The following is a 1,153,433-nucleotide window of genomic DNA, read 5'->3' as shown; positions in this document are numbered from 1 at the left end:
TCATAACCAATACCAAAATGGGTAATAACCAAACACCGCTTGAAGTATAATTAAAGGCTTCTTCAATCATAACTAAAATAACAACCATTATAACTCATAACTAAATCATAACCAACATTATAAAAAATCATAACCAAGTCATAATAAACAGAGACAGACTTAGAATTCTAACATAGGAGGCAAACATATATACTAACAAATATTTTAAAAGGAAAGTATAAACTACAACGTTGACTTCTACAATCATGAAAACATGTATAAATAAAATATTTTCTTATATTCATGTTGAGTCACAAAATATAGAGAATCAATGGTAGAATATATATATTTTAGTATAGAGAAACGCTAAGTAACCCAAATATTCTACCAAACCTCTCACATGGGGTGGGACTCACACAAATCCACATGTGTGTGGGTTCCATACCCATGTGAGAGGTTTGGTAGAATATTTGGGGTCCCTACCATAACTCTTTAGTATAAAAGAGAAAATATTATTTTTCATTAATACGAATAATGAATGATTGTTGGAAAATGAGATAAAGTATTTGCATGAATTTAAAAAAATAAAAAATAAAAATTAAGCAAACACAATTTAATTTTGCCAAATTTATAAAGCTTGACGTATTTTTCTTAATTAAAAAAGCTTAGTGTGGTATCCTATGACTTTCTATTAACTACTTATTCACATAAAATACTTTCACCACTACTTATTCACATAAAATACTTTCACCACTATCCATTTGCATTGGAGCATAAACCTAAAAGAAATAATGGGGCAATTTGGGAAGATTGACTTTTTGCGTAATTTTCAATTTAAACCCCAAAGTTTCAATTTCGACAAATTAAACCCTAGAGTTTCATCCATATTTCAATGTGAACGGAGAGTCCATCTCCGTCTCATTTCATCTTCTTCCATCTTTCAGATTCAAATCCACATGTTCAAACCCTTGTATCTCCTTTGTTGTAAATCCGTTTTGCCTCATTTTTGCATCGTTGGGTTCACCTCATGGCCTAATTTTCATTTCACTCTTCATACGCCTTGTTCCACCTCTTTTTGCATGCTGTCGGAGCTCATAAAATTGGCCAAAAATAAGTTTTCTCTCTCTCTCTCTCTCACACACACACACAAACACACACACAGATTCAAACTCACATGTCCAAACCTCTGTACCTCTCTCATCGTAACACCATTTCACCTCATTCTCACGTTGTTAGATTCACCTTATGGTCTAATTTTCATTCTACCCTTTATACACCTTGTTCCACCTTTATTTGCATGCCATCGAAGCTTCAAAAATTGGTTAAAAATAAGATTTTTCTTCCCCATCTTTTCTTGCTGCTATCATGACAATATTCTTGGCAACAAAGAAGCAATGGATGATGCTTGATTGGAAACCAAGGCGCCCTAACATTGTAGACACCCTACTTTTGACGGCCCTTACGACTTGGACACCATTGCATGCACACCCAATGATGATTCTATATGCTCTCCAAGTGCTTGAAGTTCTCAGCGGAATGCTACAACTTTAAGCCCTTCAAACCCTATACCCTTATTGCCTGTAACACTTTGTACTTTTGGGTTTAAAATTGATATGAGGTGTAATTGAATGTTGTTAAGGATTGATAGGTATATATATATTGTTATTGTCATGCCTTGTTATTAGATTGGGATTTGTTGCTATGTTTTGTTATGGTTTTGAGAACGGATGCAATTTCAGGGATGAAATTCTCTAACGGGGAGAGATTGTGATAGTCTGTCTAGGTGACCGCTCAAGCGCAAGAAGTGGCGCTCGAGCGTAGAATTGTTGCTCCTAGTATCTCCCGTGTTTGCAAACGGGCCGCTCGAGCGCAGAAAGTGCCGCTCGAGTATAAAAAGTGAGATTGCCCTTGACATTTTTATTAGAGTATTTGGAGTCTCCTTGTTTTATTTTGGGACATTTATAGAAGTGGTAACATGATGGTAAAGTAGGATTGGACCAAAAACTTTAATTCGGATATTCTTCCTATGAACAGCCATCACTCTTTTGCCCTTTTCTTTTTGCATACTTTGAATTTGAATGTGAGGTTGGAACCATTGGCAAGTTTGTTTTCGGGGATTCAATTTGGACACAAGAACAACCCTAAACGGAGTCCGGACGAGAGAGTTATATCTGTTTGAATTTTGCATTTCTGTGCTGGAAGCATGCTCGCTCGAGCGAGATTTTCTTCGCTCGAGCGAAGAGTGCGTTTTTTAGAGAATCTGAGAGCTTGTTTTCTACGCTCGAGCCAAGCTTCCGTCGCTCGAGTGACCAGGTCACTAACAGACATTATAAAGTGACTTTTTGGCCCAAAAATTACATTTTTTCTCCCTCTCTTCTCCTCCCATCTTCCAAACCTGAAAACCTAACCTTCCAAACTCTTGATTTCTCTACTTTTTACCAAAGATTCACTGCAAATCTTTCAAGAAGGTTGAAGAACAAGCATGGATCAAGACTTTACCGTTTATTTTGTGATTCCATTGAAGTTTGAAGATGGGTCTTCACCCATAGCTTCCAATCTTGAGGTAGGGGTTCTAGTTCTTCTTCAATATTTGCATTAATAGATAGATTTGTGGTATTTTGATTATATAAATACAAAATCTACATTTTTGAGCATATAGTGTTATATCATGGAATTTGGGGGTTTAGGGTTTGAAGTGTTGGGGTTCAGTTGCTGGGTTAAGATTGTGGATTATGAATCTTAGGTGTATAATCAATGGGAAAATTGGAATAAAAAGTAGTGGTGTGAGAAGTTTCAATTTTTCTTGAAAGTCTTGATTTTTCTTGAAAACCCTAAGTTGACTCATGGTGATAATTAATGATTTTGCCCAAATTGAAAGTAGAATCATGAAATTGAAAGGTTGAATTATATATACAAGTTTAATTGAATTTTGGAAGTGTTTGAAAATTATGTTAAAAATTAGCGAATGAACCTTTATTGTGGATATTGTAAATCATGCTATAATATGAAATGAAATTTGGGTAAAAAGATTTGTTAATGATATGGATGACATGAGACTGGGGATGAAATGATGAAATGGGGATTTAAGAGTTCACCTTGAAATATATTGAATTACATTTAGTGGTGTTGAAATGAATCATGTTGAATAGTGTTGATTATGTTGAATTGTGTTGACTATTGTAGACACCCCCCTTTTTCCCGTCCGTAAGACTTGGGCACTACTGATGGTTTACTTGGTGGTGAAAGTTGTGCAGTGTAAAGGTTCGATTTCTTCGGCAAGAGGAGAGTCAAATCCCAGCCTTACATCTCATTTTGGACCGAAGCTATTTTGAATGGTTTTTAGACCTTAAAACCCTCTCTTTCAAAATATTTTTGAAATAAAGTTCCTACGATATTCCGATGCTCACATTTTGTTGAATGTTGCGCTTTTCTATAAACTGATCAAGGAAAAAGTGTAAATGAATGAAAGAGAGATGAAATCATTGAAAAATCTTTCAAAACACCTTTTTTAGGGATTCAGAGTTGAAGAAAAGAGGAAAGGAGAGAAGAAAACTAGTTTGGGAGAAGTTCGGCATGAATCCGGGGAGGATCGAAACTGAGCAACTTCACCAAAAAAGGCATAACCTTTTTAACAGTTGGAATTTTGGTGCAAGGTTGCAACCATTGGAAAGCTTACTTCTGGGGCTTCAATTTGGATACACGAATGACCTGAAAAGGAGTCCAGATGAAGGAGTTATGCCCATTTGAAGTTGGACCTGGAAAGCAGCATTTTCTTGCCGACTAGAAAAATGGGTTGTCGACCAGAAAAGTATCCAGTCGACCCAAAAAGGTGGTCGGTTGACCAGAAAAGTGGTCTACAGGTCCCAAACTCAGATTTTTTGAAGATCTTTTCCCTCCAACTATTTTCCACAACCTCCAGCTGTTCCATAAACAGATATTTCGAACCAACTCTTACTTTTTGCTATATATGAGCCATATCTCCCATTTTGCAAAAAAAGAACATTGAAGCAATTTTGGGAGCCTCTCTCTCTAAAAAATTTCTCTCTCTCTAGAAATTCCAGAGCTAAATTTCAGCTTGTCTCTCTAGTTGGCTCTCCCTCTTGACCTTGTGTGCATGCAAGAGATCTACTTGGAGACATACCTCTTCTTGGCCTAGGCATCTTTGATCAAACTTGTTCACCTTTGGGCTGAGATTCCTTGGAGCCTCCTTTGAGTCCTAGAAGTTGGTTTTAGCTCAGAATTTTGGCTATTTTGCAGCTATGCTTCAAGGGTAAGCATCTCCCTCTTTTAAGCTCATTTTTGTACACTATCTTCGCCAACTTCGCATGCTTGTTTTTCCACCCTTTCAAACTATTTTGGGCTTGGTTTTGAACTGAAAAAAACTCTGTTTTTTAGTCCTCATAGTGGTGGTTTAAGCCTTGTTTGGCTAGGGGGTGTTCCTTCCCTTTTGCTCCTTGGCTTGTAAAGCCTTTTGAGCCATCTTTCACCACCTTTAAAACCATCTTTTTTTGGCCTTTTAACCACTGAAATCTTGTGTAGAAATGTAGTTTTGAGGCCCCAAATAGGAGGGGGTAGTCCCCCCCTCCTCTTCTCTTGTTTGCATGTGTTGATGGCGAACCAAATGAGCATTTGTTTTTACTTCTTTGTGGCTTTGTTTAGGCTCATTTTTATGACTTTTGGGACCTACCATAACTCTGTTTTTGGTTGGTTTGTCCATTGGTTTCTTGTTTTTTACACTTGTAGTGTAATCCTTGCAAACTGGCCTTGTATGCTTGCTATTTTAGCCTATAATTCTAGCATGTTTTGACTCCACTCCAGCACATTTTTTTAACATTCTTTAACTCTTTTTTTGGCTTGTTTGATCTTTGGTTGCATGCTTCATGCACTTGTAGTGTAAATCCTCTTTGCTAGCCTTGCATGCCTAATGAGTTAGCTTGTCATTCTAGCATGTGTTGGCTTAGTCTCAGCCCATTTTTGGTGTTATTTTGACATGCCATAACTCTGTTTTTGGTTGGTGGAGTCACCTCTTGCTTGGTTTTTTCACTTGTAGTGCAATCTTGCCCATTGGCCTAGTGTGCTTGGTGTTTTGGCCCTTCACGCTAGCTTGTCTTGGCTATACTCCATACATGTTTTAGCATTATTTTGACATGCTCTAGGACTATTTTGGGTTGTCTTGGCCACATGGTTCATGTATTGCATAGCTGTAGTGCAATTGGCCTTGTTAGCCTTGAGTTTTGAGCCTCCTAGCATGCTTCATTTGTGACATGTGCATGATTTGGCATCATTTAACATGTTATTTTAGAGCATATAGCATTGTCATATTCTTACTTATTTCACTCTTTGAATGCTTTCAAGAGTTATGCATTTGTGCCTCACTTATGGCCTAACTTGTATGCATGCATGCCTAGACTTTTGAGCCCCCTTCTCAGCATGTTTTGGTCTTTGTTTTGACCTATTTGAGCTCTGTTTGTGGCTGGCTTATCCATTTGTGCCATGTACTGCATGCCTCTTGTGTAGTCCCTTTTGGTAACCTTGTGCCTTAGGCCCTCTTGCATGCTATACTTGTGTTGTTTGAGTGATTTGGCATCATTTCACACATGATTTCAGTGCATATAGTGTAGCTACACTCTCACATTTGTCACTTCTTCATTGTGTTTGAAAGTTGTGCTCTCATGCCTAGTTGATGGGCCAATGCATGAGCATGCATTATCTTGCTTTTCATACCATCATTTTAGAGTATTTTGGCCTTTATTTTGGCATGCATGAGGTCTATTTGGGGTTGGTTTGGTCAATTGAGAATTGCATTACATAGCCCTTGTGTTCTATCCTTCACTAGCTTTCATGCTTAAGGACTCTAACTTGTGCATGCTTGTGTTGTTTGCATGTGCATGCATTGCATTGTGTTTGCATGCCATTAGCATTGATAGGTTAATCATGTCGTTCCATTGCATGTTTTTTGTATATTGTTGCATTGCATTGTGTTTGCATGCCATTAGCATTGATAGGTTGATCATGTTGCATTGCATTGTGTTTGGATAGGGTGTTAATCAAAACAAGAGAAATGAGGGACGTTTCATACTTGAAGCGATGAAACGTGCCTTATTTCTCGGTCGCCGACCCTCTTGATCATGCATGATAGAGGTTAAGGCCCTTATGTATTATTTGTGCATTCATTAACATTGAATTGTGCAATCTTGGCTTCTCGGCCATCGTGCATTGCGATGCTCAGTTGGTGCCCCGAGAGTCGAGAACCGCACTCCCTTGAGCTTAAGAAATGATAAGGAGGGTGGTATTGCACACATATCATGCAAATACGCTGCTGTGCCCCTTCTTGTTCTCTGTTGCAGCAAACTGGAGTGTGATAGAAATTTCTGGTCGGCAAACCAGAAAAAGTAGCTGGCCGACCACTTTTTCTGGTTTGCGGCATACTTAGGTGGTCAACAACACCATTAAGTGGTCGGTAGCCCTTCTGGAGGTCTCCATGATGGAGTATAAGCTATCTGGAGGTTTGTGTAGTGTTCTGAGATCAAATGCAAACAGAGGCAATTTGGGGCATAGTGATGGATTTCTGAGCGAAGTTGAGGATACATGCATCCCTCATCCCGAGGCCATTTTAGCGCTTTTGTTAACTTAGAATAAGTTGTTATCTTAGTTAGCATTGTCGGTTTTGTAATTAATTAGTTAATGTGTTAGCTAATTTAATTCATCATTGTAATTTCTTAATTAGCTTAGCATAGCTAATTTTCAATTTGGTGTTGTAATAACTTGTCTAATTAGATTTATTAAATTAGTTAAAGTAGCTTAGGTTAGAATAGCTTAGCTTTGATTTGGACCCTCCGTCGAGAGGGCAAATGTTGTAATAAGTGTGCGTGTGTGTGTGAATGTCTTCCAACCCCATGTCTTTCTCCATTTTATTTACCATCTTTTGATGGTTAGTCTTAGGACATGTTTCAATTAGCATCCTTATGTTTGCATGCGTGCATCAGTCGTTTTTTCTTGCATGCACCGGGCTTGGCGCATCATCCAAACTGCATTGTATTTCAATACACTTTCTTGAATACGTGTTTCAGAGCATGTTATCAAGTGTTGCATTCACATGCCATTCTAGATAGCCGAGCCTATTTTAGTTGCATTTTTGCATGTGTTGCATTAGACATTTCAAACATAGCTAGGGTCATGCATGGATTTCTAACATAACTTTTGTTTTGGCTCAGAGTACTAGGTAAGCTTTTACGCTTTAGCATCCTTGCATGTGTGTAAGTGATTGCCATGATAGCATGCTTGCCATGAGGCTGTTTGCTTAATTGATAAACTGCATGAATGCCTGTAGATGAATGCTTCATTGCTTGAATTGGAACAATTCATCAAAATGTACGTTTTAAGCCCACTTTGCGCAGTGACAGATCATCATATTTTACGCCCACTTAAGGGTGGCAAATCCGTGTCTTCGCCTACTTGCGAGTAGCACTTTCAAACCATTTTCAAAAACAAACACGAGATGTTTTGTTCCAAATCGAGCGATTTAGTCTATACTTGTACGCTGTGCGCATCACATAGTAAGCTAGCTAATAAACCGGAATAAGAACACATGTGTTTTCAAAAACAACATATCATGTTAGTAGAGGCTGATCTTTGATCGGGCGAGCGGGGGTGCTCATTTCAGGACCTTCCCCTCTCGTACCCAAGTTCCCGAGCCGAGGCAACTTTGGTGATGACGGACACGTGGCCTTAGGCACGAGTCAGGGTTTCCTAAATTTTCCAAAATAAAATATTTAGGTGGCGACTCTGAAATCTGGCAAAGCAGTCCATGTTTGGCGCTTTTGATTCAAAATTGATTTTTCAAAACCAATGGCCGAATTTGGACCCTTTGGTGATTTATCAGTCTTACATTGCACTTTGTGAGATTATATTCAGAACCGTGATAAGAGTCTGAACTGTAGCAGCTAGAACACGATTCGCGTCCTTGCGCGCGGAGCAGAGTTCGGGCCATCTACAGTTTCTGGCGACTCTGCTGGGGATTTAGAGAACTTGACTCGAACTCATGATATGTTGTTTTAACTACACTTATGTGTTTCTTTGCATTGCATTTGCATTGGTGCGCCTAGGACACCCTGTTTTCCATCTGCTATTCCTGAACGGTTTGCTGGAGGCTTGCTTGGAAAAGTGTGCCATAAGGCTGACCGGTTGTGGGCTTTGCGACGATGGGAACATAAACCTCGATTTTTACCGAGGCACCCTTTTTGACTATTCGACCTAGTGCATATTGGAATCCATAGTGACCATTCCATACTAGGACTGGTTGCTTACTTGATTGTAGGTTGTTTGAAACCGCTGCGTGCGTAGTGAAACCCTAGCTCCTGACAAAATAGGACAGGGAAACCCTACCCCACCATAGGGGTGTTTTGGCTCTTACTTGCTTGATATGTGATGTCAGAGTGCATCTCTACAGGGATGTATGTATCAGTTGCAAGTTTGAGTATCAGCTTGAGGGTATCAGTTTACAGACAAAATTTTGGGTAGAATTTAGTAAAGAGTGCAGTCGTTCAGTTGTGCTCGTATTTGTTCTGGTGAAATCAGGTTGAGATGCTGTCTGTTTTTCTTTTGCAAGGTAGTCTGGGAACCATAGCTTCAGAAGGCTCCAATTTCCCCTGGGTGCATTAGACTTGTGCTGATAGACTTTCTCAGGTCAGAGATTCAGTTCAAGGGCAACCAGTTTTCCTTCGCCGAAGGCAAGGAAAAGAAAGGCCAGTCAGGGCTCACTGGTTCCACTAATCCGACAGTCACTGGCCATATCACCTTTGTTCTAACTCAGGAGACCGTGATGGCACAGAGTTCGAAAGAAGTTTTGGCTGTGATAGCAGCATTAAATCAGGGAACTGCCATGCAGGATGAGACCAATGCTGAAGCGCAATGCCCATCTGGGGCATCTGCCACACATTTGGTCTCGGGACCCCAGCTGAACTTTGACCCACTTCCGCCAGCTGAAGATTTGCATAGTCCGGATCCCTAAGAAGGGTTGGCTCAAGCTTGAGTTTTCATACCCCTGGTGCAGCCTACTGAGAGGCTTCATCCCTTTGATGTTAATGAGCTCAATCCGACTGCAGTGAAAATTGCGAACCTTGAGAAGCAATTCAAAAAGGCACAGGGCCTTAACTCCATTCCCGACATTGAGGATGGGTACACCAAGGCTGTCGTACGACTCCCAGACAGATTCAAAATGCCGCATATTGACCGTTTCGACGGGTCTGGAGATCCTATGGTACACATTTGGCTTTTCTTGGATGTATTGAAACCAATGGGTTTGACTAAGCCACAAAAACTCTCTTTGTATGGAAGAACTCTGTCAGGTATAGCAGCTACTTGGTATGCCAAGTTGAAGGATACTGTCACACCCCAAACTCGCTCCTAAAAGTTCGGGCATGACCTATGCAGATACGGACACATAACCTGATATACATAATATATGGGGCCTGAACGGAAGCATTTAATATTACAAAGTAACATAGAATAACATCCAATGACCTAAAACTAACATGCCAGGATCACATACGTGAGAGCCATTTATCCATATACATACCCATACATATAAATGAGCGTATATCCGAACATTGGTAAAGAAAGGGGGTATATACATACATTTTAACCTTAAGTAAATAATTAAAGTGCAAGCCAAAATCTTAACAAAACTTCACATAAATGCATGGGCTTGGTCTGGGAGTCTGGGCATACTGAGGTTGACAATTTGAGGGTGAGCATCAAGGGTTAAGACGGGCTCCCAAAGTAATTACCTACAGAACAGACATAACACAAAGTGAGCGAAGCTCAGTGAATAATAGTACATAAATGATTCAATGCTCAACTTGAAGTGTAATACATATCAATGCATACGTAAATAAAGAGGGCATAAGGTTAATTGATTCTGCACTAATTTCATAACGGCCTTAGGCCCAGTCTTGAAACATGATGGCTTTAAGCCCTTGAACAGAGTGGCAATAGGCCCTTGAACATATTGGCATTAAGCCCTTAAACGTGTTGGCATTGAGCCCTTGAACATGTTGGCATTAAGCCCTTGAACTTGTGTGTATGAACTCAAGAGGTGGCTCGCACGGATTCTAGAGGTGACTCGCATTGCAGCACTTAGTTCCATATAGCACTTTGTTTCATACTAATAGATCTTACAGATCATACAAAATGGCCATAGGCCTCATAACTTTCACAGAACTGCTTTCAGCCTCATAACTTTCACATATGTATGGACTCAAGAGGTGGCTCGTACGAATTCTAGAGGTAACTCGCACTGTAGCTCTTAGTTTCGTACAACACGTTGCTCCATACCAAAAATACAGAATGGCCTCTGGCCTAATAGATCATATAGAATGGCCATAGGCCCAGATTGGCTTTAAGCCTAGTTCATATATGTATGGATTCAAGAGGTGTCTCACATGGACTCTAGAGGTGGCTCACAATGTAGCACTTAGTTCCGAGTAGCACTTTGTTCCATACCAGTAATTAATGGGTCTTACAGACCAAACCATACATATCATGTCATACCATAAACGGAAACAAATTCATACATATGCATTATACTTGAATCATAAACAGAAATCATAATTCATACTTGATTATACTTAACACTTCGCTAGCGCTAACAAATCAATATAAAGCATTCTTGTTAGTTTCATAAAGGAACCCCCCGATACTGAGAACTTATAACATACGTGAACTTGTAACATACTTCAACTTGTACATACTTGAACTTGTAACATATGTAAACTTGTAACATACGTAAACTTGTAACATCCTTGAACTACGATATTATTACCCCTGGGTAAGGGCTGTATGCTACGGATGTCATGAATACTTTACATATATGGACAACTATTCATTAAGTCAAAACGTAACATATCAGAACATAGAGCATTTCTTGTTATATCATGTCATTACAGTACACTTAACAAAGACAGAACAATTTACATCATAATGTGAGTCACATGACAAGGTCATTGATATTTAATTCTATCTTCAGGTTGAGTCATCCATAAATCAATCCATTGTTTATCATAATGCTTAGCATGTATTAACGTATAAAACAATCCGTGGTCTTAACTAATTATTCATTAAGAAATGGCGTAGTTCACTTGATCTATTAATAGCATATAGAAGCATACACCTTTGTTTGATCGTTCATATATGTTACCATAGTTGACTTGTACTTAACAGAGTACTAATGGTAGCCGTTACATCATTCACATGAGTTAACATAGTTAATTTAAGTTTAACAGGACATTCCTAATAATTATTAATGAGAGATAAGCACATTTACAGATTGAATGATTTCAGAGATACGTGAATACAATGGTTCTATAGTGCTTATACGTTCCCTTTGTTCATCATGAATCACTATAGCTATCTTGCAAATAACAGAATGTTAGTCTTCTTTGTCAACAGTAATACCGCTCAATAATGCCTCTAGATTTTCCAATCGACACATTGTTAACTTAATTACTTGCAAGGACAGCATATTAACGATAAAAATCATTAACGATAATTGAACGTACGACTACCGTACTACTACTCACAGTGATCAGCTCCCGGTAGTAATAGGACGATGTCCTTATCTCGACCTTAACTTAATTCCTTGTTTTCCCCCTTTAATCTCTTCAATTTTCCAAGCTTCCATGGATGATCCTCTTTCCCTCTCTATCTCTCTTTCACGGTTCTCTCTCTCCTTCTCCCTTAGATATTTTATTTGACTTCAAAATGATAAAACCCCCAACTCACGTGGCCTATCCATATATGTATATATCACATACTTAAGCTTAACACAAGGGAGAGCCAAACATGCCCTTACGAATCGCGAAAAATTAAATTTCAATTAAACTTTCCAGATGACTCTAAAAATTATGATGATCATAAATATGTCCCCTGTTCTGGTTTCTGAAGCCTCTAAGGCCTTCAATTTGCAGTACCAAGTTAACCACCCAAACGCACATTAACGAATCAGACAAATTAGATTTCCAATTAAGTTTCCCAAATAGTTCTAAAAATTTCCATTAACACACCCAAGTCCTCAATTGTGATTTCTGAACCCGTAAAGGTCGGTAATTTCAATTTTACAGTCGTGGCTCAACAGATAATTCCTCAATTTGAACACATATCAATAAATTAAAATGCATTAACCCATAAGGTCATAAAGGTAATCTCTAATACAGATTTTGGGGTCGTTATAGATACAGTGAAGCAGAACTGGGAAGAATTGGCTGAGGCCTTTGTTGATCGATATTCTTACAATAACCAAGTTGAAATGACCACTCAAGAGCTTGAAGCAACCCATCAGAATCTTGCAGAATCTTTTGTGGAATTCGTTGCAAAATGGAGAGCAAAGGCAGCACATATGACAGATCAGCCTTCTGAGAGGGACGAAGTGCAGATAATGGTGCGAAACCTCAAGCATGATATGTTGCGAAAGTTGATAGTCGCTCCACTATTCACTTACAAAAGTTTGCATGAATTGGGGGTTCAGGTCGAGAATGCGTTCAACAGTGGGATCATTCCCAGAACAAGTGAACCAATAAGGAGGGTTTTTGCAGGAAGCACGAATGCTGGTAGTAGCACTATTCCCAAACCCATTGAGATCAATACAATCGCCACAGCTGACCCTTTTCCCAATTCGAGCCTACAAACAGCTGGCCCAGCCTGAGCTCAGGGCAGAACTTTCACCCCCCTCTATATGAGCCTAACTAGCGCATTAAAAGTCTTGATGGAAAGAGGGTATCTCAAACCCCTCGATCCTTAACCTCTGCCTGCTCCACTCCCTGCCAGACATAATCTCACTAACTACTGCATGTATCATCAATAGCGCGGTCATGGCACTGATCGTTGCTACCGCCTTCGTTATGAGGTCCAGAATTTGATCGACAACCGGACGATGGCTCCGCCTCCTGACCCCAATGACCAAACATCTCCTGCCTACCTCAACCTCATCCATATATTTCCATCTGCCTACAACCGAGCATATACATCACCCCAGTCCATCTACCCAAACCTGAGGTGTTTATCCCGGACAGCATGGACTTATGCACGATGAATACACTCGAACCGCAATCATCCCAAACCCGTGAACCCACTACTTCTGAGCTGATGAGAATGATCGAAGATCTTCAGAGAATTGTGGCAAATCTAGCCTTTGGAATATTGGCTCCGTCGTTGACTACATCACAGGCTATAAGTTTCAATCCAAAAGGCTCCTCGATCTTGGGGCAAGCTGCAACTGAAAAGAGCTAACCTGAAGCAATCTCAGATCTGGGTGTTGGCGTGTCGACAACAACTGGGCTCCGCTCTGATATAGCGACCCGATCCTTTGATAAGGTGGAGGCAGGTGGTAAAAACAAGGTAGGGGCAGGCATTGGTCCCCATGAACACCTTCTGTGGGCTGTTAAGGCTTTGAAAGCCAATGGGTTAAACAAACAACAAGTGCTCGCAGTTGTTGCAAAGACTGTGGAAGACACTTTCGCCACTCAAGTTGGAGGCAGTTTGAATCAAGGGGCAAGCCGAGATAAGGGATGTCGTACCATAAGCACCCCTTTCAGCTCCAATCCTACACTCAGAAGAGATCATCAAAAGTTAGCACCTGCCGACCCTTTCGCCGGCACATCCGACACAACCAGCTCACAACTTGCCAAATACCCACCTCAAGGCCGGAGGGTGTTCACCCCACTATACATGTGTAACACGTCCGTGAGGGACCCCGCTACAGTTCGGACTCGATTTGTGTCACGGTCCTTAATCTGAACCAAAGAGTCCAAATCCGGCAAATCATTTTGAGAAACAAATTTTTGAAAAGAAGTGCCAAACATGGACTGCTTTGCCAGATACAGAGTCGCCACCTAAATATTTTATTTTGGGGAATTTAGGAAACCCTGACTCGGTGCCAAAGGCCACGTGTCCGTCATCACCAAAGTTGCCTCAGCTCGGGAACTTGGGTACGATTGGGGAAGGTCAGCTATGAGCACCCCCTCTCGCTCGATCCGAAGATCGGCCTCTACTAGCCATGATATCCGTTTTTGAAAACGCTATGTGTTCTTATTCCGGTTATTAGCCTAGAATTACTATGTTATGCACACAGCACAAAAGTATAAACTAGATTGCCTAATTTGGGAATAAGCATTGCATATCCGTTTGTTTTGGAAAAATGTTTTGGAATTTGCTACTCGCAAGTAGGCTAAGACATGGATTTTAATGGGCTATTCCAACTCAGACAATCCAACCTTCACCCACAGGCATTCAAGCAGTTTATATCACATAAGCAGCTAGCCTCATGGTAATCATGCTATCATGGCAACACTCACACGCATGCAAGGATGCTAAAGCATAAATACGTACATCGTACTCCATGCCAAAACAAAAACTAGTTAGTAATCATATGCATGATCCTAGTTCATGTTTAAATGTCTAATGCAACGCATGCAGGATGTCACTAGAGTAGGCTCGACTAGTCTATGAATGACATGTGAAAATGCACAAGTAGCATGTATTCAAGTTAGATTTGAAGTACTAATGCAGTTAGCATGATGCGCCGAGCCCGGTTCATGCAATACTGATGAATGATGCACGCATGCATAACATAAGGTATGCTAAATTAAGCATGTCCTATTACTAACCATCAAAGTAGGTAAGTAAAAGGGAGAAAGAAGTGGGGGTTGGAAGACATGCACACACTCACCCACACTTATTACAAATTCGCCCTCGCTCGGAGGGACCAAAAGAACAATATAACTCAAATAATGAATTAACTAACCTAGCTAATTAAATATTACAGACCCACTAAATTAATTAAACCAATTAATTAATTTAAGAAAGCAAGAAAAAGGGCCTCGGGAAGAGAGCTCAGTGCACGCGTGCTCGGGTCTTGCTCGGAAGTCCACTGCCATGCGCAAGCTGCCTCTGTTTTCCCTGCTCTGCCCCTCTGAAAACTTCCAAAGTCTCAGAATTGCTTCCCTGGACATTGGGAGACACCAACGGCTGAGGAGAATGGCCATCGGCAGTAAGATGTGATCATCGGCTATTGATGAAGCTATCGGCCACGGATGGATTGCCGGTCGGCACTCTGTGCACGCGGTCGGCAAAAAGTTCATGCAGAATCTGTTTGACAGCAGCAGAGGACAGAGCTTTGCATGGCAATGCAATTCAAGCAATGTATGCACCAATCATATCCCTTATCATGTTTATGACTCAAAGGGACATGGTCCTTGGTTCTCGGACCATCAATCGCGCATTTCAATGCGTGATGACCCAAGAGACCAAGTTATGCATGTTGATTTCAAAGGTAATGCAATGCACATAGTCAAACCAAAGGGCTTCTACCTCTATCATGGCTCACTTCAAGAGGTGAGGCAATGCATGCACAATGCAATGCAACCTAGGCATGCGAGCTAAGGATGCAACATGGCAATGCAATGCATTTATGCAAGTATGCAAGCAAATATGCAAGGCAAACATGCAAACAAGCAAGGGATGGACTTAAGCATGGTTTAGGCAGCCCTCACTAGGCCCAAAAATAGTGGCCAAAGTGCCCAAAAATGAAGGACTAATGGCATGCAAACATCCATGCAAATGATCTCTAACACTTCAAGCATTAAAGAGCAATTCTCAAGCACACTTAAGAGGATGCAAACATGGGCATATAGCATGCAGATTAAACTCTGAAAATCATGCTATAGGAGGTGCCAAACCAACTAAACAAAGCAAGCATTTGGTCCAAATACTTGAGGCAAGGCAAGGAGACTTAAACCATGGCCAAGCCAACCAAGCCCCATAAGGCCAAGAAGACTTAAAACATGTTCAAGGCAGACCTAAACAATGCTAAGGGAACACCTAGATGGCATCCAAGTATCCTAAAAATGGAAGCATGCAAAAGAGACCAAACCTGGAGCATTCAACACAAGCTTTTAAAGCATCAAAGAAGCATCAAGAAGCAAGCATGCAAGCATGTTATGAGGATTGAAATAGCATGGCAAGTGGTCCCAAACCACTGAAAATGATGCAAGTAATGCATACCACACAATCACACTTGAGGTCAACAAGCCAAAATGCAAAGGGACTATGCAATACATGCTAAAATCGATCCAAACACCTAAGGACAGACCTTAATCATGGCAAAATAAACATGAAAGCTTCACAAAGCCAAGCCTAAAACATGCTAGAACAATGGTTTACAACCTAAGGCATGTTAAGGCAACAAAATGGCATTACAAGGCATGTATGCTAAGCAAGCATGGTGTACCAAAACCAACTAAAAACAGAGGCATATTATGACATAATAAGCACAAAAAACAGCTAAGGCATGGTCAACAAGAGTCTAAGCTAGGTGCTCCCTCAAGAGGCAAAAATGGTCCTCTTCAAGGACAACAAGGAGAGGGGGTGGCCCTCTCCTTCTTGGGACCTCAAGGCGCCATCCCTACCTCTGAAATTCCTCAAGATTTTAGTGGTGAGGAGGCCCAAACACCAAGGTCTCGGAGCTCACTCAAAATGGCACAAAATGGAGCCTTACAAGGCTTAAGTGGGGTCAAACAACCCCAAAGCTTGAAGCAACCTTAAACAACTATTTAGAGGGCCTAAAAACAGAACTGTTTTATGTTATACACTAAGCTCAAAAATAGATGCAAGATAAGCTAAAAGGCTATGCAAGAAAGGGGTAAAAAGGGGCAAAGTTGTTACCCTTGAAGACTTCCTTCACAATTGAAGCCCCAGCAGCTTCTTTAGCTTCAACCCAGCTCCAAAACTCCCAGAACACTCCGTTGGCCCTCAATAACCTAGAGAAGGTGTAATGGTGGGTGTTTGTGTGCAAAAGTAAGACCAAACGCACACTAAACTAACAAGAGAGGGAAATATAGAGATGGAATAGATACAAATTCCTAACCCTAATGTCAAAGCTCTCTAAAAATGTTGTCTAACCCTAAATCCAAGAGAGGAGACTCTCCCTTATAGAGCTCTCTCTTGTAAAGCTTGTCAAATAAGCTTGTCAAGAGAGAGATCCCGCCATACACGTGTATGGAGGGGAGAAAAGGTGGGTACCAGCTATCACAGCTGGCACAAAATATCTACCAAAAGTAGATGAACAGTGATCGGCCATTCAAAATTGCCATTTCGGCAAAATAAATGGCCGACCGGCAACAAAGAGTGCCGACCGGCAATGTACATTGCCGATGGCATAAAATCACTAGCCGGTGGCCTCAAACCATGGCCGGTGATGTGTGGGGATGCCTCACAAGGCATTCCCTGCCCCTCCAAGGCAAAACACAAGTGTTTGGTGCAAAACCAGACACAACACGGTCGAGTCGAGAGGTCCTGAGGCAAGGCGCGCAATCGAGACCTCCGGGAACTCAAGACGAACACAAACAAGGGTAATCACCAAGTGTTCCAATGGTGACGTCCAAGTCTTGAGGACGGTCAAAAATGGGGTGTCTACAGTTGTCCCTCTTTGACAGAACTCGAAAGTCATAACAATGACGGGAGTGAATGTCAAAGCCCAGAGACGACCCATTTTTGACAAGGCTGAAGACTCAGACAATCATGCAAGACAAACAAGATATGCGCCCGAAGGCAGGGGCAAAATGCAAGACAATGCACAGAGCCGGACATAACTTATGATCATGCAAAGAAAGCTGTAATGAAGCATACATGCGACAATTTTAAGCTAGCATACACCAAACTACACTACAATGCAGAAAGGATGTAAGAAAATCATGCAATTCTCGATACGTCTCACTCGGAGGATACAATACCTGTGCGGCTCGTCTGGTTGCACCAGCCTCAAATGAACCGTACATACAATATCGTGCCTGCAATGAAAACAACTCAACAGGTACGATGTTATTAGCAACGTGCATGACAATGCAAAAATGGATGCAAAATGATATGCAATATATACAAAACAATGTATAAACAATGCAAATGAAGATGCAATGTAATTGAAACAATGCAAACTATATGCAAAGCAATTGAATCATGATCCAATCATGAGCGGTTCAAAACCACACCTATGTCAAATAGATTGATGGAGGTAACAAGTCCATCTACCATAGAACGATCAACTGAACTATGAGTAATGTAGACGGGCACAAGAACAAGTATTGGGGGGGAATGACAAAGGTGGGGAAACGACCCGCTGGGAAAGGACAATGATCCTAATGCCGGATGCAACAATTACACTACAATGTAATATATAATGAAAATGCTGGGGAAATGGCAACGGATATGGCACGCGGGCCAAACCAAATCTTGCCTAGGAAAGGCATGTACACATACAAGCCACGTTTAACATAGAACGGTCCACTGAACTATGCTTTGACACGAGAAGTATGGGCACATACCGGACCAAGCTCAACATGGAAAGGCGCAAGCCATAAATGGAAGGTGATGCAATGAATGCATGCAAATTACAATGCAATATTTACAAATATACAATGGAATGGAAATGAAATATAATGGATATGGCCTGCGGGCCAAACCAAATCTTGCCTAGGAAAGGCATGTACACATACAAGCTGTGTCTAACATAGAACGGTCTGCTGAACTATGTTTCGACGTAAAAAGTATGGGCACATACCGGACCAAGCTCAATTATGGAAAGGCGCAAGCCATAGGCGGAGGTGATGCAGTGAATGCATGCAAGCTACAATGCAATATACACTATATTACAATGATGCATGACAATGCAACTACTTACGATGGTCCATGACAATGCAATTATAAATTTTTTGTTTTGTTTTTGTTTTTGAAATGCAAATGCATGACGATGCATGATGCATGGAATGCGCGACAACACGTGGCTTTTGAGATGCACATGAACTTGAATATGCGACGACGCGAGTCACTTGAAATACATGTATAATGCAACTTATCAAAAGTCATTTGGGCACGACAAACACTGAAGGACTTGCACCTTTAGAGGGTTTAGGGTCTCCTAGACCATAAAAATCCTCGATATGTCTCACTCGGAGTATACCATACCTGTGCGGTTCGTCGGGTTGCACCAACCTTAAATGAACTGTACATACAATATTGTGCCTGCAAAGAAAACAAACTTAACAGGTACAATGTGATTAACAACACGCATATTAATGTACTTAGAAATGCGTGACAACGCAAAGCAAGCGGGAAGCATAACAATGCTGTGAAGGCACAGACACGTAAGTGGAGCACGCGGTCTACGCAGGCAACGAAATTGATCATAAGCATGCGGTCTACGCAAGCAATGAAATTGGTTTCAAACATGTGGTCTACGCAAGTAACGTAATTAATTATAAACATGCGGTCTACGCAAGTAAAATATGCAGTCTACACAAGCAAAACATGCGGTCTACGCAAGCAAAACATGCGGTCTACACAAGCAAAACATGCGATCTATGCAAGCAAAACATGCGGTCTACGCAAGCAAAACATGCGGTCTACGCAAGTAATGGAATTGATTACAAACATGTGGTCTACGCAAGAAAAGCATGCGGTCTACGCAAGCATCGAATTTGAAAAGAAGAAATGCGGTCCACGCAAGCAGAACATGCGGTCTACGCAGGCAAAACATGTGGTCTACGCAAGTAATGAAATTGATTACAAATATGCGGTCTACGCAGGCAAAACATGTGGTCTACGCAAGTAATGAAATTGATTACAAACATGCGGTCTACGCAAATAAAGCATGCGGTCTACGCAAGTAAAACATGCAGTCTACGCAAGCGAAACATGCGGTCTACGCAAGCAATGAAATTGATTGCAAACATGTGGTCTACGCAAGTAATGGAATTGATTATAAACATGCGGTCTACGCAAGCAAAACATGCGGTGTACGCAAGTAATGAAATTGATTACAAAGATGCAGTCTTCGCAAGCAAAACATGCGGTCTACGCAAGCAAAACATGCGGTCTACGCAAGTAATGGAATTGATTACAAACATGCGGTCTACGCAAGTAACGTAATTAATTATAAACATGCGGTCTACGCAAGCAAAACATGCGATCTACGTAAGTAATGGAATTGATTACAAACATGCGGTCTACGCAAGTAACGTAATTAATTACAAACATGCGGTTTACGCAAGCAAAACATGCGGTCTACGCAAGTAATGGAATTGATTACAAACATGCGGTCTACGCAAGCAAAACATGCGGTCTACGCAAGTAATGAATTTGAACATAAGAATGCGGTCTACGCAAGTAGCGTAATTAATTATAACCACGCGGTCTATGCAAGCAAAACATGCGGTCTACGCAAGCAAAAACATATGGTCTACGCAAGCAAAACATGCGGTCTACGCAAGTAATGTGATTGAATGCATGCAAAATGCAATGAGATGCGCAAAGTAGCGCGATGCGTTAGACAACGCGAGTGCACAAGACAGTGCGATTGATTTGAAATGCACAAGCTAGTGCGATTGACATGTGATGCAAATGGGGCAACTTTTGAGTTTCGTAAAAGCCAAAAGGATACGGAAAGGATACACCTTGCACGAATTCGAGTGCCACGCACAGAAGACACGACCCGAGGTCAAAACGGAGGCCGGTTGAGCGTCGAAAATGCACTGTTTTGCACTGTTTTGAGCACTAAAGGCCCTGGACCCCACACATAACTCAAACAAGGGTGTAGGAGGCTCCAAAATCATTGTAGGAGACCATCGGATGTCCACCGGCCATCAAAATGCATCACCGACCGTCCATCGGCTATCATACAATTTCCATCGGCAAACTATTTTGCCGACCGGCAAATAGTGTGGCTGACCGGCAAAAAGTCCTTGTATCGGGGCAGTTCAGTCATTTGGCCACGGGTCTTTTAAAATAGGGCTTCTAGCCCTATTTTCTTCACTTCCCCTTGCTCGAAATTTCTCCCCCTCTCTCTCTAGATCATTTTTCTTCTTTGATTCTTCGCTTTTTTGCGTTTCTAGCCTCCATTTCGTCGTTCGATTCGCGTTCACCCTTGCGTTTCGAACGTTTTGAACCGATTGAAATTTCATTTCGGTGTTGTTTTTTCGATTTCCGCCACTCGGGGCTTGTTTCCCTCGAGTTTTTCTCGATATCTATGCCTTTTCCGCACTTCGGCTTTTCCCGCCTTTTCCGGCCCTCTCGGGGTTGACTTTTTGTTGACTTTTCACATTCTCGCCCGGTTTTTCATCTTCCGGCCATTTTCACATTCTCTTCGAGATGGTGGATGATCTTCCACAGGGCGGGACCCCTCTAGAGCTCGAGATGGATCCCAAAGCTGACCCCTTGCCACTTCATATCCGGCCGTTCGATTCGGAGACCTACAGGCCTGCGGTTCATGTGATGCTCCCTGATGGACTACGCCAGTTCCGGAGCTTTGAGAGGGGTGTGGCACCCGAGCTTCTCCTGCGTGAGCCCACCTCCCATCTGTCCTTCGGCGCTTCCGAGGTAACGTTCTTTCCTCTGCTTTATTATTTTTCGCAATGTAGAACATAACTGCCATTAGTTGATTCTGTTCTCTAACTGCTTAGCCCGGATTCTCCGATACACTGTACACTGTAGTTGATTGCAAACAAACTTACAACCGATATCTTTTTGAAACTTACACGTGCACACACGCTGCACTGACCCCGAATCACCCAAACACACGGCGCACACTGTATTTCACTACATGCACACTGGTACCCGGTATCTGCTTGAGTTTGAAAACATGCACACATGCCGTATTTGCCCTGAACCACTCAAACACGCTGACACATCACACGTTGTAGTTCACTGTAAGTACACCGGCACCCGATGTCTGTTCGAATTTGAAAACATGCACACATGTTGTATACCTGTATGCTTCTTAAAACTACGTTTTGAATATTGCCTCGCAATTGTTGTTTTTTATTACAGGGGGATTCCCATACCATCCGTGGGTATGGGAATATCGTCGCTCGGGATTGGTACCTAGAGCTTCCAGACGCGGTTCGTCATATCGTCGACGAGACCGGTTTCGGCATCTTCTGCAAGGGGCTCTCCCGGCTTACGACCTGTAGGCCCTTGCTCGACGCTTTAGTGGAGAGGTGGTGGGATACCACCAACTCCTTCCATTTCTCCGCTGCGGGGGACATGACGATGACCCCTTACGATTTCTCGATGCTCACCGGCATTGGGGTAGGGGGTGATCTGATCCCCTTCGACACCGATATGGATGAGTGGGACGCCGCCCAGCTGTACCTGCTCGGTACTAAGCCTCGCCTTGCTCGAGCAGGGTTTGTCAGGTACTCTTGGTTTGAGAGCCATTTTCGGATTCAGCTAGCCTTGGCGGAGGAGGCGCAGATGACCCCAGAGGACGTGGATCAGTATGCGCGGGGCTTCATCATGTTTCTGCTCGGGACGACCCTTTTCGCCGACCGGGCGAACACCGTGTCTCTATGCCTGTTGAACGCACTGGTGGATGTCAGGCGGATCTGCCATTATGACTGGGGTGGCGCAGGCTTGGCCACATTGTATGGTTATATGAGCTCTTCTTCCCGCCTCAGTGGACAACTTCTTGGCGGCTACTGGCGAGCTTGGGAGGTACATCTTCTTTCCCTTTTACATTTCTGCTTCACGTTTTCTGTATTCTGTACACTGCACACACCACGGTCTGCTTCTCACTGACTATATACTGCACACGCGGCACACATATACTCTGCTTTACTTTGACTGTATACTGCACACACTGTATACTCTGTACAATACACTGCACAACACACGGCTCTGCCATTTCTGCTTTGTTCTGTATTTTGCTTTATCTGATAGTCATACTTATATCTGTTCTGCAGTTGTGGGTGTACGCCTACTTCCCCAGGCTTGCCCCAGTACCTGATGTGGAGACCCCACTCGGCGTCCCCTTTTCTCATCGCTTTGACGTGCGATGCGTGCAGAGGCCGCGGGAGTCTTTTATTTTCTTCCGCCGCTACTTCGACACCATCACCGCCGCGGAGGTACGTTCAACTTTAGAATTTTCTTAGGCTTCACTTAGCACTGTATGTTTGATAACAGATAGATAACAAACTGCATATTATTTTCAAATCACCTGGCAGCCCTGGGCTCCATTGCCGGCCATGGTGAGGGATCACTATGAGGGCGCAGAGGAGACTGCCCGTTGTCGGATTCTGTTAGAGGGCCCAGTCTGTCGGGCTTGGTACCTGGGCGAGCGTTTCTTGCGTCAGACCCTGAGTTTACCGGAGCAGATAGTCCCGAGTCCACCTCCTACACACATGAGGCATACATAGGGGTTCTCTTTTGAGCACATGAGGGACTATACCGTCAGCTGGGGTGCAGAGCATCACAGAGGTGAGGGCGTCTATGCAGAGTACGTCCGGACCTACATTATGTGACCCTTGAACGGTGGCCGTCGAGTTGAGGGAGAGAGGCCAGCGGCACCGGCAGCTGGAGCGGGAGCGGGGGCTGGAGTAGGAGCGTCGAGGAGAGCTCGAGTCCGTGGCAGGGGTGGAGCTCAGAGAGGGCGGGGGACCAGCTGGCCTGCTCTGCCCACTTTACTGACATACAGAGGGCAAGATGGGGCGACCTACTAGATCCCCTTTACTCCTCCCCCGGCTGATCATGAGTTAGCCGATATCCTCGACTTGCCTCCGGTATGTATTACTTCATTTTGCATCTTGCATTGGCATTTCATTTCAGTTTATTTGATATTCCGCGAAATACTGATACATCTTGTACTCTTGCAGGCGTCCTCCGAGTACACCCGGCAGTCCGTGGAGTTGAATGCTTCCATGATGGGGATGCTACAGCGGACCTTCAACCTCCTGGCCCTCTATAGTATTCCGGTATGTCCTTCTGATGACGGTCTCAAACCATTCATAAGCTGATTCACGTAATCTGATGCACGACACAACACCTGACACACTGATCTCGCAGCATCTGATACACTGCATACACTGCATTTATACACTGCACTCTGCACTGATAAACTGCTCACGACATTCATACACTTTACTCATACACCGCATTCTACACTGATAAACTGCTCACGGCATTCACACACTGTACACTGCATTCTGCACTGATACACTGCTCACAGTATTCTGATGTATTTGCCTTTTGTGCTTTTCAGCCTCCCTTCCAGATTTCTCCGGTGGGTGGTGCTCCGGCTGGGCCCTCTATTCCTGCTCGGGGAGGGCGTGGAGACACTGTACGTCCCCGTACCAGGGCGGGGCATGTTCATTTTCGTAGTAGCTCTCGGGCGCCAACCCCTGATGATGACGATGATGAGTCCGAGGCAGAGGCAGGGGCCGGGTCATCTGAGGAGGCTGGAGACGACTCAGACTCAGGCTCAGATGGCGATGCTGATGACGATGCCCCTGGACCTTCGTCCAGGAAGAGGGCGAGGACAGATCCCCGGGCCCGAGACTACTGATGACGATCCAGATTGCTGCTCTTCTTCTTTTTTGTACCTTCTTTTTTTCTTTTTCTTTGCTGGTAGTTAGATTACCCTGTACTGCCGCAGGCAGATTTTTGTTTTTAAAGCCATGTACTTGAAAAAGATAATGAAATGAACAAACTTTTTGCTTAAAAAGTGTTACATTTACATATCTCATGTATTGCATCGCATCACATCATGTTACACCTCAATGTGAATGGAATTGACCTGTTGTCTAAAAAATTGAGCATTTGTACTGTAATGATCAGATAACCAAACGGCCTCATGGCAAAACAGCCCAGGCAATACACTGCTCAAACTGAACGCACAGCCCATACTCTGTTGGGGATTAGTCTGCATATAGCCCCTAACACCACACTCGGTTCATTCTGCACACAGCAAATCCTGAACAAACGGCCCAATCTGACAAGACGGAACACAAAGACGGGACCAGTTGAAGTTGAAGCACGCTCAGATGCCCCAATTTTTTTTCTTCTTCTTTTGCTTCGCACAGATGTAGAGAATGGCACAACACTCTGAGCATAAACGATTTTCAAAATAAAAAAGGATTTTCAACCGGGGTATCGAGCCTACAACTGAACACAGCGGGGAGGACTCAAACAAAAGGGTACATGACCTAAACACAACAAGACACGCTCAGAAAAGACCTAAAACAAAAGTTGAGGTGATCAAAACGAAAGACACGACGCGCGGACATGTTCAACAAAAGACCTCAAATCTCGAGGAGCCTGTTCCTCCGGGTATACTTCCCACCCTTTCTGATTTGTGATTCTCACATCACTCGGCCTTCTGGCTCGGTTTTTTCCTCTCAAAACCCTTTTTCTTACTTTTCTCTCAACTTACACCTCTCTATTCTTTATTCTCTCATTTTTTGTCCCTCCCCAAGGTGATTGATGAATGAATAGGAAGTTGCGGGTTCATGCCCAATGCCGTTAGCTCACAACTATTTCTTTTGGTAGGTAGAGTGCCCTCCTGGAAAGTATGTTGACGACGGGGGAAAGACAGAACGCCTGACTCAACTGTGCCCCTAGTTCATCATTTTGACCATTTTTTTTTGTTTTGGTTTTCTACTAAAACAGTTTTGATCCAGATGAGAGCCGGATTAACGTACTTGTTCGATTTTTGATTTGAAAACCATGCAAGTCAGACTATAAGCATTGAAAATTTTCCTTTTTGGGTCCAAGAAAATGGTCCAGTTTTGGAAAATGAAATAATTTTCGAGAAAATGGTCAACCTCAGTAAAAATTCTCAAAAACTATATTGCAAACAGTCAATGCTCAACGAGCATGGAACTTACTCTTTGAGATGCACAACCTCGGATCGGAGGCAATGGAAAATTGCCCCTGGCTTGAAGGACACTGCACGGCAACAGAAAGTTGCCCCTGGTTTGAACGGCGACTCATGGCAACGGAAAGTTGCCCCTTGTCTGGATGATGTCGCAGCATATTGTAAACAGTCCTTACCAGTGATGATCATGACCGAACTTTCTCGGATACAGAGAAGACGAAGATGGTCAAACCCAATATATGGACACAATCACTTTGAAGGTGTTGAGGGCTGGACTTCAGGATGAAGTTGCCTATGTATCCGATTGTCACAACCGAACTATCGAATTCAGAGAAGGCAAGGATGATCAAAACCATTACATGGACTGAGGCGCTATGAAAGCGTTAGAGGCTGGACTTCTGGATGAAGTTGGCTACGTATCCCAAACATGGGAATCAAGCCTTACATAGTTCCAGTTAAGGTACACTCGGGTATTTTAACCTTCACTTTTTAGGCTCTAACTTTTGCCAAGGCGCCCGATGCGGGTTTTCGACCTTGCGAGCTTTTCTTTCTTTTTCTTTTTTCTTGATTGATTTTTTTTGTATCTTTTTTGTATCTTTTCATTCTCTCTTTTTTTTTTTGATTTTATTTCTTCTCCTCTTTCTTTTTTGCATTTTTTGTATTTTTCTCTTGCTCTAACTTTTGCCTGGGTCGCCCTTCCGGGTTTTTGGCCCAGTGAGCCTCTCAAAGGGTAAAAATGTAACAAGTCCATGCCAAATGGTTTTTGAAGTTGAAGCCTCTCTGTGTCTAGGAGAACGGCTGTTGCAATGATTTGCAGAAGAATCCATCATGGCTGCTCCATGAGCTTCTTCTGGTGAGATCTAATCTTTTTTATTCGACTTCAAACAAACAGGTCTAATCTTGAGGCTGAGAGCGATCCTAGGCTGCACAATCTCAAGAGCGATTCCACACAGGTCTTCACAGGGCCGCGTAAAACATTTGTTTTTGAAAGTTTTTAAGAAAGTGACAAATCGCTCGCACCGAAGATAGTGTGGAACCAATCTGGATCAAGCCAGGGTCCTTCTCAGTACTCACGCTAACAAGCATGGTTTCATTCATTAAAGGCTTAGCATGCCTCTCTTTCTCTCAATTGATCAAATTTTTGCAAAACTTGAGGAATCCCTTCATCTTTGTTTTCACCGCAGTGTTAAAGAGGTTTTGAAAAACATAGGTCAATGCAATGATTTTCAGGGCACAAGAGAACAGGTGGAATGCACGGCTATTTGATTCAAGTCCTCTGGCACAACTAGCCCAAAACAAACAATAAGCACGGAAACATGATAGCCGTAGCTGTTTCATTCAGGCTTCTCGGATGTAACTGGCTCCACAGCAGAGACAGACTCAAAAAGAAAGCAAAAAGGTTAAATACAAAAACGGTGTTCGAGGCAACAACCCCGGAATCACTCGACATCCTATACAACGGAACTGACTCGGTACCACAAGACAGACCCAAAAACAAAAAGACTGACTCAAAGGAAAGAGGCAGACTCAAAAATAAAACAGAGAACTGACTCAAAACCCAAGCCAGAAGCTACAAAACTGCCTTTACAAATGCTCAAAAAGCGCGTGCCAGATGCCACATCTGAAATACACCGAGCGCCGCCCACAGGTGGTCTAACCCCTGATCACATACTCGCAGTATCCTCGAAGTCCAACAGCTCGGTGGTAACAGACTTCGTTGAGGTAGGTGGAAGAATGACCTCATTATCGATCAGATCCTGCACTTCATGGCGAAGGTGGAAACAGTTATCGGTGGTGTGACCGGTCTGTTGGTGGTACGGGCAGTACAAAGCAGCATTATGGGTGAGAGGGAGATTCTTCAGGAGAGGCTGAGGTTCAAGGGGTTTGAGGTGCCCCCTTTCGGCAAGAATCTGAAGTGCCTTAGACAGAGGCATGTAGAGAGCATGAAAGATCCTGCACCCTCGGGGCAGGTACTTTGAAGTCTAAGTATTCTTACTAGACGCACTAGCAAAAGGGTCGGCAGACACTGCCTTGGTTTTCTGATCTTTCCCAGGTGCAGGGTTGGGAATAGGAGGAATTGTTCTGGCATGGCGGGGCGTATCCCGATCTTCTGACTGACTTGAACTACCCTTAGGTGGAGTGGGGAAAGCATCCTCCACAGTTTTTGCCACAACTGCAGATATCTGTTGCTTGTTCATCCCCCCGGCTTTCAAAGCCTCGACTGCCCGCAGCAGTTGTTCAATACGATCGGCATCTGCCTTCATTTTGTTCTTATCTCTGGTCTCAACTTGATCGGGGGTTTGGGTTACTACATCAGAACGAAGCCCGGTTGTTACTGATACGTCGTTGCTATAGCTGGAGGCAACCTCTGGTTGGCTGAGCTCTATCACAATCCGCCCCAGTAGCGGGGGCTCCTGTGGTATGAAACTCCCGGCATACGGTGCCGCTAGCGGCGAAGCCGACATTCCATAGGCCAGATCGGCCACGGATCTCTGGAGGTCGCCTATCATTCCCATCAATTCAAATGTGGTGGGCTCTTGAGCCTGATACAACTGGGGGGTCCAGACTGGGTGCGCGATGGGCGACCTAGGCGGATGCGATATATCAACATTGGTTTCATCCCGCAGGGTGATCCCTTGATCTAGCGTAGCTGTCATAACCACAATCTCTTATGAATTCTGCGTCATCATAAGTCCAGCCTCAGCAAGGGGGAACACTAGCTATTCTGTATCAATTCTTTGGACACTCTGAACTGAAAGGAAAAACAAACAACATTTCAGCCTAAACAGATCAATCACAGGTATAGCCGAACAACTGCACTCTACTATTGATCACTGTTCCCCAGAATCACTGTCCCCAAAACTGAACTTGATACCTGCAGATAACTGATTCTCATAAACTGACACTGATGCCCTCAGGTCTGATACTCAAAGTTGCAAACTGATATGTACGTTCCTGTAGAGATACACTCTAAAAGCACATAGCAAGTAAAGAGAGCCAAAACACCCCTATGGAGGGGTAGGGTTTCCCTATCCTATTTTGTCAGGAGCTAGGGTGTCACTATGCACGCAGTGGTTTCAAACAACCTAACATCGGGTAAGCAACCTGTCCTAGCTTGGAATGGTTACTATGGATCCGAATATGCACTAGGTCGAATGGTTGAAAAGGGTGCCCCGGTAAAAACCGGGGTTTGTGTTCCCATACTGTCAGAGCCCATAACCGGTCAGCCTTATGGTCATGCCTTGACAAGACAAGCCTCCGGCAAACCGTTCAGGAATGGCAGATGGCAAACACGGTGTCCTAGGTGCACCAATGCACATGCAATGCAAAGAAACACATAAGTGTAATCAAAACAGGATATCACGAGTTCGAGTTAAGCTCTCTAAATTCCCCAGCAGAGTCGCCAGAAACTGTAACACGTCCGCGAGGGACCCCACTACAGTTCGGACTCAATTTGTGTCACGGTCCTTAATCTGAACCAAAGAGTCCAAATCCGACAAATCGTTTTGAGAAACAAATTTTTGAAAAGAAGTGCCAAACATGGACTGCTTTGTCAGATGCAGAGTCGCCACCTAAATATTTTATTTTGGGAAATTTAGGTAACCCTGACTCGGTGCCAAAGGCCACGTGTCCGTCATCACCAAAGTTGCCTCGGCTCGGGAACTTGGGTACGATTGGGAAAGGTCAGCTATGAGCACCCCCTCTCGCCGGATCCGAAGATCGGCCTCTACTAACCATGATATCCATTTTTGAAAACGTTATGTGTTCTTATTCCAGTTATTAGCCTAGAATTACTATATTATGCACACATCACAAAAGTATGGACTAGATTGCCTAATTTGGGAATAAGCATTGCATATCCATTTGTTTTGGAAAAATATTTTGGAATTTGCAACTCGCAAGTAGGCTAAGACATGGATTTCAACGGGCTATTCCAACTCAGACAATCCAACCTTCACCCACAGGCATTCAAGCAGTTTATATCACATAAGCAGCTAGCCTCATGGTAATCATGCTATCATGGCAACACTCACACGCATGCAAGGATGCTAAAGCATAAATACTTACATCGTACTCCGTGCCAAAACAAAAACTAGTTAGTAATCATATGCATGATCCTAGTTCATCTTTAAATGTCTAATGCAACGCATGCAGGATGTCACTAGGGTAGGCTCGACTAGTATATGAATGACATGTGAAAATGCACAAGTAGCATGTATTCAAGTTAGATTTGAAGTACTAATGCAGTTAGCATGATGCACCGAGCCCGGTTCATGCAATACTGATGAATGATGCACGCATGCATAACATAAGGTATGCTAAATTAAACATGTCCTATTACTAACCATCAAAGCAGGTAAGTAAAAGGGAGAAAGAAGTGGGGGTTGGAAAACATGCACACACTCACCCACACTTATTACAAATTCGCCCTCGCTCGGAGGGACCAAAAGAACAATACAACTCAAATAATGAATTAACTAACCTAGCTGATTAAATATTAAAGACCAACTAAATTAATTAAACCAATTAATTAATTTAAGAAAGCAAGAAAAAGGGCCTCAGGAAGAGAGCTCAGTGCATGCGTGCTCGGGTCTTGCTCGGAAGTCCACTACCATGCGCAAGTTGCCTCTGTTTTCCCTGCTCTGCCCCTCTGAAAACTTCCAAAGTCTCAGAATTGCTTCCCTGGACATTGGGAGACACCACCGGCTGAGGAGAATGGCCACCGGCAGTAAGATGTGATCATCGGTTGTTGATGAAGCTATCGGCCACGGATGGATTGCCGGTCGGCACTCTGTGCAGTCGGTCGGCAAAAAGTTCCTGCAGAATCTGCTTGACACAGAATCTGCTTGACAGTAGCAGAGGACAGAGCTTTGCATGGCAATGCAATTCAAGCAATGTATGCACCAATCATATCCCTTATCATGTTTATGACTCAAAGGGACATGGTCCTTGGTTCTCGGACCATCAATCGCGCATTTCAATGCGTGATGACCCAAAAGACCAAGTTATGCATGTTGATTTCAAAGGTAATGCAATGCACATAGTCAAACCAAAGGGCTTCTACCTCTATCATGACTCACTTTAAGAGGTGAGGCAATGCATGCACAATGCAATGCCACCTAGGCATGCGAGCTAAGGATGCAACATGGCAATGCAATGCATTTATGCAAGTATGCAAGCAAATATGCAAGGCAAACATGCAAACAAGCAAGGGATGGACTTAAGCATGGTTTAGGCAGCCCTCACTTGGCCCAAAAACAGTGGCCAAAGTGCCCAAAAATGAAGGACTAATGGCATGCAAACATGCATGCAAATGATCTCCAACACTTCAGGCATTAAAGAGCAACTCTCAAGCACACTTAAGATGATGCAAACATGGGCATATAGCATGCATATTAAGCTCTGAAAATCATGCTATAGGAGGTGCCAAACCAACTAAACAAAGCAAGAATTTGGTCCAAATACTTGAGGCAAGGCAAGGAGACTTAAACCATGGCCAAGCCAACCAAGCCCCACAAGGCCAAGAAGACTTAAAACATGTGCAAGGCAGACCTAAACAATGCTAAGGGAACACCTAGATGGCATCCAAGTATCCTAAAAATGGAAGCATGCAAAAGAGAACAAACATGGAGCATTCAACACAAGCTTTTAAAGCATCAAAGAAGCATCAAGAAGCAAGCATGCAACCATGTTATGAGGATTGAAATAGCATGGCAAGTGATCCCAAACCACTGAAAATGATGCAAGTAATGCATACCACACAATCACACACTTGAGGCCAAGAAGCCAAAATGCAAAGGGACAATGCAATACATGCTAAAATCGATCCAAACACCTAAGGACAGACCTTAATCATGGCAAAATAAACATGAAAGCTTCACAAAGCCAAGCCTAAAACATGCTAGAACAATTGTTTACAACCTAAGGCATGTTAAGGCAACAAAATGGCATTACAAGGCATGTATGCTAAGCAAGCATGGTGTACCAAAACCAACTAAAAACAGAGGCATATTATGACATAATAAGCACAAAAAATATCTAAGGCTTGGTCAACAAGAGCCTAAGCTAGGTGCTCCCTCAAGAGGCAAAAATGGTCCTTTTCAAGGACAACAAGGAGAGGGGGTGGCCCTCTCCTTCTTGGGACCTCAAGGCACCATCCCCACCTCTGAAATCCGTCAAGATTTTAGTGGTGAGGAGGCCCAAACACCAAGGTCTCGGAGCTCACTCAAAATGGCCCAAAATGGAGCCTTACAAGGCTTAAGAGGGGTCAAACAACCCCAAAGCTTGAAGCAACCTTAAACAACTATTTAGAGGGCCTAAAAACAGAACTTTTTTATCTTATACACTAAGCTCAAAAATAGATGCAAGATAAGCTAAAAGGCTATGCAAGAAAGGGGTAAAAAGGGGCAAAGTTGTTACCCATGAAGACTTCCTTCACAATTGAAGCCCCAGCAGCTTCTTTAGCTCCAACCCAGCTCCAAAACTCCAAGAACACTCCTTTCGCCCTCAATAACCAAGAGAAGGTGTAATGGTGGGTGTTTGTGTGCAAAAGTAAGACAAACACACACTAAACTAACAAGAGAGGGAAATATAGAGATGGAATAGATACAAATTCCTAACCCTAATGTCAAAGCTCTCTAAAAATGTTGTCTAACCCTAAATCCAAGAGAGGAGACTCTCTCTTATAGAGCTCTCTCTTGTAAAGCTTGTCAAATAAGCTTGTCAAGAGAGAGATCCCTCCATACACGTGTATGGAGGGGAGAAAAGGTGGGTGCCAGCTATCACAGCTGGCACAAAATGTCTACCAAAAGTAGATGAACAGTGATCGGCCATTCAAAATTGCCATTTCGACAAAATAAATAGCCGACCGGCGACAAAGAGTGTTGACCGGCAATATACATTGCCGATGGCATAAAATCACTGGCCGGTGGCCTCAAGCCATGGCCGATGATATGTGGGGATGCCTCACAAGGCATTCCCTGCCCCTCCAAGGCAAAACACAAGTGTTTGGTGCAAAACCAGACACAACACGGTCGAGTCGAGAGGTCCTGAGGCAAGGCGCGCAACCGAGACCTCCAGGAACTCAAAACGAACACAAACAAGGGTAATCACCAAGTGTTCCAATGGTGACATCCAAGTCTTGAGGACGGTAAAAAATGGGGTGTCTACAACATGTCTCTGTCAACTGTTCTGCGGGTCCTGATCAAAAAGGGGCATCTGAAGCCCCTGGAGTCGCAGCCATTACCGAATAAACTTCCTCTCTCCCACAACTCGGCTAAGTACTGTGCCTTTCATCAACAAGCCGGCCATGACACTGACATGTGTTTTCGTCTTCGCCACGAAATACAAGATCTGTTTGATAAAAAGGTCATCGCCACTCCAGGTCCAACAAAGTTTATCGGTACTGAATTGATGAGCTTGGGGGATAATGTGATGTAATCGGGGGGATGAACCACCTGCGGATGGCACCCAGTTTACTCCAGATGTGATGGATGGCCCGCACTATTTTGAGCATTGTGCAAATGTTAGTTTTTGTACTTTCTGACTTGGGTATTGGGTCAGTCTTGTTGTGTTGTATTGAGTCAGTCCCTTTGTACTGAGTCAATCAAGTTTGTCTTGTTGTATCGAGTTAGTCCTGTTTTGTCAGAGTCGGGTGATTTCGGGGGTGTTACCTCGGACATCACTATCTTGTTTTGTGTTTGTCTTTTACACTATTTTGAGTCTATTTCTGCCATAGGGCCAGTTGCAGCAGAAGATTTGAATGAAACAGCAGTGATTTTCATACTCTTGAGTTTGTTTCTGCCTTAAGCCGGTTGTGCTAGAAGATCTGAATGAAACGGTAGTGCTTTTCACCTACTTTTCTATGCCTTGAAATCATTGCATTGACCTAAGTTTTTCAAAACTTTTGAAACACTGTGGTGAAAACAAAGAGGAAGGAATTTCTCGGGATTTGCAAAATTTGATCAACTGAGAGAAAGAGAGGCATGCTAAGCCATTAATGAATGAGATCATGTCTGTTAACGCGAGTACTGAGAAGGATCCTGGCTTGATCTAGATTGGTTCTACATTGTCTTCAGCGCGAGCGACTAGTTGCTTTCTTAAAAGATTTCAAAAAAATGCTTTGCGCCGTCCTGCGAAGACCTGTGTGGAATCGCTCTTGAGATTGTGCAGCATAGAATCACTCTCAGCCACAAGACTCGATCCCTTTTGCTTTCAAACCTTGAACTTGGATTTAGAATGTTCCATGGTATGGCCAGATTTGAAGCAGCCCATGAAGTAGGGGCAATAAGGTCGTATGACATCAAAGGAGGTCTGCCAGGCTAGATTTAAAGCAGACCTCGAACTAGGGGCAAAGAAGGTCAGAAGTCATCAAAAGAAGCTTGCAAAGCTAGATCAGAAGAAGCCCTTGAACGAGGGGCAAAAAAATGTCAGATGTTCTTGAAGAGTAAAAAATTGGGACATTGCTCAAGCTAATGAAGATCGGCAAGAATGCCAAATCCCCAAAGGGAGGAAAGAAGAAAGTATTGTTGAAGGACCATCGAGCCCATATCCACAACACTAGGGGCAAATTCAGCCTCCCATTGGAGGGACTCCTACATCATCAGCGAAAAGCAACCATTCTCCTGGATTCAGATGGCTTCAAGATCTCAAACCATTCAACATGGACATGTTACAACTTTTACCCTTGAGAGGCTCGCTGGGCCAAAAACCCGGAAAGGCGACCCAGACAAAAGTTAGAGCAAGAAAAAGCAAAGAATGAAGAAAAGATGAAAAGAAAACAAAAGAAAGGAAAAAAATGAAAAAGAAAAGGAGAAGAAATGAAAAGAATTGAAAAGAAAAGAACATAGCTCGCAAGGTTGAAAACCCGGAAGGGCGGCCTTGGCAAAAGTTAGAGCGTAAAAGGAGAGGTTAATACCCGAGTGTACCTTAACCCAGAACTACGTCAGGCTTGATTCCCATCTTTGGGATACGTAGGCAACTTTATTCTGAAGTCCAGCCATAAACACTTCCAAATCGACAGTGTCCATGTGATTGTTCTGGTCATCTTTGTCATATCTGCATCCAAGAGTTCGATTGTGATCTTCACTATGAAAACCGGTTACGGTGTGCTACGGTGCTATTCAAACAAGGGGCAACTTTCCGTTACCGTGCAGTGCCATTTAGACAAGGGGCAATTTTCCATTGTTTTGGATCTGAGGTTGCGCATCTCAAGAGTAAATTCTGTGTTGGTCGAGTAGAGGCCATTTGCAAAAACAGTTTTTGAGAATTTTTATTGAGGTTGACTAATTTTCTTGAAAATTATTCCATTTTCCAAAACTGAACCATTTCTTGGACCCAAAAAAGAAAAAATTTCAGTGCTCACAACCTAACATGCATGGTTTCAAATCAGAAGATGAAACAAGCGTGTTAATCTAACTCTCATGTTGGTCAAAATTGTATTAGCGGAAGCTCAAAAACAAAAAAAAATGGTCAAAATGATGAACTAGGGGCACAGTCGAGTCAAGTTATTGTCTTTTCTCCCTTGTCAACATACTTGCCGGAAAGGGCACCGTATTCGCTGGAAAGGGCACAACTGAAGGTAACAACAAAGGGCTGAAAGCTCTCTCATCCTCCAAGCAGTAAGGTATCAAGCTAAGTGCAAAGCACGAACTGGAATGGATCAAGATATTTCACTCCCTCATCTGGATAGGTCTGATCACATCCGAGCTGGCCAAGCGCATCGTCAACCGATGTCAATTGTTGATCTGCTGCACATCCAGTCGCACCACAACCCTTCTACGGGAGAAGCTCACTGTTCTGAGCGGAAGAATGAGAATCTAGCAGAATGCTAGGGGCAAGATCCTGCAACTTCCTACTTATCCATCAACCACCCAGGAGAGGGATAAAAAGAAGAGAGATTGAAGAATAGAGAGATGTGCGTGGAGAGAAAAGTGAGAGAGGGCTTTTTACAGAAAAAGAGATTGAGTGCCAGAGCGATGTAAGAATCACAGATGAGAAAGGGTGGGAAGCACTACCCGAAGAAATAGGCTCCTTGTGAACTGAGAAGTCTCCAACTGGTGGTGCATATCTGAGTGTTGTGTTTGTTGTTTTTGTTTGTTTCGATTTTTGTTTTGAGTCATTTTGAGTGTCAATAGATGTGTTTAGGTTGTTTTACCTTCGTTTTCTCTTTGTTGAGTCGTTTTGACTGTGGTTAGTCGTAGGCTCGATACCCGGTCAAAAACTCATTTCTCAATTTCAATTTTCACATCATTTTGTGCTCAGAGTGCTGTGCCATTCTTTACATTTGTGCAAAACAAGATTCTTTCTTTCATGAACTGCAGGGTTCAACCCAGGTCATGTGAGAACAGTAGAACCAGAACCTATCTGAAGTTATATAGGTTCCGGACTGCAAAGCAAAAAGAAAAGAGGGAAAATTTGGAGCATCTCGGCGTGTTTCAACTCCAGCAAAATCCAAGACTGCATTTCAGGTGCACCTTCTTAGGCCTCGCCGTTTCTCTGGAGTATGAGTGTATCTCGACCCCAAGTGTAAGCTTGCTTCAAGTCAGAATGGCAGTCCAAGCAGCACCTGTGGTTTTCACATGCAGATGTTATCTCTTGCCAACATAAACAGGGTGTACCCTTTTTGAGATGAGTGTGTTGCAAAGCCCTCCGAGAGATAAATCGGAGGCACCAGAGTACATGTTTGATGCCCCTCTATTGCATAGAATGTGCACTTTCATATACACTTCTGTTCCATGCGTGCCACGCAACGTTATGATTCATGCATAGAATATGCTTGCTTTCGATTCCGCATTGAATATGCTTTGCTTTCAATCATACATAGAATATGCTTTCAATGTTGCATAGAATATGCCTGTCTCATGCATAGAATGTGCTTTCAAAGTTGCATAGAAAATGCTCGTATCTTTTGCATAGAACATGCATTTCATCGCACTTTTTTGTGCACCTTACTTGCATAGAGGATGCATTTTATCGCACTGTTTTGTGCACTTACACTTTGTGTCTTACTCGCACTGTTTTGTGCAGTTACACTTTGTGTCTCACTCGCATTGTCTTGTGCATTCTCTGGTCTGGGAGACCTTGAAATCCTGCATTTACACTCGCGCTCTCTTGCGCATCGCACTGTTTTGTGCAGTTTACACTCGTTCTTTCTTGTGCATCACACTGTTTTGTGCAGTCTACACTCGTGCTCTCTTGCGCATCGCACTGTTTTGTGTAGTTTACACTCGCTTTCTCTTGCACATCACACTGTTTTGTGTAGTTTACACTCGCGCTTTCTTGCGCATCGCACTATCCTGTACATTTCACTACATGCTCTCATCTTGCATAGAAAATGCTTGTATCTTTTGGATTGAACTTGTTTGCGCTTTCTTGCGCACCTTACCTGCGCTTGTTAGTGCATTGCATTGTTTGCGCTTTCGTGCACACCTTACCTGCACTTGTTAGTGCATTGCATTGTTCACGCTGTCTTGCACACCCTTTGTCTTAGCACTGTCTTGTGCACACCCTGCATCATACTATTTTGTGTATTCACCCTGCATAGCACTGTTTTGTGCATTCACTCTGCATCGCACGCACTGTCAAGTGTATTTCAAATTGTTCGCACTATCTCGCGCATCGCACACATGTAGCGCATTTCATCTTCATTCGCACTGTCTTGTGCACTCTCCGGTCTAGGAGACCTTAAATTCTCTGAAGGTGCAATTCCTTTGGTGTTTGTCATGCCCGAATGACTTTCGGTGGTCTGGTATAGCCACCTGCCTGTGTTTGCTGTGAGTTCCTAGGAGATCAACTAAGATGGTGGAAACTAGAGTTCGAATGGCCCATGCCTAGAACACAAAGGTTCAGGATTTCTGAGACTAAAGTCTAGTTTAAATATCCAGGGGTGTATCCTCGGCTTGAAATCTATATGGTAACCCCATAGGTTGAGGTAGCGGGTATGCGCCTCAATTCTGGATACTGAACCAACCTAGTCTGTCACCCTGTTGGAGAATAGGGAAAGTTGCGACCATAGCCAGGAAAAAAGTAGTACCTGTGGTCCAACTGAGAAGAAGCGAAAGATCCCCAGCAGCATGAGGTGAGTCATCGCCAATTGTCCCTGCAAGGTACTTTCACTTCTCAGCTACATTACATTTTAGATATTACATTGCATTGTACATAGCATCTATCACATGCATTTACTGCATTATTTGTTTTATCGCCTGCATCCTTTCCATGTTAAGCTTACTCTGACATGTGCCCATACCATTTCCTTCGTTGAAGCATGGTTCCGTGATTATGTGCACGCACCTATTCCACTAAGAGAATTGTGGTCTGAGGGTGTCGGCACCTTTTCCGTGTTAGACGTGGTCTGTTTTGTGTTTATGCCTTTTCTAGGAAAGATGTGGTTTACACTCGCGCCTTATTCACTCCATCCATTACATCCATTGCATTGTAGTTTGTTGCATTCAGCATGTAGGATCACGGTCTTTCCCTAGCAGATCATTCCTCACTTGTATCATGTATCCCAATTGCTTACATTCTGTCTACGAAACACATAGTTTTGCTTGTGCACACACCTATCCCACTGAGAGAATTGTGGTTTGAGGTTTCCGGCACCTTTTCTATGTTAAACGTAGTTTGATTTTGCATCTTCATCTCTTTATGATATTTGTGTGGTTTTGTATTGCTTGTGGTTTGATTATCTCAATTACATTGCATATCATTTGAATTGCTTCGTTACATTGTATATCATTTACATTGTTTTGTTTTGTTATATTGTGTATCTTTTGCATTCTGCCCTTGAACTATGCTAGTTTGATTCCTTGCAAAGGGATATGTAGGCAGCTTGCGGGCGCAACCATTTGTTTTTGTATCTGTATTTTGTTCGTTTGTCCAAGTCTTCGGCCTTGTCAAAAATGGACCATCTCTAGGCTTTAACATTGACTCATATCATTTCATGACTCTGAGCTTTGTCAAAGAGGGGCAACTGTGGACACCCCATTTTTGACCGCCCTTAAGACTTGGGCACTACTGATAGTTTACTTGGTGGTGAAAGTTGTGCAGTGTAAAGGTTCGATTTCTTCGGCAAGAGGAGAGTCAAATCCCAACCTTATATCTCATTTTGGACCAAAGCTATTTTGAATGGTTTTTAGACCTAAAAACCCTCTCTTTCAAAATATTTTTGAAATAAAGTTCCTACGATGTTCTGCTGCTCACATTTTGTTGAATATTGCGCTTTTCGGTAAATCGAGTAAGGAAAAAGTGGAAATGAATGAAAGAGAGATGAAATCATTGAAAAATATTTCAAAACACCTTGTTTAGGGGTTCAGAGTTGAAGAAAAGAGGAAAGGAGAGAAGAAAACTGGTTTGGGAGAAGTTCGGCATGAATCCGGGGAGAATCGAAACTGAGCAGCTTCACCAAAAAAAGGCATAACTTTTCTCATAGCTGGGATTTTGATGCAAGACAGCCACCATTGGAAAGCTTACTTCCGAGGCTTCAATTTGGACACAAGAATGACCTGAAAAGGAGTCCTGATGAAGGAGTTATGCCTATTTGAAGTTGGACCTGAAAAGCAAAATTTTCCTGCCGACTAGAAAAATGGGCTGCCGTCCAAAAAAGTATCCAGTCAACCCAAAACGTGGTCAGTAGACCAGAAAAGTGGTCGGAAGGTCCCAAACTTAGATTTTTTGATGATCTTTTTCCCTCCAACTGTCTTCCACAACCGCCAAGTTGTTCCATAAATAGATATTTCGAGCCAACTCTTGCTTTTTGCTATATATAAGCCATATCTCCCATTTTGTAAAAAAAGAACATTGAAGCAATTTTGGGAGCCTCTATCTCTAAAAAATTTCTCTCTCTAGAAATTCCAGAGCTAAATTTCAGCTTGTCTCTCTAGTTGGCTCTCCCTCTTGACCTTGTGTGCATGCAAGAGATCTACTTGGAGATATACCTCTCCTTGGCCTAGGCATCCTTGATCAAACTTGTTCACCTTTGGGCCAAGATTCCTTGGAGCCTCCTTTGAGTCCTAGAAGTTGGTTTTAGCTCAGAATTTTGGCTATTTTGCAGCTGTGCTTCAAGGATAAGCATCTCCCTCTTTTAAGCTCATTTTTGTACACTATTTTGGCCAACTTTGCATGCTTGTTTTGCCACCCTTTCAAACTATTTTGGGCTTGGTTTTGAACTGAAAAAAACTCTGTTTTTTAGTCCTCAAAGTGGTGGTTTAAGCCTTGTTTGGCTAGGGGGTCTTCCCAACCTTTTGCTCCTTGGCTTGTAAAGTCTTTTGAGCCATCTTTCACCACCTTTCAAACCATCTTTATTTGGACTATTAACCACTGAAATCTAGTGGATTTTCAGTGGTAGAAATGTGGTTTTGAGGCCCCAAATAGGAGGGGGTAGTCCCCCCTCCTCTTCTCTTGTTTGCATGTGTTGATGGTGAACCAAATGAGCATGTGCTTTTACTTCTTTGTGGCTTTGTTTAGGCTCATTTTTGTGACTTTTGGGACCTACCATAACTCTGTTTTTGGTTGGTTTGTCCATTGGTTTCTTGCTTCTTACACTTGTAGTGTAATCCTTGCAAACTAGCCTTGTATGCCTACTATTTTAGCCTATAATTCTAGCATGTTTTGGCTCCACTCCAGCACATTTTTGGCCATTATTTAACATGCTTTAACTCTATTTTTGGCTTGTTTGATCATTGGTTGCATGCTTCATGCACTTGTAGTGTAAATCCTCTTTGCTAGCCTTGCATGCCTAATGAGTTAGTTTGTCATTCTAGCATGTGTTGGCTTAGTCTCAGCCCATTTTTGGTGTTATTTTGACATGCCATAACTTTTTTTTTGGTTGGTGGAGTCACCTCTTGCTTGGTTTTTTCACTTGTAGTGCAATCTTGCCCATTGGCCTAGTGTGCTTGTTGTTTTGGCCCTTCATGCTAGCTTGTCTTGGCTATACTCCATACATGTTTTAGCATTATTTTGACATGCTCTAGGACTATTTTGGGTTGTCTTGGCCACATGGTTCATGTATTGCATAGCTGTAGTGCAATTGGCCTTGCTAGCCTTGAGTTTTGAGCCTCCTAGCATGCTTCATTTGTGACATGTGCATGATTTGGCATCATTTAACAAGTTATTTTAGAGCATATAGCATTGTCATGTTCTTACTTCTTTCACTCTTTGAATGCTTTCAAGAGTTGTGCATTTGTGCCTCACTTATGGCCTAACTTGTATGTATGCATGCCTAGACTTTTGAGCTCCCATCTTAGCACGTTTTGGTCTTTGTTTTGACCTATTTGAGCTCTTTTTGTGGCTGGTTCATCCATTTGTGCCATGTATTGCATGCCTCTTGTGTAGTCCCTTTTGGTAACCTTGTGCCTTAGGCCCTCTTGCATGCTATACTTGTGTTGTTTGAGTGATTTAGCATCATTTCACACATGGTTTCAATGCATATAGTGTAGCTACACTCTCACATTTTTCACTTCTTCATTGTGTTTGAAAGTTATGCTCTCATGCCTAGTTGATGGGCCAATGCATGAGCATGCATTATCTTGTTTTTCATGCCATCATTTTAGAGTATTTTGGCCTTTGTTTTGGCATGCATGAGGTCTATTTGGGGCTGGTTTGGTCAATTGAGCATTGCATTACATAGCCCTTGTGTTGTATCCTTCACTAGCTTTCATGCTTAAGGACTCAAACTTGTGCATGCTTATGTTGTTTGCATGTTGTTTGCATGTGCATGCATTGCATTGTATTTGCATGCCATTAGCATTGATAGGTTGATCATGTTGTTGCATTGCATTGTGTTTGCATGCCATTAGCATTGATAGGTTGGTCATGTTTCATTGTATTGTGTTTGGATAGGGTGTTAATCAAAACACGAGAAAGGAGGGATGTTTCATACTTGAAGTGATGAAACGTGCCTTATTTCTCGGTCGCCGACCCTCTTGATCATGCATGATAGAGGTTAAGGCCCTTATGTGTTATTTTTGCATTCATTAACATTGAATTGTGCAATCTTGGCTTCTCGGCCATCGTGCATTGCGATGCTCGGTTGGTGGCCCGAGAGTCGAGAACCGTACTCCCTTGAGCTTAAGAAATGATAGGGAGGGTGGTTGTGCAGACATATCTGGCAAATACACTGTTGTGCCCTTTCTTGTTCTCTGTTGCAGCAAATTGGAGTGTGGCAGAAATTTCTGGTCGGCAGACCAGAAAAAGTAGCTGGCCGACCACTTTTTTTGGTCTGTGGCATACTTAGCTGGTCTACAACACCATTAAGTGGTCGGCAGCCCTTCTGGAGGTCTCCATGATGGAGTATAAGCTATCTGGAGGTTTGTGTAGTGTTCTGAGATCAAATGCAAACGGAGGCAATTTGGGGCATAGTGATGGATTTCCGAGCGAAGTTGAGCATACATGCATCCCTCGTCCCGAGGCCATTTCAGTGCTTTTGTTAACTTAGAATAAGTTGTTATCTTAGTTAGCATTGTCGGTTTTGTAATTAATTGGTTAATATGTTAGCTAATTTAATTCATCATTGTAATTTCTTAATTAGCTTAGCATAGCTAATTTTCAATTTGGTGTTGTAATAACTAGTCTAATTAGCTTTATTAAATTACTTAAAGTAGATTAGCTTAGAATAGCTTAGCTTTCATTCGGACCCTCCGTCGAGAGGGAAAATGTTGTAATAAGTGTGTGTGTGTGTGTGAATGTCTTCCAACCCGACGTCTTTCTCCCTTTTATTTACCAGCTTTTGATGGTTAGTTTTAGGGCATGTTCTAATTAGCATCCTTATGTTTGCATGCGTGCATCATTCGTTTTGTCTTGCATGCACCGGGCTCGGCGCATCAGTCAAACTGCATTGTATTTCAATATACTTTCTTGAATACGTGTTTCAGAGCATGTTATCAAGTGTTGCATTCACATGCCATTCTAGATAGCCGAGCCTATTTTAGCTGCATTTTTGCATGTGTTGCATTAGGCATTTCAAACATAGCTAGGGTCATGCATTGATTTCTAACATAGCTTTTGTTTTTGGCTCGAAATACTAGGTAAGCTTTTACGCTTTAGCATCCTTGCATGTATGTAAGTGACTGCCATGATAGCATGCTTGCCATGAGGCTGTTTGCTTAATTGATAAACGGCATGAATGCCTGTGGATGAAGGCTTCATTGCTTGAATTGTTACAATTCATCAAAATGTACGTTTTAAGCCCACTTTGCGAAGTGGTAGATCATCGTATTTTAAGCCCACTTGAGGGTGGCAAATCCGCATCTTAGCCTACTTGCGAGTAGCACTTTCAAACCATTTTCAAAAACAAACACGAGATGTTTTGTTCCAAATCGAGCGATTTAGTCTATACTTGTATGATATGCACATCATATAGTCAGCTAGCTAATAAACCGAAATAAGAACACCTGTGTTTTCAAAAACAACATATCATGTTAGTAGATGCCGATCTTTGATCGGGCGAGCGGGGGTGCTCATTTAAGGACCTTCCCCTCTCGTACCCAAGTTCCCGAGCCGAGGCAACTTTGGTGATGACAGACACGTGGCCTTAGGCACGAGTCAGGGTTTCCTAAATTTTCCAAAATAAAATATTTACGTGGCGACCTTGAAATCTGGCAAAGCAATCCATGTTTGACGCTTTTGATTCAAGATTGATTTTTCAAAACCAATTTTCAGATTTGGACTCTTTGGTGATTTATCAGTTTTACATTGCACTTTGTGAGATTAGATATGGAACTGTGACAGGAGTCCGAACTGTAGTAGCTAGAACACGATTCGCGCCCTCGCACGCAGAGTGGAGTTCGGGCGGTCTACACCTATGTTGAATTGTGTTGAATTAAGTTGAGTTGTATTGTGTTTGGGTTGATATTTTGAAAAAAAAAAGAAGTTTTTCCCTAATTGGATCAAATTGTTATTTTGTATAAATAATTAAAATTGTCATTGTAAATGTGAAATCGGAGGATTATTAATAATGATGGTGGAGCTTGATATGTCTTATCACTCCCATATGAGATTATGGAAAATCGTATCTTTAAAGGAACTTATTTATCGGTTTCGATATATTTGTTTTGGGCTATCGATGGAGGGTAGCTATGATTGTTGTAGAAATTTAATGTTGACTAGGAAAATTGGACTATTTATCAATCATGCATATCATGGAGCATGCAATGGATTTTGAGGATTTAAACTGTATGTTTTGGAAATAGATTTTGGAAATTCTTGTGTTATGTTTTAAGTGCACTTGTTTCATTTTGAAAATCATATTTTGGATCACATGTATTGTGCTAGTTGAAAAGAGTAAATAATATGATAAGTCTGAGAAATGGCTGTCATTGAATATGACTATGTGTTTTAATACATTGCATATGTATGATTTTTTGGAAGGAAAAATGGGATGTACTCCATGTATGATTATGTAATTAAATACACTGTATATGTATGTTTGTTTGGGAGGAGAAAGGGGATGGACTCCATTATAACTAAGTTGGCCGGAGTGTCCTGGGTGAAAGTCTTGAAATTTATACATGGGTGCCGATCTTGCGGATGGAATCTGTAAAATGGCAGTTTGAAGTGTTTATGTGCGTTTTGTATGATTGGAAAACCACTGAGTTGTAGTCTCAGCTTGGTTGTTGAAAGATAATGAAATTGACTCATTAATTGAGAAGAATAAATGAACTGAAGGAAAATGGATTTAGGATTGAAATTGGCATCATGTGGGTAATTGGATTAGGGGCTAGTGATGATGAACTCAATGGATTGCTTGTGACTAAAGGGAAGATTATGAGCTTTGTTTTGTAAGTAATTGGGAAATTGAATTAAAAAGGGTTTGTGACTCTTGTGTTATGTTTGAACTCTAATCCTTCCGATTTTGATGTTATGGAGTATGGTAATTGGAAATGGAAATGAAATGTGTAATATTAGAATGGAAATGAAATGTGGAATATTAAAATGGAAATGAAATGAGGAATAATTTGGAATCAGGTTAATAAATTTAAGATGATGTTCTTCCATAAGTGTACTTGTTGTCAAAGAGAATTTATGGCTTCCTAATGATGAGAGACTACATTTATGGCAGGGAGTTTTCTTAAAGGTTCAAGTGAAATTTTAAGAAAAGATATTTTTCATATAATATTTTGAACTTACAAAATGTCACCTTACTATATGGTATCACTCTGCATGTATGATCATTTCTATCAATGTGTTAGCTACTGTTGTAGAACTATGAGATTCTTAGTGGGCATTAGTGCTCACCCCTTGTTGTTTTATTCTTTTTCAAGAAGAGAATTTCGGATTCATTAGTTAAAGAGTATGGATTTCATGTACCTTTTTTGTATAATTTTATCATAGATGTTAAAGGAATGAAAAATGTATCTTGTGGTTTGTAATTATTTATCTGTAGCTCCATAGTGGAAGCTCGACATTTATTATTGTTATTGTTGTATTCATTGGCAGAGAGAGAGAACATGCATTATTGGATTTCTATTACTCAAGGGTAATCGATATAAAAAAAAAGGGACCTAAATTACAGGCTTTGGTAATGTTTCCGATTAATTAAAATGTTGGGGCGTGACAACTTAGTATCAGAGCTAACTGGGTTTGAACACCTGGAGCTCTTGGGAAGTGGTTTTTACCACAATGGGTTGGCTTCGCTTGGTGAGGACATTTGCATGTAGAACATTTTGTGTTGCATTGTGTGAACATGGTTGAGCTTCATGGATAGTGCTTGTGGCTGGCTAACTTGCTTTGAGATCTCATTGGAAACGTGTCTGATCAACGTGGTTTCCGGTGAGAGTTCCTTGGAAGTTCCGAGATAAATGGCCATCCTTGTAGGCTTGACTCAATCATGTGATTTCTTGCTTAAAATTTGTTTATGTGCTGTGTGATTATTTGTTAAGTTGATTTGTGTCTTGGTAGGAGGAGTAAGTGTCTCAGGAAACGGTTAGAGTTCGGTTGATCGATGTTTGAGGTTGTTGTTGATAGAATGTTAAGGCAAGCTAGAAGAGGTCACGTTGGGACTAAGGATGTATGTGTAGGGGACATGGAATTGAACTTGGAACTTGTTTATAGTGGGATGTGTTATAAGAAGTTATACTTTTCAATTTTGTGATGTAACAGTTCCTATTTTCCAAATGGGGTATGTATTGATTTATGAGCTTTTAAAAAAAAATTGAATTAAAATGTTTGTGGAAAGTGGGAGTTGTATGGTTTTCAAGGGAGCATAGTTGGGACGAGGGGGAACCCTAGGATGGTATGGCGTTAGTTTGAGTTACTTACCAAATCGTGAGAGTGCTTGGTGGTGGCATGAAAATTGTGCCTCATGGTGATAAAAGTAGTGAAGGCGTAAGGTGTTGTGAGCTAGTGGTTGTGTGTGTGTAAAGGAGTTAGCAGTATTGGAGTATGGGGTTCATGAGTATGAACTAATGCTAGAAGTGGTTCTTAGGAGGAAATATGAGTCGTGTTTCCTAGTAGCGAGTGTTGTGCGGGTGGTAATTGTTTTGTACGACTCGAAATAGGTGTTATTATATTGGCTTGAGAATGGTGCTAGTGCGATGCATATTCGAGAAGTCATGTGAGATTCTAGAAACGTATAGGAGGGTGTATGAAGCTCCATCTCGGAGTAGACGGAGTGAAGTAACATGTAAGTGTTGGTAATTCGAGTCTGGGGGTGGAGTGTTATGAACTTCTTGGCTCTGTTTCTGTGAGAATAATAGGTGCTGAGATTATGATGATCATGAATTGTGAATGTGAAATGATGTGAGTGTCGATATTTGAACCATGAGAGTGGACAATTGGTAATTTGGACTAAGTTGCTTAGAGAAGATGGATTCTGGTAGTCGCTCCCTTTTTGTGGGATTTAAGGATTGGTTTGGGTTAGTCTGTTTTGGTTTGACTTGCAACCGGTGGTTTCAATAAATGCTATTTGAATTCAATTGATGCCTAATTATCTTGGGATTTGCTCTGTTTCGGATAAATAGAGATATGGTTGGGTAGTGCCTTAGGTGGCACATGAAGACATTGGATCTTACTCATAGATATATGTACGTTGTTGATGTGAAATTGTGAAACCACTCTAATTGAGTTAAAAATGTTCGAATGTAAATTGTTGTAAGCGCACTTGTGCCAATGCATATCTCGATTGCTAGTGTTGATATTTGCAATGATAGGGAGACTTCTAATTTGTAGGAAGCCGCATGTGCTATACTACTTTTTGAATGCACTGTAATTGCTTCTATTCTTTGTTAACACATGTATGTATGGCAAATGTGTTGTGATGTCACCGGATGGGTGGCGGGGGTTATTTGGTGATGATTGAAATTCACTGAGAGAATGTTGAGATTGATGTGGAAAATGAAAATTTCTTTTCCTTGTGTGTGGCCTGGGAAAGCACGATTGAACTAAATGTTAAAAACTTAATTTGAACATGTTCATGAATGATTTTCACTGTTCCACTTTTAAATGCTACGTTGAATAAAGAATGGATAATGTCACTAAATGAGATGCAATTGACAATTACGGTATTGGACCGTACAATGTGATATGTCATTTGTTTTCGCTTGTGTTGACCTGGTGTTTGGTTTAATAGTGGTTTACTTTTTCTATGAAATTAAGTTTTGGTTGTTTGATAGTCATTGTTTGTGTTGTTGTTGGTTGGGGAATTATTATGGACTTTGGGATTATAAGTGGTTGATATTGCTCCTTACCCGTTGGATTCCGATGTATGTGTTGATCGTAAGGTATTTGTAATCTCTCCCTTGTGATTCTTCTTGTTCAGTTGTCTTTGGGACATTGAGGTATTAAACCGAAACTTGATAATTTATCTCGAGTGGAGCCTAGCTTTTGGTTGGTGGTGATGTCTTGCCATTGGGTTTGAGTAGTTTTCATTTCGCCTCTTATTTTAAATTTGGGAAAAACATTTGAAGAGCATTAAGTTAAGAGTTGTGCTCCATCTGTTGGGGGTTGACTATTGTTTCGATTTCTCTAAATTTCGGGGACGAAATTTCCCAAGGTGGGGAGATTGTAACACTTTGTACTTTTGGGTTTAAAATTGATATGAGGTGTAATTGAATGTTGTTAAGGATTGATAGGTGTAATTGAAGCTTGGGTCTAAGGGCCATTAAAGGTTGAGGGGTTGATAGCCCTTCTTTGTACCTTGTTTTAGAGGCCTTTGCCCTTGTGTTTCCCGACCTTTTACTATCTTTTTTTGAGCTTTTAAACACTAATTTTTAGAGCTTTTTCTGTAACCAAAATCATGTTTTGAAGTCCAAATTTGGAGGGGTTAGCCTCCCCTCCTTGTGTCTTGCTTACTAGCCAAGTTTGCGCCATGTTTTAGCATGTTAATCTAGCTATTTTTAGCTCAATTCCAGCATGTTTTAGGACTGTATTAGACCTGTTTTAGCACTGTTTTGGGCTGTTGGTTGCATTTGAGCTTTGTTTTGCATGCTTGTAGTGTAATAGTCCTCATGAGTTTGGTGTTCTAGGCCTTCGACACCATCTTGTTTGAGTTGATAGCATTTTTTTATGCTTTTCTCACTCATTTTCAGGACTGACAATCTCTGTAACCTCCCTCCTTTCTTGCCTTTTTGTTTTGCTTTGAAAGTGGTTCAAACTACTTGTTTGTTTAAAGCATGAGATTGAGATGTCATGCTTAACGGTTTATTCCCTTTGGGGGTTCATTACCAATGGCATGATGTCTGTTTCATGCCTAGGACAACTTTTGGTTTGAGCCTTCTTTCCATTTAGAGGACTTAAACTCACCATTGGACTTAATGAATTAAAGGATGGTTGGTAAACTAAAATGGAGTAATTAAAATTGAGGCTAAAATGGTGCAAGACAATAATTTGGTTGTGTTTAATCGGACATTAATTGAACATATGGAAACTTGGGCCATTTCATACTCCTTAGTGATGAAATGATTCAAGATTCCAAGGTCAACCACTTCCCTTGATCTTTCATGAAAAGGAGGAGTTTTAGAGTCTTATTTTGTTGCATTTATTGAATTTGCAAACTTTGGTTCACAAGCCATCATGCAATGAAATTGCCTGAGTTGGTGGTTTGGGGCTAAAGTTCACTTCTCCTTTGTTTTGTTCATGAAAAGAGGAGGTGAGTTGTGCAGACAACCCTTGAAAACACCTTGTGCATGTTCTGTTTGTCCTTTGTTGCAAGAAGAAGAACTGGGTAGCAGCGGTCAACAGGTGGCCGGCAGGCCTTATCACCGGCCGACCGACCACTGATGAAAAATTTGGCTAAGTGTTCCTTTGGCAGATTAAAGTTATTCTGGAAGTTGGTAGCAGTGTATTTGTTTTCTGTGCAACAGAGGCTCTTCGGAAGCAAAACAGTGGCATTTTCAGGTGGAAACCGTGCATGCGCATGAACATCATTCATTTCTCGAGGCAGAGTAGTTAGCTTAGAACTATTGTTTACCTTACTTAATTCTTTTAATTGTACTTGTGTTGTAATTATTTAATTAGTTATTTAGCTAGTTATTCAATTTCGTTGTTAGTTAACTAGTTAGTTAATTCATTCGTTGTTAAGTCATGTCGTTGTTAGTTAACTAGTTAGTTAATTCATGAGTGCCGAGAAATGTGAGAAACACATATGAGTAAGGGTGGGAAACAATACTTGAAGAAGTAGTGGGCTCCCTGTGAATCTGGTAGTCTTCTGCCGATGAAAGGCATCTAAGCCCATCAAAGTCTTGGCCAGCACCAAGCCAATGCAGCTCTTGCCTTCTTTCAGACCTTGGGCCACTTTGATCAACCGAATGCTGGACCTGCAAAAACTAGGGGCAAGAAGAAAATGAGCCAGCATACAGAAGCAGAGGGCATGTTGCCAAAATCCCCGCCAGAGAAGGTCACCTTTGTCACCAGCGTTGGACAATTGATGAATCAAACTGGGAATGTCTAACTCTTTGTTGTGGGCCAGAGATTGAGCCTCGTGCAGAGTGAGCCCACACATCCGTCCCAAAGCTTGGTCGTGGCCAAAACGTGACAGAGGTAAGATTTCCTTATCACGTTGGGATTCCATTAGTGCCTGAAATTTTTCGATTGTCGGGCATATTTCTTGTCCCCTGAAGCTAAAGACATGTGTAATCGGGTCCTAGCACTGAGCCGCGGCATAAAGGAATGGAAAACAAAGTGGAGTTTGACTCAACGGAAAAAGTGCATTTATGTCGAAACCCCAAAAATTTACCTTTTTCGAGCCGTCTAAAGAAGCTATCCATCCCGAGAGCTTTTCGGTGAAAAATGGCTCCATTTGTGAAGAATTTGCAGCTGAAATAAAGTTCTGGAGAAGAGTTCACAAAGTTCAACCTTTTGTAGAAGATAAGGTAGTGAGTGGAAGCCAGCTGTCAGCAATCTGGTGACTCTCACATTTGGCCACCTCTTGTGGCTGACATATGGCCAGCAACCCTCCTTTCAAGCATGTTGTCCGCCTTTGTGATGACCAGTGCTGGAAGCATGTGTTTTGTTCTAATCTTTTTGTGTTTCAAGGTCTTGTTTTGAGTCTTTTTAGTTTTAGCAAGTTTGTTTACTTGTACTTGAGTCGTTGTGGTTTTTGTTTATTGAGTTGTATGTTGTATTTTGTATTTTGGTTGTTGGTCGGCTCATTACCCGATTAAGAACATTGTTTCAATCAAGTGCTCTCTTGGCCAATTCAATTCCACGTCCATTTCATGCTAATATGGTGCTCATGATGCAAAAATAACAACACATTTTATAAAAACTGCGAGGTTTTATTCTGATCATGGCTTTTTACAAAAATGGAGTACAAGTTTTTTAAGGCAAATAAAACCTATCTGAGGCTATACATGTGCTAATGCTACCAAACAAAAAGAAACTAAGCAAAAGTACAAAAATTAGTGCCAGTCGCCTTAAGCCCGAAAGGCCCTCTTCGTCCTCTTCCTCGGAGGAGAGGACTCTGGGGCGCTATCTTCGTCAGCGTCACTGTTTGAATTAGTCTTTGAGCCAGAACCCGAGCCAGAATCGTCTCCACTCTTTACCCCAGAACTCGAGCTGGCATCATTATCTGCACCCTCAGACGACTCAGAATGCTGACTTGCTGCCTCCTTGGAGTCACTAGTCACAGGATCATCATCACGCAAGATGGGCTCTGAAGGACTGTTCTAGCCTCGGGTGCCCCTGTCTCTGTCTCTCCTTCCTGCTATTGGAGGAGATACTACCGCTGCTGTCATTGAAGCCATCGGTATAGGTGGGATCTGAAAAGAACAGTTGTTAACATATCGGTTTCAGTGTGTGTATCAGATGTAAGCGTAGTATGCAGAACGACTGTATTCAGAAGTCAGATATAGTGTGTAAGTAGAGTGTATGAATGCAGTGTGCCAATGTAGTGTATCAGTGTAGTTTGGAAGACTATAGTTGAAATGCCAATGTATCAATGGAAATTTGATAACATGAAGTACAAACTAAAGGAATTATCGGGATACTGTGGAGGCCGAGCAGCATCTCCCTCCTCTGTACGATGCCCATAAAGGAGGCTATCAGCTCTAGAGCACTCCCCGTGTACTCAATGGATGCCTACAAATGCATTTTGATGATCAGTGCTTGCAATAAGCATATCTAAAATAAAATGTGGGGTGCAAATCGGAAAGTATGGTCCATACTTGAGTCGGGCCTTGAACGCCGACAAGCTCATGCCCAACTGCGGCATGCTCAATCGGGACCTGGTAAACATCCCCAGTATGTTGCCAGCATGTCAGTGTAGTGGGAAGCTCTAGCCAACCGGTCCTCTGCCTCGCCCGAGGAGACCCTCTAGCACAGACCCTAGTCGCCTTAGTCACTCAAGGCGTCTCTCTCGTAGCAGGAGCTCTCGCCCCCTTGCCTCGCGAGTGCCTGTCAAAGGTGTCATGCTGTATGTTTGAATGAAGGTCCCATAGCCACCCTCTGCCCTGAAGTAATCAGTATCCAAGCCCACCATAAACTCAGTGACCTTATCAACGGATAGGTTGTCTGCTGATCTCATAGACTCTGGCGGTGCCATCAGAATGATCGGATCAGGCAGACCCATAGTTTGGCGCACGAACCGCTGACTCAGGAAACAGGCTCGGCAGACTAGGCCTTCAAGTAGAATGCTGAAGTGAGAAATGGCCCATGCCCCGTCATACTGGTCCTGAATCCCAGCTGACATCATGGCCCATGGGTTCCACATCATTTGCAAATAGAGGTTGTACAAATAATTAGTTGTTGTCAGTTGTTAAAATGTGAATCAGAACAGTTATAAAGCGAAATTGGTTGTGTTTTGGGTTACCTCATGGGCAGCTATTGTGTCGAAGTAATGGCGGAAAAATACGAAGGTCTCGCGGGTTCTACACTGGTGCCCGCCATCATACTTCCTCAAATAAGCTAATAGGAGCTCCTCCATGGGCTCTAGAGCTAGAGCCGGAAAATAAGCATAGACCCATAGTTGTGGAGAAAATGCAGTGATATGTGAACACAATGTATGAATAGATGTAGAAAGTGCAAATCAAAAAACACAAAGTATGAACAGATGTAGAAAGTGCAAAGCAGAAAGCACAAAGTATGAACAGATCCAGAAAGTGCAAGACAGGAAGCATAGGTGTCGAACAAATATAAACCAAAAAATGTAGAGCAGAAAATGTAAAGTACAAAGAGGGAATTAAAATGCATACCTCCCAGGCTTGCCAGTAGGCTCCGAACAGCTCTTCCCTCAAGTGGGAGGTAGAGCTCATGTAGCCATTTAGGGTGACAAGGCCAGCTCTATCCCAGTCATAGAAGCACACTGGGGGAAGGGTTACCAGGGCACTCAGCAGGTATAAGCCCACAGTGTTCCACTTGTTCAAAAACAAGGTGGTACCAAAGACGAACATCAGAAAGCCCCTGGTGTACTGCTCCATCTTCTCTATGGTCTCGAACTCGCTCCCTCTGAATTACTCCGTGAACCAGCTATATCTTACCATACTTGCTCAGTATAAGGGTGGGCGCACTCCCAGCAGCTCAACCCAGGCCACCTCCTACTCCTCCATGTCTATATCAAAAGGGATCGGATCGCCCTCTACTCTTAAGCCTGTGATCATGGCGAAATCGTAGGGAGTCATCGTCATCCCCCTAGTAGTGGAAAAGTGAAAGGAGTTGGTGGTGTCCCACCACCTCTTCGCTAGTGCACCTAGAAGAGGGAAACTTGTAATGACCCAAGTTAGGCCAGAACAGAAGAGGCCGAAGCCCATCTTATCAATTATGTTGAGAACCCCAGCAGGGAGCTCGCCGTACCAATCTCTTGTCGTCGTGGCTTCATACCCTTTGAAGGCATGAGACTCTCCCTGTGGCGAAAGAACAAATGAATTAGACAAAAGGCAGTGATGAAAGTACAGTTAGGAAGTATAGTCAGAAGAAATGTAGTGTAAGAAATGCAGTTAAAAGACAAGTAGGAATGCATAGAAACATAGTTCATACCTCAGTAGCGCTGGCTGACAAGCGGAAGGCTGGCTCCCTCAGTAGAAGGTCCTCTGGTGCACCTCGAGCAAAGTTGTTGAAGTGCCTAATGCCTCTGGGTGGCAAGATATGTGTGCGAGGATGATATCTCTCCAGATCAAAAGGCTGTACCCTCACTAGTAGCGGCTCCGGTTGAGGCTCATGCTCAAACTCTACCTCGAGGTCGGCCTTAATACCTCTAGTCGCCTTGGCAACGATAGGCTCATCTACCTCTGCAACAGGTGGGAATATGGGGGAAACCTGGGGATGAGCCCTATCATGTGGACTATTTTCTGCCATCTGAAAAATGGGTGAAAAAAAATGGGTGAAAAGTGAAGACAAATGGAGAAAAGAGGGTAAACTTGGAAAAAGTCAATCCTAGGAGAGAGAAAATGGAAGAAAAAGTCAAAGTAGGGAAAAGTTCACGGAACTCGAGAGAAACTCGAGTGGAACAAGCCTAGAAAGGTAAAAATCAGAAGAAAAAAAAAGCTGAAATCAAATTTTGATCAGTTCAAAAGGAAGAGAATCAAGAGGGTTTAGCAAATAAAGTTCGCGTGGGGAGTTGGAAAACACGTAAAAAGCTCGGATCTAGGGAGAAGAAGTGTCTAGAGAGAAAGGGAGAGCATTTCTGGACACGTGGGTGTGAGGAAATGAGCCCTAGTGGCTTGTACATAAAGACCCGAAAGTGAAATCCCCAAATTGCCCCGAACTGCCATCGATGGTCGGGAGGTGGCTGGCAAGGCTGTTCAGTGGCCGGCAGGTGGCCAGCAGTCTCCTCCTATGGCCAGCAAGTCGCCGGCGGCCTCCCTCTGAGTCTTGATGCTGTTTTGTGTCTTTGTTTCCCAAGAGTTGTAAAGAAGGTTCACTGTTGGGTCCAGATTGTCTCTATGAAAGCTTAAAACGGTGTTTTTGGCACACAATGTTCATCACTTGTCCACATAAATGAGGTGTATCCTTTTTAAACATATTTCAATTCATTCGAAAGGGAAATCGGAAGGTGCCATTGAATGTCGCTTTTGTTCGTTTTTCTTTCATTCTCCTTTCATTCTCTATTGTTGCACAGAATATGCATCCGCCATATTTGTTGCACAGAATATGCATTTCATATATATTGTTGCATAGAATGTGCATCACACATTGTATGCATATCTCGCATCATTTATATTTTGCATAGAGTATGCATTGGTTGATCATTCTTGCATGGAACATGCGTTCTCACTATTTCAATTTATGATCTCATTCACTTTGTGCATCTATCGCACTTGTTCAGTTTGTGCATCTACGGCACTTTCATTCACTTTGTGCATCTACGGCATGTATTCATTTTGTGCATCTATCGCATGTATTCACTTTGTGCATCTATTGCGCTGGTTCACTTTGTGCATCTATCGCACTTGTTCACTTTGTGTATTTATCGAACTCTTGTTCACTTTGTACATCTATCGCATTTGTTCATTTTCACTGACCGGGAAACGATATTGTATGTACAGTTTATTTAGAGGAATTTTAGGCATTCGTGTCTCAGTATGAGAACTTGCACGGTTTTGCATGTGAGATTGTTTGTGCATCTATCGCACACCTCTATTTTATTTCGAGTCCTGCGAAGCACGGGCCTGAGCGGTTTTTCTTATCTCAGGGCGCATGACACGTAGCCCTGGGCGGGTTTTATATCGGGATGTGCAAAGCACGAGCCTGAGGGATTTTCTTATCTCAGGGCACGTGACACGTACCCCTGGGCAGGTTTCATCTCGGGACGTGTGAAGTACGAGCCTGAGCAGTTATTCTTATCTTAGGGCGCGTGACACGTAGCCCTGGGTGGGTTTCATCTTAGGATGTGCGAAGCACGAGCTTGAGCAATTTTTCTTATCTCAGGGCGCGTGACGCACAGCCCTGGACTTGTTTCATCTCGGGACGTGCGAAGCACGAGCCCAAGTGGTTTTTCTTATACCAAGACGCGTGACGCAGAGCCCTGGGCGGGTTCCATCTCAGGACGGGCGAAGCACGAGCCCAAGTGGTTTTTCTTATCTCAGACTGACGCACAGCCCTGGACGGGTTTCATCTTGAGACATGCGAAGAACGAACCCGAGCAGTTTTTCTCATCGCAGGGCGCGTGACGCGTATCCCTGGACGGGTTTCATCTTGAAACGTGCGAAGCACGACCCCGAGTGGTTTTTTTTTTTTTATCTTAAGGCGCGTGATGCGCAACCCTGGACAGGTTTCATATCGAGACGTGCGAAGTACAAACCCGAGCAATTTTTCTTATCTCAGGGGGTGTGATGCGTAGCTTTGGGTGGGTTTCATCTTCAGACGTGTGAAGGACGAGCCTGGGTGATTTTACTTATCTCAGAGTGACGCATAGCCTTGGGCAGGTTTCATCTTGGTACGTGCGAAGCACGGGCCCTCACAATTTTTCATATCTGAGGGCGCGTGACGCGTAGCCCTGTGCAGGTTTCATCTTGGGACTTGCAAAGCACATGCCTGAGCAGTTTTTCCTGTCTCAGGGCACGTGATGGGCTGTTCTGGGCGGGTTTCATCTCAGGACGTGCGAAGCACGAGCTTGAGCGATTTTTCTTGTCTCAGGACGTAAGACGCGCAGCTGTGGACGGGTTTCATCTCGGGACGTGCAAAGCATGAGCCTGGGCAAATTTTCTTATCTTAGGGCGCATGATGCACAGCCTTGGGCGGGTTTCATGCCGGGACGTGCAAAGCACGAGCTCGAGCGATTTTTCTTACCCCAAGGCGCATGACGCGCAACCCTGGATGGGTTTCATATCGGGATGTGCAAAGCATGAGCCTGAGCAATTTTTCTTATCTCAGGCCGTGTGACACGTAGCCCTAGGTGGGTTTCACCTTAAGACGTGCGAAGCACGAGCCCAAGCGGTTTTTCTTATCTCTGGGCGTGTGACGTGTAGCCCTCAGTAGGTTTTATCTCGGGACGTGCGAAGCCCATGCTTGTGTGGTGTTTCTTATCTCAGGGCCCTTGACGCGTAGCCCTAGGCAGGTTTTATCTCGGGACACGTGAAACGCGACCTCGAGAGGTTTTCTAGTTTCTCAAGACGCGTGAAACGCGACCCTCAGTGGGTTTCATCTTGGGACGCGTGAAACGTGACCCTGAATGGTTTTCTAGTTTCTCAGGACACCTGAAACGCTGCCCTGGGTGGGTTTCATCATGGGACGTACGAAGCATGACCTCAAGCGGTTTTATCTTGGGATGCGTGAAACCCGACCCCGAGCAGTTTTTCTTTTATCTCGAGATGTATGAAATGCAACCCCGAGCCATTTTCTTTCTTACTTTCTCAAGATGCGTGAAACGTAACCATAAGTGGTGTTTTCTTTCCTCGATTCTTGATTTTGGCATGATTAGAGTGTGGTTTATCTTTTTTTTGCAGAAACCTGTGTTGGTTTTTAGCAAACACACTCTTAGGACATTACTTCATAACTTTTAGGATGTTTACATATGTAGAAACTTTGAAAAAAGGACAATGATTTGTTTGTGTTTATTTAATTTATTTTAGGAAGTCTTACAAGAAAATGGGTTTGTAGAAACAAAGCAAGCAAAATAGAGAAAACAGAAGAGAGACACATACAACCCTTAATCAACCATAGCTTTCATTTATTACTGATACCGTGGAAGCAGGTCTCTCATGTTCCAGGCACGTTCTATTTGCTGCCTCAATTCTCGCGGAGGAGAACTGATGATTCTCTAATAAACCCAGTTCCACACCATTTGGAATCTGTAGCGAATCACCGTCGACTCGTTTGCCAAAAATAGGGCATGGAACAGAAAGAACACATGTATCCCATTACTTGGGAAAATGATGGAAGTCAGAGGCACTAAAGAAGCCAAACGAAGCACTATTATTCCACAGCAAATTACATGGGAATAGGAATACAAGAACAGACTAACAGTGGCGACCCAGATGGCCTTTTTTGTACGTTTTGAATGAAGAAACATTTTGTTCTTGAAATTTTAGTTTGATGAAGGCGAGGAGCATCTGAGTGGGGACAACGAGGACGTCATGGTGAGAAGTGCGTGGTGGCCGGAGGTGGGGGTGTGAGAGGTAGAAGCTCCTTGAGTTCACAAATAAGATGTTGATGTTGTTGTTGTTCATGTCTTGGATTTAAGGCCTTGTTGGAATGATTATGATTTGCAAAAGATGGATAAGAATGAGTTAGAACACAGTGAGAAATAGGCAAAATCGAAGGTATATAGTATTGAGATAAGAAAGAAGGGAAGGGAATGTAATGGTAACAAGGCTACCAGGCTTTGTTTTTAAATGCTTGAGGAGTTTGTGGCTTTTATACTACTTTGTTTGTTGGCTCAACGCGTTAAGGTCCTCTACATGTTTTGTTTTTTCTTGTTCTGGGTAATTATGCCCCCAAAAGAAATTATTCTTCCTTTCCTCACCAAAATGACAGTAATTTGAAAAAAAAAAAACAATCAAATTGAACCTCAGTCATACATACATAGTGTGCGTGTGAGAGAGAGAATGATCCATCAAGGGCTTATTAAGCCTCACCAAAATGACAGTAATTTGAAGAAAAAAAAGATCAGATTGAAGCTCAATCATACATACATAGAGTGTGTGCGAGAGAGAGAGAGAGAGAGAGAGAGAGAGAGAGAGAGAGAGAGAGAGATGATTTGGGAAGCTAGTTAAGAGCTAATTTTTAGCGATTAACCTATTTTGGGTCACATCATTTTTTTTTTCCTTCCATTTTTTACACACAAAAGGACAAAAAGTAAAAAAAAAAAAAACCAAAAACTAACTTTTCAAATCACTCTGATTTATATCAAAAAGCCAAAGATTTATTTTTCTCTCTATTTTTGTACATTTTTTTTTCGTAAAAAACTAAAAAATTGTCAAAACATACTAATTTTTTTTTATCTCATATTTTACTTAAAAATTCAAAAACAATTGCTAAAATAATATGTTTCCCAAAGCCGAAGGTGGTGTTTGGGAAGTTGGGGCATTTCTTTGATTGGAAAAAAAAATGTAAAATGACTTGGATGAATTGGACTATGGAAAGTTTTAGGAAGATGGCTAAAAATTAGTTTTTTGGTTTTTCGGGATTTTTTTTTTTTGAAAAAACGTATAAAAATATAAGAGATAATATAATCCAAAATAAATTAAACGCTATCTTTTGACTTTTTATTGTGTTCCCAAATTAGCACTATGTTGACATACCTTACCAACGACTTATCTTCTCTCTCTAGATGAAGTGGACTATAGTAGAGTTGTTTCTTTGAGTTGTTGAGGTTCTAAAAACGACTGCATTGGTTTACCTAAAAAACATCCAACATATTAGATATTGATAAGATGATGTCGGTATCAAATGTCAATTTTTGTGTTATTTGGCTCTGTAATATAGTTGCTAAATAGTTGATTAGTGGTATTAATTTTTCCTTGTTAACCAAGAGAGAGTGAGAGAGAGAGAACAAAGAGAGAAGAGAAAGAGAGAGACGGCTGATCAGTGCAGTGGGCGGGGCTCACTGCACTTTTTAATTATTTTATATTTTATTGATTATTTATATATACGTATATATATTTATATTTTTAACATTCTTCAGGAAATTAATAAATATTTTCGGAATACTGTGTTTGTACTGCTTAATAAATTATCATTCAATATGTCTTCTCATATTCCTTGATCACCCAACATAATACTCCACCTACCTATCTTCTCCACCAATCATAATATTATGTAATATATTTTTATACATCAAGAGTGGTTGAATCTTGTTTCATGTGCGACGAATATCTTGCATGATGAAAAATATAATATTAGTCATTTGTATATTTTTATTTATGTAGAAAATATAGAATGCTTTTTTTTTTTTTTTTTAAGGAAAATGGGATGATATTATAGTTTAATATTTCGATTGATGTAGGAATTTCAAATTGTTTTTACGGTATTTACATATCCATAGTTATAAGTGTTTGCAGATTAATTATTCATAATTAAATAGGTGGCTATAATGTAAATGTTTATTATTGCATTTTTGCATGTGCGGTATTTTTTAATGAGATTATTTTCACATAAAAATTGACAGGAATTTGTGAATAATTTTTATAAAATTAGATATTAACGAATAAAAACTTTTAAAAAGAGAAATTTATAGTGTTTTTCTTTGTTTGGTTTATTTCCCCATGTCTATATCGAAAGGGATCGGATGGCCCTCTACTCCTATGCCAGTGATCATGGTGAAGTCGTAGGGAGTCATCGTCGTCCCCCCAGTAGTGGAAAAGTGAAAGGAGTTGGTGGTGTCCCACCACTTCTCCACCAGTGCACCTAGAAGAGGGAGACTTGCAATGACCTGAGTCAAGCCAGAGCAGAAGAGGCTGAACCCCGTCTCATTAATAATGTCGTGAACCCTAGCAGGGAGCTCGGTGTACGAATCTCTCGCCGTTGTGGCTCCATACCCTTTGAAGGCACGAGACTCTCCCTGTGGAAAAAGAACAAATGAACCAGATAAAAGGCAGTGATGAAATTACAGTCAGGAAGTATAGTCAGAAGAAATGCAGTGCAAGAAATGCTTTTAAAAGACAAGCAAGTATGCATAGAAACAGTGTTCATACCTCAGTGGCGCTGGCTTGCAGGTGGAAGGCTGACTCCCTCAGTAGAAGGTCCTTTGGTGCACCTCGAGCGAAGTCACTAAAGCGTCTAATGCCTCCGGGTGGCAAGATATGTGTGCGACGATGATACCTCTCCACATCCAAAGGCCGTACACTTACTGGTAGCGGCTCTGGCTGAGGGCCGGCTCAAACTTTGCCTCGAGGTCGGCCTCAATACCTCTAGCCGCCTTGGCGACGACAGGCTCATCTGCCTCTGAAATAGGTGGGAATACGAGGGGAACCTAGGGAGGAGCCCCATCATGTGGACTATCATCTGTCATCTGGGGAATGGGTGAAAAGTGAAGACAAACGGAGAAAAGAGGGTAAACTTGGAAAAAGTCAACCCTAGGAGAGAGAAAATGAAAGAAAAAGTCAAAGTCGGGAAAAGTTCACGAAACTCGAGAGAAACTCGAGGGGAACAAGCCAAGAAAGGTGAAAATGAGGAAAAAAGCATTGAAATCAAATTTTGATCTGTTCAAAAGGAAGAGAATCAAGAGTGCTTAGCGAATAAAGTTCGTGTGGGGCATTGGAAAATGCATAAAAAGCTCGAATCTAGAGAGAGGGAGAGCATTTTTGGACATGTGGGTGTGAGGAAATGAGCCCTAGTGGCTTGTACATAAAGACTAGAAAATGAAATTCCCAAATTGCCCCAAACTGCCATCAATGGCCGACAAGGCTGCAGTGGCCGACAGCCTCCTCCTTTGGCCTGCAAGCATCCGGTGGCCTCCCTCTGAGTCCTGATGTTGTTTTGTGTCTTTGTTTCCCAAGAGTTGCAAGGAAAGTTCACTGTTGGGTCCGGATTGTCTCTACGGAAGCTCAAAACTGTGTTTTTGGCGCACGATGTTCATCACTTGTCTACATGAATGAGGTGTATCCTTTTTAAACATATTTCAATTCCTTCGAGAGGCTAATTGGAAGGTGCCATCGAATGTCGCTTTTGTTTATTTTTCCTTCATTCACCTTTCATTCTCTATTGTTGCATAGAATGTGCATCTGCCATATTTGTTGCATTGAACATGCATCTCATATATATTGTTGCGTAGAATGTGCATCACACATTGTATGCGTATCTCGCATCATTTATATTTTGCATGGAGTATGCTTTGGTTGATCATTCTTGCATGGAACATGTGTTATCACTATTTCAATGTATGATCTCATTCACTTCGTGCATCTATCGCACTTGTTCACTTTGGGCACCTATCAGACTCTCATTTACTTTGTGCATCTATCACACGTATTCATTTTGTGCATCTATCGCATGTATTCACTTTGTGCAACTATCGCACTTGTTCACTTTGTGTATCTATCACACTCTTGTTCACTTTATACATCTATCGCATTTGTCCATTTTCACTGACAGGAAATCGATATTGTATGTACGGTTCATTCTGAGGAATTTTAAGCTTTCATGTCTCAGTATGAGAACTTGCACGGTTTTGCATGTGAGATTGTTTGTGCATCTAACGCACAGCTCTCTTTTATTTCGAGACATGCGAAGCCCGAGCCCGAGCGGTTTTTCTTATCTCAAGGCGCGTGACACGTAGCCCTGGGCGGGTTTCATCTCGGGATGTGTAGACACCCCATTTTTGACCGTCCTCAAGACTCGGTTGTGCTTGCAGGTACATGCAGACACAAGTTCGATTGCTTGTTGGGTATTTGACTTTCGCGGCGAAATGTCACAGGTTCAAGCTTTCCGGACCCTGTATCGTTTCTGCCCCGTTCTTGGACCATAACTTGGTGCTTTCAGAATTTTTTTTTTTTGTGCACTGCCGGCCACCTTTTGGCCCTGCCGGCCTTCACCTTGTTGCTGCCGGCCATTGATTGAGCCTGCCGGCCATCAATGGGCCAGTGCTGGCCATCAGGGATGGCCGGCAACCCCCTTGTCTCAGCAGGTTTCACTCCAGATCTTTTGAGCCAGCTGGAATCCTTTTATCTGCCCTCTATACACGTGCATGGGGGGATGAAACTCTTGCCAAGCTTCTTGAAGAAGCTTTGCATTGCTTTTCTTCTATATAAGGAGAGAGCCTCTCTCCTTAGTAGAGGGTCAGCATTTTGAAAAGAAAAATCTTTCCCTCTCTCTATATTGTTGTTGATTTGTGCCTTAAATTCCATTTTCCTTGCACTTTCACACTACAACACTTACAGATACACCACCACCATTGGATTGAGGTTCTTGGGAGGACTTCTTGAGCTCTGAAAGTGAGGTTTTACCCCCTGAAGTTGCTGGTTTCGAAGTGGATCTTCAAGGGTAAGTTTCTTCCCCTTTTTAGCACCTTTTTGTACCTCATTTTGGCCATACTTGCATACTGTTTTAGGCCTTGCTTTCAACTGAAAAAAGTCTTGTAGTTAAGTGCTTTTGAAGTTTGTTTAAGGTCTTTTGGCTATTGGGGGTCTTCAACCCCCTTGTTGGCCTTGTTTTGAGCCATGCCTTAAGTCCTCTGAGCTAGCCTTGGTTTGGCCTTCTAACCACTGAAATCCAGTGGATTTTCAGTGATAGGCATGTGGTTTTGAGGCCTCAAATCAGAGGGGGTGATCCCCTCTCTTTGTGTTTTTGTTTGCTTGCATTTTTGGCCTTCCAAAGGAGCATGCCTCTATGTATTTTTGAGGCTTAGTTTTGGCCCTTTTTTTGTGACTTTTAGGACCTACCTTGGCTCTGTCCATGGATGGTTTGGTCCCCCTTTGCATACATCTTGTATGTGTGGTGTAATCCCATTTGTAGCTCATCAAAGTGGCATGTTTGCTTAGCTTGTGTTGAGTCCATTTCAGTAGGTTTTTGGTGATGCTTTACCATGCCTTAGATCTGTTTTGGGTTGGTTTTGTCACTCCATCCATGTGCAATACACTTGTAGTGTAAATCTCATAAACTAGCTTTATATGCTTCTTGCTTTAGCATGTTATCCTAGCTTATGTTGAGTCCATTTCAGCATATATTTGGTCATCATTTGGCATGTCATGACTCTATCTTTTGCTGGTTTGGTCGTATTTTGCATGTTCCATATACTTGTAGAACAAATCTTGCTTACTAGCTTTATGTGCATGATGCTTTGACTCATCATCGTAGCATATTTTGGCTTTGCTCCAGTATGATTTTGTCCTTATTTTGGGCTGTTCTTGGACTGTTTTGGGCTGCCATGGCCATATCACTCATGCTTTGTATAGCTATAGTGTAAATGCTTAGGCTAGTCTTGGGTTTTGAGGCCCCTACCATGCCATACATTTAATGTTTGCATGCTTTGCCATCATTTTAAATGTTATTTCAGTCCATGAAATGTAGTCATACACTTGCATTTGGCATGTTTTGAATGTCTTGGAGGCTTGGCTCTTTATGCCTCAAGAATGAACTTTTGTGCATGCCATTAAGCCTAAGCCTTTGGCTCATCATATCAGTGCATTTTTGGTCTTGTGATACCATGATTTATGTTGTCCAAGTCATGCCATGTTTGGTTTCAAAGGGTGTAGTGCATTGCCTCTTTTGTAGCCTTGCATGCTCTATGTATTTGGACTTGTGCTCTAGCCTATGTTGGCTACCTTCGAGCTTGTTTTTGGTCTTGTTTGGACTTGCCTTGGGACTGTTTTAGGTTCCCTTAGCCCTTTGGGGCTTGCCTTATATGGCCATGGCTTAAGTCCTTTTGCTAGTTTTGAGCTTTAAGCTTTCTAACATGCTATGCTTGCATTGTTTAGTTGATTTGGCATCAATTTACATGAGGTTTCAGAGCTTACCTTGTTGTCACATATCCATGCTTGTCACTCTTTAAGTGTGCTTAAGAGTTGCATCTTTGTGCCTTAATCCTTGAGCCAATTGGCATGCATGTTTGCCTTGCCTTTTCATGCTTTTCATACTATCAATTCATCATTATTGGCCACTGATTTGGGCCTATTCGAGAGCTGTTCATTTTGGTTTAAGTCCATCTTTGCATGTTGTTGCATGCTTGTCTTGCATATTATTGTATGCTTGCTTCATTATGCATGTTTGCATGTTTAGGATTGTATGCCTATTCCATGACAGTTGCATTGCATTATGCTCATATACTTATTGCATGCTTGAGTTATTGCATTGCATGTTTGCATGCTTAAGTCATATTGCACGTTTGCCATGCTTGTGTTGCATTGTTTTTTGGATTAAGTGTTAATCCGAGCACAAGAAACGAGTAACGTTTCGTACTTCAAGTGATGAAACGTGTCTCAATTCTCAGTTGCCGACACTCTTGATTATCCATGATAGAGTTCTAGGCACTTATGTGTTTATTTGTGCATTCATTTCATATTGATTTGCACAAGTTGGATCTTTGGCCATCATGCATCGGGATGCGTGATTGATAGTTGTAGATCCAATTATGCCTCTCCCTTGATGTTTTAAGGTGATATGGGGTGGCATAGTACGTACATATCCTTGGAAGACCCTCTATTTTCTCTATTTTGTGCTTTGCTGCAGCTTAGTGTCCCAGCACATCAGTGGCCGGCAGTACCTTGCAGATGGCCGGCAGTCCCTCATTCTTGGCCGACAGTGCTCACTCTTGGTCGGCAGCATGGTCGGCAGTGGCTCCTCATGGCCGGCAGGCCACTTTTGCACTCCCCAGCATGTTTTTGGTAAGGTTCAGCAGGAATTCCTTGAGGACACCCTGCAGACAGAGCCTCTAAAGAGCAACCGGAGAGCTTACTGGGGACGGGAACCGAGCATGCATGTTCATTTTCTTCAACTTGCTGAGGCAGCATTATTTAAATTGCTTACTTGTTAGTTAGCATTTAGTTTTGTAATTAATTAATTTGTCAATTAATTAAGTTTTGTAATAATTAGTTGTAGCTAGTTATTCAATTCGGTTTTGTAATAATTAATTAGCTTATTAGTTAGTTAATTAGCCGGCATGTATTATTTATTCGAACCCTCTGTCGAGAGGGCCAATTTTATAATAAGTGTGCGTGCGTGTGTGCATGTCTTCTAACCCCACGTCTTTCTCCCTTTTACTTACTTGCTTTTGATGGTTAGTTCTAGGTCATTTTTCAATTAGCATATTTATGCTTGCATGTTTGCATCATTCATCTGCATTGCATGTACCAGGCTCGGCGCATCATACTAACTGCATTATACTTTCAATACATTACTTGAATACGTGTTCAACAGCATGTTATCAAGTTGCATTTTATATACCATTTTAGAATAGCCGAGCCTATTTCTAGTTGCATTTTGCATGTGTCGCATCAGCCATTTTAACATGAACTAGGATCATGCTTGATTACTAACTAGTTATTGTTTTGGCTCGGAGTACTAGGTAAGCTTTTTTGCTTTAGCATACTGCATGTGTGTTATTGATTACCATGATAGCATGCTTGCCATAAGGCTAACTGCTTATGTGTTTAACTGCCTGAATGCTTGTGGGTGAAGGTTGGATTACTTGAATTGGAACAATTCATCAAATCCATATTTTAGCCTACTTACGAGTAGCAAACTTCAAACCATTTTCCAAACAAACGGATATGTAATGCTTTGTTCCAAATTAGGCGATCTAGTTTACACTTGTGTGTTGTGCGCATCACATAGTAAGATTAGCTAATTAACCGGAATAAGAACGCATGTGTTTTCAAAAACAAGATATCATGTTTAGTAGTGGCTGATCTTTGATTGGGCGAGCGAGGGTGCCCATAGCTGACCTTCCCCAATCGTACCGAAGTTCCCGAGCTGAGGCAACTTTGGTGATGACGGACACATGGCCATAGGCACGAGTCAGGATTTCCTAAATTCCCCCAAAACTAAATTATTTAGGTGGCGACTCTGTATCTGGAAAAGTAGTCCATGTTTGGCACTTCTTTCTAAAAAATCAGTTTTTCAAAATGATTTGCCGGATTTGGACTCTTTGGTAATTTATCGGTCTTGCATTGCACTTTGCGAGACTAGATTCAGAACCGTGACATTTGAGTCTGAACTGTAGGTATGAGGCCCAAGGGCGTGTCCACAGGATGTGCAAAGCACATGCCCAAGGGATTTTTCTTATCTCAGGGCACATGACACGTAGCCCTGGGCAGGTTTCATCTCGGGATGTGTGAAGCACGAGCTTAAGCAGTTATTCTTATCCTAGGGCGCGTGACACATAGCCCTGGGTGGGTTTCATCTTAGGACGTGAAAAGCACGAGCCCAAGTGATTTTTCTTATCTCAAGGCAAGTGACGCGCAGCCCTGGACGGGTTTCATCTCTGGACATGCGAAGCACGAGCTCGAGTGGTTTTTCTTGTGCCAGGACGCGTGACGCACAGCCCGGGGCGGGTTTCATCTCGGGACGGGTGAAGCACGAGCCCAAGTGATTTTTCTTATCTCAGAGTGATGCACAGCCCTGGGCGGGTTTCATCTTGAGACGTGCGAAGAACGAGCCCGAGCGATTTTTCTTATCTCAGGGCGCGTGACGCGTATCCCTAGACGGGTTTCATCTTGAAATGTGCGAAGCATTAGCCCGAGTGATTTTTTTTATCTCAGGGCGTGTGATGCGCAACCATGGGTGGGTTCATTTTGAGACGTGCAAAGCACGAGCCCGAGCAATTTTTCTTATCTCAGGGGGCGTGACGCGCAGCTCTGAGTGGATTTTATCTCGGACGTGTGAAGGATGAGCCTGGGCGATTTTTCTTATCTTAGAGTGACGCACAGCCTTGGGCAGGTTTCATCTCTATACGTGCGAAGCACGGGCTCTTGCAATTTTTCTTATCTGAGGGTGCGTGACGCGTAGCCCTGGGGGGTTTTATCTCGAGACGTGCGAAGCACGAGCCCGAGAATTTTTCTTATATCAGGGCGCGTGACGTGCAGCCTAGGCCGGGTTTCATCTCGGGACTTGCGAAGCACGTGCCTGAGCAGTTTTTCCTATCTCAGATCATGTGATGGGCTGTTCTGGGTGGGTTTTATCTCAGGACGTGTGAAGCACGAGCATTAGTGATTTTTCTTCTCTCAGGACGCGAGACGCGCAGCTATGGACGGGTTTCATCTCGGGATATGCAAAGCACGAGCCCGAGCAATTTTTCTTATCTTAGGGCGCGTGATGCGCAGCTTTGGGCAGGTTTCATCCCGGGACGTGCAAAGCATGAGCTCGAGCGATTTTTCTTAGCCCAAGGCGCGTGATACGCAGCCCTGAATGAGTTTCATATCGGGACGTGCAAAGCATGAGCCTGAGCGATTTTTCTTATCTCAAGGCATGTGATGCGTAGCCCTAGATGGGTTTCACCTTAAGATGTGCGAAGCGCGAGCCCAAGCAGTTTTTCTTATCTCTGGGCGTGTGACGTGTAGCCCCTAGTGGGTTTCATCTTGGGACATGCGAAGCCCGTGCTTGTGTGGTGTTTCTTATCTCAGGGCCCTTCACGCGTAACCCTAGGAGGGTTTTATCTCGGGACACATGAAACGCGATCTCAAGAGGTTTTTTAGTTTCTCAAGACGCGTGAAATGCGACCCTGGACGGGTTTCATCTCGAGACGCGTGAAACGCGACGCCGAACGGTTTTCCAGTGTCTTAAGACACGTGAAACACGGCTCTGGGCGGGTTTCATCACGGGACGTACGAAGCACGACCTCGGACGGTTCTCTTGTTTCTCAGGATATGTGAAGCGCAGCCCCGGGCAGGTTTTATCTTAGGATGCGTGAAACGCGACCCCAAGCGATTTTTCTTTTATCTCGAGATGTATGAAATGCGACCCCGAGCCATTTTCTTTCTCAGTTTCTCAGGATGTGTGAAACGCAACCGTGAGCGGTGTTTTGTATCCTTGACTCTTGATTTTGGCATGGTTAGAGTGTGGTTTATCTTCTTTTTGCAGAAACCTGTGTTGGTTTTAAGCAAACACACTCTTAGGACATTACCTCATAACTTTTTAGGATATTTACAAATGTAGAAACTTTGAAAAATGGACAATGATTTGTGTGTGTTTATTTAATTTATTTTAGGAAGTCTTACAAGAAAATGGGTTTGTAGAAACGGAGTAAACAAAACAGAGCAAACAGAACAGAGACACATACAACACTTAATCAACCATAGCTTTAATTTATTACCGATGCTGTGGAAGCAGGTCTCTCATGTTCCGGGCACGTTCCATTCGCTGCCTTAATTCTCGCGAAAGAGAATCGATGATTCTCTGATAAACCCAGTTCCACAGCATTTGGAATATGTGGCGAATCACCATCGACTAGTTTGCCAAAAATAGGGCATACAACAGAAAGAACACATGTCTCCCATTACCTGGGAAAATGATGGAAGTCAAAGGCACCGAAGAAGCCGAACGAAGCACTATTATTCCACGGCGAATTACACGGGAATAGGATTACAAGATCAGACTAACAGTGGCGACCCAGATGGCTTTTTAGTATGTTTCAAATGAAGTAACATTTTGTCCTTGAAATTTTAGTTGGATGAAGGTGAGGAGCATTTCAGTGAGGACGGCGAGGACGTCGTGGTGGGAAGTGCGTGGCGGCCGGAGGTGGGGGTGTGAGAGGTAGAAGCTTCTCGAGTTCACAAATAAGATGTTGATGTTGTTTTTTGTTCATGTCTTGGATTTAAGGTCTTGTTGGGTTGATTATGATCTGCAAAAGATGGATAAGAATGAGTTAGAACACAGTGAGAAATAGGCAAAATCGAATGTATAGAGTATTGAGATAAGAAAGAAGGGAATGGAATGGTTACGAGGCTACCAAACTTTGATTTTCAATGCTTGAGGAGTTTGTGGCTTTTATACTACTTTGTTTGTTGGCTCAACGCGTTAAGGTCCTCTACATGTGTTTTTTTTTTGGTGGGTAATTATGCCCCCAAAAGAAATTATTCTTCCTTTCCTCACCAAAATGACAATAATTTGAAAGAAAAAAAAAATAATCAAATTGAACCTCAGTCATACATACATAGTGTGCGTGTGAGAGAGAGAATGATCCATCAAGGGCTTATTAAGCCTCACCAAAATGACAGTAATTTGAAGAAAAAAAAGATTCGATTGAAGCTCAATCATACATACATAGTGTGTGTGCGAGTAAGAGTGAGAGAGAGAGAGAGAGAGAGAGAGAGAGATGATTTGGGAAGTTAGTTAAAAACTAATTTTTAGCTTTCAACCTATTATGGACCACATCATTTTTTTTTAATTTTTTACACATAAAAGGACAAAAAGTAAAAAAAAAAAAAACCAAAAATCAACTTTTCACTAACTTTTCAAATCACTCCGATTTATATCAAAAAGTCAAAAATTTCTTTTTCTCTCTATTTTTGCACTTTTTTTTTTTTGTAAAAAACTAAAAAATTATCGAAACATACTATTTTTTTTATCTCATATTTTACTGAAAAAGTCAAAAAAATTACTAAAATAATATGTTTCCCAAAGCCTAAGGTGGTGTTTGGAAAGTTGGGGCATTTCTTTGACTAGAAAAAAAAAATTGTGAAAAGACTTGGATGAATTGGACTATGGAAAGTTTTGGGAAGATGGCTAAAAATTAGTTTTTTGGTTTTTTTTGATATTTTTTTTGAAAAAACGTATAAAAAATATAAGAGATAATATAATCCAAAATAAATTAAACGTTATCTTTTGACTTTTTATTGTGTTTCCAAATTAGCCCTATGTTGACATACCTTACCAACGAATTATCTTCTCTCTCTAGATGAAGTGGACTATAGTAGAGTTGTTTCTTTGAGTTGTTGAGGTTCTAAAAACGACTGCGTTGGTTTACCTAAAAAACATCCAACATATTAGATACTGATAAGATGATGTTGGTATCAGATGTCAATTTTCGTGTTATTTGGCTCTGTAATACAGTTGCTAAATGGTTGATTAGTGGTATTGATTTTTCCTTGTTAATCAAGAGAGAGAGAGAGAGAGAGAGAGAGAGAACGAAGAGAGAAGAGAAAGAGAGAGACGGCTGATCAGTGCAGTGGGTGGGGCTCACTGCACTTTTTAATTATTTTATATTTTATTTATTATTTATATATACGTATATATATTTATATTTATATTTTTAACATTCTTTAGGAAATTATTAAATATTTTCGGAATACTGTGTTTGTACTGCTTAATAAATTATCATTCAATATGTCTTCCCATATTCCTTAATCACCTAACATAATACTCCACCTACCTATCTTCTCCACCAATCATAATATTATGTAATATATTTTTATACATCAAGAGTGGTTGAATCTTGTTTCATGTGCCACGAATATCTTGCATGATTAAAAATATAATATTAGTCATTTGTATAATTTTATTTATGTAGAAAATATAGAATATTTTTTTTTTTTTAGGAAACTAGAATGATATTATAGTTTAATATTTTGATTGATATAGGAATTTCAAATTGTTTTATGGTATTTATATATCCATGGTTATAAGTGTTTGCAGATTAATTATTCATAATTAAATAGTTGGCTATAATGTAAATGTTTATTATTACATTTTTGTGTGTGCGCTATTTTTTAATTATATTATTTTCACATGAAAATTGAAAGGAATTTGTGAATAATTTGTATAAAATTACATATTAACGAATAAAATCTTTTAACAATAGAAATTTATAGTGTTTTGCTTTGTTTGATTTATTTCCCCATGTCCATATCGAAAGGGATCGGATGGCCCTCTACTCCTCAGCCAGTGATCATGGTGAAGTCGTAGGGAGTCATCGTCGTCCCCCCAGTAGTTGAAAAGTGAAAGGAGTTGGTGGTGTCCCACCACTTCTCCACCAGTGCACCTAGAAAAGGGAGACTTGCAATGATCCGAGCCAGGCCGGAGCAGAAGAGGCTGAAGCCTGTCTTATCAATAATGTCGCGAATCCCAGCAGGGAGCTCACTATACCAATCTCTCGCCGTCGTGGCTCCATACCCTTTGAAGGCACGAGACTCTCCCTCTGGAAAAAGAACAAATGAATCAGATAAAAGGCAGTTGTAGACGTACCCGAACGTCACGGGCTCCGCGCGTGAAATGTTGCGAAAATCCGTTTTGTTCATTGGGCTGCTATAGTTCGGACTCAAATGTCACAGTTCTGAATCTAATTTCGCAAAGTGCAATGCATGATTGATAAATCACCAAAGAGTCCAAATGCGGCAAATTGTTTTGGAAAACTGATTTTTATAAAGAAGTGCCAAACATTGACTGCTTTGCTAGATACAGAGTCGCCACCTAAATGTTTTTGTTTTGGGAAATTTAGGAAACCCTAACTCGTGCCTAAGGCCACATGTCCGTCATCACCAAAGTTGCCTCGGCTCGGGAACTTGTGTACGAGAGGGGAAGGTTATGCAATGAGCACCCCCGCTCGCCCGATCAAAGATCGACCTTTACTAACGTGATACCTTGTTTTTGAAAACACATGCGTTCTTATTCTGGTTATTAGCCTATAATTTCTATGTGATGCACACAACACACAAGTATAGACTAGATCGCCTAAATTGGAACAAAACATCTCATGTTTGTTTGTTTGTAAATGGTTTGAAGGTGCTACTCGCAAGTAGGCTAAGACGTGGATTTGCCACCCTCGAGTGGGCTTAGAAAACATGATTTTGCCACTCTCAAGTGGGCTTAAAACTCGCATTTCAATGAATTGGTCCAATTCAAGCAATCCAACCTTCATCCATAGGCATTCATGCAATTAATCACTTAATCAATTAGCTTCATGGCAAGCATGCTATCATGGTAATACTCACACTCATGCAAGATACTAAAGCATAAAAGCTTACGTAGTACTCCGAGACAAAACAATAGCTAGTTAGTAATCAATGCATGATCCTAGCTATGTTAAGATGGCTAATGCAACCCATGAAAAATGTAACTAGAAATAGGCCCGGCTATTCTAAAATGGCATACGAGATGCAACTTGATAATCATGTATTCAAATTGGAATTGAAATACAATGCGGTTAGTATGATGCGTCGAGCCCGGTGCGTGCAATACGAATGAATGTATGCAAACATGCTATAATAAGTATGCTAATTGAAATACGACCTAGAACTAACCATCATAAGCGGTAAAGTAAAAGGGAGAAAGACGTGGGGTTGGAAGACATTCACACACTCACGCACAATTATTACAAAATTTGCCCTCTCGACGGAGGGTCCGAATGAATAATACAAACCAACTAATTAATTAACTACCCCAGCTAATTAATTATTACAAAACCCTTAACTAATTAAAAAACTTAATTAAGTTACAAAACAGTTAAAGCGGCCTCGAGAAGAGGGGTATATGCATGCTCGGTCGGCTTCGCTCGGAAATCCGTTGCCATGCCTCATGTTGCCTCTGTTTGCACTGTTTTGTACCTCTGAAAACTGTGAAAATCTCTGTGATGCTTCTTAACCACCTCATGGACATGCTGAGAGGCCATCAGCCAAAGGATATGGCCATCGACCAAGGGAAAAGGGTCATCGACCAGTTTTTAGTCCATCGGCCAAAAATTGTTAGCCGATCGGCACTCCAGATAGCCGATTGGCCATCTCTTCCTGCATACTGCTCCTTTTGTTGCAGCAGAGGACAAACAAGGGCATGGCAATACAATTTTAAGAAAATGTTGTGCAACCACACCCCTTATCATGTTTGAAGCTCAAAGGAGTATAGTGCTCGACTCTCGAGCCATCAATCACGTATTTCGATGCATGATGGCCAAAGAGGCCGAGTTGCATAATTCAATGTGAATGAAATGCACAAAAACACACAAATGCCTTGAACTCTATCATGTTGGATCAAGAGTGTCGGCGACCGAGGATTGAGGCATGTTTCATCACTTCAAGTATGAAACATCCCTCAATCCTCGTGTTTGGCTTAACACCCAAACCAAACACAATACCATGCATGCAACATGGAGACGCTATGCAATGCAACATAAGCATGCCAAATGCAATATGACTCAAGCATGCACACAAAGCTAAGGTAACAAGCATGCCAAATGCAATGCAACCTAAACATGCAAACATGCAATGTACCAAGCATGCAACAACATGCAAAAATGGACAAGCATGCAACAACATCCAATGTGACAAGCATGCAACAACATGCAAAGATGGACTTAAACCAAAATGGACAAACCTCAACAATGTCCAAATCAGTGGCCAAAATGCAATGAAAATGAAGACAAAAGCACATACAAACATGCATGCCAATTGGCCCAAGAATTAAGGCATCAGGAGTATAACTCTCAAACATGAGCAAGGAGTGACAAACATGAGAATGTGGCAATGAAGTAAACTCTGAAATCATGTGAGGAATGATGCCAAATCATGCACACAATACAAGCAAGGCATGCTAGAAGGTTCAAAGCTTAAGACTAGCAAAGGGTTTTACACCAAGGACACACAAATAAAGCCCCAAAGGACAAAGGGCAACCAAAACAGTCCCAAGGTAGGTCAATACAAGACCAAAAGCATGCTCGAACCTAGCCAACACAAGCTAGAACAAAAGTCCAAAAGGCATGTGTAGACACCCCATTTTTGACCATCCTCAAGACTTGGACGTCATCGTTTGAACACTCGATGCTTATCCATGCTCATGTTCGTTTTGAGTTCTCGGAGGTCTCAGCCGCACGCCTTGCCTCAAGATCTCTCAACTTGTCTGTTTTGTGCTTGGTTGTGGATCAAACACTTGTGTTTTTTGCTTCTAAGGAAAGACGTTGGCTTGTTTTCCATTCCCTCAACCGACCGGCCAAGGCTTGAAGCCATCGGCCTCGTTTTCTTGCCATCGGCCAAAAGTGTTGGCCAGTCGGCACTACTTTTGGTCGGCCGGCCCTTGTGTTGGTCAATCGGCCATTTTTGGTGGCCGAACCCTGTTCATCTGCTTTATGCAGATATTTTATGCCAGTTGTCTTAGCTGGCATCCACAATTCACCCCCTCCATACACGTGTATGGAGGGATTTGTCCCTTGCCTTAGCTTGCTTAGGAAGCTTAGAACTTGGATTTCTATAAGAAGGGAGCTCCTCCTCCCTTCTCAGGGGTTCTGAAATTAGGGTTAGAAAAGTTGTATCTCTCTATCTCTATATCTTCCTCTCTCTATACATTTGTGTGTGTGTTTGTGCTTTAAAGCGTTTTTTGTTCATACTTTTGCACTAGAGCACTTAGTAGAACACCATCCTTGGTTGCTGAGGTGCTAGGGAGTTGGTGTTAGGGTTCTTGGAGTGGTTTAAGCTTGAGAAAGGTGTTGGAGCTTTGTTCTTGGAGGTGTTCTTCAAGGGTGAGCAAACTTGCTTTTAATACCCCATTCTTGCTTAAGCTTTTAGCCCTTCTTGCTTATTGTTTTAACATTAGCTATTAACTGATAAAAGTTCTGATTTTGTGTGCTTTAGATCTTTGTTTAAGGTCATTTTGAGGTTTGGGGTTGTTTCCCCCCCTCGTAGGCCTTGTTTTAGGCCATCCCTTTTGGCCCTTGCTATGAGCTTTGCATGACCTTTCTACCATTGAAATCTAGAGGATTTTCAATGGTGGAAAGGTTGTTTTGGTGTCCTAAATAGGAGAGGGTCATCCCCTCTCCTTGTTGTTTTGAATGCTTGCATAAATGGCTTATGTTTGTAGCTTGTATGCTTAGCTTGTCTTAGCTTCATTTCAGTACATATTAGGCTTTGTTTTGCCATGATATAGCACTATTTTGATTTGGTTTAGACATACCATGCATGCTTCATGTACTTGTCTTGTAATCCCATGATTTGCCTTAACATGCGTCATGTTGTAACATGTCATTTTAGCATGATTTCAGCTCAACTTCATGAAGCTTCTAGCCTTATTTTAACATGCTTGAACTCTATTTTTCATTGTTTTGGTCATGCTTACATTGTTTTGTATAGCTACCATGCAATCTAGCTTGTTAGCTTTGGGTGTTTGAGTCACTAGCATGCTCTATTCGAATCATTTCAGTGGTTTGGCATCACTTGTAATGTTATTTCAGTCCATGTTTCATGTTCAAACACTTGCACTTATTACTCCTTTAATGTTTTAAAGGGTTTGTGTTTTATGCTTCATGAATGGTCCATTGTGTATGCCACCATGCTTAGGTTTTGGGATGCCATCTAAGTGAGTTTTTGGGCTCATTTTAGCATGCCATAACTCTAATTTTGGTTGCTTAAGTCATGCCATGTTTGGTTGTGTGAGGTGTAGTGTAACACCTCTTTTGTGGCCTTGCATGCCTCATGTTTTGGCATTGTGTTCTAGCTTGTGTTGGCTAGTTTTGAGCTCACTTTTGGTCTTGTTTAGACCTTCCTTGGGACTGTTTTAGGTCCCTTTAGCCCTTTGGGGCTTGCTTCATGTAGCCTTGGTTTGAGTCCCTTGGCTAGTTTCAAGTTTTGGGCTTTATTGCATGCCTTACTTGCATTATTTAGTTGATTTGGCATCATCCCTAACATGATTTCAGAGCTTACAATGTTTATCATATATCCATATTTATCCCCTTTTAAGTGTGCTCAAAAGTCACCTTTTTATGCCTAAGTGTTGGGTTAATTAGCATGCATGTTTGTATGTGTATTTCATGCCCTTGTTGCATCACTTTGGCCATTGATTTGGGCCTATTCGAGAGCTGCCCATTTTGGCTTAAGACCATCTTCGCATGTTGTCGCATGCTTGCCTTGCATGTTGTTGCATACTTGGCCAATTGCATGTTGCATGCTTGAGTTGTCTTGCATTTGGCATGCACTTTTATTAAGTTGCTTGCATGTTTGCATGCTTGCATCACATGTTGTTACATGCTTGCCTATCCTTGAATGTTGTCACATGCCTTGCATGTTTGCATGCTTGTCTAGGTTGCATTGCATTTGGCATGCTTATTATCATTAGCCTTGTATGTCATTGTCCTTAACATGCTCATGTCGCATTAGTTTTGCTTGCATGATTGCATCCATTGCCTCTTGATCAACCATGATAGAGTTTGGGGCCCCTTGTTTGTTTTGTGTGCATTTCATATGATATTAAATGCACACTCGGCTCCTTTGGCCATCATGCATTGAAATGCGTGATTGATGGTCCGGGGGTCGAGAACAATACCCCCTTGAGTTCATGACATGATAGGGAGCATGGTTGTGCATACATTGTCTTGAAAATGCATTGCCATGCTCTGTTTGTCCTCTGTTGCAGCAAAACAGTATTCTGCAAGAAGATATGGCTAGTCGGCCATCTATAGTGCTGGCCGGCTACAAATTGTTGGCTGAGAGCCTCACACATGGTCGATGACCAGTTCTCCTTGGCCGGTGGTCTTGTCTCTTGGTCGATGGACTCTCAGCATGTCCCCAAGGTGGTTCAGAAGCATCCTTAAGAGTTGTGCAGTTTTCAGAGGTGCAGAGCAGTGCAAACAGAGGCAACATGTGGCATGGCGACGGATTTCCGAGCAAAGCCGACCGAGCATGCATTCATCCCTCGTCTCGAGGCCATTCCAGTGTTTTAATAACTTTGAATAGTTATTTATTTCGATTTGGTTTTGTAATTAATTAATTAGCTTGTTAGTTAGTTAATTAGTTAATTTGTATAATTTTTTCGGTCCCTCCGTCGAGAGGGCCAATTATGTAATAAGCGTGCGTGTGTGTGATGCATGTCTTTCAACCCCCATTTCTTTCTCCCTTTTACTTACCTGCTTATGATGGTTAGTTTTAGGGCATATTTCATTTTAGCATCCTTATGCTATTCATGTTTGTATCCATTCATCTGTATTGCATGCACTGGGCTCGGCGCATCATACTAATTGCATCGTATTTCAATTCCAAGTTGAATACGTGTATCGAATTGTCACATCTCATATGCCATCTTAGAAAAGCCGAGCCTATTTCTAGTTGCATTCTGCATGTGATGCATTAGCCATTGTTAACATGAACTAGGATCATGCATGATTACTAACTAGTTTCTTGTTTTGGCTCGAAGTGCACTATGAGTGTTTATGCTTTAGCATACTGCATATGTGTTAATGTTGCCATGAAAGCATGCTTGCCATGAGGCGAATTGCTTATGTGATATAACTGCCTGAATGCCTGTGGGTGAAGGTTAGATTGCTTGAATTGGAACAATTCATTGAAATCTGTGATTGTAGACGTCCCCGAACGCCTCGGGAGGATGACCCCCGTTCCGTTCGTTTTGGGCTCACTACAGTTCGGACTCAAATTGCCATGGTTCTAAATCTAAACCAAAGAGTCCAAATCCAGCAAATCTTTTTTGAAAATAGATTTTTGTAAAGAAGTGCAAAACATGGACTGCTTTGCCAGATATAGAGTCGCTACCTAAATATTTTTTATGGGGGAATTTAGGAAACCCTGACTCGTTTGCCTAAGGCCATGTGTCCGTCATCAACAAAGTTGCCTTGGCTCGGGAACTTGGTACGATTGGGAAAGGTCAGCTATGAGCACCCCCTCTCGCCCGATCCGAAGATCGACCTCTACTAACCATGATATCTTGTTTTGAAAATATTATGCGTTCTTGTACTAGTTATTAGCCTAGAATTACTATGTGATACGTACAGCAAAACAAGTATAGAGTAAATTGCCTAAGTCGGAACAAAGCATCGCATTTCCATTTGTTTGGAAAATGTTTTGAATTTTGCTACTCGCGAGTAGACTAAAATACGGATTTCGATGAATTATCCCAATTCAAACAATCCAACCTTCACCCACAGGCATTCATGCAGTTATATCATATAAGCATAAAGCCACATGGTAAGCATGCTATCATGTTAACATTCACACTCATGCGAGATGCTAAAGCATAAATACTTACATCGTACTCCATGCCAAAATGGTGAACTAGTTAGTAATCATATGCATGATCCTAATTCATGTTAAGGTGGCTAATGTATCTCATAGAAAATGTCACTAGAATAGGCTTGGCTAATCTATGAATGGCATGTGAGATGCGACAGATAGCATGTATTCAAGTTTGATTTGAAATACTATGCAGTTAGTATGATGCGCCGAGCCCGGTGCATGCAATACTGATGAATGATGCACGCATGCATAGCATAAGGATGCTAAATTAAATATGCCCTAGTACTAACCATCAAAGCAGGTAAGTAAAAGGGAGAAAGAAATGGGGGTTGGAAGACATGCACATACGCACCCACACTTATTACAAATTTGCCCTCGCTCAGAGGGACGGAAAGAATAATACAATTTAACTAACTATCAAGCTAACTAAATATTACAGACAATTAACTAGTTAAGCAAATTAACTAAGTTAATTAAGTAGTAAAAGCAGCCTCGGGAAGAGGGCCCAATGTATGCGCGCTCGGTTCCGCTCGGAAACCCACCAACTAGTTTGCCTCTGTTTCCCCTACCCCGCTCCTCTGAAAATTGCACAACTCCCAAGGTATGCTCCATGGACACTGTGGATCACCACCGACCAAGTAAAAACCTCACCGACCATGTCCGGATGGTCATCGACCATTTGTTGAGCTCTCGGCCACAAATATTTGGTCGGTCGGTAGTATAGATGGCCGGCCGGCCAAAGCTTTCTGTAGAAACCTGTTTTGACAGCAGCAGAGGGCAAAACATGGCATGACAATGCATTTCAAGCAATGTTTGCACCAACTACACTCCTTATCATGTTTATGACTCGAAGGAGGATGGTCCTCGATTCTCGAACCATCAATCGCGCATTTCAATGCGTGATGGCCCAAGAAACCAAGTGTGCCATTTCAATGTCGAATGAAATGCATTTAAACAAACAAATGGCCCAACCTTTATCACTTGATCAAGAGGCAAGGCATGCATGCTAATGCAATGCAACCTAGGCATGCGAACTAGTCATGCAATATGAACATGAAGACAAGAATGCTAGGCACACAACCTAAGCTAGCAAGCATGCAAGCATGTAATAACTATGCTAATGATCAACATGCAAGATGTAACCTAATCATGCAAGTGTGTAAGGCATGCAACATGTTATGCAACCTAGTCAAGGAAATACGTGCCAAATGCAAGTATCACTTAAACATGCAACAACAATACATGGTAAGTCAAGTATGCAATCAACACACAAGGTGAGGATGCCACAACATGCAAAGAAGGGACTTACACTAATTTGGACAGCTCTCTATTAGGCCCAAAACAGTGGCCAAATGCTATGGAAATGATAGGCAAAACATACACAAGCATGCACATGTTAAGGCCTAAACACTTAAGCATCAAGAAGCATCTTTTAAGCACAGTTAAAAGGGAATAACCATGGACATATGGCATGCATAATAAGCTCTGAGAACATGTAGGAAATGATGCCAAATCAACCTACCAAAGCAAGCTAGGTATGCAACCAAGCCCAAGGACCTAAAACATGATCATATGACACATGAAGCAAATGACCAAAATGAACCAAAACAGTCTTAAATCATGCAAAAGTAAGCCCTAAGAACCACTTAGATGGCATCTAAATGACCTAAACCTAGAGGCATACACAATAGAACAAACATGAAGTATGAAACACCAACCTCTTAATACATTAAAGGGGCATCAAATGTAAGCATTCAAGCATACCATGAGGACTGAAATGACATGGAAAATGGTTTCAAACTACTGAAACAAAGCAAGTAAAGCATGCTCCACACTCACACACCCAAGGCTAACAAGCCAAAATGCAAGGTGGTTATACTAAGCATGTCATGGTCGACCAAAACAACCAAAAACAAAACTTAAGCATGCTAAAACAAGCACAAAAGCTTCACAAAGCTAGGCCAAAACAAGTAAGCATAATAGGCTAAATGCTAGGCACATGTTAAGGCAAATCATGGCATTGCAAGACATGTATGCAAGGCAAGCATGGTGTGTCTAAACCAAGTAAAAATAGTGCTATATTATGACAAAATAAGCACAAATAACAACTAAGACATGGCCAAAAATGCACTTAAAAATGATGCTCACACATGAGGCTAAAATGGCCCTTTTCATGGACAACAAGGAGAGGGGGTGGCCCTCTCCTTCTTAGGACCTTAAACTACCATCCTCACCACTGAAATCCTTTAGGATTTCAGTGGTGAGGTGGCCTAAACAAGGAGGTCCCGGAGCTCACCAAAATGGCACAAAATGGGGGCCAAACAAGCCCTAAGAGGGGTCAAACAACCGCAAAGCTCAAAGAAACCTTAAACAACTATTTTAGGCAGGTAAAAATAAGACTTTTATATGTTATACATAAAGCCTAAAATAGGTGCAGGATTGGTAAAAAGGCTATGCAAAAATGGGGAACAAGGGGGGAAAGTTGTTACCCTTGTAGACCCTCTTCAAAAATGGAAGACCAGCGGCCCCCTTAGGTTCAAATCAGCTCCAAAACTCTGAAAATGACTCCTTAGCACTTCAGTAGCCAAGGTAAGGTGTAACACTAGGTGTTTGAATGCAAAACTAAGAACAAACACACTAAGGCAAAGAGAGGGAGGTATAGAGATAGGATAGATACACTATGACCTAACCCTAGTTCAGAGCTCTCTCTGGACTTTTTTTGCCACTGACCCTAATGGAGGGAGAAGAGGGTCCCTCTTATGGAACTCACTCTTGCAAAGCTTCTCAAGTAAGCTAGTCAAGAGGGAGATCTCTCCATACACGTGTATGGAGGGGAGCAAAGTGGGTGCCAGCTATCACAGCTGGCACAAAATATCTACCAAAAGCAGATGCACAGTGGTCGGCCAGCCAAAAATGTAATTTGACCAAAATAGATAGCCGACCGACCATCCAGAGTGCCGACCAAGTTGAGAGATCCTGAGGCAAGGCGCGTAGCCGAGACCTCCGGGAACTCAAGACGAACACAAACAAGGATGATCACCGAGTGTTCAAACGGTGATGTCCAAGTCTTGAGGACGGTCAAAAATGGGGTGTCTACAGTGATTTAGCCTACTTGCGAGTAGTAAATCTCAAACCATTCTCCAAACAAACGGATATGCGATGCTTTGTTCCAAATTAGGCGATCTAGTCTATACTTGTGTTGCTGTGTGCATCACGTAGTAAATATTAGCTAATTAATCGGAATAAAAACGCATGTGTTTTCAAAAACAAGATATCATGTTTAGTAGTGGTTGATCTTTGATTGGGTGAGCGGGGGTGCTTATTCCATGACCTTCCCCAATCGTACCCAAGTTCCCGAGTCGAGACAACTTTGGTGAAGACGGACACATGGCCTTAGGCACGCGTCAGGGTTTCCTAAATTCTCCAAAAATAAAATATTTAGGTGGCGACTCTGTATCTGGAAAAGCAGTCCATGTTTGACACTTCTTTCTTAAAAATTAGTTTTCCAAAACGATTTGCCAGATTTGGACTCTTTGGTGATTTATCGGTCTCACATTGCACTTTGCGGGATTAGATTCAGAACCGTGACAATTTGAGTCCGAACTATGGTAGCAAGGCCTAAGGACGCATCCACAGCATGATGTATGCAAGCCTAACAAGGGGTGTTACACTACACCTATTACAACCAAACATGGCATGACTTAACCAACAAAAAAATAGAGTTATGGCATATCAAAATAAGCCCAAAAGTCCACTGAGATGGCATCCCAAAGCCTAAGTATGATGGCATGCACAATGATCCATTCTTAAAGCACAAAACACCAACTCTTCAAAGCATCAAAAGGGTGGCAAATGCAAGTGTATGGCTACATTACATGGACTGAAATCACATATGGAATGATGCCAAATCATGGAAATGGTCTAAGCAATGCATGCTAATGACTTGGACACTCAAAGCTAACAAGCTAGATTGAACCAAGGCTATAACAGTGCATGCATGACTGAAACAACACCAAACAGAGCTCAAGCATGGTAAAACATGAGGGAAAGCTTCTTTGAGTTGAGCCAAAACATGCAAGAATGGTGGTCCAAACACATGACGCATGTTATGCTAGCATGCAAGATTGCTCCACAAGTATATGAAACATGAAAGATGCTATCAAACCAACTTAAAATAGAGGTATAGCATGGCAAAATAACACCAAATACTTGCTGAAATGGAGCCAAAACAAGCTAAGCAAACATGCTACCATTATGAGCCATTTATACTAGCATGTGAGACACAAGAAGAGGGGGGTGTCCCTCTCCTATTTAAGACTCCAAAACCACCATTCCACCATTGAAAATCTCCTAGATTTTAGTGGTGAGAAGGTCAAAACAAGATGGTTCCAAAGCTCAAAAACGAAGGCATAAAACAAGGCCAAACAAGGCCTAAGAGGGGGTAGACTGCCCCCAACATAAAAGTGACCTTAATCAAACATCACAAGCATGAAAAATCAGAACCTTTTACAGTTTAGAGTTAAGGTTAAAACAATATGCAACTAGGTCTCACAGCTTAAGCCAAAATGGGGGATTAAAAGGTAGTTGACTCACCCTTGAAGAACACCTTCAAGAACATAACTCCAACACTCTTCTCTGACCAAAACTAGTCCAAGAACACTAAAACCAACTCCTAAGGACCTCAGCAACAAAAGGATGGTGTTCTAGTAGGTGTTTCTGTGCAATAGTGTGAAGATTTTACACTTTTGGGCACAAACAAGGGTCAAACAAGAGAGAGGTAAAATATAGAGAGAGACAGATATAGAACTTGTGTACCAAATTCTCAGAACCTCTGGAAAGGAAGGGGGGCCTCCCTTCTTATAGAAATTCAATTCTCAAGCTTATTCAACAAGCTTGAGTCTCGATGCAAATCCCTCCATACACATCTATGGAGGATGAGAATTATGCTCACCAGCTGTCACAACTGACAAAAAATATTTGCAAAAAGTAGGTGGAAAGGTCTTGGCTAAAAAATTTGGCCGATCGACAAAAAGGAGTGCTGATCGATCAAAAAGAGTGCCGATCGGCCAACACTTATGGCCGATGGCAAGAAAACATGGCCGATGGCACAATGCCTTAGCCGGCGGGTTGCAGGAATGGCCAACAAGCCACGCTCTTCCCTAAGATGCAAAACCACAAGTCCTTGGTCCACAACGAAGCACAAAATAGACAAGTTGAGAGATCTTAAGGCAAGGCGCGTAGCCGAGACCTTCGAGAACTCAAAACAAACACGAGCATGGATGATCATCGAGTGTTCAAACGATGACGTCTAAGTCTTGAGGACGGTCAAAAATGGGGTGTCTACAGCAGTGATGAAATTACAGTCAGGAAGTATAGTCAGAAGAAATACAGTGCAAGAAATGCATTTAAAAGACAAGCAAGAATGCATAGAAATAGTGTTCATACCTCAGCGGCGCTGGCTTACAGGTGGAAGGCCGACTCCCCCAGTATAAGGTCCTTTGGTGCACCTCGAACGAAGTCACTGAAGCGCCTAATGCCTCCGGGTGGCAAGATATGTGTGCGAGGATGATACCTCTCCAGATCAAAATGTCGTACCCTTACTGGTAACGGCTCCGGCTGAGGGTCCGGCTCAAACTTTGCCACGAGGTTGGCCTCAATACCTCTAGCCACCTCGGCAACGACAAGCTGGTCTGCCTCTGAAATAGGTGGGAATACGATGGGAACCTAGGGAGGAGACCCATCATGTGGACTATCATCTGCTATCTGGAGAATGGGTGAAAAGTGAAGACAAACGGAGAAAAGAGGGTAAACATGGAAAATGTCAACCCCAGGAGAGAGAAAATGGAAGAAAAAGTCAAAGTCTGGAAAAGTTTATGGAACTCAAGAGAAACTTGAGGGGAACAAGCCTAGAAAGGTGAAAATGAGGGGAAAAAGCACTGAAATCAAATTTTGATCTGTTCAAATGGAAGATAATCAAGAGGGTTTAGCGAATAAAGGTCACGTGGGGCGTTGGAAAACGCGTAAAAAGCTCAGATCTAGAGAGCAGAAGTGTCTAGAGAGAGGGAGAGCATTTTTCGACATGTGGGTGTGAGAAAATCAGCCCTAGTGGCTTGTACATAAAAACCAGAAAATGAAATCCCCAAATTGCCCCAAACTGCCATCAATGGCCGACAAGGCTGTTCAGTGGCCTACAGCCTCCTCCTATGGCCGGCAAGCGTCCGGTGGCCTCCTTTTGAGTCCTGATGTTGTTTTGTGTCTTTGTTTCCTAAGAGTTGCAAGGAAATTTCACTGTTGGGTCTAGATTGTCTCTACAGAAGCTCAAAACTGTATTTTCGGCACACGATGTTCATCACTTGTCTACATGAATGAGGTGTATCCTTTTTTAGCGTATTTTAATTTCTTCGAGAGGCTAGTTGGAAGGTGCCATCAAATGTCACTTTTGTTCATTTTTCCTTTATTCTCCTTTCGTTCTCTATTGTTGCGTAGAATATGCATCTGCCATATTTGTTACATAGAATATGCATCTGATATATATTGTTACGTAAAATGTGCATCACACATTGTATGCGTGTCTCACATCTTTTATATTTTGCATAGAGTATGCTTTGGTTGATCATTCTTGCATGGAACATGTGTTATCACTATTTCAATTTATGATCTCATTCACTTCGTGCATCTATCGCACTTGTTCACTTTGTGCATCTATCACACTCTCATTCACCTTGTGCATCTATCACACGTATTCATTTTGTGCATCTATCGCATGTATTCACTTTGTGCAACTATCGCACTTGTTCACTTTGTGTATCTATCACACTCTTGTTCACTTTATACATCTATCGTATTTGTCCATTTTCACTGACAGGAAATCGATATTGTATGTACGGTTCATTCTGAGGAATTTTAGGCATTCATGTCTCAGTATGAGAACTTGCATGATTTTGCATGTGAGATTGTTTGTGCTTCTATCGCACACCTCTATTTTATTTCGAGACATGCGAAGCAAGAGCCCGAGTGGTTTTTCTTATCTCAGGGCGCGTGACACGTAGCCCTAGGCGGGTTTTATCTCGGGATGTGCAAAGCACGAGCCTGAGGGATCAGGTTTCATCTCAGGACGTGTGAAGCACGAGCCTGAGCAGTTATTCTTATCTTAGGGCACGTGACACGTAGCCCTGGGTGGGTTTCATCTTAGGACGTGCGAAGCACGAGCCTGAGCGATTTTTCTTATCTTAGGGCACGTGATGCGCAGCCCTGGACGGGTTTCATCTTGGGACGTGTGAAGCACGAGCCCGAGTGGTTTTTCTTACACCAGGACGCGTGACGCACAGCCTTGGGTACGTTTCATCTCGGGACGGGGGAAGCACGAGCCCAAGTGGTTTTTCTTTTCTCAGAGTGACGCATAGCCTGGGGCGGGTTTCATATTGAGACGTGCGAAGAATGAGCCCAAGTGGTTTTTCTTATCTCAGGGCGCGTGGCGCGTATCCCTGGACGGGTTTCATCTTGAAATATGCAAAGCACGAGCCCGAGTGGTTTTTTTTTATCTCAGGGCACGTGACAAGCAACCCTGGGTGGGTTTTTTCTCGAGACGTGCGAAGCACGAGCCTGAGCAATTTTTCTTATCTCAGGGGGCGTGACGCGCATCTTTGGGTGGGTTTCATCTCGGGACGTGTGAAGGACGAGCCTAGGCAATTTTTCTTATCTCAGAGTGACGTACAACCTTTGGCAGGTTTTACCTCGGTACGTGAGAAGCACGGGCTCTCACAATTTTTCTTATCTGAGGGTGCGTGACACGTAGGCCTGGGTGGGTTTTATCTCGAGATGTGCGAAGCACGAGCCCGAGCAATTTTTCTTATCTCAGGGTGCGTGACGTGCAGCCTTGGGCGGGTTTCATCTCGGGACTTGAGAAGCACGTGCTTAAGCTGTTTTTCCTATCTCAGGGCACGTGATGGGCTGTTTTGGGTGGGTTTCATCTTGGGACGTGCGAAGCACAAGCTTGAGCAATTTTTCTTCTCTCTGGATGCGAGACAAGCAGTTGTGGATGGGTTTCTTCTCAAGACGTGCAAAGCATGAGCCCAAGCAATTTTTCTTATCTTAGGGCGTGGATGCGCAGCCTTGGGCGGGTTTCATCCCGGGACGTGCAAAGAATGAGCTCAAGCAAATTTTCTCAGCCCAAGGCACGTGACGTGTAGCCCTGGATGGGTTTCATATCGGGACGTGCAAAGCATGAACCTGAGCGATTTTTCTTATCTCAGGGCATGTGACGCATAGCCCCAGGTGGGTTTCACCTTAAGACGTGTAAAGCACAAGCCCAAGTGGTTTTTCTTATTTCTGGGCGTGTGACGTGTAGCCCTCAGCGGGTTTTATCTCCAGACATGCGAAGCCCGTGCTTATGTGGTGTTTCTTATCTCAAGGCCCTTGATGCGCAACCCTAGGTAGGTTTTATCTCGGGACACGTGAAACGCAACCTCGAGAGGTTGTCTAGTTTCTCAAGATACGTGAAATGCAGACCTAGGTAGGTTTCATCTCGGGACGCGTGAAACGTGACCCTGAACGGTTTTCTAGTTTCTCAGGACACGTGAAATGCGGCCCTAGGCGGGTTTCATCACGGGACGTACGAAGCACGACCTCGGGCGGTTCTCTTGTTTCTCAAGACGTGTGAAGCGCAGCCCTGGGTAGGTTTTATCATGGGATACGTGAAACGTGACCCTGAGCGGTTTTTCTTTTATCTCGAGATGTATGAAATGTGACCCCGAGCCGTTTTCTTTCTCAGTTTCTCAGGATACGTGAAACGCAACCATGAGCGGTGTTTTCTTTCCTCGACTCTTGATTTTGGCATGGGTAGAGTGTAGTTTATCTTCTTTTTGCGGGAACCTGTGTTGGTTTTAAGCATACACACTCTTAGGACATTACTTCATAACTTTTTAGGATGTTTACATATGTAGAAACTTTGAAAAAAGGACAATGATTTGTGTGTGTTTATTTAATTTATTTTAGGAAGTCTAACAAGAAAATGGGTTTGTAGAAACGGAGCAAACAAAACAGAGCAAACAGAACAGAGACACATACAACCCTCAATCAACCATAGCTTTCATTTATTACCGACGCCGTGGAAGCAGGTCTCTCATGTTCCGGGCACGTTCCGTTCGCTGCCTCAATTCTCACGGAAGAGAACCGGTGATTCTCTAATAAACCCAATTCCAAACCATTTGGAACCTGTGGCGAATCACCGTCAACTCACATGCCCAAAATAGGGCATACAACAGAAAGAACACAAGTCTCCCATTACCTGGGAAAAGGATGGAAGTCAGAGGCAGCGAAGAAGCCGAACAAAGCACTATTATTCCATGGCGAATTACACGGGAATAGGAATACAAGATCAGACTAACAGTGGCGACCCAGATGGCCCTTTGGAACGTTTCGAATGGAGAAACATTTTGTCCTTGAAATTTTAGTTGGATGAAGGCGAGGGGCATCTGAGTGAGGACGGCAAAGACGTTGTTGTGGGAAGTGCGCCGCAGCCAGAGGTGGGGGTGTGAGAGGTAGAAGCTCCTAAAGTTCACAAATAAGATGTTAAGGTTGTTGTTGTTCATGTCTTGGATTTAAGGCCTTGTTAGGTTGATTATGATCTGCAAAAGATGGATAAGAATGAGTTAGAACATAGTGAGAAATAGGCAAAATCGAATGTATAAAGTATTGAGATAAGAAAGAAGGGAATGGAATGGTTATGAGGCTACCAAGCTTTGATTTTCAATGCTTGAGGAGTTTGAGGCTTTTATACTACTTTGTTTGTTGGCTCAACGCGTTAAGGTCCTCTACATGTTTTTTTTTTTTTTTTTTGTGGGTAATTATGCCCCCAAAAGAAATTATTCTTCCTTTCCTCACCAAAATGACAGTAATTTGAAAAGAAAAAAAAAACAATCAAATTGAACCTCAGTCATACATACATAGTGTGCGTGTGAGAGAGAGAATGATCAATCAAGTGCTTGTTAAGCCTCACCAAAATGGCAGTAATTTGAAGAAAAAAAAGATTAGATTGAAGCTCAGTCATACATACATAGTGTGTGTGTAAGGGAGAGAGAGGGAGAGAGAGAGAGAGAGAGATAATTTGGGAAGCTAGTTAAAAGCTGCCTTTTTAGGTCACATCGTTTTGTTTTTTCATTTTTTACACACAAAAGGACAAAAAGTAAAAAAAAAAACCAAAAATTAGCTTTTGACTAACTTTTCAAATCACTCCGATTTATGTCAAAAAGTTAAAGATTTCTTTTTCACTCTATTTTGTACATTTTTTTTTTTTGTAAAAAACTAAAAAATTGTCGAAACATACTAATTTTTTTTTAATCTCATATTTTACTTAAAAAGTCAAAAAAATTACTAAAATAATATGTTTCCCAAAGCCTAAGGTGGTGTTTGGGAAGTTGGGGCATTTCTTTGATTGGAAAAAAAATGTAAAAAGACTTGGATGGATTGGACTATGGAAAGTTTTGGGAAGATGGCTAAAAATTAGTTTTTTGGTTTTTGTGATTTTTTTTTTTAAAAACATATAAAAAATATAAGAGATAATATAATCCGAAATAAATTAAACGTTATCTTTTGACTTTTTATTGTGTTCCCAAATTAGCCCTATGTTGACATACCTTACCAACGACTTATCTTCTCTCTCTAGATGAAGTGGACTACAGTAGAGTTGTTTCTTTGAGTTGTTGAGGCTCTAAAAACGACTGCATTGGTTTACCTTAAAAACATCCAACATATTAGATACTGATAAGATGATGTTGGTTTTAGATGTCAATTTTTGTGTTATTTGGCTCTGTAATACAGTTGATAAATGGTGGATTAGTGGTATTGATTTTTCCTTGTTGACTGAGAGAGAGAGAGAGAGAGAGAGAGAGAGAGAGAGAGAGAGAGAGGGAGAGAATGAAGAGAGAAGAGAAAGAGAGAGACGGATTATCAGTGCAGTCGGTGGGGCTCACTGCACTTTTTAATTATTTTGTATTTTATTTATTATTTATATATACGTATATATATAATTATATTTTTAATATTCTTCAGGAAATTATTAAATATTTTCGGAATACTGTGTTTGTACTGCTTAATAAATTTTCATTCAATATGTCTTCTCATATTCCTTAATCACCCAACATAATACTTCACCTACCTATCTTCTCCACCAATCATAATATTATGTAATATATTTTTATACATCAAGAGTGGTTGAATCTTATTTCATGTGCCACGAATATCTTGCATGATGAAAAATATAATATTAGTCATTTGTATATTTTTATTTATGTAGAAAATATAGAATATTTTTTTTTTTTAGGAAAATGGAATGATATTATAGTTTAATATTTCGATGGATATGGGAATTTCAAATTGTTTTTACGGTATTTATATATCCATAGTTATAAGTGTTTGCAGATTAATTATTCATAATTAAATAGTTGGCAATAATGTAAATGTTTATTATTACATTTTTGTTTGTGCGCTATTTTTTAATTAGATTATTTTCACATAAAAATTGAAAGGAATTTGCGAAGAATTTGTAAAAAAATTAGATATTAACGAATAAAAACTTTTAAAAAGAGAAATTTATAGTGTTTTGCTTTGTTTGATTTATTTCCCCATGTCTATATCGAAAGGGTTCGGATCGCCCTCTATTCCTAAGCCAGTGATCATGGTGAAGTCGTAGGGAGTCATCGTCGTCCCCCCAGTAGTGGAAAGGTGAAAGGAGTTGGTGGTGTCCCACCACTTCTCCACCAATGCACCTAGAAGAGGGAGACTTGCAATGACCCGAGTCAGGTCGGAGCAGAAGAGGCCGAAGCCCGTCTCATCAATAATGTCGCGAACCCCAGCAGGGAGCTCGCTGTACCCATCTCTTGCCGTCGTGGCTCCGTACCCTTTAATGGCACGAGACTCTCCCTGTGGCAAAAGAACAAATGAATCAGATAAAAGGTAGTGATGAAATTACAGTTAGGAAGTACACTTAGAAGAAATGTAGTGCAAGAAATTCATTTAATAGACAAGCAAGAATGCATAGAAACAGTGTTCATACCTCAGCGGCGCTGGCTTACAGGTGGAAGGCCGTCCCCCTCAGTAGAAGGTCCTTTGGTGCACCTCGAGTGAAGCCACTGAAGCGCCTAATGCCTCCAGGTGGCAAGATATGTGTGCGAGGATGATACCTCTCTACATCAAAAGACCGTACCCTTACTGGTAGCGGCTCCGGCTGAGGCTCCGGCTCAAACTTTGCCTCGAGGTCGGCCTTAATACCTCTAGCTGCCTCGACAACGACAGGCTCATCTGGCTCTGAAACATGTGGGAATTCGAGGGAAACCTAGGGAGGAGCCCTATCATGTGGACTATCATCTGCTATCTGGAGAATGGGTGAAAAGTGAAGACAAACAGAGAAAAGAGGGTATACTTGGGAAAAGTTAACCCCAGGAGAGAGAAAATGGAAGAAAAAGTCAAAGCCAGGAAAAGTTCACGGAACTCAAGAGAAACTCGAGGGGAACAAGCCTAGAAAGGTGAAAATGAGGAAAAAAAGCATTGAAATCAAATTTTGATCTGTTCAAAAGGAAGAGAATCAAGAGGGTTTAGCAAATAAAGTTCGCGTGGGGCGTCAGAAAATGCGTAAAAAGCTCGGATCTAGAGAGAAGAAGTGTCTAGAGAGAGGGAGAGCATTTTTGACATGTGGGTGTGAGGAAATCAGCCCTAGTGGCTTGTGCATAAAAACCAGAAAATGAAATCCCCAAATTGCCCTAAACTGCCATCAACGGCCGACAAGGCTATTCAGTAGCCTGCAGCCTCCTCCTATGGCCAGCAAGCGTCCGGTGGCCTCCTTTTGAGTCCTGATGTTGTTTTGTGTCTTTGTTTCCCAAGAGTTGCAAGGAAAGTTAACTGTTGGGTCCAGATTGTCTCTACGGAAGCTCAAAACTGTATTTTCAGCACACGATGTTCATCACTTGTCTACATGAATGAGGTGTGTCCTTTTTGAGCGTATTTCAATTTGTTCGAGAGGCTAGTTGGAAGGTGCCATCAAATGTCACTTTTGTTCATTTTGCCTTCATTCTCCTTTCGTTCTCTATTGTTGCATAGAATATGCATCTGCCATATTTGTTGCATAGAATATGCATTTGATATATATTGTTACGTAAAATGTGCATCACACATTGTATGCGTATCTCATATCTTTTATATTTTGCATAGAGTATGGTTTGGTTGATCATTCTTGCATGGAACATGTGTTATCACTATTTCAATTTATGATCTCATTCACTTCATGCATCTATCGCACTTGTTCACTTTGTGCATCTATACACACTCATTCACTTTGTGTATATATGACACGTATTCATTTTGTGCATCTATAGCATGTATTCACTTCATGCATCTATCGCACTTGTTCACTTGGTGCATCTATCAAACTCTCATTCACTTTGTGCATCTATCACACGTATTCATTTTGTGCATCTATCGCATGTATTCGCTCTGTGCATCTTTCGCACTTGTTCACTTTGTGTATCTATCGCACTCTTGTTCACTTTATACATCTATCGCATTTGTCCATTTTCACTGACAGGAAAACGATATTGTATGTACGGTTCATTCTGAGCAATTTTAGGCATTCATGTCTCAGTATGAGAACTTGTACGATTTTGTATGTGAGATTGTTTGTGCATCTATCGCACACCTCTCTTTTATTTCAAGACTTGTGAAGCACGAGCCCGAGTGGTTTGTCTTATCTCAGGGCGCGTGAGACGTAGCCTTGTGTGGGTTTCATCTCGGGATGTTCAAAGCACAAGCCTGAGAGATTTTTCTTATCTTAGGACACGTGACATGTTGCCCTGGGTAGGTTTCATCTCGGGACACATGAAGCACGCGCCCGAGCAGTTATTCTTATCTTAGGCCATGTGACACGTAGCCTTGGGTGGGTTTCATCTCACGACGTGCGAAACACGTGCCCAAGCGATTTTTCTTATCACAGGGTGAGTGATGCGCAACCCTGGACGGGTTTCATCTCGGGACGTGCGAAGCACGAGCCCGAGTGGTTTTTCTTATACTAGGACGCGTGACGCACTGCCCTGGGTGGCTTTCATCATGGGATGGGCGAAGCACGAGCCCAAGTGATTTTTCTTATCTTAGAGTGACGCACAGCCCTGGGCGGGTTTCATCTTGAGACGTGCGACGAACAAGCCTGAGTGGTTTTTCTTATCTCAGGGCACGTGACGTGTATCCCTGGATGGGTTTCATCATGAAACGTGCAAAGCATGAGCCCGAGTGGTTTTTGTTATCTCAAGGTGCGTGACGCGTAACCCTGGGTGGGTTTTATCTCGAGACGTGCAAAGCACGAGCCCGAGAAATTTTTCTTATCTCGGAGGGCGTGACGCGCAGCTTCGGGTGGGTTTCATCTCGGGACGTGTGAAGGACGAGCCTGGGCGATTTTTCTTATCTCAGAGTGACGCACAGCCCTGGGCAGGTTTCATCTCGGTACGTGTGAAGCACAGGCTCTCGTAATTTTTCTTATTTGAAGGTGCGTGACACGTAGCTAAGGGTGGGTTTTATCTCGAGATCTGTGAAGCACGAGCCCGAGCAATTTTTCTTATCTCAGGGCGCGCGACGTGTAGCCTTGGGCGGGTTTCATCTCGGTACTTACGATGCATGTGCCTGAGCAGTTGTTCCTATCTTAGGGCACGTGATGGGTTGTTTTGGGTGGGTTTCATCTCGGGATGTGTGAAGCACGAGCTTAAGCAATTTTTCTTCTCTTAGGACGCGAGACATGTAGCTGTGGATGGGTTTCATCTCGGGACGTGCAAAGCTTTATCTTAGGGTGCGTGATACGTAGCCTTCGGCAGGTTTCATCCCAGGACGTGCAAAGCACGAGCTCGAGCGATTTTTCTTAGCTCAAGGCGCGTGACGCGCAGCCCTGAATCGGTTTCATATCGGGACGTGCACAGCATGAGCCTGAGCAATTTTTCTTATCTCAGGGCATGTGACGCACAGCCCTAGGTGGGTTTCACCTCAAGACGTGCGAAGCACAAGCCTAAGCGGTTTTTCTTATCTCTGGGCGTGTGATGTGTAGCCTTTAGCGGGTTTCATCTGGAGACGTACGAAACCCGTGCTTGTGTGGTGCTTCTTATCTCAAGTCCCTTGACGCGCGGCCCTATGTATGTTTTATCTCAGGACAGGTGAAACGTGACCTCGAGAGGTTTTCTAGTTTCTCAAGATGCGTGAAATGTGGCCCTAGGCGGGTTTCTTCTTGGGACGCGTGAAACGCGACCCCGAATGGTTTTCAAGTTTCTCAAGACACGTGAAACGCGGCCCTGGGCGGGTTTCATCACGAGACGTACGAAGCACGACCTCAGGCGGTTTTCTTGTTTCTTAGGACGTGTGAAGCACAACCCTGGGTAGCTTTTATCTTGGGATGCGTGAAACGTGACCCCAAGCCATTTTTTTTTTATCTTGAGATGTATGAAACGTGACATCGAGTCATTTTCTTTCTCAATTTCTTAGGATGCGTGAAACGCAACCATAAGCGGTGTTTTCTTTCCTCGACTCTCAATTTTGGCATGGGTAAAGTGTGGTTTATCTTCTTTTTGCAGGAACCTGTGTTGGTTTTAAGCAAACACACTCTTAGGACATTACTTCATAACTTTTTAGGATGCTTACATATGTAGAAACTTTGAAAAAAGGATAATGATTTGTGTGTGTTTATTTAATTTAATTTAGGAAGTCTTACAAGAAAATGGGTTTGTAGAAACGGAGCAAACAAAACAGAGCAAACAGAACAGAGACACATACAACCCTCAATCAACCATAGCTTTCATTTATCACCGATGCCGTGGAAGCAGGACTCTCATGTTCCGGGCACATTCCATTCGCTGCTTCAGTTCTCGCGGAAGAGAACCGATGATTCTCTGATAAACCCATTTCCACACCATTTGGAATCTGTGGCGAATCACCGTCGACTCACTTGCCAAAAACAAGGCATACAACAGAAAGAACACATGTCTCCCATTACCTGGGAAAAGGATGGAAGTCAGAGTCACTGAAAAAGCCTAACGAAGCACTATTATTCCACGACAAATTACACGGGAATATGAATACAAGATTAGACTAACAGTGCCAACCCAGATGGCCTTTTGGTACGTTTCGAATGAAGAAACATTTTTTCCTTGAAATTTTAGTTGGATGAAGGTGAGGAGCATCTGAGTGAGGACGGCGAGGACGTCGTGGTGGGAAGTGCGTGGCGGCCGGAGGTGGTGGTGTGAGAGGTAGAAGCTCCTCGAGTTCACAAATAAGATGTTGATGTTGTTGTTGTTCATGTCTTGGATTTAAGGCCTTGTTGGGTTGATTATGATCTGTAAAAGATGGATAAGAATGAGTTAGAACACAATGAGAAATAGGCAAAATCGAATGTATAGAGTATTGAGATAAGAAAGAAGGGAATGGAATGGTTACGAGGCTACCAAGCTTTGATTTTCAATGCTTGAGGAGTTTGTGGCTTTTATACTACTTTGTTTGTTGACTCAATGCGTTAAGGTCCTCTAGATGTGTGTGTGTGTGTTTTTTTTTTTTTTTTTTTTTGTGTGGGTAATTATGCCCCCAAAAGAAATTATTCTTCCTTTCCTCACCAAAATGACAGTAATTTGAAAAGAAAAAAAAAACAATCAAATTGAACCTCAGTTATAGAAACATAGTATGCGTGTGAGAGAGAGAATGATCCATCAAGGGCTTATTAAGCCTCACCAAAATGACAGTAATTTGAAGAAAAAAAAAGATCAGATTGAAGCTCAGTCATACATACATAGTGTGTGTGCGAGTGAGAGTGAGAGAGAGAGATGGAGAGAAAGAGAGATGATTTGGGAAGCTAGTTAAAAGCTAATTTTTAGCTTTTATCATTTTTTTTTTCATTTTTTACACACAAAACGACAAAATTTTTTTTAAAAAAACCAAAAATTAGCGTTTAACTAACTTTTCAAATCACTCCGATCTATATAAAAAAGTCAAAGATTTATTTTTCTCTCTATTTTTGCACTTTTTTTTTTTTTTTGCAAAAAACTTAAAAATTGTCGAAATGTACTAATTTTTTTCTTATATCCCATATTTTACTTAAAAAGTCAAAAAAATTACTAAAATATTATGTTTCCCAAAGCCTAAGGTGGTGTTTGGGAGGTATAGACATTTCTTTCACTGGAAAAAAAAATGTAAAAAGACTTGGATGAATTGGACTATGGAAAGTTTTGGGAAGATGGCTAAAAATTAGTTTTTTGGTTTTTTGTGATTTTTTTTTTTTTTGAAAAAACGTATAAGAAATTATAAGAGATAATATAATCCAAAATAAATTAAACGTTATCTTTTGACTTTTTATTGTGTTCCCAAATTAGCCCTATGTTAGCATATCTTACCAACGACTTATCTTCTCTCTCTAGATGAAGTGGACTATAGTAGAGTTGTTTCTTTGAGTTGTTGAGGTTCTAAAAACGACTGCGTTGGTTTACCTAAAAAACATCCAACATATTAGATACTGATAAGATGATGTTGGTATCAGATGTCAATTTTTGTGTTATTTGGCTCTGTAATACAGTTGCTAAATGGCTGATTAGTGGTATTGGTTTTTCCTTGTTAACCAAGAGAGAGAGAGAGAGAGAGAGAGAGAGAGAGAGAACGAAGAGAGAAGAGAAAGAGAGAGACGGCTGATCAATGCAGTGGGTGGGGCTCACTGCACTTTTTAATTATTTTATATTTTATTTATTATTTGTATATACCTATATATTTTTATATTTTTAACATTCTTCAGGAAATTATTAAATATTTTCAGAATACTATGTTTGTACTGCTTAATAAATTATCATTCAATATGTCTTCTTATATTCTTTGATCACCCAACATAATACTACACCTACCTATCGTCTCCACCAATCATCATATTATGTAGTATACTTTTATACATCAAGAGTGGTTGAATCTTGTTTCATGTGCCACGAATGTCTTGCATGATAAAAAATATAATATTAGTCATTTATATATTTTTATTTATGTAGAAAATATAGATTTTTTTTTTTAAGGAAAATGGAATGATATTATAGTTTAATATTTCGATTGATATAGGAATTTCAAATTGTTTTTACAGTATTTATATATCCATAGTTATAAGTGTTTGCAAATTAATTATTCATAATTAAATAGTTGGCTAAAATGTAAATGTTTATTATTTCATTTTTGTGTGTGCGTTGTTTTTTAATTACATTATTTTCACATAAAAATTGAAAGGAATTTGTGAATAATTTGTATAAAATTAGATATTAACGAATAGAAACTTTTAAAAAGAGAAATTTATAGTGTTTTGCTTTGTTTGATTTATTTACCCATGTCTATATCGAAAGGGATCAGATCGCCCTCTACTCCTAAGCCAGTGATCATGGTGAAGTTGTAGGGAGTCATCGTCACCGCCCCAGTAGTGGAAAAGTGAAAGGAGTTGGTGGTGTCCCACCACTTCTCCACCAGTGCACCTAGAAGAGGAAGACTTGCAATGACTTGAGTCAGGCCTGGAGCAGAAGAGGCCAAAGCCCGTCTCATCAATAATGCCGCGAACCCCAGCAGGGAGCTCGCTGTACCAATCTCTCACCGTCGTGGCTCCATACCCTTTGAAGGCACGAGACTCTCCCTGTGGCGAAAGAACAAATGAATCAGATAAATGTCGGTGACAAAACTACAATCAGGAAGTATAGTCAGAAGAAATGCATTACAAGAAATGCATTTAAAAGACAAGCAAGAATGCATAGAAACAGTGTTCATACCTCAATGGCGCTGGCTTACAGGTGGAAGGACAACTCCCTCAGTAGAAGGTCCTTTGGTGCACCTCGAGCGAACTCACTGAAGCGCCTAATCCCTCTGGGTGGCAAGATTTGTGTGCGAGGATGATACCTCTACAGATCAAAAGGCCGTACCCTTACTGGTAGCGGCTTCGGCTGAGGGTCCGGCTCAAACTTTGCCTCGAGGTCGGCCTCAATACCTCTAGCCGCCTCGGCAATGACAGGCTCAGCTACCTCTGAAACAGGTGGGAATACGAGGGGAACCTAGAGAGGAGCCCTGTAGCATGTTCGTGAGGGACCCCACTACAGTTCGGACTCGATTCGTGTCACGGTTCTTAATCTGAACCAAAGAGTCCAAATCTGGCAAATCGTTTTGAGAAAACAGATTTTTTGAAAGAAGTGCCAAACATGGACTGCTTTGCCAGATATAGAGTCGCCACCTAAATATTTTATTTTTGGGGGGAATTTATGAAACCCTGACTCGGTGCCAAAGGCCACGTGTCCGTCATCACCAAAGTTGCCTCGGCTCGGGAACTTGGGTACGATTGGGGAAGGTCAGCTATGAGCACCCCCTCTCGCCCGATCCGAAGATCGGCCTCTACTAACCATGATATCCGTTTTTGAAAACGTCATGTGTTCTTATTCCGGTTATTAGCCTAGAATTAATGTTATGCGCACAGCAAACAAGCATAGACTAGATTGCCTAATTTGGGAATAAGCATTGCATATCTGATTGTTTTGGAAAAATGTTTTGGAATTTGCTACTCGCAAGTAGGCTAAAGCATGGATTTCAATGAATCATTCCAACTCAGACAATCCAACCTTCACCCACAGGCATTCAAGCAGTTATATCACATAAGCAGCTAGCCTCATGGTAATCATGCTATCATGGCAACACTCACACGCATGCAAGGATGCTAAAGCATAAATACTTACATCGTACTCCGTGCCAAAACAAAAACTAGTTAGTAATCACATGCATGATCCTAGTTCATGTTAAAAATGGCTAGTGCAACACATGCAAAGATGCAATCTAGATCGGCTCGGCTATTCTAAGATGGCATATGATGATGATACAACTAACACGTATTCAACTTGGAATTGAAGTACAAATGCAGTTAGAATGATGCGCCAAGCCCGGTGCATGCAAGACAAATGTATGAATGCACGCATGCATTGCATAAGGTATGCTAAATTAAACGTGTCCTAATACTAACCATCAAAGCGGGTAAGTAAAAGGGAGAAAGAAGTGGGGGTTGGAAGACATGCACACACGCACCCACACTTATTACAAATTAGCCCTCGCTCAGAGGGACCAAAAGAATAATATAATTAACTAACTATCAAGCTAATTAATTATTACAGACAATTCACTAGCTAAGCAAATTAACTAAGCTAATTAAGCAATAAAATCAGCCTCGGGAAGAGGGTCCAATGCAATGCATGCGCAGTTCCGCTCGGAAAGTCACAGCCATGCACAAGTTGCCTCCACTTTGACTGTTATCCTCCTCTGAAGACTGCACAAGTCCCAGGGTTGCTTCTCTGAATGCTTCGGAACATCACCGGCTAAGGGGATTTGCCACCGGCCATGGAGAATGACCACCGGCCTCTGATTGAGATATCGGCCACGGATGGATGGCCGGTCGGCACTGCATATGGCCGGTCGGCCAAATCTTCTTGCAGAATCTGTTTTGACAGCAGCAGAGGGCAAAACATGGCATGGCAATGCATTTCAAGTAATGTTTGCACCAACCACACTCCTTATCATGTTTATGACTCAAAGGAGGATGGTGCTTGACCCTCGGACCACCAATCGCGCATTTCAATGCGTGATGGCCCAAGAAACCAAGTTGTGCATTTCGATTTCAAATGACATGCAAACCAATTAAACACATAAAGCCCAACCTCTATCATACTCAATTCAAGAGGCAAAGCATGCGTGCTCTATGTAATGCAACCTAGGCATGGAGGCTAAGTATGCAACATGAACATGAGGACAAGTATACAAGTTAGCAAACATGCAAAGTGTAATCTTAACCATTCACACATGCAAGGCATGTAACATGTTAGGAAACTTAGCAAGAAATGCATGCCAAATGCAACACCAATTAAACATGCAACAAAATGTCATGAGCCAAGTACCTAAGCATAAAAACACGCATGCAAACATGGTTGAATACCTAAGCATATAGAAGCAACTTTCAAGCACACTTAAAAGGGGCAAACATTGGCACATAGCATACATGATAAGCTTTGAGAAACATGTAGAAGATGATGCCAAATCAACCTACCAATGCAAGTAAAGCATGCATCCAAGCCCAAGGACTTAAACTATGATCATATGACACACGAAGCGAATGATCAAAGTGAATCAAAACAGTCCCAAATCATGCCAAATTAAGGTCAAAGATACACCTAGATGGCATCTAAATGGCCTATACATGGAAGCATACAAAAGGGGCCAAACATGGAGCATAAGATACCAACCTCTTAAAGCATTAAAGGAGCATAAAATGCAAGCATACAAGCATGCTATAAGGTCTGAAATGGCATGATAAATGGTTCCAAACCACTGAAACAAAGCAAGTAAAGCATGCTAGGGAGGTCAACACTCAAGGCCTACAAGGGAGATTGCATGGTAGCCATACAAAGCAAAGCATGGATGACCCAAATGACCAAAAACAGACCTTAAGCACACTAAAACATGCATAAAAGCTTCACAAAGCTAAGCCAAAATAAGTAAGTATAGCGGTCTAAGTGCTAGATACATGTTAAGGCAGTTTCATGGCATTACAAGACAAGTATGCAAAGCAAGCATGGTGTGTCTAAACCAAGTAAAAACAGTAACATGGTATGTCAAATAAGCCCCAAAAACCCATGGAAACAAGGTCCACACATGCTAGGATGGGGTGTTCCTTTGAAAGGCCAACAAGAGGGTTACTCTACACATGCAATAAGGACATTCAACAAGACCAAACCAACTTTGAAAATGGCTTATGGAGGTCCTAAAACCCACTGAAAAATGCTTGAAACAAGGCTTGGAAGCATGCAAATAGGAGCCCCTTTGGAAGGCCAAAAAGGGCAACAAACAAGGCAACAAGGGAGAGGGTCACCCCTCTCCTTCTTAAGACCTTAAACCACCATCCTCACCACTAAAATCCCTCAATATTTCAGTGGTGAGGAGGCCCAAACATGGTGGTCCCGAAGTTCACCAAAAATAGCACAAAATGGGGCCAAACAAGGCCTAAGAGGGGGTGAACGACCCCAAACACAAAAGTGTCCTTAATGAAGTATCTTAAAAACAAAAAAACATAACTTTTTTATGTTATACACAAAGCTCAAAACAGCAAGCAAGATAGGCTAAAAACTTGTGGAAAAACGGGGGATAAAAGAGGGTTAAAGGCTCACCCTTGTAGACCAACGAAACCAGCAGCTTCTTGGACAAAAAAACGGTCCCTTAGCCTCTGAAAATGGCTTCCAAGCTCCTTAGGTTGATGATGGAGATGTTAGGCTAGGGGTTGGTGTGTAAAGGAGCCAAGAACCAAGCAATTTGGAGATAAAATGGAGGAGATATGGAGAGAGATATATGTATGGAGCCTTAGACCAATTCTTGGAACCTCTTGAATGGAAGGATAGGCTCTATATTTATAGAGCAAGACAAAGGGGCAAAGCTTCTCTTGGAAGCTTTGAGTAAAAAGGTCAAGTTTCTCTTAGAAGCTTGGATCAAAAGGGCCAAGCTTCTTGGAGAAGCTAGGCAAAGGGGTCAAGAGGTTCAAGCTTCTTCAAGAAGCTTAAAAAAGGGTCAAGCTTCTTGGAGAAGCTAAAAAAAGTCAAGCTTCTTTGAGAAGCTAAAAAAAGGTCAAGCTTCTTGGAGAAGCTACAAAGGGTCAAGCTTCTTGGAGAAGCTAAAAAAAAGGTTCAAAAGGGTCAAGCTCCCTCAAGAAAAGGTCTCGGTTAGGACAAGTGGCCGATTGATCAAAAACAGTGGCCAGTCAGCCAAACATAATGCCGACCGACCATCAAGAGTGCCGACCGGCCATCACCAATGGCCGGTGGCCAGGAAACAAGGCCGGTGGCCTCAAGCCATGGTCGGTGAGGTGTGGGGATGGCCTACAAGCTACTTCCCACCCTCAGAAGCAAAACAACAAGTGTTTGGTGCAAAACCAGACACAAAACAGTCGAGTCAAGAGATCTTGAGGCAGGGCACGTAGCCGAGACCTCCGGGAACTCAAGACGAACACGAACAAAGATGATCACCGAGTGTTCAAATGATGACGTCCAAGTCTTAAGGACGGTCAAAAATGGGGTGTCTACACGCCCCATCATGTGGACTATCATCTGCCATCTAGAGAACGGGTGAAAAGTGAAGACAAATGGAGAAAAGAGGGTAAACTTCAAAAAAGTCAACCCTAGGAGAGAGAAAATGGAAGAAAAAGTCAAAGTTGGGAAAATTTCATGGAACTCGAGAGAAACTCGCGGGGAACAAGCCTAGAAGGTGAAAATGAGGAAAAAAGCACTGAAATCAAATTTTGATTTGTTCAAAAGGAAGAGAATCAAGAGGGTTTAGCGAATAAAGTTCGCGTGGGGCGTTGGAAAACGCGTAAAAATCTCGGATCTAGAGAGAAGAAGTGCCTGGAGAGAGGGAGAGCATTTTTGGACATACGGACGTGTGGAAATGAGCCCTAGTGGCTTGTACATAAAGAGCAGAAAATGAAATCCCCAAATTGCCCCAAACTGCCATCAATGGCCGACAAGGCTGTTCAGTGGTCGGCAGCATCCTCTTGTGGCTCGCAAGCTTCCTGTGGCCTCCCTCTGAGTCCTGATGTTGTTTTGTGTCTTTGTTTCCCAAGAGTTGCAAGGAAAGTTCACTGTTGGGTCCAGATTGTCTCTACGGAAGCTCAAAACTGTGTTTTCAGTGCACGATGTTCATCACTTGTCTACATGAATGAGGTGTATCCTTTTTTAGCATATTTCAATTCCTTCGATAGGCTAATTGGAAGGTGCCATCGAATGTCGCTTTTGTTCACTTTTCCTTCATTCCCCTTTTGTTTTCTATTGTTGCATAGAATATGCATCTCATATATATTGTTGCATAGAATGTGCATCACACATTGTGTGCGTATCTTGCATCATTTATATTTTGCATAGAGTATGCTTTGGTTGATCATTCTTGCATGGAACATGTGTTATCACTATTTCAATTTGTGATCTCATTCACTTCGTGCATCTATCGCACTTGTTCACTTTGTGCATCTATCACACTCTCATTCACTTTGTGCATTTATCACACGTATTCATTTTTTGCATCTGTCGCATGTATTCACTTTGTGCACCTTTCGCACTTGTTTACTTTGTGTATCTATCGCACTCTTGTTCACTTTATACATCTATCGCATTTGTCCATTTTCACTGACAGGAAAACGATATTGTATGTACGGTTTATTCTGAGGAATTTAAGGCATTCATGTCTTAACATGAGAACTTGCACGGTTTTGCATGTGAGATTGTTTGTGCATCTATCGCACACCTCTCTTTTATTTCGAGACATGCGAAGCATGAGCCCGAGCGGTTTTTCTTATCTCAGGGCGCGTGACACGTAGCCCTGGGCCGGTTTCATCTCGGGATGTGCAAAGGACGTGCCTGCGGGATTTTTCTTATCTCAGGGCACGTGACACGTAGTGTAATAACCCGACCCTCATATGTATTTCTGGTATCATATCAATCCCACGTTCTGTGCATTCAAATGCTTATTGTGAAATTTTATGTGAAATTAAGATTAATTAAATGAATCCTATGATTAAGGATGCGTATCTGTTTGATAAGAAAAATCTCTGTTATGATTATAATGTTTGGATCAGAAATTGAGGGCCTTCGAAGCCTGATTATCCGAAATTGCTTTTGTATTTGGAATCATCGTAAATTTTAAGTAATAAGAAGCATTTTTGTAATAACCCGACCCTCGTGTATGTTTTCTAATATATTTTCAGACCATATTCTGTGTTTTTGAATGCTTGTTGTGAAATTCCATGAGAAATTGAGGCTAAGTAAGTAAACCCCATGTTTAAAGATATCCATATGTTCAACAAGGGAAAATATCTGTTACATCTCTAAGTTAGAAGCAGAAATTGGAAGCCTTAGGGGCTTAATTAACTGAAATTGATTATATATATATGATCAACATAATTTTTATGTAATATTGAGCATGTTTGGGAAATTTCAATTTCGGATGTTTGAACGATTGTGTACACACCCCATTTTTGACCGACCTTAAGACTCAGACGTCACCAATTGAGCGCTTGGTGATGTTGCATGATGTGCTCGTTCAGAAGTTTCGGAGTTGCGGCCGTGAGCCCTGCCTCCGGACTCCCGAACCCTTTTCTGTGCCTTGTCTCGGTTTGCGAACCAGACTCGGTTTTCTCTGTTTCTTTTCTTGAGGGGAGGGAGAGGTCCTGTAGACCATCTCTCAATGTCCGTAGGCTACATTTGGTGGCCGTAGGCCATTTTTCCCATTTCGGAGTCCGGTTCCCGGTTTTCGGAGCCGTCAGGCCGTGTGCCTCGGTTCGGGACCGCCTAACCATCTCCGTTTGCTCTGATTTTTTGCATACATCTTATTTCATCCATTTTGAGGGACACTGGGGGCTGAGAAACCCACTTCGAGGTCGAATACCATTTTCGGTGCTTAACGGCCCATTTCCGGGACCCCAAACTGCGTGTTTTGGCTCCGGAACATTCTTTTTGCAACGGTTTTCGCTCATTTTTGGCAGGTACCTCTGTTTTATCACAGGGAAGGTCACTGAAGGGTGGGAGGCCAGCAATTGTTGCAGCAACCAGTTATTTCTCTTCCGGAGCCTCCCGGCGCCCGTTTTTCGCACTTCCGGGCTAATGTTGAATACTTTAGAGCTAGTGTTGCCAACTTTAAACCACATATCTGTGATCTACACATCTGGGAGGCCACTAAAAGTTGGTGGCCGGCCATTAAGGTCATCTGACCCTTTTGACCCCTTTCTTCCGGGCTAATGTTGAACCCCTTGGACCTTTTTTCTTGAACTTTGAACCACATATCTGTGATGTACACACCTGAGAGGCCCCTAAAAGTTCATGGCCGGCCAGTAAGTCAACTTGACCCTTTTGACCCCCTCTTTCCGAGCCATTGTTGAACCCCTTGGGCCCACTTTCTTGGAATTTCAATTACATGGTTGTGTTGTACACCCATAGGGCTACCTCCCCAATATCTGGCCGGCCAGAAAAGCTCCTTGACCCTTTTGACCCCTAGCCGGCCGGCTAGGGGGTGTGGCCGGCCGGCCACCTCCTGTAAAAGTATGAGGCCGGCCGTATTCTCCTCACTGTACCCTTTCCAGCTGTTGGGCAATATCCCCCAGATATTTTCTGTATCCGGGGGATATTTTGTGGGGGAGTTTTCCTCTCCATTTCCCCCACCTTTTACACCCCCTTTTGGCCCTTTTAACCAGCTGATGGCCTCCTCTACAAGGGTTAGAAAAATTCCTCTCCAAGCACAAACCCTAAACTCCATTGTCATCCTTCTCAATTCTCCAAAAAAACCTAACTTCTTAACCTTCATTCCTTCTACACCACCAAGCTCTACCACCACCATCTCATTTCCAGCAGCAAGGGAAGATTCTTGAAGGCTAAAGAAGCTGCAAATCAACCCAAGAAGCAACAAAATCTCGAATCTTCAAGGGTAAGTTACACTTTTACCCTTTTGACCCTTTATCTTGTTCCATTTCTAAGCCCCTCTTGCTTTTTGTTTCAAGCTCCGGCCCTAACTGAAAAGGGCCATATTTTGAGCTCATCTTCACTTCTCATTAAGGGCTCAACCCTGTTTGAGCCCTCCATAATACACTTGCTTCATTGACCATCTTGTATGTCATAGATTTGCATGCTATTTTTGACCCATGACCAATTTATTTTCGAGCATGTTGTAAACTGATATAGGGCTTATTTTGAGCCCCTCTTCAACATTGGAGAAGGGCTCAACATTGTTTGGTGTCTCCATGTATCACTTGTAGTTCAATCCCTTATTTGGCCCCATTTTTGCATAAGTTGATAGCCCTCTTGGCTTCTGTTTCTGGACCTTGGTCCGAACTGAAAGTGGCCTTTGTTTGGCCTATACTTCATGTTTCATTCACACTTTTTTCCTTTTTGGTGATTATTTTATATACTTCATGTTATAGCACCTTTTGGGCCTTGTTTTGCATCCCATTTTTAGCATATTTGTATACTGATTTTGAGGCTGCCATATACTGTAAATGTTCATATTTTTGGTCCATCTTCAGTGTTGTAGAAGGAATTTTTTCAGTTTGGGTTTAGCTTATACCACTTGCTTCATTACCCCTATCTTGGCCCCTATTCTTGTATGCTATTTTTACCATACCTATATTTGCTGTTTGGCCATGTCTATAACTGGAAAAGTGGTTATCTTGGGGCTGTCTAGCTTCTGTCTTTGCATTGCATGTCCATGTTGTGCATATTTAGCATGGCTATAGGCCATTTCGGGTGCCTAATGTTGCATTTCATATCATTTCGCTTCATTTCGGGACTGTTTTCCCCATATTTTGTTGCTGAAATTCCATTAGCATGCTTGCATATCATTTTTGCCATGTTTCATCGCATTCCATCATCGCCTCGGTTTGCGTGCCCGTGTGCACGCATTTCGAGGCACTCCATTTTTATCCGACGGCATCCGGTGTGAGTGTGGCTGAGGCTCACTCATGTTGGTATAAGCCCATTTGTCATTTCCATGTCATTCCATTGCATTTTGCACCGCCTCAGTTTGCGTGCCCGTGTGCACGCATTTCGAGGCATTCCATTTTTATCCGCCGGCATCCGGTGTGAGTGTGGCTGAGGCTCACTCATGTTGGTATAAGCCCATTTGTCATTTCCATGTCATTCCATTGCATTTTGCACCGCCTCGGTTTACGTGCCCGTGTGCACGCACTTCGAGGCATCTCATTTTCATCACACTTATCATCGCCTCAGTTTGCGTGCCCGTGTGCACGCACTTCGAGGCATCTCATTTTTATTGCATTCTGTCAGCGCCTCGGTTTGCGTGCCCGTGTGCACGCATTTCGAGGCATCTCATTTTCATCACACTTATCATCGCCTCGGTTTGCGTGCCCGTGTGCACGCACTTCGAGGCATCTCATTTTCATAGCATTCTGTGTATGTTAGGATTGTATCTTAGTTGCATTTCATGCATATCATGCATATTGCATCGCGTCCGGAATAGAGGTTAGTCCGGGCACGGGAAACGAGGTACATTTCGTACTCCGAGTGACGGAATGTGTCTCAATTCCCCAGTCACCGACACTCCGGACTATCCATGATGGAGTTAGGTTTTAGCTGTAGTTTCATGTGCATTCATCCTATATCGAGTTGTGCATTTCGACTCCTCGGCCATCATGCCTTGGTATGCGTGATTGGTGGCACGAGGATCGAGACTTGCATATATCTGTGCAAATACATTGCTATGCCCCTTTCCTGCTCTCTGTTGCAGCAAAATGGAGAATCAGCGACTTTTTGGACTTGGCACGCATTTCAAGAACAGGTGTAAACAGAGGCTAATTGGGGCATTCCGGTGGATTTCCGCGCAAGACAATCCGGACATGCATCATCCATCAGAAGCAAGGCGGTCCCTGGCTTGCACGCTAGTTTTATTTGCTTTCATAGCTAATTTATTAATCAGAATTTTGTAATATTTCGGACTGTAATATTCTTTCATTCTGGACTGTAATATTTGGACTGTATATTTATTTGGACCCTCTGCGCGAGGGCGTAGCTGTAATAAGTGTGCGTGTGTGTGTTGTATGTCTTCCAACCCCACGTCTTTCTCCCTTTTATTTATCCGCTTATGATGGTTAGATTAGGGCATGTTTAAATTAGCATACAGTATGACAGCATGTTTGCATTCATTCATCTGTATTACATGCACCGGGCTCGGCGCATCATACTAACTGCATTGTATTTTCAATTTCAAAGTTGAATACATGATAGTTGTAGCATTTCATATACCATCTTAGAATAGCCGAGCCTGCTATAGTTGCATCTTTGCATGTGTAGCATTAAGCATTTCTGTATGTTTAGGACCATGCATGATTTCTAACATAGTTTCCGTTTTGGCTTGGAGTACTCGGTGAGTTTTATGCTTTAGCATCCTTGCATACGTGTGAGTGACTGCCATGAATAGCATGCTTACCATGAGACTATTTGCTTATGTGATATAACTGCCTTGAATGCCTGTGGGTGAAGGTTGGGTTATCTGAATTGGGACAATTCATCAAATGTTTGTTTTAAGCCCACTAGATAGTGGCGAAATCATGTTTTCTAAGCCCACTCGAGGGTGGCAAATCCACGTCTTAGCCTACTTGCGAGTAGCACCATCAAACCATTTTCAAACAAACAAACATGAAATGTTTTGTTCCAATTCAGGCGACCCGGTCTATATCTGTATGCTGTGCGCATCACATAGTAACCTAGGCTAATAAACCGGAATAAGAACTCGCAATGTTTTCAAAAATTGATATCATGGTTAGTAGAGGCCGGTCTATGACCGGGCGAGCGGGGGTGCTCACGAAGTGACCTTCCCCAATCGTACCCAAGTTCCCGAGCCGAGGCAACTTTGGTGATGACGGACACGTGGCCTTTTGGCACCGAGTCAGGGTTTCCTAAATTTCCCAAAATAAAATATTTAGGTGGCGACTCTGTATCTGGCAAAGCAGTCCATGTTTGGCACTTCTTTCAAAAATCAGTTTCCCAAAAACGATTTGCCGGATTTGGACTCTTTGGTTCAGACTTAGAACCGTGACTTACGAAAAGACGAGTCCGAGCTGTAGCGAGGTCCCCCCCGCGGGCTTGTTACAGTTTCTGGCGACTCTGCTGGGGACTTAGAGAGCTTGACTCGAACTCATGATATCTGTTTTTGACTATACTTGTGTGATTCTTTGCATTGCATTTGCATTGGTGCGCCTAGGACACTGTGTTTGCCATCTGCTATTCCTGAACGGTTTGCCGGAGGCTTGTCTTGTCAAGGCATGACCATAAGGCTGACCGGTTGTGGGCTCTGCCAGTATGGGAACACAAACCCCGGTTTTACCGGGGCACCCTCTTTGACCATTCGACCTGGTGCATATTCGGATCCATAGTGACCATTCCAAACTAGGGCAGGTTGCTTACCCGTTTATAGGTTGTTTGAAGCCGCTGTGTGCGTAATGAAACCCTAGCTCCTGACAAAATAGGACAGGGAAACCCTACCCCAACATAGGGGTGTTTTGGCTCTCACTTATCTGTTATGTGCTTTAGAGTGCGTCTCTACAGGAATGCATGTATCAGTGTATGAGTTTGGGCACCAGGCCTGCGGGCACCAGTTTACGAATTTTGGCATCAGGCCTGCGGGCATTACTATCAGTATTTGGGAGTCAGCTTTACCTGTGGGTATCAGACTCAGTTTATGGCAGGATTTTGGGGCAGAATTCAGTAGAGGGCACACTCATTCAACTATGCTTGTATCCGTTCAGATGGAATCAGGCTGAGATGCTGTCTGTTTTCTCTTTTGCTAGGTAGTCTGGGAACCATAGCTTCTGAAGGCTCCGATATCCCCCGAGGTTCATCGAACTTGTGCTGATAGACTTTGCTAGGTCAGAGATTCAGTTCAAGGGCAATCAGTGTTCCTCCACCAGAGGCAAGGGATAGATACCAATCAGTCAGATGGAACGGCAGAACACATCAGGGATAGAGGCCATGATGCGCCGGATGCAAGAAAGTATGAAACTCATGCAGCAGGACGCTGCCCGTCAGGAGGAGTTTTCCAAACAGCAGGCCGCAATCATGACCCAACAGGCCGAACTGATTACTAGACTGCAACAGCAGAATGAGGCATCTGCTTCACAACAAATTCCTCCACCGGCAGGGGCTCCATTACCTGAGCAGATACCTGCTGTTCGGAACGCTCCTCCAAACATCCAGAATACTGTGCCGACTATCCAGAACCAGCAAGAGGACACAAGTCTTCCAACGGGGCCAGCTCCGCCCCCGCTTCCACCACAACTGTCCAAGGTCCATACACCCAATCACCCGGACTCTCCATTCGAGGTCGAGGTTGATAATACAGCTCTGAAATTGAGCAAACTGGAGAAGCTCTTCAAAAAATCCCAAGGGGCCAAGGCTATGCCGGATATCGGAGACGGATATACCGAGGAGGCCGTAACACTCCCTGATAGGTTCAAAATGCCACAAATCGACCGCTTTGACGGGACCGGCGACCCCATGGTCCATATTCGACTGTTTGCAGACGTCTTGCGGCCGATGGGCCTAACACGACCACAGAAGCTCTCACTATTCGGCCGAACCCTGTCGGGTGTGGCCTCCCATTGGTACGCAAGATTACAAGATGAAGTGAAGAAGAATTGGGATGAGATGGCTGAGGCCTTTGTCACACAATATTCATACAACACTCAAATCGAGATCACAACTCGTGATCTCGAAACGACAAGGCAAGAGTCCAAGGAATCTTTCTCGGACTTTGTGATCCGGTGGAGGGCGAAGGCCTCGATGATGACTCTAAGGCCTACTGATAAGGATCAAATTCGGATGATTGTGCGCAATCTCCAGCCTAAGCTAATGCAGAGAATGATTGTAATCCCCTTTCCCACTTTCTCAGATTTACACGATATGGGGGTACAAATCGAAGATGCAATGAGGCAGGGTCTGTGTGACCAGGATAAGGAGCAGCCCAGGAGGGCGATTTCCCGCAGTTCGAATGCGACCACCAGTTGTGATGCAGCTGCAAGATCTTCTGATGTGGGCATGGTTGCTACCACCGTATCAAAAACAGCTACCCCATTCACCGGTGCGTCCGGAAGTAGCTCACAAGCGGCCAAATATCCACCCCAAGCTAAGAAGGTTTTCACCCCACTTTATATGCCTTTGTCAAAGGCTCTTGGGGTTTTGATCAAGAAAGGGCATCTGAAGCCCCTGGAGCCGCAGCCATTACCAAAGAACCTCCCCCTCTCGCACAATCCAGCCGACTACTGTGCCTTCCATCAGCGAGCCGGCCATGACACTGACATGTGCTTTCGTCTCCGCCACGAAATACAAGATCTGATCGACAACGGGATCATCCCCGCGCCAAGTCCTGCAAAGTCTATCGGCACTTGATCAGTGAACTTGTGGGGGATAATGTGATACGATCGAGGGATGAACCACCTGCAGGCGGCACTCAGATTACTCCGGATGTGGCGTATGGCACGCACTGTTTTGAACATTTTGCAAATACTAGTTTTTGTGCTTTCTGACTTGGGTATTGAGTCAGTCTTGTCGTTTTGTTTTGGGTCTGTCTTGTTGTATCGAGTCAGTCCTGTTGTATAGAAGTCGGGTGATTCTGGGGGATGTTACCTCGGGCGTCACCATTTTGTTTTATGCTTGTCTTTTCGTTTTGTTTTTAGTCTGTTTCTGCCAGGGAGCCAGTAACACCAGCAGATTTGATTGAAACAGCAGTGTTTTTTCATGCTTTGTGCTTGCTCCTGCTTTGTGCCAATTGTGCCAGAAAGATTTAAATGAAACAGCAGTAATTTTTGCACTTCTGTGTTCGCTTCTGCCGTGTGCTAGATGTGATGGAATCTGAATGAAATGGCAGTGCATTCCACCTGCTCTCTTGTACCCCAGAATCATTGCATCGACCTAAGTTTTTCAAAACTCTTTTTGAACATTGCAGTAAAAACGAAGAGGAAGGAATTCCTTGGGATTTGCAAAACTTTGATCATTTGAGAGAAAGAGAGGCGTGCCAAGCCCTTAATGAATGAAATCATGCTTGTTAGCGTGAGTACTGGGAAGGATCCTGGCTTGATCCAGATTGGTTCTACACTATCTTCAGCGTGAGCGATTTGTCGCTTTCTTAAAAATTTTCAAAAACAAAATGTTTTGCGCGGTCTTGTGAAGACCTGTATGGAATCACTCTTGAGATTGTGCAGCCTAGAATCGCTCTCAGCCTCGAGACTCAACCCCTTCGCTTCCAAACCTTGAACTTGAAATTAGAAGGTTCGACGGTCAACTACGATGTGAGGCCTGTGTGGCTAGATTTGAAGCAGCCCTCGAACAAGAGGCGCCAAAGTCAGATCAAGAAGATCAGATCTCATCAGAAGAAGCTTACAAAGCAAAACATCAGCCATTCCCCTGGATTCAGATGACTTCAGGATCTCAAAACCATTTGACATGGACAAAGCTACACTTTTACCCTTGAGAGGCTCGCTGGGCCGAAAATCCGGAAGGGCGACCCAGGCAAAAGTTAGAGCAAGAGAGAAATACAAAAAAGAAGCAATACAAAAAATGCAAAGAAAAGAACAAAAAAGTAAAATAAAATAAAAAAAAAAAGGGACAAAGAAATGAAAAGAATTGAAAAGAAAAGAAGAACAAAGCTCGCAAGGTCGAAAACCTGCAACAGGCGCCTTGGCAAAAGTTAGAGCATAAAAAGGAGAGGTTAATACCCGAGTGTACCTTAACCCCGAACTACGTAAGGCTTGATTCCCATCTATGGGATACGTAGGCAACTTCATTCTGAAGTCCAGCCGTAAAACACTTCAAATTCGACTGCGTCCATGTAATGGTTTTGATCATCTTCGCTTTCTCTGTATCGGAGAATTTGGTTGTGTTCGTCACTCTGAGGACTGACTACAATGCACCGCGGTGTCATTCAAACAAGGGGCAACTTTCCGTTGCCATTCAATGCGCTGCGGTACTATCCAAACAAGGGGCAACTTTCCGTTGCCATTCAAAACGCCGCAGTGTCATTTCAAACAAGGGGCAACATTCCGTTGCCATGCAGTGTCTTTCAGACAAGGGGCAATTTTCCATTGCTATGGATCTGAGGTTGTGCATCTCGAGAGTAGGTTCCGTGCTCGTTGAGCAGTGGTCGTTTGCAAAAATAGTTTTTGAGAATTCTCACTGAGGTTGACTAACCTTTTCGAAAAGTATTCCATTTTCAAAACTGGACCATTTCTTGGACCCAAAAGAGGAAAATTTTCAGTGCTCAGAGCCTAACTTGCATGATTTTAAAATCAGAAAATTGAACAAGCATGCTAATCTAACTCTCATTTTGGTCAAAATTTTTTAGGAGAAAACTAAAATAAAAAAAATGGTCAAAATGATGAACTAGGGGCACAGTTGAGTCAGGCTTCCTGTCTTTCCCATTGTCAACATACTTGCTAAGAAGGGCACTCTACCTGCCAGAAAAGGGCACAACTAAGGGCAGAAAGCTCTCACATCCTCCAAGCAACGAGGTATCGAGCAAAGTGCGAAGCACGAACTAGAATGGGGCAAGATATTCCACTCCGTCATCTGGACAGATCTCATCACGTCCAAACTCCCCAACAAAGCAACATCAACTGATGTTAGCTGCAGATTTGCTACACACCCAGCTGTAGCGCAACCTTTCCGTGGGAAGAATTCACTAACTGTGAGCGAAAGAAAGAGAATCTAGCAGAATGCTAGGGGCACGAGCCCACAATTTGCTGTTTATCCATCAACCACCCAGGGGAGGGATGAAAAACGAGAGATTGAAGAATAGAGAGATGTGCGATGAGAGAAAAAGTGAGAACAGGGCTTTTTCAGAAAAAAAAACAGAGCCTGAGGGCCGAGTGATGTGAGAATCATAAATGAGAAAGGGTGGGAAACACTACCCGGTGAAACAGGCTCCCTGTGTACGTCTATGTGTCGTTTTTTTTTTTTTTTTTTTTTTTGTCTCGATTCCTGCTTTGAGTCGTCCCAAGCGTATCTCGTTGTGTTTAGGCTGTTTACCTTTTTGTCTTTCATTGTTGAGTCTCTTTCATTGTGTTCAGTCGTAGGCTCAATACTTGGTCGAAAGCTCATCTCTGAATTTCAAAAACAAAATCGTTTTGTGCTCCGAGTGCCATGCCATTCTCCACATTTGTACAAAACAAAATTTGTTCTGTCATAAAATCGCAGGGTTCAACCCGGGTCATGTCGGAACAATAGAACTAGGACCTATTTGAAGCTATATGGGTTCCAGACTACAAAGCAAAAGCAAAAGAGGAAATGTCGGGTATCTGAGTTTGTTTCAACTTCAGTAAGTTCCGAGACTACATCCCGTGTGTGCCTCTTCAAGTCTTGCCAAGGCTCCGAAGTATGAGTGTGCCTCTACCTCAAGCTCAAGATCAAGTCTGCTTCAAGCCAAAATGGTAATCAGAAGTGCTCTCCCTGAGTACCATTCCCCGCCAGAGGCATCTTGGCCGTGTTCGCAATGAGTTCCTAGGAGACCAACTGCGACGGTGGAAACTAGAGTTCGAATGGCCGATGCCTAGAACGTAAAGGTTCGGGATTTCCGAGACCAAAGTCTGGTTTAAATACCCAGAGGCATGCCCTCGGATTGAAATCTGTATGGCAGCCCCATAGATTGAGATAGCATGTGAATGCGCCTCGATTCTGGATACTGAATCAACCTAGCCTGTCACCCCGTTGGAGAATAGGGAAAGTTGTGAACATGGCCAGGAAGGAAAGGTAGTAACTGCGGTTTGGAAGTACAATCAAGAAAGTGCAAGGAGAACCCACTCTTTTCAGTTCAAAATGTTTCTGCGGAATTTTCAACTCATATCTTCGATGTGTGGCTCATTGTCAGTCGGCATGCACGAGGTGTATCCTTTTTGGAATGTATCATGACCCCTCCGAGAGGTAAATCGGAGGTTGCGTTTGGAAATTGGTCTACTTAAGGCTTGTATTCCCTTGTTCGGCATTTTGTTTCAAATATGCGTTGTCACGCACACTCCACTTGCATTGTTATGCATCCTTCCACCCGCATTGTTATGCACTTCTCATGCTTGCATTGTGATGCACGTTCCAATTGCATTATTATGCACCCACTTCACTAGCATTGTTATGCTCATTCGTTGCATTGTTATGCACATTTATCTAGCATTGTTATGCTCATTCATTGCATTGTTATGCACATCTATCTAGCATTGTTATGCTCATTCATTGCATTGTTATGCACATCTATCTAGCATTGTTATGCTCATTGCTTGTGTTGTTATGCACATCTTCTAGCATTGTTATGCTCATTACTTGCATTGTTATGTACACTTCACCTGCATCGTTATGCACCTTTTCACTTACGATTCTTATCTTTCCTCTCTTGCATGTGATATGCTGAGAGGTTTTCTCTTGCGTGTGATACGCTGAGAAATTTATCTTTCCTCTCTTGCATGTGATATGCTGAGAGGTTTTCTCTTGCGTGTGATACGCTAAGAAATTTATCTTTTCTCTCTCGCATGTGATATGCTGAGAGGTTTTCTCTTGCATGTGATATGCTGAGATGTTTTCTCTTGCGTGTGATACGCTGAGAAATTTATCTTTTCTCTCTTGCATGTGATATGCTGAGAGGTTTTCTCTTGCGTGTGATACGCTGAGGAATTTGCCTTTCTTCTCTTGCGTGTGATACGCTGAGAAATTTATCTTTCCTCTCTTGCATGTGATATGCTGAGAGGTTTTCTCTTGCGTGTGATACGCTGAGAAACTTACCTTTTCTCTCTTGCATGTGATATGCTGAGAGGTTTTCTCTTGCGTGTGATACGCTGAGAAATTTATCTTTCCTCTCTTGCAAGTGATATGCTGAGAGGTTTTCTCTTGCGTGTGATACGCTGAGAAACTTACCTTTTCTCTCTTGCATGTGATATGCTGAGAGGTTTTCTCTTGCGTGTGATACGCTAAGAAATTTATCTTTTCTCTCTCGCATGTGATATGCTGAGAGGTTTTCTCTTGCATGTGATATGCTGAGAGGTTTTCTCTTGCGTGTGATACGCTGAGAAATTTATCTTTTCTCTCTCACATGTGATATGCTGAGAGGTTTTCTCTTGCATGTGATATGCTGAGATGTTTTCTCTTGCGTGTGATACGCTGAGAAATTTATCTTTTCTCTCTTGCATGTGATATGCTGAGAGGTTTTCTCTTGTGTGTGATACGCTGAGAAATCTCCCTTTTCTCTCTTGCATGTGATATGCTGAGAGGTTTTCTCTTGCGTGTGATACGCTGAGGAATTTGCCTTTCTTCTCTTGCGTGTAATACGCTGAGAAGTTTACCTTTCCTCTCTTGCGTGTGATACGCTGAAAGGTTTACTTTCTTCCTCTCCTATGTGTGATACGCAGAGAGATGTTGTGTGTAAGGCTCCGGGTAGTCTCGGTAGTCGCTTTTAGCCTTCTCCGCGTGAGATGCAGTGAGAATTGCATAATTTTCTTACATCATTTCTACATGAAATGTAATTAGATTGGTATTCACTTGCTTAAAACTGTTGCATGGTATGCTTCATTACGGCTTTCATTTGCATAATCATTAAGTTATGTTCGGCTTCTTGCCTTATCATTTTGCATTTTGCCCCCTACCTGCGGGCATGCCTGCGGGCGCATCTCTGTTTATCCTATATGTTTGTCTAAGTCTTCGGCCTTGTCAAAAATGGGTCGTCTCTGGGCTTTGACATTCACTCCCGTCACTTGTGACTTCCGAGTTCTGTCAAAGAGGGGCAACTGTAGACACCCCATTTTTGACCGACCTTAAGACTCAGACGTCACCAATTGAGCGCTTGGTGATGTTGCATGATGTGCTCGTTCAGAAGTTTCGGAGTTGCGGCCGTGAGCCCTGCCTCCGGACTCCCGAACCCTTTTCTGTGCCTTGTCTCGGTTTGCGAACCAGACTCGGTTTTCTCTGTTTCTTTTCTTGAGGGGAGGGAGAGGTCCTGTAGACCATCTCTCAATGTCCGTAGGCTACATTTGGTGGCCGTAGGCCATTTTTCCCATTTCGGAGTCCGGTTCCCGGTTTTCGGAGCCGTCAGGCCGTGTGCCTCGGTTCGGGACCCCCTAACCATCTCCGTTTGCTCTGATTTTTTGCATACATCTTATTTCATCCATTTTGAGGGACACTGGGGGCTGAGAAACCCACTTCGAGGTCGAATACCATTTTCGGTGCTTAACGGCCCATTTCCGGGACCCCAAACTGCGTGTTTTGGCTCCGGAACATTCGTTTTGCAACGGTTTTCGCTCATTTTTGGAAGGTACCTCTGTTTTATCACAGGGAAGGTCACTGAAGGGTGGGAGGCCAGCAATTGTTGCAGCAACCAGTTATTTCTCTTCCGGAGCCTCCCGGCGCCCGTTTTTCGCACTTCCGGGCTAATGTTGAATACTTTAGAGCTAGTGTTGCCAACTTTCAACCACATATCTGTGATCTACACATCTGGGAGGCCACTAAAAGTTGGTGGCCGGCCATTAAGGTCATCTGACCCTTTTGACCCCTTTCTTCCGGGCTAATGTTGAACCCCTTGGACCTTTTTTCTTGAACTTTGAACCACATATCTGTGATGTACACACCTGAGAGGCCCCTAAAAGTTCATGGCCGGCCAGTAAGTCAACTTGACCCTTTTGACCCCCTCTTTCCGAGCCATTGTTGAACCCCTTGGGCCCACTTTCTTGGAATTTCAATTACATGGTTGTGTTGTACACCCATAGGGCTACCTCCCCAATATCTGGCCGGCCAGAAAAGCTCCTTGACCCTTTTGACCCCTAGCCGGCCGGCTAGGGGGTGTGGCCGGCCGGCCACCTCTTGTAAAAGTATGAGGCCGGCCGTATTCTCCTCACTGTACCCTTTCCAGCTGTTGGGCAATATCCCCCAGATATTTTCTGTATCCGGGGGATATTTTGTGGGGGAGTTTTCCTCTCCATTTCCCCCACCTTTTACACCCCCTTTTGGCCCTTTTAACCAGCTGATGGCCTCCTCTACAAGGGTTAGAAAAATTCCTCTCCAAGCACAAACCCTAAACTCCATTGTCATCCTTCTCAATTCTCCAAAAAAACCTAACTTCTTAACCTTCATTCCTTCTACACCACCAAGCTCTACCACCACCATCTCATTTCCAGCAGCAAGGGAAGATTCTTGAAGGCTAAAGAAGCTGCAAATCAACCCAAGAAGCAACAAAATCTCGAATCTTCAAGGGTAAGTTACACTTTTACCCTTTTGACCCTTTATCTTGTTCCATTTCTAAGCCCCTCTTGCTTTTTGTTTCAAGCTCCGGCCCTAACTGAAAAGGGCCATATTTTGAGCTCATCTTCACTTCTCATTAAGGGCTCAACCCTGTTTGAGCCCTCCATAATACACTTGCTTCATTGACCATCTTGTATGTCATAGATTTGCATGCTATTTTTGACCCATGACCAATTTATTTTCGAGCATGTTGTAAACTGATATAGGGCTTATTTTGAGCCCCTATTCAACATTGGAGAAGGGCTCAACATTGTTTGGTGTCTCCATGTATCACTTGTAGTTCAATCCCTTATTTGGCCCCATTTTTGCATAAGTTGATAGCCCTCTTGGCTTCTGTTTTTGGACCTTGGTCCGAACTGAAAGTGGCCTTTGTTTGGCCTATACTTCATGTTTCATTCACACTTTTTTCCTTTTTGGTGATTATTTTATATACTTCATGTTATAGCACCTTTTGGGCCTTGTTTTGCATCCCATTTTTAGCATATTTGTATACTGATTTTGAGGCTGCCATATACTGTAAATGTTCATATTTTTGGTCCATCTTCAGTGTTGTAGAAGGAATTTTTTCAGTTTGGGTTTAGCTTATACCACTTGCTTCATTACCCCTATCTTGGCCCCTATTCTTGTATGCTATTTTTGCCATACCTATATTTGCTGTTTGGCCATGTCTATAACTGGAAAAGTGGTTATCTTGGGTCTGTCTAGCTTCTGTGTTTGCATTGCATGTCCATGTTGTGCATATTTAGCATGGCTATAGGCCATTTCGGGTGCCTAATGTTGCATTTCGGGACATTTCCTTGCATTTCATATCATTTCGCTTCATTTCGGGACTGTTTTCCCCATATTTTGTTGCTGAAATTCCATTAGCATGCTTGCATATCATTTTTGCCATGTTTCATCGCATTCCATCATCGCCTCGGTTTGCGTGCCCGTGTGCACGCATTTCGAGGCACTCCATTTTTATCCGACGGCATCCGGTGTGAGTGTGGCTGAGGCTCACTCATGTTGGTATAAGCCCATTTGTCATTTCCATGTCATTCCATTGCATTTTGCACCGCCTCGGTTTGCGTGCCCGTGTGCACGCATTTCGAGGCATTCCATTTTTATCCGCCGGCATCCGGTGTGAGTGTGGCTGAGGCTCACTCATGTTGGTATAAGCCCATTTGTCATTTCCATGTCATTCCATTGCATTTTGCACCGCCTCGGTTTACGTGCCCGTGTGCACGCACTTCGAGGCATCTCATTTTCATCACACTTATCATCGCCTCAGTTTGCGTGCCCGTGTGCACGCACTTCGAGGCATCTCATTTTCATTGCATTCTGTCAGCGCCTCGGTTTGCGTGCCCGTGTGCACGCATTTCGAGGCATCTCATTTTCATCACACTTATCATCGCCTCGGTTTGCGTGCCCGTGTGCACGCACTTCGAGGCATCTCATTTTCATAGCATTCTGTGTATGTTAGGATTGTATCTTAGTTGCATTTCATGCATATCATGCATATTGCATCGCGTCCGGAATAGAGGTTAGTCCGGGCACGGGAAACGAGGTACATTTCGTACTCCGAGTGACGGAATGTGTCTCAATTCCCCAGTCACCGACACTCCGGACTATCCATGATGGAGTTAGGTTTTAGCTGTAGTTTCATGTGCATTCATCCTATATCGAGTTGTGCATTTCGACTCCTCGGCCATCATGCCTTGGTATGCGTGATTGGTGGCACGAGGATCGAGACTTGCATATATCTGTGCAAATACATTGCTATGCCCCTTTCCTGCTCTCTGTTGCAGCAAAATGGAGAATCAGCGACTTTTTGGACTTGGCACGCATTTCAAGAACAGGTGTAAACAGAGGCTAATTGGGGCATTCCGGTGGATTTCCGCGCAAGACAATCCGGACATGCATCATCCATCAGAAGCAAGGCGGTCCCTGGCTTGCACGCTAGTTTTATTTGCTTTCATAGCTAATTTATTAATCAGAATTTTGTAATATTTCGGACTGTAATATTCTTTCATTCTGGACTGTAATATTTGGACTGTATATTTATTTGGACCCTCTGCGCGAGGGCGTAGCTGTAATAAGTGTGCGTGTGTGTGTTGTATGTCTTCCAACCCCACGTCTTTCTCCCTTTTATTTATCCGCTTATGATGGTTAGATTAGGGCATGTTTAAATTAGCATACAGTATGACAGCATGTTTGCATTCATTCATCTGTATTACATGCACCGGGCTCGGCGCATCATACTAACTGCATTGTATTTTCAATTTCAAAGTTGAATACATGATAGTTGTAGCATTTCATATACCATCTTAGAATAGCCGAGCCTGCTATAGTTGCATCTTTGCATGTGTAGCATTAAGCATTTCTGTATGTTTAGGACCATGCATGATTTCTAACATAGTTTCCGTTTTGGCTTGGAGTACTCGGTGAGTTTTATGCTTTAGCATCCTTGCATGCGTGTGAGTGACTGCCATGAATAGCATGCTTACCATGAGACTATTTGCTTATGTGATATAACTGCCTTGAATGCCTGTGGGTGAAGGTTGGGTTATCTGAATTGGGACAATTCATCAAATGTTTGTTTTAAGCCCACTAGATAGTGGCGAAATCATGTTTTCTAAGCCCACTCGAGGGTGGCAAATCCACGTCTTAGCCTACTTGCGAGTAGCACCATCAAACCATTTTCAAACAAACAAACATGAAATGTTTTGTTCCAATTCAGGCGACCCGGTCTATATCTGTATGCTGTGCGCATCACATAGTAACCTAGGCTAATAAACCGGAATAAGAACTCGCAATGTTTTCAAAAATTGATATCATGGTTAGTAGAGGCCGGTCTATGACCGGGCGAGCGGGGGTGCTCACGAAGTGACCTTCCCCAATCGTACCCAAGTTCCCGAGCCGAGGCAACTTTGGTGATGACGGACACGTGGCCTTTTGGCACCGAGTCAGGGTTTCCTAAATTTCCCAAAATAAAATATTTAGGTGGCGACTCTGTATCTGGCAAAGCAGTCCATGTTTGGCACTTCTTTCAAAAATCAGTTTCCCAAAAACGATTTGCCGGATTTAGACTCTTTGGTTCAGACTTAGAACCGTGACTTACGAAAAGACGAGTCCGAGCTGTAGCGAGGTCCCCCCCGCGGGCTTGTTACAGTTTCTGGCGACTCTGCTGGGGACTTAGAGAGCTTGACTCGAACTCATGATATCTGTTTTTGACTATACTTGTGTGATTCTTTGCATTGCATTTGCATTGGTGCGCCTAGGACACCGTGTTTGCCATCTGCTATTCCTGAACGGTTTGCCGGAGGCTTGTCTTGTCAAGGCATGACCATAAGGCTGACCGGTTGTGGGCTCTGCCAGTATGGGAACACAAACCCCGGTTTTACCGGGGCACCCTCTTTGACCATTCGACCTGGTGCATATTCGGATCCATAGTGACCATTCCAAACTAGGGCAGGTTGCTTACCCGTTTATAGGTTGTTTGAAGCCGCTGTGTGCGTAATGAAACCCTAGCTCCTGACAAAATAGGACAGGGAAACCCTACCCCAACATAGGGGTGTTTTGGCTCTCACTTATCTGTTATGTGCTTTAGAGTGCGTCTCTACAGGAATGCATGTATCAGTGTATGAGTTTGGGCACCAGGCCTGCGGGCACCAGTTTGCGAATTTTGGCATCAGGCCTGCGGGCATTACTATCAGTATTTGGGAGTCAGCTTTACCTGTGGGTATCAGACTCAGTTTATGGCAGGATTTTGGGGCAGAATTCAGTAGAGGGCACACTCATTCAACTATGCTTGTATCCGTTCAGATGGAATCAGGCTGAGATGCTGTCTGTTTTCTCTTTTGCTAGGTAGTCTGGGAACCATAGCTTCTGAAGGCTCCGATATCCCCCGAGGTTCATCGAACTTGTGCTGATAGACTTTGCTAGGTCAGAGATTCAGTTCAAGGGCAATCAGTGTTCCTCCACCAGAGGCAAGGGATAGATACCAATCAGTCAGATGGAACGGCAGAACACATCAGGGATAGAGGCCATGATGCGCCGGATGCAAGAAAGTATGAAACTCATGCAGCAGGACGCTGCCCGTCAGGAGGAGTTTTCCAAACAGCAGGCCGCAATCATGACCCAACAGGCCGAACTGATTACTAGACTGCAACAGCAGAATGAGGCATCTGCTTCACAACAAATTCCTCCACCGGCAGGGGCTCCATTACCTGAGCAGATACCTGCTGTTCGGAACGCTCCTCCAAACATCCAGAATACTGTGCCGACTATCCAGAACCAGCAAGAGGACACAAGTCTTCCAACGGGGCCAGCTCCGCCCCCGCTTCCACCACAACTGTCCAAGGTCCATACACCCAATCACCCGGACTCTCCATTCGAGGTCGAGGTTGATAATACAGCTCTGAAATTGAGCAAACTGGAGAAGCTCTTCAAAAAATCCCAAGGGGCCAAGGCTATGCCGGATATCGGAGACGGATATACCGAGGAGGCCGTAACACTCCCTGATAGGTTCAAAATGCCACAAATCGACCGCTTTGACGGGACCGGCGACCCCATGGTCCATATTCGACTGTTTGCAGACGTCTTGCGGCCGATGGGCCTAACACGACCACAGAAGCTCTCACTATTCGGCCGAACCCTGTCGGGTGTGGCCTCCCATTGGTACGCAAGATTACAAGATGAAGTGAAGAAGAATTGGGATGAGATGGCTGAGGCCTTTGTCACACAATATTCATACAACACTCAAATCGAGATCACAACTCGTGATCTCGAAACGACAAGGCAAGAGTCCAAGGAATCTTTCTCGGACTTTGTGATCCGGTGGAGGGCGAAGGCCTCGATGATGACTCTAAGGCCTACTGATAAGGATCAAATTCGGATGATTGTGCGCAATCTCCAGCCTAAGCTAATGCAGAGAATGATTGTAATCCCCTTTCCCACTTTCTCAGATTTACACGATATGGGGGTACAAATCGAAGATGCAATGAGGCAGGGTCTGTGTGACCAGGATAAGGAGCAGCCCAGGAGGGCGATTTCCCGCAGTTCGAATGCGACCACCAGTTGTGATGCAGCTGCAAGATCTTCTGATGTGGGCATGGTTGCTACCACCGTATCAAAAACAGCTACCCCATTCACCGGTGCGTCCGGAAGTAGCTCACAAGCGGCCAAATATCCACCCCAAGCTAAGAAGGTTTTCACCCCACTTTATATGCCTTTGTCAAAGGCTCTTGGGGTTTTGATCAAGAAAGGGCATCTGAAGCCCCTGGAGCCGCAGCCATTACCAAAGAACCTCCCCCTCTCGCACAATCCAGCCGACTACTGTGCCTTCCATCAGCGAGCCGGCCATGACACTGACATGTGCTTTCGTCTCCGCCACGAAATACAAGATCTGATCGACAACGGGATCATCCCCGCGCCAAGTCCTGCAAAGTCTATCGGCACTTGATCAGTGAACTTGTGGGGGATAATGTGATACGATCGAGGGATGAACCACCTGCAGGCGGCACTCAGATTACTCCGGATGTGGCGTATGGCACGCATTGTTTTGAACATTTTGCAAGTACTAGTTTTTGTGCTTTCTGACTTGGGTATTGAGTCAGTCTTGTCGTTTTGTTTTGGGTCTGTCTTGTTGTATCGAGTCAGTCCTGTTGTATAGAAGTCGGGTGATTCTGGGGGATGTTACCTCGGGCGTCACCATTTTGTTTTATGCTTGTCTTTTCGTTTTGTTTTGAGTCTGTTTCTGCCAGGGAGCCAGTAACACCAGCAGATTTGATTGAAACAGCAGTGTTTTTTCATGCTTTGTGCTTGCTCCTGCTTTGTGCCAATTGTGCCAGAAAGATTTAAATGAAACAGCAGTAATTTTTGCACTTCTGTGTTCGCTTCTGCCGTGTGCTAGATGTGATGGAATCTGAATGAAATGGCAGTGCATTCCACCTGCTCTCTTGTACCCCAGAATCATTGCATCGACCTAAGTTTTTCAAAACTCTTTTTGAACATTGCAGTAAAAACGAAGAGGAAGGAATTCCTTGGGATTTGCAAAACTTTGATCATTTGAGAGAAAGAGAGGCGTGCCAAGCCCTTAATGAATGAAATCATGCTTGTTAGCGTGAGTACTGGGAAGGATCCTGGCTTGATCCAGATTGGTTCTACACTATCTTCAGCGTGAGCGATTTGTCGCTTTCTTAAAAATTTTCAAAAATAAAATGTTTTGCGCGGTCTTGTGAAGACCTGTGTGGAATCACTCTTGAGATTGTGCAGCCTAGAATCGCTCTCAGCCTCGAGACTCAACCCCTTCGCTTCCAAACCTTGAACTTGAAATTAGAAGGTTCGACGGTCAACTACGATGTGAGGCCTGTGTGGCTAGATTTGAAGCAGCCCTCGAACAAGAGGCGCCAAAGTCAGATCAAGAAGATCAGATCTCATCAGAAGAAGCTTACAAAGCAAAACATCAGCCATTCCCCTGGATTCAGATGACTTCAGGATCTCAAAACCATTTGACATGGACAAAGCTACACTTTTACCCTTGAGAGGCTCGCTGGGCCGAAAATCCGGAAGGGCGACCCAGGCAAAAGTTAGAGCAAGAGAGAAATACAAAAAAGAAGCAATACAAAAAATGCAAAGAAAAGAACAAAAAAGTAAAATAAAATAAAAAAAAAAAGGGACAAAGAAATGAAAAGAATTGAAAAGAAAAGAAGAACAAAGCTCGCAAGGTCGAAAACCTGCAACAGGCGCCTTGGCAAAAGTTAGAGCATAAAAAGGAGAGGTTAATACCCGAGTGTACCTTAACCCCGAACTACGTAAGGCTTGATTCCCATCTATGGGATACGTAGGCAACTTCATTCTGAAGTCCAGCCGTAAAACACTTCAAATTCGACTGCGTCCATGTAATGGTTTTGATCATCTTCGCTTTCTCTGTATCGGAGAATTTGGTTGTGTTCGTCACTCTGAGGACTGACTACAATGCACCGCGGTGTCATTCAAACAAGGGGCAACTTTCCGTTGCCATTCAATGCGCTGCGGTACTATCCAAACAAGGGGCAACTTTCCGTTGCCATTCAAAACGCCGCAGTGTCATTTCAAACAAGGGGCAACATTCCGTTGCCATGCAGTGTCTTTCAGACAAGGGGCAATTTTCCATTGCTATGGATCTGAGGTTGTGCATCTCGAGAGTAGGTTCCGTGCTCGTTGAGCAGTGGTCGTTTGCAAAAATAGTTTTTGAGAATTCTCACTGAGGTTGACTAACCTTTTCGAAAAGTATTCCATTTTCAAAACTGGACCATTTCTTGGACCCAAAAGAGGAAAATTTTCAGTGCTCAGAGCCTAACTTGCATGATTTTAAAATCAGAAAATTGAACAAGCATGCTAATCTAACTCTCATTTTGGTCAAAATTTTTTAGGAGAAAACTAAAATAAAAAAAATGGTCAAAATGATGAACTAGGGGCACAGTTGAGTCAGGCTTCCTGTCTTTCCCATTGTCAACATACTTGCCAAGAAGGGCACTCTACCTGCCAGAAAAGGGCACAACTAAGGGCAGAAAGCTCTCACATCCTCCAAGCAACGAGGTATCGAGCAAAGTGCGAAGCACGAACTAGAATGGGGCAAGATATTCCACTCCGTCATCTGGACAGATCTCATCACGTCCAAACTCCCCAACAAAGCATCATCAACTGATGTTAGCTGCAGATTTGCTACACACCCAGCTATAGCGCAACCTTTCCGTGGGAAGAATTCACTAACTGTGAGCGAAAGAAAGAGAATCTAGCAGAATGCTAGGGGCACGAGCCCACAATTTGCTGTTTATCCATCAACCACCCAGGGGAGGGATGAAAAACGAGAGATTGAAGAATAGAGAGATGTGCGATGAGAGAAAAAGTGAGAACAGGGCTTTTTCAGAAAAAAAAAACAGAGCCTGAGGGCCGAGTGATGTGAGAATCATAAATGAGAAAGGGTGGGAAACACTACCCGGTGAAACAGGCTCCCTGTGTACGTCTATGTGTCGTTTTTTTTTTTTTTTTTTTTGTCTCGATTCCTGCTTTGAGTCGTCCCAAGCGTATCTCGTTGTGTTTAGGCTGTTTACCTTTTTGTCTTTCATTGTTGAGTCTCTTTCATTGTGTTCAGTCGTAGGCTCAATACTTGGTCGAAAGCTCATCTCTGAATTTCAAAAACAAAATCGTTTTGTGCTCCGAGTGCCATGCCATTCTCCACATTTGTACAAAACAAAATTTGTTCTTTCATAAAATCGCAGGGTTCAACCCGGGTCATGTCGGAACAATAGAACTAGGACCTATTTGAAGCTATATGGGTTCCAGACTACAAAGCAAAAGCAAAAGAGGAAATGTCGGGTATCTGAGTTTGTTTCAACTTCAGTAAGTTCCGAGACTACATCCCGTGTGTGCCTCTTCAAGTCTTGCCAAGGCTCCGAAGTATGAGTGTGCCTCTACCTCAAGCTCAAGATCAAGTCTGCTTCAAGCCAAAATGGTAATCAGAAGTGCTCTCCCTGAGTACCATTCCCCGCCAGAGGCATCTTGGCCGTGTTCGCAATGAGTTCCTAGGAGACCAACTGCAACGGTGGAAACTAGAGTTCGAATGGCCGATGCCTAGAACGTAAAGGTTCGGGATTTCCGAGACCAAAGTCTGGTTTAAATACCCAGAGGCATGCCCTCGGCTTGAAATCTGTATGGCAGCCCCATAGATTGAGATAGCATGTGAATGCGCCTCGATTCTGGATACTGAATCAACCTAGCCTGTCACCCCGTTGGAGAATAGGGAAAGTTGTGAACATGGCCAGGAAGGAAAGGTAGTAACTGCGGTTTGGAAGTACAATCAAGAAAGTGCAAGGAGAACCCACTCTTTTCAGTTCAAAATGTTTCTGCGGAATTTTCAACTCATATCTTCGATGTGTGGCTCATTGTCAGTCGGCATGCACGAGGTGTATCCTTTTTGGAATGTATCATGACCCCTCCGAGAGGTAAATCGGAGGTTGCGTTTGGAAATTGGTCTACTTAAGGCTTGTATTCCCTTGTTCGGCATTTTGTTTCAAATATGCGTTGTCACGCACACTCCACTTGCATTGTTATGCATCCTTCCACCCGCATTGTTATGCACTTCTCATGCTTGCATTGTGATGCACGTTCCAATTGCATTATTATGCACCCACTTCACTAGCATTGTTATGCTCATTCGTTGCATTGTTATGCACATTTATCTAGCATTGTTATGCTCATTCATTGCATTGTTATGCACATCTATCTAGCATTGTTATGCTCATTCATTGCATTGTTATGCACATCTATCTAGCATTGTTATGCTCATTGCTTGTGTTGTTATGCACATCTTCTAGCATTGTTATGCTCATTACTTGCATTGTTATGTACACTTCACCTGCATCGTTATGCACCTTTTCACTTACGATTCTTATCTTTCCTCTATTGCATGTGATATGCTGAGAGGTTTTCTCTTGCGTGTGATACGCTGAGAAATTTATCTTTCCTCTCTTGCATGTGATATGCTGAGAGGTTTTCTCTTGCGTGTGATACGCTAAGAAATTTATCTTTTCTCTCTCGCATGTGATATGCTGAGAGGTTTTCTCTTGCATGTGATATGCTGAGATGTTTTCTCTTGCGTGTGATACGCTGAGAAATTTATCTTTTCTCTCTTGCATGTGATATGCTGAGAGGTTTTCTCTTGCGTGTGATACGCTGAGGAATTTGCCTTTCTTCTCTTGCGTGTGATACGCTGAGAAATTTATCTTTCCTCTCTTGCATGTGATATGCTGAGAGGTTTTCTCTTGCGTGTGATACGCTGAGAAACTTACCTTTTCTCTCTTGCATGTGATATGCTGAGAGGTTTTCTCTTGCGTGTGATACGCTGAGAAATTTATCTTTCCTCTCTTGCAAGTGATATGCTGAGAGGTTTTCTCTTGCGTGTGATACGCTGAGAAACTTACCTTTTCTCTCTTGCATGTGATATGCTGAGAGGTTTTCTCTTGCGTGTGATACGCTAAGAAATTTATCTTTTCTCTCTCGCATGTGATATGCTGAGAGATTTTCTCTTGCATGTGATATGCTGAGAGGTTTTCTCTTGCGTGTGATACGCTGAGAAATTTATCTTTTCTCTCTCGCATGTGATATGCTGAGAGGTTTTCTCTTGCATGTGATATGCTGAGATGTTTTCTCTTGCGTGTGATACGCTGAGAAATTTATCTTTTCTCTCTTGCATGTGATATGCTGAGAGGTTTTCTCTTGTGTGTGATACGCTGAGAAATCTCCCTTTTCTCTCTTGCATGTGATATGCTGAGAGGTTTTCTCTTGCGTGTGATACGCTGAGGAATTTGCCTTTCTTCTCTTGCGTGTAATACGCTGAGAAGTTTACCTTTCCTCTCTTGCGTGTGATACGCTGAAAGGTTTACCTTCTTCCTCTCCTATGTGTGATACGCAGAGAGATGTTGTGTGTAAGGCTCCGGGTAGTCTCGGTAGTCGCTTTTAGCCTTCTCCGCGTGAGACGCAGTGAGAATTGCATAATTTTCTTACATCCTTTCTACATGAAATGTAATTAGATTGGTATTCACTTGCTTAAAACTGTTGCATGGTATGCTTCATTACGGCTTTCATTTGCATAATCATTAAGTTATGTTCGGCTTCTTGCCTTATCATTTTGCATTTTGCCCCCTGCCTGCGGGCATGCCTGCGGGCGCATCTCTGTTTATCCTGTATGTTTGTCTAAGTCTTCGGCCTTGTCAAAAATGGGTCGTCTCTGGGCTTTGACATTCACTCCCGTCACTTGTGACTTCCGAGTTCTGTCAAAGAGGGGCAACTGTAGACACCCCATTTTTGACCGACCTTAAGACTCAGACGTCACCAATTGAGCGCTTGGTGATGTTGCATGATGTGCTCGTTCAGAAGTTTCGGAGTTGCGGCCGTGAGCCCTGCCTCCGGACTCCCGAACCCTTTTCTGTGCCTTGTCTCGGTTTGCGAACCAGACTCGGTTTTCTCTGTTTCTTTTCTTGAGGGGAGGGAGAGGTCCTGTAGACCATCTCTCAATGTCCGTAGGCTACATTTGGTGGCCGTAGGCCATTTTTCCCATTTCGGAGTCCGGTTCCCGGTTTTCGGAGCCGTCAGGCCGTGTGCCTCGGTTCGGGACCGCCTAACCATCTCCGTTTGCTCTGATTTTTTGCATACATCTTATTTCATCCATTTTGAGGGACACTGGGGGCTGAGAAACCCACTTCGAGGTCGAATACCATTTTCGGTGCTTAACGGCCCATTTCCGGGACCCCAAACTGCGTGTTTTGGCTCCGGAACATTCGTTTTGCAACGGTTTTCGCTCATTTTTGGCAGGTACCTCTGTTTTATCACAGGGAAGGTCACTGAAGGGTGGGAGGCCAGCAATTGTTGCAGCAACCAGTTATTTCTCTTCCGGAGCCTCCCGGCGCCCGTTTTTCGCACTTCCGGGCTAATGTTGAATACTTTAGAGCTAGTGTTGCCAACTTTCAACCACATATCTGTGATCTACACATCTGGGAGGCCACTAAAAGTTGGTGGCCGGCCATTAAGGTCATCTGACCCTTTTGACCCCTTTCTTCCGGGCTAATGTTGAACCCCTTGGACCTTTTTTCTTGAACTTTGAACCACATATTTGTGATGTACACACCTGAGAGGCCCCTAAAAGTTCATGGCCGGCCAGTAAGTCAACTTGACCCTTTTGACCCCCTCTTTCCGAGCCATTGTTGAACCCCTTGGGCCCACTTTCTTGGAATTTCAATTACATGGTTGTGTTGTACACCCATAGGGCTACCTCCCCAATATCTGGCCGGCCAGAAAAGCTCCTTGACCCTTTTGACCCCTAGCCGGCCGGCTAGGGGGTGTGGCCGGCCGGCCACCTCCTGTAAAAGTATGAGGCCGGCCGTATTCTCCTCACTGTACCCTTTCCAGCTGTTGGGCAATATCCCCCAGATATTTTCTATATCCGGGGGATATTTTGTGGGGGAGTTTTCCTCTCCATTTCCCCCACCTTTTACACCCCCTTTTGGCCCTTTTAACCAGCTGATGGCCTCCTCTACAAGGGTTAGAAAAATTCCTCTCCAAGGACAAACCCTAAACTCCATTGTCATCCTTCTCAATTCTCCAAAAAAACCTAACTTCTTAACCTTCATTCCTTCTACACCACCAAGCTCTACCACCACCATCTCATTTCCAGCAGCAAGGGAAGATTCTTGAAGGCTAAAGAAGCTGCAAATCAACCCAAGAAGCAACAAAATCTCGAATCTTCAAGGGTAAGTTACACTTTTACCCTTTTGACCCTTTATCTTGTTCCATTTCTAAGCCCCTCTTTCTTTTTGTTTCAAGCTCCGGCCCTAACTGAAAAGGGCCATATTTTGAGCTCATCTTCACTTCTCATTAAGGGCTCAACCCTGTTTGAGCCCTCCATAATACACTTGCTTCATTGACCATCTTGTATGTCATAGATTTGCATGCTATTTTTGACCCATGAGCAATTTATTTTCGAGCATGTTGTAAACTGATATAGGGCTTATTTTGAGCCCCTCTTCAACATTGGAGAAGGGCTCAATATTGTTTGGTGTCTCCATGTATCACTTGTAGTTCAATCCCTTATTTGGCCCCATTTTTGCATAAGTTGATAGCCCTCTTGGCTTCTGTTTTTGGACCTTGGTCCGAACTTAAAGTGGCCTTGTTTTGGCCTATACTTCATGTTTCATTCACACTGTTTTCCTGTTTGGTGATTATTTTATATACTTCATGTTATAGCACCTTTTGGGCCTTGTTTTGCATCCCATTTTTAGCATATTTGTATACTGATTTTGAGGCTTCCATATACTGTAAATGTTCATATTTTTGGTCCATCTTCAGTGTTGTAGAAGGAATTTTTTCAGTTTGGGTTTAGCTTATACCACTTGCTTCATTACCCCTATCTTGGCCCCTATTCTTGTATGCTATTTTTGCCATACCTATATTTGCTGTTTGGCCATGTCTATAACTGGAAAAGTGGTTATCTTGGGGCTGTCTAGCTTCTGTCTTTGCATTGCATGTCCATGTTGTGCATATTTAGCATGGCTATAGGCCATTTCGGGTGCCTAATGTTGCATTTCGGGACATTTCCTTGCATTTCATATCATTTCGCTTCATTTCGGGACTGTTTTCCCCATATTTTGTTGCTGAAATTCCATTAGCATGCTTGCATATCATTTTTGCCATGTTTCATCGCATTCCATCATCGCCTCGGTTTGCGTGCCCGTGTGCACGCATTTCGAGGCACTCCATTTTTATCCGACGGCATCCGGTGTGAGTGTGGCTGAGGCTCACTCATGTTGGTGTAAGCCCATTTGTCATTTCCATGTCATTCCATTGCATTTTGCACCGCCTCAGTTTGCGTGCCCGTGTGCACGCATTTCGAGGCATTCCATTTTTATCCGCCGGCATCCGGTGTGAGTGTGGCTGAGGCTCACTCATGTTGGTATAAGCCCATTTGTCATTTCCATGTCATTCCATTGCATTTTGCACCGCCTCGGTTTACGTGCCCGTGTGCACGCACTTCGAGGCATCTCATTTTCATCACACTTATCATCGCCTCAGTTTGCGTGCCCGTGTGCACGCACTTTGAGGCATCTCATTTTCATTGCATTCTGTCAGCGCCTCGGTTTGCGTGCCCGTGTGCACGCATTTCGAGGCATCTCATTTTCATCACACTTATCATCGCCTCGGTTTGCGTGCCCGTGTGCACGCACTTCGAGGCATCTCATTTTCATAGCATTCTGTGTATGTTAGGATTGTATCTTAGTTGCATTTCATGCATATCATGCATATTGCATCGCGTCCGGAATAGAGGTTAGTCCGGGCACGGGAAACGAGGTACATTTCGTACTCCGAGTGACGGAATGTGTCTCAATTCCCCAGTCACCGACACTCCGGACTATCCATGATGGAGTTAGGTTTTAGCTGTAGTTTCATGTGCATTCATCCTATATCGAGTTGTGCATTTCGACTCCTCGGCCATCATGCCTTGGTATGCGTGATTGGTGGCACGAGGATCGAGACTTGCATATATCTGTGCAAATACATTGCTATGCCCCTTTCCTGCTCTCTGTTGCAGCAAAATGGAGAATCAGCGACTTTTTGGACTTGGCACGCATTTCAAGAACAGGTGTAAACAGAGGCTAATTGGGGCATTCCGGTGGATTTCCGCGCAAGACAATCCGGACATGCATCATCCATCAGAAGCAAGGCGGTCCCTGGCTTGCACGCTAGTTTTATTTGCTTTCATAGCTAATTTATTAATCAGAATTTTGTAATATTTCGGACTGTAATATTCTTTCATTCTGGACTGTAATATTTGGACTGTATATTTATTTGGACCCTCTGCGCGAGGGCGTAGCTGTAATAAGTGTGCGTGTGTGTGTTGTATGTCTTCCAACCCCACGTCTTTCTCCCTTTTATTTATCCGCTTATGATGGTTAGATTAGGGCATGTTTAAATTAGCATACAGTATGACAGCATGTTTGCATTCATTCATCTGTATTACATGCACCGGGCTCGGCGCATCATACTAACTGCATTGTATTTTCAATTTCAAAGTTGAATACATGATAGTTGTAGCATTTCATATACCATCTTAGAATAGCCGAGCCTGCTATAGTTGCATCTTTGCATGTGTAGCATTAAGCATTTCTGTATGTTTAGGACCATGCATGATTTCTAACATAGTTTCCGTTTTGGCTTGGAGTACTCGGTGAGTTTTATGCTTTAGCATCCTTGCATGCGTGTGAGTGACTGCCATGAATAGCATGCTTACCATGAGACTATTTGCTTATGTGATATAACTGCCTTGAATGCCTGTGGGTGAAGGTTGGGTTATCTGAATTGGGACAATTCATCAAATGTTTGTTTTAAGCCCACTAGATAGTGGCGAAATCATGTTTTCTAAGCCCACTCGAGGGTGGCAAATCCACGTCTTAGCCTACTTGCGAGTAGCACCATCAAACCATTTTCAAACAAACAAACATGAAATGTTTTGTTCCAATTCAGGCGACCCGGTCTATATCTGTATGCTGTGCGCATCACATAGTAACCTAGGCTAATAAACCGGAATAAGAACTCGCAATGTTTTCAAAAATTGATATCATGGTTAGTAGAGGCCGGTCTATGACCGGGCGAGCGGGGGTGCTCACGAAGTGACCTTCCCCAATCGTACCCAAGTTCCCGAGCCGAGGCAACTTTGGTGATGACGGACACGTGGCCTTTTGGCACCGAGTCAGGGTTTCCTAAATTTCCCAAAATAAAATATTTAGGTGGCGACTCTGTATCTGGCAAAGCAGTCCATGTTTGGCACTTCTTTCAAAAATCAGTTTCCCAAAAACGATTTGCCGGATTTGGACTCTTTGGTTCAGACTTAGAACCGTGACTTACGAAAAGACGAGTCCGAGCTGTAGCGAGGTCCCCCCCGCGGGCTTGTTACAGATTGATTTTTGTCTTTATTCAATATATGTATATATATATGTCTATGAGAAGCCTCTTTGAAGAAGACTTAGGAATTTCTCATAAAACCCCCTTGGGAGACAAGTGAAGGGAAGAGTGGAACAAGGAAGGATTGAGTGAGAGAAGACCTAGAGGGGAAACTTCAACAAGATTAGAGATTGAATAATCTAGAGAGAATTGGAAAGATCTAAGCTCAGAAGTAAGTTCTTTAGCTTCTCTAACTCCTCTCTTGAATTTGAGTGTGATTCCATCATAATTGTACAACCTGGACTTGGAACATGCTTTCAAATTGGATGATTTTCAATTATGTTGTCTATGCATATATGTGGAGAAATTATCTTTTGTTTCTCATGAGAATTATGAAGAATTCACCATGCATATATATGTGATGTTGAATGCATAAGAAAGTTTAGTTATGTTTGAGAATCAAGAATCTAGTTTATGTCTAGATTGATATGTATGTATTTGGAGATCCTATTAACATGAGTTTTAGGTTATGTTTTATTGATTAAACATGTTAATTTGAGCCTTGTGGAAGTGTCCCAAAAGGATGTGATTTTGAAGCAAAATTCGGACTGAAATTGCAGAATCGCCGCACGTGCGGGATTCATGGCCGCACATGCGGGAGCCAATGGCCGCACGTGCGGGGGTTGTGGCCGCACGTGCGGGAGAAGAACAAATTTGGGGTTTTGATTCTGCCAAAAAGGCACGTGCGTGCGGCACATGTGGAAAAATACGGGTTTCTCTGTTTTGCGTGCTGAACCCTCGGATATTTTTAGAATTTGCATTTTATGCCTATTAACATGTGTAAAATTCATTCGAAGTGAATTGAACCAAGAGAGGATTTAACAAAGAGAAGTGAACTAATTTGTAAGTTTGAATGTGTGCAGGGCACACTACAGGAGGAACAAGCACGTCATCACAACACTGTGAGTAATTGTACGAAGACATACATTTTATTTATCATTGATAACTATTATCACTAACGCTTTGTTTCTTGTAAGTGTTACACGAACATTTATGTTGATTGAAAGTCAATGTGAACGTTGAAAGATTGGCATACATCGGTATGACTTTGAAATGACTATGTTCTGTTAATAACGAATAATAATTCTCTGTTATTTATAAGCAAACCACGTCGTTTCTGAATGAATATATGGAATTATGTTCATCTTTAAACCAAGTATCTGTATGAAACTAAGATTATTCCATTGTGATACATATGGACCTAAGGTCGTTAAGAACCTATGACAAACATGCAAATGTGTAACATTCTTATGGGACTCACGTTAGGATGTGGGTTATTCTGTCCTTATTAAGCATATGGTAATGATATATCTGACCTCAGTTAACAGTTGTTATTATTATTATTATTATTCAGTTGTCTGCGAGACACCTGTATTTATTTGTAACCAAGTTATGGGAAACTTATGGACATTATTACATAATGGTATTCTACGAAAACTGGAATTATTTCTATTACTGTTCCAATTATGCTATGCTAAGACATGATATGATGATTCGGTCTTTAAGACTTACGAAATTCTGGTATGGAGCAAAGTGCTGTACGGAACTAAGTGCTGCAATGCGAGTAACCTCTAGAATCCGTACGAGCCACCTCTTGAGTCCATACATATGTGAAAGTTATGAGGCCAATGGCCATTTTGTATGAAGTATGAAACAAAGTGTTGTACGGAACTAAGTGCTGCAATGCGAGTTACCGCTAGAATCCGTACGAGCCACCTCTTGAGTTCATATATGTAAGACAAGGGCTTTATGCCATTACATGGGCTTTATGCCATTACACGGGTTTTATGCCATTACATGGGCTTTATGCCAATCTGATAAGGGCTTATGCCGTTCTGGTATGAAACAAAGTGCTACACGGAACTAAGTGCTACGACGTGAGTCACCTCTAGAATCCGTGTGAGACACCTCTTGGGTTCATATATCTATATGTTCGAGGGCTTAATGCCAGTCTATGTTCAAGGGCTTTTTATGCCATATGTTTTAAGGGCTTTATGCTATTCTGATAAGGGCTTCATGCCATTCATGCCATTTTCTTAAGGATTTCATGTCGTTTTGTTAAGGGCTTAAAGCCACTGTGTTTAAGATTGGGGCTAAGGCCGTTCTGTAAAAGATACTTTTAACTATAAATGATTTTGAACATGACTATGCTATACAATGTTTAATGAAATCCGTATTTTGAGTTAGGAAATGTTTCATGTGATAAGTAATTTCTGAAATGAGAAAAATGCTATGAACTTCTGATATGTTTATGATATGATACGCTTTCTAGATAATTTTCCCAAAATGCCTAGATGCACTATGAAACCCCGAATATTCAAGATATGACAAGTTTTCTGAAAAAGATACTTTGCTATGCATACAGAAATAAATAAACCATATGTTCTCTTTACTGATAAATGCACGGATATGTATTATAATTCACGTTGAGCATTGAATTGTTGTGTGCTATTATTCACTAAGCTTGACTCACTCTATTCTATGTTTGTTTCTGTAGGCACTCAACCTGGAGGTCAACCTTAACTTGTGGCTTTTGTTACCCAATTGTCAATCCCTGAGTGTCTAAGCTCCTAGATGTTGATCGTTCAAGTTATGGAGTTTTGCTAAGTTTTTAATTTGTACCCTAAATGTCTGTTAAGATCGATGTATATGTATATGTATATAGCTGTCCTCAGATGCACGTCTCTGTATATTTATCTGCATTACGTAATTTGTGATCCTGGCATGGTAGTGGTAGCTCAATGGGTATTATGTTACGCTATTATATGTTAATATATGCTTCCGTTCAGGCCCCATAGGTTATATTCATCAGGTTTTATGTCCGTTTCTGAGGTGGTCATGCCCAAACTTTTAGGGGCGAGTTTGAGGCGTGACAAGTGGTATCAGAGCATGAGTTGCTATCTCACACACGAATCCATTGGGCTTTAGGATGTCTAGAAAAGACTTAAGTATCATGCATGACATCCTTAATGCATATGAAAAGATTGATGGCAACGATATTTGTGTGTGTAATATTTGCTAACCGCAATGGTTACTATCCGAGTCTATTGTATATCCTTCGTGCATGTTGTAATTGATTATGATGCAAGACATAATGAGTATAAGATCAAGGATCTGGAGGGTTCTATCTCCGCCTGGCTAGACAGATTGAAAAGAAAAATGAGATTGGTGGACAACGCAAGGCATGCAAATGGGATTAAAATGACGACATTGCACTGCGGAAGTGTGGTGAGGGTTCGAGCTAGTCGGTAAGACAATTTATATGCAATTTATATGCAAATGGTTAAATGAAATGTGTGTTATCGGTTAGTAGTCACCTGCGGAAAATGATGATAACGTGATTGTACTTTCTAGCATCTGTGTAGATGAAGTGACTAAATTCTAAGTATGGAATATTTCTAAGATCAAAAGAAATGATACATGTGATGCTTAAACTTTTAGATCTGCGATTTGAGAAAGTTATTGTGTTTGAATGTTTGAGGAGATGTGTTTTGCGCGATAATTGAAATTGTGTTGAGAATGACTAACTGTAAGAAAAAGTATTGCCTATAGTGATCCCTCTTAAAGTTATGTAAGGAAGTAATTGATTGTGACCTTGTTCCCTATTGATGATTTATATGACATAAGTATGTTTGCGAATTTGGTTGTTAACCCTGAACCGATTGGGTCAAGCACTATGAACTATGATTTCAAAACAAGTGTTAATTAATATGATTTCATGAGCCGAGAAAATTAGTGACGACTTCTAATGGGGAACCGAGAAAATTATGGATGGTATTGAATGAGTTTATCTATGTGTAATCGGGATTTGATTATGGGAATTTGAAATTTGAAATCTGTAATTTGTCATCTGTACTTTGTAATTTGTTTTGTTTATGTGTAGTCTGTAATCTGCAATCAGGATTTTTTTGAAAGAAAAGATTGTATGGCATGAAGAACCGCCCCATATTACATGTCTACGCACATGATACTTGTAAAAGATGGGTAGTTGTTGACTACTTCGAAAACGAGACTTAATAATTGATAATCTGATAACTTATCGTAAGAATTAAAATCCTATCTACGATTATTCACGACTTAAGATTGAGAAAGCATTTCTGTAATATGTTTCTGTGAAAAAAAAAAAAAGAAAAAGAAAAGTTATAATGTGAACTGTTCTGCATGACATTGTGAAAGTTGTTAGAAACAAATGGTGAACGAGAATCCACCTCCTCTTGTAGGTTTATATAAATTTGTATACTCCACACTACATGGTTCCGAATTGATGTACTATCATGTTGAAGTGATTTTACCAAAACTTCTAACTCTGATATTAGTTGGTTAAGCCCTGTTATCGTTATACTGTTGAATTTTTAGATATTGTGGAACCCGAATGGATGTGGTTACTGTATACTTAATGGAATTATAATCCTATAAACGGATCTGGTAGAATCTATATTTGAGGAATAATTGGCTACCTTGTTTAAGTTAATTAACTGGACCAGTTGACTAGTCTCTAATTTTTGTAGGGTTGTTTGTTAACCCACTATAATTATAAATTGTGAGTATGAAACCATATGGTGGATCTTGTATCCTACAGTAGGGAAAGGAAGGAAGAATTATTTGTATAGTTGAACACCGAGATGATTAAAAAGACGTCAAATTAATTTGTGCTGTCACAAGAATAAATACTTATTAAAGAAAGAGGTTTCCCTTTGCACGAAATGATGGTCGTTTTATTTGTACCTATTGCTCGGGCTTGAATTCATGGTAGTATAACGAAGTGTTTATAATAGTATGTCTGTATGAATTTGTAAAACTGTTTGATTTAGACTACGATTCTTTTTGTAATACTATACGTCAAGATAATGCTGTGAGAAATCGACGATGTGTATTTGTTATACTGACCTTGTCAAGGTATACTTTGTCTAATAGGCAGAACCTTGTTGGTAGACTCTAATGTCTGATTTCATTATGCGTAATATAATTTTAATCTACCCATATCATGAATTTCTTTTAAAAGTACACACCACCTTAATTGATGATTTACTTTGAGAGAATGGTTAAGCGCGAGTTACCCAAGAATTACTTAACTGAACAAGTTTGAACATGTACCCTCTAATGAGAATGGGGCATGCACTATTAATGCTGAGTCAATCTGGTTATGCGCATAGTAGAATGCATTTTGTCATTGTGAATGAAATCAACGTATGCTATGAGAAAATATGAATGATGCGCTTAAGGAAACGCTATTTATTATATTTTTGTATCTAACTATTTCATATTTCAGTATCTAAGAATTAAGACTACGAAACTTGTTGACAGAAAAATATTATGATTATAACTCTGCCCACTGAAGATTTTATACCTTGTGTGTCCTGTAATGGACTCTTATAGTCTTATCTTATCTGCTACGTGATTCTATGCAATAGACGATATGAAGTTTGTTGATACTTTTCACATAGGTGTAGAAAATTTCGGATTGCCCTGTGACCTGTTTGAACCGAGGAATTAAATATCGATAATGGAACTGAACAATGGTACGAGGCCAATATCCGTATCTATTTCTGTCTTAAGATCAAACAAGTTTGAGGGACCAAACTTATTTAAGGGGGGGAGAGTGTAATAACCCGACCCTCATATGTGTTTCTGGTATCATATCAATTCCACGTTCTGTGCATTCAAATGCTTATTGTGAAATTTTATGTGAAATTAAGATTAATTAAATGAATCCTATGATTAAGGATGCGTATCTGTTTGATAAGAAAAATCTCTGTTATGATTATAATGTTTGGATCAGAAATTGAGGGCCTTGGAAGCCTGATTATCCGAAATTGCTTTTGTATTTGGAATCATCGTAAATTTTAAGTAATAAGAAGCATTTTTGTAATAACCCGACCATCGTGTATGTTTTCTAATATATTTTCAGACCATATTCTGTGTTTTTGAATGCTTGTTGTGAAATTCCATGAGAAATTGAGGCTAAGTAAGTAAACCCCATGTTTAAAGATATCCATCTGTTCAACAAGGGAAAATATCTGTTACATCTCTAAGTTAGAAGCAGAAATTGGAAGCCTTAGGGGCTTAATTAACTGAAATTGATTATATATATATGATCAGCATAATTTTTATGTAATATTGAGCATGTTTGGGAAATTTCAATTTCGGATGTTTGAACGATTGATTTTTGTCTTTATTCAATATATGTATATATATATGTCTATGAGAAGCCTCTTTGAAGAAGACTTAGGAATTTCTCATAAAACCCCCTTGGGAGACAAGTGAAGGGAAGAGTGGAACAAGGAAGGATTGAGTGAGAGAAGACCTAGAGGGGAAACTTCAACAAGATTAGAGATTGAATAATCTAGAGAGAATTGGAAAGATCTAAGCTCAGAAGTAAGTTCTTTAGCTTCTCTAACTCCTCTCTTGAATTTGAGTGTGATTCCATCATAATTGTACAACCTGGACTTGGAACATGCTTTCAAATTGGATGATTTTCAATTATGTTGTCTATGCATATATGTGGAGAAATTATCTTTTGTTTCTCATGAGAATTATGAAGAATTCACCATGCATATATATGTGATGTTGAATGCATAAGAAAGTTTAGTTATGTTTGAGAATCAAGAATCTAGTTTATGTCTAGATTGATATGTATGTATTTGGAGATCCTATTAACATGAGTTTTAGGTTATGTTTTATTGATTAAACATGTTAATTTGAGCCTTGTGGAAGTGTCCCAAAAGGATGTGATTTTGAAGCAAAATTCGGACTGAAATTGCAGAATCGCCGCACGTGCGGGATTCATGGCCGCACATGCGGGAGCCAATGGCCGCACGTGCGGGGGTTGTGGCCGCACGTGCGGGAGAAGAACAAATTTGGGGTTTTGATTCTGCCAAAAAGGCACGTGCGGGCCGCACGTGCGGGGATCCCAGCCGCACGTGCGGCACATGTGGAAAAATACGGGTTTCTCTGTTTTGCATGCTGAACCCTCGGATATTTTTAGAATTTGCATTTTATGCCTATTAACATGTGTAAAATTCATTCGAAGTGAATTGAACCAAGAGAGGATTTAACAAAGAGAAGTGAACTAATTTGTAAGTTTGAATGTGTGCAGGGCACACTACAGGAGGAACAAGCACGTCATCACAACACTGTGAGTAATTGTACGAAGACATACATTTTATTTATCATTGATAACTATTATCACTAACGCTTTGTTTCTTGTAAGTGTTACACGAACATTTATGATGATTGAAAGTCAATGTGAACGTTGAAAGATTGGCATACATCGGTATGACTTTGAAATGACTATGTTCTGTTAATAACGAATAATAATTCTCTGTTATTTATAAGCAAACCACGTCGTTTCTGAATGAATATATGGAATTATGTTCATCTTTAAACCAAGTATCTGTATGAAACTAAGATTATTCCATTGTGATACATATGGACCTACGGTCGTTAAGAACCTATGACAAACATGCAAATGTGTAATATTCTTATGGGACTCACGTTAGGATGTGGGTTATTCTGTCCTTATTAAGCATATGGTAATGATATATGTGACCTCAGTTAACAGTTGTTATTATTATTATTATTATTTAGTTGTCTGCGAGACACCTGTATTTATTTGTAACCAAGTTATGGGAAACTTATGGGCATTATTACATAATGGTATTCTACGAAAACTGGAATTATTTCTATTACTGTTCCAATTATGCTATGCTAAGACATGATATGATGATTCGGTCTTTAAGACTTACGAAATTCTGGTATGGAGCAAAGTGCTGTACGGAACTAAGTGCTGCAATGCGAGTAACCTCTAGAATTCGTACGAGCCACCTCTTGAGTCCATACATATGTGAAAGTTATGAGGCCAATGGCCATTTTGTATGAAGTATGAAACAAAGTGCTGTACGGAACTAAGTGCTGCAATGCGAGTTACCGCTAGAATCCGTACGAGCCACCTCTTGAGTTCATACATGTAAGACAAGGGCTTTATGCCATTACATGGGCTTTATGCCATTACACGGGTTTTATGCCATTACATGGGCTTTATGCCAATCTGATAAGGGCTTATGCCGTTCTGGTATGAAACAAAGTGCTACACGGAACTAAGTGCTACGACGTGAGTCACCTCTAGAATCCGTGTGAGACACCTCTTGGGTTCATATATCTATATGTTCGAGGGCTTAATGCCAGTCTATGTTCAAGGGCTTTTTATGCCATATGTTTCAAGGGCTTTATGCTATTCTGATAAGGGCTTCATGCCATTTTGTTAAGGGCTTCATGCCATTTTCTTAAGGATTTCATGTCGTTTTGTTAAGGGCTTAAAGCCACTGTGTTAAAGATTGGGGCTAAGGCCGTTCTGTAAAAGATACTTTTAAGTATAAATGATTTTGAACATGACTATGCTATACAATGTTTAATGAAATCCGTATTTTGAGTTACGAAATGTTTCATGTGATAAGTAATTTTTGAAATGAGAAAAATGCTATGAACTTCTGATATGTTTATGATATGATACGCTTTCTAGATAATTTTCCCAAAATGCCTAGATGCACTATGAAACCCCGAATATTCAAGATATGACAAGTTTTCTGAAAAAGATACTTTGCTATGCATACAGAAATAAATAAACCATATGTTCTCTTTATTGATAAATGCACGGATATGTATTATAATTCACGTTGAGCATTGAATTGTTGTGTGCTATTATTCACTGAGTTTGACTCACTCTATTCTATGTTTGTTTCTGTAGGCACTCAACCTGGAGGTCAACCTTAACTTGTGGCTTTTGTTACCCAATTGTCAATCCCTGAGTGTCTAAGCTCCTAGATGTTGATCGTTCAGGTTATGGAGTTTTGCTAAGTTTTTAATTTGTACCCTAAATGTCTGTTAAGATCGATGTATATGTATATGTATATAACTGTCTTCAGATGTACGTCTCTGTATATTTATCTGCATTACGTAATTTGTGATCCTGGCATGGTAGTGGTAGCTCAATGGGTATTATGTTACCCTATTATATGTTAATATATGCTTCCGTTCAGGCCCCATAGGTTATATTCATCAGGTTTTATGTCTGTTTCTGAGGTGGTCATGCCCAAACTTTTAGGGGCGAGTTTCAGGCGTGACACGTAGCCCTGGGCAGGTTTTATCTCACGACATGCGAAGCACGAACTCGAGCGATTTTTCTTATCTCAGGGTGCGTGACGCGCAGCCCTAAATGGGTTTCATCTCGGGACATGTGAAGCACGAGCCTGAGTGGGTTTTCTTATACCAGGATGCGTGACGCATAGCCCTGGGTGGGTTTCATCTTAAGATGTGCGAAGAATGAGCTTGAGCGATTTTTCTTATCTCAGGGCGCGTGACGCGTATCCCTAGATGGGTTTCATCTTGAAACGTGCAAGGCACGAGCCTGAGTGGTTTTTTTTATCTCATGGGTGCATGACGCGTAACCCTGGGTGGGTTTTATCTCGAGATATGCGAAGCACGAGCCCGAGCAATTTTTCTTATCTCTGGGGGCATGACGCACAGCTCTACGTGGGTTTCATCTCGGGACGTGCGAAGGACGAGCCTGGGTGATTTTTCTTATCTCAGAGTGACGCACAGCCTTGGGTAGGTTTCATCTCGGTACGTGTGAAGCACGGTCTCTCGCTATTTTTCTTATTTAAGGGAGTGTGACGCGTAGCCTTGGGTGGGTTTTATCTCGAGATGTGCGAAGCACGAACCTGAGCAATTTTTCTTATCTTAGGGTGCGTGACGTGCAGCATTGGGCAGGTTTCATCTCGGGACTTGCGAAGCATGTGCCTGAGTAGTTTTTCCTATCTCTGGGCACGTGATGGGTTGTTCTAGGTGGGTTTCATCTCGGGACGTGCAAAGCACGAGCTTGAGCAATTTTTTTTTCTCTCAAAATGCGAGATGCGCAGCTGTGGACGGGTTTCATCTCGGGACGTGCAAAGCTTTATCTTACGGCGCGTGATGCGCAGTCTTGGGTGGGTTTCATCCCGGGTCGTGCAAAGCACGAGCTCGAGTGATTTTTCTTAGCCCAAGGCGCGTGACACGCAACCTTGGATGGGTTTCACATCGGGACGTGCAAAGCATGAACCTGAGCAATTTTTCTTATCTCAGGGTGTGTGACGTGCAGCCCTATGTGGGTTTCACCTTAAGACGTGTGAAGCATGAGCCCAAGCGGTTTTTCTTATCTCAGGACGTGTGACGTGTAGCCCTCAGCGGGTTTTATCTCGGGACGTGCAAAGCCCGTGCTTGTGTGGTGTTTCTTATCTCAAGACCCTTGTCGCGCAGCCCTAGGCAGGTTTTATCCCGGTACACGTGAAACGCGACCCCAAGAGGCTTTCTAGTTTCTCAAGACGCATGAAACGCGACCCTAGGTGGGTTTCATCTTGGGACGTGTGAAACGCGACCCCGAATGATTTTCTAGTTTCTCAAGATACGTGAAATGCGGCCCTGGGTGTGTTTCATCATGGGACGTACGAAGCACGACCTCGGGCGGTTCTCTTGTTTCTCTGGATGTGTGAAGTGTAGCCCTAAGCAGGTTTTATCTTGGGATGCGTGAAACACGACCCTGAGCGGTTTTTCTTTTATCTTGAGATGTATGAAGCGTGTCCCCAAGCCGTTTTCTTTCTCAGTTTCTCAAGATGCATGAAACGCAACCATGAGCGGTGTTTTCTTTCCTTGACTCTTGATTTTAGCATGGTTAGAGTGTGGTTTATCTTCTTTTTGAAGGAACCTGTGTTGGTTTTAAGCAAACACACTCTTAGGACATTACTTCATAACTTTTTAGGATGTTTACATATGTAGAAACTTTGACAAAAGGACAATGATTTGTGTGTGTTTATTTAATTTGTTTTAGGAAGTCTTACAAGAAAATGGGTTTGTAGAAACGGAGCAAACAAAACAGAGCAAACAGAAGAGAGACACATACAACCCTCAATCAACCATAGCTTTCATTTATTAGTGATGCCGTGGAAGCCGGTCTCTCATGTTCCTGGCACGTTCCATTCGCTACCTCAATTCTCGAGGAAGAGAACCGGTGATTCTTTGATAAACCCAGTTTCACACCATTTGGAATCTGTGGGGAATCACTATCGACTCGCTTGCCAAAAACAGGGTATACAACAGAAAGAACACATGTCTCCCATTACCTGGGAAAAGGATGGAAGTCAAAGGCACCAAAGAAGTAGAACGAAGCACTATTATTCCACGACAAATTACACGGGAATAGGAATACAAAATCAGACTAACAGTGGCGACCCAGATGGCCTTTTGGTACGTTTCGAATGAAGAAACATTTTTTCCTTGAAATTTTAATTGGATGAAGGCAAGGAGTATCTGAGTGAGGATGGCGACGATGTCGTGGTGGGAAGTGCGTGGCGACCGGAGGTGGGGGTGTGAGAGGTAGAAGCTCCTCGAGTTCACAAATAAGATGCTGATGTTGTTGTTGTTCATGTCTTGGATTTAAGGCCTTGTTGGGTTGATTATGATCTGCAAAAGATGGAGAAGAATGAGGTAGAACACAGTGAGAAATAGGCAAAATCGAATGTATAGAGTATTAAGATAAGAAAGAAGGGAAGGGAATGGAATGGTTACAAGGCTACGAAGCTTTGATTTTCAATGCTTGAGGAGTTTGTGGCTTTTATGCTACTTTGTTAGTTGGCTCAACGCGTTAAGGTCCTCTACATGTTTTATTTTTATTTTTATTTTTATGGGCAATTATGCCCCCCAAAAGAAATTATTCTTCCTTTCCTCACCAAAATGACAGTAATTTGAAAAAAAAAAAAAAAATCAAATTGAACCTCAGTCATTCATACATAGTGTGCGTGTGAGAGAGAGAATGATTTATCAAGGGCTTATTAAGCCTCACCAAAATGACAGTAATTTGAAGAAAAAAATGATCAGATTGAAGCTCAGTCATACATACATAGTGTGTGCGCGAGTAAGAGTGAGAGTGAGAGAGAGAGAGAAAGAGAGAGAGAGAGAGAGATGATTTGGGAAGCTAGTTAAAAGCTAAATTATAGCTTTTAACATATTTTGGGTCACATCATTTTTTTTTTCATTTTTTACCACAAAAGGACAAAAAGTAAAAAAAAAAAAAAAAAAAAAAACCAAAAATCAGCTTTTAACTGACTTTTCAAATCACTCCGATTTATATGAAAAAATCAAAGATTTCTTTTTCTTTCTATTTTTGCACATTTTTTTTTTGTAAAAAACTAAAAAATTGTCGAAACATACTAATTTTTTTTATCTCATATTTTACTTAAAAAGTCCAAAAAATTACTAAAATAATATGCTTCCCAAAGCCTAAGGTGGTGTTTGGGAAGTTGGGGCATTTCTTTCACTGGAAAAAAAAAAATGTAAAATGACTTGGATGAATTGGACTATGGAAAGTTTTGGGAAGATGGCTAAAAATTAGTTTTTTGGTTTTTTGTGATTTTTTTTTTTTGAAAATGCGTATAAAATATATAAGAGATAATATAATCCAAAATAAATTAAACGTTATATTTTGACTTTTTATTGTGTTCCCAAATTAGCCCTATGTTTACGTACCTTACCAACGACTTATCTTCTCTCTCTAGATGAAGTGGACTGTAGTAGAGTTGTTTCTTTGAGTTGTTGAGGTTCTAAAAACGACTACGTTGGTTTACCTAAAAAACATCCAGCATATTAGATACTGATAAGATGATGTTGGTATCAGATGTCAATTTTTGTGTTGCTAGTGTAAGAGGTCAATTTTTGTGTTATTTGGCTCCGTAATACAGTTGCTAAATGGTTGATTAGTGGTATTGATTTTTTGTTATCAGTGCAGTGGGTGGGGTTCACTGCACTTTTTAATTATTTTATATTTTATTTATTATTTATATATACGTATATATATTTATATTTTTAACATTCTTCAGGAAATTATTAAATATTTTCAGAATACTGTGTTTGTACAGCTTAATAAATTATCATTCAATATGTCTTCTCATATTTGTTAATCACCCAACATAATACATCACCTACCTATGTTCTCCACCAATCATAATAATATGTAATATATTTTTATACATCAAGAGTGGTTGAATCATGTTTCATGTGCCACGAATATCTTGCATGATGAAAAATATAATAATAGTCATTTGTATATTTTTATTTATGTAGAAAATATAGAATATTTTTTTTTTAGGAAAATGAAATGATATTATAGTTTAATATTTTGATTGATATAGGAATTTCAAATTGTTTATACGATATTTATATATCCATAGTTATAAGTGTTTGCAGATTAATTATTCATAATTAAATAGTTGGCTATAATGTAAATGTTTATTATTACATTTTAGTGTGTGCGCTATTTTTTAATTAGATTATTTTTACATAAAAATTGAAAGGAATTTGTGAATAATTCGTATAAAATTAGATATTAACGAATAAAAACTTTTAAAAAGAGAAATTTATAGTGTTTTGCTTTTTTTGATTTATTTCCCCATGTCTAAATCGAAAGGGATCAGATCGCCCACTACTCCTAAGCCAGTGATCATGGTAAAGTCGTAGGGAGTCATCGTCGTCCCCAGTAGTGAAAAAGTGAAAGGAGTTGGTGGTGTCCCACCACTTCTCCACCAGTGCACCTAGAAGAGGAAGACTTTCAATGACCCGAGTCAGGCCGGAGCAGAAGAGGCCGAAGCCCGTCTCATCAATAATGTCGCGAACCCCAACAGGGTGCTCGCTGTACCAATCTCTCGCCGTCGTGGCTCCATACCCTTTGAAGGCACGAGACTCTCCCTATGGCAAAAGAACAAATAAATCAGATAAATGTCGGTGATGAAATTACAATCAGGAAGTATAGTCAGAAGAAATGCAGTGCAAGAAATGCATTTAAAAGACAAGCAAGAATGCATAGAAACATTGTTCATACCTCAGCGGCGCTGGCATACTGGTGGAAGGCCAACTCCCTCAGTAGAAGGTCCTTTGGTGCACCTCGAGCGAAGTCACTGAAGCACCTAATACCTCCGGGTGGCAAGATATGTCTACGAGGATGATACCTCTACAGATCAAAAGGCCATACCCTTACTGGTAACGGCTCTGGCTGAGGGTCCGGCTCAAACTTTGCCAGGAGGTCGGCCTCAATACCTTTAGCCGCCTCGGCAACGACAGGCTCATCTGCCTCTGAAATAGGTGGGAATATGAGGGGAACCTAGGGAGGAGCCCCATCATGTGGACTATCATCTGCCATTTGGAGAATGGGTGAAAAGTGAAGACAAATGGAGAAAAGAGGGTAAACTTCGAAAAAGTCAACCCTAGGAGAGAGAAAATGGAAGAAAAAGTCAAAGTCGGGAAAAGTTCACGGAACTCGAGAGAAACTCCAGGGGAACAAGCCTAGAAAGGTGAAAATGAGGAAAAAAGCATTGAAATCAAATTTTGATCTGTTCAAAAGGAAGAGAATCAAGAGGGTTTAGCGAATAAAGTTCGCGTGGGGCATTGGAAAACGCATAAAAAGCTCGGATCTAGAGAGAAGAAGTGTCTGGAGAGAGGGAGAGCATTTTTGGACATGTGGGTGTGAGGAAATGAGCCCTAGTGGCTTATACATAAAGAATAGAAAATGAAATCCCCCAATTGCCCCAAACTGCCATCAATGGCCGACAAGGCTGTTCAGTGGCCGGTAGCCTCCTCTTGTGGCTGGCAAGCGTCCGGTGGCCCCCTTCTAAGTCTTGATGTTGTTTTGTTTCTTTGTTTCCCAACAGTTGCAAGGAAAGTTCACTGTTGGGTCCAGATTAACTCTACGGAAGCTCAAAACTGTGTTTTCAGCGCACGATGTTCATCACTTGTCTACATGAATGAGGTGTATCCTTTTTTAGCATATTTTAATTCCTTCGAGAGGCTAATTGGATGGTGCCATCGAATGTCGCTTTTGTTCATTTTTCCTTCATTCTCCTTTCGTTCTCTATTGTTGCATAGAATATGCATCTGTCATTTTTGTTGCATAGAATATGCATCTCATATATATTGTTGCATAGAATGTGCATCACACATTGTATGCGTATCTCGCATCATTTATATTTTGCATAGAGTATGCTGTGGTTGATCATTCTTGCATGGAACATGTGTTATCACTATTTCAATTTATGATCTCATTCACTTCATGCATCTATCGCACTTGTTCACTTTGTGCATCTATCTCACACTCATTCACTTTGTGTATCTATGACACGTATTCACTTTGTGCATCTATCGCACTTGTTCACTTTGTGTGTCTATCACACTCTTGTTCACTTTATACATCTATTGCATTTGTCCATTTTCACTGATAGGAAAACGATACTGTATGTACGGTTCATTCTGAGGAATTTTAGGCATTCATGTCTCAGTATGAGAACTTGCACGGTTTTGCCTGTGAGATTGTTTGTGCATCTATCTCACACCTCTCTTTTATTTCGAGACATACGAAGCACGAGCCCAAGCGGTTTTTCTTTTCTCAGGGCGCATGACACGTAGCCCTGGGCGGGTTTCATCTCGGAATGTGCAAAGCACGAGCCCGAGGGATTTTTCTTATCTCAGGGCACGTGACACGTAGCCTTGGGCAGGTTTCAACTCGGGACATGTGAAGCATGCGCCCGAGCAATTATTCTTATCTCAGGGCGTGTGACACGCAGCCCTGGGTGGGTTTCATCTCGGGATGTGCGAAGCATGAGCCAGAGCGATTTTTCTGGTCTAAGGGCGCGTGACATGCTGCCCTGGGCAGGTTTCATCCTGAGACGTGCGAAGCACGAGCCCGAGTGATTTTCTTATCTCAGAGTGACCCGTAGTCCTAGGTAGTTTCATCTCGGGACATGTGTAAACTGCCCCGAACTCGCTCCGCAAGCCCCGATTTCGAAGAAGGCACGGATTGGGTTCTAGCTACTACAGTTCGGACTGCTATCAAGGTTCTGAATCTAATCTCACAAATTTCAATGTAAGACTGATAAATCACCAACGAGTCCAAATCCAGCAATTGGTTTTGAAAAATCAATTTTGAATCAAAAGTGCCAAACATGGACTGTTTTTCCAGATTTCAAAGTCGCCACATAAATATCTTATTTTGGGAAATTTAGGAAACCTGACTCGTGCCTAAGGCCACGTGTCCGTCATCACCAAAGTTGCCTCGGCTCCGGAACTTGGGTACGAGAGGGGAAGGTCTTGAAATGAGCACCCCGCTCGCCTGATCAAAGGATCGGCCTCTACTAAACATGATATGTTATTTTGAAAACATATGTGTTCTTATTTTGGTTTATTAGCTAACCATATTATGTGATGCGCACAACATACAAGTATAGACTAAATCACTCGATTTGGAACAAAACATCTCATGTTCGTTTTTCGAAAATGGTTTGGAAGTGCTACTCGCAAGTAGGCTAAAACGCGAATTTGCCACCCTCAATTGGGCTTAAAACAACACGATTTGCCACTCCGCAAAGTGGGCTTAAAACTCACATTTGATGAATTGTTCCAATTCAAGCAATAAAGCCTTCACCCACAGGCATTTATACAGTTAAACACTTAAGCAAATAGCCTCATGGCAAGCATGCTAAACATGGCAACATACACATCTCATGCAGTATGCTAAAGCGTAAACACTTACAGTGTGCTCTGAGCCAAACAGAAAACTAGTTAGAAATATGCATGAATCCTAACTATGTTAGATGCCTAATGCAACACATGCAAAATGCAATAAGATAGGCTCAGCTACCTAAGATGGCATATGAACGCAACAATTGATAAATGTATTCAAATTGGAATTGAAATACAATGCAGTTTGAATGATACACTGAGCCTGGTGCATGCAAGACAAATGAATGGATGCACGCATGCAAACATAAGGTATGCTAATCGAAATATGCCCTAAACTAACCATCAAAAGCTAATAAGTAAAAGGGAGAAAGAAATGGGGTTGGAAGACATGCACACACACACGCACACTTATTACAACACTATGCCCTCTTGACGGAGGGTTCGAATAAACAAGCTAAGCTACACTAAGCTAAGTTAATTATTAAAAATCAACTAACTAACTAATCTAACTAATTAATTACAAACCGAATTGAAACTAGCTATACTAAGCTAATTAGAATATTACAAAGATGAATTAAATTAGCTAAGCACATTAACTAATTAATTACAAAAATCGGCAAATTAACTAACTAAGTAAAGCAGTTAAAATGGCCTCAATGGCGAGGGAGAGATGCATGCTCGGTTTTGCTTCGCCCAGAAATGCATTACCTTGCCATGAGTTGTCTCTGTTTGTACTCGCGGTGATCTCAGAATGTCTTACACACTTCCAGATTGTATTTGCCCCAACACAAGAACACTTTGGACAATTTTGCTGCAAGTGGCCGCCCGGCCACCTCAACTGGCTGGCCGGCCAATGAAAGTGGTCAGTCGGCTAGTGCAAGTGGCCGGCTGGCCACCTCTCCTTCCAGAATTCCAATTTTGCTGCAATAGAGAACAACAAAGGCACAGTAATGTATTTGCAAGGAAATGTGTGTGCAACTACTCTCCTTATCATTTCTCAAGCTAAAGGAGCGTAGTACTCAGCTCTCAAGCCATCAACCACGCATCTCAATGCATGATGGCCGAAGAGTCAAGCTTGCACAATCTTAGTGAATGCATAAACAACACATAAGAGCCTCCGCCTCTATCATGCATGATCAAGAGGATTGGCAACCAAGAAATGTGACGCGTTTCATCACTATAAGCATGAAACGTCCCACATTTCTTGTGTTTGGATTAACGTCTGATCCAAACACAATGCAATGAAAACAACATGTGTTATCTTGGCATGCTAAAGACCTTAAAGCATGCAAACGATACAAGCATAATATGTTTAGAACCAAAACGATGAAACTAGTGAAGGACACAGCACTAGAGACATGCAATACAAAGCTCAAATGATTAAACCAGCCCAAAACAAAGCTATAGTAGGCCAAAATAGTGGCCAAAAAGTGCTAAGATGATAGCATAAATGTCACGCCCCAAACCTGCCCCTAAAAGTTTGGGCATGACCTAATCAGAAACGGACATGTAACCTGGTAACATAACATACGGGGCCTTATCGGAAGCACGAAATATATAAAAAATAAAAAATAAAAAAATAATGATACAAATAAACTCCATTGAGCTACTTCTACATCCCAGGATCTCATACATCACATGCATCATAGTGGATAGGTAAAGTCCCAAATTATAACCAGGAGCATTGGTTATATACATACACATATACAGCCCCAGCCCTGTAATTGGGCATACACAAAACATGAAAATTACATACAGCAACCTTAGATGGACACTCAAAAACAAGCCAACATCTTAACAGCTAAACAAAATAAATGGCCGTGTATAGTGCCTGGATACACGAAGGTTGACAAAGAAAGCGGGCGTCATGGCTAGGACTGACCACCTAATTGGGGACCTACAGAAACAGACCTAACAGAAAGTGAGCCGGGCTCAGTGAATAATAATACATAAATAAAACGATGCTTAACTTGAAACATAATACATATCAATGCATATAAAAATGCAGAGTTCATATAGTTAATCTGATTCTGTGCTAAGTACATGACGGCCTTAGGCCCAATCCTGCAACATAAACATAATGGTTATGAGCCCTTGAAACGTGGTGGCACGAGGCCCTTGAAACATGTGGCACGAGGCCCTTGAAACATGTGGCACTAGGCCCTTGAAACATGGTGGCTATAAGCCCTTGAAACTTGTGGCATAAAGCCCTTGTAACATATGGCACTAAGGCCCTTGAAACATATGGCACTAGGCCCTTGAAACATGGTGGCTATAAGCCCTTGAAACATGCTGGCATGAAGCCCTTGAAAGATTGGCATGAAGCCCTTGAAAAGTTTGGCACTAAGCCCTTGAAAGATTGGCATTAAGCCCTTGAAAGATTGGCATGAAGCCCTTGAAAAATTTGTATACCAATCAATCCATATCATGTCATAACATAGCATAAACAGAACGGATAAACAGAACCCAAGTCATATATATTCTTAATTATGCTTAATTCACAAACAGAAATTAGAGTTCATGCTTGCTTATACATGGTACATCCAAGAGCACTAATAATTAATATAACATATTTGATCGTGTAACATACTTGACCTTGTAACATACTTAAACTTGTAACATACTTGAACTTGTAATATACGTGAACTTGTAACATGCGTGAACTTGTAACATACGTGAACTACGGTATTATTACCCCCCGGGTAAGGGCCTTGTGCTAAGGATGCCTTAAATACCTTTATAAGGATGCCTTGAATACCGTTACATAAATGGACAATCATTCAGTGATTCAAAACATAACATGTTAGAGATTAGGGCATTTCTTGTCATATCATGTTATTATTGTACGCTTAACGAAGATAGAATAATTCACATTCTCATGAGGGTCACATAAAAATGTTAAACTTTTGCCCGCCCTTATGTCGTGGTTTCTGAATAACTTCCAATTCACACAAATACTCATAGCTTTCCAATTATTCTGATTCTTCGAAGGTGTCTACACTTGTTAGCTTATAACTGTCTCATATTTATTTAAAATCCGTTCTTCAAGGATGAACATAATTTCTCTTTATTCCTTAAGAAACGGCGTAGTTCATTTGGTCTATTAATCAGTAGCATATAGAAGCATACACCTTTGTTTGATTGTTCAACATAGTTGACTTGTAATTAAACCGTCTGTTACATCATTCACATGAGTTAACATAGTTAACTTAAGTCTAACAGGACATTCCTGATAATTATTAACAAAAGGTAAGCACATTATACAGATTGAATGGTATCAGAGATACGTGAATACCATGGTTCCATAGTGCTTATACATTCCCTTGGTTCGTCGTGAATCACTATAGCTATTTTGCAAACAACGTTAGTATTCTTTATCAACAGTAATAAAATGTACTGCGCAATAATGCCCTTAGATTTTGCAATCAACATACTGTTAACATGCTTATAAGAATCATTAACGATAATTGAACGTACGACTACCGTACTACTACTCACAGTGGCAGGTCTCTGATAGCGGTGGAATGATGTCCTCGTCTTGACCTACAAACATAATGCACATAGCAGATTATGAGAATAAAACCAATCTCTTTTTATTCCTCACCCAATAGCTATGATGGTTCTAGACTCATTATTCCTCCATAGGTTATAATCCATGCCTCATAAAATAGGAGGAATCGATAGGAGAAAGGTTCAGGCGAAGAAACGGTACAAATTCAGTAAACAGAAAGTGAACAGTTGTCACTACTTTGGGCATAACTATTTTTGTACTTAGAATTTTGGAGTGAGAGCACCACCATTGGAAACTAGACTTCCGGGGCTTGATTTTAGGCTCAAGAATCACTCAAAACGGAGTTCAGATGCAAAAGATATGCCTATTCAAAGTTACTCAGCATAAGCTGAAACAGGGGTGGCCGCTCATGCGCCCACTTTGGCCGCTCGTGCGGCCCAATTCCGCTCGAGCGGAAGAACCCGGCCGCTCGAGCGCCCAAAAACAGAATGAAAACACATTTTTTTTTCCTCTTCTCCGTACGTGCGGCCATGGCCTCCGCACGTGCGGCCTGGGCCCTGTTTGGCAGTCCGAATTTCATACAAAACCCCATGTTTGGTGATCATCAACAAGGTCCAAAATAGATTCTTTAACTACTAAAACATAGCTCAAAAATCATGTAAATAGGGGTACAAACATACAGCCATTTGCACATGGATTTGATCTTCTTCACTCTCTCACCATCACAACCCATTTCTCTCACAAATACATACACAATTCATCTCTCACATAATTGGATGCAAGCATGTAAAATCATAAAGAGTATGTAATTTCCCTCTTATGGTTCAAATTAACACAACTACAACATGATGATCATACTTCTTCAATTCCATAAGTGTCAAACACACACACACACCACAACACAACATAACTCTTACCTTACTTGAACACCCAAGAAATTCATACCCCAATACAAGAAGAGGAGTTAATTAAAGTGAAATTTACATACCTTGTGCCTAGATCTCTCAAATTCCCAACCTTCTTTGATGATCTACCTCCCTTTCCCTTCCTCACTTTCTCCCCTAAACAAATCCTTATTTCTCTCCAAGAGTCATTTCACGTTTTTTGATCAAGGCTCAAGAGGACTTAGGTGTATATATTCATAAATAAAAGCATATAGGACAAAAGTCAATCGTTTAATCATTCTGAAATTGAAATTTTGTAAACATACTTAATATTACCTAAAAATTATGCTGATCACAGATATATAATCAATTTCAGATAATTAAGCCGTTAAGGCTTCCAATTTCTGATTCAACCATTCTAGATATAACAGATACTTTTCTTGTTAAACAGATAGACATCCTTAAACATGGATTTCACTTACTTAATCTTAATTTCTCATGGGATTTTACAGTAAACATTTAAAAGCACAAAACGAGGACTGAAAATATATCAGGAAACATGTGCGAGGGTCGGGTTATTACAATAAACGGGAAAAAAAATGCATGCTCAACTTATGGCTTGCAAGTAAGATACAAAGCTCAACTCTCAAACGCATTGAAAGAGTGATATATACGAGAGTATGACAGAGATATGAGCACTGAAATCACATGCAAAATGATGATGTATCATGCAAACATCACAAGTATAGCGTGCAAGAGGCCCTAAAACTCAAAGCTAGTTAAGGCATTCACACAAGAGGCATGCAATACATGGCCTAAACAGCCAAACCAGCTCTAGACAGAGCTCAATCATGTCAAAACAAAGGCCAAAACATGCTGAGAAGGAAGTTCATGAGGCGATAAAATCATGCTCAAGCATTGGCTCACAAACAAGGCATATGGCACAACTCACAGAAGCTATGAAAGAGTGGAATATATGAGAGTGTGACTATGCTATATACACTGAAAGCATGTGAGAACTAAGGCTAAGGCATGCAATCATCATATACAAAGCATGCTAGGGACTTTGAAACTCAAAGCTAGTCAAAGGCCTTTACACTATAACTATACAAAGCAAGCCTCAAAGGGCGAAGACCACTTCAAACAGAGTTTAAGCATGCTAAAACATGAGTAAAAGCATGCTGGAGTGTAGCCAAAATAAGCTAGAATGGTAGGCTAAAGCATCAAACATACAAGGCTAATTAACAAGATTACACTACAAGTGTAAGAAGCATGCAAGGAATAACCAAACCAGCCTAAAACAGAGTTAGAGAAGGCCCAAAAAGTCACAAAAGCATGCTTGAACTCAGCTTAAAAGAAGGAGAAATGCATGCTCATTTGGTAGGCCAACAAGACATGCAAGCAAGACAAGAGGAGAGGGGACCACCCCCTCCTATTTGGGACCTCAAAATCAACTTTCCACCACTAAAATTTCTCTGGAATTCAGTGGTTAAAAGGGCAAAAAGAGATAGTTCCAAAAGCTTTAAAGGATGGCCCAAAAGCTTAGCAAATAAGGCATACAAGGGGGTGAAACAACCCCAACTCCCACAGGGCCTCAAACAACCATTTTTAACACTTAAAAACAGAGTTTTTTTTTTTTTTTTTTTTTTGTAGTTGACAAATAGGCCAAAACAAGCATGCAAAGGTGGCTTAAGCTAGTATACAAAAATAGGCTTAAAAGGGGAAGAGACTTACCCTTGAAGACAACAGCAAGATGGCAACAATTCTGAGCGAAAGCCAATTCCAAGACCTCTAATCAAGCTTCAAAGGACCTCAACCTCAAAGTGAAGGCGTTTGACTAGGTGTCTTAGTGCAAATGTGTGAAGAAAACACACTTTAAGGCTCAAAATAGCATAATATAGAGAGAGGGAGATTTTTGCTCTGAAAAATCTGAACCCTCAAATAGGGGGACGGACCTCCCCTTATATAGGCAATGCAAGCAAAAGCTTGCTTGACAAGCTTAAAGCTTGTTTACATCCCTCCATACACGTGTATGGATGATGAGTTCAGTGAGCCATAGTTGGCTTAAAATATCTAAAAATATCTCAAAAGGAGGAAGATTGGCCGCCGGCTAGTTAAGGTGGCCGGCCGGCCATCTCCTCTAGCCGGCCGACCACTCCAAGTGGCCTACAAGGGAGAAAAGTGACTGACAAGTCCCACAAGTGGCCGGCTGCCCTTCCCCTCCCTCAGGCAAGAGGAAACAAGGTTTGGCTCAAAAACCAAGGCCAAAACACAAAGTGTTAAGAGGCTCAAAGGCAAGGCACTCAGCTAAGAACTTTGGACACTTGAAACAAGCACAAACATGCGCAATCATCGCGTTCACAAATGATGACGTCAGAGTCTGAAGGTCGGTCAAAAATGGGGTGTCTACAGTTGCCCCTCTATGACAGAACTCGAAAGTCATGAAATGACAGGAGTGGATGTCAAAGCCCAGAGACAATCCATTTTTGAGAAGGCCGAAGACTTAGACAAACAAGGAAGGTAACAATACAGATGCACCCGCAGGCAGGGGCAAAATGCAAAGGACATGCACAATGTAAGAGCATAACTTATGATTATGCAAAGAGGGTTGTAATGAAACATCTAGATGCAAATGTTATGCAAAGAAATGCTACAGCAAACTTGTACATGAGTAAGTAAGTAAACACGCTACGCGCGGGAACTACAAACTGAAATACATTTCATGTAGAAAGGATGTAAGAAAATTATGCAATCTTCACTACGCTTTACATAGGAAAGGTTAAGAGTGACCGCTGGGCACACCCGAGGTCTCAAACAAGATTCCGATGCGCTGCACGTGAATGGAAAAAGAGTGGTATAAGCATTGGAACACGTTCCAAATGCTCTTAACCAAGGAGGGGGGGGGACATAGGGACACATCCCAGCGTTTCCAACCGAAGGAGTGGCATAAGCATTGGAACACGCTCCAAATGCTCTTAACCAAAGAGGGAGAAACATAAGGACACATCCCAGTGTTTCGGAGTGGTATAAGCATTGGAACACGTTCCAAATGCTCTTAACCAAAGAGTGAGAAACATAGGGACACGTCCCAGTGTTTCCAACCAAAGGGGTGGTATAAGCATTGGAACACGTTCCAAATGCTCTTAACCAAAGAGGGAGAACCATAGGGACATGTCCTAGTGTTTCGGAGTGGTATAAGCATTGGAACACGTTCCAAATGCTCTTAACCAAAGAGGGCCTAACACCCCGCGTGCGAGAGGAGAAAGAACAATAATGCCAAAGGCATACGAGATTAAATGTGATATACACACAGAGTGAACATGTACGATAGATACACAAAGTGAACACGTGCGATAGATACACAAAGGTGAATATGTGCAATCTCTTACCAAGACATACTCAATCTTAAACGGAACTTCTCTGAATGAACCGTACATACAATATCGTGCATGCATAAGAAAGAAACTTAACAGATACAGCAGGATAGGAATGCATGTTCTATGCAAGGTTGACAGCATGCACCATGCTAATGTGAGAAGTGCATATACGATGCAAAGATGACAAATGTATGCTCCATGCAATATCGAGATACATATTCTATACAAGAATATTGAATGCTTGTCCGATGCGGGAGTAACAAATGCATGTTCCATGCAAGATATTAAAGTGCATATTCAATGCAAGTGTAAGAAGTGCATAGAGAACGCAACGCAGCATACATATTCTATGCACAGTAATCAATGCATATTCGATGCAATATGTTCAATGAAGAAAGGCACGTCTTGACAAGACCGATTCAAATGCAGCCTTCGGTTTACCTGTCGGAGGAGTTGCAACGAATTAAAAGGATACACCTCGTACGTGCTGAGCATCACATGCTGAAATCACAGCCCGAACCTTCTGCGCAGGCCACTTAAGCTTAAAAAAAAATGTATTTCCCTTTCATTTTCTCGTGTAGTTGGGGATCTTTTGCTTCTGCATCTTGCACTTCCAAACCACAGGAACTACCTTTCTTCCTGGCCATGTTCACAACTTTCCCTATTCTCCAACAGGGTGACAAACTAGGTTGGTTCAGTATCCAGAATTGAGGCGCATACTTGCTACCTCAACCTATGGGGCTTCCATACATATTTCAAGCCGGGGATACACCCCTGGGTATTTAAACGAGACTTTAGTCTCGAAAATCCCGAACCTTTGCGTTCTAGGCATCAGCCATTCGAACTCTAGTTCCCACTGTCTTAGTTGGTCTCCTAGGAACTCATTGCAAACACAGCCAAGATGTTTCTGGCGTGGAATGGTACACAGGGAGAGCACTTCTGAACGCCATTCTAGCTTAAAGAAGGCTTGAGCTTGAGCTTGAGGTAGAGGCACACTCATACTTCAGAGCATTAACAAGACCTGAAAAGGTACATCCAGAATGCAATCTCAAAACTTTCTGAAGGTGAAACAAACTTAGATGCTCAAAATTTTCCCTCTTTTCTTTTGCTCCGCAGTCTGGAACCTATATAGCTTCAGATAGGTCCTGGTTTTACTGTTCTCACATGACCTGGGTTGAATCCTATAGTTTTATGAAAGAACAAATCCTACTTTGCACAAATGTAGAGAACGGCACAACACTTTGAGCACAAAATGATTTATTTTTGAATTTGAAATTGAGAACTGAATTCATAACCGGGTATTGAGCCTACAACCGACTACAGTCAAAACGACTCAACAATGGAAAACAAAAGGTAAACAACCTAACACATCTATTGACACTTGAAACGACTCGAAACAAGAATCAAGACAAACAAAAACACACACACAACACTCAGATGTGTTCTAATGGTGAAAGACCTTTCAGTTCATGGGGGGCCCACAACTTCTCCAGGTATTATTTCCCACCCTTTCTTATTTGTGCTTCTCACATCACTTGGCACTCAATCTCTTTTTCTCTGAAAAAGCCATTTCCTCACTTTTTCTCTCAGCGCACATCTCTCTATTCTTCAATCTCTCTTCTTTTTTATCCCTCCCCTGGGTGGTTGATGGATAAGCAGGAAGTTGTGGGCTCTTGCCCCCAGTATTCTACTAGATTCTCCTCTTTTGCTCACAGTAGTGAACCTTCCCACAGAGGGGTTGTGATGCGATTGGACGTGCAGCAGATCCGCCACTAACATTGGTTGATGACGCCCTTGGCTAGTTTGGATGTGATTAGACCTGTCCAGATGAGGGAATGGAATACCCTGCTCCATTTCAGTTTGTGTTTCGCACTTGGCTTGATACCTCGATGCTTGGAGGATGAGAGAGCTTTCGGCCCTTTGCTGGTTAGCTTCAGTTGTGCCCTTTCAGGCGAACATGGTGCCCTTTATGGCAAGTATGTTCATAATGGGGGAACAGACAGAAAACCTGACTCAATTGTGCCCCTAGTTCTTCATTTTGACCACTTTTTGTTTTGGCTTTCTATGAAAACAATTTTGACCAATATGAGAGTTAGATTAACATGCTTATTCAATTTTTTGATTTGAAATCATGCAAGTTAGGGTTGTGAGCACTGAAAATTTTCCTTTTTTGGATCCAAGAAATGGTCCAGTTTTGAAAAAAAAAGGGAATAATTTTCAAGAGAATTAATCAACCTTAGCAAAAATTCTCAAAAACTATTTTTGCAAACGGCCACTACTCGACCAACACAGAATTTACTCTTGAGATGCACAACCTTAGATCCAAAACAATGGAAAATTGCCTCTTGTCTGAATGGCACTGCACGGCACCAAATCTAGCAACAAAAAGTTGCCCCTTGTTTGAATGGCAACTCAAGCAACGGAAAGTTTCCCCTTGTCTGAATAGTGCCGTAGCATACAGTAACCAGTCCGCATAGTGACAATCACCACCGAACATTCAAATACAGCGAAGACAAAGATGACCCGTTCAATCTCATGGATAGGAAAGTTGAATTTGAAGTGTTTACGGCTGGACTTCAGAATGAAGTTGCCTACGTATCCCGAAGATGGGAATCAAGCCTTACGTAGTTCGATTAAGGTACACTTCGGTATTAACCTCTCCTTTTGCGCTCTAACTTTTGCCAAGGCCGCCCTTCCAGGTTTTCAACCTCGCGAGCTCTGTTTTTCTTTTCTTCTCATTTCTTTTCTTTTTCTTCTTTTCTTTTCTATTCTTTTCCCTTTCATTTTTTCATTTTTTTCATTTTTCATTTTTGTTCTTTTCTTTGCTCTAACTTTTGCTTGGGTTGCCCTTCCGGGTTTTCGGCCCAGCGAGTTGTAGATCGCCCGAGAAATCCAATCTCCGCGCGCGAGGGCGCTAATCGTTTTGTCCTTAGCTACTACAGTTCGGACTCGTGTCACGGTTCTGAATCTAATCTCACAAAGTGTAATATAAGACCGATAAATCACCGAAGAGTCCAAATCCAACGAATCGTTTTGGAAAATCGATTTTAATAAAGAAGTGCCAAACATGGACTACTTTGCCAGATATAGAGTCGCCACCAAAATGTTTTGTTTTGAGAAATTTAGGAAACCCTAACTCGTGCCTAAGGCCACATGTCCGTCATCACCAAAGTTGCCTCGGTTTGAGAACTTGGGTACGATAGGGGAAGGTCATGCAATGAGCACTCCCGCTCGCCCGATCAAAGATCGGCCTTTACAAACATGATATTTTGTTTTTGAAAACACATGTGTTCTTATTCCGATTATTAACCTAGAATTACTATGTGATGAGCACAACATACAAGTATAGACTAAATCACTCAAGTTGGAACAAAACATCTCATGTTTGTTTGTTTGAAAATGGTTTAGAGGTGCTACTCGCAAGTAGGCTAAGTTGTGGATTTTGCCACCCTCAAGTGGGCTTAGAAGACATGATTTTGCCACTCTCAAGTGGGCTTAAAACACACATTTGATGAATTGTTCCAATTCAAGCAATCCAACCTTCACCCACAGGCATTCAAGCAGTTAATCACTTAAGCAGTTGGTCTCATGGCAAGCATGCTAACATGGCAACATACACATCTCATGCAGTATGCTAAAGCGTAAACACTCATAGTGTACTCCGAGCCAAAATAGAGAACTAGTTAGAAATCATGCATGATCCGAGTACATGTTAAGATGGCTAATGCAACACATGCAAAAATGCAACTAAGATACTCTCGGCTATTCTAAGATGGCATATGAAATGCAACTTGATGACATGCTGTTGAACACGTATTCAGGTAAATGTATTGAAATACAATGCAGTTAGTTTGATGTGCCAAGCCCAGTGCATGCAAAACAGATGAATGAATGCACGCATGCAAAGCATAAGTATGCTAATTGAAATATGTCCTAAAACTAACCACTGAAAGCGGTTAAGTAAAAGGGAGAAAGAAATAGGAGTTGGAAGACATACATCACACACACGCACACTTATTACAACAGTTGGCCCTTTCGGCGGAGGGTCCGAATGAATAATACAAACTAGCTACGCTAGGCTAAGCAACTAATCTAATAATCTAATTAGACTAGTTATTACAACACCAATTTGGAAATTAGCTGTGCTAAGCTAATTAAGAATTTACAATGATGAATTAAATTAGCTAACACATTAACTAATTAATTATAAATTAACTAACTATATAAAGCAGTTAAAGCAGCCTCGAGAAGATGGGCATATGCATGCTCGATCAACTTCGCTCGGAAATCCGTTACCATGCCTCATGTAGCCTCTGTTTGCACACTTCTGCACCTCTGACAATTATGCCAACTTCTGTGATGCATCTGACCTACCTTAGGAACCATCTGAGGGGTAGTCGGACAAAAGGTGTAGCCATCGGCCAAATAATAATGGTCATCGGCCAAATTCCAGGCTATCGGCCAATTATTGATAGCCGATCGACACACTAGATAGCCGATCGACCAATTCTTCCTGCAAACTTCCCCTTTTGCTGCAACAGAACACGAACAGAGGCATGGCAATGTATTTGGAAGAAAATGTGTGTGCAACCACACTCCTTATCATGTTCAAAGTTCAAAGGAGTGTAGTGCTCGGCTCTTGAGCCATCAATCATGCATCTCGATGCATGATTGGCCAAAGAAGCCGAGTTGCATAAGTCAATGGCAAATGAATGCACAAAACACATAAATGCCTTAACTTCTATCATGCTTGATCAAGAGGGTCGGCGATCGAGAATTGAGGCACGTTTCATCACTTCAAGTACGAAACGTCCCTCGTTCCTCGTGTTTGGACTAACGCCCTATCCAAACACAATGCAATGCAAGGCATGCACACACAATGCAATGCAATAAGCATGCAAAAATCATGCAATGTGACAAGCATGCGACAACATGCAATGCAACAACGATACAATGGAACAAGCATGCAACAACATGCTATCTAACAAGCATGCAACAACATGCTATCTAATCAACATGCTAAACATCATGAATATGTAACAACATGTAAATAACATTGTCATGCAACAATATGGAAACAACGATGCAATGGCGAGGACCATGTAATGCAACACTTAGTGGACTTAAACCGCATATGGACAGACCTAAGACGGTCCAAAGCAGTGGCCAAAATGATGAAATGATGGCATGAAAAGTGAGAAAATGCATGCACATGCAATGGCCCATTAACTAGGCATAAGAGCACAACTCTCAAACGTGATGAGGAAATGACAAATATTAGAGTGTGGCAATGAAGTAAGCTCTAAAATCATGTGAGGAATGATGCCAAATCATGCACATAATATAAGCAGAGCATGCTAGGAGGTTCAAAGCTTAAGGCTAGCCAAGGAACTTGTACCAAGGTCACATGAATCAAACCCCAAAGGGCCAAGGACAACCAAAACGGTGCTGGATCATGTCAAAATGAGACTAAAACATGCATGGACCAAAGCTAAACAAGCCAACATGAAGGGCATAAGGCATGATGCATGCAAGGCCAATAAGGAGGGTTACACTACACCTACCAAAACCAAGCATGGGATGACTTCACCCATTAAAATCAAAGTTATATCATGGCAAAATAACCCCAAAAACACACTGAAATGACAGCTTACAAGCTTAGGCAAAAGGGCATACGCAATGGCTCATTCTTAAGGCATAAGGAACCGCCTCTCCAATGCATGGAAAGAGTGACAAATGTGAGTGCATGAACACACTACATGCATTGAAATCTCATAACAAATGATGTCAAATCATGTGAATAGCCCAAGCAATGCATGCTAGTGGCTTGGAACTCAAAGCTAACAAGCTAGATTGAACTATGGCTATACAAAGCAATGCATGCATGACCATAGCAGCATGAAACAGAGCTAAAGCATGCTAAAACATGACCAAAAGCTTGCTAAAGTTAAGCCAAAATCATGTTAGAATGATGATCCAAAGCATGATGCATATTAAGGCAATGAAGAAGATTGCACTACAAGTATATTAAGCATGCAAGGGGCTATCAACCTAACCCAAAATAGAGTCAAGGCATGCTAAAATAACACCAAAAACAAGTGGAGATGAAGCCAACACATGCTAGAAAACCAAGCTCAAACATGAGGCCAATAAGGCAAGCATACAAGACGTAAGGAGAGGGGATGACCCTCTCCTATTTGGGACCTCAAAACACAAGTTTTACCACTAAAAATTCATTGGATTTCAGTGGTCAAAATGCCAAGAGAAAGTGATCTCGAGGGCCTAAAGTGATGGTGCAAAACAAAACCAAACAAGGCATGCAAGGGTATAGATCACCCTAAACACCAAAGAGCCCTAAAACAAACATGTTAAGCCTTAAAAATCAGAACTTTTTGTAGTGGAAAGTTAGGCCTAAATAAGGATGCAAATAAGTCCAAAAGCTTAAGCCAAAACAAGGGTTTTAAGGGTTAGAAGCTCACCCTTGTAGAACAACTTTAGAGTAACAACTCCAGCAGCTATTTGAGCTAAAAACCACACTTTGAGTTCAAACAAAACCCTCAAGCACCACAGCAACAAGAGTGTGGTGTTTCACTAGGTGCTTTAGTGCAAAAGTGTGAAGAAAATGCACTTTTGAGCACAGACAAGGACAAATATATATATATATATAGAGAGAGAGAGAGAGAGACAGAGAGGAAATATAGAGAGATATATATAACTTGTATCTCAATTTTTCAGAACCTCTGGAAAGGGAGAGGGGTCTCCATTCTTATAGAAAATCAAATCTCAAGCTTGTTGAGCAAGCTTGAGACTTGTTTCAATCCCTCTATACACGTGTATGGAGGATGAAATCTATGCTCCCCAACTGTCACAACTGGCACAAAAATATCTGCAAAAGCAGGTAAAAAGGTCTCGGGCAAAAGATATGGCCGATAGTCCAAAAAGAGTGCCGATCGACCAAAAAGAGTGCTGACCGGCCACCACCAATGGCCGATGGCAAGAAGACAAGGCCGATAAGCACAAGGCTTAGCCGATGGGTTCTAGGGATGGCCAACAAGCCACCCTCTTCCCTTAGAAGCAAACCACAAGTCCTTGGTCCACAACCACGCACAACACTCAGATGTGTTCTAATGGTGAAAGACCTTTCAGTTCATGGGGGGCCCACAACTTCTCCAGGTATTATTTCCCACCCTTTCTTATTTGTGCTTCTCACATCACTTGGCACTCAATCTCTTTTTCTCTGAAAAAGCCATTTCCTCACTTTTTCTCTCAGCGCACATCTCTCTATTCTTCAATCTCTCTTCTTTTTTATCCCTCCCCTGGGTGGTTGATGGATAAGCAGGAAGTTGTGGGCTCTTGCCCCCAGTATTCTACTAGATTCTCCTCTTTTGCTCACAGTAGTGAACCTTCCCACAGAGGGGTTGTGATGCGATTGGACGTGCAGCAGATCCGCCACTAACATTGGTTGATGACGCCCTTGGCTAGTTTGGATGTGATTAGACCTGTCCAGATGAGGGAATGGAATACCCTGCTCCATTTCAGTTTGTGTTTCGCACTTGGCTTGATACCTCGATGCTTGGAGGATGAGAGAGCTTTCGGCCCTTTGCTGGTTAGCTTCAGTTGTGCCCTTTCAGGCGAACATGGTGCCCTTTATGGCAAGTATGTTCATAATGGGGGAACAGACAGAAAACCTGACTCAATTGTGCCCCTAGTTCTTCATTTTGACCACTTTTTGTTTTGGCTTTCTATGAAAACAATTTTGACCAATATGAGAGTTAGATTAACATGCTTATTCAATTTTTTGATTTGAAATCATGCAAGTTAGGGTTGTGAGCACTGAAAATTTTCCTTTTTTGGATCCAAGAAATGGTCCAGTTTTGAAAAAAAAAGGGAATAATTTTCAAGAGAATTAATCAACCTTAGCAAAAATTCTCAAAAACTATTTTTGCAAACGGCCACTACTCGACCAACACAGAATTTACTCTTGAGATGCACAACCTTAGATCCAAAACAATGGAAAATTGCCTCTTGTCTGAATGGCACTGCACGGCACCAAATCTAGCAACAAAAAGTTGCCCCTTGTTTGAATGGCAACTCAAGCAACGGAAAGTTTCCCCTTGTCTGAATAGTGCCGCAGCATACAGTAACCAGTCCGCATAGTGACAATCACCACCGAACATTCAAATACAGCGAAGACAAAGATGACCCGTTCAATCTCATGGATAGGAAAGTTGAATTTGAAGTGTTTACGGCTGGACTTCAGAATGAAGTTGCCTACGTATCCCGAAGATGGGAATCAAGCCTTACGTAGTTCGATTAAGGTACACTTCGGTATTAACCTCTCCTTTTGCGCTCTAACTTTTGCCAAGGCCGCCCTTCCAGGTTTTCAACCTCGCGAGCTCTGTTTTTCTTTTCTTCTCATTTCTTTTCTTTTTCTTCTTTTCTTTTCTGTTCTTTTCCCTTTCATTTTTTCATTTTTTTCATTTTTCATTTTTGTTCTTTTCTTTGCTCTAACTTTTGCTTGGGTTGCCCTTCCGGGTTTTCGGCCCAGCGAGTTGTAGATCGCCCGAGAAATCCCATCTCCGCGCGCGAGGGCGCTAATCGTTTTGTCCTTAGCTACTACAGTTCGGACTCGTGTCACGGTTCTGAATCTAATCTCACAAAGTGTAATATAAGACCGATAAATCACCGAAGAGTCCAAATCCAACGAATCGTTTTGGAAAATCGATTTTAATAAAGAAGTGCCAAACATGGACTACTTTGCCAGATATAGAGTCGCCACCAAAATGTTTTGTTTTGAGAAATTTAGGAAACCCTAACTCGTGCCTAAGGCCACATGTCCGTCATCACCAAAGTTGCCTCGGTTTGAGAACTTGGGTACGATAGGGGAAGGTCATGCAATGAGCACTCCCGCTCGCCCGATCAAAGATCGGCCTTTACAAACATGATATTTTGTTTTTGAAAACACATGTGTTCTTATTCCGATTATTAACCTAGAATTACTATGTGATGAGCACAACATACAAGTATAGACTAAATCACTCAAGTTGGAACAAAACATCTCATGTTTGTTTGTTTGAAAATGGTTTAGAGGTGCTACTCGCAAGTAGGCTAAGTTGTGGATTTTGCCACCCTCAAGTGGGCTTAGAAGACATGATTTTGCCACTCTCAAGTGGGCTTAAAACACACATTTGATGAATTGTTCCAATTCAAGCAATCCAACCTTCACCCACAGGCATTCAAGCAGTTAATCACTTAAGCAGTTGGTCTCATGGCAAGCATGCTAACATGGCAACATACACATCTCATGCAGTATGCTAAAGCGTAAACACTCATAGTGTACTCCGAGCCAAAATAGAGAACTAGTTAGAAATCATGCATGATCCGAGTACATGTTAAGATGGCTAATGCAACACATGCAAAAATGCAACTAAGATACTCTCGGCTATTCTAAGATGGCATATGAAATGCAACTTGATGACATGCTGTTGAACACGTATTCAGGTAAATGTATTGAAATACAATGCAGTTAGTTTGATGTGCCAAGCCCAGTGCATGCAAAACAGATGAATGAATGCACGCATGCAAAGCATAAGTATGCTAATTGAAATATGTCCTAAAACTAACCACTGAAAGCGGTTAAGTAAAAGGGAGAAAGAAATAGGAGTTGGAAGACATACATCACACACACGCACACTTATTACAACAGTTGGCCCTTTCGGCGGAGGGTCCGAATGAATAATACAAACTAGCTACGCTAGGCTAAGCAACTAATCTAATAATCTAATTAGACTAGTTATTACAACACCAATTTGGAAATTAGCTGTGCTAAGCTAATTAAGAATTTACAATGATGAATTAAATTAGCTAACACATTAACTAATTAATTATAAATTAACTAACTATATAAAGCAGTTAAAGCAGCCTCGAGAAGATGGGCATATGCATGCTCGATCAACTTCGCTCGGAAATCCGTTACCATGCCTCATGTAGCCTCTGTTTGCACACTTCTGCACCTCTGACAATTATGCCAACTTCTGTGATGCATCTGACCTACCTTAGGAACCATCTGAGGGGTAGTCGGACAAAAGGTGTAGCCATCGGCCAAATAATAATGGTCATCGGCCAAATTCCAGGCTATCGGCCAATTATTGATAGCCGATCGACACACTAGATAGCCGATCGACCAATTCTTCCTGCAAACTTCCCCTTTTGCTGCAACAGAACACGAACAGAGGCATGGCAATGTATTTGGAAGAAAATGTGTGTGCAACCACACTCCTTATCATGTTCAAAGTTCAAAGGAGTGTAGTGCTCGGCTCTTGAGCCATCAATCATGCATCTCGATGCATGATTGGCCAAAGAAGCCGAGTTGCATAAGTCAATGGCAAATGAATGCACAAAACACATAAATGCCTTAACTTCTATCATGCTTGATCAAGAGGGTCGGCGATCGAGAATTGAGGCACGTTTCATCACTTCAAGTACGAAACGTCCCTCGTTCCTCGTGTTTGGACTAACGCCCTATCCAAACACAATGCAATGCAAGGCATGCACACACAATGCAATGCAATAAGCATGCAAAAATCATGCAATGTGACAAGCATGCGACAACATGCAATGCAACAACGATACAATGGAACAAGCATGCAACAACATGCTATCTAACAAGCATGCAACAACATGCTATCTAATCAACATGCTAAACATCATGAATATGTAACAACATGTAAATAACATTGTCATGCAACAATATGGAAACAACGATGCAATGGCGAGGACCATGTAATGCAACACTTAGTGGACTTAAACCGCATATGGACAGACCTAAGACGGTCCAAAGCAGTGGCCAAAATGATGAAATGATGGCATGAAAAGTGAGAAAATGCATGCACATGCAATGGCCCATTAACTAGGCATAAGAGCACAACTCTCAAACGTGATGAGGAAATGACAAATATTAGAGTGTGGCAATGAAGTAAGCTCTAAAATCATGTGAGGAATGATGCCAAATCATGCACATAATATAAGCAGAGCATGCTAGGAGGTTCAAAGCTTAAGGCTAGCCAAGGAACTTGTACCAAGGTCACATGAATCAAACCCCAAAGGGCCAAGGACAACCAAAACGGTGCTGGATCATGTCAAAATGAGACTAAAACATGCATGGACCAAAGCTAAACAAGCCAACATGAAGGGCATAAGGCATGATGCATGCAAGGCCAATAAGGAGGGTTACACTACACCTACCAAAACCAAGCATGGGATGACTTCACCCATTAAAATCAAAGTTATATCATGGCAAAATAACCCCAAAAACACACTGAAATGACAGCTTACAAGCTTAGGCAAAAGGGCATACGCAATGGCTCATTCTTAAGGCATAAGGAACCACCTCTCCAATGCATGGAAAGAGTGACAAATGTGAGTGCATGAACACACTACATGCATTGAAATCTCATAACAAATGATGTCAAATCATGTGAATAGCCCAAGCAATGCATGCTAGTGGCTTGGAACTCAAAGCTAACAAGCTAGATTGAACTATGGCTATACAAAGCAATGCATGCATGACCATAGCAGCATGAAACAGAGCTAAAGCATGCTAAAACATGACCAAAAGCTTGCTAAAGTTAAGCCAAAATCATGTTAGAATGATGATCCAAAGCATGATGCATATTAAGGCAATGAAGAAGATTGCACTACAAGTATATTAAGCATGCAAGGGGCTATCAACCTAACCCAAAATAGAGTCAAGGCATGCTAAAATAACACCAAAAACAAGTGGAGATGAAGCCAACACATGCTAGAAAACCAAGCTCAAACATGAGGCCAATAAGGCAAGCATACAAGACGTAAGGAGAGGGGATGACCCTCTCCTATTTGGGACCTCAAAACACAAGTTTTACCACTAAAAATTCATTGGATTTCAGTGGTCAAAATGCCAAGAGAAAGTGATCTCGAGGGCCTAAAGTGATGGTGCAAAACAAAACCAAACAAGGCATGCAAGGGTATAGATCACCCTAAACACCAAAGAGCCCTAAAACAAACATGTTAAGCCTTAAAAATCAGAACTTTTTGTAGTGGAAAGTTAGGCCTAAATAAGGATGCAAATAAGTCCAAAAGCTTAAGCCAAAACAAGGGTTTTAAGGGTTAGAAGCTCACCCTTGTAGAACAACTTTAGAGTAACAACTCCAGCAGCTATTTGAGCTAAAAACCACACTTTGAGTTCAAACAAAACCCTCAAGCACCACAGCAACAAGAGTGTGGTGTTTCACTAGGTGCTTTAGTGCAAAAGTGTGAAGAAAATGCACTTTTGAGCACAGACAAGGACAAATATATATATATATATATAGAGAGAGAGAGACAGAGAGGAAATATAGAGAGATATATATAACTTGTATCTCAATTTTTCAGAACCTCTGGAAAGGGAGAGGGGTCTCCATTCTTATAGAAAATCAAATCTCAAGCTTGTTGAGCAAGCTTGAGACTTGTTTCAATCCCTCTATACACGTGTATGGAGGATGAAATCTATGCTCCCCAACTGTCACAACTGGCACAAAAATATCTGCAAAAGCAGGTAAAAAGGTCTCGGGCAAAAGATATGGCCGATAGTCCAAAAAGAGTGCCGATCGACCAAAAAGAGTGCTGACCGGCCACCACCAATGGCCGATGGCAAGAAGACAAGGCCGATAAGCACAAGGCTTAGCCGATGGGTTCTAGGGATGGCCAACAAGCCACCCTCTTCCCTTAGAAGCAAACCACAAGTCCTTGGTCCACAACCACGCACAAAAAAGAAAAGTTGAGAGATCCTAAGGCAAGGCGCGCAGCCGAGACCTTCGAGAACTCAAAACGAACACGAGCATGGATGATCATCGAGTACTCAAACGATGACGTCCTAGTCTTGAGGACAGTCAAAAATGAGGTGTCTACAGTTGCCCCTCTTTGACAGAACTCAAAAGTCATAAGATGACGGGAGTGAATGTCAAAGCCTAGAGACGACCCATTTTTGACAAGGCCAAAGACTTAGACAAACATACAAGATAACAAAGAGATGCGCCCGCAGGCAGGGGCAAGATGCAAATGACATGCACAATGCCAAACATAACTTATGATCATGCAAAGAGAGCTGTAATGAAGCAAATATGCAAAATAAATACAACATTTTATGCAAATAAGAAACAACAGTCTCACATATTCCAACAGAAAGGATGTAAAAAAATTATGCAATTCTCCCTGCGTCCCACGCAGAGAAGGCTAAAAGCGACTACCGAGAATACTCGGAGTCTCAAACACAACATCTCTTAGCATATCACACGTGGGAGAGGAAAAAGCAACACTCCTCAGCGTATCTCACGCGGGAGAGGGAAAGGTACACCTCTCAGCGTATCACACGCGAGAGAGGGAAAGAAAGCATCACTTCTTAGCGTATCACATGCAAGAGAAGGAAAGGTACACCTCTCAGCGTATCACACGTGAGAGAGGAAAAAGACAACACTTCTTAGCATATCACACATGAGAGAAAGGAAGGTACACCTCTCAGCGTATCACACGTGAGAGAGGGAAAGGAAGCACTTCTCAACGTATCACACGTGAGAGAAGGGAAGGTACACCTCTCAGTGTATCACACGCGAAAGAGGGAAAGGAAGCACTTCTCAATGTATCACACGTGAGAGAAGGGAAGGTACACCTCTCAGCGTATCACGCGCGAGAGAGGGAAAGGGAGCATCACTTCTCAGCGTATCACCCGCAAGAGAAGGAAAGGTGCGCCTCTCACACACAAGAGAGGGAAAGGAAGCAATGCTCAGCATGTCACATGCAAGAGAGGAAAGAGTAATAGTGCAAGCACTGAGGAGTTGCATAAACATCGGAGTGAGTCCCAATGCTTCTAACAAGGGTACCGCGTAAACACCGAGCACACCCGAGTGTTCCTAACCGAAACAAAACGAAGTCAAAGGACAGGAAAGGTCTTACCTAGATTTCCTCTGAATGAAACGTACACACAATACCGTCTGGTTGCACCAGCCTCAAATGAACCATACATACAATATCATGCTTGCATAAGAAAGAAACTCAATAGGTACAATATAGTAGTAACACATGTTCAACGTCACGTTAAGAAACAATTCCAATATGAAATAAACGCATGCATACACAATGCAAGCGAAAAGATGCGTGGCAATATAAGTGAAAAGTGCATAACAATGCATGTAAAAAGTGCATAACAATGCAACGAGTGGTGATGTACACTCCATGCAATATTATGGTGCATATTCTATGCAAGAGGGAGAAATGCATATTCTATGCAAAACAACAAGAAAGATGTATGTTCAATGCAACATGTATGCCCTATGCAATGTAATTGTGGATACATATGTAATATCCTTGTTCTGTAGTATGCTAATTGGTCCTTAACATGAATATGATTATGTGTTTGATATGATTTTGTGTGCCATTACGTTAAAATATGTGGTTTTGAAATTCTATATGTTCACTGTAGGAATATCTGTTTGATTGTCTGCTTTAGAAATTAAATTGAAGGCCCTATCGGCCATCGAAACCGAAATTCGTCGCGCCATTGTGATTGGCATAATTTTTAGAGCCTATGGTGAAGTTTAATTGAAAAATTGATTCGGACCAGATTAAATTGACGAATTAGTGCCCAATTATTTATTATTATTAAATTGAAATTGGTGGGGCTTTATATAAAGGGCAATACACACTCAATTCCTCTCTTTGTTTCATCTTTTGGCTGATTTAGCTCTCTAGAGGGGGAGAGACCCGAAATTAGAGAGAGAGAGAGGGGAGAAAATCTATGTTTTGGTCTTGAAGCTTGGAAGTCTTGAAGTTAAACCCAAGAATTAACCATAGATTGGGAAGATTGGGCTTCTAGGTAAGCAATTGATTTTGAATTCGTGAGTTTAATGTGTAATTTTGTGTATTCAACGTTGATTAATGATCAAGAGTAAGAATTGAAATGAAATTGAGTTGATTTTGTTGTATTTGAAGTCATGGAATGCATGCATGTGCATGATAGCCATGAATTTGTATAATTGAGCATGAAAAAAAATATGATCCATGTAGAATTGTGGCTAAAATCCATGCTTGTAACCACCATTTGTACAATTTGAGTTGAAATGGAAGTTATATCTCACATGCATGTACCATTCATAAGAAGTATGAGCTTGAATGCATGGAATTGTTATGTTGAAAGTGAATTTGGTGTAGGTTGGGACATGCATGTGATTAATTTGTGCAATTGAGCTCCATTGTGTTGTAATTTGGTGTTGGTACCATGTTAGTATATGCTTATGTGGAGTTTGAGCCAAAAGCATGCATCTAGAACCATTAAATGTCAAATTGGAGCCCAAGAACATGTTTTGGAAAACCCAAAAAATTTGATGTCCGCTCGAGCGGGGAAGCCGCCGATCGAGCTTGAATTTCGTGCTCCCAGTATTTTTGCAGACTTGGATGTCCGCTCGAGCGGGGAAGTTCACGCTCGAGCGGGGAGCTTTGCAGATAGACCTTCAGCTCGAGCGCCAGACTTCACGCTCGAGCGTAATTTTGATGCATCCAGCACTTTTGCAGACCTCATGGGTCCGCTCTAGCGGGGAAGTCCACTCTCGAGTGGGGACCTTATTTTTTGAAATTTTGAAAAGGCATTCTGAGTTTCGTTTTCCGTCCTCTTTCACTTCTAAGTACTCTTAGGCATGCATTGAGCATTGTAATTGAGTTAAAGAGATAAAAATGAAGCCTAAAGAGGAAAATGTGAATTTAGAACGGATTGAATTGTTTGTGACCCTTTTGTGTTCATGGAATGTGTAGGGTTGAGCTCCAGGGCAAACCGACCAACTGATTACAGTGAGTAATATCTTAACGAAGATATCTGAAATATGTTATTGTCCAAATTACTTACTTCTATGTAAGTTTTATAAGTTCGTTGATTCGATTGGTGAACAATGTTGCTATGCCAAATGAATGGGCTAGAGGCCAGTTTGATCTAAATGATAGAGTGAATGGGCCAGAGGCCGTTTTGACAAGAATGAATGGATGGGCCAGAGGCCGTTTCGACATGAATGAATGAATGGGCCAAAGGCCGTTTTGACATGAATGAACGGGCCAGAGGTCATTTTGACACGAATGAATAAATGGGCCAGAGACCGTTTCGACATGAATAAATGAATGGGCCAGAGGCTGGTTTGATATGAATAAATGAATGGGCCAAAGGCCAGTTTGACATAAATGAAAATATGAATTGGGCCCAAGGCTGTTTGAAGCATGTTGTTCTACATACCATTTGTATAACTCCTTTATTTGATATTATTCACTGGGCATTCGCTCATGCTCATTCATATGTTTGTAGGTGAGCCAAGAGAAGTCCAAACCCAGCCCCAGTGAAGTCTGTGAGGAACAACAAAAGTTTTGAAGAGTTAGCCATTGCGTCTCACGCATGAGACCCGTCTTCGCCTTTTGTTATTCTATTTTATTTTGTCATGTGGGCGAAGTCCTTGAATATGTTGTATATAGTTTTCTTTGGTTGACTTAGACTTATATGATCCTGTATGTACAGAACCTTGTTTAGTACATATTTTGTTGTGAGTTATTAATATGCATATGTATGGTTGTTATGATGTGCCATGTAAGCACAGCTCTAGGGACAATTTTAAACTACTTCCGTTTGGCCCCCATTAACTCTGTTAGCATACATTTGGTTTGGTTTGAGGTCGTAGGTAATCTCATGATTACTAGACGGTTATGTCCTCAACCCACGGGGGTGGGTTCTGGTCATGACAGAGTCATATCAGAGCATGAGTTAATAACTCACACACTTGTCCGAAAGAGCAATAAGCGTCTAGAAAAGATCTAGGATGCATTCATGTAATAAATATGAATTTGGAAACATCGAGAATATGCCTAACTATTTTGATATGAATGATTATGTGCTAAAAGTTTGTGAATTGCTTGCATTGCAATTGTTTGAATGTGTGCTTTCTTGTATATGCATACTTGTGTATCTTTTGTATAAAGTACAATGTAAGTTTAATCAGATGGTGAGAACAAGAGGTGATGAGATAGAGGAGTCCTCTACTGCCAGAATAGACAGAATGGAAAGATTGATTCAGGAAATGGCAAAAACGTTAAGGCAGCAACAGGAGTGGCAAAAACCACACCCTCTACCTCCACCTCTGACACCTCCTGTGCTAGATAATCAGAATGACGATCGGATAATAGCACTCACCAAAGAATTCAAGAAAATGAAACCACCACAGTTCCATGGGGGACTAGATCTGTTGAAAGCCGAAGCATGGGTCCTCGGCATTGAGAAACTGTTTGAAGTGTTCCCGTGTTTAGAGACACATAAAGTACTTCTAGCCACTTTTATGTTAGAAGACGAGGCAAGAAGATGGTAGATGTTAATATGAGAAAATCATAAAGATGTTAATGGGGTGAAATTTCTAGAGATTTTCTATGACAAGTACTTCCCACAATGTGTTCGGGATTGGAAAGTAGTAGAGTTCATGGAACTTAGGCAAGACAGCATGACTGTAGCCGAGTGTGAGGCCAAATTCATTGAATTGGCCGGGTTTGCACCACATGTAATTGATGCTGACTATAAGAAGGTGAGACATTTTGAAGGTGGACTTCGAAGTGACATTTTAGAAAGAGTGAATGTCTTGAAGCTGGAGACCTACATTGGCGTGCTCGACAGGGCCATCATATCAGAGGCTAACATAGTTAGACAGACTAAGTCAACAACTAACTGGAAAAGTAACAAAAGGCAAGGCTTCTTGTCAAAGAAGAAATTTTTTAAAAAGCAAAATACGGGCTCCTCAAATACTTTAAATTCTTTCGGAGACACAGCTCCCATATGCAATATTTGTAGCAGAAAGCACCGTGGAGTTTGTTACCGTGTGTCAGGAGCCTGTTTCAAATGTGGGAAACAAGGGCATATGGCCCGAGATTGTAATCAGAATGGGGGAAAGCTAGCTGCTAGCTCGACTGCATCTATCCCGAAGCCGGGAAATACATTGAAGTCTGCTACCACCAGGGATACCGTGAGACAAGGGAGAGTTTTTGCGCTTGTTCCGGGTAATACACGGAATGCCAACGCAGTTGTCTCAGGTACCATTCCTATATGTAATCAGGATGCCTTTGTGTTAATTGACTCTAGATCAACACACTCATTTGTAACATGTGCATTTGCATCTAGACTGAATAGACCTTTAGAATTACTGCCATATCTGCTATGTGTGTCTACTCCATCTGGGGAATCTATATTGTGTGAATCTATATACCGGTTTTGTGATATGCGTGTTGAGGATGCTATCTTATATGTAGATTTGTTACCCTTGAACTTTAGGCATTTCGATGTAATTTTGGGCATATATTGGTTGACCAAATATTGTGCCACCATTGATTGTGTGACAAAACGGGTTGTGTTTAAACCACCAGAACATAAGGAAATTGTGTTTGTGGGTAATGGGGTAGTGCCTCCACCTTATTTGATATCTGCAATGAAAACATGTAAACTGATCAGGAAAGGGTGCCAGGGTTATTTGTGCTATGTGTTGTCTGAACATTCTGTGAATGTTGAATTGAATGATATCCCGATTGTTAGAGAATTTCCAGATGTGTTTCCAAATGAATTACCGGGGCAATTAATAGACAGGGAGATAGAGTTTACAATTGAGATTATGCCAGGCACCCAGCCTATTTCCAAAACTCCCTACAGAATGGCTACTATCGAAATAAAAGAATTGAAAGAACAGTTGCAAGACCTGCTTGACAAGGGGTTTATCCGACCTAGTACTTCACTGTGGGGTGCACCGGCATTGTTTGTGAAAAAGAAAGATGGAACCTTACGCTTGTGTATCGATTATAGGGAATTGAACAAGGTAACAATAAAGAATAAATATCCCTTACCCCGTATTGATGACCTATTTGACCAGTTGCAGGGATCACAAGTGTTTTCCAAGATTGATTTGAGATCTGGGTATCATTAGTTGAAAGTAAAGGCAAAAGATGTTGAGAAAACCGCATTCAACACGAGGTATGGACATTTTGAGTTTGTTGTTATGCCATTTGGAGTGACTAATGCTCCGGCAACATTTATGGACTTAATGAACCAAATTTTTAAAACCTACCTTGACGAATTCGTTGTGGTTTTTATTGATGACATTTTGATATATTCTAAAGATAGACTTGAACATGAACATCATTTGAGAACTGTCCTACAAATACTTCGGGAAAGGAAATTATTTGCTAAGCTAAAGAAATGTGAGTTTTGGTTGGATGAAATTGTTTTATTAGGGCATGTTATCCAGAAAAGAGGGATTTCAATGGACCTACAGAAAATAGAAGCAATTGTGAATTGGCCCACACCGACGAATGTAACAGAGGTCCGTAGTTTCATGGGCTTGGCCGGGTACTACAGGAGGTTTGTGAAGGACTTTTCGAAATTAGCTGTGCCTCTTACCCAATTGACACGAAAAGGGCAACTGTTTGAATGGAACGACGAAAACGAAGCTGCCTTTCATGAACTGAAAACAAGATTGACCACTGCACCAATTTTGACACTACCTTCAGGTACGGAGAATTTTGTAATTTTTAGTGACCCGTCTTATAAAGGTTTGGGTTGTGTGTTAATGCAGAACGGAAAGGTTATTGCTTACGCCTCCCGACAGTTGACGCCACACGAGAAGAATTATCCAACACATGACCTAGAATTTGCCGCTGTTGTTTTTGCTTTGAAAATCTGGCGGCATTATCTGTAAGGAGTAAAGTGTGAAGTTTACACGGATCACAAAAGTCTGAAATACTTCTTCATGCAGAAGGAGTTGAATATGCGACATAGGAGATGGCTGGAACTGATAAAGGATTATGATTTAGAGATTCAGTATCACCCTGGGAAAGCTAACATAGTTGTTGATGCCTTGAGCAGAAAATCAATGGGGAGTATGGCTTGTTTGCTTACTGAACAGAAAGAGATCTTGCAAGATTTTGAGAAGTCAGAAATTAAAGTGGTAATGTGTGAACATGGCAGATTTATAGCCGCTATTACAGCCGAGCCGACAATCATTGATGAAATCAAACAGAAACAGAAAGAGGATGAATTCCTCAAGAAGGTGATAGATGAATTTGAGACAAGTCCGAAAGCAGAGTTTGGCATTGTAAATGAAGCGTTGAGATTTCGAAACCGAATGTGTGTCCCAGACATTTCAGAACTAAAGAAGAGGGTTTTAGATGAAACCTACAAATCAGCGTTTGCTATGCATCCGGGTAACAATAAAATGTTTCGGGATTTGAAACAGACCTATTGCTGGCCTAAGATGAAGATAGAGATTGCAGAATATGTGTCCAAATGTCTTCAGTGTCAGCAAGTTAAAGGTGAACATCAGAAACCAGGTTGTCTACAACCTCTCCCTATTCCTGAATGGAAGTGGGAGCATGTGACTATGGATTTTGTTGTTGGCCTACCTCGGACTTCTCGAGGTATGGATTCTATTTGGGTTGTAGTTGATAGACTGTCTAAATCTGCACATTTTCTGCCTATCAAAACTACATTTAATGCTTATAGATTGGCTACTATTTATGTTGATGAGATCGTCCGTTTACACGAAATTCTGGTATCTATTGTGTCTGATAGAGATTTGAAATTTGTATCTAGATTATGGAAGAGTTTGCAGGAAGCTATGGGGACGGAACTAAGGTTCAGTACTGCATTCTACCCACATATAGATGGGCAATCAGAACGAACAATGCAGACTTTGGAAGATATGCTTCGAATGTGTGCTTTGGATTTTCAGGGGAGTTGGGAAGACTATTTGCCACTTGCAGAATTTGCATATAATAACAACTTTCACTCTAGCATCGGCATGGCACCATACAAGGCTTTGTATGGTAGAAGGTGTAGATCACCAAATTGTTGGACAGAGGTCGGGGATAGAGCTTTACTTGGGCCTGAAATTGTGCAAGATACTTTTGAGAAAATCAAAACTATTCGGCAAAGGCTCAGAACAGCTCAGGACCGACAAAAGAACTATGCAGACGTTCGAAGAAGACCTCTTGAGTATGAGGTCAGTGACCACGTGTTTATCCGTGTGTCCTCAATGAAAGGCCAAGTCAGGTTTGGAATGAAGGGCAAGCTGTCGCCCCGTTACATTGGGCCGTTTCAAATTCTAGAAAGGCTTGGTCCAGTTGCTTATAGAGTTGCTTTGCCACCAGGATTCGAACAAATCTATAATGTGTTTCACATGTCGATATTGAGGGGTTACCTCCGAGACCCGTTTCATGTAATTGATTATCACCGGGTAGCTATTGATGAAAATAAGGAATACGCCGAATGGCCGGAACGAATCGTTGACCGATGAGTGAAACAACTGAGAAGAAAGTCCATCCCAATGGTGAAAGTGGAATGGAAAGAACACTATGGGATGGATGCCACGTGGGAAAAGGAGGATGAAATGCGACTACGCTATCCACATTTGTTTCCCGATGAAAGTAAATTAAGTTTGGAGGACCAAACTTCCTAAAGGGGGGAAGACAGTAATATCCGTGTTCTGTAGTATGCTAATTTGTCCTTAACATGAATATGATTATGTGTTTGATATGATTTTGTGTGCCATTATGTGAAAATATGTGATTTTGAATTTCTATCTGTTCACCGTAGGAATATCTATTTGATTGTCTGCTTTGGAAATTAAATTGAAGGCCCTATCGGCCACCGAAACCGAAATTGGTTGCGCCATTGTGATTGGCATAATTTTTAGAGCCTACGATGAAGTTTAATTGAAAAATTGATTCGGACCAGATTAAATTGATTAAATTGCTGAAGTAGTGCCCAATTATTTATTATTATTAAATTGGAATTAGTGGGGCTTTATATAAAGGGAAATACACACTCAATTCCTCTCTTTGTTTCATCTTTTAGCTGATTTAGCTCTCTAGAGGGGGAGAGACCTGAAATTAGAGAGAGAGAGAGAGAGAGAGAGAGAGAGAGAGAGAGAGGGGGAGAAAATCTATGTTTTGGTCTTGAAGCTTGGAAGTCTTGAAGTTAAACTCAAGAATTAGCCATAGATTGGGAAGATTGGGCTTCTAGGTAAGTAATTGATTTTGAATTCACGAGTTTGATGTGTAATTTTGTGTATTCAAAGTTGATTAATGATCAAGAGTAAGAATTGAAGTGAAATTGAGTTGATTTTGTTGTATTTGAAGTCATGGAATGCATGCATTTGCATAATAGCCATGAATTTGTATAGTTGAGCATGAAAAAAAATATGATCCATGTAGAATTGTGGCTAGAATCCATGCTTGTGACCACCATTTGTACAATTTGAGTTGAAATAGAAGTTATATCTCACATGCATGTACCATTCATAAGAAATATGAGCTTGAATGCATGAAATTGTTATGTTGAAAGTGAATTTGGTGTAGATTGGGACATGCATGTGATTAATTTGTGAAATTGAGCTCCATTGTATTGTAATTTGGTGTTGGTACCATGTTAGTATATGATTATGTGGAGTTTGAGCCAAAAGCATGCATCTAGAACCATTGAATGTCAAATTGGAGCTCAAGAACATGTTCTGGAAAACCTAGAAAATTTGATGTCCGCTCGAGCGGGGAAACCGCCGCTCGAGCGTGAATTTCGTGCTCCCAGTATTTTTGCAGACTTGGATGTCCGCTCGAACGGGGAAGTTCCTGCTCGAGTAGGGAGCTTTGTAGACAGACCTTCAGCTCCAGCACCAGACTTCACGCTCGAGCGTAATTTTGATACATCCATCACTTTTGCAGACCTCATGGGTCTGCTCGAGCGGGGAAGTCCACGCTCGAGCGGGGACCCTGTTTTCTGAAATTTTGAAAAGGCATTTTGAGTTTCGTTTTCCGTCCTCTTTCACTTCTAAGTACTCTTAGGCATGCATTGAGCATTATAATTGAGTTAATTAGATAAGAATGAAGCCTAAAGAGGAAAATGTGAATTTAGAACGGATTGAATTATTTGTGACCCTTTTGTGTTCATGGAATGTATAGGGTCGAGCTCCAGGGCAAACCGACCAACCGATCACAGTGAGTAATATCTTAACAAAGATATCTGAAATATGTTGTTGTCCAAATTATTTACCTCTATGTAAGTTTTATAAGTTTGTTGATTCGATTGGTGGACAATGTTGCTATGCCAAATGAATGGGCTAGAGGCCGATTTGATCTGAATGATAGAGTGAATGGGCTAGAGGCCGTTTTGACAAGAATGACTGGATGGGCCAGAGGCCGTTTTAACAAGAATGAATGGATGGGCCAGAGGCTGTTATTACGTGAATGAATGGGCCAAAGGCCATTTTGACATGAATGAATGGGCCAGAGGCTGTTTTGACACGAATGAATGAATGGGCCAGAGGCCGTTTCGACATGAATAAATGAATGGGCCGAAGGTCAGTTTGACATAAATGAAAATATGAATTAGGCCCAAGGCCGTTTGAAGCATGTTGTTCTACATACCGTTGGTATAACTCCTTTATTTGATATTATTCACTGGGCTGTCACTCACGCTCATTCATGTGTTTGTAGGTGAGCCAAGAGAAGTCCAAACCCAGCCCCAGTGAAGTTTGTGAGGAACAACAAAGGTTTTGAAAAGTCAACCCTTGCGTCTCATGCATGAGACCCGTCTTCGCCTTTTGTCATTCTGTTTTATTTTGTCATGTGGGCGAAGTCCTTGAATATGTTGTATATAGTTTTCTTGGGTTGACTTAGACTTATATGATCATGTATGTACAGAACCTTGTGTAATACATATTTTGTTGTGAGTTATTAATATGCATATGTACGGTTGTTATGATGTGCCATTTAAGCACAGCTCTATGGACAAAGTTTTAAACTGCTTCCGTTTGGCCCCCATTAACTATGTTAGCATACATTTGGTTTTGTTTGTGGCCGTAGGTAATCGCATGATTACTGGCCGGTTGTGTCCTCAACCCACGGGGGCGGGTTCGGGTCATGAAAACATATCCGACACAACATGCATATGTTAGGCGAGCATGATGATGCATATTCTAAGCGACAATGCAACACGCCTGTTCCATGCAACGACATAGAGATGCCATATTCAATGTAAGCATGGTAAAGGCATGTTATCCACAATATTGAGATGCAACTTCAAAAAGAGATAAGGCATGCTCGATGTAAGAGTGAAAAGGCGTAAAACAAATGTGCACCTTGCAAACATGGCAAAGCACTGTAATGCAACATATTCAAAGTGATTTTCGAATCTTGTAATATACAAAAGGATACGAAAAAGGATACACCTTGCCCGTATCGAGTGCTGCACACGGAAGACACAGTTCGAGGTCACCATGGAGATCGCTTAAGCTTCAAAAGTGTATTTTCTTGCACTTTCTTGAGAGATGAGGGTACCAAACAACAGAACTACCCCAAACAAGGGCATTGGAGGTGCATCGACCACAAGGGGAAGTCATCGGCCATCAAAAGAGTTTATCGGCCAACAATTTAGCCAATCAGCCAATAATTTGGCCAATCAGCCAAAAATGGGAGATTCGGGGCAATTTTGTCCATTTGCTTCGGGTCTTTAAGTATAGTGTTCCAAACCCTATTTCCTCACTTCCTCGAAGCCAAAAACTCTTGCTCTCTCTCTCTCTCTAGGTTGTTTTCCTCTGTTCAATCCAAGCTTTTCCCTCGTTTTCAAGCCTCCCGCAACTTTCGATTCGCGAAACCCTCTTCGTTCCAAACACTTTGAACCAATCGAAACGTGATTTCGGCGCCACATTCTCAATTTCCACCACTTGGGGTTTGTTTCCCCCAAGTTATCCTTGGTTTCCATGCCGTCTCCCGCGCTTCGACCTTTTCTCCCATTTTTCACCCCTCGGGGTTGACTTTTGGTTGACTTTTGGCAATCTTGCCTGTTTTCCATATCCTCGACCATTTCTTTCCTCTTCTTGAGATGGCAGACGATATTCCACAGGGTGGGGCTCCCCCAGAGATGGAGATGGATCCTGAGGTCGAGCTCTTACCTTTCAGCGTTCGACCGTTAGACCCGATGATGTACGAGCCCGAGGTACATGTGTTGCCTCTCGATAGTATTCGCCAGTTCAAGAGCTACGCGCGAGGTGCACCATTGAAGCTCCTGCTACGCGAGCCGGAGTGGCACCTTTCTTACAGCGCCGCTGAGGTATACTCTTCCTCTTTTACTTTCTGCAATGTAGGTCGTATATCTTCGATAGCCAATACTGTTCTTTAACTGATCATCACAAACACACTTGTAGATCACATACTCAGTTCACCCTGAGCAGACTCATACATGATATCTGTGCCCACTCGAACACATGCACACACACTGCATTTTCATCAATTCTGAACGCATTCGAACATTGTATTTCTGACACTGCTTCGCATCTATTTGTCTTGAACACGAGGAGATTCTCATGCCTTCTAGGGTTATAGGAACACCATTGCTTGGGATTGGTACATGGAGTTGCCTGATGAGGTCCGCCAGATCGTTGACGAGGCCGGCTTCGGCATTTTCTACATGGAACTCTCGCACCTCACTGCGAGTAGGGCCCTCCTAGGCGCGCTAGTGGAGAGGTGGTGGGACACCACCGATTCCTTCCATCTTTCTGTTGTAGGGGAAATGACGATGACTCCCTTCGAGTTCTCCATGCTCACTGGCATCGGAGTAGGGGGTGATCCGATCCCTTTTGACACGACATGGCCAAGTGGGATGCCGCTCAGATCTTTCTGTTGGGGATTCACCCACCTCTCTCCCGACCAGGATTCGTGAGGTATTCGTGGTTCGAGGACCAATTCAGGATACAGATACCGACGACTCGCAAGAAGGTAGAGCAGTATACCCGAGGATTCCTTATGTTCATGCTGGGCACTACCCTTTTCGCCAACCGGGCGAACACGGTTGGCCTCTATCTGTTGAGCGCGCTGGTGGACGTGACCAGGATCCGACGCTATGATTGGGGTGGTGCAGGCCTAGCCACATTGTACGGGTACATGAGTTCCTCATCCTGCCGCAGTGGACACCTGCTAGGAGGCTACTGGCGAGCCTAGGAGGTATACCTCCCATTTTTATTTTACAGTTTTGCCTTACATTATCTGTACACCACACACACTGCATACACATAATCTGCTTTACACTGGTTGTACACTGCACACAATGCACAAGACACTTCACACATTGCACGATACACTGCACATCATTCTTCGATTTCTGCTTTATCTGTATTTTGCCTTACTGATAAACATACTCACTATTGCCCTATTACATTCTGTAGTTGCGGGTGTATGCCTACTTTCCGAGGCTTGCTCCAGAGCTGGAGGTGGAGATGCCCCTTATTGTCCCACATTCTCATCGATACGATGTGAGGTGCGAGCGGAGGCCGCGGGAGTCTTTCCCGTTCTTCTGCAAATACTTTGACACCATAGCTGCAGCAGAGGTATTTCAAAACTTACAGTTCATTTAAGCTTTGCTCTATATTGCACTCTCAATAATAGATAACAAACTGTATATCCTGTTATTTGCATATCACCTGGCAGCCCTGGGACGTGTTGCCTAATGCAGTGAGAAACCAGTACATAGGTGCTCGGGAGACTGCTCGATTCCGAGTCTTACTGGAGGGTCCGGTCTTTCGGGCATGGTATTTGGGAGAGCGTTTCTTGCGTCAAACCCTTGGTTTACCTGAGCAGATAGTCCCGAGGCCACCTCTCACCCATATGAGGCATACAGAGAGGTACACCACGCAGGAGATGATCGATTTCACGATCGGTTGGGACGCTTACTTTTTTCGAGATGAGGGCGACTACACCGTCTTCATCGGGACTCATCTTATGCGACCTTTGGGCAGTGCTCACCGAGTTGAGAGGGAGTGGCCTACAGCCCCAGTAGGAGGAGCGGGAGCACCGAGGGTGACTTAGGCCCGTGACAGGAGTGATTCCCAGAGGGGACGGAGAGCAGAGTGGCCAGAGCAACCCACCACCATGACATGCCGAGGACAAGGTGGAGAGACTTATCAGATACCCATTGCTCCTCCTCTGGCTGATCATGAACTCGTCGGAGTTCGCGGCTAGACTCCGATATGTGCTATACTTTTCATTCTGTGCAGTCATTTCATTTCAATTGATAACTTGCAGAATACTAATTTCCTCAATACTTTTGCAGGCTTCTATCAAGTACACTGGACAAGCCCTGGGGCTGATGGCCTCAGTGATGGGGTTGCTGTAGAGGAGCATGGACCTGCTGAGTATCTATAGTATCCTGGGAGTTCTTTCTACCTCTGTCTCAAGACCTTGGATAATCTGTTCCATACTGATCTGATGCATCACATTATCAATACGACACCTGATACACTACACTCACATACCACTCACGGCACTGATACACTAGAACTCATATACTGCTCACAGCATTCATACTCTGTAATCATACACTGCTCACGGCATTCATATACTGTAATCATACACTGCTCATGGTATTCATACACTGCTCACAGTATTCGTACACTGTACTCATACACTGTATTCAACATTCATACACTGTAATCATACACTACTTACGGCATTCATACACTGTACTCATACACTGTATTCGATACCATACTCGACTTCGTAAAGCATAACTAATGCATTTGCCTATTGTTCTTTTCAGGCCCCATTCCAGATACCGGCCGCACGGGGTGCCTCAACGGGACCTTCAGTACCTGCCTGAGGAGCGGAGAGAGCATGACGAGGGATTTTAGCATGCAGCCATAGCAGAGTCGGGCGTACTCACTCTGGGAGTAGCTTGCGGACGCCTGCCCCAGATGACGACGAGTCTAATGTAGAGGCAGATTCATCTCAGGATGAAGATGGAAAGGGCTCGGGCTCAGACTCTAGCAGGGGAGCCGACGGTGATGATCCTGGACCTTCGTCCAGGAAAAGGACGAGAAGAGACTCCCGCACTTGAGGCAACCGGCGCTGATCCAGATGCTGCTCTTTTTTGCTTTATTTTTCTTTTTTAATAGTAGTTTTTGCACATTGTACTGCGTCAGGCAGATTTTATTTTCTTTAAAACTTTGTACTTTTGCAAAAGAGAATATGATGGAATGAAACAGCTCTTTTTGTTGAAAAAGTGTTAAATTTGTACATTCTAAGCATCGCATCACATTACATAACAATGTAAATGAGATTGAACTTTGTTTTGAAAACCAAACAATCGAATTGCATTGATTAGGTAGTGAACCAACTGACAACAAAATAACTCGATAAGCAAAACAAAGAACTTGATATGCTAGCCAAATGTAAATACAACTCGATAAGCAAGACAAGGACTAAAGAACACAAAATACAACTCGATAAACAAAAGTACAACAACTCGATAAACAAATTGAAGTAACGTCGGCGCGACTTCGCAAAATCATCACCGGAAGGCATTTGATGTGGAACAAGTCGCAAGTTCTCAACATCTCCAACGAACATACAGCTCAGAGAACCAAGGGAGAGGCAATTGACCAAGGTGAGAGGCCATCGGCCACAAGAAATGACCATCGGCCATAATTACAAGCTGATTGGCCAAAAAGATGGTCGGTCGGCACTCTTTTTGGCCGAATGGCCAAAAATGACAGGAACCTCCAAAATGCTGCCACCTGTCTTCCACTCAATACCTTATCTTCTACAAAAGCCCTAGCTTCGTCGTTTCTCCATTTCAGCTCAGTTTTTGCATGAAATGGAAGCATTTCTTGTCCAAAATCTCACAAATTGGATTGCTAACTTGGATGGCTCGGAAAAGCTAAATTTCTGGGGCTTCGGAATAAATGCACTATTCACGCACCCCGCTGCATTTTCCATTCCTTCATGCAGCAGCAAGGTATTGGAATCCTATTACGCACGTTTTTAGCTTTGGCGGACAAGAGATGTGCCCCACTTTCGAAGAATTCCATGCTTTTATGGAGTCCGAACGTGAGGAAGAGATTTTTCCATAATTCCGCTTCGGCCTCATCCAAGCCTTAGGACGGATGTGTGGGCTCACTATGCACGACGCTCGGTCTTTGATCCACGACGGGGAATTGGACAACCCTAGCTTGGTTCATCGGTTTGCTGATACCAGTGACCACGGCGACCATCATTGGCATGGTTTTCGGTGACATGTGCTTTGCTTGTGCATGCTGTCTCATTTCTTGCTTGCCTCAGGCTTCGGAGGGTCTAGCGTCCGGTTGATTGAGGTTGCCCAGGGTCTGAAAGAGGGCAAGAGCTGCATCGCCATGACATTAGCTGAGACATTGATGGGCTTAGATGATTTTCATTGCTGAGAGACGACTAGATTCGCGGGAAGTCCACTACTACTGCAGGTAATGTTTCCCACACCATCTCACATATATTCTTCACATCACTCGGCCCTCAGGCTCGGTTTTTCTCTCAAAACCCTTTTCCTCACTTTTCTCTCAACGTACATCTCTCTATTCTTTAATCTCTCATTTTTCATCCTTCTCCAGATATGGTTGATGGATAAGTTGAAGGTTGTGGACTCATGTCCAGCATATTCAGCTCACGGCTATTTCTTCCGGCGACGTCTAGTCGATGCCCCTGACGAGGGATGGTGGTGCAAATGGATGTGCAATCTATCTGCGGATAACATTGCTTGGCGCTGCCCCTGGCTCAATCTGCCGGCGATGAGTTACAGCATGTCTTGCCAGCCCAGGATTCAATTGATCGGCTTGACTCACTGTGTCTTTTACTTCCCATTTCGATTCTGGCGCCAATTCGGACATGATCAGACTTGCCCAGAAGAGGGGATAGAGTACCCTGCTGCATTTTCGGTCCGAGGCGCACAGCTAGCTCGGTATCGCACAACATGGAGGATGAGAGAGCTTCTGGCCCCCGCTTCCACTTTCAGTTGCACCCTCTTTGATGAGTGCAGAGCTTGGATTGATGAAAAGGTGCAGGTTGGGCCTACTTTGGCATCAGAGGCTTCCACAAGCTCTGGGAGGGGACACAAGAACACTTGACTATGCCCCGAATTTATTTTCTTTAATTACTACTTTCAAGTTTTCTTTATGAATGTAATAAAAAGAAACTTCAATTTGCATTCAATAGTAGGAGAACTCTATACTGAAATCAATGTAATTGAATGTTGTGGGTACTGAAAATTTTCCGTTTGATCTAAAAATGGTCTAAGTTGTAAAAAGATTAATTTGAGCAAAATCAACTTTTATTAAAACTTTTCAAAACCATTTTCGATATTGATCACCGCTGGACACACCCTAGATCTATCGCTGAGATGTACAACCCCGGATCCCAGCAACTGGAAAGTTGTCCGTAGTCTGAATAGCACTGCACTGGAGATCACAGCCGAGCTCTTGAATGCAGAATAGACAAAGATGACCAACATGATCACATGGACAAAGTTGATCTGGGAAGTGTTTATGGCTGAACTTTAGGATGAAGTTGCCTATGTTTTCCAAAGATGGGAATCAAGCCTTACGTGGTTCGGCTCAGGTTCACTCGTGTATTAACCCTCACCTTTTACACTCTAACTTTTGCCAAGGCCGCCCTTTCTGGGTTTCTAACCTTGCGAGCTCAGTTTTTATAATTTCAAATTTTTCATGCTCTAACTTTTGCCTAGGTCGCCCTTTCAGGTTTTCGGCCTAGCGAGCCACTCAAGGATAGTATTTCTTCAACTTGCCCATGTTAATCGGTTGGGAGAACTCTAGGCCATCTAGGTCCATCAGAACGACAGGTCCACCCAGCCAGATAGACTTGATGATGTAAGGAACCAGTCCAATTGGGTCTGAACTTGCCCCTAGGGTCGTAGATGGGAGCTCGGTTGTCTTTGAGCACAAGATCCCTCTCTTTCAAATTCCTGGACTAAACCTTCTTGTTGAAAGCCCTGGCAATTCTTTGTTGATAACCCCGGACGTGATACAGTGCTTTCAGCCTTCTTTTGTCAAAGAGCATGAGTTCTTCGAACCTGCTTTGCTGCTAATCTGCCTCAGCTGTCTGACACTCAGCCAATACTCGCAATGACGGAACCTCAACTTTGATAGGCAGAACAACCTCCATCCTATAAAGCAAGGAATACGGAGTTGCCCCAGTAGAAGTTCGAATTGAAGTCCGGTAGCCCCAAAGAGCAAATGGTAGCTTATCTGGCCAGTCTCTATAGGTTTCCACCATCTTCTGCAAACTGTGCTTGATGTTCTGGTTGGCGGCCTCAACTGCTCCGTTGGTTTGCGGCCGATATGTAGATGACTTATGAGAAGCCACGTTGTACTTCTCCAATAAGTCGATCACCTCCTTCTTGAAGTGGAAACCATTATCTGAAATAATCTCATTTGGGACCCCGTAGCGACAGATGATGTTGTTTCTGATGAACTTAGCAACATGCAATGCCTTCAACACTGCATAAGATTGGGCCTTAACCCACTTAGTGAAGTAGTTTATCGCTATGAGAATGTACTCCTGCCCATTGGAGACCTTCGGAGTGACAGCCCTGATCACAACAATCCCCCAGACTGAAAACGGCCATGGCGAAGTCATGTTCTACAGTTTCGACGGCGGAATGTTCATGCGATTTGCATGGATCTGACATTTGTGGCATCGCCGAACAAAGCCAATACAATCATCCTCCATGGTGGACCAATAATAACCCTATCTAAGGATCTTCCGGGCTAGCATCACCCCGTTCATGTGCGCTCTGCATTCTCCTCCATGGATGGCCTCTATCAGGCGCTTGGATTCTTTAGCATCAACACACAGTTTATGCATCTCGAGATGACCCCTCTTGTACAGTTTACCCCTACAGAAGATGAACTGAGTAGCCATTCTTCGAATTGCCCTTTTATCTTTGGCATTTGCTCCTGGTGGATACGCCTCTTTTTCCAAGAAGTTCCGGACATCGTAATACCAGGGATTCTCATCTTGCACCTTATCTATGGTAGCAATCAGCTTGTAGGCCGGAACAAATTTCTGTTCAATAATGATCAGACGCATCCGGACTCCGAAAGGAATGTCTATCATAGAAGATAGAGTTGCTAATGAATCAGCGAACCTGTTGTTCTCTCTTAACAGATGAGCGAAGTTCAGTTTCTCAAACCAAGGAATCAGAACGTCCAAGGTCTGGTGATAGATTCTCATCTTTTCTTTTTTACCTTTCCAATCTCTTTTAGCTTGAGACACAACAAGGTTCGAGTTCCTGATGACATCCAACCGTTTTGCCCCTAGTTCTAGGACAGCTTCCAAACCAGCTATACGTGCTTCGTATTCTGCTTCATTTTTCGATACTTTGAACCGGAGTTTGAATGCTAGAGGTATACGGGAATTGTCAGGTGCTATTAGCAACACCCCTATCACATATCTGTATTAGTTTGACGCTCCGTCAAAGTACATCGTCCAAGTCTCTTTTTTGACAAGCAAAATGGCCTGGTCTGGGAACAGATACTCAACTGCTTTATCCCCTTTAACTGGGTGGTCAACTAGGACCTCCGCTACCGCTCTCCCTTTTACTGACTTGCGCATCATGTACTTCAGATCAAACTCAGAAAGTAGAAGCAACCAACGGGCTAGCCTACCCATAAGCGTCGGTTTCTCGATGAGATATTTGATAGGATCTAATCTCAAAACCAGTATTACAAAGTGAGCTAACAGGTAGTGCCGCAGCTTCCTGGTAGCCCATACCAAGGCTAGACAAGCCTTCTCCAGCGGAGTGTAGCCGGTCACGTAATCCAACATTTTCTTGCTCAGGTAGTAGATAGCCTTCTCTACTTTGTCCTCAGACTCCTGTGCGAGCATGCAGCCCATCATAGTTTTAGTCACTGAAAGATACAGAATCAACGGTTTCCCCGGTTCAGGCGATGACAACACAGGTGGGTTCTGTAAATATTGCTTGATCTGTTCAAAAGCAGCTTGGCATCGACTGTCCCATTGGAACTTCTTTCCTTTCTTCAGGAGACAGAGTGGTTCACAAGTCAAGGTTAATTTTGCAATAAACCGTCTTATGAATTGCACTTTACCTAGAAAGCCTCACACCTCCTTTTCAGTCCTCGGTGGTGGCATTTCTAAGATGGCCTTGATTTTGAAAGGATCGACCTCAATACCTCTCTGTGTGATCAAGAACCCCAACATTTTCCCTACGGTAACACCAAATGTGCATTTTTGAGGATTCAGCCGCAACCGATACTCTCTGATCCGTTGAAAGAATTTCTGCAAGGCAGTGTAGTGGCCCTCTCTTTCTTTGGACTTGACAATCATGTCGTCCATGTACACCTCAACCTCTTTATGGATCATATCATGCAAAATTGTGGTCGCAACCCATTGATACGTAGTTCTAGCATTCTTCAGCCCAAACGGCATCACCCTATAACAATAGGTTCCCCATGGGGTGGTGAAAGCAATCTTCTCCTGGTCTTCGGGTGCCATCAAAATCTGATTGTAGCCTGAAAACCCATCCATGAATGAGAGCAGCGCATGCCCAGCAGTGAAGTCCACTAATTCGTCGATATGCGGCAGAGGAAAGTCGTCCTTTGGACTGGCTTTGTTCAAATCCCTGAAGTCCACACATAATCGAATTCTGCTGTCCTTCTTCGGCACTGGAACTATATTGGCCAACCATGTTGGGTATTCAGATACTAGTAGGAACCCTGCGTCAATTTGCATGGTGACCTCTTCTTTGATCTTAAGAGCCCAGTCCAGGCGGATCCTTCGGAGCTTCGGCTTAATAGGTCGGGCCTCTGGATCAAGAGGGATCCGGTGCTGTACAATCTCAGGATCGATTCTAGGCATGTCTTCGTAGGACCACGCGAAAACAACTATGAAATCTTTTAATAAAGCGACTAAGCGCTCGCGCTCCTCCGAAGACAACGTGGACCCAATCTGGACCAGCCGCGGGTCCTTCTCAATACCCACATTAATTGTGGTGATTTCATCAACCAAGGGTTTTGCAAACCTCTCTTGCTCTTGATCAAGCAAATATTTCAAAAATGGAGGAATTTTTTCCTCGTCGTTTTTATCGAAATTTTGAAAGTCTCGATTAATGCAATAAATTAAGGGCACAAAAAAGTACTCGAAGGCCACAGCTACACAATTCTCATTAATCACTTCCAAATCACCTGATTCCTCTATTACAACAGACTCAAAGGAAAAAGAAAAAGACAACCTAGACAGGACTGTGGCATCCGGGTTGTCATCCCTAAGAATACCGGACTCAGACTCAGACCAGCTAGAACCTGATTCCGACTCCACAGACTCAGTGGAATCAGATTCTGGCTCACTACCTGACCCGGTGCTACTCGATAAGAAGCTGTCCTCGTATTGCCAGACGAAGGAGGGTGCAATGGACGCATCCAGAATGTTTAAAGATGGGCGCATAGCCGCTTCATTCCGAATCATGGACACCGAGAAGTTATCCCCCAAGCACTCTTGTACGATCTGAGGATCTGAGAGTAGACGAGCCAGTGCTACCCTCATTTCAATCTCTGTGCTCTCGGAAACCTCCTCCTTGCACTACTCAGCCTCAGCTGGTGGGTCTGTCTGCTCTTCGGCAATAACATCCCCGGACAACTGCAAGTCGAAGAAAATCTCAAACCCCGGCAAGTGCCGCCTCTCTGCATTTGGCCATGGCTCTGGGAAGCCGCAGAATGGAAAGTCTTCCCCCTCTCGGACAAAGCGTCCGTTCAGGGTGCCCTGGATAGGTCGGTATACTAACTCATAAGGCTTCCCAGCTTGCTTTGCTCTGGCTCTTCCGGCCATCTCTTTGCCTTCCTCACCCAATCCTCTTTGGTAGGCAGATAACCTAAGCCAAAGGTATGTGGGTTGTGCGGCACTTCGGCCGATGCTGTAATGCCCTTCCGGCCACTTTTCCCTAATCCTATCCCAGGGATGTACTGGAGCTTGTTCATGAGGTACACAAACTGTGCACTGACATATAACCCCTCATCAATAGCCAGTATGTTCTGTACAACCCGGGCCTCGGCTAGGGTAAATCCTGACAGGAACACATCCTCCACGCCATGCTCGATCTCCAGAACTGGTGTAGACACCTCTGGCGGCGGATGGATTGAAAAATTCCCAAAAACTATAGCCACCCCCTTCCCGTGGGGGTACTTCAACATTTGATGCAAGGTGGAAGAGACTACCTTCACCTGGTGCAGCCACGACTGCCCTAGGAGTAGATTGAAGGTTGCGGGAACGTCCAAGACATGAAAGTCAATATCCTGTTGTCCTGGACCAACATGAGTCCGAATCTGTACAATCCCCATCACCTCTCTGCTGGTATTGTCGTAGGCCCTTATCACCTGGGCAGTTGGCAACAAATCCGCGAGCTTCAACCCGATTGCATATGCCGTTCTCGACGGGCACACATTGATAGTGGATCCTGTGTCGACAAGAACCACTGGTAGCCATTTTTCTCTACACTCGACAGAGATGTAGAGAGGTTTGTTATGATTTGCCCCCTCAGACAGCAACTCATTATCAGTGAAGGTCAATGTTGGGGAAACTCCTCCCCGAAAAAATAATCCTACCAACTGCTTAGGTGTGGTGTCGATTTAAAGTTTGTCCTTGTCCATTGCAGAAAGGACAGCTTGTCTATGAACTCTTGAGGCCATAAGCAGTCCCCAGATGGAGATGTCTGCTTGTATCTTCTTAAGCTGTTTCAGTACAGCCTCCTCCTTGAGTAGTTTTTCTTTCTGCCTTTTTGCCTCATTGTCCTTCCCAGACGCCTCTGGTTGATCCAAGTGTGGGGGTTTGAAATACCGCCCACTCCTAGTCATGTGGTCAACCTCGCCAACATACCAGTTATCATCTGGTTGGCTTTGCCCCCAATCTTCATCGGTGTGGGCAAGACACAAGTCATCGTCCTCCCACCACATACCCTCGGCAACTGACAGACACCTGTCTGGCTCCGTTACAACTATTCTTGTGCCCACAGCACATTTTGTTCCTGTGCTCACAGCACGTTCTGTTCTTGTGCTCACAGCACGTTTCGTCCCTATAGGGGCTTTGGCCTTTCTAGCCTTTTCCAGATCTTCAAACTTTTCCCACTCAAACTGCTTCAGTACAGCCTGCTGCTCAGTATCTTCTATACTCAAACTGCTCTGATCCCGAGCAAAATTTTTAACACCGGTGCTCTCCAGCGGTGCATCCTGATTCCCGGCCATTTCGGCCACTGTTGATATCCCAGCTCCTGATGGCCCCCACTCTAGCTGAGGCTGCTCAACAACATCCAGCTTGTCGCTAAGCCACCCGATAGCTTCTGCTGACCTTTCCAGATCAAACCAGCTGACAATCACGACCCCTGGATCCTGTTCGTTGAAAAATTGAAGGTTAGCAATGTCCTCTTCCAGATCCGCTAAGTCATCTACCCCCTGATTAGGTCCATCCTCCCGTACTGCACAGATCTCTGCCCCCACTAGCAATTCTACCTTCGGTCTAGCCTGGCCTGCTGATGTGTTGTAACCGCTCGAGTTGTACATGAAGCTCGCAGACCCCTCAGGCTCTGAATGATCATTACCATTTTCCCCCCAAGTCGACCCAATTCTATCTTCAATAGCCACCACCACCACCATTTCTGGTTGGGTTTGGAAGATGTCCAACATGCACAAGTCAGTGCTGTTAGGAATGAACACCTCTAGCTTGGGTAGGTGGAAAAGGGTGATATATATACTAGGGTCGCATGACACAACCTTAGTTTGGATCAAGTTGATGCGTTTGGGAGTTGGAGCTTGGTTGTGTGGTGGGAGAGGGTTGGTGGTGACATTCGGTTTCTCCGGAAGCACGATCACCCTGTTGTCAACGAGATCCTAAATCTCATGACGCAATCTATAGCACTAGTCGGTGTCATGACCATGCTATTGGTGAAAGGCACAGCACTTCGTCAAGTTATGGGTTGGTGGGAGATTACTTGGTAAGGGCCGCGGCTCTAGGAGCTTCAAGTGCCCTTTCCTGATCAAAAACCCCCCAAAGCTTTGGACAGAGACATATACAGTGGGGTAAAGGTTCTCTGGCCTCGGGATGGGAATTTGGCTATTTGCGAGCTACTTCTGGACGCACCGGTAAATGGTGTAGCAGCAAGGGTTTTTGGGGTGGTGGTGGTGGTGACCATACCCACATCTGAAGATCTGGCAGCTGCAGCACTACTTGTGCCTGCATTCGTACTGCGGTTGAATGCCCTCTTGGGCTACTCCCTTTCATGATCAATAAGACCCTGTTTCATAGCGTCCTCGATCTGCACCCCAATCTCATGTAGATCCGCAAAGGTGGGAAAGGGGGAGAACGATCATCTTCTGTATGAGCTTGGGCTGGAGGTTGCGCACAACCATCCATATTTGGTCCTTGTCGACCGGCCTGATGGTCATTATCGAGGATTTAGCCCTCCAACGGGTCACAAAATCGGAGAAGCTCTCCTTCGACTCTTGCCTAGTTGTCTCGAGATCACGAGTTGTGACCTCGATTTGTGTATTATAGGAGTATTTAGCTACAATGGCCTCAGCCATCTCCTCCTAGTTCCTCTTAACAGAGTCCTCCGGCTTTGCATAACAAATAGCCGCTACACCTGACAGGGTCTGGCCAAACAGGGAAAGCTTCTGCAATCTGGAGAGGCCCATCGGCCTTAGGATATCCAAAAACAGCCACAGGTGTACCATGGGATCCCTAGAGCTGTCGAAACGATCTATGTGTGGCATTTTAAACTGGTCTGGTAGAGTCACGGTCGAGTCGGTGTATCCATCCTCTATATCCGGAATGGATTTCATGCCTTGAGACTTCTTGAATAGCTTTTCTAGCTTGCTCACTTTTAGCGCTATCGGATCCACCTCGAACTCAAACGGTGTATCCCCCAGGTTGGTCTGTGCTTTGGATAGCTGGGGTAGGATCGGGGGCAGAGCCGGCCCGTTGGAAAGTCTGTATTTTCTTGGACGTGTGCTGTCTCCCTGAGTATTGGAACTCTGAGTGAGGGAGGAGGTGGGTGCGAAGCATATGCTCCGGCTTGCTGTGGTTGCTACTGTTGCTGAAGTCTAGCAATCAGCTCTGCTTGTTAGGCCATAACCTCGGCCTGGCACGCGGCAAATTCTGCTTAGCGGATAGCATCCTGTTGTATAGCTTGCTTACTCTCCTGGAGCTGACGCATCATCTCTTCCATAGATGCCTGTAGACACCCCATTTTTGACTGACCTTAAGACTCTGACGTCATCGATTGAACGCTCGGTGATTGCGCATGTTGTGCTCGTTCTGAGGTTACGGAGTCTCAGCTGAGAGCCTTGCCTCCAGCCCTCGGGACTCTTTTTTGTTTTGCCTCAATTTGCGAACCAGGTTCTATTTTCTCTTTCCAAAGGAAGGGAGAGGTCTCGTAGACCATCTCTCAGTGGCCGTAAGCCACTTTTCGTGGTCGTAGGCCATTTTTCCCGTTTGGAGACCAGTTTTTGATTTTCGGAGCCGTCGACCGTGTGCCTCGGTTCGGGACCGCTTAACTTTCTCCGTTTGCTCCGTTTGCTCTGAATTTTAGCACACACCTTGTTTTCTCTCTCTACAGGGACACTGTTGCTCGGGAGACCACCTTTGTGCTCAAACGCCACTTTCGATGCTTAACAGCCAGTTTTCGGGGCCTCTGGCCGCGCGTTTTGGCCACTGAACCCTCGTTTTGCATCCGTCTTGGTTCATTTTTGGCATAAACCCTATTTCCATTATTTGGAAGGTGGTACAAGGGTGGGAGACCACCTTTGCTCCTCGGAGACCACCTTTCCCCGATTGGCCATTTTTCTTGTCAGGTAAGTGGTCTTCCTCACTTTTGGGCCACAATTATTGGTCGCCCACCACACCACTAGCTTGCATTCAGGTGGGAGACCACCAAATAGGCCAACTGACCACCTGAACCTTTTGACCCTGGTCGGCCGACCAGGGAAGGTGGTTGGCCAACTACTTGAAATGGTCGGCCTACTTCCCCCTTTTCTGTCTCTGTGAGTGTGTGCCAGCTGTGCCAACTGGAAGGCACAGACTGCATCCTCCATACACGTGTATGGAGGATTGGTAGCCTTGTTTTGGCTTCTTAAAGAAGTTTGGCTCTTTGCCCTAAGCTTCTAAGAGAAGCTTGAACCCTTTTTAGCTTCTTGAAGAAGCTTGACCCTTTGGCTCTAGCTTTCTCAAGAAGCTTGACCCTTTTTGCTTTAGCTTCCTCAAGAAGCTTGGACCTTTGCACTAGCTTCTTGAGGAAGCTTGGACCTTTGTTCCTCTATAAAGGAGACCCTCACCCTCATTTGCAAAGGTTCAGAAAATTTGGTTAAGGCATATACATACACCCCTCTCTATCTCTCTATTTCAAGCTCCAAAGTCCCTTGTTCTTGCACCTTTACATACCACCTCCTAGCCTAACCCCTCCACCATCACTCTAAGCATCTTCGAGGCCATTTTCAGAGGTTGAAGGCTTGCATTTTTTGGGCCAGAAGCTACTGGAGTTCTTGGCTAGAAGGGTAACACTCTATTCCCTCTTTTGGTTTTTATTTTGCTTCATATCTTAGCTCTATTTGCAAGCATATTTGGGCTTTTCCATAAACTAAAAAAAGTCTTATTTTGAGGTCCTTAACATGTTTGTTTAAGATTATTTTTCTGTTGGGGGCTATCTACCCCCTTTAATGCTTCATTCCATCTTGTTTTGAGTTATGCCTTAGGGCCTTTACATTGACCTTTGTTTGGTCTCTTAGCCACTAGTGCCAAAATCAGAGAGGGGTGACCCTCTCTCCCCTTGTTTTGTTTTCTAACATTTTTGGCCTTACAAAGGAGCCCTTATTTGTATGCTTCCAAGCCATGTTTCAGGCCATTTTTGGTGGGTTTTAGGACCTGCATAGGCTCTTTCCAGAGCCCATTTGGCCATTTTAGGTGTCCATGTTGCATGTGTAGAACAACCCTCTTTATAGCCTATCAAAGGAGCCTATCATTCTTGCATGCATAGACCATGTTTCAGTGGGTTGTTGGGCTTTATTTGGCATGTCATACCTCTAAATTTTTCTGGTTTAGTGACCTCTTGAATGCTCCACATACTTGTAGTGCAAATCCTCTTTACTAGCTTTTATTGCATGCTATTTTCTTCTTTGATTCTAGCACTTTTTGGCCACACCTTAAACTGATTTTGTGCATGTTTTGGACTGCCTTAGCTCTTTTTTATGCCTCATGGTCGAATAATGCTTGCTATGCATGGTTGTAGTTCAATACCCTTGCCTGGCTTTGAATTTTGGAGACTATTGCATGCTTATGTTGAGGTGTTTCCATGTTTTGGGGCCATTGGACATCATATTTCAGAGCTTACATGTGTTCCATATTCCCATGTTTTCCACTCTTTAAATGCGTTTGAGAGTCGTGCTTGTATGCCTCACTTTTGGACCATTGCATGAGCTTCATTTCTATGCATTTTGAGCCATCATTTTAGGCCATTTTCCCACTATCTTGGACCTACCTAGGGTCTATTTGGGGCTGATTTTTCCATTTGTGCATTGCTTTGTGCACCTCTAGTGCAAGGCGCTTCACTAGTTTCGGTATTCGAGCCATCTAGCATGCATCGTGTGAGGTGTTTGCATGATTCAGGATTGTCTTACATGTAATTTCAAAGATGGAAAATGTGTGATTGTATGCCATATTTCATCCCTTGCCATGCTTTGATAGAGTTGCATTCGGTGCCTTAGGTTTCATCTCTTGCATTGGTGCATGTTTGCATATGTTTTTGTTGCCCAATTCCACCATGTTTGGCCACTAATTTGAGTGTGGCTAAGGCCCATTCATTTTAGTTTAAGTCTATCTTGCATTGTGTATGCCATGTCCATATTGTCGCATGCTTGATCGTCGCATTATGTATGCCTTGATTATGCCTTTGTGTATGTCCATCGCCATATGTGCGTTGTGTACGCCATATAGCGTCATGTGCATCGCATATGCCATTCGTAGTTCATAGCATTGCGTATGCTAGTTACACCTTTGCATGTCATTCCTTACATGTTTGCATGTCTTAGTTGCATTTCGTTTAGGATTGCATACTAGTTGTTGCATTGTGTTTGCATGTCATGCCATTCTAGTTGTTGCATAGTGTTTGGAATAGGATTTAGTCCAAACGCGGGAAACGAGGGAAGTTTCGTACTCTAAGTGACGAAACGTGCCTTGATTCTCGGTTGCCGACACTCTGTATTACCCATGATGGAGTTTAGACCTTATTGTGTTCATATGTGCATTCATTTTAAATCGAGTCGTGCAATCCGACTCCTCGGCCATCATGCATTGAGATGCGTGATTGGTGGCACGAGGATCAAGGACTACATTCCCTAGAGCTTGTGCAATGATGGGGAGAGTGGTCATTCACTCATATGTTGAAAATACTTTGCTATGCCCCTTTCCTGCTCTCTGTTCCAGCAAACCAAAAAGCGACAACAAAAACTGGTCAGCAGCCTTCTAGAGCATCGTACAGTATTCTGGGATCGATTAAAAACAGAGGCAAATCGGGGCATCGCAAGGAATTTCCCAACAAGGCGACTCGAACATGCATACATCCCTATCATATAAGACCGAGCTGAGGCAGTCCATTTCATATGTTTTGCATGCTAGCTTATTTATTTTAGTTAATTTGTCAATTAATTGGGGTTGTGTAATAATTAGCTGTAATTCGTTATTCATTCGGTTGTGTATTATTTATGCGGACCCTCCGAGGAGGGCAATGTTTTAATGTCTTCCAACCCCATGTCTTTCTCCCTTTTATTTGCTAGCTTATGATGGTTAGTTTAGGGCATGTTTCAATTAGCATACTTATGTTCGCATGTTTGCATTCATTCATCTGTCTTGCATGCACCGGGCTCGGCGCATCATACTAACTGCATTATATTTCATTTCCAAGTTAAATACATGTTACTTGTTGCACCTCATATGCCATCTTAGAATAGCCGAGCCTATCTTAGTTGCATTTTTACATGTGTTGCATTAGGCATTTTCAGCATAGTTAGGACTCATGCATGTTTTCTAATTAGCTTCTTTCTTTGGCTTGGAGCACTCGGTAAGTGTTTATGCTTTAGCATTCTTGCATGCGTGTGAGTGACTGCCATGATAGCATGCTTGCCATGAGGCTATGTGCTTTTGTGATATAACTGCCTGGATGCCTGTGGGTGAAGGTTGGGTTGTTTGAGTTGGAATAATTCGTCGAAACCCGTGTTTTAGCCTACTTGCGAGTAGCAAAATTCAATCCATTTTCAAAATAAACGGGCATGCGATGCTTTGTTCCAATTTTGGCAATCCAGTCTATACTTGTATGCTGTGTGCATCACATAGTAATTCTAGGCTAATAAACCGAAATAAGAGCATATAATATTTTCAAAACTCGATATCATGTTTAGTAGTGTCCAATCTTTGATCGGGCGAGCGGGGGTGCTCATTGCATGACCTTCCCCAATCGTACCCAAGTTCCCGTGGTGATGACGGACGCGTGGCCTTAGGCACGAGTCAGGGTTTCCTAAATTCCCCCAAAATAAAATATTTAGGTAGCGACTCTGTATCTGGCAAAGCAGTCCATGTTTGGCACTTCTTTCTAAAAATCTGTTTTCCAAAACGATTTGTCGGATTTGGACTCTTTGATGATTCATCAGTCTTGCATTGCACTCTGCGAGATTAGATACAGGACCGTGACATTGAGTCTTGAACTGTAGTAAGCCCAAATGAACAAAACGGGATTCCCTCCCAGGACGTTCGGGGACGTCTATAGTTTCTGGCGACTCTGCTGGGGAATTAGAGAACTTGACTCGTACTCATGATATCTTGTTTTGATTACACTTATGTGTTTCTTTGCATTGCATGTACATTGGTGCCCCTAGGACACCGTGTTTGCCATCTACTGTTCCTCAACGGTTTGACCAGAGGCTCACTTTGAGAAGCGTGCCATAAGGCTGACCGGTTACGGGTTCTGCCATGATGGGAACACAAACCCCAGTTTCTACCGGGGCACTCTTTTTGACTATTCAACCTAGTGCATATTCGGATTCCATAGTGACCATTCCAAGCTAGGAAAGGTTGCTTACCTGATTGTAGGTTGTTTGAAACCGCTGCGTGCGTAGTGAAACCCTAGCTCCTGACAAAATAGGACAGGGAAACCCTACCCCTCCATAGGGGTGTGTTTGGTTCTCACTTGCTTGCTTTGTGCTTTTAGAGTGCGTCTCTACAGGAATGCACGTATCAGTTTGCAAGTCTGGGTATCAGGTCTGCGGGCATCGGTATTTATGAATCAGTTATATCTGCGGGTATCAGATTCAGTTTTGGGGCAGTAATTTGGGGAACACTGATCAGTGGTCAACTACAGTTATTCGGCTTCGATCATATCTGTTTTGGTGAAATTAGGCTGAGATGCTGTCTGTTTTCTTCTTTTGCAAGGTAGTCTCGGAACCATAGCTTCAGAAGGCTTCGATATCCCCTGGGTACATTGGACTTGTGCTGATAGACTTCATCAGGCTAGAGATTCAGTTCAGAGCAACCAGTGTTTCCTTTGCCAGTGGTAAGGCAAGAAAAGGCCAGTCAGGCACAGATCATCAGTTCAACAGTCTTCAGATCAGCGATCATTATCCATCTCACCTGTGCACTGTTGGGTTGAGATATTTGCTTTTGCCTCAGGGAGATACACCTGTTATTCAGCTAGATCAGCACAGTATGGCAGGAATGGAAGAAATGATGCGTCAACTTCAAGAAAGTATGAAAATCATGTAGCAGGATGCTGTTCGTCAAGCTGAATTTACCAAACAACAGGCCGAGGTCATGGCTCAACAAGCAGAGTTAATTGCTAGGCTACAACAGTAAACCAGAGCATCTGCTTCGCACCAAGCCCCTTCTCCACCAGGAGTTCCAACACCCGGGGAGGCGTCAAATGTCCAAGGAGATACGGACATTCCGACAGGGTCGGCCCCGCCCCCGATTCCACCTCAACTATCCAAGGCACCCACTCTTATCAATCTACCGAATTCCCCCTTTGAGTCCGAGGTGGACCCCACAACATTAAAAGTAAGCAAGCATGAGAAGCTGTTTACGAAATCTCAAGGTGTGAAGTCCATTCCGGATATTGAGGATGGGTATACCGATGCGGCCGTGACGCTGCCAGACCGTTTTAGAATGCCGTATATCGACCTCTTCGACGGCTCTGGAGACCCAATGGTGCACCTCCACCTATTTTCTGATATCCTGAGGCCAATGGGTCTGACCACAGCCCAGAAGTTGTCTCTCTTCGGCCGAACCATGTTGGGATAGCCGGAGTCTAGTATGCAAAATTGGAAGACTCTGTGAAATAGAACTAGGAAGAGATGGCTAAGACCTTCATCCCCCAATACTCTTATAACACACAGATTGAGGTCACAAATCGTGATCTTGAAGTCACCCGCCAAGAGCCAAAGGAGGCTTTTTCAGAGTTCGTGACAAGATGGAGGGCAAAGGCCTCGATGATGGCTACAAGGCCTTTCGACAAAGATCAGATAAGGATGGTTATGCGCAACCTCCAACCCAGGCTGATGCAAAAAATGATAGTCTTACCCCTTCCTACCTTTGCGGACCTACACGAGATTGGGGTACAGATTGAGGACGCTATGAAGCAGGGCCTCATTGACCAGGAGAAGGAGCAGCCCATGAGGGCATTTTCTCGCAATTCGAATACGACCACTAGTGGTGATGCAGCTGCAAGATCTTCTGAAGTGGGCATGGTCACCACCACCACATCAAAAACAGCTACCCCATTCACTGGTGCGTCAGGAAGTAGCTCACAAAATACCAAATATCCACCTCGAGTCAAGAGGGTTTTTACCCCACTTTATATGCCTTTGTCAAAGGCTCTAGAGGTCTTACTGTGCCTAGAGCCTATCCGTTGGAACAACGGCCTCTACCCGATCCTATCCCTGCAAAGCATGACCAGGTTAAGTACTGTGCCTACCATCAACAAACCGGTCATGACACTGACAGTTGCTTTCGTCTTCGCCATGATGTACAAGATCTGTTTGACAACAAGGTCATCGCCGCACCAACTCAGCAAAGTCTATCGCCACTGGCTCAGTGAACTTGGGGGATAGTACGAGTGTGTGATCAGGGGATGAACCACCTGCGGGCGGCACTCAGTTCACTCCAGATGTGGCGTATGGCACGCACTGTTTTGAGCATTTGTTAATGCTGGTTTTTGTACTTCCTAACTTGGGTATTGAGTCAGTTTTGTTAGGTCATTTAGAGTTTGTCCCATTGTATAGAGGCAGTCTTTTCATACTGAGTCAGTTGGGTCTGTCTTGTTGTACCGAGTCAGTCCTGTTTTGTTAAAGTCAAGTGATCCCGGAGGCGTTGCCTCAGATATCACTATTTTGTTTTGTGTTTGTATTTTCGGTTTCTTATGCCAACAGATTTGAATGAAACAGCAGTGGTTTTTCATGCTTTTAGGCTTGCTTCTGCCTTGTGCCAGTTGTGCCAAAAACTTGAATGAAACGACGGTTCTCTTCACCTGCTCTTCTATGCCTTGAAATCATTGTATTTACCTAAGCTTTTCAAAACTTTTTCTAACACTGCGGTGAAAACAAAGAGGAAGGAATTCCTCGGGTTTTGTAAAAATTTGATCAAGTGAGAGAGAGAGAAAGGCATGCTGAGCCCTTAATGAATGAAATAATGTTTGTTAATGTGAGTACTAAGAAGGATCCTGGCTTGATCCAGATTGGTTCTACATTGTCTTCGACGCGAGCAATTAGTCACTTTCTTAAAAGCTTTCAAAAAATATTTTGCGTGGTTCTACAAAGACCTGGAATCGTTCTTGAGATTGTGCAGCTTGGGATCGCTCTCAGCCTCGAGACTCATCCCCTTTTGCTTCCAAACCTTGAACCTTAATTCAGAATGTTCAACAGTCAACCACAATGTAAGGCCCATGTGGCCGGATCAGAAGCAGCCCATGAACTAGGGGTGAGAATATCCGATGTGATCAAAAGAAGCTTGTAAAGCTAGATCAAAAGCAGCCCTTGAACTAGGGGCAAAAATGTCAAAGGTGCTCGAAGAGTCAAAAAAATTGGGATGTTTCTCTAGCTAATAAAGATCAGCAAGAATGCCAAATCCCATAAGGGAGGAAAGAAGAATGTATTGCTGAAAGACAACCGAGTTCCTATCCACAACACTAGGGGGAAATTCACCCTCCATTGGATGGACTTCTACGTCATTAGCGAACAACAGCCATTCTCCTGGATTCAGATGACTTCAAGATCTCAAAACCATTTGACATGGACAAAGATACACTTTTACCCTTGAGAGGCTCGTTGGGCCGAAAACCCGAAAGGGCGACCCAGGCAAAAGTTAGAGCAAGAAAAAGAAGAAAAAGAAAGAAAAGAAAAATGCAAAGAATGAAAAAAAAGAGAAGGAAGAAAAATGAAGAAAATGAAAAGAAAAGATGAGAAAGAAAAAAGAAGAAAACAAATGAAAAGAAAAGAAGAACAAAGCTCGCAAGGTTGAAAACCCAGAAAGGGCGGCCTTGGCAAAAGTTAGAGTGCAAAATGAGAGGTTAATACCCGAGTGTACCTTACCCCGAACTACCTAAGGCTTGATTCCCATCTTTGGGATACGTAGGCAACTTCATTCTGAAGTCCAGCAGTAAAACACTTCAAATTTGACTGTGTCCATGTGATGGTTCTGGTCATCTTTGTCTTCTCTGTATCCGAGAATTCGTTTGTAATTGTCACTGTGAGGACTTGTTGCCATGTGTTGCAGCGCTATTCAGACTAGGGGCAACTTTCTGTTGCCATACAGTGTGCTGAGGTGCTATCCAAACAAGGGGCAACTTTCTGTTGCCGAGCAGTGTCCTTCAGACAAGGGGCAATTTCCCATTATTTTTGGATCTGAGGTTGTGCGTCACAAGAGTCAATTTCACGTTGGTCAAGCAGTGGCCGTTTGGAAAAAAAATAGTTTTTGAGAATTTTTATTGAGGTTGACTAATTCTCTCGAAAATTATTCCATTTTTCCAAAACTGGACCATTTTCTTGGACCCAAAAAGGAAAATTTTCAGTGCTCATAACCTAACTTGCATGATTTCAAATCAGAAAATCGAACAAGCATGTTAATCTAACTCTCATGTTGGTCAAAAATTGCTTTAGCAGAACGTCAAAAACAAAAAAGGGTCAAAATAATGAACTAGGGGCATAGTTAAGTCAGGTGTTCTATCTTTTCCTCATTGTCAACATACTCGCCAGAAAGGGCACCTTATTCGCCAAGAAGGGCACATCGGAAGCTAACAGAAAAGGGCTGAAAGCTCTCTCATCCTCCAAGCAGCAAGGTATCGAGTCAAGTGCGAAGCACAAACTGGAATAGAGCAGGATATTCCATTCCCTCATCTGGACAAATCTAATCACGTCCAAACTCCCTAGTAGAGCATCGTCAACCAATGTCAATTGCAGATCTGCTGTACATCCAGCCGCATCACAACCCCTCTGTGGGGAATTTCACTGTTGCGAGCAGAAGAAAGAGAATCTAGCAGAATGCTATGGGCAAGAGCCCGCAACTTCTTGTTTATCCATCAACCACCCAGGGAAGGGATAAAAAATGAGAGATTGAAGAATAGAGAGATGTGCGCAGAGAGAAAAAGTGAGGAAAAGGGCTTTTTTAAAAATTAAAAAAAATAAAAATAATAATAATAAAAAAAACCAGAGCCTGAGGGCCGAGTGATGTGAGAATCACAAATGAGAAAGGGTGGAAAACAATACCCAGAAAAACAGGCTCCCTGTGCACGTCTGAGTGTCGTGTCTTTTTGTTTTATCTCGATTCTTGTTTTGAGTCGTTTTGAGTGTTACTCGATGTGTTTAGGTTGCTTACCTTTTGTTTTCCGTTGTTGAGTCGTAGTGTGCTGTGTTCAGTTGTAGGCTTAATACCCCGGTCAAGAACTCATCTCTCAATTTCAAAAATAAAATCGCTTTGCGTTCCAAGTGACGTGCCGTTCCCCATATCTGTGCAAAACAGGATTTGTTCTTTCATAAAACTACAAGGTTTAACCCAGGTCATATGAGAATAGTAAAGCCAGGACCTATCTGAAGCTATATAGGTTCCAGACTGCAAAGCAAAAGAAAAGAGAGAAAATGTCGGGTATCTGAGTTTGTTTCAACTTCAGTAAGTTCCGAGATTGCATTCCGTGTGTACCTCTTCAGGTCTTGCCAATGCTCCAAAGTATGAGTATGCCTCTACCTCAAGCTCAAGATCAAGTCTGCTTCAAGCCAGAATGGCGATCAAAAAATGCTTTCCCTGAGTACCATTCCCTGCCAGAGGCATCTTGGTTGTGTTCGCAATGAGTTCCTAGGAGACCAACTGCGACGGTAGAAACTAGAGTTCGAATGGCTGTTGCCTAGAACGCAAAGGTTCGGGATTTTCGAGACTAAAGTCTGATTTAAATACCCAGAGGCGTGTCCTCGGCTTGAAATCTGTATGGAAGCCCCATAGGTTGAGATAGCGTTTATGCACCTCAATTCTGGATACTGAACCAAACTAGTCTGTCACCCCGTTGGAGAATAGGGAAAGTTGTGAATATGATCAGGAAGAAAGGCAGCATCCAAAGTGTTGTACGTGAAGTACCCTTGTCAGTATTTCAGAGCCTTTGTACTGTGAGTTGAAGGTAAGTGTTCGAAGGGCACGAGGGGAAATCCCCGTCAGAGTAGAGCGGTTCATCGCCACTCACCCCATGAGGTGTTTTCTAAAGCACCGCTAGGTTTGTTTATTGCATTCCTTAAACATCATGCATTGTACTACATTGTACCTATTAGGTTTCTTTCTCATACATGCACGATATTGCATGTACGGTTGATTTGAAACTGGCGCAACCAGGCGATATTGTATGTCCGGTTCATTCAAAGAAGTTCCGTTTGAGATCATTTATTTAGTATATCAATCACACCTCATTCACCCTTAGTGTATCTATCACACTTTCTTCATTCGGTTAGTGTGTCAATCACACTTCATTTATTTAGCATATCAATCACACCTCATTCACCATTAGTGTATGTATCACACTTTTTTTATTTGCTTAGTGTATCAACCACACTTCATTTATTTAGTGTATCAATCACACTCTCTTCACTTAGTGTATCAATCACACTTCTTTCATTTTGTGTATCTATCACACATATTCTCATTTTCTGTATCTATCACACACATCCTCATTTTGTGTATCTATCATGCACATATTCACTTCATTTACTTTAGTGTATCCATCACACTTCATTATCTTTTGTGTATCCATCACACCTGTTCACTTAGTGCATCTATCACACTTTGTGTTCACCTTTAGTGTATCCATCACACCCTGTTCACATAGTGCATCTATCACACTTTGTGTTCACCTTTAGCGCATCTATCATACTTTGTTCACATGGTGCATCTATCACACTTTGTGTTCACCTTTTGTGTATCCATCACACTTGTTCACATAGTGCATCTATCACACTTTGTGTTCATCTTTTGTGTATCCATCACACATGTTCACTTAGTGCATCTATCACACTTTGTGTTCACCTTTAGTGTATCCATCACACCTTGTTCACATAGTGCATCTATTACACTTTGTGTTCATCTTTAGTGTATCCATCACACCCTGTTCACATAGTGCATCTATCACACTTTGTGTTCACCTTTAGTGTATCTATCATACTTTGTTCACATAGTGCATCTATCACACTTTGTGTTCACCTTTAGTGTATCCATCACACCCTGTTCACCTAGTGCATCTATCACACTCTGTGTTCACCTTTAGTGTATCTATCATACTCTGTTCACATAGTGCACCTATCACACTTTGTGTTCACCTTTTGTGTATCCATCACACTTGTTCACTTAGTGCATCTATCACACTTTGTGTTCACCTTTAGTATATCTATCATACTCTGTTCACTCAGTGCATCTATCACACTTTGTGTTCACCTTTTTTGTATCCATCACACTTTGTTCGCTTAGTGCATCCATCACACTTTGTGTTCACCCTTTGTGTATCTATCACACGCTCACCTTGTGTATCCATCACACTTTACCTCATATAGTGTATCCATCACACACGCTCACTTTGTGTATCCATCACACACGTTCACTTGGTGTATCCATCGCACACGCTCACTTTGTGCATCCATCACACACGTTCGCTTAGTGTATCTATCACATATTTGCTTAGTGTATCCATCACACTTGTTTCGCTTTGTGTATTTACCACACTTTGCTTCACTTAGTGTATCAATCACACCCTATTTGTATAGTGTATCCATCACACTCACTTCACTTTGTGTATCTATCATATGCTTACTCACTGTGTGTATCTATCACACTTCATTCACTTTTGTGTGTCTTTCACACATGTTCGTAAGAATTGCATAATTTCCTTACATCCTTTCTGCATGTAATGCAGTTTGGCTTGAATTCGCTTGCTTAAAACTGTCGCATTTATTGTGTATAATTGCTTCGTTACAGCTTTCTTTGCATAATCATAAGTTATGTTTGGCTTCTGGCATTGTCTTTTGCATCTTGCCCCTGCCTACGGGCACATCTCTTTGATTATCTCGCCTGTTTGTCTAAGTCTTCGGCCTTGTCAAAAATGGGTCGTCTCTGGATTTTGACATTCACTCCCGTCACGTATGACTTTCGAGTTCTATCAAAGAGGTGCAATTGTAGACACCCCATTTTTGACCGACCTTAAGACTCAGACGTCATCGATTAAGCGTTCGGTGATTGCGCATGTTGTGCTCGTTCTGAGGTTTCGGAGTCTCAGCTGAGAGCCTTGCCTCCGGGCCTCGGGACTCTTTTTTGTTTTGCCTCGATTTGTGAACCAGGTTCTGTTTTCTCTTCCTAAAGGGAGGGAGAGGTCTCGTACACCATCTCTCAGTGGTCGTAGGCCACTTTTCCTATTTGGAGACCAGTTTTTTATTTTCAGAGCTGTCGGTTGTGCGCCCTAGTTCGGGACTGCTTAACTTTCTCCGTTTGCTCCAGTTTTTGGCACACACCTTGTTTCCTCTCTCTAGAGGGACACTGTGGTCGCACGCCACTTTCGATGCTTAACAGCCAGCTTTCGGGGCCTCTAGCCGCGCGTTTTGGCCCCCGAACCCTCGTTTTGCATCCGTCTTGGTTCATTTTTGGCATAGACCGTATTTTCATTATTTGGAAGGTGGTACAAGGGTGGGAGACCACCTTTTCTCCTTGGAGACCACCTTTCCCCGGTCGACCGGTTTTCTTATCAGGTAAGTGGTCTCCCTCACTTTTGGGCCACAATTGCTGGTCTCCCACCACACCACTAGCTTGCATTTAGCTGGGAGACCACCAAATAGGCCAACTGACCACTGAACCCTTTGACCCTGGTCGGCCGACCAGGGAAGGTGGTCGGCCGACCACTTGAACTGGTCGGCCTACTTCCCCCTTTTCTGTCTCTGTGAGTGTGTGCCAGCTATGCCAGTTGGAAGGCACAGACTGCATCCTCCATATACATGTATGGAAGATTGGCAACCTTGTTTTGGCTTCTTAAAGAAGCTTGGCCCTTTGCTCTAAGCTTCTAAGAGAAGCTTGAACCCTTTTTAGCTCCTTGAAGAAGCTTGACCCTTTGGCTCTAGCTTCCTAAAGAAGCCTGACCCTTTTTGCTCTAGCTTCCTCATGAAGCTTGGACCGTTGCACTAGCTTCTTGAGGAAGCTTGGACCTTTGTTCCTCTATAAAAGAGACCCTCTCCCTCATTTCCAAAGTTTTAGAAAATTTGGTTAAGGCATATACATACACCCCTCTCTATCTCTCTATTTCAAGCTCCAAAGTCCCTTGTTGTTGCACCTTTACATACCACCTCCTAGCCTAACCCCTCCACCATCACTCTAAGCATCTTGGAGGCCATTTTCAGAGGTCGAAGGCTTACATTTTTTGGCCCACAAGCTGCTGGAGTTCTTGGCTACAAGGGTAACACTCTATTTCCTCTTTTGGTTTTTATTTTGCTTCATTTCTTAGCTCTATTTGCAAGCATATTTGGGCTTTTCTATAAATTAAAAAAAGTTTTATTTTGAGGTCCTTACATGTTTGTTTAAGACCATTTTTCTGTTGGGGGTCATCTACGCCCTTGCATGCTTCATTCCATCTTGTTTTGAGCTATGCCTTAGGGCCTTCGCATTGACTTTTGTTTGCTCTCTTAGCCACTGAAATGCCAAAATCAGAGAGGGGTGACCCTCTCTCCCCTTGTTTTGTTTTCTAGCATTTTTGGCCTTACAAAGGGGCCCTTATTTTCATGCTTCCAAGCCATGTTTCAGGCCACTTTTGGTGGGTTTTAGGACCTACATAGGCTCTGTCCAGAGCCCATTTTGCCATTTTAGGTGTCCATCTTGCATGTGTAGAACAACCCTCTTTATAGCCTATCAAAGGAGCCTATCATTCTTGCATGCATATACCATGTTTCAGTGGGTTTTTGGGCTTTATTTGGCATGTCATACCTTTGAATTTTGCTGGTTTAGTGACCTCTTGAATGCTCCACATACTTATAGTGCAAATCCTCTATACTGGCTTTTATTGCATGTTATTTTGGTCTTTGATTCTAACACTTTTTGGCCACGCCTTAAACTGATTTTGTACATGTTTTGGACTGCCTTAGCCATTGTGCATCATATTTCAGAGCTTACATGTTTGCCATATTCCCATGTTTTCCACTCTTTAAATGCGTTTGAGAGTCGTGCTTGTATGCCTCATTTTTGGACCATTGCATGAGCTTCATTTCTATGCATTTTGAGCCATCATTTTAGGCCATTTTCCCACTATCCTGGACCTGCCAAGGGTCTGTTTGGGGCTGGTTTTTCCATTTATGCATTGTTTTGTGTACCTCTAGTGCAAAGCGCTTCACTAGTTTTGGTAGCATGCATCATGTGAGGTGTTTGCATGATTCGGGATCGTCTTACATGTAATTTCAAAGATTGAAAATGTGTGATTGTATGCCATATTTCATCCCTTGCCATGCTTTGATAGAGTTGCATTTGGTGCATGTTTGCATGTGTTTTTGTTGCCTAATTCCATCATGTTTGGCCACTAATTTGAGTGTGGCTGAGGCCCATTCATTTTAGTTTAAGTCCATCTTGTATTGTGTATGCCATGTCCATATTGTCGCATGCTTGATCGTCGCATTGTGTATGCCTTGATTATGCCTTTGTGTATGTCCATCTTCATATGTGCATTGTGTACGCCATATAGCATCATGTGCATCGCGTATGCCATTCGTAGTTCATAGCATTGCGTATGCTAGTTGCACCTTTGCATGTCATTCCTTACATGTTTGCATGTCTTAGTTGCATTTCGTTTAGGATTGCATACTAGTTGTTGCATTGTGTTTGCATGCCATGCCATTCTAGTTGTTGCATAGTGTTTTGAATAGGGTTTAGTCCAAACGTGGGAAACGAGGGACGTTTCGTACTCCAAGTGACGAAACGTGCCTCGATTCTCGGTCGCCGACACTCCGGATTACCCATGATGGAGTTTAGGCCTTATTGTGTTCATATGTGCATTCATTTTACACCGAGTCATGCAATCCGACTCCTCGGCCATCATGCATTGAGATGCGTGATTGGTGGCACGAGGATCAAGGACTACATTCCCTAGAGCTTGTGCAATGATGGGGAGAGTGGTCATTCACACATATGTTGAAAATACTTTGCCATGCCCCTTTCCTGCTCACTGTTGCAGCAAATCGGAAACCGGCAGCAAAAACTGGTCAGCAGCCTTCTGGAGCTTTGTACAGTATTCTGGGATCGATTGCAAACAGAGGCAAATCGGAGCATCGCAAACAATTTCCTAACAAGGCGACTCGAACATGCATACATCCCTATCATATAAGACCGAGCTGAGGCAGTCCATTTCATATGTTTTGCATGCTAACTTATTTATTTTAGTTAATTTGTCAATTAATTGGGGTTGTGTAATAATTAGCTGTAATTCGTTATTCATTCGGTTTTGTATTATTAATGCGGACCCTCCGAGGAGGGCAATGTTTTAATGTCTTCCAACCCTACGTCTTTCTCCCTTTTATTTGCTAGCTTATGATGGTTAGTTTAGGACATGTTTCAATTAGCATACTTATGTTCGCATATTTGCATTCATTCATCTGTCTTGCATGCACCGGGCTCGGCGCATCATACTAACTGCATTATATTTTACTTCCAAGTTGAATACATGTTACTTGTTGCACCTCATATGCCATCTTAGAATAGCCGAGCCTATCTTAGTTGAATTTTTACATGTGTTGCATTAGGCATTTTCAGCATAGTTAGGACTCATGTATGTTTTCTAATTAGCTTCTTTCTTTGGCTTGGACTCATAGTTAGGACTCATGTATTTTTACATGCATCACACACATGCACACTTATTACAACAGTTGGCCCTCTCGGCGGAGGATCCGAATGAATAATACAAACTAGCTACGCTAAGCTAAGCAACTCATCTAATAATCTAATTAGACTAGTTATTACAACACAAATTGGAAATTAGCTATGCTAAGCTAATTAAGAATTTACAATGATGAATTAAATTAGCTAACACATTAACTAATTAATTACAAATTAACTAACTATGTAAAGCAGTTAAAGCAACCTCGAGAAGAGGGGCATATGCATGCTCGATCGACTTCGCTCGAAAATCCGTTACCATGCCTCATGTAGCCTCTGTTTGCACACTTCTGCACCCCTGAAAATTATGCCAACTTCTGTGATGCTTCTGACCTACCTTAGGAACCATCTGAGGGGTAGTCGGCCAAAAGGTGTTGCCATCGGCCAAATAATAAGGTCATCGGCCAAATTCCAGGCTATCGGCCAATTATTGATAGCCGATCGGCACACTAGATAGCCAATCGGCCAATTCTTCCTCCAACTTCTCCTTTTGCTGCAACAGAACACGAACAGAGGCATGGCAATGTATTTGCAAGAAAATGTGTGTGCAACCACACTCCTTATCATGTTTAAAGTTCAAAGGAGTGTAGTGCTCGGCTCTTGAGCCATCAATCACGCATCTCGATGCATGATGGCCAAAGAAGCCGAGTTGCACAAGTCAATGGCAAATGAATGCACAAAACACATAAATACCTTAATGTAGACACCCCATTTTTGACCGTCCTTGAGACTTGGACGTCACCGCTTGGAACACTCGGTGATCATTCATGTATGTGTTCGTTTAGAGTTCACGGAGGTTTCGGCTCGCGCGCCCTGCCTCAGGATCTCTGAACTTGACCGTTTAGTGTCTGGTTTCACACCGAACACTTATGTTTTGCCCTGGAAGGGCAAGGAAGGCCTTGTAAGGCATCCCCACACACCGACGGCAGTGGCTAGAGGCCACTGGCTGGTCTTTTGCTTCCATCGGCACATTTTGTTGCCGGTCGGCACATTTTATTGCCGGTCGGCATAGTTTGTTGCCGGTCGGCACCTTTTTTTGTTGAAACAACTTTTTTGGGCAGCCGACCACTGTTCATCCACTTTATGGAGATATTTTGTGCCAGCTGTGATAGCTGGCACCAACTCTTCCCCCCTCCATACACGTGTATGGAGGGATCTCCCTCTAAGCAAGCTTGTTGTATAAGCTTTGCAAGAGGGAGCCTTATAAGAGGAGGGCCTTCCTCTTTGATCTAGGTTAGACTCTTGCAACCAAAAACCAGACCTTAGAGATATAGATACATATTATCTCTATACCTCCCTCTCTCTCCTCCTTTGTGTGTGTTTCTTAGCTCAAAAGGTGGTTTTTACCTTACTTTTGCACCATTACACACACCATTACACCTTACTCCGAGATTGAGGGACTTGGGGGGTTGTTTCTTGAGTTTTTGGACTGGTTTTGATCAAAAGAAGGAGGCTAGACCATTTGTTCTTCAACGGTTCTTCAAGGGTGAGCATCTTGATTTACATTCCCCAAACTTGCAATAGTTTTTTACCTATCTTGCTTGCTGTTTTAGCTCTTGTGTATAACATAAAAAAGGCTTGTATTTTCCTGCTTTAGCACTTTCATTAAAGTCATTTTGTGGTTTGAGTGTAAGCTCACCCTTCTAGGCCTTGTTTGGTCCATTTTGGTGCCTCCTTCATAAGGTTTGGTTCACTTCAGTGTTTTGGTCCTTTGACCATTGAAAATCAGTGTATTTTTAGTGTCAAAAAAGTTGGTCTGAAGTCTTGCATAGGGGAGGGACACTCCTCTCCCTTTATGGTTTTGTTTCCTTGAGTTGTGGCCCAAAAGGGTGACATGCATGCTTGCTTGGTTTTTGCATCATTTCAGAACTTTTTGGGTGTTTTTAGGTCATGTGGGATCTCTATTTTTGGCTGGATTTGTACCTCCTTGTATGCTTGTAGTACTTGCTTTGTATTGCTTGTTTTTTTTTCATACTAAAAATCTGTTGGTCATCCATTTGTTCATGCTTGACATGTTCGTTAGGGTTGCTTTGCATTTTGGCTTAAAAGCTTTAAGTATGTTGACCTCTAGCACGCATGGTTGTGATTACCCTCATCATTTAACACCATCTAGGACCACATTTTAGTCCAAGAATCATGTTTTTATGTGTGCATGCATGACCTCTTTTATGCCTTAAGGGTGTACCCTCTTGTGCCTAGGAATGAGCCTTAGTGCATATGCCTCTTGGGGGTCATCTTGGCTTCCATTTTAGGAGTTTTTGGAGTCCCATTTTGCATGTAAAAATTCTGTTTTTACTTGTTTTAATCATGCCATGAGAGGTCATGTTGGTGGGAGTAAGTTGTCTCCTTTTTGTGCCTTAACCTTGGGACCATAAGTTTGCCTGTTAACATGAGATGTTGTCCATCATTTGGAGCACTTTTTGGTGCTGTCTTGGGGTGGACTAAGGACTGTCCCTTTATGGTTCAAAGGCTCCATTGCATGCTTGTTTCATGTAAGTTGCATGATTGCTTCATTAAGCCTCATAGCTTGCTAATCCCATTACCAAATTGGTCTATGTTTGCACCACATTTGCACCTTGCATGCTTGGCATTACACATTTGTCATGTTGGTTGCATAGTGCTTGTTGTGCTTTACATCTTGGTACCATGTTGCATTTTGAGCCTTGTGAGCATAACATGCATTGCATCATTTGGCTTGGGGTGTCAAGCCAAATATGAGGGTCAAGGGACATTCATACTCCAAGTGATGCAATGTACCTTGATTCTCGGTTACCGGGGCCTTTGACTTCGACATGATAAGGCTTCGGATCTCATTTGTTTTGTTGCATGCATCCTTACATTGAGTGGCGAATTTGATCCCTTGGGTCATCATGCTCCATTGATGGCTCAAAGATCAAGGGTCGTGCTTCTTTGAGTTCAAAACATGATAAGAAGCACAACCATGCCCACATGTACCTGAGAAGCCCATGCCATGCACTGTCTGTTCTCTGTTTGCTGTCAAATTGTCTTCTGCAGGAAGTTTCTGCCGACCGGCAGAATTTAGTGCCGACCGGCAATATATGGAGTGCCGAGGAATCCAACAAATGCCGATGGGAATTGTGAAGTGCCGGTGGGAATTCTGTCCGGCCGGTGGTGCTCTTCAGGATGCAAGGAACATGCTCCAGTACTTTGGCAATTTTCAGAAAGACAAGGCAGTACAAACAGAGGCGGCAGAAGTACAGTACGGGTTTTCCGGGCGAGACAGATTCGAGAATGCATCATTCGCGCATCCCGAGGCAGAGGCTGCGGCTGCCCTCTTCTTTCCTTTGCCATCTTTTCTTTTAAATTAAATTAGAAATCTTGTAATAATTTTATTTGTTTATTATTTTGGGACTGTAATATTTATTTGGGCCCTCCGAGTGAGGGCAAATCTGTAATAAGTGTGTGTGGGTGGTGTGTATGTCTTCCAATCCCCATTTCTTTCTTCCCTTTTATTTACCCGCTTATGATGGTAGATTAGGGAATTTTTTGAAATTAGCATACCTTATGCTATGCATGCGTGCATCCATGCATTTGTATTGCATACATTAGGCTCGGTACATCACGCTAACCGCATTTGTATTTCAAATTCTAAACCGAATATGTGATAATTGTGCATTTTCACATACCATGTTTAGGGCTAGCCGAGCCTGCCTAGACCGCATTTTGCATGTGATGCATTAGCCACTTTTAACATGACCTAGGACATGCATGTTTGCTAACTAATTTACTGTTTTGGCACGGAGTACAATGTAAGTATTTTTGCTTTAGCATATCGCATGCGTATGAGTGTTGCCATGACAGTATGATTACCATGAGGCTAGCTGCTTATGTGATATAACTGCCTGAATGCCTGTGGATGGAGGTTGAATTACCTAAATTGGAATAATGCATTAAAACTGTGAGTTTTAAGCCCACTAGATAGTGGCAAAATCATCTTTTCTAAAAGCCCACTTGAGGGTGGCAAAATCTGCATTTTAGCCTTGGCAAAAGTTAGAGCGCAAAAGGAGAGTGAAATTACACGAGTGAACCCCAGCCGGAACTACGTGAGGCTTGATTCCCATGTTTGGGATACGTAGGCAGCTTCATCCTGAAGTTCAGCTATAACACTTCCCCGATCAATTTTGTCCATTTGATCATCTCAGTCATCTTTGTTCATCAGCATTCGTTGGAATCTCCGGTGCGGTGCCACTCAGACTAGGGGCAACTTTCCGTTGCTATGCAGTGCTGCGGCGCTCTTTAGACTAGGGGCAACTTCCCAGTTGCAGGAATCTAGGGTTGTGCATCTCGAGTGACAGATCTCAGGCGTGTCCAGTTCTGATCCACATCAAAAATATCTTTGAAAAGTTTTAATATAAGCTGACTTTGTTCAAATAATCTTTTTACAACTTTGACCATTTTTGGACCAAGGTGGAAAATTTTCAGTGCCACAACCTTCAATTTCTTTGATTTCAAAACAGAGTTCTCCTGCTCCTACATACAATTGAAGTTGCTTTTTATTACATTCATAAAAGAAAACTTGAAAGTACTAATAAAGCAATAAATCTGGGGCATAGTCAAGTCAGGTGTTCCTGCGCCCCCTCCCAGAGCTGGTCGAAGCCTCTGATGCCAAGCTGGGCCCGATCTGTGCTTCTTCATTGAGCTAATCTATGCACTCGTCAGACAAAGTGCAACTGAAAGTAGGAGTGGGGGCCAGGAGTTCTCTCATCCTCCACGCAGTGGCCTGCCAAGCAAGCTGCGCGCCCCGGGCTGGGAATGCAGCAGGATACTCTATCCCCTCTGGCGGGCAGGTCTGATCATGGCCAAATTGGCGTCGAATCTGAAATGGGAAATAGAATACACAGTGAGTGAGACCAACCTGTTGAATCCCAGTCTGCCGAGGCATATTGTAACTCATTGCCGGAAGGTTCAGCCAAGGGCACCGCCAAGCAATACGGTCTGCGGACAAGTGGCACATCCAAGCGAACCACCATTCCTCATCCAAGGCATTGACTAAACGATGCCGGAAGAAGTAGCCGCGAGCTGAATATGCGGGGCAGGAGTCCACAACCTGCAGTTTATCCATCAGCCACACCTGGGGAGGGATTGAAAAATGAGAGATTAAAGAATAGAGAGATGTACGAGGAGAGAAGAGTGTGAATGGGGTTTTTTTTGTGTGAGAAAAGACCGAGCTCGAGGGCCGAGTGATGTGAGCAATACATAAATGCGAGATTGGGTGGGAAACATTACCTGTAGTAGTAGTGGACTCCCTGCCAATCTAGACGTCTCATGACGATAAAAGGCGTCTAAGCCCATTAGCGTCTCGGCCAGAGCCATGGCAATACAACTCTTGCCCTCATTCAAGCCTTGGGCAACCTCAATCAACCGGATACTAGCCCCTCCAGACCTTGAGACGAACAGGAAATGGGACAGCATGCACAAGCAGAGGGCATGTCGCCGGAAGCCTTGCCAGTGATGGTTGTTGCGATCACCAGCGTCAGAAAATCGATTAGCCAAACTCGGAATGTCCAGCATCCCGTCACAAATCAGGGACCAAGCGTCACGCATGCTGAGTCCACACATGCGTCCTAAGGATCGGACATGACCAAAATTAAGTTGGGGCAGGAGTTCCTCGTCACGCTCGGACTCCATTAAGGCTCGGAAGTCTTCGAAAGTAGGACATATCTCTTGCCCGGCGAAGCTAAAGACATGTGTCACCGGATTCCAAAACCTTGCCGCGGCTTGAAGAAACGGGAGGTGCAATGGGGTGCGACCTAGAGTGAATAGTGCATTTATGCCGAAACCCCGGAAATTCACTTTTTTCGAGCCGTCCAAGCTAGCAATCCAAGCTGTGAGATTTTGAGCAAGAAACTCTTCCATTGGAGCAAATCAGTGTGAAAATGAGAAAAACTACGAAGCTGGGATCTTTTGTAGGAGATAAGATTGAGCGGGGGACAGGTGTCAACATTCTGGTGGTCCCCCTCGTTTAGTGCCGGCCGGCCAAAAACTCTGCCGACCGGCCATTTTATTTTGCCGACAAAACAGACACATAGCCGGTAGCCATTCCTTGCAGCCGGTGGTCCCTACACCACGCCGGTAGACTTCCTTCTGGTTTTCTAAGCTGTTTATGCTAAGAATTGGGGAACTTCACCACCTCCAACCCCCCCCGGCAATCGACTCTTGCGGAGCCACGCCTGTCTGCTTGTCGAATTTTGAACATTTTCTTATCGAGTTGTATTTTGCTCTCTTTGAGCTCTTGATTTGTTTATCGAGTTGTATTCACACTTGTTTGGTTGTGTCATGTCCTTGTTTTGCTTATCGAGTTGTAAGTCGGTTCACTACCTGATTATTACGATGGCAAATTTCCAAAATGAGTTTAATTTCGTTCACTTTGTGGTGTGATACCCTGCGATGCGATGCACAGAAGATCCACAAATGCAACATCTTTTGAATAAAATGATTTGTTTCATTCCCATCACATGTTTTGCAAAGTGTGTGAATTTTAAGAAAGAAAATAAAACCTGCCTGAGGCAGTGCAATGTGCTTGAGCTACTAGTAAAAAGGAAAATAAAACGTAGAATGGCAGGGTAGCCAAGTATCAGAATTGATACCAGTGAAACTCCCCTTGCGGTTAACGCACCTTCCGCATCTTTGTTCGGGTCAACCACGTCGTTGGACGCCTTCACAATACGGGAAATCACACCTTTGAAACGTGAACGTTCGAGTTGACCTCAGGCCACAGCTTCTGCGAACAACGCTCGATGCGTGCGAAGAATGCCCCGCCCCATATCCTTTTCTTGCTTTGTGAACTCCACAAATTGTTTCAATTATGCTATGTAATGGTACATCCTTTCTTTACTTGCGTAGACCGCATGTTAATTACATTACCTGCGTAGACCGCATGTTTGTAATCCTTTCTTTACTTGCGTAGACCGCATGTTTAATTTCAATACCTGCGTAGACCGCATGTTTTGATTGCGTAGACCGCATGTTTAATTTCAATACCTGCGTAGACCGCATGTTTTGACTGCGTAGACCGCATGTTTAATTTCATTACCTGCGTAGACCGCATGTTTTGATTGCGTAGACCGCATGTTTAATTTCAATACCTGCGTAGACCGCATGTCTTGCTTGCGTAGACCGCATGATTTATCAAATTCATTACCTGCGTAGACCGCATGTTTTGATTGCGTAGACCGCATGTTTAATTTCAATACCTGCGTAGACCACATGTCTTGCTTGCGTAGACCGCATGATTTATCAAATTCATTACCCGCGTAGACCGCATGTTTTGATTGCGTAGACCGCATATTTAATTTCAATACCTGCGTAGACCGCATGTTTTGCTTGCGTAGACCGCATACTAATCATTTCCTTACTTGCGCAGACCGCATGTTTATTAATTTCATTACCTGCGTAGACCGCATGTTTTGATTGCGTAGACCGCATGCTTAATTTCATTACCTGCGTAGACCGCATGTTTTGATTGCGTAGATCGCATGCTTAATTCCATTACCTGCGTAGACCGCATGTTTTGATTACGTAGACCGCATGTTTAATTCCATTACCTGCGTAGACCGTATGTTTTGATTGCGTAGACCGCATGTTTAATTTCATTACTTGCGTAGACCGCATGCTTTACTTACGTAGACCGCATGATTTATTAATCTCATTACCTGCGTAGACCGCATGTTTCGATCGCGTAGACCGCATGTTTAATTTCATTAGCTGCGTAGACCGCATGTTTTGCTTGCGCAGACCGCATGTTTAATTTCATTACCTGCGTAGACCGCATGTTTTGATTGCGTAGACCGCATGATTTATTAATCTCATTACCTGCGTAGACCGCATGCTTTACTTGCGTAGACCGCATCTACTTTAATTTCATTACCTGCGTAGACCGCATGTTTTGATTGCGTAGACCGCATGTTTAATTTCAATACCTGCGTAGACCGCATGTTTTGATTGCGTAGACCGCATGTTTAATTTCAACGCCAGTGTAGACCGCATGCTTCACTTACATATTCGTATTTTCACAGCATTGTTATACTCCCTACTTGCTTTGCGTTGTCACGCGTTTCGAGTACACTACTTTGCATATTGCTAACGATATTGTACCTGTTAAGTTTGTTTTCTTTTCGGGCACAATATTGTATGTACGGTTCATTTGAGGCTGGTGCAACCAGACGAGCCGCACAGGTATTGTATCCTCCGAGCGAGAAGTATTGAGAATTACATAATTCTCTTACATCCTTTCTGCATTGTAGTGTAGTTTGGTGTTTGCTAGCTTAAAATTGTCGCATGTATGCTTCGTTACAGCTTTCTTTGCATCATCATAAGTTATGTCCGGCTCTTTGCATTGTCTTGCATTTTGCCCCTGCCTTCGGGCGCATATCTTGTTTGTCTTGCATGTTTGTCTAAGTCTTCGGCCTTGTCAAAAATGGGTCGTCTCTGGGCTTTGACATTCACTCCCGTCATTGTTATGACTTTGAGTTCTGTCAAAGAGGGGCAACATTAGACACCCCATTTTTGACCGTCCTTGAGACTTGGACGTCACCGCTTGGAACACTCGGTGATCATTCATGTATGTGTTCGTTTAGAGTTCCCGGAGGTTTCGGCTCGCGCGCCCTGCCTCAGGATCTTTGAACTTGACCGTTTAGTGTCTGGTTTCACACCGAACACTTATGTTTTGCCCTGGAAGGGCAAGGAAGGCCTTGTAAGGCATCCCCACACACCACCGACAGTGGCTAGAGGCCACCGGCTGGTCTTTTGCTTCCATCGGCACATTTTGTTGCCGGTCGGCACATTTTATTGCCGGTCGGCACCTTTTTTTGTCGAAACAACTTTTTTGGGCAGCCGACCACTGTTCATCCACTTTATGGAGATATTTTGTGCCAGCTGTGATAGCTGGCAGCAACTCTTCCCCCCTCCATACACGGGTATGGAGGGATCTCCCTCTAAGCAAGCTTGTTGTATAAGCTTTGCAAGAGGGAGCCTTATAAGAGGAGGGCCTTCCTCTTTGATCTAGGTTAGACTCTTGCAACCAAAAACCAGACCTTAGAGATATAGATACATATTATTTCTATACCTCCCTCTCTCTCCTCCTTTGTGTGTGTTTCTTAGCTCAAAAGGTGGTTTTTACCTTACTTTTGCACCATTACACACACCATTACACCTTACTCCGAGATTGAGGGACTTGGGGGGTTTTTTTTTGAGTTTTTGGACTGGTTTTGATCAAAAGAAGGAGGCTAGACCATTTGTTCTTTAAAGGTTCTTCAAAGGTGAGCATCTTGATTTACATTCCCCAAACTTGCAATAGTTTTTTACCTATCTTGCTTGCTGTTTTAGCTCTTGTGTATAACATAAAAAAGGCTTGTATTTTCCTGCTTTAGCACTTTCATTAAGGTCATTTTGTGGTTTGAGTGTAAGCTCACCCTTCTAGGCCTTGTTTGGTCCATTTTGGTGCCTCTTTCATAAGGTTTTGTTCACTTCAGTGTTTTGGTCCTTTGACCATTGAAAATCAGTGTATTTTTAGTGTCAAAAAAGTTGGTTTGAAGTCTTGCATAGGGGAGGGACACCCCTCTCCCTTTATGGTTTTGTTTCCTTGAGTTGTGGCCCAAAAGGGTGACATGCATGCTTGCTTGGTTTTTGCTTCATTTCAGAACTTTTTGGGTGTTTTTAGGTCATGTGGGATCTCTATTTTTGGCTGGATTTGTACCTCCTTGTATGCTTGTAGTACTTGCTTTGTATTGCTCCATTTTGCTTAGAAGTGCATCTCATGATTAGGCCATGATTCTTGTGTGTGTTGACTTAGTTCCATGAAGTTTTTAATGTTGTTTTTTTTCATACTAAAAATCTGTTGGTCATCCATTTGTTCATGCTTGACATGTTCGTTAGGGTTGCTTTGCATTTTGGCTTAAAAGCTTTAAGTATGTTGACCTCTAGCATGCATGGTTGTGATTACCCTCATCATTTAACACCATCTAGGACCACATTTTAGTCCAAGAATCATGTTTGTATGTGTGCATGCATGACCTCTTTTATGCCTTAAGGGTGTACCCTCTTGTGCCTAGGAATGAGCCTTAGTGCATATGCCTCTTGGGGGTCATCTTGGCTTCCATTTTAGGAGTTTTTGGAGTCCCATTTTGCATGTAAAAATTCTGTTTTTACTTGTTTTAATCATGCCATGAGAGGTCATGTTGGTGGGAGTAAGTTGTCTCCTTTTTGTGCCTTAACCTTGGGACCATAAGTTTGCCTGTCAACATGAGATGTTGTCCATCATTTGGAGCACTTTTTGGTGCTGTCTTGGGGTGGACTAAGGACTGTCCCTTTATGGTCCAAAGGCTCCATTGCATGCTTGTTTCATGTAAGTTGCATGATTGCTTCATTAAGCCTCATAGCATGCTAATCCCATTACCAAATTGGTCTATGTTTGCACCACATTTGCACCTTGCATGCTTGGCATTACACATTTGTCATGTTGGTTGCATAGTGCTTGTTGTGCTTTACATCTTGGTACCATGTTGCATTTTGAGCCTTGTGAGCATAACATGCATTGCATCATTTGGCTTGGGGTGTCAAGCCAAATATGAGGGTCAAGGGACATTCATACTCCAAGTGATGCAATGTACCGTGATTCTCGGTTACCGGGGCCTTTGACTTCGACATGATAAGGCTTCGGATCTCATTTGTTTTGTTGCATGCATCCTTACATTGAGTGGCGAATTTGATCCCTTGGGTCATCATGCTCCATTGATGGCTCAAAGATCAAGGGTCGTGCTTCTTTGAGTTCAAAACATGATAAGAAGCACAACCATGCCCACATGTACCTGAGAAGCCCATGCCATGCACTGTCTATTCTCTGTTTGCTGTCAAATTGTCTTCTGCAGGAAGTTTCTGCCGACCGGCAGAATTTAGTGCCGACCGGCAATATATGGAGTGCCGAGGAATCCAACAAATGCCGATGGGAATTGTGAAGTGCCGGTGGGAATTCTGTCCGGCCGGTGGTGCTCTTCAGGATGCAAGGAACATGCTCCAGTACTTTGGCAATTTTCAGAAAGACAAGGCAGTACAAACAGAGGCGGCAGAAGTACAGTACGGGTTTTCCGGGCGAGACAGATTCGAGCATGCATCATTCGCGCATCCCGAGGCAGAGGCTGCGGCTGCCCTCTTCTTTCCTTTGCCATCTTTTCTTTTAAATTAAATTAGAAATCTTGTAATAATTTTATTTGTTTATTATTTTGGGACTGTAATATTTATTTGGGCCCTCCGAGTGAGGGCAAATCTGTAATAAGTGTGTGTGGGTGGTGTGTATGTCTTCCAATCCCCATTTCTTTCTTCCCTTTTATTTACCCGCTTATGATGGTAGATTAGGGCATTTTTTGAAATTAGCATACCTTATGCTATGCATGCGTGCATCCATGCATTTGTATTGCATACATTAGGCTCGGTACATCACGCTAACCGCATTTGTATTTCAAATTCTAAACCGAATATGTGATAATTGTGCATTTTCACATACCATGTTTAGGGCTAGCCGAGCCTGCCTAGACCGCATTTTGCATGTGATGCATTAGCCACTTTTAACATGACCTAGGACATGCATGTTTGCTAACTAATTTACTGTTTTGGCACGGAGTACAATGTAAGTATTTTTGCTTTAGCATATCGCATGCGTGTGAGTGTTGTCATGACAGTATGATTACCATGAGGCTAGCTGCTTATGTGATATAACTGCCTGAATGCCTGTGGATGGAGGTTGAATTACCTAAATTGGAATAATGCATTAAAACTGTGAGTTTTAAGCCCACTAGATAGTGGCAAAATAATCTTTTCTAAAAGCCCACTTGAGGGTGGCAAAATCTGCAAAGCCCACTTTAGGGTGGCAAAATCTGCATTTTAGCCTACTTGCGAGTAGCAAACCATTTTCAAAACAAACATGAAATGTTTTGTTCCAATTTGGGCGATTTGGTCTATACTTGTTTGCTGCGCCCATAACATAGTAATTCTAGGCTAACAATTGGTTTAAGAATACATAAAGTTTTCAAAAACGGATATCACGGTTAGTAGAGGCCGGTCTTCGGACCGGGCGAAAGGGGGTGCTCATAGCTGACCTTCCCCGATCGTACCCAAGCTCCCGAGCCGAGACAACTCCAGTGATGACGGACATGTGGCCTTCGGCACCGAGTCAGGGTTTCCTAAATTCTCCCATAAAAAATATTTAGGTGGCGACTCTGTATCTGGCAAAGCAGTCCATGTTTGGCACTACTTTTTCAAAAAATCAGTTTCACAAAACGATTTGCCAGATTTGGACTCTTTGGTTCAGATTAAGAACCGTGACACAAGTCGAGTCCGAACTGTAGTAACCCCAAATGAACAGAACGGGACTCATCCTCCCGGGGCGTTCGAGGACGTCTACACTTAACCTCTATCATGCGTGATCATGAGGGTCGGCGACCGAGAATTGAGGCACATCACTTCAAATATGAAACATCCCTCGTTCCTCGTGTTTGGACTAACGCCCTATCCAAACACAATGCAATGCAAGGCATGTACACACAATGCAATGCAACAAGCATGCGAAAATCATGCAATGCGACAAGCATGCGACAACATGCAATGCAACAAGCATGCGACAACGATACAATGGAACAAGCATGTAACAACATGCTATCTAACAAGCATGCAACAACATGCTATCTAATCAACATGCTAAACATCATGAATATGTAACAACATGTAAATAACAACGTCATGCAACAATATGCAAACAACAATGCAATGGCAAGGATCATGTAATGCAACACTTAGTGGACTTAAACCGCATATGGACAGACCTAAGACAGTCCAAAGCAGTGGCCAAAATGATGAAATGATGCCATGAAAAGTGAGAAAATGCATGCACATGCAATGGCCCATTAACTAGGCATAGGAGCACAACTCTCAAACGTGATGAAGAAGTGACAAATATAAGAGTGTGGCAATGAAGTAAGCTCTGAAATCATGTGAGGAATGATGCCAAATCATGCACATAATATAAGCAGAGCATGCTAGGAGGTTCAAAGCTTAAGGCTAGCCAAGGAACTTGTACCAAGGTCACATGAATCAAACCCCAAAGGGCCAAGGACAACCAAAACGGTCCTGGATCATGTCAAAATGAGACTAAAACATGCATGGCCCAAAGCTAAACAAGCTAACATGAAGGGCATAAGGCATGATGCATGCAAGGCCAATAAGGAGGGTTACACTACACCTACCAAAACCAAGCATGGGATGACTTCACCCATTAAAATCAGTGTTATATCATGGCAAAATAACCCCAAAAACACACTGAAATGACAGCTTACAAGCTTAGGCAAAACGACATACGCAATGGCTCATTCTTAAGGCATAATGAACCACCTCTCCAATGCATGGAAAGAGTGACAAATGTGAGTGCATGAACACACTACATGCACTGAAATCTCATAAAAAATGATGCCAAATCATGTGAATAGCCCAAGCAATGCATGCTAGTGGCTTGGAAACTCAAAGCTAACAAGCTAGATTGAACCATGGCTATACAAAGCAATGCATGCATGACGAAAACAGCATGAAATAGAGCTAAAGCATGCTAAAACATGACCAAAAGGTTGCTGAAGTTAAGCCAAAATCATGTTAGAATGATGATCCAAAGCATGATGCATATTAAGGCAATGAAGAAGATTGCACTACAAGTATATTAAGCATGCAAGAGGCTATCAACCTAACCCAAAATAGAGTCAAGGCATGCTAAAATAACACCAAAAACAAGTGGAGATGAAGCCAACAAATGCTAGAAAACCAAGCTCAAACATGAGGCCAATAAGGCAAGCATACAAGACATAAGGAGAGGGGATGACCCTCTCCTATTTGGGACCTCAAAGCACAAGTTTTACCACTAAAAATCCACTGTATTTCAGTGGTCAAAATGCCAAGAGAAAGTGATCTCAAGGGCCTAAAGTGATGGTGCAAAACAAAGCTATACAAGGCATGCAAGGTAGTAGATCACCCCAAACACCAAAGAGACCTTAAACAAACATGTTAATCCTTAAAAATCAGAATTTTTTGTAGTAGAAAGTTAGGCCTAAATAAGGATGCAAATAGGTCGAAAAGCTTAAGCCAAAATAAGGGTTTTAAGGGTTAGAAACTCACCCTTGTAGAACAACTTTAGAGCAATAACTCCAGCAGCTATCTGAGCTAAAAACCAAACTTTGAGTTCAAACAAAACCCTCAAGCACCTCAGCAACAAGAGTATGGTGTTTCACAGACACGTGTGTGGATGATGAAGTCTGTGCTCACCAGCTATCACAGCTAGCACAAAAATATCTGCAAAAGCAAGTAAAAGGGTCTTGGCCAAAAGATATGGCCGATAGTCCAAAATGAGTGCCAATCGACCAAAAAGAGTGCCGATCGGCCACCACCAATAGCCGATGGCAAGAAGACAAGGCCGATAAGCACAAGGCTAGGCCGATGGGTTATAGGGATGGCCAACAAGCCACCCTCTTCTCTCAGAAGAAAAACCACAAGTCCTTGGTCCACAACCAAGCACAAAATAGACAAGTTGAGAGATCCTAAGGCAAGGCGCGTAGCTGAGACCTTCGGGAACTCAAAACGAACACGAGCATGGATGATCATCGAGTGCTCAAACGATGACGTCCCAGTCTTGAGGATGGTCAAAAATGGGGTGTCTACACGAGCCTCTCAAGGATAAAAAGGTTTAACTTTGTCCATGTTAAATGGTCGGTGTTGTGATCTTGAAGCCACCTGAATCCAGGAGAATGGCTGCTATTCGCTGATGATGTAGGAGTCCATCCAACCGGGTCTGAATTGCCCCCAGTGTTATGGATAGGAACTCGATTGCCCTTCAACAAAACTTTTTTCTTTTCTCCATTCTAGGATATGGCTTTCTTGCCAGTCTTCATTGGTTTGCAAAATGATCCATTATTTGAATCTGCGAGCACATCGGACATCTTTTGCACCTAGTTCAAGGGCTGCTTCTGATCTAGCTTTGCAAGCTTCTTTTGATAACATCTGATCTTCTTGATTTGACCTTCTTGCCCCTAGTCCAAGGGTTGCTTCTAATCCGGCTATATAAGCCTTTTGTTATGATTGATCGTTGAACATTCTGAGTCAAAATTCAAGGTTTGAAAGCAAAAGGAGTCGACTCTCGAGGCCGAGAGTGATCCTATGCTGCACAATCTCAAGATCAATTCCATACATGTCTTCGCAGGACCACGCAAAACGTTTTTTGAAATCTTTTAAGAAAGCAACTAATCGCTCGCATCGAAGACAATGTAGAACCAATCTAGATCAAGTCAGGATCCTTCTTAGTACTCATATTAACAAACATGATCTCATTCATGAAGGGCATAGCATGCCTCCCTTTCTCTCAGCTGATCAAATTTTTGCAAATCCTGAGGAATTCCTTTCTCTTTGTTTTCGTCAGAGTGTTAGAAAAGTTTTGAAAAACTTAGGTCAATGCAATGATTTCAAGGCACAGAAAAGTAGGTGAAAAGCACTGCCGTTTCATTCAAATCTTCCAGCACAACTAGCTCAATGGCAGAAACAAACTCAAAAAAGAGTGAAAATCACTACTGTTTCATTCAAATCTTCTGGTGCAACTGGCTCAAAGGTAGAAAAAGACGCAAAAGAAACAGTGTAAAAGACAAACACAAAACAAACAAGTGATGCCCAAGGTAACACCCCCGAAATCACCTGACTCCAACATCACAAGTCTGACTCGATACCATAAGACAGACTCAGCTAACTCAGTACAAAAAGACTGTCTCAAAATAACACGACGAAACTGACGCAGTACCTAAGTCCGAAAGTAAAATTAACAGCACTCGCAAAATGCTCAAAACACCGTATGCCATCCATTACATTTGGAGTAAACTGAGCACCATCGGCAGGTGGTTCATCCCCCAATCAAATGATCACATTATCCCCCCAAGTTCACTGATCCAGTGCCGATAGACTTTGCAGGACGTGGTGCGAAGATGACCTCATTGTCAATCAGATCTTGTATTTCATGGCGGAGACGAAAACACATGTCAGTGTCATGGCCGGTTTGTTGATGGAAGACACAGTACTTGGCCAGATCATGGAAGGGAGGAAGTTTATTCGATAATGGCCGTGGCTCCAGGGGCTTCAGATGCCCCTTTCTGATCAGGACCTTCAAGGCCGCTGACAGAGACATGTACAGTGGGGTGAACACCCTCTGGCCCCGAGGTGGGTATTTGGCAGGTTGTGAGTTGGTTGTGTTGGATGTACCACCGAAAGGGTCGGCGGGTGTTGACTGGGTTTGCCGATCTCTTCCAAGTGTAGGCTTGGAACTGAAAGGGGTGTTTCTAGTACGGCTTCCCTTTTCCCGACTGGCCCCTTGATTCAAATTGCCCCTAACTTGAGTGGCGAAACTGTCATCCACAGTCTTCGCAACAACTACAAGCACTTGTTGTTTGCTCAGTCCTTCGGCTTTCAAAGCCTCAACAGCCTACATAAGGTGTTCATGGGGACCAATGCCTACCCCTACCTTGTTCTCGCCACTTGCCTCCACTTTGCCAAGGGATTGGGTCGTCATATCAGAGCGAAGACTAGTTGCTGCTGACATGTCATTGCCCAGACCTGGGATGGCTCCAGGTTGGCCATTTTCAATTGCAACTCGCCCTAAGATTGGGGAGCCATTTGGCGTGAAATTTCTGGCATGTGGTGTGGTTGATGACGGAGCCAATATCCCAAAGGCTAAATCTGCCACAGTTTTTTGTAAATCTTCAATCATACTCACTAGCTTATAAGTAGTGGGTTCATGGGTTTGAGATGATTGGGGTTCGGGTGCCCCCATCATGCATAAGTCCATGCTGATCGGAGTAAACACCTCAGGCTTGGGTAAATGGGCTGGGGTGATGTATATACTGGGGTCAAACGGGTTGGCCGTTGTTTGGATGAAGTTTACCTGCCTAGGTGGAGGGTTTTGATTGACATTTGGTTTTTTTGGAGGTGCTATTACCTTGTTGTCAATAAGATCTTGAATCCCATGACGTAGTCTGAAGCAAAAGTCGTTATCATGACCGTGCTGCTAATGGAAAGCACAATATTTAGTCGGGTCATGCTTTGGAGGGAGAGGATCGAGTAGAGGTCGTTGTTCTAGTAGTTTTAGATGCCCTTTCCTGAGTAAGACCGCTAGAGCTTTAGTCAAAGGCATATAAAGTGGGGTGAAAACCTTCCTACCTCGGGGTAGATAGTTCGAAGTTTGGGGGTTTGGATTGGACGTACTAACAAAAGGGGTGGCTATTTTCGGAGTGGTGGTGACCATTCCAACTTCAGAAGATCTTGCAGCTGCGTCACCACTAGTGGTCGCATTCGAACTGCGTGTATAACCCTTCTTGGGTGACTCCCTTTCGTGGTCAATCAGACCTTGTTTCATAGCATCTTCTATCTGTGCCCTAATCTCAAAGGTGGGAAGGGGTAAGACAATCATCCTCTACATTAACTTCGGTTGTAGATTCCGCACGACCATCTTTATCTAGTCTTTCTCAGTTGGCCTGGTGGTCTTCATAGAAGCCTTGGCACTCCAACGGGTTACAAAGTCAGAGAAGCCCTCCTTCAGCTCTTGTCTAGTTGCCTTGAAATCACGAGTTGTGACCTCGATTTGCGTGTTGTACGAATATTGTGCGACGAAAGCGTCGACCATCTCTTCTCGACTCCTCTGTACTGAACCCTCCAACTTAGCGTACCAGATAGCCGCAACACCCGATAGGGTCCGATCGAAGAGAGATAGCTTTTGTAATCTTGAGAGGCCCATTGGCCGTAAGATATCCGAGAACAACCGTAGATGTACCATAAGATCTCTAGAACCATCAATATGGTCTATATGCGGCATCTTGAACCGGTCCGACAATGTCACTGCTGAATCCGTGTAACCATCCTCTATGTCTGGAATGGAGTTAACGCCTTGAGCCCTCTTGAACAGCTTTTCAAGCTTGCTCACTTTTAATGCAGTTGGATCCACTTCGAACTCAAAAGGGGCCTCGATTAGGTGGACTTGTGCTTTGGAAGTCTGAGGTAGAGTAAGATCCAATGGGACATCTATATTCTACTGGGCATTGGCAGCAGGGATAGGAGCCCTTGGTGCAGGAATTTCTGCTGGAGGTGCGTGCGACGCAGAAGCTATTCCTTGTTATGTTTGTTGTTGCTGCTGTTGAAGCCTGGCAATGAGTTTGGCCTGCTGAGCCACGACGTCGGTCTGGCAGGCGGTAACCTCTGCTTGGCGGGCAGCATCCCACTGCATGGCCTCCATAGTCTGTTAGAGCTAACGCATCAAGTCTTCCGTACTCATATTGACTAAAGGGGGCCGATCTATCGGATCTGGTCAGTTTTCTCTTTCTGAGGTGGAAACAGGAAATTGAGCCCAACTACGCACAGGTGATGTAGATAGTGATCGCTAAACTGGAGACTATTGAACTGGTGACCTGTGCCTGACTGGCCTTTTTTGCCTTGCCTCTGGCGAAGGAAACACTAGTTGTTCTGTTGCACTAAATGTTTGACTTGACAAAGTCTATCAACACAAGTCTAATGCACTCGGGGGATATTAGAGCCTTCTGAAGCTATAGTTCCGAGACAACCCTGCAAAACAGAAAATAGACAGCACCTTAGCCTGATTTAACCAGCACAAATATGAGCATAGCTGAATGACTGTGCTCTCTACTGAATTCTACCCCAAAATCAAATACCCTCAAACTGATACTCAGACATTGCAACGGATACATGCATTCTTGTAAAGACACACTCTGATAGCGCATAGCAAGCAAGTAAGAGCCAAAACACCCCTATGGTGGGGTAGGGTTTCCCTGTCCTATTTTGTCAGGAGCTAGGGTTTCATTACGCATGCAGCGGCATCAAACAACCTACATTCGGGTAAGCGACCTGTCCTAGTTTGGAATGATCTCTATAGCTTCCGATATGCGACTAGGTCGAACGGTCGAAAAGGGTGCCTTAGTAAAAATTGAGGTTTGTGTTTCCATCGTGGCAGAGCCCATAACCGGTCAGCCTTATGGCACACTTTTCCAAGCAAGCCTCCGGCAAATCATTCAGAAATAGTAGATGGCAAACACTGTGACTTAAGCGCACCAATGCAAATGCAATGCAAAGAAACACATAAGTGTAGATAAAACAACATATCATGAGTTCAAGTCAAGTTCTCTAAATCCCGAGCAGAGTCGCTAGAAACTGTACACCGCCTTGAACTCGCTGTGCGCGCCCCCCTTTCGGAGAAGGCGCGGATTGGGTTCTACCTACTACAGTGCAAACACCTGTCACGGTTCTGAACCTAATCTCACAAAGTGCAATGTAAGACTGATAAATCACCAAAGAGTCCAAATCCGACAATTGGTTTTGAAAAATCAATTTTGAATCAAAAGTGCCAAACATGGACTGCTTTGCCAGATTTCAGAGTCGCCACCTAAATACTTTATTTTGGGAAATTTAGGAAACCCTGACTCGTGCCTAAGGCCACATGTCCATCATCACCAAAGTTGTCTCGGCTCAAGAACTTGGGTACGAGAGGAGAAGGTCTTGAAATGAGCACCCCGCTCGCTCGATCAAAGGATCGGCCTTTACTAAACATGATATGTCATTTTGAAAACATATGTGTTCTTATTTCAGTTTATTAGCTAACCTTACTATGTGATGCGCACAACATACAATATAGACTAAATCACTCGATTTGGAACAAAATATCTCATGTTCGTTTGCCGAAAATGGTTTGAAAGTGCTACTCGCAAGTAGGCTAAAATGCATATTTGCCACCCTCAAGTGGGCTTGAAACATGATTTGCCACTCCACAAAGTGGGTTGCAAACTCACATTTGATGAATTGTTCCAATTCAAGCAATAAAGCCTTCACCTACAGGCATTTAGGTAGTTAAACACTTTAGTAAATAGCCTCTTGGCAAGCATGCTAAACATGGCAACATACACATCTCATGCAGTATGCTAAAGCGTAAACACTTACAGTGTACTCTGAGCCAAAACAGAAAACTAGTTAGAAAATATGCATGAATCCTAACTATGTTAGATGTCTAATGCAACACATGCAAGATGCAATAAGATAGGCTCGGCTACCTAAGATGGCATATGAATGCAACAATTGATACATGTATTCAAATTGGAATTGAAATATGATGCAGTTTGAATGATGCGCCAAGCCTGGTGCATGCAAGACAAATGAATGGATGCACGCATGCAAACATGAGGTGTGCTAATCAAAATATGCCCTAAACTAACTATCAAAAGCTGATAAGTAAAAGGGAGAGAGAAATGGGGTTGGAATACATGCACACACATAAGCACACTTATTACAACACTACGCCCTCTCAATGGAGGGTCCGAATAAACAAGCTAAGCTACACTAAGCTAAGCTAATTGTTACAAATCAACTAACTAACTAATCTAGCTAATTAATTACAAACCGAATTGAAACTAGCTATACTATGCTAATTAGAATATTACAAAGATGAATTAAATTAGCTAAGCACATTAACTAATTAATTACAAAAACCGGCAAATTAACTAAGTAAAGCAGTTAAAATGGCCTCGACGGCGAGCGAGAGATGCATGCTCGGTTTGCTTCGCCCGGAAATGCATTGCCTTGCCATGAGTTGTCTCTGTTTGCACTCGCAGTGATCTCAGAACATCTTACACACTTCCAGATTGTATCTGCCCCAACACCAGAACACTTTGGACAAATTTGCTGCAAGTGGCCGGCCGGCCACCTCAATTGGTTGGTAGGCTACCTCAACTGGCCGACAGGCCAGTGAAAGTGGTCGGTCGGCTAGTGCTAGTGGCTAGCCGGCCACCTCTCCTTCCAGAATTCCAATTTTGCTGCAACAGAGAACAACAAAGGCACAGCAATGCATTTGCAAGGAAATGTGTGTGCAACTACTCTCCATATCATTTCTTAAGCTTAAAGGAGCATAGTACTTGGCTCTCAAGCCACCAACCACGCATCTCAATGCATGATGGCCGAAGAGTCAAGCTTGCACAATGTTAGTGAAGCACAAACAACACATAAGAGCCTCCACCTCTATCATGCATGATCAAGAGGGTTGGCGACCAAGAAATGTGACACGTTTCATCACTATAAGTATGAAACATCCTACATTTCTTGTGTTTAGATTAACATCCGATCCAAACACAATGCAATGCAAACAACATGTGTTATCTTGGCATGTTAAAGACCTTAAAGCATGCAAGCGATACAAGCATAACATGTTTAGAACCAAAACGAAGAAACTAGTGAAGGGCACAACACTAGAGACATGCAATACAAAGCTCAAATGATTAGACCAGCCCAAAACAGAGCTATAGCAGGCCAAAAAGTGCTAAGATGATAGCATAAAAGGGAAGAAAAAGCATGCTCAACTTATGGCTCGCAAGTAAGATACAACGCACAACTCTCAAACGCATTGAAAGAGTGATATATATGAAAGTATGGTGGAGATATAAGCACTGAAATCACATGCCAAATGATGGCGTATCATGCAAACATCACAATTATAGCATGCAAGAGGACCTAAAATTCAAAGCTAGTTAAGGCATTCACACAAGAGGCATGCAATACATGGCCTAAACAGCCATACCAGCTCTGGACAAAGCTCAATCATATCAAAACAAAGGCCAAAACATGCTGAGAAGAAAGTTCATGAGGCGAAAAGATCATGCTCAAGCATTGGCTCACAAACAAGGCATAAGGCACAACTCACAGAGGCTATGAAAGAGTGGAATATGTGAGAGTGTGACTATGCTATATACACTGAAATCATGTGAGAACTGAGGCTAAGGCATGCAATCATCACATACAAAGCATGCTAGGGACTTTGAAACTCAAAGCTAGTAAAAGGCCTTTACACTATAACTATACAAAGCAAGCCTCATAGGGCCAAGACCACTTCAAACAGAGTTTAAGCATGCTAAAACATGAGTAAAAGCATGCTAGAGTGTAGCCAAAATAAGCTAGAATGGTAGGCTAAAGCATCAAGCATACAAGGCTAATTGGAAAGATTACACTACAAGTGTAAGAAGCATGCAAGCAATAACCAAACCGGCCTAAAATAGAGTTAGAGCAGGCCCAAAAAGTCATGCTTGAACTCAGCTTAAAAGAAGGAGAAATGCATGCTCATTTGTTAGGCCAACAAGACATGCAAGCAAGACAAGAGGAGAGGGGACCACCCCCTCCTATTTAGGGCCTCAAAATCAACTTTCCACCACTGAAATTCCTCTAGAATTCAGTGGTTAAAAGGGCAAAAAGAGATAGTTCCAAAAGCTTTAAATGATGGCCCAAAAGCTTAGCAAATAAGGCATACAAGGGGGTGAAACACCCCCAACTCCCATAGGGCCTCAAAAAACCATTTTTAACACTTTGAAATAGAGTTTTTTGTAGTTGACAACTAGGCCAAAACAAGCATGCAAAGGTGGCTTAAACTAGTATACAAAAATAGGCTTAAAAGGGAAAGAGACTTACCCTTGAAGACAATAGCAAGATGGCAACAATTCTCAGCCAAAACCAATTCCAAGACCCCTAATGAAGCTTCAAGGGACCGCAACCTCAAAGTGAAGGTGTTTGACTAGGTGTCTTAGTGCAAATGTGTGAAGAAAACACACTTTAAGGCTCAAAATAGCACAATATAGAGAGAGAGGGAGATTTTTGCTCTGAAAAATCTGAACCCTCAAATAGGAGGAGCGACCTCCCCTTATATAGGCAATGCAAGCAAAAGCTTGCTTGACAAGTTTAAAGCTTGTTTACATCCCTCCATACATGTGTATGGAGGATGAGTTCAGTGAGCCACAGCTGGCTTAAAATATCTGAAATATCTCAAAAGGAAGAAGATTGGCCGCCGGCCACCTCCTCTAGCCGGCCGACCACTCCAAGTGGCCTATAAGGGAGAAAAGTGGCTGACAAGTGCCACAAGTGGCCGGCTGCCCTTCCGCTCCCTCAGGCAAGAGGAAACAAGGTTTGGCCCAAAAAACCAAGGCCAAAACACAAAGTGTTAAGAGGCTTAAAGACAAGGCGCTCGGCCAAGAACTTCGGACGCTCGAAACAAGCACAAACATGCGCAATCATCCCGTGCACAAATGATGACGTCAGAGTTTTAATGTCGGTCAAAAATAGGGTGTCTACAGTTGTCCCTCTTTGATAGAACTCAAAAGTCATGAAGTGACAGGAGTGAATGTCAAAGCCAGAGACGACCCATTATTGACAAGGCTGAAGACTTAGACAAACAAGGAAGGTAACAATACAGATGCGCTCGCAGGCAAGGGCAAAATGCAAAGGACATGCACAATGCAAGAGCATAACTTATGATTATGCAAAGAGGGCTGTAATGAAACATCTAGATGCAAACGTTATACAAAGAAATGCTATAGGAAACTCGTACATAAGTAAGTAAGCAAACACGCTACGCGCGGGAACTACAAACCGAACTACATTTCATGTAGAAAGGATGTAAGAAAATTATGCAATCTTCACTATGCTTTACGCAGGAAAGGTTAAGAGCGACCGCTGGGCACACTAGAGGTCTCAAACAAGATTCTGACGCGCTGCACGTGAAAGGAAAAATGAGTGGTATAAGCATTAGAACACGTTCCAAATGCTCTTAACCAAGGAGGAGGGGGACATAAGGACACATCCCAGCGTTTCCAACCAAAGGAGTGGCATAAACATTAGAACACGTTCCAAATGCTCTTAACCAAAGAGGGAGAAACATAGGGACATGTCTCAGTGTTTCGGAGTGGTATAACATTGGAACACGTTCCAAATGCTCTTAACCAAAGAGGGAGAAATATAGGGACACGTCCCAGTGTTTCCAACCAAAGAAGTGGTATAAGCATTGGGACACGTTCCAAATGCTCTTAACCAAAGAGGGAGAAACATAGGGACAAGTCCTAGTGTTTCGGAGTGGTATAAGCATTGGAACATGTTCCAAATGCTCTTAACCAAAGAGGGCCTAACACGCCGTGTGCTCAAGGAGAAAAAAGAACAATGCCTAAGGCATACGAGATTAAATGCGATAGACACACAAAGTGAACATGTGCGATAGATACACAAAGGTGAACATGTGCGATAGATACACAAAGGTGAACATGTGCGATAGATACACAAAGGTGAATATGTGCCATCTCTTACCGAGACATAATCAATCTTAAACGGAACTTCTCTGAATGAACCGTACATACAATATCGTGTCTGCATAAGAAAGAAACTTAACAGATGCAGCAGGATAGGAATGCATGTTCTATGCAAGGTTGACAGCATGCACCATGCTAATGTGAGAAGTGCATATACAATGCAAAGATGACAAATGTATGCTCCATGCAATATCGAGATACATATTCTATACAGGAATAATGAATGCATGTCCGATGCGGGAGTAACAAATGCATGTTCCATGCAAGATATTAAAGTGCATATTCAATGCAAGTGTAAGAAGTGCATAGAGAACGCAACGCAGCATACATATTCTGTGCACAATAATCAATGCATATTCGATGCAATATGTTCAATGAAGAAAGGCGCGTCTTGACAAGACCGATTCAAATGCAACCTCTGATTTACCTGTTGGAGGAGTTGCAACGAATTAAAAGGATAGACCTCTTACGTGCTAAGCATCACATGCTGAAATCACAGCCCGGAGCTTCTGCACAGGCCACTTGAGCTTTAAAAAAAAAATGTATTTCCCTTTCATTTTCTCGTGTTGTTGGGGATCTCTTGTTTCTGCATCTTGCACTTCCAAACCACAGGAACTACCTTTCTTCTTGGCCATGTTCACAACTTTCCCTATTCTCTAACAGGGTGACAGACTAGGTTGGTTCAGTATCCAGAATTGAGGCGCATACCCGCTACCTCAACCTATGGGGCTTCCATACAGATTTCAAGCCGGGGATACACCCCTGGGTATTTAAACCAGACTTTAGTCTCGAAAATCCCGAACCTTTGTGTTCCAGGCATCAGCCATTCGAACTCTAGTTTCCACCGTCTTAGTTGGTCTCCTAGGAACTCATTGCAAACATAGCCAAGATGTCTCTGGCGTGGAATGGTACTCAGGGAGAGTACTTCTGATCACCATTCTGGCTTAAAGCAGGCTTAAGCTTGAGCTTGAGCTTGAGTTTGAGATAGACGCACACTCATGCTTCAGAGCATTAACAAGACCTGAAAAGGTACATCCGGAATGCAATCTCGGAACTTTCTAAAGGTGAAACAAACTCAGATGCTCAAGATTTTTCCTCTTTTCTTTTGCTCCGCAGTCTGGAACCTATATAGCTTCAGATAGGTCCTAGTTTTACTGTGCTCACATACCTAGGTTGAACCCTGCAGTTTTATGAAACAACAAATCCTGTTTTGCACAAATGTAGAGAACGGCATAGCACTTTGAGTACAAAACGATTTATTTTTGAATTTGAAATTAAGAACTGAGTTCTTAACTGGGTATTGAGCCTACAACCGACCACAGTCAAAACGACTCAACAACGGAAAACAAAAGTTAAACAGCCTAACACATCTATTGACACTCGAAACGACTCGAAACAAGAATCAAGACAAACAAAAACACACACACAACACTTAGATGTGTTCTAATGGTGAGAGACCTTTCAGTTCATGGTGGGCCCACAGCTTCTCCAGGTATTGTTTCCCACCCTTTCTTATTTGTGATTCTCACATCACTTGGCACTCAATCTCTTTTTCTTTGAAAAAACCCTTTCCTCACTTTTTCTCTCAGCACACATCTCTCTATTCTTCAATCTCTCTTCTTTTTTATCCCTTCCCTGGGTGGTTGATGGATAAGCAGGAAGTTGTGGGCTCTTGCCTCTAGTATTCTACTAGATTCTCCTCTTTTGCTCACAGCAGTGAACCTTCCCACAGAAGGGTTGTGATGCGATTGGACGTGCAGCAGATCCATCACTGACATTGGTTGACGACACCCTTGGCCAGCTTGGATGTGATCAGACCTGCCCAGATGAGGAAATGGAATACCCTTCTCCATTTCAGCTTGTGCTTCACACTTGGCTTGATACCTCACTGCTTGGAGGATGAGAGAGCTTTCGGCTCTTTGCTGGTTAGCTTCAGTTGTGCCCTTTCAGGCAAATATGGTGCCCTTTCCAGCAAGTAAGGTGCCCTTTCTGGTAAGTATGTTGATAATGGGGGAACAGACAGAAAACCTGACTTAACTGTGCCCCTAGTTCATCATTTTGACAACTTTTTGTTTTGGCTTTCTATGAAAACAATTTTGACCAATATGAGAGTTAGATTAACATGCTTATTCAATTTTTTGATTTGAAATCATGCAAGTTAGGGTTGTGAGCACTGAAAATTTTTTTTTTTTTGTCCAAAAAATGGTCCAGTTTTGAAAAAAAATAATAATTTTCAAGAGAATTAATCAACCTCAGCAAAAATTCTCAAAAACTATTTTTGCAAACGGCCACTACTCGACCAACACAGAATTTACTCTTGAGATGCACAACCTCAAATCCAAAACAATGAAGAATTTCCCCTTGTCTGAATGGCACTGCACGGCACCAAATCTAGCAATGAAAAGTTGCCCCCTATTTAAATGGCAACTCATGGCAACGGAAAGTTTCCCCTTGTCTGAATAGCGCTGCAGCATACTGTAACCAGCCCTCATAGTGACAATCACCACCGAACATTCAGATACAACAAAGACAAAGATGACCCGTTCAATCTCATGGACAGGATAGTTAAAGTTGAAGTGTTTATGGCTGGACTTCAGAATGAAGTTGCCTACGTATCCTGAAGATGGGAATCAAGCCTTACGTAGTTCGGTTAAGGTACACTCGGGTATTAACCTCTCCTTTTCCGCTCTAACTTTTGCCAAGCCCGCCCTTCTGGGTTTTCAACCTTGCGAGCTCTGTTTTTCTTTTCTTCTCATTTCTTTTCATTTTCTTCTTTTCTTTCCTGTTCTTTTCCCTTTTATTTTTTCATTTTCTTCATTTTTCATTTTTGTTCTTTTCTTTGCTCTAACTTTTGCTTGGGTCACCCTTCCGGGTTTTCGGCCCAGTGAGCCTCTCAAGGATAAAAAGGTTTAACTTTGTCCATGTTGAATGGTCGGTGTTGAGATCTCGAAGCCACCTGAATCTAGGAGAATGGCTGCTATTCACTGATGATGTAGGAGTCCATCCAACCGGGTCTGAATTGCCCCCAGTGTTGTCAATAGGAACTTGATTGTCCTTCAACAAAACTTTCTTCTTTTCTCCATTCTGGGATTTGGCTTTCTTGCCAGTCTTCATTGGTTTGAGAAATGATCCATTATTTGAATCTTTGAGCACATCTAACATTTTTTGCACCTAGTTCAAGGGCTGCTTCTAATCTAGCTTTGCAAGCTTCTTTTGATAAAATTTGATCTTCTTGATCTGACCTTCTTGCCCCTAGTCCAAGGGTTGCTTCTAATCCGGCTATACAAGTCTTATGTTGTGATTGATCGTTGAACATTCTGAGTCAAAGTTCAAGGTTTGAAAGCAAAAGGGGTCGAGTCTCGAGGCCGAGAGTGATCCTATGCTGCACAATCTCAAGATCAATTCCATACATGTCTTCACAGGACCACGTAAAATATTTTTTGAAATCTTTTAAGAAAGCAACTAATCGCTCGCATTGAAGATAATGTAGAACAATTCTAGATCAAGCTAGGATCATTTTCAGTACTCACATTAACAAACATGATCTCATTCATTAAGGGCATAACATGCCTCTCTTTCTCCCAACTAAACAAATTTTTGCAAATCTGGAGGAATTCCTTTCTTTTTGTTTTTATCAAAGTGTTAGAAAAGTTTTGAAAAACTTAGGTCAATGCAACGATTTCAAGGCACAAAAAAGTAGGTGAAAAGCACTGTCGTTTCATTCAAATCTTCTGGCATAACTGGCTCAATGGTAGAAACAAACTCAAAAAAGAGTGAAAATCACTGCTGTTTCATTCAGAACTTCTGGTGCAACTGGCTCAAATAGAAACTGACGCAAAAGAAACGATGTAAAAGAAAAACACAAAACAAGCAAGTGATGTCAGAGGTAACAACCCCAAAATCACCCGACTCCAATAACACAGGACTGACTCGATACCATAAGACAGACTAAACTAACTTAGTACAAAAAGACTGACTCAAAACAACACGACAAAACTGACCCAGTACCCAAGTCAGAAAGTAAAATTAACAACACTCGCAAAATGCTCAAAACAGTGCGTGCCATCGATTATATCCGGAGTAAACTGAGCCCCATCGGCAGGTGGTTCATCCCCCAATCAAATGATCACATTATCCCCCCAAGTTCACTGATCCAGTGCCGATAGACTTTGCAGGACTTGGTGCGACGATGACCTCATTGTCAATCAAATCTTGTATTTCATGGCGAAGACGAAAACACATGTCAGTGTCATGGCCGATTTGTTGATGGAAGACATAGTATGTGGCCGGATTATGGGAGAGAGGAAGTTTATTCAATAATAGCTGCGGCTGCAAGGGCTTCAGATGCCCCTTTCTAATCAGGATTTTCAAGGCCGCTGACAGAGACATGTACAGTGGGGTGAACACCCTCTGGCCCTGAGGTGGGTATTTGGCAGGTTATGAGCTAGTTGTGTTGGATGCACCGGCGAAAGGGTCGGCGGGTGTTGACTAGGTTTTCTGATCTCTTCCAAGTGTAGGATTGGAACTGAAAGGGGTGTTTCTGGTACGACATCCCTTATCCTGGCTTGCCCTTTGATTCAAACTGCCCCCAACTTGAGTGGCGAAAGTGTCATCCACAGTCTTCGCAACAACTACAAGCACTTGTTGTTTGCTCAGTCCTTCGGCTTTCAAAGCCTCAACAGCCCACATTTCATGGGGACCAATGCCTACCCCTACCTTGTTCTCGCCACTTGCCTCCACTTTGCCAAGGGATTGGGTCGTCATATCAGAGCGAGGACTAGTTGCTGCTGACATGTCATTGCCCAGACCTGGGATGGCTCCAGGTTGGCCATTTTCAATTGCAACTCGCCCTAAGATTGGGGAGCCATTTGGCGTGAAATTTCTGGCATGTAATGTGGTTGATGACGGAGCCAATATCCCAAAGGCTAAATCTGCCACAGTTTTTTGTAAATCTTCAATCATACTCACTAGCTTAGAAGTAGTGGGTTCATGGGTTTGAGATGATTGGGGTTCAGGTGCCCCCATCATGCATAAGTTCATGCTGACCAGAATAAAAACCTCAGGCTTGGGTAAATGGGCTGGGGTGATGTATATACTGGGGTCAAACGGGTTGGCCGTTGTTTGGATGAAGTTTACCTGCCTAGGTGGAGGGTTTTGATTGACATTTGGTTTTTTTGGAGGTGCTATTGCCTTGTTGTTAATGAGATCTTGAATCTCTTGACGTAGTCTGAAGCAAAAGCAAGTATCATGACCGTGCTGCTGATAGAAGGCACAGTATTTAGCCGGGTGTTGCTTTGGTGGAAGAGGATCGGGTACAGGTCGTTGTTCTAGCGGTTTCAAATGTCCTTTCCTGAGTAGGACCGCTAGAGCTTTAGACAAAGGCATATAAAGTGGGGTGAAAACCCTCTTGCCTCGGAGTAGATTGTTCGAAGTTTGGGGGTTTGGATTGGATGTACCAACAAAGGGGGTAGTGGTTTTCTGAGTGGTAGTGACCATTCCACCTTCAGAAGATCTTACAGCTGCATCACCACTAGTGGTCGCATTAGAACTGCATGTATAACCCTTCTTGGGTGACTCCCTTTCGTGGTGAATCAGACCTTGTTTCATAGTATCTTCTATCTGTACCCCAATCTCATGAAGGTCAGCAAAGGTGGGGAGGGGTAAGCCAATCATCCTCTGCATCAACTTCGGTTGTAGATTCCGCACGACCATCCTTATCTGGTCTTTCTCAGCTGGCATGGTGGTCTTCATAGAAGCCTTGGCTCTCCAACGGGCTACGGAGTCAGAGAAGCCCTCATTCGGCTCTTGTCTAGTTGCCTCGAGATCACGAGTTGTGACCTCGATTTACGTGTTGTACGAATATTTGGCGACAAAAGACTCGACCATCTCTTCCTAACTCCTCTTTACTGAATCCTCCAACTTAGCATACCAGATGGCCACAACACCCGATAGGGTCTGATTGAAGAGAGATAGCTTTTGCAATCTGGAGAGACCCATTGGCCGTACGATATTCGAGAACAACTGTAGATGTACCATAGGATCTCCAAAACCATCAAAACGGTCTATATGTGGCATCTTGAACCAGTCTGGCAATGTCACTGCCGAATCCGTGTAACCATCCTCTATGTCCGGAATGGAGTTAACGCCATGAGCCCTCTTAAACAGCTTTTCAAGCTTGCTCACTTTTAATGCAGTTGGATCCACTTTGAACTCGCAAGGGCCTCGATTGGGTGGGCTTGTGCTTTGGAAGTCTGAGGTGGAGTGGGATCCACTAGGACATCTGTATTCTCCTGGGCATTGGCGACAAGGGCAGGAGCCCTTGGTGTAGGAATTTCTACTGGAGGTGGGTGTGACACAGAAGCTATTCCCTATTGTATTTGTTGCTGCTGTTGTTGAAGCCTGGCAATGAGTTCGGCCTACTCGGCCAGGACCTCGGTTTGGCACGCGGTAACCTCTGCTTGGCGGGCAACATCCCGCTACATGGCCTCCATAGTCTGTTGGAGCTGATGCATCATGTCTTCCATACTCATACTGACTAAAGGGGGCTGATCTATCGGATCTGGTGAGTTTTCTCTTTCTGAGGTGGAAACAGGAAACTGAGCCCCACTGCGCACAGGTGATGTAGATAGTGACCGCTGAACTGGAGACTGTTGAACTGGTGACCTGTGCCTGACTGGCCTTTTTTGCCTTGCCTCTGGCGAAGGAAACACTAGTGGTTCTGTTTCACTGAATCTCTGACTTGACAAAGTCTATCAACACAGGTCCAACGCACTCGAGGGATATTAGAGCCTTCTGAAGCTATAGTTCTGAGACTACCTTGCAAAACAGAAAACAGACAGCACCTTAGCCTGATTTCACCAGCACAGATATGAGCATAGCTGAATGACTGTGCTCTCTACTAAATTCTGCCCCAAAATCAGATACCCTCAAACTGATACTCAGACATTGCAACTGATACTTGCATTCTTGCAGAGGCACACTCTGACAGCACATAGCAAGCAAGTAAGAGCCAAAACACCCCTATGGTGGGGTAGGGTTTCCCTATCCTATTTTGTCAGGAGCTAGGGTTTCACTATGCATGCAGTGGCTTCAAACAACCTATATTCAGGTAAGCGACCTGTCCTAGTTTGGAATGGTCTCTATCACTTCCGATATATGACTAGGTCGAATGTTCGAAAAGGGTGCCTCGGTAAAAATCGAGGTTTGTGTTTCCATCGTGGCAGAGCCCGTAACCGGTCAGCCCTATGGCACGCTTTTCCAAGCAAGCCTCTGGCAAACCGTTCAGGAATAGCAGATGGCAAACACTGTGACTTAAGCGCACCAATGCAAATACAATGCAAAGAAACACATAAGTGTAGACAAAACAACATATCATGAGTTCAAGTCAAGTTCTCTAAATCCCCAATAGAGTCGCTAGAAACTGTACACCGCCTCGAACTTGCTCCGCGCGCCCCCCTTTCGAAGAAGGCGCGGATTGGGTTCTAGCTACTACAGTTCAGACTCCTGTCACAGTTCTGAACCTAATCTCACAAAGTGCAATGTAAGACTGATAAATCACCAAAGAGTCCAAATCCAAAAATTGGTTTTGAAAAATCAATTTTGAATCAAAAGTGCCAAACATGGACTGCTTTGCCAGATTTCAGAGTGGCCACCTAAATATTTTATTTTGAGAAATTTAGGAAACCCTGACTCATGCCTAAGGCCACGTGTCCGTCATAACCAAAGTTGTCTCGGCTCGGGAACTTGGGTACGAGAGGGAAAGGTCTTGAAATCAGCACCCCCGCTCTTTCGATCAAATGATCGGCCTCTGCTAAACATGATATGTTATTTTGAAAGCATATGTGTTCTTATTTCGGTTTATTAGCTAACCTTACTATGTGATGCGCACAACATACAAGTATAGACTAAATCACTAGATTTGGAACAAAACATCTTATGTTCGTTTTTCGAAAATGGTTTGGAAGTGCTACTCGCAAGTAGGCTAAAACGCGGATTTGCCACCCTCAAGTGGGCTTAAAACAACATGATTTGCCACTCTGCAAAGTGGGCTTAAAACTCACATTTGATGAATTGTTCCAATTCAAGAAATAAAGCCTTCATCCACAGGCATTTATGCAGTTAAACACTTAAACAAATAGCCTCATGGCAAGCATGCTAAACATGGCAACATACACATCTCATGCAGTATGCTAAAGCATAAACACTTACAGTGTACTGTGAGCCAAAATAGATGCTAGTTAGAAAATATGCATGAATCCTAACTATGTTAGATGCCTAATGCAACACATGCAAAATGCAATAAGATAGGCTTGGCTACCTAAGATGGCATATGAATGCAACAATTGATACATGTATTCAAATTGGAATTGAAATACAAAGCAGTTTGACTAGTGCACCGAGCCTGGTGCATGCAAGACAAATAAATGGATGCACGAATGCAAACATAAGGTATGCTAATCGAAATATGCCCTAAACTAACCATCAAAAGCTAATAAGTAAAAGAGAGAAAGAAATGGGGTTAGAAGACATGCACACTCACACACACACTTATTACAACACTATGCCCTCTCAATAGAGGGTCCGAATAAACAAGCTAAGCTACACTAAGCTAAGCTAATTATTACAAATAAACTAATTTATCTAGCTAATTAATTACAAACTGAATTGAAACTAGATATACTAAGCTAATTAGAATATTACAAAGATGAATGAAATTAGCTAAGCACATTAACTAATTTATTACAAAAACTGGCAAATTAACTAAGTAAACCAGTTAAAATGGCCTCCATGGCGAGAGAGAGATGCATGCTCAGTTTGCTTCACCCAGAAATGCATTGCCTTGCCATGAGTTGTCTCTGTTTGCACTCGTAGTGATCTCAAAACATCTTACACACTTTCAAATTGTATCTGCCCCAACACAGGAACACTTTGGACAATTTTGCTACAAGTGGCCGGCCGGCCACCTCAACTGGTCGGTAGGCTACCCCAACTGGCCGGCCGGACAGTGAAAGAGGTCAGTCGACTAGTGCAAGTGGTCGGCCGGCCACCTCTCCTTCCAGAATTCAAATTTTGCTGCAACAGAGAACAACAAAGGCATAGCAATGTATTTGCAAGGAAATGTGTGTGCAACTACTCTCCTTATCATTTCTCATACTCGGCTCTCAAGCCACCAACCACGCATCTCAACGCATGATGGCCAAAGAGTCAAGCTTGCACAATGTTTGTGAATGCACAAACAACACATAAGAGCCTCCACCTCTATCATGCATGATCAAGAGAGTTGGCGACCAAGAAATGTGACACGTTTCATCACTATAAGTATGAAACGTCCCACATTTCTTGTGTTTGGATTAACGTCCAACCCAAACACAATGCAATGCAAACAACATGTGTTATCTTGGCATGCTAAAGACCTTAAAGCATACAAGCGATACAAGCATAACATGTTTAGAACCAAAACGATGAAACTAGTGAAGGACACAACACTGGAGACATGTAATACAAAGCTCAAATGATTAAACTAGCCCAAAACAGAGCTATAGCAGGCCAAAACAGTGGCTAAAAATTGTTAAGATGATAGCATAAAAGGGAAGAAAATGCATGCTCAACTTATGGCTCGCAAGTAAGATAGAAAGCTCAACTCTCAAACGCATTGAAAGAGTGATATATACGAGAGTATGGTAGAGATATGAGCACTGAAATCACATGCCAAATGATGACGTATCATGCAAACATCACAAGTATAACATGCAAGAGGCCCTAAAACTCAAAGCTAGTTAAGGCATTCACACAAGAGGCATGCAATACATGGCCTAAACAGCCAAACCAGCTCTGGATAGAGCTCATCACGTCAAAACAATGGCCAAAACATGCTGAGAAGGAAGTTCATGAGGCGATAAAATCATGCTCAAGCATTGGCTCACAAACAAGGCATAAGGCACAACTCACAGAGGCTATGAAAGAGTGGAATATGTGAGAGTGTGACTATGCTATATACATTGAAATCATGTGAGAACTGAGGCTAAGACATGCAATCATCACATACAAAGCATGCTAGGAACTTTGAAACTCAAAGCTAGTAAAAGGCCTTTACACTATAACTATACAAAGCAAGCCTCAAAGGGCCAAGACCACTTCAAACAAAGTTTAAGCATGCTAAAACATGAGTAAAAGCATGCTAGAGTGTAGCCAAAATAAGCTAGAATGGTAGGCTAAAGCATCAAGCATACGAGGCTAATTAGCAAGATTACACTACAAGTGTGAGAAGAATGCAAGCAACAACAAAACCAGCCTCAAACAGAGTCAGAGCAGGCCCAAAAAGTCACAAAAGCATGCTTGAACTCAGCTTAAAATAAGGAGAAATGCATGCTCATTTGGTAGGCCAACAAGACATGCAAGCAAGACAGGAGGAGAGGGGACCACGCCCTCCTATTTGGGACCTCAAAATCAACTTTCCACCACTGAAATTCCTTTGGAATTTAGTGGTTAAAAGGGCAAAAAGTGATAGTTCCAAAAGCTTTAAAGGATGGCCCAAAAGCTTAGCAAATAAGGCATAGAAGTGGTTGAAACACCCCCAACTCCCACAGGGCCTCAAACAAACATTTTTAACACTTAAAAATAGAGTTTTTTGTAGTTGACAACTAGGCCAAAACAAGCATGCAAAGGTGCCTTAAACTAGTATACAAAAATAGGCTTAAAGGGGGAAGAGACTTACCCTTGAAGACAGTAGCAAGATGGCAACAATTCTGAGCCAAAACCAATTCCAAGACCTCTAATCAAGCTTCAAAGGACCTCAACCTTAAAGTGAAGGTGTTTGACAAGGTGTCTTAGTGCAAATGTGTGAAGAAAACACACTTTAAGGCTCAAAATAGCACAATATAGACAGAGAGAGAGAGAGTGAGAATTCTAGATAGAGAGAGGGAGATTTTTGCTCTGAAAAACTTGAACCCTCAAATAGGGGGAGGGACCTCCCCTTATATAGGCAATGCAAGCAAAAGCTTGCTTAACAAGCTTAAAGCTTGTTTACACCCCTCCATACGTGTATGGAGGATGAGTTCAGTGAGCCACAACCGGCTCAAAATATCTAAAAATATCTAAAAAGAAGGAAGATTGGCCGCCGGCCAGTTAAGGTGGCCGACCGGCCACCTCCTCTAGCCGGCCGACCACTCCAAGTGGCCTACAACGGAGAAACGTGGCTGGCAAGTGCCACAAGTGGCCGGCAGCCCTTCCCCTTCCTCAGGCAAGAGGAAACAAGGTTCAGCCCAAAAACCAAGGCCAAAACACAAAGTGTTAAGAGGCTCAAAGACAAGGCACTCAGCCGAGAACTTCGGCCGCTCGAAACAGGCACAAACATACGCAATCATCGCGTGCAAAAATGATGACGTCAGAGTCTTAAGGTCGATCAAAAATGGGGTGTCCACAATGTGCGAAGCACGAGCTCGAGTGGTTTTTCTTATACCAAGACGCATGACGTGCATCCCTGGGCGAGTTTCATCTCGGGACGTGCGAAGCACGAGCCTAAGCAGTTTTTCTTCTCTCAGAGTGACGAACAGCCCTGGCGGGTTTCATCTCGAGACGTGCGAAGAATGAGTCCGAGTGGTTTTTCTTATCTTAGGGTGCATGATGCGTAGCCCGAGGCATGTTTCATCTCAAAACGTGTGAAGCATGAGCCCGAGTGGTTTTTCTTATCTCAAGGCACGTGACGTGCAGCCCTGGGCGGGTTTCATCTCGGGACTTGCGAAGCACGAGCTAGAGCGGTTACGCGTGAAGCGCAACCCTTGGTAGGTTTCATCTCGGGACGTGCAAAGCACAAGCCCGAGTGGTTTTTCTTATCTTAGGGCATGTGACATGCAGCCCTCTGCGAGTTTCATCTCGGGATGTTTGAAGCACGAGCCTGAGAGATTTTTCTTATCTCAAAGTGACGCGTAGCCTTGGGCAGTTTTCATCTCGGGACATGTGAAGCATGAGCCCGAGCAATTTTTCTTATCTAAGGGTGCCGGTCGTGCAACCTTGGGCAGGTTTTATCTCGAGACATGCGAAGCATGAGCCTGGATGGTTTTTCTTATCTTAGGGCGTGTAACGCACAATCCTGGGTGGGTTTCATCTAGGGACTTGCGAAGCACGTGCCCGAGCGGTTTTTCTTATCTCAGGGTGTGTGACGGGATGCTCTTGGCAGGTTTCATCTTGGGACGTGCAAAGTACAAGCTTGAGCGGTTTTTCTTCTCTCAGGACGCTTGATGTGCAAACCTGGACGGGTATCATCTCGGGACGTGTGAAGCACAAGCCCGAGCAAGTTTTCTTATCTCAGGGCACGTGACGCATTGCCCTAGGCTGGTTTCATCTCGGGACGTGCAAAGTATGAGCTCGAGCGATTTTTCTTATCTCAGAGTGATGCGCAGACCTGGGCAAGTTTTATCTCAGGATGTGCGAAGCACGAGCTTGAGTGGTTTTTCTTAGCCCAAGGAGCATGTCGTGCAACCCTCGATGGGTTTTATCACGGGACGTGCAAAGCACGAGCTCGAGCTGCTTTTCTTATCTCAGGGCACGTGACGCGTAGCCCTAGGTGGGTTTCATCTCGAGGCGTGCAAAGCACGAGCCCAAGCGATTTTTTTTTATCTCTGCGCGCGTGACATACAGGCCTTGACGGGTTTCATCTCAGGACGTGCGAAGCACGAACCCATGTGGTTGTTCTTATCTTGGAGCCCTCGTGAAATGCGACCCTGAGAGGTTTTCTAGTTTCTCAAGATACGTGAAACGCGACCCCAAACAATAATCTAGTTTCTCAGGACACTTGAAATGCAGCGCTAACCAGGTTTCATCTCGGGACGTGCGAAGCACGTCCTCGGGCGGTTCTCTTGTATCTCAAGGCGCGTGAAGTGCAGCCTTGGGCGAGTACGATCTTGAGACGCACGAAATGCATCCCCGAGCAGTTTTTCTTTTATCTCGGGATGTGTGAAATGCGACCTCGATTTCTTTCTCAATTTCTCAGGATGCGTGAAACGCAATCCTGAGCGGTGTTTTCTTTCCTCGTCTCTTGATTTTGGCATGGCTAGAGTGTGGTTTATCTTCTTTTTGCAAGAACCTGTGTTGGTTTTAAGCAAACACACTCTTAGGACATTACTTCATAACTTTTTAGGATGTTTACATATGTAGAAACTTTGAAAAAAAAGACAATGATATGTGTGTGTTTATTTAATTTATTTTAGAAAGTCTTACAAGAAAATGGGTTTCTAGAAACCTTATTGCCAATCCCTATTAGCATTACATACACAGATAAAGTAATTCAAATACCTAGTTCCACAAAACAGGGGAGCAACAGAACAGAGCAAATAGAACAGAGACACATACAACCCTCAATCAACCATAGCTTTCATTTCTTACTGATGCCGTGGAAGTAGGTCTCTCCTGTTCTGGGCACGTCCCATTCACCGCCTCTATTCTTGCGGAAGATTACCGATGATTCTCTGATAAACCCAGTTCCACACCATTTGAAATCGGTGGTGAATCACTACCGACTCGCTTGCCAAAAACAGGGCATACAACCGAAAGAACACATGTCTCCCATTACCTGGGAAAAGAATGGAAGCCAGAGGCACCGAAAAAGCCGAATAAAGCACTATCATTCCACGGGAATAGGCCAGTAATCGGAGTTCAGCTTCGTAGGCGAAGCAATACAAGATCAGACTAACAGTGGCGACCCAGATGGCCTTTTGGTACGTTTCGAATGAAAAAACATTTTGTCCTTGAAATTTTAGTTGAATGAAGGCGAGGAGCATTTGAGTGAGGACGGTGAGGATGGCGTGGCAGGAAGTGGGTGGCGGCCAGAGGTGGGGGTGTGAGAGGTAGAAGCTCCTCGAGTTCACAAATAAAATGTTGATGTTGTTGTTGTTGTTCATGTCTTGGATTTAAGTCCCTGTTGGGCTGATTATGATCTACAAAAGATGGATAAGAATGAGTCAGAACACAATGAGAAATAGACAAAAACGAATGTATAGAGTATTGAGATAAGAAAGAATGGAATGGAATGGTTACGAGGCTACCAAGCTTTGATTTTCAATACCTAAGGAGTTTGTGGCTTTTATTCTACTTTGCTAGGTTGGCTCAACGCGTTAAGGTCCTCTACACGATTTTGTTTATTTTATTTGATTTTTTGGGGGGGGGTAATTATGCCCCCAAAAGAAATTATTCTTTCTTTCCTCACCGAAATGACAATAATTTGAAAAAAAAAATTTTCAAATTGAAGCTCAGTTATACATACACAGTGTGTGTGTGAGAGAAAGAATGATCTATCAAGGGCTGATTAAGCCTCACCAAAATAACAGCAATTTGAAGGAAAAAAATATCAGATTGAAGCTCAGTCATACATACATAGTTTGTGTGTGTGTGTGTGTGTGAGAGAGAGAGAGAGAGAGAGAGAGAGAGAGAGAGTCTCAGACTTAATGCCTCCAAACCAAGAAAAAATTCCCATAAAAAATGGCAATATCTTCAAAAAGCCACTAAAAAAATTTAAAAACCAACTATGGGATGATTTGGGAAACTATTTTTAGCTTTTAACCTATTTTGGGTCGTATCATTTTTTTTTTCATTTTTTACACACAAAAGGACAAAAAAGTCAAAAAAAAAACCAAAAATCAGCTTTTAACTAACTTTTCAAATCACTCACTCCAATTTATATCAAAAAGTCAAAGATTTCTTTTTCTCTCTACTTTTGCACTTTTTTTTTTTTGTAAAAAACTAAAAAATTATCCAAACATACTAATTTTTTTTTATTATCTCAAATTTTACTTAAAAATTTAAAAAATTACTAAAACAATATGTTCCCAAAGCCTAAGGTGGTGTTTGGGAAGTTGGGGCATTTCTTTGGCTAGAAAAAAAAAAAATGTAAAAGGCTTGGATGAATTGGACTATGGAAAGTTTTGGGAAGATGGCTAAAAATTAGTTTTTTGATTTTTTGTATTTTTTGTATTTTTTTTGTTGAAAAAAGCGTATAAAAAATATAAGGGATAATATAATCCAAAATAAATTAAACGTTATATTTTGACTTTTTATTGTGTTCCAAAATTAGCCCTATGTTGATATACCTTACCAACGGCTTATCTTCTCTCTCTAGATGAAGTGGACTATAGTAGAGTTGTTTCTTTGAGTTGTTGAGGTTCTAAAAACCACTGCGTTGGTTTACCTAAAAAACATCCAACATATTAGATACTGATAAGATGATGTTGGTATCAGATGTCAATTTTTGTGTTGCTAGTGTAAGAGGTCAATTTTTGTGCTATTTGGCTCTGTAATACAGTTGCTAAATGGTTGATTAGTGGTATTGATTTTTCCTTGTTAACCAAGAGAGAGAGAGAGAGAGAGACAACGAAGAGAGAAGAGAAAGAGAGAAGCGGCTGATCAGTGCAATGGGTGGGGCTCACTGCACTTTTTAATTATTTTATATTTTAGTTATTATTTATATATATGTATATATATTTATACTTTTAACATTCTTCAGGAAATTATTAAATATTTTCGGAATACTGTGTTTGTACTGCTTAATAAATTATTATTCAATATGTCTTCTCATATTCCTTAATCACCCAACATAATACTCCACCTACCTATCTTCTCCACAAATCATAATGTTATGGAATGCCACGTGTCCATACTCCAGAATTACTGAATAATTTCCAAGAAGGCATTAATATCAATATGTAATATATTTTTATACATCAAGAGTGGTTGAGTCTCGTTTCATGTGTCACGAATATCTTGCATGATGAAAAATATAATATTAGTCATTAGTATATTTTTATTTATGTAGAAAATATAGAATATTTTTTTTTAAGAAAATGGAATGATATTATAGTTTAATATTTCGATTGATATAGGAATTTCAAATTGTTTTTACGATATTTATATATCGATAGTTATAAGTGTTTGAAGATTAATTATTCATAATTAAATAGGTGGCTATAATGTAAATGTTTATTATTACATTTTTATGTGTGCACTGTTTTTTAATTAGATTATTTTCATATAAAAATTGAAAGGAATTTGTGAATAATTTGTATAAAATTAGATATTAGCAAATAAAAACTTTTAAAAAGAGAAATTTATAGTGTTTTGCTTTGTTTGATTTATTTTTAAAATTTTTTATTTTGAATTTTATGGTTTTCAAGTTTTTTGTCTGACACTATATTTTTTAATGACCCTTTTTATTTTCTTTTTAAATTTACTTAATTTAATACTTTTCTATTTTTAATTTTATTTTTAAATTTAGATTCACTTAATCTAGATAGACTTAGAAAATAATTTGTTGTGTATTATTTTTAGAAAAAAAGTATTAATATTAAATAATAATAATAATAATAATAATAATAATAATAATAATAACAAAAATATATATAATAATAAAAAATCAATACATGTTTGAATTTGAAATAGTTTTACCAATATTTTACTTTTTAATTCTATTTACATTATTAGATATTAGATTTTCATATAAAAGTATAATTTAAATATAATATATGAAAAGATTTCAGCACCTTTAATCACTAAAATTGAAAAATATAAAAAATTAAAAATTAAAAAACATATTTAAAAAATAAAACCAACGAATGTGATTTTTATTTAGAATTTTGACATCATACCTTGATTATTAAGGTACCATATAAAATATTACAGTTCATAAAGTATAATTTAAACAAAAAGAAAGTGTATGAAGACAATCGGCGAATTTTTGAGACGCAGTACAAATCTCTGTTTTAAAAATGCATGCGCTGTAGCACTTGTACCCTTTTAAAACATTTGAGAAGTGTATTTGAGTCCTTTATTTCATTTTGGGGATCTTTGGTGTTGTTGTATCTTGGTTTTGGATGAGTGAAAATCAATTTAAACTTGTTGGCTTTGGTTGTTTGCACTTGTTCTTGTCAAAAGTTCCTTAGAGACTTAGAAAATTCCATTCTGGGGTCGACACCAGCCTTTCTAAGGGTCGACCCTTACCTGTTGGTGAAGTTTTTGGAAGTGTTGCTGGAAAATAGGGTAGACACCAGTCTGGGGAGGGTCGACCCTCTTATGTTGCAGAAGTTGTGTGTTAGTTGCCGGAAAATAGGGTCGACCCCCCTTGCTTGTGCCAGATTGTCTTTTCTATCTAAAGGGTCGACCCTTTGGCCCAAAGGGTCGACCCTCGCGTGTTTTTTTTTTTAGATTTTGGGGTTCGAATGGGCCCTACCCTTGGGGGGATTTTGGGCCTATTATTTTATTTGACCTTGGGGCTATTTGCTACTAGTATAAATAGACCGAAACCACTTTCCTCTCATTACTTTTTCTCCTCTTTTCCTCTCAACCCGTGATTTCTCTATTCTCTCTAAAACTTAACTTTTCGCACTTAGATCTTCAAATCTACTCACCTAGAGCCATCTTTTCACCTTGGTCCTTTGGAAAAGGTTGTAGATCTTGTTAAGGGCTTTCTATTGATCCAAGTGGTTCGTGATTTCATTGCCGGTGATTTTTGGGTTGTTTTCTCTTCGCTTCAAGAGGTAGGGATTTCTTTTCTCCTTTCCAATACTTCGTCTATAGATAGACATGTGGTAGATTTTATTGCATAAAAACCATATTCATTATGGATTTTCTTAAAAGCCATGAAAGGGGATCTAGGGTTTGATATTTGTGATTGGAGTTGTTAAGTTGTTTGTTGTTGGGTTGTTTGGAAAAAATGATTTATTATGTTTGTGAAGAGAGGGAGAAAAGCCCTAATTGAATGTTATTGAGTTAATGGATTTAAAAGGGAGGAAGTTGAATAATCCTTGTATTTTGCTAATATGGGTTGTGTAATTATGTTTATACCAAAAGGAAATAAAAAGAGAAGTAACCACGGTATTGGTATTGTTTTAGACTAATCTTGTGAAGTTGAGTTGCGTTATGGTTTTGATACCAATGAAATTGGTTTATAAAATAAAGATGATGGATTTGGTTTTGGTTTTGTAAAATGACGAGAATGAATTCTTAGAAAATGGTTGGAGTTGTGTGGATTGGAAAATAAACAAAAGTGGTCTTTTTGAAAGAAAATGAAATTATCACCCTTTGTAAACGAATAATGAACTTGAGGTCGGATCTTGGAACCTTCACATATTATCATTGTTATTGGACTGAAAGTCTTGCGAGAATTGGAATTTTGTTTTCCTTTCGTATTAGATGTAGAAATGGATAGATATGAATATAAATGGTGGGGTTGGATATTTGAAATCTCTCACCTATGAAAATATGGATAGTTTATCTATTTTGGAGATTGTATATATGCTTAGAAATATATGTTTTGGGCTATCGGTGGAGGATAGCTATGACTGTTGTAAAAATTGTATGTGGACTAGGTGAATTGAAATTAATCACTTGTGCTTGTCATTGAATATGACTATAATTATATACATTGGATATGCATGGTTATTTGGGAATGTAAAGGGAATGTACTTTATATATGATTATGTGTTTATATACATTGTGTATGTATTACACTTATGTTGTTATGCATTCTAATATGTTGAAATTGTTGGGAATGTGCTTGCACTTCGAATGAGAGGTGCCATTACCTTCCAGCTTGCGCTTCGAATGAGAAAATTGTAAATATTATGTATATCAGTATAAAAGCAAACATAGAAATCAAGAAAGAGTCATTAATTTTTGTTCTTAAATTATCATCAATATAAAAAAATAGGGAGATGACTTTTTTTTATTTTTTTTGATGAGGGAGACAATTTATTTATATTCATAGAGGACTTTTGAAAACAGATATATCATTTTTTAGTGTTTAACTGAAACATAAAGAGATAGTTGGTTTATATAGGACTTTTCATGACTTTTAGAAAATATAGGGTTCGTTTGGGATGTGGGTTGACTTTTTAACTTTTTAGCTATTTTAACTTAGGGCTAAAAAGCCTCATTTGGGATAGGCTTTTTGATTTTTTTGACTTTTTTAAGAAAAAAAAAATGAAATGATTATAGTTTGGATGTGATATTTTGTCTTGTTGCGCTAAAAAGCCTATTGTCTTTTTGTGACTAAAATAGTTAAAAAGTCAAAAAGTTTGACATGCCAAATGATGGTATAATAAATTTAAGAAGATAAAATTAAAATTTAAAAAAAATGAAAAAAAAGATGTCATGTTGTTCACACTATATAATAGTAATAGATAATGTTACAACTTATTTTTTATTTAATGCCCTCAAAATATTATACAAATCAACCATTCATAAAATCTATAAGCATAGAAGAAATATTATATTTCCATTCATCAGAGTCTTCTTTACAAAATGTATTATGTACATTACATATTCATAAATGTTCATAACTAATAACAACAAAATAATGCCCTATGGGCTTACAGCTTTCTAAGTTATTACTTGGTTACAACAAAAGAAGAGTTCTAATTCTTTTACATATAAAGCCCTCGGCTTGAAATTTTACATAAAACACCAGAAAAATTATACAAAATGGAGCCTTCAATCCCGAAACCTCCCAAGCTATGTCCTTGGAGGTGGCATGTCACCTGTACTTGAAAATGGTGTCCCAAGTAGGGTGAGCCAAAGCCCAGTAGAGATATGCTAAACCATATATTAGAATTAACTAAACTATGAACATCAGATAAATATTCAACATTCTTAACCAGCACATATCCTTTTCAAGGTTGTTCAATATAGATAACCAATATTTCAAATCATTTCCCTTCTTTCATTTTGAGTAAATCAATTAACCAAATTCATCATTATCAAAACCAATACAAGACTACAACTCAATGGTTCACAATTCAATACATTCATCAATCCAACACTTTTATTTCTTGCCATTTTACAGAATCACATCCGAGGGAACCGACACCCATAAATAAATAAGGTTTTGGGACTTTCACCCTGGACACTCCGGCCAACTTAGTTATCAATGGAGTCCATCCCCTATCTCCTCCCAAACAATGGAGTACATCCCCTATCTCGTCCCACTCAAAGATACATATACAATGTATTTAAACACGTTGTCATATACAATGACTCATCAGTTCAAATATTCAATGGTTTACCCAAACCGTCATATTCAATGACAATTTAATTGATTAGTTTCAATTTTCCCTAATCCTCATGCATTTTCTACAACAATCATAGCTATGCTCCATCGATAGCCCAAAATACATATTTCTAAACAGATAAATAAATCAATCAATAGATAAATTATCAAATTTTCCATGGGTGAGTGATTTATTAATCCAACTACACCATTTAATCACAATTTCTTCCAATTTCATAATTCTCTAACCAATTTCATAATTTATACAAAATCATTTATTTAATTCAAATTAGGGCAATCTCCCCCCTGTAGACCGCCCGAAACTCTGGCACAAATTGGGTTCTAGCTACTACTGTTCAGAATCCTGTCACGGTTTTGAATCTAATCTCACAAAGTGCAATGTAAGACTGATAAATAACCAAAGAGTCCAAATCCGGAAATTGGTTTTGAAAAATCAATTTTGAATCAAAAGCGCCAAACATGGCCTGCTTTGCCAGATTTCAGAGTCGCCACCTAAATATTTTATTTTAGAAAATTTAGGAAACCCTGACTCGTGCCTAAGGCCACGTGTCCGTCATCACCAAAGTTGCCTCAGCTCGGGAACTTGGGTACGAGGGGGGAAGGTCCTGAAATGAGCACCCCCGCTCGACCGATCAAAGGATCGACCTCTACTAAACATGATATGTTGTTTTTATAAACACATGTTCCTATTTGATTGTTAGCTAACTCACTATGTGATGCGCACAACATACAAGTATAGACTAAATCACTCGATTTGGAACAAAACATCTCATGTTTGTTTTTCAAAAATGGTTTGGAAGTGCTACTCGCAAGTAGGCTAAAACGCGGATTTGTACCTCTCAAGTGGGCTTAAAACTCACGTTTGATGAATTGTTCCAATTCAAACAATAAAGCCTTCATCCAAAGGCATTCATGTAGTTAAACACTTAAGCAAATAGCCTCATGGCAACACTCACACTCATGCAAGTATGCTAAAGCGTAAACACTTACAGTGTACTCCAAGCCAAAATAGAAACTAGTTAAAAATCATGCATGATCCTAACTATGTTAGTATGTCTAATGCAACACATGCAAAGATGCAACTAAGTAGGCTCGGCTGTCTAAAATGGCATATGAATGCGACATTTGATACATGTATTCAAATAGAAATTGAAATGTAATGCAGTTTGAATGATGCACTGAGCCCGGTGCATGCAAGACAAATGAATGATGCACCCATGCAAGCATAACGTATGCTAATCGAAATATGCCCAAATCTAACCACTGAAAGCGGGTAAATAAAAGGGAGAAAGAAATGGGGTTGGAAGAGATGCACACACACACGCACCCTTATTACAACATTTGCCCTCTCGACGGAGGGTCCGAATCAAATGAAAGCTAACTAGCTACGCTAATTAAGCTAACTATTACAAACCATAACTAATTAACTAACTAGTTAACTAATTATTACAACACAAACCGATTAGCTAAGCACATTAACTATTTAAGTACAAAACCAACAAATTAACTAGCTAAGCAAAACAGTTAAAAGGCCTCGGGGCGAGGGGATGCATGCATGCTTGATCGACTTCCTCCCAAAAATCCGTCGCCTTGCCACCGGTTGCCTCTGTTTGCATTTGCCTTGTTTCCTGAACACCGAACCAATTTCCAGGCTATTTCTGCTCCAGAACCAGAACAATTTCTGACCACCTCTGAGCTTGAGAACTGTCGGCCAGTTAAAGAGGCAGTAGGCCACTTAAAGTAGCCAGTAGGCCACTTCCTCTGACCGGTGTAGACACCCTATTTTTGACCGACCTTAGGACTCAGACGTCATCAATTGAGCACTCGATGATTGCGCATGTTATGCTTGTTTTGAGGTTTCGAGGTTTCGACTAAGAGCCTCACCTCCGAACCTCGAGACTCTTTGTGTTTTGACTCGGTCTACGGACTAAGTCTTGTTTTCTCTTCCCGGAGGGAGGGAGAGGTCTTGTAGACCATCTCTCAGTGGTCGTAGACTACTTTTCGTGGTCGTAGGCCACTGTTCCCGTTTGGAGAGTAGTTTTCGATTTTCGAAGTCGTTGGCCGTGCGCCTCGGTTCAGGACCGCTTAACATTCTCCGTTTGACATGGTTTTTGGAACACACCTTGTTTCCTCTGTCTAGAGGGACACTGTACCCCGGGAGACCACTTTTGTGGTCGCACGCCACTTTCGGTGCTCAACAGCCAGTTTTCGAGGCACCCAGCCGTGCGCTTTGCCTCTTGAACTCTCGTTTTGCATCCGTCTTGGTTCATTTTTGGCATGGACCGTGTTTTCCTTGTTTGGGAGGTGGTACAAGGGTGGGAGACCACCGTTTCTCCTTGGAGACCACTTTTCCCCCTCCAGTCGATTTTCTTGTTAGGAAATTGGTCTCCTTGATCTTTGGGCCACAATTACTGGTCTCCCACCACACCACTAGCTTCCTTTCAGTGTGGAGACCACCCATCCCCTTGGCCGACCACCCCTTTTTATGGGAGACCACCTGCTCTGGTCGGCCGACCAGGGGAAGTGGTCGGCCGACTACCCTTTCTGGTCGGCCAGCTTCCTCCTATTTTATCTGTTTGAGTGGGTGCCAGCTGTGCCAGTTGGAAGGCACAGACTGCATCATCTATACACGTGTATGGAGGATCTTGAGCCTTGTTTTTAGATTCTTGAAGAAGCTTTGGCCTTGTTTATCTATAAGAGAGACCCTCCCTCTCCTTATACCAGGTTCAGATTTTGTCTAAGGCAAAAAAGATATCTCTCTCTATATCTCTACATTTTGGCTCCAAAACTGTATTGTTCTTAACCCTTTTACACTATACCTCATAGCCATACACTTCCACCATTGATTTGAGGTTCTTGGAGGTTGTTTTCAGAGGTTAAGGAATTGGTTTTTGGTCCTAAAACCTGCTGGTTTTTGCAGAGCTTCAAGGGTAATCATTTTCCCCTCTTTTAAGCATTATTTTGATCCTTCTCTTAGCCTCATTTGCATGCTTATTTGAGCTTTGTTGCCAACTAAAAAAAGGTTCATATTTAAGTGATTTCCATGTTTGTTTAAGGCTCTTTTGATGTTAGGGGTCATCTACCCTCTTGCATACTCTATTTAGCCTTGTTTTGAACCATGCCATGAGACCTTTGTATTGAACTTTGCTTGGCCCATTAGCCACTAAAATCCAGTGGATTTTTAGTGGTTGGCATGTGGTTTTGAGAGTCAAAATCAGAGAGGGGTGACCCTATCTCTTTTGGCCTTGTTTGCTTGCATTTTTGGCTTTCCAAGGGAGCATATATTTCCACATTTCCTAGACTTGGTTCAGGCCCGTTTTAGTGACTTTTAGGACTTGCATAGACTCTGTCTATGGCTAGTTTGGTCACCTTTTGTTTGCCTCTTGCATGTGTATAACAATCCCTTGCATAGCCTATCAAAGTAGCACCTCATTCTTTCATGTCTTGGTCATGTTTCAGTGGGTTTTTGGCCATCATTTGGCATGCCATGATTCTTTTTTTTGCTGGTTTGGTAGCCTCTCATATGCTTCACATGCTTGTAGTGTAAATCATGGTTTACTAGCTTAGAATGCATGTTGTTTTGGTCCTCCATTCTAGCATATTTTGGCCATGATCCAAACTAATTTTGTTCATATTTTGGGCTGCCTTAACTCTATTTTGAGGCCTCTTGGTCGAATGATGCTTTTCATGCATGCTTGTAGTGTAATAGCCTTGCCTAGCTTTGAGTTTTGAGGTCCCTTGCATGCTTAACTTGAGGTATTTGCATGTTTTGGTCTTATGAGGAATGCTATTTCAAAGCTTATTACTTGGCCATATTCTCATGTTTGTCCCACTTTTAATACGCTTGAGAGTTGCATCATTATATCCCATTTGTCAGCCATAGCATGAGCTTCATTTTTGTGCCTTTCAAGCCATCATCTTAGTGCACTTTTGCACTTATTTTGGCTTGCATAAGGACTGTTTGGAGTTGGTTTGGCCATTTGAGCATTGCCTTGCATGCCTATAGTGTAATACACTTCACTAATTTCGGTGTTTGAGTCATCCAACATGCATTGTGTGAGTTGTTTGCATGATTCGGAGCCATTTTGTATGTCATTTCAGAGCTGGAACATGTGTCATTGTATGCCATATTTCATCCTTTCAATGCTTTTGTAGAGTTGCATTTTGTGCCCTTGGGCTTAGGTCCTTGCATTGTGTATGCTAGCATGAGTTTTGGAGTCTAGTTTTCATCATGTTTGGCCACTGATTTGGGTGTGGCTGAGGCCCATTCATTTTGGTTTAAGTCCATTTTTGCATTGAGTATGCCATTATATTCCATAGCATTGAGTTTGCCACATTGTCACATAATTGATCATTGCATTGCGCATGCCTTGTTCATCTCATTGTGTATGTTAGTTCTTAGGTGCATTGTGTATGTTAAGTACCACATGCATTGAGTATGCCATTTTCAGTTCATAGCATTGTGTATGCTAGTTGCATGTTTGCATGTTATCCTTTGCATGTTTGAATCACTTAGTTGCTTGGCGTTTAGGTTGCATACTTAAGGTCGCATTGTGCATGCCATTGTTTGTTGCATTGTGTTTGGAATAGGAGTTAGTCCGAACACGGGAAACAAAGGACGTTTCGTACTCAAAGTGACGAAACGTGCCTCGATTCCCGATCGCCGACACTCTTGACTATGCATGACGGAGTTGTTGGCTTTAGATGCTTGTATGTGCATTCATTTCACATTGAGTCATGCAATTTAACTCCTCGGCCATCATGCATCGGGATGTGTGATTGGTGGCCCAAGGGTCGAGGACTACACTCCCTAGAGCTTATGCAATAATGGGGAGAGTGATCGTGCACACATATGTTGAAAATACTTTGACGTGCCCTTCCCTTTCCCTTTGTTGCAGAAAACCGAAACCAGGAGAAGGAACTGGTCGGTCGACCAAATTTACTGGCTGGCTGACCACCTTTTTTGGTTTCCACCACCAAAGGTGGTCGGTAGGTGGTCTCCCATGCCTATAGCTGGTCGGCAGCCTTCCAACAGACTCCCAAGGTGGAGTTCTATCTCTCTGAAGCTTTGTGGAAATTTCTGAAATCAATTGCAAAACAAAGGCAAGTCGGGGCGTCGCGAGGGATTTTCGAACAAGACGACTCGAGCATGCATGCATCCTTTGCCATCCAAAACAGAGCTGAGGCAGCCCACTTCATATAGTTTATATGCTTATTTACTTGCTTACTTAGTTAATTTGTTGATTAATTAGAATTGTGTAATAATTAGCTGTGATTTGTTATTCATTCCGTCATGTAATAACTACTTTAATTAGATTAGCTTAGATTAGCTCGTTGGTTCTGTACTATTTATTCAGACCCTCTGTCGAGAGGGCAAATTTTGTAATAAGTGTGCGTGTGTGTGATGCATGTCTTCCAACCCCACGTCTTTCTCCCTTTTACTTACCTGCTTTCGATGGTTAGTCTTAGGGCATGTTTCAATTAGCATCCTTATGGTCGCATGTTTGCATCCATTCATCTGTCTTGCATGCATTGGGCTCGGTGCATTATACTAACTGTATTGTATTTCAATTCCAAGTTGAATACATGTTATCTGTAGCATCTCATATGCCATATTGGAATAGCCGAGCCTATCTTAGTTGCATTTCGCATGTGTTGCATTAGCCATCTTAACATGAACTAGGATCATGCATTGATTATTAACTAGTTTCTATTTTGGCTCGGAGTACTCGGTAAGTGTTTGTGCTTTAGCATCCTTGCATGTGTGTGAGTGACTGCCATGATAGCATGCTTACTATGAGGCTAACTACTTATGTGATATAACTACCTGAATGCCTGTGGGTGAAGGTTGGATTACTTGAGTTGGGACAATTCATTGAAATCTGCATTTTAGCCTACTTGCGAGTAGCAAACTTCAAATCATTTTCCAAGCAAATGGATATGCAATGCTTTGTTCCAAATTAGGCGATCTAGTTTATAGTTGTTTTGCTATGCGCATCACGTAGTAAAGATTAGCTAATTAACTGGAATAAGAACGCATGTGTTTTCAAAAACTCGATATCATGTTTAGTAGTGGCCGATCTTTGATCGGGCGAGCGGGGTGCTCATCACATGACCTTCCCCAATCGTATCCAAGTTCCTGAGCCGAGGCACCGTTGGTGATGACGGACACGTGGCCTTAGGCACGAGTCAGGGTTTCCTAAATCCCCCCAAAATAAAATATTTAGGTGGCGACTCTGTATCTGGCAAAGCAGTCCATGTTTGGCACTTCTTTCTAAAAATCAAAGTTTTTTTTTCAAAACGATTTGCCGAATTTGGACTCTTTGGTGATTTTATCGATCTTGCATTGCACTTTGTGAGATTAGATTCAGAACCGTAACATTTGAGTCCGAGCTGTAGTGAGCCCAAATGAACAAAATGGGATTCTTCCCGGGACGCCTGGGAGTGTCTACAACCGGTCGGCCACTTGCTTCTGCATTCTCCAATTTTACTGGAAACAGGGAACAACAGAGGCAAAGCAAGGTCTTTGCAGGGTATGTGTGTACATCCGCCCTCCTTATCATTTCTCAAGCTCAAAGGAGTGTGGTACTCGACTCTCAGGCCACCAACCGAGCATCGCAATGCACGATGGCCGAGAAGCCAAGTTTGTACAAGTTAATGAACGCACAAGTAAGACTCGACGAACCTCCACCCTATCATACACGATCAAGGGTGTCAGTGACTAAGAAATGAGGCACATTTCGTCACTTCAAGTATGAAACATCTCTCATTTCTTGTGTTTGGATTAACATTCGATCCAAACACATGCAATGCAACACACATGTTATCTTGGCATGTTTTAGTTGATTCAATTGTTTTTTACACATTTTATATTACCAATCCATTCTTTAATTGGTTAAGTCCAAAAGTGGGAAGTCCTCTAATTGGAAAGACGGATCAAGCCACAAGTGTCCTGAGCATGAAAGAAGCATCATGCCGTTGGTTAGTAGAAACCCTCAAGAGAAGGCTAAAACCATTAGGCATGAATGCCTCAATTTCGTGCTCAAACCAATAAAGGGCTTAAGACCACTTTCGAAAGTAATATAACAAATGAAAGATGGAATGCAATGGCACATATTTTAGCACTGAAATGACATGCTAAACAACATCAAAGCATGAAAATGATGCATGCAAGACATGCTCGGAGTCGAAAGCAATGAAGCTAGCAAAGAGCATAACACTATAGGCATACAATACTAAGCCTAAATGACCAAATCAACCCCGGACAAAGGTTAAACATGCCAAAACAGTGGTCTAATCATGCTAAAATAGGAGCTCAAAATGCTAGAAGAACAAGCACACATGTTGGCATATAAGTAAGGCATAACACACAACCCTCAAAAGCTATGAAGAAATGAAGTATATGAGAGTGTGACTGCACTATACGCACTGAAATCACATGCTAAATGGTGCCATACCATGCAAACATCACATGCACAACATGTTAAAGGCCCCAAAACTCAAAGCTAGTCAAGGCTCTTTACACTACAACCATACTAAGCAATGCTCAAATAACCTTAACCACTAAAAAAAGACCTAAGGCAGGTCGAAATAGTAGCAAAAACATGCTAGACTTGTGTAGACACCCCATTTTTGACCGAACTTAAGACTCAGACGTCACCGATTGAGCGCTCAGTGATATTGCATAATGTGCTCGTTCAGAAGTTTCAGAGTCTTGGCCGTGAGCCCTGCCTCCGGACTTCCGAACCCTCTTCTGTGCCTTGCCTCGGTTTGCGAACCAGGCTCGGTTTTCACTGTTTCTTTTCCTGAGGGGAGGGAGAGGTCCCGTAGACCATCTCTTAGTGGCCGTGGGCTACATTTGGTGGCCGTAAGCCATTTTGCCCATTTCGGAGTCCGGTTTCCGATTTTTCGGGACCATGGGCCGTGTGCCTATGTTCGGGATCGCTTAACCATCTCCGTTTGCTCTGATTTTTGGCATACATCTTATTTTCTCCCTTTTGAGGGACACTGGGGTCTGAGAAACCCACTTCGTGGCCGAATGCCACTTTTCGGTGCTTAACAGCCCATTTTCGGGACCCCGAACTACGCGTTTTGGCCCCCGAACATTCGTTTTGCATCGATTTTTGTTCATTTTTGGCAGGTACCTCTGTTTTATCACTGGGAAGGTCACTGAAGGGTGGGAGGCCAGTAATTGTTGCAGCAACCAGTTATATATCCTCCGACGCCCTCCGACGCCCGTTTTTCACACTTCTGGGCTAATGTTGAACACCTTGGGCCCACTTTCTTGAACTTTGAACCACATACTTGTGATGTACACACATGGGAGGACCCTAAAAGTTGGTGGCCGGCCACTAATGTTGCTTGACCCTTTTGAACCCCTCCTTCCGGGCTAATGTTGAACACCTTGGGGCCATTTTCTTGAACTTTGAACCACATACTTGTGAGGTACACACTTGGGAGGACCCTATAAGTTGGTGGCCGGCCACTAATGTTGCTTGACCCTTTTGAACCCCTCCTTCTGAGCCAATGTTGAACACCCTTGAGCCACTTTCTTGGACTTTTAACCACAGGGTTGTGTTGGGGGCACATGGGAGGACACCATTATGTGGTGGCCGGCCACTAAACCAACTTGACCCTTTTGACCCCTAGCCAGCCGGCTAGGGGGTGTGGCCGTCCGGCCACCTGCAACAAAAATACCTGGCCGGCCATGATCCTCACACTGTTCACTTTACAGCTGTATAGCTTTATCCCCCAGAAAATATCTATATCCGGGGGATATTTTGTGGGGGAAAGCTTGCCTCCTTTTTCCCCCACCTTTTGCCCCTCCTTTTGGTCCATATAACCAAGGGCCAACACTTGGATTAGGGGTTAGAGAAATTGCCTTCAAGCATATACATTCAAACCTCCCTCTATCTCTCTCATTTCCTCAAAAAAACATCCAAGTTCTATACTTCATTCCTTCACCACCACCAAGCACCACCACCACCACTCCATTTCCAGCAACAAGGAGGGCTTCTCAAAGGCTAAAGGTGCTGCAACTTGGTCCAAGAAGCAACCAAAGATTGGTCTACAAGGGTGAGTTGCTATTTCACCCTTTTTGGGCTTATTTTTGCAACTTTTCTTAATCATATATGCTTTTTGCTTTGAGCTCCGGCCATAACTGGAAGTGGCATTTTTTTGAGCTCATTTTCACTTTTTCTTAAGGGCTCAACCCTGTTTGAGCCCCCCATATTTCACTTGCTTCAATACCCTTCTTAAATACCGTTTTCTTGCATGATTTTTTTAGCTTGTGTGTGATCTGTTTTGGAGCATGATGTAAACTGTAAATAGGCTTATTTTGAGCCCCTTTTCAACATTGAAGAAGGGATCAACACTGTTTGGGACCTCCATGCTATACTTGCCTTTATACTCCCTGTTTGGTCCCATTTTTGCATGCTTTGGCAGCCTATTGTGCTTTGGTTTTTGGCCATTTTACAGCACTTAAAATAGTCTCATTTTGGTTCATTATTCATGTTTGATTTAGGGCCTTTCATGGTTTGGGACCTCCATATGCCACTTCATGTTATATCTCTCTTTTGGTCCCCATTCTTGCATGTTTTGTTAGCCTATCATGCTTTTGTTTTTGGTCTTTTTACAGGCCTAGAAATAGTCTTATTTTGACCTTATTAACATGTTTCATTGAGGGTCTTTGGCCTTTTGTGGAATGTTTTGTATACTTTGAGTTATAGCCTCTTTTGAGCCTCATTTTGCATTGCATTTCTAGCATGTTTGTATACTCTTTTGGAGTTTTTATAGTTCTGTAAATAGTCATATTTTTGGTCTCTCTTCAATGTTGTAGAAGGGAATTTTTCAGTTTGGGCTTTGCATATACCACTTGCCTCTTTGGCCACCTTCTGGCCCTTTTTCTTGCATGGGAGTGCAGCCATACCTGTGTTTGTTTTTGGGGTTTTTACAGTTCTGGAAAACATCATATTTTGGGCCCCTCTTCAATGTTGTTGAAGGGTCCTAACCCATTTGGAGTTAGCAGTTGTGAGTTGCTTCATAATCTCATGTTTAGGGCCATTTTCGCATGCTAATTTTTCCCTATCTTTGCTTGCTGTTTGGCAATGTTTTGTACTAGTAAAATGCTTATTTCAAGGCTGCCTTACTTCTGTCTTTTCATTCCATGTGCCAATTATGCATGTTTGGTATAGCTATAGGCCATTTCGGGTGCCTAATTTTGCATTTCGGGAGAAATTCCATGCATCGGGTGTGATTTCGCCTCATTTTGGGGCTGTTTTCCCCCATATTTCAGTGCCTAAATTCCATATTGCATTCTATATGCCATTTTTGCCATATTGCATTGCATATGCCATTGCCTCGGTTTGCGTGCCCGTGTGCACGCACTTCGAGGCACTTCATTTTCATCTATCGGCCTCTTATGTGAGTGTGGCTGAGGCCCTCTCATGTTAGTATAAGTCCATGTTGCATTCTATATGTCATATTTTCATGTCATTTGCATTGCATATACCATAGTTTCATGTCAATTGCATTGCGTATGTCATTGCCTCGGTTTGCGTGCCCGTGTGCACGCATTTCGAGGCATCTCATTTTCATAGCATTGTGTATGTTAGGATTGTATCTTAGTCACATTTCATGCATGTCATGCATATTGCATCGTGTCCGGGATAGGAGTTAGCCCGGGCACGGGAAACGAGGTACGTTTCGTACTCCGAGTGACGGAACGTGTCCCAATTCCCCAATCACCGACACTCCGGATTACCCATGATGGAGTTAGGGTTTGTTGTGTTTATACGTGCATTCATTCTATATTGAGTTGCACATTTCGACTCCTCTGCCATCATGCATCGATATGCATGATTGGTGGCACGAGGATCGAGGCATGCATATATTTGTGAAAATACATTGCTATGCCCTTTTCCTGCTCTCTGTTGCAGCAAAATGAAGAATCAGCAACTTTTCGGAGTTTGGCATGCTTTCCAAGAATAACTGCTAAACAGAGGCTAATTGGGGCATCCCGGTGGATTTCCGCGCAAGACAACCTGGACATGCATCATCCATCAGAAGCAAGGCAGTCCCTAGCTTGCATGCCAGTTTTACAGTTTTCTTAGTTGATTTGTTAATTAATTAGGAATTTGTATATTATTCGGACTGTAATATTCGGACTGTAATATTCTTTTATTTGGGACTGTATTATTTATTCGGACCCTCTGCGCGAGGGCACAACTGTAATAAGTGTGCGTGTGTGTGTTGTATGTCTTCCAACCCTACGTCTTTCTTCCCTTTTATTTACCTGCTTATGATGGTTAGATTAGGGCATATTTCAATTAGCATACAGTATGACAGCATGTTTGCATCATTCACCTGTATTGCATGCACCGGGCTCGGCGCATCATACTAACTGCATTGTATTTTTCAATTCTAAATTGAATACATGTTAGTTGTAGCATTTCATATGCCATGTTTAGAATAGCCGAGCCTGCTATAGTTTGCATTTTTGCATGTGTTGCATTAGGCATTTCTGTATACTTAGGATCATGCATGATTTCTAATGTAGTTTTTGTTTTGGCTTGGAGTACCCGGTGAGCTTTATGCTTTAGCATCCTTGCATGCGTGTGAGTGAATGCCATGATAGCATGCTTACCATGAGACTATTTGCTTATGTGATATATCTGCCTGAATGCCTGTGGGTGAAGGTTGGGTTACTTAAATTGGAATAAATCATCAAATGTTTTAAGCCTACCTGCGGGTAGCAAACCATTTTCAAAAAAGCGAACATGAAATGTTTTGTTCCAATTCAGGTGATCCAGTCTATACTTGTATGCTGTGCGCATCACATAGTAACCTAGGCTAATAACCGGAATAAGAACATACAATGTTTTCAAAAATAGATATCATGGTTAGTAGAGGTCGGTCTATGACCGGGCGAGCGGGGGTGCTCATGAAGTGACCTTCCCCAATCGTACCCAAGTTCCCGAGCCGAGGCAACTTTGGTGATGACAGACACGTGGCCTTTGGCAACGAGTCAGGGTTTCCTAAATTTCCCAAAATAAAATATTTAGGTGGCGACTCTGTATCTGGCAAAGCAGTCCATGTTTGGCACTTCTTTCAAAAATCTGTTTTCTCAAAACGATTTGCCGGATTTGGACTCTTTGGTTCAGACTTAGAACCGTGACTACAAATCGAGTCCGAGCTGTAGCGAGGTCCCCCGCGGGCTTGTTACAGTTTCTGGCGACTCTGCTGGGGATTTAGAGAACTTGACTCGAACTCATGATATCTGTTTTTGACTACACTTGTGTGTTTCTTTGCATTGCATTTGCATTGGTGTGCCTAGGACACCGTGTTTGCCATCTGCTATTCCTGAACGGTTTTCCGGAGGCTTGTCTTGTCAAGGCATGGCCATAAGGCTGACCAGTTATGGGCTCTGCCAGTATGGGAACACAAACCCCGGTTTTACCGGGGCACCCTCTTTGACCATTCGACCTAGTGCATATTCGGATCCATAGTGACCATTCCAAACTAGGACAGGTTACTTACCCGTTTATAGGTTGTTTGAAACCGCTCTGTGCGTAGTGAAACCCTAGTTCCTGACAAAATAGGACAGGGAAACCCTACCCCAACATAGGGGTGTTTTGGCTCTCACTTATCTGTTATGTGCTTTAGAGTGCGTCTCTACAGGAATGCATGTATCAGTATATGAGTTCGGGCATCAGGCCTGCGGGCATCAGTTCAGTATTGTCAGTATCAGGCCTGCGGGCATCAGTTCAGTACATGAGTTTGGGTATCAAGCCTGCGGGCATCAGTTCAGTATTGTCAGTATCAGGCCTGCGGGCATCAGTCAGTATTTGAGAATTAGTTATCTGCGGATATCAGATTCTGCTTTAGGGGACAGTGATACAGGGATAATAATCAGTGTTTGAGGACAGCGTGTATTCAGCTTATTGACTGTGTGTTGTTATGCCCGGCTGTGTATCATGCATTTATTTTACGCTGTTATGCTGTCCGTTTATCTGTTTATTTATTTCCTTATTACTTTATTTATCTTTTGTCTAGGGCAGTTCTAGCACAATTGCTTCAAACCTAGCAGATACCCCCCAAGCACTTTGGACACGAGGTCGTCGACTCAATCGATCTGAGGATCTAATTGACGGACAGCCAGTGTTCCATTCTCTACCCCCTGTTACCAAAAGAAAGCAGAAAAAGCGCAGTGTATCTGAACAGAGATCACCAGAACAGTGGTTTCCCCCATCAGTGGACAGTCGGATTGAGATCCCCATTGAGACAGATCTGTCAGTAGTTCAGATAGATCAAAACAGTATGGCGACGCCAACAGGAGTTGAGGAGATGGTGCGCCAAATGCAAGAAACCATGCGGGCCATGCAGCAGGATGCCGTTCGCCGAGATGAACTCGCCAAGCAACAGGCCGAGATTATGAGCCAGCAGGCTGAGCTAATTACCCGATTGCAACAGCAGAATGCTGCATCTGCTTCACATCAGGTCCCTCCTCCGGCAGGGGCTCCATTACCTGAGCAGGCACCTACTGTTCAGAATGCCCCACCAAATGCCCAGAATACCCTGCCAAATCCCCAAAACTTACAAGAGGATACGAATCTTCCAACGGGGCCAGCTCCGCCCCCGCTTCCACCACAACTGTCCAAGGTCCATGCACCCAATCGCCCCGACTCTTCCTTCGAGTTCGAGGTTGATCATACAGCTCTGAAATTGAGCAAACTTGAGAAGCTCTTCAAGAAATCCCAAGGGGTCAAGGCTATGCCGGATATCGAAGACGGATATACCGAGGAGGCCGTGACACTCCCCGATAGGTTCAAAATGCCACAAATCGACCGCTTCGACGGGTCCGGCGACCCCATGGTCCATCTCCGACTGTTTGCAGACATCTTGCGGCCAATGGGCCTAACACGACCACAGAAGCTTTCACTATTCGGCCGAACCCTGTCGGGTGTGGCCGCCCACTGGTATGCAAAGTTACAAGATAAAGTGAAAAAGAATTGGGATGAAATGGCTGAGGCCTTTGTCGCGCAATATTCGTACAACACTCAGATCGAGATTACAACTCGTGATCTTGAAACGACAAGGCAAGAGCCCAAGGAAACTTTCTCGGACTTTGTAATCCGATGGAGGGCAAAGGCGTCAATGATGACTTTAAGGCCCACTGACAAAGATCAAATCCGGATGATTGTGCGCAATCTCCACCCAAAGTTGATGCAGAGAATGATTGTAGTCCCCTTTCCTACTTTCGCAGATTTACACGAGATGGGGGTGCAAATCGAAGATGCAATGAAACAAGGTCTGTTTGACCACGACAGGGAACAACCGAGGAGGACTTGCAACCGTAATAACAATGCAGGCCTGAGTGGCGCTGCAAATACAAGAGCCTCGAAAGTCAGTATGGTCACCACCACTCCCCCTCCCCCTCCAAGGCCCATGGCTGCCACACCCTTCTCTGGCGCGTCCGGAAGCAACACACAAACCACCAGATTCCAACCTCGAGGCCAAAGAACCTTCACCCCATTATATATGCCCCTGTCCAAAGCTCTAGGTGTATTGATCAGGAAAAAACATTTGAAACCCCTGGAGCCGAAGCCACTACCGAATCCACTCCCTCCCTCTCATGACCCAGCAAAGTACTGCGCGTATCACCAACAACACGGTCACGACACCGACCGGTGTTACAGATTGCGTCATGAGATCCAGGATCTTATTGACAAACAGGTGATCGCGCCTCCTGATAAACCCAATGTCACAACCAACCCTCTCCCACCACATAACCAAGCTCCCCCTCCCAACAGAATCAATTTTATCCAAACTGGGGTTGCATCTTACGATCCCAGTATCTATATTACTCCCACCCACCTACCCAAGCCGGAGGTGTTCCTTCCCGATTGCACTGACTTCTTGTGCATGGTGGACATCTCCAAAACCCAACTGGAGCCGATGGTGGTGACCGTCGAAGATGGGGCAGGGCAGATTTCGGGAGAGGATGAGATTGTTGAATCTGGGACCGGACAGAGTTTTGCTGGGGGAGCCTATGATCCAAGCGAGTACATCCTATCAACGAGCCGAATTGGGCTAGGTATAGAATTTCCAGAGACAGGAGAGCTATGCATGATCCGGGGGGATGGATCTGGGCTAGGGGCAGATGATCTGACAGCCGTAGAGGAGGACTTTGCCAACTTGCAATTTTTCGATTACCAGGAACCGGGGGATGCGTCAATCAACTGGTTCGACTATGAGGAATCGGCGGAGGCCACTGGATGGCTCGAGGATCAACCAGATGAAGTGGGGAAAGCCCAACCAGAACAGAGCCCGGCAGGGGCAGAGGTATCAGCTGTGGCCGGAATGGCCGAAAGTCAAGTTGTATCGCCGGAGAGCGCCGGTGCTAAGAATTCCGCTCGAGACATGGGCATTGTGGATACGGGAATTGTTGAACAAACAGCTGTACTGATGCAGCTGGAACGAGAAAAGTTTGAGGATGCCAAGAGAATTAGGAAAGCTAAGGGCCCTGAAGGGACTGAAAGTGCTGTGTGCACGAAGATAGAGAATGCTGCGAGCATGTGGACAGGAAGTGCTGCGAGTGCAACTAAACCTAAGCCAGACAGGTGTCTGTTGGCTGCCGACGGAATGTGGTGGGAAGACGATGACTTATGTCTTGCCCACACGGATGAAGACTGGGGAAATAATCAATCGGATGATACTTGGTACCTCGACGAGGTTGACCATATGACGAGAAGTGGGCGGTACTTCAAACCCCCACACCTAGACCAACCCGAGGCATCCGGGAAGGATAGAGAAGCGGAGAAAAAGAAGGAGAAGCAGATTGAAGACGAAGCTGTGCTGAAACAGTTAAAAAAGATGCAAGCAGACATCTCCATCTGGGGACTGCTAATGGCATCACGAGTACATAGGGAAGCTGTCCTATCTGCTATGGACAAGTCCAAACTCTCCATAGACACCACGCCTGAACAGTTGGTTGGGCTGGTTTTTCCGGGAGGAGGTTCCCCGGCATTAACCTTTTCGGACAAGGAACTACCGCCTGAGGGCACAAGTCATAACAAACCTCTCTATATTTCTGTGGAATGTAGAGATAAGTGGATACCAGTGGTACTTGTTGATATCGGGTCTGCGATTAATGTCTGCCCGACCAGAACGGCATATGCAATCGGGTTGAAGCCCGTGGACTTCGTCCCAACTACTCAAGTGATCAGAGCATACGACAATACCAGCAGAGAAGTGATGGGGACTGTTAAAATTCAAACCAAGGTTGGTCCAGGACAACACAGTATTGAATTTCATATCTTGGACGTTCCCGCAACCTTTAACCTACTTTTGGGGCGACCGTGGTTGCACCAGGTCAAAGTAGTCTCTTCCACTCTACATCAGATGCTAAAGTACCCTCACGGGAAAGGGGTAGCGATCGTTTTTGGGAATTCATCAATCCGTCCGCCGCCGGAAGTGTCCACACCTGTCTTGGAGATCGAGCACGGCACGGAGGATGTGTTTTTATCGGGGTTCACTTTGGCCGAGGCTCAAGTGGTGCAGAATGTCATGGCTGTGAATGAGGGTATGTACGTCAGTGCTCAATCTATCTACCTCATGAACAAGCTACAACATATCCCCGGGATGGGATTAGGAAGAAGCGGCCGGAAGGGCGTCGCGGGATCGGCCGAAGTGCCACACAACCCTCACACCTTTGGATTGGGTTATCTGCCCACCAAAAAGGACTGGGTGAGGAAAAGGAAAGAAATGGCCGGAAGGGCCAGAGCAAAGAAGGCTGGGAAGCCATTTGAGTTAATGCATAGGCCCATCTGGGGTACCCTAAACGGACGCTTCGCCCGGGAGGGAGAAGACTTTCCATTCTGCGGCTTCCCAGAACCATGGCTGAACGCGGAGAAGAAGCGCGTGCCTGGTTTCGAAATCTTCTTCGATTTACAATTACCTGGGGATGACGTTGCCGAAGCGCAGACAGACCCACCAACTGAGGTTGAGCAGTGTGAAGCAGTAGATTCTGGGAGCACCGAGCTTGAAATGGGGATAGCACTGGCGAGTCTACTATCAGATCCTCCGATCGGCCAAGAGTGCTTGGGGGATAACTCTTCGGTTTCTATGATTGGAGATGAAATAGCTGCGGGCTTTCCGGCGCCAATCTTGGATGCATCTATCGCACCTTCTCTCATCTGGCAATATGAAGAAGGCTTTTTATCTAGCAGCTTCGGGTCAGGTAGTGAGCCGGAATCTGATTCCACCGAATCTTGTACGTCGGAATCAGATTCCAGCTCGACTGAGTCTGAGTCCGGTATTCCCGGGGGTGATAATCCGGATGCCACAGTCCTGTCTAGGTCGTCATTTTCATTTTCTTTTGAGTCTGTTGTAACAGAGGAATCTGACGGCTTGGAAATATTTAATGAGAATGATGTGGATGTGGTTTCTGAGTATTTCTCTGTGCCTTTGATTTATTGCTTAAATCAGGATTTTCAAAATTTTGATGAAAACAACGAGGAAGAAATTCCTCCAGTTTTGCAACGATTGATTGATCCAGAGCAGGAAAGATTTGTTAAACTTTAATGGATGAAATCACTACTGTGAATGTTGGTACTGGGAAGGACCCGCGGCTGGTCCAGATCGGGTCCACGTTGTGTTCGGAGGAGCGCGAGCGCTTAGTCGCTTTATTAAAAGATTTCAAAGATGTTTTCGCGTGGTCCTACGAAGACATGCCTGGAATCGATCCTGAGATTGTACAGCACCAGATCCCTCTTGATCCCGAGGCACGCCCTGTCAAATAGAAACTCAGAAGGATCCGTCCGGACTGGGCTCTCAAAATTAAGGAAGAAGTCACCAAGCAAATTGACGCAGGGTTCCTGCTGGTATCTGAATACCCAACTTGGTTGGCCAACATTGTTCCGGTGCCAAAGAAGGACGGCAGAATTCGGGTCTGTGTAGACTTCAGAGATTTGAACAGGGCCAGTCCGAAGGACGACTTTCCCTTGCCACACATTGATGAATTGGTGGATTTCACGGCAGGACACGCTTTGCTTTCGTTTATGGATGGTTTCTCAGGCTATAATCAGATAGTAATGGCACCCGAAGACTGAGAGAAGACTGCATTCACTACCCCGTGGGGTACATATTGTTATAGAGTGATGCCATTCGGGTTGAAAAATGCTGGAGCTACGTATCAACGGGCAGCAACTACAATATTGCATGATATGATCCATAAAGAGGTCGAGGTGTATGTGGACGACATGATTGTCAAGTCCAAAGAAAGGGAGGGCCACTACACCGCCTTACAAAAATTCTTTCAAAGGATCAGAGAGTTTCGGCTGCGATTGAATCCCCAGAAGTGCACGTTTGGTGTTACAGCAGGGAAGATGCTAGGGTTTCTGATTACACAAAGGGGCATCGAGGTCGACCCTTCCAAAATCAAGGCCATCTTAGAAATGCCACCACCAAGGACTGAAAAGGAGGTACGAGGCTTTCTGGGTAAAGTGCAATTCATAAGATGGTTTATTTCTAAATTAACCTTGACTTGTGAACCACTTTTTGGTCTCCTGAAGAAAGGAAAGAAATTCCAATGGGACGGCCGATGTCAAGCAGCTTTTGAGCAGATCAAAGAATATCTACAGAACCCGCCCGTGTTGTCACCACCAGAGCCGGGGAGACCGTTGATATTGTACCTTTCGGTAACTGAGACTACCATGGGCTGCATGCTTGTGCAGGAGTCAGAAGACAAAGTGGAAAGAGCCATCTACTATCTGAGCAAAAAGATGCTGGATTACGAGACCCACTATACACCGCTGGAGAAGGCTTGTTTGGCCTTGGTATGGGCTACCAGGAAGCTGCGGCACTACCTGTTAGCTCACTCTGTAATGTTGGTTTCGCGTTTGGATCCCATCAAATATCTTTTCGAGAAACCAGCACTTATGGGTAGGCTAGCTCGTTGGCTGCTGTTGCTCTCCGAATTTGATTTGAAGTATGTAACGCGCAAGTCAGTAAAAGGGAGAGCGGTAGCGGAGTTCCTTGCCGACCACCCGGTTGAGGGGGATGAAGCGGTTGAGTACCTATTCCCAGATGAAGCCATTCTGCACGTCGAAGATGAAACTTGGACGATGTACTTTGACAGAGCGTCAAACCAGTACGGGTATGGGATAGGGGTGTTGCTGATAGCGCCTGACGATTCCCGCATCCCTTTAGCATTCAAGCTCCAGTTCAAAGTCTCGAACAATGAGGCAGAGTATGAGGCATGTATTGCTGGCCTGGAAGCAGCCCTAGAACTAGGGGCAAGACGGTTGGACATCATTGGGGACTCGAACCTTGTTGTGTCTCAAGCAAAAGGAGACTGGAAAGTCAAGGAGGAAAGAATGATAATTTACCACCAAACCTTGGATTTGTTAATTCCCCGGTTTGAGAAGCTAAATTTCACCCACCTCGTAAGGGAGAACAACAGGTTCGCAGATTCACTAGCAACTCTATCTTCTATGATAGACATCCCGTCCGGAGTCCGGATGCGTCCAGTCATTATTGATCAGAAGTTTGCGCCAGCATACGAGTCGATTTCCGCCATAGATGAGGCTCAAGACGGCAACCCCTGGTATTACGACATCTGGAACTTCTTGGAAAAGGAGACGTATCCACTAGGGGCAAATGCCAAGGATAAGAGGGCCATCAGAAGAATGGCTGCTCAGTTCATTATCTGCGGGGGAAAGCTGTACAAAAGGGGTCATCTGGGAATGCATAAGCTCTGTGTAGAAGCTGAAGAGTCGTAGCGCCTGATGGAGGCCATCCATGGGAGGGAGTGCGGTGCACACATGAATGGAGTAATGCTGGCCAGAAAGATCCTCAGACAGGGCTACTACTGGTCAACCATGGAGGAGGATTGTATTAGTTTTGTTCGGCGATGCCACAAGTGTCAAATTCATGCAAACCGCATGAACATCCCGCCGTCAAAGTTGTACAACATGACTTCACCATGGCCTTTTTCGGTTTGGGGAATTGATGTGATCGGAGCTGTTACCCCGAAGGGGTCAAACGGGCATGAGTTTATCCTAGTAGCGATAGATTATTTCACAAAGTGGGTTGAGGCCCAATCATACGCGGTGTTGAAGGCGTCGCACGTCACAAAGTTCATCAGAAACAACATCATCTGTCGCTACGGGGTGCCAAACGAGATAATTTCAGATAATGGTTCCCACTTCAAGAAAGAAGTGATAGACTTGTTGGAAAAATACAATGTGGCTTTCCATAAGTCATCTACATACCGGCCGCAAACCAACGGAGCGGTCGAGGCCGCCAACAAGAATATCAAACATATACTGCAGAAGATGGTGGGAACCTATCGGGATTGGCCAGACAAGCTGCCATTTGCTCTGTGGGGCTACAGGACTTCAATCAGGACTTCTACTGGAGCAACTCCATATTCATTGGTCTATGGAATGGAGGCTGTTCTACCCATCGAGATTGAGGTTCCGTCGTTACGAGTGTTGGCTGAGTGCCAAATAGCCGAAGCAGATTGGCAGCAGAGCAGATTCGAAGAACTCATGCTCTTTGATGAAAAAAGACTGAAAGCACTACACCACATCCAAGGCTATCAACGCAGAATTGGCCGGGCTTTCAACAAGAAGGTTAAGTCCAGGAATCTGAATGAAGGAGATTTGGTGCTCAAAGACAACCGAGCTCCCATCCACGACCCAAGGGGCAAGTTCAAACCCAATTGGACTGGTCCTTACATCATCAAAGCTATCTGGTCAGGTGGAGCTGTGGTTCTGATGGATCTAGATGGCTTGGAGTTCTCACAACCGATCAATATGGACAAGTTGAAGAAATATTACCCTTGAGAGGCTCGCTAGGCCGAAAACTCGAAAGGGCGACCTAGGCAAAAGTTAGAGCACAAAAATTAGAAAATATAAAAACTGAGCTCGCAAGGTTGAAAACCCGCAAAGGGCGGCCTTGGCAAAAGTTAGAGCGCAAAAGGAGAGTGAAAATACTCGAGTAAACCTCGGCCTGAACTACGTAAGGCTTGATTCCCATCTTTGGGATACGTAGGCAACTTCACCTTGAAGTTCAGCCATAAACTTTTCCCCGATCAACTCTGTCCATTTTGATCATCTCAGTCATCTTTATCCATCAGCATTTATCGCGATCTCCGGTACAGTGCTGTTCAGACTAAGGGCAACTTTCCGTTACCGCGACGGTGCAAAGTTACTCAGACTAGGGGCAACTTTCCGTTGCCATGAAGTGCCGCATTGTTCTTCAGACTAGGGGCAACTTTCCAGTTGCAGGGATCTGGGGTTGTGCATCTCAGTGACAGATCTTCGGCGTGTCCATTTCTGATCCACATCAAAAATAGTTTTGAAAAGTTTTAATAAAAGTCGACTTTGTTCAAATTAATCTTTTTACGACTAAGACCATTTTTGGACCAAAGCGGAAAATTTTCAGTACCACAACCTTCAATTTCATTGATTTCAAAACAGAGTTCTCCTGCTCTTGCATTACAATCGAGGTTGCTTTTTAGTACATTCATAAAGAAAACTTGAAAATGCTAAATAAGCAATAAATTTGGGGCATAGTTGAATCAAGTATCTCTGCGTCCCCTCCCGGAGCTGGACGAAGCATCTGATGCCAAACTAGGCCCAACCTGTGCCTCCTCGTTGAGCCAATCCAAGCACTCATCGGACAAAGTGCAACTGAAAGTGGAAGCAGGGGCCAGGAGCTCTCTAGTCCTCCATGCTGTGGCATATCGGGCAAGCCATGCACCCCGGACCGGGAAAGCAGCTGGGTACTCAATCCCCTCCGGTGGGCAGGTCTGATCATGACCGAACTGACGCAGGAACCGGAACGAAAAATAGAATACGCAGTGGGTTAGACCAATCAATTGGATCCCAATCAGCCGGGACATACTATAGCTCATTGCCGGGAGGTTGAGCCAAGGACAACGCCAAGCAATGCGGTCTGCGGACAAATTGCACATCCAATCAAACCACCACCTTTCGTCAAGAGCACTGACTAGGCGCTGCCGAAAGAAGTAGCCTCGAGCTGAATAGGCCGGGCAAGAGTCCACAACCTGCAACTTGTCCATTAACCATACCTGGGGGAGGGATGGAAAATGAGAGAATAAAGAATAGAGAGATGTGCGATGAGAGAAAAGTAAGACAGGGGTTTTGTGAGAAAAACCGAGCCTGAGGGTCGAGTGATGTGAGCAAAATATATCTGTAAGGTTGGGTGGGAAACATTACCTGCAGCAGCAGTGGAGTCCCAGCAAACCTAGTCGCCTCCCGGCGATAGACAGAATCTAAACCCATCAGCGTCTCGGCCAAGGTCATAGCGACGCAGCTCTTTCCCTCTCTCAAGCCTTGGGCAACTTCAATCAGGCGAATGCTAGCTCCGCCAAAGCCCGAGGAAAGCAGAAAGTGAGACAACAAACACAAGCAGATGGCGTGCTGCCGGAAACCCTGCCAATAATGGTTGCTGCGGTCACCGGCGTCGGAAAAACGATGGATCAAGCCAAGGATGTCCAGTTCCCCACTGCAGATCAGAGATCGAGCGTCATGCGCCGTGAGCCCACACATCCGCCCTAAAGCCTGAGCATGGCCAAAACGGAGCTGGGGCAAGATCACTTCAGAGCATTTAGACTCCATCAAAACCTGAAAATCTTCGAAAGTGGGACATATCTCTTGGCCGCCAAAGCTAAAAACGTGCGTCACTAGGTTCCAGAACCTTGCCGCGGCATGGAGAAAAAGGAGCTGTAGCGGAGTACGGCTCAGCGTGAATAGTGCATTCAAGCCGAAACCCCGGAAGTTCAGCTTTTCCGAGCCATCTAGAGAAGAGATCCAAGATGTGAGATTTTCCGCGAGAAACGCCTCCATCTTCGTAAAAAACTAAGATGAAATGAATGTTCCCGAAGTTGAGGCTTTTATAGAGGGAAAAACACTATTCACGGGGACACGTGTCAAAAACCAGGTGGCTGCGGGAATAAGTGGCCGGCCGGCCACCTTTTCTGGCTGGCCGGCCATTCTCTTTTTCAAAAACTGGCCGGCCGGCTCCCACTCTCCATAAAATTGACCGGCTCGCTCCCAAAGATGGCCGGCAATGCTCCAGTATATCTCATTGGCTCTGTTTTACCCTTTAAGGGAAAGTTTCAAGCATTTCCGTGCAAACGAGAGAGTCAAAGGCCTTCATTTCCCTCTGTTTCGGATGCGTTCCGGTGCCCAGAACATCCGAAGTACACTCTGTTGTTGCTGAGTTTTGTTTATCGAGTTGTTGTTTTGCTTATCGAGTTGTTTGTCGAGCGGACGTGTTTCGTGTTTTCGAGTCATTGCTTTCTGATTAAACAATCTTTGTTTAAGTCTTGTTTATTTACGTTGTCAACACTGTTGTATTTTGCTTATTGAGTTATAAACTTCCTAAGGTTCTGTTATATCTTAGTGAGTTGAGTTGCTTAGTTTGTTGCGTCGGTTCACTACCTGACTTGGTGATTACACAATGCGCGTTCCCATTCAATTTCATTTTTGTGCAAAATAAAATGATGCGATATGATGCTAAAAGTTTAAAATACGAACACCTTTTCAAAAGCTGTTTCATTACATCATGCTTTACAATGAACAAAGGTACAAGTTTTACAAAAAAATAAAACTGCCTAGCAATATGCAAAGTGCTACAAACTACTAGCAAAAAGAGAAATAAAACAGGAAATAGCAGCATCAATGTCCTCGGGAGCGGGAACGAGAAGCACTCCTCATCCTCTTCTGCGGGACAACCTCTGCACCATCATCATCATCCGGGTCGGAGCTGTCATCCTCAGAATCCCCCTCAGCCTCGCCTCTGTTCCTTGAACCAAGACCGGAGCCCCCCTCCTCGGCAGATGTCTCTGACTGGCGGTCGGTAACCTCCTCCTCCTCCTCCTCCTCGGGCTCCGCCTCTACAACGCGTGCCCTACATCTGCGGGAGGACCCTCCTCGAGCTCCTCGAAAAGGCCTGGATGGCCCAGCTCCTCGGAAAGGCCTGGATGGCCCAGCTCCCTGAGAAGGCCCAGATGGCCCAGCTCCGTAAGAAGGCCCAGATGGCCCAGCTCCCCAAGGAGGCCCAGGTGGCCCGGCCCGCGGCGGAGCATATACAGGAGGCATCTGAAAATGAAAAGTTCAATACATCAGTTCAAATATGAAAATCAGATACGAGTACAGTATGTGAGTGGGGTGTGTGTCTGATGTGCTCTACAATACAGAAGAATGCTCAAAACCAGTGTGCCATCAGAAGTGTGATAAATGCAAAAAAATGAACGGTACCTGCACACCCATAACGGATAGGTGTGTCTTTCTCCGAAGAACCATGCCCTCAAGTGCAGCCATCACCCCGAGAATCTCGTCCACATACTCAGCCGGAGGCTGCAGATACAAAGGCAAAACTATCAGTAAAGGAATGAATGTCTAAGTACTTGACTGATAAATCAAAGCTATAAATCATACCGGTGGTGAATCAGGATCCCTGACATATCTATGGTCAGGAAGCGGAGGCTCTAGCGGAATCTGGTAAGGAGTCCCAAAACGCCATCCCGTCAACTCGGACGGCATGTCCGGCCATCCAGGATGAGGATAAGTCGAAGGAGTCGGAGGAACCGATCTACCCCCACCTCTCGATGTACCTGCCCTACTAGTAGAAGGGGCGTCTGCAGCCCGAGCCCGGGCCCGGCCCGAGAATGACATACCGGCAGACCTCATCATCAGGGTGCGAGCTCCCGTCAATGGAGGCATCAAATATGTGTGACGGTAAGTGGCGTAGTCCCCCTCCTCAAGATATAGTAAAGCGTCACTGCCCAGCATGGCGCCGACTACCTCCGAGAAAGAGAGCCTGTCAGCAGTCCGCATACTGACTGGGGGTACTGCGGGAGGATCCTGAGAAAGATACCCCCATACCTGACGCAGAAAGCGTTCCCCCAGAAACCATGCCCTGCCAACAGGTCCTTCGAGCAGGAACCTGTACTGGGAGGTGCCCGATCCTCCGGGATACTGAAATCGAAGACCATCGCCCAAGGGTGCCCAAGGCTGCCATGTGATCTGCGGATAACAAATACATAAGCCAAATCAGAAATCGGGAATGCACAGAACAAATCAAAGATGAAAATGAAAAGAACTGAAAGTTCTGAAGTACCTCTGATGGGCGCACAGTGTCAAAATACTGTCGCAGATAAATAAGAGTCTCTCGGGGTCTCGGCCGGTGCGGGCCCTCGAATACCAGTGAATATGGGGTCATGGGAGGCCCTACCACCTCCAACTCTGGGGCTAATGGTGGGAAGTATACATAGACCCATAGCTGAGAAAAGCAGTGCAGAATGTAAGTACAAAGTGCTGAGAACAGAATACAGACTGTAGAGTGCGCTGTGTGTGTGCAATGTACAAGTAATGAAGAGCAGAAATGTAAATCAAGGGGATAGAAAAGTACCTCCCAGGCTCGCCAATAACCGCCAAGTAAGTCTCCCCGCCCGCGGGAGGTGGCGCTCATATAAAAGTAAAGGGTAGCCAGGCCGGCGCCACCCCAATCGTATCGACTGACCTTTGATAGGTCAACCAGAGCGCTCAACAGATATAGCCCGACTGTGTTTCCTCTATCGGTGAACAAGGTAGTCCCGAAGAGGAACATAAGGAAACCACGGGCGTACTGCTCCGTCTCCTCAGGAGTCTCGGGCACCATCTCCGCCCGCCGGAAGTGGGAAGAGAACCAAGTATATCGGACTCTCCCAGAAACCCCGTCAACAGGCGGGCGAGCCCCCAGCAGATATGTCCAAGCGGCCTCCCACTCGCCCATGTCCTCGTCATAGGGGATGGACCAACCTCCTATGTCTAGGCCGGTCAACACAGCGAAGTCTAGAGGGGTCATAGTCATGTCCCCGGTGGTAGAGAAATGAAAGGAGTTGGTGGTGTCCCACCATCTCTCTATCAATGCCGCCATCAGTGTCCTCCTGGCAGAACAACGTGACAACCCAATGCAGAAGGCCCCGAACCCTGCCAAGTCTACTAAATCTCGGACACCCTCCGGGAGCTCAGCGTACCAGTCCCGCGCGGCGGTGGAACCATACCCCCGTACACTGCGAGAACCAACCTGCATTCAGAATGAATACATGTGTCAATAATGAAAAATTTGGGCTGCGTGCCAATGAAATGAAATGGGCTGCGTGCCAATGAAGTGAAATGGGCTGCGTGCCAATGAAGTGAAATAAGCTGCATGCAAAATGAATGAGCCGTGTGTTCAGAAGTGAAGTGTGCGAACCATGTGTTCAGCGTGTTCAACTTTCAATCAGTGTGGGCTGCGTGTTCACTATTCTAATCTGGGCTGCGTGTTCAAAAAATTTAAAGTTTGGGCTGCGTGTTCAACTTTCAATCAGTGTGGGCTGCGTGTTCACTATTCTAATCTGGGCTACGTGTTCAGAAAATTTAAAGTTTGGGCTGCGTGTTCAACTTTCAATCGGTGTGGGCTGCATGTTCACTATTCTAATCTGGGCTGCGTGTTCAGAAAATTTAAAGTTTGGGCTGCGTGTTCAACTTTCAATCAGTGTGGGCTGCGTGTTCACTATTCTAATCTGGGCTGCGTGTTCAGAAAATTTAAAGTTTGGGCTGCGTGTTCAACTTTCTATCAGTGTGGGCTGCGTGTTCACTATTCTAATCTGGGCTGCGTGTTCAGAAAATTTAAAGTTTGGGCTGCGTGTTCAACTTTCAATCAGTGTGGGTTGCGTGTTCACTATTCTAATCTGGGCTGCGTGTTCAGAAAATTTAAAGTTTGGGCTGCGTGTTCAACTTTCAATTAGTGTGGGCTGCATGTTCACTATTCTAATCTGGGCTACGTGTTCAGAAAATTTAAAGTTTGGGCTGCGTGTTCAACTTTCAATCAGTGTGGGCTGCGTGTTCACTATTCTAATCTGGGCTGCGTGTTCAGAAAATTTAAAGTTTGGGCTGCGTGTTCAACTTTCAATCAGTGTGGGCTGCGTGTTCACTATTCTAATCTGGGCTGTGTGTTCAGAAAATTTAAAGTGTGGGCTGTGTGTTCACTTTCGAATTCGGGCTGTGTGTTCGACAAATCAGTGTTTGAGCCGTGTGTTCACCTCTTATCTAATGTATACTGTGCGCTCGCAATTAATTAATGAGCCGAGTGTTCAGAAATTCTAGTGTTTAAACTACATGTTCAGGATGCAAGCAAAGTACTATGTCATAGGCTAAACTGCGTGGTCAAGCATGGCCAAGGTGCGAAATGTACGAAAAATGCAGAAAATGAAGTAAATACCTCTCGGGCCTCATGAGAGAGGTGATGCTCTGGCTCTCGGAGAAGCAGATCCCCAGGTGCTCGCTCATCAAAATCAGTGAAATGACGGAAAACGGCACGCGGAAGGACATGTGCTGGCGGGGCGTACCTCCCGGGGATAAAAGGTCGGACCCTCGGGGGCAAAGTCATAGGATCAAAATCGTCTCCGGCACCTGGAAAGCCTCCACCATGACGAGAATGACCCGCCATTTTCAGAAAATCTGCAAAAGGACAAAAATGAGCGAAAATGAGCCAAAATTGTAAAAAGTCAACAAAAGTCAACTCTCGGGAAATGAAAAAGTCAACAAAAGTCAACCCCTGGGAAAATTTTCCAAATGTTGAGACAAACTCACCTCAAGTGGCGAAAATGAGAAAAGAAGCTCCGAAACCAAAATTTGATCAGTTCAAAGTGCTTGAAACTGAATATTTTTCCGAAAACAACTTGCGTGGGGCGTTGGAAAACGCGTATGGAACTCAGATCTGGAGAAGAAAGTGGTGTAGGAGGCAAGAGAAGAGAGGATCTCAGCTGCATTTATAGGCTCCAACTCTTGGGATAAAGGGGCATAAAGAAAGGAGGTGAAAGGACCAAAATACCCTCGGATTTGGTCATATAGCCGGCCGGCCACCTTTTCCAGCCGGCCGGCCATTTCCTTTTTGGAAAACCGGCCGGCCAGCCATTCACTTTTTGTAAAACCAGCCGGCCACCTCCCATCCCTCATAAAACTGGCCGGCCATGTCCCTCACAGGGTCACCTAGCTCCCTGCAAATTTTGAGGAAGATTGGAGTTCCCGGGACCTGGAAAAGTTCAAGAAAAGTACACTTCCGGTCGCGAAATTGCTCCGCCGGAACTTCAGCTTCAAGATCTGACATGTGTCTCATCATCATTCATCAAAATCAAAGTGTATCCTTTTTGAATGAGTTGTAGCCTTTCCGGGAAGCGGATCGGAGGCCGTGATCGAGTTGCCTTCGCCGAAACACGTATTTCCGTGCTCGTTATTTCATGACAAACGGGCACCCTGATTTATGCTCGTTTTGCACTATCGTGCACATAACTTGCATTCTCATGAGCATACTCACATTTTTATGCACATTTCTTGATATTGGCATACCTCTATGCTTGAGCATGTGTTGTCACGCATGTCCCACTCTTGCATTGCGATGCATTCACTCACCGGCACTGCGTGTGTCAAACTTCCAGAATCACATTGAATATATGTTGGTATCATATTGTACTTGTTGCAATTTCTCTCTTTTGCAGGCACGATATTGTATGTACGGTTCATTTGAGGCTGGTGCGACCAGACGAATCACGCAGGTATCGTATCTTCTCCGTGTGAGACGTGGCGAGGATTGAATAATTCTCTGCATTCTTAACTGCATGAAATGTAGTTGTTGCTTTGCATTCTTGCTTAAAACTGTTGCATCTATTTGCGAATAATTGCTTCATTACAGCTTGCTGCATTTGCATGATCATTGAGTTATGTCTAGCTTCTTGCATATCGCTTTGCATTTTGCCCCCCCCTGCCTGCGGACCTGCCTGCGGGCACATCTCTGTATATCTTGTCTGTTTGTCTAAGTCTTCGGCCTTGTCAAAAATGGGTCGTCACTGGGCTTTGACATTCACTCCCGTCACTTATGACTTCCGAGTTCTGTCAAAGAGGGGCAACTGTAAACACCCCATTTTTGACCGACCTTAAGACTCAGACGTCACCGATTGAGCGCTCGGTGATATTGCATAATGTGCTCGTTCAGAAGTTTCAGAGTCTTGGCCGTGAGCCCTGCCTCCGGACTTCTGAACCCTCTTCTGTGCCTTGCCTCGGTTTGCGAACCAAGCTCGGTTTTTGCTGTTTCTTTTCCTGAGGGGAGGGAGAGGTCCCGTAGACCATCTCTTAGTGGCCGTGGGCTACATTTGGTGGCCGTAAGCCATTTTGCCCATTTCGGAGTCCGGTTTCCGGTTTTTCGGGACCATGGGCCGTGTGCCTCGGTTCGGGATCGCTTAACCATCTCCGTTTGCTCTGATTTTTGGCATACATCTTATTTTCTCCCTTTTGAGGGACACTGGGGTCTGAGAAACCCACTTCGTGGCCGAATGCCACTTTCGGTGCTTAACAGCCCATTTTCGGGACCCCGAACTGCGCGTTTTGGCCCCCGAACATTCGTTTTGCATCGGTTTTTGTTCATTTTTGGCAGGTACCTCTGTTTTATCACTGGGAAGGTCACTGAAGGGTGGGAGGCTAGTAATTGCTGCAGCAACCAGTTATATATCCTCCGACGCCCATTTTTCACACTTCCGGGCTAATGTTGAACACCTTGGGCCCACTTTCTTGAACTTTGAACCACATACTTGTGATGTACACACATGGGAGGACCCTAAAAGTTGGTGGCCGGCCACTAATGTTGCTTGACCCTTTTGAACCCATCCTTCCGGGCTAATGTTGAACACTTTGGGGCCATTTTCTTGAACTTTGAACCACATACTTGTGATGTACACACTTGGGAGGACCCTAAAAGTTGGTGGCCGGCCACTAATGTTTCTTGACCCTTTTGAACCCCTCCTTCCGAGCCAATGTTGAACACCCTTGAGCCACTTTCTTGGACTTTTAACCACAGGGTTGTGTTGAGGGCACATGGGAGGACACCATTATGTGGTGGCCGACCACTAAACCAACTTGACCCTTTTGACCCCAAGCCGGCCGGCTAGGGGGTGTGGCCAGCCGGCCACCTGCAACAAAAATACCTGGCCGGCCATGATCCTCACACTGTTCACTTTACAGCTGTATAGCTTTATCCCCCAGAAAATATCTATATCCGGGGGATATTTTGTGGGGGAAAGCTTGCCTCCTTTTTCCCCCACCTTTTGCCCCTCCTTTTGGTCCATATAACCAAGGGCCAACACTTGGATTAGGGGTTAGAGAAATTGCCTTCAAGCATATACATTCAAACCTCCCTCTATCTCTCTCATTTCCTCAAAAAAACATCCAAGTTCTATACTTCATTCCTTCACCACCACCACCACTCCATTTCCAGAAACAATGAGGGCTTCTCAAAGGCTAAAGGTGCTGCAACTTGGTCCAAGAAACAACCAAAGATTGGTCTACAAGGATGAGTTGCTATTTCACCCTTTTTGGGCTTATTTTTGCAACTTTTCTTAACCATATATGCTTTTTTCTTTGAGCTCCGGCCATAACTGAAAGTGGCCTTGTTTTGAGCTCATTTTCACTTTTTCTTAAGGGCTCAACCCTGTTTGAGCCCCCCATATTGTACTTGCTTCAATACCCTTCTTAAATACCGTTTTCTTGCATGATTTTTTTAGCTTGTGTGTGATCTGTTTTGGAGCATGATGTAAACTGTAAATAAGCTTATTTTGAGCCCCTCTTCAACATTGAAGAAGGGATCAACACTGTTGGGACCTCCATGCTATACTTGCCTTTATACTCCCTTTTTGGTCCCATTTTTGCATGCTTTGGCAGCCTATTGTGCTTTGGTTTTTGGCCATTTTACAGCACTGAAAATAGTATCATTTTGGTCCATTCTTCATGTTTGATTTAGGGCCTTTCATGGTTTTGGACCTCCATATGCCACTTCATGTTATATCTCTCTTTTGGTCCCCATTCTTGCATGTTTTGTTAGCCTATCATGCTTTTGTTTTTGGTCTTTTTACAGGCCTAGAAATAGTCTTATTTTGACCTTATTAACATGTTTCATTGAGGGTCTTTGGCCGTTTGTGGAATATTTTGTATACTTTGAGTTATAGCCTCTTTTGAGCCTCATTTTGCGTTGCATTTCTAGCATGTTTGTATACTGTTTTGGAGTTTTTACAGTTCTGTAAATAGTCATATTTTTGGTCCCTCTTCAATGTTGTAGAAGGGAATTTTTCTGTTTGGGCTTTGCATATACCACTTGCCTCTTTGGCCACCTTTTGGCCCTTTTTCTTGCATGGGAGTGCAGCCATACCTGTGTTTGTTTTTGGGGTTTTTACAGTTCTGGAAAACATCATATTTTGGGCCCCTCTTCAATGTTGTTGAAGGGTCCTAACCCATTTGGAGTTAGCAGTTGTGAGTTGCTTCATAATCTCATGTTTAGGGCCATTTTCGCATGCTAATTTTTCCCTATCTTTGCTTGCTGTTTGGCCATGTTTTGTACTAGTAAAATGCTTATTTCGGGGCTGCCTTGCTTCTGTCTTTTCATTCCATGTGCCAATTATGCATGTTTGGTATAGCTATAGGCCATTTCGGGTGCCTAATTTTGCATTTCGGGAGAAATTCCATGCATCGGGTGTGATTTCGCCTCATTTCGGGGCTGTTTTCCCCCATATTTCAGTGCCTAAATTCCATATTGCATTCTATATGCCATTTTTGCCATATTGCATTGCATATGCCATTGCCTCGGTCTGCGTGCCCGTGTGCACGCACTTCGAGGCACTTCATTTTCATCTATCGGCCTCTTATGTGAGTGTGGCTGAGGCTCTCTCATGTTAGTATAAGTCCATGTTGCATTCTATATGTCATATTTTCATGTCATTTGCATTGCATATACCATAGTTTCATGTCAATTGCATTGCGTATGTCATTGCCTCGGTTTGCGTGCCCGTGTGCACGCATTTCGAGGCATCTCATTTTCATAGCATTGTGTATGTTAGGATTGTATCTTAGTCGCATTTCATGCATGTCATGCATATTGCATCGTGTCCGGGATAGGAGTTAGCCCGGGCACGGGAAACGAGGTACGTTTCGTACTCCGAGTGACGGAACGTGTCCCAATTCTCCAATCACCGACACTCCGGATTACCCATGATGGAGTTAGGGTTTGTTGTGTTTATACGTGCATTCATTCTATATTGAGTTGCACATTTCGACTCCTCTGCCATCATGCATCGATATGCGTGATTGGTGGCACGAGGATCGAGGCATGCATATATTTGTGAAAATACATTGCTATGTCCCTTTCCTGCTCTCTGTTGCAGCAAAATGAAGAATCAGCAACTTTTCAGAGTTTGGCACACTTTCCAAGAATAACTGCTAAACAGAGGCTAATTGGGGCATCCTGGTTGATTTCCGCGCAAGACAACCCGGACATGCGTCATCCATCAGAAGCTAGGCAGTCCCTGGCTTGCATGCCAGTTTTACAGTTTTCTTAGTTGATTTGTTAATTAATTAGGAATTTGTATATTATTCGAACTGTAATATTCGGACTGTAATATTCTTTTATTTGGGACTGTATTATTTATTCGGACCCTCTGCGCGAGGGCACAACTGTAATAAGTGTGCATGTGTGTGTTGTATGTCTTCCAACCCTACGTCTTTCTTCCCTTTTATTTACCTGCTTATGATGGTTAGATTAGGGCATATTTCAATTAGCATACAGTATGACAGCATGTTTGCATCATTCACCTGTATTGCATGCACCGGGCTCGGCGCATCATACTAACTGCATTGTATTTTTCAATTCTAAATTGAATACATGTTAGTTGTAGCATTTCATATGCCATGTTTAGAATAGCCGAGCCTGCTATAGTTTGCATTTTTGCATGTGTTGCATTAGGCATTTCTGTATACTTAGGATCATGCATGATTTCTAATGTAGTTTTTGTTTTGGCTTGGAGTACCCGGTGAGCTTTATGCTTTAGCATCCTTGCATGCGTGTGAGTGAATGCCATGATAGCATGCTTACCATGAGACGATTTGCTTATGTGATATATCTGCCTAAATGCCTGTGGGTGAAGGTTGGGTTACTTAAATTGGAATAAATCATCAAATGTTTTAAGCCTACCTGCGGGTAGCAAACCATTTTCAAAAAAGCGAACATGAAATGTTTTGTTCCAATTCAGGCGATCCAGTCTATACTTGTATGCTATGCGCATCACATAGTAACCTAGGCTAATAACCGGAATAAGAACATACAATGTTTTCAAAAATAGATATCATGGTTAGTAGAGGCCGGTCTATGACCGGGTGAGCGGGGGTGCTCACGAAGTGACCTTCCCCAATCGTACCCAAGTTCCCGAGCCGAGGCAACTTTGGTGATGACGGACACGTGGCCTTTGGCAACGAGTCAGGGTTTCCTAAATTTCCCAAAATAAAATATTTAGGTGGCGACTCTGTATCTGGCAAAGCAGTCCATGTTTGGCACTTCTTTCAAAAATTTGTTTTCTCAAAACGATTTGCCGGATTTGGACTCTTTGGTTCAGACTTAGAACCGTGACTACAAATCGAGTCCGAGCTGTAGCGAGGTCCCCCGCGGGCTTGTTACAACTTGTAGCATAGATGGCAAGGAAAACATGCTCACATATTAGCTCGCAAACAAGGCATGAAGACTCGACTCTCAAACACAATGAAAAAGTGATATATGTGAGAGTGAGACAATGATATATGCTCTGAAATTACATGCAAAATGATGCCATATCATCCAAACATCACAAATAAAGCATGTTAGGGTCTTCAAAACCCAAGACTAGCAAGGCCAACTACACTATAGCTATACAAAGTATGGGCCACATGACCAAGACCACTCAAATCAAACCCAAAGCATGCTAAGTTAGAGCGAAAAACATGCTGGAGTGGAGCATACACATGCTAGATTAGTAGGCTAAACCATTAAGTACACTAGGCTAATGAGCGAGATTGCACTACAAGTGTATAAAGCATGCAAGAGGGGACCAAACCAACCAAAAATAGAGTTAAGGTAGGTCCAAAAGGTCACTAAAACATGCTTAAACCAAGCCTCAAGAGGATAGAAACACATGCTCATTTTGTGGGCCAACAACACATGCTATCAAGACAGGAGGAGGGGGGGACCACCCCCTCTTATTTGGGACCTCAAAACAAGTTTTCTATTAAAAGGCCAAAACAAGGTTGTTTGAAAGGCCTTAAAAGATGGCACAAAGCAAAGCAAAATAAGCCATAAAAAGGAGAGGAACACCTTTAACTCCAACAAGACCTTAAACAACCATTTTTAACACTTAAAAATATAAGTTTTTATAGTTGAAAGCTAAGCCAAAATAAGCATGCAAAGATGGCTAAACACTTGATCAAAATAAAGCTTAAAGAGGGAAGACACTCACCCTTGAAACACAGCAGCAAGAGGACAGCTTCTGAGCCAAAAACCAATTTTTTTTAAGCTCTAAACAAACCTCAAGAAACCTCAGCTCCAAGGTAAGGTGTTTGGCTAAGGGGGTTGTGTGCAAAAATGTAAAGAAAATACACTTCTAAGCACAATATATATATATAGAGAGAGAGAGAGAGACAGAGAGAGAGAAAGAATTCTAGAGAGAGAGTAAATATTTTGCTCTAAAAAATCTGAACCCTTTAGAAGGGCCCTTATATAGAATTACAAGCCTTAAGCTTGTTTGACAAGCTAGAAGCTTGTTACCATCCCTCGATACACGTGTATGAAGGATGCATTCTGTTCCTAACAACTGGCACAGCTGGCACCAAAAATATCTGCAAAAATAGAAAAATGCTCGTAGGCCACTTCAAGTGGCCAACCAACCACTTCTACTAGCCTATCAGCCACTTCAAGTGGCCTACAAGAGGGAAAAGTGGCCTACAGCTGCCAAAAGTGGCCGACAGGCCCTCCCCTCTGTCTAGGCAAGGGGGAACAAGGTATGGTCCAAAAACAAACCAAAAAGAAGAGAGCTAAGAGGCCCCAAGACAAGGCACTCAGCTAAAAGCTCCTGAAACTAGCCTATCGGCCACTGCAAGTGGCCTACAAGAGGGAAAAGTAGCCTACAGCTACAAAAAGTGGCCTACAGACCTCTCTCTCCCTCCAGGCAAAGGCACCAAGGCATGGTCCAAAAGCAAACCAAAAAGAAAAGAGTTAAGAGGCCCCAAGACAAGGCGCTCAGCCGAAACCCTCAGAAACTCATAACGAGCACAAACATGCACAATCACCGAGTGCACAAATGATGACATCAAAGTCTTGAGGTCGGTCAAAAATGGAGTATCTACACCCCCCTTTTCAAATATTATAACCAAGACCAAATTTCATCAATTATACCCAAGTTATACCATGTTCAAGACCTTTCATACACTTATGGTACCCAAATGTGGACACCCCTCTTTCAAAAATCAACAGCCAAACCCTAACTTTACCCAAATTTTCTCAAATCCCGCCATTTATACAAAATTGCCAATATCTAGGTTAAAACTCATAACAAAGAGTAGAATATTCCTACCTCAAATGGAGAAGCTCAAAGACGAAGAAGGAAAAACTTGAAGATGCTCCAAACTTGAACTTTTTCAGATCAAAAAAAAGCCCACGCCATACTCCACCCTTTTTACAAAGGAAGTAGGGTAGGGCTCTAGATCAAGGAGTATTTGTAGAGGGAGAGGGTGTTTTAGAGAGAGAGGCAGTCGATCTAGGGTTTTGAGTGAAGAATGGACCAAAAAGTGATATAAAATCACGCTACTGTGAACTGATATATGCGAGGCTCGCTCGAGCGAAGGAGTTGTCACTCGAGCAACTAGACTCAACAAGTGGCCTCGCTTGAGCACAAGAAGCGTCGCTTGAGCGCACAATGCAAAGCTTCAGGTCTGCCACCAACGCACACTCACGCTAGAGAGCAAGAGTTCTCGCTCGAGTGAAGGAACAAATAACACGCGTCTCGCTCGAGCGCAAAAGTTCTTGCTCGAGTGAAAGCTGCATCTAAGAAAGAAACCTGAGGACTCTCAATCCTCGCTCGAGCACAAGAACCCTCGCTTGAGCGCAAGAACCCTCGCTCGAGCAAAGAAGCAAATACCCAAGGCTGTCTCGAGCGCAAAAACCCTAGCTCGAGCGAAGAAGCCAAAACCTAGGCAGCAACCATTTATACCAACTCCCTACCAACCTATTCCAAACTCACTCAACGCGACCCACAACTCAATTTCAAAGAATTAAAGAGAGGAAACAAGACAAAGACAACAACATACAACCACGGAACCCGAATCCAGGACACAATAAAGGTCAGGGTATGTAACGCCCTCAATTAAAGACGTAAATCATTCATTCACAAGTGTCATGAACATAAAGAAACAATGCATTTTCATTCATTAGAGTCTTCTTTACAAAAGATATTACATGTTTACAACAAAGTAAATGCCCTATGGGCTTACATCTTTCCAAGACATACTTGCTTACAACAAAAGAGAGTGTCATAAACTCTATACATAATAAGCCCTAGGCTTGAATAAACATTTAAATACAAAAATAACAAAATATAGCCTCCAGCTCTTAAGTCCTCCCATGTTGCGTTCTTGGAGTGAGCATGTCAACTGTACCTGAAAAATGGTTTCCCAAGTAGGGTGAGCCAAAGCCCAGTACAAATAGCCTGACACAACATATGAAGTTTAACTAAGATAAAAGTGTCAAGTAAACGTTCCACAGTCATAACCCACTCACATTCTGCCCATATTCATCAATACTGATACCCACATCTCAATTCCATTTCCATCTATCCAATTCTTATTAATTCACTTAATTTTCGTGCCAATTCATGAGACAAGCATATTGTTATCTAAACAGTCCAAAATGAGGCTATAACTCAATGATTCACAACTTAATACTACTATTATTCAAACACTTCAACTTTGTCATTTAACGGAATTTTCATCCGAGGGAATCGGCACCCATATATGCACAAGATTTCGAGACTTTTACCCAGTACACTCCGGCCAACTTAATTATAAATGGAGTCCATCCCCTATCACTTTCCAAACAATGATACATATGCAATGTATTAAAGGCATCGTCATGTACAATGACTATCTATGACACATATTCAATATCTCAATCATACCATCATATTCAATGAGGTAAATTTAAACGATAGGTTTCAATTCACCTAATCCACATACAGTTTCTACAACAATCATGGCTATCCTCCAACAATAGCCCAAAACGGATATACAATCTTTTAAACAGATAATTTATCAAATTTCCATAGGTGAGTGATTTAACAAATCTAACTACACCATTCATTCACACAACTTCCCAATTTCATATTTCTCACACCAATTCCATTATTTATACCAAATAATTATTTAGCTCATATTAGGGCAAATTTCCCCCTTATTCCAAATACTAACCCAAAGGTCAAATTCATCAATCTTAAGTGAAAACCACCTCATATCCCCAACCCCATGGTCAAATATACAACAATACATAAAAACCCCTCTTTTATAAGTTTGAATCTAACCGTAGATTTTCTCCAAACATCCCAAATCTCACCATGTATCCATAGCACAAATACCTAGGTTAAAACTCATAAATAAGTGTAGAAGATCCCTACCTCAAATGGAGAAGCCAAAAGAGAAGAAGAAGGAACTTGAAAGTGCTCCAAAACCAAACTTTTTCGGATCAAAAGATAGCCCACGCAATGCTTTAGCTTTTTAACAAAGGGAGTAGGGTATAATGACCCTAGATCAAGAGTATTTGTAGAGAGAAGGGGTATTTTAGAGATAGAGATTGTTGATTTAGGGTTTTAGAAGAAGAAAAAGATCAAAAGTGACATAAAATCATGTTGCTGTGAACTGATATATGCGAGGCTCGCTCTAGCGCAGGACTTGTCGCTCGAGCAACCAGACACAACAAAGGACCTCGCTCGAGCGCAAGAAGCGTCGCTCGAGTGAGCACTGCAAACCTTCAAGTCTGCCACTCACGCAAACGCATGCTCGAGTGCAAGAGTTCTCGCTCGAGCAAAGGAACAAATAACACAGGGCTTGCTCGAGCGCAAGAAAGCTTGCTCGAGCGAAGAATACCAACCTTCAGGTCTTACAGAGACACAGACGCACGCATGAGCACAAGGGTTCTCGCTCGAGCGAAGAGACACACTAAACAAGGCTCACTCGAGTGAAGAAGCAAAAAGCCTCGCTCGAGCGAAGAGGCCAAAACATGGCAGCAACCACTTGAACCAACTCACAACCAACCTGTTCGAAACTCACCCAACACATCCCAAAACTTAAAGGATGGAAACAAGATATAGACAACAACACATAACCACGGATCCTGAGTCTAGAACACAATAAAGGTCGGGGTAAACCTGGATCGCTATAGGGTAAAACCTAGATCGCTATATTTTATAATTAGAAAAAAGTATATCTACGGAGGAATCCGCATTGTGCTTTTTGTATGTATATGCAACTTTGCGTGTGGTTTGGAATACTTTTGGTGGCATTTGTGTACGTATTTTCTAACAAGGGTTTTTGTTCCACTCACTGACTCATCCATGATGATCGTTGTTCCTAAAAGAACTTGTCATGGAATGTTACACTTATATATATATATATATATATATATAGCATTCAATATGGCAGACACTTCAAATTACCACTCGCTGTCTCAACCATGACCATAGTGGTTCCTAAAAAAACTTGTCAACAAATGTTACACTCATACATATATATATATATATATATATAGATGTATATATTTTTATAACATTAGATATGGCAGAGACTTCAAATTAATTGATGTTAAGAAATGTTTCACTTATACAAAATTCTGGATCTTTTCATAATGCATACTTTTTTTTTTAAGTTATAATAATTTGTGATATTGATACTATAAATGTCATAAGTAAAACAAGTACAATGGTTCGTTTCAATCCAAAAAAAAAAATGCATAATAGTTTATCACTTGAGACATAATCAAAAAAATAACCAAAATATAGTTCATAACCAACATTACAATAAGCCATAATTAAATCATAACCAATACCAAAATGGGTAATAACCAAACACCACTTGAAGTATAATTAAAGATTTCTTCAATCATTACTAAAATAACAACCATTATAACACTACAAGAAATTTGGGATTTAAAGACGAAACAAATTTGTCCCAAAATGTATATATTGTGTCACTCAAACTAATTATGACGAAAATTTTTCGTCACCCATTTTGTCACCAAAGCGTCGTCGCTAAAGGGTCTTAGAGACGAAAAAACAAATTCGTCATTGAAAATGATAAATTTGTGACAAATTTTTTTGTCTCCAATACACTATGTTGGGAATGTACTTGCAAGTATTTAGCGACAAAATATTTTGTTATTAAAGGAAGAAATTAGAGACAAAAGTATTTTGTCATAAATATAAGAAATAGAGACGAAATAATTTTGTCACATTTAATATAAACGAAGACGAAAAAATTTTGTCAAAGAAGCTACCAATAGAGACAAAAACAAATTCATCATTAAAAATGATAAATTTGTGACGAATTTTTTTGTCTCCAATACACTCTGTTGGGAACATACTTGTAAGTAATTAGTGACAAAATATTTTGTCATTAAAGAAAGAAATTAGAGGTGAAAGTATTTTGTCATAAATATAAGAAATAGAGACGAAATAATTTTTTCGCGTTTAATATAAACGAAGATGAAAAAGTTTTGTCAAAGAAGATACCAATAGTGACAAAAACAAATTCATCATCAAAAATGATAAAATAATGTCAAAAAAAATTCGTCAAACATTGAGGGTAATAGTGACAAAATGTGACAATATTTTTTGTCAAGACAAATTCATTTAGTTACGAAATAAAGAATTCATGACAAAATTAATCTTCCACCTAAGCCAAATAAGAGACGAAAAAACTTTCGTTAGGGATGGAAAATTTTGTCACTAATTCCATAATATTTTTTTCCACATTATATACCTATTTTATCAAAATCTAAATTTTAGTTTAACAAATATAATCTTGTTCATGTTGAAACCTGTTGAATATAACAATTCCATCACAACTTAACCTAACCTGTCATCAACACATTTACGAATTAACAAAATGAAAATATCCATTCATCATTACAAATAATTTCATCCTAATACAATAAAATAGTGCAATATCCACAAAATATCCAAAAGTTATAACTTGTGCAATTCTACCAAACATCCAACAATAACTAGTGAAACTCCACAAAGCATGTGTATCCTTATCAAACAAAAATGAGCATTCAAGCAAATTACAGCATTGTTGCACATTAAAAATGCCACCCTAATCCAATCTGCAAAAAAATAAATTAAAAGCTTTAGTAATTAATTAATTATACAAAAGATTAAAAACATTAGTAACTCATCAATTTACAATTAGATCAATTATACAATTTATCCCTCTAACAGACTTTTTTTTCGAGATTATGAGAACAAAAAATTAATTTTAAGGCTAATTCAAAAATGGTGCATCCCATTAATGTGTCGTAAGTTCATACAACTTATATTGATTCCGGTACAAATTTGTGGTTGTGTGATAATTTAGTCTTTCGACGGCCTTTTTTGAAGCTTAAAGTATAGAGAAAAAGAAATATTTTTTAGACTAATTCACAATTTATACATCCCGTGCACCATTACAAATTGGATGTCCAATGCATGTTTCCATTACTTTCTAATTCTTCAAACATAAATTCATTTATAAAATTTGTTATATTAAAGTTAATATACTTTACCAAGAAGTATGTCCACTTGTGGATGAGTCCCCTCCACTTCAAAGTGTCCAGTGAATCCTTTGGTCCTCAAAAAGTTGACAACATCAGCCATTATCTCCCATTGCTTCTTCCTACCCTCTTCAAGATCTTCTATTTTATTGTTCTGCATTTGTATTCGTTCCTTCTGTGTCTCTATTTGCATCTCAAGGCGCTTCACATAATCATTTGTTTCAACATATATGGTAGTGGTCCTCCTAATAGAGGATGAAGGTCTCATGCCAAGTCCTTTCACATAGCCAGACCTTGGCTTTAGGACTTTGATTGACAGCTTTTCTGCAGTCAAAGGGGTTGATCCTGCCTATGAGAGGTGATCAGCCTGTGTCTGTATCATATTCTCCTATCAAATATTAAAAAATTAAATAATTATTAGAAAATTAAATAAGATTATAACAAATAGTATTCTAAAATTTTGTTAATAAAAATTACAATAAATACTCACATAATTACACTAAGCTTTAGATGAGATCCACTGATGTGTTTTCTCATTATAGTGAGTTCCTTATAAAACTCTGCTAGATCAGGTAGCATTTTCTTTTCTCGTGCCTGATTTGATAGACCAAATATTCAATAAACAAAGCTAAGAATCTAATATAATTCTTAAGGTGCAAGGATACGTACTAGTTTTTCTACTCTAACAGGGATTGACCTAGAACCACACCTATGTTTTGTATACATCCTTTCTCTGTTCGCGAAGTTGGCCTTTGATTGTTCCTATAAGGAAGAATAACCAATATAACAATGAAATGTATCATTAGTATGACAAATATGTTGGCTTTTGATTCTTCTTGTAAGGAAGAATAAACCAATATAACAATGAAATGTATAACTAGTAAAACAAATTTAATGCTTAATAATAAAGAAATTGCATTGTTCCTATTTATCCTTTTTCTATATATCATTTCAACTTAAAAGATATTTGAAATTATTCACTAGTTTCATTCAATTCTTTGAAAAATAGATTAGAGGACTTGTTGAGATTTCATCATAAGATGGTTTTTCTGAGTAATTTACCCCGTTCACAAATAGGGGGCATATAAGCATGGGCAAGATAGATTGTGAAAAAAATCCATTTACATTTCACAAGATATGGAACAATTACTAATACCAAACTCATAACCCTTTCTTTCTTCCACAACTCTATCAAATCTAAAGTTTGTCTTAATACCCTGTGCTAGTTACTTAGTGTCACACCCCAAACCTGCTCCTAAAAGTTTGGGCATGACCTATTCAGAAACGGACATGTAACCTGGTATACATAATATACGGGGCCTTATCAGAAGCTTAAGATACTAACATAACATGGATACAAACATACTCCATTGAGCTATTTCTAATATGCCAGGATCTCAACATCGCATACATCATCAAAGTCAGATAAAGTTTAAAACTATATCCCTGGATAACGGTTACATACATATACCTTTACAGTTCCAGCCCCATGATAGGGCGTATACAAAAAAACATAAAAGTTATGTACATCAACCTTAGATGGACACTTAAATAGCAAGACAACATCTTAACAACTTCACAAAATGGATGGCCTTGTATAGTGCCTGGACACGTAAAGGTTGGCAAAAGAAAGCGGCGTCAAGGCTAGGACTGACCTCCTGATTGATGACCTACAAAAACAAACATAATAAGGAGTGAGTCGGGCTTAGTGAATAGTAATACATAATAAATGATGTTTAACTTGAAACATAAAACACATCAATACATATAAAGATGCAGAGTTCACATGGTTAGTCTGATCCTGTGCTAAGTACATAACGGCATTAGGCCTAATCCTGCAACATAAACATATGGCTATAAGCCCTTGAAACGTGATGGCACGAGGCCCTTGAAACATGTGGGACGAGGCCCTTGAAACTTATGGCACGAGGCCCTTGAAACATGTTGGCATTACAGCCCTTGGAATCATAAGAGTAGGCAAAATGTTCACCTTCTTATCATCATACATTTACATTAAGTACAGGTGCATAATTATCATCAACAAAATGCTAAGGGCAATCATTATCTGTAGTAAAGCATATTACTACTCACAATGTTGAGATGACGTGTTACTTCCTCCCTGAGTGTGTCCTGCACACACACAAAACTTTCTCTTTTCTTTCTTAAATCATTTCCTGAATCATTACACTTTGCATGAATTTACAACCCTCTTAAAATCATCAGAAAATATTCTAAAAATACCAGTGAGTCAAGCACGCAAAACTAAGCGAACCACTTTTCCAGCCCGGGCCGCACGTGCGGCCGGACCCTCCGCTCGAGCGGCCAAGCACCGCACGGGCGGTCATCCCCCTCCGCTCGAGCGGCCGTAGACAGTAGGCATTTCCAGGTTTTTCTTCTTTCTCCGCTCGAGCGCCCAAGGCCTCCGCTCTAGCTGCCATGGCCCTGTTTTGGGGCAGCTCGGTTTCAACTCAATTTTAAGCATCATCACTTCATTTCTCATGTAACCCAAAGATGAAATCAAGGCAATACTTGAACCCAACTTCACTATAACATAATTTATCATTAAAATATCACAAGGTAACATGATTAAAAGCTTGATCAAGTCACTATTCTTCCAAATTTCATCCTTTAAGTTAACTTCCTTTTGTTCATAAAACATAACACATTATAATATGGCATAAAAACCAAGGATTGAAGTATAAATTTCACCATAGCATGTACTAGAACTTGAGCATCATAAAATACACATGAATAGAAGCTTATTCAAGTTACAAACCTTCTAAATTCTATCTTTAATTCAAGTTCCTCATGTTTATCAAAACATCATACATTACTTAAATATAGTTTCATGGGTTTAACATGAGAAACAAAGATTGAGGTATAAATTTCATGTCAAAGCAACCAATTGATGAGTATCCTCTTCAATCAAACATAAATTATGAACAATTCTCCATTACAACCCTAAATCATCAAACATAAATCATAAACAAATCCTTCTTCACAATTAAAAGGAGAATTCCCAAATACACTAAATTTAACATACCTTAAGCTTTAAAAATGGCAAGGGTCGCCTAATTTAATCTCAATTCCCTTCCTTGTTGAACCTTGCCCTTGTTCCCCCTTTTATTCCTCTTCTTTTGTTTTTTCCTCTCCAGGAGATATGTCAAATTGTTTTTGATCCAGCTTAAGAGAACTTGGACTTTGATATATATATATATATATATATAAAGGCATATAAGACAAAATCTCATCGTTTAATCATTCCAAAATTGAAATTTCGTAAACATGCTTAATATTACGTAAAAATTATGCTAATCACAGATATATGATCAATTGCAGAGAATTAAGCCGTTAAGGCTTCCAATTTCTAATTCAAACATGTTAATGGTAACAGATAGTTTTCTTGTGCAACAGATAGGCATTCATAAACATGGATTTCACTTACTTAACCGTAATTTTTCATGGAAGTTTACAGTAAGCATTTAAAAGCACCAATCAAGGACTGAGAATATATCAGAAATCATGTGTGAGGGTCGGGTTCTTACGCTTAGCTAGTTGCTTACCATTATCATGAAACTTCAGACCAAACTCAAGAACAAACAGAAAATAAAATCATAGAAATTGAAATCTTAATTCTTTATTCTATGATGTGAAAGATGCACTTTAAGGAACCATAAATTAATCTCCTATTATGTGAGCCTTTCAATCCATGTTTAATAGTTTCCTTTTCTCATTTTGCCACTTATTTGGTTTTTATTATGTTTCACTTACATGCCTAGAAGATAAAGGAAAAAGAACACATATGGAATTTCACAGCAAATTGATTGTGTTCTTTCTAGTTTTTTTGGAATCTCTCCCTATTCTAATAAAATTCTTTCTTTGCTGATATAATAAAAAACATGAAAATGTTACCAAAAATTCTTTAGTGTTCCACTTTTTATAAATAAGATCTATCCACTTGGTAGGATCAACATCCTTCGGTGGGTGGTTTCTTGCATACTCCTCCCCTTTAGCCTCTTTCAGCTCCATGAATTGTTTGTGCAGCCTATAGGTATGGTTACTCAATCTCTGACTAAATCTTGTGTTCATTGCCTTCTCTATATCAACAGGGTCTCCTTGTAAATCAAATTGATCCTGCAAAAAATGAATAAATCATAAATAATTCCTATAAAAAATAAAATAATTATAATAAATAATTAAGATTTCTAACCTATTATAAAAATGAGTAAAATGTCCTATAATAGAGTAGACAATGAACTTACATTCAAGCGTTGAAACATTGCCTCCTTAACGGAGTCATCAACATACTTCCACCTACGAACACTTGGATCTGGTAAACGTGTTAGCACTTCTACACCAATCTTTAAGGCTAGTTTTGAGGCATAGTCCCCTACCGGTGCACGAAATTCTAGAGGGATAGCCACGTTAAGCTTTCCATCTCTATCAATAAGGCCTTGAGCCTCTTTGCCTTGAGTCGGGCCACGAACACGCTTAGCAGCTGATATTGTGAAGCAATAATATTGAAATAGTATGTGAACAAATTTAATTAAGATCTCAAATCAATGTAAATAAAGAGTGTGTCTTACCAATAGTATTACCAACAGTCACCTTAAGTTGAGTCTCCACATTGAGAGGTGGTGGCGGATGGCGAGCCACCTCAGGACGTGAAGAGGTATCGCCTTCTTCTGATGCGTGGGTCAATGCCACAAGATGAGATTGTGAACGGGCTCTCAATGGTATCTCTAACAACTGAATAACAGAATAAAATATGAATATATGTACAAAGATATACATGTCTATGTGTGTATGAATTGAAAGTAACAAGAAAGAATATATTTCACAATGCATAAATGTATAGTACCTTATGCTCAAACGAATCATAACATTCAGTTTCACTGCCATCTTCAGCCTTTGACAGTCGATAATCATCGTCATTTTCCTCAATTGGTATTTTTTTTCCTTCCTTAATTTCTTATGTTGAACCGCAGCCTTCAAACAAGTTGTTATATTCTTCACTCCTAGAGCATTCATTCTCTCACGATTTTTATTAATTGTCTTCATTCTTTGTTTCTCATAGTTCGTTACCTTCTTAGTTGCAGTACTTGGTTTGGTCAACTGTTTTTTTTTTTTGTAGTGTCCATTTTGCCCAACTATAAAGCATAATTGAACATTTTTTTGGTGGATAAGCATAATTGAACATTAGATGTAAAGAAAAGATAATTATATATTTCTATACATAAAGCATAAAGCAACAACAATCTCAACAAGTGGATATGTCATATAGGCTCTAAATCATTGAAATATGGCTAGAGTGAGATGGATGATTTTTTGTTTTTACCTTTTACATATCATAGAACAAATTAATTATAAAGCTATCAGACACATAATATGACCAATCAACGATAAACCTACATAATAGTGGATGAACCCCACAACTGAAATTTAACTACATTAATTAAGAACAATGTTCATATAGAAAGTGCAAAATAACTACAAATCCTAGTCTACATCAAGATCCATATCGTAATCCACATCAGGTCCGACACACTCTTCATTTTGTTTGTCAGCTCTATTCTCTATCATTATTTCATCAGATGACCTAACCCTTGTAACAACTTCTGCTTCAACACCATCTCTATAACATTGAACATTAGGGTCGATGTCAATTGGAACAAGATCGGTAATATTTTCTTGTTGGAACACATCGTTTTCTTCTGGTTCATCTAATGATTCTCCATCACCTACCTTTGGTACATCAAAGACACCCCTATGTTGCACTCGTTGAACGAATTGCCAAGGTTGTCCCCATTTGGTATCATTTAGGTAAAAGACTTGCTTAGCCTGGCTAGGCAAGATGAAAGGGTTGTATTGATACCACCGACTTGTGACATCAATACTTATGCAATAATTATTGGTTCGCAATGTTCTACTTCGACCTGTGTTTCCTGTGTTGTACCATTCACATTGGAACAATACAACTTTGTTATGACACATGTACTCCAATTCCCAAACATTGCATGAGTGACCATAAAATTCATGTGTCACTCCCTCATGATCCTCTTCTGTAAGCACACCACTATTCTGACTCTTATGACGATTGTCTACTTCTCTTGTACGAAATTGTATGCCATTGATTATGAAACCTAAGTACTCTTTTACTAGCAAATTCGGGCCATTTGCTAGCGGCCATAAATCATTGGTTGCCTCTGGTGACTTTTCCTCTCTCAATATATTTATCTACAATCACATATAACGTACATCAAGATAGTAAAAATAAATTAATAAATGATCAAATCTTATACAAATTTTTAATCATGTCTTAAAATTGAAAATGCCTTACCCACTCTTTGAACCACTTGGGAAACTCTTGTTGTTGTATACAGGTTATGTCTTGGTTAGATCGAGTCCGTAATAGATTTTTGTGTATCCTTCTCAAAAGAGTGATTATTATGCATTCCTAACTACATTAACAAAGATAAGAATACACATATTTAAATGAGAAACATACTCTAGATACTTCTCTATCTTGGGGCTATTGTTCAACAAGAACCAATGAGCCATATCATGATATTCTTGTGACATATCAGCATCCTCTGTGATTAGGCCGATAGGACGGGTAGTTTCTGTGAATATAGTCAACCCTTTGTGACGTTCGCCACGATCTTGATTTCGTTCAGGTCGATTATGCATTGTTTCGATCCCATCAACATACATTGAACAAAAACTAATGCACTCTTTGACAATGTAAGCCTCTGCGATTGAACCTTGTGGTTGAGCTCGGTTTGTAACAAACTTTTTTAAAGCTCTGAGAAACCTTGAAAAGAGAATTAGTTAAGAGCAAGGCTACACATGCAACATATAATTACGAACCTTTCAATTTAACAATTACCTTTCAATCCAGTACATCCATCGATATTGCACCGGTCCTCCAAGAATAGCCTCATGCGGCAAGTGAATGACCAAGTGAACCATCACATCAAAGAAGGCTAGAGGAAAGATCTTTTCAAGCTTGCATAATATGTATACTATACATTCCTCTAATTTCTCAAGTTCATTATGGCGCAGTGTCCTTGAGCGCAAATCCTGGAAAAAGCTACCTAACTCAAATAGTGTTTTACTAATCTCTTTGTCTACGTAACCATGCATCCCAATTGGATGAATCTGTTGTATGAGTACATGGCAGTCATGACTTTTCAAGCCTGCTAATTTACCATTTCTCACATTCACTAATCTTGATATGTTTGCAGCATAGCCATCCAAATACTTCACTGATTTCAAGAATTCAAAGAAACCCTCCCTCACTTCAGGGGTCAATGAAAAGATTGCCCTAGGTTTGACATAAGTTCCATTAGGACAACATGTTAACCACAACTCTTTCCTTATACCCTTATCTTCCAAGTCCATCCGTGCTTTGTCAGTGTCCTTGTTCTTTCCATCAATGCCTAACATAGTTCCAAAGGTATTTTCACTAAAATTCTTCTTGATGTGCATGACATCGATGTTGTGTCGAAGCTTTCGTTTCTTCCAGTATGGTAACTCATACAAGATGCTTATCTTTGTCTAATTTGGTGCCTGACGAAGTCTTTTCTTGTTTCTTGGATGCTTCCCATATGTGACACCTGTTACTCTGTCCAATTGCTTTAGTATCTTTTCCACTGGTAACTCTAAAGATCTCTTTCGCTTCTCATGCTTACCATTGTAAGCCTTACTCTTTCGCCTTTCGGGGTGGTTTTGAGGCAAGTAGCATCGATGGTTAGTGTATGCAGTCTTACCTTTCAAGGATTGAAAATATGGTTCATCATTGCAAGTGTAGCAAGAATAATGACTCTTTGTTCTCTAGCCAGATATGGCACCAGATGCAGGCCAATCATGTATAGTCTGCATCAAAGCTAAACGCATCTAGAAAGACTCACCTGTTACAGCATCATAAGATAATGCACCATTTTCCCACAACTCATTCAACTCATCCACCAGAGGTCTCATGTAGACATCAATATTGATCATTGGTTGTGATTCTCTAGGAATAAGTAATGACATCATAAGAAAGGGATCTTTCATAACCAACCAAGGTGGCAAGTTATAAGGAATGAGTATTACAGGCCACAAACTATATGAGTTGCTCATGTTCCCGAAAGAATTATACCCATCAATAGCCAACCCTAGCCTCATATTTCGAGGCTCCAGGGCAAATTGAGGATGTTGCGCATCAAATTCCTTCCACTCATTACTATCGATAGGATGCCACAATACTTTATCATCTATATGTTTGTTCTTGTGCCATCTCATGTCATCAGCAGTCTTCCTTGACATGTACAATCTTTTCAACCTTGGTGTCAATGGGAAGTACCGCGACACCTAATGGGGAATCTTCTTACCCCTGCTATGATTGATCTTGTATCTGGATGCCTTACATTTTGGACATTTATCTAACCTCGTATTTTCCTTCCAAAAGAGTACACAATCATTTATTCAAGCATCAATTAACTCATATGACAAGCCCAAATCACGAAGTATTTTCTTAGCTTCATAAAATGACTTTGGAACCAAATTATCTTTTGGTAAAAGGTTTGTTAAAAACTCCAACAGTGTGTCAACCGACTTATTGCTCTAGTGATTTTGTTACCTTCATATTAAGCAGCTCAATGACAAACTTCAACAGAGTGTAGTTTGTGCAACCTAAGTACACCTCATGCTTGGCATCATTCAATAGTTTATCAAACGTTTGTACTTCCTCATTCTGGGGTGCATCGTTGGGTTCTCCTTTTATTCAATCTTCCATTAAGGCATCATACCACCTAAAACCTCATCTTCATCAATTGCCATTTCATGGTGAGCCTTATTTGATACACGTGGTTCCCCGTGCTCATGCCAAATAGTGTACGTTTGCATAATCCCATATTGAAACAAATGAATTTGCACATTTCGAAGATTTTGGGAATAATAGTTCACACAATTCAAACATGGGCACGAAATTTTACCTTCCTGGTCAACAACTGTCATTGCAAATTTAATAAATGATGTCACCATCAATAAATAGCTGACTCATCCTTCTATCAGGTGTCTTATCCAATGCAATCCAACTCATGTCCATGTCTGATCACAAATGAAAGATCAAGTTTTTTTAATTTGTTTATGTCATAAAACGCATCATGTGTACTATTAACCTATTCCATTTAGGAATGCACTATGTGTGTCATACAAAGAAAATCATATGACGTCGTCTATCTCTAATCTTTCCTCAGTTCTCCAAGTATATAACATAGATTGAGATGGAACATATTTAAGTAGTAAAGTTGCAAAGTACAATGTAGACTAATGTTTTTTCAAATTGTTTGAATTTGGCCATCTAAGAAAAACTTTTTTTTTGGTAATTAAGTCATAAAATAGATTAGCGACAACCCCACTACACAGCTATCAAACCGGCTAAACTAAGCTAACAACTAAGCTATGAGAAAAATGAAGCTAACAACTAAGCGAAAACCCTACTACTATTGCTCACCAGGTTAATGACAGAATGCAGCAGCTGCTCACCCACAATGCCAAAACAGAACATATTTTGAACCAGACCATCCCAACAAATTCTGTACCAAACCACTGAGAGCAGCTGCTGCTGTCCATAAACAAAGCTGTTGCTGCTACTGCTCACCAGTTCAGAGTTTACTAAAGTGGTGGTCTGGCTGTAGGTAGAGGAAAATGGAAAGGAAGTTATGGAGTGTAATCCCATTTGCTATTTCTTAGTTGATCCTTCAATAAATTCTAATTTATCTCAAGTATACAATCAAATTATTAAAATATTTTTAAATGTAGAATTCATTATCTATTTTGATATTATATTAGATTGTTAATTACCAACTCATTCAAAAGATTAAACTATTCAAATGTGACACATGCATGGTATGACTTAAATTTGCAAAAACAATAATGACAGAATAAGATATAATCGTCTTACTTAAGTCTAAAATTCAAAAATAAGAATAAAAGGTTGATCTCAAGAACTTGAGAGGCCAATGGGGCCTACCACAATCTCATTTTGATAATTCGAACAGTTCATTTTATAAAACATTTTTGTGTATATTATACATTAAAAAAATTAAGCTGATTTAATAATCATAGTCTTTTTATTTTATAACGTTTGTGAATAACTTAGATCATCAAAATAGGATATGTGATGGCCCCGGACCCTCAACTTCTTTCAAATTCTAAGATTTAGGCTTCGTTTGCAAAGTCGGTTGATTTTTTTAGCTATTTTTGCCTGAGCTAAAAAGCCTTGTTTGTGTTAAACTTTTTGGCTTTTTAAATTTTTGTGAGAGAAAAAAAGTGAAATGATTATGATTTGGATATGACGTTTTATAAAATAGCCTCGTTTGTGTTAGGCTTTTTGGCTTTTTAAATTTTTGTGAGAAAAAAAATGAAATGATTATGATTTGGATGTGACATTTTGTCTTATTGACTTTTTAACATATTTTGTTTTGTTTTTTTTGTTTTTATACTATTTTAGCCTTTTAGCCCCTAAAACCAATATGCCAAACGAAGGCTTAGGCTTCGTTTGGGAAGTGGGTTGTCTTTTTAGCTTTTAGTCTGGGATAATAAGCCTCATTTTGGTTAAAATTTTTGATTTTTTTGACTTTTGTAAGAGAAAAAGTGAAATGATTTTGTGACATTTTGTCTTGTTGACTTTTTAACCTATTTTATCATTTTGTATCTATTTTAACCTTTAACATCCTAACTCAACATGCCAAATGAGGGCTTGAAATATTTGTGTTCAATTTCGTAATTAATTTATGTAAATTTTTCTCTTTATTTTGTCAGTGGGGGTAATGTAGTGGTTGAGCACAATAAAAAGTGTCAACACTACATGCGATCTTTAAAAATAATTGAATTTATGAATCTCTAGGTGGCATTTGCTCTTTGAAGACACTTGTAGACACCCCATTTTTTACCGTCCTCAAGACTTGGGCGTCACCCTTTGAACATTCAGTGATCATCCATGTTTGTGTTCGTCTTGAGTTCCCGGAGGTCTCGGCCACGCGCCATGCCTCAGGATCTCTTGACTCGACTGTTTTGTGTTTGGTTTTGTACCAAACACTTGTGTTTTGCTTTTAAGGGGCAGGGAATAACTTGTTGGCCATCCCCACACCTCACCGGCCATGGCTTGAGGCCACCGGCCATGTTTTGTTGCTACCGGCCATTGGTGATGGCCAGCCGACCATTGTTTTGGTCAAATTGGCATTTTTGGCTGGCTGACCACTGTTCATCTGCTTTTGGCAGATATTTTGTGCCAGTTGTGCTAGCTGGCACCCACTTTGCACCCCCTCCATACACGTGTATGGAGGGATTTCACTCTTACTTGGCTTGTTTTGTAAGCTTTGCAAGAGTGATCCTCTATAAGGCGAGGCCTTCTCCTCCCTCCTCAAGGGTTACAAAAAAAGCTTTAGACGTCTGGTTTTAGGGTTAGCATAGTGTATCTATTCTATCTCTATGTCTTCCTCTCTTTGTGTATAAGTGTGTGTTTGTCCTTACTTTTGTGCACAAACACCTAGTGTTACACTATACCTTTAGTTGTTGAGGCATTAGAGGGTTGTTCTTGGAGTTCTTGGGTGGATTCAAGCTTGAGGAAGCTGCTGGAGCATTGTTCTTGAAGAAAGTCTTCAAGGGTAAGAACCTTGCCCTTTATTCCCCATTCTTGCATAGGCTTTTAGCCATCTTTTCTTGCTATTTTAAGCTTAGTATATAACATATAAAAGTTCTATTTTTACTTGCTTAAGATAGTTGTTTAAGGTTGTTTTGGTGTTTGGGGTTGTTTGACCCCTCTTAGGCCTTGTTTGGCCCCCATTTTGTGCTATTTTGGTGAGCTCCTGGACCACCTTGTTTGGGCCTCCTCACCACTGAAATCTTGAGGGATTTCAGTGGTGAGGATGGTGGTTTGAGCTCCTAAGAAAGAGAGGGCCATCCCCTCTCCTTGTTGTCTTCAAAATGTGTCATTTTTGCCTCATGTGTGAGCACCATTTTTAAGATCATGTTGGCCATGTCTTAAGTGTTATTTGTGTTTATTTTTCCATGATATAGCACTATTTTTAATTGGTTTAGACACACCATGCTTGCCTTGCATACTTGTCTTGTAATGCCATGAATTGCCTTAACATGTGCCTAGCATTTAGACTATTATGCTTACTTGTTTTGGCTTAGCTTTGTAAAGCTTTTACGCATGTTTTAGTATGCTTGAGGTCATTTTTTGGTTGCTCGGGTCATCCATGCTTTGCTTTGTATAGCTACCATGTAATCCCCCTTGTGAGCCTTGGGTGTTGACCCCTCTAGCATGTTTTACTTGCTTTGTTTCAGTGGTTTGGCACCACTTAACATGTCATTTCAATCCATTTAGCATGCTCGTATACTTGTATTTGATGTTCCTTTAAGACCTTAAAGAGTTTGTGTTTCATGCTCCATAAATATGCCATTTTGCATGCCTTTAGATTTAGGCCATTTAGATGCCATCTAGGTGTGCCCTTGACCTTGTTTTAGTCTGCCTTGGGGTGGTTTTGAGTCCCCTTGGCCCTTTGAGGCTTGGTTGGCGTGGCCATGGTTTAAGCCCCTTGGCTTGCCTTGAGTTTTGGACATTATTGCATGCTATGTTTGTCTTGTTAAGTTGGTTTGGCACCCTTTTCTAACATGATTTTCAGAGCTTTATATGCATGCTATTTGCCCTTGTTTATCCCTTTTAAGTGTGCTTAAAAGTTGCTTCTTTATGCCTAAGTGTTGGATCATGTTTGCATGCATGTTTGTATGTGTTTTGGCCCTCATTTCCTTTGCATTTGGCCACTGATTTTGGCATGTTTGAAAGCTACCCAAATTAGTCTAAGTCCATCTTTCGCATGTTGTTCGAATGTTGTTACATTGCTCCATGTTTGTATGCTTTGGTTGCATAAGTGTTTCGCATGCTCTTTGCTTGCGTTGTTGACACATGCTTAGCCATATCATGACATATGAATTGATTCAAGGCATGCAGCAACACACGTTTTCAAATAAGTAAAAATGACAATGATAGTATGATGAACCAAATCCTAATGCATGCAAAGATGGATGCAAATCATGGCAGTGAAATGAAAAAAAAAATATGATGTTATACAACTATAGTAAGCAGGTAAATAAAAGGGAGAAAGAAATGGGGGTAGGGAGACATATGTCAAGTGTTACATATTTGCTCTCTTTACAAGATAGTCCAAATGCCCTAATTAACTAATTATTACGAACCCAAATAAACTAACTAATTAATTATTATAAGTCCGAATGAAAGCAACTAATTAATTACATATATGAATCAAAAGCGGCTAATCTAAAGGAATTAAACGAAAGGTGGGGAATCACGTGCGCACGGGCAAGAGCATCCTCCGAAAACTCCACTGCCCACTGCTAGAAGCTACTCTGTTTACAGTCTGAAAACGGCTCTGTTTTGGGCCTCAAGATCTGCTCTGTTTCACTAAAAAAGCACAATTGCCATACAAAAAATGAGGTCAGCCAGCCTTGGGAAGTGGTCGACCATACAGAGCTTTAGTTGGCCAGCCATTTATTCTGGAGGAGGATCTGCTGCAATCAAAATTGGAACAGAGCAAAATAAGGAGTTTCCAAAAGATGTTTATCCTTCCTTCTCTCTCCTGTTATGAAAAATTCTCAAGGAGAGATTAGGTTTGCTTCACAAATCTTCAAACATCCCAAGGGTATTCAAATGATGATTAGTGAAGCAACATGATGGCAATTAATGGATACAAAGCTCACTAAAACTAATTATGAAAGATACAATCAAAAATATGGCCAAAACCCACTAAATCTCATGGAAAACAAGAGCAAGTGAATACTTAAGCTTAGAGATAATAGGTTTAGAGAAAGTCATTTTGGAGGAAAAGCTCAGACACAAGAGGTTCCATCATTAAGAAAACCAAAGAGACTCTTCTTCCTACTCATGAATACGGATTGACACCTCCATTTCCATGCTTCAAAGGAACTAGAAGAGAGTCTCTAATGGTCTTGATGAAAGAGCTCTTATGTAGCCTTGAAGCAAAAGCAAAACTAAACTAAGTAAAAGCAAGAAATGAAAGCTATGGAGAGATGATTGCAAGCTTATCTTCCTACGCATGAAACATGGATAAAACATCCATTTCCATGCTACAAAGAGAGAACTAGAAGAGAACTTTGCAATATCTTCCAAGAAGAGAGATATGAGACAAGAATCAAACTATTTATGTAAGCTTTAAACACATATATACAGTTCATATTTAATCAAAATCTACCTAAAACAGTGCTGAAAATGAAAGAAAAGAAGCAAAAACATGAAGAACAACAAGAGAGCAACACTAGAGAACAAGCCTATGGAAGAGTGGCTAACCCTTCCACCTTCAACAAGGTTCAAATCACATTTTAAAGCCCAAAATATTCTGAAAAACAATATTGAAATGAAGAACAAGAAATTTAAAAGGAAAGGAAATGGAAAGAGTTGAAGAATCAACCTCTAGAGAAGATGAAGAGTTTCTTGGTTCACAAACTCCAAACCCAAACACTCTCAAGTATCTGAAATTATGTTCAAAACCTCAACAAAAAGCTTCAAGTTCAAGCTTTAATGGTGTATCTATAGAGTATCTATATTTGAAGAGGGTAGAGAAGCTTTGGGCAATTGTCTAAGCCTTTGGGAATTTTTCTAACCCTAAATTCAGAGGGAAGGTGCTTTATTTATAGATTATCCACCGCCTTTCAACTTAAACATCTTCAAAAGAGAGCAACTGACCAAATCCCATGCATGGGAGCCACTGGCTGCTGCAAAATATCTACTTTGCCAAACATGGCCAGCCGGCCCACAAAAAGTGGCTTGCTGGTCATTTTTTGGTCTTGCTGCTTTTTGAGTGGTCAGGCAAGAAAAAAGGTTTTGGTCCAAATGCGGTCCAAGGTTTGGTTTTGAAGCTCAAAACTAAACTCTTTTGCTAAAGATTTGAAAGGTTTACAAAGTATAACATTTCATCATCAAGTGTTCGAAATGAAACGCCCAAAGCTTAGGAGCGGTCAAAAATGGGGTGCCTACACATAGTAATTTGATGATGCTCATGCTTATGCAGATATTACTATCTCGATAAGTTGCTTTAACTTTAATTTAAGATATTTAACTCAACGGATAACTTAATTGGGGTGGTATTGGGGTGGTATTGAGTTTTGGATCACTTGAATAATGAAGAGATGATGATGTGTTAAGTATAGATTGATGGGACTTGTTCCCTAACTAAAAGTTAAGTCTTGCACAAACGGTTATTGTGTTAACCCTAGAATGGAATGGACGTATTCGGACTCTTTGTGATAGTTTGATTTGGTGAGATAAGGTTGGGTCCAGATGGGACATTCAAGAGGATAAAAACTTTTTCGGAGGAATAAGGTTAGGTTTAGGGTGATAAAATATTTTTCTTTTCCCCGCCCCTTTTGAGGTCCGCCGATGGCATTGCGTGATAAATAATCATTGCAAACATCCATGGTAAGTTCTGCAAAGCAGCAAAAGGAAGAGTTTCAAATAGTTCGGTGTCCAATTCTTGCGGTTGGGAGAACAAAATCTCTTTAGGGGATTTCTAGATTACTAACATCTAACCATTGTTATTGACTTGAATATCATGCTTCAAGTGGTCACTCGAGCGGTGATTCGAGGCTCCCAGTATCTTGTCTGTTTGTAGGCGAGATCACTCAAGTGGTCAAGTGGTTGCTTAAGCAGAGATGTGAGGCTTCCATTAATTTCACTGTACACTAGCAAAACTTCTGGGACATTGTGTTTACCGCTCGAGCAGTGACGTGTTTTCTTGAGCTGTATGTTCGAAATCTCTTCATCACTCGAGTGATAAATGTTCGCTCAAGCAGTCTATTCGGGGTCAAATATTTTAAAACTCACTTTTTGACTCATTTCTCTCACTTTTTCCATCTTTTCTTTTTCTCACTCATCCATTCTGAAAACCCTAGCCTCAAAAGCCTAGATTTCATCTACATATACCAAGAATCCATCCTAGTTTCGTCATTAAAAGTGTAGAGCAAGTTGAGAACAATACTTTAAACCAATTGGATCATGCATTCTTCGTGGTTTCCTCATTAGGTCTTCATCATTTAACATTCATCTTGAGGTAGGAATACCTTTAACCTTGTATATCTATATATTTACTTGATTATGTGTTGATTTTCAATGTATGAGATAAATGAAGGGATTGCATAGGTATTAATGGAAAAAGAGGGGTATTCCTTTAATAATGTGAGACCCATAACATTTGTAAAACCTATTAATTCCCTCACTTTTGAGATTTCATAATAAAGCCTTTAGTTTCACGTTTATTTGCAAAATTAATCCTAGAAATGAAAGAGCATCGCAAATGAACTCGTACAAACCCTAATCAATCCCGATAGCATAGTTACCGATTTTGACACCCTAATATTAACTGTAAGGCCCGTGACCTTGGTAATTTTATTCTAGATCCTTACTTTCGAATTCTTTCAATAAATGCCCTTGATTTCCTATTTGATTTCAATTTTAACGCTAGAGTCAACAACAGGGGTCAACTAAGAAGCCGCAAACCTTGATAAATCTTGATAACTTAGAAATCATTTCTAATACCCTAATAATAAATAAATAACCCCCTAATTATTAATCTACTGTTCAAAATCCTAGATTTCCGGTTCTCATTACAAATTGTCGTTTAATCCGAAATAAAAGAACTTTAACCGAATTGAATTGAAATCCTAATTTAATTAAATACTACACTTAAATAAATGTTCTAATTCATAAATTATGGCCTTAGCCCTCATGTTTTTTGAATCACAAATTGACCCCAAGTTTGTACTATTATACTTATGCATACTTCTACCAATAATTAAAGTTGCACATGGAAGATCTATAGTACACAAAATAAATTAATAAAATCCCTATAAATCTTCATCATGGCCAACCATCATACCACCCCTCCTAGGTTATAATGAGAATCAAATCAAATATTCTCTAAAATCATGAGAATCAAATAAAATATATATGTTTGTACCTTAGTTCAATCTTTGTCTACAAATATTACATCAAATTGCACACATAAATTCTCCAAATCTTGAGCACATGGCTGGCCACTTTTCCCCCCTAGGGTACACTGGGATTTTCTAGTATACATTAAATACAAAAATTCGTTGAAGCTTGGAACAATTATGATTATTTGGTGCAATGTAGATTTGGTATATATATACACATGTGTACTTGTAACTAGAAGTAATTAATTAGTCCTAAATCTAACTAGATCATGATTAAATATATAATTAAGGTCCTAATCATCCCTCATTCCATTATATTTAAATTAAATCAAGACACTATTCAATTGAATTGGAACCAATGGGCATTTTGGACTTTTCGCATCAAATTCTCTATAAATATATCATCCATCCCCATTGGTTCAGCACATTTACACACTCACACACCCATACATGACTGAGAGGAGAGAGAGAGAGAGAAAGAGTAAAGAGAGCTTGGTGGTGGAAAAGAAGGAAGGAGATGGAAGAATTGTGCAAACATCTTAGCTATGCAACAAGTAAGCCACAACACAATCCTCTCTTTTATTCTTATTTTTCAAATACATGTTCTTAGGGGTGCTAAATATTATTTTCATAGGTACTATAATGATGTTTTTTTTTTTTTTTTTGAAAATGAAAAGAATTGAGTCTTGTTCCACCCTTTCTTGTATTTTCTCTTAATAGGTGCAAAACTATCTTTTTCTATGCCTATAACTCATAATTTGCAAAGGCACACCGTCAATCCAAATTTTTGCTTTTAATATATATTTTATCATGTTTTCATTACCATAGAAGTGATAAATCATCCATGGTTACCCCATTTTCTTAATTTTTCTCGTATTTCAAGCTTTGTGCTCAAAGAATCGATTTTTCAACCCACTTGCGAAAATTCTAGAAAAATGTAGAAAAATCTAGTTAACCTCATTTTTTTTTTTCAAAACCTTCCTTTAAGTGCTATCTTTCATGAAAAAAAATTATCAAAAAAGAGTGAGCAGTTTGAGAGAAAACTCGATTTTCATAACAGTACATGAACAATGCTGGAGTATTTCTTAAATAACTAAAAATCTAGGAAAGCTATGAAACTTCTAAAGGATGTTCTTAAAACAAGATAAAATTCTATACAAACCATAAGAAGGCCAAGTTTAGGAAAAATCGAAAAGTGTCTCTTTAATTACAATCTTTAAAGTGCACCAAATCTGAAAATTTACTTTGTTGATGAACTAATGTTCTGCAATTCATGGAAATGCTATTTATCACTTGTTCAGGACTTGGTATGATATTTTCATGTATTATAATTATGTTTCTTACCATGGTAATTTGATGATGATCATACTTATGTGGATATTACTGTCCTGATAAGTTGTTCTAACTTTAATTTAAAATATCTCATTTAATGGAAAACTTAATTGGGGTGGTGTAGACACCCCCATTTTTGACCGTCCTCAAGACTTGGACGTCATCGTTTGAACACTCGATGATCATCCATGCTCGTGTTCGTTTTGAGTTCCCGGAGGCCTCGGCCGTGCGCCTTGCCTCAGGATCTCTCAACTTGACTGTTTTGTGCTTGGTTGTGGACAAAACACTTGTGGTTTTGCTTCTGAAGGAAGAGGATGGCTTGTTGGCCATTTCCTCAACCCACCGGCCAAGGTTTGAAGTCACCGGCCCCTTTTTTTTTTGCCATCGGCCAAGAGTGTTGGCCGATCGGCACTATATTTAGTCGACCGGCCATTGTGTTGGTCAATCGGCCATTTTTGCTGGCCGAACACTGTTCATCTGCTTTATACAGATATTTTGTGCCAGCTCGCACAGTTGGCACCCACAATTAACCCCCTCCATACACGGGTATAGAGGGATTTGCCTCTTGTTTAGCTTCTCTTAGAAGCTTTAGAATTTGAGCCTCTATAAAGAGGGAGCTCCTCCTCCCTCCTAAAAGGTTCAAAAAATTTGTTCTTGAGAGGATAGATATAGTGTTGTATCTATTCTTCTTGTTTTAGCTTTGTTTTGTGTCCAAAAGTGTAGTATTGTCTTACTATTGTACACAAACACACACTAGAACACCATCCTTGGTTGTTGAGGTGCTAGGAGGTTGATTTCAGTGTTCTTGGGTTGGTTTAAACTCAGAAAACCTGCTGGAGCTTTGTTCTTGAGGAGGTTCTACAAGGGTGAGCTTCTTACCTTTAGATACCCCTTTCTTGCTTAAGCTTTTAGCCTATCTTGCATCTGTTTTTAAGCTTAACTTATAACTGATAAAAGTTTTGTTTTTAAGTACTTAAAATAGTTGTTTAAGATCACTTTGGTGTTTGGGGTTGTTTACCCCCCTCTTAGGCCTTGTTTGGCCTCATTTTTGTGCCCTTTTTGTGAGCTTCGGAACTACCTTGTGTTGGCCTTCTCACCACTGAAATCCAGAGAGATTTCAGTGGTGGGGATGATGTTTTGAGGTCCTAATAAGGAGAGAGCCATCCCCCCTCCTTGTTGTCTTCAATACTTGTCATATTTGCCTCATATATGAGCACCTTTGTTAAGTTCATGTTGGCCATGTCTTAGCTGGTATTTGGTGTTATTTTGCCATGATTTATGTCTACCCAAAGTTGGTTTAGTGGTCTCTTGCATGCACCATATACTTGTCTTGTAATCCCTTGATTTGCCTTAACATGCGTTATGTTGTAAAATGTCATTCTAGCATGATTTTGGCTTGACTTCAAGAAGCTTTTATCCATGTTTTGGTATACTTGAGGTCTGATTTTGATTGTCTTGGTCATCCATGATTTTCTTTGTATAGCTACCATGCAATCTAGCTTGTAGGCTTTGAGTGTTGAATCCTCTAGCATGCTCTACTTGGATCATTTCAGTGGTTTGGCATCACTTGTAATGTTATTTCAGTCCATATAGTATGTTTGAATACTTGCACTTATTGCTCCTTTGATGCTTTAAAGGGTTTGTGTTTTGTGCCTCATGAATGTGTCATTGCGTATGCCACCATGCTTAGGCCTTTGGGGTGCCATCTAAGTGGGTTTTTGGGCTCATTTTGACATGCCATAACTTTGTTTTCGGTTTCTTAAATCATGCCATGTTTGGTTGTATTAGGTGTAGTGTAACACCTCTTTGGTAGCCTTGCATGCCTCATGATTTTCCCCCTTTGTCTTAGCTTGTTTAGGCTTTGGTCATTGCATATTTTAGGCTCACTTTGGCATGATTTAGGACTATTTTGGGTCATTCTTTCCATATGCTCTTTGTTTTGTGTAGCTTTGGTTCAAGTCCCTTTACTAGTCCTCAGCTCTAAGCCTCATGCATGCTTCACTTGTGTAGTTTGGTTGATTTGGCATCATCCCTTGCATGTTTTCAGAGCTTAATGTGCTTGTCACATATCCATGTTTGTCTCTTATAAGTGTCCTTAAAAGTTGCCCTTTTGATGCTTAAGTGTTGGACCATTTATATGCATGTTTGTATGTGCATTTGTCCTCATTTTCTTAATACTTTAGCCACTGATTTGGACCTATTTGAGAGCTGTCCATATTAGTTTAAGTCCATTGTTCGCATGTTGTTGCATGCTCGCCTTGCATGTTGTTGCATACTTGGCCTATCGCATGTTGTCGCATGCTTGAGTTATATTGCATTTGGCATGCTTTTCTTTGTTAAGTTGCTTTGCATGTTTCCATGCTAGTCCCTTCACATGTTGTTGCATACTTGTCATTAGCATTGTTATTACATGCCTTGCATGCTTATTTGTCTAGGTTGTAAGCCTATTGCACATTGTTTGTTTGCATGTTCATATTGCATTAGCTTGCTTCCATGCCTAGGTTGTATAGCATTAAGCGTGCATTCCTTGCCTCTTGATCAACCATGACAGAGGTTGGGGCCCCTTACGTGTTTTGTGCATTTCATTCCATATTGAATTGCACACTTGGCCTCTTTGGCCATCATGCATTGAAATGCGTGATTGGTGGTCTGAGGGTCGAGAACCATATTCCCTTGAGCTCATGACATGATAGGGAGGGTGGTTGTGCATATATAATCTTGCAAATGTATTGCCATGCTTTGTTTGTCCTCTGTTGCAGCAACAAGAGCATTTCACAGGAATAAATGGTCGACCGACCATGTTCAATGCCGATCGGCTAAACATTTTTGGCCGATGTCCTTGCATTTGGCCGATGGCACCATTTCCTTGGCTGATGGCCTCATCTTCTAACCAATGGCCTTATAACACGCCCAAAAGGTGATTCAAAAGTGTCACAGGAGTTGGCACAATTTTCAGAGAGTACAGAGCAGTGCAAACAGAGGCAATATGAAGCATGGTGATGGATTTCCGAGCGAAGCCGCCCGAGCATGCATTCATCCCTCGTCTCGAGGCCATTTTAATGCTTTAATAACTTAGAATAGTTATTCATTTCGATTTGGTTGTGTGATTAATTAATTAGCTAGGGTAGTTAATTAATTAGATTAATTTGTATTATTCTTTCGGACCCTCCGTCGAGAGGGCGAATCTTGTAGTAAGTGTGCGTGCGTGTGTAAATGTCTTCCAACCCCACATCTTTCTCCCTTTTACTTACTTGCTTTTGTTGGTTAGTTTTAGGGCATGTTTCAATTAGCATACTTATGATAGCATGTTTGGATACATTCATTCGTATTGCACGCATCAGGCTCGGCACATCATACTAATTGCATAGTATTTCAATTCCAACTTGAATACATGTATCGAGTGTTGCATTTCATATGCCATTTTAGATTAGTCGAGCCTATTCTAGTAGCATTTTGCCTACGATGCATTAGCCATCTTAATATGGACTTGGATCATACATTTGATTACTAGCATGTTCTTTGTTTTGGCTTGGAGTACACTGTGAGTGTTTATGCTTTAGCATCTTGCATATATGTGAGTGTTAACATGAAAGCACACTTGCCATGAGGCTAATTGCTTATGTGATATAACTGCTCAAATGCCTGTGAGTGAAGGTTGGATTACTTGAATTGAAATAATTCATTAAAATCCGTGTTTTAGCCTACTTGCGAGTAGCAAACTTCAAACCATTTCCAAACAAACGGATATGCGATGCTTTGTTCCAAATTAGGCAATCAAGTCTATACTTGTTGGCTGTGCGCATCACGTAGTAAGATTAGCTAATTAACCAGAATAAGAACACATATGTTTTCAAAACAAAATATCATGCTTAGTACAGGTCGATCTTCGGATCAGGCGAGCGGGGGTGCTCTTAGATGACCTTCCCCAATCGTACCCAAGTTCCCGAGCCGAGGCAACTTTGGTGATGACGGACACGTGGCCTTAGGCAACGAGTCAAGGTTTCCTAAATTTCCCAAAATAAATATTTAGGTGGCGACTCTGTATCTGGCAAAGAGTCCATGTTTAGCACTTCTTTCTTAAAAATTAGTTTTCCAAAACGATTTGCCGGATTTGGACTCTTTGGTGATTTATCAGTCTTGCATTGCACTCTACGAGATCAGATTAAGACCCATGACATTTGAGTCCGAACTGTAGAAGCATGAGGCCCGAGGGCCCATCTATAGGTGGTATTGGGTTATTGATCACTGAACAATGAAGAGATGATGATGTGTTAAGTATAGATTGATGGGGGATATTCCCTAACTGAAGGTTAAGTCTTGTGCAAACTGTTATGGCGTTAACCCTAGAATGGAACAGACGTATTCAAAATCGTTGTGATGGATTGATTTGGTGAGATAGGATTGGGTCCAATTGAGACATTCAAGAGGATAAAAAAAATTCAAAGGGATAAGGTTAGATTTAGGATGATAAAACCTTTTTCTTTTTGCCACCTCTTTTGAGGTCTACCAATGGCACTGTGTGATAGATAATCGTTGCAGGCATCCATGGTACGTTCTGCAAAGTAGCGAAAGAAAGAATTCTAAATAGTTCGGTGTCCAATTCTTGTAGTTGGGAGAACAAAATCTTTTTGGGGGATTTCTAGATTACTGACATCTAACCTTTGTTATTGGCTTGAATATCATACTTTATTACTTGCTTCTTGTAATTGCAATTGTGTATTAAATTAAACTAATTAATTACTAGAAAATCCTAGTGTATCCTAGGGGGAGGGGGGGAAGTGGCCAGCCATGTGCTCAAGATTTGGAGAATTTGTGTACAATTTGATGTAATATTTGTAGACAAAGATTGAATTAAGGTACAAACATATATATTTTATTTGATTCTCATGATTTTAGAGAATATTTGATTTGATTCCCATTATAACCTATGGGGGGTAGTATGATGCTTGGCCATTATGAAGATTTAGAGGGATTTTATTGATTTACTTTGTGTACCTTAGATCTTCTATGTGCAACTTTAATTATTAGTACAAGTATGTATATATATATAATAGTACTAGCTTAGGGTCAATTTGTGATTTAAAAAATATGACGTCTAAGGCCATAATTTATGAATTAAACCATTTATTTAAGTGTAGTATTTAATTAAATTAGGATGTGGGAATTCAATTTAGTTAAAGTTCCTTTATTTCAGATTAAATGCTGAATCGTAATGAGAAAAAGAAATATAGGATTTTGAATAATAGATTTATAATTAAGGAGTTATTTATTCATTATTATGGTATTGGAAATGATTGCTAAGTTACCGGGATTGATTAAGGTTTGCGGGTTCTCGGTTGATGCCTATTTTTTACTCTAGGGTTAAATTGAAATCAAATAGGAAATCAAGGGTCTTTATTGAAAGAATTTGGAAGTGATGATCTAGAATAAAATTACCAAGGTCAGGGGCCTTATAGTTAATATTACGGTGTCAAATCGGTAACTATGCTATCGGGGTTGCTTAGGGTTTGTATGGGTTCACTTGCAATGTGTTTTTAGCTCTATGATTAATTTTGCAAATAAACGCAAAACTAAGGGCTTTATTATAGAATCTCAAAAGTGATGTACTTAATAGGGTTTATAAAAGTTAGGGGTCGCAGATTATTGAAGCAAAACCCCTCTTTTTCTATTACCACAAGATGAATGTGAAATGATAAAGACCCAATGAGGAAACCATGAAGAATTCACGATCCAATCGGTTCAAAGTATTGTTCTCAACTTGCTCTACACTTTTAATGAAGGAACTAGAATGGATTTTTGGTATCTGTAAATGAAATCTAGGGTTTTTAGGCTAGGGTTTTCGGAACGGAGGAGTGAGAAGAAGAAAGGATAGAAAAAGAGAAATGAGTCAAAAAGTTAGTTTTAAAATATTTGACCCCGAACAGATCGCTTGAGCGAACATTCTATCACTCGAGCAATGAAGAGATTTCAAACATACCACTCAAGAGAACACTTTACCACTCGAGTGGTGAACACAATGTCCCAGACCCGCTAAGCCTGACCTAAGCCTGACCCACTAAAGGCCCACTCCAATGCTAGGCCCGAAGCCTAGTCTACTCGGCTTGCTCGAGGCCTACTATCATTTCTAAGCTATTTCAGTGGGAAACAAATAAAATTTTAGTAGAAAAAATTTTAAAAAAATGGTCAAGCTCAGCCCAGGCCCGATGGTCCCACCCAAAGCCTAGCCCAAGGCTAGAGTATCCCTAGGCTATGGCTATTATTTTGTGTGAGTGGGCGAACCCGATCTTTGGTGAGAGCCTACTAGGCCCGACAACAGACCGGGCCATTTTTACACTCCTAATAATGGGTATGAATGAGAGAGAGTTGTGACATTTTGTTCCAGGTGACCGCTCAAGCGGTGAAAGTACCACTCGAGCAAAGATTGAGGGCATCCAGTAGTTTTGCAGGTCAGGGTGGACCGCTCGAGTGACTATTAGTTCGCCCGAGCAAAGATGCAAGGCTCCCAGAATCTCATTTTGTAGACAAAAATACAAAAAAGCCTCATTCACCGCTCGAGCGATAAAAAAACTGCTCGAGCGGTCTGTACGAATTCAGTATATTAAAAAAGGCATTTCTAGATCATTCTTTCCACTTCTCTTTTCTTTATTCCTCTTTCTTGTCTTAAGTCTGAAAAACCCTAGGTTTCTCACCCTAAATACTCTCTATTCCTCTAAGATCTAGTCGAAATCACTTGCAATGAGTGAAGTCCAAGTGAAGATCTTCATTCCTACCGATTGGATTTTGTTTTTGCAAAGGATTCTCCTAAAAATCAAGCTTCTTGCTCTTTTCTTGAGGTAGGGTTACTTTTAACTTAGTATCTCTCTGTTTTGAAGATGATTATATGGTATTGTTGTGACTTTATGACTTAATTTGATGATTGAGTATATTAGACCTTGTATTTCTCAAAAAACGGAAATTTTACTCAACTTTTATTAAAGTTTTATCTAATTTTCCATATGACATGAGTAATAATGGTGAGAATAGATATATATATATATATATATGTGCAAATGGGAAAGAAGCCCCAAATTTGTTAAAAATCCTAATTTTGAATGAGTAGAGAATGATACTTGGAGGAGAATTTCCTTAAAGTCTTGAAATTTTGTGAATAATCACGATGTTGAAAATATAGATATTCTTGTGGTGTTAAAATTGTGATTAGGGGATTGAGGCTCTTTGAATGTTATAATTGTTCCCTATCACTTATAATGTTAAACACTTAATTACTTGAAACAAAGTAGAGTAAGGTGGTAAAGTGAATAGGAGTCTGGGTTAAGAGTCGATTTTGAGAATGTGGTGTTGTGTTGGTACCCGCGCGGGGAGTCAAGGTGCCCAATTGCTCTATCTCCGCTTATCGCTAAACGAATGTGGGAAAATGTTTTTGGGTGTCCACTGGTTCTGCCGTAAAGTGGAAAAATGGATGATTTTGGGTGTCCACGTCCTACCATATAATAGTCAGCAAATGTGGAAAAACATGGTTTTTTGGTGCCCACGTCCTGCCGTATAATATTCGTTAAATGTGGAGATGATATTACATGAAAGTGACTTATGCATGTGGTTCAGACTCTTGTAAGGGACTCATGGTGTATTTCTCTTCCTGGAGTTGAGAACGGTTTTGTGTGGGACTGAGGTGTACTGTAATTTTTCTTTATTTATCAATGTCAATTATTTTCTATTGTTTTGTTATGATAGTGCCATGTGCTTCTTCTAATGATTAGATACTTGGTTAAATATATCTCTACTAGGCCTATAGCTCAACCCTATCTAATTTTTCAGGAACTGGTGACACACCACTATAATGATTTGAAGTTGCACTTTTATTTTGCTGGGAAGCTGGGCCCAAGAAATTTGATTGTAAAAGTATGGAGTTTTGTATCATACATTGAAATTTGTTTTGTTGTATTTGACAAAACTTAAAAAATTTTGTATGCCTTAATGAAGAATTTCTTTTGTATAGTCTTCTAGATTATTGAACTTACCCAAAGACACGGATTAGGATTAATGTGTATCATGGACTTATAAATTTTGGATCCAAGTTCAATAATAAAGAGGACTTTATGGTCCGTTGCAATGCATGGTTATGGTTTATTCTTGTGGGAAACTTTGGGTGTTACAAATTGGTATCAGAGCTAACCGGGTTTAAATACCTGGAGCTTATGGAAAGCGGCTTTACCACATAGGGCTGTCATGTTAATAAGGGATGTTAGTTGCCTTGTGTGTTTTATCTGTTTGTATGATTGCATGGGTATGGCGTTGATCTCTTGGGATATGACTTGCATCTATTGCAGCCATCAAAATTTTTGGAAAGGCACCTGATCAATGTTTTTTCCACCAGGGGATCCTTGAGTGCGATGGGACTAGTCAGAATCTTGAGAGGGTAACTGAGGGTGTCTTATGTGTTTATGTGACTGTGTGGAGTGCTTTCTATGACATAGACATCGGTATAGACATGTGTCTGATTTGTGTGCAACGTGTGGGCTAACATATAATGTATGGATGGTGAGTTAAATCTTTTCTTTTTACCTCTATACAGGATGTCTGGACGCGGTAAGGGTTGCGGTAGACCACGTAGCGGTAGCCGGGAGATGCCGGCTCAGCAAGATCTACCTCTCCAAAAAGAAGGAGTGGGACAAAATGATGTGGCTGTCCCATCGGCCAAAGATGCAGTGGGGGCCTTGGCCAAGAAGATGGCAAGAGCTCTCTGAGAGTCCATGAAGATACTTTGAGCAGAGCAAGTGGCTAGGATAGTTAAAGAAGAAACTAGAGCTTCCTTTTTGAGAAATGAGTTCTTTCGTTCGAATCTCGCCGAGTTCAGCAACGGACCTAATCCAATGAAAGCAGATGAGTGGTTGGAACAAATTGTAAAATCCTTTGAGATCTTGGATATCCGTGAGGATGAGTTGCAGGTAGCATTAGCGGCTTAACAATTGAAAGGAGAGGCTGGGCAATGGTGCAAGTATGTCAAGAATAGAGTTGAGCATACTTGGGAGGCTTTCATGCACACATTCCAAGAAAAGTTTCTCCCTCCCACTGCTAGGGAGTGACTAAGGAAACAGTTTGATGAGTTAAGGCAACTTGATACACCTGTGGCTGAGTTTGAAGCCATATTCACAAGTTTATCTCATTTTGTACCTGAGCTAATAAGAATCGAAGAACAACGATGCTTAGAATTTGAGAAGAGGTTAAGACCGAAAATTTTAATGAAAATAGTGGGCAACATGATTCGTGATTATGATCGCTTAGTGGAAGCTGCAACCTATATGGAAATTATGGTGGAGGTAGAGGAGGCGAGACAGAAATTAAAGAGGACGGGTCATTCTAAATCTTGGGGCAAGTCGGGGTCCTCTAAGAAGTCTAGGGGTTCATCATCATCATTTCAGTCGCTCTCGCAACAAGCCAAATCTTCTGACTCCGTGATGGGTGGAAGTTCAGGGAGCATAGGTCAAATTCGTGGAGCATGTTATAAATGTGGCCAATTGGGTCACAAAGCTTCGGGGTACGAATAGAAAGGTGGACCACAATCTCAAGTTACTCATTCCTAGAGTCAGTTATATAATGGGGGACAGTCACCATCTTGTTATCAGTGTGGTCAACCGGGGCATCTAAATAAGTTTTGTCCACAATGAGCAGGGTCCATAAATGTGACCAGATCTCGCCAGTCCGAGGGGTTTTCAGATGGGCCCAGGACAGAGATAGTCTTATCAACTAACCCAGTCAGGCCAAGAATCCAGGGCAGTACATAGAGCCACATCTGCATAGTCGGCACAGCGAACTTATGTTCAAAGAGATGATATTAAAAGAGCAGAGATTATAGGGGAGGGTGTATGCCATCACTGCATCGGAAGTAGTCTTCAAGACCGTCTGTTATGAGAGGTACTTATCTCATCCTCAATAACTGGGCTAAGTGTGTTGATAGATATCGGGGTGTCCCATTCATTTATAGCAACTGCATTTGTATCTTTGTTGGGATTAGGAAGCGAACAACTAGAGTCTCCACTTCTGGAGGAATCACCTGTTGGGAGTAAAGTTTTCTTGAACCAAGGATGTCGTGGCTGTATCATTGAGGTCGCTAGTCGACAACTTCCTTTCAATTTTGTATTGTTAGATATGTCAGGTTTTGATATTATTCTTGACATGGACTGGTTGTCTTCGCACCGAGCTATTATTGATTGTTATCATAGGAAAGTTATGGTGTGTACGTCGAATGGTGATTATTTTACATTTTGGGGGGATAGAAGTGATTAGTCCTTACTCTCATTGTACTACCCTAGCGGTCGGGGTGAATTTAGATCACTCTTGGCAGCCTTTTTAGATGATGGAAGTGATGAGGTTCAGGATGAGTTTCCGAGGGTAGTTTACAAGTATCCCGATGTCTTTCCCGAAGATCTCACCAAGTTACCCCCTCATCGGGAGGTCGAATTCTCTATAGATTTGATACCGAGTACAGCACCTATTTCCTTGTCACACTATAGATTTGCTCTAGCTTAAATTGATTGTTCTAAAGGAACAATTGCAAGAGTTGCTAGGTGAGGACTTTATACGCCCTAGTACCTCACCTTGGGGAGCTTTAGCCTTTTTCACCAAGAAGAAGGATGGGGTCATTGAGATTATGCATGGACTATCACAAATTGAATCAAATAATGGTTAAGAATAGTATCCCTTACCCATAATAGATAATCTTTTTGACCAACTGAAAGGTTCACTTTGCTTCTTGAAGATAGATTTGAGGTCAAGTTATCATCAGATACGCGTTAAGAAGGAAGATATCCCCAAGACAGATTTTCGTATTAGATATAGTCACTATGAGTTCTTGGTTATGCCAATTTGGTTTACCTAACACACCAGCTACATTTATAGACCTGATGAACCAAATCTTTCTCGAATTTCTTGATAAATTTGTGGTCGTTTTCGTGGACAACATTCTTGTATATTCATCTCCTGAAGAGGAGTATGAAGGGCACCTCCGTAGTGTTCTACAAATCCTTAGAGAGCATCGCTTGTATGCAAAATATAAGAAGTGTAAGTTTTGGCTTTCAAAGGTGAAGTTCTTAGGCTATGTAGTCTCCAAAGATGGGGTTATGGTGGATTCTTCAAAAATAGAAGCACTACAGAATTGGGAACAACCTAAAAATTCTTCTAAAATTTGTAGTTTCTTGGGTTTAGCAGGTTACTATCGTCGATTTGTAAAGAATTTCTCTTCCATAGCATCACCCTTGACGAGATTGACTCGAAGGGGAGTAAAGTTTATTTTGAGTGACGCTTATAAGAAATCCTTTCAAGAACTAAAGCTTAGGTTAACTACCACTCATATCCTTATCATTCCAGAATGTGCCTTGGGGTATACTGTATATTGTGATGCCTTTAAGGAACGGTTATGATGTGTTTTGATGCAAGAAGAAAAAGTAGTCACATATGGTTCGCGGCAACTAAAACCCCATGAGAGAAACTACCCGATGCACGATTTTGAGCTTGTCGCTGTGATTTTTGTCTTGAAACTTTGGAGACATTATTTGTACGGTGAGAAATTTGAAGTCTTCTCCAATCACAAAAGCCTTAAGTACCTATTCTCTCAAAAAGATTTGAACTTACGTCAATAAAGATGGATGGAGTTTTTACACTATCACCCCGGTAAGGCTAATGTCATAGCAAATACCTTGAGTAGAAAATCTGTGAGTACTATAGCTAGCTTGGAGGTGAGGGAATGGAAGATGATAAGGGATGTCAATGAATTTGATTTGTAACTCTGTGAGTCTTTTAAACAAGCCATTCCGTTCGCCAACATCTTATAACCCACTCTTGTTAGGAGAGTGGTAGAAGCACAATTAGGTGATCCAGAGGTGGATGCGATTTGAGAGAAAATTTCCAAAGGAAAAGAAGAGAGGGGCCTGAACACTTATATCGACTCTAGTGTTTGTTACTTCAACCAATTGTTTGTGCCAAAATCAATGAGGGCTGACGTTTTGCAGAACTTTTATCACTCACATCTAGCAATGCGTCCGGGGGGCACCAAAATGTATCATAGTCTCAACAACAATTTTGATGGAAGGGTATGAAAAAGGATGTAGCTTTATTTGTGTCCAAATGTTTAACCTGTCAAAAAGTTAAAGCTGAACACCAAAGACAAGTAGGATTACTACAACCTCTCCCAGTTGCTGAATGGAAATGGGAGCATGTTAATATGGACTTTGTTACAAGCCTTCCTAGAAAACAAAGAAGTAATGATGCGATATGGGTGATTATAGACAAACTTACTAAATCAGTCCATTTTCTTGCCATGAGCAAGAGAGATTCTATAGAGTTTCTGGTTGAACTTTACATCCATGAAATTATTCGCTTTCATGGGGTTCCAGTGAGTATAGTGTCCGATAGAGACCCTCGCTTTATAGCCAAGCTATGGCAAAGTCTTCAAAATGCTTTGGGTACCTAATTAAATTTCAGTGCTGCTTATCACCCACAGACCAACGGGCAATCCGAGCGTACCATTCAAATTTTAGAAGATATGTTGAGAGCGCGTGTGTTAGATTTTAAAGGGTCTTGGGAAAAACACCTACCCTTAATTGAATTTGCTTATAACAATAGCTATCAGGCTAGTATTGAAATGGCACCTTTCGAAGCTCTTTATGGACGTCCTTGTGGATCACCATTATGTTGGGCAGAAGTAGGGGACTTACCAATGTTTGGGCCCAAATTAGTTTGTGAGACTACTGAGAAAGTAGCTCTCATTCAAAAAAGATTGATCACGGCCCAAAGCCGTTAGAAAAGCTACGCTGATTAGAGACGATGACCATTATCCTTTGAAGTAGGAGATCATGTATTTTTGAAGATCTCTCTAAGGACAGGATTGATGAGATTTAGCAGGAGTGGGAAATTATCTCCTCGATTTATTGGTCATTTTGACATTATTGAGCGGATATGGGAAGTTGCTTATTGTTTTGCTCTACCACCTCAACTCTTCGGGGTGCATAATGTGTTCCATGTATCAATGCTTTGAGAATAATAATCCGATCCCTCTCACGTGTTAGATTGGACAGAAATTGAAGTTGACGAAGATACCTCTTATGAAGAAAGACCAATTCAGATCCTTGATACACGGGAGCAAGTGTTAAGGTATAAGACCATCCCACTAGTCAAAGTATTGTGGCACCATCTTGGGGTGGAAGAAGCAACTTGGGAACGCGAAGCTGAGGTCTGAGAGAAATATCTGAACTTATTTCCAAATCTGTGATGTGCTTATTTCATTCTCCATGTATGTGATAAATTGGATATGACTCACATTTTCTAATTCTTCCCTTTCTTTACTTTAAAATTAATTAATTGTCTATTAGGAGTTGCTAAAGATTAATGAGTACACTATTGTTGTTGTAGTTGCTCCTGTATTGAGAGTTGGCATTATTTCGGGAATGAAATCTCCTAAGGGAGAGAGATTGTGACATTTTGTTCCAGGTGACCGCTCGAGCGGTGAAAGTACCTTTCGAGCGAAGATTGAGGGCATCCAGTAGTTTTGCAAGTTAGGGTGGACCACTCGAGCGACCATTAGTTTGCTCTAGCGAAGATGCAAGGCTCCCAAAATCTCGTTTTGCAGACAAAAATACTGAGAATCCTTGTTCACCACTCGAGCAGTCTACGCGAATTCAGCAGATTAAAAAAGGCATTTCTAGATCATTATTTCCACTTCTCTTTTCTCTCTTCCTCCTTATTGTCTTAAGTCCAAAAACCCTAGGTTTCTCACCCTAAATACTCCTTATTTCTCTATGATCTAGTTGAAATCACTTGAAAAGAGTGAAATCCAAGTGAAGATCTTTCTTCCTATCGATTAGATTTCATTTTTACGAAGGATTCTCCTAGAAATCAAGCTCTCTTGCTCTTTGCTTGAGGTAGGGTTACTTTTAACTTGGTATCGCTTTGTTTTGAAGATGATTATATTGTTGTGACTTTGTGACTTAATTTGATGATTGAGTATATTTGACCTTATATTTCACAAAAAGGAAAGTTTTACTCAACTTTTATTATAGTTTTATCTAATTTTCCATATAACATGAGCAATAATGTTGAGAATAAAGATATATATGAAAATGGGAAGGAAGCACCAAATTTGTTAAAAACCCTAATTTTGAATGTGAGTAGAGAATGATACTTGGAGGAGAATTTCCTTGAAGTCTTGAAATTTTGTGAATAATCACGGACAGGAAAATATATATATTGTTGTGGTGTTGAAATTCTTATTAGGGGATTAAGGCTCTTTGAATGTTATAATTGTTCCCTATCACTTATAATGTTAAACGCTTGATTATTTGGAACAAATTAGAGTAAGGTGGTAAAGTGAATAGGAGTCTGGGTTAAGAGTCGGTTTTGATAATGTGATGTTATGTTAGTACCTGCGTGGGGTGTCAAGGTGTCCAATTACCCTATCTACGCTTATTGCCTGACGAATGTGGGAAAATGTTTTTAGGTGTCCACTGGTCTTGCCGTATTATAGTCGGTAAAAGTGGAAAAACGGATGATTTTGGGTGTCCACATCCTGTTGTATAACAGTTGGCAGATGTGGAAAAACATGGTTTTTGGGTGCCCACGTCCTGCCGTATAATAGTCGGTAAATGTGGGGATGATATTACATGAAAGTGAGTTATACATGTGGTTCAGACTCTTGTAAGGGACTTATGGTGTATTTCTCTTCCTGATGTTGAGAACAATTTTGTGTGTGACCGAGGTGTACTGTAATTTTTCTTTATTTATCAATGTCAATGTCAATTATTTTATGTTGTTTTGTTGTGATAGTGCCATGTGCTTCTTCAAACGATTAGATACTTGGTTAAATGTATCTCTACTAGGCATATACCTCAACCCTATCTGATTTTTCAAGAACTAGTGACACACCACTACAATGATTTAAAGTCGCACTTTTATTTTGTTGGGAAGCTAGATCCAAGAAATTTGATTGTAGAAGTACGGAGTTATGTATCAACCATTGAAATTTGTTTTGTTGTATTAGACGAAACTTAAAAACTTTTGTATGCCTTAATGGCGAATTTCTTTTGTATAGTCTTCTAGATTATTGAACTTACCCAAGGACATGGATTGGGATTAATGTGTATCATGGACTTGTAAAATTTGGATCTTAGTTCAATGATAAAGAGGACTTTATGATACATTGCAATGCATGGTTATGGTTTATTCTTGTGGGAAACTTCAGGGTGTTACAAGAGTAGTAATAGTCTTAGTCGTTGTCAATAGTACGAGAGGAGTGAATGTTTATTATGAACTTGTAAAGAATTGGATAATTTTTACACATAAAATTATAATTAAAAAATTAAAAAATAGTAAGTGGATGGATACAAATAGAGTAAATTGGTGATAAATCCAATATAAAGAAAGTATAAGGCATTAGGTTCAGTGGATATTTTTTATTGCTGAAAAGTCCATTGTTTATGAAATAGTTGGTGAGAAGTTCTTTTGTTTGCTTTTAAAGAACATTTTGTTTTCAATTTTATCCCTTAATTTATCTGTTAACTTTTTTTTTATCTGTTGATTTTCATTGACTATCTATTCAAAAAAAATTCCCTATTTGTTCAATTTTTTACCCTATCTATTTAATTTTTTAATCTTTTCAATTCAAATTTCACTTATTTGTTTCAATATTTGTCCAAATAAAATTTTATCTGTCAAAATTTGTTATCTGTTCAAATTTTTTGACTATCTGTAGCTCGACTTTTTCGCGCGCCCCCTTTCAGAGAGGCTCGAATTGGTCCTACAGTTCGGACTCCTGTCACAGTTTTGTATCTAATCTCACAAAGTGCAATGTAAGACTGATAAATCCCCAAAGAGTCCAAATCCAACAAATCGTTTTTGAAAATTGATTTTAATCAAAAAGAGCCAAACATGGACTGTTTTGTCAAATTACAGAGTCGCAACCTAAATGTTTCGTTTTGGGAAATTTAGGAAACCCTGACTCGCGCCAAAGGCCACGTGTCCGTCATCACCAAAGTTGCCTCGGCTCGAGAACTTCGGCACCAGGGGGGAAGGTCATGAAATGAGCACCCCCGCTCGCCCGATCAAAGGATCGGCCTCTACTAAGCATGATATGTTGTATTTGAAAACACATGTGTTCTGATTCCCATTATTAGCTAACTTACTATGTGATGCGCACAGCATACAAGTATAAACTCAATCACAAGAATTGGAACAAAACAATTCATGTTTGTTTTTCGAAAATGGTTTGAAAGTGCTACTCACAAGTTGGCTAAAGCGCAGATTTGCCACCCTCAAGTGGGCTTAAAACTCACAATCATCAAGTTGTTCCAATTCAGGCAATCAAGCCTTCATCTACAAGCATTCATGCAGTTTATCAAATAAGCACATAGCCTCATGGCAAGCATGCTATCATGGCAGTCACTTACACACATGCAAGTATGCTAAAGCGTAAACACTTACAGTGTACTCCAAGCCAAAACAGAAGCTAGTTAGAAATCATTCATGATCCTAACTATGTTAAGTGCCTAATGCAACACATGCAAAATGCGACTAAAATAGGCTCGGCTACCTAAAATGGCATATGAATGGGACAATTGATACACGTATTCAAATAGGTATTGAAATACGATGCGGTTTGAATGATGCGTTGAGCCCAGTGCATGAAATACAAATGAATGATGCAAACATGCAAAGCATAAGGTATACTAATCGAAATATGCCCCTAAACTATCCATCAAAAGCTGATAAGTAAAAGGGAGAAAGAAATGGGGGTTGGAAGACATGCACACACACACTCACCCTTATTACAACATGTGCCCTCTCGACGGAGGGTCCAAATAAATACGCTAAGCTACTCCAAACTAAGCTAACCAACTAATCTAATTAAGCTAATTAGACTAATTATTACAAATTAAACGAATAACTAGCGAACTACTTACTAATTATTACAACAATTAACTAATTAACAAATTAATTAATTACATTAGAAAATCAAGCTAACTAATAATTAAAGCTTTAAACTATGCTACCCCAGCAAGTTGAAGAAGTTTCAACATGCATGCCTCGATTTTCACCCTGAAAAGCTCTCCAATTTGCTCTCTTGAGGCTCTGTCTGTAGGGTGTCTTTAAGAACTAGCTGCTGAATCTTACCAAGACAGTGCTGGAGAGTGCAACAGTGGCCTGCCGGCCATGAAAGGTGGTTGCCGGCCACCTGCCGGCCAAGAGTGGACCTCTGTCAGCCAACAATGGAAGGGTTCCGACCATCAATGTGGCACTGCCGGCCACTGGTGTGTTGTGACACCATTCTGCAATAGAGCACAAAAACAGAGGAAATGGAGGGTCTCCCTAGGGCATGTGTGTACTGTGCCACCCCATATCACCTCAAAACATCAAAGGAAAAGCATTATTGGATCCAAGACTGTCACGACCCAAACCCGCCTCTAAAAGTTTGGTCCATGATTAGCCTGTACATGGGCCTCAAAACAAAATTTTACGAATATTTATTCACAAATGGGGCCTTAAGCAGAAGTAAATATCAATATAAGATAACATCCATTGAGCTCGTGCATACATGTTGGCTTAAATAATTTTAAGCATTTAAATACACTTCCATATTTATACATACAATCTCAGAACTTATATATAGATTTCCCATACACACTTATATAAGACTTCATAATTTACATTACTCTCAGTAATCAAAATTAAGGCCTCAACACGGAGGCATACCCCAGGCGGCTTGGCAGATAGGTAGACATCAAAACAATTCTAGTGTCAATCCCCGATGGCTCACCTACATAAATATATAAAAACAGGGTGAGTAAGGCTCAGTGAATAATAGCAATGTAAGGAGGTTAGTTAAGCGAGCATAGTCATAGAGAATATAAATATGCATTTCAAACCATACACAGATCTTAATCATAATCAAATTTTAGAACAGCCTCAGGCCTACATGTAATATAGAACGGCCTCGGGCTCACATATGTACAGAACGGCCTCAAGCCCAATATATTATACAGAACGGCCTCAGGCCCACATCTCGATAGCTGTCCACACATTGGACGGTAAGTAGGACATCGACATGCACACTACTTCCCTTGGCCTCTGGCCATGAATCATAATTGATTCGAATCAGATTAAGGTCGGTGAGACATCGACACGTCATCACCTCCCTCATTTCCAGAGTTGTCCACTTTCAGTGGCTGATAACGAAACGGCCTCGGGCCCCCTTTTTATTAATAAGAATAGAACGACCTCAGGTCCATATCAATGCCCTCGTTCAATCATATTTGTTAATTCAATCAAAGCACAATATTAACTATATATGTCATCCTCAAACAATGATATATAAATCATAAGCACAAGAAGTAAGTGAAACATATCATTACACAACTATTACTCACAGTGATGGGCTTCCGATAGCAAAGGGACAATGTCCTCGTCTCGACCTACAACACAATACACATAGCAGAATATGAGAATAAAACCAATCTCTTTCTTTGCTCTTTAATCAATTAGTCATATTGGTTCTAAACTCATTAGTCCTCAATAGGTCATAATCCATGTCTCAGAAAATAGGAGGAATCGATAGGAAAATGGTTTGGACGAAGAAATGGTACAAAATCGGTAGACAGAAAGTGAACAACTTTCACTATTTTGGGAATATCTATTTTTGTATTTAGAATTTGGGAGTGAGACCACCACCATTGGAAACTAGACTTCCGGGGCTTGAATTTAGGCTCAAGAATCACGTAAAATGAAGTCTGGATGCAAAAGATATGCTTATTTGAAGTTGGCTGAACAGAGCTGTCCCGCACGTGTGGGAAACCTGGCCGCACATGCGGGACCACGTGCTTTTTTATGAGAATCTGAAAATGGATTGCAGCACATGCGGGAAGACCCGCCGCACGTGTGGCCCTAGATCAATTTTTCAGTTCGAAAATGTTGTTTGCTCTAACTCTTTCTCTTTCCATTTCTAAACTTGGTTTCCAACTCAAATCACTCAAAAACGTGTAGAATTCATGGAAAACATGAGATTATGAGTGTTTTCTAAATCAAAACATCACAAATACAATGAATCTTCAAATAAGGAAGATCAATCTCTTCTTTAGTTCCTTTCCAAGACTTCTTCTTTCATATACACATAGATCTTTATTAATATACAATTAACCATGCAAAACCTCAAGATTGGGGCTCAACTTCTCATAATCAACCTCAAGATAAACAAATATAATGACTTTAACTCTTCAATCAAGCAACTCTTAGGAAATCAAGGTTCAATTAAGCACATACATAGAACCCTAACTCAAATGGGTTCAAATTTTCCCTTATTATCATGATTTCATGAAATTGATGCTTTAAACATAAGGATTCAAAATAAATTATCATACATTAATTCAATCTTTGTCTTTCTCTTAGTTCTCCTCAATTTTCCCAAACTTCTATAGTTGATCTCCTTCTTCTCTCTTCAATCTCTTCAAGTTATCTTCAAGCCCCAACAATGGTGAGCTCTCTCTCTCTCTCTCTCTCTCTCTCTCTCTCTCTCTCTCTCTTAGAGAAGCTTCCTCTCTCCTTTGGCCTCTCTTTCTCTCGGTTCTCTCTCCCTCAGATATTTTGTTTTGACTCCAAAAAGATGAGTTCACAACTCATATGGCATATCTCTATATAAATATATATCACACATAAGCTTATCACAAAAGGGAGAGCCAAACACGCCCTTACGAATTGCACAAAATCGAATTTCAATTAAAATTCCCAGATGACTCTAAAAATTATGCTGATCATAAATATGTTTTCTATTCCAGTTTCTGAAGCCTCGAAGGCCTTCAATTTGCAGTACAAAGTTAACCACCCAAACATGAATTAACGAATCAGACGAATTAAATTTCCAATTAATTTTCCCAAGTAGCTCTAAAAATTCCCATTAACATATGCAAGTACTCAATTTTGATTTCTAAACCCATAAAGGTTGGAAATTTCAATTTTAAAGTCATAACTCAACAGATAATATTTCAATTCAAAAAAATATATAATCACATTAAAGCACATTAGCGCATAGGTAATAAAGGTAATTAGCGCATAGGTAATAAAGGTAATTCCTTATGCGCGTTTTGGGGTCGTTACAAAGACCACCAATCACGTATGCAATGCATGATAGCCAAAGACCCAATCTCGTACAAATTCAATAAATGCAATGCAAACAAGACTCCAAGATCATTGCCTTATCATGAAAGATCAAAGGCAATGGAGACAAAGGGGATTGGCTCACTTTCATCACTTTGAGTATGAAGTGGACCAATCCACCTCGTGTTCAACATAACGTCCGATTGAACACCATGCAATACAAACAACATGCTATGCTTGGCATGAAACACAAGACTCTAATCATGAAAACAACTCATGCATAACATGTTAAGGGCCCAAAACACTAAGGCTAGTGAAGAGCATCATACAAAAGGCATGCAATACATAGCCTAAACAACCATACTAGCTCTGGACAGAGCTCAAACATGCCAAATCAGAGGCTACAACATGCTGAAATTAAAGCTCAAAGGACTAGACAAACATGCATACATGTTAGGCCACAAACAAGGCATAATACACAACCCTCAAAAGCTATGGAGAAGTGAAGTATATGAGAGTATGACTACACTATATGCACTGAAATTACATGCCAAATGGTACCATACCATGCAAACATCACATGCACATCATGTTAAAGGCCCCTAAACTCAAAGCTAGTCAAGGCCCTTTACACTACAACCATATTAAGCAATGCTCAAATGACCTTAACCATTCAAAACAAACCTAAGGCAGGTCAAAACAGTAGCAAAAACATGCTAGACTCGCAGCATAGATGGCAAGAAAAATATGCTCATTTGATGGCTCACAAACAAGGCATAAAGGGCACAACTCTTAAACACAATGAAAGAGTGATAAACATGAGAGTATGAAAGAAGTTTATGCTCTAAAATTACATATCAAATGATGCCATATCACACAAACATCACAAATATAGCATGCTAAGGGCCTCAAAACTCAAGACTAGTGAAGCCAACTATGCCATAGCTATACAAAGCAAGCCATACATGACCAAGACCACTTGGAACAGAGTTTAAGCATGCTAAAACGATGCCAAAAACATGCTAGAGTGGAGCCGAAACATGCTAGAATTAGAGGCATAAAGCATGATGCATGTTAAGCCAACAAGTAGGATTGCACTACAAGTGTAAGTGTAGACACCCCATTTTTGACCGTCCTCAAGACTTGGACGTCACCATTGAAACACTTGGTGATTACCCTTGTTTGTGTTCGTCTTGAGTTCCCGGAGGTTTCGGTTGCGCGCCTTGCCTCAGGATCTCTCGACTCGGCCATGTTGTGTCTGGTTTTGCACCAAACACTTGGGTTTTGCCTTGGAGGGGCAGGGAATGCCTTGTGAGGCATCCCCACGCATCACCGGCCATGGCTTGAGGCCACCGGCCAGTGCTTTTGTGCCATCGGCAATGTATATTTCCGGTCGGCACTCTTTGTTGCCGGTCGGCCATTTATTTTGCCAAAATGGCAATTTTGAATGGCCGATCACTGTTCATCTACTTTTAGTAGATATTTTGTGCCAGCTGTGATAGCTGGCACCCACCTTTTCTCCCCTCCATACACGTGTATGGAGGGATTTCCCTCTTGGATGGCTTGTTTTGGAAGCCTTACAAGAGGGAGTTGCCTATAAGAGAGAGTCTCCTCTCTTGGTTTTAGGGTTAGACAACATTTTTAGAGAGCTTTGATATTAGGGTTAGGAATTTGTATCTATTCCATCTCTATATTTCCCTCTCTTGTTAGTTTAGTGTGTTTTTTGTCATACTTTTGCACACAAACACCCACCATTACACCTTCTCTTGGTTATTGAGGGCCAAAGGAGTGTTCTTGGAGTTTTGGAGCTAGTTTCAACCTAAAGAAGCTGCTAGAGCTCCATTGTTGAAGAGGGTCTTCAAGGGTAAGAAGCTTGCTCATTTTTACCCCTTTCTTGCATTGTATTTTTGCCTACCTTACAACTATTTTTGAGCTTAGTGTATAACATAAAAAATTTCTGTTTTTAGGCCCTCTAAATAGTTGTTTAAGGTTGTTTCAAGCTTTGGGGTTGTTTGACCCCTCTTAAGCCTTGTAAGGCTCCATTTTGTGCCATTTTGAGTGAGCTCCGAGACCTTGGTGTTTGGGCCTCCTCATCACTGAAATCTTAAAGGATTTCAGAGGTGAGGATGGTGCCTTGAGGTCCCAAAAAGGAGAGGGCCACCCCCTCTCCTTGTTGTCCTTGAAAAGGACCATTTTTGCCTCTTGAGAGAGCACCTAGCTTAGGCTCATGTTGACCATGCCTTAGCTAATTTTTGTGCTTATTATGTCATAATATGCCTCTGTTTCTAGTTGGTTTTGGTACACCATGCTTGCTTAGCATACATGCCTTGTAATGCCATGATTTGCCTCAACATGTGCCTAGCATTTAGACTACCATGCTCATGTGTTTTGGCCTAGCTTTGTGAAGCTTTTATGCTTGTTTTAGTATGCTAAGGAACTGTTTTTGGTCATTTGGGTCATCCATGCTTTGCTTTGTATAGCTACCAGGCAAACTCTCTTGTATGCCTTAAGCTTTGGCCCTTCTAGCATGCCATCCTCGCTTTGTTTCAGTGGTTTGGAACCACTTGACATGTTATTTCAGACCTCATGATGTGGCCATGTGCTTGCATTTGATCCCCCTTCAATGTGTTTAAAGGTTGTTGCCTTATGCCCCTTGTTTAGGCCTTGGAGTATGCTTGCATTTTTAGGCCACTTAGATGCCATCTAAGTACATCCTTGGCTTTGTTTAGGTCTGCATTAGACCTATTTTAAGTCCCTTTGGCCTTGTGAGGCTTGGTTGACCTAGCCTTGGTTTACCTCCCCTTTGGCTTGCCTTAAGTCTTGGACCATTGTTGCATGTTTTGATTGTTTTGTTTAGTTGGTTTGGCACCATCCTTAACATGATTTTCAAAGCTTGGTATGTATGCCATATGTCCATGTTTATCTTCTTTTAAGTGTGCTTAAAAGTTGTCTCTTCAATGCCTAAGTGTTGGCCCATTTGCATGCATGGTTGTATCTGTATTTGCCCCTCATTCCATAGCATTTTGGCCACTGTTTTAGGTTAGTTTGAGGGCTGCCTAAATTAGTCTAAGTCCATTCTTGCATGTTGTGACATGCTTACCTTGTGCGTTGATTGCATGCTTGGCCTATCATGTGTTGTGGCATGTTTAAGTGACTTTGCATTTGGCATGCATTTCTCTTAGTTGGAATTGCCTAACATGTTGCACGCTTTGCATACTTGCATGCTTGAAAAACTAGCATAGTTGTTACATGCCTTGTATGCTTGTTTGCATTACCATGTTGCATGCCTAGTTAACATGCTTAGGTTGCATTGCATGCATGCTTTGCCTCTTAATTATCCATGATTGAGGTTGAGCTCCTCACTTGTTTGTTGGTTTGCATTGCATTTGAAATCAACATGCATAAATTGGTCTCTTGGGCCATCACGCACTGAAATGCGCGATTGATGGTCCGAGAACCAAGGACCATGTCCCTTTGAGTCATAAACATGATAAGGGATATGGTCGGTGCATACATTGCTTGAATTGCATTGCCATGCAAAGTCCTGTCCTCTGTTGTGTCAAACAGATTCTACAGGAACTTTTTGCCGATCGACTGAACAGAGTGCCGACCGGCAATCCATTAGTGGCCGATAGCTTCATTTGTGGCCAATGACCACCAAATCACAGCCGATGATAATTCCCTCCAGCCGGTGGCATTCCTCAACATGCAGTGAACACATCCTGAGACTTTGGCAGTCTTCAAAGGGGCAGAGCAGGGAAAACAGAGGCAGCTTGCGCATGGCAGTGGACTTCTGAGCAAGACCCGAGCACGCGTGCATTGAGCCCTCTTCCCGAGGTCCCTTTTTTCTTGCTTTCTTAAGTTAATTAATTGGTTTAATTAATTTAGTTGGTCTGTAATAATTAATTAGCTAGGGTAGTTAATTTATTATTCAAATTGTATTATTCTTTTGGTCCCTCCGAGCGAGGGAAAATTTGTAATAAGTGTGGGTGAGTGTGTGCATATCTTCCAACCCCCACTTCTTTCTCCTTTTCACTTACCTGCTTTGATGGTTAGTAATAGGACATGTTTAATCTAGCATACCTTATGCTATGCATGCGTGCATTATTCATCAGTATTGCATGCACCGGGCTCGGCGCATCATGCTAACTGCATTAGTACTTTAAATCTAACTTGAATACATGCTACTTGTGCATTTTCACATGTCATTCATAGACTAGTCGAGCCTACTCTAGTGATATCCTGCATGAGTTGCATTAGACATTTAAACATGGACTTGGATCATGCATTGATTGCTAACGAGTTCCCTGTTTTAGCTTGGAGTACTATGTAAGTATTTATGCTTTAGCATCTCGCATGCATGTGAGTGTTGCCATGATAGCATGATTACCATGAGGCTAGCTACTTATGTGATATAACTGCTTGAATGCCTGTGGGTGAAGGTCGGATTGTCTGAGTTGGAATAGCTCATTGAAATCCGTGTTTTAGCCTACTTGCGAGTAGCAAATTCCAAAACATTTTTCCAAAACAAACGGATATGCAATGCTTATTCCCAAATTAGGCAATCTAGTTTATACTTTTGTGTTGTGCGCATAACATAGTAATTCTAGGATAATAACCAGATTAAGAACACATAACGTTTTCAAAATCGGATATCATGGTTAGTAGAGGCCGATCTTCGGATCGGGCAAGAGAGGGTGCTCATAACTGACCTTCCCCAATCATACCCAAGTTCCCGAGCCGAGGCAACTTTGGTGATGACGGACACGTGACCTTTGGCACCAAGTCAGGGTTTCCTAAATTTCCCAAAATAAAATATTTAGGTGGCGACTCTGTAACTGGCAAAGCAGTCCATGTTTGGCACTTCTTTTCAAAAATCTGTTTCTCAAAACGATTTGCCGAATTTGGACTCTTTGGTTCAAATTAAGAACCGTGACACAAATCGAGTCCGAACTGTAGCGAGGGTCCCTCGCGAGCGCGTGCTACAGTAAGATGCAAGAAACCAATGACCAAACCAACCAAAAATAGAGTCATGGCATGTCCAAAAAGTTACAAAAAACATGCTTGGACTAAGCTTCAAGAAGGGAGAAATGCATGCTCATGTATTAGGCTACCAATACAAGCAAACATGAATGCAAGGAGAGGGGATCACCCCCTCCTATTTTGGGCCACAAGAACAAATTTTTACCACTGAAATTCCTCTGAGTTTCGGTGGTTAAAAGGCCAAGCAAGGGGTGATTCAAAAGCTTAGAGAGGTGGCTCAAGAGGCTTAACAAGCCAAAGAGCAAAAGAGGGGAACCACTCCCCTAACCACACAAGGTTCAAACCAACACTTTAAAGCCTTAAAAATAGAGTTTTTGAGAGGCTAAAATCAGTCTCAAAGTAGCATGCAAAGGTGGTACCCTTGAAGAACAATGGCAAGACAGCAACTTCAGCAACAATTTCGGACCAAAACCAATGCTAAGACCTCAAAACAAGCTCCAAGGGACCCCAACTCCAAAGTGAAGGTGTTTGACTAGGTGTTTGTATGGAAAAGTATGAAAAAACAACACTTCTAAGCACAATAGCACAATATAGAGAGAGAGAGAGAGAGAGAGAGAGAGTGAGTGAGAATTCTAGAGAGAAAGGGAGATTTTTTAGCTCTGAAAAATCTGAACCACTCTAAAGGGGGAGGCACCTCCCCTTATATAGGCAAAGCAAGGAGAAGCTTGCTTGATAAGCTTAGAGCTTGCGTTCTATCCCTCCATACACGTGTATGAAGGATGGCTCTGTGAGCTACAGTTGGCTCAAAAATATCTGCAAAATATCTGTTGAAACAAATGGTGGCCGGCCGGCCATCATTGATGGCCAACAGTGCCTCATTGATGGCCGGTAGGGCTTATTTGTGGCCGACAGGGTAGATACCATGGTCGATAGCCCTTGATCTTGGGCGACAGTGCCTTAAACAAGCACTAGGAAGGGACCAAAGCATGGTCCAAAAATGGGGCAGAAATAAATCAGGGTTTGGAAAGCTCAAACCTGTGACGTTCCGCTGCAGAGTTCGAGTGTTCGGCGAACAACCAAACTTGTTGCTAGATGTACCTGCAAGCACAACCAAGTCTCGAGGACGGTCAAAAATGGGGTGTCTACACTATCTATTTAATTTTTTCCTCTTATCTGTTCAAATATCTAAACAAATTTTATTATCTTTTGAAATTCATCTGTTCAATTTTTTCACTTTTTTGTTTAAATCTATCAGTCCAAATTATTATCTATTCAGATCTGTTCAAATTTTGGACATATATATACATATATATATATTAATTTGTTGAAATATGTTTCTCAACTAACCACATTTGTCCAAACAAAACTTGATCTATCTGTTCAAATCTCTCTCTCTCTCTCTCTCTCTCTCTCTCTCTCTCTCTCTCACATCCTTATCTTTTTAAGACAAAAACCAAAACAAAACAATTTATTTGTTTCTTCTTCTTCTTTTTCTTCTTCTCCTTCTTCTTCTTCAACAACAACAACAACAATCAACCAAAAAAAAAAAAAATCCTAACTCTAACCCTAGAGAGAAAGATGATGATAATGAATGATGCGTTAATTATTGTTTTGAGGATTATTAGCAACAAAAAAAAATAGAAAAAGCAAAAACAAAAACAATAAATAGAACTCCTACAAATCTCACAAATTAGATTGAGAATATGTATAAATTATAGGAAAATTGGCTCAGATCTGTGAATGAACAGGCGAGAGAATGTGAGTCTACCATGGCTGCGAACAAGAGTTTACTTGGAAGAGAATAATCAAAATCTCTCTTGCAAACCTTATAGTGTTTCCAAGCCAAGACATGGATTGGATCTTCAAAGTTCGAATAAAGAGAGCTCTCAAAAAGCTATCATCACAAGTAAAAAATGAGGAGAGGTTAGTTCTTAGAGAGAGAGAGTGATCTAAGAGACTGACAGAGGCACGGTGGATGGCTTGACAAAACAGAACTTAGGCCTTCAATTCTAGACCTAATCACACGCCTAGTCACCTACATACATAAATAATTACAATGAGCTGAAGCCCAGTGAATAATAACAGAGTAAAGGGTTTTAATGAATGATGTTCATCACAGAGTCAGAAATCAAAGTTTATATCAGAAATAAATTCTTATTAGAAACAGAGTCTTATGCATATTCAGATTTTAATCAGAAACAGGTTCATATTCATATTCTTATTCAAATCATATACATAAATCAAAGTTCATGCTTAATCATACATGGTACATCCATTAGCGTTATCATGCTTATTAGTTCTATTAAAGAACCTCTGGTACCGAAAAACTTGTAATATACTTGAGCCACGGTGTTATTACTCCCGGGAAAGGGCCTTAAGACCATGGTATTATTACCCCCGGGCGAGGACCATGAGACCACGGTATTATTATCTCTGGGCAAGGGCCATGAGACTACGATATTATTACCCCCGGGCAAAGGCCTTATGCTAAGGATGCCATGAATATATTTCAGAAATTTGGACAATCATTCATTCATACAAAACATTGCATTTCAAAAAATTAATCATTTCATAGCATCAGAAATAACCTTACAGAGTTATTACTCACAGATGGCTCCACTAGCAGAACTGTAATGCCCCTGTTCCGTAGTATGCTAATTGGTCCCTAATATGTATGTGACTATATGTTTTGATATGATTTTTGTGTGCCATTATGTGAATATATGCGACTTTGGAATTCTACCTGTTCACCGTAGGAATATCTGTTTGAATAATCCGCTTTGGAATTAAATTGAGGGCCTTATCGGCCATAGAACCCGAAATTGATTACGCCATTGTGATTGGCATAATTTTTAGAGCCTACGGTGAAATTTAATTGAAAATTGATTCTGGTCAATTTAAACTGATTAAATTGATAAATTAAGTGCCCCATTATTTTATATTAAAATATTTGTTAGTGGGGCTTGTTGTATATTTGCATTGCACTCTCCTTTAGCTCTCTCAAAAACTCAAAATCTGAGTTAGACACTTGAGAGTGAGAGAGAGGCCGGCTATAGAGAGAGAAAGGAAGAGACTTGAGCAATTTTTGGCTCTAGCTTGGGGATTTGAAGATTTAACTCAAGGATTGACTAGAATTTGGAAGATTAAAGCTCCTAGGTGAGTAACCAACCCCTAACTCATGAATTTGAGTTGTGATTCCGGGAATTGAAGATTAATTTGTGATCTAGAACATGAAAGGAGTTGGTTTTGATGAATTTGAAGACTATATGTGCATGCATGTAAAGAACTCCTATGGAATCACAAAATCTAGCATGTAATTTGTGAAATTGTGAAAGATTGGTAGTGTAATCCCACATGCAAGCATGTCTTTGTTAAATTTTATGGGAATGAGCACTAATTACATTATTTGAAGTGAATATGAAGTCAAATGGGCATGCATGTCTGAATAATTGAAGATGGGAGCTTTGAATGCATCAATATGTATGATAGAATTGAGTTTGGTGTCAATTTGAGACATGCAAGTGTTTAATCCTTGAAATTGAGCTCCATAATAAGGTGTTTTGGTGTTTATACCTTGTTAGTATACTTATATGTGATATTTGAGCTACAACATGCATGATTTGTTGGTTAAAAGTCGGAATGGAGCTCAAGAACTCAACCTGGGATTCCCAGATTTTCGTCGTCCGCTCGAGCGGGTGAAGTGACGCTCGAGCGGAGAAATCGAGCTCCCAGCATTTTCTGCAGACATGGTTCCCGCTCGAGCGGGGAAGTTTATGCTCGAGCGGGGAGCTATGTAGACAGGCAGTCCGCTCGAGCGGCCGAGTTCACGCTCGAGCTGGAATTGAAGGCAACCAGTACTTTCGCAGACCTAAGGGTCCGCTCGAGCGGGTAAGTCCACGCTCGAGCAGGGACCCTATTTTCTGAAATCCTGTTTTTGTATTTTGTGTTCTGTTTTCCGTTCTCTTTCACTTGCAAGCACTCTTAGGCATATGTTAAGCATTGTAAATGAGTTAATGAGATGATAATAAAGCCTAAAGAGGAATATGTGAATTAAAGAACGGATTGAACTGTTAATGACCCTTTTGTGTTCGTGAAACGTGTAGGGTCAAGCTCCAGGGCAAATCCACAAGCCGATCACTGTGAGTAATATCGATATTTGAATGCTTGTAAATGCCCAATTGTTTACTCCCTTTGAAGCTTTATGAATTGCTAATTGGGATTGTGGGATTGTGGACGTAAGTCTGATATGAACGCATAAATGGACCCAAGGTCGTTTCGATAAGCATAAATGGGCCAAAGGCCGTTTTGAAATGAATGAGTGGGCCAAAGGCTGTTTGAAATGAATGAGTGGGCCAAAGGCCGTTTGAAATGAATGAGTGGGCCAAAGGCCGTTTGAAATGAATGAGTGGGCCAAAGGCCGTTTTGAAATGAATGAGTGGGCCAAAGGCCGTTTTGAAATGAATGAGTGAACCGAAGGTCGTTTGACATATATGAATGGACCTAAGGTCGTTTCGACATGAACGAATGGACCGAAGGTCGTTTCGATATGAATAAATGGACCAAAGGTCGTTTTGATAGAAATAAATGGACCTAAGGTCGTTTTGACATGAATGAGTGGGCCGAAGGCCGTTTTGACACGAATGTATGGGCCGAAGGCCGTTTTGACGTAAACGAACGGGCCGAGGGCCATTTTGACATAAATGAACGGGACGAAGGCCGTTTTGACATAAATGAATGGGCCGAAGGCCGTTTTGACATGAATGGAAATTTAAATGGGCCAAGGGCCAGAATGTTTAGAACTACAGTCACTTGGTTTGAATTTCGTATAGTTATATATCTGTTAAATGGAAATATGAATTGGGCCTAAGGCCGTTTGGAACATGTTGATCTACATCGTTATGTAACTTCTGTATTTGATTTGATATTATTCACTGGGCTTTCGCTCACGCTCATTCATGTGTTTGTAGGTGAGCCAAGAGAAGTCCAGACCCAGCCTCAGAGAAGTCTGTATGGAACCACTAAGGTTTTGAGAGAGTCAGCCCTTGTGTCTCACGCATGAGATCCGCCTTCGCCTCTTTGTTGTGTATTTGCATTTTGTCAGGTTGGCGAAGTTTTGTATATGTCTGCTTATAGTTTTTATGGGTTGACTTAGTTTTGGATGAGCCTGTTTGTACAGAACCTATATCACTATGTTTCTGTTGTGAGTTATTAACGTACATATGTATGGTTTGTTTTGATGTGCCATGTAAGCACAGCTCTATGGACAATGTTTTAAATTGCTTCCGTTTGGCCCCCATTAACTCTGTTAAAATACGCTTGGTTTGGTTTGAGGCCGTAGGTAATCTTAGGATTACTGGCCGGTTACGTCCTTAACCCATGGGGGCGGGTTCGGGTCGTGACAAGAACAGATTAAGCAGATAAACCAAATCAGTTATGGCGCGTGACCTACACAAACATGGAACGGATATGTATTGAATTACACACTCGGAAACACTAACTTAATCCTTTCTTATCTTGGTGTGTTTCTACTTTTTATCCTCATTATTATGTTTTAATCTTGGCCTAGGAATGCATAGTATATGATAAGGATACTAAAATGCACTTGCACACATTTAACAAAACTTGCTGAAAATAGGGGTCTCGCTCGAGTGAACATGCAAAATGTAAGTGATCGCTCGAGTGCACATTCTTTCGCTTAAGTGGTTTGTAAAAGTACTGGTTGTATGATTTTCACGCTCGACGGCCGCTCAAGCGTGAGACTCAGGTCCTTACTCGAGCGCAACTCTTGTCGCTCAAGCGATCTGCAAAACATACGAACTTCTGGAAGCATACATTTTACGCTCAAGCCAACTTTTAATCGCTCGAGCGAAAGTGCAAAAATAAAGGTGGTCGCTCGAGTGCAGAACCTGTCGTTCGAGCGGAGAGGTCTAATTCTGGAATTTCCAGATTCACCTCCAAGCTTCCAAACTCAAATCAAATACTTCAAAACTCATTTTTTTTGGGTCAAAACTTGAGGAATCATATTTGAACTTGGAAACCATTGGGAATTCTAAATCATTGCGCAAAATCAAAGCCCAAAAGCTTGCCAATTGTGCAAAACAAAACTCCATTCTTAGAAAATATAATGTACGAGAAGCAAATATTCCGGCAAGCCCGTACTCTTTTCTTCCGAGCTCCGCTACTGTCCGATCACCTGCGAGCAAATAACGGTGAGCTACCCGGCGGTGTGTGGCCGAAAAACCCCTCCGACGATCAAGTTAGGACATACACACAGGGGATCGATCGAGAGAAGGGAGAGTGTTGAGTGCAAGTATTACTCTTACCAAATGTTCATCTCTCATGCATGGGGGGCGCAGTCATGCTTATATACCTTCTGCGCCCCAAATCTACTCCCAGTGATCTCTCAACACGTGGCACTGTTATCCCATCTGTCAGCATAAACCTTGCTGAGCACCACCTAACCCAACTGCCTGCCCATGCTCCTGGGAGCTCTGCAGCCGAGCAGTATCATCTCGGCCATCGTCTGCCATGCTGCGTTTCATGCCCAAGTACTCCAACAGCTAAGCTCAGATGAGGACCGGACTCGGCGGCATCTTGGCAAAGCCGAGCTCGGGACTACTCACACTTGTCTGCGGTCGACCTACCTGCCGAGCAAACAGGTACCTCGGTCCAACCTTGCCTTTCCGGGCACCGGTCACTTAACTTGACTGGCTTCGCCTCCGCCAAACATGTAGCTCGGTCCAACCAAGAGTTGCCTTAACCGAGCAACTTCTTTCCAAACTGGGCCACACATCCTCGGCCCAACACTTGCCCGACCCAAATCTGTCCGGCAAAACTCTGTCTGGCCTAGATCTGTCCGGCCCAGTACCAGATCATTAATCTCCCTCTCAATTGCCCCTTAATTCCATCTGCGCGAGCGTGACTGGGATTACCTATACTGACCGGGATAATCTTTTCCTCGGTCCGCAGTTTGCAGAATGGCGATCAGGCCGGTTATTATTCCTGGCTTCAGAACTTGCCCGGTTCAACTTCTCGGTTTTTCATTCCTGTCTTCAAGACCAGCCCGGTTCACTCCTCGGTCGTCGTCTCGCCTGACCTCCCTGTCGCTTCAACTCTGACACTGCATTGATGGGAACACGTGTCGTCCTTCTATTCGCCCTCGAGCGGCTAACCCAGCCGCCTTTGCAAATTTGAATTTGGGCGGTTTCTTACCCTTTATATACATGCCCCTGCCCTCTTCCTTCCGTTCTTACTGCCTCTCTTGCTTATCAAGCTTCACAGAGCTCCTGCCCCTTGTTCCTTGCCGACGCTGAGTTTGTGCTTGAAGAAGAGGACTCTGCCCTACGCTCGTAAGTCCTCAAACTTCTCTTTTGTTGTCGTTTTCTTTGACATTTCACATATTAGGGCATGAAATCATAACTTTTAGGCCTTGGGCACCTAAAACCATCCAAAACCCTCCATTGTTAATGGTGTTCTTCATTTTTCTTGAAGAACACTGAAGAACTGGGGCGGACCGGGCTCCTGGTCTTCATTTGATCCAAAAAACCAATCTAACCGAGCAAATAACATGTTTGTCTCAACCCCAGCAAAAACCGAGATAGCAAAAGGAATTGGTCGCTCAACCGGGCTAACATCTGGTCTGCTTGGGCGACCGAGCTCCTTAGTTAGCTTAGAAGACCGAGGTGGTTTGGCACTCTTAATGACCAAGCTAAAGTCCAGCTTCCTTCGCGCGACCACGCTCACACTTACACTTGCCATCATTTTCCTGCAGAGTCCAAGTGGACCCCTGACCACTTCCGAGGCTCTCAAAGACCGAGCAGCCAACAATTCACAAGTCAGTGCCAAACCTCCTCAGCCGAGAAAATTTGGTCGGTCCTTCATGGGGAAATTTCGATTTCTCGTAGATACTCCAGCTGCACTGGCTGCGTTCAGGGAGGAGTACGGCATCCCGGCCGATGTCCACCTTGAACCCGCAGAAACTGAGACAACGCCTTGGGGCAGGGAGGAATGCCCCTTCACCGTGCTATCAATCGTCGAAGGGGGCCTTCGTTTCCCACTCAACCCATTGATCACCGAGTTCCTCCGCCGCACCGGGCTTGCACCCACTCAAGTGTCCACCAACACCAACCGAATAATAAATGGTGTGCACGAACTTAACAACCGGCTAGGCACAAACTTAGGCTTAGCCGAGATATTGAGACAATATACTCTCGGTCACACCGGCGATGGTTTCGCTTACTATCTTAAGATCAGGCCGGGCAAAGAAAAAATCGTGACCGGAACACCGGACAAAGACTTGCACGATGACAATTTTTTCTAGGTAACCGGTAATTACGAAATAGCCGAGGTACCGGGTTGGTTCATAAGCAAGAAATTCGGTTCCACATGTAAGCCGTGCTGTCTTGTTTGGTCAATTTGTTTTAACTATTCTGCGCTTAACCATTTCCCTGTTCTTCATGCAGCAATTCACGCCTTGCAAGCGAACTACCAATACCCCAACGCAGAAGCAATCAGAACCGTGCTCCGCTACAGCCACCGAGACTGCAACGAATTGCTCGACTACACCCCAACCTACAGGTACTCTGCTCCGCGCCGGAGTAAAGTAACAGACTTCCTCCATGCTCCATCGCCACCTCCAGACCCTACCCTTCCTGACGTCCCCTTAATCCGGTTGACAGACGAACAAGAAATGGCCAAAAGAAGTCGAATCAAAAACCTTCTCACTGCAACCTCGGCCGAGATACCGAGCGTTGTCGCCCGCTCCCCGGCTGCCGGTCAATCAAGTGCCGCCGTGGTCGCCTTAGCTTCTCCAGTCGCCGGGCAATCTAGCAAAGAAACACGCCGGGCTGGCAAAAGACCACGGGCAGATCCCTCTGCCGAGCTCGTCGCCGAACTAACAACCGAGCAACCTGCTGACACAGTCAGCCCCATCCCAGCATGGCGGCCGCAGCTGAAGCACCGGGGCAAAGAGATCCCGGCAAATGCTTCGGTCAAAGGCGACAAGGAGCACTTGCTTGCCTTCGACCTCTCAAAGGCTCTGCTGTTGCCCAGCGACGTGGTTGGCAGCGACCACGTTCATGACACCCGGCTGGTCAAATCCGCCGTAAAGTCCATGACTAGGGTAAGAATTTCAATCTTCTGCTTCAATTTTCATAAGTGTTTGCATGGTTTCTTCTCTGATCAAATTCTCATTTTGCAGGCCATCCAAAAGCAGCACTTGGTCATGGAGCGCATCCACAGACTTCGGCAGAAGGCGAGTGATACCGCCAGCTAAGTCGAAAGCCTCCAAACCGAGCTTGGCCGAGCAAAGTCCTCGCTCGAAGCCGCCAATTCCGACAACAACAGGCTGCTCGGCCAACTTGAAGCAGCCGAGAAACAGAAAGACGGGCTCCAGGCCGAGCTTGACGCGCTTAAGAAGTCCAGGAAAAAAGACTGCGAGGATGTCAATAACGCCGGCTTCAACGAAGCCGAGGAAAACTACAAGAAACAAGTCTTCGCCACCCAGGACATTTACTTCCAAGCTGGATGGAAGGCTGCCTGTCAACAGCTCGGTCAGGGTCCTGACACTGACGTGTTTGCCTCTCCACCGGCTGTCTTCTTACTGACCTACCTCATTCCATATGCTAATGACGTCTTCAGCGCGCTGCAAGCTGAGGCCGAGGAAGGACTTGAAGAAGAGGGCGAGGCAGACGCTGAAGGAGAGGATCAAACCGAACAAGAGCAGGCCGACCAGACTGGGACCGGTGTCCAGGACCCAACTACCACGGTCAACCTAGAAGCTGATGAGGAATTCCCTGATCTCTCCCCCCTAGCTTAGGTTTCTTTTTTTCATTTCTGTAAATGTAACCAGGCTAAGTTCCCCACCTTTTGTATTAACTTTTTATCAATGAAAAGCTTTGATTTCATCAAGTGTTTGGACGATCGTCATCAATTCCTTTTTCAGCCAAACATCTCGGTATAAATTGTAAAATTGAACGTAACACCCAAGTTGAATTCACCAACTTTTTCAACCGGAATACCCATCTCGGCTGGAAATAACTATGTTTGGACAAAACATCAACGTCATCAGCCGTGGTAAAGCATCTCGGCTGGAAATAACAGTTGAACAGATCACCAACTTCTTCAACCGGAATAAATCAACTCGGTTGGGAATCCTAAGTTGGGCAAAACACCAACTCTTCCAACCGGAGTAAATCATCTCGGTTGGGAAGCCGAAGTTGGGCAAAACACCAACTCTTCCAACCGGAGTAAATCATCTCGGTTGGGAATCCGAAGTTGGACAAAACACCAACTCTTCCAACCGGAGTAAATCATCTCGGTTGGGAATCCGAAGTTGGACAAAACACCAACTCTTCCAACCGGAGTAAATCATCTCGGTTTTTACATTAAAACAACAGTCCAAGTGCTAAAGCAAAATTACTTCTATATATTGAAAAAAAGAATTACATTCTGAAGTGCAAGCCAAAAAATACCTTTGCACAAGAAAAGAAAGCAAAAGCTTAGAAATAATACAGTTTCAGGTTGGCCGCATTCCACGACCGAGGTATTGCTCTTCCCTCTAGATCCTCCAAGTGGTAAGCCCCCTTGCCCTCCAGACCGGTGATCCTGTAGGGTCCTTCCCAATTTGCCCCTAGTTTGCCTTCACCTGGCACCAGGGTGTTGCCCATAACTTTCCTCAAAACTCAATCACCAACTTTGAACGGTCTGGGGTGCACCGTCTTGTTGTACTTCTTTGAGAGCTCTTGTTGGTAGGCGGCCACATGGATGAGGGCCTTCTCCCGACGTTCTTCCACTAGGTCCAGCTCCAAGGCAATAGCCTCGGCATTCAGTTCGGGCTCAAAACTCTCGCTTCTTAGGGTGGGCATGCCAACTTCCAAAGGTATGACCGCCTCCATGCCATAAGCCAAAGCAAATGGAGTTTTCCCGGTAGATCGCCGCGGGGTTGTTCGGTATGCCCAAAAGACGCTGGGTAATTCCTCAGCCCATTTTCCCTTTGCCTTCTCCAGCCGTTTCTTCAACCCATCTAGTATAGTCTTGTTTGATGCCTCGGCTTGACCATTGGACTGCGGGTAAGCCGGAGTGGAGTTGTAGAATTCAATATTCAAATCTTCACAAAATCCTCTGAATAGGCGACCGTCAAACTGGGTGCCGTTGTCAGAGATCAAGATCTTGGGGATGCCAAACCGCGTGACCACGTTCTGCCAGACAAACCGCTTCACGTCTTTCTCTTTGATTGTTGCCAAGGGCTCAGCTTCAACCCATTTCGTGAAATAATCTGTGGCCGCAATGAAGAATTTTCGGTTGCTCAGTGCTGTTGGCAGTGGCCCCACTATATCTAGCCCCCACATGGCGAAGGGCCAAGGACTGGTGAGGGGAAGAAGTTCCCTAGCAGGCTGATGGATCTGATGGGCGAATTTCTGGCATTTTTCGCACTTGCGGACGTACTTTTGTGCGTCGGCCTGCATGCACGGCCACCAGTATCCCTGCGAAATAGCTCGGTAGGCCAAGGACCTGCCCCCTATGTGGCTGCCACAAATGCCTTCATGAATTTCATACAAGAAGGCCTCCACACTACTCGGGTGCACGCACTTTAGATAAGGCCCAGTGAAGGACTTTTTATACAACGCACCAGATGGAAAGAGCCAAAACCGCTCTGACTTCACCCGGACTTTGTGTGCTTCTTTCTTGTCAATTGGTAGAGTCCGGTCTCTGAGGAACAAGATTAAGGGGTCCATCTAGGAAGGACCTAGCGCGGCGCAGAGTACATCCGTCTGCCCGGCGTCTTCAATGGTTGGCCGTGGAAGAAAGTCAATTAACAGGGGGTTTGGAGACGTACTATCTACCATCGAAGCGAGGTCGGCCAGCTCATCAGCTCGGCTGTTTTCTTCACGGCCAATCTGTTGGACACGGATTGCCTGAAACTGCTTGATGTGTTCCTTGACCAGAGCTTGGTACTTCGCCATTCTGTCATCCTTTGCTTCGTAAATCCCAGAGACTTGGTTAACCACAACTGGGAATCACTGTACACCAGTAGCTCGGCAGCCTTCATTTGAATAGTGCTCTTGAGCCCGGCGAGAAGGGCCTCGTACTCAGCCTCGTTGTTAGATGCTGGAAAGCTAAGCGTGATAGAATGTTCAATGGTTAGGCCATCCGGGGAGATAAGAACGATACCTAGGCCGGCACCGTGACGGTTGGACGCTCCATCAACAAAAAGCTTCCACATTTCCCCCATAAAAAGCTTCCAGCAGTCTGATGGGTCTTGAGAGTTGCGAAGGGCAATGAGATCACGGTTTCTTGGCTGTCTGGTTTCAAGTTCTGTGTTGATTGGTTCCACTCCAGCCCCCCTTGGTGATTCGGCACCGGACTCAGCAAGTCGGTCTACAATGCTTAAGTCCGTAGGCGAATCACCAGGTTGCGGTATTATGTCGGCCGCAGGCTCTGTGCTGAGTAGTTCCATTACTTCACCTTCTGACGACGCGGTACCGGACAGAGTGTGTGGGACAACAATACCCGACTCCGTCATCGCGTCACCGGTTGGTTGAATTGTACAAGTTGAGGGTACTACGGTGGGGGGCGCAAATTCCGCGTCGGCAACTCCACCCAGTTGTGGTATCTCGATCAGGCTTGCAGTCTCTTCTTCTTCTGCTGCGGCAATATCGACCGGGCATACCGGATGAGTTCCTGGCGAGAATTTAGTAACGAAATCGGCCAAAGTTTGGGCCTTTATGGCTGTGCGCGGTTGGAACTTTACATCAAACTGTCCCAATTCGACCGCCCACTTGAGAATTCGGCCTGAAAAGTCCGCCCGTTCAAACAAGGCCTTAAGGGGAAACTCGGTCAGTACGATAATGGTATGGGCGTGAAAATAATGCGCCAATTTCCTTGAAGCCATCATCAATGCCAACGCAAGCTTTTCCAGCGGCAAGTACCTCGTCTCAGCCGGCAGCAAGGTCTTACTGACATAAAAAATTGGGAGGTGCTTGATTCCTTCAGCGCGGACTAGTATCGCACTGACTGCGTGCTGGGAGACGGCAAGGTAAAGGTAGAGTTCCTCACCCGGCTTTGGTGTAACCAACAGTGGCGGAGTAGACAGATATTCCTTGAGCTCGGCCAAAGCTCGGTCACACTCTTCGTCCCACGAGAACTTTGACTTTAATGCTTGAAAGAAAGGGCGGCAGCGATCTGATGACCGGCTTATAAACCGATTAAGCGCGGTGGCCATCCCGGCCAGATGCTGCATGTCCTTAGCCGAGCTGGGCTGCTTCAACTCTTGCACGGCTCTGATCTGAGTAGGGTCTGCTTCGATGCCTCGGTTCGTGACTAGGAACCCTAAAAATTTTCCGGATCCCACGCCAAAGGCACACTTTGATGCATTCAAGCGCAGCTTGTGCTTCTTTAGAATGGCAAACATCTCAGCTAAGTCGGACAAATGGTTTGCCTCATGTCGGCTCTTTACCACCATATCATCGATGTAAGCCTCCATTGTCCGGCCAAGCAAAGGAGCAAACATTTTGGTCACCATCCTCTGAAAAGTCGCCCCAGCGTTCTTCAAACCAAAGGGCATGACTCGGTAGCAAAAGAGTCCCCTCGGTGTAGTAAAGGAGGTGATTTCTCGGTCGGGGCCATGCATGGCAATCTGATGATAGCCGCGATAGGCATCCAAGAAACTTAGCCTGTTATGTCCAGCCGTCAAATCCACAAGCTGGTCAATTCTAGGCAAGGGAAAGCTATCTTTCGGACAAGCTCGGTTGACGGTCTTGTAATCAACACAAACCCGCCACTTCCCATTTTTCTTCGGTACTACCACTGTATTTGAGATCTAACGAGGATAGTGTACTTCTTGAATTGCTCGTGCCTCTAGCAAATTCTTGACTTCTTCCGCAACTACCTCGGCGTGATGCAGCGCCGATCTCCTTGTCCGCTGAATAACTGGCTTGGCACCGGGGAAGACATTGAGATGATGGTAAGTAAAACTAGGATCGAGGCCGGGCATGTCGTAAGGCGACCATGCAAAAACTTCGATGTTGGCCACCAAAAACTCAACCATCTCGGTCCATTCTATGGCCGTAAGGCTTGAGCCGAGCAAGAAGAACTTGTCCGGATGTTCTGTATCAATTCACACCTCCACTAATTCCTCGCCAGCTTTGTCTTCGGCCTTGGTGCCCACATCATCCAAGACACCCTGGTCCTCCAGTCCCTCAATCATTTGAACGAATCCTTTGGCAGCCCGGCTCCCGTTGACCGCCACGAAGCACTACTTGGACATGACCTGATCGCCCCAAATCTCCTCGATTGCCCCCATAGCCGAGGGAAATCTCATTACTTGGTGGAAAGTCGATGCCACGGCTTGCATAGCGTGAAGCCACCCCCTTCCAAGGATCAAATTGTAAGTAGATGGCACCCGTAATACCCAGAACTCCACCTATTTGACCACAGATCCCGCTTTGACCGGCAGGATAATCTTTCCTAAAGGCCACTCAGGTTGTGAGTTGAAACCAACCAACGGCGATGTCGCCGGGGCCAAATCCGTATCTCGGAGCTTGAGCTGTTGGAAAGCGTCGTAGTACATGATCTCGACCGAGCTTCCCTGATCAATCAAGATCCGTTTCACTTCAAAGTCTTTGACGCGGAGTGTAACTACTAAGGCATCATTATGCGGTGTCTGAATGCGCTCCAAGTCCCTTGAGGAGAAACTGATCACTTATTTCGCTTCCGTCCTCCCCCTCTTGAGCACAGGCTGAACTGACAAAACTTCCCTCATGTGCTCTGCCTTTTTTATCATACCACGGAGCTCGCAAACGCGCGCCGGTTCCACTATGCCGTGGATGACATTCACAACCCCTTGAGGAGGTGCATCTCGGTCATCCGGTCCCCGCGGATCAACTGGAACTTGATTTGCCTTGACGCCCCCATCAATGTAAAGATCCAAGTGCCCAACCGCGACTAGCTCTTCCAGGTGTTGCCTCAATGGCAAACAATCCTCAGTCCGGTGGCCTCGCTCCCGATGAAACGTACAACGATACCGCGGATTGTAGCCCTTTTGTCCATTGCCCAACTTAGTAGGAAACCGAACATACTCCTCGTCTCAGATTTCACCAAGTATGCGATAGATTGAAATCTTGAAGACCGTGGTTATGCCAGTCCTTGCCTTCAACCTTCTGTTTGCGTCCGCTACGTCATCTCGGGGGTAGTCATCCCGGTCATTCCGACGTCCTCTACCCCGGTTTTTCCGATTCGATCCACGGTCCGATTCCTCAGTGCGGTCAGAAGATCGGCCGGACTCCTGTCCGACTGTATGCACTTTTCCAGCCTTCTTGTCTATCGCTGCTGGAACTGACTTCGCGGTAGACGCCGACGCGTCATCCTCAACTCGAATATGCTCATTGATGCGTTGCATGAGTTGGCCCATGGATGTCGGCTGGTGCATGGTAAGCGAGTCCCGCAGTCTATGTCCGACCGGAAGACCACGCTTGTACTGCGTGATTGCAAGGTTGACCGGGCAATCCAAGATCTCGTTGAAGGTTTCCCAATACCTTGAGTTGTATGCCTTCAATGTGTCGCTCGGTTCCATCTTGACACTAAGTAAATGATCGACTTCTTTTGGTGTTTTTGTGTTGGTTTTGAAGCGCGTCACAAAGGCTTCGGCCAACTGATGCCACTGTTGTATGCTCCCTTTCGGCAACCTCTCGAACCACTTCAAGCCCAGCTCGCCTAAACTCAAAGGGAAGATCAGGCACATAAGTCCGTCATTTCGCCTATGTCCGGCCATAACCTATCGGAAGTGGCTGACATGCATGTAAGGATCGGTTTTTCCGTCGTAGAGTGTGAACTTAGGCTGGTGGAAGCCTGCCGGAAACGGCGTTGTCTCTATTTCCAGGGAAAAAGGGGTGGCACTTAACCTGGCCAAATCTGAATCCACTAGGAGTGGCGCTGCCTGGCGGGGTGGAGGCATTCCGACCTCCTCGCTGGTGTGAACCCCGTAGGACAGCCGCTGGAACGGCGGTATCCTCTGAGCTTCACGTCGGCGAGTCCGTTCCTTTAAGACCGCCCGCAAATCCTCTGAATGAACGGAGTAAGAGTACTTCGACGTCGTCATCGGACGTGAGGGCCGGTAAGTGCTATCTTACGCGCTAGACTTCTCTGCATGCACGTCGGAATCACCAACCTGGTAACTTCTGGTAAAAGAGATGGATGGAGTGCGTCGCTAACTCTGACCGCCTGAACGGCGGGATGGGGTGCGCTCACTGTGGTCACCTACTCCAGTTACACCCTTCCCTTTGACATGCCGCTTGAGCTCCTCCATCTCGGCCTCCATTCACCGGATGACAGCGTCTTGGTCCCTCAACTTGTGTTCCAGACGTCGGGCATGTGGTTCTCTCCGCCGCCGATGACCGTCCGGACTTTGTGAGTGACCATAACTTCTTCCGCGCTTATCCCGCGCGTCTCCTGACTGTCCTCCGGTGGGTGTCTCCAAGTCCGCCATTGGATGGATGGCGGGAGGTCCTTTTCTCCTTCGGGTGAACTCCGAGGTGGCTCCGTCTATGGCAGACAACGGAAACTCATCGTTGTTCGCTATGGACGGCGATCAGACGAGCCTGGAAGACAAGGTTTTGTCTGTCAAGGTTCCCACAAACGGCGCCAATTGTACGGGAAGCAAATATTCCGGCAAGCCCGTACTCCTTTCTTCCGAGCTCCGCTACTGTCCGATCACCTGTGAGCAAATAACGGTGAGCTACCCGGCAGTGTGTGGCCGAAAAACCCCTCCGACAATCAAGTTAGGACATACACACAGGGGATCGATCGAGAGAAGGGAAAGTGTTGAGTGTAAGTATTACTCTTACCAAATGTTCATCTCTCATGCATGGGGGGGCGCAGTCATGCTTATATACCTTCTGCGCCCCAAATCTACTCCCAGTGATCTCTCAACACGTGGCACTACTATCCCATCTGTCAGCATAAACCTTGCTGAGCACCACCTAAATTGTACGGGAAGCAAATATTCCGGCAAGCCCGTACTCCTTTCTTCCGAGCTCCGCTACTGTCCGATCACCTGCGAGCAAATAACGGTGAGCTACCCGGCGGTGTGTGGCCAAAAAACCCCTCCGACGATCAAGTTAGGACATACACACAGGGGATCGATCGAGAGAAGGGAGAGTGTTGAGTGTAAGTATTACTCTTACCAAATGTTCATCTCTCATGCATAGGGGGGCGCAGTCATGCTTATATACCTTCTGCGCCCCAAATCTACTCCCAGTGATCTCTCAACACGTGGCACTGTTATCCCATCTGTCAGCATAAACCTTACTGAGCACCACCTAACCCAATTGCCTGCCCATGCTCCTGGGAGCTCGGCAGCCGGGCAGTATCATCTCGACCATTGTCTGCCATGCTGCGTTTCATGCCCAAGTACTCCAACAGCTAAGCTCAGATGAGGACCGGACTCAGCGGCATCTCGGCAAAGCCGAGCTCGGGACTAGTCACACTTGTCTGCGGTCGACCTACCTGCCGAGCAAACAGGTACCTCGGTCCAACCTTGCCTTTCCGGGCGCCAGTCACTTAACTTGACTGGCTTCGCCTCCGCCAAACATGTAGCTCGGTCCAACCAAGCGTTACCTTAACCGAGCAACTTCTTTCCAAACTGGGCCACACATCCTCGGCCCAACACTTGCCCGACCCAAATCTGTCCGGCAAAACTCTGTTTGGCCTAGATCTGTCCGGCCCAGTACCAGATCATTAATCTCCCTCTCATATAACATGCATGCTTTATCTTGACTTCAAAGCTTCCAAACATGATCAATTGATATGAAATGGTATTAATCAAGATGAATTCTCAAAATAAAGATAAGATGGACACATGCATGAGAGAATTCTTTGAAATCAAACTCAAATTGTGCTCAAATGGACAAGCATGCATGGTATGATCTATATTCCTTCATTCTAGCTCACTTCTTATAATAAACCACTCAAATCTCTTGAATTCATGAATTCACCAATTCAAGAACAAGACCAAAGGCTTGAATTCTTACTTTAGCTTCTCAATTATGCTCTAGATAGTTAATTGTTTGAGTTCCAAGCCAAAAGCTTCAAAGTCTTCTACTTTCTATAATCTTTGTGCTTGAATTCAATTTTCCTTATTCTCTCTCTCTCTCTCTCTCTCTCCCTCTCTCTCTCACGTTTTGAACTCAAGGATGAGGAAATGGAGGTGTAACTAAAGGTGTGAGTCTACATTGTGCCTTATATAGGCTTGATTAGTGATATCTAATTAAGCTTGGCTTGTGGCTAATTAAGTGATATTATTTCATTCTAATTATTTGGTTCCGAATCGAATTTAAATTGGACCTACTATAAAATTTTAAAAATTCCAAATAACACTTAAATCAAGTTAATTCCATGTTCGGATGCCGATAAGGCCTTTATTTGCAAAACGAAACATAAACGCGAACATATATTCCTACCGCAAACAGATATAAACGCAACTAATGCACTACATATGTGATTAACTCATGTTTTCATCTTAATTACTTATCAATCATAATTAAGCATGGATTAACATTAATCATATGTTAGGGTTGTTACAGATCTAGATATCATGGAGGCGGCTGGAACGCTCGACAAAGCAACGACGAGGCAAAGCTGATGTGGATGGGCAAACCTAGCTCTTTATCTTTGCCATCGGACCGCAGTGGTGGTCTAGATCTAAGGTTAGGTTCAGAGAAATCTAGAGAGAGTGAGAAGCAGATAGATCTAGAGAGAGATAAATAGAGGGATCTAATGGACTGACAACAACGATCGAAGCATGGCCGTAGACAGGGTGACAAAGTTGGCTATGCTAGGGTTTAGATGTGAATAGAGAGAATATGGAGAGAGAGAGAGAGAGAGAGAGAGAGAGAGAGAGAGAGAGCGCAAAGTAATGGGACTGATAATTAAAAAAAAATCAAAGAATGGTTATATATATACTTGGGTGTTTTGGTCATTTTATCTAACTTTGTCCTTATAGACAAAATGAAAAATATTAGGGACACCAAATACTTTACCTAATATTTTACCAAATGTCTCACATGAGTGTAGGACTCATACTATGTGGATCTTATGTAGGTCCCACACCCATGTGAAATATTTGATAGAACATTTAATAAAATATTTGAGATTACTACCATTACTCGAACAAAATATTTTAACTCATGGACTTTTGACCGAATAAAATTCAAATTTAGACTTTTCGCCAAAGTGCGCATACTAATAAGGGAAGTAAATAAAAACATCATTGTTGAGTGGGATGATGGGATTTAATCTGAGTCTCAATTTGATGATTTGATCCTTTTTTTTTTTAATACATTAAATAGATTATACAATATTTGTTAAAAGTTAAATTGATCGAATATTGATAATACTTTAATCAAAATTAAATTTGTATTTGAAAAAATAAGCAGTAAATAAAATTTTAAATATAAAACTAAATACAAATATTATCTGATGAAAATACAATCGACATTCGATCAACTTAATTTTTTTTAAATATATTATAATCAATGTAATTTATTTTATTTGTAAAAAATTAAATTGATCAAATATCGATGACATTTTAATCAAAATTAAATTTAAACAATGAATAAACTTTTAAATATAAAACTAAATATAAATATTATTTGATGAAAAATATTTGATCAGCTTAAATTTTTTTTTTAAACATATATTATAGTCAATATAATTTGAAAAATAAACGTTCAACAAATCAAATTAGAATTAAAATAGGCCAATTGAGCATACAACAAGTACAGCGCGCCTCCCTTTTTTTCTATGTTGAGCTTGCTACGGACACCAAAATAAAATAAACTTGTTTGACAAGTTGGGTTTTAGTTATGCATGTGCCTTAAAGTTGTTTTTAGTTTAAATTAAGTTATTTTAGTGTGTTTGGTAAAATTTAAAGGGATAAATTATAGCTTTTATTAAGTTATTTTCAGCTTAATTTTCTAAGCACCTCAGGGGGTGCTTCTGGATTCAGCTTATACGGGAAGTTGAAATGGGAGGATTAAAATGACTAAAATGCCATTCCGAATTGATACTAATTACATGTATGCCATGTTTATAAACCATTTTCCACTCATTCTTCCTCTCTCACACAAATGAGAGAGGCGATTTCCGGCGAGCATGTCCATTTCCGGCGACCGAGCTCTCTGTCTCTCCCCCTTCGCGAACCCGTTTGTTTCCCTCTTCGCGATCGCGATCTGCCATCGTGATATGCACCGTCTCTCCCCCTTCGCGAACCTATTTGTCTTCCTCTTCGCGATCGCGATCTGCACCATCGCGATTTGTCGTCACGAACCCGTCTGTCTCCCTCTCCCTGGCGTGAACCCATCTGTTTCCCATTTGAACCATCGTGATCTGCCATCGCGATCTGCACCATCGAAGCTAGGGATTTCATTATTATGAAATCCTAGCGCCGATTGATCTGCACCATCTGCCATCACGATTTGAATGAAACCCTAGCCCTAGTTCATCCCGCGCGGAGCTAGGGTTTTCATTATTATTATTATTATTATTTTGTTGAGGTTTTTCAGTGTTTTTTTAATAAAAAAAAACAAAATAATTAATGAATAAAAAATAATAATTGATGCTAATTAATTTAGACTAATTAATTTAAAATGAAAAATTGAGACTAATTAATTTAAAATGAAAAAATGAAAAAAAATATATTAATTGATACTATTAATAAGAATATTGATGAATATATGCAATTGATGGAAAAATTAATAATAATTGATAATATTAATATATGTAATTTCTGTAATAATTGATAAAAAAAATTAATATTGATGAATATATGTAATTTATATTAATTGATAATATTAATTGATGGAAAAATTGATAAGTTAATATAAATTGATGAATATATGTAAATTGATAAATTAATATAAATTGATACATTAATATAAAGAATAATAATGATACATTAATATAAAGAAAAAATGAGATATTACTAAAAATAATTAAAATGAATAATAATAATAATAATAATAATAATAATAATAATAATAATAATAATAATAAAAAAAAAAAAAAAATTGGAAAAATTAATACATTAATATAAATTGATAAATTGATGAAAAATTGATGAATAGATGAAAATAATATGTAATGAAATCACAACATTAATATAAATTAGAACATGAATATTAATTTTAATGAATTAATAAATTAAAAAAAATTAACAAAGAAATAAGAGAAGAAAAAAAATTAAAAAAAAAGAAAATAAGGTGAAAAAGAAAAGAAAATAAAATAAAATGAAAAAGAGAAAGAAAAAATGTATTATAAATGAAATCACAAATTTTATATCCTATAAGGGCAAAAATGACAATTACACAACAAAAGTTATTTTACAGCTTATTTACCAAACACTACTCTGTGACTTAAATTCATAATCCCACAATTGTACCAAACAGGTTACCAATTTATGTTTACAGCTGTAAGTTATAATCTGTTAAGCTATAATCTGTAATTATATTCCCTCAGTTCTACCAAACGGGGCCATTATTTGACATAAATTAAATAAGTGTGCTTATTAGATAAGTAAACTTATTTCTGTCACAGCATCTCTTTATTTTTTATATATTTTTTCATAAAAATTAAAAAGCATAGATCATCTCAAATAATTTTTTTAAATAGCTAATAAAAATAAAATAAATTAAAATAATTAATAAGATAAAATATCATATTAAAATTAAAATTATTTTTTTATAATTATCAAATCAATTAAAAAAATTAATTATCATTTCAAATATAATTTCTTAATTAAATTAAAATAATAAAAAATAAATCAAAATAGAAAAATTTCCAAACCAGCCCAAAATGAAGACTCCTCGCTAAAGCTCTCTCTTTCTCAATAATTCTCTGCTTACCTTTTCCGTCCAGTCACGTCTCTCGTTACGACAAGTTATTGATTTATTGAGAACAGTGTGACGTAATGTTTTATGGGTCTAACTTGTCTCGTATTGAGATCAAGATTAGACGTATTTAGTCCGGTCCATGAATTTATTTTTAGGTTTCGTTTCGATAATTTGAATTGATTAATGTGTAGAACTCGTCAAGTACTATATTCATGTACAAAATTATATTGATCAGATATCGATAACTATTTGATCAAATTAGATTTGTATTAAAAAATGAATCGTGAAAAAAATAAACGATTGACAGAATTCTGATCCGATCAAATAACTATCAATATCCGATCAACTTGATTTTTTACAGGGATATAATACTCGATGAGTTTTATATATTGAAAGATTCGGATTATCAAAACAGGATCCAAAAATGAGCTCATGGGCTGGACTGGACGGGTCCAATCTTGATCTCAATCTGAGATAAGCTGAACCCAGGTTTTATATATATATATATATATATATATATATTCAACAACAACAATGATAGAGAGTTTTAATTTTAAAACTTGAAAAAGAGCTCCAATGATATGGCAAAAAAAAAAAAAACAAAAAACATAGGCACACACATTATATCACATGTGGGTCCCACTTCTTATCACATCATTAGAGTTCTCTTTAGAGCTCCAAAATTAGAGCTCTCAATCTTTATTCATTCAACAATGATTCATCCCCATAAACGAATGAGCTCTGATGAATTCTAATGACATGAAAAATCAAAAAAAAAAAAAAAAACATCACTATCACAGTAGGGCCTACCCCAAATTAGAGCTCCTGAGCTCCTTTATTATAGCTCTAAAACATTTTTAATATATATTATGAAGAAATGTTTTAGAACTCTAATAAAAGAGTTCTAGGAGCTTTAATTTGGGGTGAGTCCCACTATGATAGTGACATTTGTGTGTTTTTTTTTTGTTTTTTTGAGAAATGTTTGAGAACTCTAGGGAGATAGTTTTAATTTATGTGTGGACCCATCTGATGTGATGATTTGGCTTTTTTTATTTTATTTTATTTTATTTTACATCACTAGAACTCAATTAGAGCTCTAGGGGAGTTAATCACTTTCTTCTTCTTCTTTTTTTCTTTTTATGTCACTAGAGCTCATTAGAGCTCCTTTATTTCGGAGGATGTGTCATTGTTGTATATTATGATTGATAAAAAAATAAAATTTAAAATTTTATATTAAGTAATTAAAAAATATAAGAGAATATAGAGGTTAGTGTTGACTAAAGAAAGAGATGATCACACAACACAAGTGATTGGCTTAGTGAGTGACAATTGGAGCCTAGAGGTTTGTTCCCTCACAAGTTTCAGGTTCGAATTCTCTAACCAGTATAAGTTGATCCAGAATACTCTATATAACTAGGGTTATTCAAAAATCCGTTCAAACAGATAATCCGGACCGAACCAGACCGAATCATACGGTTTGGTTCGGTTCTATTAAGAATTGGTTCGGTTTCGGATTAAGAAATATGAGAACCGTAAAAATGGTTCGGTTAATGGATTTTATGAAAAAACCGTGGTTCGAACCGAACCGAATTGAATTTTAAAAGATATATATATATAATATTAAGTTTTATTTTTATTAATTGGTTTTTTATAATTTTAATGATATTATGATAGTATAGATATGTAGTATTAAGTAATGCCCTAATATTATTAGTTTTTATTATGAGTTAAATATAATTAGTTTGAGTAATTATTTTGCTAATATTAACAATTTATTCTTGTAAATAGAAATTTTTGAAACCGTAAACCAAACAGAAACCGAACCGTTTTTTCGGTTTGGTTCTGGTCCGATTTTACAAGTGTAATGGTCTGGTCTGGTTCTCAAAATCACAGAACCGTTAGGATCGGTTCGGTTCTTGGATTTTCTCAGAACCGAACCAATCCGGACCGTGTACACCCCTATATATAACCCAAAAAAAAAAAAAAAAAAGACCCAAAATACCCTATATAACAAACACCCAAAATACCCTATATAGCAACAACAAAAAAGAAAAGAAGACCCAAAATACCCTATATAGCAACAACAAAAAAGAAAAGAAGACCCAAAATACCCTATATAACAAATACCCTATACATATATAGCAAACAACCCTATATAACAAATTAAAAATAAATTAAAAAAAAAAAAAGACCCGCAATACTCTATAAAGCAAATACCCAGACTACCCTATATAAAAAAATAAATAAATAAATAAAAAGCAAAAAAAAGAAAAAGAAAAAAAGAGAGACCCAAAATACCCTATATAACAAACACCCAGAATACCCTATATAACAAACACCCAAAATACCGTACAAAACAAATATATATATAGATAACAAACAAACCAAAAATAAAATAAAATTAACAAACAAAGAAAAGAAACTGACTTAGAATACCATATATAACCAAAAAAAAAAAAAAAAAGAACTTAACGTATATAACAAACAAAACAAATATATACATATAACAAACAAAAAAAAAAAATTAACAAACAAAGAAAAGAAACTGAGTTAGAATACCATAGGAACTTACCATATATAACAAACAAAACAAATATCTATATAACCAAAAAAAAATTAACAAACAAAGAAAAGAAACTGATCCAGAATATCATATATATATATAAGAACTTACCATGTATAGGGCCTGTTTGGGAACATGACTTCCCGGCTATTATAGTCTAATTTTGAAAATCAGCCCAAAGCTACACTGTAGCAACTTTTTCTTGATTTTTCAAAAAACAAAAAATATATATATATATATATATATAGGCTGACTGCTGGACAGTGTAGGCACTGTCACAGCCGGAAATGTTACATCAACAGCTCAATTACCATTTTGCCCCTCAGTTGGAAATTAAAAAAAATATAATTGTAGGGACAAAATGGTCATTTTAATTACAAACATCTTTTCAACACATTTTTTAATACACCAACTCAAATAAAAATTTAACCCAACTTCCCAAACACAAAACTAAAATAACCTACTAAAATAGTCAAAAAGCCAAACAGCTTACTAAAATAGCCACTTCCCAAACGAGGCCATAACAAACAAAAAAAAAAACTTAATTTGATACATATAAACTGATCTATATAACAAATAAAATAAAAGGAATATCTTATATAACAAGTAAATTAAAAAAAAAAAAAAAAGATGATCACATAGTGTTGCAAAATCAATCAATAATTTTTCTTTTCAATAACAAACACCCAAAATACCCTATATAACAAATATATATATATATATATATAACCAAAATAAATAAATAAATAACAAAAAAAAAAAAAAAAAACTGACGCGGAGTACCATATATAACAAACAAAAAAAAGGAACTTAATTTAATACGTATAAAAGCTGATTCATCAGAATATCGGTTTTATGACAAATAAATAAATAGATGATCACGTTGGGTTGCAAAATCAATCAATAATATTTCTTCTCATTGCTTTCTCTCACGATCTTCTCTCTCCGAATATATATATATATATATATGTTGACTGGAGAGGGAAAGAAAATGAAAAAAAGAAGAGTAATTGAGTGAAAGAAAGACAATCCTATCTCTTCACAACTCTTTTCTACTTTCTACGACGATTTTGTTGTGGATTCTCAAAAATGTTTGCATGTTAATGTTCAATCGTCGAGGTTCGTATAGGGTTCGCTGACTTCTTTCAGGTATATTTTCTTTGTATGTGTATGATTTTCTTTGTTCAATTTGATGATTTTTTTTTTTTTAAATGTTTTGGGAAAATTTGAAGTGTTGGTGCTGTGAAATGTTGAATTTGGAGTTTATTTGGATTACTAATAAATTGAAAGTACCGAGAGAGAGAGAGAGAGAGAGAGACATCACACACAGCCAAATTTGTGGTAATTATTTTTTGGTGTATTGTATTGATGTGTGATGCTCTTTGAGTTTTGTCTGCGTTTATGTGTCAAAATAAGTTCATTTGAATTTTTATTTTTTGGTGTATTGTATTGATGTGTGATACTCATTGAGTTTTGTCTGCGTTTGTGTCAAAATAATTTCATTTGAATTTTTTTTCTTCCTGTGAATTCACTCCCTACTCTTTGAAAAAAAATAAAAAAATAAAAAATTTGATTGATTTTAATTCATTTTGGACCATGATGCTCTTGAGGTAGTCTGTAACATTTTACTTTCCTGTATGATCCAAAGGTTTAGTCATGGAATTCATGGGCTTTGTTTAGAATTTTATTGAATCATTGTGGTAAGGTTTTAATAAATTCATGGGGCATTCTTAAAAAAATTAGTTTAAGATGATACTATCAACCCCACTTACTGCACCAAATAACTTACCATTTCTGAAGGAATGGGAGTTACTGTTTTTAAGGAAGACTCAATCTCATCAGTAGTTTGGCCAATTATAGGGTTGCAAACAAGTCAAGCCTAGGCGACCTATGGGTTTTCAAGTTCAGCTTGCTGAAAATTAGTTGGATTCTAGTTCGAGCCGATCTCTAGTCGAGTTTAAAGAATTGAGCTAGAGCTTTGTTCATTTTTTTTTTTGAGGAGCTTAAGCTCGACTCAAGTCAACTCAAATATATAAACAAGCCATTCTCAAGATTGAGTTTGGAAAGAAAATCAAACCTAAATTAACTTGCACATTAAGATAAGAAAGTGTAGATTATGAGTAAAATATAAAAGAATGCTCATATTATTAATAAGTTTCATCAATCAAATACGTAAATTTGCACAAACATTAAATATAAAAAAAAATTAAAATTAATATGTTAATAAAAATATTAGTTGATAAATTGTTTTAAAAAAAAAATATATATATATATATATCCCTGTCTTCATGAGCCGATTTGAGCTGAACTTGGTTCTACTCAAGCTTGGTTCGATTACTAAACCAGTCTAAAAGTTTTGCTTGAGCTCGTTCATTTAGCAAACAAGCTGAGCTAAAATGATATTTAAATGAACCGAACTTGAACTGTTCATGAACAACTAGGTTCTTTTACAGTCCTAGCTAGTTAGAATGACTTTGTTGAGGTTGATGAAGCCTTGTTTGCTGGTTTTAAATATGGAGAATTGTTGTATATGTGATTTCTCTCAAGGAATATGCAGCCTTGATCATGTTACTTACGAAACCCCCCCTTAATAATGGTCTTAATGGCTTTGGCAGTCACGTATAAGTGCATGTAGTGTTTTCAATTTGAAAGGTTTAATTAATTAAAAGTATGAAAACTTTTGTTTTAGTTTATAAGGTTTAAAGATCTCAGGAAGTTAGTTCAAATAGGTATACTACTTTGTATGGATTAGTGGACTTGTTATACTTGTATCCATTCCGTTAGTGGTTGCAGTGACCTTACTGATGCTGGTGTTTTGACAATTTTGCTGATACTTTATGCAACTGAAGTTGTTGTTTTTTAGTAGCTTAAATCTATCTAACTGTTCATATCACAACTGCAGTTCCAAGGTATTTCAGGTTTGGTAGCTTTTGTATTTCTTCCACCCCCCCCCCCCCCCCCCCCCCCCCATGGGGTTATTGATGAAAAATGCTTTCAAGTTTCAGTAGGTTTCTTATTAACTCGTACATGTCTGTAGGTTTCTTATTATTGGCTGTAAGGTAATGCAATGGAGCAGTTTTCAGAGGATACCACTTCTTGTAATTCCTAAAACCCGTCTTCTTGTTTCTTGTTAGCTAAAAACAAAAAGCAAAGTGTGTTATATTGAGGAGTCATGTGATCATGTGTGCTAGGTCATTCAAAGATTCCGATTAATGTTTCCAAGGCAGTGGGAAGCAGAGCATGGGGAGTCTCGTCTAGATCTGATGTATATCGTCCCTCAAGTGATGCTACCCTTTTCTTTACTTCATTGCCGGTTCTTCCACATGATAAGTGTATGCACCAGGTTTTGCTTTAAGATTCCCTATACCATGTTCATTTTGATAAAATAATTTTCTTTCTTTCTTTCTCTTTTGGCAGTGAACTTAAATAATACAGATTATGGAATTCAATCTGTTGATGATATCTCATCCAGCTTAAACAAATTCCATCCAGATGTTGAAGGTATGGACCTGCTTGAAGATGTCGAAAATCAAGCAATTGGAAGCTTGCTTCCTGATGATGAGGATGAACTTTTAGCTGGCATAATGGATGGTTTTGACTGTAGTGGGTTTCCTAATCAATTGGATGACTTGGAAGAGTCTGATCTTTTTGGCAGTGGAGGCGGCCTGGAATTGGAATCTGATCCACAGGAAAGTTTGGGTAAGATTATGTCAAAGATAAATTTGTCTGAGGGTGTTGTTGGGAATGGAATTGCTCATTATGGCTTTGCAAATGGCGTGGGAAATATTGCGGGAGAACATCCTTATGGGGAGCATCCTTCCAGAACCTTATTTGTTCGAAACATTAATAGTAATGTTGAGGACTCGGAGCTGAGAACTCTCTTTGAGGTAATTCAAGTTGGTTATACACCTCCTTGTAGTTAGGATTTGTTTAATATTGTCACACTACCACTTCTTTGCACTTGGTTGTCTTATCTTCTTATCTCCTTCTTCTTCTTTATTTTTTATTATAATTTCATAGCTGCTTCTGTGGATATATTTAGCACCATTCTCGTACCAATTTAAAATTTTTATTTTTTCCAATTTATTTTTTTCCCTATAGAATTGCACATAATTTTCTTTCATGACTCACTGTTTGATTTTGCATTTGTTTTGGCATATATTCTCTAAGATTAGCTGTCCCAATAGAAGTATCGAGAGAGCATCGAGAGAGAGACTTTGATCTTCATGGGGATGTATCATCTTGTTCTTCGGTTATTGTTTTACTATGCTTATTTATTCTCTTCTGCCTTTCTCTCCCAGTTGTCCATCCAGTCAAGAATGAATATAACTCATCTTGGGGAATGGGTTTATTGAAGTGACTGGTTGCAAGTTTCCTTGATATCATATGCAACCACCATGATATTTTCCTTTCTATTTCTACATCGTTGCTTGGTGCAATGGTAAAAGCCTGGGCTGCCAAGCTTGAGTTTGCGGGTTTGAGTCTGAATGTGACCACTTTGGGCAAATAATGCTAAAGGTTAGGTCTGTCTCTAGTCTTATCCTTCTTAATGATTAAGGCCCCTTTTCTGATTCTGTAACATATTATCATTCTTCTAAACCTGCGGGCATAGATGTTCCAGACCTTATTTGGTATACTCTTTGATATGTCGGTTTCTTGATTTGGAATAAAATTATTGGACCACTTTCTTCTTCTTCTTGGTAGTCTTATAATTAAATTGTTTGTGGCTGTTTAACTGCATGGTAGGAAGAATATGAGTTACAGGTCTGAAATATGACTACCATTCTTTATGATCAAATAACAAATTACTAACAGATCTCATTTGCTTCACAAATTTTGATATTTCTATCCTTAGCAATACGGCGACATCAGAACTCTATACACTGCATGTAAACATAGGGGCTTTGTGATGATATCTTATTATGATATCCGTGCTGCTCGAATTGCTATGAGGGTATTGCAAAACAAGCCACTAAAGCGGAGGAAACTGGACATCCACTTCTCAATTCCAAAGGTTTGAAACAAATTTTCTGCTTCATGTAGTTTAGTTTGTACATATTGATCTATTGTTTTTACTTGTTTTCTTTTCTCTTTCCTGTATTTTCCCCTTTTCTGGCACCTCACCAGGATAACCCATCAGATAAGGACATTAATCAAGGAACTTTAGTAGTTTTTAATTTGGATCCTTCAGTTTCTAATGATGACCTTCGTCAAATATTTGGGGCTTATGGCGAGGTTAAAGAGGTGATAAATTATTCTATTTGTTTCCCCCCCCCCCCCCCCCCCTTTCATTTGTTGTTCATCATGGTTTTCTAACTTTCTTCCTTCAGGCATTCTTTTTGTAATAACTTGGCTGATATCTGAGTAAATTTGGTCTTAATTGTACAAGCAGATAAGGGAAACACCACACAAGAGGCATCATAAGTTCATTGAATTTTATGATGTTAGAGCCGCTGAAGCAGCACTTAGGTCCTTAAATATGAGTGACATAGCTGGTAAACGCATAAAGCTCGAACCAAGCCGCCCTGGAGGAGCACGTCGAAAGTGCGTGTCTGACTTTCTTAGTTCTCAACTTTACAAGTGTATTAGGTGTTCATGTTAAACTACTTTCATCAGTTGATCAGCTTATGCTCTCCCTTCAAACAAGTTCCCTAATTTCATTTTACCATTACAATTGCTGGGCACGTTTATTGCTTATTTACTGCATTTTTTGTTTTGCAAAAATGCTGATTGTATTTGGTGGTTGAGTTTCCTCTCTTTTGCTGGCTAAATTGAATTTATCTGTCTGTAAATTTCTATGTTAAGTATTGGGAGGTTTGTCCCTTCTGAAATGAAACAGAGAATAATTGACATTTAGCCAATTGCATTTAAGAAATGGATAGATATGTCAATGTCATGGAGGAAGTTACAGGTGAGTGATGGATTTTAGGTAGTATTTGAAGAAAAAGAAATGGACATGCAGATTTTGTTTTGTTTTCCATCTTTTGTATACGGGTGGTCTTCCCTTAATGCCCTTTCTAAGGAAACTTAATTTACTTATCAGGAAGTATAACAGAACGATCATTATATGACTACCATTCATCACTTAAAAGCTTTGTGTCTTAACTTGATAGGGGCAGGCATTTAATTATTATTTTATCAATTTGGGAAGCATTTTGGTTCTAAAGAGGGACACCTCTTTTTTTTTTCTTCTTTTTTTTTAATTAATACATTTTATGGAGCTCTTCTGCTATAACAATTGCTTCACTTTTTATGTAGTGGAGATTCCTAGTGTTTAGTTATGTATGCATAGCATACCACTGACATTAGAAAGAATTTAAATAAGAAAGCAGGTGTAAAGTACGCATTAGAACCCAATGAGGATGAGATGGTGAGAATATTATCTACATCTACACTCTTACAAATAGGAATGGTAATGCAGTGTGGTGGGGCAGGATGGGGTTGGTTTTTATTCATCCTGTCTCCTCCTTGACAACCACTGCCGCGACCACTCGACATCCCTGTTCCCAACCAGGGATTACAAATTGCACTCCATGAGTTCCCAAAATCCAACCATAATATTTATAGCACAACCATAATTTGGAACAAAACTAGTCATTGAACGAGATACATGTGTGTAAATATTGATATATGTTGGTAGGTGTGTACCTGTGGTACCATCAGTCCTTTTCCTTTCGTTGGTAACCTCACTTTTCGAGAAATTGAAGGCATCAAATGAAGACAGACCATCATCCTGTTGTCGTCTTACACCACAATAAGTGTAACTTCTGTAAGAGAGGGGCTCGGAATCTCCAGATTGGGATTTGATTTAGATTTGGGGTTGCTATAAGGATTTGTTTAGGTGTGTGCATGAGTATAATATACTTCTGCACCACATACATTTCGATCAGTCTCAGTAACTTTGGTTCTCAAAGTTAGAAAACCAAGACCTAACTGAAAACCAAGGAAGTAAAGTCAGCAAAACCGAACAGATTAATTCCAATTGAAAAGCCAACAAAGAATGGCCTGTTCGGTCTGGTTTGGTCAGTTGAATCAGTTTGATTGGTTTCCTTTTTACACCCCTATTATATATCCTACGAAGAGAGCTGTTACAGTGATTTCAGTAAGGTTTTTGCAGTCGTTTGCTTGACTTATTCTAATTTGATTGTTTTTGTAGAGGAACGGTATGATATTAAACTTGTCCCCTTCACATGTCAATTTAAAATTTTTAAAACCTTTCTGTTATGATTTTAAGTATGCCCACTGAAATTCAAGATTTATGTTGAACATGATGCCAGTTTGTGAAACTATCATAGAGGGTAACATAAACATAGTGCAGGAAGTAGCTTTTTCTTGTGACTTATTGTTAAACTCATGCTATTTTGTGCTGCAGTTTGATTTCTAGAATTTGTTACGAGGCTCTCTCTCTCTCTCTCTCTCTCTCTCTCTCTAAAACAACTGTTTAATACAATTGTTGCCTTGTTACATGTACCTTTAGCCTTATGTTGCAACTGAACCAAGAGCCTGAACAAGATGAATCTCGGAGTTTCCGGCTTCAAATGGATTCCTCAATAACCAACTCCCCTCCAGGTGATGCCTTTTTGTGATTGTTTTCCCATATTGTTGAGCTTGTAGAGTTAGTCTGTGTTCTTGTTTGAGTTGTGATTTCTTGGTCCTCTTTTACTGTAACAGCTATCTTACAAGTTGGGTTGATACCCACATTCCTGGCAGGTTGCTGGCCACTTTTTGGTAGCCCTATAGAATGTAGTCCTCTGCAAACTCTCAGTCATTCCCCTGGCATCAGGTCTCCAAGTTCCACAATTGGGAATAATATACCTGGATTAGCTTCAAGTCTGCATCCTCAGATATCAAACTCTGCAAGGGTTGCACCTATTGGCAATGGAAGAGTTAGCCATGTGGAGCATAAATTTACCAACACAAATTCAAACCATGGAGCTTCCATTCAACAGTCTCATTCATTCCCAGAGCCAAAGCTGAATCAGTATTCTGGGACCATGCCCTCTTTTGGTGCTGCAAGTTCAAATGGATCTGGTATTGAAACATTGTCTGGGCCACAATTTCTTTGGGGAAGTCCTAATCTGTACCCAGAGCAAACTAATTCTTCTGCCTGGCGAACACCATCTATGGGCCATCCACTTACATCAAGTGGACAGAGCCATGGCCTCCCATTTACCAATCACCACGGATCTTTCCTCGGTTCATCTCAACACTATCCTCGTCATCACGTTGGATCTGCCCCATCTGGTGTTCCTTTAGAAAGGCAATTTGGTTTTTACCAGGACTCTCCAGAAACATCATTCATGAGTCCTGTTATCTTTGGAGGAATGGGTTTAAGCCACAATGACGGCAGTTTTTTGATGAATGTGGGTGCCCGTGCTGCTGTGAATGCTGGCGCTGCTGTTTTAGGAAACATATCAGAAAATGGTTCTCCTGTTCTGAGGATGATATCTTTGCCAAGGCTTAGTCCTGTATTCCTAAGTAATGGTCATTACCCGGGATTGACACCCACCAGCATGGAGGGTTTTGAGCGTGGACGAAGCCGGCATGTTGAGAACAATGTGAACCAGATAGATAGCAAGAAACAGTTTCAGCTTGATTTGGATACGATTACAAGTGGTGAAGATACTCGGACAACTTTGATGATTAAAAACATCCCGAACAAGTATGGGTTCTGTAATCCTTCTGATTCATGTGAATAACAGCTAGTGCTGGATTTCTTTGTGATACTAACTTTTGTCTTCATCCAGGTACACCTCAAAGATGTTGCTAGCTGCAATTGATGAAAATCACAGGGGCACCTATGATTTTCTCTATCTGCCCATTGATTTCAAGGTGATTTTTTGTGGGCATCTGATGAGGCTATACCATTTTCTTAAATTCATTGCAACTGATAGTGGTTTGTGCGTGTGAATGCAGAATAAATGTAATGTGGGTTATGCATTTATCAATATGCTCTCTCCTTCACACATTGTTCCGTTCTATGAGGTATTCAAACTAGTTGTGTCTTGATTAATTTTTCTGCTTTGGGCAGTTGACCTTTTCCTTTCCTTTGAGTCCATACAATTTGCGTTCAGACTACAAACTGCCAGAATATGACATTTCTTAATTGCAGATGAACATATCCCGAATCGTGAGGTTTCAAAAGCAACTTACATAATCTACTCGTGTTCCTAATTTGCGCAGGCATTTAATGGAAAGAAGTGGGAGAAGTTCAACAGTGAGAAAGTTGCTTCATTGGCATATGCCCGAATTCAGGGAAAGGAAGCCCTTGCCACCCACTTCCAGAATTCCAGTTTGATGAATGAAGACAAGCGGTGCCGGCCAATTCTTTTCCACTCGGATGACTCTGAGGCTGTTGATCAGGTAACATTGTTAATTACATTATGAAAGCTAAAGCAACTGAGATCTATATCCTCAGCTTTCCCATTTCATTGATAAAATAAATTACATATTATATTACCTTTAACATACCAGAACTTCCATAACCGACCTAGAACATTCTGGTTCCTTTTCCGTGCTCTAGGACCAATCCATAGTGTATCCTCATATTGAACTTTCCTATTAATGTGGTTCATTGAATTGTATTCATTACATTAGATTTTAATGTCATCCTATATTTGTTTATTTTTGGTCGTGGCTATCTTGAAGACAGGTATAGCACCCCAATTTGTTTAGGTTAGATGTAATAATTGCTGACTGACTAGTCTCTCTGGGTAGATTATCCCGGATCATCTTCTGATGAATGGTTTGAACATCCAAGTCCATCAATCAAATGAGTCTCGCTCAGGGGATTCTCTGGGAAGTCCATCAGAGGGCAGTCCAGATGAGAGCTAACAGCATAACAGTAGTGAGATCGAAGCTGATTGCCCACAGTCCAAATTAGTGGTGGCTGTGAGTGCTGTTGCGTATATATATATATGTATATATATTTCTATAAGTTTAGAAGGTGAACCAGAGAAAGGAAGCTTGTAGATTTTGTATCATAGTTTGACATTTCGCAAGAGAGCTTTGGGAGCTGCAGCAGCAGGGGTATTTTGACTGATGTGCAGATCAATGGTTACCATATGCATCGATCAACTAGTATGTGCATGGTATATCCTCTCATTGCTTCAATTTGGAGTCTTTATTTTTTTGTTGATATTTTTTTACTAGAGGTTGGGTAAATCAATCTGCAAATATTATGTTTATTTTGGAATACTATAATAGTAAGTATATGAGAAAAATGTGCATTGTGGGTTGAACTTTTTCGGCTGGTGAAGTGTAGTTGGGCCTATCTACAATTTGTAAAGTGGGAAGACACAATGTCATTTGTTAATCTTATTATCGACTTAAATGAAAATGTGTAATTTTGAGGCATGAGATTGTACACATTGCTTTGCATCTACTTGTATTATTTCAATATTAGACAGTCAATGACTCTCTGGTTATTGTTAAAGGGACTTCAAATGTATCAAATGTTTTGGGAAACAAGTTTCTGTTGAAATGATGACTTCATTATGATGAGATGGATGAATGTGCTGTTGTAAGAGTTTGTTGTGTTCAGTTCTCTGTGACAATTTCAAATTTTACATTTCCCCATTTACTATGGTCTATTATGCATAAAGGGTGTGAAAGTGGTTTTAGTTCCTCAATGTATATATGGGTTTTGGTGCTGTCAAGTCTATTGTCAATACTGTGCCTATTGATGTCCTAAATTTGAATATAGAACCCATGCATAGAGTGGTAATATCACATCTGGGCTTATTTGGAACATGAAGGATGAGAACATTGGAGAACCTCTTGTTCATATTTCAATGATGTAGTGATGAAGTGCTCTACTCAACGTGGCACGTATTCGGAGTTTGTTTAGGATGCAGCTAAGAAGGTTATATTCTGGCTAAATTAGATAAAAAGCCATAAAATATATTTTCATCAGTTAAAAAAGTCAAAAAGTAATTCAACTTTTCGACTCAAAAAAAAAAAAAAAAAAACTTGTAGCAACTTCCCAAAAACATTCGCTTTTTAGCTTCTAAAAAAATCAAAAATTCACTTGAAAAGCTAATGCCAAATTCACTCTCAAAGAAAACAAACTACAGAATAGTGCACATAGAAAGTCTGTTTCAACTGCATATTATTAATGTTGCCAAAGGGAGGGAGCTAGTCATTCAGCATGCATAATATCAAAGTTCAAAAGGAGTACTTAAAAATATCTCCAATTTTGACCTGAATAAAGTAAAATATAAGTGTGATTTTCAAAAATCGCGGTACAACTTCAAATAGTTAAGAGAGTAGATTCTCAGTTGAGGGAAAAAGGAAGTTTGATCGATTCTACATCTGCAAGAAGAAAGGTCATTATGTAAATCAATATATCAATAAATCTGAAGATAAAGCAATCAAGTTTTTGTCCCAAATTGAAAATGTTGATGATGCCTAATGTTAAGAGTCTCTTTTCGCTCTGCAAGATGAACCAATCTCAGGCACACTTCTTGCATCCTTGTAGAAGAGAGCCATTTGGCTGTAATTAACTGGTTGAAAACCTCAATGAAAGTTATGCATATCTCCAATGCTATGGTTATGGGACCTATTTCATTTATAATCAACTACATTTTATCTATTTATTCTTCCTTTTGAAGACAATTTTTTATTTATTCTTAAGGTTGTGTTTAGATATCGAATTTGTGAAGGGATAAGTGGAGGAAAACAAAAAACAAAAAACAAAAAAGATAGGGAAAGAAAAATGAAGTAGAAGCCACATTTTTGCCCTCCTCTCTTCGCCTTCCATTTTTCTCCCCTCCACAAACCCTTTCACAAATCTAAAATCCAAATACAGTCTAAATATAGTAAAACTCAAACAGTCACAAGATCATTTTGACATTCTAATTACAATTGCACAAAATATGCATTTGATTGGGGTAAAATAGAATCATCACGCTTCAAAGTTTAGAGAGCCGATGCCAATTTTAACTGGGGGACAAAAATAAAATTCTGATGACAATACGGAAAACATACCCACAACACATTTCTTCATTGTTTCATCAGTACACAAACATTTACACTAGCCCCTTGGCCAGTGAACCAAAATACAGGGCTTCAATTTCTACATCTCAAGAACAGTAGATATTTACATGTTCATGCATATGCCTTTATGCTATGGTTGGTCATATACAAGAGTGATGCAGATGAAACTGCGATAGAAAGATCTCTCGATAAAGAGCAACATGCACAACAGTTTACTAAAAAGCAATCAAAACCATAATAGATGTTGGGCTTTAACAGGAAATAATATTGAAAATTGAAGCTGATAGATACACTGAAGAAGAAATCAATCAGGTCGTTCGGCTTGTATCCTGTTGTTGTCTTGACGTTTTTGTTCTAAGTTCAAGGTCAATGAGGAAGTAGCATCTATCTTGTTCTCTCGCATAATGGATATGACCGTTCATAATACTAAGAAGTTTGCGGGACAGGTTTAGACCAAGTCCTTCCTGTGTTGTCCATTTGTTTCCTCCTTCAAACATATCTTGAATAATAGCAGAAGGAATGCCCTTACCAGGATGAGTCATTCTAATCAAGAAGAGAAGGAAAAAAAAAAAAAAAAAAAAAAAAAAACAAGTATTAATCCATAATAATAACTAAATAGTGCACGCACTTCTCAAGAGGAGCCAGAACTCCCAAATATGTCTCGAAGAAAACGACTCATACTCATAGCTGATACAACTTTAGCATATTTAGCAGACACTTAAATTGTTGAAATAGGTCTACAGAAAGAATATAATAGTAATAGAACAATCATGGCACATGTAATATGATTATGTAATATAATACAGAAAACAATATAATTTTTTTAGAATAAACTCCCAAGTAATGAAAATGTTCATACATAAATGAATGGACAAATTATATCAGTAGTTCTAGCATTTTACCCATTTTGTTATTTTGGTCCCTACACTTCCAATTAATTCGATTTTGATCATTAATTTTAAATTTTGTGCCAATTCTGTCCAATTGATGATGCTTGTTAGGATTTTTGACAAAACATCCCTGAGTTCGTTGCGTAAGTTTACAATTTTGCCTCTAAAAACATGACACATGTAGCTCACATGTGCATTTTCCATAAAAAATTGTAACTAGTGTAATTAATTGAACCAAATTGAGACAAAATCATAAATTGAAGGTCAAAATCGAGCCAATTGAAATTACAGAGACCAAAATGACACAAAGACTAAAATATATAGACTACCGATGTAATTTACCATAAAATGAACTAATAAACTTGCTGTGTCCGTCCCTCTCCTACTTTTTTCAGGATTTGAATAAATAACAAATGATTCTAGAGTGCCATGCTCGTTTCCTCTTTCATGCAGACAAAAACACACATGCACAAACACACAAAATTACCAACATAAACAGATCATTCATAAGTAAAAAAATAAAATAAAATTGGAGCTTAATTTCTATCACTAATAGGATAAAGTCCTATTTCAGAAACTGAAAATATATATGGCAGTCATACCTGAACTGTAAATGGACAAGTTCATTCCCATCTTGTATCAGTTTCAAACCAGGCGAGACCTTGATTTCTACCCAACCATTTGGAGAAGGTGCATAATGTGCTATATTAAGCAAGAAATCCGACAAAACCAGCTGAAGTCTAACCTGGTCGCCAAATAGATATAGCATTTTGATTTCATCAGGAATTTCATGAACTAGTTGTAATTTCTTCTCCTTTAGTAGAATCATAACTTGGCTAACAACTGTGTCTATAACGTTTCCCAAGATAAACTCTTCCACGTTTAGCTCCATGCTGCTGCTAGAACCAGAATATAATGAATATATATGATTTAGATGTCTTGCTGCATACATTCATATGAGGAAAACTAATAAAACACACATCACAAACTAGTGCTTTTTGATAATAATGATTTTACAATGAGGACAGGAGAGACAAATTTGAGACATTTGACAATTGACGGTTAATGCCATGATCAACTGCACAAATAAGAATGTCACCAATATAAGGATGCCAAATGATACAAATAATGTAATCCTACCATGAAGTAAGCACTACCATTGTTGTCAAATTGTGAATCGCTTGGCTAAAATAGTGAATCGTGCATCATATCGAATTATTTAGCATAATATATAATTTTATATATGTATATATACATATAAAAATACATATAGTGTTTAAAATAAAATAAATATTAATATAACTAAACTGTATATATGTATATACATATAAAATCATGCATATCAATAGAATTAGTTTTTGTGTGTGTGTGAGTGCACGCGCATGAAAATGACGACGTTTAATGCATAATGCAAACATAACTAAATTGCTTGAATCACAATGAATGGTAGTGAATTGCAATTGAATCATAATATTCACTCAATTTAAGATTGAACTGTACAAATCAAATTGTTTTGCTTGAAACTCGTATTACATCATATGAATCGAATCCCGAATCATAAGATTCTAACAACCATGAGCACTACCTTTACAAGCTTCCCGGTAATAACATCAGTAGTGTAGCAATAACTAGAAGATCTCAAGGCATTTCTCATTGACTTACCCATTGACTTACCTAAGGATTGACGGAAAGTCAGAGGTTCAATGGAGGGTGGCAGAACAAGTACGATATGAAGGAAATGATTGAGAAAGAGATGAAGCAGGCAACCATGAGAGAGATAGGCAGAGCTCAACCATTGTCCATCGTATTTTAGGGATCTTGTCTGAAGTAGGTTAGATCATTAGGATTATTCGTAATGATTATAGGTTAGCTTAGTGGCAAATCTCTCTTTCAGTATGGTTTCTTGACCCACACGGTGAACAATGCCTTGGCCGAACCTCCATCTCTAGCATCCAAGCCACAAAACACTGGATACCCGCAGTGCACACCATAGGATTTGGCATACCTAGCATCTCTTGGCCCAATTACATGAGAGATGGGGTACAACACCCGCGGTAATGAGAGAATATAATAATTGTGGTCAAGTAATGAGATGTGTGGTATGATCACCACAGTGATGATGTTCACAGTTTGACCATTGCATAATGGGATGCACGGTTATGATTGTCGTGGTCACAGGATGGCCTAGACCCCTGATAGCCATAACTGATCTTCATAGAGATGGTGAACTGGACAAATACAAGATGTTGGAAGCCCTTTGAACAATGTTAAAATCAATATTTTGAAAACCAAACCGGTGAGCAAACCAAAAAAGTGACCGGTTGGATGGGTCACTAGTTCAACCACTGGTGAACCGAAATTGAACCGTGATGTCATTATGTCATAAATATATTATAATTTATAAGTATAAAAAATATAGATATTAAATTACAAATAATTCCAAAAAAATATATATATATTTCTTAAAATTTATTTTATATAGTATATATACTTATTACATTGTTAGCAATTATGTTGATGGCTTAGTAGTTAGAGTGCTTGCTTTTTATGCACTTGGTTTCATGTTCAAGCCCTCTCCACAATATATTTTTGGAAGAAACTTCAATTCTTCTAAGCCGGCCAGTTATGTTGACCCGTGAACGGTTCGCCGGTTGAACCAGCAGCTCTCCACAACATTTTTTTTGAAGAAACTTCAATTCTTCTAATCCGGCCAGTTATGTCAACCTGCGACGGATTCACCGGTTAGTCTGGTTGAATAGGCGGTTCTTCCGGTTTTCAAATTCTAAACCGATTTTGAGCATAGTCCGGATTTGGAGAGTCATACTGACCGGAAGTTAAAAAGAAGGTAAACTGCAGCTCCTGCCAGGTTTTTTAGACATGAAATTTTGAAACTAACTCTTACATGGTTTTTTGCTCTCACACAGAGACTCGGGCCAATGTTTAATTCAAGCATGGCCTGAAATTAATTAAAATTAAAATCATGAAAAGATTGAAAATCCATGGATGAGCTCTCAACAGCACTTTATATTAGGTTTTGGTTGGAGTATCTGGATTTCAACAGACAATGATGTTGGACAAACATGGATAAGCACTTTCATGCTAGGTCTGTTGAGTACTGAGAAATTGATATAAGACAGCACTGGAAAACTAAAAATGGCGCTGCCTATTATTATTAGGTTTACAGTGTTTTAGGCCAACGGGTCTGGAGGTTTATGGTTTAACAGGTGTAAGAAAGTTTTTAGGGTTTGTAAATGGAAATGACAGATATGACTTGGACTTGGACAAGTTGTTAGAATTCCAGGAATTATTTGGTTGAAATTCTCAATTAGCAACTAATTATTGAGTTTGGGTGTAAAATTAAAGGCCAAACGGAATGTAGTTGTTTAAGGCTTTGAAAGGTAGAACTTTGGGGTAAGAATAAAGGTTAAATCATGACTTTCACCTAAACTCTCTACTTTGAATCTATTGAATACATAGAATACATAGATAATTCTAAGCTACAAATCTGTTTCCGTTCTCACGAGTAACAGGACCTAAAAGTTTAGAAACTATAAGCAGTGCTTGCAAGTTATTCTAGAACTACTAAAGAGAACACAAACACCCAATTACAAATCTAGACTGAAACGAAATCTCCTAAACTACAACTACAAGCCACATGTCTAGCAAGGCTAAAATTACTAAGCCACCTTTGATTTCGGCAACAACTAACCAATGAGAAACATAAAATTGACTCAAATTAAACAAAGACACCGGTTTTTTTCTCCTCCAGTACAAAAAAGTTATGATTTCCATATTACCATAACCAATGCATTAATAAGACAAGAAATTTACAGTTTATCCTTCTTGTTTGTGAGCACCTCATCACATGTTATGACTGCAAAAACCCTTATGAAAGCTTAACAGGTAATATACCAGGCCCACAGAACTGGGAAAATTTTGATCTACCACACTCCTAAAATATATAATTTGCCTAAGGTCAAGTTTGGCTACTCAAAATAAGTACGCACTTTTTATCTTTTTATCTTTTTTCATCACATTATCTCTCTACTTTTTTGCACATCTTTTCGTAAAAAGACAAAAAGTACACTTATTTAGGTTATCCCAAACAACCCCTAAATGTATTTCATGCACATTGATATAGAGAAGTCCTCTTCTATTCCCAGGCATAGAAAGATTGATGTGTCTGATATACTAAATTAACTAATATGACACAACCAAGGTTTTAAATAACGGTGGAGGTTACCGTAACGGTAGCGGTAACGCGGACACGGTTGCGGGGTGTAACGGTTGCAGTGTATGGTGACAGTAACTGAAACCGTGAATTTTTTAATTCTTCGCACGACTTTAGGAAAACATACCGATACGCATGTTTTTATTTCAGAATCACATTTAGTGAAACTCAAAATGGTTTTAGTATTTTTGTTTAGTTTTAAAACATGATCCAATATATATACTGATTTTTATATTAGTTTTAAGTTGCTATGGAGAATTATCCTATCGTTGAATTTATTTAATTTTCTTTACTTTACTAATTATAATTATGGATAATTTTCTGGTTTGTTAAGAAAAAAAAAAAAAAAAAAAAAAAAGAATACTACAAACAATAGTCTCATAAATAGAAGTTCAAAATACAAAATGTCAACATAAAAATGTAAAAGTATATAGCATGAAATCTAAATTTTGTTCAATAAATTTAACATAAGAGAAATAGATTAAGTTCATATTCAAATATAATTAAGTAAAAAAGTAATGAAATCTTGTAGAACGTGAAGATTGGACATTTAAAACATGTATAGATAACATTTTTTCTTAAGTTCTATGCAACTAGAAAATAAAAAGAGAAAATAGCAATGTCTACAGAATTTATTAAAAATATATATATAGAAGTGTAACGGTGTTGTAGCGGCAATGTAATGGCCGCTACGGCCTTTACGTAACGATAGGGGCCATTACGGTGGTGAATTTCTATCACACCGCTATAGCAGCCATATCGGCTAGTGGTAACCATCACAACCGTTACGTAACGGCGTTACGTAACGGTCGCGGCCGCTTTTTAAAACCTTGGACACAACATAAACTTGAAAAAATGAATTGGTAGTAAAAAACATACCCCTCCTCTATGCTTCCTAAATCCATGTCTTCTATGATTGACATTATCTGTCTTTCACATGCATCGCTAGTCTCAAGAAATTGCTTCTGGTCCTCTGAAACAGCAGTACTTTCCAGGAGTTTGTGGATGAACCGTATTCCATTCAGTGGATTTTTCATCTCTTGTCGAATGTAAGCCAACTCTTTGAGTTTCGAAAGGCTCTCTCCACTCTCTTGTTTGTTTCCAAAGGCATGCACGTCAGACACAACTGTCTGCAAAAAACAGAAACACCCAATTATATTCCCGGCCTCATCGGTTCTCTTATTTGCCATTAAGAGCACCTCCACATATTTCCCCTTCCTATCAAAAAACCCAAATGGGAACTTCTCAGAATCATGACCACTAATCACTCGGTACATAAGAATCATAAATTTAGTGAGTGTATCTTGACCTTTCAGCTGACAGAAACCCCCAAAAATTTCCCCTGGAAGCATTTTTCCAATAATCTCATTTCGCATCCAACCAGTTAGCTTTTCCATGGCTGCATTCCATTCAGAACAGCAGGCATTTTCATCTGAAGCAAATATTGGTGGAATCAATGGGTTAAGATTTTGTATGATGGCCTTGTAATCCCCTTGCAAGCGGATGAATTTATCCATGACAACTTTCTCAGATGTGATGTCTTGACCTACAAAGCACACCCCAACAACATTGTTTGTGTAATCCCTACTTGTACAGGCATTGGCCACAACGTATAAAACCGAGTTTTGCTGATGTAGCCCAAACTTTCGCAGCTTTAACTCAACATTTTTCTCCTCCTCACCTGGATTAGATTCAAGTAAATTTAGAAACACAGTTTTTGGAAGAGAGAGAACAGCAAAAGTACGTGACTCCTCAAGTTACTCTATACTTCTTTGCATTAATTCATATGAATAAAATAATTTTTATATGTGAATATCCTTTTAGATATTTCCAATCATAAGGAAATGGTTATGGGTAACAAAATTAAAAGACCAATGCAGATATTAAAATGGCAAATAATAACTTTGCAAAAAGCCAAATAGTTGGAATTATAAGGGTGGGTTCAGTTAAAATTTTGTGCAACAAATTCCATGTCAAGCTAATCCGCAACCTGAAAAGCTTACTCAATATACCATAAAACAAGAGAGTTGAATTTGGTAGCATTCTTCAAGAATCGTAATCATTACTATTTAATCGTAATCATTACTATTTGTAGAAATTGAATAGAAAAATAAAATCGAACGTGAAAATAGAGATGATAGAATATAAAATATGTTTAAAGTTGTAGTCTTCTTCATTACTAATGGAAGAAAAAAAAGTCACCACGCAAAGCTCTGCACATAAGATTTTCAGCCACTCCACGCGAGTCCTCCTGAACAACTTCATTGATCAAGGATTTCCCCATAGCTTCACTAGCTTTTAATCCTGTCAATTCAGCAATTTTTGCATTCCAGCCATTGATAAAACCACCCGAATCAATGCCAAAAATAGGAGCCGATGCTGTCTCAATCAATCTAACCATTTCACATGCCACTGAACTAAGTTCATCCAACCTTTTTACCTCAGAATCATTGTGTTGTGTGTATGCCATTGCCTTCGGACCACTGTTGTCAATCTCATGAACTGAATCTCTCATTATAAGCTGCAAAGAGTGAATAGCATTAATCTCCGAAACCTCCCAAGGTGAACTTCTACTTTTAACCACTTCGAGAAAAGCATTGAACGAAGATCTCGGATGCATTCTTCCACCATCATCTTTATCCTCAGGATGATGCATAGCCCCTCCCCATTTGATTTCCTTAGCAGTGTGAGACCTAAACCAAAATAAGAAATCCTCTGAAGTAATTCTTGCAGTTGCCATGCCACAAACCGCATCACCAAGTAAAGATGCACTCAGGTAACCAGCATCAGCCAGACTATCTGTACTTAATCCCGTGGAGTCCCCATGATTCTTTAGAAGCCACTCTGCAATATCTTTGACCTGTGATTCGGTTGGAGTCACGCCCAACAACCAACATTTCCCACCATAATACAATGCAGCCCCATCGCACTTCACGAGATCCATGATACTAGGGGATTGAGTAACAATCCCAACTGGGGTATCCCGTAGGAGCATGTCACATAATAAGGTTTGCATCCGGAGAATCTTCTTCTCCGCTAATTGTGATGCCAATTGAAGCTCCATGTAGAGCTGCAACCCAAATGCCTGCATTAGGAATTCACAAGCGTAGCGAATTGGAAAAGGAACGTAGCGAGGGGATGCATGGTGACATACCACCAAACCCCATAGCTTCATTGAGTCATTGTCATTGATAATAACCGCCAAAACCAACGAGGCAATAGAGCCCATGTTGGCCATGTACTGTGTGTGGCAGCCATGGGGCGCACGAAGGGTTGAATTGACCAAGCAAAGGGGCTGTTTTAATTCTTCATGTACAATTACTCTAACTGGGTTTGCATGGCAATCACATATCATCCGAACTCGATTCTGCTTGAACAAAAATCGAGCAGCTTGAGGTATATCTGTTGCTGGATAATGCAATCCCAAGTAGGGCTCTAGATCAGACCTTCTAATTTCTGATACAACTTCACCATGATCATCATCATGAAACTTATAAACCATAACCCTGTCATAGCCAGTCAGTTTCTGAACATCTTCCACAACAGTATCACACAAAACTCCAATATCTCCTCCAGGGAGAGACTGCAGCCTAGAAATTGCTCTCACAGCGAGTTTCTGCGACTGCACTGCACCCGCAAGTGACGACGCAGGATCATTCGATCGGGCAGGCTCCAAATCAATCACAATTCCCACATCAATCCTGTGGAGTATGGCATAAAATGACTTCTGGGTAGTTTTAGAATGGACCCAAATTGGGTTTAAAAGTGAAATTTCTCTAGACGCAACAGCTTTCACCAAAGAAACCCCAGAAGAAGGGCTAAAAAGTGTTCTAGCATCAATCCCAATCAGACCCATTGACTTGTTTGACTCAAAAAGATTGTTCAAACCCAACACAATAAAGCAATTCTCACTGTAACCTACGATCTTAAAAGTGGGTTCTTCAATTGCAATGATACAACCAAAGGGTTGGATGAGACCACCCCTCTGAATTCTAGAGAGATAAGCAATAATCTGTTCAGCAGGTACAGTTTGTGGTGCATGTATAACTGATTTTGAGTAATTAAAGGACTTACCAGAATCAGTAGACCGTTCAAACTCAGCCAAGAGCCCAGCATCAGCATTGTACTGAGCAATGGCTTTGTTCTTGAGGTTCAGGTTGCTTGCTGCTGATGATGAGAAGGCGGCTGTGTTCTTGTTTGGGGCTGTTTCCTCTCTTCTTTCTTTGATTTCTGACTCCATTATTTTATGGTAGAAGATGGGTTTTTCTCTGAAACTCAAGTGGGTTCAGAACCATTGGTGATAGTAGATGATGGAGCTTTATCATCACCACTCTTCTTGCTTTGCTTCAGTGGTTTGAGCCTTGCTGTGTTGTAGCGTCCAATTTCCAAACATCTCTTTCAATTGCAGGAAAGTGTGGCTTCACCTTTACTTTACTTGCATTATTACTGGCCCATAACTAGCTTGTGTTACTTTCCACCACCTAAATCTCTCTCTCTCTCTCTCTCTCTCTCTCTCTCTCATATATATATATATATCTCGGTTCTTGTGGTTCATATAGTTCCATGTAATATTTGTATCTTAATGAGTCCGAATCTTTTCGTCATTCCTAAGAAAATAGTAAAAAATAGAAAAAGAACTTAGAAGCTTCTAATCGTGTGCTGCGAAATTATATTACTAATTATAAATTATTATAATATTAATTATTATTTAAGAGCAGTTAAGTAATGTTTAGTTATAACTTATTTATTTTAATTATAATTCTCACATAATTAAATTATGATATTTGTTATAATTAAATTGATAAATATTAAAACTTATATATGGTACACATTTTCAATAATGTGTAACATGGCATTACCCTTGTTGGCTTGCATTTTTTTAACAAAGAGAGAACTTTATATAGAGAGGGTTAGCTGCCGTTTAGAGGAGTTAAGTGAAAGATGAGTCAATCTTAAGATTTGTTTTGAATTTTGTAATTTTAAAAAATATAAATATTATATTACCAAAATTTTTTATTTAATAAAATTAATAAAAAAAATTAAAATTTCTAATTATTCTTTTACACAATAATAAAATTACTTAAATTGTTAATTGAAATATATTTTTGATATCATTAAAAACTAATAATTAACTTGATAATTTATTAATAAAAATAATTATTTGTTGTAGCGCCCTGCCAATAAACCTCCCTGATCTTGTTCATCTAGTCATTTCCAGTATACGATCAACAACAAGAATGAAACAAAGTAGTAATGAAATAACATCAACAACTTTCCTTTCATTTTGAATTATTTCAAAGCTTTACAATATTGTCTCATTACATTCATAAATAAAATAAAATAGTTCAACAAGTAAGGAATGATACAACAAAATCAGTTAGAAGTTAACTTTCCCTCAAAATTTGTTCCTTGTTACACCAAAATACAAATCGACATATAGACACCCAAACTACCTTAGGCATACACATCACATAATTCCAAAAGAAAGGCATTCATGCTCCAAAAAAATATCTGCATCTTCATTCCCTGAAAATGATTAGCTTTGGGGTGAGCAAAAGCTCAGTAGGTGATGAATTTAACGAGGTTATAACATTAATTGAAAAACACATGATCATGCAATGTAAACATTTGATAAATTTTGTGATATAGATGTATGTATAGATACATTTATGTATGAGTATGAAATGAGCAACGTTAAGGTTCAATTAGCATTTTCAGATTTTACATGGGTGGTAAATATACTATGAAATTCCAAGTAAGAGCCGCAATTTAAAATACAAACATAGATATAGGTTTTGTATACTGAAAATAGTCCCACATTTGCCGACTCCAGAAACAGTGGGGCGATGGGCACCCAAAAACTTTTTCCCTTCTACATTTGCTGACTGCAGAAACGGCGGGGACGTGGACACCCAAAAACCATGTTTTTTTTCATATTTGTCGACTCTAGAAACGGCGGGCTCAGGGACACCCAAAAACCATGTTTTTCCACATTTGCTGACTCCAGAAATGGCGGGCTTGTGGACAGCCAAAAACATTTTCCCACATTCGTTCAGTGATATGCGCAGACAGAACAATTGGGCACCTTGACTCCCCGCACGGGATACCAAATACAATACACAATTTAAACTAAACACGACTCACTATCCAGACTCATAGATTATTTACCCCCTTTCAATATTTCCAACGTTCAACAAGATGGCCACGTCACATAAAAATTTAAAGTACACATGATGCATGAATTTTGAAATTTTTGGATTTCCTTAAAATGATTCTAATTCCCAACAATTCACTATTTCACTCTTCAATAATAAAGATTACTCGTTTAACAATAATCACCAACACAAGGTGTATATATATAAAAAGAAAAAAAAAATCCAAATCTTGCATTTCACCTTCAAAGTAAAGCAATTACCTTCAATTTCATGTTTTTGAAATCATTTAAGCAAAACCCCTTTTTATTGAACAATTTCCAAAACTAGGGTTTTATATAAAATTTAGGGATTTCCTCCATTTCATGGAATTGAAGCTAATGTTCATCACAAACAACAATAATCATCAATAATAAACACAATCATTCCATAGTCATGAAACATTGCTGACTTTTGTCCAATCCCTTTACTAACACAAAATAATTTCTATATATATATAGATTCACTTATATATATATATATACACATATACGATGAGTATCTAATGAAATTATCACATATGAGTTCCAAATTAAAGATATAACAAGTTAAAAACACCCCTACCTCAAAGATAAAAGCTAGAGTTGAGAATCAACGTGAAACTTTGACAAAACTGCGAAACAATTGGTGAGAGTATTGATCTAGACTTGCTCCTTGACTTTCTTGAAAGATTTGGGGTGAATCTTGGCTAGAAGTTAAAGAAATTTAGTGTTTCTAGGCCAGGGTTTTCGGAAGATAGTGTTTGAGAGAGAGCGAGGATATGTAAAAGTGGAAAGAACATGAATAAAAGTTGACTTTTTAAGTCAGCTGCCCTGACAAACTGCTTGAGCGAACTTTCCATTGCTCAAGTGACCATCATAATTTTGAGGGGATCGCTTGAGCGACCTTTCTACAGCTTGAGTGAAAAACATGAGGTTCTAAAAGTTTTGCAAAGCTACAGTGAAAATACTGGGAGCATGAAATCTGCGCTCGAGCGACTACTTAACTGCTCGAGCGGTCTGCCAAAATCAATTGTCACAACCTACCCTCCTTAAAGAATTTCATCCCCAAAATTTTCGCAATTCCTATCAAAACAATCCCAATAATTCTCAAGAAAGAGGAATGCTACTCTTACAATCATCTCTATCATCAATGAAAGTAAAATCAATTCACCATTCACATCACAACGTATAATTTCAAGTTTTTTGGTAATCAATGCAAATTCATTGTTTCACTAACTAAGTCACAATATATTATTACAATTATAAAGAGTATCAAAATTGCACATCGTTAAACAACTCAGGATATTTTTCACGAACTTCAGCTTCCCTCTCCCAAGTGGCTTCTTTTACCCCATGATGATACGATAACACTTTGACTAGAGGTGTAGTTTTGCCTCTCAAAACTTAGTCTCGGGAGTCTAGAATCTTCATTGGTCTCTTATCGTAGGAAACATTTTCATCTACTTCAAGGTTCGTCTAGTCAAAGACATGAGATGGGTCGTGTTCATACTTGCGAAGCATTGAGATGTGAAACATGTCATGTATCCTAGATAATTGTGGGAGTACGGCAAGATGATAGGAAACGTCTCCCACTCGTTCAATGACATCAAAGGGCCCGATGAACCTAGGTGATAGCTTCCCGCTCTAGCCAAATCTCATCAAACTTTTTCCTGGTGATATCTTCAAAAACACATGGTCACCTACTTCAAAAGACAATGGTCATCTTCTCTTATCTGCATAGTTCTTTTCTCGGCTTTGTGCCGTGATTAACCTCTTCTGGATGATAGCAGGGTTTCGGTGTTCTGCCTTGACTTGTTGACAAGTGAAACACTTAGATACAAATAAGGCTACATCCCTCTTCATGCCCCTCCACCAAAATTGACAGCTCAAGTCACGATACATTTTTGTGCCTCTAGGATGGACCGCATGATGGGAGTGATGAAACTCTCGAAGTACGTCATCTCTACAAGATTTTGTTACAGAAAGGCGAGCTAGATATCGGATACTTGAGTCAAAATGCACCCTCAATCCTTTTTCTTCTTTCCCTTGCAGGATTTTCGAGGATTTTCTCTCTAATTGCTTCTTCTTCTGGATCATTTTGTTGTGTTTCTAAAACTCGTGTGACTAGTGTTGGCTGAGCTAAAACTAAAAACAAAGTAGCTTGACTTTATGATTCACCAAGTTGTACATGAAACTCACTTAGTTCACCCAACATCTTCCAGTCTCTCATGGCGAGACTAGCAACCGAACTCATCGACTTTCTACTTAAAGCATTGGCCTTCCCAAGATGATAATGCAATTCAAAGTTATAATCTTCCATGTATTCCATCCACATTTTTTGGCGCAAATTCAAATCTTTCTAGGAGAATAAATACTTGAGACTCTTATGGTTTGAGAATACATCAAACTTCTCTCCGTAAAGGAAGTGTCTCCAAAGCTTTAAAGCAAAAATGACTGCAACTAATTCAAGATCATGAGTAGGGTAGTTTCTCTCATGAGTTTTTAATAAACGTGAACCATACGTGTAACGCCCCACTTTTTATTACTCGGGTAGCATTACAAATCCTTTATTATAATACAATTTCAGAGATAATGTATGGAACTTCAATACATCAATAGAGACAATTAAGTAAAAGTTCTCTCATTCGAATACATAATGAATGCAACATAAGACATAATTACAGTATATTGCCCGCAGGCTTACATCAATACATGAAAGAAAAAGGGTTCAACCCCTTTTTACAACAATGGCATTCGACCAACAATTAAAAAGCCCCGTAATCAACAAATAATGAAGATCCTCAATCTTGAAACACTTCTTGATGTTCACCTGAAAAAGGATTAGCAACGTAGGATGAACATAAAGTCCAGTAGGGATCCCAACATGAACCTAAACAATAACAACATATAGATAGCTATGATCATGAATGCTTTAAGTCATACCATATACATAAGTGCCAGTTTATACATAAAGATATACTTACATAGGTACTCTTTCAAACTCATTCAATATATCCAATAATCACAAACTGTTCATTTGTCCTTCTTCTTGTTACCACCTTATTTTACATTTTCCAAACGATAATAGGTATTTGAAAACAAACCTACAAAACCCAATTACTGAACTCACACCCAATTCCAAATTACAATTTTCGAATAGTAGTATCCCCAAACGAACATGAAGAAAAAACACATAAAGTACTCCTTGCACAACCATGTAAGACAAGTGACATCCTCCACAAAGCAATCATCACTCTGCATGAAACACATAAAGAGAACTAAGATAATAACGAGAAACCCAACAATGCTCTACCTGCTTCAAGCATGGTAAGCCAAGTATACACCTTTCCAAAACTCATGCCAATTTACTAGTCACCAGTTGGAAGGTAATGGCATCTCTGGCAAGTTCTCCAAGCGCTAGCTGGAAGGTAATGGTATCCCTTATTCTCAAAGCGTGCACATTTCCAACCATCACATAATTCAACAAACAAACATAATTCGAGTGTACTACATACACATAATCTATCCAACATCACAATGTCACCCTCCACCGATGACCAAGGACAAAACCTCTAAGCATAAGTATTTAAGTACATGTAATACGATATTCCGATGCTCATTTGACCTTAAGTCCAACAACCATGATAATAACAATATTCAAAAGTTTCAAATCCAACCTCTAGTTCATTCCTATATATAAAATACACCATGGTTTGTTTCTCTTTTCAAAATCAACTCTTTTTATTTCCCGAGTTAACTTGCCCCAAATCCATTATTTCCAGAAATCAATTTCGACATTTTAAATAAACCACATCCATAAATTCCAAGCTATAACCTAACTTAACTTGACATGATTGTCCAAATAAATTCCAATACCATAATTAATTCATCCATTATACAAACAACACAGTAACACGTCTTAAACAATCAAAACACAATCATTATTTTCAATTTTACTCCTTTTTAATTCATTGGGTCAAAACATGAAATTAGGGCTTTTCTTTCTTTTTTTTTCAACACAAACAAGTTAAGCTACCCTCCAATTAACCCAACAACAATCAATTTCACAATTTCTACTCCAAATAGTCAATCCCTAGATCCCCTTATATGATTTTCAAAGAAATCCACAATGGACATGATTTTTATGCAATAAAATCTACCACATGTCTATCATAGGAGACGTATTGAAAAGGAGCAAAAGAATCCCTACCTCAAGCAATGAAGAGAAGAAAGCCCGAAAATCCAACTTCAACGAAAACACGATCCACTCAGATTAAATTGAAGCCCTCGTCTAGCTCTACGTTTTGGTATATGGAACTAGGGGTTAAAGATATATAAAAGTAGATGAAAACCAAGTAGAAAGAGTTTGAAGGCTCAACAATGGCGGAAGGAGAGAGAAGAGAGAGAGAAAAATGATATAGATGTGACCAAAAGTGACTATTATAGTTGTGGAATTTGGACAGATCGCTTGAGCGACCAGACACAAAAAGTGATACTGCTAGAGCACAAGAATCACCGCTCGAACAAAGAATGCACACTCCCAGTATTTTTTGCTGACCTGCAAAAGTACTGGAGATTCACAAAGACCGCTCGAGTGCAAGAAGTGTCACTCGAGCGAAAGAACAAAATTCTGGACATCAACAATTTTGAAACAAGCAACCAACCCGCTCCAAATGTAACCAGCACACCCTAATAACCAAATTTGATGAGGAATAAGGGGAAACAAGACATGAATAACCAAATAAGATAATGAAACCCGGATCTAAAACGCCGACGGGTTGGATCTAAACTAGAGTTGCTTTAACACGCCACGACCTTACCTTCTTGCATCAACACATATCTCAAACCTTCTCTAGAAGTATCACAATAAACTGTATAACCCAACCCTCTCTCTAGTATAATTAAGATTGGTGTTGAGGTCAATCTAGCCTTCAATTCTAAAAAAGACTTTTCACATGATTCATTCCAAATGAATTTCACCCCCTTTCTAGTCAATTTCGTTAATGGTGCCACTAGGACAGAAAAATCTTTCACAAATCATCTATAGTATCCAGCAAGACCCAAAAAGCTATGAATCTCGAAAATGTTCTTAGGTCTTTCCCACTTCAACACTACTTCAATTTTCAAAGAATCTACAATGACTCCCTCTCTTAAGACAACGTGACCCAAAAACTTCATTTTCAAAAGCCAAAACTCACACTTTTCAAATTTAGCATACAATCGGTGTTCCAAAAGCAATTGTAAAACAATGTGAAAATGCTTCTCGTGCTTCTCTTCAGAAGGTGAATAGATGAGGATAGTGTCCACAAAGACTACCACAAACTTATCAAGATAATCTTGAAAAACTCGATTCATTAGATCCATAAAGGTGGCGGTAGCCTTAGTTATACCAAATGGCATCACAAGGAATTCGTAGTGGCCATATCGTGTATGAAAGGCCATCTTAGGGATATCCTCCTCCTTCACTCGCAACTAATGACAACCTGATCTTAGATCTATCTTTGAGAAACAGTGAGAACCCTTAAGTTGGTCAAAAAGATCGTCTATCCGAGGCAAGGGATATTTGTTTTTGATTGTAGCTCTATTTAACTTACGATAGTCGATGCATAGTCGCAACGAACAGTCTTTCTTCTTGGCAAACTGAGCTAGTGCTCCCCATAGCAAAATACTAGGGCATATAAAACCCTTGTCTAATAATTTTTGTAATTGCTCCTTTAGGACAAGTAGCTCTGCTGGGACAAATCTATATGGCACCATAGAGATGGGTGTCATACCAAGCACCAAATCTATAGAGAATTCTACCTCACGACGAGGCGGTAACTCAGTGAGATCATCAGGAAAAACATTTGGATACTCACAAACTACCTTAGGAAATATCTCTCGAACCGTACTACTCTCATTATCTACAATAGTTGCAAGAAAAAAACTAAGCTTGCCTCGACTTCGTAGGTCATACAACGGCGACAACCCTCAATCGACTTTATCCCCTAGAAAATAAAAACAGTCCCTACCAGTGGTACACACCATAACCCTTCCACGGTAGCAATCTATGACAGCAAGACAAAAGGACAACCAGTCCATACCAAGAATGACATCAAAACCTGACATCTCTAATAGCACCAAATTTAAAGAAAAGTGTTGTTCAGCTACCTCGATTACACACCCACGACACCTTTGATTTAAGATAGCCTAGCCCCCAATTGGTGACTCAACCATAAGTGAAGACTCTAGTTGTTCTACTTTTAAGCTCAACATGGATGCAAATGAAGATGTAATAAATGAATGTAATGCTCTAGTGTCTATCAATATATTGGTCCAAGTGTTGTAGATGAGACAGGTACCTCTCATCATTGATGGTCCAGATGATTGTTCAAAAGCAGTGATTGCATAAACTCATCCTTGGGGCCTTTGTTCACCCCGATCACCTCTCAAAACGTTGGCTGGTTATGTTGACTGTGATGATGTGGCCCCTTGTACTACCCTTGATGTTTGCCTAGACTGGTTACCTCTGACCTTGGTTTGCTTGATAACTTGCAGAATTTTGGGATCCAGAAGCACTCGTCGTCCCAACTAGCTGTGGACAAGACCTCTTCATATGCCCTGATTGCCCACAATGGTAACATGTCGGCAACTGGCCCCTTCTCTAGGCTTGACTTCGAGAACGAGTTTGTTGTTGATGATTAGGATTCTGTTTGCACTCTGTTGCTTTGTGACCTTGTTGGCCACATTTGAAACAAGTAACATGTGTAGGGCACGTGTTTCCAGAATTTCTCATAAAACGGACCCCGATGACTTAGCTTGTAGGGGCATAGACTAGAAAGAAGAAGAAGAACCCCTAGATTTCTTAGAAGATCAAGTATCACTCCTGGATTCCGTGTAACTTAGCCTCTTATGCCTCTGCCTAGCTTTCTCCACTTCTAACATAATCTCTACCTGAGTTATGGCTTCCACCAGTCTATCATACTCCCTATATATATAGCCCATCACCTTTATCAAATTTTTTGGCCTCAGTCTCTTCTCAAACTCTAGGCACCAACGCTCCTCGGTCGACACAAGCTTAGGCGCAAAACATGCTAGACTAGTAAAACTATCCTCACATTTCGCTACTGGGGTGTCCAACTTTCTAAGTTCTTCGAACTGCTTCCTCAACCTCTCTCTAGCCATGGGAGGCAAGAACTTCTCTTGGAAAGCGTGGGTGAAGGCCTCCGAAGTATGTTCTACTTTGTGTTTAATAAATTTCCACCATTGATTGGCCTTCCCTTTTAATTGATAAGCCGCCAACGCCACCCGAAATTCTCTGTCACGGATGTCTAGGATCTCAAATGACTTAATAATCTACTCCAACCACTCGTCTGCCTTCATTGGTCGAGTCGACCACTATACTCAGTTGGGTTGGAACGAAAGAATTCTTTCTTCAAGAAGGGAGACTTGGGTTTCCTCTTCAATTGTCCTCGTCGCTTGCTCGGCTCGGAGTATTTCCATAGACTCACGAAGAGCCACTGCCATTTCTCGGGCTAACACCCCCATTGCATCTTGGGCTAGGTACCCCTTCTTCTTAGGGAGGTATATCTTGCTGAGCCAATATATCTCGGCTACCTCTACGTGGCCTACCATAACCTCTACCGCTTCTAGGCATACTATATAAAGGTAACGAGGAAAGATTTAACTCACAATCCATACACTATATGTCAACTCATACTATATGTTATATAAACACACCAAATAGTCATATGAACACAGAGCACACAAGAGTCACTCTCTCAAGATTCCGACTAGTCCCATGGCACTCAAGGACCTCCTAGTGGAAAAAACATTGATGAGGTGCCTTTCCAAAAAGATTTCGATGACTGCAATAGATACAAGTCATATCCCAAGAGATTAATTCCATACCCACATAATAACACAAACAGGTAAAAAAACACACAAAGCAAACTAGCGTCCCTTGCCAACATGATAGCCCTATACAGTAAAGCCGCTTCCCACGAGATCCAGGTATCCAAACTCGGTTAGCTCTGATACCAATTTGTAGTGCCCTGACAATGAACCTCCTTGATCCTGTTCATTCAGTATTCCCAATATACGATCAACAACAAGAACAAGACAAAGTAGTAATGAAATAACATCAACAACATTCCTTCCCTTTTGAACTATTTCCAAGCTTTACAACATTGTCTCATTACATTCATAAATAAAATAAAATAGCTTAACAAGTAAGGAATGATACAACAAAATCGGTTATAAGTTAACTTTCCCTCAAAATTTGTTCTTTGTTACATCAACATACAAATCGACATATAGACACCCAAACTGCCTCAGGGATACACATCACATAATTCCAAAAGAAAGGCATTCGTGCTCCAAAAAAGGTTTCTTCTTATCAAGAACATCACTTCGTAGGTGTTTCGTCTTCATTCCCTGAAAATGGTTGGCTTTGGAGTGAGCAAAAGCTCAGAAGGTGATGAATTTAACAGGGTTATAACATTAATTGAAAAACACATGATCATGCAATGCAAACATTTGATAAATTTTGGGATATGTATGTATGTATAGATCCATTTATGCATGAGTATGAAATGAGTAATGTTAAGGTTCAATTAGCATTTTTAGATTTTACATGGATGGTAAATATACTATGACATTCTAAGTAAGAGCCGCAATTCAAAATACATACATAGATATAGGTTTTGTATACTGAAAATAGTTCCACATTTGCCAACTCCAAAAACGGTGGGGTGATAGGCACCCAAAAACCTTTTTCACTTCCACATTTGCCGACTCTAGAAATGGCGAGGACGTGGACACCCAAAAATCATGTTTTTCCACATTTGATGGCTCCAAACAGCGGGCTCGTGGACACCTAAAAACCATATTTTTTCACATTTGCCGACTTTAAAAAACAGTGGGCTTATGGACACCCAAAAATATTTTCCCACATTCGTCTGGCGAAATGCGCAGACAAGACAATTGGGCACCTTGACTCCTCGTGCGGGTACTAAATACAATACACAATTTAAACCAAACACGACTCATTACCCAGACTCAGATTATTTACCCCTTTTAGTATTTCCAACGCTTAACAAGATGGCTAGGTCATGTAAAAATTTAAAGTACACATGATGCATGAATTTTTAAAATTTTTGATTTCCTTAAGATGATTCCAATTTCCAACAATTCACTATTTCACTCTTCAATAATAAAGATTACTCATTTAACAATCATCACCCACACAAGGTGTATATAGAAAAGAAAATATTTCAAACCTTACATTTCACCCTCAAAGTAAAGCAATTACCTTCAATTTCATGTTTATGAAATCATTTAAGCAAAACCCCTTAATATTGAACATTTTCCAAAACTAGGGTATGATATAAAATTTAGGGATTTCCTCCCTTTCATGAAATCGAAACTAATGTTCATCACAAACAACAATAATCATCAATAATAAACACAATCATTCCATAGTCATGAAACATTGCTCACTTTTGTCCAATCCCTTCACTAACACAAAATAATTTCTCTCTCTATATATATATTCACCTATATATGTATAGATTCACCTATAGATATATATACATATATATGATAAGTATCTAATGAAATTACCACATATAAGTTCCAAATTAAAGATATAACAAGTTAAAGACACCCCTACCTCAAAAGTAGAAGCTAAAGAAGAGAATTCACGTGAAACTTTGACAAAACTGCAAAACAATTGGTGAGAGTCTTGATTTAGACTTGCTCCTTAACTTTCTTGAGAGATTTAGGGTGAATCTTGGCTAAAAGTTAGATAAATTTAGTGTTTTTAGGCTAGGGTTTTCAGAAGATTGTGTTTAAGAGAGAGGATATGTAAAAGTGGAAAGAAAATGAGTAAAAGTCAACTTTTTAAGTCATCTGCCTTGACAGACTGGTTGAGCGAACAACACAATTTCGAGGGGATTGCTTGAGTGACCTTTCTACCGCTTGAGCGAAAAACATGAGGTTCCAGAAGTTTTACAGAGCTACAGTGAAAGCATGAAATCTGCGCTCGAGCAACCACTAAACCGCTCTAGTGGTCTAGCCTGGAAAATGGTAAACTACTGAGAGCTATGAATCTTCGCTCGAGCAACCGAATGCCCGCTCGAGCGGTCCGCCAAAATCAATTGTCACATTTGTTATGCGATTAAAAACTTGAGGGGGCAGAATATAATTTTTAAAAGTATAAAGAACAATTCGTATTTTAAATAAATTTAAGAGATTATATCTATAATTTACCCTTTAAAAAATTTTAAGATTTACAAAAGGGTAATTCTATTTACACACCACTAATCCTCTCAGTATGCACCATTAGTACACATACAAAATAATCTTTACGATTTAAAAATATCTTATTTCACACCTTAATTTTCCATTACTACCCTATGGTAACACACCACTTGTCAGTTTCAATACACACTACAACACACACCAAAAACTCTCCATCTTCACTACAACACACACTAAAAACTCTCCATCTTCATAATAGAGACCATCTTTACTGGGGTTGATCTCCATCGTTGATGTTGAACTCCATCGCCGGCAGAGGGTTTTATTCGGCCTCTATCTTCGCTGGTGTTGATCTCCATCTGTAATGCCCCGAAATAATAACCATTATTTATTCCATGACAATTATTAAATAACAACACAGTTTCAAACATAATATCCTTCCATTCATATGATTCCATTTTACAAAAAAATGTGACACATGCAGTAATATATTCATAAGTCCTAACCTTGAATCTATAGTATGTGTCATAAGTAGAAGATATGAATGCCTTAATAGCTACAACTTTCTAAGTCGATGCTTAGTTACAACAAAAGTGAATTTGAAACTCAATACAAGTAAAGCCCTAGGCTTGTACAAAATAAATACAACAAAAACAAAACAAGAAGCTCTCGGCTCCAAGTCGTCCCAAGCTACGACCTTGGTGGAGGCATATCATTAGCACTTGAAAATAGTTTTCCACATTGGGTGAGCCAAAGCCCAGTAAAGAAACTTTAACACAGTGTATGAATCTTAACAGAGTTATAAGGTGAATGCATATGCAATACTCATACTAAAACCTTTTATATCTCTTTCCAAAAACCATGTAATGTCAGGTTTATATCATAATTCATGAAATCATTTCCTTTACAATAGAAAATAGGGCAATGGATACAATACTAGGAATCTCTAGGATGTGTCTACAAGTAGGCTATAAGCACTACCAATTGCCATTTTTACCGGTACTAACCAGAAGGCTCGGCACCTATCCGCGTAGGTTTTTGGACTTTCATTAAGGACACATAGGCTAACTTAATACCACAACTACACCCCCTACCCAGATTCACCAAGGTATTCACCCCCTTTTTCTCAAAAATAATAATCATTTTTAATGTGTTAAATACGTTACAATGCTCAATGCAAATGGATGAGAAATCAGTTTCAATTCACCTAATTCTCAAGCGATTTCTACAACAATCATAACTTTTCTCCACCAATAGCCTAAAACAGATATCTCTAAACAAATTAATAATTTCCAATAAAGATATAGTTTCCAACATTTCAAGATAGAAGTGATAATTCATTTCCAACTCTACCACCATCATCATCATCGTTCCAATTTTATTAAACCAACATCAATTGCATTTTCTGTTTACAAAATCAAATATTCACAAGTTAGCCCAAAATCCCCTTTCTTTAAAAATCAAAATCAACTCTAAGGATAAAAATCTACTATTTCATTACAACTCAACCACATTTACAAACCCATATTCATATTCAAGAACCCATTTTGAAAACCCCTCTTTTAAATTTCAAAACCAAAACCCTAGCTTTGTTCCAAAAATCCCCAATATCAAGATTTCTTTAAAAAGACAAATAACCAAGTTAAAAACCATACTAAAGTGTGGAGAAATCCCTACCTCAAAGCTAGAAGACGAGAGAGAGAGTGTAAAGAAACCTTTACGAAGCCGAATACTAACTTTGCTCTGATTAGAATGAAGCTCTAGGTGACCTCTACCTTTTTAATAAAGGGACTAGGGTATAGAGATCAATAGATTGAGAGTATTTGGAGGTTGAAGGTGACTTTTAGAGAGAGAGAGAGGATCTAGATTTAGGATTTTGAAATGTTTAGAGAGATATATGAAAAGTGACTCAAAAAGTGACTTTTACGGACTGATATATGCGCAAACCGCTCGAGCGACCAAAACACTACACGAGCGACCATACACAAAAAGAGAGACCGTTCGAGTGAACAAAGTATCGCTCGAGCGAAGAACACCACCTTCCCAATACTTTTACAAGCCTACAAAAGTACTGAGAGTTCTAAAACTCCACTCGAGTGCAAGAAGGACTGCTTGAGCGAAGAATGCTCGAGCATAAGAAACACCGCTCGAGTAGAGAATGCCATACTCCCAGTAGTGTTGCAGACCTGCAAAAGTACTGGAAGTTCTCAACGTTTGCTCGAGCACAAGAAAGTTTGCTCGAGTGAACAAGCCAAAATCTAGGCAGCAACAATTTTGAAAAAGCAACTCCCAACTTGTTGAAACACAACCAAGACACTCTAATAACTGAACTCAACAAGGAATGAAGCAAAAGAAGACATGAACAACCATCAAGACGAGAAATGAAAGATCCATAACAATGAACGGGTCGGGTTTAAACTAGAATTGTTATAACCTCTCCCCTTAAGGAATTTCATCCCTGAAATTTTAAAATCAACACAATAACCTCTGAATTTAAATCAATTACAACAACTCATAACCATGACCTATCCACTGGTCATTCTTTCTCATAACAATGATAAATAAGGTTCTCAATATTGAATATGCAATTCATTTTTCCAAAACATACACAATGTTTACATTTGATCAACATAACAAGATGTTCATTACATGTTTCAAACATTAACAAAATGGTTCGGATACTTCTCACAGGCTTCCGCCTCACACTCCCAAGTCGCTTTCTCAATACCATGGTGTCTCCACAATACCTTTACCAATGGAACTGTCTTGCCTTGCAACACTTGGTCCCATGTATCTAGGACTCTAACCAGTCTCTTCCCATATAAGACATCCTCATCTATCTCTAACTCGGTCCAATCCAACACATGTGACAAATCCAGCTTATACTTTCGAAGCATACAGATATGAAACATGTCATGAACCCTGAAAAGCTGTGGCGGCAAGACCAAACGATAAGCTACCTCCCAAATGCTCTCTAATATCTCAAAAGGCCCAATAAATCTAGAAGATTCCACCCTTCCTGAAACTCATCAAACCCCGTCTAGTTGATATTTTCAAGAAGATGTGATCTCCTACCTCAAATAATAACGATCTCCTCCTATGGTTGGCATAACTCTTCTAACAACTTTGAGCCAAAACCAACCTCTTACGGATAAGTGCAACCTTCTCCATCGTTTCTCGGACCAACTTAGGACCTAACATAGGTGGGTCACCCACCTCGGCCCAACACACATGAGATCTACACTGTTGGCCATACAAGGCCTCAAACGATGCTTTGCCAATACTCGCTTGAAAAATATTGTTGTAGGAAAACTCCACTAAGGGAAAGTGCCTTTTCCACAACTCCTTAAAGTCAAGAACATAACCCCAAACCAACCTTCTCCAAAGCATATCAATCTAGTGCCCAAGGCATTCTGCAAACTCTACCACAATTGAGTTGTGAAACTCGGATCTCTATCCAAAACAATAGTCACAGGGACCCATGAAGTCGAACTATATCCTTAACATATAGGTCGGCAAGATAATCTACCGAGTCACTCGTGCTCATAAGTACAAAGTGTGCTGACTTAGTTAACCGGTCGACTATCACCCACACGGCATCATTACCCTGTTGAGTCCTTAAAAGACCCACAACAAAATCCATTGTGACATGCTCACACTTCTACTTAGCTATAGTTAAGGGTTGCAACAAACCCGCTGGCCTCTGATGCTTGGCTTTCACTTGTTGACAAGTAAGGCACATCGAAACAAACAAGGCTACGTCTCTCTTCATTCTCCTCTACCAAAATTGGAAACTAAGGTCATAATACATCTTGGTGCCTCCTGGATGTACCGTAAGGCATGAATGGTGGAACTCTTGGAGTACCTCCTCTGTACAAGACTCTGGCACGGAAAGATGGTCAAGATATCTAACACTAGAGTCAGAAGACACGTTCAAGCCTTTCTCTACATTCCCTCTAGATTTTTTCTCTCGGATGGATTCCACCTCATGATCACCCCGTTGTGCTTCTATAACTTGGCTCACAAGTATAGGTTGTGCAACCATAGTAAACAAAGCTGCTGATGCTGACTCAACAGACTCACTAAGATGCAAGTCAAACTTGCTAATAGCGCCCAACATCTCCCATTTTCGAATGGAAATACTAGCTACATTGCTAATGGATTTCCTACTCAAGGCATCGACCACTACATTGGCTTTCCCCGGATGATAATGCAACTCGAAGTCATAATTCCCCATAACCTCCATCCACATTTTTTGCCTCAGATTTAAATCTTTCTGTGAAAACATGTCATGACCCAAACCAGCCCCAAGAAGTTAGGATTATAACCGGCCAGTAATCATGAGATTACCTATGGCCTTAGACAAAAAATCAAACATATTTACCAATAGGGCTAAAAGCATAAGCAAAAACACAAAGATTGCCCAATAAGCTGTGCATATGTGGCAAAATAAAAAAACCTTTCACATATATATAATAACTCACACATCACATACATAAGCAATTTATACATGTCCAGGATCATTCAAAACTTGTCATATGATAAACCAAAAACAGTCTTAATAAAAACCAAGGTTATATACAAACTTGGTCACACTTGACCACAAAGAAAACAAAAAGGTAAATTAAAAGCCTCATATGTGAGGCAACATTGGCTGACTTCAAAAACTCGGTACTCTTTCACAGTTTCACTTGGGCTGGGGCTGGACATCTCGTTGCTCACCTACATACATATAGATAAAGGGTGAGGTAACACCTAGTGAATAATACCAGAGTAAAGAGGTTAATGAATGAGATTCGCATATACACAAATCATACTTGTACTTAATGCATATGAAGCACAATTCTCATTCATAACAAACTCAAGCAAATCATAACAAAACGACCTTGGGTCCAATCCATTATACTCAAAATGTATTGAAAGGATGAAACGACCTTGAGTCCAATATATTCATATTCAAAATGACCTTCAGTCCAATTCATTCATAATCGAAACGACCTTTGGTCCAAAACATTCATTCGTAATCGAAACGACCTTTGGTCCAAAACATTCATTTGTAATCGAAACGACCTTTGGTCCAACATATTCATACGCGCATTGATAATCATTATCATGTTCACATTTGTATTCATATTCCAAATGACCTTTGGTCCACTTAATTCCTTATTCAAAAAGAACTTTGGTCCATTTAACAAACTTACAAAACGATCTTCAGTCCAATTCATATATAAGATGACCTTAGTTCTATCTTGTCAAACATTCTTAACGGCCTTAGGCCCATCCCTGTGTCCTTATCAACTATATACCAAACAGCCTTGGGCCCATTTCTTATTCTCATCAAACATACCAAATGACCTTGGGCCCATTCGGTATTCGTACAAAATGGCCTTTGGTCCAATCTTATAATTTCATGCTTATCAATCATGTTTCAAGTATTTCACAAATCAGAGGTAGAATACTCATTCATAATACAAATTCATGAGTTTGGAAAACTTACCACATAGGTAGTATTTAGAAAATAACATACATGAAAATATCTTTATTAAGATATTACTCACAGTGTTTAGATAGTTGATTCATTCTCGCGATTGACCCTGCATAATTCATAGCACATATGGAAATCGGGCCACGATACAATTCAATCCATTCTTTAATTTTGTAGACGTCCCCGAACGTCCCGAGAGGGAATCCCGTTTTGTTCATTGGGCTCACTACAGTTCAGGACTCAATGTCACGGTCCTGTATCTAATCTCGCAGAGTGCAATGCAAGACCGATGAATCATCAAAGAGTCCAAATCCGGCAAATCGTTTTGAAAACAGATTTTTAGAAAGAAGTGCCAAACATGGACTGCTTTGCCAGATACAGAGTCACCACCTAAATATTTTATTTTGGGGGGAATTTAGGAAACCCTGACTCGTGCCTAAGGCCACGTGTCCGTCATCACCAAAGTTGCCTCGGTTCGGGAACTTGGGTACGATTGGGGAAGGTCACTTCGTGAGCACCCCCGCTCGCCCGATCAAAGATCGGCCACTACTAAACATGATATCTTGTTTTTGAAAACATATGTGCCCTTATTCCGGTTTATTAGCCTAGAATTACTATGTGATGCACACAGCATACAAGTATAGACTAGATTGCCTAATTTGGAACAATGCATCGCATATCCGTTTGTTTTGAAAATGGATTGAAATTTGCTACTCGCAAGTAGGCTAAAACACGAGTTTCGACGAATTTTTCCAATTCAAGCAACCCAACCTTCACCCACAGGCATTCAGGCAGTTATATCACATAAGCAAATAGCCTCATGGTAAGCATGCTATCATGGCAGTCACTCACACACATGCAAGGATGCTAAAGCATAAATACTTACCGAGTACTCCAAGCCAAAGAAAGAAGCTAATTAGAAATCATGCATGAATCCTAACTATGCTGGAATGCCTAATGCAACACATGCAAAAATGCAACTAAGATAGGCTCGGCTATTCTAAAATGGCATATGAAATGCAACAAACGATACACGTATTCAACTCGAAATTGAAATACAATGCAGTTAGTATGATGCACCGAGCCCGGTGCATGCAAGACAGATAAATGGATGCAAACATGCGAGCATAAGTATGCTAATTGAAACGTGCCCTAAACTAACCATCATAAGCTGGTAAATAAAAGAGAGAAAGACGCAGGGTTGGAAGACAAGCATCACACACACACGCACACTTATTACAAATTCGCCCTCTCGACGGAGGGTCCGAAAGAATAATACAAACCCAATAAATAATTAACTACTCTAACTAATTAATTATTACAGACCCTTAATTAATTAACAAATTAATTACAAAATAAACTAAGTATGAATTTCAAAAGGCCGCTGCAGCTCCGCCTTGAAATGATTGGATGATGCATGCTCGATTTGCCTTGCTCGAAAACCCGTTGTCATGCTTCTGTTGCCTCTGTTTGCACTGTTCTGCACCTCTGATAATTGTGAAAATTCTTGGAATGCTTCTGAATTACTCCCTGATCATTATGGGATATCACCGGCCAAGATACCGAACCACCGGCTATGGAAATATGGTAACCGAGCAAAACTTGGTCCACCGGCTGGACTCTTATAGTCAGCCGGCACTAAAAGTTGCCGACCGGCCATTTCTTCTTGCAGAACACTGGTTTTGCTGCATCAGAGGATAGACAGTGCATGGCGAGGTATTTTCAAGGCAATGTGTGCATAGCTACTCTCCCTATCATGCAATGAACTCAAGGGAGCATGGCTCTCGGCCCTCGGGCCACCAATCACGCATTCGATGCATGATGGCCAAAGGTGCCAATTTTGCAAATCAATGTAAAATGAATGCAACGAAAACAAATGAATGCTACACACTCTATCATGTTGGGATCAAGAGTGTCGGCGACCGAGGATTGAGGCGTGTTTCATCACTTTAAGTACGAACACACCTCATACCTCATGCTTGGTTTGACACCCCAAACCGAACACAATGCAATGCATGTATGCAACATGGCTCAAATATGCAAAATGGCTCACGTATGCAATATGAGGCTAAGTTAGCAAAGCATGCCAAATGCAATGCAACCTAAACATGCAAATGTACAATGTGCTAAGCATGCAAGATGCAATGCAATGCGACCTAACATGCAAGCTAAGCTAATGTAACACAAACACACCAAGTATGCAACAAGGTTATGTGATGTAAGTAGCTAAATGACATGCAATATAATAAACACGCAAACATGGTATAATGCAAGCATGCAACAATCACACAAATGCAACATGCCAAACATGCAACTATATGCAAAGATGGGCTTAAACCGAAATGGAAAGACCTCAGCCAATCCCAAAATAGTGGCCAAAATACCAAGATTAAGGCACCAAAATGCAAGATAAACATGCACACATGTTGGTCCATCAATTTAGGCTACGATGCACAACCTTCAAACATGAGCAAAATGTGATAAATATGAGGATATGGCATTGCAAATAAACTCTGAAATCACATGAAGAATGACGCCAAATCGACTACACAACGCAAACATGGCATGTTAATGGAGTTAAAGCTCAAAGCTAGCTACGGGACTTAAACCATGACTATGTCAACCAAGCCCCAAATGGTCGAGGTGACCCAAAATAGTCCCGAGGTAGACCAAAATGAAGCTAAAACTCATATGGAACAAAGCCAAAACATGCTATGAAGAAAGGCACAAAACAAAACGCATACAAGGCCTAAAAGGGCAAATGCACTACACCTCTTATAATCAAACATGGCATGACTTAGATTAATGAAGTCAGAGGTAAAACAAGTCAAAATAAGCCCCAAAACCCACTGATATGGCAGCCCGAAGACTTAAACAAAGAGGCATGGATAATGGCCTAAACATGGAGTATAAGACAACAACTCTTCAAAGCATTGAAAGGGTGTTAAATGCAAGCATACGAGCATGGAACATGGACTGAAATGGCACGAGAAGTGATTCCAACTCACTGAAATAACCCAAATGAAGCATGCTCAAGACTCACACACCCAAGGCTAACAAGCCAAAATGCAAGGTCCATACAAAGCATGGCAAGCATGACCAAATCGATACCAATCAGAGCTTAAACATGATAAAACATGACTAAAAACTTCACAAAGCTAAGTCAAAACATGCAAGCTTGGTGGTCTAAATGCATGATGCATTTATAGGCAAAATAGAGGAATGCAAGGCAAGTATATTATGCATGCAATGGACTAACAATCCGACCAAAAATAGAGGTATAATATGATCAAATATCACCAAAAGCCCTCTGAAATAAAGCCAAACAAAGCTATGCCAACATGTTACTATGGTGAGCCCTAAATGTAAGCAAAGGAGACTCAAAGGGAGAGGGGTGTCCCTCCCCTATACAAGACCACAAAACCACTTCTCCACCACTGAAAATCCTCTGGATTTCAGTGGTGAGAAGGTCGAAATAAAGGGGTCCCAAGGCTCAAACAGAAAGGCACAAAAAGAAGGCCAAACAAGGCCTAAGAGGGAGTGGACAACCCCAAACACAAAAGAGACCTTAATGAAACATCTTAAACAAGAAAAATTAGAACTTTTATCAGTTATACCTAAGGCTCAAAACAGCATGCAAGATAGGTTAAAAGGTTGTACAAAAATGGGGAATATAAAGCAATAGTGCTCACCCTTGAAGAACACTTCAAGAACACCAACTCCAGCTCCTTCCTCTAATCAAAACCAACTTAAAAACTCTAAAACCAGTCCCTCAACACCTTACTAACCGAAGTATAGTGTAACACTAGGTGTTTTAGTGCAAAACTAAGAACAAAAGCACCTTTTGAACACTATTCCACACACAAATGGAGAGAGAGAGAAAGATATAGAGAGGGAGTCATATATATGTGATATATATCTCTGATATATATCTTTGATTTGTTCAACCCCTCTAAAGGAGAAGGGAGGCTCTCTTTTATAGAACAAAACAAGGGCCTAAGCTTCTTGGGGAAGCTAAGACAAAAGGGTCAAGCTTCCTCAAGAAGCTAGGACAATGCCGACCGGCCATCATCAATGGCTAGTAGCAACAAAACAGGGCCGGTGGCCTCAAGCCAAAGCCGGTGAGGAGTGGGGATGACCAACAAGCCATTCTCTGCCCTCAGAAGCAAAAACAAACAATTTCTTGGTCCACAACCAAGCACAGAACATGCAAGTTAAGAGATCTTGAGGCAAGGCGCACGGTAGAGACCTTCGGGAACTCAAAACGAACACGAACATGGATGATCATCGAGTGTTCAGACGATGACGTCCAAGTCTTGAGGACAGTCAAAAATGGGGTGTCTACAGTTGCCCCTCTTTAACAGAACTCGAAAGTCATAACAATGACGGGAGTGAGTGTCAAAGCTCGGAGACGATCCATTTTTGACAAGGCTGAAGACTTTAGAAAAAGCATACAAACTACAGATGAAGATATGGGCCCGAAGGCAGGGGCAAAATGCAAGAACAATGCACAAGGCTGAGCATAACTTACGATCATGCCAAGAAGGCTATAACGAAGCATAACATGCAACAGTTTTAAGCAAGCCGAAAACCAAACTACATTACAATGCAGAAAGGATGTAAGAGAATTATGTAATTCTCGCTACGTTTGACGCGGAGAATGCAATACATGTGCAGTTCGTCTGGTCGTGCCAGCTTTAAATGAACCGTACATACAATATCGTGCCTGCAAGAGAAAGAAAACTTACAGGTACAACATTGTTAGAAACATGCATAACAATGCAATTGAAAGGTGCGTGATAATGCAAGCGAAGGGGTACATGACAATGCAGGTGAGAGGGGTGCATAACAATGCAACCCAAGTGTGTGCATAACAATGCAATTTGAAATAAGCATAACAATGCATGGAGGGCGTGCGTGACAACGCAATGCACTAACAAGTGCAGGTAAGGTGTGCGCAAAATAGCACGATGCGCAAGATAGCGCGATAAAATGCATGCAAAATGCAAGTAATGTGCACAAAACAGTGCGATGCGCAAAATAGCGCGATTGAATGCACAGGACAGTGCGATACGCAAAATAGCGCGATTGAAATGCATGCAAAATGCAATGGGATGCACAAAACAATGCGATGAGATGATAGTGTAGTAGGTACAAAAAGGGTGCATAAACACATGTAAGTAAAGCACACGCGAAAACGTATGCAATGTGTGTAGGAACTTGAACACATATAAGTAAAGCATAACGCGACAACGCATGCAATGTGTATAGGAACCTGAAGATATATAAGTAAAGCATAACACGACAACGCATGCAATGTGTATAGGAACTTGAACACATATAAGTAAAGCACGACGCGACAACGCATGCAATGTGTATAGGAACTTGAACACATATAAGTAAAGCATAACACGACAACGCATGCAATGTGTGTAACAATGTGAGAAGGAGAGAAAGGTGCAATTCAACTGAAGCATGGTAAAGGCATGTTATTCATGATGTTGAAATGCAACTTCAAAACGAGGCATCGTTCAACGCAAGACGCGTAACGAGCGTGTTTTGTCGAAGTCAAAACGATGCAATGTAATAACACATAATTGAAGCGATTTGTGGAGTTCGCAAGATACCAAAAGGATACGAGAAAGGATACTCCCCGCACGCACCGAGCATCGCTCATAGAAGACACGGCTCAAGGTCAACACGAAGGCCTACTAGGGTTCAAAAGTGCACTTTCTTGCACTGTCCTGAGTAATGAAGGTTCCAAACCACATGATTGACCCGAACAAGAGCGTGGGAGGTGTATCGACCACAAGGGGTGGCCACCGGTATTAATCCAGACACTCTGCTGCTCTTGTCCCTTTTCGCTTTACTTTTCTTTTTACTGGTAGTTTAAGCACATTGCACTGCCTCAGGCAGGTTTCACTTTCCCAAAACTATGTACTTTTTGCAAAAGATATGATGGAAATGAAACAGCTATTTCGTTCAAAAAGTGCTATATTTTATGCATCGCATCGCATCGCATTACACAACAATGTAAAAGAGATTTGAACCTTTGTTTGAAAATTAAGCACTTGCAACATAATAATCAGGTAGTGAACCGAGTAAGGACAAAAACAACTCGATAAGCTAACCAACTGTAAATACAACTCGATAAGCAAAGCAAAGACTTAAAGGATGTAAAATACAACTCGATAAGCAGATGTACAACAACTCGATAAACAAGATGAAGTAACAGGTATTAGTTCCAAAAAACATCATCAGAAGGCATTGGAAGTGGTGTCAATCGCCAGTTTTTCATCATGCTTAACACTTTTTCGGCTTAGAGCACAATTAGAGGCCATCGGCCAAAGGGAGACATCACTGGCCGAAATTAATTGGAATCAGCCAATATTTTAGTCGATCGGCCAAAATAGATGGTCGGTCGGCACTACTTTTGGTCGACCAGCTAAAAATGGTAAGGACATCCAGAATGTTGACACCTGTCTTCCACTCAACACCTTATCCTCTACAAAAGCCTCAGCCTCGTAATTTTCCTCATTTCAACACTGGTTTACACCAAATGGAGGAGTTCTTACCCAAAATCTCACAACTTGGATTGCCAACTTGGATGGCTCGGAAAAGCTGAATTTCTGGGGCTTTGGCGTAAATGCACTATTCACGCTGAGTCGCACTCCGTTGCACTTTCCGTTTCTCCATGCCGTGGCAAGGTTTTAGAATCCGGCAACACATGTCTTTAGCTTTGGCGGGCAAGAGGTGTGTCCTACCTTCGAAGATTTCCAAGCTTTGATGGAATCCGAGCGCAATGAAGAAATCTTGCCCCAACTTCACTTCAGCCACACCCAAGCTTTAGGGCGAATGTGTGGACTTACTATGCACGACTCTCGATCTTTGATTTGTGACGGAATGCTGGACGTTCCGAGTTTAATTTGTCAGTTTTCCAATGCCGGTGACCACGGTGACCATCATTGGCAAGGTTTTCGGCGACACGCCCTTTTTTTGTGCATGCTATCTCATTTCTTGCTTGCCTTGGGCTCCGGAGGATCTAGTATCTGGTTGATCGAGGTTGTTCAAAGCTTAAAGGAGGGCAAGAGCTGCATTGCCATGTCTTTGGCCGAGACATTGATGGGCTTGGATGCTTTTCATCGCCGAGAAATGACCAGATTTACGGGGAGTCCACTACTGCTGCAGGTAATGTTTCCCGCCCTATCTTATATATATATTGCTCACATCACTCGGCCCTGAAGCTCAGTTTTTCTCACAAAGCCCTTTTCTCACTTTTCTCTTATCATACATCTCTCTATTCGTCAATCTCTCGTTTTTCATCCCTCCCCAGGTGTGGTTGATGGATAAGTTGCAGGTTGTGGACTCTTGCGCAGCATACTCAACTCGAACCTACTTCTTCCGACGTCGTCTAGTTGATGCCCTAGATGAGGGATGGTGGTTCGACTGGATGTGCAATTTGTCCGCAGTCCGTATTGCTTGGCGGTGTCCCTAGCTCAACCTACCAGCAATAAGCTACATCATGTCTTGACAGACCGGGATTCAGTTGATTGGCTTGACTCACTGTGTATTCTACTTCCCGTTCCGGTTCCAGCGCCAGTTCGGCCATGATCAGACTTGCCCGGTAGAGGGGATAGAGTATCCAGCCGCATTCCTGGTCTGAGGTGCGTAGCTTGCTCGGCATGCCGCAGCATGGAGGACTAGAGAGCTCTTGGCCCCCACTCCCACTTTCAGTTGCACCTTGTCTGATGAGTGCATAGATTGGCATAATGAAGACGCGCAGATTGGGCCCAGTTTGGCATCAGAAGCTTCGACCAGCTCTAGGGGGAGACGCAGGAACACCTGACTATGCCCCTGATTTATTTGCTTTAATCAGAACTTTCAAGTTTTCTTTATGAATGTAATGAAAAGCAACTTCAATTTGTATGCAAGAGCAGGAGAACTCTGTATTGAAATCAATAAAATTGAAGGTTGTGGGTACTGAAAATTTTCCGTTTGGTCCAAAAATGGTCTAGCTTATAAAAGATTAATTTGAGCAAAATCAACTTTTATTAAAACTTTTCAAAACCATTTTCAATATGGATCAGAACTGGACACGCCTGAGATTTGTCACTGAGATGCACAACCTCGGATCCTAGCAACTGGAAAGTTGCCCCTAGTCTGAATAGCACTGCACCGGAGATCACGACCGAGCTTTTGATTGCTGAATAGACAAAGATGACTGAGATGATCAAATGGACAAAGTTGATCGGGGCAAAGTTTATGGATGAACTTTAGGATGAAGTTGCCTACGTATCCTAAAAGTGGGAATCAAGCCTTACGTAGTTCAGGTTCGGGTTCACTCGAGTATTTTCACTCTCCTTTTGTGCTCTAACTTTTGCCAAGGCTGCCCTTTGCGGGTTTTCAGCCTTGCGAGCTCAGTTTTTATAATTTCAAATTTTTCATGCTCTAACTTTTGCCTAGGTTGCCCTTTCGGGTTTTCGGCCTAGCGAGCCTCTCAGAGGTAATACTTCTTCAACTTGTCCATGTTGATCGGTTGGGAGAACTCTAGGCCATCTAGGTCCATCAAAACGATAGCTCCACCTAACCAAATAGACTTAACGATGTAGGGGCCAGTCCAATTGGGTCTGAACTTGCCCCTAGGGTCATGGATGGGAGCTCGGTTGTCTTTGAGTACCAAATCCCCTTCCTTCAAATTTCGGGACTTAACCTTCTTATTGAAAGCCCTGGCGATTCTTCGTTGATAACCTTGAACGTGGTACAGTGCTTTCAGTCTTCTTTCATCAAAGGGCATGAGTTCCTCAAATCTGCTCTGCTGCCAATCTGCTTCAGCTATCTAACACTCAGCCAGTACTCGTAATGACGGAACCTCAATTTCAATAGGTAGAACGGCCTCCATCCCATAAACCAACGAATACGGAGTCGCTCTAGTAGATGTTCTAATTGAAGTCCGGTAGCCCCACAGAGTAAATGGCAGCTTATCTGGCCAGTCCTGGTAGGTTTCCACCATCTTCTGTAAAATACGCTTGATGTTTTTGTTGGCGGCCTCGACTGCTCCATTGGTTTGCGGCCGATATGTAAATGACTTATGAAAAGCCACGTTGTATTTGTCCAACAAGTCAATCACTTCCTTCTTGAAGTGGGAACCATTATCTGAAATGATCTCGTTTGGGACCACATAGCGACAGATGATGTTGTTTCTGATGAACTTTGCAACGTGCGATGCTTTCAACATCACATAAGATTGGGCCTCGACCCACTTTGTGAAATAATCTATCGCGACCAGAATGAACTCATGCCCATTGGACTCTTTTGAAGTGACAACCCCGATCACATCGATTCCCCAATCTGAAAATGGCCATGGCGAAGTCATATTGTACAGCTTCGACGGCGGGATGTTCATACGGTTTGCATAGATCTGACATTTGTGGCATCGCCGAACAAAGCCGATACAATCCTCCTCCATGGTGGACCAGTAGTAACCTTGTCTGAGGATTTTTCGGGCCAGCATTACCCCGTTCACGTGCGCTCCGCATTCTCCTCCATGGATGGCCTCCATTAGGCGCTTTGACTCTTCAACCTCAACGCACAGATTATGCATTCCTAGATGACCTCTCTTATACAGTTTTCCTCCGCAGATGATGAATTGGGTAGCCATCCTTCAGATTGCCCTCTTGTCTTTGGCATTTGCCCCTGGTGGGTATGCTTCTTTCTCCAGGAAATTCCAGACATCGTAATACCAGGGGTTCTCATCTTGAACTTCTTCTATGGCGGCAATTGACTCATAGGCTGGTGCAAACTTCTGGTCAATAATGACCGGACGCATCCGGACTCCAAAAGGGATGTCTATCATGGAAGATAGAGTTGCTAGCGAATCTGCGAACCTATTGTTTTCTTTTAGTAGATGAGTGAAGTTTAGCTTCTCAAACCGAGGAATCAACAAGTCTAAGGTCTGGTGGTACATTATCATCTTTTCCTCTTTGACTTTCCAATCTCCCTTAGCTTGGGATACAACAAGGTTCGAGTCCCCAATGACGTCCAACCGTCTTGCCCCTAGTTCCAGGGCTGCTTCTAAACCAGAAATGCATGCTTTGTACTCTGCTTCGTTGTTCAAGACTTTGAATCGGAGTTTGAAGGCTAGAGGAATACGGGAATTGTCGAGTGCTATCAGCAACACCCCTATCCCATGCCCGTATTGGTTTGACGCTCCGTCAAAGAACATCGTCCAAAACTCATCTTCGATATGCAAAATGGCCTCATCTGGGAATAAGTACTTAACTACTTCACCTCCTTCAACTAGATGATCGGCTAAGAACTCCGCTACCGCCCTTCCCTTGACTGACTTGCGCATTACATATTTCAGATCGAATTTAGAAAACGACAGCAACCAACGAGCTAGCCTACCCGTAAGTGCTGGTTTTTCGAAGAGATATTTGATAGGATCTAATCTTGAAACCAGCATTACAGAGTGAGCTAACAGGTAGTGCCGCAGCTTCCTGGTAGCCCATACCAAGGCTAAGTAAGCCTTTTCCAACGGTGTGTAGCAGGTTTCATACTCCAACCTTTTCTTGCTCAGCTAGTAGATAGCCCTCTCCACCCTGTCCTCAGATTCTTGTGCGAGCATGCAGCCCATTGTAGTCTCAGTCACTGAAAGATACAAAATCAACAGTTTCCTTAGCTCGGGTAGTGACAACACGGGTGGGTTTTGTAAGTATTCCTTGATCTGTTCAAAAACAGCTTAGCATCGACCGTCCCATTGGAACTTCTTTCCTTTCTTCAGGAGACCAAAAAGTGGTTCACAAGTCAAGGTTAATTTTGAGATAAACCATCTTATGAATTGCACTTTACCCAGAAAGCCTCGCACCTCCTTTTCAGTCCTTGGTGGTGGCATTTCTAAGATGGCCTTGATTTTGGAAGGGTCGACTTCGATACCTCTCTGTGTAATCAGAAACCCCAACATTTTCCCTGCTGTGACACCGAACGTACACTTCTGAGGATTCAGCTGCAACCGAAATTCCCTGATCCTTTGGAAGAACTTTTGCAAGGCAGTGTAGTAGCCCTTTCTTTCTTTGGACTTGACAATCATGTCGTCCACATACACCTCAATCTCTTTGTGGATCATGTCGTGCAATATTGTGGTCGCAGCCCGTTGATATGTAGCTCCAGCGTTCTTCAACCCAAATGGCATCACCCTGTAACAGTAAGTCCCCCACGGGGAGGTAAAAGCAGTCTTCTCCCGGTCTTCAGGTGCCATCACTATCTGATTATAGCCCGAGAATCCATCCATGAATGTAAGCAAAGCATGCCCCGTTGTGAAGTCCACTAACTCATCAATATGCGGCAAGGGAAAGTCGTCATTCGAACTGGCTCTGTTCAAATCCCTGAAATCCATGCATACCCGGATCCTGCCATCCTTCTTCGGCACCGGAACAATGTTGGCCAACCAAGTTGGGTATTTGGATACCAGTAAGAACCCTGCGTCAATTTGCTTGGTGACCTCTTCTTTAATCTTAAGAGCCCATTCGAGGTGGATCCATCTGAGTTTCTATTTAACAAGTTGGGCCTCTAGGTCAAGAGGGATCCGGTGCTGTATGATCTTAGGATCGATTCCAGGCATGTCTTCGTAGGACCACGCAAAAACATCTTTGAAATCTTTTAATAAAGCGACTAAGCGCTCGCGTTCCTCCGAAGACAATGTGGACCCGATCTGGACTAGGCTCGGGTCCTCCTCAGTACCCACATTAACTGTAGTGATTTCATCAGCCAAGGGTTTAACAAATCTCTCATGCTCTTGATCAGTTAGACGTTGTAAAATCGAAGGAATTTCTTCCTCGTCGTTTTCATCAAAATTTTGAAAGTCCTGATTAATACAATAAATCAAAGGCACATAAATGTACTCAGAAACCACAGCTATTCCATTCTCATTAAGCACATCCAATTCGTCCGATTCTTCTGTTACAACAGACTCAAAAGAGAAAGAAAAAGACGACCCGGACAGAACTGTGGTATCCGGGTTATCACCCCCAGGATTACCGGACTCAGACTCAGACGAGCTGGAACCTGATTCCGACTTAACAGATTCGGTGGAATCAAATTCCGGCTCACTACTTGACCCGGTGCTGTTTGACAAAAATCCCTCCTCGTACTGCCAGATGAGAGAGGGTGCGGTGGATGCATACAAAATGTTTGTAGGTGGGCTCGCAGCCGTTCCATTCCAGATCATGGACACCGAGAAGTTATCCCCCAAGCACTTCTGTTCAATCGGAGGATCTAAAAGTAGACAAGCCAGCGCTACCCCCATTTCAATTTCAGCGCTCTCGGAATCCACATTTTTACACTGCTCAACCTCAGCTGATGGGTCTGTCTACTCTTCAGCAACATCATCCCTGGATAATTGCAGGTTGAAGAAGATCTCAAAACCTGGCACGCGCTTCCTCTCCGTATTCAACCATGGCTCTGGGAAGTCGCAGAACGAAAAATCCTCCCCCTCCCGGACGAAGCGTTCGTTTAGGGTACCCTGAATGGGTCAGTGCATTAACTCATATGACTTCCCTGCCTTCTTCACTCTGGCTCTCCTAGCCATCTCCTTACCTTTCCTTACCCAATCCTCTTTGGTGGGCAGATAACCCAAGCCAAAGGCATGTGGGTTGTGCGGCACTTCGGCCGATATTGCACTGCTCTTCCGGCCACTCTTTCCCAATCCCATCCCGGGGATGTGTTGAAGCTTGTTCATAAGGTATATTGATGGTGCGCTGACATACACCCCTTCATCAACAGCCAAGATGTTTTGCACAACTCGAGCCTCGGCCAGAGTAAACCCCGATAAGAACACATCCTCCATGCTGTGCTCAATTTCCAAGACTGGTGTAGACACCTCCGGCGGCGGATGGATTGATGAATTTCCAAAAACTATAGCTACCCCCTTCCCGTGAGGGTATTTCAACATCTGGTGCAAGGTAGAAGAAACTGCCTTTACCTGGTGCAACCACGGTCGTCCCAAAAGTAGGTTAAAGGTTGCGGGAACGTCCAAGACATGGAAATCGATCTCGTGTTGTCCTGGACCAACCTGGGTCTGAATTTTGACAGTCCCCATCACCTCTCTGCTTGTGTTATCATACGCCCGGATCACCTGGGCAGTTGGCATGATGTCCATGGGCTTCAACCCAATTGCATATGCCGTCCTTGATGGGCACACATTAATGGCGGATCCCGTGTCGACAAGAACCACCGGTACCCACTTGCTTCTATATTCCACAGAGATGTAGAGAGGTTTGTTGTGATTTGCGCCCTCAGGCGATAGTTCTTTGTCAGAAAAGGTCAACGTCGGGGAACCTCCTCCCGGAAAAACTACTCCAACTAGCTGCTCTGGCGTGGTGTCTATCGAGAGTTTGGCTTTGTTCATGGCTAAAAGGATGACCTGTCTATGTACTCGAGAAGCCATAAGCAGTCCCCAGATGGAGATGTCTGCTTGTATCTTTTTCAGCTGTTTCAGTACAGCCTCTTCTTCGAGTTGCTTCTCTTTCTGTTTCTCTACCTCCTTGTCCTTCCTAGATGCTTCTGGTTGATCTAGATGCGGGGGCTTGAAATACCGCCCGCTCCTGGTCATATGGTCAACTTCACCAATGTACCAGGTATCATTCGGTTGATTGTTTCCCCAGTCCTCATCTGTGTGGGCAAGACATAGATCATCGTCTTCCCACCACATTCCATCGGCAGCCAACAGACACCTATTCGGCTCCGTCACCACTGTCCTTGTACTTACAGTACCTTCTGTCCATGTGTTCGCAGCACCCTCTATTCTTGTGCACACAGCACTCTCAGTCCCCATAGGGGCCTTGGCTTTTCTGGCTCTCTCAGAGTCCTCGATTCTTTCCGGTTCTAACTGTGTCAATGCAGCCTACTGTTCCAAACTTCCTGTATTCAAAATGCCCAAATCCTGAGCAAAATTCTTGGCACTGGCGCTCTCCGGCGATGTATTCTGGTCCCGGCCTTTCCGGCCACAATTGATGTCCTTGCCCCCGATAGGCCCTTTTCCAGCTGAATTTCTTCAACAATATCTGGTTGGTCGTCAAGCCACCCTGTGACCTCTGCTGACTCCTCAAAATCGAACTAGTTGACCGTCATGTCCCCCAGATCTTGTTTGTTGAAAATCTAGAGGTCAGCAATGTCCCCTTCCAGAACTGCTAAGTCCTCTATCCTCTGATCAAGTCCGTCCCCCTATAGTACACAAATTTCTGCCCCTACCAGCAATTCCACATTTGGCCTAATCTGTCCCGCTGACGCAATGTAGGCACTCGGGTTGTACACCTCCTCAGCAAAGCTCCCCAATTTCTCAGTCCCTGAATCCACTGTGAAATCATCCCTATTCTGTCTTCGACAGCCACCATTATTAGCTCAGGTTGGGTTCGGGAGATGTCCAACATGCACAAGTCAGTGCTGTCAGGAAGGAACACCTCTGGTTTGGGTAGGTGAGATGAGGTGATATATATGCTGGGGTCATATGGCATGACCCCGGTCTGGATAAAGTTGATGCGTTTGGGAGGTGGAGCTTGGTTGTGTGGTGGGAGAGGGTTGGTTGTGACGTTCGGTTTCTCTGGAGGCACGATCACCCTGTTGTCGATGAGATCTTGAATCTCATGACGTAATCTATAGCATTGGTCGGTGTCATGACCGTGCTGTTGGTGAAACGCGCAGTACTTTGCCGGGTTATGGAAGCGGGAAGTTTTTCTGGCAATGGCCGCGGCTCCAGGGGCTTCAAGTGGCCTTTTCTGATTAAAACCCCTAAAGCTTTGGACAGGGGCATATATAGTGCGGTGAAGGCTCTTTGGCTCTTGGGTGCGTATCTGGCTACTTGCGAGCTACTACCGGACGCGCCGGAGAATGGTGTAGCCGCAAGGGTTCTTGGGGGAGTGGTGGTGACCATGCTTACTTCTGAAGCTCTGGCAGTTGTGGTGTTGCTTGTGCCTGTATTGTTGTTGCGGTTGAAGGTTCTTCTGGGTTGTTCTCTGTCTTGGTTAATCAAGCCCTACTTCAAGGCATCCTCGAACTGTACTCCTATCTCATGCAGATCTGAAAAGGTAAGGAAGGGGAGCATGATTATTTTCTACATTAATTTGGGTTGGAGGTTGCGCACAACCATCCGTATTTGATCCTTATCCGTCGGCCTTATGGTCATCATTGAGGCCTTGGCCCTCCAGCGGGTTACGAATTCGGAGAAACTCTCCTTAGGCTCCTGCCTTGTTGTCTCGAGATCACGGGTTGTAATCTCGATTTGCATGTTATAGGAGTACTGTGCAATGAAAGCCTCGGCCATCTCATCCCAGTTCCGCTTGACATCATCTTCCAATTTTGCATACCAGATGGCCGCCACACCTGACAGGATCCGGCCAAACAATGAAAGCTTCTGTAGTCTGGTGAGGCCCATCGGCCTTAATATATCCGAAAACAAACGTAGATGCACCATGGGATCCCCGGACCCGTCAAAGCGGTCGATTTGTGGCATCTTGAACCGATCTGATAGTGTCTCAGCCGCGTCGGTATACCCGTCCTCAATATCTGGGATGGACTTTACCCCTTGGGACTTCTTGAACAACTTTTCAAGCTTGCTCAACTTCAACGCTGTAGGGTCCACCTTGAACTCAAAGGGAGAGTTCGGTTGATTGATAGGCGTGGGTGCCTTGGATAGTTGAGGTAGAATCGGGGGCGGAGTTGGCTCCGTTGGGATGTCTGTTTCCTCTTGGGCATTCTGGACATTCGTCATCTCCTCAGGTATTGGGACTCTTGTTGGGGGAGGAGCCTGGTGTGAAGCGGATGCTCCAGTTTGCTGCTGTAGCCGGGTAATTAGCTCTGCCTGTTGGGCCATAACAACGGCCTGCTGTTTGGAAAATTCTGCTTGACGAATAGCATCCTTCTGCATGGCTTTCATGCTCTCCTGGAGCTGGCGCACCATGTCTTCCATCCCTGACATACTGCCCTGATTTATCTGAACTGCCGGTGTATCTACCTCTGTAGTAGACTCAGAAATCTCAACCCGACTGTTCAAAGACCACTGATCTGGTAATCTTGGTACAGATACACTGCATTTTCTCGATCTCTGCCTAGCAACCGGGGGTAAAGAGTAGAACACTGGTTGTCCGTCTACCAGATCCTCAGATCGATGGAGTCGACGACCTCTAGTCCAGAGTGCTTTGGGAATATCTGCTTGGTCGGAAGCAATTGTGCTAAACAACCTAGCAAAAAGATAAATAAAGCAATAATAAGGAAATAAATAACCAGAAAACGGGCAGCATAACGGCTTAAATAAACACAACACACAGTTGGGTATAACAACACCCAGTTGATAAGCTGAATACACTGTTCTCAAACACTGATCAGTGTTCCCAAATTCCTGCCCCCAAATCTGAATCTGATACCCGCAGATAACTGATTCCCAAAATACCGATACCGGTGCCCTCAAGCCTGATACCCAAACTTGTAAACTGATACGTGCGTTCCTGTAGAGACACACTCTAAAAGCACATAGCAACCAAGTGAGAGCCAAAACACCCTTATGTTGGGATAGGGTTTTCCCTGTCCTATTTTGTCAGGAGTTAGGGTTTCACTATGCATGCAACGGTTTTAAACAACCTATAATCGGGTGAGCAACCGGTCCTAGTTTGGGATGGTCACTATGTATTCCGAATATGCACTAGGTCGAAAGGTCAAAAAAGGGTGCCCGGAAAAAACCGGGGTTTGTGTTCCCATCGTGGCAGAGCCCGTAACCGGTCAGCCTTATGGCACGCTTCTCAAAGCGAACCTCCGGCAAACCATTTAGGAATAGCAGATGGCAAACACGGTGTCCTAGGCGCACCGATGCACATGCAATGCAAAGAAACACATGAGTGTAGTCAAAACAAGATATCACGAGTTCGAGTCAAGTTCTCTAATTTCCCAGCAGAGTCGCCAGAAACTGTAGACGTCCCCGAACGTCCCAGGAGGGAATCTGATTTTGTTCATTGGGCTCACTACAGTTCAGGACTTAATATCACGATCCTGTATCTAATCTCGCAAAGTGCAATGCAAGACCGATGAATCATCAAAGAGTCCAAATCCGGCAAATCGTTTTGAAAACAGATTTTTAGAAAGAAGTGCCAAACATGGACTGCTTTGCCAGATACAGAGTCACCACCTAAATATTTTATTTTGGGGAGAATTTAGGAAACCCTAACTCGTGCCTAAGGCCACGTGTCCGTCATCACCAAAGTTGCCTCGGCTCGAGAACTTGGGTACGATTAGGGAAGGTCACTTCGTGAGCACCCCCGCTCGCCCGATCAAAGATCGGCCACTACTAAACATGATATCTTGTTTTTGAAAACACATGTGCCCTTATTCCGGTTTATTAGCCTAGAATTACTATGTGATGCACACAGCATACAAGTATAGACTAGATTGCCTAATTTGGAACAATGCATCGCATATCCGTTTGTTTTGAAAATGTATTGAAATTTGCTACTCGCAAGTAGGCTAAAACACGGGTTTCGACGAATTTTTCCAATTCAAGCAACCCAACCTTCACCCACAGGCATTCAGGCAGTTATATCACATAAGCAAATAGCCTCATGGTAAGCATGCTATCATGGCAATCACTCACACACATGCAAGGATGCTAAAGCATAAATACTTACCGAGTACTCCAAGCCAAAGAAAGATGCTAATTAGAAATCATGCATGAATCCTAACTATGCTGGAATGCCTAATGCAACACATGCAAAAATGCAACTAAGATAGGCTCGGCTATTCTAAAATGGCATATGAAATGCAACAACTGATACATGTATTCAACTCGGAATTGAAATACAATGCAGTTAGTATGATACGCCGAGCCCGGTGCATGCAAGACAGATAAATGGATGCAAACATGCGAGCATAAGTATGCTAATTGAAACGTGCCCTAAACTAACCATCAGAAGCTGGTAAATAAAAGGGAGACAGACATGGGGTTCGAAGACATGCATCACACACACACGCACACTTATTACAAATTCGCCCTCTCGACGGAGGCTCCGAAAGAATAATACAAACCCAATAAATAATTAACTACTCTATCTAATTAATTATTACAGACCCTTAATTTATTAACAAATTAATTACAAAATAAACTAAGTATGAATTTCAAAAGGCCGCCGCAGCTCCGCCTCGAAATGATTGGATGATGCATGCTCGATTTGCCTTGCTCGGAAACCCGTTGCCATGCCTCTGTTGCCTTTGTTTGCACTGTTCTGCACCTCTGATAATTGTGAAAATTCTTGGAATGCTTCTGAATTACTTCCTGATCATTATGGGATATCACCGGCCAAGATACCGGACCACCAGCTATGAAAATATGGTAACCGACCAAAAGTTGGTCCACCGGCTGGACTCTTATAGTCGGCCAACACTAAAAGTTGCCGACCGGCCATTTCTTCCTACAGAACACTGGTTTTGCTGCAGCAGAGGACAGACAATGCATGGCGAGGTATTTTCAAGGCAATGTGTGTATAGCCACTCTCCCTATCATGCAATGAACTCAAGGGAGCATGGCTCTCGGTCCTCGGGCCACCAATCACGCATTTCGATGCATGATGGCCAAAGGTGCCAAATTTGCAAATCAATGTAAAATGAATGCAACGAAAACAAATGAATGCTACACACTCTATCATGTTGGGATCAAGAGTGTCGGTGACCGAGGATTGAGGCGTGTTTCGTCACTTTAAGAAGGAACACACCTCATACCTCATGTATGGTTTCACACCCCAAACCGAACACAATGCAATGCATGTATGCAACATGGCTCAAATATGCAAAATGGCTCATGTATGCAATATGAGGCTAAGTTAGTAAAGCATGCCAAATGCAATGCAACCTAAACATGCAAATGTACAATGTGCTAAGCATGCAAGATGCAATGCAATGCGACCTAACATGCAAGCGAAGCTAATGTAACACAAACACACCAAGTATGCAACAAGGTTATGTGATGCAAGTAGCTAAATGACATGCAATATAATAAACACGCAAACATGGTATAATGCAAGCATGCAACAATCACACAAATGCAACATGTCAAACATGCAACTATATGCAAAGATGGGCTTAAACCGAAATGGGAAGACCTCAGCCAATCCCAAAACAGTGGCCAAAATACCAAAATTAAGGCACCAAAATGCAAGATAAACATGCACACATGTTGGTCCGTCAATTTAGGCCACGATGCACAACCTTCAAACATGAGCAAAATGTTATAAATATGAGGATATGGCATTGCAAATAAACTCTGAAATCACATGAAGAATGACGTCAAATTGATTACACAACGCAAACATGGCATGTTAATGGAGTTAAAGCTCAAAGCTAGCTACGGGACTTAAACCATGACTATATCAACCAAGCCCCAAATGGTTGACGCGACCCAAAATCGTCCCGAGGCAGACCAAAATGAAGCTAAAACTCATATGGAACAAAGCCAAAACATGCTATGAAGAAAGGCACAAAACAAAACGCATACAAAGCCTAAAAGGGCAAATGCACTACACCTCTTATAACCGAACATGGCATGACTTAGACTGATGAAGTCAGAGTTAAAACAAGTCAAAATAAGCCCCAAAACCCACTGATATGGCAGCCCGAAGACTTAAACAAAGAGGCATGCATAATGGCCTAAACATGGAGTATAAGACAACAACTCTTCAAAGCATTGAAAGCGTGTTATATGTAAGCATACGCGCATGGAACATGGACTGAAATGGCATGAGAAGTGATTCCAAATCACTGAAATAACCCAAATAAAGCATGCTCAAGACTCACACACCCAAGGCTAACAAGCCAAAATTCAAGGTGGCTATACAAAGCATGGCAAGCATGACCAAATCGACACCAATCAGAGCTTAAACATTATAAAACATGACTAAAAACTAAACAAAGCTAAGTCAAAACATGCAAGCATGGTGGTCTAAATGCATGATGCATTTCTAGGCAAAATAGAGGAATGCAAGGCAAGTATATTATGCATGCAATGGATTAACAATCTGACCAAAAATAGAGGTATAATATGATCAAATATCACCAAAAGCCCTCTGAAATAAAGCCAAACAAAGCTATGCCAACATGCTACTATGGTGAGCCCTAAATGTAAGCAAAGGAGACTCAAAGGGAGAGGGGTGTCCCTCCCCTGTACAAGACCTCAAAACCACTTCTCCACCACTAAAAATCCTCTGGATTTCAGTGGTGAGAAGGTTGAAATAAAGGGGTCCCAAGTCTCAAACAGAAAGGCACAAAAAGAAGGCCAAACATGGCCTAAGAGGGGGTGGACAACCCCAAACACAAAAGAGACCTGAATGAAACATCTTAAACAAGAAAAATTAGAAATTTAATCGGTTATACATAAGGCTCAAAACAGCATGCAAGATAGGTTAAAAGGTTGTACAAAAATGGGGAATATAAAGCAATAGTGCTCACCCTTGAAGAACACTTCAAGAACACCAACCCCAGCCCCTTCCTCTGATCAAAACCAACTTAAAAACTCTGAAACTAGTCCCTCAACACCTTAGTAACCGAAGTATAGTGTAACACTAGGTGTTTTAGTGCAAAACTAAGAACAAAAGCACCTTTTGAACACTATTCCACACACAAATGGAGAGAGAGAGAGGAAGATATAGAGAGAGAGTCATATATATGTGATATATATCTCTGATATATATCTTTGATTTGTTCAACCCCTCTAAAGGAGAAGGGAGGCCCTCTTTTATAGAACAAAACAAGGGCCTAAGATTCTTGGAGAAGCTGAGACAAAGGGGTCAAGCTTCCTCAAGAAGCTAGAACAAAGGTTCAAGCTTCTTGGGGAAGCTAAGGCAAAGGGGTCAAGCTTCTTGAGGAAGCTAGAGCAAAGGGTTCAAGCTTCCTCAAGAAGCTAGAGCAAAAGGGTGCAAATGGTACAAATCCTCCATACACGTGTATGAAGGACAGGTATGTGTGCTCCAGCTGGCATAGCTGGCATGCACAATGCCTAAAAAAAGGCAAAAAAGAAGTCCCGGCCAGAAAATATGGCCGATTGACCAAACAAACGGCCGGCCGACCAAAAACAATGCCGACCTGTAACACCCTCAAAATATTAACATTAAACCCACCAACATTGACATGCATTGATATAAAAGATAACATCCTTCTGTTCATCAGAGTAAATCATTACAAGAATATTGCATGCTAGTAACCAAAGCAAATGCCCTACAGGCTTACAGCTTTCCAAGTTAATACTTGGTTACAAAAAGGAGAGTACTAACTCAAATACACATTAAGCCCTTGGCTTGATTTTACAGGTAATACAGCAAAGGCTAACACAACAACAAAAGTCTGTCTGCCTCTAGCCTCCCAAGCTATGTCCTTGGAGGTGGCATGCTACCTGTACCTGAAAATGATGTCCCATATAGGGTGAGTCACAGCCCAGTAGAAATACACCAAACCAACTATAAACAATGACTAAAAGATTAGCAGTTGCTAGATGGTCAACACATATACATCCACTTATATCACATTACTGTTCCATGATAATCATGTCCATATTACAAATTCACTTTCCATTTCTTATTCAACTTTGATTCTGAAAACAAGGCTTAGTACCCTGGCCAAAACATTTGATGAAATTATAGTTCATCACTAAAACATTTTCGAAATTTATGGTGGACACACATTTTGATGCTGTATCAAAGTCAAACAAAAACATTCCTATATTTCTCAAATGATATACATTTTAGTGCTATATCAAATCAAACAAACAATTCCATACTTCACGAATGATAATGATATACATTTTAGTGCTATATCAAATCAAAACAAACACTTCCATAAGTCTCAAATAATACACATTGCAATGCTGTATTAAATGAAACAAAAAAAAAAAAAAAAACACTTCTAATTCGCAGCCTGATACACATTGTAATGCTGTATCACTGTCACAAGAAAACACTTCTAATTCGCAGCGTGATACACATTGTAGTGCTGTATCACTGTCACAAGATTCGGTTTAGAGGTTCAGGCCTGTTCTTCCAATCAACCGTGGAGTACAGCCCTGTTCTCCTCCCACACAATACAATGTATATAAATAATTATCATATACAAATTCAACCTATCGATACAAAATTTTGATGTATTAAACCAATTGCCATGTTCATTAGCATACTCAATAGATTAGCTTTAGTTTGCCTAATCATCATACATTGCCTACAACAATCAAGACTATCCTCCACCGATAGTCCAATACAGTTATTTCTAAACAGGAAATAAATGCACCAATTTGATATATTATCAACAGTTTAACTAGGTGAGCGACAAGTGAGTCCAACTACACCCTTTAACCCCATATCTTTCTAATTTGAATATTTCCTATTCAATTTCTCAATTCCCTAAATTACTTATACAAATTAATTTGTCAATGTAATTAGGGCTTTACCCATAATCTACATAACAACACTAAGATTCCATTTTCTTCAATAGTTCAACATTAGCCTCATTTCCCTATATCAAACATGCATATAGGTTTACATATGACAAACCCCCATCTTTTGTAAAATTACAAAAAAAGACCCAAACTTTCTCAAAAATACCCAACAACCCCCAACATATCAAAATGCTAAAATTCATAGACAAAGTTCATAAGGAGGAGTAGGATATCCCTACCTCGAAGTTAGAGCTCAAACGGAGGAGGACACCAAACTCAAAGTGCTCCAAACTCCAAACTTTTTGGATCAAAACGTAGCCCTCGACGATTAACACACTTTTTGAAAAGGCCAAAGGGTAGGAGAACACTCCAACTAGATCAATCCTAAGAGAGAAGGGAGAAAGTAGTAAGAGAAACTCTCAAAAATGACTTTTCGGAAAAGTAAGAGAGAGAGTGGAAGTTGAAAAGTGATTCAAGAATGCCCAGCTGCCAACTGATATACGCATGATCCGCTCGAGCGGAGAATAGAACGCTCGAGCGTCAAGCACAAAAACTGGACCCGCTCGAGCGCAATAATGCCCGCTTGAGCTCCAAGAAACAGAAATAAAACACATCCGCTCGAGCGCGAACACCAGTCCGCTCGAGCGTAGATTCTCCTTTCCCAGTTCTTTTACAGACAATGAACTACCCGCTCGAGCTCCAACATACCCGCTCGAGCGTAATAAAAACCGCTCGAGCGTGAAAAACATACCTGCAGAAGTTTTGCAGAGGCACGAAATACTGGGAGTGTGTAAACCCCGCTCGAGCGCAATAATACCCGCTCGAGCGTACCAGTAAAGAAACGAACTCCGCTCGAGCGCAGAATCATCCGCTTGAGCGTAACACCAAAAACCTGGGAAACAACACTAGAGACCAAAACTCATCCTACCAGTTCGAAACACGTCCAACACATCCTAAAACTCAAACATAGAGAATTAAAGGATGTCAATAAGATATATAACTACCTACTCCACGGAACCTAAGTCCGGAACACTGTACATAAAGGGGACAAACCCGGGATCGCTATAACCTCCCCCCCTTAAAGAATTTCGTCCCCGAAATTAAGAAAACAACACACTTACAAGGTCAACCGACTGTAGACGTCCCCGAACGCCCCGGGAGGAACGAGTCCCGTTCTGTTCATTTGGGGTTCACTACAGTTCGGACTCTCAAATTGTCACGGTTCTAAGTCTGAACCAAAGAGTCCAAATCCTGCAAATCGTTTTTGAGAAAATAGATTTTTTTAGAAAAGAAGTGCCAAACATGGACTGCTTTGCCAGATACAAAGTCGCCACCTAAATGTTTTATTTTGAGGAAATTTAGGAAACCCTGACTCGTTTGCCTAAGGCCACGTGTCCATCATCGCCAAAGTTGCCTCGGCTCGGGAACTTGGGTACGATTGGGAAAGGTCAGCTATGAGCACCCCCTCTCGCCCGATCTGAAGATCGGCCTCTACTAACCGTGATATCCGCTTTTGAAAATGTTATGTATTCTTATCCCGATTATTAGCCTAGAATTACTATGTTATGCACACAGCACAAAAGTATAGACTAGATCGCCTAATTTGGAAATAAGCATTGCATATCCGTTTGTTTTGAAAAAAAATTGTTTTGGAATTTGCTACTCGCGAGTAGGCTAAAACAAGGATTTCAATGAGCTATTCCAACTCAGACAATCCAACCTTCACCCATAGGCATTCAGGCAGTTTATAACATATAAGCATCTAGCCACATGGTAAGCATGTTGTCATGTTAACATTTACACTCATGCGAGATGCTAAAGCATAAATACTTACATCGTACTCCGTGCCAAAACAAAGAACTTGTTAGCAATCAATGCATGATCCAAGTCCATGTTTAAATGCCTAATGCAACGCATACGGAATGTCACTAGAGTAGGCTCGGCTAGTCTATGAATGACATGTGAAAATGCACAGGCAGCATGTATTCAAGTTAGATTTTGAAATACTAATGCAGTTAGCATGATGCGCCGAGCCCGGTGCATGCAATACTGATGAATGATGCGCTCATGCATAGCATAAAGTATGCTGAATTAAACATGTCCTATTATTAACCATCAAAGCAGGTAAGTAAAAGGGAGAAAGAAGTGGGGGTTGGAAGACATGCACACACTCACCCACACTTATTACAAATTCGCCCTCGCTCGGAGGGACCAAAAAAATAATACAACTCAAATAATGAATTAACTAACCTAGCAAATTAATTATTACAGACCAACTAAATTAATTAAGCAAATTAATTAATTTAAGAAAGCAAGAAAAAGGGCCTCGGGAAGAGAGCTCAATGCACACGTGCTCGGGTCTTGCTCGGAAGTCCACTGCCATGCGCAAACTGCCTCTGTTTTCCCTGCTCTGCTTCTCTGAAGACTGCCAAATTCTCAGAATTGCTTCCCTGGACATTGGGAGACACCACCGGCTAAGGAGAATGGCCACCGGCAGTAAGGAGTGATCATCGGCTGTTGATGAAGCGATCGGCCACGGATGGACTGCCGGTCGACACTATGTGCAGTCGATCGGCAAAAAGTTCCTGCAGAATCTGTTTGACAGCAGCAGAGGACAGGGCTTTGCATGGCAATGCAATTCAAGCAATGTATGCACCAATCCTACCCCTTATCATGTGTATAACTCAAAGGGACATGGTCCATGGTTCTCGGACCATCAATCGCGCATTTCAATGCATGATGGCCCAAGAGACCAAGTTGTGCATTTTCATGTCAAATGAAATGCAAACCAAATGAGCACATAAAGGCCCAACCTCTATCACTTGACTTCAAGAGGCATGGCATGCATGTTTAATGCGATGCAACCTAAGCATGTTAGCTAATATGCAACATGGCATAAAAGAGAGCATCCAGACATGCAATGCACATTAGGTACACGAACTAAGCAACAAAGCAAACAAGCATGCCATAATTATGCAAACCACTAGAGCATGCAAGATGTAATCCAATCACGCAACATGCTAGCAACTTGACCAATGGAATGCAAAGCGAATGCAAGTGATTTCAAGCATGTAACATGTGCAACCAAAGCATACAAACATGGGATGATGTAACAACACTTGAATGGCATGCAAGGGATGGACTCACACTAATTGGACAACTCTAAGTTAGGTCCAAAACAGTGGCCAAAAGCTTAAGAAAATGGGACCAAACACACATACACACATGCACATGTTAAGGCCTAACACTTAAGCATCAAAGGACAACTTTTAAGCACACTTAAAAGGGAATAATCATGGACATATGGCATGCATTATAAGCCTTGAAAATCATGCTATAAGAGGTGCCAAACCAACTTAAACAAGGCGAACATTAGCATGCAAATGGTCCATGCACATGTTAAGGCCTAACACTTAAGAATCAAAGGACAACTTTTAAGCACACTTAAAAGGGAATAAGCATGGACGTATGGCATGCATTATAAGCCTTGAAAATCATGCTATAAGAGGTGCCAAACCAACTTAAACAAGGCGAACATTAGCATGCATATGGTCCAAGCACTTAAAGCAAGCCAAAGGGGACTTAAACCATGGCTAAGCCAACCAAGTCTCGCAAGGCCAAGAAGGCTTAAAACAGGTCCAAGGCAGGCCTAGACCATGCAAAGGGACCCCCTAGATGGCATCTAAGTGGCTCAAATTCAAAAGTATGCACAAAGGCCAAAACATGGGGCATACAACATAAGCTTTCAAAGCATTAAAGAGGTGTCAAAGGTAAGCATACAAGCATATCAAGGGGACTAAAATAACATGGAAAATGATCCCAACCCACTAAATCGAAGCAAGTGATGCATGCAACACACTCATACACTTAAGGCCGACAAACCAAAAATGCAAAGGGGCTATATAATGCATGCCATGGTCGACCAAAATGGCTAAGGACAGACCTTAAACATGGCGAAATAAGCATGAAAGCTTCACAAAGCTAAGCCTAAAGCATGCTAGAACAATGGTTTACAACCTAAGGCATGTTAAGGCAACAAAATGGCATTACAAGGCATGTATGCTAAGCAAGAATGGTGTACCAAAACCAACTAAAAACAGAGGCATATTATGACATAATAAGCACAAAAATCAGCTAAGGCATGGTCAACATGAACCTAAACATGGTGCTCCCTCAAGAGGCCAAAAATGGTCCTTTTCAATGACAACAAGGAGAGGGGGTGGCCCTCTCCTTCTTGGGACCTCAAGGCACCATCCTCACCCCTGAAATCCCTCAAGATTTTAGTGGTGAGGAGGCCCAAACACCAAGGTCTCTGAGCTCACTCAAAATGGCACAAAATGGAGCCTTACAAGGCTTAAGAGGGGTCAAACAATCCCAAAGCTTGAAGCAACCTTAAACAACTATTTAGAGGGCCTAAAAACAGAACTTTTTTATGTTATACACTAAACACAAAAATAGTTGTAAGGTAGGCAAAAATTCATTGCAAGAAAGGGGTAAAAAGGAGCAAGTTTCTTACCCTTGAAGACCATCTTCAACAATGGAGCTCCAGCAGCTTCTTTAGGTTGAAACTAGCTCCAAAACTCCAAGAACACTCCTTTGGCCCTCAATAACCAAGAGAAGGTGTAATGGTGGGTGCTTGTGAGCAAAAGTAAGACAAAACACACACACTAAGCTCAAGAGAGAGAGAAAGAGAGATATAGGATAGATATAAATTCCTAACCCTAATATCAAAGCTCTCTAAAAATGTTCTCCAACCCTAAATCCAAGAGAGGAGACTCTCTCTTGTAAAGCTTGTCAAATAAGCTTGTCAAGAGAGAGATCCCTCCATACACGTGTATGGAGGGGAGAAAAGGTGGGTGCCAGCTATCACAGCTGGCACAAAATATCTACCAAAAGTAGATGAACAGTGATCGGCCATTCAAAATTGCCATTTTGGCAAAATAAATGGCCGACCGGCAACAAAGAGTGCCGACCGGCAATATACATTGCCGATGGCACAAAATCACTGGCCGGTGGCCTCAAGCCATGGGCGGTGATGTGTGGGAATGCCTCACAAGGCATTCCCTGCCCCTCCAAGGCAAAACATAAGTGTTTGGGAACTCAAGATGAACACAAACAAGGGTAATCACCAAGTGTTCCAATGGTGACGTCCAAGTCTTGAGGACGGTCAAAAATGGGGTGTCTACAGTTGCCCCTCTTTGACAGAACTCGAAAGTCATAACAATGATAGGAGTGAATGTCAAAGCCCAGAGACGACCCATTTTTGACAAGGCTGAAGACTCAGACAAACATGCAAGACAATCAAGATATGCGCCCGAAGGCAGGGGCAAAATGCAAGACAATGCACAGAGCCGGACATAACTTATGATCATGCAAAGAAAGATGTAATGAAGCACACATGCGACAGTTTTAAGCTAGCATACACCAAACTACACTACAATGCATAAAGGATGTAAGAGAATTATGCAATTCTCGATATGTCTCACTCGGAGGATACAATACCTGTGCGGCTCGTCTGGTTGCACCAGCCTCAAATGAACCGTACATACAATATCGTGCCTACAAAGAAAACAACTCAACAGGTACGATGTTATTAGCAACATGCATGTCAATGCAAAAATGGATGCAAAATGATATGCAATATATACAAAACAATGTATAAACAATGCAAATGAAGATGCAATGTAATTGAAACAATGCAAACTATATGCAAAGCAATTGAATCATGATCCAATCATGAGCGGTTCAAAACCACACTTATGTCAAATAGATTGATGGAGGTAACAAGTCCGTCTACCATAGAACGATCAACAGAACTATGAGTAATGTAGACGGACACAAGAACAAGTATTGGGGGGGATGACATAAGTGGGGAAACGACCCGCTGGGGAAAGGACAATGATCCTAATGCCGGACGCAACAATTACACTACAATGTAATGTCTAATGAAAATGCTGGGGAAATGGCAATGGATATGGCACGCAGGCCAAACCAAATCTTGCCTAGGCAAAGCATGTACGCATACAAGCCACGTCTAACATAGAACGGTCCACTGAACTATGCTTCGACACGAGAAGTATGGGCACATACCTGACCAAGCTCAACATGGAAAGGCGCGAGCCATAGGCGGAGGTGATGCAGTGAATGCATGCAAGCTACAATGCAATATCTACGAATATGCAATGGAACGGAAATGGATACAATGGATATAGCCTGCGGGCCAAACCAAATCTTGCCTAGGAAGGGCATGTACACGTACAAGCCGCGTCTAACATAGAACGGTCCACTGAACTATGCTTCGACACGAGAAGTATGGGCGCATATCGGACCAAGCTCAACATGGAAAGGCGCAAGCCATAGGCGGAAGGTGATGCAATGAATGCATGCAAGCTACAATGCAATATACACTACATTACAATGATGCATGACAATGCAACTATTTACGATGATGCATGACAATGCAATTATATTTTTTTGTTTTGTTTTTGAAATGCAAATGCATGATGATGCATGATTTTGAAGTGTGCGACAACGCGTGGCTTTTAAGATGTACACGAACTTGAATATGCGACGACGCGAGTCGCTTGAAATACATGTATAATGCAACTTATCAAAAGTCGTTCGGGCATGACAAACACTGGAGGACTTGCACTTTTAGAGGATTTAGGGTCTCCTAGACCGTAAAATACAATACCTGTGCGGCTCGTCTGGTTGCACCAACCTTAAATGAACCGTACATACAATATCCTACCTGCAAAGAAAACAAACTTAACAGGTACAATGTGATTAACAACATGCATATTAATGTACTTGAAAATGCGTGACAACGCAAAGCAAGTGGGAAGCATAACAATGCTGTGAAGGCAGAGACATGTAAGTGGAGTACGCGGTCTACGCAGGCAACGAAATTGATCATAAGCATGCGGTCTACGCAAGCAATGAAATTGAACATAAGCATGCGGTCTACGCAAGTAGAACATGCGGTCTATGCAAGTAATGAATTTGAACAAACATGCGGTCTACGCAAGCAAAACATGCAGTCTACGCAAGTAATGAATTTGAACAAACATGCGGTCTACGCAAGCAAAACATGCGGTCTACGCAAGTAATGAATTTGAACAATCATGCGGTCTATGCAAGCAAAACATGCGGTCTATGCAAGTAATGAATTTGAACAATCATGCGGTCTACGCAAGCAAAACATGCGGTCTACGCAAGTAATGAATTGAACAAACATGCGGTCTACGTAAGCAAAACATGCGGTCTACGCAAGTAATGAATTTGAACAATCATGCGGTCTACGCAAGCAAAACATGCAGTCTACGCAAGTAATGAATTTGAACAAACATGCGGTCTACGCAAGCAAAACATGCGGTCTACGCAAGTAATGAATTTGAACAAACATGCAGTCTACGCAAGCAAAACATGCGGTCTACGCAAGTAATGAATTTGAACAATCATGCGGTCTACGCAAGCAAAACATGCGGTCTACGCAAGTAATGAATTTGAACAATCATGCGGTCTGCGCAAGGAATGAATTTGAACAAACATGCGGTCTACGCAAGCAAAACATACGGTCTACGCAAGTAATGAATTTGAACAATCATGCGGTCTACGCAAGCAAAACATGCAGTCTACGCAAGTAATGAATTTGAACAATCATGCGGTCTACGCAAGCAAAACATGCGGTCTACGCAAGTAATGAATTTGAACAAACATGCGGCCTACGCAAGCAAAACATGTGGTCTACGCAAGTAATGAATTTGAACAATCATGCAGTCTACGCAAGCAAAACATGCGGTCTACGCAAGTAATGAATTTGAACCATCATGCGGTCTACACAAGCAAAACATGCGGTCTACGCAAGTAATGAATTGAATGCATGCAAAATGCAATGAGATGCGCAAGATAGTGCGATTGACATGTGATGCACATGGGCTAACTTTTGAGTTTCGTAAAAGCCAAAAGGATACGGAAAGGATACACCTTGCACGAATTCGAGTGCCACGCACAGAAGACACGACCCGAGGTCAAAACGGAGGCCGGTTGAGCGTCAGAAATGCACTGTTTTGCACTGTTTTGAGCACTAAAGGCCTCGGACCCCACACATAACTCAAACAAAGGGGGTAGGAGGCTCCAAAATCACTGTAGGAGACACCGGCCATCAAAATGCATCACCGGCCGTCCATCGGTCATCATACAATTTCCATCGGCACACTATTTTGCCGACCGGCAAAGAGTGTGGCCGACCGGCAAAAAGTCCCTGTATCGGGGCAATTCTGTCATTTGGCCACGGGTCTTTTAAAATAGGGCTTCTAGCCGTATTTTGTTCACTTCCTTTTGCTCAAAAATCCTCTCCCTCTCTCTCTAGAGTGTTTTCCTCCTTCGATTCTCTCATTTTCGTGCGTTCTAGCCCCCGTTTCGTCGTCCGATTCGCGAATACCTTCGCATTTCGAACGTTTTGAACCGAACGAAACTTCGTTTCGGTGTCTCTTTCTTGATTTTCGCCACTCGGGGCTCATTTCCCTCGAGTTTTTCTCAATACCCGTGCCTTTTCCGCACTTCGGCTTTTCCGGCCTTTTCCGGCCCTCTCCAGGTTGACTTTCTGTTGACTTTTCACATTCTCACTCGGTTTTTCGTCTTCCGGCAATTTTCACATCCTCTTCGAGATGGCGGACGATCTTCCACAGGGTGGGACCCCTCCAGAGCTCGAGATGGATCCCGAGGCCGACCCCTTGCCACTTCATATCCGGCCGTTTGACCCGGAGACCTACAGGCCTGCGGTTCATGTGATGCTCCCTGATGGACTACGCCAGTTCCGGAGCTTCGAGAGGGGTGTGGCACCCGAGCTTCTCCTGCGTGAGCCTACCTCCCATCTGTCCTTCGGCACTTCCGAGGTAACATTCTTTCTTCTGTTTTATTATTTTCCGCAATGTAGAACATAACTGCCATTAGTTGATTCTGTTCTCTAACTACTTAGCCCGGATTCACCGATAGACTGTACACTGTAGTTGATTGCAAACAAACTTACAACCGATATCTGTTTGAAATTTACACGTGCACACACACTGTACTGACCCTGAATCACCCAAATACACGGCGCACACTGTATTTTACTGCATACACACTGGTACCCGGTATCTGCTTGAGTCTGAAAACATGCACACATGCCGTATTTGCCCTGAACCACTCAAACACGCTGACACATCACACGTTGTAGTTCACTGTAAGTACACCGGCACCCGATGTCTGTTCGAATTTGAAAACATGCACACATGTTGTATACCTGTATGCTTCTTAAAACTGCATTTTGAATATTGCCTTGCAATTGTTGTTTTTGATTACAGGGGGATTCCCATACCATCCGCGGGTATGGGAATATCGTCACTTGGGATTGGTACCTAGAGCTTCCAGACGCGGTTTGTCACATCGTCGACGAGGCCGGTTTCGGCATCTTCTGCAGGGGGCTCTCCCGGCTCATGACTTGCAGGCCCTTACTTGCCGCTCTAGTGGAGAGGTGATGGGATACCACCAACTCCTTCCACTTCTCCGCTGCAGGGGACATGACGATGACCCCTTATGATTTCTCGATGCTCACCGGCATCGGGGTAGGGGGTGATCCGATCCCCTTCGACACCGATATGGGTGAGTGGGACGCCGCCCAGCTGTACCTGCTCGGCACTCAGCCTCCCCTCGCTCGAACAGGGTTTGTCAGGTACTCTTGGTTCGAGAGCCATTTTCGGATTCAGCCAGCCTTGGCGGAGGAGGCGCAGATGACCCCAGAGGAGGTGGATCAGTATGCGTAGGGCTTCATCATGTTCCTCTTTGGGACGACTCTTTTCGCTGACTGGGCGAACACCGTACCTCTATGTCTGTTGAGCGCACTGGTGGATGTCAGGCGGATCTGCCGCTATGACTGGGGTGGCGCAGGCTTGGCCACATTGTATGGTTATATGAGCTCTTCTTCCCGCCTCAGCGTGTCACGCCCCAAGCTCTGTGACAACGCCGCACACTCATATAAATGAGCATGGAAGGCTAAGAATCCAATCACATAACCCACAAAATAAAATACTCAAATTAAATCCTTAATTGTCATAATGCCAAAATCCATAAAAATAAATAGTTCTCATATGAAAATGTCCACCAAGTTCACTAATTTAATCCACTAACAAAACAATAATCCAAGTACTTAAATCATGGTCCTACTCTCGGCACTCTCACATGTAAAAAAGATCCCGCACAGCTCTACTCTTCAGAATCTAAAAATAAGAGTAAGCTAGATAGCCCAGTAAATAACCAACCATCACTGCTAGCTAGATCAAGTATACAAAAATAAATAAATAAATCGATAACCAATAAATATAATTTTTTCTACAGTTCAATAAATGAACAATTATTTGCAAGGTGGTTTCATAGCTAAAAATAATCAATGTACAATACATTTTAAATGAAAAGCCAACAAGATAATTCAAAGTAATTCGTTGTTCAAATCGATGGTTCGATATTCAGATGGTTCAATGATTTGATTCACAAAACCTAAGTCTTACTGACTACGGTCACATAGCCCGTGACAAGGCCCAGAACCACACATAGGCCGGTGGTAAAGCCCCAAAAGAAACTAGTTTCTGTGCCAATAAATAACCCCCATTGGCTAGGGTTCAAATCATAGTCAGACTAGAGTGATGTTCTGTAATAACCCGACCCTTGTATATGTTCTTTGTTATATTTTCGTATCCTATTTTGTGATTTTGGATGCTTATTGTATAAGTCCATGAGAAATTAGGGATAAGAAAGTGAACTCCATGTTTAAAGCATATGTTTAAGGATGTCTATCTGTTCAACAAGAAAAGTATCTGTTACATGAAAATGCTTAGATCAGAAATTGGAAGCCTTAGAGGCTTAATTACCTGAAATTGATTTCACATATATAATCAGCATAATTTTTAAGTAATATTAAGCGCTTCTGTGAAATTTCAATTTGGGGATGCTTAAACGATTAATTTTTGTCCCTATTCAAGCTTTATATATATACATGCTTATAAGAGTCTTATGACCTTAAGACTTAGAAATCATATTTCGCCTGAGAGAAGATGAGGAGAGAGAGAAATTGAAGGGTAGAGGGAAGAGATCATCAAAAAGGTTGGGAATTTGAGGAAGATTAAGCACAAGGTATGTATAAGGCTATCTTAATTGACTCCCATAACTCTTCTTCTTAGGATGTGTGAAATAGCCTCATGATCATGTCACTTAGGGGTTAGAATGATGATTCCATATGTATGTAAGAAGTTAATGGACAAGATAACCTTACTTGGTTGTTTGATTCAATTGAAATTGACTATGGAGAAGTTATATTCTATCTTCTTATTTTGAACTCAAGTGTATGAGCATGGCTTTGTATCAAAGTATGCTTATGGGCATGTAATGTAAAGAAAGAACTCTTGTGGACTTGTGTATGTTGAACTAAAGTATATTAGTTTAATGTATGTAATTGTCATTGTATTTATATGAATTTGGTCATGTTATACCAATTAGGGAAGTTATTTTGAGCCTTGTTCATGTTTTCCAAAAGGAGAGATTTTGCAAGAATTTTCAGACATTTTTGGGCAGAATCGCCGCACGTGCGGGGGTCATGGCCGCACGTGCGGGAGGTGTTGCCGCACGTGCGGGAGTCATGGCCGAACGTGCGGGAAATGGTGAAAAAACAGGGGCTTGGCCACTGTCTAAAAGGCACGTGCGGGGCATTTTGCCGCACGTGCGGGGCTCACAGCCGCACGTGCGGCCCATGCTGAAAAACGTGGATCGCTCCGTTTTATGTGTAGAACCCTCTAATGTTGTCGGAATATGTATTTGATGCCTTTTTAATATGTATAAATTCCTTCGAAGTAAAACGAAACAGAAAGTAATCTGATATGAAAAGGAAACTAAACTCTAAAGGTTCAATGTGTGCAGGGCACACTCCGGGAGGAACAAGCACATCATCACAACACAGTGAGTAGTAATATCATTATCCGCTTTACATATGGCTAATGATTTTCATTGGCATTTCGTTTTCGCAACTATGCTCATGTTTCAAGTATGCAACTATGTTCATATTTCAAGTATGCAACTATGTTCATATTTCAAGTATGTGTGTTAATGTTCGAGTATGTTCCAAGTATGTAAAGAAAGAAATGGGAAAGATAAAATACCTTCCTTCTATAAGACTCTGGGCCTACGGCCATTCAATGTAAGTTGTTATGATATGAAACAAAGTGCTACACGGAACTAAGTGCTACGACGTGAGCCACCTCTAGAATCCGTGTGAGACACCTCTTGAGTTCGCATAAGTATGTTCAAGGGCTTAGTGCCAAGTTATCCAAGGACGTAACGCCATCATGTTTAAGGGCTTGTGCCACCATGTTTAAGGGCCTTGCGCCACCATGTTTAAGGGCATCATGCCACCATGTTCAAGGGCATTATGCCACCATGTTCAAGGGCTTCAAGCCATTATGATTTAAGAATGTGATATGTCAAGCTGTTATGTTCAAGATTGGGCCTAAGGCCGTTATAAGATGAATACAGAATTAGGCTCACTTTGTAATCTTTGCATTTCCATATGTATTGATATATGTCATGTTTCAAGTTGAGCATCATTTCATTTATGTATTACTATTCACTGAGCCCGGCTCACTTTCTGTTATGTCTGTTTCTGTAGGCAACCAACGAGGTGGTCAATCCTAACCCATGACGCCCTGTTTCTTTTGTCAACCTTCATGTATCCAAGCACTCACGAGGCCACTTATTTTGTGAAGTTTATTAAGATAATTAGCTTACTTCTTGGCTATCCTTCCAAGGTTGAATGTATATAACTTCAACAGTTTTTTTGTTACATGCCCGACTACAGGGCTGGGTCTGTATATGTATTGTGTATAAGTTCTACTAAGGAATACTTTTGGACTCTATCAACCTATTATGGTGCATGTAATGTATGAGATCCTGGCATGTTAGAAATAGCTCAATGGAGTTTGTTTGGTTTTGTATTCTTCTAATATTTTATGCTTCCGTCAAGGCCCCATATGCTATATATATACCAGGTTATATGTCTGTTTTTGAATGGGTCATGCCCGAACTTTCGAGGGCAAGTTCGGGGTGTGACATGTTCAAAATTCAAACAATACACAACTTTTAAATAAAACATTCGAAGTTTTCATAAATAAACGTTTAGTACAATTTTCAGAATAGTTTAACCAAATATTCAAATAATTTTCATAATAATATTCGATGTTGTTTTATACTTGACCCATATTTTATTTTAAGAGAACATAAAGGCTATAAATAAATATTTATGATTTTAAACGATTCGATAGGAATAAAAATGAACCAACAGTGATAGAGGGTTACTTACCTCAAACAGCTAAAATAATATTTTCCAAGCTAATATCAAATTACCAAGATCCACCTCAATCTCACAAATCTAATAAAATATTACACCGCATAAACAATTATTATGTGCACCCATCCATCTCTTCTTGTAACAACAATAGAATAAATTAACCCAATAGTCTATTAGGAACTCCCACGATTTAGCATCAAAACAAAGCCATCACGGCTTCAGAAATATACATGTAAAAATTTGTAATTGCTTGTAGTCAATCGTGTATCCCATAAATACACCACCATTAAACTTAACCCATCACATATCAATCTCAAAATATGAACCACCCAAATAGGATGCCAAATACACTCTAAAATTGAGCAAAATTGAGACCCCCAACATAAACTACATCAATATATCTATTTAATCATATATGCCCATAAAATCATGTATTGATATATTAACACTAAAATCATAGATAGGAATACAATAAAATAAATCTTACCTAAGTGATGAATAAAGAAAAACCACCACTCTTATGAATCCTCCCTTTTCCTTGGTTTGGGTTTCTTTTCTTTAATTTTAAACTTTTCCAAACCCTTGCTTGTTGCCTTCACCTTTAACTCTTCCAAACCCTTTCTGCAGCACAAGCCTCTCTTCTCTTTTTCTTTTCTTTTTTCTTTTACCTTCTCAAACCCTAGCCGCCTATGAAGCAATTCATAGCCTCTGTTTTGTTTGTTTTCCAAGACTTAAAGCCACAATAGGTGGGCTTATTAACCTAATTTCCCAAAGTTACAAAATTACCCATCTAAGTAATAGGAAATATAATGCCATCTCATAACTAATTCTTTGATATTAATAAATGACTCATATAAGTTAATTTAATTACTAATCTATCCAATAAAATAATCCTACACACAACTTGGGTTTTACACAGCGGACAGCTTCTCGGCGGCTACTGGCGAGCTTGGGAGGTACATCTTCTTCCCCTTTTACATTTCCGCTCCACGTTTTCTGGATTCTGTACACTGCACACACCACGGTCTGCCTCTCATTGACTATATACTGCACACGCGGCACATATATACTCTGCTTTACTTTGACTGTATACTGCACACACTGTATACTCTATACCATACACTGCACAACACACGGCTCTGTCATTTCTGCTTTATTCCTCATTTTGCTTTATCTGATAGTCATACTTATATCTGTTCTACAGTTGTGGGTGTATGCCTACTTTCCCAGGCTTGCCCCAGTACCTGATGTGGAGACCCCACTCGGTGTCCCTTTTTCTCATCGCTCTGATGTGCGATGCGTGCGGAGACCACGGGAGTCTTTAATTTTCTTTCGCCGCTACTTCGACACCATCACCGCCGCGGAGGTACGTTCAACTTTAGAATTTGCTTAGGCTTCGCTTAGCACTGTATGTTTTCAATAACAGTAGATAACAAACTGCATTTCATTTTCAGATCTCCTGGCGGCCTTGGGCTCCGTTGCCAGCCATGGTGAGGGATCACTACGAGGGCGCAGAGGAGACTGCCCGTTGTCGAATTCTGTTGGAGGGCCCGGTCTGTCGGGCTTGGTACCTAGGCGAGTGTTTCTTGCGTCAGACCCTGGGTTTACCGGAGCAGATAATCCCGGGTCCACCTCCTACAGATATGAGGCATACAGAGGGGTTCTCCCTTGAGCAGATGAGGGACTACACCGTCGGTTGGGGTGCAGAGCATCACAGAGGCGAGGGCGACTACTCAAAGTACGTCCGGACCTACATTATGCGACCCTTGAGTGGTGGCCGTCGAGTTGAGGGAGAGAGGCCAGCGGCGTCGGCGGCTGGAGCAGGAGCGATGGCTGGAGCAGGAGGGTCGAAGAGAGCCCGATTCCGCGGCAGAGGTGGAGTTCAGAGAGGGCGGGGGACCAGCTGGCCTGCTCTGCCCACTTTACTGACATACAGAGGGCAGGATGGGGCAACCTACCAGATCCCCTTTGCTCCTCCCCCAGCTGATCATGAGTTAGCCGGTATCCCCGACTTGCCTCCGGTATGTATTACTTCATTTTGCATCTTGCATTGGCATTTCATTTCAGTTTATTCGATATTTCGCGGAATACTGATACATCTTGTACTCTTGCAGGTGTCCTCCGAGTACACCCGGTAGTCCGTGGAGTTGAATGCCTCCATGATGGGGATACTACAGCAGACCTTCGACCTCCTGGCCCTCTATAGTATTCCGATATGTTCTTCTGATCACGGCCTCAAACCATACTCATAAGCTGCTTCACATAATCTGGTGCACAACACAACACTTGATAAGCTGCTCACGTCATTCATACACTGTACTCATACACTGCATTCTGCACTGATAAACTATTCACGGCATTTGCATACTGTACTCGTACACTGCATTCTGCACTGATAAACTGCTTACGGCATTTGCATACTGTACTCGTACACTGCATTCTGCACTGATAAACTGCTCACGGCATTTGCACACTATACTCATACACTGCATTCTGCACTGATACACTGCTCACAGTATTCTGATGTATTTGCCTTTTGTGCTTTTCAGCCTCCCTTCTAGATTCCTCCGGTGGGTGGTGCTCCGGCTGGGCCCTCTATTCCTGCTCGAGGAGGGCGTGGAGACGCTGCACATCCCCATACCAGGGGGGGCGTGTTCATGTCAGGAGTAGCTCTCGGGCGCCGATCCCTGATGATTACGATGATGATGATGACGAGTCCGAGGCAGAGGCAGGGTCATCTGAGGAGTTTGGAGACGACTCAGACTCAGGCTCAGATGACGGTGCTGATGACGATGCCCCTGGACCTTCGTCCAGGAAGAGGGTGAGGACAGATCCCCAGGCCCGAGACTACTGATGATGATCCAGATTGCTGCTTTTCTTCTATTTTGTACTTTTTCTTTTTCTTTTTTTTCTTTGCTGATAGTTAGATTACCCTGTACTACCGCAGGCAGATTTTTGTTTTCAAAGCTATGTACTTGAAAAAGATAATGAAATGAACAAAATTTTTGCTTAAAAAGTGTTACATTTACATATCTCATGTATTGCATCACATCACATCATGTTACACCTCAATGTGAATGGAATTTACCCGTTGTCTGAAAAATTAAGCATTTGTACCGTAATGATCAGATAACCAAACGGTCTCATAGCAAAACAGCCCAGGCAACACACTGCTCAAACTGAACGCACAGCCCATACTCTGTTGGGGATTAGTCTGCATACAGCCCCCTAACACCACACTTGGTTTATTCTGCACACAGCGAATCCTGAACAAACGGCCCAAACCTAACAAGACGGCCTATGAAGGTTGAATCCACTAAAGTCGAAGCGCACTCAAATGCGATCTGAAACCCAGGAGCTTCAAAGAGGCCCGGTGTTTTCCTGTTCACACTTATCGGGGGTGGACTCTGCAGTTGTATGAAAGAATCGAATCACGTTTTTGCACAAATGTAGAGAATGGCACAGCATTCTGAGCATAAAACGATTCTCGAACAAAAGGGTACACGACCTAAACAAAATGAGACACGCTCGGAAAAGACCTAAAACAAAAGTTGAGGTGAACAAAACGAAAGACACGACACGCGGACATGTTCAACGAAAGACCTCAAATCTCGAGGAGCCAGTTCGTCCAGGTATATTTCCCACCCGTTTTGATTTGTGATTCTCACATCACTCGGCCCTCAGGCTCGGTTTTTTTCTCTCAAAACCCTTTTCCTTACTTTTCTCTCAACTTACACCTCTCTATTCTTTATTCTCTCATTTTTTGTCCCTCCCAAGGTGATTGATGAATAGAAAGTTGCAGGTTTATGCCCAACGTCGTTAGCTCACAGCTATTTCTTCTGGTGGGTAGAGTGCCCTCCTGGCAGGTATGTTGATAACGGGGAAAAGACAGAGCGACTGACTCAACTGTGCCCCTAGTTCATCATTTTGACCACCTTTTTTGTCTTGGTTTTCTACTAAAACAGTTTTAATCAAGATGAGAGTCGGATTAACATACTTGTTCGATTTTTGATTTGAAAATCATGCAAGTCAGGCTATAAGCACTGAAAATTTTCCTTTTTGGGTCCAAGAAAATGGTCCAGTTTTGGAAAATGGAATAGTTTTCGAGAAAATAGTCAACCTCAAAAAAAAAATTCTCAAAAACTATATTGCAAACAGTCAATGCTCAACGAGCATGGAACTTACTCTTTGAGATGCGCAACCTCGGATCGGAGACAATGGAAAATTGCCCCTGGCTTGAAAGGGGTGGATGGCAACGGAAAGTTGCCCTTGGTTTGAACGGCGACTCACAACGACTCGTGGCAACGAAAAGTTGCCCCTTGTTTGGATGACGTCGCAGCAACCCGCAAACAGTCTTCATTGGTGGTGGTCGAACTCTTGGACACGGAAATGACGAAGACGGTCATAATCAATATATGGACACAGTCACTTTGAAGGTGTTGAGGGTTGGACTTCAGGACGAAGTTGCCTATGTATCCGGTTGTCACAACCGAACTATTGGATTCAGAGAAGGCAAGAATGATCAAAACCATTACATGGACTGAGGCGCTATGAAAGCATTAGGGGCTGGACTTCAGGATGAAGTTGCCTATGTATCCCAAACATGGGAATCAAGCCTTACGTAGTTCCGGTTAATGTACACTCGGGTATTTTAACCTTCACTTTTTCAGGCTCTAACTTTTGCCAAGGTGCCCGATGCGGGTTTTCGACCTTGCGAGCTTCTTTTCATTTTCTTTTTTTCTGATTTTTGTATCTTTTCATTCTCTTTTTTTTCTTTTTTTTGATTTTATTTCTTCTCTTTTCCTTTTGCCTTTTTTTTATTTTTCTCTTGCTCTAACTTTTGCCTAGGTCGCCCTTCCGGGTTTTCGGCCCAGCGAGCCTCTCGAAGGGTAAAAGTGTAACAAGTCCATGCCAAATGGTTTTTGAAGTTGAAGCCTCTCTGTATCTAGGAGAACGGCTGTTGCAATGATTCGCAGAAGAATTCATCTTCGGCTCTTCGAGCATATCTGACATTTATGCCCCTAGTTTGAGGGGGGGCTTCTGATCTAGCTTTACAAGCTTCCTTTGATCTGATCTTCTTGATCTGACTTTGGTGCCTCTTGTTCGAGGGCTGCTTCAAAACTGGCCACACAGGCCTCATATGGCGGTTGACCGTTTGAACTTTCTGAACGGGTTCAAGGTTTGGAAATGAACAGGTCGAATCTTGAGGCTGAGAGCGATCCTAGGCTGCACAATCTCAAGAGCGATTCCACACAGGTCTTCACAGGGCCGCGCAAATCATTTGTTTTTGAAAGTTTTTAAGAAAACGACAAATCGCTCGCGCCGAAGATAGTGTGGAACCAATCTGGATCAAGCCAGGGTCCTTCTCAGTACTCACGCTAACAAGCATGGTTTCATTCATTAAAGGCTTAGCATGCCTCTCCTTTTCTCAAATTGATCAAAGTTTTGCAAAACTCGAGGAATTCCTTCCTCTTTGTTTTCACCGCGGTGTTAAAGAGGTTTTGAAAAACATAGGTCAATGCAATGATTCTCAAGGCACAGAAGAGCAAGTAGAATGCAGGGCCGTTCCATTCAAAACCTCTGGCACAACTGGCCCAAAACAAACAATAATCACGGAAACAAGATAGCCACAGCTGTTTCATTTAGGTTTCTCGGATGTAACTGGCTCCACAGCAGAGACAGACTCAAGAAGAAAGGTTAAATACAAAAATGGTGTTCGAGGCAACAAACCCGGAATCACTCGACATCCTATACGACGGGACTGACTCGGTACCACAAGACAGACCCAAAATCAAAAAGACTGACTCAAAACAAAGAGACAGACTCAAAAAACAGAACAGAGAACTGACTCAAAACCCAAGCCAGAAGCTACAAACCTACATTTACAAATGCTCAAAAAAGTGCGTGCCAGACGCCACATCTGAAATACACTGAGCGCTGCCCGCAGGTGGTCCAACCCCTGATCACATACTCGCAGTATCCTCAAAGTCCAACAGCTCGGTGGTAACAGACTTCGCTGAGGTAGGTGGAAGAATGACCTCATTATCGATTAGATCCTGCACTTCATGGTGAAGGCGGAAACAGTTGTTGGTGGCGTGACCGGTCTGTTGGTGGTACGCGTAGTACAAAGCAGCATCATGTGTGAGAGGGAGATTCTTCAGGAGAGGCCGAGGTTCAAGGGGTTTGAGGTGCCCCCTTTCGGCAAGAATCTGAAGTGCCTTAGATAGAGGCATGTAGAGGGCAATCCTGCGCCCTCAGGGCAGGTACTTTGAAGTCTGAGTATTCTTACTAGACGCACTAGCAAAAGGGTTGGCAGGCACTGCTTTGGTTTTCTGATCTTGCCCAGGTGCAGGGTTGGGAATATGAGGAACTGTTCTGGCATGACGGGGCCTATCCCGATTTTCTGACTGACTTGAACTACCCTCAGGTGGAGTGGGGAAAGCATCCTCCACAATTTTTGCCACAACTGCGGATATCTGTTGCTTGTTCATCCCCCCGGCTTTCAAAGCCTCGACTGCCCGCAGTAGTTGTTCAATGGGATCGGCATCTGCCTTCATTTTGTTCTTGCCTCTGGCCTCAGCTTGATCGGGGGTTTGGGTTACTGCATTAGAGCAAAACCCAGTTGTTGCTGACACGTCGTGGCTGTAACTAGAAGCCACCTCTGGCTGGCTGAGCTCTATCACAATCCGCCCCAGTAGCGGGGGCTCCTGCGGTATGAAATTCCCAGCATACGGTGCCGCTGGCGGCGAAGCTGACATTCCATAGGCCAAATCGGCCACGGATCTCCGGAGGTCACCAATCATTCCCATCAGCTCAAATGTAGTGGGCTCGCGAGCCTGATACAACTGGGAAGTCCAGATCGGGTGTGCGACAGGTGACCTGGGCAGATGCGATACATCAACATTGGTTTCATCCTGCAGAGTGATCCCTTGATCTAGCGTAGCTGTCATAACCACAATCTCTTCTGAATTCTGCGTCATCATAAGTCCTGCCTCAGCAAAGGGGAACACTAGCTATTCTGTATCAATTCTCTGGACACTCTGAACTGAAAGGAAAAACAAATAGCATTTCAGCCCAAACAGATCAATCACAGGTGTAGCCGAACAACTGCACTCTACTACTGATCACTGTTCCCCAGAATCACTGTTCCCAAAACTGAACTTGATACCCGCAAATAACTGATTTCTCAACAACATTGATACTGGTGCCCTCGGGCCCGATACTCAAACTTGCAAACTGATATGTACTTTCCTGTAGAGGTGCACTCTAAAAGCACATAGCAGATAAGTGAGAGCCAAAACACCCCTATGTTGGGGTAGGGTTTCCCTGTCCTATTTTGTCAGGAGCTAGGGTTTTACTATGCACGCAGTAGTTTCAAACAACTTAGCATCAGGTAAGCAACCTGTCCTAACTTGGAATGGTCACTATGGATCCGAATATGCACTAGGTCGAACGGTCGAAAGGGGTGCCCTGGTAAAACCGGGGTTTGTGTTCCCATACTGTCAGGGCCCACAACCGGTCAGCCTTATGGTCATGCCTTGACATGACAAGCCTCCAGAAAACCGTTCAGGAATGGCAGATGGCAAACACTGTGTTCCTAGGCGCACCAATGCACATGCAATGCAAAGAAACACATAAGTGTAATCAAAACAGGATATCACGAGTTCGAGTCAAGCTCTCTAAAGTCCCCAGTAGAGTCGCCAGAAACTGTAGACGTCCCCGAACGCCCCGGGAGGAACGAGTCCCGTTCTGTTCATTTGGGGTTCACTACAGTTCGGACTCTCAAATTGTCACGGTTCTAAGTCTGAACCAAAGAGTCCAAATCCGGCAAATCGTTTTTGAGAAAACAGAATTTTTTAGAAAAGAAGTGCCAAACATGGACTGCTTTGTTAGATACAGAGTCGCCACCTAAATGTTTTATTTTGGGGAAATTTAGGAAACCCTGACTCGTTTGCCTAAGGCCACGTGTCCGTCATCACCAAAGTTGCCTCGGCTCGGGAACTTGGGTACGATTGGGGAAGGTCAACTATGAGCACCCCCTCTTACCCGATCCGAAGATCGGCCTCTACTAACCGTGATATCCGCTTTTGAAAACGTTATGTATTCTTATCCCGATTATTAGCCTAGAATTATTATGTTATGCGCACAGTACAAAAGTATAGACTAGATCGCCTAATTTGGAAATAAGCATTGCATATCCGTTTGTTTTGAAAAAAAAGTGTTTTGGAATTTGCTACTCGCGAGTAGGCTAAAGCACGGATTTCAATGAGCTATTCCAACTCAGACAATCCAACCTTCACCCACAGGCATTCAGGAAATTTATAACATATAAGCATCTAGCCACATGGTAAGCATGCTGTCATGTTAACATTCACACTCATGCGAGATGCTAAAGTATAAATACTTACATCGTACTCCGTGCCAAAACAAAGAACTCGTTAACAATCAATGCATGATCCAAGTCCATGTTTAAATGCCTAATGCAACGCATACAGAATGTCACTAGAGTAAGCTCGGCTAGTCTATGAATGACATGTGAAAATGCACAGGCAGCATGTATTCAAGTTAGATTTTGAAATACTAATGCAGTTAGCATGATGCGCCGAGCCCGGTGCATGCAATACTGATGAATGATGCACGCATGCATAGCATAAAGTATGCTGAATTAAACATGTCCTATTACTAACAATCAAAGCAGGTAAGTAAAAGGGAGAAAGAAGTGGGGGTTGGAAGACATGCACACACTCACCCACACTTATTACAAATTCGCCCTCGCTCGGAGGGACCAAAAGAATAATACAACTCAAATAATGAATTAACTAACCTAGCTAATTAATTATTACAGACTAACTAAATTAATTAAGCAAATTAATTAATTTAAGAAAGCAAGAAAAAGGGCCTCGGGAAGAGAGCTCAATGCACGCGTGCTCGGGTCTTGCTCGGAAGTCCACTGCCATGCGCAAACTGCCTCTGTTTTCCTTGCTCTGCTTCTCAGAAGACTGCCAAATTCTCAGAATTGCTTCCCTGGACATTGGGAGACACCACTGGCTGAGGAGAATGGCCACCGGTAGTAAGGAGTGATCATCGGCTGTTGATGAAGCTATCGGCCACGGATGGACTGTCGGTCGGCACTATGTGCAGTCGATCGGCAAAAAGTTCCTGCAGAATCTGTTTGACAGTAGCAAAGGACAGGGCTTTGCATGGCAATGCAATTCAAGCAATGTATACACCAATCCTACCCCTTATCATGTGTATAACTCAAAGGGACATGGTCCTTGGTTCTCGGACCATCAATCGCGCATTTCAATGCGTGATGGCCCAAGAGACCAAGTTGTGCATTTTCATGTCAAATGAAATGCAAACCAAATGAGCACATAAAGGCCCAACCTCTATCACTTGACTTCAAGAGGCAAGGCATGCATGTTCAATGTGATGCAACCTAAGCATGTTAGCTAATATGCAACATGGCATAAAAGAGAGCATACAGACATGCAATGCACATTAGGTACACGAACTAAGCAACAAAGCAAACAAGCATGCCATAATTATGCAAACCACTAGAGCATGCAAGATGTAATCCAATCACGCAACATGCTAGCAACTTGACCAATGGAATGCAAAGCGAATGCAAGTGATTTCAAGCATGTAACATGTGCAACCAAAGCATACAAACATGGGATGATGTAACAACACTTGAATGGCATGCAAGGGATGGACTCACACTAATTGGACAGCTCTAAGTTAGGTCCAAAACAGTGGCCAAGAGCTTAAGAAAATGGGACCAAACACACATACACACACGCACATGTTAAGGCCTAACACTTAAGAATCAAAGGACAACTTTTAAGCACACTTAAAAGGGAATAAGCATGGACGTATGGCATGCATTATAAGCCTTGAAAATCATGCTATAAGAGGTGCCAAACCAACTTAAACAAGGCGAACATTAGCATGCATATGGTCCAAGCACTTAAAGCAAGCCAAAGGGGACTTAAACCATGGCTAAGCCAACCAAGTCTCGCAAGGCCAAGAAGGCTTAAAACAGGTCCAAGGCAGGCCTAGACCATGCAAAGGGACCCCCTAGATGGCATCTAAGTGGCTCAAATTCAAAAGTATGCACAAAGGCCAAAACATGGGGCATACAACATAAGCTTTCAAAGCATTAAAGAGGTGTCAAAGGTAAGCATACAAGCATATCAAGGGGACTAAAATAACATGGAAAATGATCCCAACCCACTAAATCGAAGCAAGTGATGCATGCAACACACTCATACACTTAAGGCCGACAAACCAAAAATGCAAAGGGGCTATATAATGCATGCCATGGTCGACCAAAATGGCTAAGGACAGACCTTAAACATGGCGAAATAAGCATGAAAGCTTCACAAAGCTAAGCCTAAAGCATGCTAGAACAATGGTTTACAACCTAAGGCATGTTAAGGCAACAAAATGGCATTACAAGGCATGTATGCTAAGCAAGAATGGTGTACCAAAACCAACTAAAAACAGAGGCATATTATGACATAATAAGCACAAAAATCAGCTAAGGCATGGTCAACATGAACCTAAACATGGTGCTCCCTCAAGAGGCCAAAAATGGTCCTTTTCAATGACAACAAGGAGAGGGGGTGGCCCTCTCCTTCTTGGGACCTCAAGGCACCATCCTCACCCCTGAAATCCCTCAAGATTTTAGTGGTGAGGAGGCCCAAACACCAAGGTCTCTGAGCTCACTCAAAATGGCACAAAATGGAGCCTTACAAGGCTTAAGAGGGGTCAAACAATCCCAAAGCTTGAAGCAACCTTAAACAACTATTTAGAAGGCCTAAAAACAGAACTTTTTTATGTTATACACTAAACACAAAAACAGTTGTAAGGTAGGCAAAAATACAATGCAAGAAATGGGTAAAAAGGAGCAAGTTTCTTACCCTTGAAGACCCTCTTCAACAATGGAGCTCCAGCGGCTTCTTTAGGTTGAAACCAGCTCCAAAACTCCAAGAACACTCCTTTGGCCCTCAATAACCAAGAGAAGGTGTAATGGTGGGTGCTTGTGAGCAAAAGTAAGACAAAACACACACACTAAGCTCAAGAGAGAGAGAGAGAGAGATATAGGATAGATATAAATTCCTAACCCTAATATCAAAGCTCTCTAAAAATGTTCTCCAACCCTAAATCCAAGAGAGGAGACTCTCTTTTATAGAGCTCTCTCTTGTAAAGCTTGTCAAATAAGCTTGTCAAGAGAGAGATCCCTCCATACACGTGTATGGAGGGGAGAAAATGTGGGTGCCAGCTATCACAACTGGCACAAAATATCTACCAAAAGTAGATGAATAGTGATCGACCATTCAAAATTGCCATTTTGGCAAAATAAATGGCCGACCGGCAACAAAGAGTGTCGACCGGCAATATACATTGCTGATGGCACAAAATCACTGGCCGATGGCCTCAAGCCATGGCCGGTGATGTGTGGGAATGCCTCACAAGGCATTCCCTGCCCCTCCAAGGCAAAACATAAGTGTTTGGTGCAAAACCAGACACAACACGGTCGAGTTGAGAGATCCTGAGGCAAGGCGCGCAACCAAGACCTCCGGGAACTCAAGACGAACACAAACAAGGGTAATCACCAAGTGTTCCAATGGTGACGTCCAAGTCTTGAGGACAGTCAAAAATGGGGTGTCTACACCGACCACAAAGCACTCAACCCCCGAGCACCTAGGTAAGAAACTATTCTCTCAACAACTTTGTAGTTAACTCTCACAACAGAAAAGACTAACCATGGAAACACGTTCCACAGACAACACTCAGGCACAAAAGACCTCAACAAAGCCAAACTTTCCCCGGGATAAATCACCAAAATACCCGACTAGCGCTCCCAGCTAAGTCACTTCTCAACAATTATAATTCCAAATAAAACAACCAACACAAATCTTTTGTATAAATATAAGGGAAATCATTCTCTTGCTCATGAGGCATTTCTCAAAGAAAATCAAATTTTCAACGTTGGCATTCTGAAGTAAAAAATTTTTTTTTTGCAATTCCCATGCGAAACTCAAAAATTTTGCAAACATTTTTTATAAACACGATGTCACCCATAACGCTTGACCATCCACGATTTAAATTAAATCAGTTTCTCAACAATATTACAATTTAACTATCAACCACCTGACCCATTACTGGTCACTTCATCTCTATTCAAGAGGCAATTTACAATGTATGCTACAACATGCATTTCTTCAAATCTAACAATTTCCAAGATACATGGTTCACAATTTCATATCATAGTCAGTGTTCATGATATATTTCCAGTTCTGCAATACATTCAACATATGCAATGTTACACGACTTAAGACATGTTCAATGCTCTTAAATTTTAACAACACAACAAAGGTACAACAAGTGCTCAACAATCAGAGATAGATCTGGATTTTTCTCGCGGACCTGAAATTCACTTACCCAAGTGATTTTTTTTTTTTTTTTTTTCAACGCCGCTATGTTTCCACAACACCTCGATTGATGGGAGGATCCCGCTCCCCAAGGCCCGATAACAATGATAATAGTAAGCCACACGCAACCACTATAGTGTTCTGAGACATCCACTACGTCTCGACTACCGACAATACTCAAACCAGTATTTAGTACTTACTACCCCAACATAGGAAATATGAAATCATTTTTACACAAGGCTTCCAGTCGACTTCATAAAACAGGAACGCAAGACGAAGCAAGGGTAAGGAACAACATTACGGCCCATTTACACCCTAAAATTTCAAGGTCTTACCAAAGGCACACAACATGTAACCAGCAACTCAAATTAGGTCACACCTAACTTCCCACAAAATATTCCATTCAGGTTAAAGAATCTGTCTTATTGCTCCGTTTGTTTCAAAGCACTTAGTTTTTCCCAAAGGTATTCAGACTTACACCATCACCACTTAAACACGTCATTTACAACTGGCCACAGCCGAACTCAAGATTCTCCTCAAATTCTTTTCCGAAAACAAGGATCGCAAACTCACATTTCGATTCAAAATCATTTTAGTTTACGAAGAGTACTCAATGTCCCTCAAGCGAATCACACATAACCAACCCACAAAACCCGCCATACTCACAGTGATGACGCAATACCCAAAAACAGAACTTTCAAGAAGGGATTCCTAAACATTTGAAGTTCCCAACAATGCAACGACCTAAAGGATATCATTGCACACCCTCGTGCCTTACAACGTATGAACAAGGACCTAACGAATCAAAATGATTCTAACAGAGTGCCTCACTCACTCTTCACAACCTTACCACCTCACTTGTGTCACCACATCCAAACTGGACGACGGACACTTATAACTAAGTGACCTGGCTTAACCAAACATCCAACCTCTCGATTTTAGTCAGAAACCTCACTACTGCCTTAACAAGGTATTCACCTGGGATTTCTAAGACTGATCCCCCTTCTACACATCATCTAATAACAACTTACGAACCACACACTATCACGTACCGTACTAAGAAAAACCTCCTTACTTTACAAGCTATCTTACTCCCATACCGAATCCCTCAATAACCCATAGGGTCCACTCTTTATTCCAAATCTTACTTTTCATTCATCCCCAGAGTACCATCAAGAGGCTCAACCTCCATGCCAAACTACTAGCCAATGCTACTGCTAGACAGCCACCATGAACCAAACCCTGACACCGTCGCATGTTGCCGACAAGGCTTTCAAAAATTCACCATTCTAACTTTCTAGAGGAGCAAAGTCCTCAACCTTCTCATTATCATCTCAAACCTTTCCTTGCAAAGACCATACCACAGTGACTCTACTCACGGGTCACACCCAAACCATGGGTTATACACCCAACCAATCCTACCGCCGGTATCGCCTGGTCTACCCGGTATTAAGGTACAAACCTATCATATTCTACCATCATAAAGGAGCCTGGAAACTTAAGAAGCAGCAATTATACCACCACTCAGGACATAACACTAGCTGTTTACCACACACCACCCCCCGATACCGACAACCACTATCTTACGTAGGGTCTCACACTTCCTTTAATAAAACTACCAATCAGTACACATACAAATTTGGCGACGTTACCTATCATGAAGGGATAAGTCTGGCCCTAACAAAACTGTGCACTATGTCTCCGTACAACGTCATGTTAAATATATACAACACCAAGTATTAATCACACACTTCACATCCCCTCGAGGAGTTCTTCCGACAAAAGATCAAAAATCTCCACCGAACTCATAAGATTAAATGAGTAGCACCCAAGAAGTTCCGTACACCTGGCAAGTATACCTACTCTAGCCCCATAATAGCCCTGATTTGGATACGCATCCCTCAATAATACTTCCAAATTGAACGCATGGCTTCTCAGCCCTCATTTTCCCAAACCAAGTTACACGCATATAAATGCATTATTACCAAAATTTTTATGGTCACACAACGACTTATTACATTAATAAAACTTTAGTGCTACAACCAGCTCCAATCCACTCAATCCAAGGAAGTTAATAAACAAAGCATATATATATATATAAACATACGGTTCAGATGTTTCAACATTCCCAAAACACATTGGTTACACAATAGAACCCAATGATTACAAAACGATAAACCATCGATTACAAAACAGATTAGTCAAAACTAAACCAACCCATCGGGATTACCACTACTGCCGTCTCTCGTTGGACCGTCAAAGTTGGTCATCCCCAAAACATAAGACAACCTACGAGCTTACAAGCCACGGACAAGAACTACTGATGTGCCCCAACTGGCCACACCTGGAACAACTACGGACTTTCCCAAGGGCGACTTGGGAACTCAACTCTCTTGAGGCCCTCGAAATCTGGCCTGATTGTCCCCCAAAACGATACTGCCCCTATCCAGTCAAATAAGGCTGGACCTGACTAGGTTGTAAAACCCTCAAAGAAGCCCCTCGCTGAGTACAGAAACGACTGAAATGACCTGGCTGATTACACACCCAACAAGTAAACGGCTCCTTAGCACAAGGTTGGTTCAAAGTCTGAGCTGATGAGGACCCCAACGACTGCTTCCCTACCGAACATTCGATCGGCCCAAAACCCGACTGATTATATGATTCTGATGGTACAATTACTGGTCGGACTGCCAACCCTGCTCTCTTCTTCTGTGGACAAGCTAGGGACTTGTGGCCCAGCTGACCACATTCGAAACAAGTGACAACCTTACGTTCACCCTTTCCCAAACCTAGACTCGGCACTGGAAAAATAGAGCCAGGCTGAGCTCTCTGAAATTGTTGTGGATTAAAACCCTTCTGCCTCTTAAAAGGCCTACCAACACTCTGAATCACAGGAGTCGCCGAAGTGGCCTCCTTCCTAACCCGACCAACACTCAAAACCGTGGCCTCTCCCCTATTTTGCCCCATAGCTAGCACCGCTGCCTCCACATGAGTTGCAGCACAGACAAGCACACTATAACTCCTATGCCAAGACCCCGCAATCCTTACATGGATGTCGTCACACAGCCTACTCTCAAATTTTGAACAACGCAATTCCTCCGTCTCCACCAATTCTGGAGCAAACCTTGACAGGTTAGCAAACCATCTTTCAAACTGTACCAAGGGTGTAGTACCGTGGTGTAACTCCACAAACTGTCTCCTCAACTCTTCCCATGCGGAAGGGGGGAAATCACAACTCCCTCGTCTAGGCATCCTAGTAAAAGTAACAAAAGTATTAGTACAACAACAAGGGTGCCGAAACTATCTCACTAGCGTCCTAACACGATGGACGATTGTAATTCATTCCACGTAGGCACATAACCACATAAGCACTTACGAATTTCATTTCCGGATAATGATAGTTCCGAGGCGTTACTAGAGTTCTGGTTAGAAACAGCATTGATCAAGTGCTTTTCCAACAAGACTCACGGAAACCCAAGGAACCAATCATCATCCCGGAAACTAAATCCCATACCCAAGTAATCACATAAACATGTTATCACATAAGCACATAACATTACATCTAAGTCTCTAACAAGCGAGACAAGCCCATTGTGATACTAATCACTTCCCACGTACCCAAAGTATTCGAACCCGGTACGCTATGATACCAAGTTGTAACGCCCTCAAAATATTAACATTAAACCCACCAACATTGACATGCATTGATATAAAAGATAACATCCTTCTGTTCATCAGAGTAAATCATTACAAGAATATTACATGCTAGTAACCAAAGCAAATGCCCTACGGGCTTACAGCTTTCCAAGTTAACACTTGGTTACAAAAACGAGAGTACTAACTCAAATACACATTAAGCCCTTGGCTTGATTTTACAGGTAATACAGCAAAGGATAACACAACAACAAAAGTCTGTCTGCCTCTAGCCTCCCAAGCTATGTCCTTGGAGGTGGCATGCTACCTGTACCTAAAAATGATGTCCCATATAGGGTGAGCCACAGCCCAGTAGAAATACACCAAACCAACTATAAACAATGACTAAAAGATTAGCAGTTGCTAGATGGTCAACTCATATACATCCACTTATATCACATTACTGTTCCATGATAATCATGTCCATATTACAAAGTCACTTTCCATTTCTTATTCAACTTTGAGTCTGAAAACAAGGCTCAGTACCCTGGCCAAAACATTTGATGAAATTATAGGTCATCACTAAAACATTTTCAAAATTTATGGTGGATACACATTTTGATGTTGTATCAAAGTCAAACAAAAACATTCCCATATTTCTCAAATGATATGCATTTTAGTGCTATATCAAATCAAACAAACAATTCCATACTTCACGAATGATAATGATATACATTTTAGTGCTATATCAAATCAAAACAAACACTTCCATAAGTCTCAAATAATACACATTGCAGTGCTGTATTAAATGAAACAAAAAAAAAAAAAAAAAAACACTTCCAATTCGCAGCCTGATACACATTGTAGTGTTGTATCACTGTCACAAGATTCGGTTTAGAGGTTCAGCCCCGTTCTTCCAATAAATCGTGGAGTACAACCCCGTTCTCCTCCCACACAATACAATGTATATAAACAATTATCATATACAAATTCAACCTATCGATACAAAATTTTGATGTATTAAACCAATTGCCATGTTCATTAGCATACTCAATAGATTAGCTTTAGTTTGCCTAATCATCATACATTGCCTACAACAATCAAGACTATCCTCCACCGATAGTCCAATACAGTTATTTCTAAACAGGAAATAAATGCACCAATTTGATATATTATAAACAGTTTAACTAGGTGAGCGACAAGTGAGTCCAACTACACCCTTTAACCCCATATCTTTCTAATTTGAATATTTCCTATTCAATTTCTCAATTCCCTAAATTACTTATACAAATTAATTTATCAATGTAATTAGGGCTTTACCCATAATCTACATAACAACACTAAGATTCCATTTTCTTCAATAGTTCAACATTAGCCTCATTTCCCTATATCAAACATGCATATAGGTTTACATATGACAAACCCCCATCTTTTGTAAAATTACAAAAAAAGACCCAAACTTTCTCAAAAATACCCAACAACCCCCAACATATCAAAATGCTAAAATTCATAGACAAAGTTCATAAGGAGGAGTAGGATATCCTTACCTCGAAGTTGGAGCTCAAACGGAGGAGGACACCAAACTCAAAGTGCTCCAAACTCCAAACTTTTCGGATCAAAACGTAGCCCTCGACGATTAACACACTTTTTGTAAAGGCCAAAGGGTAGGAGAACACTCCAACTAGATCAATCCTAAGAGAGAAGGGAGAAAGTAGTGAAAGAAGCTCTCAAAAATGACTTTTCGGAAAAGTAAGAGAGAGAGTGGAAGTTGAAAAGTGATTCAAGAATGCCCAGCTGCCAACTGATATACGCATGATCCGCTCGAGCGGAGAATAGAACGCTTGAGCGTCAAGCACAAAAACTGGACCCGCTCGAGCGCAATAATGCCCGCTTAAGCTCCAAGAAACAGAAATAAAACACATCCGCTCGAGCGCGAACACCAGTCCGCTCGAGTGTAGATTCTCCTTTCCCAGTTCTTTTACAGACAATGAACTACCCGCTCGAGCTCCAACATACCCGCTCGAGCGTAATAAAAACTGCTTGAGTGTGAAAAACATACCTTCAGAAGTTTTACAGAGGCACGAAATACTGGGAGTGTGTAAACCCCGCTCGAGCGCAATAATACCCACTCGAGCGTACCACCAAAGAAATGAACTCCGCTCAAGCGCAGAATCATCCGCTCGAGCGTAACACCAAAAACCTGGGCAACAACACTAGAGACCAAAACTTATCCTACCAGTTCGAAACATGTCCAACACATCCTAAATCTCAAACATAGAGAATTAAAGGATGTCAACAAGATATATAATTACCTACTCCACGGAACCTAAGTCTGAAACACTGTACATAAAGGGGACAAACCCAGGATCACTATACGACCGGCCATCATCAATGGCTGGTAGCAACAAAACAAGGTCGGTGGCCTCAAGCCAAAGCCGGTGAGGAGTGGGGATGACCAACAAGCCATTCTCTGCCCTCAGAAGCAAAAACAAACAATTTCTTGGTCCACAACCAAGCACAGAACAGGCAAGTTAAGAGATCCTGAGGCAAGGCGCACGGCCGAGACCTTCGGGAACTCAAAATGAACACGAACATGGATGATCATCGAGTGTTCAGACGATGACGTCCAAGTCTTGAGGATGGTCAAAAATGGGGTGTCTAGAAATTTATTTATCTTTCTTAGGGTTCTTCTAACTCTTTAATTCATATAGGATACTCACTATATGCCTAAGAATGCTCAAAAATTAAATAGAACTGAAATTGAAACATAAAACAAAGTTTTAAAGTTTCCTAAAACAGGGCACTTCGCTTGAGCGCAACATTGGTCGCTTGAGCGAACCCCTTGGTCTGGAAAAGTACTACATGCTCTCATTTTAAGCTTGAGCCAACTTCTTGGCCATACGAAGAGAGGTCAATTCAGATTGTGAACCGCCGAATCAAAAGATTGAGGAACGCATAAATACCATTGGTAAAAGTCGATTGGCAAAACCACAGAGGGACCAATGCAACTTGGGAGACGGAGGAAGATATGATGAGGAGATATCGTGATTTGTTTCTTTTGGACTTGATGTTCTTCCAAAATGAAGGTAATTCGAGTTTGGAGGACCAAACTCTTTAAGGAGGGAAGACTGTAACAACCCCGACCTATGATTAACCAATAAACCATGATTAATTATGCCTAATGAGTACTTAAGATGAAATTCTGAATTAATTGCATGTGTATGGCATTATTTGTGTTGATATCTGTCTGCTATAGAAATATCTGTTTGTGGTTTTGTTTTGTTTTGCGAATTGAAGGCCTTATTGGCATCCAATCATAAAATTGACTATGGTTATGTGGTATTTAGATTTTTTAGAATTTTATAGTAGATTGAATTGAAACCCGATTCAAAATGAATTAAATTAGAATAATTAATATCAATTTGATTAACTTAAGTCAAGTTTAATTAAGCCTTCTTAATTGAGCCTATATAAGGCTAATTTGACTCCGTTAGTTCATTTTGCACCTTCATTCCATACTCTTTAAGCTAAAAGACGTGGAAGAAAGAGAGAAGGAAGAAAATTGAGATCAAAAGCTAGGAAAAAAGGGAATTGCTAGGAATTGTCGGAGAATTTGGGAGTTTAAGCTTCTACACTTGTGAATTTAAGACTCTAGGTAAGAATCTTGTCCCTAAACTTTGCATTCTAGACATATAAGTAAGAGTTCAAGAAATTAAGATGGCTAAACATGAGAATTAGGCTTAGATTAAGGAATTTGGGAAGAGTCATTGTATGCATGCATAATTCATGAAGTTTTGAGTTTGATTTCAAAGAATGCCCACATGCATGTGTTCATCTTGTCTTTGTTTTGAGAATTTATGAAGCTTCATACCAAATTACCTCAATAACTCATGTATTGAAGGCTTTGAAGCCAAGATAAATTCATACATGCTATGTTCTTCAATTTCAAGTTTGAGTTTGCACAATTGGCATACTTTTGGGCCTTGATTTTGCGAAATGGTTTTGAATTCATGAAGTTTGACAAGTTTATATAAATTTCCTTAAGTTTTGGCTCAAAAGATCATGAGTTGCAACTTTTGCAGTCTAGTTTTGAGCTTAGGAACAAATCTGGAAATTCCAAAATTCTAATCCTCCGCTCTGTAGACACCCCATTTTTGACCGACCTTAAGGCTCAGACATCACCGATTGAGCGCTCGATGACGTTGCATATCGTGCTCGTTCAGAAGTCTCAGAGTCGCGGCCGTAAGCCCTGCCTCCGGATTTCCGAACCCTCTTCTGTGCCTTGTCTCGGTTTGCGAACCAGACTCGGTTTTCTCTGTTTCTGTTCCTGAGGGGAGGGAGAGGTCCTGTAGACCATCTCTCAGTGGCCGTGGGCTACATTTTGTGGCTGTAGGCCATTTTGTCCATTTCGGAGCCCGGTTTCCGGTTTTTCGGGACCGTTGGCCGTGTGCCTCGGTTCGGGACCGCCTAACCATCTCCGTTTGCTCTGGTTTTTGGCATGTGTCTTATTTTCTCCCTTTTGAGGGACACTGAGGTCTGAGAAACCCACTTCGTGGCCGAACGCCACTTTCGGTGCTTAACAGGCAATTTTTTGGACCCCGAACTGCGTGTTTTGGCCCCTGAGCATTTGTTTTGCATCGGTTTTCGTTCATTTTTGGCAGGTGCCTCTGTTTCATCACCAGGAAGGTCACTGGAGGGTGGGAGGCCAGTAATTATCTTGGCAACCAGTTATATTCCATTTTCGCCCTCCGACACCCGTTTTTCGTGCTTCCGAGCCAATGTTGAACACCTTGGGGCCACTTTCTTCAACCCCAAACCACATATTTGTGTTGTACACACATGGGAGGACCCTAAAAGTTTATGGCCGGCCAGAAATTCCAGTTGATCCTTTTGAACCCCTCTTAAAAATGGCTTGTTCTCTCTCCTATTTTAGAGTTTCCAAATTCGAACCACAGGGCTGTGAAGAGGAGAGCTGGGAGGCCACCTTTTTGTGGTGGCCGGCCACTAAACCAACTTGGCCCTTTTGACCCCTAGCCGGCCGGCTAGGGGAGGTGGCCGGCCGGCTAGGGGAGGTGGCCGGCCGGCCACCTGCAAGTCCAAAAGGTGGCCGGCCATGATCCTCTCAATATGGACTTTACAGCTGTATAGCTGTTTCCCCCAGAAAAGATCTCAATCCGGGGGATATTTTGTGGGGGAAAACCTTGGTCCTTTTCCCCCACCCTTTCCTTCCATGCTCCCCCTCCTTTTGGTCCTTATAACCAGCTGCAAGCATTGGTTTTAGAGGTGAGAAAAAATCACCTTCAAGCTTGGTATACAAGATCCTCCTCCATCTCCATCATTTCCTTGAAAACCTCCAAGTCCAACACCACCATTTCTTCTACACCACCAAGCTCCACCACCACCACTCCATTTCCAGCAGCAAGGAGGTGTTCTCCAAGGCCTAAGGGTGCTGCAAACTCAAGCCAAGAAGCATCCAAGACTTGTCTTCAAAGGTAAGTCCTATTTCCCCTCTTTTGAGCTTAATTTTGCAACATTTCTTAGCCATACATGCTTATTGTTTTGAGCTCCGGCCCTAACTGAAAGTAGCCTTCTTTTGAGCTCATTTTCTTGTTTCATTAAGGGCTCAACCCTGTTTGAGCCCCCCATCTTGCACTTGCTTCAATATCTCCCTTGAATGCCATTTTCTTGCATGCTTTGGCAGCCCATTACGCTTCGGTTTTTGGTCATTTTACAGAACTAAAAATAGTCTTATTTTGGCCCATTCTTCATGTTTTATTAAGGGTCTTTTTCTGTTTGATGAATATTTTGTATACTTTGTGTTATAGCCACTTTTGAGCCTCATTTTGCATTGCATTTCTAGCATGTTTGTATACTGTTTTGGGGTTTTTACAGTTCTGTAAATATGCATATTTTTGGTCCCTCTTCAATGTTGTAGAAGGGAATTTTTCAGTTTGGGCTTTGCATATACCACTTGCTTCTTTGGCCACCTTGTGGCCCATTTTCTTGCATAAGAGCTTAGCCATATCTATGTTTGTTTTTGAGGTTTTTACAGTTCTGTAAAGTAGCTTATTTTTGGCCCCTCTTCAATGTTTTTGAAGGGCCCTAACCTATTTGGAGTTAGCAGCTATGAGTTGCTTCATAATCTCATATTTAGGGCCATTTTTGCATGCCATTGTTGCCCTATCTTTGCTTGCTGTTTGGCCATGATTTGTACTAGTAAAATGCTAATTTTGGGGCTGCCTTGCTACTGTCTATTCATTGCATATCCATATTGTGCATGTTTGGTAAAGCTATAGGCCATTTCGGGTGCCAAAGTCCATGTTTCGGGACTATTCCATGCATCGGGTGTGTTTTCGCCTCATTTCAAGGCTGTTTTCCCCCACATTTCAGTGCTGAAATTCCATTAGCATGTTTGCATATCATTTTCATGTCATTTGCATCACGTATGCCATTGCCTCGATTTGCGTGCCCGTGTGCACGCATTTCGAGGCACTTCATTTTTCATCCATCGGCCTCTTATGTGAGTGCGGCTGAGGCTCTCTCATGTTAGTATAAGTCCATGTTGCATTCTGCATGTCATTTTAGTCATTTGCATCGCGTATGCTATTGCCTCGGTTTGCGTGCCTGTGTGCACGCATTTCGAGGCACTTCATTTTCATCCATCGGCCTCTTATGTGAGTGCGGCTGAGGCTCTCTCATGTTAGTATAAGTCCATGTTGCATTCTGCATGTCATTTTAGTCATTTGCATCGCGTATGCCATTGCCTCGGTTTGCGTGCCTGCGTGCACGCATTTTGAGGCACTTCATTTTCATCCATCGGCCTCTTATGTGAGTGTGGCTGAGGCTCTCTCATGTTAGTGTAAGTCCATATCATATTTCCATGTCATTTGCATTGCGTATGCCATTGCCTCGGTTTGCGTGCCTGTGTGCACGCATTTCGAGGCACTTCATTTTCATCCATCGGCCTCTTATGTGAGTGTGGCTGAGGCTCTCTCATGTTAGTGTAAGTCCATATCATATTTCCATGTCATTTGCATTGCGTATGTCATTTTCTCGGTTTGCATGCCCGTGTGCACGCATTTCGAGGCATCTCTTTTTTACAGCATAGTGCATACTAGGTTATATCTTAGATCGCATTCTGTCATTTTCTCGGTTTGCGTACCCGTGTGCATGCATTTCGAGGCATCTCATTTTCATAGCATTGTGTATGTTAGGATTGTATCTTAGTTGCATTTCATGCATGTCATGCATATTGCATCGTGTTCGGGATAGGAGTTAGCCCGGACACGGGAAACGAGGTGCGTTTCGTACTCCGAGTGACGGAACGTGTCTCAATTCCCTAGTCACCGACACTCCGGATCATCCATGATGGAGTTAGGTTCTTGTTGTGTTTATACGTGCATTCATTCTATATTGAGTTATGCAATTCGACTCCTCGGCCATCATGTCTCGATATGCGTGATTGGTGGCGTGAGGATCGAGGCATGCATATATTTGTGAAAATACATTGCTATGCCCCTTTCCTGCTCTCTGTTGCAGCAAAATGAAGAATCAGTAACTTTTCGGGACTTGGCACGCGTTTCAAGAATAACTGCTAAACAGAGGCTAATTGGGGCATCCCGGTGGATTTCTGCGCGAGACAACCCGGACATGCATCATCTATCAGAAGCAAGGCAGTCCCTGGCTTGCATGCCAGTTTTATTTATTTTCTTAGTTAATTTGTTAATTAATTAGGAATTTGTATATTATTTGGACTGTAATATTTGGACTGTAATATTCTTTCATTCGGGACTGTATTATTCTTTCGGACCCTCTCTGCGAGGGCACAACTGTAATAAGTGTGGGTGAGTGTGATGTATGTCTTCCAACCCCACATCTTTCTTCCCTTTTATTTACCCGCTTATGATGGTTAGATTAGGGCATATTTTAATTAGCATACAGTATGACAGCATGTTTGCATTCATTCATCTGTATTGCATGCACCGGGCTCGGCGCATCATACTAACTGCATTGCACTTTCAATTCCAAATTGAATACATGTTAGTTGTCGCATTCCATACGCCATGTTTAGAATAGCCGAGCCTGCTATAGCTACATCCTTGCATGTGTTGCATTAGACATTTCTGTATACTTAGGATCATGCATGATTTCTAATACAGTTTTTGTTTTGGCTTGGAGTACTCGGTAAGCTTTATGCTTTAGCATCCTTGCATGCGTGTGAGTGAATGCCATGAATAGCATGCTTACCATGAGGCAAATTGCTTATGTGATATAACTGCCTGAATACCTGTGGGTGAAGGTTGGGTTGTTTGGATTGGGACAATTCATCAAATATTTGTTTTAAGCCCACTAGATAGTGGCAAAACCATCTTCTCTAAGCCCACCTGAGGGTGGCAAAATCTGTATTTTAAGCCTACCTGCGGGTAGCAAACCATTTTCAAAAAGCAAACATAAAATGTTTTGTTCCAATCCAGGTGACCTGGTCTATACTTATATGTTGCGCGCATCACATAGTAACCTAGGCTAATAACCGGAATAAGAACACACAATGTTTTCAAAAATAGATATCATGGTTAGTAGAGGCCGATCTTTGATCGAGCGAGCGGGGGTGCTCACGAAGTGACCTTTCCCAATCGTACCCAAGTTCCCGAGCCGAGGCAACTTTGGTGATGACGGACACGTGGCCTTTGGCACCGAGTCAGGGTTTCCTAAATTTCCCATTAAAAAACATTTAGGTGGCGACTCTGTATCTGGCAAAGCAGTCCATGTTTGGCACTTCTTTCAAAAATCAGTTTTTTCAAAACGATTTGCCGGATTTGGACTCTTTGGTTCAGACTTAGAACCGTGACAAATTTGAGAGTCCTGAGCTGTAGTGACCCCCAAATGAACGGAACGGGAGCTCGTTCCTCCCGGGGCGTTCGGGGACGTCTACACGCTCGAGCGACAGAACCTACGCTGGAGCGACCACCTTTATTTTTGCACCTCCGCTCAAGCGACCAAAAGTTTGCTCGAGCGTAAATTGCATGCTCCCAGAAGTTTCCATGTTTTGCAGACTGCTCGAGCGACAAGAGTTGCACTTGAGCAAAGACCTCAGTCTCATACTTGAGCAACCGTCAAGCGAAAAATACACACAACCAGTACTTTTGCAAAGTTTACAGACCGCTCGAGTGACTAGAATTGCGCTCGAGCGACCTCTCACATTTTTTGAACGTCTGTTCAAGCGAAGGAAGTTGCGCTTAAGCGAGGCCTCTGTTTTCAACATATGTGACTAAGTGTTTTCAAGTGCATTTTAGCATCCTCATTGCATCCTAGGCATTCCTAGGCAAAAATTAAGGCATAATAATAAGGACAAAGACAAGAAACACGCTAAGAACGAAATGAAATTAATTGGGTACTCTAAATGTATATTTCAATATGTGTATTTGTTATGTTTGTATAGGTCACGCGTCGTAAGCCATCTGATTTGTTTGCTTTCGGAGCCATCTGTGAATAATAACTCAGTAAAGCTATGTTCAACTTTATTTATTTTCTGTATGATGAAATAAGATCTGTTTTCTGAAATGTTATGTTATGTACAATGAATGATGTCCAATTTCGGACATGTAATCGTGGCATCCTTAGCATCCTGTGATATCTGTTAGCTGTTATCCCGTTGTAGACACCCCATTTTTTACCGTCCTCAAGACTTGGACGTCACCGCTTGAACACTCGGTGATCATCCATGTTTGTGTTCGTCTTGAGTTCTCGGAGGTCTCGGCTACGCGCCTTGCCTCAGGACCTCTCGACTCAACTGTTTTGTGTCCGGTTTTGCACCAAACACTTGCGCTTTGCCTTGGAGGGGCAGGGAATGGCTAGTGGGCCATCCCCACACATCACCGGCCAGGGCTTGAGGCCATCGGCTGTGTTTTGCTTCCACCGGCCAAATGTTTGGTCGGCCGGCACTATAGATGGCCGGCCGGCTATCTTTTTTTGGTCAATTGTATTTTTGGCCGGTCGATTACTGTGCATCTACTTTTGTAGATATTTTTGTGCAGCTGGCATACACTTTCACCCCCTCCATACACGTGTATGGAGGGATTGCCCTCTTGTTAGCTTCCTTTGGAAGCTTTACAAGACCATTTTGTCTACAAAAGAGAGGGTCTTCTCTCTTGTTGAGGGGTTAGACAAATTAGACAAGTTAGGCATTATTTTTTTAGAGCTTTGAGTTCTAGGGTTAGGGTTTGTATATATCCTATCTCTATATCTCTCTTTCTTGGTGTATTTGTGTGTGTTTTAGGCCTTAGTATTGCACACAAACACCTACTACTACACCTTTCTCTTGGAACTGAGGTTCTAGAGGGTTGTTTTTGAAGTTTTGAAGCTGGTTTGGACCTAAGGGGACTGCTGGTCCACCATTTGTGAAGAGGGTCTACAAGGGTAAGAAATTTGTCCATTTTCTCCCATTTTTGCATAGCTTATTTACCTATCTTGCATCTGTTTTTGAGCTTAGTGTATAACATATAAAAGTTGTGTTTTTACTTTCTCTAAGTAGTTGCTTAAGGGTGTTTCAAGCTTTGGGGTTGTTTGACCTCTCTTAAGCCTTGAAAGGCTCCATTTTGTGCCATTTTGGTTGAGCTCCGGGATCATTGTGTTTGGGCCTCCTCACCACTGAAATCTTGAGGGATTTCAGAGGTGAGGATGGTGCCTTGAGGTCCCAAGAAGGAGAGGGCCACCCCCTCTCCTTGTTGTCCTTGAAAAGGGCCATTTTTTAGCCTCTTGAGGGAGCATATAGTTTGAGTATGTATTGACCATGCCTTGGCTGATTTTCAGGCTCATTATGTCATAATATAGCATTGTTGTATGTTGGTTTTGGTACACCATGCTTGTCTAGAATACATACCTTGTAATGCCATGATTTGCCTCAATACATGCATAACATTTAGACTACCATGCTTTTGTGTTTTGGCCAAGCTTTGTGAAGCTTATATGCATATTTTGATGTGCTAAGGGATTGTTTTAAGTCATTTGAGTCATCTATGCCTTGCTTTGTATAGCTACCATGTAACCCCTCTTGTATGCCTTAAGCCTTGGCCCTTCTAGTGTGCCATCCTTGCTTTGTTTCAGTGGTTTGGAACCACTTGACATGTCATTTCAGACCTCATGATGTGCCCATATGCTTGCATTTCATCCCCCTTCAATGTGTTTAAATGTTGTTGCCTTATGCCCCTTGTTTAGGCCTTGGAGTATGCTTGCATTTTTAGACCACTTAGATGTCATCTAAGTACATCCTTAGCTTTGTTTAGGTCTGCATTAAACCTATTTTAATTCCCTTTGGCCTTGTGAGGCTTGGTTGACCTAGCCTTGGTTTACCTCCCCTTTGGCTTGCCTTAAGTCTTGGACCGTTGTTGCATGTTTGGCTTGCCTTATTTACTTGGTTTGGCACCTTTATAACATGTTTTTCAGAGCTTTATGTGCATGCCATTAATCCATGTTTTGTCGCTTTTAAGTGTGCTTAAAGGTTGCATGTTTGATGTTTGAGTGATGGCCCATTAGCATGAGCATGTGTGTGTGTGTGTTGGCCCTCATTTCCATAGCATTGGCTACTGTTTTGGACCTAGTTTAGGGCTGTCCAATTAGTGTAAGTCCCATCCTTGCATGCCATTTAAATGTCATTACATTATTCCATGGTTGCATGCTTTGGTTGCATGTGTCGCATGCTTAAAATCACTTGCATTGGGTATGCATCCTCTTGGTCAAGTTGTTAGCATATTGGCATGACTTGCATGTTTGCATGGTTGAGTTGCACATTGCATACTTGATTAGCTTGCATGGATTGCATGCCTAGTGAGCATTGTGCATTGCATCTCCATGTTACACACTTAGGCTCACATGCTTAGGTTGCATTGTACTAGCATGCATGCTTGGCCTCTTGAATTGCTTGTGATAGAGGTTGAGTTCAATTTGTTTGTTTATGTGCATTGCATGACATTTGAAATGAAAATGCACAACTTGGTCTCTTGGGCCATCACGCATTGAAATGCGCGATTGGTGGTCCGAGAACCAAGGGCCATATCCCTTTGAGTCACAAACATGACAAGGGATGTGTCGGTGTACACATTCGCTTGAATTGCATTGCCATGCAAAGCTTTGCCCTCTGCTGCTGTCAAACAGGTCCTGCAGGAATTTTCGGCCGATCGACTACATAGAGTGCCGATCGGCCATCCATCGGTGGCCGATGGATTCATCTTTAGCCGATGACCACCAAATCACAGCCGGTGATGATCCCCTTTGGCCGGTGGCATTCCCTAGCATCCAGTGAGAATATCCTGAGACTTTGGCAGTTTTCAGAGGAGTATAGCAGGGAAAACAGAGGCAGCTTGTGCATGGCAGTGGATTTCCGAGCAAGACCGAGCATGCATTACATTGGGCTCTTTTCCCGAGGCCATTTATCGCTTTCTTAGATTAGTTGATTTGCTTAACTAATTTAGTTGGTCTGTAATAATTAATTAGCTAGGATAGTTGGTTTGTTATTCAGACTGTATTATTCTTTCGGACCCTCCGAGCGAGGGCAATTATATAATAAGTGTGGGTGCGTGTGTGCATGTCTTCCAACCCCCGCTTCTTTCTCCCTTTTACTTACCTGCTTTGATGGTTAGTATTAGGACATGTTTACTTTAGCATACCTTATGCTATGCATGCGTGCATCATTCATCAGTATTGCATGCACTGGGCTCGGCGCATCATGCTAACTGTATCGTATTTCAAATCTAACTTGAATACATGCTATTTGTGCATTTTCACCTGTCATTCATAGACTAGCCGAGCCTACTCTAGCGACATTCCGTATGCGTTGCATTAGCCATTTTAACATGAACTAGGATCATGCATATGATTACTAACTAGTTTTTGTTTTGGCTCGGAGTACTCGGTAAGCATTCATGCTTTAGCATACCACATGCCTGTGAGTGTTGCCATAATAGCATGATTACCATGAGGCTAGCTGCTTATGTGATATAACTGCTCAAATGCCTGTGGATGGAGGTTAAATTATCTAAATTGGAATAATGCATTAAAACTGTGAATTTTTTTAAGCCCACTAGATAGTGGCAAAACCATCTTTTCTAAAAAGCCCACTTGAGGGTGGCAAAACCTGGATTTTAGCCTACTTGCGAGTAGCAAACCATCTTCAAAACGAACATGCAATGTTTTGTTCCAATTTAGGCGATTTGGTCTATACTTGTTTGTTGTGTGCATAACATAGTAATTCTAGGCTAATAAATGGAATAAGAACACATAATGTTTTCAAAAACGGATATCATGGTTAGTAGAGGCCGATCTTCGGATCGGGCGAGAGGGGGTGCTCATAGCTGACCTTCCCCAATCGTACCCAAGCTCCCAAGCCAAGGCAACTTTGGTGGTGACGGACACGTAGCCTTTGGGACCGAGTCAAGGTTTCCTAAATTCTCCCATAAAAAATATTTAGGTGGCGACTCTGTATCTGGCAAAGCAGTCCATGTTTGGCACTTCTTTTCAAAAATCTGTTTCTCAAAATGATTTGCTGGATTTGGACTCTTTGGTTTAGATTAAGAACCGTGACACAAATTGAGTCCGAACTGTAGCACGAAGGCCTCACGCGGGCGCGTCTACAGTTTCTGGCGACTCTGCTGGGGATTTTAGAGAGCTTGACTCGAACTCGTGATATCCTGTTTTGATTTCATTTATGTGTCTCTTTGCATTGCATGTGCATTGGTGCGCCTAAGACACCGTGTTTGCCATCTGCCATTCCTGAACGGTTTGCCGGAGGCTTGACTTTGTCAAAGCATGCCATAAGGCTGACCGGTTGTGGGCTCTGACAGTATGGGAACACAAACCCTGGTTTTACCGGGGCACCCTTTTCGACCATTCGACCTAGTGCATATCGAAATCCATAGTGACCATTCCAAGCTAGGACAGGTTTCTTACCCGATTATAGGTTGTTTGAAAACTGCTGCGTGCATAGTGAAACCCTAGCTCCTGACAAAATAGGACAGGGAAACCCTACCCCTCTATAGGGGTGTTTTGGCTCTCTTTACTTGCTATGTGTTTTAGAGTGTATCTATGCAGGGGAACACACATATCAGTTCGCAAGTTTGAGTATCAGACCTGAGGGCATCAGTGTCAATTTATGAGAATCAGTTATATCTGTGGGTATCCGATTCAGTATTTTGGAGGTAGTGATTTCGGGCAAAAGTGATCAGTAGTAGAGTACAGTTATTCAACTATACTAGCGTCCGTTTTGATTGGTCCGAAATGCTGCATGTTTTCTCTTTTAGTTCAGAGAGTTGATACAGAATAGCTAGTGTTCCTCCTTACTGAGACAAGACAGATATCTGATTCGTCAGTCACCGTTCAGTATAGCGAACTTATCATGACGCAGAATTCAGAGGAAATTGTGGTCATGACGGCTGCATTAGATCAAGGAATCACTCTGCAAAGCGAGACCAATGTCGATGTACTGCATCCACCCAGGTCGCCTGTCGCGCACCCAGTCTGGACCCCCCAGTTGTATCAGGCTCGTGAGCCCACCACATTTGAATTGATGGCCTATGGACCTCCAGAGATCCGTGCCGATCTGGCCTATGGAATGTCGGCTTCGCCGCCAGTGGCACCGTATGCCGGGAATTTCATACCACAGGAGCCCCCGCTACTGGGGCGGATTGTGATAGGGCTCAGCCAACCAGAGGTTGCCTCTAGCTACAACAACGACGTGTTAGCAACAACCGGGCTTCGCTCTGATGTAGTAACCCAAACCCCCGATCAGGCTGAGGCCAGAGGCAAGAGCAAAATGAAGGCAGATGCCGATCCCATTGAACAACTGCTGCAGGCAGTCGAGGCTTTGAAAGCCGGGGGAATGAACAAGCAACAGATATCCGCAGTTGTGGCAAAAACTGTGGAGGATGCTTTCCCCACTCCATCTGAGGGTAGTTCAACTCAGTCAGAAAATCGGGATAGGCCCCGTCATGCCAGAACAGTTCCTCCTATTCCCAACCCTGCACCTGGGAAAGATCAGAAAACCAAGGCAGTGCCTGCCGACCCTTTTGCTAGTGCGTCTAGTAAGAATATTCAGACTTCAAAGTACCTGCCCCGAGGGCGCAGGATCTTTCATGCTCTCTACATGCCTCTGTCTAAGGCACTTCAGATTCTTGCCGAAAGGGGGCACCTCAAACCCCTTGAACCTCGGCCTCTCCCGAAGAATCTCCTTCTCACACATGATGCTGCTTTGTACTGCGCGTACCACCAACAGACCGGTCACGCCACCGACAACTGTTTCCGCCTTCACCATGAAGTGCAGGATCTGATCGATAATGAGGTCATTCTTCCACCTACCTCAGCGAAGTCTGTTACCACCGAGCTGTTGGACTTTGAGGATACTGCGAGTATGTGATCAGGGGTTGGACCACCTGCGGGCGGCGCTCGGTGTATTTCAGATGTGGTGTCTGGCACGCACTTTTTGAGCATTTGTAAATGCAGTTTTGTAGCTTCTGGCTTGGATTTTGAGTCAGTTCTCTGTTTTGTTTTTTAGTCTGCCTCTTTGCTTTGAGTCAGTCTTTTTGTTTTGGGTCTGTCTTGTGGTACCGAGTCAGTCCCGTTGTATAGGATGTCAGGTAGTTCTAGGGTTGTAGCCTCGAACACCGTTTTAGTCTTGTAAATACCCTTTTGTTTTGAGTCTGTCTCTGTTGTGGAGCCAGTTACAATCAGGGAATTTGAATGAAGCAGCTGCGGCTATCATGTTTCCATGCTTATTGCTAATTTTGAGCTAGTTGTGCCAAAGGATCAGAACCGAACGGCCGTGCATTCCACCTGCTCTCTTGTGCCCTGAAAATCATTGCATTGACCTATGTTTTTCAAAACCTCTTTAACACTGCGGTGAAAACGAAGAGGAAGGAATTCCTCGAGTTTTGCAAAACTTTGATAATTTGAGAGAAAGAGAGGCATACTAAGCCTTTAATAAATGAAACCATGCTTGTTAGCGTGAATACTGAGAAGGACCCTGGCTTGATCTAGATTGGTTCCACACTATCTTCGACGCGAGCGATTTGTCGCTTTCTTAAAAACTTTCAAAAAGAAATGGTTTGCGCGGCCCTGTGAAGACCTGTGTGGAATCGCTCTTGAGATTGTGCAGCCTAGGATCGCTCTCAGCCTCAAGATTCAACCCGTTCGTTTTCGAACCTTGAACCCGTTCAGAAAGTTCAACGGTCAACCGCCATGTGAGGTCTGTGTGGCCAGATTAGAAGCAGCCCTCGAACAAGAGGCACCAAAATCATTTCAAGAAGATCAGATCTCACCAGAAGAAGCGTGTGAAGTAACCGTGATGGATCCTTCTGCAAATCAACGCAACAGCCATTCTCCTGGATTCAGATGATTTCGGGATCTCAAAACCATTTGGCATGGACTTGTTACACTTTTACCCTTTGAGAGGCTCGCTGGGTCAAAAACCCGAAAGGGCGACCCCGGCAAAAGTTAGAGCAAGAGAAAAATACAAAAGAAAAAGAAAAAGAAAAATACAAAAAAAAAAAAAAGAAAAAATATATATATACCAAAAAAAAAAAGCTCACAAGGTCGAAAACCCACAACGGGCGCCTTGGCAAAAGTTAGAGCCTAAAAAGTGAAGGTTAAAATACCTGAGTCTACCTTAACCGGAACTACGTAAGGCTTGATTCCCATGTTTGGGATACGTAGGCAACTTCATTCTGAAGTCCAGCCCCCAACGCTTTCATAGTGCCTCAGTCCATGTAATGGTTTTGATTATTCTTGCCCTCCCCGAATCCGATAGTTCGGTTGTGACAACCGGATACATAGGCAACTTCGTCCTGAAGTCCAGCCCTCAACACCTTCAAAGTGACTGTGTCCATATATTGGTTTTGACCATCTTCGTCTTCTTTGTATCCGAGGAAGTTCGGTCGTGATCATCACTGGTAAGGACTGTTTACAATATGCTGCGGCATCATCTAGACAAGGGGCAACTTTCAAAGCCGAATGGGCCTAACTCGTGGGCTGGTTGAGGCACAGATTGATCGGCGCTTGCGCTTGAAAACATGGCCGACCAGATTAGTAAATCTGCCCTTGCCTTAGCCAAGGCGCGAGCTTACAAAGCCAAATGGCCCTAACTCGTGGGCTGGCTGGGGCACAGATTGATCGGCGCTTGCGCTTGAAAACATGGCCGACCAGATTAGTAAATCTGCCATTGCCTTAGCCAGGGCGCGAGCTTGGGAAGCCGAATCTTGGGCAGCCGAATGGGCCTAACTCGTGGGCTGGCTGGGGCACAGATTGATCAGCGCTTGCGCTTGAAAACATAGCGGACCAGATTAGTAAATCTGCCCTTGCCTAAGCCAAGGCGCGAGCTTGCGAAGCCGAATGGGCCTAACTCGTGGGGTGGCTGAGGCACAGATTGATCGGCGCTTGCACTTGAAAACATGGCCTACCAGATTAGTAAATCTGCCTTTGCCTTAGCCAGGGCGCGAGCTTGCGAAGCCGAATGGGCCTAACTCGTGGGCTGGCTGAGGCACAGATTGATCGGCGCTTACGCTTGAAAACATGGCTGACCAGATTAGTAAATCTACCTTTGCCTTAGCCACGGCGCAAGCTTGGGAAGCCGAATCTTGGGCAGCCGAATGGGCCTAACTCGTGGGCTGGCTGGGGCACAGATTGATGAGCGCTTGCGCTTGAAAACATGGCCGACCAGATTAGTAAATCTACCTTTGCCTTAGCTAGGGCGCAAGCTTGCGAAGCCGAATGGGCCTAACTCGTGGGCTGGCTGAGGCACAGATTGATTGGCGCTTGCGTTTGAAAACATGGCCGACCAGGTTAGTAAATCTGCCCTTGCTTTAGCTAGGGCGCGAGCTTGGGAAGCCGAATCTTGGGCAGCCGAATGGGCCTAACTCGTGGGCTGGCTGAGGCACAGATTGATCGGCGCTTGCGCTTGAAAACATGGCCGACCAGATTAGTAAATCTGCCCTTAGCCAGGGTGTGAGCTTACGAAGCCGAATGGGCCTAACTCGTGGGCTGGCTGAGGCACAGATTGATCGGCGCTTGCGCTTGAAAACATGGCTGACCAGATTAGTAAATCTGCACTTGCCTTAGCTAGGGCGCGAGCTTGGGAAGCCGAATCTTGGGCAGCCGAATGAGCCTAACTCGTGGGCTGGCTGGGGCACAGATTGATCGGCGCTTGCGCTTGAAAACATGGCAGACCAGATTAGTAAATCTGCCCTTGCCTTTGCCAGGGCGCGAGCTTGCGAAGCCGAATGGGCCTAACTCGTGGGCTGGATGAGGCACAGATTGATCGACGCTTGCGCTTGAAAACATGGCCGACCAGATTAGTAAATCTGCCCTTGCCTTAGCCAGGGCGTGAGCTTGCGAAGCCGAATGGGCCTAACTCGTGGGCTCGACAATTGTCATCCATCTTTTGACGTTTGGGATTACTGACATTGCCTCGGGAGAGCTGCATACATTGAAGGATAACTGGGGCGGGTACACGCCAGAGGCCCTACTTATTTCCGTTCAGGCAACTTGGGAGGGATGAAAATTGGCTGAATTAGATGCCGCAATAAGTCGCAGTAGCGAGCCTATGCGTACAGGAAGAAGAACGTCTAAGGATCGGGAAACACAGCAGCCCCTTAGTCGTCGAAGCAGATCGCCCCGAAAGGACAGACAACAACAGGGAAATTCTCCGCGCCCGCGACCGAGAATCAAGCCTGATGCGACGCCACGACCATTGAGTTTTGCAGTTTTTGTGAGGAATAGACCAATGACGGAGGCAGATTCTATCATTAAAGACCCAGGTGTGGCAGTCGAGTTCGCTCGACAGATCTTCCCGCCGGAAATCCAACAATCGATGGCCAGACGTCAAGATTTCAAAGTATTTCGAGACGGCATACATGGGGCCATGAAAGGATTATATACTACTTACGAAGTCGGCATGCGTCTGCAGGAAGCGCGACATGTGAGTGAGAAAAAGGACGAAAGGAATCGCAGTTTAGAGATTCGCGCGGAAAAGGCTGAGCGTGAGCTTCAGGACCTGGAGAATGTTGAAATGAGCGCATCGGTGGCGGCCGGTCAATCTAAATTGGTCGTTGAGGAGAGAGTGACCCAACGGACCTCGGGTTATGAAAAGGGGTTTCAGGACGGCCTGAAGGTCGGGATAGAGAAGACTAAAGGAGACCTTGCCGAGGAGGTCTGCCGATGTAAAAATCGTGGATTCAAGCACAGCTGGATCAAGGCCCTTCAAACCGAGAAAGCTCTCGAAGCCGTGGGCATTGATTCGGCTTCACCCCTGTATCTCACTACTTACCCTATTCCGATTTCAAAATTGAGAAGAGTGACGATGAGGGTGCCGAATAAATAGACTTTGGAACGCGAGAACAGACTTCGCGCCGAACAAATAGAATTTCTTTTATTTTCAACGTTCGTATTTGGTCTTGAAATGTTATGTGCTTAATTAAACGTATTATTTCAACTTACTAGCAAGTTTTGTGTTGCGTGGTGGAAATGTTTAAACATGCATTGACCGGCTCGAATTAAGAACAATTCTCAGTGAATATTTATTCGGCCAGTGAAGTGGTCCGAATGCATCTCTCGCAAAGGCTCCGAATCCGGAGACTATTTTGGCCAATCATGATATCCACAAAGGGCGCTCCGAATTCGGAGTCTTAATCGGCCTTAAGAGGTTTAATCAGCCCTAAGGTGTCCTGCACCAAAAGGAGCTCCGAATCCGGAGACTATTTTCGCCAATCGTGATATCCACGAAGGGCGCTCCGAATCCGGAGACTTAATCGGCCCTAAGGTGTCATGCAACAAAAGGGGCTTCGAATTCGGAGACTTTATTTTGGCCAATCGTGATATCTACGAAGGGCGCTCCGAATCCGGAGACTTAATCGGCCCTAAGGTGTCATGCATGAAAAGGGGCTCTGAATTCGAAGACTTTATTTTGGCCAATCGTGATATCCACGAAGGGCCCTCCGAATCCAGAGTCTTAATCGGCCCTAAGGTGTCATGCACCAAAAGGGGGCTCCAAATCTGGAGACTTTATTTTGGCCAATCGTGATATCCACGAAGGGCGCTCCGAATCCGGAGACTTAATCGGCCCTAAGGTGTCATGCATCAAAAGGGGCTCCAAATCCGGAGACTTTATTTTGGCCAATCGTGATATCCACGAAGGGCGCTCCGAATTCGGAGTCTTAATCGGCCATAAGGTGTCATGCATCAAAAGGGGGCTCCGAATCCGGAGACTTAATCGGCCCTAAGGTGTCATGCACCAAAAGGGGCTCCGAATCCGGAGACTTTATTTTGGCCAATCGTGATATTCACGAAGGGCGCTCCGAATCTGGAGTCTTAATCGGCCCTAAGGCGTCATGCACTAAAAGGGGGCTCTGAATCTGGAGACTTTATTTTGGCCTTAGAAGGCTTAATCGACCCTTAAAGGCTTGGGAGTGAGCTTGAGAAAACGAGAAGCTTTGTATTGCAACGGTGGAATATGTACAAGTATCAAGCCCACAAGTCGGGTCAATGATAGAATTTACGTAAATGTGTTGAATTCCAAGGCCGTGGCAGGCTTCTTCCTAACATGTCTGAGAGCCGGTACGCCCCTGTTCCTGCGATGGATTCTATCTGATAGGGGCTATCCCAGTTTGGACCCAATTTTCCATAGGCCGGTCTCCGGTCGGCTGGAAGTACCTTCTTTAGGACCAACTCTCCTGGCGTGTATCGGCGCAACTGAACTCGCTGATTATACGACTTGGCGAGCTGCTGCTGATACCGTGCCATCGATGCCAGGGCGCGGTCTCTTTGTTCTTCGATTAGAATCAGATCCAGGGCAAACATCATGTCATTTCGGCCCATATCAAAAACTTATGATTTCAGAGTTGGGAGGCCGATTTCCAGGGGTAAGATTGCCTGGGTTCCAAAGCATAGAGCAAACGGCGTTTCTCCAGTGGATCTCCTCGGCGTAGTACGATGAGCCCACAATACACTCGGCAATTCTTCGACCCATTTGCCTTTAGCTTTTTCCAGCCTCTTTTTGATGCCGTCCAAGATAGATTTGTTAGAGGCTTCGGCTTGACCATTGCTTTGGGGGTAAGCCGGTGTAGAGAAGTAAGGCCGAATGCCATATTTGTTGCATAACTGTCGATATACGCCACAATCGAACTGGGTGCCATTGTCAGAGATGAGAGCTCTCGGAATGCCGAATCGTGTTATGATGTTTCTCCATACAAAGCGTTTAATGTCGGCATCTCGTATATGTGTTAAAGCCTCTACTTCGATTCATTTTGTGAAGTAATCTGTCACGACGATTAAGAATCGCTTGTTCCCTGGGGCCCTCGGCAATGGTCCTACGATATCAAGTCCCTACTGAGCAAACGGCCCGGGGCTGGTGATAGAGTTCAACCCTTTGGCAGACAGATGGGTTAATGGGGAGAACTTTTGGCACTGTTCGCATTTTTTTACATAACTCTCCGCGTCAGCTCTCATTGTCGGCTAATAATACCCCTGTGTTATAGCTCGATGGGCCAGGGAGCGTTCGCTAGAATGGGCACCACAACTGCCCTCATGTATCTCTGTCAGAAGCTCCTCCACTTTGTCGGGGTGCACGCATTCCAAATATGGACCAGAGAGGGACTTTTTATAAAGCCCTCCTTGTGGATCTAGATAGTATTGCAGGGCTTTATTTCGCAGCTTGTGTGCTTCTTTTTTGTCCTCTGGAAGTTGTTCAGAAGAGAGGAATACAGTAATGGGTCCATCCAGCTTGGTGCGGATTCTATAACGTTGGCATGGATTTCCTTCGAAGGGCCAATACTCGGCTCTGGGATGAAACCTACTTCGATGGTCCGTTTGATCTCAGAATTGATGGCGGAGGCTAGGCACACCAAGGTATCCGCGTGTGTGTTCTGGTCGCGTGTTATTTGGTTCAGTTCGTGATGATCAAATTTTGCCAGCAAGGAATTGGCCGTTTTCATATAGGCTGCCATACGGTCATTTCTTGTCGCATACTCTCCCTTTAGCTAACTGATTACCAATTTTGAATCACAAAACACAAGCAGACGCCGAACGCCGAGAAGGTGCGCATTCCGCAGACCGGCTAGAAGGGCTTCGTATTCGGCTTCGTTATTTGATGCTTCAAAGCCAAGCTTGACGGCCTGCTCAATTACTACGCCATCTGGAGACATGATTACAACTCCGCCGTCGCTGCCCCTTTGGTTAGATGATCCATCACAGTATAATTGCCAAATATCCCCGACATAAATTCTCCAGTTCAGCTTTGGTCGAACTTCAGCCTTTGGTCGAACTTCGTCAGGTTTGAGGTTGGCAAGCTCGCCGGTGAATTCGACAACAAAGTCGGCCAACACCTGCCCCTTGATTGTGGTTTTAGATAAAAACTGAATGTCGTATTGGCCGAGTTTAAGAGCCCATTTTGAAACACGTCCTAATGCTTCTGCACTCCGTAGTACTGATCGGAGGGGATAATCTGTTAGCACCCCAATGGTATGTCCCTGGAAGTAATGCATCAGTTTTCTTGCCGCCATGACTAGGGCTAAGATGAGTTTTTCCAGCAGAAGGTAGCGTGTTTCGGCGTCAACCATTGCCTTGCTCACATAATACACTGGCCATTGCTCCCCCTCCTCCTCTTTTAGCAGTATGGCGCAGACGGCCCTATCGGAAACTCCCAGATATAGAATGAGTGGGTCACCAGCGGCAGGTGTTGTCAAGAGAGGTACTAAGCGGAGGTAGGTCTTGAGTCCGTTGAAAGCTGTTTCACATTCGGCAGACCACTAAAAAGCCTTACACTGCCGTAGTGTTTGAAAGAATTGTCAGCAGCGATCTGTAGACCGACTGATAAACCTGTTGAGTGCAGCGGCCATCCCTATTAACTTTTGGACTTCTTTTACTGAATGGGGGGAGCCGAGTTCCAAGATTGCTGTGACTTGCCTCAGGTTGGCTTCGATTCCTCGGTGATTGACGATGTAACCCAGGAATTTGCCAGAGCCGATTCCGAACGCACACTTGGAAGCACTCAGTTTCATTCTGTATTTGCGTAAGATGCTGAATGTCTTTTCTAGATCGGCTATATGATTCTGTTCTTCTTTGGACTTGACCACCATATCGTCAATGTATACTTCCATAGTGTGGCTGAGTTGCTCTTTGAACATGGCGGTGACCAGTCTTTGGTAGGTTCCCCCTGCATTCTTCAGCCCAAAAGGCATAACTTTGTAGCAGTAGGTTCCTCTTGGGGTGAGGGATGCAGTTTTGTCCTGGTCATCTGGATGCATGGCGATTTGATGGTAGCCTCTGTAAGCATCGAGGAAGCTCATGCGTTGATGGCGTGCCGTAGCATCGACAAGCTGGTCGATTCTGGGTAGAGGAAAACAGTCTTTGGGGCAAGCTTTGTTCAGATCCGTGAAATCGACGCACACTCGCCAAGTCCCATTTTTCTTCTTTACCACCACTGTATTGGAGAGCCACGTAGGGTAAGTGACTTCTCTAATTGACCCGACGTCAAGCAGTATGTCTACCTCCTCAACAACGGCAGCAGAGTGCTCCGCGGCTGACCGCCGGCCTTTCTGAATGATCGGCTTACATTTGGGATCGACATTCAGATGGTGCTGTGAAACTGACGGGTCTATTCCCGGCATTTCGTACGAAGTCCACGCAAAGACGTCGAGGTTGTTGAGTAAGAAAGAGATCAGCTGCTGCCTGTCGGCTTGATTCAAAGAAGCGCCGATCATGAAGAACTTTTCTGGGCTTCCATCGATGTCAACTCGGTCTAAACCTTCCGTGGCCTTCTCATTTGGATGCCGCCCAACGTCATTAGGATCTCCCGATTCGGCACCTCAATGGAGTTTACTTGCAGTTCCTTTGGCGTTTTGGCGGCAAGGAGATAACATGCTTGTGCCGATTTCTGGGAGCCGCGAATTTGCTCAATGCCATGTTCTATTGGGAAACGTAGCAGTTTATGATAGGTGCTTGGGACGGCCTGCAAGGTATGCAACCACGATCGCCCCATGATGAGATTGTACGGCGATGGCAGCCTGACGACCAAGAATTCCACATCCACCGTTCTGGAACCTGCTCGAACGAGTAAGCTGATCTTTCCAAATGGGTACGCTGGATTGGCATTGAAGCTGAATAGTGGATAAGGAGCCGGAGTCAGGTCTGATTCGTTGAATCCGAGTTTGATGAAGGTTTTAAAATACATAACCTCCGAAGTACTACCCTGGTCGATAAGAACGCGTTCAACGGTGAACCAGTTTACGGGTAGCTCAACAACCAATGGATCGATGTGAGGGAGTGTTAAGCCGATCAAATCAGAGTTGTCAAAGGTGATACTTGGCGTTTCTCAGAGCCGCTTTGCTGGCATGAGTTGTTGTTGGGGGCCTGGATGTGATTGGATCGCATGCACGGCTAGGGCTGCTGGCAGGCTGTATATCATGTGGACGCTGTCAAGCGGAAATGCATCCTTCAGAAGGGCAGGTGTTTTGATCGCACTTCTCCGGATGCATTGTTGGAGACGTTCGTCCTTTGCCAACTCCTCAAGATGATCTGTTGAGGCACAGCGGCCGTCAGTTTCTTGCTGTTGAGCTAGAGATCGTCGATCATCTGCCCTCGGGGGTCGCTCAGAAACCTGGTGCACTGTTTGTTTGGATTTTACTATTTCTGAGGCCAGATCGCGGTGAACGCGTTCATTCTCAGCGATGATGTTGTCCAACCTCTGTTTGGTTTGCCTAGCTTGTGCCATGGTCGCTTGTATTGTCTTTTGCGTTGGGTTTGAAGATGAGCAGAGGTCCAAGGCAAGTCTGGCTGCGATGGTTTTTGGTCCAAGCGAGTTTGCTGGAGTGAGGTCATCTCTCTATGTGGTCTCGTCAGTGGCTATCGGAGGATCTTCAGTCACACCTGCCATGGATGTATTTGAGTATTCGTACAGACGGCGCCAATTGTGGAGAAGTGGTTTGGAAATACTCTTCAGATCCTGTGAGATGCTAGTAATCCTCAGCTAGTCACCTGAAAAGATACAAACACTCCGGTCAGGGGTGCCGTAATTAGCACTCCGACGGACAAGTCAGTTCAGACACTCAGGATATCTTGTTTACTAAGTTAAGTGAAGTGATTCTTACATACCTTTCTAAATCTGTGGTTCTTGTATTTATACTTGCTTTTTGGGCCTCGGGGCCTGAGCCTACTTTTATCCCATTCCCCTTTTATTTATTCGGAGCTACTGATCTCCGGCTATTCGGCCTTACTAATGTATTCGGCATCCTAGTCACGCAATGTGGAGCCAAATAATATCTGATTTCTGCGGTACGCACCTTCCGACTCTTCTATTTATTCGGCTCCCACAGATGACAAGTATGACATATTACATATTTACATAATATGGAAAGAAAATAAAAGAAGGGGATAAAAAGAAGCAAGAGTGGGGAATTATTACATTACTTTGAAATATCACAAATCCAAATAAAGGAGGAGAGGAATAAAAATATTACATCAAAATATCCTCTCAAATCACTCTTTAATTAAAAGAAAAACAGAAAAACAGAAGCTTCAGGGGGTCTCGAAGACTGTCGGAAACTGTTTTGTTCGGCACCAGGAGGCTGCTGGGATTCTATCCAGGAGATGATAGCCGGCCAACCAAAAGATGAGTTGGCCGGCTGGCCAATAAGGGCAAGCCAAACTCTATTTTGCTTCAAACACCAGAAAACCAGACGTAAAATATACAAGTGGCTCAACTAACTACTTCCAGTTAGCTTACAACAAGTTTATAACATGAAATCAAAGCGAGAAAAACAATAGAAGAAAGAAAATGCAAGAAAGTAAAAGAAAATGGAAAGTGTGCAAAATTTACATTCCAAGGAAGGATTTAATTTTCAAACTTCCTTTTGATCACCCTCAAGCTTAGGAAGCATGCTCTCAATTCTCAGGTTGGAAATTCAAAATTTAAGTTGGAATGGTGTTTTGGGGCTATTTAACAGTGTTTGGGGGAGAAGAGTTACAACTCTGTATTTTTCTCTCTTTTCAAGAACACTCACTCTCTTTTAGATTATGCTACTTGATTATGGCTATATTAGAATTTATGGGCTAGGTTTGATATATTGAAAGATGGTGTATCAGTGTGTATGGAAGTTTTGGCTCAAAACATACACTTCTCTCTTTTTTCCCTCTAACTCTCTTTTTTCTCTCAGTTCAATTCCATTCTTTTTTTCACATTCTAATCCTCTCTATCTCTATAAGCAATCAGGGAAGGTTGCCAATTCAAGGAGAATGTGGGAGACAAGGATGATGGGGTGACAAGGGTGGTTGAAATGAAATCAACCTTATGGAAGATGACAAACTCCCTTTTGGCAATGGAGGCCAATGGAAGATAATGGAGGGGGCCTAGATATATCTTGTGCATGAATATAACAAGAAAATATCTGAAATGACATGAACCACATGCTTTCATCAAGAATTCTGCCGAAACTGCCCTGCTCCTAGGAAAATTAGCCGACCGGCCAATTTCTTGACTGGCAGCCAATTAACTTGACTGGCCGGCCAATTATTTAGCTAGCTGGCCAAAAAAGTGGCCGGCGGGCCAAAAAAGTTGGCCGTGACTGATCCCAACAATGGAATGGTTTCTTTGTTGGTTTGTAATCGAGAGACCATTATGTTGTAAATTATGAAATAAATGGTTGCATTTCCCCTTCCTCCAGATTTGCTTAGAATTTAGAAGTACACATCTTAATTTTTCTTAGCTAACACAGTATGTTTTCTATAACTTCAACTGGGTCCTGTTCAAGAAATTGGTTACTTCAATATTGACAAGTCAGTCAGGTTTCCATGAACTTATGTTTTAGTATCATGTATCTACTAAAATTAGCCAATTTAGCATTTGTTTTATCTTATTACATGCCATTACTTTCTTTTCCTTTTCCTGTAATTTATGCTAGTGAATAGAGATTTCATATCAGGCTCTATTTTAAGCAGGGAAATTCGAAAGGAGATCTTGATAGTGGGAACAAGAGTTCAAAATATCTGCATGACAAAATTATCAAATGTGCTGATCGTCACAATCTTTTGCGTCCTGAAACTATTGAATCATTTCTCTCCTTGTATCAAATTACTGCAGATCCAAAGTAGAGTATGTGATAGAATTATATTCTACAATTTTCATTTTCTGTTTTACTTTTCTTTTCTCAGTTTTCAATTTGTTTTGGCCTGACCTTTTGTGCAGATATTGTGAATTGGGTTGGGAGATTTTTGAGGCATTTGAGAAATACACAATTTGGCAAGTATTAGAGGTGGCTCTGTTGGCATGAGTTGTAAAGCAAGTGTGCATGTGGTATGAATTGTAAAGCAAGAGTGCATGTGGCATGAATTGTAAAGCAAGAGTGCATGTGGCATGAGTTGTAAAGAAAAGGGATTGTCTAGAATAAACTCTGTATGATAGTCTATATATATGGACTTGTATTTCATAGAAAAAATGAATAAGAGCTATACAGTTGTTCCATGTCTCTACATGGTATCAGAGCAGAGATCCTAGGCTTTCTGCTTCACACTTTACACCTTCACGCCGACTATGGCAACTCCATCCACAGACCAAACATCCATTACCAACCCAACCCTAGAAGACCTAACATCCAGAATGACAGATTTACTGTCCCAGACCCTGACTCAGAACCAGGCACCAACCCATGAAATTTCCGCTGCACCGATCGGCATCAAGTTGGATGGCACCAACTATGCTCTGTGGTCCCAAGTTTTGGAGATGTATATCTCCGGCAAGGATAAACTTGGATACATCAATGGAGATCTCCAGCAGCCCCAACAAACTGACCCAACATGGCGAAAATGGCGGACTGAAAATTCGATTGTGAAAGGGTGGTTAATTAACTCCATGGAACCAAGCATGATTGGTAATTTCATTCGATTCCCAACGGCAAAAGCAGTGTGGGATGCCATTGCCACAACTTTTTTTGATGGCACAGACACATCGCAGGTTTATGATCTCAAGAAACGGGTGACCAAGATGCGACAGGGCGGTGGGCAAATTGAAACCTACTACAATGGCCTTCAGGCCTTATGGAGGGAGATCGATTTCCGACGCCCCAATCCGATGGTCTGTCCCAATGATATTCAGAAATTTACTTCCATTCTACAAGAGGACCGAGTGTATACCTTTCTTGATGGCTTAGACGATCGGCTTGACAAGGTTCGTAGCGACGTACTCCTCATGAACCCGTTCCCCTCAGTCGAACAGGCATATGCCTATGTTCGCCGTGAAGATTCACGACAGTCCGTGATGATGGTCAGCACAGATGGACAGGTTGGCGCTGCTATGGCATCTCGAGGAGGAACCCGCTCCAATCCGCAGCCTCTGAAACAGCAGCTATCGATGGTCCCAACTGGGAAATCTGCAGCTGGAACTCGGCCTGCAGCTGGAACTCGGTCCAGTGCAGCGCTGCCCAAATCTGGTTTGTCTTCTTCCAGCCGTAGCTCAGGGAAGCCATCTACTGAAGGTCATGGATGTACTTATTGCGGCAAGCCCAAACACACCCGTGAGACCTGTTTTAAATTACATGGGTTTCCAGAATGGTGGGACGAGTTCAAAGCCCGGAAACAAAGTGAAAGTGAAGCTGCTGTCAACAGTGTTTCGGGACGGGCTGCTTTAGCACATGCGGAGCCCGAGTTGTCTCTTCTAACATCCACAAGTACTTCTCATCTCCTAGATGGCTCTACCCCTTTCAGTGCTTCAGGTAACTGTGGTTACGCTTTATTTAATTCCATTCCGGATGCCTTTAATGGTTGGATACTTGATTCGGGAGCCACCGATCATATGACGTTTGATCCCAATGACTTTACTTCTATTACTCAACCAAAACGGGTAAATATTGCTAATGCCAATGGGGTCACTTATCCGGTTACAGGAGCTGGCACTGTCTCTCTCTCTTCCTCACTCTCATTGTCAAACACTTTACTTGTTCCATCCCTATCAAGTAAATTAATATCTGTGGGACAAGCTACTGAAGAATTCAATTGTTGTGCACTAATATATCCCAAGTTTTGTTTTCTTCAGAATATTCTCACCAAGGAGATCATTGGTCGTGGTACTAAGAGGGGGGGGCTATATGTTATGGATGATTTCAGTCCCGGCCAAGCTCATCATGTACAACAAGTGCCCAATGTGAAACGTCAACAGATTTGGCTTTGGCATCGTCGCTTGGGGCATCCATCCTTTAGCTACTTAAAGCATTTGTTACCCGATTTATTTTCTGCCATTAGTGAGTCTGATTTTAAATGTGACACTTGCATTTTGGCCAAGAGTCACCGTGTGCCTTATCCTTTAAGTTTGAATAAAAGTAATGTTCCATTTACTTTGGTACACTCCGATGTTTGGGGACCTTCTCCAGTTCTAACTCCTTCTGGGATTCGTTGGTTTGTGACCTTTGTGGATGACTGTACTCGCATGACTTGGGTTTATTTGTTGAAACATAAGAGTGCCGTATTTCCTCTTTTCCAGTCCTTCCATGCCATGATTCAGACTCAATTCTCTGCCAAGCTTCAGATTCTCCGCTCCGATAATGGTGGCGAATATATGAATGATGCATTCAAGAGTTATTTTAACACTCGTGGTCTCATTCATGAGACCAGTTGCTCTACCACTCCTCAACAGAATGGTGTGGCGGAACGGAAAAACCGACATATCTTGGAGACTGCTCGGGCCCTTTTGATTGGTGCCCATGCCCCTCGTAGTTATTGGGCCGATGCCATTGTTACAGCAGTTTATTTGTTGAATCGCATGCCTTCCAAAGTCTTGGACTTTCAGACACCGCTTCAGGCTCTCTCATGCCATGGCTCTTTACCCTCTGTCCTGATGCTCCCACCTCGGATATTTGGGTGTGTTGCTTTCGTACATCTCCCGAAACCTCAACGTACTACGCTTGATCCTTGTGCTCTACGTTGTTTTTTTCTGGGCTATGCAACGCATCAGAAAGGGTATCGATGTTATCATCCCCCCACCCGACGTACTTATGTTACCATGGATGTCACATTTCTCGAGTCTGAGTTCTTTTTCCCTAACCCCATGACCGATTCTCCTCTTCAGGGGGAGATACGACATAATGAAGAGCAGAATTGGGCTGTTTTCGATTTCCTAGCAATGGGGACAGAAGTAGCTTATCCCGAGCCTACCGCAGCTTCTACCACTACTACAACCGCCGCTCCTACTGATGTATCAGGAAGGTCTGCTGACCGTGGAATGGAAATCATAACTACACCAGCTTGTATGGCTGACTGTAGAGAAGAACCTGGTAGAAGTCTCGACGATGAAGACCCCACTCATCCCCCTCTAATACCCGAGACTGATCAATCTCTTGCGAATATTCGTAAGGTAACTACTCCTCCTCCTGATAATGCTTGTGATACTTCTGTTGGTTATCAATTACCTTTCAGGCATAACCGTGGAAAACCACCAGACCGATACTCTCCAGATCATGTGAGTAAGAAATCCATATATCCGATTGCCAATCATGTCTCATCTCAGAGGTTATCAGATTCACTCAAAACATTTGTACACCAGTTGTCTGTTGATCATATTCCTAACCAAGTACCCGAAGCCTTGAGTGATCCGAAATGGATGCATGCTATACAAGAGGAAATGGCGGCTCTTCAGAAAAATCAGACATGGACACTTATTCCTCTGCCGAAAGGGAAGAAGACTGTTGGATGCAAATGGGTCTTTTCTATCAAACACAAGGCTGACGGATCTATTGAGAGGTATAAGGCAAGACTTGTGGCGAAGGGGTACACACAGACTTATGGCATAGATTATCATGAGACGTTCTCTCCAGTGGCGAAGCTGAACACAGTCAGGGTATTATTGTCTCTTGCAGCTAATCTAGATTGGCCATTGCATCAGTTTGACGTACGGAATGCCTTCCTTCATGGTGATCTCAAGGAGGAAGTATATATGGATGTTCCACCTGGATTTTCATCTTCTCAAAATGGAGTCGTATGTAAACTGAATAAGGCACTATACGGCTTGAAGCAATCTCCCCGTGCATGGTTTGGCCGGTTTAGCATGGCTATGCAACAATGTGGTTTCAAGCAGAGCAATTCAGATCATACACTATTCCTAAAACACTACAAGGGAAAAATAACAGCGTTGATTATTTATGTTGATGATATGATAATTACTGGCGATGACGTTGGGGGGATTTCTAAACTCCAAGAATATTTGGCGACCGAATTTGAAATGAAAAATCTGGGTGGGTTGAAGTATTTTTTGGGAATTGAGGTGGCTCGGTCAAAGCAGGGCATCTTTCTATCCCAAAGAAAGTATGTGTTGGATTTACTCGCAGAAACTGGAATGCTTGATTGTAAGGCTGAGGACACTCCAATTGTTCAGAATCATCACCTAGGAGAGTATTCTGATCAGCTACCTGCGAATAAAGAGAGGTATCAAAGGATAGTTGGAAGACTAATCTATTTGGCACATACTCGACCGGATATCACATATGCTGTGAGCGTTGTAAGTCAATTCATGCACTGTCCTAGTAAAGATCATATGAATGCAGTTGTTCGAATACTTCGATACTTGAAATCAGCCCCAGGGAAAGGACTTATGTTCTCTAAGAATAATCATCTAAATATTGGTGGTTATACAGATGCAGATTGGGCAGGCAACAATACTGACAGAAGATCTACTTCGGGATATTTCACCTTTGTAGGAGGAAACCTTGTTACTTGGAGGAGTAAGAAACAAAAGGTCGTGGCTCTTTCTAGTGCAGAAGCTGAGTTCAGAGCGATGAATAAGGGACTTTGTGAACTCCTTTGGTTAAGGAAGTTACTTACAGAATTTGGTTTCCCACCTGCTTCAGCAATGGAATTATTTTGTGATAACAAAGCAGCCATTAGTATTGCTCACAATCCGGTCCAACATGATCGTACAAAGCATGTTGAAGTGGATCGACATTTCATCAAAGAAAAGCTCGAGACTGGGATAGTTCAGTTTCCGTTTGTTAAATCAGAAGATCAACTGGCAGACATGCTAACTAAAGGCGTGTCAAGTAAAGTGTTCTACAACTCACTCGACAAGTTGGGCATTGGCGACATCTTTGCACCAACTTGAGGGGGAGTGTTGGCATGAGTTGTAAAGCAAGTGTGCATGTGGTATGAATTGTAAAGCAAGAGTGCATGTGGCATGAATTGTAAAGCAAGAGTGCATGTGGCATGAGTTGTAAAGAAAAGGGATTGTCTAGAATAAACTCTGTATGATAGTCTATATATATGGACTTGTATTTCATAGAAAAAATGAATAAGAGCTATACAGTTGTTCCATGTCTCTACAAACTTGGTTGTCTTCTTGTACAGAGAATTGATGGTTGATCTGCATTCCTATGTCTGACACATCGAAACAGGGAAAATAGTTTTGGAATTGTCTATTTTTATACCAGCAGATCATGACAATTTGCAAAATGAGTTTTGTCAGTATATATGGAGTGAACAAAATTATTTTTTATTTTTGTTCATCCTATAATGGGTTGAAGGCAACCACATGTAAATTGAATTTTCCAGTATTATTAATCACCTTGAAAGATACACTCGGATTGTTTGATGTGGCCTAGCGACTTTTTGTTAGACAGACTATACATTATTACACAATTGCCTTGAAGCTACAAGCACATTCGTTGTTCAAGGCAGCTTTTCAACAATCATTAATCATTTTGAAGGAGAAACAGATGGTCCCCATCTCGGATGACACATAAGTCATCTATTTCTGCATTCTCTTCATTTACAACTTTTGTAAGTTTGTAGCCTCCAAATTTTTCACCTGCAGTTCCACCAAGTGCCTGATGACAAACAGATAGAAGCACTAAAAAAGAAAACATGCTTTTTTCGTTATTTAATTTTTTATCTTTTTAACAGAGCAGCATTGCCAGTCAGTAGTTAGTAATCTGTTGTGTGCTTAAAATTGTCTTTTGTATATTTTAATTGAATCTGTCAACTTATAAATATGATTATTACTCTTGTTATTAACATGCAGGTTCATTGTCGAGGATTCTTTTGCGGTCAAACATAGCTGCTTACCGGCAATCCTCAAGAGCTCTTCTAGGGAATCAGGTAGAATTATTAGCTTCGCAAGCTGCTTTTGTGACTTATTCTTCTCATGGAGGAACTTCATGTGAATGGTGACTCTCTTAGTCAATTTGTTAGCAACCTCTCTATCAGTTGGACCACTAGAATGTCCAGTGCTGCAGGTTGTCAATACGTCCCTAAGCTGAGACTGAGAAGAGTTTGAACAATTGGAGCCGCCTTTGTTTCTTGTAGTACTAGTAGTGGTAGTAGTAGGTTTGAAGTGACCATTCCCAGTGTAGTGGTGAACTGTTTCTGGGCTGAAAAGTTGTATTTTGTGGTCATCTAATGTCCTCTTCCTTGTATTTTCATAACTTAGTATGAGGTCATATATGGTTTTGTTTTCTTGTTGTAGAGCTAGAGCTTTTGGGGTCCACCCTCTAGCATCTGGTTTGTTTACATTTGCTCCTCCTTCCAGAAGAATTCTAACCATTTCAATATGCCCTTTACAAACAGCATGATGAAGAGCTGTTTTTCCATCGCCAGCAACTGTTGTTGTCGCTGTTGAATTGACTACAATCATTCCTCCTTCTTCTTGGCCACTAAAATTGTGCATTTCTCCTCCTTTTTCTTCATTCTTCTTCCCTGCAGAAACATCCGAATTAAGGAAGCTGCCTATAGCCCTCATATCTTGTTTCAATGGATCTCCTCCATGCAGATGCTCTTCACATACAATCTGAGAAAAGTTTCCTCTTTCTGTTCCTCTGTTGTCAGGGTTCAAATCTAGATCTGTCCGTTGGTTTACAAATCCAATGCTTTCCATTCCTGTCAGTTTCTGTGAATGGAAGCATAGAAATCAATCTTTCTTAAATTTTTTGTTTTGGGGGTTGTGGAAGAATCCAATAATATAATATATTTCCTCGAACTTGAAGGAAGAGGCAGTTTAATGTTGTGCATACCTTGAAAAGATTGTTCATGATAATGTCACCATCTTCTTTATTTTCTTGAATAATGTTCATCAGTGTAATTCTGCTCATCCGTAGTATTTGAGAAATCTCAGTGGTTCGAACTGTGAATGGCTGCGGCCTATAACATAGAACCCCTATTTCTCCAAACATGTCCCCTGCAATGGCCTTTCCAAGAACCTGTACAGTGCATGAGAGAGATTGTGAAGTTAGCTTTCCTTTGTTCTTTATTCTACAAAAGATATTGAATCTGATTTTACTGGAAATTACATACACAGTCATGCCCATCAACATTCGTAATCAAATCCTGCCATCATAAATCATTACCGGTCCAGAAATGTTAGTTAGACGTTGTTTGTGAATTACAAAAATCATATTAGATGAATATATTAAGATCACTCACTCACCACTGCTCCTGAGACCAGAATGTAAAGATCTGTTGGAGCCTCATTCTGTAGGATTACATCTTCCTTTGGTGGGAAATACTCTGCTTCCATTTCAGGAACCTTTTTGTAAACAAAGTATTATTGCTAAGTATCTCGTAAAAATTATGTGAAGCTTCCTTTTTGCTTGTATTTGTGAATATGAAAATTATATTCAAACATTAGAATGAAAACTGAGGAAGATCTTCAATCACACAAAAAATTTAAAAGGGAGAAAAAGATGAATACCAATTGGAAAAGGAAGTCGTGAGAAACACCATGGAAAAGATGGGCATTTTGAACGATAGAGAAGAATAGAAACTGTGCAATACTCAAACGGATGCCTTTTGGCAGACCATTCAAAGTCTCTTGCTGTTTCAATCCTTGTGTTTTGAAATTGAGACATACGTGAGACAGAATTTGATCCTGTATGCGCGAGGGCAATTGATTTCGCCTGGCAAATTCTGAAGTAGCTCTGACTGTATCCCTCTGGTATTAAAATTTCCAATTCCTTTCAGAATCTCTGTACTTAAAAAAAAAAAAAAAAAAGAAAGAAAGAAAGAAAGAAAGGCAAACAAACAAACAAACAAACAAAACAAAAAACAAGAAAAGGGGTACATACAAAGTTTCTGGTGCGGCTGGTCCAGTGAACAACGAGGTTTGTCATGTTCCCAATGATGTATGAAGTCAAACCCAAGTTGAAGAGCATGTAAAAGATATCAAACAACATCTCTCTGGAATTCTCAGCATGCAAATCGCCATAACCAGTAGTAGTTAGGGTAGTGATAGACCAGTAAATTGAAGTTACATATCTGTCCCAAAGGCTTGCTTCTTTGAAATTTGGGTAGACTGCACCTATCCATGTTTTGTTTGGATCTGGGTGTCTATCTGCAATCAAATAGTATATGCATCCAGCACAGTGTACTGCAAACAGTGTAACCTGACAGACAAACAAACAAAAGGAATTCAATGATGATATCCTTTATGAATAATGAATGATCTTTACAAATAAATAAATAATTGTATGATTGGTGTCTTACTGAGATGAGTTTTGTGCACCGGGTCCAGAAGTAGTTGAAGCGAATGTCCTTCTCCAGTCTGAAGAAAAGAAAAACTTGAGTTATACATAAAGTAAGTATACGAATATTGTGCAGAATTTGGAAAACCAAAGACATGATTTGTTGAATCTGTGTCTGGTGGACCTTGCAAACAGGGAGCTAACTCGTCTGAGGCGCCAAAGTCTGAGCATGTTAAGTAATTTAAAGCCAATCCCACTACTATGACTAGGGAAGAGGAGGAGGCTCAGAGGTTGGAATGGCACTGTCGAGCAGATATCGAAAGTAAACCATGTTGATATGTACCTGTAAGTATAAAGTGGGAAAAAAATGATATCATATATAAAGAGAAATCCTTTGTTGGAGAGAAAACAGTGTCTAATCTATTGATGATTCCTATCAGGTTAATCAAACAAGAGACTCTGGTATGGGTATACCTGATTGCAATTTTCTTTGGGTCATCAATTAGAAGGTAAGATTGACTGTCAAGATATGCCACAAAGAAGGTGAGAATAATATCAATGGCAAAGAATCCATTGACAACATTGTCAATTATGAAAAGCGCATCTCGTTTGTAGGTCAGAAATGCAAACTCAAAAGGGCAGATCCAAGCTGAGTAAATGACTAGACCAATCAAGAACATTTCCCAAGCCCTGAAATCAAGAACAAACCAGAATATGATGTGAGAGGTGGCAAAAAAAAAAACAAAAAGAAAAACGAAAGAAAAGAGCACCCCGAGTAATTAATTAAGCAGAGTTGGAGATCATTATCATCTCTCATCTCACCTATAACGAGGACTGAAGGGGGAGATGATGCATCTTCGAAGTTTTGTTTCTTGGTTGATTGTAGCTCCGAGGGACGGGAGGAGGAGATCATTGGAGAAGAAGCCACCAAGGCTGTCACCACTACCCCTTTGGAAATCGTCCATGCAGAAACGTCGTAGGAAGTTTTTTGCATAGGAAAATGACATTTCTAATGTGGGTTCTTTTGTTTTTTGTTTTTTGTGAATTCCTCACAGGATATCTACAGTGGAGTTTGTTAAACTTTGATGGAGATAAGTTGGTTGGAAGAGCTTATAAATAGAGCATAGCGTGCCTAGCTGTTGGCTAGTGACACGGGTAAAGGGTATTTTCTTTAATACGACTCTTTATCATGTTTTCAACATAGAGTATGCAACTATTGCATCACTAGTGGGTAGAAAAGATTGGAAGAGGATGAGACGAGTCTTGAAGTGGCAGACATGAGACTCTCTGTAATGCAGTTGAAGCAGGGATATGAGCTCTGCGTGTGTGTGTGTGTGTTGAGAGAGAGAGAGTGTGTGTGTAGAGAAGGAAATGGTAATGGTACTGGTGTCAATGGTGGAAGCCCCATCATCAATAAATGTGGGGGGTAGGGGTGGGAGAGATATACAGTCATGGATTTGGAAGGACAAGATATGAGTGAAAAATATATTGGTGTTTCCATTTCCAAAATCTAGAAATGGACCATACAAGTAGAAGTAAGAGATTTAGTTGGAGGAGAGGAGGGGTTTTTAGGTATATGGATGCCACGTGGATCAATACAGGCTTTTCTTAGGGAGGGGTGACACGGTTAGAAGCGTACAAGGATCCCCTGTCCCAAAAATTCCTGTCCCCATGTCCCAAATTACTCATAACCATTAGATATGTTTTGAAATCCTCAAATCTTGATATTCTCAAATGATCCAATGGTTGTGAGTAATTTGGAACAGGGGATAAGGATTTTTAGTGACAAGAGATCTTTGCTCGTTATATACCTCCTATTTTCAAATGTAGCTATCCTTTTTTATATAAAATATTTACAGACAATATGTTTGAATTTTTTTTACATAATTTTAGGATCAAAAGAACAGAAACATTTGAAGACAGTATGTTTGACAGTGTGACAAAAAGTATGAACAGAGGCTTCACCAAATCAAACTTTGAAATTCTGAATTTAGTTCATTCTGTCTTAGGACTTTGGAAGAACCCAAGGTTGGTTGGTTTGTTTGTTTTCGCAACACAATCAGAGCCATATATCTCTAAAATGCATTCCCGCCATATATCCCAACAAATGCCTCTCTATGTGGATATGCATTGGCCCCCTTTGTAAACTGACCATTTGTAGGAGGCTTCCGCGTGAAGAATGATCTGGATTTTGTGATGATATTTTGGTGTCGTTCGGTAAATTTGACTTTTTGATTTTTTTGACCTTTTTAGCCTGCGACTTTTTTGTTCGTTTGGTTTTCTTGTTTGATTTTTTTGACTTTTTTACATTGGAATGACAAATATGCCCTCCACTTGGAAGTGATACTTTTTTACTTTTTGTTTGTATTGTTGGGTATACCTCCTTATTGGAGTGTGGGACCCAATTGATTTATTAAAAGAGTTTTAATTTGGCTTGGTTTAGTATAATATATTTTTATATATTATATTTGAGGAGACCCAATTCAATTTGGATACAATTAGAGTTTTGTTAAAAAGCCCAAAATTCAACAATATAAATATATGTTGTTTAGATCTTCCGGATGAGAGTGGCGCAACAGCATCAATTCTTTTTCGGTGAGAGTATTCGGTGTATCAATCAATTTTGTTGAATTTGTTTTGTGAAACAGTGTGGCTGCCAAGTCATATGTGTTGAGTTAGTGCTTGGTGCACTGTGGGTTCGTTAGTGAATTTCGGTTGGCTACTTCGGTTTCGGCTTCATTAGTTGGATGATTTAGTTCGTTATTTTGGGTCTTCTTCAACTTTGGTTCAGAAGATTTTGGTTCTTCTATTTGGTGAGGTCTTTCCTCTTTGTTTATTTGTGATTATTTGGAATTCACCTAAGGGTGTTTTGTGAGACCATTAGTGTCTCGTTTGTAATCGTTTGGGATTATTTGGTTGATAGTGGAATCGGATTTCGATCCCGTGGACGTACCTCACATTGAGGGAACCACGTAAAAATTCTTGTGTTGCCTTTGATTTAATTTTTCCGCATTAGTTTTTTTATTCCCATTGATTGATTTACTTGTGGAGAATCACATCGATTTTCCCTAACAACTGGTATCAGAGCTTACGGTCTATTTGGGTTTAATTATTTGTGTAAATCAATGGAGGGGAATGTGGGTCGTATGTCTAGCTTCAATGGAAGCAATTGGGTAACTTGGAAAACTAAAATGGAGGACCTATTATTTTGTAAAGATTTATATGGACCCATTGAGGGTGATTCTGGCAAACCCGAGGGTATGAAAGATGATGAATGGAATAGGCTTAATCGAAAAGCCGTTGGTGTTATCCGTCAATGGATTGATGACAATGTGTTTCATCATGTTGCTACTGAAACTTCAGCACATGATTTATGGAAAAAATTAGAGGGCCTTTATGATAGGAAATCAGCCACAAATAAAGCTTTTCTGTTTCGTAAGTTGGTTAATTTAAAATATAAAGAGGACAGCCCTATTCCGGAACATCTGAATGAAATAAAGAGTATTGTTAACCAACTTGCTTCTATGAAAATTGTTTTTGATGATGAGTTGCAGGCTTTGATGCTACTTAGTTCTTTACCCGAAAGTTGGGAGACTTTGGTTGTGACCGTCAGTAATTCGGCGCCCGATGGAGTTGTCACAATGGGCCAAGTCACTAGTAGCCTGTTGAATGAAGAAACTAGAAGAAAATCAGCGGGTTCCTCTCATTCAGAAGCATTTGTTGTGAGAGGCCGAAGCAAATCAAGGGGGAGGAGTAAGACTCCTCATGGTCGTGATCAAAGCCGTGACAAATCAAAAGATGGTTCTTTTTCAAAGAAAGACATTGAGTGCTATTATTGCCATGAGAAAGGGCACATGAAGCGAGAATGCCGAAAGCTCAAGAATAAGGAGAAAAGGCGTGACAAAAGTGTGGACAAGAAGCAAGAAGACACAACGACAGTTACTACCAATGGTGATCTCATGGTCGTTTGTGAAGATGATTGCATCAATTTTGTGGGCCAAGAGAGCAATTGGGTGATTGATTCCGGTGCTTCTTTTCATGTGACTTCTCGAGTTGATTTCTTCACTACCTACACTGCAGGAGATTATGGTTCTGTTCGAATGGGTAATGAAGGTTTGTCCAAGATTATTGGTATGGGTGATGTTTGCTTGGAAACAAATTTAGGCTGCAAGTTATTGCTTAAAGACGTGAGGCATGTTCCCGACATTCGCCTCAATTTGATCTCTACTGGGAAGCTAGATGATGAAGGCTTCAACAACAAATTTGGTGATGGAATATGGAAGCTCACAAAGGGTTCCTTGGTGGTGGCTAAGTGTAAGAAGACTCATACACTTTATTCGATGCAAGGAAAAATTTGTAAAGGTGTTGTCAATGCACTTGAAGAAGATACTTCTACTGAATTATGGCACAAGCGGCTTGGCCATATGAGTGAAAAGGGGCTGCAAGTATTGTTCAAGAAAGAGCTTCTACCCGGTTTGAAAGATACACATCTTAAAACTTGTGTTCATTGTTTGGCGGGTAAACAACATAGAGTTTCTTTTCATAAAAATGTTGTTTCTAGAAAAGAAAATGTTTTGGAGTTGATTCATTCGGATGTTTGTGGTCCTTTAAAAGTTAGAACACATAGTGGTGCACTTTATTTTGTTACTTTCATTGATGATTATTCAAGGAAAGTTTGGGCTTTTCTACTAAAAACTAAAAATCAAGTTCTAGAAGTATTTAAGCATTTTCAGGCCATGGTTGAAAGAGAAACAGGGCAGAAATTGAAGTGCATCCGATCAGACAATGGTGGTGAATACATTGGGCCATTTGATGAGTATTGTCGCAGCCAAGGTATTCGGCACCAAAAGACAGTTAAGAAGACTCCTCAACAAAATAGAGTTGCCGAGAGGATGAACCGCACAATTGTGGAAAGAACAAGGTGTTTGCTTTCACAAGCTAAATTGCCAAGATCCTTTTGGGGTGAGGCGTTGAAGACAGCGGTTGACGTGATCAATTTGTCTCCTTCCTATCCTTTGAATGGTGATGTTCCAGAAAGAGTTTGGACCGGTAAAGATGTGTCTTATGAGCACTTGAGAGTGTTTGGTTGCCGAGCCTTTGTTCACATTCCAAAAGATGAAAGGTCCAAGCTTGATAGCAAGTCAAAACAATGTATTTTTCTTGGCTATGGGCGTGATGAATTTGGTTATAGATTGTGGGATCCGGTCGACAAGAAAGTCATTCGAAGCCGTGATGTTGTGTTTCTTGAAGACCAAACAATTGAAGACTTTGGCAAAGGTGATCAACCGGAGCCAAAAGCTAGTGATCTCATTGACATGGATTTATCTCCTTCATCTTCAGTTGATGATGAAAACGGGGGAGATGTGCAGCCACCTATTGAAGATGTAGAGGATGATGCTAATTCTAATGAAGTTGAGTCAGAAATTGAGGAAGAGCATCCAACTCAAGAACTACCACCACAACTTGAGTTGAGGAAATCTACAAGGGACCGACAACCTTCAAGAAAGTATCCTCCCAATGAATTTGTGTTGATTTCTGATCAAGGGGAGCCGGAGAGCTACCAAGAAGCAATTGAGCATGCAAAGAAAGGTGATTGGAAAAAGGCCATGGAAGAGGAGATGAATTCCTTAGTTGAAAATCACACTTATGATTTAGTGAAGTTGCCTAAGGGGAGGAAAATTCTGAAAAATAAGTGGGTCTTCAAATTGAAGAATGATGGCAAGAATCTGAGGTACAAGGCACGTCTTGTTGTGAAAGGCTTTGGGCAAAAGAAAGGTATTGACTTTGACAAGATTTTCTCGCCGGTTGTGAAGATGTCTTCTATTCGGGTTGTACTTGGCATGGCTGCAAGTATGAACCTTGAAGTTGAGCAACTTGATGTGAAGACCGCATTTCTACATGGTGATCTTGAAGAAGAAATTTACATGGAGCAACCGGAAGGCTTTGTGGAAAAAGGGAAAGAGAAATTTGTTTGCAAATTGAAGAAAAGTTTGTATGGTCTCAAGCAAGCCCCGCGGCAATGGTACAAAAAATTTGACTCTTTCATGATGAATAATGGTTTTACTAAAACCACTTCGGACCATTGTGTGTTTGTGAAAAATTTTCCAGATGGTAAATTTATTATTCTTTTGCTTTATGTTGATGACATGTTAATTGTGGGTCAAGATTCTACCATGATAAACAGGTTGAAATTGGAGTTGAACAAGTCTTTTGCTATGAAAGATTTGGGACCGGCAAAGCAAATTCTTGGTATGAAAATTGTTCGTGATCGCAAAGAGGGGCTGATTTGGTTGTCTCAAGAAAGCTACATTGAGAAAGTTCTTGAGAGGTTCAATATGGATAAAGCGAAGCCGGTTGGTTGTCCACTTGCGGGTCACTTCAAGCTTAGTTCGAATCAATGTCCTATAGGTGAGAAAGACAAAGAAGAGATGTTGAAAGTTCCTTATGCTTCAGCAGTTGGTTCTTTGATGTACGCCATGGTTTGTACAAGGCCGGATATTGCTCACGCAGTTGGTGTGGTGAGTCGGTTTCTCTCTAATCCGGGTAAAGAACATTGGGCAGCGGTAAAATGGATTCTAAGATATCTTCGAGGGACTTCGAAGGTATGTTTGTGTTTTGGGGATGGTAAGCCGATGCTTGATGGGTTCACAGATTCTGACATGGCTGGTGATGTTGATTCTCGGAAATCTACTTCGGGGTATTTGATGACTTTTGCAGGGGGAGCTGTGGCATGGCAATCTAAATTACAAAAATGTGTTGCTCTCTCAACTACCGAAGCTGAATTTATTGCTATTACAGAAGCTTGCAAAGAAGAGTTATGGTTAAAGAAATTTTTGCAAGAGTTGGGTTTGAAGCAAGAAAAGTATGTGCTTTATTGTGATAGTCAAAGTGCTATTCACTTGAGTAAAAATTCTACTTTTCATTCGAGATCGAAACACATTGATGTAAGATACCATTGGATTCGTGATGTGTTAGATTCGAAATTGTTACAACTCGAAAAGGTTCACACAGATGATAATATTTCAGATATGTTGACGAAGACTTTGTCGAGGGACAAACATTTAAAGTGTCGAACTTTGGCGGGTATGGTTGATGTCTCCACCTAAGTCGGTAGGGGGAGAATTGTTGGGTATACCTCCTTATTGGAGTGTGGGACCCAATTGATTTATTAAAAGAGTTTTAATTTGGCTTGGTTTAGTATAATATATTTTTATATATTATATTTGAGGAGACCCAATTCAATTTGGATACAATTAGAGTTTTGTTAAAAAGCCCAAAATTCAACAATATAAATATATGTTGTTTAGATCTTCCGGATGAGAGTGGCGCAACAGCATCAATTCTTTTTCGGTGAGAGTATTCGGTGTATCAATCAATTTTGTTGAATTTGTTTTGTGAAACAGTGTGGCTGCCAAGTCATATGTGTTGAGTTAGTGCTTGGTGCACTGTGGGTTCGTTAGTGAATTTCGGTTGGCTACTTCGGTTTCGGCTTCATTAGTTGGATGATTTAGTTCGTTATTTTGGGTCTTCTTCAACTTTGGTTCAGAAGATTTTGGTTCTTCTATTTGGTGAGGTCTTTCCTCTTTGTTTATTTGTGATTATTTGGAATTCACCTAAGGGTGTTTTGTGAGACCATTAGTGTCTCGTTTGTAATCGTTTGGGATTATTTGGTTGATAGTGGAATCGGATTTCGATCCCGTGGACGTACCTCACATTGAGGGAACCACGTAAAAATTCTTGTGTTGCCTTTGATTTAATTTTTCCGCATTAGTTTTTTTATTCCCATTGATTGATTTACTTGTGGAGAATCACATCGATTTTCCCTAACATGTATATGGATCAATTTGGTAATTTTACATTAAAAGTCAAGTGTTTTGTCATTTTGTGATTTTGTGACTTTTTTTTATCCTTATGTGCTTATATAGTCCCAATGTGTTTACCAAAGGAGGGCTTCACATGCTACTCTCCCAAAACCAAAATATTGCCCAAGTTAACACATTTTGTTTTTTACTGACTAATGTCTCATGTAATAAAATAAAAAATAAAAAGTTGAGATTTTCTCAAGTTTAAAATATGAACTTAACAGTCATGTTCAAATTTGCAGGGTCCATTATGAATTCTATTTTAATGATTTGAGTCGTTCCAATGGATAGTTTGTTTTAAAAAACAAATTTGTCGTCTTTGGGAGATGAACACGATAAAATGAAAAAGATTTCGATTATTATATTGATTTAACTTTTTTTGTGAATGATATACACACAGAGCCTTATAAAATGAACGGTTCGAATCAACGAAATGGGTTCTGTAGTGCATCCCACCAGCTCAAAGATGACGATCAACTTTAAATTTAAATTTGAGAGAAATCCAACTCATAAAAAAATATTAAAATATGAAATATGATCCATATTATTATAATGTGATAAAATTCACATTGGTGAATTTTTTTTTTTATTTTAAGAATTATTAATTTATATAATAGTACTCGTAAAAATGTTCAAATACAATGTGAGTGCATTCCTTCTGATAGAATGTTGGTCCATTCACAATCAATGCAGAGTGTACATATGTTTTCTATGTAGAGAGGGGAAGAGTTGAATAATGCTGATAGTATATTTGTAGTGGAGATTAAATTTTTTGGGTGGGTGATTGTGTAATGGAGATTAAATTTGTATAGTGTGAAGTTTATGTGTAGAATAAAATCTAAATCATATTATGATAATTTTGGATAATTTCTGAATAGTTAAACCTGATTTTGTAATATTACTGTTACCAAAATACCATATTCATTATAAATTGTTTGATCAGATCGTGACGATAAGATTTAAAAACGATAATTATATTTTGTTCCTTTAAGTTTTATGATTTTTTCATTTTAGCTGTTGAAGTTTTTTTTTTTTTTCCTCTTCTCACTTTGATATAATGTTTGTAGTTTTTCTTAATTTACTCTTAAAACTAACTTCCATCTAATTTTTTTAACAAAAAGTGGCACATGGGCAGCCACGTGGTGCCACGTGGCATAAAAATCGATAAATTATACTTTGCCCTCTTAAGTTTCATATTTTTTCACTTGGCCATAATGTATTTTTTCTTCTCACTTTGACCCTAACATTGCGTTTGGTTCATGGAATTGGATAGAGATTTGGAAAAAGAAAGATAAAAAGTATGTGAAATGTGAATGAAATATAACTATATTTCACCTACTTTTCACATATATTTCCCTTTTTCCTTTTCAAATCTCTTTCTAAATTAATGAACCAAACACAACGTTAATGTTTGTAATTTTTCTCAATTTACTCTCAAATTAAAGTAATGTCTAATTTTGGATGAAAAAAATGCCACTTTGGTAAGCATATTGCATAAAAATAAATAATATTAAAATTTGGTTGAATTTTTAAAACTTTTTTTTGGACTTTTTTTTTCTTTGAATAATTGAAAACAAGTTTGACAAAAATAAATATCAAAAAATATAATTTTGAATTTTTAAAAAAGGTAAATTATACTTTGCTTCTTAAGTTTAAGGATTTTCCCATTTTAGCCCTGAAAATGTATTTCTCTTTAAATTTTTCCTAATTTATTCTCAAAACAAACTTTTGTCCAATGTTAGACGAAAACTTCGATGTTGGCAGCAATGTGGCGCTATGTGGATAGCTACCTGGCATAAAAATGAGTAAATTATAGGGATTTTTTGTGAAACCCCTATTTTTGGGCTTTTTTTTAGGATAAAAGACAATTTAATGAATTTTCCTTCAAAAAGCCCCTGAATAGGAGACGCTTGCCTCAATAAGGACATTCTATAATTTGTCTCCTTTTTTTTTTTGACAATATTACCCTTCTATATATGTATCATATATTTAAAAATCTAAGCTGATATTAACACGGATTTGCGAAGACGATTTGCGAAATCAGTGAACATGATCTGCGAAATCAATGAAGACAATCTCAAAATTTGAAGATCTCGCCCTTGGTCAACAATAGACGACCTCGCCGCCAACGATCAATACACTCAATTAAACGAGAGATTACATTTCAAATCTGTACAAATTTGTATCAAATTTTGAGAGTTTCATTGAGATTTGCGAGCGTTGATCGAGTTTTAGAAGCTTTGCTTTGATCACGTGTTTGATTATTGTTCGAGTTCAATTAGGTTTGTTGATTAGTTTTTTTTTATTTTTTTTTATTTTTATTGTATGTGATCTGATTTTATTTAACAGAATGAGAGTAAAATTTTACTCTGATATGTGCTCCATTTTTATTTGATAGAATGAGAATCAAATTTTACTCTGGTGTTATGTGTTCTATTTTTTATTTTTTGATAGAATGACAGTAAAATTTTACTCCGATACTATGTACTTATGTTATTTGTTTTTGGACTCGTAGTGATAATAAAATTTTGCTTTGATTGCCAGTAAATTTTTACTGTCAACTGATTGCAGATTTGAAAAATGGTTCCACCCCTTATTTTATTATGCAAGTATTGTGATTATACCATTGTGTTGAAGATTGTGTCAAACTGCACATTGCAGGATTTGACTGATTTCTATTGTTTATTGATGGTACTTTCCTGAATGGAAAATATAAGAGCACATTGTTATCAACTACAACGAAGGATGGGGATCAAGGTAGATATTACTGTCAGTGTCTTACAAAGTAAAATTTTACTTAATTTCAAAGTAACATTTTGCTTATTTTCAGAGTAATCTTTTACTTTTAGTTATAGTAGCATTTTACTGTTTTACTTTTTTGGCCTTTTGTGTATTATTCTTACTAATTGTAAAATGTTCTCTCTTTTAGATTTTTTTCCTCTTGCAATTGGTATTGTCGATACAAAGACTATAGATAGTTATGGATGATCTTGTTGTCTTTCATCCAATTTGTAAAAAGCTATCTGATAGGTCAAGAAAGAATTGGATTCCATTTAGAGGTGAGAATATAAGAAGAGTATAGTGTTGTAGATGCAAGAAGTACGGCCATAACAAGAAGACTTGTAAAGAGACATTGTCATGAAAGACATTATTGTTTTGTAATAAAAGTATAAAAATAATATAATATTTTTGCAATAACAGTCCATTTTTAATGTGTTGTTGAATGGTTGTTTATCCAATTTACTGAGTTGCTTTGTAATTCAATTTGACATTTCAATATATATATTTTTTAACGTTCTTGATTAGTTTCATGTAAAAGAATTTGTAATAGACCTTGTTCAGTAGAAGTGAAGGCTTTGAGTAAAATTTTACTTTGAAAGACGATAAAATGTTACTGTCAAAAACAATATAGGTTTAGTATGAGTTTTAGTGTAAAACATGTCCAACTTGTACCAACATGTGTGCCCTTTTTATTTTTAAACTTTAAAATGATATAACTTTTGATCTAGATGTCAGTTTTTAATAAAATTAGTATTTTTAGAATTCTCTCATCAAAATCTATCAAATAAGATCTAGGTTACTATGAAATTCCTTAAAGAAAAATAAAACAAAAGTACCATCGAAATTGGCGTAGACAGTAAAATTTTACTGTCATTATCAAAGTAAGGCGAAATCGCAGCGTCATTCAGAATAAAATTTTATTCTGAATTAAAGTAAATTTTATTATGATTCAAAATAAAATTTTACTATCGTTAAGAAAATCAGCAACCAAACATTATTTTCGTTAGTTAGAGTAAAATTTTACTATTACAAAAATAGAGTACATACTAGATAAATGAATTATAGTCGAATTTTACTTTAGATCTATGAACAAACAAACAAAAAACTATCGATTTTTCATTGTAATATCTCAATTTATCATTTTTTGGACATATATGAGGTCATTTTATCTCATATCTAAAGTTATTGATCTCAAACATGAGTTCATAGGCATCAAATCTGAGATTGTGATGGTTGACAGTAAAAATGGTGGTCATTGGCCAATGATGAGGATGAGCAATGCTGACCGATAATGGAGATAGTGGAGGCGATGAACAACCATCGACGGTAGAGTTGATGAAGAGAGAGAGACAGAGAGACAGAGAGAGCTGTCAAAGAAAAAGAGCTTATCTGACTTGTGATGGTTGTTTTGGAAGTAACGACCAGTAAAAGATGATGAAATCGTTCAATAACTTCAAAACATTCAACAATTGCACTTGAAAATCTTTTATTATGCTTCAATTTTTGCTTCAATTGACAGTTTTTAAAGAAGGGTTTTTGAATCAATGGTTTTGAATTTTGACAGTTATCAAACGAAGAAAAAGAACAAGAGAGATAGACAACTCAACTGCTTACTATCACCCATATATATGCAAGGGTATTATTGTCTTTTCATCATATTTTTTTTTAATTTGAGGAACTTTTGGGACCATTATTTTATTATGTGGGCTTCACACAAAAAAGGCCCAATAGGAAGGGTTTTTCACCAAAAATCCCTAAATTATATTTTGTCCTCTTAAGTTTCACAATTTTTTTTACTTTGGCCCAAGTATTATTTCTTGCCATTTTAGCCCTTAATATTTGTAATTTTTTTTTTCAATTTACTTCTAAAAAAAGTATTCTCCAATTTTGGATGGAAAATGCCACTTTGTTAGCCATGTCGTATAAACTATGTTAAAATTTGATTATTTTTTAGAATATTTTTTCATTTTGAATAATTAGAAACAAGTTTGACAAAAATAAATATCAAAAAATATATTTTTGAATTTTTAACAAACACTTTCTCTCCAAAAAAGAAGATCATATGAAAATAATTAGTGTGTTTATTTTATTTTTTCCACCAAAGAAATGTTTAAATTTTTTTTCAAATAACAAATTATAAAACTTCAACCAAATAGAAAAGCTGCTTGAGTGTATATAAACGATGGTCATTGTCTATAGGGTAGAACGATGAAGGAAAGGAACATAGGAGGACAATAAAAGTAGACAGGTGGCGAAAATTAGGACAGATGGGGCCTAAAAGAGTAGTGAAAGTTTGAGGGTGAATTTGTAGGGGAGAAAGAAATAGAGGTTGGGATTTGAGTTTGCTTCTTGAGGTTTGGTTCATAAAATTGGATAGAAATTGGCCGTGGGAGTAAATTAGGAAAAAAAATACAAACACTAATGGTGTGTTTAATTGGACAAATTGGATAAGATGGATTAGAATTTATCGGACTTGAATTTTGAAATTGTGAATCCTCCGGACTATTTGGTTAGATTAGATGTGTATCCCGTGTTTGTTTTTTCATGGGATTAGATGTCTGAAAATAATTATTTTTAGTGAATTCAATATTTTGTTATATTAAACTATTTTACCCTTATATGTTACTTTTTAATTAAAATTTTAAATAAATTTATTTTAAAATAATAATAATTAAACAATGAAATTAAATAAAACATCTATTAAAATTTAAATAATGAAATTAAATAAAATATAAACAAAATTTTAAAATAAAACATAAATAAAATATCTATAAAAAATTATTTAAAAAATTAAATAAATAAAACATCAATAAAAAGTTAAACAAAATTATTTTATTTTTACATTGAGACATTTAAATTTTATTGAATTTTACTAAATGTAAGATATAATTAAATAGTAGAGGGTCAAAATGGTAATTTCACATTCTAATCTCAACAGTAAATAGTTCAATGAAAATTGTTTCATACCCCTTCCTAGGATAGTATAATCCCCCATATGGGGGATAAGGAGATTCGGCCGGACTCCATATCCGACGGACTAAAAAAAAAAAACAAGCGCCGAATAAAAAGCTTCTCCCGGATTACAATCCCAACGGTAAATAGTCCCCTCATTTATCCCCCTAATCAAAGACACCCTAAGGGGCTACAATAAGAAAAAAAATACTTAATAGGCTAAAATGAAAAATTGTGAAACTTAAGGTAGGCAAAGTATAATTTATCCAATTTATCACGTAGGGCCATGTGGCTGCCTGCGTGACATTTTATGTTCAAAATTGGACAAAAGCTAGTTTCGAAAGTAAATTGTAAAAGAAAAAAAAGGGCAAATTATAAATACATCAGCTGAAATTTAATTAAAATATGAATTATTTGTTGTGATTTTGAAAATTATATTCTACTTCCTGAGGTTTCTAATTTCATAACAAATCGCCTATTTTATTAATAAATCATCAACTAAAGTAACAGTTTTTAAGAATGTTAAAAATATGTTTCAATTAATAATTTAGGTAATTTTATTATTGTATAGGAGAGCAATTATGAATTTTATTTTTTAATTAATTCTGTTAAATAAAAAATTCTAATAAAGGAGTATTTGTAATTTAAGAGGCAATCTATATTTTAAGCAAATCTCAAAAGGGTGTATTTATAATTTACCCAAGAAAAAAAATACTTTACCAACCAAGTTGAAAAAAAAAATTATGAAAATTAAAGAGAACAAAATATAAGTTACCCATTTAAAAATATAAATTTTACAAAGAATAAAATTTATATTAAAAATTGCTGAATTTTTTAGTTATTAAGGCCTCGTTTGGCAATTACATGTTTTAGGCAAAAAGTTAAAATGTCACTATAAATTTTCACTTCACTCTCTTTATTTTTTTACATATCTTTTCATAAAAAATCAAAAAATTACTAAAATAACTTGTTTCCAAACGAGGCCTAAGGTCTCTTTTGGCAACCTTAATTTTAGCCAAAAAATTCAAAAAGCCACTATAAATTATTATATCACTTTTGTTTACTTTTTTTTTTTAAATATATTTTTCTATAAAAAATTAAAAAATATTAAAATAAACTATTCCCAAAATGACGCCTGAATCTTTTCAAAAATAAAACAACGGTAACCTAGTATTGAGAGTAGTTTAATTTTAAAAAGACAGGACATGAATTGAAAACATTTTTTTTTTCTATATTCTTATTTATTTCAAATTCCCATAAATAAAGGGAATTGGCCGTGTTTGGTTACAATTTCTTCTCTTTTTTTTTTTGATGGATATTCATTAGTTTTACTGAATTTTTTAATATTTTAATCATTTTTGAATTTTGTTTTTTAGATACATCAGGATTAAATGTATTTAAAAATTAAATTTTTTAAACTAAAATATGAAATAAAGTCACTAAAAATAAACGAAAATCCAAACAAAAATAGACTGATTTTTTTGTTCGAATCTTCGTTTATTTTTAGTTATTTTTTAAATATTTTTAATTAATTTGTTTTACTTTTTAATTGCATCTTGATTACGTGCATCGAAAAAGTATAAAAAATTGATTAAAATATCAAACAAATTCAATAAAAATAAATAAGAAATCGTCTAAAAATAATTTTTGAAAAATCAAACAAAACAATTCTAGAGTAGTATCAGAAAGTCTCATAAAGTATACCGTAAAGTCCTTTCACTATATTTTTGGATATTCCAATTGTGGGTATACTTCATATATGCACTTATTCAATTTTAGCTGAATGTGTCATTTTTAAAATGTGACAATTGGATATCATTCTAATGTGTGCATTTTGTCAAATATGACATTCTTCTTAAAATATGACAATTTGACATTTATACACTATTTTTTGCCAAAAATGTCATTATTGAAATGTGATAATCAATTTTTTTTCTCCAATGTGTGTACTATCTTATTAAAATTTTTTCAAATGTGTCATTCTAAAAAATATGATAATGAGATATCATTCTAATGTGTACATTATTGTCTTATTAATTTTTTTTGGTCAAATTTACCATTCTTTTTAAAATGTGACAATAGAAAATTTGTGCACTATTGTCTTATTAATTTTTTATTAAATATGTCATTCTTAAAATTTGACAATGAAATATCATTTAAACTTGTGTACTATTGTCTTATTATGTTTCTAAATATGGATATGTTTCATTTAGTAGATTTTAATGTGGGACTTTTGACTTTATAAGAATATTTATATGACTAAATAGTCCATAAATTATTGATATAAGATTTATTAGTAAATGCTCCTAAACTAGATTTTTTTTTTAATTCAGCTCAAATTAATGTTAAACTAATTAAAATTATTTTTTTTATAAATTTATAAATATTTTATAAAAAATGATTGGAAGATCTAATAAAGGAATTCTAATGAACTTCAATGGGAGATGGGCCCCACTATAATGTGATATTTTAACTTTATTTTTTTTATATATATATATATTTTTTCTGTTATATTATTAGAACTTAATTAAAATTCTAAAATTGAAAAGATGGGTCATTACTTATATTTCATAAAGGTATCACTTCTTAACATAAAAATAGAAAGTTGTCTCTCTCATATCATGGGTTTTGGAGCGTTATACGGTAGGACCTACGTATGATCTCCGTGAGACATTCTACACTTTCAGAAAGGCATACTACGATTTGGGCAATTCAAGTTCATCTCTCTCTCTCTCTCTCTCTCTCTCAATATAATTTTCAAATTACAAAAAAATGTAATATCTAATTATATTTATTATGATGTCAGACATAATTATAATCTATTATTATTATTATTAGGTCTTTAATTATGACCCCACTGATTTGGTTATGATCTTTGACTAAGACACATTGCAATGTTAATTATAATTTATTATAATTATTATTTTAATTATAATTAAAAATGTTATTAATTATATTTCAAATGATGCTTGCTTATAATTCATTATGCTCTTTTTAGTTTTGACTTAAAAGTGAAGCTTTTTTTTTTTTGTGTGGTACAAGTGGACTAAGTGATTTGATTCACAAGATATCATTACTTGACTTGAATATGATACACCTCCTTTGAGGTGCGTATGGTAAAAGAACTCTATAATTTATTCTATTATATAATGCAAATATTTGCGTTGGCATAAATCTTGCAATTTTTATTTTTAATTTTTTAATTCTTAAACTATCTTTCTACCTTCTTTTGTAAATTTAAATAAGTAAAGCTACACTAACTATTTTTTTTCCCCCTCATATTGTCTTTAGTGTACCTTCTTATGTGTTAGCACATTGAGTAATACTATAAATTTAGAAAAATTTACTTACAAACACCAATGTGGAGTTCATATTCATTCTGCACATGAATTCCACAATACACACTTTCAATCTCCAATACAAACTCCATTCTCGATCGAAATCTGGTGTTAAAGTATATCTAGAATATATTACATTCCATATTTGTTAGGCTTCCATATTCGTATAGGTTTCTTTATTCTTATAGATTCTTGATTAACAATCTATATATGTCCTATATATAGGTCATCTCTTGCTATAATTCAATACATACAATAATATTCAACATTATTCAATATACAGAGATTCTTTCTCTCTCTCTCTCTCTCTCTAGGCAATTATCTTAACATGGTATTGGAGTTATAAAATCTGGCCCATTTTTCTAGTTCACCAGCGGGCGGCCGATTGGCCACATTGCCTTCGTTGCCTGTTAGAGTTTCAACACATACCTATGTTAATCCCATTCTCTAGCAACCAATCAACCACCACCTTCACTCCAAGCATCAAATCTCAATCTTCTACTCCATCAGTCAAGATTTGAATTTGGATCAAAATCCATTTATTTTTTTATTTTATTTTTTTGCTTTTGCATTATCACTCAGTTCTCTCCCTTTCAACCTCAAATAAGTTTTTATCTTAAAACCTATTTGAGCTTGAGAGGAGGTAATATATCTATATCATGGTGAGCATGGTGATACACTATGTGAACCATCCAATCCGTCTATTGGCGTACCACCTAAGCTGCCCCCTGGTGTACCTAGTCATAAGTCCCCCCCGGAACATGCTTTCATCTATTGCCATCACCGTTCAGTACCACGTCATAAGTTACATTTGTGCTATGTATTTTGGTTCAACATCCATTCCTGTTCAAGAGCCTCCCAAGGCCCATCACATCATTTGCTCCTAGTAAGCTCCTCTCATAGTAAACATGTTCCACACTGCCCCTAACAGGCCCGTTTCATTTGCCCTAGTAGCAAACTCTTCTCAATCGGCTGTAGCAGGCCCTTATTGTTTGCCCCAGTAACAGATTCTTCTCAATCGCCCATAGCAAGCCCTTATTGTTAAGCAAATTCTCATTTATTTTTGTTTTATTCTTCTAAACTCAAGTTAGTTTACCTACTTGAATTTGAGAGGGGGAGGGGGGACTGTTAAAGTATATTTAACATATATTACTTTCTATATTTGTTAGGTTTCTATATTCCTATAGTTTTTTCTTTTAAAATCTTATGGTTTCTTAATTAACACTCCATATAAGTCCTATCTATAGGCCACCTCTTGTAATACTAGTTCAATACACACAATAATATTCAACATTATTCAATATACAGAGATTCTCTTCTCTCTCTCTCTCTCTCTCTCTCTCTCTCTTTCTCTTTATACAATTATCTTAATATGGTATTAGAGCTACAAAATCTACCCTATTTTTTTGTTTCACCGGCAAGCAGCTGATTGGCAACTTTGCTTTCGCTACCCGTTGGAGTTTCAACACGTACATATGTTAATCCCAATCTCTAGCAACCAATCAACAACCACCTCCACTACGGGCGTCAAATCTTAATCTTTTGCTCGTTCAGTCTAAATATAAAACCAGATCAAAATCCATTTATCTATTTATTTATTTATTTTTGCTTCCACGCTATTTCTTAGTTCATTGACGAGCGGTCGATTGACAACTTTGTTAACGGTACCCGCGGGAGTTTCAACACGTACCTATGTTAATCCCAATCTCCATTAACCAATCAACCACCACCTCCATTGCAGGCGTCAAATCTTAATCTTCTATTCCTTCAGTCTAGATGTAAATTCGGATCAAAATCCACTTATTTATTTATTTATTTTATTTTTTTGCTTCCATACTATCTCTTAGTTCCTCGACAGGCGGCCGATTGGCAACTTTGCCTTCGCTACCCGCTGGAGTTTCAACACGTACCTTTGTTAATCCCAATCTCCAGCAATCAATCAACCACCACCTCCACTACAAGCGTCAAATTTCAATCTTCAACTCCTTTAGCCTAGATATAAATTCAGATCAAAATCTATTTATTTATTTATTTTTTTTTTTGCTGCCGCACTATCTCTTAGTTCATCGACAGTTGAAAGATTGGCAATTTTGCCTTCACTACCCTCTAGAGTTTCAACACATACCTATGTTAATCCCAATCTCCAGCAACCAATCAACCACCACCTCCACTGTGGCGTCAAATCTCAATCTTTTGCTCCTTCAGTCTAGATATAAATCCGGATCAAAATCCATTTACTTATTTATTTTATTTTTTTACTTTCGCACTATCTCTTAGTTCTCTCTCTTTCAACCTCAAATAGGTTCTATCTTAAAACCTATTTGAGTTTGAGCGGGGGTAATATACTTATATTATGGTAAGCATGGTGATACACTATGTGAACTATCCAAACCGTCCATTGGCGCACCACCTAAGTTGCCCCCGGGTGCACCTTGTCATAAGCCACTGGTACACTCTTTTATTTGTTGCCATCACCATTCAGTACCATGTCATAAGTTACATGTGTGCCGCATCTCGTGGTTCAACATATGTTCATGTTTGAGCACCTTCCAAAGCCCATTACATCAGTTCCTCCTAGCAGGCTCCTTTCATAGAGAACATGCCATTCAACATCGCCCCTAGCAGGCCCTTTTCATTTGCCCTAGCAACAAACTCTTCTCAATCAACCATAGGAGGCCCTTATCATTTGCCCTAGTAGCAAACTCTTCTTAATCGTCCATAGCAGACCCTTATCGCTTGCTCTAGCAACAAATTTTCATTTATTTTTGTTCTATTCTTCCAAACTCAAGTTAGTTTACCTACTTGAAATTGAGAGGGGTTGTCAAAGTATATCTATAATATATTACTTTCTATATTTTCTAGGTTTCCATATTCCTATAGGTTTTTTTATTCTTATCGTTTCTTGATTAACACTCCATATAAATCCTATATATTGGCCACCTTTTGTAATAGTTCAATACACATAATAATATTCAACATTAGTCAATATACAGAGATTCTTTTTTCTCTTTTTTCCCTCTCTCTCTCTCTCTCTCTCTCTCTCTCTCTCTCTCTTCTCTCTCTCTCTCTCTCCATACAATTATCTTAACATGATATCAGAACTATAAAATTCAGCCTATTTTTCTAGTTCACTGGCAAGCGGCTGATTGGTAACTTTGCCTTTGTTGCCCGCTGGAGTTTCAACATGTACATATGCTAATCCCAATCTTCAGCAGCCAATCAACTACTACCTCTACTACGGGTGTCAAATCTCAATCTTTTACTCCTTTAGTCTAGCTTTGAATCTTGATCAAAATTCATTTGTTTATTTATTTTATTTTTTCCGCACTATCTTTCAGTTCTTTTCCTTCCAACCTCAAATAGGTTTCTATTTTAAAACCTGTTTGAGGTTAATAGGAGGAAGTATACCTGTATCGTGGTGAGCATGATAATACACTATGTGAACTGTCTAAGTTGTCCCTTGGCGCACTACCTAAGCAGTTGGCGCAAATTGTCATCAGTCCCTCATGGCGTATTCTTTTATCTATTGTCATTATCGTTCAGTATCACGTCATAAGTTACATGTGTGTCACGTCTACTAGTTCAATATTCGTTCCTGTTCAAGTGCCTCCCAAGGCCTATCACATTAGTCGCTCCTAGCAGGCCCTTTTCGTTTGCTCTAGTAGCAAACTCTTCTCAATCAGCCATAGCCCTTATTGTTTGCCTTAGCAGCAGACTCTTCTCAATCGCCCATAATAGGCCCTTATCGTTTGCCCTAGCAGCAGATTCTCATTTCTTTTTCTTTTATTCTTCCAAACTCAAGTTAGTTTGCTTACTTGAATTTGACTGGGGCTGTTAAAGTATATCTAAAATGTATTACTTTCTATATTTGTTAGGTTTCCATATTCCTATAGGTTTCTTTATTCTTATGGTTTCTTGATTAACACTTCATATAAGTCATATATATAGGCCAGCTATTGTTATAGTTTAATACAAATAATAATATTCAACATTATTCAATATACAGAGATTCTCTTTTCTTTCTCTCTTTCTCTTTATACAATTATCTTAACATTTAGGACAAACTTACTGCTGCACATTACTAGTCTAATCCAATTCAAATGTACTCATAATCATTGTAATTGTAGATTTGTTACTAAAATTTTTGAACACACCTATGTGAATGTGCACACCTTCTAATATTATAACGGTTCCGATTTAGACCCAACCTATTTCATTCTTTCAGATCCAGGATTTCATGTCTTCAATTGTTGTTCATGCCCTTTATCATATTGTTGGTAGTTGAGTTGAGTTGTTGGCTGTGTTTGAAACATTAAGGGTTAGTTTTTCAAAATAGTTGCTATCTAATTTTCTTTTTATTCGCTCGAGCGGTGTTTTGATCGTTCGAGTAGTCTTTGAGATCTCCCAGTATTTTGCAAGTCTACAAACCTTCTGGGAGTAGGGTATCTTCGCTCGAGAGGTCCTTGTGCTCGAGCGGTCTTTTGCAGTCTGTAAAACTTCTGGAAGGGGATCATTGTGCGCTCAAGCAGTGTCACTTATTGTGTTTGACGCTCGAGCGGTCTGTGTGTATATTAGTTTGGGGAAAAAGGGATTTTGTCACTTTTTCACTTCCTCTCTCTCTATAAAACACTTTCAATCTTAATTTCTTTCCCTTCTCTCTCTAGTTCTTGCTTAAAACCTCAAATATACCCTCACCCATTGATTTCTCCACTATGGTTCCTTGGAAATCCAAGATAGAGCTCGTCGGAAGCTTTGTTTTAATCGGAGTGAATCTCATTTTTGGTCTTGTCAAACTTCCACCCTTGCTCTCTTCATCTTCTACTTTTGAGGAAGGGATTTTTTCAACCTTTAGTATGATCCTTAGCTTAGTTATTTGATCTTTAAAAAGATTTACTGATTTGGGGATTTTGGATTAAATCTAAGGTTTGATATTGAAATGTAAAAGAGGAATTTTTCAAATAAATTCTTAAGAAGGGTTGTGTAAGTGTGTATATTGTTGGGTTGTGTTGGAAACTTTTTCCTTAAATGTGATTTTGAAAATAAATGACGTTTTGTTTGAAAAATCATTGATGTTGATTTATGAAAGAAAATGAAATGATGTTGGGTTTTGAAAAGACATGGAGAATGTATCTATTGATGATGAGAGTGGAATTGCATATTTATTATTGCTCCAATTTTGAAATTTATGAGATTTTATCTATTGTTGGAAAATTATATATTGAGTAGAAATATCTGTTTTGGGCCATCGGTGGAGGATAACTTTGATTGTTGTTGAAATTGCATGAGGATTAGGTTAAAATGAAACTAATTTCTCATACATCCTCCATCGCGTATTGTTTCATACTTGAACATCGAAAATGTATTATTTTGAGAAAAATGGGTGTATACCTTGGGAAATGTGGTTAGGGGATGTGATTGTGGTTTAAATTGTTGGCCTATGTGTCCTTGTTGAAAGTCCAAAAACCCACACGGTTAGGTGCCGATCCTTCCTGTTAGTACCGGTAAAATAGCTTTGGTAGTACTTGTACAATCTACTAGCAGACACGTACGTAGAGATTCCCAGTGTTTTGTATCTATTGCCCTGTTTTTTGATATAAAAGTGCATATTTTCATGAATTGATATATAATAATGATGGTATTGCATTGTTTTTTAGAAGGAAAAGTATAATGTTTGGCAAATGACATGCATATGCATTCACCTTATGACTTCGTTTTATACATAATGTTAAAGTATCTCTTCTGGGTTTTAGCTCACCGTTATGTGGAAAACTACTTTTAGGTGCTGATGATATGCCTCCATCAAGGACTTATCTTGGGAGGACCGTAAAGCTGATGGCTCATTTTTGTTTCTTTTGTTGTAATTATCTTTTGTACAAGTCTCGGCCTTTTTAATTGTTTTGGACTTGATGCATCTTGTTGTAACCAACCATTGTCTTGGAAAGATGTAGCAATTAGGGCATAAACTTCTGTGTATTACCTTTTATTTCAGTTCACTCATATGTGGCTTATGCTATAAATTCATGATTTAGGATTTATGAATGTATACTCGCATATGTCATCTTTTGTACGATAAAGGAATATAAATGAAAGGTTAATATTTCACATGTCATGGCTTGAACTCGCCCCTATGGATTAAGGTCATAACTGGCCAGTAATCATGAGTTTACCTACGACCTCAAACCTAATTAAATATGTTTCAGAAGAAATAAAGCGGGCCACAACAGAAGCAGACTTAAAGATTTTGTCCAATGAGCTGTGCTTATATGGTATAGTAAAATTATTCCAAAGACATTTCATAATAACTCACACATATAGGCAGACTTAACATTTTGCACATCTAGGAACTTCAAATATGTAGTCAGCCAAACAAAAGCTTATATATACATGGGTGGTCCAATGTATTCACCAAGTTAGCAAAAGAGTAAACAAAAGAACAAAACAAAGTTTCATGCGTGAGACATTTTGGCCGACTCTACAAAACTCGACTTCCTCTCACACATTCTTCACTGAGGCTAGGTTTGGACATCTCTTTGCTCACCTACATACATATAAATGAGAGTGAGAGAAAGCCCAGTGAATAATATCAAAATAAAGAAGTCACATGAATGAAATTCATAACAGACATACTAAATGGTCTTAGACCCATCCATGTTTCTATGCAATACATCGAACGACCTGGGGCCCAAACATATCAAACGGCCTCGGGCCCAATTCATTCTTACCAAATAGCTCGGGCCCAACCCATCCATGTCAAACGGCCTCGGGCCCAATTCATTCTTATCAAACGGCCTCGGGCCCAACTCATCCATGTCAAACGGCCTTGGGCCCAATCATTCATGTCAAATGGCCTTTGGCCCAATCATTCATCTCAAACGGATATTCGTTCACGATTCAAATTAACAAATCCATGAAACTTATATAGGAGTAAGCATTTGGACAGTAGCATACTTTAAAATATCCTTACTAAGATATTACTCACAATATTCTGCCGATGGAATTTTCCTTGCGCTTGACCCTACACATTTTGTAACATATTGGGTTACAAGCGATTCAATCCATTCTTAATTTATTTATTTCTCTTAGGCCTCTTTCTTATCCTTTTAGGTCATTTATAATGCCCAATGCATGCCTAAGAGTGCTTAGAAATGAAAGAGAACAGAAAACAAAGCACAAAATGACTTTTCAAAATTTCTGAAACAGGGCTCTCCGCTTGAGTGACCTGCAAAACTCTAAAAAAGTATTGGTTGCATGAATTTTACGGTAGAGCGAGATTTTCAATGCTCGAGCGAGGAGTCTTGCAAAACAGGGTTTGCTCGAGCGTAAAGTCTGCCGCTCGAGCCACTGTGCAAATCTCTACAAAACTTCTGGGAGCTAAATTTTCACGCTCAAGCGAGACTTTCCTCGATCGAGCGGAATTATGCATGGTCCATTTCCAAAATCATTCAAAATCATAAGAACTTGGACAATTTGAGGCCAATTGCCCAAAATCATGGTCCATTTCCAAAATCATTCAAAATTCTCCTTGTCAATTTCAAAACTTATGCATTCAAACTTCATACAAACTTCATATCTTCATGAATTATGCATGCGTGTTAATTTTTGACTCCAATTCCATTTCAAATGGTACAAATGATGCTTATAATAATGTAGCTCATGAAAATTATGCATGAATGTATGATTTGATGCCATATTCTTCATGTTCTAACAATCATCTTCTAAATACAAACATGAGTCCTTAGAAATGAGTTTCATACCATGATGATTCTCACATGCATGTGTATATTGACTTCAAATTCATCATATATAACTTAAACCTTGTTCTTGATTACCAATTCTCTTTGAATTCATATAATTACAAACTCAAACTCATGAATTAAGGGTTGGTTACCCACCTAGAAGCTCTAATCCTTCCAAAATTAGCTAATTTCTTGAGTTTAGCTTCCAAATTCCCAAGATTTGAGCCAAAATCCACAATTTGTGCCCTCTTCTCTCTCTGGAACTGTCCATTTCTTTCTCTCTCTAGAGTGTATTTCAGATTTTGAGCTCAAATGGGAAGCTTAAGTATAAATAGGACTATATATATGCTTGCCTAATCAACCTTAATTAAGGCTAATTAATTGTGCCTATTCAATTAATTAAATCTAATTGATTTGGTCTGAATCAATTCTTAATTAATATTCACTGTAGGCTCTAAAAATCATGCCATGCACAAAAATACAGTCAATTTCGGTATCTGTCGCTTCTACGGCCTTTAATTAAATTTTATAGTAGAAAATCAAACAAATTTTCCTACGGTAAACAGATAGAAATTCAAAAACACATATAATCATATAAATGGCATTCAAAATCATATTAAGCACATAATCACGATCATAAGATTAATTTACATAACACAGGACGGGTTATCACAATCTTCCTCCTTTTAGGAAGTTTGGTCCTCCAAACTTATTTTACCTCTATCTGGAAACAAATGTGGATAGTGTAGCCGTATCTTATCCTCTTTTTCCCATGTAGAGTCCTTCCCATAATGTTCTTTCCATTTTACCTTCACCATTGGGATGGACTTATTTTTCAATTGTTTCACTTGCCGATCAATGATCTGCTCTGGCCATTCTTCGTATTCCATATTTTTATCAAGAGCTGTCTGGTGATAATCAATCACATGAAACGGATCTTGAAGATAATCCCTTAACATCGATACATGGAACACGTTGTGCATTTGTTCGAATCTCGGTGGCAAAGCAACCCTATAAGCAACTGGACCAAGCCTTTCCAGAATTTAAAACTGTCACGCCCCCAAACTGCCCCTAGTAGTTTGGTGCCGTGATGGCCAGTAATCCGAGATTACCGAAGGCCGACTTACAAAATTCACACACAATCAGAGTACAATATACGGGGCTCACAAGTGCGGAAGCAATAATCTAAAATACAAGTGGTCCATAAGAGCAGTGCATAGTCAAATGGAATGGCATACATCTTTACATAACTTATAACTTGATTACAAAAGTACATGTTACATCTTGGCAAAGGGCTTCTCAAGCCGACATAAATATAACACATGAAATACAAAACATGGAACATGATCTTCAGGATTGCCGACATCCTTACAGCCGACCAAACAAGCATACAAAACACACATCTTGGCGAAGCCGACCTCTTGCTTATTACCTACATATATACATAGGGAGGGTGAGCTTGGATACTCAGTGAATGGTATAAGTAATAAAGGGGTTAAATGAATGATTTCCAAGGTCCTTGTCAAAACAATACATATATCATAGCTTGTTCAAAACATGGGATGAATCAAGTTCATCGATCAAATCTTGGTCTTTCAAATCTTGCTTGGGATGTTAAATAACATCTACATAATACATGGGGTGATGACATATCAAGACAAGAGTGCAGTTGCATTATAGTCCCCTGCAACTAAGGACTTTCAAGACAAGAGTGCAGTTGCATTATAGTCCCCTGCAACTAAGGACTTTCAAGACAAGAGTGCAGTTGCATTATAGTCCCCTGCAACTAAGGACTTTCAAGACAAGAGTGCAGTTGCATTATAGTCCCCTGCAACTAAGGACTTTCAAGACATGTCATCAAAACAAGATAGTATTTGATATACAAATAGGGATAATCATTCATGCTTGATCAAATACTTTTCTAAAACGAAGCAAGGCTTTGCCAAAACTTTATAACATAACTTTATTAAAAATACCACTCACATAGTTCTTGGGATGTCGGGATCAGGGCAAATGTCCAAGTCCTACAAACACATGGCAAAGTCTATTGAATGTACTCTTAAAAACAAGCTTTACATGAATGCAAATGATCTAGGAAAAACATGCTGGAAACATCTAGGGAAAACATGCTGGAAAACATCTAGGGAAAACATGCTGGAAATACCTAGGGAAAACATGCTGGAAAACATCTAGGGAAAACATGCTGGAAACATCTAGGGAAAACATGCTGGAAATACCTAGGGAAAACATGCTGGAAAACATCTAGGGAAAACATGCTGGAAAACATCTAGGGAAAACATGCTGGAAATACCTAGGGAAAACATGCTGGAAAACATCTAGGGAAAACATGCTGGGTACCAACCAGGTCCTGGAATGGATGCACAGAGATGATCTAGGCTAAAACGACCTAGCTGGGTGAACTCAGGAGGTCTTGGCCGAGGTCCCACACCTCTTGGCCGAGGTGTGGTTACCTAGGCTTCAGTATGCAGCTGTCTGCCGAGGTGTTACAAGGTGCCGGCATGGGGGTACCATGGTCGGCCTAGGTGTGCAGTGGTTAGCCTAGGTGTGCATGGAAGATAAACTAACGTGCAAGTGATCATGCAAGGTAGGCCAAGGTGAGATACGATGCTTGGCCTAGGTGTGTGATCTAGGCAAGAGTGGTGTCGGTGATCACACCTAGGGAAATGAAGCCTGGAAATCTGGTTTGAAGAACATGAAGAACATGAGCATGAAGAACATGAATGCTAAAATCATAACTTGTTATTACAAGATCTGGGATTTCATGACATGAGTTCGAAAACATGGACCTGGGTACCCATACTTTGAAAATCATGCAAGAACAAACACAAAAACATGGATCTAGGCATGAGCCTTCGGATCAAAACATGACTTTTCTTGAAGAACACATGAATGCCATTTTCTCTTTCTAAAACCGAACTTCAAAGCAATGCATGGCTTACAAATCATTTTCAATCATGCAATGCAATAACATAAACATAAAGAACATCATGAGCAGATCAAGGATCTAACCTTAGAACGCGGATCTAACGGTTGGATCTCTAGGAATCAAGCTTGGAAATCTACTCTCTCTCAAGAACTCTTCTCCCTCTTCTAGAGCTTCTCTCTCTACTCTTCAAAACAATATACAACAAATGAGGGGTTTCTCTCTCTGCCGGCTGACTTAACTCTCAGCTCGGACACGTGGCAACGGTTGGTTGGTCCTCTTCAAAAAGGTGATGGATTGACAAGACAAGGTTCTGACAAGGCGTATCTAACAAGCTACTCGGGATGGCACTCCGGCAAGTGGTGACATCGGCTAACCACAAGACTTCGGCAACTAAGATGACAATGACCTCGGCTAGGAAGGACAACACTTGACTAAGCTGTGCCACACCTTGGCCTAGATGTGCCACACCTCGGTCTAGGTCATTCCAGTCCCAGAACAAGGTCACTAGGTGCAAGGATTAAGGATCTCGGACGCCTAGGTGATAACATCTCGGCCAATATGCCTAGGTGACGGTGGAGGTCAACCAAAGGGGTTCCAAGATGGTCCAAGGTGTAAGAGGTTCAAAGGTGTGACCTAGGCTTAACATGACCTCGGCTTGGCATGACCTAGGCTTAACATGACCTAGGCTTGGCATGACCTAGGCTTAGCATGACCTATGCTTAACATGACCTAGGCTTAACATGACCCAGGCTTGGCATGACCTAGGCTTGGCATGACCTAGGCTTGACATAGCAAGGAAGGAACAAAGCATGCATACAACACTTAGGGAAAACATGATAGCATCAAGACAAGACAAGAACCTTTACCTAGGCAAAACAAGTCCAAGTCTACAAATGCAAGCTTAACATGACAAAATCATGCAATGTACATGAACATGACTAAGACATGAATGTGGGTTATTACAAAAACGGCCTAATATAACGGGGTGACAATTTGCCCTTTTTACCGAATCTCAACTGGCTTTTCATTGGAATCAAACGAATAAATACATGGTCGCTGACCTCATACTCAAAAGGTTTTCTTCGAACATCCACATAATTCTTTTGCCAGCCCTGTGCTGTCTTGAGCCTTTGTTAGATGATTTTAATCTTCTTCGAAGTGTCTTGCATAATTTTGGGCCCAAATAAAGCTCTATCTCCCACTTCTGTCCAACAAATTGGCGATCTATACTTCCTGCCATACAACGCTTCGTATGATGCCATACCGATGCTGGAATGGAAGCTGTTATTATATGCAAATTCAGCCAGTGGCAAATAATCTTCCCAGCTCGCTTGAAAATCTAAGGCACACATTCTGAGCATGTCTTCCAAGGTTTGTATGGTTCCCTCTGATTGCCTGTCTGTTTGTGGATGGAACGCAGTACTGAACCTCAGTTCTGTTCCTATTGCTCTCTGCAGGCTTTTCCACAATCTAGATACAAACTTCGGGTCTCTGTCCGATACAATAGCTACCGGAACTCTGTGCAAACAAACAATCTCATCAACATATATAGTGGCTAATTGATAAGCATCAAATGTAGTTCTAATAGGCAGAAAATGTGCAGATTTGGTCAGTCTATCAACTATAATCCAAATGGAATCCATACCTCGAGGAGTTCGTGGTAGACCAACAACAAAGTCCATGGTCACATGCTCCCACTTCCACTCTGGAATAGGGAGAGAATGAAGTAGATCGCTTGGTTTCTGATGTTCAGCTTTAACTTCCTGACATTGAAGGCACTTGGACACATATTCTGCAATTTTCTTCTTCATTTTGGGCCATCAATAGCTTTGCTTCAAGTCCCGATACATTTTGTTGTTACTCGGATGCATAGCAAACATTGATTTGTGAGCTTCATCTAAGATTCTCCACTTTATTTTAGGAATGTTTGGGACACACATTCGGTTTTGAAATCTCAACACTTTACCATCAATGCTGAATTATGATTTCGGATTTGCCTCAAAGTCATCAATTATTTTCTTGAGGGACTCATCCTCTTTTTGTCTTTGCTTAACTTCATTAACTATTACTGGCTCAGTTGAAATGGCGGCTATCAATCCAGCTTGTTTGTGCAACACAACTTCAATCTTGGCTCTCTCAAAATCTAGAAAGATTTCCTTCTGTTCAGTAAGTAAGCAAGCTAAATTCCCTGTCAATTTTCTATTCAAGGCATCAGCAACCATATTGCCTTTCCCGGGATGATACTAAATCTGAAGATCATAATCTTTTATTAGTTCAAGCCATCTTCTTTGTCGCATGTTCAACTCTTTCTGAGTAAAGAAGTACTTTAAACTTTTGTAATTTATGTAGATTTCACATTTTGCCCTATACAAGTAATGCCACAAAATTTTCAAAACAAACACAACTGCAGCCAATTCCAAGTCATGTGTTGGGTAGTTCTTCTCATGTGGTCTCAACTACCGAGAGGCATAAGCAATCACCCTTCCATTCTGCATTAATACACAACCTAAACCTTTATAAGAAGAATCGCTATATATCTCAAAGTTTTCCATACATGAGGGCAATGTTAAAACTGGTGCAGTGGTTAGTTTTGTTTTTAGTTCTTGAAAGGCAGATTCTTTTTCATCATTCCATACAAATGGTTGTCCTTTGCGTGTCAGTTGGGTAAGAGGTACGACTATTTTTGAAAAGCCCTTCACAGACCTTCTGTAGTACCTATGCTAAGCCCATGAAACTGTGGACTTCTGTTACATTTGTTGGTGTAGGCTAACTTATAATTGCCTCTATTTTCTGTGGGTCTACTGAAATTCCATCTCTGTTAATGACATGCCTTAAGAAAACAACTTCATTCAACCAAAACTCACATTTCTTTAATTTAGCAAATAATTTTCTCTCTCTAAGTGTTTGCAAGATGGTTCTTAGATGCTGTTCATGTTCAAGTTTACTCTTAGAATATATCAGAATGTCATTAATAAAAACTACAACAAATTCATCAAGGTAAGGCTTAAAAATTCAGTTTATAAGATCCATAAATGTTGCAGGGGCATTAGTCACTCCAAACGGCATAACAAGGAATTCATAATGACCATACCTCGTTCTGAATGCTACTTTCTCAATACCTTCAACTGGTGGTATCTGGATCTCAAGTCAATTTTTGAAAATACGACCCTACAACTGATCAAACAAGCCGTCAATACGGGGTAAATGGTATTTATTCTTTATCATTACCTTGTTTAATTCACGGTAGTCAATACATAGGCGCAAGGTTCCATCTTTCTTTTTCCCAAATAATACAAGTGCATCCCATGGTGAAGTCCTTGGTCGAATAAACCCTTTGTCAAGTAAGTCTTGCAATTGTTTTTTCAGTTCTTTCATTTCATTAGTAGCCATTATGTAGGGGTTTTTTGAAATAGGCTGAGTGCTTGGCACAATATCAATAGTAAACTCTATCTTCTTGTCAACCAATTCTCCTAGCAATTCATCTGGGAATACATCTGGAAATTCGCTTACAATGGGGATACTGTTCAATTCAACATTCATAGATTGTTCAGACAATACACGACATAAGTAGCCCTGGCACTCCTTCTTGATTAATTTACATACTTTCATTGCAAATATCAAATAAGGTGGAGGCACTGCCCCGTTACCCACAAACACAAGTTCTTCCTACCCTAGTGGTCTAAATACAACTCGTTTCATTACACAATCGATGGTGGCACAGTATTTAGATAACCGGTCCATGCACAGAATTACATCAAAATGTCTAAAGTCTAAGGGTAACAGGTCTACATACAAAAGTAGCATTCCCAACACGCATATCGCAAAACCAACACACAGATGTACACAACACAGATTTCCTGGATGGAGTAGATACACATAACAAATATGTGAACGATTCTAGAGGTCGACTCAATCTAGATGCAAATGCATAAGTCACAAATGAGTGCGTTGATCTGGAGTCAATTAACACAAATGTATCCTGATTACATATAGAAATAGTACCTGATACGACAGCTTCTGTGTTCCGTGTATTGCCCGGAATGAGTGCAAAGACTTTTCCTTGGCTCGCGGTGTCTCTGGTGGTAGTAGGCCGTGTTGTGTTTCCCGATTTTGGGATCGATGTAGTTGAGCTAGCAGCTAACTTCCCGCTGTTTTGAGCATAATCCCTGGCCAAATGCCCTGTTTTACTACACTTAAATCGGCCCCTAATACACGGTAGCAAACCCCGCGATGTCCTTTACCATATTGGTTGTACATTGGAGACGTATCTCTAGAAGAATTTGAAGTGTTGGAGGAGCCCGCATTCTGTTTCTTTGAAAAGAAGCCCTGCCTCTTACTTTTCCAATCAGTTGATGATTTGCTCTGCCTGGCTATGTTGGCTTTTGATATAATGGCCCGGTCTAGCACATCAATATAGGTTTCCAGTTTTAGTACATTTACCTTCTCTAAGATGTCATCTCGAAGACCTCCTTTAAAGTGTCTCGCTTTCTTATAGTCGGTATTGACCATATGTGGTGTAAATCTGGCAAATTCAGTAAACTTGGCCTCGTACTCGGCTATTGTCATGTTGTTTTTCTTAAGTGCCATGAACTCCGACACCTTCCGGTCATGAACACATTGTGGAAAGTATTTGTCATAGAAAATTTTCAAGAACCGTGCCCAGCCAATATCTTTATTGCTTTCACGCATCAATATTCACCACCTTTTTGCTTCAGCTTCAAGTGTAAAAGTGGCTAGTAATACTTTCTATGTTTCTAGACAAGGAAACACTTCAAATAACTTTTCTATGCCAAGGACCCACGCTTCAGCCTTCAGTGGATCCAATTCTCCATGAAACTGTGGCGGTTTTATTTTCTTAAACTCTTTGGTGAGAGTTATGGTTCGGTCATCATTCTGTAGATCTTGTACAGGTGGTACTGGATGTGGAGGTGGAGGTGGAGGGTGTGGCTGTTGCTACTGTTGCTGCCATTGTTATTGTTGTCTCAATGTTTCTGCCATATCCTGTATCAATCTTTCCATCCTATCCATTTTGGCGGTAGAGGACTCCTCTAATTCATCACCGCTTGTTCTCACCATTATCTGATTAAACTTGCATTATTCTTTATACAAAAATGTTCATAAGTATGCATATACAAAAGAGCATATGTATTCAAGTAATTCACAATGCAAGAAAATCACAAAACATATAGCACATAATCATTCATTTCGAAACATTTAAGCATTTTCTTAACGTCTTTAAGTTCATATTTATCGCATGAATGCATCCTAGATCTTTTCTAGTTGCTTATTTCTCATTTGGACAAGTGTGTGAGTTATTAACTCGTGCTTTGATACCACTCTATCATGGCCCGAACCCGCCCCTATGGATTAAGGTCATAGCCGACCAGTAATCATGAGATTACTTACGGCCTCAAACCTGATTAAACATGTTTCAGAAGAAATAAGGGGGGCCACAACGGACGCAGACTTAAAAATTTTGTCCAATGAGCTACGTTTATATGGCATAGTAAAATTATTTCAAAGACATTTCATAAAAACTCACACATATAGGCAGACTTAACATTTTGTACATCCAGGAGCTTCAAATATGTAATCAGCCAAACAAAAGCTTATACATACATGGGTGGTCCAACGTATTCACCAAGGTAGCAAAAGAGTAAACAAAAGAACAAAATAAAGTCTCATGTGTGAGACATTCGGGCTGACAACACAAAACTCGACTTCCTCTCACACATTCTTCACTGAGGGTGGGTTTAGATATCTCTTTGCTCACCTACATACATATAAATGAGAGTGAGCAAAAGACCAATGAATAATATCAAAATAAAGAAGTCACATGAATGAAATTCATAATAGACATATTAAACGGTCTTAGACCTATCCATGTTTCTATCCAATACATCGAACGGCCTCGAGCCCAAACATATCAAACGGCCTTAGCCCTTATTCATTCTTATCAAACAGCTCGAGCCCAACTCATCCATGTCAAACGGCCTCGAGCCCAATTCATTCATGTCAAACGACCTTTGGCCCAATCATTCATGTCAAATAGCCTTTGGCCCAATCATTCATGTCAAACGGATATTCGTTCATGATTCAAATTAACAAATCCATGAAACTTATATAGGTGTAAGCATATGGAGCGTAGCATACTTTAAAATATCCTTACAAAGATATTACTCACAGTGTTCTGCCGATAGATTTGTCCTTGCACTTGACCCTACACATTTCATAACATATTGGGTTACAAGCGATTCGATCCGTTCTTAATTTATTTATTTCTCTTAGGCCACTTTCTTATCCTTTTAGGTCATTTACAATGCCCAATGCATGCTTAAGAGTGCTTAAAAATGAAAGAGAACGGAAAACAAAACACAAAATGACTTTTCAAAATTTCTAAAACAAGGCTCTCCGCTTGAGTGCAGCTTTGGTTGCTCGAGCAACCTGTAAAACTCTGAAAAAGTACTGGTTGCATGAATTTTACACTCGAGCGAGATTTTTGATGCTCAAGCGAGGTGTCTTGCAAAACAGGGTTCGCTCGAGCGTAAAGTCTGCTGCTCGAGCCACTATTCAAATCTCTGCAAAACTTTTGGGAGCTAAATTTTCACGCTCAAGCGAGACTTTACTCGCACGAGCAGACTAGTCGAATTCTGGGTTTTCCAACAAGCTGCTTAGGCTTCAAAACACAACCCCAATGGCTCCAAAGTTTGCAACTCAATGCCAAATCATAGAAAAACATTGTGTATCATAAGAACTTAGACAATTTGAGGCCAATTGTCCAAAATCATAGTCCATTTCCAAAATCATTCCAAATTCTCCTTATCAATTTCAAAACTCATGCATTCCAACTTCATACAAACTTCATATCTTCATGAATCATGCATGCATGTTAATTTTTGACTCCAATTCCATTTCAAATGGTACAAATGATGCTTATAATAACGAAGCTCATGAAAATTATGCATGCATGTATGATTTGATGCCATATTCTTCATGTTCTAACAATCATCTTCTAAATACAAACATGAGTCCTTAGAAATGAGTTTCATACCATGATGATTCTTACATGCATGTGTATATTGACTTCAAATTCATCATATATAACTTAAACCTTGTTCTTGATTACCAATTCTCTTTGAATTCTTATAATTACAAACTCAAACTCATGAATTAAGGGTTGGTTACCCACCTAGAAGCTCTAATCCTTCCAAAATTAGCTAATTTCTTGAGTTTAGCTTCCAAATTCCCAAGATTTGAGCCAAAATCCACAATTTGTGCCCTCTTCTCTCTCTGGAATTGTCCATTTCTCTCTCTCTCTAGAGTGTATTTCAGATTTTGAGCTCAAATGGAGAGCTTAAGTATAAATAGGACTATATGTATGCTTGCCTAATCAATCTTAATTAAGGCTAATTAATTGTGCCTATTTCAATCAATTAAATCTAATTGATTTGGTCCGAATCAATTCTTAATTAAATTTCACCGTAGACACTAAAAATCATGCTAAGCACAAAAATATAGTCAATTTCGGTTTTTGTCGCTTCTACGGCCTTTAATTAAATTTTATAGCAGAAAATCAAACAGATTTTCCTGTGGTGAATAGATAGAAATTCAAAAACACATATAATCATATAAATGGCACTCAAAATCATATTAAACATATAATCACGATCATAAGTAAGATTAATTAACATAACACAGGACAGAGTTATAACATCACATGTCTATGCTTTCCATTGAATGTCATGAGATGATTTGCCACTATTATTGTGGGGCGTTACAAATATAATTGCAACACCTTAATTAATGTCTTAAAGCCTTCATTATTCAATATGTCAGGTGAACTTTTGTGCATTTATATTATCCGTCATCAGTTCTTAAAATCTCACCATAATTCTGTAACTATTTGATAATTAACTCATAAAATAATAATTGTTAATGGGCCTGGCTTCCTTCCAGTGACTGGAGGGTGTTATTGGGCTCATGGATCCCACCAAGGGTCTCATTTCAATAATTCAAACCGTTCAATGTGTATAACTCGTCGAGTACCATATGGCTATAAAACATCACGTTGATCAGATATCGATAGCTACGTGATCAAATCAGTTTTGTTTATAAAAAAAAAAAAAATGGATGGTGAAAAAATAAACGGTTGACAGAAAACCGATCTAATGAGATAGCTATTGATATCCAGTTGACGTGATTTTTTGCAGGCATATAGTACTCGACAAGTTTTATACATTGAACAGTTCGGATTATCGAAACGGGACCCATAGTGGATCCCACGGGCCCAATAACACCCTTCAGTCAGTGCCTTATTAATGACTAGTCTGTAGTTTAAATTTTAAAATTTTATTTTACCTGCATCTTACACAATATTAATTTTCTCTTACTTTCACATAAAAGAAAAAATAAAATAATTTGTTATAGATGTTCACTTTTCGTCCTTTGCTATTTTTCTTGCTCTCCCATTTTTATCATAGTTTCTCTATCTTTACTCTCCATAACAAAATTTCTTTTTATTTTTTATTTTTTAAATTGAAAACATGATTTTTAAATCACACTCATTTTAGAATATTTTCTATATGCTACTAGAATTTTTTGGTTTATGAAATCCAAGTGTTTGCTTGTGCTTTAGAATTCTTTTATTTTGAAGATTGTTTGTTTCCAATAGCTTTTTCAAAAGTCCTATGGATAAGAAATTGTTAAATTCTAAGGCCATATTTGTTTAAACGAACTGGATTAGGTTGGATTAGCATTCCCATGACTAATAGTCCTACGACTACGAATTCTTTGGATTGTGTACCATATGCTATGTTTGGATTGAGTTAGAATTAGAAGAAGGGACTAATAGTCTAGATTTTGGCTTAGTGCTCCAATTTATATCCCACCCCCCTCTGTGGGATTGAATAATCCATCATATGTGGGATACTATATCCGGATAGATTGTTAGTCTATACTTCAATTGTTAAATCAAATATCGGATTAATAATTTTATTGGACTATTAGTCCAATTCCAAGTTCATATCCACCCAAACAAACATGGCCTAAATGTATATTGTTTTTTTATATGATTTGAAACAATCTTTTATTAAAAATGATATCACAATAGTTGACAAAAGTGGAAAATATGAAATTTAAATTAAAAACGTTTAAACTTGTAAAATTTATCATAGTGCCTTTGAGTTACGTCAAATTATTAAAAAGAACAAAAAGTTATTAAAAAAAATACATCACTATGATTACTTTGGAAAAAATATTTCAATTCACTTATTAATACAATATTTTAAAACTTGATTAATTAGACTTTGATATCTAATTTGCAATTGATTTGTGAAAAAAAGAGTTAAAATAATATTAACACAAAATTAAATTTTATACAGATGGATAAATGACTTATATATATATATATATGTATGTATGTATATTAATGGTTAAACGTCACATTTAGCAATAAGGTTGAGTTGGGGTCGGGAAGCTTGTGAAGAGAGAAGGCAAAGCTACTCTCAATGTGATCTTGTCTTCATCTTTGATCATCAACATTCGAGAAAAATCGAGAGCAAAGTCATCTTTTGTTTGGCTTGTTGCATATCATATTATTTTTAAGGGTAAATTACGCTACTGATCCTTCTAGTTTGAGGGAAAGTGTCACTTTAATCTTTATAATTTTAATTTAAATAATTTAATTCTCACATGTTCAATTTTGTTGTAATGTGGTTCCTTTATCATGTGTTGTTAACATTTTGAAAATTAGAAAGATCAAAGTGGAATTGAAAACAAACTGTAAGGACCCCTAATGAATATGTTACATCGATGGTCCCTATAATTTGTTTTGAATTTTACTTTGGTCATTTTAGTTTTATTTTTCATTCCAAATTCTAATGGTAAGTGATGAAGGATCACATTGCAATAAAATTAAAAGTATAGGGACTTAATTGTTCAAATTGAAATTACGAAAATTAAAGTGACACTTTACTTAAACTAGAGGGACTATTGGTATAATTTGCCCTATTTTAAAAATTATGCTTTTATCTTGCGCCATTCTTATTAATATAATTTCTTTGTATTGTTTGTACATTAATAAATATTTTATTGTGTTGATCAAAAAATTTAAAATAAAAATAAAAATAACTGTAATCGTTCCTACATGCAGATTATTCATGATTAAAATTTGATTGATTTTGTAATCATAATCATATGACTTTTTTTATTTTTTATTTTTTATTTTATCTTAAAAAAATTAAATATAATTTTCAAAATAAATTGTCAATATTATTTTTAAAGAAACAATTATTGGAAAGTCGAAGACAGTGAGCATTGAGATGAAAGTCCAAACTTTGATCTTTGTTGGTTATAAGGACACACTCATCATGAGTCCTATTCATGATTAAAATTTGATTAATTTTGTAATCATAATCACCTGGCTTTTTTATTTTTATCTTAAAAAAATTAAACATAATTTTAAAAATAAATTGTAAAAGTTATTTTTAAAGAAAAAATTAGTGAAAAATCCAAGACATAGAATGCATTGAGACGGAAGTCCAAACTTTAATTTTTGTTGGTTACAAGGACACACGCATCATGAGTGATGCATGCATATTCATGATTAAAATTTGATTGATTTTGTAATCATGAATAATCTATACGTAAATATATATAGTTATTTGTGGTGTGCTGAAAAATACTGCTTTGCCCCTATTAGAAGATGGATAACTTCTTGTCTAATTCCTGCATACTACAAAGAAAAGAGGTTCTAGCGGGGTTGTGTGCCAGAGTAAACCCTTCAAAGATTTAGTTAGTCCTTTGAACTCTTGCTAAAATTCAGTATCATATTCTTCTTGATTGTTTCTCACTTACCTTCCTCTCAAGCATGCACCATCTAGTTATAGGATCTCTCATTTTCTCATCATTGTCCTCCTTATGCTTTCATCATGTCAATTCCGCTTTTTCCTTGCTGATAGGAGGTTTGTTTTGCCCCATACAATGCTTTTGCTTTTCTCTTCTCGGCATTCTCAATTTTTCCAGCGTGAACATTATCGGCATATGGCCTCTCGGCAAACATCTACTTGACGATAGACAAAAAATTTTCTGGGTTACAACAATTGTCCCCCGAGCACGGAGCCAAATTGTGAACTTGGCTTGTGGGCTCGACAATTTTCTTTAGATTCAGAGTGTCTTTTCCTTGATGTCATTCACAAGCGTGGGCGAGGTGGATAGCTCCAAAATAAATAGACATTCAAATCCAACATGACACCCTTAAAACATATGAAGCTCCTTGTAATGCCTCAAAATAAATAGACATACTATTCCATCATAATATCCTTTAAATATTCACAATCACAACTTCTCGTGTAATTATCTAACATGTACACATGTTGTTCTTTTTACTTAGGGGTGTAATTTTGGCCCGTGGCCTGCAGGTGGCCAGAAGCCTGCCCGCGGTCCGAGGTGGGCTCGACCTCGTTTAGGCCCGAGCCCAAGCCCAGCCCGAGGCATTGGGCCAGGGCTTGGGCTATCGTTTTGAAGCCCGGCCCGACCTGCTTGGCCCAGCTTGTGTCCCGCCCCATTGGCCCGCTCAAGACCCACCCAAAAGCTCGGCCCGCCCGGTCCACCCAATGCCCAATGTTATTTTTAATGGAAAATAATAAAATTTTGGTGAAAAAATTAAAAAAAATTGTTTAGGCCCATCCAAGTCCGTCCAAAGCCCAAGCCTAGGCCCAAGCCCAAGGACCCCGCCTGTAACGACCCTCACCTTACTCTTGCCATACTTGCATACATTCTTGCATGGTCTTGCTGCTTATGTTAATTTAAAGGTTTTATCTTGGCTTGATTTGCTTAAGTTGCTTGCATGATTTTGTTCCTTGCTTAGTATGTGTGTGTAGCCGAGATCATCTTGAGCTTAGTCCGCCTTTGACCCTTTGTACTTAGAACTATCTTGAGGTCTTGTTCAACCCCATCTTCACCTCGGGCATTCTTTGCCGAGATGTTTCGCACTTGAACCTTGTCCGCAGGCAGGTATGGCCTAGGCCGAGATGTGGCGCACCCCGGCCAAGGTGTGGCACAGCTTAGTCAAGTGTCGTCCTCCCTAGCCGATGTTTTTCTATCCTGTTGCTGGATCCTTGTTTTGAGCCGATGTCACCTCTTTGCCGATGTGTCTTACCCGAGCTTGCTGCATACGATTTGTCAGAGACTTGTCTTGTCTATCAATCACCTTTTTGGAGCTGAACCAACCCGTTAATGCCACGTGTCCGAGCTGTTTGTTAAGGCAGCCGACAGACCTTGAAACAAATTATTTTCTTGTCTCAAATCTTTGTTTTAGAGAGAGAAGCTCTAGAAAGGAGGAAGAAGAGTTCTTGAGTGAGAGTTGTCTTCCAAGCTTGATCTTTGTGGCTTGAACCGTTAGATCCGAGTTTTGAGGTCCTTGATAATTGCTTTGAGTCTACACCTGAAGAACTAGGTGAGTGGTATTATTGATAAAGCTATGTTATACATGTTTTGATAAATCTTGTTTGCCTTGTTTGACAAAAGTATTTTGTTAGCATGAATAAATAGCCCTTGTTTTGATGTGCCAAGTATACTCCTTGTTTTGATGCCATCTTTGGGAAGGATACGGTCCTTGTTAAATCGGGCTACGGGCCTAAGTAACACAAGTCCCTTGTGCTGGAGGACTCTAAACTTTCGCAGTACTAAGTATAAAAGGATACGGTCCTTGTTAAATCGGGCTACGGGCCTAAGTAACACAAGTCCCTTGTACTGGAGGACTCTAAACTTTCGCGGTACCAAGTGCACAAGTCCCTTGTATTGGAGGACTCTAAACTTTCGCAATACTTTTGACCAAACGATTACGGATCGTACAGCTTTTGATATTTGATGATGAATACGGTTCATCCCTTGTTTCGCCGATGTTATGATATTTGATGATGAATACGGTTCATCCCTTGTTTCGCCGATGTTATGATATTTGATGATGAATACGGTTCATCCCTTGTTTCGCCGATGTTATGATATTTGATGATGGATACGGTTCATCCCTTGTTTCGCCTATGTCAGTAAACACCTTTGGGTACTTGTAATATTTGATCGATGAATACGGTTCATCCCTTGCGTTGCTAAGTTTGATGTGTTTCGTTTTGAAGGACTCCGGCTATATTCATGCAAAACCTTTATTTTTAGTACCATTCACTGAGTTTTGTACTCACCCCTCTATATATATGTAGGTGATGAGCAGGGCGGCGGCGACGCCTAGATCGTTTTGGATGTTTGTTTTGGATTTGTACTTATGTCGGCTTGCTTTTGCAATTACGTCGGCGATGCCTACTTTGCATGTCGGCAAATCTTGAAAATCATGCTTCTTGACTTGTATTAGCTGTATTTTGTACATGTCGGCTCGAGAAGCCTTTTGATCAAGATGTAACATGTATTTTTACCTTGTTGTATTTAAGTTGTAAAGTTAATTGGAATGTTTGGCATTGCTTTGATCTACGCACAGCTCTTATGGACCACTTGTATTTGATTTATTGCTTCCGCATTTGTGAGCCCCCTATATTCATACTCTGATTGTGTTAAGTTTTGAAAAGTTGGCCTTCGGTAATTACGGATTACTGGCCATCACGGCACCAAACTACTAGGGGCGGTTTGGGGTCGTGACAGAATGGTATCAGAGCACAAGTTCCTCGGTATACGCTGTTCACACACTTTGAGTCTTGAAGAGCATAGGATTTCCCTTAGAAAGATGTTAGGGCTGCATCATGGTATTTGTTGTTTGAGTGAAGTGTGCATTGTCTTGATATGCTCATTTGCTATTTGCCTATGTGGTTATTTGCTTAATTGTTTTAAAGTCATACCTTGCATACTCATAGTATCATGAGGAGAGGTAGACCACTGCTTGGCCGAGACCAGCCCGAAGATAGAATGGACAGATTGGAAAGATTAGTTGAAGGTTTGGCACCCGAGTTGAGGCAAACCAGACAGCAGTTTGCTAGTGCTACGACGACTCAGGCCGAGCAGACCAACGGCCGAAATATAGCTCCACCTCCACCCCCTCCAGTGCCGCAGGTTCCCCCGCAACCAGCCTTGTATGGGGATGGGACGATAGCTTTGATCAGGGAATTCAAGAAAATGAGACCACCAAGGTTCTCCGGGGGTATAGAGCCGATGAAGGCTGAAGCATGGGTGTTGGAAATGGAAAAGTTATTCGAGATCTTCCCTAGCACCGACGCACAGAAAGTGACGTTGGCAGCATTCACATTGGATGATGACGCCCGCAGGTGGTGGATGACGGTTAGAGGGAGCAATCCAGATTTGACTTGGACCCGATTCTTAGAGTTGTTTTACAAGAAACATTTTCCCCTAAGTGTTCGAAACCGCAAGGCTACCGAGTTTCATACTCTGACGCAAGGCAACAAAACAGTGGCGGAATATGACCGCGCTTTTACTGAATTAGTAAGGTTTGTACCTCACATGACCAACGATGAATATATGAAGGCCAGGAAGTTCGAGTGTGGGCTTCGTGGACCGATTCAAGACCGGGTGAGTTTACTCGATATGCCGACTTATGCCGAAGTATTGGATAAAGCCATTCACGCCGAAGCTAATTTGAACCGATACCAGAGCTCGGGAGAAAACCAGCGAAAGAGGCAGAACTATGACAATCGCCAAGGACAGCTGAACACCAAGAAGAGAACGAACATGGACAGTACTGGTAACCTAAGGCAGGAAGGGAGTGTTAAACCGACGTGTTCGGATTGTGGGAAACAGCATTTCGGGATCTGCCGACGAACGTCTGGAGCCTGTTATGAATGTGGCGAGATGGGCCATTATGTGAGGGATTGCCCCAAAACAAAGACTGATAACAAGAAGAAAAGTGAGAATACCTCGGGTTCCGTTCAGAAGGGAAATGCTGGGAAAGGACAGATGAGACAGGGCAGAGTGTTTGCATTGGTACCAGGAGACACTCAGAATGCTGAGGCAGTGGTGTCAGGTATGTTACTAATTTGCTCTCAAGATGCCTATGTGTTGATTGACTCGGGTTCTACTCATTCGTTTATATCTACTAAGTTTGCCGAGAAAATCGATAGAGAACTAGAGCCCCTTGATTATGTGTTGTCTGTGTCTACTCCATCTGGGAGATCTATGATTGTTGCATCCATTTACAGAGCATGTGTTGTTGTCATTGAGAATGTTGAACTGCTAGTAGATTTAATGCCTCTAGACCTAGCTCATTTTGATATTATACTGGGAATGGACTGGTTAGTTGCGAACGATGCGTCTATTAATTGTGTTTCGAAAAGTGTCACACTGAGACCCCCAAACCTAGCCGAGGTTATTTTCCAGGGTAAAGGGGTAGTGCCCCCACCATACTTGATTTCGTCCATTAAGGCTTGTAAGTTAATTCAGAAGGGGTGTCGAGGTTACTTGTGTAGTATACTGAGTGATCAGGATGGTAATGTTAACTTAGCCGACATCCCGATTGTTAGTGATTTCCCCGACGTCTTTCCAGATGAATTGCCTGGCCACTTAACCGATAGAGAAATAGAGTTTACGGTCGATATTATATCGGGAACGCAGCCGATCTCCAAACCACCTTATAGAATGGCCCCCGCTGAACTTAGAGAATTGAAACTGCAATTGCAAGAGTTGTTAGATAAGGGATTTATTAGGCCGAGCACTTCACCATGGGGAGCACCTGTTTTATTTGTTAAGAAGAAGGATGGCACACTCCGTCTTTGTATTGATTATAGAGAACTCAATAAAGTCACCATTAAGAACAAGTACCCGTTACCTAGAATTGATGATTTGCTTGATCAGTTACAAGGAGCACGAGTCTTTTCTAAGATCGACCTTCGGTCTGGTTACCATCAGCTTAAAGTTAAAGCCGAAGATGTTGAGAAGACTGCTTTTCGAACAAGATATGGCCACTACGAGTTTTTAGTAATGCCTTTTGGAGTGACCAATGCCCCTGCTGCATTTATGGATTTAATGAACCGAATCTTCAAACCATATTTAGATGAATTTGTAGTTGTTTTCATTGATGATATATTGATCTATTCCAAGAGTAATGTTGAACATGAAAACCATTTGAGACTTGCCTTACAGATTTTGAGAGAACGAAAATTGTATGCGAAGTTTAACAAGTGTGAGTTTTGGCTTTCTACCATCTCATTTTTGGGTCATGTGATTAATGAAGAAGGTATTGCAGTAGATCCTAGCAAAGTTGAAGCCGTAGTAAATTGGCCGAGGCCGACTAATGTGTCCGAGATTCGTAGTTTTCTGGGTTTGGCAGGTTATTACAGGAAGTTTGTGAAAGACTTCTCAAGGATTGCAACTCCACTGACGCAACTGACTAAGAAGGGAACACTGTATGAATGGACTAAAGATCGGGAGTCAGCCTTCCAGGAACTGAAGACGAGGTTAATCACAGCACCAGTACTTGTACTACCATCAAGTAACGAAGAGTTTCATGTCTATAGTGATGCATCGCATAAGGGTTTGGGTTGTGTACTAATGCAAAAGGGTAAGGTTATAGCTTATGCGTCTCGTCAGTTGAAACCTCAAGAGAAAAACTATCCTACCCATGACTTAGAATTGGCGGCCGTAGTATTTGCTTTGAAGATTTGGCGTCACTACTTGTATGGAGCTACTTGTCAGGTTTTCACAGATCATCAGAGCTTAAAGTATCTATTCACCCAGAAGGAATTGAATCTGAGACAGAGACGGTGGCTTGAATTGTTGAAGGACTATGATATGCAAATTCAATATCACCCCGGGAAAGCTAACAGTGTAGCCGACGCTTTGAGCAGGAAGTCAGATGGAAATTTGGCGTGTTTAACCGTGATGTCAGTAGAGCCGATTATCGTTAATGAAGTAAAGACAAGACAGATGGAGGATAACTTCCTCAAGAAAATAGCCGAGGAAATTGGCACAAGGCCGAGATCAGGGTATACCATCGAAAACCAAGTACTCAAGTTTGAAGGAAGGTTATGTGTGGCCGACATCCCAGAGCTGAAGAAAAAGATTTTGCAGAAAGCTCATAGCACTAAGTTTGCTGTCTATCCAGGGAACACCAAGATGTATCAAGATGTGAAGCGGACCTTCTGGTGGCCAAATATGAAGAGAGAAATAGCCGAATTCGTGTCCCAGTGTTTACATTGTCAGCAAGTGAAAGCAGAACATCAAAGACCAGCAGGACTTCTTCAACCTTTGCCGATTCCTGAGTGGAAATGGGAGCACATCTCCATGGATTTTGTGATTGGGTTGCCGAAGACACCAAAGGGTATGGATTCAATTTGGGTTGTTGTGGATAGGTTAACTAAGTCAGCACACTTTCTACCCGTTAAGACTACCTTCAACGCCAATCAACTTGCCTTGCTTTATGTGAACGAGATTGTCAGACTTCATGGAGTGCCGATGTCAATTGTTTCAGACCGAGATCCTAAATTTGTTTCTAGATTTTGGCAGAGTCTACAGAGAGCTTTTGGAGCCGAGCTGAGATTTAGTACAGCCTTTCATCCCCAGACAGATGGGCAGACTGAGAGGACAATTCAGACGCTTGAAGACATGCTTAGACTTTGTGTATTGGACCTCCAAGGAAGTTGGGGAACACATCTACCCTTAGTGGAATTCGCTTACAATAACAGTTATCAAGCTAGCATTGGCATGGCGCCGTATGAAGCCATGTACGGAAGGAAATGTAGATCGCCGATATGTTGGACCGAAGTCGGAGACAGAGTTCTGCTTGGTCCCGAGTTGATTCAAGTGACAACAGAAAAGATTAAACTTGTCCAACAGAGGATTAGAACTGCCCAAAGCCGACAAAAGAGCTACGCCGACCAGAGAAGGAACGAGTTAGAGTTCGAAGTTGGGAATCATGTATTCCTGAAAGTCTCACCAATGAAAGGAGTTTCCAGATTTGGGAGGAAAGGTAAGTTAGCACCTCGCTATATTGGGCCATTTGAAATTCTTGAGAGAATTAATCCCGTTGCCTACAGACTTGCTTTGCCGCCAAATTTGAGCCAAGTCCACAATGTGTTTCATGTTTCGATGTTGAGGAAGTACATCCGAGATCTACTACATGTAATTGATCATTCCGAGATCACAGTTAATGAAGATTTGGGCTACGAGGAGAAGCCAATGAGGATTGTTGACCGACAAGTGAGGCGATTGAGGAACAGATCGATACCAATGGTAAAGGTCGAATGGAAAGAACATTATGGCATAGAAGCCACCTGGGAAAAGGAAGAGGATGTGAGAATCCGTTATCCAGAGCTGTTCATAGAGCAAGGTAATCTAAGTTTGGGGACCAAACTTCTTTAAGGGGGGTAGGATGTAACGACCCTCACCTTACTCTTGCCATACTTGCATACATTCTTGCATGGTCTTGCTGCTTATGTTAATTTAAAGGTTTTATCTTGGCTTGATTTGCTTAAGTTGCTTGCATGATTTTGTTCCTTGCTTAGTATGTGTGTGTAGCCGAGATCATCTTGAGCTTAGTCCGCCTTTGACCCTTTGTACTTAGAACTATCTTGAGGTCTTGTTCAACCCCATCTTCACCTCGGGCATTCTTTGCCGAGATGTTTCGCACTTGAACCTTGTCCGCAGGCAGGTATGGCCTAGGCCGAGATGTGGCGCACCCCGGCCAAGGTGTGGCACAGCTTAGTCAAGTGTCGTCCTCCCTAGCCGATGTTTTTCTATCCTGTTGCTGGATCCTTGTTTTGAGCCGATGTCACCTCTTTGCCGATGTGTCTTACCCGAGCTTGCTGCATACGATTTGTCAGAGACTTGTCTTGTCTATCAATCACCTTTTTGGAGCTGAACCAACCCGTTAATGCCACGTGTCCGAGCTGTTTGTTAAGGCAGCCGACAGACCTTGAAACAAATCATTTTCTTGTCTCAAATCTTTGTTTTAGAGAGAGAAGCTCTAGAAAGGAGGAAGAAGAGTTCTTGAGTGAGAGTTGTCTTCCAAGCTTGATCTTTGTGGCTTGAACCGTTAGATCCGAGTTTTGAGGTCCTTGATAATTGCTTTGAGTCTACACCTGAAGAACTAGGTGAGTGGTATTATTGATAAAGCTATGTTATACATGTTTTGATAAATCTTGTTTGCCTTGTTTGACAAAAGTATTTTGTTAGCATGAATAAATAGCCCTTGTTTTGATGTGCCAAGTATACTCCTTGTTTTGATGCCATCTTTGGGAAGGATACGGTCCTTGTTAAATCGGGCTACGGGCCTAAGTAACACAAGTCCCTTGTGCTGGAGGACTCTAAACTTTCGCAGTACTAAGTATAAAAGGATACGGTCCTTGTTAAATCGGGCTACGGGCCTAAGTAACACAAGTCCCTTGTACTGGAGGACTCTAAACTTTCGCGGTACCAAGTGCACAAGTCCCTTGTATTGGAGGACTCTAAACTTTCGCAATACTTTTGACCAAACGATTACGGATCGTACAGCTTTTGATATTTGATGATGAATACGGTTCATCCCTTGTTTCGCCGATGTTATGATATTTGATGATGAATACGGTTCATCCCTTGTTTCGCCGATGTTATGATATTTGATGATGAATACGGTTCATCCCTTGTTTCGCCGATGTTATGATATTTGATGATGGATACGGTTCATCCCTTGTTTCGCCTATGTCAGTAAACACCTTTGGGTACTTGTAATATTTGATCGATGAATACGGTTCATCCCTTGCGTTGCTAAGTTTGATGTGTTTCGTTTTGAAGGACTCCGGCTATATTCATGCAAAACCTTTATTTTTAGTACCATTCACTGAGTTTTGTACTCACCCCTCTATATATATGTAGGTGATGAGCAGGGCGGCGGCGACGCCTAGATCGTTTTGGATGTTTGTTTTGGATTTGTACTTATGTCGGCTTGCTTTTGCAATTACGTCGGCGATGCCTACTTTGCATGTCGGCAAATCTTGAAAATCATGCTTCTTGACTTGTATTAGCTGTATTTTGTACATGTCGGCTCGAGAAGCCTTTTGATCAAGATGTAACATGTATTTTTACCTTGTTGTATTTAAGTTGTAAAGTTAATTGGAATGTTTGGCATTGCTTTGATCTACGCACAGCTCTTATGGACCACTTGTATTTGATTTATTGCTTCCGCATTTGTGAGCCCCCTATATTCATACTCTGATTGTGTTAAGTTTTGAAAAGTTGGCCTTCGGTAATTACGGATTACTGGCCATCACGGCACCAAACTACTAGGGGCGGTTTGGGGTCGTGACACCGCCTACTAGCCCGCCCAACACCCGAATACCCCTGGGCCTGGGCTTGGGCCTAGTTTTCTGGCCCGTGGGCTAGCCCGATCTTTTGGCGGGAACCCGCAAGGCCCGACATGGGCCGACCCCGGCCCGAGCTCGGATGGGTCGGGCCAGACCAAAATTACACCCCTATTTTTACTTAAACAAAGTTTAACTACTTGTTTCATTACATTTCTTGACATTACAACATGAAACTAATTGATATAATCAAGTCAAATCTTTACCTATTTATTTTATTTATTTATTTGTTTTATTCAAGATAATGCCTTAGAAGTTATAAATTTCCAAGGCCTTGCTTGGATTATAAGTAAATGGTTTTCTAACTCACACAAATATAGCCCTTGGCTTATAACAAACAAGGTAACAAAAGATAAGAGCCTCGTGCTCCCAAGACCCACTAGGGGTCACAATAGTTGTTCCTGTAACAAAATCCACTATGGGTGAGCACAAAGCCCAGTAAAGAATTCTTAACAAAGTATATGCATTTTATACAGTCTCATAAGATGGATACACATGCCAAACCATGCCATGCTCAAAAAGATCATTTTTTCTCTTTTGATAGTCGTAAGCACAATGCCTGTAAAAAAAAAAAAAAAAAGAATTAATCCAATGATATCCATGTAACAACAAAGAGCGGTAAATGCGACATAGGCAAATCCCCAAGGCTAGTGTCTGGAAGTAGGCTTATCAGGCACTACAAAATCTTACCGTACCGGCTTCCAACCTGGGGGCTTAGGAACCTACACGCGCGTGTTTTTGGTTCTGCACCAAGGACACTTAGGCCAACTTAATTCTCAAACTACACCTCCTAATAGGACTTCCCACTATATTTACCTGAAAACGGTTCATCAATAAATTTTTATTAACAACATTGTTCCACAAAACTAATTTCATTTCAAAAGTGATCTCAATAATGCCAGTTCAAAAGAAAAACAATGAACATGAAATGAAACGCCAATGCAATATATGTCTATATTAATGCCTTGGACTTTCTCAAAATTTCTCAATACTTTCTCATTTCATCCATATAATCTTCCATTGTGATCAAGTTTCATATCTCTACTCATATATATATACAATATATATTCTAAGAGATATAAAAAAAAAAAAACACATCATCAAATACATTTATTTTCTCTTTAAACCAAATAAAGTTCAATATGAAAATCATCATTTCCAATTTTCATCTTTTCAAGATAAGTATAACAACATACTATTCACCATTTTCTTAATATCAAGTTCTCTCTTACGAGGGATTTCTTTTACGAGGGATTTCAACAATAGGGGTAAATATAACAATTTCCTCATCTTTTCTCAAAAATGGATCTCAACAATTCATGATTTCACAAAATCCCAACTTTTCTCCAAATTCCCAAAATCTAAGTTTTTACAAAAGAAAAATAGAGTTTCTCTTTTGGAAAATTTTTATGCAATTAGAAACTCCAACTATCACACAACTCATATTTTTCATCAATACAACTTTTTCCTCAAAATTCCTCAAGCCTAGGGTTTTCACAATATTAGGGCTTCCTCATTTAAAAAAAAAAAAAATTAAAATTTTGCTCATGATACCCCAAAAACATTCTCATAGTTCGTAAATTAAAAGATTTGAAGAAACATTTGAGAAAACCCCTCTTTGAGCAAAACACAATCTCATAAAAATCAAATCCTAATTCAACACACCCCAACCAATATCAAAATAACGATAGACTTGCAAATATATATATATATATATATAACTCAAAGAAAATCTCTACCTCAAAGTAAGAAGAGGAGAAGAAGCAAGATTCAAGAAGAACTCCTCACGAAATCAAAATCCAATCAGTCAAAATGTTGATCTTTTCTTGTTCTTCACCTTTAATACAAGATCTATGGTGGATTCTGGGTGAAAAATATATAGATGAAATCAAGGTTTGGAGGTCTAGCGTTTCGGGTAAGAGGACAGGAAGAGAAGAGAAGAAGAAAGAATGAAAAGTTTGGGCCAAAAAGTGGCTTTAAAGTGCTTGATTTCGAACAGACAGCTTGAGCGTTCGAAACTTCACTCGAGTGGTGAAAGAAAGCTCCAAGGATCTCTGTAACTCGCACAGACTGCTAGAGCTGTCAAAAGTTCGTTCGAGCGGACTTGCTTTCAATACATGTACTCAAATTTCAAACAGGTATAACTCTCTCGTCCGGACTCCATTTTGGGTCGTTCTTGTGTCTAAATCAAAGCCCCGGAAACAAGCTTTCCAATGGTTCTAGCCTCACATCCAAATTCAAAGTGTGGAAAGAGAAAAAGGTAAAAGAGTGAAGAGTACTCATAGGATAATTATCTGAATCAATGTTTTTGGTTCAATCCTACTTTACCATTATGATACCACCTCAATCAATATTATAAAATGAATCAAAGAGGCTCCAAGTATAATAATAAGAGTGTCAAGAGCAATCCCACTAGTCCACCCACTAGTCCAAGGAATACGAAGTGTTACACTCTTCCCACCTTAGGAAATTTCGTCCTCAAAATTATACACTTCAAGAACTAAAGTTTGGACAAACTAAAATGAAATAGATCGTGGAATTAACATTCTCACTAATTAATCATAACCGACCTCTATTCAACAACGAGTTTCTAGAAGATTCTCACAACATAAAAGATTTCACATGATGAAAAGGAAAAAATTTCTACGAAAAAAGATAAAGCAACCCAATGATATAAGGGATAGAATAACTTCTAATAGAATTACAATCGCTACTCTAAAGGCCAAAATCTCAAATAAACTTTCATATTTCAGTCCCACACTCGTATTCTAACAACACCCCAAATGATGTGAACAACAATTCGAAAGTGATGCGTCTCTCTTTCAAGTCATTCGCAAGAATTACCTCTACGAGCCACAAGAGACCATCGATCTTATGAAACAAAAGTCAAACAAGAGGTGTCACTAACATACCCTCTAGTTCTTGTGTCTCAAATAGACTCAACCTCAAGGGAATAATTCTCGGTTATCTAACGACCTAAATTCTTAGAAAAATAAGCTCTCACATCACATTCACACCCCAAGAAACAACTACCGGTCACTCGGCAACCAAATCTTCAAATGATTACCTCACACTACTACATAAGTCCTTAGCCCTCTCTCATGAGAAGAAAAGATTCTAGTAAGAGTTCCATCTGCCAATCATGGCCTTCGACAAAACACAACCCGACAAAACCAAAGTATGACGAACTACGTTCTTACAATAATTAGTATTCCATGCCCACACATTTACTCAATTGTGTTTTTGAAATACTTAAGAACAAAAAAAAAAAAAAAGAAAGAAAAAAAAACACCAAAAATAATATCTCCTAACTTTTGAAATTAAAAGAAATTATTCTTGGTAGAAAACCCCATATATATATATATATATAATGTTTTAGAAGCATACAAATGATTTGTAAAAGCGAAGAGTTTGAAAAAGAAATTTTTTATTTATTTGAAATAGTTAAGCGTTATAAACTTCATAAGACTCCATACCCTCTCTTCATGACTATTTCTCCTTTACTCACTGGTTTATCCATAAAGATAAATTCTCAATTTCGGCAAAAAATAAGGTCACACTCAGTAGGAAAACTCCGTTCTCAACTCTCTTCTCAACATATTTCAACTGGTGACTCTCAAACGTCACCCAACCAATGATCCCTTCACCATAGTGATGCCACAATCCATTTACAATTATTCAAGCAACAACCACACATAACAACCACTATAAGGTTAAATAAAAAAAATGAATGGGCTAAACATCACAAGTTTGGGAAGTCGCATCCCATTCACGACCACTATTACAATCCACCAATTATTCACTATTTATTTCATGTTCGCAACACAAGTTTACACAATTAAAACCCCATTTGGGGATCCCACACAAACAACTACAAATAAGTATCAAATATTTAGTACGACTTGTTACTCTCGTGAGTGGCATACACACAAACAAGATTTCAAAAATTATAACTGAGGATCACCTACCAAGTACTTACACTCAAGTATTTCTTACAGCTAAGGTTCCACAAAACGAATATGAAAACACAAAATATTTCCTTTTACCATGGAAGACAAATACTTCAAAATCCTAACTATTCTCATTTACTAGGAGTCCAATACACAAGGATGACCTCAATAAACATGCTAAATTAACACACTAGTGATCCAAAATCTCTCCACACCCACGATGCGCAAAAACCAAGACCAAGTCTCTAGGAAAATTCTTAAGAAGTAATTCTTACTCGAAAATTACAGTTACTCGCACTCATTGGTGACCAACTTAGCATAAGAATTTAATAAAATGCAATGAAGAACTAAAGTCAACCTCTTACTCCCAACCATAAGACCATTACATCCCAATCACTTAAAAACCTAATCAAAATGAGAACGAAGATTTAACTCCCTTAACTAACCATGTCACAATATCGCAATACTAACTACCAATTCAATTGAACATAGAAGACTTTTAAAGAAAGGCTACCCTAACTAATTTTCATATTAATAGATAGCTCCATAACTCTGTCTAGCACCACTTACTGCATCATTCCGACACAAGCATTGAAAGACAAGGATATAGGTTAGTACATTTTCTATGTCACTACATAACTAACAATTCCGCCCCCCCTTCCAAGGTTTTCTTCTACCATAAGAGCAAGTATATTCACACGTCACATATTCTGAAACAAACCCCTCGAGGATAAAAGTAATAGCAAACACTCACTAACTAGATTCACCTTTCAATGAGTGGAACTCACCAAGGTATACTCAAGACAACACTAGGACCAACACATCAGCTAGGTCAGAAGGCAATGGCTGGAAATTTTATAGGCATTCTCAAATTAGGGTATTTGTTAACCACCTACCGGAAAATACACTCGCCCAATTATGCTACAACTTAATAATATAATAGATCAAGGTTCACACTTTGCAAGGTTTGCCTCACCCCCAAGGTATAACAAAACTATAATAAAATCATTTTCCTTTTCACTAAACAACTGAAACTCCCATATGCAACTACTTCAATATAATATAATACAAAATGTCATCATTGCTTAATGGGTAAAACGGAGGAGTTAATTTCAAATCTAATCAAACAATTCGCATAGTCACAACTCACACCCAATTCATCTATAAACACATGCATAATTCTAACCCTCACAAAATTTAAGACCATTCCCTAAAACAACGATAGATGACAGTGCTAATTACACTAAATTGTATATTCTACACTAAACTTAGTTGCAGTACTAAATTTGTCTATCAATGATGCATATTTCCATTATACTTGCAGTGGAACGAGAGTCACTACACAAATTTTGTGACTACCACCATTGTAATGATGCATATTTCCATTATACTTGCAGTGGAATGAGAGTCACTACACAAATTTTGTGACTACCACCATTGTAATTCCAAATAATCATTACTGTAAGGAATAAGGACTCAAGTTGATCTCCATTTCAAGTACCCGAATCACATAGTCAAAATACACCAAAGCCAACTCAAAAGACTCACCTACAACTCCTATCTTCAAAATTTCTACCAATAGTTAAGAATGACCATAAAGTTTGATGTCAATTCATTTCAACATGTCCGACAAAAATTCCCAAAAAGATCCCAAATTCTAACTACATCAGTAAATTTCAAAACACTTATCGTCAACTCTTGTGAATCTCAATAGTTTCACACTTTAACTCCAAAATTTATGTTCAAAACGGGAAGAAAAATGTTGGTACTCTAATTATGCCATCTTCTTCTTGCTCTACTCGACAATCAACTCAAACATGACTAACTCTGTCTTTTCAAAAAATTTGGTTTAGTTCACTAATTTCGGCATCCATATTTCCAACATTTGTTCTTAGGATCTTCTAATCATCACTAAAGTCTCAACTGGACCATACCACACTCAATAGGTTTAACTTCTATCTCATTCTATTTTCAAAGCTCTTCATAACAACAAACCGTTCAACATACAATAAAATCTTTACTATCCTAAGGTCACACTCACTTCTCATGAACTTATAAAGTCAGTAAACTAAGGTTCCACACAAATCTCACAATTGTGTTCTCATGTGATCCGAAAATGATATATCTTACCAATATAAGTGGTGCCAAAAATTCAAGTCCCAAAAGTTTCTTTTCCCCATTTGGGGTTATTCTCATCCGTACATCCTATAAGAAAATAGAAATAAGATTTAACCCACACTAAAATACTCCACACGAGATCTCACATGCTATACATGAGTGTAAACACCCCATTTTTGACGGCCCTTAAGACTTGGGTGCCACTGATTAATCAGTCAATGATGAATGTGTACGCTTGTCACATGCTTGACTTCCTCAGCAGGAAACCTCAGTTTTGAACCTACAAACCGTGTGTCTAGTTTTGGACCAAAATAGTGGTTTTTCAGGCCTGAGCATCCAGGGACCTGCAGACCCACTAGTGTGGCATGCCGCCCACTAATGTGGCCTGCTGCCCACTATTAGTGGCCTGCCGCTCACTAGTGCAAAACACCAAATATTTTCTACCAGCTATCTTTACAGATACATGCATCATTCTAGCTGTGTTTGTAGAGATATTTTCGAGGGTCTCTCATATATTTCTATATATAGATGATCCTCTCTTTTGTTAGAGAGGTTAGAAAAAAATTGAATCTTAGAAAATTTTGGAGAGCAAAAAGTTTGGAAAATTTCACTCTCCCTCTCTCTACAATTCTCTCTCTCTCTCTCTCTCTCTCTCTCTCTCTCTCTTGCAACTTACATAACCTTTACCTAAACACTCTAATCCAAACCTAGAGAGTTCCTTGTTGAGGTAATTTGAGCTTGCATTTTAGCTCTTGAGGCTCTTGAGAGTGTGAAATAGTGGTTTGGGAATTCAAGGGATCATTTCTCTTCGAGAGGTATACATTCTAGTTCTTTTGTACTATCTTTTTCTCATCTTTTCTTGCTGTTTTGAGTTGTTTTTTTACCCATATTTTTAGGTTGAAACTTGTGATTTAAGGCCATTAAAGGTAGAGGGGTTGACAACCCTTCTTTGAACCTTGCTGCTATGGCCTCTGCCCTTGTGTTTCCCATCTTCTCATCAACTATTTTTGAGCTTTTTTAATCCTAAATTTCAGAGTTTTTCAGAGGAAAAAAAATCATGTTTTGAAGTCCCAAAAGTGGAGGGGTTAGCCTTCCCTCCTTGTGCTTGTGTGTTAGTTTTAATCCCTCAATGTTTTAGCTTGTTGTTGTAGTTGTTTTTGTCTTAATTCCAGCACTTTTTCGGACTGTGTTACAGCTGTTTTAGGACTATTTTTATGAGTTAGCTTCATTCATGCGTTGTATAGTATGCTTGTTGTGAAATAGTCCTCAAAAGCTTGGTGGTTTAGGCCTTAGCCACCAATCTATTTGAGTTGATAGCATTTATTTCTTACTTTCCATACTTATGTTCACCTCTAAGCATCTCTGTAATCTCCCTCATTTCTTGGCCTTTTCTCTTTGTTTTGAGAGTTGCTCCAAAAGGAGTATTGTTTAAGCTTGAAGGGGTGATATTGTGCTTAATGGTTTAATCCCTTTGGGAGTTCATTGCCATCGGCATGATCTCCTTCTCATGCCTGAAACAACATTTGGTTTGGTACTTCTCTCCATTAGTGGACTTAAAGCTCATTATTGGACTTAAGTAAGGAATGAAAGGTAATTAAAATGGGTAATCAATGGCTTAAGATGGAGCAAGAGAATAAAATGATTTGGTGTTCAATCAGATGTCAATTGAACATATGGAGACTTGGATCATTTCATACTTGTTAGTGATGAAATGGTTCAAGTTTCCAAGGTTAACCACTTCCCTTGATCAATCCATGATAGGGAGGAGGTTTTGCTGGTCTTTTCTTACCATTTATTAAAATTGTATTCCTTGGTTCATAAGTCATCACCCAATGAAATTGTGTCAATTGATGGCTTGTGAATCAAGCCTACTCCTCATTTGACTTGTTCGTTGATAAGGAGAGACAGGATGGACAAACATCCCCAAAGAATACTTTGTTTGTACTCTATTTGTTCTCTGTAGCTGCAGGAAAGAACCAACATTAGTGGCTGGCAGGCCACTTTTACTGGGCGGCAGACCAATATTAGTGGCCGGCCGGCCACTACTTTTGGGTTGCCGGCCACTTTTTTCAGCTAGGCAGTGTCCCTTTTCTAGCAGAGCAGAATAGAGGCTGAGGTGGAAAAACAATGCAATTTCCTAACTGTGCAACAAAGGCATTCCAGTAGCAAGACGGAGGGCTTTTTCGGGTAGAAATCTACATCCATGCATGGACCATCCCTCGATTCTTGGGATCCATTAAAATGATGTTATAATATTAGTATGTTGTACTTAGAGTAGATGATTTGTAACTAATTAGTTAAATTAGTTAGAATAGGTAGTTAGCTTTGTGTTGTACTTAATTAATTAGCTAAAGTAGTTAGTCAATTTATGGTGTTGTAATAATTAGCTAGTATAGTTAATTTATTTCATTTGGTTTGTAATAGTTAGTTAATTTGTGGTAATTAGCTAGGGCATTCATTTGGACCATCTTGTGCGAGGGCCAACATGTAATATTTGTGTATGTCTTCAAACCCCACGTCTTTCTCCCTTTTATTTATTTTCTTATGATGGATAGAATAGAACATCATGTTTCATTTAGCATATTCCATGTTTGCATCCACTTGTCTTGCATGTATCGAGGCTCGATTTATCATTTTAACAAGCATTGTCGTTTATTACTTCATAGAATACGCGTTTAAACTGCATGCTATCAAATTGATTCACATGTCATAATTAGTAGCCGAGCATATTAATTGCATCATTGCATATGTTGCATTTGCTAGGGGCATGCATATTTTCTAACTCTTTTGTTTCTTTTGGCTTACCTTGGAGTACGAGGTGAGCATTTTTTGCTTTAGCATATTGCACGAGTGTGATTATTGCCATGTCTAGTATTCTTGCCATTAGGCTAATTGCTTAAGTGCTATACTTGTTTGAATGCCTGTGGATGACAACTAATTGCTTAAATTGGAATAGTTTGAGTAATGTACATATGAGATCACTTTTTCAAGTGGTACATATTCGAAACAATTTTCAAAGCCATACATGAAATCAAATGTTTCAATTTTTGCAAATTAGTCTATACTTGTGTGCAACACATAGTAAAGTTAGTCTAATAATCAGAACAAGAGCATATAATCTAGATAAGAGTCAAATCATGATTAGTAGAGGTCGATCTTTGATCGGGTGAGTGGGGTGTTCAATTCATGACCTTCTCCTCTCGTACCTAAGTTCCCGAGTTGAGACACCTTGGTGATGACGGATAAGTGGCCTTTGGCACGAGTCTCGGGTTTCCTAAATTTCTCAAAAATATTTAGGTGACGACTTTGTATCTGGCAAAACAGTACATTTTTGACATTTTGATTCAAAATCGATTTTCCAAAAGAATCGTCGGATGTAGCACCCCATTTTTGACCGTCCTCAAGACTTAGACGTCATCGCTCATGCACTCGATGATTGTGTATATCTATTCGTTTTGAGCGCCCGAAGTCCTCGACAGAATGCCCTGTCTTTGAGCATTTAAACCTTGTTCTTTCTATGCCTTGTTTTGGACCAAAACTTGGCGTATGGACCTCTTGGTGACCTGTCGGCCATGGGTGTGGTCGGTCGGCCACCAGTGGTGGCCGGTCGGCTATCAATGGTGGCCAACGGCCACCAGTGCCTTTTTTCAGATATTTATTCAACTGTTGCACACTGAGCTGCATCTCCATACACGTGTATAGTGAGATGTTTCTAAGCTTAAGGGGTGGTTTTTCTATAAAATAGGGGGGTTCCTCCCCCATTTTAGAGGGTTAGAAAATTAGAGCAAAAATATCTCTCTCTCTCTCTCTTGATATTTTGTACACATTTGCTCACAAGTTCTTAGCTTTTGCATGTCAACCCTTAACCAAATACTCTCACCTTTGGGCTGAGATTACTTGGAGTCTTGTTTGAGCTCTAGAAGGTGGTTTGAGCTTGGATTATTTTCTATTTTTTGCTTGGCTTCAAATGTATAGCACTTTCCTTGTTTAAACTTATTTTGTATCTTTGTTTTGCGATCTTTTCCAACTGTTTTTGGGCTGATTTTGAACTGTCAAAAACTCTATTTTTGTGACTTAAAAGTGTTGGTTTGAAGCCTCTTTGGGTTAGGGGGTGGTCCACTATTTTTGCTTCTTTGTTTGTTAAGCTTTTGTACCATTTTTCATCACTTTCAAATCAAATTTTTTGGGCCTTTTAACCACTGAATTTTAGAGGTTTTTAGTGGTAAAAACCTTGTTTTGAAGTCCAAAATTGGAGGGGTTAGCCTCCCCTCCTTGTGTCTTGTTTGCATACCTAGTTATCCTCACATGTTAGCTTATTATTTTAGCTTTTTGTGGCCCAAGTCCAGCATGTTTTAAGCTCTGTTTTGACATATTTTGGCTCTGTTTTGGGCTGGTTAATTCATTCGAGCCTTGTATTGCATAGTTGTAGTGTAATTTCCTTCGCTAGCTTGATGTTTTAAGGCTTTAATCATCATTGTTTTGAGTTAATAGCATGTTTTAGTGTTGTTTTGCACTTCATTTTAGCACTTAAAATCTTTGCAATCCCCCTCGATTCTTCACTCTTTTGTTTGCTTTGAAACTGGTTTTAAACCCCTTGTTTGCCTAAGTGTGAAATGGAGGTGCTACACCTAATGGTTTAATCCTTTAGGAGGTTCATTACCAATAGTGTAATGCCTCTTTCATGCCCAAAGCACCTTGTGGTTTGAGCTATCTTTCCATTAGAGGATACTCACTAATGGACAAATCAATTAAATAATGGCTTTGGTAATTAAAATGAGTAAACAAAATTAGACAAGTAAAAGAGGCAAGATAAGCATTCTTTGTGTTACATTGCATGTGTTCAAATCGGACGTTAGTTTGAACACAAGGAAAATGAGATGTTTCATACTCAAAAGTGATGAAATGTGCTATTGTCCTTGGTCACCAGTGCCCTTGATCATACATGATAGGGTGATGGTGCTTTGATCTCATTTTGCATTCATTGAACTTGCACAATTGGTTTCACGAGCCATCATGCAATGAAATTGCTTGATTGATGGTTTGTAAACCCAAATTTTGTTCCTCCTTTGATTTCGCCATGAAAAGGAGAGGCAAAGTGTGCAAATAATCTGTGAGAATACACTGTTTTGCTCTGTCTACTCTCTGTTGTAGCAAAAAGAGGAGTTTATGTCATCAGTGGCCGACCGGCCACCATTGGCAACCGACAGGCCCCCTGTCGGCCACCAATGAAATTTGCACAGTGTGTTCCTGAGGTGGAGTAGAGGTATTTTGGAAGTTGGCAGAATTTTTGGTGTTCAAATGTGCAAACAGAGGCTCGCAGTAGCAAAACAACGGCTTTTCGGGTGGAGGAACCAAGTATGCATGCATTCCTCGTTTCCCGAGGCCGTTTAGTTAACTTGTCTAGTTAATTAGTTGCTCAATTCGTGTTGTAATTAATTAACTTAATTGCTTTGTAATTAGCTAGTTAAGTGTTGTAATATTTAATTAGCTTAGAGTAGTTAGTTAAATATTGTGTTGTAATAGTTAGCTTAATTAGCGTAGCTAGTTAGTTGGCTTATTCATTCGGACCCTCCTTTGCGAGGACGTAATGTTGTAATAAGTGTGTCTGCGTGTGTGTATGTTTTCCAACCCCACGTGTTTCTCTCTTTTATTTAATCGCTTTTGATGGTTAGATTAGGGACATGTTTTGATTAGCATATCGCATGCTTGCATCCATTTATTTGTATTGCATGCACCGAGGCTTCCGCGCATCATTCAAACTGCATTGCAATTTCAATACTTATTTGAATACATGTTTAATCGCATGTTGTTCAAATCAATTCATATGCTATATTAGTAGCCAAGCCTATTAATTGCATTATTGCATGTGTTGCATTAGAAACTTAACATAGTTAGGATCATGCATCTTTCTAACTAGTTTCTATTTTGGCTTGGAGTACTTGGTAAGTTTTTACGATTTATCATACTTGCATAAGTGTAAATGTTGCCATGTTTCGCATACTCGCCATGAGGGTATGTGCTTAGATGATTAACTATTTGAATGCCTGTGAATGAAGGCTTGTTATTTGAATTGGAACAATTCAACAAATGTATGTTTTAAGCCCACTTTGTTGAGTGGCAAATCATGTTTTAAGCCCCCTATGTTTGGTGGCAAATCCGCATCTTTAAGCCCACTTGAGGTGGCAAATTCAAACCATTTTTGCAAACAAACATGAGTTGAATTATTCTAAGTCTTGCAAATTAGTCTATACTTGCTTGTGCGCATCACATAGTAAAGCTAGTTTAATAACCGGAATAAGAATGCATAATGTTTATAAAAAATCATATCATGATTAGTAGAGGCCGATCTTTTGATCGGGCGAGCGGGGGTGCTTATTTCATGACCTTCCCCCCTCGTAACCAAGTTCCCGAGCTAAGGCAACTTTGGTGATGACGGACAAGTGGCCTTCGGTATGAGTCAGGGTTTCCTAAATTTTTCAAAAAAAAATATTTAGGTGGCGACTCTGTATTTGGCAAAGCAGTCCAATTTTGGCATTATTTGATTTAAAATCAATTTCCCAAGAAGGTTAGTTAGATTTGGGCTCTTTGGTGTTTATCAGTTTCACATTGCATTTGTGAGACTCGATTCAAAACCGTGGGAGTCCAAACCGTGAGGCCTTCTTTTCAAACCCTTTCCAAAAGGCGAGCATGGAAAAAGGTGATTCCACACCGGATTTGGACTCATTTGTGTTTATCTATTTCACATTGCACTTGTGGAATCAGATTCAGAAGCACGGGAGCTCGAACTGTAAGGCTATCGTATCCAAAAGAAGCACGAAAAGTCAAGCTACAGTTTTTGGCGACTCTGATGGGAAAATTTAGAGAACTTGACTCGAACTTCATGATGTGAAATTTTATTTACACTTATATGTTCTTTGCATTGCATTTGCATTGGTGCGCTTAAGTCGTTGTGTTTGCCATCTACTATTCCTGGACAGTTTGCCGGAGGCTTACCCAAAAACTTGCCAAAAGGCTGATCGGTCATGGGCTTTGCCATGTTGGGAACACAACTCTTAGATCTGGACTACCGCTGTACCGTTTGATCCTCCTTTCACTTCTCGATGTTAGGTGTGAGGGGTATATTAGGTAGTCTTACCGAGGTACCCTTTTTGACCATTTAGCCTAGTTGCATATAGAAAAGCCTTAGTGACTATTCCAAACTAGGACAGGATGCTCACCCGAATGTAGGATTGTGTGAAAACCGCTTGCTTGAAATAGTGAATCCTAGTTCATGAGAAAAATTTAGACAGGGTAACCCTTTCCTCTCATAGGGGTGTTTTGGCTCTCTTTTAACTAGTATATGCTTTACAGTGAAACTGTACTGGAAGGTGCATATCAGTGGTATAGTTCACATCTGTTTTGAGTAGAGTACAGTCCAACAGCTCTGATCATGTCTGTGTACATCTTAGCTGAGGTACTGTACGGTTTCTGATTGTTGCTTTTCTGCTTTATTTCATTTGCAAGATAGTTTAAACCATAGCTTTAGAAAGTTCGGATATCCCCCAAGTATTCTGGACCCGAGTCGGAAGACTGTGCAAGGCTGGGGATCTTGTTTGGGGACAACCTGTGTTTACCTCACTGCCACCGATTACAAGATAGATGAGAGTCAGACAACATTCACCAGTCCAGTTCCTATTGTAGTCACCCCTCAGCTCACCTGTGTCTTGTCCAGTTTGGGAACAGTTAGCTACTTCCAATTCAGTTCAAGAAAGGTCACCCATTCCAATGAAACAGTCCCCCTCAACCAATATGGAAGACCTAATACTCCAGTTGCAGCAAACAGTGTAGGCACTGTTGCAGGATGCAGCCCGTCAAGCCGAGGTTACAACCCGTCAGGCTGAAGTGATAACCAGGCTACAAGAATAGCAACCACTGCTGGCTGCGACCTCTACATCACATGTACCCAGCGCGGCTATCCTTGTGCCCGGTGCCATGGCTAATGCTGTCAATTTTCAAGAAAACCAGGGCAATCTAGCAAAGCCAATCCCAGCACAAGCCTCCAAAACGCCTGTTTATCAGACCGAGGCTTCGTTCGAGTTTGAGGTTGACCTAACTACACTCATGGTTAATAAACTGGAAAAGTTGTTCAGGAGAGCACAAGGGGTTAACTCCATCCCAGACATAGAGGACGGGTATACTGATTTGGCAGTTACATTGCCAGATCGGTTTAAAATGCTGCCCATTGATCGATTCAACGGCTCCGAGGATCTAATGGTCCATTGGTGATTGTTTTATGACATCTTACAGCCGATGGGCTTAACTAGACCACACAAGCTGTCTCTCTTTGGCTGTACCATGTTAGGTATAGCGGCTATATAGTAAGCTAAGTTGGAAGATTCTGTCAAACAAAATTGGAAGGAGATGGTCGAGGCCTTCATTACGCAGTACTCGTACAATACTCAAATCGAGGTCACAACTCGTGATCTTGAGGCAACATGCCAAGAGCCGAAGGAGGGTTTCTCTGAGTTTCTAACAAGATGGAGGGCCAAAGCCTCGATGATGACCATGAGGCCTTCCGAGAAAGATCAAATCAGAATGGTCATTCGGAATCTGCATGGCAAGCTGTTGCAGAAAATGATTGTCCTCCCGTTATTTACATTTGCAGAACTTCATGAAATGGGAGTGCAAATTGAAGATGCCATGAAGTAGGGGCTTATTATAGATGAGAAGGAACCGGCAAAAAGGCTATTTGTTCGCAGTTCCAATGTTGCCAGTGGTAGCACAACTGCGAGGCCATCAGACGTAAGTGTTGTCACCACAACAAAAACTGCCAACCCCTTCGCCAACACAAGCTCAGAAACATCGTCCAACCCTACCCGACCCTAAAGGACTTTTAATCAATTGTACATGACTTTGTCTCAAGCCATGAAGGTGCTAGTCAAGAGAGGGCACCTCAAACCCTTAGAACCTCTCGTCCACTTTCTGATCTTCTCCTACCCAAACACAACCCCATAAAATGCTGTGCGTTTCACCAACAACGTGGTCATGACACTGACTAGTGTTTTCGATTGCGTCATGAGATTCAGGATGTCATTAACAACAAGATGATCGCCCCACCTCAGATACTGAACATAACCACAAATCCACTTCCAGCCCATAATCAAGTCCCCCTACCTCGAAATCTTAACCTAATCCATACACTCACCACCTCTTATGACCCCAGCATAAACATTACTCCCTCCAATCTTCCAAAACCAGTGTTGTTCATCCCTGAGGGCACGAACTCGTGCATGATGGACACGTCTGACCTACAGCCTGAGCTTTCTAGATCAGTGGTGACAACACCCACCGTGGAAGGGGTTCTGACCGTGGGGGAAGGTACTAATCTATTGCTAAAGTGTCCTAGGGACTTAGCTAAGAGGGTGTATGACCCGAGTTGTTATATTGTACCAGCTAGTCAAATCAAGCCTGAACTGGTGCTACTAAGCTCGGTAGACGTCAACGTGGTCAGGGAAGATGGCCTGGGCTAAGGGTTGGACGATTTGGCAGACCTCGAAGAGGATTTGAACAATTTGCAATTCTTTGATGAGCATGATCAGAAAGATGTGCAGATTGGGTGGTTCAACTTGCATGGATCGACTGATAACCAAATGGCTGAAGGATGAGCCAAACAAGGAAGAAGAAACTAGAATGAAACTAGAGGGAAAAGAAGCAGAGATAGCTTTAGTAGCCGGAAGGGTTGATGAGAACGGAAAGTTGCCGAAGAGTGCTAGTATGGAAAACCCAGCCCAGGAAGGGGGTGTTGTGAACACTGTAGATACTAAACATGAAGCTGCACTGAGGCAGTTTGAATGAGAAAGAATTGAAGGCAACCAAGAAATCGTAATTTTGTGGCATCCAGTGGGGGATTCCTATGATGTGAAGGTGATACAAGTAGAGCCAGACAACTATTTGTCAATAGCTAAAGGCGAGTGGTGGGATGACAATAACCTGCATCTGGCCCATACTGATGAAGACTAGGGCGATTGAATCCCTGATAATACGTGGGATGCTGAGAAAATAGATCATCTCACCTGCAGTGGACGGTATTTTAAGCCGCCACACCTGGATCAAGTAGAGGTGTCTAGAAAGGACAAAGAGGCCAAGAAACAGAAGGAGAAACAACTAGAAGAAGAGGCAATATTGAAATAGCTCAAGAAAATCCAAGCTGACATCTCCATCTGGGGTTTTCTCATGGCCTCACAAGTACACCAGCAGGCAGTGTTGTCGGTAATGGACAAGGCTAAATTGTCCATATTTAACATGCCCGAGCAGCTCGTGGGTTTGGTTTTTCTAGGTGGTGCCAGGTCAATGCTTACTCTCTCTGACAAAGAGCTATTGCTGGAGGGCTCGGCTCATAACAAACTATTGTACATATCCATGGAATATAGGAAGAAATGAGTGATGGTGGTGTTGGTAGATATCGGTTCGTCCATTAATGTCTCTCATTCCTGTGTCGTATACGCAATTGGCTTCAAACCAGCAAACTTTGTTCCCACAACCCAAGTAATACGGGTGTATGATAACACAAGTAGAGAGGTCATGGGTACAGTGCAAGTGAGAGTCCAAGTGGGCCCATCAGAGCAAGAGATCGAGTTTCATGTCATGGATGTGATGGCTACCTTTAATTTGCTATTAAGGAGGCCCTGGTTGTACCACGTGAAGGATGTCTCTTCCACTCTCTATCAGATGTTGAAGTATCCTCATGGGGAAGGAGTGGAAATTATTTTTGGGAACTCCTCTATCCATCCGCCGCTAAAGGTGACCACGACAGTGCTAGAGATCAAACATGGCGAGGAGGATGTATTCCTCTCGAGATTCACTCTGGTTGAAGCCCAAGTAGTGTAGACAATTTTGCCCGTAAACGAAGGCATGCACGTCAGCACCCAGTCCATCTATTTTATGAACAAATTGCGGCACGTTCCAAAAATAGGACTTGGAAAGAGTTGTCAGAAAGGTGTTGTAGCACTCGCGAAGGTGCCACACAACTCGCATGCCTTTGAACTGGGCTATGTGTCCACAAAAGAGGACTGGATTAGAAAGAGGGAAGAAATGAGAGGCAGAACCAAGGCCAAGCAAGCTGAAAAACGCTATGAACTCATCCACAGGCCAATCTAGGGGACACTGAATGGCCGTTTTGTTCGGGAAGGAGAGGATTTCCCTTTTCGTTGCTTTCCCAAGCCTTAGGTAAATTCCTCAAAGCAGCGTGTCCCTAGGTTCAAAATCTTCTTTGACCATCAGCTGTAGGACAATGATGATGAGGAAAGGGTTAAACAAAGCATCAAAGCTGAACAGAGCACGGTAGGTGACTCAAATGACAGCAAACCTGGAGGGACAATACTGTCTAGTCTCCTGACAAATCCTGCGGTCAACCTAGACAACTTGGGGGATAACTTTACTGTCTCCATGATCGGGGAAGAACCAGGTGTGAACCTAATTGACGGTATTTTGGATGCATTAAAGGCACCACATGTTACTTGGCAGCTGGAGGAAGGCTATATCTCTAGTTCTGAATCGGGTGATGAACCAGAATCTGATTTCACCGAGTTTGTAGGGTTAGGATCAGATTTGAGTTCTTTTGAGTTTGAGTCTGGTATTTTTGGGGGTGGTAACTCGGATACCGAAGTTTTGTCTAGGTCTTCATTCATCTTTTCTTTTGAATCTATAACCGAAGATTTGGACCTTTTGAATGAAAACTCTGTAGATTATGTGTACTTTTCTGTGCCGTTGGTTTACTGTATTGATCAAGATTTTCAAAATTTTAATGAAAATGAAGGGGAAAAAATTCATCTGGCTTTGAAAAACTTGATTAATCAAGAGGAGGAGAGGTTTGCTAAACCCTGTGCTGATGAAATCATTACCATTAATAGGGGTACTAAGAAGGATCCACGCCTGGTTCAGATCGGGTCCACGTTGTCTTCAGAGGAGCGCGAGCGTTTAATCGCTTTATTAAAAGATTTCAAAGATGTTTTTTGTGTGGTCCTATGAAGACATGCCTGGAATGGATCTTGAGATTGTATAACACCGGATCCCTCTTGACCCTGAGGCCCAACCAGTTAAGCAAAAATTGCGTAGAATTTGTCTGGATTGGGCGCTTAAAATCAAGGAAGAGGTCACCAACCAGATTGATGGAGGATTCTTATTAGTATTTGAGTATCCGACCTGGTTGGCCAATATCGTCCTAGTGCCGAAGAAGGATGGTAGAATTCGGGTTTGCGTCTACTTTCAGGACTTGAACAGAGCCAGTCCGAAGGATGACTTTCCTCTGCCGCACATCAATGAATTGGTAGACTTCACTAAGGGCCATGCATTGCTATCAATTATGGATGGGTTTTTCGGGTGCAACCAGATTTTGATGGCACTCGTGGATAGAGAAAAGATAGCATTCATCACCCAATGGGGTACCAACTGCTACCAGGTTATGCTGATTAGGTTGAAAAATGCTGGAGCTACCTATCAGAGGGTTGCGACCACCATTCTGCATGACATGATCCACAAAGAAGTTGAGGTGTACGTGAACGACATGATTTTCAAGTCCAAAGAATGAGGGGACCGCTACACCGCGCTGGAGAAATTCTTTCAACGAATCAGGGAATACAAATTGAGGTTAAACCCATAAAAGTGCACCTTCGGGGTAACGGTAGGAAAAATGCTGGCCTTTCTGATCACTCATAGGGGAATTGAGATAGATTCTTTCAAAATCAAGGCCATCTTAGAAATGCCACCACCAAGAACCGAAAAGGAGGTGCGTGGCTTTCTGGGTAAACTGCAATTCATAAGATGGTTTATTTCTAAATTAACCTTGACTTGTGAGCCACTATTTGGTCTCCTAAAGAAAGGGAAGAAATTCCGATGGGATGATCGATGTCAGTTTGCCTTTGAACGAGTTAAGTAGTACCTCCAGAATCCGCCTGTGTTGTCTCCACCAGAGCTGGAAAAGGCTTTGATTCTATACTTGTCAGTAACAGATATGACCATGGGATGCATGCTCGCTCAGGAATCTGAAGATAGGGTGGAGAATGCCATCTACTATTTGAGCAAGAAGATGCTAGAATATGAGACGCGCTACACTTCCTTGGAGAAAGCTTTCCTAGCCTTGATATGGGCTATCAGGAAGTTGAGGCACTACTTGTTAGCTTATTCTATAATCCTGATTTTGAGATTAGATCCCATCAAATATCTCTTTGAGAAACCAGTGCTTATGGGCAGGCTGGCTCGTTGGTTGCTTTTTCTCTCCGAATTTAATCTCAAATATGTCACCCACAAGTCAGTTAAAGGAAGAGTTATAGTGGAGTTCCTGGCAGACCACCCGGTAGAAGGAGATAGGCAATGGAATACTTATTCCTAGATGAAGACTTCTGCAAGTTGAAGAGGAAACTTATACGATGTACTCTGATGAAGCATCTAATCAATACAGTAGTGGGATAGGTGTGTTGCTGATAGCACCCGACGACTCCCATATACCGTTAGCCTTCAAACTCCGGTTCAAGGTGTCCAATAATGAAACAGAATATGAAGTGTGTATTGTTGGTTTAGAAGCTGCCCTAGAACTAGGGGCAATAAGGTTGGATGTCATTATGGACTTAAACTTGGTTGCTTCTCAAGCAAAGGGAGACTAGAAAGTCAAAGAAGCGAAGATGAAGGTTATCATTTGACCCTGGATGTTCTGATTCTGAGGTTTGAAAAGTTGACATTCACACATCTATTAAGAGAGAACAACAGGTTCACTGATGCTTTAGCAACTCTATCTTCTATGGTAGACATCCCACTTGGGGTCTGGATGCGTCTGATTATTATCGAATAGAAATACACCCCGACTTATGAAACTATTGTTCTCTCTTATTATCGATAGATGAAGTACAAGACAAAAACCTCTGATATTATGATATTTGGAACTTTCTGGAAAAGGAGACGTATCTACCAGGGGCAAATACCAAGGACAAATGGGGAATACGGCGTCTGGTCGTTCAATTTATCATCAGCAGGGGTAAGTTGTATAAGAGAGGTTATCTGGGAATGCATAAATTGTGGGTGGAGGAAGAGGAATCGAAGCGCCTTATGAAGGCTATCCACGGCGGATAATGCATGACGCATATGAATGGTACGATGTAAGCCCAGAAGATCCTCAGACAAGGCTATTACTGGTCCACTATGAAGGAGGATTGTTTTAGTTTTGTGCGGCGATGCCACAAATGTCAAATTCATGCCAATCGCATGAATATTCCGCTGTCAAAGCTCTACAACATGATTTGGCCATGGCCTTTTTTAGTCTAGGGAATCGATGTTATCGGGGCTGTCTCGCCAAAAGGGTCGAATGGACATGAGTATATCTTGGTGGCGATTGATTATTTTACAAAGTGGGTAGAAGCTCAATCCTATGCAGTGTTGAAGGCATCGCATGTGACCAAATTTATTAGAAACAACATCATCTGTCAGTATGGGGTTCCGAATGAGATCATTTCAGATAATAGCTCACACTTCAAGAAAGAGGTGATGGATTTGGTTGAGAAATACAACGTGGCTTTTCATAAGTCATCCACATATAAGCCATAAACTAATGGAGCTGTTAAGGCCGCAAACAAGAACGTCAAAAACATCCTGCGGAAGATGGATGAGGCCTACAAGGACTGGCCGGATAAACTGCTGTTTGCACTTTGGGGCTACTGGACCTCGATCCAGACATCTGCAGGGGCAATCCCTTATTCTCTCGTCTATGGGATGGAAGTTGTTTTGCCAATTGAAATTGAAGTGTCGTCGTTGCGAGTTATGGCCGAGTGTCAGATAGCGGAGGCGGACTAGCAACAGAGCAGATTTAAGGAGTTGATATTGTTTGATGAGAGAAGGCTAAAGGCATTGTATCATGTCCAGGGTTACCAGCGCAGAATTGCTAGGGCTTTTAACAAGAAGGTTAAGTCCCGGAATCTCAAGGAAGTAGATATGGTACTGAAAGACAATTAAGCTCTTATCCATGACCCCAGGGGCAAGTTCAGACCCAATTGGACTGGTCCTTACATCATCAAATCTATCTAGTCTGGTGGAGCGATTATTTTCATGGACATAGATGGCCTAGAATTTTCACAGGCGATCAATATGGACAAGTTGAAGAAATACTACCCTTAAGAGGCTCGCTAGGCCGAAAACCTGGAAGGGCGATCGAAGCAAAAGTCAGAGCATTAAAAATTAGAAACAAAGAAAAACAGAGCTCGCAAGGTTGAAAACCCTAAAGGGTGACTTTGGCAAAAATTTGAGCGCAAAACGAAAGAGTTAATACTCAAGTGAACCTGAACCGAACTACATAAAGCCTGATTTCCATCTTTGGGATACATAGGCAACTTCATCCTGAAGTGCGACTGTAACCATCTCCAACTCAACTGTCCTGTCCGTTTTTCTGATCAGGTCATCTTTGTTCATTATTTGTTAGTTTGGTTGTGATCTTTATTTTGGGAAGAAAAGCTGGTTACAATGTAGAGCAGTAGTGGTATGCAATCAGGGACAATTATGATCTTTTGATTCGAGGTTGTACATCATGAGGGTTTGATTCTATGCGTGTCTGGTAGTGATCATTTTCGAAAATAGTTTTGGAAAGTTTTAATAAAAGTTGATTTTGTTCAAAATTTTACCTTTTACAACACAGAGCATTTTTGGGACCAAAAGGAAAATTTTTAGTGCTCACAATCTTAATTCCATTGATTTTAACACAAGTACATTTTTCCAACTCTCTGATACAAATCACAAATCAAAGTTGCTTTTACATCATAAAACTTGAAAAGAAAGGTCAAAGCGATAAACTAGGGGTATAGATGAGTCAGGTGCTCCTACGTCATCTGCTCGTGCTTGCGAAAGTCTCTGCAGCCAAAGTAGGCTTGACTTGTGCCTCATCCTCGAACCAATCCAAGCACTCGCCAGAAAGGGCATAACTGAAACTAGGGGCAAGGGCCAAAGGCGAAAGGCTCTCTCATCGTCCAGGCAACAAGGTACCGAGCCAGGTGTGAAGCACGAATTGGGAATGAAGCCGGGTATTCTACCCCCTCCTCTAGGTAGGTCTGATCATACCCGAACTGGCGCCTGAGCTGGAAGGGAAAGTAGAACGCGCAGTGCGTGAGGTCAATCAACTGTATGCCTGGCTGTCGGGTCATGTTGTAAATCATCTCAGTTAGATTGAGCCAGGGGCAACGCCAAGTTATGTCAGCTGCAGATCTACTGCACTTCCAGTTGCACCACCAGCCCTCATTGGGAAAGTCCACTAGTCATTGGCGGAAGAAATGAGCTCGAGCTAAATACTCGGGGCAAGGGTCCACCACTTTCAGCTTATCCATGAGCCATACCTGGGAAGGGATGAAAAATAAGAGAGATTAAAGAATAGAGAGATGTGCGTGAAGAGAAAAGTAAAGAAAGGGCTTTGAGAGAAAATAGAGCATGAGTGTTGAGTGACGTGCGAGGCATATATTAGAAAGGGTGGGAAATGATACCTAAAGAAGTAGTGGACTCCCCGCAAATCTGGTGGTGTCTCACTGATGAAAAGCATCTAAGCTCATCAGGGTCTCGGCCAGCGTCAAACCAATACAACTTTTACGTTCTTTCAGACATTGGGCCACTTAGATCAATCAAATGGTGGTTCCGCCGTAACAAGGGGCAAGAAGGAAATTCGTGAGCATACATAAACAGAGGACATGTTGCCGAAAACCTCGCCAGAGAGGGTCGCCTCTGTCACCGATGTCAGAAAATTGATGAATCAAGCTAGGTATATCTAGCTTTTCGTCACGGGCCAACGATCGAGCTTTGTACAAAGTGAGCCCATACATTCGTCCCAAAGCCTGGGCATGGCCAAAACGGGGGCTGAGGCATGATTTCCTCATCATGCTAGGTTTTCATCAATGCTTGAAATTCTTCAAGAGTCGGGCACATTTCCTGCGTTTCGAAGTGAAATACATGCGTAATTGGGTCCCAGTATCGCGCCGCAGCATGGAGGAATGGAAAATAAAGCGGCGTACGACTTAATGAAAAAAGCGCGTTTATGCCGAAACCTCAGAAATTTACCTTTTCCATGCTGTCTAAAGTGGCTATCGAATCTGTGAGCTTCTTGGCAAGGAATATCTCCATTTGTGGAAGAAACAACAGCAAAAATGAGGTTCTGGTGAAGAAATCACGAAGAAAGACCTTTTGTAGAAGATAGGGCTGTGAATGGCGGCTAGCTATCAGCCGTCTGGTGGATCCATCACAAGTGGCTGGCCGTCCACTTTTTGTGGCTTGCTGCCCGCTTGTGTGGCCTGCCGTCTACTTGTAGGCCTGCAGTTTTGGCAGTCTGGTTTTGTCTTGGTCTTTGTGTTTTGAGGTCTGGTTTTGAGTCTTTTGGTTTTAGCAAGTATGCATATCTGTGTTTGAGTTGTTTTTGCTTTGTTTATCGAGTTGTATTTTGTGTTTTGGTCGTTGGTCGACTCATTACCCGATTAAGAACGTCGTGCCAATACAAGTTTTTATTTTTGGTTTCAAATTCAACTCCATTTTTATTCTGTGAATATGGTGCTCATGATGCAAAAATAATAACTTTTTTCATAAAATTGTAGGATTTTCCCCCAATCATAGTTTTTACAAAAGAGAGTACAAGTTTTTAAAAGGAAAAGCAAAAGCCTATCTAAAGCTGTACATGTGTTTTACTACCAAAATAAAAGAAACTAAGCAAAAAAGTACAAAAATCGGCGCCAGTCATCTCAAGCTCGAGAGGCCCTCTTCATCCTCTTTTTCGAAGGGGACTCAGGGGCACTGTCTCCGTCAGTACCGTTATCAGAATTAGACTTTGAGCCAGAGCCGGTCTTATCATCTTTGCTCCCTGCCTCAAAGCTAGCCATGGTGTCATCTCCGCTCCTTGACCCCGAGCCAGCATCATCGCCTCCGTTCTCAGACTTAGATCGTGAGCTCACTGTCTCCTCAGAGGCACTGGCCTTGGTATCATCCCTGCTCAATACGGGCTCGAACTCACTGCTCTGGCTCCGAGCAGCCCTACCTCTACCTTGACCTTGGCGCTCATTTCGGCCGCGTGTTGGGGCTTGTCTACTTCTCCTCCCTGCTACCAGAGGAAGAGCTACTCATGCCGCTGCTGCTGGTGTCCTCGGTACAGATGGGATCTGGAAAACAAGTGTCGACATATCAGATACAATGTATGTATGCTGAATGAGTGCAAAAGGTACAATATGAGTACAGTGTGTCAGTGCAGTGAATAAATGTAGTGTGGGGTGGTGTGAATGTTACGGTATGCGTATCAGTGTACGAGTGGGAATGTGATAATGTGGTGCACAACAGTGTGAGGTAGCAGTTGAATATATGTGGAAAATAGGAAAAGATACCTGGACATCGTGGAGATCAAACAACGTCTCTCTTCTCTGCACCATGCCAATCAGACAAGCAACCAGCTGGAGTAGGCCCTCTACGTACTCAGTCAGTGCCTGCAACTGCATTTGAATGATTAGTATCTGGAATAATTAATATCTGGAAAAGAAGAGTGCAGTTACAAGCTATAAAGTGTGGTCTATACCCGAGATGTGCCACGGGCTCTAACATACCCGTGTCCTACCTTGGGTGGCTTTATCGGAATCTGATAAGCTGACCCGGTCGGCCGCTAATATGTAAGCACAGTGGGAATCGCTGACCAACTAGCAACCTGCACAACAGGAGACATCCCCCCAATATTGACCTCGGTCTCCTAAGCAACCTCACCCGCCAAGGGAGCACCTGCTGCATCATTCGCGTGAACTCTTGTCAGGGGTGGCATAAGATGAGTCTGGATGAAAGTCGTATAATCGCCCTCTGCTCTGAAATAGTCAGCATCCAGCCCGGAATCAAAATAGTAGTAAAGTACAAATGACTATGAGTTTCAGATTACCACATGGGCAACCACCGTATCAAAGTATCGGTGGTAGAAGGAGAATGTCATATCGTCGCGACTCTGCGTCGGTACCGGCCGTCATATCGTCGCGAATAAGGCACGACGGGAGGGATCTCATCCACTGACTCTGGAGCTAGAGCCGGGAAATAAGCATAAACCTATAATTGCAAGAAAAGGTCAGCAGTGTTATTCACAAAGTGTCAACAGATATAAAACAGAAAGTGCAAAGCAGAAAGCACAAAGTGTCAACAGATATAAAATAGAAAGTGCAAAGCAGAAAGAACAATGTGTCAACAGAAAGTGGAAAAGTAGAAAGGTGTGGTGCATACCTCACAGGCTCTCCAGTAGCCTTCAACCCACTCTCTCTTTATGTGGGAAGTGAAACTCATATAGCTGTAGAGTGTGGCTAGGCCAGCCCCATCCCAATCGTAAAACCAGACTTAGGGCAAGGTCACGAGGGCACTCGTAAGTACAAACCCACGGTGTTCCACCTGTTTGCAAACAAGGCGGTACTGAGGAGGAATATCAAGAAGCCCTGGGCATGCTGTTCTACCTCCTCCTGTGTCTCGGGTTCACTCTCACGGAAGTGCTCGGAGAACCAGCTGTATCTAACCATCGCTGGCCTGTATAGAGGTGGGTGCACTCTAAGCCAGTAGATCCAAGCCGCCTCCCACTTGCCCATATCCATGTTAAAGGGGATCGGATCACACCCTACTCCTAAGCCTGTGATCATGGAGAAGTCATAGGGAGTCATCGTCATCTCCCCAATGGAAGAGAAGTAGAAAGAATTGATGGTATCCCACTACCTCTCCACCAACGCTCCGAGTAGGGCCCAGCTCGCCATATGTCGTGAGAGCGCAATGTAGAATAAGCCAAAGTCGGCCTTATCAACAAGGTCGCGGACCTCGGGTGGTAGCTCATGGGCTGTCACTGCCCTGTAACCCCTACAAGAACGAGGAGTCCTCCTGTGGCAAAGAAAGAGTGAATCAGATGAAAGACAGTGATAAAAGAGCAGTCAGATGAAAGGCAGTGTAAGTAATACAGTCAAATGAAAGGCAAGAAAGCATGAAAATAAAGTTTATACCTCAGAAATGCCATAGGAAAGGTGGGAGTACGACTCTCTCAGCAAAACGTCCTTTGGCACGCCACCAGCAAAATCGTCAAAACGCATCATACCTCTAGGCCCCAGCAAGTGTGTGCGAGGGTGATAAGTAATCGGATCAAAGGGTCGTATCCTCAATGGTAGTGGCTCAAGCTCAAGCTCAAGCCCTGGAGCGAACTCTGTCTCGAAGTCGGGCGCAATGCCCTCTGCCATTTCGCCGGCCTTAGTGACCGCCGCCTCCTCGACCTCAACAGGTGGTAAAAGTGTAGATAGAACCTCAGGAAGGGCATCAGCATGAGGAATGTCGTCTGCCATTTGAAAAGTGGGTGAAGACTAGTGAAAAAGTGAAGAAAATGAAGAAAAATAGGGAAAACTTGGAAAAAGTCAACCCTTGGAGAGAGAAAATGAGAGAAAATGTCAAAACCCGGGAAAGTTCACAAAACCCGAGAGAAACTCAAGGGAAACAAGCCCAAAGTGTTGAAAACTTGAAAAAATCAACGAAAATCAACGAAAACAATATCTGACCGGTTCAAAGTGTAGAGGATCAAAGAGGGTTTACGAATAAAGTTTGCGTGAGGCATTGGTAAACGTGTACAAAGCACAAATCTACAGAGAGAAAGCATCTAGAGAGAGAGAGAGAGGATGATTTTGAACTTGGGTGTGTGAGCCAATGAGGTTTGGATGTGTATTTAATGAAGACCCAAGGCAAAATGATGAATCTGCCCCAATTTTACAATAGTGGTCGTAGGCCACTAATAATGGCCACTCGACCACTAGTAGTGGCAGGTAGGCCTTATTTGTAGCCGGCATCCCTCATTTGTGGCCTAGTGCTGGTTTTGTTCCTTTTTTTCCCCTAATAGTGTATGAGATGTTCTCTTCTAGGTCTAGATTGATTTTTGACGAGCTCAAAACTGTGTTCCGATTGCGCCATTCCCAATACCCGTTGTGTACCAGCACGCGAATGTGCCCCACGTGCCAATATGAATGAGGTGTATCCTTTTTGAGTATGTTGCAAAGTCTCCAAGGGGTAAGTCAGAGGTTGCTGTTGAACATCACTTTTGTTCGTTTTGTCAAGTTACATATTTGTTCTCTTCTGTTGCATAGAACGTGCGTTTTCACATACACTTATGTTACATGCGTGCCCTACATCGTTCATGATTCACATGCTTACATAGCACATGCCTTCAATTTTGCATACAACATGCTTTCATTTCGAACATGCTTTCGATTCGTACATAGCACAATCATGCATAGACCATCCTTTCAATTAATATCATTGCATGAAACATGTGTTGTCATTGTATTCATTTTCAATCTTGTTCACTTTGTACATCTATTGCACCTGTTCATTTTGTGCATCTATCGCACCTGCTGACTTTGTGCATCTATCACACCTGTTCACCTCGTGCATCTATCGCACTCTTTCACTACATTGTGTATTTATCTTACAACCGCATAGTTTTTGCATCTATCTTACGACGTGTGAAACGCGACCCTGAGCGGTCTTTCTTCTTTTCTCACAATTTCAGCGTGATTAGAGTATCTCAGGATGCGTGAAACGCGACCTTGAGCGGCCTTTCTCCTCTTCTAATGATTTCAGAGTGATTAGAGTATCTTAGGACGTGTGAAACATGACCTTGAGTAGTCTTTCTCCTCTTCTCACAATTTCAGCGTGATTAGAGTATCTCATGACGCGTGAAACCCGACCCTGAACGGTTTTTCTCCTCTTCTCATAATTTTAGAGTGATTTGAGTATCTCAGAATGTGTGAAACGCGATCTTCTCATGATTTCAGAGTGATTAGAGTATCTCAGGACACGTGAAACGTGACCCTGAGTGGTCTTTCTCCTTTTCTCACGATTTCAGTGAGATTAGAGTGTCTCAGGACTCGTGAAACGTGACCCTGAGCGGTCTTTATTCTCTTCTCATGATTTTAGTGTGATTAGAGTATCTCAAGATGCGTGAAACATGAGCTTGAGCAGTTTTTCTCCTCCTCTCATGATTTCAGCATGATTAGAGTATCTCAAGACGCGTGAAACGCGACCATGAGCGGTTTTTCTCCTCTTCTCATGATTTCAGTGTGATTAGAGTATCTCAGGACGCGTGAAACATGACCCTGAACGATATTTCTCCTTTTCTCATGATTTTAGCGTGACTAGAGTATCTCAAGACGCGTGAAACGTGAACCTAAGCGGTCTTTCTCCCATTCTCTTGATTTTAGTGTGATAAGAGTGTCTCAGAATGCGTGAAACGCGACCCTGAGTGGTCTTTCTCCCCTTCTCATGATTTCAGCGTGATTAGAGTATCTCAAAACGTGTGAAACGCGACCCTGAGTGGTTTTTCTCCTTTTCTCACGATTTCATCGTGATTAGAGTATCTCAAGATGCGTGAAACGCGACCTTGTGCGGTCTTTCTCCTTTTCTCATGATTTTAGCGTGATTAGAGTATCTTAGGACGCGTGAAACGTGACCTTGATCTATTTTTCTCATCTTCTCACGATTTCAGTGTGATTAGAATATCTCAGGACGCGTGAAATGCGACCCTGAGCGATTTTTCTCCTTTTTCACGACTTCGGCGTGGTTAGAGTGCGCATTTTTAGTTCTTCCTACGTGAAACCCATTTCAATTTAAGCTTGAAGCTCATTAATATGTTGTTATCTTGTTATTGCTTATCGCATCTGTTATTGGTTATTTTATCATCTTACATGATCATGAGTTTTCAAATAGCCGCTTCGCGAAGCATGTGAGTCCAACTTTCAAAGTATATTTTTCGCGCATATCATTTGCATCCTGTCCCAGAACTACGCTGGTTTGATTCCCTGTAAAGGGATACATATGCAGCTTGCGAGCTCAACCAATTTTATTTATGTCTTGATTATTTGCCCAAGTCTTGTGGCTTTGTCAAAATGGGTCGTCTTCGGGCTTTGACATTCACTCACGTCATGTCATGACTTCGAGCTCTGCCAAAGAGAGGCAACTATAGACACTCCATTTTTGACAACCCTTAAGACTTGGGCACCACTGATTGATCACTCAATGATGAATGTGTACGCTTGTCAAATGCTTGACTTCCTCCGCAAGAAACCTCAGTTTTGAACCTACAAACCTTGTGCCCTATTTTTGACCAAAACAGTGGTTTTTCATGCCTCAGCATGCAGGGATCTGCAGACCCACTAGTGTGGCATGCCACCCACTATTAGTGGTCTGCCGACCACTAGTGCAAAAAATTAGATATTTTTTGCCTGCTGTCTCCACTAATACATGAATCATTCCAGCTGTGTTTATAGGGATATTTTCGAGGGTCTCTCATATATTTCCATATATAGATGACCCTCTCTTTTGTTAGAGAGGTCAGAAAAAATTTTGATCTTAGAAAATTTTGGAGAGCAAAAAGTTTAGAAAATTTCTTTCTCTTTCTACAATTCTCTCTCTCTCTCTCTTGCAACTTACATAACTTTTTCCTAAACACTCTAAAACAAACCTAGAGAGTTCCTTGCTAAGGTAATTTGAGCTTGCATTTTAGCTCTTGAGGCTCTTGAGAGTGTGAAATAGTGGTTTGGGAATTCAAGGGATCATTCCTCTTCAAGAGGTATACATTCTAGTTCTTTTGTACCATCTGTTTCTCATCTTTTCTTGTTGTTTTGAGTTATTTTTTCACCTGTATTTTTGTGCTGCAACTTGTGGTTTAAGGCCATTAAAGGTAGATGGGTTGACAACCCTTCTTTGAACCTTGCTTCTAAGGCCTTTGCCCTTGTGTTTCCCATATTCTCATCAACTATTTTTGAGCTTTTTTAACCCTGAATTTCAGAGTTTTTCAGAGGCAAAAATCATGTTTTGAAGTCCTAAAAGAGAAGGGGTTAGCCTCCACTCCTTGTGCTTGTGTGCTAGTTTAATCCCTCAATATTTTAGCTTCTTGTTGTAGTTGTTTTTGTCTTAATTTCAAAACTTTTTTGGACTATTTTAGGGCTATTTTTATGAGTTAGCTTCATTCATGCTTTGTATAGTATGCTTGTAGTGCCATAGTTCTCATAGGCTTGGTGGTTTAGGCCTTAGCCACCAACCTATTTGAGTTGATAGCATTTATTTCTTGCTTTTCATACTTATGTTCACCTCTAAGCATCTCTACAATCTCCCTCCTTTCTTGGCTTTTTCTCTTTGTTTTGAGAGTTGCTCCAAAAGAAGTGTTGTTTAAGCTTGAAGGGGTGATGTTGTGCTTAACGGTTTAATCCCTTTGGAGGTTCATTACCAATGGCATGATCTCCCTCTCATGCCTAAAACAACATTTGGTTTGGTACTTCTCTCAATTAGTGGACTTAAAGCTCATTATTGAACTTAATTAACTAAGGAATGAAAGGTAATTAAAAGGGGTAATCAATGGCTTAAGATGGAGCAAGAGAATAAAATGATTTGGTGTTCAATCGGATGTTAATTGAACATATGGAGACTTGGACCATTTCATACTTGTTAATGATGAAATAGTTCAAGTTTCCAAGGTCAACCATTTCCCTTGATCAATCCATGACAAGGAGGAGGTTTTGTTGGTCTTTCCTTACAATTTATTAAAATTGTATCCCTTGGTTCATAAGTCATCAAGCAATGAAATTGCGTCGATCGATGGCTTGCAAATCAAGCCTACCCCTCCTTTGACTTGTTCGCTAATAAGGAGAGGCAGGGTGGACAAACATCCCCTGAGAATACTTTGTTTGTGCTTTGTTTTTCTCTATTGCGGCAAGAAAGAACCAACGTTAGTGGCTGGCCGGCCACTACTTCTGGGTTGTCCGCCACTTTTTTCAGCCAACAGTGTCCCTTTTCCAGCAGAGCGGAACAGAGGCTTATGTGGAAAAATAGTGCAATTCCCTAATTGTGCAACAGAATTCCCTAACTGTGCAACAGAGGCATTCCTGTAGCAAAATGGAGCGATTTTTCTGGTGGAAATCAACATCCATGCATGGACCGTCCCTTGATTCTCAGGATCTGTTAAAATGAAGTTATAATATTAGTATGTTGTACTTAGAGTAGTGGACTTGTAACTAATTAGTTAAATAGTTAGAATAGGTAGTTAGTTTTGTGTTGTACTTAATTAAATAGCTAAAGTAGTTAGTTAATCTATGGTGTTGTGATAATTAACAAGTATAGTTAATTTATTTCATTTGGTTTGTAATAGTTAGTTAGTTCGTAGTAATTAGCTAGGCCATTCATTCAGACCCCCTTATGCGAGGACTAATATGTAATATTTGTGTGTGTCTTCCAACCCCACGTCTTTTTGCCTTTTATTTACTTGCTTATGATGGATAGAATAGAACAACATGTTTCATTTAGCATATTCCATGTTTACATCCACTTGTCTTGCATGCATCGAGGCTCGGTTCATCATTCTAACAAGCATTGTCGTTTATTACTTCGTTGAATACGTGTTTAAACTGCATGCTATCAAATTGATTCAAATGTCATAATTAGTAGTTGAGCCTATTAATTGCATCATTGCATGTGTTGCATTTGTCATGTTGCATTAGCTAGGGGCATGCATGTTTTTCAACTCTTTTGTTTCTTTTGGCTTACCTTGGAGTACGAGGTGAGCATTCTTTGCTTTAGCATATTGCATGAGTGTGATTGTTGCCATGTCTTGCATTCTTGCCATTAGGCTAATTGCTTAAATGCTATACTTGTTTGAATGCCTGCGGATGACGGCTAATTGCTTGAATTGGAATAATTTGAGTAATGTACATATGAGATCACTTTTTCAAGTGGTACATATTCGAAACAATTTTCAAAGACATACATGAAATAAAATGTTCCAATTTTTACAAATTAGTCTATACTTGTGTGCAACACGCAGTAAAGTTAGTCTAATAATCAGAGCAAGAGCATATAATCTAGATAAGAGTCACATCATGATTAGTAGAGGCCAATCTTTGATCGGGCGACTGGGGTGCTCAATTCATGACCTTTCCCTCTCGTACCTAAGTTCTTGAGCTGAGACACCTTGGTGATGACGGATAAGTGGCCTTTGGCACGAGTCTCGGGTTTCCTAAATTTGCCAAAATTATTTAGGTGGCGACTCTCTATCTGGCATAGCAGTCCATTTTTGGCTTTTTGATTCAAAATCATTTTTTCAAAAGAATTGCCGGATTTGGACTCATTTGTGTTTATCTATTTCACATTGCACTTGTGGAATCAGATTCAGAACCACGAGAGTTTGAACTTTAGGGCTATCGTATTCGAAAGGAGCACGAAAAGTCAAGCTACAGTTTCTGGTGACTCTGCTGGGGAAATTTAGAGAACTTGCCTCGAACTTCATGATGTGAAATTTATTTACATTTATATGTTCTTTGCATTGCATTTGCATTGGTGTGCTTAAGTCATTGTGTTTTCCATCTGTTATTCTTGGACGGTTTGCCGAAGGCTTGCCCAAAAGTTTTCCAAAAGGCTGACCAGTCGTGGGCTCTGCTATGTTGGGAACACAACATTTGGATCTGGACTACCGCTGTACTGTTTGATCTTCCTTTCACTTCTCGGTGTTATGTGTGAGATGTATATTAGGTAGTCTTGCCGAGGCACCCTTTTTGGCCATTTGGCCTAGTTGAATATAGAAAAGTCTTAGTGACTGTCAAGACCCAAACCCGCTCCAAAAAGTTTGGTCCATGACCGGCCTGTACTTAGGCCTCAAAACAAAATTTCAAAATAATATTTATTCAAATACGGGCCTTAAACGGAAGCAGATACCACAAAATAAAAACAGAACGTCCATTGAGTAGTGCTTAAATGCCAGGATCTTAAACATTACATCATATAAACAATTATCACATTCGCAGTTCATGTATATATAGTCCAAGTCATGTAGGTATAGGCAAAAGTTCATAACCCAAAATCTACATCTGAACTTAATGTGCAACAAAAGCCACCATAGCCAGAACAAAACTAAGCTCGATAAATTATATTGCATCTCTACATGGAGACACTTCTTGGGTGGCTTGACAGAGAGGCGGACCTTGATACAACTCTAGTAATGATCCCCGATGGCTCACCTACATATATATAAAATAAAAGGGTGAGCTAACGCCCAGTGAGTAATATTAAAGTAAAGAGGTTAATGAATGATATCCCTAACATTAAGAAAACATATTTCACAATTCTAAACCGTATCTTAAATCATGTTAAAACAAACATTTATCGTATCTAAATCTATGCTTTTGAAAATGGAATACATATCTATAACCATCACAAAACATTTTACGTGGTACGTGGTACGCACACTTATACAAATGTTTGGAATCACCTTTCAAATAGGACATTCATTCATTCATATAAAATAACACTTCCTAACATGATTCATATAGCAATGTAAAAACATTTGTATTCATATCATATTTCTTGAACGACTTCGGGTCCATGTATAACAAACTGGCCTCGGACCCAATCATATATCAAAACGACCTTAGGTCCAAACGTATCATATCATATCACTATATCTTGTCGTGGAGTAGATGAAACATCGATATGTCTCCACCTCTCCTTGGGCACAATTCATGTATGTATGAACCCTAGAGGTGTCTCGTACGAATCCTAGAGGTGACTCACACTTCAGCACTTAGTTCCGTATAGAACTTGCTTCCATACCAAAATCAATAGGTCTTAAAGACCAAACAATGCATATCACGTCATAGCATAACGGAACGGCCTTGGGCCTACCATATCATATTTCAAACAATCCACACATCTTGTTTATAAATCATTTCACATTTCTTGGAAACTTGCGCATTTTGACAAAATAGGATACTTAGAGAATCATGTCATACATAAATCAAAATAGATAATGAATAACATATCTTTACTATACTATTACTCACAGTGATGGGCTTCTGGTAGCAGTTGGACCATGTCCTCATCTTAACCTACAACCACAATTACATAACACAACATATGAATATAACCGATCCCTTTCTTTTTTCTCTTTAATCAATTAGTTATGTTGGTTCTAAACTCATTAGTCCTCAATAGGTCACAATCTGTGTCTAGGAAAATAGGAGGAAACAAAAGGAAACTAGGTAGAAGAAGAAATAGCATGAAACTAGTAGATAAGAAGTGAATAACCTTCACTAATTTAAGAATATCTATTTTTTTACTTAGAATTTGGATGTACAACCACCACCATTGGAAACTAGACTTCCGGGGCTTGAATTTAGGCTCAAGAATCACTTAAAACGAAGTCCAGATGAGAGAGATATGCTTATTTAAAGTGGAGCTGAAACAGGGGAGTGCCTCAAGTGCGGGAAATCCAGGGCACGAGCGGGGGCACATGCTTTTATTTCAGAATAAAAAATGTTGCTGGAAGAAGGCTTTCAAACGTGCGGGAAGCCTCGCCACACGGGCGGCTCTGGGCAAAAACTGTTGTTTGAAAATACCAGTTGGTTCTAACACTTGTTCTTTCATTTTCTAAGCTAGTTTTCAACTTAAATCATTCAAAAACATGTAAAACTAATAGAAAACATGAGGTTATGGTTGTTTTCTAAATCAAAACACCAAAAACACCATGAATCTTTAAGCAAGAAAGATCAAAATCCTTGTTTAGTTCTTTATTAAACTTTTCCAAAACTTCTTCTTCTAAACTCATGTAGATCTTTATTTCATATATGATTAACCATACAAAACCTCAAGATTAAGGCTCAAATCTCATAATCAACTTCAAGATAGGCAAATGTAAGGAAATTGACTCTTAATCAAGCAAATCTAAAGAATCAAAGTTCAAGTCCGTGAAGAGAGCCCATTTAAACTTATACTTCTCAACCCCAACTCAATTAGGTGTTTACTCTTCATCTTAGGTCATGAATTCAAACAAATAATAGGTCCATCTCAAGAGGTTGAGTTGATTACACATACCTTGAGTCAATGTCTTAAATTCTACTTTAATTCCATCAATTTCCCCATCTTTCTTCTTTATTCTTAAGCTTTCTCTTATTCTCTTGCTTCTCTCTTGCTCTCTCCGTATTTTTCTTTCCCTTCTCTCTTTTGTTGAGTCTCTCTCTCAACCAAGACATATATATATATATATATACATAGATATAAGATATAATATTAATAAAATCAGTTTAATTCGTTCTAAATGAGATTTTTACAAAACTTCATACTAGGCTCTAAAAATCATGCTGATCATAAATATGTGGTCGGTTTTGGTTTATCGCACCTCTAAGGCTTTCAATTTTCAGTCCGAAGGTCACAATTTCAACAAATTTTCTTATAACTGATAGATACAACTTCAAATCCTTATAATTCACTTCCTTAGACATGTAATTCCACATCAACAACATAAAATCATGACTAATCACAAGTCCCATATAATTTAATTAACCTAATTTGACTTTCATTAGAGCCCAATTAATTATATTTAAATTTATCAGTCCGAAACATATTTTTAATCAAACTCCCAAAAGGCTCCAAATATCGAATTAAGCTTATTTCCATCATCGATTGTGAAATCTCACATCAGTAAGGCCCTCAATTTCAGGTCAACTCAAGGTCTCCTGTAATAAATTATATATTCAGATTAAATACCTCATAAATAAATTTAATCCACAATAAACTTAATTCCCAGTCCTCATAACGTAATTAACTCCAATTCGGACCCAATTAATCAAATCTCAATTTTATAAATCTGAATCGAATATTTAATCAAACCTTTATATGGTCCGATATTCGAATTTAAAACAATTCAACTCATTAATTATTCTCTCTTGAGCCACTTAGGATTTCAAGTTCTAATTCCAAAATAAATCTCCCATAAAATCGTATACAAATTAGTCTCCATGATTTTCATAATTCCCAAATTAAGTCAGAATAGTAGGCCATAAAATTCAAATCTTCGTCATTAATTAAATATAAGGTATTATACGATGGGGTTGTTACTGTGACTGTTCCAAACTAGGACAGGATGCTCACCCGAATGTAGCATTGCGTGAAAAACACTTGTTTGAAATAGTGATTCCTAGTTCATGACAAAAACTAGGACAGGGTAACCCTCCCCCTTCATATGGGCATTTTGGCTCTCTCTTAACTGGTATGTGTTTTACAGTGAAATTGTACAAGAATGTACATATCAGTGGTACAATTGGTATATGTTTTGAGCAGAATTCAGTATGGAGTACAGTCCTATAACTCTGATCATGCTTGTGTACATCTTAGCTGAGGTGCTGCGCGGTTTTTGATTGCTGCTCTTTTGCTTTATTTCTTTTGCAAGGTAGTTTAAACCATAGCTTTAGAAAGTTCAGATATCCCCCAAGTACTTTGGACCCGAGTCAGAAGACTGTGCAAGGCTGGGGATCTTGTTTGGGGACAACCTGTGTTTACCTCACTGCCACCAGTTACAAGACGTAGGAGATTTATACATCATTCACCAGTCCAGTTCCTACAACAGTCACCCCTCAGCTCACCTGTGTCTAGTCTAGTTTGGGAACAGTCAGCAACTTCCAGTTCAGCTCAAGAAAGGTGACACATTCCAATGGCACAGACCCTCCCCCCCCCAGCCAATATGAAGAGTGCTCATAGGACAATTATTTGAATCAATGTTTTTGGTTCAATCCTACTTTACCATTATGATACCACCTCAATCAATATTCTAAAATGAATCAAAGAGGTTCCAAGAACAATAATAAGAGTGTTAAGAGCAATCCTACTAGTTCAAGGAATACGAAGTGTTACACTCCTCATTATATACAATTATATGACATTCATACATAAGAGTCCCTTAAGTTCTTACAAGATTATATTGCATGCTTCATTACATTTATTGGTTCTACAACATGAAACCACAACATACAATTAAAGGAATACTACTTAACTAATACAAGTTAATGCCTTAAAGGTTACAAATTTTCAAGGCCTTGCCTGGATAAAACAAAAGAGTTAGAAACTCAATACAAAGAAGCCCTAGGCTTTACAACATAAACAAAACAACATAATGAGCCTCAAGTTCCAAGATCTTCATAAGTCACCATCTTGACGGAGGCACACCATCTATATCTAAAATTGTTTTCCACATAAGGTGAGCATAATGTGAGGCCCTTAACTTTTGTAAACCCTATTAAGTCCCTAACTTTTGAGATTTTATAATAAAGCCCGTAGTTTTGCGTTCATTCGTAAAATTAATCCTAGAACCAAAAATGCGTCGCAGATGGACCCGCGAGAACTCTAATCGACCCCGATAGCTTAGTAATTGTTTCTACACATTAATAATAATTATTTAACTATGAGGCCCCTGACTCTTGTAATTTCATTTAGTCCCTGACTTTTGAATTATTTCAATAAAGACCATCGAATTTCTATTTAATTTCAATTTTAACCCTAGGGTCAAAAAAAAAAAAAAAAGGTGTCAACCAAGAACCCGCAAACCTTGATCAATCCTGCTACCTTGGCAATCATTTCTAAAATCCTAATAATAAATAAATAATCCCCTAATTATAAATCTATTATTCAAAACTCAAGATTCTTAGTTCTCATTATGATTCGCCGTTTGATCCAAAATAAAGGAACTTTAACTGAATTGCATTCACCAAATCCTAATTAAATTAAATACTACATAAATATTCTAATTCATAAATTAAGGCCTTAGCCCTGACGTTTTTCTTGAATTACAAATTGATCCCAAATTATTACTTTTACATATATATGCACATTTGTACCATAGATTTATTTTGTACACAAATATCTTCTAATTAGATACAATTTGTACACAAAAATTAAGAAAAAAATCTCCCCAAATCCAAATACTATGGCTAGCCACCTCATCTTTATATATATAGGTGTACTTTTGTGATCAAATCTACGATATGGAAAGATTTAATAAGATATGGAAAGATATTGAAATATATGGAGACTATATAGAAAGATTTTGTACCTTTATATATATATATATGTATACATATTTGTACCAATTTCCAAATTAAACAAGTTGCACATGAGAGATCTTTTGTACACAAAATAAATCAATAGGATCCTTCCAAATCTTCGCGTTGGCCAACCATCATATCATCCCCTAGGTTATAATCAGAATCAAATCAAATATTCTTTAAAATCATGAGAATCAAATCATATATATATATATGCTTGTTCTTAAATCCGATCTTGTCTACAAATATTACATCAAATTGTACACATAATTCCCCAAATCTTGAGCACATGACCAGCCACCCCTTCCCCCTAGGATACTATAGGATTTTATAGGATTCATTTACTACAAAAAAAAATCTCTAGGAATCTTGGAGAAAAAATGAACTTGGTACAATATAGATTTTGCTACATATATATATATACTTGTAACCAGAAGGTATTAAATTATACCTAAGCCTAACTAGATTATAATTAAAAACATAATTAAGGTCCCAATCATCCCTCATTCCATTACATTCAAACTTAATAAAGGCACTATTCAATTGAATTGGAACTAATGGGCATTTTGGACTTTTCACACCAAATCCTCTATAAATATATCATCCATCCCCTTTTCTGAAGCACATATACACACCCACACACTACATTTGGCTGAGGGAGAAAAAAAGAGAGGAAGAGAGAAAACTTGGTGGTGGAGGAGAGGAAAGAAAAGGAAGAATTGTGCAAACATCTTAGCTAGGCAACAAGTAAGCCACATTGCCACCCTTCCTTCTATTTCCTTTTTCAAATACATGTTCTTAGAGGTTCTAACTAATATTTTTCAGATGTGTTTTAATGGTACTCTTTTGTTGAAAATGAAAAGAATTGAGCCTTGTTCCACCCTTACTTGTATTTTCTCTAAATCGATACAAAACTATCTTTTTTTACAACGATTTCTCATAATTTCCAAAGCCACACCTTCAATTAAAATTTCTGAGTTTAATATATATTATTTAGCTTGTTTCCATTTCAAAAGAAGTGAAAAATTATCCATGGTTACCCTATTTTCTTACTTTTCCCCCTACTTCAAGCTTTTTGCTCAAAGAATCAATTTTTCAGCCAACTTGCGAAAATTCTAGAAAATTATAGAAACATCTCCTTAACCTAATTTTTATGTCAAAACATTGCTCTACGTGTTAGATTTCATGGAAAAAAGGTTTCATAAAAAAAGAGTGAGTGGTTTGAGAAAAAAAAAACCCAATTTTTGTAACAGACGACGAATCTGGATAGTGCTGGAGTAATTCTTAAATAACTAAATATCTATGAAATCCATGAAACTTATAAAAGATGTTATGAAAACTAGATAAAATTCCCTGCAAACTATAGAAAGGCCAACTCTAGGACAAATCTAAAAGTGTCTCTTTAGTTGCAATCTTAAAGATGAATCAATGCTGAAAATCTACTTTGTTAATGAACTTATGTTCTTAATTTCATGGATGTTCTTACTATCACTTGTTCATGTCTTGGTATGATGTTTACATGTGTTATAGTTATGTTTCTTACCATAGTTCTTAATGATGTTCATACTTACGTGAATATTATTGTTTTTATAAATTGTTCTAACTTAAATTTAAGACATCTAACTCAACGAAAAACTTATTTGGGGTGGTAATTGGGTTTCAATCATTTGAATGATATAATAAGACAATGTTGTATTTGAACTGAATTGTTGGATGGGACGTGCTCCCTATTTGGAAGTAAAATCTTGCGCAAGTGGTTTTTAGAACCCTTTAATGGAGTGATTGTATTCTGACCCTAGGTATTTCGACGTAAGGATGGATGTGGGTAAGGCCCATTATTACCGTCTCTTTTGAGGCCTTACGGTTGGTGCTATGCAATATATAACTCTTGGTAGGCATCCGAGGTAAGTTCTGTAGCAAAGCTGAGGCATACCGAATAATCTACGTCCGATTCTTGTGGTTGGAAGGACAAAATCCCTTTGGGGGATTTTTAGATGACTAACCTCTGTGGCTCGCTCTTCGTGCTCCTTTCAGAAGATGACTAGCCCCACAATTCGGACTCCCACGGTTCTAAATCTGATTTCACAAAGTTCAATGTGAAACAGTGAAAACACAAAAGAGTCTAAATCCGACAATTCTTTTGAAAAATCGATGTTTAAATCAAATGCCAAAAATGGACTGCTTTGCCAGATTTCAGAGTCACCACCTAAATATTTTTGGAAAATTTAGGAAACCCAGACTCGTGCCAAAAGCCATTAGTCCATCATCACCAAAGCATGAAAAAGAGACTACGCCGTTAACAATGAACCTCCGTAGAGATTAAGTCATTAAACATAGATCTCTAGTTCATGTTTTGGATAACCGTCAACCGATTGAAACGACTCTCAAATGAAAGAGATGAATGGTAAGTTGATTATTAAAATGAGATTCTTAAACATGGAAATTAGACAAAGAAAGGCCAAGAACAATATTCAACAAGCTATATATGCAAACTTATGAGACAACAATCAGGCTAATCAAAGCATGAACTAATTAAACAACCTAGGGGAGCCCTAAAATAGCCCTTAATGGATGAAAAATAGTGGCTCAAAGTGCATGAAAAGAGCTTAAAAAGCTAAACAACAAAGAAAGAAAATAAAGCTAGTAAGCAAGAACAAGGAGGGGTGGCTGACCTGTCCACTTTTCAAACCTCAAAGCATGATTTTAGCCTCTTTTAAACACTAAAAATCAATTTTGAAGGAAAAAGAAAAGGTATAAAAGCAAGGGTTTGAGCTATAGTTGAAGGTGTAAGAAAGAGTGTTAACTCTCTCTACCATTTGGTAGCTCTCCAAACCCAAACTTAGACACTTGAAGGGAGATCAAAACAACACAAACTTTCAAGAACTTGATAGTAAATGATAGAAATGAAAGCAAGAGAAAAAATAGCATGCTTATACCTCTTGACAAAGGTAGCTCTTTGCCTGTGAATCAAACTAAGTCCAAACACACTCTCAAGCTTGAATTGTGGTGTTCAAGGCTCAACCAAGGTTCCTAGGCTAAGGTGTGAAGGTGTATATGGTGTATTAATATAGGTTTAAGGTGGTAAGCTTGCTCAAAGGTTACTTGCAAAAGAAGAAGGAGCTTTCAAGGAGGTGTATAGGGTTTTTAGAAATTCTTCAATCCTCAAAACAGAGATACAACTTCGTTTTTATAGAATTTGAGCAAGAGGGGTCATAAATATCTTCAAAAATGGACAACTGGTGGGCTCCCGCCTAGAACAGTGTTTCTCGCTACTAAGGCACGGCCGGCCATTAATAGCCATGGCCGGCCCTCAATGGGATCCCTTATTTTTCTGCTTCAGCCTCAGCACAGGGTGGCACATTGTGTAAAAATGGATTTTGTGGGTATAATCAATGGGAATATGGGAGGTTCGGGATTGTTTTAGAGCTTAAACAAGGCCCCTTCATTAAGACCTCGAACCACGCATAACACCACTTTCATTATCGAGTGTACTGGGCAAAGCGCTCGAGCCTTGCCGGAGGTCAAAAATGAGGTGTCTACGGTTGCCCCTCTTTGATAGAGCTCGAAGTCATAAAGTGACGTAAATGAATGTCAAAGCCCAAAGACGACCCATTTAATGAGGCCACAAGGCTTGGTCAAGAAATCAAGACATAAATGCAAAGATTGAATTCAAAGGTAAAATGCAACATGATATGTAGTAAATAACTTATGATCATGCAATGAAACAACGCAATGAAACATTCGAATGCAAATAAAGCAATGAAACAACGTTACAATCTAAACAAGAATGCAACATTTAAAAAAAACATAAATCAAGGCAAAATAAACCATGTCGTGTCTCACACATAAATAAGTGAATAAATAGACACGTCTCACATGGAAAGGACAAAGAAAGCACAAACCAAACTACGTCCCATGCAGAAAGGATGTAAGAAAATGCAGACCTAACTACGCCTCGCGTAGGAAGGGTGAAGGGTGACGTAACCATCGAGCGCACCCGAGGTTTAAACTGAGATCCTAATGCGTCTCACGTGATAGAAGGAAGGGTGGTGTGAACAAATAGGCGCACTTGATGTTTTTAAACGAAGCAAACAATCATAACGCGTCTCACGCGATAGGAGGAAAGGTGGTGTGAACACCGAGCGCACCCGATGTTTTTAACCGAGAAAAATAATCCTAACGCATCGCATGCGAGAGAAGGAAAGATTGGTGTGAACGAACAGGCGCACCAGTCATTTTTAACCGAGATGAACAATCCTAATGCGTTGCACGCGAGAGAAGAAAAGGTGGTGTGAACACCAGGTGCATGCCCAATGTTTTTAACTAAGGTAAAAATCCTAACGCGTCGCACGCGATAGAGGAGAGGTGGTGTGAACTCCGAGACAAGCCCAATGTTTTTAACCAAGGTAAACAATCCCAACGCTTCGCACGCAATAGGAGGAGTGGTGGTGTGAACACCGGGACAAGCCCAATGTTTTTAACCAAGGTAAACAATCCTAACACGTTGCACGCGATAGGAGGAGAGGTGGTGTGAACACCAGGACACGTCCAATGTTTTTAACTGAGGTAAACAATCCTAACGCGTCGCACGCAATAGGAGGAAAGGTGGTGTGAACACTGGGACAAGCCCAATGTTTTTAACCGAGGTAAACAGTCCTAACGTGTAGCATGCAAGAGGAGGAAAGATTGGTGTGAACGAACAAGCGCACTTGCCGTTTTTAGCCGAGAAAAACAATCCTAACGCATTGTACACGATAGAAGGAGACGTGGTGTGAACACCGAGACAAGCCCAATGTTTTTAACCGAGGTAAACAATCCTAACGCGTCGCACATGAGAGGAGGAAAGGTGGTGTGAACACCGGGACAAGCCCAATGTTTTTAACCAATGTAAACAATCCTAACGCGTCGCACGCGATAAGAGGAGAGGTGGTGTGAACACTGGGACACACCCAATGTTTTTAGCCAAGATAAACAATCCTAACGCGTCGCATGCGAGAGAAGGAAAGATTGGTGTGAACGAATAGGTGCACCTGCCGTTTTTAACCAAGAAAATCAATCCTAACATGTTGCACACAATAGGAGGAGAGGTGGTGTGAACACCGGGACAAGGCCAATGTTTTTAACCGTGGTAAACAATCCTAATGCGTCGCACGTGAGAGGAGGAAAGCTTGGCGTGAACAAATAGGCACACCTGCTGTTTTTAGCCCAGAAAAGCAATCATAACGCGTCACATGTGAGAGGAGGAAAGGTTGATCAATAAAAGAACAAACAAATTTTCTAAATTTGATAAGATGAAACTAACTTCCACCAGAAAGGCCTCGGAAAACACAATCTGTGGAGATAATTCAAATCAAGACACAACCCATAAATGTGAATTAGAAGAAAACACGAATTCTGCACAGAGACACGTAAGACCAAAACAATCAATGCAAAGTTGTAAAGTGAAAGCCAATTTTGCCAATGTGTTAAAACAACAAGCTTTACTTTGAACACACCGCAGCACGTTCCGATTTGATTGTAAAACGGATAATGATTTTACTATAGCATGAATGATTTTATCTGGAACTCCTCTGAATGAACCGTACATACAATATCATTTGTTTACGAAATAACGGAATGAACTACGATTCAGGAAAAATAATTTATAAACTAACGGAACAGTTTAAACAAATTAAAAGTTTTAAACAAATGAGCTTAAACAAATTAAATCAAGAATCAAATAAATCCATTCACACAATAAAATAAAACAGAATGAGCATAATTCCTCTATTTTCCCGTCCTTCTCCTCTTTATATTTTATTTTCTTTTCTTTTCCTCTCTTTATTCCCCCTTTTTCTTTTTCCTATTTATTTTCTCTCTTACCTTTTTTCTTCTCTCATTTTCCTTTATTCCTTTTTTGTTTTTTTTCTTTTTCCTCTTTCTTTTCTCTCTTTCTGCATTTTCTTCTTCACTGCTTTCTTTTTTGTTTGCTTTTTATTTTTTTTAGATTAAGGCTCCATAATGTAAGAAATAAAAAAGAACAAAATTGAAAAAATTCAGACTGACCAGGCCTTGATGAAGCACGGTCGGGCGTCAAAACAGCCGGTCGGACTTCAATAATGGCAGGGGCAGTTTCAACAGGCCAAGCAGGTTTTAAGCAAACTCAAACCCTTATTTTGTCACACCCTTTCATCCAAAACTCCCTTTCCTTTTTCTCAAACCTCACTCTCTCTCTTTAGATTTCCCCTTTCCTTGAATTACCCAACAATCCTCACAAAATTTTCTTTGAAACCCTCCCCCTTCTCTATATTTTGAACCGAAGAAAACTTGATTTGGTGGAGTTTAGGCTTTTCCCTTGGTTTTTCTCACATTTGTCCAAACCTTCCTTTTATCCCCTTTGATTTTCTACAATTTCTTCACTTTATCTCTCCTAAGGTTTGAAATTTTGGATTTCCATCGATTTTCACTCATCCCCTTCACTTTTTCTTCATTTTTCTCTACTTTTCTCTATGGCTAGTGACGAGGTTCCCATCTCAGACCCTGCCATTGGTATTGGGGCTGTCTTCGGCACAGGTATGGATGTCGAGGACGCTTGTTCATAGGCCATTTGATGCGGCCACCTACCAACCATGTACACATGCTCCGCCCCCAGGCAGTATTTTGAGATTTGAGGGCCTCATCCCAGGGATAGACGAGGACATCTTGCTGCGAGAGCTTGCGGAGCATTTGTTCGCTGATGCCTCCGCTGTAAGCAACTTTCCTCTATTTTGATACATTGTTGAATCTCACAAGTAGACCACTAGTTAATGCTTTATACACTCCTCATTTACAGGTGATAGCTAGGAGGATTGGCGGCTATGGATCCATATCTAGCCCCCGGCACTGGTATGAGAGACTGCCTGTAGAGGTTCGCGCACTGGTTGATGCCACCGGCTTTCGGCCCTTCTGCTTAGGGCTCATATAGATGAGGGTTGAGTCGCTGCTGTATGGGGCCCTGGTAGAGAGATGGTGGGACAATACAAACTCATTCCACTTCTCATCAATCGGGGAGCTGACTCTAACCCTGTATGATTTCTCGATGCTCACTGGCCTGCGGGTCGGGGTTGGCGGCCTGATCCTATGTGATCCTGACATGACGCAGTGGAGAGCCGCACAGTGTTAGCTTCTCAGGGTGATCCCAGACATCCCCAGTCGCGGGATGGTGAGGTATAGTTGGTTCTTCGATCACTTCTCTGATTCCCAGCCCGCTACTCCAGATGAGGTTGCCTAGTACACCCGCGACTTCCTTATGTATCTCCTCGGTACTACCCTATTTGCGAATATGGAAAATACCATGGGGTTATATCTTCTAGGGGTACTGGTGCACCTACCACAGGTGATAGAGTATGACTGGAGTGGCACTAGTTTGGCCACCTTATACTGCTATATGAGCTCCATATCCCACAACAAGGCGGATTCACTCAGCAACTATTAGAGGGTTTGGGAGGTATGCCTCACACTTAATTTTTCTGTGCATTATGTCCAATTCTGTATTCCCTGCTCATATTTGCTTTGCATTCCCTATTTATATGCTCATTTACTTCATTCATCTTTTTTTGTTTGCAGCTATGGGTTTACACATACTTCACCTCTCTAGCTCTGGTCCTAGTGAGACCGATTGAGTTGTCAATACCCTGCTCCCAGTACTACAACTCCCGATTCGAGCGACACCACCGTGTAGACCGAGACTTTCCCTACTTTCATCATTTCTTTGACACCAATACCGCGGATCAGGTAACAAAATACTAGTCTTTAAATTTCCATACTACTGTTTCCATACCGCTATTATTTTCATACTGCTGATTCCATATTGCACTACTCTTCTCATACTGCACTATTCCACACTACATTGTCAATCTCATACTATTGCTTCTTACATGCTTAGATCTTTGACATCTGATATCTACTTTCACAGGTTGACTGGCATCCCTGGGCAGGTATCCCTTAGACAGTAAGAACGACCTACATTGCTGCATGGCTTGCCTCCACTATGCGGATTATATTTGAGGGCCTCTTTGGCCGAACTTATTACTTGGGAGAGAGGTTCATTTTGCAGAAGTGAGGCGGTGCTGACCCTGATATTCCACACTCTCTTCCTCCAGGGAAGAGGGTAGTTGATGAGCTTCACGACGGTCCTTAGATCGACCTCCTGATGTTGGGAAAAGATGGTGACCGACATCATGAGCTCGGTGATTTCACCACTTTCTTGCAGACTCGGGTGATGGCGCCTTTTACCCCAGGCGTGGCCCATGCTGTTCCAGAGGTTACTGCTGCTACCGCCGGAGGAGTTCCTGGTGCAGCTCCCATTCTTGGGTTTCCGGTGATCGCTACAGAGGTCATATACATGCAGCCAAACGGGGTGATTGAGTAAATACCCCTTGAGCACATTAAGGAGAGGGACTGCAGATTGGTGTTTGCTCCTAGTGTCATGTAGGCATACACTTCTTCCTATTTATACACATTGTATTATTTCATGTTTTCACTACCTTCTATTATTTCTATTCCCTCTTCTCAAATGCTTTTCCTTTTGCAAGTACCCCGGGCATATGCTGATAACCTCCTTTGGATGATTGACTGATTGCTTCTGATGGTGCGGAGGAGGTAGACTGCTCTGGCCACTCATGGGATTGAGGTATGCTTTTGCCCTTAGTTTATAGTCACGACAGTCTTTCTCATAACTTTATTAGTCTCTGCTGATGTTTGTGCTTTCTCTCTCTTTCTTTTTTTAGCTTGAGTTAGCGCTAGTTGCACTCGCAGGACCTCCTCCAGCTAGTAGATGAAGACGGGGCCTAGTGAGGAGCAGAGGAGGAGTTGATCGAAGGAGAGGCAGAGTGAGGTAGCGCTTACCTCCCGAGGAGTCCTTTGAGGAGTATACGTCTTTTAAGGATAAGGATAAGACTGTTGACATGCAGTCTAGCAGCCCCAGTGATAACAGCGATGCACCTCCTTCGTAATCGATGAGGAAGAGAGCGAGGATAGGTTGTTGATATATATATATATATATATTTTCTTTGTAGTTAAAGACTAGCTTCAGATAGACCCTTTCATTTTTGAAGGATTTTCTTTTGTTTTGCTGCTTTGTAAAACAATGATCGGGGTTGGACCCACTAGTTTATAAAAAAACAAGTTTTTGAATGAACTCCTTGCACAATGTAATGAATGGCATGTGATGAATGGTGTAACCTTTGCATGGTAACTTCGCATAAGACTTAAAATAACGAATATCTGCTCCTGCATTCATTCTTAAGTCGGACAACAACCCACAACCAGATAAAATATAAAATACAACTCGATAATAGGAAAACAATATAACAACAGCTCAAAAATACTAAAAAACAATTGATACAAACAAAACAAGACTTAAAACATAGCCACGGTACGTTAGGACAAAGGCCAGCTTTTCCTACAACTGCACTGATTTGAGCCACCATTGAGACCCAACTGAGCCTAAATAGGCACGGCTGGGCCTAAATGTGAGGTCGATCAGTGCTGTCCAGCTGTCATGCACTGCTCCTTCTCATCCTCTATAAATGGTGCTCCAATGCTATTTTTCTGGCAGAGTAGCAAGTCTTTGGTATTTTCTCTCAAGATGGAGACACTATGCAACAATAGGCTCCGAGACTAGATAGCCAATTTGGACGGCTCGAAAAAGGTGAACTTTCGCAGTTTTGGCCTAAACGGCCTTTTTCCTCTGAGCCCACTTCTCTTTGCTTTTCATTCCTACATGCCGATGTTCGATGTTGGAACCCGATCACTCATGTATTTCAATTTGCATCACAAGAGGTGTGTCTGACACTCGAGAAATTTTGATCTTTGATGGAGTCCCGGTGCAACGAAGAAATCATGCTGCAGCCCCGTTTTGGCCATGCTCAAGCTTTGGGATGGATGTGTAGGTTAACATTACATGAGACTCGATCCTTGGCACGTGATGGGGAACTAGACATCCCCGGTTTAGTTCATCGATTTTCCGCTATTGGAGACAGGAGTGACCTTATTTGGCGAGGCCGCCGGCAACATGCTCTCTGTTTATGCCTTTTTGCGCAATTCCTATTTGCCCCTAGTTTTGGCAGAGCTAGCATTCGGTTGATTAAAGTGACCTAATGTCTGAAAGAGGGTAAGAGTTGCATGGGCCTGGCCCTGGCCGAAACCTTGATGGGTTTGGATGCCTTTCATCGGTGAGAGACTACTCGGTTGGCAGGGAGTTCGCTACTTCTCCAGGTATCATCTCCCACCCTACTAATTTATGATTCTCACATCACTTAACACTTACTCTCTTTTTTTCTCTTATAACCCCTTCTTTACTTTTCTCTCATCGTACACCTCTCTATTCTTTAATCTCTCTTATTTTTCATCCCTCTCCAGGTATGGTTGATGGATAAACTGCAAGTAGTGGACCCTTGCCCTGAGTACTCAGCTCGAGCTTACTTTTTTCGCCAGCGACTGGTTGATTTCCCCTCAGAGGTGTTATGGTGTGATTGGATGTGCAACAAATCTGTAGCTAGCATAACTTGGCATTGCCCCTGGCTTAATTCGATTGATATGAGCTACAGCATGTCCCGACAGTCGGGTGTAGAGTTAATTGGCCTTGCACATTGCATATTCTACTTTTCTCTCCAGTTCAGATGCCAGTTCGGGCATGATTAGATATGTCCAGATGAAGGAGTGGAATACACAGCCTCATTTCCGATTCATGCCTTGCACCTGCCCCGGTATCTCGCAGCCTGGAGGATGAGAGAGATTCTGGCCCCTGCCATTAGTTTCAGTTACAACCTGTTTGAGAAGTGTTTAGCTTGGCTTAAAGAGGAGGCAGAGGTTGGGCCGTCTTTAGCATAGAGCCACCTAACTTAGCTGTGGCCCTAGTTTTACTGCTTTGATCTTTTCTTTTCAAGTTTTTTAAGATTTAAAAGCAACTTTGATCTAAATCAAAGAGGGAGAATGTACTTGTGTTGAAATCAATAAAGTAAAGTTGCGAGTACTAGAAATTTTCCTTTCGGTCCCAAAAATGGGTCTAAGTTGTAAAAGGGTAAAATTTTGAACAAAATCAACTTTTATTAAAACTTTTCAAAACAATTTTCGGAAATGATTATTACTTGACACACATAGAATTGATTCTAAAGATGTACAATCTGGAATCAAAAGATCATAACTGCCCCTGATTGCGTATCACAGCTGCTCTGCACTGTAATTAGTTTCTCTTCCCAAAACAAAGAGCACAACTGAACTAACAGATGATAAACAAAGATGACCTAATCAGGACAACGGACATGACAGTTGAGTTGGAGATAGTTACGGCCAAACTTCAGGGTGAAGTTGCCTACATATCCCAAAAAATGGGAATCAGGCCTTATGTAGTTCAGTTAAGGTTCACTCGAGTATTAACTCTCCCCTTTTGCGCTCTAACTTTTGCCAAAGTCGCCCTTTAGGGTTTTCTACCTTGCGAGCTCAGTTTTTCTTTGTTTTTAATTTTTTTTGCTCTAACTTTTGCCTAGGTCTCCCTTTCGGGTTTTCGGCCTAGCGAGCCTCTCAAGGGCAATATTTCTTCAACTTGTCTATATTGATCGGTTGTGAGAACTCCAGGCCATCCAAGTCCATAAGAATAATTACGCCTCCTGACCAGATTGATTTGATGATGTAAGGACCAGTCTAGTTGGGTTTGAACTTGCCCCTAAGGTCATGAATGGGAGCCTGATTGTCATTCAGCACCATGTCCCCTTCTTTAAGATTTCTGGACTTAACCTGGAGATGATACAATGCCCTTAGTCTTCTCTCATCAAACAACATTAACTCCTCAAACCTACTTTGCTACCAATCTACCTCTTCTACCAGACACTTGACCATAACCTGTAGCGATGGCACTTCAATTTCAATCGATAGAACAGCCTCCATCCCATAGAAGAGGGAATAGGGGGTTGCCCCTATAGATGTTTGGATTAAGATTCTGTAGCCCTAGAGTGTAAATGGCAATTTATCTGGCCAATCCTTGTAGGTTTCCACCATCTTCTACAAAATTCTCTTGATATTTTTTGTTGGCAACTTCGACAGCTCCATTGGTTTGCGGCCTGTAGGTTGATGACTTATGGAAAGCCACGTTACATTTCTTAAGCAAGTCTATCACCTCTTTCTTAAAATGCGACCCATTATCAGAATAATCTCATTTGGAACCCTGTACCGGCAGATGATATTGTTCTTGATGAACTTAGCCACATGCGACGCTTTTAGCACAGAGTAGGACTGGGTCTCCACCCATTTGGCGAAGTAGTCGATCGCTACTAAGATGAATTCATGTCCGTTTGACCACTTTGGCATATCTACGCCGATAACATCTATCCCCCAAACAGGGAATGGCCATGGTGAAGTCATGTTGTAGAGCTTTGACAGCGAAATGTTCATACGATTGGCATGAATCTGACATTTGTGGCAGCGCCGAACAAAACCAATACAATCCTCTTCGATGGTTGACCAGTAGTAGCCTTGTCTAAGGATTTTTCAGGAAAGCATCACATCATTCATATGGGCTCCACACTCTCCTCCATGAATGGCCTCCATAAGATGCTTTGATTCTTCTTCTTCAACACATAGCTTCTGCATTCCCAAATGGCCTCTTTTGTATAACTTCCCTGCAGATGATAAATTGAACGGCTAGATGCCCTATTCCTCTTTTGTCCTTGGCATTTGCTCCTAGTGGATACACCTCATTTTCCAGGAAATTCCAGATATCATAATACCATGGGTTCTTGTCCGAAGCCTCATCTATCATGGCAATAGTTTCATAGGCCGGTGTGTACATCTGTTCAATAATGATCGGACACATCTTGACTCCCAATGGAATATCTACCATAGAAGATAGAGTTACTAGTGCATTAGCGAATCGGTTGTTCTCTCTTAGCAGATGGGTAAATGTTAGCTTTTCTAACCTTGAAATTAGCATATCCAAGACCTAATGGTAAACCTTCATTTTCTCCTCTTTAACCCGCATATCTCTGTTGGCTTGAGACACAACCAAGTTCGAATCCCCGATGACGTCCAACCTTTTTACCCCTAGTTCCAGGGCGGCTTCTAAACCAGCAATACATGCCTCATACTCTACTTCATTGTTGGATACTTTGAACTGGAGTTTCAAGGCTAGGGGTAAATGGGAGTCATCGGGTGCTACCAATAACACATCGATCCCATAACCGTATTGATTGGCTGCTTCATCAAAGTACATCATCCACATTTCCTTCTCTACTTGTAGAATATCTTCATTTGGGAAAAAGTACTCCACCATTTCATCCCCCTCTACTGGGTGTTCTTCCAGGAATCCTGCTCCAACTCTCCCTTTAACCGGCTTGCGTGTAACATATTTGAGATCAAATTCGGAGAAAAGAAGCAACCAATGGGCTAGCCTGCCCATAAGCGTTGGTTTCTCAAAGTGATATTTGATGGGGTCTAATCTCCAAACTAGGATTACAGAGTGAGCTAACAAGTAATGCATCAGCTTCCGAGTAGCCCATACAAAGGCTAGGCAAGCTTTCTCGAGGGGAGTGTAACGGGCCTCGTAGTCCAACATTTTCTTGCTGAAGTAGTAAACGACTTTCTCCACCTTGGCCTCTAACTCCTGAGCTAACATACACCCTATGGTTGAGTTTGTCACTAACAGGTACAAAATCAGCAGTTTTCTCAATTTTGCAGGTGATAACACAGGTAGATTTTGCAAGTACTGCTTAACCTGTTCAAAAGTGAACTGACAGCGATCATCCCCTTAGAATTTCTTTCCTTTCTTCAGGAGACCAAAAAGTGGTTCACAAGTCAAGGTTAATTTGGAACTAAACCATCTTAAGAGTTGCACTTTACCTAGAAAGTCGTGCTCCTCCTTTTCAGTCCTCGGTGGTGGCATTTCTAAGATAGCCTTGATTTTGGAATGATCTACCTCAATTCCTCTCTGTGTGATAAGGAATCCCAGCATTTTCCCTATTGTTACGTCGAAGGTGCATTTTTGCAGGTTCAACCTCAATCTATACTCTCTGATCCACTGTAAGAATTTCTCAAAGGCGGTGTAGTGGCCCTCTTGATCTTTGGACTTGGCAATCATAACATTCACATACACCTCAACCTCTTTGTGGATCATGTCGTGCAGAATGGTGGTTGCAGCCCTTTGATAAGTAGCTCCAGCCTTCTTCAACCCAAACGGCATGACTCAATAGCAATAGGTGCCCCACAGAGTAGTGAAAGCAGTCTTCTCCCTATCCTCAGGTGCCATCAAAATCTGGTTATACACGAAAAACCCATCCATGAACAAGAGCAATGCATGGCCCACGGTGAAGTCTACCAACTTATCAATATACGGCAATGGAAAATCATCCTTTGGCCTAGCCTTATTCAGATCCTTGAAGTCGACACGGACTCTGATTCTGCCATCTTTCTTTGGGACTGGAGTAATATTGGCCAACCACGTCGAATACTCAGATACAAACAAGAACCCTACCTCAATTTGTTTGGTAACTTCTTTTTTAATCTTCAAAGCCCAACCTAGGCGAACTCTGTGCAGCTTTTGCTTAACTGGCTGGGCCTCAGGGTCAAGAGGGATCCGGTGCTGTACAATCTCAAGATTGATTCCAGGCATGTCTTCGTAGGACCATGCAAAAACATCTTTGAAATTTTTTAATAAAATGATTAAACGCTCGCGTTCCTCCGAAGACAGTGTGGACCCAATCTAGACCAAGCGAGGATCTTCCTTAGTACCCACGTTAATTGATACAATTTCATCTGTACAGGGCTTAACACGCCTCTCCTCCTCATGATCAATCAAAATTTTCAAAAATCAAGGAATTTCTTCCTCTTCGTTTATGTTAAAATTTTGAAAATTAAGATCAATACAACAAACCAAAGGCACACAAAAGTAGGCAAAGTCCACAACATTCCCATTCAAAAATTCTGGATCTTCGGTTATAGTAGACTTGAAAGAAAAGTTGAAAGACGACCTGGACAGGACTTTGGTATCTAGGTTACCACTCCCAAAAGTACCAGACTCAGAGGAACTCAAATCTGACTTCGATTCTACAGACTTAGTGGAATCAGATCCAGACTCGTTATCCGATCCAGAACTATTGATGATGTCTTGCTCAAACTTCCAAACCAATCAAATGCACCCACGATAAGATTGGAGAAATCTGCTGCTGGGTTATCCTCGATCATTGAGATAGTAAAACTATCCCTTAAGTTGGTGGTCTTAGCTTCAGCAGTAGAACTTGTCAGGAGGTCAGCTAGCGCATTTCTAAACAGCTCTTCCTTTTCGATATCCAAGCTTGCAGTCCCGCCTTGATCTGTGCTAGGGTTCAGGTCCACTTGTTCATCTTTCTTTTCTGGTAATCGGTGTCCGAAGAAGATCTCAAACCCCAGATACCTTGTTTTTGTTTCCCAGTCATACCGGGGCTCTGGGAATCCACAAAAGGGGAAGTCTTCCCCTTGGTGGACAAAACGTCCATTCAAAGTCCCTTGTATTGGGTTGTGGACTAACTCGTACTGCCTCATAGTTCTTTTTGCTTTCAGCCTTTCTCCCAATTCTTGCCCTTTTCTTTGCCAATCCACAGTAGTAGGTTTGTATCCCAGACCGAAAGCGTTGGGGTTATGACTCATCTCCTTAGCAACAGTACCTTCATGCTTGCCATTTCGGTCTAGTCCTGATTCGGGCATATGCCCCTATTTGTTCATCATATAGATGGATTGCGCACTTACGTAGTTCCCATCGTCCTCCGCCATGATGGTTTGGACCAACCAGGCTTCTATTAGAGAGAAGCCAGAAAGGAACACGTCTTCTTCCCTATGTATGATTTCCAATAATGGGGCAGTGGTTCCCTGGGGAGGATGGACCGCAAAATTACCGTACACAGTGGCAATCCCGCCTTTGAAGGGGTACTTTACTAACTGGTGGACTGTTGATGATATAGCCCTCATCTGATGTAGCCCGGGCCTTCCCAGTAGTAGATTAAACGTGGTCGGTACATCCATTACATGGAATTCCACCTCATGTTCAGACGGGCCTATTAGGATATGGCTCTTGAACATTTCTATAACATCTCGGCTTGTATTGTCATAAGCTCGGATGGCCTGAGTCGTATGTGTAAAGTCAATCGGCCTCAAACGATAGCATAGGCAGTTCTCACTAGGCACATTGATCGCCGATCCAGTATCTACTAACACCACTGGAATCCACTTTTTTTGGACTTTCTAGGGTTACATAGAAGGGACGGTTATGGTTGGCACCCTTAGGTGGTAACTCCTTATCTGTAAAAGATATCACCGGCGTAACGTCCCTAGATGTTACCAACGATACCATTTGGTCCGCAATGGTATCGATAGGCAGTTTGGTCCAGTTTATTGCCTTTAACAGTGCTTGTCTATGCTCCTGAGATGCCATTATCAGTCCCCAGATTGATATGTTAGCCTGAATCTTCTTGAACTGTTTCAAGACCAAGTTTTCCTCAAGGTCCTTCTCTTTTGATCTCTCAGCCTCCTTTCCAGAGGTCTCTGGCTGGTCTGATGCTGCGGGTTTGAAGTACCGACCACTCCGGGTCATATGATTGATCTCGTTAGTATACCAGGTGTCATCTGGGGTATCAGCTTTCCACCCTTCATCAGTGTACACATGACTTAGGTTGCTGTCTTCCCACCACTCTCCTGCAGTCATGGCCGGGCTAGCATCAGGTTCTATCTGGAGTATGTTAACATCACGCGCCCCATCATCATACCATTCTTCCTTTACCACAGTCTTGGTTTTTGAATCCCGATATTTTTTTAGCTTCCTTAACATCCTTTTCTGGTCACTGGGCTCCCATTCGGCCTTTTTGGTAGTTTGGACAGCACCCACCGTTGTCTCGGGTTCTTCTTTTTCTTTTCCTCTTCCCTACTCCAAAGCTGTCTTTGTCTGGATCTCTTTTATCCTTTCCCTTTGAAATTATTCCAGGGCCTCTTCTTTCTTAGTCAGAGGTGCAGCCTCAGGCTTGCTACTAGCAGTGATTTCCTCTTTTGTCCCAGTCTTTCCTATCTATTCCTCCACATCTGACTCTTCCTCACTCAACCATCCATTGTTTGTTTCTGGCTGGCTCGGGTCCCACCATCCCACCTGAACACTACTTGTATTCTCTTCTTCGAAGAAATACAAATAATCCAGATCAGCCAAATCCTCTTCTAAGTCAACCAAGTCATTTAGGCCTTGTTCAGGCTGATCATTCTGATGTTGCCCTAACTGGCCTTCCTCGATAGCATTAGTGTTGAGAAAGTCTGACAGTATGACTATTGGCTTCGACCAATCGATGGCCACAATGTATAAACTAGGATCGTACTCCTCTACAAGCGAGACCATGTTCTCTATAACATAGGTATCAGACGGCTCTATCTTTAGTGCATTCTTCTCTTTCTCCATTTCTACTGCCACATGCCAGGATTGGGTTTGTAGTGTTAGATCCATCACGCACATGTCTGTGCTTTCTGGAATAACCACCTGCAGTTTTGGTAGGTGGGATGAGGTAATGTATGTACTAGGGTTGAAAGTGGGCGGTAGTATATGAATGTGGTTAATTTTTCTGGGTGGGGAAATTTGGTTATGTGCAGGAAGTGGGTTGGTTGTTACGTTTGGTTTGGAAGGTGGAGCAATGTCTTTGTTGTCAATGTGATCTTGGATCTCATGACGTAGACGGTAGCACATGTCCGCAGGATGACCATGCTGTTGGTAGAAGATGCAATACTGGGTAGGGTCATGTTTAGGTGGCAATGGGTCTGGAAGTGGACGAGGATGGAGAGGCTTGAGATAACCCCCTTTCCATTAATAGTTTGAGGGTGTGGGCGTGGCTGGGCTCATATAGAAGGGTGTAAAAACTCTTCGATTCTGGGGTGGGCCGGTGTTTTGTGAAGGTTGTGAGGTTGTGGCAGTAGCAAAGGGATGAACCATCTTGGTCGTTGAAACAACAGTACTGACATCTGCAGGCCGTGGAATAATGCTATTGTTAGCATTGGTATTCCGAGAGAATGGCCTTCTTGCGGGTTCACTTGTTCTATGGATGATGTCCTTTTCAAATGCACTCTCAATCTGAACCCCCAGCTCATGTAAGGAAGCAAATGTGGACAATGGTGCCACTATCATCCTCTGCAGCATGTCTGGCTCAAGGTTCTGGACCACTAGCCTGACTTGCTCTCTTTTGGCAGGTCTATTTGTCATTCGGGCTGCCTTGGCTCTCCATTGGGCGACAAAATCAAGGAATGATTCTTTAGGTTTCTGGGTAGTAGCCTCCAACTCACTGATGGTTACCTCTATCTAGGTGTTATATGAATACTGATTAACAAATGCCTCAAATAGCTCCTCTCAATTCCTCTTTGTTGAGTCTTCCGATTTAGCGTACCAGATGGTTGCCACATCAGAAAGGGTTCTCCTAAATAAGGAAAGTTTTTGTGCCCTAGACAAACCCATGGGCCTTAGCACGTCTGAGAACAATCAGACATGCACAATCGGATCTCTACTCCCATCGAATCTGTCGATGTGGGGCATCTTAAATATCTTTGGTAATCTGACCGAAGCTTCAATGTACCCATCTTCGATATCAAGAATGGAGTTGCAGCCCTGGGATTTCTTCAATGCTTTCTCCAATCTAGCAATCTTGACCAAGGCTGGATTAATTTCATTGATATCAAAAGGAAAGATTCCTGCGGGGGGTTGAACCGGAGGCCTATAAGTCGGAGTCTGGGGAAACATTTCCTGAAGATCTAGGATTTGGGGATTTTCTACTGGTGGGTGTAGATCCGGCTTTGGCTGGGCAGTCGAGACTGGATGCATGGTTGATGCGGATGCCCCAAATGTACGCCGTATATTGGCGATAATCTCATCTTGTCCAGCCATCCTCTGGTTTATAGTGTCTATGGTTCTTTGGAAAGCCGCTATCGTGGCAGCAAATTGCTCCGTGTTCTATGTTGTATTCTATGCCATTGCTGGTCTGGGTGAACTAGATGCTGGTGAACTGATTGAGTGAGAACGGATAGGTGTTTGTAAAGCTTTGTACTGATGGTATTGATTGTCTGTTCCTTCTTCGTCGGATGACCGACAAAAGTGACCCTAACACTGGCTAACCACCAACAAGGTCTTGAGCTTTGCAAAGCCTGCCAAAACGAGTCCACACAACTTGGTGAATATCGGGTCTTTCTGAAGCTATGATAGTAAACTACCTAGCAAAAGAAAAGAAAAACCATTGATCAAAATCTGACGGCACTTCGGTCCAATTCACAGCAAACAAAACATAACTAAAGAACCATAATCTACACTGAACTCTGTTATTGAACTCATACTGATATGAACCATCCTATATAGTCTCATTGTAAAAGCACATATTAAGTAAAAGAACCAAAACACCCCTATGAGGGGGGTAGAGTTACCCTATCCTAGATTTTGACATGATCTAGGCTGTACTATTTCAGACAATGAGTTTCACTATATCCTACAAATGGGTGGCATCATGTCCTAAGTTGGAATAGTCACTATAGCTTCACTATATGTAATTAGGTCAAATGGTCAAAAGGGTACCTCAGCAAGATTACCTAATATACCTCTCACACCTAACATCGAGAAGTGAAAGGAGGATCAAGTGGTACAGCGGTAATCTAGATCCAAGGGTTGTGTTTCTAATATGGCAGAGCCCATGACCGGTCAGCCTTTTGGCAAGCCTTTTGCGCAAGCCTTCGGGAAACCGCCCAGAAATAGTAGATGGAAAACACAGTGACTTAAAGTAAACATGCAAATGAAATGCAAAGAACATATAAGTGTAAATAAAATTCCAGATCATGAGTTTCAAGTCAAGTTCTCTAAATCCCGAGTAGAGTCGCCAGAAACTGTGGCTCACTTTTTGTTCTCCCTTCGGAAGACGACTAGCCCCACAGTTCAGACTCTCGTGGTTTTGAATCTGATTTCACAAAGTGCAATGTGAAACAGTGAAAACACAAAAGAGTCCAAATCTAGCAATTTTTTGGAAAGTCGATGTTCGAATCAAATGCCAAAAATGGACTGCTTTGCCAGATTTCAAAGTCGCCACCTAAAAATTTTTGGAAAATTTAGGAGACCCGAGACTCGTGCCAAAGGTCATTAGTCCATCATCACCAAAGTGTCTTGGCTCAAGAACTTAGGTACAAGAGAGGAAGGTCATGAATTGAGCATCCCACTCGCCCAATCAAAGATCAGCCTCTACTAATCATGATGTAATTTTTATTTACATTATATGCTCTTGGTCTGATTTATTAGCTATTTTTACTATGTGATGCGCCCACAAGTATAGACTAATTTTGCAAAAGTTGGAACATTTGATTTCATGTTTGTTTTTGAAAAACGTTTGTGAATGTGCCGCTTGAAAAAGTGGGCTTAAATGTACATTAATCAAATTATCCCAATTCAAGAAACTTGCCTTCATCGACATGCATTCAAACAGTTTATCACTTAAGCAATTAGCCTCATAGAAATATGTTTGGCATGGCAACACAAATATTCGATGCAAGATGCTAAAGCTCAAAATTGCTTACCTAGTACTTCGAGCCAAAACAAAGCAAAATAATTAGAAAAATATGCATGCTCCTAATTAATGCAATATGACCAATGCAACACATACAAGTTATGTAATTTTTAATAGGCTCTGCTATGAACATGGCATATAATTTCATTCAAGACATGCGATAGAGCATGTATCCAAGCAATGAATTTGAACATTGATATTGGGTTAGTATGATGAGCCGAACCTTGGATGCATGCAAGACAATGGATGCAAAGCATAAAAATACAAATTTAAAAAATGATGTTCTATACTAACCATCATAAACAAATAAGTAAAAGGGAGAAACACGTGGGGTTGGAAGACATGCAACTTACTACATGTTTGCCCTCGTGCAAGAGGGTGCAAATCAAAGTTTGAAAGTTTGAATTAAACTAATTATTACGAAACCGAATGAATGAATAAGAAAAGATTTAACTAGCTAACTACTCTATTACATCAAGGATAATAATGAGAAATAAACTAGCTATTTAAGTTAACTAGCTATGACAATTACAAATAAACAATAATAATAATTACAACACTAATAATTAACAAGACTAATTATAACAATAATAATAATTACAACAATACTCGGAGCATTAATCTACAACATTGAAGTAAGCGAGGATGCACGAGGTTGCACGCACAATGTCCAAGAACTGCTTTGTCTGCCTAGGTCTATTCGGTTTCACCTTCAGCCATTGGCCTCTGTTTTCTGCAAAACATACTGCTGACCAAACATTGATGGCCAACCGGCCCTCAATGAAGCCCGGCCGGGCCTAGATGAGGCTGGTCGTGCCTTAATTTTATGGAAAAACTTGTTTTGCGCTCTGAAGTGAAAACAGTGCGAACAGAGTTATTCTGAACTCTGTTTGTCCCTCTCCCACTTCTCTATCATGGGAAAGCCTCTAGAGAAGGTTGGAATCATTTCCAAAACCATTAATGTGCAAGTTAATTGCTTGATGATTTAGAATACAATTTGGACAAAATTCAAAAAAAAAAAAAAAAAATGAACAACAACCTTCCCTCCCTCCTATCATAGAGTGAACTCAAAGAGGGAGGTAGAGACGCTTCAAGGTTCATCAAAACATCATGAATTGATGTAAGACAACCCTTGACACAATACATTCGGCATAACGCCCGACCGAACCCAAACAATATGAGTCATTTTCTTTATGTGGGTTGGTTCATTTTAAATTAATTCATTAGTCTTTGCCATCCTTTAATCCATTAAGTCCAAGATGATTGTTACGTCCACTAAAGATTATGTCCACTAATTGAGAAACAAGTCAAACAGAAGGTGATTCTCAGCATGAAAAAGAGACTACGCCGTTGACAATGAACCTCCGCAGAGATTAAGCCATTAAGCATAGATCTCCAGTTCATGTTTTGGATAACCGTCAACCGATTCAAACAACTCTCAAATGAAAGAGATGAATGGTAATTTGATTATTAAAATGAGGTTCTTAAACATGGAAATTAGACAAAGAAAGGCCAAGAACAATATTCAACAAACTATGTATGCAAACTTATGAGACAACAATCAAGCTAATCAAAGCATGAACTTATTAAACAACCTAGGACAGCCCTAAAACAACCTTAATGGATGAAAAATAGTGCCTCAAAGTGCATGAAAAGAGCCTAAAAAGCTAAACAGCGAAGAAAGAAAATAAAGCTAGTAAGCAAGAACAAGGAGGGGTGGCTAATCCCTCCACTTTTGAAACCTCAAAGCATTACTTTTAGCCTCTTTTAAACTCTGAAAATCAATTTAGAAAGCAAAGGAAAAGGTGTAAAAGGAAGGGTTTGAGCTATAGGTGAATGTGTAAGAAAGAGTGTTAACTCTCTCTTCCCTTTGGAAGCTCTCCAAACCCAAGCTTAGACACTTGAAGGGAGATCAAAAAAACACAAACATGCAAGAACTTGATAGTAAATGATAGAAATGAAAGCAAGAGAGAAAATAGCATGCTTATACCTCTTGACAAAGGTAGCTCTTTGTTTGTGAATTAAACTAAGTCCAAACACACTCTCAAGCTTGAATTGTGGTGTTCAAGGCTCAACCAAGGTTCCTAGGCTAAGATGTGAAGGTGTATATGGTGTATTGATATAGGTTCAAGGTGGTAAGCTTGCTCAAAGGTTAATTGCAAAAGAAGAAGGAGCTCTCAAGAAGGTGTATAGGCATTTTAGAAATTCTTCAACCCTCAAAATAGAGATGCAACTTCGTTTTTATAGAATTTGAGCAAGAGGGGTCATAAATATCTTCAAAAATGGACAGCTGGCGGGCTCCCACCCAGAACAGTATTTCTCGGTACTAAGGCACGGCCGGCCATCAATAGCCACGGTTGGCCCTCAATGAGGCATGGCCAGGCCTCATTGGGATCCCTTGTTTTTTTGCTTCAGCCTCAGTACAGGGTGGCACAATGTGTAAAAATGGATTTCTTAGGTATAATCAGTGGGAATATGGGAGGTTTGGGATTGTTTCGGAGCTTAAACAAGGCCCCTTCGTTGAGACCTCGAACCACCCATAACACCACTTTCATCATCGAGTGTACCAGGCAAAGCGCTCGAGCCTTGCAGGCAGTCAAAAATGGAGTGTCTACAGATTTTTAGATTACTAACCTCTAACTTTATAACCCTTTGCTTGTTTACTTGTATGTCATGCTTCATCACTTGTTAAGATTATGATTGTGTATTAAATTGAAAAAAATGGACGGGCTATGTATGTGTTTACTGGGCATTCAAAGTTTATGGTGTGTTATGCCAGGTGTTGACAAAATTTACGCGGATGACGACGAAGAAGAAACAATCAAGGACGTAAGGCTAACTTAGGAGATTAGAAATTGTAATCTTACCTTGAGATGGCAAGTTTTTAAAATTTTAATGTAATTAAGATACGATCTTGTAATTATTACTTCACTTATATATCTATATAAATTCTATGTAGTCTATCCTTATTTTCCTTCAACTCATGTAGACCTTGTGTTAATACTATGTCAATATCTAAGAAGATTGGACTTTGAAGGGAGGTTAGATTGCTTCCTTCGATCTTTCCTAGGATCGTACTTGATTATTGATCAAAGGACTCATTAGTGACATTTTCTAGACTCCTAACCTTAGATAAACCCAGTATTTATTTGTTAATACATTCTCTGATGTTCCCCATTTTTGGGGTGTCACAACTTGGTATCAGAGCCTAGGTTCAACCCTTACCCACACATTTAGACCTGCGATTAGAGAATACCTTGCCCCGACTATGTTATATTATTATAACACTACTTATTCTATCAACTAAAAGACATCAAAAATAGAAATTTTCTTGACTTACCTTAGGGTGTTTCTTTGGATTCCAGGCATAGCAACATTGACTCATGAGGACGTATTTTAGATTCAAAATCGTTGCATTATGATTTGAGGGTCACCTACGAAAGGAAGTGGCTTTAACTTTGAACATGGCTTCACGTTGCGCATTAGCTACAATATAGAAGTAGGGGTACTATTATTTCTACAGTCTTCTATCAACCTCATACCTTATCTCACATTTGTAACGCTTGTTTGATGTCCTTCACCTTCAAGATTGAGTCTTTACCATCTGGTCTTATATTTTCTTTCAATTCTACCATTTGACAACCTTGATCCTTGATTATTCTATCTAGAACAAAAATTTTTGTAAAATTTGCAAATCCTTTACATGGTGGCAAATCTTGGATATTCAGTTTGAAATGCATATCGCCAAACATGGTTTCAAGTAAAATATCTACCTTGGTCACTACCTTTATAGCCTTCACCTCTTTAACACCATGATGACATCAATCCCATTATATTATTTATCCGTATTCTAGATGATCCCCGTGTTAATTGACGATGCTATCACTTTATATTCTTTAATCTCCATTTCGTTATCATACCATTAACCAAATTATGGTAGTTATTTGTATGAAGTTGTGTTGTGTGTTTCCCTAAATTTGTTATCTACTATTTGATCTTATTATTTCAAACACCCTAGGTTAATTAAATTCTAACTTAAGATTAGTTAATTACCCTTTTTGCCTCTGTAATTGCACTCCAACTTATGCCTTACCACGCACTATAAACAAAGAAATGGTGGACTACACTCGAGCCCAACGCAATAGGAAAATGGTGTCGAGAACCTAAAAATTTGAGAACGGACCGATACCCACGACTGAAATTCCACACCACCTCGGGGGTCAAATTTTGGAAGAATTAAGACTTTTTTGGGTGGGTTGGAAGAATTAAGACAACTAAGAGGAAACAAACAAGACGATAAAACTCACCTCTTTTCAAAGTTTAGGGGACAAAAACCTCTCAAGTTTACAGGAGTACCAGATTCAAGGATGGCACAAAATTGGCTCCAACAAATTAAGGAAATACTAGATACAATAGGGGTAACACGGTACTCACCAATTTTCCTCAAAAAATGCAAGTGTTTTGAACACTACATTTTCAAAATGTAAAGCCTCGAATTCACAAATCCATGATATGCTCAATGTGATTTATGATTTGTAAATAGTTCAATTGCCTAAAATCTTATGCAACGTCTAACACACATCGAAGTTATGCGCCACCGATAGTCAGAAACAATTATCTCTAATTCCAATTTAAAGTATAACAACAAGATATCCAAAATCGAAATCTCTAAGATTTTCCAAGATCTCCACATTCCAAATCCAATTTCCAAAAATTTATATAATTTTTCCAACAAACTCAACATTTGAAAAAAAAAAGCAATCAATACTCATCATTTCCAAAAGTTCACAAGCCTTTCCAACAAAATCCATTTTTCCAATAATTTCCACTTTACTTTGATTTCATGAAAATTTTGGGGGGTTTTTCTCTAAACATCATTTCCCCTCAATTTCAATGCACAACATGCTTAAAAGCAAATCATTTTGAATATTTAAACAAAACTCAGGAGTTTTCCTCAAAATTGATGCAATAAAGTATATATATTTGAAACCCTAAATCTCCAAATACCTTAACTATCAAAATAACATATAACCAAGACAAATAAAATGCACAAGAAAACCCCTACCTCAAAGCAATGAAAGAAAAAAATCATGCCCCAAAATCCATGACGATAAAAAATTAAAATTTTTAGATTAAAACGGAGCCGTCAACACCCTCTAACTTTAACCCTCAAGGACTATTGGTAAGAAATGTGTACAAAGAGATGAAAGCCAAGGTTTTATGGCTAAATGGAAAAGCAGAAGAGAGAGAGAAAAGACAGGAATGAAATTTAGCTTTTCATGCACTGAGATGATATTTATAATCTGGGACATCATGCGGTTACTTACACCGCGGGCGTGATCACACAGGTTATGGCTCCCTCCATGGCCCATTGCGGGTCACTCAACTTCTCCTAGGCAAGGGACCTGAAGGTGAGTTATGGTCATGGCTTGGTTGCTACCCCTCCCAGGCGCGACTACAACCATCACAGTCGTGGTAATACAACCTAGGTAGACTGACACTATTGTGCTGGGTTCAAACTAAAGCCCCCAGTGACAAAATGAACTCTAAGAAGTACAATACAACCAAAAAACAAGTGCAAACTCAATATCAAAGAAAGTAAGGGTCGGGTCTTAACCCCGGACCACTATATTAAATGCACTGGTAGTCCTCTCACTTCTTTGTCACATCGAGTTTTGGTCAAACCTCCAAACTTTCCCTCTTGTTTTTTTAAAATCACAAACTGTGGGTAAGTGAGTTGTTTCTTCATATATAATACTTGTCTCTTCACCATCTTCCTTTTCCATCTCCCTACTTTCGTCATTTTTCTCTCTCTCTAGATTTCTTAAGCTCCAGCTCCAGCTCTTCATTTGGTGTATCCTTTGTTCGGCGAAGTAGTCTCATTTAGCTTGTAAATCCTTTATCCATCCACACTATTTCCTTTCGTTCTTTCTTCCTTTCATTTTACTTTTTTGCTCGAGAAAAATGACGAAATCTCTGCATGGGTTACTCTCTGAGGCAAAGTATTAGTTATTTCAGAGTTATTTCTCGATTCCTGATGACATTCAATTGGCTTAATCAATGATGATGAAATGAAGCTTGACTTTAAGGATGATGCAAATATAGTCTTTCCTCTTCTATTGATTGCGAAAGGTAGAGTTCAGTTTCCTTGCACCCACTACTCCACAAAACCCTAAGATTTTGGTGATTAATCCCATCCCAGCTCAATAATTTCTTCAAAATAATAATGGGTACGGTGGCCTAATCAATTCCTTAAACTTAGGATTATACGCTATTTGGCATTGTTACGGCCTTCAAAGATCTTTTGGTCAGCATGGGAGGTACTATTTGAAGCCTTGCAACCATAACCACCAGCTGGTTTACATGCTGTCAAGTTCTGGGAAATGAGAAGACCATGTCATGGTTGTGTAGACCGCCCGAACTCTCTCCTCACGCCCCCCTTTCGGAGAGGGCGCGAATTGGGTTCTAGCTACTATAGTTCGGACTCCTATCACGATTCTGAATATAATCTCACAAAGTGCAACGTAAGACTAATAAATCACCAAAGAGTCCAAATCCGACAATTGGTTTTGAAAAATCAATTTTGAATCAAAATTCCAAACATGGACTGCTTTGCCAGACTTCAGAGTCGCCACCTAAATATTTTATTTTGGGCAATTTAGGAAACCCTAAGTCATGCCTAAGGCCACGTGTCCGTCATCACCAAAGTTGCCTCGACTCGGGAACTTGGGTACGAGAGGGAAAGGACCTGAAATGAGCACCCCCGCTCGCCCGATCAAAGGATCGGCCTTTACTAAACATGATATGTTGTTTTGAAAACACATGTGTTCTTATTCCGGTTTATTAGCTAACCTTACTATGTGATGCGCACAGCATACAAGTATAAACTAAATCACTCGATTTGAAACAAAACATCTCATGTTCATTTTTCGAAAGTGGTTTGAAGATGTTACTTGCAAGTAGGCTAAAACATGGATTTGCCACCAAACGAGGTGGTCTTAAAACATGATGATTTGCCACTTCAAGTGGGCTTAAAACTCACATTTTGATGAATTGTTCCAATTCAAGTAATGAAGCCTTCATCCACAGGCATTCATACAGTTAAACATTTAAGCGCATAGCGTCATGGCAAGCATGCTATCATGGCAGTCACTTACACACATGCAAGGATGCTAAAGCGTAAACACTTACAGTGTACTCCCAGCCAAAACAGAAGCTAATTAGAAATCAATGCATGATCCTAACTATGTTAAGTGCCTAATGCAACACATGCAAAAATGAAACTAAAATAGGCTCGGCTATCTAAGATGGCATATGAATGCAACACTTGATAACATGCTTTGGAACACGTATTCAAGAAAGTGTATTGAAATACAATGCAGTTTGAATGATGCGCCGAGCTCGGTGCATGCAAGACAAATGAATGATGCACACATGCGAAGCATAAGGTATGCTAATTGAAATATGCCCTAATCTAACCATCAAAAGCTGATAAGTAAAAGGGAAAAAGAAATGGGGGTTGGAAGACATGCACATACGCACGCACCCTTATTACAACATTGTGCCCTCTCAACGGAGGGTTCGAATAAATATGCTAAGCTAATCTAAGCTAAGCTAGCCAACTAATCTAATTAAGCTAATTGGACTAATTATTACAAATTAAACGAATAACTAGCAAACTAATTACTAATTATCACAACACTTAATTAATTAACAAATTAATTACATACACAAATTGAGATGATAACTAACAATTAAAGCTTTAAACTATGTTGCCCCAGCAAGTTGAAGAAGTTTGAACATGCATGCCTCGGTTTTCGCCTCGAAAAGCTCTCCGGTTTGCTCTCTTGAGGCTCTGTCTGCATGGTGTCTCCAAGAACTAGCTGCTGAAACTTACCAAACCAAAGCTGGGGAGTGCACCAGTGGCCTACCAGCCATGAAAGGTCGCTGCCAGCCACCTGTCGGCCAAGAGTGGGCCTCTGCCGGCCAAGGATGGAAGGGTGCCGGCCATCAATGTGGCACTGCCGGCTACTGGTGTGCTGTGACACCATTCTGCAACAGAGCACAAAAATAGAGGAAATGGAGGGTCTCCCTAGGGCATGTGTGTACTGTGCCACTCCATATCATTTCAAAACATCAAGGGAGAGGTGTAACAAGCCCGCGGGGGGACCTCGCTACAGCTCGGACTCGATTTGTAGTCACGGTCCTTAATCTGAACCGAAGAGTCCAAATCCGGCAAATCGTTTTGAGAAAACAGATTTTTGAAAGAAGTGCCAAACATGGACTGGTTTGCCAGATACAGAGTCGCCACCTAAATATTTTATTTTGGGAAATTTAGGAAATCCTGACTCGTTGCCAAAGGCCACGTGTCCGTCATCACCAAAGTTGCCTTGGCTCGGGAACTTGGGTACGATTGGGGAAGGTCACTTCGTGAGCACCCCCGCTTGCCCGATCAAAAGATCGGCCTCTACTAACCATGATATCTATTTTTGAAAACTTTGTGTGTTCTTATTCCGGTTATTAGCCTAGGTTACTATGTGATGCACACAGCATATAAGTATAGACCAGGTCGCCCGAATTGGAACAAAACATTTCATGTTTGTTTATTTGAAAATGGTTTGATGATGCTACTCGCAAGTAGGCTAAGACGTGGATTTGCCACCCTCAGGTGGGCTTAGAAAAATGTGATTTTGCCACTATCTAGTGGGCTTAAAACTCACAGTCAATGATTTGTTCCAATTTAAACAACCCGACCTTCACCCACAGGCATTCAGGCAGTTATATCACATAAGCACATAGCCTCATGGTAAGCATGCTATTCATGGCATTCACTCACACGCATGTAAGGATGCTAAAGCATAAAACTCACCGAGTACTCCAAGCCAAAATGGAAATTACATTAGAAATCATGCATGATCCTAAGTATACAAAAATGCCTAATGCAACACATGTAAAATGCAACTATAGCAGGCTCGGCTATTCTAAACATGGCATATGAAATGCTACAGCTAACATGTATTCAATTTGGAATTGAAAGTACAATGCAGTTAGTATGATGCGCCGAGCCTGGTGCATGCAATACAGATGAATGATGCAAACATGCTGTCATACTGTATGCTAATTGAAACATGCCCTAATCTAACCATCATAAGCTGGTAAATAAAAGGGAAGAAAGACGTGGGGTTGGAAGACATACATCACACTCACCCACACTTATTGCAATTGTGCCCTCGCGCAGAGGGTCCAAATAAATATACAGTCCCAAATAAAAGAATAGTACAGTCCAAATATTATAGTCCGAATAATATACAAATTCCTAATTAATTAACAAATCAACTAAGAAAATAAATAAACTGGCATGCAAGCCAGGGACTGCCTTGCTTCTGATGAATGATTTGTGCCCGGGCTGCCTTGCGCGGAAATCCACCGGGATGCCCTAATTAGCCTCTGTTTAGCAGTTATTCTTGGAAAGCGTGCCGAGTTCCGAAAAGTTGTTGATTCCTCATTTTGCTGCAACAGAGAGCAGGAAAGGGGCATAGCAATGTATTTTCACAAATATATGCATGCCTCGATCCTCGTGCCACCAATCACGCATACCGAGGCATGATGGCCGAGGAGTCGAATTGCACAATTCAATATAGGATGAATGCACATGAAAACACAACAAGACCTGACTCCATCATGGGTGATCCGGAGTGTCGGTGACGGGGGAATTGAGATACATTCCGTCACTTGGAGTACGGAATGCACCTCGTTTCCTGTGCCCGGGCTAGCTCCTATTCCGAACACGATGCAATGTGCACGACATGCATGAAATGTAACTAAGATACAATCCTAACACACACAATGTTATGAAAATGAGATGCCTCGAAATGCGTGCATACGGGCACGCAAACCGAGAAGATGACATACGCAATGCAAATGACATGGGAGTATGATATGGGCTTACACTAACATGAGGGAGCCTCAGCCACCCTCACATAAGAGGCCGATGGATGAAAATGAAGTGCCTCGAAATGCGTGCACACGGGCACACAAACCGAGGCAATGGCATACGCAATGCAAATGACATGGAAATATTTTATGGGCTTACACTAACATGAGGGAGCCTCAGCCGCACTCACATAAGAGGCCGATGGATGAAAATGAAGTGCCTCGAAATGCGTGCACACGGGCACGCAAACCGAGGCAATGGCATACGCAATGCAATGGCATGGAAATGGCATATAGAATGCAACATGGACTTATACTAACATGAGAGAGCCTCAACCGCACTCGCATAAGAGGCCGATGGATGAAAATGAAGTGCCTCGAAATGCGTGCACACGGGCACGCAAACTGAGGCAATGGCATATGCAACGCAATGGCATGGAAATGGCATATAGAATGCAACATGGACTTATACTAACATGAGAGAGCCTCAGCCACACTCACATAAAAGGCCGATGGATGAAAATGAAGTGCCTCGAAATGCGTGCACACGGGCATGCAAACCGAGGCAATGGCATACGCAATGCAATGGCATGAAAATGATATGAAAACATGCTAATGGAATTTAAGCACTGAAATGTGGGGGAAAACAGCCCCGAAACGAGGCGAAATGACACCCGATGCATGGAATCTCTCCCGAAATGCAAATTAGGCGCATAGAATGAACTACAGCTATACAAAGCATGCATAATTGGTACATGAGATGAAAAGACAGAAGCAAGGAAGCCTCAAAATAAGCATTTTACTAGTACAAAACATGGCCAAACAGCAAGCAAAGATAGGGCAACAATGGCATGCAAAAATGGCCCTAAACGCGAGATTAAGAAGCAACTCACATCTGCTGTCGTCAAACAGGTTAGGGCCCTTCAACAAAGTTGAAGAGGGGCCCAAAATATGATGTTTTCCAGAACTGTAAAAACCCCAAAAACAAACACAAGTATGGCTGCACTCCTATGCAAGAAAAAGGGCCAAAAGGTGGCCAAAGAGGCAAGTGGTATATGCAAAGCCCAAAATGAAAAATTCCCTTCTACAAAATTGAAGAGGGACCAAAAATAAGCATATTTACTGAACTGTAAAAACTCCAAAACAGTATACAAACATGCTAGAAATGCAATGCAAAATGAGGCTCAAAAGGTGGCTATAACACAAAGTATGCAAAATATTCATCAAACAGCCAAAGACCCTTAATGAAACATGTTAAGAAGGTCAAAATAAGACTATTTATAGGCCTGTAAAAAGACCAAAAACAGAAGCATGATAGGCTGCCAAAGCATGCAAGAAAATAGCATTCAAGGAGGATATTGAAGCAAGTGCAATATGGAGGGCTCAAACAGGGTTGAGCCCTTAGTGAAACAAGAAAATGAGCTCAAAAAAATGATCTTTTCAGTTTTGGTCGGAGATCAAATCAATAAGAATGTATGGCTTACAAAAGGTGCAAGAAATGGACCAAAAAGGGGGAAATGCTACTCACCCTTGAAGACCAATGCTTTTGTTGCTTCTTGGACCAAATTTGTTGCCTCTTAGCTGCTGGAATTCTTCCCCTTACTGCTGGAATGGAGGGGTGATGGTAGAGCTTGAAGATGATGAAGAAATGGAGCCCAAAACTTGAAGGAAATGGGGTGCTATGCATGTATCTCCTCGAAGCAACTCTTGTAACCCCTTTTCTTGAGTTGGGAGGCCAGCAATATCCAAGAGAGAGGGAGAGAAGAGTCCAGCCAAAGTGGAGCCAAAATCAAGCCTCTTGTTCCCTCACAAAATATCCCCCGGATATAGATATTTTTTGGGGGAAACAGCTGCACAGTTGTAAAGTGGAAGGAGAGAGGAACATGGCCGGCCCATTACTTTTGCATCAGGTGGCCGGCCGGCCACCACCCCTAGCCGGCCGGCTAGGGGTCAAAAAGGTCAAGAATAATTAGTGGTCGGCCACCACAAAAAGGTGGCCTCCCAGATCTCCTCTTCACAACCCTGTGGTTCGAATTTGGAAACTCTAAAACAGGATAGAGAACAAGCCATTTTGAGGAGGGGTTCAAAAGGTTCAAATGGAATTAATGGCCGGCCATCAACTTTTAGGGTCCTCCCATGTGTGTACAACACAAATATGTGGTTCAAAGTTCAAGAAAGTGGCCCAAGGGTGTTCAACATTGGCCCAGAAGGAGGGTTCAAAAGGGTCAAGAAACATTAGTGGCCGGCCATGAACTTTTAGGGTTCTCCCATGTGTGTACATCACAAATATGTGGTTTGGGTTTGAAGAAAATGGCACCAAGGTGTTCAACATTGGCCCGGAAGTGCGAAAAACGGGTGTCGGAGGGCGAAAATGGAACATAACTGGTTGCCAAGATAATTGCTGGCCTCCCACCCTCCAGTGACCTCCCTGGTGATGAAACAAAGGCACCTGCCAAAAATGAACAAAAAGCAATGCAAAACGAATGCTCGGGGGCCAAAACACGCAGTTCGGGGTCCCGAAAATGGGCTGCCAAGCACCGAAAGTGGCGTTCGGCCACGAAGTGGGTTTCTTAGGCCCCAGTGTCCCTTGAAAGGGAGAAAATAAGATGTATGCCAAAATTTAGAGTAAACGGAGATGGTTAAGCGGTCCCGAACCGTGGCACACGGCCAACGGTCCTGAAAAACCGGAAACCGGGCTCCGAAATGGGAAAAATGGCCTACGGCCACAAAATGTAGCCTACGGACATTGAGAGATGGTCTACGGGACCTCTCCCTTCCCTCAGGAAAGGAAACTGAGAAAACCGAGTCTGGTTCGCAAACCGAGGCAAGGCACAGAAGAGGGTTCGGAAGTCCGGAGCCAGGGCTCGCAGCCCCGACTCTGAGACTTCTGAACAAGCACAACATGCAATATCACCAAGTGCTCAACTGGCGACGTCTGAGTCTCAAGGTCGGTCAAAAATGGGGTGTCTACAAGAGGCATTATTGGATCCAAAATCATCAATCATGCATGCAATGCATGATGGCCAAAGATCCAATCTTGCACAAATTCAATAAATGCAATGCAAACAAGACTCTAAGACCACGACCTTATCATGAGTGATCAAAGGCAATGGAGACAAAGGGGATTGGCTCACTTTCATCACTTTGAGTATGAAGTGGGCCAATCCACCTTGTGTTCAACACAACGTTCGGTTGAACACGATGCAATGCAAACAACGTGCTCATCGTGGCATGAAATGCAAGACTCTAACATGCAAACAACGCATGCGCAACATGTTAAGAGACTTAAGCATTAAAACTAGTGAAGGATACAACACTAGGACCATGCAATACAATGCTCAATGGACTAAACCAACCCCAAACAGACCACATGCATGCCAAAACAGTGGCCAAGATGATCTGAAATGATAGCATGAAAGGAAAGAGAATGATGTTCATGCATTGGCTCACCAACAAGGCATAATGCTCAACTCTCAAACACAATTAAAGAGTGATAAACATGAGAGTATAACAAGGCTATATGCTCTGAAATTATGTGTTATATGATGCCATATCACATAAACATCACAAATAAGGCATGCTAGAAGGCCTAAAGCACAAGGCTAGTAAAGAGCACTACACAATAAGTATGCAATACATAGCCCAAACAACCAAACCAGCTCTAGATAGAGCTTAACCATGCCAAACCAAAGGCCAAAACATGCTCAAATGATAGCCCAAAAACTTAGACAAGCATGCATACATATTGGCTCACAAACAAGGCATAAGGCACATCTCTCAAAAGGATTGAAAGAGTGGAAAATGTGAGAGTGTGACTACACCATACACATTGAAATCATGTGAGAAAAGAGGCTAAGGCATGCAATCATCACATACAAAGCATGCTAGGGACTTTGAAACTCAAAACTAGTCAAAGGCCTTTACACTATAGCTATACAAAGCAAGGCATGCATGACCAAAACCACTTAAAATAGAGCTTAAGCATAGCAAAACATGAGTAAAAGCTTGCTGGTGTGTAGCCAAAATAAGCTAGAATGGTGGGTTAAAGCATCAAGCATGTTAGGCCACATAGCAAAATTACACCACAAGTGTAAGAAGCATGCAAGCAATAGCCAAACCATCCTAAAACAGAGTTATGGAAGGTCTAAAAGGCCACAAAAAAAGCTTGAACAAAGCCACAAAGAAGTAGAAACACATGCTTATTTGGTAGGCCAACAACACAAGCAAGCAAGGCAGGAGGAGATGGGGCCACCCCCTCCCATCTTGAACCTCAAAACCACCTTTCCACCATTGAAATTCCCTTGAGTTTCAGTGGTAGAAAGGCCATGCAAAGGCCATTACAAAAGCTTCAAAGGATGGCTCAAAAGCTTAACAAATAAGGCATACAAGGGGGGTGAAACACCCCTAACTCCCACAAGGCCTCAAACAACCATTTTTAACACTTAAAAATAAAGCTTTTTGTAGTTGAAAGCTAGGCCTAAAACAGCATGCAAAGGTGGCTAATATGGTATACAAACACAAGCTTACAAGGGGAATATACTCACCCTTGAAGCACAGCAGCAAGAGGACAACTTCTGAGCCCAAAAACTAGCCTTTTGAACTCTAAACAAACCTTCAAGGACCTCAGCTCCCAAGTAGTGGTGTTTGACTAGGTGTTCCTTTGCAAAAATGTGAAGAAAACACACTTTAAGGCACTATTGAGCATAATATAGAGAGAGAGAGTGAGAATCCTAGAGAGAGAGAGGGATATTTTGTCTCTAAACTTTTTTGAACCCCTCAATAGGGGAGAGGCCTCCCCTTATATAGAACAAGCAAGCCAAAGCTTCCTTGACAAGCTAGAAGCTTGTTTCAATCCATCTATACACGTGTATGGAGGATACACCCAGTGTTTAACAGTTGGCTCAAAAATATCTACAAAGTACCTGTTGAATCAAATGGTGGTCGGCCAGCCATCAGTGATGGCCGGCAGGGCATATACCATGGCTGGCAGCCCTTGATCATGGCTGGCAGTGCACTAAAACAAGCACTAGGGAGGGACCAAAGCATGATCCAAAAATGGGGTAGAAATGAAACAGGGTTTGGAAAGCTCAAACATGTGACGTTCCGTCGCGAAATTTGAGTGCTCGGCGAACAATCAAACTTGTTGCTGGATGTACCTGCAAGCACATCCAAGTCTTGAGGACGGTCAAAAATGGGGTGTCTACAGGTTGCCGTTTTGGGTAACTAGGAATTCTCTCTAGAGGAGGATCGACGCAATCCAATCCTACACTAGAGAGGGTCACCAGGTTGATTTTTGAAGAGGTCATTCACTAAGAACCTTGAATTTGATTTTCTTACTATCAGATAAATCACTTTTTCCTTTTAATCTACAAACAACAATGCCAAGCGGTTCATCATTCTTGACGATCCTAATTCCTTGCCAAGATCAAAATTGCTTTGGACTACTTTAGGGGAAAGAGACAATGTTATCAAGGTAGATCAGCACACATTTTTCTGAACTACGTTCCCTCTTATTCAACTTACTCTACTTCTGAACACATTCCGGTCGGTAAAAGTAAAAATATTAGAGTGTGCTCCAAAATAGGGTCTATTTGCTTTTTTGACCTTATTTCTTATTTGTTCAAGCCTGCTGAAGCCACTAAGGATTAGAGGAAGGTCCTTTTTTTCGAAGAAGAGCAAACCCTAGTCTTCATTGTTCAAACCGCCAATGAAGATCATGGCAAAAAGGGGAGTCTTGAGCTCATCTCCAAAGAAGATCTTTTAGCTTTAAGGATTGAAGTAGAAGATCACATCAGCACTCCCTCTACCTCCGAAGAAAGCCAGTTGGCATGGAAGGAGTCCAAATACTCTGGCATTTTTGATAATCTTGATAACTTGATTGATCCTAATCATGATCCCAAAATGAAAGAGAAAGTTAATCTCAGCAATCTTGCAAAAATTAAGGCCATTGAGGCAAAGGCTGTTGCTGAGGCCAAGGCCTTAGCCCAAGCTAGCTCCATGTCCTCTTCCCAAATTCTTCCTCTTCCTCAAGCTACTATAATGGAAACTCTATTGCTATAGGCACCATTTTCTTCACATGGTAAGGGAGAGAAACACTCTCTTAAAAGGGGTTCTCCACCCATAGAGAAGAAGTCCAAGTCTTATTCTAACAAAGGGAAGGGTGATATGACTTATGATGTTAAATCGAAGACACAAAAAGTCACGTTGTGGAGTTCGACTTAGACATCAATGATGTCGACGTGGCAGTGGCTCTTACTAAGGCTGTAACTCTGCCTGTCGATACAAAGTGCATCAAGGCCTTGACGGATGTCGAGGCTTTTAGCTCGATGACTCAGGTGGCCATTTCGATAAGCGAATATTTAATTTGTGTTGGATGTGGCTTTGTTTAACTTATTCACCCGTTTTATTTCTAACACTTCATTTCTCTTGCAAGTGGTGGTGAAGCTATTTGACCTTGGCAAGCTTCACATGAAGGTGCATAAAAAAAACTTATGCGTTCAAGGGGCAAACTGATAAAGCTTTGAAATGACTAGTCCAAGGCTCGCTCGGTGGTCAGTGATCTTGAAGTCGTGAAAAAGAACTTTGAGCTGTCGGCTAAGAATTTTGATGCCAGAAGCTAATTTCAAGTATGAAGGTGGATGAGGATGTCTTTCAAAAGGAGCTCTTGATTGTGGACGTGTGTTGCAAAAAAAAAAAAAAAAAAAAATTGACCGCGGGAAAACTGATGCACGGAATAGTTATGTGCTTGACATCCCAGTGCTTGAGAACAGGGGCTTGAAGCATAGTTGCTTAAAGTTTTGTTGCTGCTAATGTCGAAGCCACTCTTCCTCCCCCATACAAGTTTGATAGGATTGACCCTTATGCAACAGACACAGAAAGGGAGGCTCCTACTCCAGATCAAGCAGCCAAAGTTGAAGCTGACACCAAGGTAGCTTTTGCTGAAAATGTCAATGACAATGTCAAGTAGATTAGGATTTTCTTTTTCTTTCTTTTTTTTTTTAACTGCCTTTTATGCTTTTTGCAATGTAACTTTGATAGTTCTCTAAGTAATGAAACACACCTATTATCTTTTGCAATTTTGTTTTGAATTACTACATTCCATTTGCTTTTACTGCGCTAATTTGACCAACTAATGTTTGGATTCCGTGTCCAAGTTAATCGGCAACCAACTAATATTTGATCTCAATGATTACTTGTCGGCATCTACTTTTTATTTTTTGAACCCAGCACTTGAGTGCTTCAGCTATGGTTTTCTAAATTGGATAATTATCAAATTGCCTGGACACTTGCCAATTCTCTTATGGATGCTCATCGATTTATCCACGATTTTTTTTTATCCCCAAGTTTTATTTATATATAAGTAGGTAATTTGAATGATGATTCACTGGGTTCAAATTATTTTGCTGAGAATATCTCCTTCATCTGAACTTGGACCATTTAATTGGTTTTTAAATGATGAAATCTACGGACTAAGCTCTTGATGTTAAATTTTCCAATCAAATGTGAAGTTTACTGAGGGTGTACTCAACGTGCCGATCAAATGTAACGTTGGTCGTAGTCCAATGAGGCTTTCTTGGATTATGTGGCAACCATATAGCAGTTTGTACATTCTCATTAAATATGCCATTTTCTTATTAAAAGCGTGTTGTTAACTGCTTGTGGAGTAATTGTGTGTGTTCATTTCATCTTCAACTCGACTTCTCTTTAGCTTCTTTTTAGATCTTTCAATTTTGTCCTTTACTTCTCTAATTTGTTGCTTCAATCTGGTGTGATCTCTTGCATTCATTTCATCGTTGAACCTTGGTATGGGGCTGTGGACACCCCATTACCCAGTACACTCGATGATGAAAGTGGTGTTGTGCGTGATTTGAGGTCTCAACGAAGGAGTCATGTTTAAAGCTCTGAAACAATACCAAACCTCCCATATTCCCACTAATTATACCCAAGAAATCCATTTTTACACATTGTGCCACCCTATGCTGAGTCTGAAGCAAAGAAACAGGGGAACACATAGAGGCCCGGCCGTGCCTCGTTAAGGGTCGGCCGTGGCTATTGAATGCTAGTCGTGTCTTAGTAGCGAGAAACGTTGTTCTAGGTAGGAGCCTGCCAGCTGTCCATTTTTTTAGATATTTATAACCCCTCTTTCTCAAATTCTATAAAAACGACCATATATCTCTATTTTGAAGGTTGAAGAATTTCTAAAGAGCCTCTACACCTTCGTGAGAGCTCCTTCTTCTCCTTCTTCTTGTGCAAGTAACCCTTTGAGCAAACCTATCACCTTGAACATATATCCATACAGCATATACACCTTCACACCTTAGCCTAGGAACCTTGGTTGACCCTTGAACACCATAATTCAAGCTTAAAAGTGTGTTGAGACTTAGTTTGATTCATAAACAAAAGCTCACTTCTTTGAGAGGTATAAGTTTGTCATCGTCTCTTTTACTTCTTGTTCTTTCATTCACTATCTAGTTCTTGTAGTTTTATGGTGTTTTGAGTCTCTTCCAAGTATTTAAGTTTGGGTTTGGAGAGCTACCAAAAGGGTAGAGAAAGTTAACACTCTTTCTATACCTTTACCTAGAGCTCAAATCCTTACTTTACACTCTTTTTCTTTGCTCCTTAAATTGATTTTCAGAGTTAAAAAAGGGCTAAAAATCATGCTTTGAAGTCTCAAAAGTAGAGGGGTTGGCCACTGGTTTTCATCTCATAAGGGCTGTTTTAGGGCTATTCTAAGTTGCTTAAATAGTTCGTGCTTTGATTAGCTTGGTTGTTGTCTTATAAGCTTGCCTATATAGCTTGTTGTATATTGTCCTTAGCTTTTCTTTAACTAATTTTCATGTTTAAGAACCTCATTTTAATAATCAACTTGCCATTCTTTTCTTTCATTTGAAAATTATTTCAACCGATTGACGGTTATTCGAAACGTGAATTAGCGATTTATGCTTAATGGCTTAATCTCTACAGAGGTTCATTGCCCATGGTGTAGTCTCTTTTTTTCATGTTGAGAATGACCTCCCGTTTGACATATTTCTCATTTAGTGGACATAATCTCTAGTGGTCGTAATAATCATCTTGGACTTAATAGATTAAATGATGGTAAAGACTAATGAATTTAGCTTAAAATGAACTAACCCACATAAAGAAAATGAGTTATATTGCTTGGGATTCGGCCAAACGTTATGCCGAACCCATTGTGTCAAGGGTTGTCTTACATCAATTCATGATGTTTTGATGAATCTTGAAGCGTCTCTACCTCCTTCTTTGAGTTCACTCTATAATAAGAGGAAGGGGTGGTTGTCATTCATTGCATTTGTTGATTTTTTTCCAAATTTACCCGAAACCATCAAGTAATCATCTTGTTCATTGATGATTTTGGAAATGATTCCAACCTTCTCTTGAGGCTTTCCCATAATCGAGAAGTGTGAGAAGGATAAACAGAGTTCTGAACACTCTGTCTGCACTGTTTTCACTTCAGAGCACAAAATTGAATTTTGCATGAAATTAAGGAGCAACCGACCTTCTTTAGGCCCGATCAGGCTTCATTGAGGGCCGACTAGTCATCAATGTTTGGTCAGCAGTGTATTTTGTAAAAAGTAGAATATAGTGCCTGAATGTGGAATAGAACAAGCCTAGGCAGACAGAGTTGTTCTTGGACGTTGTGCATGCAACCCTTGTGCATCCTTGCTTACATCATTATTGTTAAATAATGCTCCGTGCATTGTTATAATTAATTTATTTATTATTGTTGTTATAATTAGTCTTGTTAATTATCAGTGTTGTAATTATTATTATTGTAATTGTTATAGCTAATTAACTTAGATAGCTAGTTTATTTCTCATGGTTACCCTTGTTGTAATAGAGTAGTTAGCTAGTTAATTCTTCGCTTATTTATTCATTCGGTTTGGTAATATTTAGTTTAATTTAGACTTTCGGACTTTGATTCGTACCCTCTTACACGAGGGCAATTATGTAATAAGTTGTATGTCTTCTAACCCCACGTCTTTCCCCTTTTACTTACTCACTTACGATGGTTAGTGTAGGACATCATTTTTCAAATTAGCATTCTTATGCTTTGCATCCATTATCTTGCATGCATCCAAGGCTCGGCTCATCATACTAACCCAATATCAATGTTCAAATTCATTACTTGAATATGTGCTTTATCGCATGTCTTGAATGGAATCATATGCCACGTTCATAGCCGAGCCTATAAAATATATAATGTATGCGTTGCATTAGTCATATTGCATTAATTATGAACATGCATATTTTTTCTAATTATTTTGCTTTGTTTTGGCTCAGAGTACTAGGTGAACAATTTTTTTGCTTTAGCATCTTACATCGAAGGTTTGTGTTACCATGTCAAAGCATACTTCCATTCGGCTAATTGCTTAACTGATATAACTGTTTGAATGCCTGTGGATGCTTAACTGATATAACTGTTTGAATGCCTGTGGACGAAGGCTAGTTGCTTGAATTGGGATAGTTTGATCAATGTCCATTTTAAGCCCACTTTTTCAAGTGGCAAATTCATAAAATTATTTCAAAATAAAACATGAAATCATATGTTCCAATTCTTACAAATTAGTCTATACCTTGTGTGCATCACATAGTAAAATAGCTAATAAATCGGAACAAGAGCATATAATGTAAATGAAAATCACATCATGATTAGTAGAGGCCGATCTTTGATCGGGCTAGTGGGGTGCTCAATTCATGACCTTGTAGACGCGTCCCGCGAGGGGGCCTTCGCTACTACAGTTCGGACTCGATTTTTGTGTCGTGGTTCTTAATCTTGAACCAAAGAGTCCAAATCTGGCAAATCGTTTTGAGAAACAGATTTTTTGAAAAGAAGTGCCAAACATGGACTGCTTTGCCAGATACAGAGTCGCCACCTAAATATTTTTTAATGGGGAAATTTAGGAAACCCTAACTCGGTGCCAAAGGCCACATGTCCGTCATCACCGGAGTTGTCTCGACTCGGGAGCTTGGGTACGATCAGGGAAGGTCAGCTATGAGCACCCCCTTTCGCCCGGTCCGAAGACCAGCCTCTACTAACCATGATATCCGATTTTGAAAACGTTATGTGTTCTTATTCCATTTATTAGCCTAGAATTACTATGTTATGCGTGCAGCAAACAAGTATGGACTAGATTGCCTAATTTGGAAATAAGCATTGCATATCCGTTTGTTTTGAAAAGCGCTTTGGAAATTGCTACTCGCAAGTAGGCTAAAATACGGATTTCAACAAGTTTTTCCAACTCAAGCAATCCAACCTTCACCCACGGGCATTCAAACAATTTATATCACGTAAGCATTTAGCCGCATGGCAAACATACTGTCATGGCAACATTCACACGCATGCGAGATGCTAAAACATAAATACTTACATAGTACTCCGAGCTAAAAACAGGAACATGTTAGTAATCAATGCATGATCCAAGTCCATGTTAAGTGCCTAATGCTTCGCATACAAAATGTCACTAGAGTAGGCTTGGCTAGTCTATGAATGACATATGAAAATGCACAACTAACATGTATTCAGTTTGGAATTTGAAATACAGATGCAGTTAGCGTGATGTACCGAGCCCGGTGCATGCGAGACAAATGTATGGATGCACGCATGCATAGCATAAGGTATGCTAAATTAAACGTGCCCTAATACTAACCATCAAAGCAGGTAAGTAAAAGGGAAGAAAGAAGTGGGGATTGGAAGACATACACTCCACTCACACACACTTATTACAGATTTGCCCTCACTCGGAGGGACCGAATAAATAATACAAATTTAATTAACTACGCAAGCTAATTAATATTACAAATTGCCTAATTAATTAACAAATTAAATTAAGCTAAGAAAATAGTAAATCGCCTCGGGAAATGCGCCGCCATGCATGAGCTGCCTCTGTTTTCCTTCCTTCACTACTCTGGAGGTTGTCAAAACCTCGGGACTGCTTCTCTGGACATTGAGGAGTGCCACCGGCTGAATGGAACTGTCACCGGCAGTGTGTTATGTCCATCGGCACAAAATGAAGCTGTCGGCAGAGAAGGGATTGCCGGTCGGCATTTGACACTGCCGGTCGGCAAAGTGTCCCTGCAGAATCTGCAATTGACAGCAACAGAGGGCAAGACAAAGCATGGCAGCACAATTCAAGGCATATATGCACCAATCATGTCTCTTATCATTGTAATGACTCAAAGGGGCATGTGTCTCGATTCTCGGACCACCAATCACGCATTTCCATGCATGATGGCCCAAGGGATCAAGTATGCAACTTCCATGTCAAATGAAATGCAAACCAAGCAAACAAAACAAGGCCCAATTCCCATCATCAAGTCAAGGAACAAGGCATGCATGTAAGATGCAATGCAACCTAGGCATACAAGCTAAGGATGCAACATGGCATGGCAAGGCACTTATGCAAGCATACAAGCAAACATGTGGCAATGCAAATGACTGAAAAGATGGACTTATATATGATTTGGGCAGCTCTAAATAGGCCCAAAACAGCGGCCAAAGTACTATAATATGAGGGACCAAATACATACACACATGTACATAATTGAGAGCCAACACTTAAGTACAAATGAGGCAACTCTCAAACACATTTGAAAGAAGGTAATCATGGACATATAGCATGCAACATAAGCATTAAAAATCATGTTAAAACATGGTGCCAAACCAAGCAATAAATCAAGCCAAACATGCAACAAATGGCCTAAGTGCTCAAAGCAAACCAATGGAGTATTGAACTACACTTAGCAAGACCAAACATGGCATGAACTAAATGATTAAAAACAGAGTTTTAGCACCTAAAATAAAGCCCAAAAGACCACTTAGATGGCATCTAAATGGCTCAAATTCAAAGGCATGCATAAGCGCCAAAACACGGAGCATACTACACAAGCTTCCAAAGCATTAAAGATGCGTCCAAGGTAAACATATAGGCATGCAAATGGGACTGAAATGACATGGTGGATGATTCTAAATCACCAAATCAATACAAAAATGTCATGCTATACATTCACATGCTTGAAGCATACAAGCTCAAATACAAAGGAGCTATACTATGCATACCAAGATCAACCCAAACGACTATGGACAAAGCTAAAACATGGCAAAATGAGCACAAAACCTTCACAAGGCTAAGCCTAAAACATGCTTGAACAAAGGCTAACAACCTAAGGCATGTTAAGGCATAAACATGGCATTACAAGGTAGGTATGCTAAACATGCATGGTGTACCAAAACCAATTTAAAATCATGTTATATTATGGAAATATAAGCATGAAAAACAGTCTATACATGCTCAACACACACTCAAACATAGGCTCCCTTTAGAGGCCAAAACATGCCCTTTTCAAGGACAAGAAGGAGAGGGGGTGGCCCTCCCCTTTTGGAGACTTCAAGGCACCATCTCCACCACTGAAATCCCTCAAGATTTCAGTGGTGAAGAGGCCCAAACACCAAAGTCCCGAAACTAGCACAAAATAGCACAAAATGAGGCCTTTCAAGGCCTAAGAGGGGTCAAACACCCTCAAACCACAAAACACCCTTAATAAACAATCAAGAGGGCTAAAAAACAGAACTTTTTTGTATTATACACTAAGCTCAAAAACGATTTTAAGACAGGTAAAAATACAATGCAAGATTGGGGAATAATGGGACTAGATTCTCACCCTTGAAGACCCCTTTACAAATGATGCTCCAATGGCCCTCCTTGGCTTGAATCCAACACCAAAACTTCAAAATCAGTCCCTTAGAACCTCAGTAGCTAAGTGAAGGTGAAACACTAGGTGTTTGTGTGCAATAGTATGGACTAAACACACTTTAACACACACAAGAGGGAAAAAGAGAGAGATAATGTGTATCTAACCCTAACCCTAGAACTTAAACCCTAACAATGGCTGTCTAAGCTCTCCAAAATATCTCAAGTGTCTAACCCTTGCAACAAGAGAGAAGACCTCTCTTTATAGAGGCTTTTGTCTTGTAAAGCTTACAAGACAAGCTTCTAAAGAGGGAGATCCCTCCATACACGTGTATGGAGGGGAGCCAAAAGCAAGACAACTGTCTTAAAATATCTGGAAAAGCAGATGCACAGTAGTCGGCCGGCCAAAGATGCCATTTTGACAAAATTGAGTGCCGACCGGCAATATACATTGCCAATGGCAGCAAAAACCAGCCGGTGGCCTCTAGCCACTGCCGGTGGTGTGTGGGGATGCCTCACAAGGCATTCCCTGCCCCTCCAAGGCAAAACACAAGTGTTTGGTGTAAAACCAGACACTAAACAGTCGAGTTCGGAGATCCTGAGGCAAGGCGCGCGAGCTGAGACCTCCGAGAACTCCGAACGAACACAAACATGGATAATCACCGAGTGTTCAAATGGTGACGTCCAAGTCTTGAGGACGGTCAAAAATGGGGTGTCTACAGTTGCCCCTCTTTGACAGAACTCGAAAGTCATAACAATGACGGGAGTGAATGTCAAAGCCCAGAGACGACCCATTTTTGACAAGGCCGAAGACTCAGACAAACATGCAAGACAAACAAGGTATGCGCCCGAAGGCAGGGGCAAAATGCAAGACAATGCACAGAGCCGGGCATAACTTATGATCATGCAAAGAAAACTGTAACGAAGCAAAACATGCGACAGTTTTAAGCCAGCATACACCAAACTACACTACAATGCAGAAAGGATGTAAGAGAATTATGCAATTCTCAATACGTCTCACTCGGAGGATACTATACCTGTGCGGCTCGTCTGGTTGCACCAGCTTCAAATGAACCGTACATACAATATCGTGCCTGAAAAGAAAACAAACTTAACAGGTACAATATTGTTAGAAACATGCATGGCAATGCAAGAATGGATGCAAAATGATATGCAATATATACAAAACAATGTATAAACAATGCAAATGAAGATGCAATGTAATTGAAACAATGCAAACTAAAATGCAAAGCAATTGAATCACGATCCAATCACGAGTGGTTCGAAACCACACCTATGTCAAATAGATTGATGGAGGTAACAAGTCTGTCTACCACAGAATGGTCAACTGAACTGTGAGCATTGTAGACAGACACAAGAACAAGTATTGGGTGGAATGACATAAGTGGGGAAATGACCCACTGGAGAAAGGACAATGATCCTAATGCCGAATGCAAAAATTATACTACAATGTAATGGAAATGAATATGGCACGCGGGCCAAACCAAATCTTGCCTAGGTAGGGCATGTACGCATACAAGCCACGTCTAACATAGAACGGTCCACTGAACTATGTTTCAACACGAGAAGTATGCGCACATACCAGACCAAGCTCAACATGGAAAGGAGCAAGCCACAGACTGAAGGTGATGCAATGGTTGCATGCAATCTACGATGCAATGGATATGGCACGCGGGCCAAACCGAATCTTGCCTAGGAAAGGCATGTACGCATACGAGCCATATCTAACACAGAAAAGGTGCCGCAACCCTCAAACCAACATACCAGCGTGGAATAGGCGCGCACACATGCAGAACTGTGTTTTAACGTGAAAAGTAAGGGCACATACCAGACCAAGCTCAACATGGAAAGGCGCAAGCCATAGATGGAAGGCGTGATGCAATGCATGCATGCAAACTACAATGCAATGTCTACATTATATGATAATGATGCATGACAATGCAACTATATATTTTTTGTTATGAAATGTAAAGGTTTGAAGTGCACGACAACGCGCGGCTTTTGATACGCATGACAATGCAAGCGAACTATGCACATCAATGTGCCAAAGGTCTCACACCTTCCAAGGATTTAAGGTCTCCTAGACCGTGGAATACCTGTCTGGTTCATCTGGTTGCACCAGCTTCAAATGAACCGTACATACAATATCGTGCCTGCAAAGAAAACAAACTATACAGGTACAATATTGTTAGCAATATGCGTAGTAGTGTACTCGAAATGCGTGACAGCGCAAAGCAAGTGGGGAGCATAACAATGCTATGAAAATACAAACATGTTAGTGGAGCATGCGGTCTACGCAGGCAACGAAATTGATCATAAGCATGCGGTCTACGCAGGTAATGAAATCAACAAATTATGCGGTTTGCGCAAGCAATACATGCGGTCTACGCAAGTAATGGATTAAGAGTAATCATGCGGTCTACGCAGAGAATACATGCGGTCTACGCAAGTAATGAAATTAATATGTGGTCTACGCAAACAATACATGCGGTCTACGCAGGTAAAGAATTTGAACAATAATGCGGTCTACGCATGGAAAGAAATTGAACAATTATGCGGTCTACGCAAGCAATACATGCAGTCTACGCAGGTAAAGAAATTGAGCAATAATGCGGTCTACGCAAGGAAAGAAATTGAACAATTATGCGGTCTACGCAAGCAATACATGCGGTCTACGCAGGTAAAGAAATTAAGCAACAATGCGGTCTACGCAAGGAAAGAAATTGAACAATTATGCGGTCTACGTAGGCAATACATGCGGTCTACGCAGGTAAAGAAATTGAGCAATTATGCGGTCTACGCAAATAATAAAATTAATTACAAACATGCGGTCTACGTAGGTAATGTAATTAGCATGCGGTCTACGCAGGCAATACATGCGGTCTATGCAGGTAATGAAATTGAACAATTATGCGGTCTACGCAAATAATAAAATTAATTACAAACATGCGGTCTACGCAGGTAATGTAATTAGCATGCGGTCTACGCAAGTAATAGAATTGAACAATTATGCGGTCTACGCAAGTAATAAAATTAATTACAAACATGCGGTCTACGCAGGTAATATAATTAGCATGCGGTCTATGCAGGTAATGAAATTAATATGCACAATGAATGCAAGACAATGCAGGTCGCAAGGGACGTAAGACAATGCAAATAAGGCACACATGCCAATGCAAGTGAGGCACACGTGCCGATGAGAACGAGGCACACGTGCCGATGCGAATGAGGCACACGTGCCGATGCAAACGATGCAAATGAGACACGCATGCCTTATGCAAAATGGGGCACGCATGCCGATGCAAAATAATACAAATGAAATAAATGAGACACGCATGCCTCATAAGATGCAAAATGATGCAAGTGTAGCACGCATGCCACACGGAATGTAAGATGATGCTAAGTGTGGCACGCATGCCACACGGAATGGACTAAAATGCGTAACAACGCACTTGTTTCGAAATACATGACAATGCAGACGATGCGCGAGACGACGTATGTCTTGAAATACGCGACAATGCTAGTAATGAAAATACAATAACAATGCATGAGAGATGTGCATGACAATGCAAGGGGTGCGTGTTACAACGCATGTAGTATGCATAACCATGCAACTGTGAGGCGCGTAATAACGCGATGTAATGCACCGAGATGGTGCGGCGAACGCGTGGAACGCACACGGGGAAACTTTTGAATTTAAAAGGATACAAAAAGGATACACCTTGCACAAATTCGAGTGCCACGCACAGAAGGCACGACCCGAGGTCACAACGGAGGCCGGTTGAGCGTCAGAGATGCACTTTCTTGCACTTTCTTGAGTTATGAAGACCAAAACTACTCATATGGCCCAAAAAAGGTTGTGGGAACACCACCGGCCGGAAGGGGAGGCCACCGGCTGTCCGCCGGCTGCAAAATAACTCCATCGGCACAAAATAATGCCGGCCGGCACAAAATATTGCCGACCGGCAGAAAGTTGCTGAGTCGGGGCAATTTCGAGATTTCACTTCGGGTGTTTTAAAATAGGGTTTCAAACCCTATTTTCTCACTTCCTCCACCGCCGAAAACTCTCTCTCTCTCTCTCTAGAGTGTTTTTCTCTCCCCGCTTCTCCGTTTCTTCGCGTTCTACGCCCGTTTCGTTGTCGGATTCGCGATTTTCTTCGCGTTTCGGACATTTTCAGCTGAACAAAACTTTGTTTCGGTGCCTCGTTTGGCGTTCCCGCCTTTTCGGGGTTTGTTCCCCTCACTTTCCTCTTGATTTCCGTGCCTTTTCACATTCCGACCTTCCCGACCATTTCCGGCCTTCCCGGGAGTTGACTTTTCGGTTGACTCTTCGTATTCTAGCCCGGTTTTCCGTCCTCCGACTATTTTCTCATCACTCTTGACATGGCGGACGACATTCCACGTGGCGGGACTCCCCCGGACCACGAGATGGATCCCGGGGTCGAGCTCCTACCTTTGAGCGAGCGCCCGTTCGACCCGGCGACCTACCGACTGGCGATCCATGTTCTGCCCCCCGACGGTCTGCGCCAGCTCCGGAGCTTCGAGAGGCACGTGGCGCCCGAGCTATTGCTGCGCGAGCTTACCTCCCACCTTTCATTCGGCGCTTCCGAGGTAATTCTCTGTCTTCTGCTTTACTTTCCGCAATGTAGGATACAAAACTGCCGTAGCTAGTTGTACTCTTTAACTGCTGAAATCTGATATACCGTAGACTGTAGTTGACTGTAAACATACATACAACTGACATCTGTTTGAGATTGGCACATGCACACACACTGCACTAACCCCGAATCACTCAAACACACGGCGCACACTGTTTTTCACTGCAAACACACCGGTACCCGGTATTTGTCTGAATCTGTTAAATTTGCACGCATGCTATATCTGTTCTGAACCCCTCCAAACATGTTGACGCATCGCACACTGTAGTTCACTGTAAGCACACCGGCACCCGGTATTTGTCAAAATCTGTCAAACTTGCACGCATGCTGTATCTGTATGCTTTTCAAAACTGCATTTTGAATGTTGCCTTGCAATTGTTATTTTCTGTTTACAGGAGGATTCCCATACCATCTGCGGGTATGGGAACACTGGCGCTCGGGAGTGGTACGATGAGCTCCTTGACGCGGTCCGACGCATAGTGGACCGGGCGAGCTTCGGCGCCTTCTACCAAGGACTCTCCAGGCTTTCCACATGCAGACCTCTCCTTGCCGCTCTGGCGGAGAGGTGGTGGGACACCACCGATTCGTTTCACTTCTCCACAGCAGGGGACATGACGATGACCCCTTACGATTTCTCGATGCTCACAGGCATCGGGGTAGGGGGTGATCCGATCCCCTTTGACATAGACATTGATGAGTGGACTGCCGCTCAGGTCCATCTGCTGGGGGAGGCCCCACCTCTTGCTCGTCCAGGCTTCGTGCGGTACTCCTGGTTCGAGGTACAGTTTAGGGTCCAGCCCGTGTTGGAGGAGGAGGCGCAGATGACTCAGGAGGACGTGGAGAGGTACGCCCGCGGCTTCCTAATGTTCTTATTCGGGACGACCATCTTCGCCGACCGGGCGAACACCGTGCCTCTCTGTCTTCTCAGCGCACTGGTGGATGTCCGGGACATTTTGCATTACGACTGGGGTGGCGCCGCTCTGGCCACTCTCTACGGGTACATGAGCTCGGCTTCGCGCGGCAGCGGCCAGTTGCTCGGAGGTTATTGGCGGACTTGGGAGGTACATTTCTTCTCAGCTTTTCATTTCTGCCCTATATTTTCTGTACTCTGTACACTGCACACACTGTAGTCTGCTCCATACTCGCTGTATACTGTACACACGGCACACACATACTCTGCTTTACACTGACTGTACACTGCTCACACTGTACACTGCACACAATACACTGCACAACACACGGCTCTGCCATTTCTGCTTTATTCTGTATATTCTGCTTTTTCTGATAAATGCACTGGTATTTACCTTGTAGCTGTGGGTTTACGCCTACTTTCCTAGGCTTGCCCCCGTACCAGTCACAGAGACTCCCCTGGTCATCCCCATCTCACGGCGCTTTGACGGGAGATGCACCCGGAGGCCGCGAGAGACTTTCGGCTTTTTCCGCCGATACTTCGACACCATTACCCCGGCCGAGGTATGTTTTACTTGCAGTTCATTTAAGCTTCGCTTTCCCACTGCATATTTCAATAACAGTAGATAACAAACTGTCTGTCACTTTCAGATCACTTGGCGGCCGTGGGCTCCGTTGCCGGCGGCGACGCGGGATCGGTTTGCTGGTGCCGAGGAGACCTCGCGTTTCCGGATCCTACTGGTGGGCCCGGTTTGTCGGGCTTGGTACCTGGGTGAGCGTTTCCTATGCCAGACCCTGGGGTTACCTGAGCAGATAGTCCCGGTTCACCCTCCTGCGGACATGAGGGAGACCGAGAGGCTCCCCACCGAGTAGATGGACGACTACACCATTGGCTGGGAGGAGGCCCGCTTCAGAGGTATCGGCGACTATCGGGAGTACGTGCAGACGTACCTGATACGACCTCTGAGCGGCGGCCGTCGAGCGAAGGGAGCCGGGCCTGCGGCGCCAGCGGCTGGGGCGAGAGCTGGAGCTGGAGCAGGGGCTGCGACGAGGGCCCGAGTCCGTGGCAGGGGCGGAGTTCAGGGAGGACGGGGAGCTAGCTGGCCCGCCCTGCCTGCTGCACTGACTTTCCGAGGGCAGGGTGGGTCGACCTATCAGATCCCCTTCGCCCCTCCGCCAGCTGATCACGAGTTCGTCGGTGTCCCCGATTTGCCTCCGGTATGTATTACTGCACTTTTGTACAGTCATTTCATTTCGGTTTATTTGATATTCCACAGAATATTGATGCATTTGGTACTTTTGCAGGCTTCTTCTGAGTACACCCGTCAGTCATTGGCGATGAATGCCTCGATGATGGGGATGCTTCAGCGGACTTTTGACCTCCTGGCCCTCTACAGCATTCCGGTATGTTCTTCTGATACTGGCCTCAAACCACTCATACACTGCTTCACATAATCTGATGCACTGCACAACACCTGATACACTGATCTCACAGCATCTGACACACTACATACACTGCATTCTGCACTGTACTCTACATTCTGGACTAACAAACTACTCACGGCATTCATACACTGTACTCATACACTGCATTTTGCACTGTTAAACTGCCCACGGCATACACACACTGTACTCATACATTGCATTCTGCACCGTTAAACTGTCCCCAGTATACTGATGCATTTCCCTTTCGTGTATCTTTTCAGCCTCCCTTCCAGATTCCTATGGCAGGAGGTGCTCCAGCTGGACCTTCCGTCCCTGCCCGAGGGAGAGATGAGGAGGGCCGAGTATTCCCCCACTCCAAAGCGGGGCGCGCTCATGTTGGGAGCAGCCCGCGAGCTCCAGTTCCGGATGATGATGATGACGAGGAGTCAGAGGCGGAGGCAGAGGCGGAGTCCGAGTCATCAGAAGAGGAGACCGGAGGCGGTTCTAGCTCGGGCTCTGACGACGATGCTGATGATGCTCCTGGACCCTCGTCCAGGAAGAGGACCAGGACAGACTGATGGCCCCTGGAATCGCTGGACATAGATTTTTGTTGTTTTTCTTTTCTTTCTTGTACTTTTCCTTTTTGATAGTTAGGATACTTAGTATTGCCGCAGGCAGATTTTGTTTTCCTCAAAACTTTGTACTTGAAAAAGATTATGAAATGAACAGATTTTTGCTTAAAAAGTGTTTCATTTACATATCTCATGTATTGGATCGCATTCCATCATGTTACACCTCAATGTAAATGAAATTGATTGGTTATCCGAAAATTGAACACTTGCACTGTAATAATCAGATAACTAAACAGCCAACAGCAAAATAACCCAAGCAACCCACTTCCTGATTCTGGATACACAGCCCTTGCTCTACTGGGGATTAATCTGCATACAGCCCATAACACAGCATTCGGTTCATTCTGCACTCAGCAAACTTTAAACAAAACAGCCCAATCTGACAAGACGGCCTTCAAAGGTGAGACCAGCTAGGGTTAAAACATGCTCAGACGCCCCAAATCTTCCCTTCCTTCTTTCGGTTCGCCCAAATGTAGAGAATGGCACAGCATTCCGAGCATAAACGATTTTTGAACTTAAATAAGGGTTTTTCAAACCGGGGTATCGAGCCTACAACTGAACACAGTGGGGAGGACTCGAACAAAATGGTACACGACCTAAACATAATGAGACACGCTCGAAAAAGACCTAAAACAAAGGTCGAGACTGTCAAATCAAAAAGACACGACACACAGACGTGTCAATGAAGACGGGGGATCTTTGATCACGAGGAGCCAGTTTCTCTGGGTATTGTTTCCCACCCTGTCTGATTTGTGATTCTCACATCACTCGACTCTCAAGCTCGGATTTTCTCTCAAATCCCTATTCCTCACTTTTCTCTCAACTTACACCTCTCTATTCTTCATTCTCTCATTTTTCATCCCTCCCTGGGGTGATTTATGGATAAATAGAAAGGTGTGGGTTCATGCTCAACACCGTTAGCTCACGGCTATTTCTTCTGGCGGGTAGAGCGCTCTTTTGGCAAGTATGTCGATGACGGGCGAAAGACAGAACGCCTAACTCAACTCTGCCCCTAGTTCATCATTTTAACCATTCTTTTCGTTTTGGTTTTCTACTAAAACAAGTTTGACCAAAATGAGAGTCGGATTAACGTACTTGTTCGATTTTTGATTTGAAAACCATGCAAGTCAGGCTGCAAGCACTGAAAATTTTCCTTTTTGGGTCCAAGACAATGGTCCAGTTTTGGAAAGTGAAATAGTTTTCGAGAAAATAGTCAACCTCAGTAAAAATTTTCAAAAACTATTTTTGCAAATGGCTAATGCTCAACGAGCATGGAACTTACTCTTTGAGATGCGCAACCTCGGATCGGAGGCAATGGAAAATTGCCCCTGGTTTGAAGGGGGTGGGAGGCAACGGAAAGTTGCCCCTGGTTTGAACGGCGTCTCGTGGCAACGGAAAGTTGCCCTTTGGACACAGCGATGACGAAGACGGTCACAACAAATATATGGACACAGTCGCCTTGGAAGCGTTGGCGACTAGACTTTGGGATGAAGTTGAAACCATTGCATGGACTGAGACGCTATGAAAGCGTTGGGGGCTGGACTTCATGATGAAGTTGCCTACGTATCCCAAACATGGGAATCAAGCCTCACGTAGTTCCGGTTAAGGTACACTCGGGTATTTTAACCTTCACTTTTCAGGCTCTAATTTTTGCCAAGGCGCCCGATGCGGGTATTCGACCTTGCGAGCTTCTTTTTTTTTCTCTTCTTTTTTGAATTTTTCTTCTTTTTCTTTTTTGTTTATTTTTCTTTTTTTGCTTTGCTTCTTTGTATTTTTTTGCTTCTTTTTTTTTTTGTATTTTTCTCTTGCTCTAACTTTTGCCTGGGTCGCCCTTCTGAGTTTTCGGCCCAGCGAGCCTTTCAAGGGTAAAATTGTAACAAGTCCATGCCAAATGGTTTTTGAAGTTGAAGCCTCTCTGTGTCTAGGAGGACGGCTGTTGCACTGATTTGTAGGAGACTCCGTCATGGCTGCTTCACGAGCTCTTTCAGGTGACTGTTGAATGTTCTGAACGGGTTTAAGGTTTGAAAGCGAACGGGTTGAAACTTGAGGCTAAGAGCAATCCTAGGCTGCGCAATCTCAAGAGCGATTCCACACATGTCTTCACAGGACCGCATAAAACATTTGTTTTTGAAGGTTTTTAAGAAAGCGACAAATCGCTCGCGCCGAAGGTAGTGTGGAACCAATCTGGATCGGGCCAGGATCCTTCCCAGTACTCACGCCAACAAGCATGGTTTTATTCATTAAAAGGCTTAGCACGCCTCTCTTTCTCTCAAAATGATCAAAATTTTGCAAAACCCGAGGAATTCCTTCCTCTTCGTTTTCATCACCGCAGTGTTCAAAAGGGTTTTTTTTTTTGAAAAACCTAAGTTAATACAATGAGTTTGGCGCGCAGGAGAGCAGGCGAGATGTACTGTTAGCCCAATCAAATTCTCTGGCACTTATGCTGAAAGCAAGCATGAAAATGAGATAGCAACAGCTGTTTCATTCGGATTTGTTGGTGCAACTGGCCCCTTGGCAGAAACAGACTCAAAAAACAAAAACAGGTAATTACAAGACAAAATGGTGTTCGGGACAACAACCCCAGAATCACCTGGTATTATATACAAAGGGGACTGACTCGATACAACAAGACAGACCCTTAAGCAAAAAGACTGACTCAAGACAAAGAGACAGACTCAAAACAAAAGACCGACTCGATACCCAAGCCAGGATTTACAAAGTTAGCGTTCACAGCCACTCAAAAATGCGTGCCAGACGCTACATTCAAAACACATCCAGATGCCGCCCGCAGGTGGTTTACTTTCTGATTACATACTTGCAGTATCCTCAAAGTCCAACAGCTCGGTAGTAACAGACTTCGCTGAGGTGGGTGGGAGGATAACCTCATTGTCAATCAAATCTTGCACCTTATAATGGAGGCGGAAGCAATCGTCGGTAGCATGGCCCGTCTGCTGGTGGTACGCACAGTACTGAGCAGCATCATGCGTTGTAGGGAGATTCTTCGGAAGAGGCTGAGGCTCCAAGGGTTTAAGGTGTCCCTTCTCGGCAAGGATCTGAAGCACCTTGGACAGAGGCATGTAGCGAGCATGAAAGGTCCTGCGCCCCCGGGGCAGGTACTTTGGAATCTGAGCGCTCTTACTAGCCGCGCAAGCGAAAGGATCAGCAGGCGCCACTTTAGCTTTCTGATCTTTCCCGGGTGCAGGGGCAGGAATAGGAGGAACTGTCTTGGCATGACGGGGCCTATCCCGATTTTCTGACTGGCTTGAACTACCCTCAGGTGGAGTGGGGAAAGCATAATCCACAGTCTTTGCCACAACTGCGGATATCTGTTGCTTGTTCATCCCCCCGGCTTTCAAAGCCTCGACTGCCCACAGCAGTTGTTCAATAGGATCGGCATCTGCCTTCATTTTGTCTTTTCCTCCGGCCTCAGCCTGGTCAAGGGTTTGGGTTGCTACTTCAGAGCGAAGCCCGGTTGTTGCTGACATGTCGTGCCTGTAGCCGGAAGCCACCTCTGGCTGGCTGAGCTCTATCACAATCCGCCCCAGCAGCGGGGGCTCCTGTGGTATAAAATTCCCGGCATACGGTGCCGCTGGGGGCGAAGCTGACATTCCGTAGGCGAGATCCGCCACAGACCTCTGGAGATCGCCTATCATCCCCATTAGCTCAAATGTAGTAGGCTCGCGAGCCTGGTATAGCTGGGGGGCCCAGACCGGGTGCACAACAGGCGACCTGGGTGGATGTGACACATCAATGCTGGCCTCACCTTGCAGGGTGATCCATTGCTCTAATGCAGCTGTCATAACCACGATCTCTTCTGAATTCTGCGTCATTACAAACCCTGCCGCGGCAAGGGGGGCGCTGGCTATTCTGTACTGGCTCTGGACACTCTGAACTGAAAGGAGAAACAAACAGCATTTCAGCCCAAACAGATCAAACACTGGTGTAGCTGAACAACTGCATTCCACTACTGATCACTGTTCCCAGAAATCACTGTCCCCAAAAACTGAACCCGATACCCGCAGATAACTGATTCTTATAACTGACACTGATACTGGTGTCCTCAGTTCTGATACTCAAACTTGCAAACTGATATGTACTTTCCCTGTAGAAATACATTCTAGAAGTACATAGCAAGTAAAGAGAGCCAAAACACCCCTATGTTGGGGTAGGGTTTCCCTGTCCTATTTTGTCAGGAACTAGGGTTCCACTATGCACACAGCAGTTTTCAAACAACCTAACATCGGGTAAGCAACCTGTCCTAACTTGGAATGGTCACTATGGATCCGAATATGCACTAGGTCGAATGGTCGAAAAGGGGGGCCCCGGTAAATCGGGGTTTGTGTTCCCATACTGTCAGAGCCCATAACCGGTCAGCCTCATGGTCATGCCTTGACAAGACAAGCCTCCGGCAAACCGTTCAGGAATGGCAGATGGCAAACACTGTGTTCCTAGGCGCACCAATGCAAATGCAATGCAAAGAGACACATAGATGAAGTCAAAATGGGATATCACGAGTTCGAGTCAAGCTCTCTAATTTCCCCAGCAGAGTCGCCAGAAACTGTAGACGCGTCCCGCGAGGGGGCCTTCGCTACTACAGTTCGGACTCGATTTTTGTGTCGCGGTTCTTAATCTTGAACCAAAGAGTCCAAATCTGGCAAATCGTTTTGAGAAACAGATCTTTTGAAAAGAAGTGCCAAACATGGACTGCTTTGCCAGATACAGAGTCGCCACCTAAATATTTTTTAATGGGGAAATTTAGGAAACCCTGACTCGGTGCCGAAGGCCACATGTCCGTCATCACCGGAGTTGTCTCGGCTCGGGAGCTTGTGTACGATCGGGGAAGGTCAGCTATGAGCACCCCCTTTCGCCCGGTCCGAAGACCAGCCTCTACTAACCATGATATCCGATTTTGAAAACGTTATGTGTTCTTATTCCATTTATTAGCCTAGAATTACTATGTTATGCGTGCAGCAAACAAGTATGGACTAGATTGCCTAATTTGGAAATAAGCATTGCATATCCGTTTGTTTTGAAAAGCGCTTTGGAAATTTTTACTCGCAAGTAGGCTAAAATACGGATTTCAACGAGTTTTTGTAACTCAAACAATCCAACCTTCACCCATGGGAATTCAAACAATTTATATCACGTAAGCATTTAGCCGCATGGCAAACATACTGTCATGGCAACATTCACACGCATGCGAGATGCTAAAGCATAAATACATACATAGTACTCCGAGCTAAAAACAGGAGCATGCTAGTAATCAATGCATGATCCAAGTCCATGTTAAGTGCCTAATGCTTCGCAGACAAAATGTCACTAGAGTAGGCTCGGCTAGTCTATGAATGACATATGAAAATGCACAACTAACATGTATTCAGTTTGGAATTTGAAATACAGATGCAGTTAGCGTGATGTACCGAGCCCAGTGCATGCGAGACAAATGTATGGATGCACGCATGCATAGCATAAGGTATGCTAAATTAAACGTGCCCTAATACTAACCATCAAAGTAGGTAAGTGAAAGGGAAGAAAGAAGTGGGGATTGGAAGACATACACTCCACTCACACAGACTTATTACAGATTTGCCCTCACTCGGAGGGACCGAATAAATAATACAAATTTAATTAACTACGCAAGCTAATTAATATTACAAATTGCCTAATTAATTAACAAATTAAATTAAGCCAAGAAAACAGTAAATCGCCTTGGGAAATGCGCCGCCATGCATGAGCTGCCTCTGTTTTCCTTCCTTCACTCCTCAGGAGGTTGTCAAAACCTCGGGACTACTTCTCTGGACATTGAGGAGTGCCACCGGCTGAATGGAACTGTCACCGGCAGTGTGTTATGTCCATCGGCACAAAATGAAGCTGTCGGCAGAGAAGGGATTGCCGGTCGGCATTTGACACTGCCGGTCGGCAAAGTGTCCCTGCAGAATCTGCAATTGACAGCAACAGAGGGCAAGGCAAAGCATGGCAGCACAATTCAAGGCATATATGCACCAATCATGTCTCTTATCATTGTAATGACTCAAAGGGGCATGTGTCTCGATTCTCGGACCACCAATCACGTATTTCCATGCATGATGGCCCAAGGGATCAAGTATGCAACTTCCATGTCAAATGAAATGCAAACCAAGCAAACAAAACAATGCCCAATTCCCATCATCAAGTCAAGGAACAAGGCATGCATCCAAGATGCAATGCAACCTATGCATACAAGCTAAGGATGCAACATGGCATGGCAAGGCACTTATGCAAGCATACAAGCAAACACGTGGCAATGCAAATGACTGAAAAGATGCACTTATATATGATTTGGGCAGCTCTAAATAGGCCCAAAACAGCGGCCAAAGTACTGTAATATGAGGGACCAAATACATACACACATGCACATAATTGAGAGCCAACACTTAAGTACAAATGGGGCAACTCTCAAACACATTTGAAAGAAGGTAATCATGGACATATAGCATGCAACATAAGCATTAAAAATCATGTTAAAACATGGTGCCATACCAAGCAATAAATCAAGCCGAACATGCAACAAATGGCCTAAGTGCTCAAAGCAAACCAATGGAGTATTGAACTACACTTAGCAAGACCAAACATGGCATGAACTAAATGATTAAAAACAGAGTTTTAGCACCTAAAACAAAGCCCAAAAGACCACTTAGATGGCATCTAAATGGCTCAAATTCAAAGGCATGCATAAGCGCCAAAACACGGAGCATACTACACAAGCTTCCAAAGCATTAAAGATGCGTCCAAGGTAAACATATAGGCATGCAAATGGGACTGAAATGACATGGTGGATGATTCCAAATCACCAAATCAATACAAAAATGTCATGCTATACATTCACATGCTTGAAGCATACAAGCTCAAATACAAAGGAGCTATACTATGCATACCAAGATCAACCCAAACGACTATGGACAGAGCTAAAACATGGCAAAATGAGCACAAAACCTTCACAAGGCTAAGCCTAAAACATGCTTGAACAAAGGCTAACAACCTAAGGCTAACAACCTAAGGCATGTTAAGGCATAAACATGGCATTACAAGGTAGGTATGCTAAACATGCATGGTGTACCCAAACCAATTTAAAATCATGTTATATTATGGAAATATAAGCATGAAAAATAGTCTATACATGCTCAACACACACTCAAACATAAGCTCCCTTTAGAGGCCAAAACATGCCCTTTTCAAGGACAAGAAGGAGAGGGGGTGGCCCTCCCCTTTTGGAGACTTCAAGGCACCATCTCCACCACTGAAATCCCTCAAGATTTCAGTGGTGAAGAGGCCCAAACACCAAAGTCCCGAAACTAGCACAAAATAGCACAAAATGAGGCCTTTCAAGGCCTAGAGAGGGGTCAAACACCCTCAAACCACAAAACACCCTTAATAAACAATCAAGAGAGATAAAAAACAGAACTTTTTTGTATTATACACTAAGCTCAAAAATGATTTTAAGATAGGTAAAAATACAATGCAAGATTGGGGAATAATGGGACTAGATTCTCACCCTTGAAGACCCCTTTACAAATGATGCTCCAATGGCCCTCCTTGGCTTGAATCCAACACCAAAACTTCAAAATCAGTCCCTTAGAACCTCAGTAGCTAAGTGAAGGTGAAACACTAGGTGTTTGTGTGCAATAGTATGGACTAAACACACTTTAACACACACAAGAGGGAAAAAGAGAGAGATAATGTGTATCTAACCCTAACCCTAGAACTCAAACCCTAACAATGGCTGTCTAAGCTCTCCAAAATATCTCAAGTGTCTAACCCTTGCAACAAGAGAGAAGACCTCTCTTTATAGAGGCTTTTGTCTTGTAAAGCTTACAAGACAAGCTTCTAAAGAGGGAGATCCCTCCATACACGTGTATGGAGGGGAGCCAAAAGCAAGACAACTGTCTTAAAATATCTGAAAAAGTAGATGCACAGTAGTCGGCCGGCCAAAGATGCCATTTTGACAAAATTGAGTGCCGACCGGCAACAAATAGTGCCGACCGGCAATATACATTGCCGATGGCAGCAAAAACCAGCCGGTGGCCTCTAGCCACTGCCGGTGGTGTGTGGGGATGCCTCACAAGGCATTCCCTGCCCCTCCAAGGCAAAACACAAGTGTTTGGTGTAAAACCAGACACTAAACAGTCGAGTTCGGAGATCCTGAGGCAAGGCGCGCGAGCCGAGACCTCCGAGAACTCCGAACGAACACAAACATGGATAATCACCGAGTGTTCAAATGGTGACGTCCAAGTCTTGAGGACAGTCAAAAATGGGGTGTCTACACCTTCCCCTCTCGTACTTAAGTTCCCGAGCCGAGACACTTTGGTGATGACGGACTAATGGCCTTTGGCATGAGTCTTGGGTTTCCTAAATTTTCCAAAAATATTTAGGTGGTGACTCTAAAATTTGGCAAAGCAATTCATTTTTGGCATTTGATTCAAACATCGATTTTCCAAAAGAATTGCTGGATTTGGACTCTTTTTGTATTTTCACTGTTTCACATTGCATTTGTGAAATCAGATTTAGAACCACGAGAGTCCGACCTGTGGGGCTATCCGTCTTCCGAAAGGAGCACAAAAAGTCAAGCCACAGGGGTTATATTCTTATTTCTTTGATTCTTCAAAATTTGTTTAAAATTTGTTTCAAATTTCTTAAATTTGTTCAAATTTCCAGACGATGAGAAAATTGCGTTGCATAGAGGTAGTGTGATGTTAGGATGACTAGAGTTCTGTAGTTGAGGGATGTCTCTATTTTGGCCCCTCGAAGTTATGGTTGAGCACAAATTTCTTCAAGATTGTCATTGGCATGCTAGAATTTGGAAAAAAGATTAGGTATTCGTCTCAGAGTAGCTGAGGTTAAGTATTACTATGTTATGTATAGCCATTAGATAGAGTACTAGTTAGATTACCAAGGGCTCCCCCCATCATATGAATTTTGTCTTAGTATGGGGCAAGTGGGAGTTTGACATAGTTTCGCAAAGGGTCTTTTTCATTCGTAGATTCATGCTTGCTTCAAGTCACGTGTTGCCAATTACATGCTATCCTGATTTATTTTTTTGAAAATTTTGGAAGATGTACTACCATTTATGTTTGTTTCTGTGCAAATGGACGGTGATTGAACTTTTTTTCAAATGAATTAAAAGGTATCAATTTGTTGGCATTAAGGAAAACTAGGAATTTTTGTGGATTCAGGGGTGCAACGCTTGCAGAAATATCTTCTAAAAAATTTCTTGGCCCCGACTGTCCGAAGTTTGTGTCGAGCAGCTTCACTGTTGAAAGTTTAAAAGCGACATCAAAGAGATTATCTCAAGTTGGGAAACGTGTCATTGTAAAAGCATGAGATAAAATCATGGGCTTGATTTTAGTTGCGAGAGAAGAGATGTCAGCGAGAAAATTTACAACAATCAAGGGGACACCAGGACAGTCAACGCAAATAACCCCATTCTAATTATAATTTTCTACGGAGATATGATCGTTATCATTCATCTCATTCTGGGGAGAGGGATGCTTTGCCCATGCTAATTCATGCTGTTATCCCAACTCCATGAGTACGCAGGGTGCACTTGTGGCATTTAATGCATCTCTTCGGCTAACACTTCCTCGACATTCATCTAAGAATTCAAAATTGCTAATTGAGATTGTTGATGTGGCAGTAGACTTTATTCACCATATATTCCTCGATGAAGTGCACCGTGCTGTTGATGGTATGGGTTATTACGACGTGTCCCGCCAAGGGATACATGCTACGGTGACAAGCTTGTATAGTGCGTATGAAGTTGGCATGCAGCTGTGATCGACGTGCAAGGACATTGAAAAGATGGACAAGAAAATTAATGAGTTATCAGGGAAACTGGAGGCGAGTGAATGGCAACGCATGTTAGCTAAAATTAAGTATAGGCAGGTGGAGGAACGTTTATTCCAACCAACATGAATGGCTTACTGAGTCCGTGGATCAAACGGTGGTTGACGTGGAGCTAATGAGCACGTAATTCCAAGTTGCAAATGAACTGATCACTTATCAGAAAGGTTGGTGTGATGACAAAGAAAAAGGCGTCAAGTTGACCACTGATAAGTATATGGATGATGTGGCCAAGTATGAAAATCACAATTACAAGCATGGACGAATTGCCGCATTGAAGGCTGCCGAAGTGGATCCATCATCCTTTCTATATTGAAGCTACCCACTTCCTCTATTTAGTTATAAATCTTTTCAGCCGTTTGGCCATTTCAATGCATTATTTCCTTGCTTGATGTGTGATTTTGTCTTGTATGCTTTTTAGTGCCGATTTGAAAAGTAATTTTTCTACTACTTGATATGTTATAACTAGAACTTACATAGCAATCATTGGGGGGTTCTCAAGATAAGAAAAATTTAATATAAGATAAATTTCTACGTATATGTACATATTTAAAGTATGAATGAAAACATACACGCTGCATAACACTTCCCTGTGATGCCTACTAAATAACTTCACATGTGACCTAATCATGGCTCCAAAAGAGCCATAACCCTCCCAAGATCCTTTTCATGGGATAACCAATGGGATCTATGAAATGGGCAGTGTAGTATCCAAGGATACTACTCAACATCCGCGCCTGGCCCCCTCCTCATTATGTCTCAATGAGGACAATCAAGTCGTAGTAAAATGCTGAGGCCAGATGCGCGTAGTATAACAGGAAATTAAGTTGGCATACTCCCTTCATATTAAAGAGCAGTACCTTAATCCAGTCGTATCTTGAGGCAGAATGTGCCCCTAGCTCTTTGGGGTTTGGTCCCTAGATCTTAGGATTTGCTAGCTCCCATATTGTTTCCCAGTCATGAGCTGGATTAGGGGCGCGATGATCATCGTCTCTAAGCATTTGGAGTTCTTTTGAGCTCCAATGTATGCCTAAATCGCTGTCGGGTTATTTAGTAAGCACAGTGATGACATAGAAATGATGGCTTAAGTAGAGCAGAGTGAGACACCTTGACTCAATGTTTAGACATAGTTGTCTAACATTTGATGGTCCCATCAGCCTAACGACATGCACTGTGCTACTGTCGAGGACGATATTACATGGTTCTTTTGGTATATACCAGATATAGAGAAAGGGTGGTGGCTCCGTGAGGTGGAAAATTCCATAATACCATGTTTGAATACTGAGTTGATTTTCAAGAGAAATAAGAACAACGTCGATAAGGGCTATAAGATGCACAATCCACAGAATGTCATAGTCGATCTTCGTACAACCATGATGGTTAAGCAAGGAATTTCCTGAAGCGCTCCCATATTGGCTTTGCTCCTCCTCTAAATTCCATGCCTGAGTTATGCACCTTGGGAGGTCCATGCCCATATTTTATAAGTGGAGTTGATGCAGTCGGATTTGACTACTACATGACAAGATTGTACTTGCTGATTTGTAACATGATGCTCTCATGTAATGACTTGGCATCCTTCTGAAGTCTAGCTCTGTGGAATAAAAATGAAGAAAGTACAAGATATTTAGGGTCACTCATTTTTGGGTGCCGCCACTGTTCGCTATTTTATCTTTTCTTATTGATAGCTTTAGCCACCATCCATGGTGTATACAACTTTATGGAGATTCTTGCCAAATAAGGAAAGTGCTTCGCATGGTGAAGGCTTTTGATTCACATTGATCTTTTCTGAGCAAAGCCAAAGCTTCCCACAGCGAAGGCTTTTGATACATGGAGATCCTTGCCGAGCAAGGCCAATACTTTGCATAGTGACGGCTTTTGATACATGGGGATCCATAAAGAAAGCTTTTGATACATGGAGATCTTTGTCGAACAAGGCCAATACTTCAATGCTTCACAAGGCGAAGGCTTTTGATACATTTCATCCGTGAAAATGAAAATGATTAACAACAATTTGATATAATTTCTGAAAGTCTCATTTTATCTGAACTTCACCACAAGCTCTTGGCTATGTAGAGTGCATATTACAATAACTTACTGATAAAACTTTCAAAGATGAGTCGAGTTCCACGGCTTAGGGATTTTGTTGTCATGCATGTCCATTAGCCTATAGGCGCCCACTCCAGCTACCAAATCGACTTCGTATGGTCCTTCCTAATTGGATGAGAGCTTCCCATTTGATGGGTTCTTAGTGTTTAGAAGTACCTTCCTTATTACCATCTCCCCTAGAGAATATTTTTGAGTTTTGACGTGTTTGTTGTAGGATTTGGTGAATTGTCACTGATTATGCCCAAAGTATATTTGATAGCTCTTCAATCCATCTTCCCTTTGCCTTTTCCAGGCGCTTTTTGATTCTATGGAGTATTACTTTATTTGATGTCTCGACTTGCCCATTGCACAAAGGGTACGCCGGAGTTAAGAAGTAAGGTTTAATTTCACACTTGCCACACAATTCACGTTATGCCCCGCAATCGAATTGTGTCCCATTGTCAAAATGATGTTTCACCATATGAACCTTGGGATATCTAAGCGTCGTATATTGGCCATGGATTTACCCTCTATCCACTTAGTGAAGTATTCAGTTTCTACCACCAAATAATTTTTATTTCCAAGTACTTATGGTAGTGGTCCTACAATGTCAAGTCCCCATTGGACAAACGACTAAGGAGCGGTGAGCGAGTTCAACTCTTCAGCTGGAAAGTGGGTTATCAGGGAATAGCGTTGGCACTGTCTGCATTTTTTCACATAGCACTGGGCATCCTCCCTCACACTTGGCCACCAATAACCCTGTGTAATTGCTTTGTGGCCAAGAGAGTGCCCCCCTTCCCAAGTGTGTTCCATAACTTCCTTCAAGAATTTCATTGAGAAAGTTTTCGACATACCTAGATGAACACATTCCAAATAAGGTTCGGCGATGGATTTCTTAAAAAGATTTCCATATGGGTCTTGCCAATATCGTATTGATCTAACCTACATTCAATGAGCTTTTTTCTTGTCTTCAAGCAAGACCTTATTTTGTAAGTATGCAACAATAGCTTGGGGAGCTATCAATCAAACATAATTGAATTTCTTCAGCATCCTCAATACTTGGTCCAGGGACGAAGCTTAACTCGATGGTTCTCTTTACGTCTGAATTGACTGCCAAGGCCAAACATGCTAAGGCGTCAACATGCATGTTCTGATCTCAGGTAATCTGATTTGGTTTGTAACTCTAAAATTCATCCAACAATTGGTTTGCGACTTTCAAATAAAAGGCCATTCAATCATCTCTAGCAGCGTATTCTCATTTCAATCAACTGATTACCAATTTGGAATCACAGAATATCAATAGTCGCTTTGCACCAAGCCGACTAGAGTTTTTCAGCCCAGTAAGGAGAGCTTCATACTCAACTTCATTGTTGGAGGCCTTGAAGCCAAGTTTGACAGATTGTTCTATAACGGCACCCTCGGGTGTCATCATGACTATTCCTTCCCCCACACTTCATTGACTAGATGAACCATTATAGTAAAGTTTTCAAGTTTCACCAACATAAATTCTCCACTTGGGGGTCGGTTCTTGTGGCGATTCTAATTGGTGTTCATTGTACGCAGTGAATTCAGCGATGAAATCTGCTAACACCTGTCCTTTAATAGCACTTCTGGGACAAAACAAAAGATCATATTTTTTTAGCTCAATGGCCCACTTAGATATCCGTTCAAAAAAATTTTCACCCCTAAGGATCGATATCAACAAATAATCAATCAATACCCTGATCATATGTGCTTGGAAATGACGCACCAATTTCCTTGATGCCATGACGATGGTGAGCATTAGTTTTTTTCCAGAGGAAGGTACCTTGTTTCAACATTCACCATTGATTTGCTGACATAGAAAATAGGTTGTTATTCTTTATTATCTTCTCAAAGGAGCACTACACTGATAGGATGCCCTAAAATAGTAGGTACATGATCAACTCCTTTCCCTGCTCAGGCATTAATAACAACGATGTCGAGGTGAGATCGGCCTTTAAATCTTCAAGAGAGCGTTGACATTCACTTGTCTAATCAAAAGCTTTTCCCTATCATAAGGTTTGAAATAAGGGGCAACATCAGTCCAAGGAGCGACTGATGAACTTATTCAATGTCACTACCATTCCTATAAGCTTTTGAACTTCTTTAACCAAAGCAAGGGGTTAGAGTTCAGTAATTTCCATAATATGCTCTAGGTTGGCAGCAATGCCTCTATGATTTACCAGATGCCCCAAGAACTTTCCTGTGACAATTCATTCTAGGTGACCGCTCAAGCAGTGAAAAAGACCGCTTGAGTGGAGATGTGAGACTCCCAGTTGTTGGTTTGTAGGTCAAGTGGAAAGGAAGACCACTCGAGTGATCAAGTTACTGCTCGAGCGAAGATTAGGGGGTTCTTAGAATCATGTTTTGCAGGCTGAAATACAAAGAGTTTAAGTTTACCGCTCGAGTGGCCTGCACGATATTAGCAACTTAAAGGTTGCTTTTTAGATCATTTTCACCACTTTTTGTTTTCTTCTTTCTAGTCTCTATCTCTACCTTTGAAAACCCTTGCTCTCTCACTATAGAAATCTCTCATTCTACTAAGATCTACACCTCCATTCCTTACAAAGGTTGAAGTCTACGTGAAGATTGTGCCTTTCAACCGATTAGATTTTGGATTTTCCTAAGGAATCTTATTGATCTAGCTTCTCTACTTTCATCTTCTAGGTAGTACTACTTTTAATTGTGTATCTCTTTATTTTAAGAATGTTTATGTGGTGTTATTATGACATTGATGCTATAATTAAGTGTTAAGTTTATGGAGATTTATTTATCTGGCTTCTCTGTTTTCATCTTTTTGATCTAGCTTCTCTACTTTCATCTTCTATGGATTATGGTTTTGTTGTGAAATAGCATTTAACATGATGGAGGGGCAAAAGCCCAAAATTTTATAAAAAACCTAACTCTTGAAATTGAGAAAGGATGTGATTAAATGGAACCAATTTTCAATTCTTTAAATTGATGAATGAACTATGATATTTTGATGAGGTTTGGTTTGAGACTTATGAAATTGGTAACTCTTGAGATTTACTTTTGAATTATGAAGATTGTTTCTCCATATTCGCTTCAATTATTTGAATGGAGAAATTTACTCTTTATCGCACGAATGTACAAATTATTAGAAGTTTGAAAGGCTGTGTAAGGGGTGGTAAAGAGTGTGTGCGTCCAGGTAAGGGGTCAGTTTTTTTTTTTTTTTTGTTGAAAAAGTGTTGGGTGTTATTAGTACCCACGCGAGGGAAATTCTAGATGCCCAATTGCCCTATCTTGAGCTTATCACCAGACGAATATGGAAAAAATGTTTTTGGCTGTCCACTAGTCCTGCCGTATTGTAGTCGGTAAAAGTGAAAAAAAACGGATGATTTTGGGTGCCTATTCCTTGCCGTATTAATAGTCGGCAAATGTGGAAATATTTTTTGAATATAAATCTATTTATGTATATGTAATGGGACTCCTCTTAGGGGCTTCACAGTGTATTTACCACCCAGTGTTAGGCATGGCTTTGGTGGCACTACAGCACCTATGGATCTTTTCTTAAATCTTTAACATGAATGAAATAAAATGTGTTTTGGGTTGTGACAATGCCATATGGATTCTTTGAATAATTAGGTACTCAGTTAAAATACTTCTATTGAGTATCTAGCTCATTCCTATCTAACCTTTTTAGGACTTGGTGATGCTCAACCACCCCAATGAAAAAGAGGTGGATTTTTGTTTTGATTGGAGCACAAAGGCTCATGGATATATTATATGCAAACTTCGAGCTTATTTGTTTTCGAACCGCTCGTCCATTTTGTTCTAACAAGGCTTCACCTTGACATTTGTAAGCCATTAGGGCATTTTAATTGTATCCTATAGCTTCTTGAACTATCATACTAATGATGTAACTAAGACATGCACATGCAAATTTGTAAATTTTTAATGTATAGTTCAATGGAAAGAGGATTTTTTAGCCAACGCTATTAAGTAAGATTGCAAAATTTTGAGTTAATCATGTTATGAGTATTATTTCATTTAAAAAATTTGGGGGCTTTACAAATTGGTATCAAAGCTAACCAAGTTTGAATACCTTGAGCTCATGGGATGTGGCTTGTGCCATAATGGGTTTGTCATGCTAGGAAGGGACATAGCTGTCATAAATGATTATGTGTTTATGTGGCTATGTAGGTATGGGGTCAGACTTCTAGGATACGAATTGCGATCACTACACGCATTGAGGTCCTTTTGGAAAGGCACCCAATCAATATTTTTTTCACTTAGAAGTCTTTGAGTGCTGTGGAATAATTTAATAACTTGGAGGGGTGGTCCGTATGTGCTCAATGTGACAAGGTGCTTATGTGGTTTGCTTAATGTGACTCAAGCGTATGTATGGTCTCGTATTAGTGCATGTGTGACGGGTGAGATTAAGTGTGGGAGTGTGAACCATGAATTTAATCTTATCTGTATTTCTTATAGGATGTCTAGACATGGTAGAGTCCATGGTAGACCTCATTGGGGTTGTCAGGATATTCTTGTCCAACCAGAGATCCCTCATCAAGAAGAAGCAATGGGTCAAAGCAATGTGGCCAATCCTCCACCCAAGATGCAATGGGGGCATTAGCCCGAGAGATGGCAGGGGCTAGGACTGTCGATGGAGAACCTAGAACTTCATTTCTAAAGAAGGAATTCTTATGTTCCAATTGCGCAGAGTTTAGTGGCGAGCCTAACCCTATGAAAGAAAATGAGTGGTTAGAGCAGATTGTCAAATCTTTTGATATCATAGGTATTTGTGGGGGTGAGCTTCGCATGGCATTTGCGACGTATCAACTGAAAGGAGAGGCTGAGAAATCATGGAAGTATACCAAAAATCGTATTGAGCACACTTGGATGGCATTCATACACGCCTTCTTGGATAAGTTCCTTCCTCCCACTACTAGGCAACGGTTAAGGAGGCAGTTTGAAGAGCTTTGGCAGCTTGACACACCTGTGGCTAAGTTTGAAGCCATTTTTACCAACCTATCTAGCTTTGCACTCGAGCTTGTGGCGACCGGAGAGCTCTGATGCTTGGAATTCGAGAAGAGGTTGAGATTGAAAATTCTGATGAAGGTAGTGGGTAACAAGATTAGAGATTATAATCGGCTTGTGGAGGCTGCAACTCATATAGAGATTATGGTTGAAGTAGAGAAAGCAAGGCATAAGTCAAAAATGTCAGGGTATTTGATGTCTCGGGGTGATTTAGTGTCTTCTAAAGAGTCTAAGGTTTCAGCGTCTTTTCAGTCACCACCGTAGCAGGCTAAGTCTTCGGGTAAGGTAATGAGGGGATGTTCTGGGAACACTGGTCAAAACCATGGTGCCTGTTATCGATGTGGCCAGCTAAGTCACAAAACTTCTGAGTGTGGTCAGAGGGTTGGGCCACAGATATGGTCGGCTCATCCTTAGAGCCAGTCTCAGAGTAGGGGCCAGGTGCCATCTTGTTATCAGTGCGGTCAACCGAGGCATTTGAAGAACTTTTGCCCATAGAGAGGAAGGTCAACTAGTGTATCAGGATCTCTCAAGTCAAGAGGTTGCCAAACAGGTCAAGGTCAGGGTCAGGGTAAGAGATTGGCTCCGAGGATGTTTATGTGATGTTATTATAACATTGATGCTATAATTAAGAGTTGAGTTTACAAAATTTGGGTTTTTTCTTTATAAAGTGAAATTTTCTCTGCGTTTTCTTAAGATTTCTATTAATAACTATGGATTATGGAGATTTTTGGTTGAGAAATAGCATTTAACATGATTGAGGGGAAAAAGGCCCAAATTTTATAAAAAGTCCTAACTCTTGAAATTGAGGAAGGGTGTGATTAAATGGAAAAAAAATCAATTCTTTAAATTGATAAATGAATTATAAGATTTTGATGAGGTACTTTGATTTGAGACTTATGAAACTGGCAACTCTTGATATTTGCTTTTGAATTATGAATATTGTTTCTCCATTCAATTATTTGAATGGCAAAATTTACTCTTTATCGCATGAATATACAAATTCTTGGATGTTTGAAAGACTATGTAAAAGGGTGGTAAATAGCGTGTGCTTCCAGGTAGGAGTCATTTTTTTTAATTTTCTTTTTTTTGGAAAAGTGTTGTGTTATCGGTATCTATGCGGAGGAAAGTCTAGGTACGAAATTGTCCTGTCTTGAGTTTATCGGCGGATGAATGTGGGGAAAATGTTTTTGGATGTCCACTGCTCCTGTCGTATTGTAATCGGTAAAGTGAAAAAAAAAAAAAAAGATGGTTTTAGGTGCCCATTCCCTATTGTATTAATAGCCGACAAATGTGGGGATAGTTTTAGATATAAATCAATATGTATATATATTGGGACTCCTCTTAGGGGCTTCACAATGTATTTACCCCCCGGTTAGGCATGACTTTCGTGGCGCTATAATACATATGCATCTTTTCTTAAATCTTTAACATGAATGAAATAAAATGTATTTTGGGTTGTGATAAGGCCATATGGATTCTTCGAATAATTAGATACTCGGTTAAAATATTTCTAATAGGCATCTAGCTCATCTTTATCTAACATTTTCAGGGCTCAGTGATGTGCAACCACCCTAATAAGGAAGAGGTTGGTTTTTGTTTTGATTGGAGCACAAAGGCTTATGGATGTATTATATGGAAGCTCCAAGCTTTGTTTTTTTTTTGGGACTGCGTGTCCATTTTGTTGTAAGAAGGCTTTGCCTTGACGTTTGTAAGCTATTAGGGCATTTTAATTGTATCATCTAGTTTATTGAACTATGGTACTGATGATGTAAAAACGACATGAACATGCAAATTTGTAAATTTTAATGTATAGTTCAATGGGATAGAGGATTTTTGAGCCAACCATATTAAGTGAGATTGCAAAATTTTGAGTTAATCATGTTATGGGTATTATTTGCATTTAAATAATTTGGAGGCATTACGTTTCCCAACCTTATGCTGAATTCACATTTTAATACATTGAGTTTCATTTGATATTTCCTAAGGATTTGGAAGGTATTTGCTAAGTCCTGAATGTGGGTCAGTTTTGATTTGGATCACGACTATGTCATCTATGTAAACTTTTATCATTTTTCCTAGCTCTTCTTTAGCATTCTTAAGGCCGAATGACATCACCCTATTGTAGTAAGTGCCCCTCAGTATTATGAACACTATCTTTTCCTGGTCTGCTTCAAGTATAGCGATCTGGTGATATCCCTTGTGTGCATCTAGGAAACTCATCCTTTCATAGAATGCGGCGACATCGATGAGTTGATCTATCCGAGTTAGCGGAAACAGTCCTTTGGGCATGTTTTGTTCAAGTAGATAAAATCCACACATATGTGTCATTTCCTAGTTTTCTTCTTTACAACTATTGTGTTCGACAACCGTTGTAGGTATTACACTTCCCAAATTGCCCAAGCCTCGAGTAGCTTTTCAACTTCTTTGATTACTACCTAGAGATGCTCCACAACAGACCTCTTGCTCTTTTGTAGCACTAGCTTGAAGGTTGAGTTGACGTTAAGCCGGTGTACAGTTGCTTCTGGGTTAACTCCTAGCATCTCATATGGAGTCCATGCAAACACATCAATATTAGAGAGTAGTAACCGAGTGAGTTCATTTTCTTCAATTGATGTCAACTTTACGCCGATCAAAAAATATGTTTCAGGATTATCTAAGGTAATTAGGATTCTCTGTAAGTCTTCAATTGCCTTCTGCTCAGCTGGTTTGCTAAAATCCTCTAAGACTTCTTGGTCTGGTATGTGAACATTATTGATATAGACTTCTTAGATTTTTTCATAATAGCCATGAGGTAGCATTCTTCAGCTACTACTTGGCACCCCTAATCTACTCTGTGCCATAGTGTGTAGGAAATCGCAAGAGCTGATGATAAGTACTCAGAATTGCTTTCAAGCTGTAGAGCCAGGTGCTTCTTATGATAACATTATATGACGAAAAGAGCTTCACAACGAGGATGTTCACCTCTATAGTTTGAGTTCCATCTTTTATAGGAAGAGTTGTGGCTCTGATCGGGAACTTTAGATTTACATTGAGGTTGAAGAGTGGATTACGGAATGACGTCAGGTCGTCTTCTTTGAGGCCTAACTTCTTGAAAGTTTTATAATACATGATTTTCTGTCATATTGCCCTAATCTGCTAGGATTATTTCCATGGAGTATTTTTTTTACCTACAAGATAATTATGAGAGCATCGTCATGTGAAAGGCTCACCCCTACAAGCTTTTCATCAGAGAAACATATATTGCTCGTTGGTAGGTGCAGCTAATACTTTGAGACAAGTTCAACACTTGTGGGGAAACCCATTTTTCCCTTGACAACTCTTCTGGGCTATTTTTGGATGGTGGAGACTCTATCAGGATGAGCTACTTCATAAATAACGTGAATTATGCCGACTGGAAGGAACTTTGGTCGTACCTCGAGCTCTATCCTTAGGGTCACCTTTTTCTTCTCTTCTATTTGTGTTGGCAAGTAATCTTTAAGGTGTCTATCTTTGACCAACTCATCCAAGTGGTTCTTTAAAGCATAACAATTTTGAGTGAGATGATCATAGTCTTTGTGGTAACTGCAATGATTGTCTTTGTTATATTTACTTGGATCTCCGCCCATCTTTGGGGCCCAACAAAAATACAGGCGAGCTTTGATCTGGGTTAAGATCTTGTCAATGGGTTTAGTGAACTATGTGTATTGGTTGCTTTTGAAAGACCTCTAAGGTGCAATTTGGTCGAGCATCATGTCTTCTTAGTGAAGCGTCCTTCTTTGATGACATATTGCGAGTTAGAGGCGATATGACCTTAAGGGTACCATCGAGATGACGATGTTGGTAGTTCAAATGGTATCATCTTCTACTTTGCAGTGTTATTCCACTCTTTTCATTAGATCACTGACCTTCTTGGGTGGTTTGCGTATTAAGGCTTGTCTTAGAGTGCTGTCTGGTCAGAGGCCCATTTTGAAAGTTGTAACCATCATTTCTCATTGTAATCATTAATTTCATTGTAACACTTCCAGTATTGACTGGCATACATCCAAAGTGTTTCATTGGACTGAATCTTCGTAGCCTAGAGTACATCCATCTATTGAGGTTGTTTCTGATTGCTGATGAACCTTGCTTTGAACGACCTTTGAAGTTGACGGAAGCTGTGAATTGAGTTTGGTTCCAACTTGTAGTACCACCGCATAGCTAGCTATCCTAAGCTAGATGAGAATATATTGCACATTAGCTCTTCTTTGTCTTCGTATAAAGTCATGGCTTGGCGATAGTATCTTACATGATCAATAGGGTTAGAGCTCTCGTTATATGGAGTGAATGTGGGAGTTTTGAACTTCCTTGGTAGCATGACCTCTACTATCTATAGCACAAATGGGGTATGTTAGAAATCATCATCAAATCCCCATTATTTGTGTGAGCAAGTTTCCTACCAACGTGACGTCATGACTTATCTTAATAGCTTCCATCTGAGTTAGCATAGTAGCAATGCCTATTTGCATAATGATGTCTTCATGGTTCTAGGTGATCATGGTCTATATCCCTTCAGGTATCATGCGCCTTTGAAGATTTGTTGGCATAAGAGTCTGTCATTGGTCATATGTCAATCCTCCGTATGCTACTTTTGATCAAGTGTTCAGCCTCTTTTGTTCCAGTTAGGCACCTTTGCTTCCTCAAGCTCGTTCAATATGCGTTGGTTTTCTAAAGCCATGTTCTTTATCCACTTTTCTTCTCTCTGGAGGTGCTCTGAAAGCGTTTGGATGGAGTTGTCTGGGAGCAAGTCGTTGTCCGTCACCTCTAGGTTAGCAGAGATGATCTCCAAGTTAGATGCGGTCGGTGGAAGTGTCCCAGTTGAACTAGCTGGTCAATTACCGGTTGCAAGAATGATGACATTCTTATTTCCCTCTTCTATGGGTAGGTTTCAGAGAATTTTTCCCACAAATGGTGTTAATACTGAAAAATACTGCTTTGTTCCTCTTGGAAGATGTATAATTTCTCATCTAATTCATGCACACAACAAAGAAAAAAGGTTCTTGTGATGCCCCAAATTCTATTATAAGAGTTGAAGTCTAGGAAACATCACTAATAAGTCCTTTGGTCAATAACAAAGTAATATCCTAAGAAAGATTGGAGCAGTCAAAATAGCCTCCATTATAAGTCGAATCTCTTTAGATAGCAAAACTACCTTTTAGACAAATCTTAACAAGGTATTAACACAAGAACAACATAAGTTGATGGGGAAATGAAGGATAGTTTGGCACAAATGATAAGTATATATATATAAGCAAAGTAATAATTACAAAAGTTATGCCTTGGTTACAAAACAAGAAATTCCATCAATATTACATTCTGAAAATTTATTACAAAATGGACTTAAACAAAATAAATTCTAATTTCTTCTAAGATAGCCATATGTTCTTAAAAGTTTTTTTCCGCACTGTCATTTGGGTAAAATTCTTCAACACTTCGTATGAAACACCATGAGGTTGGATTGCCTAGTAAACTAACACACACCCCATCCCTTTTCCCAATCCAATGAAGATATACAACAATATGATGTTCAAGACAATGGTTACAGGAACTATAATGTTAGGTGTTAGTAAATTAGAAATCCCCCAAAGACATTTCATCATCCCAACCACGAGAATCGGACTCAAATTATTTGGTACCCCCTTGTTTGCTGCTTTACAGACCTTATCTCAAATGCCTACAACAGTTACTCACTACGTAGCACCAACTAAGGACCTCAAAAGAGACGGTAAAACGTTGGTCAGCACCCAAAACCTACCCAACCTTATAACACCAATATCAATAACCACCTAGTGTCCGAATACAATCGATCCATTCAACAATTCCGAAACAAACCACTTGCGTAAAACTTAATCCTCAAATAAAGAGCACATCCCACCAATCAACACTTGAAATCAACATATCATTATCTCATAAAATTTACTTTAGTGATTGAAATCCCGACACCACCCTTTTTTAGTTTCCCTTTGAGTTAAGTAGTTATGCTAGGTTAGAACAAGCTATTGAAATAACAAATATTACACGCGTATAAACATTTCATGACACAAATTTAAGAAATTACAACCACAAATACATAAGTAATAAACCAAAGCTTGATCAATTAATAAATAGCACATTCAATTAACTAAGAGCATGAAAACAATAATTGCAACAAATTTCTAGATTTAAATCACTTTGAAAATAACTATCAAAGAGGTATTTTCAATGGTCCCAAAGACTTGACCTCTTTAGAGTTTGTAGATAATTTTTTCTGGTTTAAAAATCAATTTACGAAAGTGGAATAGCCTTTCTAGATTTTTAGTTATTAATGAAATACTCCAGACTTGTCCAGATTTGTCAACAGTTACGAAAATTGGTTTTTCTCTCAATCCACTCATTCATTTCCATTGAAACCATTTTTTATTGAAATTTAACACTTTATGGAAGATTTTGATTAAAAAATGAGCTCAAGGGGATTTTCTTGAATGTTTCTAAATTTTTTTATATTTGACTGAAAGTACCGGTTGTTTGAGTTCAAAACTTGACATAAAAGGAGTTAAAAGAAAAGGAGGCAACCAAAGGTAATTATACAATTCTCATACGATAAAAATGTGTCAAATGATATGGTAAAACTCAGATTCTGAGTTTGAATTTGTTCCTTTAAAAATGATGCATCAATTAGAATTTGTGAGTTTACTTTGAAAAATGAACACAAGCAAGGAAGTCAACAATACTCAATCACTTTTATTTAAACACATGAACCCTATATATAAACACATGAAATCTATATTCTAAGCACATAATGTCATATATTTATAAGAGGAAAGAAAAGAATAGGTATTGTGCGGCTTACTTTCTTGCTATGGGTTGCTAAGGTTGGACAAAGTTTCCTCTCCTTTTCCTCCCTTCTTTGTCCCAAGCTCACACCTTGCTCTCCCTCTCTCTCCCTTAGCCAAATGTGTGTATGTGTGTATGTGTGTATGTTCGAGTGTGAAAAAAATGCTAGGGGGAGGTTCTATTTATAGGAGAAAAAAAAAAGTGGTGAATGGTCCAAATTGCCCTTTGTTGGAATGGAATGGAATAGATTTGGAATTAGTTGAAAAGTAATGGAATGGAGGTTGATTAAGTGGCTTAAGTATGGTTTAAATCATGATTTAGTTATAGGTTGGTTTGATTGGAACTAGATTGATTGTTAGTACAAACATGTTTAAATGATTAGGGATTTAGTCAATTTTTTTCCAAATTTTCATGAACATTGTTCCAAAAGTAAACCACAAATCTCTAAGGAAGGGTGGCTGGCCATGTGCTTCAATTGACTAGGGTTTTTCACATTTTTTTGTACAATTATATTCATGTATATGTTGTAGATATTTGTAGAAAAGCATTATTATAGCGAGGTGCACATATATATGTATAAAAGTAGTGAAATTAGGGTTAAAGTGAAAATTTAATAAAGTATAAGGGCATGGACTAAATTTATAAATTAAAATACCTATTTCAAGTATAGAATTAATTAAAATAGAGGTAGGAAAGATAATTTGGATTGCACAATTGAGTGAAAACAACGATAACCAGAAACTAGGGTTTAATTCGCAAATAAATGAGGAACTAAGAACTTTATTGTAATAATTCAAAGATCAGGGTCTTAATAGGGTTTACAAAAGTTAGGGGCCTCACAATTCCAGCAGAGTTGTGCAACGGGAGAACCCTCTGAAGATTTAGTTTGTCCTTTGAACTCTTGCTATAACTCAATATCATATTTTTCTTGATTGTTTCTCACTTACCCTCCTCTCAAGCATATACCCTTTATTAGGATCTCTCACCTTCTCATCATTGTCCTCATTTTGCCTTTGTTATGTCAAAGCTCCAAAGACTGCTTTTGCTTTTCTCTCCTTGACATTCTCATTTGTTCGACATGAACGTTCTTGGCATATCGGCAAACATGTACTCGTTGATAGATGAATATTTTTCTTGGTTACTATATTATCATATGATACACGCATGACACTTCTTGTTGGTAAGTCCAAACATGTGGTGATAAGAATAATTCTTAAAAATAAGCACTCAAAATTGCCTTCAGATGAATAGATTCTACAAAGATACATAGAATTTTTTTTTAAAAAAAAAAAATCCAAAATGGACTACCGAACACAAAGTTATAACATGTTGCTATTTTAACACTATAAACGATTTTTATTTTTTATTTATTTTTGGTACAACTTCAAGTACCAATCTGTCCAAATTATGGAAACAAATAAGTTAAAATAATTTGGACACATAAATAAAAATACTGGGACAGATACATTAAAATAATTTGGACAAATAGGTTAAAAATATGTGAACAGATCCATTAAAATAATTTAGGGAAAAAGGTTAAAATAATTTGGGAAGATAAGTTAAAAATTTTGGAACACGTAGCTTAAAATAATTTAGACAACTAAGTTAAAAATATTGAGACAAATAGTTTAAAATAACTTGGATAGACAGATAAAAATATTGGGACACAATTTGAATAGATAGGTAAAATACCTTTGACATATGTTGTACATAAAAATTTCGTTTGTGGTGTTAAAATTTTAATAATTCATAACTTTACGCTTAGTAATTCATTTTGAACGAATTTTTTTAATCAATTATTTTTTTGAGATCATACATCCGAAACTACCGAAGTGGTTTCAAGTTCTTACTTTCCAAAAAAATGTTATTTCGCTATTTTGATTGTCCGAAAATCAATCTATTCAGTGTTTTTATTTCCCTAAAAATTCATATTAACATTGATCTTGTTTGAAATATGTCAAAAAAAAAAAAAAATCCACATATATCAATTTTGTTAAAAGCAAATTTGTAGAATTCAAAGCATGAGATTTACAATGTTTTAGCACAAAATACACAGGGCAAAAATGTCAATAATTGTCATTATCACCCAATGGGGACTTATTACTACCTAAGAAGTGTCGTGTGTGTTCTTATAACTAACAAAAATCAAAGTTTGGACCTCGGTCCCAAAGCACCCATGTGTTGGATATTGTTACCAAAATTTTCATTTAAAATAAGGTTAATTGGTGAAAACTCCACATCAATGGAACCATATGTTATTTGATCTAAGGTTTAATCATTTTTGGTGATAAAGATATGTGTTGAAAAGTTGTCGGTTGTCAATAGCTGACAATGGTAACTAACGACAATGAAGTGGGCAGATAGGTAATACTAGACAAATTGGTGAATATCGGTGACAAGCGTACAAATATGTGACATTTGGATTGATAGTTAAATAGATATGGCGATACGTATACATATCTATGATACTTGAACAAATAGACAAATACGTAAATTTTAGACAAATATGTATCATTTTAAATTGATCAATGTCCTTTTAACTCAAAAAGATTTAAACTTGGATTTAAAAAATAAAAAAAAAAACCGTAATTGTTAGCTAACCATCTCAGTAAGTGGCCACAGACTCGCTGAGCAATAAATAGTTCAGTTTGGGTGTGATGGTTGTAAAAGAGAAAGAAAAAGTTTGTGGTGCTAGACTTAACTACTTAGAATTTTTTTGGGTGAGAGTTTGTGTGATGGAGATTAAAATTTGTGTAGTGTGAGGTTTATGTATACAATAAATCTGAATCACAAGATGATAATTCTAAATAGTTAAATTTAGATTTGTAATATTGCTGGAAGAAAAATGTGATGTCTTGGGTCTTAGACTTGACCGATATTGCGTAATTTGATAGAATTTTTTTTTTTTCAACGCCATTTTGATTATCATATTGGGTCATTGAGATTTCAATTCTACTCTTCCTTAACCTCTTTTAAAGTTTTCGAGTTACAATTTTGAGTTTTAGGCGTTAGAACTTGTTTCAGGGTGTGAAATCAAAATTTTGGCTTTGGCTTGCAAAACCTGTGATATCCCTGTTCCGTAATATGTTAATTGGTCCTTAATACGAATGTGATTATGTGTTTTGATATGATTTGCGTGCCATTATGCAAAAATATATGATTTTGAATTTCTATCTATTCACGGTAGGAATATCTGTTTGATTATCTGCCTCGGAAATTAAATTGGAGGTCTTATCGGCCACAGAATCCGAAATTGATTGCGCCATTGTGATTGGCATAATTTTTAGAGCCTACAGTGGAATTTAATTGAAAATTGATTCGAGTCAGATTAAATTGATTTAATTAATGGTTTAGTGCCCAATTATTTGATATTTATATTTTTGGCTAGTGGGACTTATTTTAAATGGGCATTCTATACTCAATTCCCTTTTCATATTCATTTGGGCTGATTTCAACTCTAAGATAAGAGAGGGGAGGGTCGGCTATAGAAGGAAAAAGGGGAGAGTTGTACAATTTTGGTTCAAGACTTGAATCTCTTGAAGATCTAGCTCTAGATTTGGCTAGAGCTTGAGTTTTGAAGCTCTTAGGTAAGTGAATTCATGGACTCTTGTTTGTAATTTGTAAGTTCAAAGTTGAAAAATGTTAAAGAACATGAATTGAGTTGGTTTTGTTAAATTTGAAGTCTTAGAACACATGCATGTAGGAAATTGTTATGAATTTCCATATTTGAACACAATGTGTGTGTAATTGCTTTGAATGTTGCCTGTTTGAGCTCAAAGGGGTATGGTCCATGTAAATTTGTAGTTGAAGCTCATGTATAATCACCATTGGTATCATCTAAGTTGAGAATGGGAGCTAGACATCACATGCATGTACAATCTATGAAGATAAGAGCTTTGAATGCATGAAGTTGTATGCTAGAATTGAGTTTGGTGTCAATTTGAGCCATGCATGTGTTAAATCCTTGAAATTGAGCTCCATGATGATGTGTTTTGGTGCTTACACCATGTTAGAACAAGTATATGTGAGATTTGAGCTATGAGATGCAAGATATGTTGGCTTAAAGGTCGAATTCGAACTGTAGAACACAATCTGGAAAACCTAGAAATTTTATGTCCGCTCGAGCGGGGCTCCCAGCATTTTTGCAGACTTGGATGTCCGCTCGAGTGAGTAATTTCACGCTCGAGCGGGGAAATTTTTGACAGGCCTTCCGCTCGAGCTCCCTATTTCACGCTCGAGCGTATTTTTGATGCAACCAGCACTTTTACAGGCCTTAAGGGTGCGCTCGAGCGGGGAAGTCCACACTCGAGCGGGGACCCTATTTTGCTGAAATTTTGTTTATGCATTCTGTGCTCTGTTTTCCGTTCCCTTTCACTTCCAAGCACTCTTAGGCATACATTGAGCATTGTAATTGAATTAAAGAGATAAGAATGAAGCCTAAAGAGGAATATGTGAATTAAAGAACGGATTGAATTATTTGTGACCCATATGTGTTATGTGATATGTAGGGTCAAGCCCCATATGTGTTATGTGATATGTAGGGTCAAGCTCCAAGGCAAATCCACAAGCCGATCACTGTGAGTAGTATCTTAATAAAGATATTTGAGATATGCTAATTGTCCAATTGTTTAGCTTCCTATAAGTTGTTAATTTGGATTTTGGACTAACACTTACTATGCCTAAAGAGTGAATGGGCCAAAGGCCGTTTCGATACGAATGATAGTCTGACACGAATGATAATTTGATATGAACGACAGTTTGATCTGAACAATAGAGTAAATGGGCCAGAGGCCGTTTTGACATAAATGATTGGGCCAAAAGCCGTTTTGACATAAATGATTAGGCTGAATGCCGTTTTGACATAAATGAATGGGCCGAAGGCTGTTTTGGCATAAATGAATGGACCGAAGGTCATTTTGACAAGACATGAATGAATGGGCCAGAGGCCGTTTCGACACAAAAGTGTAAATAGGCCTAAAGGCCAATTTGATATGAAAGTTCGAAAAGCCTAAAGGCCAGTTTTACACGAAAGTGTAAATGGGCCGAAGGCCAGTTTGACACGAAAGTGTGAATGGGCCGAAGGCCAGTTTGATACGAAAGTCTGAATGGGCCTAAAGGCCAGTTTGATATGAAAGTTTGAAAAGGCTAAAGGCCAGTTTGACATGAGTAATGGTTTGACAATAAAACGAATGAATTGGGCCTGAGGCTGTATGATGTGTTTGGAACCGCAGTTACCTAACTTACATATGTCTATGTATGTATGTATTAGTTAGAAACGTAAATTGGGCCCGAGGCCGTTTGATGTATATTGTTCCAATGTATATTCTTTATTTGATATTATTCACTGGGCTTTCGCTTACGCTCATTCATGTGTTTGTAGGTGAGCCAAGAGAAGTCCAGACCCAGCCTCAGTGAAGTCTGTATGGAACAACTAAGGTTTTGAGAGAGTCAGCCCTTGTGTCTCACGCACGAGACCCGTCTTCGCCCTTTTGTTATGTATTTACATTTTGTCAGGTTGGCGAAGTTTTGAATACGTCTGTATATAGTTTTCATGGGTTGACTTAGTTTGGATGATCCTGTCTGTATAGAATCTTATGTCATTACACTTTCTGCTGTGAGTTATTAACATATGTACGTATGGATTGTTATGGTGTGCATATAAGCACGGTTCTATGGACAAAGTTTTAAATTTGCTTCTGTTTGGCCCCTTTTACTCTGATGAGTCTTCTCTTATTTGGTTTGAGGTCATAGGTAATCTCGTGATTACTGGCCGGTTATGGCCTTAACCTATAGGGGCGGGTTCGGGTCGTGACAAAACCGCTCGTGCGGATTTGGCAACCGCTTGAGTGGAATCACACAAAGTTTTTAGAAAATTTCTGTGGTAGAATCCGCTTGTGTGGATCTAAAAACCGCTCGTACAGAATTTTGTTGAAAAACTGGGTTGTTCTCTGTCTCAAATCACCCATGAGAGGCATCAAAATCTGCTCGTGCAGATTTAGAATTCTACTCATGCGGAATTTGAATCACTCATGCAGAATTTGGCGCCTCTATCTCAAATTTTGAGCTCTTTTTCTCAAAACTGATGCCAAAAAGGTGTTTTGTACACTTTTTCACTTCTCTATCTATATATTCATCTTTTCCTTCTCTCTATAAACCCACCCAAATCCAAATTTCTCTCTAAGATTTAGCAAAAACCTTCAAGAATTTGATAGGGCTTTTTACACCAAATTAAAGAGGGCGACGAGGGCTACGTTTACACCGATCGATTCAAGTTTTCATCAACATTGATTTCTAGGGTTTTCATCTCCTTTCTCCCCCAAGCTTGAGGTATAGACATTCTTAGAGTTATATATACTTTTTTGCAAGTCCATGCTTGTTTGGAGTATTTCTTTCAAGTTTGAACTATGGTTTAGGTTCATGAACTCTAGATGGGTTTTTAAGGTGGATTTTCTCTATATTTCCAAAACTTTTTAGAGTATGAGCTATATTCTAAAGTGTGAGTGTTGTTTGAGAAAAATCATTTAAAAAATGGGACAAAAACCTAATTTTGGTGAAAACCCTGGAAATTCGGGAATTTTGGAAAAGAGTTGAGATATTGTGAATTTCATACTTGATAAATTATTATGCGAATAAATGGTGGAGAAATCTCTATAGTTGTATATGATGATATTGCCATATTATCTTTTGGAAGATATATATATATATATATATATTATGATGTTACATTGATAAGAGATGTGTGAATTTTGATCACAATGGAGGATTGTGTGGTGGAAATTAAAAATTGAACTATATTAATGCATTGTCACATGTTGCATTGTCATTCCACTTCATCTTTGTTATCATTGATTTGGAATTTTGAATTTAAAAACTATTGCTTGAGAAAGGAATTGTTTTGTGAAACAAGATCATCTCGAATTATTTTGGGGTAAATACGTTGGTAAGTTCGGATAGTGGGTGTAGTTTGGTATGGATTAAGTTGGCCTGAATGTCTATAGTGAAAGACCGAAAACATGCGTAGAGGAGGTACCACAAGCCTTCCGGTTAGCAACCGGTAAAGTAGCGATTAGTAGTACTTGATATGCCTACTTGTAGACACTAACTTAGGGATTACCTATGTCATATTTACCACTCCTTGAAACTACATTGAAGTTATTGAATTGTTGTGTTTTCAAATTGCATTGTGCACAAGATTTTCAAAAGATAGAGGTATATGTTTTGAGCATGACATGACATATGCATTCATCTCAGGAGACTGTATCAAATGTATATACTTTGTTAAGATCTTCTTACTGGATTTTGTGCTCACCCTAATGGATTTTGTACAGGTATGTGGTGATCTCGCCAACTTAAAGTCGTGGAGTGTATTTTGAGGGCACAAGGCTCTTTTATTTTGTTGTAATTATTTTTGACAAGTCAAGGGCTTTACATGTATAGGTTTGATTTTGTGCAACCGGACATAAGCCTTGAAACTTGTAGTCCTTGAAGGCATTGAATTGTATTGGACTTGTTGTGCCACATGCTACAGATTTATATTCTAGGAATGTTGAATGTATAATTGCATGTGGAATACTTTTGTAAATCTTTAGAGTATAACAAATACAAATGTTAAAGATTTGATGATGATGTTAATGAGGAGGTATTATATCTCATATATATTTATGCTATGGAAATCATTAAATTGGCGACAAAAAAAAAAAAGGCAAAACTATATTATCTTATCTTCATCTTTTATCATATCTTCATCTTTTATCATGAATATTCGAGAAAAATCAAGAGCAAAGTTATCTTTGTCAGATCTTATTACTAGGAAGATGGTGTAATGCAAATAACTAAAATAACATAGCTAGAATCGCCTTAAAGAGAGATTCTAAACTAGAAAGATATAATACAAATAATTAAAAGAACATGCCAACTAGCAAGATAAGTCCATGTTCAACATTATAAAATCAAAAAATCTAGTTTTGTCCCTACCTCCAATTCCAAATAATGTGGGTGCCATTATGGTTATCCTTTCAAAAAGCACTAAAGGCATATTTGGTATTATGTTTTGCTTTCTTTATTTTTGTTTTTAAAAAACAAAAACAATAAAAATAAACAAATTGAAAAGCACCCATCATTTTTAGTTTTTTTGCGAAAATATCATTTTGTATATTCTAAAGTTTTCAAAAATTTAGAAATAGTTTGCCAAACAATTAAATAATTAAACTTAAAAAATAAAAATAATACCAAACATGCTCTAATGTGTCAACTGCGCTTCTAACTAATTCATGAACCAATATTACTTTTGAAAGGAAAAACAACATTCTTGTGATAATTGAAAATCATTTTCAACTACCAATATTTATTTGCCAATTGTTTCCAACAATTAGTAGGAACATTATTTTTTATTTTTTTTTAAGTGGACATTATGTTCTCGTGATCTCTTAAATCATCCTGATTACATGCCATGACTCGCACGTAAGTTTTTGAACAGATATTTACTTGAAATGACCTCTAACCATCAAGAAAAATAAAAGAAGAAAGAGAAGAAATCTCGCGATGAAAAATGGCCACGATCGAGAATGTTGGCACCGTGGTCCTCTATAATGGTGGTCCTCAATGAAACTTGCCTAGATTTATGTTTCTTGCTTAACCTGTGGTCCTTGGCTTGATTAAAAGAATTTAGGCATGTATTCAAAGCTTTATTACTATATTTTTGGGTTGATAGTTTATTTTGACTCTTGATTGTAGCTTAAATTCATTGAAATTCAATGTGATTTTTTAATATTTTAATAAATATCACTTCTTCTTCTTCTTTTTTTTTTTTTTTAAAGATTTGAATAAATATTGCATTTGAAGTTAATCCAAATGGGATTACAATATTTGGTGGGTAATGCCACATGATGTGTTAAATTATTAACCATGTTAGTAAAAGTTCGATGAGTTATTTACAGACCTAATCGCTATGAATGTGAACTTTTCAAACGTGTGGACCCAAGTTGGCAATCCTTCATGAGTTGAAACATACATAAGAACAACTGGCAACTAACTTAACTTCCATCAAACACTAAAATCAAATGTTTTGGGCCAACTATATCAGTAGTCTTTATATTTTATCTCTTGTATTATTTTAGTTTTTACACTTCTAATTGACTCAATTTTGATCTTTAATTTTAAATTTTGTGTTAATTTGATCCAATTAATAATGTCGTTAGTGTTTTTTTAAGGAAAATTATCACTAAATTAGTTAAAGTTAATTCACTGAGTTTAGTAAATTTACAATTTTACCCTTCAAAAATATGATTGATTGCACTTATGTGCTTATTTTTCATATTTTTTTTTTTTTTTTTTTTTTGGAAGAGTTATAATCAGTTGGACTAAATTGAGACAAAATCATAAGTTTAGGGTTAAAACCACGCCAATTGAAATTGTAGGGATCAAAATGACACGAGCTAAAGTATAGGGACTATCGTCGTAATTTTTTCAAATATTTTTAATCCAACGAAATCAAACTATTGATTTTTTAAAAAATAACTAAATTAGCTAAATTAAGTTAAATCCACTAGTAAAAAATTTTGTAAAACCACAACACCAAAGAGATTTTCTTGTTTCAATATTGTGTTATACCCCCATCCATGAAAGAAATTCGAAAAGTGAGTCATCATCAAATTTTTTTCTTTCTTTCTTTTTTTTCCTCATTTTGTTTTTGTCATTAAAAGGAATTCATCACAACTGAAATTTGCTCAGCACCACAGAGAAGCAGGTTGTAATTTTTATTTTTATTTTATTTTTATTAAGAAATTATTATAAAAAAAAAAACTCTAGAGTTTGAGTTTTATAACAAAATAAAATCAGAGTTTCTAATTTTAGTTAATTTAAATTCTAATGTTTTGATTTTTTTCAATATAATTTATCTGTCTATTTTCATTAAGGTTTAATTTGTTACAAAACTCAAACTTAATTTTTTTAATTATTATTATTATCTTTTTTGTAAGTTTTTTAATTTTTTGTGGCAAAATGGAATATTTTGAGATAGCTTTACATTATGTTTGGTTGGGAGATTTGAGAATGGATTAAAAAAGAAAAAGGAAAAAAGTAGGTGAGAAATGTGAATAAAATATACTTACATCTTACCTAATTTCATACAATTTTTTCTTTTTTTCTTTTTTTTCCAAATCCTCCAACTAAACATAACGTTAATGGAGAGACAAAGTGGTAAAACTTTCATACATATATATCATTTTTCATATATTATTATCAATGGCACAAAGGTCTGATTCTGCTATGCCCAGTCAAATTTATGTATATATTCTCATTTGACTCGGTGGACAAACACATCTTACAAAACAAATATATAAAAGTGTCATTTGTTATATACAAAATTAGCAAATCTTAGCAACTTATGAGTGGAACTTAGTATCAATGATTATTATTAATTTAATAGCTACAGCTGCTGAAAAATTAATGCTAGAGCATGACAATAATAAATCAGAAATTACTAGCCTCTGTATACTTAATCAACCTAGCTATTTTGCATCTGTGGAAAAAATCTTGAATTAATTAAAAATGATACCCAATTCCTAAGGCTCTATCCAGGATTCAAATACAACATAAAGTGATTAAACAATTTTGACTCTTAGTTTTAAATTATGTCAATTTGGTTCAATTTATAATGCCAATTCAGGTTTTTGAAGGAAAATAGTCTCGAGTTGGTTGAGATCAACTCACTAAACTGAACAAGTTTACAATTTTTCCTATAAAAAACATGATGCATGTCGTTTATGTGCGTATTTTTCATCAAAAAATACTAAAAATTGTAATCAATTGGATTAATTTGAAACAAAATTATAAATTCAAAAATCGAACTAATTGAAATCACTACAACAAAAACAAGGTACGACAATGTTTTTTTTTTTTTTTTGGAGTTTTATTGAAACGCCATTATTGGTCAATTAATAATCAAAAAAATAGTGATGTGTTAATTAAAGGGTTGTTTAGGAAGTGCTAGATTAGTATACTTTTTTACTTTTTAAGAAAAAAATGAGAAATATGGATTGGATATGGATTGAGTTTGAAGTGATGTGGTAGAGAGGTAATGTAACTTAAGTAAGAGTTGATGTAACTTTAGTAAGATGATTGTGACCTAAATAGAATAATGTGTTAAAATAGTATGTGTTATGTTAGCACATGCCAAACAACTACTAAATTTCAAAACAGTGCTGTTGTTGGTGCATTTCTGATGTCGTTACATATCCTCTCTCCCTCTCACTCTTACTCGAATCCTCTCTCACTCTCCCTCTCACTCTTACTCGCTCGAATTCACTCTCACTCTCACCCTCACTCTCGCACGAATTCTCTGTCACTCTCAGTCTCGCTCTCGCTCTTTGTACTCATCTCTCCATCAGATCTAGGAAGGTTGTCGAAGATGAAAAAATCTAAAATCCACGGGATATTGATTTGTGATTATGTATCAATTTTAACTAGTAAATAGCAATCCCAATCACACAATCAAAGACAAATTGACACAACAATTTAACGTGGAAAAATCACAATTGGAGCGCCTCCAATTGTGATAAAAAAAAATCACAGGCAAAAGCCACAAAACAATCCACTAAAAAGACCAAAATGAATTACACAAGTGTAATCTCAATTACCTAGCGAATCCATGCCCAAATTGAAACGACCCCAATGTGCCTTTTCCACCACCGTCTTCACTTCAGAATTGTCTTGCTCAAGGTTGAAGCCACAACAATGATGTCGAATCTACAACGATGAGCCACTCTAGAATCCGCCAAAGCTTCAGACTCAAGTTCCACGGAATCCACCGAAGAACAACTCTCTCTTTTGTGAATAAAACAAACTAAACAAACCCTTTGATATAATTCACTCAATTCATGAAACAAGCAAAGAAGCACCAAATGAAAACCTAAATACCCAAGAAGAAGATTTGGAAACCGTACCCTAGAAACTGAATTAATCGCAGATTTATAGAAAACATAATCGCTATCTCCGCTCCAGCGCAGGAATGGCCGCTCGAGCGTGCTAACTAAAATGCATGTTTCAGAACAAGGATCTACGCTCGAGCGCAGGAAAGGCCGGTCGAGCGAAAAAATACAACTTTAGTACTTTTGCAGGCGAGTGAAACTTCTGAACTGATTGCATCTCTGCTCGAGCGCACAATCAACCGCTCGAGCGGACAAACAACTTCGACTGCAATTTTGTTGACTAAGTAGCTCAATCTTCAACATAGTCAGCGAAGTGACAAACATGATAGGATTAAGATCACAAACTCCTCTACATATGCACAATTCAGGTTGGATTCGCATCTAAATACGCATTACCTCACTTTTATAAAAGAACGAATAAAATTACAACTGGAAAGAGTTTTGTCAAATGGGATTGTCAATAACAAAAACCTAACAAAAGATTTCAAGGTTGATTCTTGAATATTCGAAGGTTGATTCTCCAGATTTGCAATTGTCTCTTTCGATTTTGTGAGTTTCAATTTGTTTAGGTTTTTTTATTTTTAATAGATTTTTTACATTCTAACTCAGATATGGCTTCTCTCTTCTGATTTTCTGTTTTTATTTGATCTCATTGTTCATCAATTGGTCGATTAATCTACATGAAACCTGTTTGAGATTTGGCTTCTCAAATCTGTAAGTTTAACTTTAATTTCGAACATGTATATATGCATTTGTTTTGTATGAACTTAGATTTCTGATTTTTCAGACCTGTTTGAGATCTATATGTATAAGTGTGAGTGTGTGTTTGTGTGTGTATAAATTTCTGTGTATATTCTGTGAAATTTCTTGGAACTGGTAGCTTTGAGAATCAAATCTACTCTTGCATATTCTGTGTCTAAATCTTGTGTTTTTGGAATTATTGTAAAGCCAATGTCTGATTAATCTACATGAGAACAATCAACCATGATAGTGTGCCAATGTCTGAATGAAGCTTGAAGGGATGCCTATGGATTCTATTAAGTGCCAAATCCCACTCAATAATATGCAAAGTTAGTTCACCTTAGCTGACAAATAACTCACAAAACTAATAGTTCAATGTAAAGCTCCTTGTGACTGCTTTTGGGGATCTAACCACATGAATCTAATTCCTCCCCTGTTAAGGAGATTGATTGAGGTGGAAACTATTTGGTGCTGCTTATGAGGTGGAAACAGTTGTTTATTATTGAGAAGTAGGGGAATGGGTACTTGTGCTTTTTTATTATGAAATTTCAGCTTGCAAGATTCATTTTTTATTCTTTTCCTACACATTATATGCATTTTAGCCGTGATTGCTAAATCAATCTCTCTCTCTCTCTCTCTCTCTCTCTCTATTTTTTGTGTATACGGTTATATATATATATATATGCTGTTAGAATTGCAATATTACATGGGATTTGCTCTTTGTTTTCAATCATAAAAAGAAAGGGAGCTACTTGAATCCGTGTTGTAAAAACTTAACTAGTGGCTACTTAACTAATGGCTGAGTGGAAAATTTGAGACCTTACTTTAGAATTTAATTTTGAATATAGATTTGAGAATTTCTTGATTTGGTAAATATTTGAGTAAAATTCAATTTGGTGTAAGTTTAAGTCAAGGAGTTTAGGGTGCTTTGAGTGGTTTTTTTTTTTTCTTTTTTTTTTTTTGTGTGCGTGTGTGTGGTTATTTTTAAAAAAATAAAAAAATAAAATTCAAGTTTATTTTATTTTAGTTTATTTATTTATTTTTTGGTTTCAAAGGAATTGGAAGTAATTGAAGTTTTTCTAATTGGAATGGTGTTGAATAGAAGAATAATATGCTCTGGCTTTCATTGGTCTTCATTGATTTTGTCTAAGGATCTTTTTTTTGGTGGATCCCTTTTGTTCCTCAAAAATTCCGGTCTTTTTGGACACGTTTTGTTTTTAACTTCCATATCCAATATATGTGTTTATATATAGCATATATGTATATTTTACTGCCACTAGTTGTGCTAATTTGGAACTGGATGAGCTGCTTATGCTTAATAAAATTAGGGAAAACTACCAATAGGTCTTAATAGTTGGACTTAATTCCCGTCAAGTCCTATTGAAAATAAATCTTTGTAAAATTGTCGCTAAAAATAATTTTTTTGTGACAATTTTTTACATACGTCACTAAAAATTGATAATTAGTGACCTTTTTTTGTCATAATTTTTATAAATTGTCGCTAAAACTTACATTTAGTGACTTTTTTATGAAATTTTTTTTCTATAGGACCTATTAGACAATAAGTCCACTTATTAGGACCTACACGTAAGTACCTCAATAAATTATGGGTTTCTATGTCACAACGGGATATTTGGGTTTGCCAAGAAGGTTATTATTATTTATTATTTAAGAAAGTAATGCATTGCATTGCTTGAATATATCATAATCTATCAAGAGCATTGTAGAAACTTTTAGTTTCTTTATTAATATGCTTCATGCTAGAAATGCTTCTTGTATGCTTGATAATTCTGATTCAGATTGCACCACCGGGATGCAAAAAGCAAGACAGTTGTTAATTTAGCAAGTAATGATCCATGCATGCATAAATAGCCTTAGACCCGTCCAAGAATCTTCATTAGAGATACCTAGTCGTCTTTGATGAAGCTCTTCTTGAATTGTCCAATTTGGACAGTTCAAGAGCACAAGTCTATATTGTAATTAGTAGTTTTACCACTTAAATGTAGTCTATCTCGTAGAGATTTTGTGCAGTAGCTCCTCATGTTCCCCGGGTGCGTACTACACAAGGTAAGTCTATGTTGTGTACTTGGAGAACCATGGGGAGATGTTGTCGAAATTTCGTTAGAGATGGATAGAGAAGTATGAGCTACTTCTTACAATATAAACTATGCATTCTTGAATGGAAAAGTAGGATGAACCAACCTATTAAAGAAGAGTTAGAGGTGAATGGTGTCATGTCGTATGCACAAAAATGACACAGAAATTAAAGTATGAGCAATGCTACGTACCTCGAATATGACCTTGGCTCAAATGGCTCCAATTTCTATTCACCGGTCGTCCGCCCGGTCATTCGGAAAAAAGGTTGACAGCCGCGGTCGACAAGGTGACAACCACAGCTGTCAGCTTTTTTGCTAGACAACCGACCGGTGAACAGAAATTCGAGCCATTTGAGCCAAGGTGAATTCGAGACACCAAGGATTACACTTAAAGTATAGAGACCAGCAGTATAATTTACCCTATAATTTTTGCCATTGTGGTTGGTGTTGTGGCCATGGATCATGGCATGGCCGGTTGTAAATTACAAATTCAAATACTGTGATGATGATGATGATGATGATGATGATGATGAGGAGGAGGAGGAGGAGGAGGAGGAGGAGGAGGAGATATGGCTAATTTTCTGGTTAATCTCATGGGATGGAAAAGCATTTCATGCACGGTCCACACTTTATTCGTCGTAGGCAGTGTCACTTATCTCTTTCACTGGGACATCAAAATGGGAATCTCAACTATCTCTGATATTAAAAGTGCAAATTAGTGATCATGCATATATTACTTGCTAATAGGGTATTGCATAATCTGTTCCTAAAAATATATCTATCACCACTTCACATGCATTTATAGTCACATAATTTTAAGAAAATCATATCACGTGAATAATGGACAAGTGAGGAGTACTCTTATTTTTTTCTTTTCTTTTCTTTTTTCTTTCTTTTTTTATTTTATTTTATTTTATTTTATTTTTTTGAAAACGGAGAATCTCAGCCTACTGTTGAAAATTCTAAAAATCAAATCCGATTTTGTCACTTCTTCCACATGGAGCTAACTAGTTGGGTGTTTGCGAAATTTTCAAAAAGTCGAATGTCATAAGCATAATTTGTTGTGATATAGCATTTTATAAGCTTAGGAACAAAAGAAAGGAATAACCACTTTTTACTACAGAAAACAAAACCTTGCTTTTGCTAATGCAATTGTGTGCGCTTTGTACTTGGTCTCGCACTCAAATTGCCTTCTATGGTTTTAATTTAAGTGACTTTACCAAAACTCAGAAAAGACAAGAATATATGCATCAAATATCCTCATCCAATCTTTTGGCTAAGGACTGATGGAAGTTGAGTTGTCCTTTCTCAATGGAAGTGCCAAACATGATCTTCTGGTCCTTTACTCTCCATCAATGCTTATCTAATAAGATAAAAAGTCAAAATACTTGATTAATAATTTGGGATTATGTTCTTTATAATGTTATTAATTCATCGACTGATGTTCAAACTTGTTAGCGGTGGCAAGCCCCTACCACATATCTTCTTGTTATTATGGCATGAATGATAGTGCCTATGTACTTTGTAGCAATATGTTAATCATTGTTTATTAATTTTGAGGGTCAATTTGAATTTTGTCAAAAATGTTAGATTCTCTCTTTATTTGTTAGAAATTAAATGTCTCATTGTCAGAGTTTTTTTTACAACTGATCTAATAGAAAAAATAAAATTACCCAAGTACCCTCTAATACACTACATGGAATTTGAGTTTTAGCAGCGTTTTTAAAACGCCACTAAAAGCCTGAAAAATGCCGTGAAACGCTGCAACGATGTTTAAATTTGTCGTCGTTGATACGGCCGCCGCAATAACTTTACAAAGTTTGAAAACCATCGCGAAAACTATTAGACGATGTTTTTTAAAACGCCACAAAATTTTTTACGTTCGCTTCTATTTCCGTCACAAACTAACTTATGATGTCATTTAGTGGCATTTTTTGAAAAAACGCCACCTTTCCCCCCCTCCTGATTTTGAAATATAAGAAGAATTACAATCAATATTTTGTCCAAAGCATAGCATTTCAGAAGATATGCACTAAAAGATTCAACACAGTTATGAGGCCCCGTTTGCCAAGATTCTGAAATATAGCACAAGCCAAAGAATTTAACTAAAGAAGGCAGCTTGAAAATTTAATTACGAACACATATGGCTCAAATTCGCATATCAATGCGCCAACCATGCATCAAGCTAATTATAATTTTTATACATCCAATATATTGTAATCAACACATCATAAAACGTTGTACAGAGTTAGGGAAAGTACATAAAAGTACTCAACTCGTCTATGAACCAAATTAATTGCACATTTCATGAGATTTTTACTACACAAAATATATGTACTCTTCAATCCACGCGCTTGTTGGCGTCAAACTTCTCACGGAGCTTAGATGCCTGAAACAATCACCCATCATCAAATTAGGAGATTCCATCAACAAATAAATTCATAATTCAGTGAACAAATCCTCCACTAGACTAAGCCAAATACATTATAATGAAATCTATAAAAACAAAATTCAAATTCATACTGGATAGAAGTAATCATGATTTTTCAAATCATTCCAACCGTAAGTTCCAATCTCTATTTCAAATAAGCATTTTTGCACTTAATCATCACATAATTCATGTCAAATTGGACAAAAGTAATCTATGCACCACATTTTACATTGATATCTAAATTTAATGTTGTGCTATTAGCATAACGCATACTTTTTTCTCAGCAAACTTACACATTTCAACAACAAAGTCGTTCAAAGGTTCAAGTTACTTCAAAAATACCTCACACATGGCAAAAGGCTAAGAGATTACGGTGAAAGTGAATGGTCAGCTATTCAAGTGCTTATGCACTCGGACAAAAAGCATCATTTTTCGATTCAAACAAAGCTAGAATCAAACAAAGTTTGACAGTTAATCATTTAACGCTACACACCTGTGCAACATACCAAGAAAACAGTGATCACCACTGTGAATCTAAGGCAGCTAATGACTTGAAACCTAATCAGTGATCACCACTGTGAATGGTCAAGATTGCACAAGGTTAATCTAAACTCAGGAACATCCCATTTGAAAGTAAGGGAGCCTATTACCCCCAACAAATTTAAAAATCATTTCAAAATAGCAAAAAAATTAAAGAGAAGATACAAGATAAGATAAGATTAGGAACATGAGGCTGAAAATTTAGAGCTAGAATAATCAGTAAAAGAAAAGATTAGGAACAGCTCTAACCTTGCCTTCTTTCATTAAAATTGTCCTATTTACTTCTTCTTCTTCTTTCATATCTTTGATATGTGAACCTGCATTTGATATGAACAAATAACATGAATAAAATTTCATATTGAAAATTTCATAATTAACTATTTACTCACTTCCTCGGACGAATGATGGCAATTAAACGATGAGGTGTATGCATGTGATTGTTGTTGTGAATGCACATGTGTAGCAGCTAGCGCAACAGGCCCACCCATGGCCTATTGAGACTCCATTTGCTCTATTCGTGCTTGTTGAGCTTGGATTGTGCTTTCCATCTCCATTTGTAATTTATGTTGATTAAGCATAGCATCCATCATCTCCTTCATTTGCATCTCCATTTGTGCTTTATATTGGCTAAGTTGCTCTTGGACTTGCACTTGGATGATACGAATTTGTTCTTGTGATTGCCTATATCCACCTCCAAAGACATTTGTTGGAGAAGGATCTAATCCATATGTTCGAACACGACCAGGTCGCTCAGGCCCTAGAACTTGTGTGATAATCTCTTCATCTGTAGCATTTGATTGCGCCCCAAGCTCCTTCATTTGTGTCTGCAATTGTTAATTAGTTAATTAGCCACCAATAAAATTTATATTAACAAAATTGATAAGAATATCATGAAAACAATCACAGCTGTAGCCATAGATAAAGCACTAGCAGTTAACACAGCTGCAGCACCAGTTGCAGCCACAACCACTAAAGCCCAAGCATTCCTCTCTTTTGACTGTGCTGCAAAGTATATAATAATGGTGCCGTAAAGTATATGATGATAAGCCATAATTGTGTGTGTGTGTGTGTGTGTGTGTGTGTGTGTGTGTGTGTGAGAGAGAGAGAGAGAGAGAGAGAGAGAGAGACAACCAAGCTACATACCATGACCTCAGCAACTTTATCAATACTTGGTTTGTTATCCTTTGAGTACCCAGCCATCCACACCTCTAAGCGAGTTACAGGAACTCCATTATTCTTATTTGTTTCCTATAATTACAATTAAAATTAAGTAACAAAATCAAAATATACAATTTCAATTTGAAATATAAAGAAACTATATACCTCTATTCGAACAACTAAGGATGGTTTCCTGCCGATTATGTGATTTAATGTCTTATTCCGAATTTCTTTGTTTTTCGTACTTTTTCTCTATATGTATGAACACAAACACAAGATAATTTATTAATTAACAAACTCATCTTATGAGATTACAATAGAATTCAATAAACAATTTAATACAAGCAATTCATTGAACTAGCAATATTAAATGATAGATGTGCCTTTCGAGTGCCCCAATAATAGACCAGGCTCTGCCATTGATGCTCATGTACTCTTTTGGGTCAATGAGTTAACCTATCAACATCATTGTCGAATGGCATATACCTCATTTTTTTTAACTCTAGCTTTCCACTCTTTCCATTTTTTTCCCAACAAAGGCCAAAATAAACTTCTTCATCGACTCGTCAGCATTTGTGTTAACCTACAATAATTGGCAACTTTAACTATTAAGTACTCAACAACAGCATACCAATCTAGGCACATAGCAACAAGCCCAAAATAAGAAATGAAATAATTCTTTAAGGGGGAAAATTTTATTTTATTTTTATTTTTTTTGTATATTTCTTTGTTATTGCCTCTAAAAATAATATGTTTATATAACTTTCTCTCATAAAGCAGATTTAGAAGCTTTTGAATCAGAATTGGTGCTATGAGGTCTACCATGTTCCTTATGAAGTGAATGTTTGTGCGGATGAGTTAGCAAAGGAGACGTTGTGGTCATGACACATTAATTAGTTGTTATGGAGTGCTCCAGCGGAGTTGGGCCAATTTCTATGGCGAGATAGGCAGCATGTTGGAGCTGCTAGTTCTGTTGTTACTTGAGTTTCTTTTTCTTTTCTATTTTTTGCTTTCCTTGCTTGGCCTTCGGCCTCCATCATAACCCAAAAAATAAATAAATAAATAAATAATTCCTCTCTACTTTGGTTAACTAATTAGGAATATATTAACAATCCTACAAACTACTAATCACACTGTATTATCATTGCATACCAACATTTCATTTCTCTTTCACTTATTGGGCATTTGAGGTTGGTTTTTTTAATAATTTTTTGACTTTATAACATTTTTAGTACTTTTTAGTTAATGCGGTTGACAATGTAATAAAAAAGTTACTTTTTTATTAGTAAAAATAATTGACGTGGCATTTGACTCTTCTTCATGAATTTCATTTTTTTTTATTAACAAAAGTTAAACTTTTTTAAGTAGTTCCAAAACTGACCTTTAGTTTGTGTTGGCCACTTATGCTTATGCAAGAGAATTCATTCCCATTACTGATGGTATCCAAGTTTAACAGTTTTTGATCGTGCTACTCTTCACAGTGGTCATGATGATTGGAAATACTTCCATGAACTTGCAATTTTCCACAACAATCAACTTCAGATCTGCACAACTAATGGCATAGATCCAAATACATGATTATCTATCCTCTAGATTATGTCCAACCCCTCATAGAACTTCTTCTTCGACATCATGACAAATGGTCTAATTATCATGATCATCAAGTCTATTGTGTTCTAAATAAAAGATGACCAAATAAATGCCAGTTTGATGACACTACCTCATTTTCTGATAATACACCTTTTGATTCTGAGTGATATCCAGAAGCATAGTGAAACCATGTGGGTGTGTCTGTTCCATGTACTATGAACGTATTATCGTCTTCTATAATAATGCAAAGGTAACATGTAAGGCGTGCGAATACTTGTATTGCATGTCCTTTATGTTTGTACTACTTGTCCTGTAATTGTGTGAGTGAGAGTGACAGCAGATGTAAATGAATAATAATATTGAATAAATGTGTCTTGCATGTGACTATTGTACTAACTATGTCCTAGTTGGTTCTAAAATGCTCCTCATTGTCTATTATTGAATAGTTTCATCAATAGTTGTTCCAAATTCACCTTACCTAACCCAATTTATGTCCTCTTCACAAGCAAACGAAGTTGCATCTAACCCCTGGTCGCCAAATCCTTCCACTTCATTGTGATGTACTCCATCATTAGTTGGTTGTTCTCCACACATCTCATACAAGTCTCTAGGTTTCATCTTGACTACAACATCCCAATCAGCTCCAACAAGATCATTAACATAGAAGACTTGTTGTGCCTGAGATACTAGGATGAATGGCTCATCGCTATTTTGTTTCTTTGTATATAACAAATGATTGAAATTAACAGGTGTGAAACCAAAACCATACTGCTTCAGTCTTTTGATGTTGTCAATCCAGTCACACATGAATAACACATATCTATGGTCCTATGAGTAATACAATTCAATAATATCTGTCACATATCCATAGTATGCTACTTCACCTTTCACAGGATTCATGTCTCCAGTACTTGCGTAGCTACAAGTCTTTGCTTTCTCCATAACCCAACTATTTTGAGTTTTTGTTCTCCACTGACGACTCCTCGTATGATACCTAGTACCATTAATTATATACCCACTAAATCTCGTGGCCTTTTTACTAGGTCCCAATGCCAAAGTTTTAATCTCATCTGACAACACACAATTTTCAATAGCTAGAAGCTCTTCAACTTATTTTTATAAAGTTAAGAAAATTAAACATCAACTAATAGAGAATTAAAAATTGAAAATATGAGAATTGAAAATGCCACATCAAAATCTTTGAGACGGTGATGTCACTGCTTAATAAAATCACAATGCTCCCTACACATTTAAAGTACTTATAAAATGCAAGATACTTATTAATGGTATCAATAAAATTTTGGAACAAAGGTGTGTATCCTACTCTCGATATGGGACAACTGCAGTAGTGTTAAATAACACATACCGATAAGCTTGTACACATGATGTGTTATCTAGCGCAAACCCTTTTTCTTTTCCCAAAGCACGACCCAGTAATATCCCAAGATTGTCTCTAACATCATAATTCCTTATTGGTCGATTCAGTTTTAACTCAACATCATCCAAGTACCTTGAGCAAAAGGTCATACACTCTTCAACTAAGTATCCCTCTGCAATTGAACCTTCTGGAAGACTTCGATTACGCATATATGAGTTAAGTGTCATAAGATACCTATAAACAAACAAATGCACACATAACATTCAATTATAAACAAACAAATGAATACAAATGTAAATTGGAGTAGAATTACACACCTTTCTATAAAGTGCATCGAGTGATATTGCACTGAACTGGCAACTTGGCCTCCTCTGCTAGGTGAATGGGCAAGTGCTCCATTGTATCGAAAAATGATGGAGGAAAAATTCTCTTAAGATGGCAAAGTGTAGGAGCAATTTGGGATTGAAGACAATCTAATCCATCTGGCTCTAGAGTTTTAGAGCACAACTGCCTGAAGAAATTGCTTAACTCAATCAATGGTTCAACCACTTTCTTCGGTAACAAATTTCTCACTGCTATTGGAAGTATTTGTTGCATCAATATATGGTTGTCGTGACTTTTAAGTCTAGATATGCTATCAATATTGGATGCATACCCATCTGGAACTTTGATATTCTTCAGGAGCGTACAAAACAAACCTCTCTCTCTCTATTGTTCATAGCAAAACATGCACGTGGCAAATATACATGTTCTCAAACCCTTTTTTAGGATGTAATGCCTTTCGAATTCCCATATCTTGCAACTCTCAAAGAGCATTTAAATTGCCCTTTTCTTTCCCATCAATATTTAATATCGTCCATAATACATTATCACACACATTATTCTCAATGTGCATTACATCAAGATTGTGGTGAATCAAATTATGCTCCCAATATGGAAGCTCAAAGAAAATACTCATCTTCTTCCAATTATGATCCTCCTCGTTGTCCTTTTTTTCCTTTCCTTTCCTAGTTCTTTTTCATCTGTTAGTTGGTTGATGCTTAGGCCTTAGCTGTTGTAACACATTAGCCCCTGATAACCAAGTTGGACATGGTTCAGATTCAAAAGTTCCATCAAACGACGCACCATCTTTTTGAAATTTGTGACTCACATTCAACTAGTGGCGATGCCCCATGTAACAAATTTTCCTTCCATTCTTTAAATACAGATGTCGAGTACATATGTTACAACAAGAACAAGCTAAAGCGCCTTTCGTGCTCCATCTAGACAAATTCGCATATGTAGGAAAATCATTTATTGTCCACAGTAAGACTGCATGCATTTGGAATATTCGATTAGTCTCTGTATCGTACATCTGAACACCATTTTCCCACAATTCATTTAGTTCATCTACTAACAAGCGCAAGTAGACATCAATGTTATTGCCAGGTGAAGAAGGACCATCAATGAGCAATGTCATCATCATATGAGGTTGCTTCATGCACAACCACGAGGGCAAATTATAGGGCATCACAATAATTGGCCAACTGTTGTGAGCAACATTCATTGCCTTGAATGGATTAAATCCATCCACTGCTAAACCTAGTCTGACTTTGCGAGGCTCACTTACAAACTTGGGATACAAAGTATCAAAAATTTTCCAGGCAAGAGAGTCAATAGGATATCTCATTTTGTCGTCATCAATTCGGCCCTCTGCATGCCATCTCATTAATGAAGCAGTTTTGGATGACATGAACAGTCTTTGAAGTTTTGGAATCAAATGAAAGTATCTCACAATCTTCTGGGGAATTCTTTGTTGCTTTTTTTTTATAATCATTCTTCTCACCCTCAAACTATTTGTATCTAGGCGTCTGACACACTATGCAATCATCCCAACTAGCTGTCTCCTTCCAATACATTGAGCAATCTTTTGGGCATGCTTGTACCATATGATAATCAAGGCCCAATTCCCTAAGGAGTACGCTTGTTGTATAGAATGACTTCGGCAAAGTTTCACCTTTTGGGAATGCATCCTTTAAAAGTTTAAGCAACACCGTGAAAGACTTGTGGCTCAATCCACTAAGGCACTTGGTATGTAATAATCGAACAACAAATGAGAGCGTTGAAAACTTGTGACACCCTTGGTAGAACTCTCTTTCGGCCTCCTTCAATAAACTGAAAAATCTTTCAGTTTTCTTATCTGGGCCTAGTTCGATGTTAGAACTTCCTGCCTCATTACTAGCAAGATGAACCATGCTTAGTGGAGAAAGTGTGAACCCCTCATATATCATTTCATTGACTTCATCACCATCATTCAAATCACTGATATTCTCATTCAATGGAACAGACGCCGGTAAATCTTCCTCGTGAAAAATCCATCCAATGTAGCTTGCAAGAAACCCATTGACCATTAAATGTTCCCCCAAAAGGCTTTTCTTTACTAGTTTGAAATTTCGACACCGTTTACGTGGGCATGTGACTTCATTTGATAGAGGATTATTTTAGCATGCAAGTTTAACAAATTCCTTAACCCTTTCTATAAATTCTAGGTACAACCTATTCTGATTTATCCAACTTTTATCCATCTGACTTTGTCTTACACTACAAATGTCACTGCCAAATCAACAAAGTTCAAAATTATCATTTAATTTTAATTATTCTTAACCTCAATTAAGTACCTTATAATGCCTGCGACATGACACCATTCAACTCTAACTCTTCTCTAATAGGTTGGTTCATCATACTTTCCCATTTAGGAATGCATAGTCTATATTGTAAAAAATAGCTCATACTACTCTATCCATCTTTAATGAAATTTGGCAGCATCTCCCCATGGTTCTCCAAGTACACGACATAGACTTATCTTGTCTAGTATGCACCCAGAGAATATAAGGAGCTACTACACAAAATCTCTACGAGATGGACTACATTTAAGCGGTAGAACTACTAATTACAATATAGACTTGTGCTCCTGAACTATTCAAACTAGACAATCCAAGAAGAGCTTCATCAAAGATGACTAGGTATCTCTAATGACGATTTTTGAATGGGTCGAAGGCTATTAATGCATGCATGGATCATTACTTGCTAAATTAACACCTATCATGTTTTTTCATCCTGATGGTGCAATCTGAATTAGAACTGTCAAGCATGCTAGAAGCATTTGTAGCATGAAGCATATTAATGAAGAAACTAAAAGTTTCAACAATGCTCTTAATAGATTATGATATATTCAAGCAATACAATGAATTACTTTCTTAAATAAATAATGATAATAATAACATTCTTGGCAGACCCTAATATCCTGTTGTGACATAGAAACTCATAATTTATTAAGCATAAGTAGCTCCTCCAGTTCCAAATTAGCACAACTAGTGGCAGTAAAATATACATATTTGTTATATATAAACACAAATATTGGGGATGGAAGTTAAAAACAAAAAGTTTCCAAAAAGACTAGAATTTTTTAAGAACAAGAGGGATCCACCAAAAAAAGATCCTTAGACAAAATCAATGAAGACCAATGAAAGCTAGAGCGTATTATTCTTCTATTTCAAATCAATGATGAACCCAACACCATTCCAATTAGAAAAACTTCAATCACTTCCAATTCCTTTGAAACCAAAAATAAATAAATAAACTAAAATAAAATAAACTTGAATTTAAAAAAAAATAAAAAAAAACCACTCAAAACACCCCAAACTCCTTGACATAAACTTACACCAAATTGAATTTCACTCAAATATTTACCAAATCAAGAAATTCTCAAATCTATATTCAAAATTATATTCTAAACTAAGGTCTCAAATTTTCCACTCTGCCATTAGTTAAGTTTTTACAATACAGATTCAAGTAGCTCCCCTCCTTTTATGATTGAAAATAAAGAGGAAACCCCAAGTAATTTTGCAATTCTAATAGCACATATATGTATATATATATAATCGTATACACAAAGAGAGAGAGAGAGAGAGAGAGAGAGAGAGAGAGAGAGAGAGAGATTTAGCAACCACGGCTAAAATGTATATTGTGTGGGAAAAGAATAAGAAATGAATCTTGCAAGCTAAAAATTGATAATAAAAAAGCATAAGTAAACGTACCTATTCCCCTACTTCTCAATAATGAACAACTATTTCCACCTCATAAGCAGCACCAAATAGTTTCACCTCAATCAATCTCCTTCTCAGAATAGGGAAGGAATTAGATTCATGTGGCTAGATCCCCAAAAGCAGTCACAAAGTGATTTACAGTGAACTATTAGTTTTGTGAGTTATTTGTCAGCTAAAGTGAACTAACTTTGCATATTATTGAGTGGGATTTGGCACTTAATGGAATCCATAGGCATCCCTTTAAGCTTTATCCAGACATTGGCACACTATCATGGTTGATTGTTCTCATATAGATTAATCAAACATTGGTTTCACAATAATTCCAAAAACACATGATTTAGACACAAAATATGCAAGAGTAGATTTGATTCTCAAAGCTACCAATTCCAAGAAATTTCACAAAACATACATAGAATATACACATAAATTTATACACACACTCACACATATATAGATCTCAAACAAGTCTGAAAAATAAAAAATCTAAGTTCATACAAAACAAATGCATATATACATGTCCAAAATTAAAGTTAAACTTATAGATTTGAGAAGGCAAATCTCAAACAGGTTCCATGTAGATTTATCGACCAATTGATGAACAATGAGATCTAATAAAAACAGAAAATCAGAAAAGAGAAGCCAGATCTGAGTTAGAATGTAACAAATCTATTAAAAACATAAAAACCTAAGCGAATTGAAACTCACAAAATCGAAAGAGACAATTGCAAATCTGGAGAATCAATTTTTGAATCTTCAAGAATCAACCTTCAAATCTTCGACAACCTTCATAGATCTGATGAAGAGATGAGTACATACATGTAGACACCCCATTTTTGACCGTCCTCAAGACTTGGACGTCACCGTTTGAACACTCGGTGATCATCCATGTTTGTGTTCGTTTGGAGTTCCCGGAGGCCTCGGCTCGCGTGCCTTGCCTCAGGATCTCCGAACTCGACCGTTTAGTGTCTGGTTTTGCACCAAACACTTGTGTTTTGCCTTGGAAGGGCAGGGCAGGGCTTGTGGACCATCCCCACCCACCACCGGCAGTGGCTAGAGGCCACCGGCTGGTTTTTGCTGCCACCGGCCATGTATATTGCCGGCCGGCACTATTTGCCGGCCGGCACTCTTTTTGGCCAAGATGGCATTTTTGGCCGGCCGATTGCTGTTCATCTGCTTTTGTAGATATTTTTAGACAGCTGTCTTGCTTTTGCATCCCTCCATACACGTGTATGGAGGGATCTCCCTCTTGTAAAGCTTGTCTTGTAAGCTTTACAAGACATATAGAGAGAGGCTCTCTCTTAGGCAAAAAAAGAGAGGACTTAGGTTAGAGAGTTTAGATATTTTGAGAGCAAAAACAGCCATTGTTGAGCTCTGGTTCTAGGGTTGAGTTAGATACATTTTCTATCTCTCTTTCCCTCTCATTTGTGCACTAGGTGTTTTGTGTCTTACTATTGCACACAAACACCTAGTGTTTCACCTTCCTCTTGGAACTGAGGTTCTAAGGGACTGATTTTGAAGTTTTGGCATTGGATCCAAGCTAAAAGAGGCCATTGGAGCACCATTTGTGAAGGGATCATCAAGGGTAAGAAACTTACACCTTTATTCCCCATTTTTGCATTGATTTTCTACCTATAATAGAGCTGTTTTTGTGCTTATTGTATAACATAAAAAAGTTCTATTTTTAGGCCCTCTTTATTGTTTATTAAGAGTGCCTTGTGGTTTGAGGGTTGTTGACCCCTCTTAGGCCTTGAAAGGCCTCATTTTGAGCCATTTTGTGCTAGCTCCGGGATTTTGGTGTAAGGGTCTCTTCACCACTGAAATCTTGAGGGATTTCAGTGGTAAAGATGATGCCTTGAAGTCCCAAGAAGGAGAGGGCCACCCCCTCTCCTTGTTGTCCTTGAAAAGGGCATGTTTTGGCCTCTTGAGAGAGCATTATGCTTGAGTGTGTGTTGAACATGTTTAAGCTATTTTCCATGCTTATATATCCATAATATAACATGATTTTAAATTGGTTTTGGTACTCCATGCATGCTTAGCATAGTTACCATGTAATGCCTTGTTTATGCCTTAATGTGCCTTAGGTTGTTAGCCTTTGTGGGAGCATGTTTTAGGCTTAGTCTTGTGAAGATTATGTGCTTATTTTGCCATGTTCTAGGTCTGTCCTAGGTTGCTTGGGTTGATTTTGGCATGCATCATATAGCTCCTTTGTATTTGGGCTTGTTGGCCTTGAGCATGTGCATGTATAGCATGGCACCTTTGCATTGTTTTGGTGATTTGGGGCCGCCCTACATGCTATTTCAGTCCCATTTTCATGCTTGCTTGATTGCCTTGCATGCCTCTTTAATGCTTTGGAAGCTTGTGTAGCAATGCTCCATGTTTTGGTGTTTGTGCATGCTTTTGTTTTTGGGTCATTTAGATGCCATCTAAGTGGTCCTTAGGCCTTGCATTGATGCCCCAAAACTCTGTTTTGGTCCTTCCTTTCATGCCATGTTTGGTCTCGCTAAGTGTTGTTCAATGCCCCATTGGTTTGCTTTGAACACTTGGGCTATTGATTGCATATTTGGCTTGATTTGTTGCTTGGTTTGGCACCATGTATTAGCATGATTTTCAGAGCTTATGTCGCATGCTTTTAGTCCATGAATGCCTCTTTCAAGTGTGCTTGAATGTTGCTTGCTTTGTGCCTAAGTGTTGGGTCTTAACATGTGTATGTGTGCATGTGTGCTTAGCATCCATTTTGGGCATTATTGGCTACTGTTTTGGGCCTTATTAGAGCTGCCTAATTCATGCATAAGTCCATCTTTCCATCTATTTGCATTGCCATATGTATGCTTGTATGCTTGCATAAGCTTGCCCCCATGCCATGTTGCATCCTTAGCTTGTATGCTTAGGTTGCATTGCATTTTGCATGCATTCCTTGTCCCTTGATTTGGTGATAGGGATTAGGACTTTGGTTTGATTTGGTTTGCATGCATTTGAAATCAAAGTTGCATACTTGGTTCTTTGGGCCATCATGCATGGAAATGCGTGATTGATGGTCCGAGAATCGAGGCACATGCCCCTTTGAGTCATTATCATGATAAGGGACATGGTTGGTGCATATATGCCTTGAATTGTGTTGCCATGCTTTGCCTTGCCCTCTGTTGCTGTCATTTACAGATTCTGCAGGAACATTCTGCCGACCGGCAGTGTAAGGTGCCGGCCGGCAATCATTCCTCTGCCGACAACTCCATTTTGTGCCGATGGCCACACACCAGTGCCGGTGGTAATTCCACTCAGCTGGTGGCACTCCCCAGTGTCCAGGGATACAGTCCTGAGGTTTTGACAGCCTCCAGAGGAGTGAAGGAAGGAAAACAGAGGCAGCCTATGCATGGCGGCGCGTTTCCCGAGGCAATTTATCTATTTTCTTAGCTTAATTTAATTTGTTAATTAAATTAACTTATTTGTAATTATTAATTAGCTTGCGTAGTTAATTAATTTGTAATATTTATTTGGTCCCTCCGAGTGAGGGCAAATATGTAATAAGTGTGCGTGAGTGTGTGTATGTCTTCCAACCTCACGTCTTTCTTCCCTTTTATTTACCTACTTATAATGGTAGATTAGGGCACGTTTAATTTAGCATACCTTATGCTATGCATGTGTGCATCCATGCATTTGTATTGCATGCATTAGGCTCGGTACATCACGCTAACTGCATTTGTACTCCAATTCAAAAATTGACTATGTGATAGTTGCGCATTCTCACATGCCATGTTTAGGATAGCCGAGCCTATTCTAGCAACATTTTGTATGCGATGCATTAGGCACCTAACATGGACTTGGATCATGCATGTTTGCTAACAAGTTCTTTGTTTTGGCATGGAGTACGATGTAAGTATTTACGCTTTAGCATCCCGCATGCGTGTGAGTGTTGCCATGACAGTATGCTTGCCATGCAACTAAATGCTTATATGATAAATTGCTTGAATGCCTGTGGGTGAAGGTTGGATTGTTTGAGTTGGAAGAACTCATTGAAATCCGTGTTTTAGCCTACTTGCGAGTAGCAAATCCAAAACATTTTTCAAAACAAACGGATATGCAATGCTTATTTCCAAATTAGGCAATCTAGTCTATACTTGTTTGCTGCACGCATAACATAGTAATTCTAGGCTAATAAATGGAATAAGAGCACATAACGTTTTCAAAATCGGATATCACGGTTAGTAGAGGCCGGTCTTCGGACCGGGCGAAAGGGGGTGCTCATAGCTGACCTTCCCCGATCGTACCCAAGCTCCCGAGCCGAGACAACTCCGGTGATGACGGACATGTGGCCTTCGGCACCGAGTCAGGGTTTTCTAAATTTCCCCATTTTAAAAAATATTTAGGTGGCGACTCTGTATCTGGCAAAGTAGTCCATGTTTGGCACTACTTTTTCGAAAATCTGTTTCTCAAAACGATTTGCCAGATTTGGACTCTTTGGTTCAGATTAAGAACCGCGACTACAAATCGCGAGTCCGAACTGTAGCGTGAGCCCCCCACGGGCGCGGCTACAGTTTCTGGCTACTCTGTTGGGGATTTTTAGAGAGCTTGACTCGAACTCATGATATCCTGTTTTGATTTCGCTTATGTGTTTCTTTGCATTACATGTGCATTGGTGCGCCTAGGAACACAGTGTTTGCCATCTGCCATTCCTGAACGGTTTGCCGGAGGCTTGTCTTGTCAAGACATATCCATAAGGCTGACCGACTATGGGTTCTGACAGCATGGGAACACAAACCCCGGTTTACCGGGGCACCCCTTTTGACCATTCAACCTAGTGCATATTCGGAATCCATAGTGACCATTCCAAGTTAGGACAGGTTGCTTACCCGATGCTAAGTTGTTTGAAACCGCTGTGTGCGTAGTGAAACCCTAGCTCCTGACAAAATAGGATAGGGAAACCCTACCCCAACATAGGGGTGATTGAGCTCTCTTTACTTGCTATGTGCTTCTAGAATGTGTTTCTACAGGAAAAGCACATGTCAGTTTGCAAGTTTGAGTATCAAACCTGGGGACACCAGTATCAGTATCAGTTGTGAGAATCAGTTATCCGCGGGTATCGGTTTAGTTTTCGGGAACAGTGATTTCTGGGAACAGTGATCAGCAGTAGGGTACAGTTGTCTGGCTACACCCATGTTTGATCAGTTTGGGCTGAAATGCTGTCTGTTTTTCCTTTCAGTTCAGAAAGTTGCAGAGTTGATACAGAATAGCCAGTGTCTCCCCTTTGCTGAGGCAGGATCTATGGCGGCACAAAATTCAGAAGAAGTTGTGGTTATGACGACTGCATTGGAGCAGGGGACCGCTCCGCAGAGTGAGGCCAGCATCAGTATATCGCACCCACCCAGGTCACCCGTTGTGCACCCGGTTTGGGCTCCCCAGTTATACCAGGCTCGTGAGCCCACCACCTTCGAATTGATGGGAATGATAGGGGACCTCCAGAGGACCGTGGCCGATCTGGCCTATGGAATGTCGGCTTCACCGCCAGCGGCGTCATATGCCGGGAATTTCGTACCACAGGAGCCCCCGCTACTGGGGCGGATTGTGATAGAGCTTAGCCAGCCAGAGGTGGCTTCCAGCTACAGCCGCGACATGCCAGCATCAACCCAGACCCTTGATCAGGCTGAGGCCAGAGGAAAAGACAAGGCAAAGGTAGACGCCGATCCTATTGAACAACTGCTGTGGGCAGTCGAGGCTCTGAAAGCCAGAGGGATGAACAAGCAACAAACATCTGCGATTGTGATCAAAGCTGTGGATGATGCTTTCCCCGCTCCAATCAAAGGCAGTTCAAGCCAGGTAGAAAATCGGGATGGCCCCCGTCATGCCCAGACAATTCCTGTAGTTCCCAACCTTGCACCGGGAAAGGGTCAAAAAGCCAAGGCAGCGCCAGCCGACCCTTTCGCTAGCGCATCTGGCAAGAATCCTCAAACTTCAAAGTACCTGCCCCGAGGGCGCAGGGTCTTTCACGACCTTCACATGCCTTTGTCTAGGGCATTGCTAATATTGGCGAAGAATGGGCATCTTAAGCCTTTGGAGCCTCGGCCACTCCCGAAGAATCTCCCTCCCACGCATGATGCTACCTTGTACTGCGCGTACCACCAACAGTCCGGTCACAGTACCGATGGATGTTCCCGCCTTCGTCATGAAGTGCAGGATTTGATCAATAACAAGGTTATCCTCTCACCCACCTCGGCCAAGTCCGTCACCACCCAGTTGTTGGATTTCGAGGGCTCAGATACTGCGAGTATGTGAAGTGGACCGCTTGCGGGCAACATTTGGTGTATTTTGGATGAAGCGTCTGGCACGCATTTTTGAGCATCGGTGAAACCGAGTTTTGTAAATCCTGGCTTGGATATCGAGTCAGTCTTTTGTTTTGAGCCTGTCTCTTTGTCTTGAGTCAGTCTTTTTTGCTTAAGGGTCTGTCTGGTTGTATCGAGTCAGTCCCCGTTGTATATAATACCAGGTGATTCTGGGGTTGTTGCCTCGAACACCGTTTTGTTTTGTAATTACCTGTTTTGGTTTTCGAGTCTGTTCCTGCCGAGGGGCCAGTTGCACCAACAAATCCGAACGGAACAGCTGTTGCTATCTCAACTTCATGCTTGCTTTCAGCATAAGTGCCAGAGAATTTGATCGGGCTGACAGTACATCTTGCCTGCTCCCCTGCGTGCCAAACTCATTGCATTAACCTAAGTTTTTCAAAAACAAACCTTTTGAACACTGCGGTGATGAAAAACGAAGAGGAAGGAATCCCTCGGGTTTTGCAAAATTTTGATCATTTTGAGAGAAAGAGAGGCGTGCTAAGCCTTTTAATGAGTGGAATCATGCTTGTCGGCGTGAGTACTGAGAAGGATCCTGGCCTGATCCAGATTGGTTCCATACTATCTTCGGCGCGAGCGATTTGTCGCTTTCTTAAAAACTTTCAAAAGCAAATGTTTTGCGCGGCCCTATGAAGACTTGTGTGGAATCCCTCTTGAGGTCGCGTAGCCTAGGATCGCTCTCAGCCTCAAGATTCAACCTATTTGTTTTCCGACTTTGAACGTTCAGAAAGTTCAACGGACAAACGCCATGAAAGGCCCGTGTGGCCAGTTTCGAAGTAGCCCTCGAGCAAGAGGCACCAAAAGCCAAATCAGAATGAGTGGATCTCGCCGGAAGAAGCTCGTGGAGCAACCGTGATGGATTCTTCTGCAAATCATTGCAACAACCGTTCTCTTAGATACAGAGGGGCTTCAATTCAAAAAACCATTTGGCATGGACTTGCTACACTTTTACCCTTTGAGAGGCTCGCTGGGCTGAAAACCCGGAAGGGCGACCCAGGCAAAAGTTAGAGCAAGAGAAAAATACGAAAAAATACAAAAAAGAAGAAAAGAAGAGAAAAATACAAAAAAAAATGCAAGAAGAAAAGAAAAGAAAAAAAAAAGCAGAAAAAAAATAGAAAATGAAAAGAAGCTCGCAAGGTCGAAAACCCGCATCGGGCGCCTTGGCAAAAGTGAGAGCCTGAAAAGTGAAGGTTAAAATACCTGAGTGTACCTTAACTCGAACTACGTAAGGCTTGATTCCCATGTTTGGGATACGTAGGCAACTTCATCATGAAGTCCAGCCCCCAACGCTTTCATAGCGTCTCAGTCCATGCAATGGTTTCGATTTCATCCTAAAGTCTAGTCGCCAACGCTTCCAAAGGCGACTGTGTCCATATATGTGTTGTGACCGTCTTCGCCATCGCTGTGTCCAAGAGTTCGACCACCGCCAATGAAGACTGTTTGCAGACTGCTGCGGCACCACCCAAACAAGGGGCAACTTTCCGTTGCCGCGAGCCGGCGTGAGACGCCATTCAAACCAGGGGCAACTTTCCGTTGCCTCCCACTCCCTTCAAACCAGGGGCAATTTTCCATTGCCTCCGATCCGAGGTTGCGCATCTCGAAGAGTAAGTTCCATGCTTGTTGAGCATCAGCTGTTTGAAAAATAGTTTTTGAAAATTTTTACTGAGGTTGACTATTTTCTCGAAAACTATTTCATTTTCCAAAACTGGACCTTTGTCTTGGACCCAAAAAAGGAAAATTTTCAGTGCTTACATGCCTGACTTGCATGATTTTCAAATCAAAAATCGAACAAGTACGTTAATCCGACTCTCATTTTGATCAAAGCTGTTTTAGTAGAAAGCAAAAACAAAAAATGGTTAAAATGATGAACTAGGGGCACAGTCGAGCCAGGCGTTCTGTCTTTCCCCCGTCGTCGACGTACTTGCCAGAAGAGCGCTCTACCCGTCAGAAGAAATGGCCGTGAGCTAACGATGTTGAGCATGAACCCACACCTTTCTATTTATCCATCAATCACCCCGGGGAGGGATGAAAAATGAGAGAATGAAGAATAGAGAGGTGTAAGTTGAGAGAAAAGTGAGGAAAAGGGTTTTGAGAAAAAAATCCGAGCTCGAGAGACGAGTGATGTGAGAATCACAAATCAAAAAGGGTGGGAAACAATACCTAGAGAAACTGGCTCCTCGTGATCTGAGGTTCCCCCCCGTCGTCGTTAACGCGCCTGTGTGTCGTGTCGTTTGTTGTGTTTGCTTCAACCTTTGTTTTAGGTTCCCTCCGAGCGTGTCTCGTTGTGTTTAGGTCGTGCACCTATATTTGAGTCCTCCCCGCTGTGTTCAGTTGTAGGCTCGATATCCCGGTTTGAAAAACCCTCATTCGATTTCAAAAATCATTTACACTCAGAATGCTGTGCCATTCTCTACATTTGAACGTGTTTCGACTCCAACCGGTTCCATCTTTGAGGTCCGTCCTGTTAGATTGGGCCGTTTTGTTCAGGAATTTGCTGTGTGCAGAATGAACCGCATGCTGTGCAATGGGCTGTATGCAGATTAATCCCCAACAGAGTAAGGGTTGTGTGTCCAGAATCAGGCAGTGGGTTGCTTGGGTTATTTTGCTGTTGGCTGTTTAATTATCTGATTATTACAGTGCCAGTGTTCAATTTTCAGACAACCAATCAATTTCATTTACATTGAGGTGTAACATGATGAGATGCGATGCAATGCATGAAATGTGTAAATGTAAACACTTTTTCAGATAAAAAGTCCGTTTCATTTCATTATCTTTTCAAATGTACAAGTTTTGGAAACAAAAATCTGCCTGCGACAGTACAAGGTAATCTAACTACCAACAAAAGGAAAAGTACAAAGGAGAAAAGATAGCAAAAATCTGCATCCATGTCGAGCATTCCAGGGGGCTGTCAGTCCGTCCTGGTCCTCTTCCTGGACGAGGGTCCAGGAGCATCATCAGCGTCGTCATCGGAGCCCGAGCTAGAACCGCCTCCGGTCTCCTCCTCCGATGACTCGGACTCCGCCTCTGCCTCTGCCTCTGACTCCTCGTCGTCATCATCATCCGGGACTGGAGCTCGCGAGCTGCTCCCGACGTGAGTACGCCCTCCCCTGGTACGGGGAAATATCCTGCCCTCCTCATCTCTCCCCCGGGCAGGGACAGAAGGCCCAGCTGGAGCACCTCCTGCCATGGGAATCTGGAAAGGAGGCTGAAAAAGTACATAAAAAGGGAAATGCATCAGTATACTGGGAACAGTTTAACAGTGCAGAATACAGTGTATGAGTACAGTGTGAGAATGCCGTGAGCAGTTTATCAGTGTAGAATGCAATGCCGAGTATAGTGTATGAATGCCGTGAGCAGTTTATTAGTGCAGAATGCAGTGTATGAGTACAGTGTGTAGATGCCGTGAGCAGTTTATCAGTACAGAGTACGGTGCAGAATGCAGTGTATGCAGTGTGTCAGATACTGTGAGATCAGTGTATCAGGTGTGGTGCCACGAATCAGATTATGCAAAGCAGTGTATGAGTGGTTTGAGGCCAGTGTCAGAAGGACATACCGGTATGCTGTAGAGGGCTAGGAGATCAAATGTCCACTGAAGCATCCCCATCATCGAGGCATTCATCGCCAACGACTGACGGGTGTACTCAGAAGAAGCCTGCAAAAGTATCAGATGCATCAATATTCTGTGGAATATCAAGTAAACTGAAATGAATAACTATACAAAATGCAGTAGAACATACCGGAGGTAAGTCGGGGACGTCAATGAACTTGTGACCAGCCGGTGGAGGGGCAAAGGGGATCTGATAGGTCGACCCACCCTGCCCCTGGAAAGTCAGTACAGCGGGCAGGGCAGGCCAGCCAGCTCCTCGTCCTCCCTGAGCTCCGCCCCTGCCACGGACCCGGGCCCTCCTCGAAGGTCCAGCTCCAACTCCCGCTCCGGCCCCAGCCGCCGATGCCACAGGCCTGGCCCCCTCTGCTCGACGGCCGCTCAGGGGGCGCATCAGATATGTCTGCACATACTCCCGGTAGTCACCGGTGCCTCGGAAGCCGGCCTCCTCCCAGCCGATGGAGTAATCATCCAGCTGCTCAGTGGTGAGCCCCTCGGTCTCCCTCATATCTGCAGGAGGGGGAACCGGGACTATCTGCTCAGGTAACCCTAGGGTCTGGCGTAGAAAACGCTCCCCCAGGTACCAAGCCCGACAGACCGGGCCCTCAAGCAAAATCCGGAAACGCGAGGTCTCCTCCGCACCAGGGAACCGATCCCGCATCGCCGCCGGCAAGGAAGCCCATGATCGCCAAGTGATCTGAAAGTGACAGACAGTTTGTTATCTACTGTTTTGAAAATATGCAGTGGAAAAGCGAAGCTTAAATGAACCGAAAGTAAAACATACCTCTGCGGGGGTGATGGTGTCGAAGTATCAGCGGAAGAAGCCGAATGTCTCCCGCGGCAGCCGAGTGCATCTCCCATCAAAGCGCTGTGAAAAGGGGACGGTCGGAGGAGGCTCTGCAACTGGTACAAGAGCAAGCCTAGGAAAGTAGGCGTAAACCCACAGCTGCAAGGTAAATACCAGTGCATTTATCAGAAAAAGCAGAATATACAGAATGAAGCAGAAATAGTAGAGCCGTGTGTTGTGCAGTGTATTGTGTGCAGTGTACAGTGTGAGCAGTGTACAGTCAGTGTAAAGCAGAATGTATGTGTCTGCCGTGTGTACAGTATATAGCAAGTGTAAAGCAGACTACAGTGTGTGCAGTGTACAGAGTACAGAAAGTACGAGACAGAAATGAAAAAAGCGGAGAAGAAATGTACCTCCAAGCCTGCCAGTAGCCTCCGAGCAGCTGGCCGCTGCCGCGAGAAGCCGAACTCATGTATCCATAAAGGGTGGCCAGAGCAGCGCCGCCCCAATCATAGTGCAAGATGTCCCGGACGTCCACCAGTGCGTTGAGAAGACAGAGAGGCACGGTGTTCGCCCGATCGGCGAAGATGGTAGTCCCAAACAGGAACATGAGGAAGCCGCGAGCATACCTCTCCACGTCCTCCGGGGTCATCTCCGCCTCCTCCTCCAACACGGGCTGGACCCGAAACTGGACCTCAAACCAGGAATATCGAACGAAACCTGGGCGAGCTAGGGGTGGCACCTCCCCCAGTAGATGGACCTGAGCGGCGGTCCACTCATCCATCGCGATGTCAAAAGGGATCGGATCACCCCCCACCCCGATGCCTGTGAGCATCGAGAAATCATAAGGGGTCATCGTCATATCCCCTGCAGTAGAGAAGTGAAAAGAGTCGGTGGTGTCCCACCACCTCTCCGCCAGAGCGGCAAGGAGAGGCCTGCAAGTGGAGAGCCTAGAGAGTCCTCGACAGAAGGTGCCGAAACCCGCTCGATCCACGATACGTCGGACCGCGCTAGGGAGCTCATCATACCACTCCCATGCACCAGTATTCCCATACCCGCGAATGGTATGGGAACCCTCCTGTAAACAGAAAATAACGGTGGCAAGACAACATTCAAAATGCAGTTTTGAAAGAACAGATATAGCATGTATGCAAGTTTGTCAGATTCAGGCAAATACCGGGTGCCGGTGTGCTTTCGGTGAAATACGTGTGATGTGTCAGCGTGTTTGGGTGTTTCAGAACAGATATAGCATGTGTGCAAATTTAACAGATTCAGACAAATACTGGGTGCCAGTGTGTATGCAGTGAAATACAGTGAGTGCAGTGTGTTTGAGTGATTCAGGGCTAGTGCAGTGTGTGTGCATGTGTCAGTCTCAAACAGATGTCAGTTGTATGTATGTTTACAGTCAACTACAGTCTACAGCATATCAGTTTTCAGCAGTTAAAGAATACAACTAACTATGACAGTTTTGTATCCGACATTGCGGAAAGTAAAGCAGAAGAAAGAGAGTTACCTCGGAAGTGCCGAATGAAAGGTGGGAGGTAGGCTCACGCAGTAGTAGCTCAGGCGCCACATGCCTCTCGAAGCTCCGGAACTGACGCAGGCCATCGGGGGGCAGAACATGGATCGCCGGCTGGTAGGTCGCCGGGTCGAACGGGCGCTCGCTCAGTGGTAGGAGCTCGACCCCGGGATCCATCTCGTGGTTCGGGGGAGTCCCGCCACGTGGAATATCGTCCGCCATATCAGGAATGATGAGAAAACGGCCGGAGGAAGGAAAACCGGGCCGGAATGCGAAGACTCAACCGAAAAGTCGACTCCCGAGAGGGTCGGGAATGGCCGGAAAGGCCGGAATGTGAAAAGGCGCGGAAATGAAGAGGAAAACAAGGGGAACAAACCCCGAAAAGGCGGGAACGCCAAACGAGGCACCGAAACAAAAATGTGATCGGTTGAAAATGTCCGAAACGCGAAGGAAATCGCGAATCCGACGACGAAACGAGCGTAGAACGCGAAGAAACGGGCGAAAAGGGAGAGAGAAACGCTCTAGAGAGAGAGAGCAAGAGATTTCGGTGGAGGAGGAATGAGAAAATAGGGTTTAAAACCCTATTTTAAAACACCCAAGGTGAAAAGTCGAAACTGCCCCGAACCAGTAACTGTTTGCCGGTCGGCAATGTTTTGTGCCGGCCGGCACTTTTTTGTGCCGATGGACTTATTTTGATGCCGGCGGCCAGCCGGTGGCCTCCCCTTTCGGCCGGTGGGGTTCCCACAGCCTTGTTTAGGCCATATGAGAAGTTTTTGGTCTTCATAGCTCAAGAAAGTGCAAGAAAGTGCATCTCCGACGCTCAACCGGCCTCCGTTTTGACCTCGGGTCGTGTCTTCCATGCGTAGCACTTCAACCCATGCAAGGTGTATCCTTTTCGTATCCTTTTGAATTTTTACAAGGTCCAAAAGTTTCCCCATGTGTATCGCATATCAATCGCACTGTTTTGTGCATTTCAAACCGTCGCACTGTTTTGTGCATTTCAAATCATCGCACTGTTTTGTGCATTTCAAACCGTCGCACTGTTTTGTGCATTTCAAACCGTCGCACTGTTTTGTGCATTTCAAACCGTCGCACTGTTTTGTGCATTTCAAATCGGCGCACTGTCTTGTGCATTTCAAACCGTCGCACTGTTTTGTGCATTTCAAATCGTCGCACTGTTTTGTGCATTTCAAATCGTCGCACTGTTTTGTGCATTGTATTTCAACCGCGCTGTTTTGCGCATCGCACTGTTTTGTGCACCTCAATTGCATCTTGCATGCATACATTCGCGCTATCTTGCGCATCTTGCTTTTACTTGTTAGTACATTGCATTGTTTTGAGTACAAACCGGCTTCGCGTAGCATATAAGTCCAACTTTCAAAACCGGCTTCGCGTAGCGTATAAGTCCAACTTTCAAAACCGGCTTCGCGTAGCGTATAAGCCCAACTTTCAAAACCGGCTTCGCGTAGCGTATAAGTCCAACTTTCAAAACCGGCTTCGCGTAGCGTATAAGTCCAACTTTCAAAACCGGCTTCGCGTAGCGTATAAGCCCAACTTTCAAAACCGGCTTCGCGTAGCGTATAAGCCCAACTTTCAAAACCGGCTTCGCGTAGCGTATAAGTCCAACTTTCAAAACCGGCTTCGCGTAGCGTGTAAGTCCACTTTTATCTTTTTTGCATCTTATGAGGCACACGTGTCTCATTTGTTTCATTTTGCATTCCGTGTGGCATGTGTGTCACACTTACATTTTGCGCATGGTCTGGCGAGACCTTAAACACGCATGGTCTGGCGAGACCTTAAACACGTACGGTCTAGGAGACCTTAAATCCTTGGAAGGTGCATGACCTTTAATGCATTGGTGTACACACTATTGCTTTGTACATGTTTTAAGCCGCGTGTTGTCGCGCATTCCATGCAACATGCATTTCTTGCATCATGTGCATCTCAAAAAGCAAAAAAAAAAAAACAATCATAGTGCATTGTCATGCATTTCCATTGTAGCTTGCATGCATCCAGTGCATTTTTCCCAGTAGTCGCATCGCACTGCATTGTCATGCATTTTTGTATAAACATCCACTCGATTGCATATTTGTAGATATTGCATTGTAGATTGAATGCATGCATTGCATCACCTTCCGCCTATGGCTTGCGCCTTTCCAGGTTGAGCTTGGTTTGGTATGTGTCCTTACTTTTCATGTTAAAACACAGTTCTGCATGTGTATCACGCCGATTCCACGCTGATATGTTGGTTGAGGGTTGCGGCACCTTTTCTGTGTTACACATGGCTCGTATGTGTACATGCCTTTCCTAGGCAAAATTTGGTTTGGCTTGCGTGCCATATCCATTGTATCCATATCCACTCCATTGCATATTTGTAGATATCGCATTATAGATTGCATGCATTCATTGCATCGCCTTTCACCTATGGCTTGCGCCTTTCCAAGTTGAGCTTGGTCCGGTATGTGCCCTTACTTTTCATGTTAAAACACAGTTCTGCATGTGTATCGCGCCGATTCCACGCTGATATGTTGGTTGAGGGTTGCGGCACCTTTTCTGTGTTACACATGGCCTGTATGCGTACATACCTTTCCTAGGCAAGATTTGGTTTGGCCTGCGTGCCATATCCATTGCCATCTTCCTAGCATATCCATACATATTACATTGTAGTGTAATTTTTGCATCCGGTATTAGGATCGTAGTCCTTTCTCCAGTGGGTCGTTTCCCCACTTATGTCGATTCCACCCAATACTTGTTCTTGCGTCTGTCTACAATGCTCACAGTTCAGTTGACCATTCTGTGGTAGACAGACTTGTTATCTCCATCAATCTATTTGACATAGGTGTGGTTTCGAACCACTCGTGATTGGATCACGATTCAATTGCTTTGCATGTAGTTTGCATTGTTTCAATTACATTGCATCTTCATTTGCATTGTTTATACATTGTTTTGTATATATTGCATTTCGTTTTGCATCCACATCTTGCATTGTCATGCATGTTGCTAACAATGTTGTACCTGTTAAGTTTGTTTTCTTTTCAGGCACGATATTGTATGTACGGTTCATTTGAGGTTGGTGCAACCAGACGAATCGGACAGGTATTGTATCTCCGAGTGAGACGTATTGAGAATTCCATAATTCTCTTACATCCTTTCTGCATTGCAGTGTAGTTTGGTGTATGCTAGCTTAAAACTGTCGCATGTATGCTTCGTTACAGCTTTCTTTGCATGATCATAAGTTATGCTCGGCTTCGTGCAATGTCTTGCATTTTGCCCCTGCCTTGATTGTCTTGCATGTTTGTCTAAGTCTTCGGCCTTGTCAAAAATGGGTCATCTCTGGGCTTTGACATTCACTCCCGTCATTGTTATGACTTTCGAGTTCTGTCAAAGAGGGGCAACTGTAGACACCCCATTTTTGACCGTCCTCAAGACTTGGACGTCACCATTTGAACACTCGGTGATCATCCATGTTTGTGTTCGTTTGGAGTTCCCGGAGGCCTCGGCTCGCGTGCCTTGCCTCAGGATCTCCGAACTCGACCGTTTAGTGTCTGGTTTTGCACCAAACACTTGTGTTTTGCCTTGGAAGGGCAGGGTAGGTCTTGTGGACCATCCCCACCCACCACCGGCAGTGGCTAGAGGCCACCGGCTGGTTTTTGCTACCACCGGCCGGCACAATTTGTTGCCGGTCAGCACTATTTAGTGCCGGCCGGCACTCTTTTTGGCCAAGATGGCATTTTTGGCCGGCCGATTGCTGTTCATCTGCTTTTGCAGATATTTTTAGACAGCTGTCTTGCTTTTGCATCCCTCCATACACGTGTATGGAGGGATCTCCCTCTTGTAAAGCTTGTCTTGTAAGCTTTACAAGACATATTGTAACAAGCCCGCGGGGGACCTCGCTACAGCTCGGACTCGATTTTGTGTAGTCACGGTTCTAAGTCTGAACCAAAGAGTCCAAATCCGGCAAATCGTTTTGAGAAAACAGATTTTTGAAAGAAGTGCCAAACATGGACTGCTTTGCCAGATACAGAGTCGCCACCTAAATATTTTGTTTTGGGAAATTTAGGAAACCCTGACTCGGTGCCAAAAGGCCACGTGTCCGTCATCACCAAAGTTGCCTCGGCTCGGGAACTTGGGTACGATTAGGGAAGGTCACTTCGTGAGCACCCCCGCTCGCCCGATCAAAGATCGGCCTCTACTAACCATGATATCTATCTTTGAAAACATTGTGAGTTCTTATTCTGGTTATTAGCCTAGGTTACTATGTGATGCGCACAGCATACAAGTATAGACTGGATCGCCTGAATTGGAACAAAACATTTCATGTTCGCTTTTTGAAAATGGTTTGCTACCCGCAGGTAGGCTGGAAACATTTGATGATTTATTCCAATTTAAGTAACCCAACCTTCACCCACATGCATTCAGGCAGTTATATCACATAAGCATATTGCCTCATGGTAAGCATGCTATCATGGCATTCACTCACACGCATGCAAGGATGCTAAAGCATAAAGCTTACCGGGTACTCCAAGCCAAAACAGAAACTCATTAGAAATCATGCATGAAACCTACGTATACAGAAATGCCTAGTGCAACACATACAAAAATGCAACTATAGCAGGCTCGGCTATTCTAAACATGGCATATGGAATGCTACAACTAACATGTATTCAATTTGGAATTGAAATACAAATGCAGTTAGTATGATGCGCCGAGCCCGGTGCATGCAAAACAGATGAATGATGCAAACATGCTGTCATACTGTATGCTAATTGAAACATGCCCTAACCTAACCATCAAAAGCAGATAAATAAAAGGGAGAAAGACATGGGGTTGGAAGACATACAACACACTCACGCACACTTATTACAGTTATGCCCTCGCGCAGAGGGTCCAAATAAATATACAGTCCCAAATAAAAGAATATTACAGTCCAAATATTACAGTCCGAATAAATGTACAAATTCCTAATTAATTAACAAATTAACTAAGAAAATAAATAAAACTGGCATGCAAGCCAGGGACTGCCTTGCTTCTGATGGATGATGTATGTCCGGGTTGCCTTGCGCGGAAATCCATCGGGATGCCCCAATTAGCCTCTGTTTAGCAGTTATTCTTGGAAAGCGTGCCGAGCTCCGAAAAGTCGCTGATTCTTCATTTTGCTGCAACAGAGAGCAGGAAAGGGGCATAGCAATGTATTTCACAAATATATGCATGCCTCGATCCTCGTGCCACCAATCACGCATACCGAGGCATGATGGCCGAGGAGTCGAAATGCACAACTCAATATAGAATGAATGCACGTGTAAACCCAATAAAACCTAACTCCATCATGGATAATCCAGAGTGTCGGTGACTAGGGAATTGAGATACATTCCGTCACTCGGAGTACGGAATGCACCTCGTTTCCCGTGCCCGGACTAACTCCTATCCCGAACACGATGCAATATGCATGACATGCATGAAATGCGACTAAGATACAATCCTAACATAAACAATGCTATGAAAATGAGATGCCTCGAAATGCGTGCACACGGGTACGCAAATCGAGAAAATGACAGAATGTGATCTAAGATACAACCTAGCATGCACTATGCTGAAAAAATGAGATGCCTCGAAATGCGTACACACGGACACGCAAACCGAGGCGATGACAGAATGCAATCTAAGATACAACCTAGTATGCACTATGCTATGAAATGAGATGCCTCAAAATGCGTGCACACAGGCACGCAAACCGAGACGATGGTATATGCAATGCAAGTGACTAAAATGGCATGGAAAATGTAACATGGACTTATACTAACATGAGAGAGCCTCAGCCACACTCACATAAGAAGCCGGTAGATGAAAATAAAGTGCCTCGAAGTGCGTGCACACGGGCACGCAAACCGAGGCAATGGCATATGCAATGCAATATGGAAAAAATGGCATATAGAATGCAACATGGACTTATACTAACATGAGAGAGCCTCAGCCACACTCACATAGGATGCCGTTGGATGAAAATGAGGCGCCTCGAAATGCGTGCACACGGGCACGCAAACCGAGGCGATGATAGAATGCGATGCAATGACATGAAAACATGATATGGGCTTATACCAACATGAGTGAGCCTCAGCCACATTCACATAGGATGCCGATGGATGAAAACGAAGTGCCTCGAAATGCGTGCACACGGGCACGCAAACCGAGGCGATGATAGAATGCGATGCAGTGACATGAAAACATGATATGGGCTTATACCAACATGAGTGAGCCTCAGCCACACTCACATAGGATGCCGATGGATGAAAACGAAGTGCCTCGAAATGCGTGCACACGGGCACGCAAACCGAGGCGATGATATATGCAATGCAAATGACATAGAAATGGAAAGAAATCATTCTAATGGAATTTCAGCACTAAAATATGGGGGAAAACAGTCCCGAAATGAGGCGAAATGACACCAAATACATGGAATAGTCCCGAAATGCGAATTTAGGCACCCGAAATGGCCTATAGCTATGCCAAACATGCACAATATGGACATGTAATGCAAAGACAGAAGCTAGGCAGTCCCAAAAAAGGCACTTTCACAGTTATAAACATGGCCAAACAGCAAGCATAGGTAGGGCAAAAATGGCATGCAAGAATAGGGGCCAAGAGAGGGGTAATGAAGCAAGTGATATAAGAAAAATCCAAACTGAAAAATTTCCTTCTACAACATTGAAGAGGGACCAAAAATATGAATGTTTACAGTATATGTCAAACCTCATATCAATATAAAAACATGCTAAAAAAAAGGCACAAGATTGAGGCTCAAAAGGTGCTATAACATGAGGTATACAAAATAATCACCAAACAGAAAAAAAATGTTAATGAAACATTAAGTATAGGACAAAATAAGACTATTTACAGAACTGTAAAATGGCCAAAAACAAAAGCAAAGGGGGCTGCCAATTTATGCAAAAATGGGGCCAAATAAGGGATATAACTACAAGTGGCACATGGAGGCATCAAATGGTGAGGGGCCCTTCAACAATGTTGAAGAAGGGCCCAAAATAAGCATATTCACAGATTACATCATGCTCAAAAACAGATTACTCATGGGCCAAAAATAGCATGCAAGATTATGACATATAAGAGGATCAATGAAGCAAGTGCATCATGGAGGGCTCAAACAGGGTTGAGCCCTTAATGAAAAGTGAAAATGAGCTCAAAAGAGGGCCACTTTTAGTTAGGGCCGGAGCTTGAATGTATAAGAAGGAGAGGCTAAGAAATATTGCAAAGAAAAGCTCAAAAAAGAGAAAATGGTAACTCACCCTTGGAGACAAGTCTTTTGTTGCTTCTTGGACCAATTTGCAGCTCCTTTAGCCTTTGAGAAGCCCTCCTTGTTGCTGGAAATCAAGTGGTGATGGTAGAGCTTGGTGGTGATGAAGAAAACAAGGTGTAGGACTTAAGGTTTTTTTAGGAAAATGAGAAGGATGGAGGGAGATATGGATCTTGAGGCTTGAAGAACAAAATTTCTAACCCCTATATGTGATGCCACCAGCTGGTTATATGGACCAAAAAGGGGGTGTAAAGGTGGGGGAAAAGGAGACAAGCTTTCCCCCACAAAATATCCCCCGGATATTGATATTTTCTGGGGGATAAAGCCATACAGCTGTAAAGTGAACAATGTGAGGATCTCGGCCGGCCAGTTATTTTGGTTGCAGGTGGCCGGCCGGCTAGGGGTCAAAAGGGTCAAGCTGATTTAGTGGCCGACCACCACATGATGGTGTCCTCCCATGTGTGTACATCACAAATATGTGGTTCAAAGTTCAAGAAAGTGGCCCCAAGGTGTTCAACATTAGCCCGGAAGGAGGGGTTCAAAAGGGTCAAATGGAATTACTGGCCGGCCACCAACTTTTAGGGTCCTCCCAAGTGTGTACATCACAAATATGTGGTTCAAAGTTCAAGAAAGTGGGCCCAAGGAGTTCAACATTAGCCCGGAAGGAGGGGTTCAAAAGGGTCAGGTGGAATTACTGGCCGGCCACCAACTTTTAGGGTCCTCCCAAGTGTGTACATCACAAATATGTGGTTCAAAGTTCAAGAAAGTGGCCCCAAGGTGTTCAACATTAGCCCGGAAGTGTGAAAAACGGGCGTCGGAGGATGTATAGCTGGTTGCTGTAACAATTACTGGCCTTCCATCCTTCAGTGACCTTCCCGGTGATAAAACAGAGGTACCTGCCAAAAATGAACGAAAACCGTTGCAAAACGAATGTTCGGGGGCCAAAACACGCAGTTCGGGGCCCCGAAAACTGCCCGTTAAACACCGAAAATGGTATTCGACCTCGAAGTGGGTTTCTCAGACCCCAGTGTCCCTCAAAAGGGAGTATAAAGGAAGTATGCCAAAAATCAGAACAAACGGAGATGGTTAGGCGGTCCCGAACCGAGGCACACGGCCAACGATCCCGAAAAACCGGAAACCGGACTCCGAAATGGGCAAAATGGCCTACGACCACGAAATGTAGCCTACGGACATTGAGAGATGGTCTACTGGACCTCTCCCTTCCCTCAGGAAAAGAAATCGAGAAAATCAAGCCTGGTTCGCAAACCGAGGCAAGGTACAAAAGAGGGTTCGGAAGTCCGGAGGCAGGGCTCACGGCCGCAACTCTGAAACTTCTGAACGAGCACATTATGCAACATCACCAAGCGCTCAATCAGTGACGTCTGAGTCTTAAGGTCGGTCAAAAATGGGTTGTCTACACATATAGAGAGAGGCTCTCTCTTAGGCAAAAAAGAGAGGACTTAGGTTAGAGAGTTTAGATATTTTGAGAGCAAAAATAGCCATTGTTGAGCTCTGGTTCTAGGGTTTGAGTTAGATACATTTTCTATCTCTCTTTCCCTCTCATTTGTGCACTAGGTGTTTTGTGTCTTACTATTGCACACAAACACCTAGTGTTTCACCTTCCTCTTGGAACTGAGGTTCTAAGGGACTGATTTTGAAGTTTTGGCATTGGATCCAAGCTAAAGGAGGCCATTGGAGCACCATTTGTGAAGGGATCATCAAGGGTAAGAAACTTACACCTTTATTTCCCATTTTTGTATTGATTTGCTACCTATCTTAGAGCTGTTTTTGTGCTTATTGTATAACATAAAAAAGTTCTATTTTTAGGCCCTCTTTATTGTTTATTAAGAGTGCCTTGTGGTTTGAGGGTTGTTGACCCCTCTTAGGCCTTGAAAGGCCTCATTTTGAGCCATTTTGTGCTAGCTCCGGGATTTTGGTGTTGGGGTCTCTTCACCACTGAAATCTTGAGGGATTTCAGTGGTAAAGATGATGCCTTGAAGTCCCAAGAAGGAGAGGGCCACCCCCTCTCCTTGTTGTCCTTGAAAAGGGCATGTTTTGGCCTCTTGAGAGAGCATTATGCTTGAGTGTGTGTTGAACATGTTTAAGCTGTTTTTCATGCTTATATATCCATAAGATAACATGATTTTAAATTGGTTTTGGTACTCCATGCATGCTTAGCATAGTTGCCATGTAATGCCTTGTTTATGCCTTAATGTGCCTTAGGTTGTTAGCCTTTGTGGGAGCATGTTTTAGGCTTAGTCTTGTGAAGATTATGTGCTTATTTTTCCATGTTCTAGGTCTGTCCTAGGTTGCTTGGGTTGATTTTGGCATGCATCATATAGCTCCTTTGTATTTGGGCTTGTTGGCCTTGAGCATGTGCATGTATAGCATGGCACCTTTGCATTGTTTTGGTGATTTGGGGCCGCCCTACATGCTATTTCAGTCCCATTTTCATGCTTTCTTGATTGCCTTGCATGCCTCTTTAATGCTTTGGAAGCTTGTGTAGCAATGCTCCATGTTTTGGTGTTTGTGCATGCTTTTGTTTTTGGGTCATTTAGATGCCATCTAAGTGGTCCTTAGGCCTTGCATTGATGCCCCAAAACTCTGTTTTGGTCCTTCCTTTCATGCCATGCTTGGTCTCGCTAAGTGTAGTTCAATGCCCCATTGGTTTGCTTTGAACACTTGGGCTATTGATTGCATATTTGGCATGATTTGTTGCTTGGTTTGGCACCATGTATTAGCATGATTTTCAGAGCTTATGTCGCATGCTTTTAGTCCATGAATGCCTCTTTCAAGTGTGCTTGAATGTTGCTTGCTTTGTGCCTAAGTGTTGGGTCTTAACATGTGTATGTGTGCATGTGTGCTTAGCATCCATTTTGGGCATTATTGGCTACTGTTTTGGGCCTTATTAGAGCTGCCTAATTCATGCATAAGTCCATCTTTCCATCTATTTGCATTGCCATATGTATGCTTGTATGCTTGCATAAGCTTGCCCCCATGCCATGTTGCATCCTTAGCTTGTATGCTTAGGTTGCATTGCATTTTGCATGCATTCCTTGTCCCTTGATTTGGTGATAGGGATTAGGACTTTCGTTTGATTTGGTTTGCATGCATTTGAAATCAAAGTTGCATACTTGGTTCTTTGGGCCATCATGCATGGAAATGCGTGATTGATGGTCCGAGAATCGAGGCACATGCCCCTTTGAGTCATTATCATGATAAGGGACATGGTTGGTGCATATATGCCTTGAATTGTGTTGCCATGCTTTGCCTTGCCCTCTGTTGCTGTCATTTACAGATTCTGCAGGAACATTCTGCCGACCGGCAGTGTAAGGTGCCGGCCGGCAATCATTCCTCTGCCGACAACTCCATTTTGTGCCGATGGCCACACACCAGTGCCGGTGGTAATTCCACTCAGCCGGTGGCACTCCCCAGTGTCCAGGGATGCAGTCCTGAGGTTTTGACAGCCTCCAGAGGAGTGAAGGAAGGAAAACAGAGGCAGCCTATGCATGGCGGCGCGTTTCTCGAGGCAGTTTATCTGTTTTCTTAGCTTAATTTAATTTGTTAATTAAATTAATTTATTTGTAATTATTAGTTAGCTTGCGTAGTTAATTAATTTGTAATATTTATTTGGTCCCTCCCAGCGAGGGCAAATATGTAACAAGTGTGCGTGAGTGTGTGTATGTCTTCCAACCTCACGTCTTTCTTCCCTTTTATTTACCTGCTTATAATGGTAGATTAGGGCACGTTTAATTTAGCATACCTTATGCTATGCATGTGTGCATCCATGCATTTGTATTGCATGCATTAGGCTCGGTACATCACGCTAACTGCATTTGTACTCCAATTCAAAAATTGACTATGTGATAGTTGCGCATTCTCACATGCCATGTTTAGGATAGCCGAGCCTATTCTAGCAACATTTTGTATGCGATGCATTAGGCACCTAACATGGACTTGGATCATGCATGTTTGCTAACAAGTTATTTGTTTTGGCACGGAGTACGATGTAAGTATTTACGCTTTAGCATCCCGCATGCGTGTGAGTGTTGCCATGACAGTATGCTTGCCATGCGGCTAAATGCTTATATGATAAATTGCTTGAATGCCTGTGGGTGAAGGTTGGATTGTTTGAGTTGGAAGAACTCATTGAAATCCGTGTTTTAGCCTACTTGCGAGTAGCAAATCCAAAACATTTTTCAAAACAAACGGATATGCAATGCTTATTTCCAAATTAGGCAATCTAGTCTATACTTGTTTGCTGCGCGCATAACATAGTAATTCTAGGCTAATAAATGGAATAAGAGCACATAACGTTTTCAAAATCGGATATCACGGTTAGTAGAGGCCGGTCTTCGGACCAGGTGAAAGGGGGTGCTCATAGCTGACCTTCCCCGATCGTACCCAAGCTCCCGAGCCGAGACAACTCCGGTGATGACGGACATGTGGCCTTCGGCACCGAGTCAGGGTTTCCTAAATTTCCCCATTTTAAAAAATATTTAGGTGGCGACTCTGTATCTGGCAAAGCAGTCCATGTTTGGCACTACTTTTTCGAAAATCTGTTTCTCAAAACGATTTGCCAGATTTGGACTCTTTGGTTCAGATTAAGAACTGCGACTACAAATCGCGAGTCCGAACTGTAGCGTGAGCCCCCCGCGGGCGCGGCTACAATACAGCAAGAGTGAGACTGAGAGTGAGATTGAATTCAAGCAAGAGCAAGAGTGAGGGTGAGAGTGAATTCGAGCGAGTAAGAGTGAGAGGGAGGGAGTGAGACTGAGAGTGAGAGAGAATTCGAGCGAGAGTGAATTTGAGCGAGTAAGAGTGAGAGGGGATATGTAACGGCGCCAGATATGCACCAATAACATCACTATTTATGGGAAGCACTTGATTTTAAATATGGGTCTGAAGATGCTGGCCTTAAACATTACTATGCTGAAAATTTTTTACACTTTCATATGATTGATAGTAAATTAGTTATGGAACAAATGCATGAATTTCAAAATATTTGTATGATCTGAAAAGAAAAGGAATGGATTTATCTGATATTTTTAGTTGCTTCACTGATTAAAAATTACTTCCATCTTGATAAGAATTTTGTAGAATGTAGAAATAAAAACATGATGATTATACTTTTGATGAATTGCCAGTATCCCTAAATATTGAGGAAAAGCATCATGAAAAAACAAGCTGAGTTTTTAAAGTCTGATTTTTGAGCCAAGGCACATTTTGTAGAAAATCTTAAACCCAAACCTTTTAATTTCAAGAAAAATGGTGCACACAAGAATGGGAATAACAATCTAAATAATAAATCAAAAGGCAAAAATATTATTCATAAAAAAATAGTGCCTTGTTGGGTGTGTGGGAAGACTAATCACACTGCTAGAGATTGTTATTTTTAGAAAAGTCAACCCCATAAAGCTCGTGGTCCTCCAGTAACCCCTAAACCACAATCTAATGTTGTAACTGTAGAGGCTAGCTCCTCTAACCCTGTTAGCAGGTATTTTGTTAGTGATCCCAAGTTAAATATTGCTTTTAACTCAAATGATTAGTTTATAGACGCGGGTGCTAATGTTCATATGTGCGCTGATAAAAAAAAAAATTTCACCTTATTATCAGGAATCAGGCACAAGAACTGTAAGTATGGGAAATGAGAGCTTGGCCAAGGTACGAGGTGAAGGACAAGTTAGGTTGAAATTGACATCAAGCAATATAAAGTTTTGCATGTTCCCGATATTAGGAAAAATTTAGTTAGTACATCTTTGTTAGTTCAACATGGTTTTAAAGTTTTTTCGAATCAAATAAAGTTGTAATAGCTAAGAATGGTAACTTCATTAGTAAATGTTATAGTTTTAATGTTATGGATTCTGATTTAAATAAAATTGCATGTTATTCTTTTTTCTACTTCTTCTATAACTAATGTAGAATGTTCCAATACTTGGCATAGTAGACTAGGGCATGTAAGTTTCAACACTATTAAAAGAATGATGAGTTTAGAATTAATTCCAGGATATATAATTAATTTAAAGGAAAGATGTCAAGTATGTGTACAACCTAAACAAACTAAAAACGAACAAAAAAATAAAATTAAATCTATTAAAAAAGACACATCTTTATTACAATTTATACATAGTGATACATGTTACCTTCGTAATGCGTTAACTCGTGGTAGGAAAAGATATTTATTACGTTTATTGATGATTTTTCTAAATATTGCTATGTATATTTAATAAGTCACAAAAGTGAACTATTTGATAAATGTAAAATATATAAGGCCCTTGTAGAAAATCAATTAGAAAAGAAAATTAAAATCTTAAGGTATGATAGAGAAAGAAAGTATGCACCAATAGAAATGGAAGAGTTTTGTAAACAACATGCGATTATTCACCAATAGTCTCCACCTTATTCACCACAATCTAATGGAGTAGCAGAATGTAAAAATCGAACATTACTAGATATGATATATGTTATGTTAGCTAGTTCCAATTTACCTAATAATTTATGGGGTGAAGCTTTATATTCTACATGTCATATATTAAATAAAGTGCCTTACAAAAATTCAGAAAAAAAAATCTTATGAAATTTGGAAAAATCAAAAGCCTAGTCTAAAATATTTCGAAGTGTGTGGGCGCTTGGCTAAAGTTTTAATACCAATTACTAAAAAAAGAAAATTAGGAGCGAAAACTATTAATTGTGTATTTATTGGGTATGCTTTAGATAGTGTTGGTTATAGATTCTTAGTAATTAATTCTGAAATTTCTAATAATACTATAATGAAGTCAAGAGAAGCTATATTTTTTGAAAATGTATTTCTTATGAAAGATAAGGTATCTAAATCAATTGGAGAAAATTCTATATCTAATAATAGTGTAGAAAATCAAGTAGGAACTAAACTACGAAGAAGTAAAAGAGGAAGAATAGAAAAGAATATTGATAATGGCTTTCTTACATATTTAGTTGAAAATGATCCTAGAACATATAATGAAGTTATAACATCGAAAGATGCTACATTTTGGAAAGATGCTATAAATAGTGAAATGGATTCTGTTATGACTAATAATTCTTCGTACTTAATTGATCTTCTACCATGTAACGTCCCAAAATAACAACTCATCTCATAATCTTTAATATAAATACAACATGTGAAACAATAACATTTCATTTATACCCCTTGATCATTCAAAAGATGGCATATGAGCGTACAAATTCATAAATCCGAGATCCTGAATCTACAGCATATGACATATGTACATGAATTGAAATAAAAGGAGAATCAAGTAATGTTATGCCCTAACAACAACATCTTTCCAAGTCAATGCTTAGGTACAACAAATGAGTTCAACTCAATACAGTTAAAGCCCAAAGCTTGTACAAAATGGTTACATCAAAAGAAAAACAAAAGAAGCTCTTGGCTACAAGTCCGCCCAATCTATGTCCTTGGTGGATGTAGACACCCCATTTTTGACCGACCTTAAGACTCAAACGTCATCGATTGAGCGCTCGGTGATGGTGTATGTTGTGCTCATTTAGAGGTTTCGGAGTTTTGGCTGAGAGCCTTGCCTCCGGGCCTTTGAACTCTTTTGTGCTTCGGTTCGATTTGTGGACCGAACTTTGTTTCTCTTCCCCAGAGGGAGGGAGAGGTCTTGTAGACCATCTCTTTGTGGTTGTAGACCACTTTTTGTGGTCGTAGGCCACTTTTCCAATTTGGAGACTAGTTTTCAATTTTTTGGAGCCTTCGACCGCGTGCCTTGTCTCGGGACCACTTAACGTTCTCCGTTTGGCGTGGTTTTTGAACCACACCTTGTTGCCTCTGCCTAGAGGAACACTGTGGTCCAGGAGACCACTTTTGTAGTGGCATACCACTTTTAATGTTCGTAGGCTAGTTTTCGAGGCTTTCGGTCGCGTGCCTTGCCTCCTGATCTCTCGTCTTGCATCCGTTTTGGTTTGTTTTTCGTACAAACCTTGTTTTCCTTGTTTGGAAGGTGGTACAAGGGTGGGAGACCACTTTTTCTCCTTGGAGACCAGTTTTCCTTCTGCCAGCTAGTTTTCTGGTCGGATAACTAGCTTGCTTGGTCCTTGGGCCACATTTTCTGGTCGACCACCACACCACTAGTCTTCTTTCATGCTCTAGACCTCTCTCACCTATGGCCAACCAGTTGTTGTTCTGGAAGACCACTTAAAGTGGTCGGCTGACCACTTTAAGTAGCAGGCCGACCACTTCAAGTGGTCGGCTACTTTTTAGCACCTTTTTGGAGATATTTTCCTCCAGCTATGCCAGCTGGAGGGCATTTGGGCTATCCTCCATACACGTGTATGGAGGGATTTGTTTGAGGATTAGCTTCTCCAAGAAGCTTTGCCATTTAGTTTCTATAAGAGGGAGGCTCTTCCTCCCTCCTCTAGGTTCAGAAAAAACTTCCTTGAGCCATACATATAATCTATATCTATACATCTTGATTTCCCTCTTGTTTTGTGGCTTAAAGTGTAGATTTGTCTCACTTTTGTACACAAACACACACTCAAACACCTTCCTTTGGTTGCTGAGGTGCTAAGGGGTTGTTTTTGGTGTTCTTGGACTGGTTTAAGCTCAAAGAACTTGCTGGAGTTGCAGTTGTAAAGGAGGTCTTCAAGGGTGAGCATTTGACCTTTAAATCCCCCTTTGTTTCTTAAGATTTTAGCCCTTCTTGCATACCTTTTTAAGCTTAACTCTTAACTAGAAAAAGTTCTGTTTTTGCATGCTTAAAATAGTTGTTTAAGATCACCTTTTCGTATGGGGTGATTTACCCCCTCTTAGGCCTTGTTAGGCCTTATTTTGAGCCATCCCTTTAGGCTCTTGTTGAAGCCTTTGCATGACCTTTCTACCACTGAAATCTAGAGGATTTTCAGTGGTGGAAAGGTGGTTTTGGTGTCCAAAATAAGAGAGGGTCATCCCCTCTCCTTGTATTTTGTTTACTTGCTTCATATGCCTCATGTTTGAGCATCTTTGTTAAGCTTTTGTTGGCCATATCTTAGCTTGTATTTCTGGTTATTTTTCTGAGGCATACCACTATTTTTTCTTGGTTTGGTCACTTCATGCATGGTTAATACACTTGTAGTGTAAATCTCTTAAACTAGCTTTGTATCCTTCATGAAGTAGCATGTCATTATAGCTTGGTTTGAGTCCATTTCAACATGTTCTTGGGCTTGTTTTACCATGTCATACCTTTGTTAGGGTTTGGTTTGGTTAGTCTTTGCATGCTCCTTGCACTTGTAGTGCATTTCCATGAAATAGCCTAACATGCATCATGTTGTAACATGTCATTTTAGCATGCTTTTGGCTTAGCTCTGAGAAGATTTTGTTCATGTTTTAGCATGTTTAAGGTCTGATTTTTGCTTTTTTGGGCATTCATGACTTGCTTTGTATAGCCTTGGTTCAATCTAGCTTGTTAGATTTGTGTATTGAGTCCACTAGCATGCATTACTTGGACTATTTTAATGATTTGGCATCATTTATTATGTGATTTCAGTCCATGTTTCATGGCCATGCATCCACATTTATCACTCATTCAATGCGTTGGAGGGTTGGCCCCTTTATGCCTTAACATGAACCATTGCGTATGCCTTCATGCCATAGCTTGCGAGCCATCATTTCAGTGCTTATTTGGGGTTATTATGCCATGATATAACTCTAATTTTTGTTGCCTAAGTCATCCCATGCTTGGTCTTAATAGGTGTAGTGTAATCCACCTTATTTTCCTTATATGCACCATGTCTTATGCCCGTCATGGTAGCTTGTTTTGGCTTCCTTCCATGCATGTTTTAGACTCATTTTAACATGTTCTAGGACTATTTTGGGTTGCCTTGGTCACATGCTTCATGTTTTGTATACTTGTAGTACTAATGTTCTTGCTTGCCTCAAGCTTTGAGCACCATTGCATGCTTCATTTGTGTTGTGTACATGATTTGGCATCACTTAACATGACATTTCAGAGCATTTAGCATTGCCATGTTCCTACCTCAATCATGCTTTAAGTGCCTTTGAGTGTTATGCATTGTTGCCTAGCTTATGCCTTAGCTCGTATACTTGCATGCCTAGGCCTTTGAGCCCTCATCTCAGCATGTTTAGGTCCTTATTTTGACCTACTTGAGCTCTATCTATGCTTAGTTCATGCATTTGTGCCATGTATTGCATGCCTCCTTTGTAGTCCTCTTTACTAGTTTCATGCTTTAAGGACCCTAGCATGTCATACTTGTGTTGTTTGAATGATTTGGCATCATTTCTTACCTCATTTCAGTGCACTTAGTGTTGCTACACTTCCATGTTTTTCACTCTTTAAGTGTTCTTGAGAGTTGCACCTTAGTGCCTTAATTGGTGAGTCAATTCGCATGCATGCTTGTATGTGTTTTCGATGTCTTCGTTTTAGCATTATGGCCACTAATTTGGGCATGACTGAGGTCTATCCCTGTTGGTTTAAGTCCATTGATTATGCCATGTATATTGCATTGAGTATGCCATATTGTTTCATTGCATTAGGTATGCCGTCTTACATTGCATTGTGCATGCCATGTGGTTATTTGCATTGCATATGCCAAGTTGTTCCTTGCATTGAGTATGCATGTCCCTAACATTACTAAGTTGCCCTTGTAGCATTGCATTGTGCATGCATGTGTTAGCATTGTTTGCATGCCGTTTGCATTGGTAGTTTGATCATGTTGTATTGCATGTTGTTGCATGCCTGTCCCTTGCATTGTGTATGCCATGTAGTAGCATTGTGTATGCCATGTTATGTGTTGCATTGTGTTTGGAATAGATGTTAGTCCAAACATGGAAAAAGAGGGACGTTTCATACTTAAAGTGATGAATCGTGCCTTAATTCCCGGTCGCCGACTGTAGACACCCTATTTTTTACCGTCCTCAAGACTTGGACGTCACCGCTTGAACACTCAGTGATCATCCATGTTTGTGTTCGTCTTGAGTTCCCGGAGGTCTCGGCCACGCGCCTTGCCTCAGGATCTCTCGACTCGACTGTTTTGTGTCTGGTTTTGCACCAAACACTTGTGCTTTGCCTTGGAGGGGCAGGGAATGGCTTGTGGGCCATCCCCACACTCCACCGGCCATGGCTTGAGGCCACCGGCTGTGTTTTGTTGCCACCGGCCAAATGTTTGGCCGGCCGGCACTATAGATGGCCGGCCGGCTATCTTTTTTTGGTCAATTTCACTTTTGGCCGGCCGACTACTGTGCATCTGCTTTTGCATATATTTTCATGCAGCTGGCATGCACTTGGCTCCCCTCCATACATGTGTATGGAGGGATTTCCCTCTTAGCTAGCTTGTCTTGTAAGCTTACAAGATTGAAGCTCTATAAGAGGAGGCCCCTTCTCCCTCCTTTAGGGTTAGAAAACTTAGAGAACATTGTTAGAGAGCTCTGGTTTTAGGTTAGGATTTGTATCTATCCTATATCTATATCTCTCTTCCTTTTGTGTTTTGTGTGTGTATTTAGCCTTAGTTTTACACACAAACACTCACCATCACACCTTCTCTTGGAGCTGAGGCCCTTGAGGGTTGTTTTGAAGTCTTGGAGCTGGTTTTGAGCTCAAAGAACCAGCTGGTCCACCATTTTTGAAGGAGGTCTACAAGGGTAAGACTTTTGTCCATTTTTTTCTCCATTTTTGCATAGCTTATTTACCTATCTTGCATCTATTTTTGAGCTTAGTGTATAACATATAAAAGTTGTGTTTTTACTTGCTTTAAATAGTTTCTTAAGGGTGTTTCAAGCTTTGGGGTCGTTTGACCCCTCTTAAGGCTTGTTTGGCCTTTGTTTTGTGGCATTTTGGTTGAGCTCCGGGACCATTGTGTTTGGGCCTCCTCACCACTGAAATCTTGAGGGATTTCAGAGGTGAGGATGGTGCCTTGAGGTCCTAAGAATGAGAGGGACACCCCCTCTCCTTGTCCTTGAAAAGGGCTATTTTTGCCTCTTTAGTGAGCATCATGTTTAGGTTCATGTTGGCCATGCTATGACTGATATTTATGCTTATTATGTCATGATATAGCTCTGTTTTTAGTTGGTTTTGGTACACCATGCTTGCTTAGCATACATGCCTTGTAATGCCATGATTTGCCTCAATACATGCATAGCATTTAGACTACCATGCTCATGTGTTTTGGCTAAGCTTTGTGAAGCTTACATGCATATTTTGATGTGCTAAGGGACTGTTTTAGGTCATTTGAGTCATTCATGTCTTGCTTTGTATAGCTACCATGCAATCCCTCTTGAATGCCTTAAGCTTTGGCCTCTCTAGCATGCCATCCTTGCTTTGTTTCAATGGTTTGGAATCACTTGGTATGTTATTTCAGACCTCATGATGTGCTTATATGCTTGCATTTTCCATCCCTTTCATGCTTTGAAGAGTTGATGGCTTATGCTCCATGTTTAGGCCCTTGTTGATGCATATTTGTGTGTGTGTCTTCATGCCTTTGTTGCATCATTTTGGCCACTGTTTTAGGCTTGTTTAAGGGCTGCCTAAATTAGTTTAAATCCACCCCTTTGCATGTTGTTGCATGCTCACCTTGTGTGTTGTTTCATACTAGTGTGTTGTTGCATGATTGAATGAAGCCACATGCTTGCTTGCATGCTTGAACATCCATATTGTGTCTTGCATACTTGTAGGTTGCATTGCTTCATGCCTTACATGCTTCTTTACTTAGGTCGTGTGCCTAACCTACATTACACATTGCATTGCCATGTTGCATACTAGCCTCCATACCTAGGATGCATTGCATTGGCATGCATACTTCACCTCTTGAGTTGAGCATGATAGAGGTTGAGCCCCCTTTGCTTGATTATGTGCATTGCATTCCATATTAAAATGCATAGTTGGTTCCTTGGGCCATCATGCATGGAAATGCGCGATTGGTGGTCCGAGAATCGAGAATCATATCCCTTTGAGCCATGAATATGATGAGGGGTGTGATTGGTGCATACATTGCTTGAAATGCATTGCCATGCTATGTTTTGCCCTCTGCTGCTGTCAGCTGCAGGTTTCAGCAAGAAGAATTGGCCGGCCGGCAGTGTTGGGTGCCGACCGACAAAACATGTTTGGCCGAGAGCATAAGATTTGGCCGATAATCCCATTCCCATGGCCGGTGGCATTTTGTTCCGGCCGGTGACATTCCACAATGCTCAAGGAGTAGTTCTGGGGACTTTCAGAATTTTTAGAAGGATAACAGTCAAAACAGAGGCAACTTGTGCATGGCAGTGACTTTCCGAGCGGAGCCGAGCGCGCATTGCATTGGGCCCTCTTCCCGAGGCTGTTTACTGCTTTCATTAGATTAGTTAATTTGTTAATTAATTAATTGGTCTTCTTTCGGTCCCTCCGAGTGAGGGCTAACTTGTAATAAGTGTGGGTGCGTGTGTGTATGTCTTCCAACCCCTACTTCTTTCTCCCTTTTACTTACCTGCTCTTGATGGTTAGTATTAGGTCATATTTGATAGCATACCTTATGCTATGCATGCATGCATCCATACATTTGTCTTGCATGCACCGGGCTCGGCGCATCATACTAACTGCATTGTATTTTAATTCCAAGTTGAATACGTGTTAGTTGTAGCATCATCATATGTCATCCTTAGAATAGCCGAGCCTATTGTAGTTGCATCTTGTATGTGTTGCATTAGCCATCTTAACATGAGCTAGGATCATGCATTGATTACTAACTAGCTTTTGTTTTGGCTTGGAGTACTAGGTAAGCATTTATGCTTTAGCATACCGCATGCGTGTGAGTATTGCCATAATAGCATGATTACCATGAGGCTAGCCGCTTATGTGATATAACTGCTTGAGTGCCTGTGGGTGGAGGTCGAATTAACTAAATTGGGATAACGCATTAAAACTGTGAGTTTTAAGCCCACTAGATAGTGGCAAAACCATCTTTTCTAAAGCCCACTTGAGGGTGGCAAAACTTGTATTTTAGCCTACTTGCGAGTAGCAAACCATTTTCAAAACAAACATGCAACGTTTTGTTCCAATTTAGGCGATTTGGTCTATACTTGTTTGCTGTGCGCATAACATAGTAATTCTAGGCTAATAACCGGAATAAGAACACATAACGTTTTCAAAAACGGATATCACGGTTAGTAGAGGCCAATCTTCGGATTGGGCGAGAGGGGGTGCTCATAGCTAACCTTCCCCAATCGTACCCAAGTTCCCGAGCCGAGGCAACTTTGGTGATGACGGACACGTGGCCTTTGGCACCGAGTCAGGGTTTCCTAAATTTCCCAAAATAAAATATTTAGGTGGCGACTCTGTATCTGGCAAAGCAGTCCATGTTTGGCACTTCTTTTCAAAAATCTGTTTCTCAAAACGATTTTCCGGATTTGGACTCTTTGGTTCAGATTAAGAACCGTGACAATTCGAGAGTCCGAACTGTAGCGAGCCTAAAACGAACAGAACGGGACTCGTCCTCCCGGGGCGTTCGGGTACGTCTACACCGACGCTCTTGATCATACATGATAGTGTTCTAGGCCTTATATGTTTACTTGTGCATTCATTTTCATATAGAATTGTGCAACTTCGCCTCTCGGCCATCATGCATTGAAATGCACGATTGGTGGCCCGAGGATCGAGAACTACACTCCCTTGAGTTCATGACATGATAGGGAGGGTGGTTGTGTACACATATCTTGCAAATACATTGCCATGCCCTTTCTTACTCTCTGTTGCAGCAAATTGCAGTTCAGCAGCAACAACTGGCCAGCCAGCCAGAAAAATTAGCTGGCCGACCACTTTTCTGGTTTTTCAACAACCAAAAGTGGTCGGCAGGTGTCTGGAGAGACCAAAAGTGGTCGGCCACCCTCCCACAGGTTTCCCTAGGTGGAGTTTCATCTTTTTAGAGCTTGGTGCAGAGTTCTGAGGACAGATGAAAATAGAGGCAAATCGGGGTATCGCATTGGATTTCCAAACGAGGAGACCGGGCTTGCATGCATTCCTCTCCCTCTGAAGCTCCTGCTTTTACTGCTTTATTTAGCTAATGTGTTTAGCTATTTTACGCTTTGGTTTATACCTTTAATAGTTAATGCGTTAGCTATTTAAATTTGTTTTGTAATAATTAGTTTACTAGGATTAGTTAATTAATTCGTTGTGTAATAATTAGTTTAATTAGCTTAGATTAGCTAGTTAGCTTCTTATTCGGTCTCTCTCTCGAGAGGGCCAATTGTTGTAATAAGCGTACGTGTGTGCGATGCATGTCTTCCAATCTCTATTTCTTTCTCCCTTTTACTTAACCGTTTACAATGGTTAGTTTTAAGGCATATTTCATTTAGCATACCTTATGCTCGCATGCGTGCATCCATTCATATGTATTGCATGCACCAGGCTCGACGCATCGTACAAACCAGCATTGTATTTTCAATACACTTACTTGAATACGTGTTCAAACAGCATGTTATCAAGTTACATTTCACATGACATTCTAGGTAGCCGAGCCTATCTTAGGAACATTTTCGCATGTGTTGCATTAGACATCTTAACATGAACTAGGATCATGCATGATTTCTAACTAGTTCTTTGTTTTGGCCCGGAGTATACTGTGAGTGTTTACGCTTTAGCATACTGCATGTGTGTTAATGTTGCCATGTTAGCATGCTTGCCATGAGGCTAACTACTTATTTGCTATAACTGCCTGAATGCCTGTGGGTGAAGGTTGGATTACTTGAATTGGAACAATTCATTGAAATCCGCATTTTAGCCTACTTGCGAGTAGCAAACTTCAAACCATTTTCCAAACAAATGGATATGCGATGCTTCGTTCCAAATTAGGCGATCTAGTCTATACTTGTTTGCTGTGCGCATCACGTAGTAAGACTAGCTAATTAATCAGAATAAAAGCACATGTGTTTTCAAAAACAAGATATCATGCTTAGTGCAGGCCGATCTTTGATCGGGCGAGCGGGGGTGCTCATTGCATGATCTTCCCCTCTCGTACCCAAGTTCCCGAGCCGAGGCAACTTTGGTGATGACGGACACATGGCCTTAAGCATGAGTCAGGGTTTCCTAAATTCTCCCAAAACAAAATATTTAGGTGGCGACTCTATATCTGGCAAAGGAGTTCATATTTGGCACTTCTTTTTTAAAAATCAGTTTTTCAAAACGATTTGCCTAATTTGGACTCTTTGGTGATTTATCGGTCTCACATCGTACATTGTGGGATTAGATTCAGAACTGTGACATTTGAGTCCGAACTGTGGTAAGCCCAAATGAACAAAACGGGATTTTTCCAGGACGTTCAGGCGCGTCCACAATGGAGGCATATCATCAACACCTGAAAGTTATTTTCCACATAAGGTGAGCTAAAGCCCAGTAGAGATACTTTAACACAATGTATAAATCTTAACAAAGTCATAAGATGAATGCATATGCATGCCATTGTCAAACTTTTTACACTCCTATCTCAAACAATGCAATGTCAAGATTATATGTCAATTCATGAAAAATATCCTTTTATATTAGAAAACAGGGCAATGGATACAAAAAACTAGGAATCTCTAGGTATGTATCTGGCAGTAGGCTATAGAAGCACTATGAAAACCATTTTAACTGTACTAACAGGAAGGATCAGCACCTAACCGAGTGGGTTTCTAGACTTTCACTAAGGACACATAGGCCAACATAATAACCACAACCACACTGTAGACACCCCATTTTTGATCGCCCATAAGACTTGGGCGCCTCAAGTTGAACACTCGATGATGAAATACTATGTTGTACAAATGCTCGATTTCCTAAGCAAGAAACTTTGGTTTTGAGTTTCAGACCCTAGAACCTTGCACTTCCTTTGGACCAAAACCTACTTTTTTTTCTAGCCTGACCACTCAGAGGCCTACTGACCAACAGATGGCTGGCAGGCCAACTTTTAGTGGCTGGCTGTCCCCCTACATAATCGGCCAACCATGTTTCCCGACTGGCAGATATTTTGCTATTAGCTGTCCCTCTCTCCATGTGCATATACTAAACCAACTGACTCAATACAGATATTTCCAACAAAGGCACCTGTTTTTCTATATATACTTGATCATCCCTCTTGATTTTAGGTTATAAAAAATTTGCTAAAAGCCCAAAGCTTGCCAAACACTCTCCCTCTCTATCTTGCAATATACATACACTATGCATACACTCCCTAAACCACTATTTTGAGTCTTCTTGCTGAGATTATTGACCTAATTTCAGCCCTTGAGAGTGAATACCTTATGGTTTGTGAATAAAAGAGTAACTCCTCTTCAAGAGGTATAACTTTTGTCATCTTTACACTACTTATTCCTTTTCTTTTCTTGCTATTTTTTACACTGTCTTTGGACTATTTTTGTGGGCTGAACCTTGTGATTTAAAAGCTACCAAGGGTGGAGGGGTTAACCACCCTTCATTAAACCTTATTCTAAGATTATATCCTTGTGTTTTCCATTTGTTTCTCAACTTTTAGCTACTGATTTTTAGAATTTTCAGAGGCTAAAATATGTGATTCTAAGGTCCAAAAAGTGGAGGGGTTAGCCACCCTTCCTTAGGCTTGCTTACTAGCTTTGTTCCCTTCTTATTTTTGCTTACTTTTTTCTAGCTTTTCAAGATAATTTTTAGCACTGTTTTTACTAATTTTCGGGTTATTTTAGTGTGTTTACTTAGTTTATGCTTTGCATATTATGCTTGTGTTGTTGTAAGTTCTCATAGGTTTGGTGGTTTAGGCCTTAGACACCAATATATTTGAGTTGATAGCTTTTATTTCATAGTTTTCATACATATACCCACACTTGTAATAATCATCTCTACAACCTCCCTCATTTCTTGGTTTTCTTTCTTTTTTTAAGAATTGTTTCAAACAATTGATTGTTGTTCAAGGCGTGAGAAAGAGACCTTCTATGCTTAATGGTTTAATCTCTTCAGAGGTTCATTACCAGGGCATTACATCTCTCTCGTGCTAAGTGCAATTTCTTGTTTGACACTTCTTTTCATTAGTGAACGTAATTATCACTTTCGGACAAAATGAATAAAGAATGGCTAGGTAATGTAAAAGAAGTTAACATTGGACTAAAAGTGGTAACAACAGTAATAAAATTTGTTTAGGTTCAATCGGATGTTATATTGAACCTATCGCGTCTCAAGCCATTACATACTCTTTAGTGATGTTAATGATTCGAGAAGCAATGCCTACCACTTCACTTAAGGTAACTCAATGATGGGGAGGAGGTTTGTTGGTCTTAATTCTCATTTATTGAGCCTTTGTCCCATCGATTCATAGATTATCATGCAACGATTTGTGTCAATTGATGGTTTATGAATCAAGTCTTCCACTTCCTTGATTAGTTTCATGATAAAGAGAGGTGGAAATGATAAACACCTCCTACAAACACTTTTTTTTGCTCTATGTCTTTTCTATGGCAGCAGGGCAGTACCAAAAAATAGTGGCCGGCTAGCCACCTTTCCATCCAACCGACCACTTTTCAAGCCTGGTCATCTACTCTATTTTATGCAAGAAACATCACTTTCATGGCAAAACAAAGCAGAAACTGGGGTAAAAATAAATTAATTTTCTGACTGCAAACAGAACAGTTTCTTATAGCAAAACAGAGGAGTTTTCGGGCACACATTCTCGTTCATTCATGTGGGACTTCACTTCTCGTGGTCCATTAAATTATTGCTTAAATAGTAATATGTTGTACTTAATTAGTAGCTTCATTCAAAACTTGTAATAGCTAGTTAAGTAGCATTAATTCATTGCTTTAGTATTGTAATAATTAGTCTAAGTCGGACATTCAGACCCTCTTGTATGATGGCACACTTGTAATATTTGTGTATGTCTTTCGACCCCCATTTCTTTCTCCGTTTTATTTATATGCTTATAACGGTAGCATCATGTTTTACATTTTCATACCATTGCCATGTCTTGTATCCATTTGTGCATGCATTAGGTTCGGTTCATCATTCTAAAATTGTTGTTATTTCCTACTTAATCGAATACATGCGCTATCGCATGCTTTAAGTTGAATCATGTGCCATGTTAATAAACCGAATCTAGTAGTTGCATTTTGTATGTGTTGCATTAGTCACTTACATAGTAGAACATGCATTTTTCTAACGGTTTCATATCTTTTGGCTTGCCTCAGTTGAGTACTAGGTGAGCATTTCTTGCTTTAGGTTCGGTTCATCATTCTAAACTTCTTGTTATTTTCTACTTAATTGAATACGTGTGCTATCGCATGCTTTGAGTTGAGCCATGTGCCATGTTAATAAACCAAATCTAGCAGTTGCATTTTGTATGTGTTACATTAGTCATTGCATAGTAGAACCTGCATTTTTCTAACCGTTTCCTCTCTTTTGGCTTGCCTCAGTTGAGTACTAGGTGAGCATTTCTTGCTTTAGCATATTGTTGTGTTGGTGTTGCCATATCAAGCATGCTTATTATGAGGATAAGTTCTTAGTTGATATAACTCTTGAATGCCGGTGGATGAAGGCTTTTTTCAGTGAAGTTGGGATGATTTGATTAATGTACATATGAGCTTACTCTTTCAAGTAGCGCATATTCAAAATTCTTTTCAAACAAACATGAAATCAAAGCATTCCAAAGTGTGAGAAATAGTCTATACTTGTGTGCTTCACATAGTAATGTTAGCATAATAATCAAAACAAAAGCATATAATGTAAATAAAAATCATATCATGATTAGTATAGGCCAATCTTTGATCGGGTGACTGGGGTGCTCAATTCATGACCTTCCCCTCTCATACCTAAGTTCCCGTGCCAAGACACTTTGGTTATGATGCACAAGTGGCCTTTGGCACGAGTCACAAGTTTCCTAAATTTTCCCAAAATATTTAGGTGGCGACTCTGAAATCTAGCAATGTAGTTAATTTCTAGCATCCTCAATGATAAAAATGGATTTTTTTCTAAAAATTGCCGAATTTGGACTCATTCCTGTTTTATCCGTTTCACATTGCACTTGTAAAACCAGATTTAGAACCACGAGAGTCCAAACTGTAGGGCTATCATATCTGAGGAGACTAAACCCCTCTAAGGAACCCGAAAAGCAAGCTACAGTTTCTGGCGACTCTACTGGGGACTTAGAGAACTTGACTTGAACTTCATGATGTGAAATTTTATCTACATATATACGTTCTTTGCATTGCATTTGCATTGTTACTTTAAGTCACTGTGTTTTCTATCTGCTATTTCTTGATGGCTTGCCGGAGGCTTGCTTAAAAATCTTGCTGAAAGGCTGGCTGGTCGTGGGCTCTGCCATGTTGGAAACACAACCCTTGGATTTGGATTACCGCTATACCACTTGATCCTCCTTTCACTTCTCGGTGTTAGGTGTGAGAGGTATATTAGGTAATCTTGCCGAGGTACCCCTTCTGACCATTTGGCCTAGCTGTATAGTAAAGCCATAGTGACTGTTCAAACTTAGGATAAGATGCTTACCCTTATATAGGATTTTGTGAAACTATTTGCTTGAAGTAGTAAAAACCCCAGATCATGTCAAAATCTAGGATAGGGAAACCCTACCCCTCATAGGGGTGTTTTGGCTCTCTTTACTTGGTATGTGCTTTACAGTAAAACTGTACAGGAATGCACTGTATCAATTTGTACACGTTGATATCAGTTGTGGGGGCAAAATTTAGTGGGAAATACTGTTCTTGAGTTGTGATTATAACTGTTGCCAATTGGGCCAAAGTGCTATCCGATTTTGAATATTGTTTTCCTTTCCTTTATTTCTTTTTGCTAGGAAGTTTGAAATCATAGCTTCAGACAAACCCGATATCCCCCAAGTTTTGTGGACTTGCTCTGGCAGACTTTGTATAATCCAGGATCTTGTTGACGGTTAGTGTCACGCCCCAAACCCGCCCCTAAAAGTTTGGGCATGATTACCTCAGAAACAGACAGACATAAAAACGACATATGTAACATATGGGGCCTGAACGAAAGCACTTGATAACACAAAAATCTATTCCATTGAGCTACTACTATTATGCCAGGATCAAAAACATCACATTAGGTAAATAATATACAGAGAACACACACCCGAGCTTTAGTCACATACACGCACATACTTAGAACCAACCCTACGATTGGGCGTATAATAAAAACATTAATGAAGAACGAGTTATATACATTCAACCATAGATAGACAACCAAAGCAATAACCAAAACATAGCAAAACTTTACAAAATGCACGGGCTTCATCTATGTGCCTGGACACCCTGAGGTTGACAAGATAGAGACAAGCCTTAAGGGTTAGGACCGGCCTCCCGGTTGATTACCTACAGAAACAGACAAAATACAGAGCGAGCGAAACTCAGTGAATAATAGTATATAAATAATGTAATGGTTAACTTGAATAATAAAGCATAACTGTAGAGATATATAATTAACTTCTTTCTGTAATTAATTTCAGAACAACCATGGGTTCAGTTTGCTTAACAGAGTAGCTTTAAGCTCAGTAATGTACAAAACGGCCATAGGCCTAACAAGTACAGAACGGCCATAGGCCCAGAAATATTAGAATGACCGTTGGCCCAGAAATAACAGAACGGCTTTAAGCTCAGAAATAACAGAACGACTTTAAGCCCAAAAATAACAGAACGGCTTTAAGCCCAGTTCATAGATGTATGGGCTCAAGAGGTGGCTCCCACCAAAGTGTAGCACTTAGTTCCGTACAGCACTTTGTTCCATACTAGAAATCAATAAGTCTCATCATGTCATAATATAAACGAAATGAACATCATAACGGAATAACCACAGATATCATCAGAACAGACTAGTCTTATAGTCATACAGAGGCACACGGTTTCTTTTTATCATTCAAATGAGTTAGCATAATTAAGTTACATTTAACAAAGTGCTAACAGCAACCATTAACAGATTGGGCGATTCCAAAGGTACATAAATACTGTAGTTTCATAATGTACCCACATTTCACTTGTTCATCATGAATTAATGCCACTAACTTGCAGATAACAGATTGTGCATATTAACTATCAGCATAGTTGTCTCGTAAATAGCAGAACATAAACATTAACGAGGATCAAGAGCGAATATACCATTAACAGAGGGCATACATGCCATTCCATTGCATTTCATGAGGATAGAACACTTCACATTCTAACGTGGGTTATATGATAACATTAGACCTTTGCATTTATGTCATAGGATCTGAACGATCTCAAGTTCATGTGTCATATAACAGAATAATCTTGATTCATTAGTGGCAACCCAGAATGATCTTAAATTCACCCAAATTTCATCATTCTAAGATGAACATAAATTCCCTTTATTCTTAAAAGATGACATAGTTCGTTTATAGATAACATAGAGTTAATGTTCGTTATTGACAGAACAAAATGATTCCAAAGTCATACCGACGTATGTAAATCTTTCAACATTCACATTGATTTCCAGCTGACATAACTGTTAGTGTAATCACTTACAAGGATAAGACGTTAGTAACAACCGTACTATTACTCACGGTGGTAGGTCTCTAATAGCGGTGGAACGATGTCCTCGTCTTGACCAACAAACACAATGCACATAACAGATTATGAGAATAAAACTAATCTCTTTTTATTCCTCACTCAATAGCTATGGCGGTTCTAAACTCATTAGTCCTCCATGGGTTATAATCCATGCCTCACAAGATAGGAGGAATCGATAGGAGAAAGGTTCAGACGAAGAAACGGTACAAATCGGTAAATAGAAAGTGAACAGTCGTCACTAATTTGGGCATAACTATTTCTGTATTTAAAATTTGGGAGTGAGACCACACATTGGAAACTAGACTTCCGGGGCTTGATTTTAGGCTCAAGAATCACTCAAAACGGAGTCTGGATGCAAAAGATATGCTTGTTCAAAGTTACCTAGTGTATGTTGAAACAGGGATGGCCGCTCGGGCGCCCACTTTGGCCGCTCGTGCGGCCCAATTCCGCTCGAGCGGAAGAACCCGGCCGTTCGAGCGCCCAAAAACAGAATGAAAACCTTTTTTGTTCCCTTTTCTCCGCACGTGCGGCCTGGGCCCTGTTTCACAATCCGAAATTCACCCAAAAATTCATCCAAAACCCTCTCTTGTTCACTTAAAGCAAGGCTTAAAATACATCCATAACTTGCTAGATTTTGCTTAGAAATCATGTGAATAGGAATCACAATACATATAATCAACCTAATATAATTTAGATCATTACTCTTAAGTTCATAACACAATACATAGGTATAATTTCATGGGTTGGCATAGAAACCAAAGATTGAAGTGTCAATCCCACACAACACTTAAATTAGATCTCAAAGCAACCAATTGATGAGAATAACTTTGTAATCAAACATGAATCACACTCAATTCTCAATTACGAACCCTAATTGTAAAAATATGAAACTAACAAACCCTTCCTCACAAATAGAAAGGAGAATTTCATACATGATCAAGAGAGAGCTTATGTAGAGTAAATTTAACATACCTTGAGTTCCAATTCTATAACCCTCACAAGGTTTCTTAACCTTCTTCTTGAAGAACTTCCTTTCAAGCCCTTTTCTTCCCTAATCTCTCTCTCTCACGAGATTTTCTTGAAATGGGTATAAGTCAATGTTCAAGAAGCATAGACACTTATATAAAATGTGAATAAGGACAAAATCCAATCGTTTAATCATCCTGAAATTGAAATTTCGTAAACATGCTTAATATTACTTAAAAATTATACTGATCACATATATATAATCAATTTCAGATAATTAAGCCTTTAAGGCTTCCAATTTCTGATTCAGACATTCTAAATGTAACAGATACTTTTCTTGTTAAACAGATATACATTCATAAACATTGGATTCACTTAATTAACTTAATTTAACATGGAAGTTCACAATAAGCATTTAAATGCCCAGGACAAGGGACTGAAACTATATCAGAAAACATGTACGAGGGTCGGGTTATTACAGTTAGCCAGCGTTGGTCTCTTTGCCACCAGTTGTCCGGAGGAGAAGAAACAGACAGTTTTGATCAACACAAATCATTCAACAATCACCTGTCCATTCTCACCCACTCAGCTCGCCGATAGCTAACTCTACCAGACCTACAATGGCACACAGTACTCTAGAAGAGGTTGCTGCTATGATGGCAACTTTCCAGAGAACTATGGATATCTTGAATCAAAAAATAGCTGCTCAGGATGAAATTATCGCTAAAATGCGACGCCCATCTGGGGCATCAGCATCTACCGTACATCTAATCCCGACTACCCAGCCAAATCCTAATCCACCTCCACCAGTTGAAAACCCTCAAGTCCTAGATCCTCAAGAGATATTTGCATAGGCTCCACCTTTTAGGCCTCTGGCACAGCCCCACAGGGGACTCCTTCCCTTCGACATCAACGACATTAATTCAGCTATGATCAAAATTTCCATGCTAGAGAAAGCACTTAAAAAATCCCAAGGCTTCAATTCTATCCCGGATATTGAAGACAGTTATACCGAGGCCTCTGTCAGGTTACCAGAAAAGTTCAAGATGCCTCACATCAATAGATCTAATGGTAATGGGGACCCTATTGTACATGTTCGCCTTTTCTCAGATTTTCTAAGACCAATGGGTCTGACTCGGGCTCAAAAACTATCTTTGTTCAGAAGAACTCCCTCAGACATGGCAGCTATCTGGTACGCCAAACTGGAGGACTTGGCTAAACAAAATTGGGAAGAACTGTCTGAGAAGTATGTTAAACAATACTCATACAATACTTAGATAGAAGTAACAAGCAACGAGCTAGAAGCAACCACTCAGAATCTCAAGGAACCCTTCATCGACTTTGTTGCAAGATGGAGGGCAAAGGCAGCCAGAATGATGAAAAAGCCCTCGGACAGGGAACAAGTCCGGTTGGTAGTTCAGAATCTCAAGCCGGATATGTTACAAAGAATGATAATAGCACCACTGTCTATATTTGCTTCTTTGCACGAGTTGGGGGTCCAAATTGAAAGCGCATTTAAGAAAGACATCATTTAGAGAATGAGTGAACCAGCAAAAAGGTCGTTTACCAAGAATACCAATGTTAGCAGTAGCACTATTCCTCGGCCTACCGAGATCAGCATCGTCGCCACATCGGCCAAAATGGTTGATCCCTTCGCTGTTACAACCACACAACCCACCGGTCCAAACCGAAACCAATATAGGACCTTTACTCCCCTTCACATGAGCCCAACCTATGCTCTTAAACTACTAATGGAAAAGGGGCACCTCAAGCCCCTTGACCCTCGACCTCTCCCTAACCCACTCCCACTTAGATACAATCCCACCTAATATTGCATTTTTCATCAATAGCATGGTCAGCCCACCGATCGTTGTTATCGCCTACGTCATGAGATCTAGGATCTCATCGACAATAAAATCATAGCCCCACCCTCTAAACCAAATGTGACCACTAACCCACTTCCTGCCCATAACCAAGTCCTCCCACCCAGAAACATCAACCTTATCCATACACTACCGCTCACCTTTGATCCCAGCGCATATATCACCCCCATCCCATCTACCTAAGCCTGAGGTGGTTATTCCAGAAAGCATTGATATGTGCGTGATAGATATAACACCCAAAACCCAATCAAGGCCCGTGGTAGTAGAAGCGAAAAAGAAGAGGAATGCACCAGAGAAGGGGTTGTCTAACACCCAAGTTATAGAGAAGGGGGCCTCACTTGCACAAGAGTATGACCCCAGTTGGTACATTGTGGTCGCTGACCAGCCAAAGCCTGTAATCATATTGTCAGATTCCCTCAATATCAACGCCATTGGAGAAAATGAGCCGGGGAAAAATCTAAATAACTGACCTGAACAAGATCTTGATGACCTGGCAGAACTGAAGGAAGACTTGGAGAACCTCTACTTCTTCAAAGAAGAGGATCTGGATAGTGTTCAGATCGGGTGGTGGGATCCAAGCCAGCCTGAATCCAGCAACGAGAGGTTGAATAGCGAAGAGGAATCCGATATGGAGGAGCAAATAAATAAAAATCCGAAAGTTGAGGAACTTGGTGAGAATAGCAAGGCTAAGGCCATGCCTATGACTGAGAAGGAGCGAGCATTGGAGTAGTTCCAATGAGAAAGGATAGAGGAAATACAGACGAAAGTGGCCCAAGAGCAGGAAAAAGAGAAGAGAAAAGAAGTGACCAAGTCAACAGCTGACGATGTCCAAACCATGGAAAAGCCCGTATAGGAAGCTGGTGACAAGGGAAAGGTGCCACAGAAACTCAGAGAGTATCGGAAGGCAAAGATTGAATCAGCTACAGAAGAGGAGTGGTGTGCCGGCGGAGGGAGCGATATAAATATGATCTGGGAGGAGCTCGGTAATGGCCCGGTAATGACTGTAGGGAAATGGTGGGAAGACAGTGATCTAAGCCATGCATATACTGATGGAGAGTCGATATCCCTGACGATACATGGTACGAAGATGAGATTAACCACATGACAGGAACTGGTCAGCATTTCAAACCCCCAGCCCTAGATCAAACAAAACCCTCTGGGAAAGAGGCTGAGAAATCGAAGGAGAAAGACATTGAAGAAGACTTGGTCTTAAAGCAACTTAAAAAGATCCAGGTAGATATATCGATTTGGGGGCTGCTAATGGCTGCCTGAGAGTATGGGCAGGCGTTGCTAAAGGCATTAAACAAAACTAAGCTACCTATCGACACCACCACTGATCAACTGGTGTCATTAGTCACATCTAGGGATGTTACTCCAGTGTTGTCTTTTACGAACAAAAAGCTACCACCTAAAGCGGCCAACCACAACAAACCCCTGTACATGACTTTGGAGAGCCGGAAGAAATGGATCCCGGTAGTGCTGGTGGACACCAGTTTGGCAATAAATGTATATACTGCAAGGACCGCTTACGCCATAGGTTTGAAGCCAGCTGACTTCATGCCTACAACTCAAACTGTTCGAGCCTATGACAATACAGGCCAAGATGTCATGGGGACCTTCAATAGTCAAATACTAGTTGGCCCGTCTGAGCATAAGGTTGAATTTCATGTTATGGACATGCCAGTAACCTTTAATCTACTCTTGGAAAGGCCTTGGTTGCACCAGATGAGGGCAGTTTCATCAACGGTACACCAATTGGTGAAATGTCCATTCAATGGTGGAATCGTTACTATTTATGGCAATTCTTCGATCTACCCTCCCTCAGGAACCACTATGCCCTTGTTAGAAATAATGCATGGGGAAGAAGATGTGTTCTTTTCCAGCTTCTCCTTGGCAAAGGCCCAGCTGGTACAATCTATCATGGTAGAGGATGACGGGAACTATGTGAACGCCCAGTCCATCTATATAATGAATAAGCAGGGACACATTCCTTGCTCGGGACTGGGTGGGAGCGGGAGGCAAGGAAATACTATTGCCAGAGAAATAAGCCATAACCCCCATGCTTTTGGGCTGGGGTACAAAACAACAGTAGAAGACTGGAAGATGAAGGGAGATGAATTGAGAGAGAGAGGTAAAACAAAACGGGCCAGAAGGCAATATGAACTGGTCCACAAGCCGATCAAAGCGACTTTGAGAGGACGCTTTGTCCGCCAAGGGAAAGATTTCCCTTTCTATGGATTTTCGAAACCATGGATCGAACGGAAAACCAAGATGAGATACGTAGGATTTGAGATCTTCTTTGACCACTAGTTCTCAAACAATGAAGAAGAGGAGGAGCAGATTGACCCGAGTGGCAATACAGGGCAAGACAAAATGCCAACTTAAATGGCGATGAAGAGGAGTTGTTGGGGATGGCACTGGCTGACCTATTGATGAACTCCAACACTGGGGCTGAGTCCTTTAACTTGGGAGATAGTGTTACTATCTCTATGATCAGGGATTAACCAATGGCAGATTACTTCGGTCACAGCTGAGGCTCCACGCCTAGTCTGGCAATTTCAGAAGGGCACCATTGGCAATTCTGAACCGGATAATGAGTTCGAATCTGATTCCACCAAGTCTGTTGAGTTGGGATTAGATTCGAGTCCTTTTGATAAGTCTGAGTCTAGTACTCCTGGGGGTGGTAACCCGAATACCAAAGTCCTGTCTAGGTCTTCTTTTAGTTTTTTTTCTAGTCGACTGTAACAAAGGATCCTAACTTCATTAATGGGAATGCAGTAGATTTCACTTACTTCTTTGTGCCATTAGTTTGTTACACCGGTATTGATTTTCAAAATTTTGACTTAAGCGAAGAGGAAGAAATTCCTCGAGCTTTGAAAATTTTGGTTGACCGAGAGGAGGAGAGACATGTTATGCCCTGCACAAATGAATTCATTGCAATTAATGTGGGTACTGAGGAGGATTCTCGCTTGGTCCAGATTAGGTCCATGTTGTCTTCGGAGGAACACGAGTGTTTAATTGCTTTATTAAAAGATTTTAAAGATGTTTTCGCATGGTCCTATGAAGACATGTCTGGAATCGACCCTGAGATTATACAGCATTGGATCCCTCTTGACCCCAAGGCCCGACCAGTTAACCAGAAACTCCGCAGAGTCTGTCCAAACTGGACGTTGAAGATTAAAAAGGAGATCACCAAACAGATTGATGTGGGTTTCTTGATGGTGCCTGAGTACCCGACTTAGCTGGTTAATATCGTTCCGGTTCTGAATAAGGGCGGTAAAATCAGGGCTTGCGTCGACTTCCGGGATCTGAACAGAGCTAGTCCGAAAGATGACTTTTCACTGCCACACATCGACGAGTTGGTAGATTTCACTGTTGGCCATGCCTTGCTGGTGCAAGAATCAGAAGCTAAGGTGGAGAAGGCCATCTACTATCTGAGCAAGAAGATTCTGGACTATGAGACCCGCTACACCCCTTTGGAGAAAGCCTACTTAGCTTTGGTATGGGCAACGAGGAAGTTGAGACACTACCTATTAGCTCATTCCGTATTTCTGGTTTCGAGATTAGATCCCATCAAATATCTATTTGAGAAACCGGTACTTACGGGTAGACTAGCTCATTGGTTGCTTCTTCTCTCCGAGTTTGACAGTATGTATGTCACGCGCAAATCAATCAAAGGGAGAGCCGTAGCGGAGTTTTTGGAAAACCTCCCAGTGGAAAGAGATGAAGTGGTAAAGTAACTATTCTTAGATGAAGACATTCTGCAGGTAGAATAGGAAACATGGACAATGTACTTTGACGGAGCATCTAGTCAATATGGTTATAGGATAGGTGTGTTACTCGTAGCAGTCGATGATTCCCATATACCCCTAGCTTTCAAACTCCAATTCAAAGTGTCCAACAACGAAACATAATATGAGGTGTGTATCACTGGAGTGGAAACTACCCTAAAACTAGGGCCAATAAGGTTGGACGTCATTGGAGACTCAAACTTGGTTGTTTCTCAAGCCAACGGGGATTGGAAGGTCAAGGAAGAGAACATGAAGGTTTATCATCAGACCCTAGATATTCTAATTCTAAGGTTTGAAAAAATGACGTTCACACATCTACTGAGAGAGAACAATTGGTTTGCTGATGCACTGGCAACTCTATCTTCCATGGTAGACATACCGCTTGGAGTGAAGATGCATCTAATCATCATTGAATAGAAACATACGTTCACTTATGAGACCATTTCCGTAATAGATGAGGTTCAAGACAAGAACCCCTGGTATTACGACATTTGGAATTTTCTGGAGAAGGATACGTATCCACCAGGGGCAAATGCTAAAGATAAACAGGAATACGGCCTCTGGCCGTCCAATTCATCATCTGCGGGGATAAGCTGTACAAGAGAGGTCATCTGGGAATGTACAAGCTCTGTGTCGAAGAAGAAGAGTCGAAACGTCTTATGGAGGCCATCCATGGAGGAGAGTGTAGAGCACACATGAATGGTGTGATGCTGGCTAGGAAGATCCTCAGGCAAGGCTATTATTGGTCAACTATGGAGGAGGATTGTATTAGCTTTATGCGACGATGCCACAAATGTCAAATCCATACTAATCACATGAATATCCCACCATCAAAGATCTACAACATGACTTTGCCATGGCCTTTCTTAATCTGGGGAATTGACGTCATTGGGGCAGTCTCGCCAAAGGGTTCAAATGGTCATGAGTTCATCTTGGTGGCGATTGACTATTTTACCAAGTGGGTAGAAGCTCAATCTTTTTCTATGTTGAAGGCATCACATGTGGCGAAGTTTATCAAGAATAACGTCATCTGCAGGTACGGGGTGCCAAATGAGATCATCTCAGACAATGGCTCGCACTTCAAGAAAGAGGTGGTGGATTTGTTGGAGAAACACAACGTGGCTTTTAACAAGTCATCAACGTATAGACCACAGACCAATGGAGCCATTGAAGCTGCCAATAAGAATGTCAAGAATATCCTACAAAAAATGGTTGAGACTTACAAGGACTGGCCAAATAAGCTGCCGTTTGCACTCTAGGGTTATAGAACGTCAATTCGAATATCAACAGGGGCCACTCCCTATACTCTAATATATGGGATAGAAGTTGTTTTGCCAATTGAGATTGAAGTACCATAGCTGAGAATCATGGCCGAGTGTCAGGTAATAGAGGTGGATTGGCAGCAGAGTAGTTTTAAAGAACTGATGTTGTTTGACGAGAGAAGGTTGAAAGCATTGTATCACATACAGGGATATCAGTGCAGAATCGCCAGGGCCTTCAATAAGAAAGTCAAATCCGAGAATCTCAAAGAAGGAGACATAGTATTCAAGGATAACCGAGCCCCCATCCATGACCCTAAGGGCAAGTTCCGACCTAATTGGACTGGTCCCTACATCTTCAAATCTATCTGGTCGGGGGGAGCAATCATTCTCATGGATTTAGATGACTTGGAGTTTTCACAACTAATTTATATGGACAAGTTGAAGAAATACTATCCCTAAGAGGCTCGCTAGACTGAAAACCTGAAACGATGACCTAGGCAAAAGTTAGAGCATGAAAAATTAGAAACAAAGAAAAACCAAGCTCACAAGGTCGAAAACCCAAAAGGGCGGTTTTGACAAAAGTTAGAGCGCAAAAAAGAGAGAGTTAATACTCGAGTGAACCCGAACCGAACTACGTAAGGCCTGATACCCATCATTGGGATACGTAGGCAACTTTATCCCGAAGTTTGACCACAACCATCTTCAACTCAACTGTCATGTTCATTTGATTGATCGGCTCATCTTTTTTCGTCTGTTAACTAGGTTGTATTAACTTCATTTGGCAGAAGGGCCAGTTGCAAGATAAAATAGTGATGGTGAATGCAGTCGTGAGCAGTTACAATCTTTTTGATTCGAGGCTATACGTCTTAAAGACTGATTCCATGTGTGTCAGGTAGTGACCGTTTCTGAAAATTATTTTGAAAAGTTATAATAAAGATTTTTCTTAAAATTTTATCTTTTTCAACACAGACCATTATTTAGACCAAAAAGGAAAATTTTCAACGCTCACAACTTTAATTCTATTAATTTCAACACAAGTACATTCTCCAGCCCTCTAATTAAATCAAAGTTGCTTTTATATCATAAAACTTGAAAAGAAAAGTCAAAGCAATAAAACTAGGGGCACAGATAAGTCAGGTGTTAGTCCTCTGTCTCTTGCCCGTACTCGCGAAAGTCTCTGAAGCCAAGGATGGCGCAACCGGTGCCTCATCCTCAAGGCAAGCTAAGCACTCGCCGGAAAGGGCATAATTAAAGCTAGAGGCAGGAGTTAGAAGCTCTCTCATCCTCCAAGCAACAAGGTATTGAGCTAGGTGCGAAGCATGAACTAGAAATGGAACCGGGTATTCCACCCCCTCATCTGGATGGGTCTGATCATGTCCAAACTGGCATCAGAACTTGAATGGAAAATAAAACACACAATGCGTAAGGCCAATCAACTATATACCTAGCTATCGGGACATACTGTAGCCTATCTCAGTCAAAATAAGCCAGGGGCAATGCAAAGCAATGTCAGTCGCAGATCTGCTGCACATCCAGTTGCACCACAATCCTTCTGTAGGAAAGTCCACCAACCACGAAAGAAAGAAGTAAGCTCTAGCCGAATACTCGGGGCAAGGGTCCACCACTTTTAGCTTATCCATGAACCATACCTGGGAAGGGATGGAAAATAAGAGAGATTAAAGAATAGAGAGATATGCATTGAGAGAAAAGTGAGGAAAGGGCTTCGAGAGAAAATAGAGAGTGAGTGCCGAGTGATGTGAGAAACCATAAATAAGGGTGGAAAACAATACCTGGAGAAGTAGTGGACTCCCCGCAAATCGAGAAGTTTCTCATCGATGGAAGGCATCTAAATCCATCAAAGTCTCTGCTAATGCCAAACCCATACAACTCTTACCCTCCTTGAGGCATTAGGCCACTTCGATCAACCTAATGCTAGCTCTGCTGCAACTAGGAGCAAGAAGGAAGTTCACAAGTAAACATAAGCAGAGGGCATGTTGACGATAACCTCAACAGAGAAGGTCACCTCTATCTCCAATACCAGAAAATTGATGAATGAAACCGGGAATGTCCAATTCCCCGTCATGAGCCAAGGATCGAGCCACATATAAAGTCAGCCTACACATCTATTCCAAAGCCCGTGCATGGCCAAAATAGGGCTAGGGCATAACCTCCTCATCACGTCGGGATTCCATTAAAGCTTGAAATTCTTCGAGCGTAGGGCACATTTCATGTTCCCCGAAGTGAAATACGTGTGTAACCGGGTTCCAGCATCAAACAGGGGCATAAAAGAACAGAAACAAGGTGAAGCATGGCTCATCGAAAAAAGAGCATTTTTGCTGAAACCCCAAAAATTTACCTTTTTTGTGTCGTCCAAAATGGCCATCCAATCCTTGAGCCTCTCAGCAAGAAATATCTCCATTTTTAGAGAAAACAGCTGTAAAGATGGAGTTCTATTGAAGAAATGGCAAGACAAGACCTTTTATAGAGGATAAGGTTATGTGAATGGCTGATAGTTGTCGCCAGCTGTCCAGCCACAAAACTCAACCGACCAGCCACCTCTCTTGGCCGGCCGACCTTCAAGCTGGCCACGCAGTTGGTCTATTTAGTTCTCTTTGCTTTTGAGATCTTATTTTGAGTCTTTTGCTTTTGGCAAGTATAAATAGTTGTGTTTAGGTTATTTTTAGTTTGTATTCCTTTATTGAGTTGTATTTTGTGTTTTGGTCAATTGACAGCTCAATATCCGGTTACGAACTTTGTTCAAATACAAGCTTTTTCAGTTTCAAATTCAGTTCCAATTTTATGCAAATGTAGTGCTATGCTCAAGATACAAAACAAAACTCCTATTATAAAACTGTAGAGTTTTACCCCCGATCATAGTTTGTACAAAAGAGAATACAAATGTTTCAAAACAAAAAAGTAATGTCCTATCTGGAGCTATACAAAGTGCTAACTATAAAGCAAAAGAAAAGAACAAAAAGAATACAAAATCAGAGTCAAGGTCGAGAGGCCCTCTTCGTTCTCTTCCGTGAAGGGGACTTAGGGAAACTATCACCATTGACACCACTATCACTAGAAGGGTGGGACTTAGAGCCAGAGTCGGTATCATCCTCCAAACTTTCTAACTCAGAGCCGGTCTTGGCATCCTCTTCGCTTCTTGACTTCGAGCCAGTGTCATCGTCCTCACTCTCGGACTCAGAGCGTATGCTCACTGTTTCCTCAGTGCTGCTAGTCTTGGCATTATCTCCACCCAAAATCGGCTCTGATGAGGAGGAAGTCTCTAGCGTCTGGGACTCTCCACTTTGACTCTAGGCACCCCTACCTCTGCCCTGACATCGACTCTCATCCCTGCCGCGTGCTGGGGCCTGTCTACCTCTCTTCCTTGCCGCTGGAGGAGATACTGCTAGCGCCATCGGTGCCGTTGGTGCCACAAGTGCAGATGGAGGCTGAAAATAAGAAACAGGCAATCAGTGTAAAACGGTGCAGAATTAGTATAGAGTAGTACAGAGTATCAGAACAGTCTAATACAGAATCTGTATAGATATGAATCAGTGCAAGTCAGAACATGAGAAAAGGTAGAATACTTGGTAACCATGGAGAGGAAGTAGTGTCTCTCTCCTCTACACCATTAGGACCAAAGAGGTGACCAATCCAAGGAGGTCGTCCACATACTCCAATGGCACTTGCAAATGAGTTTGAACATTAATATACAGAAAAAGGGAGTGTGAAATATAAACTACGAGGCAAAGTGCATACCTGCTGCACGTCAGGGTCCTTGACATATCCATTCTCCCCTTTCGATGGATCGACCAGAAACTGATAGGCCATCCCACTCGGTCACCAGCATGGGATTGCGTTCGGAATCACTGGCAAACCGGCTATGTGCACAACAAGAAGGGCCCCACCAATGTCAGCCTCTGCCGCACGAGCAACACCTCTAGCTACGGGGGCACCTGTAGCACCTCCTACTCGAACTCCGGTCAAGGACGGCATGAGATGGGTCCTAATGAACTCAGCATAGTCTCTAACCCCGCAGAACTGGTCGATGTCCTGCCCTGCTATAAACTGCATGATGGCCTCGACTAAGAGACTATTGGTTGTCCTCATAAATGCTGAAGGTAGAGCCAGAATAATAGGATTCAACAAACCCAGAGTCTGATGCACGAACCGCTCTCTCAAGTACCAAGTCTTGTAAAAGAGGCCCTCCAATGGGATCTGCATCTGAGAGGTGTCCTAAGATCCAACATAGTCATCCCGTGTCCCAGCCGGCATCACTGCCCATGGCTGCCATGTGATCAACAAATGAAGAATTCACAGTTGTTGGTTGCCGTTAGTTATCAAAGTGTGGACCAAAGTTATACAATGGAATGGAATGGGTATGAGTTTCGGGTTACCTCACACGCTGTCACTACGTCAAAGAAATGGCGGTAATAAGAAAAGGTGGTATCATCGCGGTACCGTATATGGCATCTACCATCGTACCGTCGAGAGTAAGGTACAACCACCTCTACCTCGTCTCTCAGCACCGAGACAAGGGCAGGGAAATAGGCGTAGCTCAGAAACACAAATAAAGATAGAAAGTGCAAAGCATAAAGCACAAAGTAAAAACACAGATGAAAACAAAAAATGCAAAGTATAAAGCACAAAGGAGAAATAGAGATAAGGACGAAAAGTGCAAACCAAAAAGTATAAGGAATAAACAAAAATTGAAAGTGCAGTGTGTACCTCCCAAGCTCTCCAGTAGCCTCCAACCTTGTTTCCCTTTCTGAGGGAATCGGAGCTCATGTAGCTATAAAGGGTGGCGAGGCCAGCACTGCCCCAATCGTAAAACTGAACTTGGGGCAATACTACTAGGGCCCTCAGCACTTACATGCCTACGATATTCCACCTATTCGCAAACAAGGTGGTACCAAGGAGATATATCAAGAAGCCTCTAGTGTACTGCTCAATCTCTGCCTAGGTCTCTGGATGACTCCCCTGGAAGTGGTTTTAAAACCAATTGTATCTGACCATAGCCGGCTTGTCCAAAGGAGGACGTGAACTGAGCAAGTGAATCCAAGCGACCTCCCACTGGCCTATGTCAAGGTCGAAAGGGATCGGATCACCCCATACTCTCAAGCTAGTAATCATCAAGAAATCGTAGGGCATCATCATCATCTCCCCAGTGGAGAAGAAGTGGAAGGAGTTAGGGACATCCCACCACCTCTCTACCAGAGCTCCAAGTAAGGCCTGGCCGGTCAGCAGTCATGCGAGCCTTGAAAAAAATAGGCCGAAGCCCATCTCATCGACTAGCTCACAAACCCGAATGTGGAGCTCCTGGTACCACTCCATAGTCGTCACCGCCCCGCAGCCTCTCTAGGAGAGTGCATCGCCCTGTGTCAAAGAGAGAGTATGTCAGATGCATAACAGAATAAGAGACAGTAATGAAATGGAAAAACATGCAAAGTGTGGGAAAGTAAAGTTTTTACCTCAGCCGCATCATGAGAAAGATGGGAGGCACGCTCCGTTAAAAGAACATCCTCAGGTACGCCCATAGCGAAGTCCTCAAACCACAGCATCCCTTCGGGCGCCATCGCGTCTGTCTAGGGATGGCAAATAGCCAAATTGAAAGGTCTCACCCTCAATGATGGCTTAGGATCGTGATCGAGAGGGTAGATCTCCTCTGCCTCAATGGCGGTGATGTCTTTCGCCGCTTCGCCAGCCTCATCAGCTATAGGCTCCACAACTTCGACAGTAGGTGGAAGCATGGATACCTCAGGAGAGGCACTACCATGAGGAATGTCATCCGCCATATGGAATATATTGAGTGGTGGGTGAAAATGGGGAAAAATGAAGAAAATGGGCAAAAATGCTAAAAGTCAAACCCTAGGAGAGAGAAAATGAGAAAAAAGTCAAAACCCGAGGAAAAGTACGAAACCCAAGAAAAATACGAGAGCAATGAGCCCAAAACAATGAGAACCCACAAAACTTAACCAAATCAAATTTTAATCAGTTCAAAATGTAGAGGATTATGGGTGTTTTACGAATAAAGTTTGCATGGGGGGGTGGGTAATGTGAGTAAATTGCAAATCTAGAGAGAGAGAACACCTAGAGAGAGAGAGAGAGAGGGTTTTCGAATGTGTGGGTGTGGCAAAATGAGGGCCTTGTCGTGTTTTAAGTAAGTCTCGGGCCGAAAGGACAAACTAGCCCCGAAACCCAATCGGGTGGCCGACCGGCTAGGTAGGTGACCGGCCGACCCCTTTTCTGGTTCAGAGTTGGGTTTTGCTGTGTTCTTGCCTAATCTATGTATGGGAGGCCCTGTTTTCATCTTGAGAGGGAAAATTGAAGTGTGTGAAGTAGTTTCAAATTCCGAAGATCTCGAGATTGTGTTCCGGTTGCACCTTCCCGAGACACGTCGCTACTCCGATACATGAACATGCCTCGATCACAAGTCGAAGCAAATTGTATCCTTTTGCAAGCAATTGGAGACCTCCAGACTGTAGGTCAGAAAGTGAAATGTGAGGTGTTTTCCAAAGTAACATCGCTTTACTTTACTTTTCTTTAGAGCATTGTTTTTATCCATGTTTATCGCACTCATTGTATCCTTTTGCATCATGTGTTAGTCTTGTACTATTTATCCTTTCACGCCAAGGCATATTTAGGATCTTTGTCCCTCATTCTTTTCTCGGGATGTGAACCACATTCCCGAGTGGTTTTCTTTCCTTGTAACGTGTGAAACATGTTCTTGAGCAACTTTCTCTCCTCAAGATACGTGAGACATAATATCAAAATTTTCTATCTTAGGATATGTGATGGCATATCCCTGTGCATGGTAGGGTGTTTCCTACCGCCTCCCCTGTGAGGGTGCTTTCGATAGCACCGCTTTTGTGCATCTCTTTTGTTACATTGCATGGAACATGCAACACATCATATTCCCTATTAGTTATATCGCATTATGTTGCATCCATATACATCATACTCTTTGTATGCCACCCATATCGCATGAGTGCAATTTGGCTTGCACCCTCCACCCTCTCTTCGAGAGACGTAGTTTGGAATGGAGCCTTTCCCCTCTCTACGCGAAGCGTAGTTTGGCTTGCACCCTCCACCTTCTCTGCATGAGACATAGTTTGGAATAGAGCCTTTCCCCTCTCTGCAAGAAGCGTAGTTTGGCTTGCACCATTCACTCTCTCTGCGTGAGACGAAGTTTGGAATAGAGCCTTTCCCCTCTCTATGCGAAGCATAGTTTGGCTTGCACCATCCGCCCTCTCTACGTGAGACGTAGTTTAGAATGGAGCCTTTCCCCTCTCTACGCGAAGCATAGTTGTGAGACCCCTAACTTTTGTAAACCCTATTAAGTCCCTTACTTTTAAATTATTTCTTTGAAATCGCTCAATTTCTTAATTAATTACAATTTTTACCCTGGGATCAAAATATATATACCAATTGAAAAGTTGCAAACCCTAATCGATTTTGATAACTTAGAAATCATTTCTAATACCCTAATACTGATTAATTGACTCCATAAATGTAGAATTACCACTTATAAACCCTAGGTTTTTCAGGTTTTTCTAGTTTTTATCACGCTCGTCAGTTGATAGCCTTTTTATTCAAAACAAGAAATTCAAACCGAATTAGATTCTCTAACCCTAACTTAGTTAAATTCTACTCTAAAATAAATGTTCCAATTCATAAATTAAGGCCTTAGCCCTCATATTTTACTTAAATCACAAATTGACCCCAAGTTAGTACCATTGTATATATATATATATATATTTGTACCTCTTATTCATCAAATCTTTTGTATACAATATCTATAGAATTTGTACACAAAATAAATAAAAAAATCCCCCAAATCTTGAGCACATGGCCAGCCATCATACCTCCTAAGCTATAATCATTGCACTTTAGAGACAAATCCCTTGAATCATGGAAATAATTATGACTTTGGTACCAATTCTATATATATATACATGTATAAATCTAATGCACTTGTAACTAGAATGGATTAAATTAGACTTAAACCTAACTAGATCATAATTAAATACATAATTAGGGTTCTAATTATCCACTATTCCATTTCATTTGAACTAAATACAACTCAATTCCATTACATTTCAACCAAAGGACATTTTAGACAATTCACACCATTTTTCCTATAAATACACCACCATCCTCCATTTATATGAACATCAAACACCACACCCACACACCCACATGGCATAGAGAGAGGGAGAGGAGTGGAGAGTGAGCTTGTGGGAGGGAGAAGAAGAGAAGAGAGCAAGTCTTGCAAAATTAGTTCCATAAGCATTTAGGTAAGCCACAACACAACTCTCTCTTTCATTTTCCTTTTTCAAATACATGTTACTATAAGTTTTAAATGGTATTTTCAGATGTGTTTTGATGGTATTCTTGTGTTAAAAATAAACAATGCTGAGCCTTGATTCTACCCTTCTTGTATTTCTCTTAATCGGTACAAGACTACTTTTTCCATATCAAACTCCCAAAATTTCCAAAGGCACGCCTTCGCCTTAAATTCTTTAGTTTAATAAATATTATTTATCAAGTTTTCATCACAATATAAGTGGAAAATTTCCCCAGTTGACCTCTTTTCTCACCAAATTTCCATTTTCAAGAATTGTGCCAGTAAAATTTATTTTACAGACAACTTTCAAAAAATTTAGAAAAATGTATAAAAATATTTTGGATCTCAGTTTTATGTAAAAATATTCCTTAAGGAGTTAGAATTCAAGGAAAATTGGTTTCATTGAAAAAGAGTGAGCGGTTTGAAAGAAAATTTGATTTTCGTAACGGTCGACAAATCTGGATAGCGCTGGAGTGTTTCTTAAATAACTAAAAATCTAGAAAAGCTATTCCATTTCTGAAACATGTAATGAAAACTAGATTAAATTATCTACGAACCATAGAAAGGCTGAGTTTGGGGAAAAAAAAATTAAAATAGCCCTTTTGATTTTAATCTTTAATTGGTACTAATCTGGAAATTTAGTTTTGCATAGGTGCGTTCATGAATATGCTTATTAGTACATGATCATGTCTTGGTATGATATTGAATGTATTATGGTTATATTTCTTATCTTCTTCAATTGATGATGCTCATGCTTATGTGGATGTTACTATCTTGTTAAGTTATTCTAACTTTAATTTAAGACATCTAACTCAACCGAAACCTTCATTGGGGTAGTATTAGGTTTTCGATCACTTGAATAATGAAGAGATGATAATGTGTTAAGTATGGATTGATGGGATGTGCTCCCTAATTGAAGGTTAATTCTTGCGCAAGCGGTTATCGCGTAAACCCTAGAATGGAATGAACGTATTCAGACTCTTTGCGATGATTTGATTAGTGAGATAAGGTTGGGTCCAGATGGGACACTCAGGAGGATAAAACTTTTTTTGGAAGGATAAGGTTGGATTCAAAGTGATAAAACCTTTTTCTTTTCGCCGTCCCTTTTGAGGCCCTGCGGTTGGCGCCACACGGTATATAACCGTTGGTAGGCATCCGAGGTTAGTTTTGCAACAAAGCAGCAAAAGTGGGAGTTCTGAATAGTCTGGTGTCCAATTCTTGTGGTTGGGAGGATGAAATCTTTTTGGGGGGTTTCTAGAATACTAACCACTAACATTATAACCTTTGTTATCTATTTGAATGACATCTTCCTTTCCTCTATTATTAAAATTGCTGTTATTGACTTGAATATCATGCTTCACTACTTGCTTATTATAAATATAAATGTGTATTAGATTGGGAAAAAGGGACGGGGTGTGTGTGCATGTACTAGGCATTCAAAGTTCACAGCGTTTCATGCCAGTATTGAAGATTATTAGACCGGTCGAAGGCAAAGCTAAAGTATTTGAAGACGTATGGCTATCCTATGAGAGTTAGGAACTAGTTATGTTAAACTTGTTTTGAGATTGTAAGTGATAGATCCCATGTTGTATTTAAGACATGATTTTGTAATTTGTATATATATATAACATTTGTAACCTATCCTTATACTCCGTCAACTCATATAGGCCTTGTGTTAATACCTTGTCAAGATCTATCAAAAAGATAGCTTTGCTATCTAAGGTGGTTGGACTTAAAAAGGAGGCTATTTTGACTCCTCCGACCTTCCTGGGATCTTACTTGGTTATTGACCAAAGGACTCATTGGTAACATTCTCTAACTCATAATCTTAGATAAACCCTATCTTTATTTGTTAATATATTCTCTGATGTTCCCGATTTTTGGGGCATCACAACTTGGTATCAGAGCCTAGGTTCAACCCTCTCCCACGCATTTCGACCTGCAGTTAGAGACTATCTTGTCCCGACTATGTTATATTATTATAACACTACCTATTCTATCAACTAAAAGACATCAAAAATAGAAATTTTCTTTAGGGAATTTCTTCGAATTTCAGGCACACCAATATCAACTCATGAGGACGTATTTCAGGATCGTGAAATGGTTTTAACTTTGAGTAAGGCCTCACATCGCGCAGTAGGGGTACTATTAGTTCTACGCGTCTTCTATCGATCGTCGTACCCTCATCTTGTATTCGATGTCATCCTTTTCCAAGATTAAGTCCTGTCCATCTAGTCCTATTTTATATACTACTATTTGTAAAATTGACCTCCTTTGACCCTTGATTATTTTATCCAGCCAAAGGCTTCTTGTAAATAATTTCATTTTCTTTACTCGGTGATGAATCTTGGATATTCAGTTTAAAACGCGGATGGCCAACGCAGTTTCAAGTAAAATATCTAGTTAAGTCACTATCTCTATAACCTTGATCACATCGAAGTTCAAAACCATAACATCATACCATTCATCCACATTTCAGTTAATCCTGATGTTATCACCATAACTGCTTCGTATTCTTTGTCTCCACTTGAATCCAATTTTATGAATCTTGTAATTATTATCATGTATATATGAAGTTGTGTTGTGTGAACACCCTAGGATAATTAAACTCTAACTTAAGATTAGTTGCTTATCCATAAGGAATTGCCTCTGTAGTTAGAATCCGACTTACGCCTCACCCCATTCAAAGAACGGCAAATGGTGGACCATACTTCGAGACAAGTAACAACACAAGCTTGCAAGCAACAATAGGAATGCGGTACTAGGAAATTGAAACCTTAAGAATGGACTAGTAACTGTGGCCGAAATCTCAAACCCTATCAAGAATCAAATTTTGGAGGAGTCGTGCCGTCTTTGTGGAAATAATTGACACAACATTGACTTCAGAATGATAGGAGGTAGAATCCAAGAGGATTTGGAGCTTGCAGAAAGAAAACCCAACTTCGTGAGGGACCAGAAAGGAGCAACCAAAAGAATACAACACCATACTCCAAGATAGAAAGGGACAACAATTATATGGAAGGAAGTCAAGGATGACTATTTAAGGGAAAAGGGCCAAAGAACACTAGAAACAAGACCACATTAGCACCTTAAGTAAGACATAGACAAGAATGGATGGATATGATTAATGACTAACTTAGGGAAGATGTAACTAGGAAATATTTGTACGATTAATTTTCAATTCCTGAGACATGAAGATATCCTACTCCGACCTCATCTTAAAAATAGAATTGTCACACGTACCTTAACAATTATCGATAGTTACCAATAGAAGGAGATGACTTACCCATCCAACAGAATGCTTTTATTATTTAAGGGGAATAGATTAATGATTCAACAAATCAACAAACACAATGGAAAGTGTAGATCACCACATCAGGAAATTTGCAATACAAGCCCTCACACTGGAGCAGCAACGTCATTACCCATATAGTGAACAGTTCAAGAAGCACGGGAGATTGGCGCATCTCCTTAGTCATTAATCAGGAAGGAATTCGATTCAAAACACTATTATTAGAATAAGACCAATGGAGACTCTAGACAGAACGGAGAATAACATAAAAGGAGAAGATGATCTGAATGATTTAAAATACGTTACAGCACTAGGACACAATTGCCCACAACATTTTGAGACATGAAGAATGACTGAAATTTCGAGGATGAAATTTATTTAAGGGGGATAGGTTGTGAAACCCCTAACTTTTTAAAACCCTATTAAGTCCCTTACTTTTAAATTATTTCTTTGAAATCGCTCAATTTCTTAATTAATTATAATGTTAACCCTTGGATCAAAATACATGCACCAACTGGAAACTCGCAAACCCTAATCGATTTCGATAACTTAGAAATCATTTCTAATACCCTAATACTGATTAATTGACTCCATAAACGTAGAATTACCACTTGAAAACCCTAGGTTTTTCCAGTTTTTATCACGCTCGTCGGTTGATAGCTTTTTTATTCGAAACAATAAATTCAAACCGAATTAGATTCTCTAACACTAACTTAGTTAAATTCTACTCTAAAATGAATGTTCCAATTCATAAATTAAGGTCTTAGCCCTCATATTTTACTTAAATCACAAATTGACCCCAAGTTAGTACCATTATACAATGATGAGGACTGATCAATTCCATTTTCATGTCAGAACATCAATCTTCTACATATAAACATTTAAAGGGTAAGTTTCAACACTACATTTTGTTAGAACAGTGAACTTATATTATAACCATTAGTCACTCTTCTTATCCTCTAGTACAACCAGAGTAAACAAAGAAGAAAAGTGGCTAAGAAAGAAGCAAATTAGGAATCTCACATGGGGCTTGCTTGAGACCAACTGCAGTCAAATTTTCTCTAAAATCAAGTCTGCTACCAGTTCAATTTTATTTATGTGTTCTTTGTTTTTGGAGACAATAGTATTCTTTTAGTTTCAAATTTTGATAGACATAGAGTGCGGTGGTGATCCATGAATATCATTGATGTCTAGTTATCAACTGGTTCCACAATATATATGGGCTTAAAATTACCATATCATTCACTTCACAGATCTTATGGGGAGGGAAGCTCGTACAGTAAGTAGTCAACGTACTATCGAACGAAGACGTATAGTAAACTTGTTCAGTAAACTAATATAATCTTGTCATTATATTACTAAACAAAAAGCTACTAATTAGTTTATATCTACACCAATATTTTCAATAATCATACCTACCAATAGAGGATTTTAACTGTCACATTTCAAAGAAGTAAAGTTGCAAATCAAAACACAGACCCAAATCAAAAATTCAATTAATTATAATCATTTAAACATCTTACCTCTTTTAGTTCCGGCATTCCATCGAACGGTTGGTATGCCGTAATTCCATTAATACTCAAACCCCTACTTCCTTCTCCTCCTCCAAGTATAGAATCATTGAAATTTGGTGAAAACCACTTCTCAATCAAATCCAATGATAGCTATAACCACAAAAACAATCAACTCAAACCCAAAACCAATACAATGAAAATTAATCGAAGAAAAACAAAAGCATACCCTCTTTTCTAATAATCTGAGCTGAATGATACCATTGGGATTCTTCAATGAATCGTAAGAATCTTCGGAAACACTATCCAATCCAATGTGATAGGGTGAATCATTAGGCTTCGCATTTGGACTAGCCCTAGAAGAAATGTTAGCCTGCCCTATTGCTCCACGGCTCAATAAATTAGACCGCGACGCAGTTCGAGAGAGGGGATTCTAGTCTAGAGAGGAGTAAAGTTGGACGTAGTTGTTCAAATGCCTCTCTTGACTCAACATCCATGCAAACACCACCACTATTCCTGCCAATTTCCAACCTTCTCTTCTCCAGCAATAATACCTTCCCCTAATCCCCACATCTTCTTCTTCACCCCTCTCCTTTGCTCTCCTCTTTCCTTCACTTTCTCGAGAAAATTGTCAATCTGATTTTCCTTTCCTAAAACCTAAAGCTTTGAAGTTTTATCACAAAATCCAAAGGAATGGCAGAGCCAATAGAGGGTATGAGCTAGTTCAAGAGGGATTGCTAAAGTTGGAAACAATCAAGGATGTAACTTGATTGTTTCTTTTTTTTTTTTTTTTTTTTTTTTTTGGTGTTTGGCCCTCGAAAGTCGGCGTCCCACAACACATTTTAACATCTCCATTGGAACACCCATACACACTACTACATGAACAAACCCTTAACATACAAAATTGGACTCCACTTTTTGTCATATAATACACTTTAACAAACATTTTTAACATTTCCACTAGCCTTCTTAGTTAATATGGAAGAATGCATTATCGGAAGAATTCACTGTGATAATAATAATAATAATAATAATAATAATAATAATAATAATAATAATAATAATAATAATAATAATAAACATGGAGCTGAAACAGAAATATTTGTGGTAAAAATTATCAGAGAAAAAAAATTCAGATGTGAATTTCAAGAGAGTCTACCACATAGGACCAAAATCAATCCTCTATAGAGAACACTAAACCAAAACAGAGGAGTCATAAAATCAACATCTCCATCAGTCAAATATAGGTCAAATCTTTTGAATATTTCATAGGTATATATATATATATAATTCAAATTTCAGATTCTACATGAACATGGATCTCAGAATAGCACAATTCGATTAACACAAAAAATAATTGAACAGTACTAATTTCACACTAAAAAAAAAAATTAGAAATTGACAAACTCAAATCCATCTAAAACAGTTCCACAACCTTGAGCAATTAGATTCAATTTTCAAAATCCAATTCACAAAAACCTCAATCAAATTCACCGAAACAAATTTATATCAACAGCAACGCAATCTTTGCCGACTAACATTTAAACTTCAAACTACACAATCTGAGTCATACTTCATAGATACACGTAAATGTATGTATAGACGCAAAGAGAGAGATTGAGAGAGATAGAAATTAGGAGAGATGAAGAGAGAGAGAGATTCATACCGACGGATATCTCAGACAACAATGGCAAGTGAAAGAGTGGGAGAGTAGAGCTATAAAAGTCTGTGATGTGTGAGAGAGAGAGACAGAACGATCAGTGTTTGAATTCTTCTAGAACTAGGGCAAATATAAGGGAAACGAGTAAAAGGGTAAAATAAATATAAAAAATAAAAAGGGAATAAATTGGTTATTTGCGGTTGGTAATCAAATGGTCGCAATTATATAGTAGCAAAAGGTCACTTTTCTAATAGCACGATGGCTAGGGTTGCAGATGGCAGTCGCTTGCAGAGGTAAGAGATGAGCGATGGTAGTGGATCGGCGATCGTAGGTGCAAGTGATGACGGCGGATTGGCCGTTGTAGGGTCTATGATGGTAGTGTGTCGGCGGTCGTGGGGCGCTACTAGGTGGGTCACAGGTAGGGAAATTACAGCGGGAGGTTGTCACGGTGAGGAAAAACTGGCTGGAGGTGGAGGAAGTGGCGGTCGTTGGTGAGATTAGGGTTTGAAGAAGAAGAAGAAGAAGAAGATGATGGATAAGGGAGAAAGGAGATGGAAATGGGTGAGTGTATAAATTTAATTAATTGTAATGAGAAAATGAGTGTATAGAGATAGAATAGTGGTGTAAAAAGAGAGTGTATATATATATGTTTTTTGGTGAATTGGCACTAGAAAATTTCATTTTGGCGTTTTTTTTCTTTTTTTGAACATACAATTCAAGACATGCATTATGCGTCATAAAAAGGAAATATTTTTAATGGCAGGCGATGTGTGCGTCGTAAAAAGTGCAATACTTTTAACAACAGGTGTTTTGTGCACTGTGAAAAGTGCAATACTTTTCACAGCTAGCGCATGTGTGTCGTGTATAGTTGATGTATTAACGGCATGCCATAGCATGTCATAGAAAGTTTTATTATTTATGAAAAATATTGCAATTTGTAAAAAAATCATCGTTACTACCATTCACGGCCTATGCAATACACACGCCATGGTTTGAAAATTATTTACGACGTGCAAAAAAGCCAGCCGTAAAAGTGAGAAACTACGGCGTGCATTTATTATATGTCGTTGATGTGGTGCCGTAAAAAATCAGTTTTGTTGTAGGGGCTAGCCACTCTTCCATCAGGCCGACCACTTTTCAAGGCCAGCTGGTCACTCTATTTTATGCAAGCAGTGTCACTTTCATGGTAGAATAAAGCAGAAGCTGGGGCAAAAATAGATCAATTTTCTGACTATAAACAGAATAGTTTCTGGTAGCAAAACCAATAAGTTTTCGAGCAGATATTCTCATTCATGCAAGTGTGACTCTTCACTTCCCGTGGCCCATTAAATTAATTCTTAAATAGTAATATGTTGTACTTAATTAGTGGCTTCATTCAAAACTTGTAATAGCTAGTTAAGTAGCATTAATTCATTGCTTTAGTATTGTAATAATTAGTCTAAGTCAGACATTCGGACCCTCATGTATGAGGGCACACTTGTAATATTTTGTATGTCTTCCAACCCCCAATTCTTTCTCCATTTTATTTATATGCTTATAATGGTAGCATCATGTTTTACAATTTCATACTATTTCCATGTCTTGTATCCATTTATGCATGCATTAGGTTCGGTTCATCATTCTAAACTTGTTGTTATTTCCTACTTAATTGAATACGTACGCTATCACATGCTTTGAGTTGAGCCATGTGCCATGTTAATAATTCGAACCTAGTAATTGCATTTTGTATGTGTTGCATTAGTCACTTGCATAGTAGAGCATGCATTTTTCTAACGGTTTCATCTCTTTTGGCTTGCCTCAGTTGAGTACTAGGTGAGCATTTCTTGCTTTAGCATATTGCATAGGTGTTGGTGTTGCCATATCAAGCATGTTTACCTTGAGACTAAGTGCTTAGTTGATATTACTCTTGCATGCCGGTGGATGAAGGCTTTTTTCGCTGAAGTTGGGATGATTTGATTATTGTACATATGAGCTTACTTTTTCAAGTAGCACATATTCAAAATTATTTTCAAAAAAATATGAAATCAAAGTATTCCAAAGTGGGAGAAATAGTCTATACTCGTGTGCTTCACATAGTAATGTTAGCATAATAATCGGAAATAATAATCGGAACAAGAGCATATAATGTAAATAAAAATCACATCATGATTAGTAGAGGTCGATCTTTGATCAAGTGAGTGGGGTGCTCAATTAATGACCTTCCCCTCTCATACTTAAGTTCTCGAGCCAAGACACTTTAGTTATGACGAACAAGTGGCATTTGGTACGAGTCACGGGTTTCCTAAATTTTCCAAAAATATTTAGGTGGCGACTCTGAAATCTGGCCATGCAATCGATTTCTGGCATCCTTAATGATAAAAATGGATTTTTTTCTAAAAATTGCTGAATTTGGACTCATTCATGTTTTATCCATTTCACATTGCACTTGTAAAACCAGATTCAGAACCACAAGAGTCCGAATTGTAGGGCTATCGTATCTGAGGACACTAAACCCCTCCAAGGAACATGAAAAGCAAGCTACAATTTCTAGCGACTCTACTAGGGACTTAGAGAACTTGACTTGAACTTCATGATACGAAATTTTATCTATATATATATGTCCTTTGCATTGCATTTGCATTGTTACTTTAAATCACTATGTTTTCCATGTGCTATTCCTGGACTGCTTGCCGAAGGCTTGCCTAAAAAGCTTGCCAAAAGGCTGGCCGGTTGTGGGCTTTGCCATGTTGGAAACACAACCCTTAGATCTGGATTACCTCTATACCAGTTGATCCTCCTTTCACTTCTCGGTGTTAGGTGTGAAAGGTATATTAGGTAATTTTGCCAAGGTACCCCTTCTGACCATTTAGCCTAGCTGCATATAGTAAAGCCATAGTGACTGTCCACCGATAGTCCAAAACAGATATTTCTACTCAAAAAATAATTGTTAGCAATAAATGTAATCTCATTATTTTCAAAGTAGGAGAGATATTATATATCCAACTCCACCATCATCATTAAGCGATACATTCATTTCATCTTTTCAAAACCTAACATCTTTTCCCTTTACTTCCACAAACCAAATATTAATTATTTTTGAACAAAATCTCCTTTACCTTCAAAATCACATTAAAGTAAAGAAATTTCAACATTTCAACATTTCAACATATCTCATTCATAAACTCATTCCTACAGCCTTTCTTAAGCACCCATTTGAAAACCCCTTTTTTACATTTCAAAATTAAACCCTAGGTTTAACCTAAAATCTCCAAATCCTTTCAAAGATCAAATAAATAGGCTAAAAATCATACCAAAGGTTGAAGAAATACCTACTTCAAAAGTAGAAAAGGAAAAGAGGAAGAGAGCAAGGGTGAAACTTTGACAAAGTCGAAAACAAGATCCTCTCCGACTAGAACAAAGCTTCCGACGAGCTCTAACTTTTTCTCCAAAGAACGAAGGTGGAGAAAACAACAGATGGTGGAGTATTTGGAGTTTTAAGGCAAGAACTAGAGAGAGACAAAGTGAAGATGTTAGGGTTTGGAATGTTTTAGAGAGAGAGAGGAAGTGAAAAAGTGATAAAATTTCCCTTTTCCCAAACTGATATATACGCAAACTGCTCGAGCGACCAAAACACCGCTCGAGCATTAAAGACAATAAATGACACCGCTTGAGTGACCAAAACACCACTTCAGTGCACAATGACCCCTTCCCATAAGTTTTGTAGACTGAAAAAGACCGCTCAAGCACAAGAAAGACCGCTCGAGCGAACAACACCCTACTCCCAGTAGTTTTGTAGACTTGCAAAATACTAGGAGATCTCAAAGATCACTGGAGCGACCAAAACACCAGTAAAGCCAAGAAGCAAAATTTGGACAACAACTCTTTTAAAAAGCTAACTCCCAACCTGTTTCAAACACAACAATAACCCCCGAACATTCAAACTCAACTAGCAATAAGAGTAAGAAGTTATAAACAACAGTTGAAGATATGGAATCCCAGATCTAAGAACATGAAATGAGTTGGGTGTAAACCAGAACCATTATCATCTTCTCCCTTAAGAAATTTCGTCCCCGAAATTTAAATCAAACCAATAACCACGAGATTAAATCGAACCATTGACCATCCACACTTGTAACAATGATAAAATAGTCTTTCAACATAAAATATTACAATTTGAGCTTCCAAAACATTTACAATGTTTACAAATTTACAACATGAATAAGACTTTCAATACAAGTCTCAAATATTAACAAATAAGTCCAGATACTTTTCACGAACTTCCGTCTCACACTCCCAAGTCACCTCCTCAACCCCATGGTGTCGCCACAACACCTTAACCAATGGAATAGTCTTACCCCTCAAGACTTGATCCCAAGAATCTAACACCCGAACCGGTCTCTCTTCATACGAGGCATCCTCATCTATCTCTAATTTGGTCCAATCCAGCACATGTGAAGGATCAAGCTTGTACTTCCTGAGCATATAAGTGAAACATGTCATGAACCCCTGAAAACTATGATGGCAAGGCCAAACGATAAGCTGCCTCCCCAATGTGCTCTAGAATCTCGAAAGGTCCAATAAATCTAGGAGACAATTTCCTGCTCTTCCCAAATCTCATCAAGCCCTGTCTCGGCGATATTTTTAGAAACACATGATCTCCTACCTTAAAAGATAAAGGTCAACTTGGTACCCAAGGCACCCTGCAGGCTCTACCATAACTGAGCTGTAAAATGGAGGTCCCTATCCGAAACGATAGTCACAAGGACCCCATGAAGTCGAACTATATCTCTAACATATAGATCAACAAGATAGTCTACCGAGTCACTCGTGCACATAAGTATAAAGTGTACTGATTTTGTTAACCGATTGACTACCACTCATACGGCATCATTACCCCATTGAGTCTTTGGAAGATCCACAACAAAATCTATTGTGACATGCTCCTACTTCCACTTGGCTATAGGTAAAGGTTGTAACAAATCCGTTGGTCACTGATGCTTGGCTTTCACTTGTTGGCAAGTTAGGCATCTCGAAACAAGCAAGGCTACATCCCTCTTCATCCCCCTCCACCAAAACTGGCGACTGAGGTCGTGATACATCTTTGTGCCTCCCGAGTGTACCACAAGGCATGAATGATAGAACTGTCAGAGTACCTCTTCTCTACAAGATTTTGCACAAAAGGGTGATCTAGGTACCTCACACTCAAGTCAAAATAAATGTCCAAACCCTTCTCTACCTTTCCACTAGATATCTTTGCCCGGATAGACTCCACTTAGCGATCATCTTGTTGTACTTGTAAAACTCGGATCATTAGAGTAGGTTGTGCAACTACTATGAACAAAACGGTCAATTCGACGGACTCGCCATGATACAAATCAAACTCACCCGCTACACCCAACATCTCCCATTTCCGAATGGTGATACTAGCTACACTGCTTACGGATTTCTTACTCAAAGCGTCGGCCACTATGTTGGCCTTTCTCGGATGATAGTGGAACTCGATATCATAATCCTCCATAAACTCCATCCACCTAATCTGTCTCAAATTCCAGTCTTTTTGTGAAAATAGATATTTCAGACTCTAGAGATCAAAAAACACTTCAAATCTCTCCCCGTATAGGTAATGCCTCCAGACTTTTAAGGCGAAAATCACCGCTGCTAACTCTAGGTCGTGAGTGGGGTAGTTTCTCTCATGTGTTTTCGACTGCCATGAACCATACACTACTACATTCCCCTCTTACATCAATACACAACCCAAACCATCCTGAGACGCATCACAATAAACTGAATAACCCAAACCCCTCTATGGAATAATCAAAACTAGAGCAATGGTGAGTCTAATCTTAAGTTCTTGAAACGACTTTTCACAAGTCTTACTCCACACGAATCTAACCCATTTCCTTATCAATCTAGTTAATGGCAAGGCCAGTCTAGAGAAGTCATTTACAAAACATCAATAATACCCAGCTAAGCCCAAGAAACTCCAAATCTCAAAGCCATTCTCAGGTTGTTCCTAATATTGCACTATGTCTATCTTGGATGAATCTATGGTCACCCATTTCCCGAACTTAACTTCACTGAGCCAAAACTCACACCTCTCGAACTTAGCATATAACCGATGCGCTCTAAGAAACTCAAGTATTATCCACAAATGTTCATCGTGTTCCTCCTCGGAGGGTGAGTAGACTAGGATGTCGTTAACAAAGACCACTACAAATCGATCTAAGAACTAACGAAAGACTCAGTTCATTAAGTCCATGAACGAAGTCGGCACAATGGTTAACCCAAAAGGCATTACTAAGAACTCATAATGGCCATACCATGTACAGAATTTCATTTACTGAATATCCTCCTCCTTCACCCTCAACTGGTGATAACCTTATCTCAAATCAATCTTAGAAAAACAACGAAACCCATTCAACTGATCAAACAGGTCATTTATTCATGGTAATGGGTACTTGTTCTTAACAGTTACCTGGTTCAACTTCCAGTAATCGATGCACAGTCACAATGTGCCATCTTTCTTCTTAGCAAAAAGAGTCGGTGCTCCCCAAGTTGATGTACTAGGACGAATGAAGCCCTTATCAAACAAATCCTAAAGTTACACCTTCAACTCACACAACTCGACTGGTGTAAACCTATATAGTGCCACAAAAATCGGAGTCGTGCCCGATGCTACGTCAATTGAGAACTTAATCTCTCTATGTGATGGTAACTCTATGAGATCATCCGAAAAAACATCCAGATATTCTCGGACTACTCTCGACAATTCACCTCAGATCAAACTACCCTCATCAGCTACTGTGATGGCAAAAAGAAAGCTCAACTCTTCTCAATCCTTGAGGTCATACAATGGAGGAGTAGGACTATCACTCCGATCACACATGAAGTAAAAGCATTTCCCCGATGGCATACATACTGACACCCTCCTATGATGGCAATCTATTAAAGCCCGGTAATGAGTCAACCAATCTATACCCAGAATTATGTTGAAAGCATGTATATCAAGAACAATAAAATCAAAAGAGAGCTGGCGATCTGCGACCTCAATCTCACAGGAGCAGCATACTCGATCCAATGCAACTCTACCCTCAACAGGTGTCTCAACCAAAAGAGAAGACTCCAACAATTAAAACTCCAAACCCAAAGCAGGTGTAAAAGAAGACGATATGAATGAATGAGATGCACTAGTATTAATCAACACATTGGCAATAGAGTTGAACAACAAACCTCTCACTACGGAAGGTGCTAGCAATTGATCCGGCATGGTAACAGCATACACACGTTATGAAGGCCTCTGTTCTACCTGCTCCCCTGCTTGATACACGGATTGAGCCAAAATGGCTCCCTAATTGGCCCTCGAGGCCGGTGCTGGCTCATGGCTTGTGTTTGCCTAGAACTAGATGCACCAGATGTGCCACCAGACCTCCTCAAGTGCCCGAACTACCCACACTAATAACAAGTAGACGACTAACCCCTCCCCTAACTCTGGCTCTGAGGACAAATCAAAGACGGTGCAGACTATTGCCCTCCTCCTCTCTACAAGCAAAATAAGGACTTGTGGCCCAACTAACCATATTTAAACCAAGTGGACCCACCTTGATTACCTCTCCCTGACCCCTAACTCAGTACAGGAAAGGTGGATCTAAACTATGTAGCCTGGTACTGTTGTAGAGTGAAACCCCTTTTCCTTTTGTTGTCCCTAATGTCCCCCTAAACATCCCGAGGCCTCTGCCTGGAGCCTCTCATCCGCTCATTCTCTACTTGGATCACAGTCTCTAAGTGAGCTGCTGACTCCACGTGTAGCTTACTTTTCGTGCTCCTTTCGGATACGATTAGCCCTACAGTTTGGACTCTCATGGTTCTGAATCTGATTCCATAAGTGTAATGTGAAATAGATAAACACAAATGAGTCCAAATCCATCAAATCTTTTGAAAAATTAATTTTGAATCAAAAATGTCAAAAATAGACTGCTTTGCCAAATTACATAGTCACCACCTAAATATTTTTGAAAAATTTAGGAAACCCGAGACTCGTGCCAAAGGCCACTTATTTGTCATCACCAAAGTGTCTCGGCTTGGGAACTTAGATATAAGAGGGGAAGGTCACGAATTGAGCACTCCACTCACCCGATCAAAGATCGGCCTCTACTAATCATGATGTAATTTTTATTTACATTATATGCTCTTATTCCGGTTGTTATGCTAACTTACTATGTGTTGCACACAAGTATAGACTAATTCACAAAATTTGGAATGTATTGATTTTATGTTTGTTTTGAAAAAGTGTTTTGAATACATGTCACTTCAAAAAGCGAGCTCGTATTTACATTAAATCAAATTATTTCAATTTAAGTAAAAAGACCTTCATCCACCGGCATTCAAACAGGAATATCATTTAACCATTAAGCCTCATGGAATATGCTCGATATGGGAACACGAACATACAATGCAATATGCTAAAGCAATAAATGCTCACCTAGTACTCCAAGGCAAGCCAAATAAAACAAAATAATTAGAAGAAATGCATGCTCCTAGACAATGCAATATGACAAATGTAACACACATTATGTAAATAAAAAGTTCGGCTACTACCATGGCATTTGATTCAATTCAAGACATAGGACAAATCACGTATTCGTTTAAAAAAGTTAAATTTGACATTGGTTAGAATGATGAGCCAAACCCTTATGCGTGTAAGACAAATGGATGCAAGTCATGGAAAATGCTAAGTGAATATGATGCTACCATTATAAGCGGGTAAATAAAAAGGAGAAAGAAATGGGGGTTGGAAGACATCCACAATTGCAGGAAGGTCCGAACGTCTAAGTGTCCGAATTAAACTAACTATTACAACACTGAATGAATACTAAACAACTAACTCATTTATTACAACAATGATATTACAATAATCCAAGAAATAAACCAATAATTGCACATAATGTTCCTTAGAAACTGCTCGTCTGCCTTGTTAGGAAACTGTCGTGTGTTCACCCTCAACCACTACTCTGTATTTCTCAAAAATGTTTCGTGTACCATACATTGGAGTCTGGTAGGCCCCCAATGAGGCCCGGTCGTGCCCTATTTTCATGCAGAAAAATATTTTTGTGCCCTGAGGTGAAAATAGTGCGGACAGAGCCTTCTAAGCCATGTTTGTCCTTTTTACTCTTCTCTATCATGGAGAAACTCAAGAGAAGGGCAGATTCAATTCTAAAACCATCAATGGTCGCAAGTTGATTGCGTGAAGGTTTTGTACACGATGTAGACACCCCATTTTTGACCGCCCTTAAGACTTGGGCACCACCGATTTGATCACCCAATGATGATTTGTACGCTTGTCCAAATGCTCGATTTTCTCAGTAGGAAACCTCAGTTTTGAATCCACAAACCTTGTGTCTTGTTTTTGGACCAAAATAGTAGTTTTTCAAGCCTGACCATCCAAGGGGCCAATAGACCCACTAGTGGCATGCCGCCCACTTGTGTAAAAATTCAGATCTTTTTGCTAGTTGTGCCAGCTGCCTCCACAAGTGCATGCACTGCCTTAGCTGTATTTGTATGGATATTTTCAAGATGGTCTGATATATTTCTATATATAGATGACTCTCTCTCAAAAATCAGGGTTAGAAAAATTTGTGGAGCAAAAAATCTTGGAAAATATTTCTCTCTCTACATCTCTCTCTCTCCCATACAACTTCTATACCCTTTGCCTAGACACTCTAGACCAAACCTTGAGGGTTCTTTGCTGAGGTGTTTGAGCTTATGTTTTAGTTCTTGAGGGTGTGGAATTAGTGGTTTGTAATTCAAAAAGATCATTCATCTTCAAGAGGTACAACTTCAAGCTTCTTTTTCCTATTTATTTCTATCATTTATCACTGTTTTTGGGTTGTTTTATGAGCTGAAATTTGTGGTTTAAAGCCATTAAAGGTAGAGGGGTGGACCACCATTCTTTGAACCTTGTCTTCTAGGCTCTAGCCCTTGTGTTTCCCACCTTTTCATTAACTTTTTTTGAGCTTTTTACCACTAATTTTTAGAGGTTTTCAAAGGCTAAAAATGTGATTTTGAAGTCCCAAAAATGGAGGGGTTAGCCACCCCTCCTTTGGCTTGTTTACTAGCTTCAATTCTTCATTATTGTAGCTTACTCCTTAAGCTCCTTTGACTTCAATTCAAGCACCGTTTTAGCCTATTTTAGGACTCTTTTTATGTGTTTGTTCCATTCATGCTTTGTTTGATAGGCTTGTAGTTCAATGGTCCTCATAGGTTTGGTGTTTTAGGCATTAGACACCAACCTATTTGAGTTGATAGCATTTATTTCATGATTTTCATACTTGTGTTTACCTCTAATAACCTCTACACTTCCCCCTCTTTTCTTGCCTTTTTCTCTTTGTTTTGAGAGTTTCTTCAAATGAGTGTTGTTTAAGCTTGAGAGGTAACCTTGTGCTTAATGGTTTAATCTCTTTGGAGGTTCATTACCAATGGCATGTTCTCCCTCTCATGCCTAAAACAACCCTTGATTTGACACTCCTCTCCATTAGTGGACTTGATCTTCATTTTTGGACTCAATCAATTAAGGAATGAAAAGGTAATTAAAAGAGGTGTTAAAATTGGAATATAATGGAGCAAGATAATAAATGGGTTAGGGTTTAATCGGATGTTAATTGAACCCTTTGAGTCTCGAAGCATTTTATACTAACTAGTGATGAAAATGGTTCAAGTTTCAACGTCAACCGCTACCCTTGATCAATTTCATGATAGGGAGGAAGTTCATGAGTCTTTAATTGTGCATTTATTGAAATTGTATCCCTTGGTTTATAAGTCATCACGCAATGAATTTGTGCTGATTGATAGCTTGAGAATTGAGCCTACCCCTCCTTTGAGCTGTTTGAAGATAAAGAGAGGTAAGGTGGAAAAATATCCCCTGAGAATGCTCTGTTTGTTTTCTGTTGCAACAGGAGAAATCCAACATTAGTGGCCAGGCCACCTTTTCTGTAAGGCAAGCCACCATTAGTGGGCGGCTGACCACCACTTCTAGCTTGCCGGCCACCTTTTTCAGCCAGGCAGTACCACTTTCTTCATAGAACAGAGCAGAGGCTGAGGGGTAAAAATAGTGCAGAGGCATTCTTGAGGGAGAAATTCATGTGCATGCATAAGCCATTTCCTTGCTCCTCAGGACCCATTAGATTTGTTTTTTTCTAATGGTAGTATGTTGTACAACTTGTAATTAATTACTTAGTTAATTAATTCCTTAATGTAACTAGTTAGTTAGTTTAATTGATTAATTTGTATTAATTAGTTAGAGTAGCTAGTTGATTTAAGTTTGTGTTGTAATTATTTAATTAGCTTGAATAGTTAGTTAAATTCAGTGGTGTTATAATTAGTTAAGTAGCTTAGCTAATTCATTCATTCGGACCATCTTGCGCAAGGACAAACTTGTAATAATGTGTACGTCTTCCAACCCCACGTCTTTCTCCCTTTTATTTATCCGCTTATGATGGATAGTATAGAACATCATGTTTACTTAGCATTTCTCATGATTTGCATCCATTGTCTTGCATGCGTAAGGCTTGGTTCATCATTCTAACTCACATTGTTATTTATTACTTCTTTGAAAACGTGCTCAAATGGCATGTTATCAAATTGATTCACATGCCATGTTAGTAGCTGAGCCGATTTGAATTGCGAATCGCATGTGTTGCATTAGTTAGGAGTATGCATATTTTCTAATTATTTTTCTTTGTTTGGCTTGCCTCGAAGTACTAGGTGAGCACTTATTGCTTTAGCATATCACATACGTGTGATTGTTGCCATGTTGAGCGTGATTACCAAGAGGCTAAGTGCTTAAGTGTAATATCTGTTTGAATGCCTGTGGATGAAGGCTAATTACTTAAATTGAGATAATTTGAGTAATGTGCTTATGAGATCACTTTTTCAAGTGGTACATATTCGAAACAATGTCAAACAAACATGAAATCAAAGTGTTCCAATTTTTCCAAATTAGTCTATACTTGTGTGCGACACATAGTAAGATAGTCTAATAATTAAAACAAGAGCATATAATGTAAATAAGAATCACATCATGATTAGTAAAGGCCGATCTTTCATCGAGTGAGTGGGGTGCTCAATTCATGACCTTCCCCTCTCGTACCTAAGTTCCCGAGCCGATTGGCGATGACGGATAAGTGGCCTTTAGCACAAGTCCCAGGCTTCCTAAATTTTCTAAAAATATTTTGATGGCGACTTTGTAATCTAGCAAAGAAATCCATTTTTGGCATATTGATTCAAAATCAATTTTTCAAAAGATTTGCCGGATTTGGACTCTTTTGTGTTTATCTATTTCGCATTGCACTTGTGAGATCAAATTCAGAACCACGGGGAGTCCGAACTATAGGGCTATCATATCCAAAAGGAGCATGAAAAGCAAACTACACATGGTTTGAACAAAAAAGTTAATAAATGCAATGAAAGATGACCACCCCTCCCTCCTATCATGAAGTTAGCTTAAAGAGGGAGGTAGACACGCCTCAAAATTCATCAAAATATCATGAATTGATATGTGATGACTCTTGATGTGATGGACTCAGCATAACGTCCAGCCGAATCCAACCAATTTTATTCATCTTCTTTATGTCGGTTTCATTGATTTTAAGCCAATTTTATTAGTCCTTTTTTACTTACCTTTCCATTCTTTAGTCATTTTGTCCAATAATGAGAGGTAAGTCCACTAAATGAGAAGACATGTCAAACAAGAAGTGATCCATAGCATGAAAGAGATACTACACCTTGGCAATGAACCTCCGTAAAGATTAAGCCATTGAGCATGGGTCTTTTTCCCATGCCTTGAATAACAATCAATCGCTTAAAACAACTCTCAAACAAAGAAAACCAAGAAATGAGGGAGGGCGCAGAAATGATTATGCAAAGTTGATTATTACCAAAAATGGAACTCTTTACATGGAAACTAGATAAAGAAGGCTATTAACTTGAATGACTCGATGTCTAAGGCCTAAACAACCGAAGCCATGAGGACTTACAACACAACAAGTAAAGTATTCAAAGTGTAAACTATTTAAATGAATTAAACAGTCCCTAAAACCAAAAAAAAAAAGGTGACAAAACATCCCCCAAAACAAGCTGAAAGTAGTTTGAAAAGCTAGAAAAAGTAAGCAAAGATTAAAGAGAACAAAGCTAGAAAGCAAGTCTAAGGAAGGGTGGCTAACCCCTCCACTTTCTACAACTTCAAATCACATATTTTAGCCTCTGAAAATAGTCCAAAAATAGCCCAAAAATAGTGGCTAAAATTATGTTAAAAGAGCACAAAAGATAGGGAAAAACAAAGAGAAACATAGAGGAACAGAGTAGAAGGAGATTAAAGAATAGTGTATGAAGACAAGAAAAATAGAGGAACAGAGTAGAAGGAGATTAAAGAAGGAGCTGCAAGCCCTGCACAGTGTTCAGGGCTATTGTGTGCAGGGCTATTGTTGCCTAATAGTAACAAAACTAACCTTGTAATTGAGAATCATGTAAGGTGGTAGCTAAAAAATATTATTTGAAACATTGAATTTGCAAATCTTATTTGGCTGAATTAATAACCAATCCGATGATAGCATGTTATAGTTATTTATAAATAGTGAAGTACAGATTTATCTGAGAATTTGTTTGACTACACCGAGTGGTGTCCAAGCCCCTCGATCGCACGAGCTGGCAAAATTTTACTATGCCAAATAGAAAATATTTTACGTTAAGAAAGACAAGGATACACTTGCTTACATTCTACATAATTATTATGATATATTTAACTTCTCGAAATATATATGATATGTTGCTCCTTAAATGTATAATATTAATTGTTCCTATGTTAGTAGGTGTTCTTCGAGTTCAATAGAGTTTTTTTTTTTTTTTTTTTAATGTAGTGTTCAATAGAGTTTAACTTTAGCATAATTTACTACAAATCTTTTCTAAGGAAATTCTACTTATACAACACATTTACCTCTTTACACCTTAAATTTAAGAATTTTTTTTTCCCTCAATTTTACTCATGTGTGAAATTACTTTTAAAGACAAAAGATAATAATTAAATAGATTTGATTATCATTTTACATCCATTACACGTCAATCCCTATTTCTTTTCTTCCTTCCTCATTTCTTCTTCTCCACTATACATATACTTTCAAAAAGTGATAATCATAGTGTTTTGATAATAAAAGAAAGTAATAGACAAATAAATGGTGACGAATGACTATCAAAAAAGTAAAATGGTGGGTTTTTTATTTTTTATTTTTTATTTTTTATGTTTTCGTTTCTTTTTTAAGATGGTTGTTCAACTTTTGTTTGGTGTACCAAACCGAACAAAATCAAGTAACTCTGAATCAAACTGCCAAACAAAAAAAACAGATCTGGTAACCCACTGTTGAACAAAAAATACTTGTTCAGTAACCTACCACCGAACAAAAAGTACATGTCCGGTAACTCACTGCTAAACACTTTCAATTTCATTTTTCTGACACTTTTATTTTTATTTTTTTGCTTGAAGGATTATGCTTCTATTCATTGCAGTAATGCTAGTAGTGTATTGTTAATGGACTGAATTGAACATTTTCAATTCCATACACTTGTCAGTCCTGATGTAGTAATTGCTGAAGTTATCAACATAGTTGCATATAACATCTCAATGTGGCCTTTTATAGATGTTTGTATGGATAAATTTGAAAATATATGTATTGACAAAATTTATAAATGTTTTTATAAATATTTGTACATTTCATGTTTTTATGAATGCTTGATGTTTTAAGTAAAGTAAATCTGTAGTCGTGCGGTAACAGATGGCTGGACAAATCTAGTTTGTTGAATAACATGATACCAAAATAATCCAAATTGTTTGGCAATGTATAACTTAACATGCCCATCATAAATTTAGAAGAAAAAAAATGATGTTTTAAAAAAAGTGAATCTGTAAACGTGAGGCAACAAATGGCTGGACAGATATAGTTTTTTCGGTAATATAACACTGGAGTAATTCAAAAAGAATATGTATAATGAGAAAAATCTGTAGGGATTTTTAAAATGATTTAATTTAGGGTTAGTTTTTGTATTATAAAGGGTGTAATGAAAATTTCAATTATTTGTTACGTGTGTAATGAGAAAATATGTATAAAGAGGCAAAATTGTGATGTACGTAGAATTTCCCTCTTTCCTATTGCTTTTATACATCACGTTCCCTAGTTTTGTTATAAACATTTTGGTGTATTTATGACGCAGCGAAATAAATTACACGAGACTAGATATCGTTCTAGTAGACGAGAATTCTCGAATCCACAAGAACACCCTTGAATCCACAAGGAAGATTGAAGAAAAGCTCTTAAAAATATTATTGAATGAATGAATGAATTACATGTGCTTGTAGCCTTATTTATAATAAACTAAACATAATACTTGTAGGAAAAGTGATTCCAAAATAAACTATGAAACTTAAATCAACACAAATTAAGAAACCTAAGAGAATAGGAAACTAGGAAACCTAAGAGACTAAATATTATAAACTATTTAAAATCCTAGTCAAAAACCTAATTCTAAATAATAAAATTAAGAAATATAAAAATTATAGAAATTTGTTCTAAATCTTTCTTGCCTTTTGTCGGCCCAATTGTTCCAAGAAGTCTTCGGTTACTTGTTCTACATCAATCTCTTCTTCTTGGAGAGAACTCGACCTTGAGTTTGATTTTGGATAGAGGGGTTCTTCAGCATGATATTCATATAAATTAGCTACATTAAAGTCTTGGAAATCTTCATGTCGTCTGGTAGCTCAGTCACGTAAGCATTGTCATTGATTTTCTTCAACACCCTATATGGATCATACTTGCGAGGCTTCAATTTGTTGTATGTGCCAACTGGAAATCTGTCTTTGCCCAAAAACACCATTACTGGATCTCTTTCCTTGAACAGTTTGGAGTGCTGATGGTTGTCTACGGCTACCTTATATTTGGTGTTTGTTTCCTCCAGCTTCTGTCGTACTTCTTCTTGTACTGGTTGGGCTTGTTTGGCTATGGTTTCGGTTGCAGTACTCACTCCTGGACCCCGAGGCAAATGGAGCAAATCAACTGCATGTTTTAGAGGCATGACATACACTAGAGAGAATCGTGACTTTCCTGTGGCACTGTGAACTGCGCTATTATATGCGAATTCTGCTTGAGGTAAAGCAAGATCCCATTGCTCTGGTTTGTATCCACAAATGCTGCGAACCAAATTGCCCAAAGTCCTATTAGTCACCTCTGTTTGACCATCTGTTTGAGGATGCGTGATTGAATTATGATTCGAGGCTGTGTTAAATATCTTCCACAAAGTCACCCAAAAGTGGCTAAGGAACTTGACATCACGATCTGAGGTAATGGATTGAGGGACTCCATGCAAACGAACTACTTCTCAAAAGAATAATTGAGCCACATGAGAGGCGTCTAAAGTCTTTCGACAAGGAATAAAATGCGCCATCTTTGAAAACCTGCCAACCACTGCGAACACAGAATCGAGTCCACGTTGGGTACGAGGGAGTCCCAACACAAAGTCCATCGACAAGTCTTCTGAAATGTTGCTAGGAATAGGTAGAGGCATATAGAGGCCAGTACTCTGAGACTGCCCTTTGGATACTTGACAAATGTAGCACTTCCTCACAAAATTGCCAACATCTTGCTTCAACTGAGGCCAGAAATATCGTTCTTCCATACTTGCGATAGTCTTGTCCCTACCCAAATGTCCACTTAAGCCACTACCATGGAGATCCCGAATTAATTTCTCTCGCAAAGAGCTATGGGCAATGCATAAGCGATTTTCTCGAAATAGATAGGCATCAGTGATGTGGAAATCAGTGACAGGTTGCCTTTGAATACACTTTGCCCATATCTCCTTGAAGTCATCATCATTAGGATAAAGTTCTGTCAGGAACTTAATCCCCACAATCTCATGTGTCAACGTGACTAATAAACTAGCCCGTCGACTCAAGGCATCCGCGACTTGATTCAAAACCCCTGATTTGTGGCGAATAGTAAAAGGAAATTTCTAAAGGAAATTTCTAAAGGAAAGTAGACCATCTCACATGCATGTCATCCAGGTGCTTCTGGCTGTTGATAAACTTTAAGGCCTGATGATCAGTATACAACACAAACTCTTTGTATCAGGTAATGTTCCTAATGCTTCAAAGCTTGAACCACTGCACAAAATTCTTGGTCGTAAGTGCTCCACTTTTGCCGAGCCTCACTTAATTTTTCATTGAAAAAGGCCACCGGGTTATGTTCTTGAGATAGGACAGCCCCAATGCCCACACCACTGGCATCACACTCTACCTCAGAAATCGTCTCAGAACTGGGCAAAGCTAGCACTGGTGCAGTGCACAACTTCTCCTTGATCAACAAGAAGCTCTCTTCTGCATCATCACCCCACAGGAATTTTTCTTTCTTCATGCACTCTGTTATTGGTGCCACAACAGTGCTGAAACTTCGAATGAAACGCCTATAAAACGTAGCAAACCCATGGAAACTTGGAACATCACTAACAGTCTTGGGTATTAGCCACTCTTGGATGGCTTGAACCTTCTCTTGATCTACATGAATGCCATCTGAACTAACTACATAACCCAAGAACAACAAACTACTTGTGAGGAAACTGCACTTCTTAAGGTTAATGTACAACTTGCTTACCTTCAGTGTTGTCAACACCTCTCATAAATGGGCCATGTGGTCTTCCTCTGATTTACTCTAGATTAATATGTCATCAAAATAAACCACAACAAATTTCCCAGTGAAAGGTCGTAATACCTGATACATAACTAGCATGAAGGTTCTGGAAGCATTAGAAAGTCCGAATGGCATAACCAACCATTCATACAAACCATCCTTAGTTTTGAATGTTCTTTTCCATTCATCCCCAGGACGGATTTGAATTTGATGGTACCCACTTCGCAGATCGATTTTTGAAAACCAATTTGATCGTTCTAGCATGTCCAACATATCATCTAGTTGGGGAATGATAAATCTATACCCGATGGTGATCTTGTTCATGGCTCAGTTGTCTACACACATTCGCCAACTTCCATCTTTCTTTGGCGTTAATAATGCCAGAACAGCACATGGACTTAGGCTTTCAGGAATAAGTACCTTTTGCAGCAATTCTTCGACTTTCTCCCGCAGGATCTCACTCTCTTTTGGACTTATTCTATAGTGTGGTAGGTTTGGCAGACTTGCTCCTGGTATGAAATCAATCTGATGTTGAATGTCCCTTATGGGTGGAAGTTCATTTGGGAACTCGTCAGCAGTAAGCTCTTGGAATTCCTCCAACAATGGTTGAATTTTCTGAGGGATTGGTGTGACTGTGTTCTCCTTGGCCATAGGTACCATTGTTTTCACAATCATAGCATATAACTCTTGTGAAGTTTTTGCATCTGCCACAAACTTGGCCTCTGAATTGGTTATAATGAGGAAAGACTTTGCTTCGACTTTCGGAGGCACTGTGTGTTGCTTTAAGGGACTCATAGCAATTTTATGAGACCCCCAATTGAACACATAAGTGTTGTCTTGCCCTCTAAATGTAATATCCACATCAAATTGCCAAGTTATTCCAAGTAATACATGATTAGCATCGATATCATCCACATCACTATAATACATTGGATTTAGAATGTTTGCCAATAGAAATAGGTACCTTACATACTTCGGTTATCATGACAGCAGGTCCTTTTTTGATCCAGCCAATACTGTAGAGAGAGGGATGTGGTTCAAGAGACAACTTTAGGTGCGCTACCAATCGTTTAGCCACAAAATTTTCACAACTTCCACTGTCCACAATAAGGTCACATACCTTTTGATATATGGTACAACAAGATCGGAAAATACTGTGACGTTGACTAAGGTCCTCAGTTTTTGGTGTAAATAGAACCCTTTGAACTACACGGTTGACTCATTCTCCTTCTTCTCTGGCAAGTTTAGCACCTTCATACTGATCACCCTCATATTCTGCATCTCCATCATCCCTAATTTCATCTTCTTCTTTAACTAAATTAGCAGTCCTTCTTTCTGGGCACACATTAGAGCGATGGCCAGGCGTACCACATCTATAACACTTACCCGTTGTTGGTTCGGCATAAGGATTTGTGTTTCGAGGTGCCCCTCTGCTACTTGATCCAATCATCTGGTTTCCTCCTCCACCAGTGGTACTCCTCTGCTGATTTACTTGAACTGTTGGTTAAGCAGCCCCTGTTTCTTTTTCCCTAGTAGGAAACGATGAATCAGGAAGGTTCGAACGATATCCAGAATAGGTTGTCCTGCGCTCTATTAGCTCAGCTTTAAGAGCCATATTATGTGCTTCATCCACAGTCCACACTACTGATAGCCCCATCTTCTCTCGAATGGTTAATTTTAACCCATTGAGATACCAGGCTACACACTGTCCTTCGGTCTCATTCAAATTATTACAATCTGAAAGTTGGCAAAATTCAATTGTATAATCAAATACAGATCGGCTTCCTTGGGTGCAATTTGGGTACAACTGAAACAAGTATTGATCATAATCTGGTGGTAAAAATCTGTCTTAAAGAAGTTATTTCATCCGACGCCAAGTCCATACAGATTCTTTTCCTTGTCAATGCCTATTTTTCTGCAATTAATCCCACCATACTGTAGCACCTCCTTTTAGTTTGCACACCACCAATTTCACCATCTTTGATTCTGGAACATCCATCATCCCAAAAAATTGTTCCACCTCTGAAAGCCAGTCAAGAAAATCCTCAATATGTAGATTTCCATTGAACTGGAAAAGATCTATCTTCATTCGGTACGCATCGAACCCTTCTTGTTGTTGCCTTTTAGGTTGATAGTTGGCTGGAAGTGGTTCAAACTTTGGTTCAGACTCCTCCTCACTATTAGATGGACAACAAAAGGGACGTCTAGGAGCATTCTAAACAGGTTGACCTCGGGCGAATCCTTCGGTGCGCACTCTGTTCTAGTTAACAGGTTGGCCTTGGGCAACTCCCTCAGCACGGACCCTATCAACCACCGGTGGCCTGTTGTTGGCATTGAGATTCAGGCCAATAAACAGATCATGAATTTCGTTCAACTGCTCTTGCTGTTTCTCATATGCTACCCATAGGGCCTCGACCCCACGATCACCGCCAGTAGGGTTTGCATGATCTACTCTGTCTTGTGCCATTGAGCCAGGTGACTCCTTGCTCTGATACCACTTGACACAGAGGAATAAATCACACGAGACTAGATATCATTCTAGTAGACAAGAATTCTTGAATTCACAAGAACACCCTTGAAGCCACAAGGAAGATAGAAGAAAAGCTCTTAAAAATAGAGAAAATTACATTTTTACCCATATACTTTGCCTCAAAGATCAATTACACCCCAGACTTTGAACAATCTTAATTTTATCCCCAAAGTTTTTGAAATCATATCAATTTGCATTGTACTATCACATTTAAATGGAAAAAAAAATTACATTTTGATCCCAAATTTCAAAACAAAAATTCAAACTCACCCTCTTTTCCTCTCTTTCATCTTTCCCTGAATTACTCAAATGCCTCTGCCACCCTCCTCTTCCCTCCTTCTCTGTCATCTTTCACAAACTGGTAACACTCAAGATATCTGAAAGAACACTTCACCGGAGCCGATTCGCATCAATAAAAACACCTCTCATCTCTTTCATTTGCATTGCTACAACCTTCCCAATTTCACCTCTTGCCGCATCTTTCCTCCATTGGCTTCACCTCCACTCTGCCCCTACTCTCTCTTCACCTCCACTCTGCCCCTTCACCTCCAGCGCAAGCACTATTTGCCTCAAGCTACATTCAATATGCTCGATTTTTTCCATTAAAGCCTTCGGAGGACTCTTCCAAGCCATCACAATGTGCGAAGGCTTATCGAAAAACTCTGAATCTTCACTAATTTAAAACCCAATTTCGTTATCGTCTTCTTTGTCTTCATCGTTGAGGAATGATTGGAGGAGTTTGGTGAAGAGATAGGGGTGGAGATTGCCAAGGAAGATGAAGGGCTTTGCGAGGGAGTTTCGCCAATCGAGGAAGAGGATTTGGGTGATGTCGTGGTGTCGTAGTAGGCTTAGAAGTGGTGTGGAGCATTTCAATATGGGTGAGGAGTAGACCTGACAACGGCGAGGGGGTGGAGATTGATCGCCGGAAGAGAGAGATGTACGTTTTATTGAGGGTTTCACTCCATTCGATGTAGAACTCTTTTAATGGATAAGAGGACTTCTTGTGGTTGAACAGAGCTGTTTCAGTGAATCCACCATTGATGAGAGAGAGAGAGAGAGAGTTATAGACTGCTTTCTTCATCTTGGAAATATTTGGTTGATGTGCTTTGATGGGTTGTTCTTCTTAGGTTCTTATTGGGTTTTTGGTGGCGGAGTGGAAAGCAGGTATGGAATGAGGGAAGAAGTGGAAGAGGTGAGGAAAGATGGTGAGTTTGTATCTTTATTTTGAAATGTGAGGTTAATTTTTTTTTTATTTTTTATTTTTTTTTATTTCAAAAATTTTAGGCGGTTAAAATTGAAATTATTCGAAGTCTAAGGATGTAATTGATCATCGAGATAAAATATAGAGGTAAAAATGAAATTTTCTCATGCTAATAACTTTGTAACTATTTCATCCACTTTAATAATATATATATATATATATATGTGTATATTACTTTGTATAGCATTTTGTGTATATCATTAAAAAAATTTAAGCCAAGTCCACAATGATAGTCTATTTAATTTATTGAGTTTGTCATATGAAAATAAAAAGTCATTTTTTTAAAAAATATATATATATATACATTTCGCCTACAATAGCAGGACTCCACACGCTTCCATAAGCATATAACAACATCCGTTAACCCGACAATTCCGCACAGCAGCCACTGTTGTACAGCGAAATGGGCCTATTTTGGGACCCATTTCGATAATCCGAATCGTTCACATTTTAGAATACATCAAGTATAACATGTTTGTAAAAAAATCATATTAATCGGATATCGTTTACCCATTTATCCACTCACATTTATATCTACAAAAATAAATAATAATTGTGATTTAAAGTATTAAAATGAATACAAATGTGGGTGGATGAAAAGGTTAACGATATCCGATTAATTTGATTTTTTGCAGGCATGTTCTATTTGATGTATTCTAAAATGTGAACGGTTTGGATTATCTAAATGAGTCCCGAAATGAGCCCGTTTCGCTGCAAAATAGTGACTATTCTGCTCCCGCACAGCAGCCACCCCACACCCTCAACCCGAGCATCCACATCAGGCTGATTATTATGGTTTTAGAATAACATTTGCTTAGCATGGTACAAAGTCATTCCTCCATCAATCTCGCTGCATATTTGCAAAATTTTCCATTGATACAGTACCTCACTTCATCAAGCGAGGTCCTGTTCACAGGCTATACAAAGAAAGTCGAACAACTAGGAGGACATTCGGCTGGACAATAGGCTGCTACTAATTTTTTTTCTATTTTCTTTTAATCAAATCTTCAACTTTTTCCATAAGAAGGACATCCGGCCGAACAACTGGTTGGACATCCAGACAACCAATTGAAAATTTGTTGAGCTTGATGTAGTGCATATATAAAAAAAATGTTAGCTAAAATACAAAAGTAATTGTTTTGGTTAAATTTGATTGAAAATTTGTGATGCCTAATGCTGATGCTCTAAACAACTAAGCTATAAATGGAAAACGTATTGGTTGGTCTGTGGCACCATGTGACTATGTTTCTGATCAATTACAAACCACTATGTCCTTTCATGTTCCCCAATCACTCAATACAAAATCATAGACCTCATCCCATCTACCAATCACAATACACATGAAACATCACGTGACGCTGGACTAATCAATAACTTCTATAAATGACTAGTTATACTATGAACTCACCCTTATTAATCCAAAATATTCATCTTATGATTCAGCTTTATTCTAAACATAAATTATGCACTATATAAATTAATTTCAACCACACAATCGCCTACTCAGAATTTTTTGAGTGGTTTATCAGGGTCCCTAGATTAATTCATAAATGACAGGCGAAGATTAAGACTATTCTTATTATCAAAAATGCTTTCCACAATAGATGTGCAACATGGTGGGGATATTGTTTGTGTCCTGAATAGTAGCCTGTTGTGACCATCATTGAGTCAATATTGGATTTTTTACATTAAAAAAAAAGTATATATTGAATTTATTTCAATAATTTACCTCGTTTATATTAATTATATAATTTATACATAAAAGAAATACAACTAATTAAATATTTATAATTATATGATCAGTGTCTAAAAAATTTAAAGGATCAATTATGAATATATCTTTTACACTATGCTTTGCAAATTAGGAGATATAAGAAAAATAAAAAATAAAAAATTGATTTAGGCCTCATTTGGTAAGTGCTTGTTTTAGCCTAAAAGTCAAAAAGTTACTAAAAAAATAAAAAAAAACCTATAACTTCTACCAAAAAGTCAAAGATTCCATTTTCTCTCTACTTTTTGCACATCTTTTCGTAAAAAACTAAAAAGTTATTCCAAACATACTAATTTTTTTACCTCATATTTTAACCAAAAAGTTACTAAAATAGTTTGTTCCCAAATGAGGCCTTAGTAAGTTATAAGAGAAAAGAAAAGAAAAGAAAAGATTGTGAGTTCTTTCATTTTTATTTGGATAGATAAGAGAGAAAAGAAATGAAATGATATTGCTTTCTCCCCTATTTTGTTTGGTTAAGCTATATAAAAGAAGATTTTTGTTACATTCTCCCCTTTCATCACCTCAAATTACACCTCATACGATGGCAAACAATTTTGATAGGGAAGAGAAGAGTTTGAAGAGAGTTAATTGGTTGATATTGTTTGTTACTTCATTAGAGGTACAATTGCAGTGATGCAATGGGAGGATGAGACATTTCTCATAAAAGAAAAGAAAAGAAAAGAAACGATATGATGTTATATTACCAAATTAACCTTTTTATAGGTGATAGTCTTTTTATTTGTTTTATATCTAAAAGGGTAGTTTTTGTTATTACAAACAAAATAATACTTAATTGGTTTTATTTCTCTCAACTTTTGGAGACATTGAAAGTAGGGATTATGAGAGAAATGTGTTTCCTTCCCTTTGTTTCCATTCTCTCATATTTAGTAATCCAAACAAGGGGTTGAAATCCAATTCTCTTTGTTTCTTTTCTTTCTTCTCCAAATCACTCAAACCAAATGAAATCTTAGAGTTTGTTTAAAATATGATTTGTTCCTGTAGTTATAGAAATTATATCTTGCCTCTTAAAATTTTAATTTCATAATAAAAATTTTCTTTATTAATAAATCATCAATTCAATTAATAGTTTTAAATGATATTAAAAATTTATTTTAATTACAAATTTAGGTAATTTTATTATTGTATTGGAGAACAATTAAAATTTCATTCTTTGAGTTAATTCTATTAAATAAATTTTTTTAACAAAGTGGTATTTGTAATTTTTCAAATCATAACAGACAATCCATATTTTAAGAAAATTTCAAAAAGTATATTTATAATTTACCTAGATTTAAATCAATCGAACATTTGTACGCGTCCTGTTATGCCTTAAAGCTAGGGCAGAGCCAGGATACTTTTACACTCCATTTGCTTCGGCAAAAAACATTTTCCTATTTTCGGTTGCGTTCTTGAAATTAATGCACTAGTTGCATTAGTGGTGGTAGTAGTAGCGGTGGAAATATGGAGGTGGAGGTGGAGGTGGCCATGTTGGGGTGGCGACGACAACAGTAGTGGTGGTGGTAGTGATAGGATGGTGGTGGTGGTGGCAACAGTAGTGATGGTGGTGTGGTGGTAGAAGTGATGATGGTTGTCACGCCCTCAAAATAAACCCATTATATATATCATTGACATGCAATATTAAAAGAAAACAATTCATTATCTCATTCATCAGAGTATTACTAAATAAAAACATTACATGTAATATCAAATTAAATGCCCTATTGGCTTACATCTTTCCAAGCCAACACTTGGACACAAAAATATGAGTTCTAACTCAAATACAAATAAAGCCCTAGGCTTGAATATTTATCAAATAAAAACAAATAACTAAAGATAGTCTTCAGAATCCGAAAGCCAAATCCTTCCAAGCTAAGTCCTTGGAAGTAGCTTATGACCTGAACCTGAAAATGATGTTCCCATAAAGGGTGAGCCACAGCCCAGTAGAAAAATACTAAACCAAATATAAGCATTGAATAAAGCTATAGCATTCAATAGATGGTTAACCAAGATAATCAATTATGACTTAATACAGTCTCATGACACTAACGTCTATGACAGGTTTCAATTCCCATTATTATCAATAAGGCTCAGAACCTGGCCAAACTTACAACAGTGAACTATATAACATATTCACATTACTTCCAATATCAACAACACAGATGAGACTCAGGCTCATATCAACACACTTCATACTTCCTGTTTGATACACATTTTAGTGCTGTATCAACAACATGTAAAAACACTTCAATATAATAAGCACACATAAAAGTGATGCTAATGGAGTCCATCCCCTATCTCCTCCCAAACAAAAATCCGGTTTAGAGGTCCATCCCCTATCTTCCCCTAAACCGTGGAGTACATCCCCTATCTCCTCCCACACAATATGCAAATGCAATGCTCAATCAATACACGTATTTTCTGTATTAATTCAATAGTCAAAATTAATGACTTAACCAATGTGATTAGTTTCAGTTATTCCTAATCCACATGCAATGTCTACAACAATCACGACTATCCTCCACCGATAGCCCAAAACAGTTATTTCTAGACTGGAAATAAATATTTCAACAATTCAATAGGCGGGTGATTTAAATTATCCGACTACACCATTTAATCAATGAATTCCTCAATTTCATGAATTTAACCATATTTTCCCAATTTCCTTAAATTAATTATACAAGTTAATTTATCAATACAACTAGGGTTTTTTTTTCCAAAATTACCAAAGTGCTCCCAACATATCAAAATACCAAAACTTAAAACAAAACTTATAAAATGGAGTAGGAAATCCCTACCTCGAAGAAAATAACCCGAATGGAGAAGACGGAGATGAAGACCCAAATTCCAAAGTGCTCCAAAACACCCAACGTTCAGATTAAATGGAAGCCCTCGACTCACTCTATCTTTTTAATAAAGGATCTGGGGTAGAAACACACAAAAAGGTGATGAAACCTAAGAGAGAAGGTGAGTAGAGGGAGAGAAAAGTCGGACCTAGGGTTTTGGAATAAAAAAGAGGATGAAAAACTGATTAAAAACCCGCTGCCGCCTATTTAAACTGGACAGGCTCGCTCGAGCGAAGATTTGGTCGCTCGAGCGACCAGACACAAGAAAGCCTACCTCGAGCGAAGAAAAGCTCGCTCGATCCAATAATGCAATGCTTCAGGTCTAAACTAAACGCAATCGCTCGCTCGAGCGAAGAAGATCTGGCTCGAGCCACCAGACACAAAATATAACCCTCGCTCGAGCGGCCAAGTACTCGCTCGAGCGACCAACCCAAAAACTGGACAGTAACACTTGGTTTTCGAACCCAACCAACCTGAAACAAACCTGCCCAACACATCCTACAACTCCAATTGAGAAGATAAAGGACGACAACAACAATTATACAATGACAGAATCTACGGAACCTAAGTCCGGATACAATAATCAAATGGGAAAAGACAGGGGTCGCTATAACCTCCCCCCCTTAAAAGAATTTCGTCCCCGAAATTAAGTATAAGTTTTTGAAAACAGGTTGTTGTTTTTTTTTTTCATAATATGACTATACAATAGTAAACAACTTGACCCAATACTGGTCATTTCATCTCTTATCAAGAAGCATCTCATAATGTGTATATAAAACAACATATATTACAATCCGCATCAGTATTATGCATTTTTCCTTTCAATTTCAACAGTTTTCAATATCATACTCAATTTCATGACAGAACTCTAATTCAACAATATATTCACCATATTCAAGTTACTAAACTTCCATTATGAGGCAAGTTCCAAAATATTTCCATTAACCAAACATTCTCAATGTTTTACAACTTAAGACATATATAAAGCTCTTAAGTTCAACAATATTACAAAATCTAAATACAAGATCACAAATCGATAAACATGTCCGGGTATTTCTCGCGGACTTCCAACTCACGTTCCCAAGTGGCTTCCTCCACTCCGTGATGCTTCCACAGAACTTTCACCAAAGGGATGGTTTTGCCTCGCAAAACTTGGTCTCGCCTATCCAAGACCCGAACCGGTCTCTCCTCATATGAGACATCCTCGTTAACAACTAAATCGGTCCAATCCAACACATGTGATGGATCCGGCTCATACTTCCGAAGCATACTCACATGAAACACGTCATGTACTCCGGACAACTGCGGTGGTAAAGCTAAACGATAAGCAGCCTCGCCAATCCTCTCAAGGATCTCAAAAGGACCAATGAACCGAGGGGACAACTTCCCGCTCTTCCCAAACCTCATCAATCCCCGTCTGGGTGATAACTTCAGAAAGACATGATCACTCACCTCAAACACCAAAGGTCTCCTCCTACGGTCAGCATAAGATTTCTGACGACTCTGGGCTGTAACAAGCCTCTTACAGATAAGCTCAACTTTCTCCGTCGTTTCCCTGACCAACTCCGGACCCAACAGAGGTGCATCACCCACCTCGGCCCAACAAACAGGAGATCCACACGGTCGGCCATACAAGGCCTCAAATGGTGCCATACCGATACTAGACTGGAAACTGTTGTTGTAGGCAAACTCCACCAACGGCAAGTGCCTCTCCCACGACCCACTAAAGTCTAGAACACAACCCCGAAGCATATCCCCAAGGATCTGAATAGTACGCTCGGACTACCCGTCAGTCTGAGGATGATAAGCCGTGCTAAAGGTCAACTTAGTGCCTAAGGCACTCTGCAAACTCTGCCACAACCTGGTAGTAAAACGAAGATCTCTATCTGAGACGATCGTCACTGGGACCCCGTGCAACCTCACTATATCCCGAATATACAAGTCGGCAAGATGATCTACCGAATCTCTCACGCGCATAGGAATAAAGTGCGCCGACTTAGTCAACCGGTCTACAACCACCCAAATAGCATCACTACCTCGCTGAGTCCTCAGAAGACCTACAACGAAGTCCATAGTGACATGCTCCCACTTCCACTCGGCAATAGGCAAGGGTTGTAACAAACCCGCTGGCCTCTGATGCTCGGCCTTCACTTGCTGACAAGTAAGGCATTTAGACACGAAAGCTGCCACATCTCTCTTCAAACCCCGCCACCAAAACTGGCGACCCAAATCCCGATACATCTTAGTGCCTCCCGGATGCACCGCAAGGCGTGAATGATGAAACTCTCAGAGTACCTCCTCTCAACAAGACTCCGGCACAAACTGACGGTCTCGGTATCTCACACTCAGGTCGGGATACACCGTCAAACCCTTCTCAACCTTCCCACCCGAAATCTTCTCACGGAGCGATTCTACCTCAAGGTCACCCCTTTGACCCTCTAACACTCGAGTCACAAAAGTAGGCTATGCAACAACAGAGAACAAGGCCGCAGCCTCAACGGATTTGCCCAGAAGTAAATCAAACTCCCCAAGTGCACCTAACATCTCCCATTCCCGGATGGCTATACTAGCTATGTCACCAACAGATTTCCTGCTAAGGGCATCGGCCACCACATTGGCCTTCCCCGGATGATAATGCAACTTGAAGTCATAATCCTCAATAAACTCCATCCACCTCCTCTGCCTCAAGTTCAAGTCTTTCTGTGTAAACAAATATTTCAGACTTTTATGATCCGAGAATACCTCGAACCTCTCACCATAAAGATAATGCCTCCAAATCTTCAAGGCAAATATCACAGCTGCTAACTCTAAATCATGCGTAGGGTAATTCTTCTCGTGAATTTTCAATTGACGTGAGCCATAGGCAACTACTTTCCCTTCTTGCATCAACACACAACCCAGACCCTCTCGTGAGGCGTGACAATAGACTGCATAACCCAACCCTCTCTCCGGAATAATCAAGACTGGAGCGGTGGTCAGTCTAACTTTTAACTCCTGGAACGAATTTTCACAAGTCTCACTCCATACAAACTTGACCTCCTTCCGAGTCAATCTAGTCAAAGGTGAAGCTAATCTGGAGAAATCCTTCATAAACCGGCGATAATACCCAGCTAACCCCAGAAAACTGCGGATCTCAAACACACTCTTAGGCTGTGCCCAATCTTGAACTGCCTCAGTCTTGGATGTATCAACAGACACTCCTTCCCCAGAAACTACGTGGCCTAAGAACTTGACCTCTTCTAGCCAGAACTCACACTTCCCAAACTTAGCATAAAGCTTATGGGCTCTAAGTAACTCAAGCACCACTCTCAAGTGTTCCTTGTGTTTCTCCTCAGAAGGTGAATAGATAAGGATGTCGTCCACGAATACGACTACAAAACGATCTAAAAATTCCCGGAATATCCGGTTCATCAAATCCATAAAAACTGTCGGTGCATTGGTGAGCCCAAATGGCATCACCAAAAACTCATAGTGGCCATACCGCGTACGGAATGCCGTCTTCGGAATATCCTCCTCCCTGACTCTCAACTGATAATAACCCGACCTCAAGTCTATCTTCGAGAAACAACGGGAACCCTTCAACTGATCGAACAGATCATCTATACGAGGCATAGGGTACTTATTCTTAACCGTAGCCCGATTCAATTTCCGGTAATCTATACAAAGTCTCAAAGCACCACCTTTCTTTTAACAAAGAGAGCCGGTGCTCCCCATGGCGAAACACTAGGACGTATATAGCCTTTATCTAGCAACTCCTGGAGTTGGATCTTCAACTCAACTAACTCTGCTGGGGCAAAACGATAAGGTGCCATAGAAATAGGCACCGTTCCGGGCACTAAGTCAATAGAGAACTCAATCTCTCTGTGAGGTGGCAAACAGACAAGATCCTCGGGAAAGACGTCCGAGTACTCACAAACCACCCGTGGAAACACAATCTGGGTCTCATCACACTCACTACTCAAAAAGCTAGCAAGTAGACCACTAAGCTCACTCCGCCCTCGCAAATCATACCCCGGTGGCAAAACACTACCAACCCGGTCCCCCAGAAAATGAAAACACTCCCCGCTCACGGTACAACAAGTGACCCTCTGGCGGTAGCAATCAATAACTGCTCGGTATGACGATAACCAGTCCATACCCAAAATAACATCGAAGCCCTTCATGGGCATAACCACAAAAGGAAACGTAAGTCTATGATAGTCGACCTCTATATCACAACCCCTAACACCTTGTTTCAAGATCAATTCACCCCCAAGAGGTGACACTACACAAATAGGAGATGCTAACTGTGCTAACTCCAACTCCAAAACAGATGCAAATGCAGCAGACACAAAGGAATGAGGTGCACCCGTATCAATCAAAACACTAGCAACCGAGTTGCAAAACAAGAAGGTACCTCTCACAACTGATGGTGCCGGCACAAGATCCTACGCGGTAACAGCGTACACGCGCCCAGACGACCTCTGATCAACCTGCTCACCCCTAGGAGCATAAGATTGCTGCACCGACTGGGACGATGAAGCCCCCTGATTGGCCCTCGAGGCCTGACCTGACTGAGCTGGCTGCTGACCCTGAATCTGCCTCAAACCAGATGCACCAGGTGTGCCACCCAACTGCGGGCAATACCTCTTCATATGCCCTGGCTGACCACATTGATAACACGAGAGTGGCTGGCCTCTACCCTGACTCTGGCTCTGAGATCGAGCCGAAGATGATGCTGCTCACTGCACTCCTCCCCTCTGAGGACAAACTGGAGACTTGTGGCCCAACTGGCCACACTTGAAATAGGTAATGTCTCCCTGACTGCCTTTCCCCGAACTAGCACTCGGCACAGGAAAAGTCGATCTAGAAAAGCTACCCTGAGACTGTTGAGGATTAAAACCCTTCTGTCTCCTACCAACACTCTGACCATCCTGACTCCTCTTGGAGCCCTTCTGTCCTTCCTCCTCTTCCTGCATCATGATTTCCATGTGGGCTGCAGCATCAACCATACGCCCATAATCCCGAATCATAGTTCCCCCAACTCGCAACTTGAGGGCACGCCTCAACTTCTTCTCAAACTCGATACAACGGCGTTCCTCAGACGCCACCAACTCAGGTGCAAACCTAGACAAGCTAGTAAATGCAGCCTCAAACTCGCCCACTGAAGAACTCGACTTCTTAAGCTGGCAGAACTGGTCTCTCAGCTTCTCCCTAACTGCTGGAGATAAGAACCTCTCCTGGAAAGCATTCACAAAAGCCTCCCATGTACCTTCTATACGACCCTTAGTGAACTTCCACCATTGACCCGCATCCCCCTTCAGCTGGAAAGATGCCAAGGTCACTTTCAACCCCTCGTCTTCGATGCCAAGCATCTCAAATGTCTTCGTTGTCTGTTCGAGCCATTCATCTGCCTTAAGCGACTCTTTAGGATCACCCACAAATTCATCCGGGTTAGACCGGAAGAACTCCCTCTTCAGAAAGGAAGGTCCTGCATCAGCAACAACAACCCGAGCTTGATTCTCAGCTCTGAGAATGCCTACTGACTCCCTGAATGCCCCTGCTATCTCTCGGGCTAGAGCGCCCATAGCCTGCTGGCCTACTGGCTCGGCCACATTGGCCTGACCAATTCCCTCCTGAACTGCCGGAATCTCCTCTGGCACAGGCACCTCCTGCCTACCCGGCCTACCACGCCTACCGCATCCTCGTCCTCGTCCTGACATCCTAATAAAGGAAACAAAGACGTTAGCACATTAATAAATGTGCCGAAGCTAAACACTCGCGTCCTCATGCATTGGACAACAAAAATTCATTCCACGTAAGCACATAATCACATAAGCACCTACGAATTTCATTCCTGGATGATGATAGTCCTGAAGCGTTACTATAGTTCCGGTTGGAAGCAGCATTGATCAAGTGCCTTTCCAACAAGACTACTAGAAACTCAAGGGTCTAATCAACATCCTAGGAACTATATTCCATACCCACATAGTCACATAAACATGTTATCATGTTATCATGTAAGCATATAACATTACACTAAGTCTCTATCAAACGAGACGAACCCATTGTGATACTAATCACTTCCCACGTACCCAAAGTATTCAAACCCGGTACGCTCTGATACCAAGTTGTCACGCCCTCAAAATAAACCCATTATATATATCATTGACATGCAATATTAAAAGAAAACAATTCATTATCTCATTCATCAGAGTATTACTAAATAAAAACATTACATGTGATATCAAATTAAATGCCCTATTGGCTTACATCTTTCCAAGCCAACACTTGGATACAAAAATATGAGTTCTAACTCAAATACAAATAAAGCCCTAGGCTTGAATATTTATCAAATAAAAACAAATAACTAAAGATAGTCTTCAGAATCCAAAAGCCAAATCCTACCAAGCTAAGTCCTTGGAGGTAGCTTATCACCTGAACCTGAAAATGATGTTCCCATAAAGGGTGAGCCACAGCCCAGTAGAAAAATACTAAACCAAATATAAGCATTGAATAAAGCTATAGCATTCAATAGATGGTTAACATAGATAATCAATTATGACTTAATACAGTCTCATGACACTAACGTCTATGACAGGTTTCAATTCCCATTATTATCAATAAGGCTCAGAACCTGGCCAAACTTACAACAGTGAACTATATAACATATTCACATTACTTCCAATATCAACAACACAAATGAGACTCAGGCTCATATCAACACACTTCATACTTCCTGTTTGATACACATTTTAGTGCTGTATCAACAACATGTAAAAACACTTCAATATAATAAGCACACATAAAAGTGATGCTAATGGAGTCCATCCCCTATCTCCTCCCAAACAAAAATCCGGTTTAGAGGTCCATCCTCTATCTTCCCCTAAACTGTGGGGTACATCCCCTATCTCCTCCCACACAATATGCAAATGCAATGCTCAATCAATACACGTATTTTCTGTATTAATTCAATAGTCAAAATTAATGACTTAACCAATGTGATTAGTTTCAGTTATTCCTAATCCACATGCAATGTCTACAACAATCACAACTATCCTCCACCGATAGCCCAAAATAGTTATTTCTAGACTGGAAATAAATATATCAACAATACAATAGGCGGGTGATTTAAATTATCCGACTACACCATTTAATCAATGATTTCCTCAATTTCATGAATTTAACCATATTTTCCCAATTTTCTTAAATTAATTATACAAGTTAACTTATCAATACAACTAGGGTTTTTTTCCCCAAAATTACCAAAGTGCTCCCAACATATCAAAATACCAAAACTTAGAACAAAACTTATAAAATGGAGTAGGAAATCCCTACCTCGAAGAAAATAACCCGAATGGAGAAGACGGAGATGAAGACCCAAATTCCAAAGTGCTCCAAAACACCAAACATTCAGATTAAATGGAAGCCCTCGACTCACTCTATCTTTTTAATAAAGGATCTGGGGTAGAAACACACAAAAAGGTGATGAAACCTAAGAGAGAAGGTGAGTAGAGGGAGAGAAAAGTCGGACCTAGGGTTTTGGAATCAAAAAGAGGATGAAAAACTGATTAAAAACCCGTTGCTGCCTATTTAAACTGGACAGGCTCGCTCGAGCGAAGATTTGGTCGCTCAAGCGACCAGACACAAGAAAGCCTAGCTCGAGCGAAGAAAAGCTCGCTCGATCCAAGAATGCAATGCTTCAGGTCTAAACTAAATGCAATCGCTCGCTCGAGCGAAGAAAATCTGGCTCGAGCCACCAGACACAAAATATAACCCTCACTCGAGCGGCCAAGTACTCGCTCGAGCGACCAACCCAAAAACTGGACAGCAACACTTGGTTTCCGAACCCAACCAACCTGAAACAAACCTGCCCAACACATCCTGTAACTCCAATTGAGAAAATAAAGGACGACAACAACAATTATACAATGACAGAATCTACGGAACCTAAGTCCGGATACAATAATCAAATGGGAAAAGACCGGGGTCGCTATAATGGTGGTGGTTGTGGTGACATTGGTAAAAATTTAGTTCAGAAACGTTTTTGGCCTAAATACACTTATTTTCCGTTGACTATGGAAAATATTTTTTATTGGCTTTTATTTTTCGTCATACCAAACTCCAAAAAATGTGAAAAATGTTTTCCGCCAAAACAAACGGAGCGTTAATGTGGGGTCAGCTGCTACAAGAAAGGCATGGTTCAGATCTATTTGAACAATAGGTCCTAATAGTTGGAATTAATTTTCATCAATTTTTATTGACAATAATCCTTCGTAAAATCGTCGCTAAAAATAATTTTGTGGCTTTTTTTTTCATATGTTGTTAAAAATTGACAATCAGAGACCCTTTTTGTCCCGATTTTTATAAATTGTTGCTAAAAGTTACAGTTAGTGACATTTTCCTGTGACGAATTTTTCATATTGTTGTTGAAACTTGGAAATTAGCGACTTTTTTGTGACGATTTTTTTAAACTGTTGCTAAAACTTATAATTAGTGAAATTTTTTGTGACAATTTTCAAATTATCGCTGAAAATTAACAATAAGTAACGTTTTGTTAATAGTGTTTGATGAAAAACGCTTACTTTCCGTTGTACCTAAAAATTTAAAAAAAAAAAAAAAAAAGTTTGATGAAAAATGCCATTAATTATCATAGGACCTATTGACTAATAAGTCTACCTATTAGGATCTACACGTAAGTCCCCTTTGAACAATTGGTAGTTTGAGTTGTTTTTCATTTGATTAAATAATTATCAAATATTACTTAATTAGATTAATTGACCTAATAAAAAATTATAAGAAATTAGTCTCAATTTAAACTAGGGGTGCTCACGGATCAGTTTTTGACTGTTTGGTTTGAGGTTTGGACCTACCTGCATGTCTGTGGTTTGGAAAAAATTGAACCTGTAACCGCCTGCAATGCAGATTGCAGATTGTGCAGATACGGTTCGTGGATATACGGGCGGTTTGCAGATTGGGCTTTTCTTTTAAAATTTTATTTTTGTGCTTGTTTTTTCCCATTTTTTAAATATTCTTTTTGGGCCTTTTCCCCCTATTTTTTAAATATTATTTTGGGCCATAAAATCACATATTTCTTCTCATGAAATCATTATTTTGCAAATGATTTATCCCAAATAAATTATAGTCTATCTATCCAATTTACTTCAAGAAGGAAACAGATCATAAGCACAAGTTAGGATCAGTCAATTGACTCATATTCACTTTACAGGAAAGATATAAGCTAAACAATGTATACAAATGCGGAGCGGGTGAGTGCTGGCGAGGGTAAAACTTGTGACCCACTCGCCACCTGCAAAATAGGAAAAATCCTAACTTGCATCCGATCCTAATGATTATGCAAAACCACCCAAATAAGTGTGGAAGATTCGGGTTGGACAGTTTTCGCAAATCGGATAACCCTATGCCCCTTAATTTAAACTATACACTTCTCATAAGTCTTATGCAACTTTTCACTTCTTTCGAAATTTGAAAAATCTTTCCACTCATATGTTATTATTTACCCCAAACACAACTGCTATGTGATGTGGCCTGTTTAACATCCTTAATAATCCCTATCAAACTACTATTATAGGGTAAACTACCAATAGGTCCTAATAGTTAGACTTAATTCTCATTGAGTTCTATTGAAAATTAGTCCTACTAAAAGCATCGCTAAAAATAATTTTTTGTAACGACGTTTTGCATGTCGTTAAAAATTGACAATTAGGGACTTTTTTTCCTGATTTTTATAAATTACTACTAAAACTTACAATTAGTGACTTTTTCTATGACTAATTTTTCAAATTGTCGTTGAAAGTTGAAAATTAGTGACTTTTTCGATGACGAATTTTTTAAACTGTCGCTAAAATTTATAATTAGTGACTTTTTTGTGATAATTTTTCAAACTGTCACTGAAAATTAATAATTATTGAATTTTTTTAGTAGTCTTTGTTAAAAAGTGTTGTTAATTATCACAGGAATTATTGGGTAATAAGTTTACTTATTAAGATCTACACGTACATCCCCTTTATTTATTTTTAATAGACATTTTTAACAAAACCCACATAATGTGAGAAAACTACTGATAGTTTCATAATATCATGTAATACTTGTTGGACAATCTTCACTGTATTAAGAATAAATAATGTTTGTGTACTTAACAACAAACAGAAGAAATAAAGAAAGAAGAGAGACTATTTGATTACAAAAATCAAACCAGTGAAGAAAATATAATAAAATAACAGATTCTTATTTTGTTACAAAAACAAAATCAGAATCTGATAAAAATAAATAAATTAAATAAAAAATAAGTTAATTACTAGCCATATGTATTTATTGAACAAAATTCTGATCAAGTCCAGTGTTTAACACTGTGTCCTTAAGACAGATTCGTCTTCTCCACGGCGCTTTCAGATTGCGGTCTATCTCCCAGGATAAAATAATCAACAACGAATAATTACAGTACTACAAATTATTTGCACAATGAACACACTTTGTGTATACACTCTGTCTCACGGAAAATTAAATGCAACAAAATGCAAAGAGTAATTACAGAGGGAATAATGAATTTTCTGAATGCAAAATTCAAATGAGGGTTTATCTATTTATAATAGAATTTGTGGTTGTTTGGTTTGAATTAAATAGGTGCAAACCTGTTTGAACAGGTATTATACCTGTTCTGTTTGAATGAGCAGGTAAAGAACCTGTTGGGTTTAAATTTCAAACAAATACTGAATCTGTTTGGTTTAAATTCAAACATATATACATCTGTTCGGGTAGAGAACAAATTGGACATGTTTTTTAATTTAATTTATGAAATTCAAATTCCAAAAAATTAGAATTTAATTTTAGAAAAATAAAATTCAAATGTTTTTGGCCCAAAAATAATTAGTATTGAGCCGGACAAGCCCAACCCAGCCTCACACCATGTACCCGCGCCCAAGCCTAGGCCCAGCCGACCAGACAGACGGCGGTGGCGGCGAGCGTGTGCGTGTTTATTTTTGGGTACAATGGGTCAAGCCCACTTTGCCCATAACCTCACCCTTCCACAAAACTTGGGTACCCCTTGGGGCCCTCCCCAAGTTACAAACCCAAGCTTTATAAACCCACAAAAGTTTTCCCATCAAACCAATGTGGGACAAGCCTTTAATTCAAACCTTTAAGGAATTTTCACCAAAACTCCATTTCCATGGAGCTCACTTTGGCTTCAATTTCCCATTCACCTGGTAATGGTTTTAAGCAACCAAATATACTACGTAAATCACAACATGGCATAGAACGCGTTACGACTTAGACCCGTCAACTTTGGCGCATGGGTCCCATCTAAAAATTAGACTAAAGTTGAGGAAAAATCTGATTTTTTCCAAAACCCATTTCTAACAATATTGGCTTTGTTTGTTACAAATTCTGGAAGTTGGTTATAACTTATTTTAATTTGGGAGTCTGTGTCAAATTGTCTGGTGTAGCTTCTACTTATAGCTTATTAGGCAAAAATATCTTAAATAAGCTGGAAAAAACTAATTATGTTGGGTCAAGGATGCCTTTTACTTTTCATTTTTGATTAGCTTAAAAAAAAGCTTCACAAAATAGGGCGATTGTGTTCTTCTGACAAATGAGGAATCAGAAACACACTAGGTAAGTGATCTCTTGTGTTGAAGTTTTTTGATGCATCATTAATTAAGAACACCACATGAACAACATCTCATAATATTTTAGGATTTTTGATTAATTACACTTTAATGTGGGTTTCACACATTAAAGAACACAAAGAAATAATCCTTTCCCTCGTATATCAAATTTGACAGGGGGAGAGCAATGTTACATGGGATATAAGAAAACGAATAAACTACCGATAGGTGTTAATAGTTGGATTTAATTTTCATTAAATCCTATTAAAATTTAGTCCTAGGAAAATCGTCGTTAAAAATAATTTTTTATGACGATTTTTTACACATGTCGCTAAAAATTGACAATTATTGACTTTTTTTTTGTCACGATTTTTATAACTTGTAGCTAAAACTTACAATTAGTGATTTTTTGTGAAAAATTTTTCAAATTCTCGCTAAAAGTTGAAAATTAAGGACATTTTTTGTAATGATTTTTTTTAAACTGACGTTAAACTTATAATTAGTGACGTTTTCTATGACAAATTTCAAACTGTCGCTGAAAATTAACAATTAGTGGCGTTTTTAATAGTTAAAAATGACGTTAATTATCACAAGACCTATTGGGTAATAAGTCCACCTATTAGGACCTACACATAAGTCCCCCAAAGAAAATTGGTCATGTAAAAAAAAAAAAACAAAACAAACAAGCACAACTAGGGGTACATATGGTACACTCCTTTTAAGGGGTGTGTATAGTAGTATTTTCCTTCATAGAAATTTCAAATTATAAGATATTAAATTGCCACATAAATGTTCAAAAAAACTGGACACCTCCAAATTTAAAATCTTGATTGAAGATGAGCAAAATGAGAATTTTGTTTTGCCTTTAAGCTATTACTAAAAATCAATTTAACCTCTATTCTTTTGATAATATTAGCTTTACACTTACATTATTTGATTTTGAATCAATTTTGCTTCTGCTAGTAGACTCCATCTATAATCAAACGATAGTTACTTATGCAGCACCAAAACTTTATTTTTGTCCCCCAAACTATCTCCAAAATATCAATTAGACCTCGAGATATATATATATATATAATTAAATTTAAATATTTAATAATAATTTCCATCTAAAAATTAAATTTGAACGTCTAATAATAATTTTCATCATTCAATATCATTTTTCAAATCTCAGAAGAAGCTATTTCTCTCAGAACACGTGTCGTCTAGATTTTTACCGATGTAGTTTATCAGTTGCTACTAATCGATTAGTTCTATTGAAATTAATCTGAGATATAAGCTAATGTTGAGAGAGAAATAGATAACAGACTTAAAATTTTGGGCTCAATTAGTTTACCTAGGGCCGACTCAAGGTATTTGAGATTTAAAGTGACAATTTTAAATGAAACATATTTTTTAAATGATTTTTTTTTTCATAAATGTTATTATTTAAAAATTATTTTACTTGCCTTTTTATATGAAAAATATTATTAGATATTTAAATTAATTGTTTGTAATATAATAAGTGTGGGTGTTGATTTTTTACCACACAACCAAACGGGAAACTCAACTGGAGAATTCCGCGATGGTTTGTCCACCTGGGGATACTCCGACGATCAAGTCAATAAACAATATATCTCACAGCTAGCAAATAGTACTTAAACTCATAAGAAAGAACTTACCTCAGACCCACGAGGGTGCCTTACTTTTATAACCAATAGTGACCTGATCCCTAAAGAAACTTTACTTCAATCGACTCAGGCTCAATACTCATCCTGGACCCTCATCTAGATAGAGATAAACTCTTCTTGAGCCTTATCTTTATCCAGATTGAGATCCCCCACTGTTCTAGGGCTCTTGTGCCTTATCTGCTTACCTTGGATTCTGGTATCTTCGCAGATAACCTCATCCTAGTCGAGATCATCTCGGCAGCATGACCAGGCCACGTGACACCTCGGCTGATACTTCAACATCACCTTAGCCACATGCTGTCATTCACAAAATACTTCCCCACAATTGCCTCCTAGGTTCTATTACCTCGGAAACCTGAGGTGATGGAACCTACATCGTTTGTCCACACTATATGTCGGCTAAAAATTCAATTCCCTCTTCGATCAAGATCATGACTCGTCGGCTTCTAGTGACCAGGACTCAACTGGCCATTTTACTACGGATCAAGAGCTAAGAATCAAGATCTTTAAGCATCTCAACCGAGATCGCTCCTCTAGCCAACTGTGCATAAGTTGTCACACACAGTCGTTCCAACCATTTTTCCCACGTGGCCCATTCTTATTGGTTCGTACCTGACACGCACTATTAGGTCATGTCGTTTCTCCCCACGCCACCTGACAGGCATGTCATCCAAGGCCTTCATTATGTTTTGCCGCCTTTTCACATTTTTTACAAAACATTTTTCTCTCTATCTCTATCTCTTCACTTTTCAATCAAAAACCCCCTCTCTTGCCTCAAATTTTTCTCCCTCTAAAATTTCTGTCATTCTGCCATTTTCAAACCCTTTGAACTTCTGCAATTGTGCTCCATTTACCATCTCTGGCGAAGCATTCACTATTCTGCTACAGTCATCACCTTCACCTGACTCCGGTAAAGCTCAGTCCGGTGTCCGTCTCCTCATCCCCAATCTGTAAGTTCTCAATTTCTTTTTTAATTTCAATCTTTATTGTTCCCTCAACATGTTTCTTCTTCGAATTTGCCACATGCCTACGTGTATCTGTGATTATTCATGTGTTGCCTTTGAATCTGTATTTCAGTTTGGATCTTGAATCTCTATTTTTTGCTTCGATTGTGTTCTTGATTGTGTACCACTGCTTTACACACCGTCAGTTAGATGTTTTACAAATGTATCTTTGCTTGTTTCTGTGCTCTCTACATTTCGGTCACTGAAATGGTGATTTTGAATCTTTGTTTCTTTTGTTTTCTTTGTCTGTTTTCTAGATTCTTGCATTTGATTCTTGTTTTTGCATAGACTTAGGTTTGGGATTTTCTAGAATCCACACCTAGGAAAACTGAAACGAGTTCTCCTTAGATCTTCACCACCCTCACCCTAGTACTCAATTAGGGTCTTGCCGAGGTCTTCAATTCATATCAAAGTTTTCTCCCAGAAATTGTCTACCAATCACCTTAAGCCGATCATGGGGATATTCAGGTAGAGGGTAGACACCCCTGCAAAGCTAGAATACTTTAGGCAAGAGTTCTCCATTCCAGCCTACGTTCAACTTCGGTTGGCTAGAGAGGAGGACTTTATCATGCTTAGGAAGGATTATATGCCCTTTATTGTAGTTTCCATTATTGAGGGTGGAGTCAGGTTTCCCCGTAACATCCTCTTTGGGGAAGTCCTCCATTGCGACAAACTCAATCCCATGCAGCTAGCCGTTAACTCCTTTAAGATCATCAATGGCATTGCCGAGCTGGCATGTCGGCAGAATGCCATAATAACCCTATCCGATATTGAGTACTGCTACACTATGTGTGTCCTCAAGACAAACACAGGCTACACGTACTACCTCAAGACGAGATCTACACAGTATAAGTGGATAGCTGGCATTCCAGACTCCAATAAGGGTGCGATAAACGACTACTTGATTGTCTTGGGCAATTGGGAGTTCGCGCCAGACGATGAGCTCCACCTTTTCCCATTGCGCCGTGAAGTCTTTAGGGATGATAAGGGTAAGGACTTAGTCCCTCCCAAAGTCCCTTCTCTACGACCTATTTCAGCAATCTTTCTATTTATCTATTCTAATGTTCTCTTTTTATCTTTGCAGTTGTCCCTTAGCCAGAAAAGAACTTCTGCTAGTCCTATATGCCGAGCAAAGACTTGGTTTGCCTTCTCATCTTACCAATTGAAGTCCGCAAGGCTCCAATCCTCCTCAACTATATGTCCTCTGCCCAACGTCTCTAAGAGAAGTCAAACACCAACCTCTGCCACAACTCCACCAGTCACTTCATCACCAAGGCCAGACCAAGCCTCAACTTCAGATCCAGTGGACCAGCCATCTACTTTTGCTCCCTAATTGATCCCTTCGGCCCAACGCCAATGCCGATGCCGCGCTCCTCCGAACACTCCTACCGACAGAACTCACAGTAGAAGACGCCAAGGTCCTGACTTCTCGATGACTGACCCATCAAACCCACATATTCCCCATTTAGCAATTGATTTCGGTACCAAGGTTACTGTCGTTGTAACCACCGACGAGATAGGCCGCAAACTAGCTGTTATTGAAGACCTCCTAGCCAACATTCCTGGGGTTGTGATTGTCCAGTCCTCCTCATCTTCATCCCAATCCAAGCCAAAGCCAAAGAGAATGAAGAAAGGCAAGGCCAAGGCCAAAGTGACTCATGTTCCTTCTAAATCTCAGAAGGATCCAGAGGGCTCTGTGCCGATATCAAAGCTAGCCCAATTCAAGAAGAGGCCAGCCGAGGCCGTAACATCTAACGTCCCACCACCAAAGAAGCTGAGGTCTGATCGTCCAGAGGGTAGTAGTAGCTTCCCCTGCGATCAGACATGGGACCCCGTGGTCATGGTTGGTGATCGACCTCTAACAGCTGGTGACAGTGCGATCGAAATGTAGAGGTTGGCGCCGCTCTGTCAACGGCCGCGCTCCTTCCAGTTGACATGAATCATATGGCAGATCTCCATGAGTGTGAGAACTTCGACCTTATGATGCGGCACTCCATTTTGGTAAGTTTCGTACTGTATCCTTTAAAGTTTTCCAACACTTGGCCAAATTTTTACTAATATGTTCCGTTCCTTGCAGGCCATCCAGCATGCACATTCGTATGCGGTCAAGACCGAGATGGTGAGGAAAGAGTTAGCAAAGAAAACCCAAGAAGCTGCCAAACTCCTTTCCTCACTGAACCATGCTAAGACCAGCAACCAAAATTTGCTAGATCAGGCCAAGGCTGCTCAAAACCAAGCCGAGGCTAAAGCTGAAGCTGCTGAAGCCGCTGCCAAAGCCGCCAAGGCTGACGTTAAGGCTGCTAATGCCAGGGCAGGAAAGTCTGAGGCCAAGCTCGAGGAGACCATTGTATCAAAGGAAGTCGAGGTCAAGGTGGCCGACGAGAAGGCTTAGCTGCCGTTCGTGATCAGTACGAAGAGCAATTCAATCTAGCCTACAACAAAGGCTACTACTTGGGCTGGGTGGTCACTCTTAACAAACTGGCAGTGTCCCTTGACTCGCCACTCTGAGATATTAGTCAACTGCAAGTTCCCTTCCCCCCTCCTCTTGACACTTTCAAGGCTGAAGCCGAGGTCGAAGACGAAGACAATGTTCAAGCCGAAGTTGAGGCCACAACTGAGGCAGAGATTAATGCCATGGCCAAGTCCCCAACCCTTAACAACCAAGTCGTGAACTTGACCGGAGAGGAGGAAGACGAGGTCCAAAAAGAAAGCTCACTCTAGAGGGCCACTTCCGAGGACGAAGTTCATATGGCCGAGAAGTGTCTTGACCAAACCTTGTTGGAGATTGACACTGAGACAACGGCGGAGGAGGAGGGAGCACTGCCAGCCGAGGCCAACACAACGCCAATAGAAAAGGTTGAGCAATGCAACACTAATGCCAATTACTCCAATGTTTACAATGTTTCTCCTTACTTGTATTTTGTTCTTTCACTTTTGAACAGTTTTAACTTTTTGTTGTTTGAACAATGTCTATTTTTGTCAGGCCGAAGTGCTATCTTTTTTAATTGAACAAGTTTCTTTTGTGAATGCAAATCTTCTTTTTTTCTTCTAAGTGTTGGATGCTTCTTTTATGTATGCTTACTTCTCTACTTCTGTGCCTTTGCATGTTTCCACGCTTAGAATATTTTTGCATTTTTCTTAAGTGCAACTTACCTGTGTGCCTTTGCATGTTTCCTTCTCTGCCTCGGTCACATATCATCTTCGATGTAACCTTAGTTAGTCACCTTGGACCAACTTACCTTGGAGTTTATTTTTGTTGCGATCTCGGCCTGCCGGCACTTTATAAAATTTTTTTGAATAACTTTCAACAGGTGTTGTTTCCTTACTTGTACTTGTTGTCTCTTGCTAAGACTTCACCCTTCCAACCTTTCCAACCTTGACAACCTGGTTGTTTATCTCGGGTAACAAGTACCACAGGTATTCCCTTATTTGGTTACCTTAGTTGACTCCAGCATGTAAATTTTTACTAAAATTTTTACAAGTGTCAAGCCCATTCCTTATTCCTTCTCCCTACCCCCTAATGTGAACCTAAGTACCACTTATGTTCACATTAAGCATGCATCTCCAATTTTTGTCGAAGTCTAATTCAAACAATCGTAGATGAGGTTTTCTACCTCGATGTCTCTGTTAATTTGACTAGATCAAACTTAGTTCAACTCTGCGTCATGGCAAGTCTAAGTAACTTATCATGTTTCATTCTGAAACATCGCCAAATTAGTTCATTTTTACCATATGGCAAGTGTTAATTCAACTCTACCATATGGTAAGTCTAAGTTACTCATCGTGTTCACCATAGGAACATCGTCACAAGACTGTTCAGTCCTATTGCATAAGTTTTCCAATAATTCATAAAAACAAAATTAAGCTAGCATTTTATTAAAACTTCGGCTAATAAAAACATTACATAAATCTAAAAAAACAAAAACTAATGGTAGAAAAATTTCAAATTGCAAGTGTTCTATGATCTTGGCAACTCCTTGCCATTAGTGTCTTCTAGCCGATATGCCCCATTACCAGCAATCGAGATGATGCGATATGGTCCTTCCCAGTTTGGGCCAAGCTTGCCCTCCCTGGGGTCTTTCTTGTCGCCGACAATGTTTCTAAGGACGAGGTCCCCAATCTGAAACTCTCTGGGATTGACCTTTTTGTTGTAGGCCCTAGAAAATTGCTGCCGGTGTGCCCCTAGCTGAATTACTACTCTATCCCTTCCTTCCTCTAGCAGATCCAGATCTCAAGCAAGGAATGACTCATTGGTTCCATTCTTCACTCCCTGGGTTCTGATTCTAGGGATGCCGATCTCTAAGGGGATGACTGCTTCAGTGCCATAAGCCACAAAAAAGGAGACTCTCTAGTTGATCTTCTCGGCGTAGTCCGATATGCCCACAACACATTGGGTAGTTCTTCCACCCACTTTCCCTTGGCTGCTTCCAGCCTCTTCTTGATCCATCAAAGATGGTTTGGTGGGATGCCTTTATGTCACGACCCCATTCTGCCCCTAGTAGAATGGTGCCATGATGGCCAGTAATCCGAGATTACCGAAGGCCAACCTTCAAAATTCACACACAATCAGAGTATTACATATGGGGCTAACAAGTGTGGAAGCAATAAATACAGATTTAATTAGTCCGTAAGAGCTGTGCATAAGTTAAATGGAATGGCATACATTCTTACATAGCTTTAATACAACCAAATGAAGTACAAAGATACATCTTGACCAAAAGGCTTCTCAGCCATCAAATACAAAATACAATAAAATACAACTAAGAAGCATAATCTTCAAGATGCGTCAAAAGTGCATAATCCAAAACAAGTGGCAAGTACACCTAGGCGTCACCGCCGTCCTGCTCGTCACCTACATATATATAGAGAGGGGTGAGCTTGGATACTCAGTGAATGGTATAAATAATAAAGGGGTTTGCATGAATAATATCCGCAATCTCTGTCAAATCAAAGCACATCACAACTTGTACAAAATCCAAGGGCAAATCAAGTTTATCTAACAAATCCTTCAAGTCTCAACAATCAAAGTCTTTCAAGGCTTTCAAGTTCCAAGGGATGACATTAACAAAGGTTGTGCTACAAATGCTTATAGTCCCCTAGCACGTACGGACTTTCAAGATTGTGCTACAAATGCTTAGCACGTACGTACTTTCAAGATTGTGTGAAAACCAAGGCTAATACTTGACACACAAAAGGGGGATAGTCATTCATGCTTAACAAATACTGTTCAAAGCGAGCAAGGCAAAACTTTATCAAAACTTAATAACATAACTTTATTAAAAATACCACTCACATAGTTCTTCAAACGTCGTGGTCGAGGCAAGTCCAAATCCTACAAACACATGGCAAAGCCTATTGAATGCACTTTCAAACAAGCTTCATATGTATACAAATGATCTCGACATTCTTTAGAAACTAAGTCCAATCAAAACAAAACACAGTTTCGTATCTCGGAAAAACATGCTGGGCACCAACCAGGTCTAGGCCGAGGTCCCACACCTCCTCGCCGAGGTGTGTTCCCGAGGGCCACATTCAAGGAAAAGAAGTCGGGAAAATCTGGGTTTCCCTCTGCTGATGTACATGAAGAACATGTGCACGAAGAACATGAAAAATATGAATGTTCAATCACAACCTGGTATCACAAAATCTGGGATTTTCATGCTACGAGTTCGAAAACATGGACCTGGGTACCCATACTTGAAGATATTGCGAAAACAAACACAAAAACAGGATTCTCAATGCAAACTTTTGGATCAAAACAAGACTTTTTCTTCAAGAACACATGAACACTATTTTCTCTTTCTAAAACCAGCTTTAAATCAATGCATGGCGTGCAGAACAGGTTTGACCGTGCAATGCAGCTAGATAAACATAAAGGACAACAAAAGTGAATCAAGAATCTAACCTCAATACACGAATCTAACGGTTTGATCTCTAGGAATCAAGCTCGAAAGCCCACTCTCTCACTCTAAAACTTCTTCTTATTCCTAGAGCTTCTCTCTCTACAAGGCAAAGATATAATACAAAAATGTATATTTTCTGGGTCTGCCGGCTGACTTAACCCTCTGCAGGGGTACGTGGCAACGGCTGGTTGGTTCCATTCAAAAAGGTGATTAAGTGAAAAGACAAGACTATGACAAAGTGTGTTCAACAAGCAAGATGGCATGGGCACTCCTGCGGGTAATGATCTCGGCTAAGAGCAAGACATCGGCAAGTAGGGGAACAATGATCTCGGCTAGGAAGGACAACACTTGACTAAGCTGTGCCACACCTTGGCCTAGATGTGCCACACCTTGGTCTAGGTCACACCACTCCCGGACAAGATCACTTAGGTGCAAAGGTAACATCTCGGCCTAGATAATACACATCTCGGCCTTGGTGCTGAACACCTCGGCCTAGATAATGACATCCCGGACAATATGTCGGTTTGAAGGTGGAGGTCAAACATGGTGGTTCCAAGGAAATTCTAGACTAAAGATGACCTCGGCTAAACTCACACCAAGCAAGATGCAAAACATGCGAGAAACACTTTAGCAAGACAAATCAAGGTTTGCAAAGATGCAGCATATCGAGACAAGAATCATGTAATGTACGCAAGCGTGACTAGGGTAGAGTGAGGGTTGTTACATCCTACCCTCCTTAAAGAAGTTTGGTCCCCAAACTTAATTTACCTTGCTCTACAAATAATTCCGGATGACGGATTTTCATTTCTTCTTCCATTTCCCATGTAGCATCCTTGCCATAATGCTCCTTTCATTCAATCTTCACCATCGGTATTGCCTTGTTTCTCAATTGCCTCACTCGTCTATCGATAATACGCATCGGCTTCTCTTTATAGCTTAAGTCTTCATCAACCACAATCCCAAAATGATCAATCACGTGCAGTGGATCCTGTATATACTTCCTCAACATCGAGATATGGAACACATTATGAACTTGACTTAATCTCGGTGGTAGGGCAAGTCTGTAGGCAACTGGGTTAACTTTCTCAAGAATTTCAAACGGCCCAATGTAACAGGGTGCCAATTTACCCTTCTTCCCAAATCTTGAAACTCCTTTCATCGGCGAGATCTTCAGAAATACATGATCCCCAACTTCAAACTCTAACTCCTTCCTTCCCTGGTCGGCGTAACTCTTTTGTCGACTCTGAGCGGTCCTGATTCTCTGTTGGATAAGCTTTATCTTTTCGGTTGTCCTTTGTACTAGATCGGGGCCAATCAAAGCTTTATCTCCTACCTCGGTCCAACATATCGGCGATCTGCACTTCCTCCCGTACAATGCTTCATACGGCGCCATGCCAATGCTAGCTTGATAACTGTTGTTGTAAGTGAATTCTACTAATGGAAAATGCACTTCCCAGCTTCCCTTGAAGTCCAATACACATAGTCTAAGCATATCTTCAAGTGTTTGAATTGTTCTCTCTGTTTGACCATCGGTCTGGGGATGAAAAGCTGTGCTAAACCTCAATTCGGTCCCCAAAGCCCTTTGTAAACTCTGCCAAAATCTAGAAACAAACTTTGGATCTTGGTCTGACACAATAGACATCGGCACACCATGGAGTCTAACGATCTCGTTCATATACAACACAGCAAGTCGATCAGCATTAAACAAAGTCTTAACCGGCAAGAAGTGTGCTGACTTAGTTAACCTGTCAATTATAACCTAGATTGAATCCATTCCTTTCTGTGTCTTCGGCAACCCAATCACAAAGTCCATGGAGATGTCTTCCCATTTCCACTCAGGAATCGGCAAAGGTTGGAGAAGTCCTGCTGGCCCCTGATGTTCTGCTTTCACTTGTTGACAATATAAACACTGGGATACGAACTCGGTTATCTCTCTTTTCATATTTGGCCACCAAAAAGTCTGTTTTACATCTTGATACATCTTGGTGTTCCCTGGATGAACTGCAAATCTGGATCCATGAGAGTCTTGCAAAATCTTTTCTTTCAACTCTGGGACGTCGGCCATGCACAATCTTCCTTCAAACTTAAGCACTCCATTCTCAAGGGTGTAACCTGACCTCCGCCTGGTGATAATCTCACCGGCTACCTTCTTCAGGAATTCATCCTCCATTTGCCTTGCTTTTACTTCTCCAATAGTAGTCGGCTCCACTGAAATCATGGCTAGGCATGCCAAACTTCCCACTGACTTTCTACTCAATGCATCGGCTACTGAGTTTGCTTTACCAGGGTGATACTGAATCTGCATGTCGTAATCCTTCAACAATTCAAGCCATCTTATCTGCCTCAAATTTAGTTCCTTTTGAGTGAACAAGTACTTCAAGCTCTTGTGATCTGTAAAAACTTGGCAAGAGGCTCCATACAAGTAGTGATGCCAAATCTTCAGAGCAAACACCACGGTTGCTAGCTCTAGATCATGGGTTGGATAGTTCTTTTCATGAAGTTTCAACTGACAAGATGCATATGCTATGACTTTACCCCCTTGCATTAATACACAACCGAAACCCTTATGTGAAGCATCACTGAAAATCTAAAATTCCTCATTACCTGATGGGAGTACGAGAACTGGTGCCGTAACTAACTTCGTCTTCAACTCCTGGAAGGCTGATTCTCTATCATTGGTCCATTCATATGCTGCTCCCTTCTTAGTTAGTTGTGTCAATGGTACTGCAATCCTCGAGAAGTCCTTTACAAACTTTCTGTAATAACCTACCAAGCCCAGAAAACTACGAACCTCGGACACGTTGGTCGGTGTCGGCCAATTCACAATGGCTTCGATCTTACTGGGGTCAACTGATATACCCTCTTCATTAATCACATGCCCTAAAAATGAAATGCTGAAAAGCCAAAACTCGCACTTACTCAACTTGGCGCACAACTTCTTATCTCTCAAGATTTGCAGGGCAAGTCTCAGATGATTCTCGTGCTCACTTGTACTCTTGGAATAGATCAATATGTTGTCAATAAAAATAATTACGAACTCATCTAGATACGGCTTAAAGACTCTGTTCATCAAGTCCATGAATGCTGCAGGGGCATTGGTCACTCCGAAAGGCATTACCAAAAATTCGTAGTGGCCATATCTTGTCCGGAAAGCAGTCTTCTCAATGTCCTCGGCTTTAACTTTCAGCTGATGGTAGCCCGACCTAAGGTCAATCTTGGAAAAGACTCGTGCTCCTCGTAGTTGATCAAGCAAATCATCAATCCTAGGCAATGGGTACTTGTTCTTAATGGTTACCTTATTAAGTTCTCTGTAGTCAATGCAAAGGCAAAGTGTGCCATCCTTTTTCTTAACAAATAGAGCGGGTGCTCCCCACAGTGAAGTGCTCGGCCTAATGAATCCCTTATCCAACAATTCTTGTAATTGCAATTTCAGTTCTCTAAGTTCAGCTGGGGCCATCCTATAGGGTGTTTTGGAGATAGGTTGCGTTCCCGACATGATGTCCACAGTAAACTCTATTTCTCTATCGACTAAGTGGCCAGGAAACTCATTTGGAAAGACGTCGGGGAATTCCTTAGCAACTGGTATGTCGGCTAACTCAACACTTCCATTCAAATCACTTAGTATACTGCACAAATAACCCTGACACCCTTTTTGGATCAACTTATAGGCTGTCATGGATGAGATTAAGTAAGGCGGGGGTACTACTCCCTTCCCTGGAAGATGACCTCGGCTTGGCTTGGGGTCTTCAATGTGACGCTCTTAGTAACACAATTAATGGATGCATGATTCGCTACTAACCAATCCATTCCCAATATGACATCGAAGTGAGTCATGCTTAATGGCATCAAATCAACTAATAACTCTACACCCTCAACTACCACAACACACGCCCTATATATGGATGCAACAATTTTTGTTCCCCTAGATGGGGTGGATACCGATAGCACGTAATCAAGGGGTTCTAACGGTCTGTTCAACTTCTCGGCAAATTTAACAGATACAAATGAATGCGTAGAGCCCGAATCAATCAAGATGTATGCAACTTGAGAGCAAATGGAGAGTGTACCTGACACTACCGTTTTAGCATTCTAGGTGTCTCCTGGCATTAGAGCAAAAACTCTGCCCTGTCTCATCTGTGTCCTCCCGACGTTGCTTCCGTGTGCAGAGCCCGAGGTGCTCCCATTTTTCTTACCATCATCAGCCCTTGCCTTTGGACAGCCTTTCACGCGGTGGCCTATCTCGCCACATTCAAAGCAGGCTCCTGTTGCCCAACGGTAAACCCCGAGATGCGGCTTCCCACAACTCGCACACGTCGGCTTAGCATTACCATCCCGATTTGAGTTGCTGGAGCTGCCCACATTCGCTTTCTTCTTGACATTAAACGGCATCCGACGACCTTCATAGTTCTGTCTCTTTCTCTGACTCTCTCCTGAATTTTGATATCGGTTTAAGTTTGCTTCCGCCAGAATGGCCTTGTCTAACACCTCAGCGTACGTCGGCATATTGAGCATGTTGACTCAATCCTGAATCGGTCCACGCAGTCCACTTTTAAACTTCCTGGCCTTCCTATATTCATCGCTGACCATGTGAGGCACGTATCTCGCCAGTTCGGTGAAAGCACGGTCGTATTCTTCCACTGTCCTATTGCCTTGCGTTAGAGCTTGGAACTCGGTGGTCTTACGATATCGAACGCTAAGGGGAAAATGCTTGTTGTAAAACAGTTCCAAAAATCTGGCCCAAGTTCAACCAAGATTAGCTTCCCGGATCATCATCCACCACCTTCGAGCGTCGTCGTCTAATGTGAACGCTGCCAATGTCACCTTCTGAGCATCGGTGCTGGGAAAGATCTCGAACAGCTTCTCCATTTCCAAAACCCATGCCTCGGCCTTCATCGGCTCTATACCCCCTGAGAACCTCGGCGGTTTCATCTTCTTAAACCCCCTAATCAAGGCGATCGTGTCGTCCCCATACAAGGCTGGCTACGGAGGTACTTGAGGCACTGGAGGAGGTGGAGGCGGAACTGCATGTCAACCATTCGTCTGCTCGGCCTGGGTAGATGTAGCACTAGCATTCTGTTGCCTCATTTGTCTCAATTCACGGGTTAAACCTTCGACCAGTCTTTCTAGTCTGTCCAGTCTATCCTCTAATCGATCTCGACCAACCGGTGGTCTACCTCTCCTCATGATGCTATGAGTATGCAAAATGTAACTTTTAAAACAAACTGGACCAGGAATCATGTATGCAAATAACAAATGGTCATGCCGAGATAATGCACACCTTGTCAAATAGCAAGCAATCTGATGAGATCCTAACATTTTCTTCTAGGGAAAATCCTATGCTCTTTAGGACTCAAGTGTGCGAATAACGTACTATACGAAACTTGTGCTCTGATACCAATCTGTCACGACCCCATTCTGCCCCTAGTAGAATGGTGCCATGATGGCCAGTAATCCGAGATTACCGAAGGCCAACCTTCAAAATTCACACACAATCAGAGTATTACATATGGGGCTAACAAGTGTGGAAGCAATAAATACAGATTTAATTAGTCCGTAAGAGCTGTGCATAAGTTAAATGGAATGGCATACATTCTTACATAGCTTTAATACAACCAAATGAAGTACAAAGATACATCTTGACCAAAGGCTTCTCAGCCATCAAATACAAAATACAATAAAATACAACTAAGAAGCACAATCTTCAAGATGCGTCAAAAGTGCATAATCCAAAACAAGTGGCAAGTACACCTAGGCGTCACCGCCGTCCTGCTCGTCACCTATATATATATATAGAGAGGGGTGAGCTTGGATCTCAGTGAATGGTATAAATAATAAAGGGGTTTGCATGAATAATATCTGCAATCTCTATCAAATCAAAGCACATCACAACTTGTACAAAATCCAAGGGCAAATCAAGTTTATCTAACAAATCCTTCAAGTCTCAACAATCAAAGTCTTTCAAGGCTTTCAAGTTCCAAGGGATGACATTAACAAAGGTTGTGCTACAAATGCTTATAGTCCCCTAGCACGTACGGACTTTCAAGATTGTGCTACAAATGCTTATAGTCCCCTAGCACGTACGGACTTTCAAGATTGTGCTACAAATGCTTATAGTCCCCTAGCACGTACGGACTTTCAAGATTGTGTGAAAACCAAGGCTAATACTTGACACACAAAAGGGGGATAGTCATTCATGCTTAACAAATACTTTTCAAAGCGAGCAAGGCAAAACTTTATCAAAACTTAATAACATAGCTTTATTAAAAATACCACTCACATAGTTCTTCAAACGTCGGGGTCGAGGCAAGTCCAAGTCCTACAAACACATGGCAAAGCCTATTGAATGCACTTTCAAACAAGCTTCATATGTATACAAATGATCTCGGCATTCTTTAGAAACTAAGTCCAATCAAAACAAAACACAGTTTCGTATCTCGGAAAAACATGCTGGGCACCAACCAGGTCTAGGCCGAGTGTAAACGCGCCCGTGTGGGCCTCGCTACAGTTCGGACTCGATTTGTGTCACGGTTCTTAAGCTGAACCAAAGAGTCCAAATCCGGCAAATCGTTTTGAGAAACAGATTTTTGAAAAGAAGTGCCAAACATGGACTGCTTTGCCAGATACAGAGTCGCCACCTAAATATTTTAAAATGGGAGAATTTAGGAAACCCTGACTCGGTGCCAAAGGCCACGTGTCCGTCATCACCAAAGTTGCCTCGGCTCGGGAACTTGGGTACGATTGGGGAAGGTCAGCTATGAGCACCCCCTTTCGCCCGATCCGAAGATCGGCCTCTACTAACCATGATATCCAGTTTTGAAAACGTTATGTGTTCTTATTCCATTTATTAGCCTAGAATTACTATGTTATGCGCACAGCACACAAGTATAGACTAGATCGCCTAATTTGGAAATAAGCATTGCATATCCGTTTGTCTTGAAAAAACATTTTGGAATTTGCTACTCGCAAGTAGGCTAAAATACGGATTTCAATGAGCTATTCCAACTCAGGCAATCCAACCTTCACCCACAGGCATTCAAACAGTTTATCTCACATAAGCATCTAGCCACATGGTAAGTATGCTATCATGGCAACATTCGCACGCATGCAATATGCTAAAGCGAAAAAACTTACATCGTACTCCGTGCCAAAACAATAAGCTAGTTAGCAAACATACATGTCCTAGCTCATGTTAAATTGCCTAATGCAACACATACAGGATGCAATCGAAATAGGCTCGGCTAACCTAAGCATGGCATGTGAAAATGCAATCAATTGATGCACGTATTCAATTTGGAATTGAAATACAAATGCAGTTAGCGTGATGTACCGAGCCCGGTGCATGCAAGACAAATGCATGGATGCACGCATGCACAGCATAAGGTATGCTAATCTTAAAAATGCCCTAGTCTACCATCATAAGCAGGTAAATAAAAGGGAATAAAGATGTGGGGATTGGAAGACATACACACACCCACGCACACTTATTACATAATTGCCCTCACTCGGAGGGACCGAAAGAATATTACAAATAATTAACCTGCAAGCTAATTAAACATTACAGACCATCTAATTAGCTAAGCAAATTAATTAATCTAGGGAAAACAGATAAATCGCCTCGGGAGAAGAGCTCGATGCAATGCATGCTCGGCCCTGCTCAGAAGTGCACCGCCATGCATAGGCTACCTCTGTTTTCCTTCCTTTACTCCTCTAGAGGCTGCCAAAACCTCAGGATTGCTTCTCTGGGCACTGGGAGACATCACCGGCCGAGTAGGATTACCACCGGCAGTGTTATGTGGCCACCGGCCATTGGTGAAGCTATCGGCAGAGAGATGATTGCCGGTCGGCACTTGGCACTACCAGTCGGCAGAGTGTTCCTGCAGAATCTGCAATTGATAGCAACAAAGGGCAAGGCAGAGCATGGCAGTACAATTCAAGGCATATATGCACCAATCATGTCCCCTATCATGTTTGTGACTCAAAAGGACATGTGTCTCGATTCTCGGACCACCAATCACGCATTTCCATGCATGATGGCCCAAAGAGTCAAGTGTGCAACTTTCATGTCAAATGAAATGCAAACCAAACAAACAAACCAAGGCCCAATTCCCATCACCAAGTCAAGGAACAAGGCATGTATGCAAGATCCAATGCAACCTAGGCATACAAGTTAAGGATGCAACATGGCATGGCAAAACACTTATGCAAGCATACAAGCAAACATGAGGCAATGCCAACTAATGAAAAGGTGGACTTAGACATGATTTAGGCAACTCTAAATGGGCCTAAAACAGTAGCCAAAGTGACCAAAATAAAGGACTAAATACACATGCACACATGCACATGTTAAAGGGCCAACACTTAGGCACAAATGAGGCAACTCTCAAGCACATTTGAATGAGGCGATCATGGACATATGGCATGCAAGGTAAGCATTGGAACTTATGTTAAGATGGTGTCAAACCAAGCAACCAAAATGGACGAAGCGTGCAATAAATGGCCCAAGTACTTGAAGCAAGTCAAAGGGACTTGAGCCATGGCTAAGCCAACCAAGCCTCACAAGGCTAAGAGGGCTTAAGATAGATTCAAGACAGACCTAGACTATGCAAAGGGGGGGGGGCTAGATGGCATCTAAGTGGATTAATTTCAAAGCATGCACAATGGCCAAAACATGGGACATGCTACACAAGCTTTCAAAGCATTAAAGAGGCATCCGAGGCAAACATATTGGCATGCAAAGGGGACTAAAATGACATGGTGGATGGTTCCAAATCACCAAATCAATGCAAAAATGTCATGCTATACATTCACATACTTAAGGCCAACAAGCTGGAATGCAAAGGGGCTATACCAAGCATGCCAAATCCGACCCAAACAACCTAGGACAGACCTTAAACATGGCAAAATATGCACAAAAGCTTCACAAGACTAAGCCTAAAACATGCTTGAACAAGGTTTAACAACCTAAGGCATATTAAGGCAATAACAAGGCATTACATGGTAGGTATGCTAAGCATGCATGGTGTACCAAAACCAACACACAACAAGGTTATATCATGGCATAATAAGCATGGAAAACAGCCAAGACATAATCAATACACACTCTAACATGATGCTCCCTCAAGAGGCCAAAAAAAGCTCCCTTGCAAGGACAACAAGGGGAGGGGGTGGCCCTCCCCTTTTGGAGACTTCAAGGCACCATCTCCACCACTAAAATCCCTCAAGATTTCAGTGGTGAAGAAGCCCAAACACCAAAGTCTCGAAACTCACTCAAAATGGCTCAAAATGGGGCCTTTCAAGGCCTAGGAGGGGTCAAACACCCTCAAACCACAAAACACTCTTAATAAACAATCAAGAGGGCTAAAAAACAGAACTTTTTTGTCTTATACACTAAGCACAAAAATAGTTCAAAGATAGGTAAAAATACAATGCAAAAATGGGGAATAAAGGGACTAGTTTCTTACCCTTGAAGACCCCTTCAACAATGGTGCTCCAACAGCCCTCCTTGGCTTGAATCCAACTCCAAAACACCAAAACCAACCCCTTAGAACCTCAGTAGCCAAAGGAAGGTGAAACACTAGGTGTTTGTGTGCAATAGTATGGACTAAAACACCTAGAACACTCAAGAGAGGGAAAGAGAGATAGAATATGTATCAAACCCTAACCCTAAAACCAGAGCTTTCCTCTGTGTTTTCTATCTCTAAAATGTCTAACCAACCAACCCTAAGCAAGGGAGAGAAGGGCTCCTCTTATAGAGCTCCTTGTCTTGTAAAGCTTACAAGACAAGCTTCTAAAGAGGGAGATCCCTCCATACACGTGTATGGAGGGGAGCCAAATGCAAGACAGCTGTGATAAAATATCTGCAAAAGCAGATGCACAGTAGTCGGCCGGACAAAGATGCCATTTTGGCAAAAGGGAGTGCCGACCGGCAATAAATAGTGCCGGTCGGCAATATAAACTGCCGGTGGCAGCAAAAACCAGCCGGTGGCCTATGGCCATGGCTGGTGGTGTGTGGGGATGCCTCACAAGGCATTCCCTGCCCCTCCAAGGCAAAATGCAAGTGTTTGGTGCAAAACCAGACACTAAATGGTCGAGTTCGGAGATCCTGAGGCAAGGCGCGTAGCCGAGACCTCCGGGAACTCCGAACGAACACAAACATGGATGATCACCGAGTGTTCAAACGGTGACGTCCAAGTCTTGAGGACTGTCAAAAATGGGGTGTCTACAGTTGCCCCTCTTTGACAGAACTCGAAAGTCATAACAATGACGGGAGTGAATGTCAAAGCCCAGAGACGACCCATTTTTGACAAGGCCGAAGACTTAGACAAACATGCAAGACAAACAAGGTATGCGCCCAGAGGCAGGGGTAAAATGCAAGACAATGCACGAAGCCGAGCATAACTTATGATCTTGCAAAGAAAGCTGTAATGAAGCATACATGCGACAACTTTAAGCTAGCATACACCGAACTACACTACAATCCAGAAAGGATGTAAGAGAATTATGTAATTCTCGATACGTCTCATTCAGAGGATACAATACCTATGCGGTCCGTCTGGTTGCACCAACCTCAAATGAATCGTACATACAATATTGTGCCTGCAAAGAAAACAAACTTAGCAGGTACAATATTGTTAACAACATGCATAGTGGTGTACTCGAAATGCGTGACAACGCAAAGCAAGTGGCGAGCATAACAATGCTGTGAAAATACAGACATGTAAGTGGAGCATGCGGTCTACGCAGGCAACGAAATTGATCATAAGCATGCGGTCTACGCAGGTAATGAAATTAACAAATATGCGGTCTACGCAAGCGAAACATGCGGTCTACGCAAGTAATGAAATTGAACAAACATGCGGTCTACGCAATCAAAACATGCGGTCTACGCAGGTAATGAAATTGAACAAACATACGGTCTACGCAATCAAAACATGCGGTCTACGCAGGTAATGAATTTGAACAATTATGCGGTCTACGCAAGTAATGAAATTGAACAAACATGCGGTCTACGCAATCAAAACATGCGGTCTACGCAGGTAATGAAATTGAACAATTATGCGGTCTACGCAAGGAATACATGCGGTCTACGCAAGTAATGAAATTGAACAATTATGCGGTCTACGCAAGCAATACATGCGGTCTACGCAGGTAATGAAATTGAACAATTATGCGGTCTACGCAAGCAATACATGCGGTCTACGCAGGTAATGAAATTGAACAAACATGCGGTCTACGCAAGCAATACATGCGGTCTACGCAGGTAATGAAATTAACATGCGGTCTACGCAAATAATGACATTGATTACAAACATGCGGTCTACGCAGGTAATGTAATTAACATGCGGTCTACGCAAGTAATGAAATTGAACAAACATGCGGTCTACGCAAGCAATACATGCGGTCTACGCAGGTAATGAAATTAACATGCGGTCTACGCAAGTAATGACATTGATTACAAACATGCGGTCTACACAGGTAATGTAATTAACATGCGGTCTATGCAAGTAATGAAATTGATTACAAACATGCGGCCTACGCAGGTAATGTAATTGACATGCAGTCTACGCAAGTAATGAAATTGATTACAAACATGCGGTCTACGCAGGTAATGTAATTGACATGCGGTCTACGCAAGTAATGAAGTTGATTACAAACATGAGGTCTACGCAGGTAATGTAATTAACATGCGGTCTACGCAAGTAATGAAATTGATTACAAACATGCAGTCTACGCAGGTAATGTAATTGACATGCGGTCTACGCAAGTAATGAAGTTGATTACAAACATGCGGTCTGCGCAGGTAATGTAATTAACATGCGGTCTACGCAAGTAATGAAATTGATTACAAACATGCGGTCTACGCAGATAATGTAATTAACATGCGGTCTACGCAAGTAATGAAACTGATTACAAACATGCGGTCTACGCAGGTAATGTAATTAACATGCATGACAATACAAAAGTGGATGCAAAATGTTATGCAATGTATACAAAACAATGTATAAACAATGCAAATAAGGCACGCATGCTAATGCAAATGAGGCACACGTGCCGATGCAAATGAGGCACACGTGCCGATGAAAATGAGGCACACGTGCAGATGCAAATGAGGCAAATGAAAATGAGGCACGCGTGCCGATGAAAATGAGGCAAGCGTGCCGATGCAAATGAAGCACACGTGCCGATGCAATGAGACACGCATGCTAATGCAAATGAGGCACACGTGACAATGCAATGAGGCACGCGTGCCGATGAAAATGAGACACGCGTGCCAATAAAAATGAAGCACACGTGCCGATGCAATGATACAAATGAGGCACGCATGCCCCATAGGATGCAGAATGATGCAAATGAGACACGCATGCCTTATAAGATGCAAAATGATACAAATGAGACACGCATGCCTCATAAGATGCAAAATGGTGCAAATGAGACACGCATGCCTCATAAGACGCAAAATGAAACAAATAAGACACGCATGCCTCATAAGATGCAAAATGAAACAAATGAGACACGCATGCCTCATACGATGCAAAATGATGCAAATGAGACACGCATGCCTCATAAGATGCAAAATGATGCAAATGAGACACGCATGCCTCATAAGATGCAAAATGAAACAAATGAGACACGCACGCCTCATAAGATGCAAAATGATGCAATTGAGACACGCATGCCTCATAAGATGCAAAATGATGCAAATGAGACACGCATGCCTCATAAGATGCAAAATGAAACAAATGAGACACGCATGCCTCATAAGATGCAAAATGATGCAAATGAGACACGCATGCCTCATAAGATGCAAAATGATGCAAATGAGACACGCATGCCTCATAAGATGCAAAATGAAACAAATGAGACACGCATGCCTCATAAGATGCAAAATGATGCAAATGAGACAGGCATGCCTCATAAGATGCAAAATGATGCAAATGAGACACGCATGCCTCATAAGATGCAAAATGAAACAAATGAGACACGCATGCCTCATAAGATGCAAAATGATGCAAATGAGACACGCATGCCTCATAAGATGCAAAATGAAACAAATGAGACACGCATGCCTCATAAGATGCAAAATGATGCAAATGAGACACGCATGCCTCATAAGATGCAAAATGAAACAAATGAGACACCCATGCCTTATAAGATGCAAAATGATGCGAATGAGACACGCATGCCTCATAAGATGCAAAATGATGCAAATGAGACACGCATGCCTCATAAGATGCAAAATGATGCAAATGAGACACGCATGCCTCATAAGATGAAAAATGAAACAAATGTGACACGCATGCCTCATCAGATGCAAAATGATGCAAATGAGACACGCATGCCTCATAAGATGCAAAATGATGCTAAGTGTGACACGCATGCCACACGGAATGTAAAATGATGCGAACGGACTTAAATGCGTAACAATGCACGTGTTTCGGAATGCATGACAATGCATGGTAAGGGAATGCACGACAACACGAACGATGCACGAGGCGACGTATGTATTGAAATACATGACAATGCTTGTAATCAAAAATGCAATGACAATGCATGAGAGATGTGCATGACAATGCAAGGGGTGCGTGTTACAACGCATGTAGTATGTGCATAACAATGCAACTATGAAGCACATGATAGCGCGATATAATGCACCGAAATAGTGCGATGAACGCGTGTAACGCACACGGGGTAACTTTTGGATCTTGTAAAAGGCAAAAAGGATACCAAAGGATACTACATTGTATGAGTTGGAGTGCTACGCACAGAAGACGCGATCTGAGGTCAAAACGGAGGCCAGTTGAGCATCGGAGATACACTTTCTTGCACTTTCTTGAGCTATGAAGACCAAAAACTACTCACATGGCCTAAACAAGGTTGTGGGAACACCATCGGCCGGGAGGGGAAGCCACCGGCTATCCACCGGCTACAAAATGATTTCGTTGGCACAATATTCTGCCGGCCGGCACAAAATGTTGCCGACCGGCAAAAAGTTCCTGAGTCGGGGCAGATTCCACATTTCACCATGGGTGTTATAAAATAGGGTTTCTAAACCCTATTCCCCACTTCCTCTTCCACCGAAATTTCACACTCTCTCTCTCTCTAGAGTGTTTTCCTCTCATCTTTTCTCCGTTTCTTCGCGTGCTACGCCCGTTTCATCGTCAAATTCGCGATTTTCTTCGCGTTTCGGACATTTTCGACCGAACAAATCTTTGTTTCGGTGCCTCTTTTGCCGTCCCCACCTTTTCGGGGTTTGTTTCCCTCGCTTTCCTCTTGATTTCCATACCCTTTTCACATCCCGCCCTTTCCGGCCATTTTCGACCTTCTCGGGGGTTGACTTTTTGGTTGACTTTCCGTATTCTAGCCCGGTTTTCCTTCCTCCGGCTATTTTCTCATCACTCTTGACATGGCGGACGACATTCCACGCGGTGGGACTCCCCCGGATCACGAGATGGATCCCGGGGTCGAGCTCCTACCTTTGAGTGAGCGCACGTTCGACCCGGCGACCTACCGGCCGGTGATTCACGTTCTGCCCCCTGACGGACTTCGCCAGTTTCGGAGCTTCGAGAGGCACGTGCCACCCGAGCTGTTACTGCGTGACCCTACCTCCCACCTGTCCTTCGGCGCTTCTGAGGTAACTATCTTTTCTCTGCTTTACTTTCTGCAATGTAGGACACAAAACTGTCGTAGCTAGTTATGCTCTTTAACTGCTGAAATCTGATATGCTGTATACCGTAGTTGATCGTAGACAAACGTACAACTGATATCTGCTTGAAACTGACACATGCACGCACACTGCACTAGCCCTGAATCACCCAAACACACTGTATTTCACTGCATACACACTGGTACCCAGCATTTGCTTGAATCTGTCAAACTATGCACACATGCTATACTGTACTGAACCACCCGAACACGCTGACGCATCACACGTTGTAGTTCACTGTAAGCACACCGGCACCCAGTATTTGTTTAGATCTGTCAAACTTGCACACATGCGACATCTGCTCTGAACCACCCAAACACGCTGACGCATCACACGTTGTAGTTCACTGTAAGCACACCGGCACCCGGTATTTGTTTAAATCTGTCAAACTTGCACGCATGCTACATCTGCTCTGAACTACCCTAACACGCTGATGCATCACACGCTGTAGTTCACTGTAAGCACACCGGCACCCGGTATTTGTTTAAATCTGTCAAACTTGCATGCATGCTACATCTGTATGTTTCTTAAAACTGCATTTTGAATGTTGCCTTGCAATCGTTATTTTCTGTTTACAGGGGGATTCCCATACCATCCGCGGGTATGGGAACATCGGCACTCGGGAGTGGTACGCCGAGCTTCCTGATGCGGTCCGTCACATAGTGGACCAGGCGGGCTTTGGCGCTTTCTGCAGAGGACTCTCCAGGCTCACCACATGCAGACCTCTCCTCGCCGCTCTGGTGGAGAGGTGGTGGGACACCACTGATTCATTTCATTTGTTTGCGACGGGAGACATGACGATGAATCCCTATGATTTCTCGATGCTCACAGGCATCGGGGTAGGGGGTGATCCGATCCCCTTTGATACTGACATGGGCGAGTGGACTGCCGCTCAGATCCATCTGCTCGGTGAGGTGCCACCTCTTGCTCGTCCAGGCTTTGCCCGGTATTCCTGGTTCGAGGTGCAGTTCAAGGTCCAGCCCACCCTTGTTGATGCAGCCCCGATGACTCCGAAGGCCGTGGAGAGGTATGCACGCGGCTTCCTCATGTTCTTGTTTGGGACGACGATTTTCGCCGACCAGGCGAACACCGTACCTCTCTGCCTGCTCAGCGCACTGGTGGACGTCAGAGACATCTTGCATTACGATTGGGGTGGCGCCGCTCTGGCCACTCTCTATGGATATATGAGCTCAGCTTCCCGCGGCAGCGGGCAGTTGCTCGGGGGCTATTGGCGTGTCTGGGAGGTACGTCTTCTTCCCTTTTTACATTTCTGCTTTCTGCTTTCTGTATTCTGTACACTGCATACACTGTAGTCTACTTTATACTTGCTGTATACTGTACACGCGGCACACACATACTCTACTTTGCACTGACTGTACACTGCTCACACTGCACACTCTGCACAATACACTGCACAACACATGGTTCTGCTATTTCTGCTTTTTCTCTATATTCTGCTTTATCTGATAAATGCACTGGTATTTACCTTGCAGTTGTGGGTTTATGCCTACTTTCCTAGGCTCGCTCCCGTACCGGCGACGGAGACTCCTCTAGTCGTCCCTTTTTCGCGTCGCTTTGACGGGAGATGCGCCCAGAGGCTGCGAGAGACATTTGGCTTTTTCCGCCGCTACTTCGACATCATCACTCCTGCCGAGGTATGTTTTACTTGCAGTTCATTTAAGCTTCGCCTTTCCACTGCATATTTCAATAGTGATAGATAACAAACTGTATGTCACTTTTAGATCACGTAGCAGCCTTGGGCGCCGTTGCCGGCGACGATACGGGACCGTTTTGCCAGTGCTGAGGAGACCTCGCGTTTTCGGATCTTACTAGAGGGCCCGGTCTGTCGGGCTTGGTACCTGGGTGAGCGTTTCTTACGCCAGACCCTAGGGTTACCAGAGCAGATAGTCCCGGCTCACCCTTCTGAGGATATAAGGGAGACCGAGAGGCTCACCACCGAGCAGATGGCCAATTATACTATTGGTTGGGAGGCGACCCGCTTCAGAGGCATCGGCGACTACAGAGAGTACGTGCAGACGTACCTTATGCGGTCTCTGAGCGGCGGCCGTCGAGTTGAGGGAGCCAGGCCCGTGGCGCCAGCAGCTGGGGCTGGAGCGGGAGCTTCGAGGGGGGCTCGAGTCCGTGGCAGGGGCGGAGTTCAGGGAGGATGGGGGACCGGTTGGCCTGCTCTGCCCGCTTCATTGACTTTCCGAGGGCAGGGTGGGGCGACCTACCAGATCACCTTCGCCCCTCCGCCGGCCGATTATGAGTTTGTCGGTGTCCCCGACTTGCCTCCGGTATGTATTACTGCGTTTTTGTACAGTCATTTCATTTCAGTTTATTTGATATTCCACAGAATATTGATGCATCTGATACTGTTGTAGGCTTCTTCCGAGTATACCCGGCAGTCATTGGAGATGAATGCCTCCATGATGGGGATGCTATAGCGGACCTTTGATCTTCTGGCCCTCTACAGCATTCCGGTATGTTCTTCTGATCACGGCCTCAAATCATTCCCAAGCTGATTCACGTAATCTGATGCACGACACGACACCTGATACACTGATCTCACAGCATTTGATACACTGCGTACACTGCATTCTACACTGTACTCTGTACTGATAAACTGCTCACGGTATTCACACATTGTACTCATACACTGCATTCTGCATTGATAAACTGCCCACGGCATTCTCACACTGTACTCATACACTGCATTCTGCACTGATAAACTACCCACGGCATTCTCACACTGTACTCATATACTGCATTCTGCACTGATAAACTGCCCACGGCATTCTCACACTGTACTCATATACTGCATTCTGCACTGATAAACTGCCCACGACATTCTCACATTGTACTCATACACTGCATTCTGCACTGATAAACTGCCCACGGCATTCTCACATTGTACTCATACACTGCATTCCGCACTGATAAACTGCTCACATCATACTGATGCATTTCCCTTTTATGTACTTTTTCAGCCTCCCTTCCAGATTCCCATGGCAGGAGGTGCTCCAGCTGGACCTTCCATCCCTGCCCGAGGGAGAGATGAGTAGGGCAGAGCATTCCCCCACACCAAGGCGGGGCGCACTCATGTCGGGAGTAGTTCGCGAGCTCCAGTCCCTGATAATGATGATGACGAGGAGTTAGAGGCGGAGGCAGAGTCGGAGGCGGAGTCATCGGAGGAGAAGACCGGAGGCGGTTCTAGCTCGGGCTCTGATGACGATGCTGATGATGCACCTGGACCTTCGTCCAGGAAGAGGACTAGGACAGACTGATAGCCCTCGGAGTGCTTGACATGGATACAGATTTTTGCTATTTTTCTTCTTTCTTGTACTTTTCTCTTTTTGTTGGTAGTTAGGATACTCTGTACTGCCGCGGACAGATTTTTTTTTTCCAAAACTTGTGTATTTGAAAAGATGATGAAATGAAACAAATTTTTTATCTTAAAAAGTGTTACATCCATATATCTTTACATATCATACTTTGCATCGCATCACACCATATTACACCTCAATGTAAATGAAATTGATTGGTTGTCTGAAAATTGAACACTTGCACTGTAATAATCAGGTAACTAAACAACCAACAGCAAAATAACCCAAGCAACCCACTGCCTGATTCTGGACTCACAGCCCTTACTCTGCCGGGGATTCATCTACATACAGCCCGTAACACAGCATTTGGTTCATTTTGCACATAGCAACTCCCGAACAAATAGCCCAATCTAACAAGACGGACTACGGAGGTGAAACCAGCTGGAGTTGAAACACAATCGAATATAGAGAATGGCACAACATTCTGAGCATAAACGATTAACTTTCGGAAAAGGGGTTTTCTTAACCGGGGTATCGAGCCTACAACTGAACACAGTGGGGAGGACTCAAACAAAGAGGTACACGACCTAAACACAACGAGACATGCTCGGAAGAGACCTAAAACAAAGGTTTGAGGTAAAACAAAGACACGACACACAGACGCGTTAACGACGACGGGGGACCTCAGATCACGAGGAGCCAGTTTCTCCGGGTATTGCTTCCCACCCTTTTCTCATTTGTGATTCTCACATCACTTTGGCACTCAAGCTCGGTGTAACAAGTCCGCGGGGGACCTCACTACAGTTCGGACTTGGTTTTGTGTCACGGTTCTTAATCTGAACCAAAGAGTCCAAATCTGGCAAATAGTTTTGAGAAAAAAATAGATTTTTGAAAGAAGTGCCAAACATGGACTGCTTTGCCAGATACAGAGTCGCCACCTAAATATTTTAAAATGGAAGAATTTAGGAAACCCTGACTCGGTGCCGAAGGCCACATGTCCATCATCACCGGAGTTGTCTCGGCTCGGGAGCTTGGGTACGATCGGGGAAGGTCAGCTATGAGCACCCCCTTTCGCCCGGTCCGAAGACCAGCCTCTACTAACCGTTATATCTGATTTTGAAAAGGTTATGTGTTCTTATTCCAGTTATTAGCTTAGAATTACTATGTCATGCGCACAGCAAACAAGTATAGACTAGATTGCCTAATTTGGAAACAAGCATTGCATATCCGTTTGTTTTGAAAAGCGCTTTGGAATTTGCTACTCGCAAGTAGGCTAAAACACGGATTTCAATGAGTTTTTCCAACTCAGACAATCCAACCTTCACCCACAGGCATTCAAACAATTTATCACATAAGCATTTAGCCGCATGGCAAGCATACTGTCATGGCAACACTCACACGCATGCGGGATGCTAAACCATAAATACTTACATCGTACTCCATGCCAAAACAATAAACTAGTTAGCAAACATGCATGTCCTAGTTCATGTTAAAAATGGCTAATGCATCGCATGCAAAAATGCAATCTAGACAGGCTCGGCTAACCTAAACATGGCATGTGAAATGCGATCAACTATCACATACTCAGTTTTGAATTTGAAGTACAAATGCATTTAGCGTGATGTACCGAGCCTGATGCATGCAATACAAATGCATGAATGCACGCATGCGTAGCATAAGGTATGCTAATTTTAAAAATGCCCTAGTCTACCATCATAGGCAGGTAAATAAAAGGGAAGAAAGATGTGAGGTTGGAAGACATACACACACTCACGCACACTTATTACATAATTGCCCTCACTCGGAGGAACCAAATAAATATTACAGCCCGAATGATAAGCAAGTAAAATTATTACAGAATTTCTAATTAGTTAATAGAAAGAATGCAAAAAGAAAGGAAAAGGGCGGCCGCAGCCTCTGCCTCGGGATGCGCGAATGATGCATGCTCGAAACCCGGCTCGCCTAGAAAACCCGTACCATACCACTGCCACCTCTGTTTACACTGCCCTGTCTCTCTGAAAATTGCCAAAGCCCTAGGACAGGTTCCTTGCATGCTGCAGAGTACCACCGGCTAGGGGAAATTCCCACCGGCAGTGCACAATTTCCACCGGCTGTCCCTGGATTTTTCGGCAGTTCACCAATGGCCGGCCAGCACTGAATTCTGCCGGTCGGCAGAAACTTCCTGCAGAAGACAGTTTTGACAGCAACAGAGAACAGACAGTGTATGGCATGGGATTTCAGGCATATGTGAGCATGGTCATGCTTCCCATCATGCTTTGAACTCAGGGAAGCACGACCCTCGATCCTCGAGCCATCAATGGTGCATGATAGCCCAAGGGATCAAGTTTGCCACTTGATATAAAGATGCATGCGACACACAAATGGGGGCCAAGGCCTTATCATGTCGGAGTCAAAGGCCCCGGTGACCGAGAGTTAAGGCACGTTTCATCACTTATGGTATGAACGCCCCTTAACACTCACACTTGGTTTGACACCCCAAACCCAGTAATGCAATGCATGTTATGCAAACATTGCTCAAAATGCAACATGATAACAAGATACAAGGCATACCAAGTGTCATGCAACTAATATGGCAAGCATGCAATGTTTAGGCATCCAAATATGGACAATTTAAGCAATGGAATCATCATGCTACAACACCAAATGAAGCAACCATGCAACAAACATGAAAGAAGCATGCAATGGTGGCCTAAAATGGTAAAGGGGCAGACCTTCACCCACCCCAAAACAGTGGCCAAAAGTGTCCAAAAGGTGGACCAATGCTCATGCCAACAAGCAAACCAAAGGTCCTAAGGTTAAGGCACAAAAAGGAGGCACTTCACTCCCACCAACATGACCACTCATGGCATGACTTGGACAAGCCAAAACAGAATTTTAACATGCAAAAAGGGACTCCAAAACCTCCTAATATGGCAGCTAAAGTGGCTCCAAAGAGGCATATGCACCGAAGCTCATTCCTAGGCATAAGAGGGCACACCCTCAAGGCATAAAAGAGGTGACACATGCAAACATGTAAACATGATTTTGGACTGAAATATGGTCCTAAATGATGACAAATCATGGGGATGGCCTAAGCTATGCATGTTGGAGGTCAATATGCTCAAAGCATACAAGCCAAAACACAAAGGGATGACATCAAACCATGCAAGCATGACTGAAATGAAGGGCCAACAGACTTTAAACATGGTAAAATAATGCCAACATCTTCATGGAACCAAGCCAACACATGCAAGAATTAAGGCCTAAACACAAGATACAATTCTAGGCCAAATGGAGGAGTGTAAAGCAAGTACATTAAGCATGCAAATGAGTACAAATCTGGCCAAAAGTAGAGATCATATATGACCCAAAACATCCAAAAAACTTCTGAAATGAGGCCAAAAAATGATCAAGCATGCATGTTACCCTTTTAGGCCAAAATGGAAGGAAACAAGACAATGAAGGGAGAGGGGTGTCCCTCCCCTATGCAAGACTTCAAACCACCTTCCTTACCACTGAAAATCCACTGGTTTTCAGTGGTGAGGAGACCAAAACACTTAAGCAAACAAAGCCTTACCAAGGAGGCAACAAAAAAAGGCCAAATAAGGCCTAAGAGGGTGAGTTTAAACTCAAACCACCAAGGACCCTTAATGAAAGTTCTTAAGCATGAAAATACAAGCCTTTTTTATGTTATGCACAAAAACTAAATCAGCAAGTAAGATAGGTAAAAGACTAGTGTAAGTTTGGGGAAACTAAAGTAAAATGCTCACCCTTGAAGCACACTTCAAGAACAGCCAAGACAGCCCCCTTCTTTTGATCAAAAATAGCCCAAAAACTCAAGAATCAACCCTCAAAGTCCTCAACCTCGGAGCAAGGTGTAATAGTGTGTGTATTGGTGCAAAAGTAAGGTAAAATCACACTTTTGGGCCAAGAAACACACACAAGGGGGGAGAGAGAGGGAAATATAGAGATAGGGTGTATCTATAAGTGTAAGCTCTGGTTTTTGCCCTCAAAGTTTCTAACCTAGAGCAAGGAGAAGGCCTCTCCTCTTATAGAGGTCCCTCTTGCAAAGCTTACACAACAAGCTTGCTTAGAGGGACATCCCTCCATACACGTGTATGGAGGGAGGCAGAGTTGGTGCCAGCTATCACAGCTGGCACAAAATATCTACATAAAGTAGATGAACAGTGGTCGGCTGCCCAAAAATGTCATTTTGACAAAATTTAGTGCCGACCGGCAATAAAAAGTGCCGATGGCATCAAAAACCAGCCGGTGACCTTTACCACTGCCGGTGGTGTGTGGGGATGCCTCACAAGGCATTCTCTGCCCCTCCAAGGCAAAACACAAGTGTTTGGTGCAAAACCAGACACTAAACAGTCGAGTTCGGAGATCCTGAGGCAAGGCGCGTAGCCGAGACCTCCGGGAACTCCAAACGAACACAAACATGGATGATCACCGAGTGTTCAAACGGTGACGTCCAAGTCTCGAGGACGGTCAAAAATGGGGTGTCTACAGTTGCCCCTCTTTGACAGAACTCGAAAGTCATAACAATGACGGGAGTGAATGTCAAAGCCCAGAGACGACCCATTTTTGACAAGGCTGAAGACTTAGACAAACATGCAAGACAAACAAGGTATGCGCCCGGTGGCAGGGGTAAAATGCAAGACAATGCACGGAGCCGAGCATAACTTATGATCATGCAAAGAAAGCTGTAATGAATCACGCATGCGACGACTTTAAGCTAACAAACACCAAACTACACTACAATGCAGAAAGGATGTAAGAGAATTATGCAATTCTCGATACTTCTCGCTCGGAGGATACAATACCTGTGCGGCTCGTCTGGTTGCACCAGCCTCAAATGAACCGTACATACAATGCGTACCTGCAAAGAAAACAAACTTAACAGGTACAATATTGTTAACAACATGCATAGTAGTGTACTCGAAATGCGTGACAACGCAAAGCAAGTGGGGAGCATAATAATGCTGTGAAGGTACAGATGTGTAAATGGAGCACGCGGTCTACGCGGGCAATGAATTTGATCATAAGCATGCGGTCTACGCAAGCAATGAAGTTGGACAATCATGCGGTCTACACAAGTAGAATATGCGGTCCACGCATGTAATGAATTTAACAATTATGCGGTCTACGCAAGCAAAATATGCGGTCTACGCAAGTAATGATATTGAACAATAATGCGGTCTACGCAAGCAAAACATGCGGTCTACACAGGTAATGAAATTGAACAATAATGCGGTCTACGCAAGCAAAACATGCGGTCTATGCAGGTAATGATATTGAACAATAATGCGGTCTACGCAAGCAAAACATGCGGTCTACGCAGGTAATGAAATTAACATGTGGTCTACGCAAGTAATAAAATTGATTACAAACATGCGGTCTACGCAGGTAATGTAATTAGCATGCGGTCTACGCAAGCAAAACATGCGGTCTACGTAAGTAATGAAATTGAACAATAATGCGGTCTACGCAAACAAAACATGCGGTCTACGCAAGCAAAACATGCGGTCTACGTAAGTAATGAAATTGAACAATAATGCGGTCTACGCAAACAAAACATGCGGTCTACGCAAGCAAAACATGCGGTCTACGCAGGTAATGAAATTGAACAATAATGCGGTCTACGCAAGCAAAACATGCGGTCTACGCAGGTAATGAATTAACAAGCGGTCTACGCAAGTAATGAAATTGAACAATAATACGGTCTACGCAAACAAAACATGCGGTCTACGCAGGTAATGAAATTGAACAATAATGCGGTCTACGCAAGCAAAACATACGGTCTACGCAAGTAATGAAATTGAACAATAATGCAGTCTACGCAAACAAAACATGCGGTCTACGCAGGTAATGAAATTGAACAATAATGCGGTCTACGCAAGCAAAACATGCGGTCTATGCAGGTAATGAAATTGAACAATAATGCGGTCTACGCAAGCAAAACTTGTGGTCTACGCAGGTAATGATATTGAACAATAATGCGGTCTACGCAAGTAATAAAATTGATTACAAACATGCGGTCTACGCAGGTAATGTAATTAACATGCGGTCTACGCAAGTAATGAAATTGATTACAAACATGCGGTCTACGCAGGTAATGTAATTAACATGCGGTCTACGCAAGTAACGAAATTGATTACAAACATGCGGTCTACGCAGATAATGTAATTAACATGCGGTCTACGCAAGCAAAACATGCGGTCTACGCAGGCAAAACATGCGGTCTACGCAAGCAAAACATGCGGTCTACGCAGGTAATGAAATTAACATGCGGTCTACGCAAGTAATGAAATTGATTACAAACATGCGGTCTACGCAGGTAATGTAATTAACATGCGGTCTACGCAAGTAAGGAAATGTACTGTTACACAGCATAATTGAAACAATTTGTGGAATTCACAAGGCATGAAAAGGATACGGGACGGGACATTCTTCGCACGCATCGAGCATTGCTCGCAGAAGTTGTGGCCTGAGGTCAACTCGAAGGTTCACGTTTCAAAGGTGTGCTTTCCCGCATTGTGAAGGCGTCAAACGATGTGGTTGACCCGAACAGAGGTGCGGAAGGTGCGTTGACCGCAAGGGGAGTTTCACTGGTATCAATTCTGATACTTTGCTACCCTGTCATTCTATGCTTTACTTTCCTTTTTACTGGTAGTTTAAGCACATTGCACTGCCGCGTGCAGGTTTTATTATTCTCTCGAAATTACATATTTCACAAAATACGTGACGGGAATGAAACAACCATTTTGTTCGAAAGATGTTGCATTTGTAAGCTTTCTATGCGTCGCATCGCAGGGTCTCACACCACAATGTGAATGAAATTGAACTTATTTTGATTACTTGAAAATTCGCGTCGTAATAATCAGGTAGTGAACTGACTTACAACTCGATAAGCAAAACAAAGACATGATATAACCAAACAAGTGTGAGTACAACTCGATAAACAAATCAAGAGCTCAAAGAGAGTGAAATACAACTCGATAAGCAAATGGACAATAACTTGTCAATCAGACAGGTGTGCCCTCGCAAGAATCGATCACCGGGGAGGGATTGGAGGTGGTGAAGTTCCCCAATGCCTAGCATAAACAGCTCAGGAAACCAGGAGGAAGCCCACCGGCCAGGGTAGAGACCACCGGCTGCAAGGAATAGTCATCGGCCATAAAATTGCTCGGTCGGCAAAATATTATGGTCGGTCGGCAAAGAGTTTGGCCGGCTGGCACTTAATGAGGGGATCACCAGAATGTTGACACCTGTCCCTCACTCAACCTTATCCCCTACAAAAGATCCCAGCTTCGTAGTTTTTCTCACTTTCACACTGTTTTGCTCCAATGGAAGAGTTTCTTGCTCAAAATCTCACAGCTTGGATTGCTAGCTTGGATGGCTTGGAAAAAGTGAATTTTCGGGGTTTCGGCATAAATGCACTATTTACTCTGGGTCGTACCCCATTGCACCTCCCGTTTCTTCATGCCGCAGCAAGGTTTTGGAATCCGGTGACGCATGTCTTTAGCTTCGCTGGGCAAGAGATATGTCCTACTTTTGAGGATTTCCGAGCCTTAATGGAGTCCGAGCGCGACGAGGAGCTCCTGCCCCAACTTAATTTCGGCCATGCCCAATCCTTAGGGCGAATGTGTGGACTCAGTATGTGTGACGCTTGGTCTCTGATTTGTGACGGAATGCTGGATATTCCGAGTTTGATCGATCGGTTTTCCGATGCCGACGATCGCAACAACCACCACTGGCAAGTCTTCCGGCGACACGCCCTCTGTTTGTGTATGCTATCTCATTTTCTATTTAACTCAGGCTCCGGAGGATCCAGCGTCCGACTGACCGAGGTCGCCCAAGGCTTGAAGGAGGGCCAGAGCTATATTGCCATGACTCTGGCCGAGACGTTGATGGGCTTAGACGCCTTTTATCGTCATGAGACGACCAGATTAGCAAGGAGTCCACTACTACTACAGGTAATGTTTCCCACCCAATCTCACATATATGTATTGCTCACATCACTCGGCCCTCATGCTCGGCCTTTTCTCACAAAACCCTATTCTCACTTTTCTCTCCTCGTACATCTCTCTATTCTTTATTCTCTCATTTGTTTTTTTCATTCCTTCCCAGGTATGGTTAATGGACAAGCTGCAGGTTGTGGACTCTTGCCCAGCATATTCAGCTCGCGGCTACTTCTTCCGGCACCGTCTAGTCAATGCCCTGGACGAAGGATGGTGGTTCGCTTGGATGTGCCACTTTTCTGCAGACCGTATTGCTTGGCGGTGCCCTTGGCTGAGCCTTCCGGCAATGAGTTACAATATGCCCCGGCAGACTGGGATTCGACTGATTGGTCTTACTCACTGTGTATTCTACTTCCCATTCCGGATTCGACGTCAATTTGGCCATGATCAGACCTGCCTGCCAGAGGTGATAGAGTATCCTACTGCATTCCCAGCCCGAGGCGCGCAGCTTGCTTGGCAGGCTACCGCGTGGAGGATGAGAGAACTTCTGGCCCCCGCTCCTACTTTCAGTTGCACTTTGTCTGATGAGTGCTTGGATTGGCTTAACGAGGAGGCACAGGTCGGACCCAGCTTAGCGTCAGAGGCTTCGACCAGCTCTGGGAGGGGGCGCAGGAGCACCTGACTTGACTATGCCCCAGATTTATTGCTTTATTAGTACTTTCAAGTTTTCTTTATGAATGTAATAAAAAAGCAACCTCGATTGTATGCAAGAGCAGGAGGACTCTGTTTTGAAATCAATGAAATTGAAGGTTGTGGTACTAAAAATTTTCCGCTTTGGTCCAAAAATGATCTTAGTTGTAAAAAGATTAATTCGAACAAAGTCGATTTTTATTAAAACTTTTCAAAGACATTTTTAATGTGGATCAGAACTGGACGCGCCTGAAATCTGTCACTGTGGTGCACAACCCCGGATCCCTGCAACTGGAAAGTTGCCCCTAGTCTGAATAGTACCGCAGCACTGCATGGCAACGGAAAGTTGCCCCTGGTTTGAAGAGCACTGCACCGGAGATCATAACCGAGCTCTTGAATGCTGAATAAACAAAGATGCCCGAGACGATCAAATGGACAAAGTTGATCGGGGAAAAGGATTATGGCTGAACTCCAAGATGAAGTTGCCTACGTATCCCAAAGATGGGAATCAAGCCTTACGTAGTTCAGGCTTAGGTTCGCTCGAGTATTTTCACTCTCCTTTTGCGCTCTAACTTTTGCCAAAGCCGCCCTTTGCGGGTTTTCAGCCTTGCGAGCTCAATTTTTATATTTTCTAATTTTTTGTGCTCTAACTTTTGCCTAGGTCGCCCTTTCGAGTTTTCGGCCTAGCGAGCCTCTCAAGGGTAATATTTCTTCAACTTGTCCATGTTGATCGGTTGGGAGAACTCCAGGCCATCTAGGTCCATCAGAACCACAGCTCCACCTAACCAGATAGCTTTGATAATGTAAGGACCAGTCCAATTAGGTCTGAACTTGCCCCTTGGGTCGTGGATGGGGGCTCGGTTGTCCTTGAGCACCAAATCTCCTTCCTTTAGATTCCTGGACTTAACTTTCTTGTTGAAAGCCCGGGCAATTCTGCGTTGATAACTTTGAACATGGTATAGTGCTCTTAGTCTTCTCTCATCAAAGAGCATGAGTTCCTCAAACCTGCTCTGCTGCCAATCTGCTTCGGCTATTTGACACTCAGCCAATACTCGTAATGACGGAACCTCAACTTCGATAGGTAGAACGGCCTCCATCCCATAGACCAATGAATACGGAGTCACTCCGGTAGAAGTCCTAATTGAAGTCCTGTAGCCCCACAGAGCAAACGGCAACTTATCTGGCCAGTCCCGGTAGGTTTCCACCATTTTCCGTAGTATATGCTTGATGTTCTTGTTGGCGGCCTCAACTGCTCCATTGGTTTGCGGCCGGTACGTGGATGACTTATGAAAAGCCACATTATATTTCTCCAACAAGTCAATTACTTCCTTCTTAAAGTGGGAACCATTATCCGAAATAATCTCGTTTGGGACCCCGTAGCGACAGATGATGTTGTTTCTGATGAACTTTGCAACGTGCGACGCTTTCAACACGGCATATGATTGGGCCTCGACCCACTTTGTAAAGTAATCTATCGCGACCAAAATAAACTCGTGCCCATTCGATCCCTTCGGAGTAACAGCCCCGATCACATCAATTCCCCAAACCGAAAATGGCCATGGCGAAGTCATGTTATACAGTTTTGATGGCGGGATGTTCATGCGGTTTGCATGGATCTGGCATTTGTGGCATCGCCGAACAAAACCAATACAATCCTCTTCCATTGTAGACCAGTAGTAGCCCTGTCTGAGGATCTTTCTGGCCAACATCACTCCATTCATGTGTGCACCGCACTCTCCCCCATGAACTGAACAGCCATTCTTCTGATTGCCCTTTTATCCTTGGCATTTGCCCCTAGTGGATACGCCTCCTTTTCCAAGAAGTTCCAAATGTCGTAATACCAGGGGTTGTCGTCCTGAGCCTCATCTATGGCGGAAATTGACTCGTACGCTGGCGCAAACTTCTAGTCAATAATGACTGGACGCATCCGGACTCCGGACGGGATGTCAATCATGGAAGATAGAGTTGCCAGTGAATCTGCGAACCTGCTGTTTTCTCTTACTAGGTGGGTGAAATTTAGCTTCTCAAATCGAGGAATTAACAAATCGAAGGTTTGGTGGTAAATTATCATCGTTTCCTCTTTGACTTTCCAATCTCCTTTTGCTTGAGACACAACAAGGTTCGAGTCCCCAATGACGTCCAACCGCCTTGCCCCTAGTTCTAGAGCTGCTTCTAGGCCGACAATACACGCCTCATATTCTGCTTCATTGTTCGAGACTTTGAACCGGAGCTTGAATGCTAAAGGGATACGGGAATCGTCAGGCGCTATCAGCAACACTCCTATCCCATACCCATATTGGTTCGACGCTCCATCAAAGTACATCGTCCAAGTTTCATCTTCGATATGCAGAATGGCTTCATCTGGGAACAGGTACTCAACCGCTTCATCCCCTTCAACTGGTGGTCGGCAAGGAACTCCGCTACTGCTCTTCCTTTTACTGACTTGCGTGTTACATACTTCAGATCAAATTCAGAAAGCAATAGCAGCCAGTGAGCTAGCCTACCCGTAAGTGTCGGCTTCTCGAAAAGATATTTGATGGGATCCAAGCGTGAAACCAACATTACAGAGTGAGCTAACAGGTAGTGCCGCAGCTTCCTGGTAGCCCATACCAAGGCCAAGCAAGCCTTCTCCAACGGGATGTAGCGGGTCTCGTAATCCAGCATCTTCTTGCTTAGATAGTAGATGGCCCTTTCCACCTTGTCCTCTGACTCTTGTGCGAGCATGCAGGCCATGGTAGTCTCGGTTACTGAAAGGTACAACATCAACGGTCTCCCCGGCTCTGGTGGTGACAACACGGGCGGGTTCTGTAAATATTCTTTGATCTGCTCAAAAGCTGCTTGACATCGGCCGTCCTATTGGAATTTCTTTCCTTTCTTCAGGAGACCAAAGAGTGGTTCACAAGTCAAGGTTAATTTTGAGATAAACCGTCTTATGAGTTGCACTTTACCTAGAAAGCCTCGCACCTCCTTTTCAGTCCTTGGTGGTGGCATTTCTAAGATGGCCTTGTGTAGACACCCCATTTTTGACTGACCTTAAGACTTAGACGTCACCAGTTGAGCGCTCGGTGATACTGAATATTATGCTCGTTCAGAAGCCTCAGAGTCGCGGCCGTGAGCCCCGCCTCTGGACTCCCGAACCCTCTTCTGTGCCTTGCCTCGGTTTGCGAACCAGAGTCGGTTTTCTCTGTTTCTTTTCCTGAGGGGAGGGAGAGGTCCCGTAGACCATCTCTCAGTGGTCGTGGGCTACATTTGGTGGCCGTATGCCATTTTGCCCATTTCGGAGCCCGATTTCTGGTTTTTCGGGACCGTTGGCCGTGTGCCTCGGTTCGGGACCGCTTAACCATCTCCGTTTGCTCTAAATTTTGGCATACATCTTATTTTCTCCCTTTCAAGGGACACTGGGGTCTGAGAAACCCACTTCGTGGCCGAACGCCACTTTCGGTGCTTGGCAGCCCATTTTCGGGACCTTGAACTGCATGTTTTGGCCCCCGAGCATTCGTTTTGCATCGGTTTTCGTTCATTTTTGGCAGGTGCCTCTGTTTCATCACCAGGAAGGTCACTGGAGGGTGGGAGGCCAGCAATTATCTTGGCAACCAGTTATATTCCATTTTCGCCCTCCGACACCCGTTTTTCTCACTTCCGAGCCAATGTTGAACACCTTGGGGCCACTTTCTTCAACCCCAAACCACATATTTGTGTTGTACACACATGGGAGGATCCTAATATCATATGGCCGGCCAGAAATTCCATTTGACCCTTTTGAACCCCTCTTAAAAATGGCTTGTTCTCTCTCCTGTTTCAGAGTTACCAATTTTAAACCACATGGTTGTGATGAGGAGACATGGGAGGACATCTTTATGTGGTGGCCGGCCACTAACTCAACTTGACCTTTTTGACCCCTAGCCGGCCGGCTAGGGGAGGTGGCCGGCCGGCCACCTGCAAGTCCAAAAATCAGCCGGCCTTGATCCATGCAATAGGCACTTTATAGCTGTATAGCTGTATTCCCCAGAAAATATCTCAATCCGGGGATATTTTTTTGGGGGAAAACTTGCCTCCTTTTCCCCCACCTTTACTCCCTTTTTTTGGTCCATATAACCAACAGGCAGCATTGGTGAGAAGGGTTAGAAAAATTGGTCTTCAAGCCTTGATACACAAATCTCCCTCCATCTCTCTTATTTCCTTGAAAAACCTCGAAGTCCTACACCACCATTTCTTCTACACCACCAACCCCCACCCTTCCATCCTCCATTCCAGAAGTTTGAAGGTGTTCTCCAAGGCCTGAGGAGCCACAAACTCAAACCAAGAGGCAACCAAAGTCGAGCCTTCAAGGGTAAGTAGTATTTTTCCTTTTTTGAGCTTATTTTGGTATCTTTTCTTAGCCATACGTGCTTATTGATTTGAGCTCTGACCAAAACTGAAAAGGTCATTGTTTTGAGCTCTTTTTCACTTTTTCTTAAGGGCTCAACCCCGTTTGAGCCCCCCATCTTGCACTTGCTTCAATATCTTCCTTGAATGTTGTTTTCTTGCATGCTTTCGCAGCCCATTATGCTTTCATTTTTGGTCATTTTACAGAACTGAAAATAGTTTTATTTTGGCCCATTCTTCATGTTTCATTAAGGGCCTTTGGCTGTTAGATGGATATTTAGTATACTTTGTGCTTTGGCCATCTTTTGGCCCATTTTCTTGCATAAGAGCTTAGCCATATCTATATTTGTTTTTGGGGTTTTTACAGTTCTGTAAAGTGGCTTATTTTTGGCTCCTCTTCAATGTTGTTGAAGGGCCCTAACCTGTTTGGGGCCAGCAGCTGTGAGTTGCTTCATAACCTCATATTTAGGGCCATTTTTGCATACTAGTTTTGCCCTATTTGTGTTTGCTGATTGGCCATGCTATGAACTGAAAAAATGCTTATTTTGAGGCTGCCTTGTTTCTGTCTTTTCATTCCATGTACCAATTATGCATGCTTTGTATAGCTGTAAGCCATTTCACATACTTAATCTTGCATTTCGGGAGAAATTCCATGCATTGGGTATCATTTCGCCTCGTTTCGGGGCTGTTTTCCCCCACATTTCAGTGCTGAAATCCCATCAGCATGTTTGCATATCATTTCCATGCTATTGCATTGCATATGCCATTGCCTCGATTTGCGTGCCCGTGTGCACGCGTTTCGAGGCACTTCATTTTCATCCATCGGCCTCTTATGTGAGTGTAACTGAGGCTCTCTCATGTTAGTGTAAGTCCATGTTGCATTCTATATGCCATTTTAGCCATATTGCATTGCGTATGCCATTGCCTCGGTTTGCGTGCCCGTGTGCACGCATTTCGAGGAACTTCATTTTCATCCATCGGCCTCTTATGTGAGTGTAGCTGAGGCTCTCTCATGTTAGTGTAAGTCCATGATTGCATTCTATATGCCATTTTAGCCATATTGCATTGCGTATGCCATTGCCTCGGTTTACGTGCCCGTGTGCACGCATTTCGAGGCACTTCATTTTCATCCATCGGCATCCTATATGAGTGTGGCTGAGGCTCTCTCATGTTGGTATAAGCCCATATCATATTTTCATGTCATTTGCATTGCGTATGCCATTGCCTTGGTTTGCGTGCCCGTGTGCACGCATTTCGAGGCACTTCATTTTCATCCATCGGCATCCTATGTGAGTGTGGCTGAGGCTCTCTCATGTTGGTATAAGCCCATATCATATTTTCATGCCATATTGCATTTCATCCATCGGCATCCTATTTACAGCATAGTGCATACTAGGTTGTATCTTAGATCGCATTCTGTCATTTTCTCGGTTTGCGTGCCCGTGTGCACGCATTTCGAGGCATCTCATTTTTTACAGCATAGTGCATACTAGGTTGTATCTTAGATCGCATTTATGCATTTTCTCGGTTTGTGTGTCCGTGTGCACGCATTTTGAGGCATCTCATTTTCACAGCATAGTGCATACTAGGTTGTATCTTAGATCGCATTTGTGCATTTCCTCGGTTTGCGTGCCCGTGTGCACGTATTTCGAGACATCTCATTTTCATAGCATTGTGCATGCTAGGCTGTATCTGAGTTGCATTCATGCATATCATGCATATTGCATCGTGTTCGGGATGGGAGTTAGCCCGGGCACGGGAAACGAGGTGCGTTTCGTACTCCGAGTGACGGAACGTGTCTCCATCCCCAGTCACCGACACTCCGGATTATCCATGATGGAGTTAGGTTCTTGTTGTGTTTACATGTGCATTCATTCTATATTAAGTTGCACATTTCGACTCCTCTGCCATCATGCATCGATATGCATGATTGGTGGCACGAGGATCGAGGCATGCATATATCTGTGAAAATACATTGCCATGCCCCTTTCCTGCTCTCTGTTGCAGCAAAATGAAGAATCAGCAACTTTTTGGAGTTTGGCGCGCATTTCAAGAAAAGGTGTAAACAGAGGCTAATTAGGGCATCCCAGTGGATTTCTGCGCAAGGCAGCCCAAACATACATCATTCATCAGAAGCAAGGCAGTCCCTGGCTTGCACGCCAGTTTTACAGTTTTCTTAGTTAATTTAATTAATTAGGAATTTGTATATTATTTGGACTGTAATATTTGGACTGTAATATTCTTTCATTTGGGACTGTATATTTATTTGGACCCTCTACGCGAGGGCATAACTATAATAAGTGTGCGTGTGTGTGTTGGATGTCTTCCAACCCCACGTCTTTCTCCCTTTTATTTATCCGCTTATGATGGTTAGATTAGGGCATATTTCAATTAGCATACAGTATGATAGCATGTTTGCATTCATTCATCTGTTTTGCATGCACCGGGCTCGGCGCATCATACTAACTGCATTGTACTCTCAATTCCAAATTGAATACATGATAGTTGTAGCATTTCATATGCCATCTTAGAATAGTCGAGCCTGATATAGTTGCATTTTGCATGTGTTGCATTAGGCATTTCTGTATAATTAGGATCATGCATGATTTCTAATAAAGTCTCTGTTTTGGCTTGGAGTACTCGGTGAGTTTTATGCTTTAGCATCCTTGCATGCGTGTGAGTGACTGCCATGAATAGCATGCTTACCATGAGGCTAATTGCTTATGTGATATAACTGCCTGAATGCCTGTGGGTGAAGGTTGGGTTACTTGGATTGGAATAAATCATCAACTGTTTATTTTAAGCCCACTAGATAGTGGCAAAACCATCTTTTCTAAGCCCACCTGCGGGTGACAAAATCTGCATTTTAAGCCTACTTGCGAGTAGCAAACCATCTTTCAAATAAACAAGCATGAAATGTTTTGTTCCAATTCGGGCGACCCAGTCTATACTTATATGCTGTGTGCATCACATAGTAATCTAGGCTAATAACCGGAATAAGGACACACAAAGTTTTCAAAAATAAATATCATGGTTAGTAGAGGCCGATCTTTGATCAGGCGAGCGGGGGTGCTCACGAAGTGACCTTCCCCAATCGTACCCAAGTTCCCGAGCCGAGGCAAATTTGGTGATGACGGACACGTGGCCTTAGGCAACGATTCAGGGTTTCCTAAATTTCCCGAAATAAAATATTTAGGTGGCGACTCTGTATCTGGCAAAGCAGTCCATGTTTGGCACTTCTTTCAAAATCTGTTTTCTCAAAACGATTTGCAGATTTGGACTCTTTGGTTCAGACTTAGAACCGTGACAAATTTGAGAGTCCTGAGCTGTAGTGACCCCAAAATGAAAAGAACGGGAGCTCGTTCCTCCCGGGGCGTTCGGGGACGTCTACACCTTGATTTGGGAAGGGTCGACTTCGATGCCCCTTTGTGTAATCAGAAACCCTAACATTTTCCCCGCTGTAACACCGAATGTACACTTCTGAGGATTTAGCCGCAGCCGAAACTCTCTGATCCTTTGAAAAAAACTTTTGTAAGGCGGTGTAGTGGCCCTCTCTTTCTTTGGACTTGACAATCATGTCATCCACGTACACCTCAACCTCCTTGTGGATCATATCATGCAGTATCGTGGTCGCAGCCCATTGATATGTGGCCCCAGCGTTCTTCAATCCAAATGGCATCACTCTGTAACAATATGTCCCCCACAGGGTGGTGAAAGCAGTCTTCTCCCGGTTTTCGGGTGCCATCACTATCTGGTTGTATCCTGAGAAGCCATTCATGAATGAAAGCAAAGCATGCCCCGCTGTAAAATCTACCAACTCATCAATATGCGGCAGGGGGAAGTCGTCCTTCGGACTAGCTTTATTCAAATCCCTGAAATCTACACATACTCGGATCTTGCCATCCTTCTTCGGCACTGGAACAATGTTGGCCAACCAAGTCGGGTGTTCGGATACCAGCAGGAAGCCTGCCTCGATTTGCTTGGTGACCTCTTCCTTGATCTTAATGGCCCAATCTGGATGGATCCTTCTGAGTTTCTGCTTGACAGGTCGGGCCTTGGGATCAAGAGGGATCCGGTGCTGTACAATCTTAGGATCGATTCCAGGCATGTCTTCATAGGACCACGCGAAAACATCTTTGAAATCTTTTAATAAAGCGACTAAGCGCTCGCGTTCCTCCGAAGATAACGTGGACCCGATCTGGACCAGCCGCGGGTCCTTCTCCGTACCAACATTCACAGTAGTGATTTCATCCATTAAGGGTTTAACAAGTCTTTCCTGCTCTTGATCAATTAATCGTTGCAAAACCGGAGGAATTTCTTCCTCGTCGTTTTCATCAAAATTTTGAAAATCCTGATTTAAGCAATAAATCAAAGGCACAGAAAAATACTCAGAAACCACATCCACATCATTCTCATTAAATACTTCCGAGCCGTCCGATTCTTCTGTTACAATAGACTCAAAAGAGAAAGAAAATGACGACCTAGACAGGACTGTGGCATCCAGGTTATCACCCCCAGGAATACCGGACTCTGACTCAGTCGAGCTGGAACCTGATTCCGACTCACAGGACTCGGTAGAATCAGATTCCGGCTCACTACCTGACCTGGTGCTGTTGGACAAAAATCCTTCTTCATATTTCCAGATGAGAGAAGGTGCGATGGACGCATCCAAAATAGCTGATGGTAGGCCCGCAGCCGCTTCATTCCCAATCATGCATACCGAGGAGTTGTCCCCCAAGCACTTCTGTTCGATCGGAGGATCTGAAAGTAGACATGCCAGTGCTACCCCCATTTCATTCTCAGCGTCCTCAGACTGCACTTCCTCACTTTGCTCAGCCTCGGCTGATGAGTGTGTCTGCTCTTCGGCAATGTCATTCTCAGGTAGCTGGAGGTCAAAGAAAATCTCAAACCCCGGTACGCGCTTCCTCTCCGCGTTCAGCCACGGCTCTGGAAAGCCACAGAACGGAAAGTCCTCTCCCTCCCGGACGAAGCGTCCGTTCAGGGTACCATAAATGGGCCGGTGCATTAAGTCAAAGGGCTTCCCCATCTGTTTCGCTCTGTCCCTTCCGGCCATTTCTTTTCCTTTTCTTATCCAGTCCTCTTTAGTGGGTAGGTAACCCAATCCAAAGGTATGAGGGTTGTGTGGCACTTCGGCCAATGCTGCGACGCCCTTCCGGCCGCTCTTCCCCAATCCCATCCCGGGGATGTGCTGGAGTTTGTTCATGAGATAGACTGCTTGGGCACTAACATATACCCCTTCATTAGCTGCCATGATGTCCTGTACAACCCGAGCCTCAGCCAAGGTGAAACCCGATATGAACACATCTTCCATACCATGCTCGATTTCTAGAACAGGCGTAAATACCTCCGGCGGCGGATGAATTGATGAGTTTCCGAAAACAATGGCTACTCCCTTCCCATAGGGGTATTTCACCACTGGATGTAGGGTGGAGGAGACCGCCTTCACCTGATGCAGCCACGGCCGCCCCAAAAGCAGGTTGAACGTTGCAGGGACCTCCAAGACATGGAAATCTATCTCATGCTGTCCCGGCCCAACCTTTGTTTGAATCTTAACTGTTCCCATTACTTCCCGGCTTGTGTTGTCATACGCCCGAATTACCTGGGCCGTTGGCACGAAATCCGCGATTTTCAAACCGATCGCGTAAGCTGTTCTTGTCGGACAGACGTTGATGGCGGACCCTGTGTCGACAAGCACCACGGTTATCCATTTATCTCTGCACTCCACAGAGATGTAGAGTGGCTTGTTATGGTTCGCACCCTCAGGTGGCAGTTCTTTATCAGAAAAAGTCAACATCGGGGTAGTCCCTCCCGAAAAAACTAGGCCCACCAGCTGTTCGGGCGTGGTGTGTATAGAAAGCTTGGCTTTGTCCATGGCTGAAAGGACAGCCTGTCTATGTACTCGAGAAGCCATAAGCAGCCCCCAGATGGAGATGTCTGGTTGTATCTTCTTCAATTGTCTCAATACGGCCTCATCCTCGAGTTGCTTTTCCTTTTGCTTTTCTACCTCCCTATATTTTCTAGATGCCTCTGGTTGATCCAGGTGTGGAGGGTTGAAGTACCGTCCACTCCTGGTCACGTGATCGACTTCGCCGATATACCAGGTATCATCTGGTTGGTTATTCCCCCAATCTTCGTCGGTGTGGGCAAGACATAGATCGTCGTCTTCCCACCACATTCCATCCGCAGCCGACAGGCACCTGTCCGGTTTTGGCATGACTGTTCTCATACTCGCAGTACCTTCTATTCCTATGCTCGCGGCATTTTCCCTTTCTGTACTCACAGCAGTCTCAATTCCCACGTGGGCTTTTGCCTTCCTGATCCTCTCAGAATCTTCGAATCTTTCCTGTTCTGACTGTGCCAATGCAGTAGATTGTTCAATAATCCCTATACTCAAAATGCTCCATTCCCGAGCGAAACTATCGACACCGGCGCTCCCCGATGATGTACTCTGTTCTCCAACGTTCCCGGCTGTTACTGACATTCCTGCCCCTACCGGGCCTTGTTCTGACTGAAACTCTCCTACCACATCTGGCTGATCGTCCAACCATCCCGTGGCCTCTGCCGATTCCTCGTAATCGAACTAGTTGACGGCTGAGTCTTCTAGATCTTGGTTACTGTAAAACTGGAACTTGGCAAGATCCTCTTCCACAGCTATCAAATCATCCGTTCCCTGTCCTAGACTGTCTCCTTAGATTGCACACAGCTCTCCTCCTGCTGGAAATTCCACATCTGGTCTATTCTGGCCCATCGGTGAAATGTAGTCACTCGGACTATAAGCATTCTCCACATCACTCCCAGACTTCGCAGACTCTGGCTTGACAACCCCTTTCTCCTTTGGCGTTTTCCCTCTCCCGCTCTCGATGGTCACCACCGCTGGCTTGGGTTGGATTATGGAGACGTCCATCATGCACAAATTGGTGCAATCAGGAAGGAAAACTTCCGGCTTAGGCAGGAAGGAAGGTGTGATATAGATACTAGGATCGTAGGGCACGACCCCAGTATGGATGAAATTGATTCTTTTGGGTGGTGGAGCCTGGTTATGTGTGGGGAGAGGGTTTGTAGTGACATTGGGCTTCTCAGGAGGTAAAATCACCCCGTTATCAATGAGATCTTGAACCTCATGGTGCAATCGAAAGCACAGGTCAGTGTCGTGACCGTGTTGCTGGTGAAATGCACAATACTTGGCTGGATTGTGGGCAGCGGGGAGTCTTTCCGGTAAGGGCCGCGGCTCTGGGGGCTTCAGATGCCCTTTTCTGATCAAAACCCCCAAAGCTTTGGACAGGGACATATAAAGCAGAGCGAAGGTTCTGGTATTTTTGGGAAGGTATTTGGCTGTTTGTGGGTTGCTTCCGGATGCACCGGAGAATGGTGTGGCTGCCATATTTCTTGGGGGAGGGTTGGTGGTGACCATACTCACTTCAGAGGTCCTGGTAGTTGTAGTGCCACTCGGGCCTGCATTAGCGTTACGGTTGAAAGTTCTGCGGGGCTGCTCCCGGTCATTATCAATCAATCCCTGCTTTAAGGCATCCTCAATCTGCACCCCCATTTCATGTAGATCTGAAAAGGTAGGGAAGAGGAGTACAATCATCTTCTGCATTAGCTTCGGCTGAAGATTGCGCACAATCATCCGAATCTAGCCCTTGTCCGTGGGCCTTAAGGTCATCATCGAAGCCTTAGCCCGCCACCTGGCTACAAATTCTGAGAAGTTCTCCTTGGGTTCTTGCCTCGTTGTCTCGAGATCCCGGGTCGTAATCTCGATTTGTGTATTGTACGAGTACTGCAAGATGAAGGCCTCGGCCATCTCGTCCCAACTTCTCTTGACGTCATCGTCCAATTTGGCATACCATATGGCCGCTACACCCGACAGGGTCCGACCAAATAGAGACAGCTTCTGCAGTCTAGTGAGGCCCATTGGCCTTAGGATGTCTGAAAACAGTCGTAGGTGCACCATAGGATCCCCAGATCCGTCAAAACGATCGATTTGTGGCATTTTAAACCGGTCAGGCAGTGTCACGGCCGCGTCGGTGTATCCGTCTTCAATGTCCGGAATGGACTCCACACCTTGAGATTTCTTAAACAGCTTTTCAAGCTTGCTCATTTTTAATGCCATGGGGTCCACCTCAGACTCGAAGGGAGAATCCGATTGATTGATAGGAGTGGGTGCTTTGGATAGTTGAGGCGGGATCGTGGGCGGAGCTGGCCCCGTTGGAAGTTCGGTATCCTCTTGGACATTCCGGGCATTTGGCGTCTCTTCGGGTATCGGAACCCTTAGTGGGGGAGGGACTTGCTGTGAAGCTGACACCCCAGTTTGCTGCTGCAATCTCACGATTAAATCCGCTTGTTCACTCATAACTGTGGCTTGCTGTTTGGCGAACTCTGCCTGCCGAACAGCATCTTGCTGCATCATTTTCATGCTCTCTTGGAGTTGGCGCACCATCTCCTCTAAGCTAGACATACTATTCAGCTCTGGTTGAATTACTGGTATATGTTCCCTTTTTGTAGGTGAAATAGGACCCTGATCCCTACTGAACTCAGGTGGGGTAGATAAGGCCCTCTGAACTGACTGTTGAACTGATGTCCTCTGCCTAGCTGTCCTCCGTCTAGTAACCGGGGGTAGGGAGCGGTACACTGGTTGTCCGTCTATCAGATCCTCAGATCGATGGAGCCGACGACCTCTAATCCAGAGTGCTTGGGGAATATCTACCGGGTTGGAAGCAATGGTGCTAAACTACCTAGCAAAAAGATAAATAAAGCAGTAAATAAACAAACAATCGAACGACACAGCGGCATAAAATAAACACAAACAACGCGCAGTTGGGCATTCACAATACATAGTGGGTAAACCGAACACAGTGTCCCCCGATACTGATCACTGTTCCCCAGAAATCACTGTCCCCAAAATCGAGCCTGATACCCGCAGATAACTGATTCTCATAAACCGGTACTGATGCCCTCAGGTCTAATACTCAATCTTGCGAACTCATATGTACGTTCTTGTAGAGATACACTCTAAAAGCACATAGCAAGTAAAGAGAGACAAAACACCCCTATGTTGGGGTAGGGTTTCCCTGTCCTATTTTGTCAGGAGCTAGAGTTTCACTATGCACGCAGCAGTTTTCAAACAACCTAACATCGGGTAAGCAGCCTGTCCTAACTTGGGATGGTCACTATGGATCCGAATATGTACTAGGTCGAATGGTCGAAAAGGGTGGCCCGGTAAAACCGGGGTTTGTGTTCCCATACTGTCAGAGCCCATAGCCGGTCAGCCTTATGGTCATGCCTTGACAAGACAAGCCTCCGGCAAACCATTCAGGAATGGCAGATGGCAAACATGGTGTCCTAGGCGCACCAATGCACATGCAATCCAAAGAGACACATAAATGAAATCTAAAAAGGATATCACGAGTTCGAGTCAAGCTCTCTATTTCCCCAGCAGAGTCGCCAGAAACTGTAACAAGTCCGCGGGGGACCTTGTAGACAGGCCCGCGGGGGACCTCGCCACAGCTCGGACTCGACTTTCGTTAGTCACGGTTCTAAGTCTGAACCAAAGAGTCCAAATCCGGCAAATCGTTTTTGAGAAAACAGATTTTTTGAAAGAAGTGCCAAACATGGACTGCTTTGCCAGATACAGAGTCGCCACCTAAATATTTTATTTTGGGAAATTTAGGAAACCCTGACTCGGTGCCAAAAGGCCACGTGTCCGTCATCACCAAAGTTGCCTCGGCTCGGGAACTTGGGTACGATTGGGGAAGGTCACTTCGTGAGCACCCCCGCTCGCCCGGTCATAGACCGGCCTCTACTAACCGTGATATCAATTTTTGAAAACTTTGTGTGTCCTTATTCCGGTTATTAGCCTAGGTTACTATGTGATGCGCACAGCATACAAGTATAGACTGGATCGTCTGAATTGGAACAAAACATTTCATGTTTACTTTTGAAAATGGTTTGCTACCCGCAGGTAGGCTTGAAACATTTGATGATTTATTCCAATTCAGATAACCCAACCTTCACCCACAGGCATTCAGGCAGTTATATCAGATAAGCACATAGCCTCATGGTAAGCATGCTATTCATGGCAGCACTCACACGCATGCAAGGATGCTAAAGCATAAAGCTTACTGAGTACTCCAAGCCAAAATAGAAACTCATTAGAAATCATGCATGAATCCTAAGTATACAGAAATGCCTAATGCAACACATGCAAAATGCAACTATAGCAGGCTCGGCTATTCTAAACATGGCATATGGAATGTTACAACTATCATGTATTCAACTTGGAATTGAAAATACGATGCAGTTAGTATGATGCGCCGAGCCCGGTGCATGCAATACAGATGAATGAAATGCAAACATGCTGTCCTACTGTATGCTAATTGAAATATGCCCTAATCTAACCATCGTAAGCGAATAAATAAAAGGGAGAAAGACGTGGGGTTGGAAAACATACAACACACTCACGCACACTTATTACAGTTATGCCCTCACTCGGAGGGTCCGAATAAATAATACAGTCCGAATAAAAGAATATTACAGTCCAAATATTACAGTCCGAATAATATACAAATTCCTAATTAATTAACAAATTAACTAAGAAAGTAAATAAAACTGGCATGCAAGCCAGGGACTGCCTTGCTTCTGATGGATGATGCATGTCCGGGTTGTCTTGTGCGGAAATCCACCGGAATGCCCCAATTAGCCTCTGTTTACACCTGTACTTGAAAAGCGTGCCAAGCCCCAAAAAGTTGCTGATTCTTCGTTTTGCTGCAACAGAGAGCAGGAAAGGGGCATAGCAATGTATTTGCACAGATATATGCATGTCTCGATCCTCGTGCCACCAATCACGCATACCGAGGCATGATGGCCGAGGAGTCGAAATGCACAACTCAATATAGGATGAATGCACATGAAACTACAGCTAAAACCTAACTCCATCATGGATAATCCGGAGTGTCGGTGACTGGGGAATTGAGACACATTCCGTCACTCAGAGTACGAAATGCACCTCGTTTCCCGTGCCCGGGCTAACTCCTATTCCGGACACGATGCAATATGCACGACATGCAACTCAGATGCAATCCTAACATACACCATGCTATGAAAGTGAGATGCCTCGAAATGCATGCACATGGGCACGCAAACTGAGAAAATGACAGAATGCAATCTAAGATACAACCTAGTGTGAACTATGCTATGAAAATGAGATGCCTCGAAATGCGTGCACACGGGCACGCAAATCGAGAAAATGACAGAATGCAATCTAAGATACAACCTAGTATGCACTATGCTATGAAAATGAGATGCCTCGAAATGCGTGCACACGAGCACGCAAACCGAGGCGATGGAATACAATCTAAGATACAACCTAGTATGCACTATGCTGTGAAAATGAGATGCCTCGAAATGCGTGCACACAGGCACGCAAACCGAGGTGATGGCATACGCAATGCAAATGACATGGAAACTGTAACATGGGCTTATACCAATATGGGTGAGCCTTAGCCACACTCACATAGGATGCCGGCGGATGAAAATGAAGTGCCTCGAAATGCGTGCACACGGGCACGCAAACCGAGGCGATGGCATACACAATGCGAATGACATGAAAACATGATATGGGCTTATACCAACATGAGAGAGCCTCAGCCACACTCACATAGGATGCCGATGAATGAAAAATGAAGTGCCTCGAAATGCGCGCACACGGGCACGCAAACCGAGGCAATGGCATACGCAATGCAATGGCATGTAGAATGCAACATGGACTTACACTAACATGAGAGAGCCTCAGCCACACTCACATAAGAGGCCGGTAGATGAAAATGAAGTGCCTCGAAATGCGTGCACACGGGCACGCAAACCGAGGCAGTGGCATACGCGATGCAAATGACATGAAAACATGATATGGGCTTATACCAACATGAGTGAGCCTCAGCCACACTCACATAGGATGCCGATGAATGAAAAATGAAGTGCCTCGAAATGCGTGCACACGGGCACGCAAACCGAGGCGATGATATAATGCGATGCAATGACATAGAAATGGAAAGCAATCATTCTAATAGAATTTCAGCACTAAAATATGGGGGAAAACAGTCCCGAAATGAGGCGAAATGACACTAAATGCATGGAATTGTCCCGAAATATGAATTTTGGCACCCGAAATGGCCTATAGCTATGCAATGCATGCACAATATGGACATGTAATGCAAAGACAGAAGCTAGGCAGTCCCAAAAAAGGCACTTTCACAGTTACAAACATGGCCAAACAGCAAGCATAGGTAGGGCAAAAATGGCATGCAAGAATAGGGGCCAAGCGAGGGGTAATGAAGCAAGTGATATAAGAAAAATCCAAACTGAAAAATTCCCTTCTACAACACTGAAGAGGGACCAAAAAAATGCACATTTACAGTTTATGGCAGCCTCAAAATCAGTATACAAACATGATAGAAATGCGATGCAAAATGAGGCTCAAAAGTGGCTATAACATGAGGTATGCAAAATATTCACCAAACAGCCAAAGACCCTTAATAAAACATGTAGAATGGGCCAAGATAGGACTATTTCCAGAACTGTAAAATGGCCAAAAACAAAAGCATGATAGGCTAACTAAACATGCAAGAATGGGGAATAAAAGAGAGATATAACATGAAGTGGCATATGGAGGTCCCAAACCATGAAAGGACCTAAATGAAACATGAAGAATGGACCAAAATAAGCACTTTTTCAGAACTGTAAAATGGCCAAAAAAAAAGCATGGTAGGCTGCCATTGCATGCAAAAATGGGACCAAAAGGGGAGTATAAAGGTAAATACAACATGGAAGTCCCAAATGGTGTTGAGCCCTTCTTCAATGTTGAAGAGGGGCTCAAAATAAGCCTATTATCAGTTTACAACATGCTCAAAAACAGATTACTCATGTGCCAAAAATAGCATGCAAGATTATGACATATAAGAGGATAAATGAAGCAAGTGCATCATGGAGGGCTCAAACAGGGTTGAGCCCTTAATGAAAAGTGAAGATGAGCTCAAAAGAGGGTCCCTTTCAGTTAAGGCCGGAGCTTGAAACAAAAAGCATGTGGGGCTTACAAATAGATCAAGAAAAAGGGTCAAAGAGGAGAAGTGCTACTCACCCTTGAAGATCAAAGCTTTTGTTGCTTCTTGGATCAATTTGCAGCTCCTTTAGCCTTTGAGAAGCCTTCCTTGTTGCTGGAAATGAAGTGGTGATGGTAGAGCTTGGTGGTGTAGAAGAAATGGTGCTTAGGGACTTAGGAATTTTCAAGGAAATGAGAGGTATAGAAAGGGGTTTGTGTATGGAAGCTTGAAGAACAATTTTCCTTACCCTCATAACAAACAATGGCAGCTGGTTATAAGGACCAAAAGGAGGGTGTAAAGGTGGGGCAAGAAGGAGGTAAGCTTTCCCCCACAAAATATCCCCCGGATTGGGATATTTTCTGGGGGAAAGGACTACACAGCTGTAAAGTTCCTGGCACAAGGAAAATGGCCGGCTGGTTTTTGGGCTTGAAAGTGGCCGGCCGGCCACCCCCCCTAGCCGGCCAACTAGGGGTCAAAAGGGTCAACTTGAAATAGTGGCCGGCCACCACATATTGGTGGCCTCCCAGGTCTCCTCTTCACAACCCTGTGGTTCGAATTTGGAAATTCTAAAACAGGAGAGAGAACAAGCCAATTTTAGGAGGGGTTCAAAAGGGTCAAGAGGAATTAATGGCCGGCCATAAACTTTTAGGGTCCTCCCATGTGTGTACAACACAAATATGTGGTTCACAGTTCAAGAAAGTGGCCCAAGGGTGTTCAACATTGGCCCGAAAGGAGGGGTTCAAAAGGGTCAAGAAGCATTAGTAGCCGGCCATGAACTTTTAGGGTCTTCCCATGTGTGTACATCACAAATATGTGGTTTGGGTTTGAAGAAAATGGCTCCAACGTGTTCAACATTGGCCCGGAAGTGCGAAAAACGGGCGTCGGAGGGCTCCGGAGGAGTAAAAAACTGGTTGCTGCAACAATTGCTGGCCTCCCACCCTTCTATGGCCTTCCTAGTGATAAAACAGAGGTACCTGCCAAAAATGAACGAAAACCGATGCAAAACGAATGTTCGGGGGCCAAAACACGCCGTTCGGGGTCCCGGAAACTGCCCGTTAAACACCGAAAGTGGCGTTCGGCCACGAAGTGGGTTTCTCAGACCCCAGTATCCCTCAAAAGGGAGTAAATAAGATGCATGCCAAAATTCAGAGCAAACGGAGACGGTTGGGCGGTCCCGAACCTAGGCACATGGCCTGACAGCTCCGAAAATCGGGAACCGGACTCCGAAATGGGCAAAATGGCCTACGACCACGAAATGTAGCCTGCAGACATTGAGAGATGGTCTACGGGACCTCTCCCTCTCCTCAGGAAAAGAAACAGAGAAAATCGAGTCTGGTTCGCAAACCGAGACAAGGCACAAGAGAGGGTTCGGAAGTCCGGAGGCAGGGCTCATGGCCGCGACTCTGAGACTTCTGAACGACCGCGATATGCAATATCACCAAGCGCTCAACTGGTGACGTCTAAGTCTTAAGGTCGGTCAAAAATGGGGTGTCTACAGACCTCGCTACAGTTCGGACTCGGTTTTGTGTCACGGTTCTTAATCTGAACCAAAGAGTCCAAATCTGGCAAATCGTTTTGAGAAAAAAATAGATTTTTGAAAGAAGTGCCAAACATGGACTGCTTTGCCAGATACAGAGTCGCCACCTAAATATTTTAAAATGAGAGAATTTAGGAAACCCTGACTCAGTGCCGAAGGCCACATGTCCGCCATCACCGGAGTTGTCTCAGCTCGGGAGCTTGGGTACGATCGGGGAAGGTCAGCTATGAGCACCCCCTTTCGGCCGGTCCGAAGACCAGCCTCTACTAACCGTGATATCTGATTTTGAAAACGTTATGTGTTCTTATTCCAGTTATTAGCTTAGAATTACTATGTTATCCGCACAGTAAACAAGTATAGACTAGATTGCCTAATTAGGAAACAAGCATTGCATATCTGTTTGTTTTGAAAAGCGCTTTGGAATTTGCTACTCGCAAGTAGGCTAAAACACGAATTTCAATGAGTTTTTCCAACTCAGACAATCCAACCTTCACCCACAGGCATTCAAACAATTTATCACATAAGCATTTAGCCGCATGGCAAGCATACTGTCATGGAAACACTCACACGCATGCGGGATGCTAAAGCATAAATACTTACATCGTACTCCGTGCCAAAACAATAAACTAGTTAGCAAACATGCATGTCCTAGTTCATGTTAAAAATGGCTAATGCATCGCATGCAAAAATGCAATCTAGACAGGCTCGGCTAACCTAAACATGGCATGTGAAATGCGATCAACTATCACATACTCAGTTTTGAATTTGAAGTACAAATGCAGTTAGCGTGATGTACCGAGCCTGATGCATGCAATACAAATGCATGAATGCACGCATGCATAGCATAAGGTATGCTAATTTTAAAAATGCCCTAGTCTACCATCATAGGCAGGTAAATAAAAGGGAAGAAAGACGTGAGGTTGGAAGACATACACACACTCACGCACACTTATTACATAATTGCCCTCACTCGGAGGAACCAAATAAATATTACAGCCCGAATGATAAGCAAATAAAATTATTACAGAATTTCTAATTAGTTAATAGAAAGAATGCAAAAAGAAAGGAAAAGGGCGGCCGCAGCCTCTGCCTCGAGATGCGCGAATGATGCATGCTCGAAACGCGGCTCGCCTGGAAAAACCGTACCACATTAGTGCCACCTCTGTTTACACTGCCCTGGCTCTCTGAAAATTGCCAAAGCCCTAGGACAGGTTCCTTGCATGCTGTAGAGTACCACCGGCTAGGGGAAATTCCCACCGGCAGTGCACAATTTCCACCGGCTGTCCCTGGATTTATCGGCAGTTCACCAATGACTGGCCGGCACTGAATTCTGCCGATCGGTAGAAACTTCCTGCAGAAGACAGTTTTGACAGCAACAGAGAACAGAGAGTGTATGGCATGGGATTTCAGGCATATGTGAGCATGGTCATGCTTCCCATCATGCTTTGAACTCAGGGAAGCACGACCCTCGATCCTCGAGCCATCAATGGTGCATGATAGCCCAAGGGATCAAGTTTGCCACTTGATATAAAGATGCATGCGACACACAAATGGGGGCCAAGGCCTTATCATGTCAAAGTCAAAGGCCCCGGTGACCGAGAGTTAAGGCGCGTTTCATCACTTATGGTATGAACGCCCCTTAACACTCACACTTGGTTTGACACCCCAAACCAAGTAATGCAATGCATGTTATGCAAACATTGCTCAAAATGCAACATGATAACAAGATACAAGGCATACCAAGTGTCATGCAACTAATATGGCAAGCATGCAATGTTTAGGCATCCAAATATGGACAATTTAAGCAATGGAATCATCATGCTACAACACCTAATGAAGCAACCATGCAACAAACATGAAACAAGCATGCAATGGTGGCTTAAAATGGTAAAGGGGCAGACCTTCACCCACCCCAAAACAGTGGCCAAAAGTGTCCAAAAGGTGGACCAATGCTCATGCCAACATGCAAACCAAAGGTCCTAAGGTTAAGGCACAAAAAGGAGGCACTTCACTCCCACCAACATGACCACTCATGGCATGACTTGGACAAGCCAAAACAGAATTTTAACATGCAAAAAGGGACTCCAAAACCTCCTAATATGGCAGCTAAAGTGGCTCCGAAGAGGCATATGCACCGAAGCTCATTCCTAGGCATAAGAGGGCACACCCTCAAGGCATAAAAGAGGTCACACATGCACACATCTAAACATGATTTTGGACTGAAATATGGTCCTAAACGATGACAAATCATGGGGATAGCCTAAGCTATGCATGTTGGAGGTCAATATGCTCAAAGCTTACAAGCCAAAACACAAAGGGATGACATCAAACCATGCAAGCATGACTGAAATGAAGGGCCAACAGACTTTAAACATGGTAAAATAATGCCAACATCTTCATGGAACCAAGCCAACACATGCATGAATTAAGGCCTAAACACAAGATACAATTCTAGGCCAAATGGAGGAGTGTAAAGCAAGTACATTAAGCATGCAAATGAGTACAAATCCGGCCAAAAGCAGAGATCATGTATGACCCAAAACATCCAAAAAACTTCTGAAATGAGGCCAAAAATGATCAAGCATGCATGTTACCATTTTAGGCCAAAATGCAAGGAAACAAGACAATGAAGGGAGAGGGGTGTCCCTCCCCTATGCAAGACTTCAAACCACCTTCATTACCACTGAAAATCCACTGGTTTTCAGTGGTGAGGAGACCAAAACACTTAAGCAAACAAAGCCTTACCAAGGAGGCAACAAAAAAAGGCCAAATAAGGCCTAAGAGGGTGAGTTTAAACTCAAACCACCAAGGACCCTTAATGAAAGTTCTTAAGCATGAAAATACAAGCCTTTTTTATGTTATCCACAAAAACTAAATCAGCAAGTAAGATAGGTAAAAGACTAGTGTAAGTTTGGGGAAACTAAAGTAATATGCTCACCCTTGAAGCACACTTCAAGAACAGCCAAGACAGCCCCCTTCTTTTGATCAAAAACAGCCCAAAAACTCAAGAATCAACCCTCAAAGTCCTCAATCTCGGAGCAAGGTGTAATAGTGTGTGTATTGGTGCAAAAGTAAGGTAAAATCACACTTTTAGGCCAAGAAATACACACAAGGGGGGAGAGAGAGGGAAATATAGAGATAGGGTGTATCTATAAGTGTAAGCTCTGGTTTTTGCCCTCAAAGTTTCTAACCTAGAGCAAGGAGAAGGCCTCTCCTCTTATAGAGGTCCCTCTTGCAAAGCTTACACAACAAGCTTGCTTAGAGGGACATCCCTCCATACACGTGTATGGAGGGAGGCAGAGTTGGTGCCAGCTATCACAGCTGGCACAAAATATCTACATAAAGTAGATGAACAATGGTCGGCTGCCTAAAAATGTCATTTTGACAAAATTTAGTGCCGACCGGCAACAAACAGTGCCGACCGGCAATAAAAAGTGCCGATGGCATCAAAAACCAGCCGGTGACCTTTAGCCACTGCTGGTGGTGTGTGGGGATGCCTCACAAGGCATTCTCTGCCCCTCCAAGGCAAAACACAAGTGTTTGGTGCAAAACCAGACACTAAACAGTCGAGTTCGGAGATCTTGAGGTAAGGCGCGTAGCCGAGACCTCTGGGAACTCCAAACGAACATAAACATGGATGATCACCGAGTGTTCAAACGGTGACGTCCAAGTCTCGAGGACGGTCAAAAATGGGGTGTCTACACTCGGTTTTTCTCTCAAAACCCTCTGGCTCGCTTTTTCTCTCAACTTACACCTCTCTATTCTTTATTCTCTCATTTTTCGTCCCTCCCCAAGGTGATTAATGAATGAATAGGAAGTTGCGGGTTCATGCCCGATGCCATTAGCTCACAGCTATTTCTTCTGGTGGGTAGAGTGCCCTCCTGGCAAGTACGTTGACGACGGGGGAAAGACAGAACACCTGACTCAACTGTGCCCCTAGTTCATCATTTTGACCATTTTTTGTTTTGGTTTTCTACTAAAACAGTTTTGATCAAGGTGAGAGTCGGATTAACATACTCGTTTGATTTTTGATTTGAAAACCATGCAAGTCAGGCTGTAAGCACTGAAAATTTTCCTTTTTGGGTCCAAGAAAATGGTCCAGTTTTGGAAAACGAAATAGTTTTCGAGAAAATAGTCAAACTCAGTAAAAATTTTCAAAAACTATTTTTGCAAACGGCTGATACTCAACGAGCATGGAACTTACCCTTTGAGATGCGCAACCTCGGATCGGAGGCAATGGAAAATCGCCCCTGGCTTAAAAGGGGGTGGATGGCAACGGAAAGTTGCCCCTGGTTTGAATGGCATCTTGCGACGACTCGTGGCAACGGAAAGTTGCCCCTAGTTTGGACGGTGCCGTAGCAGTCTGCAAACAGTCTTCATCGATGATGGTCGAACTCTTGGACACAGAGATGACGAAGACGGTTATAACAGATATATGGACACAATCACCTTGGAAGGTGTTGGCGACTAGTCTTTGGGATGAAGTCAAAACCATTGCATGGACCGAGACGCTATGAAAGCGTTGGGGGCTGGACTTCAGAATGAAGTTGCCTACGTATCCCAAACATGGGAATCAAGCCTTACGTAGTTCCGGTTAAGGTACACTCGGGTATTTTAACCTTCACTTTTTAGGCTCTAACTTTTGCCAAGGCGCTCGATGTGGGTTTTCGACCTCGCGAGCTTCTTCTCGTTTTCTTTTTCTGTTTATTTCTTTTTTCTTTCTTTTCTTTTTTTGTATTTTTTTGCTTTTTGTCTTTTCTTTTCTTTTTTTTGTATTTTTTTGCTTTTTTTGTATTTTTCTCTTGCTCTAACTTTTGCCTGGGCCGCCCTTCCGGGTTTTCGACCCAGTGAGCCTCTCAAAGGGTAAAAGTGTAACAAGTCCATGCCAAATGGTTTTTGAAATTGAATCCTCTTTGTATCTAGGAGAACGGCTGTTGCAATGATTTGTAGAAGAATCCATCCCGGTTGCTCCACAAGCTCCTTCCGGCGAGATCTAGTCCTTCTGATTCGGCTTCGGTGCCTCTTGCTCGAGAGCTGCTTCAGAACTGGCCACGCGGGCCTCCTCCGATAGTTGATCGTTGAATGTTCCGGATGAATTCGTGGCTCAAAACAAGCAGGTCGAATCTTGAGGCTGAGAGCGATCCTACGCTGCACAATCTCAAGAGCGGTTCCACACAGGTCGTCGCAGGGCCGTGTAAAACATTTGTTTTTGAAAGTTTTTAAGAAAGCGACGAATCGCTCGTGCCAAAGATAGTGTGGAACCAATCTGGATCGAGCCAGGGTCCTTCCCAGTACTCACGCTGACAAGCATGATTTCATTCATTAAAATGTTTAGCATGCTTCATCTTTCTCTCAAATGATCAAAGTTTCGCAAAACCCGAGGAATTCCTTCCTCTTCGTTTTTATCACCGCAGTGTTCGAAAGAGGTTTTTGAAAAACTTAGGTTAATGCAACGAGCTTGGCGCACAGGAGAGTGGGCGAGATGTACTGTCAGCCCATTCAAATCCTCTGGCACTTATACTGAAAGCAAGCACGAAAGTGAGATAGCAACAGCCGTTTCATTCAGATTTGTTGGTATAACTGGCCCCTCGGCAGAAACAGACTCAAAAACAAAAACAGGTAATTACAAGACAAAACGGTGTTCGGGACAACAACCCCAGAATCACCTGGTATTCTATACAAAGGGGACTGACTCGGCATATCAAGACAGACCCTTAAGCAAAAAAGACTGACTCAAGACAAGGAGACAGACTCAAAACAAAAGACCGACTCGATACCCAAGCCAAAATTTACAAAACTCGATTTTACTGATGCTCAAAAATGCGTGCCAGACGCCACATCCAAAAATATACCGAATGCCGCCCGCAGGTGATTCACTTTCTGACTACATACTTGCAGTATCTGTGTCCTCAAAATCCAACAACTGGGTGGTAACGGACTTGGCTGAGGTGGGCGGGAGGATAACCTCGTTGTCGATCAAATCTTGCACCTCATGATGGAGGCGGAAACAATTGTCAGCAGGATGGCCTGTCTGCTGGTGGTACGCGCAATACTGAGCAGCATCATGCGTGGCAGGGAGATTCTTCGAGAGTAGCCGAGGCTCCAAGGGTTTAAGGTGTCCCCTCTCGGCAAGGATCTGAAGTGCCTTGGACAGAGGCATGTAGAGAGCATGAAAGGTCCTGCGCCCCCGGGGCAGGTACTTTGGAGTCTGAGCGCTCTTACTAGCCGCACAAGCGAAAGGGTCGGCAGGCGCCACCTTAGCTTTCTGATCTTTCCCAGGTGCCGGGCTGGGAATAGAAGAAACTGTTTTGGCATGATGGGGCCCATCCTGATTTTCTGACTGACTTGAACTCCCCTCAGTTGGAGTGGGGAAAGCATCTTCCACAGTTTTTGCCACAACTGCGGATATTTGTTGCTTGTTCATCCCTCCGGCTTTCAAAGCCTCGACTGCCCGCAGTAGTTGTTCGACGGGATCGGCGTCTACCTTTGCTTTGTCTTTTCCTCTGGCCTCAGCCTGATCGAGGGTCTGGGTTGATGTTGATATGTCATTACCATAGCTGGAGGCCATCTCCGGTTGGCTAAGTTCGATCACAATTCTCCTCAACAGCGGGGGCTCCTGGGGTATAAAACTCCCGGCATATGGTGCGGCTGGAGGTGAAGCTGACATTCCGTAGGCGAGATCCGCCACAGACCTCTGGAGATCACCTATCATCCCCATTAGTTCAAAGGTGGTGGGCTCATGAGCCTGATACAACTGGGGGGCCCAGACCGGGTGCACAACAGGCGACCTGGGTGGATGTGGCATATCAATGTCGGTCTCACTTTGCAGAGTGATCCCTTGATCTAATGCAGTCGTCATAACCACGAACTCTTCTGAATTCTGCGTCGTCATAAGTCCTGCCTCAGCAAAAGGGGGAACACTGGCTATTCTGTATCAACTCTCTAAACTCTCTGAACTGAAAGGGAAAACAATCAGCATTTCAGCCCAAACAGATCAAATACGGGTGCAGCCGAACAACTGTACTCCACTACTGATCACTGTTCCCCAGAATCACTGTCCCCGAGACAGAACCTGATACCCGCAGATAACTGATTCTCAACAACACTGATACTGGTGTCCTCGGGCCCGATACTCAAACTTGCAAACTGGTATGTACGTTCCCTGTAGAGATATACTCTAAAAGCACATAGCAAGTAAAGAGAGCCAAAACACCCTATGTTGGGGTAGGGTTTCCCTATCCTATTTTGTCAGGAGCTAGGGTTTCACTACGCACACAGCGGTTTTCAAACAACCTAACATCGGGTAAGCAGCCTGTCCTAATTTGGAATGGTCACTATGGATCCGAATATGCACTAGGTCGAATGGTCAAAAAGGGTGCCTCGGTAAAACCGGGGTTTGTGTTCCCATACTGTCAGAGCCCATAACTGGTCAGCCTTATGGTCATGCCTTGACAAGACAAGCCTCCGGCAAACCGTTCAGGAATGACAGATGGCAAACACTGTGTTCCTAGGCGCACCAATGCACATGCAATGCAAAGAGACACACAAATGTGTAAACGCGCCCGCGTGGGGGCCTTATGCTACTACAGTTCGGACTCGCGATTTTGTTACGCGGTTCTTAATCTTGAACCAAAGAGTCCAAATCTGGCAAATCGTTTTGAGAAAACAGATTTTTAGAAAAAGAAGTGCCAAACATGGACTGCTTTTCCAGATACAGAGTCGCCACCTAAATATTTTTTATGGGGAAATTTAGGAAACCCTGACTCGGTGCCGAAGGCCACATGTCCGTCATCACCGGAGTTGTCTCGGCTCAGGAGCTTGGGTACGATCGAGGAAGGTCAGCTATGAGCACCCCCTCTCGCCCAATCCGAAGATCGGCCTCTACTAACCGTGATATCTATTTTCGAAAACTTTATGTGTTCTTATTCCATTTGTTAGCCTAGAATTACTATGTTATGCATACAGCAAACAAGTATAGACTAGATTGCCTAATTTGGAAACAAGCATTGCATATCCGTTTTGTTTCGAAAAATGTTTTGAAATTTGCTACTCGTAAGTAGGCCAAAACACGGATTTCAACGAGTCTTTCCAACTCGGGCAATCCAACCTTCACCCACAGGCATTCAAACAGTTTATCTCACATAAGCACTTAGCCACATGGTAAGCATACTATCATGGCAGCATTTACACGCATGTGGTATGCTAAAGCAAAAATACTTACATCGTACTCCATGCCAAAACAACAAACTAGTTAGCAAAAATGCGTGTCCTAGTCCATGTCAAGTTTGACTAATGCAACACATGCAGGATGCAATTAGAGTAGGCTCGGCTAACCTAAATATGGCATGTGAAATGCAACCAATTGATTTCACATATTCAAATTCGAATTTTGAAATACAAATGCAGTTAGCATGATGTACCGAGCCCGGTGCATGCGGGACAAATGTATGGATGCACGCATGCGTTGCATAAGGTATGCTAATTTAAAAAATGCCCTAGTCTACCATCATAAACAGGTAAATAAAAGGGAAGAAAGACGTGAGGTTGGAAGACATACACACACTCACGCACACTTATTACATCATTGCCCTCGCTCGGAGGGACCGAATAAATATTACAGTCCGAATGATAAGCAAATAAAATTATTACAGAATTTTTTTATTAATTAATAAAAAAGAATGCAAAGAGAAAGGAAAGGGGTGGTCGCAGCCTCTACCTCGGGATGCGCGAATGATGCATGCTCGAAACCCGGCTCGCCTGGAAAACCCGTACCACATTAGTGCCACCTCTGTTTATACTGCCCTGCTTCTCTGAAAATTCCCAAAGTCCCAGAACAGGTTCCTTGCATGCTGCAGAGTACCATCGGCCAAGGGAAATTACCACCGGCAGTGTACAATTCCCACCGGCCGCTTTTGGATCTATCGGCTGTAAACAGATTGCCGGTCGGCAGTAAATTCTGCCGGTCGGCAGAAACTTCCTGCAGAAGACAGTTTTGACAGCAAACAGAGGACAGACAGTATGGCATGGGATTTCAGGCATATGTAAGCATGGTCATGCTTCCTATCATGCTTTAAACTCAAGGAAGCATGACCCTCGATCCTCGAACCATCAATGGTGCATGATGGCCCAAGGGATCAAATTTGCCACTTGATGTAAAGATGCATGCAACAAACAAAATGAGAACCAAAGCCTTATCAAATCGGAGTCAAAGGCCTCGGTGACCGAAAATCAAGGCACATTACATCACTTGAAGTATGAATGTCCCTTGATCCCCACATTTGGCTTGACACCCCAAACCAAATAATGCAATGCATGTTATGCAAACATGGCTTAAAATGCAACATGATACCAAGATGCAAGGCATGCCAAGTGTGGTGCAACTAGTATGGCAAGCATGCAATGTTAGGCATACGAGATGCAAATGTAGTGCAAGCATGGGCCATTAGGCAATGGGATCGACATGTTACAACACTTAATGAAGCAATTATGCAACAAACATGAGATAAGCATGCAAGGGTGACCATAAACCACAAAGGGGCAGACATCAAACCATCTTAAAACAGTGGCCAAAAGTGCCTAAAATGGTGGACAAACTCTCATGCCAACATGCAAGCCAATGGTCTCAAAACTAAGGCACAAGAAAGGAGGTACCTCACTCCCATAACATGACCAATCATAGCATGATTTAGACAAGTAAGAAACAAAATTTTTACAGGCAAAATAGGGCTCCAAACCCTCCTAATATGGCAGCTAAGATGGCTCCAAAGGGGTGTATGCACTAAGGTTCATGTGTAGGCGTAAGAGGGCACGCCTTCAAGGTACAAAAGAGGTCACAAATGCACACATATGAGCATGATTTATGGACTGAAATATGGTCCTAAATGATGCCAAAACATGAGGATGGTCCAAACTATGCATGCTAGAGGTCAACATACTCAAAGCTTACAAGCCAAAACACAAAGAGATGACATCAAACAAAGCGAACATGGCTGAAATAGATGACCAACAGACCTCTAACATGATAAAATGATACCAAAACCTTCATGGAACCATGCCAATATATGCAAGAATCATGGCCTAAGCACAAGGGGCATTTCTAGGCCAAATGGAGCAATACAAAGTAAGTACTTTAAGCATGCAAAGAGACATAAATCCGGCCAAAAACAGAGGTCACACATGACCTAAAACACCCAAAAAACTTCTGAAATGAGGCCAAAAATGATCAAGCATACATGCTACCCTTTTACGCCAAAAAGCAAGGAAACAAGACAATGAAGGGAGAGGGGTGTCCCTCCCCTATGCAAGACTTCAAACCACCTTCCTTACCACTAAAAATACACTAGTTTTCAGTGGTGAAGAGATCAAAACACTGAAGTAAACAAAGCCCTACCAAAGAGGCAACAAAAGGGGCCAAATAAGGCCTAACAAGGTGAGTTTGCACTCAAACTACAAGACAACCTTAATGAAAGTTCTAAAGCATGAAAATATAAGCCTTTTTCATGTTATGCACAAAAGCTAAATCAGCAAGCAAGAGAGGTAAATAACTATTGTAAGTTTGGGGAAAATAAAGCAAGATGCTCACCCTTGAAGAACCTTTGAAGAACAAATGGTCTAGCCCTCTTCTTTTGATCAAAATCAGTCCAAAAACTCAAGAATCAATCCCCCAAGTCCCTCAATCTCGGAGCTAGGTGTAATAGTGTGTGTATTGGTGCAAAAGTAAGGTAAAAACACACTTTTGGGCCAAAAAACACACACAAAGGAGAAGAGAGAGGGAGATATAGAGATAGGATGTATCTATATCTCTAAGCTCTGGTTTTTGCTTCTAAGTCTCTAACCTAGAGCCAAGAGGAGAGCCTTCCTCTTATAGGACTCCCTCTTGCAAAGCTTATACAACAAGCTTGCTTAGAGGGAGATCCCTCCATACACGTGTATGGAGGGAGGCAGAGTTGGTGCCAGCTATCACAGCTGGCACAAAATATCTCCATAAAGTAGATGAACAGTGGTCGGCTGCCCAAAAATGTCATTTTGACAAAATTTAGTGCCGACCGGCAACAAAATTTGCCGACCGGCATAAAAGATTGCCGATGGAAGCAAAAACCAGCCGGTGGCATCTAGCCACTGCCGGTGGTACGTGGGGATGTCTCACATGGCATTCCCTCCCTTTCCAAGGCAAAACACAAGTGTTTGGTGTGAAACCAGACACTAAACGGTCAAGTTCGGAGATCCTGAGGCAAGGCGCGCAGCCGAGACCTCCGGGAACTCCAAACGAACACAAACATGGATAATCACCGAGTGTTCAAACGGTGACGTCCAAGTCTTGAGGACGGTCAAAAATGGGGTGTCTACAGTTGCCCCTCTTTGACAGAACTCGAAAGTCATAATAATGACGGGAGTGAATGTCAAAGCCCAGAGACGACCCATTTTTGACAAGGCCGAAGACTCAGACAAACATGCAAGACAAACAAGGTATGCGCCCGAAGGCAGGGGAAAATGCAAGACAATGCACGAAGCCGAGCATAACTTATGATCATGCAAAGAAAGCTGTAATGAAGCATACATGCGACAACTTTAAGCTAACAAACACCGAACTACACTACAATGCGGAAAGGATGTAAGAGAATTATGTAATTCTCGATACGTCTCACTCGGAGGATACAATACCTGTCCGACTCGTCTAGTTGCACCAGCTTCAAAAGAACCGTACATACAATATCGTGCCTGAAAAGAAAACAAACTTAACAGGTACAATATTGTTAGCAACATGCATGGCAATGCAAGAATGGATGCAAAATGATATGCAATATATACAAAACAATGTATAAACAATGCAAATGAAGATGCAATGTAATTGAAACAATGCAAACTAAAATGCAAAGCAATTGAATCACGATCCAATCACGAGTGGTTCGAAACCACACCTATGTCAAATAGATTGATGGAGGTAACAAGTCTGTCTACCATAGAACGGTCAACTGAACTGTGAGCATTGTAGACAGACACAAGAACAAGTATTGGGTGGAATGACATAAGTGGGGAAACAACCCACTGGAGAAAGGACAATGATCCTAATGCCGGATGCAAAAATTATACTACAATGTAATGGAAATGAATATGGCACGCGGGCCAAACCAAATCTTGCCTAGGTAGGGCATGTACGCATACAAGCCACGTCTAACATAGAACGGTCTACTGAACTATGCTTCGACACAAGAAGTATGGGAACATACCAGACCAAGCTCAACATGGAAAGGCGCAAGCCATAGATGGAGGTGATGCAATGAATGCATGCAATCTAAAATGCAGTGGATATGGCACGCGGGCCAAACCAAATCTTGCCTAGGAAAGGCATGTACTCGTACAAGCCATGTCTAACACAGAAAAGGTGCTGCAACCCTCAAACCAACATACCAGCGTGGAATAGGCGCGCACACATGCAGAACTGTGTTTTAACGTGAAAAGTAAGGGCACATACCAGACGAAGCTCAACATGGAAAGGTGCAAGCCATAGATGGAAGGCGTGATGCAATGCATGCATGCAAACTACAATGCAATACTTACAAATATGCAATGGAATGGATATTTACAAAATGCATGACAATGCAGTATGATGCGATCTACTGGGGAAAATGCAATGAATGTATGCAAGCTACAATGGAAATGCATGACAATGCACTATGATGCAATGACTATGACTGCAACTTTCCCTATCTTACCAAGAGGGCGATATACTAGGTTGGTTCAGTATCCAGAACTGAGGCGCCGACATGCTGCCTCAATCTATGGGGCTTCCATACAGATTTCAAGTCGAGGATACACCCCCTGGGTATTTAAACCAGACTTTAGTCTCGGAACTCCCGAACCTTTACGTTCTAGGCGTTAGCCGTTCGAACTCTAGTTTCCACCATCCCAGTTGGTCTTCTAGGAACTCATCGCAAACATAGGCAGGTAGCTTTACCAGACCACCGAAAGTCGTTCGGGCACGACAAACACCAAAGGAATTGCACCTTCAGAGGATTTAGGGTCTCCTAGACCGGGATGCAAAATGTATGCATGACAATGCACCGAAGGTTTCGCACCTCCAAAGGATTTAAGGTCTCCTAGACCGTGCGTGTTTAAGGTCTCGCCAGACCATGGCAATGTGCGGAACAATGCAAGAATGAGGCACGCATGCCTATACAAATGAAGCATGATACAAGATGATACAAATGAGACACGCGTGCCTCATAAAATGCAAAATGATACAAGTGTGACACGCATGCCACACGGAATGCAAAATGAAACAAATGAGACACGCGTGCCTCATAAGATGCAAAATGATGCAAGTGTGACACGCATGCCACACAGAATGCAAAATGAAACAAATGAGACACGCGTGCCTCATAAGATGCAAAATGATGCAAGTGTGACACGTATGCCACACGGAATGCAAAATTTTGAAAATTGGACTTATACGCTACGCGAAGCCGGTTTGTAATTGGACTTATACGCTTTCGCGAAGCCGGTTTGATAAAACAATGCAAGTGGAATGTGCGTGACGACGCAAGTGAAGAGGTGTGCACGACAATGCAACCTAAGATGAATTCCAAACACACTGAAATCGTGTGGGGAAATGGGACAGGGAGAAACATAGGGACATATCCCAGTGTTTCAGAATGGTGTGAGCTTTGGAACGTATTCCGAACGCTTTTAACCGAAGAGGGAGAGACATAGGGACGTATCCCAGGGATTAGGGACGCATCCCAAGGATTAGGGATGTATCCCAAAGGTTAGGGACGTATCCCAAAGGTTAGGGACGTATCCCAAAGATTAGGGACGTATCCCGAAGGTTAGGGACGTATCCCAAGGGTTAGGGACGTATCCCAAAGGTTAGGGACGTATCCCAAGGATTCGACAAAGGAGAAGAAACATAGGGACGTATCCCGGTGTTTCAGAAAAGGAGAAAGAAACGTAGGGACGTATCCCGGTGTTTCAGAAAAGGGAGAGAAACATAGGGACGCATCCCGTTGTTTCGGAAAGAGAGAGAAACGTAGGGACGTATCCCGGTGTTTCGAAAAGAGAGAAACGTAGGGACGTATCCCGGTGTTTCGGAATGGAAGAAGAAACATAGGGACGTATCCCGGTGCTTCGGAAAGGTAAGAGAAACATAGGGACATATCCCGGTGTTTCGGAAAGAGAGAAGAAACGTAGAGACGTATCCCGGTGTTTCGGAAAGAAGGAGAAACATAGGGACGTATCCCGGTGTTTCGAAAAAGGAGAAGAAACATAGGGACGTATCCCGGTGTTTCGGAAAGAGAGAGAAACGTAGGGACGTATCCCGGTGTTTCAAAAAGAGAGAAACGTAGGGACGTATCCCGGTGTTTCGAAAAGAGAGAGAAACATAGGGACATCCCGGTGTTTCGGAATGGAAGAAGAAACATAGGGACGTATCCCAGTGCTTCGGAAAGGTAAGAGAAACATAGGGACATATCCCGGTGTTTCGGAAAGAGAGGAGAAACGTAGGGACGTATCCCGGTGTTTCGGAAAGAAGGAGAAACATAGGGATGTATCCCGGTGTTTCGAAAAATGAGAAGAAACATAGGGACGTATCCCGGTGTTTCGGAAAGAGAGAGAAACGTAAGGACGTATCCCGGTGTTTCGAAAAGAGAGAGAAACATAGGGACATCCCGGTGTTTCAGAATGGAAGAAGAAACATAGGGACGTATCCCGGTGCTTCGGAAAGGGAGAGAAACATAGGGACATATCCCGTTGTTTCAAAAAGAGAGAAACGTAGGGACGTATCCCGATGTTTCAAAAAAAGAGAAAGAAACATAGGGACGTATCCCGGTGTTTCAAAAAAATAGAAAGAAACATAGGGACGTATCCCGGTGTTGCGAAATGGTGTGAGCATTGAAACGTATTCCAAATGCTCTTAACCAGAGAAGGTCTAACTCATCGCACGCGCGAGGAGAAAGAATGATAATTGCAAGTGTAAAGGTGCATAACATTGCAAGTAATGAGCATGACAATGCTGGATAGATGTGCAAAATCAATGCAATGAATGAGCATAACAATGCTAGTGAAGTGGGTGCATAACAATGCAATTGGAACGTGCATCACAATGCAATTGGAACGGGCGTGACAACGCATATTTGGAACAAAATGCCGAATAAAGGAGTACAAGCCTTAACAAGACCAATTCAAACACAACCTCCGATTTACCTCTCAGAAGGGTCATAATATATATTTCAAAAGGATACACCTCGTGCATGCCGACTGACGATGAGCTATGCATCGAAGACATGAATTGAAAATTCCGCAGAAACAATTTGAGCTGAAAGTGGGTTACTCTTGCTTATACTTCCAAAACGCAGTTACTACCTTTCTTTCCTGGCAAGGACTGGTTTTCTGAAGGAGCACTTTGATTGCCATTCTGGCTTGAAGCAGACCTGATCTTGAGCTTGAGGTAGGGGCACACCCATACTTCGGAGTAGTGACAAGGCCTGAAGAGGTACATCCGGAGTACAATCACGGAATTTGCTGAAGGTGAAACACACTCAGATGCTTCGATTTTCCCTCTTTTCTTTTGCTTTACAGTCCGGAACCCATGTAGCTTCAGATAGGTCCTGGTTTTACTGTTCTCACATGACCTGGGTTGAACCCTGTAGTTTTCGAAAGAACAAATTCCCTTTTTTGCACAAATGTGGAGAATGGCACAACACTCTAAGCACACAACAAATCATTTTTTGAAATTGAGAAAATGAGTTCCCGACCAGGTATTGAGCCTACGACTGAACACAGTGAAAAAGACTCAACAACGAAAAACAAAAGGTAAACAACCTAAACACATTGAGACACGCTCGGAACGACTCAAGACAAGAATCGAGACAAAACAAAAGACACAACACACAGACGTGCACAGGGAGCCTGTTTCACCGGGTATTGTTTCCCACCCTCTCTCATTTGTGATCCTCACATCACTCGGCCCTCAAGCTCTATTTTTCTGAAAATGCTCTTTTCTCACTTTTTTTTCTCATCGCACATCTCTCTATTCTTCAATCTCTCATTTTTCAATCCCTCCCCTGGGTGGTTGATGGATAAACTCGAAATTGTGGGCCCTTGCCGTTGGTATTCTACCAGATTCTCAATCTTGTTCACAACCGTGAGCTTCTCCCATAGAGGGGCTGCGCTACAACTGGGCGTGTAGCGAATTTGCAGCTGACATCGGTTGACGATGCTCTGTTGGGGAGTTTGGACGTGATCAGATTTGTCCAGATGAGGAAGTGGAATATCATGATCCATTCCAGCTCGTGCTTCGCACTTGGCTCGATACCTCGTTGCTTGGAGGATGAGGGAGCTTTTCGGCCCTTTTGCTGTTGACCTCAGTTGTGCCCTTCTTGGCAGGTAGGGTGCCCTTCTTAGCGAGTAGTTGATGACGGGGGAGAGACAGAACACCCCGACTCAACTATGCCCCTAGTTCATCATTTTGACCATTTGTTTTTGGTTTTCTACGAAAACAATTTTGACCAATATGAGAGTTGGATTAACACACTTGTTTGATTTTTGATTTGAAATCATGCAAGTCAAGCTATGAGCACAGAAAATTTTCCTATTTTGGGTCCAAGAAATGGTCCAGTTTTTGGAAAAGATGGAACAATTTTTTAGAAAATTAGTCAACTTCAGTAAAAATTCTCAAAAACTATTTTTGCAAACGGCCAATGCTTAACAAGCACGGAACCTACTCTTGAGACGCACAACCTCGGATTTGGAGGAAAATTGCCCCTTGCTAGAGGGAAGCTGCATGGCAACGGAAAGTTGCCCCTTGTTTGAACGGCACCGCAGCGCATTGAATGGCAACGGAAAGTTGCCCCTTGTTTGAATGACACCGCGGTGCATTGAATGGCAACGGAAAGTTGCCCCTTGTCTGAATGGCACCGTAGTGTATTGTAATCAGTCCTCAGAGCGATGATTGCAGCCGAACTCCCGGATACAGAAAAGACAAAGATTACTAGAACCATCACATGGACACAGTTGAATTTGAAGTATTTTACGACTGGACTTCAGAATGAAGTTGCCTATGTATCCCAAAGATGGGAATCAAGCCTCACGTAGTTCGGGGTAAGGCACACTCGGGTATTATCCTCTCCTTTTTAGGCTCTAACTTTTGCCAAGGCGCCTGTTGTGGGTTTTCGACCTTGCGAGCTTTGTTCTTCTTTTCTTTTCAATTTTTTTCATTTCTTTTTCTCTTTTTCTTTTTTTTTGCATTTTTTTTTCTTTCTTTTTTTTCTTTTCTTTTGCATTTTTTTTGTATTTTTCTCTTGCTCTAACTTTTGCCTGGGTTACCCTTCCAGGTTTTCGGCCCAGCGAGCCTCTCAAAGGGTAAAAGTGTAACAAGTCCATGCCAAATGGTTTTAGGGTTTTGAAGCCATTTGTATCCAGGAGAGTGGTTATTGTATTGATTTACTAAAGGATCCATCTTCGGCTCTTCGAGCATATCTGACATTTTTGCCCCTAGTTTGAGGGGGGGGGCTTCTGATCTAGCTTTACAAGCTTCCTATGATCTGATCTTCTTGATCTAACTTTGGTGCCTCTTGTTCGAGGGCTGCTTCAAAATGGCCACGCAGGCCTCACGTTGTGGTTGACCGTTGAACGTTCTGAACTCAGATTCAAGGTTTGAAAGTGAGGGGTCAAATCTCGAGGCTGAGAGTGATCCTAAGCTGCACAATCTCAAGAGCGATCCCATACAAGTCTTCGCAGGACCGCGCAAAATATTTTTTTTTTTGAAATTTTTTAAGAAAGCGACAAATCGCTCGCGCCAAAGACAGTGTAGAACCAATCTGGATCAAGCCAGGGTCCTTCTCAGTACTCACATTAACAAGCATGATCTCAATCATTAAGGGCTTAGCATGCCTCTCTTTCTCTCAATTGATCAAGTTTTGCAAAACCTGAGGAATTCCTTCCTCTTCGTTTTTATCACAATGTTTCGAAAAGAGTTTTGAAAAACTTAGGTCATTACAATGACTTCAAAGGCACAGAAAAGGCAGGCAAAGAGCACTGTCACTTCATTCAAACTTCTGACACAATTGGCACACGGCAGAAGCAAACACAAGAGTGTGAAAATCACTGCTGTTCCATTCAAATCTGTTGGCACAACTGGCTCCGTAGCAGAAACAGACTCAAGACAAAACAAAAAGACAAACACAAAACAAGATAGTGATGTCCGGGGTAACACCCCCGGAATCATCCGACTCTTACACAACAGGACTGACTCGATACGACAAGACAGACCTTGAAACAAAAGGACTGACTCAAAACAGACTCAAAACAACACAACAAGACTGACCCAATACCCAAGTCAGAATGTACAAAACTAGCATTCACAAATGCTCAAAATAGTGCGTGCCATACACCACATCTGGAGTAAACTGAGTGCCGCCCGCAGGTGGTCCAACCTCTGATCACATCACATTATCCCCCCACAAGTTTCACTGATCAAATGCCGATAGACTTTGCAGGACCTGGTGCGGGGATGACCCCGTTGTCAATCAAATTTTGTATCTCGTGGCAGAGACGGACGCAACTATCGGTGTCATGACCGGTTTGTTGATGGAAAGCACAGTACTTAGTCGGGTCATGTTTTGGAGGAAGAGGATCGGGTAGAGGCCGTTGCTCTAACAGTTTCAGATGTCCTTTCCTGAGTAGGACCCCCAGGGCTTTAGACAAAGACATATAGAGTGGGGTGAAAACCCTCTTGCCTCGGGGTAGATAGTCTGAAGTTCGGGGGTTTGAAGTGGATGCACCAACAAAGGGGGTGGCTGCTCTTGGTGTGGTGGTGGCGACCATGCCCACCTCGGAAGATCTGTGGGAGTTGAAGACTCTTTTGTTTATTTTTGGTTATCTTTTATTGTATTACATATAAATTCAAGCCACGAGCTTAATATGTATTGGAGTTAGTACACTCACTTTTGTAACCAAGTGTTGGCTTGGAAAGTTGTAAGCCCATAGGGCATTTACTTTTGTTGTCAACATGTAATACATTCTGTAAGAATACTCTAATTTATGAAATATGATATATCTTTCTTGTATCATGAATGTCTGTTTATGGGTTTATTTTGAGGGCGTTACAACTTGGTATCAGAGCGTACCGGATTTGAATACTTTGGGTACGTGGGAAGTGATTAGTATCACAATGGGTTTGTCTCGCTTGTTAGAGATTTATGTATGATAGTATGTGTTTATTTGATAACATGCTTATATGACTATATGGGTCTGGGATTTAATTTCTAGGATGTTGATTGGACCCTTGGGTTTCTGTGAGTCTTGTTAGAAAAGCACTTGATCAATGCTGTTTCTAATTGGAACTCTAGTAACGCCTCGGGACTATCATTATCCGGAAATGAAATTCGTAAGTGCTTACGTGATTGTGTGCTTACGTGGAATGAATTACAGTTGTCCGTGCATTAGGACGCGAGTGTTTTAGCTTCGGCACATTTATGAATGTGCTAATGTTCTTCGTTACCTTTATTAGGATGTCAGGACGAGGACGAGGACGTGGTAGGCGTGGTAGGCAGGAGATACCTTTACCGGATGATATTCCGATGCAGCAGGAGGGTGTTGGTCAGGCCAATGTGGCTGAGCCACCGGGTCAACAGGCCATGTGAGCCTTAGCCCGCGAGATAGCAGGTGCCTTGAGGGAATCCATGGGTATTCTCAAAGATGAGAATCCAGTTCAGGCCCAGGTTGTCGATGCAGGGCCTTCCTTTCTGAAGAGGGAGTTTTTCTAATCTAATCCGGACGAGTTTGTGGGGAATCCGAGAGAGCCACTGAAAGCTGATGAATGGCTCAAATAGATGACGAAGACGTTTGAGATGCTTGGCATCGAAGACGGGGCTTTGAAGGTGACCTTGGCATCTTTCCAACTTAAGGGAGATGCGGGTCAGTGGTGGAAGTACATGAGGGGTCGTATTGGTGGCACGTGGGAGGCTTTTGTAGATGCTTTTCAGGAGAAGTTTCTATCTCCAGCTGCTAAGGAGAAACTGAGAGACCGGTTTTGTCAGCTCAAGCAGCTAAGTTTATCAGTGGCCGAGTTTGAGGCCGCATTTACCAGTCTATCCAGGTTTACACCTGAACTTGTGGCATCTGAGGAACGTCGTTGCCTTGAGTTTAAGAAGAAGTTGAGGCATGGCCTCAAGATGAGAGTTGGGGGTTCTATGACCTGGGACTATGGGCGCCTTGTAGATGCTGCGGCCCATATGGAGATTATGATGCAGAAGGAGGAGGAGAGGCAAAGGGGCTCCAAGAGGAGTTAGGATGGCCAGGGTGATGGTAGGAGACAGAAGGGTTCTAACCCTCAGCAGTCTCAGGGTGGTTTTGCTAGATCTACCTTTCCAGTGCCGAGTGCAGGCCCTGGGAGAGGCAGTCAGGGAGACGTGACCTGTTACAAATATGGTCAGCTAGGCCACAAGTCTCCAGCTTGCCCGTAGAAGGGCGGAGGGCAAAGAGCAGCTTCATCTTCGGCTCGACCTTAGAGCCAGAGTCAGGGCAGAGGCCAACCGCTCTCTTGTTACCAGTGTGGTCAGGCGAGGCACCTGAAGAGGTTTTGCTCGCAGTTGAGTGGCACTTTTGGTGCATTTGGGCAGAGGCAAAGTTTTCAGCCAGCTCAGTCAATTCAAGCCTCGAGGGTCAATCAGGGAGCTTCGTCGTCCTAGTCTGTGCAGTAGTCTTTTGCTCCTAGAGGTGAGCAGGTAGATCAGGGGCCTACAGGGTGCGTGTATGTTGTTACCGCGCAGGATCTTGTACCGGCTCCAGCGGTTGTGAGAGGTACCTTCTTGTTTTGAAACTCGGTTGCCAATGTGTTGATTGATACGAGTGCATCTCATTCCTTTATATCTGCTACATTTACATCTATTTTGGGTTTGGAGTTGGCACAGTTAGCATCTCCTATTTGTGTTGTATCACATGTTGGGGGTGAGTTGATTCTGAAACAAGGGTGTAGAGGTTACGATATAGAGGTAGCTGATCGCCGACTTCCATTTTCATTCGTAGCTATGGCTATGTTGGGTTTTGATGTGATTTTAGGTATGGACTGGTTATTGTCATACCGAGCTGTTATTGATTGTTACCGCCAGAGGGTCACAATATGTACCTTGAGCGGGGATTGTTTCCATTTCTTGGGGGATCGGGTTGGTAGTGTGTTGCCTCCGGTGTATGATCCGCGAGGGCGGAGTGAGCTTAGTGGTCTTCTCGCTAGCCTTATGAGTAGTGAGTGTGATGAGACCAGGGTTGAGTTTTTTAGAGTGGTTTGTGAGTACTCGGACGTCTTTCCCGAGGATCTTGTTAGTTTGCCACCTCATCGAGAGATAGAGTTCTCTATTGATTTAGTGCCTGGCACAGCGTCGATTTCTATGGCACCTTACCGTTTTGCCCCAGCCGAGTTGAGTGAGTTGAAGATTTAACTCCAGGAGTTGCTGGACAAGGGCTTTGTCCACCGTAGCGTTTCGCCGTGGGGAGCACCGGTCCTTTTTGCTAAGAAGAAAGATGGAGCCTTGAGACTTTGTATCGATTACAGGAAGTTGAATTGGGCTACGGTCAAGAATAAGTACCCTATGCCCCGTATAGATGATTTGCTTGACCAGTTGAAGGGTTCCCGTTGTTTCTCTAAGATAGACTTGAGATCGGGTTACCACCAGTTGAGGGTCAGGGAGGAGGATATTCCGAAGACGGTATTCCGTACGCGATATGGCCACTATGAGTTTCTGGTGATGCCTTTTGGGCTCACCAATGCACCGGCAGTGTTTATGGATTTGATGAACCGGATATTCCGGGAATTCTTAGATCGTTTTGTGGTCGTTTTCGTGGACGACATCTTGATTTATTCGCCTTCGGATGAGGAGCACGAGGAACACTTGAGAGTGGTGCTTGAGTTGCTTAGAGCCCATAGGCTGTATGCCAAGTTTGGGAAGTGTGAATTCTGGCTAGGAGAGGTTAAGTTCTTGGGCCATGTGGTTTCCGGGGAAGGGGTGTCTGTTGATACATCCAAGATTGAGGCAGTGCACAACCTAAGAGTGTTTTTGAGATCCGCAGCTTTCTGGGATTAGCTGGGTATTACTGCCGGTTTGTGAAAGATTTCTCCAGGCTAGCTTCGCCATTGACTAGATTGACACGGAAAGGGGTCAAGTTTGTATGGAGTGAGACTTGTGAAAAGTCGTTCCAAGAGTTGAAGGTTAGATTGACCACCGCTCCAATTTTGATTATTCTGGAGAGAGGTTTGGGTTATGCGGTTTATTGTGATGCCTCACGAGAGGGCTTGGGTTGTGTGTTGATGCAAGAGGGGAAAGTGGTAGCTTATGGCTCACGTCAGTTGAAAATACACGAGAGGAATTACCCTACACATGACCTAGAGTTAGCAGCAGTGATTTTTGCTTTAAAGATTTGGAGGCACTACCTTTATGGTGAGAGATTCGAGGTATTCGCGGATCATAAGAGTCTGAAGTATCTGCTTACACAGAGGGACTTGAATTTGAGGCAGAGAAGATGGATAGAGTTTATTGAGGATTATGACTTCGAGTTGCACTATCACCCGGGTAAGGCCAATGTTGTGGCCGATGCCCTTAGTAGGAAATCCATTAGTGATGTCGCTTGTATAGCCATCCGAGAGTGGGAGATGTTGGGTGCACTTGGTGAGTTTGATTTGCTTTTGGGCGAATCCGTTGAGGCTACGACCTTGTTTTCTGTTATTGCGTAGCCTACACTTGTGACTCAAGTGTTAGAGGCACAGGGAGGTGACCTTGAGGTAGAATCCCTCCGAGAGAAGATCTCCAGTGGGAAGGCTGAGAAGGGTTTGTCTGTGTATCTCGACCTGAGTGTGAGATACCGCGACCGTTTGTTTGTGCCGGAGCCTTGCCGAGAGGAGATACTCCGAGAGTTTCACCATTCACGCCTTGCAGTGCATCCGGGAGGCACCAAGATGTATCGATATTTGGGTCGCTAGTTTTGGTGGCGGGGTATGAAGAGAGATGTGGTAGTTTTCGTGTCTAAATGCCTTACTTGTCAGCAAGTGAAGGCCGAACATCAGAGACTAGCGGGTTTGTTGCAACCCTTGCCTATTGCTGAGTAGAAGTGGGAGCATATCACTATGGACTTCATTGTAGGTCTTCCGAGGACTCAGCGGGGTAGTGATGCTATTTGGGTGGTTGTAGACCGGTTGACTAAGTCGGCGCACTTTATCCCTATGAGCATGAGAGATTCGGTAGATCATCTTGACGACTTGTATATTCGGGACATAGTGAGGTTGCACGGGGTCCCAGTGTCAATCGTCTCAGATAGAGATCCACGTTTTACTACTAGGTTGTGGCAGAATTTACAGAGTGCCTTGGGTACTAGATTTACCTTTAGCACGGTTTATCATCCTCAGACTGACGGGCAGTCCGATCATACTATTCAGATCCTTGAGGAGATGCTTCGAGGTTATGTCCTTGACTTTAGTGGGACGTGGGAGAGGCACTTGCCCTTGGTGGAGTTTGCCTACAACAAGAGTTATCAGTCGAGAACCGGTATGGCACCGTTTGAGGCCTTGTATGGCCGACCTTGTAGGTCTCCAGTTTGTTGGGCCGAGGTGGGTGATTCACCTTTGTTGGGCCCGGAGTTAGTGAGGGAAACGACGGAAAAAGTTGAGAGCCGTAGAAGGCTTGTTACAGCCTAGAGTCGCCAAAAGAGTTATGCCGACCGTAGGAGGAGGCCTTTGGCATTTGAGATGGGTGATCATGTTTTTCTAAAAATATCACCTAGGCGGGGTTCGATGAGGTTTGGGAAGAGTGGGAAGTTGTCCCCTCGGTTTATCGGCCCTTTTGAGATCCTTGAGAGGATTGGCGAGGTTGCCTATCGCTTGGCTTTGTCACCGCAGTTGTCTGGAATGCATGAGGTGTTTCATGTTAGTATGTGTAGACACCCCATTTTTGACCGACCTTAAGACTCAAACGTCACCATTTGAGTTCTTGGTGATGTTGCATGTCGCGCTCGTTCAGAAGTTTCAGAGTCGCGGCCGTGAGCCCTGCCTCCGGATTTCCGAACCCTCTTCTGTGCTTTACCTCGGTTTGCGAACCAGGCTCGGTTTTCTTTCTTTCTTTTCCTGAGGGGAGGGAGAGGTCCCGTAGACCATCTCTCAATGGCCGTGGGCTACATTTCGTGGCCGTAGGCCATTTTGTCCTTTTCGGAGTCCGGTTCCTGGTTTTCGGAGCTGTCAGGCCGTGTGCCTAGGTTCGGGACCGCTCAACCGTCTCCGTTTGCTCTGAATTTTGGCATGAATCTTATTTACTCCCTTTTGAGGGACACTGGGGTCTGAGAAACCCACTTCGTGGCCGAGCGCCACTTTCGGTGTTTAACGGGCAGTTTCCGGGACCCCAAACTGCGTGTTTTGGCCCCCGAACATTCGTTTTGCATTGGTTTTCGTTCATTTTTGGCAGGTACCTCTGTTTTATCACTAGGAAGGCCGTAGAAGGGTGGGAGGCCAGCAATTGTTGCAGCAACCAGTATTTTACTCCTCCAGCGCCCTCCGACGTCCGTTTTTCGCACTTCCGGGCCAATGTTGAACACCTTGGAGCCATTTTCTTCAAACCCAAACCACATATTTGTGATGTACACACATGGGAGGACCCTAAAAGTTCATGGCCGGCCACTAATGCTCCTTGACCCTTTTGAACCCCTCCTTCCGAGCCAATGTTGAACACCCTTGGGCCACTTTCTTGAACTTTGAATCACATATTTGTGTTGTACACACATGGGAGGACCCTAAACGTTTATGGCCGGCCATTAATTCCTTTTGACCCTTTTGAACCCCTCCTAAAATTGGCTTGTTCTCTCTCCTGTTTTAGAATTTCCAAATTCGAACCACAGGGTTGTGAAGAGGAGACCTGGGAGGCCACCAATATGTGGTGGCCGGCCACTATTTCAAGTTGACCCTTTTGACCCCTAGCTGGCCGGCTAGGGGGGGTGGCCGGCCGGCCACTTTCAAGCCCAAAAACCAGCCGGCCATTTTCCTTGTGCCAGGAACTTTACAGCTGTGTAGCCCTTTCCCCCAGAAAATATCCCAATCCGCGGGATATTTTGTGGGGGAAAGCTTGCCTCCTTTTCCCCCACCTTTACACCCTCCTTTTGGTCCTTATAACCAGCTGATATTGTTTGTTATGGGGGTTAGAAAATTTGTTCTTCAAGCCTCAAGACACAAATCCTCCTCCATCCCTCTCATTTTCCTAAAAATCCTTAAGTCCTATACCTTATTTTCTTCATCACCACCAAGCTCTACCACCACCACTCCAATCCAGCAGCAAGGGGAGGAATTCCAGCCGCTAAGAGGCAACAAATTTGGCCCAAGAAGCAACAAAAGAATTGGTCTTCATGGGTAAGTTGCAATTTCCCCTTTTAGGCCCCTTTTCTTGGATCTTTTGCAAGCCCTCCATGCTTTTTGATTTGAGCTCCGGCCATAACTGAAAGTGGCCTTCTTTTGATCTCATTTTCATGTCTCATTAAGGGCTCAACCCTGTTTGAGCCCTCCATATGCCACTTGCTTCAATACCCTTCGTAAATACCGTTTTCTTGCATGATTTTTTTAGCTCGTGTGTAATCCGTTTTGGAGCATGACATAAACTGTAAATAGGCTTATTTTGAGCCCCTCTTCAACATTGAAGAAGGGATCAACACTGTTTGGGACCTCCATGTTATACTTGCCTTTATACTCCCCTTTTGGTCCCATTTTTGCATGCTATGGAAGCCTATCATGCTTTGGTTTTTGGCCATTTTACAGTTCTGTAAACATGCTTATTTTTGGTCCCTATTCAATGTTGTAGAAGGGAATATTTCAATTTGGGCTGTGCATATACCACTTGCCTCTTTGGCCACCTTTTGGTCCGTTTTCTTGCATAAACATTTAGCCTTATCTATGTTTGTTTTTGAGGTTTTTACAGTTCTGTGACACTGCTTATTTTTTGTCCCTCTTCAATGTTGTTGAAGGGTCCTAACCTGTTTGAGGACAGCAGCTATGAGTTGCTTCTTAATCCCATGTTTAGGGCCATTTTCGCATGCTAATTTTTCCCTATCTTTGCTTGTTGTTTGGCCATGTTTACAACTGTGAAAGTGCTTTTTTTGGGACTGCCTAGCTTCTGTCTTTGCATTACATGTCCCTATCGTGCATGTTTGGCATAGCTATAGGCCATTTCGGGTGCCTAAATTCGCATTTCGGGACTATTCCATGCATTTGGTGTCATTTCGCCTCATTTCGGGACTGTTTTACCCCACATTTCATTGCGGAAATTCTATTAGAATGATTGCTTTCCATTTTTATGTCATTGCATCGCATTCTATCATTGCCTCGGTTTGCGTGCCCGTGTGCACGCATTTCGAGGCACTTCATTTTCATCCATCGGCATCCTATATGAGTGTGGCTGAGGCTCACTCATGTTGGTATAAGTCCATATCATGTTTTTTATGTCATTGCATCGCATTCTATCATTACCTCGGTTTGCGTGCCCGTGTGCACGCATTTCGAGGCACTTCATTTTCACCCATCGGCCTCTTATGTGAGTGTGGCCGAGGCTCTCTCATGTTAGTATAAGTCCATGTCACATTCTATATGCCATTTTAACCATATCGCATTGCGTATGCCATTGCCTCGATTTGCGTGCCCGCGTGCACGCATTTCGAGGCACTTCATTTTCACCCATCGACCTCTTATGTGAGTGTGGATGAGGCTCTCTCATGTTAGTGTAAGCCCATATCACATTTCCATGTCATTTGCATTGCGTATGCCACTGCCTCGGTTTGCGTGCCCGTGTGCACGCATTTCGAGGCATCTCATTTTTACAGCATAGTGCATACTAGGTTGTATCTTAGATCGCATTCAGTCATTTTCCTCAGTTTGCGTGCCCGTGTGCACGTATTTCGAGACATCTCATTCCATGACATTGTGTATGGTAGGATTGTATCTTAGTTGCATTCATGCATGTCATGCATATTGCATCGTGTTCGGGATAGGAGTTAGCCCGGGCACGGGAAACGAGGTGCATTTCGTACTCCGAGTGACGGAACGTGTCTCAATTCCCCAGTCACCGACACTCCGGACTACCCATGATGGAGTTAGGGTTTGTTGTGTTTACACGTGCATTCATTCTATATTAAGTTGCACATTTCGACTCCTCTGCCATCATGCATCGATATGCGTGATTGATGGCACAAGGATCGAGACATGCATATATCTGTGAGAATACATTGCTATGCCCCTTTCCTGCTCTCTGTTGCAGCAAAATGAAGAATCAGCAAACTTCCAGAGTTTGGCGTGCTTTCCAAGAAAAATCACAAAACAGAGGCTAATTGGGGCATCCCAGTGGATTTCCGTGCAAGGCAGCCCAGACATGCATCATTCATCAGAAGTAAGGCAGTCCCTGGCTTGCACACCAGTTTTACAGCTTTCTTAGTTAATTTGATTAATTAATTAGGAATTTGTATATTATTCAGACTGTAATATTTGGACTGTAATATTCTTTTATTCGGGACTGTATTATTTATTCGGACCCTCTGCGCGAGGGCATAACTGTTATAAGTGTGCGTGAGTGTGATGTATGTCTTCCAACCCCACGTCTTTCTTCCCTTTTATTTACCAGCTTATGATGGTTAGATTAGGGCATATTTAAATTAGCATACAGTATGATAGCATGTTTGCATTCATTCATCTGTTTTGCATGCACCGGGCTCGGCGCATCATACTAACTGCATTGTACTTTCAATTTCAAATTGAATACATGTTAGCTGTAGCATTCCATATGCCACGTTTAGAATAGCCGAGCCTGCTATAGTTGCATTTTTGCATGTGTTGCATTAGGCATTTTTGTATACTTAGGATCATGCATGATTTCTAATGTAGTTTCTATTTTGGCTTGGAGTACTCGGTGAGTTTTATGCCTTAGCATCCTTGTATGCGTGTGAGTGACTGCCATGAATAGCATGGTTACCATGAGGCTAAATGCTTATGTGATATAACTGCCTGAATGCCTGTGGGTGAAGGTTGGGTTACTTGGATTGGAACAATTCATTCACTGTGTGTTTTAAGCCCACTAGATAGTGGCAAAACCATCTTTTCTAAGCCCACCCGAGGGTGGCAAAATCTGCATTTTAAGCCTACTTGCGAGTAGCAAACCATTTTTCAAAAACAAACATGAAATGTTTTGTTCCAATTCGGGTGACCCGGTCTATACTTGTATGCTGTGCGCATCACATAGTAACCTAGGCTAATAAACCGGAATAAGAACACACAATGTTTTCAAAATTTGATATCATGGTTAGTAGAGGCCAATCTTTGATCGGGCGAGCGGGGGTGCTCACGAAGTGACCTTCCCCAATCGTACCCAAGTTCTCGAGCCGAGGCAACTTTGGTGATGACGGACACGTGGCCTTTGGCACCGAGTCAGGGTTTCTAAATTTCCCATTAAAAAACATTTAGGTGGCGACTCTGTATCTGGCAAAGCATTCCATGTTTGGCACTTCTTTCGAAAATCTGTTTTCTCAAAACGATTTGCCGAATTTGGACTCTTTGGTTCAGATTTAGAACCGTGACTACGAAATCGAGTCCGAGCTGTAGCGAGGTCCCCCGCGGGCTTGTTACAGTTTCTGGCTACTCTGCTGGGGATTTAGAGAACTTGACTCGAACTCGTGATATCTGTTTTTGACTACACTTGTGTGTTTCTTTGCATTGCATTTGCATTGGTGCGCCTAGGACACCGTGTTTGCCATCTGCTATTCCTGAACGGTTTCCCGGAGGCTTGTCTTGTCAAGGCATGACCATAAGGCTGACCGGTTGTGGGCTCTGCCAGTATGGGAACACAAACCCCGGTTTTACCGGGGCACCCTTTTTGACCATTCGACCTAGTGCATATTCAGATCCATAGTGACCATTCCAAACTAGGATAGGTTGCTTACCCGTTTATAGGTTGTTTGAAGCCGCTGCGTGCGTAGTGAAACCCTAGCTCCTGACAAAATAGGACAGGGAAACCCTACCCCTTCATAGGGGTGTTTTGGCTCTCACTTATCTGTTATGTGCTTTAGAGTGCGTCTCTACAGGAATACATGTATCAGTGTATGAGTTTGGGCATCAGGCCTGCGGGCACCAGTTTGCGAATTTGGGCATCAGGCCTGCGGGCATTACTATCAGTATTTGGGAGTCAGCTTTACCTGTGGGTATCAGACTCGGATTCAGGCCGAATTTTGGGGCAGAATTCAATAGAGGGCACACTCATTCAACTATGCTCGTATCTGTTCAGATGGAATCAGGCTGAGATGCTATCTGTTTTCTCTTTTGCTAGGTAGTCTGGGAACCATAGCTTCAGAAGGCTCCAATATCCCCCGAGGTTCATCGAACTTGTGCTGATAGACTTTGTCAGGTCAGAGATTCAGTTCAAGGGCAATCAGTGTTCCTCCGCCAGAGGCAGGGTAAGAAGGTCTAGTTGGGCACAAATCACCAGTTCAGCAGTTACCAGATCAGTGGCCCTTATCCACCCTACCAGTGAACAGTCAGGCTGAGGTCTCAGTTTCTACTGCAGGGACAGATAACAGTCAGTCAGATGGAACAGCAGAACACGTCCGGGATGGAAGCCATGATGCGCCAGATGCAAGAAAGTATGAAACTCATGCAGCAGGATGCTGCCCGTCAGGAGGAATTTTCCAAACAGCAGGCTGCAATCATGGCTCAGCAGGCCGAGCTCATCATCAAACTGCAACAGCAAAGCGACGCGTCCACCTCACAGCAAGTTCCTCCTCCAACAGGAGCTCCAGCACCTGGGGAGATGCCAAATGTCCAGGAAGGTACGGACATTCCGGCAGGGCCGGCTCCGCCCCCAATTTTACCTCAACTATCCAAGATCCATACACCCAATCACCCGGACTCTCCCTTTGAGTTCGAGGTTGATCATACAGCTCTGAAATTGAGCAAACTTGAGAAACTCTTCAAGAAGTCCCAGGGGGTCAAGGCTATCCCGGATATCGGAGATGGATATACCGACGTGGCCGTAACATTGCCCGATAGGTTCAAAATGCCTCAAATTGACCGCTTTGACGGATCTGGGGACCCCATGGTCCATCTCTGACTGTTCTCAGACATCTTGCGGCCAATGGGCCTAACGCAACCACAGAAGCTTTCACTATTCGGCCGAACCATGTCGGGTGTGGCCGCCAACTGGTACGCAAAGTTAGAGGATGAAGTGAAGAAGAATTGGGATGAAATGGTTGAGGCCTTTGTCGCGCAATACTCATACAACACTCAGATCGAGATTACAACTCGTGATCTTGAAACGACAAGGCAAGAGCCCAAGGAAACTTTCTCAGACTTTGTAATCCGGTGGAGGGTGAAGGCCTCGATGATGACTCTAAGGCCTACTGATAAGGATCAAATTCGGATGATTGTGCGCAATCTCTAGCCCAAGCTAATGCAGAAAATGATTGTGATCCCCTTCCCTACCTTTTCAGATTTGCATGAGATGGGAGCACAGATCGAGGACGCTATGAAGTAGGGCCTTTTTGACCAGGAGAAGGAGCAGCCCAGGAGGGTGTTTTCCCGCAGTTCGAATGCGACCACCAGTGGTGATGCAGCTGCAAGATCTTCTGATGTGGGCATGGTGGCTACCACCGTATCAAAAATAGCTACCCCATTCGCCGGTGCGTCCGGAAGTAGCTTGCAAGTAGCCAAACATCCACCCCAAGCCAAGAAGGTTTTCACCCCACTTTATATGTCTTTGTCAAAGGCTCTAGAGGCTTTGATCAAGAAAGGGCATTGAAGCCCCTGGAACCGCAGCCATTACCAAAGAACTTCCCTCTCTCACACAACCCAACCGACTACTGTGCCTTCCATCAGCGAGCTGGCCATGACACGGACATGTGCTTTCGTCTCCGCCACGAAATACAAGATCTGATCGACAACGGGGTCATCCCTGCACCAGGTCCTACAAAGTCTATCGGCACTTGATCAGTGAATTTATGGTAGGATAATGAGATGTGATCGAGGGATGAACCAGCTGCGGGTGGCACTCGATTTACTCCAGATGTGGGAAGGACGGGCACTATTCTGAGCATTTGCGAATGCCAGTTTCTGACTTGGGTATTGGGTCAGTCTTGTTGTTTTGTTTTGAGTCTGTCTTTTTGTTTTGAGTCAGTCTCTTTTGTTTGGGTCTGTCTTGTTGTATCGAGTCAGTCCTGTTGTATAGGAGTCAGGTGATTCCAGGGGGTGTTGCCTCGGGCATCACCATTTTGTTTTGTGTTTGTCTTTTCGTTTTGTTTTGAGTCTGTTTCTGCCTTGGAGCCAGTGGTACCAACAGATTTGAATGAAACAGCAGTGGTCTTTCATGCTTTGTGCTTGCTTCTGCTCTGTGCCAGTTGTGCTAGAAAGTTTGAATGAAACGGCGGTACTTTTCGCCTACTCTTCTGCACCCCAAAATCATTGCATTGACCTAAGTTTTTTAAAACTTTTTGAACACTGCGGTGAAAACGAAGAGGAAGTAATTCCTCGGGTTTTGCAAAAATTTGATCATTTGAGAGAAAGAGAGGCGTGCTAAGCCTTTAACGAATGGAATCATGCTTGTTAGCGTGAGTACTGAGAAGGACCCTGGCTTGATCCAGATTGGTTCTACACTATCTTCAGCGCGAGCGATTTGTCGCTTTCTTAAAAATTTTCAAAAACAAAATGTTTTGCGCGGCCTTGCGAAGACCTGTGTGGAATCACTCATGAGATTGTGCAGCCTAGGATCGCTCTCAGCCTCGAGACTCAACCCCTTTGCTTCCAAACCTTGAAACTTGAATTCAGAAGGTTCAACGGTCAACTATGATGTGAGGCCTGTGCGGCCGGATTTGAAGCAGCCCTCGAACAAGAGGCCAGGAAAGTCAGGTCAAGAAGATCAAATCTCATCAGAAGAAGCTTACAAAGCAAAACAGCAGCCATTCCCCTGGATTCAGATGACTTCAGGATCTCAAAACCATTTGACATGGACAAAGCTACACTTTTACCCTTGAGAGGCTCGCTGGGCCGAAAACCCGGAAGGGCGACCCAGGCAAAAGTTAGAGCAAGAGAAAAATACAAAAAAGAAGCAATACAAAAAATGCAAAGAAAAGAACAAAAAAGAAAAATAAAAAAAAAGGACAAAGAAATGAAAAGAATTGAAAAGAAAGAAGAACAAAGCTCGCAAGGTCGAAAACCCGCGACGGGCGCCTTGGCAAAAGTTAGAGCCTAAAAAGGAGAGGTTAATACCCGAGTGTACCTTAACCCCGAACTACGTGAGGCTTGATTCCCATCTTTGGGATACGTAGGCAACTTCATTCTGAAGTCCAGCCGTAAAACAATTCGATTGTGTCCATGTAATGGTTTTGATCATCTTTGCCTTCTCTGTATCCGAAAGACGGATTGTGTTCGTCACTCTGAGGACTGCCTACAATGCGCTGCGGTGCTATCCAAACAAGGGGCAACTTTCCGTTGCCATTCAAATGCGCTGCGGTGCTATCCAAACAAGGGGCAACTTTCCGTTGCCATTCAAACGCGCCGTGGCACCGTTCAAACAAGGGCAACTTTTCGTTGCCATTCAATGCGCCGTGGTGCTGTTCAAACAAGGGGCAACTTTCCGTTGCCATGCAGTGTCCTTCAAGCAAGGGGCAATCTTCCTTCGAATCCGAGGTTGTGCATCTCGAGGGTAGGTTCCGTGCTCGTTGAGCAGTGGTCGTTTGCAAAAATAGTTTTTGAGAATTTTTACTGAGGTTGACTAACCTTTTCGAAAAGTATTCCATTTTCAAAACTGGACCATTTCTTGGACCCAAAAGAGGAAAATTTTCAGTGCTCATAGCCTAACTTGCATGATTTTAAATCAGAAAATTGAACAAGCATGCTAATCTAACTCTCATTTTGGTCAAAATCTTTTTAGGAGAAAACTAAAACAAAAAATGGTCAAAATGATGAACTAGGGGCACAGTTGAGTCAGGCTTCCTGTCTTTCCCATTGTCAACATACTTGCCAAGAAGGGTACTCTACCTGCCAGAAAAGGGCACAACTAAGGGCAGAAAGTTCTTTCATCCTCCAAGCAGCGAGGTATCAAGCCGAATGCGAAGCACGAATTGGAATGGATCGAGATGCTCCATTCCCTCATCCGACGCATCGACAGATGTCACCGAAGGAAATAGCCGCGAGCTGATTATGTTGGGTGTGAGCCCGCAACTTCCTGTTCATCCATCAACCACCTAGGGGAGGGATGAAAAATGAGAGAATGAAGAATAGAGAGATGTGCGATGAGAGGAAAAGTGAGAAGAGGGCTTTTTCAGAAAAACAGAGCTTGAGGGCCGAGTAACGTGAGAACCACAAATGAAAGAGGGTGGGAAACACTACCCGATGAAACAGGCTCCCTGTGCACGTCTGAGTGTCGTGTCTTTTTGTTTTATCTCGATTCTTGTTTTGAGTCGTTTCGAGTGTTACTCGATGTGTCTAGGTTGTGTGCCTCTTATTTCCTTGTTGAGTCTTTTTCGCTGTGTTCAGTCATAGGCTCAATACCCGGTTAAGAACTCATTTCCTAATTTCAAAAATAAAAGCGTTTTGCGCTCCGAGTGCCGTGCCGTTCTCCACATCTGTGCAAAACAAGATTCATTCTTTCATAAAACCGCAGGGTTCAACCCAGGTCATGTCAGAACAATAAAATCAGGACCTATCTGAAGCTATATGGGTTCCAGACTGCAAAGCAAAAGCAAAAGAGGAAAATGTCGGGTATCTGAGTTTGTTTCATCTTCAGTAAGTTCCAGGACTACATTCCGTGTGTACCTCTTCAAGTCTTGCCAAAGCTCCGAAGTATGAGTGTGCCTCTACCTCAAGCTCAAGATCAAGTCTGCTTCAAGCCAGAATGGTAATCGAGGTGCTCCCTCAGAAAACCAGCCCCTACCAGATGCATCTTGGCTGTGTTTGCAATGAGTTCCTAGGAGACCAACTGCGACGGTGGAAACTAGAGTTCGGACGGCTATTGCCTAGAACGCAAAGGTTCGGAATTTCCGAGACTAAAGTCTGGTTTAAATACCTAGGGGTCTATCGTCGGCTTGAAATCTGTATGGCAGCCCCATAGATTGAGATAGCATGTGAATGCGCCTCGATTTTGGATACTGAATCAACCTAGTCTGTCACCCCGTTGGAGAATAGGGAAAGTTGTGAACATAACCAGGAAGGAAAGGTAGTAACTGCAGTTTGGAAGTACAATCAAGAAAGTGCAAGGAGAACCCACTCTTTTCAGCTCAAAATGTTTCTGCGGAATTTTCAACTCATGTCTTCGATGTGTAACTCATCGTCAGTCGGCATGCACGAGGTGTACCCTTTTTGGAATGTATGGTGACCCCTTCGAGAAGTAAATCGGAGGTTGCGTTTGGAATTTGGTCTACTTAAGGCTTGCATGCCCTTATTCGGTATTTTTGTTTCAAACGGGTGTTGTCACGCGCATTCCACTAGCATTGTTATGCTCATCAATTGCATTGTTATGCACATCTATCTAGCATTGTTATGCTCATTACTGGCATTGTTATGTACACTTCACCTGCATCGTTATGCACCTTTTCATTTGCAATTGTCGTCTTTTCTCCTCTCGCATGCGATGCATTAGGGCATCTTTGGTTTCGAACATTCGGATGAATTACGGTGTTCATCCACCTCTTTTCTCTCTTGTATGTGATATGCTGAGCAGTTTTCTCTTGCGTGTGATACGCTGAGAAATCTCTCTTTTCTCTCTTGCATGTGATATGCTGAGAGGTTTTCTCTTGCGTGTGATACGCTGAGAAACTTTCCCTTTCTCTCTTGCATGTAATATGTTGAGAGGTTTTCTCTTGCGTGTGATACGCTGAGAAATTTATCTTTTCTCTCTTGCATGTGATATGCTGAGCAGTTTTCTCTTGCGTGTGATACGCTGAGAAATCTCCCTTTTCTCTCTTGCATGTGATATGCTGAGCGGCTTTCTCTTGCGTGTGATACGCTGAGGAATTTGCCTTTCTTCTCTTGCGTGTGATACGCTGAGAATTTTACCTTTCCTCTTTTGCGTGTGATACGCTGAGAGGTTTACCTTCTTCCTCTCCTATGTGTGATGCGCAGAGAGATGTTGTGTGTAAGACTCTGGGTTTTCTCAGTAGTCGCTTTTAGCCTTCTCCGCGTGAGACGCGGTGAGAATTGCATAATTTTCTTACATCCTTTCTGCATGAAATGTAGTTAGATTTGTATTCACTTGCTTAAAATTGTCGCATATTTGCTTCATTACAGCTCTCTTTGCATGATCATGAGTGATAACCGGCTTCGCGTAGCGTATAAGTCCAACTTTCAAAACCGGCTTCGCGTAGCGTATAAGTCCAACTTTCAAAACCGGCTTCGCGTCGCGTATAAGTCCAATCTTCAAAATCTTCTTGCATATCATTTTGCATTTTGCCCCTGCCTGCGGGCACATCTTTGTCTATCTTGTATGTTTGTCTAAGTCTTCGGCCTTGTCAAAAATGGGTCGTCTCTGGGCTTTGACATTCACTCTCGTCACTTGTGACTTCCGAGTTCTGTCAAAGAGGGGCAACTGTAGACACCCCATTTTTGACCGACCTTAAGACTCAGACGTCACCAGTTGAGCGCTTGGTGATGTTGCATATCGCGCTCGTTCAGAAGTTTCAGAGTCGCGGCCGTGAGCCCTGCCTCCGGATTTCCGAACCCTCTTCTGTGCTTTGCCTCGGTTTGTGAACCAGGCTCGGTTTTCTTTCTTTCTTTTCCTGAGGGGAGGGAGAGGTCCCGTAGACCATCTCTCAATGGCCGTTGGCTACATTTCGTGGCCGTAGGCCATTTTGCCCATTTCGGAGTCCGGTTCCCGGTTTTCGGAGCTGTCAGGCCGTGTGCCTAGGTTCGGGACCGCTCAACCGTCTCCGTTTGCTCTGAATTTTGGCATGCACCTTATTTACTCCCTTTTGAGGGACACTGGGGTCTGAGAAACCCACTTCGTGGCCGAACGCCACTTTCGGTGTTTAACAGGCAGTTTCCGAGACCCTGAACTGCGTGTTTTGGCCCCCAAACATTCGTTTTGCATTGGTTTTCGTTCATTTTTGGCAGGTACATCTGTTTTATCACTAGGAAGGCCGTAGAAGGGTGGGAGGCCAGCAATTGTTGCAGCAACCAATTTTTTACTCCTCCGGCGCCCTCCGACGCCCGTTTTTCGCACTTCCGGGCCAATGTTGAACACCTTGGAGCCATTTTCTTCAAACCCAAACCACATATTTGTGATGTACACACATGGGAGGACCCTAAAAGTTCATGGCTGGCCACTAATGCTCCTTGACCCTTTTGAACCCCTCCTTCCGAGCCAATGTTGAACACCCTTGGGCCACTTTCTTGAACTTTGAACCACATATTTGTGTTGTACACACATGGGAGGACCCTAAACGTTTATGGCCGGCCATTAATTCCTTTTGACCCTTTTGAACCCCTCCTAAAATTGGCTTGTTCTCTCTCCTGTTTTAGAATTTCCAAATTCGAACCACAGGGTTGTGAAGAGGAGACCTGGGAGGCCACCAATATGTGGTGGCCGGCCACTATTTCAAGTTGACCCTTTTGACCCCTAGCTGGCCGGCTAGGGGGGGGTGGCCGGCTGGCCACTTTCAAGCCCAAAAACCAGCCGGCCATTTTCCTTGTGCCAGGAACTTTACAGCTGTGTAGCCCTTTCCCCCAGAAAATATCCCAATCCGGGGGATATTTTGTGGGGGAAAGCTTGCCTCCTTTTCCCCCACCTTTACACCCTCCTTTTGGTCCTTATAACCAGCTGATATTGTTTGTTATGGGGGTTAGAAAATTTGTTCTTCAAGCCTCAAGACACAAATCCTCCTCCATCCCTCTCATTTTCCTAAAAATCCTTAAGTCCTATACCTTATTTTCTTCATCACCACCAAGCTCTACCACCACCACTCCAATCCAGAAGCAAGGGGAGGAATTCCAGCAGCTAAGAGGCAACAAATTTGGCCCAAGAAGCAACAAAAGAATTGGTCTTCAAGGGTAAGTTGCAATTTCCCCTTTTTGGCCCCTTTTCTTGGATCTTTTGCAAGCCATCCATGCTTTTTGCTTTGAGCTCCGGCCATAACTGAAAGTGGCCTTCTTTTGAGCTCATTTTCATGTCTCATTAAGGGCTCAACCCTGTTTGAGCCCTCCATATGCCACTTGCTTCAATACCCTTCGTAAATACCGTTTTCTTGCATGATTTTTTTAGCTCGTGTGTAATCTGTTTTGGAGCATGACATAAACTGTAAATAGGCTTATTTTGATCCCCTCTTCAACATTGAAGAAGGGATCAACACTGTTTGGGACCTCCATGTTATACTTGCCTTTATACTCCCCTTTTGGTCCCATTTTTGCATGCTATGGAAGCCTATCATGCTTTGGTTTTTGGCCATTTTACAGTTCTGTAAACATGCTTATTTTTGGTCCCTCTTCAATGTTGTAGAAGGGAATTTTTCAATTTGGGTTGTGCATATACCACTTGCCTCTTTGGCCACCTTTTGGTCCGTTTTCTTGCATAAAAATTTAGCCTTATCTATGTTTGTTTTTGAGGTTTTTACAGTTCTGTGAAACTGCTTATTTTTGGTCCCTCTTCAATGTTGTTGAAGGGTCCTAACCTGTTTGAGGACAGCAGCTATGAGTTGCTTCTTAATCCCATGTTTAGGGCCATTTTCGCATGCTAATTTTTCCCTCTCTTTGCTTGCTGTTTGGCCATGTTTATAACTGTGAAAGTGCTTTTTTTGGGACTGCCTAGCTTCTGTCTTTGCATTACATGTCCCTATCGTGCATGTTTGGCATAGCTATAGGCCATTTCGGGTGCCTAAATTCGCATTTCGGGACTATTCCATGCATTTGGTGTCATTTCGCCTCATTTCGGGACTGTTTTACCCCATATTTCATTGCAAAAATTCTATTAGAATGATTGCTTTCCATTTTTATGTCATTGCATCGCATTCTATCATTGCCTCGGTTTGTGTGCCCGTGTGCATGCATTTCGAGGCACTTCGTTTTCATCCATCGGCATCCTATATGAGTGTGGCTGAGGCTCACTCATGTTGGTATAAGTCCATATCATGTTTTTTATCTCATTGCATCGCATTCTATCATTGCCTCGGTTTGCGTGCCCGTGTGCACGCATTTCGAGGCACTTCATTTTCACCCATCGGCCTCTTTTGTGAGTGTGGCCGAGGCTCTCTCATGTTAGTATAAGTCCATGTCACATTCTATATGCCATTTTAACCATATCGCATTGCGTATGCCATTGCCTCGATTTGCGTGCCCGCGTGCACGCATTTCGAGGCACTTCATTTTCACCCATCGGCCTCTTATGTGAGTGTGGATGAGGCTCTCTCATGTTAGTGTAAGCCCATATCACATTTCCATGTCATTTGCATTGCGTATGCCATTGCCTCGGTTTGCGTGCCCGTGTGCACGCATTTCGAGGCATCTCATTTTTACAGCATAGTGCATACTAGGTTGTATCTTAGATCGCATTCAGTCATTTTTCTCGGTTTGCGTGCCCGTGTGCACGCATTTCGAGACATCTCATTCCATGACATTGTGTATGTTAGGATTGTATCTTAGTTGCATTCATGCATGTCATGCATATTGCATCGTGTTCGGGATAGGAGTTAGCCCGAGCACGGGAAACGAGGTGCGTTTCGTACTCCGAGTGACGGAACGTGTCTCAATTCCCCAGTCACCGACACTCCGGACTACCCATGATGGAGTTAGGGTTTGTTGTGTTTACACGTGCATTCATTCTATATTAAGTTGCACATTTCGACTCCTCTGCCATCATGCATCGATATGCGTGATTGGTGGCACGAGGATCGAGACATGCATATATCTGTGAGAATACATTGCTATGCCCCTTTCCTGCTCTCTGTTGCAGCAAAAATGAAGAATCAGCAAACTTCCGGAGTTTGGCGCGCTGTCCAAGAAAAATCACAAAACAGAGGCTAATTGGGGCATCCCAGTGGATTTCCGCGCAAGGCAGCCCAGACATGCATCATTCATCAGAAGTAAGGCAGTTCCTGGCTTGCACACCAGTTTTATAGCTTTCTTAGTTAATTTGATTAATTAATTAGGAATTTGTATATTATTCGGACTGTAATATTTGGACTGTAATATTCTTTTATTCGGGACTGTATTATTTATTCGGACCCTCTGCGGGCATAACTGTAATAAGTGTGCGTGAGTGTGATGTATGTCTTCCAACCCCACGTCTTTCTTCCCTTTTATTTACCAGCTTATGATGGTTAAATTAGGGCATATTTAAATTAGCATACAGTATGATAGCATGTTTGCATTCATTCATCTGTTTTGCATGCACCGGGCTCGGCGCATCATACTAACTGCATTGTACTTTCAATTTCAAATTGAATACATGTTAGCTGTAGCATTCCATATGCCACGTTTAGAATAGCCGAGCCTGCTATAGTTGCATTTTTGCATGTGTTGCATTAGGCATTTTTGTATACTTAGGATCATGTATGATTTCTAATGTAGTTTCTATTTTGGCTTGGAGTACTCGGTGAGTTTTATGCCTTAGCATCCTTGCATGCGTGTGAGTGACTGCCATGAATAGCATGCTTACCATGAGGCTAAATGCTTATGTGATATAACTGCCTGAATGCCTGTGGGTGAAGGTTGGGTTACTTGGATTGGAACAATTCATTCACTGTGTGTTTTAAGCCCACTAGATAGTGGCAAAACCATCTTTTCTAAGCCCACCCGAGGGTGGCAAAATCTGCATTTTAAGCCTACTTGCGAGTAGCAAACCATTTTTCAAAAACAAACATGAAATGTTTTGTTCCAATTCGGGTGACCCGGTCTATACTTGTATGCTGTGCGCATCACATAGTAACCTAGGCTAATAAACCGGAATAAGAACACAGGTGTGTTTGGTAACGTTTACATTTTCAGTTTATATTTACAAAAATTTTATAAACTGGTTTTTGTTTATTTTTAGAAAAACATAAACTACAAATGCGTTTGGTAATTGACAAAATGTTTAAAAAATTTTAAAAATATAAAAAAAAAGTGAGAAATGGCAAGTGGTGACTAGTGGCCGCGGAAGACGGTGGTGGAAAGTGGTGACGGTGGGTGGTGGGTAGCTGGTGGTCGTGGGTGGTGGCGGGTGGTGGCGGGTGGGTGGTGGTTGTGGGTGGGTGGGTGACGGTGGCGGGTGGTGGGTGGTGGTGGTGGCGGGTGGTGGGTGGCGGATGGCCGGTGGTGGTAGGTGGCAGGTAGGTGGCAGGTGGTGGGTGGCCGATGACGGGTGGTGGTAGGTGGCCGATGGCGGGTAGTGGTGGTGGGTGGGTGGGTGGGTGACGGTGGCGGGTGGTAGCGAGTGGGTGGTGGTGGTGGTGGTGGCAGGTTGGTGGGAGATGGCGGGTGGTAATAGATGGTGTCGGGTGGGTGGTGATGGTGGGTGGGTGGGTGGGTGACGGTGGCAGGTGATGGGTGGTAGCGAGTAGGTGGTGGTGGTGGTGGTGGTGGTAGCAGGTGGGTGGCAGATGGTGGGTGGTGGCGGGTAGGTGGCAAGTAGGTGGTGGTGGTGGGTGGGTGGGTGACAGTGGTGGGTGGTAGCTGGCAGCGAGTGGGTGGTGGTGGTGGCGGGTGGTGGTGGCAGTGGCGGTGGGTGGGTGGGTGACGGTGGTGGGTGGTAGCGAGTGGGTGGTGGTGGTGGTGGTGGTGGTGGTGGCAGGTGGGTGGTGGGTGATGGTAACGGTGGTGGTGGTGGTGGTGGGTGGTGGTGGCAAGTGGGTGCCAGGTGGGTGGTGGGTGGTGAGTGATGGTGGCAAGTAAGTGGCGGGTGGTGGTGGCGAGCGGTGAATGGTAGTAGCAGGTGGTGGGTAGTGGCTGATGGATGACAGGTAGGTGGTGGTGGTGGTGGTGGTGGTAGTGAGGGGTGGGTGGTGGCTAGTAGCTGGTGGCTGGTGGTGGTGGGTGGTGAGTGGTGGTGGCAGGTGGTGGTGGAGGATGGGTGGTGGGTGGTGGTGGCGGAAGACGGTGGTGGAAAATGGTGGCGGGTGGTGGCTAATGTTGGGTGATAAAAAAAAAACTGAAAACTCAAAATGGAAACACATTTTTTGTGTTTTCATTTTTTGGCCAAATTTATAAACTGAGACCACTGATTTATAAATCAAAAATTTTACCAAACAAGTTTTTGTTTGAGTTTTTAAAATTTTTGTAAATATAAACAGAAACCTGAAAACGTAAGTGTTACCAAACGGTACCTAATGTTTTCAAAATTTGATATCATGGTTAGTAGAGGCCGATCTTTGATCGGGCGAGAGGGGGTGCTCACGAAGTGACCTTCCCCAATCGTACCCAAGTTCCCGAGCCGAGGCAACTTTGGTGATGACGGACACGTGGCCTTTGGCACCGAGTCAGGGTTTCCTAAATTTCCCACTAAAAAACATTTAGGTGGGGACTCTGTATCTGGCAAAGCAGTCCATGTTTGGCACTTCTTTCGAAAATCTGTTTTCTCAAAACGATTTGCCGGATTTGGACTCTTTGGTTCAGATTTAGAACCGTGACTACGAAATCGAATCCGAGCTGTAACGAGGTCCCCCGCGGGCTTGTTACAGTATGCTTCGGAAGTATGAGCCGGATCCGTCCCATGTGTTGGATTGGACTGATTTGGAGGTTGACGAGGATATCTCGTATGAGTAGTGACCGGTTCGGGTCTTGGATAGGCGGGATCAAGTCTTGCGAGGCAAGACCATTCCCTTGGTAAAGGTCTTGTGGAAACATCACGGAGTGGAGGAAGCCACTTGGGAACGTGAGTTGGATGTCCGTGAGAAATATCTAGACTTGTTTGTAAATGTTTAACCATGTATTGGGATTTTGTAATATTGATGAACTTTAAGAGCATTAAATATGTCTTGAGTTGTAAAACATTGTATATGTTTTGATTTATGGAAGTATTTTAAAACTTGCCTTGAAATGGAAGTTTAATGTAACATTGCATATGTTGAATGTATTGTGGAAATGGAAATATATCATGAACATTGAATATGGCATAGAATTGTGAAACATGTGCTGAAATTGGTAAATTTCAAGGAAAAGCATGCTAATAATGCATATTGATTATATATTGTGAAATGCCTCTTGAATAGAGATGCAATGACCGGTAATGGGTCAGGTTGTTGAATATTGAGTTGTAATACTGTTGAGAATTGAGAAAATCTTGTTTTAGAAAAACTTGTACTTAATTTCGGGGACGAAATTCTTTAAGGGGGGAAGGTTATAGCGATCCCGATTTTCCCTTCATTGTTTAACAGTATTCCGGACTTAGGTTCCGTGGAGTTGGTTATTGTATATGTCTTGTTGTCATCCTTTTATTCCATATATTTGAGTTTTAGGATGTATTGGACGTGTTTCGAACAGGTTGATTGAGCTTAAGTCCTATTCCTTGTTGCCCAGATTTTTGGTGGTCCGCTCGAGCGGGTCCCTTTGCGCTCGAGCGGATTTTACACACTTTCAGCATTTTGTGCCTCTGCAAAACTTCTACAGGTGCATTTTTCACGCTCGAGCGGATTCCCTTACGCTCGAGCGGGTAGCGCTCGAGCGGGCCTCTTGGCGCTCGGGCGGGTGTTCATGTCTGTAAAAGTACTGGAGGAGTGTAATCTACGTTCGAGCGGCTTTTCTTTTGTGCTCAAGCGGGTGTATTTTTTTTTTTTTTTTGTCTTTTCGCGCTCGAGCGGGTTCAGTTTTTGGGCTTGACGCTCGAGCGTCCTATTCTCTGCTCGAGCGGACTAGTCGTATATCATATGGCAGCTGGGTGATTTTGAATCACCTTTCACATTTCCTCTCTCTCTCTCTCTTACTTTCCTAAACCGTCTTTTGAGTGCTCCTCTCTCTAGAATCTACCTTCTCTCTATGGATTGAACTAGCTAGAGTGATCTCTTACCCTTGAGCCTTTACAAAAAGTGTAGAGCTTGGTGTGGGCTTCCTATCAATCCGAGAATTTATTGATTTGGAGCATATTCGAGTTTCTAACCTTCTCCTTTGGGTCTCATCTCTTGAGGTTGGGATTCCTACTCATTTTTATGTGCTTTAACGTAAATATTGAGCTTCTTGTATAAATGGTTTGAATTGGGAAGTTAGGGTTTGTAATGTGTGGTGCTGGAAAAAGGGGTTTTGGTTCTTTGATTCAAACATGAGTGTTTTGGGTCTAAAATGGGAGGTTATTGATATTGTTAATAATATTTGGACCTTTGGGTCAATATTGAGAAAATGGGGGAAAATGCCATATTTGGGTATATTTGGGTCATTAGTGTAATTAATGACAAATGTTATGGAAGTGCTAAATTGAGTAGGAAATAATGAAATTGGTTCATTATGAGATAGAATGGTGGAGTTGGATTTATTAATCGCTCACTTGAAAATGTTGAAATTATATATCTATTGAGGCATTTATTATCTGTTTAGAAATAACTGGTTTGGGTTGTCGGTGGAGGATAGTCTTGATTGTTGTAGACAATGCATGATGATTAGGCAAACTAAAACTAATCAAGTGAATAAGTCATCGAATATGACGGTTGGAATAATACATCAAATTTGTGTACTGATTGATTATGTATATGATATATGTTTATATACATTGTGTTGTGTGGGAGAAGAAATGGGATGTACTCCACGGTTTGGGAGGAGATAGGAGATGGACTCCTAAACCGGATGTTATGTGGGAGGAGATAGGGGATGGACTCCATTGATACAGCAAATATGTGTATCTATCAAAGTGTTGATACAGCAAGTGTGTGTATCTATTGAAGTGTTGATACAGCAAATACGTGTATCTATTGTAAAATATGGAAGTGTTTGAATATGATGTTGATACAGCAAATATGTATATCTCTTGTGAATTATGGAAGCGTTTAATTTGAATTGCTATCTCAATTGAAATGGAAGCATTATTGATATGAGATATAATCTCATTTAAAGTATATGGCCAGGTTCTGAGCCAGGGTTAAGAAATGGAACATGGACACATTTGTCATGTAGTTGAAATGGGTTATGAATTGGCTTATGTGAATTAAACATTTCTCTAATGCCCATATTTTAGTTATTGCTCATACTATGTTTATCATATCTCTACTGGGCGTTGGCTCACCCTATATGTGACATCATTTTCAAGTTCAGGTAGTATGCTGCCTCCGAGGTCTTAGCTTGGATGGTTGTGGGAGTTGAAGACTCTTTTGTTTATTTTTGGTTATCTTTTGTTGTATTACATGTAAATTCAAGCCACGGGCTTAATATGTATTGGAGTTAGTACACTCTCTTTTGTAACCAAGTGTTAGCTTGGAAAGTTGTAAGCGCATAGGGCATTTACTTTTGTTGTCAACATGTAATACATTCTGTAAGAATACTCTGATTTATGAAATATGATATATCTTTCTTGTATCATGAATGTCTGTTTATGGGTTTATTTTGAGGGTGTTACAATCCTACTCTCCCTACTATTACATGCACGTTTACAAGTGTTAGGTAATTAATCGCCCCACACTGCCACCGAATTTTACATTTTTTTTTAAAAATAATTAAATGTGAGTTCTCATAAGACAGATATTTAAATCCAAAGCTATAGAATTTTGAAATTTTCAAATGAGTTTGAAAAAGAAAAAAAAGTTATAAAATTTTGTCACTATGTGTTTTGGAGGGCCTAAACTAATATAGAAAATTATGTTGTTCTTATCATTTTAAAAAAATATTAATAGGATCGTAAACTAAAACTCCTTATTTTTTTCCCTAATAATATAAGATTTTATGTATAAAATATAAGATCGTATGTAATATATATATACACACACTAGCATAATACTTGTGTTATGCATGGACATAAATAAATTCTTAATTTTTTAAACGTCACATGTAATTTTTATTTTTTAAAAATTAAAAAGTTGATTAATAATATTTTTAAAATTTGAAATTATACAAGACTACAATAATATTTATAATTTAAAACAAAATTAAATTTCAAATTAAAATTTCCTCTTTTTTTTTATACTTTTTATGCAAAGATTTTTAAATATAAAAAAATAGACAAGATTAAATGGGCCAACTAAGATTATTGTGGATTGTTTGTCACATTTCAAAGAAAAATTGAAGGGGTTTTTAGTTTAAGATCTATGATATTAAGATTTTATAAGATAAAGGGCATGCAGAATTTTCATTATAGTTGGGATCGCTTAACCTTTTCGTAGAGAAATTTCTACATTGAGAAATTTCAACTCTTTATTAAGGGACCTTAACTAATAAGAAAAAATATATTGGATCTCTCTTCTTATGAAAAATTAATAAATGATGTTTCACTAATTTTTCTAAAAACTAAATAATTAATTCAATAATTTATTTTCTTTCAAATTTTATAATCATTGCTAATATAAAATCGTTAGGTCTGGGACTCCAACATCAATAATCATAAGGTGTGTTTGTTGTGTCATAATAAAGCTATATTCTATTATCATAAACGGTAATAAAAATGGCAAAAGAAAGGAGTGATTCCAACAAAATTAGGATTGAATTTCCATCTAAATATTTTACCATATCTAAGGGTATAAATTCTGAGTTCGTTGTCTCTCGAGTGACAATGAACTTGCATTGGCGTGGAGTTGTTTGGAATGTCATGGATGAGATGTTGTTTGTCTCTTATCATTGATTGTTGGATGATATTTCCAGTTTTAATTTCTTCATGTGGATCATCTTCTTCCTCTTCTGGAAAATCACGGTAAGGGTAGAAACTGTTGAAATTTTAATAAAAATAAAAATAAAAATAATTATTTTTATTTAATTTGTTTGACCATTATTAACATTTATACTAGTTTTAAACATTTCAGTTACATGAATTTTATTTGATATTATTATAGTACTTATGTCATATTTAATACATATATTAATAGAGTTTTAATTCTTTTATCTATTTATGTTTACTTATTTGAGTCGTGTAGATATAGAAAAAAATTATTGGAGAGTGTATTTATGTTTACTTATTTGAGTCGTGTAGATATAGAAAAAAATTATTGGAGAGTGTATTTGATATTATTATAGTACTTATGTCATATTTAATACATATATTAATAGAGTTTTAATTCTTTTATCTATTTATGTTTTAATTTTATTGATATTTTTGGGCAACTATGGTGTAGTAGTTGTATCCTTTAAATTATTGGAGAGTGTATTTAATTCCTTCAATTTTATTTTGGGAGTTTTTGGAATTGTTGTATTTTGGTTTTGGATGAATACAATTTGATTTAAACTTGTTTTTACTTTCTATATAAGGATTTTTAAATTCCAAAATTATAGATACAATTAAATGGCCAACTCAAAAATTTTTAAATTTCAAATTATATATGGATTAAATATGGGCTAAATTTGGCTATACTTTTATGTTTTTTTACTTTGTATATAAGGATTTTTAAATTCCAAACTTATGGATAAGACTAATATGGCTATACTTTTATGTTTTTTGCTTTCTATATAAGGATTTTTATATTTCAAAATTATAGACGTGATTAAATGGGCCAACTCAAAAAATTTTAAATTTCAAATTTTATGGTTATACTTTATGTTTTTTACTTTCTATATAAGGATTTTTAAATTCCAAAATTATAAATACAATTAAATGGGCCAACTCAAATTATTGTAAATTCTTTGCCACATTTAAATGAGTAGATGCCATATGTGTTTATGAATGTGGATCTCATAACTTTGTGTTTAGAAGTAAGAAAAAGGTGTGAGAAATGGGATTATGTATTGTATTGCTCTAAAAGAAAAATATCATATATAATCCCTTATCTTACATTTTTTTCTCACTCCAAGACACAAGTGAGTGTAGTCCATATGCATTTACGAATGTGCCTCATTATTTTGTGTTTATGAGTGAAAAATTGTGTTAAGAAATGAGGTTAAGTATAACATTGCTTTAAAAGAAAAATGCTTCATATAATTCAATTTCTTACTTTATTTTCTCAATCCAAGAGATAAGTGAGTTTATATGCACTGATTAATGTGATCCTCGTTGCTTTGTATAGCATTGCCCAAAATAGAAGAAAAATCAAGTTGGATTCAACCTAGATTATTCGGGGTGTATAAATGAGTGAAGGGAGGCAACAATAAGAAACACAAAAAATATAATTCTTACATTACTAGAGAGATACAATATGAAGTCATTCATTCCCTTGATCATCTTAGCATTTCACTTGCTTTGCTCAACCACCATGGGTGGTGATGCTCTTTTTCCAACATATGAGGTTCATATCATCAACGATCTTCCAACCAACTCTCACTTCTTTTTGCTAGTTCGTTGCCAATCAAAAGACGATGATTTCGGAATGCATAAGCTTGAAAGTGGTGAAGAATTCTACTGGAGATTCAAACCCAACATTATAAAAACCACTCTCTTCTTCTGCCATTTTTATTGGGATACCAAAGATGCAATTTTTAATGTTTACGATAGGAAACTAGATGATGATTATTGCTACAAGTTTAATACATGTTACTGGAGTGTTAGAGATGATGGCTTTTATTTCAGCGGTGATAATACGGCTCCGGCAACATGGTCGAAATTCAATGATTGGACTCCTTAAGTGTTATGTATGATGTAAGAGGTTATGCATTTGCCATCATCTTGTATTTGGATTATCAATAACTTATATGCAAATATATGCAAGGTTTGAAAAATTGACTATTCAAGTCACACACTATTCATAGTAGTAGAAAATGGTTTTGTGAGTGCCTTTTAAAGTTAAATTTTGACTTTGAATCTAGCCATTATATCCTATCTTACCGAATCTTATTTATCCTCTTTTGCTTTTAGTAATATTTTTAATAAGACTGTTAATATATGTAGAATTATTCAAAATTTAATGAAATAATTTTTCTTGAGCCTATTATGTGGCTTATGGTGTGTCCTAGCCCATCAGTATGTATGGTATTGGGCCCAAAACATTGGCCTAGCATAGTACGTCTAGATTCGTTTCATGCTATGCCTAACTCTAAATGAGTCGTGTTGGTTTGACTCATTTAATTTACACCTCTACTTAGGACAACACAATACATTGTTAGCGAGAAAAAGAAAGAAAAAGAAATGTGATTTATAGACATAAAATTCATATAAAAAACATATTTAGAATGATTTGTCAATCACATTTATAAAATTATAATGATAATAATAGGTGTTTTGATTGAAAATTAAGAAAACCACAAAGTATCAACTCGTTTTGCCCATAATTTCTATATCAAAATTTTATTTGTATGTCAACCACTAAAAAGAAAGAAAAGACATACCATGTATTAAATGAGACTTGCCTAGCAACATCTTTATGGAATATATTAGGAAAAAATCAAAAAATAAAAATTACAAATCGGTCAGGTCTAGACCACAACCTTATGAATTGATTTGGTTTGATTTTCTCAATAAATGGTTCCTGATTATTAAAATAAGTAAATCGTACTTGACAGTTCAGTTTGTGATTTTAAAATAAAAAATGGTTGAGAGCACTAAAAGTGCTGCTCTAATAGCACCACTAACGATGTCCACTATCTATGCTCTTTTTTTTAGCATTCCCAATGCATTAGTGCTATTAGTGATTTTTTTTTTAGTGGTATGAATCATTATTGTTTTATAATTATGGTCCTGATTTGAAATGGAACTGATTTGTTTAAATACGCACACCTGTATAAATATGTATATAATTTGTTATTTATCTGAAACACTCATAAATTGGATTTTTTCAATTATATTTTCCGAATCATATTTTTTTACCTTTTTTTCTAACTCTAAGACACAAGTGAGTGGATTTGGTATGCATTTATGATTGTGGGCTCATTGCTTTGTGCCTAAAGTTGAGAAGAAAAAAAATAAGAAATGAGATTATGTATAACATTGCTCATTTATTATTCCATTTAGGTAAATTCAATTGTCTTCACTTGCCAAAAATACTAAAAAGAAAAATTCAATTACATCCAGCCTATATATTTTCTGTGTATTTCATTGCACGCAAATATGCAATGAATAGGCCATTTCGTTTCGTATTACAAAAAAAAGCAGCATCAAATTCAACTCCCCATTTAAATCTTCCATCTCATAGCAGGATTTGAATGACGAATAGAGTGAATGAAAGGGAGATGCTCAGCTGGAATTAATGAAGGTTGGTTTAGGAATGCTTGCCACTTTGGCTTGTTGTAAAGTTGCTTGGCTTTGTCTAAGGCGGTTTGATTGTTTGGATTGGATATAAAGATTTTAAGAAGATATGTAATACTTAAAGATAAAGATAACATATAATATATTATAAGATATGAGATGAATTATATATACTATACAGTCACTTATACTATATTTGGTTAAGTTAGGATATAAGAAGGAAGTGATTTTTTTTAACTTTTAGATTAAAAATGAGTTATATCCGACAGTGGAGATATACATTACGATTCTTTTGCATCATATACTATCTGGACTCTCTATATTCAAAGCAACCAAACATGGGATATAAGGAGGGAAAAAAAAACATGTAAACCTCATCTCATATTATATCCGGTCTCACACCTATATTTAACTTTTATATCCGGTAAACAAACATGGCCTGAGGCCTTGTTTGATTGTCCGGAAATAACATGAAGAATATAATATGCCTTGGGATTTACTCAGTATATGCAATGAATAGGACATATGGATTGGATAACATATCTCATGCTCATGTTTGTTGAGTTCATGATATAATACTGAATATTTCTTATCCATGTTTGTTTTACAAAAAAATTATGGGATATAAGAAAGTAACATACATTAATGTCTATGTTGTCTCTATGCCCATCAATATGCAGTATATATGTACATCCATCTAATCATTTGCCAATATACGTATGTATATTAAATAAAAAAAATAATCAATTAAGTAATAACATAATCAAAAAATTAAATAATAATATAAATTTGTTTAAAATATATAAGAAAAATAATTTAGAATCAATTAAGTTTTAACATTTTTAAAATTATTTTCCTAAATTTAATTGTGTATTCTAAATTCTTACAAATAAAAAATACATATTATAGTTTAATGGGAAAATTCAAAAATAAAATAAAATGCATATCATAGTTTATTTGGCCCACTTATTTATTTAAATCTTAAATTGGTAAATATTTTTTGAATTAGAACTTTGAAAATTCAAAATCTTTTAAATCAATATAATTATAAATATTTTTTTTATATTTAAAATTAAAAAATTAAATTAAAACTTTGAATCTCAAAAAGGAAACAACATTTGTGTTTATAAATATTGTTTATGTAAAACTTTAGCTGTAAAAATTTAAAAATAAAATTCATGAACATAGTTTTTTTGGTCATATACAATCGGATTTTTAATATACACAATCAAATTTATGTAAAGTTCATATATACACATAATCAAATTTTCCATTGTAAAAGGGTAAAATTATACTTTTAATTCTTATCCCATCTGATGGGCGGTGGTGCTACATGCACCAATTAATGTACACACTAGTGTACCAACTTGTGTTATGCCATTATTACTGGCCCCCACCTATTATACAAATTACAAATATCCAAAACCTCTAAAATTATGCCACATCATCTGTTAGTATACTAGTTAATATATCAATTGGTACATTTAATATTATTCTCTGACGAGATATGATATGATAGAGGAGAATTGGTATTGTACATCCACCCATTTTGAGGATGAACAATCTAATTATATATTATATTCTCCTCTAAAAAATATTTCAAACAAAGGATATATGGACCCAGCACTGGCTTCCCTCCAGTCTCAGATCGGATTAGAGGGTGCTGTTGGGCCCGTGGTGGGCGCTATTTTGATAATCTGAACCGTTCAATATGTAGAACTCGTCAAGTACTATATGCTTGTAAAAAATCACATTGATCGAATATCGATAGCTACGTTATTAAATCAGTTTTGTATTAAAAAAATGGACGGTGAAAAAATAAATGGTTGACAGAAAACTGATCCGATCAGATAACTATTGATATTCGATCAATCTAATTTTTTACAGGCATATAATACTCGACAAATTCTACACAGTGAACAGTTCAAATTATCAAAAGGGACCTAAGGTGGGCTCCTACTATAGCGACCCCGGTCTTTTTCCATTTGATTATTGTATCCGGGCTTAGGTTCCGTTTATTCTGTCATTGTATAATTGTTGTTGTCGTCCTCTATTTTCTCATGTGGAGTTATAGGATGTGTTGGGCAAGTTTGTTTCAGGTTGGTTGGGTTCGTAAACCAAGTGTTGCTGTCCAGTTTTTGGGTTGGTTGCTCGAGCCAGGGATTGGTCGCTCGAGCGAGGGTTGTATTTTGTGTCTTCTGGCTCGATCCAGCTTTGTTTCGCTCGAGCGAGCGACTGCGTCTGGTATAGACCTGAGGGCAGGGCTTATTCGCTCGAGCGAGCTTTTCTTCGCTCGAGCGAGCGAGGTGTATGTTTTCGAGTTCCTTGCTCGAGCGAGCATTCTGTCGCTCGAGCGTGCACCAGGGTTGCAGACCTGAAGCATTGCATTCTAGGCTCGAGCGAGCTTTTCTTCGCTTGAGCGATGTTCTCTTGTGTCTGGTCGCTCGAGCGACCATGTCTTCGCTCGAGCGAGCCTGTTCAGTTTATATACACAGCAGCGGGTTTTGATCAGTCTTTTTCATCTTCCAAACCCTAGGTCCAACTTTTCTCTCTCTCTACACACCTTCTCTCTTAGGATTGATCTACTTAGAGTGGGTTTCTACCTTAGATCCTTTATTAAAAAGATAGAGTGAGTCGAGGGCTTCCATTTAATCTGAATTGTTGGTGGTTTGGAGCACTTTGGAGTTTGGGGTCTTCATCTCCATCTTCTCTTTTTGGGCTATTTCTTCGAGGTAGGGATTTCCTACTCCAATATATACGTTTTGTTCTAAGTTCTGGCATTTTAATATGTTGGGGTTACTTTGATAATTTCGGGAAAAACCCTAGTTGTATTAAGTAATTAATTTGTATAATTAATTTAAGGGAATTAGGGAATTTGGTTAAATTCATGAAATTGAGGAATTCATTGATTAAATGGTGTAGTTTGATAATTTAAATCACTCGCCTATTGAATTGTTGATATATTTATTTTCAGTTTAGAAATAACTGTTTTGGGCTATCGGTGGAGGATAGCCGTGATTGTTGTAGACACTGCATGTGGATTAGGGATAACTGAAACTAATCATTGTTTAAGTCATCAATTTTGACTGCTGAATTGATACAGACATTGTGTGTTGTATATGTTATGTGTTTACATATATTGTTTTGTTTGGGAGGAGATAGGGGATGGACTCCATTATGTGTATTGAAGTGTGTTTGGGAGGAGATAGGGGATGGACTCCATTAGCATCACTTTTATGTGTGCTTATTTATATTGAAGTGTTTCTATTGATACAGCACTAAAATGTGTATCAAACTGGAAGTATGAAGTGTTTTGATTTGAGCCTGAGTCTCATTTGTTTGTTGACATTGGAAGAATGTGAATATGGTATATATATAATTCACTGTTGTAAGTTTGGCCAGGTTCTGAGCCATATTGATAATGTTGGAAAGTAAATCGTGTCATTGACAGTAATGTCATGAAACTGTATAATGATGTAATTGATTATCTTGGTTAACCATCTATTGAATGCTATTGCTTTATTCAATGCTTATATTTGGTTTAGTATATTTCTATTGGGCTGTGGCTCACCCTATATGGGAACATCATTTTCAGGTTCAGGTGGTAAGCTACCTTCAAAGACTTAGCTTGGAAGGACTTGGATTTTGAAGACTATTTCTAGTTATTTGTTTTTCATTGTTAGTACATGTAAACACTCAAGCCTAGGGCTTTATTTATATTTGAGTTAGAACTCATACTTTTGTGTCCAAGTGTTGGCTTGGAAAGATGTAAGCCGTTAGGGCATTTTATTTGATGTTACATGTAATGATTTTATTTAGTAAGACTCTGATGAATATTATGATGAATTATTAAAGTGTTTTCTTTAAATAATGCATGTCTATGATATATATAATGGGTTAATTTTTGAGGGCGTTACAACTTGGTATTAGAGCGTACCGGGTTTGAATACTTTGGGTACGTGGGAAGTGATTAGTATCACATTGGGTTCGTCTCGTTTGATTGAGACTTAGCGTAATGTTATATGTTTATGTGATAACATGTTTATGTGATTATGTGGGTATGGAATGTAATTTCTAGGATGTTGATTGGACCCTTGAGTTTCTTGTAGTCTTGTTGGAAAGGCACTTGATCACTGCTGCTTCCAACCGGAACTATAGTAACGCATTGGGACTATCATTATCCGGGAATGAAATTCGTAGGTGCTTATGTGATTATGTGCTTACGTGGAATGTATTATTGTTGTCCAATGCATTAGGACGCGAGTGTTTAGCTTCGGCACATTTATTAATGTGCTAATGTTCTTGTTTCCTTTATTAGGATGTCAGGACGAGGACGATGACGCAGTAGGCGTGGTAGGCCGGGTAGGCAGGAGGTGCCTATGCCAGAGGAAATTCCGGTAGTTCAGGAGGGAATTGGCCAGGCCAACGTGGCTGAGCCAGTAGGCCAGCAGGCTATGGGCGCTCTAGCCCGGGAGATAGCAGGGGCATTCAGGGAGTCAGTAGGCATTCTCAGAGCTGAGAATCAAGCTCGGGATGTTGCTGCAGATGCAGGACCTTCCTTTCTGAAGAGGGAGTTCTTCCGGTCTAATCTGGATGAATTTGTGGGTGATCCTAAAGAGCCGCTTAAGGCAGATGAATGGCTCGAACAGACAACGAAGACGTTTGAGATGCTTGGCATCGAAGACGAAGGGTTGAGAGTGACCTTGGCATCTTTCCAGTTGAAAGGGGATGCGGGTCAGTGGTGGAAGTTTACTAAGGGTCGTATAGGAGGTACGTGGGAGGCTTTTGTGAATGCTTTCCAGGAGAAGTTCTTATCTCCAGCAATTAGAGAGAAGCTGAGGGACCAGTTTTGTCAGCTTAAGCAGTCGAGTTCTTCAGTGGCCGAGTTTGAGGCTGCATTCACTAGTCTGTCCAGATTTGCACCTGAGTTGGTGGCGTCTGAGGAACGCTGTTGCATTGAGTTTGAGAAGAAGTTGAGGCGTGGCCTCAAGCTGAGAGTTGGGGGAACTATGATTCGGGATTATGGGCGTATGGTTGATGCTGCAGCCCACATGGAAATCATGATGCAGGAGGAGGAGGAAGGACAGAAGGGCTCCAAGAGGAGTCAGGATGGTCAGAGTGATGGTAGGAGACAGAAGGGTTTTAATCCTCAGCAGTCTCAGGGTAGCTTTACTAGATCGACTTTTCTTGTGCCGAGTGCTAGTTCGGGGAAAGGCAGTCAGGGAGACATTACCTGTTTCAAGTGTGGCCAGCTGGGCCACAAGTCTCCAGTTTGTCCTCAGAAGGGAGGAGTGCAGAGAGCAGCATCATCTTCGGCTCGATCTCAGAGTCAGAGTCAGGGTAGAGGCCAGCCACTCTCGTGTTATCAGTGTGGTCAGCCAGGGCATATGAAGAGGTATTGCCTGCAGTTGGGTGGCACACCCGGTGCATCTGGTTTGAGGCCGATTCAGGGTCAGCAGCCAGCTCAGTCAGGTCAGGCCTCGAGGGCCAATCAGGGGGCTTCATCGTCCCAGTCGGTACAACAATCCTATGCTCCTAGGGGTGAGCAGGTTGATCAGAGGTCTTCTGGGCGCGTGTACGCTGTTACCGCGCAGGATCTTGTGCCAGCACCATCAGTTGTGAGAGGTACCTTCTTGTTTTGCAACTCGGTTGCTAATGTTTTGATTGATACGGGTGCATCTCATTCCTTTGTGTCTGCTGCATTTGCATCTGTTTTGGAGTTGGAGTTAGCACAGTTAGCATCTCCTATATGTGTAGTGTCACCTCTTGGAGGTGAATTGATTTTGAAACAAGGTGTTAGGGGTTGTGATATAGAGGTTGATTATCATAGAATCCCATTTTCCTTTGTAGTTATGCCTATGAGGGGCTTCGATGTTATTTTGGGTATGGATTGGTTATCGTCATACCGGGCAGTTATTGATTGCTACCGCCAGAGGGTCACTTGTTGTACCGTGAGTGGAGAGTATTTTCATTTTCTGGGGGACCGGGTTGGTGATGTGTTGCCACCGGGGTATGTTCCACGAGGACGGAGTGAGCTTAGTGGTCTACTTGCTAACCTTTCGATTAGTGAGGATGATGAGACTCAGATTGTGTTGCCAAGGGTGGTTTATGAGTATTCGGACGTTATTCCCAAGGATCTTGTTGGTTTACCACCGCATCGAGAGATTGAATTCTCTATTGACCTAGTGCCCGGCACGGCGCCGATTTCTATGGCACCTTATCGTTTTGCCCCAGCCGAGTTAGTTGAGTTGAAGATTCAGCTCCAGGAGTTACTAGACAAGGGTTTTATTCGTCCTAGTGTTTCGCCGTGGGGAGCACCGGCCCTCTTTGTTAAAAGAAAGGTGGTGCTTTGAGACTTTGTATAGATTACCGGAAATTGAATCGGGCTACGGTTAAGAATAAGTACCCTATGCCTCGTATAGATGATCTGTTCGATCAGTTGAAGGGTTCCCGTTGTTTCTCGAAAATAGACTTGAGATCGGGTTATCATCAGTTGAGAGTCAGGGAGGAGGATATTCCGAAAACGGCATTCCGTACGCGGTATGGCCACTATGAGTTTCTGGTGATGCCATTTGGGCTCACTAATGCACCGGCAGTTTTTATGAATTTGATGAACCGGATATTCCGGGAATTTTTAGATCGTTTTGTAGTCGTCTTTGTGGACGACATCCTTATCTATTCACCTTCTGAGGAGAAGCACAAGGAACACTTGAGAGTGGTGCTTGAGTTACTTAGGGTCCATAAGCTTTATGCTAAGTTTGGGAAGTGTGAGTTCTGGCTAAAAGAGGTCAAGTTCTTAGGCCATGTCGTTTCTGGGGAAGGGGTGTCTGTTGATACATCCAAGACTGAGGCAGTGCAAGATTGGGCACAGCCTAAGAGTGTGTTTGAGATCCGCAGTTTTCTGGGGTTAGCTGGATATTATTGTCGGTTTGTGAAAGATTTCTCCAGATTAGCTTCGCCTTTGACTAGATTGACTCGGAAGGGAGTCAAATTTGTATGGAGTGAGACTTGTGAAAAGTCATTTCAGGAGTTGAAAGTTAGACTGACCACCGCTCCAGTATTGATTATTCCGGAGAGAGGGTTGGGTTATGCAGTCTATTGTGACGCCTCACGAGAAGGTCTGGGATGTGTGTTAATGCAAGAAGGGAAAGTAGTTGCCTATGGCTCACGTCAGTTGAAAATTCACGAGCAGAATTACCCTACGCATGATCTAGAGTTAGCAGCTGTGATATTTGCCTTGAAGATTTGGAGGCATTATCTTTATGGTGAGAGATTTGAGGTATTCTCGGATCATAAGAGTCTGAAATATTTGTTTACACAGAAAGACTTGAACATGAGGCAGAGGAGGTGGATGGAATTTATAGAGGATTATGACTTTGAGTTGCATTATCATCCGGGAAAGGCCAATGTGGTGGCCGATGCCCTTAGCAGGAAACCTGTTGGTGACATAGCTAGTATAGCCATCCGAGAATGGGAGATGTTGGGTGCACTCGGGGAGTTTGATTTACTTTTGGGCGAATCCGTTGAGGCTGCGGCCTTGTTTTCTGTTGTTGCACAGCCTACACTTGTGACTCGAGTGTTAGAGGCTCAAAGGGGTGATCTTGAGGTAGAATCACTTCGTGAGAAGATTTCCGGTGGGAAGGTTGAGAAGGGTTTGACGGTGTATCCCGACTTGAGTGTGAGATACCGAGACCGTCTGTTTGTGCCAGAGACTTGTCGAGAGGAGGTACTCCGAGAGTTCCATCATTCACGCCTTGCGGTGCATCCGGGAGGCACTAAGATGTATCGGGATTTGAGTCGCCAGTTCTGGTGGCGGGGTATGAAGAGAGATGTGGCAGCTTTCGTATTTAAGTGCCTTACTTGTCAGCAAGTGAAGGCCGAACATCAGAGGCCAGCGGGTTTGTTGCAACCCTTGCCTATTGCCGAGTGGAAGTGGGAACACGTCACTATGGACATCGTTGTGGGTCTTCCGAAGACTCAGCGGGGTAGTGATGCTATTTGGGTAGTTGTGGACCGGTTGACTAAGTCGGCGCATTTTATTCCTATGCGTGTTAGAGATTCAGTCGATCATCTTGCCGATTTGTACATTCGGGACATAGTGAGATTGCACGGGGTCCCAGTGACGATCGTCTCAGATAGAGATCCTCGTTTTACTGCCAGGTTGTGGCAGAGTTTGCAGAGTGCCTTAGGCACTAAGTTGACCTTTAGCACGGCCTATCATCCACAGACTGACGGACAGTCCGAGCGTACTATTCAGATCCTTGAGGATATGCTTCGGGGTTGTGTTCTAGACTTTAGTGGGTCGTGGGAGAGGCACTTGCCGTTGGTGGAGTTTGCCTACAACAACAGTTTCCAGTCTAGTATCGGTATGGCACCATTTGAGGCCTTGTATGGCTGACCATGTAGATCTCCTGTTTGTTGGGCCGAGGTGGGTGATGCACCTCTGTTGGGTCCGGAGTTGGTGAGGGAAACGACGGAGAAAGTTGAGCTTATCCGTAAGAGGCTTGTTACAGCGCAGAGTCGTCAGAAATCTTATGCTGACCGTAGGAGGAGACCTTTGGTGTTTGAGGTGGGTGATCATGTCTTTCTGAAGATATCACCTAGACGGGGTTTGATGAGGTTTGGGAAGAGCGGGAAGTTGTCCCCTCGGTTCATTGGTCCGTTTGAGATCCTTGAGAGGATTGGCGAGGCTGCTTATCGTTTAGCTTTGCCGCCGCAGTTGTCCGGAGTACATGGCGTGTTTCATGTGAGTATGCTTCGGAAGTATGAGCCGGATCCATCACATGTGTTGGATTAGACTGATTTAGTGGTTTACGAGGATATCTCGTATGAGGAGAGACCGGTTCGGGTTTTGGATAGGCGGGATCAGGTTTTGCGAGGCAAAACCATCCCTTTGGTCAAAGTTTTGTGGAAACATCACGGAGTGGAGGAAGCCACATGGGAACGTGAGTTGGGAGTCCGCGAAAAATACCCGGACATGTTTATCGATTTGTAATCTTGTACTTAGATTTTGTAATATTATTGAACTTAAGAGCTTTACATATGTCTTAAGTTGTAAAACATTGAGTATGTTTTGGTAAATGGGTGTATCTTGAAACTTGCTTCATTATGGAAGCTTAGTGTAACATTGCATATGTTGATTACATTGTTGAATGTGGTATATATCATGCAAATGAATCTGATACGGAATTGCTAACATTAAAAGGAATAATGCATAATAGTGATGCAGGCTGAAATATATGTTGTTTTATATATATTGTGAGATGCCTTTTGATAAAGAGATGAGGTGACCAGTATTGGGTCAAGTTGTTTATGATTGGTATATAATATTTTCGGGAATTGAGAAAAACTTGTTTCTTTTTATAAACTTATGCTTAATTTCGGGGACGAAATTCTTTTAAGGGGGGGAGGTTATAGCGACCCCGGTCTTTTTCCATTTGATTATTGTATCCGGGCTTAGGTTCCGTTTATTATGTCATTGTATAATTGTTGTTGTCGTCCTCTATTTTCTCATATGGAGTTATAGGATGTGTTGGGCAAGTTTGTTTCAGGTTGGTTGGGTTCGTAAACCAAGTGTTGCTGTCCAGTTTTTGGGTTGGTCGCTCGAGCCAGGGATTGGTCGCTCGAGCGAGGGTTGTATTTTGTGTCTTCTGGCTCGATCCAGCTTTGTTTCGCTCGAGCGAGCGACTGCGTCTGGTATAGACCTGAGGGCAGGGCTTATTCGCTCGAGCGAGCTTTTCTTCGCTCGAGCGAGCGAGGTGTATGTTTTCGAGTTCCTTGCTCGAGCGAGCATTCTGTCGCTCGAGCGTGCACCAGGGTTGCAGACCTGAAGCATTGCATTCTAGGCTCGAGCGAGCTTTTCTTCGCTCAAGCGATGTTCTCTTGTGTCTGGTCGCTCGAGCGACCATGTCTTCGCTCGAGCGAGCCTGTTCAGTTTATATACACAGCAGCGGGTTTTGATCAGTCTTTTTCATCTTCCAAACCCTAGGTCCGACTTTTCTCTCTCTCTACACACCTTCTCTCTTAGGATTGATCTACTTAGAGTGGGTTTCTACCTTAGATCCTTTATTAAAAAGATAGAGTGAGTCGAGGGCTTCCATTTAACCTGAATTGTTGGTGGTTTGGAGCACTTTGGAGTTTGGGGTCTTCATCTCCATCTTCTCTTTTTGGGCTATTTCTTCGAGGTAGGGATTTCCTACTCCAATATATACGTTTTGTTCTAAGTTCTGGCATTTTAATATGTTGGGGTTACTTTGATAATTTCGGGAAAAACCCTAGTTGTATTAAGTAATTAATTTGTATAATTAATTTAAGGGAATTGGGGAATTTGGTTAAATTCATGAAATTGAGGAATTCATTGATTAAATGGTGTAGTTTGATAATTTAAATCACTCGCCTATTGAATTGTTGATATATTTATTTTCAGTTTAGAAATAACTGTTTTGGGCTATCGGTGGAGGATAGCCGTGATTGTTGTAGACACTGCATGTGGATTAGGGATAACTGAAACTAATCATTGTTTAAGTCATCAATTTTGACTGCTGAATTGATACAGACATTGTGTGTTGTATATGTTATGTGTTTACATATATTGTTTTGTTTGGGAGGAGATAGGGGATGGACTCCATTATGTGTATTGAAGTGTGTTTGGGAGGAGATAGGGGATGGACTCCATTAGCATCACTTTTATGTGTGCTTATTTATATTGAAGTGTGTTTGGGAGGAGATAGGGGATGGACTCCATTAGCATCACTTTTATGTGTGCTTATTTATATTGAAGTGTTTCTATTGATACAGCACTAAAATGTGTATCAAACTGGAAGTATGAAGTGTTTTGATTTGAGCCTGAGTCTCATTTGTTTGTTGACATTGGAAGAATGTGAATATGGTATATATATAATTCACTGTTGTAAGTTTGGCCAGGTTCTGAGCCATATTGATAATGTTGGAAAGTAAATCGTGTCATTGACAGTAATGTCATGAAACTGTATAGTGATGTAATTGATTATCTTGGTTAACCATCTATTGAATGCTATTGCTTTATTCAATGCTTATATTTGGTTTAGTATATTTCTACTGGGCTGTGGCTCACCCTATATGGGAACATCATTTTCAGGTTCAGGTGGTAAGCTACCTCCAAAGACTTAGCTTGGAAGGACTTGGATTTTGAAGACTATTTCTAGTTATTTGTTTTTCATTGTTAGTACATGTAAACACTCAAGCCTAGGGCTTTATTTATATTTGAGTTAGAACTCATACTTTTGTGTCCAAGTGTTGGCTTGGAAAGATGTAAGCCGTTAGGGCATTTTATTTGATGTTACATGTAATGATTTTATTTAGTAAGACTCTGATGAATATTATGATGAATTATTAAAGTGTTTTCTTTAAATAATGCATGCCTATGATATATATATAATGGGTTAATTTTTGAGGGCGTTACACCTACAAACCCAACCGCACCCTTTAGTCCGATCTAAGACTTGAGGGAAACCAGGCCCGTATGGACCCATAGTATATAATCTCCAATCTCACCTTCTATATCCAATAATCAAGCAGAGCCTAAGTTTCTTGAGAGGATTGAGAAGATGCAGAAAAGCGCAATGCCAGTCGAAGAAGATTCACAACCGTGGCTGCCGAACCTCCCAAGGAAATCATCAACCCTAATTGATTGGGATGAAGGAAGGTGGAAAAGGCGCGATTGTTAAAAGATGAGGAATAGAGAAAATGAAGAATGTGACAATCCGTTACTACCACCAATAACGACGATGATGATGATGAATCGACGATGATGATGACTTTGTGCATGTATATGGAGAAACTTAGACCCGATCAAGCCGACGATATCAAATTTTTTTTTCCATTGATATCGATACTAGTTGAGTTCAATATTGAGATCGCTCACCAATCACAATCAATCACCTAACAGTTTTCAATCCTCTAACCAATCGTTCACTCCGTTTTGCGTCAATCGCCTCCTAACTATTTCTATTTGGTGAGACCACAACAGAGGATTCAAGATCCGTCCTCATGTCCCAACTCTCCCGCCGCCGCACCACCACCAGAAGCAGCGACGACTGGCACGGTGGTCCTAGGCTGAAAGCACCGAAGCCTAATCCCCTAGTGGTAACCGTTGATGGAAAGATATATGCCCAAGCTGGGGTTGTTGATCTCGAAAAGTATAAAAGCAAATTTGGGAATCGAGATCTAGAACCAGTTTTTGAGTACTTATTGAATGTATAATTGTTGTTGATAATCTTAGATATTGGTAAGTATAAAAGCAAAATTTGGGAATTGGGAAGAATTTTTTTTTTTGGTTTTTTTTTTAGGGGCTAAGATAGTATTAAAAAAAAAAATCTAGAATAGTCAATAAGATAAAATTTCACATTAAATCCATAATCATTTTTTTCCCTAACAAATATCATATTCAATTACAAAAACAAAAAAAAAAAATTTGATTGTCTTCTCAAACACAACTATTTTAGCCTATTAAAATAGCTAAAAACTAAAATAATCAACTTTCCAAACACCCACGAAATGTATGATTGTTGTTGATAATCTTAGATATTGCTTTTGGGGTTCTTGGTTTCATTCCGCTAATGTTGTTGATAGTAAGTTGTTTCGGTGCACATTGTGTTGGACAATCTTCATTGTATTTAAATAAATAAATTTTGTTTGTGTACTAAACTACAAACAGAATACAAAAGAACAATAGGAAAGGAAAGAGAATGTTTGATTACAAAAATCAAACCAATAAATAAAAATAAATAAATAAATACATATTTTATTTTGTTACAAAAAACAAAATTAAAATCTGATTTAAATAAATAAAAAATAACAGAAAATAAATTAACAACTTACTTGATTAATTTTTTGAACAATATTCTGATCAAGTCCAGTGTTAGATACTGTGCCCTCAAGACAAATTCATCCTCTCCACGGTGCTTTCAGATATGCAGACGTCTATCTCCCAGGATAAAATGATCAATCAACGAATAAATGCAGCACTACAATTTATTTGTACAACGAACACACTAAGTGTTTAAACTCGTTCTCACAATGAAAATAATACAGCAAAAATGCAGAGAATGCAGAGAATATTTTGGATGAAATTAGAGAATAAAACCAAGTGAGTGACTTGTCTATATATAGGTATAAAGGTGACTCTTCATTTTGAATTAAACAGGTAATAAACCTGTTTGAATAGGTAGCAGACCTATTTGGTTTGAATGGCACTGTTTGGGTTGGAATTCAAACAGATATGAATCTGTTTGGGTTTGAATTTTGAACAAAACCTGTTCTGGGTTTGTAATAGATTCAGATCTGTTGGACAGAGGTGCGAACTGTTTTAAAATTTCAAAAATTGAAATTAACCTGGACAGAAATTCGAAATTAATTTCGAATTCTTGGACAGATTTTATTTCAAAAAATAAAATTAAATCCAAATGTTTTTGGCCCAAAAAGATTTGTATTGGGCCGGACAAGCCCAACCCAACCACGCACCCGTGCCCAAGCCCAGGCCCAGCCCAGCCCAGCCCGCCCGGACGGACGGACAGCGGCGGCTCACGCGTGGTGATTTTTGGGTCCAATGGGTCTAGCCCCTTTTGTCCATAACCTCCCTTTCTACAAAACTTGGGTGCCCCTTTGGGCCTATCCCAAGTTCCAAACCCATGCCTTATAAACCCACACAACTCTTCCCAACAAACCAATGTGGGACAAGCCTTAAACCATACCTTTAAGAAATTTCCACCAAAACTCCATTTCCATGGAGCTCACTTTGGCTTCAATTTCCCATTCACCCGATAATGGTTTTGAGCAACCAAATATACCATGTGAATCACAACGCGGCATAGAACGCGTTACCACTTTGACCTGCGAAATTCGGCGCATGGGTCCCACCTAAAAATTTGACCAAAGTTAAGAAAAATTATGTTTTCCAGATTTTTCCAAAACCCATTATTTCTAACAATTCCCCACATGAATGGAATTTGAAGGCAATGGAAATGCAACAATATGCAAAATTTGTCGAAAGAGTATAGGTAGCTTTCGGCCTTGAATCTTCCCTAGTGATAACCTATCGAACCTACAAGCTAACCAATGGACGCAATGCCTTGAATTGTTCAGCCGTTTGTGTAAGCCAAGACAATATATTTCACACAAAATATTTTCTAATGCATCGTGGTTCTCACTGTTGTGTTCATTTTGGCCTTGAACACTCCTGGTTGTTCATGAGTGCTTCTAGAGAATTTAGCCTCTTCATTCTCATAGAACCGGCCCAATTCGACACTCATACAGGTGATTCTTATTGTGAGTATCTCCTTATACTCGTCTTGATTTTTATGCCTAAATCAAGATATAAGTAATCATTAAAAGCTAAGCTTATCCTTAGACCCCTGCATACAACATATATTGCAGATATCACTCTCACTATAGGAATGGATAGGAAATTTTGTAAACCCTTGGTGATTTTTGGCAAGTCACACATAACTTAGTTGTCCCTTTGAACTTAGTTCTTGGAATCTCCAGTCATATAAGTAGGGTTACCATTACAATGACTCTTATGTAATAGGCTTTAATCCTATCCCCTTCGATGAACTATACACTTACTCTTTTGTCAAACCTTTTGTTAATGGATCCGCAATATTCTCTTTACATTTTATATAATCTATTGAGATTATTCCATTTGAGAGCAATTGTTTTACAGTATTATGTCGACGACGAATATGTCATGACTTACCATTATACATATGATTTTGTGCTCTGCCTATTGCAGATTGACTATCACAATGAATGCAAATAGCTGGCACAGGTTTTGCCCACATTAGAATGTCTTCTAAGAAGTGACGAAGCTATTCCGCTTCTTCTCCTGCTTTGTCTAAAGCAATGAACTCAGATTCCATTGTGGATCGTGTGATGCATGTTTGTTTCATGGATTTCCAAGAAACAACAGCACCTCCCAGAGTAAAGACATATCCACTAGTGGATTTTGAATCTTTAGTATCTGATATCTAATTGGCATCACAATAACCTTCGAGTACTGCTGGATATCGAGTAAAGTTCAAACCATGATCACAGGTAAATTTTAGATATCTAAGAACTCAAATGACCGCTTTCCAATGGTCTTCTCCAGGGTTACTAGTGTACCTACTCAATTTACTGACAGCATAAGCTATATCAGGACGAGTACAATTTATTAGGTACATTAGGCTTAAAAAATTTGGGAGTATTTTAACTGAGACACCGTATCACCTTTATTTTTCGATAAATAAATACTGATGTCTACCGGTGTTCTAGCTACATTCAAATCATCCTTGATAAATTTATCAAGAATTTCCTCAATAGAATGTGATTGAGATAATGCATATTCGTCAGATGTTTTAGTAATTTTCATTCCTAATATTACATCTGCGATCCCCATATCTTTCATATCAAATCTTTTGTTCAGCATTTGCTTAGTTAATTTGATCATGTTTTGACTACTTCCAATGATAAGCTTGTCATCCACATAAAGACAAACTATGACATATCCTTGGTCAGTGTTTTTAACATAGACGCACTTGTCACATTCGTTTATCTTAAACCCATTAGTAAGCATAGCACGATCAAATTTTTCATGTCATTGCTTAGGTGCTTGTTTTAATCCATAAAGAGATTTTACAAGCCAACAAACTTTCTTTTCTTGCCCTGGTACTACAAACCTTTCAGGTTGCTCCATATAGATCTCTTCATTTAGATCACCGTTTAAGAAAGCTGTCTTAACACCCATTTGATGTATTTCTAAATTATACAATGCTGTTATGGCAATAAGCATGCGGATGGATGTTATTCTTGTCACATGAGAATATGTGTCAAAATAGTCCAGACCTTCCTTTTGTCTGTAACCTTTTACTACAAGTATTGCTTTGTACTTGTCTATTGAACCATCTGCTTTCATTTTTCTCTTGAATATCCATTTATATCCAAGAGGTTTAGATCCAGGTGGAATATCCACCAATTTCCAAGTATGATTTTGCATAATGGATTTAATTTCATTAATTAACAGCCTCTTTCCACAAAGGTGCTTCAGGACTTGTCATTGCTTCCTTAAATCTTTGAGGTTCATTTTCTAATAGGCATGTCAGAAAAACTGGACCAAAGGATTTTGATGTTCTTGCTTTCTTACTGTGTCTTGGTTCATCATCAGTTAAATCCTGCTGGTTATAGCGACCCCAGTCTTTTCCCATTTGATTATTGTATCCGGACTTAGGTTCCGTAGATTCTGTCATTATTGTTGTTGTTGTTGTCCCTTATTTTCTCATTTGGAATTATAGGATGTGTTGGGCAGGTTTGTTTCAGGTTGGTTGGGTTTAGAAACCAAGTGTTGCTATCCAGAATTTTGGATCTTCGCTCGAGCGAGGAGTTTGTCGCTTGAGCGAGATGTTGTTTTTGGTTCTTCGCTCGAGCCGGGGTTTGGTAGCTCAAGCGAGAGTTTGCGTCTGGTTTGGACCTGTAGCTTTGCATTCTTGGCTCGAGTGAGCTTTTCTTCGCTCGAGCAAGTTAATTCGTTCTTCGCTCGAGCAATAGTTCCTTCGCTCGAGCGTGAGTCTGGTTACAGACCTGAGGGTTTGAGTTCTTCGCTCGATCGAGTTTTCTTTCGCTCGAGCAAGCTTTTGGGTTGTTGGCTCGAGCAAGGCTTTCTTGGCTCGAGCGTAGCTTCTCTGTGTCTGGTCACTCGAGCGACCAAGTCTTCGCTCGAGCGAGCCTGTCCAGTTTATATACACAGCAGCGGGTTTTGATCAGTCTTTTTCATCTTCTTTTGATTCCAAACCCTAGGTCCGACTTCTCTCTCTCCCTACTCACCTTCTCTCTTAGGTTTGATCTGTTTAGAGTGTGTTTCTTCCCTAGTTGCTTTATTAAAAAGATAGAGGGAGTCGAGGGCTTCCATTTAATCTGAACAATTGGTGATTTGAAGCACATTGGTATTTGGGTATTCATCTCTGTCTTCTCCATTTGGGTTGTTTTCTTAGAGGTAGGGATTTCCTACTCCATTTTATAAGTTTTGTTCTAAGTTTTGGTATTTTGATAAGTTGGGGTTACTTTGATAATTTTGGAAAAACCCTAGTTGTTTAAATTAATTAATTTAACGGGATTGGGGAATTTGGTTAAATTCATAAAATTGGGAAATTTATTGCTTAAATGGTGTAGTTGGATAATGTAAATAACTCGCCCATTGAATTGTTGATATATTTATTTCCAGTCTAGAAATAACTGTTTTGGGCTATCGGTGGAGGATAGTCGTGATTGTTGTAGACATTGCATGTGGATTAGGAATAACTGAAACTAATCACATTGGTTAAGTCATTAATTATGACTATTGCATTGATACAGAAAATACGTGTATTGATTGAGCATTGCATTTGCATACATTGTTTTGTGTGTGGGAGGAGATAGGGGATGTACTCCACGGTTTAGGGGAAGATAGGGGATGGACCTCTAAACCGGATTTTGTTTGGGAGGAGATAGGGGATGGACTCCATTAGCATCACTTTTATGTGTGCTTATTTATATTGAAGTGTTTTTATTGATACAGCACTAAAATGTGTATCAATCTGGAAGTATGAAGTGTTTTGATTTGAGCTTGAGTCTCATTTGTTTGTTGATATTGGAAGAATGTGAATATGATATATATAATTCACTGTTGTAAGTTTGGCCAGGTTCTGAGCCATGTTGATAAAGTTGGAAAGTAAAACATATCTTAGACAATAGTGTCATGAGGCTGTAAAATGAAGTAATTGATTATCTTGGTTAACCATCTGTTGAATGCTATTGCTTTATTCATTGCTTATATGTGGTTTAGTATATTTCTACTGGGCTGTGGCTCACCCTTTATGGGAACATCATTTTCAGGTTCAGGTGATAAACTACCTCCAAGGACTTAGCTTGGGAGGGTTTGGCTTCTGGATTGAAGAAGACTACCTTTAGTTAATTGTCTTTATTTATTAGTACATGTAAACATTCAAGCCTAGGGCTTTTCTTGTATTGAGTTAGAACTCATATTTTTGTATCCAGGTGTTGGCTTGGAAAAATGTAAGCCTGTAGGGCATTTTATTCGATGTTACATGTAATGCTTTTATTTAGTAATACTCTGATGAATGAAATAATAAATTGTTTTCTTTAAAGAATGCATGTCAATGATATATATATAGAATATGTTATTTTGAGGGCGTGACAACTTGGTATCAGAGCGTACCGGGTTTGAATACTTTGGGTACGTGGGAAGTGATTAGTATCACATTGGGTTCGTCTCGTTTGATAGAGACTTAGTGCAATGTTATATGCTTATGTGATAACATGTTTATGTGATTATGTGGGTATGGAATGTAGTTTCTAGGATGTTGATTGGACCCTTGAGTTTCTAGTAGTCTTGTTGGAAAGGCACTTGATCACTGCTGCTTCCAACCGGAACTATAGTAACGCAATGGGACTATCATTATCCAGGAATGAAATTCGTAGGTGCTTATGTGATTATGTGCTTACGTGGAATAAATTATTGTTGTCCAATGCATTAGGACGCGAGTGTTTAGCTTCGGCACATTTATTAATGTGCTAATGTCTTTGTTTCCTTTATTAGGATGTCAGGACGAGGATGAGGACGCGGTAGGCGTGGTAGACCGGGTAGGCAGGAGGTGCCTGTGCCAGAGGAGATTCCGGCAGTTCAGGAGGGAATTGGCCAGGCCAATGTGGCCGAGCCAGTAGGCCAGCAGGCTATGGGCGCTCTAGCCCGAGAGATAGCAGGGGCATTCAGGGAGTCAGTAGGCATTCTCAGAGCTGAGAATCAAGCTCAGGTTGTTGTTGCGGATGCAGGACCTTCCTTTCTGAATAGGGAGTTCTTCCGGTCTAATCCGGATGAATTTGTGGGTGATCCTAAAGAGCCGCTTAAGGCAGATGAATGGCTCGAACAGACAACGAAGACGTTTGAGATGCTTGGCATCGAAGACGAGGGATTGAAAGTGACCTTGGCATCTTTTCAGTTGAAGGGGGATGCGGGTCGGTGGTGGAAGTTCACTAAGGGTCGTATAGGAGCTACATGGGAGGCTTTTGTGAATGCTTTCCAGGAGAAGTTCTTATCTCCAGCAGTCAGGGAGAAGCTGCGAGACCAGTTTTGTCAGCTTAAGCAGTCGAGTTCTTCTGTGGCCGAGTTTGAGGCTGCATTTACTAGCTTGTCCAGGTTTGTACCTGAGTTGGTGGCGTCTGAGGAACGCCGCTGTATTGAGTTTGAGAAGAAGTTGAGGCGTGGCCTCAAGCTGAGAGTTGGGGGAACTATGATTCGGGATTATGGGCGTATGGTTGATGCTGCAGCCCATATGGAGATCATGATGCAGGAAGAGGAGGAAGGGCAGAAGGGCTTCAAGAGAAGTCAGGATGGTCAGAGTGATGGTAGGAGACAGAAGGGTCCAAAAGGCATTACTAAGAATTCGTAGTGGCCATACCTCGTCCGAAAAACAGTCTTCTCAACATCCTCTGCTTTAACCTTGAGCTGATGGTAGCCCGACCTGAGATCAATCTTAGAAAAGACTCGTGCCCCTTGTAATTGATCAAGCAAATCGTCGATCCTTGGCAATGGGTACTTATTCTTAATGGTTACCTTGTTCAGCTCTCGGTAGTAGATACAAAGATGAAGTGTACCATCCTTCTTCTTGACAAATAGAACTGGTGCTCCCCATGGCGAAGTGCACGGCCTAATAAAACCCTTATCCAACAATTCTTGTAATTGTAGTTTCAGTTCTTAAGTTCAGCTATGGCCATTCTATAGGGTGTTTTGGAGATAGGCTGGGTTCCCGACATGACGTCAACAGTAAACTCTATTTCTCTATCGACTAAGCGGCCAGACAAATCATTTGGAAAGACGTCGGGGAATTCCTTAACAACTGGGATGTCGGCCAATTCCACGTTTCCATCCAGATTATTTAGTATACTACACAAGTAACCTTGACACCGTTTCTGGATCAACTTATAAGCCTTCATAGACGAAATCAAGTAAGGATACTACTCCTTTACCCTGAAACATAACCTCGGCTTGGTTTGGGGGTTTTAACGTGACACTTTTGGAGACACAATTTATGGATGCATGATTCGCTACTAACCAATCCATTCCCACTATAACATCAAATGAGTCATGTTTAATGGCATCAAATCAACTAATAATTCTACATCCTCAATCACAACAACACACGCCCTATAAATGGATGCACCAATCATAGTTCTCCCAGATGGAGTAGATACAGATAACACATAACCAAGGGGTTCTAGTTCCCTATTCAACTTCTCGGCAAATTTAGCAGATACAAATGAATGTGTAGAACCCGAATCAATCAATATGTATGCATCTTGAGAGCAAATTGGAAGGGTACCTGACACCACTGTCTCAGCACTATGGGTGTCTCCTGGCACTAATGCAAAAACTCTGCCCTGCCTCGTCTGTGTCCTTCCGACGTGGTTTTTGTGTGCAGAGCCCGAAGTGCTCCCATTCTTCTTACTATCGTCAACCTTTGTCTTCGGACAGTCTTTCACACGATGACCTATCTCACCACATTCAAAGCATGCCCCTGACACCCAACGACAGACCCCGAAATGTGGCTTCCTACAACTTGCACACGTTGGCTTAGCATCACTTTCTTGATTTGAGTTGCTGGAACTGCCCATGTTTGCCTTCCTCTTGGCATTAAATGGTACTCGACGATTCTCATAGTTTTGTCTCTTCCTCTGGCACTTTCTTGGACTCTGATATCGGTTCAAGTTAGCTTCTGCCAGGATGGCCTTGTCTAACACTCCAGCGTAAGTCGGCATGTTGAGCATGTTAACTCGATCCTGTATCGGCCCACACAGCCCACTTTCAAACTTCCTAGCTTTTCTATATTCGTCGTCGACCACGTGAGGCGCATATCTCGCCAACTCGGTAAAAGCAAGGTCGTATTCTGCCACTGTCTTGTTGCCTTGTGTCAGAGTCTGGAACTCTGTGGTCTTGCGATCTCGAACACTAAGGGGAAAATGCTTGTTGTAGAACAACTCCAAAAATCTAGCCCAAGTCAACCCTGGGTTACCTTCCCGGATCATCATCCACCATCTTCGAGCATCGTCGTCTAACGTGAATGCTACTAATGACACCTTCTGCACGTCGGTGCTGGGGAAAATCTCGAACAACTTCTCAATTTCCAAAACCCATGCTTCGGCTTTCATCGGTTCAATACCCCCTTGGAATCTCGGCGGGTTCATCTTCTTGAACTCCTTGATCAAAGTTATTGTGCCATCTCCATATAAAGCTGGTTGTGGAGGCACTTGCGGCACTGGAGGAGGTGGAGGTGGAACTACATTCCGGCCGTTTGTCTGCTCAGCTTGAGTAGAGGTGGTGCTAGTGTCTTGTGGCCTAGGTTGTCTCAACTCATGGACCAAACCTTCGACCAATCTTTCTAATCTGTCCAATCTTTCCTTGGGATGATCTCGGCCAACTGGAGGTCTACCCCTTCTCATGATGCTAAGAGTATGCAAAATATGACTTCAAAACAAAATGAGCAAATAGACATGTATGTAAGTAACAGATAATCATGCCGAGATGATGCACATTTTGTCAAGTAGCAAACAATATGATGCAACTCTAACATCATTCTAAGGGAAATCCTAAGCTCTTTAGGACTCAAAGTGTGTGAACAACGTACTATATGGAACTTGTGCTCTGATACCAATCTGTCACGACCCCATCCCGTCCCTAGTAGAATGGTGTCGTGATGGCCAGTAATCCGAGATTACCAAAGGCTAACTGACAAGGATTTACACATAATCAGAGTATACATATGGGGCTTACAAGCGCGGAAGCAATAAATTTAAATCCAATTAGTCCACAGGAGCTGTGCATAGATCAAACGAAATGACATACATCCTAACATGGTTTACAACTTGGATAAAAAAAAATAGAATAAAGTACATATTACATCTTGATCAAAAGGCTTCTCAAGCCAGCATATGCAAAAGAAATGTAGTACAAAACCAAGAAGCATAATCTTCAAGATGCCACAAAAATGTAAATCCAAAACAAGTTGCAATAATCATCTAGGCGTCCCCGCCTTCTTGCTCGTCACCTATATATATATAAGGAGAGGGTGAGCTTGGATACTCAGTGAATGATATTAGAAATAAAGGTTTGCATGACTGACATTCAAGATCTTTATCAAAACGATACATAGCATATCCTGTACAAAATCAAAGGATGAACCAAGTCCATTAATCAAATCTTTCAAAGCTTCAAGAGATACTTACTAGCATCAATATAATACAAGGGATGACATTCCGGACAAACCCACGCGGAAAACCGTCGGTGGCAAAACAAAGGAGATATTTCAAACAAGGGTGCTAGTTGCATTATAGTCCCCTAGCACTAAGGACTTTCAAAACAAGGGTACTAGTTGCATTACTGTCCCCTAGCACTAAGGACTTTCAAAACAAGGGTACTAGTTGCATTATAGTCCCCTATCACTAAGGACTTTTCGAGAATGTCATAAAAACAAATATAGTGCTTGTACAAACTAGGAATAATCATTCGTTCTTGATCAAATACTTTTTCCAAAATAAAGTAAAGCTTTATCAAAACTTTATAACATAACTTTATTAAAAATACCACTCACATAGCTCTTCGGGCGCTGGGATTAAGGCAAGAATTCAAGACCTACAATTATATGGCAAAGCCCACTGAATGCACTTCAAGGAGACAAGAAGAAATACTCAAAGATGGATATGAAATGCATCTCTAGAACAAGCTTTACATGAGTACAAATGATCCCGACATTTCCTTTCAAAACCAAGTCAAAACAAAGCAAAACATGCTGGGAGTTAAAACACTGCCCTTACATCTCGGGAAACATGTTGGGTACCAACCAGGTCTAGGCCAAGGTCCCACACCTCTTGGCCGAGGTGTGTTCCCGGCGACCACATCTAGGGAAATGAAGTCGGGAAAACCTAGGTTTCCCTTTGAAGAACACGAAGAACATGAACATGAAGAACATGAATGCTAAAATCATACTTCTTTATTCAAAATTTGAGTTTTTATGAGATGAGTTTGAAAACATGGACCTGGGTACCCACACTCGAAGATCTTATGAAGGCAAACACAAAAACATGGATCTTGACGCAAGCTTTCAGATCAAAACATGGTTTTATTTCAAGAACACGAGAACACCAATTTCTCTTTCTAAAACAAGCTTTAAATCAATGCATGGCTTATGAATCATGCTAGATCGTGCAATGTGATCGGATCAATATAAAGAACAACAAAAGTAGATCAAGAATCTAACCTCAAAACACGAATTAACGGTTTAAACTCTAAGGATCAGGCTTGGAAATCTACCTCTCTCTCAAGAACTCCTTTCTCCTCTTCATAGAGCTTCTCTCTCAAAAAAGGCAAAGATATGACAAATGATATGTTTTCTCTATCTGCTGGCTGACTTAACCCTTTGCTGGGACACGTGGCACTACCGGATTGGACTTCCTCAAAAGGTGATAGAAAGACAAGACAAGAGCATGACAAAGGGTGTACAACAAGTAAGGTGACATGGGCACTCCGGCAAGTAATGATCTCGGCTAGGAAGGAAAACACTTGACCTAGCTGTGCTACACCTCGACCTAGATGTGCCACACCTCGGTCTAGGTCATACATTCCAGGAACAAGATTGCTAGATGCAAGGGTCAAAGATCTAGGATACCTAGGGGGTAACATCTCGGCCTAGATGATGCAGATCTCGGCCTAGGTGATGCACACCTTGGCCTTGATGATGACATCTCGGCCAATATGCAATGGTGAAGGTAGAGGTCAACCAAGGTGGTTCCAAGATGGTCCTAGGTGTGAAAGGTTCAAAGGTGTGACCTAGGCTTAAGATGACCTCGGCTAAATACACACCAAGCAACGAACCAAGCATACAAGTAACACTTAGACAAAACAAATCAAGGTCTGCAAATGCAACTTAGCAAGACAAAATCATGTAATGCATGCAAGCATGTCTAGAACAAAGTGAGGGTTGTTACATAAGGAGTGTTGTTGGTTTTTTTGTGGATATTCTGCTAAGAACATAATTAGCCGACAATATTGCTTGCCCCCACAAGTTCTGCAGTAAGCCTGGGCTTAGTAAGATGGCATTCATCATTTCTTTAAGGGTTCTATTCTTCCTTTCAGCAATCCTATTTTGCTGTGGAGAATAGGGTGCTATGGTTTGGTGAATAATCCCAGGTTGTGCACAAAATTCATTTAATGGTGCATCATATTCACCACCCCTATCACTTCTAACCATTTTAATGGTTTTTCCAAGTTGATTTTCAACTTTTGTTTTGTAGAGTTTAAACATTTCTAAGGCTTCATCTTTGTTTCTAAGTAAGTATACATAACAATATCTTGTGCAATCATCGATAAATGTTATGAAATACTTTTTGCCTCCTCTAGTTTGAACAAATTTAAGATCACATACATTAGTATGAATTAATTCTAGAGGTTCGATTTTTCTTTCAACCGATTTAAATGGAGCCTTAGTTAGTTTCACTCCTACACAAATCTCACATTTGTGATTAGGATCAATTTCAAACTTTGGTATATAATCCAAACCAATTAATCTACGCAAAGCATCAAAATTTACATGTCCTAATCTACCATGCCATAAATTCGACTCAAGAATATAAGCAAAAGATGTGTTATTCTTATTAATATCAACTTTTAGTCATTATATTTAATTTGAAGAGACTATCACTCATGTATCCCTTACCAACATACATACCACTCTTTGATAATACAAATTTATCAAACTCAAATACAAGTCTAAAACCATTTTTACTTAACAAAGAGCCAGAAACCAAATTCTTCCGGATGTCAGGTACATGTAGTACGTTGTTGAGGGTAAGTTCTTTCCCTGATGTCATCTTCAAGATCACCTTTCCTTGTCCAGCCACAGTAGAAGTAGAAGAATTTCCCATGAAAAGTTATTCACCATTTGCAGCCTCATTGTACGTAGTGAACATCTTCTTGTCCGCACAAATATGACGAGTTGTCTCAGTGTCAACCCACCATTCCTTGGAATTTCCAACAAAATTAGCCTCAGACACCACAGCAGAGAGGTTGATGTCATTCATCCTGCCAGAGAGGTAATCTAGTTCTGTCACATTGACCTGATTGGTGGTCTTCTTGCTTGTACTTTCGCGATCCTTCTTAGGGCGGCAGCAGTCAGAAGCTCGATGTCCAATCTTGCCATAGTTATAGCATTTTCCTTTGAACTTCTTGTTGCCATTGTTGTCGCCTTGTTTAGGACCATCTCCAGTAAACTTCTTTTTTTTGGTATGTGGTTTGTGAACTTGTTAAACCACATTAGCCTTGGACTCAATGGGATTTTTCCCATTCCTCTTTTCAGCTTTTCGAATATCTTCTTCAATTCTCAATTTTACAATCAACTCATCCATAGTCATCTTCTTCTGTTTATGTTTTAAATAATTTTTGAAATCTTTCCAAGCCGGTGGTAACTTTTCCACTAAAGCAACGACTTGGAAAGACTCGCTAAGAGACATACCTTCAGAATGAATATCATGCAAAATTATTTGAAAATTTTGAACTTGAGAAATTACCGTTTGGGAGTCTACCATAACGAAGTCCAGAAATTTACCAACAACAAATTTCTTTGTGTCGGCATCCTCTGTCTTGTATTTTTTTCTCCAAAGAATTCCACAATTCTTTTGCTGACTTCAGAGGGCTATAAACATTATACAACATGTTGTCAAGGCCATTTAGGATGTAGTTTCTGCACAGGAAATCAGAATGCTTCCAAGTATCTACAGTGGCAACAATTTTACGATCACTTTCATCCTCTCTCAGTACTGGAGCCTTTTTATGGAGAAACCGGGCCAAATTTAGAGTTGTACGATAAAACAACATTTTTTGTTGCCATCTCTTAAACTCAGTACCATTAAATTTTTTCGGTTTTTCTCCATGACTTATTGGAACTTTAACATGGTTTTGGATAGGGACAGGAGCCGGTGTTACAATTGGAGTACCACTTCCAATCGCAATTTCAGTTGTAGTAGCCATAATATCTAATTACAAAAATTAGTAAAAACCAAAACACAAATTAATTTTCTAGTTACTAAAACCAGAAAATAAATTATAATACAAAATAATTTTATTTTCCTTGTTACTAAAACTAGAAAAATAAAATACCATAATAATTTTCTGTAACACAAATTAATATTCTTGAATTGTTAATGACACCAGTATATTACTACTAGTTATCAAAGAAAATAGACAGTATATTACTACTATCTGTCAAACAGTATATTACTACTATTTGTTTTTCAACCAGAATATCACTTTGTGAAAACACCGAAAATTAAATACAATGAAGGTGACTAGGTGTAAAGGTGACTCTTCATTTTGAATTAAACAGGTAGTAAACCTATTTGAACAGGTAGCAGACCTGTTTGGTTTGAATGGCACTGTTTGGGTTTGAATTCAAACAGATATGAATCTGTTTGGGTTCGAATTTTGAACAAAACCTGTTATGGGTTTGTAACAGATTTGGATCTGTTAGATAGAGGTGCAAATTGTTTTGAAATTTCAAAAAATTGAAATTAACCTGGACATAAATTCAGAGTTAATTTCGAATTCTTGGACAGATTTTATTTCAAAAAATAAAATTAAATCCAAATGTTTTTGGCCCAAAAAGATTAGTAACCACGCATTTGCGCCCAAGCCAGCCCGACGGCGGCGCGCGTGTGGTGATTTTTGGGTCCAATAGGTCTAGCCCATTTTGTCCATAACCTCACTTTCTACAAAACTTGGGTGCCCCTTGGGGCGTAGCCCAAGTTCCAAACCCATGCCTTATAAACCCACAAAACTCTTCCCACCAAACCAATGTGGGACAAGCCTTAAATCATACCTTTAAGAAATTTCCACCAAAACTCCATTTCCATGGAGCTCACTTTGGCTTCAATTTCCCATTCACTTGATAATGGTTTTGAGCAACCAAATATACCACGTGAATCACAACGCGGCATAGAACGCGTTACCACTTTGACCGACGAAATTCAACGCATGGGTCCCATCTAAAAATTAGACCAAAGTTAAGAAAAATTTTGTTTTCTAGATTTTTCCAAAACCCATTAGTTCTAACACATTGCAATATGAGTTCCCAAAAAATGTATATGTATACGATTTAGCGGCGAAGAAAAGAGTATGTAATTCTAGAGAAAGGATACGATGACCTTTTTTATTATGAAGGTGGGTATTTAGAATTACTTTCGGTGGACGGCTAGATAAACACGATTCCCAACAAGAGGAATAGAACCACAGGTATTATTACTTATCAAGTGGAGAATAAGTACTGCATTGTTGTTGTATTGGATAATGTGGAGAAGAAAACATTCTGTTTGTGTATGCGTGCGTGCACATTTGATATTATATGAGGGTTCAAGGTTAGAGAGGTGATTAGAGAGACAAAACTATGCTAATGGTCCAATGATGGGGGAAATGGCTTGAGAATGAACAGCAACAACTATCTGAGAATTGGAGAGTGTGTAGCTGGGTGAGGGTGAAGCAAATGGCTTAAGAAAAAGTATATGGCAGTACCAAATTGGGCAGCATCTCCCCCCAAATCCACAAAATTCCTCTTGTTGAACCTTGCGAAATCGGTCCTATTTATAGGATTTTCCTTGGCATCAAGAGGACATCAAGTGGCCAAATAGAGAGAAGACATGTGTCCTAGGGGATCACATGGAATACTCTTCCTTGAACCACCAGGCTGAACGTGCCACGTGTCCCTCTGCATGTATTTTGTACTATCTGTTTACCTCTGCAACTACCTTTTTGAGCCTCAGCAAGTGTAGTTGCGGCGAGAGCGTTTGCCTTTGCACTTGTCTTCTTAGCTTGAACCTTAGCAAGTGCACTTGCAGCGGTGAACCTCGCCGCTGCACTTGCCTTCTCAGTTCTATTTTGCCAGTACATGCATTCTCAGCACTCCATTAGTCTACTATCGACTATGTTCGTGCCAACCTCAACGAAGCCTTCAGCCTTAGCTACTCAACCACAAACTCCCTAGCTTCCCCGGGTGAAGGCCACAGCCAAGCCTGCTATCAACCATGCTGTGCCTTAATACCAAGCCCAAGGGGGCTTCCTTAGTCCTGCTTGTGCGACTAAGGCAGGTCCATGACCTGGGTAATGGAAAGGGAGTCCCCTATGCTCAGGCTACAGTGCTCCCATCTTCGCGGGGTTACCGCGGTAAACTGGTATTTCTGGGCTGCTGTCAGCTCTTACCAGTAAGTCTTGGGGCCTGCTATTAGTGCCAAATTAAATGTTCTATGGGGCCTACTATCAGCCATGGGCCAGCTAATGCCTTATGGCCTGCTGTCAGCGCCAGACATTAGCCTCAGAAGGGAAGCCTCTCTCAAAGGCTACTATCACCTTGGCAGGATATTTCCTCTGCAACTCAGTTGCGGCGGTAGTAAGTGTTGCGGTAGTCATTTCCCGTGGCAAGTTCAGATGGCATAACCGAAGATATTAGACATGGTGGCACCGGCAGAACGCCTCTGCAACTTGGGCGTTACAAGTATTGCCTTAGCAACTTGGTTGCGTCAATCGTCTCTTCCCTTCAGCAACTCCAGATGATCGTGACACCGACATTACTTGGAATGGCAGCGGCGCCAAAGATACTTGGACTGGCGGCGCTGAGACAAAGTGCCTCAACAACTCTATCGCTACACATGTTCCCTATGTTCCCTTGGCAACTTTCCAATGGTGCCGGAACCGAAGTTAATAGGACTGGCGACGCTGGGACAAAGTATCTCAACAACTCTGCCGCTACACATGTCCCATCGGCAACTTCACTGCTCCAGGTGTTGCCTCTACAACTTGACTTGGGCATTTTTTCATCGCTGAGTCCATCGGGAGCCTTGATTGGTCTGACCTGCCTCGGCCCACTTGTTGGTCCACTTCCCTTGGGCTTTGGCCCACGCTCCTCTCTTATCCCTAGTCGCCTTCTCAGGGCGATCTTAGTGCTTGGGTCCATACTTAGTTTGGGGTTCAATTTCTGACCCCCTACAGATATTGAGGAAGTAGTCATGGTGATTAACAAGGAGGGTAGCTAGGTGTGAAGAAAATAAGCATTCGAACAGTCTATTTTCAGGCAAAGAATGTTGTCTATCAAGATTTTGAACTTGGGGGTTTTTTGTATAGATTGTCCGTCCAATTGTGTAAAGTCAATTTTGATGGATAGACAGACATTGGTTTGGAGAAATTTGGTAAGTATGATCTTAAATTAAATTAGTTTTAATGCTAAATACAATTCAGTGTGTTTGGTTTCAATTTTTTAGACGTTGAATTTTTTATTTTTTCATTTTTTTTTTATTTTTAGTAAATATTTTTAAAATTTTAAGCAATTGTTTTACTCTTTTAGAGGCACCTTACTTAGATATATCTAAAAAGTAAAATATTCGTGAAAAAATATTTTAAAAAATTAATAAATACACAAAAATATAAAAAATGTACTGAATTTTTGTATTTTATATATATATATTTTATATTTAGTGATTTTTTTGAAGATTTTTTTTCACAAATATTATACTTTTTACGTGTATTTATGTGGTGTTTTGGGAATATGGTTAAAAATTGATTTTTTTGACTTTTTGTTTTTGAAAAAACATGTAAAAAATGTGAGAGATGATATGACTCAAAATGGGTTAAAAGCTGAAAAGTAACTAAAAATAAAAAAATATAATTTAAAATATTAAAAAAATTCAATAAAAATAAAAAAGTATGAAAAATTAAAAATTAAAATTTTTTGAAAAGTAAATTATGAAAATAAGTAATTGATTTTAGTGATAGGCTAACAGTGCTAAATAAGTTCAGTTTCAGCAGTAAGTATGTGTAGCATGCAAGGTCAATGATGAATAAAATTACAAAAACTACTTTCATTCCCAGTAAAAACCAAAAACTGTTTTTAGGGGTGCAAATTTGGCATGGGTCCGGCCCGACCCATGTCGGATTTCACTAGTTCTCATTAAAATTCGGGTCGGGCCAGTCCACAGGCCGAAAAATAGGCCAAAGTTTAGGGGGTATTTGGACCTTGGATGGGCCGAGCTAGGTCTCGAGTCGAGCAAATGGGCCTCGGCCTGGACTCAGGTTTGTGTGGGTTTAAATATTTTTTTAAATTTTTTATATTTTTTTCATCAAAATTTTATTATTTCTTACTAAAATGACACTGAACCTTTGGTGGACCGAGCTTTGAGTGGGCCTTGTATAGGTCGATGGATGGGGCCACAGGCCGGCCTAGGGGGGCCTGACCCACGGGTTGGGCTGGACTTCAAAATGACACCCCAGGCCTAAGCTCAGGGTCTCAGGCCCGAGCCTAACCAGACCGGGCCCACACCCCAGGCTGTGAACAAACTTCAGGCCGCCCACGGACCACGAGCTATTTTTAAACTCCTAATCATCTTATTTTTTGTATCAGGTTTTAACATTCGTCACAAAAATCCCTATATATACATTGACTATAGAAAAATCTGACAAATGCATTGTTCATCTTTTTTTTAGGGTGAATATCCATGTTGGTTGGTTGGGGTTTTTGATAGTAGGTGCTACCAAGCTTTTTTTTCTTATCTCTGTGCTACTACAAACCTAGAAAATTTGTTCATAATTTTATACAGAAATACGAATGTAATTTTGGTTCGTTTATGAGTAATAATATTGGATTTGGGTTTGTAACAACGTAAGAATAGTCTAGAAGGTAATTTTTGAATCTGATTGACAGCTTTTTGGATTCTCTTCAATTGGATGCCATTGTTTAGGGCCTATTCTTATCCATTGCTGAAGTAGTTGTCGTTGTTGATTTTATTATTAGTTTGTATGGATTCGGATACTTGATGCGTCTTGCATCTTCATTTAATTGAAAGAAAATACAGTACGAAGTGGAAGAAAAAAATTTTTAAGCCATTGATACCTTCATTAGCTACCAGATTAGCTCACTTGTTATTAGAATCTCAAACATCTTCAACACTTTTTTTTTTTTGGGGGGGGGGGGTCCTTGAACATCAACAAAATTTGCAAAATTGGAGGGATTTATTTATTTATTATTATCATATGTGATTGTGGGAACTTTCTGGAGTCTCAAATATTTTCTATTTTCAAATTAAGTTTTTCAATTTTTTTTTTTAAAAAATTACAAATTAATTTGATAAACATAAACACTAAAAAAGTTATTTTTGTCTTAAAAAAAGAGAAAATTAAATAAAATGAGTTTTAATAAAAAGATTTTGAAACAGGGCTTTATATTTTTGGGTTGGTGGTGTGCGTAATGCCAACATTTCTAGCTGATGTAGTTCCGATTTAATTAATAATTATTTGGCCATCAAGCCAAAATAAATATTTTCCTTATAGTTTCCTTTTTTAATATAATAATAATAAGTGGGTTTCGGAGTTTCATAGGGAACATTTGGGAACATCAATAAAAAGTCAAAAATCATTTTTTAATTTATTTTGAGTTATATTATTTTGACATAAGAAAATTAAAAAAGTTAGTTTTTAACTATATTCTCAAAACACCCCACAATCTGGGTTAGGCATGTGGGTTAGGATAAGTTAAGCCTAAAATAGTCACAAAAAGATAAAATAAACTTTTTAGTCTTAGGCTAAAAGTTGTCACATCCAAATAATAATTATTTTATTTTTCTCTCACAAAAGTTAAAAAAATCAAAAAATTCATCCTAAACGAGGCTATTTTAGTCCCTTGCTAAAATAGTAAAAAAGTTAAAAAATTAAAAAACCAACTCACATCCCAAACGATGCCTTATGTTAAGATTCATGTTAGGAATCTCAAGGAATCTTTGAGGATTCATATGATCCAATAATAATTTTTAATATCAAACTATTTTGATTGATTGATTTAATTAATTTTTTACAATGAAATTTAGAATTGTTTGTGATTCAAATAAACCCAAGGGTGTTTGGCAACTTGGTAAAGGCTTGGGGGTTAAGACCCTAGGTCCCAAGTTTAAAACCCCTTGGGCCAATCTCCTGGGCGTAGGGCAGTTGGTTAGGAGGTTGGCCTTAAGTTGTTGCTACCACAGCACTTGGTGTGGGCCCAATGCTCCCACTACTCAAGTCCTGACTTAAGCAGAGCTTGTCTTGGGAGGTCAGGGCAAGTTCCCAAGTTATAGTCTCCTATCTCAGAACGGACAATAGGACAGCTTGGTGATCTCTGCAAGGGGCGCTGCCCTGGACCTGCGGGAGAGTGGGAGGATTTTTCTGTAACAAAAAAAAATAAAAAAAAAATAATAATTTAAGGGGTTTTATTTATGAAAAAAAAAAAATTAATTTTTTATGAAATAATTTAAATAATTAATTTTTTATGAAATAACTATTATTTTATCGGTTGGGAATAGTATTTGTGTATGTATCAATTGAATTATACAAAATAGATTTGTGTGTGAAATTTCTTTAAGATGTTTCTCTAGTCACTGTACAATTTACACACTTAATACTTTCTTGTGTATATGAAATTTCTCTGACTTGCCTATAAAATTTCTTTGCAAATGTAGTCATTTACCCTCTTGTGTATTTGATTTTCACTTGACACATTACACACTTGCATGTTTATTTCTCTAGCACATTTGATTTTTTTTTTCCTGAAATTTTTCTGTCATGTTGATCTCTTTTGGCCATCACACACTTACAATCTGACTTGCATACAAAATTTCTCTACAAATGTAGTCAGAGAAATTTACTTGCATGTTTGTTTTTTCTAACATATTTGACTTTCTCTAACATTTCTTTGCAAATAGAGTCAAAGAAATTTACTTACATGTTAATTTTCTCTAACACATTTGACTTTATCTGAAATTTCGCTGCAAATGTAAGAGAAATTTACTTTCATATTGATTTTCTCGAACACATTTGAATTTCTTTGCAAAGTAAGAGAAATCTACTTTCATGTGGATTTTCTCTTAACACATTTGACTTTTTCTAAAATTTCTCTATAAAAGAAATTTACTTTTATGTTGATTTTCTCTAACACATTTGACTTTCTCTGAAATTTCTTTACAAATGTAGTAAGAAAAATTTACTTTCATGTTGATTTCTAACTCAGTGAAATTTTATCAATTTTTTCACCTGAGTTTCATATTCCTCATACATCTTGTTGGATAGATCTCAATGAGGGCATTCCAAAAATATAATTTTTGTTAAAAATGAACATCTAAATCAATGGTTATTGAATTTTTAAGTTTTCAAAATTTTCAAAAAGTGAAAGATGTTAAATTGAATGTAAAACACAAGGATATTTTGGTTCAATAATTTTGGAGGGAAGAGGTGCGTATTTTTGAGGGACCTAAGGTACTATGAAAGTTTGGGATGCCCTTTATCTTCTAAAATTGTAATATTAGAGACCTTAAAAAAAATCTCAAAAAATCTCAAAATACAATTCAAAACTCATAACCAAATAATTTTTTTCTTTTCAAAAATTTATCTTTTAAAACATTACTCAGAACTTAAAACTCATTTCAAAAATTAAATTGAAAGGAAGCCAATCTTTTTTCTTACAAACTCTTATCCTTAAAAATTTCAGAAAATATTAAATATATGTAAATATATATCTTAAAACATAACAATTGTGTCAACATAGGTGACTACACTAAATCGCTGTCCGCAGTGAATCAAAAAATAATAATAATAAATAAATAGACAGACAGACAGCATTTGACAAGTTTTTTTTTTTTTAAATTAATTTTATGAACATCGTTATATTTGGAAGAGATGAATTAGAGAATGTTGGGAAGTTATTACAAATTGAGCACAAGTATAAATAAGTGATTATTGGAATTGACTTGCAACTAAGCAAAGCAAAACAAAAATTTCACAAAGGCGGTCGTCTCGGATGACTGGGTGAGGAAAAATTATTTTTTAGAGAGCAATAGAGCAACAAAACACAATGAAACTTCAAATAAACAATTATGCAAGAAGATTATGCTTAATAATAAATCGAAAATTGCAACACAGAACAATACAATACCGTCGAGGCTTGTGTTGGACGCAATTTTCTTAAGGTTTAATTTGCCCCTACCGAGGTGCTAAGTTATTGGTGCCAACCTCCCAGGATACAACGACTAAAATCCAAGACTGCAACACAATGATCTCAAATATAGCGAACCAAACTTGTGTTGCACTCTCTTTAACTCAGACTCTAAAATGAATAATGATGAAGAAAACAAAGTAGAAATTTCAGAAAAATCGATGTGACCGTGACTCTAATTTATATTGTAATTTGATATGAATTTTCTTCTCTACAACAACTTAGGAAGAGTGGGGTACTTATAGACTTGAGATGGTGGTGTGAACAGCCTTAAATCTGTTCTAATTTCAGCAATCTGACTTCTCAAAGTCATTGGAAATGTGATGAGAAATGCAGTGTCCTGTACAAAATTCAACGATGAAGTTACCAGAATTTGCCTATATCAGATCAAACCTCCATCTAGAATTCTCAAGAAAAAGAGAGAATCCAAATCACAATTGAAAATGAATTTCCATTAGAACACTTTGGAGTTTCTGAACGAAACTAGAGACGAATTCAAATTTGAATTCGTTCAACTACCGTGTTGCCGAAGCCTTCTTTGGAGTCAATTTTAACTAGGATGATATTAATCATGTCCACACTTGGTAATTTACCAGTTTACTTTTTGTCTGTATTTAAGATTCCTTATGTGTGGCTAATGAATTGGAGAAATTTCAGTGTAGCTTCTTACGTATCAGAGACAATGAGGATTAAAGAAAGCTTAGGCTGATTAAATGGGACAATGTGAATAGATCAAGAGATTTTGGTGAGATTGGTATTTGATCACTTAAAAATTATAAATTATGCTTGCGCTATAAAGAAAAGTTCTGTGTGAAAAATACAATGTGAAGAGAAATTCATGGCTGCCTAAGACATTTAATTCAAAGAAGGTATCAAGGATTGGTATGATATTATATCATTGGTAGGGGGTGAGACAATATTTAGTAATATGATAAAACAGAGGCTTAAATTAATTGTTGGCATTGGAACAAATTCTAACATGGGTAGGCAATTTGTCATTAAGAACAGCTTAGCCTAGTCATTACAAAAAAGAAAAAAAAAAGAGGTTATATCTAATATTGTGGCCATTAAAGGAGAGAGAGCATTGGATAGAAGTTAAGTAATAATAGCGAACTTTATCCCTGGGAAAAAGAAGAGGAGAAATTATAAGATCATTGGATGGCTTTAAGGGCAACAATCAAACTCACGATAGAATGTCATGGAGTTATGCAAATGATGATTTAATTTATGTAGCCTCCATGAGTAGATTATATCATTTGGTTATGCGTTCCAAGTTTTTTGTTGGTTCACAATGCAAAAAAAAAATATAATTACTACTTGCGATCTATTAGTAAGGAGGAAGATAGTGTCACCTCGAATTGTTGATAATTGTTGCTTCTATAAACTGCTCTGGTCAGTCTGTAGATCACGTGCTGCTAAGGTTTGGTGTAATGTGTTAAGAGTGTTAGGACAGGGAGATACCCTGGAAAACCTCATTACCAAAAAAAAGAAATGATTAGTTCACAAAAGATAAACTCTAGTAAAAGCTCAATGTTCCATCAAACTACTCAAATTGATATAACAGAATTTTGTTTTTTAGGTAAGTAAGTTATAAATTAAGACAAAAGAATGTATATATACAAGAGGCATTCCTCAGGAAGACCCAACAAACTAAAAGCAACAAAAGCAGCCATGCCTCAACAAAACTAGAACAAAATGACCATCTCGGCCAACACACTAAACTAAAAAACAACAAAAACAGGAAAACGTCAAAAAAAACCAAAACCATGAACCAACATCTTGAGCTACCAATATGACAAAAGAGATTTCAACAGCACAGCATGCTAAACACAGTGACACTTAGCACCCAACAGCTCTGCAGCAGACCGGCATAGCAACACTAATATAGCAGCAGGCAAGACCAACACAGCAGAACAGAGGCAACACATCAAACAGGACAAACATATGGGAGAAGGGACAGCAAACAACATAGCAAACAGGACAACAAACAGCACAACAAATAGGCTAAATGAACCAGTCACTTCTCACCTAGAAATAAGAAAACATTGCACAGAAAAGGTCTACTCAAACACCACATACCAAGACCATGGGGGGTTGCACAAAACAGGTGCAGCATAAAAAAACTTCTTAGTCAAACAGAGACAACAACAGGAACAAAGCAACAACAAATATGAGACAGACAGGCAGAGAACAACAGACAAACAATTCAAAAAAAAAAATCTCAACTTTCAAACAACTCTCAACACTACAAGTAGTATATGTGCTAAATTCACTCAACCCTCAACAAAGATTTCCCTTACATAAGTGCTAGCTTGACAATCTGCATAAAAAACAGTTAGAAAAATCTGGCTTACAACACTTATCCCTCAGAAGAAGAGAACCTATGTATAGATTCTCACCAAGCTCAACCCTCATCCCTACTATTAAACTAGCTTGACCACTTGCACAAAAATTAGAACATAGATATGTAAAAGATTTATGAGCTCACATCACTTAACCCTCATATATAGCTCACCATGCACTCAACCCTCAATGCTCACCACACTCCACTCTCAAAGACACTCTGTAGACCGCCCCTGAGAGAACTCCCGATCTCCGCGCCGGCGAGGGCGCGAATTCGTTTGTTTCTCTAGCTACTACAGTTCAGACTCAATGTCACGGTTCTGAATCTAATCTTACAATGTGCGATGTAAGACCGATAAATCACCAAAGAGTCCAAATTCGGCAAATCGTTTCGAAAAACTGATTTTTATAAAGAAGTGCCAAACATGGACTGCTTTGCCAGATATAGAGTCGCCACCTAAATATTTTATTTTGGAGAAATTTTGGAAATCCTGACTCATGCCTAAGGCCACGTGTTCGTCATCACCAAAGTTGCCTTGGCTCGGGAACTTGGGTACGAGAGGGGAAGGTCATGCAATGAGCACCCCCGCTCACCCGATCAAAGATCGGCCTATACTAAGCATGATATTTTGTTTTTGAAAACATATGTGTTCTTATGCCGGTTATTAACCTAGAATTACTATGTGATGCGCACAGCATACAAGTACAGACTAGATCGCCTAATTTGGAACAAAACATTGCATGTCCGTTTGTGAAAATGATTTGAATTTTGTTACTCGCAAGTAGGCTAAGACGTGAATTTCAATGAATTGTTCCAATTCATGTAATCCAACCTTCACCCACAGGCATCCAAGCAGTTTAGCACTTAAGCAAATAGCCTCATGGCAAGCATGCTAACATGGCAACATACACATCTCATGCAATATGCTAAAGAGTAAACACTCATAATGTACTCTGAGCCAAAATAGAGAACTAGTTAGAAATCATGCATGATCCTAGTTCATGTTAAGATGGCTAATGCAACACATGTAAAAGTACAGCTAGAATAGGCTCGGCTATTCTAAGATGACATGTGAAATTCAACTTGATAACATGTATTCAAATTGGTATTGAAATACAATGTAGTTAGTATGATGCGCCGAGCCCAGTGCATGCAAAACAGATGAATGGATGCACGCATGCAAAGCATAAGGACGCTAATCGAAACATGCCCTAAAACTAACCATCATAAGTGGTTAAGTAAAAAGGAGAAAGAAATGGGGGTTGGAAGACATGCATCACACACACGCATGCTTAGTACAACAATTGGCCCTCTCGATGTAGGGTCCGAATAAGAAGCTAACCAGCTAATCTAAGCTAACTAAACTAATTATTACAAAACAAAACTAATTAACTAACAAGCTAACTAATTAAGCTATTACAACGCAAATCGAATAGTTAAACACATTAATTATTTAAAGTACAAAACCAAAGCACAAACTAGCTAAGCAAATTTGCTAAATAAAGCAATAAAACAGGAGCTTCAGAGGGAGAAGAGTGCATGCATGCCCGGTCGCCTTGTTTGGAAATCCAACGCGATGCCCCAACTTGCCTCTGTTTCCAATTGTTCTCAGAACACTGCACCAAGCTCCACAAAACTTCAAACTCACCTTGGGGACCTGTAGGAGGGCTGCCGACCAGTTGTTGAGAAGGGAGACCACCTGCGGACCATTTTTCTTTGTTGAAAACTAGGAAAAGTGGTCGGCCAGCTAGGTTTACTGGTCGACCAACCAGTTGTTGCTGCCAGACTCCACTTTGTTGCAACAGAGAGCAAGAAAGGGCATGGTAACGTATTTGCAAGATATGTGTGCACAACCACCCTCCCTATTATGCCATGAGCTCAAGGGAGTATGGTTCTCGACCCTCGGGCCACCAATCACGCATCTCGATGCATGATCGTCGAGAAGCCAAATTGCACAATTCCATATGAAATAAATGCACACATAAACATATAAAGCCTAGAACTCTATCAGGTATGATCAAGAGGGTCGGCGACCGAGAATTGAGGCACGTTTCATCACTTCAAGTATGAAACATCCCTCGTTTCTCGTGTTTGGACTAACACTTAATCCAAACAAATGCAATGCAACTCAAGCATGCAAACATGCAATGCAACTCAAGTGTGCAAACATGCAATACAATAGAACAAGCATGCAAACAACATGCGAGGGACAAGTATGCAATAACATGCAAGGGAATATGATCAAACTACCAATGCTAATGGCATGCATTCTCAATGCAAAGCAACAACTTGGCATACACAATGCGAATAACAACATAGCATACACAATGCAATGTAAGATGGCATACTCAATGCAATGAACAATATGGCATACTCAATGCAATATAACATAGGCATGCACAATGCGAACAACATGGAAACCAACATGCTCAATGGACTTTAACCAAAATGGACAGACCTCAGCCACGCCCAAATCAGTGGCCATAACACCAAAACAAAGGCACAAAATGCAAGGCATGCATGCACACGCATTAGCCTATTAACTAGGCCCAAGAGCACAACTCTCAAGAGTGCTCAAGAAGTGATAAACATGAAAGTGTGACAACACTAAAGGCTCTGAAATCAAGTCTGAAATGATGCCAAATCATTCAAACAACACAAGTAAAGCATGCAAGAGGGCCTAAGGCATGAAGCCATTAAAGGGACTACACAAAGGGGCATGCAATACATGGCACAAATGATTGAACCAATCATGGATAGAGCTCAAATAGGTCTAAACAAAGACCAAAATATGCTGAGATGGGGGCCCAAAGGTCTAGGCATGCAAGCATACACACTAGGCCATAAACAAGGCAACAATGGATAACACTCAAAGGCACTTAAAGAGTGAATGAAGTGGGAACATGGCAATGCTACATGCTTTGAAATGTCATGGGAAATGATGCCAAATCATGTACACAACACAAATGAAGCATGCTATGGTACCCAAAGCTTCAAGCTAGCATAGGCATTTGTACTACAACTATGCAAAACATGAAGCATATGGCCAAGGCAACCCAAAACAGTCCTAGAATATGTCAAAATGATACTAAAACATGCATGAAAGGAAGCCAAAACAAGCTAGCATGGTAAGCATGAAGCATGAAATATGCAAGGCAAATAAGGTGGATTACACTACATCTACCAAGACCAAAGATGAGATGACTTAACCAACAAAAATCAGAGTTATAACATGGCAAAATAATCCCAAAAACACATTGAAATGATAGCTCACAAGCTTAGGCATGAACGCATACACAATGACTCATGTTAAGGCATAAAGGGCAAACCCTCCAACGCATTGAATAAGTGAAAGATGCAAGTGTATGACCACACTAGATGGACTGAAATCACATTTTAAATGATGCCAAATCATTCAAATAGGCCAAGCTATGCATGCTAGTGGACTTGATACACAAAGCTAACAAGCTAGAATGCATTATAGCTATACAAAGCATGGCATGCATGACCAAAACAACACAAATCAGAGCTAGAGCATGCTAAAACATGGTCAAAATCTTCTAGGAGTTAAGCCAAAATCATGCTAGAATGACATGTTAAAGCATGAGACACATTAGGTTAATTCATGGAATTACACTACAAGTGCATGGAGCATGCAAAGGCCAACCAAACCAAACCTTAACAGAGGTATGACATGACAAAACATAACCAAAAACATACTGAAATGGAGTCAACATAAGCTAGAAAGACATGTTACTTCATGAAGCATACAAGACTAGTTTATGAAATTTACACTACAAGTGCATTAAGCATGCATGAGGTGATCAAGACAACCCAAAACAGTGGCATGCCATCCCAAAATAACCCCAAAAACATGCTAAGAATAAGCCAACACAAGCTTAATAAACGTGCTCAAACATGAGGCATATGAAGCAAGTATTCAAAACACAAGGAGAGGGGATGACCCTCTCCTATTTGGGACCCCAAAACCACTTTTCCACCACTGAAAATCCTCTAGATTTCAGTGGTAAAAAGGTCATGCAAAGGCTAGAACAAGAGCCAAAAAGGATGGCTCAAAACAAGGCCTAACAAGGACTGAAAAAAAAAGTGACCTTAAACAAAAAAGTCACCTTAAACAAACATTTTAAGGACTGAAAAATAGAACTTTTTGTAGTGTAAAGTTAAGCTTAAAATAGCATGCAAATAGGGCTAAAAGATTAAGCAAAAATGGGGGTTTAAAAGGTTAAAAGCTCACCCTTGAAGACCTTTTCAAAGCTACAACTCCAACAACTTCTTTGAGCTTAAACCAGTCCAAGAACTCCAAAACCAACCTCAAAGGACCTCAGCTCCAAGAGTATGGTGTTTAAGTGTGTGTTTGTGTGTTAAAGTGTGAAGAATATGCACTTTTGAACATAAAAATGAAGAACAAGAGCAACATAGATACAAGGGTGTATGTATAACTCTCAAGGCAATTTTTCTAAACCTAGAGGAGGAAGGAGGAGGTTCTCACTTATAGAGAACCAAGGCTCAAGCTTCTTGAGGAAGCTAAGGGTCCAAGGCCATCCCTCCATACACGTGTATGGAGGATGGTTTCAGTGCGCTCCAGCTGGCACAGTTGGAGGAAAATATCTCCAAAAAGGTGACAAAAAGCAGCCGACCACTTGAAGTGGTCGGCCAGCTACTTAAAATGGTCGGCCGACCACCACAAGTGGTCTCCCAAGACAACAAGTGGTGTGCCATGGGTAGGAGAAGTCTACACATTGAAAGTAAGCCAATGGTGTGGTGGTCGACCAGAAAAGGTGGCCCAAAGACCAAGAAAACCAGTTTCCCGACCAGAAAATGGGCTGACGGGAAGAAAAATGGTCTCCAAGGGAAAGAACTGGTCTCCCACCCTTGTACCACCTTCTAAACAAGGAAAACAAGGTTTGTACCAAAAACAAACCAAAAAGGATGCAAGACGAAAGTTCGGGAGTCAAGGCGCGCAGCTGGGAGACTCGAAAACTAGTCTACGAGCATCAAAAGTGATCTATGACCACAAAAGTGGTCTCCTGGACCACAGTGTCCCTCTAGGAAAAGGCAACAAGGTGTGGTTCAAAAACCACGCCAAACGGAGAACGTTAAGCGGTCCCAAGACAAGGCGCACGGCTGAAGGCTCCAAAAATCGAAAACTAGTCTCCAAGCGGGAAAAGTGGTCTACGACTGCAAAAACTGGTCTACGACCACAAAGAGATGGTCTGCAAGACCTCTCCCTCCCTCCAGGGAAAAGAAAGCAAGGTTCGGTCCACAAACCGAGCCAAAGCACGAAGAGTTCAGAGGCCCGAAGGCAAGGCACCCAACCAAAACTCCAGAAACTCAGAACGAGCACAACATCCACTATCACCGAGCGGTCAATCGATGACGTTTGAGTCTTAAGATTGGTCAAAAATAGGGTGTCTACAGTTGCCCCTCTTTGGTAGAACTCGGAAGCCATAAGTGATGGGAGTGAATGTCAAAGCCTAGAGACGACCCATTTTTGACAAGGCCGAAGACTTAGGCAAACAGGCAAGATGACAAAGAGATGCGCCCTCAGGTAGGGGCAAGATGCAAATGACATGCACAAAGCTGAGCATAACTTATGATCATGCAAAGAAAGCTGTAATGAAGCAAGTATACACAATAAATGCAACAATTTAAGTAGGCGAATACAAATCAAACTACATTACATGCAGAAAGGATGTGAGAAAATTATGCAATTCTCACTGCGTCTCACGCGGAGTACATACAATACCGTCTGGTTCGTCTGGTCGCGCCGGCTTCAAATGAACCGTACATACAATATCGTGCCTACACAAGAGAGAGATTTTGACAAGTACAATATAACAGGAACATATGATCAATGCTATATCAAGATACAATTTCAATACAAGATAAACATGTGCACATATGATGCCGATGGGAATATGCATAGCAATGCAAGTGAAAAGTGCATAGCAATGCATAGTGAAAAGTGCATAACAATGCAATGCACTAACAAGTGTAGGTAAGGTGCGCAAGATAGCACGAACAATGCAATGCACTAACAAGTGCAGGTGAGGCGCGCAAGATAGCGCGAATGTAATGTAATGCACAATGCAAGTAAGGTACACAAAATAGTGCGATGCACAAAATAGCACGATAAAATGCATGCACAATGCAAGTAAGGTGCACAAAACAGTGCGATGCGCAAAATAGCGCGATAAAATGCATGCACAATGCAAGTAAGGTGCACAAAACAGTGTGGGAAAATAGATAGTGCCGTAGATGCAAAGGGTGGCATACTCCAACCATGCTGAATCATGAGAGGAGGGACACAAAAACAAACAATCAGGCGTGTATGCAACGCAACTTGAGATAAATTCCAAACACGCTGAAATCGTGTGAGGAAAAGGGACACTCAAATCACGCTGAAATCATGAGAAGAGGTCCAAAACAACCCGCCCAGGCACGTACACGACACAAGCTGAGATAAATTCCAGACACGCTGAAATTGTGTGAGGAAAGGGACACTCAAACCATGCTGAAATCGTGAGAAGAGGTCCAAAACAACCCGCCCAGGCACGTACACGATGCAACCTGAGATAAATTCCAAACACGCTGAAATCGTGTGAGGAAAGGGACACTCAAACCACGCTAAAATCGTGAGAAGAGGTCCAAAAACAACCGCCCAGGTGCATGCATCACGCAATCTGAGATAAATTCCAAACATGCTGAAATTGTGTGAGGAAAGGGACACTCAAACCACGCTAAAATCGTAAGAGGAGGTCCACAAACAAACAATCAGGCGCGTACACAATGCAACCTGAGATAAATTCCAAACACGCTGAAATCATGTGAGGAAAAGGGACACTCAAACCATGCTGAAATCGTGAGAAGAGGTCCAAAACAACCTGCCCAGGCGCGTACACGACGCAACTTGAGATAAATTCCAAACACGCTGAAATCGTGTGAGGAAAGGGACACTCAAACCACGCTAAAATCGTGAGAAGAGGACCGAAAACAACCACCCAGATGCGCGCACAACGCATCCTGAGATAAAACACGCCCAGGGTCGCGCTTTCACATGTCCTGAGATAGCTCCGGAGGATAACGATTCTAAATGATGCACAGCATGGAAGGATAAAACATAGAAGATAACACAATATGCAAATAAATGCAATAAGTGCGATGATGCAATACGTGTTTCAAGAAATGTAGAGCATGATGCATAGAGAATGCAATAAACAAACAAAGCGGTGTTTTTTAGAAAGCACCTCATGGAGTGAATGGCGATAAACCGCTCTATTCTGACGGGGATCTCCCCGTGTGTTCTTCGAACTCTTTCCTTCAACTCACAGTCGGTCTCCTAGAAACTCATTTCAAACACAGACAAGATAACTCTGGCGGGGAATGGTACTCAGGGAGAGCACTTCTGACTGCCATACTGGCTTTGAAGCAGGCTTGAACTTGAGCTTGAGGCAGAGGCACACTCATACTTCGGAGTATTGACAAGACCTGAGGATGTACATCTCGAATGGAATCTCAAAATTTTCTGAAGTTTAAACAAACTCAGATGCTTCAATTTCCCCTCTTTTCTTTTGCTTTGCAGTCTGGAACCCATATAGATTCAAATAGGTCCTGGTTTTACTGTTCTGACATGACCTGGGTTGAACCCTACAGTTTTGTGAAAGGACAAATCCTGTTTTGCACAAATGTGGAGAATGGCACAGCACTCTGAGCCCAAAACAATTTGAAATTGAGAAATGAATTCTCGACCGGGTATTGAGCCTACTACTGGACACGGCGCACCACGACTCAACAAATGAAAAAAAACAACAGGTAAAACAGCCTAAACACATCTGTTGACGCACGAGACGACTCCAAACAAGAATCGAGACGAACAAAAACACACACAACACTCAGATGTGTACCACCAGTGGGAGACCTCTCAGTTCACGAGGAGCCTGTTTCTTCGGGTATTGTTTCCCACCCTTTCTTATTTGTGATTCTCACATCACTCGGCCCTCCATCTCTTTTTCTCTGAAAAGCCCTTTTCTCACTTTTCTCTCAGCGCACGTCTCTCTATTCTTCAATCTCTCATTTTTTATCCCTCCCCTGGGTGGTTGATGGATAAACAAGAAGTTGTGGGCTCCTGTCCCTAGCATTCCGCTAGATTCTCATTCTTCTGCGCACAACTAGTGAATTTTCTCACAGAGGAGTTGTGACAGGATGTGCAATAGATCCATAGCTGACAGCGGTTGGCGGCGCCCTTGGCTAGTATGGATGTGATCTTACCTGTCTAGATGAAGGAGTGGAATATCCTGATCCATTCCATTTCGTGCTTCACACTTAGCTTGATACCTCGCTGCTCGGAGGATGTTGAGGGCTTTCAGCCCTTTTCGGTTAGTTTTAGTTGTGTCCTTTATGGCGAATACGGTGCCCTTTTTGGCAAGTATGTTGACAATGGGGAAAAGACAGAACACCTGACTCAACTGTGCTCCTAGTTCATCATTTTGACCATTTTTTGTTTTTTGAGCTTCTGCTAAAACAATTTTGACCAACATGAGAGTTAGATTAACACGCTTGTTCGATTTTCTAATTTCAAATCATGCAAGTCAGGCTATGAGCACTGAAAATTTTCCTTTTTTGGGTCCAAGAAATGGTCCAGTTTTGGAAAAATGGAATAGTTTTCGAGAGAAAATTAGTCAACCTCATTAAAAAAAATCTCAAAACTGTTTTTGCAAATGGCCACTGCTCAACAAGCACGGAACCTACTCTCGAGATGCACAACCTTAGATCCAAAATAATGGAAAATTGCCCCTTGTCTGAACAGTGCTGCATGGTAACAAATCCAGCAACGGAAAGTTGCCCCTTGTCTGAATGGCAGCATAGCGCACTGTAATCAGTCCTCAAAGTGACGATCATAACCGAACTCTCAGATACAGAGAAGACAAAGATGATCAGAACCATTACATGGACACAATTGATTTGGAAGTGTTTATGGCTGAACTTCAGAATGAAGTTGCCTACGTATCCCAAACATGAGAATCAATCCTGACGTAGTTCCGAGTGTTAAGGTACACTCGGGTATTAACCTCTCCTTTTTCGCCCTAACTTTTGCCAAGGCCGCCCTTCCAGGTTTTCAACCTTGCGAGCTTTGTTTTTCTTTTCTTGTCAATTCTTTTCTTCTTTTCATTTCACTTCTTTTTTTCATCTTTTCTTTATTCTTTGAATTTTTCTTTTTGTTCTGTTCTTTTATTTTTTTTCATTTGCTCTAACTTTTGCCTGGGACGCCCTTCCGAGTTTTCAGCCCAGCGAGCCTCTCAAGGGTAAAAGTGTAGCTTGGTTCATGTTGAATGGTTTTAGAATCTCGAAGGCATCTGAATATAGGAGAATGGTTGTTGTTCGCTGATGATACAGAAGTCCATCCAATGGGGGCTGAATTTGCCCCTAATGTTGTGGATAATAACTCGGTTGTTCTTCAGCAATACTTTCTTCTTTCCTCCCTTCTGGGATTTGTCATTCTTACCGATCTTTGTTGGCATGAGAAATGTCCCAAATTTTCACTCTTCGAGCACATTTGACATTTTTGCTGCCCCTAGTTCGAGGGGTGCTCTTGATCTAGCTTCACAAGCTTCTTGATTTGACTTTTCTTGCCCCTAGTTCGTGGGCTGCTTCAAATCTGGCCACAAAGGTTTCACATTGTGGTTGACCGTTGAACATTCTGAATCCAAGTTCAAGGTTTGAAAGTAGAAGGGTCGAGTCTCGAGGCTGAGAGTGATCCTAAGCTGCACAATCTCAAGAGCGATTCCACACAGGTTTTCGCAGGACGGCGCAAAATATTTTTGAAATCTTTTAAGAAAGCGATAAATCGCTCGCGTTGAAGACAATGTAAAACCAATCTGGATCAAGCCAGGATCCTTCTCAGTACTCACGTTAACAAGCATAATTTCATTCATTAAGGGCTTAGCACGCCTCTCTTTCTCTCAGTTTGATCAAATTTTGCAAAACCTGAAGAATTCCTTCTTCTTTGTTTTCATCACAATGTTCAACAAGTTTTGAAAAACTTAGGTCAATGCAATGATTTCAAGACACAGAAAAGTAGGCGAAAAGCACTGTCGTTTCGTTGAAATCTTCTGTACAACTGGCACAAGGTAGAAGCAAAACACAAGAGTGTGAAAATCACCACTGTTTCATTCAAAATCTGTTGGCACAACTGGCTCCAAGGCAGAAACAGACTCAAAAGAAAGCAAAAAGACAAACACAAAACAAGCAAGTGATGTCCGAGGTAATACCGCGGAAATCACCCGACTCTAACAAAACAAGACTGACTCGATACAACAAGACAGACCCAACTGACTCAGTACAAAAAGACTGACTCTATACAACACAACAGAGCTGACTCAATACCCAAGTCAGAAAGTACAAAAACTAGCTGTAGACACCCCATTTTTGACCGTCCTCAAGACTTGGACGTCACCGTTTGAACACCCGGTGATCATCCATGTTTGTGTTCGTTTGGAGTTCCCGGAGGTCTCGGCTCGCGCGCCTTGCCTCAGGATCTCCGAACTTGACCGTTTTGTGTCTGGTTTTGCACCAAACACTTGTGTTTTGCCTTGGAGAGGCAGAGAATGCCTTGTGAGGCATCCCCACACACCACCGGCAGTGGCTAGAGGCCACCGGCTAGTTTTTGCTGCCATCGGCAATGTATATTGCCGGTCGGCACTATTTGTTGCCGGTCGGCACTCAATTTTGCGAAAATGGCATCTTTGGCTGGCCGACTACTGTGCATCTGCTTTTGCAGATATTTTGTCACAGCTGTCTTGCATTTGGCTCCCCTCCATACACGTGTATGGAGGGATCTCCCTCTTTAGAAGCTTGTCTTGTAAGCTTTACAAGACAAGGGGCTCTATAAGAGGAGCCTTCTCTCCTTTGTTTAGGGTTAGAGACTTTTTACATTGTTGGGGAGAAAAACACAGAGAGAAGCTCTAGTTTTAGGGTTAGGGTTCATACATATCTCCTATCTCTCTTTTCCTCTCTTTGTGTTCTAGGTGTTTTAGTCCATACTATTGCACACAAACACCTAGTGTTTCACCTTTCTTTGGCTCCTGAGGTTCTAAGGGGCTGGTTTTGGTGTTTTGGAGTTGGATTCAAGCCAAGGAGGGCCATTGGAGCATCATTTGTGAAGGTGATCTACAAGGGTGAGAAACTTCCATTTTATTCCCCATTTTTGCATTGCTTTTCTACCTGTCTTAAAATCGCTTTTGAGCTTGGTGTATAATACAAAAAATTTCTGTTTTTAGGCCCTCTAAATTGTTTATTTAGAGTGTTTTGTGGTTTGGAGGTGTTTGATCCCTCTTAGGCCTTGTAAGGCCCCATTTTGTGCTATTTTGTGTAAGTTTCGAGACTTTGGTGTTTGGGCCTCTTCACCACTGAAATCTTGAGGGATTTCAGTGGTGAAGATGGTGCCTTGAAGTCTCCAAAAGGGGAGGGCCACCCCCTCTCCTTGTTGTCCTTGAAAGGGACCGTTTTTGGCCTCTTGAGGGAGCATCATGTTAGAGTTTGTATTGATCATGTCTTGGCTGTTTTCCATGCTTATTATGCCATGATATAACCTTGTTGTGTGTTGGTTTTGGTACACCATGCATGCTTAGCATACCTACCATGTAATGCCTTGTTATTGCCTTAATATGCCTTAGGTTATTAGCCTTTGTTCAAGCATGTTTTAGGCTTAGTCTTGTGAAGATTTTGTGCATATTTTGCCATGTTTTAGGTCTGTCCATAGTTGTTTGGGTCGGATTTGGCATGCTTAGTATAGCCCCTTTGCATTCCGGCTTGTTGGCCTTAAGTATGTGAATGTATAGGATGACTTTTTTGCATTGATTTGGTGATTTAGAACCATCCATCATGTCATTTCAGTCCCCTTTGCATGCCTATATGTTTGCCTAAGATGCCTCTTCAACGCTTTGAAAGCTTGTTGTAGACACCCCATTTTTGACCGTCCTCAAGACTTGGACGTCACTGTTTGAACACACGGTGATCTTCCATGTTTGTGTTCGTTTGGAGTTCCCGGAGGCCTCGGCTCGCGCGCCTTGCCTCAGGATCCCCGAACTCGACCGTTTAGTGTCTGGTTTTGCACCAAACACTTGCATCTTGCCCTTGAGAGGCAAGGTGGGGCTTGTAGACCATCCCCACCCATCACCGGCAGTGGCTAGATGCCACCGGCTGGTTTTTGCTGCCACCGGCAATGTAGTTTGCCGGCCGGCACTATTTGTTGCCGGTCAGCACTTTTTTGTGCCGGTCGGCACTCTTTTTGGCCAAGATAGCATTTTTGGCCGGCCGATTGCTGTTCATCTGCTTTTGCAGATATTTTTAGACAGCTGTCTTGCTTTTGCTCCCCTCCATACACGTGTATGGAGGGATCTCCCTCTTGCAAAGCTTGTCTTGTAAGCTTTACAAGACAATATAGAGAGAAGCTCTCTCTAAGGCAAAAAAAGGAGAGGCTTGGTTAGAGACTTAGGATATTTTGAGAGCAAGAACAGCCATTGTTAGGGTTTGAGTTCTAGGGTTAGAGTTAGATACACACTCTATCTCTCTTTCCCTCTCTTTTGTTCACTAGGTGCTTTGTGTCTTACTATTGCACACAAACACCTAGTGTTTCACCTTCCTCTTGGAGTTGAGGTTCTAAAGAGTTTGTTTTGAAGTTTTGGTGTTGGATTCAAGCTCAAGGAGGCCATTGGAGCACCATTTGTGAAGGGGTCTTCAAGGGTGAGATTCTAGTCCCCTTTTCCCCCATTTTTGCATTGATTTTATACCTATCTTAGAGCTGTTTTTGTGATTATTGTATAACATAAAAAAGTTCTATTTTTAGGCCCTCTTTATTGTTTATTAAGAGTGTTTTGTTGTTTGAGGGTTGTTGACCACCCTTAGGCCTCAAAAGGCCTCATTTTGAGCCATTTTGTGTTAGCTCCGGGATTTTGGTGTTGAGGTCTCTTCACCACTGAAATCTTGAGGGATTTTAGGGGTGAAGATGATTCTTTGAAGTCCCAAGAAGGAGAGGGCCACCCCCTCTCCTTGTTGTCCTTGAAAAGGACATATTTTGGCCTCTTAAGGAAGCCTATGCTTGAGAGTGTGTTGAGCATGTTTGGTTTGTTTTTCATGCTTATATATCCATAATATAACATGATTTCAAGTTGGTTTTGGAACTCCATGCATGCTTAGCATAGTTGCCATGTAATGCCTTGTTTATGCCTTAATGTGCTTTAGGTTGTTAGCCTTTGTTGGAGCATGTTTTAGGCTTAGTCTTGTGAAGATTTTGCGCATATCTTGCCATGTTTCAGCTCTGTCCATAGTCGTTTGGGTTGATCTTGGCATGCTTGATATAGCTCCTTTGTATTTGGGCTTGTTGGCCTTGAGTATGTGCATGTGTAGCATAGCATCTTTGCATTGTTTTGGTGATTTGGGATCATTCTATATGCCATTTCAGTCCCATTTCCATGCTTGTTTGATTACCTTGCATGCCTCTTTAATGCCTCATAAGCTTGTGTAGCAATGCTTCATGTTTTGGTGCCTTTGCATGCCTTTGTTTTTTTGAGCCATCTAGATGCCATCTAAGTGGTCTTTTGGGCCTTATGTTATGTGCTAAAAACCTGTTTTAGGTTGCCTAATGCATGCCATGTTTGTTGTGATAAAGCATGCTTCAAAGCTTCATGACTTGCCTCAAGTACTTAGACCATGCTTGCATGCATTTGCTTGTCTTGTTTGATATGATTTGGCATCATTTTATGACATGATTTCAATGCTTATGTTGCATACTAATTGCTCTTGTTTATCCCTTTCAAGTGTGCTTGAGGGTTGTTTAAATTGTGCCTAAGTGTAGGCCTTCCATCATGTGTATGTGCGCATGTGTTTTGGCTTCTTGTTTTGGTCATTATGGCCACTGTTTTAGGCCTTATTAGAGTTGCCTAATTCATGTATAAGTCCATCTTGCCATCCATTTGCATTGCCATATGTATGCTTGTATGCTTGCATAAGTGCCTTGCCATGCCATGTTGCATCCTTAGCTTGTATGCCTAGGTTGCATTGCATCTTTCATGCATTCCTTATCCCTCGCCTTGGGTGATAGGGATTGGGAGTTTTGTTTGATTGGTTTGCATACATTTGAAATCAAAGTTGCATACTTGGTTCTTTGGGCCATCATGCATGGAAATGCGTGATTGGTGGTCCGAGAATCGAGGCACATGCCCCTTTGAGTCATTACAATGATAAGGGATATGGTTGATGCATACATGCCTTGAATTGTGCTGCCATGCCTTGTTTTGCCCTCTGTTGCTGTGAGTTGCAGGTCCAGCAGACTTTCTTTGCCGACCGGCAGTGTAAGGTGCCGGCCGACAAACTTTTCTCTGCCGACAGATTCAATTTTGTGCCGATGGATATATACCAGTGCCGGTGGTGATTCCACTCAGCCGATGGTACTCCCCAGTGCCTAGGGATGCAACCCTGAGGTTTTGACAGCCTCCAGAGGAGTGAAAGAAGGAAAACAGAGGCAGCTTGCGCGTGGCGGCGCGCTTCCCGAGGCATTTTCCTGTTTTAATTAGTCTATTTAATTTGTTAATTAGATTAGGCAATTTGTAATATTAATTAGCTGGTGTAGTTAATTAATTTGTAATATTTATTCGGTCCCTCCGAGCAAGGGCAAATCTGTAATAAGTGTGCGTGGGTGGTGTGTATGTCTTCCAACCTCACTTCTTTCTTCCCTTTTACTTACCCGCTTTAATGGTTAGTATTAGGGCACGTTTAATTTAGCATACCCTATGCTATGCATGTGTGCATCCATGCATTTGTATTGCATGCATTAGGCTCGGTACATCACGCTAACTGCATCAATACTTCAATTCCCAAACTGAATACGTGATAATTGTGCATTTTCACATGACATGTTTAGGATAGCCGAGCCTATTCTAGCAACATTTTGTATGCGATGCATTAGGCACTTAACATGGACTTGGATCATGCATGTTTGCTAACAAGTTCTTTGTTTTGGCATGGAGTACGATGTAAGTATTTCCGCTTTAGCATATCGCATGAGTGTGAATATTGCCATGACAGCATGCTTAACATGTGGCTAGATGCTTATGTGTTAAACTGTTTGAAATGCCTGTGGGTGAATGTTGGATTGTTTGAGTTGGAAAAACTCATTAAAATCCGTGTTTTAGCCTACTTGCGAGTAGCAAATTCCAAAGCATTTTCCAAAACAAACGGATATGCAATGTTTATTTCCAAATTAGGCAATTTAGTCTATACTTGTTTGCTGCGCGCATAACATAGTAATTCTAGGCTAATAATTGGTTTAAGAAGGCATAAAGTTTTCAAAAACGGATATCACGGTTAGTAGAGGCCGGTCTTCGGACCGGGCGAAAGGGGGTGCTCATAGGTGACCTTCCCCGATCGTACCCAAGCTCCCGAGCCGAGACAACTCCGGTGATGACGGACATGTGGCCTTCGGCACCGAGTCAGGGTTTCCTAAATTCCCTCATTTTAAAATATTTAGGTGGCGACTCTGTATCTGGCAAAGCAGTCCATGTTTGGCGCTACTTTTTCAAAAATCTGTTTCTCAAAACGATTTGCCAGATTTGGACTCTTTGGTTCAGATTAAGAACTGTGACACAAGTCGAGTCCGAACTGTGGTAACCCCAAATGAACAGAACGGGACTAACCCTCCCGGGGCGTTCGGGGGACGTCCACACTTGTGTAGCATGTTCCCTGTTTTGGCTATTGTACATGCCTTTGAATTTAAGCCACTTAGATGCCATCTAAGGGGCCCCTTTTGCATGGTCTAGGTCTGTCTTGAACCTATTTTAAGTCCTCTTAACCTTTTGAGGCTTGGTTGGCTTAGCCATGGTTCAAGTCCCTTTGACTTGCTTCAAGTACTTGGGCCATTCATTGCATGCTTGGTCTATTTTGTTTGCTTGGTTTGACACCATCTTAACATGATTTTCAGAGCTTATGTTGCTTGCTAATTGTCCATGCTATCCCTTTTCAAGTGTGCTTGAGAGTCCCTCTTTTGTGCCTAAGCATTGGCCCTTTAACATGTGCATGTGTGCATGTGTTTAGTCCTTTATTTTGGTCACTTTGGCCACTGTTTTAGGCCTATTTAGAGTTGCCAAAATCATGTATAAGTCCATCTTTTCATTGGTTTGCATTGCCTCATGTTTGCTTGTATGCTTGCACAAGTGTCTTGCCATGCCATGTTGCATCCTTAGCTTGCATGCCTAGGTTGCATTGCATCTTGCATGCATGTCTTATTCCTTGACTTGGTGATAGGAATTGGGCATTGGTTTGTTTGTTTGGTTTGCATTTCATTTGACATGAAAGTTGCACATTTGACTCTTTGGGCCATCATGCATGGAATTGCGTGATTGGTGGTCTGAGAATCGAGACATATGTCCTTTTGAGTCCCAAACATGATAGGGGACATGATTGGTGCATATATGCCTTGAATTGTATCGCCATGCAAGTTCTGTCCTCTGCTGTTGTGAGTTGCAGGTTCTGCAGGCATTCTTTGCCGACCGGCAGTATAGATTGCTGGCCGGCAGTGAATAACCAGCCGATGGATTCATTTTGTGCCGGTGACCACATGATAGCGCCGGTAGGCATTCTACTCAGCCGGTGGTGATTCACAGTATCCAGAGAGGCATCCTTGAGACTTTGACAGTCTTCAGAGAGGCAGAGCAGGGAAAACAGAGGCAGACTATGCATGGCGGTGCACTTCCGAGCAGGACCTGAGCACGCGCTGCATCTAGCTCCCTTCCCGAGGCGGTTTACTGCTTTTCTTAGTCTAAATTAGTTTGTTAACTGATTAGGCAATTTGTAATATTTAATTAGCTTGCGTAGTTAGTTAATTTGTATTATTTATTTGGTCCCTCCAGGCGAGGGCAAGTCTGTAATAAGTGTGGGTGAGTGTGTGAATGTCTTCCAACCCCCACTTCTTTTTTCCCTTTTATTTACCTGCTTATGATGGTAGATTAGGGCACGTTTAAATTAGCATACCTCATGCAAATGCATGCGTGCATTCATTCATTTGTCTTACATGCACCGAGCTCGGTACATCACGCTAACTGCATTTGTACTTCAATTCCAAATTGAATACGTGCATCAATTGGTTGCATTTCACATGCCATGTCTGGGTTAGCCGAGCCTATCTAATTGCATCCTGTATGTGCTGCATTAGTCAATTCAACATGGGCTTGGATCATGCATTGATTGCTAACGGGTTCTTTGTTTTGGCACGGAGTACGATGTAAGTATTTATGTTTTAGCATCCCGCATGCGTGTGAGTGTTGCCATGACAGTATGCTTGCCATGCGGCTAAATGCTTATATGATAAACTGTTTGAATGCCTGTGGGTGAAGGTTGGATTACTTGAGTTGGAATAACTCGTTGAAATCCGTATTTTGGCCTACTCGCGAGTAGCAAATTCCAAAGTGTTTTCCAAAACGAACGGATATGCAATGCTTATTTCCAAATTAGGCAATCTGGTCTATACTTGTTTGCTGTGCGCATAACATAGTAATTCTAGGCTAATAACCGGAATAAGAACACATAACGTTTTCAAAAGTGAATATCACGGTTAGTAGAGGCCGGTCTTCGGACTGGGCGAAAGGCGGTGCTCATAGCTGACCTTCCCTGATCGTACCCAAGCTCCCGAGCCGAGACAACCCCGGTGATGACGGACATGTGGCCTTCGGCACCGAGTCAGGGTTTCCTAAATTTCCCCATTAAAAAAAAATATTTAGGAGGCGACTCTGTATCTGGCAAAGCAGTCCATGTTTGGCACTTCTTTCAAAAATCTGTTTCTCAAAACGATTTGCCGGATTTGGACTCTTTGGTTCAGATTAAGAACCGTGACACAAATCGAGTCCGAACTGTAGCGAGGGCCCCCCGCGCGGGCGCGTCTACACTAGCATTCGCAAATGCTCAAAATAGTGCGTGCCAAATGCCACATCTAGAGTAAACTGAGCGCCGCCCGCAGGTGGTTCATCCCCTGATCACATTACATTATCCTCCAGGTTCACTAATCCAGTGACGATAAACTTTGCTGAGCTTGGTGGGATGATGACCTCGTTGTCAATCAAATCCTGTACTTTGTGGCGAAGACGAAAGAAACTGTCGGTGCTATGACCGGTCTGTTGATGGTACGCACAGTACTGGGTAGTATCATGACCGGGCGGAAGACAACCAAGGAGAGGTCGAGGCTTGAGGGGCTTGAGATGGCCCTTTTCAGCAAGGATTTGAAAAGCCTTAGACAAAGGCATGTAGAGGGCATGAAAAACCCTGCGACCTCGGGGTTGATACTTCAAGGTTTGTGGATTTTTGTTGGGCGCACTAGCAAAGGGGTTAGCAGGTGCTGGCTTGGTTTTCTGGTCTCTTCCGAGTGCAGGATTAGAGCTAACAGGATCGTTTCTGGTACGACAGCCCTTCTCCCAGTTTTCCCCTTGATTCGAACTGCTCTCATACTGAGTGACGAAAGTGTCATCCACAGTTTTTGCAACAACTGCGAGCACTTGCTGTTTGTTTAGTCCGTCGACTTTCAAAGCCTCAACAGTCCACAGAAGGTTTTCATAAGGATCGATGTCTACCCCCACCTTGTTCTTTTCACTCGCCTCAACTTGGTCGAAGGTTTGGGTTGCTACATCAGAACAGAGCCCTACTATTGTCGACATGTCATTGCCCAAACTCGGAGTGGCTTCAGATTGGCCAATTTCAATTACAATTCGTCCCAGGAGTGGGGAGTCATTTGGCGTGAGATTTCTGGCATGTGGTTGATGGCGGAACCGATAGTCCAAAGGCTAGATCAGCCACAATTCTCTGAAGATCGCTGATCATTCCCATCAGCTCAAAAGTAATGGGCTCACGGGTTTGAATTGATTGGGGTTCCAAGACTGGATATGTGGTAAGTGCCCCAAATGGGTGTTGCATTTCGGCATCGGTTTCACCCAGCATGGTGATTCCCTGGTTTAATGCCGCTGTCATGACCACAATTTCTTTTGAACTCTGCGTCATCATGAGTCTGCTGAATTGAACAGAGGTGATGTAACTGGCGACTAACGGATCAGATAAGCCGATGAGCCTTGACTCACCGTTCTCTGCCTTGCCTCAGCGAAGGAAAACACTGGCTGCTCTGAACTGAATCTCTGACCCGACAAAGTCTATCAACAGAAGTCCAATGTACCTGGGAGATATCGGAGCCTTCTAAAGCTATGGTTCTAGGACTACCTTGCAAAAGAATAAAACAGACAGCATCTCAGCCTGATTTCATTGGAACAGATACGAGCATAGCTGAATGACTGCACTCTTTGTTGAATTCTGCCCAAAATTCTGCCTGTAAAATGATACACTTAGGTAAAACTGATTCCCCCAAATACTGATGCCCTTGGGCCTGATACCCAGACTTGCTAACTGATATATGTATTCCTGTAGAGGCACACTCTAAAAGCACATAGCAAGCAAATGAGAGCCAAAACACCCCTATGTTGGGGTAGGGTTTCCCTGTCCTATCTCGTCAGGAGCTAGGGTTTCACTACGCACACAGCGGTTTCAAACAACCTACAATTGGGTAAGCAACTTGTCCTAGTTTGGAATGGTCACTATGGATTCCGATATGCACTAGGTCAAATGGTCAAAAAGGGTGCCTCGGCAACAACCGAGGATTGTGAGCCCGTCGTGGAAGAGCCCGCAACCGGTCAGCCTTATGGCACACACTTCTCAAAGCAAGCCTCCGGCAAACCGTTCAGGAATAGCATGCGGCAAACACGGTGTTCTTGGCGCACCAATGCAAATGCAATGCAAAGAAACACGTAAGTGTTAACAAAACAAGATATCATGAGTTCGAGTCAAGTTCTCTAACTCCCCAGCAGAGTCGCCAGAAACTATAGACCGCCCCCGAGAGAACTCCCGATCTCTGCGCCGGCGAGGGCGCGAATTCGCTTGTTTCTCTAGCTACTACAGTTTGGACTCAATGTCACGGTTTTGAATCGAATCTTACAATGTGCGATGTAAGAACGATAAATCACCAAAGAGTCCAAATCCGGCAAATCATTTTGGAAAACTGATTTTTATAAAGAAGTGTCAAACATGGACTGCTTTGCTAGATACAGAGTCGCCGCCTAAATATTTTATTTTGGGGAAATTTAGAAAACCCTGACTTGTGCCTAAGGCCACGTGTCCATCATCACCAAAGTTGCCTCGTCTTGGAAACTTGGGTACAAGAGGGAACGGTCATGCAATGAGCACCCCCGCTCGCCCGATCAAAGGTCAGCCTATACTAAGCATGATATTTTGTTTTTGAAAACACATGTGTTCTTATTCCGGTTATTAACCTAGAATTATTATGTGATGTGCGCAGCGTGAGAGATTTTGAGAGAGAGAGAGACAGAGACAGAGAGAGAGCGAACTAGAGTTTTACACCCAGATTTGAGTTTGTTGTAAAAGGGAAAGAGCAAAGCAATCCAGCGGTAGAGAAGATGGGCTGTTTGCTTACAGAGAGAAAGAGGAGGGGATACAAGCGTGAGAGATTTTGATTCATTTTTTTATTAAAAACAAATGTCAGATGTTTTCTTATAAAAATCGTATAATGAAACAAGTTGCAAACTTTCGGCGATGAAAATATGTTTGTTGCTAAAAATAAAAATCTTTGCCAACTAAAAGATTTTGTTTCCAAAACAAAGTGACTAACAACAACACATATTTCGTTGCCAAAAAAACATGGTCATCGCTAAAAAAATTTCATTTTTCGAGGAAACATTGTCCCTTGGCACCTCATTAATATTTTCAATCTATAGTGACATATTGAGAATTACGTTGCTAAAAGTCTACCTTTACCAACGAAAATGATTCTTGTGTCGCAGAAAGTGCACTTTTGGCTACGAAAAATATATGTCATCTCCGAAAGTTGTCGCTAAAAATGTAATTTCTTGTAGTGATATTTTATAAATATCTTAGGTGAAATGAAAAAATCAACAAATAATATAAAAATATGAGGTTAGAGTTGCACCGATGTCATCGAGCGATTTAAAAATCTGTTCCCAAAACATTCTGAAACAATCTACACAAAAGGCTGCAAATTTATAAATACGTGCTCCCCAATACTATTTTTCCCAAATTGAAACCCCAGATTCATTTTTTGCCAAAACTTTTTATCGCTCTCTTGTTTTTTTTTTCTCTCTTCAAATTCAATTCTCTATGTCCTTGGTTTTTCGATCCATATTAGAGTTTTGTCATGCTCGAATATGGATCGAAAAAGCAAAGACAGACAGAATCGAATTTGAAGAGAGGAAAAAAAAAAAACACGAGAGTGATAAAAAGTTTTGGCAGAAAGTGAATCTAGGGTTTCAATTTGGGAAAGATAGTATAGGGGAGTGTGTATTTATAACTTTGCGACCTTTTGTGTAGATTGTTCCAAAATGTTCTAGGAACAGATTTTTAAATTGCTCGATGACGTCGGTGCAACTCTAACCTCATATTTTTATATTATTTGTTGATTTTTTCATTTCACCTAAGATATTTACAAAATATAAATTTTTCAAGTTTCCAAAGAATTTTTCAACATAAACAAGCATGAACGAACAAATAAATTATTTGTAAAACTCTAAAATTCATGTAATTACATGGAATATTCAACAAACATGTTATTGTCATTTTCCATAAAGAAATTCCTAAAAATAAGTTATGAATAATTTTGTAAAATTTCAAGAAATTTCGTGACACAGATTCATCACATTTTGTTAAAATAATTCCACACTTAAAATTTATAAATTAATTCTATAATCTAAAAATTTATTATGAAACTAGACTTCTCAAATTTCATTTTTTATTTAGAAATTACCATATTTGGTTTAATATAGGATTTTTAATGATTTTTCAAACATGCAGTAAAATCTGTCTACAGTTTCAAATTTAATTAAAATTTTGTATAAATTCGTAAAAAATTATAATAATTTTTTCAAAAATTCTTGGATGAACTAAGCATCATTCTTAACAACTTTGAGTATAAAATTGTCTAAAAATTCGTGCAAGTTTTTGGCAAATTTAAGAGTCATATAACCAAATCAAATAAAATCTTTAATCATCTCTTTAATGGCACAAACTACACATGCAAGCCTAATTCCAAAATTATATCATGATTTTAAGGCTACTAATATAAAAATATCCTTCAAACATTTGATATACAAATCACAAATTTACATACAACTATAAATAAAATTCTATCTACAATTTTAGACATTTTATCATATGAATATAATATGAAAATTTCAACAATTAAAAATAATAAGAGGGTTGAGAGGGTTTTCTTACTTAGTGGTAGGATTAAAATGAGGTAATGAAATGATAAGAAAAATTGTAAACTTCTTTATTCTTCTACTCTTCTTCTTCCTATTTTGACTTAGCTTTGCTCAAAGAATTTTTTTTTTTTTTTTTTTTAAATTCTTCTCCGATTAGCTGAGAAGAGAATTGCAAGCCATATATATATAGCAGCTTCATCAAAACACCTTAGGCTCTCTCTCTCTCTCATCATTCTATTACATCCCATCTAATCTTCTAAATCCAAGACTAATCATAATCCTTATAGCGATCCCGGTTTTCCCTTCATTGTTTAACAGTATTCCAGACTTAGGTTTCGTGAAGTTGGTTGTTGTATATGTCTTGTTGTCATCCTTTTATTCCATATATTTGAGTTTTAGGATGTATTGGACGTGTTTCGAACAGGTTGGTTGAGCTTAAGTCCCATTCCTTGTTGCCCAGCTTTTTGGTGGTCCGCTCGAGCGTGTCCCTTTGCGCTCGAGCGGATTTTACACACTTTCAGCATTTTGTGCCTCTGCAAAACTTCTGCAAGTGCGTTTTTCATGCCCGAGCGGATTCCCTTACGCTCGAGCGGGTAGCGCTCGAGCGGGTGTTCATGTTTGTAAAAGTACTGGAAGAGTGTAATCTACGATTGAACGGCTTTTCTTTTACGCTCGAGCGGGTGTATTTTGTTTTTGTCTCTTGGCGCTCGAGCGGGTCTTTCTGTGCTCTAGCGGGTTCAGTTTTTGGGCTTGACGCTCGGGCGTCCTATTCTCCACTCGAGCGAACTAGTCGTGTATCAGATGGCAGCTGGGTGATTTTGAATCACTTTTCACATTTCCTCTCTCTCTCTCTTACTTTCCTAAACCGTCTTTTGAGAGCTCCTCTCTCTAGAATCTACCTTTTCTCTAGGGATTGATCTAGCTAGAGTGATCTCCTACCCTTGAGCCTTTACAAAAAGTGTAGAGCTTGGTGTGGGCTTCCTATCAATCCGAGAATTTCTTGATTTGGAGCATATTCGAGTTTCTCACCTTCTCCTTTGGGTCTCATCTCTTGAGGTAGGGATTCCTACTCATTTTTATGTGCTTTAACCTAAATATTGAGCTTCTTGTATAAATGGTTTGAATTGGGAAGTTAAGGTTTGTAATGTGTGGTGTTGGAAAAAGGGGTTTTGGTTCTTTGATTCAAACATGAGTGTTTTGGGTCTAAAATGGGAAGTTATTGATATTGTTAATAATATTTGGACTTTTGGGTCAATATTGAGAAAATTGGGAAAAATGCCATATTTGGGTATATTTGGGTCATTAGTGTAATTAATGGCAAATGTTATGGAAGTGTTAAATTGAGTAGGAAATAATGAAATTGGTTCATTATGAGATAGAATGGTGGAGTTGGATTTATTAATCGCTCACTTGAAAATGTTGAAATTATATATCTGTTGAGGCATTTATTATCTGTTTAGAAATAACTGCTTTGGGCTATCGGTGGAGGATAGTCTTGATTGTTGTAGACAATGCGCGATGATTAGGCAAACTAAAACTAATCAAGTTATAGCGATCCCGGGTTTACCCTTGTTGTACAATGATCCAGACATGTGTCCGTGAATGTTGGTAGTTGTTTATTTTCTAGTTTGCATCCTCTTTACTTTGTATATTGAGTTATGGGATGTGTTGGGCAGGTTTGTTACAGGTTGGTTGTGCTTGGGAGCCTAGTGTTGCTGCCCAGATTTTTGGTCCTTCGCTCGAGCGAGGAGTTTGTCGCTCGAGCGAGCGTTGTGTTGCACCTGGTTCTGGACCTGAGAGTTGTATTTTCTGGCTCGAGCGAGCTTTTCGTGGCTCGAGCGGTCTGGGTTTTTCTTCGCTCAATCGAGAACTTCTTGGCTCGAGCGAGAGTTTTCTGTGTCTGGTCGCTCGAGCGACCAATCCTTCGCTCGAGCGAGGGTGTTTTATATCAGCGGACAGCAGCGTCTAAAACATCACTTTTTCAGTCTTTTTCTTTGATTAAACCCTAAATCCGACACCCTCTCTCTCTATACTTGCACTCTCTCTAAGATTTGATCTCCCTAGGGTGTGAATCTAGCCTAGGGCCTTTGTTAAAAAGATAGAGGGCGTTGAGAGCTTCGATTTAATCTGAAAAAGTTTGGATTTGGAGCAAGTTGATCTTGGAGTCTTCATCTCCTTTTGGGCTAAAACTTCAAGGTAGGGATAACCTACTCCTCTCTATGGGTTTTGTCTTTAAATTTTGGTATTTTGAGATGTTGGGCTTGGTTTGGTAATTTTGTGAAAGTTTGGGGCTTTTGTGCAATTATACAAAAGTTGGGGTTTTATTCATAATAAACCTAGATGCATGTTTAGCATGAAAAAAATGGAATGATTGCTGAATCATTGAAGAAAATGGGACCTAAGGGTTGAAATGGTAATTATGGAAAATGGTCTAATTGCATTGTTTAATTAATTGGGATAATTAATTGATGAGAAATGAGGAAATGAAATGTTGATTGAATATCCAATTGTGCATTTATTTTCTGTTTTAGAAATAACTGCTTTGGGCTATCGGTGGAGGATAGTCGTGATTGTTGTAGACAATGTATGTTGATTAGGCAAACTGAAACTAATCAATGGAATGTGTTATGGAACTTGACAGTTGCTAGAATACATTAATTGTTTGTATTGTGTGATTGTATATAGAACCAATGTGTTTATATACGTTATGTGTAGAGGAGGAGATAGGGGATGTACTCCGCGGTTTAGGGGAAGATAGGGGATGGACCTCTAAACCGGATAGGTATTTGGAGGAGATAGGGGATGTACTCCGTAGACAGAGCTCATATGCTTGTCTAGAGAAGTGAAGATAGAGCTCATATGCTTATCTTTGTGAAGTGTGGATACAGCTTGTATGCTTATCTGTGGATATTGTTGGTATACATATCTGTTGTAGAATGTGGATACGGCTTGTATGCTTATCTGTGGATATTGTTGATATACATATCTGTTGAGAATGTGGATATAGCTTTTATGCTTATCTGAATGTGAGATATAGTTTTTATACATATCTGTGGAAATGATGATAGAGCTAGCATGCTTATCTGTTGAAAAAGGGAAAATGAAAAGTAATTGGGACTTGTAAGTCGTTGACATAAATATGTAATTTATGTGATTGAATCAGTGTTGACCAACTATCAATTGCTAATGTTTTAGTCATTGTCCATGGTTGGTTTAGTGTATTTCTACTGGGCTGTGGCTCACCCTATATGGGAATATCATTTTCAGGTACAGGAAGCATGCCACCTCTAAGGGCATAGCTGGGAGGCTAGTGGCGGGCATAGTTTTGTCGTTTTACTTTTGATGTATTACATGTAATTTCAAGCCAAGGGCTTAATGTGTAAACGAGTTAGAACTCTTTGTTGTAACCAAGTGTTAACTTGGAAAGCTGTAAGCCCGTAGGGCATTTTGTTATGAGGTTAACATGTAATACTTATGTCTTGGAATTCTAATGAATGAAAGGAATGCGGTTAGTTTATATGTAAATGCATGTCTTATCTGATGGGTTTAATGTTATTATTTTGAGGGCTTTACAACTTGGTATCAGAGCGTACCGGGTTCGAATACTTTGGGTACGTGGGAAGTGATTAGGATCACAATGGGTTTGTCTCGCTAGATAGAGACTTAGATGTGGTATCATATGCTATGTGCTTAAGTGATAACATGCTTATGTGACTATGTGGGTATGGGATTTAATTTCTAGGATATTGATTGGATCCTTGAGTTTCTGGGAGTCTTGTTGGAAAAGCACTTGATCAATGCTGTTTCTAACCGGAACTCTAGTAACGCCTTGGGACTATCATTATCCGGAAATGAAATTCGTAAGTGCTTATGTGTTTATGTGCTTATGTGGAGTGAATTACAGTTGTCCATGCATTAGGACGTGAGTGTTTAGTTTCGGCACACTTATGAATGTGCTAACGTTCTGTGTTACCTTTATTAGGATGTCAGGACGAGGAAGAGGTGCTAGGCGTGGTAGACCTGCGAGGCAGGAAGTACCGTTACCGGGTGAGATTCCGGCAGTGCAGGAGGGAGTTGGGCAGGCCAATGTGGCCGAGCCAGTGGGTCAGCAGGCTATGGGTGCCTTGGCCAGAGAGATAGCAGGAGCTTTGGGTATTCTTAGAGCTGGGAATTAGGCAGCTGAGGCAGGGCCTTCTTTCTTGAAGAGGGAGTTCTTCCGGTGTAATCCGGACGAGTTTATCGGGGATCCTAAAGAGCCGCTTAAGGCAGATGAATGGCTCGAACAGACAACGAAGACGTTTGAGATGCTTGGCATCGAGGACGGAGCACTGAAAGTGACCTTGGCATCCTTTCAACTGAAGGGAGATGCGGGTCAATGGTGGAAGTACGACAAAGCTCGTGTTGGTGGTACTTGGGAGGCGTTTATAAATGCTTTTCAGGAGAGGTTTTTGTCTGCAGTAGCAAGGGAGAAGCTGAGGGATCAGTTTAGCCGGCTTAATCAGCAGGGCTTGTCAGTGGCCGAGTTTGAGGCTACTTTTACCAGTCTGTCTAGGTTTGCACCTGAACTGGTGGCGTCTGAGGAACGCCGTTGCTATGAGTTTGAGCGGAAGTTGAGGCGGGGCCTCAAGTTGAGAGTTGGTGGGTCTTGTATTCGAGAGTATAGACACCTAGTGGATGCTGCAGCTCATATGGAGCTTATGATGCAGGAGGAGGATGAGGGTCAGAGAGGCTCCAAGAGGAGCCAGGATAGTCAGAGTGATGGCAGGAGGCAGAGGGGTTCTAACCCTCAGCAGTCTCAGGGTGCAGTCTCTAGATCGACCTTTCCAGTGCCTAGTGTAGGCTCGGGGAGAGGCAGTCAGGGAGAATTCACTTGTTACAAGTGTGGCCAGCTGGGTCACAAGGTTTCTGTTTGCCCGCAGAAGGGTGGGGGTCAGAAAGCTGCTTCTTCTTCAGCTAGACCGCCGAGTCAGAGTTTGGGCAGGGGGCAGCTCTTGATTTGTTATCAGTGTGGACAACCTGGGCACATGAAGAGGTTTTGCCCACAGTTGAGTGCCACTTCGGGAGCGTCTGGTTCTAGGCAGACGCAGGGTTTCCAGCCAGCTCAGTCTGTGCAGGCCTCGAGGGCCAATCCGGGAGCTTCGTCATCCCAGTCTGTGCAGCAGTCTTTTGCTCCGAGAGGTGAGCAGGTAGACCAGGGGCCTACGGGGCGCGTGTATGCTGTTACCGCGCAGGATTTAGTACCAGCTCCATCAGTAGTGAGAGGTACTTTTTTGTTTTGCAACTCGGTTGCTAATGTGTTGATAGACACGGGTGCATCTCATTCTTTTGTATCTGCTGCATTTGCATCTGTTTTGGAATTGGAGTTAGCACAGTTAGCATCTCCTATTTGTGTGGTATCGCCTTTGGGCGGTGAGTTGATTCTGAAACAGGGTGTTAGAGGATGTGAGATTGAGGTCGCCGATTATAGGCTTCCTTTTCCGTTTGTTGTCATGCCCATGAAGGGTTTTGATGTTATTTTGGGTATGGACTGGTTATCGTCATACCGGGCTGTTATTGATTGCTACCGCCAGAGGGTTACATTGTGTACCTTGAGCGGGGAGTGGTTCCATTTCTTGGGAGACCGGGTTGGTAGTGTTTTGCCACCGGGGTATGATTCGCGAGGGCGAAGTGAGCTTAGTAGTCTACTTGCTAGCTTTGAGAGTGGTGAGAGTGGTGAGACCCAGCATGTATTGCCGAGGGTGGTTTGTGAGTATTCGGATGTCTTTCCCGAAGATCTTGTTAGTTTGCCACCTCACCGAGAGATAGAGTTCTCTATTGATTTAGTGCCTGGTATGGCGCCGATTTCTATGGCACCTTACCGTTTTGCTCCAGCAGAGTTGGTTGAGTTGAAAGTTCAGCTCCAGGAATTGCTAGATAAGGGCTTTGTTCGCCCTAGTGTTTCACCGTGGGGAGCACCGGCCCTCTTTGTTAAAAAGAAAGATGGTGCCTTGAGATTGTGTATTGACTACCGGAAGTTGAATCGGGCTACGGTTAAGAATAAGTATCCTATGCCCCGTATAGATGATTTGTTTGACCAGTTGAAGGGTTCCCGTTGTTTCTCTAAGATAGACTTGAGATCGGGTTACCATCAGTTGAGGGTCAGGGAGGAAGATATTCCGAAGACGGCATTCCGTACGCGGTATGGCCATTATGAGTTTCTGGTGATGCCATTTGGGCTTACCAATGCACCGGCAGTCTTTATGGACTTGATGAACCGGATTTTCCGGGAGTTCTTAGACCGCTTTGTGGTTGTTTTTGTGGACGATATCCTTATCTATTCGTCATCTAAGGAGGAGCACGAGGAACACTTGAGAGTGGTGCTTGAGTTACTTAGAGCCCATAGGCTGTATGCCAAGTTTGGGAAGTGTGAGTTCTGGCTGGGGGAAGTCAAGTTCTTAGGCCACGTGGTATCCGGGGAAGGGGTGTCTGTTAATACATCCAAGGTTGAGGCAGTGCAAGATTGGGCACAGCCTAAGAGTGTGTTTGAGATCCGCAGTTTTCTGGGATTAGCTGGGTATTACCGTCGGTTTGTGAAGGATTTCTCCAGGTTAGCGTCACCGTTGACTAGACTGACTCGGAAGGGAGTCAAGTTTGTGTGGAGTGAGACTTGTGAAAAGTCGTTCCAAGAGTTGAAAGTTAGATTGACCACCGCTCCGGTGTTGATTATTCCGGAGAGAGGGTTGGGTTATGCGGTTTATTGTGATGCCTCACGAGAGGGTTTGGGTTGTGTGTTGATGCAAGAGGGGAAAGTGGTAGCTTATGGCTCACGTCAGTTGAAAATACACGAGAAGAATTACCCCACACATGACCTAGAGTTAGCAGCTGTGATCTTTGCCTTGAAAATCTGGAGGCACTACCTTTATGGTGAGAGGTTCGAGGTATTCTCGGATCATAAGAGTTTGAAGTATCTGTTTACACAGAGAGACTTGAATCTGAGGCAGAGGAGGTGGATGGAGTTCATCGAGGATTATGATTTTGAGTTGCATTATCATTCGGGAAAGGCCAATGTTGTGGCCGATGCCCTTAGTAGGAAGACCATTAGTGATGTAGCTTGTATAGCCATCCGGGAATGGGAGATGTTGGGAGCACTTGGCGAGTTTGATTTGCTACTGGGCGAATCTGTCGAGGCTGCGGCCTTGTTTTCTGTTGTTGCGCAGCCTACACTTATGATTAGAGTGTTAGAGGCACAGAGAGGTGACCTTGAGGTAGAATCCCTCCGAGAGAAGATCTCCAGTGGGAAAGTTGAGAAGGGTTTGGCGGTGTATCCCGACCTGAGTGTGAGATACCGAGACCGTTTGTTTGTACCGGAGGCTTGCCGTGAGGAAGTACTCCGAGAGTTTCACCATTCGCGCCTTGCGGTGCATCCGGGAGGTACTAAGATGTATCAGGATTTGGGTCGCCAGTTTTGGTGGCGGGGTATGAAAAGAGATGTGGCTGTTTTCGTATCGAAATGCCTTACTTGCCAGCAAGTGAAGGCCGAGCATCAGAGGCCAGCGGGTTTGTTGCAACCCTTGCCTATTGCCGAGTGGAAGTGGGAGCATGTCACTATGGACTTCGTTGTAGGTCTTCCGAGGACTCAACGGGGTAGTGATGCTATTTGGGTGGTTGTAGACCGGTTGACTAAGTCGGCGCACTTTATTCCTATGCGCGTGAGAGATTCGGTAGATCATCTTGCCGATTTGTACATTCGGGATGTAGTGAGATTGCACGGGGTCCCAGTGACGATCGTCTCAGATAGAGATCCTCGTTTTACTGCTAGGTTGTGGCAGAGTTTGCAGAGTGCACTGGGCACTAAGTTGACCTTTAGTACGGCTTATCATCCTCAGACGGACGGGCAGTCCGAGCGTACTATTCAGATCCTCGAGGATATGCTTCGGGGTTGTGTCCTGGATTTCAGTGGGACGTGGGAGAGACACTTGTCATTGGTAGAGTTTGCCTACAACAACAGTTTTCAGTCTAGCGTCGGTATGGCACCGTTTGAGGCCTTGTATGGCCGACCGTGTAGGTCTCCAGTTTGTTGGGCCGAGGTGGGTGATGCACCTTTGTTGGGTCCGGAGTTGGTTAGGGAGACGACGGAGAAAGTTGAGCTTATCCGTAGGAGGCTTGTTACAGCCCAGAGTCGACAAAAGAGTTATGCCGACCGTAGGAGGAGGCCTTTGGCGTTTGAGGTAGGTGATCATGTCTTTCTGAAGATATCACCTAGACGAGGCCTGATGAGGTTTGGGAAGAGTGGGAAGTTATCCCCTCGGTTTATTGGTCCTTTTGAGATCCTTGAGAGGATTGGTGAGGTTGCTTATCGATTAGCCTTACCACCGCAGTTGTCCGGAGTGCATGACGTGTTCATGTGAGTATGCTTCGGAAGTATGAGCCAGATCCATCACATGTGTTGGATTGGACTGATTTAGAGGTAGATGAGGATGCCTCGTATGAGGAGAGACCGGTTCGGGTCTTGGATAGGCGGGACCAGGTCTTGCGTGGCAAGACCATTCCTTTGGTGAAAGTCTTGTGGAAACATCACGGAGTGGAGGAAGCCACTTGGGAACGTGAGTTGGAAGTCCGAGAGAAATATCCGGACTTGTTTGTTGATATGTAATCTTGTATTTACATTTTGCATTTTGTTGAACTTAAGAGCTTTTATATATGTCTTAAGTTGTGAAACATTGAAAATGTTTTGGTTATTGGAAGTATGTTTTGGAACTTGCCTCATATGGAAGTTGAATGTAACATTATAGGTGTTAAGTATATTGTTGACATTGGAAAGTTAGTGCATAATGTTAGTGCATGTTAATAATACATATGTTTGTGTTATGTCTCTTGTTTAAGGGATGGGATGACCAGTAATGGGTCGAATTGTTGAATGTTAAATTGTAACATTGTTTAAAATGGAGGAAAACCTGTTTTTGAAAACTTGTGCTTAATTTCGGGGGCGAAATTCTTTAAGGGGGGGAGGTTATAGCGATCCCGGGTTTACCCTTGTTGTACAATGATCCGGACATGTGTCCGTGAATGTTGGTAGTTGTTTATTTTCTAGTTTGCATCCTCTTTACTTTGTATATTGAGTTATGGGATGTGTTGGGCAGGTTTGTTACAGGTTGGTTGTGCTTGGGAGCCTAGTGTTGCTGCCCAGATTTTTGGTCCTTCGCTCGAGCGAGGAGTTTGTCGCTCGAGCGAGCGTTGTGTTGCACCTGGTTCTGGACCTGAGAGTTGTAGTTTCTGGCTCGAGCGAGCTTTTCGTGGCTCGAGCGGTCTGGGTTTTTCTTCGCTCAATCGAGAACTTCTTGGCTCGAGCGAGAGTTTTCTGTGTCTGGTCGCTCGAGCGACCAATCCTTCGCTCGAGCGAGGGTGTTTTATATCAGCGGACAGCAGCGTCTAAAACATCACTTTTTCAGTCCTTTTCTTTGATTAAACCCTAAATCCGACACCCTCTCTCTCTAAACTTGCACTCTCTCTAAGATTTGATCTCCCTAGGGTGTGAATCTAGCCTAGGGCCTTTGTTAAAAGGATAGAGGGCGTTGAGAGCTTCGATTTAATCTGAAAAAGTTTGGATTTGGAGCAAGTTGATCTTGGAGTCTTCATCTCCTTTTGGGCTAAAACTTCAAGGTAGGGATAACCTACTCCTCTCTATGGGTTTTGTCTTTAAATTTTGGTATTTTGAGATGTTGGGCTTGGTTTGGTAATTTTGTGAAAGTTTGGGGCTTTTGTGCAATTATACAAAAGTTGGGGTTTTATTCATAATAAACCTAGATGCATGTTTAGCATGAAAAAAATGGAATGATTGCTGAATCATTGAAGAAAATGGGACCTAAGGGTTGAAATGGTAATTATGGAAAATGGTCTAATTGCATTGTTTAATTAATTGGGATAATTAATTGATGAGAAATGAGGAAATGAAATGTTGATTGAATATCCAATTGTGCATTTATTTTCTGTTTTAGAAATAACTGCTTTGGGCTATCGGTGGAGGATAGTCGTGATTGTTGTAGACAATGTATGTTGATTAGGCAAACTGAAACTAATCAATGGAATGTGTTATGGAACTTGACAGTTGCTAGAATACATTAATTGTTTGTATTGTGTGATTGTATATAGAACCAATGTGTTTATATACGTTATGTGTAGAGGAGGAGATAGGGGATGTACTCCGCGGTTTAGGGGAAGATAGGGGATGGACCTCTAAACCGGATAGGTATTTGGAGGAGATAGGGGATGTACTCCGTAGACAGAGCTCATATGCTTGTCTAGAGAAGTGAAGATAGAGCTCATATGCTTATCTTTGTGAAGTGTGGATACAGCTTGTATGCTTATCTGTGGATATTGTTGGTATACATATCTGTTGTAGAATGTGGATACGGCTTGTATGCTTATCTGTGGATATTGTTGATATACATATCTGTTGAGAATGTGGATATAGCTTTTATGCTTATCTGAATGTGAGATATAGTTTTTATACATATCTGTGGAAATGATGATAGAGCTAGCATGCTTATCTGTTGAAAAAGGGAAAATGAAAAGTAATTGGGACTTGTAAGTCGTTGACATAAATATGTAATTTATGTGATTGAATCAGTGTTGACCAACTATCAATTGCTAATGTTTTAGTCATTGTCCATGGTTGGTTTAGTGTATTTCTACTGGGCTGTGGCTCACCCTATATGGGAATATCATTTTCAGGTACAGGAAGCATGCCACCTCCAAGGGCATAGCTGGGAGGCTAGTGGCGGGCATAGTTTTGTCGTTTTACTTTTGATGTATTACATGTAATTTCAAGCCAAGGGCTTAATGTGTAAACGAGTTAGAACTCTTTGTTGTAACCAAGTGTTAACTTGGAAAGCTGTAAGCCCGTAGGGCATTTTGTTATGAGGTTAACATGTAATACTTATGTCTTGGAATTCTAATGAATGAAAGGAATGCGGTTAGTTTATATGTAAATGCATGTCTTATCTGATGGGTTTAATGTTATTATTTTGAGGGCGTTACACAAGTGAATAAGTCATCGAATATGACGGTTGGAATAATACATCAAATTTGTGTATTGATTGATTATGTATATGATATGTGTTTATATACATTGTGTTGTGTAGGAGAAGAAAGGGAATGTACTCCACAGTTTGGGAGGAGATAGGGGATGGACTCCTAAACCGGATGTTATGTGGGAGGAGATAGGGGATGAACTCCATTGATACAGCAAATATGTGTATCTATCGAAGTGTTGATACAGCAAGTGTGTGTATCTATTGAAGTGTTGATACAGCAAATACGTGTATCTATTGTAAAATATGAAAGTGTTTGAATATGATGTTGATACAGCAAATATGTGTATCTCTTGTGAATTATGGAAGCGTTTAATTTGAATTGCTACCTCAATTGAAATGGAAGCATTATTGATATGAGATATAATCTCATTTAAAGTATATGGCCAGGTTCTGAGCCAGGATTAGGAAATGGAACATGGACACATTTGTCATGTAGTTGAAATGGGTTATGAATTGGCTTATGTGAATTAAACATTTATCTAATGCCCATGTTTTAGTTATTGCTCATACTATGTTTAGCATATCTCTACTGGGCATTGGGTCACCCTATATGGGACATCATTTTCAGGTTCAGGTAGTATGCCGCCTCCGAGGTCTTAGCTTGGATGGTTGTGGGAGTTGAAGACTCTTTTGTTTGTTTTTGGTTATCTTTTGTTGTATTACATATAAATTCAAGCCATGGGCTTAATATGTATTGGAGTTAGTACACTCTCTTTTGTAACCAAGTGTTGGCTTGGAAAGTTGTAAGCCCATAGGGCATTTACTTTTGTTGTCAACATGTAATACATTCTGTAAGAATACTCTAATTTATGAAATATGATATATCTTTCTTGTATCATGATTGTCTGTTTATGGGTTTATTTTGAGGGCGTTACAACTTGGTATCGGAGCGTACCGGATTTGAATACTTTGGGTACGTGGGAAGTGATTAGTATCACAATGGGTTTGTCTCGCTTGTTAGAGATTTATGTATGATAGTATGCGTTTATTTGATAACATGCTTATATGACTATATGGGTCTGGGATTTAATTTCTAGGATGTTGATTGGACCCTTGGGTTTCTGTGAGTCTTGTTAGAAAAGCACTTGATCAATGCTGTTTCTAACTGGAACTCTAGTAACGCCTCGGGACTATCATTATCCGGAAATGAAATTCGTAAGTGCTTACGTGATTGTGTGCTTACGTGGAATGAATTACAGTTGTCCGTGCATTAGGATGCGAGTGTTTTAGCTTCGGCACATTTATGAATGTGCTAATGTTCTTCGTTACCTTTATTAGGATGTCAGGACGAGGACGAGGACATGGTAGGCAGGAGATGCCTTTACCGGATGATATTCCGATGCAGCAGGAGGGTGTTGGTCAGGCCAATGTGGCTGAGCCACCGGGTCAACAGGCCATGTGAGCCTTAGCCCGCGAGATAGCAGGTGCCTTGAGGGAATCCATGGGTATTCTCAAAGCTGAGAATCCAGTTCAGGCCCAGGTTGTCGATGCAGGGCCTTCCTTTCTGAAGAGGGAGTTTTTCTAATCTAATCCGGACGAGTTTGTGGGGAATCCGAGAGAGCCACTGAAAGTTGATGAATGGCTCGAATAGATGACGAAGACGTTTGAGATGCTTGGCATCAAAGACGGGGCTTTGAAGGTGACCTTGGCATCTTTCCAACTTAAGGGAGATGCGGGTCAGTGGTGGAAGTACATGAGGGGTCGTATTGGTGGCACATGGGAGGCTTTTGTAGATGCTTTTCAGGAGAAGTTTCTATCTCCAGCTGCTAGGGAGAAACTGAGAGACCGGTTTTGTCAGCTCAAGCAGCTAAGTTTATCAGTGGCCGAGTTTGAGGCCGCATTTACCAGTCTATCCAGGTTTACACCTGAACTTGTGGCATCTGAGGAACGTCGTTGCCTTGAGTTTAAGAAGAAGTTGAGGCATGGCCTCAAGATGAGAGTTGGGGGTTCTATGACCCGGGACTATGGGCGCCTTGTAGATGCTGCGGCCCATATGGAGATTATGATGCAGAAGGAGGAGGAGAGGCAGAGGGGCTCCAAGAGGAGTTAGGATGGCCAGGGTGATGGTAGGAGACAGAAGGGTTCTAACCCTCAGCAGTCTCAGGGTGGTTTTGCTAGATCTACCTTTCCAGTGCCGAGTGCAGGCCCTGGGAGAGGCAGTCAGGGAGACGTGACCTGTTACAAATATGGTCAGCTAGGCCACAAGTCTCCAGCTTGCCCGCAGAAGGGCGGAGGGCAAAGAGCAGCTTCATCTTCGGCTCGACCTTAGAGCCAGAGTCAGGGCAGAGGCCAACCGCTCTCTTGTTACCAGTGTGGTCAGGCGAGGCACCTGAAGAGGTTTTGCCCGCAGTTGAGTGGCACTTTTGGTGCATTTGGGCAGAGGCAAAATTTTCAGCCAGCTCAGTCAATTCAAGCCTCGAGGGCCAATCAGGGAGCTTCGTCGTCCTAGTCTGTGCAGTAGTCTTTTGCTCCAAGAGGTGAGCAAGTAGATCAGGGGCCTACAGGGTGCGTGTATGTTGTTACCGCGCAGGATCTTGTACCGGCTCCAGCGGTTGTGAGAGGTACCTTCTTGTTTTGCAACTCGGTTGCCAATGTGTTGATTGATACGAGTGCATCTCATTCCTTTATATCTGCTACATTTACATCTATTTTGGGTTTGGAGTTGGCACAGTTAGCATCTCCTATTTGTGTTGTATCACATGTTGGGGGTGAGTTGATTCTGAAACAAGGGTGTAGAGGTTGCGATATAGAGGTAGCTGATCGCCGACTTCCATTTTCATTCGTAGTTATGGCTATGTTGGGTTTTGATGTGATTTTAGGTATGGACTGGTTATTGTCATACCGAGCTGTTATTGATTGTTACCGCCAGAGGGTCACAATATGTACCTTGAGCGGGGATTGTTTCCATTTCTTGGGGGATCGGGTTGGTAGTGTGTTGCCTCCGGTGTATGATCCGCGAGGGCGGAGTGAGCTTAGTGGTCTTCTCGCTAGCCTTATGAGTAGTGAGTGTGATGAGACCGGGGTTGAGTTTTTGAGAGTGGTTTGTGAGTACTCGGACGTCTTTCCCGAGGATCTTGTTAGTTTGCCACCTCATCGAGAGATAGAGTTCTCTATTGATTTAGTGCCTGGCACAGCGTCGATTTCTATGGCACCTTACCGTTTTGCCCCAGCCGAGTTGAGTGAGTTGAAGATTTAACTCCAGGAGTTGCTGGACAAGGGCTTTGTCCACCGTAGCGTTTCGCCGTGGGGAGCACCGGTCCTCTTTGCTAAGAAGAAAGATGGAGCCTTGAGACTTTGTATCGATTATCGGAAGTTGAATTGGGCTACGGTCAAGAATAAGTACGCTATGCCCCGTATAGATGATTTGCTTGACTAGTTGAAGGGTTCTCGTTGTTTCTCTAAGATAGACTTGAGATCGGGTTACCACCAGTTGAGGGTCAGGGAGGAGGATATTCCGAAGACGGTATTCCGTACGCGATATGGCCACTATGAGTTTCTGGTGATGCCTTTTGGGCTCACCAATGCACCGGCAGTGTTTATGGATTTGATGAACCGGATATTCCGGGAATTCTTAGATCATTTTGTGGTCGTTTTCGTGGACGACATCTTGATTTATTCGCCTTCGGATGAGGAGCACGAGGAACACTTGAGAGTGGTGCTTGAGTTGCTTAGAGCCCATAGGCTGTATGCCAAGTTTGGGAAGTGTGAATTCTGGCTAGGAGAGGTTAAGTTCTTGGGCCATGTGGTTTCCGGGGAAGGGGTGTCTGTTGATACATCCAAGATTGAGGCAGTGCAGGATTGGGCACAACCTAAGAGTGTTTTTGAGATCCGCAGCTTTCTGGGATTAGCTGGGTATTACCGCCGGTTTGTGAAAGATTTCTCCAGGCTAGCTTCGCCATTGACTAGATTGACACGGAAATGGGTCAAGTTTGTATGGAGTGAGACTTGTGAAATGTCATTCCAAGAGTTGAAGGTTAGATTGACCACCGCTCCAATTTTGATTATTCTGGAGAGAGGTTTGGGTTATGCGGTTTATTGTGATGCCTCACGAGAGGGTTTGGGTTGTGTGTTGATGCAAGAGGGGAAAGTGGTAGCTTATGGCTCACGTCAGTTGAAAATACACGAGAGGAATTACCCTACACATGACCTAGAGTTAGCAGCAGTGATTTTTGCTTTAAAGATTTGAAGGCACTACCTTTATGGTGAGAGATTCGAGGTATTCGCGAATCATAAGAGTCTGAAGTATCTGCTTACATAGAGGGACTTGAATTTGAGGCAGAGAAGATGGATAGAGTTTATTGAGGATTATGACTTCGAGTTGCACTATCACCCGGGTAAGGCCAATGTTGTGGCCGATGCCCTTAGTAGGAAATCCATTAGTGATGTCGCTTGTATAGCCATCCGAGAGTGGGAGATGTTGGGTGCACTTGGTGAGTTTGATTTTCTTTTGGGCGAATCCGTTGAGGCTACGACCTTGTTTTCTGTTATTGCGTAGCCTACACTTGTGACTCGAGTGTTAGAGGCACAGGGAGGTGACCTTGAGGTAGAATCCCTCCGAGAGAAGATCTCCAGTGGGAAGGCTGAGAAGGGTTTGTCTGTGTATCCCGACCTGAGTGTGAGATACCGCGCCCGTTTGTTTGTGCCGGAGCCTTGCCGAGAGGAGATACTCCAAGAGTTTCACCATTCACGCCTTGTAGTGCATCCGGGAGGCACCAAGATGTATCGATATTTGGGTCGCCAGTTTTGGCGGCGGGGTATGAAGAGAGATGTGGTAGTTTTCGTGTCTAAATGCCTTACTTGTCAGCAAGTGAAGGCCGAACATCAGAGGCTAGCGGGTTTGTTGCAACCCTTGCCTATTGCTGAGTAGAAGTGGGAGCATATCACTATGGACTTCATTGTAGGTCTTCCGAGGACTCAGCGGGGTAGTGATGCTATTTGGGTGGTTGTAGACCGGTTGACTAAGTCGGCGCACTTTATCCCTATGAGCATGAGAGATTCGGTAGATCATCTTGACGACTTGTATATTCGGGACATAGTGAGGTTGCACGGGGTCCCAGTGTCAATCGTCTCAGATAGAGATCCACGTTTTACTACTAGGTTGTGGCAGAGTTTACAGAGTGCCTTGGGTACTAGATTTACCTTTAGCACGGCTTATCATCCTCAGACTGACGGGCAGTCCGATCGTACTATTCAGATCCTTGAGGATATGCTTCGAGGTTGTGTCCTTGACTTTAGTGGGACGTGGGAGAGGCACTTGCCCTTGGTGGAGTTTGCCTACAACAAGAGTTATCAGTCGAGAATCGGTATGGCACCGTTTGAGGCCTTGTATGGCCGACCTTGTAGGTCTCCAGTTTGTTGGGCCGAGGTGGGTGATTCACCTTTGTTGGGCCCGGAGTTAGTGAGGGAAACGACGGAAAAAGTTCAGCTTATCCGTAGAAGGCTTGTTACAGCCTAGAGTCGCCAAAAGAGTTATGCCGACTGTAGGAGGAGGCCTTTGGCATTTGAGATGGGTGATCATGTTTTTCTAAAAATATCACCTAGGCGGGGTTTGATGAGGTTTGGGAAGAGTGGGAAGTTGTCCCCTCGGTTTATCGGCCCTTTTGAGATCCTTGAGAGGATTGGCGAGGTTGCCTATCGCTTGGCTTTGCCGCCGCAGTTGTCCGGAATGCATGACGTGTTTCATGTTAGTATGCTTCGGAAGTATGAGCCGGATCCGTCCCAGGTGCTGGATTGGACTGATTTGGAGGTTGACGAGGATATCTCGTATGAGGAGAGACCGGTTCGGGTCTTGGATAGGCGGGATCAAGTCTTGCGAGGCAAGACCATTCCCTTGGTAAAGGTCTTGTGGAAACATCACGGTGTGGAGGAAGCCACTTGGGAACGTGAGTTGGATGTCCGTGAGAAACATCTGGACTTGTTTGTAAATGTTTAACCATGTATTGGGATTTTGTAATATTGATGAACTTTAAGAGCATTAAATATGTCTTGAGTTGTAAAACATTGTATATGTTTTGATTTATGGAAGTATTTTAAAACTTGCCTTGAAATGGAAGTTTAATGTAACATTGCATATGTTGAATGTAATGTGGAAATGGAAATATATCATGAACATTGAATATGGCATAGAATTGTGAAATATGTGCTGAAATTGGTAAATTTCAAGGAAAAGCATGCTAATAATGCATATTGATTATATATTGTGAAATGCCTCTTGAATAGAGATGGAATGACCGGTAATGGGTCAGGTTGTTGAATATTGAGTTGTAATACTGTTGAGAATTGAGAAAATCTTGTTTTAGAAAAACTTGTACTTAATTTCGGGGACGAAATTCTTTAAGGGGGGAAGGTTATAGCGATCCCGATTTTCCCTTCATTGTTTAACAGTATTCCGGACTTAGGTTCCGTGGAGTTGGTTATTGTATATGTCTTGTTGTCATCCTTTTATTCCATATATTTGAGTTTTAGGATGTATTGGACGTGTTTCGAACAGGCTGATTGAGCTTAAGTCCTATTCCTTGTTGCCCAGATTTTTGGTGGTCCGCTCGAGCGGGTCCCTTTGCGCTCGAGCGGTTTTTACACACTTTCAGCATTTTGTGCCTCTGCAAAACTTCTACAGGTGCATTTTTCACGCTCGAGCGGATTCCCTTACGCTCGAGCGGGTAGCGCTCGGGCGGGTGTTCATGTCTGTAAAAGTACTGGAGGAGTGTAATCTACGTTCGAGCGGCTTTTCTTTTGTGCTCAAGCGGGTGTATTTTTTTTTTTTTTTTGTCTTTTCGCGCTCGAGCGGGTTCAGTTTTTGGGCTTGACGCTCGAGCGTCCTATTCTCCGCTCGAGCGGACTAGTCGTATATCATATGGCAGCTGGGTGATTTTGAATCACCTTTCACATTTCCTCTCTCTCTCTCTCTCTTACTTTCCTAAACCGTCTTTTGAGAGCTCCTCTCTCTAGAATCTACCTTCTCTCTATGGATTGAACTAGCTAGAGTGATCTCCTACCCTTGAGCCTTTACAAAAAGTGTAGAGCTTGGTGTGGGCTTCTTATCAATCTGAGAATTTATTGATTTGGAGCATATTCGAGTTTCTAACCTTCTCCTTTGGGTCTCATCTCTTGAGGTTGGGATTCCTACTCATTTTTATGTGCTTTAACGTAAATATTGAGCTTCTTGTATAAATGGTTTGATTTGGGAAGTTAGGGTTTGTAATGTGTGGTGTTGGAAAAAGGGGTTTTGGTTCTTTGATTCAAACATGAGTGTTTTGGGTCTAAAATGGGAGGTTATTGATATTGTTAATAATATTTGGACCTTTGGGTCAATATTGAGAAAATGGGGGAAAATGCCATATTTGGGTATATTTGCGTCATTAGTGTAATTAGTCACAAATGTTATGGAAGTGCTAAATTGAGTAGGAAATAATGAAATTGGTTCATTATGAGATAGAATGGTGGAGTTGGATTTATTAATCGCTCACTTGAAAATGTTGAAATTATATATCTATTGAGGCATTTATTATCTGTTTAGAAATAACTGCTTTGGGTTATCGGTGGAGGATAGTCTTGATTGTTGTAGACAATGCATGATGATTAGGCAAACTAAAACTAATCAAGTGAATAAGTCATCGAATATGACGGTTGGAATAATACATCAAATTTGTGTACTGATTGATTATGTATATGATATATGTTTATATACATTGTGTTGTGTGGGAGAAGAAATGGGATGTACTCCACGGTTTGGGAGGAGATAGGAGATGGACTCCTAAACCGGATGTTATGTGGGAGGAGATAGGGGATGGACTCCATTGATACAACAAATATGTGTATCTATCAAAGTGTTGATACAGCAAGTGTGTGTATCTATTGAAGTGTTGATACAGCAAATACGTGTATCTATTGTAAAATATGGAAGTGTTTGAATATGATGTTGATACAACAAATATGTATATCTCTTGTGAATTATGGAAGCGTTTAATTTGAATTGATATCTCAATTGAAATGGAAGCATTATTGATATGTGATATAATCTCATTTAAAGTATATGGCCAGGTTCTGAGCCAGGGTTACGAAATGAAACATGGACACATTTGTCATGTAGTTGAAATGGGTTATGAATTGGCTTATGTGAATTAAACATTTATCTAATGCCCATATTTTAATTATTGCTCATACTATGTTTATCATATCTCTACTGGGCGTTGGCTCACCCTATATGTGACATCATTTTCAAGTTCAGGTAGTATGCCGCCTCCGAGGTCTTAGCTTGGATGGTTGTGGGAGTTGAAGACTCTTTTGTTTATTTTTGGTTATCTTTTGTTGTATTACATGTAAATTCAAGCCACGGGCTTAATATGTATTGGAGTTAGTACACTCTCTTTTGTAACCAAGTGTTAGCTTGGAAAGTTGTAAGCGCATAGGGCATTTATTTTTGTTGTCAACATGTAATACATTCTGTAAGAATACTCTGATTTATGAAATATGATATATCTTTCTTGTATCATTAATGTCTGTTTATGGGTTTATTTTGAGGGCGTTACAATCCTACTCTCCCTACTATTACATGCACGTTTACAAGTGTTAGGTGATTAATCGCCCCACACTGCCACCGAATTTTACATTTTTTTAAAAAAAATAATTAAACGTGAGTTCTCATAAGACAGATATTTAAATCCAAAGCTATAGAATTTTGAAATTTTCAAATGAGTTTGAAAAAGAAAAAAAAGTTATAAAATTTTGTCACTATGTGTTTTGGAGGGCCTAAACTAATATAGAAAATTATGTTGTTCTTATCCTTTTAAAAAAATATTAATAGGATCGTAAACTAAAACTCCTTATTTTTTTCCCTAATAATATAAGATTTTATGTATAAAATATAAGATCGTATGTAATATATATATACACACACTAGCATAATACTTGTGTTATGCATGGACATAAATAAATTCTTAATTTTTTAAACGTCACATGTAATTTTTATTTTTTAAAAATTAAAAAGTTGATTAATAAGATTTTTAAAATTTGAAATTATACAAGACTACAATAATATTTATAATTTAAAACAAAATTAAATTTCAAATTAAAATTTCCTCTTTTTTTTATACTTTTTATGCAAAGATTTTTAAATATCAAAAAAATAGACAAGATTAAATGGGCCAACTAAGATTATTGTGGATTGTTTGTCACATTTCAAAGAAAAATTGAAGGGGTTTTTAGTTTAAGATCTATGATATTAAGATTTTATAAGATAAAGGGCATGCATAATTTTCATTATAGTTGGGATCGCTTAACATTTTCGTAGAGAAATTTCTACATTGAGAAATTTCAACTCTTTATTAAGGGACCTTAACTAATAAGAAAAAATATATTGGATCTCTCTTCTTATGAAAAATTAATAAATGATGTTTCACTAATTTTTCTAAAAACTAAATAATTAATTCAATAATTTATTTTCTTTCAAATTTTATAATCATTGCTAATATAAAAATCGTTAGGTCTGGGACTCTAACATCAATAATCATAAGGTGTGTTTGTTGTGTCATAATAAAGCTATATTTTATTATCATAAACGGTAATAAAAATGGCAAAAGAAAGGAGTGATTCCAACAAAATTAGGATTGAATTTCCATCTAAATATTTTACCATATCTAAGGGTATAAATTCTGAGTTCGTTGTCTCTGGAGTGACAATGAACTTGCATTGGCGTGGAGTTGTTTGGAATGTCATGGATGAGATGTTGTTTGTCTCTTATCATTGATTGTTGGATGATATTTCCAGTTTTAATTTCTTCATGTGGATCATCTTCTTCCTCTTCTGGAAAATCACGGTAAGGGTAAAAACTGTTGAAATTTTAATATTTATACTAGTTTTAAACATTTCAGTTACATGAATTTTATTTGATATTATTATAGTACTTATGTCATATTTAATACATATATTAATAGAGTTTTAATTCTTTTATCTATTTATGTTTACTTATTTGAGTCGTGTAGATATAGAAAAAAATTATTGGAGAGTGTATTTATGTTTACTTATTTGAGTCGTGTAGATATAGAAAAAAATTATTGGAGAGTGTATTTGATATTATTATAGTACTTATGTCATATTTAATACATATATTAATAGAGTTTTAATTCTTTTATCTATTTATGTTTTAATTTTATTGATATTTTTGGGCAACTATGGTGTAGTAGTTGTATCCTTTAAATTATTGGAGAGTGTATTTAATTCCTTCAATTTTATTTTGGGAGTTTTTGGAATTGTTGTATTTTGGTTTTGGATGAATACAATTTGATTTAAACTTGTTTTTACTTTCTATATAAGGATTTTTAAATTCCAAAATTATAGATACAATTAAATGGCCAACTCAAAAATTTTTAAATTTCAAATTATATATGGATTAAATATGGGCTAAATTTGGCTATAATTTTATGTTTTTTTACTTTGTATATAAGGATTTTTAAATTCCAAACTTATGGATAAGACTAATATGGCTATACTTTTATGTTTTTTGCTTTCTATATAAGGATTTTTATATTTCAAAATTATAGACGTGATTAAATGGGCCAACTCAAAAAATTTTAAATTTCAAATTTTATGGTTATACTTTATGTTTTTTACTTTCTATATAAGGATTTTTAAATTCCAAAATTATAAATACAATTAAATGGGCCAACTCAAATTATTGTAAATTCTTTGCCACATTTAAATGAGTAGATGCCATATGTGTTTATGAATGTGGATCTCATAACTTTGTGTTTAGAAGTAAGAAAAAGGTGTGAGAAATGGGATTATGTATTGTATTGCTCTAAAAGAAAAATATCATATATAATCCCTTATCTTACATTTTTTTCTCACTCCAAGACACAAGTGAGTGTAGTCCATATGCATTTACGAATGTGCCTCATTATTTTGTGTTTATGAGTGAAAAATTGTGTTAAGAAATGAGGTTAAGTATAACATTGCTTTAAAAGAAAAATGCTTCATATAATTCAATTTCTTACTTTATTTTCTCAATCCAAGAGATAAGTGAGTTTATATGCACTGATTAATGTGATCCTCGTTGCTTTGTATAGCATTGCCCAAAATAGAAGAAAAATCAAGTTGGATTCAACCTAGATTATTCGGGGTGTATAAATGAGTGAAGGGAGGCAACAATAAGAAACACAAAAAATATAATTCTTACATTACTAGAGAGATACAATATGAAGTCATTCATTCCCTTGATCATCTTAGCATTTCACTTGCTTTGCTCAACCACCATGGGTGGTGATGCTCTTTTTCCAACATATGAGGTTCATATCATCAACAATCTTCCAACCAACTCTCACTTCTTTTTGCTAGTTCGTTGCCAATCAAAAGACGATGATTTCGGAATGCATAAGCTTGAAAGTGGTGAAGAATTCTACTGGAGATTCAAACCCAACATTATAAAAACCACTCTCTTCTTCTGCCATTTTTATTGGGATACCAAAGATGCAATTTTTAATGTTTACGATAGGAAACTAGATGATGATTATTGCTACAAGTTTAATACATGTTACTGGAGTGTTAGAGATGATGGCTTTTATTTCAGCGGTGATAATACGGCTCCGGCAACATGGTCGAAATTCAATGATTGGACTCCTTAAGTGTTATGTATGATGTAAGAGGTTATGCATTTGCCATCATCTTGTATTTGGATTATCAATAACTTATATGCAAATATATGCAAGGTTTGAAAAATTGACTATTCAAGTCACACACTATTCATAGTAGTAGAAAATGGTTTTGTGAGTGCCTTTTAAAGTTAAATTTTGACTTTGAATCTAGCCATTATATCCTATCTTACCGAATCTTATTTATCCTCTTTTGCTTTTAGTAATATTTTTAATAAGACTGTTAATATATGTAGAATTATTCAAAATTTAATGAAATAATTTTTCTTGAGCCTATTATGTGGCTTATGGTGTGTCCTAGCCCATCAGTATGTGTGGTATTGGGCCCAAAACATTGGCCTAGCATAGTACGCCTAGATTCGTTTCATGCTAGGCCTAACTCTAAATGAGTCGTGTTGGTTTGACTCATTTAATTTACACCTCTACTTAGGACAACACAATACATTGTTAGCGAGAAAAAGAAAGAAAAAGAAATGTGATTTATAGACATAAAATTCATATAAAAAACATATTTAGAATGATTTGTCAATCACATTTATAAAATTATAATGGTAATAATAGGTGTTTTGATTGAAAATTAAGAAAACCACAAAGTATCAACTCGTTTTGCCCATAATTTCTATATCAAAATTTTATTTGTATGTCAACCACTAAAAAGAAAGAAAAGACATACCATGTATTAAATGAGACTTGCCTAGCAACATCTTTATGGAATATATTAGGAAAAAATCAAAAAAAATAAAAATTACAAATCGGTCAGGTCTAGACCACAACCTTATGAATTGATTTGGTATGATTTTCTCAATAAATGGTTCATGATTATTAAAATAAGTAAATCGTACTTGACAGTTCAGTTTGTGATTTTATAATAAAAAATGGTTGAGAGCACTAAAAGTGCTGCTCTAATAGCACCACTAATGATGTCCACTATCTATGCACTTTTTTTTAGCATTCCCAATGCATTAGTGCTATTAGTGATTTTTTTTTTAGTGTTATGAATCATTATTGTTTTATAATTATGGTCCTGATTTGAAATGGAACTGATTTGTTTAAATACGCACACCTGTATAAATATGTATATAATTTGTTATTTATCTGAAACACTCATAAATTGGATTTTTTCAATTATATTTTCTGAATCATATTTTTTTACCTTTTTTTCTAACTCTAAGACACAAGTGAGTGGATTTGGTATGCATTTATGATTGTGGGCTCATTGCTTTGTGCCTAAAGTTGAGAAGAAAAAAAATAAGAAATGAGATTATGTATAACATTGCTCATTTATTATTCCATTTAGGTAAATTCAATTGTCTTCACTTGCCAAAAATACTAAAAAGAAAAATTCAATTACATCCAGCCTATATATTTTCTGTGTATTTCATTGCACGCAAATATGCAATGAATAGGCCATTTCGTTTCGTATTACAAAAAAAAGCAGCATCAAATTCAACTCCCCATTTAAATCTTCCATCTCATAGCAGGATTTGAATGACGAATAGAGTGAATGAAAGGGAGATGCTCAGCTGGAATTAATGAAGGTTGGTTTAGGAATGCTTGCCACTTTGGCTTGTTGTAAAGTTGCTTGGCTTTGTCTAAGGCGGTTTGATTGTTTGGATTGGATATAAAGATTTTAAGAAGATATGTAATACTTAAAGATAAAGATAACATATAATATATTATAAGATATGAGATGAATTATATATACTATACAGTCACTTATACTATATTTGGTTAAGTTAGGATATAAGAAGGAAGTGATTTTTTTTAACTTTTAGATTAAAAATGAGTTATATCCGACAGTGGAGATATACATTACGATTCTTTTGCATCATATACTATCTGGACTCTCTATATTCAAAGCAACCAAACATGGGATATAAGGAGGGAAAAAAAAACATGTAAACCTCATCTCATATTATATCCGGTCTCGCACCTATATTTAACTTTTATATCCGGTAAACAAACATGGCCTGAGGCCTTGTTTGATTGTCTGGAAATAACATGAAGAATATAATATGCCTTGGGATTTACTCAGTATATGCAATGAATAGGATATATGGATTGGATAACATATCTCATGCTCATGTTTGTTGAGTTCATGATATAATACTGAATATTTCTTATCCATGTTTGTTTTACAAAAAAATTATGGGATATAAGAAAGTAACATACATTAATGTCTATGTTGTCTCTATGCCCATCAATATGCAGTATATATGTACGTCCATCTAATCATTTGCCAATATACGTATGTATATTAAATAAAAAAAATAATCAATTAAGTAATAACATAATCAAAAAATTAAATAATAATATAAATTTGTTTAAAATATATAAGAAAAATAATTTAGAATCAATTAAGTTTTAACATTTTTAAAATTATTTTCCTAAATTTAATTGTGTATTCTAAATTCTTACAAATAAAAAATACATATTATAGTTTAATGGGAAAATTCAAAAATAAAATAAAATGCATATCATAGTTTATTTGGCCCACTTATTTATTTAAATCTTAAATTGGTAAATATTTTTTGAATTAGAACTTTGAAAATTCAAAATCTTTAAAATCAATATAATTATAAATATTTTTTTTATATTTAAAATTAAAAAATTAAATTAAAACTTTGAATCTCAAAAAGGAAACAACATTTGTGTTTATAAATATTGTTTATGTAAAACTTTAGCTGTAAAAATTTAAAAATAAAATTCATGAACATAGTTTTTTTGGTCATATACAATCGTGTAACGCCCTAAAAAAAAACAACATTAAACCCATCAGATAAGACATGCATTGACATATAAACTAACCACATTCTTTATTCATTAAAGTTCCATTACATAAGTATTACATGTTAACATCAAAACAAAATGCCCTACGGGCTTACAGCTTTCCAAGTTAACACTTGGTTACAACAAAAGAGTACTAACTCGTTTACACATTAAGCCCTTGGCTTGAAGTTACATGTAATACATCAAAAGCTAAGCGACAAAAGTATGTCCACCTCTAGCCTCCCAGCTATGTCCTTGGAGGTGGCATGCTACCTGTACCTGAAAATGATATTCCCATATAGGGTGAGCCACAGCCTAGTAGAAATATACTAAACCAACCATGGACAATGACTAAAAGATTAGCAATTGATAGATGGCCAACACTGATACATTCACATAAATCACATATTTATGTCATACGACTTATAAGTCCAAGTTACTTCTCATTTTTCCCTTTTTCAACAGATAGGCATATAAGCACTACCCACATTCTCAACAGATATGTATAACAACAATATCCACATTCACAGACAAGCAAATAAGCTATATCCACACTCTGCAACAGATATGTATAACAACAATATCCACAGATAAGCATATAAGCTATATCCACAATCTACAACAGATATGTATAACAACAATATCCACATTCACAAAGATAATCATATAAGCTCTATCTTCACTTCTCTAGACAAGCATATGAGCTGTATCTACGGAGTTCATCCCCTATCTTCTCCCAACACTATCCGGTTTAGAGGTACATCCCCTATCTTCCCCTAAACCGCGGAGTACATCCCTCATCTCCTCCTCTACACATAACGTATACAAACACATTGGTTCTATATACAATCACTCAATAGATGTAGTTAATGTATTCTATCAACCGTCAAGTTCCATGACACACTTCATTGATTAGTTTCAGTTTGCCTAATCATCATGCATTGTCTACAACAATCACAACTATCCTCCACCGATAGCCCCAAGCAGTTATTTCTAAACAGAAAATAAATGCACAATGGATATTCAATCAACATTTCATTTCCTCATTCTTCTCAATTAATCATCCCAATTAATTAAACAATGTAATTAGGTCAATTCCCATAATTTACATTTCCACCCTTAGGTCACATTTTCATCAATGATTCAACATTTATTCCATTTCTCTATGCCAAACATGCATCTAGGTTTATTATGAATAAAACCCCAACTTTTGTAAAATTGCACAAAAGCCCCAAACTTTTACCAAATTACCAAACTAACCCCAACATCTCAAAATACCAAAATTTAAAGACAAAATCCATAGAGAGGAGTAGGATATCCCCACCTCCAATCCGGAGCCCCAAAGAAGAAGATGACAAAACCCAACGTGCTCCAAAACCTGAAATTTTCAGATTAAAAAGTAGTCCTCGACGATCAACAACTTTTTTGTAAAGGCCAAAGGTGAGCAAATCACTCCTACTAGATCAAAACCTAGAGAGAAGGTAGAGTTCTAGAGTGAGAGGCTCAACAATGGTGATTTTGGAAAAGTAAGAGAGAGAAGAGAAAGTAAAAAGTGATTTGAAAAGTCAAAATTTCGGGACTTAAACCCAGTCTCCCGCTTGAGCGTAAAACACTCCGCTCGAGCGTCACTCACAGACTCCCGCTCGAGCGTCCAAACTTCCGCTCGAGCGCCGGATGCACTCTCCCAGCATTTATACAGAACTAGGCCTCCGCTCGAGCTTCCAACTCTACGCTTGAGCGGCACTCAGACAACCCCGCTCGAGCGGCCAATACCACGCTCGAGCGTACAACGCTGCACAGGAAAAAACTGAATGGGTGTAATCTCCGCTCGAGCGCCAACACCCCCGCTCGAGCGTACAGGCCAAAACCTGGGCAACTAGTTTTGGTTTCTAAACTCAACCAACCTGTAACAAACCTGCCCAACACATCCTATAACTCAATTACGAAGTAAAAAGGATGTAAACAAAATAATAAACAACTACCAACATCCACGAACACATGTCTGGATCACTGTACAACAAGGGTAAACCCGGGATCGCTATAAATCGGATTTTTAATATACATAATCAAATTTATGTAAAGTTCATATATACACATAATCAAATTTTGCATTGTAAAAGGGTAAAATTATACTTTTAATTCTTATCCCATCTACCAACTTGTGTTATGCCATTATTACTGGCCCCCACCTATTATACAAATTACAAATATCCAAAACCTCTAAAATTATGCCACATCATCTGTTAGTATACTAGTTAATATATCAATTGGTACATTTAATATTATTCTCTGACGAGATATGATATGATAGAGGAGAATTGGTATTGTACATCCACCCATTTTGAGGATGAACAATCTAATTATATATTATATTCTCCTCTAAAAAATATTTCAAACAAAGGATATATGGACCCAGCACTGGCTTCCCTCCAGTCTCAGATCGGATTACAGGGTGTTGTTGGGCCCGTGGTGGGCGCTATTTTGATAATCTGAACCGTTCAATATATAGAACTCGTCAAGTACTATATGCCTGTAAAAAATCACATTGATCGAATATCGATAGCTACGTTATTAAATCAGTTTTGTATTAAAAAAATGGACGGTGAAAAAATAAATGGTTGACAGAAAACTGATCCGATGAGATAACTATTGATATTCGATCAATCTAATTTTTTACAGGCATATAATACTCGACAAATTCTACATAGTGAACAGTTCAAATTATCAAAAGGGACCTAAGGTGGGCTCCTACAAACCCAACAGCACCCTTTAGTCCGATCTAAGACTTGAGGGAAACCAGGCCCATATGGACCCATAGTATATAATCTCCAATCTCACCTTCTATATCCAAGAATCAAGCAGAGCCTAAGTTTCTTGAGAGGATTGAGAAGATGCAGAAAAGCGCAATGCCAGCCGAAGAAGATTCACAACCATGGCTGCCGAACCTCCCAAGGAAATCATCAACCCTAATTGATTGGGATGAAGGAAGGTGGAAAAGGCGCGATTGTTAAAAGATGAGGAATAGAGAAAATGAAGAATGTGACAATCCGTTACTACCACCAATAACGACGATGATGATGATGATGATGAATCGACGATGATGATGACTTTGTGCATGTATATGGAGAAACTTAGACCCGATCAAGCCGACAATATCAAATTTTTTTTCCATTGATATCGATACTAGTTGAGTTCAATATCGAGATCGCTCACCAATCACAATCAATCACCTAACAGTTTTCAATCCTCTAGCCAATCGTTCACTCCATTTTGCATCAATCGCCTCCTAACTATTTCTATTTGGTGAGACCGCAACAGAGGATTCAAGATCCGTCCTCATGTCCCAACTCTCCCGCCGCCGCACCAACACTAGAAGCAGCGATGACTGGCACGGTGGTCCTAGGCTGAAAGCACCGAAGCCTAATCCCCTAGTGGTAACCGTTGATGGAAAGATATATGCCCAAGCTGGGGTTGTTGATCTCGAAAAGTATAAAAGCAAATTTGGGAATCGAGATCTAGAACCAGTTTTTGAGTACTTATTGAATGTATAATTGTTGTTGATAATCTTAGATATTGGTAAATATAAAAGCAAAATTTGGGAATTGGGAAGAATTTTTTTTTTTTTGGTTTTTTTTTTAGGGGCTAAGATAGTATTAAAAAAAAAAATCTAAAATAGTCAATAAGATAAAATTTCACATTAAATCCATAATCATTTTTTTCCCTAACAAATATCATATTCAATTACAAAAAAAATAAAAATAAAAAATTGATTGTCTTCTCAAACACAACTATTTTAGCTTATTAAAATAGCTAAAAACTAAAATAATCAACTTTCCAAACACCCACGAAATGTATGATTGTTGTTGATAATCTTAGATATTGCTTTTGGGGTTCTTGGTTTCATTCCGCTAATGTTGTTGATAGTAAGTTGTTTCGGTGCACATTGTGTTGGACAATCTTCATTGTATTTAAATAAATAAATTTTGTTTGTGTACTAAACTACAAACAGAATACAAAAGAACAACAGGAAAGGAAAGAGAATGTTTGATTACAAAAATCAAACCAATAAATAAAAATAAATAAATAAATACATATTTTATTTTGTTACAAAAAACAAAATTAAAATCTGATTTAAATGAATAAAAAATAACAGAAAATAAATTAACAACTTACTTGATTAATTTTTTGAACAATATTCTGATCAAGTCCAGTGTTAGATACTGTGCCCTCAAGACAAATTCATCCTCTCCACGGTGCTTTCAGATATGCAGACGTCTATCTCCCAGGATAAAATGATCAATCAACGAATAAATGCAGCACTACAATTTATTTGTACAACGAACACACTAAGTGTTTAAACTCGTTCTCACAATGAAAATAATACAGCAAAAATGCAGAGAATGCAGAGAATATTTTGGATGAAATTAGAGAGTAAAACCAAGTGAGAGACTTGTCTATATATAGGTATAAAGGTGACTCTTCATTTTGAATTAAACAGGTAATAAACCTGTTTGAATAGGTAGCAGACCTATTTGGTTTGAATGGCACTGTTTGGGTTGGAATTCAAACAGATATGAATCTGTTTGGGTTTGAATTTTGAACAAAACCTGTTCTGGGTTTGTAATAGATTCGGATCTGTTGGACAGAGGTGCGAATTGTTTTAAAATTTCAAAAATTGAAATTAACCTGGACAGAAATTTGAAATTAATTTCGAATTCTTGGACAGATTTTATTTCAAAAAATAAAATTAAATCCAAATGTTTTTGGCCCAAAAAGATTTGTATTGGGCCGGACAAGCCCAACCCAACCACGCACCCGCGCCCAAGCCCAGGCCCAGCCCAGCCCAGTCCGCCCGGACGGACGGACAGCGGCGGCTCACGCGTGGTGATTTTTGGGTCCAATGGGTCTAGCCCCTTTTGTCCATAACCTCCCTTTCTACAAAACTTGGGTGCCCCTTAGGGCCTATCCCAAGTTCCAAACCCATGCCTTATAAACCCACAAAACTCTTCCCAACAAACCAATGTGGGACAAGTCTTAAACCATACCTTTAAGAAATTTCCACCAAAACTCCATTTCCATGGAGCTCACTTTGGCTTCAATTTCCCATTCACCCGATAATGGTTTTGAGCAACCAAATATACCATGTGAATCACAACGCGGCATAAAACGCGTTACCACTTTGACCCGCGAAATTCGGCGCATGGGTCCCACCTAAAAATTTGACCAAAGTTAAGAAAAATTATGTTTTCCAGATTTTTCCAAAACCCATTATTTCTAACAATTCCCCACATGAATGGAATTTGAAGGCAATGGAAATGCAACAATATGCAAAATTTGTCGAAAGAGTATAGGTAGCTTTCGGCCTTGAATCTTCCCTACTGATAACCTATCGAACCTACTAGCTAACCAATGGACGCAATGCCTTGAATTGTTCAGCCGTTTGTGTAAGCCAAGACAATATATTTCACACAAAATATTTTCTAATGCATCGTGGTTCTCACTGTTGTGTTCATTTTGGCCTTGAACACTCCTGGTTGTTCATGAGTGCTTCTAGAGAATTTAGCCTCTTCATTCTCATAGAACCGGCCCAATTCGACACTCATACAGGTGATTCTTATTGTGAGTATCTCCTTATACTCGTCTTGATTTTTATGCCTAAATCAAGATATAAGTAATCATTAAAAGCTAAGCTTATCCTTAGACCCCTGCATACAACATATATTGCAGATATCACTCTCACTATAGGAATGGATAGGAAATTTTGTAAACCCTTGGTGATTTTTGGCAAGTCACACATAACTTAGTTGTCCCTTTGAACTTAGTTCTTGGAATCTCCAGTCATATAAGTAGGGTTACCATTACAATGACTCTTATGTAATAGGCTTTAATCCTATCCCCTTCGATGAACTATACACTTACTCTTTTGTCAAACCTTTTGTTAATGGATCCGCAATATTCTCTTTACATTTTATATAATCTATTGAGATTATTCCATTTGAGAGCAATTGTTTTACAGTATTATGTCGACGACGAATATGTCATGACTTACCATTATACATATGATTCTGTGCTCTGCCTATTGCAGATTGACTATCACAATGAATGCAAATAGCTGGCACAGGTTTTGCCCACATTGGAATGTCTTCTAAGAAGTGACGAAGCTATTCCGCTTCTTCTTCTGCTTTGTCTAAAGCAATGAACTCAGATTCCATTGTGGATCGTGTGATGCATGTTTGTTTCATGGATTTCCAAGAAACAACAGCACCTCCCAGAGTAAAGACATATCCACTAGTGGATTTTGAATCTTTAGTATCTGATATCTAATTGGCATCACAATAACCTTCGAGTACTGCTGGATATCGAGTAAAGTTCAAACCATGATCACAGGTAAATTTTAGATATCTAAGAACTCAAATGACCGCTTTCCAATGGTCTTCTCCAGGGTTACTAGTGTACCTACTCAATTTACTGACAGCATAAGCTATATCAGGACGAGTACAATTTATTAGGTACATTAGGCTTAAAAAATTTGGGAGTATTTTAACTGAGACACCGTATCACCTTTATTTTTCGATAAATAAATACTGATGTCTACCGGTGTTCTAGCTACATTCAAATCATCCTTGATAAATTTATCAAGAATTTTCTCAATAGAATGTGATTGAGATAATGCATATTCGTCAGATGTTTTAGTAATTTTCATTCCTAATATTACATCTGCGATCCCCATATCTTTCATATCAAATCTTTTGTTCAGCATTTGCTTAGTTAATTTGATCATGTTTTGACTACTTCCAATGATAAGCTTGTCATCCACATAAAGACAAACTATGACATATCCTTGGTCAGTGTTTTTAACATAGACGCACTTGTCACATTCGTTTATCTTAAACCCATTAGTAAGCATAGCACGATCAAATTTTTCATGTCATTGCTTAGGTGCTTGTTTTAATCCAAAAAGAGATTTTACAAGCCAACAAACTTTCTTTTCTTGCCCCGGTACTACAAACCTTTCAGGTTGCTCCATATAGATCTCTTCATTTAGAGCACCGTTTAAGAAAGCTGTCTTAACACCCATTTGATGTATTTCTAAATTATACAATGTTGTTATGGCAATAAGCATGCGGATGGATGTTATTCTTGTCACATGAGAATATGTGTCAAAATAGTCCAGACCTTCCTTTTGTCTGTAACCTTTTACTACAAGTATTGCTTTATACTTGTCTATTGAACCATCTGCTTTCACTTTTCTCTTGAATATCCATTTATATCCAACAGGTTTAGATCCAGGTGGAGGATCCACCAATTTCCAAGTATGATTTTGCATAATGGATTTAATTTCATTAATTAACAGCCTCTTTCCACAAAGGTGCTTCAGGACCTGTCATTGCTTCCTTAAATCTTTGAGGTTCATTTTCTAACAGGCATGTCAGAAAAACTGGACCAAAGGATTTTGATGTTCTTGCTTTCTTACTGTGTCTTGGTTCATCATCAGTTAAATCCTGCTGGTCGAGACTATTACTAGTCTCTTGTGATTGTCATTAGTCTCTTGACTTTGTATACAATCATAAGTTCTCTTCTGTGAATTTAATTCTTGTCCTTTCTTGTAAGGAAAAACATGTTAAAAAAGCACAGCATTCATTGACTCTATAATAGTGTTCACATTTATATCAGGTATTTCTGATTTATAAGTCAGAAACCGATATGCACTACTATTCTGAGCATAACCAATAAACACACAATCCAATGTTTTTGGTCATATCTTAGTCTTTTTAGGAATATGAACTTCTACCTTTGTCAAACACCCCCATACTTTTAAGTATTTATAGGAAGGTGGTCAACCTTTCCACAATTCATAAGGTGTCACGACCCATCCCGCACCTAGTAGAATGGTGCCGTAATGGCCAGTAATCCGAGATTACTAAAGGCCAACTGACAAGGATTCACACACAATCAGAGCATACATATGGGGCTTACAAGTGCGGAAGTAATAAATTTAAATCCAATTAGTCCACAGGAGCTGTGCATAGATCAAATGAAATGACATACATCCTAACATGGTTTACAACTTGGATAAAAACAAATAGAATAAAGTACATATTACATCTTGATCAAAAGGCTTCTCAAGCCGACATATACAAAAAAAAATGAAGTACAAAACCAAGAAGCATAATCTTCAAGATGCCACAAAAATATAAATCCAAAACAAGTTGCAATAATCATCTAGGCGTCACCGCCTTCTTGCTCGTCACCCACATATATATAAGGAGAGGGTGAGTTTGAATACTCAGTGAATGATATTAGAAATAAAGGTTTGCATGACTGACATTCAAGATCTTTATCAAAATGATACATAGCATATCCAGTACAAAATCAAAGGATGGACCAAGTCCATCAATCAAATCTTTCAAAGCTTCAAGGGATACTTACTAGCATCAATATAATACAAGGGATGACATTTCGGACAAACCCAGGCAGAAAATCGTCGGTGGCAAAACAAAGGAGATATTTCAAACAAGGGTGCTAGTTGCATTATAGCACTAAGGACTTTCAAAACAAGAGTACTAGTTGCATTATACTCCCTTAGCACTAAGGACTTTCCGAGAATGTCATCAAAACAAATATAGTGCTTGTACAAACTAGGAATAATCATTCATGCTTGATCAAATACTTTTTCCAAAACGAAGCAAAGCTTTATCAAAACTTTATAACATAACTTTATTAAAAATAGCACTCACATAGCTCTTCGGGCGCTGGGATTAAGGCAAGAATTCAAGACCTACAATTATATGGCAAAGTCCACTGAATGCACTTCAAGGAGACAAGAAGAAATACTCAAAGATGGATATGAAATGCATCTCTAGAACAAGCTTTACATGAGTGCAAATGATTCCGGCATTTCCTTTCAAAACCAAGTCAAAACAAAGCAAAACATGCTGGGAGTTGAAACACTGCCCTTACATCTCCAAAAAACATGTTGGGTACCAACCAGGTCTAGGCCGAGGTCCCACACCTCTTGGCCGAGGTGTGTTGCTAGCAACCACATCTAGGGAAATGAAGTCGGGAAAACCTGGGTTTCCCTTTGAAGAACACGAAGAATATGAACATGAAGAACATGAATACTAAAATCATACTTCTTTATTCAAAATCTGAGTTGTTATGAGATGAGTTTGAAAACATGGACCTGGGTACCCATACTCGAAGATCTTATGAAGACAAACACAAAAACATGGATCTTGATACAAGCTTTCGGATCAAAACATGGTTTTATTTCAAGAACACAAAAACACCATTTTCTCTTTCTAAAACAAGCTTTAAATCAATGCAGACTTATGAATCATGCTAGATCATGCAATGCGATCGGATCAATATAAAGAACAACAAGAGTAGATCAAGAATCTAATCTCAAAACACGAATCAAACGGTTTAAACTCTAAGGATCAAGCTTGGAAATCTACCTCTCTCTCAAGAACTCCTTTCTCCTCTTCATAGAGCTTCTCTCTCTAAAAAGGCAAAGATATGACAAATGATATGTTTTCTCTCTCTTCCGGCTGACTTAACCCTCTGCTGGGACACGTGGCACTACCAGATTGGACTTCCTCAAAAGGTGATAGAAAGACAAGACAAGAGCATGACAAAGGGTGTACAACAAGTAAGGTGACATGGGCACTCCGGCAAGTAATGATCTCGGCTAGGAAGGATAACACTTGACCTAGCTGTGCCATACCTCGGCCTAGATATGCCACACCTCAGTCTAGGTCATACCATTCCAGGAACAAGATTATTAGGTGCAAGGGTCAAAGATCTAGGATACCTAGGGGGTAACATCTCGGCCTAGATGATGCAGATCTCGGCCTAGGTGATGCACACCTCGGCCTTGATGATGACATCTCAGCCAATATGCAATAGTGAAGGTGGAGGTCAACCAAGGTGGTTCCAAGATGGTCCTAGGTGTGAAAGGTTCAAAGGTGTGACCTAGGCTAAACACACACCAAGCAACGAACCAAGCATGCAAGTAACACTTAGACAAAACAAATCAAGGTCTACAAATGCAACTTAGCAAGACAAAATCATGTAATGCATGCAAGCATGTCTAGGACAAAGTGAGGGTTGTAACATCCTACCCTCCTTAAAGAAGTTTGGTCCCCAAACTTAAGTTACCTTGCCCCAAAAACAACTTCGGATGTCGGATTTTCATTTCTTCTTCCATCTCCCATGTAGCATCCTTGCCATAATGCTCTTTCCATTCAACATTCACTATTGGTATCGACTTGTTCCTCAACTATTTCACTTGCCTATCAAGAATCCGTATCGGCTTCTCCTCATAACCTAAATCTTCATTAATCACAATCCCGAAATGATCAATCACATGCAGTGAATCCCGAATATACTTCCTCAACGTCGAAATATGAAACACACTGTGGACTTGACTTAATTCTGGCGGCAAAGCAAGTCTGTAGGCAACTAGGTTAACTCTTTCAAGAACTTCAAATGGCCCGATGTAACGAGGTGCTAACTTACCTTTCTTCCCAAATCTTGAAACTCCTTTAATCGGCGAAACCTTGAGGAATACATGATCCCCAACTTCAAATTCTAACTCTCTTCTTCTTTGGTCGGCGTAACTCTTCTGTCGACTCTGAGCAGTTCTAATTCTCTGCTAGATAAGTTTAATCTTTTCAGTTGTCACTTAAACCAGTTCGGGACTAATCAAAGCTTTGTCTCCTACCTCGGTCCATCATATCGGCGATCTACACTTCCTTCCATACAAAGCTTCATACGGTGCCATGCCAAGGCTAGCTTGATAACTGTTGTCGTAGGCAAATTCTACCAATGGAAAATGCACTTCCCAACTTCCTTTGAAGTCCAATACACATAGCCTAAGCATATCTTCAAGTGTCTGAATTGTTCTCTCTGTTTGCCCATCGGTCTGGGGATGAAAAGCTGTGCTAAACCTCAACTCGGTTCCCAAAGCTCTTTGTAAACTCTACCAAAATCTAGAAACAAACTTCAGATCTCGGCCTGGCACAATGGACATCGCTACCCCCATGAAGTCTAATAATTTCATTCGTATATAGCAAAGTAAGTCGATCGGCATTAAAGGTAGTCTTAACAGGCAAGAAGTGTGCTGACTTAGTTAATCTATCCACTATAACCCAAATTGAATCCATACCCTTTTGTGTCCTCGGCAAGCCAATCACAAAATCCATGGAGATGTGTTCCCATTTCCACTCAGGAATTGACAAAGGTTGAAGAAGTCCTGCTGCCCTCTGATGCTCTGCTTTCACTTGTTGACAATATAGATACTGAGATACGAACTCGGCTATTTCTCTTTTCATATTTGGCTACCAAAAAGTCTGCTTCATATCTTGGTAAATCTTGGTATTTCCTGGATGGACGGAAAATCTAGAACCATGGGATCCCTGCAAAATCCTCCTTTTCAGCTCTGGGACGTCGGCCACACACAACCTTCCTTCAAACTTAAGTACTTGATTCTTAATGGCATACCCTGACCTCGGCTTGGTGCCAAACTCATCCATTACCTTATTGAAGAATCTGTCTTCCATCTGTCTGGCCTTCACTTCCTCAATAATGGTTGGCTTCACCGAAATCATAGTTAAGCATGCTAAACTTCCAACTAATTTCCTGCTCAACGCGTCGGCCACCGAGTTTGCTTTACCTGGGTGATACTGATTCTGCATGTCGTAGTCCTTCAATAGTTCAAGCCATCTTCTCTGCCTCATATTTAATTCCTTCTGGGTGAACAAGTACTTCAAACTCTTGTGATCTGTGAAAACTTGGCAGGAGGCTCCATACAAGTAATGACGCCAAGTCTTCAAAGCAAATACCACGGCTGCTAGCTCTAGATCATGGGTAGGATAGTTCTTTTCATGAGGTTTCAATTGACGAGATGCATATGCTATGACTTTACCCCCATTGCATTAACACACATCCCAAACCCTTATGCGAAGCATCACTATAAATCTGAAATTTCTCATTACCTGACGGTAGTACAAGAACTGGTGTTGTGACCAACCTCGTCTTTAACTCCTGAAAAGCTAATTCTCTGTCCTCGGTCCATTGATATGCCACTCCCTTCTGAGTTAGTTGCGTCAAAAAGGTACTACGATCCTTGAGAAGTCCTTCATAAACTTTCTGTAGTAACCGGCCAAACCCAGAAAACTATGAACCTTGGAAATGTTAGTCGGCGTCAGCCAATTCACAATGGCTTCAATCTTACTTGGGTCAACAGAGACACCCTCTTCATTAATCACATGCCCCAAAAATGAAATGCTGGAAAGCCAAAACTCGCACTTGCTAAGCTTGGCATATAATTTTCTGTCCCTCAAGATTTGTAAGGCAAGTCCCAAATGCTTCATGTGCTCGACTTTACTCTTAGAATAGATCAATATATCATCAATGAAGACAACTACAAACTCATCTAGATATGGCTTAAAGACTCTGTTCATCAGATCCATGAATGCTGCGGGAGCATTAGTCACTCCAAAAGGCATTACTAAGAATTCGTAGTGGTCATACCTCGTCCGAAAAGCAGTCTTCTCAACATCCTCGGCTTTAACCTTGAGCTGATGGTAGCCCGACCTGAGATCAATCTTAGAAAAGACTCGTGCCCCTTGTAATTGATCAAGCCAATCGTCGATCCTTGGCAATGGGTACTTATTCTTAATGGTTACCTTGTTCAGCTCTCGGTAGTAGATACAAAGATGAAGTGTACCATCCTTCTTCTTGACAAATAGAACTGGTGCTCTCCATGGCGAAGTGCGCAGCCTAATAAAACCCTTATCCAACAATTCTTGTAATTGTAGTTTCAGTTCTTAAGTTCAGCTATGGCCATTCTATAGAGTGTTTTGGAGATAGGCTGGGTTTCCGACATGACGTCAACAGTAAACTCTATTTCTCTATCGACTAAGCGGCCAGACAAATCATTTGGAAAGACGTTGGGGAATTCCTTAACAACTGGGATGTCGGCCAATTCCACGTTTCCATCCAGATTATTTAGTATACTACACAAGTAACCTTGACACCGTTTCTGGATCAACTTATAAGCCTTCATAGACGAAATCAAGTAAGGATACTACTCCTTTACCCTGAAACATAACCTCGGCTTGGTTTGGGGGTTTCAACGTGACACTTTTGGAGACACAATTTATGGATGCATGATTTGCTCCTAACCAATCCATTCCCACTATAACATCAAAATGAGTCATGTTTAATGGCATCAAATCAACTAATAATTCTACATCCTCAATCACAACAACACACGCCCTATAAATGGATGCACCAATCATAGTTCTCCCAGATGGAGTAGATACAGATAACACATAACCAAGGGGTTCTAGTTCCCTATTCAACTTCTCGGCAAATTTAGCAGATACAAATGAATGTGTAGAACCCGAATCAATCAATATGTATGCATCTTGAGAGCAAATTGGAAGGGTACCTGACACCACTGTCTCAGCACTATGGGTGTCTCCTGGCACTAATGCAAAAACTCTGCCCTGCCTCGTCTGTGTCCTTCCGACGTGGTTTTTGTGTGCAGAGCCCGAAGTGCTCCCATTCTTCTTACTATCGTCAGCCTTTGTCTTCGGACAGTCTTTCACACGATGACCTATCTCACCACATTCAAAGCAAGCCCCTGACACCCAACGACAGACCCCGAAATGTGGCGTCCTACAACTTGCACACGTTGGCTTAGCATCACTTTCTTGATTTGAGTTGCTGGAACTGCCCATGTTTGCCTTCCTCTTGGCATTAAATGGTACTCGACGATTCTCATAGTTTTGTCTCTTCCTCTGGCTCTTTCTTGGACTCTGATATCGGTTCAAGTTAGCTTCTGCCAGGATGGCCTTGTCTAACACTCCAGCGTAAGTCGGCATGTTGAGCATGTTAACTCGATCCTGTATCGGCCCACACAGCCCACTTTCAAACTTCCTAGCTTTTCTATATTCGTCGTCGACCACGTGAGGCGCATATCTCGCCAACTCGGTAAAAGCAAGGTCGTATTCTGCCACTGTCTTGTTGCCTTGTGTCAGAGTCTGGAACTCTGTGGTCTTGCGATCTCGAACACTAAGGGGAAAATGCTTGTTGTAGAACAACTCCAAAAATCTAGCCCAAGTCAACCCTGGGTTACCTTCCCGAATCATCATCCACCATCTTCGAGCATCGTCGTCTAACGTGAATGCTACTAATGACACCTTCTGCACGTCGGTGCTGGGGAAAATCTCGAACAACTTCTCAATTTCCAAAACCCATGCTTCGGCTTTCATCGGTTCAATACCCCCTTGGAATCTCGGTGGGTTCATCTTCTTGAACTCCTTGATCAAAGTTATTGTGCCATCTCCATATAAAGCTGGTTGTGGAGGCACTTGCGGCACTGGAGGAGGTGGAGGTGGAACTACATTCCGGCCGTTTGTCTGCTCAGCTTGAGTAGAGGTGGTGCTAGTGTCTTGTGGCCTAGGTTGTCTCAACTCATGGACCAAACCTTCGACCAATCTTTCTAATCTGTCCAATCTTTCCTTGGGATGATCTCGGCCAACTGGAGGTCTACCCCTTCTCATGATGCTAAGGGTATGCAAAATATGACTTCAAAACAAAATGAGCAAATAGACATTTATGTAAGTAACAGATAATCATGCCGAGATGATGCACATTTTGTCAAGTAGCAAACAATATGATGCAACTCTAACATCATTCTAAGGGAAATCCTAAGCTCTTTAGGACTCAAAGTGTGTGAACAACGTACTATATGGAACTTGTGCTCTGATACCAATCTGTCACGACCCCATCCCGTCCCTAGTAGAATGGTGTCGTGATGGCCAGTAATCCGAGATTACCAAAGGCTAACTGACAAGGATTTACACATAATCAGAGTATACATATGGGGCTTACAAGCGCGGAAGCAATAAATTTAAATCCAATTAGTCCACAGGAGCTGTGCATAGATCAAACGAAATGACATACATCCTAACATGGTTTACAACTTGGATAAAAAAAAAAGAATAAAGTACATATTACATCTTGATCAAAAGGCTTCTCAAGCCAGCATATGCAAAAGAAATGTAGTACAAAACCAAGAAGCATAATCTTCAAGATGCCACAAAAATGTAAATCCAAAACAAGTTGCAATAATCATCTAGGCGTCCCCGCCTTCTTGCTCGTCACCTATATATATATATATAAGGAGAGGGTGAGCTTGGATACTCAGTGAATGATATTAGAAATAAAGGTTTGCATGACTGACATTCAAGATCTTTATCAAAACGATACATAGCATATCCTGTACAAAATCAAAAGATGAACCAAGTCCATTAATCAAATATTTCAAAGCTTCAAGAGATACTTACTAGCATCAATATAATACAAGGGATGACATTCCGGACAAACCCACGCGGAAAAACGTCGGTGGCAAAACAAAGGAGATATTTCAAACAAGGGTGCTAGTTGCATTATAGTCCCCTAGCACTAAGGACTTTCAAAACAAGGGTACTAGTTGCATTACTGTCCCCTAGCACTAAGGACTTTCAAAACAAGGGTACTAGTTGCATTATAGTCCCCCATCACTAAGGACTTTTCGAGAATGTCATCAAAACAAATATAGTGCTTGTACAAACTAGGAATAATCATTCGTGCTTGATCAAATACTTTTTCCAAAATAAAGTAAAGCTTTATCAAAACTTTATAACATAACTTTATTAAAAATACCACTCACATAGCTCTTCGGGCGCTGGGATTAAGGCAAGAATTCAAGACCTACAATTATATGGCAAAGCCCACTGAATGCACTTCAAGGTGACAAGAAGAAATACTCAAAGATGGATATGAAATGCATCTCTAGAACAAGCTTTACATGAGTACAAATGATCCCGACATTTCCTTTCAAAACCAAGTCAAAACAAAGCAAAACATGCTGGGAGTTAAAACACTGCCCTTACATCTCGGGAAACATGTTGGGTACCAACCAGGTCTAGGCCAAGGTCCCACACCTCTTGGCCGAGGTGTGTTCCCGGCGACCACATCTAGGGAAATAAAGTCGGGAAAACCTAGGTTTCCCTTTGAAGAACACGAAGAACATGAACATGAAGAACATGAATGCTAAAATCATACTTCTTTATTCAAAATTTGAGTTTTTATGAGATGAGTTTGAAAACATGGACCTGGGTACCCACACTCGAAGATCTTATGAAGGCAAACACAAAAACATGGATCTTGACACAAGCTTTCAGATCAAAACATGGTTTTATTTCAAGAACACGAGAACACCAATTTCTCTTTCTAAAACAAGCTTTAAATCAATGCATGGCTTATGAATCATGCTAGATCGTGCAATGTGATCGGATCAATATAAAGAACAACAAAAGTAGATCAAGAATCTAACCTCAAAACACGAATCAAACGGTTTAAACTCTAAGGATCAAGCTTGGAAATCTACCTCTCTCTCAAGAACTCCTTTCTCCTCTTCATAGAGCGTCTCTCTCAAAAAAGGCAAAGATATGACAAATGATATGTTTTCTCTATCTGCCGGCTGACTTAACCCTTTGCTGGGACACGTGGCACTACCGGATTGGACTTCCTCAAAAGGTGATAGAAAGACAAGACATGAGCATGACAAAGGGTGTACAACAAGTAAGGTGACATGGGCACTCCGGCAAGTAATGATCTCGGCTAGGAAGGATAACACTTGACCTAGCTGTGCTACACCTCGACCTAGATGTGCCACACCTCGGTCTAGGTCATACATTCCAGGAACAAGATTACTAGATGCAAGGGTCAAAGATCTACGATACCTAGGGGGTAACATCTCGGCCTAGATGATGCAGATCTCGGCCTAGGTGATGCACACCTTGGCCTTGATGATGACATCTCGGCCAATATGCAATGGTGAAGGTAGAGGTCAACCAAGGTGGTTCCAAGATGGTCCTAGGTGTGAAAGGTTCAAAGGTGTGACCTAGGCTTAAGATGACCTCGGCTAAATACACACCAAGCAACGAACCAAGCATGCAAGTAACACTTAGACAAAACAAATCAAGGTCTGCAAATGCAACTTAGCAAGACAAAATCATGTAATGCATGCAAGCATGTCTAGAACAAAGTGAGGGTTGTTACATAAGGAGTGCTGTTGGTTTTTTTGTGGGTATTCTGCTAAGAACATAATTAGCAGACAATATTGCTTGCCCCCACAAGTTCTGCAGTAAGCCTGGGCTTAGTAAGATGGCATTCATCATTTCTTTAAGGGTTCTATTCTTCCTTTCAGCAATCCTATTTTGCTGTGGAGAATAGGGTGCTGTGGTTTGGTGAATAATCCCAGGTTGTGCACAAAATTCATTTAATGGTGCATCATATTCACCACCCCTATCACTTCTAACCATTTTAATGGTTTTTCCAAGTTGATTTTCAACTTCTGTTTTGTAGAGTTTAAACATTTCTAAGGCTTCATCTTTGTTTCTAAGTAAGTATACATAACAATATCTTGTGCAATCATCGATAAATGTTATGAAATACTTTTTGCCTCCTCTAGTTTGAACAAATTTAAGATCACATACATTAGTATGAATTAATTCTAGAGGTTCGATTTTTCTTTCAATCGATTTAAATGGAGCCTTAGTTAGTTTCACTCCTACACAAATCTCACATTTGTGATTAGGATCAATTTCAAACTTTGGTATATAATCCAAACCAATTAATCTACGCAAAGCATCAAAATTTACATGTCCTAATCTACCATGCCATAAATTCGACTCAAGAATATAAGCAAAAGATGTGTTATTCTTATTAATATCAACTTTTAGTCATTATATTTAATTTGAAGAGACTATCACTCATGTATACCTTACCAACATACATACCACTCTTTGATAATACAAATTTATCAGACTCAAATACAAGTCTAAAACCATTTTTACTTAACAAAGAGCCAGAAACCAAATTCTTCCGGATGTCAGGTACATGTAGTACGTTGTTGAGGGTAAGTTCTTTCCCTGATGTCATCTTCAAGATCACCTTTCCTTGTCCAGCCACAGTAGAAGTAGAAGAATTTCCCATGAAAAGTTATTCACCATTTGCAGCCTCATTGTACGTAGTGAACATCTTCTTGTCCGCACAAATATGACGAGTTGTCCCAGTGTCAACCCACCATTCCATGGAATTTCCAACAAAATTAGCCTCAGACACCACAGCAGAGAGGTTGATGTCATTCATCCTGTCAGAGAGGTAATCTAGTTCTGTCACATTGACCTGATTGGTGGTCTTCTTGCTTGTACTTTCGCGATCCTTCTTAGGGCGGCAGCAGTCAGAAGCTCGATGTCCAATCTTGCCATAGTTATAGCATTTTCCTTTGAACTTCTTGTTGCCATTGTTGTCGCCTTGTTTAGGACCATCTCCAGTAAACTTCTTTTTTTTGGTATGTGGTTTGTGAACTTGTTAAACCACATTAGCCTTGGACTCAATGGGATTTTTCCCATTCCTCTTTTCAGCTTTTTGAATATCTTCTTCAATTCTCAATTTTACAATCAACTCATCCATAGTCATCTTCTTGTGTTTATGTTTTAAATAATTTTTGAAATCTTTGCAAGCCGATGGTAACTTCTCCACTAAAGCAACGACTTGGAAAGACTCGCTAAGAGACATACCTTCAGAATGAATATCATGCAAAATTATTTGAAAATTTTGAACTTGAGAAATTACCGTTTGGGAGTCTACCATAACGAAGTCCAGAAATTTACCAACAACAAATTTCTTTGTGTCGGCATCCTCTGTCTTGTATTTTTTTCTCCAAAGAATTCCACAATTCTTTTGCTGACTTCAGAGGGCTATAAACATTATACAACATGTTGTCAAGGCCATTTAGGATGTAGTTTCTGCACAGGAAATCAGAATGCTTCCAAGTATCTACAGTGGCAACAATTTTACGATCACTTTCATCCTCTCTCAGTACTGGAGCCTTTTTATGGAGAAACCGGGCCAAATTTAGAGTTGTACGATAAAACAACATTTTTTGTTGCCATCTCTTAAACTCAGTACCATTAAATTTTTTCGGTTTTTCTCCATGACTTATTGGAACTTTAACATGGTTCTGGATAGGGACAGGAGCCGGTGTTACAATTGGAGTACCACTTCCAATCGCAATTTCAGTTGTAGTAGCCATAATATCTAATTACAAAAATTAGTAAAAACCAAAACACAAATTAATTTTCTAGTTACTAAAACCAGAAAATAAATTATAATACAAAATAATTTTATTTTCCTTGTTACTAAAACTAGAAAAATAAAATACCATAATAATTTTCTGTAACACAAATTAATATTCTGGAATTGTTAATGACACCAGTATATTACTACTAGTTATCAAAGAAAATAGACAGTATATTACTACTATCTGTCAAACAGTATATTACTACTATTTGTTTTTCAACCAGAATATCACTTTGTGAAAACACCGAAAATTAAATACAATGAAGGTGACTAGGTGTAAAGGTGACTCTTCATTTTGAATTAAACAGGTAGTAAACCTATTTGAACAGGTAGCAGACCTGTTTGGTTTGAATGGCACTGTTTGGGTTTGAATTCAAACAGATATGAATCTGTTTGGGTTCGAATTTTGAACAAAACCTGTTCTGGGTTTGTAACAGATTTGGATCTGTTAGATAGAGGTGCAAATTGTTTTGAAATTTCAAAAAATTGAAATTAACCTGGACATAAATTCAGAGTTAATTTCGAATTCTTGGACATATTTTATTTCAAAAAATAAAATTAAATCCAAATGTTTTTGGCCCAAAAAGATTAGTAACCACGCATTTGCGCCCAAGCCAGCCGACGGCGGCGCGCGTGTGGTGATTTTTGGGTCCAATAGGTCTAGCCCATTTTGTCCATAACCTCACTTTCTACAAAACTTGGGTGCCCCTTGGGGCGTAGCCCAAGTTCCAAACCCATGCCTTATAAACCCACAAAACTCTTCCCACCAAACCAATGTGGGACAAGCCTTAAATCATACCTTTAAGAAATTTCCACCAAAACTCCATTTCCATGGAGCTCACTTTGGCTTCAATTTCCCATTCACTTGATAATGGTTTTGAGCAACCAAATATACCACGTGAATCACAACGCGGCATAGAACGCGTTACCACTTTGACCCACGAAATTCAACGCATGGGTCCCATCTAAAAATTAGACCAAAGTTAAGAAAAATTTTGTTTTCTAGATTTTTCCAAAACCCATTATTTCTAACACATTGCAATATGAGTTCCAAAAAAATGTATATGTATACGATTTAGCGGCGAAGAAAAGAGTATGTAATTCTAGAGAAAGGATACGATGACCTTTTTTATTATGAAGGTGGGTATTTAGAATTACTTTCGGCGGACGGCTAGATAAACACGATTCCCAACAAGAGGAATAGAACCACAGGTATTATTACTTATCAAGTGGAGAATAAGTACTGCATTGTTGTTGTATTGGATAATGTGGAGAAGAAAACATTCTGTTTGTATATGCGTGCGTGCACATTTGATATTATATGAGGGTTCAAGGTTAGAGAGGTGATTAGAGAGACAAAACTATGCTAATGGTCCAATGATGGTGGAAATGGCTTGAGAATGAACAGCAACAACTATCTGAGAATTGGAGAGTGTGTAGCTGGGTGAGGGTGAAGCAAATGGCTTAAGAAAAAGTATATGGCAATACCAAATTGGGAAGCATCTCCCCCCAAATCCACAAAATTCCTCTTGTTGAACCTTGGGAAATCCGTCCTATTTATAGGATTTTCCTTGGCATCAAGAGGACATCAGGTGGCCAAATAGAGAGAAGACATGTGTCCCAGGGGATCACATGGAATACTCTGCCTTGAACCACCAGGCTGAACGTGCCACGTGTCCCTCTGCATGTATTGTGTACTATCTGTTTACCTCTGCAACTACCTTTTTGAGCCTCAGCAAGTGAAGTTGCGGCGAGAGCGTTTGCCTTTGCACTTGTCTTCTTAGCTTGAACCTTAGCAAGTGCACTTGCAGCGGTGAACCTCGCCGCTGCACTTGCCTTCTCAGTTCTATTTTGCCAGTACATGCATTCTCAAGACTCCATTAGTCTACTATCGACTATGTTCATGCCAACCTCAACGAAGCCTTCAGCCTTAGCTACTCAACCACAAACTCCCTAGCTTCCCAGGGTGAAGGCCACAGCCAAGCCTGCTATCAACCATGCTGTGCCTTAATACCAAGCCCAAGGGGGCTTCCTTAGTCCTGCTTGTGCGACTAAGGCAGGTCCATGACCTGGGTAATGGAAAGGGAGTCCCCTATGCTCAGGCTACACTGCTCCCATCTTCGCGGGGTTACCGTGGTAAACTGGTATTTCTGGGCCTGCTATCAGCTCTTACCAGTAAGTCTTGGGGCCTGCTATTAGTGCCAAATTAAATGTTCTATGGGGCCTACTATCAGCCATGGGCCAGCTAATGCCTTATGGCCTACTGTCAGCGCCAGGCATTAGCCTCAGAAGGGAAGCCTCTCTCAAAGGCTACTATCACCTTGGCAGGATATTTCCTCTGCAACTCAGTTGCGGCGGTAGTAAATGTTGCGGTAGTCATTTCCCGTGGCAAGTTCAGATGGCATAACCGAAGATATTAGACATGGTGGCACCGGCAGAACGCCTCTGCAACTTGGGCGTTACAAGTATTGCCTTAGCAACTTGGTTGCCTCAATCGTCTCTTCCCTTCAGCAACTCCAGATGATCGTGACACCGACATTACTTGGAATGGCAGCGGCGCCAAAGATACTTGGACTGGCGGCGCTGAGACAAAGTGCCTCAACAACTCTATCGCTACACATGTTCCCTATGTTCCCTTGGCAACTTTCCAATGGTGGCGGAACCGAAGTTAATAGGACTGGCGACGCTGGGACAAAGTATCTCAACAACTCTGCCGCTACACATGTCCCATCGGCAATTTCACTGCTCCAGGTGTTGCCTCTACAACTTGACTTGGGCATTTTTTCATCGCTGAGTCCATCGGGAGCCTTGACTGGTTTGACCTGCCTCGGCCCACTTGTTGGCCCACTTCCCTTGGGCTTTGGCCCACGCTCCTCTCTTATCCCTAGTCGCCTTCTCAGGGCGATCTTAGTGCTTGGGTCCATACTTAGTTTGGGGTTCAATTTCTGACCCCCTACAGATATTGAGGAAGTAGTCATGGTGATTAACAAGGAGGGTAGCTAGGTGTGAAGAAAATAAGCATTCGAACAGTCTATTTTCAGGCAAAGAATGTTGTCTATCAAGATTTTGAACTTGGGGGTTTTTTGTATAGATTGTCCGTCCAATTGTGTAAAGTCAATTTTGATATTGGCTTGGAGAAATTTGGTAAGTATGATCTTAAATTAAATTAGTTTTAATGCTAAATACAATTCAGTGTGTTTGGTTTCAATTTTTTAGACGTTGAATTTTTTATTTTTTCATTTTTTTTTTATTTTTAGTAAATATTTTTAAAATTTTAAGCAATTGTTTTACTCTTTTAGAGGCACCTTACTTAGATATATCTAAAAAGTAAAATATTCGTGAAAAAATATTTTAAAAAATTAATAAATACACAAAAATATAAAAAATGTACTGAATTTTTGTATTTTTTATATATATATATTTTATATTTAGTGATTTTTTTGAAGATTTTTTTTTCACAAATATTATACTTTTTACGTGTATTTATGTGGTGTTTTGGGAATATGGTTAAAAATTGATTTTTTTGACTTTTTTTTTTTTAAAAAAAAAACATGTAAAAAATGTGAGAGATGATATGACTAAAAATGGGTTAAAAGCTGAAAAGTAACTAAAAATAAAAAAATATAATTTAAAATATTAAAAAAATTCAATAAAAATAAAAAAGTATGAAAAATTAAAAATTAAAATTTTTTGAAAAGTAAATTATGAAAATAAGTAATTGATTTTAGTGATAGGCTAACAGTGCTAAATAAGTTCAGTTTCAGCAGTAAGTATGTGTAGCATGCAAGGTCAATGATGAATAAAATTACAAAAACTACGTTCATTCCCAGTAAAAATCAAAAACTGTTTTTAGGGGTGCAAATTTGGCATGGGTCCGGCCCGACCCATGTCGGATTTCACTAGTTCTCATTAAAATTCGGGTCGGGCCAGTCCACAGGCCGAAAAATAGGCCAAAGTTTAGGGGGTATTTGGACCTTGGATGGGCCGAGCTAGGTCTCGAGTCGAGCAAATGGGCCTCGGCCCGGACTCAGGTTTGGGTGGGTTTAAATATTTTTTTAAATTTTTTATATTTTTTTCATCAAAATTTTATTATTTCTTACTAAAAATGACACTGAACCTTTGGTGGACCGAGCTTTGAGTGGGCCTTGTATAGGTCGATGGATGGGGCCACAGGCCGGCCTAGGGGGGCCTGACCCACGGGTTGGGCTGGACTTCAAAATGACACCCCAGGCCTAGGCTCAGGGTCTCAGGCCTATATATACATTGACTATAGAAAAATCTGACAAATGCATTGTTCATCTTTTTTTTAGGGTGAATATCCATGTTGGTTGGTTGGGGTTTTTGATAGTAGGTGTTACCAAGCCTTTTTTTCTTATCTCTGTGCTACTACATACCTAGAAAATTTGTTCATAATTTTATACAGAAATACGAATGTAATTTTGGTTCGTTTATGAGTAATAATATTGGATTTGGGTTTGTAACAACGTAAGAATAGTCTAGAAGGTAATTTTTGAATCTGATTGACAGCTTTATGGATTCTCTTCAATTGGATGCCATTGTTTAGGGCCTATTCTTATCCATTGCTGAAGTAGTTGTCGTTGTTGATTTTATTATTAGTTTGTATGGATTCGGATACTTGATGCGTCTTACATCTTCATTTAATTGAAAGAAAATACAGTACGAAGTGGAAGAAAAAAAATTTTAAGCCATTGATACCTTCATTAGCTACCAGATTAGCTCACTTGTTATTAGAATCTCAAACATCTTCAACACTTTTTTTTTTTGGGGGGGGGGGGTCCTTGAACATCAACAAAATTTGCAAAATTGGCGGGATTTATTTATTTATTATTATCATATGTGATTGTGGCAACTTTCTGGAGTCTCAAATATTTTCTATTTTCAAATTAAGTTTTTCAATTTTTTTTAAAAAAAATTACAAACTAATTTGATAAACATAAACACTAAAAAAGTTATTTTTGTCTTAAAAAAAAGAGAAAATTAAATAAAATGAGTTTTAATAAAAAGATTTTGAAACAGGGCTTTATATTTTTGGGTTGGTGGTGCGCGTAATGCCAACATTTCTAGCTGACGTAGTTCCGATTTAATTAATAATTAGTTGGCCATCAAGCCAAAATAAATATTTTCCTTATAGTTTCCTTTTTTAATATAATAATAATAAGTGGGTTTCGGAGTTTCATAGGGAACATTTGGGAACATCAATAAAAAGTCAAAAATCATTTTTTAATTTATTTTGAGTTATATTATTTTGACATAAGAAAATTAAAAAAGTTAGTTTTTAACTATATTCTCAAAACACCCCACAATCTGGGTTAGGCATGTGGGTTAGGATAAGTTAAGCCTAAAATAGTCACAAAAAGATAAAATAAACGTTTTAGTCTTAGGCTAAAAGTTGTCACATCCAAATAATAATTATTTTATTTTTCTCTCACAAAAGTTAAAAAAATCAAAACATTCATCCTAAACGAGGCTATTTTAGTCCCATGCTAAAATAGTAAAAAAGTTAAAAAATTAAAAAACCAACTCACATCCCAAACGATGCCTTATGTTAAGATTCATGTTAGGAATCTCAAGGAATCTTTGAGGATTCATATGATCCAATAATAATTTTTAATATCAAACTATTTTGATTGATTGATTTAATTAATTTTTTACAATGAAATTTAGAATTGTTTGTGATTCAAATAAACCCAAGGGTGTTTGGCAACTTGGTAAAGGCTTGGGGGTTAAGACCCTAGGTCCCAAGTTTAAAACCCCTTGGGCCAATCTCCTGGGCGTAGGGCAGTTGGTTAGGAGGTTGGCCTTAAGTTGTTGCTACCACAGCACTTGGTGTGGGCCCAATGCTCCCACTACTCGAGTCCTGACTTAAGCAGAGCTTGTCTTGGGAGGTCAGGGCAAGTTCCCAAGTTATAGTCTCCTATCTCGGAACGGACAATAGGACACCTTGGTGATCTCTGCAAGGGGCGCTGCCCTGGACCTGCGGGAGAGTGGGAGGATTTTTCTGTAACAAAAAAAAAATAAAAAAAAAAAATAATTTAAGGGGTTTTATTTATGAAAAAAAAAATAATTAATTTTTCATGAAATAATTTAAATAATTAATTTTTTATGAAATAACTATTATTTTATCGGTTGGGAATAGTATTTGTGTATGTATCAATTGAATTATACAAAATAGATTTGTGTGTGAAATTTCTTTAAGATGTTTCTCTAGTCACTGTACACTTTACACACTTAGGCCTCGTTTGGGAACAGGCTAATTTAGTAACTTTTTGACTATTTGGCTAAAAAGGTAGGTAACAAAAACTTGTATGTTTGGGATGACTTTTTGGCTAATTATGAAAAGATGTGCAAAAAGTAGAGAGAAAAGAGAATCTTTGACTTTTTGGTATGGGTTGTTGGCTTTTTGGCTAAATTAGTAACTTTTTGGCTAATTGGCTAAAATAGCCTCTTGCCAAACGAGGCCTTAATACTTTCTTGTGTATATGAAATTTCTCTGACTTGCCTATAAAATTTCTTTGCAAATGTAGTCATTTACCCTCTTGTGTATTTGATTTTCACTTGACACATTACACACTTGCATGTTTATTTCTCTAGCACATTTGATTTTTTTTTTCCTGAAATTTTTCTGTCATGTTGATCTCTTTTGGCCATCACACACTTACAATCTGACTTGCATACAAAATTTCTCTACAAATGTAGTCAGAGAAATTTACTTGCATGTTTATTTTTTCTAACATATTTGACTTTCTCTAACATTTCTTTGCAAATAGAGTCAAAGAAATTTACTTACATGTTAATTTTCTCTAACACATTTGACTTTATCTGAAATTTCGCTGCAAATGTAAGAGAAATTTACTTTCATATTGATTTTCTCGAACACATTTGAATTTCTTTGCAAAGTAAGAGAAATCTACTTTCATGTGGATCTTCTCTTAACACATTTGACTTTTTCTAAAATTTCTCTATAAAAGAAATTTACTTTTATGTTGATTTTCTCTAACACATTTGACTTTCTCTAAAATTTCTTTACAAATGTAGTAAGAAAAATTTACTTTCATGTTGATTTCTAACTCAATGAAATTTTATCAATTTTTTCACCTGAGTTTCATATTCCTCATACATCTTGTTGGATAGATCTCAATGAGGGCATTCCAAAAATATAATTTTTGTTAAAAATGAACATCTAAATCAATGGTTATTGAATTTTTAAGTTTTCAAAATTTTCAAAAAGTGAAAGATGTTAAATTGAATGTAAAACACAAGGATATTTTGGTTCAATAATTTTGGAGGGAAGAGGTGCGTATTTTTGAGGGACCTAAGGTACTATGAAAGTTTGGGATGCCCTTTATCTTCTAAAATTGTAATATTAGAGACCTTAAAAAAAATCTCAAAAAATCTCAAAATACAATTCAAAACTCATAACCAAATAATTTTTTTCTTTTCAAAAATTTATCTTTTAAAACATTACTCAAAACTTAAAACTCATTTCAAAAATTAAATTGAAAGGAAGCCAATCTTTTTTCTTACAAACTCTTATCCTCAAAAATTTCAGAAAATATTAAATATATGTAAATATATATCTTAAAACATAACAATTGTGTCAACATAGGTGACTACACTAAATCGCTGTCCGCAGTGAATCAAAAAATAATAATAATAAATAAATAGACAGACAGACAGCATTTGACAAGTTTTTTTTTTTTTTAAATTAATTTTATGAACATCGTTATATTTGGAAGAGATGAATTAGAGAATGTTGGGAAGTTATTACAAATTGAGCACAAGTATAAATAAGTGATTATTGGAATTGACTTGCAACTAAGCAAAGCAAAACAAAAATTTCACAAAGGCGGTCGTCTCGGATGACTGGGTGAGGAAAAATTATTTTTTAGAGAGCAATAGAGCAACAAAACACAATGAAACTTCAAATAAACAATTATGCAAGAAGATTATGCTTAATAATAAATCGAAAATTGCAACACAGAACAATACAATACCGTCGAGGCTTGTGTTGGACGCAATTTTCTTAAGGTTTAATTTGCCCCTACCGAGGTGCTAAGTTATTGGTGCCAACCTCCCAGGATACAACGACTAAAATCCAAGACTGCAACACAATGATCTCAAATATAGCGAACCAAACTTGTGTTGCACTCTCTTTAACTCAGACTCTAAAATGAATAATGATGAAGAAAACAGAGTAGAAATTTCAGAAAAATCGATGTGACCGTGACTCTAATTTATATTGTAATTTGATATGAATTTTCTTCTCTACAACAACTTAGGAAGAGTGGGGTACTTATAGACTTGAGATGGTGGTGTGAACAGCCTTAAATCTGTTCTAATTTCAGCAATCTGACTTCTCAAAGTCATTGGAAATGTGATGAGAAATGCAGTGTCCTGTACAAAATTCAACGATGAAGTTACCAGAATTTGCCTATATCAGATCAAACCTCCATCTAGAATTCTCAAGAAAAAGAGAGAATCCAAATCACAATTGAAAATGAATTTCCATTAGAACACTTTGGAGTTTCTGAACGAAACTAGAGACGAATTCAAATTTGAATTCGTTCAACTACCGTGTTGCCGAAGCCTTCTTTGGAGTCAATTTTAACTAGGATGATATTAATCATGTCCACACTTGATAATTTACCAGTTTACTTTTTGTCTGTATTTAAGATTCCTTATGTGTGGCTAATGAATTGGAGAAATTTCAGTGTAGCTTCTTACGTATCAGAGACAAGGAGGATTAAAGAAAGCTTAGGCTAATTAAATGGGACAATGTGAATAGATCAAGAGATTTTGGTGAGATTGGTATTTGATCACTTAAAAATTATAAATTATGCCTGCGCTATAAAGAAAAGTTCTGTGTGAAAAATACAATGTGAAGAGAAATTCATGGCTGCCTAAGACATTTAATTCAAAGAAGGTATCAAGGATTGGTATGATATTATATTATTGGTAGGGGGTGAGACAATATTTAGTAATATGATAAAACAGAGGCTTAAATTAATTGTTGGCATTGGAACAAATTCTAACATGGGTAGGCAATTTGTCATTAAGAACAGCTTAGCCTAGTCATTACAAAAAAGAAAAAAAGAAAAAGAAAAAAAAAAGAGGTTATATCTAATATTGTGGCCATTAAAGGAGAGAGAGCATTGGATAGAAGTTAAGTAATAATAGCGAACTTTATCCCTGGGAAAAAGAAGAGGAGAAATTATAAGATCATTGGATGGCTTTAAGGGCAACAATCAAACTCACGATAGAATGTCATGGAGTTATGCAAATGATGATTTAATTTATGTAGCCTCCATGAGTAGATTATATCATTTGGTTATGCGTTCCAAGTTTTCTGTTGGTTCACAATGCAAAAAAAAAAAATATAATTACTACTTGCGATCTATTAGTAAGGAGGAAGATAGTGTCACCTCGAATTGTTGATAATTGTTGCTTCTATAAACTGCTCTGGTCAGTCTGTAGATCACGTGCTGCTAAGGTTTGGTGTAATGTGTTAAGAGTGTTAGGACAGGGAGATACCCTGGAAAACCTCATTACCAAAAAAAAGAAATGATTAGTTCACAAAAGATAAACTCTAGTAAAAGCTCAATGTTCCATCAAACTACTCAAATTGATATAACAGAATTTTTTTTTTTAGGTAAGTAAGTTATAAATTAAGACAAAAGAATGTATATATACAAGAAGCATTCCTCAGGAAGACCCAACAAACTAAAAGCAACAAAAGCAGCCATGCCTCAACAAAACTAGAACAAAATGACCATCTCGGCCAACACACTAAACTAAAAAACAAGAAAAACAGGAAAACGTCAAAAAAAACCAAAACCATGAACCAACATCTTGAGCTACCAATATGACAAAAGAGATTTCAACAGCACAGCATGCTAAACACAGTGACACTTAGCACCCAACAGCTCTGCAGCAGACCGGCATAGCAACACTAATATAGCAGCAGGCAAGACCAACACAGCAGAACAGAGGCAACACATCAAACAGGACAAACATATGGGAGAAGGGACAGCAAACAACATAGCAAACAGGACAACAAACAGCACAACAAATAGGCTAAATGAACCAGTCACTTCTCACCTAGAAATAAGAAAACATTGCACAGAAAAGGTCTACTCAAACACCACATACCAAGACCATGGGGGGTTGCACAAAACAGGTGCAGCATAAAAAAACTTCTTAGTCAAACAGAGACAACAACAGGAACAAAGCAACAACAAATATAAGACAGACAGGCAGAGAACAACAGACAAACAATTCAAAAAAAAAATCTCAACTTTCAAACAACTCTCAACACTACAAGTAGTATATGTGCTAAATTCACTCAACCCTCAACAAAGATTTCCCTTACATAAGTGCTAGCTTGACAATCTGCATAAAAAACAGTTAGAAAAATCTGGCTTACAACACTTATCCCTCAGAAGAAGAGAACCTATGTATAGATTCTCACCAAGCTCAACCCTCCTCCCTACTATTAAACTAGCTTGACCACTTGCACAAAAATTAGAACATAGATATGTAAAAGATTTATGAGCTCACATCACTTAACCCTCATATATAGCTCACCATGCACTCAACCCTCAATGCTCACCACACTCCACTCTCAAAGACACTCTGTAGACCGCCCCTGAGAGAACTCCCGATCTCTGCGCCGGCGAGGGCGCGAATTCGTTTGTTTCTCTAGCTACTACAGTTCAGACTCAATGTCACGGTTCTGAATCTAATCTTACAATGTGCGATGTAAGACCGATAAATCACCAAAGAGTCCAAATTCGGCAAATCGTTTCGAAAAAATGATTTTTATAAAGAAGTGCCAAACATGGACTGCTTTGCCAGATATAGAGTCGCCACCTAAATATTTTATTTTGGAGAAATTTAGGAAATCCTGACTCATGCCTAAGGCCACGTGTTCGTCATCACCAAAGTTGCCTTGGCTCGGGAACTTGGGTACGAGAGGGGAAGGTCATGCAATGAGCACCCCCGCTCACCCGATCAAAGATCGGCCTATACTAAGCATGATATTTTGTTTTTGAAAACATATGTGTTCTTATGCCGGTTATTAACCTAGAATTACTATGTGATGCGCGCAGCATACAAGTACAGACTAGATCGCCTAATTTGGAACAAAACATTGCATGTCCGTTTGTGAAAATGATTTGAATTTTGTTACTCGCAAGTAGGCTAAGACGTGAATTTCAATGAATTGTTCCAATTCATGTAATCCAACCTTCACCCACCGGCATCCAAGCAGTTTAGCACTTAAGCAAATAGCCTCATGGCAAGCATGCTAACATGGCAACATACACATCTCATGCAATATGCTAAAGAGTAAACACTCATAATGTACTCTGAGCCAAAATAGAGAACTAGTTAGAAATCATGCATGATCCTAGTTCATGTTAAGATGGCTAATGCAACACATGTAAAAGTGCAGCTAGAATAGCCTCGGCTATTCTAAGATGACATGTGAAATTCAACTTGATAACATGTATTCAAATTGGTATTGAAATACAATGTAGTTAGTATGATGCGCCGAGCCCAGTGCATGCAAAATAGATGAATGGATGCACGCATGCAAAGCATAAGGACGCTAATCGAAACATGCCCTAAAACTAACCATCGTAAGTGGTTAAGTAAAAGGGAGAAAGAAATGGGGGTTGGAAGACATGCATCACACACACGCATGCTTAGTACAACAATTGGCCCTCTCGATGGAGGGTCCGAATAAGAAGCTAACCAGCTAATCTAAGCTAACTAAACTAATTATTACAAAACAAAACTAATTAACTAACAAGCTAACTAATTAAGCTATTACAACGCAAATCGAATAGTTAAACACATTAATTATTTAAAGTACAAAACCAAAGCACAAACTAGCTAAGCAAATTTGCTAAATAAAGCAATAAAACAGGAGCTTCATAGGGAGAAGAGTGCATGCATGCCCGGTCGCCTCGTTTGGAAATCCAACGCGATGCCCCAACTTGCCTTTGTTTCCAATTGTTCTCAGAACACTGCACCAAGCTCCACAAAACTTCAAACTCACCTTGGGGACCTGTAGGAGGGCTGCCGACCAGTTGTTGAGAAGGGAGACCACCTGCGGACCATTTTTCTTTGTTGAAAACTAGGAAAAGTGGTCGGCCAGCTAGGTTTACTGGTCGACCAACCAGTTGTTGCTGCCAGACTCCACTTTGTTGCAACAGAGAGCAAGAAAGGGCATGGTAACGTATTTACAAGATATGTGTGCACAACCACCCTCCCTATTATGCCATGAGCTCAAGGGAGTATGGTTCTCAACCCTCGGGCCACCAATCACGCATCTCGATGCATGATCGCCGAGAAGCCAAATTGCACAATTCCATATGAAATAAATGCACACATAAACATATAAAGCCTAGAACTCTATCAGGTATGATCAAGAGGGTCGGCGACCGAGAATTGAGGCACGTTTCATCACTTCAAGTATGAAACATCCCTCGTTTCTCGTGTTTGGACTAACACTTAATCCAAACAAATGCAATGCAACTCAAGCATGCAAACATGCAATGCAACTCAAGTGTGCAAACATGCAATACAATAGAACAAGCATGCAAACAACATGCGAGGGACAAGTATGCAATAACATGCAAGGGAATATGATCAAACTACCAATGCTAATGGCATGCATTCTCAATGCAAAGAAACAACTTGGCATACACAATGCGAATAACAACATAGCATACACAATGCAATGTAAGATGGCATACTCAATGCAATGAACAATATGGCATACTCAATGCAATATAACATAGGCATGCACAATGCGAACAACATGGAAACCAACATGCTCAATGGACTTTAACCAAAATGGACAGACCTCAGCCACGCCCAAATCAGTGGCCATAACACCAAAACAAAGGCACAAAATGCAAGGCATGCATGCACACGCATTAGCCTATTAACTAGGCCCAAGAGCACAACTCTCAAGAGTGCTCAAGAAGTGATAAACATGAAAGTGTGACAACACTAAAGGCTCTGAAATCAAGTCTGAAATGATGCCAAATCATTCAAACAACACAAGTAAAGCATGCAAGAGGGCCTAAGGCATGAAGCCATTAAAGGGACTACACAAAGGGGCATGCAATACATGGCACAAATGATTGAACCAATCATGGATAGAGCTCAAATAGGTCTAAACAAAGACCAAAATATGCTGAGATGGGGGCCCAAAGGTCTAGGCATGCAAGCATACACACTAGGCCATAAACAAGGCAACAATGGATAACACTCAAAGGCACTTAAAGAGTGAATGAAGTGGGAACATGGCAATGCTACATGCTTTGAAATGTCATGGGAAATGATGCCAAATCATGTACACAACACAAATGAAGCATGCTATGGTACCCAAAGCTTCAAGCTAGCATAGGCATTTGTACTACAACTATGCAAAACATGAAGCATATGGCCAAGGAAACCCAAAACAGTCCTAGAATATGTCAAAATGATACTAAAACATGCATGAAAGGAAGCCAAAACAAGCTAGCATGGTAAGCATGAAGCATGAAATATGCAAGGCAAATAAGGTGGATTACACTACATCTACCAAGACCAAAGATGAGATGACTTAACCAACAAAAATCAGAGTTATAACATGGCAAAATAATCCCAAAAACACATTGAAATGATAGCTCACAAGCTTAGGCATGAACGCATACACAATGACTCATGTTAAGGCATAAAGGGCAAACCCTCCAACGCATTGAATAAGTGAAAGATGCAAGTGTATGAACACACTAGATGGACTGAAATCACATTTTAAATGATGCCAAATCATTCAAATAGGCCAAGCTATGCATGCTAGTGGACTTGATACACAAAGCTAACAAGCTAGAATGCATTATAGCTATACAAAGCATGGCATGCATGACCAAAACAACACAAATCAGAGCTAGAGCATGCTAAAACATGGTCAAAATCTTCTAGGAGTTAAGCCAAAATCATGCTAGAATGACATGTTAAAGCATGAGACACATTAGGTTAATTCATGGAATTACACTACAAGTGCATGGAGCATGCAAAGGCCAACCAAACCAAACCTTAACAGAGGTATGACATGACAAAACATCACCAAAAACATACTGAAATGGAGTCAACATAAGCTAGAAAGACATGTTACTTCATGAAGCATACAAGACTAGTTTATGAAATTTACACTACAAGTGCATTAAGCATGCATGAGGTGATCAAGACAACCCAAAACAGTGGCATGCCATCCCAAAATAACCCCAAAAACATGCTAAGAATAAGCCAACACAAGCTTAATAAACGTGCTCAAACATGAGGCATATGAAGCAAGTATTCAAAACACAAGGAGAGGGGATGACCATCTCCTATTTGGGACCCCAAAACCACTTTTCCACCACTGAAAATCCTCTGGATTTCAGTGGTAAAAAGGTCATGCAAAGGCTAGAACAAGAGCCAAAAAGGATGGCTCAAAACAAGGCCTAACAAGGACTGAAAAAAAAAAGTGACCTTAAACAAAAAAGTCACCTTAAACAAACATTTTAAGGACTGAAAAATAGAACTTTTTGTAGTATAAAGTTAAGCTTAAAATAGCATGCAAATAGGGCTAAAAGATTAAGAAAAAATGGGGGTTTAAAAGGTTAAAAGCTCACCCTTGAAGACCTTTTCAAAGCTACAACTCCAGCAACTTCTTTGAGCTTAAACCAGTCCAAGAACTCCAAAACCAACCTCAAAGGACCTCAGCTCCAAGAGTATGGTGTTTAAATGTGTGTTTGTGTGTTAAAGTGTGAAGAATATGCACGTTTTGAACATAAAAATGAAGAACAAGAGCAACATAGATACAAGGGTGTATGTATAACTCTCAAGGCAATTTTTCTAAACCTAGAGGAGGAAGGAGGAGGTTCTCACTTATAGAGAACCAAGGCTCAAGCTTCTTGAGGAAGCTAAGGGTCCAAGGCCATCCCTCCATATGGAGGATGGTTTCAGTGCGCTCCAGCTGGCACAGTTGGAGGAAAATATCTCCAAAAAGGTGACAAAAAGCAGCCGACCACTTGAAGTGGTCGGCCAGCTACTTAAAATGGTCGGCCGACCACCACAAGTGGTCTCCCAAGACAACAAGTGGTGTGCCATGGGTAGGAGAAGTCTACACATTGAAAGTAAGCCAATGGTGTGGTGGTCGACCAGAAAAGGTGGCCCAAAGACCATGAAAACCAGTTTCCCGACCAGAAAACAGGCTGACGGGAAGAAAAATGGTCTCCAAGGGAAAGAACTGGTCTCCCACCCTTGTACCACCTTCTAAACAAGGAAAACAAGGTTTGTACCAAAAACAAACCAAAAAGGATGCAAGACGAAAGTTTGGGAGTCAAGGCGCGCAGCTGGGAGACTCGAAAACTAGTCTACGAGCATCAAAAGTGATCTATGACCACAAAAGTGGTCTCCTGGACCACAGTGTCCCTCTAGGAAAAGGCAACAAGGTGTGGTTCAAAAACCACACCAAACGGAGAACGTTAAGCGGTCCCAAGACAAGGCGCACGGCTGAAGGCTCCAAAAATCGAAAACTAGTCTCCAGGCGGGAAAAGTGGTCTACGACTGCAAAAACTGGTCTACGACCACAAAGAGATGGTCTACAAGACCTCTCCCTCCCTCCAGGGAAAAGAAAGCAAGGTTCGGTCCGCAAACCGAGCCAAAGCACGAAGAGTTCAGAGGCCCGAAGGCAAGGCACCCAACCAAAACTCCAGAAACTCAGAACGAGCACAACATCCACTATCACCGAGCGGTCAATCGATGACGTTTGAGTCTTAAGATTGGTCAAATATAGGGTGCCTACAGTTGCCCCTCTTTGGTAGAACTCGGAAGCCATAAGTGATGGGAGTGAATGTCAAAGCCTAGAGATGACCCATTTTTGACAAGGCCGAAGACTTAGGCAAACAGGCAAGATGACAAAGAGATGCGCCCTCAGGCAGGGGCAAGATGCAAATGACATGCACAAAGATGAGCATAACTTATGATCATGCAAAGAAAGCTGTAATGAAGCAAGTATACACAATAAATGCAACAATTTAAGTAGGCGAATACAAATCAAACTACATTACATGCAGAAAGGATGTGAGAAAATTATGCAATTCTCACTGCGTCTCACGCGGAGTACATACAATACCGTCTGGTTCGTCTGGTCGCGCCGGCTTCAAATGAACCGTACATACAATATCGTGCCTGCACAAGAGAGAGATTTTGACAAGTACAATATAACAGGAACATATGATCAATGCTATATCAAGATACAATTTCAATACAAGATAAACATGTGCACATATGATGCCGATGGGAATATGCATAGCAATGCAAGTGAAAAGTGCATAGCAATGCATAGTGAAAAGTGCATAACAATGCAATGCACTAACAAGTGCAGGTAAGGTGCGCAAGATAGCACGAACAATGCAATGCACTAACAAGTGCAGGTGAGGCGTGCAAGATAGCGCGAATGTAATGTAATGCACAATGCAAGTAAGGTACACAAAATAGTGCGATGCACAAAATGGCACGATAAAATGCATGCACAATGCAAGTAAGGTGCACAAAACAGTGTGATGCGCAAAATAGCGCGATAAAATGCATGCACAATGCAAGTAAGGTGCACAAAACAGTGTGGGAAAATAGATAGTGCCGTAGATGCAAAGGGTGGCATACTCCAACCATGCTGAAATCATGAGAGGAGGGACACAAAAACAAACAATCAGGCGTGTATGCAACGCAACTTGAGATAAATTCCAAACACGCTGAAATCGTGTGAGGAAAAGGGACACTTAAATCACGCTGAAATCATGAGAAGAGGTCCAAAACAACCCGCCCAGGCGCGTACACGACACAAGCTGAGATAAATTCCAGACACGCTGAAATCGTGTGAGGAAAGGGACACTCAAACCATGCTGAAATCGTGAGAAGAGGTCCAAAACAACCCGCCCAGGCACGTACACGATGCAACCTGAGATAAATTCCAAACACGCTGAAATCGTGTGAGGAAATGGACACTCAAACCACGCTAAAATCGTGAGAAGAGGTCCAAAAACAACCGCCCAGGTCCATGCATCACGCAATCTGAGATAAATTCCAAACATGCTGAAATTGTGTGAGGAAAGGGACACTCAAACCACGCTAAAATCGTAAGAGGAGGTCCACAAACAAACAATCAGGCGCGTACACAATGCAACCTGAGATAAATTCCAAACACGCTGAAATCATGTGAGGAAAAGGGACACTCAAACCATGCTAAAATCATGAGAAGAGGTCCAAAACAACCTGCCCAGGCACGTACACGACGCAACCTGAGATAAATTCCAAACACGCTGAAATCGTGTGAGGAAAGGGACACTCAAACCACGCTAAAATCGTGAGAAGAGGACCGAAAACAACCACCCAGATGCGCGCACAACGCATCCTGAGATAAAACACGCCCAGGGTCGCGCTTTCACACGTCCTGAGATAGCTCCGGAGGATAACGATTCTAAATGATGCACAGCGTGGAAGGATAAAACATAGAAGATAACACAATATGCAAATAAATGCAATAAGTGCGATGATGCAATACGTGTTTCAAGAAATGTAGAGCATGATGCATAGAGAATGCAATAAACAAACAAAGTGGTGTTTTTTAGAAAGCACCTCATGGAGTGAATGGCGATAAACCGCTCTATTCTGACGGGGATCTCCCCTTGTATTCTTCGAACTCTTTCCTTCAACTCACAGTCGGTCTCCTAGAAACTCATTTCAAACACAACCAAGATAACTCTGGCGGGGAATGGTACTCAGGGAGAGCACTTCTGACTGCCATACTGGCTTTGAAGCAGGCTTGAACTTGAGCTTGAGGCAGAGACACACTCATACTTCGGAGTATTGACAAGACCTGAGGATGTACATCTCGAATGGAATCTCAAAATTTTCTGAAGTTGAAACAAACTCAGATGCTTCAATTTTCCCTCTTTTCTTTTGCTTTGCAGTCTGGAACCCATATAGATTCAAATAGGTCCTGGTTTTACTGTTCTGACATGACCTGGGTTGAACCCTACAGTTTTTTGAAAGAACAAATCCTGTTTTGCACAAATGTGGAGAATGGCACAGCACTCTGAGCCCAAAACAATTTGAAATTGAGAAATGAATTCTCGACCGGGTATTGAGCCTACTACTGGACACGGCGCACCACGACTTAACAAATGAAAAAAAACAACAGGTAAAACAACCTAAACACATCTGTTGACGCACGAGACGACTCCAAACAAGAATTGAGACGAACAAAAACACACACAACACTCAGATGTGTACCACCAGTGGGAGACCTCTCAGTTCACGAGGAGCCTGTTTCTTCGGGTATTGTTTCCCACCCTTTCTTATTTGTGATTCTCACATCACTCGGCCCTCCATCTCTTTTTCTCTAAAAAGCCCTTTTCTCACTTTTCTCTCAGCGCACGTCTCTCTATTCTTCAATCTCTCATTTTTTATCCCTCCCCTGGGTGGTTGATGGATAAACAAGAAGTTGTGGGCTCCTGTCCCTTGCATTCTGCTATATTCTCATTCTTCTGCGCACAACTAGTGAATTTTCTCACAGAGGAGTTGTGACAGGATGTGCAATAGATCCATAGCTGACAGCGGTTGGCGGTGCCCTTGGCTAGTATAGATGTGATCTTACCTGTCTAGATGAAGGAGTGGAATATCCTGATCCATTCCATTTTGTGCTTCACACTTAGCTTGATACCTCGCTGCTCGGAGGATGTTGAGGGCTTTCAGCCCTTTTCTGTTAGCTTTAGTTGTGCCCTTTATGGCGAATACGGTGCCCTTTTTGGCAAGTATGTTGACAATGGGGAAAAGACAGAACACCTGACTCAACTGTGCTCCTAGTTCATCATTTTGACAATTTTTTGTTTTTTGAGCTTCTGCTAAAACAATTTTGACCAACATGAGAGTTAGATTAACACGCTTGTTCGATTTTCTAATTTGAAATCATGCAAGTCAGGCTATGAGCACTGAAAATTTTCCTTTTTTGGGTCCAAGAAATGGTCCAGTTTTGGAAAAATGGAATAGTTTTCGAGGGAAAATTAGTCAACCTCATTAAAAAAAAATCTCAAAACTGTTTTTGCAAATGGCCACTGCTCAACAAGCACGGAACCTACTCTCGAGATGCACAACCTTAGATCCAAAATAATGGAAAATTGCCCCTTGTCTGAACAGTGCTGCATGGTAACAAATCCAGCAACGGAAAGTTGCCTCTTGTCTGAATGGCACCATAGCGCACTGTAATCAGTCCTCAAAGTGACGATCATAACCGAACTCTCAGATACAGAGAAGACAAAGATGATCAGAACCATTACATGGACACAATTGATTTGGAAGTGTTTATGGCTGAACTTCAGAATGAAGTTGCCTACGTATCCCAAGCATGAGAATCAAGCCTGACGTAGTTCCGGGTGTTAAGGTACACTCGGGTATTAACCTCTCCTTTTTCGCTCTAACTTTTGCCAAGGCCGCCCTTCCAGGTTTTCAACCTTGCGAGCTTTGTTTTTCTTTTCTTGTCAATTCTTTTCTTCTTTTCATTTCACTTCTTTTTTTCATCTTTTCTTTATTCTTTGAATTTTTCTTTTTGTTCTGTTCTTTTCTTTTTTTTCATTTGCTCTAACTTTTGCCTGGGTCGCCCTTCCGAGTTTTCAGCCCAGCGAGCCTCTCAAGGGTAAAAGTGTAGCTTGGTTCATGTTGAATGGTTTTAGAATCTCGAAGGCATCTGAATACAGGAGAATGGTTGTTGTTCGCTGATGATACAGAAGTCCATCCAATGGGGGCTGAATTTGCCCCTAATGTTGTGGATAATAACTCGGTTGTTCTTCAGCAATACTTTCTTCTTTCCTCCCTTCTGGGATTTGGCATTCTTACCGATCTTTGTTGGCATGAGAAATGTCCTAAATTTTCACTCTTCGAGCACATTTGACATTTTTGCTGCCCCTAGTTCGAGGGGTGCTCTTGATCTAGCTTCACAAGCTTCTTGATTTGACTTTTCTTGCCCCTAGTTCGTGGGCTGCTTCAAATCTGGCCACACAGGTTTCACATTGTGGTTGACCGTTGAACATTCTGAATCCAAGTTCAAGGTTTGAAAGTAGAAGGGTCGAGTCTCGAGGCTGAGAGTGATCCTAAGCTGCACAATCTCAAGAGCGATTCCACACAGGTCTTCGCAGGACGGCGCAAAATATTTTTGAAATCTTTTAAGAAAGCGATAAATCGCTCGCGTTGAAGACAATGTAGAACCAATCTGGATCAAGCCAAGATCCTTCTCAGTACTCACGTTAACAAGCATAATTTCATTCATTAAGGGCTTAGCACGCCTCTCTTTCTCTCAGTTTGATCAAATTTTGCAAAACCTGAGGAATTCCTTCTTCTTTGTTTTCATCACAATGTTCAACAAGTTTTGAAAAACTTAGGTCAAGGCAATGATTTCAAGACACAGAAAAGTAGGCGAAAAGCACTGTCGTTTCGTTCAAATCTTCTGGCACAACTGGCACAAGGTAGAAGCAAAACACAGGAGTGTGAAAATCACCACTGTTTCATTCAAAATCTGTTGGCACAACTGGCTCCAAGGCAGAAATAGACTCAAAAGAAAGCAAAAAGACAAACACAAAACAAGCAAGTGATGTCCGAGGTAATACCGCCGAAATCACCCGACTCTAACAAAACAAGACTGACTCGATACAACAAGACAGACCCAACTGACTCAGTACAAAAAGACTGACTCTATACAACACAACAGAGCTGACTCAATACCCAAGTCAGAAAGTACAAAAACTAGCTGTAGACACCCCATTTTTGACCGTCCTCAAGACTTGGACGTCACCGTTTGAACACCCGGTGATCATCCATGTTTGTGTTCGTTTGGAGTTCCCGGAGGTCTCGGCTCGCGCGCCTTGCCTCAGGATCTCCGAACTTGACCGTTTTGTGTCTGGTTTTGCACCAAACACTTGTGTTTTGCCTTGGAGAGGCAGAGAATGCCTTGTGAGGCATCCCCACACACCACCGACAGTGGCTAGAGGCCACCGGCTGGTTTTTGCTGCCATCGGCAACGTATATTGCCAGTCGGCACTATTTGTTGCCGGTCGGCACTCAATTTTGCCAAAATTGCATCTTTGGCTGGCCGACTACTGTGCATCTGCTTTTGCAGATATTTTGTCACAGCTGTCTTGCATTTGGCTCCCCTCCATACACGTGTATGGAGGGATCTCCCTCTTTAGAAGCTTGTCTTGTAAGCTTTACAAGACAAGGGGCTCTATAAGAGGAGCCTTCTCTCCCTTGTTTAGGGTTAGAGACTTTTTACATTGTTGGGGAGAAAAACACAGAGAGAAGCTCTGATTTTAGGGTTAGGGTTCATACATATCTCCTATCTCTCTTTTCCTCTCTTTGTGTTCTAGGTGTTTTAGTCCATACTATTGCACACAAACACCTAGTGTTTCACCTTTCTTTGGCTCCTATGGTTCTAAGGGGCTGGTTTTGGTGTTTTGGAGTTGGATTCAAGCCAAGGAGGGCCATTGGAGCATCATTTGTGAAGGTGGTCTACAAGGGTGAGAAACTTCCCTTTTATTCCCCATTTTTGCATTGCTTTTCTACCTGTCTTAAAATCGTTTTTGAGCTTGGTGTATAATACAAAAAAGTTCTGTTTTTAGGCCCTCTAAATTGTTTATTTAGAGTGTTTTGTGGTTTGGAGGTGTTTGATCCCTCTTAGGCCTTGTAAGGCCCCATTTTGTGCTATTTTGTGTAAGTTTCGAGACTTTGGTGTTTGGGCCTCTTCACCACTGAAATCTTGAGGGATTTCAGTGGTGAAGATGGTGCCTTGAAGTCTCCAAAAGGGGAGGGCCACCCCCTCTCCTTGTTGTCCTTGAAAGGGACCGTTTTTGGCCTCTTGAGGGAGCATCATGTTAGAGTTTGTATTGATCATGTCTTGGCTGTTTTCCATGCTTATTATGCCATGATATAACCTTTTTGTGTGTTGGTTTTGGTACACCATGCATGCTTAGCATACCTACCATGTAATGCCTTGTTATTGCCTTAATATGCCTTAGGTTATTAGCCTTTGTTCAAGCATGTTTTAGGCTTAGTCTTGTGAAGCTTTTGTGCATATTTTGCCATGTTTTAGGTCTGTCCATAGTTGTTTGGGTCGGATTTGGCATGCTTAGTATAGCCCCTTTGCATTCCGGCTTGTTGGCCTTAAGTATGTGAATGTATAGGATGACTTTTTTGCATTGATTTGGTGATTTAGAACCATCCATCATGTCATTTCAGTCCCCTTTGCATGCCTATATGTTTGCCTAGGATGCCTCTTCAACGCTTTGAAAGCTTGTGTAGCATGTTCCTTGTTTTGGCTATTGTACATGCCTTTGAATTTGAGCCACTTAGATGCCATCTAGGGGGCCCCTTTTGCATGGTCTAGGTCTGTCTTGAACCTATTTTAAGTCCTCTTAACCTTGTGAGGCTTGGTTGGCTTAGCCATGGTTCAAGTCCCTTTGACTTGCTTCAAGTACTTGGGCCATTCATTGCATGCTTGGTCTATTTTGTTTGCTTGGTTTGACACCATCTTAACATGATTTTCAGAGCTTATGTTGCCTGCTAATTGTCCATGCTATCCCTTTTCAAGTGTGCTTGAGAGTCCCTCTTTTGTGCCTAAGCATTGGCCCTTTAACATGTGCATGTGTGCATGTGTTTAGTCATTTATTTTGGTCACTTTGGCCACTGTTTTAGGCCTATTTAGAGTTGCCAAAATCATGTATAAGTCCATCTTTTCATTGGTTTGCATTGCCTCATGTTTACTTGTATGCTTGCATAAGTGTCTTGCCATGCCATGTTGCATCCTTAGCTTGCATGCCTAGGTTGCATTGCATCTTGCATGCATGTCTTATTCCTTGACATGGTGATAGGAATTGGGCATTGGTTTGTTTGTTTGGTTTGCATTTCATTTGACATGAAAGTTGCACATTTGACTCTTTGGGCCATCATGCATGGAAATGCGTGATTGGTGGTCCGAGAATCGAGACACATGTCCTTTTGAGTCTCAAACATGATAGGGGACATGATTGGTGTATATGTGCCTTGAATTGTATCGCCATGCAAGTTCTGTCCTCTGCTGCTGTGAGTTGCAGGCTCTGCAGGCATTCTTTGCCGACCGGCAGTATAGATTGCTGGCCGGCAGTGAATAACCAGCCGATGGATTCATTTTGTGCCGGTGACCACATGACACTGCCGGTAGGCATTCTACTCAGCCGGTGGTGATTCACAGTATCCAGAGAGGCATCCTTGAGACTTTGACAGTCTTTAGAGAGGCAGAGCAGGGAAAACAAAGGCAGACTATGCATGGCGGCGCACTTCCGAGCAGGACCTGAGCACGCGCTGCATCTAGCTCCCTTCCCGAGGCGGTTTACTGCTTTTCTTAGTCTAAATTAGTTTGTTAACTGATTAGGCAATTTGTAATATTTAATTAGCTTGCGTAGTTAGTTAATTTGTATTATTTATTTGGTCCCTCCGGGCGAGAGCAAGTCTGTAATAAGTGTGGGTGAGTGTGTGAATGTCTTCCAACCCCCACTTCTTTCTTCCCTTTTATTTACCTGCTTATGATGGTAGATTAGGGCACGTTTAAATTAGCATACCTCATGCAAATGCATGCGTGCATTCATTCATTTGTCTTACATGCACCGAGCTCGGTACATCACGCTAACTGCATTTGTACTTCAATTCCAAATTGAATACGTGCATCAATTGGTTGCATTTCACATGCCATGTCTGGGTTAGCCGAGCCTATCTAATTGCATCCTGTATGTGCTGCATTAGTCAATTCAACATGGGCTTGGATCATACATTGATTGCTAACGGGTTCTTTGTTTTGGCACGGAGTACGATGTAAGTATTTATGTTTTAGCATCCCGCATGCGTGTGAGTGTTGCCATGACAGTATGCTTGCCATGCGGCTAAATGCTTATATGATAAACTGTTTGAATGCCTGTGGGTGAAGGTTGGATTACTTGAGTTGGAATAACTCGTTGAAATCCGTATTTTGGCCTACTCGCGAGTAGCAAATTCCAAAGTGTTTTCCAAAACGAACGGATATGCAATGCTTATTTCCAAATTAGGCAATCTGGTCTATACTTGTTTGCTGTGCGCATAACATAGTAATTCTAGGCTAATAACCGGAATAAGAACACATAACGTTTTCAAAAGTGAATATCACGGTTAGTAGAGGCCGGTCTTCGGACTGGGCGAAAGGCGGTGCTCATAGCTGACCTTCCCTGATCATACCCAAGCTCCCGAGCCGAGACAACTCCGGTGATGACGGACATGTGGCCTTCGGCACCGAGTCAGGGTTTCCTAAATTTCCCCATTAAAAAAAAAATATTTAGGTGGCGACTCTGTATCTGGCAAAGCAGTCCATGTTTGGCACTTTTTTCAAAAATCTGTTTCTCAAAACGATTTGCCGGATTTGGACTCTTTGGTTCAGATTAAGAACCGTGACACAAATCGAGTCCGAACTGTAGCGAGGGCCCCCCGCGCGGGCGCGTCTACACTAGCATTCTCAAATGCTCAAAATAATGCGTGCCAAATGCCACATCTAGAGTAAACTGAGCGCCGCCCGCAGGTGGTTCATCCCCTGATCACATTACATTATCCTCCAGGTTCACTAATCCAGTGACGATAAACTTTGCTGAGCTTGGTGGGATGATGACCTCGTTGTCAATCAAATCCTGTACTTTGTGGCGAAGACGAAAGCAACTGTCGGTGCTATGACCGGTCTGTTGATGGTACGCACAGTACTGGGTAGTATCATGACCGGGCGGAAGACAACCAAGGAGAGGTCGAGGCTTGAGGGGCTTGAGATGGCCCTTTTCAGCAAGGATTTGAAAAGCCTTAGACAAAGGCATGTAGAGGGCATGAAAAACCCTGCGACCTCGGGGTTGATACTTCAAGGTTTGTGGATTTTTGTTGGGCGCACTAGCAAAGGGGTTAGCAGGTGCTGGCTTGGTTTTCTGGTCTCTTCCGAGTGCAGGATTAGAGCTAACAGGATCGTTTCTGGTACGACAGCCCTTCTCCCAGTTTTCCACTTGATTCGAACTGCTCTCATACTGAGTGACGAAAGTGTCATCCACAGTTTTTGCAACAACTGCGAGTACTTGCTGTTTGTTTAGTCCGTCGACTTTCAAAGCCTCAACAGTCCACAGAAGGTTTTCATAAGGATCGATGTCTACCCCCACCTTGTTCTTTTCACTCGCCTCAACTTGGTCGAAGGTTTGGGTTGCTACATCAGAACGGAGCCCTACTATTGTCGACATGTCATTGCCCAAACTCGGAGTGGCTTCAGATTGGCCAATTTCAATTACAATTCGTCCCAGGAGTGGGGAGTCATTTGGCGTGAGATTTCCGGCATGTGATGTGGTTGATGGCGGAACCGATAGTCCAAAGGATAGATCAGCCACAGTTCTCTGAAGATCGCTGATCATTCCCATCAGCTCAAAAGTAATGGGCTCACGGGTTTGAATTGATTGGGGTTCCAAGACTGGATATGTGGTAAGTGCCCCAAATGGGTGTTGCATTTCGGCATCGGTTTCACCCAGCATGGTGATTCCCTGGTTTAATGCCGCTGTCATGACCACAATTTCTTTTGAACTCTGCGTCATCATGAGTCTGCTGAATTGAACAGAGGTGATGTAACTGGCGACTAACGGATCAGATAAGCCGGTGAGCCTTAACTCACCTTTCTCTGCCTTGCCTCAGCGAAGGAAAACACTGGCTGCTCTGAACTGAATCTCTGACCCGACAAAGTCTATCAACAGAAGTCCAATGTACCTGGGGGATATCGGAGCCTTCTAAAGCTATGGTTCTAGGACTACCTTGCAAAAGAAGAAAACAGATAGCATCTCAGCCTGATTTCATTGGAACAGATACGAGCACAGCTGAATGACTGCACTCTTTGTTGAATTCTGCCCAAAATTCTGCCTGTAAAATGATACACTTAGGTAAAACTGATTCCCCCAAATACTGATGCCCTTGGGCCTGATACCCAGACTTGCTAACTGATATATGCATTCCTGTAGAGGCACACTCTAAAAGCACATAGCAAGCAAATGAGAGCCAAAACACCCCTATGTTGGGGTAGGGTTTCCCTGTCCTATCTCGTCAGGAGCTAGGGTTTCACTACGCACACAGCGGTTTCAAACAACCTACAATTGGGTAAGCAACTTGTCCTAGTTTGGAATGGTCACTATGGATTCCGATATGCACTAGGTCGAATGGTCAAAAAGGGTGCCTCGGCAACAACCGAGGATTGTGAGCCCGTCGTGGAAGAGCCCGCAACCGGTCAGCCTTATGGCACACACTTCTCAAAGCAAGCCTCCGGCAAACCGTTCAGGAATAGCATGCGGCAAACACGGTGTTCTAGGCGCACCAATGCAAATGCAATGCAAAGAAACACGTAAGTGTTAACAAAACAAGATATCATGAGTTCGAGTCAAGTTCTCTAACTCCCCAGCAGAGTCGCCAGAAACTATAGACCGCCCCCGAGAGAACTCTCGATCTCTGCGCCGGCGAGGGCGCGAATTCGCTTGTTTCTCTAGCTACTACAGTTTGGACTCAATGTCACGGTTCTGAATTGAGTCTTACAATGTACGATGTAAGACCGATAAATCACCAAAGAGTCCAAATCCGGCAAATCATTTTGGAAAACTGATTTTTATAAAGAAGTGTCAAACATGGACTGCTTTGCTAGATACAGAGTCGCCGCCTAAATATTTTATTTTGGGGAAATTTAGAAAACCCTGACTTGTGCCTAAGGCCACGTGTCCATCATCACCAAAGTTGCCTCGTCTTGGAAACTTGGGTACAAGAGGGAACGGTCATGCAATGAGCACCCCCGCTCGCCCGATCAAAGGTCAGCCTAAACTAAGCATGATATTTTGTTTTTGAAAACACATGTGTTCTTATTCCGGTTATTAACCTAGAATTATTATGTGATGTGCGCAGCGTGAGAGATTTTGAGAGAGAGAGAGACAGAGACAGAGAGAGAGCGAACTAGAGTTTTACACCCAGATTTGAGTTTGTTGTAAAAGGGAAAGAGCAAAGCAATCCAGCGGTAGAGAAGATGGGCTGTTTGCTTACAGAGAGAAAGAGGAGGGGATACAAGCGTGAGAGATTTTGATTCATTTTTTTATTAAAAACAAATGTCAGATGTTTTCTTATAAAAATCGTATAATGAAACAAGTTGCAAACTTCCGGCGATGAAAATATGTTTGTTGCTAAAAATAAAAATCTTTGCCAACTAAAAGATTTTGTTTCCAAAACAAAGTGACTAACAGCAACACATATTTCGTTGCCAAAAAAACATGGTCATCGCTAAAAAAATTTCATTTTTGGAGGAAACATTGTCCCTTGGCACCTCATTAATATTTTCAATCTATAGTGACATATTGAGAATTACGTTGCTAAAAGTCTACCTTTACCAACGAAAATGATTCTTGTGTCGTAGAAAGTGCACTTTTGGCTACGAAAAATATACGTCATCTCCGAAAGTTGTCGCTAAAAATGTAATTTCTTGTAGTGATATTTTGTAAATATCTTAGGTGAAATGAAAAAATCAACAAATAATATAAAAATATGAGGTTAGAGTTGCACCGATGTCATCGAGCGATTTAAAAATCTGTTCCCAAAACATTCTGAAACAATCTACACAAAAGGCTGCAAAGTTATAAATACGTGCTCCCCAATACTATTTTTCCCAAATTGAAACCCCAGATTCATTTTTTGCCAAAACTTTTTATCGCTCTCTTGTTTTTTTTTCTCTGTTCAAATTCAATTCTCTATGTCCTTGGTTTTTCGATCCATATTAGAGTTTTGTCATGCTCGAATATGGATCGAAAAAGCAAAGACAGACAGAATCGAATTTGAAGAGAGGAAAAAAAAACACGAGAGTGATAAAAAGTTTTGGCAGAAAGTGAATCTAGGGTTTCAATTTGGGAAAGATAGTATAGGGGAGTGTGTATTTATAACTTTGCGACCTTTTGTGTAGATTGTTCCAAAATGTTCTAGGAACAGATTTTTAAATTGCTCGATGACGTCGGTGCAACTCTAACCTCATATTTTTATATTATTTGTTGATTTTTTCATTTCACCTAAGATATTTACAAAATATAAATTTTTCAAGTTTCCAAAGAATTTTTCAACGTAAACAAGCATGAACGAACAAATAAATTATTTATAAAACTCTAAAATTCATGTAATTACATGGAATATTCAACAAACATGTTATTGTCATTTTCCATAAAGAAATTCCTAAAAATAAGTTATGAATAATTTTGTAAAATTTCAAGAAATTTCGTGACACAGATTCATCACATTTTGTTAAAATAATTCCACACTTAAAATTTATAAATTAATTCTACAATCTAAAAATTTATTATGAAACTAGACTTCTCAAATTTCATTTTTTATTTAGAAATTACCATATTTGGTTTAATATAGGATTTTTAATGATTTTTCAAACATGCAGTAAAATCTGTCTACAGTTTCAAATTTAATTAAAATTTTGTATAAATTCGTAAAAAATTATAATAATTTTTTCAAAAATTCTTGGATGAACTAAGCATCATTCTTAACAACTTTGAGTATAAAATTGTCTAAAAATTCGTGCAAGTTTTTGGCAAATTTAAGAGTCATATAACCAAATCAAATAAAATCTTTAATCATCTCTTTAATGGCACAAACTACACATGCAAGCCTAATTCCAAAATTATATCATGATTTTAAGGCTACTAATATAAAAATATCCTTCAAACATTTGATATACAAATCACAAATTTACATACAACTATAAATAAAATTCTATCTACAATTTTAGACATTTTATCATATGAATATAATATGAAAATTTCAACAATTAAAAATAATAAGAGGGTTGAGAGGGTTTTCGTACTTAGTGGTAGGATTAAAATGAGGTAATGAAACGATAAGAAAAATTGTAAACTTCTTTATTCTTCTACTCTTCTTCTTCCTATTTTGACTTAGCTTTGCTCAAAGAATTTTTTTTTTTATTTTTAAAATTCTTCTCCGATTAGCTGAGAAGAGAATTGCAAGCCATATATATATAGCAGCTTCATCAAAACACCTTAGGCTCTCTCTCTCTCTCATCATTCTATTACATCCCATCTATTCTTCTAAATCCAAGACTAATCATAATCCTTATAGCGATCCCGGTTTTCCCTTCATTGTTTAACAGTATTCCAGACTTAGGTTTCGTGAAGTTGGTTGTTGTATATGTCTTGTTGTCATCCTTTTATTCCATATATTTGAGTTTTAGGATGCATTGGACGTGTTTCGAACAGGTTGGTTGAGCTTAAGTCCCATTCCTTGTTGCCCAGTTTTTGGTGGTCCGCTCGAGCGTGTCCCTTTGCACTCGAGCAGATTTTACACACTTTCAGCATTTTGTGCCTCTGCAAAACTTCTGCAGGTGCGTTTTTCATGCCCGAGCGGATTCCCTTACGCTCGAGCGGGTAGCGCTCGAGCGGGTGTTCATGTTTGTAAAAGTACTGGAAGAGTGTAATCTACGCTTGAACGGCTTTTCTTTTGCGCTCGAGCGGGTGTATTTTGTTTTTGTCTCTTGGCGCTCGAGCGGGTCTTTCTGCGCTCGAGCGGGTTCAGTTTTTGGGCTTGACGCTCGAGCGTCCTATTCTCCACTCGAGCGAACTAGTCGTATATCAGATGGCAGCTGGGTGATTTTGAATCACTTTTCACATTTCCTCTCTCTCTCTCTTACTTTCCTAAACCGTCTTTTGAGAGCTCCTCTCTCTAGAATCTACCTTTTCTCTAGGGATTGATCTAGCTAGAGTGATCTCCTACCCTTGAGCCTTTACAAAAAGTGTAGAGCTTGGTGTGGGCTTCCTATCAATCCGAGAATTTCTTGATTTGGAGCATATTCGAGTTTCTCACCTTCTCCTTTGGGTCTCATCTCTTGAGGTAGGGATTCCTACTCATTTTTATGTGCTTTAACCTAAATATTGAGCTTCTTGTATAAATGGTTTGAATTGGGAAGTTAAGGTTTGTAATGTGTGGTGTTGGAAAAAGGGGTTTTGGTTCTTTGATTCAAACATGAGTGTTTTGGGTCTAAAATGGGAGGTTATTGATATTGTTAATAATATTTGGACCTTTGGGTCAATATTGAGAAAATTGGGGAAAATGCCATATTTGGGTATATTTGGGTCATTAGTGTAATTAATGGCAAATGTTATGGAAGTGTTAAATTGAGTAGGAAATAATGAAATTGGTTCATTATGAGATAGAATGGTGGAGTTGGATTTATTAATCGCTCACTTGAAAATGTTGAAATTATATATCTGTTGAGGCATTTATTATCTGTTTAGAAATAACTGCTTTGGGCTATCGGTGGAGGATAGGCTTGATTGTTGTAGACAATGCGCGATGATTAGGCAAACTAAAACTAATCAAGTGAATGAGTCATCGAATATGACTGTTGGAATAATACATCAAATTTGTGTATTGATTGATTATGTATATGATATGTGTTTATATACATTGTGTTGTGTAGGAGAAGAAAGGGAATGTACTCCACAGTTTGGGAGGAGATAGGGGATGGACTCCTAAACCGTATGTTATGTGGGAGGAGATAGGGGATGGACTCCATTGATACAGCAAATATGTGTATCTATCGAAGTGTTGATACAGCAAGTGTGTGTATCTATTGAAGTGTTGATACAGCAAATACGTGTATCTATTGTAAAATATGAAAGTGTTTGAATATGATGTTGATACAGCAAATATGTGTATCTCTTGTGAATTATGGAAGCGTTTAATTTGAATTGCTATCTCAATTGAAATGGAAGCATTATTGATATGAGGTATAATCTCATTTAAAGTATATGGCCAGGTTCTGAGCCAGGATTAGGAAATGGAACATGGACACATTTGTCATGTAGTTGAAATGGGTTATGAATTGGCTTATGTGAATTAAACATTTATCTAATGCCCATGTTTTAGTTATTGCTCATACTATGTTTAGCATATCTCTACTGGGCATTGGGTCACCCTATATGGGACATCATTTTCAGGTTCAGGTAGTATGCCGCCTCCGAGGTCTTAGCTTGGATGGTTGTGGGAGTTGAAGACTCTTTTGTTTATTTTTGGTTATCTTTTGTTGTATTACATATAAATTCAAGCCACGGGCTTAATATGTATTGGAGTTAGTACACTCTCTTTTGTAACCAACTGTTGGCTTGGAAAGTTGTAAGCCCATAGGGCATTTACTTTTGTTGTCAACATGTAATACATTCTGTAAGAATACTCTAATTTATGAAATATGATATATCTTTCTTGTATCATGAATGTCTGTTTATGGGTTTATTTTGAGGGCGTTACAACTTGGTATCAGAGCGTACCAGATTTGAATACTTTGGGTACGTGGGAAGTGATTAGTATCACAATGGGTTTGTCTCGCTTGTTAGAGATTTATGTATGATAGTATGCGTTTATTTGATAACATGCTTATATGACTATATGGGTCTGGGATTTAATTTCTAGGATGTTGATTGGACCCTTGGGTTTCTGTGAGTCTTGTTAGAAAAGCACTTGATCAATGCTGTTTCTAACTGGAACTCTAGTAACGCCTCGGGACTATCATTATCCGGAAATGAAATTCGTAAGTGCTTACGTGATTGTGTGCTTACGTGGAATGAATTACAGTTGTCCGTGCATTAGGACGTGAGTGTTTTAGCTTCGGCACATTTATGAATGTGCTAATGTTCTTCGTTACCTTAATTAGGATGTTAGGACGAGGACGAGGACGTGGTAGGCGTGGTAGGCAGGAGATGCCTTTACCGGATGATATTCCGATGCAGCAAGAGGGTGTTGGTCAGGCCAATGTGGCTGAGCCACCGGGTCAACAGGCCATGTGAGCCTTAGCCCGCGAGATAGCAGGTGCCTTGAGGGAATCCATGGGTATTCTCAAAGCTGAGAATCTAGTTCAGGCCCAGGTTGTCGATGCAGGGCCTTCCTTTCTGAAGAGGGAGTTTTTCTAATCTAATCCGGACGAGTTTGTGGGGAATCCGAGAGAGCCACTGAAAGCTGATGAATGGCTCGAATAGATGACGAAGACGTTTGAGATGCTTGGCATCGAAGACGGGGCTTTAAAGGTGACCTTGGCATCTTTCCAACTTAAGGGAGATGCGGGTCAGTGGTGGAAGTACATGAGGGGTTGTATTGGTGGCACGTGGGAGGCTTTTGTAGATGCTTTTCAGGAGAAGTTTCTATCTCCAGCTGCTAGGGAGAAACTAAGAGACCGGTTTTGTCAGCTCAAGCAGCTAAGTTTATCAGTGGCCGAGTTTGAGGCCGCATTTACCAGTCTATCCAGGTTTACACTTGAACTTGTGGCATCTGAGGAACGTCGTTGCCTTGAGTTTAAGAAGAAGTTGAGGCATGGCCTCAAGATGAGAGTTGGGGGTTCTATGACCCGGGACTATGGGCGCCTTGTAGATGCTGCGGCCCATATGGAGATTATGATGCAGAAGGAGGAGGAGAGGCAGAGGGGCTCCAAGAGGAGTTAGGATGGCCAGGGTGATGGTAGGAGACAGAAGGGTTCTAACCCTCAGCAGTCTCAGGGTGGTTTTGCTAGATCTACCTTTCCAGTGCCGAGTGCAGGCCCTGGGAGAGGCAGTCAGGGAGACGTGACCTGTTACAAATATGGTCAGCTAGGCCACAAGTCTCCAGCATGCCCGCAGAAGGGCGGAGGGCAAAGAGCAGCTTCATCTTCGGCTCGACCTTAGAGCCAGAGTCAGGGCAGAGGCCAACCGCTCTCTTGTTACCAGTGTGGTCAGGCGAGGCACCTGAAGAGGTTTTGCCCGCAATTGAGTGTCACTTTTGGTGCATTTGGGCAGAGGCAAAGTTTTCAGCCAGCTCAGTCAATTCAAGCCTCGAGGGCCAATCAGGGAGCTTCGTCGTCCTAGTCTGTGCAGTAGTCTTTTGCTCCTAGAGGTGAGCAAGTAGATCAGGGGCCTACAGGGTGCGTGTATGTTGTTACCGCACAGGATCTTGTACCGGCTCCAGCGGTTGTGAGAGGTACCTTCTTGTTTTGCAACTCGGTTGCCAATGTGTTGATTGATACGAGTGCATCTCATTCCTTTATATCTGCTACATTTACATCTATTTTGGGTTTGGAGTTGGCACAGTTAGCATCTCCTATTTGTGTTGTATCACATGTTGGGGGTGAGTTGATTCTGAAACAAGGGTGTAGAGGTTGCGATATAGAGGTAGCTGATCGCCGACTTCCATTTTCATTCGTAGTTATGGCTATGTTGGGTTTTGATGTGATTTTAGGTATGGACTGGTTATTGTCATACCGAGCTGTTATTGATTGTTACCGCCAGAGGGTCACAATATGTACCTTGAGCGGGGATTGTTTCCATTTCTTGGGGGATCGGGTTGGTAGTGTGTTGCCTCCGGTGTATGATCCGCGAGGGCGGAGTGAGCTTAGTGGTCTTCTTGCTAGCCTTATGAGTAGTGAGTGTGATGAGACCGGGGTTGAGTTTTTGAGAGTGGTTTGTGAGTACTCGGACATCTTTCCCGAGGATCTTGTTAGTTTGCCACCTCATCAAGAGATAGAGTTCTCTATTGATTTAGTGCCTGGCACAGCGTCGATTTCTATGGCACCTTACCATTTTGCCCCAGCCGAGTTGAGTGAGTTGAAGATTTAACTCCAGGAGTTGCTGGACAAGGGCTTTGTCCACCGTTGCGTTTCGCCGTGGGGAGCACCGGTCCTCTTTGCTAAGAAGAAAGATGGAGCCTTGAGACTTTGTATCGATTACCGGAAGTTGAATTGGGCTACGGTCAAGAATAAGTACCCTATGCCCCGTATAGATGATTTGCTTGACTAGTTGAAGGGTTCCCGTTGTTTCTCTAAGATAGACTTGAGATCGGGTTACCACCAGTTGAGGGTCAGGGAGGAGGATATTCCGAAGACGGTATTCCGTACGCGATATGGCCACTATGAGTTTCTGGTGATGCCTTTTGGGCTCACCAATGCACCGGCAGTGTTTATGGATTTGATGAACCGGATATTCCGGGAATTCTTAGATCGTTTTGTGGTCATTTTCGTGGACGACATCTTGATTTATTCGCCTTCGGATGAGGAGCACGAGGAACACTTGAGAGTGGTGCTTGAGTTGCTTAGAGCCCATAGGCTGTATGCCAAGTTTGGGAAGTGTGAATTCTGGCTAGGAGAGGTTAAGTTCTTGGGCCATGTGGTTTCCGGGGAAGGGGTGTCTGTTGATACATCCAAGATTGAGGCAGTGCAGGATTGGGCACAACCTAAGAGTGTTTTTGAGATCCGCAGCTTTCTGGGATTAGCTGGGTATTACCGCCGGCTTGTGAAAGATTTCTCCAGGCTAGCTTCGCCATTGACTAGATTGACACGGAAAGGGGTCAAGTTTGTATGGAGTGAGACTTGTGAAATGTCGTTCCAAGAGTTGAAGGTTAGATTGACCACCGCTCCAATTTTGATTATTCTGGAGAGAGGTTTGGGTTATGCGGTTTATTGTGATGCCTCACGAGAGGGTTTGGGTTGTGTGTTGATGCAAGAGGGGAAAGTGGTAGCTTATGGCTCACGTCAGTTGAAAATACACGAAAGGAATTACCCTACACATGACCTAGAGTTAGCAGCAGTGATTTTTGCTTTAAAGATTTGGAGGCACTACCTTTATGGTGAGAGATTCGAGGTATTCGCGGATCATAAGAGTCTGAAGTATCTGCTTACACAGAGGGACTTGAATTTGAGGCAGAGAAGATAGATAGAGTTTATTGAGGATTATGACTTCGAGTTGCACTATCACCCGGGTAAGGCCAATGTTGTGGCCGATGCCCTTAGTAGGAAATCCATTAGTGATGTCGCTTGTATAGCCATCCGAGAGTGGGAGATGTTGGGTGCACTTGGTGAGTTTGATTTGCTTTTGGGCGAATCCGTTGAGGCTACGACCTTGTTTTCTGTTATTGCGTAGCCTACACTTGTGACTCGAGTGTTAGAGGCACAGGGAGGTGACCTTGAGGTAGAAACCTCCGAGAGAAGATCTCCAGTGGGAAGGCTGAGAAGGGTTTGTCTGTGTATCCCGACCTGAGTGTGAGATACCGCGCCCGTTTGTTTGTGCCGGAGCCTTGCCGAGAGGAGATACTCCGAGAGTTTCACCATTCACGCCTTGCAGTGCATCCGGGAGGCACCAAGATGTATCGATATTTGGGTCGCCAGTTTTGGTGGCGGGGTATGAAGAGAGATGTGGTAGTTTTCGTGTCTAAATGCCTTACTTGTCAGCAAGTGAAGGCCGAACATCAGAGGCTAGCGGGTTTGTTGCAACCCTTGCCTATTGCTGAGTAGAAGTGGGAGCATATCACTATGGACTTCATTGTAGGTCTTCCGAGGACTCAGCGGGGTAGTGATGCTATTTGGGTGGTTGTAGACCGGTTGACTAAGTCGGCGCACTTTATCCCTATGAGCATGAGAGATTCGGTAGATCATCTTTACGACTTGTATATTCGGGACATAGTGAGGTTGCACGGGGTCCCAGTGTCAATCGTCTCAGATAGAGATCCACGTTTTACTACTAGGTTGTGGCAGAGTTTACAGAGTGCCTTGGGTACTAGATTTACCTTTAGCACGGCTTATCATCCTCAGATTGACGGGCAGTCCGATCGTACTATTCAGATCCTTGAGGATATGCTTCGAGGTTGTGTCCTTGACTTTAGTGGGACGTGGGAGAGGCACTTGCCCTTGGTGGAGTTTGCCTACAACAAGAGTTATCAGTCGAGAATCGGTATGGCACCGTTTGAGGCCTTGTATGGCCGACCTTGTAGGTCTCCAGTTTGTTGGGCCGAGGTGGGTGATTCACCTTTGTTGGGCCCGGAGTTAGTGAGGGAAACGACGGAAAAAGTTCAGCTTATCCGTAGAAGGCTTGTTACAGCCTAGAGTCGCCAAAAGAGTTATGCCGACCGTAGGAGGAGGCCTTTGGCATTTGAGATGGGTGATCATGTTTTTCTAAAAATATCACCTAGGCGGGGTTTGATGAGGTTTGGGAAGAGTGGGAAGTTGTCCCCTCGGTTTATCGGCCCTTTTGAGATCCTTGAGAGGATTGGCGAGGTTGCCTATCGCTTGGCTTTGCCGCCGCAGTTGTCCGGAATGCATGACGTGTTTCATGTTAGTATGCTTCGGAAGTATGAGCCGGATCCGTCTCAAGTCTTGCGAGGCAAGACCATTCCCTTGGTAAAGGTCTTGTGGAAACATCACGGAGTGGAGGAAGCCACTTGGGAACGTGAGTTGGATGTCCGTGAGAAATATCTGGACTTGTTTGTAAATGTTTAACCATGTATTGGGATTTTGTAATATTGATGAACTTTAAGAGCGTTAAATATGTCTTGAGTTGTAAAACATTGTATATGTTTTGATTTATGGAAGTATTTTAAAACTTGCCTTGAAATGGAAGTTTAATGTAACATTGCATATGTTGAATGTAATGTGGAAATGGAAATATATCATGAACATTGAATATGGCATAGAATTGTGAAATATGTGCTGAAATTGGTAAATTTCAAGGAAAAGCATGCTAATAATGCATATTGATTATATATTGTGAAATGCCTCTTGAATAGAGATGGAATGACCGGTAATGGGTCAGGTTGTTGAATATTGAGTTGTAATACTGTTGAGAATTGAGAAAATCTTGTTTTAGAAAAACTTGTACTTAATTTCGGGGACGAAATTCTTTAAGGGGGGAAGGTTAGAGCGATCCCGATTTTCCCTTCATTGTTTAACAGTATTCCGGACTTAGGTTCCGTGGAGTTGGTTATTGTATATGTCTTGTTGTCATCCTTTTATTCCATATATTTGAGTTTTAGGATGTATTGGACGTGTTTCGAACAGGCTGATTGAGCTTAAGTCCTATTCCTTGTTGCCCAGATTTTTGGTGGTCCGCTCGAGCGGGTCCCTTTGCGCTCGAGCGGATTTTACACACTTTCAGCATTTTGTGCCTCTGCAAAACTTCTACAGGTGCATTTTTCACGCTCGAGCGGATTCCCTTACGCTCGAGCGGGTAGCGCTCGAGCGGGCCTCTTGCCGCTCGGGCGGGTGTTCATGTCTGTAAAAGTACTGGAGGAGTGTAATCTACGTTCGAGCGGCTTTTCTTTTGTGCTCAAGCGGGTGTATTTTTTTTTTTTTTTTGTCTTTTCGCGCTCGAGCGGGTTCAGTTTTTGGGCTTGACGCTCGAGCGTCCTATTCTCCGCTCGAGCGGACTAGTCGTATATCATATGGCAGCTGGGTGATTTTGAATCACCTTTCACATTTCCTCTCTCTCTCTCTCTCTTACTTTCCTAAACCGTCTTTTGAGAGCTCCTCTCTCTAGAATCTACCTTCTCTCTATGGATTGAACTAGCTAGAGTGATCTCCTACCCTTGAGCCTTTACAAAAAGTGTAGAGCTTGGTGTGGGCTTCCTATCAATCCGAGAATTTATTGATTTGGAGCATATTCGAGTTTCCAACCTTCTCCTTTGGGTCTCATCTCTTGAGGTTGGGATTCCTACTCATTTTTATGTGCTTTAACGTAAATATTGAGCTTCTTGTATAAATGGTTTGATTTGGGAAGTTAGGGTTTGTAATGTGTGGTGTTGGAAAAAGGGGTTTTGGTTATTTGATTCAAACATGAGTGTTTTGGGTCTAAAATGGGAGGTTATTGATATTGTTAATAATATTTGGACCTTTGGGTCAATATTGAGAAAATGGGGGAAAATGCCATATTTGGGTATATTTGGGTCATTAGTGTAATTAATGACAAATGTTATGGAAGTGCTAAATTGAGTAGGAAATAATGAAATTGGTTCATTATGAGATAGAATGGTGGAGTTGGATTTATTAATCGCTCACTTGAAAATGTTGAAATTATATATCTATTGAGGCATTTATTATCTGTTTAGAAATAACTGCTTTGGGTTATCGGTGGAGGATAGTCTTGATTGTTGTAGACAATGCATGATGATTAGGCAAACTAAAACTAATCAAGTGAATAAGTCATCGAATATGACGGTTGGAATAATACATCAAATTTGTGTACTGATTGATTATGTATATGATATATGTTTATATACATTGTGTTGTGTGGGAGAAGAAATGGGATGTACTCCACGGTTTGGGAGGAGATAGGAGATGGACTCCTAAACCGGATGTTATGTGGGAGGAGATAGGGGATGGACTCCATTGATACAGCAAATATGTGTATCTATCAAAGTGTTGATACAGCAAGTGTGTGTATCTATTGAAGTGTTGATACAGCAAATACGTGTATCTATTGTAAAATATGGAAGTGTTTGAATATGATGTTGATACAGCAAATATGTATATCTCTTGTGAATTATGGAAGCGTTTAATTTGAATTGCTATCTCAATTGAAATGGAAGCATTATTGATATGAGATATAATCTCATTTAAAGTATATGGCCAGGTTCTGAGCCAGGGTTACGAAATGGAACATGGACACATTTGTCATGTAGTTGAAATGGGTTATGAATTGGCTTATGTGAATTAAACATTTATCTAATGCCCATATTTTAATTATTGCTCATACTATGTTTATCATATCTCTACTGGGCGTTGGCTCACCCTATATGTGACATCATTTTCAAGTTCACGTAGTATGCCGCCTCCGAGGTCTTAGCTTGGATGGTTGTGGGAGTTGAAGACTCTTTTGTTTATTTTTGGTTATCTTTTGTTGTATTACATGTAAATTCAAGCCACGGGCTTAATATGTATTGGAGTTAGTACACTCTCTTTTGTAACCAAGTGTTAGCTTGGAAAGTTGTAAGCGCATAGGGCATTTACTTTTGTTGTCAACATGTAATACATTCTGTAAGAATACTCTGATTTATGAAATATGATATATCTTTCTTGTATCATGAATGTCTGTTTATGGGTTTATTTTGAGGGCGTTACAATCCTACTCTCCCTAGTATTACATGCACGTTTACAAGTGTTAGGTGATTAATCGCCCCACACTGCCACCGAATTTTACATTTTTTTTTAAAAATAATTAAATGTGAGTTCTCATAAGACAGATATTTAAATCCAAAGCTATAGAATTTTGAAATTTTCAAATGAGTTTGAAAAAGAAAAAAAAGTTATAAAATTTTGTCACTATGTGTTTTGGCGGGCCTAAACTAATATAGAAAATTATGTTGTTCTTATCCTTTTAAAAAAATATTAATAGGATCGTAAACTAAAACTCCTTATTTTTTTCCCTAATAATATAAGATTTTATGTATAAAATATAAGATCGTATGTAATATATATATACACACACTAGCATAATACTTGTGTTATGCATGGACATAAATAAATTCTTAATTTTTTAAACGTCACATGTAATTTTTATTTTTTAAAAATTAAAAAGTTGATTAATAATATTTTTAAAATTTGAAATTATACAAGACTACAATAATATTTATAATTTAAAACAAAATTAAATTTCAAATTAAAATTTCCTCTTTTTTTTATACTTTTTATGCAAAGATTTTTAAATATAAAAAAAATAGACAAGATTAAATGGGCCAACTAAGATTATTGTGGATTGTTTGTCACATTTCAAAGAAAAATTGAAGGGGTTTTTAGTTTAAGATCTATGATATTAAGATTTTATAAGATAAAGGGCATGCATAATTTTCATTATAGTTGGGATCGCTTAACATTTTCGTAGAGAAATTTCTACATTGAGAAATTTCAACTCTTTATTAAGGGACCTTAACTAATAAGAAAAAATATATTGGATCACTCTTCTTATGAAAAATTAATAAATGATGTTTCACTAATTTTTCTAAAAACTAAATAATTAATTCAATAATTTATTTTCTTTCAAATTTTATAATCATTGCTAATATAAAAATCGTTAGGTCTGGGACTCCAACATCAATAATCATAAGGTGTGTTTGTTGTGTCATAATAAAGCTATATTTTATTATCATAAACGGTAATAAAAATGGCAAAAGAAAGGAGTGATTCCAACAAAATTAGGATTGAATTTCCATCTAAATATTTTACCATATCTAAGGGTATAAATTCTGAGTTCGTTGTCTCTGGAGTGACAATGAACTTGCATTGGCCTGGAGTTGTTTGGAATGTCATGGATGAGATGTTGTTTGTCTCTTATCATTGATTATTGGATGATATTTCCAGTTTTAATTTCTTCATGTGGATCATCTTCTTCCTCTTCTGGAAAATCACGGTAAGGGTAAAAACTGTTGAAATTTTAATAAAAATAAAAATAAAAATAATTATTTTTATTTAATTTGTTTGACCATTATTAACATTTATACTAGTTTTAAACATTTCAGTTACATGAATTTTATTTGATATTATTATAGTACTTATGTCATATTTAATACATATATTAATAGAGTTTTAATTCTTTTATCTATTTATGTTTACTTATTTGAGTCGTGTAGATATAGAAAAAAATTATTGGAGAGTGTATTTATGTTTACTTATTTGAGTCGTGTAGATATAGAAAAAAATTATTGGAGAGTGTATTTGATATTATTATAGTACTTATGTCATATTTAATACATATATTAATAGAGTTTTAATTCTTTTATCTATTTATGTTTTAATTTTATTGATATTTTTGGGCAACTATGGTGTAGTAGTTGTATCCTTTAAATTATTGGAGAGTGTACTTAATTCCTTCAATTTTATTTTGGGAGTTTTTGGAATTGTTGTATTTTGGTTTTGGATGAATACAATTTGATTTAAACTTGTTTTTACTTTCTATATAAGGATTTTTAAATTCCAAAATTATAGATACAATTAAATGGCCAACTCAAAAATTTTTAAATTTCAAATTATATATGGATTAAATATGGGCTAAATTTGGCTATACTTTTATGTTTTTTTACTTTGTATATAAGGATTTTTAAATTCCAAACTTATGGATAAGACTAATATGGCTATACTTTTATGTTTTTTGCTTTCTATATAAGGATTTTTATATTTCAAAATTATAGACGTGATTAAATGGGCCAACTCAAAAAATTTTAAATTTCAAATTTTATGGTTATACTTTATGTTTTTTACTTTCTATATAAGGATTTTTAAATTCCAAAATTATAAATACAATTAAATGGGCCAACTCAAATTATTGTAAATTCTTTGCCACATTTAAATGAGTAGATGCCATATGTGTTTATGAATGTGGATCTCATAACTTTGTGTTTAGAAGTAAGAAAAAGGTGTGAGAAATGGGATTATGTATTGTATTGCTCTAAAAGAAAAATATCATATATAATCCCTTATCTTACATTTTTTTCTCACTCCAAGACACAAGTGAGTGTAGTCCATATGCATTTACGAATGTGCCTCATTATTTTGTGTTTATGAGTGAAAAATTGTGTTAAGAAATGAGGTTAAGTATAACATTGCTTTAAAAGAAAAATGCTTCATATAATTCAATTTCTTACTTTATTTTCTCAATCCAAGAGATAAGTGAGTTTATATGCACTGATTAATGTGATCCTCGTTGCTTTGTATAGCATTGCCCAAAATAGAAGAAAAATCAAGTTGGATTCAACCTAGATTATTCGGGGTGTATAAATGAGTGAAGGGAGGCAACAATAAGAAACACAAAAAATATAATTCTTACATTACTAGAGAGATACAATATGAAGTCATTCATTCCCTTGATCATCTTAGCATTTCACTTGCTTTGCTCAACCACCATGGGTGGTGATGCTCTTTTTCCAACATATGAGGTTCATATCATCAACGATCTTCCAACCAACTCTCACTTCTTTTTGCTAGTTCGTTGCCAATCAAAAGACGATGATTTCGGAATGCATAAGCTTGAAAGTGGTGAAGAATTCTACTGGAGATTCAAACCCAACATTATAAAAACCACTCTCTTCTTCTGCCATTTTTATTGGGATACCAAAGATGCAATTTTTAATGTTTACGATAGGAAACTAGATGATGATTATTGCTACAAGTTTAATACATGTTACTGGAGTGTTAGAGATGATGGCTTTTATTTCAGCGGTGATAATACGGCTCCGGCAACATGGTCGAAATTCAATGATTGGACTCCTTAAGTGTTATGTATGATGTAAGAGGTTATGCATTTGCCATCATCTTGTATTTGGATTATCAATAACTTATATGCAAATATATGCAAGGTTTGAAAAATTGACTATTCAAGTCACACACTATTCATAGTAGTAGAAAATGGTTTTGTGAGTGCCTTTTAAAGTTAAATTTTGACTTTGAATCTAGCCATTATATCCTATCTTACCGAATCTTATTTATCCTCTTTTGCTTTTAGTAATATTTTTAATAAGACTGTTAATATATGTAGAATTATTCAAAATTTAATGAAATAATTTTTCTTGAGCCTATTATGTGGCTTATGGTGTGTCCTAGCCCATCAGTATGTGTGGTATTGGGCCCAAAACATTGGCCTAGCATAGTACGCCTAGATTCGTTTCATGCTAGGCCTAACTCTAAATGAGTCGTGTTGGTTTGACTCATTTAATTTGCACCTCTACTTAGGACAACACAATACATTGTTAGCGAGAAAAAGAAAGAAAAAGAAATGTGATTTATAGACATAAAATTCATATAAAAAACATATTTAGAATGATTTGTCAATCACATTTATAAAATTATAATCATAATAATAGGTGTTTTGATTGAAAATTAAGAAAACCACAAAGTATCAACTCGTTTTGCCCATAATTTCTATATCAAAATTTTATTTGTATGTCAACCACTAAAAAGAAAGAAAAGACATACCATGTATTAAATGAGACTTGCCTAGCAACATCTTTATGGAATATATTAGGAAAAAATCAAAAAATAAAAATTACAAATCGGTCAGGTCTAGACCACAACCTTATGAATTGATTTGGTATGATTTTCTCAATAAATGGTTCCTGATTATTAAAATAAGTAAATCGTACTTGACAGTTCAGTTTGTGATTTTATAATAAAAAATGGTTGAGAGCACTAAAAGTGCTGCTCTAATAGCACCACTAATGATGTCCACTATCTATGCTCTTTTTGTTAGCATTCCCAATGCATTAGTGCTATTAGTGATTTTTTTTTTAGTGGTATGAATCATTATTGTTTTATAATTATGGTCCTGATTTGAAATGGAACTGATTTGTTTAAATACGCACACCTGTATAAATATGTATATAATTTGTTATTTATCTGAAACACTCATAAATTGGATTTTTTCAATTATATTTTCCGAATCATATTTTTTTACCTTTTTTTCTAACTCTAAGACACAAGTGAGTGGATTTGGTATGCATTTATGATTGTGGGCTCATTGCTTTGTGCCTAAAGTTGAGAAGAAAAAAAATAAGAAATGAGATTATGTATAACATTGCTCATTTATTATTCCATTTAGGTAAATTCAATTGTCTTCACTTGCCAAAAATACTAAAAAGAAAAAGTCAATTACATCCAGCCTATATATTTTCTGTGTATTTCATTGCACGCAAATATGCAATGAATAGGCCATTTCGTTTCGTATTACAAAAAAAAGCAGCATCAAATTCAACTCCCCATTTAAATCTTCCATCTCATAGCAGGATTTGAATGACGAATAGAGTGAATGAAAGGGAGATGCTCAGCTGGAATTAATGAAGGTTGGTTTAGGAATGCTTGCCACTTTGGCTTGTTGTAAAGTTGCTTGGCTTTGTCTAAGGCGGTTTGATTGTTTGGATTGGATATAAAGATTTTAAGAAGATATGTAATACTTAAAGATAAAGATAACATATAATATATTATAAGATATGAGATGAATTATATATACTATACAGTCACTTATACTATATTTGGTTAAGTTAGGATATAAGAAGGAAGTGATTTTTTTAACTTTTAGATTAAAAATGAGTTATATCCGACAGTGGAGATATACATTACGATTCTTTTGCATCATATACTATCTGGACTCTCTATATTCAAAGCAACCAAACATGGGATATAAGGAGGGAAAAAAAAACATGTAAACCTCATCTCATATTATATCCGGTCTCACACCTATATTTAACTTTTATATCCGGTAAACAAACATGGCCTGAGGCCTTGTTTGATTGTCCGGAAATAACATGAAGAATATAATATGCCTTGGGATTTACTCAGTATATGCAATGAATAGGATATATGGATTGGATAACATATCTCATGCTCATGTTTGTTGAGTTCATGATATAATACTGAATATTTCTTATCCATGTCTGTTTTACAAAAAAATTATGGGATATAAGAAATTAACATACATTAATGTCTATGTTGTCTCTATGCCCATCAATATGCAGTATATATGTACGTCCATCTAATCATTTGCCAATATACGTATGTATATTAAATAAAAAAAAATCAATTAAGTAATAACATAATCAAAAAATTAAATAATAATATAAATTTGTTTAAAATATATAAGAAAAATAATTTAGAATCAATTAAGTTTTAATATTTTTAAAATTATTTTCCTAAATTTAATTGTGTATTCTAAATTCTTACAAATAAAAAATACATATTATAGTTTAATGGGAAAATTCAAAAATAAAATAAAATCCATATCATAGTTTATTTGGCCCACTTATTTATTTAAATCTTAAATTGGTAAATATTTTTTGAATTAGAACTTTGAAAATTCAAAATCTTTTAAATCAATATAATTATAAATATTTTTTTTATATTTAAAATTAAAAAATTAAATTAAAACTTTGAATCTCAAAAAGGAAACAACATTTGTGTTTATAAATATTGTTTATGTAAAACTTTAGCTGTAAAAATTTAAAAATAAAATTCATGAACATAGTTTTTTTGGTCATATACAATCGGATTTTTAATATACACAATCAAATTTATGTAAAGTTCATATATACACATAATCAAATTTTCCATTGTAAAAGGGTAAAATCATACTTTTAATTCTTATCCCATCTGATGGGCGGTGGTGCTACATACACCAATTAATGTACACACTAGTGTACCAACTTGTGTTATGCCATTATTACTGGCCCCCACCTACTATACAAATTACAAATAACCAAAACCTCTAAAATTATGCCACATCATCTGTTAGTATACTAGTTAATATATCAATTGGTACATTTAATATTATTCTCTGACGAGATATGATATGATAGAGGAGAATTGGTATTGCACATCCACCCATTTTGAGGATGAACAATCTAATTATATATTATATTCTCCTCTAAAAAATATTTCAAACAAAGGATATATGGACCCAGCACTGGCTTCCCTCTAGTCTCAGATCGGATTAGAGGGTGTTGTTGGGCCCGTGGTGGGCGCTATTTTGATAATATGAACCGTTCAATATGTAGAACTCGTCAAGTACTATATGCCTGTAAAAAATCACATTGATCGAATATCGATAGCTACGATATTAAATCAGTTTTGTATTAAAAAAATGGACGGTGAAAAAATAAATGGTTGACAGAAAACTGATCCGATGAGATAACTATTGATATTCGATCAATCTAATTTTTTACAGGCATATAATACTCGACAAATTCTACACAGTGAACAGTTCAAATTATCAAAAGGGACCTAAGGTGGGCTCCTACAAACCCAACAGCACCCTTTAGTCCGATCTAAGACTTGAGGGAAACCAGGCCCATATGGACCCATAGTATATAATCTCCAATCTCACCTTCTATATCCAAGAATCAAGCAGAGCCTAAGTTTCTTGAGAGGATTGAGAAGATGCAGAAAAGCGCAATGCCAGTCGAAGAAGATTCACAACCATGGCTGCCGAACCTCCCAAGGAAATCATCAACCCTAATTGATTGGGATGAAGGAAGGTGGAAAAGGCGCGATTGTTAAAAGATGAGGAATAGAGAAAATGAAGAATGTGACAATCCGTTACTACCACCAATAACGACGATGATGATGATGATGATGAATCGACGATGATGATGACTTTGTGCATGTATATGGAGAAACCTAGACCCGATCAAGCCGACAATATCAAATTTTTTTTCCATTGATATCGATACTAGTTGAGTTCAATATCGAGATCGCTCACCAATCACAATCAATCACCTAACAGTTTTCAATCCTCTAACCAATCGTTCACTCCGTTTTGCGTCAATCGCCTCCTAACTATTTCTATTTGGTGAGACCGCAACAGAGGATTCAAGATCCGTCCTCATGTCCCAACTCTCCCGCCGCCGCACCACCACCAGAAGCAGCGACGACTGGCACGGTGGTCCTAGGCTGAAAGCACCGAAGCCTAATCCCCTAGTGGTAACCGTTGATGGAAAGATATATGCCCAAGCTGGGGTTGTTGATCTCGAAAAGTATAAAAGCAAATTTGGGAATCGAGATCTAGAACCAGTTTTTGAGTACTTATTGAATGTATAATTGTTGTTGATAATCTTAGATATTGGTAAATATAAAAGCAAAATTTGGGAATTGGGAAGAATTTTTTTTTTTGGTTTTTTTTTTTAGGGGCTAAGATAGTATTAAAAAAAAATCTAAAATAGTCAATAAGATAAAATTTCACATTAAATCCATAATCATTTTTTTCCCTAACAAATATCATATTCAATTACAAAAACAAAAAAAAAAAAAAAAAATTGATTGTCTTCTCAAACACAACTATTTTAGCCTATTAAAATAGCTAAAAACTAAAATAATCAATTTTCCAAACACCCACGAAATGTATGATTGTTGTTGATAATCTTAGATATTGCTTTTCGGGTTCTTGGTTTCATTCCGCTAATGTTGTTGATAGTAAGTTGTTTCGGTGCACATTGTGTTGGACAATCTTCATTGTATTTAAATAAATAAATTTTGTTTGTGTACTAAACTACAAGCAAAATACAAAAGAACAATAGGAAAGGAAAGAGAATGTTTGATTACAAAAATCAAACCAATAAATAAAAATAAATAAATAAATACATATTTTATTTTGTTACAAAAAAAAAATAACAGAAAATAAATTAACAACTTACTTGATTAATTTTTTGAACAATATTCTGATCAAGTCCAGTGTCAGATACTGTGCCCTCAAGACAAATTCATCCTCTCCACGGTGCTTTCAGATATGCAGACGTCTATCTCCCAGGATAAAATGATCAATCAACGAATAAATGCAGCACTACAATTTATTTGTACAACGAACACACTAAGTGTTTAAACTCGTTCTCACAGTGAAAATAATACAGCAAAAATACAGAGAATGCAGAGAATATTTTGGATGAAATTAGAGAGTAAAACCAAGTGAGAGACTTGTCTATATATAGGTATAAAGGTGACTCTTCATTTTGAATTAAACAGGTAATAAACCTGTTTGAATAGGTAGCAGACCTATTTGGTTTGAATGGCACTGTTTGGGTTGGAATTCAAACAGATATGAATCTGTTTGGGTTTGAATTTTGAACAAAACCTGTTCTGGGTTTGTAATAGATTCGGATCTGTTGGACAGAGGTGCGAACTGTTTCAAAATTTCAAAAATTGAAATTAACCTGGACTGAAATTTGAAATTAATTTCGAATTCTTGGACAGATTTTATTTCAAAAAATAAAATTAAATCCAAATGTTTTTGGCCCAAAAAGATTTGTATTGGGCCGGACAAGCCCAACCCAACCACGCACCCGCACCCAAGCCCAGGCCCAGCCCAGCCCAGTCCGCCCGGACGGACGGATAGCGGCGGCTCACGCGTGGTGATTTTTGGGTCCAATGGGTCTAGCCCCTTTTGTCCATAACCTCCCTTTCTACAAAACTTGGGTGCCCCTTAGGGCCTATCCCAAGTTCCAAATCCATGCCTTATAAACCCACAAAACTCTTCCCAACAAACCAATGTGGGACAAGTCTTAAACCATACCTTTAAGAAATTTCCACCAAAACTCCATTTCCATGGAGCTCACTTTGGCTTCAATTTCCCATTCACCCGATAATGGTTTTGAGCAACCAAATATACCATGTGAATCACAACGCGGCATAGAACGCGTTACCACTTTGACCCGCGAAATTCGGCGCATGGGTCCCACCTAAAAATTTGACCAAAGTTAAGAAAAATTATGTTTTCCAGATTTTTCCAAAACCCATTATTTCTAACAATTCCCCACATGAATGGAATTTGAAGGCAATGGAAATGCAACAATATGCAAAATTTGTCGAAAGAGTATAGGTAGCTTTCGGCCTTGAATCTTCCCTAGTGATAACCTATCGAACCTACTAGCTAACCAATGGACGCAATGCCTTGAATTGTTCAGCCGTTTGTGTAAGCCAAGACAATATATTTCACACAAAATATTTTCTAATGCATCGTGGTTCTCACTGTTGTGTTCATTTTGGCCTTGAACACTCCTGGTTGTTCATGAGTGCTTCTAGAGAATTTAGCCTCTTCATTCTCATAGAACCGGCCCAATTCGACACTCATACAGGTGATTCTTATTGTGAGTATCTCCTTATACTCGTCTTGATTTTTATGCCTAAATCAAGATATAAGTAATCATTAAAAGCTAAGCTTATCCTTAGACCCCTGCATACAACATATATTGCAGATATCACTCTCACTATAGGAATGGATAGGAAATTTTGTAAACCCTTGGTGATTTTTGGCAAGTCACACATAACTTAGTTGTCCCTTTGAACTTAGTTCTTGGAATCTCCAGTCATATAAGTAGGGTTACCATTACAATGACTCTTATGTAATAGGCTTTAATCCTATCCCCTTCGATGAACTATACACTTACTCTTTTGTCAAACCTTTTGTTAATGGATCCGCAATATTCTCTTTACATTTTATATAATCTATTGAGATTATTCCATTTGAGAGCAATTGTTTTACAGTATTATGTCGACGACGAATATGTCATGACTTACCATTATACATATGATTCTGTGCTCTGCCTATTGCAGATTAACTATCACAATGAATGCAAATAGCTGGCACAGGTTTTGCCCACATTGGAATGTCTTCTAAGAAGTGACGAAGCTATTCCGCTTCTTCTCCTGCTTTGTCTAAAGCAATGAACTCAGATTCCATTGTGGATCGTGTGATGCATGTTTGTTTCATGGATTTCCAAGAAACAACAGCACCTCCCAGAGTAAAGACATATCCACTAGTGGATTTTGAATCTTTAGTATCTGATATCTAATTGGCATCACAATAACCTTTGAGTACTGCTGGATATCGAGTAAAGTTCAAACCATGATCACAGGTAAATTTTAGATATCTAAGAACTCAAATGACCGCTTTCCAATGGTCTTCTCCAGGGTTACTAGTGTACCTACTCAATTTACTGACATCATAAGCTATATCAGGACGAGTACAATTTATTAGGTACATTAGGCTTAAAAAATTTGGGAGTATTTTAACTGAGACACCGTATCACCTTTATTTTTCGATAAATAAATACTGATGTCTACCGGTGTTCTAGCTACATTCAAATCATCCTTGATAAATTTATCAAGAATTTTCTCAATAGAATGTGATTGAGATAATGCATATTCATCAGATGTTTTAGTAATTTTCATTCCTAATATTACATCTGCGATCCCCATATCTTTCATATCAAATCTTTTGTTCAGCATTTGCTTAGTTAATTTGATCATGTTTTGACTACTTCCAATGATAAGCTTGTCATCCACATAAAGACAAACTATGACATATCCTTGGTCAGTGTTTTTAACATAGACGCACTTGTCACATTCGTTTATCTTAAACCCATTAGTAAGCATAGCACGATCAAATTTTTCATGTCATTGCTTAGGTGCTTGTTTTAATCCATAAAGAGATTTTACAAGCCAACAAACTTTCTTTTCTTGCCCCGGTACTACAAACCTTTCAGGTTGCTCCATATAGATCTCTTCATTTAGAGCACCGTTTAAGAAAGCTGTCTTAACACCCATTTGATGTATTTCTAAATTATACAATGCTGTTATGGCAATAAGCATGCGGATGGATGTTATTCTTGTCATATGAGAATATGTGTCAAAATAGTCCAGACCTTCCTTTTGTCTGTAACCTTTTACTACAAGTATTGCTTTATACTTGTCTATTGAACCATCTGCTTTCATTTTTCTCTTGAATATCCATTTATATCCAAGAGGTTTAGATCCAGGTGGAAGATCCACCAATTTCCAAGTATGATTTTGCATAATGGATTTAATTTCATTAATTAACAGCCTCTTTCCACAAAGGTGCTTCAGGACCTGTCATTGCTTCCTTAAATCTTTGAGGTTCATTTTCTAACAGGCATGTCAGAAAAACTGGACCAAAGGATTTTGATGTTCTTGCTTTCTTACTGTGTCTTGGTTCATCATCAGTTAAATCCTGCTGGTCGAGACTATTACTAGTCTCTTGTGATTGTCATTAGTCTCTTGACTTTGTATACAATCATAAGTTCTCTTCTGTGAATTTAATTCTTGTCCTTTCTTGTAAGGAAAAACATGTTAAAAAAGCACAGCATTCATTGACTCTATAATAGTGTTCACATTTATATCAGGTATTTCTGATTTATAAGTCAGAAACCGATATGCACTACTATTCTGAGCATAACCAATAAACACACAATCCACTGTTTTTGGTCATATCTTAGTCTTTTTAGGAATATGAACTTCTACCTTTGTCAAACACCCCCATACTTTTAAGTCTTTATAGGAAGGTGGTCAACCTTTCCACAATTCATAAGGTGTCACGACCCATCCCACACCTAGTAGAATGGTGCCGTAATGGCCAGTAATCCGAGATTACTAAAGGCCAACTGACAAGGATTCACACACAATCAGAGCATACATATGGGGCTTACAAGTGCGGAAGCAATAAATTTAAATCCAATTAGTCCACAGGAGCTGTGCATAGATCAAATGAAATGACATACATCCTAACATGGTTTACAACTTGGATAAAAACAAATAGAATAAAGTACATATTACATCTTGATCAAAAGGCTTCTCAAGCCGACATATACAAAAAAAATGAATTACAAAACCAAGAAGCATAATCTTCAAGATGCCACAAAAATATAAATCCAAAACAAGTTGCAATAATCATCTAGGCGTCACCGCCTTCTTGCTCGTCACCCACATATATATAAGGAGAGGGTGAGTTTGAATACTCAGTGAATGATATTAGAAATAAAGGTTTGCATGACTGACATTCAAGATCTTTATCAAAATGATACATAGCATATCCGGTACAAAATCAAAGGATGGACCAAGTCCATCAATCAAATCTTTCAAAGCTTCAAGGGATACTTACTAGCATCAATATAATACAAGGGATGACATTTCGGACAAACCCAGGCGGAAAATCGTCGGTGGCAAAACAAAGGAGATATTTCAAACAAGGGTGCTAGTTGCATTATAGCACTAAGGACTTTCAAAACAAGGGTACTAGTTGCATTATACTCCCTTAGCACTAAGGACTTTCCGAGAATGTCATCAAAACAAATATAGTGCTTGTACAAACTAGGAATAATCATTCATGCTTGATCAAATACTTTTTCCAAAACGAAGCAAAGCTTTATCAAAACTTTATAACATAACTTTATTAAAAATAGCACTCACATAGCTCTTCGGGCGCTGGGATTAAGGCAAGAATTCAAGACCTACAATTATATGGCAAAGTCCACTGAATGCACTTCAAGGAGACAAGAAGAAATACTCAAAGATGGATATGAAATGCATCTCTAGAACAAGCTTTACATGAGTGCAAATGATTCCGGCATTTCCTTTCAAAACCAAGTCAAAACAAAGCAAAACATGCTGGGAGTTGAAACACTGCCCTTACATCTCGAGAAAACATGTTGGGTACCAACCAGGTCTAGGCCGAGGTCCCACACCTCTTGGCCGAGGTGTGTTCCTAGCAACCACATCTAGGGAAATGAAGTCGGGAAAACCTGGGTTTCCCTTGAAGAACACGAAGAACATGAACATGAAGAACATGAATACTAAAATCATACTGCTTTATTCAAAATCTGAGTTGTTATGAGATGAGTTTGAAAACATGGACCTGGGTACCCATACTCGAAGATCTTATGAAGACAAACACAAAAACATGGATCTTGATACAAGCTTTCGGATCAAAACATGGTTTTATTTCAAGAACACAAAAACACCATTTTCTCTTTCTAAAACAAGCTTTAAATCAATGCAGACTTATGAATCATGATAGATCATGCAATGTGATCGGATCAATATAAAGAACAACAAGAGTAGATCAAGAATGTAATCTCAAAAGACGAATCAAACGGTTTAAACTCTAAGGATCAAGCTTGGAAATCTACCTCTCTCTCAAGAACTCCTTTCTCCTCTTCATAGAGCTTCTCTCTCTAAAAAGGCAAAGATATGACAAATGATATGTTTTCTCTCTCTGCCGGCTGACTTAACCCTCTGCTGGGACACGTGGCACTACCAGATTGGACTTCCTCAAAAGGTGATAGAAAGACAAGACAAGAGCATGACAAAGGGTGTACAACAAGTAAGGTGACATGGGCACTCCGGCAAGTAATGATCTCGGCTAGGAAGGATAACACTTGACCTAGCTGTGCCATACCTCGGCCTAGATATGCCACACCTCAGTCTAGGTCATACCATTCCAGGAACAAGATTATTAGGTGCAAGGGTCAAAGATCTAGGATACCTAGGGGGTAACATCTCGGCCTAGATGATGCAGATCTCGGCCTAGGTGATGCACACCTCGGCCTTGATGATGACATCTCGGCCAATATGCAATAGTGAAGGTGGAGGTCAACCAAGGTGGTTCCAAGATGGTCCTAGGTGTGAAAGGTTCAAAGGTGTGACCTAGGCTTAAGATGACCTCGGCTAAACACACACCAAGCAACGAACCAAGCATGCAAGTAACACTTAGACAAAACAAATCAAGGTCTACAAATGCAACTTAGCAAGACAAAATCATGTAATGCATGCAAGCATGTCTAGGACAAAGTGAGGGTTGTTACATGCTACCCTCCTTAAAGAAGTTTGGTCCCCAAACTTAAGTTACCTTGCCCCAAAAACAACTTCGGATGTCGGATTTTCATTTCTTCTTCCATCTCCCATGTAGCATCCTTGCCATAATGCTCTTTCCATTCAGCATTCACTATTGGTATCGACTTGTTCCTCAACTATTTCACTTGCCTATCAAGAATCCGTATCGGCTTCTCCTCATAACCTAAATCTTCATTAATCACAATCCCGAAATGATCAATCACATGTAGTGAATCCCGAATATACTTCCTCAACATCGAAATATGAAACACACTGTGGACTTGACTTAATTCTGGCGGCAAAGCAAGTCTGTAGGCAACTAGGTTAACTCTTTCAAGAACTTCAAATGGCCCGATGTAACGAGGTGCTAACTTACCTTTCTTCCCAAATCTTGAAACTCCTTTAATCGGCGAAACCTTGAGGAATACATGATCCCCAACTTCAAATTCTAACTCTCTTCTTCTTTGGTCGGCGTAACTCTTCTGTCGACTCTGAGCAGTTCTAATTCTCTGCTAGATAAGTTTAATCTTTTCAGTTGTCACTTGAACCAGTTCGGGACTAATCAAAGCTTTGTCTCCTACCTCGGTCCATCATATCGGCGATCTACACTTCCTTCCATACAAAGCTTCATACGGTGCCATGCCAAGGCTAGCTTGATAACTGTTGTCGTAGGCAAATTCTACCAATGGAAAATGCACTTCCCAACTTCCTTTGAAGTCCTATACACATAGCCTAAGCATATCTTCAAGTGTCTGAATTGTTCTCTCTGTTTGCCCATCGGTCTGGGGATGAAAAGCTGTGCTAAACCTCAACTCGGTTCCCAAAGCTCTTTGTAAACTCTACCAAAATCTAGAAACAAACTTCAGATCTCGGCATGGCACAATGGACATCGGTACCCCCATGAAGTCTAATAATTTCATTCGTATATAGCAAAGTAAGTCGATCGGCATTAAAGGTAGTCTTAACAGGCAAGAAGTGTGCTGACTTAGTTAATCTATCCACTATAACCCAAATTGAATCCATACCCTTTTGTGTCCTCGGCAAGCCAATCACAAAATCCATGGAGATGTGTTCCCATTTCCACTCAGGAATTGACAAAGGTTGAAGAAGTCCTGCTGCCCTCTGATGCTCTGCTTTCACTTGTTGACAATATAGATACTGAGATACGAACTCGGCTATTTCTCTTTTCATATTTGGCTACCAAAAAGTCTGCTTCATATCTTGGTACATCTTGGTATTTCCTGGATGGACGGAAAATCTAGAACCATGGGATCCCTGCAAAATCCTCCTTTTCAGCTCTGGGACGTCGGCCACACACAACCTTCCTTCAAACTTAAGTACTTGATTCTTAATGGCATACCCTGACCTCGGCTTGGTGCTAAACTCATCCATTACCTTATTGAAGAATCTGTCTTCCATCTGTCTGGCCTTCACTTCCTCAATAATGGTTGGCTTCACCGAAATCATAGTTAAGCATGCTAAACTTCCAACTAATTTCCTGCTCAACGCGTCGGCCACCGAGTTTGCTTTACCTGGGTGATACTGAATCTGCATGTCGTAGTCCTTCAATAGTTCAAGCCATCTTCTCTGCCTCATATTTAATTCCTTCTGGGTGAACAAGTACTTCAAACTCTTGTTGTCACGCCCCCAAACCACCCCTAGTAGTTTGGTGCCGTGATGGCCAGTAATCCGAGTTTACCGAAGGCCGACTTACAAGAATCACACAAAATCAGAGTATAAAATATGGGGCTTACAAGTGCGGAAGCAACATATATACATATACAGAATCTAAATAGTCCATGAGAGCCGTGCTTAAGTCCAATGAAATGACATACATTTTTACAAAGTCTTACAACTTAGGTGCAATAAGGAAATGAGATACAAAATACATCTTGACCAAAAGGCTTCTCAAGCCGACATATACAAGTACACATGAAATATAAGCTAAGAAGCATAATCTTCAAGATGGTACAAAATGCTAATCCAAAACACGTCGGCAATGCACCCAAAAAAAACACATCGGCTACACGTCTAGGCCTCATTGCCTTCTTGCTCATCACCTACATATATATAGAGAGGGTGAGCTTGGATACTCAGTGAATGATATTAGAAATAAAGGTTTTGCATGATTGATATCCAAGATTTCTTTCAAAACAATACATAGCATACTTTACAATCAAGAGGGAAATCAAGTTCATTGCCGGCCTTTCAAGTTCCTTGGATGTTATTACATCTACGTATTACAAGTGCGATGACATATCAAGACAAGAGTGCAGTTGCATTATAGTCCCCTGCAACTAAGGACTTTCAAGACAAGAGTGCAGTTGCATTATAGTCCCCTGCAGCTAAGGACTTTCAAGACAAGAGTGCAGTTGCATTATAGTCCCCTGCAGCTAAGGACTTTCAAGACAAGAGTGCAGTTGCATTATAGTCCCCTGCAGCTAAGGACTTTCAAGACAAGAGTGCAGTTGCATTATAGTCCCCTGCAGCTAAGGACTTTCAAGACAAGAGTGCAGTTGCATTATAGTCCCCTGCAGCTAAGGACTTTCAAGACATGTCATCAAAACAAGATAGTGTTTAATATACAAGTAGGGATAGTCATTCATGCTAGATCAAGTACTTTTCAAAACAAGGCAAGACGAGATTTATGAAAGCAAGTGAACATAGCTTTATTAAAAATACCACTCACATAGTTTCTTCAAACGTCGGAGTCGAGACAAGCCCAAGTCCTACAAACACATGGCAAGCCTATTGAATGCACCTTCAAACAAGTCTCTTATGTACACAATTGATTTCAGAAAACATGCTGGGCACTAACCAGGTCTAGGTCGAGGTTCCACACCTCCTCGCCGAGGTGTGTTCCCGGGGGCCACATGCAAGGAAAAGAGGTCGGGAAACTCTGGGTTTCCCTCTGCTGATGAACATGAAGAGCATGTGTGTGAAAACATGAAAAATATGAATGTTCGATCATAATCTGTCATCACAAATATGGGATTTTCGTGCTATGAGTTTGAAAACATGGACCTGGGTACCCATAGTTGAAAATCATGCAAGAACAAACACAAAACATGAGTCTAGGCAAAAAGCTTTCGGATCAAAACATGACTTTTCTTGAAGAACACATGAATGTCATCTTCTCTTTCTAAAACCGAATTTCAAGACGATGCATGGCTTACAAATCATATCCGATCATGCAATGCAATGACATGAACATAGAGAACATCATGAGCAGATCAAGAATCTAACCTTAGAACGCGGATCTAACGGTTCGATCTCTAGGAATCAAGCTTGAAGATCTACTTCCTCACTCTAAAACTCCTTCTTCCTCCTAGAGCTTCTCTCTCTACAAGGCAAGGTTATGATACCAAATGATAGTTTTCTTTACCCGGTTCTGGGGTTAACCCTCTACTGAGACACGTGGCGGCGACTGGTTGGGTTTTCCCTGAAAAGGTGGCTGACAGACCAGACAAAGCATGGTGGAAGGGTGTTCAACAAGTAAAGCGGTATGGGCTCTCTGACGAGACAATGACATCGGCTAATAACGAGGCGTATTCAACAAGCTACAAGGAATGGCACTCCGGCAAGGGGTGACATCGGCTAACAAAAGGACTTCGGCAACTAAGGTGACAACGACCCCGGCTAGGAAGGACAACACTTGACTAAGCTGTGCCACATCTTGGCCTAGATGCGCCACACCTCGGCCTAGGTCGTACCACTCCAGGACGAGATCGCTTGGGTGCAAGGTAACATCTCGGCTAATGTGTTAAGGCGAGAACGGAGGTCAACAAGGGGTTCCAAGGTGCTACTACTAGACTAAGGATGACCTCGGCTTGGAATAACATCGGCTAGCATAACTCAGGCAAGGCGTGACCTAAGTTTCACATCAAGGAAGGAACAAGACAAGCATACTACACTTAGACAAATCACAAGGCTTCAAAACAAGGCATGGATCACATTAGCTCAAGCGAAACAAATCACAACATACACATGCAAGCTAAACAAGTCATAATCATACCGATGCTCATGAACATGATGAGGACATAGAATGTGGGTTCCTACACTTGTGATCTGTGAAAACTTGGCAGGAGGCTCCATACAAGTAATGACGCCAAGTCTTCAAAGCAAATACCACGGCTGCTAGCTCTAGATCATGGGTAGGATAGTTCTTTTCATGAGGTTTCAATTGACGAGATGCATATGCTATGACTTTACCCCCATTGCATTAACACACATCCCAAACCCTTATGCGAAGCATCACTATAAATCTGAAATTTCTCATTACCTGACGGTAGTACAAGAACTGGTGTTGTGACCAACCTCGTCTTTAACTCCTGAAAAGCTAATTCTCTATCCTCGGTCCATTCATACGCCACTCCCTTCTGAGTTAGTTGCGTCAAAAAGGTACTACGATCCTTGAGAAGTCCTTCATAAACTTTCTGTAGTAACCGGCCAAACCCAGAAAACTATGAACCTTGGAAATGTTAGTCGGTGTCAGCCAATTCACAATGGCTTCAATCTTACTTGGGTCAACAGAGACACCCTCTTCATTAATCACATGCCCCAAAAATGAAATGCTAGAAAGCCAAAACTCACACTTGCTAAGCTTGGCATATAATTTTCTGTCCCTCAAGATTTGTAAGGCAAGTCCCAAATGCTTCATGTGCTCAACTTTACTCTTAGAATAGATCAATATATCATCAATGAAGACAACTACAAACTCATCTAGATATGGCTTAAAGACTCTGTTCATCAGATCCATGAATGCTGCGGGAGCATTAGTCACTCCAAAAGGCATTACTAAGAATTCGTAGTGGCCATACCTCGTCCGAAAAGCAGTCTTCTCAATATCCTCGGCTTTAACCTTGAGCTGATGGTAGCCCGACCTGAGATCAATCTTAGAAAAGACTCGTGCCCCTTGTAATTGATCAAGCAAATTGTCGATCCTTGGCAATGGGTACTTATTCTTAATGGTTACCTTGTTCAGCTCTCGGTAGTAGATACAAAGATGAAGTGTACCATCCTTCTTCTTGACAAATAGAACTGGTGCTCCCCATGGCGAAGTGCGCGGCCTAATAAAACCCTTATCCAACAATTCTTGTAATTGTAGTTTCAGTTCTTAAGTTCAGCTATGGCCATTCTATAGGGTGTTTTGGAGATAGGCTGGGTTCTCGACATGACGTCAACAGTAAACTCTATTTCTCTATCGACTAAGCGGCCAGACAAATCATTTGGAAAGACGTCGGGGAATTCCTTAACAACTGGGATGTCGGCCAATTCCACGTTTCCATCCAGATTATTTAGTATACTACACAAGTAACCTTGACACCGTTTCTGGATCAACTTATAAGCCTTCATAGACGAAATCAAGTAAGGGTACTACTCCTTTACCCTGAAACATAACCTCGGCTTGGTTTGGGGGTTTCAACGTGACACTTTTGGAGACACAATTTATGGATGCATGATTCGCTACTAACCAATCCATTCCCACTATAACATCAAAATGAGTCATGTTTAATGGCATCAAATCAACTAATAATTCTACATCCTCAATCACAACAACACACGCCCTATAAATGGATGCACCAATCATAGTTCTCCCAGATGGAGTAGATACAGATAACACATAACCAAGGGGTTCTAGTTCCCTATTTAACTTCTCGGCAAATTTAGCAGATACAAATGAATGTGTAGAACCCGAATCAATCAATATGTATGCATCTTGAGAGCAAATTGGAAGGGTACCTGATACCACTGTCTCAGCACTATGGGTGTCTCTTGGCACTAATGCAAAAACTCTGCCCTGCCTCGTCTGTGTCCTTCCGACGTGGTTTTTGTGTGCAGAGCCCGAAGTGCTCCCATTCTTCTTACTATCGTCAGCCTTTGTCTTCGGACAGTCTTTCACACGATGACCTATCTCACCACATTCAAAGCAAGCCCCTGACACCCAACGACAGACCCCGAAATGTGGCTTCCTACAACTTGCACACGTCGGCTTAGCATCACTTTCTTGATTTGAGTTGCTGGAACTGCCCATGTTTGCCTTCCTCTTGGCATTAAATGGTGCTCGACGATTCTCATAGTTTTGTCTCTTCCTCTGGCTCTTTCTTGGACTCTGATATCGGTTCAAGTTAGCTTCTGCCAGGATGGCCTTGTCTAACACTCCAGCGTAAGTCGGCATGTTAAGCATGTTAACTCGATCCTGTATCGGCCCACACAACCCACTTTCAAACTTCCTAGCTTTTCTATATTCGTTGTCAACCACGTGAGGCGCATATCTCGCCAACTCGGTAAAAGCAAGGTCGTATTCTGCCACTGTCTTGTTGCCTTGTGTCAGAGTCTGGAACTCTGTGGTCTTGCGATCTCGAACACTAAGGGGAAAATGCTTGTTGTAGAACAACTCCAAAAATCTAGCCCAAGTCAACCCTGGGTTACCTTCCCGGATCATCATCCACCATCTTCGAGCATCGTCGTCTAACGTGAATGCTACTAATGACACCTTCTGCACGTCGGTGCTGGGGAAAATCTCGAACAACTTCTCAATTTCCAAAACCCATGCTTCGGCTTTCATCGGTTCAATACCCCCTTGGAATCTCGGCGGGTTCATCTTCTTGAACTCCTTGATCAAAGTTATTGTGCCATCTCCATATAAAGCTGGTTGTGGAGGCACTTGCGGCACTGGAGGAGGTGGAGGTGGAACTACATTCCGGCCGTTTGTCTGCTCAGCTTAAGTAGAGGTGGTGCTAGTGTCTTGTGGCCTAGGTTGTCTCAACTCATGGACCAAACCTTCGACCAATCTTTCTAATCTGTCCAATCTTTCCTTGGGATGATCTCGGCCAACTGGAGGTCTACCCCTTCTCATGATGCTAAGAGTATGCAAAATATGACTTCAAAACAAAATGAGCAAATAGACATGTATGTAAGTAACAGATAATCATGCCGAGATGATGCACATTTTGTCAAGTAGCAAACAATATGATGCAACTCTAACATCATTCTAAGGGAAATCCTAAGCTCTTTAGGACTCAAAGTGTGTGAACAACGTACTATATGGAACTTGTGCTCTGATACCAATCTGTCACGACCCCATCCCGTCCCTAGTAGAATGGTGTCGTGATGGCCAGTAATCCGAGATTACCAAAGGCTAACTGACAAGGATTTACACACAATCAGAGTATACATGTGGGGCTTACAAGCGCGGAAGCAATAAATTTAAATCCAATTAGTCCACAGGAGCTGTGCATAGATCAAACGAAATGACATACATCCTAACATGGTTTACAACTTGGATAAAAAAAAAAAGAATAAAGTACATATTACATCTTGATCAAAAGGCTTCTCAAGCCAGCATATGCAAAAGAAATGTAGTACAAAACCAAGAAGCATAATCTTCAAGATGCCACAAAAATGTAAATCCAAAACAAGTTGCAATAATCATCTAGGCGTCCCCGCCTTCTTGCTCGTCACCTATATATATATATATATAAGGAGAGGGTGAGCTTGGATACTCAGTGAATGATATTAGAAATAAAGGTTTGCATGACTGACATTCAAGATCTTTATCAAAACGATACATAGCATATCCTGTACAAAATCAAAGGATGAACCAAGTCCATTAATCAAATCTTTCAAAGCTTCAAGAGATACTTACTAGCATCAATATAATACAAGGGATGACATTCCGGACAAACCCACGCGGAAAACCGTCGGTGGCAAAACAAAGGAGATATTTCAAACAAGGGTGCTAGTTGCATTATAGTCCCCTAGCACTAAGGACTTTCAAAACAAGGGTACTAGTTGCATTACTGTCCCCTAGCACTAAGGACTTTCAAAACAAGGGTACTAGTTGCATTATAGTCCCCTATCACTAAGGACTTTTCGAGAATGTCATAAAAACAAATATAGTGCTTGTACAAACTAGGAATAATCATTCGTGCTTGATCAAATACTTTTTCCAAAATAAAGTAAAGCTTTATCAAAACTTTATAACATAACTTTATTAAAAATACCACTCATATAGCTCTTCGAGCGCTGGGATTAAGGCAAGAATTCAAGACCTACAATTATATGGCAAAGCCCACTGAATGCACTTCAAGGAGACAAGAAGAAATACTCAAAGATGGATATGAAATGCATCTCTAGAACAAGCTTTACATGAGTACAAATGATCCCGACATTTCCTTTCAAAACCAAGTCAAAACAAAGCAAAACATGCTGGAAGTTAAAACACTGCCCTTACATCTCGGGAAACATGTTGGGTACCAACCAGGTCTAGGCCAAGGTCCCACACCTCTTGGCCGAGGTGTGTTCCCGGCGACCACATCTAGGGAAATGAAGTCGGAAAAACCTAGGTTTCCCTTTAAAGAACACGAAGAACATGAACATGAAGAACATGAATGCTAAAATCATACTTCTTTATTCAAAATTTGAGTTTTTATGAGATGAGTTTGAAAACATGGACCTGGGTACCCACACTCGAAGATCTTATGAAGGCAAACACAAAAACATGGATCTTGACGCAAGCTTTCAGATCAAAACATGGTTTTATTTCAAGAACACGAGAACACCAATTTCTCTTTCTAAAACAAGCTTTAAATCAATGCATGGCTTATGAATCATGCTAGATCGTGCAATGTGATCGGATCAATATAAAGAACAACAAAAGTAGATCAAGAATCTAACCTCAAAACACGAATCAAACGGTTTAAACTCTAAGGATCAAGCTTGGAAATCTACCTCTCTCTCAAGAACTCCTTTCTCCTCTTCATAGAGCTTCTCTCTCAAAAAAGGCAAAGATATGACAAATGATATGTTTTCTCTATCTGCCGGCTGACTTAACCCTTTGCTGGGACACGTGGCACTACCGGATTGGACTTCCTCAAAAGGTGATAGAAAGACAAGACATGAGCATGACAAAGGGTGTACAACAAGTAAGGTGACATGGGCACTCCGGCAAGTAATGATCTCGGCTAGGAAGGATAACACTTGACCTAGCTGTGCTACACCTCGACCTAGATGTGCCACACCTCGGTCTAGGTCATACATTCCAGGAACAAGATTACTAGATGCAAGGGTCAAAGATCTACGATACCTAGGGGGTAACATCTCGGCCTAGATGATGCAGATCTCGGCCTAGGTGATGCACACCTTGGCCTTGATGATGACATCTCGGCCAATATGCAATGGTGAAGGTAGAGGTCAACCAAGGTGGTTCCAAGATGGTCCTAGGTGTGAAAGGTTCAAAGGTGTGACCTAGGCTTAAGATGACCTCGGCTAAATACACACCAAGCAACGAACCAAGCATGCAAGTAACACTTAGACAAAACAAATCAAGGTCTGCAAATGCAACTTAGCAAGACAAAATCATGTAATGCATGCAAGCATGTCTAGAACAAAGTGAGGGTTGTTACATAAGGAGTGCTGTTGGTTTTTTTGTGGGTATTCTGCTAAGAACATAATTAGCAGACAATATTGCTTGCCCCCACAAGTTCTGCAGTAAGCCTGGGCTTAGTAAGATGGCATTCATCATTTCTTTAAGGGTTCTATTCTTCCTTTCAGCAATCCTATTTTGCTGTGGAGAATATGGTGCTGTGGTTTGGTGAATAATCCCAGGTTGTGCACAAAATTCATTTAATGGTGCATCATATTCACCACCCCTATCACTTCTAACCATTTTAATGGTTTTTCCAAGTTGATTTTCAACTTCTGTTTTGTAGAGTTTAAACATTTCTAAGGCTTCATCTTTGTTTCTAAGTAAGTATACATAACAATATCTTGTGCAATCATCGATAAATGTTATGAAATACTTTTTGCCTCCTCTAGTTTGAACAAATTTAAGATCACATACATTAGTATGAATTAATTCTAGAGGTTCGATTTTTCTTTCAACCGATTTAAATGGAGCCTTAGTTAGTTTCACTCCTACACAAATCTCACATTTGTGATTAGGATCAATTTCAAACTTTGGTATATAATCCAAACCAATTAATCTACGCAAAGCATCAAAATTTACATGTCCTAATCTACCATGCCATAAATTCGACTCAAGAATATAAGCAAAAGATGTGTTATTCTTATTAATATCAACTTTTAGTCATTATATTTAATTTGAAGAGACTATCACTCATGTATCCCTTACCAACATACATACCACTCTTTGATAATACAAATTTATCAGACTCAAATACAAGTCTAAAACCATTTTTACTTAACAAAGAGCCAGAAACCAAATTCTTCCAGATGTCAGGTACATGTAGTACGTTGTTGAGGGTAAGTTCTATAGCGACCCCGGTCTTTTCCCATTTGATTATTGTATCTGGACTTAGGTTCCGTAGATTCTGTCATTGTATAATTGTTGTTGTTGTCCCTTATTTTCTTATTTGGAGTTATAGTGTGTTGGGCAGGTTTGTTTCAGGTTGGTTGGGTTTAGAAACCAAGTGTTGCTGTCCAGAATTTTGGTTCTTCGCTCGAGCGAGGAGTTGGTCACTCGAGCGAGCTGTTGTTTTTGGTTATTCGCTCGAGTCGGGGTTTGGTCGCTCGAGCGAGAGTTGCGTCTAGTTTAGACCTGTAGTATTGCATTCTTGGCTCGAGCGAGATTTTCTTTGCTCGAGCGAGTACTTCTTGTGTCTGGTCGCTCGAGCGACCAAGTCTTCGCTCGAGCGAGCCTTTCCAGTTTTAATAAGCAGCAGCGGGTATTTGATCAGTTTTTCATCCTCTTCTAGTATCCAAACCCTAGGTCCGACTTCTCTCTCTCAAAACTCATCTTTTCTCTAGGTGTTCATCTACTTCTAGTGTGAATCCATCCTTAGTTCTTTGTAAGAAAGATAGAGGGCGGCTTGGGCTTCATTCTAATCTGAACATTTGGAGATTTGGAGCACATTGGTATTTGGGTATTCATCTCTGTCTTCTCAATTTGGGTTATTTTCTTTGAGGTAGGGATTTCCTACTCCATTTTATAAGTTTTGTTCTAAGTTTTGGTATTTTGATATGTTGGGGGTTACTTTGATGATTGTGGGAAAAACCCTAGTTGTATTAATAAATTAATTTGTATAATTAATTTAAGGAAATTGGGGAATTGGGTTAAATTCATGAAATTGAGGAATTCATTGATTAAATGGTGTAGTTGGATAATTTAAATCACTCACCTATGAAAATGTTGGAATTATATTAGTTGATTCATTTATTTCCTGTTTAGAAATAACTGTTTTGGGCTATCGGTGAGGATAGTCATGATTGTTGTAGATAATGCATGTGGATTAGGGAGAACTGAAACTAATCATTGATTAAGTTATCACTTTTGACTGCTAAATTAATACAGACATTATGTGTATTGATTGTGTGTTGTTTATGTTATGTGTTTACATACATTGTTTTGTGTGGGAGGAGATAGGGGATGTACTCCACGGTTTAGGGGAAGATAGGGGATGGACCTCTAAACCGGATTTTGTTTGGGAGGAGATAGGGGATGGACTCCATTAACATCACTTTTATGTGCGCTTATCTATATTGAAGTGTTTTATTGATACAGCACTAAAATGTGTATCAAACTGGAAATATGAAGTGTTTTGATTTGAGCCTGAGTCTCATTTGTTTGTTGACATTGGAAGAATGTGAATTTGATATATATAGTTCACTGTTGTAAGTCTGGCCAGGTTCTGAGCCATATTGATAATGTTGGAAAGTAAAACGTATCTTAGACATTAATATCATGAAACGGAATAATGATGTAATTGATTATCTTGGTTAACCATCTATTGAATGCCATTGCTTTATTCAACGCTTATATTTGGTTTAGTATATTTCTACTGGGCTGTGGCTCACCCTTTATGGGAACATCATTTTCAGGTTCAGGTGAAAAGCTACCTCCAAGGACTTAGCTTGGGAGGGCTTGGCTTCTGGATTTTTGAAGAAGACTATCTTAGTTAATTGTCTTTATTTATTAGTACATGTAAACATTCAAGCCTAGGGCTTTCCTTGTATTGAGTTAGAACTCATATTTTTGTATCCAAGTGTTGGCTTGGAAAGATGTAAGCCTGTAGGGCATTTAATTTGATGTTATATGTTATGTTTTCGTTTAGTAATACTCTGATGAATGAATTAATAAATTGTTTTCTTTGAATAATGCATGTCAATGAAATGTATATAATGGGTTTATTTTGAGGACGTTACAACTTGGTATCAGAGCGTACCGGGTTTGAATACTTTGGGTACGTGGGAAGTGATTAGTATCACATTGGGTTCGTCTCGTTTGATAGAGACTTAGTGTAATGTTGTATGTTTATGTGATAACATGTTTATGTGATTATGTGGGTATGGAATGTAGTTTCTAGGATATTGATTGGACCCTTGAGTTTCTAGTAGTCTTGTTGGAAAGGCACTTGATCACTGCTGCTTCCAACCGGAACTATAGTAACGCATTGGGACTATCATTATCCGGGAATGAAATTCGTTGGTGCTTATATGATTATGTGCTTACGTGGAATGAATTATTGTTGTCCATTGTATTAGGACGCGAGTGTTTAGCTTCGGCACATTTATTAATGTGCTAATGTCTTTGTTTCCTTTATTAGGATGTCAGGACGAGGACGAGGACGCGGTAGGCGTGGTAGGCCGGGTAGGCAGGAGGTGCCTGTGCCAGAGGAGATTCCGGTAGTTCAGGAGGGAATTGGCCAGGCCAATGTGGCCGAGCCAGTAGGCCAGCAGGCTATGGGCGCTTTAGCTCAAGAGATAGCAGGGGCATTCAGGGAGTCAGTAGGCATTCTCAGAGCTGAGAATCAAGCTCGGGATGTTGCTGCAGATGCAGGACGTTCCTTTCTGAAGAGGGAGTTCTTCCGGTCTAATCCGGATGAATTTGTGGGTGATCCTAAAGAGCCGCTTAAGGCAGATGAATGGCTCGAACAGACAACGAAGAGGTTTGAGATGCTTGGCATCGAAGACGAAGGGTTGAAAGTGACCTTGGCATCTTTCCAGTTGAAGGGGGATGCGGGTCAGTGGTGGAAGTTTACTAAGGGTCGTATAGGAGGTACGTGGGAGGCTTTTGTAAATGCTTTCCAGGAGAAGTTTTTATCTCCAGCTGTTAGGGAGAAGCTGAGAGACCAGTTCTGCCAGCTTAAGCAGTCGAGTTCTTCAGTGGCCGAGTTTGAGGCTGCATTTACTAGCTTGTCCAGGTTCGCACTTGAGTTGGTGGCGTCTGAGGAACGCCGTTGTATCGAGTTCGAGAAGAAGTTGAGGCGTGGCCTCAAGCTGAGAGTTGGGGGAACTATGATCCGGGATTATAGGCGTATGGTTGATGCTGCAGCCCATATGGAGATCATGATGCAGGAGGAGGAGGAAGGGCAGAAGGGCTCCAAGAGGAGTCAGGATAGTCAGAGTGACGGTAGGAGACAGAAGGGTTTTAATCCCCAGCAGTTTCAGGGTAGCTTTTCGAGATCGACTTTTCCTGTACCGAGTGCTAGTTCGGGGAAAGGCAGTCAGGGAGACATTACCTGTTTCAAGTGTGTCCAGCTGGGTCACAAGTCTCCAGTTTGTCCTCAGAGAGGAGGAGTGCAGAGAGCAGCATCATCTTCGGCTCGATCTCAGGGCCAGAGTCAGGGTAGAGGCCAGCCACTCTCGTGTTATCATTGTGGTTAGCCAGGGCATATGAAGAGGTATTGCCCTCAGTTGGGTGGCACACCTGGTGCATCTGGTTTGAGGCAGATTCAGGGTCAGCAGCCAGCTTAGTCGGGTCAGGCCTCGAAGGCCAATCAGGGGGCTTCATCGTCCCAGTCGGTACAGCAATCTTATGCTCCTAGGGTTGAGCAGGTTGATCAGAGGTTGTCTGGGCGCGTGTATGCTGTTACCGCGCAAGATCTTGTGCCAGCATCATCAGTTGTGAGAGGTACCTTCTTGTTTTGCAACTCGGTTGCTAATGTTTTGATTGATACGGGTGCATCCCATTCCTTTGTGTCTGCTGCATTTGCATCTGTTTTGGAGTTGGAGTTAGCACAGTTAGCATCTCCTATATGTGTAGTATCACCTCTTGGGGGTGAATTGATTTTGAAACAAGGTGTTAGGGGTTGTGATATAGAGGTTGATTATCATAGAATCCCATTTTCCTTTGTAGTTATGCCTATGAGGGGTTTCGATGTTATTTTGGGTATGGACTGGTTATCGTCATACCGGGCAGTTATTGATTGCTACCGCCAGAGGGTCACTTGTTGTACTGTGAGCGGAGAGTATTTTCATTTTCTGGGGGACCGGGTTGGTGATGTGTTGCCACCGGGGTATATTCCGCGAGGACGAAGTGAGCTTAGTGGTCTACTTGCTAACCTTTCGATTAGTGAGGATGATGAGACTCAGATTGTGTTGCCAAGGGTGGTTTGTGAGTACTCGGACGTCTTTCCCGAGGATCTTGTTGGTTTGCCACCGTATCGAGAGATTGAATTCTCTATTGACCTAGTGCCCGGTACAGCGCCGATTTCTATGGCACCTTATCGTTTTGCCCCAGCCGAGTTAGTTGAGTTGAAGATTCAGCTCCAGGAATTACTAGACAAGGGTTTTATACGTCCTAGTATTTCGCCGTGGGGAGCACCGGCCCTCTTTGTTAAAAAGAAAGGTGGTGCTTTGAGACTTTGTATAGATTATCGGAAGTTAAATCGGGCTACGGTTAAGAATAAGTACCTATGCCTCGTATCGATGATCTGTTCGATCAGTTGAAGGGTTCCCGTTGTTTCTCGAAGATAGATTTGAGATCGGGTTATCATCAGTTAAGAGTCAGGGAGGAGGATATTCCAAAGACGGCATTCCGTACTCGGTATGGCCACTATGAGTTTTTGGTGATGCCATTTGGGCTCACCAATGCACCGGCAGTTTTTATGGATTTGATGAACCGGATATTCCGAGAATTTTTAGATCGTTTTGTAGTCGTCTTTGTGGACGACATCCTTATCTACTCACCTTCTGAGGAGAAGCACAAGGAACACTTGAGAGTGGTGCTTGAGTTACTTAGAGCCCATAAGCTTTATGCTAAGTTTGGAAAGTGTGAGTTCTGGTTAGAAGAGGTCAAGTTCTTAGGCCATGTAGTTTCTGGGGAAGGAGTGTCTGTTGATACATCCAAGACTGAGGCAGTGCAAGATTGGGCACAGCCTAAGAGTGTGTTTGAGATCCGCAGTTTTCTGGGGTTAGCTGGGTATTACCGTCGATTTGTGAAAGATTTCTCCAGATTAGCTTCGCCTTTGACTAGATTGACTCGGAAGGGAGTCAAATTTGTATGGAATGAGACTTGTGAAAAGTCGTTCCAGGAGTTGAAAGTTAGACTGACCACCGCTCCAGTATTGATTATTCCAGAGAGAGGGTTGGGTTATGCAGTCTATTGTGACGCCTCACGAGAGGGTCTGGGTTGTGTATTAATGCAAGAAGGGAAAGTAGTTGCCTATGGCTCACGTCAGTTGAAAATTCACGAGCAAAATTACCCTACGCATGATCTAGAGTTAGCAGCTGTGATATTTGCCTTGAAGATTTGGAGGCATTACCTTTATGGTGAGAAATTTGAGGTATTCTCGGATCATAAGAGTTTGAAATATTTGTTTACACAGAAAGACTTGAACTTGAGGCAGAGGAGGTGGATGGAATTCATAGAGGATTATGACTTTGAGTTGCATTATCATCCGGGAAAGGCCAACGTGGTGGCCGATGCCCTTAGCAGGAAACCTGTTAGTGACATAGCTAGTATAGCCATCCGAGAATGGGAGATGTTGGGTGCACTTGGGGAGTTTGATTTACTTTTGGGCGAATCCGTTGAGGCTGCGGTATTGTTTTCTGTTGTTGCACAGCCTACACTTGTGACTCGAGTGTTAGAGGCTCAGAGGGGTGACCTTGAGGTAGAATCTCTCCGTGAGAGGATTTCCGGTGGGAAGGGTGAAAAGGGTTTGGCGGTGTATCCCGACCTGAGTGTGAGATACCGAGACCGTCTGTTTGTGCCAGAGCCTTGTCGAGAGGAGGTACTCCGAGAGTTTCATCATTCACGCCTTGCGGTGCATCCGGGAGGCACTAAGATGTATTGGGATTTGGGTCGCCAGTTTTGGTGGCGGGGTATGAAGAGAGATGTGGCAACTTTCGTATCTAAGTGCCTGATTTGTCAGCAAGTGAAGGCCGAACATCAGAGGCCAGCAGGTTTGTTGCAACCCTTGCCTATTGCCGAGTGGAAGTGGGAACACGTCACTATGGACTTCGTTGTGGGTCTTCCGAGGACTCAGCGGGGTAGTGATGCTATTTGGGTGGTTGTAGACCGGTTGACTAAGTCGGCGCACTTCATTCCGATGCGCGTGAGAGATTCGGTAGATCATCTTGCCGACTTGTACATTAGGGACATAGTGAGGTTACACGGGGTTCCAGTGACGATGGTCTCAGATAGAGATCCTCGTTTTACTGCCAGGTTGTGGCAGAGTTTGCAGAGTGCCTTAGGCACTCAGTTGACCTTTAGCACGGCTTATCATCCTCAGACTGACGGACAGTCCGAGCGTACTATTCAGATCCTTGAGGATATGCTTCGGGGTTGTGTTCTAGACTTTAGTGGGTCGTGGGAGAGGCACTTGCCGTTGGTGGAGTTTGCCTACAACAACAGTTTCCAATCTAGTATCGGTATGGCACCATTTGAGGCCTTGTATGGCCGACCGTGTAGATCTCCTGTGTGTTGGGCTGAGGTGGGTGATGCACCTCTGTTGGGTCCGGAGTTGGTGAGGGAAACGACGGAGAAAGTTGAGCTTATCCGTAAGAGGCTTGTTACAGCACAGAGTTGTCAGAAATCTTATGCCGACCGTAGGAGGAGAACTTTGGTGTTTGAGGTGGGTGATCATGTCTTTCTAAAGATATCACCTAGACGGGGTTTGATGAGGTTTGGGAAGAGCGGGAAGTTGTCCCCTCGGTTCATTGGTCCGTTTGAGATCCTTGAGAGGATTGGCGAGGCTGCTTATCGTTTAGCTTTACCGCCGCAGCTGTCCGAAGTACATGACGTGTTTCATGTGAGTATGCTTCGCAAGTATGAGCCGGATCCATCACATGTGTTGGATTGGACCGATTTAGTGGTTGATGAGGATGTCTCATTTGAGGAGAGACCGATTCGAGTCTTGGATAGGCGGGATCAAGTTTTGCGAGGCAAAACCATCCCTTTGGTGAAAGTTTTGTGGAAACATCACGGAGTGGAGGAAGCCACTTGGGAACGTGAATTGGAAGTCCGCCAGAAATATTCGGACATATTTGTTGATTTGTAATCTTATAACTAGATTCTGTTATATTGTTAAACTTAAGAGCTTTATATATGTCTTAAGTTGTAAAACATTGAGTTTGTATTGGTAAATGGGTGTATCTTGAAACTTGCTTCATTATAGAAGTGTAGTGTAACATTGTATTTGTTGAGTACATTGTTGATTGTGTGGTATATATCATGCGATTGAATATGATAAGGGAATTGCTAACATTGGAAGGATTAATGCATAATAATGATACAGGCTGAAATGTTTGTTGTTTTATATATATTGTGAGATGCCTCTTGATAAAGAGATGAGGTGACCAGTATTGGGTCAAGTTGTTTATTATGGTTATATAATATCATTGGGAATTGAGAAAAATCTGTTTTCAAAAACTTAAGCTTAATTTCGGGGACGAAATTCTTTTAAGGGGGGGAGGTTATAGCGACCCCGGTCTTTTCCCATTTGATTATTGTATCCGGACTTAGGTTCCGTAGATTCTGTCATTGTATAATTGTTGTTGTTGTCCCTTATTTTCTTATTTGGAGTTATAGTGTGTTGGGCAGGTTTGTTTCAGGTTGGTTGGGTTTAGAAACCAAGTGTTGTTGTCCAGAATTTTGGTTCTTCGCTCGAGCGAGGAGTTGGTCGCTCGAGCGAGCTGTTGTTTTTGGTTATTCGCTCGAGCCGGGGTTTGGTCGCTCGAGCGAGAGTTGCGTCTAGTTTAGACCTGTAGTATTGCATTCTTGGCTCGAGCGAGATTTTCTTTGCTCGAGCGAGTACTTCTTGTGTCTGGTCGCTCGAGCGACCAAGTCTTCGCTCGAGCGAGCCTTTCCAGTTTTAATAAGCAGCAGCGGGTATTTGATCAGTTTTTCATCCTCTTCTAGTATCCAAACCCTAGGTCCGACTTCTCTCTCTCAAAACTCATCTTTTCTCTAGGTGTTCATCTACTTCTAGTGTGAATCCATCCTTAGTTCTTTGTAAGAAAGATAGAGGGCGGCTTGGGCTTCATTCTAATCTGAACATTTGGAGATTTGGAGCACATTGGTATTTGGGTATTCATCTCTGTCTTCTCAATTTGGGTTATTTTCTTTGAGGTAGGGATTTCCTACTCCATTTTATAAGTTTTGTTCTAAGTTTTGGTATTTTGATATGTTGGGGGTTACTTTGATGATTGTGGGAAAAACCCTAGTTGTATTAATAAATTAATTTGTATAATTAATTTAAGGAAATTGGGGAATTGGGTTAAATTCATGAAATTGAGGAATTCATTGATTAAATGGTGTAGTTGGATAATTTAAATCACTCACCTATGAAAATGTTGGAATTATATTAGTTGATTCATTTATTTCCTGTTTAGAAATAACTGTTTTGGGCTATCGGTGAGGATAGTCATGATTGTTGTAGATACTGCATGTGGATTAGGGAGAACTGAAACTAATCATTGATTAAGTTATCACTTTTGACTGCTAAATTAATACAGACATTATGTGTATTGATTGTGTGTTGTATATGTTATGTGTTTACATACATTGTTTTGTGTGGGAGGAGATAGGGGATGTACTCCACGGTTTAGGGGAAGATAGGGGATGGACCTCTAAACCGGATTTTGTTTGGGAGGAGATAGGGGATGGACTCCATTAGCATCACTTTTATGTGTGCTTATCTATATTGAAGTGTTTTATTGATACAGCACTAAAATGTGTATCAAACTGGAAGTATGAAGTGTTTTGATTTGAGCCTGAGTCTCATTTGTTTGTTGACATTGGAAGAATGTGAATTTGATATATATAGTTCACTGTTGTAAGTCTGGCCAGGTTCTGAGCCATATTGATAATGTTGGAAAGTAAAACGTATCTTAGACATTAATATCATGAAACGGAATAATGATGTAATTGATTATCTTAGTTAACCATCTATTGAATGCCATTGCTTTATTCAACGCTTATATTTGGTTTAGTATATTTCTACTGGGCTGTGGCTCACCCTTTATGGGAACATCATTTTCAGGTTCAGGTGAAAAGCTACCTCCAAGGACTTAGCTTGGGAGGGCTTGGCTTCTGGATTTTTGAAGAAGACTATCTTAGTTAATTGTCTTTATTTATTAGTACATGTAAACATTCAAGCCTAGGGCTTTCCTTGTATTGAGTTAGAACTCATATTTTTGTATCCAAGTGTTGGCTTGGAAAGATGTAAGCCTGTAGGGCATTTAATTTGATGTTATATGTTATGTTTTCGTTTAGTAATACTCTGATGAATGAATTAATAAATTGTTTTCTTTGAATAATGCATGTCAATGAAATGTATATAATGGGTTTATTTTCAGGACGTTACAAGTTCTTTCCCTGATGTCATCTTCAAGATCACCTTTCCTTGTCCAGCCACAGTAGAAGTAGAAGAATTTCCCATGAAAAGTTATTCACCATTTGCAGCCTCATTGTACGTAGTGAACATCTTCTTGTCCGCACAAATATGACGAGTTGTCCCAGTGTCAACCCACCATTCCTTGGAATTTCCAACAAAATTAGCCTCAGACACCACAGCAGAGAGGTTGATGTCACTCATCCTGTCAGAGAGGTAATCTAGTTCTGTCACATTGACCTGATTGGTGGTCTTCTTGCTTGTACTTTCGCGATCCTTCATAGGGCGGCAGCAGTCAGAAGCTCGATGTCCAATCTTGCCATAGTTATAGCATTTTCCTTTGAACTTCTTGTTGCCATTGTTGTCGCCTTGTTTAGGACCATCTCCAGTAAACTTCTTTTTTTTGGTATGTGGTTTGTGAACTTGTTAAACCACATTAGCCTTGGACTCAATGGGATTTTTCCCATTCCTCTTTTCAGCTTTTCGAATATCTTCTTCAATTCTCAATTTTACAATCAACTCATCCATAGTCATCTTCTTGTGTTTATGTTTTAAATAATTTTTGAAATCTTTCCAAGCCGGTGGTAACTTTTCCACTAAAGCAACGACTTGGAAAGACTCGCTAAGAGACATACCTTCAGAATGAATATCATGCAAAATTATTTGAAAATTTTGAACTTGAGAAATTACCGTTTGGGAGTCTACCATAACGAAGTCCAGAAATTTACCAACAACAAATGTCATTGTGTCGGCATCCTCTGTCTTGTATTTTTTTCTCCAAAGAATTCCACAATTCTTTTGCTGACTTCAGAGGGCTATAAACATTATACAACATGTTGTCAAGGCCATTTAGGATGTAGTTTCTGCACAGGAAATCAGAATGCTTCCAAGTATCTACAGTGGCAACAATTTTACGATCACTTTCATCCTCTCTCAGTACTAGAGCCTTTTTATGGAGAAACCGGGCCAAATTTAGAGTTGTACGATAAAACAACATTTTTTGTTGCCATCTCTTAAACTCAGTACCATTAAATTTTTTCGGTTTTTCTCCATGACTTATTGGAACTTTAACATGGTTCTGGATAGGGACAGGAGCCGGTGTTACAATTGGAGTACCACTTCCAATCGCAATTTCAGTTGTAGTTGCCATAATATCTAATTACAAAAATTAGTAAAAACCAAAACACAAATTAATTTTCTAGTTACTAAAACCAGAAAATAAATTATAATACAAAATAATTTTATTTTCCTTGTTACTAAAACTAGAAAAATAAAATACCATAATAATTTTCTGTAACACAAATTAATATTCTGGAATTGTTAATGACACCAGTATATTACTACTAGTTATCAAAGAAAATAGACAGTATATTACTACTATCTGTCAAACAGTATATTACTACTATTTGTTTTTCAACCAGAATATCACTTTGTGAAAACACCGAAAATTAAATACAATGAAGGTGACTAGGTGTAAAGGTGACTCTTCATTTTGAATTAAACAGGCAGTAAACCTATTTGAACAGGTAGCAGACCTGTTTGGTTTGAATGGCACTGTTTGGGTTTGAATTCAAACAGATATGAATCTGTTTGGGTTCGAATTTTGAACAAAACCTGTTCTGGGGTTGTAACAGATTTGGATCTGTTAGATAGAGGTGCAAATTGTTTTGAAATTTCAAAAAATTGAAATTAACCTGGACATAAATTCAGAGTTAATTTCGAATTCTTGGACAGATTTTATTTCAAAAAATAAAATTAAATCCAAATGTTTTTTGCCCAAAAAGATTAGTAACCACGCATTTGCGCCCAAGCCAGCCCGACGGCGGCGCGCGTGTGGTGATTTTTGGGTCCAATAGGTCTAGCCCATTTTGTCCATAACCTCACTTTCTACAAAACTTGGGTGCCCCTTGGGGCGTAGCCCAAGTTCCAAACCCATGCCTTATAAACCCACAAAACTCTTCCCACCAAACCAATGTGGGACAAGCCTTAAATCATACCTTTAAGAAATTTCCACCAAAACTCCATTTCCATGGAGCTCACTTTGGCTTCAATTTCCCATTCACTTGATAATGGTTTTGAGCAACCAAATATACCACGTGAATCACAATGCGGCATAGAACGCGTTACCACTTTGACCCACGAAATTCAACGCATGGGTCCCATCTAAAAATTAGACCAAAGTTAAGAAAAATTTTGTTTTCTAGATTTTTCCAAACCCCATTATTTCTAACACATTGCAATATGAGTTCCCAAAAAATGTATATGTATACGATTTAGCGGCGAAGAAAAGAGTATGTAATTCTAGAGAAAGGATACGATGACCTTTTTTATTATGAAGGTGGGTATTTAGAATTACTTTCGGCGGACGGCTAGATAAACACGATTCCCAACAAGAGGAATAGAACCACAGGTATTATTACTTATCAAGTGGAGAATAAGTACTGCATTGTTGTTGTATTGGTTAATGTGGAGAAGAAAACATTCTGTTTGTGTATGCGTGCGTGCACATTTGATATTATATGAGGGTTCAAGGTTAGAGAGGTGATTAGAGAGACAAAACTATGCTAATGGTTCAATGATGGTGGAAATGGCTTGAGAATGAACAGCAACAACTATCTGAGAATTGGAGAGTGTGTAGCTGGGTGAGGGTGAAGCAAATGGCTTAAGAAAAAGTATATGGCAGTACCAAATTGGGCAGCATCTCCCCCCAAATCCACAAAATTCCTCTTGTTGAACCTTGGGAAATCGGTCCTATTTATAGGATTTTCCTTGGCATCAAGAGGACATCAAGTGGCCAAATAGAGAGAAGACATGTGTCCCAGGGGATCACATGGAATACTCTGCCTTGAACCACCAGGCTGAACGTGCCACGTGTCCCTCTGCATGTATTGTGTACTATCTGTTTACCTCTGCAACTACCTTTTTGAGCCTCAGCAAGTGTAGTTGCGGCGAGAGCGTTTGCCTTTGCACTTGTCTTCTTAGCTTGAACCTTAGCAAGTGCACTTGCAGCGGTGAACCTCGCCGCTGCACTTGCCTTCTCAGTTCTATTTTGCCAGTACATGCATTCTCAGGACTCCATTAGTCTACTATCGACTATGTTCGTGCCAACCTCAACGAAGCCTTCAGCCTTAGCTACTCAACCACAAACTCCCTAGCTTCCTAGGGTGAAGGCCACAGCCAAGCCTGCTATCAACCATGCTGTGCCTTAATACCAAGCCCAAGGGGGCTTCCTCAGTCCTGCTTGTGCGACTAAGGCAGGTCCATGACCTAGGTAATGGAAAGGGAGTCCCCTATGCTCAGGCTACACTGCTCCCATCTTCGCGGGGTTACCGCGGTAAACTGGTATTTCTGGGCCTGCTATCAGCTCTTACCAGTAAGTCTTGGGGCCTGCTATTAGTGCCAAATTAAATGTTCTATGGGGCCTACTATCAGCCATGGGCCAGCTAATGCCTTATGGCCTGCTGTCAGCGCCAGGCATTAGCCTCAGAAGGGAAGCCTCTCTCAAAGGCTACTATCACCTTGGCAGGATATTTCCTCTGCAACTCAGTTGCGGCGGTAGTAAGTGTTGCGGTAGTCATTTCCCGTGGCAAGTTCAGATGGCATAACCGAAGATATTAGACATGGTGGCACCGGCAGAACGCCTCTGCAACTTGGGCGTTACAAGTATTGCCTTAGCAACTTGGTTGCCTCGATCGTCTCTTCCCTTCAGCAACTCCAGATGATCGTGACACCGACATTACTTGGAATGGCAGCGGCGCCAAAGATACTTGGACTGGCGGCGCTGAGACAAAGTGCCTCAACAACTCTATCGCTACACATGTTCCCTATGTTCCCTTGGCAACTTTCCAATGGTGGCGGAACCGAAGTTAATAGGACTGGCGATGCTGGGACAAAGTATCTCAACAACTCTGCCGCTACACATGTCCCATCGGCAACTTCACTGCTCCAGGTGTTGCCTCTACAACTTGACTTGGGCATTTTTTCATCGCTGAGTCCATCGGGAGCCTTGATTGGTCTGACCTGCCTCGGCCCACTTGTTGGCCCACTTCCCTTGGGCTTTGGCCCACGCTCCTCTCTTATCCCTAGTCGCCTTCTCAGGGCGATCTTAGTGCTTGGGTCCATACTTAGTTTGGGGTTCAATTTCTGACCCCCTACAGATATTGAGGAAGTAGTCATGGTGATTAGCAAGGAGGGTAGCTAGGTGTGAAGAAAATAAGCATTCGAACAGTCTATTTTCAGGCAAAGAATGTTGTCTATCAAGATTTTGAACTTGGGGGTTTTTTGTATAGATTGTCCGTCCAATTGTGTAAAGTCAATTTTGATGGATAGACAGACATTGGTTTGGAGAAATTTGGTCAGTATGATCTTAAATTAAATTAGTTTTAATGCTAAATACAATTCAGTGTGTTTGGTTTCAATTTTTTAGACGTTGAATTTTTTATTTTTTCATTTTTTTTTTATTTTTAGTAAATATTTTTAAAATTTTAAGCAATTGTTTTACTCTTTTAGAGGCACCTTACTTAGATATATCTAAAAAGTAAAATATTCGTGAAAAAATATTTTAAAAAATTAATAAATACACAAAAATATAAAAAATGTACTGAATTTTTGTATTTTTTATATATATATTTTATATTTAGTGATTTTTTTGAAGATTTTTTTTCACAAATATTATACTTTTTACGTGTATTTATGTGGTGTTTTGGGAATATGGTTAAAAATTGATTTTTTTGACTTTTTTTTTTTTTGAAAAAACATGTAAAAAATGTGAGAGATGATATGACTCAAAATGGGTTAAAAGCTGAAAAGTAACTAAAAATAAAAAAATATAATTTAAAATATTAAAAAAATTCAATAAAAATAAAAAAGTATGAAAAATTAAAAATTAAAATTTTTTGAAAAGTAAATTATGAAAATAAGTAATTGATTTTAGTGATAGGCTAACAGTGCTAAATAAGTTCAGTTTCAGCAGTAAGTATGTGTAGCATGCAAGGTCAATGATGAATAAAATTACAAAAACTACTTTCATTCCCAGTAAAAACCAAAAACTGTTTTTAGGGGTGCAAATTTGGCATGGGTCCGGCCCGACCCATGTCGGATTTCACTAGTTCTCATTAAAATTCGGGTCGGGCCAGTCCACAGGCCGAAAAATAGGCCAAAGTTTAGGGGGTATTTGGACCTTGGATGGGCCGAGCTAGGTCTTGAGTCGAGCAAATGGGCCTCGGCCCGGACTCAGGTTTGGGTGGGTTTAAATATTTTTTTAAATTTTTTATATTTTTTTCATCAAAATTTTATTATTTCTTACTAAAAATGACACTGAACCTTTGGTGGACCGAGCTTTGAGTGGGCCTTGTATAGGTCGATGGATGGGGCCACAGGCCGGCCTAGGGGGGCCTGACCCACGAGTTGGGCTGGACTTCAAAATGACACCCCAGGCCTAGGCTCAGGGTCTCAGGCCCGAGCCTAACCAGACCGGGCCCACACCCCAGGCTGTGAACAAACTTCAGGCCGCCCACGGACCACGAGCTATTTTTAAACTCCTAATCATCTTATTTTTTGTATCAGGTTTTAACATTCGTCACAAAAATCCCTATATATACATTGACTATAGAAAAATCTGACAAATGCATTGTTCATCTTTTTTTTAGGGTGAATATCCATGTTGGTTGGTTGGGGTTTTTGATAGTAGGTGTTACCAAGCTTTTTTTTCTTATCTCTGTGCTACTACAAACCTAGAAAATTTGTTCATAATTTTATACAGAAATACGAATGTAATTTTGGTTCGTTTATGAGTAATAATATTGGATTTGGGTTTGTAACAACGTAAGAATAGTCTAGAAGGTAATTTTTGAATCTGCTTGACAGCTTTTTGGATTCTCTTCAATTGGATGCCATTGTTTAGGGCCTATTCTTATCCATTGCTGAAGTAGTTGTCGTTGTTGATTTTATTATTAGTTTGTATGGATTCGGATACTTGATGCGTCTTGCATCTTCATTTAATTGAAAGAAAATATAGTACGAAGTGGAAGAAAAAAAATTTTAAGCCATTGATACCTTCATTAGCTACCAGATTAGCTCACTTGTTATTAGAATCTCAAACATCTTCAACACTTTTTTTTTTTTTTGGGGGGGGGGTCCTTGAACATCAACAAAATTTGCAAAATTGGCGGGATTTATTTATTTATTATTATCATATGTGATTGTGGGAACTTTCTGGAGTCTCAAATATTTTCTATTTTCAAATTAAGTTTTTCAATTTTTTTTTTAAAAAATTACAAATTAATTTGATAAACATAAACACTAAAAAAGTTATTTTTGTCTTAAAAAAAGAGAAAATTAAATAAAATGAGTTTTAATAAAAAGATTTTGAAACAGGGCTTTATATTTTTGGGTTGGTGGTGCGCGTAATGCCAACATTTCTAGCTGACGTAGTTCCGATTTAATTAATAATTATTTGGCCATCAAGCCAAAATAAATATTTTCCTTATAGTTTCCTTTTTTAATATAATAATAATAAGTGGGTTTCGGAGTTTCATAGGGAACATTTGGGAACATCAATAAAAAGTCAAAAATCATTTTTTAATTTATTTTGAGTTATATTATTTTGACATAAGAAAATTAAAAAAGTTAGTTTTTAACTATATTCTCAAAACACCCCACAATCTGGGTTAGGCATGTGGGTTAGTATAAGTTAAGCCTAAAATAGTCACAAAAAGATAAAATAAACTTTTTAGTCTTAGGCTAAAAGTTGTCACATCCAAATAATAATTATTTTATTTTTCTCTCACAAAAGTTAAAAAAATCAAAAAATTCATCCTAAACGAGGCTATTTTAGTCCCATGCTAAAATAGTAAAAAAGTTAAAAAATTAAAAAACCAACTCACATCCCAAACGATGCCTTATGTTAAGATTCATGTTAGGAATCTCAAGGAATCTTTGAGGATTCATATGATCCAATAATAATTTTTAATATCAAACTATTTTGATTGATTGATTTAATTAATTTTTTACAATGAAATTTAGAATTGTTTGTGATTCAAATAAACCCAAGGGTGTTTGGCAACTTGGTAAAGGCTTGGGGGTTAAGACCCTAGGTCCCAAGTTTAAAACCCCTTGGGCCAATCTCCTGGGCGTAGGGCAGTTGGTTAGGAGGTTGGCCTTAAGTTGTTGCTACCACAGCACTTGGTGTGGGCCCAATGCTCCCACTACTCGAGTCCTGACTTAAGCAGAGCTTGTCTTGGGAGGTCAGGGCAAGTTCCCAAGTTATAGTCTCCTATCTCGGAACGGACAATAGGACACCTTGGTGATCTCTGCAAGGGGCGCTGCCCTGGACCTGCGGGAGAGTGGGAGGATTTTTCTGTAACAAAAAAAAAATAAAAATAAAATAATAATTTAAGGGGTTTTATTTATGAAAAAAAAATAATTAATTTTTTATGAAATAATTTAAATAATTAATTTTTTATGAAATAACTATTATTTTATCGGTTGGGAATAGTATTTGTGTATGTATCAATTGAATTATACAAAATAGATTTGTGTGTGAAATTTCTTTAAGATGTTTCTCTAGTCACTGTACACTTTACACACTTAATACTTTCTTGTGTATATGAAATTTCTCTGACTTGCCTATAAAATTTCTTTGCAAATGTAGTCATTTACCCTCTTGTGTATTTGATTTTCACTTGACACATTACACACTTGCATGTTTATTTCTCTAGCACATTTGATTTTTTTTTCCTGAAATTTTTCTGTCATGTTGATCTCTTTTGGCCATCACACACTTACAATCTGACTTGCATACAAAATTTCTCTACAAATGTAGTCAGAGAAATTTACTTGCATGTTTATTTTTTCTAACATATTTGACTTTCTCTAACATTTCTTTGCAAATAGAGTCAAAGAAATTTACTTGCATGTTAATTTTCTCTAACACATTTGACTTTATCTGAAATTTCGCTGCAAATGTAAGAGAAATTTACTTTCATATTGATTTTCTCGAACACATTTGAATTTCTTTGCAAAGTAAGAGAAATCTACTTTCATGTGGATTTTCTCTTAACACATTTGACTTTTTCTAAAATTTCTCTATAAAAGAAATTTACTTTTATGTTGATTTTCTCTAACACATTTGACTTTCTCTGAAATTTCTTTACAAATGTAGTAAGAAAAATTTACTTTCATGTTGATTTCTAACTCAGTGAAATTTTATCAATTTTTTCACCTGAGTTTCATATTCCTCATACATCTTGTTGGATAGATCTCAATGAGGGCATTCCAAAAATATAATTTTTGTTAAAAATGAACATCTAAATCAATGGTTATTGAATTTTTAAGTTTTCAAAATTTTCAAAAAGTGAAAGATGTTAAATTGAATGTAAAACACAAGGATATTTTGGTTCAATAATTTTGGAGGGAAGAGGTGCGTATTTTTGAGGGACCTAAGGTACTATGAAAGTTTGGGATGCCCTTTATCTTCTAAAATTGTAATATTAGAGACCTTAAAAAAAATCTCAAAAAATCTCAAAATACAATTCAAAACTCATAACCAAATAATTTTTTTCTTTTCAAAAATTTATCTTTTAAAACATTACTCAAAACTTAAAACTCATTTCAAAAATTAAATTGAAAGGAAGCCAATCTTTTTTCTTACAAACTCTTATCCTTAAAAATTTCAGAAAATATTAAATATATGTAAATATATATCTTAAAACATAACAATTGTGTCAACATAGGTGACTACACTAAATCGCTGTCCGCAGTGAATCAAAAAATAATAATAATAAATAAATAGACAGACAGACATCATTTGACAAGTTTTTTTTTTTTTAAATTAATTTTATGAACATCGTTATATTTGGAAGAGATGAATTAGAGAATGTTGGGAAGTTATTACAAATTGAGCACAAGTATAAATAAGTGATTATTGGAATTGACTTGCAACTAAGCAAAGCAAAACAAAAATTTCACAAAGGCGGTCGTCTCGGATGACTGGGTGAGGAAAAATTATTTTTTAGAGAGCAATAGAGCAACAAAACACAATGAAACTTCAAATAAACAATTATGCAAGAAGATTATGCTTAATAATAAATCGAAAATTGCAACACAGAACAATACAATACCGTCGAGGCTTGTGTTGGATGCAATTTTCTTAAGGTTTAATTTGCCCCTACCGAGGTGCTAAGTTATTGGTGCCAACCTCCCAGGATACAACGACTAAAATCCAAGACTGCAACACAATGATCTCAAATATAGCGAACCAAACTTGTGTTGCACTCTCTTTAACTCAGACTCTAAAATGAATAATGATGAAGAAAACAGAGTAGAAATTTCAGAAAAATCGATGTGACCGTGACTCTAATTTATATTGTAATTTGATATGAATTTTCTTCTCTACAACAACTTAGGAAGAGTGGGGTACTTATAGACTTGAGATGGTGGTGTGAACAGCCTTAAATCTGTTCTAATTTCAGCAATCTGACTTCTCAAAGTCATTGGAAATGTGATGAGAAATGCAGTGTCCTGTACAAAATTCAACGATGAAGTTACCAGAATTTGCCTATATCAGATCAAACCTCCATCTAGAATTCTCAAGAAAAAGAGAGAATCCAAATCACAATTGAAAATGAATTTCCATTAGAACACTTTGGAGTTTCTGAACGAAACTAGAGACGAATTCAAATTTGAATTCGTTCAACTACCGTGTTGCTGAAGCCTTCTTTGGAGTCAATTTTAACTAGGATGATATTAATCATGTCCACACTTGGTAATTTACCAGTTTACTTTTTGTCTGTATTTAAGATTCCTTATGTGTGGCTAATGAATTGGAGAAATTTCAGTGTAGCTTCTAACGTATCAGAGACAAGGAGGATTAAAGAAAGCTTAGGCTGATTAAATGGGACAATGTGAATAGATCAAGAGATTTGGGTGAGATTGGTATTTGATCACTTAAAAATTATAAATTATGCCTGCGCTATAAAGAAAAGTTCTGTGTGAAAAATACAATGTGAAGAGAAATTCATGGCTGCCTAAGACATTTAATTCAAAGAAGGTATCAAGGATTGGTATGATATTATATGATTGGTAGGGGGTGAGACAATATTTAGTAATATGATAAAACAGAGGCTTAAATTAATTGTTGGCATTGGAACAAATTCTAACATGGGTAGGCAATTTGTCATTAAGAACAGCTTAGCCTAGTCATTACAAAAAAGAAAAAAAGAAAAAGAAAAAAAAAAGAGGTTATATCTAATATTGTGGCCATTAAAGGAGAGAGAGCATTGGATAGAAGTTAAGTAATAATAGCGAACTTTGTCCCTGGGAAAAAGAAGAGGAGAAATTATAAGATCATTGGATGGCTTTAAGGGCAACAATCAAACTCACGATAGAATGCCATGGAGTTATGCAAATGATGATTTAATTTATGTAGCCTCCATGAGTAGATTATATCATTTGGTTATGCGTTCCAAGTTTTCTGTTGGTTCACAATGCAAAAAAAATATATAATTACTACTTGCGATCTATTAGTAAGGAGGAAGATAGTGTCACCTCGAATTGTTGATAATTGTTGCTTCTATAAACTGCTCTGGTCAGTCTGTAGATCACGTGCTGCTAAGGTTTGGTGTAATGTGTTAAGAGTGTTAGGACAGGGAGATACCCTGGAAAACCTCATTACCAAAAAAAAGAAATGATTAGTTCACAAAAGATAAACTCTAGTAAAAGCTCAATGTTCCATCAAACTACTCAAATTGATATAACAGAATTTTTTTTTTTAGGTAAGTAAGTTATAAATTAAGACAAAAGAATGTATATATACAAGAGGCATTCCTCAGGAAGACCCAACAAACTAAAAGCAACAAAAGCAGCCATGCCTCAACAAAACTAGAACAAAATGACCATCTCGGCCAACACACTAAACTAAAAAACAACAAAAACAGGAAAACGTCAAAAAAAACCAAAACCATGAACCAACATCTTGAGCTACCAATATGACAAAAGAGATTTCAACAGCACAGCATGCTAAACACAGTGACACTTAGCACCCAACAGCTCTGCAGCAGACCGGCATAGCAACACTAATATAGCAGCAGGCAAGACCAACACAGCAGAACAGAGGCAACACATCAAACATGACAAACATATGGGAGAAGGGACAGCAAACAACATAGCAAACAGGACAACAAACAGCACAACAAATAGGCTAAATGAACCAGTCACTTCTCACCTAGAAATAAGAAAACATTGCACAGAAAAGGTCTACTCAAACACCACATACCAAGACCATGGGGGGTTGCACAAAACAGGTGCAGCATAAAAAAACTTCTTAGTCAAACAAAGACAACAACAGGAACAAAGCAACAACAAATATGAGACAGACAGGCAGAGAACAACAGACAAACAATTCAAAAAAAAAATCTCAACTTTCAAACAACTCTCAACACTACAAGTAGTATATGTGCTAAATTCACTCAACCCTCAACAAAGATTTCCCTTACATAAGTGCTAGCTTGACAATCTGCATAAAAAACAGTTAGAAAAATCTGGCTTACAACACTTATCCCTCAGAAGAAGAGAACCTATGTATAGATTCTCACCAAGCTCAACCCTCCTCCCTACTATTAAACTAGCTTGACCACTTGCACAAAAATTAGAACATAGATATGTAAAAGATTTATGAGCTCACATCACTTAACCCTCATATATAGCTCACCATGCACTCAACCCTCAATGCTCACCACACTCCACTCTCAAAGACACTCTGTAGACCGCCCCTGAGAGAACTCCCGATCTCCGCGCCGGCGAGGGCGCGAATTCGTTTGTTTCTCTAGCTACTACAGTTCAGACTCAATGTCACGGTTCTGAATCTAATCTTACAATGTGCGATGTAAGACCGATAAATCACCAAAGAGTCCAAATTCGGCAAATCGTTTCGAAAAACTGATTTTTATAAAGAAGTGCCAAACATGGACTGCTTTGCCAGATATAGAGTCGCCACCTAAATATTTTATTTTGGAGAAATTTTGGAAATCCTGACTCATGCCTAAGGCCACGTGTTCGTCATCACCAAAGTTGCCTTGGCTCGGGAACTTGGGTACGAGAGGGGAAGGTCATGCAATGAGCACCCCCGCTCACCCGATCAAAGATCGGCCTATACTAAGCATGATATTTTGTTTTTGAAAACATATGTGTTCTTATGCCGGTTATTAACCTAGAATTACTATGTGATGCGCGCAGCATACAAGTACAGACTAGATCGCCTAATTTGGAACAAAACATTGCATGTCCGTTTGTGAAAATGATTTGAATTTTGTTACTCGCAAGTAGGCTAAGACGTGAATTTCAATGAATTGTTCCAATTCATGTAATCCAACCTTCACCCACCGGGATCCAAGCAGTTTAGCACTTAAGCAAATAGCCTCATGGCAAGCATGCTAACATGGCAACATACACATCTCATGCAATATGCTAAAGAGTAAACACTCATAATGTACTCTGAGCCAAAATAGAGAACTAGTTAGAAATCATGCATGATCCTAGTTCATGTTAAGATGGCTAATGCAACACATGTAAAAGTGCAGCTAGAATAGGCTCGGCTATTCTAAGATGACATGTGAAATTCAACTTGATAACATGTATTCAAATTGGTATTGAAATACAATGTAGTTAGTATGATGCGCCGAGCCCAGTGCATGCAAAACAGATGAATGGATGCACGCATGCAAAGCATAAGGACTCTAATCGAAACATGCCCTAAAACTAACCATCGTAAGTGGTTAAGTAAAAGGGAGAAAGAAATGGGGGTTGGAAGACATGCATCACACACACGCATGCTTAGTACAACAATTGGCCCTCTCGATGGAGGGTCCGAATAAGAAGCTAACCAGCTAATCTAAGCTAACTAAACTAATTATTACAAAACAAAACTAATTAACTAACAAGCTAACTAATTAAGCTATTACAACGCAAATCGAATAGTTAAACACATTAATTATTTAAAGTACAAAACCAAAGCACAAACTAGCTAAGCAAATTTGCTAAATAAAGCAATAAAACAGGAGCTTCAGAGGGAGAAGAGTGCATGCATGCCCGGTCGCCTCGTTTGGAAATCCAACGCGATGCCCCAACTTGCCTCTGTTTCCAATTGTTCTCAGAACACTGCACCAAGCTCCACAAAACTTCAAACTCACCTTGGGGACTTGTAGGAGGGCTGCCGACCAATTGTTGAGAAGGGAGACCACCTGCGGACCATTTTTCTTTGTTGAAAACTAGGAAAAGTGGTCGGCCAGCTAGGTTTACTGGTCGACCAACCAGTTGTTGCTGCCAGACTCCACTTTGTTGCAACAGAGAGCAAGAAAGGGCATGGTAACGTATTTGCAAGATATGTGTGCACAACCACCCTCCCTATTATGCCATGAGCTCAAGGGAGTATGGTTCTCGACCCTCGGGCCACCAATCACGCATCTCGATGCATGATCGCCGAGAAGCCAAATTGCACAATTCCATATGAAATAAATGCACACATAAACATATAAAGCCTAGAACTCTATCAGGTATGATCAAGAGGGTCGGCGACCGAGAATTGAGGCACGTTTCATCACTTCAAGTATGAAACATCCCTCGTTTCTCGTGTTTGGACTAACACTTAATCCAAACAAATGCAATGCAACTCAAGTGTGCAAACATGCAATACAATAGAACAAGCATGCAAACAACATGCGAGGGACAAGTATGTAATAACATGCAAGGGAATATGATCAAACTACCAATGCTAATGGCATGCATTCTCAATGCAAAGCAACAACTTGGCATACACAATGCGAATAACAACATAGCATACACAATGCAATGTAAGATGGCATACTCAATGCAATGAACAATATGGCATACTCAATGCAATATAACATAGGCATGCACAATGCGAACAACATGGAAACCAACATGCTCAATGGACTTTAACCAAAATGGACAGACCTCAGCCACGCCCAAATCAGTGGCCATAACACCAAAACAAAGGCACAAAATGCAAGGCATGCATGCACACGCATTAGCCTATTAACTAGGCCCAAGAGCACAACTCTCAAGAGTGCTCAAGAAGTGATAAACATGAAAGTGTGACAACACTAAAGGCTCTGAAATCAAGTCTGAAATGATGCCAAATCATTCAAACAACACAAGTAAAGCATGCAAGAGGGCCTAAGGCATGAAGCCATTAAAGGGACTACACAAAGGGGCATGCAATACATGGCACAAATGATTGAACCAATCATGGATAGAGCTCAAATAGGTCTAAACAAAGACCAAAATATGCTGAGATGGGGGCCCAAAGGTCTAGGCATGCAAGCATACACACTAGGCCATAAACAAGGCAACAATGGATAACACTCAAAGGCACTTAAAGAGTGAATGAAGTGGGAACATGGCAATGCTACATGCTTTGAAATGTCATGGGAAATTATGCCAAATCATGTGCACAACACAAATGAAGCATGCTATGGTACCCAAAGCTTCAAGCTAGCATAGGCATTTGTACTACAACTATGCAAAACATGAAGCATATGGCCAAGGCAACCCAAAACAGTCCTAGAATATGTCAAAATGATACTAAAACATGCATGAAAGGAAGCCAAAACAAGCTAGCATGGTAAGCATGAAGCATGAAATATGCAAGGCAAATAAGGTGGATTACACTACATCTACCAAGACCAAAGATGAGATGACTTAACCAACAAAAATCAGAGTTATAACATGGCAAAATAATCCCAAAAACACATTGAAATGATAGCTCACAAGCTTAGGCATGAACGCATACACAATGACTCATGTTAAGGCATAAAGGGCAAACCCTCCAACGCATTGAATAAGTGAAAGATGCAAGTGTATGACCACACTAGATGGACTGAAATCATATTTTAAATGATGCCAAATCATTCAAATAGGCCAAGCTATGCATGCTAGTGGACTTGATACACAAAGCTAACAAGCTAGAATGCATTATAGCTATACAAAGCATGGCATGCATGACCAAAACAACACAAATCAGAGCTAGAGCATGCTAAAACATGGTCAAAATCTTCTAGGAGTTAAGCCAAAATCATGCTAGAATGACATGTTAAAGCATGAGACACATTAGGTTAATTCATGGAATTACACTACAAGTGCATGGAGCATGCAAAGGCCAACCAAACCAAACCTTAACAGAGGTATGACATGACAAAAAATCACCAAAAACATACTGAAATGGAGTCAACATAAGCTAGAAAGACATGTTACTTCATGAAGCATACAAGACTAGTTTATGAAATTTACACTACAAGTGCATTAAGCATGCATGAGGTGATCAAGACAACCCAAAACAGTGGCATGCCATCCCAAAATAACCCCAAAAACATGCTAAGAATAAGCCAACACAAGCTTAATAAACGTGCTCAAACATGAGGCATATGAAGCAAATATTCAAAACACAAGGAGAGGGGATGACCCTCTCCTATTTGGGACCCCAAAACCACTTTTCCACCACTGAAAATCCTCTGAATTTCAGTGGTAAAAAGGTCATGCAAAGGCTAGAACAAGAGCCAAAAAGGATGGCTCAAAACAAGGCCTAACAAGGACTGAAAAAAAAAGTGACCTTAAACAAAAAAGTCACCTTAAACAAACATTTTAAGGACTGAAAAATAGAACTTTTTGTAGTATAAAGTTAAGCTTAAAATAGCTTGCAAATAGGGCTAAAAGATTAAGCAAAAATGGGGGTTTAAAAGGTTAAAAGCTCACCCTTGAAGACCTTTTCAAAGCTACAACTCCAGCAACTTCTTTGAGCTTAAACCAGTCCAAGAACTCCAAAACCAACCTCAAAGGACCTCAGCTCCAAGAGTATGGTGTTTAAGTGTGTGTTTGTGTGTTAAAGTGTGAAGAATATGCACTTTTGAACATAAAAATGAAGAACAAGAGCAACATAGATACAAGGGTGTATGTATAACTCTCAAGGCAATTTTTCTAAACCTAGAGGAGGAAGGAGGAGGTTCTCACTTATAGAGAACCAAGGCTCAAGCTTCTTGAGGAAGCTAAGGGTCCAAGGCCATCCCTCCATACACGAGTATGGAGGATGGTTTCAGTGCGCTCCAGCTGGCACAGTTGGAGGAAAATATCTCCAAAAAGGTGACAAAAAGCAGCCGACCACTTGAAGTGGTCGGCCAGCTACTTAAAATGGTCGGCCGACCACCACAAGTGGTCTCCCAAGACAACAAGTGGTGTGCCATGGGTAGGAGAAGTCTACACATTGAAAGTAAGCCAATGGTGTGGTGGTCGACCAGAAAAGGTGGCCCAAAGACCAAGAAAACCAGTTTCCCGACCAGAAAACGGGCTGACGGGAAGAAAAATGGTCTCCAAGGGAAAGAGCTGGTCTCCCACCCTTGTACCACCTTTTAAACAAGGAAAACAAGGTTTGTACCAAAAACAAACCAAAAAGGATGCAAGACGAAAGTTCGGGAGTCAAGGCGCGCAGCTGGGAGACTCGAAAACTAGTCTACGAGCATCAAAAGTGATCTATGACCACAAAAGTGGTCTCCTGGATCACAGTGTCCCTCTAGGAACAAGGTGTGGTTCAAAAACCACGCCAAACGGAGAACGTTAAGCGGTCCCAAGACAAGGCGCACGGCTGAAGGCTCCAAAAATCGAAAACTAGTCTCCAGGCGGGAAAAGTGGTCTACGACTGCAAAAACTGGTCTACGACCACAAACAGATGGTCTACAAGACCTCTCCCTCCCTCCAGGGAAAAAAAAGCAAGGTTCGGTCCGCAAACCGAGCCAAAGCACGAAGAGTTCAGAGGCCCGAAGGCAAGGCACCCAACCAAAACTCCAGAAACTCAGAACGAGCACAACATCCACTATCACCGAGCGGTCAATCGATGACGTTTGAGTCTTAAGATTGGTCAAAAATAGGGTGTCTACAGTTGCCCCTCTTTGGTAGAACTCGGAAGCCATAAGTGTTGGGAGTGAATGTCAAAGCCTAGAGACGACCCATTTTTGACAAGGCCAAAGACTTAGGCAAACAGGCAAGATGACAAAGAGATGCGCCCTCAGGCAGGGGCAAGATGCAAATGACATGCACAAAGCTGAGCATAACTTATGATCATGCAAAGAAAGCTGTAATGAAGCAAGTATACACAATAAATGCAACAATTTAAGTAGCCGAATACAAATCAAACTACATTACATGCAGAAAGGATGTGAGAAAATTATGCAATTCTCACTGCGTCTCACGCGGAGTACATACAATACCGTCTGGTTCGTCTGGTCGCGCCGGCTTCAAATGAACTGTACATACAATATCGTGCCTGCACAAGAGAGAGATTTTGACAAGTACAATATAACAGGAACATATGATCAATGCTATATCAAGATACAATTTCAATACAAGATAAACATGTGCACATATGATGCCGATGGGAATATGCATAGCAATGCAAGTGAAAAGTGCATAGCAATGCATAGTGAAAAGTGCATAACAATGCAATGCACTAACAAGTGCAGGTAAGGTGCGCAAGATAGCACGAACAATGCAATGCACTAACAAGTGCAGGTGAGGCGCGCAAGATAGCGCGAATGTAATGTAATGCACAATGCAAGTAAGGTACACAAAATAGTGCGATGCACAAAATAGCACGATAAAATGCATGCACAATGCAAGTAAGGTGCACAAAACAGTGCGATGCGCAAAATAGCGCGATAAAATGCATGCACAATGCAAGTAAGGTGCACAAAACAGTGTGGGAAAATAGATAGTGCCGTAGATGCAAAGGGTGGCATACTCCAACCATGCTGAAATCATGAGAGGAGGGACAAAAAAACAAACAATCAGGCGTGTATGCAACGCAACTTGAGATAAATTCCAAACACGCTGAAATCGTGTGAGGAAAAGGGACACTCAAATCACGCTGAAATCATGAGAAGAGGTCCAAAACAACCCGCCCAGGCGCGTACACGACACAAGCTGAGATAAATTCCAGACACGCTGAAATCGTGTGAGGAAAGGGACACTCAAACCATGCTGAAATCGTGAGAAGAGGTCCAAAACAACCCGCCCAGGCACGTACACGATGCAACCTGAGATAAATTCTAAACACGTTGAAATCGTGTGAGGAAAGGGACACTCAAACCACGCTAAAATCGTGAGAAGAGGTCCAAAAACAACCGCCCAGGTGCATGCATCACGCAATCTGAGATAAATTCCAAACATGCTGAAATTGTGTGAGGAAAGGGACACTCAAACCACGCTAAAATCGTAAGAGGAGGTCCACAAACAAACAATCAGGCGCGTACACAATGCAACCTGAGATAAATTCCAAACACGCTGAAATCATGTGAGGAAAAGGGACACTCAAGCCATGCTGAAATCGTGAGAAGAGGTCCAAAACAACCTGCCCAGGCGCGTACACGACGCAACCTGAGATAAATTCCAAACACGCTGAAATCGTGTGAGGAAAGGGACACTCAAACCACGCTAAAATCGTGAGAAGAGGACCGAAAACAACCACCCAGATGCGCGCACAACGCATCCTGAGATAAAACACGCCCAGGGTCGCGCTTTCACACGTCCTGAGATAGCTCCGGAGGATAACGATTCTAAATGATGCACAGCGTGGAAGGATAAAACATAGAAGATAACACAATATGCAAATAAATGCAATAAGTGCGATGATGCAATACGTGTTTCAAGAAATGTAGAGCATGATGCATAGAGAATGCAATAAACAAACAAAGCGGTGTTTTTTAGAAAGCACCTCATGGAGTGAATGGCGATAAACCGCTCTATTCTGACGGGGATCTCCCCTTGTGTTCTTCGAACTCTTTCCTTCAACTCGCAGTCGGTCTCCTAGAAACTCATTTCAAACATAGCCAAGATAACTCTGGCGGGGAATGGTACTCAGGGAGAGCACTTCTGACTGCCATACTGGCTTTGAAGCAGGCTTGAACTTGAGCTTGAGGCAGAGGCACACTCATACTTCGGAGTATTGACAAGACCTGAGGATGTACATCTCGAATGGAATATCAAAATTTTCTAAAGTTGAAACAAACTCAGATGCTTCAATTTTCCCTCTTTTCTTTTGCTTTGCAGTCTGGAACCCATATAGATTCAAATAGGTCCTGGTTTTACTGTTCTGACATGACCTGGGTTGAACCCTACAGTTTTGTGAAAGAACAAATCCTGTTTTGCACAAATGTGGAGAATGGCACAGCACTCTGAGCCCAAAACAATTTGAAATTGAGAAATGAATTCTCGACCGGGTATTGAGCCTACTACTGGACACGGCACACCACGACTCAACAAATAAAACAAAACAACAGGTAAAACAACCTAAACACATCTGTTGACGCACGAGGCGACTCCAAACAAGAATCGAGACGAACAAAAACACACACAACACTCAGATGTGTACCACCAGTGGGAGACCTCTCAGTTCATGAGGAGCCTGTTTCTTCGGGTATTGTTTCCCACCCTTTCTTATTTGTGATTCTCACATCACTCGGCCCTCCATCTCTTTTTCTCTGAAAAGCCCTTTTCTCACTTTTCTCTCAGCGCACGTCTCTCTATTCTTCAATCTCTCATTTTTTATCCCTCCCCTGGGTGGTTGATGGATAAACAAGAAGTTGTGGGCTCTTGTCCCTAGCATTCCGCTAGATTCTCATTCTTCTGCGCACAACTAGTGAATTTTCTCACAGAGGAGTTGTGACAGGATGTGCAATAGATCCATAGCTGACAGCGGTTGGCGGCGCCCTTGGCTAGTATGGATGTGATCTTACCTGTCTAGATGAAGGAGTGGAATATCCTGATCCATTCCATTTCGTGCTTCACACTTAGCTTGATACCTTGATGCTCGGAGGATGTTGATGGCTTTCAGCCCTTTTCTGTTAGCTTTAGTTGTGCCCTTTATGGCGAATACGGTGCCCTTTTTGGCAAGTATGTTGACAATGGGGAAAAGACAGAACACCTGACTCAACTGTACTCCTAGTTCATCATTTTGACCATTTTTTGTTTTTTGTGCTTCTGCTAAAACAATTTTGACCAACATGAGAGTTAGATTAACACGCTTGTTCGATTTTCTAATTTGAAATCATGCAAGTCAGGCTATGAGCACTGAAAATTTTCCTTTTTTGGGTCCAAGAAATGGTCCAGTTTTGGAAAAATGGAATAGTTTTCGAGAGAAAATTAGTCAACCTCATTAAAAAAAATCTCAAAACTGTTTTTGCAAATGGCCACTGCTCAACAAGCACGGAACCTACTCTCGAGATGCACAACCTTAGATCCAAAATAATGGAAAATTGCCCCTTGTCTGAACAGTGCTGCATGGTAACAAATCCAGCAACGGAAAGTTGCCCCTTGTCTGAATGGCACCATAGCGCACTGTAATCAGTCCTCAAAGTGACGATCATAACCGAACTCTCAGATACAGAGAAGACAAAGATGATCAAAACCATTACATGGACACAATTGATTTGGAAATGTTTATGGCTGAACTTCATAATGAAGTTGCCTACGTATCCCAAACATGAGAATCAAGCCTGACGTAGTTCCGGGTGTTAAGGTACACTCGGGTATTAACCTCTCCTTTTTCGCTCTAACTTTTGCCAAGGCCGCCCTTCCAGGTTTTCAACCTTGCGAGCTTTGTTTTTCTTTTCTTGTCAATTCTTTTCTTCTTTTCATTTCACTTCTTTTTTTCATCTTTTCTTTATTCTTTTAATTTTTCTTTTTGTTCTGTTCTTTTCTTTTTTTTCATTTGCTCTAACTTTTGCCTGGGTCGCCCTTCCGAGTTTTCAGCCCAGCGAGCCTCTCAAGGGTAAAAGTGTAGCTTGGTTCATGTTGAATGGTTTTAGAATCTCGAAGGCATCTGAATACAGGAGAATGGTTGTTGTTCGCTGATGATACAGAAGTCCATCCAATGGGGGCTAAATTTGCCCCTAATGTTGTGGATAATAACTCGGTTGTTCTACAGCAATACTTTCTTCTTTCCTCCCTTCTGGGATTTGGCATTCTTACCGATCTTTGTTGGCATGAGAAATGTCCCAAATTTTCACTCTTCGAGCACATTTGACATTTTTGCTGCCCCTAGTTCGAGGGGTGCTCTTGATCTAGCTTCACAAGCTTCTTGATTTGACTTTTCTTGCCCCTAGTTCGTGGGCTGCTTCAAATCTGGCCACACAGGTTTCATATTGTGGTTGACCGTTGAACATTCTGAATCCAAGTTCAAGGTTTGAAAGTAGAAGGGTCGAGTCTCGAGGCTGAGAGTGATCCTAAGCTGCACAATCTCAAGAGCGATTCCACACAGGTCTTCGCAAGACGGCGCAAAATATTTTTGAAATCTTTTAAGAAAGCGATAAATCGCTCGCGTTGAAGACAATGTAGAACCAATCTGGATCAAGCCAGGATCCTTCTCAGTACTTACGTTAACAAGCATAATTTCATTCATTAAGGGCTTAGCACGCCTCTCTTTCTCTCAGTTTGATCAAATTTTGCAAAACCTGAGGAATTCCTTCTTCTTTGTTTTCATCACAATGTTCAACAAGTTTTGAAAAACTTAGGTCAATGCAATGATTTCAAGACACAGAAAAGTAGGCGAAAAGCACTGTCGTTTCGTTCAAATCTTCAGGCACAACTGGCACAAGGTAGAAGCAAAACACAAGAGTGTGAAAATCACCACTGTTTCATTCAAAATCTGTTGGCACAACTGGCTCCAAGGCAGAAACAGACTCAAAAGAAAGCAAAAAGACAAACACAAAACAAGCAAGTGATGTCCGAGGTAATACCGCCGAAATCACCCGACTCTAACAAAACAAGACTGACTCGATACAACAAGACAGACCCAACTGACTCAGTACAAAAAGACTGACTCTATACAACACAACAGAGCTGACTCAATACCCAAGTCAGAAAGTACAAAAACTAGCTGTAGACACCCCATTTTTGACCGTCCTCAAGACTTGGACGTCACCGTTTGAACACCCGGTGATCATCCATGTTTGTGTTCGTTTGGAGTTCCCGGAGGTCTCGGCTCGCGCGCCTTGCCTCAGGATCTCCGAACTTGACCGTTTTGTGTCTGGTTTTGCACCAAACACTTGTGTTTTGCCTTGGAGAGGCAGAGAATGCCTTGTGAGGCATCCCCACACACCACCGGCAGTGGCTAGAGGCCACCGGCTGGTTTTTGCTGCCATCGGCAATGTATATTGCCGGTCGGCACTATTTGTTGCCGGTCGGCACTCAATTTTGCCAAAATGGCATCTTTGGCTGGCCGACTACTGTGCATCTGCTTTTGCAGATATTTTGTCACAGCTGTCTTGCATTTGGCTCCCCTCCATACACGTGTGTGGAGGGATCTCCCTCTTTAGAAGCTTGTCTTGTAAGCTTTACAAGACAAGGGGCTCTATAAGAGGAGCCTTCTCTCCCTTGTTTAGGGTTAGAGACTTTTTACATTGTTGGGGAGAAAAACACAGAGAGAAGCTCTGGTTTTAGGGTTAGGGTTCATACATATCTCCTATCTCTCTTTTCCTCTCTTTGTGTTCTAGGTGTTTTAGTCCATACTATTGCACACAAACACCTAGTGTTTCACCTTTCTTTGGCTCCTGAGGTTCTAAGGGGCTGGTTTTGGTGTTTTGGAGTTGGATTCAAGCCAAGGAGGGCCATTGGAGCATCATTTGTCAAGGTGGTCTACAAGGGTGAGAAACTTCCCTTTTATTCCCCATTTTTGCATTGCTTTTCTACCTGTCTTAAAATCGTTTTTGAGCTTGGTGTATAATACAAAAAAGTTCTGTTTTTAGGCCCTCTAAATTGTTTATTTAGAGTGTTTTGTGGTTTGGAGGTGTTTGATCCCTCTTAGGCCTTGTAAGGCCCCATTTTGTGCTATTTTGTGTAAGTTTCGAGACTTTGGTGTTTGGGCCTCTTCACCACTGAAATCTTGAGGGATTTCAGTGGTGAAGATGGTGCCTTGAAGTCTCCAAAAGGGGAGGGCCACCCCCTCTCCTTGTTGTCCTTGAAATGGACCGTTTTTGGCCTCTTGAGGGAGCATCATGTTAGAGTTTGTATTGATCATGTCTTGGCTGTTTTCCATGCTTATTATGCCATGATATAACCTTGTTGTGTGTTGGTTTTGGTACACCATGCATGCTTAGCATACCTACCATGTAATGCCTTGTTATTGCCTTAATATGCCTTAGGTTATTAGCCTTTGTTCAAGCATGTTTTAGGCTTAGTCTTGTGAAGCTTTTGTGCATATTTTGCCATGTTTTAGGTCTGTCCATAGTTGTTTGGGTCGGATTTGGCATGCTTAGTATAGCCCCTTTGCATTCCGGCTTGTTGGCCTTAAGTATGTAAATGTATAGGATGACTTTTTTGCATTGATTTGGTGATTTAGAACCATCCATCATGTCATTTCAGTCCCCTTTGCATGCCTATATGTTTGCCTAGGATGCCTCTTCAACGCTTTGAAAGCTTGTGTAGCATGTTCCATGTTTTGGCTATTGTACATGCCTTTGAATTTGAGCCACTTAGATGCCATCTAGGGGGCCCCTTTTGCATGGTCTAGGTCTGTCTTGAACCTATTTTAAGTCCTCTTAACCTTATGAGGCTTGGTTGGCTTAGCCATGGTTCAAGTCCCTTTGACTTGCTTCAAGTACTTGGGCCATTCATTGCATGCTTGGTCTATTTTGTTTGCTTGGTTTGACACCATCTTAACATGATTTTCAGAGCTTATGTTGCCTGCTAATTGTCCATGCTATCCCTTTTCAAGTGTGCTTGAGAGTCCCTCTTTTGTGCCTAAGCATTGGCCCTTTAACATGTGCATGTGTGCATGTGTTTAGTCCTTTATTTTGGTCACTTTGGCCACTGTTTTAGGCCTATTTAGAGTTGCCAAAATCATGTATAAGTCCATCTTTTCATTGGTTTGCATTGCCTCATGTTTGCTTGTATGCTTGCATAAGTGTCTTGCCATGCCATGTTGCATCCTTAGCTTGCATGCCTAGGTTGCATTGCATCTTGCATGCATGTCTTATTCCTTGACTTGGTGATAGGAATTGGGCATTGGTTTGTTTGTTTGGTTTGCATTTCATTTGACATGAAAGTTGCACATTTGACTCTTTGGGCCATCATGCATGGAAATGCGTGATTGGTGGTCCGAGAATCGAGACACATGTCCTTTTGAGTCCCAAACATGATAGGGGACATGATTGGTGCATATATGCCTTGAATTGTATCGCCATGCAAGTTCTGTCCTCTGCTGCTGTGAGTTGCAGGTTCTGCAGGCATTCTTTGCCGACCGGCAGTATAGATTGCTGGCCGGCAGTGAATAACCAGCCGATGGATTCATTTTGTGCCGGTGACCACATGACACTGCCGGTAGGCATTCTACTCAGCCGGTGGTGATTCACAGTATCCAGAGAGGCATCCTTGAGACTTTGACAGTCTTCAGAGAGGCAGAGCAGGGAAAACAGAGGCAGACTATGCATGGCGGCGCACTTCCGAGCAGGACCTGAGCACGCGCTGCATCTAGCTCCCTTCCCGAGGCGGTTTACTGCTTTTCTTAGTCTAAATCAGTTTGTTAATTGATTAGGCAATTTGTAATATTTAATTAGCTTGCGTAGTTAGTTAATTTGTATTATTTATTTGGTCCCTCCGGGCGAGGGCAAGTCTGTAATAAGTGTGGGTGAGTGTGTGAATGTCTTCCAACCCCCACTTCTTTCTTCCCTTTTATTTACCTGCTTATGATGGTAGATTAGGGCACGTTTAAATTAGCATACCTCATGCAAATGCATGCGTGTATCTATTGAAGTGTTGATACAGCAAATACGTGTATCTATTGTAAAATATGAAAGTGTTTGAATATGATGTTGATACAGCAAATATGTGTATCTCTTGTGAATTATGGAAGCGTTTAATTTGAATTGCTATCTCAATTGAAATGGAAGCATTATTGATATGAGATATAATCTCATTTAAAGTATATGGCCAGGTTCTGAGCCAGGATTAGGAAATGGAGCATGGACACATTTGTCATGTAGTTGAAATGGGTTATGAATTGGCTTATGTGAATTAAACATTTATCTAATGCCCATGTTTTAGTTATTGCTCATACTATGTTTAGCATATCTCTACTGGGCATTGGGTCACCCTATATGGGACATCATTTTCAGGTTCAGGTAGTATGCCGCCTCCGAGGTCTTAGCTTGGATGGTTGTGGGAGTTGAAGACTCTTTTGTTTATTTTTGGTTATCTTTTGTTGTATTACATATAAATTCAAGCCACGGGCTTAATATGTATTGGAGTTAGTACACTCTCTTTTGTAACCAAGTGTTGGCTTGGAAAGTTGTAAGCCCATGGGGCATTTACTTTTGTTGTCAACATGTAATACATTCTGTAAGAATACTCTAATTTATGAAATATGATATATATTTCTTGTATCATGAATGTCTGTTTATGGGTTTATTTTGAGGGCGTTACAACTTGGTATCAGAGCGTACCGGATTTGAATACTTTGGGTACGTGGGAAGTGATTAGTATCACAATGGGTTTGTCTCGCTTGTTAGAGATTTATGTATGATAGTATGCGTTTATTTGATAACATGCTTATATGACTATATGGGTCTGGGATTTAATTTCTAGGATGTTGATTGGACCCTTGGGTTTCTGTGAGTCTTGTTAGAAAAGCACTTGATCAATGCTGTTTCTAACTGGAACTCTAGTAACGCCTCGGGACTATCATTATCCGGAAATGAAATTCGTAAGTGCTTACGTGATTGTGTGCTTACGTGGAATGAATTACAGTTGTCCGTGCATTAGGACGCGAGTGTTTTAGCTTCGACACATTTCAGGACGAGGACGAGGACGTGGTAGGCGTGGTAGGCAGGAGATGCCTTTACCGGATGATATTCCGATGCAGCAGGAGGGTGTTGGTCAGGCCAATGTGGCTGAGCCACCGGGTCAACAGGCCATGTGAGCCTTAGCCCGCGAGATAGTAGGTGCCTTGAGGGAATCCATGGGTATTCTCAAAGCTGAGAATCCAGTTCAGGCCCAGGTTGTCGATGCAGGGCCTTCCTTTCTGAAAAGGGAGTTTTTCTAATCTAATCCGGACGAGTTTGTGGGGAATCCGAGAGAGCCACTGAAAGCTGATGAATTGTTCGAATAGATGACGAAGACGTTTGAGATGCTTGGCATCGAAGACGGGGCTTTGAAGGTGACCTTGGCATCTTTCCAACTTAAGGGAGATGCGGGTCAGTGGTGGAAGTACATGAGGGGTCGTATTGGTGGCACGTGGGAGGCTTTTGTAGATGCTTTTCAGGAGAAGTTTCTATCTCCAGCTGCTAGGGAGAAACTGAGAGACCGGTTTTGTCAGCTCAAGCAGCTAAGTTTATTAGTGGCCGAGTTTGAGGCCGCATTTACCAGTCTATCCAGGTTTACACCTGAACTTGTGGCATCTGAGGAACGCCGTTGCCTTGAGTTTAAGAAGAAGTTGAGGCATGGCCTCAAGATGAGAGTTGGGGGTTCTATGACCCGGGACTATGGGCGCCTTGTAGATGCTGCGGCCCATATGGAGATTATGATGCAGAAGGAGGAGGAGAGGCAGAGGGGCTCCAAGAGGAGTTAGGATGGCCAGGGTGATGGTAGGAGACAGAAGGGTTCTAACCCTCAGCAGTCTCAGGGTGGTTTTGCTAGATCTACCTTTCCAGTGCCGAGTGCAGGCCCTGGGAGAGGCAGTCAGGGAGACGTGACCTGTTACAAATATGGTCAGCTAGGCCACAAGTCTCCAGCTTGCCCGCAGAAGGGCGGAGGGCAAAGAGCAGCTTCATCTTCGGCTCGACCTTAGAGCCAGAGTCAGGGCAGAGGCCAACCGCTCTCTTGTTACCAGTGTGGTCAGGCGAGGCACCTGAAGAGGTTTTGCCCGCAGTTGAGTGGCACTTTTGGTGCATTTGGGTAGAGGCAAAGTTTTCAGCCAACTCAGTCAATTCAAGCCTCGAGGGCCAATCAGGGAGCTTCGTCGTCCTAGTCTGTGCAGTAGTCTTTTGCTCCTAGAGGTGAGCAAGTAGATCAGGGGCCTACAGGGTGCGTGTATGTTGTTACCGCGCAGGATCTTGTACCGGCTCCAGTGGTTGTGAGAGGTACCTTCTTGTTTTGCAACTCGGTTGCCAATGTGTTGATTCATACGAGTGCATCTCATTCCTTTATATCTGCTACATTTACATCTATTTTGGGTTTGGAGTTGGCACAGTTAGCATCTCCTATTTGTGTTGTATCACATGTTGGGGGTGAGTTGATTCTGAAACAAGGGTGTAGAGGTTGCGATATAGAGGTAGCTGATCGCCGACTTCCATTTTCATTCGTAGTTATGGCTATGTTGGGTTTTGATGTGATTTTAGGTATGGACTGGTTATTGTCATACCGAGCTGTTATTGATTGTTACCGCCAGAGGGTCACAATATGTACCTTGAGCGAGGATTGTTTCCATTTCTTGGGGGATCGGGTTGGTAGTGTGTTGCCTCCGGTGTATGATCCGCGAGGGCGGAGTGAGCTTAGTGGTCTTCTCGCTAGCCTTATGAGTAGTGAGTGTGATGAGACCGGGGTTGAGTTTTTGAGAGTGGTTTGTGAGTACTCGGACGTCTTTCCCGAGGATCTTGTTAGTTTGCCACCTCATCGAGAGATAGAGTTCTCTATTGATTTAGTGCCTGGCACAGCGTCGATTTCTATGGCACCTTACCGTTTTGCCCCAGCCGAGTTGAGTGAGTTGAAGATTTAACTCCAGGAGTTGCTGGACAAGGGCTTTGTCCATCGTAGCGTTTCGCTGTGGAGAGCACCGGTCCTCTTTGCTAAGAAGAAAGATGGAGCCTTGAGACTTTGTATCGATTACCGGAAGTTGAATTGGGCTACGGTCAAGAATAAGTACCCTATGCCCCGTATAGATGATTTGCTTGACTAGTTGAAGGGTTCCCATTGTTTCTCTAAGATAGACTTGAGATCGGGTTACCACCAGTTGAGGGTCAGGGAGGAGGATATTCCGAAGACGGTATTCCGTACGCGATATGGCCACTATGAGTTTCTGGTGATGCCTTTTGGGCTCACCAATGCACCGGCAGTGTTTATAGATTTGATGAACCGGATATTCCGGGAATTCTTAGATCGTTTTGTGGTCGTTTTCGTGGACGACATCTTGATTTATTCGCCTTCGGATGAGGAGCACGAGGAACACTTGAGAGTGGTGCTTGAGTTGCTTAGAGCCCATAGGCTGTATGCCAAGTTTGGGAAGTGTGAATTCTGGCTAGGAGAGGTTAAGTTCTTGGGCCATGTGGTTTCCGGGGAAGGGGTGTCTGTTGATACATCCAAGATTGAGGCAGTGCAGGATTGGGCACAACCTAAGAGTGTTTTTGAGATCCGCAGCTTTCTGGGATTAGCTGGGTATTACCGCCGGTTTGTGAAAGATTTCTCCAGGCTAGCTTCGCCATTGACTAGATTGACACGGAAAGGGGTCAAGTTTGTATGGAGTGAGACTTGTGAAATGTCGTTCCAAGAGTTGAAGGTTAGATTGACCACCGCTCCAATTTTGATTATTCTGGAGAGAGGTTTGGGTTATGCGGTTTATTGTGATGCCTCACGAGAGGGTTTGGGTTGTGTGTTGATGCAAGAGGGGAAAGTGGTAGCTTATGGCTCACGTCAGTTGAAAATACACGAGAGGAATTACCCTACACATGACCTAGAGTTAGCAGCAGTGATGTTTGCTTTAAAGATTTGGAGGCACTACCTTTATGGTGAGAGATTCGAGGTATTCGCGGATCATAAGAGTCTGAAGTATCTGCTTACACAGAGGGACTTGAATTTGAGGCAGAGAAGATGGATAGAGTTTATTGAGGATTATGACTTCGAGTTGCACTATCACCTGGGTAAGGCCAATGTTGTGGCCGATGCCCTTAGTAGGAAATCCATTAGTGATGTCGCTTGTATAGCCATCCGAGAGTGGGAGATGTTGGGTGCACTTGGTGAGTTTGATTTGCTTTTGGGCGAATCCGTTGAGGCTACGACCTTGTTTTCTGTTATTGCGTAGCCTACACTTGTGACTCGAGTGTTAGAGGCACAGGGAGGTGACCTTGAGGTAGAATCCCTCCGAGAGAAGATCTCCAGTGGGAAGGCTGAGAAGGGTTTGTCTGTGTATCCCGACCTGAGTGTGAGATACCGCGCCCGTTTGTTTGTGCCGGAGCCTTGCCGAGAGGAGATACTCCGAGAGTTTCACCATTCACGCCTTGCAGTGCATCCGGGAGGCACCAAGATGTATCGATATTTGGGTCGCCAGTTTTGGTGGCGGGGTATGAAGAGAGATGTGGTAGTTTTCGTGTCTAAATGCCTTACTTGTCAGCAAGTGATGGCCGAACATCAGAGGCTAGCGGGTTTGTTGCAACCCTTGCCTATTGCTGAGTAGAAGTGGGAGCATATCACTATGGACTTCATTGTAGGTCTTCCGAGGACTCAGCGGGGTAGTGATGCTATTTGGGTGGTTGTAGACCGGTTGACTAAGTCGGCGCACTTTATCCCTATGAGCATGAGAGATTCGGTAGATCATCTTGACGACTTGTATATTCGGGACATAGTGAGGTTGCACGGGGTCCCAGTGTCAATCGTCTCAGATAGAGATCCACGTTTTACTACTAGGTTGTGGCAGAGTTTACAGAGTGCCTTAGGTACTAGATTTACCTTTAGCACGGCTTATCATCCTCAGACTGACGGGCAGTCCGATCGTACTATTCAGATCCTTGAGGATATGCTTCGAGGTTGTGTCCTTGACTTTAGTGGGACGTGGGAGAGGCACTTGCCCTTGGTGGAGTTTGCCTACAACAAGAGTTATCAGTCGAGAATCGGTATGGCACCGTTTGAGGCCTTGTATGGCCGACCTTGTAGGTCTCCAGTTTGTTGGGCCGAGGTGGGTGATTCACCTTTGTTGGGCCCAGAGTTAGTGAGGGAAATGACGGAAAAAGTTCAGCTTATCCGTAGAAGGCTTGTTACAGCCTAGAGTCGCCAAAAGAGTTATGCCGACAGTAGGAGGAGGCCTTTGGCATTTGAGATGGGTGATCATGTTTTTCTAAAAATATCACCTAGGCGGGGTTTGATGAGGTTTGGGAAGAGTGGGAAGTTGTCCCCTCGGTTTATCGGCCCTTTTGAGATCCTCGAGAGGATTGGCGAGGTTGCCTATCGCTTGGCTTTGCCGCCGCAGTTGTCCGGAATGCATGACGTGTTTCATGTTAGTATGCTTCGGAAGTGTGAGCCGGATCCGTCCCATGTGCTGGATTGGACTGATTTGGAGGTTGACGAGGATATCTCGTATGAGGAGAGACCGGTTCGGGTCTTGGATAGGCGGGATCAAGTCTTGCGAGGCAAGACCATTCCCTTGGTAAAGGTCTTGTGGAAACATCACGGAGTGGAGGAAGCCACTTGGGAACGTGAGTTGGATGTCCGTGAGAAATATCTGGACTTGTTTGTAAATGTTTAACCATGTATTGGGATTTTGTAATATTGATGAACTTTAAGAGCATTAAATATGTCTTGAGTTGTAAAACATTGTATATGTTTTGATTTATGGAAGTATTTTAAAACTTGCCTTGAAATGGAAGTTTAATGTAACATTGCATATGTTGAATGTAATGTGGAAATGGAAATATATCATGAACATTGAATATGGCATAGAATTGTGAAATATGTGCTGAAATTGGTAAATTTCAAGGAAAAGCATGCTAATAATGCATATTGATTATATATTGTGAAATGCCTCTTGAATAGAGATGGAATGACCGGTAATGGGTCAGGTTGTTGAATATTGAGTTGTAATACTGTTGAGAATTGAGAAAATCTTGTTTTAGAAAAGCTTGTACTTAATTTCGGGGACGAAATTCTTTAAGGGGGAAAGGTTATAGCGATCCCGATTTTCCCTTCATTGTTTAACAGTATTCCGGACTTAGGTTCCGTGGAGTTGGTTATTGTATATGTCTTGTTGTCATCCTTTTATTCCATATATTTGAGTTTTAGGATGTATTGGACGTGTTTCGAACAGGTTGATTGAGCCTAAGTCCTATTCCTTGTTGCCCAGATTTTTGGTGGTCCGCTCGAGCGGGTCCCTTTGCGCTCGAGCGGATTTTACACACTTTCAGCATTTTGTGCCTCTGCAAAACTTCTACAGGTGCATTTTTCACGCTCGAGCGGATTCCCTTACGCTCGAGCGGGTAGCGCTCGAGCGGGCCTCTTGGCGCTCGGGCGGGTGTTCATGTCTGTAAAAGTACTGGAGGAGTGTAATCTACGTTCGAGCGGCTTTTCTTTTGTGCTCAAGCGGGTGTATTTTTTTTTTTTTTTTGTCTTTTCGCGCTCGAGCGGGTTCAGTTTTTGGGCTTGACGCTCGAGCGTCCTATTCTCCGCTCGAGCGGACTAGTCGTATATCATATGGCAGCTGGGTGATTTTGAATCACCTTTCACATTTCCTCTCTCTCTCTCTCTCTTACTTTCCTAAACCGTCTTTTGAGAGCTCCTCTCTCTAGAATCTACCTTCTCTCTATGGATTGAACTAGCTAGAGTGATCTCCTACCCTTGAGCCTTTACAAAAAGTGTAGAGCTTGGTGTGGGCTTCCTATCAATCCGAGAATTTATTGATTTGGAGCATATTCGAGTTTCTAACCTTCTCCTTTGGGTCTCATCTCTTGAGGTTGGGATTCCTACTCATTTTTATGTGCTTTAACGTAAATATTGAGCTTCTTGTATAAATGGTTTGATTTGGGAAGTTAGGGTTTGTAATGTGTGGTGTTGGAAAAAGGGGTTTTGGTTCTTTGATTCAAACATGAGTGTTTTGGGTCTAAAATGGGAGGTTATTGATATTGTTAATAATATTTGGACCTTTGGGTCAATATTGAGAAAATGGGGGAAAATGCCATATTTGGGTATATTTGGGTCATTAGTGTAATTAATGACAAATGTTATGGAAGTGCTAAATTGAGTAGGAAATAATGAAATTGGTTCATTATGAGATAGAATGGTGGAGTTGGATTTATTAATCGCTCACTTGAAAATGTTGAAATTATATATCTATTGAGGCATTTATTATCTGTTTAGAAATAACTGCTTTGGGTTATCGGTGGAGGATAGTCTTGATTGTTGTAGACAATGCATGATGATTAGGCAAACTAAAACTAATCAAGTGAATAAGTCATCGAATATGACGGTTGGAATAATACATCAAATTTGTGTACTGATTGATTATGTATATGATATATGTTTATATACATTGTGTTGTGTGGGAGAAGAAATGTGATGTACTCCACGGTTTGGGAGGAGATAGGAGATGGACTCCTAAACCGGATGTTATGTGGGAGGAGATAGGGGATGGACTCCATTGATACAGCAAATATGTGTATCTATCAAAGTGTTGATACAGCAAGTGTGTGTATCTATTGAAGTGTTGATACAGCAAATACGTGTATCTATTGTAAAATATGGAAGTGTTTGAATATGATGTTGATACAGCAAATATGTATATCTCTTGTGAATTACGGAACCGTTTAATTTGAATTGCTATCTCAATTGAAATGGAAGCATTATTGATATGAGATATAATCTCATTTAAAGTATATGGCCAGGTTCTGAGCTAGGGTTAAGAAATGGAACATGGACATATTTGTCATGTAGTTGAAATGGGTTATGAATTGGCTTATGTGAATTAAACATTTATCTAATGCCCATATTTTAGTTATTGCTCATACTATGTTTATCATATCTCTACTGGGCGATGGCTCACCCTATATGTGACATCATTTTCAAGTTCAGGTAGTATGCCGCCTCCGAGGTCTTAGCTTGGATGGTTGTGGGAGTTGAAGACTCTTTTGTTTATTTTTGGTTATCTTTTGTTGTATTACATGTAAATTGAAGCCACGGGCTTAATATGTATTGGAGTTAGTACACTCTCTTTTGTAACCAAGTGTTAGCTTGGAAAGTTGTAAGCGCATAGGGCATTTACTTTTGTTGTCAACATGTAATACATTCTGTAAGAATACTCTGATTTATGAAATATGATATATCTTTCTTGTATCATGAATGTCTGTTTATGGGTTTATTTTGAGAGCGTTACAATCCTACTCTCCCTACTATTACATGCACGTTTACAAGTGTTAGGTGATTAATCGCCCCACACTGCCACCGAATTTTACATTTTTTTAAAAAAAATAATTAAATGTGAGTTCTCATAAGACAGATATTTAAATCCAAAGCTATAGAATTTTGAAATTTTCAAATGAGTTTGAAAAAGAAAAAAAAGTTATAAAATTTTGTCACTATGTGTTTTGGAGGGCCTAAACTAATATAGAAAATTATGTTGTTCTTATCCTTTTAAAAAAATATTAATAGGATCGTAAACTAAAACTCCTTATTTTTTTCCCTAATAATATAAGATTTTATGTATAAAATATAAGATCGTATGTAATATATATATACACACACTAGCATAATACTTGTGTTATGCATGGACATAAATAAATTCTTAATTTTTTAAACGTCACATGTAGTTTTTATTTTTTAAAAATTAAAAAGTTGATTAATAATATTTTTAAAATTTGAAATTATACAAGACTACAATAATATTTATAATTTAAAACAAAATTAAATTTCAAATTAAAATTTCCTCTTTTTTTTAAACTTTTTATGCAAAGATTTTTAAATATCAAAAAAATAGACAAGATTAAATGGGCCAACTAAGATTATTGTGGATTGTTTGTCACATTTCAAAGAAAAATTGAAGGGGTTTTTAGTTTAAGATCTATGATATTAAGATTTTATAAGATAAAGGGCATGCATAATTTTCATTATAGTTGGGATCGCTTAACATTTTCATAGAGAAATTTCTACATTGAGAAATTTCAACTCTTTATTAAGGGACCTTAACTAATAAGAAAAAATATATTGGATCTCTCTTCTTATGAAAAATTAATAAATGATGTTTCACTAATTTTTCTAAAAACTAAATAATTAATTCAATAATTTATTTTCTTTCAAATTTTATAATCATTGCTAATATAAAAATCGTTAGGTCTAGGACTCCAACATCAATAATCATAAGGTGTGTTTGTTGTGTCATAATAAAGCTATATTTTATTATCATAATCGGTAATAAAAATGGCAAAAGAAAGGAGTGATTCCAACAAAATTAGGATTGAATTTCCATCTAAATATTTTACCATATCTAAGGGTATAAATTCTGAGTTCGTTGTCTCTGGAGTGACAATGAACTTGCATTGGCGTGGAGTTGTTTGGAATGTCATGGATGAGATGTTGTTTGTCTCTTATCATTGATTGTTGGATGATATTTCCAGTTTTAATTTATTCATGTGGATCATCTTCTTCCTCTTCTGGAAAATCACGGTAAGGGTAAAAACTGTTGAAATTTTAATAAAAATAAAAATAAAAATAATTCTTTTTATTTAATTTGTTTGACCATTATTAACATTTATACTAGTTTTAAACATTTCAGTTACATGAATTTTATTTGATATTATTATAGTACTTATGTCATATTTAATACATATATTAATAGAGTTTTAATTCTTTTATCTATTTATGTTTACTTATTTGAGTTGTGTAGATATAGAAAAAAATTATTGGAGAGTGTATTTATGTTTACTTATTTGAGTCGTGTAGATATAGAAAAAAATTATTGGAGAGTGTATTTGATATTATTATAGTACTTATGTCATATTTAATACATATATTAATAGAGTTTTAATTCTTTTATCTATTTATGTTTTAATTTTATTGATATTTTTGGGCAACTATGGTGTAGTAGTTTTATCCTTTAAATTATTGGAGAGTGTATTTAATTCCTTCAATTTTATTTTGGGAGTTTTTGGAATTGTTGTATTTTGGTTTTGGATGAATACAATTTGATTTAAACTTGTTTTTACTTTCTATATAAGGATTTTTAAATTCCAAAATTATAGATACAATTAAATGGCCAACTCAAAAATTTTTAAATTTCAAATTATATATGGATTAAATATGGGCTAAATTTGGCTATACTTTTATGTTTTTTTACTTTGTATATAAGGATTTTTAAATTCCAAACTTATGGATAAGACTAATATGGCTATACTTTTATGTTTTTTGCTTTCTATATAAGGATTTTTATATTTCAAAATTATAAACGTGATTAAATGGGCCAACTCAAAAAATTTTAAATTTCAAATTTTATGGTTATACTTTATGTTTTTTACTTTCTATATAAGGATTTTTAAATTCCAAAATTATAAATACAATTAAATGGGCCAACTCAAATTATTGTAAATTCTTTGCCACATTTAAATGAGTAGATGCCATATGTGTTTATGAATGTGGATCTCATAACTTTGTGTTTAGAAGTAAGAAAAAGGTGTGAGAAATGGGATTATGTATTGTATTGCTCTAAAAGAAAAATATCATATATAATCCCTTATCTTACATTTTTTTCTCACTCCAAGACACAAGTGAGTGTAGTCCATATGCATTTACGAATGTGCCTCATTATTTTGTGTTTATGAGTGAAAAATTGTGTTAAGAAATGAGGTTAAGTATAACATTGCTTTAAAAGAAAAATGCTTCATATAATTCAATTTCTTACTTTATTTTCTCAATCCAAGAGATAAGTGAGTTTATATGCACTGATTAATGTGATCCTCGTTGCTTTGTATAGCATTGCCCAAAATAGAAGAAAAATCAAGTTGGATTCAACCTAGATTATTCGGGGTGTATAAATGAGTGAAGGGAGGCAACAATAAGAAACACAAAAAATATAATTCTTACATTACTAGAGAGATACAATATGAAGTCATTCATTCCCTTGATCATCTTAGCATTTCACTTGCTTTGCTCAACCACCATGGGTGGTGATGCTCTTTTTCCAACATATGAGGTTCATATCATCAACGATCTTCCAACCAACTCTCACTTCTTTTTGCTAGTTCGTTGCCAATCAAAAGACGATGATTTCGGAATGCATAAGCTTGAAAGTGGTGAAGAATTCTACTGGAGATTCAAACCCAACATTATAAAAACCACTCTCTTCTTCTGCCATTTTTATTGGGATACCAAAGATGCAATTTTTAATGTTTACGATAGGAAACTAGATGATGATTATTGCTACAAGTTTAATACATGTTACTGGAGTGTTAGAGATGATGGCTTTTATTTCAGCGGTGATAATACGGCTCCGGCAACATGGTCGAAATTCAATGATTGGACTCCTTAAGTGTTATGTATGATGTAAGAGGTTATGCATTTGCCATCATCTTGTATTTGGATTATCAATAACTTATATGCAAATATATGCAAGGTTTGAAAAATTGACTATTCAAGTCACACACTATTCATAGTAGTAGAAAATGGTTTTGTGAGTGCCTTTTAAAGTTAAATTTTGACTTTGAATCTAGCCATTATATCCTATCTTACCGAATCTTATTTATCCTCTTTTGCTTTTAGTAATATTTTTAATAAGACTGTTAATATATGTAGAATTATTCAAAATTTAATGAAATAATTTTTCTTGAGCCTATTATGTGGCTTATGGTGTGTCCTAGCCCATCAGTATGTGTGGTATTGGGCCCGAAACATTGGCCTAGCATAGTACGCCTAGATTCGTTTCATGCTAGGCCTAACTCTAAATGAGTCGTGTTGGTTTGACTCATTTAATTTACACCTCTACTTAGGACAACACAATACATTGTTAGCGAGAAAAAGAAAGAAAAAGAAATGTGATTTATAGACATAAAATTCATATAAAAAACATATTTAGAATGATTTGTCAATCACATTTATAAAATTATAATGATAATAATAGGTGTTTTGATTGAAAATTAAGAAAACCACAAAGTATCAACTCGTTTTGCCCATAATTTCTATATCAAAATTTTATTTGTATGTCAACCACTAAAAAGAAAGAAAAGACATACCATGTATTAAATGAGACTTGCCTAGCAACATCTTTATGGAATATATTAGGAAAAAATCAAAAAATAAAAATTACAAATCGGTCAGGTCTAGACCACAACCTTATGAATTGATTTGGTATGATTTTCTCAATAAATGGTTCCTGATTATTAAAATAAGTAAATCGTACTTGACAGTTCAGTTTGTGATTTTATAATAAAAAATGGTTGAGAGCACTAAAAGTGCTGCTCTAATAGCACCACTAATGATGTCCACTATCTATGCTCTTTTTTTTAGCATTCCCAATGCATTAGTGCTATTAGTGATTTTTTTTTTAGTGGTATGAATCATTATTGTTTTATAATTATGGTCCTGATTTGAAATGGAACTGATTTGTTTAAATACGCACACCTGTATAAATATGTATATAATTTGTTATTTATCTGAAACACTCATAAATTGGATTTTTTCAATTATATTTTCCGAATCATATTTTTTTACCTTTTTTTCTAACTCTAAGACACAAGTGAGTGGATTTGGTATGCATTTATGATTGTGGGCTCATTGCTTTGTGCCTAAAGTTGAGAAGAAAAAAAATAAGAAATGACATTATGTATAACATTGCTCATTTATTATTCCATTTAGGTAAATTCAATTGTCTTCACTTGCCAAAAATACTAAAAAGAAAAATTCAATTACATCCAGCCTATATATTTTCTGTGTATTTCATTGCACGCAAATATGCAATGAATAGGCCATTTCATTTCGTATTACAAAAAAAAGCAGCATCAAATTCAACTCCCCATTTAAATCTTCCATCTCATAGCAGGATTTGAATGACGAATAGAGTGAATGAAAGGGAGATGCTCAGCTGGAATTAATGAAGGTTGGTTTAGGAATGCTTGCCACTTTGGCTTGTTGTAAAGTTGCTTGGCTTTGTCTAAGGCGGTTTGATTGTTTGGATTGGATATAAAGATTTTAAGAAGATATGTAATACTTAAAGATAAAGATAACATATAATATATTATAAGATATGAGATGAATTATATATACTATACAGTCACTTATACTATATTTGGTTAAGTTAGGATATAAGAAGGAAGTGATTTTTTTTAACTTTTAGATTAAAAATGAGTTATATCCGACAGTGGAGATATACATTACGATTCTTTTGCATCATATACTATCTGGACTCTCTATATTCAAAGCAACCAAACATGGGATATAAGGAGGGAAAAAAAACATGTAAACCTCATCTCATATTATATCCGGTCTCACACCTATATTTAACTTTTATATCCGGTAAACAAACATGGCCTGAGGCCTTGTTTGATTGTCCGGAAATAACATGAAGAATATAATATGCCTTGGGATTTACTCATTATATGCAATGAATAGGATATATGGATTGGATAACATATCTCATGCTCATGTTTGTTGAGTTCATGATATAATACTGAATATTTCTTATCCATGTTTGTTTTACAAAAAAATTATGGGATATAAGAAAGTAACATACATTAATGTCTATGTTGTCTCTATGCCCATCAATATGCAGTATATATGTACGTCCATCTAATCATTTGCCAATATACGTATGTATATTAAATAAAAAAAATAATCAATTAAGTAATAACATAATCAAAAAATTAAATAATAATATAAATTTGTTTAAAATATATAAGAAAAATAATTTAGAATCAATTAAGTTTTAACATTTTTAAAATTATTTTCCTAAATTTAATTGTGTATTCTAAATTCTTACAAATAAAAAATACATATTATAGTTTAATGGGAAAATTCAAAAATAAAATAAAATGCATATCATAGTTTATTTGGCCCACTTATTTATTTAAATCTTAAATTGGTAAATATTTTTTGAATTAGAACTTTGAAAATTCAAAATCTTTTAAATCAATATAATTATAAATATTTTTTTTTATATTTAAAATTAAAAAATTAAATTAAAACTTTGAATCTCAAAAAGGAAACAACATTTGTGTTTATAAATATTGTTTATGTAAAACTTTAGCTGTAAAAATTTAAAAATAAAATTCATGAACATAGTTTTTTTGGTCATATACAATCGGATTTTTAATATACACAATCAAATTTATGTAAAGTTCATATATACACATAATCAAATTTTCCATTGTAAATGGGTAAAATTATACTTTTAATTCATATCCCATATGATGGGCGGTGGTGCTACATGCACCAATTAATGTACACACTAGTGTACCAACTTGTGTTATGCCATTATTACTGGCCCCCACCTATTATACAAATTACAAATATCCAAAACCTCTAAAATTATGCCACATCATCTGTTAGTATAGTAGTTAATATATCAATTGGTACATTTAATATTATTCTCTGACGAGATATGATATGATAGAGGAGAATTGGTATTGTACATCCACCCATTTTGAGGATGAACAATCTAATTATATATTATATTCTCCTCTAAAAAATATTTCAAACAAAGGATATATGGACCCAGCATTGGCTTCCCTCCAGTCTCAGATCGGATTAGAGGGTGTTGTTGGGCCCGTGGTGGGCGCTATTTTGATAATCTGAACCGTTCAATATGTAGAACTCGTCAAGTACTATATGCCTGTAAAAAATCACATTGATCGAATATCGATAGCTACGTTATTAAATCAGTTTTGTATTAAAAAAATGGACGGTGAAAAAATAAATGGTTGACAGAAAATTGATCCGATGAGATAACTATTGATATTCGATCAATCTAATTTTTTACAGGCATATAATACTCGACAAATTCTACACAGTGAACAGTTCAAATTATCAAAAGGGACCTAAGGTGGGCTCCTACAAACCCAACAGCACCCTTTAGTCCGATCTAAGACTTGAGGGAAACCAGGCCCATATGGACCCATAGTATATAATCTCCAATCTCACCTTCTATATCCAAGAATCAAGCAGAGCCTAAGTTTCTTGAGAGGATTGAGAAGATGCGGAAAAGCGCAATGCCAGTCGAAGAAGATTCACAACCATGGCTGCCGAACCTCCCAAGGAAATCATCAACCCTAATTGATTGGGATGAAGGAAGGTGGAAAAGGCGCGATTGTTAAAAGATGAGGAATAGAGAAAATGAAGAATGTGACAATCCGTTACTACCACCAATAACGACGATGATGATGATGATGATGAATCGACGATGATGATGACTTTGTGCATGTATATGGAGAAACTTAGACCCGATCAAGCCGACAATATCAATTTTTTTTTCCATTGATATCGATACTAGTTGAGTTCAATATCGAGATCGCTCACCAATCACAATCAATCACCTAACAGTTTTCAATCCTCTAACCAATCGTTCACTCCGTTTTGCGTCAATCGCCTCCTAACTATTTCTATTTGGTGAGACCGCAACAGAGGATTCAAGATCCGTCCTCATGTCCCAACTCTCCCGCCGCCGCACCACCACCAGAAGCAGCGACGACTGGCACGGTGGTCCTAGGCTGAAATCACCGAAGCCTAATCCCCTAGTGGTAACCGTTGATGGAAAGATATATGCCCAAGCTGGGGTTGTTGATCTCGAAAAGTATAAAAGCAAATTTGGGAATCGAGATCTAGAACCAGTTTTTGAGTACTTATTGAATGTATAATTGTTGTTGATAATCTTAGATATTGGTAAATATAAAAGCAAAATTTGGGAATTGGGAAGAATTTTTTTTTTTGGTTTTTTTTTTTAGGGGCTAAGATAGTATTAAAAAAAAATCTAAAATAGTCAATAAGATAAAATTTCACATTAAATCCATAATCATTTTTTTCCCTAACAAATATCATATTCAATTACAAAAACAACAAAAAAAAAAAAATTGATTGTCTTCTCAAACACAACTATTTTAGCCTATTAAAATAGCTAAAAACTAAAATAATCAACTTTCCAAACACCCACGAAATGTATGATTGTTGTTGATAATCTTAGATATTGCTTTTGGGGTTCTTGGTTTCATTCCGCTAATGTTGTTGATAGTAAGTTGTTTCGGTGCACATTGTGTTGGACAATCTTCATTGTATTTAAATAAATAAATTTTGTTTGTGTACTAAACTACAAACATAATACAAAAGAACAATAGGAAAGGAAAGAGAATGTTTGATTACAAAAATCAAACCAATAAATAAAAATAAATAAATAAATACATATTTTATTTTGTTACAAAAAACAAAATTAAAATCTGATTTAAATAAATAAAAAATAACAGAAAATAAATTAACAACTTACTTGATTAATTTTTTGAACAATATTCTGATCAAGTCCAGTGTTAGATACTGTGCCCTCAAGACAAATTCATCCTCTCCACGGTGCTTTCAGATACGCAGACGTCTATCTCCCAGGATAAAATGATCAATCAACGAATAAATGCAGCACTACAATTTATTTGTACAACGAACACACTAAGTGTTTAAACTCGTTCTCACAATGAAAATAATACAGCAAAAATGCAGAGAATGCAGAGAATATTTTGGATGAAATTAGAGAGTAAAACCAAGTGAGAGACTTGTCTATATATAGGTATAAAGGTGACTCTTCATTTTGAATTAAACAGGTAATAAACCTGTTTGAATAGGTAGCAGACCTATTTGGTTTGAATGGCACTGTTTGGGTTGGAATTCAAACAGATATGAATCTGTTTGGGTTTGAATTTTGAACAAAACCTGTTCTGGGTTTGTAATAGATTCGGATCTGTTGGACAGAGGTGCGAACTGTTTTAAAATTTCAAAAATTGAAATTAACCTGGACAGAAATTTGAAATTAATTTCGAATTCTTGGACAGATTTTATTTCAAAAAATAAAATTAAATCCAAATGTTTTTGGCCCAAAAAGATTTGTATTGGGCCGGACAAGCCCAACCCAACCACGCACCCGCGCCCAAGCCCAAGCCCAGCCCAGCCCAGTCCGCCCGGACGGACGGACAGCGGCGGCTCACGCGTGGTGATTTTTGGGTCCAATGGGTCTAGCCCCTTTTGTCCATAACCTCCCTTTCTACAAAACTTGGGTGCCCCTTAGGGCCTATCCCAAGTTCCAAACCCATGCCTTATAAACCCACAAAACTCTTCCCAACAAACCAATGTGGGACAAGTCTTAAACCATACCTTTAAGAAATTTCCACCAAAACTCCATTTCCATGGAGCTCACTTTGGCTTCAATTTCCCATTCACCCGATAATGGTTTTGAGCAACCAAATATACCATGTGAATCACAACGCGGCATAGAACGCGTTACCACTTTGACCCGCGAAATTCGGCGCATGGGTCCCACCTAAAAATTTGACCAAAGTTAAGAAAAATTATGTTTTCCAGATTTTTCCAAAACCCATTATTTCTAACAATTCCCCACATGAATGGAATTTGAAGGCAATGGAAATGCAACAATATGCAAAATTTGTCGAAAGAGTATAGGTAGCTTTCGACCTTGAATCTTCCCTAGTGATAACCTATCGAACCTACTAGCTAACCAATGGACGCAATGCCTTGAATTGTTCAGCCGTTTGTGTAAGCCAAGACAATATATTTCACACAAAATATTTTCTAATGCATCGTGGTTCTCACTGTTGTGTTCATTTTGGCCTTGAACACTCCTGGTTGTTCATGAGTGCTTCTAGAGAATTTAGCCTCTTCATTCTCATAGAACCGGCCCAATTCGACACTCATACAGGTGATTCTTATTGTGAGTATCTCCTTATACTCGTCTTGATTTTTATGCCTAAATCAAGATATAAGTAATCATTAAAAGCTAAGCTTATCCTTAGACCCCTGCATACAACATATATTGCAGATATCACTCTCACTATAGGAATGGATAGGAAATTTTGTAAACCCTTGGTGATTTTTGGCAAGTCACACATAACTTAGTTGTCCCTTTGAACTTAGTTCTTGGAATCTCCAGTCATATAAGTAGGGTTACCATTACAATGACTCTTATGTAATAGGCTTTAATCCTATCCCCTTCGATGAACTATACACTTACTCTTTTGTCAAACCTTTTGTTAATGGATCTGCAATATTCTCTTTACATTTTATATAATCTATTGAGATTATTCCATTTGAGAGCAATTGTTTTACAGTATTATGTCGACGACGAATATGTCATGACTTACCATTATACATATGATTCTGTGCTCTGCCTATTGCAGATTGACTATCACAATGAATGCAAATAGTTGGCACAGGTTTTGCCCACATTGGAATGTCTTCTAAGAAGTGACGAAGCTATTCCGCTTCTTCTCCTGCTTTGTCTAAAGCAATGAACTCAGATTCCATTGTGGATCGTGTGATGCATGTTTGTTTCATGGATTTCCAAGAAACAACAGCACCTCCCAGAGTAAAGACATATCCACTAGTGGATTTTGAATCTTTAGTATCTGATATCTAATTGGCATCACAATAACCTTCGAGTACTGCTGGATATCGAGTAAAGTTCACACCATGATCACAGGTAAATTTTAGATATCTAAGAACTCAAATGACCGCTTTCCAATGGTCTTCTCCAGGGTTACTAGTGTACCTACTCAATTTACTGACAGCATAAGCTATATCAGGACGAGTACAATTTATTAGGTACATTAGGCTTAAAAAATTTGGGAGTATTTTAACTGAGACACCGTATCACCTTTATTTTTCGATAAATAAATACTGATGTCTACCGGTGTTCTAGCTACATTCAAATCATCCTTGATAAATTTATCAAGAATTTTCTCAATAGAATGTGATTGAGATAATGCATATTCGTCAGATGTTTTAGTAATTTTCATTCCTAATATTACATCTGCGATCCCCATATCTTTCATATCAAATCTTTTGTTCAGCATTTGCTTAGTTAATTTGATCATGTTTTGACTACTTCCAATGATAAGCTTGTCATCCACATAAAGACAAACTATGACATATCCTTGGTCAGTGTTTTTAACATAGACGCACTTGTCACATTCGTTTATCTTAAACCCATTAGTAAGCATAGCACGATCAAATTTTTCATGCCATTGCTTAGGTGCTTGTTTTAATCCATAAAGAGATTTTACAAGCCAACAAACTTTCTTTTCTTGCCCCGGTACTACAAACCTTTCAGGTTGCTCCATATAGATCTCTTCATTTAGAGCACCGTTTAAGAAAGCTGTCTTAACACCCATTTGATGTATTTCTAAATTATACAATGCTGTTATGGCAATAAGCATGCGGATGGATGTTATTCTTGTCACATGAGAATATGTGTCAAAATAGTCCAGACCTTCCTTTTGTCTGTAACCTTTTACTACAAGTATTGCTTTATACTTGTCTATTGAACCATCTGCTTTCATTTTTCTCTTGAATATCCATTTATATCCAAGAGGTTTAGATCCAGGTGGAAGATCCACCAATTTCCAAGTATGATTTTGCATAATGGATTTAATTTCATTAATTAACAGCCTCTTTCCACAAAGGTGCTTCAGGACCTGTCATTGCTTCCTTAAATCTTTGAGGTTCATTTTCTAACAGGCATGTCAGAAAAACTGGACCAAAGGATTTTGATGTTCTTGCTTTCTTACTGTGTCTTGGTTCATCATCAGTTAAATCCTGCTGGTCGAGACTATTACTAGTCTCTTGTGATTGTCATTAGTCTCTTGACTTTGTATACAATCATAAGTTCTCTTCTGTGAATTTAATTCTTGTCCTTTCTTGTAAGGAAAAACATGTTAAAAAAGCACAGCATTCATTGACTCTATAATAGTGTTCACATTTATATCAGGTATTTCTGATTTATAAGTCAGAAACCGATATGCACTACTATTCTGAGCATAACCAATAAACACACAATCCACTGTTTTTGGTCATATCTTAGTCTTTTTAGGAATATGAACTTCTACCTTTGTCAAACACCCCCATACTTTTAAGTATTTATAGGAAGGTGGTCAACCTTTCCACAATTCATAAGGTGTCACGACCCATCCCGCACCTAGTAGAATGGTGCCGTAATGGCCAATAATCCGAGATTACTAAAGGCCAACTGACAAGAATTCACACACAATCAGAGCATACATATGGGGCTTACAAGTGCGGAAGCAATAAATTTAAATCCAATTAGTCCACAGGAGCTGTGCATAGATCAAATAAATGACATACATCCTAACATGGTTTACAACTTGGATAAAAACAAATAGAATAAAGTACATATTACATCTTGATCAAAAGGCTTCTCAAGCCGATATATACAAAAAAAATGAAGTACAAAACCAAGAAGCATAATCTTCAAGATGCCACAAAAATATAAATCCAAAACAAGTTGCAATAATCATCTAGGCGTCACTGCCTTCTTGCTCGTCACCCACATATATATAAGGAGAGGGTGAGTTTGAATACTCAGTGAATGATATTAGAAATAAAGGTTTGCATGACTGACATTCAAGATCTTTATCAAAATGATACATAGCATATCCGGTACAAAATCAAAGGATGGACCAAGTCCATCAATCAAATCTTTCAAAGCTTCAAGGGATACTTACTAGCATCAATATAATACAAGGGATGACATTTCGGACAAACCCAGGCGGAAAATCGTCGGTGGCAAAACAAAGGAGATATTTCAAACAAGGGTGCTAGTTGCATTATAGCACTAAAGACTTTCAAAACAAGGGTACTAGTTGCATTATACTCCCTTAGCACTAAGGACTTTCCGAGAATGTCATCAAAACAAATATAGTGCATGTACAAACTAGGAATAATCATTCATGCTTGATCAAATACTTTTTCCAAAATGAAGCAAAGCTTTATCAAAACTTTATAACATAACTTTATTAAAAATAGCACTCACATAGCTCTTCGGGCGCTAGGATTAAGGCAAGAATTCAAGACCTACAATTATATGGCAAAGTCCACTGAATGCACTTCAAGGAGACAAGAAGAAATACTCAAAGATGGATATGAAATGCATCTCTAGAACAAGCTTTACATGAGTGCAAATGATTCCGGCATTTCCTTTCAAAACCAAGTCAAAACAAAGCAAAACATGCTGGGAGTTGAAACACTGCCCTTACATCTCGAGAAAACATGTTGGGTACCAACCAGGTCTAGGCCGAGGTCCCACACCTCTTGGCCGAGGTGTGTTCCTAGCAACCACATCTAGGGAAATGAAGTCGGGAAAACCTGGGTTTCCCTTTGAAGAACACGAAGAACATGAACATGAAGAACATGAATACTAAAATCATACTTCTTTATTCAAAATCTGAGTTGTTATGAGATGAGTTTGAAAACATGGACCTGGGTACCCATACTCGAAGATCTTATGAAGACAAACACAAAAACATGGATCTTGATACAAGCTTTCGGATCAAAACATGGTTTTATTTCAAGAACACAAAAACACCATTTTCTCTTTCTAAAACAAGCTTTAAATCAATGCAGATTTATGAATCATGCTAGATCATGCAATGTGATCGGATCAATATAAAGAACAACAAGAGTAGATCAAGAATCTAATCTCAAAACACGAATCAAACGGTTTAAACTCTAAGGATCAAGCTTGGAAATCTACCTCTCTCTCAAGAACTCCTTTCTCCTCTTCATAGAGCTTCTCTCTCTAAAAAGGCAAAGATATGACAAATGATATGTTTTCTCTCTCTGCCGGCTGACTTAACCCTCTGCTGGGACACGTGGCACTACCAGATTGGACTTCCTCAAAAGGTGATAGAAAGACAAGACAAGAGCATGACAAAGGGTGTACAACAAGTAAGGTGACATGGGCACTCCGGCAAGTAATGATCTCGGCTAGGAAGGATAACACTTGACCTAGCTGTGCCATACCTCGACCTAGATATGCCACACCTCAGTCTTGGTCATACCATTCCAGGAACAAGATTATTAGGTGCAATGGTCAAAGATCTAGGATACATAGGGGGTAACATCTCGGCCTAGATGATGCAGATCTCGGCCTAGGTGATGCACACCTCGGCCTTGATGATGACATCTCGGCCAATATGCAATAGTGAAGGTGGAGGTCAACCAAGGTGGTTCCAAGATGGTCCTAGGTGTGAAAGGTTCAAAGGTGTGACCTAGGCTTAAGATGACCTCGGCTAAACACACACCAAGCAACGAACCAAGCATGCAAGTAACACTTAGACAAAACAAATCAAGGTCTACAAATGCAACTTAGCAAGACAAAATCATGTAATGCATGCAAGCATGTCTAGGACAAAGTGAGGGTTGTTACATCCTACCCTCCTTAAAAAAGTTTGGTCCCCAAACTTAAGTTACCTTGCCCCAAAAACAACTTCGGATGTCGGATTTTCATTTCTTCTTCCATCTCCCATGTAGCATCCTTGCCATAATGCTCTTTCCATTCAACATTCACTATTGGTATCGACTTGTTCCTCAACTATTTCACTTGCCTATCAAGAATCCGTATCGGCTTCTCCTCATAACCTAAATCTTCATTAATCACAATCCCGAAATGATCAATCACATGCAGTGAATCCCGAATATACTTCCTCAACATCGAAATATGAAACACACTGTGGACTTGACTTAATTCTGGCGGCAAAGCAAGTCTGTAGGCAACTAGGTTAACTCTTTCAAGAACTTCAAATGGCCCGATGTAACGAGGTGCTAACTTACCTTTCTTCCCAAATCTTGAAACTCCTTTAATCGGCGAAACCTTGAGGAATACATGATCCCCAACTTCAAATTCTAACTCTCTTCTTCTTTGGTCGGCGTAACTCTTCTGTCGACTCTGAGCAGTTCTAATTCTCTGCTAGATAAGTTTAATCTTTTCAGTTGTCACTTGAACCAGTTCGGGACTAATCAAAGCTTTGTCTCCTACCTCGGTCCATCATATCGGCGATCTACACTTCCTTCCATACAAAGCTTCATACGGTGCCATGCCAAGGCTAGCTTGATAACTGTTGTCGTAGGCAAATTCTACCAATGGAAAATGCACTTCCCAACTTCCTTTGAAGTCCAATACACATAGCCTAAGCATATCTTCAAGTGTCTGAATTGTTCTCTCTGTTTGCCCATCGGTCTGGGGATGAAAAGCTGTGCTAAACCTCAACTCGGTTCCCAAAGCTCTTTGTAAACTCTACCACAATCTAGAAACAAACTTCAGATCTCGGCCTGGCACAATGGACATCGGTACCCCCATGAAGTCTAATAATTTCATTTGTATATAGCAAAGTAAGTCGATCGGCATTAAAGGTAGTCTTAACAGGAAAGAAGTGTGCTGACTTAGTTAATCTATCCACTATAACCCAAATTGAATCCATACCCTTTTGTGTCCTCGGCAAGCCAATCACAAAATCCATGGAGATGTGTTCCCATTTCCACTCAGGAATTGACAAAGGTTGAAGAAGTCCTGCTGCCCTCTGATGCTCTGCTTTCACTTGTTGACAATATAGATACTGAGATACGAACTCGGCTATTTCTCTTTTCATATTTGGCTACCAAAAAGTCTGCTTCATATCTTGGTACATCTTGGTATTTCCTGGATGGACGGAAAATCTAGAACCATGGGATCCCTGCAAAATCCTCCTTTTCAGCTCTGGGACGTCGGCCACACACAACCTTCCTTCAAACTTAAGTACTTGATTCTTAATGGCATACCCTGACCTCGGCTTGGTGCCAAACTCATCCATTACCTTATTGAAGAATCTGTCTTCCATCTGTCTGGCCTTCACTTTCTCAATAATGGTTGGCTTCACCGAAATCATAGTTAAGCATGCTAAACTTCCAACTAATTTCCTGCTCAACGCGTCGGCCACCGAGTTTGCTTTACCTGGGTGATACTGAATCTGCATGTCGTAGTCCTTCAATAGTTCAAGCCATCTTCTCTGCCTCATATTTAATTCCTTCTGGGTGAACAAGTACTTCAAACTCTTGTGATCTGTGAAAACTTGGCAGGAGGCTCCATACAAGTAATGACGCCAAGTCTTCAAAGCAAATACCACGGCTGCTAGCTCTAGATCATGGGTAGGATAGTTCTTTTCATGAGGTTTCAATTGACGAGATGCATATGCTATGACTTTACCCCCATTGCATTAACACACATCCCAAACCCTTATGCGAAGCATCACTATAAATCTGAAATTTCTCATTACCTGACGGTAGTACAAGAACTGGTGTTGTGACCAACCTCGTCTTTAACTCCTGAAAAGCTAATTCTCTGTCCTCGGTCCATTCATACGCCACTCCCTTCTGAGTTAGTTGCGTCAAAAAGGTACTACGATCCTTGAGAAGTCCTTCATAAACTTTCTGTAGTAACCGGCCAAACCTAGAAAACTATGAACCTTGGAAATGTTAGTCGGCGTTAGCCAATTGACAATGGCTTCAATCTTACTTGGGTCAACAGAGACACCCTCTTCATTAATCACATGCCCCAAAAATGAAATGCTGGAAAGCCAAAACTCACACTTGCTAAGCTTGGCATATAATTTTCTGTCCCTCAAGATTTGTAAGGCAAGTCCCAAATGCTTCATGTGCTCGACTTTACTCTTAGAATAGATCAATATATCATCAATGAAGACAACTACAAACTCATCTAGATATGGCTTAAAGACTCTGTTCATCAGATCCATGAATGCTGCGGGAGCATTAGTCACTCCAAAAGGCATTACTAAGAATTCGTAGTGGCCATACCTCGTCCGAAAAGCAGTCTTCTCAACATCCTCGGCTTTAACCTTGAGCTGATGGTAGCCCGACCTGAGATCAATCTTAGAAAAGACTCGTGCCCCTTGTAATTGATCAAGCAAATCGTCGATCCTTGGCAATGGGTACTTATTCTTAATGGTTACCTTGTTCAGCTCTCGGTAGTAGATACAAAGATGAAGTGTACCATCCTTCTTCTTGACAAATAGAACTGGTGCTCCCCATGGCGAAGTGCGAGGCCTAATAAAACCCTTATCCAATAATTCTTGTAATTGTAGTTTCAGTTCTTAAGTTCAGCTATGGCCATTCTATAGGGTGTTTTGGAGATAGGCTGGGTTCCAGACATGACGTCAACAGTAAACTCTATTTCTCTATCGACTAAGCGGCCAGACAAATCGTTTGGAAAGACGTCGGGGAATTCCTTAACAACTGGGATGTCGGCCAATTCCACGTTTCCATCCAGATTATTTAGTATACTACACAAGTAACCTTGACACCGTTTCTGGATCAACTTATAAGCCTTCATAGACGAAATCAAGTAAGGATACTACTCCTTTACCCTGAAACATAACCTCGGCTTGGTTTGGGGGTTTCAACGTGACACTTTTGGAGACACAATTTATGGATGCATGATTCACTACTAACCAATCCATTCCCACTATAACATCAAAATGAGTCATGTTTAATGGCATCAAATCAACTAATAATTCTACATCCTCAATCACAACAACACACGCCCTATAAATGGATGCACCAATCATAGTTCTCCCAGATGGAGTAGATACAGATAACACATAACCAAGGGGTTCTAGTTCCCTATTCAACTTCTCGACAAATTTAGCAGATACAAATGAATGTGTAGAACCCGAATCAATCAATATGTATGCATCTTGAGAGCAAATTGGAAGGGTACCTGACACCACTGTCTCAGCACTATGGGTGTCTCTTGGCACTAATGCAAAAACTCTGCCCTGCCTCGTCTGTGTCCTTCCGACGTGGTTTTTGGGTGCAGAGCCCGAAGTGCTCCCATTCTTCTTACTATCGTCAGCCTTTGTCTTCGGACAGTCTTTCACACGATGACCTATCTCACCACATTCAAAGTAAGCCCCTGACACCCAACGACAGACCCCGAAATGTGGCTTCCTACAACTTGCACACGTCGGCTTAGCATCACTTTCTTGATTTGAGTTGCTGGAACTGCCCATGTTTGCCTTCCTCTTGGCATTAAATGGTACTCGACGATTCTCATAGTTTTGTCTCTTCCTCTGGCTCTTTCTTGGACTCTGATATCGGTTCAAGTTAGCTTCTGCCAGGATGGCCTTGTCTAACACTCCAGCGTAAGTCGGCATGTTGAGCATGTTAACTCGATCCTGTATCGGCCCACACAGCCCACTTTCAAACTTCCTAGCTTTTCTATATTCGTCGTCGACCACGTGAGGCGCATATCTCGCCAACTCGGTAAAAGCAAGGTCGTATTCTGCCACTGTCTTGTTGCCTTGTGTCAGAGTCTGGAACTCTGTGGTCTTGCGATCTCGAACACTAAGGGGAAAATGCTTGTTGTAGAACAACTCCAAAAATCTAGCCCAAGTCAACCCTGGGTTACCTTCCCGGATCATCATCCACCATCTTCGAGCATCGTCGTCTAACGTGAATGCTACTAATGACACCTTCTGTACGTCGGTGCTGGGGAAAATCTCGAACAACTTCTCAATTTCCAAAACCCATGCTTCGGCTTTCATCGGTTCAATACCCCCTTGGAATCTCGGCGGGTTCATCTTCTTGAACTCCTTGATCAAAGTTATTGTGCCATCTCCATATAAAGCTGGTTGTGGAGGCACTTGCGGCACTGGAGGAGGTGGAGGTGGAACTACATTCCGGCCGTTTGTCTGCTCAGCTTGAGTAGAGGTGGTGCTAGTGTCTTGTGGCCTAGGTTGTCTCAACTCATGGACCAAACCTTCGACCAATCTTTCTAATCTGTCCAATCTTTCCTTGGGATGATCTCGGCCAACTGGAGGTCTACCCCTTCTCATGATGCTAAGAGTATGCAAAATATGACTTCAAAACAAAATGAGCAAATAGACATGTATGTAAGTGACAGATAATCATGCCGAGATGATGCACATTTTGTCAAGTAGCAAACAATATGATGCAACTCTAACATCATTCTAAGGGAAATCCTAAGCTCTTTAGGACTCAAAGTGTGTGAACAACGTACTATATGGAACTTGTGCTCTGATACCAATCTGTCACGACCCCATCCCGTCCCTAGTAGAATGGTGTCGTGATGGCCAGTAATCCGAGATTACCAAAGGCTAACTGACAAGGATTTACACATAATCAGAGTATACATATGGGGCTTACAAGTGCGGAAGCAATAAATTTAAATCCAATTAGTCCACAGGAGCTGTGCATAGATCAAACGAAATGACATACATCCTAACATGGTTTACAACTTGGATAAAAAAAAAATAGAATAAAGTACATATTAGATCTTGATCAAAAGGCTTCTCAAGCCAGCATATACAAAAGAAATGTAGTACAAAACCAAGAAGCATAATCTTCAAGATGCCACAAAAATGTAAATCCAAAACAAGTTGCAATAATCATCTAGGCGTCCCCGCCTTCTTGCTCGTCACCTATATATATATAAGGAGAGGGTGAGCTTGGATACTCAGTGAATGATATTAGAAATAAAGGTTTGCATGACTGACATTCAAGATCTTTATCAAAACGATACATAGCATATCCTGTACAAAATCAAAGGATGAACCAAGTCCATTAATCAAATCTTTCAAAGCTTCAAGAGATACTTACTAGCATCAATATAATACAAGGGATGACATTCCGGACAAACCCACGCGGAAAACCGTCGGTGGCAAAACAAAGGAGATATTTCAAACAAGGGTGCTAGTTGCATTATAGTCCCCTAGCACTAAGGACTTTCAAAACAAGGGTACTAGTTGCATTACTGTCCCCTAGCACTAAGGACTTTCAAAACAAGGGTACTAGTTGCATTATAGTCCCCTATCACTAAGGACTTTTCGAGAATGTCATAAAAACAAATATAGTGCTTGTACAAACTAGGAATAATCATTCGTGCTTGATCAAATACTTTTTCCAAAATAAAGTAAAGCTTTATCAAAACTTTATAACATAACTTTATTAAAAATACCACTCACATAGCTCTTCGGGCGCTGGGATTAAGGCAAGAATTCAAGACCTACAATTATATGGCAAAGCCCACTGAATGCACTTCAAGGAGACAAGAAGAAATACTCAAAGATGGATATGAAATGCATCTCTAGAACAAGCTTTACATGAGTACAAATGATCCCGACATTTCCTTTCAAAACCAAGTCAAAACAAAGCAAAACATGCTGGGAGTTAAAACACTGCCCTTACATCTCGGGAAACATGTTGGGTACCAACCAGGTCTAGGCCAAGGTCCCACACCTCTTGGCCGAGGTGTGTTCCCGGCGACCACATCTAGGGAAATGAAGTCGGGAAAACCTAGGTTTCCCTTTGAAGAACACGAAGAACATGAACATGAAGAACATGAATGCTAAAATCATACTTCTTTATTCAAAATTTGAGTTTTTATGAGATGAGTTTGAAAACATGGACCTGGGTACCCACACTCGAAGATCTTATGAAGGCAAACACAAAAACATGGATCTTGACGCAAGCTTTCAGATCAAAACATGGTTTTATTTCAAGAACACGAGAACACCAATTTCTTTTTCTAAAACAAGCTTTAAATCAATGCATGGCTTATGAATCATGCTAGATCGTGCAATGTGATCGGATCAATATAAAGAACAACAAAAGTAGATCAAGAATCTAACCTCAAAACACAAATCAAACGGTTTAAACTCTAAGGATCAAGCTTGGAAATCTACCTCTCTCTCAAGAACTCCTTTCTCCTCTTCATAGAGCTTCTCTCTCAAAAAAGGCAAAGATATGACAAATGATATGTTTTCTCTATCTGCCGGCTGACTTAACCCTTTGCTGGGACACGTGGCACTACCGGATTGGACTTCCTCAAAAGGTGATAGAAAGACAAGACAAGAGCATGACAAAGGGTGTACAACAAGTAAGGTGACATGGGCACTCCGGCAAGTAATGATCTCGGCTAGGAAGGATAACACTTGACCTAGCTGTGCTACACCTCGACCTAGATATGCCACACCTCGGTCTAGGTCATACCATTGCAGCTGCGCCACCGCTGGTGGTCGGATTCGAACTGCGGGTAAACGCCCTCCTGGGCTGGTCCTTCTCCTGGTCAATGAGGCCCTGCTTCATAGCATCCTCGATCTGTACTCCCATCTCATGCAAATCTGAAAAGGTAAGGAAGGGGAGAACAATCATTTTCTGCATCAGTTTGGGTTGGAGGTTGCGCACGACCATCCTTATCTGGTCTTTGTCGGAAGGCCTTGTAGCCATCATCGAGGCCTTTGCTCTCCACCTCGCCACAAACTCTGAAAAACCCTCCTTTGGCTCTTAGCGGGTGACTTCAAGATCACGAGTTGTGACCTCAATCTGTGCGTTGTAAGAGTATTGATCACTGAAGGCCTCAGCCATCTCTTCCCAATTCTGTTTCACAGAGTTCTCCAATTTTGCATGCCAGATTGCGGCTATCCCAGACAGGGTCCGGCCAAACAGCGATAGCTTCTGTAATCTGGTGTGGCCTATCGGCCTTAGTATGTCCGAAAACAGCTGCAAATGTACCATGGGATCCCCAGATCCATCAAATCGGTCAATATGTGGCATCTTGAATCTGTCTAGCAGTGTCACAGCTGCGTCGGTATACCCATCCTCGATGTCCGGGACGGATTTCATGCCTTGAGCCTTCTTGAACAACCTTTCAAGCTTGCTCATCTTTAGCGCCGTTGGATCCGTCTCTAACTCAAAAGGGGAGTCTGGTAGGTTGATGGGTGTCTAGGATAGCTGGGGTAGAACCGGGGGCGGAGCTGGCCCGATTGGAATGTCCGTATCATCCTGGACGTGGGTTGCCTCCCCGAGTATGGGAACTCTTGGCGGGGGAGGAGCTTGGCGTGAAGTAGATACTCCAGTTTGCTGCTCTAACCTGGCAATTGTCTCTGCCTGCTGGGCTATAGTCACGGCTTGTTGCTTGGCGAATTCCGCTTGACGGACAGCATCTTGCTGCATAGCTTTCATATTATCCTGGAGTTGGCGCACCATCTCTTCCAGACTCGACATATTGTCCTAATCTAACTGAGCAACCGGTATATCTCCCCGAGGTAAAAACAGATATCTCAACCCAACTGCACAAAGGTGAGATGGATAATGACTGCTGATCTGAAGACTGTTGAACTATTGATCTGTGTCTGACTGGCCTTTTTACTCTGCCTCTGGCAAAGGAACACTGATTGCCTTTGAACTGAATTTCTGACCCGACAAAGTCTATCAACACTAGTCCAATGTACCTGGGGGATAGTGGAGCCTTCTGAAGCTACAGTTCCAAGACTACCTAGCAAAAGAGAAAATAGCATCTCAGCTCAATTTCACTGGAACGGATATGTGCATAGCGGAACGACTGTACTCAATACTGATCACTGTTCCCCAAATTTCTGTTCCCAAAATACTGAATCTGATACCCGCGGATATAACTGATTCTCAAATTCTGATACCAATGCCCCTAGGCCTGATGCCCCAGACTTGCAAACTGGTATGTACGTTCCTGTAGAGATACACTCTAAAAGCACCTAGCAAGTAAAGAGAGCCAAAACACCCCTATGTTGGGGTAGGGTTTCCCTGTCCTATTGTGTCAGGAGCTAGGGTTTCACTACGCACGCAGCGGTTTCAAACAACCTAACATCGGGTGAGCAACCTGTCCTAGTTTGGAATGGTCACTATGGATTTCAATATGCACTAGGTCGAATGGTTAAAAAGGGTGCCCTAGTTAAAACCGGAGTTTGTGTTCCCATACTGTCAGAGCCCATAACCGGTCAGCCTTATGGCATGCTTTGACAAAGTCAAGCCTCCGGCAAACCGTTCAGGAATGGCAGATGGCAAACACAGTGTCCTAGGCGCACCAATGCACATGCAATGCAAAGAGACACATAAATGAGATCAAAACAGGATATCACGAGTTCGAGTCAAGCTCTCTAAATCCCCAGCAGAGTCGCCAGAAACTGTAGACGCGCCCGCGTTGGGGCCTTATGCTACTACAGTTCGGACTCGCGATTTTGTTACGCGGTTCTTAATCTTGAACCAAAGAGTCCAAATCCGGTAAATCGTTTTGAGAAAATAGATTTTTAGAAAAAGAAGTGCCAAACATGGACTGCTTTGCCAGATACAGAGTCGCCACCTAAATATTTTTTATGGGGAAATTTAGGAAACCCTGACTCGGTGCCGAAGGCCACATGTCCGTTATCACCGGAGTTGTCTCGGCTCAGGAGCTTGGGTACGATCGGGGAAGGTCAGCTATGAGCACCCCCTCTCGCCCAATCCGAAGATCGGCCTCTACTAACCGTGATATCTATTTTTGAAAACTTTATGTGTTCTTATTCCATTTATTAGCCTAGAATTACTATGTTATGCGTACAGCAAACAAGTATGGATTAGATTGCCTAATTTGGAAACAAGCATTGCATATCCGTTTTGTTTCGAAAAATGTTTTGAAATTTGCTACTCGTAAGTAGGCCAAAACACGGATTTCAACGAGTTTTTCCAACTCGGGCAATCCAACCTTCACCCACAGGCATTCAAACAGTTTATCTCACATAAGCACTTAGCCATATGGTAAGCATACTATCATGGCAGCATTCACACGCATGTGGTATGCTAAAGCAAAAATACTTACATCGTACTCCATGCCAAAACAACAAACTAGTTAGCAAAAATGCGTGTCCTAGTCCATGTCAAGTTTGACTAATGCAACACATGCAGGATGCAATTAGAGTAGGCTCGGCTAACCTAAATATGGCATGTGAAATGCAACCAATTGATTTCACGTATTCAATTAGGAATTTTGAAATACAAATGCAGTTAGCATGATGTATCGAGCCCGGCGCATGCGGGACAAATGTATGGATGCACGCATGCGTTGCATAAGGTATGCTAATTTAAAAAATGCCCTAGTCTACCATCATAAACAGGTAAATAAAAGGGAAGAAAGACGTGAGGTTGGAAGACATACACACACTTACGCACACTTATTACATCATTGCCCTCGCTCGGAGGGACCGAATAAATATTACAGTCCGAATGATAAGCAAATAAAATTATTACAGAATTTTTTTATTAATTAATAAAAAAGAATGCAAAGAGAAAGGAAAGGGGTGGCCGCAGCCTCTGCCTCGGGATGCGCGAATGATGCATGCTCGAAACCCGACTCGCCTGGAAAACCCGTACCATATTACTGCCACCTCTGTTTATACTGCCCTGCTTCTCTGAAAATTCCCAAAGTCCCAGAACAGGTTCCTTGCATGCTGCAGAGTACCACCGGCCAAGGGAAATTACCACCGGTAGTGTACAATTCCCACCGGCCGTTTTTGGATCTATCGGCTGTAAACAGATTGCCGGTCGGCACTAAATTCTGCCGGTCGGCAGAAACTTCCTGCAGAAGACAGTTTTGACAGCAAACAGAGGACAGACAGTATGGCATGGGATTTCAGGCATATGTAAGCATGGTCATGCTTCCTATCATGCTTTAAACTCAAGGAAGCATGGCCCTCGATCCTCGAGCCATCAATGGTGCATGATAGCCCAAGGGATCAAATTTGCCACTTGATGTAAAGATGCATGCAACAAACAAAATGAGAACCAAAGCCTTATCAAATCAGAGTCAAAGGCCTCGGTGACCGAGAATCAAGGCACATTACATCACTTGAAGTATGAATGTCCCTTGATCCCCACATTTGGCTTGACACCCCAAACCAAATAATGCAATGCATGTTATGCAAACATGGCTTAAAATGCGACATGATACCAAGATGCAAGGCATGCCAAGTGTGGTGCAACTAGTATGGCAAGCATGCAATGTTAGGCATACGAGATGCAAATGTAGTGCAAACATGGGCCATTTAGGCAATGGGATCGACATGTTACAACACTTAATGAAGCAATTATGCAACAAACATGAGATAAGCATGCAAGGGTGACCATAAACCACAAAGGGGCAGACATCAAACCATCTTAAAACAGTGGCCAAAAGTGCCTAAAATGGTGGACAAACTCTCATGCCAACATGCAAGCCAATGATCTCAAAACTAAGGCACAAGAAAGGAGGTACCTCACTCCCATAACATGACCAATCATAGCATGATTTAGACAAGTAAGAAACAAAATTTTTACAGGCAAAATAGGGCTCCAAACCCTCCTAATATGGCAGCTAAGATGGCTCCAAAGGGGTGTATGCACTAAGGTTCATGTGTAGGCGTAAGAGGGCACGCCTTCAAGGCACAAAAGAGGTCACAAATGCACACATATGAGCATGATTTATGGACTGAAATATGGTCCTAAATGATACCAAAACATGAGGATGGTCCAAACTATGCATGCTAGAGGTCAACATACTCAAAGCTTACAAGCCAAAACACAAAGAGATGACATCAAACAAGGCGAACATGGCTGAAATAGATGACCAACAGACCTCTAACATGATAAAATGATACCAAAACCTTCATGGAACCATGCCAATATATGCAAGAATCATGGCCTAAGCACAAGGGGCATTTCTAGGCCAAATGGAGCAATACAAAGCAAGTACTTTAAGCATGCAAAGAGACATAAATCCGGCCAAAAACAGAGGTCACACATGACCTAAAACACCCAAAAAACTTCTGAAATGAGGCCAAAAATGATCTAGCATACATGCTACCCTTTTAAGCCAAAAAGCAAGGAAACAAGACAATGAAGGGAGATGGGTGTCCCTCCCCTATGCAAGACTTCAAACCACCTTCCTTACCACTAAAAATACACTAGTTTTCAGTGGTGAAGAGATCAAAACGCTGAAGTAAACAAAGCCCTACCAAAGAGGCAACAAAAGGGGCCAAATAAGGCCTAACAAGGTGAGTTTGCACTCAAACTACAAGACAACCTTAATGAAAGTTCTAAAGCATGAAAATATAAGCCTTTTTCATGTTATGCACAAAAGCTAAATCAGCAAGCAAGATAGGTAAATAACTATTGTAAGTTTGGGGAAAATAAAGCAAGATGCTCACCCTTGAAGAACCTTTGAAGAACAAATGGTCTAGCCCTCTTCTTTTGATCAAAATCAGTCCAAAAACTCAAGAATCAATCCCCCAAGTCCCTCAATCTCGGAGCTAGGTGTAATAGTGTGTGTATTGGTGCAAAAGTAAGGTAAAAACACACTTTTGGGCCAAAAAACACACACAAAAGAGGAGAGAGAGGGAGATATAGAGATAGAATGTATCTATATCTCTAAGCTCTGGTTTTTGCTTCTAAGTCTCTAACCTAGAGCCAAGAGGAGAGCCTTCCTCTTATAGGACTCCCTCTTGCAAAGCTTATACAACAAGCTTGCTTAGAGGGAGATCCCTCCAAACACGTGTATGGTGGGAGGCAGAGTTGGTGCCAACTATCACAGCTGGCACAAAATATCTCCATAAAGTAGATGAACAGTGGTCAGCTGCCCAAAAATGTCATTTTGACAAAATTTAGTGTCGACCAGCAACAAAATTTGCCGATCGGCATAAAAGATTGCCGATGGAAGCAAAAACCAGCCGGTGGCATCTAGCCACTGCCGGTGGTACGTGGGGATGTCTCACAAGGCATTCCCTCCCCTTCCAAGGCAAAACACATGTGTTTGGTGTGAAACCAGACACTAAACGGTCAAGTTCGGAGATCCTGAGGCAAGGCGCGCAGCCGAGACCTCCGGGAACTCCAAACGAACACAAACATGGATAATCACCGAGTGTTCAAACGGTGACGTCCAAGTCTTGAGGACGGTCAAAAATGTGGTGTCTACAAAATGAAATCAAAACAGGATATCACGAGTTCGAGTCAAGCTCTCTAAAATTCCCCAGCAGAGTCGCCAGAAACTGTAGACGCGCCCGCGTGGGCCTCGCTACAGTTCGGACTCGATTTGTGTCACGGTTCTTAATCTGAACCAAAGAGTCCAAATTCGGCAAATCGTTTTGAGAAACAGATTTTTGAAAAGAAGTGCCAAACATGGACTGCTTTGCCAGATACAGAGTCGCCACCTAAATATTTTAAAATGGGAGAATTTAGGAAACCCTGACTCGGTGCCAAAGGCCACGTGTCCGTCATCCCCAAAGTTGCCTCGGCTCGGGAACTTGGGTACGATTGGGGAAGGTCAGCTATGAGCACCCCTTTCGCCCGATCCGAAGATCGGCCTCTACTAACCATGATATCCAGTTTTGAAAACGTTATGTGTTCTTATTCCATTTATTAGCCTAGAATTACTATGTTATGCGCACAACACACAAGTATAGACTAGATCGCCTAATTTGGAAATAAGCATTGCATATCCGTTTGTCTTGAAAAAACATTTTGGAATTTGCTACTCGCAAGTAGGCTAAAATACGGATTTCAATGAGCTATTCCAACTCAGGCAATCCAACCTTCACCCACAGGCATTCAAACAGTTTATCTCACATAAGCATCTAGCCACATGGTAAGTATGCTATCATGGCAACATTCGCACGCATGCAATATGCTAAAGCGAAAAAACTTACATCGTACTCCGTGCCAAAACAATAAGCTAGTTAGCAAACATGCATGTCCTAGCTCATGTTAAATTGCCTAATGCAACACATACAGGATGCAATCGAAGTAGGCTCGGCTAACCTAAGCATGGCATGTGAAAATGCAATCAATTGATGCACGTATTCAATTTGGAATTGAAATACAAATGCAGTTAGCGTGATGTACCGAGCCCGGTGCATGCAAGACAAATGCATGGATGCATGCATGCACAGCATAAGGTATGCTAATCTTAAAAATGCCCTAGTCTACCATCATAAGCAGGTAAATAAAAGGGAAGAAAGATGTGGGGATTGGAAAACATACACACACCCACGCACACTTATTACATAATTGCCCTCACTTGGAGGGACCAAAAGAATATTACAAATAATTAACCTGCAAGCTAATTAAACATTACAGACCATCTAATTAGCTAAGCAAATTAATTAATCTAGGGAAAACAGATAAATCACCTCGGGAGAAGAGCTCGATGCAATGCATGCTCGGCCCTGCTCGGAAGTGCACCGCCATGCGTAGGCTGCCTCTGTTTTCCTTCCTTTACTCCTCTGGAGGCTGCCAAAACCTCAGGATTGCTTCTCTGGGCACTGGGAGACATCACCGGCCGAGTAGGATTACCACCGGCAGTGTTATGTGGCCACCGGCCATTGGTGAAGCTATCGGCAGAGAGATGATTGCCGGTCGGCACTTGGCACTGCCGGTCAGCAGAGTGTTCCTGTAGAATCTGCAATTGACAGCAACAGAGGGCAAGGCAGAGCATGGCAGTACAATTCAAGGCATATATGCACTAATCATGTCCCCTATCATGTTTGTGACTCAAAAGGACATGTGTCTCGATTCTTGGAGCACCAATCACGCATTTCCATGCATGATGGCCCAAAGAGTCAAGTGTGCAACTTTCATGTCAAATGAAATGCAAACCAAACAAACAAACCAAGGCCCAATTCCCATCACCAAGTCAAGGAACAAGGCATGTATGCAAGATCCAATGCAACCTTGGCATACAAGCTAAGGATGCAACATGGCATGGCAAAACACTTATGCAAGCATACAAGCAAACATGAGGCAATGCCAACTAATGAAAAGGTGGACTTAGACATGATTTAGGCAACTCTAAATGGGCCTAAAACAATAACCAAAGTGACCAAAATAAAGGACTAAATACACATGCACACATGCACATGTTAAAGGGCCAACACTTAGGCACAAATGAGGCAACTCTCAAGCACATTTGAATGAGGTGATCATGGACATATGGCATGCAAGGTAAGCATTGGAACTTATGTTAAGATGGTGTCAAACCAAGCAACCAAAATGGACCAAGCATGCAATAAATGGCCCAAGTACTTGAAGCAAGTCAAAGGGACTTGAGCCATGGCTAAGCCAACCAAGCCTCACAAGGCTAAGAGGGCTTAAGATAGGTTCAAGATAGACCTAGACTATGCAAAGGGGGGGGCCTAGATGGCATCTAAGTGGCTCAATTTCAAAGCATGCACAATGGCCAAAACATGGGACATGCTACACAAGCTTTCAAAGCATTAAAGAGGCATCCGAGGCAAACATATTGGCATGCAAAGGGGACTGAAATGATATGGTGGATGGTTCCAAATCACCAAATCAATGCAAAAATGTCATGCTATACATTCACATACTTAAGGCCAACAAGCCGGAATGCAAAGGGGCTATACCAAGCATGCCAAATCCGACCCAAACAACCTAGGACAGACCTTAAACATGGCAAAATATGCACAAAAGCTTCACAAGACTAAGCCTAAAACATGCTTGAACAAGGGTTAACAACCTAAGGCATATTAAGGCAATAACAAGGCATTACATGGTAGGTATGCTAAGCATGCATGGTGTACCAAAACCAACACACAACAAGGTTATATCATGGCATAATAAGCATGGAAAATAGCCAAGACATAATCAATACACACTCTAACATGATGCTCCCTCAAGAGGCCAAAAAAAGGTCCCTTTCAAGGACAACAAGGGGAGGGGGTGGCCCTCCCCTTTTGGAGACTTCAAGGCACCATCTCCGCCACTGAAATCCCTCAAGATGTCAGTGGTGAAGAGGCCCAAACACCAAAGTCTCGAAACTCACTCAAAATGGCTCAAAATGGGGCCTTTCAAGGCCTAAGAGGGGTCAAACACCCTCAAACCACAAAACACTCTTAATAAACAATCAAGAGGGCTAAAAAAAAGAAATTTTTTGTCTTATACACTAAGCACAAAAATAGTTCAAAGATAGGTAAAAATACAATGCAAAAATGGAGAATAAAGGGACTAGTTTCTTACCCTTGAAGACCCCTTCAACAATGGTGCTCCAACAGCCCTCCTTGGCTTGAATCCAACTCCAAAACACCAAAACCAACCCCTTAGAACCTCAGTAGCCAAAGGAAGGTGAAACACTAGGTGTTTGTGTGCAATAGTATGGACTAAAACACCTAGAACACTCAAGAGAGGGAAAGAGAGATAGAATATGTATCAAACCCTAACCCTAAAACCAGAGCTTTCCTCTGTGTTTTCTATCTCTAAAATGTCTAACCAACCAACCCTAAGCAAGGGAGAGAAGGGCTCCTCTTATAGAGCTCCTTGTCTTGTAAAGCTTACAAGACAAGCTTCTAAAGAGGGAGATCCCTCCATACACGTGTATGGAGGGGAGCCAAATGCAAGAAAGCTGTGATAATATATCTGCAAAAGTAGATGCACAGTAGTTGGCCGGCCAAAGATGCCATTTTGGCAAAAGGGAGTGCCGACCGGCAATAAATAGTGCCGGTAGGCAATATACATTGCCGGCCGGCAATATACACTGCCGGTGGCAGCAAAAACCAACCGGTGGCCTATGGCCATGGCCGGTGGTGTGTGGGGATGCCTCACAAGGCATTCCCTGCCCCTCCAAGGCAAAATGCAAGTGTTTGGTGCAAAACCAGACACTAAACGGTCGAGTTCGGAGATCCTGAGGCAAGGCGCGTAGCCGAGACCTCCGGGAACTCCGAACGAACACAAACATGGATGATCACCGAGTGTTCAAACGGTGACGTCCAAGTCTTGAGGACGGTCAAAAATGGGGTGTCTACACCGAGGTCCCACACCTCCTCGCCGAGGTGTGTTCCCGAGGGCCACATTCAAGGAAAAGAAGTTGGCAAAATCTGGGTTTCCCTTTGCTGGTGAACATGAAGAACATGAGCACGAAGAACATGAAAAATATGACTGTTCAATCACAACCTGTTATCACAAAATCTGGGATTTTCATGCTACGAGTTTGAAAACATGGACTTGGGTACCCATACTTGTAGATCTTTCGAAAACAAACAAAAAACATGATTCTTAATGCAAACTTTCGGATCAAAACAAGACTTTTTCTTCAAGAACACATGAACACTATTTTCTCTTTCTAAAACCAGCTTTAAATCAATGCATGGTGTGCAGAACAGGTTTGATCGTGCAATGCAGCTAGATAAACATAAAGGACAACAAAAGTGAATCAAGAATCTAACCTCAATACACGAATCTAACGGTTTGATCTCTAGGAATCAAGCTCGAAAGCCCACTCTCTCACTCTAAAACTTCTTCTTCTTCCTAGAGCTTCTCTCTCTACAAGGCAAAGATATAATACAAAAATGTATATTTTCTGGGTCTACCGGCTGACTTAACCCTCTGCAGGGGTATGTGGCAACGGCTAGTTAGTTCCATTCAAAAAGGTGACTGTGTGAAAAGACAAGACTATGACAAAGTGTGTTCAACAAGCAAGATGGCATGGCCACTCCGGTGGGTAATGATCTCAGCTAAGAGCAAGATATCGGCAAGTAGGGGAATAATGATCTCGGCTAGGAAGGACAACACTTGACTAAGCTGTGCTACACCTTGGCCTAGATGTGCCACACCTTGGTCTAGGTCACACCACTCTCGGACAAGATCACTTAGGTGCAAAGGTAACATCTCGGCCTAGATAATACACATCTCGGCCTTGGTGATGAACACCTCGGCCTAGATAATGACATCTCGGCCAATATGTCGGTGCGAAGGTGGAGGTCAAACAAGGTGGTTCCAAGGATATTCTAGACTAAAGATGACCTCGGCTAAACTCACACCAAGCAAGATGCAAAACATGCGAGAAACACTTAAGCAAGACAAATCAAGGTTTGCAAAGATGCAGCATATCGAGACAAGAATCATGTAATGTATGCAAGTGTGACTAGGGTAGAGTGAGGGTTGTTACACTTTACCTAACCATTGCTCTGGGAAAAGCTTGAGGTAGAATAATAATTTTTGATCTATGTTTTGCACAGAAGCTTTCGATCAGCTTACTGTCAAACTAGGTGCCATTGTTTGCCACAATGGCTCTTGGAATCCCAAACTTGGTGATTATGTTCCTCCAGATGAAGTTCTTCACATCCACATCTCAGATTTTGGCCAAGGGTTTAGCCTCGACCCACTTCGTGAAGTAATTAGTTGCCACCAACAAGAACTTCCTTTGTTCAATTGCCTATGGTAGTTTCCCTACAAGGTCCATGCCCCACTGGGGAAATGGCCAAAAATTGGATACTGAATTCAAATCTGCAGCTGGCTGGTGTATCCAAGATGCAAACCTTTGACACTTTTCACACTTCTTCACATAAGCTTTAGCATCCTTCTGCATGCAGGACCACCAGTACCCCTAAGATATGGCCCTATGAACAAGTGATCTAGCCCCAGCATGGCTTCCGCATATACCTTCATGGATCTCGTAAAGGAAGTCCTCAACCTAGGATGGATGCACACATCTCAAAAGGGGCCCAGTGAAGGACCTTCTGTAGAGATGGCCTTCTGTTGACAGGAAAAATGTGGCTGACTTCAATCTAATTTTGTGTGCTTCCTTTTTGTCTATTGGCAACCTGCCATCTCTAAGAAATACTACTATAGCGTACACCCAGTTGGGACCCATTTCCACACACATTGCTTCCTACTCTTTTATTAGAGGCTCTACACTTAGTCCTGTCAAATAATCAACCATGATTGTCCTTGGTTCCCCTGACTTTATTGTACTAGCCAAGTTTGCTAGGGGACTGTTATCATCACGGCTAACCAGATATAGTCAGCAATTCTTGAATAGTGATAACAGCCTGATAACCTCCTTGACATAGGCTATCATCCTTTCATCTCAGGCTACATACTCTTGATTCACAATAAGCTGGGAGTCACAGAAGACTACCACCTCATCAGCTTCTATGGCTGCTGCTAGTTTTAGTCCCTCAATTAGCGCCTCATACTCTACTTCGTTATTTGAGGCCTTGAACCCCAAACGAATAGACTACTCCATCATTCGCCCATCTAGCAATACTAACACTTCTCCTGCCCCTGCTCCCTGCCGATTTGAGCTTCCATCGACAAAAAGCCAGAAGGAGTCTCTGATGTAGATATCGCAGGGCTTTGGTTTCTCTTCTTCCTTATGCGCTGCTGGTATGGGGTTCTTTGGCCCCAATTAGGTTTCCTCTTGTTCTTCTGGACATCCCAAGTCGCGACTCACTAGAGCCCGCCTTGGGATGGCACCAAGAGTGAACTCAGTCACAAATTCAGCCAGAACCTGGCCCATGATTGTTGTTCTAGGCCTAAATTCCAAGTCGTATTAGCCTAACACCACTGCCCATCTGGCTACTCTGCCAGTCAGATTTCCATACTGCAACAGGGACTTCAGGGGATGCTCAGTCAACACCACAGTCTTGTGGGCTTGGAAGTAGTGCTTCAACTTTTTCGAAGCCTTCACCAAGGCCAGTGTTAACTTCTCCAATGGCAGGTACCTAGTTTCTGCACTTGTCAAGGTCTTGCTCACGTAGTATACTGCCTTATGTTCCCCATTCTCTTCGCAGATTACCATTGCACTGACAACGTGGTCTAATACCGCCAAGTACAGGAATAGTTCTTCTCCAGGTTTTGGAGTTGACAAAACTGGAGCTATTGTCAAGTACCTCTTAAAGTTGGCAAGGGCGACTTCGCATTTTTCTATCCACAAAAAATCTGTGGTCTTCTTCAACAATTGAAAAGATGGTTTACACTTATCAGAACTTCGGCTGATAAACCTATTCAAGGCTGCTACCTTGCCGGTCAAAATCTGGACCTGCTTGGCTTTTGTCGGGCTCTTTAAGTCAAGGATGGCCCTGATCTGATTTGGGCTTGCTTCAATGCCCCTTCTAGTGACCAGGTATCCTAGGAACTTATTGGATCCGACTCCAAATGCGCATTTAGAGGCATTGAGCAGAAGCCGAAATGATCTCAAGATATCTGTGACGACCCTACCACGTATAGTAATTAGCACTTAATTAATCGAGGAGATTTGAATTTTAATTGTCAATTATTCCAATTTAAACCGAGACATATGAAAACTATGGAGACTGGTTCATATATAATTCTATTGAAGATTTATCTTGGAATTAGAAGTTGAAAGCCTACATGGCTCAAGAAAAGTATAACTGGTGAATTGAATTATTTTAGTTTCGAGTATCAGATCATATGTGAGTTTAATTAAATATTCGATTCAGTTTAGTAAAATTGAGATTCGATTAATTAGGTCCGAATTGGAGTTAATTAAGGTAATTAAATTGTGAGGATTGAGAATTGTGGTTATTATGAATTAAATTTAACTATGAGTTGTCCAAATTCGAATATGTAATTTATTGATGGAATATTTGTTGATGGAAATTTTGGGTTTGATCCGAAATTGAAGGCCTTAATGATGTGAGTAACCAAAATTGAGAATAACAATGAGTTTAATTGGACATTTGGAGCTTTTTGGAAGTTTGATTAAAAATCTAATTCAGACTGATCAACTTAATTATGATTTGATTGGACACTTATTGAAGTCAATTAGACTAATTAAAATTATGTGGGATTTGTACTTAGTCATGATTAATTGGGTTAGAATTTTACATAACTAATTAAAAATTAAGATATGGTTAATTAAGCTAATTGTAATCAAAGATCAATCTCAATTAAGTATCCTAAGCAAGATTAATTAGTTAAAGAAAAAGTTAATACACAACCACACGGGTTCATATAATAAGGACAATTGTCCCACTAAATGAATAAAATAAAATAATAAAAGAAAAGATGATGAATGAAGTCAAAAGTGGCCTTCAATCTGCTGGAAACAGAGTTAGAAAAAATAAGGAAAGAGAGAGCACGGGTTGAGAGAGAGACCGAGAGGAAGAAAAAAAAAGGGGAAGAAGAAAGCCTTGTGGGATACCAAAATTCAAGCCTAAAATTGTGAAAAATTCATATCCAGGTAAGAAATTTCATCATCTTCCTAGAATTGTTTAAATAATCTAGACATAAATTGATTTAAGATGGATTTTGAGAGGATTAAAAATGAAGATTTGTGGATCAATTATATAAATTGATAGAAATTTGGTATTGCATGTAAAATCAAGTTAGGTTGAAGATTATGAGTTATGATTCTTTAAATTTGTTAAGTTTGAGTTTAATTTTGAGAATCGTTCTTGAATTGTGTTATAAAACTTACATGCAACAATGATGTATTGAAGATTTAATCCATGCAATGGAATTAGGTTCAAATTAATGGAAATTAACTTCGAAATTAATCACTTTGGGTTTCAATTTAGTTGCCTTAACATGAAATTGAGTTTCAATTGTACATGCATTATGAATTTTTCAAGAGTTTTGAAAGTTTAATTCATGTTTTAAAATTTGTGGGTTTGAAATTGGGTTTGATATGGAGAAATAAATTAAATCTAAATTAGGATAAGTTAGAGAGCCAAATTATGATTTGATTTTGATTTTAGTTTTGTACATGCAATTGTTATTCTATAAGTTTTATGGTTTTAATTTGATATTTTGAAAGGAATTAGTAAGACAGATAAAGAAATTTAGTTAGGTTCAAAATCAAAGAAGTTAATTTGAGAAATTAATTATTTTGGGTTTGATTTTGAATGTCTTAAATGAATTTGAATCTTATTTCCACATGCATGTAATTTGGAGGAATTAAAGAATTAATTCATGAACATGGTTAAGGTTAATCAATATGGCAATAAATTATAATTTATATTTGAGAATGAAAAATTAGTTTGATTTTGATTTAAATTTTTTACATGTAAATATTTTGAAAGGGCTTCATAGCTTTAATTTATGTTTTATAAAACAAAGAAGAAGAATGTTCGAATTATTATATTCATGAAATTATTGGTTTTAATCTTACTAATCAAAGAGATTTTTGTATTAGAAATTGGAAAATTAGTCATGGGTTCATCTTTATTAATTAAATTACATGTGTTAAATTGGTTCATGCAAGAGTTTAAGTTTTGAAAGTGTGTTTCGAAATTATTTGTTGATTTTGAAAGCACATGAAATTCGCTGGCTGCTCAAATGGAAAAGTCACTGCTCGAGTGAATATTAAGGCGAACTAGCATTTTTATAAAGCTTTGCAGACCACTGGAGTGACTAAAGGTCCGCTCGAGCAAAGACCCTCTTTTCAGCATATTTTGAAAAATTGCATTTAATTCACATTTTTATTCTCATCTCTTTCCAAAGCCTTCTAGACATGATTTGCGGCTCAATAAAGACTAATAAGCTAACAATCAATATAAATTAGTTGATTAAAAAATAAGTCATTAACCTAGTAGTAATTGATTAAGAAAAGTAAGAAATTGATTTATTTAGAAAAAATAATTTAGTAATGAAAGAATACGTGAAATGAGAACCTGATTCGTGTGACTAAAGAAAGAATAAAGCGTCGTAGAACTTCTAACTATTTCGATAGAAAAAGACAAGAAAAGTCATGTTTGATCAAGGAATCGATATTGTGTTTCAATGTGTAAATGTTACGTGTTTGTGTAGGTCATGCGCTATTGTCTACCTGATTTATCTGATCTGTCCAATCTGTCTGATCTGCTGTTATCTGTGAGTAATAGCTCTATAAAGCTATGTTTAATTACAAGTATTTTCTGACTGATATGATACAATCTATTTTCTGAAATGCTATTTTATGAATTATGAATGAATGTCCATGTTTCTAAAATGTATTTGTGGCATCCTTACTTCACGTGGCTCTCGCCCGGGGGTAACAATACCATGGCCAATATGCACGTGGACCTCGCCCAGGGGTAATAATACTATGGCTTATATTCCCATGGCCCTTGCCTGACTGTAACAATACTGAGGCCTATATTCACGTGGCCCTCGCTTGGGGGTAACAATACCATGGCTACTTGCGCCCAAGCTATGGACCTTTATGGTCGTCGGTACTGACTATACATGTGGGTCTCAGGACCAAGTTGATATGATAACTTATGGTGTACCGCATATAATCTTATGCAAAATCTGAATATGAATATGAATATGAACATGTATGTGAATCTATTTCTAATTTGAAATCTGAATATGCATAAGACTCTGTTTCTGACAAGAATCTATTTCTGATATAAACTCTGATTCCTAACTCTGTGATGGACATCATTCATTAAAACCCTTTACCTTGTTATCATTCACTAGGCTCCAGCTCACTGTATTATTATGTATGTAGGTGATCAGGTGCGTGATCAGGCTTAGAGGCATCTGCCTAGAATCCGTTTTGTCAGCCAACCTATTTGCCTCCCGTAGAGGTTCCCCACATGCCAAGTGGTTATGGCTATGTGATTAAAGTTTAAGTTTTGTTTTTCTTATTTGTTTAAACAAGTCTTTGTTTATTTTGTAAACAAGGCTAAGTCCATTTTTGTCTAATCTGTATATGTATGATATCATAAGGAGGATGTGTAGATATGTATATAAAGGTTTAAAAATTTTCTATCTCATGTAAGTCTGCACAACTCAATGGATGTTGTATATTTGTTATTTGCTTCTGCTAGCCCCTAATTTTATGTTATTTTGTTAAGAGGCCTTTGGTAATCAAAGGATTACTGGCCAGTTACGACACTAAACCTACAGGGGCGGGTTTGGTTCGTGACAATATCAAAGACCTCCTGCAAGTCTGTCAAATGATTCCCTGGTTCCTTGGTCTTTACGACCATGTCGTCAATGTAGACTTCTACTGTCCTCCCAATTAGATGTTTGAACATCTTGGTTACCAATCTCTGGTAGGTCACTCCTACATTCTTCAACCTGAAAGGCATCACTCTGTAACAATAGAGTCTTTTTGGGGTGATGAATGTTGTCTTCTCTTCATTTGGGGCATATATTGCTATTTGGTGGAAGCCTCCGTATGCGTGTAGGAAACTCATCCTCCCATGCCCTGAAGTGGCATCTACTAATTGATCGATCTTGGGCAGTGGGAAACTATCCTTGGGGCAAGCTTTATTCAGGATGGTGAAGTCCACACAAACCCTCCACTTGTCGTTATTCTTTTTCACTACCACTGTGTTGGACAGGCAGGTAGGGTAGCTCACCTCTCGAATGGCGTGGGCTTCCAATAACTTGTCCACTTCCTCTTCAACTGCCTCCACATGTATCAATGTGGGCCTTCATGCTTGCCAAATGACAGGTTTAGACGACCTATCCACATTGAGCCTATGACAAGTGACCTCGGGGTCAATGCCAGACATCCGATAGGGCGTCCATGCAAACACTTCTATGTTTTCTCACAGGAAAGTCTCTAACTCCTTTTCCTCCTCCTCAGCTAAGCCTGAGGCGAGAAAGAAGAAGCGCTCCTCTTCACCTTCTTGGACCAGAATCTTCTTCAAAGCTTTCTCACTCTTGTCGGCTAGTTCTTTGCCAACATCATCTAAGACCTTTATGTCCTTGTCTTTGATTTCCACTATCTCTACTTCTCATATCTTGTAGGTGGACTTCATTGCTGCCATGGAGCAATTTTGCGCTTGCACCTGATCCCCTCTGACCTCCTCAATCCTCTATTTGGTTGGGAATCGCAACAGCTGGTGCAGCGTTGAGAGAGCAGCCTTCATTGCATGCAACAATGGTCTTTCCAAAATAACATTGTGAGGGGAGGGGGTGTCAATTAATGTAAAATCTATGCTTACCTTCTTGGTGCCAGCCTGCACTTCCAAACTTGTGGCTCATAGAGGTCATGTCGGCGTCCCTTTGAATCCAACCATCGGGCTGTCAGATTGTTCTAGATCATCTGGATGAAGACCGAGCTTTTTGTAACATCCAACATACATAATGTCACAAGAACTGCCTTAATTAACCAATATGCGCATCACCTGGCATTCTCTAATCTTCAGTGTTATCACCAGGGCATAGTTGTGTGGATGCTGCACCGTATCCAGGTCTGCCTCAGTAAAAGAAACCATTGGTCCCTAGTACTCATTTGTCCTAGGCTTCTTTTGCTGGACCTGATACACGTGTTGCAGGTGCCTTACTCTCTGGGTCTCCCCTAGTACATCATTCTCATTGACCTTCGAGTGAATCACATTGATCACCTGAGGTCCATTTGCTTGATGTGGTGGCGGTGGTGGAGATGGTGCTACTGGTGCCTGGGGAAGGCTTGCATGCTCTTCTCTTGTCCTGGCCTCATCTACTAGGTCTCTCAGGTGACCCTGTATGACCAGATCCTCTAAGTGCGTCTTCAGAGCCCTGCACCCTGAGTTAAGTGCCCATCCTCATTATGGTAAACACAGTGCTTTCCAATGCTCCTTCCCATAAACTCGCTAGGGATCTTCTCTGGCGCTCTATAATACGGCTGGTTCCTGATCCTTTCCAGAACTTTGTAGATTTGGATCCTAAATACAGTAGTGACTACCTGTGTAGCCCTCAACCCTGTCTCTTGCCTTTTTATACTGGAATTACCTCGGCCTTGCTTCAGCGAGCTACTTCTCTTCTCTTGCTTTGGTGTCTTCGTTCCTTGCGTGTCCTCTTCTGCTCTGGCATATTTCTCAATCCGTGCCATGAGCTCTTCCATACTTTTTGGTAGGTTTTTTCCAGCGATTTCCAAAGTGGGCATTCATCATCTAGGCCGTTCTTAAAACATACGACCGCCAGCTCCTGTTTACAAGCCAAAATTTAGTTAAACACCTCGTAATATCACTTGGCGTAAGCCCTTAGGCTTTGACCATCGCTAATGTTCAAAGCCAACAGGAAGTCTACCCTTAGTAGCTGCAACTTGTTTGTAACAAACCTAGCCACAAACACCTCGGCCAGGCCTTCCCAACTCTTCACAGTTCCTCTCGGCAACTTATAAAAGCAATCAGACGCTATCTCGCCAAAGGATGTTGCACAACAACTGCTCATTCCCGCTCCACAAAGCCATTAAATTTAAATACAAGCCGATATGAAAGTTCGGATCAGACTTACCGTTATAAATCTAGAATCTTGACATATGGAATCTCTTTGGGGCCTTAAACGCATCCAAATCCACCAAGAACGGCGTCCTCGACTTGACGGGGGATATGATCTCGGCGTTATGCCGCTTCCTCTCGAGGTAGTCTCCTAAATCCTTCTTCGTTCGACCGGGAGCTCGGCTATCAATAGATTTTAGCCTTTTTGGCATGCTACTCCCGGTGCAATTGTGCATTCGTTTGGACTTCTCCTCATCCACTGCATCAAAACAACGGCTTGTCTCCTAAATGTGCCGATGTTCTTTGTTATAGGTCCCCTTGGTTTGCGGTGTCTTCTATGAGTCACCTCTCACTGACTCTGTTCGCCCGACATCCCGTAATGGCCGGTGTGAATTTTCCTTTCTCTTGTCGTGCTACGAAACTACTGGGATTGTTTTTTGCCCCCCTTTCTAGGCATCAGTCTTAGCTGCTGGTGCTAACATGTCCTGCAAAGGGAATGGTTGTTGCATCACGTTGTTCTACATCATGAAGTTGACAACTGACTGTAGGTCTGCCAACTTGTTTTGCATTCCTTTCATCTCGCTGTTCCTCCTCAGGCATCTATCCTTCCACAGTTGGAGGTCATTTTCATTGTAATACTCATCTCGGCCACGTTTGTTTGGGGCGTTACCCTCTTTGCCAACGTCCTTCTCTCTAGGATTCAGATCTTATACTTCTTTGTTACGGTTTTCCTTCCTAACGTTAGGATCTGCAAGCTCACCATTCTCACTGTGGATGTCGTCCCCAATATTTTCTTCCTGTCCATTGTTGACCATATGTTCTCCTTAAGTTTCCACAGATGGTGCCAAGTTATGGGTGTTGATTTTTGACCACACAACCAAACGGGGAACTTAGCTGGTGAGTACCGGCAGAATAGATTAAGCCCAAAACCTTGCAATAAGAAGATGAGAATTCCATAGTGGTTCGTCCACCTGGTGGCACTCTGACGATCAAGTCAATAAACAATATCTCCCACAGATAGCAAATAGTCCTTAAACTCACAAAAAAAAAAACTTACCTCAGACCCACGAGGGTGTCTTGCTTTGGTAACCAACACCGACCTAATCCCTATAGAAACCTTACTTCAATGGACTCAGGCTCAATGCTCATCCTGGACCCTCATCTAGGTAGAGATAAACTCTTCTTGAGCCTCATCCTTATCCAGACTAAGGTCCTCTATAGCAATCCCGGGTTTTCCCCTTTGCTGTACAGTATTCCAAACTTAGGTTCAGTGTTGTTGGTTGTTGTTTATATCTTATTTTCGTCCTTCAATTCTTTTAATAAGAGTTTTAGGATGTATTGGACAGGTTTGTTGCAGGTTGGTTCTGTTTGGGAACAAATGGTTGCTGCCTAGATTTTGGTGTCTTCGCTCGAGCGAGGCTTTTGTCGCTCGAGCGAGCTCTGTGTTTTAGATCCTTCGCCCGAGCCAGCATTCTTTCGCTCGAGCGAGAGTTGAGTTTTGTGTCTGATGGCTCAAGCGAGAAGTCTTGCGCTTGAGCCTGTGTCTGCGTCTGCGTCTGCGTCTAGTTCTGGACCTGAGAGTTGAAATTCTTGGCTCGAGCAAGCTTTCCTTCGCTCGAGCGAGTGAGCTGTATGTTTTGGGTTTCTTCGCTTGAGCGAGCATTCTTGCGCTCGAGCGTGCTTCTGGTTGTAGACCTGAAGCTTCGAATTGTTGGCCCAAGTGAGGCTTTCTACACTCGAGCGAGGTTTCTTTGTGTCTGGTCGCTCGAGCGAGCCTCATGTATTTCAGTTGGCAGCAGCTTCTTCTTCCTTCACTTTTTCATCTCTTCTCTTACACAAATCCTAGACCAGCTACACTTTCTCTCTCTATATATCTTCTCTCTAGGGTTTGATCTAGTTCTTGAGTGTTTCTACCCTAATCTCTTTGTAAGAAAGATAGAGGGTGGTGTAGGCTTCCTTTTAATTTGAAAATTTGTGGATTTGGATCACTTTGGGTTTTCACCATCTTCTCCATTTGGTCTATTCATTTCGAGGTAGGGATACCCAACCCCATCTTATAAGTTTTGTCATAAATATTGGTCATTTTGATAGGTTGGTGTTGTTGGAAAATTTTGGGAAGTTAGGGTTTGATTTGAGATTATAAATTGGGGGTTTTCAAATGTTGAACTCCATGTGTGTGTGAGAGTATGGAAAAATGGAATTGTTGTGTTGAAATGATGAAAATGAGCCTTAGGGCTAATGTTGAGAAAAAGGGTGAAAAATGCCATATGTGGGTTTTATTGGGTCATTAGTGTAATTAATGACATTCATTGTGAAACAATGAAATTAAGGTGTTATGAGAATAAATGGTGTAGTTGGATTAATTTATCACTTACCTATGGAAATGTTGAAATTATATCTGTTTGATGCATTTATTATCTGTTTAGAAATAACTGCTTTGGGCTATTGGTCGAGGATAGTCTTGATTGTTGTAAACACTGTATGTTGATTAGGGAAAATTGAAACTAATCGAACGTGTTATGTCATTGAATATGACGGTTGGAATAATACATCAAATATGTGTATTTATTGATTATTGTATATGATAAGTGATTATATACATTGTATTGTGTGGGAGGAGATAGGGGATATACTCCACGGTTTGGGAGGAGATAGGGGATGGACTCCATTGATACAGTAAGTCTGTGTACCATTTGTGAAGTATGGAAGTGTTTTAATATGAGTTATAGTCTCATTAAATTGTTTGGCCAGGTTCTGAGCCATGATTACGAATTGAAATGGTATAAGTAAAGGAAAGTGGAATGTAACATGGACATGATTGTCATGAAACTGTATTGCGATTTAAATTTGTTTATAAGTGTTAACCATCTATCAAATGCTATTGTTTTAGTCATTGCTCATATTTGGTTTAGTATATTTCTACTGGGTTGTGGCTCACCCTATATGGGACATCATTTTCAGGTTCAGGTGATATGCCACCTCCAAGGACATAGCTTGGGAGTTTCTGGGAGTTGAAGACTCTCTTGTTGTTTACTTTTTGTGCATTACATGTAAATTCAAGCTGAGGGCTTAATGTGTATGAGTTAGTACTCTCATTTTTGTAACCAAGTGTTGGCTTGGAAAGTTGTAAGCCCATAGGGCATTTACTTTTGTTGTCAACATGCAATACTTTTGTAATGAATACTCTGATAAATGGAAAAAATGCTTTATTCTCTTATGCCTATGCATGTCAAGAATGTGGGTTTTTATGTATTATTTTGAGGGCGTTACAACTTGGTATCAGAGCGTACCGGGTTTGAATACATCGGGTACGTGGGAAGCGGTTAGTACCACATTGGGTTTGTCTCCCTTGTTAGAGACTTAAGTGTAATGCTATGTACTTATGTGATAACATGTTTATATGACTATATGGGTATGGGATTTAATTTCTAGGATGTTGATTGGATCCTTGGATTTCTGGGAGTCCTGTTGGAAAGGCACTTGATCGATGTTGTTTCTAACCGGAACTCTAGCAACACCTCGGGATTGTCAATATCCGGAAATGAAATTTGTAAGTGCTTATGTGATTGTGTGCTTACGTGGAATGAATTACTGTTGTCCATGCATTAGGACGCGAGTGAAATAGCTTCGGCACATTTGTGAATGTGCTAATGTTCTTCGTTACCTTTATTAGGATGTCTGGACGAGGACGTGGAGGTAGGCGAGGTAGGCTTGGGAGGCGGGAGGTGCCAATACCGAATGAGATTCTGGCGCAGCAGGAGAGTGTTGGTCAGGCCAATATGGCCGAGCCAGTAGGTCAGCAGGCCATGGGCGCCTTAACCCGCGTGATGGCAGGAGCTTTGAGGGAATCTATGGGCATTCTTAGAGCTGAGAATCAAGTCCAGGCCCATGTGGTTGAGGCAGGGCCTTCTTTTCTGAAGAGGGAGTTTTTCCAGTCCAATCCGGATAAGTTTGTGGGGGATCCTAAGGAGCCACTTAAGGCTGATGAGTGGCTTGAGCAGATGACAAAGACGTTTGAGATGCTTGGCATCGAAGATGGGGCTTTAAAGGTGACCTTGGCATCTTTCCAGCGGAAGGGAGACGCGGGTCAGTGGTGGAAGTTTGTTCGGGGCCGTATTGGAGGCACTTGGGAGGCGTTCGTTGGTGCCTTTCAGGAGAAGTTTCTCTCTCCTGCTGTCAGGGAGAAGTTGAGAGATCAGTTCTGTCAGCTCAAGCAGCTAAGTTCATCAGTGGCTGAGTTTGAGGCCGTATTTACCAGTTTATCGAGGTGTGCTCCTGAGTTAGTTGTGTCTGAGGAACTCCGTTGCCTTGAATTTGAGAGGAAGTTAAGGACCGGGCTCAAGATGAGAGTTGCGGGGTCCATGACTCGGGAGTATGTGCGCCTTGTGGATGCTGCAGCCCATATGGAGATTATCATGAATGAGGAGGAGGAGAGGTTGAGGGGCTCCAAGGGGAGTCAGGATGGCCAGGGGGATGGTAGAAGGCAGAGGGGTTCTAATCCTCAGCAGTCCCAGGTTGCTTTTGCGAGATCTACCTTTCTAGTGCCGAGTTCTAGCTCTGGGAGGGGCAGTTAGGGAGACATTACTTGTTACAAATGTGGTCAGCTGGGCCACAAGTCTCCAGCTTGCCCACAAAAGGGAGGAGGGCAGAGAGCAGCTTCATCTTCGGCTCGACCTCAGAGCCAGAGTCAGGGGAGAGGCTAGCCACTCTCTTGTTACCAGTATGGTCAGGCGGGGCACCTGAAAAGGTATTGCCCGCAGTTGAGTGGCACATCTGATGTATCTGGTGCGAGGCAGATGCGGAGTTTTCAGCCTGCACAGCCAGTTCAGGCCTCGAGGGCCAATCAGGGGGCCTCATCGTCTCAGTCTGTGCAGCACTCTTTTGCTCCTAAAGGTGAGCAGGTAGATCAGAGACCTTCAGGGCTCGTGTATGCTGTTATTGTGTAGGATCTCGTACCGGCTCCATCTGTTGTGAGAGGTACCTTTTTATTTTGCAACTCGGTTGCTAATATGTTGATTGATACAGGTGCATCCCATTCCTTTATGTCTGCTGCATTCGCATCTGTTTTGGGGTTAGAGTTGGCACAGTTAGCTTCTCCTACTTGTGTTGTATCACCTGTTGGGGGTGAGTTGATTTTTGAAACAAGGGTGTCAGGGCTGTGATATAGAGATCGCCAACTGTCGACTTCCATTTTCTTTTGTGGTTATGGCTATGTCGGGTTTTGATGTGATTTTGGGTATGGACTGGTTATCATTATACCGGGCTATTATTGATTGCTACCGCCAGAGGGTTACCGTGTTTACCTTAAGCGAGGATTGTTTCCATTTCTTGGGAGATCGGGTTGGTAGTGTTTTACCACCAGTGTATGATCCGCGAGGGCGGAGTTAGCTTAGTGGTCTTCTTGCTAGCTTTATGAGTAGTGAGTGTGATGAGATCCTGATTGAGTTACACAAAGTGGTTTGTGAGTACTCAGACGTCTTTCTTGAGGATCTTGCTACTTTACCACCTCATCGAGAGATCGAGTTCTTCATTGATTTAGTGTCCGACACGGTGCCGATTTCCATGGCACCTTATCGTTTTGCCCCAGCCGAATTGAGTGAGTTGAAGATTCAACTCCAGGAGTTGCTAGATAAGGGCTTTATCCGTCCTAGTACTTCGCTGGGGGGGAGCACCGACCCTCTTTGCTAAAAAGAAAGATGGGGCCTTGTGACTTTGTATTGACTACTGGAAATTGAATCGGGCTACGGTTAAGAATAAGTACCCTATGCCTCGTATTGATGATTTGTTTGACCAATTGAAAGGGTCCCATTGTTTCTCTAAGATAGACTTGAGATCGGGTTACCATCAGTTGAGGGTCAAGGAGGAGGATATTCCGAAGACGGCCTTCCGTACGCGGTATGGCCATTATGAGTTTCTAGTGATGCCTTTCAGGCTCACTAATGCACCGGCAATCTTTACGAACTTGATGAACCGGATCTTCCGAGAATTCTTAGATCATTTCGTGGTCGTTTTCGTGGATGACATCTTGATTTATTCACCTTTGGAGGAGGAGCATGAGGAACACTTGAGAGTGGTGCTTGAGTTTCTTAGAGCCCATAAGTTGTATGCCAAGTTTGGGAAGTGTGAGTTCTGGCTAAGAGAGGTGAAATTCTTAGGCCCTGTAGTCTCCGGGGAAGGGGTGTCTATTGATACATCCAAGATAGAGGCAATGCAGGCTTGGGCATAGCCTAAGAGTGTTTTTGAGATCCGCAGTTTTCTGGGGTTAGCTGGGTATTACCGCCGGTTTATGAAGGATTTCTCCAGGCTAGCTTCGTCGTTGGCTAGATTGACGTGGAAAGGGGTTAAATTTGTATGGAGTGAGACTTGTGAAAAGTCATTCCAAGAGCTGAAAGTTAGACTTACCACCGCTCCAGTGTTGATTATTCTGGAGAGGGGTTTAGGTTATGCGGTTTATTGTGATGCTTCATGAGAGGATTTGGGTTGTGTGTTGATGCAAGAAGGGAAAGTAGTAGCCTATGGCTCGCGACAGTTGAAAATACACGAGAGAAATTACCCTACACATGACCTAGAGTTAGTAGCTGTGATTTTTGCCTTAAAGATTTGGAGGCATTACCTTTATGGTGAGAGATTCGAGGTGTTCTCGGATCATAAGAGTTTGAAGTATCTGTTTACACAGAAAGACTTGAACTTGAGGCAGAGGAGGTGGATGGAGTTTATTAAGGATTATGACTTTGAGTTGCATTATCATCCGGGGAAGGCCAATGTTGTGGCCGATGCCCTTAGTAGGAAATCTGTCAGTGATGTAGCTTGTATAGCCATCCGGGAGTGGGAGATGTTGGGTGCACTTGGCGAGTTTGATTTGCTTTTGGGTGAATCTGTTGAGGCTGCAGCCTTGTTTTCTGTAGTTGTGTAGCCTACACTTGTGAGTCGAGTGTTAGAGGCACAGGGGAGTGACCTTGAGGTAGAATCCCTCTGGGAGACGATCTCCAGTGGGAAGGCTGAGAAGGGTTTGACTGTGTATCCCGACCGGAGTGTGAGATACCGAGACCGTCTGTTTGTGCCGGAGTCTTGCTGAGAGGATGTACTCCGAGAGTTTCACCATTCACGCCTTGCGGTGCATCCGGGAGGCACTAAGTTGTATCATGATTTGGGTCACCAGTTTTGGTGGTGGGGTATGAAGAAAGATGTGGCAATTTTTATGTCTAAGTACCTTACTTGTCAGCAAGTGATGGCCGAACACCAGAGGCCAGCGGGTTTGTTACAACCCTTACCTATTGCCGAGTGGAAGTGGGAACATGTCACTATGGACTTCGTTGTAGGTCTCCCGAGGACTCAGCGGGGTAGTGATGCTATTTGGGTGGTTTTAGACCGGTTGACTAACTTCTCGTACTTTATCTCCATGCGCGTGAGAGATTCGGTAGATCATATTGTCGACTTGTATATTCGGGACATAATGAGGTTGCACGGAGTCCCAGTGTCGATCGTCTCAGATAGAGATCCATGTTTTACTGCTAGGTTGTGCCAGAGTTTGCAGACTGCCTTAGGTACTAGATTGACCTTTAGCACGGCTTATCATCCTTAGACTGACGGGCAGTCCGAGTGTACTATTCAGATCCTTGAGGATATGCTTCAAGGTTGTGTCCTTGACTTTAGTTGGTCGTGGGAGAGGCACTTGCCCTTAGTGGAGTTTTCCTACAACAACAACTTCCAGTCGAGTATCGGTATGGCACCATTTGAGGCCTTGTATGGCCGACCTTGTAGGTCTCCAGTGTGTTGGGCCGAGGTGGGTGATGCGTCTTTGTTGGGTCCGGAATTGGTTCGGGAGACGACGGAGAAAGTTGAGCTTATCCGTAAGAGACTTGTTACAGCCCAGAATCGCCAAAAGTGTTATGCCGACCGTAGGAGGCCTTTGGTATTTGAGGTGTGTGATCATGTCTTTTTGAAAATATCACCTAGGCGGGGTTTGATGAGATTTGGTAAGAGTGGGAAGTTGTCCCCTCGGTTTATTGGCCCTTTCGAGATCCTTGAGAGGATTGGCGAGGTTGCCTACCGTTTAGCTATGCCATCGCAATTGTCTGGAGTACATGACGTGTTTCATGTTAGTATGCTTCGGAAGTATGAGCCGGATCCGTCGCATGTATTGGATTGGACCGACTTAGAGGTAGATGAGGATGCCTCATATAAGGAGAGACTGGTGCGGGTCTTGGATAGGAGGGGTCAAGTCTTGCGAGGCAAGACCATTCCCTTGGTAAAGGTTTTGTGGAAACATCACGGAGTGGAAGAAGTCACTTGGGAACGTGAGTTGGATGTCCGCGAGAAATATCCGAACTTATTTATTAATGTTTAACCATGTATTGGGAATTTTTCCGTATTGATAAACTTTAAGATTATTGAATATGTCTTAAGTTGTAAAACATTGTATATGTTTTGGTTTATGAAAATATTGTGAAGGTTGAGTATGCCTTGAGAATGGAAGTTTATTTTAACATTGTGTATGTTAAATATGTTGTAGAAATGCAAGTATATTATTAATGTTGCATATGTTTTGGAATTGTGGATATTGACATTGAAACTTGTTGATAATGCATGTTGACATTTATATTGTGAAATGCCTCTTGAATAGAGATGGGATGACCGGTAATGGGTCAAGATGTAGAATGTTGAACTGTGATGTTGTTGAGAATTGGAAAATCATGTTTTTGAAAACTTATATCTAATTTTAGGGACGAAATTCTTTAAGGGGGGAGGTATAGCGATCCCGGGTTTTCCCCCTTGTTGTACAGCATTCCGGACTTAGGTTCCGTAGTGTTGGTTGTTGTTTATATCTTGTTTCCGTCTTTCAATTCTTTTAATATGAGTTATAGGATGGGTTGCGCAGGTTTGTTACAGGTTGGTTGTGTTTGGGAACAAATGGTTGCTGCCCAGATTTTGGTGTCTTCGCTCGAGTAAGGCTTTTGTCGCTCGAGCGAGTTCTGTGTTTTAGATCCTTCGCTTGAGCCAAGGCTCCTTCGCTCGAGCGAGCATTCTTGCGCTCGAGCGTTCTTCTGGTTGCAAACCTGAAGCTTCGAATTGTTGGCTCGAGCGAGGCTTTCTACGCTCGAGCGAGGTTTCTTTGTGTCTGGTCGCTCGAGCGACCACTCCTTCGCTCAAGCGAGCCTTGTGTATTTCAGTTGGCAGCAGCTTCTTCTTCCTTCACTTTTTCATCTCTTCTCTTATACAAACCCTAGACCAGTTGCACTTTCTCTCTCTAGATATCTTCTCTCTAGGGTTTGATCTAGTTCTTGAGTGTTTCTACCCTAATCTCTTTCTAAGAAAGATAGAGGGTGGTGTGGGCTTCCTTTTAATCTGAAAACTTGTTGATTTGGAGCACTTTGGGTTTTCACCATCTTCTCCATTTGGTCTCTTCATTTCGAGGTAGGGATACCCTACTCCATCTTATGAGTTTTGTCATAAATATTGGTCATTTTGATGGGTTGGTGTTGTTGCGAAATTTTGGGAAGCTAGGGTTTGATTTGAGATTATAAATTGGGGGTTTTCAAATGTTGAACTCCATGTGTGTGTGAGAGTATGGAAAAATGGAATTGTTGTGTTGAAATGATGAAAATAAGCCTTGGGGCTAATGTTGAGAAAAAGGAGGAAAAATGCCATATGTGGGTTTTATTGGGTCATTAGTGTAATTAATGACATTCATTGTGAAATAATGAAATTAAGGTGTTATGAGAATAAATGGTGTAGTTGGATTAATTTATCACTCACCTATGAAAATGTTGAAATTATATATGTTTGATGCATTTATTATCTGTTTAGAAATAACTGCTTTGGGCTATCGGTGGAGGATAGTCTTGATTGTTGTAGACATTGTATGTTGATTAGGGAAAATTGAAACTAATCGAACGTCTTAAGTCACTCACAGTTTTAATGCGTTATCCCAATTTAATTAATTCAACCTCCATCCACAGGCATTCAAGCAGTTATATCACATAAGCAGCTAGCCTCATGGTAATTATGCCATTATGGCAACACTCACACCCATGCGGTATGCTAAAGCATAAATGCTTACCGGGTACTCCAAGCCAGAACAGAAGCTAGTTAGTAATCATGTGCATGATCCTAGTTCATGTTGAGATGGCTAATGCAACACATGCAAGATGCAACTACAATAGGATGGCTATCCTAAAGATGGCATGTGAAATGCTGCAACTAATAGGTATTCAACTTGGAATTGAAATACAAGTGCAGTTAGTATGATGTACCGAGCCCGGTGCATGTAGGACAAATGTATGGATGCACGCATGCATAGCATAAGGTATGCTAATTTAAATATGCCCTAATACTTACCATCAAAAGCAGGTAAGTAAAAGAAGAAAGAAGTGGGGGATTGGAAGACATGCACACACGCACCCACACTTATTACAAATTAGCCCTCACTCGGAGGGACCGAAAGAATAATACAATTTAACTAACTAACAAGCTAATTAAATATTACAGACCACCTAATTAATTAAGCAAATTAATTAATCTAATTTAAGCAATAAATAGCCTCGGGAAGAGGATCCGATGCGATGCGTGCTCGATTCCACTCGGAAGTCACTGCCATGCACAAGCTGCCTCTGCTTTGACTGTTCTGCTTCTCTGAAGACTGCACAAGTCCCAGGGTTGCTTCTCTGAGTGCTGTGGAGCACCACCGGCCGTGAGGAATAGTCACCGGCCATGGGGAATGGTCCTCGACCATAAATTAATCCATCGGCCACTTATGGATGGCCGGTCGGCACTGCAGATGGCCAGTCGGCCAAATCTTCCTGCAGAATCTATTTTTGACAGCAGCAGAGGGCAAAACATAGTATGGCAATGCATTTCAAGCAAATGTGTGCATGGCCACTCTCCCAATCATGTTATGGACTCAAGGGAGCGTGGCCTTCGACCCTCGGGCCATCAATTGCGCATTTCGATGCATGATGGCCCAAAAGGCCAAGTATGCAATTTCAATGTAAAATGAAATGCACACAAAACATACAAAGGGGCCCCAACCTCCATCATGTTTGATCAAGAGGGATGGGATGCAAACATGCAAGCAAGACTAATGCAACATGAGCATGTTGAGGTAACAAGTATTCCAAATACAATGCAACCTAGTCATGCATACAAGATGCAACAAGGACATTCAAGCATGCAAGGTAAACATGTGACGACATATAAAGGATGGACTTAAACTAATATGGGCAGCTCTCAAGCATGCCAAAATTAGTGGCCAAAATGATGCAACAAAGGCATGAAAACACACACACAAATATGCATCAACAAGGGCCTAAACATGGAGCATAAGCCATCAACTCTTTAAAGCATGAAAGGGATAGAAAATGCAAGCATATAAGCACATCATGAGGTCTGAAATAACATACCAAGTGATTCCAAACCACTGAAACAAAGCAAGGATGGCATGCTAGAGAGGCCAAAGCTTAAGGCATTCAAGAGAGATTGCATGGTAGCTATACAAAGCAAGACATGAATGACTCAAATGACCTAAAGCAGTCCCTTAGCACATCAAAATATGCATGTAAGCTTCACAAAGCTTAGCCAAAACACATGAGCATGGTAGTCTAAATGCTATGCATGTATTGAGGCAAATCATGGCATTACAAGGCATGTATGCTAAGCAAGCATGGTGTACCAAAACCAACTAAAAATAGAGCTATATCATGAAATAATAAGCATAAATATCAGTCAAGGCATGGCCAACATGAACCTAAACATGATGCTCACTAAAGAGGCAAAAATGGTCCTTTTCAAGGACAACAAGGAGAGGGGGTGGCCCTCTCCTTCTTAGGACCTCAAGGCACCATCCTCAACACTAAAATCCCTCAAGATTTCAGTGGTGAGGAGGCCCAAACACAATGGTCCCGGAGCTCAACCGAAATGGCACAAAACAAGGGCCAAACAAGCCTTAAGAGGGGTCAAACAACCCCAAAGCTTAAAACACCCTTAAGAAACTATTTAGGGCAGATAAAAACAAGACTTTTTTTAGTTGAGAGGTAAGTCTAAAACAGCATGTAAATATGGAAAAACAAGCTATGAAAACAAGGCTTAAAAGAGGTAAAAAGCTCACCCTTGAAGCACAACAGCAAATCAGCAACTTTTGGACCAAAAAAGGCTTCAAATCACCCCAAAAATCACCTCCAAGGACCTTAACTCAATAAAGGGAGTAGAGAACTAGGTGTTTGTGTGCAAAAGTGCAAAGAAAATGCACTTTTGAGCACAAACAAGCCCTAAACCTTAGAGAGAGAGGCAGAAAATGTAGAGAGAGATTTTTTTTGCTCAAAGTTGTATATCTCTTTGTTGTTATATGAGAGAGCTTGATTGATATAGATATATATCAATCTGCAGCTCCTCAAAACACCCACGTCCAGGTATGGGCTGGGGTATGGCCTAGAATGACAGTTGTGCCAGCTGTCTACAGAGATATCTGTTGAAAACCACACTTGGCCGACCGGCCATCAAAGTGGCCGACCGGCAGTCAAACTGGCCAGTCGGCCATCACATTTGGCCGATTGAACAAGTAAGGTGGCCGGTGGGCAGGAGGCTTGGCCGATGGTGGGAGGTTTGGTCGACAGGCCATCCCTTTTCCTCAGGAACACATCCACAAGCTCTTGGTTCGCAACCAAGCACAAAACAGAGAAGTTAAGAGATTCTAAGGCAAGGCGTGCAGCCAAGACTTTTCGAAACTCAAAACAAACACAAGCATGGATAATCATCGCGTGTTCAAACGATGACGTCCAAGCCTTGAAGCCAGTCAAAAATGGGGTGTCTACAGTTACGTTAATGGGAATGTTTAGAGCTATTTGGAAAAATTAATTGGAGATTTAATTCGTCTGATTCGTTAATGCATGTTTGGGTGGTTAATTTTGTACTACAAATTAAAGGCCTTCGAGGCTTTAGAAACTGGAACAGAAAACATATTTATGATTTGCATAATTTTTAGAGTCATATGGGAATTTTAATTGAAATTCGATTTTGTGCGATTCGTAAGGGCGTGTTTGGCTCTCCCTTTTGTGATAAGCTTATGTGTGATATATATATATATATATATAGCTCTATAGAGAGATGCCATATGGGTTGTGACCTCATCTTTTTGAAGTCAAAACAAAATATCTGAGGGAGAGAGAACTGAGAGAAAGAGAGAGAGAGAGTGAGAGCTCACCATTGTTGGGAGCTTGAAGGTAACTTGAAGAGATTGAAGAGAGAAGAAGGAGATCAACCATGGAAGCTTGGAGAAATTGAGGAGAACTAAGAGAAAAGCAAAGCTTGAATTAAGGTATGATAATTTACCTTGAATCCTTGTGTTTAAAGCATCAATTTCATGAAATCATGATAATAAGGGAAGATTTCAACCCATTTGAGTTAGGATTCTATGTATGTGTTTAATTGAACCTTGATTTCCTAAGAGTTGCTTGATTGAAGAGTTAAAGTCATTATATTTGTTTATCTTGAGGTTGATTATGAGAAGTTGAGCCCCAATCTTGAGGTTTTGCATGGTTAATTGTATATTAATATCGATTTATGTGTATATGAAAGAAGAAGTCTTGGAAAGGAACTAAAGGAGAGATTGATCTTCTCTATTTGAAGATTCATTGTATTTGTGATTTTTGATTTAGAAAACACTCATAATCTCATGTTTTCCATGAATTCTACATGTGTTTTGAGTGATTTGAGTTGGAAACCAAGTTTAAAACTGGAAAGACCAAGTGTTGGAGCAAAAACCATTTTTGGACTGTTCCGATTTTGCCCAGACCGCACGAGCGGAACATGAAGAAAAGAAGAGGTTTCCATTCTGCTCTTTGGGCACTCGAGCGGCCGGTTTTTCCGCTCGAGCGGATTTGGGCCGCACGAGCGGTCCAATTGGGCGCACGTGCGGCCAACCCTATTTCAGCTTATACCTGGTAAATTCAAACAAGCATATCTTTTGCATCCGGACTCCGTTTTGAGTGATTCTTGAGCCTAAAATCAAGCCTCGGAAGTCTAGTTTCAATTCTGGTGGTCTCACTCCCAAATTCTAAATACAGAAATAGTTATGCCCAAATTAGTGACGACTGTTCACTTTCTATTTACCGGTTTGTACCGTTTCTTCGTCTGAACCATTTTCCTATCGATTCCTCCTATCTTCTGAGACATGGATTATGAATTATTAAAGACTAGTGAGTTTAGTACCGATATGACTAACTGATTAAAGTGTAAAGTAAGGAATCGAGTATGTTCTTATAATGTTATGTGCATTGTGTTGTAGGTCCAGACGAGGACATCGTCCCACAGCTGTCAGAAACTTATCACGGTGAGTAATAGTAGTGTAATCATGTGTTTCACTTACTTCCTGTGATTATGATTTATGTATTGTTATTTGTGAATGGCCTATCCCATTGATATTTGTAGACGCGCCCGCATGGGGGGCCCTCGCTACAGTTCGGACTCGATTTGTGTCACGGTTCTTAATCTGAACCAAAGAGTCCAAATCCGGCAAATCGTTTTGAGAAACAGATTTTTGAAAAGAAGTGCCAAACGCGGACTGCTTTGCCAGATACAGAGTCGCCACCTAAATATTTTCAAATGGGGGAATTTAGAAAACCCTGACTCGGTGCCAAAGGCCACGTGTCCATCATCACCAAAGTTGCCTCGGCTCAGGAACTTGGGTACGATCGGGGAAGGTCAGCTATGGGCACCCCCTCTCGCCCGATCCGAAGATCGGCCTCTACTAACTATGATATCCGTTTTTGAAAACGTTATGTGTTCTTATTCCATTTATTAGCCTAGAATTACTATGTTATGCGCACAGCACACAAGTATACACTAGATCGCCTAATTTGGAAATAAGCATTGCATATCCGTTTGTTTTAAAAAAAACACTTTGGAATTTGCTACTCGCAAGTAGTCTAAAATACGGATTTCAACAAGTTTTTCCAACTCAAACAATCCAACCTTCACCCACAGGCATTCAAGCAGTTTATCACATAAGCATCTAGCCACATGGTAAGCATGCTGCCATGATAGCATTCACATGCATGCGATATGCTAAAGCATGAAAATACTTACATCGTACTCCGTGCCAAAACAATAAACTAGTTAGCCAACATGCATGGTCCTAGTTCATGTTAAATTGACTAATGCAACACATACAGGATGCAATTAAAGTAGGCTCGGCTAACCTAAACATGGCATGTGAAATGCAATCAATTGATGCGCGTATTCAAATTGGAATTGAAGTACGAATGCAGTTAGCATGATGTACCGAGCCCGGTGCATGCAAGACAAATGCGTGGATGCACGCATGCATAGCATAAGGTATGCTAATTTAAACATGACCTATTACTAACCATCAAAGCAGGTAAGTAAAAGGGAGAAAGAAGTGGGGGTTAGAAGGCATGCACACACTCACCCACACTTATTACAAATTCGCCCTCGCCCGAAGGGACCAAATAAATATTACAGATAATTAACCTACAAGCTAATTAAATATTACAGGCCATCTAATTAGCTAAGCAAATTAACTAATCCAGGAAAAATAGATAAACTGCCTCGGGAAGAGAGCCTAATGCAATGCGTGCTCGGTCCTGCTCGGAAGTACACTGCCATGCACAAGCTGCCTCTGTTTTCCCTGCTCTGCCTCTTTGAAGACTGCCAAAGTCTCGGAATTGCTTTCCTGGACATTGGGAGACACCACCAGCTGAGTAGAATAGCCACCGGCAGTGGTATGTGATCACCGGCTGTTGGTGAAGCTATCGGCCCAGGAAGGATTGCCGGTCGGCAGAAAGTTCCTGCAGAATCTGCAATTGACAGCAGCAGAGGATAGAACTTTGCATCGCAATGCAATTCAAGCCATATATGCACCAATCATGTCTCTTATCATGTGAGTGAGTCAAAGGGACATGCTCCTTGGTTCTCAGACCACCAATCGCGCATTTCAATGCGTGATGGCCCAAGAGCCCAAGCGTGCACGTTTTGATGTCAAATGCAACACAAACCAACAAACCAAAGCCCAATTCCTATCACTAGATCAAGCAACAAGACATGCATGCTAGATGCAATGCAACCTAGGCATGCAAGCTAAGGATGCAACATGGGAATGCAAAATGTACATGCAAGCATGCAAACAAACATGCAAGGTAAGCATGCAAGCAAGCAAAGGATGGACTTAAGCATGATTTAGGCAGCTCTAATTAGGCCCAAAACAGTGGCCAAAGTGCCCAAAATGAAGGACTAATGGCATGCAAACATGCATGCGAATGATCTCCAACACTTCAAACATTAAAGAGCAATTCTCAAGCACACTTAAGAGGATGCAAACATGGACATATAGCATGCAAATTAAGCCTTGAAAATCATGCTATAGGAGGTGTCAAACCAACTTAAACAAGACAAACATAGCATGCAACAATGGTCTAAAACCCAAGACAAGCCAAGAGGCTTAAACCAAGACTAACTCAACCAAGCCTCACAAGGCCAAGAGGACTTAAAACAAGTCTAAGGAAGGCCTAGACAACACCCAAGGGACACCTAGATGACATCTAAGTGGCTCAAATTCAAAGGGTATGCACAATGGCCAAAACATGGAGCATGCAAGACAAGCTTTCAAAGCTTCAAAGAGGCATCCAAGGCTAGCATACAAGCATGTTAAAGGGACTGAAATAACATGGCAAATGGTCCCAACCCACTAAATTAAGGCAAGGATGCATGCTATACATTCACACACTTAAGGCCAACAAACCAAAAATGCAAAGGGGCTATACAAAGCATGCCAAAGTCGACCCAAACAACTATGGACAGACCTTAAACATGGAAAAATAAGCATGAAAGCTTCACAAGGCTAAGCCTAAAACATGCTAGAACAATGGTTTACAACCTAAGGCATGTTAAGGCCTAAACATGGCATTACAAGGTAGGTATGCTAAGCATGCATGGTGTACCAAAACCAACTAAAAACAGAGGCATATTACGACATAATAAGCACAAAAATCAGCTAAGGCATGGTCAACATGAAGCTTAGCTAGGTGCTCCCTCAAGAAGCCAAAAATGGTCCTTTTCAAGGACAACAAGGAGAGGGGGTGGCCCTCTCCTCCATAGGACCTCAAGGCACCATCCTCACCTCTGAAATCCCTCAAGATTTCAGTGGTGAGGAGGCCCAAACACCAAGGTCCCGGAGCTCACTCAAAATAGCACAAAATGGGGCCTCTCAAGGCCTAAGAGGGGTCAAACACCTCCAAACCACAAAACACTCTAAACAAACTATTTAGAGGGCCCAAAAACAGAACTTTTTTATATTATACACTAAGCTCAAAAACAGTTCTAAGATAGGCAAAAATAGTATGCAAAAATGGGGAATAAAGGAGTAAGATTGTTACCCTTGAAGACCCTCTTCACAAATGAAGCTCCAGCAGCTTCTTAAGCTCCAAACCAGCTCCAAAACTCTGAACACAATCCCTTAGAACCTCAATAGTCAAGGGAAGGTGTAATGGTGGGTGTTTGTGTGCAATACTATGAACAAATACACCTAGAACACTCAAGAGAGAGAGATATAGAGATAGAATATGTATAAGTTCTAACCCCAGAACCAGAGCTTCTAACAATGTCTTTCTCTCTAAAATGTCTAACCCTAAAGCCAAGAGGGGAGGGCTCCTCTTATAGAGGAGCCAATCTTGTAAAGCTTACAAGGTAAGCTAACAAGAAGGCCATCCCTCCATACACGTGTATGGAGGGGAACAAAATGCCATACAGCTGTATTAAAATATCTGCAAAAGCAGATGAACAGTAGTCGGCTGCTCAAAATTGCCATCTTGACAAAATGGGCTGCCGACCGGCAATATACATTGCCGATGGCAACAAAACACCAGCCGGTGGCCTATGGCCATGGCCGGTGATGTGTGGGGATGCCTCACAAGGCATTCTCTGCCCCTCCAAGGCAAAACACAAGTGTTTGGTGCAAAACCAGACACTAAACAGTCGAGTTCGGAGATCCTGAGGCAAGGCGCGTAGCCGAGACCTCCGGGAACTCCAAACGAACACAAACATGGATGATCACCGGGTGTTCAAACGGTGACGTCCAAGTCTTGAGGACGGTCAAAAATGGGGTGTCTACAGTTGCCCCTCTTTGACAGAACTCGAAAGTCATAACAATGACGGGAGTGAATGTCAAAGTCCAGAGACGACCCATTTTTGACAAGGCCGAAGACTTAGACAAACATGCAAGACAAACAAGGTATGCGCCCGAAGGCGGGGGCAAAATGCAAGACAATGCACAGAGCCGGACATAACTTATGATCATGCAAAGAAAGCTGTAATGAAGCATACATGCGACAATTTTAAGCTAGCATACACCGAACTACACTACAATGCAGAAAGGATGTAAGAGAATTATGCAATTCTCAATACGTCTCACTCGGAGGATACAATACCTGTGCGGCTCGTCTAGTTGCACCAGCCTCAAATGAACCGTACATACAATATCGTGCCTGTAAAGAAAACAACTCAACAGGTACGATGTTATTAGCAACATGCATGACAATGCAAAAATGGATGCAAAATGATATGCAGTATATACAAAACAATGTAGAAACAATGCAAATGAAGATGCAATGTAATTGAAACAATGCAAACTATATGCAAAGCAATTGAATCATGATCCAATCATGAGCGGTTCGAAACCACACAAATGTCAAATAGATTGATGGAGGTAACAAGTCCGTCTACCATAGAACGGTCAACTGAACTATGAGTAATGTAGACGGACACAAGAACAAGTATTGGGGGGGATTGAGACAAGTAGGGAAACGACCCACTGAGGAAAGGACTATGATCCTAATGCTGGATGCAACAATTACACTACAATGTAATATATGAAAATGTTGGGGAAATGGCAACGGATATGGCACGCGGGCCAAACCAAATCTTGCCTAGGCAAGGCATGTACGCATACAAGCCATGTTTAACATAGAACGGTCTACTGAACTATGCTTCGACACGAGAAGTATGGGCACATACCAGACCAAGCTCAACATGGAAAGGCGCAAGCCATAGATGGAAGGTGATGCAATGAATGCATGCAAATTATAATGCAATAGATATGGCACGCGGGCCAAACCAAATCTTGCCTAGGAAAGGCATGTACACAAACAAGTCGCGGCTAACATAGAACGGTCCACTGAACTATGCTTTGACACGAGAAGTATGGGCACATACCAGACCAAGCTCAACATGGAAAGGCGCAAGCCATAAATGGAAGGTGATGCAATGAATGCATGCAAATTAAAATGCAATGGAAATGGCACGCGGGCCAAACCAAATCTTGCCTAGGAAAGGCATGTACACAAACAAGCCGCGGCTAACATAGAACGGTCCACTGAACTATGCTTTGACACGAGAAGTATGGGCACATACCAGACCAAGCTCAACATGGAAAGGCGCAAGCCATAAATGGAAGGTGATGCAATGAATGCATGCAAATTACAATGCAATATCTACAAATATGCAATGGGAATGGATATGGCCTGCGGGCCAAACCAAATCTTGCCTAGGAAATGCATGTACACGTACAAGCCTCGTCTAACATAGAACGGTCCACTGAACTATGCTTCGACGTGAAAAGTATGGGCACATACCAGACCAAGCTCAACCATGGAAAGGAGCGAGCCATAGATGGAGGTGATGCAATGAATGCATGCAATCTAAAATGCAATGGAAATGGCACGCGGGCCAAACCAAATCTTGCCTAGGAAAGGCATGTACACAAACAAGCCACGGCTAACATAGAACGGTCCACTGAACTATGCTTTGACACGAGAAGTATGGGCACATACCAGACCAAGCTCAACATGGAAAGGCACAAGCCATAGATGGAAAGTGATGCAATGAATGCATGCAATCTAAAATGCAATGGAAATGGCACGCGGGCCAAACCAAATCTTACCTAGGAAGGGCATGTACACGTACAAGCCGTTTCTAACATAGAACGGTCTACTGAACTATGTTTCGACATGAAAAGTATGGGCACATACCCGACCAAGTTCAACATGGAAAGGCGCAAGCCATAGATGGAGGTGATACAATGAATGCATGCAAACGACAATGCAATATGCACTATATTCTAATGATGCATGACAATGCAACTATTTACGATGATGCATGACAATGCAATTATATTTTTTTGTTTTTGTTTTTGTTTTTGAAATGTAAATGATGCATGAAATGCATGTTGCATGGAATGCGCAACACGCGGCTTTTGAGATGCACGTGAACTTGAAATTGCAACGACGCGAGTCGCTTGAAATACATATGTAATGCAAGTTATCGAAAGTCGTTCGGGCATGACAAACACCGAAGGACTTGCACCTTCAGAGGATTTAGGGTCTCCTAGACCGTAAAAATTCTCGATATGTTTCACTCGGAGTGTACCATACCTGTCCGGTTCGTCTGGTTGCGCCAGCCTCAAATGAACCGTACATACAATATCGTGCCTGAAAAGAAAACAAACTTAACAAGTACAATGCATATTAATGTATTTGAAAATGCGTGACAACGCACAGCAAGTAGGAAGCATAACAATGCTGTGAAGGCACAGACATGTAAGTGGAGCACGCGGTCTACGCAGGCAACGAAACTGATCATAAACATGCGGTCTACGCAAGCAATGAGATCGAACATAAGCATGCGGTCTACGCAAGCAGAACATGCGGTCTACGCAAGTAAAATATGCGGTCTACGCAGGTAATGGAATTGAACAAACATGCGGTCTACACAAGCAATGAGATCGAACATAAGCATGCGGTCCACGCAAGCAGAACATGCGGTCTACGCAAGTAAAATATACGGTCTACGCAGGTAATGAAATTGATCGCAAACATGCGGTCTACGCAAGTAAAAGATGCGGTCTACGCAAGTAATGAATTTGAACAAGCATGCAGTCTACGCAAGTAAAAGATGCGGTCTACGCAAGTAATGGAATTGAACAAGCATGCGGTCTACGCAAGCAAAACATGCGGTCTACGCAAGTAATGGAATTGAACAAACATGCGGTCTACGCAAGCAAAACATGCGGTCTACGCAAGTAATGGAATTGAACCAACAAGCGGTCTACGCAAGCAAAACATGCGGTCTACGCAAGTAATGAAATTGAACAAACATGCGGTCTACGCAAGCAAAACATGCGGTCTACGCAAGTAATGAAATTGAACAAACATGCGGTCTACGCAAGCAAAACATGCGGTCTACGCAAGTAATGAAATTGAACAAACATGCGGTCTACGCAGGCAAAAGATGCGGTCTACGCAAGTAATGAAATTGAACAAGCATGCAGTCTACGCAAGCAAAACATGCGGTCTACGTAAGTAATGAAATTGAACAAACATGCGGTCTACGCAGGAAAAACATGCGGTCTACGCAAGTAATGAAATGGAACAAACATGCGGTCTACGCAGGCAAAAGATGCGGTCTACGCAAGTAATGAAATCGAACAAGCATGCGGCCTACGCAAGTAATGAAATTGAACAAGCATGCGGTCTACGCAAGTAATGAAATCGAACAAGCATGCGGTCTACGCAAGCAAAACATGCGGTCTACGCAAGTAATGAAATCGAACAAGCATGCGGTCTACGCAAGCAAAACATGCGGTCTGCGCAAGTAATGAAATTGAACAAACATGCGGTCTACGCAGGCAAAAGATGCGGTCTACGCAAGTAATGAAATGGAACAAACATGCGGTCTACGCAGGCAAAAGATGCGGTCTACGCAAGTAATGAAATCGAACAAGCATGCGGTCTACGCAAGCAAAACATGTGGTCTACGCAAGTAATGAAATTGAACAAGCATGCGGTCTACGCAGGCAAA

The 1,153,433-nt window shown here is 41.0% G+C and overlaps 5 protein-coding genes across 15 annotated transcripts; 3 read left to right on the top strand and 2 right to left on the bottom strand.

The window, feature by feature from the left end:
- Positions 1-324,486: 324,486 nt before the first annotated feature.
- On the top strand, positions 324,487-325,062 carry LOC114317523 (putative mitochondrial protein AtMg00860). The gene has a single exon (XM_028264260.2). It carries the CDS (start codon positions 324,487-324,489, stop codon positions 325,060-325,062), a length of 576 nt encoding a protein of 191 aa, XP_028120061.2.
- Positions 325,063-364,047: 38,985 nt separating this feature from the next.
- On the top strand, positions 364,048-373,561 carry LOC114317545 (protein MEI2-like 2). 6 transcript variants are annotated; one of them, XM_028264283.2, is made up of 13 exons: positions 364,048-364,354; positions 366,243-366,303; positions 366,397-366,537; positions 366,623-367,092; positions 368,061-368,219; positions 368,333-368,449; positions 368,598-368,749; positions 370,683-370,774; positions 370,916-371,867; positions 371,953-372,037; positions 372,122-372,190; positions 372,389-372,568; positions 372,923-373,561. In XM_028264283.2, exons 2-13 carry the CDS (start codon positions 366,273-366,275, stop codon positions 373,037-373,039), a joined length of 2,565 nt encoding a protein of 854 aa, XP_028120084.2. In that variant the 5' UTR covers positions 364,048-364,354; positions 366,243-366,272; the 3' UTR covers positions 373,040-373,561. The 6 variants fall into 6 exon arrangements, with proteins under 6 accessions (XP_028120084.2, XP_082743531.1, XP_082743530.1 ...); XM_082887405.1 differs by having other exon boundaries at positions 364,049-364,354; positions 372,858-373,561; XM_082887404.1 differs by having other exon boundaries at positions 364,049-364,354; positions 372,854-373,561.
- Positions 373,562-375,190: 1,629 nt separating this feature from the next.
- On the bottom strand, positions 375,191-384,869 carry PHYE (phytochrome E). 3 transcript variants are annotated; one of them, XR_014340168.1, is made up of 4 exons: positions 382,526-384,821; positions 381,203-382,004; positions 376,695-377,034; positions 375,191-375,745 (listed from the first exon to the last, which is right to left on the bottom strand). XR_014340168.1 is itself a non-coding variant. In XM_028264289.2 (4 exons), exons 1-4 carry the CDS (start codon positions 384,561-384,563, stop codon positions 375,511-375,513), a joined length of 3,372 nt encoding a protein of 1,123 aa, XP_028120090.2. In that variant the 5' UTR covers positions 384,564-384,869; the 3' UTR covers positions 375,191-375,510. The 3 variants fall into 3 exon arrangements, 2 of the variants coding, with proteins under 2 accessions (XP_028120090.2, XP_028120091.2); XM_028264289.2 differs by having other exon boundaries at positions 376,695-376,991; positions 382,526-384,869; XM_028264290.2 differs by having other exon boundaries at positions 376,695-376,988; positions 382,526-384,869.
- Positions 384,870-479,459: 94,590 nt separating this feature from the next.
- LOC114306907 (potassium channel KAT3) lies at positions 479,460-491,087 on the bottom strand. 4 transcript variants are annotated; one of them, XM_082887402.1, is made up of 12 exons: positions 490,396-491,086; positions 490,048-490,263; positions 489,758-489,916; positions 489,596-489,653; positions 489,178-489,495; positions 488,805-489,044; positions 488,541-488,639; positions 488,408-488,440; positions 488,128-488,313; positions 487,184-488,003; positions 486,443-486,945; positions 479,460-481,401 (listed from the first exon to the last, which is right to left on the bottom strand). In XM_082887402.1, the coding sequence occupies exons 1-11, from the start codon at positions 490,578-490,580 to the stop codon at positions 486,923-486,925; spliced, it is 2,337 nt and encodes a 778-aa protein (XP_082743528.1). In that variant the 5' UTR covers positions 490,581-491,086; the 3' UTR covers positions 479,460-481,401; positions 486,443-486,922. The 4 variants fall into 4 exon arrangements, with proteins under 4 accessions (XP_082743528.1, XP_082743527.1, XP_028108027.2 ...); XM_082887401.1 differs by having other exon boundaries at positions 486,443-486,926; positions 490,396-491,084; XM_028252226.2 differs by lacking the exons at positions 479,460-481,401; positions 486,443-486,945 and having other exon boundaries at positions 486,970-488,003.
- Positions 491,088-1,028,217: 537,130 nt separating this feature from the next.
- LOC145799678 (S-protein homolog 5-like) lies at positions 1,028,218-1,028,586 on the top strand. The gene has a single exon (XM_082889288.1). It carries the CDS (start codon positions 1,028,218-1,028,220, stop codon positions 1,028,584-1,028,586), a length of 369 nt encoding a protein of 122 aa, XP_082745414.1.
- Positions 1,028,587-1,153,433: the final 124,847 nt, after the last annotated feature.

This window comes from Camellia sinensis, chromosome 9 (genome assembly GCF_055761805.1).
Source record: "Camellia sinensis isolate YWXY chromosome 9, ASM5576180v1, whole genome shotgun sequence".
NCBI classification, from domain to species: Eukaryota; Viridiplantae; Streptophyta; class Magnoliopsida; order Ericales; family Theaceae; genus Camellia; species Camellia sinensis.
This window is presented reverse-complemented; position numbering and strand designations above follow the sequence as displayed.

Excerpts from the sequence above, each read along its gene's own strand:
- LOC114306907 (XM_028252226.2), bottom strand. The coding sequence starts at position 490,580 with ATGTCATTTTCCTATGCAAAAAACTTCCTACGACGTTTCTGCATGGAC. Across the intron at positions 490,264-490,395 it reads CCCTTCAGTCCTCGTTATAG|GGCTTGGGAAATGTTCTTGA; the intron begins GTGAGATGAGAG and ends TCTTGATTTCAG. Across the intron at positions 489,917-490,047 it reads CCAAAGAAAATTGCAATCAG|GTACATATCAACATGGTTTA; the intron begins GTATACCCATAC and ends TTATACTTACAG.
- LOC114317545 (XM_028264283.2), top strand. The coding sequence starts at position 366,273 with ATGGAGCAGTTTTCAGAGGATACCACTTCTT. Across the intron at positions 366,538-366,622 it reads GGTTCTTCCACATGATAAGT|TGAACTTAAATAATACAGAT; the intron begins GTATGCACCAGG and ends CTCTTTTGGCAG. Across the intron at positions 372,569-372,922 it reads ACTCTGAGGCTGTTGATCAG|ATTATCCCGGATCATCTTCT; the intron begins GTAACATTGTTA and ends CTCTCTGGGTAG.
- LOC145799678 (XM_082889288.1), top strand. The coding sequence starts at position 1,028,218 with ATGGGTGGTGATGCTCTTTTTCCAACATATGAGGTTCATATCATCAAC.
- PHYE (XM_028264289.2), bottom strand. The coding sequence starts at position 384,563 with ATGGAGTCAGAAATCAAAGAAAGAAGAGAGGAAACAGCCCCAAACAAG. Across the intron at positions 376,992-381,202 it reads TTAGGAAGCATAGAGGAGGG|CAGCAGCATGGAGCTAAACG; the intron begins GTATGTTTTTTA and ends TTCTGGTTCTAG. Across the intron at positions 375,746-376,694 it reads CTTGTCCATTTACAGTTCAG|AATGACTCATCCTGGTAAGG; the intron begins GTATGACTGCCA and ends CTTCTTGATTAG.
- LOC114317523 (XM_028264260.2), top strand. The coding sequence starts at position 324,487 with ATGAGTTCTTGGTTATGCCAATTTGGTTTACCTAACACACCAGCTACA.